This window comes from Apium graveolens, chromosome 2 (genome assembly GCF_009905375.1).
Source record: "Apium graveolens cultivar Ventura chromosome 2, ASM990537v1, whole genome shotgun sequence".
NCBI lineage: Eukaryota > Viridiplantae > Streptophyta > Magnoliopsida > Apiales > Apiaceae > Apium > Apium graveolens.
The window spans coordinates 174,111,804-175,265,236 of NC_133648.1; the positions used below are offsets into that span (position 1 = coordinate 174,111,804).

The 1,153,433-nt window shown below is 36.2% G+C and overlaps 1 protein-coding gene, 5 non-coding genes and 1 pseudogene across 6 annotated transcripts; 2 read left to right on the forward strand and 5 right to left on the reverse strand.

The window, feature by feature from the left end:
• Nucleotides 1-30,291: 30,291 nt before the first annotated feature.
• LOC141709686 (small nucleolar RNA R71) lies at nucleotides 30,292-30,398 on the reverse strand. Its single transcript, XR_012570251.1, has one exon. It is a non-coding gene; the product is annotated as a small nucleolar RNA R71 (small nucleolar RNA).
• Nucleotides 30,399-403,667: 373,269 nt separating this feature from the next.
• Nucleotides 403,668-403,774, reverse strand: LOC141710239 (small nucleolar RNA R71). The gene has a single exon (XR_012570769.1). It is a non-coding gene; the product is annotated as a small nucleolar RNA R71 (small nucleolar RNA).
• A 159,498-nt stretch (nucleotides 403,775-563,272) lies between these two features.
• LOC141707996 (trigger factor-like protein TIG, Chloroplastic) lies at nucleotides 563,273-571,475 on the forward strand. The gene is made up of 13 exons (XM_074511462.1): nucleotides 563,273-563,662; nucleotides 563,745-563,828; nucleotides 563,917-564,045; nucleotides 564,564-564,652; nucleotides 565,513-565,696; nucleotides 566,726-566,816; nucleotides 567,452-567,606; nucleotides 569,227-569,319; nucleotides 569,406-569,498; nucleotides 569,879-569,959; nucleotides 570,113-570,262; nucleotides 570,862-570,957; nucleotides 571,181-571,475. Exons 1-13 carry the CDS (start codon nucleotides 563,393-563,395, stop codon nucleotides 571,256-571,258), a joined length of 1,593 nt encoding a protein of 530 aa, XP_074367563.1. The 5' UTR covers nucleotides 563,273-563,392; the 3' UTR covers nucleotides 571,259-571,475.
• Nucleotides 571,476-611,589: 40,114 nt separating this feature from the next.
• Nucleotides 611,590-611,680, reverse strand: LOC141709919 (small nucleolar RNA R71; annotated as a pseudogene).
• Nucleotides 611,681-621,227: 9,547 nt separating this feature from the next.
• Nucleotides 621,228-621,334, reverse strand: LOC141709887 (small nucleolar RNA R71). Its single transcript, XR_012570441.1, has one exon. It is a non-coding gene; the product is annotated as a small nucleolar RNA R71 (small nucleolar RNA).
• A 147,701-nt stretch (nucleotides 621,335-769,035) lies between these two features.
• On the reverse strand, nucleotides 769,036-769,142 carry LOC141709698 (small nucleolar RNA R71). Its single transcript, XR_012570263.1, has one exon. It is a non-coding gene; the product is annotated as a small nucleolar RNA R71 (small nucleolar RNA).
• A 355,453-nt stretch (nucleotides 769,143-1,124,595) lies between these two features.
• On the forward strand, nucleotides 1,124,596-1,124,702 carry LOC141709751 (small nucleolar RNA R71). Its single transcript, XR_012570313.1, has one exon. It is a non-coding gene; the product is annotated as a small nucleolar RNA R71 (small nucleolar RNA).
• Nucleotides 1,124,703-1,153,433: the final 28,731 nt, after the last annotated feature.

Sequence of the window (1,153,433 nt, forward strand, 5' to 3'; positions counted from 1 at the left end):
AAGCGCATTTAAAAGTGAAAGTCCAAAAGTCAAACCACTCCAAACCTAAGGTCCTCGAATTTCAATGCTATCCAACTCGAATTTCAGGTGAAACCTGGAAATTGAAAGAATGAGCTGCGAAACCCAGCAAGAAACCAATCACTCCAAGTAGTAGGCCAAGTAACATTGACATATATAACAAAATACGATAATTTATATGGTACGATATACGAAACAAACACTTTTAATATATATTCTTATTCTTAATGGATTCATAGATACATATAACACACAAACAACAATAATTCAAAATTCAAAATCCATGCCACGACCACTACAATCTGGTGATAGCGGTCCTAAATTTTTAGAAAACTATCACTACATCCGGTGACTACGGTCCCGAGTTCTTATTCGATATTTTCAAAAACCATGCCACAAATCAAAGATCCAAAATTATTTTCTCGACACAACACATATACAACAGTTCGTATACTATAACACATAATACTTTCAAACATATCATCACTTAGCCCAAGTTTTGATAATCAAAGATACATATGAAATACATAATTTTGAAACACTAGAAAGATCGATCGAAAACTTACCTTACAACCTGACCATATATGTTTTTAGCCTTTTTGACTCTATAAACGACATTTTCTTAAAAAACTTGGAAGTTGTAGAGAACGAAAAGACTTTCCGAAAAATCCAAAATCAACGAATTCTGACTTACTTATAATTTTCTATGAATTTTACAAGACTGCTAATTTTTGTATAAAAAATCTCTATGATTTTTAATGATGAAGATGAGGAAGACGAATGTGATGTGTTTATAATGATATAAAACCCTATTTTTTAACCTACACGTTATCTGTATTTGGTAGATATTGAATGTGACAGCCTCAATCCCGGGGTCAGGAGTTGACGTCACCAAACACACTTACTAGAAATATAAACAACAAGATTATTATTAAAATAAACTAACTCGACCCCGAACCAAGATCTGATCCAGGTTCAAGTATGATCCAAGGTACACATTATTACAAACCATTTATTCAAAAGTCTGAAACACACTAACTTATTCAACAACTCATCAGACCACACGTGGCCTGATACTAACTACCTCTGAGGAGCCGGATCCTTAAGGGGCTGAAACACGGTTCTGCGAACGTCTGATTGGTCTTCTAGGCATCTACGATATATATATAACAGGTTGTAAGGTTGAGCATAATCGCTCAGCAGTACCAACAGATGAATAACAAGATAAAAACAGTAATATAAACAATGATAGGAACGGAACTGTAATCATTTGAACAACATTATATAATGAAAAGCTGAAATAACTGGATATCACTGACTAGTATGCTTTTAACAAAACAAACGTAGTAGTGTGCTGTGTAAGTACTAGAGTCCAATTTTAGCATGATATTCACATTTATAAAACCACTGTATCAAGTACTTATACCTCTACAGGAATCACAGAGCCAAATCAGATACGTACGGATATGTGAAGACAGCTGATCAGGCTATCAACACTAGACGGATCTAACTGTCATCCCATTTACCTGGTCCGGAACTCAGAGACTAGCTAGGTCTCTAACCTGCTGGACTAATCGGTTATAATTTGCGCGCAACCGAATTAGCCTCTTACGCCACCTCAATAGGCCCCCTGGCCCCAATGTATCCCATATTTGATCGTTTTATCCAGTTTTCAAAACACTTGTACCTATCTCATTTTAAAACCATTCGTTTTAACAGCACTCATAAAAAAAATTCACAATCATTTTCATTCGAGATAGGTACCTTTTGAAGTTACTTTTCCCCAAAACAGATTTAAAATAATGATTTATAACTACAGGGGATCCGTAACTTAAAACGTTTCTGTTCCATTACGAGAATAAAACATTAGCTATACATTAGCGAAACTCGACTGGGATCTACAAATACAGAATACCCTAATCAGTTATACCGACAAGCTTGATATCCTCAAACCCTAATAACCCAATCCGATAACCCGACTCGTATAGTTATTATACACAAAATCATGTAGTCACATAGTCCGTATACAAATAGGGGTAAAACGTTTAATATACTAAAGTACGTTTGAAAATATATTTTAGAAAAGTTTTGGCAGCAACTCTTTTGTTTATAAGCCTACCCGTCGATTACAATCGACGTCAATCCTAACAATCACAACAATCCACAATTTCATACCACTTGCATCTCAATACAACTCATAGTACAAATAAATAATTATTTAAGTTCGAATTTTTTTTACGCAAATCCTTTTATTTATGTATAAAAATTAGGACTCAGAACAACGTCATCACCGTCCACCGTCCGCTCGTACAAAGTCATCGCAGACGGAGACAAAATTCTCGGGGCACTCGATTACTCGAATTCCAACGCGAAAATTATACTGATTATTCAAAATATTTTCTGCACGAAAGATTCATATCAAGAATATTATTCAAAAATAATTCCTGTAAAATAATAATAATTAATTAAAATTCCATCACCAACAAACGCGTATACACGCGCTGCACACACAGAATCGAAACCAAAGCCGGAAACACAGGGACGACAACACCACCAACAACATAGACCATCGACACACACACGACACAAAAGCACACACACACGCTCACAAAACACACATACACGGACACACACACACACATATATATATATATATATATAAATATACACAATTGACTGAACTACCAAGCTCACCGGAACGAGGTCACGGCGGCGGCAATCGAGCAAGAAAGCGACAGGGATGAAGGAAAAATGAAGAGCAGGAACAAATGGAGCAAGGAACCGAGAGAAAACGCGAGAGAGAGAGACCGAGATTATAGAAGAGAGAAACAACCGAGCACATGGGTGAAGCAAGGGGGGGATTGTTTTGTTATTTATTTATTTTATTTTTTTCAATTCTTGTACATCTGCCACGTATCAAACACATAACGAGAAAATGAACACGTGTCCTGAAATAACGATTTGCCCCGAAAATTTAAAATTATAGGACCGAGGTGCGCATAAAACAATCTTCAAAAATTATGAAAATAGTCTTAAAATGTCATAAATATCCCGAAATTTATAAAAACATAAGTTTCGTAATTTTAAAATAATTTTTGAAACGCAAGTTATACCCGCTTTTAGCAATTAAACGAAACAACGCGCGGGTGAAATAAATCCCAAAATTTTTTGAAATAATTTTAAAATTTTCAGAATATTAGGAATTTAATAAAATATGAGTTTCGTGACTTTTGAAGAATTATGAAATTAGATATGGAATTTACAAATAAACACACTCGGAAAATTATTTAAAGATAAATAATTAGTGAAATATTGATTTCTCAATTTTATAAAGTCCTAAAAATAATTATTGAAATTATAAAATTATAGAACAAATTTTAGAGACAATCCAAATATTTATGGAATTAAAACTGTAATAAAATCACTTTTAAAATCATAACAAAACCACATATCTCAATAATAAATCACAAAATCCAATCCATATACCAACATACCACAAATAAATAAATAATAATCAACAAACTGCTGCCAAAAATCAATGCACACATTTTATTTAATTATTTATTCAATTATTACACTTTTAAAATAATTGGAAATATACGAGTCGTTATATTGAATGCAACACAGGGGGGTGAATTTGTTTCTTGGATTTTTAGCCTTATTAAAACTTGTTTGGATATTGTATGAACAAAGAAGTTTATATTTGTAGAGATATTGTGTTAGAGAAATAAATCACCAAGCACAGTATTTCAAAACTCACTTAATTTGTATTTGTTAAGTTTGTATTGCTATAAATTATGTGTTCTTAACAATATAAGAACTCAACTTTTTCTTTGAGAGAATACAAGAAAATTTGATCTGTGTTGTTACTTGTGAACTAAGGACCAGTACATGCTTTATACACTAGCAGCACGAGTTTACAAGACTTGCAGTAAAATGTACTAAACTACTTTGTAAAACAACCTTTTTAATTCCTTTTCTAGCTTAACAAATCTGTGCAGAATCTTACAGGTCTGTGACTATCCTTTGTCCAAATAATCTTGGCCCGTGATCTTGTATCCTTCCATCTACTTTATAGACATTTCAATCTAGTGAATAGATTATTTATTGACTAATAATCTTGAATCTTGAACTTTTCTGTATTTTATATTTGAGAGGCATGTCAAGATCTACAGTTTGTTCTATAGAGAAGTGACATCTCGATAAGAATAGTGACTTATAGAGATCTCTGAGTTCTATATAGGTATACTTGACTTGTCGAGGTCTCTATATTCCTGCTTATGAAATAACTTGTTGATATGTATGAGATCTCTACATGTAGAATTTACTTGTCGATATCTCCAATTCTTCACATCTTTATTTGACTTTTCAGTATCTCTGAGTTCTCTACATGCAGAAATGACTGGTCGATATCTCCAGTTCTCTACATCTTCATTTGACTTGTCGATATCTCTGAGACTTCTCTATAAAACATTTTGGACTTCTTCATAAGTCATTCTGGACTTCTCGAATGACTTCTCGATATAACTTGATCTGTGACTTATCGATATCTTGACTTTGAACATTTTTCATAGAACAATTTTATTCAACTTCAAGCTTCTATACTTTTCTCTGAGGCATGATCATGGTCTGATCTTCTTCTAGAGTTTATTCCTTAGCTTAAATTTGTTCACTGAAAAATACTCCAGTATAATATTCAAACCTCTTTATAGACTCAAGAAATATAATACAGAATACAAAATTGATTATCAAACAACTAAATCTCAGGGTTTTTAATATGACTTAGTCTTGTTATTGTATAGGCATATCTTGCACAACAATCTCCCACAATTTGTGAGAAAATTGCTTATCACAAATTCATTCTTGATAATAAGACTAACCCCAAGCTTAAAATCAATTACATAAAAACTTGACAGATTAACAAATACAAATTTATACATTGAGTAGTTACATCAGTTTAGCCATTACAAACATTAGGTAAATTTCTCATAGCCTGGATCTTTCCTAATGAGGTCCTTGAGATTTACTAGCACTTGAAGTTCTTTAATTATTTATGTCCCTCTTAAGGCTTCTACAAGTCTGAGCTAATCATCCAATTTGTAGCTGTTGAGGTAATTTACTCTGAATCTTGAACATCTGCCAATTAGAATGTTCATAAAATGTCCATCTTTTGATATTCTACTCAGCTCCTTGCCCTGAGTTCATTTGACCTCTGTTCAAACATTTCTATCTCCTTGTCATACTTCCTATCCTTTTCTTCCTTTTCAGCCTTTAATCTTGCATATCTTTCATTTCTTTCTCTCAATCTCTCATACATCACAGGCTTCCATATCCTTGTCCTTCATCAAGCTAATCACCCTCTTCAATTTTGTGGTTGAAAATTTTTCCATTACCCCCCTACTAAGCAAAATGAAGGAGCCATCCAAATAGTAGATTCTGATTTATGCTAAAGAGACAACCAAACTTTGAAAATTTCTTCAGATAATTGTTGGAAATAATCATCATATGTTATGCTCATGTTTAGAGGATGAAAATCATCTTGATTGAAACAATTCCTAATGATACCAACATCAACTTGCATTTTCCTTGATTTTCTTCCAACAGTCTTGAAGTGAGTTTTGATTGGAGGCTTGAATGAAGGTAGGTTTGTGATTTTCTTGAGTGTGACATGGTTGGATCAGATTGGTATCTTGAGTAAAGTATTGGCAGTTTGTTTGTAAAAAAAATTAAGCTTTTGAGGAAGGATTGTTTGAGATGGTGTTTGGCTAGGTTTGGAGGACTGAGTTTATAAGATTCGAATCTGTTGGACATTTTTCTTGGTACCTTCTTCTCATCCCTTTTTCTTCCTCCTGCTTTCATCTCCCTTCTTTCTATTATCATTCTTCTTTTTATTTTTATTTTTCTCATCTACCTTACTGCCAGTTGCCTTGTAGATTGACTTGAATTTGAGCCAGAAGATTTGTGATTATCCTTCTTCTGCTCATTATCATCCAAATGATCATCTTTGGTGTTGAATTGTGTATTTGGCAACATGGTTTTAACATTTTGTAGATATCTTCCCAAAATTCTTATCACTTCCTCATCTTCACATGTCTTCTTCTTCTTTGTCTTGAGATCAGTTTCCAATGTCATGATTAATATGAGATTACCCCTAACACAGTTTTTGGGGATTGTGAAATATTTTCACTTTCAGGTTTGAGGACAGATGTAGGCCACCCCTTGCTTGGATGAAGATAGGCTTCATGAACAGAAGCTATCTGAGCCTCTTTGAGTTTATTAAGAAATTGAGTGTCCTCTGGAATAACTGGATTGACTCTATCAATGATGACATTCAGCTTAGATGCTCTATTAGATTGAAGATTTGAGAGATACACCTGTAGACACCTGTCTAAACCACAATCATTGACATTGGCCACTATTCTTTTCTCCAAGAAGTTCACATTCTTTACATGCACCACTCTCAAAAAGTTTATATTGTTGACCAAAGCTCTTTTGTAGGTGATGTAGTTATTGTGAAGATAGACTCTTAGCACAATGAGTAGCTCACTGAACTCCTTGTCTTGACAGGGTTCTTCTACAGCTTTTTGGAGTCTGTCTTTAGTGACATCTTGAGAAATTTTAACTTGAGTAGAGCTTTGGCCAGAGTGTGATCTTGATTTATGCAGTCCAACTTCTTTTGAATTTTGTATTCTAGCTTCTATCTCCCCCTTAGTCTTGATAGTAGAGGGGAGTAGAGGACTAGGAATTTCTATCCTAACAGCTTCTAGCAAGGCAGATAGAGGAATGTTCAACGCACCCATAAATAGCTCCCAAAGAGACATAATTCTGCATTTGGAGATGTTTGTGGGAGTCTACTAGGGGCCTGATATCATTCTATTGACTCTGCACCAAGGATGCCAATTGGGAAACTTGAGCTGTCAAAGAAGCTTTGGAAGATTGGAGGGATGAGATTTGATCTTACAAATTTTAGATTTATAAGGGAGTTGATGTAGACAAGAGTTAAACTGAGCTTGATGCTGCCAAAGAACCAATAGAGTTCTACACAACATTTTTCACCTCCTTCATGACCAAAGCTGAAGGTTCAAACCTGTGACGACCTCAACCCCGGGGTCAGGGGCTGGCGTCACTAAAATATAACAAACTACCAATATAAACTACTAATTAAACATTATTATACAAACACAACCCCAAACCAGGATCCGTTACAGGTTCAAGTATTATTTATGTTACAACACAACATCTAATTTATTCCATAACCCGAGACTCTAACTTATTACAGCAACTCATCAGACCTCATGGTCTGATACGAACTACCTCAGAGGAGTCGGGACCGTAGGGGGCTGACACTCTATTCTGCCCTGGTCTTCTAGACATCTACAATAAATAGATACAAAACAAGCTTTTGCTCAACAGTACCACTATATGAATAACAAGTAAAATAGTGCATATAAAAACGCTATAGGAACAGATATCATAACTCGTTTATGTAGAACAAGTAAAAAGGGTACAAAATGGATATCAAAACTAGCATGCTCTGAAAAAAACAATATCATCTGTAGTGTGCTGTGTAAAAATTCCAGAGTCCAATTTTAGCATGCTATTTCCTTTCCAAAACCACTGTCCCATTACATGAACCATAAATCACCTGTCCCGTTACGGTGACCACAAACCGTTTATTTCGTTATGGGAACCACTAAACCAAAATCAGATATATAACTGGATAAATCATAGGGACAGTTGATCAGTCTATCCCACCACAACCTGTTCCGGAACTCAGAGACTAGTTAGGTCTCTATCACGCTAGACTAAGCGGTTTAAATAGGGAGCGCAACCGACTTAGCCTCTTACGCAAACCCGATGGGCCGTTACGGGCCTCTTACGTAACCATCCAATATCTGATCCATTTTTATCCAGTTTTCAAAATCAATTATACCTATCTCTTTTTTTAAACAATTATATCACAACACACATTCTAAAATCATTCCAATTTAATCACAATCTAGAGATGGGCCTTTTCAGAAGTTACTTTTTCTCCAAAACATCATTTAATAAAACATATTTAAATACGGGGAATATGTACCTTAAAACGTTCTGTTCCAGTACGTAATTTAAATCAACAACTACTCATATATATCGAACCGTAAAATATTTGTTCAGGGGTACTTGCCTTGTGAAGCTTTACTCTAACACTGGCTTGGCTCTAAACCGACTTTAACTACTGGGTCCTTTGACTTGAACCTATAGCATCGAAATAACCTAGGTTAAACGATCGGTTATGCTTGACTTATCCTCACTTATACCCGCATTTATCAATTAAACAAAATAACGCGCGGGTGAACTTAATCCCGAAAATTTCCAAAATAATTTTAAAATTCTCAGAATATTATGAACTTAATAAAATATGAGTTTCATGATTTTTGAAGAATCCTGGAATTAAATATGGATTTTACAAATAAACACAATCAGAAAATCATGTAAAAATAAATATTTTGCAAAATATTGATTGGTAAATTTTTATAAAATCCCAAAAATAATTATTGAAATTATAAAATCATAAAAATAATTTTAAAGATAATCCAAATACTTTTGAAAATAAAATTGCCATAAATTCACTTTTAAAAACAAAACATAAATCATATGGTGCCACAAACAACTATACAAACAATCAACGCATCTCAACCATCACATATAAATAACAATAAATAAAATACAGAGATCAAAATCAATATACAATTCTTTATTTAATTAATTATGCAATAGTTACATATTTAAATATCACAAAATATACGAGTCATTATATTTAACTAATTAAACAGGTGAGGACATTTGTCAAGCATATATGACTCTAAATCCCAGGTAGACTCTTCTACCCTAGGGTTTCTTCAAAGTACTTTAACTATAGAAATAGATTTATTTCCAAGCACACGCTCCTTACGATCTAATATCTGGATTGGTCGCTCCACATAGGAAAAATCTGATTGAAGCTCGATCGGTTCAAACTCAATTACTTGATTCGAATCAGGGATATACGGCTTCAACATGGATACGTGGAACATATTATGAATATGCTGCAACTGTGGCGGTAATGCTATCTCGTACGCAACCTTTCCTATTTGCTTCAAAACTTCGAATGGTCCTATATACCTTGGGCTAAGCTTACCTTTTTGTCCAAATCGAACTAACCCTTTCCACGGCGATACCTTAGGAATACCAGTTACCCTATCTCAAAATTCATGTCCTTCCGATGTAAATCTGCATTCTTCCTCTGTCTATCTTGGGCGGCTTTCAATCTTTTTTGAATTAATGCCACTGCATCTCTAGTCTATTGTACTAACTCAGGTCCTAACATATTTTTTTCTCCTACTTCGTCCCAATACAAGGGTGATCTGCATTTACGTCCATATAAGGCTTCGTAGGGTGGCATTCCGATGCTAGCATGGTAGCTGTTGTTATAAGAAAACTCAATCAATGGTAGATGGTCATCCCAGTTTCCCTTGAAATCCATTATAATCTCTTCCCATTTCCACTGTGGAATCTCTAAAGGCTGCAACAATCCACTTAGCCTTTGATGTTCTGCCTTTACCGTCTGACACACGTGACATTTGCTGCCCAATCCGCAATCTCCTTCTTCATTCCTGGCCACCAGAAGTTCTTCTTTAAGTCTTGATACATCTTGGTACTCCCCGGGTAGATAGAGAATCTAGAATTATGAGCTTCTCGCAAAACCTCATTCTTCAATTTAGTTATATTGGGGATCCATATTCTTGAGGAAAACCTGAACATACCTTTGTTATCCCTTTTAAGTACAAAATTCTTTTCCTGTCAAATTATCCAGTCCTTTATTCATAACTTCCTCTTGACACCTTTTTATTCTTTCCATCAATTTTGGCTCAAATGTAATCTCATACAAATGCTCTTTGTTGCTTTCTGGCATTCGAACTTTAATTTCCAGCTTCTCTAATTCCCTTGTGAGTCCTTTAGAAACTTTAATCTCATTCAACCTTTCCTTCCTGCTTAAGGCATCTACTACCACATTAGCTTTTCCCGAATGATAGTTGATGGAACAATCATAATCCTTGATCAGCTCCAACCATCTTCGTTGTCTCATGTTTAAGTCCTTCTGAGTGAATATATACTTTAAGCTTTTATGATCCGTGTAGATGTCGCACTTCTCTCCGTACAAGTAATGCATCCATAGCTTTAACGTGAATACTATTGCAGCTAACTCCAAGTCATGCACAAGATACTTTTGCTCATGGGGTTTTAACTGCCTGGACGCATACGCAATAACCTTATCATGTTGCATTAACACATAGCCTAATCCTTTCAGAGAAGCATCACTGTAGATCATGAAATTTCCGGTTTCATCCAGTAATGCTAACACATGTGCTGTCACTAATCTTTTCTTCAATTCCTGAAAACTTTCTTCACACTTCTCAGTCCAAACGAACCTCTCATTTTTCCTGGTCATCTTAGTCAACGAAGTGGCAATCTTGGCAAAGTCCTTCACAAATCTTCTGTAGTAACCTGCTAATCTAAGAAAACTTCTAACTTCCGTCAGAGTCTTTGATTGCTCCCATCTGGATACAGCTTCAATCTTCACGGGTTCCACTTTAATACCATTCTTTCCCACTATATGACCCAAAAACTGAACTTCCTCCAATCAAAATTCACATTTCGAAAACTTAGCTATTAGGTCCAAATATACATACAGAGGGGGGGCAATGTATATTTTTCATTTTTCGGTTAATTAATTACAGCGGAAAATAAACCTCGAAAACGAAATAAACAAACACAAAAAGATTCACAGAATAATTCTTCTTATTAAGAAATTAAACCGTAAAGGTTTGCTTACAACTCCGAATATAAATAATTCGAAGCAACAAATATAGAGAGAACCAAAATAATAGCAATCAATTTGGGGTTCTATCTATCACTCTAAAAATTCAAAACTTCTATCAAAAGATATTAAATACAATCAAGAGAGTTTTAAATAATGAGTGTTACAAGTTTGTAAGGCTTTAATGGTGTGAAATAAATTGGGCAGCACTTCTCTCCTTAATTTCAATAAATGAAATCAATTAACTCTACAAAAAATTCTGCAGAGCTTTAATGAAGTTTTTTGCTGAGAAGTTTTTTCTGCTACAATTCGTTGGTTTTGTTGTGGTAGAATTGTAGGAGATATAAAGACTTTATATGTGGCTTAACCATGTCCACATATTTAAAATTGTCCATCCTGGAAATATTCTTTGAAGCTCTCTCTCTGGTGACTAGTGCAAGGTTTAACTTCTGTGTGAAGATCAGAAAGGACAGAGCAGCACTTGAAATATTATTATAATTCTCTATGGCAATTACATGCACATGCAGTAACACGTTGCCATAAAAAATATCAGCCGCCTTTTCCTTTGCCATCTATTCGTCTGTGGCGATCAGGAGAGAGTGGAAACAAATGCACTGTATTAATCCTGTGGCGACTAATATGTGCCGCCTTTGCCTTAATCTAATTCGCCTATGGCGACTCTGTGACTTGGTTCTCTCTGTTTGAATAAACAAAATAGAAGGATAGAGAAATGGCACCACATGCACATGCAATTGTCCAGGAGTGGTGGTTGTTTGCACGGAGAATACGCTAGGCTCCAGGGGGCCCTTGTCGACCACGCGCGGACGAAAAGATCAAGGAGGAGAGGGAGTTGCGCTGCACGCACGTGATGTGCGAATAGGATACCTTCCTGCCAGTTTCCTGAGACTTTGCTTTCTTTGCAAACTCTGTAATGCTTTGATTTTCTGTTATTTAATTGATCCAACCGAGACTTCATGCATGCCACGTGGTTTCATTCGGTTTCTTTTGATAATAAACAATTCATGCGTTTCCTTTCAACACAAAGAAACAAAAACCACCCTGCCAATTCTTTTTTGTTTTGTACAACTGAGAGTGTTTCTTTTTCTTTTATTTAATACGCATGCATGCAACGAACTCTGGCTGGATTTATTTTTATGTACTCGAATTAAACACATAAGTTTTAGTTTATTTTATTAACTAAATTATTTTATAAAATAATTTTAAACATAATTTATATAAATAAATTAATTTAGAATTATAAAATAAACTTACTTAAAATTTATAGGCTAATTCCTCGAGCTATTTAGCTGTACCCTTTTGTATCTGCTAGCCTTCTAATCTCCGGGGTTATTGTACCTCAAAATATTTCCAGATTCCTTTAGTACAAAAACCACTTAAAAGTGTTCCTAAAAATAATACTCTGTTTCCTTTCACGGATCACTAACGTCTTGTGCACGAGTCTGGTTCACAGACGACTAGTTCCGCTCTCAGGCCTTCGTATTATACCCGTACAAACTACTATTAAGTATTCTACCAAATATAACCAATTTCACTAGGAATCCTTGAGGCCTTTACACTGATTCTGACAAGTGGTTCGAATGACTCCAACCTTATTCCTCCGATGCCTGAACATATTAATGAACTTCATACGGATCACTGTTGACGTCTTTTTCAATGCAGCTAACAGAACCTTTTGCGCATATACCCAATAGCCAATATATACTGATTCTAGTGGAGTATAGATTATTTCAAAGTCCTTGTTCTATATTGAGTTATCCAAACCAGTATTGTTGAGATAAACATACAGCTTCAATCTTGCTCAACATTAGTATATACCTGCTTTTCCCTCAGCCTTTGCAGAGCAATCCTTAGGTGTTCGGCATGGTCGTCTTTGGTCTTTGAATAGATGAGGATGTCATCAATAAATACAATCACAAACTTATCCAAATATTCCTTATACACCCGATTCATTAAATCCATAAAAACTACTGGTGCATTAGTCAATCCAAACGACATCACCAAGAACTCATAATGGCCATACCTGGTTCGGAATGCAGTCTTCGGTATATCCTCAGGCTTGATTTTCAGCTGGTGATAGCCCGATCTTAAATCAATCTTCGAAAAATAACATGCTCCTTTAAGCTGATCAAACAAGTCATCAATCCTGGGTAGGGGATACTTATTCTTGATGGTTAACTTGTTCAGTTCCCGATAATCGATACACAACCTCATACTTCCGTCTTTCTTCTTTATGAATAATATTGGTGCGCCCCACGGGGATACACTTGGTCTAATTACCCCTTTATCCAAAAGTTCCTGAAATTGTTTAGCTAGTTCTTTCATTTCCACGGGGGCCATACAATAGGGAGCCTTTGAAACTGGTTCTGCTCCCGGAATTAGGTCAATAGAGAACTCAATCTCACGATCGGGTGGTAATTCTGGAAATTCGTTTGGAAAACATCTGAAAATTCACTAACTACTGGAATCTCATCCAAATTGGGTGCCTTTTTCTTAGTGTCAACGACATGGGCTAACTAAGTCTCACATCCTTGTCTCAACAGTTTTCTTACTTCTAGTACCAAGAGAAATTTATTTTCTTGCTTCCATCCTTGGTAAGTTACTCTACCATTATCTTCTGTATACAACACAATTTTCTTTTTCTTACAATCAATATTTGCCTTATGCTAGGACAACCAATCCATTCCTAGAATAACATCAATTTCTCTTAGCTTAAAGGGTATTAGGTTCACTGAAGAGGAATGCCCACAGATTTCTAATTGACACCTAGGGCAAAATTGGCTTACTGAAAATTTATCTTGGTTGACCACTTCTATAGTTAAGGGCTCAGCTAAATCTTCCAACATCAAATCCATATTACTTACACATTCTTTAGATATAAAAGACTTAGACGCTCTTGAGTCAAACAAAACTTTAACAGGCACAGAATTAAGAGAAAGCGTACCTGCAACCACATCCGAATCCTGAGCATTAGATCTCTTGGTCATCTTGAAGGTTCTGGCTCTTGTTGTGCTGGTTTCGGTCCTTGGGATGTACTACCTTCTACGCTGCCCTGGGTAGCAACCTTGCAGTTTCTGGAAATGTGTCCAACCTTGCCGCACTTAAAGCAGGTAACTCCGAGGTTCCCTGAATTAAATTCTGACGCATAATGGCCTTTTTAATCACACTTAAAACACCGGATATCCTTTCTGCATTGACCACTATGCTTCTTACCACATGAATTACATTCCACAGTTGGCTTGGTTGACTGAGATGGGGCAGAAGCAATTGAGGTGACACCAGAACTTGTCTGAGAAAAACCTTGTCTCCTGAATCTCTTGTTTCTATTTCGACCAAATTTCCATGGGAACTTCTGACTGGACTCCTCTCAATCCGCCTTATAAGCACCATTATCAAACTTCCTATTCTTATCATTTCTCTCCTTGGAGGCCAATCTCTGATCACTCTCAATTACTAGGGCGGCCTGAACTACAGAGGTATACGTCTTGAGCTGCAGGGCCACCCCTCCACTACGAACTTCAAGATTTAGTCCTTGTTGAAACCTCCTAGCTTTCTGAATCTCAGTATTCACATATCCAGGGGCTAGTCGGGCCAATTGCGTAAAATTGGCCTCATATTTAGCCACACTCTTCTCTCCTTGCTTCAGTTCCAAAAATTCCACTTTCAACTGACTGTGTAAGCAATCCGGAAAATACTTTTCTAGAAACAACTCTGTAAATCTGGCCCAAGAAATAGGGTCCTCTCCTTCTAGTGCACTCGTGGATTCCCACCAAAAATTTGCTTCACCCTTGAGAAAATAACTAGCATAATCCGTGTTAGAATCATCACTGAACTGAATGAGGGTGAAGGCTTTCTCCATTTTCTTAAGCCAAACTCCAGCAGCAATCGGGTCTACCTCGCCCTTAAACTCTTGGGGTTTGACTGACTGAATGGACTTGAAACTCACAGTTTGGTTTGGCTCTCTCGAATGGGGTTGCTGCTGAAGCTGCAACTGTTGTTGGATTTGTTGGTGTTGTTGTTGTATGAATTGCTGTTGTTGTTGCTTCTATTGTAAAAATTGTTGTTGCTGCTGCTGGAATTGTTCTTGCTGCTGAGCCATCTGATTAGATTGTTGGCGAAGCAAATCTAGTAATCTATCCATGGCTGGGCCCCCATCAGAGTTCCTGTTGGAGGAATTGGACGGGATATTCTTCTTGGGAGGCATTCTCCTGAAACACAACAAAAAGGTTTTATATGAAAATTGTGCCCCCGGGTAGCAACAATTTTATGCATCAGGAGAATGCTATTACAATAAACTATTCACTTCCTTGTTTATTTGGGGTCCATCTGCGATGGATAACTAATTTTAATAAAACCAACAACAAATACAACAATAACAGTAACAGTAATAACAACAGTGCAAAGAGAATGAAACCAACAACAACTATATATTAGAAAGAACTACAATACAACAACAATACAAATCCATCCAAAAACTACAGTACAACACTAGAAATAAACTGAGTACACAACAAAATTGGCTGTCATAGAAGCCTCCGCCTAATCCAAGCTATAACAACATAATATACAGATATAAAGAAATACCTACAGGACTCCTACAAACCAACTTCGAGCTCTATATCTCACAGCAGCAACTATGATCTAGCCACTGCCACTGCCACCGATAGACCCTAACTCAAATACCAACCAGTTCACTAGATCCTGATACTGAACAGCCCTGAACTCTGAGCAAATGAAATGGTCAATGGTCCGGGCTCTCTCTACAGCAGCCTGAGTCAAGGATCACACTCGCTCCTGAACATCGAGTGAAGGGGCAGGGATGCCCTGAAAAAGTCCAACCGGTATCTGGTCAAGCTCTGCCGCTAACCCCGGGCTCTGCTTTTTGATAAAAGACTGGTTCACCGTTCGGTGAATATGGTAGGGGATCGGGGAAGATACACCTGAAGGAACAGATGAAGGGACATGTCATCTCGAGGTAGAAGAACTGGGACCGCACCCTGAAGGGAAATTCTTAACAGCAGACACTGACCTTCGTACCCAACGAGGATGGGCACTAGGACCCGACACGCCTCTCGGAGCAAATGGGGAAACTGGTGGGGGAGGCATGAGAGTCTCCTAAGCTATAACGTCCAGAGTCCTCTCAGAGTCTGAACCATCTGAATCAGACCTGTTCTCTCGAGATGGAGAACTGGAAATCACTATGGGCTACTGCCAACAACAGGGAAGATACCACAAGGTTAAGGCAAGTCTATTAAAATATTAATAGATGCCAGGGTAACACCATCGGAACCCTCGACTGACACTTAGGGTTGCTCCTCTAAATGAATCGCTGATTCACACTTTAGGACACACTTCCTACACCTTTCTGACTCAATCCTTAACCTAAATCAGGGACTTGAACCTGTAGCTCTGATACTAACTGTGACGGCCTCAACCCCGGGGTCAGGGGATGACGTCAATAATATATAACAAACCACCAATATAAACTACTAATTAAACATTATTATATAAACACAATCCCAAACCAGGATCTGATACAGGTTCAAGAATTATTTAGGTTACAACACAACATCTAATTTATTCCACAACCCGACACTCTAACTTATTACAGCAATTCATCAGACCTCATGGTCTGATACGAACTACCTCAGAGGAGCCGGGACCGGAGGGGGCTGACACTCTATTCTGCCCCGGTCTTCTAGACATCTGCAATAAATAGATACAAAACAAGCTGCAAGGGTGAGCAATCAATTGCTCAACAGTACCACTATATGAATAACAAGTAAAACAGTGCATATAAAAACGGTATAGGAACAAATATCATAACTCGTTTATGAAAAACAAGTAAAAAGGGTACAAAATGGATATCAAAACTAGCATGCCCTGAAAAACAATATCATCTGTAGTGTGCTGTGTAAAAATATAAGAGTCCAATTTTAGCATGCTATTTCCTTTCCAAAACCACTGTTCCATTACAGGAACCATAAATCATCTGTCCCGTTACGGGGACCACAAACCGTATGTTCCGTTACGGGAACCACTAAACCAAAATCAGATATATAACTGGGCGAGTCCTAGGGATAACTGATTAGTCTATCCCACCACAACCTGTTCCAGAACTCAGAGACTAGCTAGGTCTCTATCACGCTGGATTGATCAGTTTAAATAGGGCACGCAACCGACTAAGCCTCTTACGCAAACCCGCTGGGCCGTTACGGGCCTCTTATGCAACCATCCAATATCTGATCCATTTTTATCCAGTTTTTAAAATCAATTATACCTATCTCTTTTTTTAAACAATTATATCACAACACACATTCTAAAATCTTTCCAATTTAATCACAATCTAGAGATAGGCATTTTCAGAAATTACTTTTTTCCCAAAACATCAGTTAATAAAACATATTTAAATACGAGGAATACGTAACTTAAAACGTTTTGTTCCAGTACGTAATTTAAATCAACAACTATTCATATAAACTGAACCGTAAAAGATTTGTTCAGGGGTACTTGCCTTGCGAAGCTTTACACTAACACTGGCTTGACTCTAAACCGACTTCAACTACTGTTTCCTTCGACTCGAACCTACAGAATCGAAACAACCTAGGTTAAACAACCGGCTATGCTTGACTTATCCTCACTAGACTAATTACCTAACGATACGATTTCTGACTCATACATATTCGCATAATAATATACACATAATAATGGTACACGTAACAATCAGGGTTCGATTTGTATTTGTTTAGATATATAAACTCGATTCGTATTTAAAAGTAATTTTTAGAAAAATTTGGACAGCGACTCCTCTATTTATAGACCTACCCGTCGAAACATCAATCGACGACAATTTCCCAACAATCAAATTCGCAAATCACAATTCAAAATGACTCATCCTACAATATTTATTTACGTTCGAAAATAATATATATGAAGCATTTATTATTTTTTTTAAAACAATATTTAGGACTCTAAATAAAATCATCACCGTCCATCGTTCGCTCGTAAAGAGTCATTGCGGACGGCGGTAAAATTCGTCGGTACTCGATAAATTTCGGGTTTCCATACGAATCTCATCGATTTTTTCAAATAAAATTAATCGTACGGAACTATTTATATCACGAATATTACTCAAAATTCCTGCAAAATAATTATAATAATTAATAAAAAAAATTCATCATCAACACACGCGTATACACGCGGTGCATACACAGGGAACCGAAACCAAGGCTGGAAAAACACAGGGATGACAACACCACCAACAACACAGACCATAGACACACACACACACAGCACAACCACACACAAACATTCATACAACACACACACAAAACACACACACCCGTATGCATATATTAATATACACAATTGACTGAACTACCAAGTTCACCGGAATAAGATCACGGCGGCGGCAATCGAGCAAGGAAGCAACAGGGATGAAAGAAAAGGGATGAGCAGGAGCAAATGGAGCAAAGAAACCGAGAAGAAACGCGAGAGAGAGACCAAGATGGAAGAAGAAGAAACAGACGAGCACGGGGGTGAAAGAAAAGGGGGTGGGGGGTTTTTTTTATATATATTTTTCTTTTTATTACCCTTCTAACACGTATCAAATGGGATGGATACGTGTCAAAATTATTGTATAGAATTTTGACATGTGTCCCCTAATATCGAATAGTCCGAATTTTCTGGCTCACATCCGTAAATAAATGTATCGAGGTGCACATAAATCAATTTCAGTAAATTACAAAAATAATCTTAAAATAATAGAATTATCTGAAAGTTTATAAAACATAACTTCCGAAATTTTAAAACAATTTCTGAAATGCAGTTTATACCCGCGTTTATCATTTAAACGAAACAACGCGCGGGTGAAATTAATCCCGAAAATTTCCAAAATAATTTTAAAATTCTCAGAATATTATGAACTTAATAAAATACGAGTTTCATGATTTTTGAAGAATATTGGAATTAAATATGGCTTTTACAAATAAACACAATCAGAAAATCATTTAAAAATAAATAATTAGCAAAATATTAATTTATAAATTTTATAAAATCCAAAAAATAATTATTGAAATTATAAAATCATAAAAATAATTTTAAAGATAATCCAAATATTTTTGAAAATAAAATTGCCATAAATTCACTTTTAAAAACAAAACATAAATCATATGGTGCCACAAACAATTATACAAACAATCCACGCATCCCAACAATCACATATAAATAATAATAGATAAAACACAGAGATCAAAATCAATATACAATTCTTTATTTAATTAATACGCAATAGTTACATATTTAAATATCATAAAATATACGAGTCGTTATAAAACCTAGCTTGGTAAAGTTTATCCAGCTTGACCTTTGAGTCATTGTGTTGAGTTATTTGCTTTTGGATAACTTAATGTAGAGCTATGAAATATTGTTGATCTTGGACATGTTTTCTGCTACAGGAGTGACATAGAGGGCTTGAAGTCTATCTATGAATATGTTGAATTTGGTCTTGATGTGTTGAAAAGTTGGCATCAACTCATTAATCCTGTCATTGAACATCTTCTTTACTTCATTCTGTTGCTTGATCAAAGTGCTTTCCATGGCTCTTCCAACATGGTGAAAGGCCTTCAATTGAGCTTTGTACACCTCTGTCACAATATCATAAACCTCCCGAGGATTGAGAACCTTAGAATTACTACTCATATTTATGAAATATTCCTCTCTGAACTTTGCTCAAGCCTCCTCTATGGTTGTTGTGAAATTATTAGAGAGTCATGCATCCACATTACCATCTGCTCCATCTGCAATTTCCTCCTGTTGCTCCTCAACATCCTCCTTGTATGAAAATAGTATGGCTTGATAGTCTTGGTTGGACATATCTGTAGTATGAAGTTGTTGGGAAATATTGGCTAGGCCTGCCAGTTGCTCAACCAAAAGATCATTAACTGTAGTAGGTTGGGCTTGAGCATCCTGCTACCATTGAGCTAGAAGGTGAGAAGGCTGGGGTGTAATGTTTGAGAGGGCTTAAACGTCTGTTTGGATTGAGGTGGAGGGTATGATGGTAGTGGGTAACCCTGTGACTGGAGTCACATTTGAACTCATAGTTTGAACTATGGTTTTGACCGTGTGTTGTTCACCAATTGTGGAAACCTCTATTTGAATTGGAGGGGATTTGACCAGGTTACTGTCATGTACCATGGCCTCAAACCCTTGTTCTTCTTGCAAAGAACTGGCACTTGAATCTGCCATACTTGGCTCCTAAATAGTTAGATCTTTGGAAATTTTACTCCCAACTTCTATTAAAAATACAGTTTCGGCCTGAGGAACCTCCAATTGAATTGGAGAGGATTTAGATAGCTCCTCAGGAGTACTACCTTCAAACCTTTCAATCTGTGAAGATTGATTTACACATGAAGGTGCATTTGGTACCATCATAGGGTCTTTTGTAAAAAACTGATGAAACCCTTGTGTAATTTTTGTGTCATTAAGGTCTACCCCATCATACAGCCTCTCACCAACTGAATGTCGTTTCTGGGTGGTGAGCACAGTTTTATGAACCATGTCACTTGAATTTTGTAAAACTTGAGAAGTGGATTCAAGTGTTTCATTATAAGTTGAAGAAATTTGAGATATGAGATCAATGATTTGAGAATTGAGTGTTGGCAGCTCCTTCTGAATAGATGAGGGAGCTTCAATAGATGTGATCTCAATGTGTATGCCAACCTGATTTCTTCTTTCACCAACTTGAGAGTGCTCAAGTTGGGGTGTAGACTCTTTACAAGGTGAACTAGGGAGAGTGTTTTGTTCAATAGAGACACCCTGTTGAGAGAATGCCTCTAGAGTCTGTTTAATTCCCTCTTTTACAATTGCATCCTTTTGGGAGGATACATAGGTGGCTAATTGAGTGGTCAGCTCAGGTTTTGTTACCTTCTTTGGATTTTTGACCAAGGTAGACTTTAGTTGGATTTGATACTCACCACTCTCATTCATAATAGTTAAGGGTGCATGCTTTATATTCTTTTTACTCACTCCACCCTGTTGAGAGGATGAAGTGGTTGGTGTCCTAGCTTCTATTGGTAGAGAAGAAAGGGTCTCAATTATGGACGACCCCTGTTGGTGTTCCTGTGCTTGTACTTCCACAGGTACATGAGCCATAATTGTGCTAGATGTGATATTGGACCTCATGTCAGGCATAGGGTAAGGGTACTAACATAAATTTAGTGATTCTCAGAATTACAGGGACATTATTCTTTGTAATTGGTGAACTAAATAATATTTTAGACACTTAAGTAAATGTAGGTGTAATATCCGGGATATTTATTTTTATTGATAAATAATTATTATGTGATTATATTATGATTTTTGGTGAATTATCTGATGATTGGTATTATTATGTGGATGTTTATATGTGGTAAAGTATAAGTATGTTAATTTTATTATGTCCAGAATAAAATATAGATAATTAAGGTATTTTTCTTGTAATTTTTGGAGTGTTATATGATTTTATATTGATTTATGAATCTATTAATAATTACAAAAACTATTTTTTAAAGCCGGGAATCGTCCAACCTCAACCATTTTTACGTTTTTACGACTCGAAACTCTTCTGAAAACTTCTCCCTAACCTAATCTGATAATTTAGGACATTTCCCGTGTTTTGACTTTTTTGATCTGGATTACGGTTTGACCCGTTTCGATACGATAATCATTTTGATAAAGCAACAAAACCCGTATTCTCAAAAGATGGGATAATATTATATTATTTTCGTATAAAGTGTTTTATAAGAAGCCCGAGTTGTATAATTATCCAATACATGTATTAAATCGGATCATTTTTGTAGTTACTTAGCGGCTAAGCAACTAATTTATCGATCCAATACGATCCAAAACGAACCAATATTCCATAAACATAAATAGCCTATTTGTTATCTTATTTATTCATATAATCACAATCAGTCAGTCAAAATCGATAAAATACAGAGAAAAACCCTAGTTAAACGTCGCGTTCTTCAATATCAATCACACAAACAAAGGCGTTATCGAACTCCGATTCGGGCGTGCAATATATCAAATCGAAACTCTCGAAAAACTCTTTCTGAATCAACCATCCATTTTTGTGCAGAAATCAAGGTATTTTTCTTAGTTAATTATTTTATTTCGAATTATTTATGGATTAAATTATGAATTTTTGTTCTTGATGTTTTTGATGTGATTTGATGGCAGAATCATGTAGATCTTTTCTTCCTGGTCATTTTGGTATATTATATGACTTATTTGGAGTTCAATAACATGTTCAAATTGTTGTTTGATTCTCGAATTTAAAAATTAGGGTTTATATGTTGGAATGTTCTTGATTGGAAATTGGGCATTTCTTTATTCGGGGTTATTAGTTGATTCTGAGGATTCAGTTATGCTCCTTATTTAATTTACAATCGATTTATGTATTCTTTGATAAAAAATGAATCCTGGATCGGTTTAGTTGAACATCACCGGAAAATACAAAGGGGCGGCGGCGGGAATTTTGATCAGATTTTCAGGCTTGTATATGAGACGTTTGTGGGTTGTGATTGTACGAACGTGATCCTGGAAGCGTAAGGATCAGTTGCTATCAATTTGAGGCTATTTTGTGTTACTTTCAGGCGACCGGTGAAGTTCCATGGCGGCGGCCATGGAGTTCCGGCCGACGGGAGGTAGAGGACGGGGATGGGGGAAAATTACCATTTCCACCCCTGTCGTTTATAAAACCTACAAATTTAATATTTTTGTTTTAAAAGCTTATAAAAATCTGATTTATGTTTTAAAACTTTTAAAAATCGGATTCTTGTTTTAGTATTTTCAGAAATTGTATTTTCTTTTTTATATTATCTTCAAAAATTGATTTTCAATTATTTAAAAATTCTAAAATTCATTATTTAATTTCTGAAAATTATTTTTAATTTAAAAATAAATCTTAATTATTTAATTAATTAATTTTAGTTGATAATTAATTATTTAATTAGTCAATTAATTTAAATATTAATTGATTAATTGATTAATTAATTTATTTAGTTATTAATTAATTTTAATTTATTATTTAATTAGATTTAATTATTTATTTTGATTTAAAAATTTCCAAAAATAATTTTGAGCTTTTAAATATTATTTAAAAATTATTTTCAAAGCTCGATAATTATTATTAAATCATTTTAAAGTCAGATTCGGGCGTTCGAACCCTACTATTTTATTATAAAATGATTCGAAGACTTGTTTTAATTCCGAAAAATGTTCAAAAATTCGTAATAATAACCTAAAAAATCATTTTGACCCCGAATGTTCTTTGAAAATTTATTTTGATTGAATATTTTGCGTGCTATGTGCTACGTGCTATCTGATGGATGTGTTATATGCCTATGTGGTTATTGTTTGACTGTTTTAGTCATAACTTTCAATCCGTAAGTCGGATCTGGGTAAAACGAAGGGTAGATAAGAGCTTGTCACATCTATGTGACGATTAAAATAATATTAGATTGAGTATTGATAGATACTCGTGGTACCAAACAGAGAAATGCAAGGCATAGGAAAGAAGAGCAAATGATCAGTAAATAGAACTAAAGCGTAGAAAAAAAGACAAATGATCGATAAATATAAGTAATGCATAAAATAAGAAGGAAAGTAATTGATGAGTAGAACTGTTAGATGAGTACAAGTAAAGTTGGAAATCATCTATGATAAGGCAAGTACTTCTGAACCTTTTTCAAGATATGTTGCAAATATTTTTGAACTTTCTCATAACAGGTTGCTTGTATTCAAAATAAATCCTGTTTTACATTGCAAACGCTTTAAACCATTCAACCTTGAACCTTGATCATATCATTGAACTTGAGTTGTAAGCCTTATTTCTTGTAAACCACCAACAGTTGATTTCCCAGATATTAAACCATACAAATATGATACTACTCCACAAATACATACTCACCATAAACAAAATACTGAAACAGAATTACTTGAGCATAAAGAAATGGATATACTCTATACTATCCTATATCATTAAAGATCTATACCCTACTTTAACATTGGACCATTGTTCATCAGATACTTGATTCTTCATCAGGCTTGAAGCGTTCTTCATATTTACACCTTGATATACCCTGGTGAAACCTATAAAATGGTTTATGCTCTGAGATAAATGTTTTATCAATGTTAATTATGATTCTCTTTTTATTGAATTATAATGGTTATCATATTGAATTATTTTAAAATTGGATGGTTTTATAAATGTGGACTAGATTCATGGCCAGACCAGATTTATGGTCATAATAGGCCAATGTGTGCCTTGGATCCAGTATAGAGAGCAGAGCTGTATGCCTTGCTCGGGGTTAGTGCATGACTGATCAACAACCTAACCTTGGTTTTTAAAATGTAAAGTGGTTATCCAATTCTAATCATTGCTTATCCAGAAACTCGATTCTTAAGAATCATTTCAATTGATCATTGTTTAACCTCAGTTATTGCTATTATGACTTGATGAGCTAGTTAGCTCACTCTTACAAACCTTTTTATGTTTTCAACAGTCGAGCTAGGATTCCAGGTTAAGTTGGATCGAGCTAGCGGGAGATTTATATTGTAGATGAGTTATGCAAGATTGTAAGAATGATATAATTATCAGTTGTAAGTTGAACTAGTTGGGATTTGGTACGATATAATAAAAGTTAAGGTTGTGTCTTGTTTTCATACTTTTACCTGTTGTGATCTGTGGTTGTGTAAAGAAGGGTCAATGTATATAATATTTTATATACAGCTTTAGATATTGGGTGTGTGTTGTGAACCCCAAACTTCTGACCCGGGTTTGGAGGGCGTCACAGGTTTGGTATTAGAGTTACAGGTTATAAGTCACTGAAACAAGCCTAGATTGTCGGGAATGTATAGAGGGTTAGGATTAAGATTAGAAAATAGAGAGATAGAATATCGAGAGGTTGAGTGCGACTACATAGTAGGTTTTGGTATGATTCATGATGAGATTCGAGATTTTTATCTAGCGACGCGATTTTCAGATAGCAGCAATGGTAGATTCTTTTATCCCGGGATCGTGTGATCATCTGGAGCCTTCAGTCGGAGGACCATCATCTGATTCACGCCCTGCTCTTCCACTGGTGTTAGCTATATCACCTCCTGTTGTGACGGTTACACCTTTTCAAGCTATTATCCTATCCTCTGATGCGAGACTACCTATTCGAGAATCCTCCACATGTTGATTCTTGTTCTACTGGATATTTAGATGTGAGCGCATCTTTTCTGTTTACCCTACACCTTGTTATATACCATTAGTTTAAATCCCGTCTTATGAAGCGATAATGCCTATGAGGATGGATTCGAGAGCTCCAACATATGGTGAGTACACGAGGTATTAAGAAAGGTGAGAAGGAACCTAGAGAGAGGGTTCATGTATTCTAAAGGATATCTACTACCAGGTTATATGAATCTACTAGTAATTATGACACCCATGATTATCTTATGGAGTGAGCTAGATGGATTTTAAAGGAGTTTGAGAAGATTGCAGATCGAGAGTTTTCTTGGAATTAGATGATGGTGTTATGACCAAACATGATATGTATAGTAGTAATGTGATGCGATATTAGTCGACCTTGTTTTATGAAATAGATTTGATGATTACTGGACATACCTGATGATGGGAGTGTTACCAGCATGGGAAACTAGAAATGAAGTTATGAATAATATAATATGCAACGGTAACTGGAGTTTTGTCGACCAATAAAGGTAAAATGGACCCCTAAGAGGTAAAAGATATATGGAAATAAATGGGCTCTTATCTGATTGTTTTCCAAATTAAATTCCTTGTGGTAGTTGAGAAGGACGACAACCAGCTCATATAGTAATGACGACCAATGATATTATTCTTTTCTAAACTATTCTAGTGTATAATCTCCTGATTCCTGAATAAAGTATGAATTTTCTTCATCATAAGTTCTATGAGGTGATAAGGAATTTTTTTTGAATCCCTTTTAAATCATTTTTCCTCCAAATATCTCTTTCTAATTGAGACAAACAGTGTGATGGTATGACTCTTTGTCAGAATAACGAAGAGTCTAGTGGGATGCAACCTAATCATGGGCTGTATACCATATATTATGAAAGACTGGCCATCTTGAGTATAAATATGGTTGTCTCACTCATATCCAAATCATCATTAATTCTTTCCTCTTCAATTATGATTTATTGATTTATGGATCATTCCGATTATTTCCTTGTACCGTTATCCCTAACAAAAGGTTTCCAATCAGAATTGTATACAAAAATTCCATTATTATATAAAGTCTCTTCTTTGAATGTTTTAAAAGGAAGTGAAATGAACCTGTGTAGCGGATGGAGTTATGTGATGAGTGTGGATAATTGCAAGCCAATAAATGGTGGACATTTACATGCAGAGAAGAACTATTATATCGATAACACGGTTGTTGCGAGGACATCAAATCAGAAGCAGAAATCTGTATACATGATACGTTACAAGTATGAGATTTTGGCATGAATTGGAGTAGTTAGCGAACCGTATGAGGTAAATTAACCAGAGGAATAAGAAAGTAAAGCTGCGTATATCGAATAAGGAAAATGATTGATTGGACAACAGAAGCAAGTGAATAAATTTTTAATAATAATCAAATAATCGATTAATGCATTGTGAAGATGAAGCATACCTCAATCATGTGGAAGATATTTGTCATGAAGATTCAAGATCGAATAAGTTCTAGTTACGAATAAACTTCAAGGGTGTTCTTCAAGGAATAGTTGGGCTTTCCCACTCAAGTTAGTGAGTTATGGTAAATTGACGCTCATAACTGAGCCAGTGAAGAAGGTTTAGTATGGAAAGACATAAATGGAGATGAAGATATGGTGTTTTAACTACAACAATTATTAAGAAGTATTGCTTTTTAAAACCAATTGAATTCTTTTATAAGATTATTATAGTGTTGGTTGAGACCAGGTGCTAGTTACCAGAAGTTGAACAAGTTAACTAATAAGAACAAGTGTACATTGTCAAGGATAAGTGAATTTTTAATTAGAGAGCTTGAATTGAAACATGAACTAGAAGAATTCTAGAATAATTTGTATTGGTACTCATTAGTGATATTCAGTTATAATCGAAAGATATGAGAAAAGGTATGGTATAATAAGAATTGTTCGCTATAATCTTAAGTTGAACTAAAAATATGGGTTATACTGGCTAGTATTATATGTGGTGGTGAAATGGTGAGTTTGGCAGGTGGCAGCTGGTTGGTACACTTGTGGATTGATTATTGGTTGTTTGATTGATTGTTAGTGTCGGCTTAAGTCCGACTGATAATCAATAATATAAAGGAGATGCTGCCCAAATTTTCGGAAAATACCCTACTTTTAAAAATAGAAAGTATACTTCCGTGTGTTATTGATATTCATGTTGATACTCCAAACAATTATGATCTCGGCTCTTGAGAAAGGTTGTTACAACCAATCCGACTATATATAATTGGTCTTTGATTTCATTATCTAGTCATCACTTGGTGTAATTGATCAATTAAGTGAGTTAATTGGTTAATTTTACCAATTAATGGTCAGTTAGATGGAAATCGATTCCAATTAGATTAAGTCAAAGTTTGATGTGACCTTCAAATCCGAAATCAAAGCAATGAGGAATTTGGAGAAGGTAAGGACACCAATATAATTCAGAAATTGCTGCAAGTGTGTGAAGCTTTACTTGGATGAATATGCCCTTTTTAATGGACAAGAGAAATAGAAAATTATTTGTGTGGACAAGTGAGAGAAATGTTTTCAAGAACTAAAGATTTAAGATAGAGCAAAGAGAAGGAAGGAAGGAAAGGAAGAAGGGAGGTTGAATAAAGAAGAGATTAGTAAGTATACCAATATGGATTTTATTAAACAGTCAAAGAGATTTTATCATCTGCAATAAAGTTTTACGAAAGGTCGTCTGGTTTCTAAATAGTTTTGATAATCATACAATAAATGATTTATTAAGTATTTCTGTTCTGAATAAAATGTGAGATACAGTTTTAATTCAGTTCCTGATTGATGGTGATACTTAGGTTGTTGTTAAATATCAAAAGTGGTATTAATATAGATGATTGATGTTTACTTCAGTATGGGATGTTGTGAGCATCAAAGTTCGTATTGATTTCTAATTTGATATGACATCAAAATGAGTATTAATATCAAGAGTTCGGTTTTGAACGAGCTATGAGAATGAAGAACAGAAATAGGAAAGAAAGTGGAATCAAAAGGATGATAAAGAAACTTTATAAAATGCCATGATATAGGTAATATATGAGTAATATTGATAAGTGGCATTTTATAACACTTAGAGCGTCTCAGAACGGCTTGAATTGGTGTCTTGAACTTGAATATTTTATGTATTTGATGCATGTTTCTATTGTTTTTGTATTTCAGGGTATAACTTGCTTAGATAGGTGGATTTGATCAAAATAAGCTTAAGGAAGTGCTTGTAGTCAGTCCCGGGTTGATGTGCGAAGAATTCACCAAAAAGAGAAGCAAAATAATAATTTTTCCAGAAGGGTTGCAGGCGCCCGATTGCTGAGAGCAGGCGACCGCCTGGTAGCAGGCGCCCTCCTGGAAGGAGGAGGCCGCCGCCTAGGTGCGGATTTTCAGAATCTGATTTTTAGAATTCGAGTTCTATTAGGTTTCTGTTAGCGTTGGTTCTTTTGGGTTATTATATAAACAATCTTGGAAGATGTTTTCAAAGAGAAGATAATCGAGAGCGAAAGAAAGAAGATTGCGAAGACCGTTTTAGCATGCAACAATGAAGAAGAGGAAGCATATGTTTATCTTGTGATTCTTTTAATTCGTTGTAACTGTGGATGCTAGTTTTCTTTACTCTTTGAACCTTAATACTCTTGTGACGTACTTCATTGTTTATTAAGTATTTTTATTAGTTTATATCGTTGTGTTTTATCATATTTTCATATGAACCCATGGTGACGATGAGTTCTATTATGGGCTAATTGTGATCATGGGATCTTAGCGGATTTACTATGGATTTCTTTAGTTAATTGTTTAATACCTTGGTATGTAGTGATTGTATTATATCTAGCATAAGTTGTGTTTATTTGTCTTATGTGCGTCACGAACATGTAAGGTAGTGTGTTAATCTCTTGTGAAGTGACAGTGAATCTTGAGATTTAGAACTTGCCATGCTAGCATAGGTTCATGTATTGTATGCATGATTAGTGGGTAACTCTAACCGTTTTACTTGCCCTGTGTAATCATAATGAATAACTTGCGCTTAAATCTTTATGTTGTCAAATTCTGTAGACATATCGGGTCTCAACATAATTGATGCCTATTCAACTTCTATCTTAATTGTGGATGCTTGGTAGAATGGTATTCGTACAACGAAAGTTGGCATTTATCAGTTTCATGTTGTTCGATTAATATTATCACCATTACATGCTAAGGATAATAACAACAACTATTGAATGAAGTAGTAATGAAGTTATGATCTCATATGTGTTTTATATTGTTAATTCAAGTATTTAATTCTTGTATTTAATATTAGTTAATCAATCTTAATTGTTAATTGTCTTGACATTGAAAATAATCATACATTGGTGAGTAAGTGTTAATTAAATATAATTAATCAGAGTCTCTGTGGGAAAGAACTAGAAATCATTCTATATTACTTGCGAACGCGTATACTTGCATGAATTATTTAGTGCATGCTTTGTGCCTAACAAGTTTTCGGCGCCTAACAAGTTTTCGGCGCCGCTATCGGGGACTCGGTGTTAATTAGTTTAGTTTATGTACTTGCCATCAGTGGCCATTAGGATTCATTGATTAAGACTTGTTATTTACTGCTTCCGGTTGTGTTTTAGGTACTCTAGCGAGCGTTTATGCAAAAATGTTCTCGCACTCGCAAGAGGAATCTGGATAAAGCTGAGGAGACAGATACAACTTTTGACTTTTCGGAGAAGATAGTTTTTGAAGATTCGGATAAAGAGAGTGAAAAGAAAGAACCTGAAACAATGGGTGATCGTATAGTTCAAGCTGATCCAGCTCTTATGGACTTTTCTCGGCCTAAAATTGATGACATTCAATCAAACATCATTCATCCGGCTATTCAGGCCAATACTTTTGAAATCAAGTCGGGCACTATTCAGATGGTGCATAATTCTGTTTCTTTCGGAGGTGCTGCGACTGAAGATCCCAACATGCATATCAGGAATTTTTTCGAGATCTGTAGTACTTTCAAATATAATGGTGTTACTAATGAGGCTATCAAGCTGAGGCTTTTCCCATTCTCTCTGAGGGACAAACCTGAGGACTGGTTATATTCTTTACCAGGTGGATCCATCACTACTTGGGAAGATCTTGCGCAAAAGTTTCTGGTGAAGTTCTATCCAATGGCCAAGACTGCAGCTATGAGGAGTGCTCTTACTCAGTTTGCGTAACAATAAGGAGAATCTATATGCGAAGCTTGGGAGCGCTTCAAGGAGATGTTGAGAAAGTGTCCACATCATGGTATGCCTGACTGGATGGTGATCACTGGTTTCTACAATGGTTTAGGGGCCCAATCTTGGCCCATGCTCGATGCAGCGTCTGGAGGCGCCTTGTGGGCCAAAACCTATACTGAGGCCTATAATCTCATTGAAACTATGGCTGCAAATGAGTATCAAAACCCAACTCAAAGGATGATGCCTGGGAAGGTAGCAGGGATACTGGAAGTTGATGCAACTACAGCTATTGCAGCATAGCTTCAGGCGCTGTCTATGAAGGTCGATTCTTTAGCCAACTATGGAGTAAATCAAATAGTAAGTGTCTGTGAGCTTTGTGTAGGCTCTCATGCTATGGATCAGTGTTATCTTGTTAATGAATCTGTTCAGTATGTGAACAATTATCAGCGACCGCAACAGCCTGTGCCAGCTACTTATCATCCTAATAACATAAATTATCCCAATTTTATCTAGAGCAATAATCAGAATGTTGTTCAGCAACCATATCAGCAAGCTGCAAGTAAACAGTTTAATCCACCTGGATTCCAGCAACCTCAGCAATTTGCTCAAAGGCAATCATATCCTCAACAAGGAGGTGCTGCCCCACCTTCTAGTGCTGATTTTGAGGAGTTAAAGCTATTATGCAAAAGTCAGGCTATTTCTATCAAGACCTTGGAAAATCAAATCGGACAAATAGCCAATGCCTTGCTCAATCATCAACCTGGTACACTTCCCAGCGATACCGAAGTGCCAGGCAGGAAGGAAGCTAAAGAGCAAGTCAAAGCCGTCACCTTAATTTCTGGAAAAGTTGCTGATACTGAAAAAGCAAAAGAGGGAGAAGCTGAAGTTGTTAATGAAGTAGAAAAGCAAAAGGAGAAAGAGGGGGAACCAAGGAAGACTACTGTTGTACACACTCTTCCTGTGGGTAATACAGGGGAGAAACAGCTCTATCCTCCACCACCTTTTCCTAAGCGATTGCAAAAATAAAAGTTGGACAAGCAATTTGGTAAGTTTCTGGAGGTGTTCAAGAAATTTCACATTAACATACCTTTCGCTGAGGCTCTGGAGCAAATGCCTAGTTATGCGAAATTCATGAAAGGTATTCTTTCAAGGAAGGTGAAACTGGATGATCTTGATACCGTTGCTCTGACGGAAGAGTGCAGTGTCGTGCTACAGCAAAAGTTAACTCCAAAGCTTAAGGATCCAGGTAGCTTCACCATTCCTTGCACCATTGGCAAGTTGTCATTTGACAAGTGCCTTTACGATTTGGGAGCAAACATCAATCTGATGCCATTTTCTATCTTCAAAAAGCTGAATTTGCCTGATCCGAAACCCACCTACATGTCTCTACAATTGGCTGATCGTTCGATTACATACCCATGAGGCATCGTGGAGGACGTGCTAGTAAAGGTGGATAAGCTCATCTTTCCTGCAGATTTTGTCATTCTGGATTTCGAGGAAGATAATAAATTCCCATAATCTTGGGAAGACCTTTCTTGGCTACATGTCATAACTTGATGGATGTGAAAAAAGTGAACTCACTATGAGGGTGCAAGATCAAGATGTGACATTCAATGTGTTCAATGTGATGAAATTCCCTATGGAAGATGAGGAGTGCTTCAAGGTGGATTTGGTCGATTCTGCAGTAATTTCAGAACTTGATCATATGCTAAGGTCTAATGCCTTAGAAAAAGCATTATTGGGGGATTTTGACAGTGAAGATGATGAAAGCAATGAGCAGTTACAATATCTGAATGCTTCTCCTTGGAAACGAAAGCTAGACATGCCATTTGAATCTCTGGGAAATACTGATCTCAAGAATGTTGAGGGAAAGCTCAGACCATCTATTAAGGAAGCACCTACTTTGGAGCTTAAACCATTGCCTGAACACTTGATGTATGCTTTTTTAGGTGATACATCTACTTTTCCTGTTATTATTGCATTTGACCTTTCAAGAAGTGATGAGGACAAGCTCTTGAGGATTTTGAGAGAATTCAAATCGGCCATCGGATGGACTATAACATATATAAAAGGGATCAGCCCTTCGTACTGCATGCATAAAATTCTGCTAGAGGAAGGTAGCAAGCCGACTGTTGAGCAACAACGAAGGCTTAATCCTATCATGAAAGAAGTAGTGAAGAAAGAAATTCTAAAAGTGGCTGGATGCAGGCATCATTTATCCTATTTCTGACAGTTCTTGGGTGAGCCCCGTGCAATGTGTACCTAAGAAAAGAGGTATTACTGTGGTAGCAAATGAGAAGAACGAGCTCATCCCCACTCGAACAGTCACATGATGGAGGGTATGCATGGACTACAGGAAGTTAAATAAAGCCACGAGGAAGGATCACTTCCCTCTTCCATTTATTGATCAGATACTTGACAGGTTGGCTGGTAATGAGTATTATTGTCTTCTGGATGGCTATTCGGGATACAATCAAATTTGCATTGCACCAGAAGATCAAGAGAAGACTACTTTCACTTGTCCATTTGGCACGTTTGCTTTTCGCAGAGTTTCTTTTGGCTTATGTGGTGCCCCTGCCACTTTTCAGAGATACATAATGGCCATATTCTCCGATATGATTGGAAATAATGTCGAAGTGTTCATGGACGACTTCTCCGTCTTTGGACATTCGTTTGATGAATGCTTGAATAATCTCCGTTTGGTGCTCAAAAGGTGTGTGGAAACCAATCTAGTGCTCAATTGGGAAAAATGTCACTTCATGGTGTAGCAAGGCATCATTCTTGGGCATAAGGTCTCCAGTAAAGGTCTTGAGGTGGATAAAGCTTAGGTGAGCGTCATTGAAAATCTCCCGCCACCTATTTCTGTGAAAGGAATCCGTAGCTTTCTTGGTCATGCGGGTTTTTATCAGCGTTTCATCAAGGACTTCTCTAAGATATCTAAGTCGTTGTGCAACTTGCTTGAGAAAGATGTGCCTTTCAAATTTGATGATAAATTCTTGGCAGCATTCGAGACTCTCAAGAAGAGTTTAATCACCGTACCAGTTAGTATGGCACCTAATTGGAGAGAACCTTTTGAGATGATGTGTGATGCAAGTGATTATGTAGTGGGAGCAGTTCTTGGGTAGTGAAAGAATAATATCTTTCGTGTGGTCTATTATGCTAGTAAGACGCAGAATGGAGCCCAACTGAACTACACCACTACTAAGAAGGAGCTCTTGGCTATAGTTTTTGGTTTCGAAAAATTTTGATCTTATCTACTTGGAACAAAGGTGACAGTGTTCACTGATCATGTTGCCATCCACTATCTGGTCTCAAAGAAGGATTTGAAGCCTAGACTTATTCGTTGGGTTCTCTTGCTACAGGAATTCGAGTTAAAGATCAAGGATCGAAAAGGTACTGAAAATCACGTAGCTGACCATCTCTCTAGATTGGAGAATCCCGATTCTACTTCACATGATAAGACATTGATAAACAATTTTTTTCCGGATGAGCAGTTGTTCGCAATTCAAGAGGAAGAGCCATGGTTCGTAGACATTGTGAACTATCTTGTTAGCAATATAATGCCTCATAATATGAATGTGGCTCAAAAGAATAAGTTTCTGCATGAGGTGAAGTGGTACATGTGGGATGAACCATATTTGTTTAGACAAGAAGCTGACTAGATCATCAGGAGATGTATCCCATTCTGTAAAACGGAGGGGATATTACGAGACTGTCATTCCACAGCTTATGGTGGACATTATGGTGGTGAAAAGACAGCAGCTCGTATTCTTGAAGCAGGTTTTTTTTGGCCTACGTTGTTTAAGGATGCACGTCAGTTCGTTTTAAGGTGTGATCGTTGCCAAAGAGTTGGGAATCTTACCAGAAAGGATGAGATGCCTTTAAATGTGATGCTTGAAGTTGAGGTCTTCGATGTTTGAGGAATCGATTTCATGGGACCATTTATCTCGTCCTGCAATAATCAGTACATCTTGCTGGCAGTCGATTATATCTTGAAATGGGTAGAAATCAAGGCTCTACCAACTAATGATGCAAAAGCAGTGTTGAGTTTTCTCCATAAGCAGATATTCACAAGGTTTGGAACGCCACGAGTTATCATAAGTGATGAAGGGTCGTATTTCTCAATCGTAAGTTCACTTCTATGATGCAATGCTACAATGTGAATCATCGCATCACTACTGCCTATCATCCGCAAACTAATGGTCAAGCTGAAGTGTCTAATAGAGAGATCAAGCACATTCTAGAGAAAGTCATTTGTCTGTCAAGGAAAGATTGGTCTTTGAAGCTCGAGGAAGTTGTTTGGGCTTCTAGAACAACATACAAGACTCCACTTGGGATGTCCCCGTTTATGGTAAGGGATGTCATTTACCTGCGGAGCTTGAGCATAAGGCTTATTGGGCGTTGAAGAAGTTAAACCTTGATATAGATGCAGCTGGGAAGAAATGAATGCTTCAGTTAAATGAACTTGATGAATTTCGACTTCAAGCGTATGAAAACAACAAAATGTACAAGGAAAAGGTAAAAAGGTGGCATGACAGGAAGCTATCGCCTAAGTCATTCGTGCCGGGGCAACAAGTTCTTCTATTCAACTCTCATCTCCGACTTTTTCCTGGAAAGTTGTAATCAAGGTGGTCTGGACCATTTATCGTCAAAACTGTGTTTCCACATGGAGTGGTGGAGATTTTTGAGAACGATCCAGGCCAAGCATTCAAAGTAAATGGTCAGAGATTGAAGCACTATTATGGGGATACGGCAAACCGTGAAGTGGTTAGTGCCATTTTGTTGTCAACTTGATCGCATTACTCTACGTCAAGTTAATGACCTAAAAAAAGCGCTTCTTGGGAGGCAACCCAATATATCAGACCATAGGACACCTTAGAATTTAGTACTTTATCCAAAAATCCAAAAAAAATCAGAAAAATGTTGACAGAAAAATATTTTTCCAGAAGCCTTGTAATAACCTTAAAATTTTGAACTTTTTGTAACCCTTATGAATAGTGTTTTTGCTGATATTGCTGAATAAGAAAACTTTTCATGCCACACTATGTAGGGGTTCTTTTATTATTATTCTGAGATCGTAATAGTACTCTTTATGATAAATAAGTGTATGTAAAGATCGTCAGAATCCAAATCCGAACACTTTGATTTTTCCCGAAAATCCACCAGATATCGAAAGAATTGAGTATAAGGTAACAGGATAAAAATGATTTAAATTCAAGGATTGTAAGAGAGGATCATAAAAGGAATATAATGTATTGAGAAAGGTTAAGGGAACCCAAGTAATAAGATCCCGGGTATGATCCCTCAAACGATAAATGAAAATGAAAGTTAAGAGAACCGTATAACAGATCAGTGGTCATTAGCCAAGTAATTAGAAGCTAATCATAGAGATTAGTGGGGATGATGTCATCAAACCAATGAGAAGAGGACAAAGGTGGGAGGGTGACATCACATGGTGACATAAGCATGACCAAAGCAAGTGTGTTGTTGGTTGATTTAGAACCACACAAAAGTTACCATGGTAAAAGGTAAGAAAACAAAACAAAACAAATCAAAATCAACCAACCAACAAATCATTTCACCAAAACACAAAATTATTTCATTTCTTCATCCAAAAAGCTCTCGGCTTTTTCTTCTTCTTCAAAGCAAGAAATTCAAAATCTTAGTTCCAAGCTTTGTTAATTAGCAAGGTAATTATCCAAGACTCCTTATGCATAGATATAGCTATCCTATAAGTTTGAGCTCCTAAATCATTCACAATCTCTTCCTAAAAATCATGGAAGAAGATGGTGAATAGTGTTTTTCAAGAACTAAAATTTTTGTTCTTGAGTTTTTGTTTAGATTAAGCTTGGATAAGGACTTTTAAGGGTGATTCCAAGCTAGTTACTTGATTCTCCACTCTCCAAGGAAGGTATAACCCCTCCAAACCCTAACTTTACTTGAGTATTAGGTTTAGTTATGTTGTTATAGTTCATGAGAGGCTTGTTTGTTGTGAATGTAGAGGATAGTTGGTGTTGTAATATTTTGGAGTTGTAATTCTTGGAGTATTGATTAATGAACTTAAGTATAGTTTAAATTCATGTTTGAGAATAGTATAATTGATAATGTTGAGTTGTTTGGGCTGTTATGGTGAAGTATGGATGGAGTTTTGATTGGGTTGTGATTGTGAGTTGATTGTGGGTTGGTTTGGAGTAGAATAAAATTGGTAATCGCGTAAACATAGCCGTCGTAATGTCCGATTTACTTTAGACTGTTTTTGCTCTTAACATTAGCACCCGTGAACTCACTGCTAGGTTTTGACCATTGCCATTATTAGATAGTTAATCTTACGAGCTTCGTTTTGATATGTGGTTCGTTTGATTCCGATCTACGGTTTAGGAGAAACGACCGTTTTAAGTAACGGTGTTTCGCGAACAAACCATTACCCCTCGCCTTACTTTGAAACATAGGTTAAACACCTTAAAGGACTAATTGGAGTATGAAACGTTTATGTAAAGTGTAATAGGCAGTTGGTAAGACCCTCGCGAAAGAATCTCCTTAAAACTCATAATGGTTAATTTATTAAAAATGGTGGAGCCGAGGGTACTCGAGAGACTTAAGAGAATCAGTAAGCGCAAAGCGAACGTTAGAGTCTAAATTGGTTAAAGTATAGATTTATAAGTGACTTTGATTTAATTCCAACTTATATGTTGTTTATAGGTTACCAGACTCGTCCCAAGCCATTTGTAACCCCAAGTCGCTCAGGCAAGTTTTCTACCCGTATAACTGTTATTGTGATGTATATGTGTATATGCATTATCTTGTGATAGATGCATGATTGTTATTAGAAAATTCCTGCGATATATTGGAGCATGTGATATGGTATATATGCATGTCTGTTTCGTAATCTTGATATATATCTGTTGGTTCAAATGCTTATAGTTGCATAATACCTATGCTAGAGATAAGCAGTAGTTGCGTATACCCTGAGGATAGGGGACCCAAAGGTGAACACTTTTCTAAAACCGGGAGTAGATGTTCCCGAATATATGATATATATATTTATATATATATATTGATATAGTTTTCAAACCTATTAATCGAATAAGGTTTATTCGATAAGTTTATATTATTTAATGAATATTACTTGAATATTCATTCGAGGACTTATGATTCAGTTTATATTATTTAATGAATATTACTTGAATATTCATTCGAGGACTTATGACTCAGTTTATATTATTTAATGAATATTACATGAATATTCATTCGAGGACTTATGACTCAGTTTATATTATTTAATGAATATTACTTGAATATTCATTCGAGGACTTATGACTCAGTTTATATTATTTAATGAATATTACTTGAATATTCATTCGAGGACTTATGACTCAGTTTATATTATTTAATGAATATTATTTGAATATTCATCTGAGGACCTATGACTCCGATTATTTACTGAATAATATTCTTTATTTTATTAAAGAATAATGTGTCGATAATCAAACTTACTTTTGATTATTCAAATAAAGATATTACTTTCGTATAAGTATATCTTTGGTTATTTACTATTCATTTCAAGTATAAGTTTTACAACTTCTACTTCAATTATTTTTATAAAGATTATTCTTTATGGGAATGTTATTTAAATAATAATATTCAGATATTTTCTAATATATTGGGACTGATTTACTTTATTAAATCAGCATTACTCCAAACACTCTTTAAAGTGTTTTCGAGTCTTTAAAATGATTTTTAAAAGTTAGAGCGGATCCCAAAACTCATTTTTTTATATATTTAAGATCTTCCTTTTAAAGGGGATTTAAATACTCGCTTAAAACCGGAGGGATCCGGCTCTATGGTATATTTTATATTCACAACAAGGTCGCTGTTTTGGTAAATGAATTGATTACTTACCCAACGTTCGGGAAGTAAGTCCATCTATCGAGTCGGCATAAGCAACATGGGCTCAGTGGGCATCCATGAAAGTGTAAGTGGCTCAGTGGGAGTCCATCAAATGCGTAAGTGGCTGAGTGGCAGTCCAACATAAGGCCCTATTGCGACCAGGGTGATGACCAGTGGGGAATTCGTCCATCTACTAGTAGAAAAGCTTACTTATTGGTATCTTTGCCTGATCAGCAAGATACCGGGTTTATGCCACAATTCTTTTCCTTTCCAAAAGTTCATTGAATGTTACAAACTCTGTTCATACTTTACATGACAGAGGTTTTCAGGAAATGTATAAAGAGATATATATGTGGATATATATCGGGACTTAATGAAGTATATCATAACTTCATTTCATTCAATAATACTTCAAAGATTTAATCTATTCAAATCTTGTCTTGTAGTCTCATCTATGTGATGAACTGTTGAAAGCTCATTATACTTTGAACAGTGGTAGTTCAAGTAGCTTTATAAATGATATAAGTATAGTGAAGTATTTGGTAACTTCATCCCTTGATTTTGCTTATATCCAGTAAGTAATTATCTTACACTTGATAAAGGATTTTAGTATGTTATCCATTTAGATACTTGCATTATTGTTTACACTATATATTATCTTGCGAGCTGTAATGCTCACTCTTGCTTTATTTCTTCATCACACAACAACAGTTAGGAAAGATGGCCAGACTCAAGCAGACCCAGCGCAAGAGCGTGGGAAGCGCCCCGCGCCTTCCCGTTGAGATCATAGCTGCTATAGCTGCAGAGGTAGATCTATCTGTAGATCAGACCTTCTACTTTTGGGAATCAATTATGTATAATTATAACTTGTGGCAGATAATGGAAATTAATTGTAAACTTATCAAGTAATCATTTTGGGTTGTAATAACTTTTAAATTGTGGATTCAAAGACTTGTACTTATTTCAATTTCATCTCTGAGACTATAACGGGTTGTGGTGTGTTAGTGTGGGGTCACAGCATGAGGTTATTTATTATTAATTCAGTTAAGTGATATTGTGGAAAGAAAGACCGTGACGACCCGGATCCCTGACCCCAGATCTGGGGGTGTTATAGAAATGGTATCAGAGCTAAGCGTTATAAACATCAGAGATGATGCGACGATATAATAATAAACTCACAAAGATAATAAGAACTCTTGCCAAGTTCATGGTCGGACTACTTAAAGTAGCGCTGACAGTTAAAACCCTTACGGGAACCCTTATAAGTATCATTATAGTAACTTAGCTTGTTTAATGTGTAGGCACATGAGATAGAGGACCCTGAGATGTTCGAGCGTGAGCATGATGAGGCACTGCTAGATGTTGAGGATCAGGAGGAGCCTGAGATGGAGGAGGATGAGGAGGACCCCTCAGAGGAGTCAGATACATTGGTCATTGCTATTTCAGATGAGAAGGACCCGGATGAGGTCCCAGTAGCTGAGGAGCGTGTCGGAGCTATGGTAGTGTACACTGGTACCCCTTTACCCACACTCCCGGTGGTCAGAGCTCCAACCCTTCCACCACTATCTTGGATCCCCTATGATGACAGCTCAGAGACCCATACTTCCGAGCCTAGGCAGACCGAGGAGGCACCCCCAGCGGCTCCGGATTCACCACCTCTCGACCCTGCCCATAGGCAGTCTTTGTTAGCCCACGACTATGTTCAGAATGTACTGAGGACCCGAGTGGCTGTTGCTGAGGCCCGACTGGATGAGGTCAGGAGGGAGTTGGATGCGGAGAGGGCGGATAGGCGTACCCGAGCTTATGAGACTAGGGCTGCTATACCCCGATCCTTGAGGAGGGAGCTGACGGGGATAGAGCTCACGTCCCGAGCGAGACTTAGATCGCTCCAGGGGGACAGGCATGGTAGGATCTCCAGGCGGCAGGCCGACTATATCTTCCATCGTGTGATGGAAAGGGTATAAGAGCTGACCCACTCCGGTGTATGATTCAGGACTGACGATGGGATAGTCTAGTTGTCTAGTTAGTCGAGGCCTTAGTAAGAGCCAATTTTCCGGGATAGTTGACTTGTATATAGCATCCCTTTTTCTGATTAGACAGATAGACTATTGTGTATCACTTTTGGGACAGATGGCTGTAACACTGTTGTACTTTTGACCAGATCAAACTATGTATTTCTCGCATTAGGTATATATTTGTTTCCTTTCAGTTCAGTTCCTTAGTGACGAGATCACTGTTTTTATCATTATTATTACCGCACTTCTTATTAGAACTGTCATAATATAATAGAATTGCGAGATACATTCTCCCCATTATAGAACTGTGCAAGGCACAATGTTATGTATGATTGTGACCTAACATGGAATTTCCCAAATATTTATCAGTTTCATGCCGCCAAGAAAGATTGGAACTAGGGCGAACCCTGGATCTGAGGACCAGGGAAGCCATAACCAGGACGGTAGGAACCAAGAACACAGTGAAGAGGAAGATGAGGATTATGTGGAACAGGATGACTCCCTGTATGAAGAGGAAGAGGAAATATATGATGTTGAGGGATTTGAGATAGAGGCTGAAGAAGGAGAAACTGAGGTTGAGCAGCCAGTACCCAACCCAGGCATGGATCCCATGGGCCAGTTCATGCAACTACTAAGGCAGAACTTGGAACATCAACCCAACCCACCCCTTCAAGGAAATAACAATGCTGTGGCAAACTCTTTCAGGGCTTTTAAGTCCCTTAAGCCCCCTGAGTTCCACGGATCAGCCAACCCAGTTGAGGCAAGGGTATGGCTGAAGGAAATGGAGAAATCCTTTGAGATTCTGAGTACCGATGAGGCACAGAAGACTGTATTTGCTACCTACCTTCCTAAAGGAGAGGCCAACTACTGGTGGGAGGCCAAGAAAAACATGGAGACAGATGCTATCATAACCTGGGAGAGGTTCAATCAGTTGTTTTTGGGAAAGTATTTCCCGAGGTTTATGGAGAACCAGATGGAGCTCAAGTTCTTGGAGCTAAAGCAGAATAACTTATCCGTAGAAGAGTACGAAGCAAAATTTACTGAGTTATCAAGGTTCGTCCCGGAGTTTGTGAGCACCGAGGAAAAGAAAGCTAGGAGGTTTCAGCAGGGACTGAAACCGTGGATTCAGAATAGGGTGGCAATCCTTGAGCTTACTGATTATGCCACTCTGGTGCAAAAGGCAACAATTGTAGAAGCCGGAAGTGAACAGATGCAAAAGGAAAGAGAGAAGAAGGGAATAAAGAGGAAAAGTATGAGCATGGGTGGAGGTTCCGCAGGAAGGAGCTTCCCAACTAGAGTTGATCGAGGAGCAGTGTCCCTACCGGGACAGAACACTGGGTTTAAGCGGCTAATGAGCGTGAATGTGAGCCAGAGCAGCCAGAAGTCAAGAATGTCCTATTCCAACCAGTCTCGACCTCCATTGCCAGCCTGTAACACTTGTGGAAGGATACATACTGGGGAGTGTAAAGGAAAGCCAGTAACCTGCTTTAAGTGCGGTCGAGAGGGTCACTATTCAACTAAGTGCCCTTCATCAACCCCTGCTGTCATTCCAACCACCACTTGTCATCAGTGTGGACGCCCGGGTCATTGGAAGAGGGAATGCCCAATGAACAAACCAGTAGCTTCAGGAGCCAGCAGGGCTGCCTCCAATAAGCCACCTACTGCGAGGACTTTCAACATGACAGTCCAGGATGCTATGAAAGACTCAGACATGATAGCAAGTACCCTTTCTCTAAATTCGGCCAGTGCAAACGTTTTATTTGATTCAGGAGTAACTAAATCTTTTATATCAAAGGACCTTGCGCGTAAGTTAAGACTTAAGGCTGAACCCTTGATAGAACCCTTACAAGTAGAAATAGCCAATCATGAAATTATTCCTGTTAACCAGATTCACCCCGCCTGTGAGTTAGGCATAGGGGAGCAATCTTTTAGTGTTGATCTGATTCCTTTTAAATTAGGGGAGTTTGATGTAATTTTGGGAATGGACTGGCTATCTAGCAATGATGCTCAGATAGACTGTAAGGGGAAGAAAGTTAAGTTAAATACCTCAGGAAAGAAAGAAGTTATATTTAGAGGAAAGAGGCAGACGCAGAAATTTTTGACTATGGCCCAGGCCAAAAGGATGCTACGAAAAGGAAATGAGGCTTACCTAGCCTATGTGGTGGATACGCAGAAGGAGGTGACCAACCTACAAGATATTCCATTAGTCAACGAATTTGAAGACATATTCCCACAAGACCTTCCAGGATTACCACCCGATAGAGTGATTGAATTTGCTATTGAGCTGGCCCCAGGGACGGTGCCAGTTTCAAAAGCACCTTACCGGTTAGCCCCATTAGAAATGAAGGAATTAGCTACCCAATTGCAAGAACTTTTGGATAAGGGTATGATAAGACCCAGTGTGTCTCCGTGGGGAGCACCAGTGTTATTTGTTAAGAAGAAGGATGGGAGCATGAGGCTGTGCATCGACTATCGAGAGTTGAACAAGCTAACCATAAAGAACAGGTACCCGTTACCTAGAATAGACGATCTGTTCGACCAGCTAAAGGATGCTGTTTATTTTTCCAAGATTGACCTGAGAACTGGATATCACCAACTAAAGATTAAACCCGAAGATATTCCCAAGACAGCGTTCCGTACCAGGTATGGGCACTATGAGTTTTTGGTAATGTCCTTTGGATTAACCAACGCCCCAGCGGCTTTCATGGATTTAGTGAACAGAGTATTTAAGAAGTACTTGGACAAGTGTGTGATAGTTTTTATCGATGATATTTTAATCTACTCAAGGACTGAGGCAGAACATGCAGAGCATTTGAGGATAGCTCTAGGAATACTCAGAGAGGAACAGTTATATGCCAAATTCTCGAAGTGTGAATTCTGGCGGAATGAAGTACAGTTTTTAGGACATGTGATCAATAAAGAAGGAGTATTGGTCGACCCCTCCAAGATAGAGGCGGTCTCAAATTGGGAAAGGCCAACCACACCCACAGAGGTAAGGAGTTTCATAGGATTGGCCGGCTACTATCGTAGATTTGTACATGACTTTGTGAAGATCGCAGCCCCTTTGACACAGCTTACTCGTAAGACAGAGAAGTTTGAATGGACGAAGAAATGCGAGAACAGTTTTCAGGAATTAAAGAAAAGGTTGGTAACGGCCCCGGTGTTGGCATTGCCCGACGGAAAAGGAGATTTTGTGATATATAGTGACGCGTCGCACAAAGGATTAGGGTGTGTGCTTATGCAGCACGGTAAGGTGATTACGTATGCGTTGAGACAACTGAAGGAATACGAGATTAGATATCCTACTCATGACCTTGAGCTCGCGGCAATAGTTGTTGCCCTAAAAATTTGGAGGCACTACTTGTATGGAGAGAAGTGCGAGATTTTCACAGACCATAAGAGCCTCAAGTACATATTTACGCAGAAAGAGCTCAACATGCGCCAAAGGAGATGGTTAGAGCTAATCAAGGACTATGATTGTGAGATTCTCTATCATCCGGGGAAAGCCAATGTGGTGGCTGATGCCCTTAGTAGAAAGGAAAGACTCAGAATGATAACGACTTCGGAAGAATTGATAAAGGATTTTGAGAGAATGGAAATAGAAGTAAAGGTAACTGGAACCGGAACTGAAAAGCTGTTTGAGATCTCAATACAGCAAGAGTTATTGGAAAAGATCAGATTGTGCCAAGAGAAAATAATGAATGAAGGCAGAGAGTCAATGACTGGAGAAGAGATCCATACTGAGAAAGATGATAAAGGGATAATGAGGTACTCCTACCGGATTTGGGTTCCGAACGTTCAAGAGCTTAAAGATGAGATTTTGGATGAAAGCCATAGTTCAAGGTATTCCATTCACCCGGGAAGCACCAAGATGTATAGGGATTTGAAGGAATATTACTGGTGGCCCAACATGAAGAGGGACGTAGCAGAATGGGTAAGCAAATGTTTGACTTGCCAAAGAGTGAAGGCAGAGCACCAGAGACCCAGTGGACTTTTATGACCCCTGGAGATTCCTGAATGGAAATGGGAACAGATAGCCATGGATTTTGTTGTCGGTTTACCAAGGACGAAAGCCAACCATGATGCCATATGGGTGATTATAGACTGACTGACAAAGTCAGCTCATTTCATTCCTATCAATGAGAGATACACAGTCAATAGACTGGTGGACATTTACCTTAAGGAAATAGTGACGCGACATGGAGTCCCAGCGTCCATTGTCTCAGACCGAGACACCAGGTTCAACTCCAGATTTTGGAGGAGCTTTCAAGAATGTGCGGGGACCAAGTTAAATATGAGTACCGCGTACCATCCCCAGACGGATGGGCAGAGTGAAAGGACCATCCAGACACTAGAGGATATGTTGAGAGTATGTGCAATAGACTTTAAAGGAAGTTGGGATAATCACTTGCCGTTGATCGAGTTTTCTTATAACAATAGCTTTCATGCTAGCATCGGAATGCCGCCTTATGAGGCCCTGTATGGAAGAAGGTGTCGATCTCCCTTATACTGGGATGAAGTAGGAGAGCGGAAGATGCTCGGACCCGAAGTGGTCCAAAGGACCAAAGACATAGTGGATCTCATCAGAGGACGGCTGGTAGCAGCCCAAGACAGACAGAAGAAATATGCAGACCTAGCCCGAAAGGACAAGTAGTATGGAGTAGGGGACTTAATACTACTAAAAGTATCCCCTTGGAAAGGGTTAATGAGATTCGGAAAGAAAGGAAAACTAAGCCCAAGATACATTGGACCTTTTGAGATACTAAGATGGATTGGGAAGTTGGCTTACGAGCTAGCCTTACCCCCGAACCTACAACAAGTTCATAATGTGTTCCATGTGTCAATGCTAAGGAAGTATCATCGGGATGCCAGACACATAGTGGAGTACGAGCATGTGGATATGCAACCAGATCTGACTTACGTGGAGAAACTAGTAAAGATTATGGATAAGAAGGAGCAGGTGCTTCGGAACAAAGTGATCAAGCTAGTTAGAGTGCTATGGCAGAATCATAATGTGGAAGAATCAACTTGGGAGCTAGAGAGCGCAATGCAAGAAAAGTACCCCCATTTGTTTTCTATTTGATTCCGGGACGAAATCCTTTTAAGGAGGGGAGACTGTAATAACCCCAAAATTTTGAACTTTTTGTAACCCTTATGAAAAGTGTTTTTGCTGATATTGCTGAATAAGAAAACTTTTCATGCCACACTATGTAGGGATTCTTTTATTGTTATTCTGAGATCGTAATAGTACTCTTTATGATAAATAAGTGTATGTAAAGATCGTCAGAATCCAAATCCGAACACTTTGATTTTCCCGAAAATCCACCAGATATCGAAAGAATTGAGTATAAGGTAACAGGATAAAAAGGATTTAAATTCAAGGATTGTAAGAGAGGATCATAAAAGGAATATAATGTATTGAGAAAGGTTAAGGGAACCCAAGTAATAAGATCCCAGGTATGATCCCTCAAACGATAAACGAAAACGAAAGTTAAGCGAACCGTATAACAGATCAGCGATCATTAGCCAAGTAATTAGAAGCTAATCAAAGAGATTAGTGGGGATGATGTCATCAAACCAATGAGAAGAGGACAAAGGTGGGAGGGTGACATCACATGGTGACATAAGCATGACCAAAGCAAGTGTGTTGTTGGTTGATTTAGAACCACACAAAAGTTACCATGGTAAAAGGTAAGAAAACAAAACAAAACAAATCAAAATCAACCAACCAACAAATCATTTCACCAAAACACAAAATTATTTCATTTCTTCATCCAAAAAGCTCTTGGCTTTTTCTTCTTCTTCAAAGCAAGAAATTCAAAATCTTAGTTCCAAGCTTTGTTAATTAGCAAGGTAATTATCCAAGACTCCTTATGCATAAATATAGCTATCCTATAAGTTTGAGCTCCTAAATCATTCACAATCTCTTCCTAAAAATCATGGAAGAAGATGGTGAATAGTGTTTTTCAAGAACTAAAATTTTTGTTCTTGAGTTTTTGTTTAGATTAAGCTTGGATAAGGACTTTTAAGGGTGATTCCAAGCTAGTTACTTGATTCTCCACTCTCCAAGGAAGGTATAACCCCTCCAAACCCTAACTTTACTTGAGTATTAGGTTTAGTTATGTTGTTATAGTTCATGAGAGGCTTTTTTGTTGTGAATGTAGAGGATAGTTGGTGTTGTAATGTTTTGGAGTTGTAATTCTTGGAGTATTGATTAATGAACTTAAGTATAGTTTAAATTCATGTTTGAGAATAGTATAATTGATAATGTTGAGTTGTTGGGGCTGTTATGGTGAAGTATGGATGGAGTTTTGATTGGGTTGTGATTGTGGGTTGATTGTGGGTTGGTTTGGAGTAGAATAAAATTGGTAATCGCGTAAACATAGCCGTCGTAATGTCCGATTTACTTTAAACTGTTTTTGCTCTTAACATTAGGACCCGTGAACTCACTGCTAGGTTTTGACCATTGCCATGATTAGATAGTTCATCTTACGAGCTTCGTTTTGATATATGGTTCGTTTGATTCCGATGTACGGTTTAGGAGAAACGACCGTTTTAAGTAACTGCGTTTCGCGAACGAACCATTACCCCTCGCCTTACTTTGAAACATAGGTTAAAGACCTTAAAGGACTAATTGGAATATGAAACATTTATGTAAAGTGTAATAGGCAGTTGGTAAGACACTCGCAAAAGAATCGCCTTAAAACTCGTAATGGTTAATTTATTAAAAATGGTGGAGCCGAGGGTACTCGAGCGACTTAAGAGAATCAGTAAGCGCAAAGCGAGCGTTAGAGTCTAAATTAGTTAAAGTATAGATTTATAAGTGACTTTGGTTTAATTCCAACTTATATGTTGTTTATAGGTTACCAGACTCGTCCCAAGCCATTTGTAACCCCCAGTCGCTCAGGCAAGTTTTCTACCCGTATAACTGTTGTTGTGATGTATATGTGTATATGCATTATCTTATGATAGATGCATGATTGTTATTAGCAAATTCTTGTGATATATTGGAGCATGTGATATGGTATATATGCATGTCTGTTTCATAATCTTGATATATATATGTTGGTTCAAATGCTTATAGTTGCATAATACCTATGCTAGAGATAAGCAGTAGTTGCGTATACCCTGAGGATAGGGGACCCAAAGGTAAACCCTTTTCTAAAACCGGGAGTAGATGTTCCCGAATATGTGATATATATATTTATATATATATATTGATATAGTTTTCAAAACTATTAATCGAATAAGGTTTATTCGATAAGTTTATATTATTTAATGAATATTACTTGAATATTCATTCGAGGACTTATGACTCAGTTTATATTATTTAATAAATATTACTTGAATATTCATTCGAGGACTTATGACTCAGTTTATATTATTTAATGAATATTACTTGAATATTCATTCGAGGACTTATGACTCAGTTTATATTATTTAATGAATATTACTTGAATATTCATTCGAGGACTTATAACTCAGTTTATATTATTTAATGAATATTATTTGAATTTTCATCTGAGGACCTATGACTCCGATTATTTACTGAATAATATTCTTTATTTTATTAAAGAATAATGTGTCGATAATCAAACTTACTTTTGATTATTCAAATAAAGATATTACTTTCGTATAAGTATATCTTTGGTTATTTACTATTCATTTCAAGTATAAGTTTTACAACTTCTACTTCAATTATTTTTATAAAGATTATTCTTTATGGGAATGTTATCTAAATAATAATATTCAGATATTTTCTAATATATTGGGACTGATTTACTTTATTAAATCAGCATTACTCCAAACACTCTTTAAAGTGTTTTCGAGTCTTTAAAATGATTTTTAAAAGTTAGAGCCGATCCCAAAACTCATTTTTTTATATATTTAAGATCTTCCTTTTAAAGGGGATTTAAATACTCGCTCAAAACCCGAAGGGATCCGGCTCTGTGGTGTATTTTATATTCGCAACAAGGTTGCTGTTTTGGTAAATGAATTGATTACTTACCCAACGTTCGGGAAGTAAGTCCATCTATCGAGTCGGCATAAGCAACATGGGCTCAGTGGGCGTCCATGAAAGTGTAAGTGGCTCAGTGGGAGTCCATCAAATGCATACGTGGCTGAGTGGCAGTCCAGCATAAGGTCCTATTGCGACCAGGGTGATGACCAGTGGGGAATTCGTCCATCTACTAGTAGAAAAGGTTACTTATTGGTATCTTTGCCTGATCAGCAAGATATCGGGTTTATGCCACAATTCTTTTCCTTTCCAAAAATTCATTGGATGTTACAAACTCTGTTCATACTTTACATGACAGAGGTTTTCAGGAAATGTATAAAGAGATATATATGTGGATATATATATATCGGGACTTAATGAAGTATATCATAACTTCATTTCATTCAATAATACTTCAAAGATTTAATCTATTCAAATCTTGTCTTGTAGTCTCATCTATGTGATGAACTGTTGAAAGCTCATTATACTTTGAACAGTGGTAGTTCAAGTAGCTTTATAAATGATATAAGTATAGTGAAGTATTTGGTAACTTCATCCCTTGAATTTGCTTATATCCAGTAAGTAATTATCTTACACTTGATAAAAGATTTTAGTAAGTTATCCATTTAGATACTTGCATTATTGTTTACACTATATATTATCTTGCGAGCTGTAATGCTCACTCTTGCTTTATTTCTTTATCACACAACAACAGTTAGGAAAGATGGCCAGACTCAAGCAGACCCAGCACAAGAGCATGGGAAGCGTCCCACGCCTTCCCGTTGAGACCATAGCTGCTATAGCTGCAGAGGTAGATCTATCTGTAGATCAGACCTTCTACTTTTGGGAATCAATTATGTATAATTATAACTTGTGGCAGATAATGGAAATTAACTGTAAACTTATCAAGTAATCATTTTGGGTTGTAATAACTTTTAAATTGTGGATTCAAAGACTTGTACTTATTTCAATTTCATCTCTGAGACTATAACGGGTTATGGTGTGTTAGTGTGGGGTCACAGCATGAGGTTATTTATTATTAATTCAGTTAAGTGATATTGTGGAAAGAAAGACCGTGACGACCCGGATCCCTGACCCCGGATCTGGGGGTGTTACAAGCCTTGCAGGCGCCCGCCTGCTAGGTTCAGGCGACCGCGTGCTAGCAGGCGCCCGCCTGCTGGTGTCAGGCGACCGCCTGCGCCCCTGAATTTTGAAAAATCATTTTCAACCTATAAAAAAACACAAAAACACAAAAACAAAAACCACAGCAGCATATCACCACTAACCCATGATTTTACCCCTTATACTTAGCCACAGTCCCTACTCCTAATCAAATTCAACCACTAATCTTACTATATATATACATACAACCTCTCCATACACATCTCATATACTTTCAACTCTACAAAATCTCTCCACCAAACACAACTCTCTAACCCTTATTTTCAATTTCCATGGCCCCAAAGAGATCACGAATTGTGGGTAGCAGCAACACCTACCCGACTGCTATTGATTCCTCGAGGAGTACTGTTGTGAGGCCCCGATTATTGGATAGGGCTGCTGAAGAGGAGTATACCAAGCTTCTTACTAAGCCGATTATGAAGGAGAGGGGATTTTTTCCATCGGGGAGGGATGGTGAGTTGTTGCCGATGATTGCCGAGAAGGGGTGGATTACATTCTGCGAGTCACCTGAGGCGGTTCCGATGAGTGTTGTTCGCGAGTTCTATGCGAATGCCAAGGCCGACAAAAATGGGTTTTCTGTTGTTCGTGGGCTTACTGTTGATTATCAGCCCGCGGCGATTCGCCATATTATTGGGCAGCGACAAAGGAAACCGCAGGAGGAGAATTGGAATGAAAAGGCCCCTAAAGATTTTGATTTAGATGATTATTGCTACTCTCTGTCAGCCGGGCACAGTATGGAAATTTAAGATGGGATCCAATGATTATCGTTCTTTCCCTGATGTCGCGATGAGCAGGTATGCTCGTGCTTGGAATGCATTTATTTATGCTAATATTCTTCCTTCTTTGCATGCAAATGAGGTTACAGTTCAAAGGGCGAGGTTGTTGTGGGGGATTTTGAATGATGAGTATTATGTGGACCTTGGTGAGTTCATCTATCAAGGGATTTTGAAGTTTTTGAGGGAGAAGTCATAGTACTCTATCCCGTATGCCTCTATCGTCACAAAGCTTTGTAAGGCCGTTGGAGTCCAGTCGCCGTCTTATGAGCAGCTGCAGATGCCGGCCGCCCCTATTGATTCATCGACGTTGAATGCGATGCAGGAGTGGACGGGTGGAGAGCCCGAGTCACATGGTTTGGGATATCAGCTTCCAGGAGGAGTTCCAGCAGTTGGTGCTACGATGGCTAGGCCCAGTCAGGCTCAGGGAGAGGCAGGTTCTTCGAGTGCTCCGGGAGGAAATAGTTCAGGATTTGCTGATGTCCAGTACAGGAGGCTTTCCAGGAGGATGGATGCGATGTATGAGTCGCATAGTAGGATTGCGTAAGAGCTCACCCTAGCACTTGGGACTGCATTTAGAGGCTTTGGAGCTGATATCCAGTGGCCTGTTTTTGGTGAGGATTCTGCTTATCCACCTCCTGACCCCACCCTCTAAGGGTGATGATGATAATTCATCTGAGTAGGTATACCCTGTATTCCTTTTGATTACGTTCACTAGGGACAGTGAAGATTATAAGTTTGGGGGTGGTAGCTAATGAACATATTTGTGTGTGTCATGTAGTTGCATTTTCATGTTAATTTAGTTCATATAGTTGCATATTTTTTCCATATAGTTTTTTTTATATAGTTTTTTTTAAAATTTTATTTTATAGCTTTATTTATCATGTAATATAGCTCATGCATATACCATGATCCTTTTTTGTTGCTAAACTGATTAATATGTGATATTGATGCGAGTGTAGTGATAGCGTTAGAGTGATGTTGAATCTTGTTAGGTTGGCATGCATGCTAGAAACACTTATAATTTCACTAAGACTTAGAGTATGCTTAATGACTAGATTGTTGTCATGATATGATGGTTTTTGAGGTTAATCTATTGCTTATGCTTAGAATGCATGATAGACTCTTAATGATAAAAGACATTAAAAGATAAAAATTGGAAAAAAATTGGAATTCATTGCTAGTTGTGGCTAGGCGTCAAATGGCTAGTAGCCGGCTCGTATTGTAGACGAGTAGTCTAGGGTTGAGCAAGATAGAGCGAAACGCACTTGCTCAGAAATTGTAAAAAAATATAACATAAAAAATAGAAAAAAAGAGAAAGAAAGAAAAATTATTTAATGCACAATTGATCACTAGTGAGCTCTTTGGTATTCGAGTTATTAAGTTATTAGGGGACTTTGTGCCTAGTGACCTAAGGCTTTTATAGTCTGGGATCCGCTAACCTAACGCTCGTTAAATGGGTACCATTACATAAGTCTTTTGTGGACCTCACTCATTGCATGATCAAATCATCATTTCCTTATGTGTTGAATAAAAGCATGATTCCGTAATAAAATCCAATAATCTTGAAGTGTTATAAACCATTTTGTGTCTAGAATATATTTTTCGTATAAGCTTGTGATTGCCTTGAGGATAATTAAAATATGGTGATTGATCTAGTTTCAAAGCATATCTGTTAAGCATTCGCAAACACCACATTTCTAGTTGTATGTTAGCTTGCGTGATTTGATTGATCTTTAGTCACCTAATTTCATTTGTTGATAATTCATGTGTTGGTTGGTTTAGTCATCACGATGGGGATCGTTGCATTCATGTAGTTTGCATTCATGCATGTTTTATTCTGAGTTTGAGTCTGTGCTGCTTGAGGACAAGCATCGATTTAAGTTTGGGGGTGTGATAAGTGGCATTTTATACCACTTAGAGCGTCTCATAACGGCTTGAATTTGTGTCTTGAACTTGAGTATTTTGTGTATTTGACGCGTTTTTCTAGTGTTTTTGCATCTCAAGGTATAACTTGCTTAGATAGGTGGATTTCATCAAAATAAGCTTAAGGAAGTGCTTGGAGTTGTTAGTGTATACTGAAAATATTTATTTGAAGTATGTACATTTATTTCTGGCCAATTTATTTGAGAATCATTTGAATGTTTACATGTTGTCTAATATTATATATTGTGAACAATCTAGTATCAAATGAGATACAGAATATTAGATTGTTAAATACGGTTATATAATATAATAAGGTTCACAGCACAGGTGGTGTTGGACAATCCACTGGTATGGCTGTACTATTATTTAGATTAGTTTATATTGACTAATAAATAATAATAGTACACTTTGTGTATATTGAACATGATCAAATTTAGAATTGTTCCCTTAATACTGATTAAGAAGGAGAACTAAGATTCTATGTTATTATTAATGCTTAGGTTCTTAATCCGGAAATAGTAATTGACACGTGTATATTATTTACATGCTTTGATTTATATATGAAATAATTCTTTTGAATTATATCATTATATTTTGGGTGATGGAATTCTGTATCTATGGAGTCCACCTTTAATTGGAGTCCTCGGAGTCCATATATGTTCAGTAAGTAAAATATAGCTTAAAATATTGCAAAACATATTATTTTTCGACAAGCATCACTATTCTATCAAAAATCTTGTAGATTGCATACATTTTACAAGCAGAACATTGCAAAAATATATATTCTACAAAACATGTTTAGTTTGCAGAACATAAATGTTCATGTTGCAGAACATATTGCAGAACATACATATTGTACCGTAAATATATGAGATTTGCATGATTTTGTTGAAGTTATGCTATTTGTGTAACATGTTTTGCAAAATAACATGTTTTACAATATATTTTATTTGCAGAACGTAGATGGACTCCGAGGACTCCGATAAAAAGGTGGACTCCATAGAACTCAGCCCATTATATACATGGTGGATATTATTTATTGAAGGAATCCATGTCCTGATAATATTCGGGTTAATGATGTCCCCTTGAAAGCTCAAAAAGATTTAATTATGTGAAACCCTGCAGGTGGAATTTATTCTGGCATAATAAAGGTTGAGTGGATGATCAAGGATAAAAGATATTAATTAAATAAATTATCAGTAATTTATTTAATTGATGGACATATGATATTTTAAACATTGGGAATTTTATAAGCAAATAATATTGGAACCGAATTAATTAAATTACAGTATTAGGAAAGGTAGTGCATATATTAATTCTTTAGTGGATTGAATTAATATTTAATTACATTGAGCTAGGCTCAAGATGTAATTAGAAGGCCCGACCTAATTATCCATGGTCCCTATTGTAGCCTATATATATTCTTATTCTCTTTTTGCTTGGCAATTGTGTGAAAACATATTGTAGCCACCAAGGAGCAAGAAGAGAGGATAACTTAAGAAGACGGAGGCCACACTTCGCTCAAGGGAATTTGGGAATACAATAGAAGAGCGTGGAATCAACCATTAACAAGGTAATCCTCTTTTTGTAATCTTTATCGTAAAACATAGTAACACCCTAAGTCCGTGGTTCCCAACAATTGGTATCAGAGCCTGGTAATGGGTTCTACGTTTTATGATATAATGTCCATGTCGTAATTATATATGCGTGTATATAGTGTTTTGCTTGTATTGTTTTTGATGTAGGTTGTTAATCCACTATTATGGCCATGTATATTTTAATTATGTGTTTGGATTCCATGTGGTTTAATCGTGGTTAATTTTTGTTTTGGTTTCCACGTGGTTTAATCGTGGTTGTAATTTACACGAGGGTTGATCGTGTTAGAATAGATTTTACAAAATTAGTTTTGTATTAGATCTATTTTTTTTGTAATTGTTCCGGGTATTTTGTAATAGTTATGTGCGATCGGAAATCAATTCCGGTAATTTTTTATTCCGCTGTGCGATTACAAGGGGCTGCTGTTGATGTTTAGATCGAACAAAATCAAAACAAAACTCACAGAAAAGCAACAGGCGCGCGCGCTGCGGCCGCTGCGGCCGCTGGGGCTGCTGGGGGCGTCGGGGGGCGCTTGGGGCAGATTTTTTTTTAGAGCTGGATTTTTTTTCAAGGGCCATAATAGTGGAAAATTTATTTTAATTTTTTCCATTCAATTTTAATTATTGCTTTAATTTATTGATTATGTGTGTCGTTAATTATGTGTGTAATTCTTTTAAAATTGCATGTTTAACTTAATTAGGACGACATGGACATAAATTTTATTTATTGCTTTAATTAAATGTTATATGTTGCTAAAATTATGTGTGTATTTTGAATGCATGATTAGACATAATTATAACAACATAGGGCCCCATTTAATTTTAAAATTCCTCAATTTCAATAAAAAATTCTAAGTGGGAGAGGGAATTAATATGAAATTAAATCCCATGGTCTCCATTATTGGTTGTAGGTAATTTAACATAAAGACGAATATAAATTATATATACGTCACCCATCGTGGCATGTAATTTATGGTGTCTAGAATGTTATAGAAATTACTAGAACAAACTTCTTAAATTAATTTTTAAAAGGAATAAAATACGGATTTTCTTTATTTCTGATTTGGGGCGATTTTGTCAAAAACGAGTTCATCGAACTTGTAAGGCTGTGGGTTTTAAGCGAGACCGATGTGACTCCTTCACTACCTGGAAATCAAACCATTGATAAATATTGAATTGAAGTATTCTATTCAAGGCAAAATTACGAATATTGGAAGGTATACACGCCACCCATCGTGGCGTACCAAGTTCCATAAATTTCAAATAATTTAAGATTTGATGATGGTATACACTTAGCTATGAAAAATAATATAGTCCACCCCAACGTGGCATATTGTTTATTAATAGGACCGAAGTAACATTTAAACAAAATTAGGTGGTATACATGTCACACATCGTGGCGTACCAGAAGCTTATGGTGTTTAGATGTTAGTGCATTAAATTTTAATAATTGTTAGAGGAATCAATAGATCTTAATAATTAATGCACCCTTATTTATGTGATGTTTTTATGCATGATTCTCAGGATAAAATGGGCTTTAATCCACTATTCACCATACTTAAGGATAACAAACTTACCGGACCTAACTATATTGAATGGAAACGAAATTTGGACATTGTGTTGACTGCTGAGGAGTACAAGTTTTGCACTTATGAACCCAAGCCTGAACAACCTGCTGTTGATGCTCCTGAAGATGAGAAAGAGTATTATAAACGGTGGATTAAGGATGATGAGATGTCGCGATGTTATATTCTGGCAGCAATGTCGGGTGTTTTGCAGCATCAGCATCAGTCTATGGCCACTGCTTCAGATATGCTCTTTAATCTCAAGGAACTTTTTGGAGATCAGAATAGGGCTGCTAGGCAAGTAGCCATGAAGGCTTTAATGAACACTCAGATGGCTGAAGGCACACCTGTAAGGGATCATGTTCTCAAGATGATGTCACATCTGAATGAGATAGAGATCCTTGGTGCTGAACTTGACGGGGAAACCCAGATTGACATTATCCTTATGAGCTTGTCCAAGAGTTTTGAGCAGTTCCGCTTGAATTACAACATGAACAAGAGGCAGTATAGTCTCGCGGAACTGCTGACAGAACTTCAGGCAGCTGAAGGATTATTTCGGCAGAGTGTTCAAGTGAATGTGGCTGACAAAGGTTCTTCCTCTAAGCCGAAAGGTATTAAGAAGAAGAAAAAGGCTCAGACACAGAAAGCTGAGAAGGCAGTGGGAGTTCAGGGTGGTGTGAAAAAGCCTAAGGGAAAGTGCTTCAGATGCAAACAGTCAGGTCACTGGAAACAGGATTGTCCTCTTCCTAAGAAGACAAACAATACTGGTATGTCTCTTTCTCTAGTTACAGAAACATTTATAGCGGCTATATCTACGAGCACTTGGTGTGTAGATACATGAGCTACTGATCATGTTTGTAATTCTATGCAGGGGTTCCAACTATCCAGAATGCTTAGAGATGGTGAGATATACGTGTTCATGGGAGATGCTACGAAAGTAGCAGTAGTTGCAGTAGGAATTATTCATTTATCTTTTGGTTCTAATAGGATTTTGGTTTTGAACAATTGTCTTTATGTACCTTATTTTAGAAGGAATTTAATTTCGGTTTCTAAACTTGCTTTGGATGGTTATAATGTTTGTTTGGATCGTAATGTTTTTTATTATGATGAATAAACGAATTATATGTTCTGGTACATTGCAAGACAATTTGTATATAATTAATCCTAGTCAACCTGTACTGCAACTGCAATTTAGGGAATTGAACAACACATCTTCTAACTCTACTAAAAGAAAGGAACCTTCTAGTTTGAACCAAACATATCTTTGGCACTTGAGATTAGGTCATATTAACTTGAGGAGGATTCAAAGACTGGTAGTAGACGGGCCTTTAAGCTCATTGGCAGTGGAGCCATTTCCAGTTTGTGAATCCTGTTTGGAAGGTAAAATGACTAATAGGCCTTTCAAGGCAAAGGGGAATAGAGCCAAACAAGTATTAGAATTGGTTCACTCTGATTTATGTGGACCTATGAATATCCAAGCAAGAGGTGGTTATGAATATTTCGTCACTTTCATTGATGATTATTCTAGATATGGGTACGTTTATTTGTTGCGCCGTAAGTCTGAGTGCTTTGATAAGTTCAAAGAGTACAAAGCTAAAACGGAGAAGCGACTTAATAAAAGTATCAAGTCACTATGATCAGATCGTGGTGGCGAATACTTGCTTGGAGAATTTAGGGAATATTTATTAGAAAATGGGATAGAATCCCAGTTAACTGCACCAGGCACACCCCAGCAGAACGATGTAGCAGAGAGAAGGAATCGGACTCTTTTAGAAAGTGTTAGATCGATGATGAGTTATTCGGATTTACCCAAGTCATTTTGGGGACATGCCTTAGAGACAGCAGCTTATCTTCTGAACTTAGTACCTTCTAAGTCGGTTCCTAAAACCCCTTAGAATTGTGGACCGGGGATAAACCGAGTCTAAGACATATTCGAATATGGGGTTGTCCAGCACATGTGCTGAACAAGAACGCGACTAAGTTAGAATCTCGTACAGAAGTAAAGTTGTTTGTAGGCTACCCCATGGGAACGAAAGGATATTTATTTTATAGTCCGAAGAATCGGGATGTCATTGTTAGAACCAATGCAAGATTCTTGGAGGAGGACTATATAATGAATCACAAACCCATGAGTAGTGTCGTTTTAGAGGAACTAGTGGGAGGGACAAATAATACCCATGAAGCTGTAGTACAAGTAGAACAACCACAACATAATGTACAACCTGTCACTAATACCGCACCAGTGCCTCGATATCTTATAAAAACGCCAAATAATAACTTTCAAGACGGAAGTTATCCTATAGATGTCGTAGTGGGAGGGTTGTTCAACAGCCTGATAGATTCATGTTTTTGGGAGAGTCTTCAGACTTGGTCCCTGGTGAACATGATGATGATCCCCGTACATACGAAGAGGCAGTACAAGACAAAGATGCAGATCTTTGGCAAAAGGCGATGGAATCTGAGATAGAATCAATGTATTCTAATCAGGTCTGGGAGCTCGTGGAACCACCCAAAGGTATAAAACCTATTGGATGTAAGTGGATCTACAAGAAAAAGAGGGGATTAGATAAAAAGGTGAAAGCCTGGAAAGCAAGACTTGTTGCGAAAGGGTATACTCAGAAAGAAGGTATCGATTATGAGGAAACCTTTTCACCGGTAGTCATGCTTAAGTCAATCCGTATTCTTTTATCTATAGCAGCTCATCTCGATTATGAGATTTGGCAAATGGATGTCAAGACAGCTTTTCTTAATGGAAGTCTTGAAGAAACCATCTATATGCAGCAACCAAAAGGATTCATTAAGGAAGGCCAAGAGCATCTGGTATGTAAGCTTAAGAGGTCTATTTATGGACTTAAACAAGCTTCTAGAGACTGGAATATTCGTTTTGATCAGGCAGTCCAGTCATATGGATTTGATCAAAGTCCAAGCAAATCGTGCGTGTATAAGAGAAGTGAAGGTAATGCAGTGGTTTTTCTAGTACTATATGTAGATGATATTTTACTCATTGGAAACAATGTTGAGATGTTGTCATCAGTAAAGGCATGGTTGTTCAAACAATTTGACATGAAGGACTTAGGTGAAGCGGCATACATCCTTGGGATCAAAGTTATAAGGGATCGCAAGAAAAGGATGTTGGCTTTATCTCAAGAGCCCTACATTGATGAAGTATTAGCTCGTTTTAACATGCAGAACTCCAAGAAAGGTTTTTAACCTTTTAAGCATGGAGTTGCTCTATCTAAGAAGTAGTGTCCTTCGACACCTAAGGATATAGAGAGCATGAAAGCAGTTCCTTATGCTTCAGCATGTGGAAGCTTAATGTATGCTATGTTATGTACGAGGCCTGACATCTGCTTTGCTGTAGGCATGGTTATTAGATATCAGTCGAACCCAGGTCAGGAACATTGGAGTGCAGTAAAAACTATACTCAACTACCTGAGAAGGACTAAGGAGTATATGTTAATTTACAAGGCCTCAAATCTATTTCCTTTGGGATATACTGATTCAGATTTCCAATCAGATAGGGATAAGAGGAAATTAACCTCGGGATATGTTTTTACTTTGGGAGGTGGAGCCGTTATATGGAGGAGTGTAAAGCAGAAATGCATTGCAGACTCCACCATGGAGGCCGAGTACGTGATGGCCTCTGAGCCTGCCAAGGAGGCTATATGGTTCAGGAACTTCCTTTTGGACTTGGATGTGGTACCTAATTTGCCTAGGAGCTTGACGGTGTATTGTGATAACACTGGTGCTGTGGCAAATTCAAAGGAACCACGAGACCAAAGCAGCTAAACATATTGAACGTAAGTATCATCTCATACGAGGAATCGTAAAGCGAGGGGATATAGTTGTGGTTCACATATCATCAGAAGACAACCGAGCAGATCCTTTCCCAAAGAGCTTGCCAACCAAGGTTTTTGACAAGCATGTGGAAGCGATAGGAGTCAGATGGATGGACACATAGATTTTTATGTAATAGTGGATTAAATAAACACTGATGTACACATAGAATATTTTGAGTATAAGTGGGAGATTGTTAGTGTATACTGAAAATATTTATTTGAAGTATGTATATTTATTTCTGGCCAGTTTATTTGAGAATCATTTGAATGTTTACATGTTGTCTAATATTATATATTGTGAACAATCTAGTATCAAATGGGATACAGAATATTAGATTGTTAAATACGGTTATATAATATAATAAGGTTCACAACACAGGTGGTGTTGGACAATCCACTGGTATGGCTGTAGTATTATTTAGATTAGTTTATATTGACTAATAAATAATACTAGTATACTTTGTGTATATTGAACATGATCAAATTTAGAATTGTTCCCTTAATACTGATTAAGAAGGAGAACTAAGATTCTATGATATTATTAATGCTTAGGTTCTTAATCCGGAAATAGTAATTGACACGTGTATATTATTTACATGCTTTGATTTATATATGAAATAATTCTTTTGAATTATATCATTATATTTTGGGTGATGGAATTATATACATGGTGGTTATTATTTATTGAAGGAATCCATGTCCTGATAATATTCGGGTTAATGATGTCCCCTTGAAAGCTCAAAAAGATTTAATTATGTGAAACCCTGCAGGTGGAATTTATTCTGACATAATAAAGGTTGAGTGGATGATCAAGGATAAAAGATATTAATTAAATAAATTATCAGTAATTTATTTAATTAATGGACATATGATATTTTAAACATGGGGAATTTAATAAGCAAATAATATTGGAACCGAATTAATTAAATTACGGTATTAGGAAAGGTAGTGCAAATATTAATTCTTTAGTGGATTGAATTAATATTTAATTATATTGGGCTAGGCTCAAGATGTAATCAGAAGGCCCAACCTAATTATCCATGGTCCCTATTGTAGCCTATATATATTCTTATTCTCTTCTTGCTTGGCAATTGTGTGAAAACATATTGTAGCCACCAAGGAGTAAGAAGAGAGGATAACTTGAGAAGACGGAGGCCACACTTCGCTCAAGGGAATTTGGGAATACAATAGAAGAGCGTGGAATCAACCATTAACAAAGTAATCCTCTTTTCATAATCTTTATCGTAAAACGTAGTAATACCCTAAGTCCGTGGTTCCCAACAGGAGTCACTCCCGGGTTGATGTGCGAAGAATTCAGCAAAAACAGAAGCAAAATAATAATTTTTCCAGAAGGGTTGCAGGTGCCCGCCTGATGAGAGCAGGCGACCGCTTGGTAGCAGGCGCCCGCCTGGAAGGAAGAGGCGGCTGCCTGGGTGCGGATTTTCAGAATCTGATTTTTAGAATTCGAGTTCTATTGGGCTTCTGTTAGTGCTGGTTCTTTTGGGCTATTATATAAACGGTCTTGGAAGACGTTTTCAAAGAGAAGATAATCGAGAGCGAAGGTAAGAAGATTGAGAAGACCGTTTTAGCACGCAACAATGAAGAAGAGGAAGCATACATTTATCTTTTAATTCTTTTAATTCATTGTAACAGTGGATGGTAGTTTTCTTTACTCTTTGAACCTTAATGCTCTTGTGACGTACTTCATTGTTTATTAAGTTTTTTTTAGTTTATATCGTTGTGTTATTATAATGTTTTCATATGAACCCATAGTGATGATGAGTTCTATTATGGGCTAATTGTGATCATGGGATCTTAGCGGATTTACTATGGATTTCTTTAGTTAATTGTTTAATACCTTAGTATGTGGTGATTGTATGATATATAGCATAGGTTGTATTTATTCGTCTTATGTGCGTCGCGAACATGTAAGATAGTCTGTTAATCTTTTGTGAAGCGACAGTGAATCTTGATATTTAGAACTTGCCATGCTAGCATAGGTTCATGTTTTGTATTTATGATTAGTGGGTAACTCTAACCGTTTTACTTGCCCTGTGTAATCATAATGAATAACTTGCGCTTAAATCGTTATGTTATCAAATTCTATAGACGTATAGGGTCTCAACATAATTGATGCCTATTCAACTTCTATCTTAATTGTGGATGCTTGGTAGAATGGTATTCGTACAATGAAAGTTGGCATTTATCAGTTTCATGTTGTTCGATTAATATTATCACCATTACATGCTAAGGGTGATAACAACAACTATTGAATGAAGTAGTAATGAAGTTATGATCTCATTTGTGTTTAATATTGTTAATTCAAGTATTTAATTCTTGTAGTTAATATTAGTTAATCAATCTTAATTTTTAATTATCTTGACATTGAAGAATAATCATACATTGGTGAGTAAGTGTTAGTTAAATATAATTAATCAGAGTCTCTGTGGGAACGAACTAGAAATCATTCTATATTACTTGCGAACGCGTATACTTGCGTGAATTATTTAGCGCATGCTTTGTGCCTAACAAACATGAAGGATAGAAGTAAGGTGAAAAATTTAGGAAACATTTGTAAATTGAGATAGGGAATGCATCCCAGAAGTACGATCAAGTACCGAGGGCTAAAAGAAAATATCTAGTGACCAGGTGTGAAGAGAAAATGGGGGAAAACTTTTTATACCTACCCAAGAATTAAGGCAGATCATCAAAGACTAGATGAATACATTTCGCCAAGAGACGTCGTAGTGAAGTCACCTGAGAACCCAAGGTGAGGAAAGCGTTAATTGCATCATTATTGATAGGTTATCCAAACTATTAGGTCACACAACACTGTAGAAGGGGGTTGAATACAGTGTTTATACAATCAAATTGATTTAACACAAGTATGTAACAAAGATCAAGTATATTGAATAAACTTTGTTACAATAAGAACTGTTGTTCTCTCTCAGTGATGAATAAATATCACTAAGAGCTGCTAGGTTAAAATGTATAATCTTCTCGATAATGATAACATATATAGTGTAAACCCTAATTATGTGATTATATAGTACACAGTTACAAGATATATTCTAATTGATATGGAATACAATTCTGTCTCCTAAAATATATCAGTCAGATATCTTCTACAAGTCTTCCAGTCTTCTAACTCTTTCCATGCATATCTTCTATTATTTTAGTCTCGATCTTTTCCTGTAAATCAACTTCATTCCTTAACTGAAAGTCTTCCCGCACTTAAGTTCTGATATGACCTTAAGTTCTGATATTAAGTTCTGACTTCCGGTAAATCCTGATTTCAGTAAGTCCTGATTTGTCTAGTTGTTAAGTTCTGAAAACTAAACACAAATTATATTAGACATGACATCTCAAATATATCTAACAATCTCCCCCAACTTCTAAATTATGCAAAATATACAAGTTAATAGATTTGATGATGTCGAAAACACTTAAGTACAAATGCAATAAGAGTTTAACTGGATAACTAACTACAACTTATAGTCCTTGTAGCTTTTACCAATCTCACTGAGTCAATCTGAATCTAAAATGATTCTTGACAAAGCTTGATATCAGCTTTTCTTCTTTATTCCTCAGGACTTGAGATAGTGTAGTCTTGACTTGCTTCATCTCTTCATTTTGACTCCCAATCTGATAGATTGCAGTCCTTAAAGCAGAGATATGGTTTCTTTGTAAACAATCACTTAGTCTTATTATCTTTGGATGAGAAGAATCTTCATTGTAGCACAGACATTTATCATTCAGTAACACTTCGAGCTTAGCAGAATCCTTCTTCATTGGAATTTCACTTCCATCATCTTCAATAATATTAGGAATGAATTATGTAACCCTTGAACCAGAAATTCCTGGTTTATCTCTTATGGTCTTCAATATGAAATTTGACCATCTCCTGGTAATATCAGACTTTACCTCTAAAAGGTAATGAAAGAATTAAAGGTCTTTCAGTGATTTGTTTAGCACATCTGATTCTGACATTTAATATGTCCTTCCATCTTCAAGAAATAAAATCAGATTTTCCTTGACATTGTGCTTGTCATGGACATCCAGTACCACTTGAACAGAGATAACCTTATCAAGGTGTTTCTATGTAACATCTTCAAGAGGTCTGTCAGTCAACAAAAATGGATCTCTAGTAGCAACTTCAACCCCTGTCTTGATCTTAGCTTCATCAGAACCTAGCCCAGCCCTGTCTCTTGGTTCTCTAGCATTTAACCCAATAGTCATGAAAGTAGACAGCAATTGGATTTTCTTTGGATATGATGGTATGACATTTTTCCATAGAAGTTTCTTTTTATCACCTACTTCCATCTTGTCTAAATTAACTTGAGCACTGTCAGAGGTTGATGTCTTGATAACTCTATCAAAACTTGTTGTTTCTGTTATAGCTTGCAGTTCTTCACCCTGAACAACTTGAGCCTTGTCAGAGGTTGTCTTTGATTCTTCAGAAATCTTCCTTCTTTTCAGAGTTTGAACATCTTCATCTTCAGAAAGAGTATCATCATGAACTTGAACCATTTTGCACACTGGTTTCATCAGAATTTGAGGAATTTTCATCTCTAGTGGCTTGGTTAGTTCATCAACTTTTCCCTTCCCTTTATCTTTGGGATCAATCTCAATCTGTAATCTTGTTTTGGGCTTTGATGCCTCAGTATGTGACTTCTCCTTGATCATAATGCCTTTTTCCTTAGGCCTTGGAGATTTCTTTGCAACATAAGCTTTTGGCTTTAGAGTTGCCTTTTCATCTTTAAATCTAGCTTCTTCCTCCTTGAGATTTTCTAAATCCATTCCAGGATTATGCTTCAAAAATAATCTTCTAGCAATTTCCTCATCAAGTGTCTGAATCTTGGGATCCTTTTAGTAGACTGTAGTCTGTGTCCCTTTTAGCTTTAGAGTTTACATAAACTTTTAAGAGTCTTGACTTTCACCTTGAATCAGAACATCAGGCTTTGTCATCAGACTTTGCTCATCAGAACTTGATATCAGATTTTGATTATCAGCACTTGCTATCAAATTTTAAGTTTGAGAAGCTTCAGAACTTGTCTTCTTTTGAAAAGAATATTTGCTTGCATCAGTAATTAGTTTCCTTGAAGAAACCTTGCTGCTCTGCCCTTGACCTTGACCTCTACTCTTATCAGAGTTTCCCTGGTCATCACCTTTGTCATCCTTCTTCTTCTGTATTTGAGTAGGTGTGCATTTGTACTTAACTACCTTCTCCCCCTTTTTGACATCGTCTGGTAGTATGAGAGAGAGAAGAAGTTCAACTGAAGATTGGATTTCATCCAATTGAGCTTTTTGAGAGGCTTGATTTTGTAGGACCTCAGTAACTTAGGCCTGTTGCTTCTCTTGTATCTTCTCAATGGCTTCAACCTTTTCAGAAATAGGTCCGATAAACCTCTTTTTATCAAGCTTGGTCTCCATATATAGCTTTTCAGCTTTTTCAAGAAGTTTGTCAACCTTTTCTTGAGTAGCTGAGTGTGGACCTTAAAGATGTTTGGTAGACAGACCTGTGACTTTGAGTTGTGTCTTGAAATCAGAATTTGTGAGCAACTCATCAGCTTTTCCAATATGGTTTGTCAGTACTTTGGAGCTTGGAATGAAATCAGTTTTATTCAACTTCTTGGTCCACTCCACACCTCTGTGAGTATCTTCCCAAGGAATAGGAGCAATTTGCTCAACAAACTTCTCAAGAAGTGCCTCGTTTCCTAGAATGGGAGCTGGAGTATCAACAGAAACACTGTCTCTAGTACTGGAAGAAGACTCATCATTCTCTGATAAGACAAGAGTATGTGAGGCAATGGGAGATTCTGGAACTACCTCATCTAAATTCTGATCTTTAGGTTCCTGATCAAGTATTGGTGTGGATGGTATCTCAGCATTTAAGATTGGAGAATAAGTTGGAGATGTCTGAGCTGCTGTAGGAGCTTCCAGATAAAGAACAGTAGGTATATTTAGATTATGAATATCTATTTCAGAACTTGTTTCTTGTTCTTCAGCATCATCTGTTACTTTTATTGGAGAGACAGGAGGGGTGAGCACTGTATCAGGAACATTGTCTTTTGTTTCTGGAAGAGATTCAATGATAATTGTCTCTTTTGAGATCAGAGATTCCTGATCCCCTTCCTCAGCTTCTTCAATATCTTCTGATGGAGGCTTAGCCAAATGCCTCCTAGCCCTCATTTTTTTCAATCTCCTTGATAGTGAAAGAGTTGCTTGAGCATCAGAACTAGCAGTTCTCTTTCTCTTCAAATTACCTGAACCCTCGGCTTCAGCATTTATCTGTTGGGTTGACCCTTCAGCTTCTATTTCTTTATGAAAAACCATAATTTCAACTTCAACAGTCACAGGTTCTGATGCATGAACATGTGCTTCCTCATATTCTGATTCATCCCTTAGAATCATGTTTCTTCTCCTTGGTGGAGACTTAGGAACAAACTTTATTCTAGAAGGTTTGGATCTTGATGCTTTAGCAGATGATTATTGTTGTGAAGATTGAGCTGATGGTTGGAAGTAAGTTCTGATGGTAGGTTGAGTTGGTTGAGGTTGAGAGATGGTTGGTTGTGTAGTTGTTGGAGGTGCTGATGGAGGTTTGGGTTGGTTGGACATCAGGATATAAGGCAGCATAGGTGGTTGGATCAGAATTTACCAAGACTTGTTTGACAGATGTAGGAATTTAGAGGGGTCTCAAAACAGTCTTCTTATTATCAGTAGATAATAAGTCAGTATAGGCTCTCTTAGCAAGTTTAAATGGTTTAATTAACTCACTTACTAGTTGGGGTGCATCAAAGCAACAAAAACTATAAATAAGCTCACAGAATCTAGCAAAGTAAACTGTATTTGTATCCTCTGTCATCCTATCCCCAATAAATCCTAAAATAGCACTTGCATAATCAAAATGAGTTTGATTAATGAGAGCATACCCGATTTGTTGACTGAGAATTGGGATTGCATCAAAATTAGTACATTTGTTGGCAAAGGCCTTTGTGATGCAGTCAAAGAAGAAACTCTATTCCCTCCTTATGTGAATTCTCTTCAATTGACCCAGCTTTGCCAAAGTCTTTTCATACCCCAAATTGGCTATCATCTGTTGAAGAGCTGGCTCCTCAACTGTTGAACTGTAGACACAATTTTGTGGCAAATGTAAAGCCTGTCGAACTGTATCCAAAGTCACTACATGTTCATTCTCCCCTGTTGAAAAGATAATACTTGGGGACCCATGAGCACCACCATCATCATACATGCCACTTCTCCAAAACTCCAGCACTTGAGTTCCAGAGATTGCGTCTGGTTGGGTCAAAGCATACCCAATCTTAGAGTTAGCAAGGAAGTCCTGAATGAAGTGAAGTTCTGATGGAGCTTCACCCTTGCTAATAATAGCCAAGTAGTTATTGGGAACAAACTTAGATCCATTGAAAATAATGTCTTTTGGTGCCATTTCTGTAAAAAAATCAAATGAGAAAAAGAGTGTTTGCAAGGTGTTTGATAAAATGCCTGTATGAAAAATAGCTTCAGAGAATATTAGTGGGTGAGTGAAAATAAGAGAGATGAGAGAATAAGAAAAGTAGGTATAAGATTAGAAAATCTTTTAACTCTGTTATTTATACAACCCATGTGATAACAACTATATTTTTGAAGCATGGCAGACAATTTACACCTGGCAACATGTGAACAGTCAGTAAAAAGTTAAAGCAGGAGTTAGTGGGTACGAGAACTAAGCAGTAATTAATGTGCATATGCAGTTTTTCAAGACAAACACGTTTCCCACTTAACCAAATGATTATGACTGTTTTTATCTCACCTAATTATATACTAGATAAAATATGACCGTTTCAGTATTTACCACAAATAATTCAAGTAAATAAATAATGCCACATAAGCATCAGAGTTTCCTTCAGGATTTGCATCAGAACTAGACTAACATCAGAATTTAACGGTCATCAGAATATGACTCCTGTACTCCAAAAGTGAATGTTTGTTACTGTGATTCTTCATATAAATACTGACTTGTTTCTTCAGAGTTTATTCATCATAACTTCCATCAGAACTTGTCCTCAAAATTTATGTATATGACACTTAACTGTTTATCTAAAACAACTTAATTACCACAATAATTTTCATCATTCATATGGAGTGATAGTGTGTGCATTAGTAGAATATCAGATAAAGATTAAAGTCTGATAAACTTCAGTACATCTTAGAAATAAGGCATAACTAAAAAAAGTGCTTAAAATTTGTCATTAATAATGAAGTCTACTATAGAATGAGTTTATGCAAAAGTCTACCTTAACTGTTTGTGCTTATTTTATGCATCTTTTGAAATTTCTTTTTACAGTGGCTTCTCAGTGTAAGTGAGTCACAACTGCTATCAGAATTTATGCTATTATCAGAGTATTTTTCCAGTAATCAGAGAATGTGAAAAGTCACCAAGAAAAATTTATTTGCTTTTCTAATGCATATAACTTGATACAAGCAATGCACTTGGGTCTTCCCTTCAACATATTTACTCTAGATCTCAAAGGAGTACCTGACCTCAATTTTCTATTTTTTTTCTTTTCTTCCGATAAGTGAGGCTTATCAAGCATGTGGTTCATTCTTAAGATTTACTGACATCAGAATTTGACAGATAAGAAGCAAGAATCTAGTTTGTGACTTAGTAATAAGATACACAAAGTAAATTTGACTAAGCTCAAAATCAGAATTTGCTTGTGTTAATGAATTTCCACATAAATAACTAATTCAAACATGGGATTTTTAGTATGTTAAAGATTACTAGATCAGCATCTAGCACAGTTATCCTCATTGGATTGAATAGTCACAGAACATTCAAAACACTATCAGAGTATAAAGATCCACATCAGATAACAATTAGTATTTAATTTATTACAATTTAACCACAGATTACATGAAGATAAGACAATCTGTAAACACTGATCATAAAGTCTGATGCATGAGAACAAAAACTAAGCAGATTTTGAGAAAGAACCTGAAACCATTCCAAGTTCATTTACCAATCTTGTAAAAGTAGCTTCACATAGTGGTTTTGTGAAGATATCTGCTAGTTGTTGATCTGTTGGAACAAAATGCAATTCCACTGTACCTTCTATCACATGTTCCCTTATGAAATGGTACCTAATGCTAATATGCTTTGTCATTGAGTGTTGAACTGGATTACATGTCATAACAATAACACTTTGATTATCAAAGTAAATAGGTATTTTAGAAAATTCTAACCCATAATCCAGTAACTGATTCTTCATCCAAAGAATATGTGCACAACAGCTTCCTGCAACAATATATTCTGCTTCTGCAGTTGATGTGGAAATTGATTTTTGTTTCTTGCTAAACCAAGAAACCAATCTGCCTCCAAGAAGTTGGCAGCTTCCACTTGTGCTTTTCTTTGCATCCTGTAAAATCTGCATCTGAGTAACCTATTAGCTTAAAATATGATTCTCTAGGATACCACAATCCTAGATCAGCTGTACCCTTGAGGTACTTGAAAATCATTTTCACAGCTATTAGATGAGGTTCTCTTGGATCAGCCTGAAATCTTACATAAAGACAGGTAGCATAAAATATATCAGGTCTACTTGCAGTTAAATAGAGTAAAGAGCCAATCATACCTCTGTAGTTAGTAATATCAACTGATGAACCAGTATCTTTATCTAACTTGGTTACAGTGGCCATGGGAGTGGATGCAGTTGAACAATCTTGCATTCCAAATTTCTTCAGTAAATTTCTGGTATACTTGAATTGATTTATGAAAGTACCTTCTACATTTTGCTTGACTTGAAGTCCTAGAAAATAGCTAAGTTCTCCCATCATACTCATTTGATATCTTGACTGCATTAGATTTGCAAACCTTTCACAGAGTTTGGCATTTGTAGAACCAAATATGATATTATCAATATATATCTATACCAAAAGTAAATCCTTTCCATGGTTAAGGTAGAACAGTGTTTTATCAATTGTGCCTCTGTTAAATCCACTTTCTAGAAGAAATTGAGCTAAAGTCTCATACCATGCTCTTGGAGCTTGCTTAAGGCCATAAAATGCTTTTTCTAATCTGTAGACATGATTTGGAAATTTTGAATCTATAAATCTTGGAGGTTGTTCAACATATACCTCTTCTTCCAATTCTCTATTGAGAAAAGCACTTTTCACATCCATTTGAAAGACTTTAAACTTTTTGTGAGCAGCATAAGCCAAAAAGATTCTTATGGCTTCCAATCTAGCAACTGGTGCAAATGTTTTATCATAATCAATACCCGCTTGTTGAGAGTAGCCTTTAGCAACCAGCCTTTCTTTGTTTCTTGTAATTATTCCATCACTGTCAGTTTTGATTCTGAACACCCATTTTGTGCCAATAATTGATCTGTTCTTTGGTCTTGGTACTAAGGTCCAGACTTTATTTCTTTCAAAGTCATTTAACTTTTCCTGCATTGCTTGCACCCAATCAGCATCTTGAAGAGCTTCTTCCACTTTCTTTGGTTCAGTCTGAGATAGAATAGAATGATAGAGACATTCATTTGATGTTGCAGTTCTAGTTCTGACACCTGCTTCAGGATCACCAATTATTAAGTCAGGTGTATGTGCTTTAGTCCACTTCCTTGTAGATGAAAGTTGTTATCTAGAATTGGATCCTCCCCCATGATCCATGCTATCTCCATCAGCATTTTCTGATGCCCCCCCTTAGTTATGCTCTCTGAGACTTCAGAATTTGAGTTGGATCCTTCAGGATTTGAAGAATCAGAGTTTCTAGAATTATCAGAATTTGGCTCATCAGAACTTGATGAATCAGAACTTGAAGAGCCAGTGACAGGTTCCAATGCTTCTAGGGAGTCTTGAGTTGTGGTAGGATCTTCAGCTTGCTCTCCCTGAACATGTGCATTTTCCCTTGGAGTATTTACCACAGTTTCAATGACATCAGAATTTAACGCGTCAGAACTTACAGGATCAGGATTTAAGTCATCAAAATTTGCAGAATCAGAATTTAAATCTTCATTTTCAAATCTCAGCTGATCATTATCATTGAAATCTTCAAGTCCATTAATCTTTTTATCATCAAAAGATACATTGATAGATTTCATGACAACCCTTGTTCTTAAATTGTAGACCCTGAAGGCTTTTGTAGAAAGTGGATATCCAACAAAAATTTCTTCATCAGCTTTTAGATCAAATTTTGACATCTATTCAGGATGATTCTTAAGAACAAAACACTTGCATCCAAATACATGAAAATATTTCAGATTTGGATTCTTTTTCTTCACCATCTCATATGGTATTTTTCCATGCTTGTTGATCAGAGTTGAATTCTGAGTGAAACAAGCAGTTTGCACAGCTTCATCCCAAAAGTAGGTTGGTAGCTTTGCTTCATCAAGCATAGTTCTTGCAGCTTCAATGAGAGTCCTATTCTTTCTTTCTACAACTCCATTTTGTTGTGGAGTTCCAGGTGCAGAAAATTCCTGCTTGATTCCATGCTCTTTGCAGAACTCTTTCATGATTGAATTCTTGAACTCAGTGCCATTATCACTTCTTATGATTTTAACAGAATCTTTGACCAATTTATCCAGCTGTTTGACATGATCAGTTAGAGTAGATGCAGTTTCATTCTTCTTGTGCAAGAAATACACCCAAGTGTAACTTGTGAACTCATCCACTATAACCATAACATATTTTTCTTTGCAATAAACATGACATTGACTGGACTAAATAGATCAACATGTAGTATGTGATAAGGCTCAAGAATTGAGGATTCAGTTTTGCTCTTGAATGAAGATTTTCTTTGGTTTTTCTTTTGACAAGAATCACAAAGGCCATCAGGAGCAAATACTGATTTTGGCAGTCCTCTCACAAGAACTTTCTTTAATAGCTCATTTATATTGTTGAAATTTAAATGAGAGAGTCTTTTGTGCCAATTCCAGCTTTCTTCAATTAATGCTCTACTCAACAGACAGATTGCGGAGCCATCAGAACTTGTTGAAAGTCTGGCTTCATAAATGTTACCATGCCTGTAACCTTTCAGAACCACTTTGCCTGTAGAATTGCTTATAACTTCATAGTGTTCTTCAAAGAAATCCACATGATAACCTCTGTCACAGATTTGACTCACACTTAGCAGATTGTGTTTAAGTCCTGAGACAAGAGCTACTGTTTCAATGATGACATTCCCAAGATTGATATTTCCATATCCCAAAGTTTTTCCCATGTTGCCATCTCCATAAGAAACTCCTGCGCCAGCTTTCTCCACAAAGTCTGATAGAAGGCTTTATTTCCAGTCATATGTCCTGAACATCCACTGTCAAGAACTAGGATGTTTTTCCTGTTGCCCAGCAATCACAAAGACCACTATTGGTTAGTTTTAAGGACCCAGACTTGCTTGGATCCTTTGGCCTTTTTAAGTTTGTTAGCATTTGCAGCGGATTTAATTTCAGAGTTTATACTAACATCCTGTTTATCAGAGTTTATATCAGATTTTGCATCAGACTTTACACTAGAAGGACTAATACTAAATTTCTTCAAAGAAGGTTTTATTTGATAATAATCATAGTGCAAACTATGATATTCCTTACAAGTATAAATGGAATGCCATAAACTACCACAATGAAAATAAGGATTTTGTGGCTTAAACCTAACAGACTGACTCTTAACTCCTGAATTAGGAGGTAAAGAGTTTATATCTTTATTTTTCCTGCAAAAAGAAGCAACATGGTCAGAGTTTCCACAGATTAACATTTCTTTCTGAGAGCATTTGGAACAGGCATATAGTTATTACTTTTATTCACATCTTCCTTTCCATTCCTATTTTTCCTAGCTTCATGTACCTTGTTCACATTTTTAATCTCTTTCAGCTTATACTTAAGCTGCTTCTTTGTCATTAAGCCTATGTTAACTTCAACTGGTTTATCCTGTTTTAATTTGTCGGAAGTTGACTTTTCTTTGACTTCTATCCTAGACTCTTTCATCTTTTCAGAATCAGTCTTTACATTTTTTGCTATAAACTTAACAGGATTTACCTTTGGCTTAGCAGTCTGTTTAACAACAATTGGCTCAATTTGAACAGTTTCTTTCTCACTTTTATCATATCCATAACCTAAGCCCTCTTTCCAGTTTCCACTACTTAGTAAATTCTGAGTTGTTCTTCTAGAGTTAGTCCAAGTTTTGATAATCTCTTTTTCCTTTTCTAAGTCAGCTTTTAGAGATTCATTCAATTTTAACACTTCATCTTTAACATACAAAGCATCATCTCTTTCTTTCTTAGTTTGATGAAGAAAAACTAACTCCTTTTCTAAATAATCATTTCTCTTTTTAAAAGCAAGATTTTCAGATGTTAATCTTTCACATGTTAAAGTCTGATCTCTATAACTAGTGAACATGGTTTTAAGATATAATCTCAACTCAGTAATATCATCAATATGGAAAGCATAAGTTGTTTGAGGTATGCTGTGTATATGTTGTGAACTTGATGATTTCATTAACAAAACACCTTGGTAGATTTTACTTAGTGAAAATTGGAGCACTCGACGGATAAGGATTATAGTCCCGGCGGATGACTCAATATAATCCCGACGGATGATGATTTATTATCCGTTAAGTGAGTAGCTTATGTGACAATAAGTCTCTAGCATATTTCTGCATACACCATTGTTTAGATTCTGTAAGTAGTACTCAAGTCATGTTGACTTTATCTAGATATGCAGACTAGGTTGATTAATTGTATATAGATGATGTCTTGTAATCCTGCATAAATGAAATGAAGTCAAGTGCCAGATTGCTACCCGACGGATAAACAACAATGCCATTCGACGGATGATCAACTAGATAACTCGACGGATGATCATGAACCCGACAGATAAAGAATTAAAACATCTGTTGACAGTGATAACACAGTCACATACGTCGAGTGTATGCAAATGGAATGTGGAAGCCTATTCAACTGGGTTTTAGAGAACAAAGAAGCATTGTCATTTCCATGCTATTATGAAGATATTCAAAGATGCTGGAATAGAGTAATGAAGTAGCATAGTATTAGACTTGATAGTTTTTGTTTTATTATCCTTTCTTATTACTTTGTAATCTTGGTGATATATAAACCAAGAAGCAGCAAATAGAATAACTAACTAAGCAACCAAGAGAGAAACATTTGTAAGCTGTATTCTTAGCATTTCTCTGCATTCTTAGTTGTTCTACATTTATAAGCAGCTGTGAGCATTTTGTAACACAGAGTTCTCTCGATATATATTATATATCTCTGGTGGATACATTCAAATCCACCAGAAAGTTTTTTTAAGGCTTCTATTTTTAATTACTTGTATTTTGATTCTTTTGAAGTTATTATTCCGCACTCTGCAAATCAATTCACACTGATATATATATATATATAAGTTAGAACAATTTTATTTAAGAAAAAGTTTCAAGAATTCCATTCAACCCCCCTTCTGTAATTCTTGTTGAATTGTTAAGGGACTAACAATTAGTATCAGAACACGCTCTTGATAAACAAAGAGTTTAAAGATCAACAAAATAGCAAGATGAACAAGAAGGATATTGGAGTCAAGATTCCTTTTCTAGATAAAGATAATTAACATCACTGGAAGGTAAAGATGCATCTTTATTTACTTTCTCAAGATGAGGCCTATGTAGATTGCATAGAAAGAGGCCCTCATGTACCTATAAGAGCTGCAACTAGAAATGACCCATCAGTCCCCAAGCCAAGGCATGAATGGTCGGATCCTGATATTGAACAAGTCAGGAAAGATAAGAAGGCCATGAATATTCTGTTCAATGGAGTTGATGGTGATATGTTTGACAACATCATCAATTACAAAACTGCCAAGGATGTTTGGTATACTATACAGATTATCTGTGATTGCACTGAGCAAGTTAGAGAAAACAAGATGCAACTACTGATTCAGCAGTATGAGCATTTTCACAGTGAAGAAAGTGAGTCTCTCACTGACATCTTTAGTAGGTTTCAAAAACTACTAAATGCTCTAAAGCTGCATGGAAGGGTCTATCAGACAAAAGACTCCAATCTGAAATTCCTTAGATCTCTTCCAAAGGAATGGAAACCAATGAAAGTCTCATTAAACTCTCAAGATTACAAGGAGTTTACTTTGGAGAGATTGTATGGCATCCTGAATACTTATGAGCTTGAAATAGAGCAAGATGAGAGGATGGAGAGAGGAAAGAAGAAAGGCAGATCCATTGCACTAGTTGCCGAGTTAGAAAAAGAGAAGGAGATGAAGATGGAAGCTGTTGAATCAACTTCAAGGGTCTGTGAAAACAAGGGCAAGGGGCTGGGAGCTGAAAATGAAGATTCTTTGAGCCAAGATGACATGGAGGAAATTGATGAACATCTAGCATTTCTTTCCAAAAGATTTTCTAAGCTCAAGTTCAAGAAGAACTTTGGAGCAGCCAAGCCAAATGGAAACATGGTGGATAAATCAAAATTCAAATATTTCAAATGTGGCTTGGCAGGGCACTTTGCCAGTGAGTGTAGAAAGTCAGATTCCAACAAAAAGAAGTTTGAGCCTATGGATTATAAACAGAAATACTTTGAGTTGCTCAAATAAAAGGAAAGGGCTTTCATTACACAGGAAAATGACTGGGCAGCAGATGGTCTGGATGAAGATGAAGATGTCAGCTATGTCAATCTAGCCCTAATGGCCAGTCTGATGAAACAGAGACAAGTTCTTCAAGTAATCAAGTAATTACTACAAACCTTGCACATTTATCTAAAGCTGAGTGTAATGATGCTATAAATGACATGTCTACAGAGTTATATCATTTGTGTGTTACACTTAAGTCTCTTACTAAAGAAAATGCTAAAATCAAAGAAAACAATTTATTTTTAAGTGAGAGGAATAATGTGCTAGAGTCTCAATTCATTGATTTTGAAAAATTAAGAATTGAGTGTAAGATTGCCAAGGAGAAATTAACTGAGTCCTTGAAGAAAAAAGAAATTTTAAAGAAGCAGCTTGAACGTGAACAAGAGGTTATTAAGGCATGGAAAACATCTAGAGATGTTCATACTCAAATCACCAAAGTTCAAGGGATCGAGTCCTTTTGTGATGCAGCCTGGAAGAAGGACAAGGAGAAGCTAGATTCAAATTTGGTGGAAGGAGTGCTAACAGATGTAGACTCGACGGATGATGAGGGTCATCCGTCAGATAACAAAAAGGGTTATCCGTCATGTGATGTTGATCCTCATCCATCGACTGTGAGCAAGCCTATCAGTAAAGCCAAACTCGTTAAGTTAAATGAAAAGTATGGATCAGTTTCCAAGAATTTTGTTACAGGAGAATCGAGTCAAGCTAAGAAAGGGAAAAAGGATAATGTTGGTCATATGACTGTCAAGCAATTGAGTGACAGACTTGAAAAGATTGAGGTTAAAACAGAGGTTAAAAAGAAGAATAATATAAACGGTAAAGTAGGGATTAACAAACATAATAACTACACACCTGATAAATATGCTCCAAGAAAAATCTGTGTCAAGTGTGGTAGTGTAAGTCATTTGTCTGTTAATTGCAAATCTGTCATGCCTACTTCCATATTTGTGCCACCTCAATTTCCCAACATGAATGCCATGCCTCCTATGAATGTTATGTCTACACATAATATGAATGCACAGTTTGCTAATATGCCATTTGCACCTAATCCCTATTATGCTGCATTTAGTATGCCATAAATGCCATTTAGCATGCTTTATTAGAATAACATGTTCACTAGTAGCATGCCATTCCATATTAATCAAAGTATGCATGATAATTTTGTTATGATGAATGGTTTCAAAGGCCCAACTCAAATGACTAAGGATGAATCTGATATCCCCAAGTCAAATGAGATAAAGCCTAAGAAACAGAAAAAGAAAGCTAACAAGGCAGGATCCAAGGAAACTTGGGTACTAAAATCAACTTGATTTGATTTTGATGTGTGCAGGGAAACAGAAAGAATCTATGGTACTTGGATAGTGGTTGTTCAAGACACATGACTGGTGATTCTACCCTGCTCACAAAGTTCAAGTGGAGAGCTGGCCCAAGTATTACTTTTGGAGATGATAGCAAGGGTTCTACTATGGGATATGGCTTGATTTCAAAAGACAATGTCATCATTGAGGAGGTTGCCTTAGTGGATGGTCTCAAGCACAATTTGTTGAGTATCAGCCAGCTTTGTGATAAAGACAATTCAGTAACCTTCAACTCAGAAGCCTGTGTTGTGACTAACAAGAGGAGCAACAAAGTAGTTCTCACTGGTGTGAGAAAAGGAAATGTGTACCTAGCTGACTTCAACTCATCTAATGCAAAATCTGTTACTTGTCTTCTCAGCAAAGCAAGTCAGGATGAAAGTTGGTTATGGCACAAGAAACTATCCCATTTAAACTTCAAGACCATGAATGAGCTAGTAAAGAAGGAACTGGTTAGATGCATTCCTCTAGTGGAGTTTTCTAAGGATGGATTGTGTGATGCCTGCCAAAAGGGAAAGCAGATCAAAGCATCATTCAGAAAGAAACTTGATTAAACAATTGAAGAACCTTTGCAACTGCTACACATGGATTTGTTTAGACCAGTCAATGTGTTGTCTATTTCAAGAAAAAGATATTGCCTAGTAATTGTAGATGATTTCTCAAAGTTCTCTTGGACATATTTCCTAAAGTCTAAAGATGAGGCTAGTGAAATCATCATCAATCACATAAGGCAAGTCAATAACCATCCCGATTTCAAAGTTAAAAGAATCTGGAGTGACAATGGAACTGAGTTCAAGAATTCTGTCATGAAAGCATTCTGTGAAGAGAATGGAATTTTCCATGAATTTTCAGCAGCAAAGACCCCACGACAAAATGGAGTAGTGGAAAGGAAGAACAGATCACTTATTGAAGCTGCCAGAACAATGCTTGAAGAATCTAAATTGCCAACATATTTCTGGGCTGAAGCTGTAAACACTGCATGCTACACTCAGAATATTTCCCTAGCGAATCAGGCAAGATGCATAACTCCATATCAATTGTTCAAGAACAAGAAGCCAACTCTAAATTTTCTTCATGTCTTTGGCTGTAAATGCTATATATTTAGAAATCAAACTGATCAAAATGGTAAGTTTGATGCTAAAGCAGATGAAGGAATTTTTATTGGATATGCTGTTGGTAAAGCATATTGAGTCTACAATCTAAGAACCAACATTGTTGTGGAATCAATACATGTTGTGTTTGATGATAAAAAGATTGAAGGACTGAAATATGGAGATTACCATGAGAGCCTCAAATTTGAAAATGTGGAGATGGTTAGTGATGACAGTGATGATGAAAGTGATCAAGAAACAATATCAAAGGATAATGCAGAAAAATCTACTACTAATGAAGCACAAAATTCAACATCTGTCGAGTTGCAAAATGCTTCATCCGTCGGGAGACAATCTGCGTTATCCGTCGGTAGACAACCAGCTTCATCCTTCGGAACTCAAAATTCACCATCCGTCGGGTTATCAAAAGAAGCTGGAAATCAGAATAGATCACCTATAAAAAGTTCCCCTTTCTTAAATCAAAGATCCACAAACTCAGGGAGAGTTTTTAATAATCAAAACTCAATCACACATAGAGACAACAATGAGGCATCTTCATCTAGAGCTAATCTACCTCAACAAAGGAAATGGACAAAGGATCACCCCTTTGTGCTCATCATTGGTGATTTTTCTTCTAGAGTTCAAACGAGGAGAGTAACTCAAGAAAAAATGTCTATACAGCAGCTTTCTTTCCAAGGAAGAACCAAAGAAGGTAGAAGAAGCTTTGTTGGATCCTGATTGGATTTTAGCTATGCAGGAGGAGCTAAACCAATTTGAGAGGAATAATATATGGAAGCGGGTGCCCAAGCCTAAAGGAATGAATCCAATAGACACCAAATGGGTATTCAGAAACAAGATGGATGAAAATGGCATAGTAGTCAGGAACAAAGCTAGATTGGTTGCTAAGGGATATTGTCAACAAGAAGGAATAGATTTTGATGAAACATTTACTCCTATTGCAAGACTTGAAGCCATCAAAATTTTCTTAGCCTATGCAGCCCATGCAAATTTTAAGGTCTATCAAATGGATGTCAAAAGTGCCTTTCTGAATGGAGATTTGGAGGAGGAAGTATATGCCAGTCAATCTCCTGGTTTTGAAGATCCAAATTTTCCAGAACATGTCTATTATCTTTTGAAAGCACTTTATGGACTAAAGCAAACACCTAGAGCCTGGTATGACACTTTATCAAAGTTCCTTTTGGAAAATCACTTCACTAGAGGTACTGTAGATAAAACTTTATTCTTTAGAAATGTTAATGGCTCTAGCATACTTGTTTAAATTTATGTAGATGACATTATTTTTGGTTCTACAGATGAGAAACTTTGCAAAAAGTTTGCCAAATTGATGCAAAGTATGTATTAAATGAGTATGATGAGAGAACTAACTTACTTTCTTGGTTTACAAGTTAAGAAAGTTAGTGATGGAATATTCATTAATGAAACTAAATACATTTTTTTATCTTTTAAAGAAGTTTGATCTAATGGATTGCACATCTGCAAAAACTCCCATGGCTACTGCAACTAAGCTTGAATTAAACACTACTAAAAGGCCTGTGGACATTTCAAGTTATAGGGGCATGGTTGGCTCACTTTTGTACTTAACAGCTAGTAGGCCAGATATAATGTTTGCTACATGTTTGTGTGCTAGATTTCAGGCTGACCCTAGAGAATCTCACTTAGTAGCTATTAAGAGAATTTTCAGATATCTCAAGGGAACACCAAAACTTGGCATTTGGTATCCTAGAGATTCTGGTTTTGATCTAACTGGTTACTCAGACGCAGAATATGCAGGTTGTAGAATTGATAGAAAAAGTACAACATGAACCTGTCAATTTCTAGGTTACAAGCTTGTGTCCTGGTTCAGTAAAAAGCAAAATTCAGTTTCTACTTCTACAGCTGAAGCTGAATATATTGCTGCTGGCAGTTGCTGTGCACAAATTTTATGGATGAAAAATCAGTTGCTAGACTATGGTTTGCAAGTTGAAATGATTCCTATTTTCTGTGATAACACTAGTGCAATTGCCATCACTGAAAATCCAGTACAACATTCAAGGACAAAGCACATAGACATCAAGTACCACTTCATAAGGGAACATGTAATGAATGGTACTGTGGAACTACATTTTGTTCCAGGTGAGAAGCAGATTGCAGATATTTTTACCAAGCCACTGGATGAATCCACCTTTTCAAGGTTGGTAAGTGAGTTAGGTATGCTCAATTATTCTTAAATCTTTATGAGGTAATTTACAAGTTGTAATGAAGCCAGAAATTTAATTAATTTTTCAGTCTTGGATGAAATTTTGGCTAAGTCAAAATTTACATCTCAACGGATGATCGCTATCCATCGAATTTGATCATCCGTCGGAATACTATCTGCTAATAAAAATCAATTATTTTTCTGGAATATTTTATAACTCGACGGATAACAGTTTATCCTCATCCGTCAAATTGTCTTAATCTTAGCCGTTGATTTCCTGAACATTATCCATCGAGTATACTTACAGTTTGTAAGCATAACACGACGGATAATGGGTGGAATTTTTACAGTTTATTTTTAAACGACTATTTTGGGCAATTTTCATTGGTTACTTTATTTTACTTTATTATTTTTGACAGTTATTTTTGAGATAATATAAAAGGTAAATTCATTTCCATTACTTTTCTTTTATCATTCTCAAATCATCTGCTTCAATTTATTTCTCCTTCAAAGCACTTACTCTCTCTTTGTAAGCTCTTATTCTCTAACAATGGCGCCTGTTGTCAAGATTATGTCTCAAACTGGGTTTATTTATGAGAAGAACAACTTCACAACTTTAGTAAACAAGGGGATTCAGCAATCTGCTGACTACCACAAAATGATGGATTTTGTGAAGAACTGCAAGCTTAGCCATGCCATGCTGGAATCACCTACTATCTTTTGTGAAATTGTTGAAGAAATGTGGACCACGGCTACATACAACTCAACAGATAAGACCATCACTCTCACTATTAAAGGTAAAGAATTCTGTATTAATAGTGATGTTATCAAATCATGTTTCAAAATTCCTGACAATAATGTGACCTCACCACACACAGACATTGATATAGTTAATATGCTTAATTCCATGAACTATGCTCTTTCTACCTCTAAGTTGAGTGACATTAGGAGATTGCGTCTTAGGAAGGAATGGAGTTTCATGTGTAATATAATGACCAAGGTCTTTTCTGGGAAAATCAGTAATTTTGATTCTGTTAATATTTCCATGATTAACGCTCTACATGCTAGTTACAGATAAGTACTTTAATTTTAGTGACCTTGTTCTGTTTGAGTTGGGTTTCAAATTAGGAGAGCTAAATAAGAGAGGAAAAAATATTTACTATGCTAGATTCTTTATGATGTTAGCTAACCACCTCTCTGAGGGAATTGTGCTTGATAACCCTGACAACAAATTAGATTGTTGGGTTCAAGAGAGAAGAATCATTACAGATTTGAACAGGGAAAATCATCACAGAGAAGTGCCACTTTTCTATTTCCCTGTAATGGATGCACCTCAGGTAAGTTAGGTAAGTTCATCTATCCCTACTACTATTCCAACCTCACTAGTTTCTTTGAGTTTTAGTGTAGCTATGGCAACTGTGTCAATGACCCAACAGTTGCCTACCCAAGCTACCAAACCAACAACAATTTCAAAATTCAAATCAAAGAAAGCCCCCTCTGGTATCTCTCAAAAGATGCCAGTTGCAAAATCCACTAAAACAAAAGAGGGAGTGTGAAGGTGGGACAGGTAGGTGAGGGAAAGGGTGAACATAAAAGAAACCCTAAGGACAAGGATGGAGAGTTGAGTGGTTCCCATCCTAGCCACACTGCAGTTTCCCAACAAACTGCAGTGCTTAAAAAGGATAAAAGCTCACTTCTAGTTGCATCCTCCCAAAATGATGTAACTATTGAACAAAGCTCTCAACCAATAACAAGGCCAAGAGAGTAACGAACACAAGCTCACCCCAAACTTATTCCAGAAAGAAGAAATCCAAAACCCTTGGGGATGCACAGGGTACACACACTGTGCAAACTGGTGCTAAAGACACAGTCACTGCACCTTCTCAAATTCAGCTTGATGTGGCTCCAATAAATGTGGAGTCACAGCCAAAATCTCTACTAATAGAAGCACCTCACACTCCAAATTCTCCCACAAACTCTCTGGATGTGGATATGATCAACACACCAATTCCTGATTCCCCTTCTTTAACTTTGTTGGGAAGCCAAAATCTAATATAAGTGAGAATCATCTTTTAGATGATTTGTTGGCTCACTTGCCAATTCTTTCAGGAACTATTGAATCATCTGTGCTTAAAATATCATCAATCAGCACAGAGTCCATAATAGTTTCTATTCCAAGTTTATTCACTTCTACTCTCTCGATGGATATTGCTCATCCGTCGAGTAGTGATTGTATCTCGACAGATAAGCTTAACAGCAGTTATCTGTCGGATAACAAAACCACTAACCCGATGGATATTACTCATCCATCGAGTGTCTCTGCACAGCTTCAAACTTCATTTATTTCTAGTGCAGAAGAATTAGTGGTTGTACAGTCACTCTTAGGATTGAGGGCAGAGAGTGCTATGAGTGAGAGTCTGGGTTGCTCCCAGGAAAAAGGAGAGCAAAAGAGTGAAAATATGCAATCCATTTCTTCAGGATTGGCAAAAGAAAGTGATAAGAGTTCCACCTTAGATGGTGAATATGAGGGTGGGGAGCCAGGGTGAGACCCTGATGCAACAAAAGAGAGAACACGAGAGAAATGCAGGTACAGGAGCTATAAGGATGGATGTCATTGCTAGTGAGTTAATGAATGTCCAGGATGCAGACAGGGAGGGACTATCTCAGCAACCTCAAGCTGTTATAGATTCCACCTCCCTTGATGCTGAGGTATTTACTCACCCTATTCCAGCATATCAACTTCTAGCTGAACAGGGCAATGACAATGCAGAAAGGATGTTTAATCTAGTGCATACCACTCAGTCATTGCTAAGAGCTAAGGATGCCATCACAGCTTTGCCTTCTACTGCTGGTGATGTGGATTATGAGACTGGTGGTTCAGCAGATTTCTTTGGTGATGAAGGTGGAGACAGTGAAGAAGAGGCATTGGATATAGGGGAGAAGTAGGTTCAAGTTCAAGATCAGGAATTCCATCATGGGCATTTTCAAAGCATTGTAATGAGCACTACTTCAAGATAACCCTGATTCAACTAATCAATCAGACAAATACTGCTCTTCAAACCTCTACAAATGCCAACACCAAGAAGCTCCTTCAAGCACATCTTGCTTCTCTACAACTGCAACAAATTCAAGGATTCCAATATGCTAGAGATGTTAACACCATCAAGGGTGATATTGATGAGATAAAGAAGGCCATTTCAGACAAAATGGATTCTAAGCGTCCAGAAGCCACAATGCTTGACATCAAGAGGCAACTAAGGAAAAATTCTGATATTGCAACAAAGATAGATGCTTTGGATACAAGAATGTCAGCTATGGAAGCATCTCTAACAGCCATTCATTTTCATCAAGCCCAACAGACAGATTTACTTCAGAAACTGGTGGCTGCTCAAACCTCTTCTACTCAACTTGATGATAACAAAAAAGGGGAGAAAGGACCAAGTGAGGGGGAGAAGCTTCAAATTCAAATCAGTAAAGTACTTGTGCCCACAATTACTTTCACCAAGCCACCAGTAACAAATAGTATAGATCTGATCAATGCAGTAGCAGCTAATTTAAGAGAAGCTGAAAAGGAGCAGTTGAAGCCAATCAACTGGGAGAAAATTGATGAGGACATACAAATGAAGTCTGGGCTAGTAAAGGAGCCAGTAAAGTCAGCCATTCATCACTCTGAAGTCAAACAGATCTCTGTGAATGAAATAAGCATGAACTATCTGGAAAGAGGACATCCATCCTGCATCAAATCTCCAAAAGCTGAAATTATTCTGAAGCTAAGGGTGAACTATCCAAAATTATAATTAAAGAACCCTTTGGATACAGTGTATGAGACACCTAAACCTGATGAGAAGAAGCTTCTGTCAAGGTCAATTGCCTTCTACAAGGATCCAGCTGATTCAGCTTTAAAGAGAAGAATTGCTAAAGTTTTCAGGAATGGGAAAGAAATCTGTATGGTGGCAGGACATCCTCAATTTGCTCAAGCAAAGAGAGAAGAAAAGGCAAGATTGAAGCAGGAAAAGAAGCAAGCTATTCTAGATGCCAAAAAGGCTAAGCAAAAGAAAGAGCAAGCTGCTATCTTGGCCAAGCTATAAGCTGTGAAACCAACACAACAGATTCCTTCTCATCCATCTGGAATCACTGAATCTCAAGATCCACAGAAGTAAGTTCAATCAGAACAGAAGAAATCTCCAAGACACACGGAATTGGCCAAAAGAACCAAAAGGAAACTGGATTTTGTTGATAAGGAATTGAAGGATCAGTTTTCTAAGGAATCCACTTCAACTACAACTCAAGCATCAAAACCCCCTGTGGTATTTGAAGACATCAAGGTGGTGGATCCTTACAGAAATATTCATGGTGAACCTATTGTGCCTAAGGATGAACCAATAGATTGGGAAAGCCTACCAATTCTCGACTTCAATTTTCCAATCCTTAGCAAGCCAAAGAGAACAAAGTCAAGAGCAGTCAAGAAAGTGAAGCTGTCACCTCTCAAATCCAAGTCTCTAGTTGATAGGGAATAAATAAATCATGATTACGTAGTTAATGTTGTATTAATTACACATGATTTGGGCTGCAAGGCCCAATAAGAAGATGTATGATATTCAGACCAAAAAGGTTAATACATTGATCAGGCCTGATGGACCAGATCAGGCCTGATGGAACAAAGAAGGCCCAAAACCCTGATTATTAATTAATTGATAGGGAATAAATAAATTATGATTACATAGTTAGTGTTGTATTAATTACACATGATTTGGGCTGCAAGGCCCAATAAGAAGATGTATGATATTCAGACCAAAAAGGCTAACACATTGATCAGGCCTGATGGACAAGATCAGGCCTGATGGAACAAAGAAGGCCCAAAACCCTGATTATTAATTAATTTCGTAATTAATTAATAAAGGAGAAAAATGGCTATTAAGATAAGTCCTAGTGGGGATATAAATCCTTATAGATTGGCCTCCAAGGAACCTCATGGGATAAGGAATCAGCTTCCTACTTCCTAGGACTCCAAAGTCTATTCTAATTCAGAGACTTGACCACCAAGTCTCCTATACCAAGTCCAATTCAAGGACTCCCAACATCTATATAAGGGGCCTCACCCCACAGATCAGAACTACGTTTTTTGACTTGATCCTTGGCAATCAGCAAGGTACGTAGGCATCTTGTTAAGGAAGATTGAGTCATGAAATACAAGAGCAGTCAAATCGAGCCTCGAAGCTCACGTTCCTTAGTAATAAATACAGCGATTATATATCTTAGTTTTTAATCCATAACATTTGGCGCCGTCTGTGGGAAAGCACAACAACAACCATGGTGAGAAAATGGAGAACAATTAGAGCTCTTGACGAAGGAACACCATCGGAGACAACCCAAGTGATTTCGTCAATCGTGGAGATACCTCCCCATTCAACTTATGCAGCTACCCAAGGAGAAGCCTAGATAGGGGCAACTCAACCTCAGCTACAAGGGAGGATTCCCTCGACTGTTCAAGGTATGAATCCCCAAGTTCAACAACTACACGCGCATGTGACTACTAACCCCCCTTATGGGATGCCCCTTTACCCCGAGGTTGGAGGAAGTAGACATGCTGGACGGAGTGAAGCACAAGGGCGATCGCCCCCATACATACGAGGTTTGGCTCCTATCCCTGAAGATTAGGAATTTTCTGGTCCTTACACTGAGAGAGACTCTGAATCTTCGGATGATGAAGTAGCCCCAAGAAGGAGACGTGCTGGCAAAGAGCTGATGGCTGATGGTAGCCAACGTCCTCAAAGTACCCAAGGGATGAATCCCCAAGAAGTGCAGGAAAGGATCAGGGCTCACGAGGCTGAGATTCAAAGGCTGAGGCGCGACTTAGAGGCGCACCATATAACGACTCGTGTATTTTTATTTTTATTTTATACTTGGAAGTGTAATAAAAGTTTAAGTAAATAAATAAAAGGTGTGTATTGATTTTGGCAACGATTACTGATTGTTATTTAATTATTTATGACTTGATAATATGTAGAATTGGAATTATGTGATTTATTTGCGAGTTATATGATTTTATTTCGCTTGTAAAAGTGATTTTATGATAATTTTAATTCCATAAATATTTGAGTTGTCTTTAAAATTGGTTTTCCAATTTATAATTTCAATAATTATTTTTTGGACTTTATAAAATTGAGAAATCAATATTTTGTTAATTATTTATGTTTAAATGATTTTCTGAGTGTGTTGAATGCTAAAATCCATATTTAATTATGGGAATCTTTAAAAATTATGAAACTTATATTTTATTAAGTTCGTATTATTCTGAGAATTTTAGAATTATTTTAGGAATTATCGGAGTTAGTTTCACCTGTGCGTTGATTCGTGTAAATGATAAAAGCGGGTACAAACTGTATTTCAGAATTATTCTAAAATTTCAAAACCTACGTTTTAATTAAGTTCGGGATACGTATAAAACTTTGAAGTGGTTTCAATAAATTTATGAAGTTGTTTTCTCGGGAACCCATTGCGTAAATAATAACTGCGGGGTGTTATAGACCCTGTTCGGCTCGGTGTGGTGGTTATAAGGGAGTGACACGTATCCTAATTAGAAGATACGTGTCAGCAGCTGGTTTTGGGGGATTAAAAACATCACCTCTCATTTGTCTCTCTTTCTCGGGCCTCGGCTGTAACTCTCTTCGTTTCTCTTCGATTCTCTCTCGATTATTTCTGTTCTTCCTTCCTTCTTCCTCCTGATTCTTTGTTCGCCGGTTTCTTTTGGTTTTCAGGTGAGTTTCGGTTGTTTTAACTCCCAACTGTAGCTTCAATTTCTTCTGTTGGATGTATATATATATGTACCTGTGTGTATGTATATGTTTGTGCAGTGTTGCCTTAATTATTACAATGAATTCCGGTTGCCGCCGCGTAAATTCCGGCTAGGTGGCCGGAAGTGTGTGTGCGCGTCTGTGTTGTGTGTGTGTGCGTCTGTGTTGTGTGTGGTGTGTGGCGGCTTGGTCGTGTGTGGTGTCCGGGGTTTGGTCATGTTCTGTGCTTTCATGTTTTGCTTGTTTTGGGCTCTGTTGGGCCTGTTCATTCGAGCCTTGGGTTCTTTGTTGGGCCTGACAGTTGGATTTGACTGTTGAGCCGAATTTTGTTGCAGTGGGCTGATTATTAAATTTTTAATTTCTATTTTCCTTTTTATTCAGGAATTATTTGATTAAGCATTCATAATATTAATAATTTCGTGCAGAAATTATGATTAATCGGTGAAATGCGCGATGGAAACCCGAAGTAACGGGTACCCGCAAATTCTACCGCTGTCGGCGATGAGCCTCGGCGAGCCGACGGTGGACGGTGATGACGATGTTCTGAGTCCTAAATTCTATAAATAAATAAAATAAAATAATTATATAAAATATGTTTGGATTTGAATAATTAATTTTTATTGGTGTTGAGTTGTACAGAATAATATTGTGGATGGTTGAGAATTGTTGACGTCGACAATAATCGACGGGTAGTCTTATAAATAATGAAGTTGCTGCCAAAATTTTCTAAAAATATATTTGTAATTATACGTAATTATGTTTTACGTGATATCCCTATTTATGTTCGAGAAATATAATTACATGATTATGTGTATAATATTAATACGAGTCGGGTTGTCGGATTTGGGTTATTAGGATTTGAGGATATCAAGCATGTCGGTATAACTAATTAGGGTATTCTGTAATTGTAGATCCCAGTCGAGTTGTTCCGAGATCAAAGTCAGCGTGAAAACTATTAGGGTTTGTAAAGCGTTGCAAGGCAAGTACCCCTGACCATTCTTTTATGGTTCAGTGTATATGAATAGCTAAATGTTTTATTCTCGTGATGGAACATAAATATTTTAAGTTACGTATCCTCTGTAGTTATAAAATCATTGTTTTCGAATTGTTTTGGGGAAAAGTAACTTCGAAAGGTACCTGTCTCAAATGGAATGATTTGCGAAACGGATTTTATATGTGTGCTGGCTAAATAAATGATTTTGAAAATGAGATAGGTACAAGTGTTTTTGAAAAATGGATAAAACGGTCAGATATGGGATACATTAGGGCCAGAGTAGGCCTATTGAGGTGGCGTAAGAGGCTAATTTGGTTGCGCGTATTATAAAACCGATTAGTCCAGCAGGTCAGAGACCTAGCTAGTCTCTGAGTTCCGGAACAGGTAAATGGGATGGCAGTTAGAGCCGTCTGGTGTTGATAGCCTGATCAACTATCTTCACATATCCTCTATGTATCTGATTGGGATTTGTGAATTATATGAAAGCATGATTGATTGACACAGCGGTTTTATAAAATGGTTAGCATGCAAAAATTGGACTCTGGTATTACGCAGCACACTATAATGTTGTTTTCACAAAGCATGTTAATTAGTGATATCCAGTTACTTTGATTATCATTATGAAATGTTGATATCATGATTACAGCTCTGTTCCCATTATTGTTACATTACTGTTTTAATCTGTTATTCATATTTGGTATTGCTAAGCGATTATGCTCACCCTTGCAAACTGTTATGTACATTTCGCATATGCCTAGAATTTCAGTCAGACCGACCCATGTTCCCGCCCCTTCTGGACCCGGCTCCTCTGAGGTAGTTTGTATCAGGCCATGAGGTCTGAGGAGTTGCTGAATAAAGTTAGTGTCTCGTAGATAGTGAATAAAGAGTTTGTAATAATAAGAATCTGAATTATACTTGAACCTGGATCGGATCTTGGTTTAGGGTCAAGTTAATATATTCTAATAATAATTCTGTTGTTTATATTTTTGAGTAATTGTGTTTAGTGACGTCAACTCCTGACCCCGGGGTTGAGGCCGTCACAGTTGGTATCAGAGCTACAGGTTCAAGTCCCTGATTCAGGCTAGGGATTGTGTCAAATAGGTGATAACGTGAGTCTTTAAGTGTGAGTCAGCAACTCATATAGAGGAGCAGACCTTTAGAGTTAGTCGAGGGTTCCGACGGCGTTAACCTGGCATCTATTAAATATTTTGATAGAATTGCCTTGACCTGGTTGTGTCTTGCCTGCATATTTATTATGTTGGCAGTGGCCAGTTGCGATTTCGAGTTCTCCATCTCGGACTTCTGATTCGGATAGCTCAGATTCGGAGAAACCCCTTGATGCTGTTGCCGAGGAGACCCCTATGCCTCCTCCCCCAGTTCCTTCTTTTGTGCCTCGAGACATCCCTGGATCTGGTCCTCGTCCCCATTGGGTACGTAGGTCTGTGTCTGCTATCAGGGATTTCCCTCCCGGCTGCGGTCCCAGTTCTTTCATGATGAGACCTCCGGCACCTCCTGTGGCCCCTAGTGGTGTTTCTTCACCGATCCCTTATCATGTGCATAGGGCGGTGAATACTTCCTTTATCAGAGAGCAGAGTCCAGAGTTTGCTGCCCAGTTGGACCAGGTATCTATTGCACCATTTCAGGGTATTTCTGCCCCTTCCCCTGAGGTGCGAACCCGTGTGAGAGCATTGACCCAGATGGCTGTAGAGAGGGCTAGGTCTGTTGACCGTTTCATTAGTTCAGAGTTCAGAGCTGTGCAGTATCAGGACCTAGTGAACTGGCTAGTGTTTCAGCTAGGTTCCATTGGTGGCAGTGGTAGAGACTAGACAGAGTTGCAGTAGAGGGATGCAGATCTCAGAGTCAACTTTTAGGAGTTCTGTGATGGTTTTCTTTGTATATGTACATTATGTTGTGATAGTTTGTAGTAGGCGCGGCTGTTATGACAGCCAATTTTGGCGTGTATTCGGGTGGTTCTTTGTATTTGGATTTTCAGTTGTACTGGTTGGATTCTGTTGGTTATTGTATTTCAGCTTCTTTATATTATTATTCAGTTTTACATATTGTGTGTTGCTATTATTGTTGTTATTGTCATTGTTGATTCTGTTGCTGGCATTTTTAGATTATAATCATTCACTCAGGATGGATCCAATTATAATGGGGGATGAGAATATTGTCTTAGTGGCAACGCTCTCCTGATGCATAAATATAAACTGCTGGAGCAATCCATTTTTTTTATATATGACTATTATGTTTCAGGAGATGCCACCAAAGAGAAATTCTCAGCCCAATAACGGATCTGCTGGGGATCCTTCCATGAGTGATTTGATGAACTTGTTGCGTCAACAGACTGTATAGTTGGCCCAACATCAACAACAATTCCAGCAACAACAGCAATAATTGCAAAAGCAACAACAACAGCAACAGCAGCTCATACAGCAACAACATCAGCAAATCCAACAGCAGCAACTATAAATCCAACCGCAGCATGAGATGAGAGGGGAAAATCAAGGTGTTAGTTTTAAGTCTTTCCAAGCAGTAAAGCCCCCAGAGTTTAAAGGAGAGGTAAATCCTGTTGCTGCCAGGATATGGTTAAAGGAAATGGAAAAGGCATTTGCGCTCACTAAGGTGAGTGAGGATTTAAAGACTGATTATGCTAGTTATTTTCTAAGGAATGATTCGAATTATTGGTGGGAATCTACGCGAGCCCTAGAAGGAGAAGGTCCAGTTCCCTGGGCCAGATTCACAGAATTGTTTTTGGAAAAATACTTTCCAGCCTGTCTCCAAAGTTAAATGGAGATGGAATTTTTGGAGTTGAAACAAGGAAATAGGAGTGTTACGGAATATGAAGCGAAGTTTATGGAGTTGGCCCGTATAGCACCGGAATATGTGAGTTCCGAAGCCCAACGAGCGAAGCAGTTTCAACAAGGGTTGAAGCTAGAAATAAGAAGTGGAGTTGTAGCCTTACAACTCAAGACATATACTTCGGTAGTTCAGGCTGCCCTGGTGATAGAGAGTGATCAGAAGTTAGCTGCAAAGGAGCAGGGTGAAAAGAAAAGAAAATTTGAAAGTAGACCTGCAAAGTCAGAATCAGGTTTGGCAAGTCGAAGGTTTCAACGTTGGTTTGGTAGGAATAAGAATAAAAAGTTTAAAGGGCAGAACTTTCCCCAAGTTAAGCCCGGTACAACATCAGTTAACTCTGCCCCGACGAGGATGAGTAAGCCAGTAGTTGATTGTAAAACGTGTGGGAAAAAGTACAGTGGTCAGTATCGAGAGAATGTTAATTGTTTTAAGCGTGGACAGAAAGGTCACTATTCCACGGAGTGTAAGTCTGAGATTCAAGGAGTTACTTATTTTAGTTGCGGCAAAATGGGACACATAGCTAGGAATTGCAAGTCAGTGACTCAAGGTAATGCGGGAAGGAGTGTGTCTCAAGGACCAGCAACCAGTACTGCGAGAGCTAGGACTTTTAAGATGACCCAGAAGTCTCCAGTTCATGATTCTGATGTGGTTGCAGGTACGCTTACTCTAAATTCCGTACCTGTTAACGTTTTGTTTGATTCAGGAGCGTCCAAATCTTTTATAATTGTGAAATGTGTGAGTAAAATGCAATTAATGCTAGAAGATTCAGATGAACTCTTTGTTGGATTTTAATCGCAGCGGAGGCATGGTAAAACACTTTTACACACATAAAATCCAAATAAAAGCATATAAATCGTGGTAAAAACATAGGGATCGATTACTAACCTTTAATAGCGATCCAAAAGCAACGATCGGAGATCCTTAGCAGCTGCTCCTCAAACGTGAAGCACTCCACCGGTATCCACCAAGAAAACGACGTTAAGGAGGAGGAGGAGGTGGAGAGAATTTGGTTTTCTAAAACTTTTGGGTTTTTGGGTTCAGAATGAAAATAGGGTTTATAATAGTATATTTATAGGCAAAATTTTCAGCTGAAATTTTCCCATAAATATTATTATTATTATCCCATTTATTATTCTCATTAATAATTAAAACACCTTTTAATTATTAATCCTTTTTCTAAACACTTTAGAAATAATTCTCTCTCTTGATTTAATTTCCAAAAATTAAATCCTTTAATTAATAATATTAAGAACTTTTCTTAATTAATTTATAATCAATTAAATCTCATTTAATTAATTATTAAATTTGCCAATTAATTATTTATTTCATAAATAAATAATTATCAGCCATTATTAATTAATTCCTCCACCATTAAATCATTCTCTTTTTATGGTGTGACCCTGTAGGTTCAATATTAAGCCGGTAGTAGAAATAAATAATAATAAAACTATTTTATCATTATTTATATAAATTCTATAATTTATTAAATATAGTTAATTAATTAATCATATTTATTCTACATCGTGAGGGATACTTCTCAGCATATCGCGACTATCCGGATAATATGAATTCACTGCTTAGAATACCAAGAACCTATTCAGTGAATAGTTACCGTACAATAAACTCCTTCTTCCCTACAATGTCCCGATTAAATACAAGGCATGGATCTCGTGTCAAGCATATCTAATTCAATCACCTGCTTACCATTTACTATGCGTAGTTCTATGCAAATTACAAACTCCTTTATAATTTCATTCACTCTGGCCAGAGATTCCTGAACTAGCATAAGTGGATCAGCCTTGAACATTCGCTTCCTTCACTAGAAGGGGTAGATCCTATATTGATCATACACTATCTTCTGTACAAATTCCTATACCCAGTAGAGCCCTAATAATTGTCCCTGGAGACTAAAAACTAAACCAAAGCATAGTTCAGTGTACACAAGATGACTATGATGACCTCAAGTCTAAGGATACTTGTACAACTATCACTATATGAACAACTGCTGACACGTGAGTGAACTCCATCAGTTGTTCAGCTGTGCGAGTCATGTTCAGTGAACTTATTCTATAATAAGCACCTACATACTAGCTATAGTGTCACCACACAAATGTCTATGAGAACAGACATCCTTCATAATGAAGCAAGCATAGTATATACCGATCTTTGCGGATTATTAATTACCAGTTAGTAATCCTACGACCAGGAACTATTTAAGTTTAGAGTTATCATCTTTTAGGTCTCACTATTATGATCTCATCATAATCCATAAAAAGCTTTACTCTAAACTATGGTATATCTTATTTAAACACTTAAATAGATAGAGCCCGTAATGAAAAACAAAACAAGTCTTTTATTAATATCAATGAAATCAAAACAGATTACATAAAAAGTTATTCCTAAATCCTAATACATGATTGGACTTAGGACATATTCCTTTCAATCTTCCACTTGTACTAAAGCCAATCACTCTGGTATCTAATACCCATCTAGTCTTTATGACGATCAAAGTGACTTTTAGAAAGTAGCTTTGTGAGTGGGTCTGCTATGTTGTTATGTGTGTCAACTCTATTTCAATACAATACAAGAAATATTACCGCGCTCCCACTAACCCTTTTGTCGACGTATGGTTCATCTACGATTTTTTTGATAAAATCAAACTCTTTGATTGTCTCATCAAAACGGATCTTCCATCTACGAGAAGCTTGCTTTAAACCACATATGGTTCGCAGTATCTTACACACTAGGTTTTCATTTCCCTTGGAAAGAAAACCATCTGGCTATATGCCAGATCTCATAGTCGTAGTAAGCAGCAATCGCAAGTAAAATCCGAACTGATTTTAACAGGGCTACAGGTAAAAAGTTTCATCAAAGTCAATCCATTGCCTTTGTTTGAATCCTTTTGCCAAAAGCCTGGCCTTAAAGGTCTCCACCTGGCCATCTGCTCTAATCATTCTTTTGTATCCCGTATACATAGATTTCATTCTGGATTTCATGGCATTATGCCATTTCTCTGAGTCAACACTACTCATAGCCTCATTATAGGTCACAGGGTCGTCATCATCAATGATCGACAACTCATTGTCATTCTCAATGACAAGGCCATATTACCTCTCAGGTTGGTGAGACACTCTCCCTATTCTATGAATGGGCTGTTCCACAAAAGGTTGTTCAGTCAGAACAGGTGTTTCCACTTGATCCGTAGTAGTTTATGCTTCTTGAACTTCATCAAGTTCAATTTTGCTCCCACTGTTTCCTTCATGGATAAACTCCTTTTCCAAGAAGGTAGCATGTCTGGAGACAAACACCCGATGATCGGTGTAAAAGTAATACCCTAAAGTCTCTTTAGGATATCCCACAAAACTATATTTTACGGATCGATATTCCAGCTTATCTGGGTCAACTTACTTGACATAAGCTGCACATCCCCAAATCTTAACGTGTTTAAGACTCGGTTTCCTTTCTTTACATATCTCATACGGATTTTGAGGAACAGATTTGGAAGGCACCTTATTCAGTAAATATGCTGAGGTTTCCAATGCATAACCCCATAGGAATACTGGAAGATTCTCATAGCTCATCATGAACCGAACTATGTGTAACAAAGTTCGATTTCTCCTTTCAGATACCAATCTGGAGGAGTCCACTGGGAGACTATACCATTTACTTTGAGATAATCTAGAAACACTCCATTAAAGTATTCACCACCTCGATCTAATCGAAGAATTATAATACTATGTTTGGTTTGTTTCTCCCCTTCATACTTATACTCTTTGAACTTTTCAAAGGCTTCAGACTTGTGTTTCATCAAACACATATCCGAATCTAGATCTATCATCTATGAAAGTAATGAAGTATGAAAATCCACCCATGGCTTGCTTAGACATTGGTCCACATACATCTGTGTGTACCATTTCTAACAAATTTTCAGTCCTCTCTCCATGTCTACTAAATGGAGACTGCAGTGCCACTATGAAGTGAGATTTTCATCATCCCTTTTCTTTTATTAGTTTGTTCAATCTGAAGTAAATTATGTCACATTTATACAGACCATTATTTAAAGTACCACATCCATAAAGAATATTATCTCTAAGAATAGAACATTCATTATTCTCAATAATAAATGAAAATCCAGCCAAGTCTAACATGGGAATAATATTCCTCACAATCGAGGGAATAAAATAACAATTATTTAAAATAATAGTCTTGCCCGTAGGCATATGTAAATGAAATGATTCTACATCTTCAGCTGCAACTCTTGCTCCATTTCCCATCAGTAGAATCACCTCATCTTCCTCAAGAGTCCTACTTCTCCTTAGTCCCTGAAACAAATTGCAGATATGAGAACCACAGGCGGTATCTAATACCCAAGTAGAAATTTGATTTAATGACATATTCACTTCTATCATGAACATACCTGAATCAGAAGCGGTAGTCTCACTACCCTTCTTCTTCTTCAATTCTGCAAGGTAAACCTTGCAGTTCCTCTTCAAGTGCCCCACCTTGTTACAGTGAAAGCAAACAACTTTGCTCTTGGGGTCTTCAGCTTTTGGTGGAACCGGATTTTCTTCACCTACTTTCTTCTTCTTGGAAGAGTTCCTCTTTCTTTTCTTAGGATTAGAACCTTCACCAATTAGAAGAACATAACTCTTCTTAGGGGGAAAATTCGATTCCGCAGTCTTCAACATGTTGTGGAGTTCAGGCAGGTTGACATCCAACTTATTCATGTGAAAGTTCACAACAAACTACGAGAACGAACTCGGAAGCGATTGCAAGACCAAGTCTTGGCTCAGCTCCCCATCCATGGCAAAACCAAGTTGTCCAAGAAGTTCAATCAAATTGATCATCTTAAGTACATGTTCATTCACAGATGATCCCTCAGACATCCTACAACCGAACAACTCCTTCGATATCTCATATCGAGCTGTCCTCCCCGCCACATCATACAACTCTTGTAGATGCATGAGGATAGTGTGAGCATCCATATGCTCATGTTGCTTCTGTAGCTCAATGTTCATGGAAGCTAGCATGATGCATTGAGCAACATTTGCATCATCTATCCACTTACGATACACAACATGTTCATCATTATGTGCATCACTAGCAGGTTCAGTAGGCTTAGGTGAGTCAATCACGTATTCCAGCTTCTCAATCCTGAGAACAATTCTCAAGTTTCGAAGCCAGTTAGCATAATTAGGACCAGTCAATTTGTGAGCTTCCAGTATGCTCCTTAGTGATAGTGCAGAAGACATAATGTATATTGTAAATCTGTAAATGATAAACACATAACAACACTTAGCAAATATTCGATTTTATTTTAAAAATACTATATGAATCGGGTCTTTATTCATAAGTGGCTCCCACTAGTTTACCTAATTTATTCAACCCCCTACGTGAAAAATTAAGCATTCTTAATGCTAGTGGGAATAGGGATCCTACATTCCATTACACAACCCCGGCTGTGGCACGAACCGCCATGTAATGTTCAATAGGTAGATAACTCTTGTCAATTACATCTTATGTTATTCCCTAATCAAACTTTAGCCTCTTGAATAATTGAGTCTCGGCTGTGGCACGACAAACTCAATATTCTAAGTCAAGTCTAACCCAACATTCCGTACAGTTGAATCAGTCCCCAAAGGCCCACGGCTGTGGCATGTACCGACCTTTAGATTCTTATTCAATGTACACATCTCTATGTAATAGACAAGTATTTCTTATTTCGAAATCAAAGCCCTCGGCTATAGCACGAACCGATAATGATTCAAAAATAAGAACTATTTTCTATCATGTTGGAAGGCTATGACCGACACAAGTCCGTTGTATCATTGGCCAATTACTACTTGATATTATTTAATTTTAGAGGGATTATATTACGTTACAATCATAATCATATTATAAAGAGATTCTTCCTTTTAAATTAAATATTTCAAATCAATAATCAATAATCAGATGATTCCCATATCGAGTGGAGCATTGTCAAGAGGTGTCACTTAATAACCCTTTCTTACAGATAGAAATCTGTTGTTGACAGAATCATCCTTTCTCTCATATTGAAAATTCATATTCAATTACGTGTTTCACAAACACAAGAATCTCATGATTGTATTCATAATATTGTTATTAAGGTTATGAAACAATTTCACTATACTAGGTTGTCTAACAAACACCTTATGTTCATTTAAGTTCACCTAAATCTATCATCGCATGATAAACTAAGCATATATCAAATATATAAACATGAATAAACATCAAGGTAGGCATGTTACATCATCTAGCATATTAGTCTAAGTATTATACATCTCTATGTATCACATGAAGCATTTAAAAGCAATTAAAACAGTTAAAAATAGCTTTAAAACACTTTCGGAAATATAAACAGTTCTAAACTTTTATATAAACTAAAAATGATCACTCCATTAGATCCGTCTCAGAAAAACGAATCCAACGGTATATTGCACGCCCAAAACGGAGTTACGAAACTCCCAGAAAATCAAATTTAATGTGGATAGTCGGGCTGTAACGCATTACAGGAACGCGTTACAAGCCCTGTAACGCATTCCGGTGATGCGTTACAACCCTTTTAACCAATTAAAAGGTGTAACGCATTCTGTGAATGCGCCACAGGGTGTAACGCATTCCCGGAATGCGTGACACCCTTTTTTTTTCAGCAGCCGCCGTTGCTTTCCTCGATCGCCGCGCCTGTACCTGACATCTTCTTTGCTTCCGTGCAGCCAGTCAGACAATAGCAGACCACAGCAGATGATATATATATACAACATATTATATATATCTATATTTTATTACGAATTTAATTGTAAGAACTTCAAAAATTCATAATAAATAATCTATACATCATAAAATTATGAAAAAAAAATACCCAGACCATCTAGAACACTTGTAGAACCCAGATCAACATTCAAAATTATTCTGAGAAACGATTTCTCATCAGACAAAATTAATCCATAATATAACTTGTAAAAATCATAATTAATTTATACAAGCACATAAAATTCTGAAATTTTTACCACAGATCTATATGCATACAACCTATGCTCTGATACCATTGTTGGATTTTAATCGCAGCGGAGGCATGGTAAAACACTTTTACACACATAAAATCCAAATAAAAGCATATAAATCGTGGTAAAAACATAGGGATCGATTACTAACCTTTAATAGCGATCCAAAAGCAACGATCAGAGATCCTTAGCAGCTGCTCCTCAAACGTGAAGCACTCTACCGGTATCCACCAAGAAAACGACGTTAAGGAGGAGGAGGAGGTGGAGAGAATTTGGTTTTCTAAAACTTTTGGGTTTTTGGGTTCAGAATGAAGATAGGGTTTATAATAGTATATTTATAGGCAAAATTTTCAGCTGAAATTTTCCCATAAATATTATTATTATTATTATCCCATTTATTATTCTCATTAATAATTAAAACACCTTTTAATTATTAATCCTTTTTCTAAACACTTTAGAAATAATTCTCTCGCTTGATTTAATTTCCAAAAATTAAATCCTTTAATTAATAATATTAAGAACTTTTCTTAATTAATTTATAATCAATTAAATCTCATTTAATTAATTATTAAATTTGCCAATTAATTATTTATTTCATAAATAAATAATTATCAGCCATTATTAATTAATTTCTCCACCATTAAATCATTCTCTTTTTATGGTGTGACCCTGTAGGTTCAATATTAAGCCGGTAGTAGAAATAAATAATAATAAAACTATTTTATCATTATTTATATAAATTCTCTAATTTATTAAATATGATTAATTAATTAATCATATTTATTCTACATCGTGAGGGATACTTCTCAGCATATCGCGACTATCCGGATAATATGAATTCACTGCTTAAAATACCAAGAACCTATTCAGTGAATAGTTACCGTACAATAAACTCCTTCTTCCCTACAATGTCCCGATTAAATACAAGGCATGGATCTCGTGTCAAGCCTATCTAATTCAATCACTTGCTTACCATTTACTATGCGTAGTTCTATGTAAATTAGAAACTCCTTTCTAATTTCATTCACTCTGGCCAGAGATTCCTGAACTAGCATAAGTGGATCAGCCTTGAACATTCGCTTCCTTCACTTCCTTCACTGGAAGGGGTAGATCCTATATTGATCATACACTATCTTCGTGTACAAATTCCTATACCCAGTAGAGCCCTAATAATTGTCCCTGGAGACTAAGAACTAAACCAAAGCATAGTTCAGTGTACATAAGATGACTATGATGACCTCAAGTCTAAGGATACTTGTACAACTATCACTATGTGAACAATTGCTGACACGTGAGTGAACTCCATCAGTTGTTCAGTTGTGCGAGTCATGTTCAGTGAACTTATTCTATAATAAGCACCTACATACTAGCTATAGTGTCACCACACAAATGTCTATGAGAACAGACATCCTTCATAATGAAGCAAGCATAGTATGTACCGATCTTTGCGGATTATTAATTACCAGTTAGTAATCCTACGACCAGGAACTATTTAAGTTTAGAGTTATCATCTTTTAGGTCTCACTATTATGATCTCATCATAATCCATAAAAAGCTTTACTCTAAACTATGGTATATCTTATTTAAACACTTAAATAGATAGAGCCCGTAATGAAAAACAAAACAAGTCTTTTATTAATATCAATGAAATCAAAACAGATTACAAAAAAAGTTATTCCTAAATCCTAATATATGATTGGACTTAGGACATATTCCTTTCACTCTTAACTATAGAAGTGGCTAATAAAGATAAAGTACTTGTAAAACAATTTTGTCCTAGTTGTTCCTTAGAGATTTCGGGGTATATGTTCCCTGTTGACTTAATACCCTTCGAGTTGGGAGACTTTGATGTTATTCTAGGTATGGATTGGTTGTCTCGATATATGGCAAATATTGATTGTAAGAAAAAGAGAGTTGTTCTGTACACCTCAGATAATAAAAGGATCAGTTACCAAAGGTAGAGGCAAGATAGGAAGTTTCTCTCAGTGATGCAAGCAAGAAAATTGCTTAGACAAGGATGTGAAGCGTACTTGGCTCATGTAGTGGATACGAAGAAAGAGACCCCTATTTTGGAGGACATCCCTGTAGTAAGAGAATTCCCTGATATTTTTCCAGAAGAATTACCAGGATTGCCACCTGATCATGAGATAGAGTTTTCCATTGATTTGATACCTGAAGCTGAACCAGTTTCTAAGGCTCCATACAGAATGGCCCCGATTGAAATGAAAGAATTGGCTAAGCAACTTTAGGAGTTATTGGATAAAGGAGTTATTCGACCCAGTGTTTCTCCGTGGGGTGCTCCAGTGTTATTTGTGAAGAAAAAGGATGGAAGTATGAGATTGTGTATTGATTACAGAGAGCTGAATAAGTTGACGATAAAGAATAAATATCCTTTACCGCAGATCGATGATTTGTTTGACCAGCTTAAGGGAGCATGTTACTTTTCAAAGATTGATTTAAGGTCCGGCTACCACCAATTGAAGATAAAGCCCGAGGATATCCCCAAGACTGTATTTCGAATAAGGTATGACCATTACGAGTTTCTAGTAATGTCGTTTGGATTGATGAATGCGCCAGCAGCTTTCATGGATTTGATGAATAGGGTATACAAGGAGTATCTGCATAAGTTTATTATTGTATTTATTGATGACATCCTCATATATTCGAAGAATCCAGAAGATCACACGGTGCATCTGCAGATTGCCCTTCAAAAGTTAAGAGAAAAGCAATTATATGCTAAGTTTTCTAAGTGTGAGTTTTGGCTGACGGAGGTACAGTTTCTTGGACATGTGGTGAGTAAGGAAGGTATCAAAGTAGACCCGGTAAAGATTGAAGCCGTATCAAAATGGGAGCAACCGAAGACACCCACGGAAATAAGAAGTTTTCTTGGATTAGCAGGATATTATCGAAGGTTTGTGAAAGATTTCTCAAAGATTGCATCCCCACTAACTAAGTTGACCAGGAAGAATGAGAAGTTTGTTTGAACGGAAAAGTGCGAAGAGAGTTTCCAGGAGTTAAAACGAAGATTAGTGACGGCTCCAGTGTTAGCATTACCAGATGAGACGGGAAACTTTGTAATTTATAGTGATGCTTCTCTGAAAGGATTGGGATGTGTGTTAATGCAGCATGATAAAGTGATTACGTATGCCTCCAGACAATTAAAGCCTCACGAACAAAAATATCCAGTTCATGACCTTGAATTGGCGGCTATAGTATTTGCTTTAAAGTTATGGCGTCACTACTTGTATGGCGAGAAATGCGATATTTACACGGATCATAAGAGCCTGAAGTACGTATTCACGCAGAAAGATCTGAACATGAGACATAGAAGGTGGTTGGAGTTGATTAAGGACTATGATTGTTCAATTAATTATCACCCAGGTAAAGCCAATATAGTGGCTGATACCTTGAGTAGAAAGGAAAGGCTGAATATGATTAAGATTACGGAAGAGTTGGTACAAGACTTAGAAAGAATGGAAATTGAAGTTCGAGTACCTAATGAAAGTCAGGAGCAGCTATATGAAGTTACTTTCCAGCCAGCATTGATGGAAAAGATCAAAATATGTCAAGAAGGAGTTATGGAACAAGAGTTGGATACTTTGACAGGAGAAGAGCTGTGTACTCAAAAATATAGTCAAGGTTTGTATAGATTTTCATCCAGAGTTTGGATTCCTAATGTAACAGAGTTAAAGAACGAGGTATTGCAGGAAGCACATAACTCTAGGTTTTCTATCCACCCTGGTAGTACCAAGATGTACCAGGATTTGAAGAGAAATTTTTGGTGGCCAGGAATGAAGAAAGATATTGCCAATTGGGTAAGTAAATGTCACGTGTGTCAGACGGTGAAAGCAAAGCATCAACGACCGAGTGGATTGTTACAACCTTTGGAGATTCCCCAATGGAAATGGGAAGACATTTCTATGGATTTTGTAGTGGGATTGCCAAAGACGAGAGCAAATCATGATGCTATTTGGGTAATCATTGATAGATTGACTAAGTCGGTGCATTTTCTTCCGATTAATGAAAGGTATTCATTGGAAAAGTTAGTTAAGTTATACTTGGATGAGATAGTTACCAAACATGGAGTTCCTATTTCTATAATGTAGGATCGAGACCCGAGATTTAATTCCATGTTCTGGACTAAATTCCAAGAGTGCCTAGGAACGAAATTGAATATGAGCACCGCTTATCATCCTCAGACGGATGGCCAAAGTGAGAGAACGATTCAGACCATAGAGGATATGTTGAGAGTCTGTGTTTTAGATTTTAAGGGTAATTGGGATGAACACCTACCTTTGATTGAGTTCTCGTATAATAACAGCTACCATGCCAGTATAGGGATGCCACCTTATGAAGCTTTGTATGGCAAAAGTGTAGGTCACCATTGTACTGGGATGAGGTAGGAGAAAAGAAAGTGTTAGGCCCTGAATTGGTTCAGCAGACTAGAGATGCTATAGTGTTGATTCGGAAAAGATTGGAAGCAGCTCAAGATAGATAAAGAAAATACGCAGATTTACATAGGAAAGACATGGACTTTGAGACAGGAGCTTTGGTGTTACTAAAAGTATCGCCTTGGAAAGGGTTAGTACGATTTGGTCAGAAGGGTAAATTTAGCCCTAGATTTATAGGACCCTTTGAGGTTTTGAAGAGAGTGGGAAATGTCGCTTATGAGATAGCGTTACCACTGCAGTGGTAGCACATTCATAATGTGTTCCATGTATCTATGTTGAAGCCTTATGTCCCTAATTCGAATCAAATTATAGAATATGAACCGATTGAGCTTCAACCAGATTTGTCCTATATAGAACAACCGGTTCAGATCCTAGACCGTAAGGAACGAGTCCTTAGGAATAAATCAATTCCAATAGTAAAAGTTTTGTGGAGAAATCCTCGAGTAGAAGAGTCTACTTGGGAATTAGAGTTAGACATGCTTGATAAATATCCTCATTTATTTAGATGAGTCAGATTCTGGGGACAGAATATTTTTGTTATGGATAAAAAACTAAGGTTATTATTTGCTGTATTTATTACTAAGATTCGGGAGCTCAAGGCCTTTAATGGCTGCTCTCGTGTTTCGTAGCTCAACTCTGCCTTTACGAGATACCTACATATCTCTGTGAATTAGAGAATCAAGCCAAAAAACGTAGTTCTGATTTGTGGGGCGAGACCCCTTTAATAGATGTTGAGAGTCCTTGATTTGGACTTGGTATAGGAGACTTGGTGGGCAAGTCTCATAATTAGAATGGACTTTGGAGTCCTGGATAGTAGGAAACTGATTCCTTATCCTTTTAGGTCCCCTTGAGGCCAATCTACAAGGATTTATATCCCCACTAGGACTTATCTTAATAGTTGTTTTCCTCCTTTATTTATTAATTACGAAATTAATAAATAATCAGGGTTTTTGGGCCTTCTTTGTTCCATCAGGCCTGATCTGGTCCATCTGGCCTGATCAATGTGTTGACCTTCTTGGTCTGAATGTCATACATCTTCTTATTGGGCCTAGCAGCCCACACCTTGCAATATTTATTTATACAATCAGGATTTATTTATCCCTATCATTTGCCCCCCAACTTTTGGGAAACATTGATTAGGTTTCGCAAAAGTTAAGTCTATTCATTCCCTTACAGAGTTTCGTTTTTGTGTAAAGTGTGGAGCGACCTACACATTTACAACGATTTTTCCTTTATTTCTGGATTTTTCCCTAATTTTATGGGATTTGTCTCTAATTTTCTAGATTTTCCCTTATTTTCTGGGATTTATCCTAATTTTCTGGGATTTATCCTTAATTTCTGGATTTTTCCCTAATTTTCTGGGTTTTTCCCTAATTTTCTGCCTTAAAATCGATCAGGATGTATAAAAAATCGATCAGGATGTATACAAAATCGATCAGGATGTATACAAAATCGATCAGGATGTATACAAAATCGATCAGGATTTCTGACCGATTTCGATCAGGATCCTGATCGAATTAGCTCAGGAACTTACATTCTGGTCGACAGGATTCCTGATCGATTTCGATCAGGACTCTGATCGAATTGGCCTTCAAAGTGACACCCTAGTCGACTGATACATGGGCTTAATCAACCAGGATTCCTGATCGATTTCGATTAGGATTCTGATCGAATTAAGTGGCTTTCTACCATTCTGATCGATTAGAATATCGATCAGGACTCTCTTCTGTGTCGATCAGGACTCTGATCGATCTTAGGGGATTTCTTCCCTCCTGTTCGAATGAGATATCGATCAGGATCCTTTTTTGCGTCGATCAGGACTCTGATCGAACTTAGGGGATTTCTTTCCTCCTGTTCGAATGAGATATCGATCAGGACTCTCTTCTGCGTCGATCAGGACTCTGATCGAACCAATTTAAAACTCTGGTCGATTTTTTACCTTTCAAATTCCACAGGAGTTTCTAGATTATTCCTGATATTTCTGGTTGATGGGCTTTTAGGTTGGGCCTGGCTAAATGGGCCTAGAAATGCCTCGTATCCCGAGTTTTTCGCCTATATAAGTGTAGTGTGAAGTGAGAATCCTCATTTCACCTCACATCTCTCATTTTCTCTCATAAACCTCTCTAGAGTTCTCTCCCTTTGAGAAGGCGATTTCCGGCGACCTCAGCCACCGCAGCTCCACCTTTCTCAGGTTTTTATGGGTTTCAAGCCTTCAACCGAAGCATATCATTGGCGGATCGTGACTTGGCTCGTTTGCAGAAGATGAATGTCTCTAAGAGAGGTACAAACATTCAAATTCAATCTCCATATACTTCCCTAGTTGATATGATTAACTCGAGGGGTGATGAATATCCCTCTCTATCTGAGTTAGATTCATATAATCATGGTAACACCTTTCATGAGTTAGATGGTAGGATAGAGTCTATGAACACCCTGTACAGACTTCCACCCCACCTTAGGATTACTCCAGCCGCCCCTGGGGATAGGACTTGTAATTGGGAGGGGGATACTTTGTTTATCTATCGAGGAGCCCTGACCGCGGGTCTCAGGTTCCCATTCCATGAATTTATTCCTCGCTTACTTGCAGATGTACAAATTAACCCTTGTCAACTCCCTCCTAACGCTTGGAGGAACATTATCTGTTTTATGGTCCTTTGTCTTAGAAACAATTTTCCTCTTTCCGTAGCCGTCTTTAGGAAAGTTTTTCAATTCTATAATAGCGCCATGAGTCAACCAGGTTGGGTTTTAATTCGTCAACGGCCCAAAATCCCTCATATCTTCGATAGTAATTCCATAGTTGAGAATAACCCTAAATGGAGGGACGAGTTTGTGAGGCTGACCTGGGCTGGGGGTGATTGGGCCACACTCTTCCGTAGGCCCTTTTGCAAAGTGTCAGATGGGAGTCCAGGTAGCATCAGATTATCTGATGAGGAGGAGGTGGCCTACCAAGCCTTAATTTTGGATGATGGGAAAACAGACACCTGGACCCTTTTAGAGGAGTTTTCCTTGAAGAAAGTTGGTCTCTCTCAGGCCAGTGATAAGGGTAAATTTATAACTGGATAACCATTTTTCCTTCCCTTTAATTGTAACATTTTATCTCTCCTGAAATTTAATATTCTTTCTATCTTTCTTTTTCAGCTTGCGAGGCCATCAATAATGTCAACAGGCCCAAGGAAGGGGAGTCAGGCCGCCAGAAGAGGGCCAAGCTAAACAAGGACCCCAGGAGCAAACCTGACGGTCCTTCTTTTCTTAAGCCCCACGTCCTGGTGGTCGAGTTGGGGGATGATGTGGATCATCCACTTAAGGCACATTCCTTCAGGCCTAACTGGGGCTTCAGGAGGAGCGATACGGTGGTTGGATCCACCAAACATGCTAAGGATTGGTCGTACCATTCCATCACTCCCCATGACTTTACTGACATTGTTACGGGGAGTGATATCGAGACTATTGAGCTTCTGGGTTCTCAAGCCCAAGCTGCGGTAACTTTCTTTTTTCTCTTTTTCTTTGAATCCCAACTTTCTCGTATTTCAACGAACTTGTGCTAACTCATACATATTTCTTTGCAGAGTAATACCTACTTCCAGGAGACCCTCCACCAGGCTAGGTCCTGGAAGGGTAACTCAGATGGGTTTGAGAAGGAGATGAAGAAATGGGAAGAGAGAGCCAAGGTCCTGGAGAAGAAGCTGGACACGAAGAAAGAGGAGCTGGCTAAGGCTCATTCTGAGCTGGTGAAACTTAGGAGCGATAAGGATAAGCTCATTGATGACTACATGGATTCTGACAAGTTTAAGAATCTCATGGAGATTCATGATGAGGGTCTTTATTCCCTACAGTTTACTCAGGGATGGGATGCGGCCGTAAAGGCGGTTTCTGAGAAGCACCTGGGCTTAGTCGACCCTAAGGACTTTATAAGTCCCGAGTAGGCTGAGTCAGAGGACAGCATAGACGCCCTCTTCAACTCCCCTCAGCCAGATGATCGCATCTTGGATCCTAGCACTGCTTCTCCTCCTGCTTCTCCTGCGAAGGATGCTGAAGGCGCTGATAAGGAGCAAGAGAATGAAGGCTCCCGCATGGAGGAGTAGTTTTTCTATTCTGTAATTTTATCCTTAACTTATGTCTGGACTTTTGTTTGTATTAAAACTTATTACCCTCCGGGGCTATTTTATATGCTACTTTCCTTATTTGCATTCTCTCCTTTATTTTTCCGATACTTTAATATTCAAACTTGGCTTAATGGGCCACACAAGTATTATCACAACTCAAACATCCATAGGTTGAAATAATTTCGAACTCTTCAATTTCAAGTCTGGTTTTCCAAAACCTTACATAATATGGGTTCGACCCTGATCTATAATAGCTAAAAAATAAAAATCCTATGCAAACAAAGCTTCAAGGTGCTTTTAAACCTACTTGTCACAATGACAAGTGAGAATCGTACTTCGACCATCTTACACGTAGTAAACCTTCAGGTTTTGTGCGTGCCAGGTTCTCGGGACTTCAAAACCATCCGTAGTCTCCAGCTTGTAGGTTCCTCTACCCTGAACGCTCTTGACTTTGTATGGACCTTACCAATTTGGGGCAAGTTTCCCTTTCTGTCCTACCCCAGAAGCTTCTATCTTCCTCAAGACTAGGTCACCTTGTTTAAAGAACCTTTCTTTAACCCTTAAGTTGTAGTAGAATGAAGCTTTTTTCTGATATTCTACTATCTTTGCATGTGCTTTATCTCGCACTTCATCGATTAAATCCAGGGCTAACCTCTGCCCTTCCTCATTTTCTTCTGCATTGAAAGCCTGAATCCTTGGAGATGAATGTGATATCTCTACTGGAACTACTGCTTCTGCCCCATATGCCAACATGAAGGGAGTTGCTCCTGTCGTGACTCTACAGGTAGTCCTGTAGGCCCATAATATTGGAAGTATTTCATCCACCCAATTATTTCTTGACTTCTCGATCCTCTTCTTTAGTCCATCCAGGATTATCCGATTTGCTACCTCTGCTTGCCCATTGGCTTGCGGGTGAGCCACAGAGGTGAATCGTAACTCAATTTCATTTTCTTCACAATACTTCTTAAATTCCTCATTATTGAATTGTGTTCTATTGTCAGTGACGAGGATACGGGGAATTCCATATCGGCACATAATGTTTTCCCACAGGAATTGTGCAACCTGCTTAGTTGTGATTTTGGCCAAGGGTTTGGCTTCGATCCACTTGGTGAAATAATCAATGGCTACAATCAGAAACTTCCTTTGTGCCGTGGCCATAGGAAAAGGCCCTAGAATATCCATCCCCCACATAGCAAAGGGAATAGGTGAGTTGATAGAGGTCAGCATCTCGGGGGGTTGTCTAACAACTGGTGCATGCTTCTGACAACGATCACACTTCTTCACATATTCTTTGGCATCAGCCATCATTTCTGGCCAATAGAAGCCTAAACGGGTTATCTTATGAGCCAAGGCCCTGCCCCCCAAGTGTTGCCCACAAATACCTTCATGCACTTCCTCAAGAGCCAAGCGTGCCTCGTCGGGCCTGAGACACCTCAAGTAAGGAACCACGAAAGATCTCTTATACAGAATTCCATCTATCAAGGAGTACCTTAGTGCTCGAATAGTTAGCTTCCGTGCCTCAGTTGCATCGCTTGGAAACCAACCGGTCTGAATGTGAGCCTTGATGGGATCAATCCATGACGTCTCCAAGCCTATGGGAGCCACAAGCTTAACATCTATGCTTCGTGTCTTCAAAACACGGAAGTACACACTTCCTGAACTTTCTTCAATCTCAGATGAAGCAAACTTTGATAGCGCATCTGCTTTAGCATTTTCTTCCCTTGGAATGTGTTCAACATGGCATTCATTAAATTGGGTCATCACAGCCCTTACTAGGCGAACATATTTAGCCATCGTATCATCCCTTGCCTCAAATTCTCCCTTTACCTGGGATATGATCAGCTTCGAGTCTCCACGGACCTTTAAGTTTTTGACTCTAAGTGTCCCAGCTAGACCAAGGCCAGCAATCAGGGCTTCATACTCTGCCTCATTGTTTGTGGTTGGGAAGTCTAGCTTCATAGCATACTCAATTAAGAATCCATCAGGGCTTTGCAAAACCAACCCTGCTCCACTGGAATTTGTTTTTGATGCTCCATTAAAATAGAGAACCCAATATTCTTTCTCCTTATCATCCTTCTCCCTGTCCCCATTGTCGACTCCCTTGTCTTGAGGTATGGTATCTTTCTACCCCCCGACTTCTTGGTTGGGTATGGTACATTCCACCACGAAGTCAGCTAGTGCCTGGGCTTTTATAGCCGTACGTGGCTTATACTTGAGATCGAACTCTCCCAACTCTATTGCCCACTTAATCAGTCTCCTACTTGCCTTGGGACTATGAATGATATTTCTCAGTGGCTTATTTGTTAGCACTTCAATCTGGTGAGCTTGAAAATAAGGACGCAGCTTTCTTGAAGCCATTACCAAGGCTAAAGCAAATTTCTCAATAGTTGAATAATTCAACTCAGCACCATGCAAGATTTTGCTGACATAGTATACGGGTTTCTGGACTTTCAGTTCCTCCTTAACCAACACCGCGCTCAAGGCGCTCTCTAAAACAGCCAAGTACAAGAATAAAACTTCACTCAGAACTGGCTTGGCCAACAACGGGGCCTGGCCCATATACTTCTTTAACTCTTCAAATGCCTTCTGATTTTCCTCACTCCATATAAAGTCTTTAATGTTCTTTAGTGACTTGAAGAATGACAAGCACTTGTCTACTGACTTGGAGATGAATCGTCCTAGCGCAGCAACCCTTCTTGTGAGCTTCTGAACATCCTTGATAGTTTTTGGTGGTTCCATGTCCAGGATCGCCTTTATTTTATCGGGGTTAGCCTCAATTCCTCTTTTTGAGACCATAGATCCCAAGAATTTTCCAGATCCTACTCCGAAAGCATACTTCGTAGGATTCAACATCATCTTGTGGTACCTCAGGACCTCAAAAGCTTCCCTTAAATGGGCTATATGATCAGTCTTTACTAGACTCTTGACTAACATGTCATCAACATAGACTTCCATAGTCTTACCAATAAGATTCTTAAAAATTCTATTCACCAACCTTTGATAGGTGGCTCCTGCATTCTTGAGACCAAATGCCATAATAAGATAACAATAAAACCAAAGTCAATGATAAATGATACCTTTGGAATGTCATCCTTATGCATTTTGATCTGGTTATATCCGCTAAATCCATCCATGAAACTCAGCATCTCATGTCCAGTAGTGGCATCAATCAAAGTATCAATTCTAGGCAGCGATCTATTCACCAACCTTTGATAGGTGGCTCCTGCATTCTTGAGACCAAATGCCATAACAAGATAACAATAAACACCAAAGTCAGTGATAAATGATACCTTTGGAATGTCATCCTTATGCATTTTGATCTGGTTATATCCACTAAATCCATCCATGGAAGTCAGCATCTCATGTCCAGCAGTGGCATCAATCAAAGTATCAATTCTAGGCAGCGGAAAACAGTCTTTGGGGCATGCATCATTCAGATCAGTGAAGTCTATACACATCCTCCACTTTCCATTAGCCTTCTTCACCATTACAGGGTTTGCTAACCACTCCGGAAATTTAATCTCCTCAATGAAACCAGCCTCTAAGAGCTTTTTTACTTCCTGTTTTATAGCCTCTTGTCTTTCCGGGGCAAAATTTCTTTTCTTTTGTTTTACTGTCTTCCGGCTTGGATCCACGTTTAGCTTGTGAGTAATTAACTTCGGGTCTATGCCTGGTATATCAGCTGCTGACCATGCAAACACATCACTATTTTCTTGCAAAAATTTCACTAACTTCCCTCTAAGGGGCTCCTCTAATGTGGCTCCAATGAAAGTAATCCTCTCAGGATTCTCGGGGTCTAAAGGAACCGAAACCAATTCTTCTGCTGGCCTTCCTCTATTCTCATCATTTTCTCGAACATCCATATCTCCAATAGGAAGAACCTGCCCTCCGACTCCATCTGCCCTCAAAGAGGCAACATAACAGCTTCTAGCCATTTTTTGATCTCCTCTCTCTTCTCCAATCCCGTTTCGGGTGGGAAACTTCATGACGGAATGGTAGGAAGAGGGGACTGCCTTGAAGGCGTGTATCCCTGTTCTCCCCATGATAGCATTATAAGTTGAGCTAGCCTTTACCACCACGAAATCCAGCATCTGCGTTGCTTGCCTTGGTTCCGTACCTATGGTGGTCGGCAATTTGATTATCCCTTCCACAGGACATTCTACTCCAGCAAATCCATATATCGGCATGTCGGTTGGTGTCAACTGGGAGTCGTTATACCCCATTCTTAGAAAGGTGTCGTGGAGCAAGATATCCACAGAAGCACCATTATCCACAAGGACCCTCTTAACCAGGCTATTTCCTATTATCGGTGTTATGACCAGCGGGTCGTCATGGGGAAACTTCACACCCTCTAGGCCGGAATCATCAAAAGCCAATGTTACTTCTGTCCTGGCCCTCTTCGGGGCTTCTCCAATAATATGCATAACCTCCCTGGTATATCCCTTTCTGGAATTTTTGGACAATCCAGCAGCAGTTGGACCTCCAAAGATCGTGTTTATCACAGGCCCTCGAGGGCGTCGCGGTCCTCCAAAAATTGCATTTATAACCGGCCCTCTAGGTTGGGGATTCAGCCCCTGATCGTCTTGGTCCCTCCTACGATCTTCAAAGTTCTTCCTTCCATTATTATTTCTGTCCCTTCCATCTCCAGTATACTTGTTCAATCTTCCTTTTCGAATCAAAAACTCAGTTTCATCTTTTAATTGCCTACACTCATCGGTGTTATGGCCAACATCTTTGTGAAACCTGCAATACTTGCCCTTATCTAGCTTGGTGGGATCAGCCTTCAAGGGCTTAGGCCAGCGAATATCTCTGTCTTTCTCAATCTCCATCAAAATCTGACTTCTAGGAGCATTCAGCTTAGCGTATTCAGTGAACTTTTGCCCAGGTCCTCCCCTCTTGGGGGTTGAATCAGGGTTTTGTTCGGTCCTAGGATATTTGTCTTTTGCAATATATTCTAAATTAGTTTTCCGCTTCTTGCCTCCAGTGGGCTCATTACTTACTACGGTCTTCCTCATACTTTCTTCAACCTTGATATACTTCCCTGCCCTCTCTTGGAGCTGCAACATGCTTTCAGGGGGACGTTTGGCCAAGGACATCTTAAAAAAGTCGTCCCTAGTTCCTTGTTGTAGTGCTATCATGGCTACCTTATCATCAAGGTCCGGGACTTTTAAAGCCTCCTTTGTGAAACGATTCAGGTAATCTCTCAAGGATTCCTTAGCTCCCTGCACAAGACTCATAAGAGATGCTAAACTTTTCTCATGGACTCTTCCACTGATGAATTGCTTAATAAAAGCCTGACTTAATTCTCTGAACGATCCAATAGAATTTGGGGGTAAGCGACTGTACCATCTTTGAGCCATGCTCGACAGGGTTTGAGGGAAGGCCCGACACTTAATAGCGTCATTCACGGGTGCAGCAGCAGTGCATTAGAGAATGTTCTGACATGGTTAGCGGGGTCTCCGGTGCCATCATAGGCTTTGATAGTGGGCATCTTGAATTTCCTTGAGATATGGGCATTCATTATTTCTTCTGTGAAGGGTGGAGTTGGATCATCAGGGTCTCCAAGGGGAAGGAGATTGCTTGGATCAGTTCTTGGAAAGACAACCCTTCTTCGTACCGGACCATCCAGGTCTATGACAGGAGGAGGATTTCTCCCCCTAGGAGGCATCTGGGGTCTGGTGGCCTGGTGAGCTTCCAAGTCACGCCTCAGCCTTTGGATCTCAGCCTCATAAGCCCTTATCCTTTCCTGCACTTCCTGGGGATTCGCCCCTTGGGTGCTTCGAGGGCGTTGCCTTCTATCGGCCATCGGCTCCTTGCCTGGACGTCTCCTTCTTGGGGCCACTTCATCATCCGAAGATTCGGAATCTCTCTCAGTGTAAGGACCAGAAAATTCCCGATCCTCGGGGATAGGAGCCAAACCTCGTATATAATGGGGTGATTGCCCCCGTGCTTCACTTCGCCCAGCATATCCACTTCCTCCAACCTCGGGGTAAAGGGGCATCCCATAAGGGGGGTTAGTGGTAACAACAGTTGAATATTCATACCCGACGGGTCGAGAATTCACAGGTATATGTACTTGTTGGACTTGAGGATTCGTACCTTGAATAGTCGGGGGAGTTGTCCCTTGTGGCTGAGATTGAGTTGCCCCTATCTGGGTTTCCGCTTGAGTAGATGCATAAGTTGAGTGGGGAGGAATATCCACGGTTGACGAAATCACCTGAGTTGTCCCTGATGGTGTTCCCTCCTCCAGAGCGCTAGTTGTTCTCCGTGTTCTCGCCATGGTTGTTGTTCACTTCCCACAGACGGTGCCAAATGTTATGGATAAAAAACTAAGGTTATTATTTGTTGTATTTATTACTAAGATTCGGGAGCTCAAGGCCTTTAATGGCTGCTCTCGTGTTTCGTAGCTCAACTCTGCCTTTACGAGATGCCTACGTATCTCTGTGAATTAGAGAATCAAGCCAAAAAACATAGTTCTGATTTGTGGGGTGAGACCCCTTATATAGATGTTGAGAGTCCTTGAATTGGACTTGGTATAGGAGACTTGGTGGGCAAGTCTCATAATTAGAATGGACTTTGGAGTCCTGGATAGTAGGAAACTGATTCCTTATCCTTTTAGGTCCCCTTGAGGCCAATCTACAAGGATTTATATCCCCACTAGGACTTATCTTAATAGTTGTTTTCCTCTATTTATTAATTACGAAATTAATAAATAATTAGGGTTTTTGGGCCTTCTTTGTTCCATCAGGCCTGATCTGGTCCATCTGGCCTGATCAATGTGTTGACCTTCTTGGTCTGAATGTCATACATCTTCTTATTGGGCCTAGCAGCCCACACCTTGCAATATTTATTTATACAATCATGATTTATTTATCCCTATCAATTTTTAAGGGGGAAAGAATATAACGACTCGTGTATTTTTATTTTTATTTTATACTTGGAAGTGTAATAAAAGTTTAAGTAAATAAATAAAAGGTGTGTATTGATTTTGGCAGCGATTACTGATTGTTATTTAATTATTTATGACTTGTTAATATGTAGAATTGGAATTATGTGATTTATTTGCGAGTTATATGATTTTATTTCGCTTGTAAAAGTGATTTTATGATAATTTTAATTCCATAAATATTTGGGTTGTCTTTAAAATTGGTTTTCCAATTTTATAATTTCAATAATTATTTTTAGGACTTTATAAAATTGAGAAATCAATATTTTGTTAATTATTTATGTTTAAATGATTTTCTGAGTGTGTTAAATGCTAAAATCCATATTTAATTATGGGAATCTTTAAAAATTATGAAACTTATATTTTATTAAGTTCGTATTATTCTGAAAATTTTAGAATTATTTTGGGAATTATCGGAGTTAGTTTCACCCGTGCGTTGATTCGTGTAATTGATAAAAGCGGGTACAAACTGTATTTCAGAATTATTCTAAAATTTCAAAACCTATGTTTTAATTAAGTTCGGGATACGTATAAAACTTTGAAGTGGTTTCAATAAATTTATGAAGTTGTTTTCTCACGAACCCATTGCGTAAATAATAACTGCGGGGTGTTATAGACCCTGTTCGGCTAGGTGTGGTGGTTATAAGGGAGTGACACGTATCCTAATTAGAAGATACGTGCCAGCAGCTGGTTTTGGGGGATTAAAAACATCACCTCTCATTTGTCTCTCTCTCTCGGGCCTCGGCTGTAACTCTCTTTGTTTCTCTTCGATTCTCTCTCGATTATTTCTGTTCTTCCTTCCTTCTTCCTCCTGATTCTTTGTTCGCCGGTTTCTTTCGGTTTTCCGGTGAGTTTTGGTTGTTTTAACTCCCAACTGTAGCTTCGATTTCTTCTGTTGGATGTATATATATGCACCTGTGTGTATGTATTTGTTTGTGCAGTGTTGCCTTAATTATTACAATGAATTCCGGTTGCCACCGCGTAAATTCCGGCTAGGTGGCCGGAAGTGTGTGTGCGCGTCTGTGTTGTGTGTGTGTGCATCTGTGTTGTGTGTGGTGTGTGGCAACTTGGCCGTGTGTGGTGGCCGGGGTTTGGCCGTGTTCTGTGCTTCCATGTTTTGCTTGTTTTGGGCTCTGTTGGGCCTGTTCATTCGAGCCTTGGGTTCTTTGTTGGGCCTGGCAGTTGGATTTGACTGTTGGGCCGAATTTTGTTGCAGTGGGCTGATTATTAAATTTTTAATTTCTATTTTCCTTTTTATGCAAGAATTATTTGATTAATCATTCATGATATTAATAATTTCGTGCGGGAATTATGATTAATCGGTGAAATGCGCGATGGAAACCCGAAGTAACGGGTCCTCGCCGACGGTGGACGGTGATGACGATGTTCTGAGTCCTAAATTCTATAAATAAATATAATAAAATAATTATGTAAAATATGTTTGGATTTGAATAATTAATTTTTATTGGTGTTGGGTTGTACAGAATAATATTGTGGATAGTTGAGAATCGTTGACGTCGACTATAATCGACGGGTAGTCTTATAAATAAAGAAGTTGCTGCCAAAATTTTCTAAAAATATATTTTTAATTATACATATTTATGTTTTACGTGATATCCCTATTTATGTTCGAGAAATATAATTGCATGATTATGTGTATAATATTAATACGAGTCGGGTTGTCGGATTTGGGTTATTAGGATTTGAGGATATCAAGCATGTCGGTATAACTAATTAGGGTATTCTGTAATTGTAGATCCCAGTCGAGTTGTTCCAGGATCAAAGTCAGCGTGAAAGCTATTAGGGTTTGTAAAGCGTTGCAAGGCAAGTACCCCTGGCCATTCTTTTATGGTTCAGTGTATATGAATAGCTAAATGTTTTATTCTCGTGATGGAACAGAAATGTTTTAAGTTATGTATCCCCTGTATTTATAAAATCATTGTTTTCGAATTATTTTGAGGAAAACTAACTTCGAAAGGTACCTGTCTCAAATGGAATGATTTGTGAAACAGATTTTATATGTGTGCTGGCTAAATAAATGATTTTGAAAATGAGATAGGTACAAGTGTTTTTGAAAACTGGATAAAACGGTCAGATATGGGATACATTGGGGCCAGAGTAGGCCTATTGAGGTGGCGTAAGAGGCTAATTCGGTTGCGCGCATTATAAAACTGATTAGTCCAGCAGGTCAGAGACCTAGCTAGTCTCTGAGTTCCGGAACAGGTAAATGGGATGGCAGTTAGAGCCGTCTGGTGTTGATACCCTGATCAGCTATCTTCACATATCCGCTATATATCTGATTGGGATTTGTGAATTATATGAAAGCATGATTGATTGATACAACGGTTTTATAAAATGGTTAGCATGCTAAAATTGGACTCTGGTATTACGCAGCACACTATAATGTTTTTTTCACAAAGCTTGCTAATTAGTGATATCCAGTTACTTTGATTATCATTATGAAATATTGATATCATGATTACAGCTCTGTTCCCATTATTGTTACATTACTGTTTTAATCTGTTATTCACATTTGGTATTGCTGAGCGATTATGCTCACCCTTGCAAACTGTTATGTACATTTCGCAGATGCCTAGAAGATCAGTCAGACCGACCCATGTTCCCGCCCCTTCTGGACCCGGCTCCTCTGAGGTAGTTTTTATCAGGCCATGAGGTCTAATGAGTTGCTGAATAAAGTTATTGTGTCGTAGATAGTGAATAAAGAGTTTGTAATAATAAGAATCTGAATTATACTTGAACCTGGATCGGATCTTGGTTTGGGGTCAAGTTAATATATTCTAATAATAATTCTGTTGTTTATATTTTTGAGTAATTGTGTTTAGTGATGTCAACTCCTGACCCCGGGGTTGAGGCCGTCACACACCAGACCCCCAGTACCTCCTAGGGGGAGAAATCCTCCTCCTATCATAGACCTGGATGGTCCAGTACATAGAAAGGATGTTGTCCCAAGGGCTGATTCAAGCAATCTTCTTCCCCTTGGAGATCCTGACGATCCTACCCCGCCCTTCAGTAAAGAGATAATGAATGCCCATATCTCAAGGAAGTTCAAAATGCCAACTATCAAAGCTTATGATAGCACAGGAGATCCCGATAATCATGTTAGGACATTCTCTAATGCACTGCTGTTGCAGCCCGTGAATGATTCTATTGAGTGTTAGGCCTTTCCTCAAACCCTGTCAGGTATGGCTCAGAGGTGGTATAGCCGTTTGCCCCCAAACTCTATTGGGTTGTTTAGAGAATTAAGTCAGGCTTTTATTAAGCAATTCATCAGCACGAGAGTGCATGAGAAAAGTTCAGCATCTCTTATGAGCATTGTGCAGGGAACAAAGGAATCCTTGAGAGACTACCTGAATCGTTTCACAAAGGAGGCTTTAAAGGTCCCAGACCTTGATGATAAAGTAGCCATGATAGCAATGCAACAAGGAACTAGGGATGAGTTTTTCAAGATGTCCTTGGCCAAGAAGGGATGACCTGGGCAAAAGTTCACTGAGTACGCTAAGCTGAATGCTCCTAGAAGCCAGATCTTGATGGAAATTGAGAAAGATCGAGATATTCATTGGCCTAAGCCCTTGAAGGCTGATCCTACCAAGCTAGATAAGAGCAAGTATTACAGATTTCACAAAGATGTTGGTCATGACACCGATGAGTGTATGCAGCTGAAAGATGAAATTGAGTTCCTCATTCGAAAAGGAAAATTAAACAAATACACTGGAGAAGGAGGGGATAGGAGTAATAATGAAAGGAAAAACTTTGAAGATCGTAGGAGGGACCAAGATGATCAGGGGCGGAATCCCCAGCCTAGAGGACCGGTTATAAATACAATTTTTGGAGGGCCGCGACCTCGAGGGCCTGTGATAAACACAATCTTTGGAGGACCGACTGCTGCTGGATTATCCAGGAACTCCAGGAAAGCATATACTAGAAAGGTTATGCATATTGTTGGAGAAGCCCCAAAGAAGGCCAGGACAGGGGTAATATTGTCTTTTAATGATTCTGACCTAGAGGGTGTAAAATTTCCTCATGACGACCCGCCGGTCATAACACCAATAATAGGAAATAGCCCGGTCAAGAGACTCCTTATGGATAATGGTGCTTCAGTGGATATCTTGCTCCATGACGCCTTTCTAAGGATGGGATATAACGACTCCCAATTGACCCCAACCGACATACCGATATATGGATTTGCGAGAGTAGAGTGCCTCATGGAGGGGATAATCAAGTTGACAACCACCATAGGTCAGGAACCAAGGCAAGCAACACAGATGTTGGACTTTGTGGTGGTAAAGGTGAATTCAACTTATAACGCTATCATGGGGATAACAGGGATACATGCCTTCAAGGCAGTCCCTTCTTCCTACCATTCAGTTATGAAGTTTCCCACCCGAAATGGGATTGGAGAAGAGAGAGGAGATCAAAAAATGGCTAGAAGCTATTATGTAGCCTCTTTGAGGGCAGATGGAGTTGGGGGACAGGTTCTTCCTATTGAGGATATGGATATCCGAGAGAATGATGAGAAAAGAGGAAAGCCAACAGAAGACTTGGTTTCGATTTCTTTAGCTCCCGAGAATCCTGAGAGGGTGACTTACATTGGAGCCACACTCGAGGAGCCCCTTAGAGGGAAGTTGGTGGGATTTTTGTAAGAAAATAGTGATGTATTTGCATGGTCAGCAGCTGATATGCCAGGCATAGACCCAGAATGATTACCCACAAGTTGAATGTGGACCCAAATTGGAAGACGGTGAAGCAAAAGAAAAGAAACTTTGCCCCGGAAAGACAAGAAGCTATAAAATAGGAGGTTGGGAAGCTCTTAGAGGCTGGTTTCATTGAGGAGATACAGTTTCCTAAATGGTTAGCAAACCCTGTAATGGTGAAGAAGGCCAATGGAAAATGGAGGATGTGTATAGACTTTACTGATATGAATGATGCATGCCCTAAGGATTAATTTCCGTTGCCAAGGATTGATACTTTGATAGATGCCACTGCTGGACATGAGATGCTGAGCTTCATGGATGGATTTAGTGGATACAATCAGATTAAGATGCATAAAGATGACATTCCAAAGGTATCATTCATCACTGACTTTGGTGTTTATTGTTGTCTTGTTATGGCATTTGGTCTCAAGAATGCAGGAGCCAGCTATCAAAGGTTGGTAAATAATTTTTTTAAGGATCTTATTGGCAAGACTATGGAAGTCTATGTGGATGACATGTTAGTCAAAAGTCTAGTAAAGACTGATCATATAACCCATTTGAGGGAAGCTTTTGAGGTCCTGAGGTACCACAAGATGATGTTAAATCCTACGAAGTGTGCTTTCGGAGTAGGATCTGGAAATTTTTTGGGATGGATGATCTCCAAGAGAGGGATCGAGGCCAACCCCGATAAAATAAAGGCAATCCTGGACATGGAGCCACCAAAAACTGTCAAAGATGTTCAGAAGCTCACAGGAAGGGTTGCTGCGCTGGGACGATTTATCACCAAGTCAGGGGACAAGTGCTTGTCGTTCTTCAAGTCACTAAAGAACATTAAGGAATTTGTATAAAGTAAGGAAAACCAGAAGGCATTCGAGGAATTAAAGAAATATATGGCCCAGGCCCCGTTGTTGGCCAAGCCAGGTTTGAATGAAGTTTTATACTCGTACTTAGCCATTTCAGAGAGTGCCTTGAGCGCTGTATTGGTTAAGGAGGAACTGAGTTGAATTATTCAACTATTGAGAAATTTGCTCTAGCCTTGGTAATGGCTTCAAGAAATTTATGTCCTTACTTTCAGGCACATCAAATTGAGGTGCTAACAAATCAGCCCATAAGAAATATCATTCATAGTACCAAGGCTAGTGGGAGGTTGATCAAGTGGGCAATAGAGGTGGGAGAATTTGACATCAAGTACAAGCCACGAATGGTAATAAAAGCCCAGGCATTAGCTGACTTCATGTTGGAATGTACCATACCCAACCAAGAAGTCAGGGGATAGGAAGATACCATACCTCAAGACATGGAAGTTGATAAGGGGGACAAAGAAGAGGATGATAAGGAGAAAGAATATTGGGTTTTCTATTTTGGTGGAGCATCAAAAACAAATTCAAGTGGAGCAGGTTTGGTTTTACAAAGCCCCGATGGGTTCTTGATTAAGTATGCCATGAACTTAGACTTCCCGACCACGAACAATGAGGCAGAATATGAAGCTCTAATAGCTAGCCTCGGCCTAGCAGGGACACTTAGAGTCAAGAACTTAAAAGTCCGTGGAGATTCGAAGCTGGTCGTATCCCAGGTAAAGGGAGAGTTTGAGGCAAGGGATGATACGATGGCTAAGTATGTCCGCCTAGTAAGAGCTGTGATGACCCAATTCAGTGAATGCCATGTTGAGCACATTCCAAGGGAGGAAAATGCCAAGGCAGATGCATTATCAAAATTTGCTTCATCTGAGATAGAAAAAAGTTCAGGAAGTGTATACTTCCGCGTTTTGAAGACACGGAGCATAGATGTTAAGCTTGTAGCTCCTATAGGCCTGGGGATGTCATGGATAGATCCCATTAAGGCCCACATTCAAACCGATTGGTTGCCAAATGATGCTACTGAAGCAAGGAAGTTAGATGTTCGAGCACCAAGGTATTCTTTGATAGATGGGATTCTGTTTAAAAGATCTTTCGTGGTTCCTTACTTAAGGTGTCTCAGGCCCGATGAGGCACGCTTGGCTCTTGAAGAAGTACATGAAGGTATTTGTGGGCAACACTTGGGGGGCAGGGCCTTAGCTCATAAGATAACCCGTTTAGGCTTCTATTGGCCAGAAATGATGGCTGATGCCAAAGAATATGTGAAGAAGTGTGACCGCTGTCAGAAACATGCACCGGTCGTTAGACAACCCCCGAGATGCTGACCTCTATCAACTCACCCATCCCCTTTGATATGTGGGGAATGGATATACTTGGGCCTTTCCCCATGGCCACAGCACAAAGGAAGTTTTTGATTGTAGCCATCGATTATTTTACCTAGTGGATTGAAGCCAAGACCTTGGCCAAAATCACAACTAAGCTGGGTGCACAATTCCTGTGGGAAAATATCATATGTCGGTATGGAATTCCCCGCATCCTAGTCACTGACAATGGAACACAATTCAACAACGAGGAATTCAAGAAGTACTGTGAAGAAAATGAAATTGAGTTACGGTTCACCTCCGTGGCTCACCCATAAGCCAATGGGCAAGCAGAAATGGCAAATCGAATAATCCTGGATGGACTAAAGAAGAGAATCGAGAAATCGAGGAATAATTGGGTGGATGAGATACTCCCAATACTATGGGCACTATAGGACTATCTCTAGGGTCACGACTGGAGCAACTCCCTTCAGGTTAGCATATGGGGCAGAAGCAGTTGTTCCCATGGAGATATCGCGTTCCTCCCCCAGGATTCAAGCTTTCAATGCTGAGGAAAATGAGGAAGGGAAAAGGTTAGCCTTGGATCTAATTGACGAAGTGCGAGATGAGGCACAGGCGAAGATAGTGGAATATCAGACAAAGGCTTCGTTCTACTACAATCTAAGGGTCAAAGAAAGGTTTTTCAAACAAGATGACTTAGTCTTGAGGAAGGTAGAAGCTTCTGGTGTAGGACAGAAAGGGAAGCTTGCCCCAAATTGGGAAGGGCCATACAAGATCAAGAGTGTTCAAGGTAGAGGAACCTACAAGCTGGAGACTAGGGATGGTTTTGAAGTCTCGAGAACTTGGCATGCACATAACATAAAGGGTTTATTATGTATGAGCAATTGAATATGATTCTCACTTGTCAAGGTGACAAGTAGGTTGAAAAGCACCTTGAAGCTTTGCTTGCTTAGGATTTACATGTTTTAGCTCTATTTTGAAGTTTATTAAGACTTGTGTAAGGGATGAATCCCAATAACTTATAAAATTCAGAAAGCTTTCAAAATATATTTGAAATCTCTATGGCAAGGCAAGTAAACTAAGTGCATGAAATGCAAGCATAAAATCCGATAAATAAAATAGATCAAATAAATATTACAAAAGTTTGATAAACAAAGTCTCGAAAATAAGATAAAGAAAATAAGCCACGCAGGGCTGGAAAAGTTTTAAGGAGCTGAGGTGCCCTCGGCATCCACGTCATCATCCCCTCCGCTCTCGCTAGAAGTCTCTGTCGTCTCATAGGAGGAGAAAGAGCTGTCATCCTCAGCAGGCCTGCAAGAAGACTTGGGAGGAGGAAGAAGCGGGTCCTGAGGGACGTGATCCGAGACAACTACTTGGGTACGAAACCTCTGTAGCAAAGACTCATCATCAGGGTAGACATATCCCGCCGGGTTAATATCAGGACAAGCCTCGTTCACGGTCCCAAGGGCCGCGTCCCAACCAGTCCTGAAAAACCCTGGAAAGACTGAGTCATCCCTTATCCTCATGGATTGGCTAAACTCCTTCGAGTCTAGATAGTTATCAATCTCCTTATCTTTCTCGGCCTGAAGCACCACCAGCTCGACATTAGACTCTCCGAGCTCTTCCTCCTTACGCTTGAACTTCTTCTCTAGAGCAGCATACTTCTTCTGCTGCCACTTGAGGGCATTGTCGGCCTTGTCAAAATCCGTCTTCCATGACTCGACTTTCCTCACAACGCCTTGAAAATAGGCATTAGACTGAAATGAAACAATAAATAAAGATGTAAGGCAAGTAAATGCTACAAGTAAATGATACAGGAGAAGCAGCAGTAATAGGAGCACTGTGACCCTCAGCTCCCTCAGCTGAAGCCTCCCCCATGGACTCCTTGTGTTTCCTTAAGAAGATAGGCTCCGTGGCCTCTCCTCGAGTGTCCAGGCCCGCAAAAGGAGCTTTCTTCATTCTAGCAGTTTCCGCAACGAGGGGCACGATATCCTCATTGATCTCCTTGGCAGCTGCAAGACAAGATAAAAAACAAAATAAGTGGTGTCAATAAGGCATAAAATGAAATAAAATGGAGAAGGGAAGAAAAATACCCTGTTGAGAAACAGAGGATAGCCCCACATGGATGAGGGAGAACTCCTCTAAAAGAGTCCAGCTGGTGGTAGTGCTGTCATTCCGAGTAAGCTCATTATAAATAATAGTTTCCTCGTGGGTTAAGTGAATGGATTTGAGGCTACCATCACTAACCTTCCCGAAGGAAGATCTGAAGAGTGTGCCCCAGTCGCCATTCTCCCACCGTAACCCAACGAAACTATTCCTCCAATTTTGGTTATTATTGGGAATGGAGGCGCTGTTAAAGATATGCTTACACTTGGGCCTTTGTTTGACATAGACCCAACCACAATTACCAGAAGAACTATTGTAACATTGAAAAACTTTCCTAAAAACAGCTATGGATTGGGGAAAACCTTCCCTAAGGCAGCAAACCATAAAACATAAAATGTTCCTCCAAGCGTTCGGAGGAAGCTAACATGGGTTGATTTGTAAATCAGCTAAAAGATGAGGAATGAAGTGGTGAAAAGGGAACCTAAGCCCAGCATCGAGGGCATCTGTGTAAATAAAAAGAGTATCGGGTTTCCCGTGGCAAGTACGGTCACCACCAGAAATTGGAACTAATCTAAGAGGAGGAAGAACGTTATAACGTGCATTTAACTTATCATAATCTATGTTATGCCAAGTATTGCAATGATTAAAAGAATCAAGATGTGCAGTGGAGGGATATTCATCCCCCCTAGTATTAATCATATCGATCAGGGACATGTAAGAAGAGCGGATTTCGATATCCTTACCTCTTTTTAAAGCTGAGGCTATCTTAGCCGCTCTCTCGGAATTCTTATCATCCATTAATGAAGCCTGGAAAAACCTGGAAACCTTGGAAGGAAGGGTGGCCGGAAAACTAAAGGAAGAAAAGTTTTCAGAGGGAGAGAATTGTAGATTGAGTGAAGAAGTGAAATGAGAAGTGTGAGGAAATCACACTCTCATCTCACCTTTATATAGCCAAGAAGGAGGTGATTTGGGCCTTGAAAAGCCCATTTGGTCCCAAAAATGAGAAGGTTCTGGAATTATCCAGGAAATTCCTGGAAAAATCAAGAAAAAACTTGAATTTTTGAAGATTTTGGAAGGATCCAGAAAAACCTTAGAAGAACCTGGAATTTGGGCTCAGAGCCAAGGCCCAATTTTAGAAAAATCTTGAAAAACCCAGGTGTTTAGGGCTAAAAAGGCCTAGAGCCAAGGCCCAAGTACAAAAGCCCTGTTTAAGGAGCCCGGTTAAAACAATGGGCTCAAAAACAAAAACCCAGTTGAATAAATGGGTCCAAGAATGAGCCCAATAAAGATAAGCCTAGAACAGGGCCCAAATATTTGAATTAAAGGTAAAGGCCCAAATTTGAGTTAAAAAAATCCAGCCCAGGTTTAAGGGCCCAAATCCAAATATATGGAAATTAAAAAAATATATGCAAAAAAGTAACATATTCAAGACCCATTCGACCAGGAAATATTAGGAAATCCTGATCGAAATTCCCGAGGTCGAAATCCTGTCGAATAGGGCTTAATAACAGGCTTAATTCGACCAGAATCAAGACCAATTCGACCAAGAAATATGAAGAATTCCTGATCGAAATCGTTGAGCCCGAATTTCTGTAGATCAGGGCTTAAAAAGATGGCTAATTCGGTCAAAAATGGGAATCCTGACCGAAAAGGGGAGAAAAATCCTAGTTGAAAAAATTTTTCTGCTCGAAAATTCAAAAAAAATAAATAGGAAAAATCCTGGCTGAAATTCGACCAGGATTCCTAGTCGAAACCCTCCTCCTCGAAATTCCTTCGACCAGGGCAATGAGAGGCCTTATTCGACTAGGATCCTGGTCGAACACGAACGGCAATATCATTCATAGTCCCAAGGCTAGTGGAAGGTTGATCAAGTGGGGAATAGAGTTGGAAGAATTCATCATCAAGTATAAACCACGAACGGCAATAAAAGCCCAGACACTAGATGACTTCGTGGTGGAATGTACCATACCCAACCAAGAAGTCGGGAGGCAGGAAGATACCATACCTCAAGACATGGAAGTTGATAAGGGGGACAAAGAAAAGGATGATAAGGAGAAAGAATATTGGGTTCTCTATTTTGATGTAGCATAAAAAACAAACTCAAGTTAGACTTCCCGACCATGAAAAATGAGGCAGAATATAAAGCCCTGATAGCTGGCCTCGGCCTAGCAGGGACACTTAAAGTCAAGAACTTAAAAGTCCGTGGAGATTCGAAGTTGGTCATCTCCCAGGTAAAGGGAGAGTTTGAGGAAAGGGAAGAGACGATGGCTAAGTATGTCCGTCTAGTAAGGGCTGTGATGACCCAATTCGATGAATGCCATGTTGAGCACATTCCAAGTGAGGAAAATGCTAAGGCAAACATTATCAAAGTTTGCTCCATCCGAGATAGAAGAAAGTTCAGGAAGTGTATACTTCCGCATTTTGAAGACACAAAGCATCGATGTTAAGCTTGTAGCTCCTATAGGCCTGGGGATGTCATGGATAGATCCCATTAAGGCCCACATTCAAACCGGTTGGTTGCCAAATGATGCTACTGAAGCACGGAAGTTAGTTGTTCGAGCACTAAGGTGCTCCTTGATATATGGGATTCTGTATAAAAGATCTTTCATGGTTCCTTATTTAAGGTGTCTCAGGCCCGATGAGGCATGCTCGACTCTTGAAGAAGTACATGCAGGAATTTGCGGGCAACACTTGGGGGGCAGGGCCTTAGCTCATAAGATAACCCGTTTAGGCTTTTATTGGCCAAAAATGATGGCTGATGCCAAAGAATATGCGAAGAAGTGTGACCGCTGTCAGAAACATGCACCGGTCGTTAGACAACCCCCGAGATGCTGACCTCTATCAACTCACCCATCCCCTTTGCTATGTGGGGAATGGATATACTTGGGCCTTTCCCCATGGCCACGGCACAAAGGAACTTTTTGATTGTAGCCATCGATTATTTTACCTAGTGGATTGAAGCCAAGCCCTTGGCCAAAATCACAACTCAGCTGGTTGCATAATTCCTTTGGAAAATTATCATGTGCCGGTATGGAATTCCCCGTATCCTAGTCACTGACTATGGAACACAATTAAACAATGAGGAATTCAAGAAGTACTGTGAAGAAAATGAAATTGAGTTACGGTTCACCTCTGTGGCACACCCGCAAGCCAATGGGCAAGCAGAAGTAGCGAATCTAATAATCCTGGATGGACTAAAGAAGAGGATCGAGAAGTCGAGGAATAATTGGGTGGATGAGATACTCCCAATATTATGGGCCTATAGGACTACCTGCAGAGTCACGACTGGAGCAACTCCCTTCATGTTAGCATATGGGGCAGAAGTAGTTGTTCCCGTGGATATATCACATTCCTCTCCCAGGATTCAAGCTTTCAATGCTGAGGAGAATTAGGAAGGGCAAAGATTAGCCCTGGATCTAATTGACGAAGTGTGAGATGAGGCACATTCGAAGATAGTGGAATATCATAAAAAGGCTTCGTTTTACTACAACCTAAGGGTTAAAGAAAGGTTCTTCAAACATGGTGACATGGTCTTGAAGAAGGTGGAAGCTTCTGGTATAGGGCAGAAAGAAAAGCTCGCCCAAAATTGGGAAGGGCCATACAAGGTCAAGAGTGTTCAAGGTAGAGGAACCTACAAGCTAGAGACTATGGATGGTTTTGAAGTCCCGAGAACTTGGCATGCACAAAACCTGAAGGTTTATTATGTGTGAACCGATTGAACATGATTCTCACTTTTCAATGTGACAAGTAGGTTGAAAAGCACCTTGAAGCTTTGCTTGCTTAGGATTTACATGTTTTAGCTTTATTTTGAAGTTTATTAAAACTTCTGTAAGGGATGAATCCAATGACTTATGAAATTCAGAAATTTTCGAAATATATTTGAAATCTCTATGGCAAGGCAAGTAAAATAAGTGCATGATAAGAAAGCATAAAATCCGATAAATAAAATAGATCAAATAAATATTACAAAAGTTTAATAAACAAAGTCTCGAAAAAAAGATAAAGAAAATAAGCCACGCAGGGCTGGAAAAGCTCTAAGGAGCTGAGGTGCCCTCGGCGTCCATGTCATGATCCCCTCTGCTCTCGCTAGAAGTCTCTGTCATCTCGGAGGAGGTGGAAGAGCTGTCATCCTCAGCAGGCCTGGAAGAGGACTCGGGAGGAGGAAGAAGCGGGTCTTGAGGGACGTGATCCGAGACAACTACTCGGGTACGAAACCTTTGCAGCAAAGACTCATCATCAGGGCAGACATAGTCCACCGGGTTAATATCAGGACAAGCCTCGTTCACGGTCCCAAGGGCCGCATCCCAACCAATCCTGAAAAATCCTGGAAAGACTGAGTCATCCCTTATCCTCATGGACTGGGTAAACTCCTTCGAGTCTAGATAGTTATCAATCGCCTTATCTTTCTCGGCCCGAAGCACCACCAGCTCAGTATTAGACTCTCTGAGCTCTTCCTCCTTACGCTTGAACTTCTTCTCTAGAGCAGCATACTTCTTCTGCTGCCTCCTGAGGGCATTGTCGGCCTTGTCAGAAGCCCTCTTCCATGACTCGGATTGCCTCACAGAGCCTTGAAAATAGGTGTTAGACTGAAATGAAACAATAAACAAAGATGTAAGGCAAGTAAATGCTACAAGTAGGAAGGATAAATTCCAAGAAATAATCATACCGAGGCTAAGGACTGAGCTCCCATGAGCTTGATCCTCTCAAGATCAGGGGTAGCCACCACGTCCATGAAGTCTTTGGGAGTCACGCCATGATAGGACCAATCCCAAGCATGCTTCGTGGATCCAACCACGGTATCCCCTCGGCAGAATCCCCAGAGAGGCTGGAAGGCGCCTGTAGCAGCAGCAGCAGGAGCAGCAGCAGTAATAGGAGCAATGTGACCCTCAACTCCCTCAGTTGAAGCCTCCCCTATGGGCTCCTTGTGTTTTCTTAAGAAAATAGGCTCCGTGGCCTATTCTCGAGTGTCCAGGCCCACAAGACGAGCTTTCTTCATTCTAGCAGTTTCCTCAACGAGGGGCACGTTATCCTCGTTGATCTCTTTGAAAGCTGCAAGACAAGATAAAAAACAAAATAAGTGGTGTCAATAAGGCATGAAATGAAATAAAATGGAGAAGGGAAGAAAAATACCCTGTTGAAAAACAGAGGATAGCCCCACATGGATGAGGAAGAACTCCTCTAAAAGAGTCCAGCTGGTGGTAGTGTCGTCATCCCGAGTAAGCTCATTATAAATAATAGTTTCCTCGGGGGTTAAGTGAATAGATTTGAGGCTACCATCACTAACCTTCCCGAAGGAAGATCTGAAACGTGTGCCCCAGTCGCCATTCTCCCACCGTAACCCAACGAAACTATTTCTCTAATTTTGGTTATTATCGGGAATGGAGGCGCTGTTAAAGATATGCTTACACTTGGGCCTTTGTTTGACATAGACCCAACCACAATTACCAGAAGAACGGTTGTAACATTGAAAAACTTTCCTATAAATAGCTATGGATAGGGGAAAACCTTCCCTAAGGCAGCAAACCATAAAACATAAAATATTCCTCCAAGCGTTTTGAGGAAGCTGACATGGGTTAATTTGTAAATCAGCTAGAAGATGAGGAATGAAGGGGTGAAAAGGGAACCTAAGCCCAGCATCGAGGGCATCTGTATAAATAAAAAGAGTATCGGGTTTCTTGTGGCAAGTACAGTCACCACCAGAAACCGGAACTAATCTAAGAGGAGGAAGAACGTTATAACGTGCATTTAACTTATCATAATCTATGTTGTGCCAAGTATTGCAATGATTAAAAGAATCAAGATGTGTAGTGGAGGGATATTCACCCCCCTAGTATTAATCATATCGATCAGGGACATGTAAGAAGAGCGGATTTCGATATCTTTACCTCTTTTTGAAGCTGAGGCTATCTTGGCCGCTCTCTCGAAATTTTTATTAGCCATTAATGAAGCCAGAAAAAATCTCGAAACCTTGGAAGAAAGGTTGGCCGAAAAACTAAAGGAAGAAATGTGTTGAGAGGGAGAGAATTGTAGATTGAGTGAAGAAGTGAAATGAGAAGTGTGAGGAAATTACACTCTCATCCCACCTTTATATAGCCGAGAAGGAGGTGATTTGGGCCTTGAAAAGCCCATTTGGGCCCAAAAATGAGAAGGTTCTGGAATTATCCAGGAAATTCCTGTAAAAATCAAGAGAAAAACTTGAATTTTTGAGGATTCTGGAAGAATCCAGAAAAACCTTAGAAGAACTTGGAATTTGGGCTCACAAAAAAGGCCCAATTCTAGAAAAATCTTGAAAAACCCAGGTGTTTAGGGGTAAAAAGGCCTAGAGCCAAGGCCCAAGTACAAAAGCCCTGTTTAAGGAGCCCAGTTAAAACAATGGGCTCAAAAATGAAAACCCAGTTGAATAAATGGGTCCAGGAATGAGCCCAATAAAGATAAGCCTAGAACAGGGCCCAAATATTTGAATTAAAGGTAAATGCCCAAATCTTAGGCCCAAATTTGAGTTGAAAAAAAAATCCAGCCCAGGTTTAAGGGCCCATATCCAAATATATGGAAATTACAAAAATATATGCAAAAAAGTAACATATTCAAGACCCATTCGACCAGGAAATATAAGGAAATCCTGATCGAAATTCCTGAGGTCGAAATCCTGTCGAATAGGGCTGAATAACAGACTTAATTCGACCAGAATCAAGATAAATTTGACCGAGAAATATGAAGAATTCCTGATTGAAATCCTTGAGCCCGAATTTCTGTCAATCAGGGCTTATAAAGATGGCTAATTCGGTCAAAAACGGGAATCTTGACCGAAAAGGGGAGAAAAATCCTAGTCGAAAAATTTTTTCTGCTTGAAAAAAAAGGAAAAAATCCTGGACGAAATTCGACCAGGATTCCTAGTCGAAGCCATCCTCCTCGAAATTCCTTCGACCAGGGCAATGAGAGGCCTTCTTCGACCAGGATCCTGGTCGAACAGGATTCCTGGTCGAACCAGGTATTAAAAAAAAGAAAAAGGAAGAAAAAAAAGGAAGAAAAAGAAAAAGAAAAAGAAGGAAGAAAAATTCTGAAAGGGGTGGTAATTAAGGAAATTCCTTAAAATATTTTCTGAAATATTTTAATATTTCAGAAAATAAGGAATAAATCCAGAAAATTAAGGAAAAATCCCAGAATTCCTGAAAATTAAGGAAAAATCCCAGAATAAAGGGAAAAATTCCTGGAAATTAAGGAAAAATCCCAGAATTAAGGGAAAAATTCCTGGAAATTAAGGAAAATCCTAGAATTAAGGAAAAATCCCAGAATTAAGGGAAAAAATCCTGGAAAATCAAGGAAAAATCCCAGAATTAAGGGAAAAATTCCTGAAAATTAAGATAATTCCTAAATAAAAGGAACAAAAGAAAATCATTGTAAATATGTAGGTCGCTCCACACTTTACGCAAAGACGATACCCTGCAAGGGAATGAATGAACTTAACTTCTGCGAAACCTAGTCACTGTTTCCCAAAAGTTGGGGGGCAAATGATAGGGAATAAATAAATTATGATTACGTAGTTAATGTTGTATTAATTACACATGATTTGGGCTGCAAGGCCCAATAAGAAGATGTATGATATTCAGACCAAAAAGGTTAACACATTGATCATGCCTGATGGACCAGATCAGGCCTGATGGAACAAAGAAGACCCAAAACCCTGATTATTAATTAATTTCATAATTAATTAATAAGGGAGAAAAAATCTATTAAGATAAGTCCTAGTGGGGATATAAATCCTTGTAGATTGGCCTCCAAGGATCCTCATGGGATAAAGAATCAGCTTCCTACTTCCTAGGACTCCAAAGTCCATTCTAATTCAGAGACTTGACCACCAAGTCTCCTATACCAAGTCCAATTCAAGGACTCCCAACATCTATATAAGGGGCCTCACCCCACAGATCAGAACTACGTTTTTTGACTTGATCCTTGGCAATCAGCAAGGTACGTAGGCATCTTGTTAAGGCAGATTGAGTCATGAAACACAAGGGCAGTCAAACCGAGTCTCGAAGCTCACGTTCCTTAGTAATAAATACAACAATTATATATCTTAGTTTTTAATCCATAACACTAGTCAAAGCTCAATCTAAAGTCAATAAGGGAGATTACATGTACTTGTATGACATCAAGGAATTCTCTGATCTAAATCTCTATCTAGATGAACTAGAAGAAGTGAGAGGAATTGATGCATACAGAAACCTACCTGAAATGCTAGTTTTCAAGTACAAGGGAGGAAAGGAGATTCAATGGCCACTTCACAGGATCCTTCAAGAAAGCCAATCTGTGCTGATAAAAGTTTATTCATCATTCAAGAAGAACTTTGGATTCACTGTAACTGCAAGAAGACTTGTTCTTAAGAAGATTGAAGAACTGAGGAGTTTTAGAGCTAAAGATGCACTCCCAAAGACTCTAATTATCCCTTACACAGGGAAAAGAGTGCATCTAAGGCCCTACTGGATTATGGAGTTCATGGATGATAAAGGAGTGAGAAGATTTTTCAGACTAGAAGACCAATTGAGCATCTCTAGCAATGAGACTCTCTTGGAGATGCAAGAAAATCTAAATCTCTCATAATCTGATAAACTATAATTCCACAGGCAGCTCCAAAATCAGATACAAGAAAACAACAGAAAGCTTGGAAAGAGATCCAGACCTTCAAGGAACTAGATAAATATGTTCAGGCTAGAGGAGCACCTTGAAAATGACTGTGAGCTAAACTTTGTACATTTTGATTATTGAAGCACTTTACAGTTTTATCTATCTACTTTCAAAGTTGTATTTTTAGGGTGTTTTGCTATCATCAAGTTTCTCTTAATTTATGGCTACAATTCCAGTAGACATAAATTGGGGGAGATTGTTATGTATATGTTGTGAACTTGATGATTTCATTAACAAAACACCTTGGTAGATTTTACTTAGTGAAAGTTGGAGCACTCGACGGATAAGGATTATAGTCCCGACGGATGACTCAATATAATCCCGACGGATGATGATTTATTATCCGTTGAGTGAGTAGCTTATGTGACAATAAGTATGTAGCACATTTCTGCATACACCATTGTTTAGATTCTGTAAGTAGTACTCAAATCATGTTGACTTTATCTAGATATGCAAAATAGGTTGATTAATTGTACATAGATGATGTTTTGTAATTCTGCATAAATGAGATGAAGTCAAGTGCCAGATTGCTACCCGACGGATATACAACAATGCCATTCGACGGATGATCAACTAGATAACTCGACGGATGATCATGAACCCGACGGATAAAGAATTCAAACATCTGTTGATAGTGACAACACAGTCACATGCGTCGAGTGTATGCAAATGGAATGTGGAAGCCTATTCAACTGGGTTTTAGAGAATAAAGAAGCATTGCCATTTCCATGCTATTATGAAGATATTCAAAGATGCTGGAATAGAGTAATGAAGTAGCATAGTATTACACTTGATAGTTTTTGTTTTATTATCCTGTCTTATTACTTTGTAATCTTGGTGATATATAAACCAAGAAGCAGCAAATAGAATAACTAACTAAGCAACGAAAAGAGAAACATTTATAAGCTGTATTCTTAGCATTTCTCTGCATTCTTAGTTTTTCTACATTTGTAAGCAGCTGTGAGCATTTTGCTACACAAAGTTCTCTCGATATATATTATATATCTCTGCTGGATACATTCAAATCCACCAGAAAGTTTTTTTAAGGCTTGTGTTTTTAATTACTTGTGTTTTGATTCTTTTGAAGTTATTATTCCGCACTCTGCAAATCAATTCACACTGATATATATATATATATATATTTAAGTTAGAACAATTTTATTTAAGAAAAAGTTTTAAGAATTTCATTCAACCCCCCTTCTGTAATTCTTGTTGAATTGTTAAGGGACTAACAAGGTACCTTCAATTCAGCAGTTTCAGGGCTGCTATCAGCATTTTCCATCAAGGCATAGTTCACCTCATTTTCAGAATCTGAAGTGTCTGTCCAGCTTTTCTTCTTTGTGACAAGTGCCTTGCCTTTGTCACTTTTTCCTTTCTTGCAATCAGGAGATATGTGGCCTCGTTCACCACAATTGTAGCATTTGATATTTGAGTTGTCTCCTCTGTCAGACTTTCCTCCTTCACCTTCAGACTTTCTGAACCCTTTCTTATCAGAACTTCCACCTTTCCTGGGAAACTTCTTGCCCTTTCTAAATTTCCTATAGGCTATATTTGTGATACCCTTCATCATTAGAGCACACAGTTGCATCATCTCTGCATCAACATCCATTTCAGGTAGACTTTCTGTAATAACCCCAAAATTTTGAACTTTTTGTAACCCTTATGAATAGTGTTTTTGCTGATATTGCTGAATAAGAAAACTGTTCATGCCACACTATGTAGTGTTTCTTTTATGGATATTCTGAGATTTTATTAGTACTCTATATGGTATATAAGTGTATGTAAAGATCGTCAGAATCCAATTCCGAACACTTTGATTTTTCCCGGAAATCCACTAGATACGGAAAGAATTGAGTATAAGGTAACAGGATAAAAAGGATTTAAATTAAAGGATTATAAGAAAGGATCATAAAAGGATTATAATGTATTGAGAAAGGTTAAAGAAACCCAAGTAATAAGATCCCGGGTATGATCCCTCAAACGAGAAACGAGAACGAAAGTTAAGCGAACCGTATAACAGATCAGCGGTCATTAGGCAAACAATTAGGAAGTTAATCAAGGAGGTTAGGGATGATGAGGTCATCCAACCAATAAGAAGAGGGCAAGTAAGGGATGATGACATCACAAGGTGATATAAGCATGACATAGGGGGGAAGGAGGTGTGGATGAATGATAACCACACAAAGTTCAAGGTTAGAAAGGTAATTAACCAAAAACAAAACAAAAACAACCAAGCTAAGCTAAAGAAATCAAAAACACAAAATCATTTCATTTCTTCCACATTTGCTCTCGGCTTTTTCTCATTTCAAGGAGAAGAATTTTCAAAATTCAAGTTCCAAGCTTCCTTAATTGGTAAGTTAATTATCTAGTACTCCTTATGCATAGATATAGCTATCCTATGAGTTTAAGCCTCCAAACCATTCACAATCTTCTCCAAGAAATCAATGAAGAAGACAATGAATAGTGATTTCAAGGTTTTTAACTTGTTTTTTCTTGTTTTTCCTTTAAGATCCAAGCATCCCTAAGTCATCTCAAGGCTTCTTAAGGCTTCCTAGCTACTCCAATCACTTCAAGGAAGGTATAACATCTCCAAACCCTAGCTTTACTTTGTATATTAGGATGATTTTGATTATGGTGAAAGAGTAGCTTGATGCTTGTTGGTTTAGAGTTTGGGTTGGAATGGTAGTGAATTGAATGTTGAAATCTTATTGATTGGTTAAAGGACTTAAGTATAGTTTAAATTCAAGTTTAAGAATAAGTATAAATTGTTAATGTTGAGTTGATTGGGGCTGTTATGATGTAGTGTGGATGTATGTTGGTTGTATGAATGAATTGGGATTGATTGGTGGTTGAATTGGAATGGTATAAAATTGGGAAATCGCGTAAACATAGCCGTCGTAATGTCCGATTTACTTTAGACTGCTTTTGTTCATAACATTAGGACCCGAGAACTCCCTGCTAGGTTTTGACCATTGCCATGTTTAGATATTTCATGTTACGAGCTTCGTTTTGATATATGGTTCATTTGATTCCGATGTACGGTTTAGGAGAAACAACCGTTTTAAGTAACGACGTTTCGCGAAGAATCATTACCCCTCGCCTTACTTTGAAACCTTGGTTAAAGACCTTAAAGACTAATTGGAGTATGAAACAATTATTTTAAGTGTGTTAGGCAGTTGGTAAGACACTCGCGAAGGAATCGCCTTAAAACTCGTAATGGTTAAATTATTAAAAATGGTGGAGCCGAGGGTCCTCGAGTGACTTAAGAGAATCAGTAAGCGCAAAGCGAGCGTTAGAGTCTAATTTGGTTAAAGTATAGATTTACAAGTGACTTTGGTTTAATTCCAACTTATATGTTGTTTATAGGTTACAGACTCGTCCCAAGCCATTTATAACCCCCAGTCGCTCAGGCAAGTTTTCTACCCGTATAAATTGTTGTTGTGATGTATATGTGTATATGCATGATCTTGTGATAAATGCATATTTGTTATTAGCAAATTCTTGCGATATATTGGAGCATGTGATATGGTATATATGCATGCATGTTTCATATTCTTGATTTATATATCTGTTGGTTTAAATGCTTATTAGTTGCATAATACCTATGCTAGAGATAAGCAGTAGTTGCGTATACCCTTAATATAGGGAATCCAAAGGTGAACATTTTCTAAACCGGGAGTCGATGCTCCCGAGTATATTATATATATATATATTTATATATATATGGATATAGTTTTCAAAACTATTGATCGAATAAGGTTTATTCGATAACTTTATATTATTTAATGAATATTATTTGAATATTCATTCGAGGACTTATGACTCTGTTTATTCTATTTAATGATTATTAATTGGATATTCATTTGAGGATGTATGACTCCGTTTATTTTATTTAATGAATATTATTTATAATATTCATTCGAGGTATTATGACTCCGCTTATTATTTAATAATATTCTTTATTTTATTAAAGAATAATATTTCGATAATTAAACTTATTTTCGATTATTCAAATAAAGATAGTACTTTCATATAAGTATATCATTGGTTATTTAATATCCATTTCAAGCATGAGTTTTAAAACTTCTACTTCAAATATATTTATAAGGATTATCTTTATGAGAATATTATTTAAATAATAATATTCAGATATCTCTAATATATCGGGACTGATTTATTTTAATAAATCAGCAGTACTCCAAACATTCTTAAAAATGTTTTCGAGTCTTCAAAATGATTTCTAAAAGTTAGGGCGGATCCCAAAACTCATTCTTTTATATTTAAGATCCTCCTTTCAAAGGGGATTTAAATACTCGCTCAAAACCTGGGGGATCCGGCTCTGTGGTGTATTTTACATTCGCAACGTGGTTGCTGTTTTGAGAAAACAATTTGATTACTTGCCCAATGTTCGGGAAGTAAGTCCCTCTAATTGAGTCGGCATAAGCGACAGGCCGGGGTACGGTCTATCAAAGTGTAAGTGGCTGGGTGGCAGTCCATCAACGCATAAGAGGCCGGGTGGCGGTCCAGCACAAGGTCCTTATGTGGCCAGGGTGATGACCGGTGGGGGATTCATCCATCTACTAGTAGAAAAGGTTACTTATTGGTATCTTCGTCTGATCAGCAAGATATCAGGTTTATGCCAAAATTCTTTTCCTTTCCAAAATTCATTGGATGTTACAAACTCTGTTCATACTTTACATAACAGAGGTTCCAGGAAATGTTTAAGAGATATATATGTGGATATATATATCGGGACTAAATAAAGTATCTCGTAACTTTATTTCATTCAATAATATTTCAAAGATTGAATCTATTCAAGTCTTAACTTGTGGTCTCATCTATGGGATGACCTTTTGAAACCTATAATACTTTGAACAGTGGTAGTTTAAGTAGCTTTATAAATGATATAAGTATAGTGAAGTATTTGACAACTTCAACCCTTGTTTTTGCTTATATCCAGTAAGTAATTATCTTTCACCTGATAAAGGTTTCCAGCAAGTTATCCATTTAGATGCTTGCGTTATTGTTTACACTATATATTATCTTGCGAGCTGTAATGCTCAATCTTGCTTTATTTCTTCATCACACAACAACAGTTAGGAAAGATGGCCAGACTCAAGCAGACCCAACGCAAGAGCGTGGAAAGCGCCCCGCGCCTTCCCGTTGAGATCATAGCTGCTATAGCTGCAGAGGTAGATCTATTTGTAGATCAGACCTTCTACTTTTGGGAATCAATTATGTATAATTATAACTTGTGGCAGATAATGACAATTAATTGTAAACTTATCAAGTAATCATTTTTGGGTTGTAATAACTTTTAAATTGTGGATTCAAAGACTTGTACCTATTTCAATTTCATCTCTGAGACTATAACGGGTTGTGGTGTGTGTTAGTGTGGGGTCACAGCATGAGGTTATTTATTGTTAATTAAGTGAAGTGATATTGTGGAAAGAAAGACCGTGACGACCCGGATCCCTGACCCCGGATCTGGGGGTGTTACAGAAATGGTATCAGAGCTAAGCGTTATAAACCTCAGAGATGATGCGACGATGTAATAATAAACTCACAAAGATAATAAGAACTATTGCCAAGTTCATGGTTGGACTACTTAAAGTAGCGCTGACAGTTAAAACCCTTACGGGAACCCTTATAAGTATCATGATAGTAACTTAGCTCGTTTAATGTGTAGGCGTATGAGATAGAGGACCCTGAGATGTTCGAGCGTGAGCATGATGAGGCACTACTAGATGTCGAGGATCAGGAGGAGCCTGAGATGGAGGAGGATGAGGAGGACCCCTCAGAGGAGTCAGAGACAAAGGTCATTACTATTTCAGATGAGGAGGACCCGGATGAGGTCCCAGTAGCTGAGGAGCGTGTTGGACCTATGGTAGTGTACATTGGTACCCCTTTACCCACACTTCCGGTGGTTAGAGCTCCTACCCCTCCACCACTATCTTGGATCCCCTATGATGACAGCTCAGAGACCCATACTTCCGAGCCTAGGCAGACCGAGGAGGCACCCCCAGCGGCTCCGGATTCACCACCTCTCGACCCTGCCCACAGGCAGTCTTTGTTAGCCCACGGCTATGTTCAGGATGTACTGAGGACCCGAGTGGCTGTTGCTGAGGCCCGGCTGGATGAGGCCAGGAGGGAGTTGGATGCGGAAAGGGCGGGTAGGCGTACCCGAGCTTATGAGACTAGGGCTGCTATACCCCGATCCTTGAGGATGGAGCTAACGGGGATAGAGCTCACGTCCCGAGCGAGACTCAGATCACTCCAGGGGGACAGGCATGGTAGAATCTCCAGGCGGCAGGCCGACTATATCTTCCGTCGTGCGATGGAAAGGGTATGAGAGCTGACCCGCTCCGGTGTGTGATTCAGGACTGACGATGGGATAGTCTAGTTGTCTAGTTAGTAGAGGCCTTAGTAAGAGCCAATTTTCCGGGATAGTTGACTTGTATATAGCATCCCTTTTTCTGACTAGACAGATAGACTCTTGTGTATCACTTTTGGGACAGATGGTTGTAGCACTGTTGTACTTTTGACCAGATCAACTATGTATTTCTCGCATTATGTATATATTTGTTTCCTTTCGGTTCAGTTCCTTAGTGACGAGATCACTGTTTTTATCATTATTATTACTGCACTTCTTATTAGAACTGTCATAATATAATAGAATTGCGAGATACATTCTCTCCATTATAGAGCTGTGCAAGGCACAATGTTGTGTATGATTGTAACCTAACGTTGAATTTCCCAATAATTTTTTTTATTTATCAGTATCATGCCGCCAAGAAAGATTAGAACTAGGGCGAACCCTGGATCTGAGGACCAGGGAAGCCATAACCAGGACGATAGGAACCAGGAACACAGTGAAGAGGAAGACGAGGATTATGTTGAACAGGATGACTCCCTGTATGAAGAGGAGGAGGAGACATATGATGTTGAGGGATTTGAGATAGAGGCTGAGGAAGGAGAAACTGAGGTTGAGCAACCAATACCAAACCCAGGCATGGATCCCATGGGCCAGTTCATGCAACTACTAAGGCAGAACTTGGAATGTCAACCCAACCCACCCCCTCAAGGAAATAACAATGTTGTGGCAAACACTTTCAGGGCTTTTAAGTCCCTTAAGCCCCCTGAGTTCCACGGATTAGCCGACCCAGTTGAGGCAAGGGCATGGTTAAAGGAAATGGAGAAATTTTTTGAGATTCTGAGTATCGATGAGGCACAGAAGACTGTATTTGCTACCTACCTTCTGAAAGGAGAGGCTAACTACTGGTGGGAGGCCAAGAAAAATATGGAGACAGATGCTATTATAACCTGGGAAAGATTCAGTTAGTTGTTTCTGGAAAAATATTTCCCGAGGTTTATGGAAAACCAGATAGAGCTCAAGTTCTTTGAGCTAAAGCAGAATAACTTATCTGTAGCAGAGTACGAAGCGAAATTTACTGAGTTATCAAGGTTTGTGCTGGAGTTTGTGAGCACCGAGGAAAAGAAAGCTAGGAGGTTTCAGCAGGGACTGAAACCGTGGATTCAGAATAGGGTGGCAATCCTTGAGCTTACTGATTATGCCACTCTGGTGCAAAAAGCAACAATTGTAGAAGCCGGAAGTGAACAGATGCAGAAGGAAAGAGAGAAGAAGGGAATAAATAGGAAAAGTATGAGCATGGGTGGAGGTTCCGCAGGAAGGAACTTCCCAACTAGAGTTAATAGGGGAGCATTGTCCCTACCGGGAAAGGACATTGGGTTTAAGCGGCCAATGAGTGTAAATGTGAGCCAGAGCGGCCAAAAGTCAAGAATGTCCTATTCCAACCAGTCTCGACCCCCATTGTCAGCCTGTAACACTTGTGGAAGGATGCATTCTAGGGAGTGTAAAGGAAGCCGGTAATCTGCTTCAAGTGTGGTCGAGAGGGTCACTATTCGAACAAGTGCACTTCGCCAACCCCCATTACCCGCCCAACCACCACTTGTCATCAGTGTGGACGCCCGGGTCATTGGAAGAGGGAATGCCCAATGAACAAACCAGCAGCTTCGGGAGCAAGCAGGGCTGCTTCTAATAAGCCACCTATTGCAAGGACTTTCAACATGACAGTCCAGGATGCTATGAAAGATTCATATGTGATAGCAGGTACCCTTTCTCTAAATTCAGTCAGTGCAAACGTTTTATTTGATTCAGGAGCAACTAAATCTTTTATATCAAGGGACTTTGCGCGTAAATTAAGACTTAAAGTTGAACCCTTGATAGAGCCCTTACAAGTAGAAATAGCCAACCATGAAGTTATTCCTGTTAACCAGATTCACCCCACCTGCGAGTTAGGCATACGGGAACAATCTTTTAGTGTTGATCTGATTCCTTTTAAGTTAGGGGAATTTGATATAATTTTGGGAATGGACTGGCTATCTAGCAATGATGCTCAGATAGACTGTAAGGGGAAGAAAGTTAAGTTAAATATCCCAGGAAAGAAAGAAGTTATATTTAGAGGAAAGAGGCAGACGCAGAAATTTTTGACTATGGCCCAGGCCAGAAGGATGCTACGAAAAGGAAACGAGGCTTACCTAGCCTATGTGGTAGACACGCAAAAGGAGGTGCCCAACTTACAAGATATTCCAGTAGTCAACGAATTTGAAGATGTATTCCCACAAGATCTTCCGGGATTACCACCCGATAGAGTGATTGAATTTGCGATTGAGTTGGCCCCAGGAACGGCGCCAGTTTCAAAAGCACCTTACCGGCTAGCCCCGTTAGAAATGAAGGAATTAGCTACCCAATTGCAGGAACTCTTGGATAAGGGTATGAAAAGACCCAGTGTGTCTCTGTGGGGAGCACCAGTGTTATTTGTTAAGAAGAAAGATGGGAGCATGAGGCTGTGCATTGACTATCGAGAGTTGAACAAGCTAACCATAAAGAACAGGTACCTGTTACCTAGAATAGACGATCTGTTCGACCAGCTAAAGGATGCTGTATATTTTTCCAAGATTGACCTGAGAACTGGATATCACCAACTAAAGATTAAACCCGAAGATATTCCCAAGACAGCGTTCCGTACCAGGTATGGGCATTATGAGTTCTTGGTAATGTCCTTTGGATTAACCAACGCCCCAGCGGCTTTCATGGATTTAATGAACAGAGTATTTAAGAAGTACTTGGACAAGTGTGTGATAGTTTTTATCGATGATATTTTAATCTACTCAAGGACTGAGGCAGAACATGCAGAGCATTTGAGGATAACTCTAGGAATACTCAGAGAGGAACAGTTATTTGCCAAATTCTTGAAGTGTGAATTCTGGCGGAATGAAGTACAGTTTTTAGGACATGTGATCAATAAAGAAGGAGTATTGGTCGACCCCTCCAAGATAGAGGCGGTCTCAAATTGGGAAAGGCCAACCACACCCACAGAGGTAAGGAGTTTCATACGATTGGCCGGCTACTATCGTAGATTTGTACAGGACTTTACGAAGATCGCAACCCCTTTGACACGACTTACTCGTAAGATAGAGAAGTTTGAATGGACGGAGAAATGCGAGAACAGTTTTCAGGAATTAAAGAAAAGGTTGGTAACGGCCCCGGTATTGGCATTGCCAGACGGAAAAGGAGATTTTGTGATATATAATGACGCGTCGCACAAAGGATTAGGGTGTGTGCTTATGCAGCATGGTAAAGTGATTGCGTATGCGTCGAGACAACTGAAGCAATACGAGATTAGATATCCTACTCATGACCTTGAGCTCGCGGCTATAGTTTTTGCCCTAAAAATTTGGAGGCACTACTTGTATGGAGAGAAGTGCGAGATTTTCACAGACCATAAGAGCCTCAAGTACATATTTACGCAGAAAGAGCTCAACATGCGCCAGAGGAGATGGTTAGAACTAATCAAGGACTATGATTGTGAGATTCTCTATCATCCGGGGAAAGCCAATGTGGTGGATGACGCCCTCAGTAGGAAGGAAAGGCTCAGAATGATAATGACTTCGGAGGAATTAATCAGGGATTTCGAAAGAATGGAAATAGAAGTAAAGGTAACCGGAACCGGAACTGAAAAGCTGTTTGAGAAATTAATACAGCCAGAGTTATTAGAAAAGATTAGATTGTGCCAAGAAAGAATGATGAATGAGGGCAGAGAGTCAATGACTGGAGAAGAGATCCATACCGAGAGAGACAATAAGGGGATAATGAGGTATTCCTACAGGATTTGGGTTCCGAATGTTCAAGAACTTAAAGACGAGATTTTGGATGAAAGTCATAGTTCAAGGTATTCCATTCACCCGGGAAGCACCAAGATGTATAGGGATTTGAAGGAATATTACTGGTGGCCCAACATGAAGAGGGACGTAGCAAAATGGGTAAGCAAATGTTTGACTTGCCAAAGAGTAAAGGCAGAGCACCAGAGACCCAGTGGACTTTTACGACCCCTGGAGATTCCCGAGTGGAAATGGGAACAAATAGCGATGGATTTTGTTGTAGGCTTTCCAAGGACGAAAGCCAATCATGACGCCATATGGGTAATTATAGACCGACTGACAAAGTCAGCTCATTTCATTCCTATCAATGAGAGATACACAGTCGATAGACTGGTGGACATTTACCTTAAGGAGATAGTGACGCGACATGGAGTCCCAGCGTCCATTGTCTCAGACCGAGACCCCAGGTTCAACTCCAGATTTTGGAGGAGCTTTCAAGAATGTGCGGGGACCAAGTTAAAAATGAGTACCGCGTACCATCCCCAGACGGATGGGCAGAGTGAAAGGACCATCCAGACACTAGAGGATGAAGTAGGAGAGCGGAAGATGCTCGGACCCGAGGTGGTCCAAAGGACCAAAGACATAGTGGATCTCATCAGAGGACGGCTGGTAGTAGCCCAAGACAGACAGAAGAAATATGCAGACCTAGCCCGAAAGGACAAGGAGTATGAAGTAGGGGACTTAGTACTACTAAAAGTATCCCCTTGGAATGGATTAATGAGATTTGGAAAGAAAGGAAAACTAAGCCCAAGATACATTGGACCTTTTGAGATACTAAGACGGATTGGGAAGTTGGCTTACGAGCTAGCCTTACCCCCGAACCTACAACAAGTTCATAATGTGTTCCATGTGTCAATGCTAAGGAAGTATCATCGGGATGCCAGACATATAGTGGAGTACGAGCATGTGGATACCCAACCAGATCTGACTTACGTGGAGAAACCAGTAAGGATTATAGATAAGAAGGAGCAGGTGCTTCGGAACAAAGTGATCAAGCTAGTTAGAGTGCTATGGCAGAATCATAATGTGGAAGAATCAACTTGGGAACTAGAGAGCGCAATGCTAGAGAAGTACCCCCATTTGTTTTCTATTTGATTCCGGGACGTAATCCTTTTAAGGAGGGGAGACTGTAATAACCCCAAAATTTTAAACTTTTTGTAACCCTTATGAATAGTGTTTTTGCTGATATTGCTGAATAAGAAAACTGTTCATGCCACACTATGTAGGGTTTCTTTTATGGATATTCTGAGATTTTATTAGTACTCTATATGGTATATAAGTGTATGTAAAGATCGTCAGAATCCAATTCCGAACACTTTGATTTTTCCCGGAAATCCACTAGATACGGAAAGAATTGAGTATAAGGTAACAGGATAAAAAGGATTTAAATTAAAGGATTATAAGAAAGGATCATAAAAGGATTATAATGTATTGAGAAAGGTTAATGAAACTCAAGTAATAAGATCCCGGGTATGATCCCTCAAACGAGAAACGAGAACGAAAGTTAAGCGAACCGTATAACATATCAGCGGTCATTAGGCAAACAATTAAGAAGTTAATCAAGGAGGTTAGGGATGATGAGGTCATCCAACCAATAAGAAGAGGGCAAGTAAGGGATGATGACATCACAAGGTGACATAAGCATGACATAGGGGGGAAGGAGGTGTGGATGAATGATAACCACACAAAGTTCAAGGTTAGAAAGGTAATTAACCAAAAACAAAACAAAAACAACCAAGCTAAGCTAAACAAATCAAAAACACAAAATCATTTCATTTCTCCCACATTTGCTCTCGGCTTTTTCTCATTTCAAGGAGAAGAATTTTCAAAATTCAAGTTCCAAGCTTCCTTAATTGGTAAGTTAATTATCTAGTACTCCTTATGCATAGATATAGCTATCATATGAGTTTAAGCCTCCAAATCATTCACAATCTTCTCCAAGAAATCAATGAAGAAGATAACGAATAGTGATTTCAAGGTTTTTAACTTGATTTTTCTTGTTTTTCCTTTAAGATCCAAGCATCCCTAAGTCATCTCAAGGCTTCTTAAGGCTTCCTAGCTACTCCAATCACTTCAAGGAAGGTATAACATCTCCAAACCCTAGCTTTACTTTGTATATTAGGATGATTTTCATAGTTATGGTAAAAGAGTAGCTTGATGCTTGTTGGTTTAGATTTTGGGTTGGAATGGTAGTGAATTGAATGTTGAAATATTATTGATTGGTTAAAGGACTTAAGTATAGTTTAAATTCAAGTTTAAGAATAAGTATAAATTGTTAATGTTGAGTTGATTGGGGCTGCTATGATGTAGTGTGGATGGATGTTGGTTGTATGAATGAATTGGGATTGATTGGTGGTTGAATTGGAATGGTATAAAATTGGGAAATCGCGTAAACATAGCCGTCGTAATGTCCGATTTACTTTAGACTGCTTTTGTTCATAACATTAGGACCCGAGAGCTCCCTGCTAGGTTTTGACCATTTCCATGTTTAGATAGTTCATGTTACGAGCTTCGTTTTGATATGTGGTTTGTTTGATTCCGATGTACGGTTTAGGAGAAACGGCCGTTTTAAGTAACGACATTTCGCGAACGAATCATTACCCCTTGCCTTACTTTGAAACCTTGGTTAAAGACCTTAAAGGACTAATTAGAGTATGAAACAATTATGTTAAGTGTGTTAGGCAGTTGGTAAGACACTCGCGAAGGAATCGCCTTAAAACTCGTAATGGTTAAATTATTAAAAATGGTGGAGCCGAGGGTACTCGAGTGACTTAAGAGAATCAGTAAGCGCAAAGCGAGCGTTAGAGTCTAATTTGGTATTATGACTCCACTTATTATTTAATAATATTCTTTATTTTATTAAAGAATAATGTTTCGATAATTAAACTTATTTTCGATTATTCAAATAAAGATAGTACTTTCATATATGTATATCTTTGGTTATTTAATATCCATTTCAAGTATGAGTTTTAAAACTTCTACTTCAAATATTTTTATAAGGATTATCTTTATGAGAATATTATTTAAATAATAATATTCAGATATCTCTAATATATCGGGACTGATTTATTTTAATAAATCAGCAGTACTCCAAACATTCTTAAAAATGTTTTCGAGTCTTCAAAATGATTTCTAAATGTTAGGGCGGATCACAAAACTCATTCTTTTATATTTAAGATCCTCCTTTCGAAGGGGATTTAAATACTCGCTCAAAACCTGGGGGATCCGGCTCTGTGGTGTATTTTACATTCGCAACGTGGTTGCTGTTTTGAGAAAACAATTTGATTACTTGCCCAACGTTCGGGAAGTAAGTCCTTCTAATTGAGTCGGTATAAGCGACAGGCCGGGGTACGGTCTATCAAAGTGTAAGTGGCTGGGTGGCAGTCCATCAACGCGTAAGAGGCCGGGTGGCGGTCCAGCACAAGGTCCTTATGTGGCCAGGGTGAAGACCGGTGGGGGATTCATCCATCTACTAGTAGAAAAGGTTACTTATTGGTATCTTTGCCTGATCAACAAGATATCGGGTTTATGCCAAAATTCTTTTCCTTTCCAAAATTCATTGGATGTTACAAACTCTGTTCATACTTTACATAACAGAGGTTCCAGGAAATGTTTAAGAGATATATATGTGGATATATATATCGGGACTAAATAAAGTATCTCGTAACTTTATTTCATTCAATAATATTTCAAAGATTGAATCTATTCAAGTCTTAACTTGTGGTCTCATCTATGGGATGACCTTTTGAAACCTATAATACTTTGAACAGTGGTAGTTCAAGTAGCTTTATAAATGATATAAGTATAGTGAAGTATTTGATAACTTCATCCCTTGTTTTTGCTTATATCCAGTAAGTAATTATCTTTCACCTGATAAAGGTTTCCAGAAAGTTATCCATTTAGATGCTTGCGTTATTGTTTACACTATATATTATCTTGCGAGCTGTAATGCTCACTCTTGCTTTATTTCTTCATCACACAACAACAGTTAGGAAAGATGGCCAGACTCAAGCAGACCCAGCGCAAGAGCGTGGGAAGCGCCCTGCGCCTTCCCATTGAGATGATAGCTGCTATAACTGCAGAGGTAGATCTATTTGTAGATCAGACCTTCTACTTTTGGGAATCAATTATGTATAATTATAACTTGTGGCAGATAATGGCAATTAATTGTAAACTTATCAAGTAATCATTTTTGGGTTGTAATAACTTTTAAATTGTGGATTCAAAGACTTATACCTATTTCAATTTCATCTCTGAGACTATAACGGGTTGTGGTGTGTGTTAGTGTGGGGTCACAACATGAGGTTATTTATTGTTAATTAAGTGAAGTGATATTGTGGAAAGAAAGACCGTGATGACTCGGATCCCTGACCCCGGATCTGGGGGTGTTACATTTTCAGTTTCTGAATCATCATCATCAGAATATGATGACTCTGAATCAGACTTTATGATGAGAACCTTTCCTTTGCCCCTTTTCTTCCATGCCTCTTGCTCCTTTGATCCATCTCAAGTTGATAAGTCTTGAGCATACCATAAATTTCATCAAGAGTAGTTTCAGTAAGGTCATAGTTGTCTCTTATGGTAGTAGACTTCAAATCCCAATTTTCAGGAAGAGCTAAAAGGAATTTTAGATTTGAATCTTCAAGATCATATTCCTTATCCACCAGTGACAGATCATTCAAGAGTTTGACAAACCTGTCATATAAGTCAATTAATGACTCATCATCTTTTGAGTCAAAGTGCTCATACTCTTGAGTGAGTATAGTCCTCCCGTTCTTTTTGATTGCATCAGTTCCCTAGCATCTAGTTTCCAAAGCATCCCATATCTCCTTTGTAGTCTTGCAATTAATTACCCTCTTTGACATGACATTATCAATGGCACTATACAGCAAATGCCTTACCTTTGCATCCTTAGCAATTGATGAGATGTCTTCAGTTGTGTACTCACTTTTCTCCTTTGGTATGGTATTTGCTTGTTGATCAGCAACTACAACAGAGAGCTTGGCAGGCTTATGTGGTCCTTCATTAATCCTATCAAGGTATTCTGGATATGTAGCTTCCAGAAACATAGCCATCTTCACTTTCCATATGGGATACTCAGAAAGTTTCGGTATGGGAACCCTAATAGTCTCATATCGACTGTGGGTTTGAGTGTTTTGAGTTTCTTGAGTTTTGGTGGGCTTAGTTGGGGTTTGTGCTTCTTCATACATGATTGTTTGGATATTTACTGTATGTGTGTTAACAGAAAAGCTCTGATACCACTTGTTAGGTCACACAACACTGTAGAAGGGGGTTGAATACAGTGTTTATACAATCAAATCGATTTAACACAAGTATGTAACAAAGATCAAGTATATTGAATAAACTCTGTTACAATAAGAACTGTTGTTCTCTCCCAGTGATGAACAAATATCACTAAGAGCTTCTAGGTTACAATGTATAATCTTCTCGGTAATGATAACACATATAGTGTAAACCCTAAGTTTGTGTTTATATAGTACACAGCTACAAGATATATTCTAATTGATGTGGAATACAATTCTGTATCCTAAAATATATAAATCAGATATCTTCTACAAGTCTTCCAGTCTTCTAACTCTTTCCATGCATATCTTCTATTGTTTTAGTCTCGATCTTCTCTTGTAAATCAGCTTCATTCTTTAACTGAAAGTCTTCCCGCACTTAAGTTCTGATATGACCTTAAGTTCTGATATTAAGTTATGACTTCCAGTAAATCCTGATTTCAGTAAGTCCTGATTTGTCCCGTTGTTAAGTTATGAAAACTAAACACAAATCATATTAGACATGACATCTCAAATATATCTAACACAAACCTAATCATTCTTTTTTATTAATAAATAGTTTGTCCAATAAGTGGGTCAGTTGCTGCCTGAAGAAATGGTGGTACGTCATTAGATCCAGAAATTGATTATAAATGATCAAGATTATATGATTTGAGATTTGACAGAAGTTTTCAGAATGCAATGAATTATGTCGAACCAGAATAGTATATACCACTCCTAGATGAACGAGCCTTAAGTAAGGCGGAACTAAAAGATAGGAATTTGGCTAAACATCGATAACTCAAGGGATTCAAATATGATATAAGACATGGATGCCATAGAAGACTTTTTGATAGTAACGACATAAAGAAAGAATAAGTCTTATATGTGACTAGACGGCAAGGAAGAACATTGCAGTCAATTCATATAATAATCCCCTTAAAACCAGAATAATTGATAATATGGGTTAGAATATGCCGGTGATGCCTCCAGGCTAGTGTATTTTCTTCAAAGTAGCAAGAGATTTTCGCTCGGTAAAGATATTCGATTATGATTCAAGAAAAATAAGATATGGTGATAAATTTGTGCGTCAATCATATCCAGTCGAGATTTTCTCATTAATTCTTAATTCTAGAATAATTTCGAGGACGTTAGAAATCGAATACGCCATGGTTTCAGTATATCATTATGATTTAAGTAATGAATGATGCTGCGAGTAAAAGTTTATGAAAAGTTGTATGGTTGAGGAATCAACCTAAGAAAATGGATGTGAAAGACTTGAATATATTAGTATCTGATCCTTAGTGTGATTCTGAGGACGGAATCCTTTTAAGGGGGGAAGGATGTAATATCCGGGACATAGCATGTAATTATTTTTATTGATAAATAATTATTATGTGATTATATTGTGATTTTTGGTGAATTATCGGATGATTGGTATTGTTATATGGATGTTTATATGTGGTAAAGTATAAATATGTTAATTTTATTATGTCCAGAATAAATTATAGATAATTAAGGTATTTTTCTGGTAATTTTTGGAGTGTTATATGATTTTATATTGATTTATGAATCTATTAATAATTACAAAACTATTTTCTAAAGCCGGGAATCGTCTAACCTCAACCGTTTTTACATTTTTACGACCCGAAACTCTTCCGAAAACTCCTTCCTAACCTAATCTGATAATTCCGGACATTTTCCGTGTTTTGACTTTTTCGATCCGAATTACGGTTTGACCCGTACGCGGCCCGACGCAAGATTTTTAATACGATAATCATTTCGATAAAGCAACAAAACCCGTATTCTCAAAAGAAGGGATAATATTACATTATTTTCATATAAAGTGTTTTATAAGAAGCCCGGGTTGGATAATTATCCAATACGGGTATTAAACCAAATCGTTTTTGCAGTTACTTAGCGGCTAAACAACTAATTTATTGATCCAATACGATCCAAAACGAACCAATATTTCCTAAACATAAATAGCCTATTTGTTTTCTTATTTTATTCGTATAATCACAATTAGTCAGTCAAAACCTATAAAATACAGAGAAAAACCCTAGTTAAACGTCGCGTTCTTCATAATCAATCGCATAAAATGAAGGCATTATCAAACCCCGATTCGGGCGTGCAATATATCAAATCAAAGCTCTCGAAAAACTCTTTCTGAATCAACCATCCATTTTTGTGCAGAAATCAAGGTATTTTTCTTAGTTAATTATTTTATTTCAAATTATTTATGGATTAAATTATATATTTTTGTTCTTGATATTTTTAATGTGATTTAATGGCAGAATCATGTAGATCTTTTTTTCCTGGTCATTTTGGTATATTATATGACTAATTTGGAGTTCAATAACATGTTTAAATTGTTGTTTGATTTTCGAACTGAAAAATTAGGGTTTATATGTTTGAATGTTCTTGATTGGAAATTGGGCGTTTCTTTATTTGGAGTTATTAGTTGATTCTGAGGATTGGGTTATGCTCCTTATTTTATTTACAACCGATTTATGTATCCGTTGATAACAAACGATTCCTGGATTGGTTTAATTGAACATCGCCGGAAAATACAAAGGGGCGGTGGCAGGAATTTCGATCCGGTTTTCCGGCTTGTACAGGAGACATTTGTGGGTTGTGATTGTAGGAACGTGATCCTGGAAGCGTAAGGATCATTTGTTATCAATTTGAGGCTATTCTAGATTACTTTTAGGTGACCGGAAAAGCTCCATGGCGGCGGCCATGGAGTTCCGGCCGCAGGAGGTAGAGGACGGGGATGGGGGAAAATTACCATTTCCACCCCTGTCGGTTACGAAACCTACAAATTTAATATTTCGGTTTTAAAAGCTTGTAAAAATCTGATTTATGTTTTAAAACTTTCAAAAATCAGATTCTTGTTTTAGTATTTTCAGAAATTGTATTTTCTTTTTTATATTATTTTCAGAAATTGATTTTTAATTATTTTAAAATTTTAAAATTCAGTATTTAATTTCTGAAAAATATTTTTAATTCAAAAATAAATCTTAATTATTTAATTAATTAATTTTAGTTGATAATTAATTATTTAATTAGTCAATTAATTTAAATATTAATTGATTAATTAATTTAATTAGTTATTAATAAATTTTAATTGATTATTTAATTAAATTTTATTATTTATTTTGATTTAAAAATTTCCAAAAATAGTTTCGAGCTTTCAAATATTATTTTAAAATTATTTTCAAAGCTCGATAATTACTATTAAATCATTTTAAAGTTAAATTCGGGCATTCGAACCGTATTATTTTATTATAAAATGATTCGAAGACCCGTTTTAATTCCGAAAAATGTTCAAAAATTCGTAATAAATACCAGTAAAATCATTTTGACCCCGAATCTTCTTTGAAAAGTTATTTTGATCGAATATCTGATGGATGTGTTATATGCCCATGTGGTTATTGTTTGACTATTTTAGTCATAACTTTCAATTTGTAATTCGGATCTGGGTAAAACGAAGGGTAGATAAGAGCTTGTAACGTCTATGTGACGATTAAAATATTATTAGATTGAGAATTGATAGATACTCGTGGTTCCAAACAGAGAAATTCAAGGCATAGGAAAGAAGAACAAGTGATCCGTAAATAGAACTGAAGCGTAGAAAAAGAAGGCAAGTGATCGATGAATATAAGCAAGGCATTGAAAAAGAAGAAAAGTGATTGATGAGTAGAACTGTTAGATGAGTACAAGTAAAGTTGGAAATCATCTGTGATAAGGCAAGTACTTTTGAACCTTCTTCAAGATATATTGTAAATATTTTTGAACTTTCTCATAACATGTTGCTGGTATTCAAAATAAATCATATTTTATATTACAAACGCTTTAAACCATTAAACCTTAAACCCTGGTCATATCATTGAACTTGAGTTGTAAGCCTTATTTCTTGTAAACCACCAATAATTGATTTCCCAGATATTAAACCATACAAATACGATACTACTCCATAAATACATACTCACCATAAACAAAATACTGAAACAGAATTACTTGAGCATACAGAAAAAAATATACTCTATACTATCCTATATCATTAAAGATCTATACCCTGCTTTATCATTGAACCATTATTCATCAGATACTTGATTCTTCATCATGCTTGAAGCGTTCTTCATATTTACACCTTGATATACCTTGGTGATACCTATGAAATGGTTTATGCTCTGAGATCAATGTTTTATCAATGTTAATTATGATTCTATTTTTATTAAATTATAATGGTTATCAAATTGAATCATTTTAGAATTGGATGGTTTTATAAATGAGGACCAGATTCGTGGTCAGACCAGATTCGTGGTCATAATAGGCCAATGCGTGCCTTGGATCCAATATAGGGAGCAGAGCTGTATGCTTTGCTCGGGGTTAGTACATGACTGATCAGCAGCCTAACCTTGGTTTTTAAAATGAAAAGTGATTACCCAATTTTAATCATTTTTTATCCAGAAACTTGATTTTTAGAATCATTTCAATTGATCATTGTTTAACCTAAGTTATTGCTATTATGACTTGCTGAGCTAGTTAGCTCACTCTTGCAAACCTTTTTTATGTTTTCAACAGTTGAAAAGGAAATATTTGGTAACGAGGATTCCCTGTCCAGTGTGCGAGCTAGGATTCGAGGGTATGTTGGATCGAGCTAGCGGAAGCTTTATATTGTAGATGAGTTATGCAAGATTGTAAGAATGATATCATTATTAGTTGTAAGTTGAACTAGCTAGAATTTGGTACGATGTAATAAAAGTTAAGGTTGTGGCTTATTTTCATACTTTAACCTGTTGTGATCCGTGGTTGTATAAAGAAGGGTCAATGCATATAATATTTTATATACAGCTTTAGAAATTGGGTGTGTTTTGTGAACCCCAAACTTCTGACCCGAGTTTGGAGGGTATCATAGTAGGTCTTGAAGTTTATGATTTAAAGTAGACATAATAAACCTAGGAAAGAAAATTTGCTTACCTCTTGTAGCCAAAGGCATTATAAGCCTTGTGCTGAGTTCTTCTAGGATCAATAGCCCCACATTAATATGCATGTTATGAGCCATGGAGAACACCAACTTTTAAACCATAATGGATATGTTGTCATACCCAGTCTTACTGCAGGTGAAGGCTCTCACTATGGAATCAAACATGAATGATCATTCCCTTCTCAGATACTTCTTGTTCAGGCTAGGAAGGTTGATCCTTTCCCTGTAGTTTATAAAGTCCATAATTTAGATAGCTCCTGATGGGTAGGTACCTCCACCATGCTATCACTAGGGATTCTCAGGGCCTTGTTGACATCATCCTCATTAAACTCCATCTGTTGGACTTGGATTGAGTAGTTCACCACTAGAGATACATCCTAAGACTCATTCACAATTTTCCTATCCACAGCTGAATTTCAGAATTTGTTGAGAACATCCATGTATAGATTGGGATTAGAAATCAAAGCATCTGCAAAGTATGTCTCAGACAAAAACTTGGCAAAGCTCTTGAAGCTGTCAGGAGCTGAATTATCATCTGTGAAAGCTAGGTAGTTGGTGCCCTCCTTTGGGATAAAAGCTATAACAGTGTTTGATGCCATTGTAAGTGTTTGAATTTGAGTGGGAAAGAGATTTGAAACATAAAAAGTCCGAAATGAGAGAGAACGGTTGAGGTAAATGACTTGTCGAGAAGTTGGAATAAACGTTGGGATTTGCTTATCGAGAAGTCATGTGAGAGAATAGATACTTATCGATATGTCACTTTCCTGCCTCTTATCGAGAACTAGATAGTGATTTATTGAGATGTCAAATAAATACCCAGTTTTTACTGAATGGACTGAATTTTTCCAATTTTTATTTGAATAAATCAAAATAAAATTAAAATGATTGTATATCAAAATTATTTTACTAAAATAATTTGTTAAATTAAATTATTCTAGTTCTAAGTTATCGAGAAGTCAAAAAAGAATACTTGTAGAGAACTTTATGAATTAACATATGTTGAGATCTCTACAAGACTTATCGAGAAGTCATAATGAGGCTTGTTGAGAAGTCCTTCGAGAAGTCTAGAAAAAGACTTATTGAGAAGTCTCAAAATGACTTGTCTAGAAGTCAGTTAGACTAATCGAGAACCCAGTTCTCTATATACTTTTGTTCTTTTTGACTCTGTCTCATATTAATTTTACATATTGGAAATGTAAATTAACATTTAGACAGTTTTTCTTATAATTTTAAAAATTCCATGCTAAATTTTGAATTTTGAAAAATTTATATACAAATAATTCTAAAATATTTATAAATCATATTCCATTTAATTTCCAACTAGATCAAATTAATTTTAATTTGTTAGAAATTAATCTGCTACAACATATTAGCTGAGTTCTTGCCTTAAGGATGAAGAATTTAACATTCTAATTTTACCAACAAGTCTAGTGAAAGTTGCTTCATCTAAAGGTTTAGTGAAAATGTCAGCTAACTGTTTTTCTTTTGAAAAAAAATGAGCTCAGTGGTACCATTTACAGCATGTTCCCTAATAAAATGGTACCTTACATTAATCTGCTTAGTTCTAGAATGATTAAATAGATTAGCAATAATAGAAATAGCACTAGTATTATAAAAAATAATTAAAATTTTGTGTAACACTAGGCCATAATCCATTAGTTGATTTCTAATCCAAACCACCTGCACAACAACTTCCAGCAGCTATGTATTCAGCCTCAGCTGTGGAAGTTGACACTGATTACTATTTTTTACTATACCAGGATACAACTCGTTGTCCAAAAAATTGACAACTTCCACTAGTACTCTTTTTGTCAACCCTACATCCAGCAAAATCTGTATTTGTGTATCCAACAGCTTCAAATCCAGTTCCCTTAGGATAGCATAATCCCAAGTTTAGTGTTCCTTTTAAGTATCTGAAAATTTTCTTTACAACCATTAAATGTGGTTCATATGGATTGGCTTAAAATCTTGCACACAGACAAGTTGCTAACATAATATCTGGTCTACTTGTAGTCAAATACAGCAAAGATCCAATCATTCCTCTATAATCTGAGATGTCTACATTTTTTTATTTCTTATCTTCATCCAACTTTTTAGTTGTTGACATAGGTGTTGATGTAGGTGAACAATCAACCATTCCAAATTTCTTCAATACATCTTTAACATACTTGGTTTAGCTGATGAAGATTCCATCACTTCTTTGGCTAACTTGAAGTCCAAGAAAGTAACTTAATTCTCCCATCATGTTTATCTTATATTCACTCTGCATGAGTCTTGAGAATCTTTGACATAATTTTCATTTATAGAATCAAAAATGATATTATCCAAGAAAGATCCTTATTACTTCTAGTCTTGCAACTGGAGCAAAAGTTTCACCATAATTAATTCCGTCTTTTTGTGAATAGCCTTTTGCAACCAACCTTGTTTTGTTTCTTATTATAATTCCATTTACATCCATTTTGTTCATGTACACCCACTTTGTTCCAATTATACTTTTGTTCTTTGTTGCGGGAACCAACTTCCAAATTTTATTTCTCTCAAATTAATTTAGCTCTTCTTGCATAACAGATATCCAGTCAGGATCAAGTAAAGCTTCCTCAGTTTTCTTAGGCTCAATTTGTTAAAGAAAGCATGCATGTAGACATTCATTTAGAGTTTCACTTCTTGTCCTCACTCCAGCATTTAGGTCACCAATAATTGCATCTCTTATGTGGCTCCTATCTCATTTTCTGGTGTGATTTTGCTGACTTAAATTTTTAGCATTTTCTTTACCATTGACATGACTTGCTGAACTTTCTTCTCTTTCTCCCCCTGAGTTTGTTCTGTCAAATTCAGGTTTATGAGATGAGTTTTCATTCTCATGATTCACTTGCTCAGTTGACTCTTCATTCATTCTGTTGCCTGTGTTGATCTCAGCTTCATCTTCAGAATCACTATCAATGTTGAATTATTTAAACTTAAGGGCTTCAGCTTCATTCTCATCAAGGCATTCCAAGATTGGACACTTGTCATCATCAAAAGTCACATCTGTGTTTTCTATAATTTTATTTTGTTCAAGCACATAAACTCTGTAGGCAGTTCTTTCCAATGAATATCCCAGAAAAATTGCCTCAAAAACTATAGAGTCAAATTTTCCCACATATTCAGAGTTGTCTTTTAGAACAAAACTTTTGCTTTCAAACACATGCAGAGACTTCACAATAGGCATCCTTTTAGCTAAGATTGAGTAGGGTGACTGTTGAGAAAGATTGAAGATGTATGTATAACTTAACAATACCGGTTTGGATAACTCAACATAGAACAAGGATTTGAAATAATCTATATTCCACTAGAATCAGTACAGATTCTAGTGGAATATAGATTGGGCATATACACAAAGGTTTTGGTAGCTACAGTGAAGAAGACGTCAACCGTGATCCGTATGAAGTTCATTAATATGCTCAGGCATCAGAGGAATAAGGTTGGAGTCATTCGAAGCAGTTATCAGGATTAGTGTGAAGACCTCAAGGATTCCTAGTGAAGTTGGTTATATTTGGTAGAAGACTTAACAGTGGTTTGTACGGGTATAATACGAAGGCCTGAGAGCGAAACTAGTCGTCTGTGAACCAGACCCTTGCACTGGACATCATAGATCCGTGAAAGGAAAAGGAGTATTATTTTTAAAAATACTATTAAGTAGTTTTTGTACTTGAGAGGATTGAAAATATTTTAAAGTGCAATGGCTGATTTTTTAATCAATGGCTGATTTTTTATTTTATGAATGAATGAAAATCAATTCATTTATTTATTTAATTTTATTATCAACAATTGATTTTAAATAAATAAATTAATATTTAATTTTTTATTAAATGAATAAATGAAATCCAATTCATTTATTTATTTAATTTAACATCAATTATTTATTTATTTTTGAGTTCGCAGCCAGACTTCCATGCATGCATGCGGGTGTTTGTTTATTTATTAAACAAAAGAAACACAAAAACTCAGTTTGAAAGTAAAAGAAATTGGGAGGTCTGAGTCACTTATTTATCCATCCTGTTTTGCAAGTGAAAGGTACGTACCATTCAATTCCCTACATGCATGTCACCATGCTGTCATTAAATAAAAGAAAAAGAAGCCAAATTAATTGAAGTTGTAAATCAAGTAAATGGCAGCTCAGGTTTTTCTGTTTTGTGGAGCGTGTGTTATGCAAGGCGCGTGTCATGCAGGTCCTGGATTGCTCTTTCGTTTTCTTGTAACGCGCGCGTGGGAAATCCCGTTGCTTTGGTTATTCAGCCGCGTGTGTACAAATCCTCATGTTGCCTTTTTAGTTGAGCTGTCATGCTACTTGTATATCTCTTGGTCGCAATCTAGGAGTAATTTGCAAAGAAACTAAGTACTACACCCAATTTTAGTCGCTGTTTAATTCAAGAGATTAACTCAAGTGAATTTATCACCTCCTATAGTCGCAACTAAGTGAATACAAGGGAGTTTAACATTCTCAAGTTAGCTAGGATGGATAAAAAGCTAATTAAAAAATTCCTCCTTGTATTTCCTTAGTTGCTAGTTAGTAAAGGAATGGCTCATGGTCACAAGTTACAAGAATATTTGCAAGCTGTATCAATTCAAGCACTTGGTTCTGGTTAAGACACGTATCTCCTTCTCTCTCATATAGCCTACCACTCTATATAATCAAATCAGTAGCAGATTGAAGAAAAACACTTCTCAACACATTCAAGTGAAGCTCTGCAGAATTTATTTTTCGAAGAATTGTTCGATTTTATTTATTGAAATTAAGGAGAGAAGTGATGCCCAATCTGATTCACACATTATTAAAGTCTTATATTTTCTTACACTCATTATTTATAGCCTCTTTGTGTGTATTGATTATCATTTCATAAAGAATCTATGGATGTTTAAGGTGATAAACAGAACCCTAGATTGATAGCTATTGTATTTGGTTCTTTTTATAGTTGTTGCTTCGAATCATTTATATTCGGAGTTGTAAGCAGTCATTTGCGGTTTAATTTCTTAATAATAAAAATTGTTCTGTGAATCTCCTTTTGTTTCTTTTTTTCATTTTTGGTTTTGATATTCCACTGCATAAATTTGATGAAAACAAAAAAAAATACATTCACCCCTGTGTATGTACCTTTTGGACCTAACAATTGGTATCAGAGTTTGTTGATTGATATATAGATCTGATCCGGTAGATTAGCAAGTTTTGTTGTTGATTTTGGTTGTACAGAGTCTAGGAATGCTTTCGGTGTGCAGATCTGATTTGGGTTGATTTGTGGTCGTAGTGTTCTTGATTGTTGTGGATTGGTTGATTGATTGATATTGGTGGATTTTGACTGTTTGGGTTATCGTATTTTGAGACGTTATATTGCAGAATTTTTGCAGATCTGAAAATATGAGTATTCGGACAATTAATGGAATCAAGGTTCATTCCTTCAATAATGTCAGTGAAAACAACTATAAATTATGGAAGAAAAAGATCACTCTATTTATATTATTAGTAAATTATGATTACAAGGGAATTTTAGAGAGTGGTCCATTTGTACCAAGAAAGGACATCTCTGTAACTACAGATTCAGACAGTAGAGTTCCTCAAGATTTTATCCCAAAGGATACATCTGAATACACTGATAGGGATAACGAATTAATTTCTTTGGATACAAGTCTTCGATCAATTTTAGTTGAGTCAATCGATTCCAACATGCGTCATCAGATTAAGGATTGTGTTACTGCTAATTACATGTGGGAAACCATTAAAGCTATAGTGGAGGGAACTGAAGATAAGAACATATTGAATTTTCTTATGTCGGAATATAAGGAGTTTAAATCTATTTCTGGTGAAAGTATCAATCAATTGCTTGGAAGGTACACCCAACTTCTGGATGAGATGAGTACACTTGGGAAGAAATACTCACAGAAAAAGATAAAGACAAAGTTTATTCTTACCTTACCCAATCATTTAAAAAATAAAGTGTCATCCAACAGAGAAGGATTGGACTTCAATATGACGTCATTGGATGAGCTTTATGATAAGTTGAAGACCTATGAAGCTGAGGAAAAGCAGAGAATGTCAACCATGGGTCTGAGATTGTGAACAATAGGAACAAGACCATGGATGAATCAACATGTCCTGTAGTAGAGGAATGTTGAATTCCTGAAGAAAATGTTAAAGGATCACTTACTTCGGAAGCTTCTACAAGTGGATCAAATCAGACTGAAAATGAAGAAGCTACAGATGACTATTATACTTTGGAAGAGCTTGAGAAATTATAAGATCAAACTATGTTTGAGATGGCTTCTAAATGTAGAGCACTTAAATTCAGAAGAAATTCCAAATGTAAGGTTAAGTCATCTAGTGGAGACAATCAAGATCTTGAAGATGGAGAATCTACAGATTCAGTATCCAGTGAATGCGGTAAGGAACAATTGATTGGAGGAAGCACACATAAACTGTATAATGGTGAAGAAAAGGGACACTCTAGCAGTGTAATGGAAGAGTCCATACAAGCAAAGGATAAAGAAGCTTGTATGAGAAGGAATAAAGATGGACAGAAGAAGCATCAGGACAAAGAATTAGTCAGTGATGAAAAGTACTGGAATGGTACAGATGTAGGGGAAGAAGAATGCAATGATCCAACATCAATAGAAACCTCTTTATCGCAGGTATCTTTTGAGACCACTACTAATTTATCCTGGCATGATTACAAATATTGTATTAAAGATAGAAGACTAGAATTATTTCAACTTCATGCTAGTGTGATCAGCTTTAAAGAGGAAATAAATAGAATAAAATCTAAGAATAGATTGCTGCTCACTAGACAAGAAGAACTAGGACTAATTACTGTTGAATTAGATAAACTTAAGAAACGTAATAAATTCCTAGAGAGCATGGTCAAAGCCAGTGAGGTTTTAGATGTTGTCCATAGAATTTAGATAGCCGAGTTAGAATATAAATTGAAAGTTTATCAAAACTCTGCTATTAGTGCAAAGGAAATTATTGGCAACCAAATTAGTAGAGCCATAATTGACATTGTATCCAGTGATGTTGGACAGAAACATGTGAAAGAATCAGAGAGTGTTGATAATGGTAAATCAAATCTTCAGATATATCACAAGCTTCTGAAAAGGCCAATAATTTCTTATGCAAAAAGGCTACTCCTGATTCTTTTAATGAAGATGAGGTGCTTATTGAGGACTATGTCTATAGTGAGGAAGAGTCAATTATAGAGTCGTCTAAGGAGTCAACTTCTAGTGATGAATCAGATACTCAATTAGCAGATAGAGATGTTCACAAGGCTAAAAAGAAGAACATAAGCAATAGAATTGGGAAGTTAAGTGTTAGCAATAAAAATGAAAATCTGCTAAAACCTAATTCCTCTAGGAAGTTATGCTTTAAATGTAATTCTACTTCGCATCTTGCATATGCATGTACTGTGAGTAAAGTAGACAAAGGTAAAGTTCATAATAAGCATAACATACCTACCATGCATAGTTCTCATTCTTCATGTCATAAATTTAAATGTATGCCATGTGCTTTTAATACCTTGTCTTCTTATCTTAACTTGATGCATTTGCCATCCACTAGTTGTAAGCATAATGATAAGGATATAAGTAGAAAGCATGGTAGGGAAAACACTGCCAGTCCTCCTAAAGTTAGGAAGGAAACTCCTACTTGGAAGCCTAAAGGCATTCTTAAGAATTTTAAAGAGAAGAAGGAGACAGTCGATGAGAAACAAAAGCATGTTAAATTTGTATCTGATATTATTCATAATGTGAATCTCTCTAAGTCCCCTAAACCCAGTTTAGTTTGGGTACCAAAAAAAACTTGATCCATAATGTAGAAAGGGCAAGAAAAAGTGAAGCGAACCATGTGAATTTTGAACATTGGATGTTTAATACACAAGAGTTCGAGGATAGAGCCCTGCTATTAGAAGTGGACAAGTGAGCTGGCCCAGTAGTTATCTTTGGAGATGACAACAAAGGAATCACTACATGATATGGTGTGAAATCAGGAATGTCATCTTTCACTCAATATTTAAATACATATATTGGTTGAATATCTGTTGCAGTTATTTATTGAATTTCAACTTTAATAGTTTAATTTATAGACCTTGAAGCAATTCAACTTTGTTATTTGCTCCATAAGTCAAATTGTTAAAGTATTAGTAGCATTACACTATTGAGAATCTTTTTCAGTGGTTAGTGATGAGTTTTGTAGCACCATAAACTCTTGATAATTCATATAATTAGTTAGAGGTGATATATGTAGCACCATAAACTCTTGATAATTCATATCATTAGTTAGTGGTGATATATGTAACATCATAAAATCTTGATGATTTATGTCATTAGTTGGGGGTGATATTTGTAGCACTATAAACTCCTGGTAAATCTAGTAACGATCCTTATTGATAGTTTTATCACTAGTTAATGGTGAGTTGTGTAGCACTACATACTTGAATAAATTTGTTGACAAATTTTGTTAATATTTTTATCTCAAGATAGTGGTGAGATTTTGATAATAGTAAGATCCTTTAAATTGATTTTTCTGAAAAACTCACTAAGATCAAAATCATGTGTGTAGCATAGTTGGACACAATTCAATTTCCATGGAGTCTAACAATTAATGAGTTCTTTGTTAAATATCATAAATGGTAGTAGACTTAGTGGATAGTGAATCATGTTTGATTATGAGATTTTATTTTTGTCATTAATAACATTTAATGATAGCAAGCTCCCAAACAATCAGAAGGAAGACAGCTTAGACAATCTAGATATTGAAGATCTTTCTAATGATGAAGACAAACCTGAGGTTGTTCTAAATAAAGATGTAAATGCCAATGATCTGGTCAATGATCACAATTCTGATTCAGACTCTGATGGAAATGGTCCTGCTACAAGCAAAGATAGTTATACTATTTCTTGAACTAGTTCTCCAGATTCAGATTTTGAAGGACGAATTGACAGTGGTGAGTGGAAATGGTTAAGATGCAAGTAATGATAGTGGAAACTGAAAGAAGCACAATCATACCATCTTTGGAACCAATCCACAAGTTGCAGATCCTATAGATCATGCTGACAATAACTCGTTGGAAGAAAAAGAAGAAGATCAAAGATCCGTTAGTCAGGCTCAACATAATTCAGAAAATGCTGAGTCATCAAGAGCTAGTTTACCAAGACATAATAATGGAGTAAAAACCATCCTTGTCATATGATACTTAGTAATTTTCATACTGGATTAAAGGCTAGAAGATCAAAAGGAGAAGAAGAAGAACAAGGATCTACTAGTCAGACTCAACTTAATTCTAGAAATGCTGAGTCACCAAGAGCTAGTCTACCAAGGCGTAAAGAATGGAGTAAAGACCATCTTTGGCATTTGGTACTTAGTGTGTCAAATACCGGAGTAAGGGCTAGAAGAGCTGCTACAAACAATTGAATAGATTCTGGTTTTCTATCAAAAATGAAACCAAATGAAGCAGTGAAGCTCTTGGAGATCCAGATTGAGTGATTTCCATGCAAGATGAACTCAATCAGTTTGAAGATTAAATTTGTGGAGGCTTGTTCCCAGATTGAAGGATAGATCATAATCTTTAAATAGTGAAGATCTTTCCAAGAGTAAAAAGAAGCCTGAAGCTGTTTCTGATTATAATAGAGGTTTATCCAGACCCGGATTCTGGTACAAGTTCAAGATTTATTCCCCTCAAAGCACCAAATCTCATATTTGATTCAACAATAAGTCAGGGGGATAAAAATAAGCAATATTCCATAATTTCAAGTTACTAACATGGGAAAGTAAGTTTACATATCTAATTCATTATATATATCCATGTTTATAAACTTGTTTTGAAGCTAACTGATTACCATGTGTTCCATGTTATATACTAGTGGTAAGTAGTTAGTATTTTTGATGCAATATATGAGTTGTTTGAATGTTCACATGCTATATGTTTACTATGATGCAAACTCTCATGATATTGATATTTATTTTAGCACACACACATCTCAATCTTATTTGCTTTTTAACCTAAGATCATGTAATCTCATTTGTGATCTTATCATAACTCTGATTAATAGCCTTAGATCCTTGTTCGTCCCTAACAATGCAACAAGAATTACAGAAGGGGGGTTGAATGGAATTCTTGAACCTTTTTCACTAATTATAAAATGTTCTATCTTAATAATATATACGTGTTTGATTTGTAAAGTGCGGAATAAGAAGTTAGTAAAATCAAAACACAAGTAATTAAAAACACAAGTCTTTAAAAACTTTCTGGTGGATTTGAATGTATCCACCAAAGATATATATTATATCAAGAGAACTCTGTGTAGCAAGATTAGCTCACAGCTGCTTACAAATATGAACAACTAAGTTTATAGAGAAATGCTAAGGATGCAGCTTACAATTGTTTCTCTAAGATAATGTTCTTAGTCTTGTTCTTGTTTTTTTTTATTTGCTACTTCTTGGTTTATATATCACCAAGATTACAAAGTAATAAGACAAGATAATAAAACAAAACCTATCAAGTCTAATACTATGCTGCTTCATTACTCTATTCCAGCATCTTTGAATATCTTCATAATAGCATGGAAATGGCAATGCTTCTTTGTTCTCTAAAACCAATTGAATAGGCTTCCACATTCCTTTTGCATACACTCGACACATGTGACTGTGTTGTCACTGTCAACAGATGTCTGAATTGATTATCCGTCGGGTACATGATCATCCGTCAGGTTGCCTTATTGATCGTCCGTCGAGTGGCATTGTTGTTTATCCGTCGGGTAGCTATCTGGCACTTGACTTCACTTCATTTATGCAGAATTACAAGACATCATCTATGTAAAATTAATCAACCTATTTTGCATATCTAATTAAAGTCAACATGACTTGAGTGCTACTACAGAATCTAAACAAGGTGTATGCAGATATTTGCTACATACTCATTATTACACGAGCTACTCACTCGATGGATAATTAATCATCATCCGTCGGGACTATATTGAGTCATCCGTCGGGACTATATTCCTTATCCGTCGAGTGCTACATTTTTCACTAAGTAAAATCTACTAAGGTGTTTTGTTAATGAAATCGTCAAGTTCACAACATATCCACAATAATCTCCCCCAATTTATGTCTACTGAAATTGTAGCCATAAATTAAAAGAAACTTGATGATAACAAAACATCCTAAAATTACAACTTTAAAAGTAAGTAGATAAAACTGTAAAGTGCTTCAAATAACAAAATAAACAAAGATTAGCTCACTGTCATTTTCAAGGTGCTCCTCTAGCCTGAGCAGATTAATCTAATTCCTTGAAGATCTGAATCTCTTTCCAAGCTTTCTGTTGTTTTCTTCTATCTAATTTTGGAGCTGTCTGTGGAATTCCAGTTCATCAGATTCTGAGAGATTTAGCATTTCTTGCATTTCCAAAAGAGTCCCATTGCTAGAGATGCCGAATTGGTCTTCTAATCTGAAAAATCTTCTAACTCCATTGTCATCCATGAACTCCATCAGCCAGTAGGGCCTTAGATACACTTTACTCCCTGTGTAAGGGATAGTTAGAGTCTTTGGGAGTGCATCTTTAGCTCTAATACTCCTCAGTTCTTCAATCTTCTTTAGAACAAGTCTTCTTGCAGTTACATTGAATCAAAAGCTCTTCTTGAATGATGAATAAACCTTTATCAGCACAGATTGGCTTTCTTGAAGGATCCTGTGAAGTGGCCATTGAATCTCCTTTCCTCCCTTGTACATGAAAACTAACCTTTCAGGTAGATTCCTGTAGGCATCAATCCCTCTAACTTCTTTCATTTTTTCTAGATAGAGGTTTAGATTCGAGAATTCCTTGATGTCACATAAGTACATGTAATCTCCCTTGTTGACTTTGGATTGAGCTTTGATTAGATATTTGGATTTAAGAGGGGACAACTTCACTTTCTTGACTGGACTTTGTTCTCTTTGGATTGTTAAGGATTGGCAAATTGAAGTCAGTAATTGGTAGACTTTCCCAGTCTATTAGTTCATCCTTAGGCACAATAGGTTCACCATAAATGTTCCTGTAAGGATCCACCACCTTAATGTCTTCAATTACCACTGATGTAACACCCCCAAATCCGGGGTCGGGGATCCGGGTTGTCACGAGTTCCATTTCCCTTAATAACACCTAATCTTAATAAATAATCAACTATTCTGTACTTTGACCCCACCATAAACACACACACCACAAGTTATAGTCTCAGAGATGAATATCCAAAAATAATCACAAGTCGTTTTATTCCACAATTATATGCCAATACACCTTAAAAGGGTTTCTGAATAAATTTACATTTCTTTGCCATTATTACAATTCATAAATATACATAAATCTGGTTCATCAATAGTTGAAAACCTAGCCTATTGGTAGCTCCTACCTCAGCTACGGTGGCATCAACGCTTCCAGAAAACTGCGAAACATTTTCTAACCGCTTGCGAATTGGAAGCTTGGTCCCGTTCATCTTGTCTAGCTGATGTTGTGTGATGAAAGAAGAAAGCAAGGGTGAGCAACAAGCCCACCAAAATAATATGTATAATGATTTACAATATATGAGCATTCTCATAGTACTCATGAAAGTCTTGGTCAAGAAGAAATGAACCAAGGTTGATATCTTACCGCGACCAAGTCACAAAATATTCAGTATATATGTACATATATACTTTTCACAATCTTTGAAATCCTATGACATGTATAATATACACAGAGTTCCCGTTTATAACTGTATAAAATATCGTTGCAAGGTGATCTCATATATCTAACCTTGTCTCAACGTTTTTCCGAAAATCTTTGACATGCACAAGATAATCATTTACTAGATATAAGTTTAAAAGATGAAGTTACAAGATACTCCCATATACTTATATCCGAATACTACTTGAACTACCACCGTTCAAGTTAAAATCAGTTTCAAAAGTTCATCACCCAGATGAGACTACAAGATAAGACTTGAATAGATTCAATCCTTGAAATATCATTATAAATAATGAAGTTACGAGATACTTCATTAAGTCCCGATATATATATACACCTATATATATATACATTTCATACACTCCTTGAAAACCTCTGTTATGAAAATTATAAACAGAGTTGCAATATCCAATGAATTTTGGAAAGGAGAAAACCTTGGCATAACCCTGATATCTTGCTGATCAGGCAAATATACCAATAAGTAACCTTTTCTACTAGTAGATGGATGAATCCCCCACCGGTCATCACCCTGGCCATATAAGAACCTTGTGCTGGACCGCCACCCGGCCTCTTATGCGTTGATGGACTGCCACCCAGCCACTTACACTTTGATAGACCGTACCCCGGCCTGTCGCTTATGCCGACTCAATTAGAGGAACTTACTTCCCGAACGTTGGGCAAGTAATCAAATTGTTTTCTCAAAACAGCAACCACGTTGCGAATGTAAAATACACCACAGAGCCGGATCCCCCAGGTTTTGAGCGAGTATTTAAATCCCCTTCGAAAGGAGGATCTTAAATATAAAAGAATGAGTTTTGGGATCCGCCCTTACTTTTAGAAATCGTTTTGACGACTCGAAAACATTTTTAAGAATGTTTGGAGTACTGCTGATTTATTTAAAATAAATCAGTCCCGATATATTAGAAATATCTGAATATTATTATTTAAATAATATTCTCATAAAGATAATCCTTATAAAAATACTCGAAGTAGAAGTTTTAAAACTCATACTTGAAATGAATATTAAATAACCAAAGATATACTTATACGAAAGTACTATCTTTATTTGAATAATCGAAAATAAGTTTGATTATCGGAACATTATTCTTTAATAAAATAAAGAATATTATTAAATAATAAGCGGAGTCATAATACCTCGAATGAATATTATAAATAATATTCATTAAATAAAATAAACGGAGTCATAAGTCCTCGAATGAATATTCAAATAATATTCATTAAATAAAATAAAGTTATCGAATAAACCTTATTCGATCAATAGTTTTGAAAACTATATCCATATATATATAATTATATATATATATATAATATACTCGGGAACATCGACTCCCGGTTTAGAAATATGTTCACCTTTGGGTCCCCTATACTAAGGGTATACTCAAATACCGCTTATCTCTAGCATAGGTATTATCAACTGAATCAACAGATATATGCATCAAGAATACGAAACAGGCATGCGTATATACCATATCACATGCTACAATATATCACAAGAATTTGCTAATAACAAATATGCATTTATCACAAGATCATGCATATACACATATACATCACAACAACAGTTTATACGGGTAGAAAACTTGCCTGAGCGACTGGGGGTTACAATTGGCTTGGGACGAGTCTGGTAACCTATAAACAACATATAATTTAGAATTAAACCAAAGTCACTTATAAATCTATACTTTAACCAATTTAGACTCTAACGCTCGTTTTGCGCTTAACGATTCACTTAAGTCGCTCGAGTACCCTCGGCTCCACCATTTTTAATAAATTAACCATTACGAGTTTTAAGGCAATTCTTTCGCGAGTGTCTTAACAACTGCCTATTACACTTTACATAGATGTTTCATACTCCAATTAGTCCTTTAAGGTCTTAAACTATGTTTCAAAGTAAGGCGAGGGGTAATGGTTCGTTCGCGAAACGTCGTTACTTAAAACGGCCGTTTCTCCTAAACCGTACATCGGAATCAAACGAACCACATATCAAAATGAAGCTCGTAACATGAACTATCTAATCATGGCAATGGTCAAAACCTAGCAGGGAGTTCTCGGGTCCTAATGTTAAGAACAAAAGAGCCTAAAGTAAATCGGACATTACGACAGCTATGTTTACGCGATTTCCCAAATTTAAAACATTCGTAATCAACCTCCAATCAATCCCAATTCATTCATACAACCAAAATCCATCCCTATCACACTACAACAGCCTCAACACCTCAAGTTCTCCAATTTATGTTATTCTTAACATGAATTTAAAACTATACTTAAGTCCTTTACTAATCAACAAGATTCAACATTCAATTCACTACCATTCCAACCCAAACTCTAAACCTACAAGCATCAAGCTACTCTTTTACCATAACAATCAAAATCATCCTAATATACAAAGTAAAGCTAGGGTTTGGAGATGTTATACCTTCCTTGAAGTGATTGGAATAGCTAGGAAGCCTTAGGAAGCCTTGAGATGTCTTAGGGATGCTTGGATCTTAAAGGAAAAACAAGAAAAATCAAGTTAAAAATTTTGAAATCACTATTCATTATCTTCTTCATTGATTTCTTGGAGAAGATTGTGAATGATTTGGAGGCTTAAACTTATAGGATAGCTATATCTATGCATAAGGAGTACTAGATAATTTTCTTACCAATTAAGGAAGCTTGGAACTTGAATTTTGAAATTCTTGCTTTGGAAAAGAAGAAGAAGCCGAGAGAAAGGTGAAGAAAATGAAATAATCTTTGTGTTTTGGGTGAAATGATTGTTGGTTGGTTGTTTTTAGCTTGATTTTGGTTAATTACCCTTTTAACCATGAACTTTGTGTGGTTTTAAATCAACCACACCTCCTTCCCCCCTATATCATGCTTATGTCACCTTGTGATGTCATCATCCCTTACTTGCCCTCTTCTTATTGGTTGGATGACCTCATCATCCCTAACCTCCTTGATTAACTTCCTAATTGTTTGCCTAATGACCGCTGATCTGTTATACGGTTCGCTTAACTTTCATTTTCGTTTATCGTTTGAGGGATCATACTTAGGATCTTATTACTTAGGTTCCCTTAACCTTTCTCAATACATTATATTCCTTTTTATTCTGTTACCTTATACTCAATTCTTTCAGTATCTGGTAGATTTCTGGGAAAAATCAAAGTGTTCGGATTTGGATTCTGACGATCTTTACATACACTTATATACCACATAGAGTACTAATAATATCCCAGAAGATCAATAAAAGAACCCCTACATAGTGTGGCATGAAAAGTTTTCTTATTCAGCAAAACACTATTCATAAGGGTTTCAAAAATTTCCAAAAATTGGGGTTATTACAGTCTCCCCTCCTTAAAAGGATTCCGTCCCGGAATCAGATAGAAAATGAATAGGGATACTCTCTTAGCATTGCACTTTCTAACTCTCGAGTAAATTTTCCCACATTGTGGTCCTACCACTAAACTCTGCCTAGTTTGATAACCCTTCTCCTAAGCACTTGCTCCTTTTCACTCTATAACCCTTCTTGGTTGCTCCATATAGGTTACGTCTGGTTGCATGTCTAGGCGCTCATATGTCCCTATTTATCTGGCATCCGAATTACACTTCCTTAATATTGATACGTGAAATACGTTATGACTTGCTACATGTTCGGGGGTAGGGCTAGCTCATATGCTATCCTTCCCAATACGTCTTAATATATCCAAGGGTCCAACAATTCGTGGACTTAAACTTTCCTTTCTTTCCCACCCTCATCAATTCCTTTTTAAGGGAATACTTTTAACAATACAAGGTTCCCTCCTTCATACTCTTTGTCCTTTCACTTGTCAAATCAGCATACTTCTTATGTCCATCTTGAGCTACTCACAGCCGTCCTCTGATTAGATCTATTATATCCTTGGTCCTTTGGACTACTGCGGGTCCGAGCATCTTGCGCTCTACAACTTCATCCTAACATAAGGGAGATCGACATTGTCTTCCCTCAAGGATCTCATAAGGCGACATCTCGATAATGACATGATCTATTGTCGTGAGAAAACTTAATCCGCGTTAAGTGATCATTCCAAATTCTTTCAAGTCTATTGCACATACTCTCATTATAGCTTTTAGCATTAGAGCTTTTGCTTCTCAATACCCATTCTTTTCCAGTTCGTAATCACTACTACCTTCCGTTCCTAATATTATACTGGTTATACTTTTGTTCGTTAGCGTTCTATAACCTTTTAATAACCACGTCAACCTTAGTATCACGAATGTGTTTCCATTCCGGATACCACCATAACTTTACTACTCCTTTTTCAGCTATTTCTATTTTCCAAAGTTTGATCAATCATATAGAAGTAAAGGAATTTGTTGAGAGATCCCTATGATCATGAACACTTGTTATATCGCATAGTTAGTACAGAAGGTGGTCAGCCTTTAGTACTTGACAAGCAATTAAACAATAGATGGTATCCTACTAGGCTTCTATCACACAGATAGATAGTCATTCGGCAATACCTCCCCTTCTGGAAGGGTTGTTCTTCTCAGCTTATACAAAATGAAAAGAAGAGAAAAGAACGAATTGAAGAGAATTGTGTATATGAAAAAAAAATATACTGCCACAAAACATCTGGCTTGGAACCTACCTCTGAACTATAGAGGTTTGTCATAGGAGAACAAAACATATGTGTATATATATCAAGTATTATCGCATCGCATTTCACATGCCTAAATATTTTTGCTATTTCGTCCATCATTCTATGGACCCATGCTCTTGCACGAGCTTATACACAATCACCTTTGAAACTCCCTCGTCATCGAAAATCGAATCTGGGATTTCATTCTTGACATCACCATTACTAGAATTCTATGCTTGCACTACAACCTTCCTCGTATAGTAATACAACTCTCTATTGATAAGAAGGAATAAATATTCAATAGGTAGATAATCTACTTAATTAGTCTATCAGTGATAACTTATACACCACCACGACCCGATTAGTGGTACTCAATCTCAACATCCATTCCAATACAACTCTCATGGTTGTAATCGACTCATTACTCACAGAATCATTGCTGCATTACTATGGTCCACCACTGACCTACTGTCGTAATTCACTTTCCATGAAATCTTAATATCTAACCATACGGAGTCCATACATGTCGTATAGATTTCTCCTAAGGAGGTAACATAATTATCATTCATGATTCATGAAGAACACTCTAGATCCTGATGTACATACATGACATGAAGCAGATAAAATTGTAGAAGAGTTTCAATCAAAGCAACGATAGCAGGTTAATCCCATTCTTAATCATATACCTTCAATAGAAGACTTAACTCGAAGGTTCGTCTAGTCCTTTTTGAAACATGGTCCTGGCTTATCTCAAGATAGTACCTTTTGAGATAGATAGCCCGCTCATGGCGATTACATGAATTAAACCTTTACCAACTACTATTATGGTTGGGTATTGCACAGTCATCAGAAGGAATGTCAATCTTCCAAACCATAATACAACCTTCACAGCTTTAACCATCATCACTGTATTCCTTTGGCACAAGCGCCTATAATTATCCTCTTACCTTTAAAGTGTCGGCCACCTCTTTGGCCTTTCCTGATAGTAAAATTTCCTTACAATCAATGTCATTTTAACCACCTCCAAATAAATTTTCTACCTCATTTCAATCACTGCTTATGTGAAAATACTTTTCTTAAGTCCCGGTGAGAAGAAAAATAAATCACCATTTTTTTCCCATAAGTCATTGCCTTAGTCATTAGATGTGAACATTGCCACGACTGACTCTCAATCATACTTAGAACATCTTTTATCTTAGGCCCTAATGGCCCTGAACAATTTCAACCTTTACTGGTTCGATCCATACTTTCTCGTGATTTAACACGTGCCCCATTTGGCATCATTATAATTACGTCATATTTCCTTTATCAACATTTTTACTCTTGAGAATTTTGAATATTACCTTTCTCCTTGTAAAACCTCTAAGGTTATCCTTGAATCGTTCCTCATGTATTCCCTAGATACAGGGCATATCGAAATACCCTTTACTAATACTAGAACCATTGTCTATATGTTTCTGAAAAATTTCCCCACTGATACTTAAAGGTTGTTATTACCTTAATCCTTTCCAATTCATACTGTCAAAACTCATATTATCCCTATTAAGGGTGAAATGCCAACCTTTATGCATTCCCCTAGGATTCATTTTAAGTTACTGATGTTCTATCCTTAATTCCACCTTTAAAAAGGTACATGCATCCTTCCATGGATAAATCAAGTCATATATCCCTGATAAGGGTGTCTTATTCAATCATTTCCACCTCGATAGTATATGCCTAATTTCACAATAACATCTGTATTCAAAATGAGGTCAATTAATATGGCCTCCAAAAGATAACAACGGTTATCCGCTTTTCTTGCCTAATTTGGTAACGATAACAAGGATGTTCTGGAAGATATTGGTCGTGTTCAACGTGAACTTCTTCTTAATAATTCCTTATTTACTTTTGTTGTTTATCTCAATAGTCACCTTGATGCTGGGATATCTTTCATACCTGGCGTCTCCCTTTCTGGGTATCAAGCCACCGGTCTTACACTTCACATTCTCGAAGGTCACTTCCTTCATCCACTTTTCCTAATTTCTTACTTTCTTGCCTCCTCATTCTATCCGCGTCTCATTATTTATCCTTTGAACTATCTCAAGGTTTCCTTGAATCCTCCCAACTTAAAGGGGGTACAATATATGTATCTCTTATGCCTTCAACCAGCAATTTAACTCATGGTGAATCATCCTCATCCTGACGATTACATACTTTTCTATTTTTATTGCTACGAGTCTTTAGGGTTTCCTCATACCAAACTTCCTTATTATTCCTCAAACTCTATTGCCTTTTTATTCCTTTCCACTTCAGTTTCTTTTTAATTTCCTTTCTCTTATCATTATTTCATAAACCAACATAACATAAGCATTGATTTCAAATATCCCGTCATTCTGGATTCGTGTCCTCAGAACGAATCTTGACAACTTTTACAGCTTAGATTCATAATTCATCATACTCGTCCGCCTTTGTTCTGGCTCTAAAGCTTTTACACTATCTCCATAACCTTGGGAAGTACTTTCCTGAAAACAATTGACTGAACTTTAATCAGTTTATTGTAACCTCTTGCTCCGTGCTTTTCTTGGTCTTTCACCAGTGGGTGGTCTCTCTCTTAGGAGGGTAAGTGACAAAAACAGTCTTTTGTGATTCGTCAATCATTTAGAATCTCAAATGATTCCTATATTTCCTTTAGCCAGGCTCTTGCCTTGACTGGGTCAGCTTGTTCCTTGGAACTCTAAGGGCTTAGCGACTTAAAGGTCTTGAAAGAATTTCACACCACATTGTTTCCTCAAGGTGGTGGTTAGGGGTAAAAGTATAAGTTTTGTTTTAGGCAGGTCCATGGATTGCCCAATAGGAGTACCATCCTGGTTCTTCCTATCTTGCTCGACTTCTGTTTTCTCAGTCTAAATATTTCTTCCTACTCCCCATAATTGGGGTTATCTTTTAATTTAAAATCCTCATTTTCCACTTCATTATATTCTGGGTTCCTTATAGCTTAATTACGACTTCCCTGATTATCACATTCAAGGTTTTGCCCCTAATCTTATTCCTCATGGGGCATAATGCTTGGAATTTTTTTTTTTTTGAGAATCTCTGGATATATGTCTTATTTACTTTGCTTAAGTCTTTCCCTCGTTCCGTCCTTGTATGATTGCAAATTATGAATTCTCAAGTTCCATAAACTTCATGACACTCTCTTAAGTGTTAATAGTGCAATTAACAATATGAACTTATCATAACCAGGCTGATCTGAACTGAAATTAACGAATATATACATAACCATTGGTTCGAAGGTACAACAACTGAACACATTAAAGAGAATTACATCATGTGATCTGATCGCTTCTATCCCAAAAGTACTACCATAGATAATCATCTAGTCATTAAAACTAATCATTCATAACTTAGGCTAATCTTCCAAAAGCGGTGCTACATGAAACCCTTGTCTGATCGCTCTGGCTCTGCACACTACCATGGATCAAGAAATACGGGCACGGACGACATCCCTAACCTGCTCCATCACAGAGGTGATGAGGTCTAAGATAGTTACAAGTAGAGCTGGATCAATCTGACCCTCAAGATGGCCTCTAGCTGTAACACGGGTGGTAGCCTCAATCCTTTCTATGCTATGAGCTAATCCTGCCGGAAGTACCCCACCCTAAATCCTTGGTGCAATAAGTCGATCCAACAGATCACTCCTAACATTACGGGCCTCGGACAGGCCACCCAAAGTCATGTAATAATTAGCGATAAGAGAAGCCTGAGTGGTTACATCTAGCAGTCCATGGGGTGCAGGTGGTGCAGGCCCAGGGGATCCAAATGGATAACCAAGCACGGTATCAGGTGACAATGGTGCAGGAGATAAAGGTGGCATTTCCTCAGTAGGTGCTGGGCTCTGTACAGGGGAGGGAACATGAATTGGTGGAACCTCATGGATGTCTTCAGGAACCTCGGGAAGAGGGTCTGATACTGGTATAATTGGTGTCGTGGAAGGCCCCACTCCTTCTGCCCTCATTAACCTTTGTGCCCTTGGTAACTCTTCATCCTCCAGTGCCACCCTCGCGACCATTCTTGCTCTGGTAGTCGCCCTGACTACGGTCATCAATTCCTCAGCGGTCCTCTCTTCATTCTCGTTAGGATCCTCCACGAGATCCTCCTCGGCAACAATCCCTTCTAGGATAACATCCTCAACCGCAACATTCTCAATATGAATCTCATCCGGTCCCTCGTTAGGGTACTCTATCAGATTCACAATTTGATCTCCAACATGTAATAAAACATCCTCATGCTGATGCTCTTGAACCTCAGGGTTCGGTGCCCCGCTGCCCTATACGAGAACGAACTATGTTACTATCACGATATTTATAAGGGTTCCTATAAGGGTTTTAACTGTCAGTTCTACGTTAGGTAGTCCGACTGTGAACTTGGCAAGAGTTCTTATTATCTTAGTGAACTTATTATCTTAACGTCACATCATCTCTGAGGTTTATAACGCTTCGCTCTGATACCATTTCTGTAACACCCCCAAATCCGGGGTCGGGGATCCGGGTTGTCACGAGTTCCATTTCCCTTAATAACACCTAATCTTAATAAATAATCAACTATTTTGTACTGTGACCCCACCATAAACACATACACCACAAGTTATAGTCTCAGAGATGAATATCCAAAAATAATCACAAGTCGTTTTATTCCACAATTATATGCCAATACACCTTAAAAGGGTTTCTGAATAAATTTACATTTCTTTGCCATTATTACAATTCATAAATATACATAAATCTGGTTCATCAATAGTTGAAAACCTAGCCTATTGGTAGCTCCTACCTCAGCTACGGCGGCATCAACGCTTCCAGAAAACTGCGGAACATTTTCTAACCGCTTGCGAATTGGAAGCTTGGTCCTGTTCATCTTGTCTAGCTGATGTTGTGTGATGAAAGAAGAAAGCAAGGGTGAGCAACAAGCCCACCAAAATAATATGTATAATGATTTATAATATATGAGCATTCTCATAGTACTCATGAAAGTCTTGGTCAAGAAGAAATGAACCAAGTTTGATATCTTATCGCGATCAAGTCGCAAAATATTCAGTATATATGTACATATATACTTTTCACAATCTTTGAAATCCTCTGACATGTATAATATCCACAGAGTTCCCGTTTATAACTGTATAAAATATCGTTGCAAGGTGATCTCATATATCTAACCTTGTCTCAACGTTTTTCCGAAAATCTTTGACATGCACAAGATAATCATTTACTAGATATAAGTTTAAAAGATGAAGTTACAAGATACTCCCATATACTTATATCCGAATACTACTTGAACTACCACCGTTCAAGTTATAATCAATTTCAAAAGTTCATCACCCAGATGAGACTACAAGATAAGACTTGAATAGATTCAATCCTTGAAATATCATTATAAATAATGAAGTTACGAGATACTTCATTATGTCCCTATATATATATACACCTATATATATATATACATTTCATACACTCCTTGAAAACCTCTATTATGAAAATTATAAACAGAGTTGCAATATCCAATGAATTTTGGAAAGGAGAAAACCTTGGCATAACCCTGATATCTTGCTGATCAGGCAAAGATATCAATAAGTATCCTTTTCTACTAGTAGATGGATGAATTCCCCACCGGTCATCACCCTGGCCACATAAGGACCTTGTGCTGGACCACCACCCGACCTCTTACGCGTTGATGGACTGCCACCCAGCCACTTACACTTTGATAGACCGTACCACGGCATGTCGCTTATGCCGACTCAATTAGAGGGACTTACTTCCCGAACGTTGGGCAAGTAATCAAATTGTTTTCTCAAAACAGCAACCACGTTGCGAATGTAAAATACACCACAGAGCCGGATCCCCCAGGTTTTGAGCGAGTATTTAAATCCTCTTCGAAAGGAGGATTTTAAATAAAAAAGAATGAGTTTTGGGATCCGCCCTAACTTTTAGAAATCGCTTTGAAGACTCGAAAACATTTTTAAGAATGTTTGGAGTACTGCTGATTTATTTAAAATAAATCAGTCCCGATATATTAGAAATATCTGAATATTATTATTTAAATAATATTCTCATAAAGATAATCCTTATAAAAATACTCGAAGTAGAAGTTTTAAAACTCATACTTGAAATGAATATTAAATAACCAAAGATATACTTATACGAAAGTACTATCTTTATTTGAATAATCGAAAATAAGTTTGATTATCAGAACATTATTCTTTAATAAAATAAAGAATATTATTAATAATAAGCGGAGTCATAATACCTCGAATGAATATTATAAATAATATTCATTAAATAAAATAAACGGAGTCATAAGTCCTCGAATGAATATTCAAATAATATTCATTAAATAAAATAAAGTTATCGAATAAACCTTATTCGATCAATAGTTTTGAAAACTATATCCATATATATATAATTATATATATATATATATATATAATATACTCGGGAACATCGAATCCCGGTTTAGAAATATGTTCACCTTTGGGTCCCCTATACTAAGGGTATACTCAAATACCGTTTATCTCTAGCATAGGTATTATCAACTGAATCAACAGATATATGCATCAAGAATACGAAACAGGCATGCGTATATACCATATCACATGCAACAATATATCGCAAGAATTTGCTAATAACAAATATGCATTTATCACAAGATCATGCATATACACATATACATCACAACAACAGTTTATACGGGTAGAAAACTTGCCTGAGCGACTGGGGGTTACAATTAGCTTGGGACGAGTCTGGTAACCTATAAACAACATATAAGTTGAAATTAAACCAAAGTCACTTATAAATCTATACTTTAACCAATTTAGACTCTAACGCTCGCTTTGCGCTTAACGATTCACTTAAGTCGCTCGAGTACCCTCGGCTCCACCATTTTTAATAAATTAACCATTACGAGTTTTAAGGCGATTCTTTCGCGAGTGTCTTACCAACTGCCTATTACACTTTACATAGATGTTTCATACTCCAATTAGTCCTTTAAGGTTTTTAACCTATGTTTCAAAGTAAGGCGAGGGGTAATGGTTCGTTCGCGAAATGTCGTTACTTAAAACGGCCGTTTCTCCTAAACCGTACATCGGAATCAAACGAACCACATATCAAAACGAAGCTCGTAACATGAACTATCTAATCATGGCAATGGTCAAAACCTAGAAGGGAGTTCTAGGGTCCTAATGTTAAGAACAAAACAGCCTAAAGTAAATCGGACATTACGACGACTATGTTTACGCGATTTCCCAAATTTAAAACATTCCAAATCAACCTCCAATCAATCCCAATTCATTCATACAACCAAAATCCATCCCTATCACACTACAACAGCCCCAACACCTCAAGTTCTCCAATTTATGTTATTCTCAACATGAATTTAAAACTATACTTAAGTCCTTTACTAATCAACAAGATTCAACATTCAATTCACCACCACTCCAACCCAAACTCTAAACCTACAAGCATCAAGCTACTCTTTTACCATAACAATCAAAATCATCCTAATATACAAAGTAAAGCTAGGGTTTGGAGATGTTATACCTTCCTTGAAGTGATTGGAATAGCTAGGAAGCCTTAAGAAGCCTTTAGATGTCTTAGGGATGCTTGGATCTTAAAGGAAAAACAAGAAAAATCAAGTTAAAAATATTGAAATCACTATTCATTATCTTCTTCATTGATTTCTTGGAGAAGATTGTGAATGATTTGGAGGCTTAAACTTATAGGATAGCTATATCTATGCATAAGGAGTACTAGATAATTATCTTACCAATTAAGGAAGCTTGGAACTTGAATTTTGAAATTCTTGCTTTGGAAAAGAAGAAGAAGCCGAGAGCAAGGTGAAGAAAATGAAATAATCTTTGTGTTTTGGGTGACATGATTATTGGTTGGTTGTTTTTAGCTTGATTTTGGTTAATTACCCTTTTAACCATGAACTTTGTGTGGTTTTAAATCAACCACACCTCCTTTCCCCCTATGTCATGCTTATGTCACCTTGTGATGTCATCATCCCTTACTTGCCCTCTTCTTATTGGTTGGATGACCTCATCATCCCTAACCTCCTTGATTAACTTCCTAATTATTTGCCTAATGACCGCTGATCTGTTATACAGTTCGCTTAACTTTCGTTTTTGTTTATCGTTTGAGGGATCATACCCGGGATCTTATTACTTAGGTTCCCTTAACCTTTCTCAATACATTATATTCCTTTTTATTCTGTTACCTTATACTCAATTCTTTCTGTATCTGGTAGATTTCTGGGAAAAATCAAAGTGTTCGGATTTGGATTATGACGATCTTTACATACACTTATATACCACATAGAGTACTAATAATATCCCAGAAGATCAATAAAAAGAACCCCTACATAGTGTGGCATGAAAAGTTTTCTTATTCAGCAAAACACTATTCATAAGGGTTTCAAAAATTTCCAAAAATTGGGGTTATTACAACTGAGGGTTTTGATGCTTGAGTTGCAGTTGGAATGGATTCCTTGTGAAACTGATCCTCCAATTCCTTACCAACAAAGTTCAATTTCCTTTTGGTTCTTTTGGCCAATTCCTTGTATCTTTGAGATTTCTTCCTTTGTGGTTTAACTTGCTTCTTTGGATCTTGAGATTCAGTGATTTCAGATGGCTAAGCAGGAATTTGTTGTGTTGGTTTCACAGCTTGTAGCTTGGCCAAGATAGCAGCTTGCTCTTTCTTTTGTTTAGCCTTTTTAGCATCTAGAGCATCTTGTTTCTTTTCTTGCTTCAATCTTGCCTTTTCTTGTCTCTTTGCTTCAGCAAATTGAGGATGTCCAGCCACCACATAAATTTCTTTACCATTCCCGAAAACTTTAGCAATTCTCCTTTTCAAAGCTGAATCAGCAGGATCCTTGTAGAAGGCAATGGATCTTGACAACAGTTTCTTCTCATCAGGTTTTGGTGTCTCATACACTGTATCCAAAGGGTTCTTTAGTGATGATTTTGGATAGTTCACCCTTGGCTTGAAAAGTACTTCAGCCTTTGGAGATTTGATTCAGGATGGCTGTCCTCTTTCTAGATAGTTCATGCTCATTTCATTCACAGAGATTTTCCTGACTTGAGAGTGATGAATGGCTGACTTTTCTGGCTTCTTTGCTAGCCCAAACTTCTTTTGAATATCCTCATCATTTTTCTCCCAGTTGATTGGATTCAACTACTCCTTTACAGCTGCTATTATATTGGTTGCTGCTTCATTTATCAGATCAATATTGTCCTTAGTTGGCGGCTTTGAGATAGTAATTGTAGGCACAATTACTTTGCTAACTTGAATGTTGAGCACTTTTTGCTCCCCCTCACTCCTAGAACTCTCTATCTCCCCCTTTTTGTTATCATCAAGCTGAATGGAGAAGGAGGTTTGTGCAACCACCAGTGTCTGAAGCAAGTCTGTTTGTTGAGCTTGATGTAGATGAATTGTTGTAAGAGATGCTTCCATTGCTGTCATTCTTGTATCCAAGGCATCTATCTTTGTGGCAAGATCAGAATTTTTCCTGAGCTGTCTCTTAATGTCAAGCATTGTAGCTTCTGGAAGTTTAGAGTCCATCTTGTCAGAGATGGCCTTTTTCATCTCATCAATATCACCTTTGATAGTGTTGACATCTCGAGCATGTTGAAAACCTTGGATTTGTTGTAGTTGTAGATGAGCAAGATGTGCTTGAAGGAGCTTTTTGGTGTTGGCATTTGTGGTGGTTTGAAGAGCAGAATTTGTCTAATTTATGAGTTGAATCAGGGTTGTCTTAAAGTAGTGTTCATCACAGTGCTTTGAAAATGCCCAAGATGGCATGCCTGATCTTAACCTAGAGCCTACTTCTCCCCATATGTCCAATGGCTCTTCTTCACTATCTCCACTTTCACCTCTAAAGAATTATTTTGAACCACCAGTCTCATAATCAACATCACCAGCTGTAGAGGGCAAAGCTGTGATGGCATCCTTAGCTCTTAGCATTGACTGTGTGGTCTCACCAAGTTGAGCATCCTTTCTGCATTGTCATTTCCCTGTTCAGCTAGAAGTTGATATGCTGGAACAGGGTGAGTAAATGTCTCAGTATCAGGGGAGGTAGAATCTATAACAGCTTGAGGTTGCTGAGATAGTCCCTCCCTGTCTGCATCCTGGACATTCATTAACTCACTTTCAATGACATCCACCCTTATAGCTTCTGTACCTGCATTTCTCTCATTATCTCTCTTTTATTGCATCAAGGTCTCACCTTGGCTCCCCACCCTCACACCCTCACCTTCACCATCTAAGGTGGGACTCCTCACACTCTCTTTCGCCAAATCCTGAAGAACTGGATTGCATATTTTCACTCTATTCCTCTCCTTTTTTCCTGGGAGTAACCCAGACTCTCACTCATAACACTCTCTTCCCTCAATCCTAGTAGTGATTGTACTACCACTAAGTCTTCTGCACTTGAGATAATTGATGAAATTTGAAGCTGTGCAGAGACACTCGACAGATAAGGGATATCCGTCGGGTTAGCAGTTTGACTATCCGACGGATAACTGCTGTTAAGCTTATCCATCGGGATACAATCACTACTCGACGGATGAATAATATCTATCGAGAGAGTAGGAATAAATGAGTTTGGAGTGGAAACTATTGTGGACTCTGTGCAGATTAATGAGAATTTTGGCAGAAATGTCTCAACAGTTCCTGAAAGAATTGGCAAGTGAGCCAATAAATCATCCAAAAGATGATGCTCACTTGCACTAGATTTTGGCTTCCCCAACAGAGTTAAAGAAGGGGAATCAGGAATTGATGTGTTGATCATATCCACATCCAGAGAGTTTGTGGGAGAATTTGGTGTTTGAGGTGCTTCTATAACTAAAGATTTTGGCTGTGACTCCACATTTATTGGAGCCACATCAAACTGACTTTGAAAAGATGCAGTGACTGTGTCTATAGCACCAGTTTGCACAGTGTGTGAACCCTGTGCATCCCCAAGGGTTTTTGGTTTCTTCTTTCTGGTATAGGTTTGGGATGAGCTTGTGTTCCTTACCCTTTTGGCCTGTGCTCGTGGCTGAGAGCTTTGTTCAATAGTCACATCCTTTTGGGAGGATGCAACTAGAAATGAGCTTATTTCCTTATTAAGCACTGCAGTCTGTTGGGAAACTGCAGTGTGGCTAGGCTGGGAAACACTCACCTCTCCAACCTTATCCTTAGGGTTTCTTTTATGTTCACCCTGTCCCTCATCTACCTTACCCACCTTCACACTCCCCTCTTTAGATTTGGTGGATTTTGCAACTGGCATCTTTTGAGAGATACCATAGGGGGCTTTCTTTGACTTGAATTTAGAAATTTTTGATGTTTTGGTAGCTTAGGTAGGCAATTGCTGGGTTATTAACACAGTTGCCATAGCTATACTAGAATGCAAAGAAATTTGGGAGGTTGGAAGAGTAGAGATAGATGAAATTACCTCACATACTTGAGGTGCTTCCATTACAAGGAAATAGAAGAGTGGCACCTCTTTGTGATGGTTTTCCCTGTTCAAATCTGCAATAATTCTTCTTTCATGAACCCAACAATCTAATTTGTTGGTTGGGTTCTCAAGCACAATTTCCTCAAAGAGGTGGTTAGCAAGCCTCATGAAAAATCTAGCATAATAAACATTTTTACCCCTCTTATTTAACTCCCCTAACTTAAACCCCAACTCAAACAAAACAAGATCACTAAAGTTAAAGAACTTATCAGTAACTAGCATGTAAAGCATGTTAAGCATAGAGATATTGACAGAATCAAAATTACTGATTTTACCAGAGAATACCTTAGTAACTACATCACATAGATAACTCCATTCCTTCCTAAGACCCATCCTCCTGATTTCACTTAACTTAGAAGTAGAGAGTGCATAGTTCATGGAGAGGTATTTTTGAGCGCATGTTTATTTAAACATGCTTTAACAACATCACTATTAATATAGAATTCCTTACCTTTAATAGTGAGTGTGATGGTTTTATCAGTTGAGTTGTACACAACAGTTGACCACATTTCTTCAACAACCTTACAGAAGATGGTGGGTGATTCTAGCATGGCATAGTTGAGTTTGCAGTTCTTCACAAAATCCATCATTTTGTGGTAGTCACCAGACTGTTGAATCCCCTTGTTTACTAGAGCCGTAAAGTTGTTCTTCTCATAGATAAATCCAGTTTGTGACATGATCTTGACGACTGGTGCCATTGTTAGAGAGTGGAAATTGCAGAGATAGAGATAATAATTGCTTTTGAGATAGAGAGAATTTAGAGCAGATGATTTGAGAATGATAAAAGAAAAGCAATGAAAATGAATTATGCTTTTATACTATCTCAAAAATAACTGTCAAAAATAATAAAGTAAAATAAAGTAACTAATAAGAATTACCCAAAATAGCCGTTTAAAATAAACTGTAAAAATTCCATCAATTATCCGTCGTGAAATGCTTACAAACTGTAAGTATACTCGATGGATAATGTTCAGAGAATCAACGGCTAAAAATAAGACAATTCGACGGATGAGGATAAATCAGTTATCCGTCGAGTCATAAAATATTCCAGAAAAGTAATTGATTTTATTAACAAATAGTATACCGCTGAATGATCAAACTCGATGGATAGTAATCATCCGTCGAGATGTAAATTTTGACTTGGCCAAAATTTCATCCATGACTGAAAAATCAATTAAATTTCTGGCTGCATTACAACTTGCAAACAATCTATAAAGATTCAAGAGTAATTTAGCATACCTAACTCACTTACCAACCTTGAAAAGGTAGATTCATCTAGTGGCTTGGTAAATATATCTGCAAGCTGCTTTTCACTTGGAACAAAATGTAGTTCCATAATACCAATCATTACATGTTCCCTTATGAAGTGGTACTTGATGTCTATGTGTTTTGTCCTTGAATGCTATACTGGATTTTCAGTGATGGCAATTACACTTGTGTTATCACAGAAAATGTGAATCCTTTCAACTTGCAAACCATAGTCTAGTAATTGATTTTTCATCCACAATATCTGTGCACAGCAACTACCAGCAGCAATATATTCAGCTTCAGCTGTAGAAGTAGAAACTGAATTTTGCTTTTTACTGAACCAGGACACAAGCTTGTTTCCTAGAAATTGATAGGTTCCTGTTGTACTTTTTCTATCAATTCTACAACCTGCATAATCTGCATCTGAATAACCAGTTAGATCAAAACCAGAGTCTCTAGGGTACCAAATGCCAAGTTTTGGTGTTCCCTTGAGATATCTGAAAATTCTCTTAATAGCTACTAAGTGGGATTCTCTAGGCTCAGCCTGAAATCTAGCACACAAACATGTAGCAAACATTATATCTGGCCTACTAGCTGTTAAGTACAGAAGTGAGCCAACCATGCCCCTATAACTTGAAATATCCACAGACTTTTCAGTAGTGTTAATTCAAGCTTAGTTGCAGTGGCCATGGGAGTTTTTGCGGATGTGCAATCCATTAGATCAAACTTCTTTAAAAGATCATAAATGTATTTAGTTTGACTAATGAATATTCCATCACTAACTTGCTTAACTTGCAAACCAAGAAAGTAAGTTAGTTCTCCCATCATACTCATTTCATACTTACTTTGCATCAATTTGGCAAACTTTTTGCAAAGTTTTTCATCTGTAGAGCCAAAAATAATGTCATCTACATAAATTTGAAGAAGTATACTAGAGCCATTAACATTTTTAAAAAAAAGAGTTTTGTCTACAGTACCTCTAATGAAGTGATTCTCTAAAAGAAACTTTGACAAAGTGTCATACCAGGCTCTAGGTGCTTGCTTCAGTCCATAAAGTGCTTTCAAAAGATAGTAAACATATTCTGGAAAGTTTGGATCTTCAAAACTAGGAGGCTAACTGACATAGACTTCCTCCTCCAAATCTCCATTCAGAAAGGCACTTTTGACATCCATTTGATAGACTTTGAAATTTGCATGGGCTGCATAGGCTAAGAAGATTCTGATGGCTTCAAGTCTTGCAACAGGAATAAATGTTTCATCAAAATCTATTCCTTCTTGTTGACAATAGCCCTTAGCAACCAATCTAGCTGTATTCCTGACTACTATGCCATTTTCATCCATCTTGTTTCTGAATACCCATTTGGTGTATATTGGATTCTTTCCTTTAGTTTTGGGCACCAGCTTCCATACCTTATTCCTCTCAAATTGGTTTAGCTCCTCCTGCATAGCTAAAATCCAATCAGGATCCAACAAAGCTTCTTCTACCTTCTTTGGTTCTTCCTTAGAAAGAAAGCTGATGTATAGACATTCTTCTTGAGTTGTTAACCTTGTTTGAACTCTAGAAGATACATCACCAATGATGAGCTCAAAGGGATGATCCTTTGTCCATTTCCTTTGTTGAGGTAGATTAGCTCTAGATGAAGATGCCTCATTGTTGTCTTGATGTGTGATTGAATTTAGATTATTAGAAACTCCCCCTAAGTTAATGGATCTTTGATTTGAGAAAGGGGAACTTTCTGTAAGTGATCTATTCTGACTTTCAGCCTCTTTTGATGACCCAATGGATGGTGAATTTTGAGTACCGATGGATGAAGCTGGTTTTCTCCCGACGGATAAAGTAGATTGTCTCCCGACGGATGAAGCATTTTGCAACTCGACAGATGTTGAATTTTATGCTTCATTGGTAGTGGATTTTTCTGCATTATCCTTTGATACTGTTTCTTGATCACTTTCATCATCACTGTCATCACTAACCATCTCCACGTTGTCAAATTTGAGGCTCTCATGGTAATCTCCATCTTGCAGTACTTCAATCTTTTTATCATCAAACATAACATATATTGATTCCACAACAATGTTGGTTCTTAGATTGTAGATTCTATATGCTTTACCAACAGCATATCCAACAAAAATTCCTTCATCTGCTTTAGCATCAAACTTCCCATTCTGATCAGTTTGATTTCTCAAGATATAACATTTGCAGCCAAAGACATGAAGAAAATTTAGAGTTGGCTTCTTGTTCCTGAATAATTGATAGGGAGTCATGCATTTTGCTTGATTAACCAGAGAAATATTCCGAGTGTAGCATGCAGTATTTACAGCTTTAGCCTAGAAATATGTTGGTAACTTAGATTCTTCAAGCATTGTCCTTGCAGCTTCAATAAGTGATCTTTTCTTCCTTTCTACTACTCCATTTTGTTATGGAGTTCTTGCTGCTGAAAACTCATGCAAAATCCCATTTTCTTCACAAAATGCTCTCATGATAGAATTCTTGAACTCAGTTCCATTGTCACTCCTGATTCTTCTAACTTTGAAATCAAGATGATTATTGACTTGCCTGATGTGATTGATGATGATTTCACTAACCTCATCTTTAGACTTTAGGAAATATGTCCAAGAGAACTTTGAGAAATCATCTACAATTACTAGGCAAAATCTTTTCCTTGAGATGGACAACACATTGACTGGTCCAAACAAATCCATGTGCAGCAGTAGCAAAGGTTCTTCAATTGCTGAATCAAGCTTCTTTCTGAATGATGCTTTGATCTGCTTTCCTTTTTGGCAGGCATCACACAATCCATCCTTAGAAAACTCCACTTGAGGAATACCTCTCACCTGTTCTTTCTTTACAAGTTCATTCATGGTCTTAAAGTTTAGATGGGATAGCTTCTTGTGCCATAACCAACTTTCATCCTAACTTGCTTTGCTGAGAAGACAAGTAACAGATTCTGCATTTGATGAGTTGAAGTCAGCTAGGTACACATTTCCTTTTTTCACATCGGTGAGAACCACTTTGTTGCTCCTCTTGTTAGTCACAACACAGGCTTTAGAGTTGAAGGTTACTGAATTGCCTTTATCACAAAGCTGGCTGACACTCAACAAATTGTGCTTGAGACCATCCACTACGGCAACCTCCTCAATGATGACATTATCTTTTGAAATCAAGCCATATCCCATAGTATAACCCTTGCTGTCATCTCCAAAAGTAATACTTAGGCCAGCTCTCTCCTTGAACTCTGTGAGCAGGGTAGAATCACCAGTCATGTGTCTTGAACAGCCACTATCCAAGTACCATAGATTCTTTATGTTTCCCTGCACACATCAAAATCAAATCAAGTTGATTTTGGTACCCAAGTTTCCTTGGGTCCTGCCTTGTTAGCTTTCTTTTTCTGTTTCTTAGGTTTGATCTCATTTGACTTGGGGATATTAGATTCATCCTTAGTCATTTGAGTTGGACCTTTGAAACCATTCATTACAGCAGAATTATCATACATATTTTGATTAACAAGGAATGGCATGCTATTAGTAAACATGTTATTCCAGTAAGGCATGCTAAATGGCATTTGTGGCATACTAAATGCAGCATAATAAGGATTAGGTGCAAATGGCATATTAGCAAACTATGCATTCATATTTTGTGTAGACATAGCATTCATAGGCATAGAAGGCATGGCATTTATGTTGGGAAAATGAGGTGGCACAGATATGGAAGTAGGCATGGCAGTTTTGCAATTAACAGACAAATGATTTACACTACCACACTTGACACAAATTTTTCTAGGAGCATATTTATCAACTGTGTAGTTGTTATGCTTGTTAATTCCTACTTTACCATTTCTATTATTTTTCTTTTTAGCCTATATTTTAACCTCAATCTTTTCCAGTCTGTCACTCAATTGCTTGACAGTAATATGACCAACATTAGCATTTTTCTCCTTATTCACTTGACTGGATTCTCCTGGAACAAAATTCTTTGAAACTGATCCATATTTCTCATTTAACTTGGTAAGTTTGTCTTTACTCATAGGTTTGCTCACAGTCGACGGATGAGGATTTATATCACTCGACGGATAACCCTTTTTGTTATCCGACGGATGACCCTCATCATCCGTCGAGTCTACATTTGTTAGAAATCCTTCAACTAAATTGGATTCCAGCTTCTCCTTATTTTTCTTCCAGGCTGCATCACAAAAGGACTCAATACCTTGAACTTTGGTGATTTGAGCATGAACATCTCTAGATTTTTTCCATGCCTTAATCACCTCCTGTTCTCATTCAAGCTGTTTCTTCAAGATCTCTTCTTTCTTCAAGGACTCAGTTAATTCTTCCTTAGCAATTTTATACTCAATTCTTAAATTTTCAAATTCAATGAACTGAGACTCTAGCACATTATTCCTCACACTTAAACACCAAATTGTTTTTTTTTTGATTTTAGCATTTTCCTTAGTAAGAGACTTAAGTGTAACACACAAATGATATAATTCTGTAGACATGTCATTTATTGCACCATTACACTCAGCTTTAGATAAATGTGCATTACTTGAAGAACTTGTCTCTGTTTCATCAGACTTGGCCATTAGGGCTAGATTGACATAGATGACATCCTCATCCTCATCCAGACCATCTGCTGCCCAGTCATTTTCTTGTGTAATGAAAGCCCTTTCCTTTTGTTTGAGCAACTCAAAGTATTTCTGTTTATAATCCACAGGCTCAAACTTCTTTTTGCTGGAATCTGACTTTCTACACTCACTGGCAAAGTGCCCTGCTAAGCCACATTTGAAACATTTGAATTTTGATTTATCCACCATGTTTCTATTTGGCTTAGCTACTCCAAAGTTCTTCTTGAACTTGAGCTTGGCAAATCTTCTGGAAAGAAATGCTAGATGTTCATCAATATCTTCCATGTCATCTTGGCTCAAAGAATCTTCAATTTCTGCTACCAGCCCCTTGCTCTTATTTTCACAGACCTTTGAAGTTGATTCAACAGCTTCCATCTTCATCTCCTTCTCTTTTTCTAAATCAACAACTAGTGCAATGGATCCTCCTTTCTTCTTTCCTCTCTCCATCCTCTCATCTTTCTCTATTTCAAGCTCATAAGTTTTTAGGATGCCATACAGTCTCTCCAAAGTAAAGTCCTTGTAATCTTGAGAGTTTCTCAATGAGACTGTCATAGGTTTCCATTCCTTTGGAAGAGATCTAAGGAACTTAAGATTGGAGTCTTTTGTCTAATAGACCCTTCCATGCAACTTCAGAGCATTTAGTAGTTTTTGAAACGTACTAAAGATGTCAGTGAGAGACTCACTTTCTTCACTATGAAAATGCTCATATTGCTGAATGAGTAGCTGCATCTTATTTTCCCTTACTTGCTCATTACCATCACAGATAATCTGTATAGTATCCCAAACTTCCTTGGCAGTTTTGCAATTGATGATGTTGTCAAACATGTCATTATCAACTCCATTGAACATGATATTCATGGCCTTCTTATCTTTCCTGACTTGTTCAATATCAGGATCTGACCATTCATGCCTTGGCTTGGGAACTGATGGCTCATTTCCGGTTGCAGCTCTCATTGGTACATGAGGGCCTCTCTCTATGCAATCCACATAGGCCTCATCTTGAGAAAGTAAATGGAGATGCATTTTTACCTTCCAATGATGGTAATTATCTTTATCCAGAAAAAGGAATCTTGACTCCAACATCCTTCTAGTTCATCTTGCTATTTTGTTGTGATCTTTAAACTCTTTGTTCTTCAAGAGATTGCTCTGATACCAATTGTTAGTCCCTAACAAAGCAACAAGAATTACAGAAGGGGGGTTGAATGGATTTTTTGAACCTTTTTCACAAATTATAAAATCTTCTATCATAATAATATATAAGTGTTTAATTTGCAAAGTGCGGAATAAGAAGTTAGTAAAATCAAAACACAAGTAATTAAAAACACAAGTCTTTAAAAACTTTCTGGTGGATTTGAATGTATCCACCAGAGATATATATTATATCAAGAGAACTCTGTATATCAAGATTAGATCACAGCTTCTTACAAATATGAACAACTAAGTTTACAGAGAAATGGTAAGGATGCAGCTTACAATTGTTTCTCTGAGATAATGTTCTTAGTCTTATTCTTGTTTTTTTTATTTGCTACTTATTGGTTTATATATCACCAAGATTATAAATTAATAAGACAAGATAATAAAACAAAACCTATCAAGTCTGATACTATGCTGCTTCATTACTCTCTTTCAGCATCTTTGAATATCTTCATAATAGCATGGAAATGGAAATGCTTCTTGGTTCTCTAAAACCCAGTTGAATAGGCTTCCACATTCCTTTTGCATATACTCGACGCATGTGACTGTGTTGTCACTGTCAACAGATGTTTGAATTGATTATTTGTCGGGTACATGATCATCCGTCGGGTTTCCTTGTTGATCATCCGTTGAGTGGCATTGTTGTTTATCCGCCGGGTAGCTATTTAGAACTTGAATTCACTTCATTTATGCAGAATTACAAAACATCATCTATGTAAAATTAATCAACCTATTCTGCATATCTAATTAAAGTCAACATGACTTGAGTGCTACTACAAAATCTAAAGAAGGTGTATGTAGAAATGTGCTACAGACTCATTATTACATAAGCTACTCACTCGATGGATAATTAATCATCATCCGTTGGGACTATATTGAGTCATCTATCGGGATTATATTCCTTATCCGTTGAGTGCTACATTTTTCATTAAGTAAAATCTACTAAGGTGTTTTGTTAATGAAATCGTCAAGTTCACAACATATCCACAACAATCCTGCTTAAGATCCTGTGCAACTAAGTTGAGTACTATGATTAGATTCTGTGTGATTAAATCATGTTTTCTGAGTAACTCCGTATGATTTTTGAGTTTCAGACTCTAGGTAATTCTGACAACAGATTCCTTGGTCACTCTGATTCTCTGTTTATGCTAGAATAACTCTGTTTATCTTGTGCTAGAATAAATATGCAGCATGACTATTGATAGTTGTGATATGGTTATGTCAGGATTAGTTTTAATTGGTTTAGTCTTGTGCTGACTAATCAATTGGTACAGACTTGTTGGATATACTCTTGGCATAATTAATTGATCTTATGACTTATATGTTGATCTTGTGTGTAACTCTAATGATCTTTCTATGCTTATAATATGTTCTGGACATTAGATCCCGATATATTTCTTATAATTGATTGCCTTATGCAAGTCTTATGAGCTTACGACAATGCACACACCTTTTTCCTTTATAGTGTTTATCTGTATTGGACTAACTTGAACTTTTTTGAGCTAACGAGATTTAATTGAGTAGCCTTATCAAAAGAATCAAAAAACATGATCATCTGAGACAGCCTTCATGAATCCATATCGTGGTAAACAAAGGTAAAACTCTCTAGACGTGAGATCACTCGGTTATTGATCATTAAATTCTCTGATATTGTACTTTGGATGTTTGTGATCTTCAACACCCTCAGTGGTTTTAGGAACTGACTAAGAGCCTATCACACCTCATAGGTTCTAACCCAAGCCATTAGAGCCAAACACTTCTTAGACAGTATTCCATTACCTTACTCTGATATATTCACCATTGGATACCATCTTTTTGCTCTGATACATCAAAAGTAACCATCAGTGTCACACAAAAGTAAATGTTGGTATCAATACCACCTGGTATTGGAGTTGCGTTGAGAATGAGGGAGATAGTGCAAAGAAGCACCACATAAGGAAGGAAAGGTCAACCTTACAGCTCTGTCTCTCACAAAGAAGCGGAGTACTTATAATGTGAGACATATGTAAGCCCATTTGTATTCTCTCATAAGGATATAGAGCTGAAAAAGGCATATAAATAGTTACTAGGTGCATTCTCCCAACAGAAAGTTATCTATTGAAAATTCACATGTCATCCAGTGCATCTGTATAAGATTCACTACCCCTTGATTGAAATATTTCCAATGCACGTGAGATTCACACATACAAGGAAGGTATTGACACATCAATTGTTGTTATACCATATCAAGGTCACTAAAAATGGTTGAACTGGACCATACTTAGGCTCATTCTCTCTAATTTTGAATTTGGGTTGAGATCCTATGATCTGGGGCACATTTATCCATGCTCTAATATTGAATCTGGGTTTATTATCCTAGATTGAAGACTCTGATAAATCTTCACAGACTTTAGAAGAAATCCTTAATCCCTAATGGCATATCATTGATCATCGGTTATCTTCCCAGAATTCAAATCTGGAAATGATTTTGACTTAGTCAAAATTGCAGCTCGTGAATAAGGACTCAGTTTTCATGTGACGAGTTTATGAGTATACTTCTTCATGGAAGTTGAGGGATATCAGGAATTCTGCCACTTAAAAAATCCTAAATTCCCCTCTCAGAAAGAACCTTTCTGAATCTCTTGACTGAGAGTTTCCATCCTTGAAGGTGGAAGGTGTTAGGAGCAATTGATGATATCAAACAGAAATTATCAAAAGTTCACATCAGAACTTATATCAATGGATGATGATGATATCAATGGATGATACTATCAACGGATGATGATATCAACGGATGATAATGTGAACTTTGATAATGTCAGCGGATGATGTAATCGGTATTTCTCATATCAGTTGATCTTTGATAAGGAAAAGGAAACATGAACTCAAGCGGTGAAGGACTTTATCTCAGAAGCATTATATTAGGTTTCCTTATTGTTAATAGAATATGATTCCTTATACATTGTGTAGCTGTGCTCTATATAAAGCACATATTAGCTAGGTTCATGTTATACGCATTGCGACATTGTTATCTCTTTCTCATAACCTAGAAGCTCTCAAGGATAATTGTTCATCCTTTCGAGAGAGTATGTTTATAATCAGTTTTTATCTGTTAATATAAAAACTGTTGATTTTTTTGAAGCTTTGTCAAATTGATTGAATTAACTGTATTCACCCCCCCCCTCTACAATTGATTAAGGGCCTAATAATTGGTATCAAAGCTTGCTATTAACATATAAATAGTTTAAGATCTGAAAATTAATCTATAATGGGAGACAAAGAAGAAGAAACATAGAATCTGAAACCACCCAACCCGAGTCACATCACAGATAAGCAGCAAGATTAATAGGTATGAAGCAATCAAGGTGCCTATCCTGAAGATACATGAATATCCAATCTAGAAAGTCAGGATGGCCATGTGTTTGGAAGCCACGGATCCTGAATATCTAAACAGAATTTATGATGGTCCTTATAGACCAATGAAGGTAGTTGTTTCGCTTACAGGAGAACCAGAGAAGATGATAGACAAAGACAGGAAGGACTATTCTCCTGCAGATCTCTCATCAATCATGAAGGATGCTAAGGTCCGACAGATCTTGCACAATAGTCTTGATAGCGTTATGTCCAATAGAGTCATTGGATGTAAGATAACAAAAGAGACATGAGATGCTTTAGAAGTAAAGTGTCAAGGTACAACTGTTATCAAGAAGAACAGGAGGACAGTACTTACTCAAGAATATGAGCACTTTGACTCAAGGGATAATGAGTCCTTAACTGAGATCTATGACAGATGTCAGAAGTTGCAAAATGACTTATTCCTTTTCAACAAAGAATATGATTTGGAGGACTCAAACTTGAAGTTTCTACTTGCTCTCCCTGAAAAAGTGGGACTTTCAAGTCACATCGATAAGGGATAACTATCAACTTGATAACTCACCTCTAGATGAGATCTATGGAGTCCTGAAAACTCATGAACTAGAGATGGAGCAAAGAAGCAAGAGGAAAAGATCTAAATCTAGACCAATTGCACTCAAGGTTGAAGAGAAGCCAAAGGGGAAATCTAGGAGGAAAAACTACTCCAGAGGGAAAGCCATGATTGCAAAGTCAGATACTGAATCATCAAATTCTGATAATGACTAAAATACTGATAAGGAATCAGATACTGACAGTGATCATAACAACAATGAAGACATGGATCAAATGGCCACCCTAATGGTTAAAAGCTTCAAGAAGATGGTCTACAAGAACTTCAAGAAAGGGAGAAGATTTTCCAGAAAAGGTTTCAGTTCCTCAAACTTTGATAAGAGGAAAAATAGAAAAAATACTGATTGAAAGGAATCTAGATCCAGAAAACCTGACAAGTCAAAAGAGAGATGTTACAACTGTGATGGAATTGGATACTTTGCAGCTGACTGCAGAAAACCCTGAACTGAGAAGAAACAAGCTTTGATCTCAAAGAAGAGAAACTGGGATGATTCATCAGATTCAGATGATGGAATCAATTATTCTCTCATGGCAAATGTTGATGCTGAGTCTGACAATGATGAATTAAAGGTAACTCAGACTACTCTTATTTTTGATACTGATGATATTTATGAATTAAGATTATTTCTTAAGACTATGCATGTTAGTTATAGGGATCAAACCTTAGAGAATAATAGAATCAAGAGTGAAAATTCTGAGTTAAGGAAAAGGAATGATCACCTAGAAATTGAGTTGCTTTCCATGCTAGAAATTGAAAAAAAAAAGAGATAATGTTGTTTATGTTAAAGAAAAATTGTTAGAAAAACATGCTTATCTAGAGAAGGAGCTAGCAAAAGAAAGAGAAGTTATTAAACTTTGGACTAACTCAGGAAAGTCAACTCAGGAAATTTTAGAGAATGGTTGTGGGGGATCAAGAATAGGATATTCTGCTAGATCTAATTCTGATAAGAAAAGTGGAAAAAAAACTGAGAAAATGAACCAATAAAAATTGATAGCAAGGTCAAACTGAACAAGGTTCAAATAAAGACCATTAATTTTAATCCAAGTGCTAATTCTGTTAAGTCAATCCATGAGGAAGGTACAACCTCAGCACCTAAATCAAACAATAAGAGTGAACAAGTTCACACAAAATCAGTAAATATTGGTTCAATGACTCAGAAATAGCTTAAGCAAAAGCTGAAGGACTTACACATGAAAGACGAGAGGAAAAGGTCTAGGAAAAATAGGAATGGCAAGGTAGGTGTTAATAAGAATTGAAATTATGTAACTCCTCCTAATGCACCTAGAAAGACCTGTTCAAAATGTGGTAGCACTAACCATCTTGCTAATTCTTGTAGGAAGAGAAAGAGATAAATGTTGTTCCTTCCAAATCAGAGTTTAGGAATAGAACAATCAGATAGAAACCACAGAGTCCTTATTTTCATTGTGGCAGTATTTGGCACTCTATTTATACATGTAAAGAGTATCACAGTTTGTATTATGATTACCATAAACTAAAACTGTAACAACCCCAAATCCGGGGTCAGGATTGGGTGTCACCAAGTAATTTTAAATAATATATACCTGTATATTAAAACAATATATACATATTAACCCTCAATTTTGGATCATTTACAGGTTATGGTATGAAACAAGAATCTAACCTTCTAAAATTTATATCAACTAAATACAATTTTAGTACCTCTTTACTAACTTCCTCGTCTTCTTCATTCTGACATCTCCAACGTCTCACAACTGGGATTTCTCCAATTTTGTTGTCTATTAAAATCTATTCAATTTAATCCTCATTCGAAGCTGAAAGAAATAAGAATTCACAAAGCAAGAGTGAGCAAAAAATGCCCAGCAAGTATCATAATAGGTTTCCAGGTATCATATCAAAGAAACTTCTGGAAATAATCTTTAAATGACTAAAAAACATCTTTATTTATTTGAAACAGTTGAGCGAATAAAACATCGGCCCTCTTAATCATAAATCACATTTTTCTGAGAAGAACATCACACAGTTCTCAGATTCACTTTTTGAATCAATTTTTTTTCCGGTTTTGAAATTATAAATTTTCCAAGAAGGAATGTCGTTAATGGCGATCAACAATAAATTAGACTGGATACTAGAACCAATATATGCACTATACCCTGCTAATCAGTCAGGATACAGTGCGGATCCATACCCACCTGTATAGACCCACCATCATATCAAGGTACCCAGGCCCATTTTTGGCCTTCATATATAAAGGGTCCAGCCATCTCTGGCCCTTAGAGTCTAGCTCATTCCTGGCCCTTATCATAACCATCCAGTCCGTAAAGTATTTTGATATCAAATCATTTTAATTTCAAAACATCCCGATTCGGGGTTTACAAATAACCTAGAACAATGGGTATTTTCTCAAGAGATCACCAATAATAATCAGAATCAAGATCAAAAAGGTACTTGCATAATTAAGAGTAATTGCAGTGAAATATAAAAACATTTAACTATTCTGAATTTAAGATAAGGAAGAAATACTTGCAATATATCACAAGAAAGTTCAGGGAATACTTCCCTCAGTTGATTTGCTTTCTAGCTTTCAATCACCATTCTATGCTCACATCTACTTTGTATCGACTCGTCCCATCACCATACACAATCATAATTTACTTTTACTATCACTTTTTGGCTTTGCATGCCTTGAAATAGGTGTATCAATTATAAAAGGTATTATTTCAATTAACAAGACAAACTCAATTAACTATACATTTTGACGTCTACTTGATCGTTTATACTCCATTATTGGGTCACATAGCACGTAATCATGTTATTCATATAACAAATAATCATATAATTCATGTAACACATAAGTATAATCGTTAAAAAGGTAGAACTCGGAACTTCTAGAATTAAAATCGGGTCAAAAATAGTATTTATCAATCAATAACCGACTCAGAATGACTCGTAAAACAAACGATCTTTTGATACAAAAGAATTTAGGTCTCGAAAGTATTTTTAATGAAAGCGAAATATTTTTTTGAGTATAATCGCGTTCGTTTCGTATTATACGGATGAACAGTCTATTTTTTACAAATAAAATACGATTAATTCAATTAATATTAGTATTAATTGAATATTCAATACTCTATAAATATGTTTAAGAGCTCAAAATAATTTTTACGAATTATTTAGCTTAATTATAAATAATTATATTTTATTTAACTATTTATAAATAAAATTAATTGATTAAATGAATTAATCAATCAATTAAATCCATAAATAATTAAATAAAATAAATTATAAATAATTAAATAAAATTTGAATTTTTGAAAATAATAAAAGAAAATTATTTTTAGAATTAAAATAATTCAGTTAACTATAAAAAATAATTACCTAAATTAATTTTTGAATTTAAAAATAATTTTTAAAAATACAATTTTGATTTATTTTAAAATAAAAATTTTGTACAAACATAATTGAATTGGGGAATTAGGTTTTTAAAGATCGAAACCGGGTTATAATCGGGTCGGGAAATGGGTCATGGGTCGCCAAAAACATGAAGAACACTCAAGAAAATCAAATCTATATGATATTGAACTCAGAATTCGACATATAATATACCATATCGATCAGAAAAACGTTATCTATAACATGGTATCATCAAAACACAGGAATCATGAAGTTTTGGATTTTCCGGAAAATTAAAGAATTGATTCGAATTATGAAAAATAATCCGAATTTTGAAGTTGGTTTTGCACTAAATATGATGATTATTTTGGAAAGGTGCTGACCAGAGCTTCCATTCGGTTACAAGAGAGTTTCAAAAAGAGTCTGATAACGCCTCCAAATTTCAGTTTGATACTCAAGAACACGAAGAACACGAAGAACTTTCAAGAACTTAATTCAATAATCAAACAGCCTTTTGAGCATGTTATGGAACTCGAAATTGAACATCTGATATATAAAAATGAATGGCAGGAGATGTTGTACAACATACAATCATCAAATCAGACAAACCAAATTGTTTACGAAAATTCATATTTATTAATAAATAATTCAAATTTTTGTAAAAATCATAGAAAAATACCGATGAAATCTGGGACGTTATGGATGATTAAACTGGATTCTACTTGTCGAGAGCTTCGATTTGACTACTTGTACGTCAAAATCTTACTTCAATGACAGCTACAAATCTTGGTTTGAATATGAAGAACGCGAAGAACACTCATCGGTTTCTCTCGATAATTATGAAATTTTACTATATAAAATGTTTTTCTTTACAAAATAAAATACGGTAAATGTTATTTATATTTTCGAAATATTAGGACACCGTTGGATCATATCAGATCCGAAAATAGGTTACTTAGCCGCTAAGTAACTACAAAGATGATACAATTTGATACCAGATTTGGATAATTATCAAAACCGAGCTTCTTATAAAACACCCTACATGAAAATAATGTAAAAATATCCCGTCTTTCGAGAATACGGGTTTTATTGATCTATCGAAATGATTATCGTATCGAAAATTTTCAGCTGGGTGTCGTACGAGTCAAACCGTATTCCAGATTGAAAAAGTCATAACAAGGAAAATGTTCAGAATAATCAGATTAGGTTAGGAAGGAGTTTTCCGAAGAGTTTCGGGTTGTGAAAAAGCAAAAACGGTTGAAGTTAGACGATTCCCAGTTTTATAAAAGAGTTTTATAATTACTCAGAAAATAACTATTAATCTATAAATCTTTATAAAATCATATAATAACCTAAAAATTACAAGAAGAATATCATAATCATCTATATTTTATTTTGGATAATTAAGAATTAAAATACCCCAATTTTATCATATATAAACATCTAAACATCAATTACAATTATCAAATAATTCTCCAAAAATTCATATAAAATCACATAACAATTATTTTTTGACGAAAATAATTGCACAATATTTCCCGGATATTAAAGATATCCTCTTTAGTTAAAGCAAAATCTATTTCTGCATGTATAAATACTGATAGTAAGAATGTTAACATAAAGTCTGATAAAAGTCTACTGCTGCATATGTTAACAAACTTAAAGAGGCCAAAGGATCCAAGTAAGTCTGGGTAAAAATACTAACTGATTCAAATTACTGATTGCAAGGTGACAGGAGGAATGCTCTAGTCTTGGACTGTGAATGCTCAGGACATATGACTGGTTATAAATCCCTGCTATCAGAATTTGAGGAGAAGGTTGGCCCAAGTGTTTCTTATGAAGATGGCAACTTAGGAAAAATCTTGGGATATGGAAAAATCAAAATTTGAAATGTCATCATTGAAAATGTAGCTCTAGTTGCAGGACTCAAGCATAATCTGATCAGTGTGAGTCAAATCTATGACAGAGGTTACCATGTCAATTTTTATGAGGAGCATTGTGAAATTGTCAGTAAGTCCGATGGCAAGATTGCAATGACTGGTGTAAGACATGGTATTTTATATGAAGCCAGGTTCTCCACAAGTATTGATGATTCAGAAGTTTATCTACTGAGTAGAGCATCTGTGGAAGACAGCTGGAACTGGCATAAAAGACTTTCTCACCTCAACTTCAACAATATCAATGAACTTGTGATGAATGATCTTGTGAGAGGATTGCCCAATGCAGTGTCTACTCCTAATGGCTTATGTGATTCATGCCAAAAGCCAAGCAAATAAAAACATCTTTCAAGAGTAAAACTGAATCATCCATTCTTGAACCATATCATCTATTTCATATTGATCTCTTTGGTCCAGTAAATGTTATGTCGATTGCCAAGAAGAGGTATGGACTCGTAATTGTTAATGAATATACAAGATACACATGGGTGTATTTTCTACACACTAAGGATGAATCTCAATCCATTCTTCTTGATCATGCGAGGGAGCTGGAAAAATGATCAACATACAAAGTGAAGATCATCAGAAGTGATAATGAAACTGAATTTAAGAATAGCTCTATAGAAGAGTTCTGCAAACTCAAGGGTATAAAATAAGAGTTTTTTTCTCCTGGAACTCCACACAAGAATGGAGTTGTTGAAAGAAAGAATAGAACTCTGATAGAAGCTGCAACAACCATGCTAGAGGAAGCAAGATTTCCTATCTACTTCTGGGCTGACGATGTGCAAACTGCTTGCTTTACACAAAATGCAACATTGATCAACAAGCATGGAAAAACACCATTCGAGATGGTGAAGGGAAAGAAGACAAATTTGAAGTATTTTCATATTTTTGGTTATAAGTATTTTGTTCTCAAAACTCATCCGGAGCAACTGACCAAGTTTGATCTGAAAGCTGATGAAGGAATCTTTGTGGTATATCCATTATTCACAAAGCCTTCAGAGTTTACAATCTGAGAGCAAGAACAGTCATGGAATCTATACATGTATCTTTTGATGACAAGAAGATAACAGGTCTAGAAGATGCAGATGACCATGAAAAATTGAGATTTGAAAATGAAGTACCTTATGCTGAACTTTTAAGTCCTGACTCTGATACAGTAAATCCTGATATCACTCAAAGCTCTGAGGTTCCACAGAATAGTGGAAATTCTTCTAATACTGAAGCATATGTTGAGGGGGAGCAATATGACTCAAATCCAGAGACTACTACAAGTGATTCAACTCAAGAAAAATCAGTAGAAAGATCATCAGACTCGTCTTTCTTAAATTCTGATGAGTCAAATACTGATAACAATGGGAACACTGATTCAGGGGGAGCATCAGGAAAAAATAGTGGTACAAATCAAAGAAATAATAGAGAGTTCATGGATAAAGGGGAGGTTCGTCTTCAAGGAGTCAACTTCCATCTGCAAGAAAATGGTCTAAGTCACACACACCTGACTTAATCATTGAAACCCTGACAGTGGTTTAAGAATAAGAAAAACCACCCATAATGGATGTCTCTACCATTCTTTTCTATCTCAAACTGCACCTAAGAAGGTTGAAGAAACTCTGCAAGATTCTGACTAGGTTACAGCAATGCAAGAGGAGCTCAATGAATTTGAAAGGAACAAAGTTTGGACTCTTGTTCCAAAACCAAAGAACAGATCTGTAGTTGACACAAAGTGGGTGTTCAGAAACAAAACTGACAGTGAGGGCATTGTTACAAGGAACAAAGCAAGACTGGTTGCAAAGGGTTACTCTCAACATGAAGGAATTGATTATGATGAGACATTTGCTTCAGTTGCAAGGTTAGAGGAAATAAGAATCTTTCTTGCCTATGTTGCTCACAAGAAGTTTAAGGTGTTCCAAATGGATGTGAAGAATATATTTCTAAATAAAGAACTTGAAGAGGAATTTTATGTTGAACAACCTCCAGGGTTCATTGATCCAAAGTATCCAGACCATTTCTACTTACTAAATAAAACACTCTATGGACTTAAGCAAGCTCCAAGGGCCTGGTATGAAACACTTGCTCTATTTCATCTAAAGAGTGGTTTCACAAAAGGTACAATTGATAAAACTCTCTTTTATAAATACCATGGTAAGGACTTGTTATTAATACTGATTTTTATTGATGATATCATTTTTGGATATACTAATGATAAACTCTGTGAGAGATTTGCAAAGGTAATTCAGTCCAGGTATCAAATGAGTATGATGGGGGAATTGAGTTATTTTCTAGGGTTACAAGTTACACAGACTGATGAAGGGATCTTCATAAAGCAATCCAAATACACCAGGAATTTACTCAAAAGATTTGGAATGCAAGACTGCTCAACTGCATCAACTCCCATGGCCACTACAACCAAGTTAGATTTAAATACTAGTACTTCAGTAGATATAACTAACTATAGAGGTATGATTGGCTCACTCCTATATCTGACTGCTAGTAGACCTGATATCATGTATGCTACTTGTCTCTGTGCAAGGTTCCAAGCTGATCCTAGAAAACCTCATATATTAGCTGCGAAAAGAATTTTTAAGTATCTCAAAGGCACCATGAATCTGGGATTATGGTATCCTGGAGATTCAGACCTTAAGCTAATTGGATATTCAAATGTTAATTTTGTAGGATATAAAATAGACAGGAAAAGCACATATGAAAGCTGCCAATTTCTTGGTGATAAATTGATTTCTTGGTATAGAAAGAAATAAAAGACAATTTCTACATCAACTATATAAGCAAAATACATTGATGCAGGAAGCTGTTGTGCTCAGATTCCATGGATGAAGAATCAGCTAATAGATTATGGGTTAGACTATTCTTCTATTCCTATATATTGTGATAATTAAACTTCTATTGCAATGACAGTAAATCGAGTGTAACATTCAATGACTAAACACATCAGCATCAGGTACCATTTCATAAGGGAACATGTGGAAGCAGGTACAGTGGAATTGGTCTTTGTTCCAACAGATCAGCAAGTAGCAGATATGTTCATCAAGCCTCTCTGTGAAGCTACTTTCACAAGATTGGTGAATGAATTGGGAATGATATCAGGATAATTCTCAAACTCTGATAATTTAGACTGCTGATATTTTGAAGCATATTATCTTATTAAATGTCAGTACTTATTAGATACTGATTATTGTGATAAATGTTGATGCCATGATAACATGCAATTGTGCTAAATGATCTTATGTGAAAATTGCTTGTTGAACTACGGATTATGTGTACAGGCTCTGTTATTAGTTAAACTTGCTTTGACTAATAGATTATGTCAATCATTGATAAATCCTGATAGTTGTGATTACATACTGATAATGGTCAAACTTTGATTGGATATTTCTATGAAGATATTGCTTTAGTCAGTATTGTAATTACAGGGTTGAAGTTAGCTACAAATGGGTAATTTTTCATGGTAATAGATGTTTACACGTTGAGTAAGGATTTGAAACACGTTCGTTTAATGCATAACTTTATTCTTGGGAACTGTGCATACAGTAACACACATTTACATGATTACTTTTGCAGTCAATCGTATATTGCCACGTGTCCCATTAAACTGAATTGTGACTAAATTAGTGGAGAGAAGTGTTTCATAAAATCAATTTTTGATTTTAGATAATACTTTACTTATCTTCATTATTTTCTCTCTGCTACTTTACCCTTCTCAAAGCCATAAACTCTGAAACCCTAAATACTGTTCATAAATCTTTCTTGAAAAATTAACCATGACTTCACCTGCTGCTTTTAAGCCATTTGATTATGGTGGTGCAAAGTTTATGACTAATAACTATTCAGCTATCCTAACTAACAACAGTGTGAACGTTGATTTTCACATTATTCAGGACTTTTTTAGATCCAACGAGATTGGGTTTGATCTCACAGCTCCACCCACAATCTCTGGTGAGCAGGTGCTTGCTATCTGGAGGACTGGAGTATTTGATGATGGAGGAGCTAATGGATCTCCAAGCCTTTTATTTGAAATTGACAATACAAAAAGGATTGTAACTCCTCAAACTGTAAGGGATACATTAAGGTTGCCTAATCATACCTCCTACACAAGACTGATAGGTGATACTGAGATGAGGAGATTATTTACTGAGATTGGCTATGACAAGGATTTGAAGAATCTTGGTCAATTAAAAAGGAATGGGCTAAGGAAGGAATGGAATTTCTTCTTTGATTGCATTACAAAGGCATTTAACAACAAATCTTCTAATTTTGATGCCTTTCCCATTAGACACAGCAGATAGGGTACTCTCTAATTCATGGTTCACATTATGATTATGGTAGAGTAGTTCTGTCTTTTATTGGTGATAGGATAAATGCTGATAGAAATATAGTATATTATGCTAGATTTTGTCAGTTGATTTTCAATGTTTATTTTCCTAATACCCCTATCCCCTCTAATCAAATAGTGTCAGTGTTTAAGTTGACAAAAGGGCTTTTTCTGACTTAATTTCACAAGATAAAAAGCGGTTGAATTTAGCTCCTTTGAGATTACCACTAGTTGCAAGAAACTTTCTTTTAGCAAGGCTTTCTGATACTTATGGTTTGCTTAATAGCCAGTGTGGCGCCCTCCAAACCCGGGTCAGAAGTTTGGGGTCCACAACACCCCTGAAAATGGGCGCTCGCCTACAAGAAACACAACAAAAGTATGAGATGGGAAAATCGGAAAGGCAACTATGAAGGGCAAAGGAAAAAGACGTACCGTCGCCAAAGCCTGAGCTCCAAAAAGCTCGTTCCCCTCTAAGTCCTGTTAAAGGACAAAGTCTTGATAATCGACCGGGGAGATGGAATGCTTAGACCATTCCTTGGCAAGCGCTGTGCTGCCAACAATTGAATCCTTGCCCCGGATTCCCCAAGCAGGTTGAAAGTAAGACCCTGGCTTCTGCTTGGTGCGCAAAACTTGGTTGGGGCCTTCTTCACCTGGTTCCATTGCTTGGAGTTGGAACTCCGGAAAGCGATCCCCAAGGCGCGGGTCTTTAAAGACCTTTCCAGCACGCTTCATCCTGGTTGTCTCCAGGTCTTTAGGCTTGGTAGCCTCCTCAATTTTGTCAGCCACTGCAACAAATGAGATAAGTAAGTTGAGGAATCAGCAAAATAGAAAATGAAGGAAATAAAAAAGAGATATATAAGGAAGGAAACTTACTTTTCTTAGGGACGGGAGAAAGGCTGCGTTCTACAAGAACGGTCTCCCTGACAAGATCCCAAGAATGGGAAGTCCCATTATCTTGCATCAGGAGGTTGAAAGCTCTAGCCTCCTCCTCAGATAAAGTTATATCGTTTGGGCTCCCATCAACGGCAAGCCCAAAAGACGATCGAAATAGGGTGCCCCAATTGCCACCCTCCCAAACGATGAACAAAAAATCTTTCTTCCACCCCAAGTTGTTGTCAGGGATAGATTTCCCGTTCATAATGTGAGGAATAGTAGGGCACTGGTTTAAAGAAACCCAACCCGGATTCTTATCAGGGTTGTTCTTGAACTGAAAAATCTTTCTAAAGACAGTAACGGAAGTGGGGACATTGTGCTTGGTGCATTGCGACAGATGGCACAGAATGAGCCTCCAAGAATTAGCGGGGAGTTGGCAAGGGCTGATGCCCATATCAGCTAGTAAAAGAGGAATGAATGGATGAAAGGGGAGTCTGATACCTGCCCTTAGAGTATCCTTGTAGACGCATAATGCGTCCTTCTTCCACTGGCAGGCCCTATTGGCCGAATTTGCAAGAACCAGTTTGAAAGGTTCCTTGATTTTGAAACAGCTGCTCAACTTTTCCAGCTCTTTTGGATCCCGCAAGGCACTAATATGGTCGTGCGCGTCCAGATGCACATCAGACGGGTACTCGTCCCCTCAGGTGTTGATCATGTCGATCAAAGAAGTGTACCTTGATCGAATAGGGAATTTATTGGACTTTCTAGCCACATTCATCTTGGCCAAACGAGTCATTTTCTTATCAGCAATCTGAAAAAAGGGCACATAAAGAGATAATTTTAAAAACGCATACTATGCAAAAATAAGCACAAGGAGTGAAGGGAGAAATTTTACCTGAAGAAATGCTCCGAAAAAGGCTTTGATACTCAGACTTACTGTTATTGCTCTAATATTCTTAGCAGGAGAAGAAAGAAGAAGAATTTAGAAATGAGAAAGTGAGGAGCAGTCGACTCTCCTCACTCCTTTATATAAGAGGAAAAGTGAAGTTGAAGGGACAAAAGCCCGGTAAGGATAGAGGCCCAAAGAAAAAAGCCCAGAAAAAGGAACGTTCCAGAATATTCCAAGGAATTCTAGAGAATTCAAAACAGGGTATTTTGGTATATTAAGCCCATATCAATAAGAGGCCCAGTAAGAGTTGAAAGACCCAAATCCGAGAGGCCCAATAAGAATTAAAAGGCCCAAATCAAATTAGGATTTTGGAGAAGCCCAGTAAGAACTAAGAAGGCCCAAATCCAATTAGGATTTGGAAAAATACAATGCCCTAATAAAAGCCCTAAAAGATGTAAGGCCCAATAAAGAAGGCTAGGCCCAAACTGTGGCCCAATCAAAAATGGATTAGATGGAAGTCCTAAAAGACCAGGATTCAGGTCAAATTTCAAGTCGTGAATCCTGCTCGAAATCTTTCGAGCAGGCACCCGAAAATAACGGCTATAAAAGACCAGAATTCAGGTCGAATTTCAGGTCATAAATTCTGCTCGAAATCCTTCGAACAGACACCTGAAAATTACGGGCAAACAGAACTGGATTGAGGTCGAAACATGGATCAGGAATGAGGTCGAATCAATCAAAACATTTTTCAAATATGGGGTATAGAAACCTGGACTTAAATCCTGGTCGAAATCCAGGTCGTGAATCCTAGTCGAAACCTTATGACCAGGAATCACAATGAGGACAAATTTTTGACCTAGATCCAGGTCGAAGGTTCGACTAGGATCCTGGTCGAAATCCAGGTCGTGAATCCTAGTCGAAACCTTACGACCAGGAATCACAATGAGGACAAATTTTCGACCTAGATCCAGGTTGAAGGTTCGACTAGGATCCTGGTTGAATTCCAGGTCATGGATCCTAGTCGAAGTCCTTAGACCAGGAATGCAAGGCTGGCCCAAAAATTCGACTAGGATCCAGGTCGAAGTTTCGACTTGGATCCTGGTCGAAAAAGGGCTGGAAATTTGAAAAAAATTGTGGAAAATTTCAGAAAATTTGGAAAAAACCCAGAAAAAGGGAAAATTCCTGAAAAAATACCTGAAAATTCCTAAAAATAGGGAGAAGGTAAGGAAATAAGGAGGGAAGTTTTTAACAAACCCTAGAGCCGCGTACAAGGAAAATCATTGTAAACGTGTAGGTCGCTCCACACTTTACGCAAAACGATACCCTGTAAGGGAATAAATGAACTTAACTTTCGCGAAATCTTATACGGTTTCCTAAAAGTTGGGGGGCAAATCATAAGGATAAATAAATCGTGATTACACAATTAAATATTATAGTAATTATAAATGGTTTGGGCTGCAAGGCCCAATAAGAAGATGTATGATATTCAGACCAAAATGGTCAACATGTTGATCAGGCCCGATGGACCAGATCAGGTCTGATGGAACAAAGAAGGCCCAAAAACTCTGAATATTAATTAATTTCGTAATTAATTAATAAGGAAAAAATCAGGTATTGAGAAGAGTCCCGATAAGGATATAAATCCTTGTAGATTAGCCTCAAAAGGACCTGAAAGGATAAGGAATCAGTTTCCTACTATTTAGGACTCCAAAGTCCATTCTAATTATGAGACTTGCCCACTAAGTCTCCTATATCAAGTCCAATTCAAGGACCACCAGCATCTATATAAGGGGCTTCACCCCACAAATCAGAACTACGCTTTTTAACTTGATCCTTGGCAATCAGCAAGGTACGTAGGCATCTTGTTAAGGCAGATTGAGTCACGAAATACAAGAGCAGTCAAATCGAGCCTCGAAGCTCACGTTCCTTAGTAATAAATACAGCGATTTTATATATTAGTTTTTAATCCATAACAATATTCCTAACAATCTCCCCCAATTTATATCTACTAGAATTGTAGGCATAAATTTAGAGGTACTTGATGATAACAAAACACCCTATACAAAAAGATCATTTAATAGAAGATTAAATGATAAGTGTTGTAGTTTTATTGAAAAATGACATAAGAAAGTTCAAAAGGTCTCACAAGTCTTGTTCAAGGTGCTCTACTAGTCTGAGCAGATTAATTCTATTTTCTTGAATGTCTAGTCCTCTTTCCAAGCTTTTCATTGTTCTCTTCTATCTGAAGTTGGAGTTGTCTGTAGAACTCAGATTCATCTTTATTTGCTAGATTCAGCTTCTCTTGCATTTCCTTCAAAGTCTCATTACTTGATATCTTTAGTTGATTTTCTAGTCTGAAAAATCTTCTGATATTCTTTTCATCCTTGAACTCCATCAACCAATAGGGTTTCAGGTGCAAACTACTTCCAGTGTAGGGAATAGTTAAGATTCTTGGTAGTGCACCCAGTTCTCTCCAGCTTCTTTGAATTTGTTGAATTTTGTTAAGTATGTCTGTTTTGGCCTCCTTGGTGAATCCAAAATTCTTCTTGATTACAGAGAATACCTTAACTAAGACAGTGTATCCTTCATTAAAAATCCTATGAAGAGGTCAAGTGAATTCTTTTCCATCCTTGTATCTGAATACTAGTCTTTCTAAAAGTCTGTTATGGGAATCAATAGCTCTTACTTCATCTAGCTCATCCAGGTAAAGATTGATATAAGAAAACTCTTTAATGTCACAGATAAAGAGTTAATCTCTTTTATTGGCTATAGATTTGGGTTTGGATAGGGTTTTGGATTGAAATAGAATTGACTTGACTGGATTTCTTGGTTTGTTCTTGATTCTTCTTGAAGTGGTTGGGATTGGAATGTTTAGTTCAGGAATAGGTAGGCTTTCACAGCCTATTGTTCATCCTTAGGACTGATTTTTCACCATGAAAATTCACTTCAGGATTGACCTTGATTTCAACTTGCTCCATTATGGGCAAGATTGGTTGACTTTCAGTAGTAGACTGGGTTGGATTTGGTTCTTCCTCTTTTTCTTCGAATACCAGCTTTCTTTTGGCTCTTTCCTTTCTATGCCCCTTTATTGGTTTCTTCTTTGGTTCCTCCAGTTTCTTAGTCTCGTTTGTAGTGACAGGCTTCTCAATTTCTGATGTAGAAAGCTTCTCAGCTTGTTTCTTAGCTTCTAAGGTAGCCTGTCTTTTATGATGCTTGAGTCTAAGTTTCTCTTCTTTCTTAGCTTCTGTAAATTGTGGATGTCCAGCCATCACATAAATTTCTTTTCCATGCCTGTAGACTTTTGCTATCCTTTTCTTTAAAACTGAGTCTTTTGGATCTTTGATATTTGCAATGGAGTGACTAAGCAGTTTCTTCTCATCAGGCTGAGGAGTTGCACAGAGTAGGACCAAAGGATTCTTGCCAGAATGTTTTAATGAATGATTCTTGGGATTCAAAATCTTGACCTTTTGATATCTTATAGATGAGGTTTGACCTCTCTCCATATTGCTCCAGCTCATTTCACTTCTATGAATTTGTCTCAGTTGTGTGAAGTGCTTCACAGATTTGTCTTGATTTTCAACTGGACCAAAAACCTTCTCAATTTTCTCATCAATTTTCTTCATCTATTCCTTTAGCTTGAGTTCAACTGTTCCAATATTAATTAATTCAATGTTGTCCAACACTGTGGATTTGTAAAATTAATGGTTGGAGCAATTACTTTTCTGACTTGTATGTGCACATCCTTATCCCCTTACTAATTTGAACAATTGCCTCTGTCTCCCCCTTTCTGTTATTATAAAGTTGAGCAGGGTTGGAAGTTTGAGCAGCCACCTGTTGCTGTAGCAATTGAGTTTGAGTTTGTTGATGTGAGAGAATTTGAGCAACTGAATTCTCCACCTTCGACAGTCTTGAACCCAGATCCTCAACTTTTCTATCCAAGTCATACTTTTTTCAGAGATTTTAATTGAGACTGGTAATTGTAGTATCAGGAAGTTTAGCATCCAGTCTCTTATAGATATCCTGCTTGACTTGAGCAATATCATGCTTCAGTACATATATAGTTTGATTGTGTTGAAGAGCTTGAATTTTATACAACTGTAGGGACTCTAGATGTGCTTGGAAAAGACTCTTGGTGCTGACACTATTTGTGGCTTGAATTGCAGCTTGAGTTTGGTGAATGAGTTTGAACAGGGTGGATTTGAAGTGATGATAATTGCAGTCCTTTATAAACATCCAGTCTGGAGTTTCTACTTCTCCCCCTATGTTCCTGCCTACATCCTCAGCATCCTCTCCAAGAGAGTCATCTCCAGTAGAGCCACCAGAAGCACCGGAAGGATAGTCTAAATCATCACCAGCTGTAGAAGGTAGTTAGTTGATTGCATTCTTAGCTCCTAGCATATAAGTTGTAGTGTGCACCAAGTTTAGAGCCCTTTCAACAACCTCATTTTGGATATGCTGGAACAAGATGAGTAAATGCCTCAGAATCTAAAACATCTTGATATTCTTGTTGAAATAGCTACTTCTTTTCAGCATCATTGACATCCCCTAACTCACTAATAATGAGCTCTTCTCATTCTTCTATTATACCTACTTTTCTCTCATTATCTTTCTTTTCTTGCATCAAGGGCTCCCCTTGGCTTCCCACCCTCACACCCTCACCTTCACCATCTAAGGTGGGACTCCTCTCGCTTACTTTTTTCATGTTGGAAGAAATAGTATGCATTTGTTCACTCTTTTCCTCTCCTTTTGCTTGAGAGCAACTCAGCCTCTCACTCAGTTCACTCTATTCCCTCAATCCTAATAGTGATTGAACAACCACTAAGTCATCTACACTAGTAACATGTTTGGAAATTTCAAGTTGTGTAGAGACTTCGAACGGATGAGGAACATCCATCGAAATAGTAGCTATGAAGCTTATCCATCGAGAGACAGTCACTAATCGACCGATGAGGAATATCTATCGAGAGAGTTGAAATGATGAAGTTAAGATTTGAAACTACTGTAGAATCTATGGTGATTGATTTGAGATTGTGCACAGATTTCTCAGTAGTATCAGAAAGAAATGCAAGTGAGCCAACAAATCACCTATAAGATGATGCTCATTTGCTTTGGATTTTGGCTCCTCCATAAGTTTCAAAGATGGAGAATCAGGAATTGATGTTTTATCATGTCCACATCCAATGAGTTTGTGGGAGAATTGTGTGTGTGAGGTGTCTCAATTGTGAGATATTTTGGCTATGACTCCATATCTATTGGAGCCACATTAATCTGACTTTGTGATGGTGCAATAACTGAGTCTTTGACTACAGTTGGCACTGTCTGTGCACCCTATAACTCCCCCATAGGTTTAGATTTCTTCTTTCTAATGTAAGTTTGAGTTGGTCTGTATCCCTTCCCCTTTTTTCCTATGCTCTAGCTTGACAGCTTGTTTCAATAATCACATCATTTTGGGAGGATGCAACTAGTAATGAGGTTGTTTCCTTATTAAGCACTACAGTTTGTTGGGAAACTGCGGTATGGATGGTTTGGGTCACACAAACCTTACTCTTCTTATCCTTAGGGTTTCTTTAATTTTCACCTTTTCCCTCCCATGTCTCACCACCCTTCACACTCCCCTCTGTGCTTTGGTAGATTTTAAAACTAGTTTCTTTTGAGAGGAACTAGAGTGGGGTTTCTTTGACTTGGATTTATAAATTTTGGATTTTGTGGCTTGGGTAGGCACCTGTTTGGTCACTGTCACAGATGCCATAACCACAGTAGTATGCAAAGAAACTTGAGTTTGGGAGATAGCAAAGACAGAAATATTTACCTCACTTACCCGAGGTGCCTCCATTATTGAAAAGTATTTGAGAGGCACATCATTGTGGAGATTGTTCCTGTTAAGATCATCAAGGACTCTATTTTCTTAGACCCAACAATAAGGCTTATTTGTTGGGTTCTTAATTAAGAGGTCCTTAGACATATGGTTTGCTAGAATCATAATAAATCTAGAATAGTATATGTTTTTAGACCTCTTCTTAATGTCTCCTAACTTATACCCTAATTCATACATGATAGAACTGCTAAAATTAAAGTACTTATCACTTAAGAGCATGTAAAGCATGTTAACAATAGAGTAACTGACTACATCAAAATTGCTAATCTTTCCTGAAAATGCTTTAACAAAATAATCACAGAGAAAGTTCCACTCTTTTCTAAGGCCCATTCTTCAAACCTCACCTAGTTTGGCAGGATTTAGAGAACAGCCCATAGACACAAGAATGTCGCTCACATCTGTGTCTGTGTGTGGAACAAGTGTGTTGTTTTTAGGTAAGTGTAATCGTGCTTGAATTTCATCACAGTTAATACAATGGTCATTACCTTTGAGAGAGAAGGTAATGGTCTTATCTTTGGAGTTGTATACTGCAGTAGTCCAAATCTCATCTACAACTTCGCAGTAGATGACTGCAGATTCAAGCATGGCATAGCTAAGTTTGCAACTTCGAATGAAGTCCATCATTTTGCGATAGTCCTCAAAAGCAGCAATTTCTTTGTTCATCAATGCTATAAAGTTGTTCTTTTCATACACAAATCCAGATTGATACATGATTTTAACTACTGGTGTGATGCCCTCCAAACCTGGGTCAGAAGTTTGGGGTCCACAACACAAACACAATATATCAACCTGTATAAGAAATATTATTTATAATGACCCTGCTTCACAAAACCACGGATCTCAACAGGTTAAAGTATGAAAACAAGCCACAACCTTAATTATTATATCGTACCAAATCCCAACTAATTTAACTTACAATTGATAATAAAATCATTCTTACAATCTGACTATCTCTTTACCGCATGAAACTTCTGCTAGCTTGATCCCACTCGACTGGAACCTTAGCCCGCACGTTGGACTGAGGAACTTCACCATCATCCATATTCTTTTCAACTGTAAAATATATAAAAGAATCGCAAGGGTGAGCTATCTAGCTCAGCAAGTCATAATAACGATAACTGAGGTTAAACAATGATCAAGTGAAATGATTCGGATGAATCAAGTTTCTTTTTAACTAATCATTAGAATTGGATATTCATTTTAAGTTTTAGAAACTAGGGTTAGGCTGCTGATCAGTCACGCACTAACCCCGAGCAAAGCACACAGCACTGCTCTAATTATTGGATCCAAGGCACACATTGGCCTAACTTGACCATTGGTATGGTCTGACCACGAATCTGGTCCACATATATAAAAACTATCCAATCCTAAAGCAGTTTAATATGATAAACAATATAATTTGATAACACAAGATCATAATCACTGATGATTAAACATTCACATAAAAAATGTAAGGAAACTCATGGATATCTCAAGGTATATCAGGGTATGTAAAAGAAATGGCTTCCAATTTGTACAAGGGTCAGGTATCAGACCAGTAATGATGTTTCAGGGTATGGTTCTTTGATGGTATTAAAAATGTTTGGGGTATAAAAATTCATGTGTTTTCAAACAAATTTTCTTCCAGTGTTTGGTAGTTATACATTTGGGAAGTAGTATCGTATTTGTGTGATTTGGTATCTTGAGGATCAACAAAGGATGGTTTACAAGGAATAAGGCTTACGACTCAAGATCCAGAAAATCAGGGTTCGAGGTTAAATGGTTTGAAGCTCTTACAATATAAAACAGGAGTTATTTTGTATAATAGCGACATGTTATAAAACAGTTCGAAAACATTGGTAATATATATCTTGAAGCAAAGTTCAGAAGTACTTGCCTTACAAGGCTTTATAACTATTACTGATCAATTTTGGACCAACTCTGCCGCTTAGGCTTTTACGTCCAACCACTATATCACTTTGGATTCGACCTTGACACTCAGGTGTTCCTGTTGAAAATCTACTGAGCTCGTTGACTGACCACTAGGTTATCTTTAGTCCATCATCCATTTTCAGGTTCCCGACTATAACCTACAGGGTCGAAATACCCTACGTTAGACGTCTAGGTATGCTTGACATATCCTCGATACTAATTCTTACCCAACATTATTCAAACCCGACTCGTAATCATTCATTTCATAATAACACAGAAAATAATTAGGGTTCACATTCTCGAAATCGATCTAGTGTTCATTTTCAGAAAATTCGTATACTTGTCATTTTACAAAATTAGGGTTACTGTGTTTCGGTCAAAACATACAACACAACATACAATCAAGTTCTGTATAAAACATGCGTATATGTATTTACTTATATTCGCTCGACGTCCCGATAATCCTCGGATACGCTCCCGTATTTCCGTAATTTGATTTTCCCGGAAATCGGGCAGCGTCCCCTTTGTTTATCGGACTACTCGTCGAAACATCAATCGACGTCAAACCAATAATAATCAAATTCACAACTACAACTCCAATCACCAGTTCAATTTAGCAATTAATCCAATCACAATTCGTCAACTGATTTACATACTCGACTTTAATGTAAAATCAAATTCTCATTTCAACGATAATCTCACGAACTAATTTATTTATTTTAAAATATTAGGACTCAGAATAAACATCACGGTCCACCGTCGGCTCGCCGAAGCTCATCGCCGACGGCGGCAAAAATTCGCGGGTACCCGCATAAATTGGGTTTCCATAGCGAATTTTCACCGATTAATTAATAATTGTTTCCGCATGATAGATTTTATTTCATGAAATCATTCAAGAGAAATCCCTGCATAAAATAGCAAAAAAAAAAATTTAATTTGGAATCAACTGAACCAAGCAGCAATAAAACCAACACAGCCACGCGCACACGCGCACGCACAGAAAGGAAACGGACTAAACAGCGAGTCGCCGGAGACAGCAATGGCGGCCAAAACATAGCCACCCCACACACATACTCAACACACATAACTGTACACACACGAACACACACACTGATCACACACACATATAATCGAACATAATTAGGCCGGAGTAATCACCGGAAAATAGCCGGAATACGAACACGGCGGAGACCAGAATCAAGGGAAACAAGGAAAAAACACAGGATTCACAGTAGAGAGAGTGATCGAAAGAGGAAAAAGAAGTAAGGCATAGAGAACAAAGAGAGGGATGAGCGGGTGAGGATAGAGTGAGAGAGAAAAGAAATGGACAGATAGAAATGAGAGTAGAGAGAGACCGAATTTGCTGCAGACACGTATCTCCAATTATAGATACGTGTCAATTCCTTATGAACTGGAAAAACACGCATACAACCAATTAATCGGGCTTTTCTGGTTCGATTTCTCTTGATTTAACGAATCAACTACGCGAGAGAATATACCGAAAATTTACCAAACTAGCTTTAAAATATTGAAAATATCCCGAAGTTAATAAAAACGTAATTTTCAGAATTTTAACACAATTTTTAAAATGTCACTTATACCCGCTTTTATCAATAAAAAGAAAAAACGAGCGCGTGAAACTAATCCCGAAAATTTTCAAAATAATTTTAAAATTCCCGGAATATTCCAAACTTAAATAAATATAAGTTTCATAATTTTTTTAAAGATTTTCTGAATTAAATATAGATTTTACAAATAAATACAATCAGAAAACCATACAGGGTTAAATAATTGATGAAATATTGATTTTTCAATTTTATAAAATCCCAAAAATAAATATTGTCATTATAAAAGCATAAAAACAATTTTTAAAGATAGTTCCAGTATTTATGCAAATAAATTTGCAATAATCCACTTTTGGAAGTGAAAATAATTCAATATGATCCCATAATTAATCGCGCGGACAACCCGGTACACTATAAATCACATATTGATAATAATCAAACAACACATAGCGGTCTAAACCAACACACATATTTTATTTAATAATTTCCATAATAATCACATATTTAAATAATTTAAAAACACACGAGTCGTTATATCCTTCCCCCCTTAAAAAGATTCTGTCCTCAGAATCTGGTCTAATTATATAAGTGAGGATATTTGTCAAGCATATCTGACTTTATTTTTCAGGTAGATTCCTCTACTCGAGGATTCCAAACGTACTTACTATAGATATACACTCATTTCCAATGATTTGCCTTTAACGATCAAGAATTTAGATCGATTACTATATGCAGAACAATTTGGACAAGAGCCCCATTGGCTCCTGGTCAAATACTTAATTCAAACCCAATACTTATCGCCTTAACATTGACAAGTAAAATACATTAGGTGTACACACTGATGTGACGTTCATATCACTCATGAAGAACTTTATCTATATTTATCAATACCTTGAATGGTTCACAAATTTTAGGACATAACCTGTCCTTTCTACTCAGATTTATCTAGTTCCTTTCAAGACGACACTTTTACTAACACTACTGGTCCTATCTCTATACTCATACTTTCTCTCAATATAATTTCATTTTCTTTCTTTGTCTACTCCTAGCTGCTTCAACTAATAGCACTACGCTCTTGGCGTGCCGATTTAACTTAGGGTTTAACAACTTTCTTTTTCTCACTTTATTCTAATAAAAATGGGAACCTACACTTGCGTTCACACAAAGCTTGATACAGTGGCATTCCAAAGCTGACATTGCTGATAAATGATCGTTCTAGTGTTTCCTTAAAACTCCACCTCTCAACATATTTTACCGTTCCTGAATCACTTTCGTACTTTGACTCTCTATTCAAGGATGATAGGCGGTACTCATTTTCAACCTGGTTTTCAAACATTTAAACATCTCTTCCTCTTTCCAATTCGTTTACTAACTCCTCAGTGCTCTTATTTACATCCAATCTTTCCAGTTGGCATAATGCATCTGTTATCATACAGCTTTGCTTAGGTAGTTGTTAATGGATTAATTTAGAGTCTTTTTTTAACCTTAGTCAAAATTTCATCCTTGAATACTCAACGTATAGTTGTTTTCCTTCTGATTTTTGGAGAAAAATCCTTGAGCGTTCCACATAAACTTTCTTATTCTTTGAATAGCTGAGGATGTTATCAATACATACAATTTGCTTATCCAAGTACTCCTTATACACCATGTTCCTTAATTCCTTATAAACAACTGATACACTTGTTATTTCACATAATATCGCCAGAGCTTATAATGCTTTTAATTCATTTTAATTGTAATCTCTGATATCTTCTCAGGTCAGATCTTAAGTTAATTCTCAACACATAACACACTTCTTAAATTAGGTCTCATAAGCAATCAATTCTTTATAGGGTTTCACTTCTTCTTATTCATGGTTTTATTAAACCCCCGATAATCAGTACATATTATTATAATTTCATTCTTTTTCTCTATTAACATCACTGATTCACTTCACAATTCGCTTCTTGTAAAACCACCCCCTGGGTCTGCCTTATCCACTAGGCCTCCGATACTTTGTCTTAATTCTTTGACATGCCCAATACTTCCCAGTATATTTTGAAATTCTCTTCTTATACTTGGTTATCACTATTTTCTTTAAATTTCCGTATATATTGATATTTCTTTAATAGAGTATATACTTTATACTATAAATTCCATGTGGCATCTCATTTCTTAATTCTTCTACTCATAACTTCCAAGTGCTGGAAGAGAACCTGGGGATATCGTGATCATTCTCCTGAGCGCATAAATTTCCTCTCACTACTGCTAACATCGTGATCCATTATCTTTTCTTAACATCTCCTTATTTTCCCTTAACAACTTCAACTGAAAGGTCATAATATCCATCCTTGCTTCTTTTGGATTATAAACTCCAACTTCCAATTCTATCTTCTAAAATTCCCTAGAAAATTCTTCTGATATAGATTCTATATACGTTATTGCTTTCCTCTATCTTTGCTTTTCCTCGTGAATACATACTTCAACTTCTTATGGCCCGTGTAGATCTTACACCTTTCTTCATACATATCATGTTTCCCAATCTTTCAAAGCGAATGTTATTACTGTTAATCTCACATTATGAGTAGGATACTTCTGCTCATAAGGTTTCGGTTGTCTGGATGCATATACAATAACTTTATTGTGCTGCATCAACACACATCCTATTCCCTAATGAGAAGCATCACTATAAACTACCAAATCTCCTTGATACTTTCGAAATAATAAAGCAGGTGCTGTAACCATTCTTTCCCTTAACTCCACAAAACCTTCTTTATTCTTCTCCATTTCATATATACTTCTTATTTCTCCTGGTTAGCTTCATCGAAGGTAATGTAACTTTCAAGAAATCTTGCACAAATTTTCCAATAGTAACCGGCCCATGATAAAACTGCTTACTTTTGTTGGTGTTTCGGGTCTATCTTTTATTCATAGAAACTTTAATTTCTGCTGAATCTCTTTTGATCTTTACATTGACTATTTATGCTAAGAACTATACTTCACACAATTTCTTTCTTTTCCAAATTCCCAGTCATCATTAAATGCTTTGCATGGTCCTCCGTTAACTTTAAATATCACAACTATAGCTTACTCGGATATTCTTTAAAGATTATGTCCATCAAGTTCATATATCACTGGTATATTGGTTAATCCAAATGACAGTACGAGAACAGTACTTGGTTCTGAAAATTATCTTTGATATATCCATATGTTTAATCTTCAATTGGTGAAATACCAAGTCTTAAATCAATCTTATAAAAGTACTTTGCTTCCTTCGTCTGATCAAACAAATCATTGGGTCAAGGTAACAGATACTTGCTCTTGATACTAAACTTGTTGAGCTTTCGCTAGTTGACGTATAATCTCATACTTCCATTTTTTCTTATTAATATTTAATACCGGTGCACCTTACGGGGTACACTAGGTCTAATCGTTTCTTCTTCTAGCATTTCTTGAATTCACTTTGCTAACTCCTTCACTTTAACTGGCGCCATTCTTTGCGGAGCCTTGGACACTGGCTTTATTTCAGGTGCTAAATCAGTCACGAACTCAATTTCTATACACGAAGGAAATGTAGATAACTTATCCAAAAACATATCTTGAAATTCCTTAATTACTATAAAAATCTTCATACTTTGTTTGCTTCCGACTTTTATGTATTCAATATTCACCATAATGCTCATATCTTGATTACCGTAATTATCATTAACAAATTCGTTACCTTCTTTTATCTTCTGAACTTCCTCACCTTCTCACTTGGCATCCTCAGAATTATCTTTTCGTCACGACGGTCTGTCTGGACATCACGCTTTAGTAGTTAATCCATTCCTTAGAATAATATCAAATCCTCTTACCTCCCAGGATATCAATTCTACAGAACTTATTGCCAGGAATTTCAATTTCACCATTGGTACTCACTTACTTTAACAACTACACGTTCTTGACTTGCTAGTCCTTTAATCACAATCTTATCAATTCAACAGGGTAATTCATCTCATCTACAAAACCTTGAGAGATAAACAATTAATTTTCTCTCACATCTTTTAATACTTTAACACATAAGGTATTCACCTTGATTATCCATATCATCACGTCCGTATTCCGTACAACATATTTCATCGGAAAAAATCGCGTATTCTCGTTCTCGAAAACATATTCCTTATTGGAGTAGATTCCCTTGATTCTTAGTGGATTCTTCACTGGGACTAGTAATTTGTAATCCTCGCCAGGTGCCCTTATTTCCTTTCCATGCATAAAACGTAGATGAAATTTCATCCGCTTAATTCAGGATACGTTGATTTCTGCTTGAAAACCTCTTACAAAGAGTGACAATACAACGAAGCAACTAGAAGGATTCACAATTCAACAAAATTGAAAGTTGAAAAGAAAGAAGAAACAAGGATTTGAATATGAATGAGACAACCACATTGGTACTTAAGATGGCCATTCTTTCATACCATATGGCATACAGCACATGATTAGGTGGCGTCCCACCCGACTCTTCGTCATTCTAACAAAGTGTCTCACCATAACACTGTTTATCCCAATCAGAAAGCAAAATTTGAGGGAAGCCAATAAATTTGAAAGGAATGGAATATCTTTCTTTTTGATATCATCATAAAGAATTAAGAAAAGAAGTTCATACATTTTTAGGAATTAAAAAGGAATATACGCTGTAATGTTGAGGACGAGAATGATACCGTTGGTCACCATCCACATTTCACTTGTATTCATCTTTCGAGCTTGCTCGATCATTTCCCAATTATATCATATAACAATTTTAGAAGTATGCTAAAATGCCTTCGCAACTAAGCATTAAGGTAGATTCTTACTTGTCAAGTCTCGCGTCTGTAACGTCGCACCTATACGTATAATACTTTAACAATTTGATCATAATGGCGTTCTTATCTGATAACTTCGGGCTTCCTCTTTTTAATTTAGAATAACCACGAACCATACGATATAACGATCCTTTTGTTAACAATATTCTTCGTTTACAGATGTTTGGAAATCTTTCCAACCTTTTCGATAATGCTCCGGCTTCTGTTGAATCAATGAATTCTTCGAACTCTGATAGTCCTAGTAATTGAATGTATAGTTACTCCGTATGCTGATTATGCTGTAAATTTTATCAAACAATACTTGCACCTTACTGTTAGGAATAATCAACTTCTTCATAATCGCAGGTTACTTCGTTCTTGGAATTAGCAATACTAGGTCTGAAACAGCATCTTTCCAGGTAATCCAGGCTTTCTAATAAACAAGAAACTCAAGTAGTAACTCGACAACCAATGTTTAAAAATCATTTTATTCAAAAAGGCTTTTAGAAATTTGTAAAGGAAAATCTTTTTTGAAAATTTGTCTAAAAAGTTTGAAAAATCACAAACCTGGTTGTCCTTACTATGTAAGTTGGTTGTTGTCCTTCCGACTTATAACGAGGTACCATATTAAAGAAACAATCACATAAAAGTTCGTTCACTCCAATCTACCTTTTTTCCTTCATCGTGTCCACTTACCTTCCTTGATCGACAAAACTTCAATTGTTGTCGCACATTATCTTATTCGTAGTTTCACATCAAAGCTCCCATACTGGTGATACTCCCGACATTATCATTACAGTAGTTAAATAGAACAGACTATCCAATAGTCCACAAGTCTATTTCATAGAACAAAGTTTACCCGTATCACATCACATCACTACTTTACATATCGCAGTTATCATATCATCATCATTTAATTTCACAAAAATCCCAGGTTTATACTTTTCTCTCTTACTTCTTCAAAATTCATCTAGTTCATCCCATACTTAATCACGGGTGGCTTAGTCACTAAGGGCTTCTTTTAACCCGATAACAGGTATCCTCTGAAACACTTAAATCTCCTTTCTAAACTTCGTCTCACCTCTATTTATAACTCAAGCGCTTACCATTTACTGTAGCTCTCGAATTCCATCCTTGTAGGTACAATTGCTTCATAGGACAAGTTCTAAACTGGGGGTATAGAACATGATGTAGGGTAGATTAAAGAGATACGCTCACAGCCGAATGTCCAGTGAAACAAGAATAAACAGATGGAGGTCCTTGAATAGGTAGTCTCATATCAAGAGGTAGAAAAGTAGCGTAGAATAGCTTGAAGAAGTGCACTCTTTATAACATAAGATAGTACCATTAATGCTGGTGGAGGAACAAGGTACAAATCTAATCTGAAAGAAGATGACGATCCTCGATCGGAAAGCTCTAAACGATCGAATCAGGAAATCAGGATCTGCCATTGCCATTGTCTGGAAATCACGTCACAAGCTGAGAATCCCGAATTGCAATACGAACTATGCCGGAGACCTACTATACCATCGCACTCAATCTCACAACGTCTTATCTTTCTACTTCCTATTCCTAATCCTAACCCTCTACCCAATCCCGACAATCTAGGCTTGTTTTAGTGACTTATAACCTGTAGCTCTGATACCAACCTGTGATGCCCTCCAAACCCGGGTCAGAAGTTTGGGGTCCACAACACAAACACAATATATCAACCTGTATAAGAAATATTATTTATAATGACCCTGCTTCACAAAACCACGGATCTCAACATGTTAAAGTATGAAAACAAGCCACATTCTTAATTATTACATCGTACCAAATCCCAACTAATTTAACTTACAATTGATAATAAAATCATTCTTACAATCTGACTATCTCTTTACCGCATGAAACTTCTGCTAGCTTGATCCCACTCGACTGGAACCTTAGCCCGCACGTTGGACTGAGGAACTTCACTATCATCCATATTCTTTTCAACTGTAAAATATATAAAAGAATCGCAAGGGTGAGCTATCTAGCTCAGAAAGTCATAATAACGATAACTGAGGTTAAACAATGATCAAGTGAAATGATTCGGATGAATCAAGTTTCTTTTTAACTAATCATTAGAATTGGATATTCATTTTAAGTTTTAAAAACTAGGGTTAGGCTGCTGATCAGTCACGCACTAACCTCGAGAAAAGCACACAGCATTGCTCTAATTATTGGATCCAAGGCACACATTGGCCTAACTTGACCATTGGTATGGTCTGACCACGAATCTGGTCCACATATATAAAAACTATCCAATCCTAAAGCAATTTAATATGATAAACAATATAATTCGATAACACAAGATCATAATCACTGATGATTAAACATTCGCATAAAAAATGTAAGGAAACTCATGGATATCTCAAGGTATATCAGGGTATGTAAAAGAAACGGCTTCCAGTTTGTACAAGGGTCAGGTATCAGACCAGTAATGATGTTTCAGGGTATGGTTCTTTGATGGTATTAAAAATATTTGGAGTATAAAAATTCATGTGTTTTCAAACAAATTTTCTTCCAGTGTTTGGTAGTTATACATTTGGGAAGTAGTATCGTATTTGTGTGATTTGGTATCTTGAGGATCAACAAAGGATGGTTTACAAGGAATAAGGCTTACGGCTCAAGATCAAGAAAATCAGGGTTCGAGGTTAAATGGTTTGAAGCTCTTACAATATAAAACAGGAGTTATTTTGTATAATAGCGACATGTTATAAAACAGTTCGAAAATATTGGTAATATATATCTTGAAGCAAAGTTCAGAAGTACTTGCCTTACAAGGCTTTATAACTATTACTGATCAATTTTGGACCAACTCTGCCGCTTAGGCTTTTACGTCCAACCACTATATCACTTTGGATTCGACCTTGACACTCAGGTGTTCCTGTTGAAACTCTACTGAGCTCGTCGACTGACCACTAGGTTATCTTTAGTCCATCGTCTATTTTCAGGTTCCCGACTATAACCTACAGAGTCGAAATACCCTACGTTAGACGTCTAGGTATGCTTGACATATCCTCGATATTAATTCTTACCCAACAATATTCAAACCCGACTCGTAATCATTCATTTCATAATAACACAGAAAACAATTAGGGTTCACATTCTCAAAATCGATCTAGTGTTCATTTTCAGAAAATTCATATACTTGTCATTTTACGAAATTAGGGTTACTGTGTTTCGGTCAAAACATACAACACAACATACAATGATGTTCTATATAAAACATGCGTATATGTATTTACTTATATTCGCTCGACGTCCCGATAATCCTCGGATACGCTCCCGTATTTCCGTAATTTGATTTTCCCGGAAATCGGGCAGCGTCCCCTTTGTTTATCGGACTACCCGTCGAAACATCAATCGACGTCAAACCAATAATAATCAAATTCACAACTACAACTCCAATCACCAGTTCAATTTAGCAATTAATCCAATCACAATTCGTCAACTGATTTACATACTCGACTTTAATGTAAAATCAAATTCTCATTTCAACGATAATCTCACGAACTAATTTATTTATTTTAAAATATTAGGACTCAGAATAAACATCACGGTCCACCGTCGGCTAGCCGAAGCTCATCGCCGACGGCGGCAAAAATTCGCGGGTACCGCATAAATTGGGTTTCGATCGCGAATTTTCACCGATTAATTAATAATTGTTTCCGCACGATAGATTTTATTTCATGAAATCAGTCAAGAGAAATCCCTGCATAAAATAGCAAAAAAAAAATTTAATTTGGAATCAACTGAACCAAGCAGCAATAAAACCAACACAGCCACGCGCACACGCGCATGCACAGAAAGGAAACGGACTAAACAGCGAATCGCCGGAGATAGCAACGGCGGCCAAAACATAGCCACCCTACACACATACTCAACACATATCACAGTACATACACGAACACACACACTGATCACACATATATATATACATATAATCGAACAGAATTAGGCCGGAGTAATCACCGGAAAACAGCCGGAATACGAACACGGAGGAGACCAGAATCAAGGGAAACAAGGAAGAAACACATGATTCACAGTAGAGAGAGTGATCGAAAGAGGAAAAAGAAGTAAGGCATAGAGAACAACGAGAGGGATGAGCGGGTGAGGATAGAGTGAGAGAGAAAAGAAATGGATAGATAGAAATGAGAGTAGAGAGAGACCGAATTTGCTGCAGACACGTATCTCCAATTATAGATACGTGTCAATTCCTTATGAACTGGAAAAACACGCATACAACCAATTAATCGGGCTTTTCTAGTTCGATTTCTCTTGATTTAACGAATCAACTACGCGAGAGAATATACCGAAAATTTACCAAACTAGCTTTAAAATATTGAAAATATCCCGAAGTTAATAAAAACGTAATTTTCAGAATTTTAACATAATTTTTAAAATGTCACTTATACCCGCTTTTATCAATAAAAAGAAACAACGTGCGCGTGAAACTAATCCCGAAAATTTTCAAAATAATTTTAAAATTCCTGGAATATTCCAAACTTAAATAAATATAAGTTTCATAATTTTTTAAAGATTTTCTGAATTAAATATAGATTTTACAAATAAATACAATCAGAAAACCATACAGGGTTAAATAATTGATGAAATATTAATTTTTTAATTTTATAAAATCCCAAAAATAAATATTGTCATTATAAAAGCATAAAAACAATTTTTAAAGATAGTTCCAGTATTTATGCAAATAAATTTGCAATAATTCCACTTTTGAAAGTAAAAATAATTCAATACGATCCCATAATTAATCGCGCGGACAACCCGGTACACTATAAATCACATATGGATAATAATCAAACAACACATAGCGGTCAAAACCAACACACATATTTTATTTAATAATTTCCATAATAATCACATATTTAAATAATTTAAAAACACACGAGTCGTTATAACTGGTGCCATTGTTATGATTTGAGAGCAGTTACAGATAAAGGGTTTTGATTTGCTTTGGAGATGAAGAGAGTAAAATGCTTTGAGAAGGATAAAAGTAAAATTAAAAATAAAAGGAGGCTTTTATACTTTCTCAGAATAAATAAGTAAACGTTATAAAGTACAATAAAGTACCCAATAAAAATTGCCCAAAATAGCAGTTTAAAAATAAAATAAGCTCTAGAAATTCTAGAGGCTATCCATCGAAATATACTTACAGACTGTAAGTAAATTCGACGGATAATAAATAGAATTAACGGCTATGATTAAAGCAATTCGACGGATGAAGATTAAACTGATATCTGTCGAGATAAAAAGTGCCCAGAATAATATTTGATTTTTTAACAGATAATAAACTTTAACGGAGATCCATTTTCGACAGATAATGAACATCCGTCGAGATATAAATTTTGACAGCCAAAATTTCATATTTATGGGAAAAATCAAATTTGATCCTGGCCGCATTCCAAATTGCTTAGATATCAAAATAATTTAAGAATAATTAAGCATACCTAACTCACTTACCTACCTAGTAAAAGTGGACTCATCAAGTGGCTTGGTAAAGATGTCTGCAAGTTGCTTCTTAATTGGAACAAAAAGAAGTTCTACAGTACAATTTATGACATATTCTCGAATGAAATGGTACTTGATGTCAATGTGCTTGGTCCTAAAATGTTGCACAAGATTTTCAGTAATAGCAATGGCACTTTTATTATCACATAAGATTGAAATCTTGTCCACATGTAGACCATAGTTTAATAGTTGATTCTTTATCCATTAAATCTGTGCACAACAACTACCAGGAATAATATATTCAGCCTCAGTTGTATAAGTGGAGACTGAATTTTGTTTTTTACTAAACCAGGACACTAGCTTGTGTCCTAGAAATTGATAGGCTCCTGTTGTATTCTTTCTATCAATTTTACAATCTGCATAATCTGCATCTCAATACCAATTAGATCAAAACCAGAATCTCTAGGATACCAATTTCCAAGTTTTGGCGTTCCTTTGAGTTTGAAAAAATTGTCTTAATAGCTACTAAATGAGATTCTCTAGGATTAGCTTGAAATCTAGCACAAAGATAAGTTGCAAAATTATATCTAGCCTACTAGCTGTTAAATATAAAAGTGAGCCAACCATGCCTCTATAGCTTGAAATGTCCACACACTTTTCAGTAGTGTTTAATTCAAGTTTAGTGGCAGTGGCCATGAGAGTTTTTGCATATGTGCATTCCATTAAGGTCAAACTACTTTGGAAGATCATAAATATATTTGGTTTGACTAATGAATATTCCATCACTAACTTGCTTAACTTGTAAACCAAAAAAGTAAGTTAGTTCTCCCATCATGCTCATTTCATATTTACTTTGCATCAATTTGGAAAACTTTTTTCAAAGTTTCTCATCTGTAGAGCCAAATATAATATCATCTACATAAATCTGAACAAGTATACTAGAGCCATTAAATTTTCTAAAGTAGAGAGTTTTGTCAACAGTACCTCATGTGAAATGATTTTCTAAAAGAAACTTTGACAATGTGTCATACGAGGCTCTAGGTGCTTGCTTCAATCCATACAGTACTTTCAAAAGATAGTAGACATAGTCTGGAAAATTAAGGTCTTCAAAACCAGGAGGCTGAGTGACATAGACTTCCTCCTCTAAATCTTCATTCAGAAATGCACTTTTAACATCCATTTGATAGACCTAGAAAAATTATGATGGCTTCAAGTCTTGCACATGAGCAAAAGTCTCATCAAAATCTATTCTTTCTTATTGACAGTAGCCCTTAGCAACCAATCTAGCTTTGTTCCTGACTACTATGCCATTTTCATCCATCTTGTTTCTGAATACCCATTTGGTGTCAATAGAGTTCTTGCCTTTAGGTTTGGGTGCCAGCTTCCATACATTATTCCTTTCAAATTGGTTTAGCTCTTCCTGCATAGCTAAAACCCAATCAGGATCCAACAAAGCTTCTTCTACCTTCTTTATTTCTTCCTGAGATAGAAAGCTGTTGTATAGACATTCTTCTTGAGTTGCTTTCCTAGTCTGCACTCTTTAAGTTGCATCACCAATAATTAGTTCAAATGGGTGATATCTAGCCCATTTTCTCTGTTGTGGCAGATTAGCTCTAGATGAAGAGGCCTCATGGTTGTCTTGATGTGTGACTGAGTTTTGATTAGTAGAAACTCCCCCTGATTTTGTGGATCTTTGACTTGAAGTTAGGGTTCTTTCTGTGTATAATCTGTATTGACTTTTAACTCATATTGATGGCTCAACGGATGTTGATCTTTGCCTTTAGACGGATGATGCAGTTTCTCTCTCAATGAATGATGCACTTTGTCTCTCGACGAATGTTGAATTATGTGCTTCATTTGTTGCTGACTTTTCTGCATTATCCGTAGAGATTATTTCTTGATCACTTTCATCTCCACAATCATCACAGTTCATCTCAACATTGTCAAATTTGAGGCTTTCATAGAAACCTTCATCTTGCAGTCCTTCAATCTTCTTATCATCAAACAAAACATGTACAGATTCCATAACAATGTTGGTTCTGAGATTGAAAACTCTGTATGCTTTTCCAACAGCATACCCAACAAAAAACCTTCATCTGCTTTGGCATCAAACTTTCCATGCTGCTCAGTTTGATTCCTTAGAATATAGCATTTATAGCCAACGACATGAAAAAAGTTTAAAGTTAGCTTCCTATTCTTGAATAATTGATAGGGGGTCATACATTTTTCTTGATTGACCAAAGAAATATTCTAAGTGTATCATGCACTATTTACAGCTTCTGCCCAAAAGTAAGTTGGTAACTTTGATTCTTCTAGCATTGTCCTTGCAGCTTTAATAAGAGATATGTTCTTTCTTTTCACCACTCCATTTTATTGTGGAGTCCTTGTAGCTGAGAACTTATGCATGATCCCATTTTTTCACAAAATAACCTCATCACAGAATTCTTGAACTCGGTTTCATTGTCACTCCTGATTCTTCTAACTTTGAGATCATGATGGTTGTTGACTGGCCTTACATGATTGATTATAATTTCACTAGCTTCATCTTTAAATTTTAGAAAATAATTCCAAGTGAACTTTGAGAAATCATCCACAATCACTAGGCAATATCTTTTCTTTGAGATTGATAATACATTGATTGGTCCAAACAAATCCATGTGCAGTAGTTGTATAGGTTCTTCAATTGTAGATTCAAGCTTCTTTTTGAATGATGCCTTGATCTATTTTTCTTCCTGACAGGCATCACACAGACCATCCTTTGAGAACTCAACTTGAGGAATGCCTCTTATAAAATCTTTTCCTGACTAATTTATTCATAGTCATGAAGTTCAGATGGAGAGTTTCTTGTGCCATAACCAACTTTCATCTTGACTTGGTTTGCTGAAAAGACAAGTAATAGAATTTGCATTTGATGAGTTGAAGTCAACTAGATACACATTTCCTTTTCTCACTCCAGTGAGAACCACTTTGTTATTCTTCTTATTTTTAATAACACAGACTTCTGAATTGTATGTTACTGAGTTGCCCTTATCACATAGCGGGTTGACACTCAAAATTATGTTTTAGTCCATCTACTAGAGCAACTTCTTCAATGATGACATTATCTTTAGAATTCAAGCCATATCCCACAGTATACCCTTTATTGTCATCTCCAAAAGTAAAACTTGGGCCAGCTCTCTCCTTGAACTCAGTGAGCAGGGTAGAATCTCCAGTCATGTGCCTTGAGCAAGCACTATACAGATACAGTAACACCGTCCAAATCCGGGGTATTACTACCACTATTTAAATTATTAAACTTGTACAATAATTATACAAATATATAATTACCCCTTGATATTACTACTCGGGATCTTTTAAGGTTAAGGTGTGAAATCAAGAACAACTTACTATCTTTATTACAAACACCCAAATAAACAATCTAATAAGCCTTCTTTATTACAACCCATTTGTCTACACAAGTTTTAAACTAAATTTATTTTATTCAAACACATCTACATTTACTCCCACTACACCTGTTCGGGCATCTCAAAACTCTCTTCTGGGATTAGAATTAGCATGCTTGGTGAATAACAATAATAGGGGTGAGCCATAATTGCTCAACAAGCCTGCAACATTTATATATAGTGTAAAGAGAGAAAGTTAATCTGATTATTCGTGCAACCACATGTTTCTCCAGGGAATAATAAAGGCCCTTATCAGCGAGTACCAAATGAATTAGACTAGACATAAAAACCAATATATGCACAATAACCTGCTGATCAGTCAGGATATAACGCGGATCTATACCCAACGGCATAGACCCACCAATATATAGGGTACCCAGGCATTATAGCCTAATAGTCAAGGGTCCGGTTCATACCCGGCTCGCATCATAATCATCCAGTCCATAGATCAGCATCCAGAACAATCAGAATGCTTTTGATGTATCCCAACATCGGAATATCTTAGAGTATATGTACATGTGTATATAACTATTAGATTATGAATAGATGATTTAGTGAATTAGGAGAAATCAGGAATCAAAATGAAATATGAATAAAGTAACAACAATTGTGTATCAGTGTTGTGAATAAGAGTTATCAGGGTATAGCTGCCATGAAAATTTGAAATCAATTCACTATTCTGAACTTAGAATAGGGAAAAAACTTGCCTGGTACATGCTCTGCTCCGGGTAGCTCACAGTTCTCTATCTCTGGCTTGATCCGCTTTGTTGATATTGAATCTAACAAAGAAAGATACTCATTTAATTGACTTACATCATAAGCGTATCTCAGAATGAGATCACGTAGCCCTTATCGTCTACCCGTACGATTCTAGCTGACTCGTATATAAATTATCTAACAAATAGAACTCAAGTAATCACGTAAATAACACAGCACGTAAGTCACATAATTGATTTAAACTTACAAATATTTTTAGGTTCGGCAGTATACTTATATACACATTAATAAATCATACATGATTCATTTTCTAATTTTCTGAGATTTATCGGACTCTTAATCACAATTAATAAGGTCTGAAATGAATCAATATGGAAAGTCAACTCATCTCCAAAAGGAATTAAGATTTAAACCTATTTTTATGGAATCAGGTCATTTTTCTGAGTCTAAGGGCTTTTGTTTCGATTAAATCGGATAATGTTATGGATCAAAAACTAAGGTATATTAATTGTTGTATTTATTACCAAAGAACGTGAGCTTCGAGGCTCGATTTGACTGCTCTTGTATTTCGTGACTCGATCTGCCTTAACAAGATGCCTACGTACCTTGCTGATTGTCAAGGATCTAGTCAAAAACGTAGTTCTGATTTGTGGGGTGAGGCCCCTTATATAGATGTTGGGAGTCCTTGAATTGGATTTGGGTTAGGAGACTTGGTTTTTACGGTGACTAGGTTTCGCAGAATTTAAGTTCATTTGTTCCCTCACAGGGTATCGTTTTTAAATAAAGTGTGGAGTGACCTACACATATACAATAATTTGCTTTAATCCCTATTATTTAGGAATTATCTTAATTTCCAGGAATTTTCCCTGAATTTTGGGATTTTTCCTTAATTTTCTGGAATTTTCCCTGAATTTTAGGATTTTTCCTTGATTTTCTGGATTAATTTCTTATTTTCCGAAAATATTTATGTTTTCAGAAAATATTTTAAGGAATTTCCTTCAATCTTCTGCAATTTTTCAGGATTTTCCATCTTTTTCTTCCTTTTTCTTTTCTTTTTTTACCTGGTTCGACCAAGAATCTTGTTCGACTATGATTCTGGTCGAATTAACCCTCAATTTGCCCTGGTTGACAGGTTTTCGAGCAGGCATTTTCGAGCTGAAGTCATGGTCGATTTTCGGCCAGGATTTTCACCCTATATTTTTTTTTGTGTTTGATGAGAAATCATAATTGTTTCGGTCAAGATGCATTTTTTGACCGAATTATCCCCTTTTTGTTATCTTTGTCGAAGGTCATTTCGACCTGGGGTGTTCGACCAAGATCCTGACCTTTTCGGTCAGGATTTTGGTTTTCTTGATCGAATTAGCCCCTTCTTTTAACCCTGGTCGAAGGCTGTTTCGACCTCAATCGTTCGACCAGGAATATAATATGAATCCCGATCGAATTGGGTTCGGAATTCTGTATATTATTATTTATTTTTTTGTAACTCTACATATATGATCTGGGCCCTAAATCTGAGCTGAATTCCTTTCAACTTGAATTTGGGCTCATGATTTGGGCCTGGATTCTCTTCTCCTTTTTTTAGAACAAACAATTTATTGGGCTCCTCTTTATTGGGCCTTTTCTTTTGGCCTAACCCTCTACTGAGCTTATTTTAATGGGCCTAATTCAATCCCTGTCTAAGCATTTTGGGCCTCAAACCTGGGCCTTTTGTTGGGCCAATCTTTATGGGCTTCAAAGCCCTAGTTCCAGAATGTTCTAAAATACCCTCAATTCTTCTATATTTATTTTATATATAATTTAACATATATATTTTCCCCACCAGAATTCTCTGGAATTTTCTGGAATGTTCCAAATTCGGGCCTAATGGGGTTTTTACAGGCCCATTTAAAGGACAACAGTAGCTATAAGGGGGGGGGGAAGTGAGGTGAAGTCTCATACTTCACTTTCATATTTCGCACTTCTTCTCTCCAAAACTTTCCTTCTCTCCAGCCTTCAAAACTCCTCCTTCTCTAGGGATTTTCCGGCCTTCTTCCAAGTTTTCAAGTCTTCCCTACTCTCCATTAATGGCAGACAAAGGTGCTGAGAGAGCGGCCAAGATTGCCTCGGCTTCGAAACGAGGTAAGGATGTCGAAATCCGCTCTTCTTACATGTCTTTGATAGATATGATTAATACTAGGGGGGACGAATATCCCTCAACTACATATCTTGATTCTTTCAATCACTGTAACACATGGCACAATATAGATTACGATAAGTTAAACGCACGTTATAATGTTCATCCTCCCCTTAGGCTAGTTCCAGTTTCTGGTGGCGCTCGTATTTGCCAATGGAAACCCGATACTCTTTTTGTTTATACAGATGCCCTTGATGCTGGGCTTCGGTTTCCGTTTCATCCCTTCATTCCTCACCTCCTAGCTGATTTGCAAATTAACCCCTGTCATCTTCCTCCAAACGCCTGGAGGAACATTTTATGTTTCATGGTTTTTTGTCTTAGGGGAGGTTTTCCCTTATATGTAGCTGTTTTTAGGAAGATTTTCCAATGTTATTACAGTTCTTCGAGCATTTGTGGTTGGATCTACATTAAACAAAGGCCCAAGTGTAAGCACATTTTTAACAGCGCCTCCATTCCCGACAATAACCAAAATTTGGAGGAATAGTTTTGTCGGGTTAAGGTGGGAGAATGGTGACTAGGGCACCCTCTTCAGATCTTACTTCGGGAAGGTTAGTGATGGTAGTCTCAAATCCATTCACCTAACCCCCGAGGAAACTATCATTTATGATGAGCTTACTCGGGATGATGGTGCCACTATCAGCTAGACTCTTTTAGAGGAGTTCTCCCTCATCCACTTGGGGCTATCCTCTATTTCTCAACAGGGTATTTTTCTTCCCTTCTCATTTTTACTTTCTTTCATGCATTATTGACACCACTTATTTTGTTTTTTCTCTTGTTTTGTTGCTGCTAAGGAAATCAACACGGATAATATGCCTCTTGTTGAGGAGACTGCAAGGATGAAGAAGGTTCGCCTTGCGGGTCTGGACACTCGAGGAAAGGCTACGGAGCCTAGCTTCCTACGGAAGCACAAGGAGCCCATGGTGGAGGTTCCAGCTGAGGGAGTTGAAGCCCATAGTGCCCCTATCACTGCTGTTGCTCCTGTCTCTGCTGCTACAGGCGCCTTTCTGCCTCTTTGGGGATTCCACCGAGGGGATACCGTGGTTGGATCCACCAAGCACACCTGGGATTGGTCTTACCAGGGCGTAACTCCCAAGGACTTCACCGATATGGTAGCTACTCCCCACTTGGAGAGAGTAAAGCTCATGGGAGCTCAGTCCTTAGCCTCGGTATGACTATTTCTTACAATTGCACTCTTTTTTACTTGTAGCATTTACTTGCCTTACATTTATGTTTATTGTTTCATTTCAGTCTAACGCCTACTTCCAAGGTGCTGTGAGGCAAGCTAAATCCTGGAAGAGGGCTTTAGACAAAGTGGATAATGCCCTCAGGAAGCAGCAGAAAAAGTATGCTGCCTTAGAGAGGAGGTTCAAGTGCAAGGAGCAGGAGCTCGGAGAGTCTAACGCTAAACTGGTGGTGCTAAGGGCAAAGAAGGACAGAGCGATTGATAACTACTTGGACTCGGAGGAGTTCACTCAGTCTATGAGGGTGAGGGATGACTCGGTGTTCCCCGGGTTCTTCAGGACTGGCTGGGATACGACCCTTGGGACTGTGAACGAGGCATGTCCTGATATTAACCCGGTGGACTATGTCTGCCCTGATGATGAGGCTTTACTACAGAGGTTTCATACCCGAGTGGGTGTCTCAGATCGTATCCCTCAAGATCCGCTTCTTCCTCCTCCCGAGTTATCTTCCAGGCCTATTGCGGATGAGAGCTCCTCCTCATCCGGGATGATTGAGACTTCCAGTTAAAGCGGAGGAGATGATGATATGGATGCTGAGGGCACCTCTGCTCCTTAGAGCTTTTCTAGCCCTGTGTGGCTTATTTATTTTATATTGTCTTTGAGACTTATCTTATCAGACTTTGTATCATTTATTTGAATCTGTTTTATTCATCGAACTGTATGCTTTCATCTCATGCACTTAGTTTACTTGTCAACTTATTGGAATTCAAACATATTTTGAAAACTTTCTGAATTTCACAAATTATTAGGATTCATCCCTTACACAAGTCCTAATAAACCTCAAACTAAAACATGTAAATCCTAAGAAAGCAAAGCTTCAAGGTGCTTTTCAACCTACTTGTCATCTTGACAAGTGAGAATCATGTTCAACCACTTTACACATAGTAAATCTTCAGGTTTTGTGCATGCCAAGTTCTCGGGACTTCAAAACCATCCAAAGTCTCAAGCTTGTAGGTTCCTCCACCCTGAACACTCTTGACCTTGTATGGCCCTTCCCAATTTGGGGCAAGTTTCTCTTTTTGCCCTACACCAGAAGCTTCTACCTTCCTTAAGACTAAGTCACCCTATTTGAAGAACCTTTCTTTAACCCTTAGGTTGTAGTAGAACGAAGCCTTTTTTTGATATTCCACTATCTTCACATGTGTCTCATCTCGTACTTCATCAATTATATCTAGGGCTAATCTTTTCCCTTCCTTATTTTCCTCAGCATTGAAAGCTTGAATCCTGGGAGAGGAATGCGATATCTCTACAGGAACAACCGCTTCTTCCCCATATGCTAACATGAAAGGAGTTGCTCCAGTCGTGACTCTACAGGTAGTCCTATAGGCCCATAGTAGTGGGAGTATTTCATCCACCGAGTTACTCCTCGACTTCTCGATCCTCTTCTATAGTCCATCCAGGATTATTCTATTCGCCACTTTTGTTTGCCCATTAGCTTGCGGGTGAGCCACAGAGGTAAATCGTAATTCAATTTCATTCTCTTCACAATACTTCTTGAATTCCTCATTGTTGAACTGTGTTCAATTGTCAGTGACTAGGATGCGGGGAATTCTATATCGGCACATGACATTTTCCCACAGAAATTGTGCAACCTGCTTAGTTGTGATTTTTTCCTAAGGCTTTGCTTCAATCGACTTAGTAAAATAATCAATGGCTACAATCAGAAACTTCCTATGTGTCGTGGCCATGGGGAAAGGCCCAAGTATATCCATTCCCCCCATAGCAAAGGGGATGGGTGAGTTGATGGAGGTCAGCATCTCGGGGGGGTTATCTAATGACAGATGCATACTTCTGACAACGGTCACACTTCTTCACATACTCTTTGGCATCAGCCATCATTTCTGGCCAATAGAAGCCTAAACGGGTTATCTTATGAGCTAGTGCTCTGCCCCCCAAGTGTTTCCCACATATACCTTCATGCACTTCTTCAGAAGCCAAGCGTGCCTCATCGGGCCTGAGACATCTTAAGTAAGGAACTACATAAGATCTTTTATACAAAATCCCATCTATCAAGGAGTATCTTAGTGCTCGAACAGCCAACTTCCGTGCTTCGGTAGCATCATTTGTCAACCAATCGGTTTGAATATGGGTCTTAATGGGATCTATCCATGACATCCCCAGACCTATATGAGCTACAAGCTTAACATCAATGCTCCGTATCTTTAGAACGCGGAAGTATACACTTCCTGAACTTTCCTCTATCTCAGATGAAGCAAATTTTGATAATGCATCTGCCTTACCACTTTCCTCCCTTGGAATGTGCTCAACATGACATTCATCAAATTGGGTCATCACAGTCCTTACTAGGCGGACATACTTAGCCATCGTACCATCCCTTGCCTCAAACTCTCCCTTTACCTGGGATATGACCAGCTTCGAGTCTCTACAGACCTTTAAGTTCTTGACTCTAAGTGTCCCTGCTAAGCCAAGAACAGCTATCAGAGCTTCATATTCTGCCTCATTATTTGTGGTCGGGAAGTGTAACTTCATAGCATATTCAATTAAGAACCCATCGGGGCTTTGTAAAACTAACCCTGCTCCACTTGAATTTGTTTTTGATACTCCATCAAAATAGAGAATCCAATATTCCTTCTCCTTATCATCCTTTTCTTTGTCCCCCTTATCAACTTCCTTATCTTGAGGTATGGTATCTTCCTCCCCCCGACTTCTTGGTTGGGTATGGTACATTCCACCACGAAGTCAGCCAATACTTGGGCTTTTATTCCCATTCGTGGCTTATACTTGATGTCAAATTTTCCCAGCTCTATTGCCCACTTGATCAACCTCCCACTAGCCTGGGGACTATGAATAATATTTATCAGTGGCTGATTTGTTAGCAACTCAGTTTGATGAGCCTGAAAGTAAGGACGTAACTTTCTTGAAGCCATTACCAAGGCTAAAGCAAACTTCTCAATAGTTGAATAATTCAACTCAGCTCCATGCAGAATTTTGCTAACATAGTATACGGGTTTCCGGATTTTAAGTTCCTCCTTAACCAATATAGTGCTCAAGGCATTCTCTGAAACAGCCAAGTACAAGTATAAAACTTCGTTCAGAGCTGGTTTGGCCAACAACGGGGCCTGGTCCATATACCTCTTTAATTCCTCGAATGCCTTCTGGCTTTCTTCATTCCATACAAAATCCTTTACCTTTGTTAAGGACTTGAAAAATGACAAGCACTTGTCCCCAGATTTGGAGATGAATCTTCCTAATGCTGCAACCCTTCCAGTGAGATTTTGAACATCTTTAATAGTTTTTGGTGGTTCCATGTCTAGGATTGCCTTTATTTTGTTGAGATTGGCCTCGATTCCCCTCTTGGAGACCATCAATCCCAAAAATTTTCCAGATCCTACTCCGAAAGCACACTTCGCAGGATTTAACATCATCTTGTGGTATCTCAGGACCTCAAAAGCTTCCCTCAAATGGGTTATATGGTCAGTCTTCACTAGACTCTTGACTAACATATCATCAATATAAACTTCCATGGTCTTGCCAATAAGATCCTTAAATTTTATTTACCAACCTTTGATAGGTGGCTCCTGTATTCTTGAGACCAAATTCCATAACAAGATAACAATAAACACCAAAGTCAGTGATGAATGATACCTTATGGATGTCATCCTTGTGCATCTTGATCTGATTGTATCCACTAAATCCATCCATGAAGCTCAGCATCTCATGTCCAACCGTGGCATCTAAGTATCTATCCTTGGCAACGGGAAACAGTCCTTAGGGCATGCGTCATTCAGATCAGTGAACTCCACACACACCCTCCATTTTCCATTGGCCTTCTTTACCATTACAGGGTTTGCTAACCATTCTGGAAATTATATCTCCTCAATGAAACCAGCCTCTAAGAGCTTCTCTACTTCCTGTTTTATAGCTTCTTGCCTTTTTGGAGCAAAACTTCTTTTCTTTTACTTCACCGTCTTCCGACTCGGATCCACATTTAGCTTGTGAGTAATCAGTTCCGGGTCTATTCCTGGCATATCAGCTGCCGACCATGCAAACACATCACTATTTTCTTGCAAAAATTTCACCAACTTCCCTCTAAGGGGCTCCTCTAGTGTGGCTCCAACGAAAGTCACTTTCTTAGGATCCTCGGGAGCTAAAGGAATCGAAACCAAGTCTTCTGCTGGCTTCCCTCTTTTTTGATCATTTTCTCGGATATCCATATCTTCAATAGGCAGAACTTGCCCCCAGCTCCATCTGCCCTCAGAGAGGCTACATAACAACTTCTAGCCATTTTTTGATCTCCTTTGTCTTCTCCAATCTCATTCCGGGTGGGGAACTTCATAACTGAATGGTAGGAAAAAGGGACTGCTTTGAAGGCATGTATCCTTGTTCTCTACATGATAGCATTGTAAGTTGAACTAGCCTTCACCACCATAAAGTCCAACAACTATGTTGCTTGCCTTGGTTCCTATCCTATGGTCGTTGGCAACTTGATTACCCCTTCCACGGGTCCACTCCCGTAAATCCATATATCGGCATATCGGTCGGGGTTAGTTGAGAATCATTATAACCCATCCTTAAAAAGGTGTCATGGATCAAGATATCCACTGAAGCACCATTATCCACAAGGACCCTCTTAATCGGGTTGTTTCCTATTATCGGTGTTATGACCTGCGGGTCGTCATAAGGAAATTTCACACCCTCCAGGTCAGAATCATCAAAAGCCATTGTCACTCCTGTCCTGGCCCTCTTCGGGGCTTCCCCAACAATATGCATAACTTCTCTGGTATATGCTTTCCTGGAGTACTTGGATAATCCAACATCAGTTGGTCCTCCAAAAATTGTGTTTATCACAGGCCCTCGGGGTCGCGGTCCTCCAAAGATTGCGTTTATAACCAGTCCCCTAGGATGGGGATTCCGCCCCTGATCGTCTTGGTCCCTTCTACGATCTTCAAAGTTCTTTCTTCCATTGTTATTCTTATCTCTTTCTTCCCCAGTATACTTGTTCAATCTTCCTCTCCGAATGAGGAACTTTATTTCATCTTTCAGTTTCCTACATTCATCGGTGTCATGATCAACATCTTTGTGAAATCTATAATATTTGCTCTTATCTAGCTTGGCAGGATCAGCCTCCAAGGGTTTAGGCCAATGAATATATTGATCTTTCTCGATTTCCATCAAGATCTGGTTTCTAGGGGCATTCAGCTTAGCGTATTCAGTGAACTTTTGCCCAGGCCCTCCCTTCTTAGGGGTTGAATCAGGGTTTTGCTCCGTTCTAGGATATTTGTCCTTAGCAATATATTCCAGATCAGTTTTTTGCTTCTTGCCCCCAGTGGGCTCGTTACTCACAATTGTCTTCCTCATGCTCTCTTCCACTTTGATGTACTTTCCGTCCCTATCTTGGAGCTGCAACATGCTTTCAGGGTGCACTTGGCCAAGGACATCTTGAAGAATTCATCCCTAGTTCCCTATTGCAGTGCTATCATGGCTACCTTGTCATCAAGGTCCGGGACTTTTAAAGCCTCCTTTGTGAAACGATTCAGGTAGTCTCTCAAGGATTACTTCGCTCCCTGCACAATGCTCATGAGGGATGCTGAAATTTTCTCATGCACTCTCCCGCTGATGAACTGCTTAATAAAAGCCTGACTTAATTCTCTGAAGGACCCAATAGAGTTCGGGGGCAAACGACTATACCATCTTTGAGCCATACCCGACAAGGTTTGAGGAAAGGCCCGACACTTAATAGCGTCATTCACGGGCTGCAACAACTGTGCATTGGAGAATGTCCTGACATGATTAGCGGGATCTCCCGTGCCATTATAAGGTTTGATAGTGGGCATCTTGAACTTCCTTGAGATATGGACATTCATTATCTCTTGAGTGAATGGTGGAGTAGGATCATCAGGATCTCAAAGGGGAAGAAGATTGCTTGGATCAGTTCTCGGGACTACAACCCTTCTTTGTGACGGACCATCCAGGTCTATGATTGGAGGAAGATTTCTCCCCTAGATGGTAATAGGGGCCTGGGAGCCTGGTGCGCCTCTAAGTCACGCTTCAGCCTTTGAATCTCATCCTCATGGGCCCTGATTCTCTCCTGCACTTCTTGGGGATTCACCCCTTGGGTGCTCCTAGGAAGTAGGAAGCTGATTCCATATCCCACCAGGTTCCTTGGAGGCCAATCTACAAAGATTTATTTCTCCACAAGGACTCATCTTATCAGCTGACTTATTCTTTATTAATTAATTACGAAATTAATTAATATTCAGGGGTATTGGGCCTTTTCAAATGGGCCTAGCTGTTGGCCCAATTCTGATATGATTGATGCAACATTAACTATATACCCAGGCCATATTTTCGTCCCTATCAGATAAACGGTCCAATTATTACGCAAGAGACAACAACAAATCAATTATAGTTCATTATAATTACTTATTCAAAAATATTTAAACCTCAAATTTATTTTTAAATATTTATCTATAAAAAATCAAATTTAAAAGTTATTTTCCTTAATTTTTGGAAATAAATAGGATTTATTACAAATTATTCAAATAAATTGATTAATTATAAAATAATTAATCAATTTGAATAAATCATAAATAAATAAGATATAAATAAATAAATAAATAAATTTTGATTTTTCTAAAATAAGAGAAATAGTTTAAATTCATTTATACAATAATTTAAATAATTAATCAATTTAATTATTTGATTTTCTAAATAAAAGAAAGTATTTTCTGAATTTACAAAAATAAAATAAAATCAGAATCCAGAATCCATAAATCAGAATTGGGTTTTGAAGATCAAAATCGGGTTTTATTTTCAGAAAAATGGGTCGGGTCTGGGTTGGCAAGAACAACACGTTGGTGTTCTTCACAACCCAGAACCCGGCGAGGTTCCGGCCACCGGAGCCTAACTCCAGCGAGCTCAAATCCTGCCCAAACCCCTTCGTTTGTTGCTGGTTTTTGTCCCAAATGATTGCAAACCGTTCCTGCTATCAAGAAATCATCACAACCCTGCATGTTCATCCCTGGAACTCGTTTGTGGCCAAAACTACCAAAAATTCCAACGAGCTTAAACGAAGTCCGGCGAGGTCGATTATCATCGATCCCGTAATCATTTGGATCGAATCTTATATCGATTTCACTCAGAATTTGACCAGGAATTCAACAATACCAACGTCTAATCCTAATAAGCCCTACAACTCATTTTCTGATTAAATCAAACAAAAATCTGGCCAAATACCAATCTCACTAATTTGTAGATGAAAAATTACAAATAATAGCTTAAAATAAAGCTTATGACATCTATAATCATACCCCTATCATCAAAACAACCTCGGATTCATATAAAACCAAAAACGATTAAAGTAAATTTCACATAAACCCTAAAACTTGAATTACTACTTGAGGCTATCGTTTGATGCAATTAACAGTGCAAATCAGTAATAAACAATCATATAAAGCTATTCCCATGATCAATTTCATCCCATAACACCATAATCAAAAAACCCCAATTCACAGTCAAGAACCCTAAATTATGAAATTAAAATCCAGACATCAAAACATGAAATTGATCACATAAACAGGTAGAGGAGACCGAGATGATCAATTTGGATACTCACATGATATGATTTGGATAACAGAAACTCTCAAGATCAGTGATTGATTCTTAAGCCAACTCAAGAACACAAACTTCACCCTCAATTTTAATTTTCAGAATAATTAATTTTTAATAATTAATTAATAATGAATCAGCTATTTATAGTAGTAATAAAAATACCCCTAATTAAAATTAAGTCCCTAATTATACATTTAATAAAATTAATTGGCACTTAATTTTATAATTTTTGTATATTAATTTTGAATTTTTAAATATCCAATAAATACAAAATATATGCCAAAAATTCCAAAAAATTGTGAATAATACAAAATGCAAAGAAAAATGATTTTGATATTTTCATGATCCTATAAAATTAAAAATGTGATTTTTTTGGGGGTTTTTAACACCCGAAGGGGCCCTGAAAAGTCATTTTTCGCGAAACAAGAAAATTTGTAAAACGATCGGATGTTGAGAATATCGATATGGTATAGTCCATACTAGGCAAAATAAGGCCAATGATTTTATTTGAATGATCAGCTATTAAAACACCATTTTAATTTAAAAGCATTTAACCTATAATAAAACACCCGATGATTACCCATAACACATTCGGACGGAAACAGAATACATATAACATATAACAGCTAGGGTTTTCTAACTCAACACATTTAATAACATAATAAAACACATAAATTATCTTTATTAAGTTATAATACGAACGTAATTTCTCAATCGTTACATCTTCCCCCCCTTAATAGGATTCTGTCCTCGGAATCTCGCTAGGAAAATAAATGGGGATACTTTTCTAACATTTCACTTTCAAGTTCCCAGGTTCACTCTTCAACTATAGGATTTCTCCATAAAAGTCTCACTACTAATATACATTTATTTCTCAATACCCTATATTGCCGATCTAGAATTCTTATTGGCTGTTCTATATATGACAAATCAGCTTGAAGCTCTATCGGCTCATATTTTATTAAATTCCTCGTATCAGGATAATATTTCTTAAGCATTGATACATAAAACACGTTTTGGATATGCTGCATATGGGGCGGTAATGCTAATTCGTATGTGACCTTTCCAACTTTCTTCAAGATTTCAAATTGACCAACGTATCGTGGCTTTAGTTTGCCCTTATTGCCAAATCTAGTAAATCCTTTCCATGGTGATATCTTCAATAATACATGCTCTCCTTCTTGATAATCCACATCCTTTCTAGTTTGATCTGCGTATTTGTGTTGTCGATTTTGTGCTGCTTCGAGTCGCTTTTGGATAAGCTCTACTTTTTCCTTGGTCTACTAAATCAGTTCTGGACCTAGAATTTTATGCTCTCCAATTTCATCCCAACATACAGGTGATCTACACTTCCTTCCATATAAGGCTTCATAAGGTGGCATTCCAATGCTGGCGTGATAGCTGTTGTTGTAAGAGAATTCCACTAGCGGTAAATGTTTGTCCCAACTGCCTTCAAAATCTATTGCACATACACATAGCATATTTTCAATTGTTTGAATTGTTCTTTCACTTTGCCCGTCTGTTTGTCGATAATAGGCAGTACTCATGTTTAGTTTAGTACCAAGGCATTCCTGAACCTGTCTCCAGAATCTCGAATTAAAACGTGGATCTCGATCAGATACAATCGATACAGGAACTCCATGTCGCATCACTATCTCCTTAAGATATAGATGTACTAACTTGTCAAGAGAGAACCTTTTGTTGATTGGGAGAAAATGTGCTGACCTTGTTAATGTGTCAATAATAACCCAAATTGTATCATGGTTTGCTCTGGTTCTCGGAAGTCCTACTACAAAATCCATTTCTAGGTGTTCCCATTACCATTCTGGAATATCCAGTGGTTGTAGTAATCCGCTTGGACATTGATACTCTGCTTTGACACATTGGCACATATAACATTTACTGGCCTATTCAACTATTTCTTTCTTCATGTCTGGCCACTAAAAGTTTTCCTTCAAATCTCTGTACATCTTCGTGCTCTCGGGATGAATTGAATATATTGAATTGTAAGGGTCTCGCAAAATTTCTTCTTTCAATTCCGGTACATTGGGTATCCAGATTCTCGAGGAAAATCATAAGATTCCTTTATCATCTTTCTGACTTGTAATTTCTTCTCATGTCAAATTGTCGATTTCATGATTCATTACTTCCTCCTGACATCTTTTTATCTTTTTCAATAATTCTGGATGAAATGTCATTGCATAGTTCATTTCAATGGATTTTTCGGGAATACGAACTTCAATTTCTAATTTATCGAATTTTCTGATCAATTATTCTGTGGATGTCAACTTATTCAATCTTTTCTTTCGACTTAGTGCATCTGCTACTATATTTGCTTTACCTGGATGATAGTTGATTGACACGTCGTAATCTTTGATTAGCTCTAGCCAACGTCGCTGTCTCATGTTGAGTTCTTTCTGCATAAAAATATATTTTAGACTCTTATGATTCGTGTAGATTTAACATTTCTCGCCATAAAAATAATGTCTCAAGAGTTTCACTATGAACGCAATGGCGGATAATTCCAGATCATGCGTCGGGTATTTCTGTTCATAAGGTTTCAGTTGTCTAGAAGCATACGCAATTACGTTACCGTGTTGCATTAATACACATCCAAGTCCTCGAGAGGAAACATCGCGGTAAATGACGAAATCTCCTTGATCATCTGGTAGCACAAGTATAGGTGCAGTAACTAGTCGATTCTTCAATTCTTGAAAACTTTCTTCATATTTTTTATTCCATACAAACTTTTCATTCTTCAGAGTCAGTTTGGTTAATGGCGTAGCTATCTTCGCAAAGTCTTTAACAAACCTTCTGTAATAACCAGCCAATCCCAAGAAACTTCTAACCTCTGTCGGGGTCTTTGGTGTTTCCCAATTTAGAATAACTACAATCTTTGCTTGATCGACTTGAATTCCCTCAATACTGATTATATGACCTAGAAATTGTACTTTCTTTAACCAGAATTCGCATTTCGAAAACTTTGCATAAAGTTGTTCCTTCATCAAAGTTTCCAAAGTGATTCTCAGATATTCTTCATGTTATTCTTCAGTCTTCGAGTAGATTAAGATGTCATCAATAAATACAATGATAAATTTATCAAAGTACTTTTTGAACACTATATTCATTAAATCCATAAATGTTGCTGATGTATTAGTCAGTCCAAATGCCATTACGAGAAATTCGTAGTGTCTGTATCTAGTTCGAAAGGCAGTCTTAGTAATATCTTCCGCCTTGATCTTTAACTGTTGGTACCCTGACCTTAAGTCAATTTTTGAAAACCACACAGCTCCTTTCAGTTGATCAAACAAATCATCAATCCGTGGCAAAGGATATTTATTCTTGATAGTTAACTTATTCAGCTCACGATAGTCGATACATAGTCGCATACTGCCGTTTTTCTTCTTTACGAACAATACCGGTGCACCCCATGGGGATACACTAGGCCTTATAATTCCTCTATCTAAAAGATCTTGTAATTGCATTGCCAGCTCTTTTATCTCAACTGGTGCTATTCGATTCAGAGCTTTCGAAACAGGTTTGGTACCTGGTTCCAAGTCAATAGTGAACTCGATTTCTCGATCCGGAGGTATTCTTGAAAGTTCATCTGGAAAGACATCCAAAAAATTCAAACACCACGGGAATGTCTTCAATTTTTGGACTTTCTTTTTCCGTATCCAATACATAGGCTAAATAAGCTTTACATCCTTGGCGTAACAATCATTTTATATTCATCATCGTTAGGAATCTTTGCTTCTGTTTCTCAACTTAAAATATTACCGTTGCATTTTCTCTAATTCGCATATTCACTTTCTTATTTGCACAATCAATCTGGGCATTGTTACCGGCTAAACAATCTATTCCCAAAATAACATCAAATTCTCCTAACTTGAAAGGTATCAAGTCAATAGAGAAATAATGTCCCGCTATCTCAATATCGCACCCTTGACACACTCTGTCTACCGTACTTTGATCATCATTTACTAACTTTATACATAACGTTTTGTCCAACCGTTGGATTTCACAATATAACTTATGAATAAATTTTTCAGAAATAAAAGATATTGTGGCTCCAGAATCAATCAATACTTTTGCATCCACAGAATTTACAAGAAGCGTACCTGCAACCACATTGGGATTCTACACAACTTCTTTCATTGACATATTAAAGGTCCTTGCCTTAGGCTGATTCCGCTGTGGTGGTGGAGGTAATGCTGCCATAGCTGCTCCTCTGCAATCCTTTATAATATGTCCCTTTCTTCCGTATTGAAAATAGGTAATCTTCGTCTTCCCTGTTAGGCATTCACCGGAATAGTGTCCCTTCTGCTTGCATTTTAAACACGTAACATTTGGCTTATTACAGATCCCTATATATTTCTTCCCATATATCCCACAATCGGGTATTGGTGGTCTGATGATTCTTTAATGATTTGGGTCTTGGAGTCGGTTACCCGTTCTCTGATTGCCTTGTTCTATCCTTCTAAAATTTGTATTTGTCCGGGCTTGAAATCTCAGCCTTCTGTTGGAATGGTTCTGGAAACTTCCTTGTCCCTTTTCTTTTTGGGATGTCTCACTTTCCCCTTCAATAATCATAGCTTTCTGTACCACGGCCGTGTAGGTTGTCAATTCAAATACTGCTACTCTGCTATGAATCCACGACTTCAATCCCTGTTGGAATCTCTTAGCCCGTTTCTCATCAGTATCAACCTGCTCTAGAATAAACCTAGCCAATTTAGTAAACTTGGCTTCATATTCCGTGACTGACATATTTCCTTGCATCAATTCCAAGAACTTAATTTCTATCTGGTTCTTCATATAGCAGGGAAAATACTTTTCCAGAAAAAGCTCGGTGAATCTACCCCAAGTTACGACACCGTCGTCTTCGAGCGCTTTCTTGGACTCCCAATAGTAATTAGCTTCTCCCTTCAAGACATAACTAGCAAAATCTGGCTTCTGATCTGCTTCCACTTTAACCAATGTGAATGCCATCTCTATCTCCTTTAGCCATGCCCTAGCTTTAGTGGGATCCGCTGTACCTTCAAATTCTGGAGGCTTTACCGACTGAAACTGTTTAAAAGTAAGAACAGGTACAACTTGTGGTACTTGTGGCTCAGGACGAGGTGGTTGTTGTAACATCTGCTGCTGGAACTGTTGTTGCTGCTGCATCATCACCATTTGTTGTTGCATTAGGTGAAACATTTGATCCATATGGTGGTTATTATTATTTTTCCCTTCGGTATTATCATTAGATGACTCAGTTCTGGTCTTTCTTTTTGGTGTCATATTTTTGATAATAAAACAAATGGTTCTTTTAAAAATAATTTACTAAACAGGTAACAATGGATAAGGAACAATTTGTATTGTATTAAAACAGTGAATTTAGACAATAAAAATGGAAATAAAACAATTTGACAGGTATAAAATGAGAAATTAAAACAGTTCAGAACTTAGATCATTTGAAATAATTTTGAACTTTAAAATAATAGATGGTACAACATTGTTTTAAATAAAACAGAACTTGAGATATAGAAAAACTATAAAATAGTAAAGTAAATGTAATTGCTATGAAGACTGAAATTTAAAAGAAAAGAAAAAATTGAAAAAGTTCATTTTATATATATATGACACCGGCTCCAGGTGTTAGTGCTTGATACAAAAAGGTCTAAATCCGATCTGTCATAGCTACTGTTGATACATGTCAAAACTAGATACTACTCACATACATGCCTAATCATACTATACTATGTTGCATCTATCTATATATGTCATATATAGTACAACTTATCTGACTAACTGGCTGATTAAAACCCTGGTGGCACACGGTCTATCTCTTGTCAGATCGAATCTAAAACTGTCTCCACCAACCACATGGCCGAGTAGTACACTGCGTCGGTACAAATGTCCTCCTGTCTCAGCTCTCCAAACTCCTGTGAAGCAGCTCGATAAACCTGCCTAAGCCTCTCTCTCATAATATAATCTGGCTGTAAGGCGGTCACGGGATCATAGTTTTGGCTCTCAAACAATCCAAGGATCTCACTGCAATGAGCCCTCCACATCTGCATATCCTCCGTATTGAAAATAGGTAATCTTCGTCTTCCCTGTTAGGCATTCACCATAATAGTGTCCCTTCTGCTTGCATTTGAAACACGTAACATTTGGCTTATTACAGATCCCTATATATTCCTTCCCATATATCCCGCAATCGGGTATTGGTGGTCTGATGATTCTTTGTTGATTTGGGTCTTGGAGTCGGTTACCCGTTCTCTAATTGCCTTGTTCTATCCTTCTAAAATTTGTATTTGTCCGGGCTTGAAATCTCAGCCTTCTGTTGGAATGGTTCTGAAAACTTCCTTGTCCCTTTTCTTTTTGGGATGTCTCACTTTCCCCTTCAATAATAATAGCTTTCTGTACCACGGCCGTGTAGGTTGTCAATTCAAATACTGCTACTCTGCTACGAATCCATGACTTCAATCCCTGTTGGAATCTCTTAGCCCGTTTCTCATCAGTATCAACCTGCTCTAGAATAAACCTAGCCAATTTAGTAAACTTGGCTTCATATTCCGTGACTGACATATTTCCTTGCTTCAATTCCAAGAACTTAATTTCTATCTGGTTCTTCATATAGTAGGGAAAATACTTTTCCAGAAAAAGCTCGGTGAATCTACCCCAAGTTACGACACCGTCGTTTTCGAGCGCTTTCTTGGACTCCCACTAGTAATTTGCTTCTCCCTTCAAGAAATAACTAGCAAAATCTGGCTTCTGATCTGCTTCCACTTTAACCAATGCGAATGCCATCTCTATCTCCTTCAGCCATGCCCTAGCTTTAGTGGGATCCGCTGTACCTTCAAATTCTGGAGGCTTTACCGACTGAAACTGTTTAAAAGTAAGAACAGGTACAACTTGTGGTACTTGTGGCTCTGGACGAGGTGGTTGTTGTAACATCTGCTGCTGGAACTGTTGTTGCTGCTGCATCATCACCATTTGTTGTTGCATTAGGTGAAACATTTGATCCATATGGTGGTTATTATTATTTTTCCCTTCGGTATTATCATTAGATGACTCAGTTCTGGTCTTTCTTTTTGGTGTCATATTTTTGATAATAAAACAAATGGTTCTTTTAAAAATAATTTACTAAACAGGTAACAATGGATAAGGAACAATTTGTATTGTATTAAAACAGTGAATTTAGACAATAAAAATGGAAATAAAACAATTTGACAGGTATAAAATGAGAAATTAAAACAGTTCAGAACATAGATCATTTGAAATAATTTTGAACTTTAAAATAATAGATGGTACAACATTGTTTTAAATAAAACAGAACTTGAGATATAGAAAAACTATAAAATAGTAAAGTAAATGTAATTGCTATGAAGACTGAAATTTAAAAGAAAAGAAAAATTTGAAAAAGTTCATTTTATATATATATGACACCAGCTCCAGGTGCTAGTGCTTGATACAAAAAGGTCTAAATCCGATCTGTCATAGCTACTATTGATACATGTCAAAACTAGATACTACTCACATACATGCCTAATCATACTATACTATGTTGCATCTATCTATATATGTCATATATAGTACAACTTATCTGACTAACTGGCTGATTAAAACCCTGGTGGCACACGGTCTATCTCTTGTCAGATCGAATCTAAAACTGTCTCCACCAACCACATGGCCGAGTAGTACACTGCGTCGATACAAAGGTCCTCCTGTCTCAGCTCTCCAAACTCCTGTGAAGCAGCTCGATAAACCTGCCTAAGCCTCTCTCTCATAATATAATCTGGCTGTAAGACGGTCACGGGATCATAGTTTTGGCTCTCAACCAATCCAAGGATCTCACTGCAATGAGCCCTCCACATCTGCATATCCTCCGTATTGAAAATAGGTAATCTTCGTCTTCCCTGTTAGGCATTCACCATAATAGTGTCCCTTCTGCTTGCATTTGAAACACGTAACATTTGGCTTATTACAGATCCCTATATATTCCTTCCCATATATCCCGCAATCGGGTATTGGTGGTCTGATGATTCTTTGTTGATTTGGGTCTTGGAGTCGGTTACCCGTTCTCTGATTGCCTTGTTCTATCCTTCTAAAATTTGTATTTGTCCGGGCTTGAAATCTCAGCCTTCTGTTGGAATGGTTCTGAAAACTTCCTTGTCCCTTTTCTTTTTGGGATGTCTCACTTTCCCCTTCAATAATCATAGCTTTCTGTACCACAGCCGTGTAGGTTGTCAATTCAAATACTGCTACTCTGCTACGAATCCATGACTTCAATCCCTGTTGGAATCTCTTAGCCCGTTTCTCATCAGTATCAACCTGCTCTAGAATAAACCTAGCCAATTCAGTAAACTTGGCTTCATATTCCGTGACTGACATATTTCCTTGCTTCAATTCTAAGAACTTAATTTCTATCTGGTTCTTCATATAATGGGGAAAATACTTTTCCAGAAAAAGCTCGGTGAATCTACCCCAAGTTACGACACCGTCGTCTTCGAGCGCTTTCTTGGACTCCCACTAGTAATTTGCTTCTCCCTTCAAGAAATAACTAGCAAAATCTGGCTTCTAATCTACTTCCACTTTAACCAATGCGAACGCTTTCTCTATCTCCTTCAGCCATGCCCTAACTTTAGTGGGATCCGCTGTACATTCAAATTCTAGAGGCTTTACCGACTGAAACTGTTTAAAAGTAAGAACAAGTACAACTTTTGGTACTTGTGGCTCATGATGAGGTGGTTGTAACATCTGCTGCTGGAACTGTTGTTGCTGCTGCATCATCACCATTTGTTGTTGCATTAGGTGAAACATTTGATCCATATGGTGGTTATTATTATTTTTCCCTTTGGTATTATCATTAGACGACTCAGTTCTGGTCTTTCTTTTTGGTGTCATATTTTTGATAATAAAATTCTTTTAAAAATAATTTACTAAACAGGTAACAATGGATAAGGAACAATTTGTATTGTATTAAAACAGTGAATTTAGACAATAAAAATGGAAATAAAACAATTTGACAGGTATAAAATGAGAAATTAAAACAGTTCAGAACTTAGATCATTTGAAATAATTTTGAACTTTAAAATAATAGATGGTACAACATTGTTTTAAATAAAACAGAACTTGAGATATAGAAAAACTATAAAATAGTAAAGTAAATGTAATTGCTATGAAGACTGAAATTTAAAAGAAAAGAAAAAATTGAAAAAGTTCATTTTATATATATATGACACCGGCTCCAGGTGTTAGTGCTTGATACAAAAAGGTCTAAATCTGATCTGTCATAGCTACTGTTGATACATGTCAAAACTAGATACTACTCACATACATGCCTAATCATACTATACTATGTTGCATCTATCTATATATGTCATATATAGTACAACTTATCTGACTGACTGACTGATTAAAATCCTGGTGGCACACGGTCTATCTCTTGTCAGATCGAATCTAAAATTGTCTCCCCAACCACATGTGTAACACCCCAAAATCCGGGGTCGGGGATCCGGGTTGTCACGAGTCCCATTTCCCTTAACAACACCCAATCTTAATAAATAATCAACTACTCTGTACTGTGACCCCACAATAAACACACACACCACAAGTTATAGTCTCAGAGATGAATATCCAAAAATAATCACAAGTCGTTTTATTCCACAATTATATGCCAATACACCTTAAACAGGTTTCTGAATAAATTTACATTTCTTTGCCATTATTACAATTCATAAATATACATAATCTGATACATCAAAAGTTGAAAGCCTAGCCTATTGGTAGTTCCTACCTCAGCTATGGCGGCATCAGTGCTTCTAGAAAACTGCGGAACGTCTCCTAACCTCTTGCGAATCGGGAGCTTGGTCCGGTTCATCTTGTCTATCTGATGTTGTGTGATGAAAGAAGAAAGCAAGGGTGAGCAGCAAGCCCACCAAAATAATATGTATAATGATTAACAATATATGAGCCTTCTCATAGTACTCATGAAAGTCTTGGTCAAAAGAAATGAACCAAGTTGATATATTAATGCGATGAAGTCGCAAAATATTCAGTATATATATATATACATATATACTTTTCAAAATATTGGAAGTCCTCTTCCATGCACAATATACACAAAGTCCCAGTGTATAACTGTATAAAAAAAATATCGTTGCAAGGTGATCTCATATATCTAACCTTGTCTCAACGTTTTTCTGAAAATCTTTGTCATTCATAAGACAATTATTAATTAGATATAAGTTTAAAAGATGAAGTTACCAAATACTCCAATATACTTATATCTTTCCCAAATACTACTTGAACTACCACCGTTCAAGTTATAATTAGCTTCAAAAGTTCATCACATAGATGAGACTATAAGGCAAGATTTGAATAGATTAAATCTTTAAAATATTATCAAAATAAAATGAAGTTACGAGGTACTTCATTTGATGTAAACATCATTTTGAAAACTTGACCCTGCCAACACTCAACAATCGCCCAACCGTAGCCTTTCTATCGAAGTGCTCTGGGTAGTGTTGCAGAAATTATCCAATTGGATGATGAACTCATTACGGGAGTTTGCCGCGCCAGGAAGACCACTTACGATGATCAGTCGTAGTAGTACAACCCCACCATTTTCTACATGTAGAGGAGAACCTGTCGGATTTACTTGTCAACCGAACACTGAACTCCTAAGGAATGGACCGCCTTAGCGGAACTTCCAGGCCATTTGGGCCAATATAATAAGGCTGGGCCGGCGCTACTCGGCCACTTACGCCACTCCTAGTTCAGATGAAATCCATGACTCTGAAACGTAAAGCTCGTTTCCCCCTTTCCCCAAGTAGAAACTTGTTGATACGGCTCCACCAAGAAGTCGTACCTAGTTGGAAAGGAAAACTCACCGATATTTCCCAGGCGATGCCTGTTAATGGATTAACTTGTTCCAAGAATTTTACTTCCCGAATATTGGGTAAGTAATCAAAAACTCTTTTACCAAGACAGCAACCTTGTTGCGAATATAAAACACACCATCGAGCCGGATCCCCCAGGTTTTGAGCGAGTATTTAAATCCCCTTTTTAAAAGGAAGATCTTAAATATAAAAATAGTTTTGGGATCCGCTCTAACTTTTGAAAATCATTTTAAAGACTCGAAAACACTTTAAAGAGTGTTTGGCGTAAAACTGATTTAATGAAGTAAATCAGTCCCCAGAATATTTAGAAAATGTCTGAATATTATTATTTAAATAATATTCCCATAAAAGATAATCTTTATAAAATAATTGAAGTAGAAGTATTAAAACTTATACTTGAAATGAATAGCAAATAATCAAAGATATACTTATACGAAAGTAATATCTTTATTTGAATAATCAAAAATAAGTTTGATTATCGACACCTTATTCTTTAATAAAATAAAGAATATATCTCAGCAAATAATCGGAGTCATAGATCCTCAAATGAATATTCAAATAATATTCAATAAATAAAATAAGCTGAGTCATAATACCTCGAATGAATATTATAAATAATATTCATTAAATAAAATAAAGGAGTCATACATCCTCAAATGAATATTCAAATAATATTCAATAAATAATGTAAAGGAGTCATACGCCTTCGAATAATATTTGAAATAATATTCAATAATAAAATAAAGTTAAAGTTATCGAATAAACCTTATTCGATTAATAGTTTTAAAAAACTATATCCATATATATATATATATAAATAAATATATATATATACTCGGGAACATCGACTCCCGGTTTAGAAATATGTTCACCTTTTATCCCCTATACTAAGGGTATACGCAACTACTTGCTTATTTCTAGCATAGGTATTATGCAACTATAAGCATTAAAATCAACAGATAGATAACCAGATTACGAAACAGACATGCATATATACCATATTAGCATGCTCCAATATATCGCAAAATTTGCTAATAACAATCATGCAATATCACAAGATAATGCATATACATATATTTACATCACAACAACAGTATAACGGGTAGAAAACTTGCCTGAGCGACTGGGGGTTACGAATGGCTCGGGACGAGTCTGGTAACCTATAAGCAACAAGTAAGTTGGAATTAAACCAAAGTCACTTGCAAATCTATACTCTAACCAACTCAGACTCTAACGCTCGTTTTGCGCTTACTGATTTGCTTAAGTCACTCGGGTACCCTCGGCTCCACCATTTTTAATAATTTAACCTTTACGAGTTTTAAAGCGATTCCTTCGCGAGTGTCTTACCAACTGCCTAACACACTTACCATAAATGTTTCATACATTAATTAACCCTTTTTGGTCTTTAACCTATGTTTCAAAGTAAGGCGAGGGGAAAAGTTTCGTTCGCGAAACGCCGTTACTTGAAACGGTCGTTTCTCCTAAACCGTGCATCGGAATCGAACGAACTACATATCAAAACGAAGCTCGTAACATGAACTATCTAAACATGGCAATGGTCATAATCTAGCAGGGTGTTCTCGGGTCCAAATGTTATGAACAAAAACAGTCTAAAGTAAATCGGACATTACGACGGCTATGTTTACGCGATTTCCCAACTTTAAACCAATTCAAAACAACCACAATTCAACCACATATCATTCATACAACCAACATCCATCCATACCATACTACAACAGCCCCAACAATTCAATATTTCCAATTCATACTTATTTCTCAATTATGAACTAAGAGTTTACTTAAGTTCATTAACTAATAACCAAGATTTCCAACTCCAAAAATATCACAAAATCAACCAATCTCTAAACACACAATAATCATGCCTCTCACCAACTAAACTACTCATAACAAGCTCTAAACATGATTACACACCCATTACACTAACCCATCATCTAAACATTAGGAAATCTAAACAACAAAACTTAAAACTAAGACCATGAAGAGTTATACCTTCCTTGAAGCTTTTAATCCATGAAAGGTCCTTGGAATGCCCATGGAAGCCTTAATCTAACCTCCTACAAGCTTGTTCTTTCAAAGAAATCAAGAACACAAAAATTAATTTCAAGAAAGTACTATTCACCATCTTCTTGAATGATTTATAGGAAATGCTAGGAAAGGATTTTGAAGCTAAGATTTCTAGGAAGTATGTAACTTAACTAGGAGAAGCTAGGATAATTACCTTGTAAAATAGCAAGTGGAGGAGCTTGGACTTCCCATTTCTTAAGAAAGAAGCCGAGAGCTTCATGAAGAAATGGAAGGTTTGGTGTTTTGTGATTTGTTTTGCTTGGTTGGTTGCTTTTTGTCTTGTTTTTTTGGTTAATTCCCTTTGTAGCCTTGACTTTGTGTGGTTAATATTCCACCACATTTCCTTCCCTCTTATGTCATGCTTGCATCATCCTCATGATGTCATCCTTCCCTCCTTGTCCTCTTCTCATTGGTTGGGTGACATCATCCTCTCTAATCCCTTTGATTAACTTCCTAATTGTTTGTCTAATGACCGCTGATCTGTTATACGGTTCGCTTAACTTTCATTTTCGTTTATCGTTTGAGGGATCATACCCGGGATCTTATTACTTAGGTTCCCTTAACCTTTCTCAATATATTATATTCCTTTTATGATCCTCTCCTATAATCCTTTAATTTAAATCCTTTTTATCCTGTTAACTTTTTCTCAAATCTTTCCGTATCTAGTGTATTTCCGGGAAAAATCAAAGTGTTCGGATTTGGATTCTGACGATCTTTACATACACTTATATCCCATATAAAGTACTAATAAAATCTCAGAATATCCATATCAGAACCCCTACATAGTGTGGCATGAAAAGTTTTCTCATTCAGCAAAAACACTATTCATAAGGGTTTCAAAAATTTTCCAAAAATTGGGGTTATTACAGTCTCCCCTCCTTAAAAGGATTCCGTCTCGGAATCAGATAGAAAGTGAATAGGGATACTCTCTTAGCATTGCACTTTCTAACTCTCGAGTAAATTTTCCCACATTGTGGTTCTACCATCAAACTCTTACTAGTTTGATAATCCTTCTCCTAAGCACTTGTTCCTTTTCACTCTATAACCCTTCCTGGTTGCTCCATATAGGTTACGTCGGGTTGCATATCTATGCGCTCATATGCCTCTATTTATCTGGCATCTGAATTACACTTCCTTAACATTGATACGTGAAACACGTTACGACCTGCTACATGTTCAGGGGTAGGGCTAGCTCATATGCTAACTTCCCAAACGTCTTAATATATCCAAGGGTCCAACAAATTGTAGACTTAGCTTTCCTTTCTTTCCGAACCTCATCAATCCTTTCCAAGGGATACCTATAACATTACTAGGTCCCCTATTTCGTACTATTTATCCTTTCGTGTCAAATCAACATACTTATCATGTCCATCTTGGGCTACTACCAGTCGTCCTCTGATTAGATCTATCATATCCTTGGTCCTTTAGACCACTGCTGGTCCGAGCATCTTGCGCTCTACAACTTCATCCTAACATAAGGGAGATCGATATTGCCTTCCCTCAAGGATCTCATAAGGCGATATCTCAATACTGACATATGATCTATTATCGTAAGAAAACTCAATCCGCGTTAAGTGATCATTCCAATTTCTTTCAAGTCTATTGCACAGACTCTCATTATAGCTTTTAGCATTAGAGCTTTTGCTTCTCAATACCCATTCTTTTCCAGTTCGTAATCGCTACTACCTTCCGTTCCTAATATTATACTGGTTATACTTTTGCTCGTTAGCGTTCTATAACCTTTTAATAACCACGTCAACCTTAGTATCACGAATGTGTTCCCATTCCGCATACTACCACCACTTTATTACTCCTTTTTCAGTTGTTTCTATTTTCCAAAGTTTGATCAATCATATAGAAGTAAAAGAATTTATTGAGAGATCACTATGATCAAGAACACTTGTTATATTGCATAGTTAGTACAGAAGGTGGCCAGCCTTTAGTACTTGACAAGCAATTAAACAATAGATGGTATCCTACTAGGCTTCTATCACACAGATAGATAGTCATTCGGCAATACCTCCCCTTTTGGAAGGGTTGTTCTTCTCAGATTACATGAAATGAAAAGAAGAGAAAAGAACTAACTGAAGAGAATTGTATATATAAAAAATATATATATATATATATACTGCCACAAAATATCTGGCTTGGAACCTACCTCTGAATTATAGAGGTTTGTCATAGGAGAACAAAACATAAACGTATTTATATCAGCATCAAGTATTATAGCATCGTATTTCACGTGCCTAAATATTTTCGCTATCCCGTCCATCATTCTATGGACCCACACTCTTCCTCGAGCTTATACGTAATCACCTTTGAAACTCCCTCGACATCGAAAATCGAATCTGGGATCTTATTCTATATATCACCGTTACTAGGATTCTATGCTCGCACCGCAACCTTCCTCGTATAATAATACGACTCTCTATTGATAAGAAAGAATAATTATTCACTAGGTAGATACTCTACTTAATTAGTCTATCAATGATAACTTATACACTACCACGACCCGATTAGTGGTACTCAATCTCAACACCCATTCCAATACAACTCTCACGGTTGTAATCAGCTCAATACTCGCAGAATCATTGCTGCCTTACTATGGTCCATCACTGACCTACTGTAGTCATTCATTTTCCATGAAGTCTTAATAGCTAACCATACGGAGTCCATACATGTCGTATCAAATCCTTCTAAGGAGATAACATGACCACCAATCACAATTCATGAAGAACACTCCAAACTCTGACGTACTTTCATGACATGAAGCAGATAAAATTGCAGAAGAGTTTCAATCAAAGCAACGATAGCAGGTTAATACCATTTTTAATCATATGCCTTAAATAGAAGACTTAACTCAAAGGTTCGTCTAGTCCTTTTGGAAACATGGTCCTGGCTTATCCCAAGATAGGACCTCCTAAGATAGATAGCCCGTTCATGGCGATTACACGAATTAAACTTTTACCAACTACTATTACGATTGGTTATTGCACAGTCATCAGAAGGAATGTCAATCTTCCAAACCATAATTCAACCTTCAAATTTTTAACCATCATCACTGTATTCTTTTGGCACACGCGCCTATAATTATCCTCTTACCCTTAAAGTGTCGGCCACCTCTTTGGCCTTTCCTGATAGTAAAATTTCCTTACAGTCAATGTCATTTTAACCACCTCCAAATAAATTTTCTACCTTATTTTCGATCACTGCTTGAGTGAAGATGTTTTCCTTAAAATCAGATGGGAAAAAAAATATCACCATTTTTCCATAAGTTATTGCCTCATTCTTAGAGGCTAATCACTGTCAAGACTGACTCTCAATCATACTTAGAACATCTTTTATCATAAGTCCTAATTGCCCTGAACAATTTCGACCATTACTGGTTCGATCCATGCTTTCTCGTGGTTTAACATGTGCCCCACTTGGCAATATTATAATTACGTCATATTTTCTTTATCAACATTTCTATTCTTGAGAATTTTGAATATTACCTTTCTCCTTGTAAAACCTCTAAGGTTATCCTTCAATCGTTCCTCCTGTATTCCCTAGATACAGGGCATATCAAGATACCATTTATTAATACCAGAATCATTGTCTATATACTTCTGAAAAATTTCTCCACTGATTCTTAAAGGTTGTTGTTACCTTAACCCTTTCCCAATCATTCTGTCAAAACTCATACTGTTCCTATTAAGGGTGAAATGCCAACCTTTATGCATTCCCCTAGGATTCATTTTAAGTTACCGATGTTCTATCCTTAATTCCACCTTTAAAAGGTACCTGCATCATTCCACGAATAAATCAAGTCATATTTCCTTGATAGATTATCATATTCATCATTCCCACCTCGATAGTCTATACCTAACTTCATAATAGCATCCTTATTCAAATTGAGGTCAATCCATATGGCCTCCAAAAGATAACAACGGTTATCCGCTTGTCTTTCCTGATTTGGTGATGATCACATGGATGATCTGGAAGATATTGGTCGTGTTCAACGTGACCTTATTCTTAATAAATCCTTATTTACTTTTGTTGTTTATCTCAACAGTCATCTCAATGTTGGGATATCTTTCATACCTGGCGTCTCCCTTCCTGGGTATCAAGCCACCGGTCTTACACTTCACATTCTTGAAGGTCACTTCCTTCATCCAATTTTCTTAATTTCTTACTTTCTTGTGTCCTCAGTCTATCCGCGTCTCATTATTTATCCTTCGAATTATCTCAAGGTTTCCTCGAATCTTCCCAACTTACAGGGGATAAAATATATGTATCTCTTATGCCTTCAACCATCAATTCTAACTCATGGTGGATCATCATCATCCTGACGATTACATACTTTTCTATTTCTATTGCTATGAGTCTTTAGGGTTTCCTCATACCCAACTCCCTTATCATTCCTCAAACTCTATTGCCTTTATATTCCTTTCCACTTCAGTTTCTTTTTATTTTCCTTTCTCTTATCATTATTTCATGAACCAACACAACTTAAGCATTGATTTCAAACATCCCGTCATTCTGGATTCGTGTCCTCAGAACGAATCTTGATAACTTTTACAACTTAGATTCACAATTCATCATACTCGTCTGCCTTTGTTCTGGCTCTAAAGCTTTTACACTATCTTCATAACTTTGGGAAGTACTTTCCTGAAAACAATTGACTGAACTTTAATCAGTTTATTATAATCTCTTGCTCCGTGCCTTCCTTGGCCTTTCACCGGCGGGTGGCCTCTCTCTTAGGAGGGTAAGTGACAAAAACAGTCCTTTGTGGTTCGTCAATCATTTAGAATCTCAAATGATTCCTCTATTTCCTTTAGCCAGGCTCTTGCCTCGACTGGGTCAGCTTGTTCCTTAGAACTCAGAGAGCTTAGCGACTTAAAGGTCCTGAAAGAATTTCTCACCGCACTGTCTCCTCAGGGTGGTGGTTGGGGATAATAGTCTAAGTTCTTTTTAGACAGGTCCATGAATTGCCGTATAGGAGTACCGTCTCGGGTCTCCTTTCCTTACTCGACTTTCTGTTTCCTTAGTATGAAATGTTTCATCCTACTCCCCATAATTGGGGTCATCTTTTAATTTAAAATCCTCATTTTCCACTCCATTATGTCATGGGTTCCTTCTATCTTGATGGCGACCTCCCTGACTATCACGTTCAGGGTTTGCTCTAAATCTTATTCCTCAAACTATGGCTCTCATCTAAGTTCTCATCCTTACGCTCTTGAACTTTCGGAACCCAAATTCTATAGGAATACCTCATTATTCACTTATCATCTTTCTCGATATTAATCTTTTATCTAATTGTTGGCTCTCTGCCTTCATTCATAACTTTTTCTGGCACAATATGATCTTTTCCAATAATTCGGGCTGTATTGCAATCTCAAACAGCTTTTCGGTACCGGCTCCGGTTACCTTCACTTCTATTTCCATTTTCTCAAAATCTCTTATAAACTCTCCAAAAGACATTATCATCTTGAGTCTCTCCTTTTTACTAAGGGCATCAGCCACCATATTGGCTTTCCCCGAATGATAGAGAATCTCACAATCGTAGTCCTTGATTAGTTCTAACCATCTCCTCTGGCGCATGTTGAGCTCTTTCTGCGTAAATATGTACTTGAGGCTCTTATGGTCTGTGAAAATCTCGCACTTCTCTCCATACAAGTAGTGCCTCCAAATTTTTAAAACAAATACTATTACCGCGAGCTCAAGGTCATGAGTAGGATATCTAACCTCGTATTCCTTCAGTTGTCTTGACGCATACGCAATAACTTTACCGTGCTGCATAAGCACACATCCTAACCCTTTGTGCGACGCGTCACTATATATCACAAAATCTCCTTTTCCGTCCGGCAACGCCAAAATAGGGGCCGTCACCAACCTTTGCTTCAGTTCTTGAAAGCTGTTCTCATATTTCTCTGTCCATTCGAACTTCTCAGTCTTACGAGTAAGCCACGTTAAAGGGGGCTACTATCTTTACAAACTTGAACGAACCTCCGGTAGTGATCAACCAATCCTACCTCTGGTAGTCGACCTAACCATGGTCATCAATTCATCAGTGGTCCTTTATTCATTCTTGTCAGGATCCTCCATGAAATCCTTCTCAGCAACTATCCCTTCTAGGACAACATCCTCAACCGCTACATTCTCAATATCAACATCATCCGGTCCTGTATTAGGACACTCTATCGGATCCACAATCCGATCTCCAATTAGTAATAAACATCATCGCGCTGTTGCTCCTCAACCTCAGGGTTCGGAGTCCCGCTACTATATACGATAACGAACTACGCTCCTATCACGACATTTATAAGGGTTCCCATAAGGGTTTTAACTGTCAGTACTACGTTAGGTAGCCCGACTATGAACTTGGCAAGAGTTCTTATTATCTTAGTGAACTTATTATCTTAACGTCCCATCATCTCTGAGGTTTATAACGCTTGGCTCTGATACCATTTCTGTAACACCCCAAAATCCGGGGTCGGGGATCCGGGTTGTCACGAGTCCCATTTCCCTTAACAACACCCAATCTTAATAAATAATCAACTACTCTGTACTGTGACCCCACAATAAACACACACACCACAAGTTATAGTCTCAGAGATGAATATCCAAAAATAATCACAAGTCGTTTTATTCCACAATTATATGCCAATACACCTTAAACAGGTTTCTGAATAAATTTACATTTCTTTGCCATTATTACAATTCATAAATATACATAATCTGATACATCAAAAGTTGAAAGCCTAGCCTATTGGTAGTTCCTACCTCAGCTATGGCGGCATCAGTGCTTCTAGAAAACTGCGGAACGTCTCCTAACCTCTTGCGAATCGGGAGCTTGGTCCGGTTCATCTTGTCTATCTGATGTTGTGTGATGAAAGAAGAAAGCAAGGGTGAGCAGCAAGCCCACCAAAATAATATGTATAATGATTAACAATATATGAGCCTTCTCATAGTACTCATGAAAGTCTTGGTCAAAAGAAATGAACCAAGTTGATATATTAATGCGATGAAGTCGCAAAATATTCAGTATATATATATATACATATATACTTTTCAAAATATTGGAAGTCCTCTTCCATGCACAATATACACAAAGTCCCAGTGTATAACTGTATAAAAAAAATATCGTTGCAAGGTGATCTCATATATCTAACCTTGTCTCAACGTTTTTCTGAAAATCTTTGTCATTCATAAGACAATTATTAATTAGATATAAGTTTAAAAGATGAAGTTACCAAATACTCCAATATACTTATATCTTTCCCAAATACTACTTGAACTACCACCGTTCAAGTTATAATTAGCTTCAAAAGTTCATCACATAGATGAGACTATAAGGCAAGATTTGAATAGATTAAATCTTTAAAATATTATCAAAATAAAATGAAGTTACGAGGTACTTCATTTGATGTAAACATCATTTTGAAAACTTGACCCTGCCAACACTCAACAATCGCCCAACCGTAGCCTTTCTATCGAAGTGCTCTGGGTAGTGTTGCAGAAATTATCCAATTGGATGATGAACTCATTACGGGAGTTTGCCGCGCCAGGAAGACCACTTACGATGATCAGTCGTAGTAGTACAACCCCACCATTTTCTACATGTAGAGGAGAACCTGTCGGATTTACTTGTCAACCGAACACTGAACTCCTAAGGAATGGACCGCCTTAGCGGAACTTCCAGGCCATTTGGGCCAATATAATAAGGCTGGGCCGGCGCTACTCGGCCACTTACGCCACTCCTAGTTCAGATGAAATCCATGACTCTGAAACGTAAAGCTCGTTTCCCCCTTTCCCCAAGTAGAAACTTGTTGATACGGCTCCACCAAGAAGTCGTACCTAGTTGGAAAGGAAAACTCACCGATATTTCCCAGGCGATGCCTGTTAATGGATTAACTTGTTCCAAGAATTTTACTTCCCGAATATTGGGTAAGTAATCAAAAACTCTTTTACCAAGACAGCAACCTTGTTGCGAATATAAAACACACCATCGAGCCGGATCCCCCAGGTTTTGAGCGAGTATTTAAATCCCCTTTTTAAAAGGAAGATCTTAAATATAAAAATAGTTTTGGGATCCGCTCTAACTTTTGAAAATCATTTTAAAGACTCGAAAACACTTTAAAGAGTGTTTGGCGTAAAACTGATTTAATGAAGTAAATCAGTCCCCGGAATATTTAGAAAATGTCTGAATATTATTATTTAAATAATATTCCCATAAAAGATAATCTTTATAAAATAATTGAAGTAGAAGTATTAAAACTTATACTTGAAATGAATAGCAAATAATCAAAGATATACTTATACGAAAGTAATATCTTTATTTGAATAATCAAAAATAAGTTTGATTATCGACACCTTATTCTTTAATAAAATAAAGAATATATCTCAGCAAATAATCGGAGTCATAGATCCTCAAATGAATATTCAAATAATATTCAATAAATAAAATAAGCTGAGTCATAATACCTCGAATGAATATTATAAATAATATTCATTAAATAAAATAAAGGAGTCATACATCCTCAAATGAATATTCAAATAATATTCAATAAATAATGTAAAGGAGTCATACGCCTTCGAATAATATTTGAAATAATATTCAATAATAAAATAAAGTTAAAGTTATCGAATAAACCTTATTCGATTAATAGTTTTAAAAAACTATATCCATATATATATATATATAAATAAATATATATATATATACTCGGGAACATCGACTCCCGGTTTAGAAATATGTTCACCTTTTATCCCCTATACTAAGGGTATACGCAACTACTTGCTTATTTCTAGCATAGGTATTATGCAACTATAAGCATTAAAATCAACAGATAGATAACCAGATTACGAAACAGACATGCATATATACCATATTAGCATGCTCCAATATATCGCAAAATTTGCTAATAACAATCATGCAATATCACAAGATAATGCATATACATATATTTACATCACAACAACAGTATAACGGGTAGAAAACTTGCCTGAGCGACTGGGGGTTACGAATGGCTCGGGACGAGTCTGGTAACCTATAAGCAACAAGTAAGTTGGAATTAAACCAAAGTCACTTGCAAATCTATACTCTAACCAACTCAGACTCTAACGCTCGTTTTGCGCTTACTGATTTGCTTAAGTCACTCGGGTACCCTCGGCTCCACCATTTTTAATAATTTAACCTTTACGAGTTTTAAAGCGATTCCTTCGCGAGTGTCTTACCAACTGCCTAACACACTTACCATAAATGTTTCATACATTAATTAACCCTTTTTGGTCTTTAACCTATGTTTCAAAGTAAGGCGAGGGGAAAAGTTTCGTTCGCGAAACGCCGTTACTTGAAACGGTCGTTTCTCCTAAACCGTGCATCGGAATCGAACGAACTACATATCAAAACGAAGCTCGTAACATGAACTATCTAAACATGGCAATGGTCATAATCTAGCAGGGTGTTCTCGGGTCCAAATGTTATGAACAAAAACAGTCTAAAGTAAATCGGACATTACGACGGCTATGTTTACGCGATTTCCCAACTTTAAACCAATTCAAAACAACCACAATTCAACCACATATCATTCATACAACCAACATCCATCCATACCATACTACAACAGCCCCAACAATTCAATATTTCCAATTCATACTTATTTCTCAATTATGAACTAAGAGTTTACTTAAGTTCATTAACTAATAACCAAGATTTCCAACTCCAAAAATATCACAAAATCAACCAATCTCTAAACACACAATAATCATGCCTCTCACCAACTAAACTACTCATAACAAGCTCTAAACATGATTACACACCCATTACACTAACCCATCATCTAAACATTAGGAAATCTAAACAACAAAACTTAAAACTAAGACCATGAAGAGTTATACCTTCCTTGAAGCTTTTAATCCATGAAAGGTCCTTGGAATGCCCATGGAAGCCTTAATCTAACCTCCTACAAGCTTGTTCTTTCAAAGAAATCAAGAACACAAAAATTAATTTCAAGAAAGTACTATTCACCATCTTCTTGAATGATTTATAGGAAATGCTAGGAAAGGATTTTGAAGCTAAGATTTCTAGGAAGTATGTAACTTAACTAGGAGAAGCTAGGATAATTACCTTGTAAAATAGCAAGTGGAGGAGCTTGGACTTCCCATTTCTTAAGAAAGAAGCCGAGAGCTTCATGAAGAAATGGAAGGTTTGGTGTTTTGTGATTTGTTTTGCTTGGTTGGTTGCTTTTTGTCTTGTTTTTTTGGTTAATTCCCTTTGTAGCCTTGACTTTGTGTGGTTAATATTCCACCACATTTCCTTCCCTCTTATGTCATGCTTGCATCATCCTCATGATGTCATCCTTCCCTTCTTGTCCTCTTCTCATTGGTTGGGTGACATCATCCTCTCTAATCCCTTTGATTAACTTCCTAATTGTTTGTCTAATGACCGCTGATCTGTTATACGGTTCGCTTAACTTTCATTTTCGTTTATCGTTTGAGGGATCATACCCGGGATCTTATTACTTAGGTTCCCTTAACCTTTCTCAATATATTATATTCCTTTTATGATCCTCTCCTATAATCCTTTAATTTAAATCCTTTTTATACTGTTAACTTTTTCTCAAATCTTTCCGTATCTAGTGTATTTCCGGGAAAAATCAAAGTGTTCGGATTTGGATTCTGACGATCTTTACATACACTTATATCCCATATAAAGTACTAATAAAATCTCAGAATATCCATATCAGAACCCCTACATAGTGTGGCATGAAAAGTTTTCTCATTCAGCAAAAACACTATTCATAAGGGTTTCAAAAATTTTCCAAAAATTGGGGTTATTACAACATGGCCCAGTAGTACACTGCGACGGTACGAATGTCCTCCTGTCTCAGCTCTCCAAACTCATGTAAAGCAGCTCGATAAACCTGCCCGAGCCTCTCTCTCATAATATAATCTGGATGTAAGGCGGTCACGGGACCATAGTTTTGGCTCTCAAACAATCCAAGGATCTCACTGCAATGAGCCCTCCACATCTGCATATCCTCTCTCATCCGGCATAGTGACGGTACATCACTGTATGCGACTCTCTAAGATTTGTCTGCGATCCCCGGGAAGGTAAAGGTACAGGCTGATCAATGACTTTCTCATCCATGAACTCATCAGGTGGAAAATGGTATATCCCTGGCACTGGAGCATAGATAGCAAAGGGAGCGGGGAATAACACCGGTGGTATCTGAGGCTTGATCAACTAAGGATCTGGATGTATATCTGAATGCTGAAATAAAATCTCTGGCTCTGGCTGCGGAAATGGCATCTCTAGCTCATCTAAATATGGAAAATCAATTAGGTCAGGTATCTCTATCATCGGGAACTCAAGAGGTGGTAGCTGAGGTATCTCGAGCTCAAAATATGGGAAAAAGTCCATAAGATCAGGTCCTCTTAGATGAAGATGAAGCTATCTGATAAAATAACCATAACACAAGAAAATGTCACTTCCCATCCCTAAAACTTACAAATTCCTAATCTTAAAATTAATAAACCCTAATACTACTATTCCTATCCTATGTGATATCCCTATCTTATCTTATCTTAATGTTCTTATTTCAAGGACCAAAACCTAAGCTCTGATGCCAACTGCAACACCCTCCAAATCCGGGGTATAGATCTGGGGTATTACTACCACTAATTACATTATTAAACCTATACAATAATTATACAAATATATAATTACCCCTTGATATTACTACTCATGATCTTTTAAGGTTAAGGTGTGAAATCAAGAACAAATTACTATCTTTACCAGAAATACCCAAATAAACAGTCTTACAAGCCTTCTTTATTACAACCATTTGTCTACACAAGTTTTAAACTAAATTTCTTTTATTCAAACACATTTACATCTACTCCCACTACACCTGTTTGGGCATCTCGAAACTCTCTTCTGGGATTGAAATTAGCACTCTTGGTGCTAGAGGGTCCCGTCATCTGACCCGCTTCTTGACCACTCGGGTACGGATGGGTTTCATTCTCGGTCTTAACTGAAAAATAAGGTGAATAACAATAATAGGGGTGAGCCATAATTGCTCAACAAGCTTGCAACATTTATATAAATAGTGTAAAGATAAAAGTTAAATGAACCGATAATCTGATTATTCGTGCAACCACATGTTTCTACATGGAATAATAAAGGCCCTTATCAACGAATACCAAATGAATTAAACTGGACATAAAAACTAATATATGCACCATAACCTGCTGATCAGTCAGGATATAACGCGGATCTATACCCAACTACATAGACCCACTAACATATAGGGTACCCAGGCACTATAGCATAATAGTCAAGGGTCCGGTTCATACCCGGCCCGCATCGTAATCACCCAGTCCATAGATCATCATCCAGAACAATCAGAATGCTTTTGATGTATCCCAACATCGGAATATCTCAGAGTATATGTATATGTGTATATAACTATTGGAATATGAATATAGGATTCAATGAATTAGGAGAAATAAGGAATCGAAATGAAATATGAATAAAGGAACAATAATTGTGTATCAGTGTTTGTGAACAAGAGTTATGAGGTTATAGCTTCCACGGAAATTTGAAAGCAATTCACTATTCTGAACTTAGAATAGGGAAAAAACTTGCCTGATACACGCTCTGCTCCAGGTAGGTCACAGTTCTCTATCTTTGGCTTGATCTGCCTTGTTGATGTTCAATGTATCAAAGAAAGATATTCATTTAGTTGACTTACATCGTAAGCGTATCTCAGACTGAGACCACGTAGCCCTTATCGTCTACCCGTACGATTCTATCTGACTCGTATATAAATTATCTAATAAATAGAACTCAAGTAATCACGTAAATCACATAGCACGTAAGTCACATAATTGATTTAAACTTACAAATAATTTTAGGTTCGACAGTATACTTATATACATATTAATAAATCATACCTGATTCATTTTCTAATTTTCCGAGATTTATCAGACTCGTAATCACAATTAATAAGGTCTGAAATGAATCACTATCGAAAGTAAACTCATCTCCGAAAGGAATTAAGATTTAATACTATTTTTAATGGAATCAGGTCATTTTTCTGAGTCTAAGGGCTTTTATTTCGATTAAATCGGATAAACGGTCCAATTATTACGCAATAATCAACAATAAATCAATTATAGTTCATTATAATGAATTATTCAAAAATAATTAAACCTCAAATTTATTTTTAAATAATTATCTGGGAAAAATCAAATTTAAAAATGATTTTCCCCATTTTTTGGAATTAAATAGGATTTATTACAAATTATTCAAATAAATTGATTAATTATAAAATAGTTAATCAATTTGAATAAATCATAAATAAATAAGATATAAATAAATAAATAAATAATTTTTGTATTTTCTAAAATAAAAAAATAGTTTAAATTCATTTATAGAATAATTTAAATAATTAATAAATTTAATTATTTGATTTTCTAAATAAAAGAAACTAATTTCTGAATTTACAAAAATAAATATAAAATAAAATATCCTGAAACAGAATCTAGAAATCAGAATTGGGTTTTGAAGATCAAAACCGGGTTTTATTTTCAGAAAATGGGTCGGGCCCGGTTTGTCGAGAACAACTCGCCGGTGTTCTTCACATCCCAGAACCTGGCGAGGTTCCGGCCACTGGAGCCCAACTCCGTCGAGCTCAAATCCTGCCTAAACCTCTTCGTTTGCTGCTGGTTTTTGTCCCAAATGATTTCAAATTGTTCATGCTATCCAGAAAACATCACAACCCTTCCTATTCATCCCTGGAACTCGTTTGCCAGCGAAAACTACCAAAAATTCCGACGAGCTTCAACGAAATCCGACGAGGTCGATTACCATCGATCCCGGAATCATTTGGATCGAATCTTACATCGATTTTACTCAGAATTTTACCAGGAATTCAACCATACTAACTTCTAATCCTAATAACCCCTACAACTCATTTTCCGATTAAACCAAAAAAAATTCGGCCAAATACCAATCTCACTAATTTATACATGAAAAATTACAAATAGTAGCTTAAAATAAAGCTTATGACATCTATAATCAAACCCCTATCATCAAAACAACCTCAGATTCATATAAAACCAAAAATGATTAAAGCAAATTTCACATAAACCCTAAAACTTGAACTACTACTTGGGGCTATCGTTTGATGTAATTAACAGTGCAAATCAGTCATAAACAATCATATAAAGCTATCCACATGATCAATTTCATCCTGTAACCCCAGAATTAAAAACCCCTAATTCACAGTCAAGAACCCTAAATTATGAAATTAAAATCCAGACATCAAAACATGAAATTGATCACATAAATAGGTACAGGAGATCGAGATGATCAATTTGGATACTCACATGATATAATTTGGATAATAGAAACTCTCAAGATTAGTGATTGATTCTCCAGCCAACTCAAGAACACAAACTTCACCCCCAATTTAATTTTTAGAATAATTAATTTTTAATAATTAATTAATAATAAATCAGCTATTTATAGTACTAATAAAAATACCCCTAATTAAAATTAAGTCCCTAATTATACATCTAATAAAATTAATTGGCCTTTAATTTTATAATTTTTGGGTATTAATTTTGAATTTTTAAATATCCAATAAATATAAATTATATGCCAAAAATTCCCAAAAGTTGTGAATAATACAAAAATGCAAAGAAAAATTGTTATGGATTAAAAACTAAGGTATATTAATTGATGTATTTTTTACTAGAGTTCGTGAGCTTCTAGGCTCGATTTGACTGCTCTTGTGTCTCGTGACTCGATCTGCCTTCACAAGATGCCTACGTACCTTGCTGATTGCCAAGGATCAAGTCAAAAAATGTAGTTCTGATCTGTGGGGTGAGGCCCCTTATATAGATATTAAAAGTCCTTGAATTGGACTAGAGGTAGGAGACTTGGTGGGAAAGTCTCTGAATTAGAAAGGACTTTGGAGTCCTAAGAGGTATGAAACTGATTCCTTATCCCCTGAGGTTCCTTGGAGGCCAATCTTCAAGGAATTATATTCCTAGTTGGACTTAATTCATCAGTTGATTTATCCCTTATTAATTAATTACGAAATTTATTAATTTTCAGGGTTTTGGGCCCTTTTTAATGGGCCTAGCTGTCAACCCAATTCTGATATAATTAATGCAATATTAATTACGCAATCAGGGTTTATTTTATTCCCTATCATTTGCCCCTCAACTTCTGGGAAACCGTAAAAAGATTTCGCAGAAGTTAAGTTCATCCGTTCCCTTACAGGGTATCGTTTTTGCATAAAGTTTGGAGCGACATACATATTTACAACGATTTGTCTTTGTTCATGACTGCAGGGATTTTTTGGAATCTCCCTATCACTTTCTTTTACCTTTATTCCTATTATTTAGGAATTATCAGGTATTTTTCCCTTAATTTCCAGGAATTTTCCTATAATTTCTGGGATTTTTTCTGAATATCCAGAAATTTTCCCTTAATTTCTGGGAGTTTTCCTTAATTTTCTGGAATTTGTCCTTAATTTTCAGGAATTTTCAGTAATTATTAGGATTTTTCCTTAATTTTTCAGAAATTTCCAGTAATTTCTCATAATTTCTGGATATTATTCCTTAATTTTCAGGAATTTTCCCTTAATTCTGGGATTTTTCCTTAATTTTTAGGAATTTTCCCTTAATTCTGGGATTTTTCCTTAATTCTTAGGAATTTCCAGGATTTATTCCTAATTTTCCAAAAATATTCATAATTTTCAGGAACTTTCCAAGGAACTTCTGCAATTTTTGTGAATTTTTTTTTGGAATTTTCCCCTTTTTTCCTTTTTTCTTTTCTTACTTTCCCTTCTCTTCCTTTTTTATATATAATTCGACCAGGAATCCCATTCGACCAGGATCCTGATCGAATTAAGTTCCAATATGCCCAGGTCCAAGGCTTATTCGAGCAGGATGTTACGATTAGGCCGAATTTAGGTCAGGATTTTTCCTATATATATATATATTGACCCTGATTTTGACCGAATAAAGCCCCCTATTTGCCCTGGTCGTGGGGATTTTCGACTAGAAACTTTCGACTAGAAACCTGACCGAAATTCGGTCGGGATTTCTTCTGTCTTGATCGAAATTCCTGGTCGACAATTTTTTGTGGAACTAATTTCTGACCGAATAAACAACCAATATTTTCTGGTCGAAGTTTATTTCAACCTCAAGGTTTCGACCAGAAATGCAATAGGAATCCTGATCGAACTAGGTCATGATATTTTATTTTTTATTTTTTTCCAAAAATATACTTATTATTTTTTTGACCCATCTCTTTCCTGGGCTTTTCCTTTGGGCCCTGGTACTGGGCTTCCTTGGGCTTATTAACATAATTGGGCTTTTTATAGGTCTTCTTCTTTTGGGCCCTTTGCTGGGCTTTTCAGGTTTTTGGGTCATTCAAATACTTGGGCCCTTATCTAGGCTTGATATTCTTTTCAGGCCCAAAAGCATTTTGGTCTGTTTTATGTCTAGCTTATTTATGGAATCTTCCAGAATTTGGGCCCTTGAGATGAGCTGGTCCTTTATTCTCAAGCCCAAATTCCAGAATTTTCTGGAATTTCTCAAGTATTTTCCATTTTTACTACATTTGCTTCCACTTTTTTCTGGATTCTTCCATAATTCCAAAAAAAAATATATATAAACCAAGTTTTTACTTAGATTTTTCCCAAAATCCTCTAGAACATTCCAGATTCTTCTGATTTTTGGGCCCAAATGGGCTTTATACAGGCCCATTTGCTGGTTTGGAGGCTATATAAGAGTGAGGTGGGAGTGTGATTTCACTCACACTTGACATTTCATTCTTCTTCATTTCTCAAAATTTCCTCTCCTCTCAAGCACTCTCAAATACTCCTCTCCCCTTAGAAACTTTCCGGCCATCTTTTTAGCCCTTTTCCGGCCTTCTGCTCCTCCAAAAGTTTCCAAGCTCTACCTCCATCAATGGCAGACAAGAGTTCTGAGAGAGTGGCTAAGATTGCCTCTGCTTCAAAATGAGGTAACGATATCGTAATCCGCTCTTCTTACATATCTTTACTAGATATAATTAATACTAGGGGGATGAATATCCTTCCAATGCACATCTAGATTCATTTGATTATTGTAACATATGGCACAATATAGATTTCGATAAAATGAATGCACTTTATAATGTTCATCCCCCTCTTAGGCTAGTTCCTGTTAGTGGTGGTGATCGTACTTGCCACTGGAATCCCGATACTCTTTTCATTTACACAGACGCCCTTAATGCTGGGTTTAGGTTTCCTTTCCATGATTTCATTCCCCATTTACTAGAAGACTTGCAAATTAACCCCAGCTTCCTCCAAATGCTTGGAGAAACATTTTATGCTTTATGGTCTCGTGTCTTAGAGGAGGTTTTCCTTTGACAGTAGCAGTTTTTAGGAAAATATTTCAGTGTTATAACAGTTCTCAAAGTATCTGTGGTTGGGTCTACATTAAATAAATGCCCAAGTGTAAACACATATTTAATAGTGCTTCCATTCCCGATAATAACCAATACTGGAGGAGTAGTTTTGTCGGGTTAAGATCTTCCTTCTGGGGCACCCTCTTCAGATCTTCCTTCGGGAAGGCTAGAGATGGTAGCCTCAAACCCATTCACCTAACCCCCGAGGAGACTATTATTTATAATGAGCTCATTGGGGATGATGGTGCCACTCCTAGCTGGACTCTATTAGAGGAGTTTTCCCTTATCCAAGTGGGGCTCTCCTCAGTTTCTCCCCAGGGTATTTTTCTTCCCTTCTTGTTTTTACTTTCTTTCATGCATTATTGACGCCACTTAATTTTGTTTTTCTCTTATTTTTGCAGGTGCTAAGGAAATCAACAAGGATAACGTGCCTGTTGTTGAAGAAACCTTGAGGATGAAGAAGGCTCGGCTTGCGGGACTGGACACCCGAGGGAAGGCTAGGGAGCCTAGCTTCTTAAGGAAGCACAAGGAGCCTATGGTGGAGGCTTCTTCTGGGGGAACTAAAACCCCAACTGCTCTCACTACTGCTGTGGCTCCTACTTCTGTTTCCACTGGTGCCTTCCAGCCTCTTTGGGGATTCCGTCGTGGGGACACTGTGGTTGGATCCACAAAGCATGCATGGGGTTGGTCCTACCATGGTGTAACCCCGAAGGGCTTCACTGATGTTGTGGCTGCCCCAGACTTGGAGAGGGTGAAGCTCATGGGTGCTCAGTCCTTGGCCTCATTATGACCCTTTTTTAAAATTTTACTCTCTTTTTACTCAGTCTAATGCTTATTTCCATGCTTCTGTGAGGCAAGCTGAATCGTGGAAGAGGGCCTCGAACAAGGCTGATAATACCCTTAGGAAGCAGCATAGGAAGTACGCTTCTTTGGAGAGGAAGTTGAGACGTCAGGAGGAGGAGCTTGGAGAATCTAATGTTGGGGTCGTACTGAGGACTGAGAAGGATAGGGCAATCGATAATTATTTGGACTCGGAGGAGTTCACTCAGTCTATGAGGGTGAGGGACGACTCAGTATTCCCTGGGTTTTTGAGGACTGGCTGGGACACGACCCTTGGAACCGTGAACGAGGCTTGTCCCGATATTAACCCTGCGGATTATGTCTATCCTGATGACGAGGCTTTACTACAGAGGTTTCACACCCGAGTGGTTGTCTCGGACCGTGCTCCTCAGGACCCGCTTCTTCCTCCTCCCGAGTCATCTTCTCGGCCTTCAGCAGATCATAGCTCTTCTTCTTCCGAGACCACCGACACATCCAGCGAGAGTGGCAGAGATGATGATATGGATGCCGAGGGGACCTCCGCTCCTTAGAGCTTTGCTAGCCCTGCCTGGCTTATTTATTTTACTTTGTCTTTGAAACTATCTTTGTTTATCGAACTTTGTATTGCACATTCGAATCTGGCTTATTTATCAAACCTTATGCTTTTATCTCATGCACTTAGTTTACTTGTTATGCCATACGGATTTTAAAATATTTCGGAAACTTTATAAATTTCATAAACTTTTGGGACACATCCCTTACACAAGTCTTAATAAACCTCAAACTTTAAAGAGTAGCCTTATAAAACTAAAACATGAAATCCTAAGCAAGCAAAGCTTCAAGGTGCTTTTCAACCTACTTGTCATCTTGACAAGTGAGAATCGTGCTCAATCATTTTACACAAAGTAAATCTTCAGGTTTTGTGCATGCCAAGTTCTCGGGACTTCAAAACCATCCATAGTCTCTAGCTTGTAGGTTCCTATTCATTGTACACTTTTGACCTTATATGGCCCTTCCCAATTTAGGGCAAGTTTTCCCTTCTGCCCAACACCGGAAGCTTCCACCTTCCTCAGAACTAAGTCACGTTACTCGAAGAACCTTTCTTTAACCCTTAGGTTGTAACAGAATGAAGCCTTCTTCTGATATTCCACTATCTTCGCATATGCCTCATCTCGTACTTCATCAATTAGATCCAGGGCTAATCTTTGCCCCTCCTCATTTTCCTCAGCATTAAAAGATTGGATCCTAGGAGACGAATGTGATATCTCTATAGGAACAACCGCTTCTACCCCATATGCTAACATGATGGGAGTTGCTCCAGTTATGACTCTACAAGTAGTTCTATAGGCCCATAGTATTGGGAGTATTTCATCCACCCAGTTATTCCTCGACTTCTCGATACTTTTCTTTAGTCCATCCAGGATTATTCGATTTGCCACTTCCGCTTGCCCATTGGCTTGAGGGTGAGCTACGGAGGTGAATCGCAAATCAATCTCATTCTCCTCACAATACTTCTTGAATTCCTCATTGTTGAACTGTGATCCATTATTGATAACTAGGATACGGGGAGTTCTATATCAGCACGTGATGTTTTCCCACAGGAATTGTGCAACCTGCTTAGTTATGATCTTGGCCAAAGGCTTGGCTTCAATCCACTTAGTAAAATAATCAATGGCTACAATCAGGAACTTCATTTGTGCCATGGCCATGGGGAAGGGTCCAAGTATATCCATTCCCCACATGGCAAAGGGGATGGGAGAGTTGATGGAGGTTAACATCCCGGGGGGTTGTCGAACAACAGGTGTATGTTTCTGACAACGATCACACTTCTTCACATACTCTTTGGCATCAGCCATCATCTCTGGCCAATAGAAGCCTAAACGAGTTATCTTATGAGCCAATGCTCTGCCCCCCAGGTGTTGCCCACAGATACCTTCGTGTACTTCTTCAAGAGCCAAGTGTGCCTCATCGGGCCTGAGATATCTTAAGTAAGGAACCACATAAGATCTTTTGCACAAAATCCCATCAATCAATGAGTATCTCATTGCTCGAACAACCAACTTTCGTGCTTCAGTCACATCGTTTGACATCCAACCAGTTTGAATATTGGCCTTAATAGGATCTATCCATGACGTCCCCAGCCCTATAGGAGCTACAAGCTTAACATAAATGCTCCATGTCTTCAAAACACAGAATTATACACTTCCAAAACTTTCCTCTATCTCTGATGAAGCAAACTTGAACAATGCATCTTCCTTAGCATTTTCCTCCCTTGGGATGTGCTCAACATCGAATTCATCGAATTGAGTCATCACAGCCCTTACTAGGCGAACATACTTAGCCATTGTGTCATCCCTTTCCTCAAACTCTCCCTTGACTGCGATATGACCAACTTCGAGTCTCCACAGACTTTTAAATTCTTGACTCTCAGTGTTCCTTCTAGGCCGAGGCCAGCTATCAGAGCTTCATATTCTGCTTCATTGTTTGTAGTTAGGAAGTCTAGCTTCATAGCATATTCATTCAAGAACCCATCGGGGCTTTGCAAAACTAGCCCTGCTCTGCTTGAATTTGTTTTTGATGCCCCATCAAAATAGAGAACCCAATATTCCTTTTCCTTAACATCCTTTTCGTTGTCTCCTTTATCACTTTCTGTGCCTTGAGGTATAGTATCTTCCTGCCCCGACTTCTTGGTTGGGTATGGTACATTCCACCATGAAGTCAACCAATGTTTGGGCTTTTATTATCATTCGTAGCTTGTACTTGATGTCAAATTATCCCAACTCTATTGCCCACTTAATCAGCCTCCCACTAGCCTTAGTGTGGTCTCAACCCCGGGGTCAGGAGTTGACGTCATCAACAACCACAATAACAAACATAATATAATCAATTCCATGATAGAATATAAATACGACCCCTTTTTCCTAGATCTTTTCCAGGTTTAAGTATGATTTAGGCTACACAACTACCACAACCCAGTTTACCTTATACATTCCTGACCACTAACTTAATACAACAACTCAACAGACCAATCTAGTCTGGACACAACCACCTCAGAGGAGCCTGGTACAGAAAGTACTGGAACTCTTCCCTGACTACAACGGATGAGTCTCCTAGGCATCTGCAATATATATATAAAACATTCTGCAAGGGTGAGCAATCAATTGCTCAGCAGTACCACTATATGAATAACAAGTAAAATGATTTACACTAAAACAATTATAGGAACAAAATTCCTAACTTGTTAGAAAACAACTAAAACATTCAGGAACTGGATATTCAAAACTAGCATGCTCTGTAAAACAATATCAACCGTCGTGTGTTGTGCATAAATACCAGAGTTCAATTTTAGCATGTTATTTTCATTTCCAAATCTTCCGTTCCATTCCAGGAACCATAAAACTATTTATCTCGTTACGGGAACCCAAATCCATTTGGTCCGTTACTGGAACCACAAAAACCAAAATCAGATATGTATTAGATGTTATCTAGGGATGGATGATAAGGCCTCCATATAAATGATCTAGGATAGTTGGCCGGGCTATCAAACAAAATGTTTAGGAAAGTTGATCGGGCTTTCACACAAAATAACCGGATCCGCAAAGACTAGCTAGGTCTCTGATTAACTATACTGGACTAATCGGTTATGTAATACGCGCAACCGAATTAGCCACTTACGCAACGTTATCCAATATCTGATTTATTTTATCCAGTTTCAAAATCACTTTTACCTGTCTCTTGTTAAAATCAATTCTGTCACAGCACACTATTCAAAACCTCTTTTCCATTTTTAATCACATTTTAGAGATAGGTACTTTCAGAAGTTACTTCTCCCCAAAACATATATATATATATAACAACATTTTCAAACACAGGGGATACGTAACTTAAAATGTTTCTGCTCCTGTTCGAAAATAAAATAATATTTCATTCATATATACTGAACCATAAGAGCATGGTCAGGGGTACTTGCCTTGCAGAGCTTATAACTATCACTGACTGATTTTGGATTGACTCGGACGCTCGACTTTATCGCCTTACTATCAGACTATCCTGGATCCGACTTTGATGCTTAGGTCTTTTTCTTGGAACCTTGCTGAGCTTGCCGACTGATTACTAGGTTATCTTTAGTTCGATATCAATTTTTGAGTCCTTCGACTAGAACCTACAGAGTCGAAATACCCTACGTTAGACGACTAGGTATGCTTGACAGATCTTCGCTAACAACCTACCCATTCGATATCAAATCCCGACTCATAATTATACATATTATAATAACACACACAACAATTTAGGGTTTACGTTCTCGAAAATCGGTCCAGTGTTTGTTTTCAGAAAATACGTATACTCGTCATTTTATGAAATTAGGGTTATTGGTTTTGGAAAAATATTTCATTATAACATACGATCAGGTTTCGTATAAAGTACATATGTATTTATATATTCGCTCGATGTCCCAATAATCACCGGATACGCTCCCGTATTTCCCTAGTTCGATTTCCCAGAAATCGGGAAGCATCTTCTTTGTTTATCAGACTACCCGTCGAAACAATTCGACGTCAAATCAACAACAAACAACCCAACAATTCATTCTCAATCACAATTCACCACCCAAATTACACGCTCGACTCCGATATAAAATATCTAATTTTTGTTTCCAATATAATTTTACGAATTAAATTGTTTTAAAATTTTAGGACTCAGAATTAATTCATCATGGTCCACGGATTAATTTTGTGGGTACCCGATTAATTTCGGGTTTCCTACGCGGATTCCACCAATTAATAACAATTAAATTTTGCAAATTTCGAGAAATATTCATCAACAATAACAGAAATTCAGAAATTTTGAACCCACTACCACCACACGCGCATACACGCGGCGGCCGTAAAAGGAAGGGAACAACAATCAGAAAAAAAAACACAGAAGCAACACCTAGCAGCACTGATAACTACACGCACATATATATAAATGTAGATATGCAGAAATCGAACCCACCAAGAAGCAGGCGCAGTTACCGGAAAAAGGGGAGATGACCACTGTAGAGAAACCGAAAAAAAATAGAACGGGAAGAAATATGCGCGGGAGATAAAGAGAGTAGAGGGGGAGAGAAACGCAGAAGTAATCAGGTGGAAGAAGGAAATGGATTGAGAGAAATCAAAGTGAGGAACATGGAACAAAGTTGTGTTCCTGTGATTTTTTTTTATTAATTGATTATTTCTTCTTCTTAACTTATAGAATGCCACGTATCTGCAGTGTTACGAAATCACGACACGTGTCCCGAACTAGACTGTAAGCCCCAAATATTTCGTGCTTTACAAAATAGCGAACAAACCTACGGGTAAAAATTAACACGAAAATTACCAAATTAGTTTTAAAATTTTCTAAAAATCCCGAAACTAACAAAATAAAATTTTCATGATTTTTAAAGCATTTTCGAAACGCATCTCGTACCCGAAATTCACCATTAACGAACCGAGTTGCACTTAAAATAAAATCAGAAAATCACGAAAATAGTCTTAAAAAGTTATAAATATCTCGAAGTTAATAGAAACATAAATTTCGTGATTTTAAATCAATTTCTGAATTGTAATTTATACCCGCTTTTGACAATTAAACGAATCAACGCGCGGGTGAAATTAATCCCAAAAATTATCAAAATTATTTTAAAATTATCAGAATATTCCAAACTTTAATAAATATAACTTTCATAATTTTTAAAGAATTCTAGAATTAATTACAGATTTTACAAATAAATGAAATCAGAAAATCAATCAGGGTTTAATAATTGATAAAATATTGACTTCTAAATTTTATAAAATCCTAAAAATAATTATTATAATTATAAAACCATAAAAAGAATTTTAGAGACATTCTAAATATTTATGCAAATAAATTTGCATTAAATTCACTTTTAAAAGTGAAAACAATTCAGTACAACTCAATAATTAATTATGCGAACAACCCGGTACACCATAAATCACACATAGATAATAATAAAATAATACATAGCTGATAGAAGCTATACACATATTTTATTTATTTAATTATTACATAATTACCCATTTAAATATAATAATAATAATGAAAATATACGAGTCGTTACATCCTTCCCCCCTTAAAAAGATTATGTCCTCAGAATCTGATCCAACTAAACAAGTGAGGATAATTGTCAATCATATCTGACTCTAACTTCCAGGTAGACTCTTCTACTCGGGAATTTATTCAAAACATACTCACTATGGATACAACTCATTCCTAAGGACTCGTTCTTAACGATCTAGGATTTGGATCGATCATTCTACGCAGAATAAATTTGGATCAGAGCCCATTGGCTCCTAATCAATGACTTGGTTCGAATCAGATACATATCGCCTTAACATTGACACGTGGAACACATTATATACATATATATGCTGCAATTGTGGTGGCAACATTAACTCATGGGCAACTTTACCTATATTTATCAATACCTCGAATGGTTCACTATATTTAGGACTCAACTTGTCCCTTCTATTCAAACCAAGCCAATCTCTTTCAAGCTAAAACTTTTGTCAACACCAATGATCCTATTTTTATATCCACACTCTTTCAATGCAATTCTGCCTTCTTTCTTTGTCTATCCCGAGCTGCTTTAACTCTTTTCCAAATCAACACCACTACGTCCTTAGTGTGCTGAATTAAATCTGGACTTAACACTATCTTTACTCCCACTTTTTCTCAATAAAGTGAGGACCCACGCTTATGTCCATACAATTATTCCCAAGGTAGCGTTCCCTTACTAGCATGATACCATTAGCATAGAAAACTCAAGCAATGGTAGGCGATTACCTCAGTTTCCTTTTTAAATCCAAATTATATACTCTCAACATATCTTATACTGTCTGAACCGTCTTTTCACCCTGACCCTTTGTCTAAAGATGATAGATATTACTCACTTTCAACTTGGTTTCCAGACATTCGAACACCGCTTACTCATTTCCATCAGTTAAGGCTGGAAAGTAATCTCATATATTCACTTCTTTTCACCTTTCGGTATTTGAACTTCAACTTCCACTATTTCCAATCCTTTTATTAACTCCTTAGTGATCTTAATTATATTCAATTCTTTCTTTCTGTACAAGGTATCTGTTACCACACCGACTTTGCTTAGGTAATTGTTCATGGAATAATCGGAATCTTTTGTTAATCTCAGCCAAAATTCATACTCGAAAACTTGACATATAGTTGCTTCCTTTCTAATCTTCGTAGGGAAATCCTTGGGCATTCTACATATACTTTCTTAATTTTTGATTAGCTGAGGATGTTATCAATAAATATAATTTGATTATCCAAGTACTCCTTATACACCACGTTCCTTAATTCCTTATAGACAACTGATACACTTGTTACTCCACATAATATCATCAGAACTTGCAATGCTCATAACTCATTCTAATCGCAATCTTTGATATGTCCTCAGGCTTGATCTTAAGTCAATCACCGAGAAATAACACATTCCTTAAATTAGGTCACATAAGTACTCTATTCTTAATAGGGGTTGCTTATTCTTATTCATTATTTTGTTAAACTCCCGATAATAAGTACACAATCTTATAATTTCATCCTTCTTCTCCAACAACATCACTGGTGCAGCCCAAGGGACTATATTTATTATGCTCACTTCCCTTTCTAATAAATTTTACAATTATCGAACTAATTATTTAGTTCTACTGGCCTCTAGAGAGATTTCAGGCATTTATTTATTACTCTAACTTCCTCCAGCTTAAGTATTTTCTTCTTCGTATCTTTACACATGGTGGATCTATCTTATATCCTTAGCTTATTACTCTTTCTCTCACATGATTGGAAGAACTTCTTATATTGCTTCTACACCTAGAAAATTACCTTACTATTGGCTTTTGTACACTTTACAATTCGCTTTTTCTAAATACCACTCCTTGCCTTACTACAGGACCACCAACCCGTTCCTAAAATCACATCGAACACTTCTAGCTCGAAGGGTGTCAGTTCAGCTACAACTATGTCCAGATTCTAAACGCTCGATCTCTTGGTCCTTTTGAAAGTTCTGCCTCTAGTTGTGCTGGATGTTGGCCTTTGGGATGCAATATCTTGAGTAACCGTTCTACAACTCCTTGTAATATGCCCAACTTTTCCACAATTGTAACACGTAACTCCTGGATTTTCTGGATTGCACTCTGATGTATAATGACCCTTATAATTACATTTGAAACATTGAATATTCTTTTTGCATGACCCACGGTGTCTCCTGTCACAGGATTTACAATCCACTGCTGACTTGACTGACGGGGCTGGAGTAGAAGCAACTGAGATAGTATCAGACCTAGTCTGGGAGAAACTCTTTCTCCTGAATCTTCTACTCCTATTTTGGCCAAACCGATTCTGAAAATCTTTTCTGGGTTCTCCTTGGTCTGCCTTGTCCATAACACCTTCAGACTTCCTTATCTTATTATTTTCTTCCTTAACAGCCAACTTCTGGTCACTTTCCATTACCAAAGCGGTCTGGACCATAGAGGAGTATGTCTTGAGTTGCAATGCCACAACTTCTCTGCAAATTTCAGGCTTCAATCCTTGTTGAAACCCGTGCGAATCAATAACAGCACAGAAAACTGGAATATAAAGGTACTAGACATTATAGCATGCCCTTTCAATATAGCCACAACCGAGCAACCTTCCAGCACCATTAAAAATACAACATTAACAAATTCTGTATATCGCAAAGCTAGACGGGCTATACTGGGAACTACCCAAAAAGGGTAAACCAGTAAGTCAAGTTAAACTTAAGAATCACAGACTTGGCTAACGCACTAGTCTGAGTTTCAATCAACCATCCCTCCCAGGGCGACTTCTTATCTCCTAAAATTGACCCATCTTCCACAGAATTAACTTTTCTAAAGGTGCAACCTTCAATATCGAATCATAAATTCTCTCTACTATTTTCATTTCTGAAGTAGCAGCCCGATGTCAAACTTCTATTCCTCCAGACAGTTAATTCTTGTTTACTTTCAATAACCAGGACTGTCTAATTACAAAATCTATTGACAACTCGTTGCCTCGGCACTTCAAATGGAATTTCAAAGTCAAGGAATTATTGATACAGGGAGGGAAAGAGAAGAAGACATAGGTATGACTGAGAGCAACCATACAAGTACATAAGATGGCCAGTCTTAGTACCGCATAGCTCACAACACATACATCGCTGGCTTCTAACCAGACCCTTTGTCACACAGACAAATAGTCAAATCATATGCATTATTTGCCCCAGTCAACCGATAGAATCACCGAGGAAAGAAACAATATTTAAAAGGAATTCACAAATAGGGAGGGAGAAAATCTAATTTATAATTGGATCAACATAATCCTAAGTTGCTTACTTCGGGCTTTGACTTTCTTACAGGAAAACAAGCAACTTAAAAAAGTTAAACAATTACTTTGGAAACACAATGCGTTTCAAGAAAGGCGTGAAAGGTTCAGGATTATACAACAGTACTGATCCCCATACTTCATGAAACTTGGCTATTATAGCAGCCACTGACTATTATCATACTATCCAAACTCATCGAGGTCACACACTCGGTCCAGGAACATTCCTAGATATAGAAAAGGTGATATTTAGAAATAATGTTGGTGTCTCTTCAGCTGACACGTCAAGGGTCCGCTCAGAAACTTAATTCACTTAATCGGACTCATTTTCTCGAGAGGAAATCTAGAAATCTCTATCGGACCTTACCAATAATATGTATACGAAGGATATATACTCTAAGCTAGGGTAGTTCCAGCCAATTCTCAACAGACGTCAGGGTTACGCCCTCGAAACCCTAGACTGAACTCTTAGACTCTCTCCTCTGATTGAGTTGCTGACTTCTACCTTTATATAAACCTTCCTACATTCTATTAACTCTACTCCTAACCTAAATCAGGGACTCAAACCTGTAGCTCTGAAACCAAAAGTGATGGTCTCAACCCTGGGGTCAGGAGTTGACGTCATCAACAACTACAATAACAAACATAATATAATCAATTCCATGATAGAATATAAATACAACCCCTTTTTCCTAGATCTTTTCCAGGTTTATGCCTGGCATATCAGCTGCCAACCATGCAAACACATCACTGTTTCCTTGCAAAATTTTTACCAACTTCCCTCTAAGGGGTTCCTCTAGTGTTTCTCCAATGATAGTCACTTTTTCAGGATCTTCGGGAGCCAAAGGAATCGAAATAAAGTATTCTGCTGGCTTCCCTCTTTTTTCATCATTCTCTCGGATATCCAGATCTTCAATAGGCAGAACCTTCCCCCCAACTCCATCTTCCCTAAGAGAGGCCACATACCAACTCCTTGCCATCTTTTGATCTCCTCTCTCTTCTCTAATCCCATTCCGGGTGGGAAACTTCATCACTGAATGGTAGAAGGAAGAGACTGCCTTGAAGGCATGTATCCCTATTCTTCCCATTATCGCGTTGTAAGTTGAACTAGCCTTCACCACCACAAAGTCCAACATCTGTGTTGCTTGCCTTGGTTCCTGACCTATGGTTGTTGGCAACTTAATTATTCCTTCCACGGGGCACTCCACTCCTGCGAATCCATATATTGGCATATCGGTCGGGGTTAATTGAGAATCATTGTAACCCATCCTTAAAAAAGTATCATGGAGTAATATGTCTACCGAGGCACCATTATCAACGAGGACCCTCTTCACCAGGCTGTTCCCGATTATCGGTGTTATGACTAGCGGGTCGTCATGAGGAAATTTCATACCCTCCAAGTCAGAATCATGAAATGCCATTGTCACTCCTGTCCTAACCCTCTTCGGGGCTTCCCCAACAATATTTATAACTTCTCTAGTATAAGCTTTCCTTGAGTTCTTGGATAAACCAACAGCAGTTGGTCCTCCAAAGATTGTATTTATCACAGGCCCTTGGGGTTGCGGTCCTCCAAAGATTGCATGTATCACCGGTCCCCTAGGCTGGGGATTTCGCCCCTGATCGTCTTGGTCCCTCCTACAATCTTTAAAGTTCTTTCTTCTATTATTGTTCCTATATCCTCCATCTCCAGTGTACTTCCTCAATCTTCCATTTCGAATAAGGAACTCTATTTCATCTTTCAGTTGTCTACACTCATCGGTGTTATGACCAGCATCCGTGTGAAACCTGCAATATTTGATCTTATCTAGCTTGGTAGGATCAACCTTCAAGGGTTTAGGCCAACGAATATCTCTATCTTTTTCAATTTCCATCAAGATCTGGCTTCTAGGAGCATTCAACTTAGCATATTCAGTGAACTTTTGCCCAGGTCCTTCCTTCTTCAGGGTTGAATCAGGGTTTTGCTCAGTTCTAGGATACTTTTCCTTAGCAATATATTCCAGATCAGTCTTTCGCTTCTTTCCTCCAGCGGGCTCGTTATTCACTACTGTCTTCCTCATGCTTTCTTCCACTTTGATGTATTTCCCGGTCATATCTTGGAGCTGTAACATACTTTCAGGGGGGCGCTTGGCCAAGAACATCTTGAAGAACTCGTCCCTAGTTCCTTGTTGCAGTGCTATCATAGCTACCTTGTCATCAAGGTTTGGGACTTTTAAAGCTTCCTTTGTGAAACAATTCAGATAGTCTCTCAAGGATTCCTTTGCTCCCTGCACAATGCTCATGAGGGACGCTGAAGTTTTCTCATGCACTCTCCCGCTGATGAATTGCTTAATAAAAGCCTAACTTAGTTCTCTGAAGGACCCAATAGAATTTGGGGGCAAACGGCTATACCATCTTTGAGCCATTCCCGACAGGGTTTGAGAAAAGGCCTGACACTTAATAGCGTCGTTCACGGGCTGTAACAACAGTGCATTAGAGAATGTCCTGACATGATTAGCGGGATCTCCGGTGCCATCATAAGCTTTGATGGTGAACATCTTGAACTTCCTTGAGATATGGGCGATCATTATTTTTTCAGTGAATGCTGGAGTAGGATCATCAGGATCTCCAAGGGGAAGAAGATTGCTTGGCTCAGCGCTTGAAACAACAGTCCTTCTCTGTAGCGGACCATCCATGTCTATGATTGGAGGAGGATTTCTACCCCTTGGAGATAGTGGGGGTCTGGTGTGCCTCCAATTCGCGCTTCATCCTTTGAATCTCAGCCTCGTGAGCCCTAATTTTCTCCTGCCCTTCTTGGGGATTCATCCCTCAGGTGCTCCTAGGACGTTGGTTACCATCAGGCATCGACTCTTTACCAACATGCCACCTTCTTGGGGCCACATCATCATCCGAGGATTCAAAGTCTCTCTCAGTGTAAGGACCAGAAAATTCTTGATCCTCCGGGATAGGAGCCAAACCACGTATATATTGGGGCGTCTGCCCTTGTGCTTCACTCTGATTAGCATGTCCACTTCCTCCAACCTCAGGGTAAAGGGGCATCTAATAAGGGGGGTTAGTGGTCACAACAGTTGAATACTCATACCCAAAGGGTCAAAAATTCACAGGTGTATATAGCTGTTGAAGTTGAGAATTCGTCCCTTGAGGAGCCGGGGGAATCGTCCCTTGTGGCCGAGGTTCAGTTGCCCCTACCTGGGCTCCTCCTTGAACGGCTGCATAAGTCGAATGCGGAGGTATCTCCACCGTTGACGAAATCGTTTGGGTCATCCCTGCTGGTGTTCCTTCGGGGGTGCTGTTTCCTCTCCGTGTTCTCGCCATGGTTGTTTTTATGCTTTCCCACAGACGGCGCCAAATGTTATGGATTAAAAACTAAGGTATATCAATTGCTGTATTTATTACTAGGGTTCGTGAGCTTCGAGGCTCGATTTGACTGCTCTTGTGTCTCGTGACTCGATCTGCCATAACAAGATGCCTACGAACCTTGCTGATTGCCAAGGATTAAGTCAAAAAACATAATTCTGTTCTGTGGGGTGAGGCCCCTTATATTGATATTTAAATTCCTTGGATTGGACTAGAGTTAGGAAACTTGGTGGGCAAGTCTCTGAATTAGAATGGACTTTGGAGTCCTAAGAGGTAGGAAACTGATTCCTTATCCCCCGAGGTTCCTTGGAGGCCAATCTTCAAGGAATTATATTCATAGCTGGACTTCATTTATCAACTTATTTATCCCTTATTAATTAATTATGAAATTATTTTAATATTCATGGTTTTGGGGCCTTTTTAATGGGCCTAGCTGTCAGCCCAATTCTGATATAATTAATGCAATATTAATTACGCAATCAGGGTTTATTTTATTCCCTATTAAAAATGATATTTGAAATTTTCATGATCCTATAAAAATAAAAATGTGATTTTTGTGGGGCTTTTAACACTCGAAAGGGCCCAAAAAGTCATTTTTCACGAAACAAGAAAATTTGTAAAATGACTGGATGTTCAGAATATCGATATGGTATAGGCCATACTAGGCAAAATAAGGCCAATGATTTTGTTTGAAATATCTGCTATTAAAACACTGTTTGGGCCGTACAACTTTTGATTTAAAGCATTTAACCTATAATAAAACACCCGATGAATACGCAGAACACATTTAGACCGAAATATAATACACATAGCACATAACAGAGATTCACTATCTTCACAATGAAAGTGCTCATCTATGTCTAGATGTTCATCTATGTCTTCCATTTCATCTTGACTGATATGATCTTCAATCTCATCCATTAACCCTTTTCCTTTGCCTTCACAAACCCTAGAGTTTGGTATAGATTCCACAGTTTCAACCATCATCACTTTCACTCTCTCTTGTTCAGCCACCAAAGTTATAGATCCTCTATTCCTTCCTTTCTCTATTTTCTCATCTTGTTCCATCTCAAGCTCATAATTTTTTATAATGCCATACAGTCTCTCCAAAGTAAATTCCTTGTAATCTTGAGAATTTCTGAGAGAGACTGTCATAGGCTTCCACTCTTTTGGTAGAGATACAAGGAATTTTAGGTTTGAATCTTTGGTTTGATAGACTCTTCCAAGCAGTTTTAGTGCATTAAGTAGTTTTTGAAATCTACTAAAGATGTCACTCAGATATTCACTATCTTCATAATGAAAGTGCTCATACTGCTGAATTAGAAGTTGCATCTTGTTTTCCCTAACTTGTTCAGTTCCATCACATATGATTTGAATTGTATCCCAAATATCTTTAGCAGTTTTGCAGTTGATGACATTTTCAAACATATCTCCATCAAGACCATTGAACAGAATGTTCATAGCCTTCTTGTCTTTGAGCACTTGCTCAATGTCTTTATATGTCCATTCTGATTGTGGCTTTGGAATATTTTGCTCATCGCCTATAGCTCCTTCAATATCTGAAGCAGCTTTTTGAGGAACATGAGGGCCTTTCTCAATGTAATTGACATACCTTTCATCTTGAAAGAGAAAATGCAGGTGCACTTTTACCTTCCAATGGTGATAGTTGTCTTTATCCAAGAACGGGATCTTAACTCCAACATCCTTCCTACTCATGTTGTTAGATGCTTTGATCTTTAAACTCTTAGTGTGTCAAGACTTGCTCTGATACCAATTTTTATTCCCAAACAATCTAACAAGTAGAATTACAGAAGAGTGGTAGAATGTAATTCTTGGTTTCCTTTCAACCTTTTTAAAACTTCTTACAAATATAATATAATTGTATATGAATAAGCTAAGTGCGGATAAGAAAGATTCAAGTATTCAAACACAAAGTAAATAAACAAAGATGTTTAAAAACTTTCTAATGGATTGTTGTTTCCACAAGATATATATATATATATATATATATGTAGAAGATCTTTGTGATGCAAGAATGCACACAGCTGCTTACAACTGAATTTACAAAAGAGAGAACTTAGAAATTCTTAACAGATTGTGCCTTATCTATTTCTCTGTTCTTTCAATTGATATTATTCTACTTGCTACTCTTGGTTTATATATTAACAAGTTACATGTGAAAGAGACAAACTAATAAAACAAAACTATCCAAGTCTAATCACACGCTTCTTCATTTCTCCATCCAGCATCTTTGTATTTCTTCAAGTTAGCATGGAAATGGAAATGCTTCTTGATCTTCATAATCCAAATTACAGGCTACCACATACCTTTTGTGTATAATCAACCCATGTGACTGTCAAGTCACTATCAACTCCTATTTGAAGTTGACATCCGTCGGACTCTGTTAAATCATCCGTCGAATGTGACTTGGGTCATCCGTCAAAGCCTTTTGAAGAACATCCGTTGAAAGTATAACCATAGTAGTTGACTCAATTTTACTTATGTAAAATCACAAGGCATCTAATATGTAAAACAAGCCAACCTATTTTACATATCATACTTGTAGTCAACATGACTTAGAACATCCTACAACTTCTAATTCTCTAAGACATTACATTACACAGGAATATGCTACAAAAGACTTATTTAATTATAAGCTACCCTTTTAATGGATGACTGATAAAATTATCTGTTGAAAGCTAAAATTTCACTTAATTAAATCTACTAATGTGTTTTGGTAAAATATCATCAAGTCTACAACATATTCCTAACATTCCCCAATAGTTGGATCATTGGCAATTTGACTCCCAGCTTCAATTGACAATGCAATTTCAGCCAGGGTGTTGAGGGGAGTTATTCCTACCTAAGGAATCTCCAATTGAATTGGAGAGGATTTAGATAGCTCCCCCTCGAGAGTACTACCCTCAAACCTTTCAATTTGTGAAGATTGATTTGCATATGAAGCTGCATTTGGTACCATCACAGGGTCTTCAGTAAAAACTGCTAAAACCCCTATATTTTTATTGGTGTCATCAAGGTCTACCCCAGCATGTAGCCTCTCACCAACTAAATATGGTTCATGGGTGATGATCATAGTTTCTTGAACTGTGTCACTTGATGTTGGCAACACTTGAAAAGTAGATTCAAGTGTTTCATTGTAAGTATAAGAAATTTAAGATATGAGATTAGAGATTTGAGCATTGAGTATTGGCATCTCCGCCTATACAGATAAGGGAGTTTTAAATAATGTGCTCTCAATGTGTGTGCCATTCTTATTTCTTCTTTCATAAACTTGAATGTGCTCCAGTTATGGTGTAGACTCTTTACAAAGTGCACTAGGGAGAGTGCTTTGTTCAATAGAGACACCCTGTTGAGAGGATACCTCTAGAGTCTGTTTAGATCCCTCTTTTACAACTGCATCCTTTTAGGAGGATACAGAGGTAGCTCCATGAGAGGTCAGCTCAGTTTTCTTTACCTTCTTTGGCTTTTTGACCAAGGTAGACTCCAGTTGGATTTGGTCCTCACCACTCTCATTCACAATAGTTAAGGGTGCCTGCTTTCTCTTCTTTTTACTCATGCAACCCTATTGAGAGGATAAAGTGGTTGGTTTCCTAGCTTCTACAGGTAGATAAAGAAGGGTCTTAGTTGAGGAAGGCTCGTGTTGGTGTTCCTGTGTTTGTACTTCCACATGTACAGGAGCCATAACTGTGCTAGATGTTACATTGGACCTCATGTCAGGCATATGGTAAGGGTAAGTCCTAAATCTTTCTAACATAAAGTTAGTGATTCGCAGACTTACAGATACCTTATTATTTGTAATTAGTGAACCAAATAGTATTTTGGACACTTGTTTACAATTGCCTGTTTTTGTTCTGTCAATACCATTAATTAAATGTATGTCTTGAACTTTATAATTTAAGTAGATATAATAAACCTAGGAAAGAAAATTTCCTTACCACTTGTGGCCAAAGGCATTGTGCGCCTTATGTTAAGTTCTTCCAGGATCAATAGCTCCACATTAATGTGCCTGTTATGTGCCATGGAGAACACCACCTTTTGAACCACACTAGATATGTTGTCATACTTAGTCTTCCTGCAGGTGAAGGCTGTCACTATGGAATCAAACAAAAATGACCATTCCCTCCTCAGATGCTTCTTGTTCAAGCTAGCAATGTTGATCCTTTCACTGTAATTTATGAAGTCTATAAATTCAGCTAGCTCCTGTTGGGTAGGTACCTCCATCATGGTATCAGTAGGGATTCCCATGGCATTTTTGACATCATCCTTATTAAACTTCACGTGTTGGCCTTGGATTGAGCAGTTCACCACTAGAGATAAAGCCTGAGACTCATGCACAACTGTCATAACCATAGCTGAATTCCAGAATTCATTGAGAACATTCATGTACAATATGGGATTAGCAGTTAAGGCACCTGCAAAGTATGTCTTAGACAAAAACTTGACAAAGCTCCTGAAGATGTTTGGAGCTTGATTAGAATCTGTGAAAGCTTGGTAGTTGGTGCCCTCCTTTGGGATGAAAGATCTAACAGTGTTTGATGCCATTATAAGTGTTTGAATTTGAGTGGGTAAGAGATTTGAAAGAGAAAGAGTTCGAAATGAGAGAGAATTGTTGAGGTTTGCAAAAACTAGGTCAATTGAGATCTCGAAAGCGTAAAGAGGGTTTATATCGTGATGTCTGGGTATTTATAGAAAAAGGTAAATGACTTGTCGAGAAGTAGGAATAAACGTTTGGGATTTTCTTATCGAGAAATCACGTGAAAGAATAGACACATATCGATATGTCACTTTCCTGACTCTTATCGAGAACTATATAGTGACTTATCGAGATGTCAGATAAATACCCAGTTTGTCCTGAATGGACTGAATATTTCTAATTTTTATATCAATAAATCAAAATAAAATTAGAATGATTTTATATCAAAAGTATTTTTCTAGAATAATTTATTAAATTAAATTATTCCAGTTCTAAGTTATCGAGAAGTCTAAAAATGGATACTTGTAGAGAACTCTATAAATTAATATATGTCGAGATCTCTACAAGACGTATCGAGAAGTCATAATAAGGGTTGTCGAGAAGTCCTTCAAGAAGTATGGAAAAAGACTCATCGAGAACTCTCTCGAGAAGTCTCAAAATGATTTATCGAGAAGTCAATTAAACTTATCGAGAACTCAGTTTTCTATATACTTTTTGTTTTTTTTTGGTTCTGTCTTATATTAAGTTCACATATTTAAAATATAAATTAACATTTAGATAGTTTATCTTAGAATTTGACGAATTCCAAGCTGAATTTTAAATTTTGAAAAATATATATGCATAGAATTCTGAAATATTTATTAATCATATTCCCGCTAATTTCCAGTTAAATCAAATTAGTTTTAATTTATTAGAAATTAACCTGCTGCAACATTTTAGCCGAGTTCTTGCCTTTAGGATGAAGAATTTATAAATATTTACCAACAAGTCCAGTGAAAGTTGCTTCATCCAAAGGTTTAGTGAAAATGTCAACTAATTGTTTTTCTGTTAGAACAAAAATGAGCTCAATAGTACCATTTGCAGCATGTTCTCTAATAAAATGGTACCTTACATCAATGTGCTTTGTTCTAGAATGATTTACTAGATTAGAAAAAATAGAAATAGCACTAGTTTGGTCACACATAATTGGAATTTTGTGTAACACTAGGTCATAATCCATTAGTTGATTTCTAATCCAAAACACTTGAGTATAGAAACTTCCAGCAGCTATGTATTCAGCCTTAGCTGTGGAAGTTGACACATATTGTTGTTTCTTACTGTACCAGGGTACAAGTCTTTGTCCATGAAATATGATTCCTTTGGATTGGCTTGAAATCTTGCACACAGACATGTTGCAAACATAATGTATGGTCTACTAGCAGTCAAATACAACAAAAATCCAGACATTCTTTTATAACCCGAGATGTCTACACTTTTTCCTTTCTTGTATTTATACAACTTTGTAGCTGTAGATGTAAGTGTTGATGCAGGTGAACAATCAACCATTCTAATTTTTTTAATAAATATTTAAAATACTTGGTTTGGCTGATGAAGATTCCATCACTTTTTTGACTGACTTGAAGTCCAGGAAAGTAACTTAATTCTACCATCATGCTCATTTCATATTCACTCTACATAGAGTCCTGTCAATTATACCTCTAGTGAATCCATATTTTAGCAGAAATTCTGACACTGTGTCATACCAAGCTCTAGGTGATTGCTTTAATCCACAGAGAGCCTTTAGAAGTTGATAAAAAAATCTGGAAATTCAGGATCTTCAAAGCTAGGTGGCTGTTGCACATAAACTTCTTCTTCAAACTCAACATTAAGAAATCCACTCTTTATAAGATCCTTATTGCTTCGAGTCTTACAACTGGAGCAAAAGGTTCATCATAATCAATTCCTTCTTGTGAGTAGCATTTTGCAACCAATCTTACTTTGTTTCTTGTTACAATTCCATTTTCATCCATTTTGTTCCTGTACACTCACTTTGTTAAAATTATGCTTCTGTTCTTTGATCCAGGAACCAACTACCAAACCTTGTTTCTTTAAAATTGTTTTAGTCTGCTTGCATAGCAAATATCTAATCAGGATCAACTAGAACTTCATTGGTTTTCTTGGGCTCAATTTGTGACAGAAAACATGCATGTAGACATTCATTTGCAGTTGCAGTTCTAGTACTCACTCCAGCATTTCGATCACCAATATTGCATCTCTTGTGTGACTCCTATCCCATTTCCCGGTATGATTTTGTTGACTTGAATTTTCTGCATTTTCTTCACCATTGGATGACTTGCAGAATTTTCTCCTCTTTCCCCCTAAGTTTGTGCTATCAAGTTCAGGTATTTAAGACGAGTTTCCATTCTTATGACTCACTTGCTCAGTTGACTCTTCATTCATTCTGTTTCTTGTGTTGATCTCAGCTTCATATTCATAATCACTATCAATGTTGAGATTTTCAAACTTAAGGGCTTCAGCTTCATTCTCATCAAGGCATTCCAAGCATGGACACTTGTCATCATCAAAAGTCACATCCGTGCTTTCCATAATTTTCTTTTATTCAAGCACATAAACTCTATAGGCAGTTATTTCCAATAAATATCCCAGAAAAATTGCTTCAAAAACTTTAAAGTCAAATTTTCCCTCATATTCAGAGTTGTCTTTCAGAACAAAACACTTGCTTCCAAGCACATGTAGATGCTTCACAGAAGACTTCATTTTTTACAAAATTAAGTAAGGTGACTTGCCAAGATTTTTGTTGATGAGATATATGTTTTGAGTGTAGCGTGCAGTATTGACAGCTTCTTCCCAAAAACTTATGGGTAATTTGGCATCTTGCAGCATTGTTCTAGCAGCCTCAGCTAGAGTTCTATTCTTCCTTTCAACTATCCTATTTTGTTGAGGTGTCCTTGCAGCTGAGAACTGTTGAACAATACCCTTGTCTTTGCAGAATTCAATTAAAGTTGCATTGAGCAACTTTAATAACCATTATATCATTTAACAATACCCTTGTTAAATGGGTTTATATTGAATATTATACTATCGATAATCAAGTTTAATAGCCATTATTGCGTGTAGGGCGTTTGGCCTTATTTCGCGTAATACGGTAGTTATTATATTAATTTTCAGGACATCTAGTTAATTTAGAAAATATTTCGTCTCGTGAAAATAATTTTTCCGGGCCCCTACCGGGACGTCAAAGCCCACAAAAATCGTATTCTTATTTTTATAAAGTTGTGGGACTGTTGAATACTCAATATTTTTGCATCTTTGGATTGTTGGTAATTTTTGGGAAATTTTGACATAATTTTTGTATTTATTGTATTAAAAATTATTTCTCTTTAATTATTAATTTTGGGCTAATTATTTTTATTAAATGATATAATTAGACCATAAATAATTTTGGGGGTATTAGTTTGGTAATTATAAATAGAATTACCTATTATTAATTATTATTTAATTTTATAAAAATCAGAAAATAAACAATAATTCCGAAAATTCTTTCAAAATTAGGGTTAGGGATTGAATGGTGTTCTTGAAATCAAACCATGATTTTGCAGTGGTTTGGAAAGCAAATCATATGTTATTTGTGCTTGTTTTAAAGCTCTTGAAGAGCTCGGCCTGATTATGCCATCAAATCGATCCTCGAATTGGTAATTTTTCATTTGAATTTTTAGGGTTTATACTTCGAATTGGGGTTTTTTTTCTGAGGGTTATTGATTGAAATTGATGATTAATCTAGATTTATTTTAACATTTTCAATCAATTCATATATTTATTTGGACCAAATAATTACCGGATAGTATAAGTCGAGTTCTGTGTTTTTTTAATTATAATTTTCTTGATTATCAGAGATGTGGGTGTTTATTTTGATTATATGAGTGGATTCTAGGTTGAATATGCTTTGTTTTGATATATGTATGGTCGATTTTGGTTTCGAATTCGTGGTGATCGGGTTTTCGTCGGATTCATCGTCGGTAGGAAGGTGAAAATCGTCGAATCCGATGATTTGCAGTTTGATTGATGCTATTGATGTTAGACATAGACTGAGCATACGATGTTATGCAACTTTCAACTGAAAACCCCGACGAATGGTTATGTTTTGGGGGGCTGAAGGAGACCGATGAGAGGTCCGCCGCGGCGGCCGGAATTTGGTCATCTTCATTGGAGCTTTTTTGTAGTAGTCATTGAAGGTCTGGTGACCTTTAAACCAAATTCGTTCTTCCCGACCCGCGGTGTAACCCGATTTCGATGTGTGTTTAATCCTCAAAACTCTATTCCCCTAAATCAATTTCTGTTTCTAAGAATTATTCTAAAAAAAATTTAAAAATCAGTTTTAATTACCAAAATTGATTTTTAATTGAAAATTTAATTTAGTTAATTATTTTAAATAATTAACTGAATTATATTATTTCCAAAAAAATATTTCTTTCATCATTTTTGAAAATTCAAAAAAAATCTTTTATTATTTATTTATTTAAATTAATTAATTATTTTGATGATTAATCAGTTTATTTATATAATAATTTGTTCTACCTTTATTTAATTTCTAAAAATTAGGGGGAAATCATTTTAATTCTGATTTTTCCTAAATAATTATAAAAAATATAGAGAGGTTTTAAATATTCAATTAATATTATTATTAATTTAATTATTCTAATTTTATTTGTAATAAATAGACCGTTTATCCGTTTAATACGAAATGAATGTGTCTAGACTCAAAAAATTATTTTATTCTATTAAAAATACTTTCAAGATATAAATTCTTTCGTTTCTAAAGGTCATTTGTTTTGCAAACAGTTTTGAGTCACGTATTTATGGAAAAGTCGTATTTTGACTCGATTTGAGTTTTAAACGCACTGAGTCGAATGTTTTGACAAACTGAGTTATCTGTTATATGAAATATATGATATGTGCCTTATGTGTTTACGTGTTATATGAATTGTGAGTCCATATGTCTTTTAAACATTATATGATTAATTGTGATCCTTATCTGTTGTTATCGGGTGGGTAGACGATAAGGATAACATATAGAATAGACAATTATATATTGTCGGTTAATTAAAATAGTATATTTTATAGTAGAGACACATAGTTCAAAGCATTCAAAGATGGGCAGTGATAGTAAAAGTAAAGCCTGATTTTGTGTGGTAGTGAGACGAGTGAATACAGAGTAGAGGTGATCATAAAATGGTGACTGAAAACTAGAAAACGGATCAATTGAGGCAAGTAATTCTTCCCTATTCTAAATTCAGAATAGTTAAATATTTTATATTTCGTTGTAATAAGTCTTGATTCTGCAAGTATCTTTTGTTTTTGTTCTTTTAATATGAAATGTGATCTCTTGAGCAAATACCTATTGTTCTGGGTTATTTGCGAACCCTAAATCGTGTTGTTTTAACCAAAATTGGTTTTTATCAAAATACTCTACGGACTGGATGGTTATATTAAGGGCCATGGGTGGACTGGACCCTAAAGCTCGGGGATGGACCAAACCCTTTGTTTGTTGAGGCCTGAATAGGCCTGGGTACTCGATATGATGTGGGTCTATGCGGATGGGCGTAGATTCGTACTATATTCTGACTGATTAGGAGAGTATAGTACATATATTGGTTCTAGTGTCTAGTCTAATTTATTATTGATCACAATTAACAACATTCCTTCTTTGCAAGTTTCCTGATTACAAAACCGAACAAATAATTGATTCAGGAGATAAATCAGAGAATTGTTCGTTGTTCTTTTTCAGAGAAAGTTGATTTATGATTAAAGGTTAATAAATGCCAATACTTTATTCGCTCAACTGTTTCAAATAAATAAAGATATTTATAAAATCATTTAAATATTGTTTCTGGGAGTTTCTTTTGATAATGATACCTCGAAACCAATTATGATGCTTGCTGGGCATTTTTGGCTCACTCTTGCTTTGTGAATTCTTATTTGTTTCAGTATCACATGAGGATAAAAGTGAATAGCTCACAATATTCAGAAAAAATAGGAGAGATCTCAGCTGCAGGAAGTTGGAGATGTCAGAGTGATTAAGACGAGGAAGATGGTAAAAAGGTATTAATATTTGAGTAGTTGTTATAAAATTTAGATATTTATATTCTTGTTTCATACCATAACCTGTAAATGATCCGGAATCGAGGGGTCATCTGTATATTTATTTTAATATACAGGTTTATATTGTTTAAATTTATTTGGTGACACCCAAATCCTGACCCCCGGATTTGGGGATGTTACATATCAACCATCATAAATGCATATTTCTTTCTTGAAATGGATAAGACATTAACTGGTCCAAACAGGTCCATGTGAATATGTTGCAGAGGTGTACTTATGGAATTCACAGCTTTGCTTTTGTGATTAGACCTTTTCATTTTGCCTTTTTGATAAGCCTCACAAACTTCATCTTGAGCAAATTCCAAATTTGGCATGTCTCTCACTAATTCCTTTTTAATCAAGGTATTAATTGCTTTGTAGTTCAGGTGAGAGAGTTTCTTGTACCATAACTTGTTTTGCTCAATAGATGCCTTGATGTAGAAGCAACATATACTTTCCTTATTTGCTAAGCATAAATCTGTAACAAACAAGCTTCCCTTTCTTGTTCCTTTCAAAGCAACTTCACCAGTATTTTTGATGATAATTGAGCAGTCTCCTTTTTCAAATGAAACCTTAAATCCTCTATCTATGAATTGACTGACACTCAGGAGATTCACCTCAAGACCAGCTACCAGTGCTACATCTTCAATGATAACATTTTAAGAAATTAACTTGCCATATCCTGTTAGATATATTTGAGATGTCATGTCTAATATGATTTGTGTTTAGTTTTCAAAACTTAACAACAGGACATATCAGGACTTACTGATATCAGAAGTTACTGAAGTCATAATTTAATATCAGAATTTAAGGTGTCAATAGATACATATTAGTACTTAAGTGCGGGAAGACTTTTAGATAAGGAATGCGGCTGATTTACAGGAGAGAAGATCTGGACTAAAATAATAGAAGATATGCATGGGAAGAGTTAAAAGACTAGAAGACTTGTAAAAGATATCTGATTGATATATTTTAAGAGACAGAATTATATTCCATATCAATTAGAAGATATCTTGTAACTGTGTAATATATAAACACAGAATTAGGGTTTACACTATATGTGTTATCATTATCGAGAAACATTATTCATTTTAACCTAGCAGCTCTTAGTGATATTTGTTCATCACTGTGAGAGAACAATAGGTCATATTGTAACAAAGTTTATTGAATATACTTGATCTTTGTTACATACTTGTGTTCAAATCGATTTGATTGTATAAACACTGTATTCAACCCCCTTCTACAGTGTTGTGTGACCTAACAAGTGGTATCAGAGCTTTTCTGTTAACACACATACAGTAAAGATCCAAACAATCATGTCTGAAGAAACACAAACCCCAACTAAGCCCACCAAAACTCAAGAAACTCAAAACACTCAAACCCACAGTCGATATGAGACTATTAGGGTTCCAGTACTGAGATCTTCTGAGTATCCCATATGGAAAGTGAAGATGGCTATGTTTTTGGAAGCTACATATCCAGAATACATTGACAGAATTAATAAAGGACCATATAAGCCTACCAAGCTCTCTGTTGCAGTTGCTGATCAACCAGCAAAGTCCATACCAAAGGAGAAAGGTGATTACACAGCTGAAGACATCTCATCTATTGCCAAGGATGCAAGGGTAAGGAATTTGTTGCATAGTGCCATTGATAATGTCATGTCAAACAGGGTGATTGGATGCAAGACTGCAAAGGAGATATGGGATGCTTTGGAGACAAGATGCCAGGGAACTGATGCAATCAAAAAGAAAAGGATGACTATACTCACTCAAGAGTATGAGCACTTTGACTCAAAAGCTGATCAGACATTAACTGACTTATATTACAGGTTTGTTAAACTCTTGAATGATCTGTCACTGGTGGACAAGGAATATGAACTTGAAGATTCAAATCTAAAATTCCTTTTAGCTCTTTCGTAAAATTGGGATTTGAAGTCTACTACCATAAGAGACAACTGTGACCTTACTGAAACTACTCTTGATGAAATATATAGTATGCTCAAGACTTATGAACTTGAGATGGATCAAAGGAGCAAGAGGCATGGAAGAAAGTCAAGGACAGTTGCTCTTAAAGCTGAGGAGGAATCTCCTAAACTGGTTTCCTCAAAAGGGGCAAAGGAAAGGCTCTCATCATAAAGTCTGATTCAGAGTCATCATATTCTGATGATGATGATTCAGAAACTGAAAGTTTACCTGAAATGGATGCTGATGCAAAGATGATGCAACTGTGTGCTCTTATGGTGAAGGGTATCACAAAGATATCCTACAGGAAATTCAGAAAGGGCAAGAAGTTTCCAAGAAAGGTGGAAGTTTTGATAAGAAAGGATTCAGAAAGTTTGAAGGCAAAGGAAAGTCGGACAGAGGAGACAACTCAAATGTCAAATGCTATAATTATGGTGAAAGAGGCCACATATCTCCTGACTGCAAGAAATGAAAAAGTGACAAAGCCAAGGCACTTGTAATAAAGAAGAAAAGCTGGACATGCACTTCAGATTCTGAAAATGAGGTGAACTATGCCTTGATGGCAAATGCTGATAGCAGTACTGAAACTGCTGAATTGAAGGTACCTCAAACAACTTATGCTTTTCATACTGATGATATTACTGAGTTGAGATTATATCTTAAAACCATGTCCATTAGTTATAGAGATCGGACTTTAACATATGAAAGATTAACATCTGAAAATCTTGCTTTTAGAAAGAGAAATGACTATTTAGAAAAGGAGTTAGTTTTTCTTCATCAAACTAAGAAAGAAAGAGATGATGCTTTGTATGTAGAGATGAAGTGTTAAAATTGAATGAATCTATAAAAGCTGACTTAGAAAAGGAAAGAGAGATTATCAGAACTTGGACTAACTCAGGAAGAACAACTTAGAATTTACTAAGTAGTGGAAACTGGAAAGAGGGCTTAGGGTATGGAGATGATATAAGTGAGAAAGGAACTGTGCAAATTTAGCCAATTGTTGTTAAACAGACTACTAAGCCAAAGGTAAATCCTGTCAAGTTTGTAGCGAACACTGTAAGGTCTGATTCTGAAAAGATGAAAGAGTCTAGGACAGAAGTCAAAGAAAAGTCAACTTCTGACAAATTAAAACAGGATAAATCAGCTGAAGTAAACATAGGCTTAATGACAAAGAAGCAGCTTAAGCATAAGCTGAAAGAGATTAGAAATGTAAACAAGGTAAAAGAAGCTAGGAAAAATAGGAATGGAAAGGAAGGTGTGAATAAAAGCAATAATTATATGCCTGTTTCTAATGCTCCTAGAAAGAAATGTTACAAATGTGGAAACTCTAACCATCTTGCTTCTTTTGCAGGAAAAATAAAGATATAAACTCTTTACCTCCTAATTCAGGAGTTAAGAGTCAGTCTATTAGGTTTAAACCATAAAATCCTTGTTTTCATTGTGGTAGATTATGGCATTCCTTTTATAATTGTAATGAATATCATAGTTTGTACTATGATTATTATCAAATAAAACCTTCTTTGAAGAAAGTTAGTATTATTTCTTCTTATGTAAAGTCTGATGCAAAGTCTGATATAAATCCTGATAAATAGCATGTTAGCATAAACTCTGAAATTAAAGCCGCTGTAAATGCTAACAAACTTAAATAGGCCAAAGGATCCAAGCAAGTATGGGTCCTTAAAACTAACCAATAGTGGTCTTTGTGATTGTAGGGCAACAGGAAAAACATCCTAGTTATGGACAGTGGATGTTTAGGATATATGACTGGAAATAAAGCCTTGCTATCAGACTTTGTGGAGAAAGCTGGCCCATGAGTTTCTTATGGAGATGGCAATATGGGAAAAACTCTGGGATATGGAAATGTAAATCTTGGGAATGTTATCATTGAATCAGTAGGTCTTGTCTCAGGACTTAAACACAATCTGCTAAGTGTGAGTCAAATATGTGACAGAGGTTATCATGTGGATTTCTTTGAAGAACACTGTGAAGTTATAAGTAATTCTACATGCAAAGTAGTTCTGAAAGGTTACAGGCATGGTAACATATATGAAGCCAGACTTTCAACAAACTCTAATGGTTCTGCAATCTGTCTGTTGAGTAGAGCATCAATTGAAGAAAGCTGGAATTGGCACAAAAGACTCTCTCATTTAAATTTCAATAATATAAATGAGCTAGTAAAGAAAGATCTTGTGAGAGGACTGCCAAAATCAGTATTTGCTCCTGATGGCCTTTGTGATTCATGTCAAAATGCAAAACAAAGAAATCTTCATTCAAGAGCAAAACTGAATCCTCAATTCTTGAGCCTTATCACCTACTATATGTTGATCTATTTGGTCCAGTCAATTCATGTCTACTGTAAAGAAGAAATATGCTATGGTTATAGTGGATGAGTTCACAAGATACACTTGGGTGTATTTCTTGCACAAGAAGAATGAAACTGCATCTACTCTAACTTATCATGTCAGACAGCTGGATAAATTGGTCAAAGATTCTGTTAAAATAATAAGAAGTGATAATGGCACTGAGTTCAAGAATTCAATCATGGAAGAGTTCTGCAAAGAGCATGGAATTAAGCAGGAATTTTCTGCACCTGGAACTCCACAGCAAAATGGAGTTGTAGAAAGAAAGAACAGGACTCTCATTGAAGCTGCACGAACTATGCTTGATGAAGCAAAGCTGCCAACCTACTTTTGGGCTGAAGCTGTGCAGACTGCTTGTTTTACACAGAATGCCAAACTCATAAACAAGCATGGAAACACACAATATGAGATGGTGAAGAAAAAGAAGCCAAATCTGAAATACTTTCATGTATTTGGATGTAAGTGTTTTTTTCTTAAGACTCATCCTGAACAGCTATCAAAATTTGATCTAAAAGCTGATGAAGGAATTTTTGTTGGATATCCACTTTCCAGAAAAGCCTTCAGAGTCTACAATTTAAGAACAAGGGTTGTCATGGAATCTATCAATGTATCTTTTGATGATAAGAAGATTACTGGACTTGAATATTTCAATAAACATGATCAGCTGAGATTTGAAAATAAAGATTTAAATTCTGATTCTGTAAATTCTGATGGCTTAAATCCTGATCCTGTAAGTTTTGACGGGTTAAATTCTGATGTCATTGAAACTGTGGTAACTACTCCAAGGGAAAATGCACCTGTTCATGGGGAGCAAGCTGAAGATCCTACCACATCTCAAAACTCTTAAGAAGCATCATAACCTGTCACTGGCTCTTCAAGTTCTGATTCATCAAGTTCTGATGAGCCAAATTCAGATAATTCTGGAAACTCCGATTCTTCAAATCCTGAAGGATCCAACTCAAATTCTGAAGTCTTAGAGAGCATAACTACAGGGGAGCATTAGAAAATGCTGATGGAGACAACATGGATCATGGGGGAGGATCCAGTTCTAGAAATCAACTTCCATCTGCAAGAAAGTGGACCAAATCACATACACCTGACTTAATAATTGCAGATCCTGAAGCAGGTGTCAGAATTAGAACTGCAACATCAAATGAATGTCTCTATCATTCCTTTTTGTCTCAGACTGAACCAAAGAAAGGGGAAAAAGCTCTTCAAGATGCTGATTGGGTTCAAGCAATACTGGAAGAGTTAAATGAATTTGAAAGAAATAAAGTCTGGACCCTAGTGCTAAGACCAAAGAACAGATCAATTGTTGGCACAAAATGGGTGTAAAGAAACAAAACTGACAATGATGGCATAATTACAAGAAACAAAGCAAGGTTGGTTGCTAAAGGCTACTCTCAACATGAGGGTATTGATTATGATGAAACATTTGCACCAGTTGCTAGATTTGAAGCCATAAGAATCTTTTTGGCTTATGATGCTCACAAAAAGTTTAAAGTCTTTCAAATGGATGTGAAAAGTTCTTTTTTAATGGAGAATTGAAAGAAGAGGCATATGTTGAACAACCTCCAGGATTTGTAGATCCAAAATTTCCTAATCATGTCTACAGACTTGATTAAGCACTTTATGGCCTTAAGCAAGCTCCAAGAGCATGGTATGAGACTTTAGCTCAATTTCTTCTGGAAAGTGGATTTAACAGAGGCACAATTGATAAAATATTGTTCTACCTCAACCATGGAAAGGACTTACTTTTGGTACAGATATATGTTGATGATATCATATTTGGTTCTACTAATGCCAAACTCTGTGAAAGATTTGCAAAGCTAATGCAGTCAAGATATCAAATGAGTATGATGGGAGAACTTAGCTATTTTCTGGGACTTCAAGTCAAGTAAAATGAAAAAGGTACTTTTATAAATCAATCCAAGTACACTAGAAATTTACTAAAAAAATTTGGAATGCAAGACTGTTCAACTGCATCTACTCCTATGGCCACTGCAACCAAGTTAGATAAAGATACTGGTACATCAGTAGATATTACTAACTACAGAGGTATGATTGGCTCTTTACTCTATTTAACTGCTAGTAGACCTGATATCATTATGCTACCTATTTTTGTGCAAGATTTCAGGCTGATCCAAGAGAACCTCATCTAATAGCTGTGAAAAGGATTTTCAAGTACCTCAAGGGTACAGCTGATCTAGGATTGTGGTATCCTAGAGAATCAGATTTTAAGCTAATAGGTTACTCAGATGCAAATTTTGCAGGATGCAAAATAGACAGGAAAAGCACTACTGGAAGCTGCCAATTTCTTGGAGGCAAGTTGGTTTCTTGGTTTAGCAAGAAAGAGAAATCAATTTCAACATCAACTACAGAAGCAGAATATATTGCTGCAGGAAGCTGTTGTGCACAGATTCTTTGGATGAAGAATCAGTTAATGGACTATGGGTTAGAATTTTCTAAAATACCTATTTACTGTGATAATCAAAGTGCTATTGCTATGACAGGTAATCCAGTTCAACACTCAATGACAATACACATCAGCATTAGGTACCATTTCATAAGGGAACATGTGATGGAAGGTACAGTGAAATTGCATTTTATTCCAACAGATCAATAACTAGCAGATACCTTCACAAAACCACTATGTGAAACTACCTTTACAAGACTGGTAAATGAACTTGGAATGGTTTTAAGTTCTTTCTCAAAATCTGCTTAGTTTTTGTTCTCATACATCATACTTTATGATCAGTATTTACAGATTGTCTTATCTCTATGTAATCTTTGCTTAAATTGTAATATATTAAATGCTGACTGTTATCTGATGTGATTCTACATACTCTGATAGTGTTTTGAATGTTTTGTGACTATTCATTCCAATGAGGATTACTGTGCTAGATGCTAACTTAGTAGTCTTTAACATACTAAAAATCTCATATTTGAATTAGTTGTTTATGTGGAAATTCATTAACACAAGAAAATTCTGATGATGAGCTTAGTCAAATTTACTTTGTATATCTTTTTACTAAGTCCCAAACTAGATTCTTGCTTCTTATCTGTCAAATTCTGATGTCAGTAAATCTTAAGGATGAACCGCATACTTGATAAGCCTCACTTATATAAAGAAAAGAAAAGAAAAGAAAATTGAAGTCAGGCACTCATTTGAGATCTAGAGTAAAAATATGGAAGGGAAGACCCAAGTGCATTGCTGGTATTAAGTAATATGCATTAGAAAAGCAAATAAATTTTTCTTGGTGACTTCTCACATTCTCTGATTACTGGAGAAATACTCTGATAATAGCATAAATTCTGATAGCAGTTGTGACTCACTTACACTGAGAAGTCACTGTAAAAAGGAAATACAAAAGATGCATAAAATGAGCACAAACAATTGAGGTGGATTCTTGCATAAATTTATTCTATATTAGACTTCATTATTAATGACATATTTTAAGCACTTGTCTTAGTTATGTCTTATTTCTAAGATATACTGAAGTTTATCAGACTTTAATATTTATCTGATATTTTGCTAAATGCACACACTCTCACTCCATATGAATAATGAAAATTACTGTGGTGATTAAGTTGTTTTTGACAAACAGTTAAGTGTAATTTGCATAAATTCTAAGGATAAGTTCTGATGATTAAACTCTGAAGAAACAAGTCAGTTTTTGTATGAAGAATCACAGAAACAAACATTCACTTTCTGAGAACGGAAGCCATGTTCTGATGACCGTTAAAATCTGATAATAGTCAAGTTCTGATAATAAATCCTGATGGAAACTCTGATGCTTACGTGGCATTATTTATTTACTTGACTTATTTGTGGTAATACTGAACGGTCATATTTTATCAGAATATATTTAAGTGAGATAAAAACAGTCATAATCATTTGTTTAGTGGGAAACGTTGTTAGGTCACACAACCTTGTAGAAGGGGGTTGAATACAGTGTAAAATACAATCAAATCGATTTAAAGCACAAGTAATAGAAAACAGATGTATTCGATATAATAAACCCTATTACAATGGAACTGTTCTCTCCCAGTGATGAACAAATATCACGAGAGCTGCTAGGTTATAATATATGATCTTCTCGATGATCGTAACTCTTATAGAGTAAACCTATGTCTATGTTTATATAGACACACAGTTACAAGATAACTTCTAGTTGATATGGAATATAATCTCGTCTCCAAAATTATATCAACCAGATATCTTATATAATTCTTCTAGTCCTCTAACTTTTTCCATGCATATCTTCTTCTTGTATTAGTCTCGATCTTCTTTCCTGTGAATCAGCTTCCTTCCTTAACTGTTAGTCCTCCATTACTTAAGTTCTAATATCCATCTTTTGATATTATCTTCTGATAATCTAAGTCCTGATATCCTTAAGTCCTGACTTCCAGTAAGTCCTGATTCCAGTAAGTACTGATATTTCCAGTTAGTTAATATCTGAAAACTAAACATGAAACATATTAGACATGACATCTCAAATATATCCAACAATCTCCCCCAACTTGTAAATTATGCAAGAATGTACATGTTAATAGATTTGATGATGTCAAAAACATTTAAGTTCAAATGCAATAAGAGTTTAATAAGACTATTAATTACAACTTACAAAACATCCTGCTTTACCAACATCACTGAATCAATCTGAATCCATAATGATTCTTAACAAAATCATTTATCAGATTATCTTCAGCTTTCTTCAAAACTTCAACATAGGAATTTGTCTTCCATCACCTTCAGTAATCATTGGACTGTAATGAGAAGTCTTTGTACCAGAGATTCCGAATAGATCTCTTATAGCCTTCAAAATGTATTTTGACCATCTTCTTGTAACATCAGATTTTACTTCCAGAAGATAGTGAATATGTTGAAGTTCTCTGATAGACTTCTTTAATACATCAGTGTCAGCTAATCTATAAGTCCTTCCATCATTGAGAAATAAGATCAATTTTTCTTTTAGATTCTCTTTGTCATGAGCATCTATCACAACTTGATCAGACAACACCTTGTCAAGGTGCCTTTGTTTGATTTGTTCATATGGTTTGTCTGTCAATATGAAAGGATCTCTTAGAGTAACCTCTACTCCTGTTTGAATCTTCTCTTCGTCAGACCCTAATCCAGCTCTATCTCTAGGTTGCTTTGTAACGCCTGGGAAATATTATGTAATTATTTTTTATCAATAAATAATTATGTGAGTTTGGTGTGAAATTTCCGATACGCAAATCATTTTATAGATCGATAAAATCCATATTTTCAAAAAGGCGAGATATTATCATCTTATTTTTGTATAAAGTATGTTACAGGAAGCTCTGTTTTGATAATTATCCAAATCTGATATTAAATTGTATCGTTATATATAGTTACTTAGTGGCTAAGTAATCTATTTTCGGATCCAATATGTAATTATGATTATGTATTATTAAATAAAATATGTGTATGGGTTCAGTTAATTGAATATTATTTTATTATTAATCATATGTGATTCTTGGTGTTCGAGGATGATTTGTGTAATTAGTTGTGAAACTGGGTTATTTTATTCTGTATTTAGAAGTGTACTATTCAAGATTTATTTTCATAAATATGGGTATTATCTCTAAAATCATTTTTATGGCTTCATAACCTTATTAATTATTTTTAAGAGTTTTTAAAATTGAGAAATCAATATTTTATTAATTATATATCCTTAAATGATTTTCTGAGTGTATTTAATTTTAAAATCCGTATTTAATTCTAGAATTCTTCAAAAATTATGAAACTTAAACTTATTTAAGTTTGGAATATTCCGAGAATTTTAAAATTATTTTGGTAATTTTTGGGATAAATTGCATGTGCGCGTTGTTTCGTTTATTCGTTAAAATGGGTATAAATTGTGTTTTAAAAATTAATTTAAAATTTTGAAAATTCTATTTTTATTAACTTTTAAGTAATTGTGATATTTTATGAAATATTTTATTCATGTCCGGATTCTAATTACCCTTGAGTTGTTCGTTAAAAAGTTAAAATGCGGGTTAGACGTACATTAGTTTCGGGTTTACGCAGTAATTTGTTAAATAATAATAGAAAGGGGGGGATTTATTTCGGATATGACCCGGTCCTTCCTCTCCATTTTCAATCTCCCTGTTATCTCTCCTCTCCATCTCGGTCTCGCCTTCTCTGTTTTCTCTGAACTGATCAATCTCTCACTCCCCTTTCTTTGTTTTCCTTCCTTTCGATTGTTTCTTCTCCATGGGTAAGTCGTTCCCACCGTCCCTATCTTTTCTTCATCTCCGCCGTCCTTATTCTCGGCGATTGCTGTGTGTGCGTGATCTGTGTGCGGTGTGTGTGTATTTACTGTGTGTGTGTGTGTATCGTGTGTGTGTGTGTGAGTTTCTTCATATGCGTGGGTGTATGGTATCTTGTGTGTGGCCTGTTGCTGTGTGGTTTGTCCCGTTTTTGTGATTAATTGCCGCCTGTCTTTTTCTTTTTCCGGCGGTGATTGTTTTGCTGTTCGGTGATGTGCAAACGCGCGTGCCTGTGTTGTGGGGATTATTTTATTATTTGATTTTCTGCACAAATTGATTAATCAAGTTTTATGAAAAATAATAAAACATTGTGTAGAAATAGTAATAATAAAAGAATAATTAATCGATGGAATTTACGTAGGATGTCCGTTATAAGCGGAAACCCGTAAATTTTATCGCCGTCTGCGATGAGCCTCGGCGAGCCGACGGTGGGCGATGATGATTTCTATCTGATTCCTACGTTATTAATTAAATAAAAATAGTTGGTAAATTAGTTGTGAAACGAAAATGGGAATAAAATAAAAATACGAATAAAAATGCAAAATACGAATAGTATTAATAATTAAGCGAATCGGAGTTTGGGACTTGGTAATTGGATTGTGGATTGAATTATGTTGTGACTGTTGTTGTGATTGGATTGTTGTTGTGGATTGACGTCGATTTGAGTTCGACGGGTAGACCAATAAACAAAGGAGACGCTGCCCGATTTTCGGGAAATTAATTCCGAAAATACGGGAACGTAACCTATAATTATTGGAGACGTTGAACAAAAGTAAATAATTATATCATACGAACCTAGTTGTGTGTTGTAACAAAAATATTTTATAATCCATTACCTTATTATTTTCAAACAACGAATATACATACTCTCCGAAAACAAACACCGAACCGAGTTTCGAAGATATGAACCATAATTGCTATATGTATTTAAATAATATATATAATTATGAATTCGGTTATGAAATCGTATGGGTAGAATATGATAATGATTTGATCTTGAGCTTAAGCGGTTATTTAAATTAGGGTATTTCAACCCTGTAGGGTTAGACGGAAGACCCGAGATGTGACATCGGACTAGAAACGATCTAGTGATTAGACATCGAGATCAACGAAGTTCAATCGAAGGGTCTGAATGTTGAGATCGTATCCAGAATAGGATAGTAGTTTGACGATAAAGCTGAACGTTCAAGTCGAACCAAAGTCAACTAGTAATAGTGGTTAAAGCTTATCGAGGCAAGTACCCCTGACTTCACTTATCGTTCAAGTGATGTTTATTTCAAATCATATTATGCAAGTATCCCTATCATCACTTATTATTCAAGTGATATTTATTTTGAATCTTATCATGCAAGTATTGTTTTCCCTATTCTCAGTTCGTAATAGATAAATATTTTACATATCGCTGAATTAAATAATTCTGTTTATGCAAATGCTCATCTGCTATTCTATATTCAGAATATGCAAGTGTTGTTACTTATCCAATTACTGGATTTACAAATGTTTTAGAATTTGAGGAAGATGATTTGGTTTTGCAAGTATTCCTAACCTTTCTCATAAAATACTGCAAATATTTATTCGTTCCTATTCTAAGTTCAGAATAGTTAAATGTTTTATATTTCGCTGCAATTACTTTGATTATGCATGTTCTTTTATTCTTGTTCCTATAATTCGATTGCTCTCTTGAGCAAATACCCATTCTTTCGGGTTACTTGCGAACCCTGAATTGGGATGTTTTGAATTCAAAATGATTTGACATCAAAATACTCCATGGGCTGGATAATGATGATGTTTTGGGGATTAAGTGTGTCTTAATCCTGAGGACCGGGATATGACTGGTGCCTCGAGATGGGCCGTAGTGCCTGGATATCCGACCGAATCTATATATTAAGATATAGATCTGCATTATATTCTGACTGATCAGCAGAATATAGATGCGAACTAGTGTCCAGTCTAATTTATTGTTGATTGCCATTAATGGCATTCCTTCTTGAAATAAAATGTGATTATGGATTAAAGTTATTCTTTCTTAGCACTCAGTTTTGGAAAATTACGGTGTTTTTAAATAAATTCGAGGTTCAGATTTTTGCTGCAGCATTAATTGTGCAGTGATAATTAGAATCTTGAATGAATTGAGATCTTCTTAATTATTCAACCCGTCCTTATCAGGCTGGTTTAGCAGGCTAAGTTTATGAAAACTTAGTCGATAATGATGGATACTGAATAGTTAGGAATTTCTTGAACATCGTTTTATAATTAATTATTGCATTCGTTGCTCAAGTATGAAGTGTTACCAGAAGCTATTTTGAAAATACGCGATCTCTGAAGATCTTACAAAAATGTCGTTCTTTCCTATGTGATTTATAGCAATGCAAATCAAATTGATTTTTTTTAAGTCGATGAAGTATATCTTTAAATGTTTTCAAAATATTTTAGAGATTTTGTCCGGAGGTTTTTCTTTCATATTAATGTTTGAAACTCAAATTATATACTTGCTGGGCATTTTTGGCTCACTCTTGCTTTGTCAATTCTTATTTCTGCCAGAAACAGATAAGGATAAAAATGAATAGCTTGATAGACAGCAGAAGTTAGAGAAATTTCCGCTGTGAGAGGTTGAAGGTGTTAGAAGAATGTGCCAAGAGCATTAGTTTAAAGGTATTTACACTTGTATTTTAGTCATTGTGAGTTGTGAAGGGTTAGATTCTTATTTCACACCATAACCTGTAAACGATCCGGATTCAAGGGGTTAATTGAATATTCTTTTGTTTTATGTAAAGATTGTTTTGTGACACCAAATCTTGACCCCGGATTTGGGGTGTTACATGCTTGGCTTTCAACCCAAATGTAGCAAGTTGATTAATCATGAGATTGGATTTTGGTTCAACTGGAGTAGCTTTCTTCCATAACAGCTTCTTCTTATCAGTAATTGTCATTTTATCCAAATTAACTTGAGCATTGTCAGTAGTTGATGTCTTAATAGTTTCATCAGAATTTATTATTTCTTCTGTACCTTCCTGTCCTTTATTCAGAATAACAACTTGAGCAGTGTCAGAGGTTGTTTTAGAATCTTCAATTATCTTTCTTCTTTTCAGAATTGGAACAGTTTCATCTTCAACAAGATTATCATCAGTTACTTGAACCATTTTACACACTGGTTTCATCAGAGCTTGAGAAGTTTTCAAGTCCAGTGACTTGGTTGGTTCATAAATTTTTCCTTTCCCTTTGTCTTTGGGAGCACTCTCAGTCTGTGATCTAGTTTTTACCTTTGAAGTTTCAAAATTTGACTTTTCCTTGATCACAATGCCTTTTTCCTTATGCCTTGGAGGTTTCTTTGCATCAGAAGCTTTAGACTTGGGAGTTGTCTTCCCAGTAGCAAATCTAGCTTCTTCCTCCTTGAGAGTTTCTAAATCCATTCCTAGATTGTGTTTCAGAAATAATCTTCTTGCTATCTCCTCATCAAGTGTCTAGATTTTAGGATCTTTATAATAAATAGTAGTATGCTTCCCCTTTAACTTCAGAGTTTGCAAGAACTTCTGAGAGTCTTCAGATCCTGACTAAATCAGAATATCAGAACCTGACATCAGACTTTGCTTATCACCAGTTGACTTCAATCTTTGAGCATTCACAACATCAGAACTTGACTTGTTCTGAATAGAAGATTTTCCTTGAACTTTTCTTTGACCTCTGCTCTTTTCAGAGTTTCCCTGGTCATCACCTTTATCATCCTTTTTCTTCAGTTCTTGAGTAGGTGAGCATTTGGACTTAACTACCTTCTCCCCCCTTTTGGCATCATCAGGAAGTAAGAAAGAAAGAAGAAGTTCAACTAAAGATTGGATTTCATCAAGTTGAGCTTTCTGAGAAGCTTGATTAGCCAAAACCTCGACAATTTGGGTCTGTTGCTTCTCTTGAGTTTTCTCAATGGCTGTAACTTTTTCAGAAATAGGTCTGATATACTTGTTCTTGTCAAGCTTGATATGTAGATTGAACTTATCAGCTTGTTCCCTGAGTGTATCAACCTTTTCATGAGTAGAAGTATATAGACCTTGAAGATATTTTGTAGACAGAGCTGTGATCTTGAGTTGTCTCTTGAAATCAGCATTTGTAAGCAACTCATCAGCTTTTGCAATATGCTCTGTCAGAATTTTAGAACATGGAATAAAATCTGATTCATTCCACTTCTTGGTCCACTCAACACCTCTGTGAGTATCCTCCCAAGGAATAGGTGCTTCCTTTTCAATAAATTTCTTCACCAATTCTTCCTTGCCCATAGTAGGTACTGGAGTCTCAACAGAAACACTGTCATCAGAACTTGAGGAAGACTCATTCTGTTCTGATAGCTCAACAGGGTGTGAAGCAACTGGAGATTCAGGAATAACATCATCTAAATTCTGATCAGCAGAATTTATCTCCAGAGCTGGTGTCTTTGATGTAGATGGAGCTTCCAGATAAAGAACTTTAGGTATATTCAAATTATGAATATCTATTTCAGAATTATCAGTTTGTTCTTTAGCAACATCTATAGCTTTAATAGGAGAGACAGGAGGGGTAACAACTGTGTCATTAGCAGTTTCTTTGACTTGAGCTGGAAGGGCTTCAATGATAATTGGTTCTTGTGAGATCAGAGATTCTGGATCCCCTTCCTCAGCTTCTTCAGTATCTTCTGATATATCCTTAGCCAAATACCTCCTTGCCTTCATTTTCTTCAATCTCCTTGCCAATGAAGGAGTTGCTTCAGGAGCATCAGAATTTACAGATTTCCTTTTCAAAGTATTAGAACTTTGAGCTGCTTTCTATTTCTGAGAAGTAACATTCCCAGCTTCAACTATCACAGGTTCAGATGCATGAACTCGTGCTTCAATTATTTCCTCTTCACTCTCAAACTCATCTCTGAGAATCATCTTCCTTCTCTTTTGTGGAGGTTGAGGAACATACTTTGTCCTTTTAGAAGGTTTAGAAGATGAAGGTCTGTTTGTGTGTGCTGGTGGTTGAGAAGTCTGAGGTGTTTGTGTAGAGGTGGTAGGTGCTGATGGTTGGACATCAGGATATAGTGCAGTGTCTTTAACTGGATCATAAATTATTAAGGCTTGTTTGACAGATAAAGGAACTCGGCGGGGTCTTAACACAGCCTTCTTATTATCAGTAGATAATAAGTCATTAAAATCTCTTTTAGCTAGTCTGAATGATGGAATTAATTCAGTAGCTGATTGAGGCTTATCATCACAACAAAAACTATATATAAGCTGACGGAATCTAGCAAAATAAACAGTATTTATGTCTTCTGTCATCCTATCCCCAATGAACCCTAAGACAACACTTGTATAATATAAATCAGTTTGATTAATGAGAGCATACCCGATTTGTTGACTGAATATGGGGATTGCATCGAAGTTAGAACATTTGTTTGCAAAAGCCTTGGTAATGCAGTCAAAGAAGAAACTCCATTACCTCCTTATGTGAGGTCTCCTCAATTGACCAAGCTTTTCCAATGTCTTTTCATACCCCAGACAAGCCATCATATTTTGAAGAACTGGCTCCTCAACTGTAGAGTAAACGCAGTTCTCAAGCAGCCGCAGTGTTTGTCGAACCGTGGCCAATTTCACGACATGCTCGTCCTCCCTTGATGAAAAGATAATAATTGGGGATCCTTGATCACCACCATCATCATATACTCCACTTCTCCAGAACTCCAGCACTTGAGTTCCAAAGACTGCATCAGGTTGGGTCAGAGCATACCCAATATCAGAATTAGGGAGAAAATCCTGAATGAAGTGAAGTTCTGATGGAGCTTCAGCCTTGCTAAGAATGGCGGAGTAGTTGTTAGGAACAAACTTAGCTCCATTGAAAATTACGTCTTTTGGTGCCATCTCTGTAAGAAATTAAGTGAGAAAGAGAGTGTTTGCAAAGTGTTTGTTAAAAGTCCTGAAAGAAAATGATTCGGAGAATATTAGAGAGAGAATAAGAGAGATGAAAAATAGAAAAGTAAGTAAAAGATTATAAAATCTATTAACTCCCATATATATACTCTCTCCACTCAACAGTTATATTTTTGAAGCATAATATACACTTTAAACCTGGCACTGTGTGAACAGTCAATAAACGACTAGAGAGGAGTTAATGGGCACGTAAAATAAGCAATAATTACCGTGCACATGCAGGTTTTTAGGACATACACATTAACCACTAACCCATAATGATTATGACTATTTTTATCTCAACCAAATTTATTTTGATTTAAATATGACTGTTTCAGATTTTACCACAAATAAGTCATGTAAAGAAAAATGTCACGTAAGCATCAAAGATTCCATCAGGATTTAATATCAGAACTTAACTTATATCAGATTTTAACAGTCATCAGAACATGGCTTCTGTACTCAAAAAGTGAATATCTTTTTCTATGATTTTTCATACAAATACTGACTTGTTTGCTTCAGAGTTTAATCATCAGAACTTCCATCAGAACTTGTCCTCGGAAATTATGCAAATGACACTTAACCGTTTGTCAAAAACAACTTAATCACCACGATAATTTCATCATTCATATGGAGTGAAAGTGTGCATATTCAGGAAAATATCAGATAGAGATTAAAGTCTGATCAACTTCAGTACATCTTAGAAATAAGGCATAACTCAGAAAAATGCTTAAAATCTGTCATCAGTCATGATGTCTACTATAGAACAACTTTATGCATGAGTCCACCTCAACTGTTTGTGCTCATTTTATGCATCTTTTGAAATTCCTTTTTACAGTGGCTTCTCGGTGTAAGTGAGTCACGACTGCTTATCAGAATTTATGCTGTAATCAGAGTATTTCTCCAGTAATCATAGAGTGTGAAAAGTCACCAAGAAATTTTTTTTGCTTTTCTAATGCATATTACTTAATACCAACAATGCACTTGGGTCTTCCCTTCCATATTTTTACTCTAGATCTCAAAGGAGTACCTGACTTTTATTCTTTTCTTTTCTTTTCTTTTGATAAGTGAGGCTTATCTGCACTTAGTTCATTCTTAAGATTTACTGACAACAGAATTTGACAGATAAAAAACAAGAATCTAGTTTGTGACTTAGTAATAAGATACACAAAGTAAACTTGACTAAGCTCAATATCAGAATCTGGTTGTGTTAATGAGTTTCCACATAAACAACTAGCTCAAACATGGGATTTCTAGTATGTTAAAGACTACTAGGTCAGCATCTAGCACAGTTATCCTCATTGGATTGAATAGTCACAAAACATTCAAAACACTTATCAGAGTATATAAATCCACATCAGATAAAAATCAGCATTTAATGAATTTTCAAATTAAGCACCTATTACATATAGATGATACAATCTGTAAACACTGATCATAAAGTCTAATGCATGAGAACAAAAACTAAGCAGATTTAGAGAAAGAACCTGAAATTATTCCAAGTTCATTTACCAATCTTATAAAAGTAGCTTCACATAGTGGTTTTGTGAAGATATCTGCTAGCTGTTAATCTGTTGGAACAAAATGCAATTTCACTGTACCTTCATCCACATGTTACCTTATGAAGTGGTACCTTATGCTGATGTGCTTTGTCATTGAGTGTTGAACTGGATTATCTGTCATAGCAATAGCACTTTGATTATCACATTAAATAGGGATTTTAGAAAATTCTAACCCATAATCGAGTAACTGATTCTTCATCCAAAGAATCTGTGCACAACAGCTCCCTACAACAATATATTCTGCTTCTGCAGTTGATGTGGAAATTGACTTTTATTTCTTGCTAAACCAAGAAACCAATCTACCTCCAAGAAATTGGCAGCTTCCACTAGTGCTTTTCCTGTCTATTTTGCATCTTGCAAAATCTGCATCTGAGTAACCAATTAGCTTAAAATCTGATTCCCTAGGATACCACAATCTTAGATCAGCTGTACCCTTAAGGTACTTGAAAATTCTTTTCACAGCTAATAAGTGAGGTTCTCTTGGATCAGCCTAAAATCTTGCACAAAGACAAGTAGCATACATGATATCAGGTCTACTTGCAGTTAAATAGAATAAGGAGCCAATCATACCTCTGTAGTTAGTAATATCTACTGATTTACCAGTATCCTTATCTAACTTGGTTGCAGTGGTCATGAGAGTGGATGCAGTTGAACAATCTTGCATTCCAAATTTCTTCAGTAAATTTCTGGTATACTTGGATTGACAGATAAAAGTGCCTTCTGCAGTTTGCTTGACTTGAAGGCCCAGAAAATAGCTGAGTTCTCCCATCATACTCATTTGATATCTTGACTGCATTAGCTTTGCAAACTTCTCACACAGTTTGGAATTAGTAGAACCAAATATGATATCATCAACATATATCTATACCAAAAGTAAGTCCTTTCCATGGTTGAGGTAGAATAAAGTCTTGTCAATTGTGCCTCTATGAAATCAACTTTCCAGAATGAATTGAGCTAAAGTCTCATACCATGCTCTTGGAGCTTGCTTAAGGCCATAAAGTGCTTTGTCAAACCTGTAGACATGATTGGGAAATTTAGGATCTACAAAGCCTGGAGGTTGTTCAACATATAACTCTTCATCCAATTCTCCATTGAGAAAAGCACTTTTTATATCCATTTGAAAGACTTTAAACTTCTTGTGAGCGGCATAAGCCAAAAAGATCCTTATGGCTTCCAATCTAGCAACGGGTGCAAATGTTTCTTCATAATCAATATCCTCATGTTGAGAGTAGCCTTTAGCAACCAGTCTTGTTTTATTCCTTGTAATTATGCCATCACTGTCAGTTTTGTTTTGGAACACCCATTTTGTACCAACAACTGATCTGTTCTTTGGTCTTGGCACTAGGGTCCAGACTTCATTTCTTTCAAATTCATTTAACTCTTCCTGCATTGTTTGCACCCAATCAGCATCTTGAAGAGCTTTTCCACTTTCTTTGGTTCAGTCTGAGATAGAAAAGAATGATAGAGACATTCATTTGAAGTTGCAGTTCTAGTTCTGTCACCTGCTTCAGGATCTCCAATGATTAGATCAGGTGTATGTGCTTTAGTCCATTTCCTTCCAGATGGAAATTGATCTCTAGAACTGGATCCTCCCCCATGATCCATGCTGTCTCCATTAGCATTATCTGATGCTTCCCCTGTAGTTACGCTCTCTAAGACTTCAGAAATTGAATTTGGCTCATCGGAACTAGATGAATCAGAACTTGAAGAGCCAGTGACAGGTTCTGATGCTTCTTGAGAGTCTTGAGATGTGGTAGTTCCTTCAGCTTGCTCCCCCTGGACATGTGCATTTTCCTTTGGAGTTGTTACCACAGTTTCAATAACATCAGAACTTAATCCATCAGAACTTACAGGACCAGGATTTAAGTCATCAGAATTTCCAGAATCAGAATTTAAATCTTCATTCTCAAATCTCAGCTGATCATGATCATCGAAATCTTCAATTCCAGTAATATTCTTATCATCAAAAGAGACATTGATAAATTCCATGACAACTCTTGTTCACAAATTGTAGACTCTGAAGGCTTTTGTGGAAAGTGGATATCCAACAAAAATTCCTTCATCAGCTTTTAGATCAAATTTAGACAGCTGTTCAGGATGAGTCTTAAGAACAAAACACTTACAACCAAATACATGAAAGTATTTTAGATTTGGCTTCTTCTTCTTCTTCACCATCTCATATGGTGTTTTTCCATGCTTGTTTATAAGTGTTGCATTTTGTGTAAAATAAACAGTCTGCACAGCTTCAACCCAAAAATAGGTTGGTAGCTTTGTTTTATCAAGCATTGTTCGTGCAGCTTCAATGAGAGTCATGTTCTTTCTTTCTACAACTCCATTTTGCTGTGGAGTTCCAGGTGCAGAAAATTCCTATTTAATTCCATGATCTTTACAGAACTCTTCCATGACTGAATTCTTAAACTCAGTGCCATTATCACTTCTTATGATTTTAACAGAATCTTTGATCAATTTATCCAGTTGTCTGACATGATCAGTTAGGGTAGATGCAGTTTCAGTCTTCTTGTGCAAGAAGTACACCCAAGTGTACCTTGTGATCTCATCCACTATAACCATAACATATTTCTTCTTTGCAATAGACATGACATTGACTGGATCAAATAGATCAACATGTAGTAGGTGATAAGGCTCAAGGTTTAATGACTCAGTTTTGCTCTTGAAAGAAGATTTTCTTTATTTTGCCTTCTGACATGAATCACAAAGGCCATCAGGAGCAAATACTGTTGTTGGCAGTCCTCTCACAAGATCTTTCTTTACAAGCTCATTTATATTATTGAAATTTAAATGAGAGAGTTTCTTGTGCCAATTCCAGCTTTCTTCAATTGATGCTCTACTCAACAGATTGCAGAACCATCAGTACTTGTTGAAAGTCTGGCTTCATAAATATTACCATGCCTGTATCCTTTCAGAACCACTTTGCCTGTTGAATTACTTATAACTTCAGAGTGTTCTTCAAAGAAATCCACATGATAACCTCTGTCACAGATTTGACTTATACTCAACAGATTGTGTTTAAGTCCTGAGACAAGAGCTACTTTTTCAATAATGACATTCCCAAGATTGATCTTGCCATATCCTAGAGTTTTTTCAATGTTGCCATCTCCATAAGAAACTTCTGGGCCAGCTTTCTCCACAAAATCTAATAGTAGGGCTTTATTTCCAGTCATATGTCCTGAACATCCACTGTCCAGAAGTAGGATGTTCTTCCTGTTGCCCTGCAATCACAAAGACCACTAATGGTTAGTTTTAAGGACCCAGACTTGCTTGGATCCTTTGGCCTTTTTAAGTTTGTTAACATTTACAGCGGATTTAACATCAGAGTTTATGCTAACAATTGTAGTATTAACGGTATCAGATTTTGCATCATACTTTACACTAGAAGGAATTAAAGCAACTTTCTTCAAAGAAGGTTTTATCTGATAATAGTCATAGTACGAACTATGATATTCCTTACAAGTATAAATGGAATGCCATATACTACCACAATGAAAATAAGGATTCTGTGGCTTAAATATAACATACTGATTCTTAACTCCTGACTTAGAAGGTAAGGAGTTTATATTCTTATTCTTCCTGCAAAAAGAAGCCAGATGGTTAGAGTTTTCACAGTTATAGAATTTCTTTCTAGGAGCATTAGAAACAGGCATATAATTGTTACTTTTATTCACAGCTTCCATTCCATTCCTATTTTTCCTAGCTACCTTTACCTTGTTTATACTGGTAATCTCTTTTAGCTTATGTTTAAGCTGCTTCTTTGTCATTAAGCCTATGTTAACTTCAGTTGGTTTATCCTGTTCTAATTTGTCAGAAGTTGACTCTGCTATCACTTCTGTCTCAATATCTTTCATCTTTTCAGAATCAGACTTTACAGTTTTAGCTACAAATTTAATAGGATTTACCTTTGGCTTAGTAGTCTGTTTAACAATAATTGGCTTAACTTGTTAAGTTCCTTTTTCACTTTTCTCATCTCCATAACCTAAGCCCTATTTCCAGTTTCCACTACTTAGTAAATCCTGAGTTGCTCTTCCAGAGTTAGTCCAAGTCCTAATAATCTCTCTCTCCTTTTCTAACTCGGTTTTTAGAGATTTATTCATTTTTAGCACTTCATCTCTAACATAGAAAGCATCATCTCTATCCTTCTGAGTTTGATGGAACATAACTAACTCGTTTTCTAAATAATCATTCCTCTTTTTAAAAGCAAGATTTTCAAAAGTTAATCTTTCACATGTTAAATTTTGATCTCTATAGCTAATAAACATGGTTTTAAGATATAATTTCAACTCAGTAATATCATCAGTATGAAAGGCATAAGTTGTTTGAGGTACCTTTAACTCAGCAGCATCAGAACTGCTATCAGCATTTGCCATCAAGGCATAGTTCTTCTCATCTTCAGAATCTGAGGTGTCTGTCCAGCTTTTCTTCTTTGTGACAAGAGCCTTGCCTTTATCACTCTGTCCTTTCTTGCAGTCAGGAGATATGTGGCCTTTCCCACCACAGTTGTAGCATTTGACATTTGAGTAATCTCCTCTGTCGGACTTTCCTCCTTTGCCTTCAGATTTTATGAAGCCCTTCTTATCAGAACTTCTACCTTTCCTGGAAAAATTCTTTCCTCTTCTGAATTTCCTGTAGGCTATCTTTGTGATACCCTTCACCATAAGAGCACACAGCTTCATCATCTCTTCATCAACATCTACTTCAGGTAGACTTTCCGTTTCTGAATCATCATTATCAGAACTTGATGATTCTGAATCAGACTTTATGATGAGAGCCTTTCCTTTTCCTTTCTTTAAGACAACCACTTTGGGGGATTCCTCCTCAGCATTAAGAGCAACTGTTCTTGACTTTCTCCCATGTCTCTTGCTTCTTTGATCCATCTCAAGTTCATAAGTGTTGAGCATTCCATAAATTTCATCAAGAGTAGTTTCATCAAGAGCATAGTTATCTCTTATAATAGTAGCTTTCAAATCCCAACTTTCAGGAAGAGCTAAAAAAAATTTTAGATTTGAATCTTCAATGTCATATTCCTTGTCCACCAGTGACAGATGATTCAAGAGTTTGACAAATCTGTCATATAAGCTAGTTAATGACTCATCACTTTTTGAGTCAAAGTGCTCATACTCTTGAGTGAGTATAGTCCTCCTGTTTTTCTTGATTGCATCAGTTCCCTGACACCTTTTCTCCAAAGCATCCCATATCTCCTTTGCAGTTTTGCATTGAATTACCCTATTTGACATGACATTATCAATGGCACTATGCAGCAAATGCCTTACCTTTGCATCCTTGGCAATAGATGAGATATCTTCAGCTGTGTATTCACTTTTTTCCTTTGGTATGGTCTTTGCTGGCTGATCTGCAACTACAACAGAGAGCTTGGTTGGCTTATGTGGTCCTTCATAAATTCTGTCAAGGTATTCTGGATCTGTAACTTCCAGAAACATAGCCATCTTCACTTTCTATATGGGATACTCAGAAGGTCTCAACATGGGAACCCTGATAGTCTCATATCGACTATGGGTTTGAGTCTTTGGAGTTTCTTCAGTTTTAGCGGGCTTGGTTGGATTTTCTGCTTCTTCAGACATGATTGTTTTGGATCTTTACTGTATGTGTGTTAACAGATGCGCTCTGATACCACTTTTTAGGTCACACAACACTGTAGAAGGGGGTTAAATACAGTGTAGAATACAATCAAATCAATTTAAAGCACAAGTAACAGAAAACAGATGTATTTGATATAATAAACTCTGTTATAATGGAACTGTTCTCTCTCAGTGATGAACAAATATCACGAGAGCTGCTAGGTTACAATATATGATCTTCTCGATGATCGTAACTCTTATAGAATACACCTATGTTTGTGTTTATATAGACACACAGTTACAAGATAACTTCTAGTTGATATGGAATATATTTCTATCTCCTAAAATATATCAACCAGATATCTTATATAATTCTTCTAGTCCTCTAACTCTTTCCATGCATATCTTCTTCTTGTATTGGTCTCGATCTTCTTTCTTGTGAATCAGCTTCCTTCCTTAACTCTTAGTCCTCCAGTACTTAAGTTCTAATATCCATCTTCTGATATTATCTTCTGATAATCTAAGTCTTGATATCCTTAAGTCCTGACTTCCAGTAAGTCCTAATTCCAGTAAGTACTGATACTTCCTGTTAGTTAAGATCTGAAAACTAAACATGAAACATATTAGACATGACATCTCAAATATATCCAACAAACATGTTTGTCTTGAAAAACTGCTTGTGCACAATAATTACTGCTTATTTCTCGTGCCCACTAACTACTGCTTTAACTATTTACTGACTGTTCACTTGTTGACGGGTCTGCCATGCTCCACAAATATAGTTGTTGTCACGTGGGTTGTATAAGTAAGAAAGTTAAAAGATTTTCTAATCTTTTACCTACTTTTCTCATTCTCTCATCTCTCTTATTTTCTCTCACCTACTAATATTCTCTGAAGCTCTATTTTCTCACAGGCATTTTATCAAACACTTTGTGTACACACTATTCTCACTTGATTTTTCACAGAATTGGCACCAAAAGACATTGTTTTCAATAGAGCTAAGTTTGTTCCTAATAACTACTTAGTTATTCTTAGCAAGGATGAAGCCCCATCAGATCTTCTCTTCGTTCAGGACTTCCTGGCTAACAGTGAGATTGGGTATGCATTAACCCAACCTCAATCAATCTCAGGAACTCAAATGCTGGAGTTTTGGAGGAGTGGTATGTATGATGATGGTGGTGCAAATGGGTCCCGTAGTATCATTTTCACAACATGGGGGGATGAACATGTGGTGACTGTGTCTACAGTTCGCCAAGCTGAAAAGTGAAAATACTGTATTCAACCCCCTTCTACAGTGTTGTGTGACCTAACATATCCCATTGTAAATCCTTTGTTGTTGTCTCCGAAAGCCACCAATGGGCCAGCCATCTTCTCAAATTGTGATAGCAGGGCTTTATCACATGTCATATGCCTGGATCATCCAATGTCTATGATTTATATGACTTTCTTCACTTTTCCCTGCACACAATAAGGATTAAGTGTGTTTAGCTACCCAAGCAGTGTTGGTACTTTCTTCATTTTAACAGAAGTTACAGAAGTGGAATTTGATGAATCAGAACGAACAGTATTCAATGACTGATTTGCATTTTTCTTTTTAGCTGTAGATCCAATTTTAACTTCTTTGAAATCAACTCACAGTTTATGACAGCTTTTCATCACTTTCATATTGCAAGGAATGCAATCAAATTTGTCACTGAAAGGATAGGGATCTTCAGCCTTTGCTTCATTGTACTTGCATGCACCCACTTTTGGCTCACTAACAGACTTCTTACAAGGTAGTTAGGTGATTGGTTGAGCCATACTTCTAGCACTGTATCTTGGGAACATCTTCAAAAATTTCAAAGTTATTGCTCTTATTCACTCCAATCTTTCCATTCCTGTTCTTCTTTTTCTTTCCCGTATTCTAATTCTTGATTTCTTCGATTGGTGTCTTAGAAACTTGGTTGGCCATGGGCTTCTTCTAGATTTCAACAGTAGAAGTGGTTTCTTCATTTTTCTTTTCATTGTCTTCATCTGCAAGTTCTTGTTTGATGACCAACTCAACTTCACTGAAATTGACTTCACATGCCTTGAACAAACCAATGGCTATGTTGTCAAATGGTTTGTTCTTCTCATGGTATTGTCCAAGCAACTGAGATGCATTTCTGAAAGACTTCAGTTTCACCTCATTCTTCTCTAACTTTTCCTACAACACAGCATCAATTTCACTTGCACACTTGAGCTTGTTTTTTAAATATTCATTTTCTTGCTTGACAGTTTCAAGCTCAACAAGTCACGGTTCTGTTATCCCCAATTAATGCAACAAGAATTACAGAGGAGGGGGTTGAATGTAATTTTGGCTTCTATTCTGATTTTAAGAATGTTCTTACTTAATATATAACTGTGTTTGATTTTTAAAGAAGTGCGGAATGAAAGTAAAATAGAAATCAAAATACAAAGCAATAAAACACAAGGCTTTAAAACTTTCTGGTGGATTTGAACTTATCCACCAGAGATATATATATATATATATAAAGATGAGAACTCTGTGATGCATGAGTAGCATATAGATGCTTACAAGTGAACTTACATAATTACAAAGAGATGCTTAACAGATACAACTTTATCTATCTCTCTGAAAATAATGCTTGCTTAGTTATTTAGTTCTACTTGCTACACTTGGTTTATATACTACCAAGTTACATGATAAAAAGACAAACAAGTAAAACAAAAAATTGTTTCTAGTCTAATTTCATGCTACTTCATTACTCTATCCAGTATCTTTGAATATCTTCATAATTGCATGGAAATGGTAATGCTTCTTTGTTCTCTAAATCCTGCTATTTTGAATATAATCATCCGTCGGGACAATGTTGGTCATCCGTCGGGAGCCTTGTTAATTATCTGTCGGGATCCTTTGTAGATCATCCGTAGGGAGCTTTCTGTCACTTGACTCTATTTCACTTATACAGAATTACAAGACATCTTATATTTGCAATTAGCCAACCTTTTCTGAATATCAATCTAGTAGTCAACATGACTTAAAGAATCCTACAGCATCTACGAATACATTGTTGTTTGCAGGCATGTGCTACAAGACTTATTATTACATAAGCTACACTCTCGATGGATGTTCAGTTATCATCCATCGGGACTATAAAGTTCATCCATCGGGACTATTGTAGAACATCCACCGAGAGCTACAAAAACACTAAGTTAAATCTACTAAGGTGTTTTGTTCAACTTATCATCAAGTTCACAACATATTTCTAACAATTTCCCCCAATTTATGTCTTGTAGCCATAAATTAAGGGAAACTAATGATAACAAAACACCCTAAATATACAAATTGAATTATGGTAGATAAAACTAGTAAGTGCTACAGATTATTTATGATTTGACCAAAGTAAAGTGTACAAAGAGTTCTCACAATCATTTTCAAGGTGCTCCTCTAGTATAAGCAGATTTGATTTATTTCCTTGATTGTCTTGTTTTCTTCCCAAGCTTCCTGTTGTTTTCTTCTATTTGATTTTAGAGTTGTCTGTGAAATTCAAGTTCTTCAGCATTGGATAGATCCAGGTTTTCTTGCATTTCCAATACAGTTTCATTGCTTGAGATGCTCAATTGGCCATCCAGACTGAAAAATCTTCCAACACCTTTTTCATCCATAAATTCCATCAGCCAGTAAGGCCTCAAGTGCACTCTTTTTCCTGTGAAGGGAATTGATAGAGTCCTTGGGAGTGTATTTGAGGCATTGCTGCTCCTTAGTTCTTCTATCGTCATTAGAATCATTCTCTTGGCAGTCACATTAAATACAAAAATTTTCTTGGATGATGAGAAGATCTTTATCAAAACTGAACAGCTTTCTTGAAGAATCCTGTGAAGGGGCCATATGATCTCTTTCCCACCCTTGTATTTGAACACCAATCTTTTAGGGAGATTTCTGTAAGCATCAATTGCTCTTACTTCTTCTAGCTCATCCATGTAGAGATTTATATCTGAAAATTCCTTGATATCACAGATATATAGAAGATCTCCCTTGTTGACAGTTGGTTGAGCTTTGGTTAAGGTTTTGGTTTTGAGACTCACAGGCTTGACCTTTGTTGCCCAGTGAAGATACAATTGTTTAAGGGGGTTGGATGCAATTGTATAAATATTTCGAACAAGTAATAAAATATAACAGCCTTTTATATTTATGATAAAAACTGTTACAAAATCCTCTCAAGAAATACTGATGTTCTTGAGTGCTGCTAGGTCGAATGATACTCGAGATCAATACCCTAAGTGATAACCTAAACTGTGTTTATATACTACACATCTACAACAAATCAATCTAAGATATGCATTATCAAAATCTAACTGAAACTGATACATATCTTAAACTGAATAGATAAAGTCCTATAATTCAGTCGTAAATGATATATGCTCCACATTATAAGGAACAGAACAAATCCTCTAATGTTGGCTGTCTTCAAATCTGATGACATCCAAATACTGATGACATGCCAAATCCTAATGATATATTAGATCCTGATGACACCCGAACAGCCAGATCCTGAGCTTCTTCTGATCATTGAGAATTCAATATGTAACAATCTCCCCCAATTTATGCTTAATGCAATGAAGCATAAATTCCATTCTCAATGATGCCAAAACCAATCTACAAAATGTACAAGGAGTAAAGCTTACTCAGTATCTTCAGATAACTGACAGTTGTTCCCATAAAGTTTTTCAATCTTTCTTCTTTCTTGTCTCGTAGGACTTTAAGAAGCTTTTTCTTCAACTCTCTCTTCTCTTCAGTGTCTTCTCCAAGCTGATAGATGGCTGATCTCAACTTAGAAATTGGGCTTTTGCTTATCTGAAGATCACCAATCAACATGTAGCTTAAACTGACATCTTCATGATCAGGACTAAAGGATAACTGAGGAATTTTGAGAAAAACTTGTAGTACTGCAGCTCCCTTTTCCACCTGCTTTCTTGACCAGTATAAGTTCTGTACTCAAGAACATAATCACCATTGTATTTATCATCTTTTGTCATGACTCTTCTTCCGATGACTTCAAGTGTCATAGAAGACCAGTTTCTGGTGACACTATTCTCAACTCTAAGAAGATAGTGAATGTATTTCAATTCTGTCACAGTCTTCATTAAGAGTTGCTGCAATGTAAAGCTCTTTACTTTACTCTCCCTGAAAAAGTACAGAATCTCTTCTCTAACATCATTATCATTTATCTTTCTATGAACAATATTCACAGCTTCAACTTTCTCAAGATGCGAAGGAGAAACTTTTTCACCAAGATTCTCTGTCAGAGTACTTGTATCCAGCAGATCAGATCTTAGAATCTCCATGTCTGAATGACCAATCCCTCCTCTGGTTTGAGATTTGACAAGTTTCAGTTTTTCATTGTATTCCACTCAAGAAGATTTCTTGATGGACTTATCAACATCTTTCTGTTCTGTAATAGAATCTCTTGACCCTGCTAACACAAATTCAACATGCTTGAACCCTTTAGGATAGTCAAATGTATAAATGTCTTACCATCTTCTATCCTTCTTGCTGAGAGGAGCATAACTTGTAGACATATCTTTAATATTCCCTTTTGTTTTATGCCATAGCTCTTTCTTTGATTTTAAGACTCTCTGCAAATATTCTTTGCATGCTTGATCAGCTATCCTCCTATCAACCTTTTCTTTTTCATCAACCTCTGAAGTATGAGGAGTGACTACTGGAGTAAGGGATGAATCATTTAATGCTTCGATCACCTTTTCATCAGAGTCAAAATCAGTTATCAAGTTCATAGCATCAGGATCTGCTTTTACTTCAGGGTTTGTGTCTGCATCAGGAGTTACATTTGGATTTGCTGTATCAGCTTGATCAATGTCAGTGGTTGATCTTTTCTTCCTTGGTATAATCAACTTTTCTGGCTTCTGAACTTCTTCATTTTCTTCATGACCTTCATGTCCTGGTACAGGAACATACCCTTCTCTGGATAGAAAATTTAGAAAAGTAGAGTTTAATGCAGTCACTTGACTTGATTTAGAAGTTCTTCCTCCTCTTCCTCTTGCTCTTCCTCTTGCTCTTGCAGATCTACCACCTTTTTTTCTCTTCCCTTAAAAGTGTTAGCTTCAACTTCAATTTGAGCCAAAAGCTCCTTTTATTGTATAACTGCTTCTTTAGGTGTTAGATTAGTAAATTCTTCAGTTATATACCCAAGAGCACTCCTAGCATTCTTTTCCTCAAACTTCTTATCTTTGTAATACAAGACAATCTCTTCACTTGTTTCCTTATGCCTATAAGGAAAGAACAACCCTTTAGTATCTGCTAAATTGGAGATTATAATTTCATCATCCTCAGGAGCACCGGCAGTAGTCTTGTGCTTGGTTTTATAAGTACCAATAGACTTCCTTTGTCCTGAAGAATCATTCTTCTTGGAATGTTGAGTTTGTTGAGCAGTAGAAGTAATTTGAACATCTGTAACTGGATTATTATTATCACCATCATCATCAATATCTTTATCTTTTATCTGGATAAAATCTGGTGTACATTTTGCAGCAACTATCTTCTCCCCCTTTTTGGCATCAGGATTTGAAAAAAGAGAAAACATAGCATCCATTTTGTCACCTATAGAAGAAATCTTATCTTCTTAGGAGAAAAGTCTAGAGGCCATGCTGTCTTGAGATTTAACAACTTCTATGATGGTATTTTTCACACTTTTGATTTCAGCTGAGTTAGGTGTGTGAAGCAAAAATCCATCAATTTTCTCCTTGACACAAGCATGAGACTTCTTCATTTTATCAAGATCAGAGTGAATTCCTTTAACAGAAATAGTGGAGGCCTTAAGATGCAACTTCAGATCAGGAGTTTGAATTTCATCATAGGCACGATGAATATGTTGCAGGAAAATAGTAGATGAGATAGAAGTATTTGCAAGTCTCCATTTATAATCCCATTCTGTCTGTCTAAAGTGCTCAGCATCAGGATTGTAATAAGAAGGATCTTTATTGAAGTGTGAAGAAGAACCAAAATTGGACTTCTTAGATGCATCAATCACAGTCTTAAGCTGAACTGTGTCAGAATCATCTACATCACTATCATTATTAGAATCAGACAAGCCATCAGAAGAATTTGCAGAGTCAAGAAAAATTCCCTTGCCTTTGTCCAGATTCTTTGCAAGAGATGCCTGTGGCTGATGTGATCCTGAAACGGAAACATGGTAACACCTAATCTCTCTGTTCTTTTCAAGTGATCTCATCACTTCTCACAGAATGTATTACTTTTAAGACTGATATTATTCTCACAAAAGAACCTTTATAAGTAAAAAAAACTTATAAGATTTTTGTCTCAAAGCTACCTCTCCTTTTTCCAGTACAGGAGACTGCCACTCAAATTTTTAATATGATATTTTCACACAGTCTCACGAAATGCTCAATCACACATTTAGCAAAGAAATAAGAGATGGCTGGAAGAGTTGTATGCTTGTCATATAAATAGAGGTAACCTCAAAAAAACTATTTATAATCATACAAACATGAGAATATATGAGAAGTTAGCAATAACTGAAGGTGAGTCCTCAATTGGAAATGATGAAAGTGGAGGAACAAACAGCACATCAGGATGCTTTTTAAAACTAGCAACCCGTAATGGATCATCAATTATAGCTAGTGTAGTTGAATTATGATTCTCAGTAGGAGCTATTGCAACATCAGGATTTGATCTGTCAGGAGAAGGTTAAAGACCATCATCAGTACTTTGAACTGATGGTTCTTGTGGAGTCTGAGACATGTGAGCCGCTTCAACAATGCTTGGTGAAGTTTCTTATGTCCTCTTCTCAAAAATAGGATCATCGATGATTGCATCCACCTGTGACAATATCTCCTGATGAGTTTGTTTTTTCCTGGAGTAGTTGAACAGAGTCAGCAAGAAGATCACTCTAAGCAATATTAACAATGATCTGTGCAGCCTCAGTGTCTGCATCTTCCCTTTGAGAAGATGGTTCTTGTGTGACTGGATGTATTGCGGTTGCTAAATCCCTTTGAGACCTAGGTTCTTGTGTACTAACATCCTTGTCAAGAGGCTGAGTTTTCTTCTTCTTTCTGATATATCCAACTACTTCTTCACTTCTTCTTTTCAACTGGCTCTTTGCAGTTTTCTTATGTTCAGCAGTTGCTTCAAGTACTGGAAGCTTGTCAGGCAGAGCACTAGCATCATTAGTTGGCTCCTTAGTTCCAGTAGTGTCAATCAAGTCATCAGGATGTTGATAAATGGACTTTTGATTGTTGATAAGGATCCTATTGGCATCTAATCATCTGGGTCAGAATTATTTTGTATGATCAGTCTTCCTTTCCTGATTGAAAAGCAGTCTTCTTTCTTCTCACTCTCACTTAGTGAGGCTTTTTTAGCTTTCTGTCCAGATGTGACAGATTTCTTAAACAGCCTTTTCTTTGTTACAACTTATGTCTTTTGAGAGACAACAAAGGAGGCTAATTTATGAGCTTGATGTGTTTACTGTTTGGAAAAAGAAATGCTTGGGTTAGAAACAAGATGAGTGGTTTCTTGATTCTCAACATCGGGAACTATGATAGAGGTGCCAGCATCAGGATTTGCAGGCACTTGTGTAGGAGTAGGTCTATTTCTTAACAGAAATTGCCTGACCTCTCTAGGAAGAAAAGGTGGCCCTGAAAATTTATTCTTTTCATCCCTTTTAATATGATCAGTGATTGCTTTTTCAGAAATTTGAAAAACAGGGAGTAATTCATCATCATTAAAAATAGCATTAGGGCATAGATAATTGAAAATCAGTTGTAAAAATCTAATATACCCTATTACTCCTGAATCATCTGCTCTCCTAGCAATTATGAACTATAATATAGTATTACCATAATCAAAATTACCAGAGTAAAGAAAAGAGTACCCAATTCTCAGAGAAGTGGATGGAAGAGCATCAAAGTTTGTTGTCTTATTCAAGAAATATCTACTGATGCAGTCAAAGAAAAAGTTCCACTCTCTTTTCAGTTTGGTCCTGGCCAGTTTTCCAATTGTTGTGATTTCTCCTTGATAGCATAAAGTCCTGAGCATATCAAATAGCTGCTCAGTGGTATGAGTATCAGGAGCACCATCAAGTGTAGACAATCTCAAGGCTTGAAGCAGAATGTCAACATCAACTTCATATCTTTGGTCCTTATATTCAAAAAAAAGCCAGCATGTGTTGAATTTACCACAGCTGTGTTCCAAACCTGCATGACAGCCATGTATGACACCTTAACAGGATTTGTGAGAGTATACCCAATTGGACATAAAAGGAGAAAATCCTGAATATCATTAAAAGATTATGGTAGCTACTGATGTGTAAGCAGAGCTAAGTAATTGTTAGTGACAAATGTATTTCCATGAATGATTGTGGTTTGACTAAAGAGTGGTGAAGCTTCAGAAGTTGTCATGATGTGAATAGCTTGTGAGAGAGAGTAAGCATGAGATGTGCGTAGTGAAACTATGTGTATGATGAATTATGTCACAGAATTTCTTCTGATTTTATAGCTTCACTATTCAGAATTAGGTATAACACACTCATTATGAAGAAGGTGATTTAGTGAACTTGACTTCGAACAGGAAACAATTGCTGAGTAATTGAGTTTGACGGTGGAGTAAATTGCAGAAGTAAAGACAAAATACATACAGTTATATCAAGACACAACTGTAGAAATTTGTTTATTAGATAATCCACCATTAATCATTAATTAAGCGAGACACTTAATTGCAACAATAAAACTTACTCATAGATTGATTAACACTAATAATATGAATTAGAACATGCTGACCTGTCGTCAGGATTTGAAACCTTTCTTCTTTCAGGATTTGACTAACTCAGGATATGTCGATTCAAATTCAACATTTGTTTGTCAAAGCATCACAAATTATTAGTAACCTCAATTTTAATCAAAACAATCATCAAGAAATATGATTTAAGTAGATGATGTAAAGATTAACAGGCTTCAATAAGAACATTCACATGCATATAATACGAGATAAGCATAGACTAAATCTTGCAATCAAAAGAAATTTCATTAATATATCAAAAGAGTACATTTCATGAAATTTGTAGATTACATGCAAAAGATTACAAGATAATTCTAGTCTAAGATGGTGAACATCAACACCCTTGGTCTAAGAAGCCTGACAAAGCTGATGGTGAAGAGAAATGGATGGAGGATGTTTAATTCTTCTTCCTACTTTCAACAAAGAGAATAGCAAGGCGAATGATTTTCTCCTTCTGTTTAAGATTGTGGAGATGAAATTCTCTTTGGAAAAACAGAAGATCATTTTTGATGACATCTGGAAGTTGAATCGAAATGTCGTTTGGAATGTTGTCGATGGGATATTGAGTTTGGATTCTATTTCTAAAGATTGTTACACTACTTGTGCCGTAACAGTAAAACCAGCTTGTATTCGCCATTGTATGTGAGAAGCACAAGTAAAGAGATGTGTTTGAGTATGAGATGAGGTAAAATGACTTAAGGATGGGAGGTTATTTAAATAACTGAGAGAGATAGTGAAGGAATATCAAGAGACTAAATGATTTACCAATTATTAAGTGAATAGTTACCTTAATAAATTAACCAAAAGATGTCTTTTAAAGGCGCGTCTCCCTAGACCGATGTGTAATGATGACAGTGAGATATTTATTCATACATGCACATTTAGCAAATAAATTTACTGAATTTATTATGCATATAAAAATGAAATACATCAAATATTTATGGCTTAATATCAAAAAACACAGTATTTAGGACATATCAGGATTTGATCAGTATACATCAGGATTTGATCAAATATAAAATGAAATAAATTTACTTATCCCAATTAACCATACCAAGTTCATTCACAAGCTTTGTAAATGTTGCTTCAGGTAATGGCTTTGTGAAGATATTAGTCAGCTGCTGATCAATAGGAACAAAATGAAGCTCTATGGTTCCTTCCATGACATGCTCTCTTATGAAGTGATATATGATACTAATGTGCTTTGTAAGAGAGTGTTGCACCGGATTTCCTGTCATAGCAATAGCACTTTGATTATCACAATAAATATGAATTTTTGAGAATGATAATCCATAGTCCATGAGTTGATTTCTCATCCATAACAACTGAGTACAGCAACTTCCAGCTGCAATATATTCAGCCTCAACAATTGAAGTAGAAATAGATTTCTGCTTCCTGCTGAACCATGAGACTAATCTGCCTCCCAAGAACTGATAGCTCCTTGATGTACTCTTCCTGTCTATTTTGCATCCAGCAAAATCGGCATTTGAATATCCACATAATGCAAAATCAGCTTCCCTTGCATACCAAAGTCCAAGTGAAACAGTACCCTTGAGGGATCTAAAAATTCTCTTTACTGTAATAAGATGTGGCTCCCTTGGATTTTCTTGAAACCTTGCACACAAACAAGTGGCAAACATAATTTCTGGCCTGCTATCAGTTAAGTATAACAGAGAACCAATCATACCTCTGTAAGATGTGACATCAATTGCTGCACCTTCATTTGGATCAAGTTTTGTAGCAGTTGCCATATGAGTACTTACAGTTGCACTTTCTTGCATATTAAACCTCTTCAGTAGATTTCTTGTATACTTGGACTGATTGATATAGATGCCATTATCAGTCTGTTTAATCTGCAAGCCTAGGAAGTAGCTCATCTCTCCCATCATACTCATTTGATATCTTGATTGCATCAACTTTGAAAACTTATCACACAGTGTTTCATTAGTTTATCCAAGAATGATATCATCCACATAAATTTGTACTAAAAGCAAATCTTTACCTTTATTCAGATAAAATAGGCTTTAATCTATTGTACTTCTTTTGAATCCACTTTCAAGTAGAAACTGAGCAAGGGTTTTATAACATGCTTTAGGTGCTTGTTTCAGTCCATAGAGTGCTTTATCAAGTCTGTAAACATAGTCAGGATGTTTAGGATCCATAAATCCTGGTGGTTGTTCAACATAGACTTCTTCTTCAAGTTCTCCATTGAGAAATGCACTCTTGACATCCATCTAGAAGACCTTGAACTTCTTATGAGCAGTATATGCCAAGAGGATTCTGATTGCTTCCAACCTAGCAACCGGAGAAAATGTCTCATCATAGTCAATACCTTCTTGTTGGGAATATCCTTTTGCCACCAATCTTGCCTTGTTTCTGATGATAGTTCCATCAGAATCAGTCTTATTTCTAAAAACCCACTTTGTGCCCACAATTGACATGTTCTTAGGTCTAGGCACCAGCTTCCATACTTCATTTCTTTTGAACTCATTCAGTTCTTCTTGCATAGCCATGACCCAATCTACATCCATAAGTGCATCTTCTACTTCCTTTGGTTCTTCTTTTGAAAGTAGATTATGGTCTAAACATTCATTCTGAGTTGCACTTCTTTTCTTTACACCATCATCAGGATTTCCAATGATCAGATTAGGAGTATGATCCTTAGTCCATTTTCTGGAACTTAGAAGTGTCCTTCTGGAGCTAGATGCTCCCCCTGAATTATATGCCTCTTCAAATGCATTTGAGGCTCCCCCTAAATCTGTTGTGTTTTCTCCTAATGAGATATTGGGACTTGACTCATGTTCATCTGATGTTGAATCAACATTGGATTCTGAGAGATTAGATTGAGAAAAATCTTGAGATGATTCTTCATTGTTAGTACCATCAGCTGACCCTTGTTGTTGCTCCCCCTCAACATGTGTAGGTTCATTAGTACAGTGATTATCTTCAAAATCTGAAGGAGTGTCAGGATTTGGATCATCAGGATTTGACAGTTCATTAGAGTTTGATCTAGATTCCAACAATGCATTTTCATTTGCAAAGATTAAGCTTTCATGAGTGTCTTCTTTAAAACCAGGAATCTTCTTATCATCGAAAGATATATTTATGGAGACTACTACAGTGTATGTTCTCAGATTGAACACTCTATATGCTTTTGATGGTGAGTATCCAACAAAGATTCCTTCATCAGCCTTTGATTCAAACTTTCCAAGCTGATCAGTATGAGTTCTCAAAACAAAGCACTTACATCCAAATACATGAAGATGTTTGAGACTGGGCTTCTTTTCTTTTAGCATTTTATAAGGAGTAACACCATGTCTGTTTATTAGAGTGATATTCCGAGTATAAAATGTTGTGTTTACTACTTTAGCCCAAAATTAAGTGGGTAGTTTTGCTTCTTCTAGTAGAGTTCTGCCAACTTCAATCAAGGTTCTATTTTTCCTCTCAACAACACCATTTTGCTGAGGTGTAACAAGAGCTGAGAATTGTTGTTCTATGCCTTTGTACTTGCAAAATTCCTTCATTTTTGAGTTCTTGAATTCAGTGCCATTATCACTTCTTAGAATTTTCACTTTATGAGTGGATCCATTTTCAATTTGCCTTATGTGGTCCAGAAGAATTTCTTAAGTTTCATCCTTCATGTGTAGAAAATAAACCCATGTATATCTAGTGAAATCATCAACAATTACAAGTGTGTACCTTTTCTTGTTGATGGACATTATGTTCACTGGTCCAAAGAGGTCCAGATGTAGCATGTGATATGGCTCAGAAATGGAGAATTCAGTTTTTCTTTTGAAAGATAGTCTTCTTTGTTTGGACTTTTGGCAAGCATCACAAAGACCATCAGATGAGTATAGCATGTTTGGAAATCCTCTTACAAGCTCCTTCTTGGCAAGTTCATTGATTGAATTGAAGTTGAGATGTGAGAGCTTCTTATGCCAGTTCTAGCTCTCATCTACTGATGCCTTAGAGATAAGGCAATTAGCTTCCTTTTCAAGACTTTCATGTAGCCTTACTTCATAAATGTTATCATGTCTGTATCCTATCAAGACAATTTTCTTTGACTTGTTATGAACAACTTCACAGTGTGAGTCATAGAATACAACATGATAACCTCTGTTAGTGATTTGATTGATGCTCAGAAGATTATGCTTAGTCCTTCCACCAGAGCTACATTCTTTATTACTACCTTTCCAATTATCAAGTTGCCATATCCCAGAGTGTGTCCTACATTTCCACCTCCATAAGATACATCTGGGTCAGCTTTCTTCTCAAATTCTGACGGTAGGGATTTATTTCCAGTCATGTGTCCTGAACATCCACTATACAAGACAAGTGTATTTTTCTTCTTACCCTGCAATCAGAAGAATAATTAATTAGAAGGATTTTTAAGGACCCACACTTGTTGGGCCCTCTTTTTGGATAACTTAAGCCTTTGTGTGTCAGGAGTACTTTTTGACAGTTTTTCCTTTGTCAGGATTTGTCTTGTCAAAAGCAGATTTAGTAAAACCAATAGAATTAAGCACACAAGCAACTTAATTAAACTTAGGCAAAGGTTCATAGTAATTATGATATAACTTGTGTTAAGAACTACAAGTATAAATTGAATGCCAGCTACTACCATAATGAAAATAAGGATTTTGTGGTTTATAAAATACTGATCTACCCCTAACATCAGACTCAGGAATAGCAGTTTTCACTTTCTTATTCCTCCTGCAATCAATAGCAAGATGATTCGTATTTCCACAGTTAAAACAAGTTTTTCTATAAGCATTGGGAACAACCTTGTGATTTGAATCCTTAGAAATACCATGCTTACCATTCCTGTTTCTTTTAGGACTTTTTACTTGAGGTTTGTCCCTAACCCCAGATATTTTCTTTTTCAATTGTCTTGCTGACAAAAGTCCTATGTTCTTTTCTTTCTTAACAGACTTAATAGTTTCCTTGCTTTTCTTTCTTTGAGTTTTATCACTTACCAGTTTTTCTTGTGATACTGATGTTGAATCCTTTTCAAAAGTGGATTTGGGTTCATCAGCTTCTGAAGAGATAAACTTAACATAAGTTTTAAGAGTAATTTTATTTTTAGTGTCAACATCCTTAACTCCATCTTTATAGCCTAAGCATTCTTTCCAGTTTTTCTTTGAGATTATCTCATGAACCTTTTTTCCTGAAATAGTCCATGTTTTAAGGGTTTTCTCTCATTTTCTAGATCCTTTTCTAACATACTGTATCTAGCCTCAAGAATCTTAACTAAATATTTAGCTCTCTCACATTCTTTCTTCAAATCTATCTGATTTATTAAGTCAGACTCTAACTGTTCATTCCTAGATTTCAAGATTTCAATTTCAGTTATAAGTCTATCATTTTCTAGAGTCTTATTCTTAAAACTACCATGCAAAGATTTAAGAATAGATTTCAATTCAGATATATTTTCAGTATCAAAAGAGAAGAAAGGAGTTTGTACCTTAGACTCAGAAGCAGCAGGATCATCAAGACTGGCCATCAGTGCATAGCATGTGTTTTCATCTTCAGAATCAGAGGAGTCCATCCAATTCTTACTTGAAGTGATCAGGGCTTTGTTCTTCCCTTTATCATGCTTTGTTTTCTTGCACTCTGAGGCAAAGTGACCAGGTTCATCACAGTTGTAACACTTGATCTTTGTCATGTCTACCTTCCTAGCTTTAGAGTCATTTCCATCTTTTCTCCCAATTGACTTCCTTTCACCTCCAGTGAACTTCTTCCTGAAACTTCTGTTGCTCTTAGACTTCCTGAATTGCATTCTCCTGAAGCCCTTAACCAGCAATGCGTCCATTTGCATGACATCAGAATCTGTCATGTTCTCATCAGTTTCAGAATCAGTATCATCATCAGGATTTGATGATGAATCATCAGTCTCTGACTCTGGAAAACTGTTCTTCTTTCATACAGTTCCAACATACTTTTCTTTTGAAGCTTTATCATTTACTTTCAAAGCAACAGATTTCCCTTGGTTGATTTTCCTCTCTCTCTCTCTCTCTCTCTCTCTCTCTCTCTCTCTCTCTCTCTCTCTCTCTCTCTCTCTCTCTCTCTCTCCTTTGCTGAACTTCCAAATCATGGGTTCTCAGCATGCCATAGACTTCATCCAGAGTAATTACTTCCAGATCATACTGATGTCGTATGATTGAAGTCTAAGTCTCCCATTCTTCACTCAAAGCTCTCAAAAACTTGGTGTTTGAATCCTCTTGATCATACACCTTTCCCACCAAAGATAGATTATTGAGCAGGGTCAGAAATCTGTCATAGATGTCAGTGAGACTTTCATCAGGCTTGGCCTCAAAGTCTCCATATTCTTGAATCAGAATAGCCCTTCTGTTCTTCTTGATGGCCATGCTTCCTTGACATTGAGTTTCAAGAGCATCCCAGATCTCTTTGGCAGTCTTGTAGGCTATAACCCTGTTTGACATCACAGAATCAAGACTGTTATACAAAATGTTTCTTACCTTTGCATCTTTCAGCATAACTACTTTCTGTTTTGGTGTCCACTCAGTATTCTCCTTCAGCTGATAATGTTTAGCAACCGTGGGAGTTGCAGGCACCAGTTTTGTTGGCATGAAGGGTCCATAATTGATTACACCGAGATAATCTGGATCTGTAGCTTCCAGGTGCTTGAGCATCTTCACCTTCCACGTTGGATATTCATCCTTTTTCAGAATGGGAATTTTAATGCTTTCATACTTGTTCAGAGACATGTTTAGAATCGTTTATGATCGTAAATTTATCAATGAGCTCTGATACCAATTGTTGCCTAGTGAAGATACAATTGTTTAAGGAGGGTTGGATATAATTGTATAAATGTTTCGAACAAGTAATAAAATATAACAACCTTTTATATTTCTGATAAAAACTGTTACAAAATCCTCTCAAGAAATACTGATGTTCTTGAGAGCTGCTAGGTCGAATGATACTCAAGATCGATACCCTAAGTGATCACTTAAACTGTGTTTATATACTACACAGCTACAACAAGTGAATCTAAGATATGCATTATCAAAAGCTAATTGAAAATGTTACATATCTTAAACTGAATAGATAAAGTCCTATAACTCAGATGTAAAGGATATATGTTATAAGGAACAGAACAAATCCTCTAATGCTGACTGTCTTCAAATACTGATGACATCCAAATGCTGATGACATGCCAAATCCTGATGATACATCAGATCATGATGACACCCGAACAGCCAGATCCTGAGCTTCTTCTGATCATTGAGAATTCAATATGTAACAACCTTCTTGACTGCTCTTATTTTTGTCTTCTTTAACTTGTTGAAGATTGGTAAATTAAGCTCAGGAAGAGGCAAACTGTCCCAGTCTACTGGCTCATCTCTGGGAACTATTGGCTCACCATGAAAATTCCTTGTAGGATCCACCTTAAATTCCTCTTGCACCATTGAGGGCTTGGATGTTTGAGTTGTAGATGTAGACTGGTTGGGAATGTAAACTTCCATCTTATCATCATTGAAGTCCAATCTTCTTTTGGAATTTTGTATCTAAATTTCCTTTTCTGTTGAGGTTCCTTGTGCATTTTATGATCTTGATCTCCAGCTACCACAGGTTGTTTCTCAGAAATCTCAGTTGCATTTTTCACAGCTTGAAGCTTGGCTATTATAGCAGCTTGGTTTTTCTTCTGTTTAAGCTTCTTAGCATCTAAAGCAGCTTGCTTCTTTCTTGCTTGATTCTGTCCTTTTCTTCCTTGTTAGCTTCTGCAAACTGAGGGTGTCCAGCCACCACACAGATTTCTTTCCCATTCCTGTAGATCTTAGCAATTCTTCTATTTAGCACAGAGTCAGTTGGATCTTTGAAGAATGCAATGGACCTTGCCAATAGCTTCTTTTCATCTGGCCTTGGAGTCTCAAAGATAAGATCCAAGGGGTTCTTTTCAGATGACTTTGGATAATTTCTCTTGGGCTTAAAAACAAGTTGGCTTTTAAAGACTTTATACATGAAGGTTGGCCCTTATCCAAGTTACCCAGACTCATTTCATTTGCACAAATTTTTCTCAATTGAGAGAAGTTAGAAAAGACCTTGTCTTTCTTCTCAGTTGGACCAAATTTCTTTACTATCTCTTCATCAATTTTCTTCCATTTGTCATCTAGTTCCTTCTCAACTGCTGCAACATCAAGCTTCCTGAATTTTTCATTTGATTCCAACTTAGCAGCTACTATCTGGATCAGATCAATGCTGTCCAAGACTGTTGGCTTAGGAAAAGTAATTTCTGGTACAATTACTTGACTGACTTATATGTTTAGTACATTCTCCCACCTCACTTGTTGGCTCCTCTTTGCTAACTAGAACAATTGAGTCTTTTTTCCCCTTTTTGTTATCATCAAGTTGAGTAGAGGTAGAAGTCTGTGCAACCACTAGCTTTTTAAGCAACTGAGTTTATTGAGCTTGATGTAAATGGATTGTAGTGATGGAAGCTTCCAAGGTTTTGAGTCTTGTGTCCAAGGAGTCCACTTTGCCGGCCAGATTAGAGTTTTTTTTAGTTGTCTGTTGATGTCAAGCATGGTTGTGATGGGAAATTTAGAATCCCATCTCTCAGAAACATGCTTCTTGATTTGATCAATTTTTGTTTTAATTGCAGTGACATCCAGATTGTGTTGAAGAGATTGAATTTGGTATAGTTGAAGATAATTGAGATATGCTTGAAGAAGCTTCTTGGTGTTGGCATTAGTTGTAGCTTGAAGAGCTGTCTGAGTTTGTTGAATGATATGAAAGAGAGTAGATTTGAAATGTTACTCATCACATTCTTTGGAAAACACCCAAGATGGACTGTTTAACCTTAAGCTAGGGCCTATTTTTCCCCTATGTCCATGAACCCTTCTTCATCATCATCTTCATCCCCAAATAAATACTCAGAACCACCAATTCCATAATCAATATCATCACCAGCTGTGGGTGGCTTGGCTGTGATGGCATCCTTGGCCCTCTGCATAGAAGCAGTAGTGTGCACCAAGTTGAGCATCCTTTCAGCATCTTCATTGCCCTGTCCAGCTAGAGTTTGATAAGCTGGAATAGGATGAGTAAATGTCTCAGCATCCAAGAAGATATAATCTATTACAGCTTGATATTCTTGCTGAAATAGTCTCTCATTTTCTGCATCACTGACATTCATTGACTCACTAGCAATGCCTTCCATCCTTATATCTTTTGTACCTGAATCTCTCTCATTTTATCTATATTCTTGCATCAAGGGCTCCCTTTGTCTCACCACCCTCACACCCTCACCTTCACCTACTAAGGTGGAACTCTCCTCACTCACTTTTGCCAGGCTGGAAGAAATAGCATGCATAATTTCTCTCTTTTCCTCTCCTTTTTCTTGAAAGCAACTCAGCCTCTCACTCTGTTCACTCCCTTCCCTCAATCCTAAGAGTGATTGTACAACCACTAGATAATCTACACTTGTAACAATTGTTGAAAATTCAGCTTGTGTAATGAGTACTGACGGATGAGGAACATCCATCGGGGTAGTAGTTAGGATGGCCGACGGATGACTGCTGTTAGGCACATCCATCGGGATACAATCACTAGTCGACGGATGAATAATAACCATTGGAATAGAAGAAATGATAAAGTTTGGAGTAGAAACTACTACGGACTCTGTGCAGATTGATGATAGTTTGGAGTAGAAACTACTATGTTCTTTGTTTTTGAATATTGTACTGGATTTTTAGTAATGGAAATTGCACTTGTGTTATCACAGAAAATAGGAATTCTGTCCATTTGCAGACCATAGTCCAACAATTGGTTTTTCATCCATAGAATCTGTGCACAGCAACTGCCAGCAATAATATATTCAGCCTCAGCTGTAGAAGTAGAGACTGAATTTTGCTTTTTACTGAACTAGGATACTAGCTTGTTTCCTAGAAATTGACAGGTTTCTGTAGTGCTTTTTCTATAAATTTTGCACCCTGCATAGTCTGCATCTGAATAACCAGTTAGATCAAAACCAGAATCTCTAGGGTACCAAATGCCAAGTTTTGGTGTTCCCTTGAAATATCTGAAAATTCTCTTTATAGCTATTAAATAAGATTCTCTAGGATCAGACTAAAATCTAGCACAAAGATAAGTAGCAAACATTATATATGGCCTACTAGCTGTTAAATACAAAAGTGAGCCAACCATGCCTCTATAGCTTGAAATATCCACAGACTTTTCAGTAGTGTTTAATTCAAGTTTGCTTGCAGTGGCCATAGGAGTTTTCACAGATGTGCAATCCATTAGATTAAACTTCTTTAAAAGATCATAAATATATTTGTTTTGACTAATGAAAATTCCATCACTAACTTGCTTTACTTGTAAACCAAGAAAGTAAGTTGGTTCTCCCATAATGCTCATTTCATACTTACTTTGCATCAGTTTGGCAAACTTTTTGCAAAGTTTTTCATCTATAGAGCCAAATATAATATCATCTAAATAAATTTAAACAAGTATACTAGAGCCATTAACATTTCTAAAGAATAAAGTTTTATCAACAGTACCTGTTTTGAAGTGATTTTCTAAGAGAAACTTTGACAAGGTATCATACCGGGCTCTAGGTGCTTGCTTCAATCCATAAAGTGCTTTCAAAAGATAGTAGACATATTCTGGAAAGTTTGGATCTTCAAAATAAGGAGGCTGACTGACATAGACTTCCTCCTCCAAATCTCCATTCAGAAAGGAACTTTTAACATCCATTTGATAGAATTTGAAATTGGCATGGGATGCATAGGCTAAGAAAATTCTGATGGCTTCAAGTCTTACAACAGGAGCAAAAGTTTCATCAAAATCTATTCCTTCTTGTTGACATTAGCCCTGAGCAACCGATCTAGCTTTGTTCCTGACAACTATGCCATTTTCATCCATCTTGTTTCTGAATACCCACTTGGTATCAATTAGATTCTTTCCTTTAGGCTTGGGTACCAGCTTCCATACTTTATTCCTCTCAAATTGGTTTAGCTCCTCTTGCATAGCTAACACCCAATCAGGATCCAACAGAGATTCTTCTACCTTCTTTGGTTCTTCCTTTGAGAGAAAGCTGATATATAGACATTCCTCTTGAGTTGCTTTTCTTATTTGCACTCTTGAGGACACATCACCAATGATCAGTTCAAAAGGGTGATCTCTAGTCCATTTTCTCTGTTGAGGTAGATTAGCGCTAGATTAAGAGGCCGCATTGTTGTCTTGATTTGTGACTGAATTTTGATTAGAAGAAACTCCCCCTGAGTTTGTGGATCTTTGATTTTAAGAAGAATTTCTTTCTGTAAGTGATCTTTTTTGGCTCTCAGCTTCTCTGATTATTCTGACGGATGATGCACTTTGTATCCCGACGGATGAAGTTGATTGTCTTCCAACGGATGATGCATTTTGTACCTCGACTGATGCTGAATTTTATGCATCATTGGAGATAGACTTTTCTGCATTATCCTTAACCACTATTTCTTGATCATTATCATCATCACTGTCATCACAAATTATCTCAATATTGTCAAATTTGAGGCCATCATGGAAACCTTCATCTTTTAGTCCTTCAATATTCTTATCATCAAACACAATATGTACAGATTCCATAACAATGTTTGTTCTGAGATTGTAGACTCTATATGCCTTTCCAACAGCATATCCAACAAAAAATCCTTCATCTGCTTTAGCGTCAAACTTTCCATGCTGTTCAGTTTGATTCCTTAGAATGTAGCATTTGCATCCAAAGACATGAAGAAAATTTAGAGTTGGCTTCCAATTCTTGAGCAATTGGTAGGGTGTCATGCATTTTTCTTGATTGACCAAAGAATTATTCTGAGTGTAGCATGCAGTATTCACAGTTTCAACCCAAAAATATGTTGGTAACTTCGATTCTTCTAGCATTGTCCTTGTAGCTTCAATAAGTGATCTGTTTTTCCTTTCCACCACACCATTTTGTTTTGAGGTTCTAGCTGCAGAAAGTGCATGCATAATCCCATTCTCTTCACAAAATAATCTCATCACAAAATTCTTGAACTCAGTTCCATTGTCACTCCTGATTCTTCTTACTTTAAAATCAGGATGATTGTTGACTTGCCTTATATTATTGATGATGATTTCACTAGTTTCATCTTTGGATTTTAAAAAATATGTCCAAGAGAACTTTGAGAAATCATCTACAATTACTAGGAAATATCTTTTCCTTGAGATGGACAACACATTGACTGGTCTAAACAAATCCATGTGCAATAGTTGTAAAGGTTCTTCAATTATTGAATCAAGCTTCTTCTTGAATGATGTTTTAATCTGCTTTCATTTCTGGCAAGCATCACACAATCCATCCTTTGGAAACTCCACTTGAGGAATACCTCTAACCAATTCTTTCTTGACTAGCTCATTCATGGTCTTGAAGTTTATATGGGACAGCTTCTTGTGCCATAGCCAACTTTCATCTAGACTTGCTTTATAGAGAAGACAAGTTACAGATTCTGCATTTGTTGAGTTGAAGTCAGCTAGATACACATTGCCTTTTCTCACTCTAGTGAGAACCACTTTGTTGCTCTTCTTGTTGGTCACAACACAGGCTTCTGCATTAAAAGTAACTAAGTTGCTCCTATCACAAAGCTGGCTGATACTCAATAGATTGTGCCTGAGACCATCAACTAGGGCAACTTCCTCAATGATGACATTATATTTTGAAATCAAGTCATATCCCACAGTATAACCCTCGTTGTCATCTCCAAAAGTAATACTTGGGCCAACTCTTTCTCTAAAACCAGTTAGCAGGGTAAAATCTTCAGTCATGTGCCTTGAGCAACCACTATCCAGATACCAAAGATTCTTTGTGTTTCCCTACACACATCAAAATCAAATCAATTTGATTTTGGTACCCAAGTTTCCTTGGGTCCTGCCTTGTTAGCCTTTTTCTTTGGTTTCTTAGATTTGACCTCATTTGACTTGGGTATTTCAGATTCATCCTTTGTCATTTGAGTTGGACCTTTGAAATCATTCATCATTGCAGAATTATACAGGTTGATTAACATGAAAAGGCATACTTTGTGCAAACATGTTATTCTAGTAAGGAATGCTAAATGGCATTTGTGGCATACTAAATGCAGCATAATATGGATTTTGTGCAAATGGCATGTTAGCATACTGTGAATTCAAATTGTGTGTAGACATAACATTGACAGGCATTGTAGGTATGCTGGGAAATGAAGGTGGTGCAGACATGGGAGTAGGCATAGAAAGTTTGAAATTAACAGACAAATGATTAACACTACCACACTTAACAGAGATTTTTCTTGGTTTATATTTATCAGGTGTGTAGTTGTTATATTTTTTGATTCCTACTTTCCCATTTCTATTATTTTTCCTTTTTGATTCTGATTTCACTTCAATTTTCTCTAATCTGTCATTCAATTGTTTGATAGACAGATGACCTACATTGACTCTTTTATTCTTAATCACTTGACTTTTTTCTCCTGGAACAAAGTTCTTAGAAAATGATCCATCCTTTTCATTCAACTTAGCTAGTTTAGCTTTGCTAACTGGTTTACTTATACTCAACGAATGTGGCTCATTGTCTCTCGACGGATAATCCGTTTGATTATTTGACGGATAATTTTCATCATGCGTCGAATCCACATTAGTAAAAATTCCTTCAACCAGATTGGAATCAAGCTTCTCCTTGTTCTTTTTCCAGGCTGCATCACAGAAAGATTCTATACCTTGAACTTTAGTAATTTGAGCATGGACATCTCTAGATGATTTCCATGACTTAATGACTTCCTGTTCTCCTTCAAGTTGCTTTCTTAAAATTTCCTCTTTCTTGAAGGAGTCAATTAGTTCATCCTTAGCAATCTTGCATTCTATTTTCAATTTTTCAAACTCAACAAATTGAGTCTCTAGCATATTTTTCTTTCACATAAAAACACATTATTCTCTTTAATTTTATTGGTTTCTTTAGTGAGAGACTTGAGTGTACTTCTAAAAAACAATTCGCAGTCAAACCACCATACCTTCATCTCCCCTTGTGTCTTTCCATATTGAACCTTTTTTGTCGACCCTGCTACAAGCATAAATTTTACCACAACGCACTTTCTTGAGTGGAAAGCCCAACCATCCCTTCATGAACACACTTAAAGTTTATTTGTATCTAGCATTTCTTCGATTTTGAATCTTCATGACGAATGTCTCCCACATGATCGAGATATCATTTTCACCACATTTTAATCGATTATCTGGTTATTATTAAGAATTTCTTCATTCGTCTTCATTGTCTAATCGATCATTACCCCCACCTGATATATGCAGCTTTTTATTATTTCTCTAGTTAATTTATCTCATACGATTTGCTAATTACTCCAATTTATGCCAAAATTTCCTACTTGCAACGTATCGTGTATACAGATTTCCGCCTTTAATTTAATGTCTTTGTAACAATCCCGTTATTGGCATAATAATTTCTTTCTGCTCAGAAATGTTCACCAAATTACCAGAAAATCCCGAAAACACGTAAAATACATTCAAACGCACATAAAATCAAATAAAACAGGTATCTTAATAAAGACACTAATAATTACGCGTCCCGTTTGCAGATAAGTTCATATAATTGCAGTTTAAACATATATTAATCAATCGAAAAATTTTCTGGTCCGCACGAAACACATATAATCACTGTACATCTAATATCATGGCAACAATTACTTTAAACACATAATATTTATTTATTTAACATATAATATTCACATAATTTTTCCGGTTATTACACTTCTTCTTCTTCTTCAATTCTGCAAGGTAAACCTTGCAGTTCCTCTTCCAGTGCCCCACCTTGTTACAGTGAAAGCAAACAACTTTGCTCTTGGGGTCTTCAGCTTTTGGTGGAACCGGATTTTCTTCACCTACTTTCTTCTTCTTGGAAGAGTTCCTCTTCCTTTTCTTAGGATTGGAACCTTCACCAATTAGAAGAACAGAACTCTTCTTAGGGGGAAAATTTGATTCCGCAGTCTTCAACATGTTGTGGAGTTCAGGCAGGCTGACATCCAACTTATTCATGTGAAAGTTCACAACAAACTGCGAGAACGAACTCGTAAGCGATTGCAAGACCAAGTCTTGGCTCAGCTCCCCATCCATGGCAAAACCAAGTTGTCCAAGACGTTCAATCAAATTGATCATCTTAAGTACATGGTCATTCACAGATCATCCCTCAGACATCCTATAACCGAACAGCTCCTTCGATATCTCATATCGAGCTGTCCTCCCCGCCACATCATTCAACTCTTGTAGATGCATGAGGATAGTGTGAGCATCCATAAGCTCATGTTGCTTCTGTAGCTCAATGTTCATGGAAGCTAGCATGATGCATTGAGCAACATTTGCATCATCTATCCACTTACGATACACAACATGTTCATCATTATGTGCATCACTAGCAGGTTCAGTAGGCTTAGGTGAGTCAATCACGTATTCCAGCTTCTCAATCCTGAGAACAATTCTCAAGTTTCGAAGCCAGTCAGCATAATTAGGACCAGTCAATTTGTGAGCATTTAGTATGCTCCTGAGTGATAGTGCAGAAGACATAACGTACAAAGTAAATCTGTAAATGATAAACACATAACAACACTTAGCAAATATTCGATTTCATTTCAAAACACTATATGAATCGGGTCTTTATTCATAAGTGGCTCCCACTAGTTTATCTAATTTATTCAACCCCCTACGTGAAAAATTAAGCATTCATAATTCTAGTGGGAATAGGGATCTTACATTCTATTACACGACCCCGGCTGTAGCACGAACCGCCATGTAATGTTCAATAGGCAGACAACTCTTGTCAATTACATCTCATGTTATTCCCTAATCAAACTTTAGCCTCTTGAATAATTGAGTCTCGGCTGTAGCACGACAAACTCAATATTCTAAGTCAAGTCTAACCGAACATTCCGTACAGTTGAATCAGTCCCCAAAGGCCCACGGCTGTAGCACGTACCGACCTATAGATTCTTATTCAAAGTACACATCTCTATGTAATAGACAAGTATTTCTTATTTCGAAATCAAAGCCCTCGGCTGTAGCACGAACCGACAATGATTCAAAAATAAGAACTACTTTTCTATCATGTTGGAAGGCTATGACCGACACAACGGGCACAAGCCCGTTGTGTCATTGGCCAATTACTACTTGATATTATTTAATTTTATAGGGATTATATTACGTTATAATCATAATCATATTATAAAGAGATTCTTCCTTTTAAATTAAATATTTCAAATCAATAATCAATAATCAGGTGATTCCCAGATCGGGTGGAGCATTGTCAAGAGGCGTCACTTAATAACCCTTTCTTACAGATAGAAATCTGTTGTTGACAGAATCATCCTTTCTCTCATATCGAAAATTCATATTCAATTACGTGTTTCACAAACACAAGAATCTCACGATTTTATTCATAATATTTTTCTTAAGGTTATTAAACAATTTCACTATACTAGGTTGTCTAACAAACGCCTTATGTTCATTTAAGTTCACCTAAATCTATCATCGCATGATAAACTAAGCATATATCACAAATATCAACATGAATAAACATCAAGGTAGGCATGTTATATCATCTAGCATATTAGTCTAAGCATTATACATCTCTATGTATCACATGAAGCATTTAAAAGCAATTAAAACAGTCAAAAACAACTTTAAAATACTTCATGGAAATATAAACAGTTCAAAACTTTTATATAAACTAAAATTGATCACTCCATTAGATCCGTCTTGAAAAAACGAATCCAGCGGTATATTGCACGCCTAAAACGGAGTTACGAAACTCCTAGAAAATTAATTTTAAAATCAACAGACGGGCTGTAACGCATTACAGGAACGCGTTACAAGCCCTGTAACGCATTCCGGTGATGCGTTACACCCCTTTTAAGCCATTAAAGGGTGTAACGCATTCCGTGAATGCGCCACAAGTGTGTAACGCATTCCCGGAATGCGTTACACCCCTATTTTTTTTGTTTTTCAGCAACCGTCACCATCTTCTTCTCGAACTGCGCGCCTGACAACTCTGATCTACTTTTTTCCGTGCATTACATCACAGACAGCAGTACAGATTATGCAGAAAAGCAATACAAACATATATATATATATACTATATATACATATATTTACTTATTTAATTACAAATTTTAATTACAAGAACTTCAAAAATTCATAATAAAAAATCTATACATCATAAAATTATGAAAAAAATACCCAGGCGATCTACAACACTTGTAGCACCCAGATCAACATTAAAAATTATTCTGAGAAACGATTTCTCATCAGACAAAATTAATCCATGATATAACTTATAAAAATCATAATTAATTCATACAAGCACATAAAATTCTGAAATTTTTACCACAGATCTATATGCATACAACCTATGCTCTGATACCAATGTTGGATTTTAAACGCAGCAGGGGCATGGCAAAACACTTTTACACATACAAAATCCAAATAAAAGCATATAAATCGTGAATAAAAATTCGAGGGATCGAATCTAACCTTTTAAAATAATTCGGAGACAACGATCAGAGATCCTTAACAGTTGCTCCTCAAGTGTGAAGCACTCCACCGGTATCCACCAAGAAAATGATGTTAAGGAGGAGGAAGGAGGTGGAGAGAATTGGGTTTTCCAAACTTTTTGGGTTTTCAGGTTCGATGTGGGTTGGAATAAAATAGGGTCTATAATAGTGTATTTATAGGCAAAATTTTTAGCTGAAATTTTCCCATAAATAATATTATTATTATCCCATTTATTATTCTCATTAATAATTAAAACACCTTTTAATTATTAATCCTTTTTCTAAACACTTTAGAAATAATTCTCTCTCATGATTTAATTTCCAAAAATTAAATCCTTTAATTAATAATATTAAGAACTTTTCTTAATTAATTTATAATCAATTAAATCTCATTTAATCAATTATTAAATTTGCCAATTAATTATTTATTTCATAAATAAATAATTATTTAGCCATTATTAATTAATTCCTCCACCATTAAATCATTCTTTTTTTATGGTGTGACCCTGTAGGTTCAATATTAAGCCGGTAGTAGAAATAAATAATAATAAAACTATTTTATCATTATTTATATAAATTCTCTAATTTATTAAATATGATTAATTAATTAATCATATTTATTCTACATCGTGAGGGATACTTCTCAGCATATCGCGACTATCCGGATAATATGAATTCACTGCTTAGAATACCAAGAACCTATTCAGTGAATAGTTACCGTACAATAAACTCCTTCTACCCTACAATGTCCCGATTAAATACAATGCATGGATCTCGTGTCAAGTCTATCTAATTCAATCACTTGCTTACCATTTACTATGCGTAGTTCAATGCAAATTAGAAACTCCTTTCTAATTTCATTTACTCTGGCCAGAGATTCCTGAACTAGCATAAGTGGATCAGCCTTGAACATTCGCTTCCTTCACTGGAAGGGGTAGATCCTTTATTGATCATACACTATCTTCGTGTACAAATTCCTATACCCAGATTAGCCCTAATAATTGTCCCTGGAGACTAAGAACTAAACCAAAGCATAGTTCAGTGTATATAAGATGACTATGATGACCTCAAGTCTAAGGATACTTGTACAACTATCACTAAGCGAACAACTGCTGACACGTGAGTGAACTCCATCAGTTGTTCAGCTGGGCGAGTCATGTTCAGTGAACTTATTCTATAATAAGCACCTACATACTAGCTATAGTGTCACCACACAAATGTCTATGAGAACAGACATCCTTCATAATGAAGCAAACATAGTATGTACCGATCTTTGCGGATTATTAATTACCAGTTAGTAATCCTACGACCAGGAACTATTTAAGTTTAGAGTTAACATCTTTTTAGGTCTCACTATTATGATCTCATCATAATCCATAAAAAGCTTTACTCTAAACTATGGTATATCTTACTTAAACACTTAAATAGATAGAGCCCGTAATAAAAACAAAACAAGTCTTTTATTAATATCAATGAAATCAAAATAGATTACATAAAAGTTATTCCTAAATCCTAATACATGATTGGACTTAGGACATATTCCTTTCACAAGGAACCTTAGATAATTACCTCACTAATTAACAAGGCTTGAAACTTGAATTTGAGTTTTTCTTTCTTTGAAAAAGAGATGAAGCCGAGAGCTTCTTGATGGAAAGGTGAAGTCACTTTGTATTTTGTGATTTGTTTTGCCTTGGCTTGGTTGTTTTGTTTTTGTTTTTCTTAATTATCTTTTAACCATGGTAAAATTTGTGTGGTTTATAATCAACCAACACTTCCTTCCCTTTTGGTCATGCTTATGTCATCCTCCTATGTCATCTTCCCACACTTGTCCTCTTCTTGTTGGTGTGATGACATCATCATCACTAACCTCTTTGATTAGCTCCTAATTACTTGGCTAATGACCGCTGATCTGTTATACGGTTCGCTTAACTTTCGTTCTCGTTTATCGTTTGAGGGATCATACCCAGGATCTTATTACTTGGGTTTCCTTAACGTTTCTTAATACATTATATTCCTTTTATGATCCTCTCTTATAATCCTTGAATTTAAATCCTTTTTATCCTGTTATCTTATACTCAATTCCTTCGGTATCTGGTGGATTTTCGGGAAAAATCAAAGTGTTCGAATTTGGATTCTGACGATCTTTACATACACTTATATACCATATAGAGTACTAATAAAATCTCAGAATGACAATAAAGGAACCTCTATAAAGTGTGGCATGAAAAGTTTTCTTATTCAGCATAATCAGCAAAAACACTATTCATAAGGGTTACAAAAAGTTAAAAATTTTGGGGTTATTACAGTCTCCCCTCCTTAAAAGGATTCCGTCCCGGAATCAGATAGAAAATGAATAGGGATACTCTCTTAGCATTGCACATCTAACTCTCAAGTAAATTTCCCACATTGTGGTTCTACCATCAAACTCTGACTAGTTTGATAACCCGTCTCCTAAGCACTCGTTCCTTTTCAATCTATAATCCTTCCTGGTTGCTCCATACAAGTTACGTCTGGTTGCATGTCTATGCGCTCATATGCCCCTATTTGTCTGGCATCCGAATTACACTTCCTTAACATTGATACATGGAACACGTTATGAACTTGCTACATGTTCGGGGGTAGGGCTAGCTCATATGCTAACTTCCCAATACGTCTTAATATATCCAAGGGTCCAACAATTCGTGGGCTTAGCTTTCCTTTCTTTCCGAACCTCATCCATCCTTTCCAAGGGAATACCTATAACAGCACTAGGTCCCCTACTTCCTATTCTTTGTCCTTTCATGTCAAATCAACATACTTCTTATGTCCATCTTGGGCTACTACCAGCCGTCCTCTGATTAGATTTATTATATCCTTGGTCCTTTGGACCACTGCTGGTCCGAGCATCTTGCGCTCTGCAACATCATCCTACCATAAGGGAGATCGACATTGTCTTCCCTCAAGGATCTCATAAGGCGATATCTCAATACTGACATATGATCTATTATCGTAAGAAAACTCAATCCGCGTTAAGTGATCATTCCAAATTCTTTCAAGTCTATTGCACAGACTCTCATCATAGCTTCTAGCATTATAGCTTTTGCTTCTCAATACCCATTCTTTTCCAGTTTGTAGTCATTACTATCTTCCGTACATAATACTATACTGGTTACACCTTTGGTCGTTAGCATTCTATAACCTTTTAATAACCACGTCAACCTTAGCATCATGAACGTGTTAGATTCGGAATACCACCGCACTGGTACTACTCCTTTCTAGCTGCTTCTATCTTCAAAAGCTTGGTCCTTTATATAAAAGTAAAAGAATTTATTGAGAGATCACTATGATCATGAACACTTGTTATATCGCATAGTTAGTACAGAAGGTGGCCAGCCTTTAGTACTTGACAAGCAATTAAACAACATGTGGTATCCTACTTGGCTTCTATCACACAGATAGATAGTCATTCGACAACAATTAAACAACATGTGGTATCCTACTAGGCTTCTATCACACCGATAGATAGTCATTCGACAATACCTCCCCTTCTGGAAGGGTTGTTCTTCTCAGCTTATACAAAATGAAAAGGAGAGAAAAGAATGAATTGAAGAGAATTATATATATATAAAATATACTGCCACAAAATACCTGGCTTGGAATCTACCTCTGAACTATAGAGGTTTGTCATATGAGAACAAAACATATACATATGTATATCAACATCAGGTATTATAGTATCCTATTTCACATACTTAAATATTTTTGATATTCTGTCCATCATTCTATGGAACCATGCTCTTGCTCGAGCTTATACACAATCACCTTTGAAACTCCCTCGACATCGAAAATCGAATCTGGGATCTCATTCTAGACATCATCGTTACTAGAATTCTATTCTTGCACCGCAACCTTCCTCGTATAGTAATACGACTCTCTATTGATAAGAAGGAATAAGTATTCAATTGGTAAATAATCGACTTAATTAGTCTATTAATGATAACTTATACATCACCACAACCCGATTAGTGGTACCCAATCTCAACATCCATTACACTACAACTCTCACGATTGTAATCGGCTCATTATTCACAGAATCGTTGCTGCATTACTAGGGTCCACCACTGACCTACTGTCGTCATTCGTTTTTCTTGGAATCTTAATAGCTAAGCATACGGAGTCCATACCTGTTATATCAAATTCTTCTAAGGAGTTAACATAATCACCATTCATAATTCATGAAGAACACTCCAGATCCTGACGTATTTTCATGACATGAAGCAGATAAAATTGCAGAAGAGTTTCAATCAAAGCAACGATAGCAGGTTAATACCATTATTAACCATATGTCTTTATTGGGAGACATGAAGCTCAAGGGTTCATTTAGTCCTTTCATAATATGGTCCTGGTTTATCTCAAAATAGGACCTTAAAAGATATATAGCCCGCTCACAGCGATAACGTGAATTAAATCTTTACCAAACTACTATTATGGTTGAGTATCGCATAATCATCAGAAGGAATGTCAATCTTTCACACCATAATACCACCTTCACGGCTTTAACCATCATTACTGTATTCCTCTGGCACGAGTGCTTATAATTGTCCTCTTACACTTAAAGTGTCGGCCACCTCTTTGGCCTTTCCTGGTAGTAAAATTTCCTTATAATCAATGTCATTTTAACCACCTTCAACTAAATTTTCTACCTCATTTCAATCACTGCTTATGTGAAAATGCTTTTCTTAAGTCCTGGTGAGAGAAAAAAAAATTCACCATTTTTCCATAAGTCATTGCCTTAGTCTTTAGATGTGAACATTGTCACGACTGACTCTCGATCATACTTAGGACGTCTCTTATCTTGGGTCCTTCCCGTTTTCACCAATCCCGACCCTCATTGGGTCGATCTATACTTCCTTATGGTTCAACACGTGCCCCACCTGGCATTATTATAATTACGTCATATTTCCTTCATCAAAAATTTCTATTCTTGAGAACTTTGAATATTACCTTTTTCCTTGTAAAACCTCTAAGGTTATCCTTAAATCCTTCATCAGGTACACCCTAGGCACAGGGCATATCAAGATACCATTTACTAATAACAGAATCATTGTCTAATACTTCTGAAAAATTTCTCCACTGATCCTTAAAGGTTGTTGTTACCTTAATCCTTCATTTCGTATTTCCCAAACTCATAATGTCCCTATTAAGGGTAAAATGCCAAACTTTATGCATTCCTCTATGGTTTATCTCCAGTTATCGAGGTTCCATCCTTAATTCCACCTTTTTTTTAAAAAGGTACTTGCATCCTTCCATAGATAAATCAAGTCATGTATCCCTGAAAAGGGTGTCTTATTCAATCATTCCCACCTCGATAGTCTATACCAATTTCACAATAATATCTGTATTCAAAATGAGGTTAATCAATATGGCCTCCAAAAGATAACAACGGTTATCTATTTTTCTTACCTGATTCAGTAATGATAACAGGGATGTTCTAGAAGATATTGGTCGTGTTTAACGTGAACCTTTTAGTTCTAACTACTCATTTACCTCTTTTATTTATCTCAACAGTCATCTCAATGTTGGGATATCTTTCATACCTGGCGTCTCCCTTTCTAAGTATCATGCCCCCGGTCTTACACTTCATATTCTTGAAGGTCACTTCCTTCATCCAATTTTCCTAATTTCTTACTTTCTTGTCTCCTCAGTCCATCCGTGTTTCCTTATTAATCAATCGATCTATCTCAAATTTTCATCGAATACTGTCAACTTCAAGGGAATTAACTATACGTATCGCTTACGCCTTCAAACCTTGAATTTATCTCATGATCAATCACCATCACGCTGATGATGACACACTTCTCTATATTTATTGCAAGGGTTTCTTAGGGTTTCCCATACTTAACTCCCTTATCATTCCTCAAACTCTATTGCCTTTATATTCCTTTCCACTTCAGTTTCTTTTTTATTTTCCTTTCTCTTACAATCATTTCATGAACCCACTAATCATTGACTTCAAATATCACGTCGTTCTGGGATTCGTGTCCTCAGAATGAATCTTGACAACTTTTACAACTTAGATTCATAATTCATCATACTCGTCCGCCTTTGTTCTGGCTCTAAAGCTTTTACACTAACTCCATATCCTTGGGAAGTACTTTCCCGAAACAATTGACTGAACTTTAATCAGTTTATTATAACCTCTGGCTCCGTGTCTTTCTTGGTCTTTCACCAGCGGGTGGCCTCTCTCTTAGGAAGGTAAGTGACAAAAACAGTCTTTTGCGCTTCGTCAATCATTTAGAATCTCAAATGATTCCTATATTTCCTTTAGCCATGCTCTTGCCTCGACTGGGTCAACCTGTTCCTTGGAACTCTGAGAGCTTAGCGACTTAAAGGTCCTGAAAGAATTTCCCACTGCACTGTCTCCTCAGGGTGGTGGTTGGGGATAATAGTCTAAGTTCTCTTTTTTTTAGACAGGTCCATGAATTACCGTATAGGAGTACCGTCTCGGGTCTCCTTTCCTTCCTCGACTTTCTGTTTCCTTAGTATGAAATGTTTCATCCTTCTCCCATACTTGGAGTTATCTTATACGTTAAAATCCTTGTTTTCCACTTCATTATGTTATGGGCTCCTTCTTTCTTAATGGCGACCTCCCTGACTATCACATTCAGGGTTTGCCCTAAATCTTATTCCTCGAGCTATGGATTTCATCTAAGATCCAGTCCTTAAGCTCTTAAACGTTTGGAACTCAAATTCTTTAGGAATACCTCATTATTCCCTTATCATCTTTCTTGGTATTAATCTCATCTCCAGTCATTGACTTTCTGCCTTCATTCATCACTTTTTCTTGGCACAATATGATCTTTTTCGATAATTCGGGCTATATTGCAACCTCAAACAGCGTTTCAGTACCAGCTCCGGTTACCTTCACTTCTATTTCCATTTTCTCAAAATCTCTTATCAACTCTCCCAAAGACATTTTCATCTTGAGTCTCTCCTTTATACTAAGGGCATTAGCCACTATTTTGGCTTTCCATGGATGATAAAGAATCTCATAATCGTAATCCTTGATTAGCTCTAACCACCTCCTCTGGCGCATGTTGAGCTCTTTCTGCGTGAAAATGCACTAGAGCACTTATGGCTTGTGTAAATCTCGCACTTCTCTCCATACAAGTAGTGCCTCTAATCTTTAGGGCAAAACTATTGCCACGAGCCCAAGCTCATGGGCGGGGATATCGAATTTTATATTCCCTTAATTGTCTTGACGTGTACGCGATTACCTTGTTGTGCTGTATAAGAAGCACCCTAATTCCTTATGCGAAGCGTCACTACAAATCACAAAATCTCATTTTCCATCCGACAACGCCAACATAGGAGTCGTCACCAACCTTTGCTTCGGTTCTTAAAAGTTGTTCTCGCATTTCTCTGTCCATTCAAACTTCTCAGTCTTACGAGTAAGCCGCGTTAAAGGGGCTACTATCTTTACAAACTTGAACGAACCTCCGGTAGTGACCGGCCAATCCTACCTTTGGTAGTCGCTCTAACCATGGTTATCAATTCCTTAATGACCATCTCTTCAGTCTTGTTAGGATCCTCCACGAGATCCTTCTCAGCAACAATCCCTTCTGGGACAACATCCTCAACCGCTACATCCTCAATATTAACATCATCTAGTCCCGCGTTAGGACGCTCTATCGGATCCACAATCTGATCTCCAATAAGTAATAAAACATCATCGCATTGTTGCTCCTCAACCTCAGGGTTCGGAGTCCCGCTACCATATACGATCACGAACTACGCTTCTATCACGTTATTTATAAGGGTTCCCATAAGGGTTTTAACTGCCAGTACTACGTTAGGTAGTCCGACTATAAACTTGGCAAGAGTTCTTATTATCTTAGTGAACGTATTATTTTAACGTCACATCATCTCTGAGGTTTATAACGCTTGGCTCTGATACCATTTCTGTAACACCCCCAAATCCGGGGTCGGGGATCCGGGTTGTCACGGGTTCCATTTCCCTTAATAATACTTAATCTTAATAATCAACCAACTACTGCGTACTGTGACCCCACAATATACACACACACACCACAAGTTATAGTCTCAGAGATGAATACCAAAAATAACACAAGTCATTTTATTCCACAATTATAAACCATTACACCTAAAAAGGGTTTCTGAATAAATTTACATATTCTTTGCCATTATTATAATTCATAAATATACATAAGTCTGGTACATCAAAAGTTGAAAGCCTAGCCTATTGGTAGTTCCTACCTCAGCTACAACGGCATCAACGCCCACAGGAAACTGCGGAACGTTTCCTATCCACTCACAAATTGGGAGCTTGGTCCTGTTCACCTTGTCTATCTATTGTTGTGTGATGAAAGAAGAAAGCAAGGGTGAGCAACAAGCCCACCAAAATAATATGTATAATGATTTACAATATGTGAGCATCCTCATAGTACTCATGACAGTCTTGGTCAAAAAGGAATAAACCACGTTTGATATCTTATCGCGACCAAGTCGCAAAATATTCAGTATATATGTATATATACTTTTCGAAATCTTGGAAGTCCTCTTCCATGCATAATATACACAGAGTTCCAGTTTATAACTGTATAAAAATATCGTTGCAAGGTGATCTCATATATCTAACCTTGTCTCAACGTTTTTGTGAAAATCTTTGTCATGCATAAGATAATCATTAACCAGATATAAGTTGAAAAGATAAAGTTACAAGATACTCCAATATACTTATATCTTTTCCGAATACTACTTGAACTACCACCGTTCATGGTATAATCAGTTTCAAAAGTTTATCACATAGATGAGACTACAAGAAAAGACTTGAATATATTCAATCTTTGAAATATCATTATAAATAATGAAGTTACGAGATACTTCATTAAGTCCCGATATATATATATACACCTATATATATACATTTCATACACTCCTTGAAAACCTCTATTATGAAAATTATAAACAGAGTTGTAATATCCAATGAATTTGGAAAGGAGAAAACCTTGACATAAACCTGATATCTTGTTGATCAGGCAGAGATACCAATAAGTAACCTTTTCTACTAGTAGATGGACGAATTCCCCACTGGTCATCACCCTGGCCGTAATAGGACCTTATGCTGGGCTGCCACTCAGCCACTTACGCATTTGATGGACTCCCACTGAGCCACTTACACTTTCATGGACGCCCACTAAGCCCATGTTGCTTATGCCGACTAAATAGATGGACTTACTTCCCGAACGTTGGGTAAGTAATCAATTCATTTATCAAAACAGCAACCTCGTTGTGAATATAAAATACACCACAGAGCCGGATCCCTCAGGTTTCGAGCGAGTATTTAAATCCCCTTTGAAAGGAAGATCTTAAATATAAAAATGAGTTTTGGGATCCGCTCTAACTTTTAAAATCATTTTGAAGACTCAAAAACATTTTTAAGAATGTTTGGAGTAATGCTGATTTAATGAAATAAATCAGTCCCGATATATTAGAAAATATCTGAATATTATTATTTAAATAATATTCCCATAAGGATAATCTCTATATAAATAATTTGAAGTAGAAGTTTTAAAACTCATACTTGAAATGAATAATAAATAACAAAAGGTATACTTATACGAAGTACGATCTTTATTTGAATAATCGAAAATAAGTTTGATTATCGAAACATTATTCTTTAATAAAATAAAGAATATTATTTAGTAAATAAGCGGAGTCATAAGTCCTCGAATGAATATTCAAAATAATATTCATTAAATAGAATAAACATAGTCATAAGTCCTCGAATGAATATTCAAGATAATATTCATTAAATAAAATAAACCGAGTCATAAGTCCTTGAATGAATATTCAAAATAACATTCATTAATAAAAATAAAGTTATCGAATAAATCTTATTCGATTAATAGTTTTGAAAACTATATCTATATATATATATATAAATATATATAATATACTCGGGAACATCGACTCCCGGTTTTAGAAAATGTTCGCCTTTGGGTCCCCTATACTAAGTGATAGGGAAGAAAATAAGATCTGGGTATGTAATTAATATTGCATTAATCATATCAGAATTGGGCCAACAACTTGGCCCATTTGAGAAGGCCCAAAACCCTGAATATCAATTAAATTCGTAATTAATTAATAAGGGATAAGTCAGCTGATAAGATGAGTCCTAGTGGAGAAATAAATCCTTGTAGATTGGCCTCCAAGAAACCTGGTGGGATAAGGAATCAACTTCTTACCTCTTAGGACTCTAAATTCCATTCTAATTCTGAGACTTGCCCACCAAGTCTCCTAACCCAAGTCCAATTCAAGGACTCCCAACATCTATATAAGGGGCCTCACCCCACAAATCAGAACTACGTTTTAGACTTAGTCCTTGGAGGATATGAAAGTCACTACGTCCTTGGTGAGCCCTCGCCGCCATAGCCCTGAGGGCAATTATCACTAAGAACTACGTTTTTTGACTTGATCCTTGCCAATCAGCAAGGTACGTAGGCATCTTGTTAAAGGCAGATTGAGTCACGAAACACAAGAGCAGTCAAATCGAGCCTCGAAGCTCACGTTCCTTAGTAATAAATACAGCAGTTATATACCTTAGTTTTTAATCCATAACATTTGGCGCCGTCTGTGGGAAAGCACAACAACCATGGCGAGAACACGGAGAACAATTAGAGCTCTTGAGGAAGGAACACCATCGAGGACAACCCAAGTGATTTCGTCAACCGTGGAGGTACCTCCTCATTCAACTTATGCAGTCACCCAAGGAGAAGCCCAGATAGGGGTAAATGAACCTCAGCCACAAGGGACGATTCCCTCGGCTATTCAAGGTACGAATCCCCAAGTTTAACAATTACATGCACTTGTGAATTCTCGACCCATTGGGTACGAGTATTCAACTGTTGTGACTACTAACCCCCCTTATGGGATGCCCCTTTACCCTGAGGTGGGAGGAAGTGGACATGCTGGACGGAGTGAAGCACGAGGGCGATCGCCCCCCTACATACGAGGTTTGGCTCCTATCCCTGAGGATCAGGAATTTTCTGGTCCTTATACCGAGAGAGACTCCGAATCTTCGGATGATGAAGTAGCCTCAAGAAGGAGACGTGCTGGCAAAGAGCCGATGGCTGAAGGTAGCCAACATCCTAGAAGCACCCAAGGGATGAATCCCCAAGAAGTGCAGGAAAGGATCCGGGCTCACGAGGCTGAGATTCGAAGGCTGAGGCGCGACTTGGAGGCGCACCAGACCACCAGACCCCCACTACCTCCTAGGGGGAGAAATCCTCCTCCTATCATAGACCTGGATAGTCCAATACAGAGAAGGGCTGTTGTCCCAAGGGCTGATCCAAGCAATCTTCTTCCCTTTGGAGATCCTGATGATCTTACTCCGCCCTTCACTGAAGAAATAATGAATGCCCATATCTCAAGGAAGTTCAAGATGCCAACTATCAAAGCTTATGACGGCACGGGAGATCCCGCTAATCATGTTAGGACATTCTCTAATGCACTGCTGTTGTAGCCCGTGAATGATGCTATTAAGTGTCGGGCCTTTCCTCAAACCCTGTCGGGTATGGCTCAAAGGTGGTATAGTCGTTTGCCCCCAAACTCTATTGGGTCGTTCAGAGAATTAAGCCAGACTTTTATTTAGCAGCTCATCAGCGGGAGAGTGCATGAGAAAAGTTCAGCATCTCTTATGAGCATTGTGCAGGGAACAAAGGAATCCTTGAGAGACTACCTGAATTGTTTCACAAAGGAGGCTTTAAAAGTCCCGGACCTTGATGATAAGGTACTATGATAGCACTACAACAGGGAACTAGTGACGAGTTCTTCAAGATGTCCTTGGCCAAGCGCCCCCCTGAAAGTATGTTGCAGCTCCAAGATAGGGCCGAGAAGTACATTAAAGTGGAGGAGAGCATGAGGATAACCGTAGTAAGCAACGAGCCCGCTGGAGGCAAGAAGCGGAAAACTGATCTGGAATATATCGCTAAGGACAAGTATCCTAAAATTGAGCAAAACCCTGATTCAACCCCTAAAAAGGGAGGACCTGGGCAAAAGTTTGCTGAATACGCTAAGCTGAATGCTCCTAGAAGCCAGATCTTGATGGAAATCGAGAAAGACCAAGACATTCGTTGGCCTAAACCCTTCAAGGAAGATCCTTCCAAGTAGATAAGAGCAAATATTGCAGATTTCACAAAGATGTTGGTCATGACACCGATGAGTGTAGACAACTGAAAGATGAAATTGAATTCCTCATTCAAAAAGGAAGATTGAACAAAAACACTGGAGAAGGAGGGGATAGGAATAACAATGGAAGAAAGAACTTTGAAGATCGTTGGAGGGACCAAGACGATCAGGGACGTAATCCCCAGCCTAGAGGACCGGTGATAAATGCGATTTTTGGAGGGCCGCGACCTCGAGGGCCTATGATAAACACGATTTTTGGAGGACCAACTGCTGCTGGGTTATCCAGGAACTCCAGGAAAGCATATACGAGAGAGGTTATGCATATTATGGGAGAAGCCCCGAAGAGGACCAGGACAGGAGTAACAATGGCTTTTGATGATTCTGACCTAGAGGGTGTGAAATTTCCTCATGACGACCCGCTGGTCATAACACCGATAATAGGAAATAGCCCGGTCAAGAGAGTCCTCGTGGATAATGGTGCTTCAATGAATATCTTGCTCCATGACACCTTTTTAAGGATAGGTTATAATGATTCTCAACTAACCCCGATCGATATGCCGATATATGGATTCGCGGGAGTAGAATGCCCCGTGGAAGGGATAATCAAGTTGCGAACAACCATAGGTCAAGAACCAAGGCAAGCAACACAGATGTTGGACTTTGTGGTGGTAAAGGCTAGTTCAACTTATAATGCTATCATGGGGAGAACAGGGATACATGCCTTTAAGGTAGTCCCTTCTTCCTACCATTCAGTTATGAAGTTTCCCACCCGGAATAAGATTGGAGAAGAGAGAGGAGATCAAAAAATAGCTAGAAGTTGTTATGAGGCCTCACTGAGGGCAGATGGAGTCGGGGGGGGGGCAGATTCTACCTATTGAAGATCTGGATATCCGAGAGAATGATGAGAAAAGGGGGAAGCCAGCAGAAGACTTGGTTCTGATTCCTTTAGACCCCGAGGATCCTAAGAAAGTGACTTTCGTTGGAGCAACACTAGAGGAGCCCCTTAGAGGGAAGTTGGTGAGGTTTTTACAAGAAAATAGCAATGTGTTTACATGGTCGGCAGCTGATATGTCAGGCATAGACCCGGAACAAATCACTCACAAACTGAACGTGGATCCAAATCGGAAGACAATGAAACAAAAGAAAAGAAGTTTTGTTCCAGAGAGGTAAGAAGCTATAAAATAAGAAGTAGAGAAGTTCTTAGAGGCTGGTTTCATTGAGGAGATACAATTTCCAGAATGGTTAGCAAATCCTGTAATGGTGAAGAAGGCCAATGGAAAATGGAGGATGTGTGTGGACTTCACTGATCTGAATGACGCATGCCCTAAAGATTGTTTCCCGTTGCCAATGATAGATACTTTGATAGATGCCACTGCTGGACATGAGATGCTAAGCTTCATGGATGGATTCAGTGGATACAATCAGATCAAGATGCACAAGGACGACATCCCAAAGGTATCATTCATCACTGACTTTGGTGTTTTTTATTATCTTGTTGTGGCATTTGGTCTCAAGAATGCACGAGCCACCTATCAAAGGTTGGTAAATAAGATTTTCAAGGATCTTATTGGGAAGACTATGGAAGTTTATGTTGATGACATGTTAGTCAAGAGTCTAGTGAAGACTGACCATATAACTCATTTGAGGGAAGCTTTTGAGGTCCTGAGATACCACAAGATGATGTTAAATCCTGTGAAATGTGCTTTCGGAGTAGGGTCTGGAAATTTTTTGGGATTGATGGTCTCCAAGAGAGGAATCGAGGCGAATCCCGACAAAATAAGGGCAATTCTAGATATGGAACCATAAAAAACTATCAAAGATGTTCAAAAGCTCACTGGAAGGGTTGCTGCGTTGGGACGATTTATCTCCAAATCTGGGGACACGTGTCTGCCTTTCTTTAGATCCCTAAAGAAGGTTAAGGATTTTGTATGGAGTAAGGAAAGCCAGAAGGCATTCGCGGAATTGAAGAAATATATGGCCCAGGCCCCGTTGTTGGCCAAACCAGCTTTGAATAAGGTTTTATGCTTGTACTTGGCCGTTTCAGAAAGTGCCTTGAGCGCTGTGTTGGTTAAGGAGGAACTGAAAATCCAGAAACCCGTATACTATGTCAGCAAAATTCTGCGTGGAGCTGAGTTGAATTATTCACCTATTGAGAAGTTTGCTTTAGCCTTGGTAATGGCCTCAAGAAAGTTGCGTCCTTACTTCCAGGCTCATAGGATTAAGGTGCTAACAAACCAACCCCTGAGAAGTATCATTCATAGTCCCAAAGCTAGTGGAAGGTTGATCAAGTGGGCAATAGAGCTGGGAGAATTCGACATTAAGTATAAGCCACGAACGGCAATAAAAGCCCAGACATTGACTGACTTCGTGGTGGAATGTACCATACCCAACCAAGAAGTCGGGGGGCAGGAAGATACCATACCTCAAGACAAGGAAGTTGATAAGGGGGACAAAGAAAAGGATGATAAGGAGAAGGAATATTGGGTCCTCTATTTTGAGAGAGCATCAAAAACAAATTCAAGTGGAGCAGGTTTGGTTTTACAAAGCCCTGATGGGTTCTTGATTGAGTATGCCATGGAGTTAGACTTCCCAACCACAAACAATGAGGCATAATATGAAGTTCTGATAGCTGGCCTCGGCCTAGCAGGGACACTTAGAGTCAAGAATTTAAAGGTCTTTGGAGACTCAAAGCTGGTCATATCCCAAGTAAAGGGAGAGTTTGAGGCAAGGGATGATACGATGGCTAAGTATGTCCGCCTAGTAAGGGCTGTGATGACCCAATTCGATGAATTCCATGATGAGCACATTCCAAGGGAGGAAAATGCTAAGGCAGATGCTTTATCGAAATTTGCTTCATCTGAGATAGAGGAAAGTTCAGGAACTGTATACTTCCGCGTTCTGAAGACACGGAGCATTGATGTTAAGCTTGTAGCTCCTATAGGCCTGGGGACGTCATGGATAGATCCCATTAAGGCTCAATTTCAACCCGGTTGGTTGCCAAACGACGCTACTGAAGCACGGAAGTTGGCTGTTCGAGCACTAAGGTAATCTTTGATAGCTGGAATTTTGTATAAAAGATCTTTTGTGGTTCCTTACTTAAGGTGTCTCAGGCCCGATGAGGCACACTTGGCTCTTAAAGAAGTACATGAAGGTATATGTGGGCAACATTTGGGGGGCAGAGCACTAGCTCACAAGATAACCCGTTTAGGCTTCTATTGGCCAGAAATGATGGTTGATGCCAAAGAGTATGTGAAGAAGTGTGACCGCTGTCAGAAGCATGCACCTGTCGCTAGACAACCCCCCAAGATGCTGACCTCCATCAACTCACCCATCCCCTTTGCTATGTGGGGAATGGATATACTTGGGCCTTTCCCCATGGCCACAACACAAAGGAAGTTCCTGATTGTAGCCATTGATTATTTTACTAAGTGGATTGAAGCCAAGCCTTTGGCCAAAATCACAACTAAGCAGGTTGCACAATCCCTGTGGGAAAATATTATGTGCTGGTATGGAATTCCCCGCATCCTAGTCACCGATAATGGAACACAGTTCAACAATGAGGATTCAAAAAGTATCGTGAGGAGAATGAAATTGAATTACGATTCACCTCTGTGGCTCACCCGCAAGCCAATGGGCAAGCGGAAGTGGCAAATCGAATAATCCTGGATGCACTTAAAAAGAGGGTTGAACACTCGAGAAATACTTGGGTGGATGAGAAATACTCGAGAAATAATCCGATTCATGCCGGCATACAGAGCCGAGGCAGTGGTTCCCCTTGAAATCACACATGGATCCCCTAGGATCGAAGATTATGAATCGGAAACCAATGAAGAAGGCACGAGGTTTGCTCTCGATCCCATTGACGAGGTCAGAGATGAGGCTAGCGCCCGCAATACAGACCATCAACGAAGTGCCTCCCTCTATTTTAATAAAAGGGTTAAAGAAAGGTTCTTTTACCAAGGAGGCTTGATCTTAAGAAAGATTGAGGCTTCGGGAGTTGAAGAGAAAGAAAAGTTAATCCCAAACTAGGAAAGGCGTATAAGGTCAAGAAAACATGAGGACGAGGATCCTACAAGTCGGAAACCCTGAGCAGTGACAAAGTGCCCCTTCCTGGCGCGTTTCGAAGCTGAAGGTTTAATATGTTTAGGACATGAAAGACATGTTCCTGGTACTTGGTAGTAAATGGAGGAATAAGGTCGACCAGTGTACAAGCATCCAATGAATAAAATTCCCGAAGGACCAAAGTACCAAAAATAAAAGACGAATATGAAATCAAACTACAAATGCAGGAGATCATGAAGGATCAGAAATCAAGTCATGATGAACAATTAGGTTACACACTGAAGTTGTTCAAGTCCATAAAGGACCGCAAATAGATAAAAGCCACACACAGCAAACAAAGCCATGCAAGGCCTAAACACTGAAGGACAATCTATAGTCCAAAATCAGATGATTGGCCAATAATGGCAACCTCAGAAACAACCCAAAGGCTAGGAAAGCCCTGCAAATTTACCATATCCGGGTAAGAGCTATGAACAGAGCCAATGGACATATTAACGGAGCGCAGCTCATCATGGGTGTCCATCATCTTGAATAAGTCTTCCGATCGTCGATAAACGCTAAGAGAGCTCTAGAATCCCAGTCCTGAAACTTTCTCTCAAGTTTCTTCATCAATGCATCCAAGGCCATGTGCTCACTCCTTCATTTTGCACTCCTAGTGAAAGAAGCTGCGAAGTAGGCGTTGACCTAATAAGAAAAAGATATTAGAAAGCTAACTTCACGAAATGTATATGGTCAATTGAAGTCTACATTACAAACTCCAGCCTACCAAAGAAGGCAGATCAGCCTCAAGAGAAAGTCTTTGACCAACTGGAGATCCCTCGGAAAGGGCTCCAGAAGACCGGCCTCCAAGGGATGCCTTAAGCCAACCAGTCTCCTCCTTTAATTTGTGAAGTATTGAAAGTTCTAAAAAATAGGTGTACCAAATACAAGGCATGAGCCCCGCACATCCCCGCTCATGAAGCTGTTCACCTAATTGGAACAAACTTAACCAATGGAAAAATAAGAGGGGTTAGGCCAGCTTTAACAAAGTTCCTTTGAATTATGAGGACCCATCAAGAACATGAACGTGATAGTTTATGTTCGATGTCCATCGAGATATGTTGTCCAAGAAAGCAAAAATGTTTCCCCTTGACCGACCAGAGGAGGTCGAGTAGCCATCCATGAAGATCTTTGACCATCTAAAGGGTCCTTGGATGAGGTCCGCATCCGGCAAGGCACACCCTCGAATAAAAAAGAGAGAAGTCTAATCTACGAATTGATATTGAGAATATTGAAGTTCAAGAACTTCTACGAAATAGGATCCCGAAGGGCCAAGAAGCTCTAGACATTGAGGTTACGGACGACCAGGGCTTCAAGGGCTTGGTCTCTATGGCCGACCAAGAGACCTTGAAGCTGACTCCTCCACATGGAGGGTTAGGCCGACTAGGATGTCCTCGAAGGAACGTCTACAAACGTCCAGAACTAATAGGGATGGCCCCTAAGAGAAGGTTCTAGGAAAACCATGAACTAGAGCCAAAGGATGTTCCTAGTGAAGATAAGAACTTCCACAGAAATAAGTTTCATGAAAACTAGAACCCTTACGGAGGGAAATAAGTTTCATGAAGAGTAAGACGCTCACGGAGGTGAGATTCTGGCCGACCAAGAGTCAGTGACGCATAGTCCTTTAAAAGGAAGGATTAGGCCGACTAGAACCTTCACGGAGGGAAATAAGTTTCGTGAAGAGTAAAATGTCCATGAGAACAAGTTCCGGAAAGGATAAAGAGTCCATGAGAACAAATTTCGTGAAGACTAGGACATCCATGAAAACAAGTTTCATGAAGAATAGAACGTTCACTAGAAAATGATCAGAAATGTCTGGCTGAGGCTAAACACAAATCGGTAGTCTTAAGGGACGATTATGTTAATCACCATGATAAGAAAAATCCCACATTCCAGAACCTTCCGGAATGTCCTCGAAGATTCTTAACGATGTTTTTGATTCTTAATGGATTTGGAAATATAAAGGCCTAAGTCAAGGTCCAAATTCAAAGAATCAAAGCCCAAATCCAAATAGGATTTGGAAATGTAGGGGCCCAAGAAGCCCAGTATCAATGCCCAAATCCAGGATTTTCTAAAGAAAATCAACAAAAGGGCACAAATATAAAAAGCCACAAAGAGGCATTGGAACAAATTAAAGCCCCAAATCCAATTAGGATTTGGAAAAAGAGAAGGCCCAAACAAGGCCCAATCCAAAATTGAATTAGGAAAAAGCCCAATAAAGACCAGGATTGAGGTCGAATTTGAGGTCATGAATTCTATTCGAATTCTTTCGAACAGACACCCGAAAATTACGGGTAAAAAAGACCAGGATTGATGTCGAAATCCAGGTAAATAAGACCAGGATTGAGGTCGAATTTGAGTAAATAAGACCAGGATTGAGGTCGAATTTGAGGTCGTGAATTCTATTCGAATTCTTTCGAACAGACATCCGAAAATTACGGGTAAAAAAGACCAGGATTGAGGTCAAAATCCAGGTAAATAAGACCAGGATTGAGGTCGAATTCCCGAATCAAGCACGATATTTTTCGAGAACAAGGACAGAAATTTCGGTCACAATCCAAGTCGAAGGTTCGACTAGGATCCTGGTCGAAATTCAGGTCGTGAATCCTAGTCGAAACCTTACGACCAGGAATCAAAACAAGGACATATTTTCGACCAAGATCCAGATCGAAGGTTCGACTAGGATCCTGGTCAAAATCCAGGTAGTGGATCCTAGTCGAAATCCTTCGACCAGGCATGAGAGGCTGGCCCAAAATTTGAATAGGATCCAGGTCGAATTTTCGACTAGGATCCAGGTCGAAAAAGGGCTGAAAATTAAAAAAATATATATCTGTGAAAAAATCCAGAAATTAAGGAAAAATCCCAGAATTAAGGGAAAATTCCAGAAAATTAAGGAAAATCCCAGAATTAAGGGAAAATTCCAGAAAATTAAGGAAAAATCCCAGAATTAAGGGAAAAATTCCTGAAAATTAAGGAAAAATCCCAGAATTAAGGGAAAAATTCCTGGAAATTAAGGAAAAATCCCAGAAATTAAGGGAAAATTTCAGAAAATTAAGGAAAAATCCCAGAATTAAGGGAAAATTCAAGAAAATTAAGGAAAAATCCCAGAGTTCAGGGAAAATTCCTGTAAATTAAGGTAATTCCTAAATAATAGGGATAAAAGTAAATTGTTGTAAATGTGTAGGTCGCTCCACACTTTACGCAAAAACGATACCCTGTAAGGGAACGAATGAACTTAACTTTTGCGAAACCTAGTCACTGTTTCTCGAAAGTTGGGGGGCAAATGATAGGGAAGAAAATAAGATCTGGGTATGTAATTAATATTGCATTAATCATATCAGAATTGGGCCAACAACTTGGCCCATTTGAGAAGGCCCAAAACCCTGAATATTAATTAAATTCGTAATTAATTAATAAGGGATAAGTCAGCTGATAAGATGAGTCCTAGTGGAGAAATAAATCCTTGTAGATTGGCCTCCAAGAAACCTGGTGGGATAAGGAATCAACTTCTTACCTCTTAGGACTCTAAATTCCATTCTAATTCTGAGACTTGCCCACCAAGTCTCCTAACCCAAGTCCAATTCAAGGACTCCCAACATCTATATAAGGGGCCTCACCCCACAAATCAGAACTATGTTTTAGACTTAGTCCTTGGAGGATATGAAAGTCACTACGTCCTTGGTGAGTCCTCGCCGCCATAGCCCTGAGGGCAATTATCACTAAGAACTATGTTTTTTGACTTGATCCTTGCCAATCAGCAAGGTACGTAGGCATCTTGTTAAAGGTAGATTGAGTCACGAAACACAAGAGCAGTCAAATCGATCCTCGAAGCTCATGTTCCTTAGTAATAAATACAGCAGTTATATACCTTAGTTTTTAATCCATAACACTAAGGGTATACGCAACTACTGCTTATCTCTAGCACAGGTATTATGCAATTATAAGCATTGGAATCAACAGATAGATATCAAGATTATGAAATAGACATGCATATAAACCATATCAGTATGCTCCAATATATCGCAATATTTGCTAATTAATCATCATGCATTTATCACAAGATAATGCATATACATATATACATCACAACAACAGTATAACGGGTAGAAAACTTGCCTGAGTGTTTCCGGATAGACTTAAGCTTAGAGTGGGTCCGATAACCTATGAATAACAACATAAGTCGGAATTAAACCCCGGTCGCTTAAGAAACTAGACTTTAACCAATTGAACCCTAACGTTCGCTTATGGTCACTTCTACGCTTAACGAATCACATTAGTCATTCGAGTACCCTCAGCTCCACCATTTTTAATAAATTAACCATTAAGAATTTTAAGGCGATTCTTTCGCGAGTACCCTACCAACTGCGTAATCCATTTTAGATAATTGTTTCATACTCCAATTAGTCATTTAAGGGCCTTAACCAAGGTTTTAAAGTAAGGCGAGGGGTAATGGTTCGTTCGCGAAATGCCGTTACTTAAAACGGTCGTTTCTCCTAAACAGTACATCGGATTCAAGCGAACCACATATCAAAACGAAGCTCGTAACATGAACTATCTAATAATGGAAATGGTCAAAATCTAACAGTGAGTTCACGGGTCCTGATGTTAAGAACAAAAACAGTCTAAAGTAAATCGGGCATTACAACGGCTATGTTTACGCGATTACCAAATTTTATACTACTCCAAATCAATCCACAATCAATCCACAATCATTACTAAAACCAAACTCCATCCATACACTACTACAACAGCCCCAACATCTCAAGATTTCCAATTTATACTACTTCTCAATCATGAACTAAGAACTTACTTAAGTTCATTAACTACTAATCAAGATTTACAACTCCAAAAACATCACAAAACCAACCAATCTCTAAATACACAATAATCATGCCTCTCATGAACTATACTACTCATAACAAGCTCTTAACATTCAATAATTATGCTAGGTTAAGAGATTATACCTTCCTTGTGAGTAGGAGTAACTAATGAGCTTGAAACAACCTTGGAAAATCCTTACTAAAGCTTTATCTAAACAAAAATACAAGATCAAAATTTCAAGTTCTTGAAAAACACTGTTCACTCTCTTCTTCCATGAATTATAGGAAGAGATTGTGATGGAATTTGAAGCTTAGACTTATAAGATATCTATATCTATGTACAAGGAACCTTAGATAATTACCTCACTAATTAACAAGGCTTGGAACTTGAATTTGAGTTTTTCTTTCTTTGAAAAAGAGATGAAGCCGAGAGCTTCTTGATGGAAAGGTGAAGTCACTTTGTATTTTGTGATTTGTTTTGCCTTGGCTTGGTTGTTTTGTTTTTGTTTTTCTTAATTATCTTTTAACCATGGTAAAATTTGTGTGGTTTATAATCAACCAACACTTCTTTCCCTTTTGGTCAAGCTTATGTCATCCTCCTATGTCATCTTCCCACACTTGTCCTCTTCTTGTTGGTGTGATGACATCATCATCACTAACCTCTTTGATTAGCTCCTAATTACTTGGCTAATGACCGCTGATCTGTTATACGGTTCACTTAACTTTTGTTCTCGTTTATCGTTTGAGGGATCATACCCGGGATCTTATTAGTTGGGTTTCCTTAACCTTTCTCAATACATTATATTCCTTTTATGATCCTCTCTTATACTCCTTGCATTTAAATCCTCTTTATCCTATTACCTTATACTCAATTCTTTCGGTATCTGGTGGATTTTCGGGAAAAATCAAAGTGTTCGAATTTGGATTCTGACGATTTTTGCATACACTTATATACCATATATAGTACTAATAAGATCTCAGAATGACAATAAAAGAACCTCTACAAAGTGTGGCATGAAAAGTTTTCTTATTCAGCATAATCAGCAAAAATACTATTCATAAGGGTTACAAAAAGTTAAAAATTTTGGGGTTATTACATCGCGCCTACTCACCAAGTCACGCTGTGGGGATAAGCGGTGAATCCTACCGATGGTCCTCTGCTCTATGCGGCGAATGGTCCTGCGCACGCGTCGGGCGCTGGGGTATCCTCGCCTGCCTCGGGCCTCTATCCTCATGCACCGCTCGATGGAAAGCTGGTCCCTCAGCTCGGCAATACGGGCCTCGGCCACTGTCAGATCAGTAGCATAGCGACCTACCACCCAATCGTGAACTGCTAGGGAGATGACTGGCATGGGTGGTGGAAGTGGGGAATCTGCAGGAGTCGCTGCCACACCGTCAAGAATAGGGTCCATGCCGTCGTCGATCTCAGTCCGTATGGGACTAACTGGTACATGGGACGGGGTGGGTGTCCTCACTGGGGTGGCTGCCCCTAACTCCGCCTCTAACTCCTCAGTCAGTGCAGTGACTCTGGCCTGCAGAGCTATCATCCTATCTATCAAATCTGCTACTTCCGTCTCGTTCTCGAGCTCAGTGACTCGAGCCTGGGCTGCTGAGAGCCGATCTAACAAATGCTCTATCAACCTCTGATGCGCATCTACCCTCATCATCTCTGGAGATGGAACCTCCATGTTGCCGTATGGAATACCCTCAGGAGGGGCTATCTTAGTGTCTGGCTCAGTGGGGTCCTCCTCTGGATCCTCCTCAGGGTCAGTCTCCGGGTACTCGAATACCTCCAAGCCCACAGTGGGGGCAGGGTCAGCTACCTCGGTCTCAGCTAAAAGGGCTTCATCATGCTCTCTCTCGTACGCCTCCACAGCCTCAGGGTCTGACACATCGGGTTCCTACAAGTCATTTAACACACGCATTACTATCCTTGGATACTTAAATCACCCCTAAGGGTTCTTAATATCAGTGCTACCCTCGTAGCCTGACTACGAACTCTATGTGAGTTCTAGTTCATTGATTCAGTTGATTCACCCTAATGTTTCCCGAGACTTATAACCTAGGCCTCTGATACCATTTCTGTAACACCCCCAAATTCAAGGTCGGGAATTCGGGTTATTACGATCACTTAATATTGTTTAATAAATAATTAATCCTCTTTTCACATCATTACTCGACCTTTTAACCAAACTCACACACACACAGGTTATATGCTCAAAAACATTACTAAATTAACGTTAAAGTATTTAAGTTATTACAGACCAAAGGAAATTATCTCAAAAGAGTGAACGCCGAGAACAGCTCTACATGAGACTGGCTCGGGTCACAAATAGTCTTGGTTCAAGTACTCAAAAGGAAACTATCTCTACTCGTCTACCTGAGGTGGCTGGCGGACGAACAGTCTACGGTACTCACGTGCGTCCCCTATCCGCTTGCGGGCAGTCATCCTGGTTCGGGCCATGTTGGTAATCTATTGTGATATGATATTTATAAAAGCAAGAGTGAGCACTAATGCTCAGCAAGATATAGATATCCATTATTTAAATATGATCATTTAGGGAAAACAACCACTAAGCATTGTATATCCAAGGTTTCTAAAAGTTTATATGCTTGTCAATTTTTTTATAAAAAACTCAACATTTAAATGTATCAGTTTAATCAGTTTATACTTGTACTCATTTCACCTCAAAATCTCAATATGATGCTTGAACCAAGATTCTCGAATGGTTATGATATATATTCATCAACAACCTTATTTAAAACTCAGCCTTATCGGCCTTCTGCTGTAGGTTTCACAACAATTTATCCAAAGTGGAGGAAAGGGACTATACTGGAATAAACCACGTACCGGTGATCAGCCAAATATGAAATTTTCTCTACTAGTAGAAGGAATACAAACCTAGCCGCCTTTGGGCTTATCAAGACATTACACGATGGTTTCCCATTTCCGTGCAAGTCCGAAATTCAATGGTCACAGAGACCATATAACTGTATACTGCGCCACTCAGCGCTTGGTCACTACCCAATACCTCTCCGTGCCGGGCAGGCCACATTCCAGTCCCAAAAAAATTATATCATTTACATAAAATCCTTTGTCGAAGGAATAGATCGTTCTTAGTTGACCTTTAAATAAGATGATTTATTCATCACTTTTAATACAATTGATCCTTGGGAGTTGTCGGAGTTTTGAATTTAAAATCATTTTCAAACCCTTAACCGTAGTAGAGTTTTACATATATTGTTCACTTGTTTTTCATTGAGCGAGGAAGCAAAACCTTTATGCTTCTAGACTAAGTTCCCTAAGGTTTTGATAAGTTTCAGATGATTGATCTCTTCCGAGAATTTTGAATAATTTAGAAAGTATCCTTGGGAACTATGTCTATTTTTAAATGATTTTTAGAAGTACGGAATATTAAATATTTACGGTCTCATAATATTTTTAAGAAGGGTTCAATGAATTGATAAAACCTTAAGTACAAAATGTTTCTCAATAAGGTTCAATGAATTGATAAAAATCTTAATTAAATACTTAAGACCGGATTTGACATCTTATAATTATCCTTCGAATGGTTACATACGTTTTAGATAGAGTGAACTGATTTAAAAACTTTTCAATATCTCTTTAAGTATTTTCCGGATATTTTAGTAACTCTTTAAGTATTACTTATAAATAAATAAATAATCCAGTAGGATATCCCTTGAGTGAATATTCGATTATCTCTTTTAGTTATAAATCAAATCTCAATCGTTCGCTTAATATGTATGTTACGCGAAAGTACTTTGTTTATTTAAATCGAAATCTTCCGCGTCCGGCTCGTTCCGGGATTAAATCGATTTAAAAATATCTCCGACTCCCACTATCTTGTATTATATTATAATTACATTTCAATTTCTCATACTCGTATAAGACGAAGTTTGTTTTCGTAAACAATCGCATAATTGAAATGTATTGATATCACAGACAAGCATATATTTTCAAACTGTAACTCATGGCATCAATATCACAACAGTATATATAGCATGGATAATTTGTGTTAGGGTTTCGTAAACTTTCCTCGAGTGCTAGAAGTGGTATGGTCTCGGGGCTTTTGTTGGCGATCTAAAATCAATAACCAACGATCTTAGTTAGTACGCGATTATCGATTCGCTTCACTAAAACATTTTTATAAAATCGAAAAATTAATATTTCCTTAAAATTCTTTTTGTACAATCTTATTTGCTGCATTATTTACATATTATGATTTTTCCAAAATTCTGAAATTATTTTTAGCCTTTCAAAATCATCATGCAAGTGGCCTATGTGTAATTAGCTTTTCGTATGAATGCTCTACACTAAAATGGTCATAACTCCTAAACCGTAAATCTCCTCGCGACGATCCACACATGTACATCAACTAAAAATCAAGATATACCCAGTCATTGCCAGTGACTCACAAGTTTCAAACATTTACATGGCCGAATACACTGCATAAGGAAGACCAAGTGCAATAGGCTCCACATTCCATTCCTACTACTTGTTCTTGACACAATCACTACTTATGACCAACACAACACTTCTTAATTCTCAAGATCCACACACATACACCTTATATACTTTATCTATCATCACATACAAGCATCACAACTCAAAAACTCAAGTACTTAGCAAGAATATGAGCAAAACAACCTTACACATACACAAACTCTTGGATCTTGACACTACATCATAAATAACTCTTAAACCCACCTTAAAACTTTAAAGAGTTGGAAGTTATACCTTCTTGAGCACTAGGAGGGTTATTACTAAGATTATTAGGGCTTTTTTTGCTTGAAAAACACTTAGAAGGGCTAGATCCTTAAGAAACAAAACCAAGAAACCATGTTAGTCAAAACAGTCCCTAAAGTTCTTGAACTTCAAGAATTTGTTTCTCACAAACCATTAAGAATTTGGCCATGCAATCATAGACATACCTTTACTAGGATGTAAGGAATCTTTGTGAATTTTTGTAGAATTTTTAATATAGGGAAGGATGGAGAAGTGAAGTGAGGAAGAGGGCTCTCCCTCCTTTCTGCATAAACAGCCGAGAGAATGATGGGGATGGGGGGGGGGTTTGGCTTGATTTTTGTTGAAGTGTGGGAGTTTACAAGATGGGTTTGATAGTGTGTATATATGGTCATAATAGTCAGCAAAAGAAATGGCTTATTTGACAATTTTAGATGAGTAGAAATGGGGAGGTATGGCCTTGTACCTTCTTGTCTCCCAATTACTATTCACTAACTATTCACTTACTATTCCACTAACTATTCAAGTTAGCTTCTGATTCCCTAGTCACATCTCCAACCTACTAGTTAGCTTGGTTTTTCATGGCCAACTTTCATGGAATTAATTTCTCATTCGATTATTTATCGTCCACGCCATTGTCGTTCCATTCCTATAGTTTACTCTCATAACATTTCGTTTCGTAGTGAATTCTTTTATCGCTTATTATCCTTTAACCAATCCTATTCCTTTCTCTTGATCATAGAGACACCATAATATAATGTTTATTCCATGTAGTATTCCTGGTTCTACGCCATTCCTTATGTATATGAAAACACGTAGTATAATCGTGAATCTTCGAATTCCGACAGCTTTTACATTCACTTATTTTCCTCGATAAACAAGAATATGATCTCAGATTTCCAAAATTCCAATATTCATATTTGTGATGAACTCCATACGTATTACATAATTAGTTCCAGTTACTATTCACTGAAGTTTTAAAATATTACAAAAATCAGGGTTCTTACAAGTGATGTCGTTTGGATTGACAAATGCGCTAGCGGCTTTTATGGATCTAATGAATAGGGTGTATAAGGAGTATATGGATAAGTTTGTTATTATATTTATTGATGACATCCTCATATATTCAAAGAATCCAGAAGATCATGCAACGCATCTACAGATTGCCCTTCAGAAATTGAGAGAAAAACAATTATATGCAAAGTTCTCCAAGTGTGAGTTTTGGCTCACAAAAGTACAGTTTCTTGGACATGTGGTGAGTAAGGAAGGTATTAAAGTAGACCCAGTAAATATTGAAGCTGTATCAAAGTGGGAGCAACCGAAGACATCGACAGAAATAAGAAGTTTTCTTGGATTAGCAGGATACTATCGAAGGTTTGTAAAAGATTTCTCGAAGATTGCATCCCCATTAACCAAGTTGACCAGGAAAAATGAGAAGTTCATTTGGACGGAAAAGTGTGAAGAAAGTTTCCAGGAATTGAAACGGAGATTAATGAAGGCTCCCGTATTAGCATTGCCAGATGAGACGGGAAACTTTATGATCTATAGCGACGCTTCTTTGAAAGGATTGGGTTGTGTACTAATGCAGCATGACAAAGTTATTGCTTATGCCTCCAGGCAACTAAAGCCTCACGAGTAGAAATATCCAGTTCATGACCTTTAGTTGGCAGCTATAGTGTTTGCTCTGAAGTTATGGAGTCACTACTTGTATGGAGAGAAATGCGATATTTATACGGATCATAAGAGCTTGAAGTACATATTCACGCAGAAGGATTTGAACATGAGACAGAGAAGGTGGTTGGAACTGATCAAGGACTACGATTGTTCGATTAATTATCACCCAGGTAAAGCCAATATGGTGGCTGATGCCTTGAGTAGAAAAGAAAGGTTGAATATGATTAAGATTGCGGAAGAACTAGCACAAGACTTGGAAATAATGGAGATTGAGGTTCAAGTACCTAGTGAAAGTCAAGAGCAACTATATGAAGTTACCTTCCAACCGACATTGATGGAAAAGATCAAAAGGTGTCAAGAAGGAGTTCTGGAACAAGAGTTGGATACTTGATGGGAGAAGAGTTGTGTACTCAAAAAGATAATCAAGGTTTGTATAGATTTTCATCTAGATTTTGGATTCCTAATGTAACGGAATTGAAGAATGAAGTATAACACGAAGCGCATAACTCTAGGTTTTCTATCCACCCTGGTAGTACTAAGATGTACCAAGACTTGAAGAGAAATTTTTGGTGGCCAGGAATGAAAAAGGATATTGCCAATTGGGTTAATAAGTGTCATGTATGTCAAACAGTGAAAGCAGAACATCAACGACCAAGTGGACTGTTACAACATTTGGAGATTCCTCAATGGAAATGGGAAGAGATTGCTATGGATTTTATAGTAGGATTGCTAAATACGAGAGCAAATAATGATGCTATTTGGGTAATCATTGATAGATTGACTAAGTCAGCGCATTTTCTTCCGATCAATGAAAGGTATTCATCGGAAAAGTTAGTTAAGTTATACTTGGATGAGGTAGTTACCAAACATGAAGTGCCTGTGTCTATAGTGTCAGATCGAGACCCGAGATTTAATTCTAGTTTTTGGACTAAATTCCAAGAGTGCCTAGGAACAAAGTTAAATATGAGCACCGCTTATTATCCTCAGACAGACGGCCAAAGTGAAAGAACGATTCAGACCATAGAGGATATATTGAGAGTCTGTGTTTTGGATTTTAAGGGTAATTGGGATGAACACCTACCTTTGATTGAGTTCTCGTATAATAACAGTTACCATGCCAGTATTGTAATGCCGCCTTACAAAGATTTGTATGGACGTAAGTGTAGATCACCGTTGTATTGGGATGAGGTAGGAGAGAAGAAAGTGTTAGATCCCGAGTTGGTTCAGCAAACCAGAGATGCAATAGTATTGATTCGAAAAAGGTTAGAAGCAGCCCAAGATAGACAGAGAAAGAACGCAGATTTGCATTAGAAAGATATGAATTTTGAGATAGGGGCTCTGGTATTATTAAAGGTATCACCTTGGAAATGGTTAGTGCGCTTTGGGCAAAAAGGTAAACTTAGTCCCAGGTTTATAGGACCCTTTGAGGTTTTGAAGAAAGTGGGAAAGGTTGCTTACGAGATAGCGTTACCACCGTAGTGGCATCACATTCATAATGTGTTCCACGTATCTATGTTGAAACCCTATATCCCTAGTTCAAATCAAGTCATAGAATATGAACCGATTGAGCTGCAGCCAGATTTGTCCTATGTGGAACAACCAATCCAAATCCTAGATCGTAAAGAACGAGTCCTTAGGAATAAGTCGATCCCCATAGTGAAGGTCTTGTGGAGAAATCCTCGGGTAGAAGAGTCTACTTGGGAATTAGAGTCGGACATGCTTGATAAATGTCCTTATTTGTTTAGCTGAGTTAGATTCCGGGGACAGAATCTTTTTAAAGGGGAAAGGATATAACGACTCGTGTATATTCTTTTATTTTTAATATTTTTAAAGTGTAATAAAGGTTTAAATAATTAAATAAATATGTGTATTGATTTTGGCAGCAGTTGTTGATTGTTATTTATTTATTTATTTGTGATATGTTGATATGAGGATTGGATTATGTAATTTAATTATTGAGTTATACGATTTTATTTCACCTGTAAAGTGATTTTATTACAGTTTTAATTTCATAAATATTTGGATTGTTTCTAAAATCGGTTTTCTAATTTTATAATTTCAATAATTATTTTTAGGACTTTATAAAATTGAGAAATCAATATTTCACTAATTATTTATCTTTAAATAATTTTCTGATCATGTTTATTTGTAAAATCCATATTTAATTATGGAAATCTTCAAAAATCATGAAACTCATATTTTATTAAGTTCGTATTATTCTGAGAATTTTAAAATTATTTTGAAAATTTTCGGGATTCGTTTCACCCGCGCGTCGTTTCGTTTGATGGTTAAAACCGGGTATAAAGTGCACCTTAAAAATTATTTTAAAATTATGAAATTTATGTTTTTATTAAGTTCTGGATATTTATAAAATTTTAAAGTTGTTTCAATAAATTTTCGAAGTTGTTTCTCACGAACTCGGTTCGTAAATAATAACTGCGGGATGTAATTAACCCTGTATGACTCGGTTTGGCGGGAATAAGAGAGTGACACGTATCCTAATTAAAGGATACGTGTCAGCAGCTGGTAATTTGGGGGATTAAAACATCACCTCTCCTTTGTCTCTCTCTCTCGGCCGCGGTTGTAACTCTCTTCGTTTCTCTCTCGATTCTCTCTCGAATTCTCTCTGTTTTCTCTCATAAAAATCTCTTTCCGTCCTCTCTTCTCTACTCTCCTGTTCGTGTCTCTTTCCCTCTTTCTTTCGGTTCTTCCAGTCGCCGCCGTTATCGTTTTCCCGGCTTGTTTCTTCCGGTGAGCCGCCGCTTACTTGGCTTAGCTGGTTCAATTTATATATGTATATGCATGTAAATGTGTATATGATTATGTGTGTGTATGTTTTATTGTGTGTGTGTGCTCGATTGTGTATGTGAGTGTGTGTGTTGTGTGTGTGCATTTGCGTTATGTGTGCATGTCTGTGTTGTGTGTGGTGTGGCGGTGGCTGCGCCGGTGACCGCGTTTGTGGCCGTGTTTCTTTGCTGTACATCTCTTTGGTGATTCTGTTGGGCTTTCTGTATTGTGGGCTTGCAGTTGGGCCGGATATTTTTTCGGGCCTTTACTGTTGGGCCTGTGTGTTGTTGATTTGGACTGTGCATATTTTAATTACAATTTCTGTATTGCAGGGAATTTTGAGTATCATTCGTGATAAAAATGAATTTATATGAAAAAAATTTCAGTAATCTATCGCCGAAATTTTTGGTTGGAATCTGAATTATCGGGTACCCCGAGAATTTTGCCGCCGTACCGCGATGACTCATTACGAGCGGGCGGTGGACGGTGATGACGTTGTTCAGAGTCCTAAATCTTATAAATAAATAAAATGACTTACGTAAAATACTTTCGGACTTAAATAATTAATTACGAATTGTGTTGTGGTGTAAGTTGTATAAAAATGGTGGAATTGATATTGTGGATTGTTGTGATTGTTGACGTCGATTGTAATCGACGGGTAGGCTTATAAACAAAGGAGTTGCTGCCAAAATTTTCTAAATGTACTTATTTATATTATACGTGTTACCCCTATGTGTGTTCGGATTACGTGATTACGTGATTATGTGTATAATAACTATACGAGTCGGGTTATCGGATTGTGTTATTAGGATTTGAGGATATCAAGCATGTCGGTATAACTGATTACGGTACTCTGTATTTGTAGATCCCAGTCGAGTTTCCCCAGGACCGAAGTCAGCGTGAAAGCTACTTAGGATTTTGTAAAGTGTTGCAAGGCAAGTACCCCTGACCATTCTTTTATGGTTCAGTACGTATGAATAGCTAAATGTTTTATTCTCGTAATGGAACAAAAACGTTTTAAGTTACGTATCCCCTGTAGTTATAAATCACTGTTTTCAAATTATTTTGGGGAAAAGTAACTTCGAAAGGTACCTATCTCGAATGAAATGATTTGCGAACTGGATTTTATATGTGTGCTAGTAAAATGAATGGTTTTGAAAATGAGATAGGGACAAGTGTTTTGAAAACTGGATAAAACGATCAGATATGGGATACATTGGGGCCAAAATAGGCATATTGAGGTGGCGTAAGAGGCTAATTCAGTTGCGCGCATTATATAACTGATTAGTCCAGCAGGTCAGAGACTTAGCTAGTCTCTGAGTTCCAGAACAGGTAAATGGGATGGTAGTTAGAGTCGTCTAGTGTTGATAGCCTGATCAGCTGTCTTCACATATCCGTTATGTATCTGATTTGGATTTGTGATTCCCCTAAGGGCATAAGTAGTTGATACAGCGGTTTTATAAATGTGAATATCATGCTAAAATTGGACTCTGGTACTTACACAGCACTACTACATTGTTTTGATAAAGCATGCTAGTCAGTGATATCCAGTTATCTCAGATTTTCATTATATAATGTTGATGACATGATTACAGCTTTGTTCCTATTATTGGTTACATTACTGTTTTTATCCTGTTATTCATATATTGGTACTGCCGAGTGATTATGCTCACCCTTGCAAACTGTTATGTATATATCGCAGATGCCTAGAAGACCAGTCAGACATACCCGTGTTCCCGCCCCTTCAGGACCCGGCTCCTCTGAGGTAGTGTTTGTCAGGCCATGTGCGGTCTGATGAGTTGCTGAGTAAAGTTAGAGTGTGTTAGATGTTGAATAAATGGTTTGTAATAGTGTGAGCCTGAATCATACTTAAACCTGGATCGGATCTTGGTTTGGGGTCAAGTTATTATATATTAATAATAATCTTGTTGTTTATATTTTGGTATTAGTATTTGGTGACGTCAACTCCTGACCCCGGGGTTGAGGCCGTCACACTTTCGTATCGTAATCTTTGTAATAGACTTTTGGATTAAAAATGTATTTTGTATTAGTTTCAATTTAGAATTAATAGTCCAGAAGTTCGGGCTGTTTCAGTTGGTATTAGAGCCAGGTTGTCTTTCGGAGTGTATTAGGTATGGGACTAGTACATTCCCTAGGTATCAATCTTGTGGACCGTAGTTTAAGTTTGACCCTCAGGATATTAGAGGGAGTAGACATATAGGATTGTTGTGAATTTGGGGACAATATTCTATTTAAGGACGGTAGTATGTAATTTCCCGTAATTTTAGTATAATAATAATAATAATAATAATAACAGGATATTGAAAAAAAAGGATTAAAATTTGATAATGATTTAAAATTGAATTAGATTTATGGGCCTATAATTTGTATCAGACTTGAATATTGTTGTGCAATACATGCCCATACAATAACAAGATTAAGTCAAATTGACAACCCTGAGATTTAGTTGTTTGATAATCAATTTTGTATCTATTATATATATAATAGAGCAACTAGGGGGTTAATTGAGACAATTTAATAATTTAAAATTACAAGTACCCTTCAAGAATATGTATTAAAAATATCAAATTTAATAATATATTAATTACATCTAGCTCAGTAATTACTAATAATTATATATTTATTACTAATACATTATTGTATTTTAAGGACTTATACTTATAATTACTCCATTCATCTTAATTTATCTGTCTTGTTTGACTTTTTATAGTCAAATTGACTCAACTTTGACCGTAAATAAAAACTCATGATTTCATTATTCTTAAAAACTGAAAATTACATATTAAAAAGGATTAAATGTACTTTCTACTGATATAATTTTTCTAAATATTTTTAATCATATACTATATGAAATTTGTAGTCAAAGTTGGATCAATTTGACCACAAAAAAATCAAACATGACAGATAAATTGGGACAGAGGGAGTACATATGTATTTTTTATAAGTAGAGACTAAATTTCTAATATTATTATAATTTTATATATTTATTATTATCACATTTAATATATCTTATGTAATATTTTACTTATTCGAAACTTTATTGCTAATGAAAAACAAACATCGTTTTCTTATTTAGATACGCATAATACTTGGATTATAAGTTGACAATAATATATACATATATACATCCATACATACATATATACTTACATGTATACATATGTACGTACATACATACATACATACATACATATATACATACATACATACATACATATATACATACATACATAAATGCATGCATGTATACAAACAAACAAACGAACATACATACATACATATACTTATATATACAAAATATAAGAAATTAAGGTCAATAACATAAATAAAGTCAATTTTTTTGTAATCGATTAACATAATATTGTCAAATAATAAATTTTCATGTTGTACGGTGACAATTATGAAATGTAAAAATTTTAAACACTTTCAAGTACATCTCTTATGAAAATAAAAAATTAAAAAGAAGTGCATCTCACATTATGCCACATTTTCAATTCTATAACATGTATATATTTCATTAATATATGAGTTTTGAAAAAAAACGGTTGTGTCTCATATCGGCTATAAGATACAAAGGCCGAAAAAATTCATGCTTACAGTAAAGACGATACACAAATGAAAATAGCTTCTCGTAACAGGAACTATATTTTATTTCATAAGCACATATACAAATTTTATAATAATGATGTTAGATCATGCTCGTGTCACGCACGGGCCATAAAGCTATATTGTATTTCTTGAGTCTCTAAAAGGTTAGAAGATTAGACTGGAGTATTTTTCTGTGAACAGATTCAAGCTAAGGAATAAACTCTAGAAGAAGATCAGATCATGATCATGCCTCAGAGAAAAGTGTAGAAGCTTGGAGTTGAATAAAACTGTTCTATGAAAAATATTCCAAGTCAAGATATCGACAAATCACAAATCAAGTTATATCGAGAAGTCATTCGAGAAGTCCAGAATGACTTATCGAGAAGTCCAAAATGGCTTATAGAGAATTCTCAGAGATATCGACAAATCAAATAAATATGTAGAGAACTTGAGATATCGACAAGTCATATCTACATGTAGAGAACTCGGATATATCGACGAGTCAAATAAAGATGTGAAGAATTGAAGATATCGAAAATTCATTTCTACATGTAAAAATCTCAGACATATTGACAAGTCATTTCACAAGACGGAATTTAGAGACCTCGACAAGTCAAGTATACCTACAGAGAACTCAGAGATCTCGATAAGTCACTATACTAATCGAGATGTCACTTCTCTATAGAATAAACTGGAGATCTCGACATGCCTCTCAAATACAGAATGTAGACAAGTTCAAGATTCAAGATTATCAGTCAACAAATGATCTATTCACTAGATTGAAAAGTCTACAAAGTAGCTTGAAGGATACAAGATCAAGGGCCAATATTAACTGGACAAAGAATGGTCGGGACCATGCGCAATTCTGCACAGATTTGCTAAGCTAGAAATGGAAATAGAAAAAGATTGCTTTAAAAAGTAGTTTAGTATATTTTAGTGCAAGTCTTGTAAACCCGTGCTGCTAGTGTATAAAGTATGCACTGGTCCTTAGTTCACAAGTAACAAAACAAATCAAAATTTCTTGTATACTCTCAAGGAAGAAGCCGAGTTCTTATATTGTTAAGAACATAAAAAATGTAGCAAGACAAACTTAATTAATACAAATTAAGTTTTCAAATACTGTGCTTGTTGATTTATTTCTCTAACACAATATCTCTGCAAATATAAACTACTTTGTTCATACAATATCCAAACAAGTTTTAAAAAGGCTAAAAATCCAAGAAACACATTCACCCCCTCTCTGTGTTGCATTCAATATCTAACAAATGGTTTCAGAGCAAAATCTGAAAGTAAACGGATAAAGATCTTGGAAGGATGAGTGCACAAAAGGTAAGCAGTATCAAGATACCAGCCTTTGATAAAATCAACTATACACTTTGGAAGAAAAAGATGGTACTGTTCATAAGGATGGCCAACCCATTGTACATCCAGATTCTCAAGAATGGCCCCTTATTCCTGGAAAGTGTTAGAAATATGTTGTGCACTTGATGATATGTTGAACAAAACACTTAGTAGTTTTGATTCAGTGAATTTGTAGCCTTCAACGAATGATCTCTTTAACATCCGTTGAAAGGGTAGCTTATATATCAATAAGATTAGTAGCACATTTCTGCATATTGTAATGCCTTAGAGAACTAGATGTTGTAGAATTTTTTAAGTCATGTTGACTACTAGATTGATATTCAAGATAGGTCGGCTAATTATATATATTAGATGCCTTGTAATCTTGTATGAGTGAAATGGAGTTAACTGCTATGAAGATAGTCTCAACGGATGTTCTAAAAGGCTTCAACGGATGATCAACTAAAGTCTCAACGGATGTTCAACCAGACTATCAACGGATGATCTAACTGAGTTTCAACGGATGAACAAATTCAAAAGAGCAGTTGATAGTGACTTGACAGTCACATGCGTTGATCGTATGCAAATGGAATGTGGCAGTCTATTTACAGGTCTTAAAGAACAAATAAGCATTTCCATTTCCATGCTAAATTGAAGATTATTCAAAGATGCTGGATGGAGAAACGAAGCAGCATGAAATTAGACTAGAGACATTTTGTCTTACTTGTTTGTCTTTTTATCATGTAACATGGTGATATAAACCAATGGTAGCAAGTTGAAATGCATACAAGTTATTAAGCAATTACCAGAGAAATAAATAAAGCTACATCTATTAAGAATTTTCCTGTTCTTTGTAAGTTTAACTTATAAGCAGCTGTGTGCAAATATTGCATCACAGAGTTCTTATATTAATATATATCTCTGGTGGAAAAGTTCAATCCACCATAAAGTTTTTAAATGCTTGTATTTGATTACTTTGTGTTTTGATTTGATCAATACTTTCATTCCGCACCATAGCCAAATCAAACACATTTATATATTCACAGTAGAACTGTTCTTAAAATTGAAAAAGTAGCCAAAATTATATTCAACCCCCCTTATGTAATTCTCTGTTAGATTGTTAGGGAATAACAATTGGTATCAGAGCAAGCTCTTGAAGAACAAAGAGTTTAAAGATCACAACAACTAACAAGATGAACAGAAAAGACGTTGGAGTAAAAATTCCATTTCTGGACAAAGACAACTATCACCATTGGAAGGTGAAGATGCACCTGTATCTCCTCTCTCAAGATGAAGAATATATGGACTGCATTGAGAAAGGTCCACATATTCCCATGAGAGCTGCTACAGGAAATAAGCCATCCATCCCAAATCCTAGAGCAAAATGGTCTGATCCAGATATTGAACAAGTTCATAAGGATAAGAAGGCCATGAACATTTTATTCACTAGTGTTGATGGTGACATGTTTGACAACATCATCAATTGTAAAACTGCCAAAGATGTTTGGGATACAATTCAAGTTATATGTGATGGAACTGAGCAAGTAAGGGAAAATAAAATACAACTCTTGATTTAGCAATATGAGCATTTTCATAGTGAAAAAAGTGAGTCACTCATTGACATTTTCAGTAGATTTTAAAAACTGCTGAATGCTCTAAAGTTGTATGGAAGAGTCTATTAAAAAAAGGACTCAAACCTCCAATTTCTCAGATCTCTACCAAAGGAATGGAAGCCTATGACAATCTCACCAAGAAACTCTCAAGATTACAAGGAATTCACCTTGGATAGACTGTATGGGATTCTAAAAACCTATGAGCTTGAAATAGAGTAAGATGAGAAGCTGGAGAAAGGAAGAAGGAAAGGAGGATAGTTAGGCACAAAACACGCGCTAATAATTCACGCAAGTATACGCGTTCGCAAGTAATATAGAATAATTTCTAGTTCGTTCCCACAGAGACTCAGACTAATTATGTTCAATTAACACTTACTCACCAATGTATGATTACTTCTCAATGTCAAGACAATAACACGTAGATTTGATTAACTAATTATTAACTATAATTAACTACGGGAATTAAACACTTAATTAACACTTGAATTAACAATATTAAACACACATGAGATCATAACTTCATTACTACTTCCTTCAATAGTTATTGTTATTACCCTTAGCATGTAACGGTGATGATATTAATCGAACAACATGAAACTGATAAAAGCCAACTTTTGTTGTACTAATACCATTCTACCAAACATCCACAATTAAGATAGAAGTTGAATAGGCATCAATTATGTTGAGACCCTATATATCTACAGAATTTGACAACATAACGATTTAAGCACAAGTTATTCCTTTTGATTACACAGGGCAAGTAAAACGGTTAGAGTTACCCACTAATCATGCATACACATACATGAACCTATGCTAGCATGGCAAGTTCTAAACCTCAAGATCCACCGTCGCTTCACAAGAGATTAACACCCTATCTTATATGTTCGTGACGCACATAAGACGAATAAGCGCAACCTATACAAGATATCATACAATCATCACATACTAAGATATTAAACAACTAACTAAAGAATTCCATAATAAATCCGTTATGACCCCATGATCACGATTAGCCCATGATAGAACTTATCATCACCATGGGTTCATATGAAAACATGATAATAACACACAAGATAAACTAATAAAAATACTTATTAAAACCAGAGTACGTCACAAGAGTAATAAGGTTCAAAGTAAAGAAAACTAGCATCCACTGATACAACGAATAAAAGAATCACAAGAAAACGTATGCTTCCTCTTCTTCGTTGTGATGTGCTAAAACGGTCTTCTTCCTTCTCTCCTTGCTTCTTGATTGATACCACGATTCATATGTGAAACGTCTATGAAAACTACTTATATAGAAGCCCCACAAGACCCATCGATCTCAGAAGTCAGAAGTCCAACAGAATCAGGAGTCTAAAAATCAGTATTTTAATTTACGCCCCTGAGCGGCCGCCCAGCAATCCTGAGCGGCCGCCCAGCAATCCTGAGCGCCCGCCCAGCCAGGCTGAGCGGGCGCCCAGCACCTTACTGGAAAAAACTTTATTCTGCTCCCGTTTTCTGCTGCGTTTTGCTCCTAACTTCCCACTTGCAATGCCAAGCATTCCCCTAGGCTTATTCCTAATGAAATCTCCCCACAAACGCAAGTTATACCCTGAAATGCACAAACACTAGAAAAACGCATCAAATACATAAAATACTTGATTTCAAGACATCAATTCAAGCCATTATAAGACGCTCTAAGTGGTATAAAATGCCACTTGTCACACTCCCAAACTTAAATCGATGCTTGTCCTCAAGCATCACTGACTCAAAAACAAAACAAAAACATGCATGAATGCAATCTAGATGAAATGCATCGATCCCCCTCACAATGACTAAACCAACCAACTCATAACATCTCAACAAATACAGCTAGGCGGATAAAGATCAATCAAATCATGCACACTAACATACAACTAGAAACGTGGTATGTGCGGCGGATGCTTAACAGATATGCTTCGAAACTAGATCAATTATCATAACTCGACTATCCTCAAGGCAATCACATGATTATACGGAGAATAAATTCTAGGCACAAAATGACTTATAACACTTCAAGATTACTGGAGCTTATTTCGGAATCATGCTTTTTATTCAACACAACAACAAATGCTTATTTGACTGTGCAATGAGTGAGGTCCACAAAAGACTTATGCAATGGCATCCATTTAGAGAGCATTAGGTTAGTGGATCCTATACTATAAAAGCCTTAGGTCACTAGGCACAAAGTCCCCTAAGAACTTATTAACTCGAATACCAAAGAGCCCACTCGTGATCAATTATGCAGTAACTCTTTTATTATTTCTTTTCTTTTTTTTTCTTCTTTTTTTTCTATTTTTTTCTATTTTTTTCTTTTTCAAATTTCTGAGCAAGTGCGTTTCACTCCATCTTGCTCAACCCTAGACTACTGGCATAAAAATACGAGCCGACTACTAGCCATTTGACGCCTAGCCACAATTAGCTATGAATTCCAATTTTTACTCCAATTTTTTCTTTTCATGCCTTTTATCATTAAGAGCCTATCATAAATTCTAAGCATAATAAATAGATTAACCTCAAAAACCATCAAACCATGACAACAATCTAGTCCTTAAGCATACTCTAAGACTTAGTGAAATTACAAGTGTTTCTAGCATGCTAGTCAACCTACAAGACTCAACATCACTCTAACGCTATCACTACACTTGCATCAACATCACAAATCAATCGGTAAAGCAACGCAAAAGGGATCATGGTATATGCATGAGCTAAATGACATGATAAATAAAGCTATAAAATAAAATAAAAAAAAACTATATGGCAAAAATATGCAATTATATAAACTAAACTATCATAAATATGCAACTACATGACACACAAACAAAAATATTCCTTAACTACCACCCCCAAACTTAAAATCTTCACTGTCCCCAGTGAAGGTAGTAGAAAGGAACACAGGGTATACCTACTCAGAAAAATCATCATCATCACCCTCAAAGGGTGGAGTATCAGGAGGCGGATAAGCAGAGTCCTCACCAAAAACAAGCCACTGGATGTCAGCTCCAAGGCCTCTGAAAGCAGTCCCAAGTGCAAGGGTGAGCTCCTGAGCGAACCTACTCCGTGACTCATACATCGCATCCATCCTCCTCGACAGCCTCCTATACTAGGCATCAGCCATCCCAGCACCCACCCGAGCTCTAGAAGAGCCTGCCTCATCACGAACCTGACTGGGCCTAGCCATGATAGCACCAGCTACTGGACGTCCTCCTAGAAGACGATAACCCAACCCATGCTCCTCGGGTTCTCCACCCGTCCACTCCTGCATCACATTCATAGTCGCTGAATTAATAGGAGCGGCTGGCATCTGCAACTGCTCGTGAGAAGGCCAATGAACTCCCATTGTTCGGCATAACTTCTTGACAATAGATGCATAAGGGATGTTCATGTGCTTCGCTCCCCTCAAAAACTTCAGAATCCCTTGGTAGATGAACTCACCAAGGTCCACATAATACTCCTCATTCAAGATCCCCCATAACAACCTTGCTCGCTCGACTGTAACCTCATGTGCATGTGATGTAGGCAAAATATTAGCATAAATAAAGGCATTCCATACACGGGCATACCTATTCATCGAAATCGCTGGAAAAGAACGATACTCGTTAGAACCAGTCTTGAACCTCCACACCGTGCCCGGCTGACAGAGAGTAGCACAAATCAAATCCAAATCAAAGTCCTCGGGGGTCCTTTCATTCCAATTCTCCTCTGTGGGCTTCCGATGTCGCTGTCCAATCACACGGCGAATCGCCTCAGGATGATAATCCACAGTAAGCCCATGAATAACAGTAAACCCATTCTTTTCATCCTTTGCGTTCGCATAAAACTCGCGAACCACGCTCATTGGAACCACCTCCGGCGACTCAGAAAAAGAAATCCACCCCTTTTCAGCAATCATCGACAACAACTCACTATCCCTCCCTGATGGTAAGAATTCCCTCTCCTTCAAAATCGGCTTAGCCAGAAGCCTAGTATAGTCCTCCTCAGCAGCCCTATCAAACAAACGAGATCTCGCAGCAGTTCCTCTCGAAGAATCAATAATAGGAACGGTGCTGCTACTATCAATAGTTCGGGATCTCTTAGGTGCCATTGAAATTAAGAAAAAGTGTTTAAGAGTTGTATTTTGAGTGTAGGGGAGAATTTTGAAGTTGAAAGTATATGGGAGTGTATATGGAGGAGTTATGTGTATATATAGGGTAGAAATTAGGGTTAAAAATTGAGTAGGAGTGGGGTTTATGGGAGATAAAACATGGGTTGTGGGAAAAGAAATTGTGGGTTGTGGGTTTTTATTTGTTTTTGTTTTTTTTGTTTTTTTTGGAATTTTTTTAATAATGCAAAAAGAATCTGGCAGACGGGTCCTGACCGGCCGCCCAGCTGAGCTGAGTGGGCGCCCAACATCCTGAGCGGCCGCCCAGTAAAGCTGAGCGGGCGCCCAGAGGGTCCCTGGGAAAAAAATTTCTTGCCCAATTTTTTCTGATTTTTTTGTGGTTTTGGATAGGTTACTAACTTTTAAGGGTTCCTATAGTACCAAATCTTGGGTTGCCTCCCAAGAAGCGCTTCTTTTACGTCATTAGCTTGACGTAGAGTACTTCGATCAAGTTGACAATAAAATGACACTAACCACTTCCTGGTCTGCCGTGTCCCCATAGTAATGCTTCAAACGCTGACCATTAACCTTGAATGCTTGGCCCGGATCATTCTCAAAAATCTCCACCGCTCCATGTGGAAACACAGTTTTGACAATTAAAGGTTCAGACCACCTTGATTTCAACTTTCCAGGAAAAAGTCAGAGACGAGAGTTGAATAAAAGAACTTGTTGCCACGACACGAATGACTTAGGAGATAGCTTCCTGTCGTGTCACCTTTTCACTTTTCCTTGTACATTTTGTTGTTCTCGTACGCTTGAAGTCAAAATTCATCAAGTTCATTTAACTGAAGCATTCGCTTCTTCCCAGCTGCATCTAGATCAAGGTTCAACTTCTTCAACGCCCAATAAGCCTTATACTCAAGCTCCGCAGGTAAATGACATCCCTTACCATAAACAAGTTGAAACGGGGACATCCCACGTGGAGTCTTGTATGCTGTTCTGTAAGCCCAAACAGCTTCATCGAGCTTTAAAGACCAATCCTTCCTTGACGGACAAATAACTTTCTCCAGAATGCGCTTGATCTCTCTATTAGACACTTCAACTTGACCATTCATTTGCGGATGATAGGCAGTAGCAACACGATGATTCAAATTCTAGCGCTGCATCATAAAGTGAACTTACGATTGCAGAAGTGCGACCCTTCATCACTTATGATTACTCGTGGCGTTTCAAACCTTATGAAAATCTGTTTATGAAGAAAATTCAACACTACCTTTGCATAATTCATCGGTAGAGCCTTGACTTTTACCCATTTTGAAACATAATCGACTGCCAGCAAGATGTACTGATTATTGCAGGAGGAGACAAATGGTCCCATGAAATTGACTCCCCCCCCAAACATCAAAGACCTCAACTTCAAGCATCACATTTAACGGCATCTCATCCTTCCTCATAAGATTCCTCACTCTTTGGCAACGATCACAACTTAAAATAAACTGATATGCATCTTTAAACAAAGTAGGCCAGAAAAAACCTGCTTGCAGAATACGAGCTGTTGTCTTTTCACCACCATAATGTCCACCATAAACTGTGGAATGGCAGTCTCGTAATATCCCCTCCATCTCACAGAATGGGACATCTCCTGATGATCTGGTCAGCTCCTTGTCTAAACAAATATGGTTCATCCCACATGTATCACTTCACTTCATGCAAAAACTTCTTTTTTTGAGCTGCATTCATATTAGGAGGCATTATATTGCTGACAAGATAGTTCACAATATCTGCAAACCATGGCTCTTCCTCCTGAACTGCGAACAACTGCTCATCCGGAAAAGATTCATCGATGAATGTCTTATCATGTGAAGTAGAATCGGGATTCTCCAATCTAGAGAGATGGTCAGCTACTTGATTCTCAGTACCTTTTCGATCCTTGATCTCTAACTCAAATTCCTGTAGCAAGAGCACCCAACGAATAAGTCTAGGCTTCGAATCCTTCTTTGAGACCAAATAGTGAATGACAGCATGATCAGTGAATACTGTCACCTTTGTCCCAAGCAGATAAGATCGAAATTTTTTGAAACCAAAGACTATAGCCAAGAGCTCCTTCTCAGTAGTGGTGTAGTTCATTTGAGCTCCGTTTAGAGTCTTACTAGCATAGTAGACCACATGAAAAAGATTATTCTTGCGCTGCCCAAGAACTGCTCCCACCGCATAATTACTCACATCACACATCATCTCAAAAGGCTCTGTCCAATCAAGTGCCGTAATAACTTGTGCAGTTACCAAACTCTTCTTGAGGGTCTCGAATGCTGCCAAACATTCATCATCAAATTTTAAAGGCACGTCTTTCTCGAGCAAGTTGCACAATGACTTAGATATCTTTGAGAAGTCCTTGATGAAAAGCCTATAAAAACCAGCATGACCAAGAAAACTACGGATTCCTTTCACAGAAATAGGTGGTGGAAGATTTTCAATGACTCCCACCTTGGCTTTGTCCACCTCAAGACCCTTACTGGAGACCTATGCCTAAGAATAATGCCTTCACGCACCATAAAGTGACATTTTTCCCAATTGAGCACCAAATTAGTTTCCACACACCTTTTGAGCACCGAACGAAGATTATTCAAACATTCATCATACGAATGTCCAAAGACGGAGAAGTCATCCATGAACACTTCGACATTGTTTCCAATCATATCAGAGAATATAGGCATCATACATCTCTGAAAAGTGGCCGGTGCACCACATAAGCCAAACGATACTCTGCCAAAAGCAAACGTGCCGAATGGACAAATGAAGGTAGTCTTTTCTTAATCTTCTAATTCAATGGAAATCTGATTATACCCCGAATAGCCATCCAGAAGACAATAATACTCATGACCAGCCAACCTGTCAAGTATCTGATCAATAAATGGAAGAGGGAAGTGATCCTTTCTCGTGGCTTTGTTCAACTTTCTGTAATCCATGCATACCCTCCAGCCTGTGACTGTTCGAGTGGGGATGAGCTCATTCTTCTCATTTGATACCACATTAATACCTCTTTTCTTAGGTACACATTGCACGGGGCTCACCAAAGAACTGTCAGAAATAGGATATATAATTTCGGCATCCGGCCACTTCAGAATTTCTTTCTTCATCACTTCTTTCATGATATGATTAAATCATCGCTGTTGCTCAACAGTCGGCTTACTACCTTCCTCTAGCAGAATTTTATGCATGCAGTATGAAGGGCTGATCCCCTTGATATCTTCTATAGTCCATCCGATAGCCGATTTGAATTCTCTCAAGATCCTCAAGAGCTTGTCCTCCTCACTACCTGAAAGGTCAGATGCAATAATAACAGGTAACGTAGATGCATCACCTAAAAAGGCATACCTCAAGAGTTAAGGCAATGGTTTAAGCTCCAAAGTAGGTGCTTCCTCAATAGATGGTTTGAGCTTTCCTTCAGCATTCTTGAGATCAGAAGTACCAAGAGATTCAAATGGCATGTCTAGCTTTCACCTCCAAGGAGAAGCATTTAGATATTGTAGTTGCTCATTGCCATCCTCATCGTCACTGTCAAACTCCCCCACTAAGGACTTTTCTAAGGCATCAGACATTAGCATATGATCAAGTTCTGAAATGACCGCAGAATTAATCAAATCCACCTTTAAGCACTCCTCATCTTCTATAGGGAATTTCATCACTTTGAAAACATTGAATGTCACATCCTGATCATGCACCCTCATAGTAAGTTCACCTCTCTGCACATCTATCAAGGTATGGCCTGTAGCCAAGAAAGGTCTTCCCAGGATTATGGGAATCTTCTTATCTTCGTCGAAATCCAAAATGACAAAGTCTGTAGGGAAGAAGAGTTTATCCACCTTTACTAACACGTCTTCCACTATGCCTCGTAGGTATGTAATAGAACGATCAGCCAATTGTAAAGACATGTAGGTGGGCTTTGGATCAGGCAAATTCAACTTTTTGAAGATAGACAATGGCATCAGATTGATGCTTGCTCCCAAATCGCACAGGCATTTGTCGAAAGACAACTTGCCAATGGTGCAAGGAATGGTGAAGCTACCTGGATCTTTAAGCTTTGGAGGTAGTTTTTGTTGCAGCATGGCACTGCACTCTTCCGTTAAAGCAACGGTCTCAAGGTCATCCAATTTCACCTTCCTTGAAAGAATACTCTTCATGAATTTTACATAACTAGGCATTTGCTCCAGAGCCTCAGCGAAAGGTATGTTGATGTGAAGTTTCTTGAAGACCTCCAAAAATTTACCGAACTGCTTATCCAGCTTTTGTTGTTGCCATCTCTTAGGGAAAGGTGGTGGAGGATAGAGTTGTTTCTCCCTTGTATTACCCTCAGGCATAGTGTGTTCAACAGTAGTCTTCCTTGGTTCCGCCGCTTTCTCCTTTTGCTTCTCTTCTTCAACAACAACTTCAGCTTCTCCGTCTTTCGCTTTTTCAGCATCAACAACTTTTCCAGACCTTAAGGAAATAGCTTTGACTTGCTCTTTAGCTTCCTTCCTGCCTGGAACTTCAGTATCGCTGGGAAGTGTGCCAGGTTGACGATTGAGCACTGCATTGGCTGTTTGACCGATTTGATTTTCCAAGGTCTTGATAGAAACAGCCTAACTTTTGCACAACAGCTTGAGCTCCTCGAAATCAGCACTAGAAGGTGAAGCAACACCTCCTTGTTGAGGATATGATTGCCTTTGTTGCAACACAGCACTGCACTCTTTTGTTAAAGCAACGGTCTCAAGGTCATCCAGTTTCACCTTCCTTGAAAGAATACTCTTCATGAATTTTGCATAACTAGGCATTGCTCTAGAGCGTCAGCGAAAGGTATGTTGATGTGAAGTTTCTTGAACACCTCCAGAAACATACCGAACTGCTTATCCAGCTTTTGTTGTTGCAATCTCTTAGGGAAAAGTGGTGGAGGATAGAGCTGTTTCTCCCCTGTATTATCCTTATGCAACTCTTCTTGAGAGTCTCGAATGCTGCCAAGCATTCATAATCAAATTTGAAAGGCACATCTTTCTCGAGCAAGTTGCACAATGGCTTAGATATCTTCGAGAAGTCCTTGATGAAACGCCTATAAAAACCCGCATGACCAAGAAAACTACGGATTCCTTTCACAGAAATAGGTGGTGGAAGATTTTCAATGACTCCCACCTTGGCTTTGTCCACCTCAAGACCCTTGCTAGAGACCTTATGCCCAAGAATAATGCCTTCACGCACCATAAAGTGACATTTTTTAGCACCAAATTATTTTCCACACACCTTTTGAGCACCGAACGAAGATTATTCAAGCATTCATCATACGAATTTCCAAAGATAGAGAAGTCTTCCATGAACACTTTGACATTGTTTCCAATCATATCAGAGAATATAGCCATCATACATCTCTGAAAAGTGGCCGTTGCACCACATAAGCCAAACGATACTCTGCGAAAAGCAAACGTGCCGAATGGACAAGTGAAGGTAGTCTTTTCTTGATCTTCTGGTGCAATGTAAATCTGATTATACCTCGAATAGCCATCCAGAAGATAATAATACTCATGACCAGCCAACTTGTCAAACATCTGATCAATAAATGGAAGAGGGAAGTGATCCTTTCTCGTGGCTTTGTTCAATTTTCTGTAATCGATGCATATCCTCCATCCTGTGACTGTTCGAGTGGGAATGAGCTCGTTCTTCTCATTTGCTACCACAGTAATACCTCATTTCTTAGGTACACATTACACGGGGCTCACCCAAGAACTGTCAGAAATAAGATATATGATTCCTGCATCCAGCCACTTCAGAATTTCTTTCTTCACCACTTCTTTCATGATAGGATTAAGTCGTCGTTGTTGCTCAACAGTCGGATTACTACCTTCCTCTAGTGGAATTTTATGCATGCAGTACGAAGGGCTGATCCCCTTGATATCTGCTATAGTCCATCCGATAGCCGATTTGAATTCTCTCAAGATCCTCAAGAGCTTGTCCTCCTCACTACCTAAAAGGTCGGATGCAATAATAACAGGTAAAGTAGATGCATCACCTAAAAAGGCATACCTCAAGTGTTTAGGCAATGGTTTAAGCTCCAAAGTAGGTGCTTCCTCAATAGATAGTTTGAGCTTTCCTTCAGCATTCTTGAGATCATAAGTACAAGAGATTCAAATGGCATGTCTAGCTTTCGCGTCCAAGGAGAAGCATTTAGATATTGTAGTTGCTCATTGCCATCCTGATCGTCACTGTCAAACTCCCCCACTAAGGCCTTTTCTAAGGCATCAAACATTAGCATATGATCAAGTTCTGAAGTGACTGCAGAATCAATCTAATCCACCTTTAAGCACTCCTCATCTTCTGTAGGGAATTTCATCGCTTTGAATGCGTTGAATGTCACATCCTGATCCTGCACCCTCATAGTAAGTTCACCTTTCTGCACATCTATTAAGGTACGGCCTGTAGCCAAGAAAGGTCTTCCCAAGATTATGGGAATCTTCTTATCTTCCTCGAAATCTAAAATGACAAAGTCTGCAGGGAAGAAGAGCTTATCCACCTTTACTAACACGTCTTCCACTATACCTCGTGGGTATGTAATAGAACGATCAGCAAATTATAAAGACATGTAGGTGGGCTTTGGATCAGGCAAATTCAACTTTTTGAAGATAGACAATGGCATCGGATTGATGCTTGCTCCCAAATCACATAGGCATTTGTCGAAAGACAACTTGCCAATGGTGCAAGGAATGGTGAAGCTACCTGGATCTTTAAGCTTTGGAGGTAGTTTTTGTTACAGCACAGCACTGCACTCTTCCGTTAAAGCAACGGTCTCAAGGTCATCCAGTTTCACCTTCCTTGAAAGAATACTCTTCATGAATTTTGCATAACTAGGCATTTGCTCCAGAGCCTCAGCGAAAGGTATGTTGATGTGAAGTTTCTTGAACACCTCCAGAAACTTACCGAACTGCTTATCCAGCTTTTGTTATTGCAATCTCTTAGGGAAAGGTGGTGGAGGATAGAGTTGTTTCTCCCCTGTATTACCCTCAGGCAGAGTGTGTTCAACAGTAGTCTTCCTTGGTTCCGCCGCTTTCTCCTTTTGCTTCTCTTCTTTAACAATAACTTCAGCTTCTCCGTCTTTCGCTTTTTTAGCATCAACAACTTTTCCAGACCTTAAGGAAATAGCTTTGACTTGCTCTTTAGCTTCCTTCCTGCCTGGCACTTCAGTATCACTGGGAAGTGTGCCAGGTTGACAATTGAGCACTATATTGGCTATTTGACCGATTTGATTTTCCAAGGTCTTGATTGAAACAGCCTGACTTTTGCACAACAGCTTGAGCTCCTCAAAATCAGCACTAGAAGGTGAGCATCACCTCCTTGTTAAGGATATGATTGCCTTTGAGCATAATGTTGTGGTTGCTGGAATCCAGGTGGATTAAACTGTTTACTCACACCTTGCTGATATGGTTGCTGAATAGCATTTTGAGTATTGGTCCAGCTGAAATTGGGATGATTTCTGTTGTTAGGATGATAGGTAGCTGGTACAGGCTGCTGCGGTCGCTGATAATTGTTCACATACTAAACATATTCATTCACAAGAGAACACTGATCTATAGCATGAGAACCTGCACAAAACTCACAAACCATAGCTATCTGATTGACTCCATAGATGGCTAAAGAATCGACCTTCAAAGACAGCGCTTGGAGTTGCGATGCAATAGTTGTAGCTGCATCAACTTCCAGAATACCTGCTACCTTCCCATGCATCATCCTTTGAGTTGGGTTTTGATGCTCATTTGCAGCCATAGTTTCAATAAGATTATAAGCCTCAGTATAGCTTTTAGCCCACAAGGCACCTCCCACTGCTGCATCAAGCATTGGCCGAGATTGGGCCCCCAAACCATCATAGAAACCAGTGATCACCATCCAGTCAGGCATACCATGATGTGGACACTTTCTCAACATCTCCTTGTAGCGCTCCCAAGCCTCGTACATAGATTCTGTTGGTTGCTGCGCAAACTGAGTAAGAGCACTCCTCATAGCTGCAGTCTTCGCCATTGCATAGAACTTCACGAGAAACTTCTGCGCAAGATCTTGCCAAGTAGTGATGGACCCAGCTGGTTCAGAATATAACCAGTCCTTAGCTTTATCCCTCAGAGAGAATGGGAAAAGCCTCAGCTTGATAGCCTCATCAGTCACACCATTATATTTGAAAGTACTACAGATCTCGATAAAATTCCTGATGTGCATGTTGGGGTCTTTAGTCGCAACACCTCCGAAAGAAACAGAATTCTGCACCATCTGAATAGTGCCCGACTTGATTTCAAAAGTGTTAGCCTGAATAGCCGGATGAAGGATGCTTGACTGAATGTCATCAATTTTAGGCCGAGAAAAGTCCATAAGAGCTGGATCTGCCGGAACTATACGATCACCCATGATTACTGGTTCTTTCTACTCGCTCTCTTTATCCGAATCTTCAAAATCTATCTTCTCCGGAATATCAAGAACTGAGTCTGTCTCCTCAGCCATATCTAAAGTCCTCTTGCGAGTACAAGAACGTGTTTGCATAAACGCTCGCTAAAGTACCTGAAACACAACCGGAAACAATAAGTAACACGTCTTAATCAATGAGTCATAATGACCACTGATGGTAAGTACATAAACTAAACAAATACGCCGAGTCCCCGGCAGCGGTGCCAAAAACTTGTTAGGCACAAAACATGCGCTAATAATTCAAGCAAGTATACGCGTTCACAAGTAATATAGAATAATTTCTAGTTCGTTCCCACAGAGACTCAGACTAATTATGTTCAATTAACACTTACTCACCAATGTATGATTACTTCTCAATGTCAAGACAATAACACGTAAATTTGATTAACTAATTATTAACTATAATTAACTACGAGAATTAAACACTTAATTGACACTTGAATTAACAATATTAAACACACATGAGATCATAACTTTATTACTACTTCCTTCAATAGTTATTGTTATTACCCTTAGCATATAACAATGATGATATTAATCGAACAACACTAAACTGATAAAAGCCAACTTTCGTTGTACCAATACCATTCTACCAAGCATCCACAATTAAGATAGAAGTTGAATAGTCATCAATTATGTTGAGACCCTATATGTCTACAGAATTTGACAACATAACGATTTAAGCATAAGTTATTCCTTTTGATTACACAGGGCAAATAAAATGGTTAGAATTACCCATTAATCATGCATACACATACATGAATCTATGCTAGCATGGCAAGTTCTAAATCTCAAGATCCACCGTCGCTTCACAAGAGATTAACACCCTATCTTATATGTTCGCGACGCACATAATACGAACAAGCACAACCAATACTAGATATCATACAATCATCACACACTAAGGTATTAAACAACTAACTAAAGAATTCCATAGTAAATCCGTTACGACCCCATGATCACTATTAGCCCATGATTGAACTCATCGTCACCATGGGTTCATATGAAAACATGATAATAATACACAAGAATAATTAATAAAACTACTTATATTAAACCAAAGTACGTCACAAGAGTAAATAGGTTCAAAGCAAAGAAAAATAGCATCCACTGTTACAACGCATAAAAGAATCACAAGAAACTATGCTTCCTTTTCGTTGCGGTGTGCTAAAATGGTCTTCTTCCTTATCTACTTGCTCCTCGATTGATACTACGATTCAACACACGTGAAACGTCTCTGAAAACTACTTATATAGAAGCCCCACAAAACCCAGCTATCTAAGAAGCCAGAAGTCCAGCAGAATAAGAACTCTAAAAATCAGTATTAAAAATTACGTCCCTGAGCGGCCGCCCAGCAATCCTGAGCGGGCGCCCAGCTTCCTGAGCGGCCGCCCAGCCAGGCTGAGCGGGCGCCCATCACCTTTCTGGAAAGTTCACTGTTTCTCTCCCGTTCTTCGCTGTATTCTGCTCCTATCTTCCCACTTGCAATGCCAAACACATACTAAGGCTTATTCTTGATGAAATCTCCCCACAAATGCAAGTAATACCTTGAAATGCACAAACACTAGAAAAACGCATCAAATACATAAAATACTTGATTTCAAGACATCAATTCAAGCCATTATAAGACGTTCTAAGTGGTATAAAATGCCACTTATCACATGTTGACCTGTCGTCAGTATTTGGAACCTCTTATCTGTCAGGATTTGACAATGTCAGGATTTGGCGATTCAAATTCATCCGTATTTGTCAAAGCAACATAAATTTATTAGAAAACCACAATTTTAATCTCAATAATCATCAAAATATACATGTTAAGTGTATTATTTAACATGCACACACAACTAAAGAACATAGATTAGGTCTTATAAGCAAAAAATTTCATTTATAGTTCAAGAGAGTAAATTTCATGAAATTTTGATTACATGCATAAGAGATTACAAGAGAATCCTAGTCTAGTAGAGGAGAGCTACAACAACCTTGGTCTAAGAAGCCTGAAAAAGCTGATGGTGAAGAGAAACAACCAGAGGATGATCAGGGCTTCTTCCTGCTTTCAATAGAGATAACAGCAAGACGAATGATCCTCTCTTGTTGACGAAGGATGTAGAGATGAAGGTCTCTCTGAAATCCCAGAAAGTCATTTTTGGTGACTTCTGGAAGTTGAATCTAAACGTCATATGGAATGGCATTGATGTGATACCGAGTTTGCATTCCATCACGAAAGAGTGTCACAATATTAGTGCCATAGCTGTAGAACCAAGAGAAATTTGCCATTGTTTGAGAGAAGAAGGAGATGTGAGAAATGAAAGTGATGAGAGCGATTTGTGTTGGGGAAGATATGATTCAACTTGATGATGAATGATGGTTTAAATAACCAAGAGAGAGAGGGAATATCAAAGGACTAGGGGTGTGATTAATTATTAACTGCAGAGTTAACTTAATGATTTAACCAAAAAATATCTTATTGATGCGCGTCTCCATAAACTGATTTACAATGATGACAATGATATATATTTATACATGCACACTTAGCAAATAAATTCACTTAATTTAACATGCATATAATAAAATACATAAAAAATCTCAAGAAAAATGTCTTTAAAAACATCCAGGCCATCATCAGGATTTGATTAATTTATATCAGGATTTGATCAAATAAAAAGTAAAAAGGAACTTATATGTCCCAACTAACCATACCAAGTTCATTGAAAAGCTTTGTAAATGTTGCTTCATGTAATGGCTTTGTGAAGATATGAGCCAACTGCTGATCAGTAGGAACAAAATGAAGCTCAATTGTCCCTTTCATAATATGCTCTCTTATAAAGTGATATCTGATACTAATATGTTTAGTAAGAGAGTGTTGCACTGGGTTTCCTGTCATAACAATAACACTTTGATTATCACAATAAATATGAATTTTAGAAAATGATAATCCATAGTCCATGAGCTGGTTCCTCATCCATAGTAGTTGAGCGCAACATCTTCCAGCTGCAATATATTCAGCTTCAGCACTTGAAGTAGAAATGGATTTCTGCTTCTTACTGAACCATGAGACTATTATTCCTCCCAAAAACTGACAGCTTCCTGATGTACTCTTCATGTCTATCTTGCAGCCAGAAAAGTCAACATCCGAGTATCCACATAGTCCAAAATCAGCTTCCCTTGCATATCATAGACCAAGTGATGTAGTACCCTTGAGGTATCTAAAAATTCTCTTCACTGCAATAAAATGTGGTTCCCTAGGATGTGCCTGAAATCATGCACACAAATAGGTGGCAAATATAATGTCTGGACTACTAGCCATTAGGTACAAAAGAGAATTAATCATACCTCTGTAGTTTGTGACATCAACTGTTGTACCTTTATGAGGATCAAGCTTTGTAGCAGTTGCCATAAGAGTAGTTGCAGTTGCACTTTCTTGCATATTAAACCTTTTCAACAGATTTTTTGTGTACTTTAACTGATTAATGTAGATGCCAGTATTAGTCTGCTTAATTTGCAACCCCAAGAAATAGCTCATCTCTCCCATCATACTCATTTGATATCTTGATTGCATCAACTTTGAGAACTTGTCACACAGTTTTTGATTAGTTGATCCAAAAATGATATCATCCACATAAATTTGAACTAAAAGCAGATATTTACCTTTATTCAGATAAAATAAATTTTTATCTATTTTACCTCTTTTGAATCCACTTTCAAGTAGAAACTGAGCAAGGGTCTCATACCATGCTCTAGGTGCTTGCTTTAGTCCATAGAGTGCTTTTTCAAGTCTATAAACATAGTCAGATGTTTAGAATCCACAAAACCTGGTGGTTGTTCAACATAGACTTCTTCTTCAAGTTCTCCATTGAGAAATTCACTCTTGACATCCATCTGAAAGACTTTGAATTTCTTGTGTGCAGCATATGTCAAGAAAATTTTGATTACTTTCAGCCTAGCAATTGGAGCACAAGTTTCATCATAGTCAATACCTTCCTATTGTGAATATCCTTTAGCCACTAACCTTGCCTTGTTTCTGACAATGGTTCCATCAGAATCTGTTTTATTTCTGAAGACCCACTTTGTACCTATAATTGACCTATTTTTAGGTCTAGGCACCAGCTTCCATACTTTATTTCTCTCAAACTCATTCAACTCTTCTTGCATTGCTATAACCCAGTCTGCATCCTTAAGTGAATCTTCTATTTTCTTTGGCTCTTCCTTTGAAAGTAGATTGTGATACAAACATTCATTTTAAGTTGCACTCCTTATCTTTACACCTTCATCAGGATTTCCAATGATCAGATCAGGAGTATGATCTTCGGTCCATTTTCTAGCATTAGGAAATGTCCTTCCTGAGCTAGATATTCCCCCTGAAACATGTGCCTCATCAAATGTATTTGAGGCTCCCCCTGAATCAGTGCTATTAACTCCAGATGAAGAATTAGGACTTGACACATGTTCTGCTGATGTTGAATCAGCATTAGTTTCTGAATGATCAGATTGAGAAAAAACTTGAGTTGATTCTTCAGTGTTAGTACTATCAGTTGAACCTTGTTGTTGCTCCCCCTCAATATGTGTAGGTTCATTAGTACAATGATCATCTTCAGGATCCAAAGGAGTATCAGGATTTGAATCATCAATAATTATAATCCATTAGAGTTTGTTGCATATTCTAACAGTGCATTTTCATTTGCAAAGATCAAACTTTCATGAGAGTCTTCCTTAAAACCAGGAATCTTCTTATCATCAAAAGATACATTGATAGAGATAACTACAGTATTTGTTCTAAGATTGAAAACCATGTATGCTCTTGATGGTGAGTAACCAACAAAGATTCCTTCATCAGCTTTTGATTCAAATTTTCCTAGCTGATCAGTATGAGTTCTCAGAACAAAGCACTTACATCCAAATACATGGAGATGTTTGAGACTGGGCTTCTTTTCTTTCAGCATCTGATAAGGAGTAACACCATGTCTATTTATCAGTGTGATATTCTGAGTATAATAGGCTGTGTTTACTGCTTCAGCCCAGAAGTAAGTGGGTAGTTTAGCTTCTTCTAGCAGAGTCCTTCCAGCTTCAATTAGGGTTCTGTTCTTTCTCTCAACAACACCATTTTGTTGAGATGTGCCAGGAGCTGAGAATTATTGTTGTATGCCTTTGTACTTACAGACCTCCTCCACTTTGGAGTTCTTGAACTCAGTGCCATTATCACTTCTCAGTATTTTCACTTTGAAGTTGGATCCATTCTCAATTTGCCTTACATGATCCAGAAGAATTTCTGGAGTTTTATCCTTCCTGTGTAGAAAATAAACCCAAGTGTATCTAGTGAAATCATCAACAATTACAAGTGTATACCTTTTCTTATTGATACACATTATGTCTACTGCTCCAAAGAGATCCAGATGTAACGTATGATATGGTTCAGTGATAGAGAATTCCGTTTTACTTTTGAAGGATACTCTTCTTTGTTTGGACTTTTGGAAAGCATCACAAAGACCATCAGATGAGTATAGCATATTTGTTAATCCTCTTACTAGCTCCGTCTTGGCAAGTTCATTGATTGAATTGAAGTTGAGATGCGAGAGCTTCTTGTGCCAATTCCAGCTCTCATCTACCGATGCCTTAGAGATAAGGCAATAGCTTCTTGCTTAAGACTTTCATGCAGCCTTGCTTCATACATGTTGACATGTCTGTATCCCATTAAGACAATTTTCTTTGACTTGTTATAAAAACTTCACAGTGAGAGTCATAGAATAGCACATGATAACCTATGTCAGTGATTTGACTGATGCTTAGTAGATTGTGCTTCAATCCTTCCACCAGAGGTACATCCTCTATTACTACCTTTCGAATTACCAAGTGGCCATATCCCAGAGCGTGTCCTATATTTCCCTCCCCATAACATACATCTGGGCCAGCCTTCCTCTCAAATTCTGACAGCAGGGATTTATTTCCAGTCATGTATCCTGAACATCCACTATCCAAGACAAGAGTATTTTTCCTGTTACCCTACAGTCAGAGGAGTGATTAATTAGAAGGATTTTTAAGGACCCACACTTGTTGGGCCCTTATTTTGGACAACTTAAGTCTTTGTGATTCAGACTTACTTCTGACAGTTTTTTCCTTGTCAAGATTTGTCTTATCATAAGTAGATTTGGTAGAACTAGAAGAATTAAACACATAAGCAGCTTTATTAAATTTTGGAAAAGGTTCATAATAGTTATGATACAGCTTATGATAGGAACTACAAGTATAAATTAAATGCCAACTACTACCACAATGAAAACAAGGATTTTGTGCTTTGTAAAATACTGATCTACCCCTAACATCAGACTCAGGAATAACAATTTTCATTTTTTTACTCCTTCTGCAATCAATAGCAAGATGATTAGTATTACCACAGTTAAAATAAGTTTTTCTAGGAGCATTGGGAATAATTAGATTTCTTAGAAATACCTTGCTTACCATTCCTGTTTCTTTTTGGACTTTTTACTTGAGGTTTGTCAGTAACCTCTGATAATTTCTTTTTCAATTGTCTTTTAGACAAAAGTCCTATGTTCTTTTCTTTCTTAACAGCCTTAATGGTCTCCTTGTTTTCCTCTCTTTGAGTTTTATCATTTACTACCTTTTCTTGGGATGCTGAGGTTGAACCTTTCTCAGAGGTAGATTTGGGTTCATCAGCTTCTGAAGAGATAAACTTAATAGGAGTCTTAAGGGTAGTTTTATTTTCAGTGTCAACATCCTTAACTCCATCTACATAACCAAGACATTCTTTCCAGTTTTTCTTAGAAATAATCTCATGAACCTTTTTGCCTGAAACAGTCTAGGCTTTAAGGGGTTTCCTCTTAGTTTCTAATTCATTTTCTAACATATTATACTTAGCTTCTAGTATCTTTGTTGTATGTTTAGCTTTCTCACATTCTTTTTGAATATCAATCTGATTTACTAAGTCAGACGCCAACCGATCATTCCAGGATTTTAAGACTTCATTTTCAGTTAACAGTCTGTTGTTCTCTAGAATCTTATTTTTAAAGTTTCCATGGAGAGACTTAAGAATATATTTCAATTTAGATATATCTTAAGTATCAAGAGAGAATAATGAAGTTGATACCTTAGAATCAGAGGAAGCAGGAGTAGAAAAACTAGCCATCAGTGCATAACATGTTTCTTCATTTTCAGAATCAGGGGAATCCATCCAATCCTTGCTTGATGTAATTAAAGCTTTGTTCTTCCTTTTGTCATGCTTTGTCTTTTTGCACTCTGTAGCAAAGTGACCAGGTTCATCACGATTGTAGCACTTGATTTTTGATCTGTCGACTTTTCCAGCTTTAGGGTCCTTTCCTTCTCTTCTTCCAAATGACTTCCTTTATCCTCCAGTAAAATTCTTCCTGAAGCTTATTTTCTTCTGAGACTTCCTGAACTGCATCCTCTTGAAGCCCTTAACTAGTAATGCAACCATTTGCATGACACCATAATCTGTCATGTTCTCATCAGTTTCAGAATCAGTATAATCATCAGGATTTGATGATGAATCATCAGTATCTGATTCTAGAAGATTTTTCTTTTTCCTTGCAGCTTCTACAGACCTATCTTTTGAAGCTTTAACATTCACTTTCAAAGCAATTGATTTTCCCTTGTTGCTTTTCCTCTCTTTCCTTTATTGAACTTCTAAATCATGAGTTCTCAGCATGCCATAGATTTCATGCAGAGTGACTACTTCCAAATCATACTGATGTCATATAATTGAAATATGATTCTCTCATTCCCCATTCAAAGCTCTCAGAAACTTGGTGTTTGAATCTTCCAGATCGTACACCTTTCCCACCAAAAATAATTTTGTTAAGCAGAGTGAGAAACCTGTCATAGATGTCGGTGAAACTTTTATCAGACTTGGCCTCAAAATGTTCATATTCTTGAATTAGAACAGCCCTTTTATTCTTCTTGATGTCCATGGTTCCTTGACATCGAGTCTCAAGGGCATCCCAGATTTCCTTGGAAGTCTTGTAGGCTATAACCCTGTTTGACATCACAGAGTCAAGACTGTTATGCAAAATATTGCTTACGTTTGCATCTTTCAGCACATCAATATTCTCTTCAGGTGTCCACTCACTCTTTTCCTTCAACTGAAGGTGTTGAGCAACAGTAGGAGTTGCAGGCACCAATTTTGTTGACTTGTAAGGTCCATCATTGATTACGTCGAGGTAGTCTGGATTTGTAGCTTCCATGTGCATGAGCATCTTCACCTTCCATGTAGGATATTCAGTCTTTTTCAAATAGGGGATTTTGAAACTTTCATACTTGTTCAGAGACATGTTTAGATCATCTCTGATAGTAAATCATCAGTCCGCTCTGATACCAATTGTTGCCCAATAATGATATAATTGTTTAAGGGGGTTGGATACAATTGTATAGATGTTTCGAACAAGTATAAAAATATAACAGTTCTTTATATTTATGATAAAAACTGTTACAAACTCTCTCAAGAAATACTGATATTCTTGAGAGCTGCTAGGTTGTATGATACTCGAGTTAATCAGTATGTGATGACCTAAACTGTGTTTATATAATACACAACTGCTAAAAATCAATCTAAGATATACATTATCAATTACTAACAGAAAATGAAACATATCTTCAACTGAATACATAAAGTCCTATCACCCAGAACGTAACAGATATCCATCTCTGAAAATAAGGAACAAAATCAATATTCATAACAGACCACCTTCAGATGCTGATGACATACAAATACTGATGATTCATACAATCCTAATGATACATCAAATAGTGATGACATCTAAAACACAGTCAGGTCCTAAGCTTCTTTTGATCATTGAGAATTAACATGTAACATGGTCTTCATCAACAACAGTTGTGACCTGTGAAGATTTTTCCAGTTTAGAGTCACAATCAATTCTTCAACTCTTCTTTCATTCCTCTTACTTTTTCTTCCGTGTCTAGACTAAAATCTATTAATTGCTTTTGATGAACCACTAACTCCAACTAGCTCTTCACCTCTTCTCCTTTTGATCTCCTTCTGTTCCCCCTTATTACCTCCATCAGAATTTTCATCATCAGTACTTATTAAGGACAACTGTTTGCATTTAGATTTAACAATTATCTCAACCTTTTTGGCATCATCACCAAGAAGTAGAGAAATAATCAGCTCCATTGAATTCTGTACTTCAGTAAGTTGATCAGACATTTAAGCTTGATGGGCTTCCAATCTAGCTTGACTAGCTTCAATTGCAGAGTGTCTGGAAACTAAGTGAAATTTGTTTCTGAATTTCCTGATGAGTAGTCAGCTTTGAAGCAATAATTGATTCTTTAATCTGATTGATTTGAGTAGTTGTTGCTTTATGAGCTGTGTGTAAGGATCTGATAACCAAAGTAGATGCCTTCAGTTGATTCAGCACATCAGGATGTGTAATCATCTGTTTCAACTGTTTCCAGATGTTCAACTGCACGTGTGCTGGAAATAGGATATGTAGAATCTTTCCAATAGGCATTCCAGAGATTATCAGAATAATCCTGCTTCTTCTTAGCATCTAACTCTGTCATTTTCTGTTGTCGAAAATACATAGGCATATCTTCAGGAAAGAAAAGATTATCCTCAAGATCTAACATAGCAGTAGATACATGAGTTTCTCTACCAGTTGAGTGGCATTTATGAAACTTTATTATGTTCTAATAAGCTTTGAATTGATGCATTTGTACTCAAGTTGTTAAGTGTTTTTACGTATTTTTGAGTTTTTTGCATTTCAGGCATTATCTAGGTAATCAGGTGAATTATCATTATTTTGGTGCTAATTTGGTGTCAAGGTGGTGTTGGAATAAAAGCTCGATGAAAGCCAGCTCGAAGCTGCAAGAAAAATTAAGAAAATAATTTCTGGCAGAAGCCGAGCGCACCCGCGCTGATCAAGCGAGCGGCCGCGCCGAGGAACAGAAAGCCAGCGCGCCCGCGCTGATCAAGCGCGCGGCCGCGCTGTGTCGGGATGACAGATTTCTATTTCTACTTGGTTTCTGAGAGAAAGAATTCTACATTGTATGGGGCTACTATATAAGCATCTTTAGGTCATTTTTAATAATATATCAAGATATATCAAGCCAGAGACATATCAAGGAGGGCCGTGAGAATACCGTTTTAACACAATTCAACGAAGACGAAGAAGATCTTGTTTTTACTTGTGAATCTTTGTTTTAAGTTGTAACTGGATGCTAGTTTTCTTACTTGTGAACCTTACTCTTGTTTCGTACTTGATTTATTTATTCATTATAAAGACTACGTTTGTTATATCATGTTTTCATCAGAATCCACGTTGATGATGAGTCCGATTTTGGGCTAATCATTATCGTGGGGTTCTAGCGGATTTATTTATGGATTTATTTAGTTAAATTGTTTGATACCTTAGTATGTGGTGATTGTATGATATCCTAGTATTGGTTGTGCATATTCATCTTATGAGCGTCGCGAACTTATAAGATAGTGTGTTAATTCTTAATGAAGCGAAAGTAAATTTAAGGGTTTAGAACTTGACATGCTAGAATAGGTTCATGTATTTGTTATGCGTGATGTGTAGATAATTTTAACCATCTTACTTGCCCTGTGTAATCCAGAAAGATAACTTGTGCTTAAACCGTTATGTTGTCAAATTCAATAGACATATAGGGTCTCAATATAATTGGTGTCTATCCAGCTTCTATCTCTTTTTTGGATGTCTGGTAGTATGGTACTCGTGCAACGAAAGTTGGTGTTTATCAATTTCGTGTTATCTGATTAGTGTCATCACCATTGCATGCTAAGGTTAAGAACAATAAGGCTATTGAATGAATTATTTAATGAAGTTAGAATCCCATGTTTGCCATATATTAATTCAGTCAATATTAATCTCGTAGTTATAATTATTAGTTTAATTCTTAGTTATAAACAACCTCAATTTGTTACCGTCTTAGCATTGAATAATAACCTTACATTATTGCTTAAGTGCATGAATTAATTAGTTAACCAATACAGTCTTTATGGGAACGAACTAGAAAAGATTCTATACTACTTGCAAACTCGTATACTTGCGTGTATTATTAGCACGTGTTTAGCGACTAACAAGTTTTTGGCGCCACTGTCGGGGACTGCAGTGTTAATTTATAGTTTATGTGCTTTCCAACAGTGGTCTTTAAAGTTCATTGACTCAAACATTGTTACTAATCTGTTTCCTTGTCTTATTTCAGGTACTCTAGTGAGGGTGTATGCATACGCGTTCGCGTACTCGTAAGAGAACACTGGTTAAAGCCGAGGAAGAAGTTGTGGTAGTTCGAAGGGAAGTTATTGAGGAAGAAAAGAAGGTAGAAGAAGAAGAGAAAGTTGAAGAACCAGTTGTAGTGGCGATGGGAGATTAAGCAGAAAATCAGAAGGCTTTGATGGACTATTCTTAGCCTAAGATTAATGACATTCAGTCAAGCATCATCAGACCAGCCATCAGGGCTAATACTTTTGAGATCAAGTCAAGCACGATTCAGATGATACAGAACTCAGTTCAGTTTGGGGGTTCTCTACTGAAGTCCTCAACATGCACATCAGGAATTTCATCGAGATCTGCGATACTTTCAAATTCAATTATGTGACTGAAGATGCTATCAAGCTACGCCTCTTCCCATTCTCTCTGAGGGACAAGGCTAAGTGCTGGTTATACTCTCTACCAGCAGGATCTATCACCACTTGGGAGGATCTTGTGCACAAGTTTCTCACTAAATTCTTCCCCATGGCGAAGACTGCTGCAATCAGGAATGCTCTTACCCAGTTTGCTCAGCAAATAGGAGAATCTCTGTGTGAGGCTTGGGATCGATATAAGGAGATGCTAAGGAAGTGCCCACACCATGGCATGCCTGATTGGATGATTATCAACTGTTTCAACAATGGATTGGGTGCTACTTCTAGACCCATACTTGATGCAGCATTAGGAGGAGCCTTGTGGGCTAAAAGTTACGATGAAGCTTATGAACTTATTGAATTGATGGCTGCTAATGAGTACCAGAATCTTTCCCAGAGACTGACTCAGGGAAAAGTCGCAGGAATTCTGGAGTTGGACGCAGCTACTGCTATCGCTGCCCAACTTAAGGCTGTAAAGCATAATGTAATATAACATGTAATCGAGAATTTATAACTCAACATGAAAACAAAAACAGATAAACGATATTAAACTGTGAAGCACAGGAACCCTACAGATAAAGACAAGATAAACACAAAGAACCAAATGATGTGATTGACTCATTAAGTCCTCCAACAGATCATGGGAAGAAGTTCATTATCATGTTCAAGCAGCCATGAAGAATAAGACATCAAGGGTCTTTAAGCATCAGTTGCATGTATTGATTTCAAGTGTTATAGATCAAGGGTTCAGTGAGAGAAGCAATGGATAAACATCAGTCTGTATCAACTCAGAAACACAAGACAACTTGAATTAGGATACTCTCATTGCTAGCTGTTTGTGAACTAGACCAGTGCACCAAACATTAGTATTCAAGTAAGTATTTTGATTCAATTACAAAAGAAAAATGATTGATACATTGAAGAATGGTTTAACAAAGAGCTAAAATACTCTAAGTCATGACAGCTCTCTCTATCTAGTCGCCACAGGAGTACTTGTCGCCACAGAGCTATCATCACAGAGTTATGCACAAGACAACTCTGTCTCCATAGAGCTGTCGCCACAGAGCTGTCACCACAGAGTTATACACAACTCTGTCACCATAGAGCTATCGCCATAGAGCTGTCACCACAGAGATATGCACAAGACAACTTTGTCGCCAGAGAGCTGTCACCACAGAGGAGGGAACAGGGGATGCTGTCGCCACAGAGCTGTCGCTATAGATGTGTTGTTCATTGATTTGAAGTGCAGCAAATTTAATGAAATGAGTGGACAAGAATTGGCTACCTGTCCATTGAATTTGAAAAGACTACAGAAGCAAATTGATTGTATTTTCATTTAGTTAGTTATCTTCTTCAGCCAACACAGAAAGTTTACGAGAGCTCCACTAAAGCTTCACATTTATTATCTTTGTAAAAAGACTGTTATGCTGCTGAATTTATTGTAGCTAATCAATACATTGATTAGATTGTAGCAACCTCAAGGTTTATATTAATAAAACAATATATTCCTCAAATTGTTTCGCGTTGATTTTGATTACGTACTTTTAATGAAGAACTTGAAATGAATCAAAAAAGATTGTAGGTATCGTATTCAACCCCCCCTTCTACGATACTTTGGGACTAACAATTGGTATCAGAGTTTGTTGATTGACATACAAATCAAGATCCGGAGAAAGAAACAAGTTCTTGAAAAATTTCTTGAATTTTTTAATTTTCAAAAATTCTCATTTCTTGAAATTTTTGAACTTTAAATAATTTAATTCCGCCAAGATGATGAAAAACCAAAGAATTGGAAGTATAAAGGTTCCCCCATTCGATAGAGATAATTATAACATATGGAAGAAAAAGATGATGCTGTTTATGAAAGCTTCGAATCCACTTTACATTGGGATATTACTGAATGGACCTTATATTCCGATGGAGGTAGTTGCTGAATTCACAACCACAGCTGGTGTGAGAATTCCTTCCTCATCCACTCCTAGGGATCCGTCTAAATATACGGAAACTGATAAGGAGTTGATAAATCTGGACACAAGCTTTCAACTCATAATTGTGGAATCGACCGATAATGATATGAGCCATCAACTTCTAGGATGTAACAGTGCAAAAGAAATGTGGGATACCATTGAGCTTTTAATGGAAGGAATAGAAGAAGTCAAAGAAAATAGGATGGATATTCTGACAACTCAGTATGAGGCATTTAAACTTCAACCCGGACAAGCACTGTCTTCACTCTTTGAGAGATATACAAGACTGTTAAGTGAATTAAAGCTGCAAGAGAAATTTTACCCTATACGAGAGTCTAACAGAAAGTTTATACTGACGCTCCCAGTTTACCTGGAACAAAAGAACAAATCAATCAGGGAAAGAGCAGATTTTGTTACTATGTCCCTGGATGTGATCTATGGTAAGCTAAGAACACATAAGCTGGAGCAAGAGCAGAAAGCTATTATCTATGGACATGGTTCTATTGACAGTAAGAGTACGGCACTTGCAAAAACCACTACACTTGTAGTTCGTGAACCTGAATCTCAAGAAAATAAGGTTGCACCCTCCTCATCAATTAAAGAAATTGTCGTAGCTGATATTGCTTATGGTGAGCCAAAAGATGAAAGTGAGTTTTATACTCAAGAGGAACTTAAATAGTTGGAGGACAAATCTATGGCATACATGGCTGCAAAATTTAGTCATGTTAGATTCAGAAAAAAGCCCAACTACAAACCAAGGGGTTCATCAGGGAGATTTCAGAAAGGAAGCTACTCGTCAGGGTCAAGCTCCAGAGGAGGCTACAAGTCAAGTTGGATAGACAAGAGCAAAACCAGATGCTACAACTGCAATGAGTTAGGGCACTTTGCATCTGATTGCAGAAAGCCCAAGGTAGTTAAATCAAATGATTCTTATAAAAAGAAGGAAACTTATGAAGATCTCAAAAGGAAGAATGAGAAGCTGAAATAGAAGCTGAATGCTTATGTGGTAAAGGAAAAGGGAAGAGCGTACATTGCTGAAGGAAAAAGCTGGGATGATACTGATTCGGATGAAAAGGAAGAGTATGTAAATCTGGCTCTTATGGCACACTCTGCAGAGGAATCACCGCAATCATCTTAGGTTCTTGAACTTATCACTATAGATATGTCTGTATCTGAATACAAATCTACTGTGCCTGAACTTACTTTAGATTAGAATAATGTTCATACTAGCATGCTTGCATATAAAATGGAAAATGATAAGTTCTTAAATCTGAGAGTTTAACCTCTAGAAATGAAGAACTAGAATTGCTGGTAGTTGGACTAGAAGACCTTAAGCAAAAGAATGAATATCTAGAGAATAAGGTTAAGTGCAATGCAGACATAGAAGCCATTCTTAGAACCCAAATTACTGACCTAGAGAAGAAGTTACAAGCATTAAAGAATGCAGCTGTGATTCAGAAGGAGATAATAGATAATCAAAGATTTAAATTTAAGACTTTAATAGGACTTGACTATTCTAAGCTGAACAGTAAGAAACATAGTGGTACATCTGAGATAAACATGTTTGTCTCATAAAAGGTTCCATATGTTATTAAGGATGTTGTATCTCCGTTATTTAATGAGTCTGTTTCAGAACCTTTAGATGAAGTAAGTTTGCTAATCAATGAGGAATTGATTGCTGAAGATAGAGAGAAGGTAGAGGAATCCCCTAAGACTCCTAAGGCTCCAGTTAGTAAAGCCAAACCCTTAACGGACCTAGGTACTAAGGTGGATAGAAAGGAACCTGAAACACTTAAGAAACCAGAACCAATAGTCAACCCTAAGACTGGTGAGAATGCTAAGATTAAGACTAAGAAGAACATGAATGGCAAGGTAGGTGTTAATAAGAAATCTGATTTTGCATCTTCCTCATCTACATCTAGGAAGCTTTGTAATAATTGCAACTCTGCTGCACATCTTACACATACATGCACTAAAGTTAAAGTAGAATCTATTGTAACTTCCAGTATGCCTGCCATGCCTAACATGCCTAGTTTTCATGAAGCTTGTGGTATAGTTGGATGTATGCCATGTGCATTTATTACCATGTCTGAATACTTTAAAGCTTTTCATGCAACTGCTAGCACTTGCATCAACACTACGACAAGCACGAGTAATAAGCACACACAAAACAAGACTGTTACTTCTATTTCTAAGTCTGACAACTCTGTTGAGACTAACATTGAGAAGGAGCCAATCAAAGTGAAAGCTAAGCCTGTTAAGGTTTCAATTATTGATTCTGTTTCTACTCCTAAACCTTCAGGACCCAAGAAAGCTTGGGTACCAAAGTCTTCTTAATCAATCTGTATTTGCAGGGTAAGGTAAGAAAAGAAAAGATCATGTGGATTCTGGACATTGGGTGTTCTAGGCACATGACTGGAGAAAAGTCCCTGCTCACAGGTGTGGTTGAGAAAGCTGGCCCTATATACCTTTAGAGATGACATCAAATGATTTACTAAGGGATATGGCAATTTGAAAATTGGCAATGTCATCATTCAAAACTCCTCTCTTGTGGAAGGATTAAAGCATAATCTTCTGAGCATAAGTCAGATTTGTGACAGGGAATACAATGTTGATTTCAGAATAGAAAGATGTTTGATCTCTCACAGAAAAGATGAGAAGCTTGCTTTACAGGGGGTAAGGAAAGGTAATATGTACATAGCTGACTTGAAGTCTCCCTGTGATGGAGTAAGCAGATGTTTCTACAACAAAGCTTTATCAGAACTAAGTTGGCTATGGTACAAGAAGCTCTCGCACTTGAAATTCAAGACAATGAACTCTATGATCAAGAGAAAAATAGTGAGAGGACTACCACATATGGAATTCTGTCATGAAGGACTTTGTGAAGCATGTGAAAAAGGGAAATCAAAGAAAGCATCAAACAGAAGCAAGGAAATGACAAGTATAACTGAACCTCTTCAGTTGATTCACATGGATTTATTTGTTCCAGTGAACATATTGTCACTATCAAGGAAAAGATATGGTTTAGTGATGGTCGATGATTTTTCCAAGTACACATGGGTGTTGTTTTTACAATCCAAGGATGAAGCACCTTAGCTGATAGCGGATCATATAAATAAGATTGAGTTGGAAGTGAAACTACCTGTTAGAAAGATCATATCAGATAATGGGACATAATTCAAGAATGCATTTCTAAATGAATTTTGTACGTAGAAAGGTATTTCGAGACAGTATTCAGCTCCAAGGACTCCACAACAAAATGGGGTAGTAGAAAGGAAGAATCGTACCTTGGTTGAAGCAGCAAGGACTATGCTAAGTGAATCAAGGCTTCCTACCTACTTCTGGGCTGAAGCTGTCAACACAGCATATTACACTCAAAATCGTACCCTGATTAATAAAGATCATGACAAGACTCCTTATTAGATAATGGCTGACAAGAAACCAACACTGAAATACTTTCATGTGTTTGGTGCTAAATGCTTTGTGCTGAAGGAAGGAAATGAACATCTAGGAAAGTTTGATGCTAAAGTAGAAGAAGGCATATTTCTTGGCTATTCTCTGGAATCTAAAGCTTACAGGGTTTATATGATTGCTGATAAGAAGGTGATTGAAAGCCTTAATGTAACATTCGACGACACCAAATTGGCAAGCCTGCAGAAAGAAAAGGATTCCGAATCTCTGGAATTTGAAAATCTATCAGATGATCCTTTGGATATAATAGAACCTGAGATTGCTAGAACTGTGCCTGTAGTACATGGCAATGCTGATTCAGGATCAAGTGGTGATAATGGTGGAAACAATGATCATGATAATCATTCAGGAACCCCATCAAGAACCACTACAAACAGATCAGAATCATCCAGTCATGGTGACAGCAACTCAGGGGGAGCAGGAAGAGGATCTACAGTTCACACTCAACATCAGATGGAACAAGGGGAAACATCAAGATCATATCAGCCTCATCAAAGAGTTTGGAACAAAGACCATCCCTTTAAATTGATCATTGGTGATCCTGACACAGGAGTAAGAACTAGACATGCTACTCAGAATGAATGTCACTTTTCAGGGTTTCTTTCAGAAATGGAACCTAAAAAAGTGGATGAGGCACTGGAAGATCCAGATTGAGTTATTGCTATGAAAGAAGAACTCAATCAGTTTGAGAGGCAGAAGGTATAGAAGCTGGTACCCCGACCAAAGGACAAGTTAGTGATATGCACTAAATGGGTATTCAGGAACAAGCTAGATGAAGATGGCATTGTAACGACAAACAAAGCCAGATTGGTAGCTAAAGGTTACTCTCAAGAAGAGGGTATAGATTATGATGAAACCTATGCACCAATGGCTAGACTTGAGGCAATCCGGATGTTTCTGGCATTCGCAGCACATTCAGAATTCAAAGTTTATCAAATGGACGTGAAGAGTGCATTCCTGAATGGGGAGCTAGAAGAAGAAGTGTATATGGAACAACCACCAGGTTTTGAAGATCCAAATATGGCTGATTTTGTATACTTTCTATTCAAAGCTCTCTATGGTCTTAAGCAAGCTCCAAGGACATGGTATGACACTCTCTCTGAGTTTTTACTTGAAAATTGTTTTACTAAAGGTGTCATAGATAAAACTCTGTTTCATAAAATGCATAAATCTGATATGATATTAGTTCAAGTATATGTTGACGATATAATATTTGGTTCTACTAATGATGATCTTTGAAAAAGATTCTCTAAGCTAATGCAGAGTAAGTACGAGATGAGTATGATGGGAGAGTTGAAATACTTTTTTGGTTTACAAGTGAGTCAAAGGAAAGATGGAATATTCATTTGTCAATCCAAGTATATCAGAGAACTTCTCAAGAAGTATAATCTGGAAGATTCAACTCCAGCAAAGACTCCCATGCCAACAGCCTCCAAGCTTGATCAGGATAAAACTGGTAAGAAAGTTGACATAATAAACTGCAGAGGTATGATAGGCTCATTACTTTATCTCACAGCAAGTAGACCAGATATTATGTTTGCAACATGCTTATGTGCTAGATTTCAAGTTGAACCAAAAGAATCTCATCTTATAGCTGTTAAAAGAATATTTAGGTACTTTAAGGGAACTCCAAATCTTGGAATTTGGTACCCTAAAGGTACAGGTTTTGACCTAGTTGGCTATACAGATTCAGATTTTACAGGTTGTAAGATTGACCGGAAAAGTACATCAGGAAGCTGTCAGTTTCTTGGAAGAAGATTGGTATCCTGGCATAGCAAGAAGTAGCACGCAGTATCCACATCAACTGCTGAAGCTGAATATATAGCTGCTGGGAGCTATTGTGCTCAAATCTTATGTATGAGGAACCAACTCCGAGATTATGGTATGTTGGGTCAAAGATCCCAATATTCCGTGACAATACAAGTGCAATAGCAATCTCAAACAATCCAGTTCAGCACTCAAGAACAAAGCACATTGATATCAGGTATTACTTTATCAAAGAGCATGTCACAAATGGCACTATGGAGTTACACTTTGTACCCACAGAGGATCAAATTGCAGACATCTTCACCAAACCACTTGATGAAAACATTTTCTCTAAGTTGGTTAGTGAACTTGGGATGTTAAATATTTCTAATTAATTTTAGAAGTCAATAACTGCAATTTATCCTGGTTAAATTCACTTGTTGTTTAATTTCAATATCTTAAGGATATTTGAATTTACATGCCATTGATTATTTCTCGTAATTCAATCATTTATGTGCTTGCATACTATTTATATATATATATATATATATTTAAGCACATTCATATTGATAAACCAATATAATTTAATTTCAGCGGACTTTAAGTAAATAATATTTGAAGGGGTTCATTGAAATTAATATTAATATTGCAGCATAATTATTTTTCACAAAAATTATAGTGTTATCAATAAAAGGATAATATTTGTAAAAATAGTGAAACATAATTGTGATTTATTATTTGTTTTAAACATTCTTTTCATTGAAAATATTTAAAAAAAGGGGTGTTTAAAATAAATTTCAGGCTGGGTCGCAAGAGAGAAAGACTTAGAAAATTTTCTAAGTAAAATCCCTCTGTGTCGCCACAGAGAGTTTGTACTTGGAAAATTTCTAAGTGTGACTCTCCTGTGTCGCAACAGACTGTGTCTCCATAGAGAGTTTGTACTTAGAATATTTCTAAGTGTGACTCTCCTGTGTCGCCACAGAGACACCACAGTGCTTTGTGGTCGCCACAGAGAGATGTCGCCACACAGAGATATCGCCACACAGCACTTAGTGCGTGTCTTTGTTATTTGTGCTGCGAGTATATATACATACACTGCAATTTTTTTTCATTTATATACACGCGGCAGCATAAATCGCAGGAGAATAGAAATTTGATTTTGATCAAATCAGTAACAGAACTATGTCAAATTTTATAATTTTTATAGATTCTGAAAGCCTATAACCTAAGGATCATTTTAAGACCAGTTTCAACAAATTCCACCGGCTATTTATTGAAATCGACTTGCACTTAATTTTGTGTGTTTAAGGTTTTGTTTGGCTAGTTAACTAATTGATTTGATTTTAACCTAATTTCAATTTAAGGCCTTGTTTGGTTAATCTTTTAAAAAAGTGTGTTTTTAAATAGTGGTCAATTTATCTCATCTAATAATTCGAAGGGCACAATTAAATTTATTTTAAATCTAAATTTTATTCTCATTTTAATTAAATGGCGAATAATTTCAGATTCCAAAAACAATTTTTTTTCTATTATTGAACGTGATCTAGTGAAAATGGTATATTTTGTGACTTAGATTCATTTTCTAAATGAACACTCCATTGTGCGCTCCACATTAACTACTAATGTGAAATTAAATGTTGAGCTTCTCAGGCATGTGCATACAACAGCTACAAATTCTTCTGATAATGAAAAATTAGCTTTTTCCTTTGATATTGGTGATGATACACCCAGAATCACAGAGGACGATTTCAATGAACATCTTCAGCTACCTCATGATAATTTTGATGACACTCCAGAAGACTGGGAATTACTCAGCTTTTTCAGAGCAATAAGGAGCACAATGACAGAGAATGATGACTTACCAAGGCACTTCAACAAAAGTCATCTTCCAAAGGAATTGAATCTATTCTTCAATATATTGTCTCACTGCTTGGCTCCCAAGACTGCTGGATTCCACGGACTGGCTATCTTCAATCAAGTTGTTGGGGTTGCTGTCGCAAATAATCTTCGCATCAAATTTGGGCGGTTATTCATGAAGCACATTTTGGAGACCAATCACATCGTCAAAACTTTATCTTATACGCAAGGTTTCTTCAGATTGTGCTCAATGGAAAACTATCAGAAGCACAAAAGGCATCAACTCACAGTGACATCTAGGAAGATCCTCTTGTTTTGTCTCAACTGTTAGTGACTGAATTGCACAAGAAAGGGAACTATTCAAATACAAATGTTGCTTTCCTAACAGACCACATGATATATGTCTTTGCCATTATCAATGCTCAATATGAAGAAGCTGAAGATGAACCTGAAGCTGAAGATGAACCTCAAGCTGTAAATGAACCACAGGAAAATATTGATCATGAACCTGAAGAAAATGTGAATGCAAAAGCAGATCAACCTGATCCTGAGCATGGTGATCAAGCAGAGGCAGAAGTTGACAAGAACAAGAAGCTGAACCTGAAGATTCTCCACAACCTCAACCTAAAACTGCTAGTCCACCTCCTCAAGCTGCTGAGTCCACTTACTCTAATACATCTGTCTACAGACCAGCTTTCTCAGGTATGGGTACTTCTGCTATGAGTAATACTTTTGAAGCATGCTCTGATTTCATTAGTATAGATCAATTACATCTTGACCCACATCACACACAGCTACTTATTGAAGAAGTATATAGGAGAGGGAGTGAATTTGGCATACCACAAGTTCATAACCACCCTCTAGAGCCCAATCAAACACCTTCAACTCTCCTAGCTCAAACCCTGGAGTATAAGGACCCCATGCATATAGAGGGAGAAACTGCACTAGATGCAGCAAATAAGGAAGGTACTTTGAGAGAACCCACAGCTCTGTCTCCTTTGAAGCAAAGAAGTGAATTTCCTGAGACAACTGTAAACCTCCAGGTTTCTTCTCAAAAGGATTTTCTTGCTAAAAAGGCAACTAAACAGTTACTAGATCTATCTTCTCAACAAGTAGATCTATTGAAATTCGCCCGTCGACCACGACATCCTGTAAAGAGTCAAACAAACTATCCAATATCCAAGCTCTTGAAGCATTAAATAAGTCGATCAGAAGAGTTCTATTTGGTGAGGAAGTATTGACGGAAATAGGGCATACAACCATTTTACGGTTGGAATATCCTGTTAAAGGTCCTTCAATGGATCAACTGCCTTCACATGTGTTAGGAGAGAGTGCTTTCCAAACCTAGCACAACACTTACCTCCCCAGGACTAATAAACTTGGATGTATCTGCGGATAGTGGATCCGACATAGGCGCGGATCGGAAACCCATTGGCGATGAACTAGATTTAACTAGTGAGCCTAAGGGGAATGTATCTTCACATATACACTACTAGAAATATGGGATCAAACATCGGTTCAGAACCGATGTTAAAAAAAATCTGAACCGATGTCTTCGCGTGTGATGTTAAATGTCATCAGCCTTTGACATCGGCTAACAGCTGATGTCTATTACAGTGCTATATATCAGTTTTAAGATTAAATGTGATGTCTTTGTAACAAATTTCAGCTTATATTACAGTATTTTTAGGTGAATATGAGTATATTGTGAGGTATTTATCCATTAAAACATGAAACCTACAAGCTCTAAAAGCCATTAATTAAAATTCTTTCGAACAAACCGATGTGAAATGCTAGATCAGACATCGGTTAGATTGGTTGTCCGATGTGAAATGCTAGATCAGACATCGGTTAAATTAACCCCCCGATGTGAAATGATGGATAAGACATGGATGTTCTTCACGAAACTGATGTTAAATTTTTTTGTTTAACATCAGCCAATTTCTCTAACCGATGTTATTTGACTTAAAATACATTGAGTTTCTTTTCAGAACCGATGTCAAATGACTATTTCACATTGGTTTTTAGTTCATTTTTGTTTAATATTATTTCATATGATGTCTTTTATACATTTTTTACATCAGTTTACATTTACCATTTTGATGTTAATGTGGTGTAAATTACATGCCATCTTGGTCCTGCTTTACAGCCACATAAACCAATTGCATTTACACAACCAAAAAAATACCAAACAATTCAACATCCAACCAAAAACATCCAACAGAAACATAAAACTACATTGATACCAAATTTCCTAACATACAATGTTCCAACAACCAATTCGGACATACATTCCAAGTCTAAAATAAACATCCCAACCAATAAAAATAAAATAACTTAGTTATCCAGACTCCTTTAAGTAAGGACTTGTCAAGAGTTTATACATGACCAAAAAAATTTAAAGTAAAACGCATACTTGAATACACAAGTTCAGGAATGGGCTAATCTCTTTCTTCAAGCTATCACAGATTAGTCCATATATTTTTTCAATACAAGCCGTTATGTGTTGCTTACACAACAGAGCCGTATACTTGACTTCTATTTTCAATTTTGTGTTTGGCTTTCCCTCCATTCCACTGTACCCACTGGAAATTCCCCTTCTCATTGAAGATGCACGAAAACCCTGTACATATAATAAGTAGACTTTTAAAAAATTAAGTTAACTACATTTATATGGTAATTTCCTATTATAAAAATTAGGCATAAGATCAGCTGTAACTTGAATTTTGAGTGATGAGGCTAACTTACAACAGACAAAACTACATCTCCTCTTGTATTATTTCAAGAAACTGGTAAGTTTTCTAGCTGCAATAATAAAGTTGGTCACTAAATTTGTGAATAATCTTTAAGGAACAAGAATGTTTTATAAATAAGTATATGAAGCAATGCATGACAAATGTGATGAACCTGTCTGTTTTAATAGGTCTGAGAAGATTTGTGCTAAAGGTGTTATTTATGTGCACGAAGGGGGTACACACAGAAAATTCAAATATGTTCTTATCACCTGCTCAAATTGAGAACATTGAACAATATATCACATTTTTTGCAGGACTAACAAGGTTAGAGAAGTATCAGAGAACTCACGTCTTCATATGGGCATGAAACAAGTCCTTTTCTATGATGTCCAGAAAGGCATGTACATTATCAGCAATACATAAAAAATTAGGAAATTGCACACTAATTGAGTGATTCAGTGGCAGGAACTTGTAAACATAATTTACCTTGTGCTGAGCAAATATCAAAACTCTGTGTTGTTAAACATTCAGACAGCCTTCAGAATTTGATGCTTCCAGACCAATCCCGCACTCTTCCAATATTTGCTGAAGGGCCACTAATTTTGGAGAGTGATGCAGCTTATGAAGTTTTGAAGCAATATCAGCACCTGCAGGGAAGTGATCTGGCAGAAACTTAATGAGAGAATCTGGAGTCTTTTCATCCTCTCGCCAGAAGAGAATATCTCCTCTTCTTTCCAGACTCCAACAGCTAAACTCGCGGCATATGCAGCTCCAAGAACTATTGTTTCAATGTCAGCTGGCCTAACAACTGGGTTACCCAATATATCTGCCTGAAATTCATAACAAAATAGTAGCTTGATTATCCACTCACTAAATTTTATGGAAACTAGTAACCAATTAATAATAGTAATATTCAGGAAAAACGCAAGATGACCATACAAAGCAACAGGTTCATTATAATAAGCCCTGTGTAGTCTTGTTCTTAACATAGTTATTATTCCTTAACTTTAAATAACTGGTACACCTTTAATCTGCCACTTTGAAGTGTTAACAAATATATTAAATAATCAATTGAAAAATTAGCAATAGAAGAAATAGGGTACCATTTTTATTTTTATTTTTACAATATACAAGTTTTGTAGGTCAGTGAAAGTTGATTTGATTCAGTTATCAGATAAACATTAATCAAGAATCCATTTGGAATCCACTTCGGATATACCTTTGCAAAGACAAGGTGATTTGATTCTATCATCAGATGAATATTAATCAAGAATCCAATAGGCAGACACTTCTAATCTAACTTCCAAGTTTACTAAATGAATAAATAAGACACTGTGTAATTTATCTTTTTCTTTGTTGAACTTAAACTAGACAAGTGAAAACTCATATAGGAGCTTAAGAGATACAACAACAATCTTTGAATGGATGAAAGTGAGAAACATATAACGTGCAAGCAAATATATACTATACAGTGTGAAAGAGTACCTGAATCTGTATTAGGAGTGAAAACAATAGTTATCATGACGCTGTATAATCAGATAGAACATAATATTTATTTAATAATTTTAATCTATTATTATAAACTTTAATTGAAATTGTAATTTGTATATTACAAAAAGTACAAGGATATCATGCTCGTAGTTCTGCTGCTCTACTTCATTTCTATTAAATAAAAAACTACCATATTATACACTTGAATCTTACTTTACTTGTATTGCCTCAATCTTTCTCTGGTTAAAACAGTGTCTGAACCGATTTCACAAAGCAATCTCCAAATTAAAACCAAGTAGCAATAGGGATGTTAGTGGAAGAATACAAGTACTCTAATTTTATTAACATTTTAACATATATTCTATTGTTTTTTAGCTAAATAAAAAAAAGAGTTAAAGACCACACTATTCCATAATGAGTGTGAGTAATTACCCAAAGAACTAGAGAACTCCTTGTGTCAGGTTCACAACTACATGGTTTAATTATGTGAAGATCAAGTCAATAGTATTATACACCAAAAAATTCAATTATAACTCAAGCTTGAGTTAAAAATTTCACCAGAAATAAGGTGTATACAGGGATATCTAGGCACTTATGACTTAGGACGGTGTCATGTTAGATCACCAGCAATAAGGTGTATGCAGGGCTACCTAGGCACAAATAACACCCTCATGCTAGATGTAGTATTTGTGTGTCTGTGTGTGTGCAAGCGCACACACTCACTTATGCAGTGCCTAGTTCCAATAAAACATTGTTGATATATAGCAGATAACACAAATGTAGCGTAAACAAATGCATCACAAAAAGGACACTGATGAGCAGCTGATGAGCACAAAAAGGAGGGGGGATGATAAAGAAAGTTACAATATCAACAAGAGCTTTGATGTGTTTGGTAACAGAAGAAGAGCACTGATGAGCAGCTGGATCATGTTTAAGCTGTCTTTTCACACACTCAACACTACTACTGCTATTTTCTATTTTTCCCAATAAATTTCAAGTGCTCACTTCTTCAATTCAATCAATCCTCTTTGCCATCTTAACAAGCTAACTTACGGAATCAAAAGTACCTGACAAAAAAACAATCACCTATTAATTTAAAATGTGCATCAGATATATTATAAAGAAAACGCAGAATACCAGGTAAAAATCATATATACCAATCATGAATTTTCCACAAACAAGAATATAAAAAATCGAAACTTGGGTAGTTACACAAACTAAATGAAGTAACAGAAGAACAAAACAAGAAAAATATCAGTATCACTTTCAAGATGGGCATATTACCAGTCACTAATAAATAGTCCAGTAACATCAGCAGAAGTAGACGACAGCAGAAGTAGACGACATTTTGATAAGAAAATTCCCAGTAATTTTCACAAACAGTTGTGCAATATCAATTAAGTAGAAGTCTCTCAAGATCGACACTTTCAGATCAATAATAGTTCGATAAACTTGCAGTATTTAACCAAATCAATAACATTTAAACGAAAAATCAATTAATCGGAACAATACGAAGAACTTCAGATCAATAATATTGATAACACAAACATCCATACATATGAACAAAAAAGACAATTCAACACAAAATCAGCCAACATATCAAATTGCACATTCAATAATATATAGAAATTAACATATGTAACACAAGAGATAGAATTACCTTAAACTAGATTCAAACCCTAAAGGCCCAAATTGAACTCGAATGAAGCCCCAAACTTGAAACAGGTCCTAATTTTAAAATCAGCCCTGAGAAAGAGAGAAATATTGAATCAATTGAAAAAACCCTAAAATAAGGGTGCCCATATGTGGAAGAAAGTGGAGAGAGGGGAGTGAAGAGATGTGTTTGTAATAAAGAAGTAAGTGTGTGTTCATATACAGTGTGCATATAGCAGAGAGGGAGAGAGAGAGGGAGGGACGGACAGAGAGGGGGGAGGGAGAGAGAGAGGTGAGAGAGACGAGAGATATGAGAGAGATGAGGGTCGGGGGGAGTTATTTTGGAGAAGGGGGGAATAAGGTTAGTGATTTTTTTGTTAAAATTAAAGGGGGGAAAGTATACTGAAACCGGGGGAAAAAAAGACAAGTAATTTTTATTTTTTTAAAAAGGCCATAGACAACGGTTAACAAAATAAACTGATGTCAAAGTTAAAAGCATATTTGTGGCCTTTTTAATTTTTGAACATATATAACGGCTACTAAGTGAAACCAATGTCAGTATTTGTATTCAACATCGCTTTTTACAAAATCGATGTTAAACTGCATTTTAACATCGGGTGCATTACATGCCGATGTCTAAACACCGATGTCGTATCCACTATTTCTAGTAGTGATACAAGGGGAAGCTGGGGATCAGATGCGAAATATGACGGCCCAGTGCTCATTCCAGAGATAATAACTCTGGGTGAGTCATCTCCTGATGACAGGCAACTTGTCTCAGACAAGGATCGGGAATTGTGAACTCCCATTGCACCACTGCCGACCTCCTTAAGGATGGCTCTAGTGTCTTCTGCAGGTACACTTGGAACTCGAAGCTTTAAGCGGAGTGAACACGTGAGAATGAGTGAAACACATGACCCTAAATCGAGTGATAGAGTGCTGAGCGATACACTGTGAGAAGCCTGTGAGACACCTACCATCCAAACTACACCTATAGATCTATCAAACTATGTCACTAAAGATTATCTTAAAGAGCAGCTAGCGTTCAAAGACAGTTATCTCAAAGAACAGCTGGCTCTTAAAGATCAACACTTTCAGACAGAACTATCTCTCAGAGATCATCAGATCGCCAGTCTTTCCGATCAACTTGAACATCAGCAAGCAGCATTCGCTAGTTTACGGGAATTCGTTGAGCGACCTCTCTCTCATATAGGAAAAGGAAAAGCAATTGCCAACACTGAGCCAAAGATCTCAGTTAGCAAGCAAGCGCCGCTCCCGGTCTCATCTGAAGCAGCTTTTGCCAGTACTGGGTCAATGACCTCAGTCAATAAGCAACTGCCTGTTTCTCTTGAGATCCATGTTTCAACCTTACATGGATAATCAACACCAGCTCTGAAGGATAACCCAACTGAGGGGGGAAAAGGGTAGTAGAACAAGAAAAAGTAGATGTTGCTGTTAATCTACTTCAAGATTGTTTTCAAACTGCTGGTACTTATGATGAATTTGGAGATGAGATGGAGGAAGAACTAGAAGAGAGAATTGATGAAAGGGTGCTCCTCAAGGAAAGATTTTCTAAGGAGAGTGCAACATCTCAGGGGGAGCAGTCAGGACATCTGAGCCAAATCATCACAACTCAGAGAAATCTGCTGTCTCAGATATATGCTCCAAAACCCTTATTCTCTGAAGATGAACTAGAAGAAGGTGAAATAGATGAAAGTGATGTTTTGATGGGGTGTGAGCCAAGATTCGAGGAATTGGCTTTGGAAGAAAGGAAGATCATATCCGAGGATGAAGAATTTGAAGATGAAGATGCTTTTTCAGACGACTGTCTGTTCTATGGACTTCTAGAGAAAATAAATCGCTCTTATATAGAGATTCAAGAAGAAATGGAAAGATTAAAAGCAAGAATTCAAAGAGCTATTCAAAGAAGGAGGGACAGAGAAGAGAGAGAAGCATATCTTCAAGCTAACAGGAAAGGAAGTAAATGGGAAGATATAAAGAAAAAGATGGACAAACCAGAAACATATCACTATTCAGACCCTGGTAACTCTAATCTGTTGAGAACTGTGGAACATTATAGAAAGTAGCATGAAAATATCCATGAGTTCTATGATCAGTTCAGCAAAATAATCACTGGAACTACTGTGAACATTCTGAAGAATGGATGGAAGATCACTATCAATCACAGAGATGGTCTACAGATGAAAGTGTCTACCAGTGTGCTGAAGAAGTTGAACATTGTTGAACTGTTTGTCCTAGCCTCAAAAATCCCATGGTTGAAATCGAATGAGAATGAATATTTCAGAGACAAACTTGGGAGAATGATGATGAATGTATCTCCTCAAACCTTTTTGTATCCATTCGTGATCAAAGTAGTTATAGATGGCAGGTTACAACACATCACTATGTCTGACGAACATCTGAGATCCATTCGATATCTACAACTCACTTTTCTTGAAAGTCAACTCAGGAGTAAAAGAGCAAAACTGGAGGCACCAGGAGTCAAAAGATCAGAAGAAACCTTAAAGCTGCTGAGGTTCTATAGGCTTACAAACTTAATGACAAAATGATCAGAGATACAGAAAAGGACATAAGGAAAGTTGGAAGAGTTATCATGCGATAGTGCTAATTAATAGAGAACCAGAAATGAATCTTCTTAAAGATAGTAAACCTATCATCAACACTAACAGTGAAGGGGAACTAGTCTTTCAGATTAATCAAGCAAAAATCAAGATCAATGATTTCTATTCAAGCTCATCAGAAGCAATTTATCAAGCCTAAATGTACGCCAAGCTCCCATATGTAAGGAGGATAAAATTGCATTGATCCCAATCATAAGGATACTTGATGAGGTATTGGAAGAAGAGTCAATAAATGACACCAAGAGAGTACGAGGACATCCTAAAAGGATAACAGTCTTCGTAATGTCCAGAAAATTATCTCTATTGTTTAATCTTGTTCCTAAATGCACCAAAGTCAAATACCTTGAGATAATGCTCCATAAACTGAATAATCCACCTTTAGTCAATGCACTTGAGATAGAAGATCATGATTGTGTGCAAGCTAGATTGAATGAGTTGAAAGAGTCTCCTCCAAAACCTTCAGTTCTTAAGAAGAAAGCCTCTAAAAGAAAATCCGATCATCCTCAAGAAGGAGAAGGAAGTAGGAAGCAGAAGAGGACAAAGACAAAGAAGATATAGAGTATATGTTCAGGCTAGAAGAACACTTCTTTGTAATTTATATCTTAAGAAATCTGGAAATGAATATGTAATCCAGAATGTATTCAATATCTTTATCTATTTTATAGTTCGTACTTTTTCTTATTATGAGTTGAGTTATCCTTAGGGATTTGCTTGTTGAACTCTAACAATCAAATATGGGGAGATTGTAAAGCATAATATAATGTAACATATAATCGAGGATTTATAACTCAACATGAAAACAGAAACAGATAAATAATATTAAACTGTGAAACACAGGAACCCTATAGATGAAGACAGGATAAACAAAAAAAACCAAATGATGTGATTGACTCATTAAGTCCTCCAACAGATCATGGAAAGAAGTTCATTGTCATGTTCAAGCAGCCATGAAGAATAAGACATCAAGGGTCTTTAAGCATCAGTTGCATGTATTGATTTCAAGTGTTACAGATCAAGGGTTCAGTGAGAGAAGCAATGGATAAATATCAGTCTGTATCATTTCAGAAACACAAGACAAATTGAATTAGGATACTCTTAATGATAGCTGTTTGTGAACCAGACCAGTGCACCAAACATCAGTATTCAAGAAAGTATTTTGATTCGATACAGAAGAAAAATGATTGATACATTGAAGAATGGTTTGACAAAGAGCTAAAATACTCTAAGTCATGACAGCTCTCTCTATCTAGTTACCACAGGAGTACTTGTCACCACAGAGCTATCACCACAGAGTTATGCACAAGACAACTCTGTCACCATAGAGCTGTCGCCACAGAGCTGTCACCACAGAGTTATGCACAACTCTGTCACCATAGAGCTGTCGCCACAGAGCTGTCCACACAGAGATATGCACAAGACAACTCTGTTGCCACAGAGCTATACATAGAAGGTACAGGGATGCTGTCGCTATAGATGTGTTGTTCACTGATTTGAAGTGCAGCAAATTTAATGAAAGGAGTGGATAAGAATTGGCCACCTGTCCATTGAATTTGAAAAGACTACAAAAGCAAATTGAATGTATTTTCATTTAGTTAGTTATCTTCTTTAGCAAACATAAAAAGTTTATGAGAGCTCTATTAAAGCTTCATATTTATTATCTTTGTAAATATACTGTTATGCTGCTAAATTTATTGTAGCTAATCAATACATTGATTAGATTGTAGTAACCTCATGGTTTATATTAATAAAACAATATATTCCTCGAATTGTTTTGTGTTGTTTTTTATTCCGTACTTTTAACGAAGAACTTGAAAAGAATCGAAAAAGAGTGTAGGTATCATATTCAACCCCCCCTTCTATGATACTTTGGGACTAACAAAGGCTTTGACGATGAAGATGGACACTTTGGCTAATTATGGAGTTAATCAAATCGCTAGTGTCTGCGAGCTTTGTGTTGGTGCCCATGAGACTGATCAATGCGTAATTTCTAGTGAATCAGCTCAGTTTGTGAGCAACTTCCAGCGATCGCAGCAACCAGTTCCAGCCACCTATCATCCCAACAACTGCAATCATCCTAATTTCAGCTGGAGCAACACTCCGAATGCGGTTTAACAGCCTTATCAGCAATATCCAGCTAAGCAGTACAACCCTCCAGGTTTTCAGCAACCACAGTATGCACCTAGACAGCAACTCCAGCTGCAACAAGCCAATGAAAAATCTGAATTAGAGGAGTTGAAGCTTATGTGCAAGAGTCAAGCTGTTTCTATAAAGACCTTGGAAAATCAAATTGGGCAAATTTCCAATGCCTTGCTAAATCGTCATCCTGGTACACTACCTAGTGAAACCGAAGTGCCAGGAAAGAGGTAAGCTAATGAGCAGGTAAAGGTAATCACTTTAAGGTCTGGAAAGGTGGCGAATCCCGAAAAAACTCAAGAGTTAACCGAAGAAGCCGGGGCTGAGAAAGAAGTAGAGCAACATGATGAAGAAGTGGAACCAAGGAAGACTATTGTTGAGCACACTCCTCCTGAGGGTAATACAGGGGAGAAACAGATATATCATCCACCGCCTTTTCTTAAGCGGCTAAAGAAGAAAAAGCTGGACAAACAATTTGAGAAGTTTATGGGGGTGTTCAAGACACTTCATATCAACATACGTTCGCTGAGGTTCTTGAGCAGATGCCTAGTTATGCAAAGTTTATGAAAGGTATTCTCTCTCGGAATGTGAAGCTAGATGATTTAGAGACAGTTGCTCTTACGGAGGAATGCAGTGCTATGTTGCAACAGAAGTTGCCTCCGAAACTTAAAGATCCAGGTAGCTTCACTATTCCGTTTACTATTGGAAAAGTGTCTTTTGATAGATGCTTATGCGACTTGGGAGCTAGCATCAATATGATGTTTTTGTCAATCTTCAAGCAGTTGGACTTGCCTGATCCAAAACTGACTTGTATGACCTTGCAGTTGGCAGACCATTCTATTGCATATCCGTGAGGTATTGTGGAGAATGTCTTGGTCAAGGTTGATAAACTCATCTTCCCTGCTGATTTTATAATTCTTGATTTCGAGGAGGATAAGAAGATTCCCATAATCTTGGGATGACCTTTCTTAGCGACTGGCCGAACCTTGATAGATGTGCAGAAGGGTGAGCTCACAATGCGAGTTCTGGATCAGGATGTTACTTTTAATATGTTCAATGCTATGAAATTTCCTACAGATAATGAGGAGTGCTTAAAAGTGGAGTTGGTCGATTCAGTGGTTACATCAGAATTGATCAACTGCTAAGGTCCGATGCCTTAGAAAAAGCCTTGTTGGAGAATTCAGATAGTGAAGATGACGAAGGTGAAGAATAATTGCAATATTTGAATACTTCTCCCTGGAAAAGGAAGATTGATATGCCTTTTGAATCTCTTGGAATGGAGGAATTGAACAAAGCTCCTAAACGCCTCAAGCCATCTATTGAGGAAGCTCCCACTCTTGAGCTTAAGCCTTTACCTGAGCATTGGAGTTATGCATTTACCTGAGCATTTTTAGGTGATGCATCTACTCTGCCTGTTATTATTGCATCTGGCCTTTCAGGTAGTGATGAGGAAAAGCTTCTGAGGATTCTGAGAGAGTTCAAATTGGCAATCGGATGGACTATAGTAGATATCAAGGGAATCAGCCCTTCTGACTGTATGAATAAAATTATGCTAAAGGAAGGTAGCAAGCCTACGGTCGAGCAGCAAAGAACACTTAATCCAATCATGAAGGAAGTAGTGAAGAATGAGATTCTTAAGTGGCTAGATGCAGGGATCATCTATCCTATATCTGACAGCTCATGAGTAAGCCCGGTTCAATGTATGCCAAAGAAAGGTGGTATTATTGTGGTAGCAAATGAGAAGAATGAGCTAATTTCTACTAGAACAGTCACGAGATGGAGAGTTTGCATGGATTATATGAAGATGAACAAAGCCACTAGAAAGGATCACTTCTCTTTTCCCTTTATTGATCAGATGATTGACAGGTTGGCCGGTCATGATTACTATTGTCTTCTAGATGGCTATTCGGGTTACAATCAGATTTGTATCACTCCAGAAGATCAGGAGAAAACTACCTTTACTTGTCCATTTGGTACTTTCGCCTTCAGACAAGTTTCTTTTGGTATGTGTGGTGCGCCAGCCACATTTCAGAGATGTATGATGGCCATCTTTTATGACATGATTGGCCCGAATATGGAAGTGTTCATGGATGACTTCTCAGTCTTTGGCCATTCTTTTGATGAATGCTTGCAAAATTTGGGACACGTTCTCAAGAGGTGTGTTGAGACCAATCCGGTTCTCAATTGAGGGAAATATCACTTTATGGTGCGACAGGGCATTGTTCTTGGGCATAAGGTTTCTAGTAAAGGTCTAGAGGTGGACAAGGCCAAGGTGGGGGTCATTGAGAATCTTCCTCCACCTATTTCTGTTAAGGGAATTCACAGTTTTCTTGGTCATGCGGGTTTTTACAGGCGTTTCATCAAGGTCTTCTCGAAAATTTCAAAGCCATTGTGCAGTCTGCTAGAGAAAGATGTTCCTTTCAAGTTTGATAACGAGTGCCTTGCAACTTTTGAGACATTGAAGAAGAATTTAATAACAGAATCAGTCATAACTGCACCTGATTGGAATGAACCTTTTGAAATGATGTGCGACGCAAGTGACTATGCAGTTGGAGCAGTTCTTGGGAAGAGGAAGAACAACATATTTCATGTGGTCTACTATGCTAGTAAGACCTTAAATAGTGCTCAACTGAATTATACTACTACGGAGAAAGAACTTTTGGCTATCATCTATGGTTTTGAGAAATTTTGATCTTATCTACTTGGGACTAAGGTGACAGTTTTCGCTGATCAAGCTGCAATTCCATATCTCATCTCAAAGAAGGACTCGAAGCCTAGATTGATTAGATGGATTCTTTTGCTCCAAGAATTTGAACTAGAGATCAAGGACAAAAAGGGAACGGAAAATCAAGTCGTTGATCATCTCTCACATTTAGAAAATCCTAATGCTACTTTATTAGATAAGACATTGATAAATGAGTCTTTTCCCGATGAGCAGCTGTTTGGAGTGCAAGAAGAAGAAAAGTGGTTTGCAGACATTGGGAACTACCTTGTGAGTAATATCATGCCTCCCGAATCATCTTCTACTCAACAGAAGAAATTTCTACATGAAGTAAAGTGGTATATATGGGATGAACCATTTCTTTTTCGACAAGGAGCTGACCAAATCATCAGGAGATGTATTCCTTACAGCGAAACGGTGGGAATCTTCTGAGATTGCCACTCAACGGCTTATGGAGGACACTATGGTGGAGAAAAGACAGTGGCTCGTGTTCTTCAAACAGGTTTCTTTTGGCCAACCTTGTTTAAAGATGCTCATCAGTTTTTTTTTGAAATGTGATCGATGTCAACGTGTGGGTAATATGTCCAAATGGGATGAGATGCCTCTTAATGTGCTTCTCGAGGTTGAGGTCTTTGATGTTTGGGGAATTGACTTTACGGGGCCATTTGTCTCATCTTGTAACAATCAGTATATCTTGTTGGTGATGGAATTTACGGATGAGCGGAAGCGTGAAATAACATTTATTCTGTAAAAACCATATACCGCACATATAGAAAAATGTATAAAAGGGAAAAACTGAGGAATCGAAATCATACCTCGTGAATCTAAGCTTTATAAAATTGGAGTACTAGCAGTTGTTCCTCAGTGTTTGAAGCACTCTACCGGTATCCACCAAGAATGATCCTCTTCGATGAACCTTTTATAAAACCGAGCTTTTATAAAATGGAGTTTTTGGGAGAGAGAGAGAGAGAGGAAGAAGATGGAGGCTAGGGTTTTCATAAAACCAAAAATTGTGTTAATAGAATGAGCCATCTCATTCTATTTATAGGGCTCTCCTAGGGTTTTGTAATATATCTTTATATATATTAACCCCCACATTTTATCTTCATAAAATGCTTTAATAATAATTAAAACTATTTTAATCATTATTTCTTTTTCTTAACTATTTAGAAAATAATTCTCTATCTCATTATTTCATCAAAGAAAATATTTTTTTATGGTGTGACCCTATAGGTTCAATATTATGCCTGTAGTAGAAATAAATAATAATAAAATTTTATTAATTATTTACATGAATACTAAAATTCACTAAATATAATTAACTGATTAATTATATTTATTCTACATCGTGAGTGATGCTTCTCAACATATCACGACTATCCGGATAATATGAATTCACTGCTTAGAATATCAAGAACCTGTTAGTGACTAGTTACCGTACAATGAATTCATTCTACCCTTATAATATCCTGAATAAATACAAGGCATGGATCTCGTGTCAGGCCTATCAAATTTAATCATATGATTTCTTATTCAAAATGCAAAGTTCATATTAATGTAAATTAGAAACTCCTTTCTAATTTCATACAATCTGGCCAGAGGTTCCAGAACTCGCATACTAAGAATAACATAGGATATTCTCTTCCTATAATGGAAGGGGTAGATCCTCTATTGACGTTAACTATCTCTATACACAAATCCCTATGCCCGGATTAGGCCTAATGGATGTCCTTGAGACTAAGGACTAAACCAAAGCACAGTTCATTATATATAAGATACCTTTACGATCTCAAGTCTAAGGACACTTGTACAACTATCACTTAGTGAATAACTATTGACACGTGAGTAATCTCCATTAGTTGTTCAACTTATCGAGTCATGTTCAGTGAACTTATTCCCTAATAAGCACCTACATACCAGCTATAGTGTCACCACACAAATGCCTATGAGAACAGACATCCTCCTGAAGGGAGCAAGCATAGTATGTACCAATCTTTGCGGATCCACTAACATCCGATTAGTTATCCATTGATCAGGAACTGTTTTAAGGCCAGAGTTGTCATCTTCTAGATCTCACTATTATAATCTCATTATAATTCTAGAAGCTTTACTCTAAACTATGGAACATCTTATTTAATACACTTCAAATAGATAAAGCCCATAACAAGTCTTTTATTAATTCAAATGAAATCAAATAGGAATACAAGAAAGTTCTTCCTAACTCATCATACATGATTGGATTTAGGACAAACACTTTCAATCTCCCACTTGAACTAAAGCCAATCACCCTGGTATCTAATACCCATCTTCTCTTTATGACGATCAAAGTGAATCCGAGACAATGACTTTGTGAGTGGGTCTGCTACGTTGTTATGTGTGTCAACTCTCTCAATCTTGACATCTCCTCTTTCAATGATTTCCCTAATGAAATGAAAGCGTCGCAAAACATGTTTGGAATTTTTATGAGACCTAGGTTCCTTGGCTTGTGTTATTGCTGTGTTGTTATCACAATACAACATAATAGGCTCCTCAATGCTAGGAACAACTCCCAACTTAGAAACAAATTTCCTCATCCAAACGGCTTCTTTTGCAGCCTCACTTGCAGCTATATATTCTGCTTCCGCTGTGGAGTCAGCTGTTCTAGACTGTTTGGAACTCTTCCAGCTAATCGCACCACCGTTCAGAGTAAACACGTACCCTGACATGGATTTGCTATCATCACTTTCTGATTGAAAACTAGAGTCAGTATAACCCTCTATTTTCAACTCATATCCGCCACCAAAAACAAGAAAAATATCCTTAGTCCTTCACAAGTACTTAAGGATGTTCTTCACTGCTTTCCAGTGGTCTTCACCTGGATTGGACTGATATCTGCTCGTCACACTGATTGAATAAGCAACATCAGGCCTAGTACATAACATCGCGTACATGATAGATCCTATTGCTGAAGCATAAGAAATCTTACTCATACGCTCTCTTTCCTCAGGTGTCTTAGGAGACATCTTTTCGGAAAGGGACACTCCATGGCTCATCGGTATGAGACCTCTTTTGGAGTTTTCCATGCTAAACCTTTTATGCACTTTCTGGATGTATGTACCCTGGGTAAGACCTATCATTCTTCTAGATCTATCTCTATAGATCTTCATACCGAGAATGTAGGATGCTTCTCACAAGTCCTTCATAGTGAAGTTCTTCGATAACCACACTTTGACTGATTGCAGCATCGGTATATCATTTCCTATAAGAAGTATGTCATCCACATACAATACAAGAAATATTACCGCGCTCCCACTAACCTTCTTGTAGACACATGGTTCATCTATGTTTTTGATAAAACCAAACTCTTTGATTGTCTCATCAAAACGGATGTTCCATCTACGAGAAGCTTGCTTTAAACCATATACGGTTCGCATCAGCTTACACACTAGGTGTTCATTTCCTTTAAAAAGAAAACCCTCTGGCTGTGTCATATACACTTCCTCTTCAAGGTTTCCATTGAGGAAGGCCGTTTTCACGTCCATTTGCCAGATCTCATAGTCGTAGTAAGCAGCAATCGCAAGCAAAATCCGAATTGATTTTAAGAGGGCTACAGGCGAAAAAGTTTCATCAAAGTCAATCCCATGTCTTTGTCTGAATCCTTTTGCCACGAGCCTGGCCTTATAGGTCTCCACCTGGCCATCTGCTCCAATCTTTCTTTTGTATACCCATTTGCACTCAATAGGCTTCACACCCTCAGGTGCTTCAACCAAAGTCCATACTTGGTTGGTATACATAGATTCCATTTCGGATTTCATGGCACTTTGCCATTTCTCTGAGTCAACACTACTCATAGCCTCATTATAGGTCATAGGATCATCATCATCAATGATTAATAACTCATTGTCATTCTCAATGACAAGGCCATAATACCTCTCAGGTTGGCGAGACACTCTCCCTGACCTACGAATGGGCTGTTCCATAGAAGGTTGTTCAGTCTGAACAGGTGTTTCCACTTGATTCGTAGTAGTTTGTGCTTCTTGAACTTCATCAAGTTCAATTTTGCTCCCACTGTTTCCTTCAAGGATAAACTGCTTTTCCAAAAAGGTAGCATGTGTAACACCCCCAGATCCGGGGTCGGGGATCCGGGTCGTCACGGTCTTTCTTTCCACAATATCACTTCACTTAATTAATAATAAATAACCTTATGCTGTGACCCCACACTAACACACACCACAACCCGTTATAGTCTCAGAGATGAAATTTAAATAAGTACAAGTCTTTGAATCCACAATTTAAAAGTTATTACAACCCAAAATGATTACTTGATAAATTTACAGTTAATTGCCATTATCTGCCACAAGTTATAATTATACATAATTGATTCTCAAAAGTAGATGGTCTGATCTACAATAGATCTACCTCTGCAGCTATAGCAGCTACAACATCAACGGGAAGACGCGGGACGCTTCCCACGCGCTTGCGCTGGGTCTGCTGGGGTCTGGCCATCTCTCCTAACTGTTGTTGTGTGATGAAGAAATAAAGCAAGGGTGAGCAGCAAGCCCACCAAAATAATATGTATAATGATTTACAATATATGAGCCTACTCATAATACTCATGAAAGTCTTGGTCAAAAGAAATGAACCAAGTTTGATATCTTAATGCGATGAAGTCGCAAAATATTCAGTATATATACATATATACTTTTCAAAATATTGGAAGTCCTCTTCCATGCATAATATACACAAAGTCCCAGTGTATAACTGTATATAAAAAAAATATCGTTGCAAGGTGATCTCATATATCTAACCTTGTCTCAACGTTTTTCTGAAAATCTTTGTCATTCATAAGACAATTATTAATTAGATATAAGTTTAAAAGATGAGGTTACCAAATACCCCAATATACTTATATCTTTCCCAATACTACTTGAACTACCACCGTTCAAGTTATAATCAGTTTCAAAAGTTCATCACATAGATGAGACTACAAGACAAGATTTGAATAGATTCAATCTTTGAAATATTATTGAATGAAATAAAGTTACGAGATACTTTATTTAGTCCCGATATATATATATCCACATATATATATCTCTTAAATATTTCCTGGAACCTCTGTTATGTAAAGTATGAACAGAGTTTGAAACATCCAATGAACTTTGGAAAGGAAAAGAATTTTGGCATAAACCCGATATCTCGCTGATCAGGCAAAGATACCAATAAGTAACCTTTTCTACTAGTAGATGGACGAATTCCCCACTGGTCATCACCCTGGTCATAATTAAGACCTATGCTGGACTGCCACTCAGCCACTTATGCATTTGATGGACTCCCACTGAGCCACTTACACAATAATAGACCGTACCCCGGCCTGTCGCTTATGCCGACTCAATGAGAGGGGCTTACTTCCCGAACGTTGGGCAAGTAATCAATTCATTTACCAAATCTGCAACCTTGTTGCGAATATAAAATACACCACAGAGCCGGATTCCCCAGGTTTTGAGCGAGTATTTAAATCCCCTTAAAAGGAAGATCTTAAATATAAAAATGAGTTTTGGGATCCGCTCTGACTTTTAAAAATCATTTTGAAGACTCGAAAACACTTTAAAGAGTGTTTGGAGTAAGGCTGATTTAATGAAGTAAATCAGTCCCCAGAATATTTTAGAAAATGACTGAATATTATTATTTTAATTAATATTCCCATAAAGAATAATCTTTATAAAAATAATTGAAGTAGAAGTTTTAAAACTTATACTTAAAACGAATATTAAATAACCAAAGATATACTTATATAAAAGTATTATCTTTATTTGAATAACCGAAAATAAGTTTGATTATTTACACCTTATTCTTTAATAAAATAAAGAATATACCTCATCAAATAATCGGAGTCATAGATCCTCAAATGAATATTCAGATAATATTCAATAAATAAAATACGCTGAGTCATAATACCTCGAATGAATATTATAAATAATATTCATTAAATAAAATAAAGGAGTCATACATCCTCAAATGAATATTCAAATAATATTCAATAAATAAATAAAAGGAGTCATAAGTCCTCGAATGAATATTCAAATAATATTCAATAAATAATATAAAAGAGTCATAAGCCCTCGAATGATATTCGAAATAATATTCAATAATAAATAAAGTTTAAAGTTATCGAATAAACCTTATTCGATTAATAGTTTGGAAAACTATAACCATATATAAATAAATATATATATATATATCCATATCCATATATATACAAAATCTACTCGGGATCCTCGACTCCCGGTTTTAGAAAATATTTTCACCTTTGGGTCCCTATACTAAGGGTATACGCAAATACCGCTTATCTCTAGCATAGGTATTATGCAACGAATAAGCATTTGAACCAACAGATATATATTTCAAGAATATGAAACAGGCATGCATATATACCATATCACATGCTACAATATATCGCAACATTTGCTAATATAAACATCATGCATCTATCGCAAGATAATGCATATACATATATACATCACAACAACAGTATAACGGATAGAATACTTGCCTGAGCGACTGGGGCTACGAATGGCTCGGGACGAGTCTGGTAACCTATAAACAACAAGTAAGTTGGAATTAAACCAAAGTCACTTGTAAATCTATACTTTAACTAACTTAGACTCTAACGCTTATTCTGCGCTTACTGATTCGCTTAAGTCACTCGGGTACCCTCGGCTCCACCATTTTTAATAATTTAACCTTTACGAGTTTTAAAGCGATTCCTTCGCGAATGTCTTACCAACTGCCTAACACACTTACCATAAATGTTTCATACATTCATTAACCCTTTTTGGTCTTTAACCTATGTTTCAAAGTAAGGCGAGGGAAAAAGTTTCGTTCGCGAAACGCCGTTACTTGAAACGGTCGTTTCTCCTAAACCGTGCATCGGAATCGAACGAACTACATATCAAAACGAAGCTCGTAACATGAGCTACCTAAACATGGCAGTGGTCACAATCTAGCAGGGGGTCCTCGGGTCCTAATGTTATGCACAAAACAGTCTAAAGAAAATCGGACGTTACGACGGCTATGTTTACGCGATTACCAATATTTATACCACTCCAATTCTTTACCAATTCACTACAAACCACCCAACCATCATCAATACCTCAAACACAACTTATATCAAGGCAAGGTCAGTCCATAATCTCAAGGTTTTCCAACTTATTCAACCACAAACATGATCTACTAACCATAACTTAAGATTCATTAACCATTAACCAAGATTCATATCCAAAATCACCACAAATCCAACCAAACCATCTATCATACATGGATCTTGCTATTCATACATGGATATTTCTATATATACATTAATCCATCCATAAACTCATCAAAACTCAAAGTTCAAACTATAAGTTAAAGGTGAAAGTTGTTTATACCTCCTTGAAGCTTCCTAACACAACCCAAGAGCTTTGAATGCCTAAAAGAACCTTGATCCTTGCTTGTATAACCTTAATCTTTCATAAAAATTCAAGAAAACTAAAGTTATTTCTTGAAGGTTACTATTCACCATCTTCTTCCTTGATTTATAGAAAAAGATTGGCTTGGAATTAGAAGCTTAAACTTATAGGAAGTATGTAACTATCCATGGGGAAGCTTAGATAATTACCTTGCTAAATAGTAAGTGGTGGAGCTTGGATCTTCAAATTTTAAGAAATGGGCCGAGAGCTAGCTTGGGAAGAAGATATTTTTGTGTTTTGTTTGATGAAAATGAAATGATTTGCTTGGTTGGTTGATTTTTGTGTTGTTTTTGGTTAATGACTTAATTAACCTTGATTTTGTGTGGTTATAATTCAACCACACTTCCTTCCCTTCTATGTCATGCTTGTGTCACCTTGCACATGTCATTATGCTCCCACTTGTCCACACCTTGTGGTTTGATGATGTCACAATCCCTGGCTTCTTGTACAAGCTTGTCTCTTGGTCACTTATTTGTTTTACGGTTCGCTTATCTTTCGTTCTCGTTTATCGTTTGAGGGATCATACCCGGGATCTTATTACTTAGGTTCCCTTAACCTTTCTCAATATATTATATTCCTTTTATGATCCTCTCCTATAATCCTTTAATTTCAATCCTTTTTATCCTGTTACCTTATACTCAATTCTCTCCGTATCTTGTGGATTTCCGGGAAAAATCAAAGTGTTCGGAATTGGATTCTGACGATCTTTACATACACTTATATACCACATAGAGTACTAATAATATCCCATAAGATCAATAACAGAACCCCTACATAGCGTGGCATGAAAAGTTTTCTCGTTCAGCAAAAACACTATTCATAAGGGTTTCAAAATTTCTCAAAAATTGGGGTTATTACAGTCTCCCCTCCTTAAAAGGATTCCGTCCCGGAATCAGATAGAAAACAAATGGGGATACTTTCTTAGCATTACACTTTCTAACTCTCGAGTCAATTTTCCACATTGTGGTTCTACCACCAAACTCTGCCTAGTTTGATAATCCTTCTCCTAAGCACTTGTTCCTTTTCACTCTATAACCCTTCCTGGTTGCTCCATATAGGTTACGTCGGGTTGCATATCTATGCGCTCATATGCCCCTATTTGACTGGCATCCGAATTACACTTCCTTAACATTGATACGTGGAACACGTTATGAACTTGCTACATATTCGGGGTTAGGGCTAGCTTATATGCTAACTTCCCAAACGTCTTAATATATCCAAGGGTCCAACAAATTGTAGACTTAGCTTTCCTTTCTTTCCGAACCTCATCAATCCTTTCCAAGGGATACCTATAACATTACTAGGTCCCCTATTTCATACTCTTTATCCTTTCGTGTCAAATCAACATACTTATCATGTCCATCTTGGGCTACTACCTGCCGTCCTCTGATTAGATCTATCATATCCTTGGTCCTTTGGACTACTGCGGGTCCGAGCATCTTGCGCTCTACAACTTCATCCTAACATAAGGGAGATCGACATTATCTTCCCTCAAGGATCTCATAAGGCGACATCTCGATAATGACATATGATCTATTGTCGTAAGATAACTCAATCCGAATTAAGTGATCATTCCAAATTCTTTCAAGTCTATTGCACAGACTCTCATTATAGCTTTTATCATTAGAGCTTCTGCTTCTCAATACCCATTCTTTTCCAGTTCGTAATCGCTACTACCTTCCGTTCCTAATATTATACTGGTTATACTTTTGCTCGTTAGCGTTCTATAACCTTTTAATAACCACGTCAACCTTAGTATCACGAATGTGTTCCCATTCCGCATACTACCACCACTTTATTACTCCTTTTTCAGTTGTTTCTATTTTCCAAAATTTGATCAATCAAATAGAAGTAAAGGAATTTGTTGAGAGATCACTATGATCATGAACACTTGTTATATTGCATAGTTAGTACAGAAGGTGGCCAGCCTTTAGTACTTGATAAGCAATTAAACAATAGCTGGTATCCTACTCGGCTTCTATCACACAGATAGATAGTCATTCGGCAATACCTCCCCTTCTGGAAGGGTTGTTCTTCTCAGCTTACATGAAATGAAAAGAAGAGAAAAGAACGAATTGAAGAGAATTGTATATATGAAAAAAATATACTGCCACAAAATATCTGGCTTGGAACCTACCTCTGAACTATAGAGGTTTGTCATAGGAGAACAAAACATATACGTATTTATATCAGCATCAAGCATTATAGCCTCGTATTTCCCATGCCTAAATATTTTCGCTATCCCGTCCATCATTCTATGGACCCACACTCTTCCTTGAGCTTATACATAATCACCTTTGAAACTCCCTCGACATCGAAAATCGAATCTGGGATCTCATTCTAGACATCATCGTTACTTGAATTCTATGCTTGCACCGCAACCTTCCCCGTATAATAATACGACTCTCTATTGATAAGAAAGAATAATTATTCACTAGGTAGATACTCTACTTAATTAGTCTATCAATGATAACTTATACACTACCACTACCCGATTAGTGGTACTCAATCTCAACACCCATTCCAATACAACTCTCACGGTTGTAATCAGCTCATTAATCGCAGAATCATTACTGCCTTACTATGGTCCACCACTGACCTACTGTAGTCATTCATTTTCCATGAAGTCTTAATAACTAACCATACAGAGTCCATACATCTCGTATCTAATTCTCCTAAGGAGTTAACATAACCACCAATCACAATTCATGAAGAACACTCCAAACTCTGACGTACTTTCATGACATGAAGCAGATAAAATTTGCAGAAGAGTTTCGCTCAAAGCAACGATAGCAGGTTAATACCATTCTTAATCATATGCCTTCAATAGAAGACTTAACTCAAAGGTTTGTTTAGTCCTTTTTGAACTATGGTCCTGGCTTATCTTAAGATAGTATCTTCTGAGATAGATAGCCCGCTCATGGCGATTACACGAATTAAACCTTTACTAACTACTATTACGGTTGGGTATTGCACAGTCATCAGAAGGAATGTCAATCTTCCAAACCATAATACAACCTTCACAGTTTTAACCATCATCACTGTATTCCTTTGGCACAAGTGCCTATAATTATCCTCTTACCTTTAAAGTGTCGGCCACCTCTTTGGCCTTTCCTGATAGTACAATTTCCTTACAGTCAATGTCATTTTAACCACCTCCAAATAATTTTCTACCTCATTTCAATCACAGCTTATATGAAGATGTATTCCTTAAAATCTGATGAATAAAAAAAAATCACCATTTTTCCATAAGTTATTGCCTCAGTCTTTAGAGGTTAATCACTGTCACGACTGACTCTCAACTATACTTAGAACATCTTTTATCTTAAGTCCTAATTGCCTAGAACAATTTCAACCTTTACTGGTTTGATCCATACTTTCTCGTGGTTTAACACGTGCCCCACTTGGCATCATTATAATTACGTCATATTTCCTTTATCCCCATTTCCATTCTTGAGAATTTTGAATATTACCTTTTTCCTTATAAAACCTCTAAGGTTATCCTTCAATCGTTCCTCCTGTATTCCCTAGATACAGGGCATATCACAATACCATTTACTAATAGTAGAACCATTGTCTATATACTTCTGAAGAATTTCTCCACTGATCCTTAAAGGTTATTATTACCTTAATCCTTTCCAATTCATACTGTCAAAACTCATACTATCCCTATTAAGGGTGAAATGCCAACCTTTATGCATTCCCCTAGGATTCGTTTTAAGTTACCGATGTTCTATCCTTAATTCCACCTTTAAAAAGGTACAAGCATCCTTCCATGGATAAATAAAGTCATATATCCCTGATATGGGTATCTTATTCAATCATTCCCACCTCGATAGTAAATGCCTAATTTCACAATAACATCTGTATACAAAATGAGGTTAATCAAAATGGCCTCCAAAAGATAACAACGGTTATCCGCTTTTCTTGCCTAATCTGGTAACGATAACATGGATGTTCTGGAAGATATTGGTCGTGTTCAACGTGAACTTCTTCTTAATAATTCCTTATTTACTTTTGTTGTTTATCTCAACAGTCACCTCAATGTTGGGATATCTTTCATCTCTGGCGTCTCCCTTTCTGGGTATCATGCCACCGGTCTTACACTTCACCTTCTTGAAGGTCACTTCCTTCATCCAATTTTCTTAATTTCTTACTTTCTTATCCCCTTAGTCTATCCGCGTCTCATTATTTATCCTTCGAATTATCTCAAGGTTTCCTCGAATCCTCCCAACTTACAGGGGATAAACTATATGCATCTCTTATGCCTTCAACCGTCAACTTTAACTCATGGTGAATCACCCTCATCCTGACGATCATATACTTTTCTATTTCTATTAATAGGAGTCTTTAGGGTTTCCTCATACCCAACTCCCTTATCATTCCTCAAACTCTGTTGCCTTTTTATTCCTTTCCACTTCAATTCCTTTTTATTTTCCTTTCTCTTATCATTATTTCATGAACCAACACAACATAAGCATTGATTTCAAATATCCCGTCATTCTGGATTCGCGTCTTCAGAACGAATCTTAACAACTTTTACAGCTTAGATTCATAATTCATCATACTCGTCTGCCTTTGTTCTGGCTCTAAAGCTTTTACACTATTCCATAACCTTGGGAATTACGATCCCGAAAACAATTGGCTGAACTTTAATCAGTTTATTATAATCTCTTGCTCCGTGCCTTCCTTGGCCTTTCACCAGCGGGTGGTCTCTCTCTTGGGAGGGTAAGTGACAAAACAGACTTTTGTGGTTCGTCAATCATTTAGAATCTCAAATGATTCATCTATTTCCTTTAGCCAGACTCTTCCCTCGACTGGGTCAGCTTGTTCCTTGGAACTCTGAGAGCTTAGCGACTTAAAGGTCATGAAAGAATTTCCCACCGCACTGTCTCCTCAGAGTGGTGGTTGGGGATAATAGTCTAAGTTCTGTCTAGACAGGTCCATGAATTGCCGTATAGGAGTACCGTCTCGGGTCTCCTTTCCTTACTCGACTTTCTGTTTCCTTATTATGAAATGTTTCATCCTACTCCCCATAATCGGGGTCATCTTTTAATTTAAAATCCTCATTTTCCACTCCATTATGTCATGGGTTCCTTCTATCTTGATGGCGACCTCCCTGACTATCGCGTTCAGGGTTTGCTCTAAATCTTATTCCTCAACTATGGCTCTCATCTAAGTTCTCATCCTTACACTCTTGAACTTTCGGAACCCAAATTCTATAGGAATACCTCATTATTCCCTTATCATCTTTCTCGATATTAATCTTTTATCTAATTGTTGGCTCTCTACCTTCATTCATAACTTTTTCTGGCACAATATGATCTTTTCCAATAATTCGGGCTGTATTGCAATCTCAAACAGCTTTTCGGTACCGGCTCCGGTTACCTTCACTTCTATTTCCATTTTCTCAAAATCTCTTATAAACTCTCCAAAAGGCATTATCATCTTGAGTCTCTCCTTTTTACTAAGGGCATCAGCCACCATATTGGCTTTCCCCAAATGATAAAGAATCTCCCAATCATTATTCTTGGTTAGCTCTAACTGCCTCTTCTGGCATATGTTGAGCTCTTTGTGACGTGAAAATGTACTAGAGCACTTATGGCTTAGGTAATTCTCGCACTTCTCTCCATACAAGTAGTGCCTCCAATCTTTAGGGTAAAACTATTGCAACGAGCCTAAGCTCATGGGCGGGGATATCGAATTTCATATTACCTTAATTGTCTTGACGCAGACGCGATTATCTTGCTGCGCTAAGAAGCACCCTAATTCCTTATGCGAAGCGTCACTTACAAATCACAAAATCTCCTTTTTCCATCCGGCAACGCCAACATAGGGGCCGTCACCAACCTTTGCTTCAGTTCTTAAAAGCTGTTCTCGCATTTCTCTGTCTATTCGAACTTCTCAGTCTTATGAGTAAGCCGCGTTAAAGGGGGCTACTATCTTTACAAATTTGAACGAACCTCCGGTAGTGATCGACCAATCCTGCCTCTGGTAGTTGACCTAACCATGGTCATCAATTCATCAGTGGCCCTTTATCCATTCTTGTCAGGATCCTCCATGGGATCCTCCTCAGCAACTATCCCTTCTAGGACAACATCCTTAATATCAACATCATCCGGTCCTGCATTAGGACACTCTATCGGATCCACAATCCGATCTCCAATTAGTAATAAAATATCATCGCGCTGTTGCTCCTCAACCTCAGGGTTCGGAGTCCCGCTACTCTATACGATAACGAACTACGCTTCTATCGCTACATTTATAAGGGTTCCCATAAGGGTTTTAACTGTCAGTACTACGTTAGGTAGTCCGACTATGAACTTGGCAAGAGTTCTTATTATCTTAGTGAACTTATTATCTTTACGTCCCATCATCTCTGAGGTTTATAACGCTTAGCTCTGATACCATTTCTGTAACACCCCCAGATCCGGGGTCGGGGATCCGGGTCGTCACGGTCTTTCTTTCCACAATATCACTTCACTTAATTAATAATAAATAACCTTATGCTGTGACCCCACACTAACACACACCACAACCCGTTATAGTCTCAGAGATGAAATTTAAATAAGTACAAGTCTTTGAATCCACAATTTAAAAGTTATTACAACCCAAAATGATTACTTGATAAATTTACAGTTAATTGCCATTATCTGCCACAAGTTATAATTATACATAATTGATTCTCAAAAGTAGATGGTCTGATCTACAATAGATCTACCTCTGCAGCTATAGCAGCTACAACATCAACGGGAAGACGCGGGACGCTTCCCACGCGCTTGCGCTGGGTCTGCTGGGGTCTGGCCATCTCTCCTAACTGTTGTTGTGTGATGAAGAAATAAAGCAAGGGTGAGCAGCAAGCCCACCAAAATAATATGTATAATGATTTACAATATATGAGCCTACTCATAATACTCATGAAAGTCTTGGTCAAAAGAAATGAACCAAGTTTGATATCTTAATGCGATGAAGTCGCAAAATATTCAGTATATATACATATATACTTTTCAAAATATTGGAAGTCCTCTTCCATGCATAATATACACAAAGTCCCAGTGTATAACTGTATATAAAAAAAATATCGTTGCAAGGTGATCTCATATATCTAACCTTGTCTCAACGTTTTTCTGAAAATCTTTGTCATTCATAAGACAATTATTAATTAGATATAAGTTTAAAAGATGAGGTTACCAAATACCCCAATATACTTATATCTTTCCCAATACTACTTGAACTACCACCGTTCAAGTTATAATCAGTTTCAAAAGTTCATCACATAGATGAGACTACAAGACAAGATTTGAATAGATTCAATCTTTGAAATATTATTGAATGAAATAAAGTTACGAGATACTTTATTTAGTCCCGATATATATATATCCACATATATATATCTCTTAAATATTTCCTGGAACCTCTGTTATGTAAAGTATGAACAGAGTTTGAAACATCCAATGAACTTTGGAAAGGAAAAGAATTTTGGCATAAACTTGATATCTCGCTGATCAGGCAAAGATACCAATAAGTAACCTTTTCTACTAGTAGATGGACGAATTCCCCACTGGTCATCACCCTGGTCATAATTAAGACCTATGCTGGACTGCCACTCAGCCACTTATGCATTTGATGGACTCCCACTGAGCCACTTACACAATAATAGACCGTACCCCGGCCTGTCGCTTATGCCGACTCAATGAGAGGGGCTTACTTCCCGAACGTTGGGCAAGTAATCAATTCATTTACCAAATCTGCAACCTTGTTGCGAATATAAAATACACCACAGAGCCGGATTCCCCAGGTTTTGAGCGAGTATTTAAATCCCCTTAAAAGGAAGATCTTAAATATAAAAATGAGTTTTGGGATCCGCTCTGACTTTTAAAAATCATTTTGAAGACTCGAAAACACTTTAAAGAGTGTTTGGAGTAAGGCTGATTTAATGAAGTAAATCAGTCCCCAGAATATTTTAGAAAATGACTGAATATTATTATTTTAATTAATATTCCCATAAAGAATAATCTTTATAAAAATAATTGAAGTAGAAGTTTTAAAACTTATACTTAAAACGAATATTAAATAACCAAAGATATACTTATATAAAAGTATTATCTTTATTTGAATAACCGAAAATAAGTTTGATTATTTACACCTTATTCTTTAATAAAATAAAGAATATACCTCAGCAAATAATCGGAGTCATAGATCCTCAAATGAATATTCAGATAATATTCAATAAATAAAATACGCTGAGTCATAATACCTCGAATGAATATTATAAATAATATTCATTAAATAAAATAAAGGAGTCATACATCCTCAAATGAATATTCAAATAATATTCAATAAATAAATAAAAGGAGTCATAAGTCCTCGAATGAATATTCAAATAATATTCAATAAATAATATAAAAGAGTCATAAGCCCTCGAATGATATTCGAAATAATATTCAATAATAAATAAAGTTTAAAGTTATCGAATAAACCTTATTCGATTAATAGTTTGGAAAACTATAACCATATATAAATAAATATATATATATATATCCATATCCATATATATACAAAATCTACTCGGGATCCTCGACTCCCGGTTTTAGAAAATATTTTCACCTTTGGGTCCCTATACTAAGGGTATACGCAAATACCGCTTATCTCTAGCATAGGTATTATGCAACGAATAAGCATTTGAACCAACAGATATATATTTCAAGAATATGAAACAGGCATGCATATATACCATATCACATGCTACAATATATCGCAACATTTGCTAATATAAACATCATGCATCTATCGCAAGATAATGCATATACATATATACATCACAACAACAGTATAACGGATAGAATACTTGCCTGAGCGACTGGGGTTACGAATGGCTCGGGACGAGTCTGGTAACCTATAAACAACAAGTAAGTTGGAATTAAACCAAAGTCACTTGTAAATCTATACTTTAACTAACTTAGACTCTAACGCTTATTCTGCGCTTACTGATTCGCTTAAGTCACTCGGGTACCCTCGGCTCCACCATTTTTAATAATTTAACCTTTACGAGTTTTAAAGCGATTCCTTCGCGAATGTCTTACCAACTGCCTAACACACTTACCATAAATGTTTCATACATTCATTAACCCTTTTTGGTCTTTAACCTATGTTTCAAAGTAAGGCGAGGGAAAAAGTTTCGTTCGCGAAATGCCGTTACTTGAAACGGTCGTTTCTCCTAAACCGTGCATCGGAATCGAACGAACTACATATCAAAACGAAGCTCGTAACATGAGCTACCTAAACATGGCAGTGGTCACAATCTAGCAGGGGGTCCTCGGGTCCTAATGTTATGCACAAAACAGTCTAAAGAAAATCGGACGTTACGACGGCTATGTTTACGCGATTACCAATATTTATACCACTCCAATTCTTTACCAATTCACTACAAACCACCCAACCATCATCAATACCTCAAACACAACTTATATCAAGGCAAGGTCAGTCCATAATCTCAAGGTTTTCCAACTTATTCAACCACAAACATGATCTACTAACCATAACTTAAGATTCATTAACCATTAACCAAGATTCATATCCAAAATCACCACAAATCCAACCAAACCATCTATCATACATGGATCTTGCTATTCATACATGGATATTTCTATATATACATTAATCCATCCATAAACTCATCAAAACTCAAAGTTCAAACTATAAGTTAAAGGTGAAAGTTGTTTATACCTCCTTGAAGCTTCCTAACACAACCCAAGAGCTTTGAATGCCTAAAAGAACCTTGATCCTTGCTTGTATAACCTTAATCTTTCATAAAAATTCAAGAAAACTAAAGTTATTTCTTGAAGGTTACTATTCACCATCTTCTTCCTTGATTTATAGAAAAAGATTGGCTTGGAATTAGAAGCTTAAACTTATAGGAAGTATGTAACTATCCATGGGGAAGCTTAGATAATTACCTTGCTAAATAGTAAGTGGTGGAGCTTGGATCTTCAAATTTTAAGAAATGGGCCGAGAGCTAGCTTGGGAAGAAGATATTTTTGTGTTTTGTTTGATGAAAATGAAATGATTTGCTTGGTTGGTTGATTTTTGTGTTGTTTTTGGTTAATGACTTAATTAACCTTGATTTTGTGTGGTTATAATTCAACCACACTTCCTTCCCTTCTATGTCATGCTTGTGTCACCTTGCACATGTCATTATGCTCCCACTTGTCCACACCTTGTGGTTTGATGATGTCACAATCCCTGGCTTCTTGTACAAGCTTGTCTCTTGGTCACTTATTTGTTTTACGGTTCGCTTATCTTTCGTTCTCGTTTATCGTTTGAGGGATCATACCCGGGATCTTATTACTTAGGTTCCCTTAACCTTTCTCAATATATTATATTCCTTTTATGATCCTCTCCTATAATCCTTTAATTTCAATCCTTTTTATCCTGTTACCTTATACTCAATTCTCTCCGTATCTTGTGGATTTCCGGGAAAAATCAAAGTGTTCGGAATTGGATTCTGACGATCTTTACATACACTTATATACCACATAGAGTACTAATAATATCCCATAAGATCAATAACAGAACCCCTACATAGCGTGGCATGAAAAGTTTTCTCGTTCAGCAAAAACACTATTCATAAGGGTTTCAAAATTTCTCAAAAATTGGGGTTATTACAGCATGTCTGGAGACAAACACCCTATGATCGGTGTGAAAGTAATACCCTAAAGTCTCTTTAGGATATCCCACAAAACTACATTTTACGGATCGAGATTCCAGCTTACCTGGGTCAACTTTCTTGACATAAGCTGGACATCCCCAAATCTTAACGTGTTTAAGACTCGGTTTCCTTTCTTTCCATATCTCATATGGAGTTTTAGGGACAGATTTGGAAGGCACCTTATTCAGTAAATATGCTGAGGTTTCCAATGCATAACCCCACAGGAATACTGGAAGATTCGCATAGCTCATCATGGACCGAACCATGTCTAACAAAGTTCGATTTCTCGTTTCAGATACCCCATTCAACTGTGGAGTATATGGAGGAGTCCACTGGGAGACTATACCATTTTCTTTGAGATAATCTAGAAACTCTCCATTCAAGTATTCACCACCTCGATCTGATCGAAGAGTTATAATACTATGTTTGGTTTGTTTCTCCACTTCATGCTTATATTCTTTGAACTTTTCAAAGGCTTCAGACTTGTGTTTCATCAAATACACATATCCGAATCTAGATTGATCATCTATGAAAGTAATGAAGTATGAAAATCCACCCATGGCTTGCGTAGACATTGGTCCACATACATCTGTGTGTACCAATCCTAGCAAATCTGCAGCCCTCTCTCCATGTCCACTAAATGGAGATTTGGTCATTTTACCCAATAGACAAGACTCGCATGTAGGATATGATTTAAAATCAAAAGGGTCAAGTAACCCTTCTTTATGCAATGTCAGCAGTCTATTTTCACTAATATGACCAAGTCTGCAGTGCCACAAAAAAGTGATATTTTCATCATCCCTTTTTCTTTTATTAGTATGTTCAATTTGTAGTAAATCATGCTCTACATCACATACATACAAAGCATTATTTAAAATACCACTTCCATAAAGAATGTTATCTCTAAGAATTGAACATTTATTATTCTGAATAACAAACGAAAATCCATCCAAGTCTAACATGGGAATAGAAATAATATTCCTCACAATCGAAGGAACAAAATAACAATTATACAAAACAATAGTCTTGCCCGTAGGCATATGTAAATGAAATGATCTTACAGCTTCAGCAGCAACTCTTGCTCCATTTCCCATCCGTAGAATCACCTCCTCTTCCTCAAGAGTCCTACTTCTCCTTAGTCCCTGTAATGAATTATAAATATGAGAACCACAGGCGGTATCTAATACCCAAGTAGAAATTTGATTTAATGACATATTCACTTCAATCATGAACATACCTGAAGCAGAAGTGGTAGTCTCACTACCCTTTTTCTTCTTCAAGTCTGCAAGGTAAACCTTGCAGTTCCTCTTCCAGTGCCCCACCTTGTTACTGTGAAAGCAAACAACTTTGCTCTTGGGGTCTTCAGCTTTTGGTGGAACAGGCTTTTTCTCATCTACTTTCTTCTTCTTGGAAGGGTTCTTCTTCCTTTTCTTAGGATTAGAACCTTCACCAATTAGAAGAACAGAGCTCTTCTTAGGGGGGAAATTTGATTTCGCAGTCTTCAACATGTTGTGGAGTTCAGCTAGGCTGACATCCAGCTTATTCATGTAAAAGTTCACAACAAACTGCGAAAACGAACCCGGAAGTGATTGCAAGACCAAGTCTTGGCTCAGCTCCCCATCCATGGCAAAACCAAGTAGTCCAAGACGTTCAATCAAATTGATCATCTTAAGTAAATGGTCATTCACGGATGATCCCTCAGACATCCTACAACCGAACAGCTCCTTCGATATCTCATATCGAGCTGTCCTCCCTGCCACATCATACAACTCTTGTAGATGCATGAGGGTAGTGTGAGCATCCATATGCTCATGCTACTTCTGTAGCTCAATGTTCATGAAAGCTAGCATGATGCATTGAGCAACATTTGCATCATCTATCCACTTACGATACACAATATGTTCATCATTATGTGCATCGTTAGCAGGTTCAGTAGGCTTAGGTGAGTCAAGCACATATTCTAGCTTCTCCACCCTGAGAACAATTCTTAAGTTTCGAAGCCAGTCAGCAAAATTAGGACCAGTCAACTTGTGAGCATCTACTATACTCCGGAGTGATAATGCAGAAGACATAACGAATATAGTAAATCTGTAAATGATAAACACATAACAACACTTAGCAAATATTCAATTTTATTTCTAAACACTATATGAATCGGGTCTTTATTCATAAGTGGCTCCCACTAGTTTATCTAATTTATACACCCCCTAAGTGAAAATTAGGCATTCATAATGCTAGTGGGAATAGGGATCCTACATTCCATTACACAACCTCGGCTGTAGCACGAAACATCATGTGATGTTCAATAGGCAGACAACTCTTGTCAATTACATCTTATGTTATTCCCTAAAATAATTTTAGCCTCTTGAATAATTGAGTCACGGCTGTAGCACGACAAACTCAATATTCTAAGTCAAGTCTAACCCAACATTTCGTACAACTGAATCAGTCTCCAACGGCCCATGACTGTAGCACATAACGACCTTTAGATTCTAATTCAATGTACATATCTCTATGTAATAGACAAGTATTTCTTATTTCAAAATCAAAGCACTCGGCTGTAGCACGAAATGGCAATGATTTAAAAATAACAACCACTTTCTATCATGTTGGAATGCTATGACCGACACAAACCCGTTGTGTCATTGGCCAATTACTACTTGATATTATTTAATTTTAGAGGGATTATATTAAGTTACAATCATAATCATATTATAAAGAGATTCTTCCTTTTAAATTAAATATTTCAAATCAAGAATCGATAATCAGATGATTCCCAGATCGGGTGGAGCATTGTCAAGAGGCGTCACTTAATAACCCTTTCTTACAGATAGAAATCTGTTGTTGACAGAATCATCCTTTCTCTCAAAATTGAAAATTCATATTTAATTACGTGTTTCATAAACACAAGAATCTCATGATTGTATTCATAATATTATTGTCAAGGCAAGAAACGATTCCTATTCTAGATTTTCTAGAGCATGCCTTATAATGATTTAAGTTCACCTAAATCTATCATCGCATGGTAAACACATGCATATATCTCATATATAAAAATAAATAAACAAGTAAGCATTCAAGTAATATCATGTCAAATATTGATATAATGATGTATGGATTTATTATAGCATTTAAAAGCAATAAAATAATTAAAACATGCTTTAAAACACTTTCGGGAATATAAACAGTTCAGAACTTTTATATAAAAAATATTTGACCACTCCATTAGATCCGTCTCGGAAAAACAAATCCAACGATATATTGCACGCCCAAAACGGAGTTACGAAACTCCCAAAAATCAAATTTTAAAAAGACAGATGGGCTGTAACGCATTACAGTAATGCGTTACAAGGTCTATAACGCATTTACGTAATGCGTTACAACACTGTTGAGCCATTTCCGTGTGTGACGCATTCCGTAAATGCGCAACAGTGTGTAACGCATTCACGGAATGCGCAACACACCCCCCACCCCGCGTGCACCGCACGTGCCTGCAGCAGCCGACCTTTGCACTTGTTTTTTTTTTCTTTTCGCGATTGTCAGCCCCTGTTCCTGCCGTTTTGCTAACTTACTGCTGTTACAAAAAAAAGAAGTAACCCCCTTTTTCCTTTACTCCCTTATTAATAACTCTTTATTAATTTATTATTTTAATTTTATTATTAATAAATTAATTAACATTTAATTAATAAATTAATAAAAATCAAAATAATATGATTTCTTAAATCAGGCAGTAGCAGAAAATTATCAAATCAGCCATGGTTCCTTGTGCAAATTTTAATCATAATTATTCACATGCATAATTATTTCATGAATTTTAATTAAAACAATTTTAAAAAATTCATAACAAATAATCTACACATCACAAAATTATGAAAAAAAAACATAGACAATCTACAACACTTGTAGAACCCAGATCAGTTGTCAAAATCTCATGCAAAAATTATTTCGAATTAATTCATAATTAAATCCAAATAAACTTGCAAAAATCATAATAAATCCATACATGCATAAAAAATCTGAAATTTTTTATATGAATCTCTATATGCAGAACCTAGCTCTGATGCCAATGATGGAATTTACGGATGAGCGGAAGCGTGAAATAACATTTATTCCATAAAAACCATGTACCGCACATATAGAAAAACGTATAAAAGGGAAAAACTGAGGAATCGAAATCATACCTCGTGAATCGAAGCTTTATAAAATTGGAGTGCTAGCAGTTGCTCCTTAGTGTGTGAAGCACTCTACCGGTATCCACCAAGAACGATCCTCTTCGATGAACCTTTTATAAAACCGAGCTTTTATAAAATGGAGTTTTTGGGAGAGAGAGAGAGAGGAAGAAGATGGAGGCTAGGGTTTTCACAAAACCAAAAATTGTGTTAATAGAATGAGCCATCTCATTCTATTTATAGGGCTCTCCTAGGGTTTTATAATATATCTTTATAAATATTAACCCCCACATTTTATCTTCATAAAATGCTTTAATAATAATTAAAACTATTTTAATCATTATTTCTTTTTCTTAACTATTTAGAAAATAATTCTCTCTCTCATTATTTCATCAAAGAAAATATTCTTTTATGGTGTGACCCTGTAGGTTCAATATTATGCCGGTAGTAGAAATAAATAATAAAAAACTTTTATTAATTATTTACATGAATACTAAAATTCACTAAATATAATTAACTGATTAATTATATTTATTCTACATCGTGAGTGATGCTTCTCAACATATCGCGACTATCCGGATAATATGAATTCACTGCTTAGAATATCAAGAATCTGTCAGTGACTAGTTACCGTACAATGAATTCATTCTACCCTTATAATATCCCGAATAAATACAAGGCATGGATCTGGTGTCAGGCCTATCAAATTTAATCATATGATTTCTTATTCATAATGCAAAGTTCATATTAATGCAAATTAGAAACTCCTTTCTAATTTCATACACTCTGGCCAGAGGTTCCAGAACTCGCATACTAAGAATAACATAGGATATTGTCTTCCTATACTGGAAGGGGTAGATCCTCTATTGACGTTAACTATCTCTATACACAAATCCCTATGCCCAGAATAGACCTAATGGATGTCCTTGAGACTAAGGACTAAACTAAAGCACAGTTCATTATATATAAGATACCTTTAACGATCTCAAGTCTAAGGACACTTGTACAACTATCACTTAGTGAATAACTATTGACACGTGAGTAATCTCCATTAGTTGTTCAACTTATCGAGTCATGTTCAGTGAACTTATTCCCTAATAAGCACCTACATATCAGCTATAGTGTTACCACACAAATTCCTATGAGAACAGACATCCTCCTAAAGGGAGCAAGCATAGTATGTACCAATCTTTGCGGATCCACTAACATCCGATTAGTTATCCTATGATCAGGAACTGTTTTAAGTCCAGAGTTGTCGTCTTCTAGATCTCACTATTAAAATCTCATTATAATTCTAGAAGCTTTACTCTAAACTATGGAACATCTTATTTAATACACTTTAAATAGATAAAGCTTATAACAAGTCTTTTATTAATTCAAATGAAATCAAAAAGGAATACAAGAAAGTTCTTCCTAACTCATCATACATGATTGGATTTAGAATAAACACTTTCAGTTGGCAGTTGATTACGTATCGAAATGGGTTGAAGTTAAGGCGTTTCCAATGAACAATGCGAAAGTGGTGCTTAATTTTCTTCACAAGCAGAAATTCACAAGGTTTGAAACTCCAAGAGTCATAATCAGTGATAAGGGGTCGTATTTTTGCAATCGCAAGTTCACTGCTATGATGAAAAGGTATAATGTGAATCATCGCATTGCTACGGCTTATCATTCTCAGACAAATGGTCAAGATGAGGTATCTAACAGAGAGATCAAGCGCATTTTAGAGAAAGTGGCATGTCCATCGAGGAAAGATTGGTCTTTGAAGCTTGATGAAGCTGTTTGGGCGTATAAAACAACATATAAGACTCCATTGGGAATGTCGCCGTTTCAGTTGGTTTATGTTAAGGGGTGTCATTTGCCTGTGAAGCTCGAGTATAAGGCTTATTGGGCTTTGAAGAAATTGAATCTTGACTTGGATGCGGCTGGAAAGAAGAGGATGCTTCAATTGAATGAACTCGACAAGTTTCGACTTCAAGCTTATGAGAACAACAAATTATACAAGGAAAAAGTCAAGAGGTGGCACGATCGGGGTCTAGTGCTCAAGTCATTTTTGCTGGGATAATAAGTTCTTTTATTCAACTATCATCTCCGTCTTTTTCCTGGAAAGTTGAAGTCAAGGTGGTCAGGGCCCTTCATAATCAAAACTGTGTTTCCACATGGAGCGGTGGAAATTTTTGAGAATGATCCGGACCAGGCATTCAAGGTAAATGGTCAAAGGTTGAAGCATTATTATGGTGACACGGCAAACCACGAGGTGGTTAGTGCCGTTTTATTGTCCATTTGATCTGGAGATTCAATGTCGAGCTAGTGACGTTAAAGAAGCGCTCCTTGGGAGGCAACCCAAGTATTGTGTACAGTAGTATGTAGAAGAAGTAAGAAGAAAGGAGAAAAACAAAAAAAAATCAGAAAAAGAAAAAAAATCAGGGCAAACTACAGAAGCTGAGCGTGCCCGCGCTGACCAAGTGCACGGCCAAGCCATTTTTCCAGTAACCAAGCGCGCCCGCGCTGATGAAGCGCGCGGCCGTGCCGGTTTTCCAGAGAGTGAGCGCGCCCGGGCTGTCCTAGCGCACGCCCGGGCTATCGTAGCGCGCGGCCGCGCGGGTCCTTGTTCAAAAAAAAATAGTAGTTTTAAGAAAAAATCGGGATTTTTAACCAAAAATCAATTCCAACCCGATTTTTACTCTTCCATATCCCATAATTCCCTCTCCTAATCAATTCCATTATTCCCACAATTCCCATATTCAATTCCCACTTCTATTCCTTATAGAATTCACACCTCTTCACCTATGAATACATACACTTATACACAATTTCTCCACCATATCACAAACTCTCAAACACAAACTCTCTCTAAACACTTAAGCTTTTATTCTCTCTTCTGCAATCCCGATGGAACCCAAGAGACAAAGAACATAAGTTGGCAGCAGCACCATCAATTCTTCATCTGCGGGTGGTGTGAGGCCCAGGTTTTCTACTCCTGAGGCTGAGGAAGAGTACACGAGGCTTCTCTCGAAGCCTATTGCTAAGGAGCGAGGTTTTCTGCTATCAGGGAAGGATGGTAAGCTGTTAGAGATGATTCTCGAGATGGGCTGGGTTCCTTTTTGTGAGGCACCCGCTGTTGTGCCCATGAGTGTTATGCGGGAGTTCTATGCAAACTCCAAGGTGGAGAAGAATATTTTTATAGTGGTGAGGGGGAGAACTGTAGAGTACAGTGCTGAAGTTATCAGGACGGTGATTGAGAAGCCTGCGAGGAAGGTGGGTCAGGATACTTGGAACGATAAGACTCCGGAGCACTTTGATTTGGATCTCATCGTTGCTACTCTCTGTGTTCCTGAGACTCATTGGAAGTTCAAGAGGGGCACTACTGGTTACTCCATGTTTCCTGCTTCGTGAATGAACAGGTTTGCACGAGCTTGGAACTCGTTTATTTGTGCTAACATCATGCCATCTTCGCATGTGCATGAGATTACGGTGGAGCGTGCTCGTCTGCTATGGGGTATTCTTCAGGGTGATTTCATTGATTTGGGGATGGTGATATATCAGGGGATTTTGAGATTTTTGAGAGGAGGTACTACATGTGCTATTCCGTATGCATCCGTTGTGACGAAGTTGTGCATGGCGGTTGGTGTTCATTGGCCAGCACATGAGCAGCTATAGCTTCCCAGTGCTCCTATCGACAGTTCTACACTGTTGAGCATGCAGGAATGGTATGGAGGTAAGCCTGATCCTAAGGGGCTTGGTTACACGTTTGATCATCTATCATGAGGTGTGCCCCACGATCAGATGTATGCTGGTGGTAAGCAGCAAGCAAGTAGAGCAGCTTGGAAAGCTCAGTTAGAAGAGGAGGTTGGACCATCAGGATCACAGCAGCAGCTGCAGCAGGAGGCAGCATGAGCAGAGATAGGAGCTGGTTTGAGTTCGACGCAGTATAGGCGTCTCGCAAGGAGGATGGATGCTATGCATTTTTGGTAGTTTTATGATATTTTGTTTATGTAGTTTCATGCATTTGCATTATAACATGATCCCTTAGATAATTTTCCGCTTAATTTGTCATGTTGACGCAAGTGTAATGATGTCGTGTTTAGAGATGTTAAGTGTAATATCCGGGATATCGCGTGTGATTATTTTTATCAATAAATAATTTTTATATGATTATTATATGATTTTTGGTGAATTATCTAATGTTTGGGGTGAATATGTGAATGCTTATATGTGATACAGTATAAGTTTGCTAATTTTATTATGACCATAATAAAATATACATAATTACAGTATTTTTCTGGTAATTTTTGGGCTGTTAAATGATTTTATATTGATTTATGAATTTATTAATTATTTTTAGAATAATTACAAAATTATTTTATAAAGCCGGGAATCGTCCGAATTTAACCGTTTTTACATTTTTACAACCCAAAACTCTTCCGAAAACTACTTCCTAACCTAATCTGGTAATTCCGGACATTTTCCATGTTTTGACTTTTTCGATCTGGATTACGGTTTGACCCGTGCGCGGCCCGGCGCAAGATTTTCGATATGATAATCATTTCGGTGAACCAACAGAACCCGTATTTTCGAAAGACGGGATATTATTACGTTATTTTCATATATAGTGTTTTATAAGAATCTCGGTTTGGATAATTATCCAATACGGGTATCGAATCGGATTGTTTTTGCAGTTACTTAGCGGCTAAGTAACTAATTTAACGATCCTAGACGATCCAAAAGGAGCCAATATTCCAAAAATATATATAGCCCTTTATTATTTGATTTTATTCATATAATCACAATCAGTCAGTAAAACCCCGTAAAATACAGAGAAAATATCAAATTAAAACCGCGTTCTTGAAAATCAAAAGTACGAACGAAGGCGTTATCGAACTCCGATTTGGGCGTGTAATATATCAAATGAAGCTCTCCAAATCTTCTTTCTGAATCAACCATTTTTTTTTGCCCAGAAATTAAGGTATTTTTCTCATTTAATTATTTAAATTCGAATTAATTATGGATTAAAATATGAATTTTTGTTCTTGATGTTTTTGATATGATTTGATGGCATAATCGTGTAGATTATTTCTTCTTGGTCATTTTGGTATATTATATGATTAATTTGGAGTTCAATAACATATAGAAAATTGAGTTTGATCTTCGAATTTGTGAATTAGGGTTCTTGTTCAAGAACACTGTCAATTGAAATTTGGGCGATTTATTTTTATTGATTCTGGCAATGAATGAGTAGTACCAATGAATAGATCGTTTGAAAATGAGTCTATTGGTGTGTACAAGTTGATTCGAGGATGCCTGGAAGCTGTTCGCCGCAAAAAGCCGAGAAACGGCGGCGTAAACTTCGGCGTCTTTTTCCGGTTAATCGCCGAAGTTTTGAACGATTTAAAGTAGGCGGTTGTGTTTCTGGGAGTCAGTACGTCAATCGCTGTGATTTTGGTATCGTTCTGGGCACTTTGCAAGGTGTCCGGAAAAGCTTGGTGGCCACCGATAACGGCGGCCGGCCACCAGAGCGGTAAACAGGGAAGACGACGGGGAAACTACAGTTTAGTACCCCGTAGTTTCCCTGATTTGCATATTTAATATTTCGGTTTTAAAATCTATAAAATTTAGATTTTTGTTTATAAAAATTCCAAAAATCAGATTGCTGTTTATATAATTACAAAAATTGTATTTTGTTTTTATATTATTTTCAGAAAATTGTTTTTAATTTCCAAAAATTCCAAAAATGGTTGTTTTAAATTCCAAAAATTGTTTTTAATTCAAAAATAAATCTAAATTATTTATTTAAAAAATTTTAGTTAATAATAAATTAATTAATTAGTCAATTAATTTAAATATTAAATGATTAATTAGTTTAATTATTTATTAATTGATTTTAATTAATTATTTAATTAGATTTAATTATTTAAAATTGATTTAAAAATTCCAAAAAATAGTATCGAGCTTTAAAATATTATTTTAAATTATTTTCAAGGCTCGATAATTATTATAAAATTATTTTAAAGTCAGATTCGGGTGTTCAAACCCTATTATTTAATTATAAAATGATTCGGAGTCCAATTTTAATTCCGAAAAATGTTCAAAAATTCGTAATAAATACCCGGAAAATCATTTTGACCCCCAATCTTCTTTCAAAAATTATTTTTATCCAATACCTTACGTGTTATGTGCTACGTGTTCACTGATTGATGCGTTATATGCCTATGTGGTTATGGTTAGATTGTTTTAGTCATAACTTTCAATCCATAAATCAGATTTGGGTGAAACGAAGGGTAGATAAAAGCTTATGACCCCTATGTGACGATTAGAATAATATGAGTATGGATAATTGATAGATACTTGTGATGCCTAGCAGAGTCAGCGAGGCATAGAAAAGGAAACCAGAGATCTATAAATAGAATCAAAGCATAGAAAGAGAAGGAAAGTGATTGATAAATAGAAGCAAGGCATAGAAAGAGAAGAAAAGTGGTTGATGAGTAAAACTGTTAGTTGAGTACTAGTAAAGTGGAAATCGTCGATGATAAGGAAAGTACTTCTGAACTTCTCTTCAAGATATATTGCAAATATTTTTGAACTGTTTTCATAATATATTGCTATTATTCAAAATAATTCATGTTTTATATTGCAAGTGCTTTAAACTATTTAACCTTGAACCCTGATTCTTCTTGATCTTGAGCCATAAGCCTTATTCTTCATAAACCATTGATTGTTGAATTCTCAGATACTATCCAAACACATACGATACTACTCCACAAATACATATCTACCACATACTGATTTCTGATATTGAATTGCTTGATATACCAATCTTATTCCTTGTTTAATAGAAGACCAATCAATGGAACCCTTGAACCCCTGGTCTTCTAATTTCTGAATCTTTCCTTGATTGAAAGCCAATATTTTTGAATTCCATATTATGCTTTCATGGTGTTATGAATCACCCTATGCTTCAAGATAAATGTTGTTTATGATTCAGCTTATTGATTTACATTGGTTATCATATTGAATTGTTTTAGAATTGGATGGTTTTATAAATGTGGACCAGATTCGTGGTCAGACCAGATTCGTGGTCATAATAGGCCAATGCGTGCCTTGGATACAATATATGGAGCAAAGCTGGGAGCCTTGCTTGGGGTTAGTGCGTGACTGATCAGCAGCCTAACCTTGGTTTTTAAAATGAAGAATGAATATCCAATTCTAACCAATTGCTTATTAAAAAATAACTTGATTCTTCTGAATCATTTAAATTGGTGATTATTTAACCTCAATTGCTGCTATTATTACTTGCTGAGCTAGTAAGCTCACTCTTGCAAAATTTTTATGTTTTCAACAGTTAAAAAGGAAATTGTCGGTAACGAGGATTCTCTATCCAGTGTGCGAGCTAGGATTTCCGGTTAAGTCGGATCGAGCTAGCAGGAGCTTTATAATATAGATGAGTTGTGTAAGATTGTAAATATGATATCCTTAGCCATTGTAAGTTGAATTAGTTGGGATTTGGTACAATGTAATACAAGTTAAGATTATGGCTTGTTTTCATACTTTAACCTGTTGCGATCCGTGGTTGTGTAGAGAAGGGTCAATGCATATAATACTTTATATATAGGTTTATATATTGTGGTGTGTTTTGAGCCCCAAACTTCTGACCCGGGTTTGGAGGGCGTCACAGGTTGGTATCAGAGCTACAGGTTATAAGTCACTGAAATAAGCCTAGTTTGTCGGGAATGGATAGAGGGTTAGGATTAGGATTAGGAAATAGAAAGATAGAATGTCGAGAGGTTGAGTGCGATCAAATAGTAGATTTTAGTGGGATTCGTGATAAAATTCGACATCCTTATCTAGCGACGTAATTTTCAGATGGCGGCGATGGAAGATTCTTTTATCCCTGGATCTTCTGATCATTCAGAGCCTTCATTCGGAAGACTATCATCCGATTCACGCCTTGCTCGTCCACCGGTATTGGCCATGTCACCTCTTGTTACGATGGTTGTACCTTTTCATATTATTATCTCGTCCCCTGATGTGAGGCTATCTATTCGAGAATTTCCCCCACATGCTGATTCTAGTTCTACCGGATATTCAATTATGTGCGCATCTTTTTAGTCTACTCTACATTCTGTTATATAACATCCGTTTAAAACCCGTCTTATGAAGTAACAACATCTACGAGGATGGATTCGAGAGCTACTGCATATGGTGAGTATACGAGGTATTAAGAAGAGTGAGAAGAAACCTAGAGAGAAGATTCGTGTGTGCCGGAAAATGGCTGCTACCAGGTTATATGGGGCTACTAATGAGTATGCTACCTATGATTATCTGGTGAAATGTGCTAGATGGATTCTAAAGGAGTTTGAAAAGATTAGAAATCGAGAATTTTCTTGGAAATAGATGATGATGATGTGACCAAATATGATGCGTATAGTGGTAATGCGAGGTGATATTAGCTGATCTTGTTTTATAAAATAGATTTGATAGACCTGTTATACTTAGTAACCGTAAGAGATGAGGATGGGAATGTTACCAGTATGGAAGACTAGAAGTGAAGTTACGAATAAGATAGTATACAACGATAACTGGAATTATTGTTGACCAATAAAGCCAAAATGGACCCAATAAGGGGTAGAAGATATATGGAAATGAATGGGCTCTTATCTGATTGTTTTCCTAATTGGATTCCTTGTGATAGTTGAGAAGGATGACAACCAGCTCATATAGTAATGACGACCATGTGTATGATTTTCAAAATTTTAAACCAGTTTTCGAAAGAGATTTTCTTAACAAATTTTTTCTAAAATTCCTTGGAACAAAATAAGTTTTAAAAACTTGGTTGTCCAAATACTACTTGAGTTTCTTGTTCAATTCAGATTATCCAGACACATACTTGTTTTAGAAATTAGTATGGTTCATTTTGAAGATCAAGTGGACCCGCTATTACGGAGAAACTGTTTATCCAATTATTGAGACGATTAGAGCACGAGGAATATGTCGATTCACGAGAAGCTGAGTACGAGCAAAGAAGATTAAGGAAATCTCTAGACCTTCTAAAGGAAGCACATTACTAGCAAAAGAGGCGACAAGTTGAACGATTAGCAACATAAGCGAAATTTGAAGTTATGAACCTCGTATGATTGCAAATAAAATCGTATACGAACGTGAAAGCGTGACGCTAAAGATACAAAATCTAATAAATGGCAAAATTATTTTAACAATCGATTCAAGAAGCATTTCTGAGAACTTTCTCAAATTGATATATGACTCGGCATGGGATCTATTGATCGAAAAGGCGTTGAAATTGTAAACAGATAAAATGCGGATGTCGACCAATGATATCATTCTTTCTTATCATTCTTATAAATCTCGAGTAAAGTATGAACTTCTTTCATGATCATCTTTATAAGGTGATTGATGAATCCCTTTCAAATCGTTCCTTCTTCAAAATATTGTTTTCTAATTGGGACAAGCAGTGTTATGGTATGAAAATTTGTCGAAATGGCAAGGAGTCTGGTGGGACCCCACCTAATCATGTGATGTGTGCCATATGGTATGAAAGACTAGCCATCTTGAGTACTAATATGGTTGTCTCATTACTATTCAAATCATTATTCATTCTTTCTTCTTAAATCCTGATTTATTGATTCATGAATTTCTCCGATTGTTTCCTTATACTTTTATTCCTTACAAAAAGTTTCCAATCAGAATCATATACGCAAATTCCTTCTTGTGTAAGGTCTATCCTTTGAATATTTTAGAAAGGAGGTGAAATGAACCCGTATAGCAGATGGAGTTACGTAATAAGTATGGGCAATTGCAAGCCGAAGGGATCGTTTCCGTTTTTCAAAAATCAACGAACCGGGACCCCACCGGGACGTCAAACCCCACAAAATCGATGTTTTTATTTTTATAAAATTATTCGTATTTCAAATACCCCGTATCTTTGTATTTTTGAATTATTCGCAATTTTTGGGGAATTTTGACATTAATTTTGTATTTTATCATTTTTAAAATTATTCCCCGTAATTATTATTTTGGGGGCCCTAATTATTGTAATTTAGGGATAATAACACCCTTAATTTATTTTGGGGATATAATTTCAGATTTAATATAAATAGCTGAACTGTTTATTTATTTATTTTTTAAAAAAAAATCAGAAATTCATACAAAACAAGAACAATTTTGGGGGTGAGAATTTCTTCCTTAACTTCAATTGTGATTTTTGATCGATTCTGGAAACCAAATCAGACGTGCTAGTAACCAAAATCTTCCTCTCGACGAGAGCTTTCTGTTGATACCAACATCTTGATCTGAGGTACAGTAAATCGAAAAGTCGATTTTTATGTTTTTATTCTTGAAAATCGATTTTTGATTTTGGATGATTCTGGGTTAATTTTGATGTTACAGACAGTTTTAGAATGATGTTTAGAATCGAATTATGTATAAATTTGCAACGTTTTAGTTCGAAATCGTGTTAGTCGAGTTTTGGGTTTTAATATTTTTTTATTTTGATTTTCTGGAGTTGTTGTTGATTGTTAGATGTTAATGATATGATGGTTAGATTCTAAATTTCTTCAGCTTTAATTTCGTATATAGATTGTTGGTTTTGGTTCAGAAACGAAGGGGATCGTTTTTCGCCGGAAAAGCTCCGAGTTTCGCCGGTTTTAATGGCAACTCGTCCGGCGATTGACTTCCCGGAGTCGTGCTGACAGTTGAGGCTGTAATTGAGCAGTCGTAGTGTGCAGAAATTGATTAGCATCAAATCCAGGCTGAACCCGTGATGTCTCGAGCAGAAATGGCACCGGCCGGAATTTTTCCCGGCGGCCGGATTCTGGGCTTGGTTAAACGCCGGCGGGTCGTTCTTGAACGACCCGGATTCGTTCTTGACGACCCGTTTTTTTTCAAAACATGACCCAAGTTCAATCTGTTTTTTTTTCCAATTCCAAATTCCTGAAAGTGTTTATGAAAATCTGATTGTGAAAATAAATCAAAATTCATTTTCTATTTTTGAAAATTATTTATTTTAATTTCAAAAATCATTTAATAGATATTTTAAATTCTAAAATTTATTTATTTAATTATTTTAAATTCCAAAAATTATTTTCTTTAATTATGTTCAAAAATATAATTTGATTTAATTATTTATAATTTATTTTAGTTAATTATTTATGAATTTAATTATTTGATTAAAAATCAATTAAATAATTAATTTTATTTATAAATAGTTAAATAAATGTAAATTATTTATAATTAATTCAAATAATTCCTAAAAATTATTTTTAGGTTTTAAAAATTATATTTTGATATTTAAAAATCAATTAATATTATTATTAATTGATTTAAATCTATTTATTTCTTATTTTATTCATAATAATTAAACCGTTCGTCCGTTTAATACGAAACGAACGCGTACAGACTCAGAAAAATATTGCGCTTCCAATAAAAATACTTTTGAGACCTAATTTATTTTATATTGCAATGTCATTTGATTTGTGTATCAGTTTAAGTCGGTATTTGATCGATAAATGTTAAAATTGAATTGATTTTCATTCTGAACGCACTGAGACGTATCTTGTAATGATCTAACTTATGTGTTATATGAAATATATGATTACGTGTTATAAAAATGCTATGATTATGTGTTACATGATATGTATGTTAATTGTTTACAGTTTAAAATGCCATGCTTAGTTATATACGATCGGGTAGATATTAAGACGTATAGCTACGTCGATTGAGTTTAGTTCTGTCAATTAAGATAGTCCTTTTGTTTATAGAATCGAGTAGCAAGGAGTGCAGTCAAGTGTTAGACGAAGATAGTAGCCATCAGTTAGAAGCAGAGTTATAGTAAGAGGTTATCGAGCATACCAGGCAAGTACCCCTAACTTCACTTATTGTTCAAGTGACGTTTAATTCGAATCATATTATGTAAGTACCTATATCTTCATTTATCATTCAATTGATATTGACTCTGAACTTTATTCTTTCGATTTCCATACTATTCTAAGTTCAGAATAGTTAAACGTTTTATATTTTGCTATACATTACTCTATACAGTGGAATATTGAATTGAGATTAGCGAATAACTAATTGTTCTAGTTATTTCGCCATCGATTGTTGAGATAACTCTGGACCATGAGAAATGGGGAGTTATATGGTTAAGGATGTCCTTTGATTCGGCTCCTTTGATCAAAATGTTTTGTGGATTGGATGAATGCGTAAGTGACCGGGACGGACGGTCCAGCGGAGGGCTATTTCTACGTGTTATATGAAATATTATGACACCATTTTTGCCACAGGCAGGTATATTGCCTTTTTAATTGAGTACTCGTATTTTGGGGACATGTTTCTATGAATCATGACCTTGTGCTATCACACGGGCTGATCAGCATGTGATAGTACGTCCATCGGAGTTAGATTCCAATCTAAAAGTTATCATTTATTGTTGATAGTTTGTGAAGCTTTTATTAATGATCAAATATTACTGCTTTTATTCTTTTGTTCAGTTATTATTGGAATGTGGTTTATCATTACAAGTACATTTTATATTGCTTGCTGAGTATTTCTTTCGCTCATACTTGTTTATCAATCTAATCTTTCAGCTAAGCCAGAGCAAGCTTGAGATCCAGGTTTGGTCAGAAGTCGAGTGCTTGTAAATAGTGGTGTGTATTCCAGGTAGACTGTTTTGGGACGCTTGGATAGTCTAGAAGTTTGTAATAAAATTTGAATAATCTGTAAAACTAATTAGACTTATGGTTTGTAATAACACTTGATTTGTAGTAGTGCCTGTTCCATACTATAACCTGTGATCGATCCAGTGCAGGTAATGGGGTCGTATTTATTATATTATTCCGCTGTGATTATTTTATTATAATTTAGTGGCAAGTGACCCCCAAATCTAGACCCCGAGAGCGGAGGGCGTCACAGGTTGGTATCAGAGCTACAGGTTATAGTCACTGAAACAGGCGTAGGATTCTCATAGATGAGTCATAGGAAGATCACATAAGATAGGCGCGTATATTTAGCTTTTATAGGATTAAATTTAGGATATTGGGCTGGGTTATAGTTAAGTTATTTAAGTTCTCTGTTTTGCGTTTAGCTTTAGGCCTTGTGTCATTGCCCTGCTATTTTGTTGGTTTAGTTAAGATTTCGAGCAAGGATTTAAAAGGTTTGGATAATTCGGAGTAAATTTTCTTTATGTTATTATTCTCGAGATAATAAGCAGGATTATGTGATAATCATGTCGCTTGTGTTAATATGGTAGCAAGTTTATGATATTTTGAGAAGAGATAGTGTTTGCGAACTTTAATATGCTAAGGAATTGCTACATATTTCACACAATGCTTGACAGATTATTATATATATTGCTTGTTTCTTACCAGAATAATGGCACCAAAGAGAAGAAATAATTTAGGAGAGGATCGTACCGAGAGCCGTACAGATCCAGCGATTATCCAGATGTTGGGACTGATGCAGCAGCAGATGTTACATCTTACGCAGCAGCAACAACAACAGCAACAGCAACAGCAGCAGCAAGCAGTAGCACCATCTGCAGTAACTTTTAAGCAGTTTCAAGCTGTGAAGCCACCTGAGTTCAAGGGAAGTGCTGATCCTGTGGAAGCCAATGCATGGCTCAAGGAAATGGAAAAGGCTTTTGAATTAGTCGGAGCAGGAACTGAGCAGAAGACCAAGTTTGCAAGTTACTTTCTGAAGGGTGAGGCGAACTATTGGTGGGAATCCACGCGAGCATTGGAAGGAGGTGAGTTTATAACTTGGGAGAGATTCACAGAGTTGTTCCTGGAGAAGTATTTCCCGAGGTATATGAAGAATCAAATGGAGATTAAGTTCTTGAATCTGACCCAGGGTGATCTTACCGTGGCTGAGTACGAGGCTAAGTTTACTGAGTTAGCAAGGTTCGTGCCAGACCAGGTTGATACAGATGAAAAGAAAGCAAGAAGGTTTGAACAGGGATTGAAATTTTGGATTCAGAACAGAGTGGCCATGTTTGAGTTGACTTCATATGTGGCAGTGGTTCAGAAGGCAATGGTGATTGAGAGTAGGAGTGATATGTCTCAGAAAGGAAAAGATGGGAAGAAAAGGAAAATAGAAACCTCAGAGGGAGGTCAGCAGTCAAGTAATTTTCAGGGCCGTTTCAACAGAAGGCCAGAGTTTCAGGGTAATAGGAATATGGGATTCAGAAGACCACAATCAGGAAATGGAGGACAAGGCAACCGTTTTCAGAATTCAAATCAGCAGAGGCCCAATCGTCCACCAATACCAGATTGTCAGTTTTGTGGTAGGAAGCACTTTGGGAATTGTAATGCTAATGTGACGTGTTTCAAGTGCGGCAGGAAGGGACACTTTGCTAATGTGTGTCAGAATCCGACTCAAGGTCAGAATGTGGGAACTGGATGTTATAAGTGTGGAAAGCCAGGGCATATTTCCAGGAATTGCCCAACTCAGGGTACGACGAGCAACACCCCAAGGCTTACAGGTGCTCCATCTCAGAATGTGCCAAGAATTGAAGGACCACCAGCAAAGGACCAACCAAAGGCCAGGACATTTAACTTGACTATGAAGGATGCTGTTCAGAGTTCAGACGTGGTTGCAGGTACGCTTCCAGTCAATTCCGTAGATGCTAAAGTTTTATTTGACTCCGGAGCTACAAGGTCATTTATTTCTCAAAGTTTTGTCGATAAACTGCATTGTGAAGTTAAATTGTTAGAACAAGCATTAATGATAGAGCTAGCTAATAAGAATCAAGTTTTAGTCGACCGAGTGTGCCCGAGGTGCGATGTTGAGATAGGAGGACATTATTTCTATGCCAACTTGATACCTTTTAAGTTGGGAGAATTTGATGTTATTTTAGGAATGGATTGGTTGTCAGAAAATAACGCCCAGATTGATTGTAAGAATAGGAAAGTGAGACTTCAGACCTTGGATAATAAGAAGAAGGTGATATTCCGAGGAAATAAGCAAGAGAAGAAGTTCTTAACGATCGCTCAAGTGAAGAAGTTATTGCGTCAGAATTGCGAAGCATATTTGGCCCATGTGATAGACACCAGTAAGGAAGTTCCAACACTAGAAACGATTCCAATTGTCAACGAATTTTCAGATGTCTTTCCAGACGATCTACCAGGATTACCTCCCGACAGAGAAATTGAGTTTGCGATTGATCTAGCACCCGGAACAGAACCAGTTTCTAAAGCTCCGTACCGGATGGCACCAGTGGAGATGAAAGAATTGGCAACTCAGCTGCAAGATCTTTTAGAGAAAGGAGTGATAAGACCCAGTGTATCCCCATGGGGTGCACCAGTACTGTTTGTCAAGAAGAAGGACGGGAGTATGCGACTGTGTATTGACTATCGAGAACTGAATAAGCTAACCATTAAAAACAAGTATCCGTTACCAAGGATCGATGATTTGTTTGACCAATTGAGAGGCGCTGTATGGTTTTCTAAGATTGATTTAAGATCCGGATATCATCAACTAAAGATCAAGCCTGAAGACATTCCGAAGACCGCATTTAGAACCAGACATGGGCATTATGAGTTTCTAGTGATGTCATTTGGATTAACCAACGCACCAGCAGCTTTCATGGATCTAATGAATCGAGTATTTAAGAGGTATTTGGATAAATTCGTGATCGTGTTCATAGACGACATCTTGATCTATTCCAAAACAGAAGAGGAGCATGTAGAGCATTTGAGGATAATTCTGGAGATACTGTGACATGAGAAGTTATACGCAAAGTTTTCCAAGTGTGAATTTTGGTTAAAAGAAGTACGATTTCTTGGGCACGTGATTAGTAATAAAGGAGTGGAAGTGGATCCAGCAAAGATTGAAGCCATAATTAACTGGGAGAGGCCAAAAACACCAACGGAAGTAAGAAGTTTCATGGGATTGGCAGGTTACTACAGAAGATTCGTGCAAGATTTTGCGAAGATAGCTACGCCATTGACAAAGCTCACCAGGAAGAATCAGAAATTTGAATGGGATAAGAAATGCGAAGAAAGTTTCCAGGAATTAAAGAATAGATTAGTATCTTCTCCAGTGTTAGTTTTGCCAGATGATCAAGGAAATTTTGTGATTTATAGTGATGCGTCGTACAAAGGATTGGGATGTGTTTTGATGCAGCATGACAAGGTGATAGCCTACGCTTCAAGACAGTTGAAACCACACGAAGAAAAGTATCCAACGCATGATCTGGAATTGGCAGCTATAGTATTTGCATTGAAGATTTGGAGGCATTATCTTTATGGGGAAAAGTGCGAGATCTACACGGACCACAAGAGTTTGAAGTATAACTTTACCCAGAAGGAATTGAACATGAGGCAGAGGAGATGGCTGGAACTAATCAAGGATTACGACTGTACTATTAACTATCATCCAGGCAAAGCAAATGTGGTGGCCGACGCGCTGAACAGAAAAGAAAGGTTGAACATGATAACTTCATCCGAGGAATTAATCAGGGAATTTGAGAAGCTAGAAATAGAGGTCAGTATTCCAAGTATGTTTATAGAGGTGTTATGTGCAATGTCTTTTCAACCAGAACTATTAGAGAAAATAAGAAGATGTCAGGAGGGAGTTATGAGTCATGAACGAGACAGTTTGACAGGAGAAGAGATAGGGAGTCAAAAGGATGATAAAGGGATATTAAGATTTTCTTCCAGAATATGGATACCCAATGTAGCCGAGCTGAAAGATGAAATTCTTTGAGACGCTCACAACTCTAGATACTCAATTCATCCCGGGAGTACGAAGATGTACCGAGATTTAAGAGAAAACTTTTGGTGGCCAAGCATGAAGAAGGAAATTGCAGAATGGGTAAGTAAGTGTTATACTTGCCAGCGAGTCAAAGCGGAACATCAAAGGCCCAGTGGACTGATACAGCCATTGGACATTCCAGAATGGAAATGGGAGCATATAGCGATGGATTTTGTAGTTGGATTACCGAGGACCAGGGCGAATCATGATGCTATTTGGGTTATTATCGACAGATTGACGAAGTCAGCGCATTTTCTTCCTATCAATGAGAGATTCTCAATGGATAAATTGGTACGGTTATATCTTAAAGAAATTGTTACTCGACATGGAGTTCCAGTATCCATAGTTTCAGACAGAGATCCTCGATTTAATTCAAGATTTTGGAGAAGTTTTCAAGATTGTCTCGGAACGAAGCTGAGCATGAGTACTGCGTATCATCCGCAGACAGACGGTCAAAGTGAAAGGACGATTCAGACTATTGAAGATATGCTAAGGGTATGTGCACTAGATTTTGAAGGTAGTTGGGACGAGCATTTGCCATTAGTTGAATTCTCCTACAACAACAGCTATCATGCCAGTATTGGAATGCCGCCTTACGAAGCTTTGTACGGTAGAAGATGCAGATCTCCAATATGTTGGGAAGAAGTTGGTGAAAGAAAGATTTTGGGTCCAGAATTGATCCAACAGACAAAGGAGAAAATAGAACTCATTCGGAAAAGATTAACAGCAGCTCAAGATCGTCAACGCAAATATGCTGATCCTACCAGAAAAGATATGGAATTTGAAGTTGGAGAGGCAGTGTTATTAAAAGTTTCTCCTTGGAAAGGTTTATCAAGATTTGGAAAGAAAGGAAAGCTGAGTCCGCGTTATGTTGGCCCTTTTGAGATTTTGAAGCGTGTGGGAAAGGTTGCTTACGAATTAGCATTACCACCTCACATGCAGCATATTCACAACGTGTTCCACGTGTCAATGTTGAAGCGTTATTTGCCTGATTCGAATCATGTGATAGAATACGAGCCAATAGAGATCCAGCCAGATTTGTCTTTTGTAGAGCAACCAGTGCAAATTCTAGATAAGAAAGAAAGAGTGCTTAGGAATAAGTCTGTATCTTTAGTGCGAGTCTTGTGGAGGAATCCCAAGGTTGAAGAGTCGACCTGGGAATTGGAAAGCGAAATGCGATCCAAGTATCCTCATTTATTTTCCTAGGCTGATTCTGAGGACAGAATCCTGTTAAGGGGGGAAGGATGTAATAACCGGGAAAAATATATGAATATTATATGTTAAATAAATAAATATTATGTGTTTAAAGTAATTGTTGCCATGATATTAGATGTACAGTGATTATATGTGTTTCGTGCGGACCAGAAAATTTTTCGATTGATTAATATATGTTTAAACTGCAATTATATGAACTTATCTGCAAACGGGACGCGTAATTATTAGTGTCTTTATTAAGATACCTGTTTTATTTGATTTTATGTGCGTTTGAATGTATTTTACGTGTTTTCGGGATTTTCTGGTAATTTAGGGATCGTTTCCGTTTTTCAAAAATCAACGAACCGGGACCCCACCGGGACGTCAAACCCCACAAAATCGATGTTTTTATTTTTATAAAATTATTCGTATTTCAAATACCCCGTATCTTTGTATTTTTGAATTATTCGCAATTTTTGGGGAATTTTAACATTAATTTTGTATTTTATCATTTTTAAAATTATTCCTCGTAATTATTATTTTGGGGGCCCTAATTATTGTAATTTAGGGATAAAAACACCCTTAATTTATTTTGGGGATATAATTTCAGATTTAATATAAATAGCTGAACTGTTTATTTATTTATTTTTTTTAAAAAAAAAATCAGAAATTCATACAAAACAAGAACAATTTTGGGGGTGAGAATTTCTTCCTTAACTTCAATTGTGATTTTTGATCGATTCTGGAAACCAAATCAGACGTGCTAGTAACCAAAATCTTCCTCTCGACGAGAGCTTTCTGTTGATACCAACATCTTGATCTGAGGTACAGTAAATCGAAAAGTCGATTTTTATGTTTTTATTCTTGAAAATCGATTTTTGATTTTGGATGATTCTGGGTTAATTTTGATGTTATAGACAGTTTTAGAATGATGTTTAGAATCGAATTATGTATAAATTTGCAACGTTTTAGTTCGAAATCGTGTTAGTCGAGTTTTGGGTTTTAATATTTTTTTATTTTGATTTTCTGGAGTTGTTGTTGATTGTTAGATGTTAATGATATGATGGTTAGATTCTAAATTTCTTCAGCTTTAATTTCGTATATAGATTGTTGGTTTTGGTTCAGAAATGAAGGGGATCGTTTTTCGCCGGAAAAGCTCCGAGTTTCGCCGGTTTTAATGGCAACTCGTCCGGCGATTGACTTCCCGGAGTCGTGCCTGACAGTTGAGGCTGTAATTGAGCAGTCGTAGTGTGCAGAAATTGATTAGCATCAAATCCAGGCTGAACCCGTGATGTCTCGAGCAGAAATGGCACCGGCCGGAATTTTTCCCGGCGGCCAGATTCTGGGCTTGGTTAAACGCCGGCGGGTCGTTCTTGAACGACCCGGATTCGTTCTTGACGACCCGTTTTTTTTCAAAACATGACCCAAGTTCAATCTGTTTTTTTTTCCAATTCCAAATTCCTGAAAGTATTTATGAAAATCTGATTGTGAAAATAAATCAAAATTCATTTTGTATTTTTGAAAATTATTTATTTTAATTTCAAAAATCATTTAATAGATATTTTAAATTCTAAAAATTATTTATTTAATTATTTTAAATTCCAAAAATTATTTTCTTTAATTATGTTCAAAAATATAATTTGATTTAATTATTTATAATTTATTTTAGTTAATTATTTATGAATTTAATTAATTGATTAAAAATCAATTAATCAATTAATTTTATTTATAAATAGTTAAATAAATGTAAATTATTTATAATTAATTCAAATAATTCCTAAAAATTATTTTTAGGTTTTAAAAATTATATTTTGATATTTAAAAATTAATTAATATTATTATTAATTGATTTAAATCTATTTATTTCTTATTTTATTCATAATAATTAAACCGTTCGTCCGTTTAATACGAAACGAACGCGTACAGACTCAGAAAAATATTGCGCTTCCAATAAAAATACTTTTGAGACCTAATTTATTTTATATTGCAATGTCATTTGATTTGTGTATCAGTTTAAGTCGGTATTTGATCGATAAATGTTAAAATTGAATTGATTTTCATTCTGAACGCACTGAGACGTATCTTGTAATGATCTAACTTATGTGTTATATGAAATATATGATTACGTGTTATACAAATGCTATGATTATGTGTTACATGATATGTATGTTAATTGTTTACAGTTTAAAATGCCATGCTTAGTTATATACGATCGGGTAGATATTAAGACGTATAGCTACGTCGATTGAGTTTAGTTCTGTCAATTAAGATAGTCCTTTTGTTTATAGAATCGAGTAGCAAGGAGTGCAGTCAAGTGTTAGACGAAGATAGTAGCCATCAGTTAGAAGCAGAGTTATAGTAAGAGGTTATCGAGCATACCAGGCAAGTACCCCTAACTTCACTTATTGTTCAAGTGACGTTTAATTCGAATCATATTATGCAAGTACCTATATCTTCATTTATCATTCAATTGATATTGACTCTGAACTTTATTCTTTCGATTTCCATACTATTCTAAGTTCAGAATAGTTAAACGTTTTATATTTTGCTATACATTACTCTATACAGTGGAATATTGAATTGAGATTAGCGAATAACTAATTGTTCTAGTTATTTCACCATCGATTGTTGAGATAACTCTGGACCATGAGAAATGGGGAGTTATATGGTTAAGGATGTCCTTTGATTCGGCTCCTTTGATCAAAATGTTTTATGGATTGGATGAATGCGTAAGTGACCGGGACGGACGGTCCAGCGGAGGGCTATTTCTACGTGTTATATGAAATATTATGACACCATTTTTGCCACAGGCAGGTATATTGCCTTTTTAATTGAGTACTCATATTTTGGGGACATGTTTCTATGAATCATGACCTTGTGCTATCACACGGGCTGATCAGCATGTGATAGTACGTCCGTCGGAGTTAGATTCCAATCTAAAAGTTATCATTTATTGTTGATAGTTTGTGAAGCTTTTATTAATGATCAAATATTACTGCTTTTATTCTTTTGTTCAGTTATTATTGGAATGTGGTTTATCATTACAAGTACATTTTATATTGCTTGCTGAGCATTTCTTTCGCTCATACTTGTTTATCAATCTAATCTTTCAGCTAAGCCAGAGCAAGCTTGAGATCCAGGTTTGGTCAGAAGTCGAGTGCTTGTAAATAGTGGTGTGTATTCCAGTTAGACTGTTTTGGGACGCTTGGATAGTCTAGAAGTTTGTAATAAAATTTGAATAATCTGTAAAACTAATTAGACTTATGGTTTGTAATAACACTTGATTTGTAGTAGTGCCTGTTCCATACTATAACCTGTGATCGATCCAGTGCAGGTAATGGGGTCGTATTTATTATATTATTCCGCTGTGATTATTTTATTATAATTTAGTGGCAAGTGACCCCCAAATCTAGACCCCGGGTTTGGAGGGCGTCACAAGAAGGGTAGTGAGACTACCGCTTCTGATTCAGGTATGTTCATGATAGAAGTGAATATGTCATTAAATCAAATTTCTACTTGGGTATTAGATACCACCTGTGGTTCTCATATCTGCAATTGTTGCAGGGACCAAGGAGAAGTAGGACTCTTGAAGAAGAGGAGGTGATTCTACTGATGGGAAATGGAGCAAGAGTTGCTGCTGAAGATGTAGAATCATTTCATTTACATATGCCTACGGGTAAGACTATTGTTTGAAATAATTGTTATTTTGTTCCCTCGATTGTGAGGAATATTATTCCCATGTTAGACTTGGCTGGATTTTCATTTATTATTGAGAATAATGAATGTTCTATTCTTAGAGATAATATTCTTTATGGACGTGGTACTTTAAATAATGGTCTGTATAAATGTGACATAATTTACTTCAGATTGAACAAACTAATAAAAGAAAAGGGATGATGAAAATCTCACTTCATAGTGGCACTGCAGTCTCCATTTAGTGGACATGGAGAGAGGGCTGCAGATTTGCTAGGAATGGTACACACAGTTGTATGTGGACCAATGTCTACGCAAGCCAAGGGTGGATTTTCATACTTCATTACTTTCATAGATGATAGATCTGGATTTGGATATGTGTTTGATGAAATACAAGTCTGAGGCCTTTGAAAAGTTTAAAGAATATAAGTATGAAGTGGAGAAATAACCAAACATAGTATTATAACTCTTCGATCAGATCGAGGTGGTGAATACTTTAATGGAGTGTTTCTAGATTATCTCTAAGTAAATGGTATAGTCTCCCACTGGACTCCTCCAGAATGGTATCTGAAAGGAGAAATCGAACTTTGTTAGACATAGTTCGGTCCATGATGAGCTATGCAAATCTTCCAGTATTCCTATGGGGTTATGCATTGGAAACCTCAGCATATTAACTGAATAAGGTGCTTTCCAAAATCTGTTCCTCAAACTTCGTATGAGATATGGAAAGAAAGGAAACCGAGTCTTAAACACGTTGAGATTTGGGGATGTCCAGCTTATGTCAAGAAAGTTGACCCAAATAAGCTGGAATATCGATCCGTAAAATGTAGTTTTGTGGGATATCCTAAAGAGACTTTAGGGTATTACTTTTGCACCGATCATCGGGTGTTTGTCTCTAGACATGCTACCTTCTTGGAAAAGGAGTTTATCCTTGAAGGAAACAGTGGGAGCAAAATTGAGCTTGATGAAGTTCAAGAAGCACAAACTACTACAGATCAAGTGGAAACACCTGTTCTGACTGAACAACCTTTTGTGAAACAGCCCATTCATAGAACAGGGAGAGTGTCTCGCCAACCTGAGAGGTAATATGGCCTTGTCATTGAGAATGACAATGAGTTGTCGATCATTAATGATGACGACCCTGTGACCTATAATGAGGCTATGAGTAGTGTTGACTCAGAGAAATGGCATAGTGCCATGAAATCCAGAATGGAATCTATGTATACGGTATACAAAAGATAGATTATAGTAGATGGCCAGGTGGAGACCTTTAAGGCCAGGCTTGTGGCAAAAGGATTCAAACAAAGGCAATGGATTGACTTTGATGAAACCTTTTACCTATAGCCCTGTTAAAATCAGTTCGGATTTTGCTTGCGATTGCTGCTTACTACGACTATGAGATTTGGCAATTAGCCAGATGGTTTTCTTTCCAAGAGAAATGAAAACCTATTGTGTAAGCTGCTGCGAACCATATGTGGTTAAATCAAGCTTCTCGAAAGATGGAACATTCATTTTGATGAGACAATCATAGAGTTTGATTTTATCAAAAACGAAGATGAACCATGCGTCTACAAAAGATGGAACATTCGTTATGAAAGTCACTTTGATCGTCATAAAGACAAGATGGGTATTAGATACCAGAGTGATTGGCTTTAGTACAAGTGGGAGATTGAAAGGAATATGTCCTAAGTCCAATCATGTATTAGGATTTAGGAATAAATTTTATGTAATCTGTTTTGATTTCATTGATATTAATAAAAGACTTGTTTTGTTTTTATTACGGGCTCTATCTATTTAAGTGTTTAAGTAAGATATACCATAGTTTAGAGTAAAGCTTTTTATGGATTATGATGAGATCATAATAGTGAGACCTAAAAAGATGATAACTCTAAACTTAAATAGTTCCTGGTCGTAGGATTACTAACTGGTAATTAATAATCCGCAAAGATCGGTACATACTATGCTTGCTTCATTATGAAGGATGTCTGTTCTCATAGACATTTGTGTGGTGACACTATAGCTAGTATGTAGGTGCTTATTATAGAATAAGTTCACTGAACATGACTCGCCCAGCTGAACAACTGATGGAGTTCACTCACGTGTCAGCAGTTGTTCGCTTAGTGATAGTTGTACAAGTATCCTTAGACTTGAGGTCATCATAGTCATCTTGTGTACACTGAACTATGCGTTAGTTTAGTTCTTAGTCTCCAGGGACAATTATTAGGGCTAATCTGGGTATAGGAATTTGTACACGAAGATAGTGTATGATCAATAAAGGATCTACCCCTTCCAGTGAAGGAAGCGAATGTTCAAGGCTGATCCACTTATGCTAGTTCAGGAATCTCTGGCCAGAGTAAATGAAATTAGAAAGGAGTTTCTAATTTGCATTGAACTACGCATAGTAAATGGTAAGCAAGTGATTGAATTAGATAGGCTTGACACGAGATCCATGCCTTGTATTTAATCGGGACATTGTAGGGTAGAAGGAGTTTATTGTACGGTAACTATTCACTGAATAGGTTCTTGGTATTCTAAGCAGTGAATTCATATTATCCGGATAGTCGCGATATGCTGAGAAGTATCCCTCACGAGGTAGAATAAATATGATTAATTAATTAATCATATTTAATAAATTAGAGAATTTATATAAATAATGATAAAATAGTTTTATTATTATTTATTTCTACTACCGGCTTAATATTGAACCTACAGGGTCACACCATAAAAAGAGAATGATTTAATGGTGGAGGAATTACTTAATAATGGCTAAATAATTATTTATTTGTGAAATAAATAATTAATTGGAAAATTTAATAATTGATTAAATGAGATTTAATTGATTATAAATTAATTAAGAAAAGTTCTTAATATTATTAATTAAAGGATTTAATTTTTGGAAATTAAATTAAGAGAGAGAATTATTTCTAAAGTGTTTAGAAAAAGGATTAATAATTAAACGGTGTTTTAATTATTAATGAGAATAATAAACGGGATAATAATAATATTATTTATGGGAAAATTTCAGCTGAAAATTTTGCCTATAAATACACTATTATAGACCCTATTTTATTCCAACCCACATCGAACCCGAAAATCCAAAAAGTTTGGAAAACCCAATTCTCTCCACCTCCTTCCTCCTCCTTAACATTGTTTTCTTGGTGGATACCGGTGGAGTGCTTCACACTTGAGGAGCAACTGCTAAGGATCTCTGATCGTTGTCTCCAAATTATTTTAAAAGGTTAGATTCGATCCCTCGAATTTTTATTCACGATTTATATGCTTTTATTTGGATTTTGTATGTGTAAAAGTGTTTTGCCATGCCCCCGCTGCGTTTAAAATCCAACACCTTGTACATAGATATAGATATCCTATAAGTCTAAGCTTCAAATTCCTTCATAATCTCTTCCTATAATTCATGGAAGAAGAGAGTGAATAGTGTTTTTCAAGAACTTGAAATTTTGATCTTGTGTTTTTGTTTAGATAAAGCTTTAGTAAGGATTTTCCAAGGTTGTTTCAAGCTCATTAGTTACTCCTACTCACAAGGAAGGTATAATCTCTTAACCTAGCATAATTATTGAATGTTAAGAGCTTGTTATGAGTAGTATAGTTCATGAGAGGCATGATTATTGTGTATTTAGAGATTGGTTGGTTTTGTGATGTTTTTGGAGTTGTAAATCTTGATTAGTAGTTAATGAACTTAAGTAAGCCCTTAGTTCATGATTGAGAAGTAGTATAAATTGGAAATCTTGAGATTTTGGGGCTGTTGTAGTAGTGTATGGATGGAGTTTGGTTGTAGTAATGATTGTGGATTGATTGTGGATTGATTTGGAGTAGTATAAAATTTGGTAATCGCGTAAACATAGTCGTCGTAATGCCCGATTTACTTTAGACTGTTTTTGTTCTTAACATCAGGACCCGTGAACTCACTTTTAGATATTGAACATTTCCATGATTAGATAGTTCATGTTATGAGCTTCGTTTTGATATGTGGTTCACTTGAATCCGATGTACGGTTTAGGAGAAACGACCGTTTTAAGTAACGGTGTTTCGCGAACGAACCATTACCCCTCTCCTTACTTTAAAACCTTGGTTAAGGCCCTTAAATGACTAATTGAAGTATGAAACAATTATTTAAAGTGGATTAGGCAGTTGGTAGGATACTCGCGAAAGAATCACCTTAAAATTCTTAATGGTTAATTTATTAAAAATGGTGGAGCCGAGGGTACTCGAATGACTAATGTGATTCGTTAAGCGTAGAAGTGACCATAAGCGAACGTTAGGGTTCAATTGGTTAAAGTCTAGTTTCTTAAGAGACCGGGGTTTAATTCCGACTTATGTTGTTGTTCATAGGTTATCGGACCCACTCTAAGCTTAAGTCTATCCGGGAACACTCAGGCAAGTTTTCTACCCGTTATACTGTTGTTGTGATGTATATATGTATATGCATTATCTTGTGATAAATACATGATGGTTAATTAGCAAATCTTGCAATATATTGGAGTATACTGATATGGTTTATATGCATGTCTGTTTTGTAATCTTGATATCTATTTGTTGATTCCAATGCTTATAATTGCATAATACCTATGCTAGAGATAAGCAGTAGTTGAGTATACCCTTAGTATAGGGGACCTAAAGGCGAACATTTTCTAAAACCGGGAGTCGATGTTCCCGAGTATATTATATATATATATATAGATAGTTTTCAAAACTATTAATCGAATAAGGTTTATTTGATAACTTTATTTTTTATTAATGAATATTATTTTGAATATTCATTCGAGGACTTGTGACTCGGTTTATTTTATTTAATGATTATTATCTTGAATATTCATTCGAGGACTTATGACTATGTTTATTCTATTTAATGAATATTATTTTGAATATTCATTCGAGGACTTCTGACTCCGCTTATTTAATAAATAATATTCTTTATTTTATTAAAGAATAATGTTTCGATAATCAAACTTATTTTCGATTATTCAAATAAAGATCGTACTTCGTATAAGTATACCTTTGGTTATTTATTATTCATTTCAAGTATGACTTTCAAAACTTCTGCTTCAAATTATTTATATAGAGATTATCCTTATGAGAATATTATTTAAATAATAATATTCAGATATTTTCTAATATATCGGGACTGATTTATTTCATTAAATCAGCATTACTCCAAACATTCTTAAAAATGTTTTTGAGTCTTCAAAATGATTTTAAAAGTTAAAGCGGATCCCAAAACTCATTTTTATATTTAAAATCTTCCTTTCAAAGGGGATTTAAATACACGCTCAAAACCTAAGGGATCCGGCTCTGTGGTGTATTTTATTCGCAACGAGGTTGCTATTTTGATAAATGAATTGATTACTTACCCAACGTTCGGGAAGTAAGTCCATCTATTGAGTCGGCATAAGCAACATGGGCTCATTGGGCGTCCATGAAAGTGTAAGTGGCTCAGTGGGAGTCCATCAAATGCGTAAGTGGCTGAGTGGCAGCCCAGCATAAGGTCCTATTGCGGCCAGGGTGATGACCAGTGGGGAATTCGTCCATCTACTAGTAGAAAAGGTTACTTATTGGTATCTCTACCTGATCAGCAAGATATCAGGTTTATGCCAAGGTTTTCTCCTTTCCAAATTCATTGGATATTACAACTTTGTTTATAATTTTCATAACAGAGGTTTTCAAGGAGTGTATGAAATGTATATATATATAGGTGTATATATATCGGGACTTAATGAAGTATCTCGTAACTTCATTATTTATAATGATATTTCAAAGATTGAATCTATTCAAGTCTTTTCTTGTAGTCTCATCTATGTGATGAACTTTTGAAACTGATTATACCTTGAACGGTGGTAGTTCAAGTAGTATTCGGAAAAGATATAAGTATATTGGAGTATCTTGTAACTTCATCTTTTTAACTTATATCTGGTTATTGATTATCTTATGCATGACAAAGATTTTCACAAAAATGTTGAGACAAGGTTAGATATATGAGATCACCTTGCAACGATATTTTTTATACAGTTATAAACTGGAACTCTGTGTATATTATGCATGGAAGAGGACTTCCAAGATTTCGAAAAGTATATATACATATATACTGAATATTTTACGACTTTGTCGCGATAAGATATCAAACTTGGTTCATTCCTTTTTGACCAAGACTTTCATGAGTACTATGAGGATGCTCACATATTGTAAATCATTATACATATTATTTTGGTGGGCTTGTTGCTCACCCTTGCTTTCTTCTTTCATCACACAATAACAGATAGACAAGGTGAACAGGACCAAGCTCCCAATTTGTGAGCGGATAGGAAATGTTCTGCAGTTTCCTGTGGGCGTTGATGCCGTTGTAGCTGAGGTAGGAACTACCAATAGGCTAGGCTTTCAACTTTTGATGTACCAGACATATGTATACTTATGAATTGTAATAATGGCAAAGAATATGTAAATTTATTCAGAAACCCTTTTAAGGTGTAATGGTTTATAATTGTGGAATAAAATGACTTGTGTTATTTTTGGTATTCATCTCTGAGACTATAACTTGTGGTGTGTGTGTATATTGTGGGGTCACAGTACGCAGTAGTTGGTTAATTATTAAGATTAAGTATTATTAAGGAAAATGGAACTCGTGACAACCCGGATCCCCGACCCCGTATTTGGGGGTGTTACACGCGAGGTTATCAGGGTTGTGGTCCACGCCATGAGGCGGATTTGTGATGTTACTCGTGGCTAGAGGACACTGCTAGTAGTTTGTTGTTGTTCCTCAGCGGTGGTACTTAGTTGTTTTGTGATAGTTGTTTTGGTTGTTATCTTTGATAGTGCCACCAGGTAAGGATTATTGTATTAAGGCAGATTGTACTTTTATTATTCAGTATGTTGTACCCAGACCTGGCATATGACCAAATTATGTATAATTATCGTGTTGATTAGTTACGATTTCTAGATTATGGTTTAATCTTCTTTCATACCTGCATAATTATATACTGTCATAATGAATCAGGAAGTATGAGGATTGGAAAATGAACACAACCTAAATATGTTTATGTAACAGGAAAATGCCGCCAAGGAGAATAGTAATAAGAACTCGCCCGGCTGCATCTGGCGGCCAGGGCAGTAATAATGAACAAGGGCATCGAGCACAGACCCCACCATAAAGAATTAATGAAAAACGAAATGAGTATGATGATGGGGACTATGAAGAGTCGGAGGCCGAAGATACTCAGGGGATGGAAGTGCCAGTGAACCCTATGGAGCAGTTTGTAGAATTTCTGAGACAAAACCTGCAACCGCAACGACCACCCCAGCAACCCCAGCAGGCCATGGCTAATGCATTTTAATCTTTCAAGTTGGTCAAGCCCCCAGAGTTTCATGGTGTTGCTAACCCAGTTCAGGCCAGGGCTTGGCTGAAAGAGGTAGAAAAGACCTTTGAGCGAATTGGCACTGAGGAAGCCCACAAGACTAATTTCGCCACTTATCTCTTAAAGGGTGAGGCTAACTATTGGTGGGAAGCCAAGAAAAATATGGAGCCCCAAGGGATTGTTACTTGGGAAAGATTCACTGAGTTGTTTTTAAAGAAGTATGTCCCGAAGTTTATGGAGGTTCAGATGCAGCGAAAGTTCCTAGAGCTGAAACAAGAAAATATGAGCGTAGCGGAATATGAAGCTAAGTTCATAGAATTGTCGAGGTTTGTGCCACAGCTGGTGGGCAGCGAAGAGAAAAATGCTGAGAGATTTCAACAGGGATTGAAGCAGTGGATTCAGAACAAGCTGGCAATTCTGGAGATAACTGACTATGCCACCCTAGTGTAGAAGGCCACAATAGCTGAAGCAGGGAGTGAAATGAGCCAGAAAATGAAGCAAACAAAGAAATGAAGGTTTGATGGTCGAAGCAGGAGTGTGGGAGGGGAGAGCTTCCCTAGTAAGTTTTTCAGGGGGACGGCCTTCCAACCCAACCACAGTACAGGATTCGGGGGATCAGGGAGCGTGAGTGTGGCCCAGAGCGGGAACCAGACGGGAATGTCTTATCATAGAAAACCATGACCTCCTCTGCCAGAATGCAAGAGTTGTGGTAAGAGGCATTATGGGCAATGTATGCAGAAACCGGTGACATGCTTTAAATGTGGTAAGGTGGGGCATTATGCCACAGCTTGTAACCAGGAAGCGGCTAAGTGTTTTCAGTGCGGAAAGACAGGACCCATTTGGAAGGACTGCCCTGCGGCAGCCCCAGCTAGCTCGAGGGGTAGTGTAGCTGCATCTAACAGAGTGTCGACTGCCAGGACCTTTAATATGACTTTGAAAGATGCCGTAAGGAACACCAATGTTATAGCAGGTACGCTCCTCCTAAACTCCAATCCCGCCAATGTGCTATTTGATTCTGGAGCTACTTAGTCTTTCGTATCTAAGGAATTTGCTGAAAAATTGAACTTAAAAGTAGAACCTTTGAAAGAATCTTTGCAAGTGGAAATAGCTAATCAAGAGATTATCCCTGTAAATCAAGCTCATGCGAACTGCAACCTAGAATTAGGTGGAGTGAGATACCCAGTAGATTTAATTCCCTTTCGATTGGGGGAGTTTGATGTGATATTAGGAATGGATTGGCTATCTAGAAACCATGCCCAGATTGATTGCGAGGGGAAGAAAGTAAAATTGAAAACACCTAGTGGAAAGAGTATAATAATTAAGGGGCAACGGCAAACCAAGAAATTTCTAACTATGGTGCAGACCAAGAGACTTTTAAGGCAAGGATGTGAGGCCTACTTGGCTCACGTAGTGGATACCAAACGAGAAACCCCTGAGATCCACACTATACCTGCAGTTAATGAGTTTGAGGATGTATTTCCCAAGGATCTTCCCGGACTACCCCCGGATCGAGAGATAGAATTTGCCATTGATTTAGCTCCCGGCACGGCACCAGTATTAAAGGCCCCGTATCGTTTGGGCCCCATCGAAATGAAAGAGTTGGCTGATCAACTGCAAGATCTATTGGATAAAGGAATGATTAGACCGAGCGTATCCCCGTGGGGTGCACCCTTATTATTTGTGAAGAAGAAGGACGGTAGCATGAGACTGTGCATCGATTATCGAGAGCTGAACAAGCTGACCATTAAGAACAAGTACTCATTGCCAAGAATAGATGACCTCTTTGACCAACTAAAGGATGCAACATGTTTTTCCAAGATTGACCTTAGGACAGGTTATCATCAACTTAAGATCAAACCGGAAGATATACCTAAGACTGTATTTCACACTAGGTACGGACATTATGAGTTCCTAGTTATGTCATTTGGTTTGACTAACGCGCCCGCGGCTTTCATGGATCTGATGAACAGAGTCTTTAAGAAGTATCTGGACGAATGCGTAATATTATTCATCGATGATATTCTAATTTACTCTAGATCGGAGGAGGAACATGCAGAACACCTCAGGATAGTATTGGAAATCTTACGGAAAGAAAAATTGTACGCCAAATTCTCAAAGTGTGAATTTTGGTTGAAAGACGTTCAGTTTTTGGGTCATGTGATTAGTAAGGAAGGAATTATTGTAGACCCTGCAAAGATAGAAGCTGTCGCTAATTGGGAACAACCAACCACGCCCACCGAGGTAAGAAGCTTTATTGGACTGGCCGGGTATTACCGAAGGTTTGTAATGGATTTCGCCAAGATAGCAGGCCCGTTGACTAGACTTACTCAAAAAACAAAAAAGTTTGTTTGGACAGAGAAATGTGAGGAGAGTTTCCAAGAATTGAAGTAAAGGTTGGTATCGGCCCCAGTGTTGGCCCTACCAGACGATAAAGAGAACTTTGTGATTTATAATGATGCGTCCCATAAGGGTTTGGGATGTGTGCTGATGCAGCACGGTAAGGTGATTGCCTATGCATCCAGGCAATTAAAGGAATATGAAATGAGGTACCCCACCCATGACTTAGAATTAGCCGCCATAGTGTTTGCCCTTAAGATGTGGAGACATTACCTATACGGAGAAAAGTGTGAGATTTATACTGACCACAAGAGTCTTAAATATATCTTCACCCAGAAGGAGCTAAACATGAGGCAGAGAAGGTGGTTAGAATTGATTAAGGACTACGACTGCGAAATTATTTATCACCCGGGGAAGGCCAATGTGGTGGCCGATGCCCTTAGTCGTAAGGAAAGATTGAAAAGGATCACCACGTCAGAGGATTTGATCAGAGAATTTGAAAATTTAGAGATTTGGGTCAAGGTCGCTGAGCCAGGGACCGGAAGGCTTGTACGAGATGGTTATGCAACCGGAGCTACTGGAAAAGATTAGGCGATGCCAAGAAATAGTGTTGAGGGATAACAAGGAACTGGTAAGCGGAGAGGAGGCCAAGTATGACCCAGACGAGAAGGGAATTAGGAGGCATGCCTACAGGATATGGGTCCCTAATGTCCAAGATCTAAAGGATGAAATTTTACGTGAAGGACACAACTCTAGATATACGGTCCACCCAGGAAGCACCAAAATGTACCAAGATTTGAAAGAGTACTACTGGTGGCCTAACATGAAGAAGGATGTAGAGGAGTGGGTCAGTAAGTGTATGACCTGTCAGAGAGTAAAGGCAGAACACCAGCGACTAAGCGGACTCTTGCAACCCTTAGAAATTCCGATATGGAAATGGGAGCAGATAGCTATGGATTTTGTGGTAGGATTACCCCAAACTAAGACTAACCGTGATGCAATATGGGTAATTGTAGACCGACTAACCAAGTCAGCGCACTTTCTTCCAATCAAGGAAACCTACACAGTGGATAGATTAGCTGAGCTATACATTAAGGAAATTGTGGTAAGACATGAAGTGCTAGTACTATCGTATCTGACCGAGATCCCCGATTCAACTCCAGATTTTGGAGGAGCTTTCAGGAATGCCTAGGAACCAAACTAAACATGAGCACCGCTTACCATCCGCAAATAGATGGACAAAGTGAGCGGACCATTCAGACATTGGAGGACATGCTGAGAATGTGTGTAATTGATTTTAAGGGTTCTTGGGATGAACACCTGTCTTTGATAGAGTTTGCCTATAACAACAGTTATCATGCGAGTATCGGAATGCCCCTATACGAGGAGTTGTATGGCCGAAGGTGCCGTTCGCCCTTGTATTGGGATGAAGTTGGTGAGAGAAAGTTACTAGGTCCAGACTTGGTGCAAAGGACAAGAGACATAGTTCAATTAGTCAGAGGACGCCTAGCAGCAGCCCAAGACCGACAGCGTAAATACGCCGATCTGGCACGGAAGGACAGAGAGTATGAAGTGGGTGACCAGGTATTTCTGAAAGTGTCACCATGAAAAGGATTGATGAGATTTGGGAAGAAGGGGAAGCTGAGCCCCCGTTATATTGGGCCATTCGAGATTCTAAAACGGATAGGACTCGTGGCATACGAGTTAGCTTTACCTCCAAATCTTCAACAGGTTCATAATTTTTTTCATGTATCAATGTTAAGGAAGTATAATGTGGATGCCAAACATATAGTGGAGCATGAGCAAGTAGACCTTCAACCAGATATGTCCTATGTTGAGCAGCCAGTCGAAATCATTGAACGAAAAGAGCAAGTACTCCGGAACAAGAGTGTCAATCTAGTCAGAGTCTTATAGAGGCATCACAACGTCGAGGAGTCGACTTGGGAATTAGAGAGTCACATGCAGGAAAAGTACCCCAATCTATTTGTGGATTGATTCCGGGACGGAATCCTTTTAAGGGGGGGGAGACTATAAGAACCCTGATTTTTGTAATATTTTAAAACTTTAGTGAATAGTAACTGGAACTAATTATGTAATACGTATGGAGTTCATCACAAATATGGATAGTGGAATTTTGGAAATCCGAGATCATATTCTTGTTTATCGAGGAAAATAAGTGAATGTAAAAGCTATCGGAATTCGAAGATTCACGATTATACTACGTGTTTTTGTATCCGTAAGGAATGGCGTAGAACCGGGAATACTACGTGGAATAAACATTATATTAAGGTGTCTCTATGATGAAGAGAAAGGAATAGGATTGGTTAAAGGATAATAAGTGATAAAAGAATTCACTACGAAATGAAATATTATAAGAGTAAACTATAGGAATGGAACGACAATCGCGTGTATGATGAATAATCGAATGAGAAATTAATTCCATGCAAGTTGGCCATGCTAAACCAATTTAACTAGTAGTTAGGAGATGTAACTAGGGAATTAGAAGCTAACTAAAATAGTTAGTGGAATAGTAAGTGAATAGTTAGTGAATAGTAATTGGGAGACAAGAAGGTACAAGGCCATACCTCCCCATTTCTACTCATCTAAAATTTTCAACTAAGCCATTTCTTTTGCTGATTATTATGCCCATATATACACACTATCAAACCCATCTTATACACTCCCACACTTCAACAAAAATCAAGGCAAACTCCCCCCCATCCCCCTCATTCTCTCGGCTGTTTATGCAGAAAAGGAGGGAGAGCCCTCTTCCTCACTTCACTTCTCCATCCTTGCCTCTATTAAAAATTCTACAAAAATTCACAAAGCTTCCTTACATCCTATTAAAGGTATGTCTACAATTTCATGGCCAAATTCTTCATGGTTTATTGAGAAACAAATTCTTGAAGTTCAAGAACTTTAGGGACTGTTTTGACTAACATGGTTTCTTGGTTTTGTTTCTTAAGGATCTAGCCCTTCTAAGTGTTTTTCAAGAAAACCAAGCCCTGATCATCTTAGTACTAACCCTCCTAGTGCCCAAGAAGGTATAACTTCCAACTCTTTAAAGTTTTAAGGGTGGGTTTAAGAGTTATTTATGATGTAGTGTCAAGATCCAAGAGTTTGTGTATGTGTAAGGTTGTTTTGCTCATATTCTTGCTAAGTACTTGAGTTTTTAAGTTGTGATGCTTGTATGTGATGCTAGATAAAGTATATAATGTGTATGTGGGTGGATCTTGAGAAGTAAGAAGTGTTGTGTTGGTCATAAGTAGTGATTGTGTCAAGAACAAGTAGTAGGAATGGAATGTAGAGCCTATTGCACTTGGTCTGCCTTCTGCAGTGTATTCGGCCATGTAAATGTTTGAAACTTGTGAGTCACTGGCCATGACTGGGTAGATCTTGATTTTTAGTTACTGTACATGTGTGGATCGTCGTTAGGAGATTTACGGTTTAGGAGTTATGACCGTTTTAGTGTAGAGCGTTCATACGAAAAGCCAATTACACATAGGCCACTTGCATGATGATTTTGAAAGGCTAAAAATAATTTCCGAATTTTGGAAAAATCATGATAAGTAAATAATACGGCAAGGAAGATTTTCCAAAAAGAATTTTAAGGAAATATTAATATTTCGATTTTATAAAAATGTTTTAGTAAAGCGAATCGATAATCGCGTACTAACTAAGATCGTTAGTTATTGATTTTAGATCGCCAACAAAAGCCCCGAGACCATACCACTCCTAGCACTCGAGGCAAGTTTACGAAACCCTAACACAAATTATCCATGCTATATATACTGTTGTGATATTGATGCCATGATTTACAGTTTGAAAATATATGTTTATCTATGATATCAATACATTCCAATTATGCGATTGTTTACGAAAACAAACTTCGTCTTATACGAGTATGAGAAATTGAAATGTAATTGTAATATAATACAAGATAGTGGGAGTCGGAGATATTTTTAAATCGATTTAATCCCGGAACGAGCCGGACGCGGAAGATTTCGATTTCAATAAACAAAGTACTTTCGCGTAACATACATATTAAGCGAACGATTGAGATTTGATTTATAACTAAAAGAGATAATCGAATATTCACTCAAGGGATATCCTACTGGATTATTTATTTATTTATAAATGATACCTAAAGAGTTACTAAAATATTTGGAAAATACTTAAAGAGATATTGAAAAGTTTTTAAATCAGTTCACTCTATCTAAAACGTATGTAACCATTCGAAGGATAATTATAAGATGTCAAATCTGGTCTTAAGTATTTAATTAAGATTTTTATCAATTCATTGAACCTTATTGAGAAACATTTTGTACTTAAGGTTTTATCAATTCATTGAACCCTTCTTAAAAATATTATGAGACCGTAAATATTTAATATTCCGTACTTCTAAAAATCATTTAAAAATAGACATAGTTCCCAAGGATACTTTCTAAATTATTCAAAATTCTCGGAAGAGATCAATCATCTGAAACTTATCAAAACCTTAGGGAACTTAGTCTAGAAGAATAAAGGTTTTGCTTCCTCGCTCAATGAAAAACAAGTGAACAATATATGTAAAACTCTACTACGGTTAAGGGTTTGAAAATGATTTTAAATTCAAAACTCCGACAACTCCCAAGGATCAATTGTATTAAAAGTGATGAATAAATCATCTTATTTAAAGGTCAACTAAGAACGATCTATTTCTTCGACAAAGGATTTTATGTAAATGATATAATTGTTTTGGGACTGGAATGTGGCATGCCCGGCACGGAGAGGTATCGGGTAGTGACCAAGCGCGGAGTGGCGTAGTATACAGTTATATGGTCTCTGTGACCATTGCCTTTCGGACTTGCACGAAAATGGGCAACCATCGTGTAATGTCTTGATAAGCCCAAAGGCGGCTAGGTTTGTATTCCTTCTACTAGTAGAGAAAATTTCGTATTCGGCTGATCACCGGTACGTGGTTTATTCCAGTATAGTCCCGTTCCTCCACTTTGGATAAATTGTTGTGAAACCTACAGCAGAAGCCGATAAGGCTGAGTTTTAAATAAGGTTGTTGATGAATATATATCACATCCATTCGAGAATCTTGGTTCAAGCATCATATTGAGATTTTGAGGTGAAATGAGTACGAGTATAAACTGATTAAACTGATACATTTAAAAGTCGAGTTTTTCATAAAAAAATTGACAAGCATATAAACTTTTAGAAACCTTGGATATACAATGCTTAGTGGTTGTTTTTCCCTAAATTATCATATTGAAATAATGGATATCTATATCTTGCTGAGCATTAGTGCTCACTCTTTTTTTATAAATATCATATCACAACAGATTACTAGCATGGCCCGAACCAGGACGACTGCCCGCAAGCGGGTAGGGGATGCACGTGAGTACCGTAGACTGTTCATCCGCCAGCCACCATAGGTAGACAAGTAGAGATAGTTTCCTTTTGAGTACTTGAACCAAGAATATTTGTGACCCGAGCCAGTCTCATGTAGAGCTGTTCTCGGTGTTCACTCTTTTGAGATAATTTCCTTTGGTCTGTAATAACTTAAATACTTTAACGTTAATTTAGTAATATTTCTGAGCATATAACCTATGTGTGTGTGAGTTTGGTTAAAAGGTCCAGTAATGATGTGAAAAGAGGATTAATTATTTATTAGACAATATTAAGTGATCGTAATAACCCGAATTCCCGACCTTGAATTTGGGGGTGTTACATCACTAAAACCTCATAATGGCCATATCTTGTTCTGAATGCAGTCTTGGGGATATCTTCGGGCTTTATCTTCAATTGGTGGTAGCCAGACCTTAAATCAATATTTGAGAAGTAACACGCCCCTTTAAGCTGATCAAACAAATCGTCGATGCGTGGCAAAGGATACTTGTTCTTTATTGTCAACTTATTCAACTCTCTGTAGTCAATGCACAATCTCATACTTCCATCTTTCTTCTTTACGAATAGCACTAGAGCACCCCACGGAGAAACACTAGGTCGAATAACTCCCCTGTCCAATAGTTCCTGAAGTTGCTTAGCCAACTCTTTCATTTCCATTGGGGCCATCCTGTATGGAGCCTTAGAAACTGGTTCAGCTCCAGGTATCAAATCAATGGAGAACTCTATCTCTCGATCAAGTGGCAGTCCTGGTAACTCTTTTGGGAAATGTCAGGGAATTCTCTCACTATGGGAATCTCATCCAAAGTGGGGGTCTCTTTCTTCGTATCCACCACATGAGCCAAATATGCTTCACATCCTTGCCGCAATAATCTCTTTGCTTGCATTACTAAAAGGAACTTTTTATCTTGCCTATGTCCTTGATAGCTGATTCTTTTATAATCTGGGGTGTACATAACAACTCTCTTTTTCTTATAGTCAATATTCGCCTTATATAGAGACAACCAATCAATGCCTAAAATAACATCAAAGTCTCCCAACTTGAAAAGTATTAGGTCAATAGGGAACATATATCCTGAAATCTCTAGGCAACATCTAGGACAAAATTGACTTACGGGCACTTTATCTTTATTAGCCACTTCTATGGTCAAAGGTTCCTCTAAGTCTTTCAACATCAATTGCATTTTATTCACATAATTCACATATATAAAAGATTTGGATGCTCCCGAATCAAACAAAATATTAACAGGTACGGAATTAAGAGAAAGCGTACCTACAACCACATAGGAATCATGAACTGGAGATTTATTGGTCATCTTAAAGGTTCTAGCTCTAGCAGTACTGGTTGCTGGTCCTTGGGACACGCTCCTTCCAACATTACCTTGGGTCACCGACTTGCAATTCCTAGCTATATGTCCCACTTTGCCACAACTAAAACAAGTTACTCCTTGAATCTCAGACTTACACTTCGTGGAATAATGACCCTTCTGGCCACACTTAAAACAGTTGATATTTTCTCGGCACTGTCCACTTTGCTTCTTCCCACATGTCTTACTATCAACCATTGGCTTACTAACCCTCATCGGGGTAGAATTAAATGAAGTAGTATTGGGTCTAGCCTGGGGAAAATTCTGCCTCTTGAACCTCTTATTCTTATTCTTTCCAAACCAACGCTGGAACTTCTGACTTGCTATTCCTGATTCTAACCTAGCAGGTCCACTTTCAAATTTCCTCTTCTTCTCACCCCGCTCCTTTGCAGCTAACCTCTGATCACTTTCTATCACCAGGGCAGCCTGGACTACCGAAGTATATGTCTTGAGTTGTAAAGCTACAACTCCACTCCTTATTTCTGGCTTCAACCCTTGTTGAAACCGCTTCACTCATTGAGCATCCGAACTCACATATTCCGGTGCTATACGGGCCAACTCCGTAAACTTCGATTCATATTTCGTAACACTCCTATCTCCTTGTTTCAATTCCAAAAATTCCATCTCCATCTGACTCTGGAGACATTCCGGAAAGTATTTCTCCAAAAACAACTCTGTGAATCTGGTCCACGAAACAGGACCTTCTCCTTCAAGGGCTCGCGTAGATTCCCACCAATAATTCGAATCATTCTTCAGAAAATAACTAGCATAATATGTCTATAAATCCTCACTTACCTTGGTGAGCGCAAACGCCTTTTCCATCTCCTTTAACCATATCCTGGCAGCAACAGGATCCACTTCTCCTTTAAACTCTGGGGGCTTTACTTCCTGGAAAGACTTAAAACTAACACCCTGATTTGTCCCCCTCATCTCATGCTGCTGCTGGATTTGTAGTTGCTGCCGTTGGATTTGCTGTTGTTGTTGTATGAGCTGTTGTTGCTGTTGTTGTTGTTGCTGCAATTGTTGTTGTTGCTGCTAGAATTGTTGTGATGTTGGGCCAGCTGTGTAGACTGCTGATGCAACAAGTTCATTAATTCACTCATGGAAGGATCCCCAGTAGATCCGTTATTGGGTTGAGAGTTTCTCTTTAGTGGCATCTCCTATAACATAACAGTCATATATAAAAAATGGATTGCTCCAAGCAGTTTATATTTATGCATCAGGAGAGCGTTGCCACTAAGACAATATCCTCATCCCCAGTTTAATTGGATCCATCCTGAGTGAATGATCATAATCTAAAAAAAATGCTAGCAACAGAAGCAACAATAATAGTAACAACAATAATAGTAACAACAATAATAGTAACAACAATAATAGTAACAACAATAATAGCAACGCACAATATATAAAAGCTGAACAATGAAATAAAGCAGCTACAATATAATAACCAACAGGAATCCAACTAGTATAACCGAAAATCCAACTGAAAAGAAATCATCCAAATACACACCAAAACTGGCTGTCATAGTAGTCTCCGCCTACTACAAACTATCACAACATAATGCATATACAAGGTAAACAACTACAGAACTCCTGGAGGTCCACTCTGAGCTTAGTATCTCTCTGCTGCAAACCTGGTCTAACCACTACCACTGCCACCGATGGAACCTAGCTTAAACACTAGTCAGTTCACTAGGTCCTGATACTGCACAGCCCTGAACTCTGTGCTAATAAAACGGTTAATGGATCTAGCCCTCTCAATAGCCATCTGGGTCAATGATCGCACACGGGCCTGCACCTCAGGGGAAGGGGCAGAAATTCCTTGGAAAGGTGCAATGGGTACCTGATCAAGCTGAGCAGCCAATCTCGGACTCTGATCTCTGATAAGGGATGTATTCACCACTCGGTGAACATGGTAAGGGATTGGTGAAGAAGTACCACTAGGGGCCACAGGAGGTACTGGAGGTCTCGTCGAGGAAGAACTGGGACCACAGCCGGGAGGGAAATCCCTAACGGCAGACACATACCTACGTACCTAACGGGGACGAGTACCAGGTCCAGGGATGTCTCTCGGCACAAAGGAAGGAACTGGTGGAGGAGGCATAGGGGTCTCCTCAGCAATGACATCCAGGGTCCTCTCAGAATCTGAGCTATCCGAGTCAGAGGGATTCTCCCGAGATGGAGAACTCGAAATCGCAATAGGCCACTGCTAACATAATAAATATATATGGAAGACACAACCAGGTCAAGGCAATTCTATTAAAATATTGAATAGATGCCAGGGTAACACCGTCGGAATCCTCGACTGACTCTAAAGGTTTGCTCCTCTATATGAGTTGCTGACTCACACCTTAAGACTCACTTTATCACCTATTCGACATAATCCCTAACCTGGATTAGGGACCTGAACCTGTAGCTCTGATACCAACTGTGACGACCTCAACCCCAAGGTCAGGAGTTGACGTCACCAAATACTAATACCAAAATATAAATAATAAGATTATTATTAATATATACTAACTTGACCCCAAACCAAGATCCGATCTAGGTTCAAGTATAATTCAGGTTCACACTATTATAAACCATTTATTCAACATCTAACACACTCTAACTTTACTCAGCAACTCATCAGACCGCACATGGCCTGACAAACACTACCTCAGAGGAGCCGGGTCCTGAAGGGGCGGGAACACGGGTATGTCTGACTGGTCTTCTAGGCATCTGTGATATATACATAACAGTTTGCAAGGGTGAGCATAATCGCTCAGCAGTACCAATATATGAATAATAGGATCAACATTATATAATGAAAATATGAGATAACTGGATATCACTGACTAGCATGCTTTACCAAAACAACGTAGTAGTGTGCTGTGTAAGTACCAGAGTCCAATTTTTGCATACTATTCACATTTATAAAACCGCTGTATCAACTACTTATGCCCTTACAGGAATCACAAATCCAAATCAGATACGTAACGGATATGTGAAGACAGCTGATCAGGCTATCAACACCAGACGGCTCTAACTGCCATCCCATTTACCTGTTCCGGAACTCAGAGACTAGCTAGGTCTCTGACCTGCTGGACTAATCGGTTATATAATGCGTGCAACCGCATTAGCCTCTTAGGCCACCTTAATAAGCCTACTCTGGCCCCAATTTATCCATATCTGATCGTTTTATCCAGTTTTCAAAACAATTTTACCTATCTCATTTCTAAAACCATTCATTTTACCAACACACATATAAAATCCAGTTCGAAAATCATTTCATTTGAGATAGGTACCTTTCGAAGTTACTTTTCCCCAAAATAATTTGAAAACAGTGATTTATAACTACAGGGGATACGTAACTTAACACGTTTCTGTTCCATTACGACAATAAAACATTTAGCTATTCATACGTACTGAACCATAAAAGAATGGTCAGGGTTACTTGCCTTGCAATGCTTTACAAAATCCTAAGTAGCTTTCATGCTGACTTCGGTCCTGGGGAAACTCGACTAGGATATACATATACAGAGTACCCTAATCAGTTATACCGACATGCTTGATATCCTCAAATCCTAATAACCCAATCTGATAACCCGACTTGTATAGCTATTATACACATAATCACGTAATCACGTAATCCGAACACACATAGGGTAACACGTATAATATAAATAAGTACGTTTTAAAAATACATTTTTAGAAAATTTTGGCAGCAACTCCTTTGTTTATAAGCCTACCCGTCGATTACAATCGACGTCAACAATCACAACAATCCACAATATCAATTCCACCATTTTTATACAACTTACACCACAACACAATTCGTAATTAATTATTTAAGTCTGAAAGTGTTTTACGTAAGTCATTTTATTTATTTATAAGATTTAGGATTCAGAACAACGTCATCACCATCCACCGCCTGCTCGTAACGCGTCATCGCAGTACGGCGGCAAAATTCTTGGGGTACCCGATAATTCGGATTCCAACAAAAAATTTCGCCGATAGATTACTGAAAAAAAATCCGTATAAATTCATATTTATCACGAATATTACTCAAAATTCCCTGCAATACATAAATTGTAATTAAAATATGCACAGTCCAAAATAGCAGCACACAGGTGGCCAAACAAGGCTCAAATCAAAAACCCAACTGCATAAACAGGCCCAACAGTAAAGGCCCAAAAAAATATCCGGCCCAAATGCAAGCCCACAACACAGAAAGCTCAACAGAATCACCACAGAGATGTACAGCAAAGAAACATGGCCACAAACGCGGCCACCGGCGCAGCCACCGCCACAACACCACACACAACATATATAACGACTCGTATATTTTTATATTTAATTAAAGTGTAATTATAGAATTATTAAATGAATAATATATGTGTATAGCTTCTGTAACTATGTATTGTTTTACTTTTATCTATGTGTATATGATTATTAGTGTATGGAATTGAATTGTGTGGTTAATTAATGAATTGTATGATTTTGTACCGTTGTTAAAAATGGTGTTATTGCATTTTATTTCCATAAGTACTTGGATTGTCTTTAAAATTATTTTTATGACTTTATAATTTCAATAATTATTTTTAGAACTTTATAAAATTGAGAAATCGATATTTCATTAATTATTTATTTTTAAATGATTTTCTGAGTGTGTTTAATGGTAAAATCCATATTTAATTATGAAAATCTTCTAAAATTATGAAACTTATATCTTATTAAGTTCGTATTATTCTGAGAATTTTAAAATTATTTTGGGAATTTTCGGAGTTAGTTTCACCCGTGCGTTGATTCGTGTAATTGATAAAAGTGGGTACAAATTGCATTTAAAAAATTATTTTAAAATAGCGAAATTTATGTTTTTAGTAATTGCGGGATATTTATAATATTTTAAAACTAATTCCGTAATTATTGGAGATTGTTTTATTCGCAGTTTCTAATTAGTTAATGGGACACCTGTCACTTTCTCCTTGCACACCTGTTGAACAAGAAAATAATAACAAAAAAAAAAGAAAGAAACCCATTACCCCCCCCCTTTCTTCTTTACCCCTGTTCTTTATTCCCTTCATCTCTTGTCTCTTTGTCTTGGCTTTCTGCTAAGCTCAATCAGTTTCTTTTCTTTCTTTCCTCTCCTTGCCCGTGTGCTCTGAGGTTCCCGGTAATTACTGTATGGTCGTCCATGTTTTTCTTTTCAATTCCCGTCGCGCCGCCTTCCCTCTTTTTCCGGTGAGGTGATTGTCGTGGCGCGTGTGGCTTGCGTTTGTGTGTATATACAGATGTTGTATGTATTTTATGATTGCTTTCCCCTGTGTTTCTGGTTGCCGCCGGTTATCGCCGGAGAGGCTGCCGGTGTGTGCTGTTCACGCGCCTCTGCGTGTGTCCCGTATGTTTGATGCAAATATTTCTGATTTAGCTCTTATTTTATTTGTTTTCTGTGCAGGATTTATTTTATTACTGTTTCGTGATATCAGTAAATTAGTGTGGAATTATATTGCTAGTCGGTGAAGTTCGTGTTGGAACCCGAATTAATCGGGTACCCGCGGATTTTACCGCCGTCCGCGATGAATTTTGACGAGCGGACGGTGGACAATGATGATGTATATCTGAGTCCTAATATTTTAAAATAAATAAATATATAAAAATATGAATTAAAAATATAAAATACGTACAATGATAAGAATTAGTTGTGTTAAAGCGGTGATTGGAAAATTGTGAAATTTGTTGGATTGTTGGATTATGACTGGTTGTGTTTGGGAATTGACGTCGAATTGGTTCGACGGGTAGTCCGATAAACAAAGGAGACGCTGCCCGATTTCCGGGAAAATTGAACTACGGAAATACGGGAGCGTATCTGATAATTATCGGGACATCGAGTGACTATATATATGTATATTTTATACAAAGCTTGATTGTGCGATGTGATGAAATATTTTGCCAAAATGATAACCCTGATTTCATAAAATTACGAGTATACGTATTTCGTGGAAACGTACACTGAACCCTGATTGTTATGTATGTTATTGTATTATAATAATGTATATATAAGTACGAGTCGGGACTGTTATCGTTTGGGTAGGATTGGTGTCGAGGATATGTCAAGCATACCTAGACGTCTAACGTAGGGTATTTCGGCTCTGTAGGTATTAGTCAAAGGACTCAAGAAGTGATATCGAACTAAAGATAATCTAGTGATTAGTTGACAAGCGCATCGAGGTTCCTAAGCGAAGGACCTGGGCGTTGAAGTCGGATCCAGGATAATCTGATAGTAAGGCGATAAAGCCAAGTGTCCAAGTTAGTCCAAGGTCGATCGATAATAGTGGTAAAGCTCTGCAAGGCAAGTACCCTGACCATTCTTTTATGGTTCAGTATATGTGAATAACTAAATGTTTTACTTTCGTAATGGAACAGAAACGTTTTAAGTTACGTACCCCCCCGTATTTGAAAATGTTGTTTAAAATTATGTTTGGGGAAAAGTAACTTCTGAAAACACCTATCTCTACATGTAATTTAAATGAAAAGAGGTTTTGAATAGTGTGCTGTGAAGGAATTGATTTTGAAAAGAGATAGGTAAAAGTGATGATTTTGAAACTGGATAAAACGAATCAGATATTGGATAACGTTGCGTAAGTGGCTAATTCGGTTGCGCGCATTACATAACCGATTAGTCCAGCATAGATAATCAGAGACCTAGCTAGTCTCTGCGGATCCGATGATTTTGTGTGAAAGCCCGATCAGCTTTCCTAGATATTTTGTGTGATAGCCCGGCCAACTATCCTAGATAATTTGTGTGGAAGCCTGATCAGCCGTCCCTAGACAACATCCCATACATATCTGATTGTGATTTTGTGATTCCAGTAATGGAACAAATGGCTTTGGGTCCCCGTAATGGGACAGATGGTTTTATGGTTCCTATAATGGAACAGAAGGTTTATAAATGAAAATAGCATGCAAAAAAAAAATTAAACTATGGTTTTTATGCATAGCACACGACTGTTGATCTTGTTTTACAGAGCATGCTAGTTTTGATATCCAGTTTATACCTGATTTACATGTTTTTGGCAAGTTATAAATTCTGTTCCTATAACTGTAGTACTTTAAACTGTTATTACTTGTTATTCATATAGTGGTGCTGCTGAGCAAGCAATTGCTCACCCTTGCAGAATATTTTATATGTATTGCAGATGCCTAGGAGATTCTCACGTGGTAGTCAGGGCAGGGTTCCAGTTCCCTTCGTGTCAGACTCCTCTAAGCTGGTGGTGTTGGACCAAGGGTGGTCTGTTGAGTTGATGTGTTAAGTTAGCTGCATCAGGACGATTGTCGTAAGTTGGTTCGTGTTAGTTGTAACCTAAATCATACTTAAACCTGGAAAAGGTCTTGGTAAAGGGGTCGTAGTTATGTATTATTAATGATTTAGATTAATATATGATTGTTATGATTGTTGTTGATGACATCAACTCCTGACCCCGGGGTTGAGGCCGTCACAGTTGGTATGAGAGCTACAGGTTTGAGTCCCTGATTTAGGTTATGGGTAGAGTCAAAAGAGTGAAGAAAGTTTTATATATAGATGTAAGTCAGCAACTCAATCAGAGGAGCGAGTCTATGAGTTTAGTCAAGGGTTTCAGAAGCGTAACCCTGATGTTTGTTGAGGTTGACTGGAACTGCCCTAAGCTAGAGTACATCTTCTTTGTATATTTATTATTAGTAACGTTCGATAGAGATTTCTAGTTTTTCCTCAAGAAAACGAGTCTGATTGCGAAGATTCAGCATTGAGCGGGCTCTTGTTGGGTTAGCTGAGAAGACGCCTCCGTTATTTCTAAATATCGCATTTTCTGTATCAAGGAATGTTATTGGACTGATTATGTGATCTTGGTAAGTTCGGATAGCGTGATAATAGTTAGGGGCTGTTATGACGACTAAGTTTGGTAGTGAATGTGGATTAGAATGGGAGGTGATATCTTTGAACTCTTTTATTTCCTTCCTTGAAATGTATTTTTTTTTCTCCAGAGTAATTATTTCTTATTCTATAAGTTGTTTATCTTTTTTGTGAGAAGTTATGAACCCGAGGTAAGCTACTTAGGGTCTTGTTGATCTCCTTATAAATCAGATTTTTTCTTTTCTATCTTTTCCTTGGTGACTTTTCGGTTGATTGGGGCAAACAATGCATATGAATTGACCATTTGTCTTTATGACAAAAGGGTCTGGTGGGACGCCACCGAGTTATGTGTTGTGACCGTATGGTACTAAGACTGGCCATCTTATGTACTTGTATGGTTGCTCTCAGTCATACCTATGTCTTCTTCTTTTGTCCTCCCCGTATCATTGATTCTTTGATTTTGAAATTTCATTTGAAGTCCCGAGGCAGTGGATTGTTGGTAGCCTTTATGATTAGACAGTCTTGGTCATCGAAAGTAGTTGAGAGTTGACTGTCTGGAAGAAATATAAGATGTACCTTGGATTGCTAGTTATCCCAGAAATGATAATAGTATAGAGGATTTATGATTCGATATTGAAGGTTGCGGTTTTAGAAAAGTTAAACCTTGGAAGATGGGTCAATTGTAAGAGATAAGAAGTCGCCTTGGGAAGAATGGGTGATTGAACCTCAGGCTAGTGCGTTAGCCAAGTCTATGATTCTTAAGATTAATTTAACTTATTAGTTTACCTTTTTCGGGTGGTGCCTAGGATAGCCCGTCTAGCTTTGCAGTATATGAAATTTGTTAATGTTGTTGTTTATTGGTACTAAAGGTTGCTCGTTTGTTGTTATATTGAGAAAGCACACCATAATGTTTAGTACCTTTATATTCCAGTTTTCTACGCTGTTGTTGATTCTGCTACTGTTATCGTTGTTATTGTTGCTAGTGTTGCTGATCTAGATATCTTTTATAAATGGAACCTGAGGATAGGGACATGGGTGCTTTAATTGGGCAGCATTTTCCTGACACAGGTGCACCGTTTAAACGGTGATATTTTGTTATACATTCTCATTATGTTTTGAATAAATTCCCTGTTATATTTCAGGAAAATGCCACCGAAGAAAGCTATCCAGTCTAAAGAAAATAGTAGTAGTTTGGCGGAGGTTCCAGTTATAAATGAAATTCTAGACTTGTTGCGCCAGCAGCAATAACAACAGTTGCAGTTAATCCAAAAGATTCAGCAGCAACAACATCAACAAGGAAAGCTAAACCAAACTACTAGTTTTAAATCCTTTTAGTCTGTTAAGCCCCCAGAGTTCAAAGGCGAAGTGGATCCTATTGTTGCCATAAATTGGCTGAAGGAAATGGACAAGGCATTTACCCTCACGCAAGTAAATGATGATCTTAAGACTGACTATGCGAGTTACTTTCTTAAGAATGAAGCAAATTACCCGTGTCAGCAGCTGGTAATTTGGGGGTTAAAACATCACCTCTCCTTTGTCTCTCTCTCGGCCTCGGTTGTAACTCTCTTCGTTTCTCTCTCAATTCTCTCTCGAATTCTCTCTGTTTTCTCTCATAAAAATCTCTTCCTTTCCTCTCTCCTCTACTCTCTTGTTCGTGTTTCTTTCCCTCTTTCTCTCGGTATTTCCGGTCGCCGCCGTTCTCGTTTTTCCGGCTTGTTTCTTCCGGTGATCTGCCCCTTATTTGGCTTGGCTGGTTCAATTTATATATGTATATGCATGTAAATGTGTATATGATTATGTGTGTGTGTGTGTTTTATTGTGTGTGTATGCTCGATTGTGTGTGTTGTGTGTGCGTTTGTGTTGTGTGTAATAACTCGAATTGTTGAGACCCTGTAAAATGTTTAATGAATAGTAACCCTGACAGACGGGGAAAAATTTTTTTTTTGAGCCCACGCTATATAGTGCATAAGAAAATGAGTTTCGAAATCGATATTACAACTATACGTACCAAATGAGTGTATGTAAACGCTATTAGTTTTCGAAGAAAACGAACTTTAAAAAACGACCGTAATTACGACTTATCAAGGACTACGGGAATCACAATATAATTACGAGATTAAAATCCTACGGATTTATATTCAATTAGGATAAATAAAAATATAAGGAATAAATACGAAAAGAATTACATTGCGAACCATTTACGAATAAGTATTGCGGAGAATGTTTAAGTAACCGAGCGAACACGTAAACGATTAATTAAACGTAACGCACTAACTAAACCATGGTAAGGAAGTAACCATGGTTACTTCATCAAATAGTGAGCTAACCCTAGGATGACCAAGCTAGCTAGCAAATAATGTGCTTAGGAGCTAACCTTGTAGTTTAGCTTGTAAGCTAGCAAGCTACAAAGATATGTCCATGGATTTGGAGACAAGGAATAAACCTAAGCTATCCTAGGAAGAATAAAGATCAACTTGCAAAGATATCAAGTCACCTTCCAAGAAGCAACCTAGAAATCATCCAAGAGAAGCAACCAAGTGCTATAAATACCCCCCCCCCCACCCCCACCCCCATTTGCTCCCATTCGGCTATTTTGAAGAAAATAGAGAAATTGCAATTCAAAACTCCAAGCTCTAGTTCTTGTAAAATCCCACAATTATTTCCCAAGCCTCCTAGCAACTAAAATAAGGTAAAAAAAAACTTTCATCTCTTTTTATCAAGGTTTGATGGGTGTAATAAATTCAAGAAACTCACTAGTGAATAGTGTGAATAGTAACCTCTCTTTGGTTTCTTGATTTTAATGGTGGTTATAGGTTCCAAAAATCATACCAAGCACTTCCAAGCCTCCACCATCTTCAAGAACATATCTCAAGCTTTCAAGAAAGGTAAAAAAATTTGGCCTAACTTTATTTAAGGTTCATGTTTAAGATCCATTTAGTGGGTGTTAGTAAACCTAGCTTACTAAGTGTTGTTGATGAAATCTTGATGATTAAGTTAAGTAGATTTAAGGTTGGTTGTTGTTGTCTCAAGAACGTGATGTTCTTGAGAGGAGTTTGTGGGTTGATGATGATATGATGATTGTTGGTGGTTGTGTTGATAGTTAAGGCGTAAACAAAACCCCGATCGTAAACGTAACTTCGTTAAAACCAACAAAACGTAACTTTAAGTTTCTGTAGAAAGTCTCGAAGTTTTAAACTGTAGATTCTTGAGAAATAACCTTTGTTTAAGATAGAAAATTTTATAAGGATCGTTTAGGCGCTTGAATCGCTTAATTCCGATTTACGGATCAAAAGTTATGATCGTTTTAGTAAAAGTGTTTTACGCGACAAAAACTGCTACGAATTACAAACTTTGAAAATATAAAGCATAGACTTAAAAGTATTCATAAATCATGAAATTTTTACAGAGAGTAATATATGGAGTTTCCTAACTGTCATAAAAATTTTAAGTGAAAATAATGATTTTTCAATTTTATAAAAATATCGGAGCCGAGACCACGCGAGTAGAAACCGTAAGAATCCTTAAGCGGAGCCGACGTCGATATTGAGAATGAACTAAGATACTTAGGAAAATGAAGTGACCATAAAGTGTTTATGACTTAAAAGAAATGTTAAGGGTAGTATGAATTGAGAGGGTGTATAATGAGTAGCACATGAGTGCGAGTTACCATAAGTTAGGACGGAACCTAACGAAATGAAATATGTTTATGGTTATAGATTTTCGAGCGGAACCTAGAGCATCCTCCACCTCGAGATACCTAGGCAAGTTTACAAACCCAACTCCATTTTTACTGTTGTGTTGTGAAAGGATTGTTTTACTATCATCACTTGAATACCATGTTTGCCATGATACATAGTTTTTGAATCTTCGCATAATATAGCGATGTTGTATGCTAAGTATAAATCGTGAAATGTTATTTCGCTTTAAGCGTAATGTATTATATAAGACCGAGGGTCGGTCGGGATTTATGATAAAACCTGGGAATCATTCCGGAGATATTATAGGGCAGATATAAGTCCATAATAGTACATTTTAAAGGGACTCATCGTCCACTTACGAAACATTAAAACACCTCGAACTTTTAAAACGATTTCCCAACGATCATATTCCCTCAACTATATTTTATTGATTCGGATATTAAATATTATATACGTATTCCTTTATTATAGGAGTAGTATACTTCAACGTTTATTTATTTCAAACCCGATTAATCATGATAGATTATTAATTATATAAACACAAACTAGTTGAGGAATACTATTTAAATAAATCTTTTAGAGAATAACTCATTCGACGTATGATTAATATTAATTATCATTTAAATTATTTATAGACCACTATTTAAGTAATGATTATTTATTAAGGATTTATTTTGGTTGAAAGATCATAGATCCTGATATACCTTCTGATTTAGAAGTATTATTCGAATAATTTCAGATCATCGGTGAATATTATTCCGACTTATTGTTATATTAAATATAGTTTCAAGAAGAAACTTTTCCCCTTATTAATTATCTGTTGACAACGGTCAACTCACATCCCTAGTACTTCCTCCGAAATTCTCGGAAGTACGTATATACATATATGTACACTTATATTTAAAAAGATAAACTATCTCTATCAACAAGCAAAACGCTTGGGGAACTTCGATGTGGTTCAAGTTCCCGAGATTGATAGAATTCTGTTGAAGGACAATGGATGGGTAGACTCTGGTACTACGTGTGCTGGATGGGCTACCAAAGGTACCGCAGGCGAAGGTACTTTGTGTACTCAGGAACTTGTGAAGTATGTGCATACCCGAAAATGGGACACGTAGCCCGAATGCGGCCAGGGTGATGCCCGAGAGATGACGGTATTCGTTCTTTTACTAGTAAAGAAGGTTACTTCCGTAGGACGACTGATCATCGTATGCGGTGGCTCCTGTGAGATGTCCAAACTTTTCCAATTGGAATTGATATGCAATACCGAAACCCAAGCCTAGGTGCTGGGATTATTATTAAGGTATTCACAGGATATAAAACCCCTTAAAAGAATTATTTTCATAAGAAGGTGTGGGACACCAAGAAATCTACTTTTAAATAAAACATATATATATGATGTTATTATACAGTCATTTTCATACTGTACATATTATGCTGAGCATCTTAGCTCACACTTGTTTTCTTAAATTGACACAACACAACAGTGAATCAAGACGCCTGCCATGAGAACCACAACCAGGAAATGGGTAGGAAATGGCCAGCTGTTCCGTAGATTGTTTGGTGCAGTACCTCAGGTAGTCGGAATAAGCTGGATTAGTTTTCAGTTGTTTATAGTTCGGCTTATTTATAAGTATGGTTTATGTAAGATAAGAAATAAGAAACGTATATTCGGCCGGCGGATTAACCTTACTTAAAGGTCACCCCCGGTAAGGCTAATTATATTTGGGTTGAAATAAAATTTCTATAGTAATGATGGTTCGTTTCCAAGACAATAACCTGTAGTGTGTGTGTGTGTTAAGTGTGGGGTTGTGAAGCGTGAGTATTTACATATCGTAGTATGAGTTATGTAAGTTTAGATAGCGTGGCTTCCGAGACTCCTGACCCCGGGTTTTGGGGCGCCACAGAAATGGTATCAGAGCCTTAGGTTATCAAATCTAGGAAACGATAGGATATAAAATATGTAGACCTAAGAATAATAAAACAATCAATTAGAGCTCAAGTCGAGTTCGTCCTCGGGCTACACGGGTAGTCTTGACTGTTTTACCCTCAAGGGAATTCCAACTCTAAGTTAGTAACACCTTGCCTATTGTGTCAGGTACCAGTGGAGCCTAGGAGGGAGGTTGACCCTATTGATGATGTCATGATTCCTGAACATAACCCTATTCCCGAGCCAGAGAGCCCACCCATTGATGATTCAGACGATGACCCTACTGAGGATGTCCTAGAGGAGGAGACTGAGCTTCCTGTCCCCGTAGCTAATGGCGTAGTATGGAGAGATGTAGAGATGTACCCACACCAGGCTATTCGCTCTCCTACACCACCCCTAGGGATTCAGAGCCCTATGTCCTATACTGATGACGATGATGAGGAGGCGATATGCGCACAGTTCCATGAGGTCCGTGACATATCCTCTAGCGACCCAGATTCACCTCTACCACCACCAGCAACCATGCATGTAGCCGTACACGACTGGGTAGTGAGTCAGCTTAACGCTGAGATCACAGCGGCGTCTGTCCGCATTGTTGAGTTACGCCAGGCACTGACAGCTGAGAGAGCCACCCGACTAGGATACCCCGGAGATTTCAGAGCTGCTTCCCCAGCCATAGCCCGTAGAGAGATCGATGGGATCGAGCTCCGTACCAGGGTTCAGATGAGGATGACATCAGTGGGAGGATAAATCCCGGTAGTCGATGCAGAGATGATGATTGCAGGAGCGATGAGGAGGATGCGTGACCTCACTCGCAGTGATAGTGACTGAGAGATTAGTGACTAGATGTAGACCTTGAAGAAGGTTGAGTGACTTGTCACCAATTTTGATAGGATTGCTAGTAGTAGATAGAGTTCCTAGCCTTTCAGGGTACACGGCTTATGTATTTTCATTTCAGTATTTAGAACTAGCAGTGATAGATTGTAATCAGGCATGTATGAACTCGGCTAGTTGTTTCATCCCCAAGATATAATTGGGAGATCTTATGAATATATATCGAAGCAGTTATTAAAGAATTGATGTCTATATTAATGCACTTTATAAAACCTGTTAAGTAATAAATGACATGCTTATATATGAATAAAATAACCTAACTGTTATAATCATGTGACCAATTTTCCTTATCAGAATAATGCCATCCCGTAGAAGAGGAACCAGGGCACAGCCCGCAGAGTCTGTTAACGAACAACGAGTGCCATCCCGTAGAAGAGGAACTAGGGCACAGCCCGCAGAGTCTGTTAACGAACAACGAGGTGACCTAGTAGTAAATGAGGAAAGTGAAGAAGACATAAACTATAATGAATATGATGAGGAAGAATATGTAGAAGAAGAGGCTGAGGATACCCAACAGGGAGGGAACCCCATAAATGAATTTATGGAACTGCTGAGAGCAAATCTGAACCAACAGCCCATTCCACCACAGCCCCATGCTGCCCAACAGACTGCAGCTACTGCCTTTAGGGCCTTCAAATCCCTCAAACCCCCAGAGTTTCTAGGATCTGCTGACCCCGTTGAAGCACGGGCCTGGCTCAAAGAGATAGAAAAGTCCTTCGAGATACTAGGAGTTGAGGAATGACATAAGACCATTTTCGCTTCTTACATGTTGAAAGGAGAAGCTAACTATTGGTGGGAGTCCAAACGAAACCTAGAAACTGATGCTGTGATCCCATGGGATAGATTTACCTGACTGTTCTTAGACAAGTACTTCCCTAGGTTTATGAAACCCAGATGGAGATTAGGTTTCTGGAGTTGAAACAGGATAAGATAACCGTGGCAGAATATGAGGCCAAATTTACTGAGTTGTCTAGATTTGTGCCTGAGTTTGTGAATACCGAAGAAAAGAAAGCGCGAAGGTTCCAGCTTGGTCTGAAACAATGGATATAGAACTGAGTAGCAGTGTTAGAGCTGACAGACTATGCCACCTTAGTACAGAAAGCCTCGATTGTTGAAGCTGGTACTGAGCAGACTGTGAAAGAAAAGGAGAATAGGAAGATAGGAAGCCAAGGAATAGGAACCAGAAACAGGAGCCTTCCAAGTAGGTTCGTCAGGGGAGCGGTGTCCCAACCTGCAAGAGGCCCCGGATTCAGAAAGGCCCCAAGTGAGAGCATTGGCCAGGGCGGCGGACAATCTAGGGCAACATTTCATAGCCAACCACGTGCCCCAATACCAGAATGTCAAACCTGTAAGAAGAGGCACCTTGGAGTATGTAACCAGACAAGAGCCCCTATGAGATGTTACCTGTATGACCAAATCGGGCACCTTGCCAACAGTTGCACCCGGCCCAAATTAACGTGTTTCCAATGTGGGAAGGTAGGACACATGAAGAGGGATTGCCCAACGTTGAAGCCCCCAGCCTCAGGAATGAGTAGAGCTGCATCCAACCGACCTCCAGCCGCTAGGACCTTCAACATGACTGTTCAGGATGCTGTCCGAAACACTGACGTGATAGCAGGTACCCTTTTGTTAAATTTCGAACATGCAAATGTCCTATTTGATTCTAGAGCAACCAAGTCTTTTATATCTCAAAATTTTTCTGGCAAGTTAAGACTTAATGCCATACCCTTACGTGAGGTATTACGAGTGGAAATAGCAAACAAAGAAATAATCCTTGTAAATCAAATATACCCTAAGTGCAAGCTGAAATTAGAAGAGAAGATCTTCGAGGTCGACTTAATACCATTCGCGTTAGGAGAATTTGATGTGATCTTAGGAATGGATTGGTTATCCAGTAACGGAGCGCAAATAGATTGTGAACGGAAGAAAGTTAAGATAAGAGTGCAGAATGATAAAGAAGTAGTGTTTAAAGGTCAACGATAGAGCCAGAAATTTTTGACCATGCTTCAAGCAAAAAGATTGTTGAGGAAAGGTAACAAGGCCTATTTGGCTTATGTGATAGATACCCAGAAGGAGGTCCCCAATATATAGAACATACCCATAGTAAACGAATTCGAGGATGTATTTCCAGAAAACTTGCCAGGATTGCCACCCGACAGAGAAATAGAGTTTGCTATAGAGTTAGCACCAGGGATGGCACCAGTATCCAAGGCCCCATATAGGTTAGCCCCAGTTGAGATGAAAGAACTAGCTTCTCAACTGCAAGAATTATTAGATAACGGAATGATAAGGCCCAGTGTGTCACCATGGGGAGCACTAGTACTATTCGTAAAGAAAAAGGATGGCAGCATGAGATTATGTATAGACTATCGAGAGCTGAATAAGCTGACTATAAAGAATAGGTACCCTCTTCCCAGAATTGATGACCTATTGGACCAACTCAAAGGAGCTGTACATTTTTCCAAAATAGATTTAAGGACAGGATACCACCAGTTGAAAATCAAACCGGAAGATATACCAAAGACTGCTTTTCGCACTAGGTATGGACACTATGAGTTCTTAGTCATGTCATTTGGATTAAATAATGCACCTGCAGCCTTTATGGATTTGATGAACAGAGTGTTCAAAAAGTACCTGGACATATGTGTGATAGTTTTTATAGATGATATTCTGATCTACTCAAAGACAGAGCAAGAACATGCAGAACATTTGAGGATAGTCTTAGAAATCTTGAGGAATGAGAAATTGTATGCCAAATTTTCGAAGTGCGAATTTTGGTTGAGAGAAGTTCAGTTTTTAGGACATGTGGTGAGTAGCAAAGGAGTTTTAGTTGACCCTGCCAAGATAGAGGCGGTATCCAATTGGGAAAGACCAGCAACCCCAACAGAGGTTAGGAGTTTCGTTGGTTTAGCAGGATATTACCGAAGATTCGTGCAAGACTTTACTAAGATAGCCGGTCCACTGACTAGACTTACCCGGAAGGCAGAAAAGTTCGTATGGACGGAAAAGTGTGAGGAGAGTTTTCAAGAACTGAAAAAGAGGCTGGTGTCAGCACCAGTGCTCGCTCTTCCCGATGGAAAGGGATAGTTTGTGATATACAGCGACGCATCACTTAAAGGATTAGGATGTGTACTAATGCAGCACGGCAAGGTTATAGCGTATGCCTCTCGACAATTGAAGGAATATGAGAGCCGATACCCTACGCATGACCTAGAATTAGCAGCCATAGTATTTGCCCTAAAAATTTGGAGACACTACCTATACGGTGAGAAATGTGAGATCTACACTGACCATAAAAGCCTCAAATATATTTTTACTCAGAAGGAACTGAACATGAGACAGAGGAGATGGTTAGAGTTGATAAAAGACTACGACTGTGAAATTTTGTATCACCCGGGTAAAGCCAATGTGGTGGCTGATGCCCTTAGTAGGAAGGAAAGACTCAAGATGATAATGACATCGGAGGAATTAATTAAGGAATTTGAGAAGATGGAAATTGACGTGAGAATGACCGGTAAGGGAACGGAAGGATTATTTGAGATTAAGCTAGTACTAGAACTGACTGCAAAGATACGAGGATGTCAGGAAAAGAAGATGAGTGAGGAAAAAGGGACATTGACCGGTGAAGAAGTGAGATGCGAGAAGGATGAGGAAGGGATCATGAGGTATGCGTCCCGAATTTGGATTCCGAATGTGCAAGAATTAAAGGACGAGTTGTTGCATGAAGGGCATAGCTCTAGATATTCAATCCACCCAGGAAGTACGAAAACGTACCGTGACCTTAAGGAATATTATTGGTGGCCTAACATGAAGAGAGAAGTAGCGGAGTGGGTTAGTAAGTGCTTGACATGCCAAAGAGTGAAGGCGGAACTCCAGCGACCTAGTGGACTGTTACGACCCCTAGAAATTCCGGAATAGAAATGGGAACACATAGCTATGGATTTTGTGACAGGCTTACCTAGGACAAAGACTAATCACGATGCTATATGGGTTATCATTGATAGACTGACCAAGTCCGCACACTTTCTACGAATCAACGAAAGGTACACCGTAGACAAGTTGGTAGATATTTACTTGAAGGAAATTGTAATAAGACATGGCGTTCCTGTAGCCATAGTGTCAGATAGAGACCCGAGGTTTAATTCCCGATTTTGGAGAAGATTCCAGGAATGTGTAGGCACCAGACTAAACATGAGTACCGCTTACCACCCCCAAACTGATGGACAAAGCGAAAGGACTATACAGACCCTAGAAGATATGCTCCGAGTATGTGCCATCAACTTCAAAGGAAATTGGGATGATCACTTACCCCTGATATAATTTTCTTACAACAATAGCTATCACGCTAGCATAGGAATGCCCCCGTATGAAGCTCTTTACGGGAGAAGACGTCGCTCTCCCCTGTGTTGGGATGAAGTTGGAGAACACAAGCTATTAGAACCAGAGTTAGTCCAGCAGACCAGAGAAATGGTAAAACTCATCAGGAAGAGACTGGTAGCAGCCCGGGACAGAAAAAAGAAGTATGCCGATCAGACCAGGAAGGATAGGGAATATGAAGTAGGAGATTCTGTGTTATTGAAGGTATCTCCGTGGAAAGGAGTGATGAGATTTGGAAAGAAAGGGAAGCTGAGTCCCAGATTCATAGGACCCTTTAAAATTTTTAGGAGGATAGAACATATAGCTTACGAGCTCGCCTTGACTCCTAATTTGCAACAAGTACACAACGTGTTTCATGTATCCATGTTGAGAAAGTACCATGCCGATGCCCGACATATAATAAAGTACGAGCAGGTAGATTTACAACCAGACCTGACCTACATCGAACAGCCAATTAGGATAATGGACCAGAAAGAACAAGTGCTGAGGAACAAAACGGTGAAGCTAGTTAGGATCTTGTGGAGAAATCAAAATGTTGAGGAATCCACTTGGGAACTTGAAGACACCATGAAGAATAGATATCCCCACTTATTTTCTAATTGATTCCGGGACGGAATCCTTGTTAGAGGGGAAGACTGTAATAACTCGAATTTTTGAGACCCTGTAAAATGTTTAATGAATAGTAACCCTGACAGACGGGGAAAAAAAACTTTTGAGCCCACACTATATAGTGCATAAGAAAATGAGTTTCGGAATCGATATTACAATTATACGTACCAAATGAGTGTATGTAAACGCTATTAGTTTTCGAAGAAAACAAACTTTGAAAAACATCCGTAATTACGACTTATCAAGGACTATGGGAATCACAATATAATTACGAGATTAAAATCCTACGGATTTATATTCAATTAGGATAAATAAAAATATAAGGAATAAATACGAAAAGAATTACATTGTGAACCATTTACGAATAAGTATTGCGGAGAACGTTTAAGTAAATTAGCGAACGCGTAAACGATTAATTAAACGTAATGCACTAACTAAACCATGGTAAGGAAGTAACCATGGTAAGGATGTAACCATGGTTACTTCATCAAACAGTGAGCTAACCCTAGGATGACCAAGCTAGCTAGCAAATAGTGTGCTAAGAAGCTAACCTTGTAGTTTAGCTTGTAAGCTAGCAAGCTACAAAGATATGTCCATGGATTTGGAGACAAGGAATAAACCTAAGCTATCCTAGGAAGAATAAAGATTAACTTGCAAAGATATCAAGTCACCTTCCAAGAAGCAACCTAGAAATCATCCAAGAGAAGCAACCAAGTGCTATAAATACCCCCCCTGTTGGATTTTTAAACGCAGCGGGGCATGGCAAAACACTTTTACACATACAAAATCCAAATAAAAGCATATAAATCATGAATAAAAATTCGAGGGATCGAATCTAACCTTTTAAAATTAATTCGGAGACAACGATCAGAGATCCTTAGCAGTTGCTCCTCAAGTGTGAAGCACTCCACCGGTATCCACCAAGAAAACGACTTTTAGGAGGAGGAGGAGGTGGAGAGAATTTGGTTTTCTGAAACTTTTGGGTTTCTGGGGTTAGAATAAAATAGGGTCTATAATAGTGTATTTATAGGCAAAATTTTCAGCTGAAATTTTCCCATAAATATTATTATTATTATCCCATTTATTATTCTCATTAATAATTGAAACACCTTTTAATTATTAATCCTTTTTCTAAACACTTTAGAAATAATTCTCTCTCTTGATTTAATTTCCAAAAATTAAATCCTTAATTAATAATATTAAGAACTTTTCTTAATTAATTTATAATCAATTAAATCTCATTTAATCAATTATTAAATTTGCCAATTAATTATTTATTTCACAAATAAATAATTATTAGCCATTATTAATTAATTCCTCCACCAAAAAAATCATTCTCTTTTTATGGTTTGACCCTGTAGGTTCAATATTAAGCCGGTAGTAGAAATAAATAATAATAAAACTATTTTATCATTATTTATATAAATTCTCTAATTTATTAAATATGATTAATTAATTAATCACATTTATTCTACATCGTGAGTGATGCTTCTCAACATATCACGACTATCCGGATAATATGAATTCACTGCTTAGAATACCAAGAACCTGTCAGTGAATAGTTACCGTACAATAAACTCCTTCTACCCTACAATGTCCCGATTAAATACAAGGCATGGATCTCGTGTCAAGCCTATCTAATTCAATCACTTGCTTACCATTTACTATGCGTAGTTCTATGCAAATTAGAAACTCCTTTTTAATTTCATTCACTCTGGCCAGAGATTCCTGAACTAGCATAAGTGGATCAGCCTTGAACATTCGCTTCCTTCACTGGAAGGGGTAGATCCTTTATTGATCATACACTATCTTCGTGTACAAATTCCTATACCCAGAAGAGCCCTAATAATTGTCCCTGGAGACTAAGAACTAAACCAAAGCATAGTTTAGTGTACACAAGATGACTATGATGACCTCAAGTCTAAGGATACTTGTACAACTATCACTAAGCGAATAACTGTTGACACGTGAGTGAACTCCATCAGTTATTCAGCTGTGCGAGTCATGTTCAGTGAACTTATTCCATAATAAGCACCTACATACTAGCTATAGTGTCTCCACACAAATGTCTATGAGAACAGACATCCTTCATAATGAAGCAAGCATAGTATGTACCGATCTTTGCGGATTATTAATTACCAGTTAGTAATCCTATGACCAGGAACTATTTAAGTTCAGAGTTATCATCTTTTTAGGTCTCACTATTATGATCTCATCATAATCCATAAAAAGCTTTACTCTAAACTATGGTAAATCTTATTTAAACACTTAAATAGATAAAGCCCGTAATAAAAACAAAATAAGTCTTTATTAATATCAATGAAATCAAAACAAATTACATAAAAGTTATTCCTAAATCCTTATACATGATTGGACTTAGGACATATTCCTTTCAATCTCCCACTTGTACTAAAGCCAATCACTCTGGTATCTAATACCCATCTCATCTTTATGACGATCAAAGTGACTTTCAAAAGGTAGCTTTATGAGTGGGTCTGCTATGTTGTTATGTGTGTCAACTCTAATTCAATACACTATAAGAAATGTTATCGCACTCCCACTATCCTTTTTGTAGACACATGGTTCATCCACGTTTTTGATAAAATCAAACTCTTTGATTGTCTCATCAAAATGGATGTTCTATCTATGAGAAGCTTGCTTTAAACCACATTAATCGCAAGTAAAATCTGAACTGATTTTAACAGGGCTACATGTAAAAAGTTTCATCAAAGTCAATCCATTGCCTTTGTTTGAATCCTTTTCCCAAAAGCCTGGCCTTATAGGTCTCCACCTGGCCATCTGCTATAATCTATCTTTTGTATACCGTATACATAGATTCCATTCTGGATTTCATGGCACTATGCCATTTCTTTGAGTCAACACTACTCATAGCCTCATTATAGGTCACAGGGTCGTCATCATCAGTGATCGACAACTCATTGTCATTCTCAATGACAAGGCCATATTACCTCTCAGGTTGGCGAGACACTCTCCCTGACCTATGAATGGGCTGTTCCACAAAAGGTTGTTCAGTCAGAACAAGTGTTTCCACTTGATCCGTAGTAGTTTGTGCTTCTTGAACTTCATCAAGTTCAATTTTGCTCCCACTGTTTCCTTCAAGGATAAACTCCTTTTCCAAGAAGGTAGCATGTTTGGAGACAAACACCCGATGATCGGTGTAAAAGTAATACCCTAAAATCTCTTTAGGATATCCCACAAAACTACATTTTCCGGATCGATATTCCAGCTTATCTGGGTCAACTTACTTGACATAAGCTGGACATCCCCAAATCTTAACGTGTTTAAGACTCGGTTTCCTTTCTTTTCATATCTCATACGAAGTTTGAGGAACAGATTTTGGAAATCACCTTATTCAGTAAATATGCTGAGGTTTCCAATGCATCACCCCATAGGAATACTGGAAGATTTGTATAGCTCATCATGGACCGAACTATGTCTAACAAAGTTCGATTTCTCCTTTCAGATATCAATCTGGAGGAGTCCACTGGGAGACTATACCATTTACTTTGAGATAATCTAGAAACACTCCATTAAAGTATTCACCATCTCGGTCTGATCGAAGAGTTATAATACTATGTTTGGTTGTTTCTCCACTTCATACTTATATTCTTTGAACCTTTCAAAGGCCTCAGACTTGTGTTTCATCAAACACATATCCGAATCCAGATCTATAATCTATGAAAGTAATGAAGTATGAAAATCCATCCATGGCTTGCGTAGACATTGGTCCACATACATCTGTGTGTACCATTCCTAGCAAATTTGCAGTCCTCTCTCCATGTCTACTAAATGGAGACTGCAATGCCACTATAAAGTGAGATTTTCATCATCCCTTTTCTTTTATTAGTTTGTTCAATCTGAAATAAATTATGTCACATACATACAGACCATTATTTAAAGCACCACGTCCATAAAGAATATTATCTCTAAGAATAGAACATTCATTATTCTCAATAATAAATGAAAATCCAGCCAAGTCTAACTTGGGAATAATATTCCTCACAATCGAAGGAACAAAATAATAATTATTTCAAACAATAGTCTTGCCCGTAGGCATATGTAAATGAAATGATTCTACATCTTCAGTAGCAACTCTTGCTCCATTTCACATCAGTAGAATCACCTCCTCTTCCTCAAGAGTCCTACTTCTCCTTGGTCCCTGCAACAATTGCAGATATGAGAACCACAGGCGGTATCTAATACCCAAGTAGAAATGACATATTCACTTCTATCATGAACATACCTGAATCAGAAGCGGTAGTCTCACTACCCTTCTTCTTCAATTCTGCAAGGTAAACCTTGCAGTTCCTCTTCCAGTGCCCCACCTTGTTACAGTGAAAGCAAACAACTTTGCTCTCGGGGTCTTCAGCTTTTGGTGGAACCGGCGTTTTCTCACCTACTTTCTTCTTCTTGGAAGGGTTCCTCTTCCTTTTCTTAGGATTGGAACCTTCACCAATTAGAAGAACAGAACTCTTCTTAGGGGGGAAATTCGATTCCGCAGTCTTCAACATGTTGTGGAGTTCAGGCAGGCTGATATCCAACTTATTCATGTGAAAGTTCACAACAAACTGCGAGAACGAACTCGGAAGCGATTGCAAGACCAAGTCTTGGCTCAGCTCCCCATCCATGGCAAAACCAAGTTGTCCAAGACGTTCAATCAAATTGATCATCTTAAGTACATGGTCATTCACAGATGATCCCTCAGACATCCTACAACCGAACAGCTCCTTCGATATCTCATATCGAGCTGTCCTCCCCGCCACATCATACAACTCTTGTAGATGCATGAGGATAGTGTGAGCATCCATATGCTCATGTTGCTTCTGTAGCTCAATGTTTATGGAAGCTAGCATGATGCATTGAGCAACATTTGCATCATCTATCCACCTACGATACACAACATGTTCATCATTATGTGCATCACTAGCAGGTTCAGTAGGCTTAGGTGAGTCAATCACGTATTCCAGCTTCTCAATCCTGAGAACAATTCTCAAGTTTCGAAGCCAGTCAGCATAATTAGGACCAGTCAATTTGTGAGCATCTAGTATGCTCCTGAGTGATAGTGCAGAAGACATAACGTACAAAGTAAATCTGTAAATGATAAACACATAACAACACTTAGCAAATATTCGATTTCATTTCAAAACACTATATGAATCGGGTCTTTATTCATAAGTGGCTCCCACTAGTTTTCTTAATTTATTCAACCCCCTACGTGAAAAATTAAGCATTCATAATGCTAGTGAGAATAGGGATCCTACATTCCATTACACGACCCCGGCTATAGCACGAACCGCCATGTAATGTTCAATAGGCAGACAACTCTTGTCAATTACATCTCATGTTATTCCCTAATCAAACTTTAGCCTCTTGAATAATTGAGTCTCAGCTGTAGCACGACAAACTCAATATTCTAAGTCAAGTCTAACCCAACATTCCGTACAGTTGAATCAGTCCCCAAAGGCCCACGGCTGTAGCACGTACCGACCTTTAGATTCTTATTCAATGTACACATCTCTATGTAATAGACAAGTATTTCTTATTTCGAAATCAAAGCCCTCGGCTGTAGCACGAACCGACAATGATTCAAAAATAAGAACTACTTTTCTATCATGTTGGAAGGCTATGACCGACACAAGCCCGTTGTATTATTGGCCAATTACTACTTGATATTATTTAATTTTAGAGGGATTATATTACGTTACAATCATAATCATATTATAAAGAGATTCTTCCTTTTAAATTAAATATTTCAAATCAATAATCAATAATCAGACGATTCCCAGATCGGGTGGAGCATTGTCAAGAGGCGTCACTTAATAACCCTTTCTTACAGATAGAAATCTGTTGTTGACAGAATCATCTTTTCTCTCATATCGAAAATTCATATTCAATTACGTGTTTCACAAACACAAGAATCTCATGATTGTATTCATAATATTATTATTAACTTTATGAAACAATTTCACTATACTAGGTTGTCTAACAAACGCCTTATGTTTATTTAAGTTCACCTAAATCTATCATCGCATGATAAACTAAGCATATATCACATATATAAACATGAATAAACATCAAGGTAGGCATGTTATATCATCTAGCACATTCGTCTAAGCAATATACATCTCTATGTATCACATGAAGTATTTAAAAGCAATTTAAACAGTTAAAAACAGCTTAAAAACACTTCTGTTAGCTATAAACAGTTCGAAACAATTTCATAAAACATCATATAATATACCATTAGAAGCGTCTCGAAAATACGAATCCAACGGCACCAAAATCACACCATTCTGAGCTTCCACGCGCCCGCACGCGCCCCGAGAAGATGTCCCATGCGCCACCACGCGCACACGCGCTGTCAGGCGCGTGTCAGACCTCCCCCACGCGCGCCCACGCGCCCACGCGCCCAAACCCCTATACTGACGTCAGCTGATGACGTCAGCATGACGTCAGCACGACGTCACCAGCGCGTGTCTTCCACGCGCCGCGCGTGGCACGCCAGCGCGTGAGCCCCACGCGCGTGGTCGACACGCGGTCCTTTGTCCTGTTATCAGTCGCCGCCTTTTCTCTCGATTTGCGTGCTGTCTGACCTGCTTTACTCTGTGCTTCTCTTTTACCGTGCAAACAGCAATAGATCACAGCAGATGCATATGATAGATATATACATACAAACAATTATATATATATATGATTATTTAATACGAATTTAATTTCAACAACTTCAAAAATTCATAATAAAAAATCTATACATCCTAAAATTATGAAAAAAATACCCAGACGATCTACAACACTTGTAGAACCCAGATCAACATTCAAAATTATTCTGAGAAACGATTTCTCATCAGACAAAATTAATCCATAATATAACTTGTAAAAATTATAATTAATTCATACAAGCACATAAAATTCTGAAATTTTTACCACAGATCTATATGCATACAACCTATGCTCTGATACCATTGTTGGATTTTTAAACGCAGCGGGGCATGGCAAAACACTTTTACACATACAAAATCCAAATAAAAGCATATAAATCATGAATAAAAATTCGAGGGATCGAATCTAACCTTTTAAAATTAATTCGGAGACAACGATCAGAGATCCTTAGCAGTTGCTCCTCAAGTGTGAAGCACTCCACCGGTATCCACCAAGAAAACAACTTTTAGGAGGAGGAGGAGGTGGAGAGAATTTGGTTTTCTGAAACTTTTGGGTTTCTTGGGTTAGAATAAAATAGGGTCTATAATAGTGTATTTATAGGCAAAATTTTCAGCTGAAATTTTCCCATAAATATTATTATTATTATCCCATTTATTATTCTCATTAATAATTAAAACACCTTTTAATTATTAATCCTTTTTCTAAACACTTTAGAAATAATTCTCTCTCTTGATTTAATTTCCAAAAATTAAATCCTTAATTAATAATATTAAGAACTTTTCTTAATTAATTTATAATCAATTAAATCTCATTTAATCAATTATTAAATTTGCCAATTAATTATTTATTTCACAAATAAATAATTATTAGCTATTATTAATTAATTCCTCCACCAAAAAAATCATTCTCTTTTTATGGTGTGACCTTGTAGGTTCAATATTAAGCCGGTAGTAGAAATAAATAATAATAAAACTATTTTATCATTATTTATATAAATTCTCTAATTTATTAAATATGATTAATTAATTAATCACATTTATTCTACATCGTGAGTGATGCTTCTCAACATATCGCGACTATCCGGATAATATGAATTCACTGCTTAGAATACCAAGAACCTGTCAATGAATAGTTACCGTACAATAAACTCCTTCTACCCTACAATGTCCCGATTAAATACAAGGCATGGATCTCGTGTCAAGCCTATCTAATTCAATCACTTGCTTACCATTTACTATGCGTAGTTCTATGCAAATTAGAAACTCATTTCTAATTTCATTCACTCTGGCCAGAGATTCCTAAACTAGCATAAGTGGATCAGCCTTGAACATTCGCTTCCTTCACTGGAAGGGGTAGATCCTTTATTGATCATACACTATCTTCGTGTACAAATTCCTATACCCAGAAGAGCCCTAATAATTATCCCTGGAGACTAAGAACTAAACCAAAGCATAGTTCAGTGTACACAAGATGACTATGATGACCTCAAGTCTAAGCATACTTGTACAACTATCACTAAGCGAACAACTGTTGACACGTGAGTGAACTCCATCAGTTATTCAGCTGTGCGAGTCATGTTCAGTGAACTTATTCCATAATAAGCACCTACATACTAGCTATAGTGTCTCCACACAAATGTCTATGAGAACAGACATCCTTCATAATGAAGCAAGCATAGTATGTACCGATCTTTGCGGATTATTAATTACCAGTTAGTAATCCTATGACCAGGAACTATTTAAGTTCAGAGTTATCATCTTTTTAGGTCTCACTATTATGATCTCATCATAATCCATAAAAAGCTTTACTCTAAACTATGGTATATCTTATTTAAACACTTAAATAGATAAAGCCCGTAATAAAAACAAAATAAGTCTTTATTAATATCAATGAAATCAAAACAGATTACATAAAAGTTATTCCTAAATCCTTATACATGATTGGACTTAGGACATATTCCTTTCAATCTCCCACAAAGCTACCTTTTGAAAGTCACTTTGATCGTCATAAAGATGAGATGGGTATTAGATACCAGAGTGATTGGCTTTGGTTTGTTCGTTAAAACCAACAAACCGTAACTTTAAGTTTCTGCAGAAAGTCTCGAAGTTGTAAACTGTAGATTCTTGAGAAATAACCTTTTTTTAAGATAGAAAATGTTATAAGGATCGTTTAGGCGCTTGAATCGCTTAATTCCGATTTACGGATCAAAAGTTATGACCGTTTTAGCAAAAGTGTTTTACGCGACAAAAACTGCTACGAATCACGAACTTTGAAAATATAAAGGATAGACTTAAAAGTATTCATAAATCATGAAATTTTTACAGAGAGTAACATATGGAGTTTCCTAACTTTCATAAAAATTTTAAGTGAAAATAATGATTTCTCAATGTTATAAAAATGTCAGAGACGAGACCGCGCGAGTAGATACCGTAAGAATCCTTAAGCGGAGCCGACGTCGATATTGAGAATGAACTAAGATACTTAGGAAAATGAAGTGACCATAAAGTGTTTATGACTTAAAAGAAATGTTAAGGGTAGTATGAATTGAGAGGGTGTATAATGAGTAGCACATGAGTGCGAGTTACCATAAGTTAGGACGAAACCTAACGAAATAAAATATGTTTATGGTTATAGATTTCCGAGCGGAACCTAGAGCATCCTCCACCTCGAGATACTCAGGCAAGTTTACAAACCCCACTCCATTTTTACTGTTGTGTTGTGAAAGCATTGTTTTACTATCATCGCTTAAATACCATGTTTGCCATGATACGTAGTTTTTGAATCTTCGCATAATATAGCGATGTTGTACGCTAAGTATATATCGTGAAATGTTATTTCGCTTTAAGCGTAATGTATTATATAAGACCGAGGGTCGGTCGGGATTTATGATAAAACCCGGGAATCGTTTCGAAGATATTATAGGGCGTATATAAGTCCATAATAGTACATTTTAAAGGGACTCATCGTCCACTTACGAAACATTAAAACACCTCGAACTTTTAAAACGATTTCCCAACGAGCATATTCCCTCAACTATATTTTATTGATTCGGATATTAAGTATTATATACGTATTCCTTTATTATAGGAGTAGTATACTTCAACGTTTATTTATTTCAAACCCGATTAATCATGATAGATTATTAATTATGTAAACATAAACTAGTTGAGGAATACTATTTAAATAAATCTTTTATAGAATAACTCATTCAAGTTATGATTAATATCAATTATCATTTAAATTATTTATAGACCACTATTTAAGTAATGATTATTTATTAAGGATTTATTTTGGTTGAAAGATCATAGATCCTGATATACCTTCTGATTTAGATGTATTATTCGAATAATTTCAGATCGTCGGTGAATATTATTCCGACTTATTATTATATTAAATATAGTTTCAAGAAGAAACCTTTCCCCTTATTAATTATCTGTTGACAACGGTCAACTCACATCCCTAGTACTTCCTCCGAAATTCTCGGAAGTACGTATATATATATATGTACACTTATATTTAAAAAGATAAACTATCTCTATCAACAAGCAAAACGCTTGGGGAACTTCGATGTGGTTCAAGTTCCCGAGATTGATAGAATTCTGTTGAAGGACAATGGAGGGGTAGACTCTGGTACTACGTGTGCTGGATGGGCTACCAAAGGTACCGCAGGCGAAGGTACTTTGTGTACTCAAGAACTTGTGAAGTATGTGCATACCCGAAAATGGGACATGTAGCCCGAATGCGGCCAGGGTGATACCCGAGAGATGATGGTATTCGTCCTTTTACTAGTAAAGAAGGTTACTTTCGTAGGACGACTGATCATCGTATGCGGTGGCTCCTGTGAGATGTCCAAACTCTTCTAATTGGAATTGATATGCAATACCGTAAACCAAGCCTAGGTGCTGGGATTACTATTAAGGTATTCGCAGGTTATAAAACCCCTTAAAAGAATTATTTTCATAAGAAGGTGTGGGACACCAAGAAATCTTCTTTTAAATAAAACATATATATAATATATGATGTTATTATACAGTCATTTTCATACTTTACATTATTATGCTGAGCATTTTAGCTCACACTTGTTTTCTTAAATTGACACAACACAACAGTGAATCAAGATGCCTGCCATGAGAACCACAGCCAGGAAACGGGTAGGTTATGTGTTGTATGATCATGGTGGATGGTTATGGCCTTTCGACCTTAGTGTAATGGTTTTGGTTTTGGTTTTAAATACGACTTGCATGTCGTCAATCTTTGTAATCATAAATCTCGAATGTAACTCGAGTTATTCTTGTAAGTTCATTAGATTAATTTTACTTTCAATCATGTAATGTAATTGAAGACTCAAGAAGGCTATCCAATGGAGGTGATTCAAAGAAGAAGACGAGACATACAAGGATTCTAAACAAAGAAGAAGATGAGGTATACAAGAAGTTTAAACAAAGAAGAAAACTTATGTAATAAGTAGTTGTATTTATTTCCATCACCACATTAGATTGACATTGATCTTTATCACGAGCTTGATAAAGATCACATAGGATAGGGCCATAACCAAACATATTTACTTTATTGCACTTTACATATTGATGTATGAATGTATGTATAGAATAGTTAATGATGCATGCTTTAATTAGATTAATCATGCATGAATGTATGTATTAGATACGTCACCCATGCCATGCCTAAACAAGATAAAATCTGTAACAACTCGAGATTTTAAAATTTACAAATGATTATGATATTCTCATGTTCATGAAACACGGAATGAAATACGAATCTTCTTTATTTCCGACATGGGGCGATTTTGTCAACAACGGGTTCATAGAACTTGTAAGACTGTGGGTTTTAAGCGAGATGTTAGGCACAAAGCATGCCCTAAATAAATCACGCAAGTATACGCGTTCGCAAGTAATATAGAATGATTTCTAGTTCGTTCCCATAGAGACTCTGATTAATTATATTTAATTAACACTTACTCACCAATGTATGATTACTCTTCAATGTTAAGACAATAATAATTAAGGTTGATTAACTAATATTAACTACGAGAATTAAACACTTAAATTATCAATATTAAACACACATGAGACCATAACTTCATTACTACTTCATTCAATAGTTATTGTTATTACCCTTAACATGTAATGGTGATGATATTAATCGAACAACACGAAACTGATAAGCGCCAACTTTCATTGTACGAATACCATTCTACCAAGCATCCACAATTAAGATAGAAGTTGAATAGGCATCAATTATGTTGAGACCCTATATGTGGACCGAATTTGATAACATAACGATTTAAGCGCAAGTTATTCAATATGATTACACAGGGCAAGTAAAATGGTTAGAGTTACCCACTAATCATGCATACAATACATGAACCTATGCTAGCATGGCAAGTTCTAAATCTCAAGATTCACTGTCGCTTTAAAGAGATTAAAAAACTATCTTATGTGTTCGCGACGCACATAAGACGAATATGCACAACCTATGCTAGATATCATACAATCACCACATACCAAGATACTAAACAATTAACTAAAGAAATCCATAGTAAATCCGCTATGATCCCATGATCACGATTAGCCCATAATAGAACTCATCATCACCATGGGTTCATATGAAAACATGATAATAACACAATGATATAAAATAATAAAAATACTTAATAAATAACAGAGTACGTCACAAGAGTATTAAGGTTCAAAGAGTAAAAAAACTAGCATCCACTGTTACAACGAATTAAAAGAATCACAAGACAACGTATGCTTCATCTTCTTCATTGTTGCGTGCTAAAACGGTCTTCTTGATCTCCTCTCATTGTTGCTTGTTGTTGAAAACGTCTCGCCAATAGGTTTATATAAGAGTCCACAAGAAACAGCGCCAACAGAATCCCATTAGAACTTGAATTCTAAAAATCAGATTCTGAAATTACGAACCCAGGAGGCCGCCTCCTCCTTCCAGGCGGGCACCTGCTACCAGGCGGTCGCCTGCTCCTTCCAGGCGGGCACCTGCAAGCCTTCTGGAATTTTCCTAAGTTTGCTTCTTATTTTTCTGATTTCTTCGCACAACTCCCCGTAACTGATCCCAAGTACTTCCCTTAGCTTATTTTGATGAAATTCTCCTATCTAAGCAAGTTACACCCTGAAATGCAAAAACACTCGAAAACGCGTTAAATACATAAAATATTTGAGTTCAAAACACCAATTCAAGCCGTTATGAGACGCTCTAAGTGGTATAAAATGCCACTTATCACACCCCCAAACTTAAATCGATGCTTGTCCTCAAGCAGCACAGACTCAAAAACAGAATAAAAACATGCATGAATGTAAACTATATGAATGCATCGATCCCCATTGCGATGACTAAACCAACTAACACATGACATATCAACAAATGCAATTAGGCGACTAAAGATCAATCAAATCACGTAAGCTAACATACAACTAGAAACGTGGTGTGTGCGAATGCTTAGCAGATATACTTCGAAACTAGATCAATCATCATAACTTAATTATCCTCAAGGCAATCACAAGATTATACGAAGAATATATTCTAGATACAAAATGACTTATAACACTTCAAGATCATTGGAGTTTATTACGGAATCATGATTTTTATTCAACACATAAACAAATGCTTATTTGATCGTGCAATGAGTGAGGTCCAGAAAAGACTTATGCAATTGTATCCATTTAGCGAGCGTTAGGTTAGCGGATCACAGACTATAAAAGCCTTAGGTCACTAGGCACAAAGTCCCCTAAGAACTTAATAACTCGAATACCAAAGAGCTCAGTTATGACCAATTGTGCATTAAAAAATATTTTTTTTCTATTTTTTTTCCAATTTCTGAGCAAGTGCGTTTCGCTCCATCTTGCTCAACCCTAGACTACCCGTACACAATACGAGCCGGCTACTAGCCATTTGACGCCTAGCCATACCTAGCAATGAATTCCAATTTTTACTCCAATTTTATCTTTTCATGCCTTTTATTATTAAGAGCCTATCATACATTCTAAGTATAAGCAATAGATTAACCTCAAAAACCATCAAACCATGACAACAATCTAGTCCTTAAGCATGCTCTAAGACTTAGTGAAATTACAAGTGTTTCTAGCATACATGCCATCCTAACAAGATTCAACATCACTTTAAGGCTATCACTACACTCGCATCAATATCACATATCAATCGGTAAAGCAACATAAAAGGTATCATGGTATATGCATAAGCTATATGACATGATAAATAAAGCTATAAAATAAAAAAAAAACTATATGGCAAAAAATATGCACCTATATGAACTAAACTATCATGAAAATGCAACTACATAACACACACAAAAAAAATGTTCCTTAACTACCACCCCCAAACTTAGAATCTTAACTTTCCCCAGTGAAGGTAATAGAAAGGAACACAGGGTATACCTATTTAGAAGAATCATCATCATCATCACCCTCAGAGGGTGGAGTGTCAGGAGGTGGATAAGCAGAATCCTCACCATAAACAGGCCACTGGATGTCAGCTCCAAGGCCTCTAAATGCAGTCCCAAGCGCTAGGGTGAGCTCCTGTGCAAACCTACTCCGTGACTCATACATCGCATCCATCCTCCTATAAATCCTCATGTACTGGACATCAGCTAATCCCGAACCATCTCCTTCCTGGGCTCTCGAAGAACCGGCCTCTCCCTGAGCCTGACTAGACCTAGCCATGGTAGCACCAACTGCTGGACGTCCTCCTGAGAGGTGATATCCCAAACCATGTGACTCGGGCTCTCCACCCGTCCACTCCTGCATCGCATTCAGCGTCGATGAATCAATAGGAGTGGCCGGCATCTGCAGCTGCTCATAAGAAGGCCACTGGACTCCAACTGCCTTGCACAGCTTTGTGACAATAGAGGCATACGGGATATTGTATTGTGACTTCCCCCTCAAAAAATTCAAAATCCCTTGGTAGATGAACTCACCAAGGTCCAAATAATACTCCTCATTCAGAATCCCCCACAACAACCTGGCTCTCTCAACTGTAACCTCATGTGCATGCGAAGAAGGAAGAATATTAGCACAAATAAATGCATTCCATGCACGAGCATACCTGTTCATGGCGACAGCAGGGAAACTACGATAATCATTGGATCCCCTCTTAAACTTCCATATTGTGCCTGGAGGACAGAGAGTAGCAATAATCAAATATGAGTCAAAATCCTGAGGGGCCTTTTCATTCCAATTCTCCTCCTAGGGTTTCCTTTGTCGCTGCCCAATAACACGGCGAATCGCTTTGGGCTGATAATCAACAGTAAGCCCATGAACAACAGAAAACCCATTCTTGTCAACCTTTACGTTCACATAGAACTCACGAACAACACTCATCGGGACCGCCTCAGGTGACTCACAGAAAGTAATCCATCCATTCTCTTCAATCATCGTTAACAACTCACCATCCCTCCCCAATGGAAAGAACCCCCTCTCCTTCATAATTGGCTTAGTCAAAAGCTTAGCATACTCCTCCTCAGCAACCCTATCCAATAATTGGGGCCTCGCAGCAGTGCTCCTCGATGAATCAGTAACAGTGGGGTTGGTTCTGCTGCTACCCATAGTTCTTGATCTCATTGGAGCCATGGAAACTGAGAATTAGGGCTTGAGAGTTTGGGTTTTGTATGTAGGAGAGAGTTTGAGAGTTGGAAGTATATGAGATGTGTAATATGAGGTTGTATATATATATAGGGTAGGCTTAGGGTTAGAAATTAAATTGGAGTGGGATTGTGGCTAATTTGTAGGAAGAAAATCATGGGTAATGGGGATTATGGGCTGTGATTTTTTTTTGTTTTAATTTTTGTTTTTATGTTTTTTTATAGGCTGAAAATGAATTTTTCAAGGTTCAGGTCCGCAGGCGGTCGCCTGGCACCAGCAGGCGGGCGCCTGCTGGCACATGACCGCCTGGTCCTAGCAGGCGGGCGCCTGCAAGGTCTCTGGAAAAAAAAAATTCTGCCAACATTTTTCTGATTTTTTTTGGGTTTTTGGATAGAGTACTAAATTCTATGGGTTCATATGGTCTCATATCTTGGGTTGCCTCCCAAGAAGCATTTCTTTCACGTCATTAGCTTGACGTAGAGTAATGCGATCAAGTTGACAATAAAATGGCACTAACCACTTCACAGTTTACCGTATCCCCATAATAGTGCTTCAATATCTGACCATTTACTTTAAATGCTTGGCCCGGATCGTTCTCAAAAATCTCCACCGCTCCATGTGGAAACACAGTTTTAACGATAAATTATCCAGACCACCTTGATTTCAACTTTCCGGGAAAAAGTCAGAGACGAGAGTTGAATAGAAGAACTTGTTGCCCCGACACGAATGACTTAGGAGATAGCTTCCTGTCATGCCACCTTTTTACTTTTTCCTTGTATATTTTGTTGTTTTCGTACGCTTGAAGTAGAAATTCATCAAGTTCATTTAACTGAAGCATTCGCTTCTTCCCAGCTGCATCTAGATCAAGGTTTAACTTCTTCAATGCCCAATAAGCCTAATGCTCAAGCTCCGCAGGTAAATGACATCCCTTACCATAGACAAGTTGAAATGGGGAAATCCCAAGTGGAGTCTTGTATGATGTTCTATAAGCCCAAACAGCTTCATCGAGCTTCAAAGACCAATCTTTCCTTAACGGACAAATGACTTTCTCTAGAAAGCGCTTGATCTCTCTATTAGACACTCTTGACCATTAGTTTGCGGATGATAGGCAGTAGCAATGTGATGATTCACATTGTAGCGTTGCATTATAGAAGTGAACTTACGATTGAAGAAATACGGTCCTTCATCACTTATGATAACTCGTGGTATTCCAAACCTTATGAATATCTGCTTATAAAGAAAACTCAACACTACCTTTGCATCATTATTCGGTAGAGCCTTGACTTCTACCCATTTCGAGACATAATCGACTGCCAGCAAGATCAACTGATTATTGTAGGACGAGATAAATGGTCCCATGAAATCGATTCCCCAAATATCGAAGACCTCAACTTCAAGCATCACATTTAAAGGCATCTCATCCTTTCTGGTAAGATTCCCAACTTTTTGGCAACGATCACACCTTAAAATGAACTGATGTGCATTTTTAAACAATGTAGGCCAGAAGAAACCTGCTTGAAGAATACGAGCTGCTGTCTTTTCACCACCATAATGTCCACCATAAACTGTGGAATGACAGTCTCGAAATATCCCCTCCGTCTCACAGAATGGGATACATCTCCTGATGATCTGGTCAGCTCCTTATCTAAACAAATATGGTTCATCCCATATGTACCAATTCACCTCATGCAGAAACTTCTTCTTTTGAGCCGCATTTATATTAGGAGGCATTATATTGCTAACAAGATAGTTCACAATGTCTGTGAACCATGGCTCTTCCTCTTGAATTGCGAACAACTGCTCATCCGGAAAAGATTCATTGATCAATGTCTTATCATGTGAAGTAAAATCGGGATTCTCCAATCTAGAGAGATGGTCAGCTACTTGATTTTCAGTACCTTTTCGATCCTTGATCTCTAACTCAAATTCTTGTAGCAAGAGCACCCAACGAATAAGTCTAGGCTTCGAATCCTTCTTTGAGACCAGATAGCGGATGGCAGCGTGATCAGTAAACATTGTCACCTTTGTCCCAAGTAGATAAGATCGATATTTTTTGAAACCAAAAACTATCACCAAGAGCTCCTTCTCAGTAGTGGTGTAGTTCAGTTGAGCTCCATTTAGTGTCTTACTAGCATTGTAGACCACATGAAAGATATTAGACTTTCGCTGCCCAAGAACTGCTCCCACTGCATACCAATCAGGTGTCGTAATAACTGGTGCAGTGATCAAACTCTTCTTGAGAGTCTCGAATGCTGCCAAGCATTCATTATCAAATTTAAAAGGCACATCTTTCTCGAGCAAGTTGCACAATGGTTTAGATATCTTAGAGAAGTCCTTGATGAAACGCCGATAAAAACCCGCATGACCAAGAAAGCTACGAATTCCTTTCACAGAAATAGGTGGCGGAATATTTTCAATGACTCTCACCTTGGCCTTATCCACCTCAAGATCCTTACTAGAGACCTTATGCCCAAGAATGATGCCTTGCTACACCATAAAATGACATTTTTCCCAATTGAGCACTAGATTGGTTTCCACACACCTTTTGAACACCAAACGGAGATTATTCAGGCATTCATCATGCGAATGTCCAAAGACGGAGAAGTCGTCCATGAACACTTCGACATTATTTCCAATTTTATCAGAGAATATAGCCATCATACATCTCTGAAAAGTGGCAGGTGCGCCACATAAGCCAAAAGATACTTTGCGAAAAGCAAACGTGCCGAATGGACAAGTGAAAGTAGTCTTCTCTTGATCTTCTGGTATAATGCAAATCTGATTATAGCTCGAATAACCATCCAGAAGACAATAATACTCATGACCAGCCAACTTATCAAGCATCTGATCAATAAATGGAAGAAGGAAGTGATCCTTCCTTGTGGCTTTATTCAACTTTCTATAATCCATGCATACCCTCCATCCTGTGACTATTCGAGTGGGGATGAGCTCGTTCTTCTCATTTGCTACCATGGTAATACCTCCTTTCTTAGGTACACATTGCACGGGGCTCACCCAAGAACTGTCAGAAATAGGATATATAATTCCTGCATCCAGCCACTTTAGAATTTCTTTCTTCACCACTTCTTTCATGATAGGATTAAGACTTCGCTATTGCTCAACAGTCGGCTTGCTACCTTCCTCTAGTAGAATTTTATGCATATAGTACGAAGGGCTGATCCCTTTTATATCTGCTATAGTCCATCCGATGGCTGATTTGAATTCTCTCAAAATCCTCAAGAGGTTGTCCTCATCACTACCTGAAAGGTCAGCTGAAATAATAACAGGCAAAGTAGATGCATCACCTAAAAAAACATACCTCAAGTGTTCAGGAAATGGCTTAACCTCCAAAGTAGGTGCTTCCTCGATAGATGGTTTGAGCTTTCCCTCAGCATTCTTGAGATCAGTATTTCCGAGAGATTCAAATGACATGTCTAGCTTTCGCTTGCAAGGAGAAGCATTCAGATATTGTAACTGCTCATTGCCCTCATCATCTTTACTGTCAAATTCCCCCAATAAGGCTTTTTCTAAGGTATCAGACCTTATCACATGATCAAGTTCTGAAATAACTGCAGAATCGACCAAATCCATCTTGAAGCACTCCTCATCTTCCGTAGGGAATTTTATTGCATTGAACACATTGGATGTCACATCCTGATCATGCACCCTCATAGTAAGTTCACCTTTTTGCACATCAATCAAGGTACGACCTGTAGCCAAGAAAGGTCTTCCCAAGATTATGGGAATCTTCTTATCTTCCTCAAAATCCAGAATGACAAAATCTGCAGGAAAGATGAGCTTGTCCACCGTTACTAGCATGTCCTCCACGATGCCTCGTGGGTAAGTGATCGAACGATCAGCCAATTGTAGAGACATATAGGTGGGCTTCAGATCAGGCAAATTCAGTTTTTTGAAGATAGACAACAGCATCAGATTGATGCTTGCTCCCAAATCGCAAAGGCACTTGTCAAATGACAACTTGCCAATGGTGCAAGGAATGGTGAAGCTACCTGGATCCTTAGGCTTTGGAGGTAACTTTTGTTGCCGCACAGCACTGCACTCTTCCGTCAGAGCAACGGTATCAAGATCATCCAGTTTCACCTTCCTTGAAAGAATACCTTTCATGAATTTCACATAACTAGGCATTTGCTCCAAAGCCTCAGTGAAAGGTATGTTGATGTGAAGTTTCTTGAACACCTCCAAAAACTTACCAAATTGCTTGTCCAGCTTTTGTTTTTGTAATCTCTTAGGAAAAGGTGGTGGAGGATAGAGTTCTTTCTCCCCCGTATTACCCTCAGGCAGTGTGTGTTCAATAGTAGTCTTCCTTGGTTCCCCGTCTTTCTCCTTTTGCTTTTCTTCTTCATCTACAACTTCAGCTTCTCCATCTTTTGCGTTTTCAGCATCAACAACTCTTCCAGACCTTAAGGTGACAGCTTTGACTTGCTCCTTAGCTTCCTTCCTGCCTGGCACTTCAGTATCGCTGGGAAGTGTGCTAGGTTGACGATTGAGAAAGGCATTGGCTATTTGTCCAATTTGATTTTCTAAGGTCTTGATTGAAACAGCCTGACTTTTGCACAACAACTTTAACTCCTCGAAATCAGCACTAGAAGGTGGAGCAGCACCTCCTTATTGAGGATATGTTTGCCTTTGAGCATATTGCTGAGGTTGCTGAAATCCAGGTGGATTAAACTGTTTACTTGCAGCTTGCTGATATGGGTGCTGAACAGCATTCTGATTATTGCTCCAGCTAAAATTGGGATGATTTCTGTTATTAGAATGTTAAGTAGAGGGCACGGGCTGCTGTAGTCGCTGATAATTGTTCACATACTGAACAGATTTATTAACAAGAGAACACTGATCTGTAGCATGAGAGCCTGCACAAAGCTCACAGATAATAGCTATTTGATTGACTCAATAGTTGGTCAAAGAATCGACCTTCATAGATAGCGCTTGGAGCTGCGCTGCAATAGCTGTAGCTGCATCAACTTCCAGAATACATGCTACCTTCCCAGGCATCATCCTTTGAGTTGGGTTTTGATACTCGTTTGCAGCCATAGTTTCAATGAGATTATAGGCCTCTGTATAGATTTTGGCCCACAAGGCGCCTCTAGAAGCTACATCGAGCATGGGCCTAGATTGGACCCCCAAACCATTGTAGAAACCAGTGATCACCATCCATTCAGGCATACCATAATATTGACACTTTCTCAACATCTCCTTATAGCGCTCCCAAGCTTTGCATATAGTTTCTCCTGGTTGCTGCGCAAACTGAGTAAGAGCACTCCTCATAACTGCAGTTTTTCCCATTAGATAGAAATTCACCATAAACTTTTGTGCAAGATCTTGCCAAGTAGTGATGGACCCAGCCGGTAAAGAATGTAACCAGTCCTTAGCTTTGTCCCTCAGAGAGAATGAGAAAAGCCTCAGCTTGATAACCTCGGCTTGATAGCCTCATCATTAATACCATTATATTTGAAAGTACTACAGATCTCGACAAAATTCCTGATATGCATGTTGGGATCTTCAGTCGCAGCACCTCTGAAAGAAACAGAATTCTGCACCATCTGAATAGTGCCCGACTTGATTTCAAAATTATTGGCATCAATAGCCGGATGAATGATGCTTGACTGAATGTCATCAATTTTAGATCGAGAAAAGTCCATAAGAGCTGGATCAGCTTGAACTATACGATCACCCATTGTTTCAAGTTCTATATTTTCACTTTCTTTATCCGAATCTTCAAGAACTATCTTCTCCGTAAAATCAAGAGTTGTATCTGTCTCCTCAGCTTTATCCAGAGTCCTCTTGCGAGTGCGAGAACGTGTTTGCATAAACGCTCGCTAGAGTACCTGAAACAAAACCGAAAGCAGTAAGTAACAAATCAAAATCACTGAATCCTAACGACCAATAATGGCAAGTACATAAACTAAACAAATTAACACCGAGTCCCCGGCAGCGGCGCCAAAAACTTGTTAGGCACAAAGCATGAGCTAAATAAATCACGCAAGTATACACGTTTGGAAGTAATATAGAATGATTTCTAGTTCGTTCCCACAGAGACTCTGATTAATTATATTTAATTAACACTTACTCACCAATGTATGATTACTCTTCAATGTCAAGATAATAAAAATTAAGGTTGATTAACTAATATTAACTACGAGAATTAAACACTTAAATTATCAATATTAAACACACATGAGACCATAACTTCATTACTACTTCATTCAATAGTTATTGTTACTACCCTTAGCATGTAATGGTCATGATATTAATCGAACAATACGAAACTGATAAGCGCCAACTTTCATTATACGAATACCATTCTAACAAGCATCCACAATTAAGATAGAAGTTGAATAGGCATCAATTATGTTGAGATCCTATATATCTACAGAATTTGACAATATAACGATTTAAGCGCAAGTTATTCATTATGATTACACAGGGCAAGTAAAATGGTTAGAGTTACCCACTAATCATGTATACAATACATGAACCTATGCTAGCATGGCAAGTTCTAAATCTCAAGATTCATTTTCGCTTCACAAGAGATTAATAAACTATCTTATATATTCGCGACGCACATAAGACTTATACGCACAACCTATGCTAGATATCATACAATCACCACATACCAATATACTAAACAATTAACTAAAGAAATCCATAGTAAATCCGCTATGATCCCACGATCACGATTAGCCCATAATAGAACTCATCGTCACCATGGGTTCATATGAAAACATGATAATAACACAACGATATAAACTAATAAAAATACTTAATAAATAACAGAGTACGTCACAAGAGTATTAAGGTTCAAAGAGTAAAGAAAACTAGCATCCACTGTTCCAACGAATTAAAAGAATCACAAGATAACGTATGCTTCATCTTCTTCATTGTTGCGTGCTTAAACGGTCTTCTTGATCTCCTCTCCTTGTTGCTTGTTGTTGAAAACGTCTCCCCAATAGGTTTATATAAAAGTCCATAAGAAACGGCGTAATAGAAGCCCATTAGAACTTGAATTCTAAAAATCAGATTCTGAAATTACGAACCCAAGCGGCCGCCTCCTCCTTCCAGGTGGGCGTCTGCTACTAGGCGGTCGCCTGCTCATTCCAGGAGGGCGCCTGCAAGCCTTCTGGAATTTTCCTAAGTTTGCTTCTGATTTTGCTGATTTCTTGGCACAACTCCCCGCAACTGATCCCAAGTACTTCCCTTAGCTTATTTTGATGAAATTCTCCTATCTAAGCAAGTTACACCCTGAAATGCAAAAATACTCAAAAACGCGTTAAATACACAAAATACTTGAGTTCAAGACACCAATTCAAGCTGTTATGAGACGCTCTAAGTGGTATAAAATGTCACTTATCACGAGACCAATGTGACTCCTCCACTACCTAGAAATCAAACCATTGACGAGTATTGATTTGAAGTATTTTATTCAAAGAAAAAATTGGGAATCTCATTATGAAGGGATCATGATCGTTATAATACTAATAAAACCCTAATATTTATATTAAGTTATTTAGATGCCTTTCAATATGTCCAACGCGTTAACCCCTAGATCGATAAGGAGTGGGTTCGCCAGAGTGAAGTACTCCCATCTATCGTGGGACGGCGTGTTGAAGTATATGATACTTTTTAGACCATTGGGTTTTAACTTAATTAAGTTACCACAATAGGACTGTGAACTTAGAGGCATAGAGTTTGGTGAGATTTATTGGATAAATAAGAATAAATATTGTTCCACTAAACTAACCAAGAGTTATATAGTTGATATAATTGACAAATGTTGTCTACCTTATTGAATCATGTTTTAGGAGTAAAGCCAAAGCTGAACTAAAACATTGTGAAAATTTGGATCTTGGCTCACTAGAAAGTATATAGAAGATACTCTTTCCGAATTAATAGTTAGAACTATTAATTTGATAAAATAGTGGGAGATATATATTTTGAATATATATATGAATAATCACTTGAACATAATTTAATAATCATCTGTAAATTAATTTATCTTATGCACTTTAAATATTGTAGATATCAAATGGCAATCAATTCAAACAACTTCTATGTGCGATCAGTCCTTGAGAAGGACAAGCTGACAGGAATAAACTTCCTTGACTGGCAGAGGAACTTGAGGATTGTCCTCAAGCAAGAGCGCAAGCTCTATGTCATAGATATCCCTCGCCCTACACTTCTCCCTGAAGGAGCATCCCGTGCTCAACATAATATTTATCAGAAATATATCGATGATAACACGGATGTTCAATGTCTCATGTTAGAGACCATGAGTGCTGAACTTTAGAAATAACATGAGAATATGGATTCTTATGATATGAATGAGCACCTTAAATGTATGTTTGAAGTACAGGCTCGTCAGGAGAGGTTTGATACTTTCAAATCGTTGCATGCATGTAAGCAGGGAGAACGTGATCCGGTTGGACCACATGTTCTTAGGATGATTGGGTATATTGAGTATCTTGCCAAGTTGGGTGCCCCGGTTGCTGTGGAGCACCAGATTAACCTAATTTTGTAATCTTTAAACATCATCTATTCTCAATTTGTGTTTTATTATAATATGAATGAGATAGATAAGAACCCCACCGAACTGTTGGCTATGTTGAAAACTGTTGAGACCAACGTTCCGAAGGCATCCCCTGCTCCTATGTTGATGGTGAATAAGGGGAAGGCCAAAGGAAAGGGTAAATGGAAAGGCAAGAAGAAGATGGGATCTAAATCGAATGCCAAACTGAAACCTGATCCGACCAAGGCTTTGAAGCCTAAAGGTGGTGTTCCAAAGGTTGGTGATTGTCACTATTGCAAGAAACCAGGTCACTGGAAGAGGAACTGTCATGCTTATTTGGAGAATCTGAAGAAGAAGAAGGTTGTTGTTACTGCTTCTAATTCGGGTATTTATGTTATAGAAGTCAATTTATCTGCTTCTACATCTTGGGTATTAGATACTGGATGTGGTTCTCACATTTGTATAAATTTGCAGGAACTGCAGGGAAGTAGGACATTGGCGAAGGGAGAAGTCGACCTACGAGTTGAAAATGGAGCAAAGGTTGCTGCTTTAGCTTTAGGGACTTATCGTTTATCGTTGCCCACTGGGCTTGTTTTAGAACTAGATAACTGTTTTTACGTGCCTGCGATTTGCAGAAACATTATTTCGGTTTCTTTTTTGAACAAGAAAGGTTTTTCGTTTTTGATTCAGAATAATAGTTGTTCGTTTTCATTCAATAATGTTACCTACGGGGTTACACGTTTGTTTAATGGTTTATATGTTCTTGATATTACTCCTGTCTATAACATAAATAATGATAATAAACGTATTAAGAAGTAAGACTCAAATCAAACATACCTTTGGCATTGTCGTTTAGGTCACATAAATGAGAAACGCATTTCCAAATTACATAAATATGGTTACTTGGATAAGTTTGATTTTGAATCATACGAAGAATGCAAATCTTATTTCATTGGAAAAATGGCTAAAGTTCCTTTTACCAGACAAGGTGAAAGGGCCGCCGAATGATTAGGACTTATACATAGTGATGTATGTGGTCCAATGCGTATGATGGCAAGAAGTGGCTTTTACTACTTCATTACTTTTGCTGATGATTTCAGTAGATATGGAAATGTGTATCTTTCGAAGAACAAATCCGATTCTTTTGAAAAGTTCAAAGAATACAAGGCTGAAGTGGAAAAGCAAACAGGGGAAAGTATAAATGTTCTACGATCAGATCGTGAAGGAGAATACTTAAGCCTCGAGTTTAAAGGTTTCTTGAAGGAGTGTGGTATCGTATCACAACTTACTCCTCCTAGAACGCCTCAATGGAATGGAGTTTCTGAGAGGAGAAATCATACCTTATTGGACATGGTGCGGTCGATGATGAGTCTAGCAGATCTTTCAATAAGTTTCTGGGGTTATGCTCTAGAAACGGCTGCATATACACTAAATCGAGTTCCAACTAAATCGGTTCAAAAGACTCCAAATGAGATGTGGACTGAGAAACGTCACAACATGTCTTTTATGAAAGTATGGGGATGCGAAGCGTTTGTGAAATGCTTGGTGTCTAACAAGCTGGGACCAAAATCGGATAAATATTATTTTGTGGGATATCCTGAAGAAACTAAAGGGTATAGTTTCTATAACCTTACCGAGAACAGAGTGTTTGTTGCTCGAACCACTGTATTTCTTGAAAGAGAGTTACTTTCAAAAAAATTAGTGGGAGGACTATAGATCTCGATGAAGATCGAGTTGTACAAAATAATATTGAACTAGAGTTGGAAAATGGGCATGAAGTACATCAAGATATTCCTGCTCCGGAAACACAGGTTGTTCGTAGATCTAGTAGGGCTTGTCATGAGCCAGAGAGATATTATGGATTTCTCTTGACTCAAGATGATGATGTAAATGCTCATAGATAATGATGAGCCTCTTACCTACCAAGATGCTATGAACAATCCAGACTCCGAGAGATGGCTAGAGGACATGAAATCTGAAATGGAATCCATGTATCAAAATAAAGTATGGACTTTAGTTGATCCACCTGAAGGGGTAAAACCTATAGGATGCAAGTGGGTTTTCAAGAAGAAAACTGACATGGATGGTAAAGTACAGACCTATAAAGCGTATTAGGAATATGTGTATTAGTTTGATGATAAGTTAAACAAAACACTTAAGTAGAAATCTAGTGTTTGTAGCCTCAACGGATAAGACCATCTTGGCTATCCGTTGATGGAGTAGCTTTACTTAGAAATAAGTTTAGTATTGTAACACATTTCAGTTTCTGTATTTAAGTTATAATTCTTAGAAGTTGTGGGAAATTATAAGTCATGGTGACTACTAGTGGATATGCAAATAGGAGGGCTAATTGTAAATATTTCATGCCTTGTAATTTTGTGTAAATGAAGTAGTATCAACTGATAGATTAAAGGCCTTCAACGGATGAGAAATAAAGCTTCAACGGATGTCTCTAAAGCTTCAACGGATAACATCCATCAACGGATGAGTGCATCAACGGATAAAGCTTCAACTGTTAGAGCATCAACGGATGTCACTAAATCATCAACGAATAAAGCCATCAATGGATGAAAGCTTCAACGGATGCTTAGTTCCATAGTAGTTGATAGTGACAATTCATAAGCTGACAGAGGCACATGGGTTGACAGAGACAATTGTATAGAGAAATGAAGAAGAAACATGTGAAGAACTATTTTATAATTGTATTTTATCTATTTCTTCACTTGTAAACTTGGTGATATATAAACCAAGTTACAGCTAGTAATTAGGTGTGAATTTTCCAGAGCTGTTTAGAAAAACTTAGAGAGAAAATCATCTAGTTTGTACTAGGAAGCAGCTGTGATCAATTCTTTGTATCATAGATTTTTTGAAATACACATCTCTGGTGGAATAACAAATCCACCAGAAAAATTTTTAAAGCCTTTGTATTCTTTACATTTGTGTCTTGAATATACATCTGTCTGCACCTGCTCAAAGTAATTCACACACATCTGTTCATCATAACACTTAGCTTTTGAAACTGCTCAAAACTTGAAAAAGTTTTGAGATTTACATTCAACCCCCCTTCTGTAAATCTCATTGTTAGTTCCTTGGGAATAACAAAGCGCGACTAGTGGCAAAAGGTTTCAAACAAGTTCATGGTATAGACTATGATAAGACCTTTTCACCAGTTGCTATGGACAAGTCCATCAGGATTTTGCTAGCAGTAACTGCTTACTACGACTATGAGATTTGGCAAATGGATGTCAAAACCGCTTTCTTAAATGGGAGCCTTGAAGAGGATGTATACATGATACAACCTGAGGGTTTTGTCGATCCCAAGTTTGCTAAGATGGTCTGTAAGTTGCTTTGATCTATTTATGGATTGAAGAAAGCCTCAAGGAGATGGAATCGTCATTTTGATGGATCAGCCAAAGAATTTGGCTTTATTCAAAATGAAGATGAACCATGTGTTTACAAGGAGGTTAGTGGGAGCCATGTGGCATTCCTAGTACTATATGTAGATGGAATATTACTAATAGACAATGACATACCATCTCTACAGGCTGTTAAGACTTGGTTGGGAAATAGTTTCTCGATGAAGGACTTAGGTGATGCTACCTTTATATTAGGGATGAAGATCTATAGAGATAGATCAAGGAAATTAATCGGCCTAAGTCATAGTACATACATTGACAAAGTAATGCATCGTTTCGGGATGCAAGAGGCAAAAAGAGGATATATCCCAATGCCTCATGGGATATTGATCTCAAAAGAAAACTGCCCTAAATCATTAGATGATGAGGGCCGTATGAGCAAAGTTCCATATGCTTCGGCAATTGGATCTATAATATATGCGATGATATATACTCGTCCTGATGTTTCGTATGCCTTGAGCGTGACGAGTAGATACCATTCTAATCCTGGTGAGGGTCACTGGACAGCTGTCAAGAATATTCTTAAGTACTTGAAAAGGACTAAAGATTCATTTTTGGTGTATGGAGGAGATGAGAAGCTGGTTTTAAAGGGTTACACTGACGCCAGCTTTCAGACAAACAGAGATGATTCAGTATCTCAGTCAGGTTTTGTGTTTTGCCTTAATGGAGGTGCTGTAAGCTGGAAGAGTTCAAAGCAAGAGACAGTAGCTGATTCTACAATGGAAGCTGAGTATATTGCTGCCAGTGAAGCAGCCAAAGAGGCTGTTTTGGATACGGAAATTCATAACGGGACTTGGTGTGGTTCCATCGGTCACAGATCCAGTTGATCTTTACTGTGATAATAATGGAGCCATGACGCAGGCTAAAGAACCAAGGTCCCATTCCAGGGCAGAGCATATACTTAGGAAATATCACCTCCTTCGAGAGATTAATGAAAGAGGAGATCTACATATATATAAAATGCATACTGATGATAATGTTACAGACCCACTGACTAAGGCTTTGTCACAGCAAAAGCACGAAGGTCATACTAGTTCCATGGGTATTAGATACATGGGTGATTGGCTCTAGTGCAAGTGGGAGATTGTTAGTGTTTGTGCCCTAGAGACAACACTATTATGTTTATATTATAAAACATTTGGATTATTAATTATGATTATATGGATTATTCTTTAGTAATTTATTATATCTTTATTTTCTGCGATAAGATGTTAGATTAATAAATGTCCTTGGAATATGATATGTAAATCTATATCTCTAAGTACGTGACTTAGAAATGAGATTATGAGAATAGTATTGATATTCCTAAAGATCTCTAGTCAAGTATTATTGTTAAGGGACGATAATAAATACATTGAGACTAGTGTGTTTGTTGGCTGATGATCATATCTCATTGATCATAGGTATGGTGATACTAAAGTCAAAACACGGGCACATGTATTAAATACATGGTGCTGGATTGACCTGTTTTGAGATACTACATGTTTATAGTGTCATAAGTTAATCTCACAGTGATAATGATGTATTGGTCCTTTGACCTGAAATCATTATATTACTATACGAGAATTAATATACTTTGATACTATTAAAAGTTATCCTTGATCGGGTAATAATAAAAGTAGACATTGGGTATATTATGAATCGTATAAAAAATATGAATGATCTAGATGAGATTTAGCCCTCCTTTATTAAAGGAGTGATATTATTGGCCTCTTGATTGAGTAAGACTATAAAATGCATGGCCATGCTCAAATACTGATTTGTTTAATAGTTTACTCATTGATTAAGGAAAGAAGGATTGAACGTAACAGAGGATGACACAATGCATGCCTCGAATTTGATCTATAATATAAGGCTAAAAGGATTATATTACATTGTACATTATTCACGAAAGGTTTAATTGATCATCGATTTAATTATTATTACTTGGGTAACAATGATGTATTACTAGATGTCGCTCATTGTTTATGATTTTAAATTAGATTTAAAATTGTTGCCAACGTAATAATAACCTAAAGGGTCGCACAAAGAATGATTGGAGGGTTATTTAATTTAAATTCGAATTTAAATTTAATGTAAGTAATTCGAATTATTTGTTATTAATTAAGTGTGACTTAATTAATTAATTAAATAATAGAAAATTCGAATTTAATATTAAATCTGAAATTAAGTTATTGGATGATTAAGTGAGACTAAAAATACAATAATTAGAATTTTGAATTTAATAATAATAATAATAACTCTAAAATTCAGTTTAGGGTTGGAGGCCTATTAGCACTTGCATATATAATATCTTTTTCTAATAGAATTAGGGTTACACGTTTTATTTGATAAAACATAAACCCTAGTAGCTTTATGAGAGATAGAGAGAGCAAGAAGACGGTCTCAAGAACATGCTAGTACACACCCATCCTCCGGGCGATCATTCGTGTGGATACCTTCAAGGCATATGTTAGGTCACATACACATTGTAGAGGGGGGTGAATACAGTGTATAGCACAATCAAATCGAACTTTAATAACTCATGTAATAGAAAACAAACTTTATTAAAACAATAAACTCTGTTACAGTATGGAACTGTTCTCTCTCAGTGATGAACAAATATCACGAGAGCTGCTAGGGTTATAATGAATAATCTTCTCGATTGTGATAACACTTATAGTGTAAACCCTATGTCTGTGTTTATATACTACACAGTTACAAGATAATCGCTAATTGATATGGAATATAATTCTGCTTCCTAAAATATACCAATCAGATATCTTTTCTTCCAAGTATTCTATTCTTCATAGAATTCCATCTTCATGCATATCTCTTCTTATGTTCGTCTCGATCTTCTTTCCTTTAACCAGCTGCCTTCCTTATCTGAACGTCCTTCAGTACTTAAGTTCTGATATCCATCTTCTAATAATTATCTCCTGATAATATAAGTACTGATATCCTTAAGTCCTGACTTCCAGTAAGTACTGATTTATCCTGTTTAAGTAAGATCTAAAAACTAAACTTAAATCACATTAGCCATGACATTCTCAAATATATCTAACAATCTCCCCCAACTTGTAAATTAGCATAATATACAAGTTTAACAAATATTTGATGATGTCAAAAATATTAAGTACAAATGCATGAGAATTTGACTAGATAACTACAACTTACAGTCCTTAAAGCTTTACCAATCTTTAACTTCTGATAACAACTTCAGTCTGTATCCATATCAGAATTTAAGTAGTTGTAGATCTTGACTTGGCTTCATCTTTTGATCTCTCTGATGTCAGGAGTTGTTCTGAGATAGTTCTTCAACAAACATCTCTCATCATATCTAAGTTCATCAACCATCCTCCTTTTAGCATCTTTAAGTTCTGCAGAATCTTCACCGATTTGAAAGATTGCAGCCCTGAGATCATTAATTCTAGCTTTCCTTATGTCCTGATCCAGTCTGATCAAATAAGCCTTGTCAGACTCAAGATTGAATTCCACAGCCCTGTAACCCAGAAAGGTAGTTATAATCTTAGCAACATTGGGCTTCATCTCAACAATATCACCCTTGTGATCTCTGTACTTTGGAAGATATGTGCTGTCAGACTTAACATAATAAAGCTTTTTCTGTTTCTGAATTTGACTCTTCAAAAAATTTTCAGCACTTTCTGTTATTTTTTCATTCACTTGAAGTAAGAATAATACATATTCCAGCTCTTCAAAATACTTTAGTGGAATGGCATTTTCCCTTATATGATAAACCCTACCATCTGTCATAAAGTACAACAAGATGTGTTCTTTCAAGTAGGTATGGTAAACCATTTGTACAGATTCTAGTTGATTCAATCTCTCAGGAGTTGCTCCAATACCTGGTTCACTTAAGGAAGTTGGATCATTGGTTGTGTTCTGTATTCTTCTTTCATCAGCACTTCCCAATCCAGTTTTATTTCTTACTTCCTTTACAGTAACCACTCTTGCTTCAAAACCACTTGCAGTAGTCTTCAAAGGTTGAGTCTGTTTGGCTTTGGTGAATCCTGGTAGGAGTATCTTTGAAGGTTTAACATGAGCAACGTCAGAGGTTTCCTTTGATTTATCTTCTGATATCAAGTTAACTTGAGCTATGTCAGAGGTTACTTGCTTCTTTGAGATATCAGAACTAACTATCTCTTGACTCTGAACAACTTGAGCCATGTCAGAGGTTGTCTTAGAAACTTTTTTTGAAGTCAGAGCAAGATCAGCATCTTCATCAGTAATTTCTTCATTCACAGGAGGCACATAAACCTTGATAGGTTCACCAACTTTCTCTTTGCCCTTGGACCTTGGATCTATCTGCAGTTATGATTTAGCTTTGGTTGCTTCAGAATTTGTCCTTTCTTTTATCATAATGCCTTTGAGTTTTGGAAGTTTCTTTTTACCAGAAGCTTCAGATTTAGATTTGACTTTTTCTAATTTAAGTCTAGCTTCTTCTTCCATCATACTCTCCAAGTCCATTCCTGGATTTTCCTTAAGAAATAACTGTCTTGACATTTCTTCATCAAGATCCAAAAGTTCATCAGAACTTATCCTTTTACCAGTAGCAAAAGTAATTCTTTTTCCAGCATCAGAACTCGTCCTGTGACTTGTGATTTCAGCTTTTCTTGATGAGAAACCTCTACCTTGACTATGACCTCCAACCATTCCAAAGTTTCCCTGGTCATCTTTTTCATCATCCTTCCCCTTCAGTGTCTTATCAGTTTTTTATTTGGACTTAATTACTTTCTCCCCCTTTTTGGCATCAGCAGGTAACATAAGAGAGACAAGCAATTCCACTGAGGCTTGGATTTCATCAAGTTGAGATTGCTGAGAAGCTTGATTTTTCAAAATATCATCAATCTGAGATTGTTGTTTCTCTTGGGTCTTCTCAATATAAGCAACTCTGTCAAAGGTAGGTTGGACGAATTTTTTCTTGTCAATTTTCTGAACTTGTTCTTGCTTGATTAATTCTTCCTGAATTTTATGTAACTCTGCATGAGTAGTTGAATGGAGACCTTGCAGATTTTTAGTACTCAATGCAGTGACTCGAAGTTGTATTTTGAAATCATCATTAATTAACATCTCATCAGCTTTTGTCAAGTGTTCAGCAAGATTCTTTGCAGATGGAACACAGGTAACTGAGTTCCATTTCATAGTCCACTCCTATCCTGCAGGAGTTTCACTCCAAGGCACTGGTGCTTCTCTTGTAACAAACTTCTTTACTAGTTCACTTTTATGAACAGTTTGCTGAGGTGCATGTCCTGAAGGACCTGCTTCATCAGCATCTGCATTTGGAGCAACATCACCAGTATCATCAGCATTTGCAGCATCAGAACTTACAGAATCAGCATCTTCTGATAAAACAACAGTATAAGAAGCAATTGAGGCTTCAGCATCATCCTCTAAGTGCTGATCTGGTTCCAAGTTCTGATCAACATCCATATCCTGATGTTCACCCATATTCTGATCATCAATATCTAGATGCAAAGAAGGTGTAGTAGACAATTTTGGAGTTTGAGTAGCATCAGTAACAGGTGTTATTGATGGATTAATTGTCGTTAGAGCTTCTAAGTAAAGTACCTCAGGCACAACCAGGTTCTGAATATCAATTTCAGCACTTGTGCCTGGATCAACAGGAGATACAGTCTTATGTACAGGAGACACAGATGGTGTGTTGGCCTTTTCTGTAGCAGCTTCATGAGTTGGAGTCAATGGAGAAGCAGTGGCTTCAGCAGATTCTGGTTCTTGTGAGATCAGAGATTCCTGATCTCCTTCCTTAGCTGCTGCTTCCTTATCATCTGAAACTGGCCTTTTAGCTCTCTGTTTCTTGTATCTCTTTGAAGATGGGGATTCCTTGGGAGGTTCAGCAGAAGTCATTCTTTTAAGCCTTTTGAGAAGCCTAGATCCCCCAATTCCAGAATCCTTCTGAGAAGGAACTTTCTCAGCTTCTTTAACAACAGGTTCTGATGGAAAAACCTGTTCCTCACTATCAGACTCATCTCTCAGAACAATCCTCCTTATCTTTTGTGGTGTTTGAGAAATAGTCTTTGTCCTCTTGGGCTTGGAAGATGAAGGCTTCACAGTAGGTGCTGAGGATAAAGGTTGAGCTGTCTGTGAAGTTGAGAGATATGATTTGAGATATGTTCTGAGGGAAGGTTGAGGTATAGATGTATGAGTGGTATGTTCTGATGGTTGCTGTGGTGTTTGGGTTGTGGTGGTGGGTTGTACATCAGGATAAACAGATCTATAGGTTTGAGGATCAGCATTTACCAAGATCTGTTTTATAGACTGAGGAATCTGTAAAGGTCTAACCACCTTTTTCTTAAGGTCAGCATTTACCAAGTCATTAAAGGCTCGTTTTGCAATTTTGAAAGGTGAAGTTAAGTCAGTGGTAGATTGGGGTTCATCAGCACAACAGAAATTATATATAAGCTGACAAAATCTAGCAAAGTAGACAATATTCCTATCTTCTGTCATCCTATCCCCAATAAAACCTATCACAACATTTGCAAAATCAATATGAGTTTGGTTAATGATAGCATACCCGATGTGTTGACTCATTATAGGAATGGCATCAAAGTTGGAACACTTATTCCCGAAGGCTTTAGTGATGCAGTCGAAGAAGAAGCTCCATTCCTTTCTGATATGTGCTCGTTTCAACTGTCCAAGCTTAGCCAAACTCTTTTCATACCCCAAACTGTCCATTAACTCTTGTAGAGCGGATTCCTCCGGTGTTGAAAAAGTACAACCTTCTAATAAATGTAAGGCCTTGCGAATTGTACCAGGAGTTACCACATGTTCAGAATCATTCACTTCAAAAACAATACTGGGAGTACCAGTTGTACCACCATTATCAAAATGCCCAGTCCGCCAAAACGTCAGAACTTGTTGGCTTGATAAAACTGAAGGCTGGGTCAATGCATACCCAATTTCACTGTGTGCAAGAAGATCTTGCACAAAATGCAACTTAGACGGAGCTTTAGCATGATCGAGAATTGCAGCATAGTTATTTGGAACGAACTTAGCTCCATCAATGATCAAATCCTTAGGTGCCATGAGAAAAATCAAAAATTAAGAGTTGCCTGTTAAGTGTTTGATAAAATGTCTGTATGAAAAACCAACGTCAGGAGATGAGAGAGAGTAAAAGCAAAGAAAGAAAGATAAAGTGTAAAAGTAAATAAAAGATTGTATAATCTTCTCTCTCTCTTACTTATACTTGGTAAAAAATATAACTGTTGGACACCTGTCAGACATGCAGCAATAATGAATAGTTAATGGGCACGGGAAAACAGTAATCATTACTTACCCACTTGCAGTTTTTCAAGGAAAAACCGTTCCACTTACCCAGTATTCCATTAATTGAGGTAAATCAGTTTTAATTCAAAATTTAAACTGTGTCCACTTATTCAATTATTTTCACTACAACACCAATATTCTGGAAAAAAAATCGAGTGTGAGAATGACCAAAATAAATCAAATAAACAAGTACTGATATTTTAAGATCAGAACTTAATTTAAATCAAAAATGAAATGGTCATCAGAATATGGATATATCAGGATTTATCAGTGCATTTAAATTACAAACATCTCAGAGACAAAAACTTGCAAAAAGTAGAAATTCCATTAATATATTAAGAGAATACATTCATGAAATTTAAGTTACATCAGAGCATTACAAGATTGTCCTAAGCTTCTAAACCTAACATCAACAGCCTTTGTCCTAGCTGAAGAAGCAGGGCAAAGCTGACGATGAAGAAAAACAGGAAGAAGAAAATAAGTTATTTCTTCTTCCTACTCTCTACAAAAAGAATAGAGAGTCTGATAATTCGCTCTTACTGGCGGAGAGCTTCCAGCCTTTTTTCCTCCAATCGTTCCAGATGGCGATGGTAGTCCATGTAAAAGAACAGGAGGTGGGTGAGAACCTCCTGGGGAACCGAGTCCCAAATCTCATCAGGAATGACAGTGACGTGCCATTCCTGCTGCCATGCCTCACAGCTCAGCTCCATGTTGAAGGTTTCATAGTTCAAAAAGATATTGTAATTGACCATGATTGTGTTGGTATGAAGAAAAGGAGAGTGAGTTTGTGAGAAAAGAAATAATATGTAGGCTGATGTGAAGTGTGGGTTTATATAGGCAAGAGAATGCCAGGAGACACAAGGAAATTTAATGCTTACAGGTAGAAATAATTCTACCTCGTCCCCCTAGACTAGGAAGAAGAAAACAATCATTGGAAGTGTAAAACAATGTTTAATGCGCACAAGAAACAAGTAAAAATTATGGTGCATGTACGTGTACCACTATCCCTAATTATATTGACTGTTAATATTCCGCCCCAACATATTCTGATTTAAAATGAGACTGTTTTTAGAGTTTATCCACAAATAAGTCAAGTAAAGGATCAGAATTTAATATCAGAACTTGGACTTATATAAGAACTTAATAGTCATCAGAACATGATCTCTTAACTCAAAAAATGAATGCCTATCTTTCTAATTCTTCACACAAATTCTGATATCGATTCTTCAGAACTTAATCATCAGAACGTTCAATAGAACTTGTCCTCAGAATTTATGCAATCTGACACATAAACTGTTCATCTAAAATAACATAGATCACCACAGTAATTGTAACACCCCAAATCCGGGGTCAAGATTTGGTCTCACTAAACAATCTTTACATAAAATAAAGAAATAAATAAATAACCCCTTGAATCCGGATCGTTTACAGGTTATGGTATGAAACAAGAATCTAACCCTCTACAACTTACACCTTTGAACTAATGCTCTTGTCACAATCTTCTAACACCGTCAATCTCTCGCAGCGGAAATTTTTCTAACTTCTGCTGTCTATCGAAGCTATTCATTTTTATCCTTGTCTATTTCTGGCAGAATTAAGAATTTACAAAGCAAGAGTGAGCCAAAAATGCCCAGCAAGTATATAATTTGAGTTTAAAGCATTAATACCAAAGAAAACTTCCGGACAAAATCTCAAAACAATTTTAAACAATTCTATTTATTTTAAGTGAGTGAGCGAATAAACGTTGGCTGTCACCAGCCTTTAACTATAAATTTAAAATCGACAAGCGATTCCCGATTCATCTCCTGAATTAGGGTTCTGTCCGGTTTTGGAATCATAAAAACCTTTCGAAAGAGAATGCCGTTAATGGCGATCAACAACAAATTAGACTGAACACTAGTTCGCATCTATATTCTGTTGATCAGTCAGAATATAATGCAGATCTATATCTCAATATATAGATCCAGTCGGATATCCAGGCACTACGGCCCATGTCGAGGCACCAGTCATCCCGGTCCTCAGGATTAAGACACACTTAATCCCCAAAACATCATCATTGTTCAGCCCATGGAGTATTTTGATGTCAAATCATTTTGAATTCAAAACATCACAATTCAGGGTTCACAAATAGTCCGAAAGAATGGGTATCTGCTCAAGAGAGCAATCGAATTATAGGAACAAGAATAAAAGAACATGCATAATCAGAGTAATTGCAGCGAAATGTAAAACAGTTAACTATTCTTAACTTAGAATAGGAGCGAATAAATATTTGCAGTATTTAAAAGAAAATTCAAAAATACTTGCAGTATTTAAAAAAAATCACGAATACTTGCCTCGATAAGCTTTAACCGCTATTACTGCTTGACTTTGGTTCGACTTTGATCGTTCGGCTTTATCGTCAAACTACTATCCTATTCTGGATACGATCCCAACATTCAGACCCTTCAGTTGGAACTTCGTTGATCTCGACGTCTAATCACTAGATTGTTCCTAGTCCGATGTCACGTCTTGGGTCTTCCGTCTAAGACCTACAGGGTTGAAATACCCTAATTCAGATAACCGCTTAAGCTTAACATCAAATCGTCATCCTATTCTACCCATATGATTTCATAAACGAATTCATATTTATATGTATTATCGAAATACACATAGTAATTATGGTTCACATCTTCAAAACGTGGTTCGGTATTTAATTTAAGAAAATACGTATATTTGTCATTTTGAAAAATAGGGTAATCGATTATTCACAAAATATCTTATCACGTCACGTAATTAGGTTTCATAAAGTTCAATTATATCCTCGTTCGACGTTTTCGACAATTACAGGTTACGTTCCCGTATTTTCGGAATTAATTTTTCCGAAAATCGGGCAGCGTCTCCTTTATTTATCGGCCTACCCGTCGAATCAGTTCGACGTCAATCACAATCAACAATCACATCAAGCAATTCAATCCACAATCCAATTACCAAGTCCCAAACTTCGATTCGCTTAATTATTATTACTACTCATATTTTGCATTTTTATTCGTATTTTTATTTTATTCGCATTTTCGTTTCGCAATCGATTTACCAACTATTTTTATTTACTTAATAATGTAGGACTCAGATAAAAATCATCATTGCCCATCGTCGGCTCGCCGAGGCTCATCGCCGATGGCGGTAAAGTTCGTCGGTACCCGATAAATTTTGGGTTTCCATACGAACCTCACCGATTAAATATATAATTTCCCACACAAAATTCATTTTTATTTCATGAATATTATTCAAAGGATTTCCTATAGAAAACTAATAAAATATTAATAACATCCCAACCAACAGCACAAACGCGCGTATAATCAGAGAACACCATCACGCAACCGGAAAAAGGAAAAGGGACGGCCGGAAAAACAGAGCAGGAACCGGAAAAACACAACACACACACTCGAACACACCACAACACAGGTACACACACAGAGATACCCACACGAACACACACACACGCACAGATATACAACACATATATATATACACGCAGGAGACACGCACACACACGGGTCAACACGCGCCACCCGTCTCGCCCGAATAGCGGAGGCGACGGTGGTTGAACTGGGGCGGCGATCGAAGAAAATGGACAGGGTATCAAGTCGGAGCTATTACCGAACAATAAGCCGGAAAAACCCAACCCAGGCGACGGTAAGGGGGAGAAACAGCGACAGAATCAAAGGAATAAGGGAGAGAAAGAGGAGATTCGAGGCTGAGAGAGATTAATTGAGGGAAGAAATAAGAATCAGGTCACAAAAAAAAGTGGGGAACATGGGGAATAGCCCCTGTTATTTATTATTTATGTATTTACTTATCTATTTATTTTTCGTTATTGTCCTAATTCCCACCGCGAGTATTATTTTTAACAATTAATTTACAGGTAACAACAACTCGTAATAATACGAAAATTAGTGTTAAACTTTTCGGAATAAATTTAAACTAATCATAAAACATTTTAAAACTTTTAAAAAAAATCATTTTTGGAACACGAATCTGACCCTAGTTTAATGAATTAACGAACAAGTGTACTAGTAAATAAAGTCAGAAAATTGCCGAAATAATTTTAAAATTCTCGAAATATTTAAAAGTTAATAAAATACAATTTTCATGATTTTTGAAATATCTTGAAATTAAATATTAATTTTACAATTAACTGGAGTCAGAAAATCATTTAAAATTAAATAATAAATAAAATATTGATTTCTAAATTTTATAAACCCCTAAAAATACTAAATGAAATTATAGAATAACAAAAATAATTTTAGAAACAATTTTAGCATTTTTTAGGAATAAATATTCAATAAAATCACCTTAAAATGAATTAAGTGCATATAGCTCGATAATTAATTATAAAATTAATCCTCGCATCCAACAAATCATAAACAATTTATACCACAATGACACATAGCTGACAGAACCATTACCTATTTTATTTGTTTAATAATTTGCTAATTACATTTACAGATCGGTTCCGAAAATAGGTTATTTAGCCGCTAAGTAACTGAAAAGACGATACGATTTTAATACCAGAATTGGATAATTATCAAAACAGAGCTTCCTATAAAATACTTTATACGAAATTAAGGTGATAACGTCTCGCCTTTTGAGAATATGGATTTTTATCGATATATAAAATGATTTGCGTATCGAAAATTTCACACCGGGACTCTTACAGATGAAACCGTATCCCGGATCGAAAAAGTCAAAACATGAAAAGTGTTCAGAATTATCAGATTAGGTTCAGAAGGAGTTTTCGGAAGAGTTTCGGGTTGTAAAAACGCAAAAACGATTGAAGTGGGACAATTTCTTATTCGAAAAAGTAATTTTATAATTATGTAAAAATAATCATTGTTAATTCTATAAATCCCTATAAAATCATATAATTATCCAAAAATTACCAGGAATATACCAAAATTATCTATATTTAATTCTGGATAATTAAAAATTAAAATATCTACATTTTTATCAGAAATAAACATTCAAATATTAATATCAATTATCAAATAATTCACCAAAATTCACATAAAAATCACATAACAATTATTTATTGATAAAAATAATTACATAATATTTCCCAGGCGTTACATCCTTCCCCCCTTAAAAGGATTCTGTCCTCAGAATCATGTTAAAGAACAACCACTGCTATATTTCGAGTATCTAATCAAAATTTCTCAGGACTCACTACTTTAATCACGTTTCAACGGTCTCCTACCGTCATCAGACTGATCAGTTGCTCATGCAACCTCTAACTCAATCTTTTATTTCACATATTTGAAGCTAAATTACTCTTCATAGTCATACACACATAACTGTCTTATGGACTCGTTACACCTGTGACAACAAGACCAACTCATTCACAATCATTCTATCTATCTCATTATTTCAAAAGACTAACTTATTTTACACTAACCTTCTTTTCTTTCAAATTCTAATAGTTCCTGTTCATGAAATTTCTATTTTCACTGACTTCTTCTCTATTTATCATGTCTCTTTCTGTTCGGTTAAATTGACCTATAATCGTTTCCAATCGTATTCAAGAATCCTTAATCGGTCTCTTGCATTTCCTATCCGTCTGCACTCGATGTCCTGAGTTCATGACGTCTGATGCATCAGAATGTTCTACCTATATTCAGAAACTAAAAAGGAAAATCTCGGCAATTGCATCTACTCACCATCTGGTAGCATACTTTTATTTCTTTCCAATCACTATCAAGTAGATTCATCGAGCGAGAATCTCTTATCGGGAAAAAAATACATTAATTTGGAACGGAATGAATCATAACTTTGTTCAAAACCCGGTCTCTTGGTACTAATACTCAGTTTGTTGTCATATCAAATTAGATATCAATACGAACTTTGATGCTCACATCGTTCCATACTGAAGTCAACATCAATCATCTGCATTAATACAACCTTTGATATTCAACAACAAAGTAAGTATCAGCATAACCCAGAAAATGGATTAAAACCTATTCTTCAATTTTTAACTTTTTCAATTCTTTTAACCATTTCTCAACAATCTTAATGGTGTTCACTCTTTTCTTTCTATTTGAACATCTGTTCCTAAATGGATCTTTCCTGTTTGGTATTTACCCACACACTGGAGCCCATAATCAATTATAACCAGAATTCATATCTATGAAGCTGAGAATGCAACTGCTATTTTCCAACTTTTCGCAAGCATATCTTCAGGCGTTCAACTTGGTTCTCCTTAATCCTTGAATTAGCGAGAATGTTATCAATAAATACAATCGAACTATCCCAATACTCCTGGTACATTGTGTTCACTTAATCTTCAAACTTACAATTTCTGATAATCAACGCGTAACCTCATATCTCCATTCTCTTTTTCCATGACCGCTTTTGTGCTTAGCGAAAAATACTTTTTATTTCTTTATTCTTACATTTCACATTTCTGAGGTTTTCCTTCACTTATTATTTCATTCCTATTGAGTTAGACGATATGGGGCCTTTGACTCTGTGCAGTAACCGACGAGAAATCCTCACCTCATTCCTTGAGGTAATTTTGATAAAGCACTCATTCAAACTTCTGGGACTTCCCTTTAGTTCTAAAGAATTCCATTTTGAGATTCATTGCAACGTTTTCCAATCGTTTGCCATTAATTCCTTTGTTTAATCATTCCTGTTTACACGCATTCCTTGAATGAAATTCCTATCTCCAACTATCGACGTTTCACCTCATTCTCCTAATAGTTCTAGCACAACCGACGTTCCCAACTTGCATATTTTATGGATTATTTTATAAAATTTCTTTATCATCCTTTTGATTCCACTTCTTGTCTTGATTAGTTCTTCGTTCTCATTATTCATTATCTCTCTTAAAATAACGAATTTCTTTTTCTTAGTAATATTACTTTGTTTATTATTGGATAAGTCATTTCTGAAGTTCACGCTGGAATGAGGGCTTTTATTTCTACTATTCAAATTCTTACTAACAGAATTATCGAATTTCCTCGGTAGCTATTTTCTTAGCCTTGCTTGACGTACCACAGATCACGTGTTTGACTTTTCTTCATTGACCATCATCTCTTTTCCCTGAGTTCACATGCAGACTTCATCAATCTCTATCTTTCATTAGATGCTTGAATTTGCGAGCTTTCCATTATTTTACAGCAACTTCCATTCAATCATCGTTCAAAAGAAGTGAACATTCAAATCTTCCATTAATTCGTCATTCGATATGGGTATACATCCAAGTCCTTCCTGGAACGCTATTGTAGATGATATAATCCTTTTTCTTTATCTTGAACCTTCAGTTCTTAAAATATTCTTCTTACTAGCATGTACCAGTAACTTCCTGTTCCTCTTATTCATCGAAAAGAGCGTACTCTTCTGGATCAAACATTGCACCTGATTACAATAACATCACACTAATTGAACTAAGCCTTCAATTTACGTTAACGCCATTACTTTTTCCAAATTTCTAATCGCTTTGATTTCGGATCTGAAATTCGTGTTAGAGCTTGACTTAATCTAATTGGAAGTGATCTCCATTTAAATAACCATTAGTTGGTAAAGTTGATCAATTAATTCCTTTAAATGATCACTTAAACCAAATGCTGACTAGCTAACTGGAATCAAGGACCAATTATAGAAAGTCAGTTTGGTCATAACAACTTTCTCAAGAACCGAGATTGCAATTATTTGGAGTACTGACGAGAACGACACTATACTTCTTTGTCCTTAACTATAGGTTAATTTCTGGAAATTTGGGCAGCACTTCCCTTATATCATTGACTACCAGTCGGACTCAAGCCGACATCATCAATCAACCAAATCGTCCATAATCATATCCGTCCACTTCCATCAACCACATCCATTCAACACAATTCAGATTATATCGTTTTGATCAACATATGTATTATTAATTGGCATAACATATATCTTTTTAATTGGTAAATTGGGTCTTACACCAACAATGATTAATATAACCATACCCTTCTCAGTCCATTCAGAATATTACGAGTTGTTATTAATGAACTTAAGGTTTGATTTCATGATTCTTTTAATTTATTTCTAACCATTATTAATCGGTTTATCTTTTAATAATTGTACATGGTCTTCATTATTACCGTCACAATCTGGTGGAAACTCAATCGTAAAATCATTATTCCTTAAAAAGTTTCATAGTCGAGTCACAATTGCTTCATCTCTACTTATGGCTTTGCATCGAACTTTCGTCACTGGCCCGGGTATGAGCATTGAATTCACAATCACTTATTTATGCAAGTTAGAGAACTTCACAATTTCTTGAAACACATGTTCGAAGTTTGATTACATTTAAGATTTCCCTCATCTTGAATCTTCACGACAAGTATCTTCCAGCGACGAAGGGATGTTTCACGTCGTAATTGCATGTCTGAGTCATTGTTCATAATTTCCTTGATCTTTGATCGTCATCCCTATACTCGTTTGCTCCGTTTGAGCACACAACTTCACTTCCTTATTTCGTAATTAATGTACAATTCGCTAACCATTCATTTCGCGTCGAAATCCTCTAGTTTGAAGTGCATTCCGTTAACGCAATCTACCATACTAACGAGATCCTCGTAACATGAACAACTGTCTGACTTGATATCTTCGCCATGTCCACATTTGTCGGTGCATCCATTTTTCCTCGCTCGCAGATGTCCACCATTTATCGATTTGCAGTCGTCTCTATGTTCGTTGTATGGTTCCACGCATCACACTATTTCATTTCTTATGAAATCGTCAGTGATCAGACTTTGTACAAAAGGAGAGTTTCTGAATATGATTTTGATTGAAAAACGGAATAAGGAATAACAATGCAACATCGATTGAAAGAATTTGTAAATCAGAAAATTGAAGGAAGAAAAATGAGTGAAGAATGAGACAACCATATTCGTACTTAAGATGGCCAGTCTTTCATACTATATGGCATACAGCACATGATTAGGTGGCGTCCCACCCGACTTTTCGTCATTTTGACAAAACGTCATATCACAACACTGTTGTCTCAATCAGAAATCAATAGTTTGAGAAGAGAAACAATTCAGAAGGGATACAAGAATGTTCATTCATTTCTGCCTCATATGATTTATTAACCGAAGAAGCTCATACATACTCAAACTCGAGAAGAACATATGCTATCGTATTAGAAGAGAGAATGTCAATGCCGATCACCTTCCATGCTTCACTTTTGTATGCCTTCAGGATCGTGCGGATACAGGTTCACGATTCAAGTCACATTATTGCTTCGAAATGCTTCCTGGAAATGCCTTCACACCAAATGCTTCAATAATTTAATCTTAATCGCGTCATTCTGAAGTTAAAATCACGGCTTCAGATTTCATCTATGTCGTGTAAAATACCCATTGATCACGTAATGCCTCTATTTCATCGATAGAAATACGATTCTTCTCCAATCATCTGGAATATTCTGCCATTTCCTTCAATCGTCCTCCGTCCATTCGAATCACAAATCTCGTTAAATTTTAATAATCTTATAAATTGGGTAAATAATATTTTAATACGTTGATTCAATTATTGATTTTCTTAATCAACTTTCAGAAAATTTTTGCATGAAATGAGTTTTACTGTAACACCCCAAATCCGGGGTCAAGATTTGGTCTCACTAAACAATCTTTACATAAAATAAAGAAATAAATAAATAACCCCTTGAATCCGAATCGTTTACAGGTTATGGTATGAAACAAGAATCTAACCCTCTACAACTTACAATAACTAAAGTACAAATGAGAATACCTTTGAACTAATGCTCTTGTCATAATCTTCTAACACCTTCAATCTCTCGCAGCGGAAATTTTTCTAACTCCTGCTGTCTATCGAAGCTATTCATTTTTATCCTTGTATGTTTCTGGCAAAAATAAGAATTTACAAAGCAAGAGTGAGCCAAAAATGCCCAGCAAGTATATAATTTGAGTTTAAAGCATTAATACCAAAGAAAACTTCCGGACAAAATCTCAAAACAATTTTAAACAATTCTATTTCTTTTGAGTGAGTGAGCGAATAAACATTGGCTGTCACCAGCCTTTAACTATAAATTTAAAATCGACAAGCGATTCCCGATTCATCTCCTGAATCAGGGTTCTGTCCGGTTTTGGAATCATGAAAACCTTTCGAAAGAGAATGCTGTTAATGGCGATCAACAACAAATTAGACTGAACACTAGTTCATATCTATATTCTGCTGATCAGTCAGAATATAATGCAGATCTATATCTCAATATATAGATCCAGTCGGATATCCAGGCACTACGGCCCATGTCGAGGCACCAGTCATCCCGGTCCTCAGGATTAAGACACACTTAATCCCCAAAACATCATCATTGTCCAGCCCATGGAGTATTTTGATGTCAAATCATTTTGAATTCAAAACATCCCAATTCAGGGTTCGCAAATAGTCCGAAAGAATGGGTATCTGCTCAGGAGAGCAATCGAATTCTAGGAACAAGAATAAAAGAACATGCATAATCAGAGTAATTGCAGCGAAATGTAAAACAGTTAACTATTCTGAAATTAGAATAGGAGCGAATAAATATTTGCAGTATTTAAAAGAAAATTCAAGAATACTTGCAGTATTTAAAAGAAAATCACGAATACTTGCCTCGATAAGCTTTAACCACTATTACTGCTTGACTTTGGTTCGACTTTGATCGTTCGGCTTTATCGTCAAACTACTATCCTATTCTGGATACAATCCCAACATTCAGACCCTTCAGTTGGAACTTCGTTGATCTCGACGTCTAATCACTAGATCGTTCCTAGTCCGATGTCACGTCTCGGGTCTTCCGTCTAAGACCTACAGGGTTGAAATACCCTAATTCAGATAACCGCTTAAGCTTAACATCAAATTGTCATCCTATTCTACCCATACGATTTCATAACCGAATTCATATTTATATGTATTATCGAAATACATATAGTAATTATGGTTCACATCTTCAAAACGTGGTTCGGTATTTAATTTCAGAAAATACGTATATTTATCATTTTAAAAAATAGGGTAATCGATTATTCACAAAATATCTTATCACGTCACTTAATTAGGTTTCATAAAGTTCAATTATATCTTCATTCGACGTTTCCGACAATTACAGGTTACGTTCCCGTATTTTCGGAATTAATTTTCCCGAAAATCGGGCAGCGTCTCCTTTATTTATCGGCCTACCCGTCGAATCAGTTCGACGTCAATCACAATCAACAATCACATCAAGCAATTCAATCCACAATCCAATTACCAAGTCCCAAACTTCGATTGCTTAATTATTATTACTACTCATATTTTGCATTTTTATTCGTATTTTTATTTTATTCACATTTTCGTTTCGCAATCGATTTACCAACTATTTTTATTTACTTAATAACGTATGACTCAGATAAAAATCATCATTGCCCACCGTCGGCTCGCCGAGGCTCATCGCCGACGGCGGTAAAGTTCGTCGGTACCCGATAAATTTTGGGTTTCCATACGAACCTCACTGATTAAATATATTATTTCCCGCACAAAATTCATTTTTATTTCATGAATATTATTCAAAGGATTTCCTGCAGAAAACTAATAAAATATTAATAACATCCCAACCAACAGCACAAACGCGCGTATAATCAGAGAACACCATCACGCAACCGGAAAAAGGAAAAGGGACGGCTGAAAAAACAGAGCAGGAACCGGAAAAACACAACACACACACTCGAACGCACCACAACACAGGTACACACACACACAGAGATACCCACACGAACACACACACGCACAGATATACAACACATATATATACACGCAGGAGACACGCACGCACACGGGTCAACACGCGCCACCCGTCTCGTCGGAATAGTGGAGGCGGCGGTGGTTGAACTGGGGCGGCGATCGAAGAAAATGGACAGGTTATCAAGTCAGAGCTATTACCGAACAATAAGCCGGAAAAACCCAACCCAGGCGATGGTAAGGGGGAGAAACAACGAGAGAATCAAAGGAATAAGGGAGAGAAAGAGGAGATTCGAGGCTGAGAGAGATTAATTGAGGGAAGAAATAAGAATCAGGTCACAAAAAAAGAGGGAAACAGGGCGAATAGCCCCTATTATTTATTATTTATGTATTTACTTATCTATTTATTTTGCGTTATTGTCCTGATTCGTACCGCGAGTATTATTTTTAACAATTAATTTACGGGTAACAACAACTCGTAATAATACGAAAATTAGTGTTAAACTTTTCGGAATAAATTTAAACTAATCATAAAACATTTTAAAATTTTTTTAAAAAAATCATTTTTGGAACACGTATCTGACCCGTAGTTTAATGATTAACGAACAAGTGTACTAGTAAATAAAGTCAGAAAATTGCCGAAATAATTTGAAAATTCTCGAAATATTTAAAAGTGAATAAAATACAATTTTCATGATTTTTGAAATATCTTGGAATTAAATATTGATTTTACAATTAACTGGAGTCAGAAAATCATTTAAAATTAAATAATAAATAAAATATTGATTTCTAAATTTTATAAACCCCTTTTGAGATTAAGGTGATAACGTCTCGCCTTTTGAGAATATGGATTTTTATCGATATATAAAATGATTTGCGTATCGAAAATTTCACACCGGGACTCTTACAGATGAAACCGTACCCCGGATCGAAAAAGTCAAAATATGAAAAGTGTTCAGAATTATCTGATTAGGTAAGGAAGGAGTTTTCGGAAGAGTTTCGGGTTGTAAAAACGCAAAAACGATTGAAGTGGGACAATTTCTGATTTTAAAAAGTAATTTTATAATTATGTAAAAATAATCATTGTTAATTCTATAAATCCCTATAAAATCATATAATTACCCAAAAATTACCAGGAAAATACCAAAATTATCTATATTTGATTCTGGATAATTAAAAATTAAAATATCTACATTTTTATCAGAAATAAACATTCAAATATTACTATCAATTATCAAATAATTCACCGAAATTCACATAAAAATCACATAATAATTATTTATTGATAAAAATAATTACATAATATTTCCCAGGCGTTACAGTAATTTTCATAATTCATATGGAGTGTTAGTGTGTGCATTAAGCTCAATATCAGACAAAGAGTAAAGTCTGATTCACTTCAGAACATCTTAGAAATAAGGCATAACTAAAACTTTACTAAAAATCTGTCATTATTCTGAAGCCGACTATTGAATGAGTTCATGCTTGAGTCCACCTCAACTGTTTTGTGCTAATTTTGTGCATCTTTTTAAATTCCATTTTATAGTGGCTTCTCAGTGTAAGTGAGTCACGACTGCTTATCAGAATTTATACTATTATCAGAGTATTTCTCCAGTAATCATAGAGTGTGAAAAGTCACCAAGAAAAATATTTATTTGCTTTTCTGATGCATATTTCTTAATACCAGCAATGCACTTGAGTCGTCCCTTCCACATTTTTACTCTAGACCTCAAAGGAGTACCTGATTTTTATTTCTTTTTCTTTTCCTTTTTCTTTTGATAAGTGAGGTTTATCAGCACTTAGTACATTCAACAGATTTACTAGCAACAGAACTTAACAGAAGAGAGGCATCATTCTAGTTTTTGACCTAGTAATAAGATACACAAAGTAAACTCAATTAAGCTCAATATCAGAATTTGCTTGTGTCAATAGATTTCCACAGAAATAATTACTTCTAACGTGGGATCTCTAGTGTATTGAAGACTACTAGGTCAGCATCTAGCACAGGTATCCTCATAGGATTGAATAGTTACATAAACAGTCATATCACTATCAGAGTTTAGAAAGTCACATCAGACAACAGTCAGTACTTAAGCAATTTTCAATTAAGCACAGAATACACAAAGAGAGTATTTTCTGTAAATACTGAGCATAAAGTCTGATGCATCAGAACAAAACTAAGCAGATTTAGGGAAAGAACCTGAAACCATTCCAAGTTCATTTACCAATCTTGTAAAAGTAGCTTCACACAGTGGTTTTGTGAAGATATCTGCTAGTTGTTGATCTGTTGGAACAAATTGCAATTCCACTGTACCTTCATCCACATGTTCCCTTATGAAGTGGTACCTGATGCTGATGTGCTTTGTCATTGAGTGTTGAACTGGATTACTTGTCATAGCATTAGCACTTTGATTATCACAGTAAATAGGGTTTTTAAAATATGTTAACCCATAATCCAGTAACTGATTCTTCATCCAAAGAATCTGTGCACAATAGCTTCCAGCAGCAATGTACTCTGCTTCTGCAGTTGATGTGGAAATTGACTTTTATTTCTTGCTAAACCAAGAAACCAATCCGCCTCCAAGAAATTGGCAGCTTCCACTTGTGCTTTTTCTGTCAATTTTGCAACCTGCAAAATCTGCATCTGAGTAACCTATTAGTTTAAAATCTGATTCTCTGGGATACCACAATCCCAGATCAGCTATTCCCTTAAGATACTTGAAAATTCTTTTCACAGCTGTTAAGTGAAGTTCTCTTGGATCTGCTTGAAATCTTGCACAAAGACATGTAGCATACATGATATCAGGTCTACTAGCAGTTAGATAGAGTAGTGAGCCAATCATACCTCTGTAATCAGTAATATCTACTGATTTACCAGTATCCTTATCCAGTTTTGTTGCAGTGGCCATGGGAGTGGATGCACTTGAACAATCTTGCATTCCAAATTTCTTCAGCAAATTTCTGGTGTACTTAGTTTGACAAATAAAAGTGCCTTCTTCATTCTGCTTGACTTGAAGGCCCATAAAATAGCTAAGTTCCCCCATCATACTCATTTGATATCTTGACTACATCAGTTTGGCAAACTTCTTGCAAAGTCTGTCATTTATAAAACCAAAAATGAAATCATCAACATAAATCTGGACCAGAAGTAAGTCTTTTCCATGGTTGAGGTAGAACAGTGTTTTATCTATTGTTCCTCTGTTAAATCCACTTTCCAGAAGAAACTGAGCTAAAGTCTCATACCATACTCTTGGAGCTTGCTTAAGTCCATAAAGTGCTTTATCAAGCTTGTAGACATAATCTGGATATTTGAAATCTACAAAGCCTGGAGGTTGTTCAACATATACTTCTTCCTACAATTCTCCATTGAGAAAAGCACCTTTCCATATTTGAAAGACAATAAACTTTTTGTGAGCAGCATAAGCCAAAAATATCCTTATGGCTTCCAATCTAGCAACTGGTGCAAATGTTTCATCATAATCAATTCCTTCCTGTTGAGAATATCCTTTTGCAACCAGCCTTGCCTTATTCCTTGTAATTATGCCATCACTATCAGTTTTGTTTCTGAATACCCACTTTGTACCAACAACAGATCTGTTCTTTGGTCTTGGCACTAGGGTCCAGACTTTGTTTCTTTCAAATTCATTTAACTCTTCCTGCATTGCTTGTACCCAATCAGCATCTTGAAGAGCTTCTTCCACTTTCTTTGGTTCAGTCTGAGAAAGAAAAGAATTGTAAAAACATTCACTTGAAGTAGCTGTTCTAGTTCTGACACCTGCATCAGGATTTCCAATTATCAAATCAGGTGTATGTGATTCAGTCCACTTCCTTGCAGATGGACGGTTTTCTCTAGAACTGGATGCTCCCCCATGATCCATGCTATCTTCATTAACATTTTCTGATGCGCCCCTTGAAACTATGCTCTCTGAGTTGGATTCTTCAGAATTTAGATTTTCAGAACTATCAGAACTTGGCTTATCAGAACTTGACGAATCAGAACTTGAAGAGCCAGATGTATGTTCTGATGTTTCTTGAGATGTGGTTATATCTTGAGTATGCTCCCCCTGCATAGGTGCATCTTCCTTTGGCGTAGTCACCACAGTTTCAATAACATCAGAGTTTAATCCATCAGAGTTTGCAGTATCAGGATTTAGATTGTCAGGATTTTCAGTATCAGAATTTGAGTCTTCACTTTCAAATCTCGGCTAATCATGATCAATAAAATCTTCAAGTCCAGTAATCTTCTTATCATCAAAAGAGACATTGATAGATTCCATGACCACTCTTGTTCTCAAGTTATAGACTCTGAAGGCTTTTGTGGAAAGTGGATATTCAACAAAGATTCCTTCATCAGCTTTTAGATCAAATTTGGATAGATGTTCAGGATGAGTCTTAAGAACAAAACACTTGCATCCAAATACATGAAAATACTTCAGATTTGGCTTCTTTTTCTTCACCATCTCATATGGTGTCTTTCCTTGCTTGTTAATGAGTGTTGCATTCTGAGTAAAACAAGCAGTCTGCACAGCTTCAGCCCAGAAATAGGTTGGAAGCTTTGCTTCATCAAGCATTGTACGTGCAGCTTCAATAAGAGTTCTATTCTTTCTTTCAACAACTCCATTTTGCTGTGGAGTTCCGGGAGCAGAGAATTCCTGCTTGATTCCATGGTTTTTGCAGAACTCTTCCATTATCAAATTCTTGAACTCAGTACCATTATCACTTTTTATTATCTTCACTGAGTCTTTGACCAATTTATCCAGTTGCTTGACATGATCAATCAAGAGAGATGCAGTTTCACTTTTTGTGTGCAAGAAATACACCCATGTGTATCTGGTGAACTCATCCACTATGACCATAGCATATTTCTTCTTTGCAATAGACATGACATTTATTGGACCAAATAGATCAACATGTAGTAGGTGATAAGGCTCAAGAATTGATGATTCAGTCTTGCTCTTGAATGAAGATTTTCTTTGTTTGGCCTTCTGACAAGAATCACAAAGGCCATCAGGAGCAAATACTGACTTTGGCAGTCCTCTCACAAGATTTTTCTTGACCAACTCATTTATATTGTTGAAATTTAAATGAGAGAGTTTCTTGTGCCAATTCCAGCTTTCTTCAATTGATGCTCTACTCATCAGACAGATTGCAGAACCATCAGTACTTGTTGAAAGCCTGGCTTCATAGATGTTACCACGCCTGTATCCTTTCAAAACAACTTTACCTGTAGATTTACTTACAACTTCACAGTGTTCTTCAAAGAAATTCACATGATAACCTCTGTCACAGATTTGACTGTCACTCAGCAGATTGTGTTTAAGTCCTGAGACCAGAGCTACTTCCTTAATGATGACATTCCCAAGATTGATATTGCCATATCCCAATGTTTTTCCAATGTTGCCATCTTCATAAGAAACACTTAGTCCAGCCTTCTCCACAAAGTCTGATAGCAGGGCTTTATTTCCAGTCATATGTCCTGGACATCCACTGTCCAGAACTAGGATGTTTTTCCTGTTGCCCTGCAATCACAAAGACCACTAATGATTAGTTTTAAGGACCCAGACATTCTTAGATCCTTTGGCCTTATTAAGTCTGTTAACATTTGCAGCGGATTTAGCATAAGAGTTTATGTTAACAATTTTCTTATCAGAATTTACACTATCAGACTTTGAATCAGAACTTACACTAAAGGGAACAATGGTAACTTTCTTTAATGAAGGTTTTATTTGATAATAATCATAGTACAAACTATGATATTCCTTACAAGTATAAATGGAATGCCATAAACTACCACAATGAAAATAAGAATTTTGTGGCTTATATCTAACAGACTGACTCTTAACTCCTGACTTTGAAGGTAAGGAGTTTATGTTCTTATTCTTCCTGTAAAAAGAAGCCAGATGGTTAGAACTTCCACAGTTATGACACGTTTTCCTAGGAGCCTTAGGAACAGGCTTATAATTATTGCTTTTATTCACACCTTCCTTTCCATTCCTATTTTTCCTAGGTGATTTTACCTTGTTTGCATTCTTAACATCTTTCAGCTTATGCTTAAGCTGCTTCTTAGTCATTAAGCCTACGTTTACTTCAGTTGTCTTTTCCTGTTTTAGTTTGTCAGAAGTTAATTCCTTTTTAACTTTTGATTTCTCATTATCAGACTTTACAGCTACAAACTTAACAGGTTTTAACTTTGGCTTTTGTTTAACAACTACAAGCTTAATATCTACAGTTCCTTTATCATTCTTATCCTCTCCATAACCTAAGCCCTCTTTCCAGTTTTCACTACTTAACAAATTTCGAGTTGTTCTGCCAGAGTTAGTCCAAGTCCTGATAATCTCGCTTTCCTTTTCTAACTCAGCTTTTAGAGATTCATTCATTTTAAGTACTTCATCCCTAACATAGAAAGCATCATCTCTATCTTTCTGAGTTTGATGGAACATGACTAACTCTTTTTCTAAATAATCATTCCTCTTTTTGCAAGCAAGATTTTCAGAAGTTAATCTTTCACATGTTAAAGTTTGATCTCTATAACTAATGAACATGGTTTTAAGATATCTTCTCAACTCATTAATATCATCAGTATGAAAGGCATAAGTAGTTTGAGGTACCTTTAATTCAGCAGCTTCAGAACTGCTTTCAGCACTTGCCTTATCAGCATTTGCCATCAAGGCATAATTCTCCTCACTTTCAGAATCTGAGTTGTCTGTCCAGCTTTTCTTCTTTGTGACAAGAGCCTTGTCTTTGTCACTCTTCACTTTCTTGCAATCAGGAGATATGTGACCTTTCTCACCACAGTTGTAGCATTTGACATTTGTATAATCTCCTCTATCAGACTTTCCTCCTCTTCCCTCAGATTTTCTGAAATTCTTCTTATCAGAACTTGTGCCTTTCCTGGAAAACTTCTTTCCCTTCCTGAACTTCCTGTATGCAATCTTTGTGATCCCTTTCACCATAAGAGCACACAGCTTCATCATCTCTTCATCAGCATCCGTCTCAGGTAAGCTTTTAGATTCTGAGTCATCATCATTTTCAAAACTTGATGACTCAGTATCAGACTTTGTGAAGAGAGCTTTACCCTTGTCTTTCCTTGAGGTAGCTGCCTTAGAGGATTCTTCTTCAACCTTAAGAACAACTGTCCTTGACTTTCCTCCTTTCCTCTTGCTTCTTTGTTCCATCTCAAGTTCATGAGTCTTGAGCATACCATAAATTTCATCAAGAGTTGTTTCATCAAGATTATAGTTGTCTCTTATTGTTGTTGCCTTCAAATCCCAGCATTCAGGAAGAGCTAACATGAATTTAAGGTTTGAATCTTCAAGATCATACTCCTTATTAACCAGTGATAAATCATTCAAGAGTTTGACAAATCTATCATATAAATCAGTCAATGACTCATTAGCCTTTGAGTCAAAGTGTTCATACTCTTGTGTGAGTATTGTCTTCCTGTTCTTCTTAATCGTATCCGTTCCCTGACATCTTGTTTCCAAGGCATCCCATATCTCCTTTGCAGTCTTGCAGTTTATTACCCTGTTTGACATTACATTATCAATAGCACTATGCAGTAAGTGTCGTACCTTAGCATCCTTAGCAATTGATGCGATATCTTCAGCAGTGTAATCACTCTTCTCCTTTGGTACAGACTGTGCTGCTTCACCTGCAACTGCAACTGCGAGCTTGGTTGGTTTGTGAGGCCCTTCCTTGATTCTATCAAGATATTCTGCAACTGCAACCACTTGTTAGGTCACACACACACTGTAGAGGGGGGTGAATACAGTGTATAGCACAATCAAATCGAACTTTAATAACTCACGTAACAGAAAACAAACTTTATTAAAACAATAAACTCTATTACAGTATGGAACTGTTCTCTCTCAGTGATGAACAAATATCACGAGAGCTGCTAGGGTTACAATGAATAATCTTCTCGATTGTGATAACACTTATAGTGTAAACCCTATATCTGTGTTTATATACTACACAGTTACAAGATAATCGCTAATTGATATGGAATATAATTCTGCTTCCTAAAATATATCAATCAGATATCTTTTCTTCCAAGTATTCTATTCTTCATAGAATTCCATCTTCATGCATATCTCTTCTTATGTTTGTCTCGATCTTCTTTTCTTTCACCAGCTGCCTTCCTTATCTGAACGTCCTTCAATACTTAAGTTCTGATATCCATCTTCTGATAATTATCTCCTAATAATATAAGTACTGATATCCTTAAGTCCTGACTTCCAGTAAGTACTGATTTATCCTGTTTAATTAAGATCTGAAAACTAAAAATAAATCACATTAGCCATGACATTATCAAATATATCTAACAGCGTAGATCGTTCCAGCGACGGGCTATGTGGTGATCATTCAAGACCTCCATCTTTCCATTAACGTAAAACTTCTTAAGGTAAATATACTGAACTACAAATTAAATATTTTTTTTCGCATAGATCCTGTTAGGGATGCACATGGGTTGAGCAAACCGACCAACCTGACCCAACCCAACCCTTTTTCAACCCGAAAAACCCGACCCAACATAAACCGAATTATAGATGGGTTGTTTCTTGATCAACCCGACATAAATGGGTTGGGTACGGGTTACAAATATCTTTACCCTAACCCAACCCAACCCGATTCATTAATATATCATCCATAATTTCATATAATTTTTTAAGTTTGATATGTATTTATAACTCTTCTCGTATGTTTTCACGTAACTACTATAATATCTTAATTTTTTAAGTTTGATATGTATCATATATTTTCACGTAACTACTACAATATCTTGAATGGTTTATGTATTTTTTCCATCTCCAATATCATATTAAGATTTCTAAGTAATATGATAAAATTTTATTTGTTCAATTTATGTCTGCATATTCATTTTCGTTTACAGATGTATGGTTAATTTATTTGGGGATGCATGTGATTTATGATATGATATACATTACTAAAACTATTATGTTAATCAAATTTTAATATTAGCACTATAATTATAAGTTATACACATTTCAGTTTTATTTAAATATTTAAAATGAGCGATAATAAATAGTTTTTAATTTTTTTTTATCGGATCATTCAACCCATCCAAACCGACCCAAACCGATGTATGACGGGTAGGGTTGGGTTACAAACTTATATTTTACGGGTTGGGTTAAAAAATTTCAAACCGATTTAATTGGGTCGTGTTGTAAAATCGCCTCTAACCCGGCCAACCCGACCCATGTGCAGCCCTAAATCCTGCGGAGGGTTTCAATTTTTAAGATTTAAATTTACGTTTTTCGTTGCGTTTATGTGCTAAAAACCCTTCACATACTACCAGACATCCACAAAAGAGATAGAAGCTGAATAGACACCAATTATATTGAGACCCTATATGTCTATATAATTTGACAAAATAACGGTTTAAGCACAAGTTATTTATCTTGATTACACAGGGCAAATAAGATGGTTAAAATTACCTACGAATCATGCATGACAATACATGAACCTATGCTAGCATGGCAAGTTCTAAATCCTTAAATTCACTTTCGCTTCATTAAGAATTAACACACTATCTTATAAGTTCGCGACGCTCATAAGATGAATACGCACAAGCAATACTAGGATATCATACAATCACCACATACTAAGACATCAAATAATTAACTAAAAAAACCCATAAATAAATCTGCTATAACCCCACGATAACGATTAGCCCATAATCGAACTCAACATCAACGTGGGTTCCGATGAAAGCATGGTATATAAAACGTAGTCTTTATAACGAATAAATAAAACCAAGTACAAACAAGAGTATAGGTTCAACAAAACAAGAAACGGGCATCCAAGATTACAACTCAAAACAAAGATTCACAAGAATAAACTAGATCTTCTTCGCCTTTGTTGAATTGTGCTATAGTTCTCTTATCGTTTTCTCCTTGTGCTCTGGTAAGTCTCCTTATTAAAAAATGATCTTGAGTTATCAATATGTAGAAGTCCATTCAGACCAGGAGTCCAGAAAACAGAATTGCAATAGAATCAGGATTTTATTATCCCGACACGGCGCGGCCGCGCGCTTCATCAGCGCAGGTGCGCTGGCTTCCTGTACTTCGGCGCAGCCGTGCGCTAGTTTAGCGCGGGCGCGCTGGCCTTCTTCCAAAATTGGCTTCTTCCATTTTTCTTGCTCATTCGAGTCGTTCTTCGCGAGCTTTTATTCCAAAACCACCTAGACACTATATTAGCACCAAAATAATGCTAATTCACCTGATTACCTAGATAATGCCTGAAATGCAAAAACACTAGAAAACACGTTAAAACACTTAACAACTTGATTACAAATGCATCAATCCAAAGTTTATTAGAGCATTATAAAGTGTCATAAATGCCACTCAGCAATAAATTATAATGATATAGAGTTCAATATAAAATAAAATTGAAATTTGTAAAATAATAGAGGAAGTTGACTTCAATATCAATTAGAATTAGAATTAGAATTGATCGACCCAATAATTAGAATTAGAATAATTAAGTAACACTAAGTAATTTCAGCAAGTAACGACCGACCAACTACCAAACATTTAATGTTTCGTCTATTATAATATATTATAGATATAGATTATGATACTATTTTATCTCGTCATTATTCTCATATTAAAATTTAATGATAAGATATAATCAAATTTCAAAAAAGTTATTTTTTATAGATTCACCTGGGACACCGAATTTATAAATATTGTTCCAGTGGAGTATGTTTAAAATTCGGTTTAAACTTATTTATTTATTGAACAAATGTTTGTATTTAGGATTAGATTTGAATGATAAATAAATAAACTCGACCCGCTTCTAAGCGAGTCGAACTCGAATTTGTCCATGAACAACTTTATTTATAGGAGGAAAAGTGTAAGATAAAATTTTAATGATTATTTTATTTTCTTTGGTAGATAAAAGTTCAATACAGTATTCAACTTTTTAGTTACAAAATCAAAATCTTGCGCACACTTATGGAAATATTTCTTCAAATATTTACTAAATAAGCATATTAATATAATTTAAATTAGTAAATAAATGTAGGTTAATATATTATTTGGTTATTAGTTACGACAATGACAAAAATATAAAGATTAGTAGATATTTTAAAATAAACAATTAAGGTGTAGACGTGTGAGAAATGAATTTTAAAAATCTGTATTAAAAAAAAAAGACAAAGAAAACTGTAGAACGACGCCGTAAAAGGCATGATCCTCATTCAATCCTCAATCCTCAATCCTCATCCTATCCAGGCAGAATGTCTATCTTCTTGACGCAGAGCAGATTGTCCAGACAGTAGAGTTATCCCGATGGAGTTATGTTCCATTTCATGTTCAACTCCTCCTCCAGTTGTTGTTCAAATCTCTTCCTCTAAAGTCAAACTGGCTGCTTCTTTATCCTTGCCCATACTTAGCAAACCCAAGTTAAGTAGTAACAACATAAATACTAAACAGTGTTTGTATTCAAAGAAGAAGACAATAGTAAGATGCGGTGGTGTTGCTCCACCTGCTGCTGACTATGCACTTGAACCTCTTCCTGCTGACATTCATGTCACTGAATCCCCTCAACCCAATTCCAGAGTATCTTCTCCCTTTATCCTCTTTCTATATAATTACGGAATACTAGTATTTATTAAGGAACCAATTCACTATTATATGGCAGGTTAGACTGAGCGTGGAAGTTCCGCGTGCTGTGTGTGAGGATTCTTACCAGAGGGTGTTGAATGAGTTTATGAAGCATGCTAAGGTACTTCAACCACCTTTTATCACAATTAAGCTTTCTTATACATTGCTACTTATATTAAGAATTGAATTGTATTGCCGTTTCTTTTCAGGTTCCTGGATTTCGCCCTGGGAAGAACGTTCCCGAGAATATTATTCTCAATTATGTGGGAAAGCAAAATGTGCAGAAAGCTGTAATTGAGTCTATCTTAAAAAGAACACTGCCACATGCCATGTCTTCCGTATGCTTAACATCTTCACCTTTTTCTTTCTATCCTCACCTTCTGAATTTTCATGAAAGCTAGCCGCCACATTTTTGATGGTTTTAATATGTTGAATTTAATTCTTGGTCAACACATATATTACAATTTCTCAAACCACCACAAGCAATATTCAAGTTCGTATTTCATATATTAAAGCTGATTTTATGCAGAATTTTTTCGTCAAACTCATATTCAAATTTCTTTTATATATATTTTTGCCAACCTTGAAATATAGCGAAAGCTTTAAAATATTTTTTAAAAAAATTCCTCACAAGTTAAGCTAAAATAGAAGGATTGTGCATTTATGTAGCAACATTTACACTTTGGTACTGCAGGCACTAGTTTCTGAAATGTAGTATTTCAAGTGTTACATCGGTCATAATGCAACCGTGCAATATTCTTTAATGAACTAGCAATGTAGTTATTTAGAAGTTCTCAGAATTTTCAAAGACTAAAGAGCCTCATTTAATTACCGTATTGCTATATCATATTTACAGGTAGATGGACGTGCTTTAAAGGACTCGGTTCATATTGCAACAAAATTTTCCGAAATGGAAAAAACATTTACCTCCCTGAACAAATTGATGTATGTTTTTGTTCATCATGTTTAGCCACTTTTATCTTGTATGATTACAAATTAAACCATCTACAACTTTGTTATTTTGCCAACCTTCTCAAGACCATACGTCAAGTGCAGGGTCTAATATGTGTAGCATGATTTGTGCATATTAGCATTCCCCTTGACTTGAAAGGAAACTTAGGATAACCCTCCTGAAACCTTAGGGTATCTTGTAGAGGCCTATTATTAAGTCACATACATATATATTGACATTTCCCTCACTTAAAAAACAACTTCAGGCTTCAAAATTTATCCATACCAGCATTGACCTTGACTTGAAAGAAAACTTGACAACCCTTCCGAAACTCTATGTAGAAGTGGCTATTATTAAGTCAAGTACATGTATCTTGACATTTTCCTCAGCAAAAAAAGCGACTTCAGCCTTAGAGTGTAGATCACCAATAGCCGAACTTTGGAGCATAACTAACAAGAGCATATGTTTGAGATCACTTGTACAGCTGTAAGATTGTCTGGACCGCTGGATCAATTTTAATGTAACCAGGGTAAGGTTAAAATAGGGCCTTATTTTACTCGGTAGCCTGAGCACCAACAGATTGCTTATTAATAAATGGAAATGTTGAAATGTGCGCCAGGCATTTCCATGTTACCTCACTATATACAGCATCATCATTTTTTCTTTACTATGGTGCATATCTTTATATCTTGCCTTAATCTGAAAACACTTAATTACCCATGCCCTTGGTGAGAAATTTAAATACTGTTTCCCATAATTAGGCAAGAAGCATTTTGAAAGTAGAAAGTTATACTTCCATTATCTCTTTCAAGATAATTTTTTTGGTGTTAACACTAATTTAATTATGATTTAGATATGATGTTGTTGCCGATGTCGCCCCAGAAGTCAAATGGGTTTCTGAGGATGCATACAAGAATATGAAAATTGTTGTTGAGATAGACAGCGATATTGATGCTCAAAGGACTTCTAAAGAAGAACTACGACGTCGTCATAAGTCTCTTAGTGTACTAAGAATTGTGACTGATAGAGGACTACAGGTAGATTCTGTTTATGAAACTGTATTCAGATACTAATTTAACTTTGTCTTCCTCTCTACATTAGGACTAAATTCTAAATTTTCTTTCTAGATATTCTATACAACCGTATTTCTAAAAAAATTGCATCAAGGGAATGCATGTACTGATTTTTGGAATCATACTTTTGCCTGGGAACCTACATTACAACTTTCATCTTAATTTAGAAAAATAATATGTTATACTTTCTTTGACTGGGCGGAAAGGAAACTTAGTCCTCTGTGTTTGGAATAGTAATTACTTTGTCTCTGTTGTGATATTAATATTCTTTTGACGCACTAATAATTATTTTTTATATTAACATGGACGAGTTGACCTGCACTACTTAAAAGGCACAAAATTGTGTACTATTCAAAGAAGACCATTTCTTAAACTATTATGTCACCCATTATTCCTTAGCGGACATGACTAATGTTTTTATTGTTTGCAAAAAGAAACGGTGGGAAGTACTTTACCTTGTGTTTCAACTTTCAAATAGCCATACATAGAATAAAGAGAGGCTGTAAGGTGCTTCATGATTTATTTAATATAAATATTATGTATATCTAATGAACTCATACCTATCTGAAAACTATGACTTTTCACGACTTCAGTCAAAATTTCCTGAAAAATACAGGACAACTAAACTATATGGACAATATAACTTCTATTATTATCTAGACGATATAAAGAGGATCTCGGATAGCAGTTGAGCTATGCAGACCCAACACATCATAAAAGAATGCACAGAACTTTTTAATCATATATAAGAAAAAATTACAATTACAAATTTAATATATATCTTTAGACGTACCTGTATATACAAGTAATTATATATATGCATAAATACACTTCTAACCTATACTTAGATTTAGAGGAGAGAGAGAGTGACCAGTTGAGAGGATAATTATTTTTGCTAATGCAACTTTATGAGGTATATACAATCACAATGTAGTTACTTCCTCTTGTAAGTTGATTGAGGTATGAACATTACTGTCTTTGAAACTTTTACAGATTGGTGATGTTGCAGTCCTCGATATATCTGCAATTACAATTGAGCAAGATGGATCTAGTGCTCAAAAAATTCCTTCTGCAGAGACCACAGGTCTGCTTATAATAAACAAAAAATCTATTTTCTTTAACGGACTTTTGTCTCAGATGTATTACTTCATGTCTATTTTCACATATATCTGCTCCCAGCAAGTACTACTACTCTGTGTTTTTTACAGTGTAAATGCTAGAAACTGTGTACAATGACATGGATGCATGTTTGTAATTTACTTTATGCAGTGGACACATTCCCTACTTTATGGGTAGAAATAGAAAAATAACAAACCACCAAACTGAATGGCTATAGATTTTCCAGTGGAAAAAATAACAAGAAATGTCTCATTTAGCAAAAAAGAAAGAATCACTTCAACAGTGAAGTGTCTTTTTAAAGTTTCCATTTATATAATATCAAAGTTTTCATATGATGGACCAAGAATTAGTTTTTTATTTTTCTGATTTCAGTCGCACTCAATAACTGAAACTAATCTGATATTTTACAAGTTAATATTTAATTAAATTTTTACCCATATTCCTTGAGCCTGTCAGCTTTAAAAATAAGAGAAAAACAAGAAAACTTGTGGGTCCAGTAGAACAGAATAATTCAGATCATTGAAATTCTTGTTTCGGCTTCTTTATTATGTGAATGATCAATAATGCGTGAGACCTGCTAACTTAGTTTTGTTTTTACAGGCTTTAATTTCGATACAGAAGATGGAGATAAAGTTCTGCCTGGTTTCCTTGATTCAATTATTGGAATTCAACGAGGTGAAACAAAATCATTTCCTCTTGTTTTTCCCGAATCATGGAATCAGGAAAATCTTCGCGGTGTGCATGCCCAGTTTACAGTGAGTTTGCAACTAATTTACAGATATCTACAATTAAATCAGAAAGTACTCTCATGAGTGAAGGTGCCAAGTCCAGATTTACAATGTTTTGAAAAATGCTAGGCGGCGAGATCAGCTTCTAGCGATTAATCGGCTAGGCGGTAATTAACGGGAATGACTAATCGGATGTACTTAAATATTATTATTTTATAAAATATAATTTTAATATTCAAAAATATCTTTTATACAAGTGAAATACGTCAAATATATAATTATCCTCATTTTGTTATCAAATACAATAGTTAAATACCCCCATTTTAAATATTAGTTTAGGTTTTTATTAAACTATTACAGTTTCCCCATTTTTTCTGTTTTGACCGATTAATCCCGCCTAATTTTTGGCTGATTAATCCCGCCTAAATCTGCCTACGTCGGCCTAGATCCGATTAATTACCGACTTTCACAAAAAATAAATGTTTTTTGCTCGACTTTTGTAAAAATTAGACGCTTTTGCTCCACCTAGCGCCTAGGCGCCGATTAATCAGCCTCCTAGACCAATTTTTAGAAACAGTATATGTACATCTCAATAGGCCAATCTGTGCTGCATTTTCTTTATTGGGTCTTAACTTTCTTTGTAATTATCTTACAAGGTCATTATAATGTTGTTTTAAAAAATGAAATATTTACGGCTGTATACTTCAGTCAAAAAGTGTCAGAGTTTTCAGTTATGGTATTATTTGTTTTACAAGGTTAATAACATACTTGTTAAGGCGTAAAGGCGGTGCTAGGCGCTAGTGCACCGCCTAGGTTAGGCGCTCGCATAGGCGACCATTAGACGGATTATACTTTTGGCTATATATATTGGTTTTTTTATACACATATAGTTATATATTATAATAAAATAGAATACTATAGTTATACTACTGAAGTATTGTACACAAATTACAACAAATGGATTTACTATGTATATGTGCGTGTGGGTGTGGGTGTTTGTTAAGATTAAAAGAATAATAACTTGATAATAATACTGAATCAATTCTTTGGTAGGAGATAATTCGTTCTCCTGTTTCCTCTTTAGATTGTTGTAGATGAGGTTTTACTGGTGAGTTTTGACGGACATAATGTTTACAACACAATATAGGTCCATTATAACTCAAATATGGATGAATCTTGTCAAAACTTATTTGGGCATGGTTGACTTGAAACTAGGCGAAAATAAGACGGACTAGGCGGAAATAAGACGGAATTAGGCGGACAAGGCGGACTTAGGCGGACCTAGGCGTCGCCTACCCCTTAAAAACTAAGGCGGGTCGGACGCCTTTCAGTTTTTTGCCGCCTAGGCGACGCCTTGACAACTATCTTAATAAGCAGGAATATTACTGATCTAGTAGAGGAACATGCAGAAGTAACAATCTTGTTATTCGTATCCGCAAAACAAGCAGACAAAAAGTAATGTAATCATGTAGGATTACTTATTCAAATGGCAACAGATCAACAAAAGCTTTTATCAGTATTCCCTATATGAAGTAAAACTGTGTTAGTATTTCTAAATATTAGGAGCTATCCACGATTATGTAGTTGGACACCTAATTTAATATAGGAGAGTGCATAAAGATCATTCTTTCTTGACTTGCTGTTTAGGTCGAATGTAAAGAGCTCTTTTATAGAGACTTTCCGGAACTGGGTGATTCCATTGCCGATAAACTTCTTCCTGGATGCAGTACGCTAGAAGAGGTAGGGTATTCGTCCACATATACAGATAAATTGCATACTAGTTGTGCTTCATTCTTTAGCTGATTTTTATATTTGATGATCGACAGGTGAAGAAAGCCTTGCTGGAAAGATGTTTAGGGGTGGAGAAAACAGCTAAGGAGCAAGCAACTGATAATGCCATTCTCGACCAACTAACAAAGGTTGTATAATTTTAAAGCACGCACACAATACGGCAGAATCTTGTCAGACTTAAAATAATAATCTTGTATACTAGCACCTTTATAAAATTTCAGCTCACTATGTTTCTGGGAAAACATGGTATATATATAATATTTTAAAATATTAAAAGCATTCACTATTTTGGAACACAAGAACTCTCTTTTTTTGTGTTTGGGGTGGGGTGGGGGGGGGGAAGGGGTTGTGGTAATTATAAAGGCACTTATGTTGAGATTCCATGGTTAGATTCCTCAACTAATCTTCAATGTCGCGTATATATTTACTGCTTAGCTATATTGATTGTCTTCAAATTATTTAGTTATCCTTCTCGTATATTTTTTAGTTATCATACATTTAATTTCAGCTGGTTGAAGTTGATGTACCTCAGTCATTGTTTGAGGAGCAAGGTAGACAGTTCTATGGAGCAAAGCTGTTAGAACTACAGGTCAGTATTGCTTTCTTCTTTAGTTATCCTAATAAGACAACATATGCTGCACCTGCACTTTCAGAACAATTACTAACTTCTTATGGCTGTTTGCATGTGTGTATAAATTTATAATAAATGTAGAATTCTAACTTAAGCATATATATATCTTAGGGAAGCGTGAAACTAAATGAAAATCAGCTAGCATCTCTAACAAGTCCGAAGGCAGTCAACGAGTATCTGGAAGGCCAGAAGGAGAATATAATTAATGTGATAAAGCAGAATCTGGCTGTGGGAGACATCTTCAAACGTGAAAATTTGCAGGTAAATATATTGTTCTGGTGAAAAGTTCCCACTTTTCTTTCAAAGCAAGGTATTAAGGACAGTACTTTCTAGACTTGTTTTTGCTAGATCCAAGAAAGATTGACGTGACTTTATAAACCAAATCATAACAAACAGACTTGGTGTATTCTGCTCGTTTGGGAGGGTAAGATGTTCGCTTACCTTTGCTCTGCACTAAAAGAGTAGAGAGGCTGTTTCTGTTCAGACTCCTGGCTCAATTAGAAGAAAACAGTAGCCCTAAAATTAGTGCCAGTAGCATCAGTAGCACTAAAAGCAGTGACAATAGGCAAATAATATAAGCAATTTAAAATGAAAGAGAGGTAAAAGGCATACAAAGAACAATGTATAAAAGGAGCAAGAAATCATCATCCATTCCCTCTCTTATTCTCTCGGAAATAGATGCTACTTTTTAGAATATTGCAGGTCAAGGGGCTAACTTTTGATAAATTTACCCTTTTATCTCCAATGTAATATTTTTTCACACAACACCTATGTTGTATGTGGCATTAGATTGATCAGGGCTTCTAATAGGTAACACGTATTTACAACCTAATATATAATTTTGTTGCATCATTTTGCAGTTTCCGACAGAGGAATTGGTGAAGGAGGTTGAAAATTCAATCGCCGAGTTTAAACGCCAGAATCAAGATTACGATGAAGAGCGCGTGAAGGATCAGGTTAGAGATTTCTGGGCCGAGAGACTGGTCAAATTCCTGTTAACACAAAACAGAAAGAGCTACGTGACCTTTTCAATTAAGTAGCCTCCTTAGAATATGCCACTGATATTGTTGGGTTACTTGTGATTTCTCAATGCCTCGGGGTGCTACAAGTCATAATCCATAACTATATTTGAAAAAAAATAATAAAGTAACGTGTTACATCTTTGTGTACATTTTGAAGGTGGAAGACATACTAGAAGGGGCAAAAGTGCTGGAATGGCTGAGAGAGCATACAGATGTCAAGTACATATGCAGATGAACGAGAAGCAGATATTATTCACTATACCCAGTGACGTAGAGAGGCTTTTTCATTCATCAAACATTCAAACTCATTTTGTGATGTAGAGATTTATAGGCCTTTTTTCACCTTGTTATTGTTGAGTAGAGAGAGATAGATGATACCCATTAGTATGAGTTACTACATTTACTGTCAATGTACAACAATAACCTCAACTCAATATAATCTTTATTTTGTATCTTTTTTTTTTGATGAAAAGCTGAAGATTTTATTAGACATTCATATCCAACTCAATACAATGATTAACTTCGATAGGAATAGGGAACTTATCAAAACTACGATCTCTCGACAAAAACATGACTCCCTAGCAAGCGTGTGGGTTATCATATTTGCAGATTGTTTAATGAAATACAAAGTAATAATGTTTCGCTGACATAAGATTTTCCGACGGTCCTCAACGATAATCCCAAATTTTGATCTCATTGGTGTTCTAATTCGAATAGCCTGGACCACAACGACACAATCAGATTCCAGAACCACCTCCGGCCATCCCATGCTATCTATCCAACTCAATACTTCCTTTATTGCCATGGCCTCGGCTGTTGGTGAGATTATCCCCTGTTGGACAACTGTTTTTGCCTGAATCAGCTCTCCATTTGAGTCCTCGCCATAAGTCCAAAACCTGTTTCTTCACGATCTTCAAAAATAGGTGCTTCAACTGTTATCTTAACTATGTTCGGTTGAGGTTTAACCCAAGTACCGGTTCCATCTCCGTCAGCATTAGGGATGTTAACGGGTCGGGTTCGGATCGGTGATCATAAAATTCAAATCCAAATATTTTCGGTTTATCCAAATCCAAATCCAAATCCGTCGGGTTTCGGATCGGATCGGGTATTTTTCGGATATCCAAAATTACGCATAATCTATATATTATAAATTGTTGGATAATAATCATATCAACCAAAGAGTCACTAAGAATGTATTGGAGCCAAAAGTTTCTATCTCTCTCAGCCCTTAAAATTTGAAGTTTAACGAATTTAAGAGTACAGGGGAGAGAAAAGGAGTCTTGTCATCTGACATGGTTTGATTTGTTATAGTATTCTCGTCATTTAGTCTCGTTTTATTCTTTTCAATTTCATCAAACACTATTATGGATTTAGTGCAAAGCATGAATGCTGTTTCTTTGGCAGATGAGGAAGAAGGGGGGCTGCAGGTAGAGGAGACAACAGGAGATGTGACTGGTTTACAGATTCAAGGTTTCGATCCAAAATTATGTGTGGTTGGCAGATTCATATCGGAAGGGAAGGTGGATTTCATGGCAATGCAGCACACCATGGCTGCGCTATGGAAGCCTGGGTGGGGTATGTACATGAAGGAGTTGGACTTAAATCTGTACCTGTTCTAGTTTTATTACGAGATAGATGTTAAGAGGGTAATGGAAGGTTGCCCATGGTCTTTCAACAGACGTGCTCTGGTTATGACTAGACTAAAAGATGGAGAAAATCAAAGAAATGCCGATCTCAATAGAATGGAGTTATGGGTTCAGATACATGATTTGAAAGTCGGATTCATGTCGGAGAAAATTTTAAAAGGTATTGGAAATTATGTTGGCAATTTCGTTTATGGATGTCCTAATAATTTTACTGGCGTATGGAGAGATTACATGAGAGTTCGTATATCCATTGATCTTCGCGTACCTTTAAAACGTAGAATGAAGATTAAAATGACAGGGGATGAGTGGTTTTGGGTAAATTTTAAATATGAAAACATCCCAACTTTTTGCTTCATTTGTGGCATTGTTGGTCACTCGGAGAAATTCTGCAGTAAGCTTTTCGAAATGTCTGAGAATAACATTGTCAAACCCTATGGCCCTTGGATGCGAGCTCCTTTTAGAAATCAGATCAAGCCAATAGGTGCTAAATGGCTTCGAAACGGCTTGGATATTGGTGCTTGAGATTCGAGAATGGAGATGAATGATGGTGTTTCCGGTGAGAAAGACGATGCTAATCAAGATCCACAAAACTCTCCTATAATTTCGGGGACAGGTAGGCAAGTAGGAAATAAAGGAATAACAGGATTTCAAAATATTATCTCAAACGCGGGAAATGAGTTTGGAAATAATATTGCAACAAATTCTCCTGTAATCATGGAGCAACCAAATAAAAGGAGTATATCTGTTATTGAAACAAAGAAAAGAAGAATGGGTAATGGGCTGGATAATGGCAATTCTTTGGGCCTAAATAAGGATGTTGTCATGGAACCTGAAAGTGAGACTCTCACTGAGATAACTGAGGAAATAACAGACAAAACCAACAGTTCAAAAAACGTGTTTCTGGCGGGTACTCAAGGGAGTGCTCGCCTATCATTATGAGTATTTTAGGGTGGAATTGCCATGGGATTGGGACCCCATGGGCTTTCCAATTCCTAAAGGAGATTGTCCTCCAGAAGAAACCCGATTTAGTTTTTATAAGTGAAATTTTATGCAAGCAGTTAACAGTAGAGAGGTTCACACATTCAGTTGGTTTTGAAGGAAGTATGGTTATTGAAACCCAGGGTCATAGTGGAGGTATTGCTATGCTTTGGAGACATCAGAACGAAGTAACTTTACAGTCATACAACAAAAATCATATAAATGTCATAGTTCGAAATAAGGACGGTACTGAGTTCAGAGTTACAGGACTTTACGGAGAGCCTGACAGAAAAAGGAGAAAAGAAACTTGGAATTTAATCCGTACGTTATCCAGTCATAACACTTTGCCTTGGTGCTTGATAGGTGATATGAATAACGTGTTGTCCCAAGCTGATAAACAAGGTGGGAGGCCGTATCCTCACCAGTTGGTTCAAGGATTCAGAGATGTTGTTGAGGATTGTAACTTGACAGATATGGAGTTGATTGGTTATCCTTTTACTTGGGAGAGAGGATCTGGAACAGCGGACAAAATTGAAGTTCGGCTTGATTGTGCACTGGTATCTATTGGTTTTATAAACAAATTCCCAGAAGCCAAGCTTTTTAATCTGGAAATATCAACTTCAGACCATTGTCCTATCATTCTTGAATTGTATAACTCAGTAGTTGAATTTCGAGTTAAACGTTTTCGTTTTGAAAACGCTTGGTTGCGAGAACCTATGTGTCAGCAGATAGTGGAAGAAGTGTGGAGCAGTGGTATGAATAGATCCTTTTACGAAAAGCTTGAGGAATGTTCGAAAATTCTCTCAAGCTGGGGAAAGGAAATAACGGGAAGCTTTAAGAATAGAATTCAGCATTGTAAGAGAGCTATTAGGACGCTAAAAGGAAGACGTGATGACCAATCTTTAGCAATTCTTAAGGAAGAGCAGAAAAAGCTTTCAGAGATCTATACACAACAAGAAGTCTTCTGGCGCCAGAGATCGAAACAACTGTGGCTGAGGGAAGGTGATCGAAATAGCAAATTTTTTCATGCGTCTATGAAGAACAGACGAGCTATTAATCACATAAGAAGTTTGAAAAATAGTGAAGGCCAGGAAGTTCAATGGAATAGGGGATTAGAGGACGTCATAACTGGATATTTCTCTCATCTATTTAAAGCTTCCAACACAGATTGGATTGAGGTAGTTCATTGCATCGAGAGTAAAATAACTGCTGCTCAGAATGACATGTTATTAGCTCCTATTTCAGAAATTGAAGTTAAACAAGCCCTGTTCCATATGCATCCAGACAAGAGCCCGGGTCCGGATGGTATGACCCCAGGTTTTTACCAAAGATTCTGGAAAATTCTTAGTGCAGATGTGGTTACTGTAGTCAGGAAATTCTTTGACACCGGCATGGTGGATGAGAATCTTATGGAGACCAATATTGCCTTAATTCCCAAGAAGAAAAATCCTCAGTTTATGACGGAGCTTCGCCCAATTTCTCTTTGTAACGTGCTATACAAAGTCATATCTAAGGTATTAGCAAATCGTCTCAAAGGAATTATTGATACAATTATCTCTGACACTCAAAGTGCTTTCATACCGGGAAGATTAATATCTGATAATATTATGATTGCACATGAGCTGATGCATTTTATGAAAAGGAAGACAACAGGAAAACAAGGTTGGATGGCACTTAAAATCGACATGAGTAAGGCTTATGACCGCGTTGAATGGGATTTTTTGGCAGCAATCTTGACAAAATTGGGCTTTGATCAAAGAGTGGTGAACATGTATATGGCTTGCATCTCTTCAGTGACATATCAAGTGGCTCACGCTGGTAAAATTTTTGGTTCTATCACACCCTCTCGAGGTATCAGACAGGGGGATCCCCTCTCCTCCTATCTCTTTTTGATTTGCATAGAAGGTCTTACATCTCTTATTCAAAGTTATGAAAGAAAAGGTCTATTGCAAGGTATTAAGGTATCTCGCTCAGCCCCGCCCATTTCACATATGTTTTTTACGGACGACTGCTACATATTTTGTAAAGCAGATGTCAAGTATGCGAGTCATGTGCAAGAGATGCTTCGAACTTTTGAGAAAGCTTCGGGACAACAGATCAATGTCGATAAATCCTCAATCATTTTCAGTAGGAATGTCAGCAATATTCTTAAAGAAAACCTATGTCAGTAATTGGGTTTTATGGAAGCAGATAAAAACAGTTTCTATTTGGGCTTACCGAGTTTTCTACATAGGAAAAAATCAGTGGCTTTCGGTTATATTAAGGAAAAAATGCAAGAAAAGCTACAAGGTTGGGACAAGAAGAAATTATCTCGAGGAGCTAAAGAAATTTTGATTAAATCCACTGCTCAAACCCTTCCAAATTACACAATGAGCGTCTTCCTCCTCCCGCTCGACGTTTGTCAAGAATTAGAGCGCTCAATGTGTAAATATTGGTGGAATACTATGTTAGGTCACACTTTCACTGTAGAGGGGGTGAATACAGTATTTATTACAATCAAATCAAACTTCAAGAACTTATGTAACAGAAAACGAACTTTATTGAAACAATAAACTCTATTACAATCTGGAACTGTTATCTCTCAGTGATGAACAAAATATCACGAGAGCTGCTAGGGTTACAGTAAATAATATTCTCGATAATTATAACACTTCTAGTGTAAACCCTATGTCTGTGTTTATATATTACACAGTTACAAGATAATCGCTAATTGATATGGAATATAATTCTGCTTCCTAATATATATCAATCAGATATCTTTTCTTCCAAGTATTCCATTCTTTACGGAATTCCTTCTTCATGCATATCTCTTCTTATGTTTATCTTGATCTTCTTAACTTTAATCAGCTACTGTCCTTATCTGATCGTCCTTCAGCACTTAAGTTCTGATATCTATCTCCTGATGCTTATCTCCTGATAACATAAGTACTGATATCCCTTAAGTCCTGACGTCCAGTATAAGTACTGATCAGTTAAGTACTGATTTGTCCTGTTCAAATAAGATCTGAAATCTAAACATAAAACATATTAGCCATGACATTATCAAATATATCTAACAATCTCCCCCAACTTGTAAATTAGCAAAATATACAAGTTTAACAGATATTTGATGATGTCAAAAACATTAAGTACAAATGCATGAGAATTAGACAAGATAACTACAACTTACAGTCCTTAAAGCTTTTACCAATTCAACTTCTGATAACAACTTTAGTCTGTATACACATCAGAATTTAAGCAGTTGTAGATCTTCGACTTGGCTTCATCATTTTCTGATCTCTCTGATGTCAGGAGTTGTTCTGAGATAATTCTTCAACAAACATTTCTCAGCATATCTGAGTTCATCAATCATTCTCCGTTTGACATCTTTAAGCTCTGCAGTATCTTCACCAGTTTGAAATATTGCAGCTCTGAGATCATTAATCTTTGCTTTTCTCAACTCCTGATCTAGTCTTATGACATAAGCTTTGTCAGACTCTAGATTGAATTCAAGCCCCTTAATACCAAGATATGTTCTGATCTGTGCAGTATTAGGCTTCATATCAACAATATCACCATTGTGATTTCTGTACTTTGGAACATATATGCTGTCAGACTTAACAGAATAAAGTCTTTTCTGTCTCTGAATCTGTTCTTTCAAATAGTTTGCAGCAGTCCCTGTCAATCTGTCATCCATTTGAAGTAAGAATAATACATGCTCCAATTCTTCAAAATACTTCAATGGAATGGTATTTTGTCTTATATGATAAACCCTACCATCTGTCATGAAATACAACAAGATGTGTTCCTTCAAGTAGGTATGGTAAACCATTTGTACAGATTCCAGTTGATTCAATCTTTCAGGAGTTGCTCCAATACCTGGTTCACTCAAGGAAGTTGGATCATTGGTAGTGTTGTGTACTCTTCTTTCATCAGCACTTCCCAATCCAGTTTTATCTCTTGCTTCCTTTCCAGTAACTACTCTAGCTTCAAAACGACTTGCAGTAGTCTTCAAAGATTGAGTTTGTTTTGCCTTAGTGAATCCTGGTAGGAGTGTTTTTGATCTTCCTTCTGATATCAAGTTAACTTGAGCTGTGTCAGAGGTTACTTGCTTCTTTTGAATATCAGAACTTAAAATTTCTTGACTCTGAACAACTTGAGCCATGTCAGAGGTTGTTTTAAGAACTTTTCTTGAAGTCAGAGCAAGATTATCTTTGTCATCAGTAATTTCTTCATCTTCAGGAGGTACATAAACTTTAACAGGTTCACCAACCTTTTCTTTACCCTTGGATCTTGGATCTATCTTTGGTTGTGATTTAGCAAATGTTGCTTCAGTTTGTGCCTTTTCTTTATCACAATACCTTTCAGTTTTGGAAGTGACTTTTTACCAGAAGCTTCAGATTTAGATGTGGCTTTCTTTGATTTAAGTCTAGCTTCTTCTTCCTTTAAACTTTCCAAGTCCATTCCTGGATTTTCTTGAAGAAATAACTGTCTTGACATTTCTTCATCAAGATCTAGAAGTTTATCAGAATTTATTCTTTTACCAGTATCAGAACTTATTCTCTTCTCAGTATCAGAACTTATCATGTGACTTGCAATTTCAGCATTTCTTGATGAGAATCTTTTACCTTGACTATGACCTCCACCCATTCCAGAGTTTCCTTGGTCATCTTTTTCATCATCCTTTCCTTGCAGTGTCTTGTCATCCTTGCATTTGGACTTAATCACTTTCTCCCCCTTTTTGGCATCAGCAGGAAGTAGAAGAGAGATAAGCAATTCCACTGAAGATTGGATTTCAGTCAATTGTGATTGCTGAGAAGCTTGATTTTGCAGAATTTGATCAATCTGTGCTTGTTGACGATCTTGAGTCTTCTCAATATAAGCAATCCTGTCAATAGAAGGTTGAAAGAACTTTTTCTTATCAAGTTTCCAAACTTGTTCCTGCTTGATAAAGTTCTCCTGAATCTTGTGTATTTCTGCATGAGTGGTTGAATGAAGACCTTGTAGATGTTTAGTACTCAATGCAGTGACACGAAGCTGGATTTTGAAATCATCAGAATTTAACATTGCATCAGCTTTAGTTAAGTGCTCAGTAAGATGTAACGCAGATGGAATACATGAAACTGAGTTCCATTCCTTAGTCCACTCCTGACCTGCAGGAGTTTCACTCCAAGGCACTGGTGGTTCCTCTGTAACAAACTTCTTTACTAGTTCAGACTTAGAAAGAGGAATATGTCCTGAAGGACCTGCTGCATCAGTATCTGCAGTTGGTGCAGCATCACCAGTATCTCCAGCATGTGCAGCATCAGAACTTATAGAATCAGTATCATCTGATATAATAGCAGTGTGAGTAGCAATGGAGGCGTCAGCATCCTCTAATTGCTGATCTGATGCTAAGTTCTGATCAACAGCCATATCCTGATGCTCACCTAAAGTCTGATCATTAGTGTCCAGATGCAGAGAAGGTGACGTAGATAATTCCGGAGTTTGAATAGCATCAGTAACAGGTGTTGGCAAAAGATTTGTTGCTGTTGGAGCTTCTAAGAAAATTACTCCAGGCACAACTAAGTGTTGATCAGCATTATCAGCACTTGTGCCTTGATTACCAAGAGACACAGATGGGAAATTAGCCTTGTCAGATACAGTTTCCTGAGATGGAGTAGATGGAGAAGAAGTAACTGGATCAAATTCTTTTTCTTGTGAGATCAGAGATTCCTGATCCCCTTCCTTAGCTGCTTCCTCCTCATCATCTGAAACTGGCCTTTTTGCCCTCTGTTTCTTGTATTTCCTTGGTAATTTAGAGTCCTTGGAAGTTTCAGGAATTGTCATTTTTCTAAGCCTCTTGAGAAGCTTAGATCCTCCAAGTTCAGAATCCTTCTGAGAAATCTTTTTCTCAGCTGCAGTTACCATAGGTTCTGAAGAAAGAATCTGTTCCTCAGAATCTGATTCATCTCTCAAAGTAATCCTCCTCTTCTTCTGAGGTGTTTGAGAAACAGTCTTTGTTCTCTTTGACTTAGAAGATGTAGGCTTCACATAGGACTTGAGATATGTTCTGAGAGATGGTTGAGAGGTTTGAGGTGGCTGAGTAGAGGTGGTAGGTGCTGATGAACCAGGTTCTGATGTTTGAACATCAGGATAAAGTGCAGTGTACTTAACAGGATCATAGGTGATTAAGGCTTGTTTGACAGATAAAGGTATTAAGAGGGGTCTTAACACAGCCTTTTTAGTATCAGAAGATAATAAATCAGTAAAAGCTCTCTTAGCTATTCTGAAAGATGGAATTAGATCACCAAAATTTTGGGGCGGATTACAACAAAAACTATAAATAAGCTGACAAAATCTTGCAAAATATACAGTATTGCGATCTTCTGTCATCCTATCCCCAATAAAACCTAAGACTGCTCGTGCATAATCAAAATCAGTGTGATTTAGAAGTGCATACCCGATTTGTTGGCTGAATATGGGAATTGCATCAAAATTTGAACATTTGTTGGCGAAAGCTTTGGTAATGCAATCAAAGAAGAAACTCCATTCCCTCCTTATGAAAGATCTCTTCAACTGTCCAAGCTTGGTCAATGTTCCTTCATATCCCAGACTAACCATCATGTTTTGAAGAACTGAGTCATCAACAGTAGAATAAACACAGTCCTCAGGTAGCTGTAATGCCTGTCTAACTGTAGACAAAGTCACAACATACTCATCTTCCCCTGATGAAAATATTATACTTGGGGATCCTTGAGCACCACCATTGTCATATACTCCACTCCTCCAAAACTCCAGTACTTGAACTCCAGAAATGGATGTAGGCTCAGTTAGAGCAAACCCAATATCAGAACTAGTGAGAAAGTCCTGAATGAAATGAAGTTCAGAGGGTGCCTCTGTAGTGTTTAGTATCGCAGAGAAGTTATTAGGAACAAACTTTGCTCCATCAAAGAGAATGTCCTTGGGTTCCATTATGTTTGGAAAGAAATCGGTAACCTGTAATGTGTTTGAGAAAATGCCTCTTAAAAGAAAATCGTCAGTAGATGAGAGAGTTGAAAAGTAACCGTTGAGGACACATGGCAGACATGCATTTAAAAGTAGTGGTAAATACCTTGACACCTGTTATACATAGAGAAGGCAAAAAGTAATGGGCACGGTAAATAAGGAATAATTACCACCCACTTACAGTTTTTCAAGGAAAAACCGTTCCACTTACCTAGATTCCATTAATCAAGGTGAATCAGTTTTAATTTAAAATTGAAACTGTTCCCACTAATTCAAATATTTTACTCTGCAATATCAATATTCTGAAAAAAAACTGTGAGTGAGAATGAGTAAAATCAATCAGTTAAGTAAGTACTGATAAAACATTATCAGAACTTAAAGTCAGACACAATTTATACGATCATCAGAATATTTATCAGGATTTATCAATGCGTATCAAAATTTCTCAGAGACAAGATCGTAAGACATAAACAAATTCCATTAATATATCAAAATAATACATTGATGAAATTGAAATTACATCAGAACTTTTACAATCTTGTTCTAAGCTTCTAAATCTAACATCAACAGCCTTAGTCCTAGCTAAGAAGCCTGACAAAGCTGAGGATGAAGAAGAACAGGAAGAAGACGAGATTAAGTCATCTTCCTCTTCCTATCTTCGACAAACAAGATAGCGAGTCGAATGATTCGCTCTTGCTGACGGATAGCTTCCCGCCTTTCCTCCTCCAATCGATCAAGATGAAGATGGTAGTCCATCTCGAAGAACAGAAGTCGGTTCAGCACCGCCTGTGGGACAGAGCCCCATATCTCTTCAGGAATGGCAGTTACATGCCACTCCTGCTGCCAGTCGGCGCAGCTTAGCTCCATATGAAAATTTTGGTAATTCAAAAACATGTTGAATCGGACCATGATGTTTTTGAAAAAGAATATGAAGTTAAGATTGTGAGAAAAATTGATGGAAAGGCTAATGTGAAGTGGTTGTTTATATAGGCAAGAGAATGCCAGGAGACGCGAAGATATTTAATGCTGACAGATAGAGTTAAGTCTACCTCGTCTCCCTAGACTTGAAAAAGAATAACAGTCATTTGAAAAGGAATGTGCACATGTAACAAGAGTGAACTGTTCAAGGACGAGTGCCATTAGTCCTACCCATAGACTATTAATCTTCCACTTCAACATATTCTAAATTAATCTGAGACTGTTACCAAATTTTACTCACAGATAAGTCAAGTAAAGGGTTAGACTGAAAAATCAGAACTTAGACCTATACCAGAACTTAACAGTCATCAGAACATAATGTCTTAATTCGAACAAGGAATATCTATCTTAGTAAGTTTTCATACAAGTTCTGAGTTATAGTCTTCAGAACTTAATCATCAGAATATATAACTAGAACGTGTCCTCAGAATTTGTGCAAGGTGACACAGTGACTGTTTGTCTAAAAGAACATAGACCACCACAAAAATTTCATCATTCATATGGAGTGATTTGTGTGTGCCTTAAGCTAAATAACTAATAAAGAGTAAAGTCTGATTTACTTCAGTACATCTTAGAAATAAGTCATAATTAAAATTTTGCTAAAGAGCTGTCATTATCCTGAAACCTACTGATAAATGAGTTCATGCATGAGTCCACCTCAACTGTTTTTGTGCTAATTTTATGCATCTTTTTAAATTCTATTTTACAGTGGCTTCTCAGCGTAAGTGAGTTACGACTGCTTATCAGAATTTATGCTATTATCAGAGTATTTCTCCAGTAATCATAGAGTGTGAAAAGTCACCAAGAAAATATTTTGCTTTTCTAATGCATATTTACTTAATACCAGCTATGCACTTGGGTCGTCCCATTCACATTTTTACTCTAGATCTCAAAGGAGTACCTGATATTATTCTTTGATTCTTTTTCTTCTTCTTTTGATAAGTGAGGTTTATCAGCACTTAGTACATTCAGCAGTTTTACTAGAATCAGAACTTAAACAGATGAGTAACATTATTCTAATTTGGGACTTAGTAATAAGATGAATAAAGTAAACTAAACTAAGCTCAAGTATCAGAATTTGCTTGTGTCATAAGATTTCCACAGAAATAATTACTTCTTTCATGGGATCATTTGTTTATTGAAGACTAGTAGGTCAGTATCTAGCACAATTATCCTCATAGGATTGAATGATTACTTAAATAGATATATCACTTATTAGAGTTAAGAGATATATATCAGACAACAGTCAGTACTTAAAAACATTTATCAATTAAGCACAGAATACACAAAGAGATTAATTCTGTAAATACTGATCATAAAGTCTGATAACATAGAACAAGTTTAAGCAGATTTAGAGAAAGAACCTGAAATCATTCCAAGTTCATTTACCAATCTTGTAAAGGTAGCTTCACACAGTGGTTTTGTGAAGATATCTGCTACTTGTTGATCTGTGGGAACAAAATGCAATTCCACTGTACCTTCATCCACATGTTCCCTGATGAAATGGTACCTGATGCTGATGTGCTTTGTCATAGAGTGTTGAACTGGATTACCTGTCATAGCAATAGCACTTTGATTATCACAGTAAATAGGGATTTTGAAATATGTTAACCCATAATCCAGTAACTGATTCTTCATCCAAAAAATCTGTGCACAGCAGCTTCCTGCAGCAATATACTCTGCTTCTGCAGTTGATGTGGAAATTGACTTTTGTTTCTTGCTATACCAAGAAACCAATCTGCCTCCAAGAAATTGGCAGCTTCCACTTGTGCTTTTCCTGTCAATTTTGCAACCTGCAAAATCTGCATCTGAGTAACCTATTAATTTAAAATATGATTCTCTAGGATACCATAATCCTAGATCAGCTGTTCCTTTAAGATACTTAAAGATTCTTTTTACAGCTGTTAAGTGAGGTTCTCTTGGATCTGCTTGAAATCTTGCACAAAGACAGGTAGCAAACATGATATCTGGTCTACTAGCAGTTTGATAGAGATGTGAGCCAATCATACCTCTGTAATCAGTAATATCTACTGAATTACCAGTATCCTTATCCAGTTTTGTTGCAGTGGCCATGGGAGTGGATGCACTTGAACAGTCTTGCATTCCAAATTTCTTCAGCAAGTTTCTGGTGTACTTAGATTGACAAATAAAAGTGCCTTCTTCACTCTGCTTGACTTGAAGGCCCAGAAAATAACTAAGTTCTCCCATCATACTCATCTGATATCTTGACTGCATTAGTTTGGCAAACTTTTTGCAAAGTTTGTCATTTGGAGACCCAAAAATGATATCATCAACATAAATCTGGACCAAAAGTAAGTCCTTGCCATGGTTGAGATAGAACAGTGTGATATCCCATATTTTTCAGAATTATTATTATTATTATTTGAATATGTTTAGGTGATTTTCTGATTTAGAAGGAATAAAATGGTGGATATTTTATTCCTATTTGACGAGTTTGTGTTATTAAATGGTAATGTGCTAATTGTTGAGTGTTATATCGATCCTTGTTAATTTCTAAAAATATTTGCTTAAATGTATTATTTTCAAAAGTTATTTGAAAGCCGATTTTATTGATATCGGTAAATTGAGTTCGTTTAGTAATATTAGGGATTGGATGGATATTATGTCTGCTATGTGTTGTATGTAATATTAATTGTGTGTGACTTAGTTGTGATTGAGGATTATTTGTATTATTAATTACTGAGTCGTATCGTTTTGTTTTTGTCTTTAAAAGTGATTTTATTGAAAATCTAATTTCATAAATATTTAAATTATCTTTCAAAAATATATTTATGACTTTATAATTACAATAATTATTTTTGGGATTTTATAAAATTTAGAAATCAATATTTCATCAATTATTTAGCCCTGTATAATTTTCTGATTGCATTTATTTGTAAAATCCGTATTTAATTCCAAAATTCTTCAAAAATTACGAAACTCATATTTATTGAAGTTGGGAATATTCCGGGAATTTTAAAATTATTTTGGGAATTTTTGGGATAAATTTCACCCGCGCGTTATTTCGTTTAATCGTTAAACGCGGGCATGAGTTTTGTTTCAAAAATGGATTAAAAATTATGACAATTTTATTTTATGTGTAGTTAATTATTTTAAGAATTTTTAAAAGTGTTTCGGTAATTTTCCGAATTACTGTGATCCGTGAACTATTTTGTTATTTTGTTAAATTTCAGTCCGGGGCCAGTCAGGGAGGGAGGACACGTGTTAAAACTTCTTATACGTGTCCTGTTTTTAGAAATTTAGTTTATGATTATTTGTTTTTTTTCCCTTTTCATTTTACCCTCTCATCAATCTCTCATGTTCTTCATCTCTCCTCACTATCTCTCTCGGATCACTCCTGTAATTTCTTCCCTCGATTTCTCCTTTCTTATTCCCTCCCGTACTTCTTTTTCCCCTGTGTTGTGCCTCCCGTATCTGTTCGGTAAGTGCTGCTGGGTTGATTTATTTCCCGGCCGTTTCTTGTTATTTTCCGGCCATCCGTGCCTTTTTCCGGTGATTGCTGTGATTTGGGTGCGTACCTGTATATATCGTATGTATATATTGCTGTGTTGCGTGTCTTAGTCCCGGTTACTGCCCTTTTATGTTCTCGTATCTCTTCCGTTGCTTGATTTTCTGCCGTTTTCCGGCTTGCCCTGTTCGTGTGTGTGTTTATACACAGTGGTGTTTCAAAAATTTTGTTGATTAATTATTTTAATTGCTGCAGGGAATTAATTGATTTAAGGTTTCGTGAAATAAAATTTATCCTGCAAAGATAATTATTAATTAATTGGTGGGGTTCGCGAAGAATGTCCGATAATCGGAAACCCGCGAATTTTACCGCCGTCGGCGATGAGCCTTGGCGAGCCGACGGTGGACTGTGATGATTAATTCTGAGTCCTACGATCTAATACACAAAATACGAATAAAAAAAAAAAAATTATAAAATACGATTTAAAACATAAAAATACGGGTGATAATGATTGATAATTATATTTAATTAGTATTGGGGAATTTGCGAATTGACGTTGATAACTGAAGTTGGTGGTTGGATTTTGGAATTGCTATTGATTGTGTTGTTGTGTTTTGACGTCGAGATGTTCGACGGGTAGGCCGATAAACAAAGGAGACGCTGCCCAATTTTCGGGGAATTAATTCCGAAAATACGGGACGTAACCTATAATTATCGGAAACGTCGAACGAGGATATGTAATTAAATTTTGCGAAACCTAATTACGTGTTGGGACAAGATATTTTTATAAATAAACTTTTCGTCTGTTTAATACGAAACGAACGCGTACAGACTCAGAAAAATATTCCGCTTTCAATAAAAATATTTTTGAGACCCAAATTCTTTTGTTTCGAAAGGTCGCTTGTTTTACGAATCATTCCAAGTCGATTATTGATCGATAAATCATATTTTTGACCCGATATCAGTTTTAATCATACCGAGTCGAACCTTTTGACGAACCGAGGCGTGTGTGATATGAATTATGTGATACGTGGATTATGTGATTACGTGCTATGTGAATAATGTGCGTACGTGGGTCAAGATTCCTGTATTTGTCTGTCATAATTATGTGTGGGCTATCGTACGGGTAGACGATATGATTTTGACGCGTAGTTCGTCGAGTGATTATCGTTTAGACAATTAAAGCTATATCTTTTAATTATAGATGCGGATCTCTCGAGTTGATCAGGACAAGATGTTGGATAAAGAATGAGATGGAATGGTATTGGGCATCTGGCTTCTAGCAATCGCAGGAGCAGCATATCAGTCAAGTGTTGAAAAGAAGTACGGTGATGTTTTAAGACAAAATGTCAGAATAGATGCGTGTTTGCGAGTGTGACTAACTGCTAAAACCCAAAGGCAAGTATTTCTATCATCACTTATTGTTCAAGTGATATTTATTTTGAATCGTATCATGCAAGTATTGTTTTCCCTATTCAGTTCAAGATAGATAAATGTTTTACATATCGCTGAATTAAATAATTCTGTTTATGCAAGTATTCTTCTGCTGGAATAGCTAAGTGATTTTACTTATCCAATTATCGGATTTATAAATGCTTTGGATTTTGAGAAAAGTGATTTGGTTGCGAATATTCCTACCCAAGAATTGGGGGAATAAAATTATTTCGGGTGTCGAGTATCATGACCCCATTTCAATAAAAGGTTTTAAGATTGGATCATAATTGCGTAAGTGACCGGGACGGACGGTCCAGCGGAGGGCTATTTCTAAGTGCCATATGAATATTATGACACCATTTTGCCACAGGCTAGTTATGCCTTTTTGTTTGAGTACTCGTGTTTTTGGGGTCACGTTTCTATGAATCATGACCTTGTGCTATCACACGGGCTGATCAGCATGTGATAGTACGTCCGTCGGAGAATGATCCTAATCTAAATTATCATATCATTTTTGATATTCATAGAATAAATGATTTATTGACTGATTCTGTTTTGGATTAAAAGTACTGATTCTGTTTTGGATTAAAAGTGAACCGTGGCTTTGATTCAGTTTCTGATTTTGTGGATACTTACGTTGTTGTTAAATATCAAAGGTGGTATTAGTATAGATGATTGATGTTGACTTCAGTATGGGTGTTGTAAGCATCAAAGTTCGTATAGATATCTAATTTGATATGACAACAAAATAAGTATTAATATCAAGAGTTGAGTTTTGAGTAAAGTTTATGATTCATTCCATGATCATTGTTTCATGTTATTGTGGTTTACGATATTTCCGTAAACACTGTTTTTACGAGTTTTATTCTCGTCAAGATTCAAAGTATTGCTGAAGCATGTCGCTCAAGAATATCAAAATGGTTTTGAATACAATTAAGGAATCAATTCTGGGGTTCCTCAACTAAAATTTTATGATTCAGCAACTATGATTTTTAAAAATGTTCTGCTCTAATGCAGATGTCGGTTTTATATCAAACGACCCTATATTTACTATAATGATCTTGCTGAGCATTTCTTCCGCTCATACTTGCCTGTTTTTAAATTTAACCTCCAGTGAGGATTAACTTGCGCTGTTTAGCTGCATAATTCGAGGAAGCAAAGAAGAAGCTTTTGGAAGGTGGTTGATCCAGGGTTTGCGGGCTAGTGTAAGTTTTATTGTGTAAAGTTGTTTATATTATATTATATTATAGTTTTGTATTTTATTTGGGCCTAGTATACTTCATTTCGAAGTTATACTAGTGGGTTTAGTTTTGAGTTGGAATTTATTGAAAAGAGAAGTAAAAGAAAGAGAAAAATTTATTTGTGGAATTTGGATATCTTGTTTCTAGAACTGTAACCTTAAAAAGATCTTGGATTAGTTTGGGGTCATATATAATAAATATCTTCCGCTGGCATTTATTATTTGATTTAACAGGTTATTTTGGATTGAGGTTTCATCGTGACGACCAAATCCCCTGACCCCGGATTTGGGGGCGTCACAGGTTGGTATCAGAGCTGAGGTTATAGTAAACTAGAAACGAGAGTGTGTAGGAGTGTGTATAGCTATGTGAGGACGTTTGAGCTCATATCGAGTTCCTGTTGGACTATTGGATATAGTACCAACGAATAAGTTAAGATAAGGCGTATTCGTTTGAGATGGTTGTGCTGAGCTGGATGGAACTCCTGGCAGTTGCAAAACTTCTATTGTGGAATCTTTCGAGACTACGATTTGACGACGATGAAGATTATCGATATCCTTGGAACATGAAGAAGCGTCTAGAATCAGATGGCGAGTCAACTGGAGAGTTCAAATTGAAGATAAATATTAAGACTTTGGCAACTATTTCTATAATTCCTTTTGACATCTCTCAAAAAGAAGTGATTGTTAGAGGATATATTCCCTAACACTCATTTTCAATTCTATTTGTGTTTTAAATGTGCGAGAGGCTATCATGAAGCCTATTTTTCAGGTTTTGATAGCTCTGTCAAGTTGTGATATTGGACTTCCACTTTTCTTATTTGGTGGATAGTTTCTTGGTGATGTGACACCAGTTGCTCATTTGGTGTCAGAATTTTGTTCTCTGGATTTCATTTCCTTCAGAAATATCATCTTTGAAATCTTTTCAGTTTTATTCATTTGATTTTGAATTCCTTTGATATTCTTTTATTCTGACTGAGATGAACAACCTTAACTATAAGGGACACAAGGTATACCTGTCTGTGTGATAGGAGTTGGATGGGACGCCATCACTTGTGTGTATTGTGAATACATGAAGGTTAACAACCTTTAGTAGTGTCTTAATTTGGACACGCAATACCAAGTTCGTTTGATCATATTGATCTCTCAGTTATTCTTTTATTTCAACAATACTTTTTCTCAAATTCAGATTTTGGTTCCGTTATGGTATCAAATACTTTTCTTTTTGAAATTCCATGATTGTATTATTCCAAATATTCGAAGGTATGTCAATTAAGTTAAGCTGAGTTATCTCAAGTCAAAGTAAGGCGATGTAATGGAATTATCAAGGAAGACAGTGGACTGCGATACGATTATAATATCAGTGGCATACAACGAAGTCGATCTGTTTCTTTTATTTCTCTCTCTATCTTTCTTTCTTATCTTCCCTCTATCTTTTTCTCTATTCTTCTTTCTCGCGATCAGTAAAAGTGATTCTATTGAAGAATTGATCAAGAGGTGTGAATGGAACAGTGGTGTACAGCAAAGTTCCTGTAAAAGTTTTATTATACAAGGAATACAAGATTTATTTGAGATTATGGAAAATTGAGGTTATTTGGAAATGGAAGGTTGTCCAGAAGATCCCTAGTGCTCTCTTCTGCTGATTCCGAGGACGGAATCCTTATAAGAAGGGTAGATTGTGATATCCCATATTTTTCAGAATTATTATTATTATTATTTGAATATGTTTAGGTGATTTTCTGATTTAGAAGGAATAAAATGGTGGATATTTGATTCCTATTTGACGAGTTTGTGTTATTAAATGGTAATGTGCTAATTGTTGAGTGTTATATCGATCCTTGTTAATTTCTAAAAATATTTGCTTAAATGTATTATTTTCAAAAGTTATTTGAAAGCCGATTTTATTGATATCGGTAAATTGAGTTCGTTTAGTAATATTAGGGATTGGATGGATATTATGTCTGCTATGTGTTGTATGTAATATTAATTATGTGTGACTTAGTTGTGATTGAGGATTATTTGTATTATTAATTACTGAGTCGTATCGTTTTGTTTTTGTCTTTAAAAGTGATTTTATTGAAAATCTAATTTCATAAATATTTAAATTATCTTTCAAAAATATATTTATGACTTTATAATTACAATAATTATTTTTGGGATTTTATAAAATTTAGAAATCAATATTTCATCAATTATTTTGCCCTGTATAATTTTCTGATTGCATTTATTTGTAAAATCCGTATTTAATTCCAAAATTCTTCAAAAATTACGAAACTCATATTTATTTAAGTTGGGAATATTCCGGGAATTTTATAATTATTTTGGGAATTTTTGGGATAAATTTCACCCGCGCGTTATTTCGTTTAATCGTTAAACGCGGGCATGAGTTTTGTTTCAAAAATGGATTAAAAATTATGACAATTTTATTTTATGTGTAGTTAATTATTTTAAGAATTTTTAAAAGTGTTTCGGTAATTTTCCGAATTACTGTGATCCGTGAACTATTTTGTTATTTTGTTAAATTTCAGTCCGGGGCCAGTCAGGGAGGGAGGACACGTGTTAAAACTTCTTATACGTGTCCTGTTTTTAGAAATTTAGTTTATGATTATTTGTTTTTTTTCCCTTTTCATTTTACCCTCTCATCAATCTCTCATGTTCTTCATCTCTCCTCACTATCTCTCTCGGATCACTCCTGTAATTTCTTCCCTCGATTTCTCCTTTCTTATTCCCTCCCGTACTTCTTTTTCCCCTGTGTTGTGCCTCCCGTATCTGTTCGGTAAGTGCTGCTGGGTTGATTTATTTCCCGGCCGTTTCTTGTTATTTTCCGGCCATCCGTGCCTTTTTCCGGTGATTGCTGTGATTTGGGCGCGTACCTGTATATATCGTATGTATATATTGCTGTGTTGCGTGTCTTAGTCCCGGTTACTGCCCTTTTATGTTCTCGTATCTCTTCCGTTGCTTGATTTTCTGCCGTTTTCCGGCTTGCCCTGTTCGTGTGTGTGTTTATACACAGTGGTGTTTCAAAAATTTTGTTGATTAATTATTTTAATTGCTGCAGGGAATTAATTGATTTAAGGTTTTGTGAAATAAAATTTATCCTGCAAAGATAATTATTAATTAATTGGTGGGGTTCGCGAAGAATGTCCGATAATCGGAAACCCGCGAATTTTACCGCCGTCGGCGATGAGCCTTGGCGAGCCGACGGTGGACTGTGATGATTAATTCTGAGTCCTACGATCTAATACACAAAATACGAATAAAAAAAAAAAAAATTATAAAATACGATTTAAAACATAAAAATACGGGTGATAATGATTGATAATTATATTTAATTAGTATTGGGGAATTTGCGAATTGACGTTGATAACTGAAGTTGGTGGTTGGATTTTGGAATTGCTATTGATTGTGTTGTTGTGTTTTGACGTCGAGATGTTCGACGGGTAGGCCGATAAACAAAGGAGACGCTGCCCAATTTTCGGGGAATTAATTCCGAAAATACGGGACGTAACCTATAATTATCGGAAACGTCGAACGAGGATATGTAATTAAATTTTGCGAAACCTAATTACGTGTTGGGACAAGATATTTTTATAAATAAACTTTTCGTCTGTTTAATACGAAACGAACGCGTACAGACTCAGAAAAATATTCCGCTTTCAATAAAAATATTTTTGAGACCCAAATTCTTTTGTTTCGAAAGGTCGCTTGTTTTACGAATCATTCCAAGTCGATTATTGATCGATAAATCATATTTTTGACCCGATATCAGTTTTAATCATACCGAGTCGAACCTTTTGACGAACCGAGGCGTGTGTGATATGAATTATGTGATACGTGGATTATGTGATTACGTGCTATGTGAATAATGTGCGTACGTGGGTCAAGATTCCTGTATTTGTCTGTCATAATTATGTGTGGGCTATCGTACGGGTAGACGATAGGATTTTGACGCGTAGTTCATCGAGTGATTATCGTTTAGACAATTAAAGCTATATCTTTTAATTATAGATGCGGATCTCTCGAGTTGATCAGGACAAGATGTTGGATAAAGAATGAGATGGAATGGTATTGGGCATCTGGCTTCTAGCAATCGCAGGAGCAGCATATCAGTCAAGTGTTGAAAAGAAGTACGGTGATGTTTTAAGACAAAATGTCAGAATAGATGCGTGTTTGCGAGTGTGACTAACTTCTAAAACCCAAAGGCAAGTATTTCTATCATCACTTATTGTTCAAGTGATATTTATTTTGAATCGTATCATGCAAGTATTGTTTTCCCTATTCAGTTCAAGATAGATAAATGTTTTACATATCGCTGAATTAAATAATTCTGTTTATGCAAGTATTCTTCTGCTGGAATAGCTAAGTGATTTTACTTATCCAATTATCGGATTTATAAATGCTTTGGATTTTGAGAAAAGTGATTTGGTTGCGAATATTCCTACCCAAGAATTGGGGGAATAAAATTATTTCGGGTGTCGAGTATCATGACCCCATTTCAATAAAAGGTTTTAAGATTGGATCATAATTGCGTAAGTGACCGGGACGGACGGTCCAGCGGAGGGCTATTTCTAAGTGCCATATGAATATTATGACACCATTTTGCCACAGGCTAGTTATGCCTTTTTGTTTGAGTACTCGTGTTTTTGGGGTCACGTTTCTATGAATCATGACCTTGTGCTATCACACGGGCTGATCAGCATGTGATAGTACGTCCGTCGGAGAATGATCCTAATCTAAATTATCATATCATTTTTGATATTCATAGAATAAATGATTTATTGACTGATTCTGTTTTGGATTAAAAGTACTGATTCTGTTTTGGATTAAAAGTGAACCGTGGCTTTGATTCAGTTTCTGATTTTGTGGATACTTACGTTGTTGTTAAATATCAAAGGTGGTATTAGTATAGATGATTGATGTTGACTTCAGTATGGGTGTTGTAAGCATCAAAGTTCGTATAGATATCTAATTTGATATGACAACAAAATAAGTATTAATATCAAGAGTTGAGTTTTGAGTAAAGTTTATGATTCATTCCATGATCATTGTTTCATGTTATTGTGGTTTACGATATTTCCGTAAACACTGTTTTTACGAGTTTTATTCTCGTCAAGATTCAAAGTATTGCTGAAGCATGTCGCTCAAGAATATCAAAATGGTTTTGAATACAATTAAGGAATCAATTCTGGGGTTCCTCAACTAAAATTTTATGATTCAGCAACTATGATTTTTAAAAATGTTCTGCTCTAATGCAGATGTCGGTTTTATATCAAACGACCCTATATTTACTATAATGATCTTGCTGAGCATTTCTTCCGCTCATACTTGCCTGTTTTTAAATTTAACCTCCAGTGAGGATTAACTTGCGCTGTTTAGCTGCATAATTCGAGGAAGCAAAGAAGAAGCTTTTGGAAGGTGGTTGATCCAGGGTTTGCGGGCTAGTGTAAGTTTTATTGTGTAAAGTTGTTTATATTATATTATATTATAGTTTTGTATTTTATTTGGGCCTAGTATACTTCATTTCGAAGTTATACTAGTGGGTTTAGTTTTGAGTTGGAATTTATTGAAAAGAGAAGTAAAAGAAAGAGAAAAATTTATTTGTGGAATTTGGATATCTTGTTTCTAGAACTGTAACCTTAAAAAGATCTTGGATTAGTTTGGGGTCATATATAATAAATATCTTCCGCTGGCATTTATTATTTGATTTAACAGGTTATTTTGGATTGAGGTTTCATCGTGACGACCAAATCCCCTGACCCCGGATTTGGGGGCGTCACAAACAGTGTTTTGTCAATAGTTCCTCTGTTGAATCCACTTTCCAGAAGAAACTGAGCTAAAGTCTCATACCATGCTCTAGGAGCTTGCTTAAGTCCATAAAGTGCTTTATCAAGCCTGTAGACATAATCTGGATGTTTGGAATCTACAAAGCCTGGAGGTTGTTCAACATATACTTCCTCCTCCAATTCTCCATTGAGAAAAGCACTTTTCACATCCATTTGAAAGACAGTAAACTTTTTGTGAGCAGCATAAGCCATGAATATCCTTATGGCTTCTAACCTAGCAACTGGCGCAAATGTTTCATCATAGTCAATTCCTTCCTGTTGAGAATATCCTTTTGCAACCAGCCTTGCCTTGTTCCTTGTAATTATGCCATCACTATCAGTTTTATTTCTGAATACCCATTTTGTACCAACAACAGATCTATTCTTAGGTCTTGGCACTAAGGTCCAGACTTTGTTTCTTTCAAATTCATTCAACTCTTCCTGCATTGCTTGCACCCAATCAGCATCTTGAAGAGCTTCTTCCACTTTCTTTGGCTCAGATTGAGAGAGAAAAGAATTGTAAAGACATTCATTAGAAGTACCTGTTCTAGTTCTGACACCTGCATCAGGATTTCCAATTATCAAATCAGGTGTATGTGATTTTGTCCACTTCCTTGCAGATGGAAGGTTTTCTCTAGAACTGGATGCTCCCCCATGATTCATGCTGTCTTCGTTTTCATTTTCTGATGCTCCCCCTGAAACTATGCTCTCTGAGTTGGATTCTTCAGCATTTAGATTTTCAGCACTATCAGTACTTGGCTTATCAGAACTTGACGAATCAAAACTTGAAGAGCCAGATGTGTGTTCTGATGCTTCTTGAGATGTGATAATATCTTGAGTATGCTCCCCCTGCATTGGTGCATCTTCCTTTGACGTAGTCACCACAGTTTCAATAACATCAGAGTTTAATCCATCAGAGTTTACATTATTAGAACTTAGACTGTCAGGATTTAAGGTATCAGAATATGAATCTTCATTTTTAAATCTCAGCTGATCATGATCAATGCAATCTTCAAGTCCAGTGATCTTCTTGTCATCAAAAGAGACATTGATAGATTCCATGACCACTTTTGTTCTCAAATTATAGACTCTGAAGGCTTTTGTGGAAAGTGGATATCCAACAAAGATTCCCTCATCAGCTTTTAGATCAAACTTGGATAGCTGTTCAGGATGAGTCTTGAGAACAAAACACTTACATCCAAATACATGAAAGTATTTCAGATTTGGCTTCTTGTTCTTCACCATCTCATATGGTGTTTTTCCATGCTTGTTAATGAGTGTTGCATTTTGAGTAAAACAAGCAGTCTGCACAGCTTCAGCCCAGAAATAGGTTGGAAGCTTTGCTTCTTCAAGCATTGTTCGTGCAGCTTCAATGAGAGTTCTATTCTTCCTTTCAACAACTCCATTTTGCTGTGGAGTTCCAGGAGCAGAAAATTCCTGCTTTATTCCATGATTTTTGCAGAACTCTTCCATTATCAGATTCTTGAATTCAGTGCCATTATCACTCCTCAAAATTTTCACAGAATCTTTGATCAATTTATCCAGATGTTTGACATGATCAATCAGGATAGATGCAATTTCACTTTTTGTGTGCAAGAAATACACCCATGTGTATCTGGTGAACTCATCTACTATGACCAACGCATATTTCTTCTTTGCAATAGACATGACATTCACTGGACCAAATAGATCAACATGAAGTAGATAATAAGGCTCAAGAATTGATGATTCAGTCTTGCTCTTGAATGAAGATTTTCTTTGTTTGGCCTTCTGACATGAGTCACAAAGACCATCAGGAGCAAACACTGATTTTGGCAGTCCTCTCACAAGATCTTTCTTGATCAGTTCATTTATCTTGTTGAAGTTTAAATGAGAGAGTTTCTTGTGCCAATTCCAGCTTTCTTCAATTGAGGCTCTACTCACTAAACAGATTGCAGAACCATCAGAACTTGTTGAAAGCTTAGCTTCATAAATGTTACCACGCCTGAATCCCTTCAGAATAACTTTTCCTTTAGATTTACTAACTATTTCACAATGTTCTGCAAAGAAATCAACATGATAACCTCTGTCACAGATTTGACTTATACTCAGTAAGTTGTGTTTAAGTCCTGAGACCAGAGCTACATCTTTAATGATGACATTCCCAAGATTGATATTGCCATATCCCAAAGTTTTTCCAATGTTGCCATCTCCATAAGAAACACTTGGGCCAGCTTTCTCCACAAAGTCTGATAGCAGGGCCTTATTTCCAGTCATATGTCCTGAACATCCACTGTCCAGAACTAAAATATTTTTCCTGTTGCCCTGCAATCAAAAAGACCACTAATTATTAGTTTTAAGGACCCAGACTTGCTTGGATCCTTTGGCCTTTTTAGGTTTGTTAACATTTGCAGCGGATTTAGCATCAGATTTTATGTTAACAGTTTTCTTATCAGAACTTATACTACCAGACTTTGAATCAGAACTTACACTAGAAGGAACAACAGAAACTTTCTTTAAAGAAGGTTTTATTTGATAATAATCATAGTACAAACTATGATATTCCTTACAAGTATAAATGGAATGCCATAAACTACCACAATGAAAACAAGGATTTTGTGGTTTGTATTTAACAGACTGACTCTTAACTCCTGATTTTGAAGATAAGGAGTTAATATTCTTATTCTTCCTGCAAAAAGAAGCCAGATGGTTAGAACTTCCACAGTTATGACATGCTTTCCTAGGAGCATCAGGAACAGATTTATAGTTATTGCTTTTATTCACATCTTCCTTTCCATTCCTGTTTTTCCTAGGTGATTTTACCTTGTTTGCATTCTTAACATCTTTCAGCTTATGCTTAAGCTGCTTCTTTGTCATTAAGCCTATGTTAACTTCAGCTGTCTTTTCCTGTTTTAGTTTGTCAGAAGCTAATTCCTTTTTAACTTCTGATTTCTCATTTTCAGATTTTTCAGTTACAAACTTAACAGGTTTTAACTTCGGCTTTTGCTTATCAACAGGCTTAATTTCTACAGTTCCTTTTTCATTTTTATTTTCTCCATAACCTAAGCCCTCTTTCCAGTTTCCACTGCTTAGCAAATTTTGAGTTGTTTTGCCAGAGTTAGTCCAAGTCCTAATAATCTCTCTCTCCTTTTCTAACTCAGTTTTTAGAGATTCATTCATTTTTAGCACTTCATCCCTAACATAAAAAGCATCATCTCTATCCTTTTGAGTTTGATGGAACATGACTAACTCTTTTTCTAAGAAATCATTTCTTTTCCTAAAAGCAAGATTTTCAGAAGTTAATCTTTCACATGTTAAAGTTTGATCTCTATAACTAACAAACATGGTTTTAAGATATCTTCTCAACTCATTAATATCATCAGTATGAAAAGCATAAGTAGTCTGAGGTACCTTTGTTTCAGCAGCTTCAGAACTGCTCTCAGAACTTGATTTATCAGCATTTGCCATCAATGCATAGTTCTCCTCACTTTCAGAGTCTGAGGTGTCTGTCCAGCTTTTGTGCTTTGTGACAAGAGCTTTGCCTTTGTCACTCTTGGTCTTCTTGCAATCAGGAGATATGTGGCCTTTCTCACCACAATTATAACATTTAACATTGGCGTAATCTCCTCTGTCAGAATTTCCTCCTCTTCCTTCAGATCTTCTGAAATTCTTCTTATCAGAACTTATGCCTTTCCTGGAAAACTTCTTTCCCTTCTTGAACTTCCTGTATGCAATCTTTGTGATTCCTTTCACCATAAGAGCACACAGCTTCATCATCTCCTCATCAGCATCAGTTTCAGGCAAGCTTTCAGAATCTGAGTCATCATCACTCTCAGAACTTGATGACTCAGTATCAGACTTTATGAAAAGAGCTTTACCCTTGTCTTTCTTTGAGGAAGGTGCTTTGGGGGATTCCTCTTCAGCCTTGAGAGCAACTGTCCTTGACTTTCCTCCTTTCCTCTTGCTTCTTTGTTCCATCTCAAGTTCATGAGTCTTGAGCATTCCATAGATTTCATCAAGAGTTGTTTCATCAAGATTGTAGTTGTCTCTTATTGTTGTTGCCTTCAAATCCCAGCATTCAGGAAGAGCTAACAGGAATTTTAGGTTGGTATCTTCAAGATCATACTCTTTATCAACCAATGACAAATCATTCAAAAGTTTGACAAATCTATCATATAAATCATTCAATGACTCATTAGATTTTGAGTCAAAATGTTCATACTCTTGAGTGAGTATTGTCTTCCTGTTCTTCTTAACTGTTTCAGTTCCTTGACACCTTGTCTCCAGTGCATCCCATATCTCCTTGGCAGTCTTGCAGTTGATTACCCTGTTTGACATTACATTATCAATGGCACTATGCAGTAAGTGTCGTACCTTGGCATCCTTAGCAATAGATGCTATATCTTCAGCAGTGTAATCACTCTTTTCCTTTGGTACAGTCTTTGCTGCTTCACCTGCAACTACAACAGCGAGCTTGGTAGGTTTGTGAGGCCCTTCCTTGATTCTATCAAGGTATTCTGGATCTGTTGCTTCCAGAAACATGGTCATCCTTACCTTCCATATGGGATATTCAGATGGTCTCAATATGGGAACTCTGATAGTCTCATATCGACTCTGAATTGATGTCTTTGATGATTCCTCAGTTTTGGTAGGCTTAGTTGGAGTTTCTGTGTCAGACATGAATGTGTTTGGATCTTTAACTGTATGTGTGTTAACAGAAAGCTCTGATACCACTTGTTAGGTCACACTTTCACTGTAGAGGGGGTGAATACAGTGTTTATTACAATCAAATCAAACTTCAAGAACTTATGTAACAGAAAACAAACTTTATTGAAACAATAAACTCTGTTACAATCTGGAACTGTTATCTCTCAGTGATGAACAAAATATCACGAGAGCTGCTAGGGTTACAGTAAATAATATTCTCGATAATTATAACACTTCTAGTGTAAACCCTATGTCTGTGTTTATATATTACACAGTTACAAGATAATCGCTAATTGATATGGAATATAATTCTGCTTCCTAATATATATCAATCAGATATCTTTTCTTCCAAGTATTCCATTCTTTAGGGAATTCCTTCTTCATGCATATCTCTTCTTATGTTTATCTTGATCTTCTTAACTTTAATCAGCTACTGTCCTTATCTGATCGTCCTTCAGCACTTAAGTTCTGATATCTATCTCCTGATGCTTATCTCCTGATAACATAAGTACTGATATCCCTTAAGTCCTGACGTCTAGTATAAGTACTGATCAGTTAAGTACTGATTTGTCCTGTTCAAATAAGATCTGAAATCTAAACATAAAACATATTAGCCATGACATTATCAAATATATCTAACATACTAATTCGTCAAAAGAAAAATCCATTCACTGGATGTCCTGGGAACGAATGAGTGCTCGAAAAAGTGAGGGTGGAATGGGATTTCGATGTGTGCGAGACTTCAATATTACACTACTTGGAAAGCAAATTTGGAGACTACTAGTTCATCTTAATAAACTCGTATCAAGACTCTTTAAGGCCAAAAATTATCCTTCAGAATCGATACTAACAGCAAAGCTTGGAAATAATCCAAGTTACATTTGGAGGAGCGTGTTGGAAGCTCAGAACTTGGTCAAACAAGGAATTTCTTGTCGAGTGGGAGGCGGTCACTCTATCCTTATCAATGATACTCTATGGCTTCCAGAAGTTCATGATCCGTACATTCACACTATCTCTGCATCTTTGGTAAATCAAAATGTTTCTTCTCTAATGATTACAGGAGCTCATAAGTGGGACATTGATCTTATTCGAGACATTTTTGACGACAGAGATGCAAACCTCATTCTTTCTATTCCTCTGGGAGAAGATAACGAGGATAATTGGTTTTGGAGACATGACAAGTTGGGCGTTTACTCAGTGAAAAGTGCATACATTAATCTGCAACTTGCCAGGAGTCGAAATCTGGATAACAATTCTGGTTTTTGGAGAAAGCTATGGAACCTCAAAATTCCACCAAAAGTAAAGAACTTTCTTTGGAGATCAGTGAATTGTTGCTTACCCACCAAAGATCTTCTTCGTATTAAACGAGTTTCAGTTAATAGTATATGCCCAGTTTGTAATGATGGTGCAGAAACTATATTGCATTCTCTAGTGGTTTGCCCATTTGGGGAAAGTTGCAGGTCTATAGCAGCTCTTCCTGTGATAACGGGTGAATATCAATCTTTTGGGGACTGGCTTCAACTGGTTTTTGATCAGAGCAACAAGACCTCAATCATTCTCTCAGTTATGCTTTGCTGGAAGTTGTGGGGGAATCGTAATGATTTAGTATGGTCTCAGAAATGTTTATCAGCTATGGAGGTAGTTCAGTCAACATTGTCCGTCCTTAACCAATGGCAATTCATCCAAGATAAATTTTTTGATAATTCTTTGGGATTTATTCTACCTGAAGATGGTCAAGTAACTTGGCAAGCTCCAATGCATAATCGGGTTAAGATCAATACTGACGCAGCACTCTTTAGTGACATAAATAGATTCAGCCATGCCCAAGTCGTTCGAGATCATAATGGTGAGCTGGTGGAAGCAATGTCTAGATGCCATCAAGGCACGATCAGTCCAGAAGCAGCTGAAGCTATGGGGATTCGCGAAGCCTTAAGCTGGGTAAAACAGAAGCAGAAACAGGATGTGGTAATAGAAACAGACTGCCTAGTTGTGGTCCAATGGATTCGAAGTTCATATGCCACGCTTTCTTATGTGGGCAGGTTGGTTGAGGATTGCAGGCAACTTTTAATGGATTTGCAGGGTAAAAACGTGATGTTAAGATTTGTAAAACGGTCTGCGAATAGCGTAGCTCACTATCTAGCGAGTTATAGCTCTTCTTTAGCTGATCGTAGGTGGGAAAAGGAAAGTGTCCATCAAGAATTCCTTTCCATTTTATGTAATGATTTAAAGTAATAAAGTTCCCTTCTTTTCCGGCAAAAAAAAAAAAATTGTTGGATAACCCTTTCCTAAGGTTTGGTATCCATATTTTGGTTCGGATATGATTTTTAACTTTAATTTGACCCAGTGAACTATCCATTTTTAGGTTTGGTATCCATATTAGGTTTATAAAAGATCCATGTACTTATTATGACCCATTTTAATTATAGAAACTTTGCAATACAATTTTAAACATGAATTGTGTTATTTATGATAAGTTTTTTTTTTGAGAATCACTTATGATAAGTTTTTAATACAGATTTGAAGTAAACTTTAAATTTTAACGGATCTATTTATAGAAATAATCTCATAAAATATATAACATAAAATAACATATGTAATGAAAGTAGTTTTTAAATAAATTTATCATAATATGTAGATGCAATACCCTTATTATATAGATAATTTAATCTTTCATAATTATATTATTCAATTTCAATTATAAATTTATTTATTTATTTTATTAAATAATTTTTGAGACAATGTAAGATACTACTTTGCTGCAACAACTACCTTGTTAACCGTCCAATATTTTTGGTTCCAGACTGCATCATTACGGGACCTCCAGATTTTCCAGCATAATGTCACAATCTCAGCGCGTTGATCAATGTTAAAGTTAGAGAAAGATTGTTCCAGCCATGCTGTAAGAGCTCATGTTTCACTTCCTCTGTTATTTATATATTTAAAATCCTTCAACATTGTTCAGAAAATGGGCATTCTATTAAGACATGCTCAATAGTTTCAGGATTATTCGAGCATACTGGGCACTAGTTCTGGACCTTCTTTTGCTGTAATTGAGACAATGTAAGTAAACACTTAGACAAAGCACGTCATACCAGGTTTAAATCTTTTGGAGGAGCTTTGATTTTCCACAATGCACTCCAGATGGTCGCGTTGTCTTCAGGCCTCCAACCACCTTTCTGATCCTGTAGGAATTTATATGCGCTCTTCACTGAGTAAATACCACTGTTTTATAAGTCCCAGAAATCACATCGTCAGTATTATCCTCATTCAAAGTATTATTCAAAATGCATCTTTGATCTCTTTCAGTGAAGACATCCCTGATCACCTCGACATCCCAATCTTTTTTGTCCACACATCAATGAAGACACAATGTTATTTTCAAGCACCGGAGAAATTATAGTAGTATACGGATTTTCCCCATCTAATAGCCATGGCTATCCCGATATCTGGATTCTTTCTCCTGACCCCACTCTCCATCGAATTTCAACAGCTAGCATATCCCTTGCCTCTAGGATACTACGCCAAATAAAGTTTGGGTTGTTTCCCAGTTTAGCGTGTAAGAAGTCCGTTTCTCCAAAATACCTAGCTTTGAACACTCTAGTCACCAAACTGTCTAGATTAACTAGGAATCTCCATTCTTGTTTTCCCAACATAGCAAGATTAAAATCTCTGAAATTTCGAAATCCCAGGCCACCAGATCCTTTGTGATTTGCCATTCGATCCCAGCTCATCCAGCTTGTCTTTGAACTGCTATTTTGTGATGTCTTCCACCAGAATTTGGTCAGGGTTCGCTCTATATCTCTCATAATCTCTAGGGGAAATAAGAAGACACTCATAGAAAACGATGGAAGTGTCTGAGCAACCGATCTTACTAGTAACTCCTTCTCTGATCTTGAGATCGCTTTGACCTCCGAACTCTATCAGAAACTTTATCTTTTAAATATCCCAGGATGCTCGACTTGTTTCTGCCTAGCATGTTTGGTAACCTCAAATATTTGCTACGATCATCTACTTCATTCATCTGTAAAGTTTGACATACCATATTCCTATTATACTGAATTACATGTGTACCGAAGAAAAATGAGGATTTATCTCGACTAACTTTTTGCCCTGATGCTTCTTCATATACTACTAACAACTCTATTACTTTCCTGGATTCATCCGTATTCGCCTTACAATACAAATACCTATCGTCCGGATCTTGATGCCATAAATCCATTGATTACTCTCATATTTACGGATTAAAGATGACAACCCTTCCACCTAAATTATGAATAGATAAGGAGACAATGGGTCTTCTTATCTTATACCTCAGATAGAAATAATAGTCTCCATCTCATTCGTCCCATGCACTATATTGTAGGACATTGTAGTGACACATTTAAGAACAAGCGTCACCCACCAATCGCTGAACCCCATCATTAACAAGATTGATCTAAGAAAATTCCATTCAATATGATCATATGCCTTACTCATGTCCAGCTTCAAGACCATATACCCATCTTTACCAATTTTTTTCCGTTTTAAATAATGCTTTACCTTGTACGAAATCATGATATTATCTGAGATTAATCGTTCCGGAATAAAAGTACATTGAGTATCTGACACTACTATATTCAATAAATCTTTCATTCAATTGGCCAGAACTTTTGTGATCACCTTCATCAAGACATTACACAGCACAATGGGGCCTAAATCTCCCATCACAGTTGGTTGGTTCTTCTTTGGAATGAAAATGATATTTGTCCTATTTCAATCTGATGTGATGTGACCAGACCGAAAGAACTACCTTGTCAAATTCACGACATCTTTTCCAACTATTGTCCAGTGTTGTGGTAAAAAACAGGGTCATGCCGTCCGGTCCCCGCGCCTTATCCGGATGCATTTGAAACACTGCAACTTTTACTTCCTCTCTGTAACTTTCCTTAGCAGCTCTCTATTCTGATCTGGAGAAACAGTAGTCTGTAGTAGACAACTTATAACTTCTTCCCCACTCGTTTGGTTGCTGCTAAATAACTCCCGATAGTATCCTGAGATGAGGTTCGACAAACCATCCTGCCATGTTACCCACTCACCATCCTCGTTCTTTAATCTATGAATTTTATTTGCACGCCTTCGAGAGTTACATGAAGCATGGAAATACCTCGTATTTTTGTCACCGTAATGCAGCCATAGTTGCTTAGAACGCTGACGCCAAAAAATTTCTTTCTGATCAAGGATTAAGAAAAGCCTTTGTTTCTCTTTTTTATATTTGTTAACTGCATGGGCATCCCGTCTACTTCTCAATTGATTCAGTTTCATCTTGCATTCCTTTATACGTCTGCTAAAGCAACTTGTTATCTCCCTTCACCAGACTTCGAGGTTTTCCCCGCATCTACGAACTTTATGTATTATGTTATCCTCTCCACAACTTCCCAGCTGTCGCTCACTATTCGGTGACATAGAGGCTCTGTCAACCATGCATTTTTGAACCTGAACTTCTTCCTTCTTGTTATTCCCAAACAATCTAACAATAAAAATACAGAAGAGAGATTGAACGTAATTCTGGTTTATTTTTGAAATTAGGAAACTTCTTATCAAAATATATCAGTATTTGAATATACAAGTGTGCGAAATGAAATATGAATATATTCAAAACACAAAGTACTTAAACACAAAGATTTAAAAACTTTATGGTGGATTAAAATTTCCACCAGAGATATATATTGATTGAGAACTCTGTGATGCAAAAATGCACACAGCTGCTTACAAGTAAAATTAAAAAGAAAGAAGAGAGAAATTCTTAACAGATTTTTCCTTCTACTATTTCTCAGTTCTTTCAATTGATCAATCGATAATTATCTACTTGCTACACTTGATTTATATATCACCAAGTTACATAAGAAAAAACAAGCATATAAAACAAAACGTCTAATCTTCATCACATGTTTCTTCATTTCTCTATCCAGCATCTTTGTATTTCTTCAAGTAAGCATGGAAATGAAAATGGTTCTTTGTTCTCATACACCTGGTTATAGGCTGCCACATTCCTTTTGTATACAATCAACCCATGTTACTGTCAAGTCACTATCAACTACTATTTGAATATGATGTTCCTTGAGACTTCATCATTATCCGTTGAGTCCGTTATGGATCATCCGTTGAAGGTGTCTTGTGTCATTCGTTGAGAGCTTTGCAGATTATCCGTTGATGGCATTTCCATAGCAGTTGACACCATTTCATTTATGCAGAATTACAAGGCATCTAATATTTACAATTAACCAACCTATTTTGCATATCATTCTAATAGTCAACATGACTTAGAATATCCTACAACTTCTAATACTCTAAGACATTATAGTATACAGGAATGTGCTACAAAACCTTATTTAAACATAAGCTACTCTTTCAACGGATGACAGAGTAAGATTATCCGTTGATAGTTACAAACACACTTAATTAAAAATACTAAGGTGTTTTGGTGAGAAATCATCAAGCCTACAACATATTCCTAACAATTTCCCCCAATTTATGTCTACTAGAATTCCAGGCATAAATTTATGAGGACTTGATGATAAAAAAACACCTTATACATAATGATCATTCAATAGTAGATAAAAATGATAAGTGCTGCAGATTTTATTGAAAATTGATAGAAGAGAGTTCACAGAAATCTCACAAGTCTTGTTTAAGGTGGTCCTCAAGTCTGAACAAATTAGTTCTTTTTCCTTGAGTGTCTAGTCTTATTTCCCAGCTTCTCATTGTTCTCTTCTATCTGGCGTTGGAATTCTCTGTTGAACTCGGATTCATCTTCATTAGATAGATCCAGCATCTCCTGCATTTTTTTGAGAGTCTCGTTGCTTGATATTTTTAGCTGATCTTCTAGTCTGAAAAATCTTCTGATATTTCTTTGATCCTTGAACTCCATCAACCAGTATGGCATTAAGTGCGCTCTACTTCCAATGTAAGGAATAGTTAAGACTCTTGGTAATACACTTGGGTCTCTCCAGCTTCTTTGAATTTTTTGAATTTGGTTAATTATCCCTTTTTTGGCCACCGTGGTGAATCCAAAGTTTTTCTTGATTGCAGAGAATATCTTAATCAAAACAGAGTAGCCTTCATTGAGAATCTTATGAAGAGGCCAAATGATTTCCTTTCCACCCCTGTACCTGAACACTAATCAATCTGGAAGTCTGTTATGGGCATCTATTGCTCTCACTTCATCTACCTCATCCAAGTAGAGATTAATGTCTGAAAATTCCGTTATATCACAGATGAAGAGTTGATCTCCTTTGTTGACTGTTGGTTTGGGTTTGGATAAGGTTTTTGATTAGAATGGGATAGACTTGACTGGCTTGCTTGGTTTATTCTTTCTTCTCTTTAAAGTGGTTGGGATTGGGATGTTCAGCTCAGGAATAGGTAGGCTTTCCCAATCTATAGGTTCATCCTTGGGAATGATTGGCTCACCATGAAAGTTCACACAAGGATGGACCTTGACATCAGCTTGCTCCATTGTGGGCATAGTAAATTAATTTGAGGTGCTAGACTGAGTTGACTTTGGTTCTTCTTTTTCTTCCTCAAACATGAAAGAGAAAAGCCAAGCTTTAACCAGCACCAGCTTCCTTTTGGCTCTTTGCTTGCTATATCCTTTTCCTGATTTCTTTTCAGTTTCAGTTATGGTGGCAGGCTTCTCATTTTATGACTTGGTAGAAGGCTTCAACTTGTTTCTTTGCTTCTAAGGCAGTCTGCCTTTTCTGAGACTTGAGCCACAATTTCTCTTCTCTCTCGGCTTCTCCAAATTGAGGATGTCCAGCCATCACACAAATTAATTTACCATGCCTGTAGATCTTTGCTACTATTTTCTTCAAAACTGAATCTCTGGATCTTTGTGATCTGCAATTGAGTGACCTAACAGCTTCTTTTCATCAGGTTTAGGAGTTGCATAGACTATGTCCATTGGATTTTTACTTAAATATTTTGATGAGTGTTTCTTAGGCTTCAAAATCACGATGGCCTCTTGATGTCTTTTATTGAGGTTTGACCTCTTTCCATGTTTCCCAACTTCATTTCATCTATTGGAATTGGTCTCAATTGAGTGGTGTGCTTCATAGATTTGTCTTTACTTGCAATTGGACCAAATTCCTTCTTGATTCTTTTATCAAGCTTTTTCATTTGTTCTTTCAGCTTGAGTACATCTGCTGCTATATTGATTAAGTCAATGTTGTTCAACATTGGTAGCTTAGAGAAGGTAATGGTTGGAACTTTTACCTTACTAACTTGGACATGCACATTCTCCCCCCCTTACTAACTTGGGGATTTACATTCTCCTCCCCCTTTTTGTTATCATCAAGTATAGCAGGAGTTGGAGTTTGAGCAACCACCAATTTTTGAAGAAGGAGTGTCTGATGTACTTGATTGAGAAGCACCTTGATAACTGAATTCTCCACTGCTGTCAGCCTAGAATCCAATGTTGCAATTTTGTTACTCAATTCAAAGTCCTTCCTGATTTTCTGGTAAATGTCTTTTATTGTTGACTCAGGAAGTTTGTACTCCATTCTTTCATTGATGTCCTTTTTGATTTGCTCATCGGTGCTCTTGATATCATCCATAGCTTGACTTTGTTGGAGAGATTGAATTTTGTGTAGTTGCAGAGATTCAAGATGGGTTTGTAGAAGACATTTGGTATTGGCATCAGTGGTGGCTTGGATGGATGATTGAGTCTGATGGATAAGCTTGAATAGTGTGGATTTGAAATGATGATCATAGCAATTCTTGGTGAACATCCAGGCTGGAGTGCTTGTGGTTGAGCTAGGTCCTTGTTGCCTAAAATACTGATGTGCAAGTGTACATAATCGCAAATAAGTAATATAGTAGTAAATACCGGATATCGTTCCTCAAGGATTGTATGTTTGTATAAATCGCAATTAATATCCAACAATTGGGTTATAGAACATAAGAATGAAGTTTTTCATTTATCTAATTAAAATATTTAATAACTAGATTAACTAATTAATAATATGCTAGAAAAGAGAGTTGGATGTTCAAATACGAGAAGCCGAGTCAAGATAATTACTTCCCCCTAATATGTTCAGGTCGATAACAAAGCAGTGTAATACTACAACAAGATCACAGCTCATTAGCTAGAATTCAATGGTCGTAGGTTCCTCTCGAAATCACTACGGTATAATTCTTATAAAATAAACTAACATATGTATATGCCAATTTACTCTTCAGAATTTATTTAAGCACCAATTCACAAAGCTATGCTTGTGTTGAGTGGAATTTATGACACTTTGTAATGCTCTAATAAGCTTTGAATTGATGCATTTGTACTCAAGTTGTTAAGTGTTTTAACGTGTTTTCTAGTGTTTTTGTATTTCAGGCATTACTCTGTGAATCAGGTGAATTAGCATTGTTTTGGTGCTAATTTGGTATCAAGGTGGTGTTGGAATAAAAGCTCGTGGAAAGCCGGCTCGAAGCAGCAAGGAAAAAAATAAAATATGAGTTTTTCCCAGAAGGACGGCACGCCCGCGCTAGGATTCCAGAAAGGCAGCGCGCCCGCGCTGGAATAGCGCACTGTCGTGCCGGTGCGGAAAATATGAAACCTGATTCTAATTCGATTCTAAGTGGGAGACTTCCAGATTGCAAAGGGCTACTATATATATTCAAATAAGAACGTTTTCATGGGAGAGACATACCAGAGCGCAAGGAGAGCCGTAAGAAGACCGTTTTAGCACGATTCAACGAAGGCGAAGAAAATCTTGTTTTTACTTGTGAATCTTTGTTTTAAGTTATATTTGGATGCTATTTTTCTTACTTGTGAACCTTTACTCTTGTTTGTACTTGGTTTTAATTATTCGTTATAAAGACTAAGTTTGTTATACCATGCTTTCATCGGAACCCACGTTGATGATGAGTCTGATCATGGGCTAATCGTTATTATGGGGTTCTAGCGGATTTATTTATAAATTTCTTTAGTTAAATTGTTTTGATACCTTAGTATGTGGTGATTGATTGATATCCTAGTATTGGTTGTGCGTATTCATCTTATGAGCGTCGTGAACTTATAAGAAAGTGTGTTAATTCTTAATGAAGCGACAGTGAATTTAAGGATTTAGAACTTGCCATGCTAGCATAGGTTCATGTGTTATTGTTATGCATGATTCGTAGGTAATTTTACCCATCTTACTTGCCCTGTGTAATCAAGATAAATAACTTGTGCTTAAACCGTTATGTTGTCAAATTCTATAGACATATAGGGTCTCAATATAATTGGTGTCTATTCATCTTCTATCTCTTTTGTGGATGTCCGGTAGTATGGTACTCGTGCAACGAAAGTTGGCGTTTATCAGTTTCGTGTTGTCTAATTAGTGTCATCACCATCGCATGCTAATGTTGAGAAAAATAAGGCTATATTTAATGAAGTTAGAATCCCATGTTTGTCATATATATTAATTTAATCAATCTTATTCTCTTAGTTATAATTGTTACCATAATTCTTAGTTATAAACTACCTCAATTTGTTATCGTCTTAGCATTGAATAATAACCATACATTGTTGCTTAAGTGCGTGAATTAATTAGTTAACCAATACAGTCTCTGTGGGAACGAACTAGAAAAGATTCTATACTACTTGCGAACGCGTATATTTGCATGTATTATTAGCGCGTATTTAGCGACTAACAAGTTTTGGCGCCGCTGCCGGGGACTGCAGTGTTAATTTATAGTTTATGTGCTTTTCATCAGTGGTCGTTAAAGTTCATTGACTCGTACATTATTACTTATTTGTTCCTTATTTTATTTCAGGTACTCTAGCGAGGGTGTATGCATACACGTTTGCGTACTCGTAAGAGAACACTGTATAAATCCGAGGAAGAACTTGTGGTAGGTCTTAAGGAAGTTTTTGAGGAAGAAAAGAAGGTAGAAGAAGAAGAGAAAGTAGAAGAACCAGCTTTAGTAGAGATGGGTGATCAAGCGGAAAATCCGAAGGTTTTGATGGACTATTCTCAGCCTAAGATTAATGACATTTAGTCAAGCATCATCAGATCAGCCATCAGGGCTAACACTTTTGAGATCAAGTCAAGCACGATTCAGATGATACAGAACTCGGTTCAGTTTGGAGGTTCTCCTACTGAAGACCCCAACATGCACATCAGGGATTTCGTCGAGATCTGCGACACCTTCAAGTTTAATGAAGCTATGCCTCTTCCCATTCTCTCTAAGGGACAAAGCTAAGTGCTGGTTACACTCTCTACCAGCAGGGTCTATTGATAAGTGGCATTTTATACCACTTAGAACGTCTTATATGGCTTGAATTGATGTCTTAAATCAAGTATTTGGTGTATTTAATGAATTTTTCTAGTGTTTTTGTATTACAGGGTATAACTTGCGTATGTAAGAATAATTCATCAAAATAAGCATAGGGAAGTACTTGGATCGGTTGCGTGAAGTTATGCAAAGAAATCGGCAAAATCAGGTCCAGAACGAAGAATTTTCCAGAAGTGTCCCAAGCGCCCGCCTGGAGATCTGGGGCGGCTGTTTGGAAGCTGAGGCGCCCGCCTGGGAAGCTGGGGCGGCCGCCTGGGGTTGAGATTTTAATTCTGCTTTTTATAATTCGTGTTCTACTGGACTTCTGAGACGGCTGATTCTTGTGGACTTTTATATAAGTAATCTTCAGAGATGTTTCACGATATGAAGTAATAAGCAAGGAGCAACAAGAGAAGATTAAGAAGACCGTTTTAGCACACCGCAATGAAGAAGAGGAAGCATACGATTTCTTGTGATTCTTTTATTCGTTGTAACAGTGGATGCTAGTTTTCTTTACTTTGAACCTATTTACTCTTATGACGTACTTTGGTTTTAATAAGTATTTTATTAGTTTATATTGTCGTGTTATTATCATGTTTTCATATAAAACCATGGTGACGATGAGTTCTATCATGGGCTAATCGTGATCATGGGGTCATAGCGGATTTACTATGGGTCTCTCTAGTTAATTATTTAATACCTTGGTGTGTGATGATTGTATGATATCTAGCATAGGTTGTGCTTATTCATCTTATGTGCGTCGCGAACATATAAGATAGCTTGTTAATCTCTTATGAAGCGACAATGAATCTTGAGATTTAGAACTTGCCATGCTAGCATAGGTTCATGTATGTGTATGCATGATTAGTGGGTAACTCTAACCGTTTTACTTGCCCTGTGTAATCATAATGAATAACTTGCGCTTAAATCGTTGTGTTGTCAAATTCTGTAGACATATAGGGTCTCAATATAATTGATGCCTATTCAACTTCTATCTTAATTGTGGATGTTTGGTAGAATGGTACTTGTACAATGGAAGTTGGTTTTTATCAGTTTCGTGTTGTTCGATTAATATCATCACCGTTACATGCTAAGGGTAATAACAATGACTATTGAAGGAAGTAGTAATGAAGTTATGATCTTATGTGTGTTTAATATTGAGTCATAATTTTAAGTGTTTTATTCTCGTAGTTAATTATAGTTAATAATTAGTGAATCAACCTTAAGTGTTATTGTCTTGACATTGAGAAGTAATCATACACTGGTGAGTGAGTGTTAATTGAACATAATTAGTCAGAGTCTCTGTGGGAAAGAACTAGAAATCATTCTATATTACTTGCGAACGTGTATACTTGCGTGAATTATTAGCGCATATTTTGTGCCTAACAAGTTTTTGGCGCCGCTGCCGGGGACTCGGTGTTAATTTGTTTAGTTTATGTACTTGCAATCAGTGGTCATTAGGACTCATTGATTAAGACTTGTTATTGTTTCCGGTTGTATTTCAGGTACTCTAGCGAGCGTTTATGTAAACACGTTCTCGCACTCGCAAGAGGACTCTAGATACGGCTGAGGAGACATACTCAGTTCTTGATATTCTGGAGAAAATAGATTTTGAAGATTCGGATAAAGAGAGTGAGCATAAAGAACCGGTAAAAATGGGTGATCGTATAGTTCCAGCAGATCCAGCTCTTATGGACTTTTCTCGGCCTAAAATTGATGACATTCAGTCAAGCATCCTTCATCCGGCTATTTAGGCTAATACTTTTGAAATCAAGCTGGGCACTATTCAGATGGTGCAGAATTCTGTTTCTTTTGGAGGTGTTGCGACTAAAGACCCCAACATGCATATCAAGAATTTTGTCGAGATCTGTAGTACTTTCAAATATAATGGTGTTACTGATGAGGCTATCAAGCTGAGGCTTTTCCCATTCTCTCTGAGGGATAAAGCTAAGGACCGGTTACATTCTGAACCAGCTGGGTCCATCACTACTTGGCAAGATCTTGCACAAATGTTTTCGGTGAAGTTTTATCTAATGGCCAAGACTGCAGCTATGAGGAGTGCTCGTACTCATTTTGCGCAGCAACCAACAGAATCTATGTGTGAAGCTTGGAAGCGCTATAAGGAGATGTTAAAAAAGTGTCCACATCATGGTATGCCAGACTGGATGGTGATCACTGGTTTCTACAATGGTTTGGGGGCCCAATCTCGGCCCATGCTCGATGCAGTAGCTGGAGGCGCCTTATGGGCCAAAAGCTATACTGAAGCCCATTGTTATCACGAAGACGACTAGTCGACGACTAGTCAGCGACTAGTCGATGCGAAGGTACTCAGGCGCTGAGAGTCTCGAAGCCCGACTTGTCGTCGACTAGTTGACGTGAAGGTCGCCCAAGAGTCTCGTAACCCGACTTGTGGTCTTCATAACAATAATTGTGGTGTACCGTGCATATTTTGAACTTACTATTCTATTACTTTTGATTTAAATTATAAAACTAACATATTCAATTATTATATATTAAATCAAGTAATTATATGTATAATGAACATTTTGTCGACTTTTTACGACTAGTCAGGCGACTTATCGACTAGTCTTCACGAAGGTACTCAGGCGTCGAGGGTCGACTTGGCGTCGTGATAACCTTGCTGAAGCCTATAATCTTATTGAAACTATGGCTGCAAACGAGCATCAAAACCCAACTCAAAGGATGATTCCTTGGAAGGTAGCAGGTATTCTGGAAGTTGAAGCAGCTACAGCTATTGCAGCACAGCTCCAAGCGCTGTCTATGAAGGTCGATTCTTTAGCCAACTATGGAGTCAATCAGATAGCTATGGTCTGTGAGCTTTGTGCAGGCTCCCATGCTACGGATCAGTGTTCTCTTGTTAATGAATCTGTTCAGTATGTGAACAATTATCAGCGACCGCAGCAGCCTGTGCCAGCTACTTATCATCCTAATAACAGAAATCATCCCAATTTCAGCTGGAATAATATTCAGAATACTATTCAGCAACCATATCAGCAAGGTGTAAGTAAATAGTTTAATCCACCTGGATTCACGCAACCTCAACAATATGCTCAAAGGCAATCATATCCTCAACAAGGAGGTGATGCTCCACCTTCTAGTGCTGATTTTGAGGAGCTAAAGCTGTTGTGCAAAAGTCAGGCTGTTTCTATCAAGACCTTGGAAAATCAAATTGGTCAAATAGCCAATTCCGTGCTCAATCAACAACCTGGCACACTTCCCAGCGATATTGAAGTGCCAGGTAGGAAGGAATCTAAAGAGCAAGTCAAAGCTATTACCTTAAGGTCTGGAAAAGTTGCTGATGCTAAAAAAGCAAAAGATGGAGAAGCTGAAGTTGTAGATGAAGAAGAAAAGCAAAAGGAGAAAGAGGCGGAACCAAGGAAGACTTCTGTTGAACACACTCTGCCTGAGGGTAATACAGGGGAGAAACAGCTCTATCCTCCACCACTTTTTCCTAAGAGATTGTAAAAACAAAAGCTGGACAAGCAATTTGGTAAGTTTCTGGAGGTGTTCAAGAAACTTCACATCAACATCCCCTTTGCTGAGGCTCTGGAACAAATGCCTAGTTATGCGAAATTCATGAAGGGTATTCTTTAAAGAAAGGTGAAACTGGATGACCTTGATACCGTTGCTCTAACGGAAGAGTGTAGTGCTGTGCTGCAACAAAAATTACCTCCAAAGCTTAAAGATCCAGGTAGCTTCACCATTCCTTGCACCATTGGCAAGTTGTCATTCGACAAGTGCCTTTGCGATTTGGGAGCAAGCATCAATCTGATGCCATTGTCTATCTTCAAAAAGTTGAAATTACCTGATCCAAAGCCCACCTACATGTCTCTACAATTGGCTGATCGTTCTATTACATACCCACGAGGCATCATGGAGGACGTGTTAGTAAAGGTGGATAAGTTCATCTTTCCTGCAGACTTTATCATTCTGGATTTCGAGGAAGATAAGAAGATTCCCATAATCTTGGGAAGACCTTTCTTGGCTACAGGACGTACCTTGATAGATGTGCAAAAAGGTGAACTTACTATGAGGGTGCAAGATCAGGATGTGACATTTAATGTATTCAATGCGATTGAAATTCCCTAAAGAAGATGAGGAGTGCTTCAAGGTGGATTTGATTGATTCTGCGGTAACTTCAGAACTTGATCATGTGCTAAGGTCTGATGCCTTAGAAAAAGCCTTAGTGGGGGAATTTGACAGTGAAGATGAGGAAGGCAATGAGCAACTACAATTTCTAAATGCTTCTCCTTGGAGGCAAAAGTTAGACATAACATTTGAATCTCTTGGTACAACTGATCTCAAGAATGCTGAGGGAAAGCTCAAACTATTTATTGAGGAAGCACCTACTTTGGAGCTTAAACCATTGCCTGAACACTTGAGGTATGCCTTTTTAGGTGATGCATCTACTTTGCCTGTTATTATTACATCTGACCTTTCAGGTAGTGATGAAGACAAGCTCTTGAAGATCTTGAGAGAATTCAAATCGCCATCGGATGGACTATAGCAGATATATAAGGTATCAGCCCTTCGTACTATATGCATAAAATTCTACTAGAACAAGATAGCAAGCCGACTGTTGAGCAACAATGAAGATTTAATCTTATCATGAAAGAAGTGGTGAAGAAAGAAATTCTAAAGTGGGTGGATGCAGGAATCATATATCCCATTATTGACAGTTCCTGGGTGAGCCCCATGCAATATGTACCTAAGAAAAGAGGTATTACTGTGGTAGCAAATGAGAAGAACGAGATCATCCTCACTCGAACAGTCACAGGATGGAGGGTTTGCATGGACTACAGAAAGTTGAATAAAGCCACAAGGAAGGATCACTTCCCTCTTCCATTTATTGATCAGATGTTTGACAGGTTGGCTGGTCATGAGTATTATTGTCTTCTGGATGGCTATTCGGGTTATAATCAGATTTGCATTGCACCAGAAGATCAAGAAAAGACTACTTTCACTTGTTCATTTGGCATTTTGCTTTTCGCAGAGTTTCTTTTGGCTTATGTGGTGCACCTGCCATTTTTCAGAGATGCATGATGGCTATATTCTCTGATATGATTGGAAATAATATCGAAGTGTTCATGGACGACTTCTCCGTCTTTGGACATTCGTTTGATAAATGTTTGAATATTCTTCGTTCGGTGCTCAAAAGGTGTGTGGAAACTAAGTTGGTGCTCAATTGAGAAAAATGTCACTTTATGGTGCAACAAGGCATCATTCTTGGGCATAAAATCTCTAGCAAAGGCCTTGAGGTGGATAAAGCCAAGGTAGGAGTCATTGAAAATCTTCCGCCACCTAATTCTGTGAAAGGAATCCGTAGTTTTCTTGGTCATGCGGGTTTTTATCGGCGTTTCATCAAGGACTTCTCTAAGATATCTAAGCCGTTGTGCAACTTGCTCGAGAAAGATGTGCCTTTCAAATTTGATGATGAATGCTTGGAGGCATTCGAGACTCTCAAGAAGAGTTTAATAACTGCACCAGTTATTACGGCACCTGATTGGACAGAACCTTTTGAGATGATGTGCGATGCGAGTGATTATGCAATGGGAGCAGTTCTTGGGCAGGGCAAGAATAATCTTTTTCATGTGGTCCACTCTGCGAGTAAGACACTTAATGGAGCTCAAATGAACTACACCACTACTGAGAAGGAGCTCTTGGCTATAGTCTTTGGTTTCAAAAAATTTCGATTTATCTGCTTGGGACAAAGGTGACAGTATTCACTGATCACGCTGCCATTTGCTATCTGGTCTCAAAGAAGGATTCAAAGCCTAGACTTATTCGTTGGGTGCTCTTGCTAAAGGAATTTAAGTTAGAGATCAAGGATTGAAAAGGTACTGAGAATCAAGTAGCTGACCATCTCTCTAGATTGGAGAATCCCGATTCTACTTCACATGATAAGACATTGATCAATGAATCTTTTCCGGATGAGCAATTGTTCGCAGTTCAGGAGGAAGAACCATGGTTCGCAGACATTGTGAACGATCTGCTTAGCAATATAATGCCTCCTAATATGAATACGGCTCAAAAGAAGAAGTTTCTGCATGAGGTGAAGTGGTACATGTGGGATGAACCATATTTGTTTAGACAAGGAGCTGACTAGATCATCAGGAGATGTATCCCATTTTGTGAGACGGAGGGGATATTATGAGACTGCCATTCCATAGTTTATGGTGGACATTATGGTGGTGAAAAGATAGCAGCTCGTATTTTGCAAGCAGGTTTTTTCTGGCCTACGTTGTTTAAGGATGCACATCAGTTCGTTTTAAGGTGTGATTGTTGCCAAAGAGTTGGGAATCTTACTAGAAAGGATGAGATGCCTTTAAATGTGATGCTTGAAGTTGAGGTCTTCGATGTTTGGGGAATCGATTTCATGGGACCATTTATCTCGTCCTGCAATAATCAGTACATCTTGCTGGCCGTCGATTATGTCTCGAAATGGGTAGAAGTCAAGGCTCTACCGATGAATGATGCAAGGGTAGTGTTGAGTTTTCTCCATAAGCAGATATTCACAAGGTTTGGAATGCCACAGGTAATCATAAGTGATGAGGGGTCACATTTCTGCAATCGTAAGTTCACTTCTATGATACAACGCTACAATGTGAATCATCATATTGCTACTACCTATCATCCACAAACTAATGGTCAAGCTGAAGTGTCTAATAGAGAGATCAAGTGCATTCTAGAGAAAGTTGTTTGTCCGTCAAGTAAAGATTGGTCTTTAAAGCTCGATGAAGTTGTTTGGCCTATAGAACAACATACAAGACTCCACTTGGGATGCCCCGTTTTAACTTGTCTATGGTAAGGGATGTCATTTACCTACGGAGCTTGAACATAAGGCTTATTGAGCATTGAAGAAGTTGAACCTTGATCTAGATGCAGATGGGAAGAAGCGAATGCTTCAGTTAAATGAGCTTGATGAATTTCGACTGCAAGCGTATGAGAACAACAAAATGTATAAGAAAAAGTAAAAAGGTGGCACGACAGGAAGCTATGCTAAGTCATTCGTGCCGGGGCAACAAGTTCTTTTATTCAACTCTCGTCTCTGAATTTTTCCTGGAAAGTTGAAATCAAGGTGGTCTGGACCTTTTATCGTCAAAACTGTGTTTCCACATGGAGCGGTGGAGATTTTTGAGAACGATCGGGCCCAAGCATTGAAGTTTAACGGTAAGAGATTGAAGTACTATTATGGGGACACGACAAACCAGGAAGTGGTTAGTGCCGTTTTATTGTCAACTTGATCGAAGTACTCTACGTCAAACTAATGACGTAAAAGAAGCGCTTCTTGGGAGGCAACCCAAGATTTGAGACTATAGGAACCTTTAGAAGTTAGTGCTCTATCCAAAACAACCCAAAAAAATCAGAAAAAATAAAGGCAGAAATTATTTTTCCAGAAACCTCCTAGGCGCCCGCCTGGAATCTGGGGCGGCCTCTTGGGAGCTGGGGCGGCCGCTTGGAACCCTGGGGCGACCGCTTGGAACCCGATTGCCAGAATTTTTTTTCTGGCCTTATAAAAAAACAGAAAAACACAAAAAATAAAAAAACCCACCAGCCATAACCCCATTAACCCATGATTTTTCTCCCACAAACCCCACTTCTAATCAATTTCTAAACCTAAATCCTACCCTATATATACACACAACCCCTCCATATATACTCCCATATACTTTCAACTTAAAAACTCTCTCCTACATACAAAACACAAATCTCAAACACTTATTCTCAATTTCAATGGCCCCTAAGAGATCTCGAACCGTTGATAGCAGCAGCACCATTCCTACTGCTGATTCTTCGAGGGGTACTGCTGCGAGGCCCCGTATGGTGGACAGGGCTGCTGAGGAGGAGTATGATTGGCTTCTGACTAAGCCGATTCTGAAGGAGAGGGGATTTTTTCCATCAGGGAGGGATGGTGAGTTATTGCCGATGATTGCAGAGAAGGGGTGGATTACCTTTTGTGAGTCTCCTGAGGCAGTTCCGATGAGTGTGGTTCGTGAGTTTTATGCGAATGCCAAAGCTGACAAGAATGGGTATACGGTTGTTCGTGGGCTTACGACTGATTACCAGGCCGAGGTAATTCGCCGTGTTATTGGGCAGCGTCAGAGGAAGCCCCAGGAGGAGAATTGGAACGAGAAGACCCCCGAGGATTTTGACTCGGATTTGATTATTGCTACTCTCTATCAGCCGGGTACGGTGTGGAAGTTTAAGATGGGATCTAACGAGTATCGTTCTTTTCCAGCTATTGCAATGAACATGTATGTCCATGCATGAAATGCCTTTATTTGTGCTAATATTTTGCCTTCTTCGCATGCACATGAGGTTACAGTTGAGAGAGCCAGGTTGTTGTGGAGGATCTTGAATGAGGAATATTATGTTGACCTTGGTGAGTTCATCTACCTAGGGATTTTGAAGTTTTTGAGGGGGAGGTCGCATAGCAACATTCCTTATGCCTCTATCGTCACGAAGCTGTGCAAGGCAGTTGGAGTCCACTGGCCTTCTTATGACCAGCTGCAGATGCCTACCACTCCTATTGATTCATCAATGCTGAATGCGATGTAGGAGTGGACAGGTGGAGAGCCCGAGGAGCATGGTTTGGGATATCGTCTTCCAGGAGGACGTCCAGCAGCTGGTGCTACGATGGCTAGGCCCGGTCAGGCTCGTGATGAGGCAGGTTCTTCTAGAGCCTATGGAGGTGATGGTTCAGGGATGGCTGATGTCCAGTACATGAGGCTGTCCAGGAGGATTGATGCGATGTATGAGTCGCAGAGTAGGTTTGCACAGAGCTCACCCTAGCACTTGGGACTGCTTTTAGAGGCCTTGGAGCTGACATCCAGTGGCCAATTTTTGGTGAGGACTCTGCTTATCCACCTCCTGACACTCCACCCACTGAGGGTGATGATGATGATGATTCTTCTGAGTAGGTATACCCTGTGTTCCTTTCTATTACCTTCACTGGGGACAGTAAAGATTTTAAGTTTGGAGGTGGTAGTTAAGGAACATATTTGTGTGTCTGTTGCATATTCATGATAGTTTAGTTCATATAGTTGCATATTTTTTCCATATAGTTTTTTTTTGCATATTTTTGCCATATAGTTTTTATTTTATTTTATAGCTTTATTTATCATGTCATTTAGCTCATGCATATACCATGTTCCCTTTTGCGTTACTTTACCGATTGATTTGTGATATTGATGCGAGTGTAGTGATAGCGTTAGAGTGATGTTGAATCTTGTAGGTTGACATGCATGCTAGAAACACTTGTAATTTCACTAAGTCTTAGAGTATGCTTAAGGACTAGATTGTTGTCATGATTTGATGGTTTTTGAGGTTAATCTATTGATTATGCTTAGAATTTATGATAGGCTCTTAATGATAAAAGGCATGAAAAGATAAAATTGGAGTAAAAAATGGGAATTCATTGCTAGTTGTGGCTAGACGTCAATTGGCTAGTAGCCGCCTCGTATTTTATGCGAGTAGTCTAGGGTTGAGCAAGATGGAGCGAAATACGCACTTGCTCAGAAATTTGAAAAAAGGGAAAAAAAGAAGAAAAAAGAAAAATATGGTTTAATGCATAATTGATCACGAGTGAGCTCTTTGGTATTCGAGTTATTAAGTTCTTAGGGTACTTTGTGCCTAGTGACCTAAGGCTTTTATAGTATGGGATCCGCTAACCTAATGCTCGTTAAATGGATGCCATTGCATAAGTCTTTTGTGGACCTCACTCATTACATGATCAAATAAGCATTTGTTTATTGTGTTGAATAAAAACATGATTCCGTAATAAGCTCCAGTGATCTTGAAGTGTTATAAGTCATTTTGTGTCTAGAATTTATTCTTCGTATAATCATGTGATTTCTTGAGGATAATTGAGTTATGATAATTGATCTAGTTTTGAAGCATATCTGTTAAGCATTCACACACACCACGTTTCTAGTTCTATGTTAGCTTGCGTGATTTGATTGATCTTTAGTCGCCTAATTGCATTTGTTGAGATGTTATGTGTTGGTTGGTTTAGTCATTGCGAGGGGGATCGTTGCATTTCATATAGTTTGCATTCATGCATGTTTTTATTTTGTTTTTGAGTCTGTGACGCTTGAGGACAAACATCGATTTAAGTTTGGGGGTGTGATAAGTGGCATTTTATACCACTTAGAACGTCTTATATGGCTTGAATTGATGTCTTGAAATCAAGTATTTTGTGTATTTAATGCGTTTTTCTAGTGTTTTTGTATTATAGGGTATAACTTGCGTATGTAGGAATAATTCATCAAAATTAGCCTAGGGAAGTACTTGGAATTGGTTGCGTGAAGTTTTGCGAAGAAATCGGCAAAATCAGGTCCATAACGAAGAATTTTCCAGGAGTGTCCCAAGCGCCCGCCTGGATATCTGGGGCGGTCACTTGGAAGCTGAGGCGCCCGCCTGGGAAGCTGGGGCGGCCGCCTGGGGTCGAGATTTTTAATTCTGATTTTTATAATTCGTGTTCTACTGGACTTCTGAGACGGCTGATTCTTGTGGACTTTTATATAAGTAATCTTCAGAGACGTTTCACGATATGAAGTAACAAGCAAGGAGAGAAGATTAGGAAGACCGTTTTAGCACACTGCAACGAAGAAGAGGAAGCATACGATTTCTTGTGATTCTTTTATTCGTTGTAACAGTGGATGCTAGTTTTCTTTACTTTGAACCTATTTACTCTTGTGACGTACTCTGGTTTTAATAAGTATTTTATTAGTTTATATTGTCGTGTTATTATCATGTTTTTATATGAACCCATGGTGATGATGAGTTCTATCATGGGCTAATCGTAATCATGGGGTCATAGCGGATTTACTATGGGTTTCTCTAGTTAATTGTTTAATACCTTGGTGTGTGATGATTATATGATATCTAGCATAGGTTGTGCTTATTCGTCTTATGTGCGTTGCGAACATATAAGATAGCTTGTTAATCTCTTATGAAGCGACAGTGAATCTTGAGATTTAGAACTTGCCATGCTAACATAGGTTCATGTATGTGTATGCATGATTAGTGGGTAACTATAACCATTTTACTTGCCCTGTGAAATCATAATGAATAACTTGCGCTTAAATCGTTGTGTTGTCAAATTCTGTAGATATATAGGGTCTCAACATAATTGATGCCTATTCAACTTCTATCTTAATTGTGGATGTTTGGTAGAATGGTAGTTGTACAACGAAAGTTGGCTTTTATCAGTTTCGTGTTGTTCGATTAATATCATCACCGTTACATGCTAAGGGTAATAACAATGACTATTGAAGGAAGTAGTAATAAAGTTATGATCTCATGTGTGTTTAATATTGAGTAATAATTTTAAGTGTTTTATTCTCGTAGTTAATTATAGTTAATAATTAGTTAATCAACCTTAAGTGTTATTGTCTTGACATTGAGAAGTAATCATACATTGGTGAGTGAGTGTTAATTGAACATAATTAGTCAGTGTCTCTGTGGGAACGAACTAGAAATCATTTTATATCGAGATATGCGACACCTTCAAGTTTAATGATGTGACTGAAGATGCTATCAAGCTATGCCTCTTCCCATTCTCTCTAAGGGACAAAGCTAAGTTCTGGTTACACTCTCTACCAGCAGGGTCTATCAACACTTGGGAAGATCTTGTGCAAAAGTTTCTCACTAAATTCTTCCCTATGATGAAGACTGCTGCAATAAGGAATGCTCTTACTCAGTTTGCTCAGAAAACTGGAGAATCTTTGTGTGAGGCTTGGGATCGATATAAGGAGATGCTAAGGAAGTGCCCATACTATGGCATGCTTGATTGGATGATTATCAACTGTTTCTATAATGGATTGCGTGCTACTTCTAGACCTATGCTTGATGCAGCATCAGGAGGAGTCTTGTGGGCTAACTACGATGAAGCTTATGAACTGATGGCTACTAATGAGTACCAGAATCCTTCCCAGAGGCTGACTCAAGGAAAAGTCACAGGAATTCTGGAGTTTGACGCAGCAACTACTATCACTTCCCAACTTAAGGCTTTGATGATGAAGGTGGACACTTTGGCTAATTATGGAGTTAATCAAATCGCCAGTGTATGTCAGCTTTGTGCTGGTGCCCACGATACTGATCAGTGTGCAATTTCTTGTGAATTAGCTCAGTTCGTGAACAACTTCCAGCGATCACAACAACCAGTGCCAGCCACCTATCATCCCAACAACCGCAATCATCCTAATTTCAGTTGGAGCAACACTCAGAATGCGGTTCAATAGCCTTATCAGCAATATCCAGCTAAGCAGTACAACCCCCCTGGTTTTCAGCAACCGTAATATGCACCAAGACAACAACTTCAGCTGCAACAAGCCAATGAAAAATCTGAATTAGAGGAGTTGAAGCTTATGTGCAAGAGTCAAGCCGTTTCTATCAAGACCTTGGAAAATCAAATTGGGCAAATTGCCAATGCCTTGTTAAATCATCGGCCTGGTACACTACCTAGTGACATTGAAGTGCCAGGAAAGAGGAAAGCTAAGGAGCAGGTAAAGGAAATCACTTTAAGGTCTGGAAAGGTTGCGAATCCTGAACAAACTCAAGTGTTGACTGAAGAAGCTGAGGCTGAGAAAGAAGCAGAGCAACACGAAGTAGAAGTGGAACCAAGGAAGATTACTATTGAGCACACTCTTCCTGAGGGTAATACAGGGGAGAAGCAGATCTATCCTCCACCGCCTTTTCCTAAGCGGCTGCAGAAGAAAAAGCTGGACAAGTAATTTGAGAAGTTTTTGGAGGTGTTCAAGAAACTTCATATCAACATACCTTTCGCTGAGACTTTTGAGCAAATTCCTAGTTATGCAAATTTTATGAAAGGTATTCTCTCTCGGAAAATGAAGCTAGATGATTTAGAGCTTGTCGCTCTCATGGAAAAATGCAGTGATGTGTTGCAACAGAAGTTGCCTCCGAAGCTTAAGGATCCAGGAAGCTTCACTACTCCGTGTACTATTAGAAAAATGTCTTTTGACAGATGCTTATGTGACTTGGGAGCTAGCATCAATCTGATGCCTTTGTCAATTTTTAAGCAGTTGGACTTACCTAATCCCAAACCGACTTATATGACCTTGTAGTTGGCCGACCGTTCTATTATATATCCGTGAGGTATTGCGGAAGATGTCTTGGTCAAGGTTGATAAACTCATCTTCCATGCTGATTTCATCATTCTTGATTTCGAGGAGGATAAGGAGATTCCCATAATCTTGGGGAGACCTTTCTTGGCGACTGGCCGAACCTTGATAGATGTGCAGAAGGGTGAGCTCACAATGTGAGTTCTGGATCAGGATGTGACTTTTAATGTGTTCAATGCTATGAAATTTCCTACTGATAATGAGGAGTGCTTAAAAGTTGAGTTAGTCGATTCAGTGGTCACATCAGAACTTGATAATTTGCTAAGGTCTGATGCCTTAGAAAAAGCCTTGTTGGGGAATTCAGATAGTGAAGATGACAAAGGTGAAGAACAATTGCAGTATTTGAATGCTTCTCCCGGGAAGAGGAAGATATATATGCCTTTTGAATCTCTTGGAATGAAGGAATTGAACAAAGCTCCTAAACGCCTCAAGCCATCTAATGAGGAAGCTCCCACTCTTGAGCTTAAGCTTTTACCTGAGCATTTGAGGTATGCGTTTTCAGGTGATGCATCTACTCTGCCTGTTATTATTGCATCTGACCTCTCAGGTAGTGATGAGGAAAAGCCTTTTAGGATTCTGAGAGAGTTTAAATTGGCAATTGGATGGACTATAGAAGATATCAAGGAAATCATCCATTCTTACTACATGCATAAAATTCTGATAGAGGAAGGTAGCAAGCCTACGGTTGAGTAGCAAAGAAGACTCAATCCAATCATGAAGGAGGTAGTGAAGAAGGAAATTCTTCAGTGGCTAGATGCAGGGATCATCTACCCTATTTTTGATAATTCATGGGTAAGCCCGGTTCAATGTGTGCCAAAGAAAGGTGGTATTACTGTGGTAGCAAATGAGAAGAATGAGCTTATTCCTACTAGAACAGTCACGGGGTGGAGAGTTTGCATGGACTACAGGAAGCTGAACAAAGCCACTAGAAAGGATCACTTCCCTTTGCCCTTCATTGATCAGATGCTTGATAGGTTGGCCGGTCATGAGTACTATTGTCTTCTGGATGGTTATTCAGGTTATAATCAGTTTTGTATCGCTCCAGAAGATCAGGAGAAAACTACCTTCACTTGTCCATTTGATACTTTCTCCTTTAGACGAGTTTCTTTTGGTCTGTGTGGTGCTCCAGCCATATTTCAGAGATGCATGATGGCCATCTTTTCTGATATAATTTGCCAGAATGTGGAGGTGTTCATGGATGACTTCTCAGTCTTTGGCGATTCTTTTGATGAATGCTTGCAAAATCTTGGACACGTTCTCAAGAGGTGCATTGAGACCAATCTGGTTCTCAATTGGGAGAAATGTCACTTTATGGTGCATCAAGGCATTATTTTCAGGCACAAGGTTTCTAGTAAAGGTCTAAAGGTGGACAAGGCCAAGGTGGGGGTAATTGAGAATCTTCCTCCACCCATTTCTGTTAAGGGAATTCGCAGTTTTATTGGTCATGCGGGTTTCTACAGGAGTTTCATCAAAGACTTCTCAAAAATTTCAAAGCCACTGTGCAGTTTGCTAGAGAAAGATGTTCCTTTCAAGTTTGATGATGAGTGTCTTGTAGCTTTTGAGACATTGAAGAAGAGTTTAATCACGGCACCAGTCATAACTGCACCTGATTGGAAAGAACCTTTTGAGATGATGTGCGATGCAAGTGATTATGCAGTTGGAGCAGTTCTTGGGCAGAGGAAGAACAACATATTTCATGTGGTCTACTACACTAGTAAGACCCTAAATGATGCTCAACTGAATTATACTACTATGAAGAAAGAACTTTTGGCTATTGTCTATGGTTTTGAGAAATTTCGATCTTATTTACTTGGGGCTAAGGTGACAGTTTTCACTGATCACGCTGCAATTCGATATCTAGTCTCAAAGAAGGACTCAAAGCCTAGATTGATTAGATGGGTTCTTTTGCTTCAAGAATTTGAACTTGAGATCAAGGACAGAAAGGGGACTGAAAATCAAGTCACTGATCATCTCTCGCGTTTAGAGAATCCTAATGCTACTTCATTGGATAAGATATTGATAAATGAATCTTTTCCCGACCAGCGGCTGTTTGGAGTGCAAAAAGAAGAACCGTGGTTCACAGACATTATGAACTACCTTGTGAGTAATATCATGCCTTCCGACTTATCTTATGCTCAAAGGAAGAAGTTTCTACATGAAGTGAAGTGGTATATATGGGATGAGCCATTTCTTTTTCATCAAGGAGCTGACCAAATCATCAAGATATGTATTCCTTACAGCGAAAGTGGGGGGATCTTGCGAGATTGCCACTCAACGGCTTATGGAGGACATTATGGTCGAGAAAAGATAGTAGCTCATGTTATTCAAGCAGGTTTCTTTTGGCTGACATTGTTTAAAGATGCTCACCAGTTCATTTTGAATTGTGATCGATGTCAAAGTGTGTGTAATATGTCTAAGAGGGATGAGATGCCTCTTAATATGCTTCTCGAGGTTGAGACTTTGATGTTTGGGGAATTGACTTCATGGGGCCATTTGTCTCATCTTGTAACAATCAGTATATCTTGTTGGTAGTTGATTACGTGTCAAAATGGGTAGAAGTTAAGGCGTTGCCAACGAACGATGCGAAAGTGGTGCTTAATTTTCTTCACAAGCAGATATTCACAAGGTTTGGAACTCCAAGAGTCATAATCAGTGATAAGGGGTTGCATTTTTGCAATTATGATGAAAAGGTATAATGTGAATCACCGCATTGCTACGGCTTATCATCCTCAGACAAATGGTCAACCTAAGGTGTCTAACAGAGAGATCAAGCGCATTTTAGAGAAGGTTGTGTGTTCATCAAGGAAAGATTGGTCTTTGAAACTTGATGAAGCTGTTTGGGCTTATAGAACAATATATAAGACTCCATTGAGAATGTCGCCATTTCAGTTGGTTTATAGTAAAGGGTGTCATTTGCCTGTCGAGCTTGAGCATAAGGCATATTGGGCTTTGAAGAAGTTGAATCTGGACTTGGATGCGACTGGAAAGAAGAGGATGCTTTAATTGAATTAACATGACTAGTTTCAATTTCAAGCTTATGAGAACAACAAAATGTATAAGGAGAAAGTCAAGAGGTGGCACGATTGGGGATTAGTGCTCAAATCATTTATGCCGGGGCAACAAGTTCTTTTGTTCAACTCTCGTCTCCGTCTTTTTCCCGGAATGTTGAAGTCAAGATGGTCAGGGCCGTTTATTGTCAAAACTGTGTTTCCACATGAAGCGGTGGAAATTTTTGAGAATGATCCGGGCCAGGAATTCAAGGTAAATGGTCATAGGTTGCAGCATTATTATGGTGACACGGCAAACCGCGAGGTGGTTAGTGCTGTTGTATTGTCCGTTTGATCTTGAGATTCTACGTCAGGCTAGTGACGTAAAAGAAGCGCTACTTGGGAGGCAACCCAAGTTTCTTGTACATTAGTAAGTAGAGAAAGTAAGAAGAAAGGAGAAAATCACAAAAAAATCAGAAAAAGAAAAAAAATTCAGGGCTCACTTCAAAAGCTTGGCGCGCCCGCGCTGTCCTAACACGTGACTGCGCTGATTTCACAAAAACATGGTGCACCCGCGCTGTTACAGCGCACGACCATGCCGATTTGTCAGAAGTAGCGCGCGGCCGCGCTGTCTCAGTGCGCGGCCGTGCCGGGTCCTGACTCAGAAAAAATAAAATAGCAGTTTCAAGAGAAAATCAGGATTTTTAGTCAAAAACCAATTCCAAACTGATTTTTACTCTCCCATATCCCATAATTCCCTCTCAAAATCAAACCCATTACTCTCATTATTCCAATAATCAAATCCACTTTTATTCCATATATAATTCTCTTTTCACCACCCATATATACATACACCTCATACATAACTTCTTCACCAATTCACAAATTCTCAAACATAGATTCTCTCTGAAACACAACTCTTATTCTCTCTCTCTTCTCACTTCCAATGGCACCCAAGAGACAAAGAACAAAAGTCGATAGCAACACCACCGATTCATCAAGTGTGGGTGGTGTAAGGCCAAGGTTCTCTACTCCCTAGGTTAAAGCGGAGTATACTAGGCTTCTTTCGAAGTCAATCATTAAGGAGCGAGGTTTTCTGCCATCAGGGAAGGATGGTCAGCTATTGGAGATAATTCTTGAGATGGGTTGGGTTCCTATTTGCGAGGCACTCGCTGCTGTGCCCATGAGTGTTGTTCGCAAGTTCTATGCAAATGCCAAGGCCGAGAAGAATGGCTTCACGATGGTTTGAGGGAGGACGGTGGAGTATAGTGTAGAGGCTATAAGGACTAATTGAGCAGCCTGCGAGGAAGGTGGGGCAAGACACCTGGAATGATAAGACTCTAGAGGACTTTGATCTGGATCTTATTGTCGCTACTCTGTGCCAGCCCGATACTCACTGGAAGATCAAGAGGGGTACGATCGAGTATTCTACGTTCCCGGCTTCCAGAATGAACAGGTTTGCCCGTGCATGAAACGCTTTTATATGTACTAATATCATGCCATCTTCGCATGTGCATGAGATTATTGTGGAGCGTGCATGGTTGTTATGGGGCATTCTTCAGAGCGATTATATAGATTTGGGGATGGTGATTTATCAGTGGATTCTGAAGTTCTTGAGGGGGAGTACTACAAGGTCTATTCCATATGCGTTCGTGGTGATGAAGCTATGCGTGGCAGTTGGTGTTCATTGGCCCGCAGACGAGTAGTTGCAGATCCTGAGTTCTCCTATTGAAAACACTACTTTGGCTACAATGCAAGAATGGGACGGAGGCAAGCCCGATCTGAAGGGGCCTGGTTATACTTTTAACCACCTACCTGGTGGGAGGCTAGCTGCTGGAGCCACTCAGGCGAGCATGACTGTATGGAGATCTTAGCTAGGAGATGAGGCAGGGCCATCACAACAGGCGTATGCGGAGGACGAAGGAGCTGATATGGGAGCTGGCATGAGTTCGACGCAGTACAAGCGTCTGGCATGAAGGATGGATGCGATGCATGACATCCACAACAAGTTCGCACGTGATCTCACCTAGACACTTGGGACAGCTTTCAGAGCCACCAGATAGTTTTATGTTATTTTGTTCATATAGTTTTCATGCATTTGCACTATAACATGATCCCTTAGATGATTTTCCAATTGACTTGTTATATTGATGCTAGTGTAGTGATGCCGTGTTTAGAGATGTTAAGTCATATTAAGTTGATTTGTATGCTAGAGACACTTGTATTTCACTAAGTCTTATAGGTTGATAGAGTGCTAGATCATAGTCATGGTTGGTTGTGTTGTCGAGGTTTAATTGCTTGTTTATATTTAGAATTTATTATATTCTCTTAATAATAAAAGACATGGATATTTAAAAATTGGAGGAAATTGGAGTTCATTGCTAGTTGTGTGGCTAGGTATCAAATGGCTAGTAGCCGGCTCATATTTATATGAGTAGTCTAGGGTTGGATGAGATGGAGTGAAACACACTCATTTAGAAATTCGTTAAAAAAATATAGAAAAAAAGGATAAGAAAAAAGAGAGAAAAGAATAAGTGTTATGTATAATTGATCACGAGTGGGCTCTCTAGTACTCGAGTTATTAAGTTCTTAGGGGAATTTGTGCTTAGTGACCTAAGGCTTTTATAGTCTGGGATCTGCTAACCTAACGCTTGCTACATGAATACTATTGTATAAGTCTTTTGTGGACCTCACTCATTGCACGATCAAATAAGCATACTTGTGTTGTTTTATTGTGAATAAAAGCATGAATCCATGTTAAACTCCGATATAAAATTGAAGTGTTATAAGTTATTTTGAGTCTGGCTTTTATTTTGTTTATAAACTTGCGATTGTCTTAATAAGTAGTGAGTCATAATTGTTGATCTAGTTGCGATAGTATATCTGTAAGCATCTGCACACACGCACGTCTCTAGTTTGCTAGTTCATTTGCATGATTTAATTGATCTTTATGCGAGTAACTGCATTTATTGATATGTTGCTTTTCAATTGGTTTAGTTATTCTATGGGGATCGTTGCATTCATATTAGTGCATTCATGCATTTTTATTCTCTTATTCTTTGAGTCTGTTTATGCTTGAGGACAAGCATCGATTCAAGTTTGGGGTATGTTAAGTAACATTTATGACACTTTATAATGCTCTAATAAGCTTTGAATTGATGCATTTGTACTCAAGTTGTTAAGTGTTTTAACGTGTTTTGTAGTGTTTTTGCATTTCAGGCATTACTCTGTGAATCAGGTGAATTAGCATTATTTTGGTGCTAATTTGGTGTCAAGGTGGTGTGGAATAAAAGCACGTGGAAAGTTGGCTCGAAGCAGCAAGGAAAAAGATGAAATTTGAGTTTTTCCCAAAAAGACGGCACGCCCGCGCCAGGATTACAGAAAGGCAGCGCGCCCGCACTGTGATAGCGTGCTGCCGCGCCGGTGCGGAAAATATGAATCATGATTCTAATTCGATTCTAAGTGGGGAGACTTCCATATTGTAAAGGGCTGCTATATATATTCAAATAAGAACATTTTAATGGGAGAGACATACCAGAGCGCAAGGAGATCCGTAAGAAGACCGTTTTAGCATGATTCAACGAAGGCGAAGAAGATCTTGTTTTTACTTGTGAATCTTTGTTTTAAGTTGTATTTGGATGCTAATTTTATTACTTGTGAACCTTTACTCTTGTTTGTACTTGGTTTTAATTATTTGTTATAAAGACTACGTTCGTTATACCATACTTTCATCGAAACCCACGTTGATGATGAGTCCGATCATGGGCTAATCGTTATCGTGGGGTTCTAGAGGATTTATTTATAAATTTCTTTGATTAAATTGTTTTGATACCTTAGTATGTGGTGATTGATTGATATCCTAGTATTGGTTGTGCGTATTCATCTTATGAGCATCGCGAACTTATATGATAGTGTGTTAATTCTTAATGAAGCGACAATGAATTTGAGGATTTAAAACTTGCCATTCTAGCATAGGTTCATGTGTTATTGTTATGCATGATTCGTAGGTAATTTTACCCATCTTACTTGCCCTATGTAATGAAGATAGATAACTTGTGCTTAAACCGTTATGTCGTCAAATTCTATAGACATATAGGGTCTCAATATAATTGGTGTCTATTAAGCTTCTATCTTTTTTATAGATGTCTAGTAGTATGGTACTTGTGCAACGAAAGTTGGCGTTTATCAGTTTTATGTTGTCTGATTAGTGTCATCACCATCACATGCTAAGGTTGAGAATAATAAGGCTATTGAATGAAGTATTTAATGAAGTTAGAATTCCATGTTTGTCATATATAATAATTTAATCAATATTATTCTCTTAGTTATAATTGTTAGCATAATTCTTAGTTGTAAACAACCTCAATTTGTTATCGTCTTAGCACTGAATAATACCCATACATTGTTGCTTAAGTGCATGAATTAATTAGTTAACCAATACAGTCTCTGTGGGAATGAACTAGAAAAGATCCTTTACTACTTGCGAACGCGTATACTTGCATGTATTATTAGCGCGTGTTTAGCGACTAACAGCTTGGTCACAATATATGTCTATACCGTAACAATATTATAATCAAAAGATATAAGCATGCACCATTCAAGTATTGTGTCAATTAACTATAACCCTCTCGATATTATAATTAACTCGTACACCTACTACAGTTGATCAAACAATAACAAGTATGTATCATGATATTCACTTGAGCGAATAAACTGCAAACTGAAAATAATACTTCTTATCAAAACACCAACAATCACATACTAGGGTTCCATAAAAATCCTAACTCATATAAATTTAGTTCACTATCAATGTATCAAAATAATCCCAAGATAACCAACACATATTCATAAGAAGAGATATAAAAAGATAAGAGAAAACAAAGCCAAATAGATGTCTCCAACGGCTGAATTCTTCTCCGTTGATGGCTTCTTCTCCTCCTCCCTTGTGTGGTTCCTTTTCTCTTGCCTATCTCTCTATTAGGTCTGGTGTAATCTAATAATATATAATAATAATCTTTTTAATGAATTAAAGCAAATATAAGGAGATTTCCCAATTAGAATTGAATTCCGAGATATTGAAAATTCGTAGTTGACTTTTGTGCTCTGATTATGGCCTGATTCGGCTGGATTATAAATTCAAGACCAATTCTGAATTGAATCTCTTCTCAAATATTTCCATGGGCTGCTGAATCGTCAGAATCAGACTTCTAGAACTCCAGATATGACCCAAACAGTGTAGAATACACAGTTGGCCCATAAAATCTGATTTTTAATCAAATTAAACTCCAAATCTAATTTTTGTAACTCCAAACCTTCCTTTATTATATCTCCTTGATACCTACACTAAAAAATTAATATTTATCAAATAAAAATATAAATTAATGCAAAATAACCAAAATATAGGGATAATATTAAGATAAAGTGCACGCTCATCATATCCCCACACTTAGCATCTTGAACATCCTCGAGCAAAGAATAAAAGAAATAGCCAAAGTCCTAAACTACTAGTACCACTGCCGTAGGTGATCACGGTTGCATTTAGCATATGCAACAAGCATTTTAAACCCACAAGGCAACCCAAGTTAACGAGTAAGGTCTCGTGAGGGCCTATAGTGAATGTACCCACAAAATTCCAAAATTTTTTCTGACTGCCAAGTCTCAGACGTGAAATATATCATAGCACTCTAGACATGAAAACATAGAGATATAATAGCTCATAGATGTCATATAATGCAGTTCCTCAACTTTACACACCAACACAACTATTCAAGCACATACACATAGTCTCATAAGACTAAAATAATCATGAATAATAACCTCACAAACACTCAAATCACACAAGTGTTTAGGTGTAACTGCATCACTCAATTTCAATCAATTGCACATGTGATACCATAAGCTTGCTTGTCCACCAAAATCTCTAGACTTCGTGCATGTATAAATCAAAAGGTCTTTGTCAAGGGTTGTAACGAGGCTAAGGCAATGGGTAAGATATCAAGGAAATAGGCTAACAAGTGGCTAAACTTGATAACTAGAAGAGCAAAATGTTCACTTTTAATTATAGCATACAACATGAATTAAAGATCATGTAAAAGTTGGCCAGACTCTCACAAGCATTAAACACCAAAGCACATATTATCATGTACTTCCCCCTTCACATTACACAACCCAATGAACACAACCTCTACTCAATCTTCTTTTTGCTCAATTTATTTCTTTTTTCTGCTTTTTTTAAAGTCAAGTCATTCTCCAGTAACCAAGGGCAGTGAAAAGTCACCAAGACATTGTACTTAATACTAGCACATGTACATGGATCGTTCCTTTCATATGACATTACACTTTCCACCCATTGATCTCAAAGGAGTACTTGATACTTTATTTCAATGCATAAATTTTTTTTAGAAGATCAAGTAATTGATTCCCACCAAAATATCCCATTCGAGTAAAGAAATCCCCACACTGAAAATTTTATCCATCCCAAAAATACATCACAATGCTTTACTAATCAATCAAGATAAGAATACACATTTAAGCTCAAGATTTATTTGGTGATATACGAAGAAAGAGGTTATAGGCTCAAGAGGGCTCACTAAGGATTATTTTTCATGGTACTGTTTGGGGTAATACGGCTAATCCTAGTGCCTTTATCATTTTTACACATACACAATATCAATATGTGCACGACTTGGTTTAAAGCAAGTTCCAGGGAAGCATGCACAATGACGAATAACTCACCATAAAAAAATAGATTTATAAAAAGAATGCATCAATCACAAATTAGGCTCAAGATCTCACAGGTAGTAGTATGCGATACTTGAAGATGTAGGTATGACTGAGAGAAACCATACACGTACATAAGATGGCCAGTCTTAGTACCGCATAGTTCATAACACATAATTCAGTGGCATCCCACTGGACCCTTTTGTCATACAGACAAATAGTCAATGCATATGCATTGTTTGCCCCAATCATCCGATAGAATTACCGAGAAAAGAAACAATGTTTAGATAAAAAAATTCACAAATAGGGAATGAGAGAATCTGATTTATAATGGGATCAACAAAATGCTAAGACACACCCGCAGCTGAATGTCCAATAGAGTCAGAATCAGCAGGTAGAGGTCCTTGAATAGGTGGTCTCATACTTGGAGGTAGAATAGTTCGCATTGGTGAAACTGTCATAACAGGTATAATGGATGACACCTGTGGAAGAGCAGGACGTGGATCAGATGACGGTCCTCCGACGGAAGGCTCCGAGTAATCAAAAGATATCGAAATAAAGGAATATGCCATCGCTGCTATCTGAAAATCACATTGCTAGATAAGAATCTCGAATCTCGTCATGAATCATACTAAAGCCTACTATTTAGTCGTACTCAACTTCTCGATGTTCTATTTTTTTATTTCTTAATACTAATATTAACCCTCTAACCATTCCTGAAAATCTAGGCTTGTGGCAGTGACTTTAAACCTTAGCTTTGATACCAAACCTGTAACGCCCTCCAAACCTGGGTCAGAAGTTTGGGGTCCACAACACACACACACACACCATATTTAAACCTGTTTATAAATATAATAATGATATATATGCAATGACCCTACTTAACATAATCCACGGATCGACTCAGTTTAAAGTATGCCCATAAGACACAACCTTATTTATATTACAATCGTTCCAAATCCCAGTTTATTTATCTTAAAACGGAAGTTTAAACTTTATTACAAACTATCAACATAAACTAAGCGACACATCATCTGCTAGCTCATTCCATCTCAACCTGGATACCTAGCTCGCACACTTGTCTGGGGATCCTCGCTACCACCAGTTTCCTTTTTCACTGGAAAAGAATATAAACAGCTTTGCAAGCGTGAGCTAACTAGCTCAGCAAGTCACAATGACGGTCACTGAGATTAACAATGATCAATTGAGATGTTATAAAGAATCGAGTCTACTGATAAGCAATGATTAGAATTGGATATTCACTTTTATTTTTTAAAAAAATCAAGGTTAGGCTGCTGATCAGTCACGCACTAACCCCGAGCAAGGCTCCCAACTTTGCTCTATATTCTGGATCCAAAGCATATATTAGCCTATTATGGCCACGAATTTGGTCCGACTACGAATCTGGTCCATATTTAAAAACAATCCAATTATAGAATCACAATATGATAAGCAACATAAATCAATAGTTGAATCATAAATAACATTTATCTTGAAGTATAGGATGATTTGTAATTCCATAAAATAACAAGGAAATCATAAAGGTTGGATTTCAATCAAGGAAAGAATCAGCAAGCAGAAGACCCAAGGGTTCAAGAGTTACAAGAATTGGTCTTCTGTTACACAAGATACAAGGGTTGGTATGTTAAGTAATCTCGTATCATGAATCAGTATGTGGTAGATATGTATTTATGGAGTAGTATTACTGTATCGTATAAGTGTGGTTTGTATATGAGAATTCAACAATCAATGGTTTATGAAGAATCAGGCTTATGGCTCAAGATCAATAAGAATCAGGGTTTGGGTTAAGTACTTCAAAGTAATTGCAATATAGAACAAGAACCATTAGGAATACTTGCAATTATATATGAGGAAGAGCAGAATCACTTGCCTTATCAACTTGCCTTTATTCTACTTGTACTTGTCTACTGGTTCCCACTCACTGACCACTTGTTTCCCTTTCTACGTCTCGGATCCTCTGTTAAACATCATATGTACTTATCAATACTCATTCTCATTTCGTTCTATTTGTTATAAGATTCTAACTTCCCTTCATTTCACCCAAATCCGGCGTATAGATTGAAAGTTAAGAATAAAACAGTCAAACAATGCACATACAATCACATTATGCATCAATCGGATCACATATAACACATAGCACGTAAGATATTCAATTAAAGTAATTATTCGAAGAAGATTCTGGGTTAAAATGATTTTCCAGGTATTTAATACGATTTTTTGAATATTTTTCGGAATTTAAACGGGACTCTGAATCATTTTTATAAAACAGTCAAATGATATACATACGATCACATTATGCATCAATCGGATCACATATAACCCGTAGCACATAAGATATTTAATTAAAATAATTATTCGAAGAAGATTCAGGTTTAAAATGATTTTCCAGGTATTTAATATGAATTTTTGAACATTTTTTGGAATTTAAACGGGACTCCTAATCATTTTATAATTAAATATTAGGGTTCAAACATTCGAATATGACTTTAAAATAATTTTATAATAATTATCGAGCCTTAAAAATAATTTAAAATAATATTTTAAAACTCGAAACTATTTTTCTGAATTTTTAAATCAAAAATAAATAATTAAATCTAATTATTAAATCAATTAAAATTAATTAGTAATTAATTAAATTAATTAATCCATTAATATTACATTAATCGATTAATTAAAATAATTAAAAACTAATTAAGATTAATTAATAAAATAAATCAGATTTGTTTTTAAATAAATAAGTAATTAAAACAATTTTCTGGATTTAAAATAAATAAATAAACATTTTATGAAATTAAAATAAAAGGAATACTATTTTTGAAAATACTTAAAACCAAAATCCTGTTTTTGTAAGTTTTGCAACTAAGGTACAGAATTTAAAAACGTTTGCAAAACAGAGGGGTGAAAATGAAATTCCCCCTTCTTCTCCGACGACATGCCCGGCCAGAACTCCATGGCGGCAGAAACGCGATTAATTTACCGGAGATAATCTACAAACCTGCAGGAACCTTTATGTGGCATCAAAATAATTAAAAATTTATCGAATCAGCCGGAAAAATGGACGGAAAATCTACCGCCGTCCGACCCTTTTCTCCGATGAAGGTCTTCCGGCTACCGTTTGTTTATCACGCCTATACCAATCGACTTGTCTTTTGACGATCTACAATTCTGTGCAATCAATTTCATGTAATAACCCTTAATAAAGAAACACCTAATTTTCAATTAAGAACATTAATACCAAGAACCCTAATTTCATTTCTGAGAATCAAACACCATTTTCTATATGTTATTGAACTCCAAATTTGAAGTATAATATACCAAAATGACCAGAAAAATATTATCTACACGATGGAATCATCAAATCATATCAACAACATCAAGAACAAAAATTCATATATAAATCCTTAATTAATTCAAATAAAATAAATAAATAGGAAAAATACCGTGATTTCTGCACACAAATATATGCTTGATTCAGAAAGAGTTTTTCAAGAGCTTCGTTTTGATATATTGCACGCTTGAATCGGAGTTCGATAAATCCTTCGTTCGTGGGTTTGATTATGAAGAACGCAACGTTTTTAGGGTTTTTCTCTTTAAATTAATAGTTTTAACTGACTAATTGTGATTATACGACTAAAATGAAATATTAAATGGGCTATTTATATTTATAGAATATTGGATCGTGTTGGATCATTTTGGATCGATAAAGCAGTTACTTAGCCGCTAAGTAACTGCAGAAACGATCTGATTTAATACCCGTATTGGATAATTATCAAAACCGGGCTTCTTATAAAATACTTTATACGGAAATAATGTAATAATATCCCGTCTTTCAAGAATACGGGTTTTGTTGATATATCAAAATGATTATTGTATCAAAAATTGTGCTTCAGGACGCGAATGGGTCATACCGTAATCCAGATCGAAAAAGTCAAAACACGGAAAATGTCTGGAATTACCAGATTAGGTTAGGAAGGAGTTTTCGGAATAGTTTCGGGTTGTAAAAACGTAAAAACGGTTGAGGTTGGATGATTTCCGGCTTTATAAAATAATTTTTTAATTATTCAGAAAATAATTAATAAATTCATAAATTGATATAAAATTATATAACACTCCAAAAATTACCAGAAAAATATCACACTTATCTATACTTTATTTTGGACATTTAAAATTAACATACTCACATTTTATCACATATATACATCTATTTGTCAATATCGATCAACAGATAATTCACCAAAAATCACATAATAATCATATAACAATCATTTAGTGATAAAATAATTACACGTGATATCCCGGATATTACACATGCTCGCCCTGCGGGTAGTCCGTCCAATCCAAGTCACCTCACCATGGGTAGTCCAACCCTCACCGTAGTGTGCGTGTCTAATGTTATGGACTTAATAAACTGATCTTCTGGACCTCTAAATCCGATCTCCACCATTCAAAAGTTAGATCTCATATTAAGGAAGATGCTGTCCAAAATTTAGGATGATCCGACCGTTGAAACTCCGGGAAACGCAAAACCAAGGCAACTGACTCGACCAGAAAATTTCCTGAAAATTTTACACTGTAGTGTAAAATTTCGCACCGCATCTCCTAATGGCCATTTAATTATCTTTTCTGGAACCACATCCTCTATAATAAGATTGAACTTCCTTCTTCTATCAAAAGTGCTTGTGATATTGTCCTCAAGCCATGTTTGTATACCAACAAAATATATGATATCCCGAATATTTGAGATCATCAATCCACTACTTAACTTGCGCGTTTGCAAAATCTCCAAAAGCAGTTCTTCTTTATCAAGAGGTAAATCTGCTGAGATAATGATGGACAAAGTCAGAGATGATCTCCAATAAACCTCTTTAGAATGATAATGCATTTTCAATTCCAAATCAGGTGGTTCTTTAATAGATGCTTTTGGAGGGTCTACTTCTAAAGATAGCACTTTTAATGACTCAAAATAATGCACTGTCTCCGCTTCTTGTGAATTAACCTCCACCAAGATTAAAGGTTCCTCTTCCTTATTCTCATATCCAGAATTGAGAATATTCATGTGCTGCTCCAATGTATCTTCATATGGAATATGCTCTTATTTATCAGAAACTAGAACATCCTTAATAAATAATGTTGAAGTTTCATCCGTATAACTTTTAAGATCAGATGTTGCTTAAAAGACCTCCGCCAATTTTTGATTTTCAACAAACATGGGTTTTTCCTGCCGATTTCCATCATCAAACCCTTGTTGTGATGAAGTTCCAAGATAAGCCCCTTCATTGATCCATGAATAATTGGGAGGTTGCGCCAATGGTTAATTGATATCGAAGCAAATAGAATCAGGATTAGAAGGGAAATAATCATAGGACTTAATTTATAGGGAAGAGGAGAATTTAATCTTGGTAGAGGTTAATTCACAAGAAGCAGAGACAGTGCATTATTTTGAGTCATTGAAAGTGCTATCTTCATATGTCGACCCTCAAAAAACTTCTATTAAAGAACCACCTGATTTGAAATTGAAGATGCATTCTCATTCTAAAGAAGTTTATCCGAGCTCATCTCCGACGTTATCCATCATGATCTCAGCTAATCTACCTCCTAATAAAGAAGTATTATTTTTGGAGGTTCTACAAAGCACTAGTCAAGTAGTGGTTCGATCATGTCAAATATTCAGAATGTTATCTACTCTTTTGTTATGGAAATATGGTGTGAGTTATCACAAGCAATTCTGATGAGCAGCGAAGGAAGCTGAATCTTGTTGTCAAAGACGTGGTGCCGCAAAAGATAATTAAATGTCCATTAGTAGATGCGGCGCGAAATTTTATACTATGGTGTAAAATTTTCAAGTGAGAGGATTGGTTCCATGTCTAGCCAAAGACTTTAAAATAAAGGCGCTTCTTGGAAGGCAACCCATGAATATTGTATGCCTTTGAATTATGTGAATTTTTTTTTGTTAGAATGGAGGAAATAATTCAGTATAGCTATCTTGACATAAAGCATGAGCAGGAAAATGTTTGAAATATTTCTGTGGTGCTCTGTCAATTTGGAATGGACATGCACTCCTCTTGCATGATCATGCGGATCATGTTGAACACAAGCTTTGTCAAGTCTGTTGTTCCAGCCGTTCCAGTCGTGTATACTTCTCTTCCTAGCAGGGCATGAACATGCAAGTCAAAGCATGCTCATGCGGGTCTTGTGAGAGGCTTCTGTTATAATGGCATGAGTGTGCAACCTGGTAGGATTTGAACCCACGACTTCAAGCTTGAATGGGTACACCATAAACCACTACACCAACTTGGAGTTGCTATTAACTATGGATTTGATGAATTAATAAATGATTTAATGATTTGCAGTTTTAGCATTCTCCTGAGTCACAAGAGCAAGCTTCAACAGTACTTTTCACCGGACACTTTAAGCAACGTTAGGGGAGTATTCTTAACCTTTATTTGTATTTTTTATTAATATTTTTAGGATATTTTTAGTTGTATATTTTATTTATGTTGTTCATTGGGGACAATGAACCATTTTAGCGTGGGGAGGGGTTTCCAACATTAAAAAATATTTTCTTTTTAGGATAATTTTTTTTCTTTCCTTTTCTTTTAGAATTTTTTTAGGATATTAAAAAAATTGAAAAAACAAAAGAAATTAAAATTAAAAAAAAACATTGATTGCCTTGTAAATGTAGCGTGTTAATAAGGATAAGTACACACCATGTAGACTAATTTTGTGTGTGTCATATGTATGTCCCCTTGGCATAAAATACCTTACGCATGATGTCTTGTACGTTCTTGCAAAAATAAAACTTGAATGTACGTCATTGTCAATTTTGACGAGTATAGCATGCTATTACCTGTGAGATCTTGGGCTTAATTTATGATTGATGCATTCTCTTATCAATCTATTTTTTTGTGAGCTATTCGTCATTGTTCATGTTGCTCTAGAATTTACTTTAAACTGGGTTGTGCGCATATTGATATTTGTGTATGTGTAAAAATGATAAGGGCGCTAGGATTAACCGTATTGTCCCAAACAGTACCATGAAAAATAATCCTTAGTGAGCCCCCTTGAGCCTATAGCCTCTTTCTTCGTATATCACCAAATAAATCTTGAGCTTAATTCTTTATTCCTATCTAGATTGACTAGTAGATCATTGTGATATATGTTTGGGATGGGTAAAATTATAAGTGTAGGGATTTCTTTGTTCAAGTGGGATTTTTGGTGGGAATCAAGATGATTCACTTACTTGATCTTCGAGAAAAAAAAAAGAAAAAAATTATGCATTGTATCAAAGTATCAAGTACTCCTTTGAGATCAATGGGTGGCAAATGTAATGTCATATGAAAGGAACGATCCATGTACATGTGCCGGTATTAAGTACAATGTCTTGGTGACTTTTCACTGCCCTTGGTTACTGGAGAATGACTTGACTTTGGAAAAAAATAGAAGAAAAAAAATTGGGCAAGAAGAAGAGCAAGTAAAGTTGGTGTTCATTGGTTTGTATAATGTGAAAGTGGAAAGGTACGTAAACTACTTTTTATGTTGGTGCTACAATTAAAACTGAATGCTATGCTCTTCTAGTATTCAAGTTTAGCTGCTTGTTAGCTTATTTCTTAATATCGTACCATTCACCTAAGCCTCGTTACAACCCTTGACAAAGACCTTTTGATTTATACATGTGTGAAGTCTAGAGATTTTGGTAGACAAGCAAGCTTATGGTAGCACATGTGCATTTAACTGAATTTGAGTGATACAGTTGCACCTAAACACTTGTTTGATTTGAGTGTTTGTGAGGTTATTTTCTATCCAAAGTATGCTATTTTCTTGTTGATTGAAACTTTGATGTTATTCATGTTTTAGTCTTTCGAGACTTTGTGTGCGTGCTTGAATAGTCGTGTTGGTGTGTAAAGTTGAGGAACTGCATTGTATTGCACCAATGAGCTATTACATCATTAATTTGCATGTGTGGAGGCTATGATATATTTCATGTTTGAGACTTGACAGTCTGAAAAAATATGGGAATTTTGTGGGTACATTCACTATAGGCCCTCACGAGACCTTACTTGTCCACAAGGGCTACCTCGGGATTTAAAGGGCTTGTTGCATATGCCAAATGCAACCGTGATCAGCTACGGAAGTGGTATAGTTTAGGACTTAGACTTTTTCTTGTATTTTTTTCCCGAGGACGTGCAAGATGCTAATTGTGGGGATGTGATGAGCGTGCACTTTATCTTGATATTATCCCTATATCTTGTTTATTTTGTACTGATTTGGATTTTTATTTAATAAATAATAATGTTTTATTGTAGGTATCAAGGAGTTATAGTAAAGGAAGGCTTGGAGTTTACAAAATCAGAATTGGAGTTTAATTTGATTAAAAATCGGATTTTATGGCCCAGCTGCGCAGTCTACATTATTTAGCCCATATCTGGAGTTCTAGAACTCCGATTTTGACGATTCAATAGCCCACAGAAAGCAAGCTTATGAGAAGAGATTTATTTCAAAAGTGGTATTGAATTCAAGGTCCAGCCAAATCAGTCCAGAATCAGATCCCAAAAGTCAACTATGAATTTCTACTTTCTCAGAATTCAATTCTAATTGGGAACTCTCCATATATTTGTTTTAATTCATTAAAAAGACTATTATCAGATATTATTAGATTAGATTAGACCAGATCTAATAGAGTGGGAGGTAAGAGACAAGTAGTCGCACAAGGGAGGAGGAGAAGAAGCCATCAACGGAGAGGAATTCAGCCATTGGAGACATCTATTTGGCTTTATTTTCTCTTATCTTTTTATATCTCTTCTTATGAATATGTGTTGGTTATCTTGAAATTGTTTTAATACTTTAATTATGAACTAAATTTATATGAGTTAGGATTTTTGTGGTACCCTAGTATAGGATTGTTGGTGTTTTGCTAAGAATTACTATATGCAGTTTACAGTTTATTCATTCAAGTGGATATCATGATATATACTTGCTATTTTTTGATCAACTCTAGTAGGTGTACGAGTTAATTATAATAATGAGAGGGTTATAGTTAATTGATATAATACTTGAATGGTGCATGCTTATATCTTTTGATTATAATATTATTACAGTATAGACATATATTATGATCATGCATAGCTTTGTGAATTGGTGCTTAAATATATTCTGAAGAATAAATTGGCATAGACATATGTTAGTTTATTTTATAGGAATTATACTGTAGTAATTTCGAGAGGAATCTATGACCATTGAATTCTAGGTAGTGAGCTTTGATCTTGCTGTAGTATTATACTATTTTATTAACGACATGAAAATATTAGGGGGAAGTAATTATCTTGACTAGGCTTCTCGTATTTGAACATTCAACTCTCTTTGCTAGCATATTATTAGTTAGTTAATCTAGTTATTAATTAGTTTAGTTAGATAAATCAAAAACTTCATTCTTGTGTTCGACAACCCAATTGTTAGGTATTAATTATGATTTATACAAACATACAGTCCTTGAGGAACGATATCTGGTATTTACTACTGTATTACTTGTTCGCGATTGTGTACACTTTTGTATTGATTTGGATTTTTATTTAATAAATATTAATGTTTTATTGTAGGTATCAAAGAGATATAATAAAGAAAGGTTTGGAGTTTACAAAATCAGATTTGGAGTTTAATTTGATTAAAAATCGGATTTTATGGGCCAGCTGCTCAGTCTACACAGTTTGGGCCATATCTGGAGTTCTAGAAGTCTGATTCTAACGTCCCCAAATCCGGGGTCAGGATTGGGTGTCACCAAACAACTTTAGATAATTTAAACCCATATATTAAAACAATATACAGATAACCCTCAATTCCGGATCGTTTACAGGTTATGGTATGAAATAAGAATCTAAATATCTAAACTTTATAACAACTAACTCAAATATTATTACCTCTTTACCAACTCCCTCATCTATATCACTTTGAATAAGGAATAACAAGCAAGAGTGAGCTAAAAATACCCAACAAGTATCATAGTTAGTTTCCAGATATCTGTATCAAAATTAACCACTGGAAATAAATTTTCAAATTATTTTATAAACATCCTTGTTCGTTTAAATAGTTGAACAAATAAAACATCGGCCTTTATTAGCCTTTCATCGTAAATCGTATTTCTTTATAAAAGAATAAGGAACCTTTCACTGATTCATCTCCTGATTCAGTTATTTGTTTGGTTTTGTAATCATAAAACTTTCCAAGAAGGAATGTCGTTAGTGACGATCAACAATAAATTAGACTAGACACTAGATCAACGTTCGCACCTATACCCTGCTGATCAGTCAGGATACAGTGCAGATCTATACCTACTTGTATAGATCCATTCGGGTACACAAGCACTATGGCCCAATATCAGGGGTCCGGTCCATTCTTGGCCCTTAGGGTCCAGTCCATGCCTGGCCCTATCGTAACCATCCAGTACGTAAAGTATTTTGATGATAATCAATTTTTGTTAAACCATCACGATTCAGGGTTCGCAAATACCCGGAACAATAGGTATTTGCTCAAGAGATCACAATTCATAATAGGGAACAAGAACAAAAGGTACTTGCATTATTAAGAGTAATTGCAGCGAAATGTAAAATATTTAACTATTCTGAATTTAGAATAGGGAAGAAATACTTTCCTCAATTGATAACCCTCTGATCTTTAACTATCTGCCATATCACTCAGTTCTGGTATATCTGTGTTTTCATCGACAGGCTATCTGACCCTTCTTGTCAATCACCACCCTATGTTTATCTTATCTCTGTATTTTACTTGTCTCATGTCTTTCATTTAAACAAGCTTTACTGTTAATCTCTCTATCTGGTTTTGAATGCCTTGAACTATGCGTATCTATCATAAAAGATACCATTTCAATTATCCGACAATATATAATTGTCTAGTCTATACATTTATCCTTATCGTCTACCCACTGATAATATCAGATACGGATCACATTTCAATCAGATAATATTTAAAAGACACGTGGACTCACAATTTTTATAACACGTAAACACATAAGACACATATCATATAATTCAGGTAACATATGTTTCAGTTCGTCAAAACATTCGACTCGATACGTTTAAAACTAAAATCGAGTCAAAATACGATCTTTTGATAATTACGCAACTCAAAATTGTTTACAATATCAAGAGACCTTTCGAACGAAAGATTTTACGTCTCAAAAGTATTTTTAACAAAAATAGAATATTTTTTTGAATCTAGACGCGTTCGTTTCGTTTTAAACGGACGAACGGAATATTTATTATGAATTAAATAAGAATAAATTCAATTAATAATAATATTGATTAAATTTTAAATACTATTATATAATTTTAAAATCATTATTTGGCTTAATTATAAATAATCATATTTTATTTAACTATTTATAGATAAAATTATTTAATTAAATGAATTAATAAATTAATTAAATCTATAAATAATTAATTAAAATAAATTATAAATAATTAAATTAAATTTTGATTTTTGAAAATAATAAGGAAAATAATTTCCTGGAATTAAAAATAATGTAGTTAATTATTTAAATAATTAACTAAATACATTCTGAATTTAAAAATAAATTTTTAGAATTTCAAAATGATTTTGGATTTTTTTTTAAAAAATACTGTTCCAGAAACATTTTTCTGAAACCAGTTTGAACTCAGGAGGATTGAACGGCGGGAAAGGCTAGGGGGACGTTGCCGGAGAAGGATGAACACGTCGCTGGAAATTCTGGATTTCCCAGATTCCGGCAGACGTCTTGCGGACGTCCGTCCAACGTCCGGCGGTCCAATCCCGGCCAAAACAGCTCCTTTATATCCGTTTGTTATGCTCAATCGATCCAAAACATTCCAGGAACTCGAATACAACCTTAGTATTGACTACTAATATCAGAATCATTCACACCGGACAAAATAATCAGAAATCCGGTGAAGTTCCGGCTAAAAATGAATTCAATCAACCCTTAACCAAATTCAATGAATTTTGTGGGGAATTAAAACTTAGGATCTGCTGAATCTAATCCTTATATCCATATCTTCTAACAATCAATAATTAAAATGAAAACATCGAATTAATATTTTCAAACACCTATATATTCGACTTAACACTTCCAGGAATCATTCGAAACAAATAAATATATAAATCAATTACAAATCACATCAGGAAACTATCCCCATCATCAGAATCAATCAATAACCCTAGAATCAAAATCCCCTAATTCGAACTATGAACCCTAAAATCGAATTTTAAAGATTACTAACCGGAGATAATTTTTGATAATATAATTGGATTGTACTCCTCAAGTTCTTCAATCTGACTACAAATACGACCTACTTTACTTCCCAGATCATTGCAAAATCATGCTTTGATTCTCAAGAACACATGAAGAACATAAACCCTAATTTTGAGAGAATTTCTGATATATATATATTCTGATTTTTTATAATTAAATAATAATTAAATAACAGGTAAATTGTAGTTATAGTTAAAAATAATAATACCCCCAAAATTATTTAGGGCCTAACTATATCATTTAATAAAAATAATTAGCCCAAAATTAATAATTATCGGGAAATAATTTTTAATCCAATAAATGCAAAACTTTTGCCAAAATTTCTCAAAAATTATGAATAATTCAAAAATGCAAAGATATGAAATATTTGAAAGTCCCATGATTTTATAAAAATGAAAATATGATTTTGTGGGGTTTTGAGCACCCGTCAGGGTCCGGAAAAATCATTTTTCACGAAACAAAACATTTTCAAAATTAACCGGATGTTCAGAATATCGATATGGTACACGCCATATTAGGCAAAATAAGGCAAATTATTTTATATGAAATATCATCTATTAAAACAAAGTCTGGGCTGTATAACTTTTGATATAAAAGCATCTAACACGTAATAAAATATCCAAAAAATAACCCGAACCACACATAACATATATAGCACATAATAGATACCATTCTATGATCAGTCATAATTTATAATATCATAAATCACATAATACTCTTTTAACATGACACAAAATAGTCAAAATTTCCCGGTGGGTACATCCTTCCCCCCTTAAAATGATTATGTCCTCAGAATCATGCTAAGGATGATATAATGATACTTTTTAAGTATCTTACTTCCAATTTCTCAGGTTAATCTCTCAACCTTACATCTTTTCATAAACTTTAACTCACAATATCAATCATTACTCAACAGCCTCTTGCTGATATCATATTCTATTAGTTGCTTATATAACTCAACTCAAGTCTCCATTTTATGTATAATGGAGCTAAACTAAACACCCTATGAACCTGCTATACATGTGGCGGTGAAGTCAACTCACTTACAATTTTCCTGCCTATTTTACTGTCTCAAAAGGATCAGCATAATGCATACTAATTCTCTTTTCTTTCTAATTCTAATCAATCGTGTTTATGAATGCTTCCAATGTTTACTGATTCTTTAATTCCATTCTCCACGTATTTTTTTTATCAGACTAGCTTGGAATTGCTTCCAAGCGCATTTGAAGCTCTGTAATTGTTCTCTTACTCTTCTCATCCATCCGCGAATGGTACACTAAGCCCCTGGTGTATTTGGTCTCTGAGGGTTCTCAAAATTAGCTTCAGAATTAAGAATTAAAGAGAAAATCTCGAATGGATACGGTTTAGTACAAATTTTTTATCATCTCATATGTCCTTTAATCACACATGGATTTATTTGTGGAGCGAAAATCTTCTACTATTTAGAAGAAAATATGCTAACCTGGGGACATCACTCGCATACTTTAACTCGTATTATCATTTACTTAGGTTCTAGGAAGTTCTTATACGGGACTTACTGTAATGTTCTTCCTTGAAGTCTAGTCACCTATAACATTTATTCTTGTCTTCATGCCACATTATCAGAAAGTCTTCTTCTACATTTATGTCTTGTATCATATTCTCGGAATAACTTGATTATTTCGGGTTATCGATGTTTAGCCAAATTCCTTCCTTTAGCTTGCCCTATCAGGTGGTATATAATATTCCAGTTCAGCATGGTTCACCACATCCTCAATACCTTTTCCAACACCCTAATTCAGGTAATAATATCGATTGATTACAACCAATAATTGAATCTGATGACGTACCATAATCTCTTTTAAACAACAACAAACTCACTTATCGGGTAAACTGTTTATGAAGTAAAATGATTAGGTTTTGTTAACCTATTAACAATAATTCAATAATACTCCCATCGGTCTGGGTTCTCGGGTGATTTCACTATGACATCTTTTAATGAGATGTACTCATTTTCAAAATGATTAAAATAATATATTCAGCTGTTAGGAATATATGTATTAGTTTGATGATGAGTTAAGCAAAACACTTAAGAAGAAATCTAGTGTTTGTAGCCTCAACGGATAAGACCATTCTGGCTATCCGTTGATGGAGTAGCTTTACTTAGAAATAAGTTTAGTATTGTAGCACATTTCAGTTTCTTTATTTGAGTTATAATTCTTAGAAGTTGTGGGAAATTATAAGTCATGTTGACTACTAGTGGATATGCAAATAGGAGGGCTAATTGTAAATATTTCATGCCTTGTAATTTTGTATTAATGAAGTAGTATCAATTGATAGATTAAAGGCCTTCAACAGATGAGAAACAAAGCTTCAACGGATGTCTCTAAAGCTTTAACGGATAACATCCATCAACGGATGAGTGCATCAACGGGTAAAGCTTCAACTGATAAAGCATCAACTGGATAAAGCCATCAACGGATGAAAGCTTCAACGGATGCTCAGTTCAATAACAGTTGACAGTGACAATTCATAAGCTGACAGAGGCACATGGGTTGACAGAGACAGTTGGAATGTGGTAGCCTCTTGGAATCAAGAAAATGCAGCATTTCCATTCTGGTGCAAACAAGGAAGTATTCAAAGATTCACAGATTATCCTGGATTGCATTGGATAGAGAAACGAAGAAGAAACATGTGAAGAACTATTTTAAATTGTATTTTATTTTTGTCTTCACTTGTAAACTTGGTGATATATAAACCAAGTTGCAGCTAGTAATTAGATGATGAATTTTCCAGAGCTGTTTAGAAAAATATAGAGAGAAAATCATCTAGTTTGTACTAGGACGCAGCTGTGATCAATTCTTTGAATCGCAGATTTTCTGAAATACACACCTTTGGTGGACCAACAATCCACCAGAAAAGTTTTTGAAGCCTTTGTGTTCTTTACATTTGTGTCTTGAATATATATCTGTCTGTACCTGCTCAAAGCAATTCACACACAATTGTTCATCAAAACACTTAGCCTTTGAAACTGCTCAAAACTTGAAAAAGTTTTGAGATTTACATTCAACCCCCCTTCTGTAAATCTCATTGTTAGTTCCTTGGGAATAATAATTGGTATCAGAGCAAGCTCTTAACATATAAAGATTTTAAAGATCTATTCTACTAACATCATGAGTAAGAAGGATATTGTAGTAAAGATTCCAATCCTGGAAAGAGATAACTATCATCACTGGAAAGTGATGATGCATCTACATCTTCTCTCTCAAGATGAAAGCTATATCAACTGCATTGAAAATGGGCCTCACATCCCTCACAAGGTGGCCACAGCTGACACTGCCACACTTGCTATTGGACAGTCTATTCCCAAGGCAAAAGCAGAATGGACTGATAAAGATATTGAAGAGGTTCACAAGGACAAGAAAGCCATGAACATTCTGTTTAATGGCTTAGACCAAGATATGTTTGATAATGTCATTAACAGTCAAACTGCTAAGGAAATTTGGGATACTGTGCAACTTATCTGTGAAGGTACTGAATAAGTTAGAGAAAAAAAATGCAGCTTCTCATTCAACAGTATGAATATTTTCATTTTGAAGAAGGAGAATCACTGAATGATACCTTCAATAGATTTCAGAAACTGTTGAATGGATTGAAGCTGTATGGCAGAGTGTACCAAGTCAAGGATTCCAACTTAAAATTTCTGAGGTCTCTACCAAAAGAATGGAAACCTATGACTGTTTCACCAAGGAATTCTCAAGATTATAAGGACTTCACACTTGAAAGATTATATGGAATTTTGAAGACCTATGAACTTGAGATGGAGCAAGATGAGCTGTTGGAAAAGGGAAAGAGAAAAAGTGGATCAGTTGCACTTGTAGCTGACAATGAGAGAACTGAAGCCAAGAATGAAGAAAAGACAATGCCAAGTCTCAAAATTGGCACAAGTAAATCAGAATCAAGCAAGGGAAAGGAGCAAGTAGCTGAGGTTGAAGACAATTCCAGTCAAGATGACTCTGATGATGTTGATGAACATCTGGCTTTTCTGTCCAGAAGGTGTGCAAAGATAAAATTCAAGAAAAATACTAGATTCACTAAGCCAAACAAGAACATGGTGGACAAATCTAAGTTCAAATGTTATAACTGTGGCATAAGTGGACACTTTGCAAATGAGTGCAGAAAGCCAACTTCTGAAAAGAAGAAATTTGAGCAAGTGGATTACAAAAAGAAATATTTCGATTTGCTCAAACAAAAGGAAAGAGCTTTTCTGACTCAGGAAAATGACTGGGCAGCTGATGGAGCCAATGAAGATGATGATATGGAGTATGTCAACCTAGCCCTGATGGCTAATTCTGATGAAAAAGAAACTAGTTTATCAAGCAACCAGGTAATTACTATTGACCTCTCTCAGCTTTCTAAAAATGAATGCAATGAAGCTATAAGTGATATGTGCAATGAATTATATCATTTACGTGTTTCCCTTAAATCACTAGCTAAAGAGAACACAAGAATTAAAAAGAATAATTGGTTTTTAAGTGATAAGAATGCTGTGTTAGAGGGCAAGGTAATTGAGCTTGAAAAGATTAAAATCAAATGTTTATCTGTTGAGAGTGAACTAGAAGAGTCTGTTAAGAAAGTAGAAATTCTTTCTAAACAACTAGAACGTAAGCAAGAAGTAATCAAGGCCTGGAAAACATCTAGGGATGTTATTGCACAGATTGTCAAGGTTCAGGGAATTGAATCACTCTGTGAGAATGCCTGGAAGAAAAACAAAAAGGAAGTAAAATTAATTGATGGATTGTCAACAGATGTGGAATCAACGGATGATGAAAGTTATCCGTTGAAGGAAGTAAAGGAGCATCTGTTGAAGGCTCATCAATTAAAACAGGCAAGTGATTCTAAAAAGGATAATTTAAAAAATCTCAATAAGAAGTTTGGTTCAACTTCCAAGAACTTTGTCAAAGAAGAGGCTAGCACATCCAAAGATTCCAGTAAGGTGAACATATGACACATGACTTTAGATCAGTTGAAAAATAGGCTTAAGTTGGTTGAGGATAAAAAGGAAACTAAAAGAAAATCTAATAGAAATGGGAATGTAGGGATTAAAAAGCACAACAATTACACACCTGATAAGTATGCTCCTAGAAAAAGCTGTGTGCATTGTAAAAGTGTTAATCATCTATCTGTTAACTGCAAGTCTGTTAAGAATGCTCCCATGCCTTTAACTCCTCCCATGCCTAACATGTCTATGTCACCTCTGCATGCTATGCCTGTTATCTCTCAACAGAATCCTCATGCACATTTTGCAAACATGCCATATGTTAATAATCCTTATTTTGCTGCATTCAGTATGCCTCAAATTCCATACAACATGCCTATGTGGAATAACATGTTTGCACAATCTATGTCTTATCAAATTCAACCAAATGTGCTAAATGATTCTGTGACTAACCCTACACTTCAACCAACTACATTTGAGACCAAGGATGACACAAAGTTACCTAAGTCAAAAGGTGCAGGAAGTATGAAGCCTAGGAAAAAGACTAACAAGGTTGGACCCAAGGAAACTTGGGTACTAAAATCAACTTGATTTGATTTTTTTATGTGCAGGGAAAAAGAAGGAATCTATGGTACTTGGACAGTGGTTGTTCAAGGCACATGACAGGAGATTTCACCCTGCTCACGGAATTCAAGGAGAGAGCTGGCCCTAGCATAACATTTGGAGATGACAACAAAGGGTTCACTATGGGATATGGCTTGATTTCAAAAGAAAATGTCATAATTCATGAAGTTGCATTAGTTGATGGTCTCAAACACAATCTATTGAGCATCAGTCAACTATGTGACAGAGGGAATACTGTTTCCTTCAATTCTGAAGCCTGTGTTGTCACAAGTAAGAAGGACAACAAAGTGGTTCTAACTGGAGTTAGAAAAGGGAATGTGTACTTAGTTGACTTCAACTCTATAGATGCAGAATCAATTACTTGTCTTTTCAGTAAAGCAAGTCAAGATGAAAGTTGGCTATGGCACAAGAAGCTGTCCCATTTGAATTTCAAGACAATGAATGATCTGGTCAAAAAGGACTTAGTTAGAGGAATGCCTTTAGTGGAATTCTCAAGGGATGGACTGTGTGATGCTTGTCAGAAAGGAAAGCAAAAGAGAGCATCATTCAGTAAAAAGCTTGAATCTGCAATTGATGAACCATTACAACTGCTACACATGGATCTTTTTGGACCAGTCAATGTATTGTCAATTTCAAAGAAAAGATATTGTCTAGTGATTGTAGATGATTTCTTAAAGTTTTCATGGACCTACTTTCTTGGATCAAAGGATGAAGCTAGTGAAATCATTATCAATCATATTAAGCAAGTCAACAATCATCCAGATTTCAAAGTAAGAAATATTAGGAGTGACAATGGAACTGAGTTCAAGAATTCTACCATGAGGCTGTACTGTGAAGAAAAAGGGATCATGCATGAGTTCTCAGCCCCAAGGACCCCACAACAAAATGGTGTGGTGGAAAGAAAGAACAGATCACTAATCGAAGCTGCAAGAACAATGCTTGAAGAGTCAAAACTCCCAATATATTTTTGGGCTGAGTCTGTTAACTGTGCATGTTACACTCAGAATATTTCTCTAATCAATCTGGCAAAAGGCATGACTCCCTATCAATTGTTCAGGAGAAGAAAACCAACCTTAAACTTCCTTCATGTTTTTGGTTGCAAATGCTACATTCTAAGGAACGAACCTGATCACAAAGAAAAATTTGATGCCAAGGCTGATGAAGGGATATTTGTTGGTTATTCTGCTGGAAAATCATATAGGGTCTACAATCTAAGAACCAACATTGTTATGGAATATGTGCATGTTGTGTTTGATGATAAAAAGATTGATGGACTAATAGATGAGGAACATCATGAAGGACTCAAATTTGACAACATTGAGATATATTGTGATGATAGTGAAGAAGAAAATGATGGAGAAGAAACTTCGAAAAGGATTCAAAGTCTGCCTCTGGATAATGCACAAAATGATGCATCAGTTGAAAGTCATAATTCAGCATCCGTTGATAGAAGTAATGCAGCATCCGTTGAAAGACAAAGTGCATCATCCGTTGAAGTACATAATGAAGCATCCGTTGATCATAATCTATCAACGGATAATCAATTTACTTCATCAATTGATAGAACTCCCAGTTCCTTTCAAAGGATCAATAACTCAGGGGGAGTTTCAACCAATCAACACTCTGTCTCACATCATGACAATACTGAGGCAACCTCATCTAGAGCTAATCTACCACCTCAAAGGAAATGGACCAAGAATCATTCTTTTGAATTGATCATTGGTGATGCAACATCTAAGGTGCAAACTAGAAGGGCTACTCAAGATGAATGTCTATATAGTAGTTTTCTATCAAAGGAAGAACCTAAGAGAGTGGAAGAAGCTCTATTGGATCCAGATTGGATTTTAGCAATGCAAGAGGAGCTAAACCAATTTGAGAGAAACAAGGTATGAAAGCTGGTACCCAAGCCAAAGAACAAGAGCTCCATTGACACAAGATGGGTATTCAGAAACAAGATGGATGAAAATGGCATTATCATAAGAAATAAAGCTAGATTGGTTGCCAAGGGCTATTCTTAACAAGAGGGAATAGATTTTGATGAGACATTTGCTCCAGTTGCAAGACTTGAAGCCATCAGAATTTTTCTAGCCTATGCAGCCCATGCCAATTTCAAAGTCTATCAAATGGATCTCAAGAGTGCATTTCTGAATGGAGAATTGGAGGAAGAAGTTTATGTGAGCCAACCTCCAGGATTTGAAGATCCAAATATTCCAGACTATGTGTATTATCTGTTGAAAGCACTCTATGGACTAAAGCAAGCACCTAGAGCCTGGTATGAGACTTTGTCAAAATTTCTCCTAGATAATTACTTCACAAGAGGTACTGTTGACAAAACTCTCTTCTTTAGAAATCTTAATGGCTGTACAATACTTGTTCAAATTTATGTAGATGATATTATATTTGGTTCTACAGATGATAAGCTGTGTAAAAAGTTTGCTAAGTTAACGCAAAGTAAATATGAAATGAGCATGATGGGAGAGCTAACTTATTTTCTTGGTTTACAAGTTAAACAAGTTATTGGTGGAATTTTCATTAGTCAAACTAAATATATTTATGATCTTTTAAAGAAGTTTAACTTAATGGAATGTTCATCTGCAAAAACTCCCATGGCCACTGCCACCAAGCTTGAATTAACCAAGGTTGAAAAGTCTGTGGACATTACAAGTTATAGAGGCATGGTTGGTTCACTTCTATATTTAACTGCTAGTAGACCTGATATAATGTTTTCTACATGTCTCTGTGCTAGATTTGAAGCTGACCCTAGAGAATCTCACTTAGTTGCTATTAAAAGAATTTTCAGATATCTCAAAGGGACTCCAAATCTAGAAATTTGGTACCCCAGAGAGTCTGGTTTTGATCTAATTGGCTACTCAGATGCAGATTATGCAAGTTGCAAAATAGACAGGAAAAGTACAATTGGCACCTGTCAATTTCTAGTTAATAAGCTTGTATCATGGTTCAGTAAGAAGCAAAATTCTGTTTCTACATCAACAGCTGAAGCTAAGTACATTGCTGCTAGTAGTTGCTGTGCACAGATACTATGGATGAGGAATCAACTATTTGACTATGGGCTAAATGTTGACAAAATTCCAATATTTTGTGACAACACAAGTGCCATTTCCATTACTGAAAATCCAGTGCAGCACTCAAGAACCAAGCACATTGACATCAAGTACCACTTCATAAGGGAACATGTGATGAATGGTACAGTGGAACTTCATTTTGTTCTAAGTGAAAAACAGATTGCAGACATATTTACCAAGTCACATGATGAATCAACATTCACAAGATTAGTAAGTGAGCTAGGTATGCTTAATTATTCATAAATTCATGTCCTTATTGTAATTTGTTTTGTAGCCTGAAATGAATTTGTTACAAGAACAAAGTTGGCTTTAAGTAAAGTCTATTCTATCAATGGATGTTCCCTATCCGTTGAAAGCCAAAACTGTTCTATCAACGGATGTTCGTTATCCGTTGAAAGACAAATACATTTCTGGTAATTTTATCCTTCAACGGATAAAACTGTGTTAATCTTCAACGGATAAATGTTTACCTCATCCGTTGAAGTGTCACATCAGTCGTTTTAAGTAAGTCACAACCATTGATTCTTTTTACTTAACCGTTGATACATATATCTATACACAGTTGTATATATGTGTATTAAAGGCAGTTTTTAGAATACATACAGTTTGCCTTTATTCTCAAACAACTATAATTTGCTTAAAAATATTGTTTAATTATTCTCATTATATTTTAGTTTGAGAAAGTATAAAAGCTCCTTTGAATTCTTATTTTCACTTTACGCTTTCTTGCAATTTTTCAAAAGCTTTTACTCTCTTTCTCTCCCAATACTCTCAATCTTTCTCTGCAACCTCTACCCACTACAATGGTACCAGTAGTAAAGATAATGTCCCAATCTGGATTTGTCTATGAGAAAAATAATTTCATAGCTTTGGTGGAAAAGAACGAAGCCCACTCAGATTATCACAAGATGATGGACTTCATCAAAAACTGCAAACTAAGTTATGCAATGCTGGAAGCCCCAACGATTTACTTTGAGGTAATTGAGGAGATTTGGACAACTGCAGAGTTCAACCCCACTGATATGACCATCACTTTATCTCTCAAAGGTAAATATTACTGTATTAATTGTGATGATATACATTCCTGTTTTAAGCTACCTGAAAACAATGCCATGACAACACACACTGATAATGATGTATCTAGCATGTTAGATTTTATAGGCTATTCCTTTGATTCTGCTAGTTTAGGTATTAGGAGAAAAGGCCTTAGGAAAGAATGGAGTTTTCTTGGTGATGCCTTTATCAAGGTTTTCTCTGGGAAAATTAGTAATTTTAATGCAATAACTTCATCTCTTGTTAATATACTCTATATGCTAGTTTCTGATAGGTACTTTAATTTTAGCAATTATGTTATGCTAGAATTGGGTACTAGGTTAGGTAACAAGGCTAATAGACCTCATAACATCTACTATGCTAGATTCTTTATGTTATTGGCTAACCATGTTGCTGAAGGTTTGGTCATAACCGATGAGAGTAATAAACTCAAATGTTGGGCACAAGAGAAGAGGGTCCTTGCAGACCTTTTGAGAATTAACCTCAACAATAAGGTGCCATTGGTATATTCACCAATCATAAATGCACCTCAGGTAAGTGAGGTAAATACTTCTTCAACTCCTACTACTTCCAACCCCATCATTTCTTTGCCTTCAAGTGTGGTCATGGAATCTGTGTCTTTGTCCAAACAGATTCCTGCCAAGGCCACCAAACCTAAAGTTTCAAAACCAAAGTCAAAGAAAGCCACCTCTGTTGTTTCTTAAAAGACAACAGTTGTAACAACTACCATAAACCCTGAGGGGAGTGAACAGGTTGTGAGTGGTGAGGGGAGGGGTGAACATCAAGAAAACCCCCAGGATAAGGTAGGAGAGGTGAGTGATACCCCAGCTAGCCAAGCCACATTTTCTCAAAAGACTGTGGTGGTTGAAAAGGATTCAAACTCATCCCTAGTTGCATCCTCCCAAAATGGTGCAACTATTGAAAATAGTCCCCAACCAGGGACACAGAACAAAAGAGGGAGGGACACTGAAGCCACACACTCACCTGTAAAAGCCTTTACAAGAAGAAAAAGGGTCAAAACCCTAGTTTCCACATAGGGTGCACACACTGCACAGATACACCCACCTGTATCTATGCCTTCTCAAATTCAGCTTGATGTGACTCCAACAAATGTGGAGTCACAGCCCCATTCTCTCAAAATTGACACACCTCAATCACCAAACTCTCCATCACCATCTCTGGATGTGGATATCATATTCACGTCAATTCCTGATTCTCCCTCTTTACAACTCAGGGAGGAGCCCCACCCAAATACTGGTGATCATCATCTTTTAGATGATTTGTTGGATCATCAGCCAATTCTTTCAGACTTAGTTGAAGACTCTGTGTCACCTAAATTAAAATCAATCCACACAGATTCAACAATTATGTCACTTTCAATTTCTACTTATTTTCCTTCTTCAATGGATATCTCTCATCCGTTGACAAGTGGTTGTTCTTCAACGGATAAGCTTAACAGCAGTTATCCGTTGATACCATCAGTTTCCACTTCAACGGATACTCCTTATCCGATGATAGCCTCTACACAAACAACTGAATCAATTCCAAGTGTAGAAGGCATGGTTACTGTACAATCACTTCTAGGATTGAGGGAAGGGAGTGAAAATTTGAGTGAGAGGCTGGGTTGCTCCCAGGAAAAAGGAGAGCTTGAGAATCTAAATATGCATGTTATTTCTTCCAGCATGGCTGAAGAAAGTGAGAGGAGTGCCACCTTAGTAGGTGAAGGTGAGGGTGTGAGGAGTGTGAGCCAGGGGGAGCCCCTGATGCAAGAAAAGAGAGAAATTGAGAGAAAAGCAGGTATAGAAGGTATAAGGGTGGATCCAGCCATTGCTCATGAGTCAATGATTGTGGATGATGTTGAAAAGGAAAGACAATTTCAGCAGCATTATAAAGCTGTAATTGATAACATTTCCTTGGATGCTGACACTTTTACCCATCCTGTGTCAGCCTATCAACTGTTGGCTGCTCAGGGCAATGAGGAGGCAGAGAAGACTTTAAATCTACAACATACTTCAGAATCTCTACAAAGGGATAAAGCTGCTGTCAACTTGATGCCTTCTACAGCTGGTGAACCATCTGAAGAATTTGGAGTAAATTCTAATGATGATGACTCTGTTTCATTTGATGGAAACATGAACTTAGGGGAAGATGAAGGCCCAAGTTCTATTCCAGATTTACCTGAATGGGCATTGACAAAGGAGTCTACACCAGGACAATTCAATATATCCTTAGTCAAACAAATCATGTCTATCCAAAAGGCCATTCAGAACACATCAAATGCTGGTACCAAGGATATTCTTCAAGCCCACCTAGATTCTCTATATCTCATGAAGCTACAGCAATTAAGTCAGAATCTGAGTGTAGATGAACTCAAAAAGGATATAGCTGACTTGAAGTCCTATAATTCTGAGAAGCTGGACTCAATCATGCCCTGTGGTACCTTGCAGGACTTGTTACTGAGACTGAGAAGAGAATCAGATGCTGAAAAGAAGCTGGCCAAATTGGAAGACAGAGTTCAAGTTATTGAAAACTCTGTGGTCACCATTCTTCAAAATCAACAGTCTCAGACCAGTCTTCTAATGCAACTGGCTAAATCACAAGGATTGACTCCTCTCCTTGATGATAACAAAAATGGGGAGAATAAAGTGGAAGGGGGAGGGGAGCCATCTACAAACATTCAAATATCTAAAGTGCTAGTTCCTGCCATCACTACTTCTCCAACACTTCAAATCAAAGGAAAGCTTGATGGAATTGATCTAATCCAGCTAGCAGCAGCTGAGATAAAGGTGAAAGAGCAAAGGAGAAAAATTGATGAAAGGATGCAACAGGTGTTTGGCTCTATAACTACAAAATCATTATCAGTGAAACATAGCACAAAAGTTGAGCAAATCACAATGAAGCACAAGCCAGTAAGGAGGAATAAGGTTGGAGAAACTTCTTTCAGGAACCTGAAGCCCATGGTACTCAAGCCATCTACTAGATTTAACAAGGACTCTACAAAGAACCCTTTAAGCTTTGCTCAACTAAAAGAAATGGATTTTCCTCTTCCAAAGCCTGATGAAGACAAAGTTTTGGGTGGTAACATCATAAAGCACAAAGAGACCAAGGATGTAGTGGAAAGAATGAACATGGTTATCATCTATAGAGAGGGAAAGAGCATCTGTGTGATGCAAGGACATCCCAAATTCTCAATAGCCAAGAGGGAAGAAACCATGAGGTTAAAGGAAGAAGCTAAAAAGCTGAAGGCTGACAAAAGAGCACAACCAAAGCTTGAAAAATAACTAAAGTCAAGTCAGACTGAAGAAAAGAAGAAGATTGAAGACAAGAGTGAAGAAGACAAGATTGAAAGCAGAAATGTGGATATGGGGAATGTGGCTGATGAGAGTGTGGAGGAAAGAAGGGAGGAAAGAAAGGAATGGCAGAAAGGGAATAGAAAGAAGGCCAATGTAAAAAGGAAGAGTGGAGATGACACTGTGGAAACCCAATCAAAATCTAAACCACCACCTTCCATTTCTGAACCTTTTGTTGTTGATCCCAGCATAAATGTCCATGGTGAACCAATCATCCCTAAAGAGGAACCTATTGATTGGGACACCATCAACTTGCCTACCTTCCTAACTACCTCTCCACCACCAAAGAAACTGAAAAGAAAGTCCAAATCAACACCTCCCCTAACCTCAAGTAAATTCACTCAAAAACATAAACCTAAGCCTAAGCCACAAGCCTCAAAGGATGATTATGTTCACATTTGTGACATAAAGGAGTATACAGATATTGAACTCTATTTGGATGAGCTGGAGGAAGTAAGGGGAATAAGTGCCTACAAACATCTACTAGAAAGGCTAGTGTTCAAGTATAAAGGAAGTGAGGAAAGGACTTGGCCTCTTTAAAGAAGTCTGAATGAGGGCTATTCAACCTTGGTTAGAGTCTACTCAGCTATCAAAAGGGATTCTGGCTTTACCAGGACTGCCAAAACTGAGATTTTCAACAAGATTTCCAGCATAAGGAAAACTTGGTGGGAGTCTAATTCCTTGCCTCGAACATTACTCATCCCTGAGCATGGAATTACAATTCATAAATCACCTCATTGGCTGATGGAGTTCAGAGACAATAAAGGAGTCAGAAGATTTTTCAAACTTGAAGACCAGCTTAAAATTGCTAGTAATGAAACTCTCAAGGACATGCAATCTAAGTTGGATATCAGTGAAGAAGATGAAGCTGAATTCTACAAACAACTCCAACTCCAAGTAGAGGAAAATGACAGGAGACTAGGGAAGAAAACAAGGGAATAAAGGAAAAGAAAATAATTTGCTCAGTCTAAAGGAGCATCCTTGAAAACAATGTAATTCTTCAATTCTATCTCAGTACATACACTTTTGCAGCACTTTTGAATTTCTACTTGATTTCAGCTCATACATTTGTTAAGTATTTTGTTATCATCAAGTTAAACCTAAATTTATGCCTACAATTCTAGTAGACATAAATATGGGGAGATTGTTAGGAATATGTGTATTAGTTTGATGATAAGTTAATCAAAACACTTAAGTAGAAATCTAGTGTTTGTAGTCTCAACGGATAAGACCATTCTGGCTATCCGTTGATGGAGTAGCTTTACTTAGAAATAAGTTTAGTATTGTAGCACATTTCAGTTTCTGTATTTGAGTTATAATTCTTAGAAGTTATGGGAAATTATAAGTCATGTTGACTACTAGTGGATATGCAAATAGGAGGGCTACTTGTAAATATTTCATGCCTTGTAATTTTGTATAAATGAAGTAGTATCAACTGATAGATTAAAGGCCTTCAACGGATGAGAAATAAAGCTTCAACGGATGTCTCTAAAGCTTCAACGGATAACATCCATCAACGGATGAGTGCATCAATAGGTAAATCTTCAACTGATAAAGCATCAACGGATAAAGCCATCAACGGATGAAAGCTTCAACATATGCTCAGTTCAATAACAGTTGACAGTGACAATTCATAAGCTGGCACATGGGTTGACAGAGACAATTGGAATGTGGTAGCCTCTTGGAGGAATCAAGAAAATGCAACATTTCCATTCTGGTGCAAACAAGGAAGTATTCAAAGATTCACAGATTATCCTATATTGCATTGGATAGAGAAATGAAGAAGAAACATGTGAAGAACTATTTTAAATTGTATTTTATTTTTGTCTTCACTTGTAAACTTGGTGATATATAAACCAAGTTGCAGCTAGTAATTAGATGATGAATTTTCCAGAGCTGTTTAGAAAAATATAGAGAGAAAATCATCTAGTTTGTACTAGGACGCAGCTGTGATCAATTTTTTGAATCACAGATTTTCTGAAATACACATCTCTGGTGGAACAACAAATCCACCAGAAAAGTTTTTGAAGCCTTTGTGTTCTTTACACCTGTGTCTTGAATATTTATCTGTCTGCACCTGCTCAAAGCAATTCACACACAATTGTTCATCAAAACACTTAGCCTTTGAAACTGCTCAAAACTTGAAAAAGTTTTAAGATTTACATTCAACCCCCTTCTATAAATCTCATTGTTAGTTCCTTGGGAATAACATCAGCCTTTGATGCTGGCCTTGATTCTTTGGTAGATATAACATTTACTTACATGTTCTACCATTTCAATTCTTATACCCTTTCAATCAATACCTTCGTCCAACTCCGTATTTAATCGTATTCTCAGAATGAATTACTTATCTCAAGTTATAGGCGTTTCACTCCTTCCTTTACTTTAGCTCTGTCATATATGACGTCCATAACTTACTTATATCCTGGCAATCTTATAGGATCTTTTTTTTATCCTTTTGATTTTACTTCCTTTCTTAGTTGAGTTCTCCATTCTCCTAGCTCAATATTTCTTATTAACATAAGTGAGTTCTTCTTCCCAATAGTACTGATCGGTTCTTTATTAAATAAACCATTCATGTGGCTAACCTGGGATGAAAGATTTCAATTTATAACTATTCAAACTCTTTTACTATTCTGGCTAAGGACATTTACAAAACCCAACTTTTCTTTTTGCTGAAACTATCAGCTGTCTCATTAGCCTTGCTTAAATCACTGCTGCTCGTGCAACTATTATTTCTAATCAATTCCAACTATCTTTTGTCTTATGTTTGATCTTCTTGAAATGAAGATATGTTTTAATTTATTGGGGTCTGTGTAAGTTATATACCTGCTTCCTAAATAAATAATTCCTTCTCATCTTTAGTTCACATGCTAACATTGCCAACTTTTACCATACATCGAATATTTGTGTTCATAAGTTTCCTAGTATTTCAGACTATTTCCCATTACTTTGTAGTTCTATATTGGTATACACTGAAGTCCTTCCTGAAACATTATTGCAGATGATAAAATCTCTTTGATTATCTATAACATCCATATTGGGGTAGTTACCAATTCCTTCTTTATTCCTTTTTTCTCTTTATTTCTTTTATCCTTTTTTTCCCGCTCTATATCGAGCCTTTAGTTCTTGAAAACATTCTTATCACCTGCCTATATAAATAATTTTTTATTTTTCTTGTCTATTGCAAAGGGCATATTCATCTAGATAAAACCTCGCACACTTGCAGTAAAATCACGCTAATCCCACTAAACTTTTGAATTCTACCGGTGTCCTTACTTCCTCTAAATTCCTAATTGCTTTGATTTCAGATATAAAAAACACATCAGAAGTTGACTTAATCTAATTGGAATCGATTTCCATCTAACTAACCATTAGTTGGTAAAATTAAGCAATTAACTCTTTTAATTGATCAATTGAACCAAGTGATGACTAGCTAAATGAAATTAAAGACCAATTATATAGAGTCAGTTTTGCTATAACAACCTCTTTCAAGTACCGAGATCGCAATCATTTGGAGTATCAACAAGAATATCAATAACACAGGGAAGTATACTTCCTATTTTTAAAAGATTATCCGAAAATTTGGGCAACATCTCCTCTGTATTATTGACTACCAGTCGGAATTAAACCGACACCAACAATCAACCAACAACCATATCAATCCATCACCATCAACCAAGCTCATCATTTCACCATATTTTGGAACATATCATGCTGATAACCACATATATTACTAACAGTTATACCATACATCTTTTAATCGAACTAAGGTCATAAATAAACAATTATTAATATAACCATACATTTCCTCGATTCTTTCAGAATATCACTAATGAACATAAAATTATTCTACTATTTCTTAAAAACTTTATTCATTTATTCTAGGATTCTTCTAGTTCATTTTTCAATCCAACCACCCTTAATGAACAATTCATATTACCTATATCTGTTCATAAATCCGTTCTAAAGATATCTCTTAATCTTATTTCCCACCACCAATACTTGTATGTAGTTATTTTATGAGAACTATACCGCATCTTTCAACTGATCAAACAAATCCTCTATCCTTGAGAATATACACTTATTCTCATTAGTAAACTTGTCTAACTTTTGATAACCAACATATGGTCTTAAATAACACTATCATATTCTGTGAAAACTCATTTGGTTTTAAAGTGTTACTTCTTACAAGATTTCGTAGTTGGATCACCATTTTCATCTTTACTCATGAATTCCATACGGAACCTTCGTCGCTAATCAGTTATGAACGTCAAATTCACCATAACTCACTTACTTGAATTAGAAAACCTAACAATTCCTTGAAGAACACACTCAAAATTTATTCGTAATTAAAATTTCTTCGATTCTCAAATCTTCGTGACAAGCATTTCTCACATGATTAAGGTATGTTTCGTCTTCTCAAGTATCAATCGCTTGTTTGAGTTATTAATAAGAATTCCTTCATCTTCTTCTGTTGTCCAGTCAATCGTTTGCCTCGTCTGGTGTACGCAACTTTACTCTCTTATTTCTATGGTTAATTCACCTAATATGATTCGCTAACTAATCCAATTCACGCCAAAATCTTAGACTTGAAATATATCATGTTAACACAATATAACATTCTGTTGGAATTACCACAACAGAACTATCATGTATAACAGATATTCGCTTCTGACTTGATGTCTTCGTAGCAACCACGTTATCTGCATATCGATTCTTCTTTGTACGTAATTGTACATCATTTATTGGCTTGCAGTCATACCTATACTCAACATGTAATTTTAGCTACTACAAAAATGAGATTATTTTTTTCTTTTAAAACACTTAGAGAATAGACCTTACACAAGAAGGGATTTTGTGTAAATGATTCTGATTGGAAACTTTATAGAGAACAATAATACAATGAAATAATTGGAATGGTCTATAAATCGATAAATCATGATAGAAGAAGAAAAAATGAGTGATGATTTTGATATGAATGAGACAACCGTATTTGTACTCAAGATCGCCAGTCTCTCATACTATATAGCATACAACACATGATTAGGTGGCATCCCACCAGACTCTTCGGCATTTCAACAAAGTGTCACACCATAACACTGCTTGTCTCAATCAGAAAGTAATATTTTGAAGGAAGAATGATTTGGAAAGGATAAAATAAATTTTCTTTCCTTCTTGCCCCATATAAATTATTACTGGAAGAAGCTTAGGCATATTCAAGAATCAAGAAGAGTATATAATGTCGTGTTATAGAAAAGAATGACATCGTTGGTCGTCATTCATGTTTCACTTATGTATACCGTCAGGGCTCATTCAAGTAATAGGTTCCAAATCCACGTTAGATAATAAATTCGGAATGTCTTCTGGAAATACCTTTAACATTTTAACAATCCGAGCATAATTGTCTTCTCATTGGATTTGTAGTCATAACTTCTCGCTTCATCCCTACCATATAAGTCTTATATTTTTAGCATCGTTCCTCCATGTTCAATACTTTAATAAGTCGACCATAATCGCATTCTTACAGGATTTACAATCAAAAGTTCTAGTTTTGTCTATATAGCGTAGAGTAACTATCGATCATGCAACACCTCGACTCCGTTGATAGTAACAGTATTTTTCTTCAAAAATATGGAAATTCTTCCATTTCCTTTAATCATCCTCTGGCCTCTTTTGGGTCAACGAATCTTTTTAAACTTTAATAATTTCATGAATTGGATAAATAATGTTTCCGCATGTTTATTCTATTGTTGATATTATTAAACAAGGTTTTCACTCTTCTCTATCGGGAAAATTTTAAACTTCTCCGCAATAGCGGGTCCACTTGGCCCTCTGAATTAACAATACTGAGTCTAGATCAACTATTCCTCCAGGTAATATAATGCTTATAACAAACAAGAACTCAAGTAGTAATTTGACAACCAAATTTTAGAACTCATTTTGTTTAAAGATCTTTTAGAAATTTTGTTAAAAAATTTATTTACAAATACTTGTTTAAAACTTTGGAAATCGCGCATATGGTCGTCATTACTATATGAGTTGGTTGTTATTCTCATACTCTATCAATAAGGTATTTAATTAAAGAAATGAGCACATAAGGGTCATCCACTTCGTATATCTTCTACCCCTCCTTGGGTTCATTTTATATTCATTAATTGACTAAAACTTCATTTACTGTTGCATACTATCTTATTCGTAACTCTAACTCTAATGCTGACATCTGGTATTATGTTTGATATTCTCATCATCGTCCTCGATGTTGTAGTTTCAACCAATTGATGCAATTCAACATTCTATCCATTAATGAGGTCGTATCTTCTTGTTAACCTTAAGTATACCTAATAAGGTAGATGTGTCATTCACCACGCAGTGCCCGACAAGTGATAAAAAACTTCTCACAACAGTGGTGCCTTTGAAACTTGCAACACTGGGTCTCTCATCAACTCGTTGTCTCCATCCTGGATCTTGCCTTACTACACAATTCTAAGTTGGATCCTACTAAAACTCATCTATCTCTCCTTATACGAAATTCACAAAAAGACTCAATCTCAGTTTCATTTAAAACCACATGAAAATCAGGGAAATTTATCCAATCTCCGTTGAGCTGTTGATTCCTCACAACTATAGGATCCGGGTACTCCATATATCTGTAGCGTTAATATATTCTCCTCACTCCTATCTTAACAACAACTTATCTTAATAATCAATATCATATCCAATAATCTCAACTCAATCCCAACATAACCTTACCTAAGATCTTCCCTATCTTATATGACATGTCAATCTTATCTTAACTTCCACCTATTCTTATTTCAGGGACCAATAACCTGTAGCTCTGATACCAACTTGTAACGTTCCCAAATACGGGATCAGGATTTGGCATCACCAAACAACTTTAAATAGAATAAACCTGTATATTAAAACAATATACAGATAAACCCTCAATTCCGGATCGTTTACAGGATATGTTATGAAACAAGAATCTAAACATCTAAACTTTATAACAACTAACTCAAATATTATTACCTCTTTACTAACTTCCTCGTCTATATCACTTTGACATTTCCAACTTCCTGCAGCTGGGATCTTTCCATTATTGCTGCCTATTGTGAGCTATTTACTATTATCCTCATGTTATACTAAAAGAAAATAAGGAATAACAAGCAAGAGTGAGCCAAAAATGCCCAGCAAGTATCATATTTTAGTTTCCAGATATCTGTATCAAAATAAACTACTAAAAATAAATTTTCAAATTATTTTATAAACATCCTTGTTCGTTTAAATAGTTGAACAAATAAAACATCGGCCTTTATTAGCCTTTCATCGTAAATCATATTTCTTTATAAAAGAACAAGGAACCTTTCACTAATTCATCTCCTGAATCAGTTATTTGTTTGGTTTTGTAATCATAAAACTTTCTAAGAAGAAATGCCGTTAGTGGCGATCAACAATAAATTAGACTGGACACTAGATCAATGTTTGCACCTATACCCTGTTGATCAGTCAAGATACAGTGCAGATCTATACATACCTGTATAGATCCATTTGGGTACCTAGGCACTATGGCCCAATTTCAGGGGTCCGGTCCATCCCCGGCCCTTAGGGTCCAGTGCATCCCTGGCCCTATCATAACTATCCAGTCCGTAGAGTATTTTGATGAAAATAAAATTTTGGTTAAACCATCACGATTCAGGGTTCGCAAATAACCCGGAACAATAGGTATTTGCTCAAGTATTCACAATTGATAATTGGGAACAAGAACAAAAGGTACTTGCATAAGTAAGAGTAATTGCAGCGAAATGTAAAACCTTTAGCTATTCTGAATTTAGAATAGGGAAGAAATATTTGTCTCAATTGATAACCCTCTGATCTTTAACTATCTGCCATATCACTCAGTTCTGGTATATCTTTGTTTTCATCGACAAACTATCCGACCCTTCTTGTGAATCACCACCCTATGTTTATCTTATCGTTGTATTTATTCGTCTCATGTATTTTATATAGACAAGCTTTACTCTTAATCTCTCTGTCTGGTTTTGAGTGCCTCGAACTATGTATCTATCATAAAAGATACCATTTCAATTATCCGACAATATATAATTGTCTAGTCTATACGTTTATCCTTATTGTCCATCCACCGATAATAATAGATTAGATCACATTTCAATCAGATAACGTTCAAAAGACATGTGGACTCACAATTTTTATAACACGTAAACACATAAGACACTTATCACATAATTAAGGTAACATATGTTTCAGTTTGTCAAAACATTCGACTCGGTACGTTTAAAACTGAAATCGAGTCGAAATACGACCTTTTGATAATTACGCAACTCAGAAATGTTTACAAAATCAAGCGACTTTTCGAAACAAAAGATTTAATGTCTCGAAAATATTTTTAATAGAAGTATAATATTTTTCTGAGTCTAGACGCGTTCGTTTCGTTTTAAACGGACGAACGGTCTATTTATTATGAATTAAATAAGAATAATTCAATTAATAATAATATTAATTGAATTTTAAATACTGTTATATAATTTTAAATGTTCAAAATAATTTTTAAATCATTACTTGGCTTATTTATAAATAATCATTTAACTATTTATAGTTAAAATTAATTAATTAAATGTATTAATCAATTAATTAAATAGTTAAATAGTTAATTATAATAAATTATAAATAAATAAATCAAATTTTGATTTTTGAAAATAATAGGGAAAATAATTTCCTGGAATTAAAAATAATGTAGTAAATTATTTAAATAATTAACTAAATAAATTTTGAATTTAAAAATAAATTTTTAGAATTAAAAAATGATTTTGGAATTATTTTAAAAGATATTGTTCCGGAAACATTTTTCTAAAACCAGTTTGAACTCAGGAGGATTGAATAGCGGGGAAGGCTGGCGGGACGTTGCCGAAGAAGGATGAACACGTCGCCGGAGTTCTGGATTTCCCAGATTCCGGCCAACATCTGGTGGTCCAATCCCGACCAAAACAGCTCCTTTATATCCGTTTTTTATGCTCAATCGATCCAAAACACTCCAGGAACTCGAATACAGCCTTGGTATCGACTACTAATATTAGAATCATTCACATCGGCCAAAATCATCAGAAATCCGGCGAAGTTCCGTTTAAAAAAGATTTCAATCAACCCTTAACCAAATTCAATGATTTGTGTGGGGAATTAAAGCTTAGGATCTGCTGAATCTAATCCTTATATCCATATCTTCTAACAATCAACAATTAAAAGGAAAAGAGCGAATTAAAATTTTCAAAAAACTAACGAATTCGACTTAACACTTCCAAGAATCATTCGATACAAATAAATATATAAATCAATTACAAATCACATCAGGAAATTAACCCATCATCAAAATCAATCAATAACCATAGAATCAAAATCCCCCAATTCGAACTATAAACCCTAAATTGAATTTTAAAAATTACTAACCTAAGATAATTTTTGATGATATAATTGGATTGTACTCCTCAAGATCTTAAATTTGACTACAAATATGACCTACTTTGCTTCCTAGGTCATTGCAGAATCATGCTTTGATTCTCAAGAACACATTAAGAACATAAACACTAATTTTGAGAGAATTTCTGATATATATATATATATATATTCTGATTTCTTATAATTAAAAAATAATTAAATAACAGTTAAATTGTATTTATAGTTAAAAAAAATAATACCCCCAAAATTATTTAGGGCCTAATTATATCATTTAATAAAAATAATTAGCCCAAAATTAATAATTAACGGGAAATAATTTTTTATCCAATAAATGCAAAAATTATGTCAAAATTTCCCAAAAATTATGAATAATTCAAAAATGCAAAGATATGAAATATTTGAAAGTCCCATGATTGTATAAAAATCAAAAAATGATTTTTGTGGGGTTTTGAGCACCCGTAGGGGCCCGAAAAAATCATTTTTCACGAAATGAAACATTTTCTAAATTAACTGGATGTTCAGAATATCGATATGGTATACGCCATATTAGGAAAAATAAGGCCAATTATTTTATATGAAATATCAGCTATTAAAATAAAGTCTGGGCTGTATAACTTTTGATATAAACGTATCTAATACGTAACAAAATATCCGGAAAATAACCAGAACCACACATAACATATATAGCACATAATAGATACCATTCTATGATCAATCATAATTTATAATTTCATAAATCACATAATACTCTTTTAACATGACACAAAACAGTCAAAATTTGCCGGTCGTTACACTGATTCTTACGATTCAACAGCCCATGGAAAGCTTATGAGAAGAGCTTCAATACAGAATTAGTCTTGAATTTATAATCCAGCCGAATCAGCCCAGAATCAGAGCCCAAAAGTCAACTACGAATCTTCACTTTCTCAAAATTCAATTCTAATTGGGAAATCTCCTTATATTTGATTTAATTCATTAAAAGACTATTATTATATATTATTAAATTAGACCAGACCTAATATACAGTGAAGAGGGGCAAGAGAGATAAGTAGCCGCACAAGGGAGGAGGAAAAGAAGCTATCAGCGGAGAAGAATTCATCCATTGGAGATATTTATTTGGCTTTGTTTTCTCTTATCTTTTTATATCTCTTCTTATGAATATGTGTTGGTTATCTTGGGATTGTTTTGATACTTTGATTATGAAATAAATTTATATGAGTAAGAATTTTATGGAACACTAGTATGTGATTGTTGGTGTTTTGATAAGAAGTACTATATGCAGTATACAGTTTATTCTTTCAAGTGCTTTTCATGCTAATACTTGCTATTGTCTGATCAACTTTAGTAGGTTAATGAGTTAATTATAATATTGAGAGGGTTATATATTATTGACATACAACTTGAATGGTGCATTCTTATATCTTTTAAATATAATATTATTACGGTATAGACATTTATTGTGACCATGCATAACTTTATGAATTGATGCTTAATTAAATTTTGAAGAGTAAATTGACATAGACATATGTTGGTTTATTTTATAGGAATTATACTGTAGTGATTTCGAGAGGAACCTATGACCATTGAATTCTAGCTAATGAGTTGTGACCTTGCTATATTATTACACTGCTTTATTACCGACATGAACATATTAGTGGGAAGTAATATCTTGACTCAACTTTTCATATCTGAAACATATCCAAACCTCTTCGCTAGTATATTATTTGTTAGTTAATTTTGTTATTAATTAGTTTAGTTAGATAAATCAAAATCTTAAATCTTGTGTTCAATAACCCAATTGTTGGATATTAATTGTGATTTACGTAAATATACAGTCCTTGAGGAACGATATCTGGTATTTACTACTGTATTACTTATCTGCGATTGTATACACTTGCACATCAGTACTTTACACAACAAGTTTTTGGTTCTGTTGTTGGGGACTATTATTGTGTTTATTGTAGGTTTTGTTTTATTTTTTGTACTTAATTGACTAATTCTTGTTGTTTATCAGGTTCAACAATATAGAGTTATGTATTCTCCATATGAGATGGATATGATATATGAAGAAGGGAGTGATGCTCGAAACCGCGAAATTCTTTCCTTGCAGGAAAGAATAACTTCAATGTACCAGATGGTTAAGAATATATGGACGGGAACAAATCAACCTATCTAGCAACCACTAATTCCACCACACATCCGAGCTAACAATGTTTCGTGTGTTTATTGTTGCGGTGCTCATACCTATGACTATTGCCCTTTTAATCCAGATTTAATTTGCTTTGATGTCAATCAGCCCGTGGTGCAACCTCTTAATTATTCATGGATAAATCAAGGAGTATATCTTGGAAATTCACCAACGGACTATAAATATTCATGTTTTCAACAATCTCAATAGCAAGAGCTCGATGATGGGAAGGAGGATTTGGAACCCTTGTCAGTTAAAGTTGAAGAAGAGGTGGAGGTTTATCTGACAGCACTTAATTTTGAAGGATATGTACATGAATCTTCGGAAAACTCTATTGTTGACGTTCTAGTTTTTGATAAGTTAGAGCATATTCCACATGAAGATCCGCTGGAGCATCACATAAATATTCTCAATTCTGAACATGAGAATAGGGAATAGGAGAATTAAATCTTGGTCGAGGTTAATTCACAGAAGGCGGAAACAATGAATCCTTTTGAGTTATTGAAGGTGCTATCTACCAAAATCAAACCTTAAAAAGAATCTATTAAAGAACCACATTATTTGAAATTCAAGATGATTTCTCATTCTAAGGAGGTTTATTCGAGCTTGTCTTCGACTTTGTCTATCATCATCTCAGCAGAATTACCTCCAGACAAGAAAGAAAATTTGTTAAAGATTCAACTGAAGAACATGATAGGTGTTGTATGGCGTATGTCAGATTTTGGTTATATTATCAACTCTTTTTATACGCAAATCTTGCTACAAATCACCGGAATAGATTCTTTTGAGGATCGAAGAAGGTTGAAAATTGTCATCAAGGATGTAGCTCCTAACAAGATAATTAAATGGCCATTAAGAGATGCAGTGCATAATTTTACAATGTCATGTAAAATTTTCAAGTAAAAAGGTTGGTTGCACGTCTAGCCAAAGACATAAAAGAAAAGCGCTTCTTAAGAGACAACCCATGTATGTTGTTTGTTGTATTTGAATTATGTGGATATTTTGGTTTCATAAGGGAGGAAGGAATTTAGCATGATCTAGCGGTCTTTTAGCACGTCCGGTGAATTTCAGTATGGAAATCTGGTGTTTGCTTATGGTAGGCATCTCCACGTGATCTCATTACATGATCATGCTTCTCGTACAACACAATCTGCCAATTTGGCATGTTCTGGCACCTTTGTTGCATGGTCATGTCAGGCTCTTTTCCTCGTATCTATGCTCTGTTCTTGCGTCTACATCATCTGACAATTCAGCATGATCACGTCACAGAATAACATGGTCATATCTTTTACAATGAATTCTCCAGCATGAGCATGCAACTTTTCGGCATGCTCATGCACTATCCACACACCAATAAGTCACATTGTCTATTTGTTTTTGACCATTTGGCACGTTCATGTCGTTGACAAGCATGCTCATGCTCCTCATTCTGGATCGCCCATCTAGCTACTACCTTCTTTTGAGGATATGGCACGGATGTGCCAACGCCTGCATGTTCATGCACCAGTGCAGCACCCTCATGCAGTACACACAACATGCTCAAGCTCCTCACGGTGTCTGGGTATTGTAGCGTGACTTGAATTTTTCTATGGTTTGGCATGTCCGTGGCAATTATGTGTCTGTTCATGCGTCATAACATTTTAAAAAGTGCGAGTGATTATGCAATATCCATCTCAACAAGAGGATTATGCTTTACCAATCTGCAATTCTAACCGCATTAAATCACCTACAACTAGAAGAAGTAGATGGCTTCTTATACCAGGGTACGTGGACACAACCTTAGTTTGAAAGTAAAAAAAAAACTAAGAGGTGCATGAACATGCCATTTGATCACGCCATCTGAAGAAAGACAGCAACCCCGCGTACACATCCTTCTAGCGCTGCAACAAACGAAATAAAAAGAACAAATGATTACTGCTGGTATTTATGTCTCAATCTGTTATGCCATTTCCATTGTTCCTCGGCAATAAACGGCCACCGTGGTAGTCATGGATCGCGGCACCACATGCGACATTAGGGGAGTACTTTTTACCCTTCTTTGTATACTTTTTATATTAGTTTATATCATTAATTTTTTTTTCCTTTTATTTATTTATGATTTTTTATGATTGGTTTAATTATATATTGTTAGTCCCTTAATCAACTGTAGAGGGGGGTGTATACGGTTAATACAATCAATTCGAAAAAACTTCAACAGAATCAACAGTTTTTATATTAATAGATAAAAACTGATTACAAACGTACTCTCTCAAAAGGATGAACAAATATCCCTGAGAGCTGCTAGGTTATGCGAAAGATATAATAATGTTCGTAATGCTTCTAGCATGAACCTAATCTGTGCTTTATATAGAGCACAACTACACAATATATAAAGAATCATATTCTATTAACAACAAGGAAACCTAATACAATGCTTCTGAGATAAAGTCCTTCACCGCCTTGAGTTCCTGTTTCCTTTTCCTTATCGAAGATCAACTGATGTGACAAATATTAATTACATCATCCGTTGATATCATCATCCATTGATATCATTATCCGTTGATATCATCATCTGTTGATATCATCATCATCCATTCATATAAGTTCTGATATGAACTTCTGATAGTTTCTGCTGATATCATCAATTATATCTAACAATCTCCCCAGCTTGTGCATGATGGAAATATGTACAAGTTCCAATTGATGATGTCAAAACTATCTAAATGCAGGAATCAAGTATGCATATTCAATCTTACTTCAGTGAATATCAGACTTTACTCCTCATTCCAAACTCTAACACAGTCTGGAAAATCATCATGAAACTTCCTCAGCAGATTCTCTTCCATTACATCCAAATGCCATTGCATCCTCTGTTTATGTTCCCTCAGTTCATCTCTTGATTCATCATTCGGATAGATGGAAACCCTGAGATTATGTAACTTTGAATTTCCAAGAGATAGATCATCCAACTCCAGAAACCCAATTTTCTTTCCATCAGGATTAAAGGTTATAACTTTAGTCCCTACACTCATTTCTATCTTGGCTCCTCTAATATGCATATCAACAACATATTCAGATTCATCTATAAGGCATTCCTTTCTGCTTTAACTGTATCAGATTCTTTATAAATGCAGACCATCTGGTAGTTACATAATTAGTTACCTTGAGAATTATAGCAATAAGTTCCAATTCCTTCCATGGTTTGTCTCTTAACTGTTCTTGATTCAACCTTAAGCTTCTCCCAGACTCCATAAAATAGATTATTTTCTCTTCAGCATGATCAATAACAATTTGCACTGATATGATCTTCTGTAAGTGTAACGACTCGTATACTTTTATATTATTTAAAAGTGTAATTATTAAATAATTAAGTAAATAAAAAATGTGTATAGCTTCTATCAGTTATGTGTTGTTTTATTAATAGCTACGTGTGATTTATGGTGTGCCGGGTTGTTCGCGTAATTAAATATTGAGTGTACTGAATTATTTTCACTTTTAAAGGTGGATTTAATGTAAATTTATTTGCATAAATTTTTGGAATTTCTCTAAAATTATTTTTATGGTTTTATAATTACAGTAATTATTTTTGGGATTTTATAAAATTTAGAAATCAATATTTCATTAATTATTTATTCCTGACTGTGTTTTATGGTAAATCAGTATTAAATTCAGAAACGTTTCAAAAATCATGAAACCTATATTTTATTAAGTTTATAATATTCCGAGAATTTTAAAATTATTTTGGGAATTTTGGGATTAATCTCACCCGCGCGTTGATTCGTTTAATGGATAAAAGCGGGTACAAATTGCATTTCAGAAATTATTTTAAAATTACGAAATTTATGATTTTATAAACTTCGGGATATTTGTAATATTTTAAGACTATTATCGTGATTTTCTGAATTTATTTTAAGTGTAGCTCGGCTCGTTAATTGTGAAACACGGGTATTAGTTGCGATTGAAAAATGGTTTAAAAATTATGAAAAAATTATTTTTATAATCTTGGATTATTTGTAATATTTTAAAACTATTTTTAGTAATTTTTGGGTTATTTTTCACTCACGCAATTATTCGTTAAAACACAGAATACGGGCTAAGATTCAGTTAAAAAGAAGGCACATGGCGATTTACGGACACATGTCTTCCTTATATTCCCTGTGAGATAGGTGGCAGGGTGCCATTGGTCAACAAAAAAAATAAAATAAAAGGGGTGAAACCCCCTGTCTTGTTTCTCTTTTGCGGGGAGCTATTCTTTTTCTTTCTCTGTTTCCTTTTTCTGTTCTTGTCATCTCTGTTCTCTGATATTCCGCCGCCGCCTGGTTCTTCCGGTTTCTTCTCCGGTTAGCCGCGTGGGCGTCTCTGCGCGAGGAGGGAAGGTTGTTTATGCAGTTGGGTATTGGTTTAATTCTTCATTCGTGTTGATGTTGTCCTGGTCTGCATTGTTTTGTTTAGTGCTGTTGTGCGTGTGTTTACACGTGTTGGTCTGGAAAATTTTATTAACTTAATCAAATTCTTTTCTGCAGGATTTAGATGATAATCGTTTCATGATATAAATAAACTACGCGGAATTATAACAACTAATCGGCGAAGTTTTGCGTTGGAAACTCGAGAATTTATCAGGTACCCGCGAAATTTTTCCGCCGTCTGCGATGACTTTTACGAGCGGACGGTGGACAGTGATGATTATTTCTGAGTCCTAAAATTTTAAATATTAATTTAGTTTGTAAAGTTATTTTCAAAACGAAAAAAATATTTATTTGACATGTAAAGATTGTATCGATATTTTGGTTGCGTAATCGATTGTAGTTGGGATTGGTGAAGTTGTATTGCAGTTGTTGTTGTTGTGAAACTTGTGTTGTGACATCGAATTGCTTCGACGGGTTATCCGATAAATAAAGGAGGTGTTGCCCGATTTCCGGGAAATCGAACTGTGGAAATACGAGAGCGTATCCGGCAATTATCGGGACGTCGAGAGAATATATAAATGCATATGTATCTTGTACGAAACATGATTGTTTGATGTGATGAAATATTTTTCCAAAACCAGTAACCCTAATTTCGTACAATGACGAGTATACATATTTTCTGAAAACGAACATCGAACCGATTTTCGAGAACGTGAACCATAACTGATGCATGTATTATAATAAGGTGTGTGTTATGACTCGGGTTTTGTTAATATACGGGCAGATTGTAAGTGAGGATATGTCAAGTATAATCGAATATCTAAATTAGGGTATTTCGACTCTATAGGTTCTAGTCGGAAGGCCCAAGAGTTGGTGTTGGTCTAAAGATATCCTAGTGGACAGTCGACGAGCTTAGTAAGGTTCCAATCGAAGGATCTGAGGGTTAAAGTTGAGTCCGGGGTGATCTAGTGATTAGACGATAAAGCCCGAGCGTCTGAGTCGGCTCAAGGTCAATCGATCATATTTATAAAGCTCTGCAAGCCAAGTACCCCTGGCCATATCTTTATGGTTCAGCATATATGAATATACTGTTGTTTTATTCTCGTGATGGAACAGAACATTTTAAGTTACGTATCCCCTGTGTTCAAATTGTTTTATTAACTTGTGTTTTGGGGGAAAAGTAACTTCTGAAAATACCTACCTCTAAATTTTGAATAAAATGAAAATGTTTTGGAAGTGTGCTGTGATATAATTGTTTTGACAAGAGATAGGTAAGTGATTTGGAAAACTGGATAAAATGATCAGATAACCGGATGAGTGTACGCAGGAGGCCCGTAACGGCCTGGAAGATAGCGTAAGAGGCGAAGTGGTTGCTCACCCTATTATAACCTCCAGCCCAACGTGACAGGGACCTAGCTAGTCTCTGAGTTCCGGAACAAGTTTCATAGGATAGCCAAGATATAGTTATCCTATAGAGATAGCCTGATCAACTGTGTCACCAGGGATCATCCAATACATTTATATCTGAGCAAGTAATTTTATGGGTCTTGTGATGGGACGGATTTTATGGGTCCAGTGATGGGACGGGTTTTATGGTTCCCGTAACGGAACAAATGATTTTAGGTCCCCGTAACGGGACAAATGGTTTTACGGGTCCTGTGATGGGACAAAATAATTGAAAATGAAAGTAGCATGCTAAAATTAAACTTTGGTATTTACACAGCACAATTAGTGAAATGTTTTATAGAGCATGCTAGCTATTGATAATCCAGTTTTCATCAGTTTTCATCAATTTCATCAGTTTTCACATGTTTACTTGTTCTATAAACGAGTTATGATTTCTGTTCCTATAAATGTTTAGCATAAATTGTTTTTGATTATTATTCATATAGTGGTACTGTTGAGCAATTGATTGCTCACCCTTGCAAAATGTTTTATATATGTATTGCAGATACCTAGGAGATTCTCTCGTGGTAGTCGGGCAGAGTTTCAGTTCCTTCCGTGTCAGGCTCCTCTGAGGTGGGTATGATAGACCAGAAATGGTATGCTAAGTTGCTGTATTAGGATAGTATTATCAAGATGGTTGTAATTAATTAGTTTTGTGAAAATTATAACCTAAATCATACTTAAACCTGGTAAAGATCTTGGTAAGAGGGGTCTTGATTATATTTTATCAGTGAAATGAATTTTATTATTCTGGTTGTTGTGTTATGGATGACGTCAACTCCTGACCCCGGGGTTGAAGCCGTCACAGTTGGTATCAGAGCTACAGGTTTGAGTCCCTGATTTAGGTTATGAATAGAGTCAAAAGAGTGCAGGAAGGTTTATATAGATGTGAGTCAGCAACTCAATCAGAGGAGCGAGTCTATGAGTTCAGTTAAGGGTTTCAAAGGTGTAACGTTGATATCTTTTTAGGATTGGCTGGAACTGCCCGAGTTGTAGTAAGTCTCCCTTGTATATAGGTATCACTGAAAATGTCTGGTAGAGGTTTTAGTTTTCTTTCTCGAGAAAGCGAGTCTGACCGTGAAGTTCAGATGGAATGGTAATAGTTAGGGGCTGCTATGACAACCGAGTCTCATAGTAAATGTGGATCAATATTGTGGTTTATATCTTGAATCCTTATATTTCTTTCCTCGAAGGTTCTATTGGTTGATCGGGGCAAACAATACATATGATTTGACTATTTGTCTGTGTGGCAAAGGGTCTGGTGGGACGCCACCGAATTGTGTGTTGTAAACTGTATGGTACTAAGACTGGCCATTTTACGTACTTGTATGGTTGCTCCCAGTCATATCCGCATTTTCTTCACTTTTATTTCAGGATGGATTACCTTGATTTCAAAATTTTATTTGGCATTTTATAGCAATGAATTTCCTTCGGTAACCTCTGTGGTCAGACCGTCCTAGTTATGGAAAGTAAACGAAGAGTTGACCGTCAGGAAAAGTAAAAGTTCTGTACCCGGTTGCTATTTTAGAATAACGACAGGAGAAAGGATTGGCGATCCATTGGAGAAGGTTTTCATTTTAGAAAAGTTAATTCAGTGGTATGCGAGTCTATGGAAAATGATAGGGAACTGCCCTTAGAAGAATGGGTAGTTGAAGTAGGACTAGTATGTCCAACAGGATTTAAAGTTCCTTAAGTTTAACCTAGTTTACGAGTTTGCTTTTTGGTAGTTGTGAATGAAATAGCCAACCCCATTTTGTTATGTTGGTTAGTGATACATATGGTTATTAGTATGTTATGTGTCACAGTATTGTAAATCGTGGAGTTGAGTGGTGGCAGTTGGTTGGTATGTTTGTTGGTGGTTTGGTTGATGGTGATGAATGAAATATGATTGTTGGTTGATTGTTGGTGTCGGCTTGAGTCCGACTGGTAGTCAATAATACAGAGGAAATGCTGCCCAAATTTTCGGAAAATACACTACTTTTAAGAATATAACTTATACTTTTGTGTGTTTCTGTTGATACTCCAATTGATCAATTAAAAGAGAGAGTTGGTTAATTTTACCAGCTATTGGTCAATTAGATTGAAGTTGGTTCCAATTAGGTTAAGTTAAATTCTGATGTGATTTTCAGATCTGGAAACAAAGAATATTCAATGTTTCAAATGTGGTCATAAGGGTTATTATGCGTCGGAATGCAACCCAGAAAATCCAGAAGTTACTTGTTACAATTGTTGGAAGGTGGGGCATATTGCAAGGAGTTGTGGAATGGTTACTCAAGGTACTTCATCCCAAGGGCCAACATCCAGCGCAGCTAGAGGCAGAACTTTCAGAGTGACCAAGAGATCAAATGCCTAGGACTCGAACGTAGTTGCAGGTGCATTTTCTCTCAACTCCATACCTGTTAAAGTTTTATTTGATTCAGAAGCATCTAAGCCTTTTATACCAAAGAAATGTGTGAGTAAAATGAATTTGATATTAGAAGACTTAGTCGAGCCTTTAACCATAAAAGTGGTCAATTAAGATGGACTTTTAGTGAATCACTTCTGTCTTAACTGTCAATTAGAATCCATGAGTATTCTTCTCAGCTAATCTGACACCCTTCGAGCTAGGAGAGTTCAATGTGATTTTAGTAACAGACTGGTTGTCATGTCATAAGGCAAAAGTTGATTTTCAGAAGAAGCGAATTGTAAAGTGTACGGAAGCCAATAGTAAGGTAAGTTTCCAGGGGCAGAAGCAAGATAAGAAGTTCTTCCAAGCATGCGAGAAAAGGAGTAAAAAGCTAAAGTTATAAGGTAGATCCACCATATGTAGAGATACGAAGAAGAAAGTATTTAAGCTGAAAGAAGTTCGAGTAATGAATGAATGCCCTGGAATTTCTCCAATGGCCAGTGGGAATGAAGTAATTATAGAAGTTATCGGAAGGGAGGCGATCATACCAGATATATCCCCGTGGGGCACACCAATGTTGCCATGGGAGAAGAGGAATGAAATTATGAGATTATGTATTGTTTATCGAGAGATTAACAAAACGACGAATAAGAACAAGCAGCCCCTATCTAAAACTGATTACTTGTGTGGCCTAATTTAAGGAGCGTGTTATTCTTCAAGGGTTGACTTAAGAACCAGCATGGGTATGTATCAAAGACTGTGGTTAAAATGAAATATGGGAATTACATTTTTGGTAATGTCATTTGGATTAACAAGTGTATCATTTAGGGAACATGGTGTATAAGGAGTGATTGGATAAGCATGATTGTATTTATTGATAACATCCTCAGCTATTCAAAGATCAAGGATGTCCATGTGGAACGCCCAAGGATTTCCCTATGAAGATTAGAAGGCTAGCAACTATATGTTAAGTTGTCAAGTATGAATTTTGGCTGAGAGTACAAATGATTCTGATTATTCCATTAACGACCATTTAAGCAAAGCCGGTGTGGTAACAGATGCCCTATGCAAAAGAAAAGGATTGAATGTGATTAAAATTGCAGAGGAGTTAATAAAAGAATTGGAAGAAGTGGAATGTGAAGTTCAAATATCTGAAGGTGAGAAGAAGTGAAGATATGAGATTACTTTCCATCCTTAACTGATGGAAAGGAGTAGGAGGTGTTCGAATGTTTGGAAACTAAGTTGAAAATGAGCACCACCTATCATCCGTAAACGAAGGGTCAAAGTGAAAAGATGATTCAGATAATATAATATATGTTTAGAGTATACATTTTGGATCTAGAAAGGAAACTGAGTAATCACCTACCATTGATTGAGTCTTTCTATGTTAATAGTTATCATGACAATAAGGGAATGCTACCTGGAAAAGCCCTGTGTGGACATAATTGTGGATTCCCCTCTATTGTGAGAAAGTGGGAGTAAAATTGTTGTTAGGTCCTAAGTTAATTTAGCGCACCAAGGACGCAATGGTGTTGACTCGGAAAAGAGTTGGAACAACTCGAGATAGACAAAGAAAAAAGATAGTTTTGCATCGAAAGAGTATGGATATAGAAATAGGATCGTTGGTATTGCCAAAAGTTTCACCTTGAAAGAGATTGGTTGAGTTCGAATAGAAGGAACATGTAGAGTCCTAAATATAGTGAACCGTTCGAGATATTGAGAAATATAGGTAAAATTGCCCATGAGTTGATGATACTGCTACAGTTGCAATATATATATATATATGTTTTCCACGTGTCAATATCAAAATGATATGTTCCTGATTCGAACCAAGTCATTGATTAGGAGCCAATGGGCTCTCATCCAAATTATTCTGTGTGAGATGATCGATCCAAATCCTAGATCGTTCAAAGCAAGTCCTTAGGAATGAGTTCATGACTATAGTGAGTATGCTTTAAATAAATCCTCGAGTAGAAGAGTCTACTTGGGAGTTAGAGTCAGATATGCTTGAAAAATATCCTCACTTGTTTAGTTAAGTCAGATTCTGAGGACATAATCTTTTTAAGGGGGAAAGGATGTAACGACTCATATACTTTTATATTATTTAAAAGTGTAATTATTAAATAATTAAGTAAATACAAAATGTGTATAGTTTCTATCAGTTATATGTTGTTTTATTAATAGCTATGTGTGATTTATGGTGTGCCGGGTTGTTCGCGTAATTAATTATTGAGTGTACTGAACTGTTTTCACTTTTAAAGGTGGATTTAATACAAATTTATTTGCATAAATATTTAGAATTTCTCTAAAATTGTTTTTATGGTTTTATAATTACAGTAATTATTTTTGGGATTTTATAAAATTTAGAAATCAATATTTCATTAATTATTTATTCCTGAATGATTTTCTGATTGTGTTTTATTGTAAATCAGTATTAAATTCAGAAACATTTCAAAAATCACGAAACCTATATTTTATTAAGTTTATAATATTCCAAGAATTTTAAAATTATTTTGGGAATTTTGGGAATAATCTCACTCGCGCGTTGATTCATTTAATTGATAAAAGCGGGTACAAATTGCATTTCAGAAATTACTTTAAAATTGCAAAATTTATATTTTTATAAACTTCGGGATATTTGTAATATTTTAAGACTATTATCATGATTTTCTGAATTTGTTTTAAGTGCAGCTCGGCTCGTTAATTGTGAAATGCGGGTATTAGTTGCGATTCAAAAATGGTTTAAAAATTATGAAAAAAATTATTTTTATAACCTTGGATTATTTGTAATATTTTAAAACTATTTTTAGTAATTTTCAGGTTATTTTTTACCCACGCAATTATTCGTTAAAACATAGAATACATGCTAAGATTCAGTTAAAAAGAAGGTACATGGCGATTTACGGACTCGTGACTTCCTTATATTCCCTGTGAGATAGGTGGCAGGGTGCCATTGGTCAACAAAAAAAAAATAAAATAAAAGGGGTGAAACCCCCTGTTTTGTTTCTCTTTTGCGGGGAGCTATTCTTTTTCTTTCTCTGTTTCCTTATTCTGTTCTTGTCATCTCTGTTCTCTGATATTACGCCGCCGCCTGGTTCTTCCGGTTTCTTCTCCGGTTAGCGGCGGTTTCGTCCCTGTTTCTTTAATATATATTCTTATGTATATATATGGTGATTGTGTGCCTTGTTTTTTTTATTTTATTATCTCCCCACGGCCGCCCCTCTCTGTTTCCAGCGAGGGTGGTGGCGCGTGGGCGTCTCTGCGCGAGGAGGGAAGGTTGTTTATGCAGTTGGGTATAGGTTTAATTCTTCATTCATGTTGATGTTGTCCTGGTCTGCTCTGTTTAGTGCTGTTGTGCGTGTGTTTACACACGTTGGTCCGGAAAATTTTATTAACTTAATCAAATTCTTTTCTGCAGGATTTAGTTGATAATCGTTCCGTGATATAAATAAACTACGCAGAATTATAACAATTAATCGGTGAAGTTTCGCGTTGGAAACCCGAGAATAAACTACGCGGAATTATGACTTTTTACGAGCGGACGGTGGACCGTGATGATTATTTCTTAGTCCTAAAATCTTAAATTTTAATTTAGTTCGTAAAGTTATTTTCAAAACAGAAAAATATATATTGGACATGTAAAGATTGTATCGAGATTTTGGTTGCGTAATCGATTGTAGTTGGGATTGGTGAAGTTGGATTGTAGTTGTTGTTGTTGTGAAACTTGTGTTGTGACGTCGAATTGCTTCGATGGGTTAGCCGATAAATAAAGGAGGTGCTGCCCGATTTCTGGGAAATCGAACTACATAATACGAGAGCGTATCCGGCAATTATCGGGACGTCGAGCGACTATATAAATGCATATATATCTTGTACGAAAATTGATTGTTCGATGTGATGAAATATTTTTCCAAAACCAGTATCCCCAATTTCGTACAATGACGAGTATACGTATTTTCTGAAAACGAACACCGAACCGATTTTTGAGAACGTGAACCATAACTGATGCATGTATTACAATAAGGTGTATGTTATGAGTCGGGTTTTGTTAACGTACGGATATATTATTAGTGAGGATATGTCACGTATAATCGAATGTCTAAATTAGGGTATTTCGACTCTATAGGTTCTAGTCGGAAGGCCCAAGAGTTGGCGTTGGTCTAAAGATAGCCTAGTGGACAGTCGACGAGCTCAGTAAGGTTCCAATCGAAGGATCTGAGGGTTAAAGTTGAGTCCAGGGTGATCTAGTGATTAGACGATAAAGCCTGAGCGTCTGAGTCAGCTCAAGGTCAATCGATAATATTTGTAAAGCTCTGCAAGACAAGTACCCCTGACCATATCTTTATGGTTTAGCATATATGAATATACTGTTGTTTTATTCTCGTGGCGGAATAGAACGTTTTAAGTTACGTATCCCATGTGTTCAAATTATTTTATTAACTTGTATTTTGGGGGAAAAGTAACTTCTGAGAATACCTATCTCTAAATTTTGAATAAAATGAAAATATATTGGAAGTGTGATATAATTGTTTTGACAAGAGATATGTAAGTGATTTGGAAAACTGGATAAAAATGATTAGATAACTGGATGAGTGTGCGCAGGAGGCCCGTAATGGCCTGTAAGATAGCATAAGAGGTGAAGTGGTTGCGCACCCTATTATAACCACCAGCCCAGCGTGACAGGGACCTAGCTAGTCTCTGAGTTCCGAAACAAGTTTCATAGGATAGCCAAGATAGAGTTATCCTATGGAGATAGCTTGATCAGTTGTCTCACCAGGGATCATCCAATACATTTATATCTGAGCAAGTGATTTTATGGGTCCTGTGATGGGACGGGTTTTATGGTTCCCGTAATGGAACAAATGATTTTGGGTCCCCGTAACGGGACAAATGGTTTTACGGGTCCTGTGATGGGACAGAAGAATTGAAAATGAAATGTTTTATAGAGCATGCTAGCTATTGATAATCCAACTTTCATCAGTTTTCATCAATTTCCATCAGTTTTCACATGTTTACTTTTCTATAAACGAGTTATGATTTTTGTTCCTATAAATGTTTAACATAAATTGTTTTTAATTATTATTCATATAGTGCTACTGTTGAGCAATTGATTGCTCACCCTTGCAAAATGTTTTATATATGTATTGCAGATACCTAGGAGATTCTCTCGTGGTAGTCAGGCAGAGTTCCATTTCCTTCCGTGTCAGGCTCCTCTGAGGTGGATATGACAGACCATAGATGAATTGTTGTATTATCTTTGATTTGATTGATTTGAGAAGTAGTTGCTTCTTGAGCTGTATGTAAGGATCTAACAACAAGAATTGATGCTTTTAGATGATTCAGCATATTAGGATTTTCAATCTGCTGTTCTATTGTTTCCAGATGTGCAACAGCTTTTGTTCTGGAAATAGGATATGTATCATCTTTCTAATGAGCATTCCAGAGATTATCAAAATAATCATTTTCCTTCTTAGCATCTAACTCTTTCATTTTCTGTTGTCACACATGCATAGGCATATCTTTAGGGAAGAAAAGATCATCCTCATGATCTATAATATTATTAGAAATATTAGCTTCTTCACCATCATTCTATTCTTCAATAGCAGCTGGATTTTTCACTAATTGCTGAACTTCATCACCAGCTTCAGCATCTATTTCTTTAGTACTCTGTGCACCTGCAGACATATAAGAAGTAAAACTTAATCTCTCTATTCTTTTAAAGTAGTCTCACTACTCCTCACATGACACATCTCATTACTTTTAATAATGAGAGCTTCCTCACAAGGATTACTAAATCATATCTCTCATCTACCTCTCCTTTTGCGAGGAAGGATCCCGCCTCTCTTAAATTCTGTTTTCTCTCAATCTTTTCACACATCTCACAGAAAAAGCTCATAAAGATTGTCCTACAGAAATAAGAGGTGGCTAAAGAAGGGTGATCTATGGTCATACAACTAGAGGTAGTCCTTAAATAAAGTTTAGAAGTAATCGTACCAACAGGATTTATATTATGAAAAATAAATGCTGAAAAGACTAAATCAGTATTTAGAATAAATGCTGATAAAGTAATGACAATATTTATACCTTGTGAATCTGAAGTCACAATTAAACTCAGAGTTAACACTGTGGTTATGACAAATGTTTTTCACCAATAATGAGAACTTCTATTTGAATTGGAGAGGATTTGATCAGGTTACTGTCATGTACCATGATCTCAAACCTTGTTCTTCTTGCAAAGAACGAACACTTGAATGTGTTTATTGAAAGCTCTCACAGAGTCTTTAGTAAAAACTGATGAAACCTCTGTGTCTCTGTTAGTATCATTAAGATCTACCTCAACAAGTAGTTTCTAACCAACTAAATGTTATTTTCTGAGTGGTGAGCATAATTCAAGAATTATGTCACTTGATTTTTGGCAACATTTGAGAAATGGATTAAAGTGTTTCAGTTGTAAGAAGAAATTTAAGAAATAAGATATGTAATTTTAAGAAATGAGTGTGAACAACTTACTTGAATAGAATAAGAAAGTCTCAAAAGTATGTTTTGAATAGACATTTTAGATAGTCAAGTACACTCAAAGATAATAATCCTCATTGGCTAAGAATTAAATCTTTCATAAATTTCTTCTTTAACAACAGTTACTTCCTGTAGTGTGCTCAATATGTACCGAAGTGAACATATGAACTTAAATAGAGATTAGTTTCTTCACATGCACTATTAAAAACATCTGAAATTAAGCATGCAGTATTGATTTGAATATGAACAGGTAAAAGCATTCAAGCACAAACAAGATAAGTAACCATTCATTTATTTAAAGAGTCAAAGAAGGAAAAAATATTTTCATTAATAAAAAAGCAAAGTAAAAGATTTTATAGAATTTTAAACATAAAATCCTAAAACAATCTAACAACTCAGACTTCTTCTGCCTCTTTGCAGCCTGCTCCGCTCTCATCGCCCTGCGATGATAAATCCTACTCATTCTTCCTGCAAGAGAAATGATCAAGAGATGCTTGATGAAAACATTCCGCCAGTTCAGCATAGAGTTCTTCTTTAAGAAGAACTTCTCCGGTGAAGAAATGCAGTTCCAACTGATTATCCCAAGAGAGCCGATCGTAGACTGAGTTTGGAACTTCAGTTGGGTGATAGATTTCACCTCCAATACAAACCAGAAGTCCATATGGATCGAAGTATATCTTCTTATCACTTGGATTAAAGATTGGCATGTAGCATCCACCATTGCCTTTTTAGAATTGGGGTGGAGCCATTTTTGATGAGTGTTTGTGATGTTTTGGACAAGAGATTTGAGAAGATGATGAGTTGTGTATGAAAAAGGCAGTAAGAAGTTTTGAGAGTGGATGGTATGAATTTATAGCAGAGGAGATAGTAACTGAAAAGACTCTTTGATTAACCATGTAATAATTAATCATAATATGTATACACGATTACGCGTATCTAGGTAAATAAAAATTAATCTCTCTCTTCAGATTCTTATTCCCAATGTAAGTACTCAAGTATTACTAGATACTTACATCAACAGCTAACCCATTTAAGCAATTAAAAGATATTCCACTAACTCACTGATTAATTAAAAATACTGCGTAACCATTTATTTCGAATAAATTCAAAATAATCAACAAAATATAATAGTCAATCATGGTTTGACCATTATCAGTATTTTAATTACAACTATCAAGATTTATCAGTCAAAACATGTTTGACTAATATCGGAATTTATCAACTACTGACAGGATCAATTAGTCAAAGCAAGTTTAACTAATAACAGAGCATGTACACATATTCAGTAGTCCAACATGCAGTTTTTACATAGGATTCATAAAAGATAATTGCATGTTATCAAGGCATAAACATTTAGCACAATAATCAGTATCTAACAAGTACTGACACATAATAAGATACCATGCTTCAAAATATCAGTAGTCTTAATTATCAGAGTTTGAGAATTGTCCTGATATCATTCCCAATCCATTTACCAATCTTGTGAAAGTAGCTTCACAGAGAGGCTTGGTGAATATATCTGCTATTTGCTGATCTATTGGAACAAAGACCAATTCCACTGTACCTGCTTCCACATGTTCCCTTATGAAATGGTACCTGATGCTGCTGTGTCTAGTCATTGAATGTTGCACTGGATTTCCTTTCAGTACAATAGCACTTTGATTATCACATGTATAGGAATAGCTGAAAAATCTAACCAATAATCCAGTAGCTGATTCTTCATCCATAGAATCTGAGCACAATAGCTTCCTGCAGCAATGTATTCTGCTTCTGCAGTTGATGTTAAAATTGACTTTTGTTTCTTGCTATACCAAGAAACCAATCTTCCACCAAGAAATTGACAGCTTCCAGAAGTGCTTTTCCAGTCTATTTTACATCCTGCAAAATCAACATCTGAATATCCAATTATCTTAAAGTCTGAATCTCTAGGATACCATAATCCCAGATTCATAATGCTTTTAAGATATTTAAAAATTCTTTTCACAACTAATAATGAAGTTCTCTAGGATCAGCTGTGATGGCCTCAACCTCGGGGTCAGGAGTTGACGTCACTAAACACAACAAACCACAATATAAACTACAAGATTATGATTGATATTATACTAACACGACCCCAAACTAAGATCCGATCCAGGTTCAAGTATGATTTAAGTTAATCACTAATACAAACCATTTATTTAAAAACTCTGACACACTAAACTTATTCAGCAACTCATCAGACCGCACATGGTCTGATACTAACTACCTCAGAGGAGCCAGGTCTAGTAGGAGCTGAGACACGGTTCTTTCAAGGCCTGAGGGGTCTTCTAGACATTTGCGATATATATAACAGGTTATAAGGGTGAGCATATAATCACTCAGCAGTACCAACATATGACTATCAAGATAAAAAAAGTAAAGTAAACAGTTATAGGAACATAACTATAAATCAACATGAAATCAGTAATCTGCAAATCATTTCTAAAAACGGTATTTAAAAGAAACTAGATATCACTGACTAGCATGCTCTTAATAAAACAAACGTAGTTGTGTGTTGTATAAGTACCAGAGTCCAATTTTAGCATGTTATTCACATTTGTTATTCAACCGTATCAATCACTTATGCATTTAATGGAATCTCAAAGCCAAATCAGATACGTAATGGATATGTGAAGACAGCTGATCAGGCTATCAACAACAGACGACTCCAACTGCCATCCCAGAAACCTGTTCCGGAACTCAGTGACTAGCTAGGTCTCTGACCTGCTGGACTAATCGGTTATATAACGCGCGTAACCGAGTTAGCCTCCTACGCAACCTCACTAGGCCACTCTGGCCCCTATGTATCCTATATCTGATCATTTTACCCAGTTTTCAAAACACTTATACCTATCTCATTTTAAAAACTGTTCATTTAAAAGCACACGTAAAACTGGTTCACAAATCATTTTCATTCGAGATAGGTACCTTTTAAAGTTACTTTTCCCCAAAACAGGTTTAAAACAATTATTTATAACTACATGGGATACGTAACTTAAAATGTCTATGTTCCTGTATGAGAATAAAATAACAGTTTATTCATATGTATTGAACCATAAAAAGAATGATCAGGGGTACTATCCTTACAATGCTTTACAGAAACCCTAGGTAGCTTCTAAACTGACTTCGGTCCTTGCAATACTCGACTGGGATCTACAGAAGAAAAATAACCTAATTAGCTATACCGACATGCTTGATATCCTCGAACCTAACAATCCAATCCGATAACCCGACTCGTATAACGTATATACACATAGTCACGTAATCAATATTCATATAAAGGTAGAACGTTTTATATCGTAGAGTACGTTTCTCGTATTTAAAAATAATTTTAGAAAATTTTGACGGCGACTCCTCTATTTATAAGCCTACCCGTCGAAACATCATCAACGTCCAATTCTCAACAAAACACAATTCACAATTCAAATCCCAGCACGATTTTTTTAAAGTAACAATTCGTTTTTGTTTCAAAATATATTTTTATAAATTATTTTATTTATTTATAAATTTAGGACTCAGAACGTATCATCACGGTCCACTATTGACTCACTTAAGTTCATCGTCAACGGCAAGCAAAAAATAATCGGACAGAGTTGTGGTAAAAAGATAATCTGAAAAATTACCAAACAGGTTCCAAAATTTTCAGAATAGTTAAGTAAAAATAAAATAAAAATTTTGAAGTTTTTAAACCATTTTTAGAATGCAATTTTTTTATCCGCATTTAACTATTAAACGGATCAACACGCGGATGAGATTAATCCCAAAAAATTTCAAAATAATTTAAAAATTCTCAAAATATTATAAACTTCATAAAATATAAATTTTAAATTTTTTGAAGAATCTTGGAATTAAATATTGATTTTATAATTAAATGCAATCAGAAAATCATTTAAAGATAAATAATCAATGAAATATTGATTTCTCAATTTTATAATGTCCCAAAAATATTTATTGAAATTATAAATCTTAAAAACAATTTTAGAGACAATCCAAATATTTATGAAAATAAAACTGCAATAAAACCACTTTTAAAAGTGAAACAAAATAATACAACTCAATAATTAATTACACAATTCAACCCAATATACCAATAAATCACATATAATTAACAAGAAACAACACACAGTTATCAAAACTAATGCACATATTTTATATAATTGATTATTCAATAATTACATTTTTAAAATAATACAAAATATACGAGTTGTTATATCCTTCCCCCCTTAAAATGATTCTATCCCCAGAATCTGACTTAACTAAACAAATGAGGATATTTATCAAGCATGTCTGACTCCAGCTCCTAAGTAGACTCTTCTACTCGAGGATTTTTCCAAAGTACTTTCACTATGGGGATTGACTTATTTCTAAGGACTCGCTCTTTACGATCTAAGATCTAGATTGGCTGTTCCACATAGGACAAATCTGGCTGAAGCTCAATCGGTTCATACTCTATAACTTGATTCGAATCAGAAATATATTGCTTCAACATAGATACGTGGAAAATATTATGGACATGCTGCAACTGCGGCGGCAACGCTATCTCATAAGCGACTTTCCCTATTTTCTTCAAAACCTCAAATGGTCCTATAAATCTGGAGCTAAGCTTACCTTTCTGACCAAATTGCACTAATCCTTTCCAAAGTGATACTTTTAGCAATACTACTGACCCTACCTCGAAGTTCATATCTTTTTGATGCAAATCCGTATTCTTTCTCTGTCTATCCTGGGCCGCTTCTAACCTTTTTCGAATCAATACCACTGCATCTTTGGTCTGCTGAACTAGCTTAGGACCTAACATTTTCTTCTCTCCTACTTCATCCCAATACAATGGTGATCTACACTTGCGCCCATACAAGGCTTCGTAAGGCGACATCCCAATGCTGGCATGATAGCTAATGTTGTACACAAATTTAATTAAAGGTAAGTGTTCATCCTAATTTCCCTTAAAATACAAAGCACAAACTCTTAACATATCTTCTATGGTCTGGATTGTTCTCTCATTTTGACCGTCTGTCTGAGGATGATAGGTGGCACTAATATTCAACTTGGTTCCTAGACATTCTTGGAACTTGATCCAAAACCTTGAATTGAATCTCGGGTCTCGATCTGATGTAATGGACACAGGAACTCCATGCTTGGTCACTATTTCATCTAAATACAACTTAACTAGCTTTTCCAAAGAATACCTTTCATTGATCGGGAGGAAATGTGCTGACTTTGTCAATCTGTCAATGATTACCCAATAGCGTCATGATTAGCTCTTGTCGTTGGCAATCCCACCACAAAGTCCATTACAACCTCTTCCCACTTTCACTGGGGAATCCCCAAAGGTTGTAACAATCCACTTGACCTTTGATATTCTGTTTTTACAGTTTGGTACACGTGGCATTTGTTAACCCAATTTGCAATTTTTTTTCTTCATTCCTGGCCACCAGAAGTTTTTCATTAAATCTTGGTACAGCTTAGTGCTACCAGGGTGGATAGAAAACCGAGAATTATGTGCTTCATGTAAAACTCATTCTTCAGTTCCGTCACATTGGGGATCCAAATTCTAGAAGAGAATCTTTTGGGTGCATAGTTCTTCTCCTGTCAGGTTATCCAAGTCTTGCTCCATAACTCCTTCTTGACATCTCCTAATCTTATCCATCAATGCTGGTTGGAAGGTAGTCTCGTAAAGTTGCTCCTTACTTTCTCTTAGTACTCGAACTTCAATTTACATCTTTTCCAAGTCTTGTGCTAACTCTTCCGCAATCTGAATCATATTCAGTTTCTCTTTTCTGCTCAAGGCATCAGCCACCACATTGGCCTTACCTGGGTGATAGTTAATGGAACAGTCGTAGTCCTTGATGGATTCCAACCACCTTCTTTGTCTCATGTTCAAATCCTTCTGAGTGAATATATACTTCAAACTCTTATGATCTGTGCAAATATCACACTTTTCTCCATATAGATAATGTCTCCACAATTTCAATACGAAAACTATAGCTGCCAACTCAAGATCATAAACTGGATATTTTTGTTCGTGAGGCTTTAATTGTCTGGAGGCATAGGTGATGACTTTATCGTGTTGCATCAGCACACAACCTAGACCTTTCAAAGAAGCGTCGCTATAAATTATAAAGTTTCCCATTTCATCTGGCAATGCTAACACTGGAGCTGACACCAGTCTCTTTTTCAGTTCCTGGAATATTTCTTCACACTTCTCTGTCTAAATAAATTTCTCCTTCTTTTCGGTTTAGCTTGGTTAACGGAGACGCGATCTTAGAGAAATCCTTTACAAATCTTCGGTAATATCCTGCTATCCCAAGAAAACTTCTCACTTCCGTCGGAGACTTTGGTTGCTCCCACTTTGATATGGCTTCGAGATTTACAGGTTTCACCTTGATACCTTCCTTGCTTACCACATGTCCAAGAAACTGTACCGCTATCAACCAAACTCACACTTGGAAAACTTTGTGTATAGTTGTTTTTCTCTTAACCTTTGAAGGGCAATTCTTAGGTGCGTTGCGTGATCTTCTAGAGTCTTTGAATAAATGAGGATATCATCAATAAATATAATAACAAACTTATCCAAGTACTCCTTATGCATCCGGTTCATTAAATCCATAAAAGTCGCCGGTGCATTGGTCAGTCCAAACGACATTACTAAGAACTCATAATGGCCATACCTCATTCTAAATGCAGTCTTGGGTATATTTTCAGGCTTGATCTTCAGTTGGTGGTAGCCAGATCTTAAATCGATCTTTAAAAAATAGCATGCTCCTTTAAGCTGATTAAAAATAAATCGTCAATCCTTGGCAAAGGATACTTGTTCTTTATCGTCAACTTGTTCAACTCTCTATAATCATTGCATAATCTCATACTTCCATCCTTCTTCTTTACGAACTGGAGCACCCCACAGAGAAACACTTGGTCGGATGACTCCTTTAACTAACAATTCTTCAAGTTGCTTGGCCAATTCTTTCATTTCCATCGGAGCCATTTGATATGGAGCTTTAGAACTGGTTTTGCTCCAAGTATCAAATCAATGGAAAACTCTATTTCTCGATCAGGTGGTAATCCTGGCAATTCTTCTGGAAAGATGTTAGGATATTCTCTGACTATGGAATTTCATCCAAAGTAGGGGTCTCTTTCTTGGTGTCCACCACCTGAGCCAAATATGTTTTGCATCCTTGCCGCAATAATTTTTTTGCTTGCAGTACTGAAAGAAACTTCTTGTTCTACTTATGTCCTTGATAGCTTATCCTTACATTATCTATTATATAAATAACAACTCTCTTTTTCTTGTAGTCAATATTTTCCTTATACAGAGACAACCAATCCATGCCTAGAATAACATCGAATTCTCCTAACTCAAAAGTTATTAGGTCGGCGGGAAAGGAATGTCCTGAAATCTCTATGGAAAACTTAGGACATAATTGACTTACAGGTACTTTATCCTGATTAACCACCTTTATGGTTAAAGGTTCATCTAAGTCTTCCAACATTAATTGCATTTTATTCACACAATTCATGGATAGAAAAGATTTGGACGCTCCCGAATCAAATAAAATGTTAACATGTACGAAATTAAGAGAAAACGTACCTGTAACTACATCAGAATCCTGAGCCATAGATTTCTTAGTCAATTTAAAAGTTCTAGCTCTGACGGTACTTGTTACTTGTCCTTGGGATGCACTTCTCCCTACACTGCCCTGGGTAACTGATCTGCAGTTCCTACCAATATGCCCCACTTTTCCGCAGTTGAAGCAGGTTAATCCTTGGCTCTCGGATTTGCACTCGGTGGAATAATGACCCTTCTGGCCACGCTTGAAATAGTTGATGTTCTCTCTGTACTAACCACTGTGCTTTTTTCCACATGTCTTGCAATCGATCACTGGCTTGTTGGACTTTGTCGGATTAGAATTGATTGAGGTAGTACTGGGCCTAGCTTGTGGGAAATTCTGTCTCCTGAACTTTCTGTCTTTAGTTTTTCTGAATCGTCGCTGAAATTTCTGACTTAATCCTTCTTGTTCTGACTTTGTAGGCCCACCTTCAAACTTTTTTTTCTTCTCACCTTTTTCTTTAGCAGCTAACCTCTGGTCACTTTCTATTACTAAGGTAGCCTGAACTACCGAAGTATACATCTTGAGTTGTAAAGCTACAACTCCACTCCTAATCTCTGGTTTCAATCCTTTTTAAAACCACTTCACTCGCTGAGCCTCCGAACTCACATACTCTGGTGCTATACGAGCCAACTCCGTGAATTTGGCTTCGTACTCTGTGACGCTTCTGTCCCCTTGCTTCAATTCCAAAAACTCCATCTCCATTTGATTCTGGAGATAATTCGAGAAATATTTTTCCAAGAACAGTTCTGTAAATCGGGTCCAGGGAATAAGACCTTCTCCTTCTAACGCTCGTGTACACTCCCACCAATAGTTTGAATCATTTTTCAGGAAATAACTAGCATAATCTGTCTTTAAATTCTCACTCACCTTGGTAAGTATAAAAGCCTTCTCCATTTCCTTCAACCGAATCCTGGCAGCAACATGATCCACTTCACCTTTAAATTCTGGGGGTTTCATAGTCTGGAAAGACTTAAAACTAATAGCTTGGGTCACCCCCCTCATCTGGTGCTGTTGTTGGATCTGTAGCTGCTGCTGTTGGATCTGCTGCTGTTGGATCTGCAGCTGCTGCTGTTAGATTTGCTGCTATTGTTATTGTATGAGATGTTGCTGTTATTGTTGTTATTGCTGAAATTGTTGTTGCTGATGCTGGAATTGCTGTTGTTGTTAGGCCAGTTGAGTAGACTGCTGACACAACAAATCTATCAATTCACTCATTGAGGGATCCCCAGCAGATCCGTTGTTGGGTTGAGAATTCTTTTGAAATGACATTCTCCTGAAACATAGCAGTCATATATAAGAAAATGGATTACTCCAAGCAGTTTATACATAAGTAGCATGAGAGTGTTGCCACTAAGAAAATATCCTCATCCTCAGTTAATTGGATTCGTACTGAGTGAATGATTATATTCTAGAAATGCCAGCAACAAAAGCAATAATAATAGTAACAACAATAATAACAACGCACAAGTATATATGAAAACCAAATAACATAATAAAGCATCTACTATATAACAACCAACAGAAATTCAACTGATACAACTGATATCCAACTAGAAAACCATCTGAGTACACTACAAAATTGGCTGACATAACAGCCTCTGCCTACTACAAACTACAACAATATAATGTACATATATAAAAGAAACAACTATAGAACTCCTGAAACCAACTCTGAGATATGCCTAACTTTGCTACCACTCCGCTCTAACCACTGCCACTGTCACCAATCAAGCCTGACTCGAACACCAACTAGTTAACCAAATCCCGGTACTGAATGGCCCTAAACTCGGAGCTAATAAAAGGGTCAATAGACCTAGCTCGCTCCACAGCGGTCTGAGTCAAACTCCTCACTTGGGCCTAAATATCAGGTGAAGGGACAGGGATTCCCTGAAAGGGTCCAACTGGCACTCGATCGAGGTGCGCGGCCAGCTCCAGTTTCCGCTCTCTAATGAAGGATCTGTTCACCGCCCGGTGAACTTGATATGGAATCGGAGAAGAGGTACCTGTAGGAGGAGATGGAGGGACCGGAGGTCTAGAGGAAGAAGAACTGGGTCCACATCCTGGTGGGAAATCCTTAACAACAGATACTAATACCCAACGGGGATGGGTACTAGGTCCTGACATATCCCTCGGTACAAATAGGGGCACTGGAGGGCGAGGCAAATGAGTCTCCTCAGCTACCATGTCTAAGGTCCTCTCTGAATCTGAACTATCTGAGTCTGATCTATTCTCTCGGGATGGAGAACTAGAGATCACTATGGGCCACTGCCAATGATATAAATATACAGGAAAGACATAACAAGGTGAAGGCAGTTCTATCAAAACATCAATAGATGCCAGGGTAATGCCATCAGAACCCTCGACTGACTCTAAGGTTCGCTCCTTTTCATGAGTTGTTGCCTCACACCTTAAGACATTTTCTATACCTTTTTGACTCAATCCCTAACCTAAATCAGGGACTTGAACCTGTAGCTCTGATACCAACTGTGACAGCCTCAACCCTGGGGTCAGGAGTTGACGTCACTAAACACAACAAACCACAATATAAACTACAAAATCATTATTGATATTATACTAACACGAACCCAAACCAAGATCTGATCCAGGTTCAAGTATGATTTAAGTTAATCACTAATAAAAACCATTTATTTAAAAAGTCTAACACACTAAACTTATTCAGCAACTCATCAGACCGCACATTATCTGATACTAACTACCTCAAAGGAGCCAGGACCAGTAGGGGCTGAGACACGGTTCTTCCAAGGCCTGAGGGGTCTTCTAGACATCTGCGATATATATATATAATAGGTTGCAAGGGTGAGCATATAATCGCTCAGCTGTACCAACATATGACTATCAAGATAAAAACAGTAAAGTAAACAGTTATAGGAGCAGAACTATAAATCAACATGAAATCAGTAATCTACAAATCATTTCTAAAAACAGAAATTAAAAGAAACTGGTTATCACTGACTAGCATGCTCGTAATAAAACAAACGTAGTTGTATGCTGTGTAAGTACCAGAGTCCAATTTTAGCATGCTATTCACATTTATTATTCAACTGTATCAATCACTTATTCCTTTACAGGAATCTCAAAGCCAAATCAGATATGTAAAAATAATGGTCAGGGGTACTTTCCTTGCAATGCTTTACAGAAACCCTAGGTAGCTTCTATGCTGACTTCGGTCCTTGCAAGATTTGACCTGGATCTACAGAAGAAAAATAACCTAATTAGCTATACCGACATGCTTGATATCCTCGAACCTAACAACCCAATCCGATAACCTGACTCGTATAACGTATATACACATAGTCACATAATCAATATTCATATAAAGGTAGAACGTTTTATATCGTAGAGTACGTTTCTCGTATTTAAAAATAATTTTAGAAAATTTTGACAGCGACTCCTCTATTTATAAGCCTACCCGTCGAAACATCATCAACGTCCAATTCTCAACAAAACACAATCCACAATTCAAATCCCAACATGATTTTTAAAGTAACAATTCGTTTTCATTTCAAAATATAGTTTTATGAATTATTTTATTTATATATAAATTTAGGACTCGGAACGTATCATCACGGTTCATTATTGACTCACCGGAGTTCTTCGTCAACAGCGGTAAAATTTACGGGTACCCGATTAATTTCGGGTTTCCAATGTAAATTTCACCAATTTAATTCAATTATTTTCCGCACGAAAATAAGTTTAATATCACGAAATCGATCAATAAAAGTCCTGCATAAATAAAAAGAAATCAGGAATATTCAATCACGGCCCAACAGGCCCAACAACAGGAAATAACACAAGCTCAACAGAGAACATAGGAACCACCACCAACATAACACACGACCATGCACCGCTGCACACACACGAACGCATGCACACCACACACACTTCACACACGCACAACACACACAGATATACACAGAGCACACACATATACACAAGTATATATATATATGTATATCAATTTAACAACGATAGAACCAAGCCAAACTGGAGATTAATCAGGCGGCAGCTCACCGGATTAATAAGGCAGGAGCACGGCGGAGCGACAAGAAGAAGAAAATGAAGAGGAGATAGAGGAGTAACAGAGGGAGAAAAGAGAGATTGTGAGGGAGAGAGAAAGAGCATACCAGGCAAGTTTTCTCCCCTATTCTAAATTCAGAATAGTGAATTACTTGATTTGTGCTTATATCAGACAAGTATTCCTTAGATTTTCTAATTTCAGAGTAGTTTATTATTTTACATATTTAAAATAGTAAAACCGTTTATAAATATTCTTGAAGAGCATTAAAGACCAACAATCATTGTATTATTGGAATTCTTTTATTCTAGTAATTATTCTGCTAGAACAAATCTTTTGATTTGATAGATAGTGAATAACTATGCAATCCAGATATACTCTATACAGTGAAACCTTGAGATGAGATTAGTGAATAACTAATTGTTCTAGTTATATTGCCATCATTTGATGCAGTTACTCTGGACCATGTGAAATGGGGAGTTAAATGGATAAGGATGTCATTGATATGACTCCTTTAATCAAAATTATTTTGTGAATTGGTTACTGGTTAGCGTAATAGGCCGAGGCACCGGTCCAGCATGAGCTATTATACGAATGTGTAATATCTTGCAAAGCGAGTATATTCTTTTTTTGTGGATATCCAATATGTACGGTGCTGTTTCATGACTGATCATCAGGAACAACATAATGCATTGTGTTTTGTTAAAAATGTCGCTTAAACATTAAAGCTTGTATTAGCTTCTGGTTTTACTAAGATATTGTTGTTGTTTAATTATAAGCTATATACTGCTTGCTGAGCATTTCTTTCGCTCATACTTGTTTATTATTCTGATCTTTCAGCTAAGTCAGAGCAAGATTGAGTTTCAGGTTTCACCAGGAGTTGTGTGCTTGTAAATAGTTTGGTGTGTTTTTCCAAGTAAACTGTTTTGGGACGTTTGATTAGTCTAGAGGGTTGTAATAAAATTTGAATAATTTGTGAAATTAAATAGACTTATGGGTTGTAATAACATTTGGGTTGTAATAACATTCCTTATATATTCTAATTTCAGAGTAGTTTATTGTTTTACATATTCAAAATAGTAGAACTGTTTATAAATATTCTTGAAGGGCATTGGATACCAACAATCTTTGCATTATTGGAATTCTTTTATTCTTGTAATTATTCTGCTAGAACAAATCTTTTAATTTGATAGATAGTGAATAACTATGTTATCCAGATATATTCTATACAGTGAAACCTTAAGATGAGATTAGTGAATAACTAATTATTCTAATTATATCACCATCATTTGATGCGGTTACTCTTGACCATGTGAAATGGGGAGTTAAATGGATAATGATGTCGTTGATACGACTCCTTTTATCAAAATTATTTTATGAATTGATTACTGGTTAGCGTAAGAGGTCTAGCACCGGTCCAACGTGTGCTATTATACAAACGTGTAATATCTTGCAAGGAGAGTATATGGCTTGTTATGGATATCCAATAGGTACGGTATGGGTGCGAGATACCGATACCTATATTTACGGTATGAATGGGGGTACCGGTGCTGTTTCATGACTGATCATCAGGAACAACACTGTGCATAATTGTGTTTTGTTAAAAATGTCGTTTAAACATTAAAGATTATATTAGCTTCTGATTTTACTCACATATTGTTGTTGTTCAATTATAAGCTATATACTGCTTGTTGAACATTTCTTTCGCTCATACTTGTTTATTATTCTGATCTTTCAGCTAAGTCAGAGCAAGATTGAGTTCCAGGTTTCACCAGGAGTTGTGTGCTTGTAAATAGTTTGGTGTGTCACCACCTCAAAATAAATGTATTACCTACACAACTTATCTTAGACAATAACTCCCCGTTATTTCTTCAAAGTTGTTGTAGAGCCTTTGTGTGGACTTAGCTTCCTTAGCTTTTGTCGGTCTTGGATCTTAGTGATCCGGTCTTGGGTCTTTCCTCTTCTTCACGGTGTGAAGACTACTAACTCCCCTTTAGTACGTTGGGTCATAGATAGAGAATCACCTCACGACACTTCACCTCACTACAAAACTAATAATACAATCCACGAAACAAAACAAGTAGAGAAAGGTTTGTTTTGAACTAGTATGTTACTGTACTAGCCCACAAGTAGTATAATATCCATATAAGAATATTAAAACTAATTAGTTATACTTGACTTAGAATAATACAAGATGGTCAAGTATATTCATAATTACTCTTTTATAGATTTAATAGAGTTGTGGAGTAATATGAGAAGTCTTTTTATCTTAAGCACTTACGGCTTATGACTTCTTTAGTATTCTTCTTCTTTCGATTAAGTATTTATAGATCGAAGAATACTTTAATTACAACCTCGGAGTTGCAATTTACCTTTAAGTATATCAACTTAAGGTTTTAAGGTATACTTGTATATTGACTATTATAAGGTCAAAGTATACTCTTTTAACTTTAAGCACGTTTATAAGACTTCTGAGTCTTAGCCAAGATCCAAATAAGTTAATTGCAAGTAATTGGCTTAAGATTGTGCTTTCAAAGTTTGGTCGAATAATTACGAGTATTTTATAGATATCGTAGTATAACCCCACGGAACACTGAAAGATGTTAGAAGGGGCTTATACGATATGAATTATAATTGTTTATATACACGATATGTGTTAGCCAAGATCCAATTAAATAGCGTGAAAGTAATTGGCTAACTCATGGATTTGATTCGTCCTTAATTTTAACGGATGATTACGAAGTGTTTATAGATCGAGTTATAATCCCCCGGAACACTAAAGATGTTAGAAGGGATTAAAACTATGGTTCATAATAATTTATGTGCACGAAATGTGTTAGCCAAGATCCAATTTAAATAAAGTGCAAGTAATTAGCTAACTTGTGAACTTAATCCCTTTTGATACTTGACAAATTACGAAGTGTTTATAGATCGAGTTATAATCCCCCGGAACACTAGAGATGTTAGAAGAGATTAAAACTTTACTTCGTAATATTTTGTGTGCACGAATAATGTTAGCCAAGATCCAATAATAAAAATAATTGGCTAACTCGTGAACTTGGGTCAAATATAATCTCCCCTTTGGAGATAAAGTACTTTTGTTTATAGATCTTCTTTTTGAGATGATTTATGTGAAGATCAAGTACTTATTCGAATTCCGAGTTCGAATCTTAGTTCTCTTGAGAACTTTATTTATAAGAGATCTTGTATTAGAGCTTAAGATGAAGTAGAGAAATTAAGTACAAAGCTCAAATAAAAAGAACTCAAATAAGAAGCTAAAAGTTACCACTTTTGAAGAACGGTCGGAAAAGTTTGCCGGAAAAATTCGCCGGAGGTTCGGCCGGATTTTGGCACTTTGGTCGAACTTGGGCAGCCCTCCGGGAGGCCGGAAAGTGTTAGTGGATGAGCTCACTTGGTGGGATAAATCTTGGTTGGGTGAAGCTAAGCTTGGGTTTCAAAAACCTTGTATATATGTAAGTATATAGAAGAGAGAAGGTTTTTGAGAAGAAGTGTGTGTATAGAATTTCAAAGAGATGAAGAGAAGCACTTCTTGAAAAAATCCCAGCAACTTTGTGTCTCTTTAGCTTGAAGAAAATGGGTTGGGGTGGGGGTTTATTTATAGGAGAAGTTGGGTGGAATGAATGGTGGAGATTTAAGGAAAATGGATGGTGGATGGTGTATTTCACTTGGATTGATGACTTGGCAAGTAGCTTGTGTTTCTTTGAAATAGACATATAAGATAAACAACTTTATGGATTCAAAATCTCATCTGAGATATTTGAATATATATATTTTTTTTCCTTTTCTTTTAATCATTTTTTAATCACTTTAATTAGAGATTAAACACCATTAATTATGACCACCTTAAAAACTCCTAAATAAGTACCATAAAAAATATGATAATTATTTAAATAATATAAAATGATGTCCTGCAAGTTTTGGTTAATTTTAGTCAATGGTAACTAGGTCAAACGTGGTCAACTATGGGACCAACTGCCTCGATTTTTGTGCCCGGACAAAAATTCTCTGAATGCTACGAAATTTTTACCATACTTATAAAATACAATTTAAATGATCCATACCAAATTTTAAGTCATTCTAACATGTGGAAGTATTTTATCTAAAATAAAACTGTTCTGTCAGTCTTTTCATCCGAGTAAAAATTCCATTGGTCTTGAAATGAAGGTGATGGATCTTTTGACCAAAGTTTTGACCTGGATAAATACTTAAAATATATTTCCTAATATATAAAATATATTTGAATTATAGGAAATGTGTTTGAGTATTTTTGAATATTGTTTCTCCGAGAAGTGTTGATTTTACGATACGGGAAAAAATTATTATAAGTATTTATAAATGAGTTACAGAACTGGATATTAATATTCCAACCATGAATATTAATAAAGGATTAAACACCATAAATTATGACCACCTTAAAAACTCCTAAATAAATACCATAAAAAATATGATAATTACTTAAATAATATAAAATGATGTCCTGCAAGTTTTGGTTAATTTTAGTCAATGGTAACTAGGTCAAACGTGGTCAACTGTGGGACCAACTACCGCAATTTTTGTGCCCGGACAAAAATTATCTGAATGCTACGAAATTTTTACCATAATTATAAAATACCATTTAAATGATCCATACAAATTTCAAGTCATTCTAACATGTGGAAGTATTTTTATCTAAAATAAAACTGTTCTGTCAGTCTTTTCTTCCGAGTAAAAATACCATTGGTCTTGAAATAAAGGAGATGGATCTTTTGACCAAAGTTTTGACTTGGATAAATACTTAAAATATATTTCCTAATATATAAAATATATTTGGATGATAGGAAATGTGTTTGAGTATTTTTGAATAAATTTTCTCCTAGAAGTGTTGATTTTACGAATTAGGAGAAAATTATCGTAAGTATTTATAAATCAGTTGCAGAACTGGATATTAATATTCCAACCATGAATATTAATAAACTTTGAATAAAACTCTTTTTGATTTATGTGAGAATATATTTTTGAGCGAAGAGTGATATTTTTGATATAGCACGAGACCTCTAAAGAATATTTCTGATATATTCCTTATTCGAGCTTGCTGTCATATTCCTGTTGTAACACAAATCTAAGAAATATCATATTTTGATGTTTCTTATTTGATCATTTTGCTTTAGAGATATATTCCAAAAATATATAGTTTTGATATTTTGCAAAAATGGAATATCTCTTTTATCTGTTTAAAAGACATGATTTTGCTAGTTTGACTTTTTGACTTTGATTTGGATCAATCATATTCATGTCCTAATGGAGAGAATCTACGTGTTTTTAATTTTATGTTTAATCATACAAATACCAAAATAAATAATATATCGAAGATATCCTTCCAATCTTTCTCTTTTTGGTATTTGCCAAACAAACATAAAATTATCAGTGTGTGCTTCCCCTTGGTGTATGCATGAATTTTTGAAAAAAATATTTTGCACATAAAGCATTTATTTACTTAGAGATTAAATCTCTTTCTTGGGATCCTGCAAAATACTTTGTTAGATGTATCATACAATAGTAGAATCACAGATATATCTTTGTATATCAAAAAGATAGCAATTTAAAAAATGAGGGGTCTAATTCTCTTATACTTGTTCAATTTGAACATTAGGGGTCTAATTTCTATCTAATTTTTCTTCCCCTTTTGTTTGGTACATGCCAAAAAGAATATATATTGTTTTATCTAAAAGTATTAACCTTAGAAAATATGGCATTTTGATAATAGATCTAGTCAAGTACATGTATTTTGATCATGAAGGAATTATTTGCATGGTATTGTTGATTTGCTTTTGCATGTATTGAAAGAAAACAATTGATGTAATACTATTGAGATATAGTCAGTTTAGAAAATCAAAAAGAAGAAGTGTTTTAAGCATGCATGGTTTAATTTAAAAGATAGGACGTAATTGGTAAGAGCCAATACTGATTATATCTATTAGTAGTTAATCCCTTTTCAATATGATTACCAAAGATTGTACTCAAAACAATTTTTATAAGTATAATTGCATGATGGTGTGATTTAGCCGACTGTTTGAACTATACTCATAGCAATGATCAGTCATTTTAGTTTTAGCAAGTTCATTTCAGTTTGACAAATTGCATGTAATTTTAGACTCATTGTATTTAAGCCAATTTTATTCTTTTTCAGCCTTGAAAGTAACATGATTCATGAAAGCACGACCTTAGTGTCTTACAATCTAGCATACACAATAATTAATCACAAATTTACAAGAACTGTCACTAATACAAACTATTCTCTTGGTACAAAGTCTAAGAGTAATACATACTCTTTTGTCCTTTAGATAATTCTGGCCAATTTTATGTTACAAATTCTAACACTAATACAATCTATGTCTATTCTAGGTCTGAGTAACAGACTACACATTTTGGAGATCTAATACATTCTAAGGAAAAATCACATTTCTAAAATAACCAAAAATAATACATATAAATCCACATGACTGATACTCAATAATTTTACACAGTCAATTTCCACAGTTGGATTGGTTTGAGACTGAAACACAATACATGAATCTAGTATGTGTATGTGAATTAAAAAGAGCAGAAGTTGAGAATATATATACTTGTTTTACCTTGTGGATTTTGACATGTTGCTTGGGAAGTCAAGTTGTGTCCTTTGTATGCTTCTGAAAGGTTCTTGATGGATTCAAAGGACTTAACCTTGCCATTCTTTGCTTTTGGAGTTCACTCAGGGACATTTTTCCTGCATGTTAATTAGATACAGTACAAGGACCACCCTTTGGTAATCTGTCAGTTTTAATTCAGCAAATTTATGTATCAATTTTGATTAATCATGAAAGTTTTGCATAATGGTTAAAAATTGATTACTGATTTTGTAAATATTTCTGTTAAGTATAAATCATAAGTTGCTAAGTACCACATAATACTAGATATGGCAGAGTACAATAAGACTAAATCTGACAAACATTACTGACTCTTATACTAGTAGTTTTATCACAATAGAGAAACATGATAGTATAAAAAAATTTCTTGTATAAGATTTATAAAGACAGATTTGCAATAAAATAAGCCATGATATATTACCAAAAGTGTTCTCAATAATCAGTGTGGTTCACTGATTATTTAGAACAAAATCCTGAACCTGTTTTAAGTCATTACAAACCAAAGAAGTGCATACACTTTTGAAACTCAAAGATCAACAAAGTTTGAATGTTACATAGCAACAGACAATACAGAATCCTTACAAAGTACAAATACATCAAAAAACAGCAAAAGTGGTACATAACAGCAAGTACCAATACAACATCACAGATCAGACTTCATCAAATAGCAGAATCGAGCAAACTTAACCAATCACATTTCCATCAGCATCATAGATATGAACCAAATCAGGCAAATTATCAATCAGTTGACCTTTAGCACCCATATTAACCTCTTCAAACTCATGAATCATAGCAGTGTTATCATGCATAGGGACTTGAAAGGAATTAACAACATCTTGATCAGTCATGCAAGGAGTTCCTAGAGTAGATGCAGCCAAATGCTCTAAATATGCAATCATATATTGGCAAGAGGAAGTGAGACTCCCTAATTCTCCTGCTTTTTCCTTAATCTCATTGTTCTCTTCCTTAACCCTCTTAATTCAAGTTTTAACTCATGAAACATGGTTTTGGCAGACTCAAACTTAGATAGAAACACATTTTCATCTCTTATGAATTGAGGAATAACTATGGGAGTTGCCTCTTAAGGCTCACAGTGCATCAGGGGCACCTGTGGCCTTATGTGTTCATATGTGATTTGAGAATCAGCAAGATTAGAAAATGCTTCAGACATGTTAATGTTGCACAGTGCAAAGAAAGAAGAGATTATCATACCATAAGGCATATAATCTACAAGATGTGCATTGATCATGTTTAGAAGAATAACATAAGATATACTGAAGTGGATTTTGTTAGTGCAGAGAAGATACATGATTTTCATATCAAAGAAATCAAAGTACTTACTTTGATTTGGTTTTGGCATAACATTTGCCCTAATGATTAGAGGAAGATGCTGAAATGTGCCAGTGAAGTGTTTGAAATGAATACCACAATCAACATCACGAAGACTATCAGGAATGTCAGATTTACAAAAAAGTGCCAAGCATTAGTTCAAATTCAGATTTGTTAAAAACAAACAGAGAGAAGTTATCCTTACAAGGCAACTCACACAAATGAAAAGGTAAATGCAGTGCCCTATTAATGCTTTTGTTATCAACACAAATGACCTTTTTGTTGACTGATGTAGTGAAATTTAGTATGCCATCTACCCCTTTTTATGATATTCATGTTACAATAGAACTCTCCCATGAGGTGTGTGCAGTAATGCTTACCTAAGTTATACATGAGACCATCCCACCTAGCCCTTCTAATTATGAACTCTACTTCACCCTTCACATCAACATAAGTGCCAGTTTTGACATTTTTGACAAGTTCAAGAAACGTTTTGGAGTTTTAAGGGTTTGACAGTTTTGGTGGAGGGGGCTTTGGTGTGTTCATAGAGATGTTTGGATTTTTTCTTAGATTGGCCTTTCTGAATTTTGGCTTGCAAAGGTTTAGGAGGTCTAGGATTAGGGGATTTAGGGTTTTGATATTTTCTGCTTTGATAGAAAGTTATGGTATGGTTCTTGTATCCCTTTCTGAATTATCTTGGAGGGAAGTGTATGTTGTGATAGTGTTTAGGTTGTGAGGTTTGAACAGTTTTGAAGGCAGATGTTTTGTGGTGATGAAATTAAATTTTCTCCATATCTTCAAGAAGATATGGGTTTTCAATCAGTGGTCTTGGTTTAGGGTAAAAAGGTTTAGCATTTGGGTTCATGTTGCAAGTGAAGTGGAGTTTATGCAAATATCTAGTGTTTGTGTGAGTGCAGCATACAAGATATGCATATATATATAACCATTTAGCACAGATGCATAGAGAAAAGATTTTTTTTTTAAAAAAAAAAATTAGAAATTGTTTACTATTCATGAACAGTGAAACACATTTAATGCATACATGGCCGTGTTACACAAAAATCTAAGTCTTTTATGAATAGATGCTAGGATGATGCATATGGGAGAATGATGTAATGCAGCACATATACACAGATACATAAACTATTACAGCAGAGAATAAAGAATGTATTAATTCTTTGTATTTCTGTCTACTTTAGAAAATAGCACAGTACATAAGTACAAGTTTTGGAAACTGTGTGACATAAAGTTGATATCATAGCTTACTCTATTACACAGGGACTGTACTTTCAGTGCAGGAGCATTTAAGGATGAGCTGTGTGTGAAGTGAGTTTGAAAGAAGAACTGATTTTTAATGAAAATATTATAAAATTTGTTAATTTATTTCTCAAGAAACTATGTTATTAATGAGATGCAACCAACAGAAGGTCATGCACATTAAACATAGAACAGGGCATACACAATCAGTTTTCATTTAATTCAAATAGAATTCAAGGCAATACAACACTCAGATCATTTATATCAGATATAATACTCTAAATGCAGTAAGAAAAAAATGTCATCTAATTTTTCTAAGTGGCCATTAATCACAGTAGTGATCCAGATACAGGGATGCTCAAGGCTCCCCTTCCAGGTCTTACTGTGAGGGCTGGTGTGTGAGTGAATTATTGATCTTTGTTAATCTGAGATTACACAAACCAGTCTTAATTATACCTTATCTGATTTCTTATAACTGCTCAAGCAAAAGCAAACACAAAATAGTAAACAGTGTTGCACTACAAGTTCACAGATTATATATATTCAAGAAAATATGATGCAAAGACTCAGTACACCTTTCAAATAGACAAGTAGAGATTAGAGTCAACAAGACATTTCTTATCCAGATTCAATGTATTCATCTTAAGACAACAATCAGGACAGCTTGCAAATATATTAGGATACATACTTATACAGACTTATTTCTTATTTAATGTCTCAGTATTCTTAGATCAATTAGGTAGATTTTGAACAGACTAATGTTAAACAGTATGATCAAAGATAATTATAATTATCATGTAAATAGTTCATTTTAACCAAGTAAACAAGAGGATCAAGTGTTGGCAGGTTCAGGGTCCAGTTCACACAGATTTTATCACTTAAAGAGATAACAGACCAGGTTCAAGTTTTAATCTTGATTATATATTTGGTTCTTGACAGAGAGTGAAGGCAAAGGCAAGAGTTTGTTTTCTTTTTAAAGGAAAGTACTAATAGTGAACTGTTAAGACAAAACTGTGATTTATCAATCCAAGACAGATCACATTTAAAGTACTATTGAAAAGCAATGTATATTAGCTATGTCAAAAACTCAAGTAATATATTTTAGTAACACACAGGTCACAAGCACATATACTTATAGTTCTGTAAAGATTAATCAAATAATCAGAGCACAGATACATATAATTATTGTTTTATAAAGCTCAATCAGATAATTAGATCACAAATACAAATAGTTGTGTTAAAATCTCAATCCAACAGGATTTACACCTAGGTAACTTCATCATTATATAAATAAGAATTCATGAAGTACACTGAGTTATCAAGGAACTTAAAGTCAAATTAACTAGGACACTGACTTTCTTGGACTTAAATGTATCAACAATCAATCTGTTATTAGTGAAACTTTATACCAAAACTCCATAATTTAACAAGCAAATAGACTTTATTTTAAACAATTTCACAGAGATTTTGAAACAAACAGATTCACAGATTTTAATTTCAATCAAGCATCTTCTTTAACAGATTAACTCATCAAGCTTACATTTCACACTCATATTTAGTCAAATTAAGCTTCAACTGTTGAGAGAAATGGTTCTTAAATTAACCAAGTGATTATTATACCCAAAATTATCACTTAAGCAACCATACATTCCAGATTAATCATCAAAATTTCTTGACTGAATTTTATAACAAACAAATAATCACCAATTCATCAGATAACAACAAATCCATAAATAATACGAACTTCATACCTTTAATTCGATCAAACACAGAATAGAATCAAATCACATCTTCATCAAAAACATATCACAGAACATTCATCTCACAAAGATACGAATTAATCAAATAGTGTTCGATTCAACTTCAGTCAAGTTCCCTTTACCACAAATTCAATTGAATAAGACTGAAATAAATGAAGTAATCTCATCTGATCCTAGAGTCTGGCCTGACTTATAGGTCTTACCTGGTTGACTCAGTCGCGAACTGAGTCAATTTCCAATTTACTCTTCTCCGTCGTATGCAGCCATCGAATCTTCTTTTCCGAGAAGATATTGCACTTACCCGTCTTTTCCTGTCATATAACTTGAAATCGAGTTAGATTTTTGCTGAATCAAAAACTCAAAAACAAAACAAATATATATATATATACAAATCAATCGATTTAATGTCCGATTTGATGATTCTCGTTCGATTTATGTATAAATCATCGATTTTTATCATCAAAATCGAATTAATTTACCAATCCAATCAACTGTTTTCATCATATCTTTTAGAGATATAATGATTATATATAAGCATAGTATCTGTAAGAATTTATCGAAGATTTGAAGGGGAAAACGAAGAATTTGATCTAGGGTTCATCGAAAGGGGCGGAGAGAAGAAGAGAGGCGAGAGAGTTTAGAGATTAGGGTTACAAAATGAACCGAGAGTGTGCACTGTACAATACAGTGTTTCGCTTTTATATTTTATGGAATAAGCGAACAAGATTAATTAGGGTTAGGAATGGATGGTTGAGATTAGAAGATGTATTTAGAATTTAGGTTTTTGATTAAATGGGCTGGGTTGTTTTGAAAATAAATAGATAAACCTTTTTAAAAAATATTTGGGCCGGATTTATTTGATTGGGCCGGAAAAAAATCCAGAAAATATATTTGAAAAACTATATTTATTAATATAGCTGGATTATTATATATTTATCCTTATATATATAAATATCATAGAAATATATATATACTAAAATAACATATATTTATAGATATATCTGTAGGAAAATATATGAGGCTAAATATATATATTTAAGAACAAAATATATATTATTAGATATATTTGATAATGTCATGGCTAATATGTTTTATGTTTAGCTTTCAGATCTTACGTGAACAGGATAAATCAGTACTTAACTGTTGATCAGTACTTATACTGGAAGTCAGGACTTAAGGATATCAGTACTTATATTATCAGGAGATAATCATCAGAAGATAGATATCAGAACTTAAGTTCTGAAGGACAATCAGATAAGGACAGTAGCTGATTAAAGGAAAGAAGATCGAGATAAACATAAGAAGAGATATGCATGAAGAAGGAATTCCGTGAAGAATGGAATACTTGGAAGAAAAGATATCTGATTGATATATTTTAGAAAGCAGAATTATATTCCATATCAATGAGCGATTATCTTGTAACTGTGTAGTATATAAACACAGGCATAGGGTTTACACTATAGTGTTATCATTATCGAAGTTATTATTCTTTATAACCCTAGCAGCTCTCGTGATATTTGTTCATCACTGAGAGGTAACAGTTCCATACTGTAACAGAGTTTATTGTTTCAATAAAGTTTGTTTTCTGTTACTTAAGATCTTAAAGTTCGATTTGAGTGTACTATACACTGTATTCACCCCCTCTACAGTGTGTGTGTGACCTAACAATTGGTATCAGAGCCTATCTGTTAACTTACATACAGTTAAAGATCCAAACACAATCTTGTCGGACACAGAAACTCCAACTAAGCCTACCACAACTGAGGAACCACCAAAGACACTAATTCAGAGTCGGTATGAGACCATCAGAGTCCCCATACTGAGACCATCTGAATATCCCATATGGAAGGTAAGGATGACCATGTTCCTGGAAGCAACAGATCCAGAATACCTGGATAGAATCAAGGAAGGTCCTCACAAACCAACCAAACTCGCAGTTGCAGTTGCAGGTGAAGCAGCAATGATCGTACCAAAGGAGAAGAGTGATTATACTGCTGAAGACATAGCATCAATTGCTAAGGATGCTAAGGTACGACACTTACTGCATAGTGCCATTGATAATGTAATGTCAAACAGGGTAATCAACTGCAAGACTGCTAAGGAGATATGGGATGCTCTGGAAATAAGATGTCAGGGAACTGACACAATTAAGAAGAACAGGAAGACAATACTCACTCAAGAGTATGAACACTTTGACTCAAAGACTAATGAGTCATTGAATGATTTATATGATAGATTTGTCAAACTTTGGAATGATTTGTCATTGGTTGATAAAGAGTATGATCTTGAAGATTCAAACCTTAAGTTCCTGTTAGCTCTTCCTGAATGCTGGGATTTGAAGGCAACGACAATAAGAGACAACTACAATCTTGATGAAACAACTCTTGACGAAATTTATGGAATGCTCAAGACTCATGAGCTGGAGATGGAACAAAGAAGCAAGAGGAAAGGAGGAAAGTCAAGGACAGTCGCTCTTAAGGCTGAAGAAGAATTCCCCAAGGCAGCTTCCTCAAAAAAAGACAAGGGTAAAGCTCTTTTCATAAAGTCTGATACTGAGTCATCAAGTTCTGAGAGTGATGATGACTCAAATTCTGAAAGCTTGCCTGAGACCGATGCTGATGAGGAGATGATGAAGCTGTGTGCTCTTATGGTGAAAGGAATCACCAAGATTGCATACAGGAAGTTCAGGAAGGGAAAGAAGTTTTCCAGAAAAAGCATAAGTTCTGATAAGAAGAATTTCAGAAGATCTGAAGGCAGAGGAGGAAAGTCTGACAGAGGAGATTACACCAATGTTAAATGCTATAACTGTGGTGAGAAAGGCCACATATCTCCTGACTGCAAGAAGGTAAAGGGTGACAGAGGCAAGGCTCTTGTCACAAAGCAAAAAAGTTGGACAGACACTTCAGACACTGAAAGTGAGGAGAACTATGCATTGATGGCAAATGCTGATAAAGAAAGTGCTGAGAGCAGTTCTGAAGCTGCTGAAACAAAGATACCTCAGACTACTTATGCTTTTCATACTGATGATATTAATGAGTTGAGAAGATATCTTAAAACCATGTTTGTTAGTTATAGAGATCAAACCTTAACATGTGAAAGATTAACTTCTGAAAATCTTGCTTTTAAGAAAAGAAATGATTTCTTAGAAAAAGAGTTAGTTATATTCCATCAAACTCAGAAGGATAGAGATGATGCTTTTTATGTTAGGGATGAAGTGCTAAAAATGAATGAATCTCTAAAAACTGAGTTAGAAAAGGAAAGAGAGATAATCAGGACTTGGACTAACTCTGGCAGAACAACTCAAAATTTGCTAAGTAGTGAAAATTGGAAAGAGGGCTTAGGTTATGGAGAAAATAAGAATGATAAAGGAACTAAAGAAATTAAGCCTGTTGTTAAGCAAAAGCCAAAGTTAAAACCTGTTAAGTTTGTAACTGTAAAGTCTGATAATGAGAAATCAGAAGTTAAAGAGGAATTAACTTCTGACAAACTAAAACAGGAAAAGACAGCTGAAGTAAACATAGGCTTAATGACAAAGAAGCAGCTTAAGCATAAGCTGAAAGATGTCAAGAATCCAAACAAGGTAAAATCACCTAGGAAAAATAGGAATGGAAAGGAAGGTGTGAATAAAAGCAATGATTATAAACCTGTTCCTGATGCTCCTAGGAAAACATGTCATAACTGTGGAAGTTCTAACCATCTGGCTTCTTTTTGCAGGAAAAATAAGAATATTAACTCCTTACCTTCAAAATCAGGAGTTAAGAGTCAGTCAGTTAGATACAAACCACAAAATCCTTGTTTTCATTATGGTAGTTTATGGCATTCCATTTATACTTGTAAGGAATATCATAGTTTGTACTATGATTATTATCAAATAAAACCTTCTTTGAAGAAAGTTTCCATTGTTCCTTCTAGTGTAAATTCTGATTCAAAGTCTGATAATGTAAATTCTGATGAGAAAAATGTTAACATAAACTCTGATGCTAAATCCGCTGCAAATGTTAACAAACTTAATAAGGCCAAAGGATCCAAGCAAGTCTGGGTCCTTAAAACTAATAATTAGTGGTCTTTGTGATTGCAGGGCAACATGAAAAATATTCTAGTTCTGGACAGTGGATGTTCAGGTCATATGACTGGAAATAAGGCCCTGCTATCAGACTTTATGGAGAAAGCTGGCCCAAGTGTTTCTTATGGAAATGGCAACATTGGAAAAACATTGGGATATGGCAATATAAATCTTGGGAATGTCATCATTAAAGAAGTAGCTCTGGTCTCAGGACTTAAACACAACCTACTGAGTATAAGTCAAATCTGTGACAGAGGTTATCATGTTGATTTCTTTGAAGAACACTGTGAAGTTGTGAGTAAATCTAAAGGTAAAGTTGTTCTGAAAGGATACAGACGTGGTAACATTTATGAAGCTAAGCTTTTAACAAGTACTGATGGCTCTGCAATCTGTCTGTTAAGTAGAGCATCAATTGAAGAAAGCTGGAATTGGCATAAGAAACTCTCTTATTTAAATTTCAACAATATAAATGAACTGGTCAAGAAAGATCTTGTGAGAGGATTGCCAAACACAGTATTTGCTCCTGATGGTCTTTGTGATTCATGTCAGAAAGCCAAACAAAGAAAATCTTCATTCAAGAGCAAGACTGAATCATCAATTCTTGAGCCTTATCATCTTATATATGTTGATCTATTTGGTCCAGTAAATGTCATGTCTATTGCAAAGAAGAAGTATGCGTTGGTCATAGTGGATGAGTTCACCAGATACACATGGGTGTATTTCTTGCACACAAAAAGTGAAACTGCATCTATCTTGATTGATCATGCCAAACAGCTGGATAAAATGGTCAAAGATTCTGTGAAAATTTTAAGGAGTGATAATGGCACTGAGTTCAAGAATTTGATAATGGAAGAGTTCTGCAAAAGCCATGGAATAAAGCAGGAATTTTCTGCTCCTGGAACTCCACAGCAAAATGGAGTTGTTGAAAGGAAGAATAGAACTCTCGTTGAAGCTGCACGTACAATGCTTGAAGAAGCAAAGCTTCCAACCTATTTCTGGGCTGAAGCTGGCAGACTGCTTGTTTTACTCAAAATGCAACACTCATTAACAAGCATGGAAAAACACCATATGAGATGGTGAAGAAAAAGAAGCCAAATCTGAAATATTTTCATCTATTTGGATGCAAGTGTTTTGTTCTCAAGACTCATCCTGAACAGCTATCAAAGTTTGATCTAAAAGCTGATGAAGGAATCTTTGTTGGATATCCACTTTCCACAAAAGCCTTCAGAGTCTATAATTTGAGAACAAAAGTGGTCATGGAATCTATCAATGTCTCTTTTGATGACAAGAAGATCACTGGTCTTAAAGATTTCGTTGACCATGATCAGCCGAGATTTGAAAATGAAGACTCATATTCTGATACTAAAAATCCTGACAGTCTAAGTCCTGATACTGCAAACTCTGATGGATTAAACTCTGATGTTATTGAAAATGTGGTGACTACGTTAAACGAAGATGCCCCTATGCAGGGGGAGCATACTCAAAATCCTACCACATCTCAAGAAACATTCGTACATGCATCTGGCTCTTCAAATTCTGATTCGTCAAGTTCTGATAAGCCAAGTTCTGATAGTACTGAAAATCTAAATACTGAAGAATCCAACTCAGAAAGCATAGTTTCAGGGGGAGCATCAGAAAATGGAGATAGCATGAATCATGGGGGAGCATCCAGTTCTAGAGAAAACCTTCCATCTGCAAGGAAGTGGACAAAATCACATACACCTGATTTGATAATTGGAAATCCTGATGCAGGTGTCAGAACTAGAACAGGTACTTCAAATGAGTGTCTTTACAATTCTTTTCTCTCTCAGACTGAGCCAAAGAAAGTGGAAGAAGCTCTTCAAGATGCTGATTGGGTGCAAGCAATGCAGGAAGAGTTGAATGAATTTGAAAGAAACAAAGTCTGGACCCTAGTACCAAGACCAAAGAATAGATCTGTTGTTGGTACAAAGTGGGTATTCAGAAACAAAACTGACAATGATGGCATAATTACAAGGAATAAGGCAAGGCTGGTTGCAAAAGGATATTCTCAACAGGAGGGAATTGATTATGATGAAACATTTGTACCAGTTGCTAGGTTAGAAGCCATAAGGATATTTTTGGCTTATGCTGCTCACAAAAAGTTTACTTTCTTTCAAATGGATGTGAAAAGTGCTTTTCTCAATGGAGAATTGGAGGAAGAGGTATATGTTGAACAACCTCCAGGTTTTGTAGATACCAAACATCCAGATTATGTCTACAGACTTGACAAAGCACTTTATGGACTTAAGCAAGCTCCTAGAGCATGGTATGAGACTTTAGCTCAGTTTCTTCTGGAAAGTGGATTCAACAGAGGGACAATAGACAAAACACTATTCTACCTCAACCATGGGAAGGACTTACTTCTGGTCCAGATTTATGTTGATGATATCATTTTTGGATCTACAAATGACAAACTTTGCAAGAAGTTTGCCAAACTTATGCAGTCAAGATATCAGATGAGTATGATGGGGGAACTTAGCTACTTTCTGGGCCTTCAAGTCAAGCAGAATGAGGAAGGCACTTTTATTTGTCAAACCAAGTACACCAGAAACTTGCTAAAGAAATTTGGAATGCAAGATTGTTCAAGTGCATCCACTCCAATGGCCACTGCAACAAAACTGGATAAGGATACCGGTAAATCAGTAGATATTACTGACTATAGAGGTATGATTGGCTCTCTACTCTATCTAACTACTAGTAGACCTGATATCATGTATGCTACCTGTCTTTGTGCAAGATTTCAAGCAGATCCAATAGAACCTCACTTAACAGCTGTAAAAAGAATCTTTAAGTATCTTAAAGGAACAGCTGCTCTGGGATTATGGTATCCTAGAGAATCAGATTTTAAACTAATAGGTTACTCAGATGCAGATTTTGCAGGTTGCAAAATTGACAGGAAAAGCACAAGTGGAAGCTGCAAATTTCTTGGAGGCAGATTGGTTTCTTGGTACAGCAAGAAACAAAAGTCAATTTCCACATCAACTGCAGAAGCAGAGTATATTGCTGCAGGAAGCTGTTGTGCACAGATTCTTTGGATGAAGAATCAGTTTGACAAAGTACATCAGCATCAGGTACCACTTCATCAGGGAACATGTGGATGAAGGTACAGTGGAATTGCATTTTGTTCCCACAGATCAACAGTTGGCAGATATCTTCACAAAACCATTATGTGAAGCTACTTTTACAAGATTGGTAAATGAACTTGGAATGGTTTCAGGTTCCTTCTCTAAATCTGCTTAGACTTGTTCTGTGTTATCAGACTTTATGCTCAGTATTTACAGAATTCATCTCATTGTGTATTCTGTGCTTAATTGATAAATGTCTTTAAGTATTGACTGTTGTCTGATATATGTTTCTAAACTCTGATAAGTGATATGTCTGTTCTAGTACCTATTCAAACCTATGAGGATAACTGTTGGGTCCCAATGTGGTTGTAGAAGGGGGGTTGAATACAAACGTTACCAAATAATCGAATAAAATGCGGAATAAAAAATGTGAAACAAAATTCAAGTTAAATAAAAATATTATTAAACTTGAAATGTGTTACAACAACTGTATCGATTACAAGGTATTAATCTCAAATCAATTATCACAAATCTAGAATAAATTCGACATGAACTTTTTCTATTTTTGCAATAATTAGAATCAAATGCTAAACGCGATTTGAGATTAAGTTCTAGGGATTTTAATCCGCTAGATTGATACACAAGAGCAAGATAAAGATTTCTAGTGGATTGGATTTAACTTTACAATCTAGAAATTTAATCTTGAAGTATGCAGATAAAAAGATGAAATATTTCTTCTTGATTTTCTTTTCTGCCTTGTTTCTTGACTTCTGTGTTCTTAATTTTTAGTTGCTGCTTCTCTGCTTCTTTTTAAATCAACAAACCAATAGAATTGAATTGGCATGACAATCCTATAGCTGGCAAGACTTTCGGTAGGACAATTGAATGAACTAGCAAGACAATCTGAATGAACTAGCAAGACAATCAGAATGAACTAGCAAGACAATTATCCTCCTAGAGTAACTTTCGGTATGGCAATGGAAAATGGCCTAGCATGACAATCGGTATGACAATCCAGATTGTCATGCTAGTTCATTTCTATTTGTCTTGCTGATTTAAGATTTGAATTTAATCCAATTAAACTTCTGAAAATTCCTAGAATTAATTCAGAATTAATTAATCAATTAATTCAATTAATAAATAAATTATTCTTCGCAGATATAATTTATTTTCTTAATTAAATTAGATGAATTAATTAATTAATAGAGAATTAATTCTAGTCTTGAGCAGCAACCATTCTTCTGCAAATCTTCTGAAAATCACTGAAAATTATGAATCAATTCCACCACTTCAACGTTGACACTCGATGTACTGTCTGGTTCATGAGTGACTAACTTCCGTGACGTTTCTTCATGTCTTGACTCTGACACTTTGATTTTCTTCAGATTAAATCCTTGTAATTTATTGATACCCTGACGAGATCTCTGTCACTTGATTAAATCCACAATCTTGACTTATATCACTGAGGCATGATCAATTTCTTGAACTTCTTCCAGTGAATTAATTCCTCAAGTCTGTAGATGAACCTTGTCTCTGAATCCTTTGACAGATATTACTTTGCGAGATCTCTCTGACGGTAGATCCACTATTTACTTATTACATTCTTATTTGAGTTGAGTTGAATCCTCGAATATACAAATAGGCTATGACATATGACTTACAATCTCCCCCTATTTGTTTGTTAGACAATAACACACAAATACCTAGAGGATAACTCAACTAACAAATAAGAAAAAGATATAAACATACATGCAAAGTAAATAGCAGAAAAGTTCTGGATGAGATTTAACATTTTCCAGATTCCAAGTAGATGTTCCTCTAGACTGAACATATCTTCAAGTAGTTCCATCTTCATTTGTACAACCACATTTCCTATTGAGAAGCCCATATCTCTTGCTTCTCCCCCTATGAGAATCAACTGATTAAAGAAGATCACCTTCGTTTTACCACCTCTCCCGTACAATAGGATCCGCAGATAAAAACCAATGGTACTCCCCTAACAGCTTCTTCCCTTACTAGGAAATCACCTTGTGTTTACCACCTCTCCCGTACAATAGGATCCGTAGTTACAAACAACAATGGTGTGGTGTAGTGTACATTTTTAGGATCTTTTTCTTCCTCCCTGCTATTTCTCCCCCTTAGTTGAGGAATCCTCCAAACTATTACTTAAGCTTTTATCTCCCCCTTAAAGAAGGAATTTATGCCGTCGTCTGAAGGAGTTCTCATATTTCACTTGGATGGAAAAGAAATAACAAGTAGTTTCTCTTTCTTCCTCACTGTGAGTGTGTGATTGTGTTTTAGTGTACCTCACATGTGTTTCACTCTTCTCTCCACTCGTGTTTACACTCATTCTCACAAGTGTATCACTCTTCTCTCATAGCTCCATAATCCAGCTGTACCTGCAAGGAAAATCACCTTAGCCATCCTTAAAGGAGGTCACAGGTGGTGCAATGGGAGTTCACAAATCCCCATCCTTGTTAAACTCGTCAGATGAATCTGAGTCATAATCTACAAGTTGCTAGTTTCCCTTTTAGGGTTCCAGATTTGAATTCTGGGAAGGTAAACAATGATCCAATGAATTTAGCATAAAGATCAAGGTTCCCTTCTAATGTCTGTGAAGACATTTCCTTGTGACTTATCAGGTAATATCTGAATCATTGTCAACAAGTTGCCGATCTGCACCTATGTCAGATCCACTATCCGCAGATGCATCCAGGGGATTTAAGCCTGGGGAGGTAGACACTGACCACTGACATATGGCTTTTGGATCAGTATCCTCTCCTAACACCTGTAAAGGCAATTGGTCCACTAACGAACCTTGAACAATCGAATCTGACCTTAAAATGGTCGAAACTCTTGTTTTTGTCAACTCATCCTTTGAGTGTGTAATCTCTCCTTGTGCATCAAGAATTGATTATGTTTGAAGTGGTGACACTACATCGGATACCTTGGCCGACAGGCAAAATTCAATAGACTCACCCTGTTGAGAGAATGAATCTAGTAACTGTTTTTGTGCCTTTTCAGCCATTACATCTTTTTGAGAAGATGTATGGGGGCTAGCAGTTGTCTCGGTTTAAATACTACTCATCTATGTAGGAGACAGAGCTACTGGGTTGACTACAGAACCTTCCTTATGTGGTGCACTAAGGCACTATCTCCCTCACGCTCATTCATACTACATTTAGTGGTAAGAGAGTGTTGGTTGGTTCTGTTTTTTGTGTTTGTCTTTACAGTCTGGGATAAACGTTGTGGGTTTTCAACCTCATGACTGTCAATGAAAGAAAGTCATTGGAGACTGAACCTGTATCATAGAACATATGGTAATAGAGAGAAAATGATTTACAATAGTGATTTCAAAAGATTTTACATGACATAAGAAATCACTAATGTAGAAAGAAGTTTGATTTTGTTTTTCAATATGAATGAGTTTTTGATAAAACATTGATCACTTAGGGTAAAGTCTAAGTAATTCTCATTCATATCAAAAGCTTACAAATATCTGCAACATAATGTTAACAAGATATCATTGACCGATACTTGTCAAGTACTTTAGATACTAATTGTTATGTTGCATTAACAATATACCACTGCACATATAAAACAATATGTTTGTGCCTAGTGATAAGATAGTTATTAATATGACGACTCTACTTATTCATATAAAATTATAACTTCTGTTAGAGTGCCATACCATGTCCTTGACGATTGCTTGAGCAGTATACTAGTTCATACCAACCTGAAGTGAGATTGTGAAGAAGAGATTGCATAGTCCAATAGATCTGCAGCTGCAAAGTCCATGAACTGTGGTGCACTGACTTCTTCTTTTAACTCACCAATCAGGAGTACACTTGTACACATCTTACTAGAGTACAATTCCAAGTGTAATGTGCAGCAGGTGCCTGATATGTCGTAATATTCTCAAGTCTCGTCACTGGTGCTATATGTTAGATACTGCTTCCTGATAATAACCTAGCACAATATACAAAATTACAATGATAACATTCCCAGCTTGCAAACAGCCATATCCCTCAGATAAACCTTTGCTGTTATCTCCAAAGGTAACCATGGGGCCAGCTTTCTCAACCACATTTGATAGCAGGGCTCTATCTCCGGTCATATGTCTTGATGATCCACTGTCAAGAATCCACACTACCGGTTATACTTGTTTAATGCCCTGCACTACAAATGGATTAGACCTTCTTCGGAACCCAAACTTGGTTGGGCCCGGCATACTTGTAGAACTGTCCTTTGTCAGGCAAAACAACATTTTTAATTTTAATTGCCTCAACTTTCTCAATGACTGAACATTTGACCTTGTAAACAGCGTTAACAAATTTCTGTTTAAGCTTAGGCACAAATGTCTCCTTTCTAGCCTTAGAAGGACTAGCAGTCTTAGACCTATCATGCTTCTTGTTATTCACATGCTGACGAGGAGTAGTCTTATCATTAGACACATGCTTACCATTAAAATAAGCATACATCATATTAAAAGCACAAGACATACAATTAGCAACACCACATGCTTTATGAGAGTGATTAACAGCAGGCAATTTATGCATGGTAGACATGGCATTATTGTTATCCAACTCATGTGTGTCTGAGTTAGTCTCAGTTGCTTTCACAACTTTGACTGGAACTTTCGACTCACTTGACTTGGAAACAATCTTCTCATAAGCATGATCCTCAGCACGTATTTCTTCTTGAATAACAGAAGAGGTCGCATCAAATGGTTCAGCAATTGATGCTTTATAGAGGGGTTCATCAACACCCTTAAGCACATGTGGTACTTCCCTCCCTTTAGCACATACATGAGGAGGGGAGTTTATGCCTAATTCTCCAATAGCAGCATTGTAATCATAACCTATTCCAGATGTTTGATTAACAGCTTGCTTACTGTAGAACTCTTTAGCCTTCGAACAAGAATTGAAGTAGGCTCTAACCTTAGTCTCAAGACCGGTGATCTTGTCTTTGAGAATAGTTTCGAGTTTTCTATAACAGTCAACTCTATTCTCTAGAAAAGATACATGTTCTTTTAATTTGTCTTGATTAATGTGCACAAGTCTTAATTCATTGACCTCTTTCTCAAGGTCTGTGATCTGTAAACTTAACAGTTCATTATCACGACGTGCACAATCTAAGTTACCTCTTAGATGATAAACCATTTCAGCATCAGAAAGTTTTACCTCTATTCTTGACGATGAAGCTTTTCCATCAATAGCCATAAGAGCAAGATTTCCTTCATCTTCATCTTCACTGTCAGTATCATCCCAGCTTCTTCCTTTTGCCAAATAAGCCCTTTCAGAGTTCTTTCTTACTTGCTTTGGCTTCCTACATTCTGTGGCAAAGTGTCCCAACTCATTGCAGTTATAGCATCTAATGGTGCTCCGATCAACCATTCCTGTTTTGTACCCACCACTGCTGGTGTTAGAGGATGAAGATCCACCTTTCTGGAATTTGTTGTAGTTGGACTTGTACTTAAGCTTGGGATTCCTCCTGAATCTGACATGGGAGAATCTCTTGACAATTTGGGCCATTGATTCATCTTCTAATTGCTCCAGCTCTTCCAAGGAATAAAAATCATCACTTGATTGATTTGTAGTAGGAGGATCATATTCTGCTACTAACTCATTTTCCTCACCCTTGGAAAACTGTACCATTCTTTCTAACTGTTGAGATTGTTGTTGTTGTTGACCTTCAGCTACAAGTGCAGTAGATGTGCTGACCATTCTATCCTTCCCGTAGACTTCCTTCTGTTGAATCTGCTCCAACTCATAGGTTTTTAACACTCCATAGAGCCTGTCCAAAGAAATCTCACTCAGATCTCTAGCTTCTCTAATGGCAGTGATTCTATGTTCAAGATGAGCTGGCAGTGTTAAAAGGAACTTTTTGTTGACCTCCCTGATTGAATAATACTTTCCATTGATGTTCAGGTTGTTGATCAACGCATTGTACCTCTCAAACACTTCAGTAATTCCTTCTCCTGGATTTGATTTGAAATGTTCATATTCAGAGGTTAGGATTTCCAACTTGTTCTCCCTAACTTCCTCTGTGCCTTCATTAATCACCTCAATAGTTTCCCACATGTGTTTGGAATTTTTACAGTTCATCACATGTCTGTTCATCAAGGGATCAAGGGAATCAATTAATATTAATTGAAGGCTGGCATCCAAGGAGGCTTCTTCCTTCTCAGCAGGGGTAAAATCTTCAGGCTCTTTTGGATAGGTTCTAGCTTCAGTAGTCACCACACCATCTATTATTACCTCCGGTTCAATAACCATCGGAGTTTTTATACCCTTCTTTAACAAGTTTGAATATTTGGGATTTGCAACTTGTAAAAATAATAGCATATTCTTCTTCCACATGATATAATTCTCTTTATCAAATTGTGGAATTTTAACGGTTCCAACTTTATGTGAAGTCATTATGAATTTTTGAATAAATAAAAATTCAAGGAGTTGAAAAATCACAAAAGTCTAGGATCTTGATTTGTTCGTTAATCAGAAGGCTCTGATACCAATTGTTGGGTCCCAATGTGTTTGTAGAAGGGGGGTTGAATACAAACGTTACCAAATAATCGAATAAAATGCGGAATAAAAAATGTGAAACAAAATTCAAGTTAAATAAAAATATTATTAAACTTGAAATGTGTTACAACAACTGTATCGATTACAAGGTATTAATCTCAAATCAATTATCACAAATCTAGAATAAATTCGACATGAACTTTTTCTATTTTTGCAATAATTAGAATCAAATGCTAAACGCGATTTGAGATTAAGTTCTAGGGATTTTAATCCGCTAGATTGATACACAAGAGCAAGATAAAGATTTCTAGTGGATTGGATTTAACTTTACAATCTAGAAATTTAATCTTGAAGTATGCAGATAAAAAGATGAAATATTTCTTCTTGATTTTCTTTTCTGCCTTGTTTCTTGACTTCTGTGTTCTTAATTTTTAGTTGCTGCTTCTCTGCTTCTTTTTAAATCAACAAACCAATAGAATTGAATTGGCATGACAATCCTATAGCTGGCAAGACTTTCGGTAGGACAATTGAATGAACTAGCAAGACAATCTGAATGAACTAGCAAGACAATCAGAATGAACTAGCAAGACAATTATCCTCCTAGAGTAACTTTCGGTATGACAATGGAAAATGGCCTAGCATGACAATCGGTATGACAATCCAGATTGTCATGCTAGTTCATTTCCATTTGTCTTGCTGATTTAAGATTTGAATTTAATCCAATTAAACTTCTGAAAATTCCTAGAATTAATTCAGAATTAATTAATCAATTAATTCAATTAATAAATAAATTATTCTTCGCAGATATAATTTATTTTCTTAATTAAATTAGATGAATTAATTAATTAATAGAGAATTAATTCTAGTCTTGAGCAGCAACCATTCTTCTGCAAATCTTCTGAAAATCACTGAAAATTATGAATCAATTCCACCACTTCAACGTTGACACTCGATGTACTGTCTGGTTCATGAGTGACTAACTTCCGTGACGTTTCTTCATGTCTTGACTCTGACACTTTGATTTTCTTCAGATTAAATCCTTGTAATTTATTGATACCCTGACGAGATCTCTGTCACTTGATTAAATCCACAATCTTGACTTATATCACTGAGGCATGATCAATTTCTTGAACTTCTTCCAGTGAATTAATTCCTCAAGTCTGTAGATGAACCTTGTCTCTGAATCCTTTGACAGATATTACTTTGCGAGATCTCTCTGACGGTAGATCCACTATTTACTTATTACATTCTTATTTGAGTTGAGTTGAATCCTCGAATATACAAATAGGCTATGACATATGACTTACAATAACTGTGCTAGATACTGACCTAGTAGTCTTCAATAAATAAATGATTCCATGGAAGAAGTAATTATTTCAGTGGAAATCTTATGACACTAGCAAATTCTGATAACTGAGCTTAGTTAAGTTCACTTTGTATATCTTATTACTAAGTCACAAATTAGAATAATGCTACTCATCTGTTAAGTTCTGATACTAGTAAAACTGCTGAATGTACTAAGTGCTGATAGACCTCTCTTATCAAAAGCAAAAGAAAAAAGATCAAAGATTAAATTCAGGTACTCCTTTGAGATCTAGAGTAAAAATGTGGAAGGGACGACCCAAGTGCATTGCTGGTATTAAGTAAATATGCATCAGAAAAGCAAAATATTTTCTTGGTGACTTTTCACACTTTATGATTACTGGAGAAATACTCTGAAAATAGCATAAATTCTGATAAACAGTCGTGACTCACTTACACTGAGAAGCCACTGTAAAATAGAATTTCAAAAGATGCATAAAATTAGCACAAAATAGTTGAGGTGGACTCAAGCATAAACTCATTCTTCAGTCGGTTTCAGGACAATGACAGATCTTTAGCAAAATTTTAGTTATGCCTTATTTCTAAGATGTACTGCAGTGAATCAGACTCTACTCTTTGTCTGTTTTTAGCTTAATGCACATACAAATCACTCCATCTGAATGATGAAAATTTCTGTGGTGGTCTATGTTATTTTAGATAAAACAGTCAATGTGTCATTATTACACAAATTCTGAGGACAAGTTCTAAGTTACACGTTCTGATGATTAAGTACTGACGTCCATAACTCAGAACTTGTATGAGTATTTACTAAGATAGGCATTCCTTTTTCGAGTTAAGAAATTATGTTCCGATGACTGTTAAGTTCTGGTATAGGTCTAAGTTCTGATTTCTCAGTCTAATCCTTTACTTGGCTTATCTTTGAATAAAATTTGATAACAGTCTCAGTTTGTACTCGAATATGTTGAAGTGGAAGATTAATAGTCACTGTGATTAGGATTAATGGTATTTATACTTGAATAGACCACTGTTTCTTGTGTTTTGTGCGGTCTAGACCATGCTTCCTCTTTCCAATGACTGTTATTCTTTTTCAAAGTCTAGGGAGACGAGGTAGAATTAATTCTACCTGTCAACATTAAATATCTTTGCGTCTCTTGGCATTCTCTTGCCTATATAAGCAACCACTTCACATCAGTCTTTCCATCACATTCTTCTCACACACTTATCCTCCTTCTTCTATAAAAAACACAATGGTTCGATACAACATGTTTTTGAACAACCAAACCTTCACAATGGAACTAAGTTGTGCCGAGTGGCAGCAGGAGTGGCATGTAACAGCCATTCCTGAGGAGATCTGGGATTCTGTCCCACAGGAGGTGCTGACTCACCTTCTATTCTTCTATATGGACTACCATCGCCATCTGGAACGATTGGAGGAGGAAAGGCGGGAAGCTATCCGTCAGCAAGAGCGAATCATACGACTCGCCATCTTGTTCGTCGAAGATAGGAAGAGGAAGATGACTTAATCTCGTCTTCTTCCTGTTCTTCTTCATCCTCAGCTTTGTCAGGCTTCTTTGCTAGGACTAAAGCTGTTGACGTTAGGGTTAGAAGCTTAGGGAAAATCTTGTATTGATTTAATTTCCATTTCATAAATGTATTGACTTGATATATTAATGAAAACTATTTTTACTTCAAGATTTTGTCTCTGAGTTATTTTATCTTGTGTTGATAAATCCTGATTGATATTCTGATGACCATTTAAATTGTGCCTTTAGTTAAGTTCTGACTCTCTGTCAGCACTTATTCATCGAAATTATCTCGGTCATTTTTAACATGATTTATTTTCAGAATATTAATGTTGCAGTGACAAATAATTCAATCAGTGATAACGGGTTAAAATTTGAATTGTTTCCCTTGATAAATGGAACAGTTTTTCCTTGAAACTTGGCAAATGGGTAAGTAATGATTACTATTTTCTCGAGCCCAGTAACTATCCGTTATTACTGCATGTCTGACAGGTGTCCAACGGTAATATTTTTTTGTATAAGTACAGCAGAGAGAAGATTTCTTTAATCTTTTTAATTTCTTCATCTTTTATCTCTCTTCTTACTTTTACTCTCCTTCACTTTACTATTTTCGTTGTTTTCATACAGATATTATATCAAACACCTATCAGGCATACTTAATTCTCAACTTTTTCATGGCACCAAAGGATTTAATCATTGATGGAGCAACGTTTGTTCCAAACAACTATGCTGCAATTCTTGATCATGCTGAAGCTCCATCTGAATTGCACTTTATGCAATATCTTCTTGCACATAGTGAGGTTGGGTACGCCTTAACTCAGCCTGAATTATTTTCAAGCCAACAAGTTCTGAGGTTCTGGAGAACTGGCATTTTTGATGATGGTGGTAACCGTGGAACTCCCAGTATTATCTTCCAAGTGGGTGATTCATCTTTTGTCGTCACTCCTGGTACAGTACGCAGGGCTTTACATCTTCCCGAGGATTGTACTTTCTCAGTTCCAGAGGACTCAGCCCTTCGGAAGTTCATGGCTGAATTGGGATATGAAAAGAGTCTGACGAAACTTGGATAGTTGAAACGGGCTAATATCAGAAGAGAATGGAGTTTCTTCTTTGATTGCATCACCAAAGCTTTTGGGAACAAATGTTCAAATTTTGATGCTATCCCAATTCTGAGTCAGCACATAGGGTATGCTATTATCCATCAAACTCATTTTGATTTTGCAACTGGAATAATTGGTTTTATTGGGGATAGGATGACAGAGGATAGAGATGTTGTTTATTTTGCTAGATTCTGTCAACTTATTTACACGTATTGTACTGCTGAACCCCAGTTAGTCAGCACTCAAGCCCCACCTTTTAAGGTTGCAAAGAGGTACTTTAACGACCTGATAAATGCTGACACAAAGAAATCAATGGTGAGACAATTACAGATCCCTCAGTCTGTGAAACAGATTCTGGTAAATGTTGATCCTGCTACTTACAAATCTGTTTACTCAAATGTTCAACCAACTCACCATAACCAAAATCCATCAACCTCAGTACCTACCTCTCATTCTACTCAACCTACCCTCAGAACTTATCTCAAATCCTATCTCTCCACTTCACAGACTGCTCAACCTTCTTCTTCAGCACCTACTGTGAAGCCTACATCCTCTAAGCCAAAGGGAACAAAAACTGTTCCTCAAACACCTCAAAAGAGGAGGAGATTTACTTTGAGAGATGAATCAGATTCTGAGGAACAAATTCCTTCTTCAGAACCTATGGTGGTTGAAGCTGAGAAAGCAACTTCTCAGAAGGATTCTGAAATTGGGGGTTCTAGGCTTCTCAAGAGGCTTAGACGTATGATAGATCCTGAAACTCCCAAGGAATCCAAATCAACAAGGAAGTACAAGAAACAGAGGGCACAAAGGCCAGTTTCAGATGATGATGAGGAAGCAGCCAAGGAAGGGGATCAGGAATCTCTGATCTCACAAGGCAAGGAATTTGCTCCAGTCACTTCTTCTCCATCAACTCCATCTCAGGAAGCTGTATCTGAAAAGGCTAACTCACCATCTGTGTCTCTTGTTGATCCAGGCACAAGTGCTGAAATTGATATTCAGAACCTGGTTGTGCCTGAAATACTTTTCTTAGAAGCTCCAACAGCAAATATTACTTCTACAACACCTGTTATTGATGCTGTTCAAACTCCAGAGTTATCAACAACACCTTCTCTGCATCAAGATGCTGATGATCAGATTTTAGGTGAGCATCTGGATATGGCTGTTGATCAGAACTTAGTATCAGATCAGCAATTCGAGGATGCTGAAGCCTTCATTGCTACTCACACTGTTGTCTTATCAGAAGATACTGATTCTTTAAGTTCTGATGCTGCAAATGTTAGAGATACTGGTGAAGCTGCTACAACTGTAGATGCTGATGAAGCAGGTCCTTCAGGACATACTCCTCCACCGACTCTTCCTAAGTCTGAACTGGTAAAGGAGTTTGTTATCAGGGATGCACCAGTACCTTGGAGTGAAACTCCTGCAGGTCAGGAGTGGACTAAGGAATGGAACTCAGTTTCATGTGTTCCAAATGCTTTACATCTTGATGAGCACTTGACTAAAGCTGATGAAATGTTAAATTCTGATGATTTTAAAACCCAGCTTAGAGTCACTGCATTGAGTACTAAACATCTACAAGGTCTTCATTCCAATACTCATGCAGAGCTACACAAGATTCAGGAGAACTTTATCAAACAGGAACAATTTTGGAAAATTGATAAGAAAAAGTTCTTCCAACCTACCATTGACAGGGTTGCTTATATTGAGAAAACTCAAGAGAAGCAACAAGCTCAGATTGATCAAATTCTGACAAATCAAGCTTCTCAGCAATCGCAACTTACTGAAATCCAGACCTCAGTGGAACTACTTATCTCTCTTTTATTACCTGCTGATGCCAAAAAGGGGGAGAAGGTAATTAAGTCCAAATGCAAAACCAACAAGACACTGCAAGGAAAGGATGATGGAAAAGATGACCAAGGAACCTCTGGAATGGGTAGTGGTCATAGTTAAGGTAGAAGGTTTACATCAAGACAAGCTAGTCACGGAACAAGTTCTGATACTGGGAAAAGAATAAGTTCTGCTGCTGGTAAAAGGATAAGTTCTGATGAACTTCTAGATCTTGATGAGGAAATGTCAAGACAGTTATTTCTTCAAGAAAATCCAGGGATGGACTTGGAAAGTTTAAAGGAAGAAGAAGCCAGACTTAAATCAGAGAAAGTCACATCTAAATCTGAAGCTTCTGGTAAAAAGTTACTTCCAAAACCTAAAGGCATTGTGATGGATCTTTTGACCAAAATTTTGACCTGGATAAATACTTAAAATATATTTCCTAATATATAAAATATATTTGGATTATAGGAAATGTGTTTGAGTATTTTTGAATATTGTTTCTCCGAGAAGTGTTGATTTTACGATACGGGAAAAAATTATTATAAGTATTTATAAATGAGTTACAGAAGTGGATATTAATATTCCAACCATGAATATTAATAAAGGATTAAACACCATAAATTATGACCACCTTAAAAACTCCTAAATAAATACCATAAAAAATATGATAATTACTTAAATAATATAAAATGATGTCCTGCAAGTTTTGGTTAATTTTAGTCAATGGTAACTAGGTCAAACGTGGTCAACTGTGGGACCAACTACCGCGATTTTTGTGCCCGGACAAAAATTATCTGAATGCTACGAAATTTTTACCATAATTATAAAATACCATTTAAATGATCCATATAAATTTCAAGTCATTCTAACATGTGGAAGTATTTTTATCTAAAATAAAACTGTTCTGTCAGTCTTTTCTTCCGAGTAAAAATACCATTGGTCTTGAAATAAAGGAGATGGATCTTTTGACCAAAGTTTTGACTTGGATAAATACTTAAAATATATTTTCTAATATATAAAATATATTTGGATGATAGGAAATGTGTTTGAGTATTTTTGAATAAATTTTCTCCTAGAAGTGTTGATTTTACGAATTAGGAGAAAATTATCGTAAGTATTTATAAATCAGTTGCAGAACTGGATATTAATATTCCAACCATGAATATTAATAAACTTTGAATAAAACTCTTTTTGATTTATGTGAGAATATATTTTTGAGCGAAGAGTGATATTTTTGATATAGCACGAGACCTCTAAAGAATATTTCTGATATATTCCTTATTCGAGCTTGCTGTCATATTCCTGTTGTAACACAAATCTAAGAAATATCATATTTTGATGTTTCTTATTTGATCATTTTGCTTTAGAGATATATTCCAAAAATATATAGTTTTGATATTTTGCAAAAATGGAATATCTCTTTTATCTGTTTAAAAGACATGATTTTGCTAGTTTGACTTTTTGACTTTGATTTGGATCAATCATATTCATGTCCTAATGGAGAGAATCTACGTGTTCTTAATTTTATGTTTAATCATACAAATACCAAAATAAATAATATATCGAAGATATCCTTCCAATCTTTCTCTTTTTGGTATTTGCCAAACAAACATAAAATTATCAGTGTGTGCTTCCCCTTGGTGTATGCATGAATTTTTGAAAAAAATATTTTGCACATAAAGCATTTATTTACTTAGAGATTAAATCTCTTTCTTGGGATCCTGCAAAATACTTTGTTAGATGTATCATACAGTAGTAGAATCACAGATATATCTTTGTATATCAAAAAGATAGCAATTTAAAAAATGAGGGGTCTAATTCTCTTATACTTGTTCAATTTGAACATTAGGGGTCTAATTTCTATCTAATTTTTCTTCCCCTTTTGTTTGGTACATGCCAAAAAGAATATATATTGTTTTATCTAAAAGTATTAACCTTAGGAAAATATGGCATTTTGATAATAGATCTAGTCAAGTACATGTATTTTGATCATGAAGCAATTATTTGCATGGTATTGTTGATTTGCTTTTGCATGTATTGAAAGAAAACAATTGATGTAATACTATTGAGATATAGTCAGTTTAGAAAATCAAAAAGAAGAAGTGTTTTAAGCATGCATGGTTTAATTTAAAAGATAGGACGTAATTGGTAAGAGCCAATACTGATTATATCTATTAGTAGTTAATCCCTTTTCAATATGATTACCAAAGATTGTACTCAAAACAATTTTTATAAGTATAATTGCATGATGGTGTGATTTAGCCGACTGTTTGAACTATACTCATAGCAATGATCAGTCATTTTAGTTTTAGCAAGTTCATTTCAGTTTGACAAATTGCATGTAATTTTAGACTCATTGTATTTAAGCCAATTTTATTCTTTTTCAGCCTTGAAAGTAACATGATTCATGAAAGCACGACCTTAGTGTCTTACAATCTAGCATACACAATATTTAATCACAAATTTACAAGAACTGTCACTAATACAAACTATTCTCTTGGTACAAAGTCTAAGAGTAATACATACTCTTTTGTCCTTTAGATAATTCTGGCCAATTTTATGTTACAAATTCTAACACTAATACAATCTATGTCTATTCTAGGTCTGAGTAACAGACTACACATTTTGGAGATCTAATACATTCTAAGGAAAAATCACATTTCTAAAATAACCAAAAATAATACATATAAATCCACATGACTGATACTCAATAATTTTACACAGTCAATTTCCACAGTTGGATTGGTTTGAGACTGAAACACAATACATGAATCTAGTATGTGTATGTGAATTAAAAAGAGCAGAAGTTGAGAATATATATACTTGTTTTACCTTGTGGATTTTGACATGTTGCTTGGGAAGTCAAGTTGTGTCCTTTGTATGCTTCTGAAAGGTTCTTGATGGATTCAAAGGACTTAACCTTGCCATTCTTTGCTTTTGGAGTTCACTCAGGGACATTTTTCCTGCATGTTAATTAGATACAGTACAAGGACCACCCTTTGGTAATCTGTCAGTTTTAATTCAGCAAATTTATGTATCAATTTTGATTAATCATGAAAGTTTTGCATAATGGTTAAAAATTGATTACTGATTTTGTAAATATTTCTGTTAAGTATAAATCATAAGTTGCTAAGTACCACATAATACTAGATATGGCAGAGTACAATAAGACTAAATCTGACAAACATTACTGACTCTTATACTAGTAGTTTTATCACAATAGAGAAACATGATAGTATAAAAAAATTTCTTGTATAAGATTTATAAAGACAGATTTGCAATAAAATAAGCCATGATATATTACCAAAAGTGTTCTCAATAATCAGTGTGGTTCACTGATTATTTAGAACAAAATCCTGAACCTGTTTTAAGTCATTACAAACCAAAGAAGTGCATACACTTTTGAAACTCAAAGATCAACAAAGTTTGAATGTTACATAGCAACAGACAATACAGAATCCTTACAAAGTACAAATACATCAAAAAACAGCAAAAGTGGTACATAACAGCAAGTACCAATACAACATCACAGATCAGACTTCATCAAATAGCAGAATCGAGCAAACTTAACCAATCACATTTCCATCAGCATCATAGATATGAACCAAATCAGGCAAATTATCAATCAGTTGACCTTTAGCACCCATATTAACCTCTTCAAACTCATGAATCATAGCAGTGTTATCATGCATAGGGACTTGAAAGGAATTAACAACATCTTGATCAGTCATGCAAGGAGTTCCTAGAGTAGATGCAGCCAAATGCTCTAAATATGCAATCATATATTTGCAAGAGGAAGTGAGACTCCCTAATTCTCCTGCTTTTTCCTTAATCTCATTGTTCTCTTCCTTAACCCTCTTAATTCAAGTTTTAACTCATGAAACATGGTTTTGGCAGACTCAAACTTAGATAGAAACACATTTTCATCTCTTATGAATTGAGGAATAACTATGGGAGTTGCCTCTTAAGGCTCACAGTGCATCAGGGGCACCTGTGGCCTTATGTGTTCATATGTGATTTGAGAATCAGCAAGATTAGAAAATGCTTCAGGCATGTTAATGTTGCACAGTGCAAAGAAAGAAGAGATTATCATACCATAAGGCATATAATCTACAAGATGTGCATTGATCATGTTTAGAAGAATAACATAAGATATACTGAAGTGGATTTTGTTAGTGCAGAGAAGATACATGATTTTCATATCAAAGAAATCAAAGTACTTACTTTGATTTGGTTTTGGCATAACATTTGCCCTAATGATTAGAGGAAGATGCTGAAATGTGCCAGTGAAGTGTTTGAAATGAATACCACAATCAACATCACGAAGACTATCAGGAATGTCAGATTTACAAAAAAGTGCCAAGCATTAGTTCAAATTCAGATTTGTTAAAAACAAACAGAGAGAAGTTATCCTTACAAGGCAACTCACACAAATGAAAAGGTAAATGCAGTGCCCTATTAATGCTTTTGTTATCAACACAAATGACCTTTTTGTTGACTGATGTAGTGAAATTTAGTATGCCATCTACCCCTTTTTATGATATTCATGTTACAATAGAACTCTCCCATGAGGTGTGTGCAGTAATGCTTACCTAAGTTATACATGAGACCATCCCACCTAGCCCTTCTAATTATGAACTCTACTTCACCCTTCACATCAACATAAGTGCCAGTTTTGACATTTTTGACAAGTTCAAGAAACGTTTTGGAGTTTTAAGGGTTTGACAGTTTTGGTGGAGGGGGCTTTGGTGTGTTCATAGAGGTGTTTGGATTTTTTCTTAGATTGGCCTTTCTGAATTTTGGCTTGCAAAGGTTTAGGAGGTCTAGGATTAGGGGATTTAGGGTTTTGATATTTTCTGCTTTGATAGAAAGTTATGGTATGGTTCTTGTATCCCTTTCTGAATTATCTTGGAGGGAAGTGTATGTTGTGATAGCGTTTAGGTTGTGAGGTTTGAACAGTTTTGAAGGCAGATGTTTTGTAGTGATGAAATTAAATTTTCTCCATATCTTCAAGAAGATATGGGTTTTCAATCAGTGGTCTTGGTTTAGGGTAAAAAGGTTTAGCATTTGGGTTCATGTTGCAAGTGAAGTGGAGTTTATGCAAATATCTAGTGTTTGTGTGAATGCAGCATACAAGATATGCATATATATAACCATTTAGCACAGATGCATAGAGAAAAGATTTTTTTTTTTAAAAAAAAAATTAGAAATTGTTTACTATTCATGAACAGTGAAACACATTTAATGCATACATGGCCGTGTTACACAAAAATCTAAGTCTTTTATGAATAGATGCTAGGATGATGCATATGGGAGAATGATGTAATGCAGCACATATACACAGATACATAAACTATTACAGCAGAGAATAAAGAATGTATTAATTCTTTGTATTTCTGTCTACTTTAGAAAATAGCACAGTACATAAGTACAAGTTTTGGAAACTGTGTGACATAAAGTTGATATCATAGCTTACTCTATTACACAGGGACTGTACTTTCAGTGCAGGAGCATTTAAGGATGAGCTGTGTGTGAAGTGAGTTTGAAAGAAGAACTGATTTTTAATGAAAATTTTATAAAATTTGTTAATTTATTTCTCAAGAAACTATGTTATTAATGAGATGCAACCAAGAGAAGGTCATGCACATTAAACATAGAACAGGGCATACACAATCAGTTTTCATTTAATTCAAATAGAATTCAAGGCAATACAACACTCAGATCATTTATATCAGATATAATACTCTAAATGCAGTAAGAAAAAAATGTCATCTAATTTTTCTAAGTGGCCATTAATCACAGTAGTGATCCAGATACAGGGATGCTCAAGGCTCCCCTTCCAGGTCTTACTGTGAGGGCTGGTGTGTGAGTGAATTATTGATCTTTGTTAATCTGAGATTACACAAACCAGTCTTAATTATACCTTATCTGATTTCTTATAACTGCTCAAGCAAAAGCAAACACAAAATAGTAAACAGTGTTGCACTACAAGTTCACAGATTATATATATTCAAGAAAATATGATGCAAAGACTCAGTACACCTTTCAAATAGACAAGTAGAGATTAGAGTCAACAAGACATTTATTATCCAGATTCAATGTATTCATCTTAAGACAACAATCAGGACAGCTTGCAAATATATTAGGATACATACTTATACAGACTTATTTCTTATTTAATGTCTCAGTATTCTTAGATCAATTAGGTAGATTTTGAACAGACTAATGTTAAACAGTATGATCAAAGATAATTATAATTATCATGTAAATAGTTCATTTTAACCAAGTAAACAAGAGGATCAAGTGTTGGCAGGTTCAGGGTCCAGTTCACACAGATTTTATCACTTAAAGAGATAACAGACCAGGTTCAAGTTTTAATCTTGATTATATATTTGGTTCTTGACAGAGAGTGAAGGCAAAGGCAAGAGTTTGTTTTCTTTTTAAAGGAAAGTACTAATAGTGAACTGTTAAGACAAAACTGTGATTTATCAATCCAAGACAGATCACATTTAAAGTACTATTGAAAAGCAATGTATATTAGCTATGTCAAAAACTCAAGTAATATATTTTAGTAACACACAGGTCACAAGCACATATACTTATAGTTCTGTAAAGATTAATCAAATAATCAGAGCACAGATACATATAATTATTGTTTTACAAAGCTCAATCAGATAATTAGATCACAAATACAAATAGTTGTGTTAAAATCTCAATCCAACAGGATTTACACCTAGGTAACTTCATCATTATATAAATAAGAATTCATGAAGTACACTGAGTTATCAAGGAACTTAAAGTCAAATTAACTAGGACACTGACTTTCTTGGACTTAAATGTATCAACAATCAATCTGTTATTAGTGAAACTTTATACCAAAACTCCATAATTTAACAAGCAAATAGACTTTATTTTAAACAATTTCACAGAGATTTTGAAACAAACAGATTCACAGATTTTAATTTCAATCAAGCATCTTCTTTAACAGATTAACTCATCAAGCTTACATTTCACACTCATATTTAGTCAAATTAAGCTTCAACTGTTGAGAGAAATGGTTCTTAAATTAACCAAGTGATTATTATACCCAAAATTATCACTTAAGCAACCATACATTCCAGATTAATCATCAAAATTTCTTGACTGAATTTTATAGCAAACAAATAATCACCAATTCATCAGATAACAACAAATCCATAAATAATACGAACTTCATACCTTTAATTCGATCAAACACAGAATAGAATCAAATCACATCTTCATCAAAAACATATCACAGAACATTCATCTCACAAAGATACGAATTAATCAAATAGTGTTCGATTCAACTTCAGTCAAGTTCCCTTTACCACAAATTCAATTGAATAAGACTGAAATAAATGAAGTAATCTCATCTGATCCTAGAGTCTGGCCTGACTTATAGGTCTTACCTGGTTGACTCAGTCGCGAACTGAGTCAATTTCCAATTTACTCTTCTCCGTCGTATGCAGCCATCGAATCTTCTTTTCCGAGAAGATATTGCACTTACCCGTCTTTTCCTGTCATATAACTTGAAATCGAGTTAGATTTTTGCTGAATCAAAAACTCAAAAACAAAACAAATATATATATATATACAAATCAATCGATTTAATGTCCGATTTGATGATTCTCGTTCGATTTATGTATAAATCATCGATTTTTATCATCAAAATCGAATTAATTTACCAATCCAATCAACTGTTTTCATCATATCTTTTAGAGATATAATGATTATATATAAGCATAGTATCTGTAAGAATTTATCGAAGATTTGAAGGGGAAAATGAAGAATTTGATCTAGGGTTCATCGAAAGGGGCGGAGAGAAGAAGAGAGGCGAGAGAGTTTAGAGATTAGGGTTACAAAATGAACCGAGAGTGTGCACTGTACAATACAGTGTTTCGCTTTTATATTTTATGGAATAAGCGAACAAGATTAATTAGGGTTAGGAATGGATGGTTGAGATTAGAAGATGTATTTAGAATTTAGGTTTTTGATTAAATGGGCTGGGTTGTTTTGAAAATAAATAGATAAACCTTTTTAAAAAATATTTGGGCCGGATTTATTTGATTGGGCCGGAAAAAAATCCAGAAAATATATTTGAAAAACTATATTTATTAATATAGCTGGATTATTATATATTTATCCTTATATATATAAATATCATAGAAATATATATACTAAAATAACATATATTTATAGATATATCTGTAGGAAAATATATGAGGCTAAATATATATATTTAAGAACAAAATATATATTGTTAGATATATTTGATAATGTCATGGCTAATATGTTTTATGTTTAGCTTTCAGATCTTACGTGAACAGGATAAATAAGTACTTAACTGTTGATCAGTACTTATACTGGAAGTCAGGACTTAAGGATATCAGTACTTATATTATCAGGAGATAATCATCAGAAGATAGATATCAGAACTTAAGTTCTGAAGGACAATCAGATAAGGACAGTAGCTGATTAAAGGAAAGAAGATCGAGATAAACATAAGAAGAGATATGCATGAAGAAGGAATTCCGTGAAGAATGGAATACTTGGAAGAAAAGATATCTGATTGATATATTTTAGAAAGCAGAATTATATTCCATATCAATGAGCGATTATCTTGTAACTGTGTAGTATATAAACACAGGCATAGGGTTTACACTATAGTGTTATCATTATCGAAGTTATTATTCTTTATAACCCTAGCAGCTCTCGTGATATTTGTTCATCACTGAGAGGTAACAGTTCCATACTGTAACAGAGTTTATTGTTTCAATAAAGTTTGTTTTCTGTTACTTAAGATCTTAAAGTTCGATTTGAGTGTACTATACACTGTATTCACCCCCTCTACAATGTGTGTGTGACCTAACAATTGGTATCAGAGCCTATCTGTTAACTTACATACAGTTAAAGATCCAAACACAATCTTGTCGGACACAGAAACTCCAACTAAGCCTACCACAACTGAAGAACCACCAAAGACACTAATTCAGAGTCGGTATGAGACCATCAGAGTCCCCATACTGAGACCATCTGAATATCCCATATGGAAGGTAAGGATGACCATGTTCCTGGAAGCAACAGATCCAGAATACCTGGATAGAATCAAGGAAGGTCCTCACAAACCAACCAAACTCGCAGTTGCAGTTGCAGGTGAAGCAGCAATGATCGTACCAAAGGAGAAGAGTGATTATACTGCTGAAGACATAGCATCAATTGCTAAGGATGCTAAGGTACGACACTTACTGCATAGTGCCATTGATAATGTAATGTCAAACAGGGTAATCAACTGCAAGACTGCTAAGGAGATATGGGATGCTCTGGAAACAAGATGTCAGGGAACTGACACAATTAAGAAGAACAGGAAGACAATACTCACTCAAGAGTATGAACACTTTGACTCAAAGACTAATGAGTCATTGAATGATTTATATGATAGATTTGTCAAACTTTTGAATGATTTGTCATTGGTTGATAAAGAGTATGATCTTGAAGATTCAAACCTTAAGTTCCTGTTAGCTCTTCCTGAATGCTGGGATTTGAAGGCAACGACAATAAGAGACAACTAAAATCTTGATGAAACAACTCTTGACGAAATCTATGGAATGCTCAAGACTCATGAGCTGGAGATGGAACAAAGAAGCAAGAGGAAAGGAGGAAAGTCAAGGACAGTCGCTCTTAAGGCTGAAGAAGAATTCCCCAAGGCAGCTTCCTCAAAAAAAGACAAGGGTAAAGCTCTTTTCATAAAGTCTGATACTGAGTCATCAAGTTCTGAGAGTGATGATGACTCAAATTCTGAAAGCTTGCCTGAGACCGATGCTGATGAGGAGATGATGAAGCTGTGTGCTCTTATGGTGAAAGGAATCACCAAGATTGCATACAGGAAGTTCAGGAAGGGAAAGAAGTTTTCCAGAAAAAGCATAAGTTCTGATAAGAAGAATTTCAGAAGATCTGAAGGCAGAGGAGGAAAGTCTGACAGAGGAGATTACACCAATGTTAAATGCTATAACTGTGGTGAGAAAGGCCTCATATCTCCTGACTGCAAGAAGGTAAAGGGTGATAGAGGCAAGGCTCTTGTCACAAAGCAAAAAAGTTGGACAGACACTTCAGACTCTGAAAGTGAGGAGAACTATGCATTGATGGCAAATGCTGATAAAGAAAGTGCTGAGAGCAGTTCTGAAGATGCTGAAACAAAGGTACCTCAGACTACTTATGCTTTTCATACTGATGATATTAATGAGTTGAGAAGATATCTTAAAACCATGTTTGTTAGTTATAGAGATCAAACCTTAACATGTGAAAGATTAACTTCTGAAAATCTTGCTTTTAAGAAAAGAAATGATTTCTTAGAAAAAGAGTTAGTTATATTCCATCAAACTCAGAAGGATAGAGATGATGCTTTTTATGTTAGGGATGAAGTGCTAAAAATGAATGAATCTCTAAAAACTGAGTTAGAAAAGGAAAGAGAGATAATCAGGACTTGGACTAACTCTGGCAGAACAACTCAAAATTTGCTAAGTAGTGAAAATTGGAAAGAGGGCTTAGGTTATGGAGAAAATAAGAATGATAAAGGAACTGAAGAAATTAAGCCTGTTGTTAAGCAAAAGCCAAAGTTAAAACCTGTTAACTTTGTAACTGTAAAGTCTGATAATGAGAAATCAGAAGTTAAAGAGGAATTAACTTCTGACAAACTAAAACAGGAAAAGACAGCTGAAGTAAACATAGGCTTAATGACAAAGAAGCAGCTTAAGCATAAGCTGAAAGATGTCAAGAATGCAAACAAGGTAAAATCACCTAGGAAAAATAGGAATGGAAAGGAAGGTGTGAATAAAAGCAATGATTATAAACCTGTTCCTGATGCTCCTAGGAAAACATGTCATAACTGTGGAAGTTCTAACCATCTGGCTTCTTTTTGCAGGAAAAATAAGAATATTAACTCCTTACCTTCAAAATCAGGAGTTAAGAGTCAGTCAGTTAGATACAAACCACAAAATCCTTGTTTTCATTATGGTAGTTTATGGCATTCCATTTATACTTGTAAGGAATATCATAGTTTGTACTATGATTATTATCAAATAAAACCTTCTTTGAAGAAAGTTTCCATTGTTCCTTCTAGTGTAAATTCTGATTCAAAGTCTGATAATGTAAATTCTGATGAGAAAAATGTTAACATAAACTCTGATGCTAAATCCGCTGCAAATGTTAACAAACTTAATAAGGCCAAAGGATCCAAGCAAGTCTGGGTCCTTAAAACTAATAATTAGTGGTCTTTGTGATTGCAGGGCAACAGGAAAAATATTCTAGTTCTGGACAGTGGATGTTCAGGTCATATGACTGGAAATAAGGCCCTGCTATCAGACTTTGTGGAGAAAGCTGGCCCAAGTGTTTCTTATGGAAATGGCAACATTGGAAAAACATTGGGATATGGCAATATAAATCTTGGGAATGTCATCATTAAAGAAGTAGCTCTGGTCTCAGGACTTAAACACAACCTACTGAGTATAAGTCAAATCTGTGACAGAGGTTATCATGTTGATTTCTTTGAAGAACACTGTGAAGTTGTGAGTAAATCTAAAGGTAAAGTTGTTCTGAAAGGATACAGACGTGGTAACATTTATGAAGCTAAGCTTTTAACAAGTACTGATGGCTCTGCAATCTGTCTGTTAAGTAGAGCATCAATTGAAGAAAGCTGGAATTGGCATAAGAAACTCTCTTATTTAAATTTCAACAATATAAATGAACTGGTCAAGAAAGATCTTGTGAGAGGATTGCCAAACACAGTATTTGCTCCTGATGGTCTTTGTGATTCATGTCAGAAAGCCAAACAAAGAAAATCTTCATTCAAGAGCAAGACTGAATCATCAATTCTTGAGCCTTATCATCTTATATATGTTGATCTATTTGGTCCAGTAAATGTCATGTCTATTGCAAAGAAGAAGTATGCGTTGGTCATAGTGGATGAGTTCATCAGATACACATGGGTGTATTTCTTGCACACAAAAAGTGAAACTGCATCTATCTTGATTGATCATGCCAAACAGCTGGATAAAATGGTCAAAGATTCTGTGAAAATTTTAAGGAGTGATAATGGCACTGAGTTCAAGAATTTGATAATGGAAGAGTTCTGCAAAAGCCATGGAATAAAGCAGGAATTTTCTGCTCCTGGAACTCCACAGCAAAATGGAGTTGTTGAAAGGAAGAATAGAACTCTCGTTGAAGCTGCACGTACAATGCTTGAAGAAGCAAAGCTTCCAACCTATTTCTGGGCTGAAGCTGGCAGACTGCTTGTTTTACTCAAAATGCAACACTCATTAACAAGCATGGAAAAACACCATATGAGATGGTGAAGAAAAAGAAGCCAAATCTGAAATATTTTCATGTATTTGGATGCAAGTGTTTTGTTCTCAAGACTCATCCTGAACAGCTATCAAAGTTTGATCTAAAAGCTGATGAAGGAATCTTTGTTGGATATCCACTTTCCACAAAAGCCTTCAGAGTCTATAATTTGAGAACAAAAGTGGTCATGGAATCTATCAATGTCTCTTTTGATGACAAGAAGATCACTGGTCTTAAAGATTTCGTTGACCATGATCAGCCGAGATTTGAAAATGAAGACTCATATTCTGATACTAAAAATCCTGACAGTCTAAGTCCTGATACTGCAAACTCTGATGGATTAAACTCTGATGTTATTGAAAATGTGGTGACTACGTTAAACGAAGATGCCCCTATGCAGGGGGAGCATACTCAAAATCCTACCACATCTCAAGAAACATTCGTACATGCATCTGGCTCTTCAAGTTCTGATTCGTCAAGTTCTGATAAGCCAAGTTCTGATAGTACTGAAAATCTAAATACTGAAGAATCCAACTCAGAAAGCATAGTTTCAGGGGGAGCATCAGAAAATGGAGATAGCATGGATCATGGGGGAGCATCCAGTTCTAGAGAAAACCTTCCATCTGCAAGGAAGTGGACAAAATCACATACACCTGATTTGATAATTGGAAATCCTGATGCAGGTGTCAGAACTAGAACAGGTACTTCAAATGAGTGTCTTTACAATTCTTTTCTCTCTCAGACTGAGCCAAAGAAAGTGGAAGAAGCTCTTCAAGATGCTGATTGGGTGCAAGCAATGCAGGAAGAGTTGAATGAATTTGAAAGAAACAAAGTCTGGACCCTAGTACCAAGACCAAAGAATAGATCTGTTGTTGGTACAAAGTGGGTATTCAGAAACAAAACTGACAGTGATGGCATAATTACAAGGAATAAGGCAAGGCTGGTTGCAAAAGGATATTCTCAACAGGAGGGAATTGATTATGATGAAACATTTGTACCAGTTGCTAGGTTAGAAGCCATAAGGATATTTTTAGCTTATGCTGCTCACAAAAAGTTTACTGTCTTTCAAATGGATGTGAAAAGTGCTTTTCTCAATGGAGAATTGGAGGAAGAGGTATATGTTGAACAACCTCCAGGTTTTATAGATACCAAACATCCAGATTATGTCTACAGACTTGACAAAGCACTTTATGGACTTAAGCAAGCTCCTAGAGCATGGTATGAGACTTTAGCTCAGTTTCTTCTGGAAAGTGGATTCAACAGAGGGACAATAGACAAAACACTATTCTACCTCAACCATGGGAAGGACTTACTTCTGGTCCAGATTTATGTTGATGATATCATTTTTGGATCTACAAATGACAAACTTTGCAAGAAGTTTGCCAAACTTATGTAGTCAAGATATCAGATGAGTATGTTGGGGGAACTTAGCTACTTTCTGGGCCTTCAAGTCAAGCAGAATGAGGAAGGCACTTTTATTTGTCAAACCAAGTACACCAGAAACTTGCTAAAGAAATTTGGAATGCAAGATTGTTCAAGTGCATCCACTCCAATGGCCACTGCAACAAAACTGGATAAGGATACCGGTAAATCAGTAGATATTACTGACTATAGAGGTATGATTGGCTCTCTACTCTATCTAAATGCTAGTAGACCTGATATCATGTATGCTACCTGTCTTTGTGCAAGATTTCAAGCAGATCCAATAGAACCTCACTTAACAGCTGTAAAAAGAATCTTTAAGTATCTTAAAGGAACAGCTGCTCTAGGATTATGGTATCCTAGAGAATCAGATTTTAAACTAATAGGTTACTCAGATGCAGATTTTGCAGGTTGCAAAATTGACAGGAAAAGCACAAGTGGAAGCTGCAAATTTCTTGGAGGCAGATTGGTTTCTTGGTACAGCAAGAAACAAAAGTCAATTTCCACATCAACTGCAGAAGCAGAGTATATTGCTGCAGGAAGCTGTTGTGCACAGATTCTTTGGATGAAGAATCAGTTTGACAAAGTACATCAGCATCAGGTACCACTTCATCAGGGAACATGTGGATGAAGGTACAGTGGAATTGCATTTTGTTCCCACAGATCAACAGTTGGCAGATATCTTCACAAAACCATTATGTGAAGCTACTTTTACAAGATTGGTAAATGAACTTGGAATGGTTTCAGGTTCCTTCTCTAAATCTGCTTAGACTTGTTCTGTGTTATCAGACTTTATGCTCAGTATTTACAGAATTCATCTCATTGTGTATTCTGTGCTTAATTGATAAATGTCTTTAAGTATTGACTGTTGTCTGATATATGTTTCTAAACTCTGATAAGTGATATGTCTGTTCTAGTACCTATTCAAACCTATGAGGATAACTGTGTTAGATACTGACCTAGTAGTCTTCAATAAATAAATGATTCCATGGAAGAAGTAATTATTTCAGTGGAAATCTTATGACACTAGCAAATTCTGATAACTGAGCTTAGTTAAGTTCACTTTGTATATCTTATTACTAAGTCACAAATTAGAATAATGCTACTCATCTGTTAAGTTCTGATACTAGTAAAACTGCTGAATGTACTAAGTGCTGATAGACCTCTCTTATCAAAAGCAAAAGAAAAAAGATCAAAGATTAAAATCAGGTACTCCTTTGAGATCTAGAGTAAAAATGTGGAAGGGACGACCCAAGTGCATTGCTGGTATTAAGTAAATATGCATCAGAAAAGCAAAATATTTTCTTGGTGACTTTTCACACTTTATGATTACTGGAGAAATACTCTGAAAATAGCATAAATTCTGATAAACAGTCGTGACTCACTTACACTGAGAAGCCACTGTAAAATAGAATTTCAAAAGATGCATAAAATTAGCACAAAATAGTTGAGGTGGACTCAAGCATAAACTCATTCTTCAGTCGGTTTCAGGACAATGACAGATCTTTAGCAAAATTTTAGTTATGCCTTATTTCTAAGATGTACTGCAGTGAATCAGACTCTACTCTTTGTCTGTTTTTAGCTTAATGCACACACAAATCACTCCATCTGAATGATGAAAATTTCTGTGGTGGTCTATGTTATTTTAGATAAAACAGTCAATGTGTCATTATTACACAAATTCTGAGGACAAGTTCTAAGTTACATGTTCTGATGATTAAGTACTGACGTCCATAACTCAGAACTTGTATGAGTATTTACTAAGATAGGCATTCCTTTTTCGAGTTAAGAAATTATGTTCCGATGACTGTTAAGTTCTAGTATAGGTCTAAGTTCTGATTTCTCAGTCTAATCCTTTACTTGGCTTATCTTTGAATAAAATTTGATAACAGTCTCAGTTTGTACTCGAATATGTTGAAGTGGAAGATTAATAGTTACTGTGATTAGGATTAATGGTATTTATACTTGAATAGACCACTGTTTCTTGTGTTTTGTGCGGTCTAGACCATGCTTCCTCTTTCCAATGACTGTTATTCTTTTTCAAAGTCTAGGGAGACGAGGTAGAATTAATTCTACCTGTCAACATTAAATATCTTTGCGTCTCTTGGCATTCTCTTGCCTATATAAGCAACCACTTCACATCAGTCTTTCCATCACATTCTTCTCACACACTTATCCTCCTTCTTCTATCAAAAACACAATGGTTCGATACAACATGTTTTTGAACAACCAAACCTTCACAATGGAACTAAGTTGTGCCGAGTGGCAGCAGGAGTGGCATGTAACAGCCATTCCTGAGGAGATCTGGGATTCTGTCCCACAGGAGGTGCTGACTCACCTTCTATTCTTCTATATGGACTACCATCGCCATCTGGAGCGATTGGAGGAGGAAAGGCGGGAAGCTATCCGTCAGCAAGAGCGAATCATACGACTCGCCATCTTGTTCGTCGAAGATAGGAAGAGGAAGATGACTTAATCTCGTCTTCTTCCTGTTCTTCTTCATCCTCAGCTTTGTCAGGCTTCTTTGCTAGGACTAAAGCTGTTGACGTTAGGGTTAGAAGCTTAGGGAAAATCTTGTATTGATGTAATTTCCATTTCATAAATGTATTGACTTGATATATTAATGAAAACTATTTCTACTTCAAGATTTTGTCTCTGAGTTATTTTATCTTGTGTTGATAAATCCTGATTGATATTCTGATGACCATTTAAATTGTGCCTTTAGTTTAGTTCTGACTCTCTGTCAGCACTTATTCATCGAAATTATCTCGGTCATTTTTAACATGATTTATTTTCAGAATATTAATGTTGCAGTGACAAATAATTCAATCAGTGATAACGGGTTAAAATTTGAATTGTTTCCCTTGATAAATGGAACAGTTTTTCCTTGAAACTTGGCAAATGGGTAAGTAATGATTACTATTTTCTCGAGCCCAGTAACTATCCGTTATTACTGCATGTCTGACAGGTGTCCAACGGTAATATTTTTTTGTATAAGTACAGCAGAGAGAAGATTTCTTTAATCTTTTTAATTTCTTCATCTTTTATCTCTCTTCTTACTTTTACTCTCCTTCACTTTACTATTTTCGTTGTTTTCATACAGATATTATATCAAACACCTATCAGGCATACTTAATTCTCAACTTTTTCATGGCACCAAAGGATTTAATCATTGATGGAGCAACGTTTGTTCCAAACAACTATGCTGCAATTCTTGATCATGCTGAAGCTCCATCTGAATTGCACTTTATGCAATATCTTCTTGCACATAGTGAGGTTGGGTACGCCTTAACTCAGCCTGAATTATTTTCAAGCCAACAAGTTCTGAGGTTCTGGAGAACTGGCATTTTTGATGATGGTGGTAACCGTGGAACTCCCAGTATTATCTTCCAAGTGGGTGATTCATCTTTTGTCATCACTCCTGGTACAGTACGCAGGGCTTTACATCTTCCCGAGGATTGTACTTTCTCAGTTCCAGAGGACTCAGCCCTTCGGAAGTTCATGGCTGAATTGGGATATGAAAAGAGTCTGACGAAACTTGGATAGTTGAAACGGGCTAATATCAGAAGAGAATGGAGTTTCTTCTTTGATTGCATCACCAAAGCTTTTGGGAACAAATGTTCAAATTTTGATGCTATCCCAATTCTGAGTCAGCACATAGGGTATGCTATTATCCATCAAACTCATTTTGATTTTGCAACTGGAATAATTGGTTTTATTAGGGATAGGATGACAGAGGATAGAGATGTTGTTTATTTTGCTAGATTCTGTCAACTTATTTACACGTATTGTACTGCTGAACCCCAGTTAGTCAGCACTCAAGCCCCACCTTTTAAGGTTGCAAAGAGGTACTTTAACGACCTGATAAATGCTGACACAAAGAAATCAATGGTGAGACAATTACAGATCCCTCAGTCTGTGAAACAGATTCTGGTAAATGCTGATCCTGCTACTTACAAATCTGTTTACTCAAATGTTCAACCAACTCACCATAACCAAAATCCATCAACCTCAGTACCTACCTCTCATTCTACTCAACCTACCCTCAGAACTTATCTCAAATCCTATCTCTCCACTTCACAGACTGCTCAACCTTCTTCTTCAGCACCTACTGTGAAGCCTACATCCTCTAAGCCAAAGAGAACAAAGACTGTTCCTCAAACACCTCAAAAGAGGAGGAGATTTACTTTGAGAGATGAATCAGATTCTGAGGAACAAATTCCTTCTTCAGAACCTATGGTGGTTGAAGCTGAGAAAGCAACTTCTCAGAAGGATTCTGAAATTGGGGGTTCTAGGCTTCTCAAGAGGCTTAGACGTATGATAGATCCTGAAACTCCCAAGGAATCCAAATCAACAAGGAAGTACAAGAAACAGAGGGCACAAAGGCCAGTTTCAGATGATGAGGAGGAAGCAGCCAAGGAAGGGGATCAGGAATCTCTGATCTCACAAGGCAAGGAATTTGCTCCAGTCACTTCTTCTCCATCAACTCCATCTCAGGAAGCTGTATCTGAAAAGGCTAACTCACCATCTGTGTCTCTTGTTGATCCAGGCACAAGTGCTGAAATTGATATTCAGAACCTGGTTGTGCCTGAAATACTTTTCTTAGAAGCTCCAACAACAAATATTACTTCTACAACACCTGTTATTGATGCTGTTCAAACTCCAGAGTTATCAACAACACCTTCTCTGCATCAAGATGCTGATGATCAGATTTTAGGTGAGCATCTGGATATGGCTGTTGATCAGAACTTAGTATCAGATCAGCAATTCGAGGATGCTGAAGCCTCCATTGCTACTCACACTGTTGTCTTATCAGAAGATACTGATTCTTTAAGTTCTGATGCTGCAAATGTTAGAGATACTGGTGAAGCTGCTACAACTGTAGATGCTGATGAAGCAGGTCCTTCAGGACATACTCCTCCACCGACTCTTCCTAAGTCTGAACTGGTAAAGGAGTTTGTTATCAGGGATGCACCAGTACCTTGGAGTGAAACTCCTGCAGGTCAGGAGTGGACTAAGGAATGGAACTCAGTTTCATGTGTTCCAAATGCTTTACATCTTGCTGAGCACTTGACTAAAGCTGATGAAATGTTAAATTCTGATGATTTTAAAACCCAGCTTAGAGTCACTGCATTGAGTACTAAACATCTACAAGGTCTTCATTCCAATACTCATGCAGAGCTACACAAGATTCAGGAGAACTTTATCAAACAGGAACAATTTTGGAAAATTGATAAGAAAAAGTTCTTCCAACCTACCATTGACAGGGTTGCTTATATTGAGAAAACTCAAGAGAAGCAACAAGCTCAGATTGATCAAATTCTGACAAATCAAGCTTCTCAGCAATCGCAACTTACTGAAATCCAGACCTCAGTGGAACTACTTATCTCTCTTTTATTACCTGCTGATGCCAAAAAGGGGGAGAAGGTAATTAAGTCCAAATGCAAAACCAACAAGACACTGCAAGGAAAGGATGATGGAAAAGATGACCAAGGAACCTCTGGAATGGGTAGTGGTCATAGTTAAGGTAGAAGGTTTACATCAAGACAAGCTAGTCACGGAACAAGTTCTGATACTGGGAAAAGAATAAGTTCTGCTGCTGGTAAAAGGATAAGTTCTGATGAACTTCTAGATCTTGATGAGGAAATGTCAAGACAGTTATTTCTTCAAGAAAATCCAGGGATGGACTTGGAAAGTTTAAAGGAAGAAGAAGCCAGACTTAAATCAGAGAAAGTCACATCTAAATCTGAAGCTTCTGGTAAAAAGTTACTTCCAAAACCTAAAGGCATTGTGATCAAAGAAAGGATACATATTGAAGCAACTTTGGCTAGATCACAACCACAGATAGATCCAAGATCCAAGGGTAAAGAAAAGGTTGGTGAACCTATCAAGCCTTATGTACCTCCTGAGGAAGAAGAAATTACTGATGGAAAAGATGATCTTGCTCTGACTACAAGAAAAGTTCTTAAAACAACCTCTGACATGGCTCAAGTTGTTCAGAGTCAAGAAATTGTAAGTTCTGATATTCAGAAGAAGCAAGTAACCTCTAACAGTGCTCAAGTTAACTTGATATCAGAAAATAGATCTAAAACACTCCTACCAGGATTCACTAAAGCAAAACAGACTCAATCTTTGAAGAGTACTGCAAGTGGTTTTGAAGCAAGAGTAGTTACTGGAAAGGAAGCTAGAGATAAAACTGGATTGGGAAGTGCTGATGAAAGAAGAGTACACAACACTACCAATGATCCAACTTCCTTGAGTGAACCATGTATTGGAGCAACTCCTGAGAGATTGAATCAACTGGAATCTGTACAGATGGTTTACCATACCTACTTAAAAGAATACATCATGTTGTATTTCATGACAGATGGTAGGGTTTATCATATAAGACAAAATGCCATTCCTTTGAAGTATTTTGAAGAATTGGAGCATGTACTTTTCTTACTTCAAGTGGATGACAGAATAACAGAGACTGCTGCAAACTACTTAAAAGAACAGATTCAGAGACAGAAAAGGCTTTATTCTGTTAAGTCTGACAGCATATATGTTCCAAAGTACAGAGATCACAATGGTGATATTGTTGATATGAAGCCTAATACTGCACAGATCAGAACGTATCTTGGTATTAAGGGACTTGAATTCAATCTTGAATCTGACAAAGCTTATGTCATAAGACTAGATCAGGAGTTAAGAAAAGCAAATATTAATGATCTCAGAGTTGCAATCTTTCAAACTGGTGAAGATACTGCAGAGCTTAAAGGTGTTAAAAGGAGAATAATTGATGAACTAAGATATGCTGAGAAATGTTTGTTGAAGAACTATCTCAGAACAACTCCTGACATCAGAGAGATCAGAAAATGAAGAAGCCAAGTCGAAGATCTACAACTGCTTAAATTATGATATTTATACAGATTGAAGTTGTTATCAGAAGTTGAAATTGGTAAAAACTTTAAGGACTGTAAGTTGTAGTTATCTAGTCTATTACTCATGCATTTGTACTTAATGTTTTTGACATCATCAAATATCTGTTAAACTTGTATATTTTGTTAATTTACAAGTTGGGGGAGATTGTTAGATATATTTGATAATGTCATGGCTAATATGTTTTATGTTTAGCTTTAATATCTTACGTGAACAGGATAAATCAGTACTTAACTGTTGATCAGTACTTATACTGGAAGTCAGGACTTAAGGATATCAGTACTTATATTATCAGGAGATAATCATCAGAAGATAGATATCAGAACTTAAGTGCTGAAGGACAATCAGATAAGGACAGTAGCTGATTAAAGGAAAGAAGATCGAGATAAACATAAGAAGAGATATGCATGAAGAAGGAATTCCGTGAAGAATGGAATACTTGGAAGAAAAGATATCTGATTGATATATTTTAGAAAGCAGAATTATATTCCATATCAATTAGCGATTATCTTGTAACTGTGTAGTATATAAACACAGGCATAGGGTTTACACTATAGTGTTATCATTATCGAAGTTATTATTCTTTATAACCCTAGCAGCTCTCGTGATATTTGTTCATCACTGAGAGGTAACAGTTCCATACTGTAACAGAGTTTATTGTTTCAATAAAGTTTGTTTTCTGTTACTTAAGATCTTAAAGTTCGATTTGAGTGTACTATACACTGTATTCACCCCCTCTACAGTGTGTGTGTGACCTAACATATATATATAACTGAAAATAACAATCAGTTTGTATGTGAAAGACTTCTAAATATTTGTAAATCTCATGGAATAATAAATATTTACTCGATTAAGTTTATTTTCCCGGTTAATCTGAGATATTTAAGTTATCTTAACCCGATCAATAAATTTCTTTATTGACAAATCTGAGTTTCAGATAAACTTAATAACTTGATCAGGAGAATATCCTTATCATTGAGATTTCTTTATAATCTTCAACTGATCTTTGTATAAACCAATATTTCACAAACTCCAACATTCCTAAATCCAAGCGGAGTTTAGTGAATCTTTTGGAATTTAATGGTTTTGTGAATATGTCAGTGAGATTGATCTCAGTATCAATATGAGTCATTTTTATATCGCCTTTATTGACATGATCATGTAAAAAATGATGTCTCACATCTATATGTTTAGATCTAGAATGTAATATGGGATTTTTGCAAAGATCAGCACTCGTATTATCACATAAGATTGAGATCACATCAAATTTTATATTAAAGTCAGCTAGTGTTTGCTTCATCCACAGTATTGAGCACAACACTTTGCAGCTGCTATATATTCAGCCTCGGTTGTTCGGATGGATACATAATTTTATTTCTTTGAAAACCAAGAAACTAAACATCCACCGAGAAACTGACAAGTGCCACTAGTACTTTTCCTGTCGACTAAATGCCTGGCATAGTCCGAATCAGAAAAACATAATAAGTCAAATGGTATTCCTTTTGGATACCAAAGACCAACATCAGTGGTTCCTTTAAGATATCTCAATATCCTTTTTACCGCGGATAAATGAGATTTTTTAGGTGCTACTTGAAACCTAGCACACTTACAAACACTATATTGAATATCAGGATGACTTGCAGTTATATAGAGCAAGTTACCGATCATTCCTTGATATTTCTTTGTGTCTACGGGAATTCCTTTTGGATCTTCCGTTAATTTATCAGATGTAGACATAGGAGTAGAGATGGGTTTGGCATTATCCATTTCAAAATTTTTCAACATCTCTTTACAATACTTGGATTGAGAGATATGGATGCCTTTATCTGATTGCCTTATTTGCAATCCCAAAAAGAAGTTTAATTCTCCCATCATACTCATCTCGAATTCTTTACTCATATTTTCAGAGAATTATTTACATAGTGCATCATTTGTTAAGCCAAATATGATGTCATCTACGTATATTTGTACGAGCAATATATCATCTTTTTCTTGCCTCGTAAATAAGGTTTTATCCGCCGTTCCCATCTTAAATTTATTGTCTAGTAGGAACTTGCTCAACCTTTCATACCATGCTCTTGGGGCTTGTTTTAAGCCATATAGAGCTTTATATAATTTATAGATATAATCGGGATGTGTTGCATCTTCAAACCCGGGAGGTTGTTTCACATAAACTTCTTCTTCTAAAATCCCGTTTAAGAATACAGATTTCACATCCATTTAATAGACTTTGAAATTTTTATGACAAGCATAAGCCAATAGCTTTTGAATTGATTCAATTCTTGCTACCGGTGCATATGTTTCATCAAAGTCTATTCCTTCCATTTGGGTATATCCTTGTGCAACTAATCTTGCTTTATTTCGAACTACAGTTCCATTCTCATCTAATTTATTTCGAAATACCCATTTTGTACCAATTATGGAACTTATCCCTAAGCGATTTAAGGTTAAACACTCGATAAGATTTACTATTATTCGAGTATCCGAGAAATATAACTTCGTTTAATTTAGGATCAAACTTCGTAAGGTACTCTTTTGAATTTAATATGAAGCACTTGCTTCCGAATACTCGAAAGTAGTTTAGTTTCGGAGTTTTCCCGAAATATAGCTCGTAAGGAGTCTTTTGTTTTATAGGTCGTAGCAAAACCCGATTAAGAATATGGCAAGCGGTTGACATAGCCTCGGCCCAAAAATATTTAGGTCGACGATATTAATTTAGCATTGTGCAAGCCATTTCTTGGAGTGTTCTATTTTCCTGTTCAACTACTCCGTTGGATTGAGGAGTGTATGGAGTGAAAAAATTATGTGTGATGCCATGTTCATCACAAAAGTTAGTGAAACTTGAATTCTCAAATTCTTTACCATGATCAGTCCTTATATAGACTATGGTTTTATTTTGTTGATTTTGAATCCTTTTACATAAAGATGAGAAGGATTCAAAAGCATCACTTTTGGATTTGAGAAATTCAGTCGATGTGAATCGTGAATAATCATCCACAACTACCAACGTATATGAGCAACCTCCGAAACTTTGTATTGGAATCGGACCAATAAGATCCATATGTAGTAGCTCGAGAGGTCTCGAGGTAGATACCATAAACTTTGCTTTGTGAGAAGCTCGAATTTGTTTACCAACTTCGCAAGCTTCACAAGTATGATCTTTATGATAGTTTAGTTTTGGTATACCTCGGACATGGTCTTTAGTTGATATATTCTTTATCAACTTCATGTTGGCATGTCCTAATCTTTGATGCCATAGCCATGGATCATCATTTATAGTGATTAGGCACACGTTCACTTGCTTGCTCATGTCACATGTATAAACATTTTTATTTCTAGGGCAAGTGAGAACCAATTTTCCAAATATATCTAATATAGAACAATGAGTAGTGTAGAAAATTACCTTGTAATCATTGTCGCATAATTGACTAATTGAGAGAAGATTGTACCTTAACCCGGTGACCAATTGAACGTCAGAAATTTTAACTTTCTCATTTCCAATATCTCCGATGCCGACAATGTTTCCTTTACTACTATCACCAAATGTTACGCTCCCCGCGGTAACCTTTTTAATGTTATTCAAGAGTGACTTATTACCGGTCATATGTCTTGAACATCCACTATTAAGGTACCATATATCTTGTTTCGCAACAAGACAAACCTATATATATAATTAGTTAAATTTATAGGTACCCATTTGTCTTGAGGGTCCTGGGGTTAGTACATCATATATAACACTTTATTTATAAAAGAATCTAGGCATGGTATAGTTATCATTAGGCACATAAATATTTCTAGATGCATAAGGCCTAGTTTGAGGTTGATAATACCTAGAGCTATCATGAAATCTTGATGGAGAATGATAAACATTATATCTATTATTAGCATGGTAAGTAGCATAAGCATTTCTACTAAGAGGTTGTTGCCTTCTAAATTCATTACCATTTACATGATATTGTGTGTTTCTATTTTGAAACATAGTTGGTTGATGAGACCATTGTTGCCTTGGATTCTTATATTCCATTTTTTGTGAGGCACACGTTTATCATCTTTCTTGTATGATTCCTTGCGAATTAATACATGCTTCCCCTTAATTTCACCATTCTTGAATTTGCAATATTGAATGGTATGTCCCATTTTATTGCAATAAGAACATTTATAAGATGGTGATTCGGGTGAAGTCTTTATTGGTGATACAAATCTTTGATTTCTTTAGGAGGAGAATTCTTATTATATCCCAAACCTTCATGATTATGTGAGGTTATATGCACCATTTGATCCAACATCTTATTGCCTTTTGTAAATCTTTGAATGACTTCTTCAAGATTTTCATTTTCTTTCTTTAAGGCATCAATCTTGTTGTTAAGGATTCTTTCTTGATCCTTAACTTGAGCTATGAGTTAATAATTTTCTTTTTTTAACCTTAGAGCTTCTCCTTTAAGATCATTGGTTTCTAATAGCTCATTTTCTTTATCAAGCTTTTTTTTATAAGATGTTTCTATATCTGAAACATTTGATTCATTTAGAATCTTTAAGTTCAATAGATCAACATGAAGTTTACAAATATTATCATTCAATTGTATCTTTTCATGTTTCACCTCTCCGTCTTTGAGAATTAATGATATATTCTCCGTTTCTAGATTGAGTATGTTTTCTTGAAGTTTATTTACCTCAATCTTGATGAGATGGTTCTGATCTTTTAGAGATGTAATCTCATTCTCATCTTGGACTTTTGAGTCCATCATCCGAGTATATTCTTTATTTTGAGTATGACGAATTTCCTCAATTTTCATTTTCTCGGACCATAACAAATGAAACCTTTGTTCAACATCTTTATATTTATTCTTGTAACTTACTACAAGTTCAATTAAATCATGCTTATTCATATATACGAGAGATAAATTATATTTATCAAATAAAGATTTAATTGAGACATAGTTAGATGTTACCTCTTGATTTGAAGAGGAAATTTCTGTTGAGGTAGTTTCTGTTAGTGTAGGTGCCCTAGAGGCAATACATTATTGTTTTATAATCTTTATGTCAGTTGATCATTCAATAAATGTATTTATTATGACCTTAATTACTGCGATATTTTGTTAGCATAATAAATGTCCTTAAAATCATGATACAAATTGTATAGTTTAAGTACATGACTTGAACTTGAGATTATATAATATATCATATTCTTAAAGGTCCCTAGTCGAGTATTATTATATAGGACAATAATAATACATAGATAGACTAGTATGTTGTTTGACAAGATAACCACATCTCATTGGTTATAAGTATGGGGATACTAAAGTCAATACATAGGTACATGTGAGAGTACATGGTACTGGACAGACCCACAGTGAGATTCTTCATGTTTAATAAAGTCATAAGAAAGACTCACAGTGATAATGGTGTAATGATCCTTTGACTTGAAATCATTATATTTCCATACGAGGATTAATATACTTTGACTACATTAAAAGTTACTTTTGATCGGGTGATGATAAAAGTGGACATCGGGTATATCATGAGTCGTATGAGAAATATGAATGATAGATAAAGGATTTAACCCTCCTATAATTAGGAGAGATATTATTGGCCTCTTGATTGAGTGAGATTATAAAAGCATGGCCATGCTCAAATAATGATTTGTCTCGATAATCTACTCATGGACCAAGTAAACCCGGATTAAATATTGAAGAGGATGACTAAATACATGCCTCGAGTTTAATCTATAATATGTATGGTTAAAGGGATTATATTACACGAAAAACATTAATCACGAAAGGTTTTATCTAATCACGATTTAATTATTGTTTAATTGGGTAACAATGATGTATTACTAGATACCGCTCATTGTTTATAATTTTATTAGAGAATAAAATTATTGCCAATTAAATAATAGCCTATAGGGTCGCACAAATAGAGCACTTAATGGAATAGTTAATTTAAATTATGGATTTAAATTAATTGATGATTATTTGAATTTTATTATAATTAAGTAAGACTTAATTGAGATAATATAAATTCGAATTAAAAGGAATATTTTTGCCCATAATAATTAAGTATGACTTAGTTATTAATTAAATAATAGAAATTCGTTTTTATTATTTAATCTAATACCTACTAGGGTTGGGCTTTGCTGTTATGGGCCTTTTTAATCAGCCATTATAAATACATAATGATAGGTTAAAGAGGCTTGTACGTTTTTGAGAAAACCCTAGCAGCAAAGAGAGGCAGAGGCAATTCAGATCGTCAAGAAGGAGGCTAGTACATCTATTCCGTACTTAAGTTCGTGAGACGTTCTTGAAGGTGCTCGTGTGGATACCATAAAGGTGTTTCTCCGAGAGGTAGACACAAAGCGTGATAGCTAGGATCTCCGTTGAGTTCGTGAAAGTTAAGCTCTTGAAAGGTATGATTCGTTATCTCCATAATCTGCCCATAATTATACATGAATCCTGTTTTTGGGTTTCGAATTTTTTTGTTTTATTTACGTTTATCCGCTGCGTTTTATGCCTTCGGAACCCAACAGTTTCATCTCCGAGAGCCATTAAACATAGATTGACCACTTCTTCACTCGCTTCCGGAGCTTCTTCATCTTCACTTAGATCCCAACCATTTTCGGCCTGAAAGTTTAGGAAATTCTCTTTTATAATGACCGGGTTGTTTACACTCGAAACACACATCTTGTGTTTCTTTCGGTGATGGATCTTTAGGTTTTGGAGAAGTGTAAACAAGATGGTTTGTAGAGGCATTTGTATTACTATAGGTATTTATATTTTGATTGCCTTTGCCTTTATTGTAGCTCATTGACAGATAATTACTCTTATAGTTGGAAGAATAATTTTGAGAGTTCTTTGGCCTTCCGTTAGAGTTAAAAACTCTTTGTTGATTATTTGATTTTAGGAAGCCTTTTCCGTATCCTTGAGCTTTGCTTTGAAGCACACGATGAAGTTGTCTCGTGAGTAGAGTAATTTCACTCTCATCGAGATTTTGGAGTTCCTCGTTTAACTCCTCGTCGTTTTCATCTTCATCAATTAATATGGCCTTTAGAGCCATATTTTTCTTTTATCCTCCACTTTTGGAGCAACCTTTTCCAGAATATTATCTTCTTCGTAAGCACGAAGATTTCCGAATAGGTTATCAATCTTATACTCATTAAAGTTGTGCATCTCTTTTATAGTAGTGACTTTAACCTTCCAACTAGGAGGTAGAGATTTGAGCACTCTTCTATTCTTTTTATTTTGAGTATAATTCTTTCCAAGTTGAGATAACTCATCAATAATATGAGTAAATCTTGTTTCTATATCGATGATATTTTCTCCTTCTTTGAGTTAAGTTCTCGTATTATTGGATCAATGTATCCATTCGAGAATCTTTTATATCAGTGGTTCCTTCATAGGTTACCATTAATTTGTTCCACATCTCTTGTGCCGACTTGCAGTTATTTACTCTTTTATATTCTTTTTCTGCAAGTGCACTTGTGAGAACCATTTCCGCCTTTGCGGCTATATTCATTGTGGCTTCTTCCTCTAAGTTGTATTCACTAACCTTCTTTTTGATGATGATGTCATCGATAGTTTTGGTAGGAATGCGAACACCGTCTTTGATAAACATCTAACCTTTGACTCCTTGAGATCTTGCATAAATGCGAGACCTCATTTTCCATGTTACAAAGTTGGTGCCATCAAATAGAGGAGGTCGTGAGCTAGATAGACCTTCACCACATCCAACGGGATTAATATATGCCATTCCGGATCACTTTTTGTTGTGCCTATAAATCTGCAAATCACTTAACAAACACGTTAAAAAGAACTGCTCTGATACCAATTGTAAGGTCCCGTATGAGGGATATTTTAAGCTAGAAGGGGGGGTTGAAATCTTAATTACCAATTTAAAAATTGTTATGGTGTTTTAAAAATAATTTATCCCTTTTTAAAACTTTACCAAGTGGTTATATAGTTTATATGTGCGGAAAATGAAGTGCAATGAAAGAAAATACCGCATGGTGATTTTATCCTGGTTCGCGATGGCGCAAAGTCTAATAGATTCGCTCACCCCTACTCCATTCCCCATGCTCCTCTCCCGGACTCAGGATTTTCCCATATAATAAACTCGCTCCTTTAGTAGGCGGAGAAGCCTTTACACCCTTTACAAGTATTTGTCTTGGTGCGTAACACAGGGGTCACCACCTCAAAATAAATGTATTACCTACACAACTTATCTTAGACAATAACTCCCCACTATTTCTTCAAAGTTGTTGTAGAGCCTTTGTGTGGACTTGGCTTCATTAGCTTTTGTCAGTCTTGGATCTTAGTGATCTGGTCTTGGGTCTTGTCTCTTCTTTACGGTGCGAAAACTAATAACTCCCCGTTAGTACGTCTAGGACTTGGGTCTTAGAACGAGAATCACCTCACGTCACTTCACCTCACTACAAAACTAATATGACAATCCACGAAACAAAAGAAGTAGAGAAAGGTTTATTTTGAACTAGTATGTTACTGTACTAGCACACATGCAGTATAATATCCAAATAAGAATATTAAAACTAATAATTACTTCTTTATAGATTTAATAGAGTTGTGGAGTAATATGAGAAGTCTTTTTATCTTAAGCACTTACGGCTTATGACTTCTTTAATGTTCTTTTTCTTTCGATTAAGTATTTATAGATCGAAGAATACTTTAATTACAACCTCGGAGTTGTAATTTACCTTTAAGTATATCAACTTAAGGTTTTAAGGTATACTTGTATATTGACTATTATAAGGTCAAAGTATACTCTTTTAATTTCAAGCACATTTATAAGATTTATGAGTCTTAGCCAAGATCCAAATAAGTTAAGTGCAAGTAATTGGCTTAAAATTGTGCTTTCGGAGTTTGGACGAATAATTACGAGTATTTTATAGATATCGTAGTATAACCCCACGGAACACTGAAAGATGTTAGAAAGGGCTTATATGATATGACTCGTAATTGTTTATATACATGATATGTGTTAGCCAAGATCCAATTAAATACCGTGAAAGTAATTGGCTAACTCGTGAATTTGATTCGTCCTTAATTTTAGCGGATGATTACGAAGTGTTTATAGATCGAGTTATAATCCCAAGGAACACTAAAGATGTTAGAAGGGATTAAAACTATGCTTCATAATAATTTATGTGCACGAAATGTGTTAGCCAAGATCCAATTTAAATAAAGTGCAAGTAATTGGCTAACTTGTGAACTTAAATCCCTTTTGATACTTGACAAATTACGAAGTGTTTATAGATCGAGTTATAATCCCCCGGAACACTAGAGATTGAAAGGAATATGTCCTAAGTCCAATCATGTATTAGGATTTAGGAATAACTCTTTATGTAATCTGTTTTGATTTCATTGATATTAATAAAAGACTTGTTTTGTTTTTATTACGGGCTCTATCTATTTAAGTGTTTAAATAAGATATACCATAGTTTAGAGTAAAGCTTTTTATGGATTATGATGAGATCATAATAGTGAGACCTAAAAGATGATAACTCTAAACTTAAATAGTTCCTGATCATAGGATTACTAACTGGTAATTAATAATCCACAAAGATCGGTACATACTATACTTGCTTCATTATGAAGGATGTCTGTTCTCATAGACATTTGTGTGGTGACACTATAGCTAGTATGTAGGTGCTTATTATAGAATAAGTTCACTGAACATGACTCGCCCAGCTGAACAACTGATGGAGTTCACTCACGTGTCAGCAGTTGTTCACATAGTGATAGTTGTACAAGTATCCTCAGACTTGAGGTCATCATAGTCATCTTGTGTACACTGAACTATGCTTTGGTTTAGTTCTTAGTCTCCAGGGACAATTATTAGGGCTCTACTGGGTATAGGAATATGTACACGAAGATAGTGTATGATCAATAAAGGATCTACCCCTTCCAGTGAAGGAAGCGAATGTTCAAGGCTGATCCACTTATGCTAGTTCAGGAATCTCTGGCCAGAGTGAATGAAATTAGAAAGGAGTTTCTAATTTGCATAGAACTAAGCATAGTAAATGGTAAGCAAGTGATTAAATTAGATAGGCTTGACACGAGATCCATGCCTTGTATTTAATCGGGACATTGTAGGGTAGAAGGAGTTTATTGTACGGTAACTATTCGCTGAATAGGTTCTTGGTATTCTAAGCAGTGAATTTGTATTATCCGGATAGTCACGATATGCTGAGAAGTATCCCTCACGATGTAGAATACATGTGATTAATTAATTAATCATATTTAATAAATTAGAGAATTTATATAAATAATGATAAAATAGTTTATTATTAATTATTTCTACTAACGGCTTAATATTGAACCTACAGGATCACACCATAAAAAGAGAATGATTTAATGGTGGAGGAATTAATTAATAATGGCTAATAATTATTTATTTATGAAATAAATAATTAATTGGCAAATTTAATAATTGATTAAATGAGATTTAATTGATTATAAATTAATTAAGAAAAGTTCTTAATATTATTAATTAAAGGATTTAATTTTTGGAAATTAAATCAAGAGAGAGAAATATTTCTAAAGTGTTCAGAAAAAGGATTAATAATTAAAAGATGTTTTAATTATTAATGAGAATAATAAATGGGATAATAATAATAATATTTATGGGAAAATTTCAGCTGAAAATTTTGCCTATAAATATACTATTATAAACCCTATTTTTATTCTAACCCCAAAATTTTGTAAAACCTAATTCTCTCCACCTCCTCCTCCTCCTTAACGTCGTTTTCTTGGTGGATACCGGTGGAGTGCTTCACGTTTGAGGAGCAGCTGCTAAGGATCTCCGATCGTTGCTCTTGGATCGCATATTAAAGGTTAGTAATCGATCCCTATGTTTTTACCATGATTTATATGCTTTTCTTTGGATTTTGTATGTGTAAAAGTATTTTACCAATGCCCCCGCTGCATTTAAAATCCAACAATGGTATCAGAGCATAGGTTGTATGCATATAGATCTGTGGTAAAAATTTCAGAATTTTATGTGCTTGTATGAATTAATTATGTTTTTTACAAGTTATATCATGGATTAATTATGTCTGATGAGAAATCGTTTCTCAGAATAATTTGAATGTTGATCTGGGTACTACAAGTGTTGTAGATCGTCTGGGTATTTTTTTCATAATTTTATGATGTATAGATTTTTTTATTATAAATTTTTGAAGTTCCTATAATTAAATTCGTAATTAAATAATCATATATATATATATAAATTGTAAGTATATATATATTACGCATCTGCTGTTATGTCTGTGTGCTGTGTTGAATGCACGGAGAAAGAAGTACAGAGTACAAGTACAGCGGCACAACTATCGAGGAGGAAAACGGCGACTGCTGAAAACAGAACGGAGGACCGCGCGTCGACCACGCGCGCGTGGGGCTCATGCGCTGGCATGACACGCGCGGCGCGTGGAAGACACGCGCTGATGACGTCATGCTGACGTCATCAGATGACGTCATGCTCACGTCAGCATAGGGGTTCGGGCGCGTGACGCGCGTGTGCGCGTGGGGGCGCGTGGAAGATCTTCTTTCGGTGCGTGCGGCCGCGTGGCAGCTCAGAATTGGGCGATTTTGGTGCCGTTGGATTCGTCTTTTCGAGACGCTTTTAATGGTATATTATATGATATTTTATGAAATTGTTTCGAACTATTTATAGCTAATAGAAGTGTTTTAAAGCCGTGTTTGACTGTTTTAACTGCTTTTAAATGCTTCATGTGATACATAGAGATGTATAATGCTTAGACTAATGTGCTAGATGATGTAACATGCCTACCTTGATGTTTATTCATGTTTATATATGTGATATATGCTTAGTTTATCATGCGATGATAAATTTAGGTGAACTTAAATGAACATAAGGCGTTTGTTAGACAACCTAGTATAGTGAAATTGTTTCATAACCTTAAGAATAATATTATGAATACAATCATGAGATTCTTGTGTTTATGAAACACGTAATTGAATATGAATTTTCGATATGAGAGAAAGGATGATTCTGTCAACAATAGATTTCTATCTATAAGAAAGGGTTATTAAGTGACGTCTCTTGACAATGCTCCACCCGATCTGGGAATCATCTTATTATCGATTATTGATTCGAAATATTTAATTTAAAAGGAAGAATCTCGTTATAATATGATTATGATTGTAACGTAATATAATCCCTCTAAAATTAAATAATATCAAGTAGTAATTGGCCAATGACACAACGGACTTGTGTCGGTCATAGCCTTCCAACATGATAGAAAGTAGTTCTTATTTTTAAATCATTGCCGTTTTGTGCCATAGCCGAGGGCTTTGATTTCGAAATAAGAAATACTTGTCTATTGCATAGAGATGTGTACATTGAATAAGAATCTAAAGGTCGTTACTTGCCACAGCCGTGAGCCTTTGGGGACTGATTCAACTGTACGGAATGTTGGGTTAGACTTGACTTAGAATATTGAGTTTGTCATGACACAGCCGAGACTCAATTATTGAAGAGGCTAAAGTTTGATTAGGGAATAACATAAGATGTAATTGACAAGAGTTGTCTGCCTATTGAACATTACATGGCGGTTTGTGCTACAGCCGGGGTTGTGTAATGGAATGTAGGATCCCTATTACCACTAGCATTATGAATTCTTAATTTTTCACGTAGGGGGTTGAATAATTAGATAAACTAGTGGGAGCCACTTATGAATAAAGACCCGATTCATATAGTGTTTTACAATGAAATTGAATATTTGTTAAGTGTTGTTATGTGTTTATCATTTACAGATTTACTTTGTACGTCATGTCTTCTGCACTATCACTCAGGAGCATACTAGATGCTCACAAGTTGACTGGTCCTAATTATGCTGACTGGCTTCGAAACTTGAGAATTGTTCTCAGGATTGAGAAGCTGGAATACGTGATTGACTCACCTAAGCCTATTGAACCTGCTATTGATGCACATAATGATGAACATGTTGTGTATCATAAGTGGTTAGATGATGCAAATGTTGCTCAATGCATCATGCTAGCTTCCATGAACATTGAGCTACAGAAGCAACATGGGCATATGGATGCTCACACTATCCTCATGCATCTACAAGAGTTGTATGATGTGGCGGGGAGGACAAATCGATATGAGATATCGAAAGAGTTGTTCGGTTATAGGATGTCTGAGGGATCATCTGTGAATGACCATGTACTTAAGATGATCAATTTGATTGAACGTCTGGGACAACTTGGTTTTGCCATGGATGGGGAGCTGAGCCAAGACCTGGTCTTGCAATCACTTCCGAGTTCGTTCTCGTAGTTTGTTGTGAACTTTCACATGAATAAGTTGGATGTCAGCCTGCCTGAACTCCACAACATGTTGAAGACTGTGGAATCGAATTTTTCCCCTAAAAAGAGTTATGTTCTTCTAATTGGTGAAGATTCCAATCCTAAGAAAAGGAAGAGGAACCCTTCCAAGAAGAAGAAAGTAGGTGAGAAAACGCCGGTTCCACCAAAAGCTGAAGACCCCAAGAGCAAAGTTGTTTGCTTTCACTGTAATAAGGTGGGGCACTGGAAGAGGAACTGCAAGGTTTACCTTGCAGAATTGAAGAAGAAGAAGGGTAGTGAGACTACCGCTTCTGATCCAGGTATGTTCATGATAGAAGTGAATATGTCATTAAATCAAATTTCTACTTGGGTATTAGATACCTCCTGTGGTTCTCAAATCTGCAATTTGTTGCGGGGACTAAGGAGAAGTAGGACTCTTGAGGAAGAGGAGGTGATTCTACTGATGGGAAATGGAGCAAGAGTTGCTGCTGTAGATGTAGAATCATTTCATTTAGATATGCCTACGGGCAAGACTAGTGTTTTAAATAATTGTTATTTTGTTCCCTCAATTGTGAGGAATATTATTCCCATGTTAGACTTGGCTGGATTTTCATTTATTATTGAGAATAATGAATGATCTATTCTTAGAGATGATATTCTTTATGGACGTGGTGCTTTAAATAATGGTCTGTATATATGTGACATAATTTACTTCAGATTGAACAAACTAATAAAAGAAAAGGGATGATGAAAATCTCACTTTATGGTGGCACTGCAGTCTCCATTTAGTAGACATGGAAAAAGGACTGCAAATTTGCTAGAAATGGTACACACAGATGTATGTGGACCAATGTCTAAGCAAGCCATGGGTGGATTTTCATACTTCATTACTTTCATAGATGATAGATCTAGATTCGGATATGTGTTTGATCAAACACAAGTCTGAAGCCTTTGAAAAGTTCAAAGAGTACAAGTATGAAGTGGAGAAATAAACCAAACATAGTATTATAATTATTCGATTAGATCGAGGTGGTGAATACTTGAATGGAGAGTTTCTGGATTATCTCAAAGTAAATGGTATAGTCTCCCAGTGGACGCCTCTAGATTGGTATCTGAAAGGAGAAATCGAACTTTGTTAGACATAGTTCGGTCCATGATGAGCTATGCAAATCTTCTAGTATTCCTATGGGGTTATGCATTGGAAACCTCAGCATATTTACTGAAAAAGGTGCCTTCCAAATCTGTTCCTCAAACTCCATATGAAATATGGAAAGTAAGGAAACCGGGTCTTAAACACGTTAAGATTTGGGGATGTCCAGCTTATGTCAAGAAAGTTGACCCAGATAAGCTGGAATCTCGATCCGTAAAATGTAGTTTTGTGGGATATCCTAAAGAGACTTTAGGGTATTACTTTTACACCGATCATCGGGTGTTTGTCTCCAGACATGCTACCTTCTTGGAAAAGGAGTTTATCCTTGAAGGAAACAGTGGGAGCAAAAATTGAACTTGATGAAGTTCAAGAAGCACAAACTACTACGGATCAAGTGGAAACACCTGTTCGGACTAAACAACCTTTTGTGGAACAGCCCATTCATAGAACAGGGAGAGTGTCTCGCCAACCTGAGAGGTAATATGGCCTTGTCATTAAGAATGACAATGAGTTGTCGATCATTGATGATGACGACCCTGTGACCTATAATGAGGCTATGAGTAGTGTTGACTCAGAGAAATGGCATAGTGCCATGAAATCCAGAATGGAATCTATGTATACGGTATACGAAAGAATGATTAGAGCAGATGGCCAGGTGGAGACCTATAAGGCCAGGCTTGTGGCAAAAGGATTCAAACAAAGGCAATGGATTGACTTTGATGAAACTTTTTACCTGTAGTCCTGTTAAAATCAGTTCGGATTTTGCTTGCGATTGCTGCTTACTACGACTATGAAATCTGGAAAATGGCCAGATGGTTTTCTTTCCAAGGGAAATAAAAACCTAGTGTGTAAGCTGCTACGAACCATATGTGGTTTAAAGCAAGCTTCTCGAAAGATGGAACATTCGTTTTGATGAGACAATCAAAGAGTTTGATTTTATCAAAAACGTAGATGAACCATGCGTCTACAAAAGGGTTAGTGGGAGCGCGATAACATTTCTTGTGTTGTATTGAATTAGAGTTGACACACATAACAACATAGCAGACCCACTCACAAAGCTACTTTATGAAAGTCACTTTGATCGTCATAAAGACAAGATGGGTATTAGATACCAGAGTGATTGGCTTTAGTACAAGTGGGAGATTGAAAGGAATATGTCCTAAGTCCAATCATGTATTACGATTTAGGAATAACTCTTTATGTAATCTGTTTTGATTTCATTGATATTAATAAAAGACATGTTTTGTTTTTATTACGGGCTCTATCTATTTAAGTGTTTAAAATAGATATACCATAGTTTAGAGTAAAGCTTTTTATGGATTATGATGAGATCATAATAGTGAGACCTAAAAGATGATAACTCTAAACTTAAATAGTTCCTGATCATAGGATTACTAATTGGTAATTAATAATCCGCAAAGATCGGTACATACTATATTTGCTTCATTTTGAAGGATGTCTGTTCTCATAGACATTTGTGTGGTGACACTATAACTAGTATGTAGGTGCTTATTATAGAATAAGTTCACTGAACATGACTCGCCCAGTTGAACAACTGATGGAGTTCACTCACGTGTCAGCAGTTGTTCACATAGTGATAGATGTACAAGTATCATCAGACTTGAAGTCATCATAGTCATCATCTTGTGTACACTGAACTATGCTTTGGTTTAGTTCTTAGTCTCCAGGGACAATTATTAGGGCTCTACTGGGTATAGGAATTTGTACACGAAGATATTTTATGATCAATAAAGGATCTACCCCTTCCAGTGAAGGAAGCGAATGTTCAAGGCTGATCCACTTATGCTAGTTCGGGAATCTCTGGCCAGAGTGAATGAAATTAGAAAGGAGTTTCTAATTTGCATAGAACTAAGCATAGTAAATGGTAAACAAGTGATTAAATTAGATAGGCTTGACACGAGATCCATGCCTTGTATTTAATCGGGACATTGTAGGGTAGAAGGAGTTTATTGTACGGTAACTATTCGCTGAATAGGTTCTTGGTATTCTAAGCAGTGAATTCGTATTATCCGGATAGTGTCGATATGCTAAGAAGTATCCCTCACGATGTAGAATAAATGTGATTAATTAATTAATCATATTTAATAAATTAGAGAATTTATATAAATAATGATAAAATAGTTTTATTATTATTTATTTCTACTACCGGCTTAATATTGAACCTACAGGGTCACACCATAAAAAGAGAATGATTTAATGGTGGAGGAATTAATTAATAATGGCTAATAAATATTTATTTATGAAATAAATAATTAACTGGAAAATTTAATAATTGATTAAATGAGATTTAATTGATTATAAATTAATTAAGAAAAGTTTTTAATATTATTAATTAAAGGATTTAATTTTTGGAAATTAAATCAAGAGAGAGAATTATTTCTAAAGTGTTTAGAAAAAGGATTAATAATTAAAAGATGTTTTAATTATTAATGAGAATAATAAATGGGATAATAATAATAATAATATTTATGGGAAAATTTCAGCTGAAAATTTTGCCTATAAATATACTATTATAAACCCTATTTTTATTCTAACCCCAAAATTTTATAAAACCTAATTCTCTCCACCTCCTCCTCCTCCTTAACGTCGTTTTCTTGGTGGATACCGGTGGAGTGTTGCTCTTGGATCGCATATTAAAGGTTAGTAATCGATCCCTATGTTTTTACCATGATTTATTTGCTTTTATTTGGATTTTGTATGTGTAAAAGTGTTTATCATGCCCCCGTTGCGTTTAAAATCCAACAGAGATGTTAGAAGGGATTAAAACATTACTTCGTAATATTTTAGGTGCACGAATAATGTTAGACAAGATCCAATAATAAAAATAATTGGCTAACTCGTGAACTTGGGTCAAATATAATCTCCCATTTGGAGATAAAGTACTTTTTTTATAGATCTTCTTTTTGAGATGATTTATGTGAAGATCAAGTACTTATTCGAATTCCGAGTTCAAATCTTAGTTCTCTTGAGAACTTTGTTTATAAGAGATCTTGTATTACAGCTTAAGATGAAGCAGAGAAATTAAGTAAAAAGCTCAAATAAATAGAACTCAAATAAGAAGCTAAAAGTAACCTCTTTTGAAGAACGATAGAAAAAGTTTGCCGGAACAATTCACCGGAGGTTCGGCCGGATTTTGGCACTTTGGTCGAACTTGGGAAGCCCTTTAGGAGGCCGGAAAGTGGTAGTGGATGAGCTCACTTGGTGGGATAAAGCTTGGTTAGGTTAAGCTAAGCTTGGGTTTCAAAAACCTTGTATATATGTAAGTATATAGAAGAGAGAGAAGGTTTTTGAGAAGAAGTGTGTGTATAGAATTTGAAAGAGATGAAGAGAAGCACTTCTTGAAAAAATCCCAGACACTTTGTGCCTATTTAGCTTGAAGAAAATGGTATGGGGTGGGGGTTTATTTATAGGAGAAGTTGGGTGGAATGAATGGTGGAGATTTAAGGAAAATGGATTGTCGATGGTGTATGTCACTTGGATTGATGACTTGGCAAGTAGGTTGTGTTTCTTTGACATATCCATATAATACAAACAACTTTATGGATTCAAAATCTCCGCTGAGATATTTGAATATATATATATAAATATGTATATTTTCCTTTTTTTTAATCATTGTTTAATCACTTTAATTAAGGATTAAACACCATTAATTATGACCACCTTAAAAACTCCTAAATAAATACCATAAAAATATGATAATTACTTAAATAATATAAAATGATGTCCTGCAAGTTTTGGTCAACTTTAGTCAATGGTAACTAGGTCAAACGTGGTCAACTGTAGGACCAACTACCGCGATTTTTGTGCCTGGACAAAAGTTATCTGAATGCTACGAAATTTTTACCATACTTAGAAAATACCATTTAAATGATCCATACCAAATTTCAAGTCATTCTAACATGTGAAAGTATTTTATCTAAAATAAAACTGTTCTGTCAGTCTTTTCTTCCGAGTAAAAATACCATTGGTCTTGAAATAAAGAAGATGGATCTTTTGACCAAACTTTTGACTTGGATAAATACTTAAAATATATTTTCTAATATATAAAATATATTTGGATTATAGGAAATGTGTTTGAGTATTTTTGAATAAATTTTCTCCGAGAAGTGTTGATTTTACGAGTTGGCATAAAATTATCGTAAGTATTTATAAATGAGTTGCAGAACTGGATATTAATATTCCAACCATGAATATTAATAAACTTTGAATAAAACTATTTTTGATTTATGTGAGAATATATTTTTGAGCGAAGAGTGATATTTTTGATATAGCACGAGACCTCTAAAGAATATTTCTGATATATTCCTTATTCGAGCTTGTTGTCATATTCATGTTGCAACACAGATCTAAGAAATATCATATTTTGATGTTTCTTATTTGATCATATTTCTTTAAAGATATATTCCATAAATATATAGTTTTGATATTTTGCAAAAATGGAATATCTCTTTTATCTGTTTAAAAGACATGATTTTGCTAGTTTGACTTTTTGAATTTGATTTGGATCAATTAAATTCATGTCCTAATGGAGAGGATCTATGTGTTCTTAATTTTATGTTTAATCGTACAAATACCAAAATAAATAATATATCGAAGATATCCTTTCAATACCGACTCATAATTATAAGTTATTTAAAGTGTAATTATGGAATAATTAAATAAATAAAAATGTGTATCAATTATGTCAGCTTGTCATTGCTTTATTATTAATTATGTGTGGTCTAGTGGTATTCGAGGATTATTGGTATAACTAATTACTGAGCTGTATGATTTTGTGATCACTATTAAAAGTGATTTATTGAGGATTTATTTTCATAAATGTTTGAATTGTCTCTAAAATTATTTTTATGTTTTTTTAATTTCAATATTTATTTTTGGGATTTTATAAAATTTAGAAATCAAAATTTTAGTAATTATTTAGCCCTAAATGATTTTATGATTGCATTTATGTGTAAATTCAACATTTAATTCCAGAATGCTTTAAAAATTACGAAACTCATATTTTATTAACTTTGGAATATTTTGAGAATTTTAAAATTATTTCAGAAATTTTCGGATTGAAATTCACCTGCAAGTTTGTTCGTCAAATCGTTAATTGCGGGTATGTTGTGTGTATCAAATATGTTTTAAAAATTTTGAAATTTATGTTTTATTAGTTTCAAGATATTTATAAATATTTTAACACTAATTTGGATTTATTTCGATGTGTTTTTAATCGCAACTTCTTTCAGTAAAACATAAACTTTCGGATAAAAACAGTTGGCACATCACATAAATACAATTGAGTTTATCCATTTCTTCCCCTCAATTCACCCTTGTGACCCCTTTTCTTCTAGATCTCTCTCGGTGGAATCAAATTCTCGAGGGCTCAATCTCTCTCCCTTGCATTTTTTGATCTCCCCCTGTTAATCCCACCTCTCCCCTATTCCTCTTATCGATTTCTTTCTTCTGCGAGTTTCCCTATGCTTCGCCGCCGCGATATAACTCTGTTCGCCGCCTTGAATTTCCGGCTGCCATCTCTGTTATCTAGTGGATGGCTTTGGCTTCACTGTTGTTTGACTGTGTATATGCATACATATTATGTATGTATAGTAGTTAATCTTGTGGTGTTGATAATTGGATTTTATATCCACTTGGAACGCTTTATTACAAGCTTAAATTGGTGTTTTGGACTCAAGTTGTTGGTATTTTGATGTGTTTTTGTGTTATTGTATTTCAGGTATCAGTTAAATGAAGAAAGGAGCTTTTAAAGGAAATATGATAAAAAGTGATCAAATTTGGAAGCCAAGGCCATGTCAAGTTGTAGAGAATCTCATTAGCTTCGCGTGGACAGTTAAGGCGCCCGCCTGGTGTACCGCGCGACCGCGCGCTGATTCGTGGCTGACTTCGCTGATTTCGCTGAAAAAGCCTTTTTTGAGTGGAATTTGACGATTTTAAGGGTCAAGGTCCAATATGGGCTTATATATACTTAAAAAAAGGGTTTTCATGAGACGGGAAGATTGGGATACCGAGGAGAAGACCTAGAAGCACAAAACAACTTCGAAAAAGAAGATCTTGTTTTCAACTTGTGATTCTTTGGATTAGTTGTAACTTTGGATCCTCGTTTTCATTCTTGTTGAACCTAGATCTCATTTATTCGTACTTTAATTATTATTCAGTTTATTAAGACCTTGTTTATATCATGTTTTCATATGAACCCATGGTGACGATGAGTTCTATTATGGGTTATTAGTTGTCATGGGATTCTAGCGGATTTACTTATGGATTTCAATAATTAACTTATTTCGATATCTTGGTGTGTGGTGATTGTATGATATCCTAATATTGGTTGTGCTTATTCGTCTTATGTGCGTAGCTAACATATAAGATAACGTGTTAATCTCTATTAAAGCGATAGTGAATATAGAGTTTTAGAACTTGCCATGCTAGCATAGGTTTATGTATTTATTATGCATGATTCATAGGTAATTTTAACAATCTTACTTGCCCTATGTAATCACGATAGATAACTTGCGCATTAAACCGTTATGTTTTCAATTCTTATAGACATATAAGGACTAAGCATAATTGGTGTCTATTCAACTTCTATCTCTTTTGTGGATGCTTGGTAGTAGGGTATTCGTAAAACCAAAGTTGGCGTTTACTAGTTTCGTGTTATCTGATTAGTGTCATCACCATTACATGCTAAGGTTGAGAACAATAAGGCTATTGAATGAAGTATTTAATGAAGTTAGGATCCCATGTTTGTCATATATAGTAATTCAACCTCAATTTTCTTAGTTAATGTTATTTAGTATAATCTCTCAGTTTAATAAAAACCCAATTTGTTATTTGTCTTAGGATTGAGCGATAACCATGCATTGTTGCATAGGTGCATAAATTAAACTTAACCTAAACTAGTCTCTGTGGGAATGAATCTGATTTATATCTTATACTACTTGCGAACGGGTATACTTGCGTGAATTTTAGCGCGTGTTTTCACCCTAACAAGTTTTTGGCGCCGCTGCCGGGGACTCGGTGTTAATTTTTAGTTTATGTGCTTGTCATCAGTGATCGTTAAAGTTCACTGACTCAGACTCTTTTACTCTCACGGTTTATTTGTTTGTGTTTCAGGTACTCATTACAATGGGAGATCCAGCAGCACGAATGAAAGCCTTGATGGATTTTTCTCAACCCAAGATCAATGACATTCAATCTAGCATTGTCCGGCCAGCTATCACAGCTAATACCTTTGAGATCAAGCCTGGCATAATTTGATGGGTGCAGAATTCAATCCAGTTTGGGGGTTCTCCAACGGAAGATCCCAATACGCACATTAGGTATTTCATAGAGATCTGCGACACCTTCCAGTTCAACGGTGTTTCTGAAGATGCTGTGAAGCTGAGACTGTTCCCATTCTCTCTGAGGGACAAGGCTAAGAGCTGGTTACACTCTCTACCAGCTGGTTCGATTGCTACTTGGGAAGATCTTGCTCAAAAGTTTCTCACTAAATTCTTCCCTATAGCGAAGACAGCTGCATTCAGAAACGCTATTACTCAATTTGCGCAACAAATGGGAGAATCTTTGTGTGAATCTTAGGAGCGCTACAAGGAGATGCTTAGGAAGTGCCCTCATCATGGAATGCCTAATTGGATGATCATCACTTGCTTCTATAACGGGTTGGGAGCACAGTCGAGACCCATACTCGATGCAACATCAGGTGGAGCATTATGGGCAAAGAGCTATGAGGAAGCTTATGATCTAATTGAACTGATGGCTGCTAATGAATATCAGTATCCAACCCAGAGATGTCCACAGGGCAAGGTAGCAGGAGTTCTTGAAGTGGATACAGCTACGGCTATCACTGCTCAACTAAAGGCGTTGTCTATGAAGATCGATTCTCTGGCTAACTATAGTATTAAGCAGATAATTAGTGTTTGTGAGCTGTGTGCAGGTCCGCATGTGATGGAGCAATGCGCTATATCTAGTGACTCGGCTCAGTTTGTGAGAAACTTTCAAAGATCGCAGCAACCAGTTCCAGACACTTATCATCCTGACAACTGGAATCATCCTAACTTCAGCTGAAGCAACAATTAGAATGCGATGCAATAGCCGTTCCAGTAGTTTGGAAATAAGCTATTCAACCCTCCTGGTTTTTAGCAACAAATTACACCAAAACAACAAACTCATGGTGCATGTCTATCTTCGAATGAAAATATGAATTGGAGGAGTTACGGCATATGTGCAAAAACCAGGCTCTTATATGCCAAAGCCAGGTTGTTTCTATCAAGAATCTAGAGAACCAAATAGGGCAAATTGCTAATGCCTTATTGAATCGACCACCAGTAATGCTTTCTAGTGATACAGAAACAAATCCAGGCAAGAGGGAAGTTGAAGAATAGGTGAACACCATCACCTTAAGGTCTGGAAAGGTCGCAAGCCCCCAAATTCAGCAAGACGAAGAGCCTGAAAAATCTCAAGTTTCAGAAAACGCAGTTGTGGCTGAAGAAGAAGTGCAGAAGAAAGCAGAGGTGGAACCAAGGAATACTACTGTGGAACACACTCCTCCTGAGGGTAATACAGGGGAGAAACAGATCTATCCTCCACCTCCTTTTCCTAAGAGGCTGCAGAAGAAAAAGCTGGATAAGCAGTTTGAGAAGTTTCTGGAGGTGTTCAAGAATCTTCATATCAATGTACCTTTCGCTGAAGCTCTTGAATAGATGCCTAGCTATGCGAGGTTTATGAAAGGTATTCTCTCTTAGAAAGTGAAGCTCGATGACTTAGAGACCGTTGCTCTAACGGAGGAATGCAGTGATGTGCTGCAACAGAAGTTGCCTCTGAAGCTTAAAGATCCTGGAAGCTTCACTATTCCTTGCACCATCAGAAACTTGTCGTTCGATAAGTGTTTATGTGATTTGGGAGCTAGCATCAATCTGATGCCCTTATGTATCTTCAAGAAGCTTGGTCTGCCTGATCCGAAACCAACATACATGTCATTGTAACTAGTTGATCGTTCCATCGCTTATCCACGAGGTATAGTGGAGGATGTCTTGGTCAAGGTCGATAAACTCTTCTTCCTTGCTGACTTTGTAATTCTTGATTTTGAGGAAGATAAGAAGATTTCCATTATCTTGGGAAGACCATTCTTGGCTACAGGCCGAACAATGATTGATGTGCAAAAAGGAGAGCTTATGATGAAGGTTCATGATCAGAAGGTCACTTTTAATGTGTTCACGACAGTAAAGTTGCCCACAGCTAAAGAGGAGTGCTTTAAAGTAGAGTGGGTAGACTCTGTCGTGAATTTGGAGCTTGAGCAATTGCCAAAGTCAGATACCTTAGAGAGATCCTTAATAGGGGAATCAGTTATTGAAGATGAAGAAGGAGCAGAGCACCTATAGGTTTTAGATGCACCTCCGTGGAAGAGGAAGTTGGATATGCCATTCGATTCTCTTGGGTTAGCAGAGATGAAAATTTCTCAGGAACGTCTCGAGCCGTTTGTTGAAGATGTTCCCACACTTGAGCTCAACCCACTGCCAGATCACTTGAGTTATGCATTCTTAGGTGCAGCCCCTGACAAGGGGTTGAGATATATTTTTGATGATGTAGAGTGTAGCCGAACGGATCCTTTAGTGCCTATAGAGGGTTTTTCTCTTGCGCAGCCGGCAGTTGATAGGTTTGGTCTTGGTGATGAGCAGTACAGGCGAGTGACTAGGCGTATGGAGGCCATGCACGACATTCACCATCGTTTTGCTGAAGATTTGACACACGCTTTCGGTACTGTTGTCCGAGACACTGGTGGCGAGGTTGATTGGCCACCTGATCCTTCACCCGGCGAGGGTGACTCTCCCGCTAATTAGGTATGCCTGAAATCCTTATTATTACCATCAATGAGGACATTGAAAATTTTAAGTTTGGGGGTGATAATGTAAGGATTAGTAGTGTGTGTCCATATAGATTCATATAGATTTATATTGCATGTTTAGTTGTAGTTCATTCATATTTTTACATGATTGTTCATTTAGGACATATTTGTTTGTTTTTATGTGATTTCATATAGTTGCATTTGCATGCATATTTAGCATGATCCCTTAAGATGAACTATGATATTTGATAAGTTGAGGTTGATTTGAGTGTGGTGATGACGAATTTAAGTCCTAATGAATTTATTTGCATGCCACAAACAAATATTTTCACAAAGTCTTATAGGGTTGCTTTTGATCTATATCATGATCATACCTGTTTGTTGTTGAGTTATATTTAAAATTTGTCATATTCTCGTAATGACGTAAAAACACTATTTTTATATCTGGAGAAAAATTTGGATTTCATTGCTAGTTGTTGTAAGGCTAGGCGTCAAATGGCTAGTAGCCGGCTCATATTTTTATGAGTAGTCTAGGGTTGAATGAGATGGAGCGAAACGCACTGTAAGTCATATGTCATAGCCTATTTGTATATTCGAGGATTCAACTCAACTCAAATAAGAATGTAATAAGTAAATAGTGGATCGACCGTCAGAGAGATCTCGCAAAGTAATATTTGTCAAAGGATTCAGAAACAAGGTTCATCTACAGACTTGAGGAGTTAATTCACTGGAAGAAGTTCAAGAAGTTGATCATGCCTCAGTGATATAAATCAAGATCGTGGATTTAATCAAGTGACAGAGATCTCGTCAGAGTATCATTAATTACAAGGATTTAATCTGAAGAAAATCAGAGTATCAAAGTGAACACATGAAGAAACGTCACGGAAGTTAGTCACTCATGAACCAGACAGTACATCGAGTGTCAACGTTGAAGTGGTGGAATTGATTCATAATTTTCAGTGATTTTCAGAAGATTTGCAGAAGAATGGTTGCTGCTCAAGACTAGAATTAATTCTCTATTAATTAATTAAGTCATCTAATTTAATTAAGAAAATAAATTATATCTGCGAAGAATAATTTATTTATTAATTGAATTAACTGATTAATTAATTCTGAATTAATTTTAGGAATTTTCAGAAGTTTAATTGGTTTAAAAACAGTCTTAAATCAGCAAGACAATTGAAAATGAACTAGCATGACAATCTGGATTGTCATACCGATTGTCATGCCAAGTCATTTCAATTGTCATACCGAAAGTTACACTAGGAAGGAGATTGTCTTGCTAGTTCAACTGATTGTCATACCGATAGTCATTGTAGTTCAATCAGATTGTCTTGCTAGTACAATTGAAAGTCCTACTGAAAGTCTTGCTGAGCCAAAGAGATTGTCCTACCGATTGTCATTGCAGTTCAAGTAATTTTGTTGGATTGCATACAAAAAGAAAAAGAAGCAGAAGACATTCACTGACTGAAAAATATAAGAACACAGCAGCCGCCTAAGAAATATTTCATTGTTCTCTGCTGAAATTCAAAGATCAATTTCTAGATTGCAAAGTTAAATCCAATCAACTAGAAATCTTTATCTTGTTCTTGTGTAACAATCTAGCGGATCAAAATCCCTAGAACTTAATCTCAAATCGCGTTTAGCATTTGATTCTAATTATTGCAAAAATAGAAAAAGTTCATGTCGAATTTATTCTAGATTTGTGATAATTGATTTGAGATTAATACCTTGTAATCGATACAGTTGTTGTAACACCTTTCAAGTTTAATAATATTTTTATTTAACTTGAATTTTGTTTCACATTTTTTATTCCGCATTTATTCGATTATTTGGTACTGTTTGTATTCAACCCCCCCTTCTACAAATACATTGGGACCTAACAATTGGTATCAGAGCCTTCTGATTAACGAACAAATCAAGATCCTAGACTTTTGTGTTTCTTTCACTTCTTCAATTTTTTATTCACTCAAAAAATTCATAATGACTTCACATAAAGTTGGAACCGTTAAAATTCCATAATTTGATAAAGAGAATTATATCATGTGGAAGAAGAAGATGCTATTATTTTTACAAGTTGCAAATCCCAAATATTCAAACTTGTTAGAGAAGGGTATAAAAACTCTGATGGTTATTGAACCGGAGGTAATAATAGATGGTGTGGTGACTACTAAAGCTAGAACCTATCCAAAAGAGCCCGAAGATTTTACTCCTGCTGAGAAGGAAGAAGCCTCCTTGGATGCCAGCCTTCAATTAATATTAATTGATTCCCTTGATCCCTTGATGAACAGGCATGTGATGAACTGTAAAAATTCTAAACACATGTGGGAAACTATTGAGGTAATTAATGAAGGCACAGAGGAAGTTAGGGAGAACAAGTTGGAAATCCTAACCTCTGAATATGAACATTTCAAATCAAATCCAGGAGAAGGAATTACTGAAGTGTTTGAGAGGTACAATGCGTTGATCAACAACCTGAACATCAATGGAAAGTATTATTCAATCAGGGAGGTCAACAAAAAGTTCCTTTTAACACTGCCAGCTCATCTTGAACATAGAATCACTGCCATTAGAGAAGCTAGAGATCTGAGTGAGATTTCTTTGGACAGGCTCTATGGAGTGTTAAAAACTTATGAGTTGGAGCAGATTCAACAGAAGGAAGTCTACGGGAAGGATAGAATGGTCAGCACATCTAATGCACTTATAGCTGAAGGTCAACAACAACAACAATCTCAACAGTTAGAAAGAATGGTACAGTTTTCCAAGGGTGAGGAAAATGAGTTAGTAGCAGAATATGATCCTCCTACTACAAATCAATCAAGTGATGATTTTTATTCCTTGGAAGAGCTGGAGCAATTGGAAGACGAGTCAATGGCCCAAATTGTCAAGAGATTCTCCCATGTCAGATTCAAGAGGAATCCCAAGCTTAAGTACAAGTCCAACTACAACAAATTCCAGAAAGGTGGATCTTCATCCTCTAACACCAGCAGTGGTGGATATAAAACAGGGATGGTTGATCGGAGCACCATCAGATGCTATAACTGCAATGAGTTGGGACACTTTGCCACAGAATGTAGGAAGCCAAAGCAAGTAAGAAAGAACTCTGAAAGGGCTTATCTGGCAAAGGGAAGAAGCTGGGATGATACTGACAGTGAAGATGAAGAAGAAGGAAATCTTGCTCTTATGGCTATTGATGGAAAAGCTTCATCGTCAAGAATAGAGGTAAAACTTTCTGATGCTGAAATGGTTTATCATCTAAGAGGTAACTTAGATTGTGTACGTCGTGATAATGAACTGTTAAGTTTACAGATCACAGACCTTGAGAAAGAGGTCAATGAATTAAGACTTGTGCACATTAATCAAGAAAAATTAAAAGAACAGGTATCTTTTCTAGAGAATAGAGTTGACTGTTATAGAAAACTCGAAACTATTCTCAAAGACAAGATCACCGGTCTTGAGACTAAGGTTAGAGCCTACTTCAATTCTTGTTCGAAGGCTAAAGAGTTCTACAGTAAGCAAGCTGTTAATCAAACATCTGTAATAGGTTATGATTACAATGCTGCTATTGGAGAATTAGGCATAAACTCCCCTCCTCATGTCTGTGCTAAAGGGAGGGAAGTACCACATGTGCTTAAGGGTATTGATGAACCCCTCTATAAAGCATCAATTGCTGAACCATTTGATGCGACCTCTTCTGTTATTCAAGAAGAAATACATGCTGAGGATCATGCTAATGAGAAGATTGTTTCCAAGTCAAGTGAGTCGAAAGTTCCAGTCAAAATTGTGAAAACAACTGAGACTAACTCATACACACATGAGTTGGATAACAATAATGCCATGTCTACCATGCATAAATTGCCTGTTGTTAATCACTCTCATAAAGCATGTGGTGTTGCTAATTGTATGTCTTGTGCTTTTAATATGATGTATGCTTATTTTAATGGTAAGCATGTGTCTAATGATAAGACTACTCCTCGTCAGCATGTGAATAACAAGAAGCATGATAGGTCTAAGACTGCTAGTCCTTCTAAGGCTAGAAAGGAGACATTTGTGCCTAAGCTTAAACAGAAATTTGTTAAGGCTGTTTACAAGGTCAAATGTTCAGTCATTGAGGATGTTGAGATCGTTAAAATTAAAAATGTTGTTTTGCCTGACAAAGGACAATTCTACAAGTATGCCGGGCCCAACCAAGTTTGGGTTCCGAAGAAGGTCTAATCCATTTGAAGTGCAGGGCAGTATACAGGTGTAACCGGTAGTGTGGATTCTTGACAGTGGATCATCAAGACATATGACTGGAGATAGAGCCCTGATATCAAATGAGGATTGAGAAAGATGGCCCCTTGGTTACCTTTGGAGATAACAGCAAAGGTTTATCTGAGGGATATGGCTGTTTGCAAGCTGGGAATGTTATCATTGTAATTTTGTATATTGTGCTAGGTTATTATCAGGAAGCAGTATCCAACATATAGCACCAGTGACGAGACTTGGGAATATTACGACATATCAAGCACCTGCTGCACATTACACTTGGAATTGTACTCTAGTAAGATGTGTACAAGTGTACTCCTGGTTGGTGAGTTAAAAGAGGAAGTCAGTGCACCACAGTTCATGGACTTTGCAGCTGCAGATCTATTGGACTATACAATCTCTTCTTCACAATCTCACTTCAGGTTGGTATGAACTAGTATACTGCTCAAGCAATCGTCAAGGACATGGTATGGCACTCTAACAGAAGTTATAATTTTATATGAATAAGTAGAGTCATCATATTAATAAATATCTTATCAATAGGCACAATCATATTGTTTTATATGTGCAGTGGTATATTGTTTATGCAACATAACAATTAGTATCTAAAGTACTTTACAAGTATCGGTCAATGATATCTTGTTAACATTATGTTGCAGATATTTGTAAGCTTTTGACATGAATGAGAATTACTTAGACTTTACCCTAAGTGATCAATGTTTTATCAAAAACTCATTCATATTGAAAAACAAAATCAAACTTCTTTCTACATTAGTGATTTCTTATGTCATGTAAAATCTTGTGAAATCACTATTGTAAATCATTTTCTCTCTATTGCCATATATTCTGTGTTACAGGTTCAGTCTCCAATGGCTTTCTTTCATTGACAGTCATGAGGTTGAAAACCCACAACGTCTATCCCAGACTGTAAAGACAAACACAAAAACAGAACCAACCAACACTCTCTTACCACTAAATGTAGTATGAATGAGCGTGAGGGAGATAGTGCCTTAGTGCACCACATAAGGAAGGTTCTGTAGTCAACCCAGTAGCTCTGTCTCATATATAGATGAGTAGTATTTAAACCGAGACAACTGCTAACCCCCATACATCTTCTCAAAAAGATGTAATGGCTGAAAAGGCACAAAAACAGTTACTAGATTCATTCTCTCAACAGGGTGCGTCTATTGAATTTTGCCTGTCGGCCAAGGTATCCGATGTAGTGTCACCACTTCAAACATAATCAATTCTTGATGCACAAGGAGAGGTTATACACACAAAGGATGAGTTGACGGAAACAAGAGTTTCGACCATTTTAAGGTCAGATTCGATTGTTCAAGGTTCGTTAGTGGACCAATTGCCTTTACAGGTGTTAGGAGAGGATACTGATCCAAAAGCCATATGTCAGTGGTCAGTGTCTACCTCCCCAGGCTTAAATCCCCTGGATGTATATGCGGATAGTGGATCTGACATAGGCGCAGATCGGCAACTTGTTGACAATGATTCAGATATTACCTGATAAGTCACAAGGAAATGTCTTCACAGGCATTAGAAGGGAACTGTGATCTTTATGCTAAATTCTTTGGATCATTGTTTACCTTCCCAGAATTCAAATCTGGAACCCTAAAAGGGAAACTAGCAACTTGTAAATTATGACTCAGATTCATTTGACGAGTTTAACAAGGATGGGGATTTGTGAACTCCCATTGCACCACCTGTGACCTCCTTAAGGATGGCTCAGGTGATTTTCCTTGCAGGTACAGCTGGATTATGGAGCTATGAGAGAAGAGTGATACACTTGTGAGAATGAGTGTAAACACGAGTGGAGAGAAGAGCGAAACACATGTGAGGTACACTAAAACAGGATCACACACTCACAGTGAGGAAGAAAGAGAAACACTTGTTATTTCTTTTCCAACCAAGTGAAATATGAGAACTCCTTCAGACGACGGCATACATTCCTTCTTTAAGGGGGAGATAAAAGCTTAAGTAATAGTTTGGAGGATTCCTCAACTAAGGGGGAGAAATAGCAGGGAGGAAGAAAAAGATCCTAAAAATGTACACTACACCACACCATTGTTGTTTGTAACTACGGATCCTATTGTACGGGAGAGGTGGTAAACACAAGGTGATTTCCTAGTAAGGGAAGAAGCTGTTAGGGGAGTACCATTGGTTTTTATCTGCGGATCCTATTGTACGGGAGAGGTGGTAAAACGAAGGTGATCTTCTTTAATCAGTTGATTCTCATAGGGGGAGAAGCAAGAGATATGGGCTTCTTAACAGGAAATGTGGTTGTACATGTGAAGATGGAACTACTTGAAGATATGTTCAGTCTAGAGGAACATCTACTTGGAATCTGGAAAATGTTAAATCTCATCCAGAACTTTTCTGCTATTTACTTTGCATGTATGTTTATATCTTTTTCTTATTTGTTAGTTGAGTTATCCTCTAGGTATTTTTGTGTTATTGTCTAACAAACAAATAGGGGGAGATTGTAAGTCATATGTCATAGCCTATTTGTATATTCGAGGATTCAACTCAACTCAAATAAGAATGTAATAAGTAAATAGTGGATCGACCGTCAGAGAGATCTCGCAAAGTAATATCTGTCAAAGGATTCAGAAACAAGGTTCATCTACAGACTTGAGGAGTTAATTCACTGGAAGAAGTTCAAGAAGTTGATCATACCTCAGTGATATAAATCAAGATCGTGGATTTAATCAAGTGACAGAGATCTCGTCAGAGTATCATTAATTACAAGGATTTAATCTGAAGAAAATCAGAGTATCAAAGTCAACACATGAAGAAACGTCACGGAAGTTAGTCACTCATGAACCAGACAGTACATCGAGTGTCAACGTTGAAGTGGTGGAATTGATTCATAATTTTCAGTGATTTTCAGAAGATTTGCAGAAGAATGGTTGCTGCTCAAGACTAGAATTAATTCTCTATTAATTAATTAAGTCATCTAATTTAATTAAGAAAATAAATTATATCTGCGAAGAATAATTTATTTATTAATTGAATTAATTGATTAATTAATTCTGAATTAATTTTAGGAATTTTCAGAAGTTTAATTGGTTTAAAAACAGTCTTAAATCAGCAAGACAATTGAAAATGAACTAGCATGACAATCTGGATTATCATACCGATTGTCATGCCAAGTCATTTTAATTGTCATACCGAAAGTTACACTAGGAAGGAGATTGTCTTGCTAGTTCAACTGATTGTCATACCGATAGTCATTGTAGTTCAATCAGATTGTCTTGCTAGTACAATTGAAAGTCCTACTGAAAGTCTTGCTGAGCCAAAGAGATTGTCCTACCGATTGTCATTGCAGTTCAAGTAATTTTGTTGGATTGCATACAAAAAGAAAAAGAAGCAGAAGACATTCACTGACTGAAAAATATAAGAACACAGCAGCCGCCTAAGAAATATTTCATTGTTCTCTGCTGAAATTCAAAGATCAATTTCTAGATTGCAAAGTTAAATCCAATCAACTAGAAATCTTTATCTTGTTCTTGTGTAATAATCTAGCGGATCAAAATCCCTAGAACTTAATCTCAAATCGCGTTTAGCATTTGATTCTAATTATTGCAAAAATAGAAAAAGTTCATGTCGAATTTATTCTAGATTTGTGATAATTGATTTGAGATTAATACCTTGTAATCGATACAGTTGTTGTAACACCTTTCAAGTTTAATAATATTTTTATTTAACTTGAATTTTGTTTCACATTTTTTATTCCGCATTTATTCGATTATTTGGTACTGTTTGTATTCAACCCCCCCTTCTACAAACACATTGGGACCTAACACGCACTCATTCAGAAAAAAGAAAAAAAAAGAAAAAAAAGGAAAAAGAGAAAAAAAAAGAAAAAAAGTATGTGTTTATGCATAATTGATCAAGAGTGAGCTCTTTAATACTCGAGTTATTAAGTTCTAGGGGACTTTGTGCCTAGTGACCTAAGGCTTTTATAGTCTGGGATCCGCTAACCTAACGCTCGCTACATGGGTATTATTGCATAAGTCTTTTGGGACCTCATTCATTGCACGGTCAAATACACATCTTTGTTATGTGTTCAATAATAGTGTGAATTGTAACATCCGGGAAATATCGTGTAATTATTTGTATCAATAAATGATTATTATGTGAATATTATATGAATTTTTGGTGAATTATTTGATGATTGATAATAATATTTGGATGTTTGTATATAATAAAATGTAAGTATGTTAATTTTAATATGTCCAGAATAAAATATAGATAATTAAGGTATTTTTCTGGTAATTTTTGGAGTGTTATATGATTTTATAATGATTTATGAATTTATTAATTATTTTCTGAATAATTACAAAATTATTTTATAAAGCCGGGAATCGTCCGACTTCAACCGTTTTTACGTTTTTGCAACCCGAAACTCTTCCGAAAACTCCTTCCTAACCTAATATGGTAATTCCGGACATTTTCCGTGCTTTGGCTTTTTCGATCCGGATTACGGTTTGACCCGTGCGCGACCCGGTGCAAGATTTTCTATACGATAATCATTTTGTTGAATCAACGAAACCCGTATTCTCGAAAGACAGGATATTATTATATTATTTTTGTATAAAGTGTTTTATAAAAAGTCCGGTTTGGATATTTATCTGATACGGGTATCAAATCGATCATTATTGCAGTTACTTAGCGGCTAAACAACTAATTTATCGATCCAAAATGATCCAGAATAAACCAATATTCCGTAAATATAAATAGCATATTTCTTATTTCATTTTATTCGTTTATTCATTTACAACCAGTAAAAATATAGTAATTACAAAGAAAAACCCTAAAAACGATACATTCTTGAGAATCAAACGCACGAACGAAGGCGTTATCGAACTCCGATTCAAGCGTGCGATATATCAAAACGAAGCTCTCGAAAATTACTTTCTGAATCAATCAACCATTTTAGTGCAGAAATCAAGGTGATTTTAATAATTATTTATTTTAATTCAAATTAATTAAGGATTAATATATGAATTTTTGTTCTTGATGTTGTTGATATGATTTGATGATTCCATCGTGTAGATAATATTTTTCTGGTCATTTTGGTATATTATACTTCAAATTTGGGGTTCAATAACGCATAGAAATTGAGGTTTGATTTTCTGAAAATCCTCTAAAAAGTTGTTCTTGGTGTTCTTGAAGAATTCTGAAAATCAAAGTCAAATTTGAAGGTGATATTGAACTCCAAATCACAAGTATTTGTAACCGTTATGAAGCCCTTGATCTGTTAAACGATTAGTAATTTTCAAAATTCGATTCTAGGGTTTTTGACCCGAATTGGGGGTTTTTAATCTATGAATTGTTTGGTGATTTTGAAGCTTGGATGAGCTTTATGATTGAATTTAGAGTCGATTGATGTATATACTTGATGATTATAACCCCTGGGAGTACTAAGTCGAGTTTTAGATTTTAGACAATTTTATCTTTGATTTTTGGATTAATATGATGATTGTTAAATGATTGTAATGATATGACTAGATTGGTATACCCTCAAGCTTTGATTTGAGACCTGGAATGATGAATTTCGTTTAGAAACGAAGAATCTCGTCATTTGGTCAGAGCTTCGCCGGGTTTAAGCTTGGTTTTGCCTGAAAATCATCGGGGATTATTGATTACTGTTTCTGAGTGTACACGGGTATTGCTGGGTTGATTTGGGATCGAAAGGGGGTGATTTCGTCGTGATTGGAGTCGCTTTTAGACTCACGGAGACCTGGAAAACGACCGGACAACCGACCGGAATCTGGAGAATTCCAGAAACCGGCGAATTGCCGGTCGTCTTCTTCGCAGGTCCGGCGAATCCCCGCCCCTGTAAACCACCGTGATCCTCCTGAAGCTGTGACCAATTTTAAAAATCTGTTATTAGGCTTTCTTTTTCTAAAGTTTTTTAAAAATTCATTTTAAAATCCAAAAATTCATTATTTATTTCTGAAAATTATTTTAATTACAAAATAAATCTAAATTGTTTAATTAATAAATGTTGGTTGATAATTAATTATTCAATTGATCAATTAATTTAAATATTAATTGATTAATTAATTTAATTAGTTAATAATTAATTTTAATTGATTTAATAATTAGATTTAATTATTTAAAATTAATATAAAAATTCTGAAATATAGTTTCGAGCTTTAAAATATTATTTTAAATTAATTTCAAGGCTCGATAATTATTATTAAATTATTTTAAAGTCATATTCGGGTATTCGAACCCTATTATTTAATTATAAAATGATTCAGAGACCCATTTTTATTCCGAAAAATATTTAAAAATTCATAAGAAATCAACCGTTCGTCCGTTTAATGCGAAACGAACGCCTCTAGACTCAGAAAAATATTCCGATTTCAATAAAAATACTTTCAAAACCTAAATCTTTGATATTAAAAGGGTGTTTGTTTTATGAATCATTTCGAGTCAGTTATTGATCGATAAAATACTCTTTTTGACCTGATTTCAATTATAGATGCATCGAGATCTATCTTTTGACGATTCAACATATATGCTACATGAATTATGTGACTATGTGTTATATGAAATATGTGATATGTGCCTTGTGTGTTTATGTGTTATGTGAACTATGAGTCCACGTGTCTATTAAACTTTATATGATTAAAGATGATCCTTATCTGTTATTATCGGGCGGGTAGATGATATGGATATACGTATAGACTAGACAATTATATATATTGTCAGTTCATTGAATAGTGTTATTTATGATAGATACACATAGTTCAAGGCATTCAAAGCCAGATAGAGATTGTAGAAGTAAAGCCTGACTGCGTGTAGTAATGAAACGAGTGGATTTAGAATAAAGATAAACCTAAGAGGGTAAATGATAAGAAAGGTCAAGTAGCCTGTCAAGGGAAATACAGATGCAACAGGACTGAGTGATATGGCAGCTAGTTAAAGATCAGAGGATTGTCAATTTAGGCAAGTATTCCTAACCTTTCTCCTAAAATACTGTAAATATTTCTTCATTCCTATTCTAAGTTCAGAATAGTTAAATGTTTTATATTTCGCTGCAGTTACTATTATTTATGCAAGTGCCTTTTTGATCTTGTTCCTTGATTATCGATTGATCTCTTGAGCAAGTACCCATTCGTTAGGGTTATTTGCGAACCCTGATTTGGGATGTTTTGAAACAAAAGTGATTTGACATCAAAATACTCCATGGACTGGATGGTTACGATGAGGGCCAGTGATGAGCTGGACCTTAAGGGCGAGAGATGGCTAGTCCTTTGATTATTAGGCCATAGTTGCCTGGGTACCCCATATGTTGGTTGGGTCTATGCAGTTAGGTATAGATCTGCACTGTATCCTGACTGATCAGCAGGTTATAGTGCATATGTTGGTTTCTAGTGTCCAGTCTAATTTATTGTTGATCGCCATTAACGAAATTCCTTCTTGAATAGTTTATAATTCAGAATCAAACAAAGATTTGATTCTAAGGGATGAAATATTGAAACATTCACTGTTCCTTTACAGAAAAATGTGATTTATGAATAATGGCCAATGAGGGCCGATGTTTTGTTCGCTCAACTATTTAATATGTAAAGACTTTTTAAAATCATTCAACAATCGTATCCAGGAGTTTTTCTGATCTGATACCTGGAAACTATTTATGATACTTGCTGGGCATTTTTGGCTCACTCTTGCTTTGTGAACTCTTATTTCTTTCAGTATCAAATGAGGACAAAAGTGAATAGCTTTTAATTGACAGCAAAAGTGGTGAGATTCCAGCTGTAGAAATTTGGAGATGTCAGAGTGATTAATATAAGGAAAGTAGTAATGAGGTAATGAAATTGTATTTAGACAATATAAATTTTAGAAGGTTAGATTCTTATTTCATACTATAACCTGTAAGCGATCCTTAATAATGAGGGGTTATCTGTATATTTATTTTAATATACAGTTTTTTATTATTTAAAGTTGTGTAGTGACACCCAATCCTGACCCCAGATTTGGTGGTGTTACAGTTGGTATCAGAGCTACAGGTTATTGGTTACTGAAGTAAGAATAGGTGAGGGTAAGATAGGAGTGACAGGCCATAGATAGGGAAAACCCTAGGCATACTCATTTTAAGTTTGAATTGAGTGCGAGTGAGGATTAGCAGGTCTAATACGGAATTGGTAAACCAGGATTGTTGGGGAAAGTGTAAGGCGAATATCGCAACGCTATAGGTATACCGAGTTCTTCGATCCTACGGTAATAAGGAATCGACAGATCGATGGAGACTGGGTATGTTACCCTACATTTCATGCGGTTTTGAAAAAAATGCGATTGATTTTTGTGAGAACTTGTGAAAGAGAGGCTAGGTGAGCTTTGGTACGATTTAACTTAGAATTAGGTAATAGAACGAGCTCCACGCTGGAGGCAACGAGTTGATGGAAGCTGATGAAGGGCCAATGTTGTAAGCTGAAAAGACACCACCGTTGCGAAAAGATTCTTATCACATACCGGGCACTGCGCAAAGAATGATATTTACCTTACTAGGTATAGGTAAGGCTAGCAAGAAGGTGCGACCCTATCTATAGACAGAACGTTGAATCGCCTGCATGGTTGTAAGCAAAGCATCAAGAATGATGACGAGAATATCAAAGACAGTACCAGATGTCAGCGTTGTGGTAGAATTGCGAATAAAATGATATAAAACAGAAGAGGAAAAGTTCGTCGGCTAATAAATATGAACAGAACCAAATGAAAAATATAGAAGATATATCAAAATTGAGAGACCCTTATATGGGCATTCCTTTAATTATATATTTCATTAGTGGATCAAGAGAATAGGAAGTAACTTATATAGTAATGATGACCAAATATTTGATTCTCAAAATTTTAAAATGAGATTTTGGACAAGATTTCCTTAATCAACTTTCAGAAGATTTTTGCATGAAATGTGTTTACAATTTGGTTGTCGAATTACTATTTAAGTTCTTGTTATTATTAACAGAAAATTACCTAAAAAGAAGAATGGATATAGACTCAGTGTTGTCAGTTCGAAGGACTAAGTAGACCCCCCCCAGCAAGGAGAAAGTTTAAAATTTTCGTGAAAGATGAAAGTAATCTTTGTTGAAATATTACCAATAGTTGAATGAACATGTTAAAGTATTATTTACCCAATTCATGAAATTATTAAAATTTAACAAGATTTGTAATTCAAATGGACAAAGGATGATTGAAGGAAATAGAAGACTCTTTTAGACGATTGGCAAGGATAATATTCCTAATCGATAAAGTTGAAGTCTGGCGGGATCGACTGTTATTCTACATGGCATAGAAGAAGTCGGGAGTAGTAATTATAAATTTCGTAGGGACACGATTATGATCAAATAATTAAAGCATGTAATGTTGAGGCATTTCCAGACGACATTTTAAAGTTATAATGTGACATGAACTGTGAATCTCTCATTCGACTGGTTTCTGAAGGCATACGTAGGTGAAGCGTGGAAGGTGATCAACATCGACATTCCTTCTCTTAATACGATAACATATGTCCTTCTTGATTCTTAAATACATATGAGATTCTTGTATGGATAAATCATATGAGGCGAAGATGAAAGAAAATTTATTATACTCCTTCTGAATTGTTTCTCTTCTCAAATTACTGATTTCTGATGAAGACAAACAGTGTTATGGTATGACGCTTTGTTGAAATGATGAAGAGTCGGGTGGGACGCCACCTGAATCATGTGCTGTATGCCATATAGTATGAAAGATTGTCCATCTTGAGTACGAATATGGTTGTCTCATTCACATCTAAATCTTCACTCATTCTTCTTCCTTCAATTTACTAAATTACAAATTCTCCCAATCGTTTGTGGCATTGTTATTCCTTATTCAGTTTTCAATCAAAGTCATATTCACAAACTCTCCTCTTGCGTAGAGTTTGTTCTCTGATGATTTCAAAAGAAATGAAATAGTGTGGCATGTGGCATCATACAACAAACATAGATACGACTACAAACCGATAAATGGTGGACATCTGCGGGTAAGGAAGAAGGAATTCATCGATAACACGGACGTGGCGTTGACATCAATTCAGACAGTTGTTCGTGTTATGAGGATCTCATCAGTACGATAGATTGCGTTAACATAACATGCTTCAAATTAGAGGATTTCAACGTGAAATGAATGGTTAGCGAACCATAACAAATAAACTAGTTATAAAATAATGAAGTAAGGCTGTATGCAAAGCAAATGAATGTCGGGACAATAATCGAAGATCAAGGGAATTCTGAACACTGATTCAGACGGGAAATTAATAGGTGAAACATCCCTTCATTGCGGAAAGATAATTGCCGTGAAGATTCAAGATCAAAGAAATTTTAATTATAAACAAATTTTTAACGTGTTCTTCAAAAAATTGTGAAGTTCTCTACCTTGAGTAAATAAGCTGGGGTGAATTTAATACCCATAACCGGGTCGGTGACAAAAGTTTGATACGGGAACATAAGTGGAGACAAAGTAATGGTGAATCGACTGCGAGACCTTTTAAGAAATAACGAACTGATGATGGAGTTTTCACCCGATTGTGATGATAATTAAGACCCTGCATGGTTATTAAAAGATGAATAGACTCATTAATGAAATTGGGTGTGTATCGTCAAAGAAGGAGGATTGGTGTAGTTCGTTGAAGGATGTGGCATAATTTTCAAAAATAACTATACCCAATTAGTAATGGTAAGAGATAAGTTAAAAGACCTGCGAAATAAAATTTTGTAATATTCTGAAAGAGCTGAGAAAAGTGGGGTTATATTAATCATTGTTGGTTTAAGACCTTAATCCCATTTCAAAAAATATATGTTATGCCAATTAATCATACAAATGCTGGTCAGAATGATATAGTTTGAATTATGGTGAATGGATGAATTTGGTTGATGAAAGTGGATGTATATGATTGTGGACGATTTGGAAGATTGATGGTGTCGGCTTGAGTCCAACTGGTAGTCAATGATATAGGGGAAGTGCTGCCCGAATTTTCAGAAATTACCCTACATGAAAGGATAATGAAATATATTGTCGTTCTCGTCAGTACTCTAAATAATTGTGATCTCGGCTCTTGAGAAAGTTATTATGCCCAAACCGACTTTATATAATTGGTCTTTGATTCCAGTTAGCTAGTCAGCACTGGTTTAAATGATTAGTTAAAAGAGTTAATTGATCAACTTTACCAACTAATGGTTAGCTAAATGGAGATCGATTCCAATTAGATTGAGTCAAGCTCTAACATGATTTTCAGATCCGAAATCAAAGCGGTTAGCAAGTTGAAGGAAGTGATGGCATTAGCAAAAATCGAAAGTTTAGTAGAATTAGCGTGATGTTACTACAAACATGTGTGAGATTTTATCTAGATGAATACGCCCTTTTCGATAAACAAGAGGAATAGAAGTTAATTGGTATATGCTAGTAAGAAGAATATTTTCAAGAACTGAAGGTTCAAGATAAAGCAAAGAAATTCTATCATCTGTAATAGCGTTCCAGGAAGGACTTGAAAGTATACCCATATCGAATGGCGATTGAATTAAAGTTTTAGAAAGCTCGTGAATCCAAGTATCCGATATAAGACGAAGACTAACGAAGTCCGCATGTGAACTCAGGAAAAAGAAATGTTGATCAATTGGAAAAAAAATCCAAATAGGCGATCAATGATGATTTAAATGAGGCTAAGAAAATAACTATCGATGAATTTGAATTATTTTTTCAGTAAGAACTTAAATATTATAAATAAAAGCCTTTTATTAACTTTAGAACTGGCTTATCTAATAACACACATATTAATATTATCAAGAAAAAGACATCCCTTATCTTAAAAGAGTTAATGAGTAATGAGACTGAAGAACTAAATAAGGAAAGAAGTGGAATCAAAAGGATGATAAAGAAATTTTATAAAATAGTCCAGGATATAAGAAAGTTGTGAACATCAACTGTGTCAGAACTGATAGGAGAATGAAGTGAAGCGCCAATAAATGAAGATAGAAATTTCACTCAAAGAATGAGTGTAAGTAGGGGAGATTAAACCAAGGTATTAGTGGCGAACTGTTAAAGAAGAACGTTACAATGAATCTCATATCGGAATCCTTTAGAATTAGAGCAAAGCCCCGAAAGTTCTAACAAATGATTTACCAAGGTTACCTCGGGAAATGAGGTAGGAATTTCTCAGTGGTTACTGCACAGAGTCGAGCTGGTGTCAAAAGCCCTGTATTGTATAACCCAGTAGGAATGAGATATTGAGTGAAGGAAAACTTCAGAAATATGGAATGAAAGAATAATGAAATAAAGAGTACTTTATGATATACAAAGGTGATCATGGAAGAGAATGGAGGTTTGAAGTCACGCATCGGTTATCAGAAATTGTAAGTCTGAAGATTAAATGAACATAGTGTATAAGGAGTAATTAGATAGTGTTATTGTATTTATTAATAACATCATCGCCCATTCAAGAATTAAGGAAGACCAAGTTGAAAACCTGAAGATATGCATGCGAAGGGTGAGAGATTACAAACTGCATTCTAAGCATCGAAGGTATGAACTCTGGTTATAATTAATTATGAGCTACGAAAGTATGGTTAATTACCAACCAAGCAAGATCCATTTAGAGACAGATGTCTTGAGTAGAAAAGAAAGAGTAAATATTACTAAGATTGTTGGGGAGTGGATAAAGGAATTGGAAAAGTTAGAAATTGAAATACAGGTTTTGATCCAGTTTCTAGGTGATGCTGATACTCACTTTGTTGTTAGATATCAAAGGTGGTAATAATATAGATGATTGATGTTGACTTCAGTATGGAAGATTGTGAGCATCAAAGTTCATATTGATATCCAATTTGAGATGAAAACAAAATAAGTATTAGTACCAAGTGTTCGGTTTTGAATAAAGTTATGATTCATTCCACTCCAAACTAATATTTCCTTTCAGATAGTAAAATATTCTCGCTCGATGAATATATTTGATAGTAATTGAAAAGAAATTGAAGTATACTATAAAGTGGTGAGTTAAATGCAATTTTCAAGATTTTCTTTTAATTTTTAGTTTTGGATAGATTTAGAATATTTCGAATCATCAGACGTCATGAGCTCAGTATATCGAGTGTAGATGGACGGAAAGTACAAGAGACCAGCTAAAAGTTCTCGAATACGAATGAAAACGATCATAAGCTAGACTAACCAAACAGAAGGAGACGCAAGAAGTAAAGTAGAACAGACAGGGGAAAATGGAAGGTTCATAAACACAAATTATTAGAATTAGAAAGAGAAGTAGATTAATATAAATTAAGTTAGTCTATTGAGACAATGAGATAGATAGAACGATTACGAATGAGTTGGCCTTGTTGTTACAGGCATGACGAGTTCATAAGATGTTCAAATGTATATGACTAAGAAGGGTAATTTAGCTCCCTACGTATAAAATGAAGGTTGATTCAGGTTACGTGAGTAACTGATAGATTTAATGTCTGTAAGAGACCGTTGAGTTGTGATTAAAGTGTTGAGACCCGAGGAATTATAAGAAAAGGTACTTGAAAAATATCAGTATTATTCCTTAGTGTGATTCTGAGGACATAATCCTTTTAAGGGGGAAGGATGTAACATCCAGGAAATATAGTGTAATTATTTGTATCAATAAATGATTATTATGTGAATATTATATGATTTTTTGGTGAATTATCTGATGATTGATAATAATATTTGGATGTTTGTATATAATAAAATGTAAGTATGTTAATTTTAATATGTCCAGAATAAAATATAGATAATTAAGGTATTTTTCTGGTAATTTTTGGAGTGTTATATGATTTTATAATGATATATGAATTTTATTAATTATTTTCTGAATAATTACAAAATTATTTTATAAAGCCGGGAATCGTCCGACTTCAACCGTTTTAACATTTTTGCAACTTGAAACTCTTCCGAAAACTCCTTCCTAACCTAATCTGGTAATTCCAGACATTTTCCGTGCTTTGGCTTTTTCGATCCGGATTACGGTTTGACCCGTGAGCGGCCTGGTGCAAGATTTTCGATACGATAATCATTTAGGTGAATCAGCGAAACCCGTATTCTCGAAAGATGGGATATTATTACATTATTTTCGTATAAAGTGTTTTATAAAAAGCCCGGTTTGGATAATTATCCGATACGGGTATCAAATCGGATCGATATTGCAGTTACTTAACGGCTAAGCAACTAATTTATCGATCCAAAACGATCCCGAACGAAACAATATTCCGTAAATATAAATAGCATATTTCTTATTTCATTTTATTCATTTTCAACCAGTAAAAATATAGTAATTACAGAGAAAAACTCTAAAAACGATACGTTCTTGAGAATTAGACGCACGAACGAAGGCGTTATCGAACTCCGATTCAAGCGTGCGATATATCAAAACGAAGCTCTCAAAAATTACTTTCTGAATCAATCAACCATTTAAGTGTAGAAATCAAGGTGATTTTATTATTTATTTATTTTAATTCGAATTAATTAAGGATTAATATATGAGTTTTTGTTCTTGATGTTGTTGATATGATTTGATAATTCCATCGTGTAGATAATATTTTTCTAGTCATTTTAGTATATTATACTTCAATTTTGGAGTTCAATAACGCATAGAAATTGAGGTTTGATTTTCTGAAAAACCTCTAAAAAGTTGTTCTTGGTGTTCTTGAAGAATTCTGAAAATCAAAGTCAAATTTGAAGGTGATATTGAACTCCAAATCACAAGTATTTGTAACCGTTGTGAAGCCTTAGATCTGTTCTACCTATTTCAATCATCAAATCGTTTAAACGATTAGTAATTCTAGGGTTCTTGACCCGAATTGGGGTTTTTAATCTATGAATCGTTTGGTGATTTTGAAGCTTGGATGAGCTTTATGATTGAATTTAGAGTCGATTGATGTATATACTTGATGATTATAACCCCTGGGAGTACTAAGTCGAGTTTTAGTTTTTAGACAATTTTATCTTTGATTTTCAGATTAATATGATAATTTTTAGATGATTGTAATGATATGAGTAGATTGGTATACCCTCAAGCTTTGATTTGAGACCTGGAATGATGAATTTCGTTTAGAAACGAAGAATCTCGTCATTTGGCCGGAGCTTCGCCGGGTTTAAGCTCGGTTTTGCCTGAAAATCATCGGGGATTGTTGATTGCTGTTTCTGAGTGTACAGCGGTATTGCTGGGTTGATTTGGGATCGAAAGGGGGTGATTTCGTCGTGATTGGAGTCGCTTTTAGACTCACCAAAGACCTTGAAAACGGCGGGACAACCGATCGGAATCTGAAGAAATTTAGAAACCGGCGAATTGCCGGTCGTCTTCTTCGCAGGTCTGGCGAGTCCCCGCCCCTATAAACCACCGCTTGATCCTCCTGAAGCTGTGACCAATTTTAAAAATCTGTTATCAGGTTTTCTTTTCCTAAAATTATTTAAAAATTCATTTTAAAATCCAAAAATTCATTATATATTTCTGAAAATTATTTTAATTACAAAATAAATCTAAATTATTTAATTAATAAATTTTAGTTGATAATTAATTATTTAATTGATCAATTAATTTAAATATTAATTGATTTATTAATTTAATTAGTTATTAATTAATTTTAACTAATTTAATATTTAGATTTAATTATTTAAAATTAATTTAAAAATTCCGAAATATAGTTTCGAGCTTTAAAATATTATTTTAAATTATTTTCAATGCTCGATAATTATTATAAAATTATTTTAAAGTCGTATTCGGGTATTCGAACCCTATTATTTAATTATAAAATAATTCGGAGACCCATTTTTATTCTGAAAAATGTTTAAAAATTCATAATAAATCAACCGTTCGTCCGTTTAATGCGAAACGAACGCCTCTAGACTCAGAAAAATATTCCGATTTCAATAAAAATACTTTCGAAACCTAAATTCTTTGATATCAAAAGGGTGTTTGTTTTATGAATTATTTCGAGTTAGTTATCGGTCGATAAAATACTTTTTTTGACCCGATTTCAATTATAGATGCATCGAGATCTATCTTTTGACGATTCAACATATATGCTACATGAATTATGTGACATTATGTTAGGAATATATGTGCATTAGTTTGATGATATGTTTAACAAAACACTTAAGTAGAAATTTAGTGTCTGTAGCCTCAACGGATAAGACCACTTTGGCTATCCGTTGATGGTGTAGCTTTACTTAGAAATAAGTCTAGTATTGTAGCATATTTCAGTCTCTGTATTTAAAATTGTAATTCTTAGAAGTTGAGAGAAACTATGAGTCATGTTGACTACTAGATGATATGCAGATAGGAAGGCCAATTGTAAATATTTCATGCCTTGTAATTTTGTATAAATGAAGTGGTATCAACGGATGACTTAAAGACCTTCAACGGATGAGAAGCTAAGCTTCAACGGATGTCTCTAAAGCTTCAACGGATAACATCCTTCAACGGATGAGAGCATCAACAGATGAAAGCTTCAACGGATAACATCCTTCAACGGATGAAGTCATCAACTGATGAAAGCTTCAACGGATGTTCTGCTAATTAGCCGTTGATAAGTGGTAGTTGTACCTACAAACAGAGGCACGTGGGTTGACAAAGAAAACCTGAGATGTGGTAGCCGAATTTCAGGATCAACAGAAAAAGCAGCCGTTCTTCTTTAGTACAAAGTTGCAATAGTCAACAAAGTACTTGAGTGAACAGGAAAAGAAGCAAGTGAAGAACTTATTTTACTATTGTAATTTTATATTGTTTTTCACTTGTACACTTGGTAATATATATAAACCAAGAAGAAGCTAGTAATTAGAGAGAGATTTTTCCAGAGCTGTTAAGAAATATCTTGAGAGAAAATTCATCTAGTTTGTACTAGGATGTAGCTGTGATCAACATTGTTGAACACAGATTTTCTAATATACCATCTCTGGTGGAACAACAAATCCACCAGAAAAGTTTTTAAAGTTTGTTGTGTTCTTTACATTTTGTGTTTGAATATATATCTGTCTGCATTAGCTCAAAGCAATTCATACACTTGTTCATCTAGAACACACTGCTTTAATAAACTTCTCAAAACTTGAAAAAGTTTTGAGATTTACATTCAACCCCCCCTTCTGTAAATCTCATTGTTAGTCCTCTAGGAATAACAATTGGTATCAGAGCAAGCTCTTGACACACAAAGAGTTTAAAGATCTTGGAATCTAACAAAGATGAGTAAGAAGGATATTGGAGTAAAGATCCCAGTTCTTGACAAAGACAGTTATCACCACTGGAAGGTGAAAATGCACCTTCATCTACTCTCCCAAGATGAAGGTTATGTAAACTGCATTGAGAATGGTCCTCACATTCCCCACAATGTAGCCACAGTTGCTACGGCCACAATTGCTGTTGGTCAATCCATTCCAAAACCTAGAGCAGAATGGACAATGGAAGACACAGAAGAAGTCCACATGGATAAGAAGGCTATGAACATTTTGTTTAATGGTCTTGACAAGGATATGTTTGATAATGTGATAAATTGTTCAACTGCCAAAGAGGTTTGGGACACAGTTCAGCTGCTGTGTGAAGGTACAGAACAAGTAAAAGAGAACAAAATGCAGCTTCTCATTCAACAGTATGAGTACTTTCATTTTGAAGAGAATGAATCTTTAAATGACACATTCAATAGATTCCAAAAACTGTTGGATGGACTGAAGCTGTATGGTAGAGTGTACCAGGTGAAGGATTCAAATCTTAAATTTTTGAGATCCTTACCAAAGGAATGGAAACCCATGACTGTTTCCTTAAGAAACTCTCAGGATTATAAGGACTTTACTCTTGAAAGATTATATGGAATCTTGAAGACTTATGAACTAGAGTTGGAACAGGATGAGGTATTGGAGAGGGGGAGAAAGAAAGGAGGTTCAGTTGCATTGGTAGCTGAAAATGAGAAAGAATGCAGAAAAGAAACTGTGAGATCTACATCAAGCTCCAAAGATGGTGTAAGAAATCCAGAATCAGACAAGGGTAAAGGGCAAGTTGCTGAAAATGAAGACAACTCCAGTCAAGATGACTCTGATGGTATTGATGAGCATCTTGCATTTCTGTCCAGGAGATTTGCAAAGATGAAGTTCAGGAAAAACACTAGAGCCACTAAACCCTATAAGAACATGGTGGACAAATCCAAGTTCAAGTGTTTTAATTGTGGTATAAGTGGACACTTTGCAAGTGAGTGCAGAAAGCCAACCTCTGAAAAGAAGAAATTTGAACAAGTAGATTACAAAAAGAAATATTTTGATCTACTCAAACAGAAGGAAAGGGCTTTCATTACTCAAGAAAAGGACTGGGCAGCTGATGGAGATGAAGAGGATGAAGATGTGGATTATGTCAACCTTGCTCTCATGGCTGATTCTGAAGAAAACGAAGTTAGTTCATCAAGCAATCAGGTAATCACTACTGATTTAACACAGCTTACTAAAGAAGAGTGCAATGATGCTTTCAATGACATGTCTACTGAATTGTATCATTTGCGTGTGTCTCTTAAATCTCTTGCTAAAGAAAATAGTAGGATCAAAGAGAACAATTTGTTTTTAAGCAATAGAAATACTGTGTTAGAAAATAAGTTGATTGACCTAGAGAAAACCAAATTGCATTGTATATCTGTTGAGAATGAACTAGCTGAATCTGTTAAGAAAGTAGAAATACTTTCCAATCAATTAGAGAAAGAGCAAGAGGTGATTAAAGCCTGGAAAACATCTAGGGATGTAAGTGCTCAAATTGCCAAAGTCCAAGGAATTGAATCATTCTGTGAAACTGCCTGGGATAAAAATAAAAAGAAACTGGAATTAATTGATGGACTGTCAACGGATGTGGAATCAACGGATGATGAAAGTTATCCGTTGAAGGAAGAAAAGGAACATCCATTGAAGGTTCCTCAATTAAAACAGGCAGATGTTTCTAAAAGAGAAAATCTAAAGAAACTCAACAAAAAGTTTGGTTCAACTTCAAAGAACTTTGTCAAAGAAGAAGCAAGCACATCCAAAGATGTCAGAAAGGTGAATGTAGGGCACATGACCTTAGAACAGTTAAACAATAGGCTCAAGATGGTTGAGGATAAAAAGGAATCCAAAAGGAAATCCAACAGAAATGGGAAGGTAGGAGTTAACAAACATAACAATTACACACCTGATAAGTATGCTCCTAGAAAAAGCTGTGTGCATTGTAGTAGTGTTAATCATCTATCTGCTAATTGTAAATCTATTAAGAAATCTCCCATAACTGTACCCTCTTCCATGCCTAACATGTCTGTATCACCTCTACATGCTATGCCTGTTATGTCTCAACAAAATCCTTATGCACATTTTGCAAACATGCCATATTTTAACAATCCTTATCTTGCTGCATTCAGTATGCCTCAATTGCCATACAATATGCCAATGTGGAATAACATGTATGCACAATCCATGCCTAATAATTCTATAAATGTGCTGGATAATGTTGTGACTAACCCTACACCTCAACCAACCACATCTAAGACCAAGGTTGACTCAAACTCACCTAAGTCTAAAGATGCAGGAGGAATGAAGTCTAGGAGAAAGGCTAACAAGAATGGACCCAAGGAAACTTGGGTACCAAAATCAAATTGATTGATTTTGTGGTGTGCAGGAAAATAGAAGAAATCTATGGTACTTGGACAGTGGCTGTTCAAGACACATGACTGGAGATTTCTCCCTGCTCACAGAGTTTAAAGAGAGAGCTGGCCCCAGCATAACCTTTGGAGATGACAGCAAAGGGTTTACTATGGGATATGGCTTGATTTCAACAAGGAATGTCATCATTGAAGAAGTTGCATTAGTTGATGGTCTCAAGCACAACTTACTGAGTATCAGTCAACTATGTGATAGAGGGAATACAGTTTCCTTCAATTCTGAAGCCTGTGTTGTCACTAGTAAGAAAGACAACAAAGTGGTTCTAACTGGAGTTAGAAAAGGAAATGTGTACTTAGCTGACTTCAACTCTACAGATGCAGAATCTATTACTTGTCTCTTCAGTAAAGCAAGTTCAGTTGAGAGTTGGCTATGGCACAAGAAGCTATCCCATTTGAATTTCAAGACAATGAATGATCTAGTCAAAAAGGACTTAGTAAGAGGAATTCCTCTTGTTGAATTCTCAAGGGATGGTCTGTGTGATGCTTGTCAGAAAGGCAAACAAAGGAAAGCATCATTTCAGAAGAAGCTTGAAACAACAATTGATGAACCATTACAGCTGCTACATATGGATTTGTTTGGACCAGTCAATGTATTGTCAATAGCAAGAAAAAGATATTGCTTAGTGATTTTAGATGATTTCTCAAAGTTCTCATGGGTCTGTTTTCTTGGATCAAAGGATGAAGCAAGTGAAATCATTATCAATCACATCAGGCAAGTCAATAATCATCCTGACTTGAAGGTAAGAAACATCAGGAGTGATAATGGAACTGAGTTCAAGAATTTGACATTAAGGCTGTTCTGTGAAGAAAATGGAATCATGCATGAGTTCTCAGCTCCAAGAACACCTCAGCAAAATGGGGTAGTTGAAAGAAAGAACAGATCTTTAATTGAGGCTGCCAAAACAATGCTTGAAGAATCAAAGTTACCAACATATTTTTGGGCTGAAGCTGTTAATTGTGCCTGTTTCACTCAAAATATTTCTTTGATCAATCAAGCTAAAGTCATGACTCCTTATCAGTTGTTCAAGAAAAGAAAACCAACTCTAAACTTTCTTCATGTCTTTGGATGTAAATGTTTTATACTGAGGAATCAATCTGACCATAAAGGGAAGTTTGATGCAAAGGCTGATGAAGGAATATTTGTTGGTTATTCAGCTGGAAAATCTTATAGGGTCTACAATCTAAGAACCAACATTGTTATGGAATCTGTGCATGTTGTGTTTGATGATAAAAAGATTGATGGACTAACAGATGAGGAACATTATGAGAGACTCAAATTTGACAATATTGAAATATATTGTGATGATAGTGAAGAAGAGATTGATGGAGACGACACTTCAAAAGGAATACAAAATTTGCTCCTGGATAATGCACAAAATTCAGCATCCGTTGAAAGACATTGTGCATCATCCGTTGAAGTACTTAATGAAGCATCCGTTGATCATAGCTCATCAACTGATAATCAATTTACATCATTAATTGATGGAACTCCAAGTTCCCTGCAAAGGACCAACAACTCAGGGGGAGTTTCAACTAATCAAAACTCTATCTCACATCATGACAATACTGAGATCACCTCATCTAGAGCTCATCTTCCACCTCAAAGGAAATGGACCAAGAATCATCCCTTTGAACTGATCATTGGTGATGCATCATCTAAAGTGCAAACAAGAAGAGCTACTCAAGATGAATGTCTGTATAGTAGTTTTCTATCTCAGGAGGAACCTAAGAAAGTGGAAGAAGCCTTATTGGATCCAGATTGGATATTAGCTATGCAGGAAGAGCTAAACCAATTTGAGAGAAACCAAGTTTGGAAGCTGGTACCCAAACCAAAGAACAAGAGTCCTATTGATACAAAATGGGTATTCAGAAATAAGATGGATGAAAATGGCATTATCATAAGGAATAAAGCCAGATTGGTTGCTAAAGGCTATTCTCAGCAAGAGGGAATAGATTTTGATGAGACATATGCTCCTGTTGCAAGACTTGAAGCTATCAGAATCTTTCTAGCCTATGCAGCCCATGCCAATTTCAAAGTCTATCAAATGGATGTCAAGAGTGCATTTCTAAATGGGAAATTAGAGGAAGAAGTCTATGTAAGTCAACCTCCAGGATTTGAAGATCCAAATTTTCCAGACTATGTGTATTATCTGTTGAAAGCACTCTATGGACTGAAGCAAGCACCTAGAGCCTGGTATGAAACATTATCAAAATTTCTTTTGGAGAATCACTTCACTAGAGGTACTGTTGATAAAACTCTCTTCTTTAGAAATGTTAATGGCTCTAGTATACTTGTTCAAATTTATGTAGATGACATAATATTTGGTTCTAAAGATAATAAACTTTGTAAAAAGTTTGCTAAGCTAATGCAAAGTAATTATGAAATGAGCCTAATGGGAGAACTAACCTATTTTCTTGGTTTACAAATTAAACAAGTTAGTAATGGAATTTTCATTAGTCAAACTAAATATATTCATGATCTTTTAAAGAAGTTTGACTTAATGGAATGTTCATCTACAAAAACTCCCATGGCCACTGCCACCAAACTTGAATTAAATAAGACTGAAAGGTCTGTGGACATTACAAGTTATAGAGGCATGGTTGGTTCACTTTTATATTTAACTGCTAGCAGACCAGATATAATGTTTGCTACATGTCTGTGTGCTAGATTTCAAGCTGATCCTAGGGAGTCTCACTTAATTGCTATCAAGAGAATTTTCAGATATCTCAAGGGTACACCAAATTTAGGAATTTGGTATCCTAGAGAATCTGGCTTTGATCTAATTGGTTATTCAGATGCAGACTATGCAGGTTGCAAAATAGACAGGAAAAGTACAACAGGCTCCTGCCAATTCCTGGGAAACAAGCTTGTATCATGGTTTAGCAAAAAGCAAAATTCAGTCTCTACTTCTACAGCTGAGGCTGAATACATTGCTGCTGGAAGTTGCTGTTCTCAAATGTTATGGATGAGGAATCAACTCCTTGATTATGGACTTCATGTTGATAGAATACCTATCTTTTGTGACAACACAAGTGCCATAGCCATAACAGAGAATCCTGTGCAGCACTCAAGGACCAAGCACATTGATATTAAGTACCACTTCATCAGGGAGCATGTCATGAATGGTACAGTGGAACTACATTTTGTTCCAAGTGAACAACAAATTGCTGACATATTTACCAAGCCACTTGATGAATCAACATTCACAAGATTGGTAAGTGAGCTAGGTATGCTAAATTACTCTTAAAATTCATGTCTTCTTTGCAATTTGATGTGAAGCCTGAAATATATTAGTTGCTAGAACAAATTTGACTTTTAACAAAGTTTATTCCATCAACGGATGTTCCCTATCCGTTGAAAGACAAAATTGCTCTATCAACGGATATTCATTATCCGTTGAAAGACAAGTATATCTCTGGAACTTTTATCCGTCAACGGATAAAGCTGAAGTACCTTTCAACGGATGACAATTTACATTATCCGTTGAAATGTCACATCAGACGTTTGAGGTGTTTCACAGCCGTTGATTCTATTTTCTTAACCGTTGATACCATACATACATCTGTATGTATTGGTTTTAAAGGTAGTTATTAGAATACTTACAGTTTATTCTTAAACGGCTGAAATTCACTAACACCTATTTATTGATTAATCCTTTATTTATTTCTTTTTCTTTGAAAGCATATAAGCCCTTCTGATTGTTCATTATTACTTTACGCTTTCTTAGAATTTCAAGCATTTACCATTTTCTCTCTGCAAAACCTTCAAGTTATTCTCTGCAATTTCTACTCACAACAATGGCACCAGTCGTGAAGATTATGTCTCAATCTGGGTTCATCTACGAGAAGAACAATTTCATAGCTCTGGTAGAAAAGAATGAAGCCCACTCAGATTATCACAAAATGATGGACTTCATCAAAAACTGTAAACTTAGCTATGCAATGCTGGAAGCCCCAACGATTTTCTGTGAAGTAGTTGAGGAGATTTGGACAACTGCTGAGTTCAACTCCATGGATATGACTATCTCCTTCACTCTCAAAGGTAAAAATCACTGTATTAACTGTGATGACTTACAAGCATGTTTTAAATTACCTGAGAACAATGCCATGACACCACACACTGATAGTGATGTATCCAGCATGTTAGATTCCATAGGTTACTCTCTTAACTCTGCTAATTTAGGGGGTATTAGACGAAAAGGCCTTAGGAAAGAATGGAGTTTTCTTGGGGATGCCTTCATAAAGGTTTTCTCTGGGAAAATTAGTAATTTTGATGCCATAACTTCATCTCTTGTTAATATGTTCTATATGCTTGTTTCTGATAGGTACTTTAACTTTAGCAACTATGTGATGCTAGAATTAGGTACTAGATTAGGTAACAAAGCTAATAGACCTAATAACATCTATTATGCTAGATTCTTTATGTTATTGGCTAACCATGTTGCTGAAGGTTTAGTCGTTATCAATGAGAATAATAAACTCAAGTGCTGGGCACAAGAGAAAAGAGTTCTTGCAGACTTATTGAGAATGGATCTCAACAGCAGTGTGCAATTGGTATATTTACCAATCATGAATGCATCCCAGGTAGGTGAGGTAATTGCTTCTACAACTCCTACTTCTTCCAACCCCTCTATTTCTTTATCTTCTAGTGTGGCCATGAAATCTGTGTCAATGCCCCAACAGATTTCTACCAAGGTCACCAAATCTAAACTTTCAAAATCCAAGACAAAGAAAACCACCTCTGTTGTTTCTCAAAAGACAACAGTTGTAACAACAACCATTAACCCTGAGGGAAGTGATCAGGGTGTGAGTGGTGAGGGGAGGGGTGAACATCAAAGAAACCCCCAGGATAAGGAAGGAGAGTTGAGTGCTTCCCAAGCTAGCCAAGCCCCAGTTTCTCAAAAAGCTGTGGTGGTTGAAAAGGTTTCTAGCACATCCCTAGTAGCATCCTCCCAAAAGGATGTTACTATTGAAAAGAGTTCCCAACCAGGAACACAGAACAAAAGAGGGAGGGACACTAAAGCCAAACACTCACCTACAAAAGCTTTTATTAGAAGAAAGAAGGCTAGAACCCAATCTTCTACACAGGGTGCACACACTGCACAGATACATCCATCTGTCTCTGTGCCTTCTCAAACTCAGTTTGATGTGACTCCAATAAATGTGGAGTCACAGCCCCATTCTCTCACAATAACTACACATCAATCACCAAATACTTCTTCACCATCTCTGGATGTGGATATGTTATTCCCATCAATTCCTGATTCTCCCTCTTTACAACTCAGGGAGGAGCCCCACTCAAATACAGGTGATCATCATCTTTTAGATGATTTGTTGGATCACCCGCAAATTCTTTCAGATATAATTGAAGGATCTGTATCAACACATATCAAATCAATCTATACAGATTCAACAGTTATATCACTTTCAATTTCATCTTCTTTTCCTTCTTCAACGGATATCACTCATCCGTTGACAAGTGGTTGCTCTTCAACGGATAAGCTTAACAGCAGTTATCCGTTGATAACAACAGTTTCAACTTCAACGGATATTCCACATCCGTTGATAGTCTCTACACAAATAACTGAAATGATTCCAAGTGTTGAAGACATGAATACTGTGCAATCACTTTTAGGATTGAGGGCAGGGAGTGAAAATTTGAGTGAGAGGCTGGGTTGCTCCCAGGCAAAAGGAGAGATTGAGAGCACAAAAATGCATGCTATTTCTTCCAGCATGGCAAAAGTCAGTGAGTGGAGTACCACCTTAGAAGGTGAAGGTGAGGGAGTGAGATGTGTGAGCCAGGGGGAGCCCCTGATGCAAGAACATAGAGAAAAAGAGAGAAAAGCAGGTACAATTGATACAAGGGTGAAACCAGCCATTGCTCATGAGTCAATGATTGTGGATGATGCTGAAAAGGAAAGACAATTTCAGCAACATTACAAAGCTGTAATTGATAACATTTCCTTGGATGCTGACACTTTTACTCATCCTGTGACAGCCTATCAAATGTTGGCTGCTCAGGGCAATGAGGAGGCAGAAAGGACACTACATCTAGTGCACACAACAGAATCTCTTCAAAGGGATAAAGCTGCTATTTACAGGATGCCTTCTACAGCTGGTGAGCCATCTGAGGAATTTGGAGTAAATTCTGATGATGATGACTCTATTTCTTCTGATGGAAGCATGAATATAGGGGGAGATGAAGACCCTAGTTCCATTCCTAATCTACCTGAATGGGCCCTGACTAAGGAGCATAGAACAGGTGAATTCAATGTCCACTTGGTCAAACAAATCATCACTATTCAACAGGCCATTCAGAACACTTCAAATGCAAATATCAAGGCTATCCTCCAAGCTCACCTGGACTCACTGCATCTCATGAAGTTGCAGAAAGTAAAGCAAAATATGAGTCTAGATGATCTCAGGAAAGATATTGCTGACTTGAAATCCTTCACTTCAGAAAAATTGGATTCAGTCATGCCCTATGGTACTTTGCAGGACTTGGTTTCGAGATTGAAAAAGGAATCAGTTACTGAACAAAGGCTGGCCAAGTTGGAAGACAGAGTTCAAGGAATTGAAGACTCTGTGGCCACCCTTCTTCTCAACCAACAATCTCAAACCAATCTCCTAATGCAGCTGGCAAAAGCACAAGGCTTGACCCCTCTCCTTGATGATAACAAAAAGGGGGAGAATAAAAGGGAAGGGGAAGGAGAGCCCTCTACAAAGATTCAGATATCTAAAGTGCTAGTTCCTGCCATCACTACCTCTCCAATCATTCAAATCAAGGGAAAACCTGATGGAATTGATTTGATTCAGCTAGCAGCAGCTGAAATACAAATGAAAGAACAATGGAGGAAAATTGATGAAAGGTTACAATTGGTGTTTGGTTCTACACAAAATAAATCAACATCTGTGAAATTTAGCACAAAGATTGAACCAATCAACATGGAGCTCAAGCCAGTAGGGAGAAATAAGGTTGGAGAGACTTCTTTCAAGAATTTAAAACCTATGGTTCTAAAGCCTAACACTAGATCCAGTATGGACTCCACAAAGAATCCCCTAGACTTTGCTCAGATAAAGGAAGTAGACTTTCCTCTTCCAAAACCTGATGGAGACAAAGTTCTAAGTGCAAGCATCATAAAGAAGAAGGAGACCAAGGACAAGGGTGAGAGAATGAACATGGCCTTTATCTATAGAGAGGGAAAGAGTATCTGTGTGATGCAAGGACATCCCAAATTTCTAAAGGCTAAAAGGGAAGAAACCAGAAGGTTGAAGAAAGAAGCTGTAAAACTCAAGGCTGACAAAAGAGCACAAGCAAAGCTTGAAAAACAGCTAAAGTCAAGCCAAGTTGAAGAAATGAAAGGAATTGAAGTCAGGGGTGAAGAAAAGATTGCTAACTTAGATGAGGTTCTTGGGAGCATATTTGGTGAAAATATGGAGGAAAGAGAGGAATGGCAGAAGGGAAACAGAAGAAAGGCCAAGGCACACAGAAGGAGTGAAGATAACCCTGAAGATACCAAATCTATATCTAAACCACTACCTTCCATACCTGAACCTTTTGTTGCTGATCCCTCTATAAATATCCATGGTGAACCAATCATTCCAAAAGAGGAACCTATTGATTGGGACAACATCACATTGCCTACCTTTGTAACCAATATACCACTACCAAAGAAACAGAAAAGAAAATCTAAATCTACACCTCCCCTAACCTCTAAGAAATTCACTCAAAAACAAAAACCTAACCCTAAGCCACCCATTTCTAAAGATGATTATGTTCACATCTGTGACATAAAAGAAGCTTCAGACATTAATCTCTATCTGGATGAGCTGGAGGAAGTAAGGGGAATAGCTGCCTACAGACAGCTACCAGAGAGATTGGTTTTCAGATATAAGGGAGCTGGGGAAAGAACATGGCCTCTCTACAGGATTCTAAATGAAGGCTACTCTACCTTGATCAGAGTCTTTTCAGCCATCAAAAAGGATTCTGGCTTTACCAGAACAGCCAAGACTGAAATTCTCAACAAGATTGCCAACATAAGGAAGACTTGGAGGGAACCAAATGCTTTGCCCAGAACCTTACTCATACAAGAAAGGGGAACTAAAATTCACAAATCACCTCATTGGTTGATGGAATTTAGAGATGACAAAGGAGTCAGAAGATTTTTCAGACTTGAAGACCAACTCAAGATTGCCAGCAATGAAACTCTCAAGGAAATGCAATCTAAGTTGGATATCAGTGATGAAGATGAAGCTGAATTCTTCAGACAACTCCAACTCCAAATTGAGGAAAATGACAAAGGGCTAGGAAAGAAAACCAGGGAACAAAGAAGAAAATGATGATTTGCTCAGGCTAGAGGAGCACCCTTGGAAATACTGTAAATCTTCAATTACCTCCTAGTACATACACTTTTGCAGCACTTTTTATATTTCTACTTAGTTTCAATTCAAATATTTGTTAAGTGTTTTGTTATCATCAAGTTAACCCTGAATTTATGCCTACAGTTCTTATAGACATAAATAGGGGGAGATTGTTAGGAATATATGTGCATTAGTTTGATGATATGTTTAACAAAACACTTAAGTAGAAATTTAGTGTCTGTAGCCTCAACGGATAAGACCACTTTGGCTATCCGTTGATGGTGTAGCTTTACTTAGAAATAAGTCTAGTATTGTAGCATATTTCAGTCTCTGTATTTAAAATTGTAATTCTTAGAATTTGAGAGAAACTATGAGTCATGTTGACTACTAGATGATATGCAGATAGGAAGGCCAATTGTAAATATTTCATGCCTTGTAATTTTGTATAAATGAAGTGGTATCAACGGATGACTTAAAGACCTTCAACGGATGAGAAGCTAAGCTTCAACGGATGTCTCTAAAGCTTCAACGGATAACATCCTTCAACGGATGAGAGCATCAACGGATGAAAGCTTCAACGGATAACATCCTTCAACGGATGAAGTCATCAACGGATGAAAGCTTCAACGGATGTTCTGCTAATTAGCCGTTGATAAGTGGTAGTTGTACCTACAAATAGAGGCACATGGGTTGACAGAGAAAACCTGAGATGTGGTAGCCGAATTTCAGGATCAACAGAAAAAGCAGCCGTTCTTCTTTAGTACAAAGTTGCAATAGTCAACAAAGTACTTGAGTGAACAGGAAAAGAAGCAAGTGAAGAACTTATTTTACTATTGTAATTTTATATTGTTTTTCACTTGTACACTTGGTAATATATATAAACCAAGAAGAAGCTAGTAATTAGAGAGAGATTTTTCCAGAGCTGTTAAGAAATATCTTGAGAGAAAATTCATCTAGTTTGTACTAGGATGCAGCTGTGATCAACATTGTTGAACACAGATTTTCTAATATACCATCTCTGGTGGAACAACAAATCCACCAGAAAAGTTTTTAAAGTTTGTTGTGTTCTTTACATTTTGTGTTTGAATATATATCTGTCTGCATTAGCTCAAAGCAATTCATACACTTGTTCATCTAGAACACACTGCTTTAATAAACTTCTCAAAACTTGAAAAAGTTTTGAGATTTACATTCAACCCCCCCTTCTGTAAATCTCATTGTTAGTCCTCTAGGAATAACACATTATGTTATAAGAAATATGTGATACGTGCCTTGTGTGTTTATGTGTTATGTGAACTATGAGTCCACGTGTCTATGAAACTTTATATGATTAATGATGATCCTTATCTGTTATTATCGGGCGAGTAGATGATATGGATAAACGTATAAACCAGGCAATTATATATATTGTCAGTTCATTAAAATGAGTGGATTCAGAATAAAGATAAACCTAAGAGGGTAAACGATAAGAAAGGTCAAGTAGCCTGTCAAGGGAAATACAGATGCAACAGGACTGAGTGATATGGCAGCTAGTTAAAGATCATAGGATTATCAATTGAGGCAAGTATTCCTAACCTTTCTCCTAAAATACTGCAAATATTTCTTCGTTCCTATTCTAAGTTCAGAATAGTTAAATGTTTTATATTTTGCTACAATTACTCTTATTTATGCAAGTGCATTTTTGATCTTGTTTCTTGATTATCGATTGATCTCTTGAGAAAGTACCCATTCGTTCTGGTTATTTGCGAACCCTGATTTGGGATATTTTGAAACCAAAGTGATTTGACATCAAAATACTCCACAGACTGGATGGTTTCGATGAGGGCCAGTGATGAGCTGGACCCTAAGGGCCAGAGATGGCTGGTCCCTTGATTATTAGGCCATAGTTTCCTGGGTAACCCATATTGTTGATCGCCATTAACGGCATTCCTTCTTGAATAGTTCATTATTCAGAATCAAATAAAGATTTGATTCCAAGGGATGAAACATTGAAAGGTTCACTGTTCTTTTACATAAAAATGTGATTTATGAATAAAGGCCAATGAGGGACGATGTTTTATTCGCTCAACTATTTAATATGTAAAGACATTTTTAAAATCATTCAACAAACGTTTCCAGGAGTTTTTCTGATCTGATACCTGGAAACTATTTATGATACTTGCTGGGCATTTTTGGCTCACTCTTGCTTTGTGAACTCTTATTTCTTTCAGTATCAAATGAGGACAAAAGTAAATAGCTTTTAATAGATAGCAAAAGTGGTGAGATTCCAGCTGAAGAAATTTGGAGATGGCAGAGTAATTAATACAAGGAAAATAGTAATGAGGTAATGACATTGTATTTAGACAATATAAATTTTAGAAGGTTAGATTCTTGTTTAATACTACAACCTGTAAGCGATCCTGAATAATGAGGGGTTATATGTATTTTTATTTTAATATACAGGTTTTTATTATTTAAAGTTGTGTAGTGACACCCAATCCTGACCCCAGATTTGGGGGTGTTACATGAATCCCTGTATAACTCTAGTAGAAAGGAGGTGTTGTGAGTCATAATGCATTTATTATCTATTCTGTTTATAAACTTTTGATTGTTTCGATGATAGATAAGTTATGGTTATTGATCTAGTATCGAGAGATATCTGTTAAGCATTCCATACACGCACGTTTCTGGTTTATAAGTTGGTTTGTGGGATTTTTTCGAGCTCTGTTTAAAGTCATTGCATTCTTAGAGGCATTGGCTTATTCATTTGGTTATGGTTATTCTGAGTGGATCGATTGCATAATCATTTAGTTGCATTCACGTAGTTGCATTCATGTATTAGGTTTATTTTGTAATTTTGAGTCCATTTATGCTAGAGCATAAGCATCGATTCAAGTTTAGGGGTGTGATAAGTGAATTTTATATCCACTTAGAACGCTTTATTACAAGCTTAAATTGGTGTTTTGGACTCAAGTTGTTGGCATTTTGATGTGTTTTTGTGTTATTGCATTTCAAGTATCAATTAAATGAAGAAAAGAGATTTTAAAGGAAATATGATAAAAAGTGATCAGATTTGGAAGCCAAGGCCATTGTCAAGTTGTAGAGAATCTTGTTAGCTTCGCGTGCTGGAGGAGGCACAAAATAAGATTCATCAGATTTTTTCTAGACAGGCTGCAGGTGCCCGCCTGCTGGAGGAGGCGCCCGCCTGCTAGTGGAGGCGCCCGCCTGGTGTGCCGCGTGGCCGCGCGCTGATGCGCGGCTGACTTCGCTGATTTCGCTGAAAAAGCCTTTTTGAGTGGAATTTGACGATTTTAAGGGTCCAGGTCCAATATGGGCTTATATATACTTAAAAAAGGGTTTTCATTAGCCGGGAAGATTGGGATGCCAAGGAGAAGACCTAGAAGCACAAAACAACTCTGAAAAAGAAGATTGTGATTCTTTGAATTAGTTGTAACTTTGGATGCTCATTTTCGTTCTTATTGAACCTAGATCTCGTTTGTTCGTACTTTAATTATTATTCAGTTTATTAAGACCTTGTTTATATCATGCTTTCATATGAACCCATGGTGAAGATGAGTTCTATTATGGGCTAATTGTTGTCATGGGATTCTAGCGGATTTACTTATGGATTTCAATAATTAACTTGTTTCGATATCTTGGTGTGTGGTGATTGTATGATATCCTAGTATTGGTTCTTCTTATTCGTCTTATGTGTGTAGCTAACATATAATATAGCGTGTTAATCTCTATTGAAGTAATAGTGAATATAGAGGTTTAGAACTTGCCATGCTAGTATAGGTTCATGTATTTTTTATGCATGATTCATAGGTAATTTAAACCATCTTACTTGCCCTATATAATCATGATAGATAACTTCCGCATTAAACCGTTATGTTTTCAATTCTTATAAACATATAAGGACTAAGCATAATTGGTGTCTATTCAACTTCTATTTTTTTGTGGATGCTTAGTAGTAGGGTATTCGTACAACGAAAGTTGGCGTTTAATAGTTTCGTGTTATCTGATTAGTGTCATCACCATTACATGCTAAGGTTGAGAACAATAAGGCTATTGAATGAAGTATTTAATGAAGTTAGGATCCCATGTTTGTCATATATAGTAATTCAACCTCAATTCTCTTAATTAATGTTATTTAGCATAATCTCTTAGTTTAATAAAAACCCAATTTGTTATTTGTCTTAGCATTGAGCGATAACCATACATTGTTGCATAGGTGCATAAATTGAACTTAACCTAAACCAGTCTATGTGGGAACGAATCTGATTTATGTCTTATACTACTTGCAAACGCGTATACTTGCGTGAATTTTAGCGCGTGTTTTTGCCCTAACAGATGTGCCTACGCTATGTTGCCTATTGATTTCCTCTTTGTTTCTCTGCCGATGTCCCTTTTTCGGCCAGTTGTTATTGTGCTAATTTCTCTACTTTGGTGTTATATTAATTCGGATTTTCCTTGAATTTTCATGGAATTGTTTGATTTATATTTATGAAATAAATGATTTTGCTTGTGGAAAAATTATTTTTCATAATCGGTGAAGGTTCATGATGGCAACCCGATTCATACAGGAACCTGTAAATTTTTGTCGCCGTCGGCAATGAGCCTCGGTGAGCTGACGGTGGACCGTGATGATTATTCTGAGTCCTATAATTATTAAAATAAAAATAAAAATAATATTATTTCATATAATTAGTACGAAGTGTAATTAGTAGTTGTAATGATTGAGTCGATAATTGTGTGACTAATTTGGATTGTAATTGTTGGTATATGATTAAATTGATGTTCAATTGTGATTGGGATTTGACGTCGATTATGTTTTGACGGGTAGGCCGACAAATAGAGGAGGTGCTGCCCGATTTTCGGGAAAATTAAATTTGAAAATGTTGGGACATATCATGTGATTATCAGGGCTACTAGTCAGACATATTTAACTATATAATTGTAAATACTTTATGAAATGTATAGGTGTGTCGTGATAAAACATTTTATAAATAGTTAACAACCCTACTTTACAAAACAACGAATATATGTATTTTATAAAAAAGGTTATCGAACCGAGTTGTGAATGTATTGAACCTTAATTGTTATCTGAGTTGTAATAATACGTATATTTATGAGTCAGGAATTATTATCGTTTGGGTAGAAGTGCTAGCGAGGATATGTCGAGCATAACCGGTTATCTAACATAGGCTAATTCGACTCTGCAGGTTCTAGTCGGAGGACCCGAAAGTTGACGTCGAACTAAAGATCACCTAGTGATCGGTCGATAATCTCAGTAAGGTTCCAAGCGAAGGACCTGAGTGTTGAAGTCAGATCCAGGATAGTATGATAGTTAGACGATTAAGACGCGCGTCCAAATCGGTTCAAGGTCAATCAGAGATAGTTGTAAAGCTCTGCAAGGCAAGTACCCCTGACCATACTTTTATGGTTCAGTTAATATGAATAACTGTTGTTTTATTCTCGTACAGAAACAGAAATGTTTGAAGTTACGTATCACCTATAGTTATAAATAATTGTTTTAAACCTGTTTTGGGGAAAAGTAACTTCGAAAGGTACCTATCTCGAATGAAAATGATTTGTGAACCAGTTTTACGTGTGCTGTTAAATGAACGGTTTAAAATGAGATAGGTACAAGTGTTGCAAAAACTGGATAAAATGATCAGATATTGGATACATAGGGGCCAGAGTGGCCTAGTGAGGTTGCGTAAGAGTCTAACTCGGTTGCACGCATTACTTAACCGATTAGTCCAGTAGGTCTGAGACCTAGCTAGTCTCTGAGTTCTAGAACAGGTTTATAGGATGGCAGATGGAGCCGTCTGGTGTTGATAGCCTGATCAGCTATCTTCACATATCCATTATTTATCTGATTTGGTTTTGTGGTTCCCGTAACGGAACAAGTGATTTATACAGTGGATTTGGAAATGAAAATAACATGCAAAAATTAGACTCTGGTATTTATACACAGCACATGACTGATGCTATTGTATTACAGAGCATGCTAGTTATTGATATCCAGTTTATACATGTTTTACTTATTTTGTAACAAGTTATAATTTCTGTTCCGATAGTTGTTTTATCATAAACTATTTTACTTGTTATTCATATAGTGGTACTACTGAGCAATTGATTGTTCACCCTTGCAGAATGTTTGTAATTATATTGCATATGCCTAGGAAACCATTCCGTCATAGTCGGGCTGAGTTCCAGTTCTTTCCGTACTAGGCTCCTCTAAGGTAGTTATGTTCATACCGGATGTGGTATCTTGAGTTGTTGTATTAGGATTATTTGTAATAAGTTGGTTTTGTAGTAATTATAACCTAAGTCATAATTTAACCTGGAAAAGATCTTGGTAAAGGGGTCGTGTTTATGTTTTACCATTGAAGTGGATTATATTCTGTTTGTTATTGATGTTGTTGATGACGTCAACTCCTGACGCCGGGGTTGAGGCCGTCCACTAACTCCCAAATCTAGACCCCGGATTTGAGGGCGTTACAGGTTTACATTAGAGCTCAAGTTATAGCCACCGAAACAGGCTTAGGTGTTGTCTTAAATAAGTCATCGGAAGATAACATAAGATAAGCACGTGTAGTTTAACACTTATAGAGTTAAGTTGGGTTATTGAGTTGGTTTATAGCTAAGTTGTTCAGGTTTCCTGTTTTGCGTTCTTAATTAGGCTTTTGTGCCATTACTTTGCTATTTTGTTGGTTTCCAAGGATAGTAAGAAGTGATGAAAAAGGTTGAAAGGTTGTGTTGCAACCCTATCCACCAATTGTTGGTTTATTTGAGATTTTGAACAAGAGTTGGAAGGTTTGGATAATTCTTCATTAATTTTCTTTATGTTATTATTCTTTGAGATAGTAAGCAAGATTAAGGATAATCATGTCACTTTTGTTATATGTTAGAAAGTTTATATTGAATTGGAGAGGAAGAATGCATGAGAATTTTGACATGCTAAAAGTTTGCTACATATTTGACACTATGCTTGACAGATTATTATATAGGTTGCTTGTTTTCTTACCAGAATAATGGCACTAAAGAGGAGGAATAATTTAGGAGAGGATCGTACCGAGAGTCCTACAGATCCAGGGATTGTCCAGATGTTGGGACTGATGCAGCAACAGGTGTTGCATCTCACGCAGCAGCAACAATAGCAGCAATAGCAATAACCAACAGCTCTACCTGCGGTGACTTTTAGGCAATTTAAAGCTGTAAAACCACCTGACTTTAAGGGAAGTGATGACCCCATGGAAGCCAATGCCTGGCTTAAAGAGATTGAGAAGGATTTTTACTTAGTCGGAGCAGGAGCTGAACAGAAGACCAAGTTTTCCAGTTACTTCCTGAAGGGTGAGGTATACTACAGGTGGGAATCCCAGCGAGCGTTGGAAGAAGGTGAATTTGTGACTTAAAAAAGGTTTAGAGAGCTGGTTTTGGAAAAGTATTTCCCGAGGTATATGAAGAATCAAATGGAGATCAAGTTCTTGAGTCTGACACAGGGCGATCTTACTGTCGCGAAATATGAGGTAAAGTTTACTGAATTGGCGAGGTTTGTGCCAGATCAGGTTGATACAGATGAAAAGAAAGCAAGAAGGTTTGAAAAGGGATTAAAATTTTTGATTCAGAATAGGGTGGTCATGTTTTAGTTGACTTTATATGTGGCAATGGTTCAGAAAGCGATGGTGATTGAAAGTAGGAGTGACATGTCTCAGAGAAAGTGATGGAAAGAAAAGGAAAATGGAAACCTCAGGAGGAGGTCAGCAACAATGTTATTTCCAGGGCCGTTTCAACAAAAGGGCAGAGTTTTAGGGTAATAAGAATGTGGGATTCAAAAGACCACAATCAGGAAATGGAGGACAAGACAACCGTTTCCAGAATTTAAGTCAACAGAGGTCCAATCATCCACCAATGCCAGATTGCAAGTTTTGTGGCAGAAAGCACTTTGGGGTTTGCAAAGCTAATTCTATTTGTTACAAGTGTAATATGAAGGGACATCATGCACATTAGTGCCGTAATCAGATGCTAGAAGTTACAGGTTTCCAATGCGGGAAGACAGGGCATTATGCTAACAACTATAAAGAGCAAGCTCAAGGTGTAAATGTGCCAAAAATTGCAGGACCATCATCTCAGGGTGTGACAAGGATTAAAGGACCACCAACAAAGAATCAGCCAAAGGCCAGGACATTTAATATGACTATGAAGGATGCTATTCAGAGTTCTAACGTGGTTGTTGGTATGCTTTTGGTCAACTCCGTAGATGCTAAAGTATTAATTGATTCTGGAGCTACAAGGTCATTTTTTTCTAAAGCTTTTGTCGATAAACTACATTGCGAAGTTGAATTGTTAGAACAAGCGTTAATGATAGAACTAGCTAATAAGAATCAAGTTCCGGTCGACCGAGTATGCTCGAGGTGTGACATTGAGATAGCGGGACATCATTTTTATGCCAACTTAATACCTTTTAAGTTGAAATAATTTGATGTTATCTTAGGAATAGATTGGTTGTCAGAGAATGACGCTCAGATTGATGTTAAGAATAGAAACGTGAAACTTCAGACATTGGATAATTGGAAGAAGGTGATATTTCGAGGAATAATCAGGAAAAGAAAATTTTAACGATAGCTCAAGTGAAAAAGTTATTGCGTTAGAATTTTGAGGCATATTTTCCCAATGTGATAGACACCAGCAAAGAAGTTCCAGCATAAGAAGCAATTCCAGTTGTCAATGAGTTTCCAGATGTCTTGCCAGACGATCTTCCAGGGTTACCTCCTGACAAAGAGATTGAGTGTGTAATTGACTTAGCACCCAGAATAGAACCAGTTTCCAACGCTTAGTATCGAATGCCACCAGTGGAGATGAAAAAGTTGGCTACTCATTTACAAGATCTATTGGATACAGGAGTTATAAGACCAAATGTATCTCCGTGGGGCACACCAGTTTGTTCGTCAAGAAGAAAGATGGAAGCATGCGATTGTGTATTGATTATTGAGAATTGAATAAGTTGGCCATTAAGAACAAGTATTCGTTACCAAGGATTGATGATTTGTTTGATCAACTGAAAGGCGCTGTATGGTTTTCTAAGATTGATTTAAGATTTGGATACCATTAACTGAAGATTAAGCCAGAGGACATTCTGAAGACAACATTCAGTTACAGATATGGATATTATGAGTTTTTGGTAATGGCATTTGGATTAACCAACACACCAGCAGCTTTCATGGATCTAATGAATAGAGTATTCAAGAAGTATTTGGATAAATTTGTGATTATGTTCATAGATGATATTTTGATCTATTCTAATATGGAAGAAGAGCATGCAGAACATTTGAGAATAGTTCTGGAGATACTGCGACATGATAAATTGTACGCAAAGTTTTCCAATTGTGAATTTTGGTTAAAATAAGTACGATTTATTGGGCACGTAATTAGTAATAAAGGAGTGGAAGTGGATCCGTCCAAGATTGAAGCTATAATTAACTGGAGAGACCAAAAACACCAACAGAAGTAAGAAGTTTCATGGCATTGGCAGGTTACTACAGAAGAATTGCGCAAGATTTTGCGAAGATAGTTACGCCATTGACAAAGCTCACTAGAAAGAATCAGAAGTTTGAATGAAATAGAAGTACGAGGAGAGTTTTCAGGGATTAAAGAACAAATTAGTATTTTCTCTAGTGCTAGTCTTACCAGATGACCAAGGAAACTTTGTGATATACAGTGACGTATCGTATAAAGGATTAGGATATATTTTGATAAATTATGACAAGGTTATAGCCTACGCTTCAAGATAGCTGAAACCACATGAAAAGAAGTATCCAACCCATGATCTTGAATTGGAAGCTATAGTGTTTGCATTGAAGATATGGAGGCATCATCTTTATGGAGAGAAGTGTGAGTTCTAAACGAACCACAAGAGCTTGAAGTATATCTTTACTCAGAAGGAATTAAACATGAGACAAAGAAGATGGTTGGAGTTGATCAAGGATTATGACTGTACCATTAACTATCATCCAGGGAAAGCAAATATGGTGGCAGATGCTTTGAGAAAAAAGAAAGATTAAACATGATCACTTCATCTGAGGAATTGATCAAGAAATTTGAGAAGCTAAAAATAGAGCTCAGTATTTCACGGATGTCTACAGATATGTTGTGTGCAAAGTCTTTTCAACCAGAATTATTGGAGAAAATAAGAGGATGTCAAGAAGAGGTAATGAGCCATGAATGAGATAAGTTAACAGGAGAAGAGATAGGGATTCAAAAGGATAATAAAGGAATACTAAGATTTTCTTCCATAATATGGATACCTAATGTGACCGAACTAAAAGATGAAATTCTTTGAGACACTCACAACTCTAGATATTGAATTCATCCTGGAAGTACAAAGATGTACATAGACTTAGGAGAAAACTTTTGGTGGTCAAGTATGAAGAAAAAAATTGTTGAATATGTGAGTAAGTGTTACACTTTCCAGCGAGTCAAAGCAGAACATTAAACTGTTACAGTCATTGGACATTCCAGAATAGAAGTGGGAACATCTTGTGATGGATTCTTTAGTTAGAATACCGAGGACCAAGAAAAATCATGATGATATTTAGGTTATCATTGACGGATTGACTAAGTCAGCGCATTTCCTTCCTATCAACGAGAGATTCTCATTGGATAAGTTTGTTCAGTTATATCTAAAGAAAATTGTGGTTCGACATGGAGTTCCAGTATCCATAGTTTCCAATAGAGATCCTCGATTTAATTCAAGATTTCAGAGAAGTTTTCAAGATTATCTCAGAATGAAGTTAAATATGAGTACCACGTATCATCCGTAGACAGATGGTCAAAGTGAAAAGACAATTCAGACTATCCAAGACATGCCAAGAGTATTTGCTCTAGATTTTGAAGGAAATTGGGACAAACATTTGCCATTGGTTAGATTCTCCTACAACAACAATTATCATGCCAGTATTGGAATGTCGCTTTATGAAGCTTTGTATGAAAGAAGATGCAGATCCCCAATCTGTTGGGATGAAGTTGGTGAGAGAAAGATTTTGGGTCCAGAATTGATCAGCAGACAAAGGAGAAAGTGGAACTCATACGGAAAAGGTTAGTGGAAGCTTAAGATCTTCAACGTAAATATGTTGATCCTGCCAGATAGGATATGGAATTTGAAGTTGGGGAAGTAGTGCTATTAAAGATTTCATCTTGGAAACGTTTATCCAGATTCGAGAAAAAAGGAAAGCTGAGTCTGCGATATGTTGGCCCTTTTGAGATTTTGAGGCGTGTGGAAAGGGTCGCTATGAGCTAGCCTTACCCCCACACATACAGCATCATGTGATAGAATATGAGCCAATCGAGATTCAGCCATACTTGTCTTTTGTAGAGCGACCAGTGCAGATTTTAGACCGGCAGGAGAGAGTGCTTAGGAACAAGTATGTGTCTTTAGTGCGAGTCTTGTAGAGGAATCCCAAGGTTTAAAAATCGACCTGGGAATTGGAAAGCGAAAGGTGAGCCAAGTATCCTCACTTATTTTCCTAAGTTGATTCTTAGGACAGAATCCTGTTAAGGAGGAAGGATGTAAAATCCGGAAAAATTATGTGAATATTTTATGATAATTAAATAAATATTATGTGTTTACATGAGTGTAAAATGATCATTGTTATGTTATGACAAGTTATAATTGTTATATGTGGCCCCGCAAGGATCAGAAATTTTTTCGATTAATTGTTAAGTGTTTTAAAATGCATATATATGAATTTATCCGCAATCTGGACGCGTGTTTATTTGCATCTTTGTCGAGGTACCGATTTTATCTCGTTTTATGTGTGTTTGTATGCATTTTATGTGTTTTTGGGGTTTTCTGTTAATTTAGGAATCGTTTCGGTTTTCTCAAAAATCAACGGACCAGAACCCCACCGGGACGTCAAAGCCCGCACAATGTATATTTTGGTTTTTATAGAATCATACTCATTTCAAATACCCATTATTTTTGCATTTTTGAATTATTCATAATTTTTGGGGAATTTTGACATAAATTTTATATTTAATGGCTTTGAAAATTATTCTACTAGTTATTATTTTTAGGCCTAATTATTTTAATTCAGGAATAAAAACACTCTTATTTGATTTTGGGGTATTTATTTTTCTGTTAATATAAATAGAATATTTTATTTATTTTATTTTCAGAATTATCCTAAATAATAAAAAAAATCAGAAAATAGAAAATGGGGGTTAGGGTTTGTTCTTGAACAGATTCGATCGATTGATCTACTTGCAGTGATCGTTTGTTGACGAACCTGATACCAAATTAAAGAGCATCTCAGGGCCGATCTTTTGGTACTAATATCTTGATCTATGGTTGCGTATTGATAAAAATCAAAATTTAAGCTCTTCGTTTTTAGTTTCTAAATTTCTAGATTACTGATTGATTGTTGGTTGATTTTGAAAAATCCAGTAGATTCCTGGGCTTGTTTATAGTCGATTCATGTATAAATTCAAGTTGTTTGTTTACAAAAATGGTCGATTCGTGTTTATGGGTTTGAGTGTTCTTGTTTTTGATTTTTCTGAATTATTCTTGATATGTTTGTTTATTTTTATTCTGGAAACTGATTATAGGCTTCTCGAGCTTTATTTTTATGTATAGAACTACGAATTTGACTTGATAATTGTTAAATTTGGGTATGGCCGGAGTTCTGGAGTTCATCGCCGGCATAAATGGTGGTTTTGGCCGGGAAATACGTTCCTTGGGTCGTTTTTGACGATTGTTGTTATACCTGAATTGGTGGGTTTGGATAGAAATGATTGGGACTGAGATATCGGATTTATTCCCTGTGGCCGGAACTAAGCCGGGTTCTGGGTTCATAAGAACTCCTTCTGGGTTCATAAGAACTCCGGCGGGTTGTTCTTGAACAACCCGATGACCCAATTTCCGACCCGTTTTCTGATTAAAAATAAGCCGGTTTCAATCCGTTGTTTCCTAAAACCCAAACCCTGAAACTGTTTTTGCCAAATTCTTTTTATTTTTAATTCAATTTTAATTTTCAAAATCATTTCTTTTAATTTCAAAAATCATTTAGGTATTATTTTAAATTCTAAAAAAAATATTTAGTTAAATATTTTAAATTCCAAAAAAATTATTTTTTATTTTTATTTTCAAAAATCAAAATATGATTTAATTATTTATAATTTATTTTAAGTAATTATTTATGTATTTAATTAATGATTAATTCATTTAATCAATTAATTTTATTTATAAATAGTTAAATAAAGTATAATTATTTATAATTAATTCAAATAATTCCCAAAAATTATATTTAGCTTTTAAAAAAATAAAATTTTGGTATTTAAAAATTAAATATTATTATAATTAATTGATTTATTCTGATTTTATTCGTAATAAATAAATCATTCGTTCGTTTAATATAAAACAAACGCGTATATACTCAGAAAAATATTGCGCTTCCAATAAAAATACTTTCGATAACTAATTTCTTTTGTATTAAAAAGTCATTTGATTTGCGAATCATTCTAAGTTGGTATCTGATCGTTAAATACTATTTTGACCTGATTTTAATTCTAAAAGCACTGAGTTTTATCTTTTGACAATGCGCCTTATGTGTTATATGAATTATGTGATTACATATTATATGAATAACATGATTACATGTAGGTGATATGCATGCTATCTGTTTACAATTTTCAATATCATGATTAGTTATAAATGATCGGGTAGAAGTCAAGACGTATAGTTACGTCGATTGAGTTTGGTTATGTTAATTGAGATAGTCCTTTTATTTATACAATCAAGTAGCAAGGAGCGTAGTCAAGTGTTAGACGGAGCCGGTAGCCAACCGTTATAAGCTGAGGTTATAGTGAAGGGTTATTAAGCATACCAGGCAAGTTTTCTCCCTATTCTAAATTCAGAATATTAAATTACTTGATTTGTGCTTATACCATGCAAGTATTCCTTATCTATTCTAATTTCAGTGTAGTTTATTGTTTTACATATTCAAAATAGTAGAACTATTTATAAATATTCTTGAAGGGCATTGGATACCAACAATCATTGTATAATTAGAATTATTTTATTCTAGTAATTATTCTGCTAAAACAAATCTTTTGATTTGATAGATAGTGAATAACTATGCTATCTAGATATACTCTATACAGTGAAACCTTGAGATGGGATTAGTGAATAACTAATTGTTCTAGTTATATTGCCATCATTTGATGCGATTACTATGGACCATGTAAAATGGGGAGTTATATGGATAAAGATGTCATTGATACGACTCCTTTAATCAAAATTGTTTTGTGAATTGGTAATTGGTTAGCGTAAGAGGCCGAGGCACCGGTCTAATGCGAGCTATTATACGAAAGTGTAATATCTTGCAAGGCGAGTATATGCCTTTTTATGGATATCCAATAGGTACGGTATGGCTGCAGGATACCGATACCTATATTTATGTTATGGCTGCGGGATACCGGTGTTGTTTCATGACTAATCATCAGGAACAACATAGTGCATAATTGTGTTTTGTTAAAAATGTCACGTAAACATTAAAGCTTATATTAGCTTCTGGTTTTACTCAGATATTGTTGTTGATTATAAGCTATATACTGCTTGCTGAGCATTTCTTTTGCTCATACTTGTTTATTATTCTAATCTTTCAGCTAAGTCAGAGCAGTCTTGAGTTCCAGGTTTCACCAGGAGTTGTGTACTTATAAATAGTTTGGTGTGTTTTTCCAAGTAGACTGTTTTGGGACGTTTGATTAGTCTAGAGGTTTGTAATAAAATTTGAATAATTTGTGAAATTAAATAGACTTATGGGTTGTAATAACATTTGGTTTGTATTAGTGCATGTTTCATACTATAACCTATGATCGATCCAGTTGCATGCAAGGGGTCTTATTTATTATTTTATTCCGATGTGCATATTTTAATATTGTTTATCGGTTAGTAACTTCCAAATCTAGAACCGGGAATTGAGGGTGTTACATATTAAATGGTCTAAAGTTGTATGGGATGATCTACCAAACAAAAGATTTGGATCTGATATTCCTTAGATCTCTGCCAAAGGAGTGGAAGCCTATGAAAGTCTCTCTTAGAAATTCTCAATAGTACAAATATTTTACTCTAGAGAGACTGTATGGAATCTTAAAGACCTATGAGCTCGAAATGGAGCAAGATGAGCAGTTGGAGAAAGGAAGAAAGAAGGGTGGATATGTGTTACTTGTAGTTGAACTAGAAAAGAGAAAGAGATGAAGGTTGTAGTTGTGGAATCTGCACCAAAATCAAGGGTTTGTGAAGGCAAGGGCAAAGGGTCAATAGCAAATGTTGAAGACTTTTCTGGTTAGGATGAAATAGAAGATCTAGATGAACATCTGGATTTCCTATCGAGTAGATTTGCCAAGCTTAAATTCAAGAAGAAATTTGGAGCAACCAAGCCAAATAGGAACATGGTGGATTAATCTAAATTCAAATGTTTCAAATGTGGCTTGAGTGGTCATTTTACCAATGAATGTAAAAAGCCCTATTCTGAGAAAACGAAGTTTGAGCCAGTTGACTACAAGAAGAAATATTTTAAATTGCTCAAACAGAAAGAAAGGGCTCTCCTGACTCAAGAAAATGACTGGGCAGCAGATGGGGAAGATGAAGAACCATTCTATGTCAACCTAGCCCTGATGGCTAAATCAGATGAAGTAGAGGTTAGTTCTTCAAGAAATCAGGTAATAACTACAAATTTAGCACATCTTTCTAAAGATGAGTGTAATGATGCCATAAATGATATGTCCACTGAATTATATCACTTGTGTGTTACACTTAAATCACTCACTAAAGAAAATACAAGAATTAAATATAACAATCTATTTTTAAGTGAGAAAAATGATATGCGAGAAACTCAATTTGTTAAGTTTGACAAACTAAAGATAGAGTGTAAAATTGCAAAAGATGAATTGACTGAATCCTTGAAGAAAGAGGAAATTTTGAGAAAGCAGCTTGAACGAGAGCAAGAGGTAATCAAAGCTTGGAAATCATCAAGGGATGTACATGCTCAAATTGCTAAACTTCAAGGAATAGAGTCACTCTGTAAAGAATCCTGGAAAAAGAACAAAGAGAAATTGGATCCTGAGTTGGTAGAAGGTGTATCAACGGATGTGGAGTCAATGGATGATGAAGTTTATCCGTCGACAGCTAAAAAGGATTATTCGTCGAAAGACAAGGAACCACATCCTTTGATAGTAAAGAAGCCTATTAGCAAAGCTAATCTAGCTAATCTAAATGAGAAGTATGTATCGGTTTCCAAGAACTTTGTTATAGGAGAATCAAGTCAAGCCAAATAGAACAAAAGAGTAAATGTGGGGCTATGTCAATGAAGCAGTTAAGTGACAGATTGGAGAAAATTGAGGTCAAGGAAGATTCTAAAAGAAAGAACAACAGGAATGGGAAAGTAGGAATTAACAAACATAACAATTACACACCTAACAAATATGTACCTAGAAAAATCTGTGTTAAGTGTGGTAGTGTTAATCATTTATCTGTTAATTGCAAATCTTCTATGCCTGCACCAATGTCTACACCTCCCTCATTTCTCAACATGCCCACATTACCAATGAATGCCATGCCTATTATGCCTGCACAGAATTTAAATACACAATTTGCTAATATGCAGTTGTACAAAATCCTTATTATGCTGCATTTAATATGCCACAAATGCCATTTAGCATTCCATACTGGATTAATATGTTTTCACAATCTATGCCATATCATATTAATCAAAATGTACATAATAATTCTATAACTTATCATGTGATTCATAATCAATCCTCTAGGACTAAGGTTGATCCTCAGTCACCTAAGTCTGGTGGTGGAAAGCCTAGTAAACCTAAGAAAAATGCTAGTAAGGCAGGACCCAAGGAAACTTGGGTACCAAAATCAACTTAATTTGATTTTGATGTGTGCAGGGAAACATAAAGAATCTTTGGTATCTGGATAGTGGTTGCTCAAGGCACATGACTGGGGATTCTACCCTGCTCACTAAGTTCAAGGTGAGAGTTCACCCAAGTATAACTTTTGGAGATGACAGCAAAGGGTATACTGTGGGATATGGCTTCATTTCTAAATACAATGTCATCATTGAAGAAGTTTTCTTAGTTGATGGACTCAAGCACAATTTACCAAGTTTCAGTCTGTTATGTGATAAAGGCAACTCTATAACATTTAATTCAGAAGCCTGTGTTGTTACAAACAAGAAGAACAACAATGTGGTTCTCACTGGGGTGAGAAAAGTAAATGTGTACCTAGCCGACTTCAACTCATCTAATGCAGATTCTATAACTTGTCTCTTCAGCAAAGAAAGTCAAGATGAATGTTGGCTGTGGTACAAGAAGATGTCCAATCTAAATTTCAAGACTATGAATGAATTAGTCAGGAAAGACGTTGTCAGAGGCATTCCTCAAGTTGAGTTCTCAAAGGATGGACTGTGTGATGCCTGTCAAAAGGGAAAACATATCAAGGCATCATTCAAAAAGAAGCTTGAGTTTACAATTGAAGAATAACTACAACTATTGCACATGGACTTATTTGGACCAATCAATGCGTTGTCAATCTCAAAGAAAAGATATTGCCTAGTGATTGTGGATTATTTCTCGAAGTTCACTTGGACATATTTCCTTAAATCTAAAGATGAAGCTAGTGAAATCATTATCAATCATATAAGACAAGTCAACAATCATCCTGATCTCAAAGTGAGAAGAATCGAGAGTGACAATGAAACTGAGTTGAAGAATTCTGTAATGAGGGTGCTTTGTGAAGAAAATGGGATCATGCCTGAGTTTTCAACAAGGACTCCACAACAAAATAGAGTGGTGGAAAAAATGAATCGATCTCTTATTGAAGCTGCAAAGACTATGCTGGAAGAATCAAAGTTACCAACTTATTTCTGGGCAGAAGCTGTGAATACTACATGCTACACTCAGAATATTTCTTTGTTCAATCAAACAAAATGCATGACTCCTTATCAACTGTTCAAGAACAGAAAGCCAATACTAAACTTTCTTCATGTCTTTGGCTGTAAATGTTATATTCTAAGGAATCAAACTGAGCAACATGGAAAGTTTGATACCAAAGCAGATGAAGGTATCTTTGTTGGATATGTTGTTTGAAAAGCATATAGAGTCTACAATCTAAGAACCAACATTTTTATGGAATCTGTACATGTTGTGTTTGATGATAAAAAGATTGAAGGACTGTAAGATGAAGGTTTCTATGAAAACCTCAAATTTGACAATATTGAGATGAACTGTGATGGTAGTAATGTTAAAAGTGATCAAGAAATAATTTCTAAGGAAAATGCATAAAATTCAGCAACAAATGAAGCATAAAATTCTGCATCCGTCGAAAGATAAGGTGCATCATTCGTTTAAAGACAAACCGCATCATCCGTCAAAAGGCAAAACTCAACATCTATTGAACCATCAACATGAGCTGAAAGTGAGTTTGGATCACACACAGACCGGATCCCAACTTCAAGTCAAAGATCCATAAACTAGGGATGAGTTTCTTATAATCAAAACTCAGTCACACATCAAGACAACTTTGAGGCCTCTTCATCTGGAGCTAATCTACCACAACAAAGAAAATGGACTAGAGATCACCTATTTGAATTGATCACTTCAAGAGTGCAAACAAGGAAAGAATCTCAAGAAGAATGTCTATACAGCAGATTCCTATCATTGAAAGAGTCAAAGAAGGTAGAAGAAGCTTTGTTGGATCTCGATTTAGTTTTAGCTATGTAGGAACAGCTAAACCAATTTGAAAGGAATAAAGTATGGAAGCTGGTACCCCAACCTAAAGGCATAAATTCTATTGACACCAAATAGGTATTCAGAAACAAGATGGATGAAAATGTCATAGTCGTCGGGAACAGAGCTAGATTGATTACCAAGGGCTACTGTCAACAAGAAGAAATAGATTTTGAGAGAGTTTTGCTCCCGTTGTAAGACTTAAAGCCATCATAATATTTGTAGCCTATGCAGCCCATGCCAATTTCAAGGTCTATTAAATGGATGTCAAAAGTGCATTTCTGAATGGAGATTTAGAGGAGGAAGTCTATGTAAGTAAGCCTCCTGGTTTTGAAGACCCCAACCTCCCAGATTATGTCTACTATCTTTTGAAAGGACTTTATGGATTGAAACAAGCACCTAGAGCCTGGTATGACACTTTGTCAAAGTTCCTTTTAGAAAATTATTTCACAAGAGGTACTGTTGACAAAACTCTTTTCTTTAGAAATGTTAATGACTATAGTATACTTGTTCAGATTTATGTAGATGATATTATATTTGGCTATACAGATGATAAACTGTGCAAAAAGTTTGCCAAATTGATGGAAAGTAAGTATGAAATGAGCATGATGGGAGAACTAACTTACTTTCTTGGTTTACAAGTTAAGCAAGTTAGTAATGGAATATTCATTAGTCAAACCATATTCATGATCTTTTCAAGAAGTTTGACTTAATAGATTGCACATCTGCAAAAACTCTCATGGCCACTGCCACTAAACTTGAATTGAACACTAATGAAAAGTCTGTGGAAATTTCAAGATATAGAGGCATGGTTTGCTCACTTTTATATTTAACATCCAGTAGGCCAGATATAATGTTTGATATTTGTCTTTGTGCTAGATTTTAGGCTGATCCTTGAGAATCTCATTCAGTAGCTATTAAGAGAATTTTCAGATATCTTAAAGGAATACCAAAACTTGGCATTTAGAATCCTAGAGATTCTGGTTTTGATCTAATTGGTTATTCAGATGCAGATTGTGTAGGTTGTAGAATAGATACAAAAAGTACTACGGAAACCTGTCAGTTTCTAGAAAATAAGCTTGTGTCCGGTTTAGTAAGAAACAAAACTCAATTTCTACCTCTACAGCTAAAGTTGAATATATTGCTGCTAGTAGCTGTTGTGGATGAAGAATCAACTGTTGGATTATGGTCTACATGTGGACAAGATCGTAATTTTTTATGACAACACAAGTGTCATTTCCATCACTAAAAATCTTGTGTAGCATTCAAGGACAAAGTACATAAATATCAAGTACCACTTCGTCAGAGAGCATGTTATGAATGATACAGTGGAACTACATTTTGTTTAAAGTGAGCTGTAACTTGCAGACATCTTTACCAAGCCACTTGATGAGTTCACTTTCACTAGGTTGGTAAGTGAGTTAGGTATGCTTAATTATTCCCAAGTTGTTTTGATGTCTAAGCAATTTGTAATGCAGCCAGAAATAAGTTTGACTTTATTAAAGGTACAAATTAGGATTCGCAAGTTATCAGATCCTGACATTGGCATCAAGATTTGTAAGTGGTCAAATCCTGACATTAAAAATCAGGATTTTCCAGCTGTCAGATCCTGACACCAAAATTAGGATTTGCTAAAGGTAAATACTGATAGAATTCAACGGATAAGGATTATCTGTTGAAAGTTAAAATATTTCTGGGTACTTTATCTTTCAACGGATAAAGACACATCATGTATTCGTTGAGTTGATTCAATCTTAACCGTTAATTCCAAACCCTAGCTGTCGACTTTACTTATAGCGTGTATGTATATATCGATGGATAAGTTTTGGAATTTCTATTGTCTGCTTTATTTTTAAATGGTTATTTTTGGAAAATTTTCATTAAATACTTTATTTTTAATTATTTATTCATTTTATTTCAGAGTTAGTATAAAAGCTCAATTCATTTATGTATTTCACTTTTATCTCTCTTTGAATTACTCAGCAACCTTTACTCTCTTTATCTCCATAAACCCCCTTCTCTCTAACTTCTTTCTAATCACAAAAATGGCACCCGTAGTTAAGATTATGTCTCAATCTGGATTTGTCCATGAGAAGAACAACTTCGTGGCACTGGTGGACAAGAAAATTGCTGCTTTTGAGGACTATCACAAGATGATGGACTTCATTCGCAACTTCAAACTATGTTATGTTATGCTTGAGTCCCCAGTGATCTATTGTGAAGTTGTGGAGAAAATCTGGTCGGCGGTGTACAACTCCAAAGATAAAACCATTGCTCTTCCTCTGAAAGATAATGATTACTGGATTAATTGTGATGAAATACAAGCATGTTTTCATTTACCTAAAAATAACAGTAATGTTCCACACACAAACACAAATGTGGGTACCATGCTTAGGTCTATGGGTTATTCTCTCATTCCCACCAAGTTAGGTGAGGTTAGGAGAATGGGCCTTAGAAAATAATGAAGCTTTCTTTATGATTTTTTTATCAAAGTATTTTCTGGAAAGATAAGCAACTTTGAAGCAATTACTTACTCCATGGTTAACATGCTATATATGCTTTTGAATGACAAGTACTTTAACTTTAGTAACTCTGTCATGATGGAATTAGGGTATAAATTAGGAAATATTAAGAAAAGGTCAAAGAATATATATAATACTAGATTCTTTATGATGTTGGCTAACTCTGTTTCTGAGAACCTTATAATTAAGAACCCAAACAACAAGCTTGATTGTTGGGTTCAAGAAAAGAGAGTACTTGCAGATCTGAGCAGGAACAACCTCAACAATGGAGTGCCTCTCAACTATATTCCAATCCTTGAGTAATAACAGTTATCTGAGGTAACTACTTCTGCTCCAATATCTTCTCCATCCATTAGTTCTTCAACTTCAATTGTGGCAATGACATCTGTGACAGTGACCAAACAGATGCCCACCCAAGCCACAAAACCAAAATCTAAATCCAAGTCTAAGAAGCCAACTTCTATTGTCTCTCAAAAGACAGCAGTTGTAACAACTACTACTTCACTTGAGGGGAGTGCTCAGGGTAGTCATATTAGTGAGGGAAGGGGTGAACATCAAAGAAGCCCCAAGGATAAGTAGGGTAAGGTATGTGTGACCCAAACCAACCATACTACAGTCTCCCAACTTAATAAGGAAATTAGCTCATTGCTAGTTGAATCCTCCCAAAAGGATATAACCATTGAAACAAGCTCTCAACCAAGAGCACAGGCCAAAAGGGGAAGGGACACAGCCCAAACTTATATCATAAAAAAAAATCAAAACCAATGGGGGAGTCACAGGGTGCACACACAGTGCCAACTGAAGTCCATGACTTAATTAATGCACCATCTCAAAATCAGAATGATGTGTCTCCAACAAATGTGGAGTCACATCCAAATTCTCTTATTATCGAAACACCACTTACAAAAAACTCTCCAATTATTTCTCTGGATGTGGATATGATACACACATCAGTTCCTGATTCTCCATCTCTCACATTCATGGAAGAGCCAAAATCTAGTGCAATTGAGCATCATCTTATTGATGATTTATTGGCTCGGTTGCCCATTCTTTCACAAACTGTTGAAGAATATGTGCACCTATATTTAAAATCAATATCCATATATTCAACAATAGTTTCAACTCCTGTCTCTATTATTTGTACTTCTTCGATGGATATTCTTCATTCGTTGTTCAGTGATTTTCCTTCGATGGATAAGCCTAACAGCATTCATCCGTTGATACTCATAGCTGCTACTTCGAGGAATATTAATAATTCGTTGATAGTCTCTGTACCTCCTGAAATATCTAAAATTATTACAAGTGCAGATGATTTAGTAGTTGTTCAATCACTCTTATGATTGAGGGAATGAAGTGATATGAGCAAGAGGTTGGGTTGCTCCTAGGAAAAGGGAGAGGAAAAGAGTGAACATGTGCATGTTATTTCTTCCAATATGGAAAAAGTGAGTGAGAGGAGTCCTACCTTAAATGGTGAAGGTTAGGGTGTGAAGGTGGTGAGCCAAGGGGAGCCCTTGATGCAAAAAGAGAGAGAACATGAGAGAAAGGCATGTACTGGAATAATAAGGGTGGAAGCCATTGCAAGTGAGTCAATGAGTGTGAATGAAGCAGAAATGAAAAGACTATATCAGTAAGAATACCAAGCTTTCATAAATTCTATTTCCCTAGATGCCGAGACATTACTCATCCTGTTACAGCCTACCAGACTTTGGCTGCTCAGGGCAATGAGGAAGCAGATTAGATTCTCAACCTGGTACATACTACAGCTTCAAAGCTAAGAGCAAAGGATGCCATAAAATCACTTCCACCTACAGATGGTGATGATTTTAAGTATGATTATTGAAAGGAATATGTCCTAAGTCCAATCATGTATTAGGATTTAGGAATAACTTTTATGTAATCTGTTTTGATTTCATTGATATTAATAAAGACTTGTTTTGTTCTATTACGGGCTTTATCTATTTAAGTGTTTAAATAAGATATACCATAGTTAGAATAAAGCTTTTTATGGATTATGATGAGATCATAATAGTGAGACCTAAAAAGATGATAACTCTAAACTTAAATAGTTCCTGGTCATAAGATTACTAACTGGTAATTAATAATCCGCAAAGATCGGTACATACTATGCTTGCTTCATTATGAAGGATGTCTGTTCTCATAGACATTTATGTGATTACACTATAGCTAGTATGTAGGTGCTTATTATAGAATAAGTTCACTGAACATGACTCACACAGCTGAACAACTGATGGAGTTCACTCACCTGTCAGCAGTTGTTCACATAGTGATAGTTGTACAAGTATCCTTAGACTTGAGGTCATCATAGTCATCTTGTGTACACTGAACTATGCTTTGGTTTAGTTCTTAGTCTCCAGGGACAATTATTAGGGCTCTACTGGGTATAGGAATTTGTACACGAAGATAGTGTATGATCAATAAAGGATCTAACCCTTCCAGTGAAGGAAGCGAATGTTCAAGGCTGATCCACTTATGCTAGTTCAGGAATCTCTGGCCAGAGTGAATGAAATTAGAAAGGAGTTTCTAATTTGCATAGAACTACGCATAGTAAATGGTAAGCAAGTGATTGAATTAGATAGGCTTGACACGAGATCCATGCCTTGTATTTAATCGGGACATTGTAGGGTAGAAGGAGTTTATTGTACGGTAACTATTCACTGAATAGGTTCTTGGTATTCTAAGCAGTGAATTCATATTATCCGGATAGTCGCGATATGCTGAGAAGTATCCCTCACGATGTAGAATAAATATGATTAATTAATTAATCATAGAATTTATATAAATAATGATAAAATAGTTTTATTATTATTTATTTCTACTACCGGCTTAATATTGAACCTACAGGGTCACACCATAAAAAGAGAATGATTTAAAGGTGGAGGAATTAATTAATAATGGCTAATAATTATTTATTTGTGAAATAAATAATTAATTGGCAAATTTAATAATTGATTAAATGAGATTTAATTGATTATAAATTAATTAAGAAAAGTTCTTAATATTATTAATTAAGGATTTAATTTTTGGAAATTAAATCAAGAGAGAGAATTATTTCTAAAGTGTTTAGAAAAAGGATTAATAATTAAAAGGTGTTTTAATTATTAATGAGAATAATAAATGGGATAATAATAATAATATTTGTGGGAAAATTTCAGCTGAAAATTTTGCCTATAAATACACTATTATAGACCCTATTTTTATTTGAACCCCATAAACCCAAAAAGTTTGGAAAACCCAATTCTCTCCACCTCCTTTCTCCTCCTTAACATCGTTTTCTTGGTGGATACCGGTGGAGTGCTTCACACTTGAGGAGCAACTGCTAAGGATCTCTGATCGTTGTCTCCGAATTATTTTAAAGGTTAGATTCGATCCCCAGAATTTTTATTCATGATCTGTATGCTTTTAATTGGATTTTATATGTGTAAAAGTGTTTTGGCATGCCCCCACTGCATTTAAAATCCAACAATGGTATCAGAGCATAGGTTGTATGCATATAGATCTGTGGTAAAAATTTCAGAATTTTATGTGCTTGTATGAATTAATTATGATTTTTACAAGTTATATCATGGATTAATTTTGTCTGATGAGAAATCGTTTCTCAGAATAATTTTGAATGTTGATCTGGGTTCTACAAGTGTTGTAGATCGTCTGGGTATTTTTTTCATAATTTTGTGATGTATAGATTTTTTATTATGAATTTTTAAAGTTCTTACAATTAAATTCGTAATTAAATAATCATATATATATATATTGTTTGTAAGTATGTATATAGAATATATCTGCTGTGTTGCTTGTCTGTTGAATGCACGGAAGTAGACAAAGAACAGTGGTGTCAGGCGGCTCGTTTGCGAGGAAAGCAAAAGGCGGCTGCTGCAAGGGAAAAAAAATAGGGGTGTAACGCATTCCGGGAATGCGTTACACACCTGTGGCGCATTCACGGAATGCGTTACACCTTTTAATTGGTTAAAAGGGTTGTAACGCATCACCGGAATGCGTTACAGGGCTTGTAACGCGTTCCTGTAATGCGTTACAGCCCGACTGTCCACATTAAATTTGATTTTCTGGGAGTTTCATAACTCCGTTTTGGGCGTGCAATATACCGTTGGATTCGTTTTTCCGAGACGGATCTAATGTAGTGATCAATTTTAGTTTATATAAAAGTTTTGAACTGTTTATATTTCCATGAAGTGTTTTAAAGCTGTTTTTGACTGTTTTAATTGCTTTTAAATGCTTCATGTGATACATAGAGATGTATAATGCTTAGACTAATGTGCTAGATGATATAACATGCCTACCTTAATGTTTATTCATGTTTATATATGTGATATATGTTTAGTTTATCATGCGATGATAGATTTAGGTGATCTTAAATGAACATAAGGCGTTTGTTAGACAACCTAGTATAGTGAAATTGTTTCATAACCTTAATAACAATATTATGAATACAATCATGAGATTCTTGTGTTTGTGAAACACGTAATTGAATATGAATTTTCGATATGAGAGAAAGGATGATTCTGTCAACAACAGATTTCTATCTGTAAGAAAGGGTTATTAAGTGACGCCTCTTGACAATGCTCCACCCGATCTGGGAATCATCTGATTATTGATTATTGATTTGAAATATTTAATTTAAAAAAAGAATTTCTTTATAATATGATTATGATTGTAACGTAATATAATCCCTCTAAAATTAAATAATATCAAGTAGTAATTGGCCAATGACACAACGGGCTTGTGTCGGTCATAGCCTTCCAACATGATAGAAAGTAGTTCTTATTTTTGAATCATTGTCGTTTCGTGCCACAGCCGAGGGCTTTGATTTCGAAATAAGAAATACTTGTCTATTACATAGAGATGTGTACATTGAATAAGAATCTAAAGGTCATTACGTGCCACAGCCGTAGGCCTTTGGGAACTGATTCAATTGTACGGAATGTTGGGTTAGACTTGACTTAGAATATTGAGTTTGTTGTGCCACAGCCGTGACTCAATTATTCAAGAGGCTAAAGTTTGATTAGGGAATAACATTAGATGTAATTGACAAGAGTTGTCTGCCTATTGAACATCACATGACGTTTCGTGCTACAGCCGAGGTTGTGTGATGGAATGTAGGATCCCTATTCCCACTAGCATTATGAATGCTTATTTTTCACGTAGGGGGTTGAATAAATTAGATAAACTAGTGGGAGCCACTTATGAATAAAGACCCGATTCATATAGTGTTTTAAAATAAAATCGAATATTTGCTAAGTGTTGTTATGTGTTTATCATTTACAGATTTACTTTGTACGTTATGTCTTCTGCACTATCACTCAGGAGCATACTAGATGCTCACAAATTGACTGGTCCTAATTATGTTGACTGGCTTCGAAACTTGAGAATTGTTCTCAGGATTGAGAAGCTGGAATACGTGATTGACTCACCTAAGCCTACTAAACCTGCTAGTGATGCACATAATGATGAACATGTTGTGTATCGTAAGTGGTTAGATGATGCAAATGTTGCTCAATGCATCATGCTAGCTTCCATGAACATTGAGCTACAGAAGCAACATGAGCATATGGATGCTCACACTATCCTCGTGCATCTACAAGAGTTGTATGATGTGGCAGGGAAGACAGCTCGATATGAGATATCGAAGGAGTTGTTCGGTTGTAGGATGTCTGAGGGATCATCTGTGAATGACCATGTACTTAAGATGATCAATTTGATTGAACGTCTTGGACAACTTGGTTTTGCCATGGATGGGGAGCTGAGCCAAGACTTGGTCTTGCAATCGCTTCCGAGTTCGTTCTCGCAGTTTGTTGTGAACTTTCACATGAATAAGTTGGATGTCAGCCTTCCTGAACTCCACAACATGTTGAAGACTACGGAATCGAATTTTCCCCCTAAGAAGAGTTATGTTCTTCTAATTGATGAAGGTTCCAATCCTAAGAAAAGGAAGAGGAACTCTTCCAAGAAGAAGAAAGTAGGTGAAGAAAAGCCGGTTCCACCAAAATCTGAAGACCCCAAGAGCAAAGTTGTTTGCTTGCACTGTAACAAGGTGGGGCACTGGAAGAGGAACTGCAAGGTTTACCTTGCAGAATTGAAGAAGAAGGGTAGTGAGACTACCGCTTCTGATTCAGGTATGTTCATGACCGAAGTGAATATGTCATTAAATCAAATTTCTACTTGGGTATTAGATACCGCCTGTGGTTCTCAAATCTGTAATTTGTTGCAGGGACCAAGGAGAAGTAGGACTCTTGATGAAGAGGAGGTGATTCTACTGATGGGAAATGGAGCAAGAGTTGCTGCTGAAGATGTAGAATCATTTCATTTACATATGCCTATGGGCAAGACTATTGTTTTAAATAATTGTTATTTTGTTCCCTCGATTGTGAGGAATATTATTCCCATGTTAGACTTGGCTGGATTTTCATTTATTATTGAGAATAATGAATGTTTTATTCTTAGAGATAATATTCTTTATGGACGTGGTACTTTAAATAATGGTCTGTATAAATGTGACATAATTTACTTCAGATTGAACAAACTAATAAAAGAAAGGGGGTGATGAAAATCTCACTTCATTGTGGCACTGTAGTCTCCATTTAGTAGACATGGAGAGAGGACTGCAAATTTTCTAGGAATGGTACACACAGATGTATGTGGACCAATGTCTAAGCAAGCCATGGGTGGATTTTCATACTTCATTACTTTCATAGATGATAGATCTAGATTCAGATATGTGTTTGATGAAACACAAGTCTGAGGTCTTTGAAAAGTTCAAAGAATATAAGTATGAAGTGGAGAAACAACCAAACATAGTATTATAACTCTTCGATCAGATCGAGGTGGTGAATACTTTAATGGAGTGTTTCTAGATTATCTCAAAGTAAATGGTATAGTCTCCCAGTGGACTCCTCCAGATTAGTATCTGAAAGGAGAAATCGAACTTTGTTAGACATAGTTCGGTCCATGATGAGCTATGCAAATCTTCCAGTATTCCTATGGGGTTATGCATTAGAAACCTCAGCATATTTACTGAATAAGGTGCCTTCCAAATCTGTTCCTCAAACTCCGTATGAGATATGGAAAGAAAGGAAACCGAGTCTTAAACACGTTAAGATTTGGGGATGTCCAGCTTATGTCAAGAAAGTTGACCCAGATAAGCTGGAATCTCGATCCGTAAAATGTAGTTTTGTGGGATATCCTAAAGAGATTTTAGGGTATTACTTTTACACCGATCATCGGGTGTTTGTCTCCAGACATGCTACCTTCTTGGAAAAGGAGTTTATCCTTGAAGGAAATAGTGGGAGCAAAATTGAACTTGATGAAGTTCAAGAAGCACAAACTACTACGGTTCAAGTGGAAACACCTGTTCTGACTGAACAACCTTTTGTGGAACAGCCCATTCATAGATCAGGGAGAGTGTCTCGCCAACCTGAGAGGTAATATGGCCTTGTCATTGAGAATGACAATGAGTTGTCGATCATTGATGATGACGACCCTGTAACCTATAATGAGGCTATGAGTAGTGTTGACTCGGAGAAATGGCATAGTGCCATGAAATCCAGAATGGAATCTATGTATACGGTATAAAAAAGATAAATTATAGCAGATGGCCAGGTGGAGACCTATAAGGCCAGACTTGTGGCAAAAGGATTCAAACAAAGGCAATGGATTAACTTTGAAGAAACCTTTTACCTGTAGCCCTGTTAAAATCAGTTCGGATTTTGCTTGCGATTGCTGCTTACTACGACTATGAGATCTGGCATATAGCCAGATTGTTTTCTTTCCAAGGGAAATGAAAGCCTAGTTTGTAAGCTACTGCGAACCATATGTGGTTTAAAGCAAGCTTCTCGAAAGATGGAACATTTGTTTTGATGAGACAATCAAAGAGTTTGATTTTATCAAAAACATAGATGAACCATGCGTTTACAAAAGGGTTAGTGGGAGCGCGGTAACATTTCTTTTATTGTATTAGAGTTGACACACATAACAACATAGCAGACCCACTCACAAAGCTACTTTATGAAAGTCACTTTGATCGTCATAAAGACAAGATGGGTATTAGATACCAGAGTGATTGGCTTTAGTACAAGTGGGAGATTGAAAGGAATATGTCCTAAGTCCAATCATGTATTAGGATTTAGGAATAACTTTTATGTAATCTGTTTTGATTTCATTGATATTAATAAAGACTTGTTTTATTTTATTACGGGCTTTATCTATTTAAGTGTTTAAATAAGATATACCATAGTTTAGAGTAAAGATTTTTATGGATTATGATGAGATCATAATAGTGAGACCTAAAAAGATGATAACTCTAAACTTAAATAGTTCCTGGTCATAGGATTACTAACTAGTAATTAATAATCCGCAAAGATTGGTACATACTATGCTTGCTTCATTATGAAGGATGTTTGTTCTCATAGACATTTGTGTGGTGACACTATAGCTAGTATGTAGGTGCTTATTATAGATAAGTTCACTGAACATGACTCGCACAGCTGAACAACTGATGGAGTTCACTCACGTGTCAGCAGTTGTTCACATAGTGATAGTTATACAAGTATCCTTAGACTTGAGGTCATCATAGTCATCTTGTGTACACTGAACTATGCTTTGGTTTAGTTCTTAGTCTCCAGGGACTTTTATTAGGGCTCTACTGGGTATAGGAATTTGTACACGAAGACAGTGTATGATCAATAAAGGATCTACCCCTTCCAGTGAAGCGAATGTTCAAGGCTGATCCACTTATGCTAGTTCAGGAATCTCTGGCCAAAGTGAATAAAATTAGAAAGGAGTTTCTAATTTGCATAGAACTACGCATAGTAAATGGTAAGCAAGTGATTGAATTAGATAGGCTTGACACGAGATCCATGCCTTGTATTTAATCGGGACTTTGTAGGGTAGAAGGAGTTTATTGTACGGTAACTATTCACTGAATAGGTTCTTGGTATTCTAAGCAGTGAATTCATATTATCCGGATAGTCGCGATATGCTGAGAAGTATCCCTCACAATGTAGAATAAATATGATTAATTAATTAATCATAGAATTTATATAAATAATGATAAAATAGTTTTATTATTATTTATTTCTACTACCGGCTTAATATTGAACCTACAGGGTCATACCATAAAAAGAGAATGATTTAAAGGTGGAGGAATTAATTAATAATGGCTAATAATTATTTATTTGTGAAATAAATAATTCATTGGCAAATTTAATAATTGATTAAATGAGATTTAATTGATTATAAATTAATTAAAAAAAGTTCTTAATATTATTAATTAAGGATTTAATTTTTGGAAATTAAATCAAGAGAGAGAATTATTTCTAAAGTGTTTAGAAAAAGGATTAATAATTAAAAGGTGTTTTAATTATTAATGAGAATAATAAATGGGATAATAATAATAATATTTATGGGAAAATTTCAGCTGAAAATTTTGCCTATAAATACACTATTATAGACCCTATTTTTATTTGAACCCCATAAACCCAAAAAGTTTGGAAAACCCAATTCTCTCCACCTCCTTCCTCCTCCTTAACATCGTTTTCTTGGTGAATACCGGTGGAGTGCTTCACACTTGAGGAGCAACTGCTAAGGATCTCTGATCGTTGTCTCCGAATTATTTTAAAGGTTAGATTCGATCCCCCGAATTTTTATTCATGATCTGTATGGTTTTAATTGGATTTTATATGTGTAAAAGTGTTTTGTCATGCCCCCGCTGCGTTTAAAATCCAACAATTATGGTGACTCTTTTGGTGATGAGTCAAGTGGGGAAGACACTTATGAAGCTGGCATGGACTTAGGGGGAGCTGCAGGCCCCAATTCCTCTACTAGTACTCCAGCCTGGATGCTAACCAATGAGTGCAGGTATCACCATTTCCACTCCACAATGTTCAAGCTTATTTCTCAGACTCAGTCAACAATTGAAGCCACCACCAAGGCTAGTACGAGAAGTCTTCTAGAAGCCCATCTTGAATCTCTACAGCTGCACAAAATTCAAACTCTTAAAAAGAATCAAGATGTGGATGAGCTCAAACAAGCCATTGATATAGTCAATAAAGAGGTCAATGATAAGATATAGGTTAAGCTTCGTGAGTCAACTATGAAGAATATTCATCAGAAACTCATAAAGGACAATGATCTCAATAGGATGGTTGAGGCCTTAGGTTCCATAATAATAGCTGTTGAGAACTCAGTGGTCCAAATACTTGCAAATTAAGTAGCTCAAACTCAATTACTTCAGAAGTTGGTGGCTTCTCAAACTTCCAACCTTACTTCACTTGATGATAAAAAAGGGGAGAAGGATGAAATTGTCCAACTCAGTAAGGAGGGGAAGGATGTGAATATTCAAGTCAGCAAAATGATAGTACCGGCTATCACTATCTTTAAGCCACCAGCTGTAGACAATATTGATCTGATCAATCTTGCATCAGCTGAGCTCAGGTTAAAAGAGAAAATGAAGAAGATTGATGACAGAATTGAGAAGGTTTTTGGCTCAACTACTACTCAAGCTGAATCAGTGAAACTTTTCACTTAGTTGAGACCAATCACCATGAAAGACGTGCAGCTAGGAAAAGAAGATAAGCGTGAGCCCTTTATGAAGAATGAGTTCAAAAACTTTGTGGTGCTGAAATTCAAACAGGAAAATGCTATAATGTTAGCAAAGCATTCAATGTTGGTTGATTATTCTCCTCCTAAGCCAGATGAAGGAAAACCGATGGGTGCTTCAATTAAAAGCTTCAAGACCACCAAGGATGCCAATTTGACAGAAAGAATAGCAAGAATCTACAGACATGGAAAGATGATTTGTGTGATGTCTGGACACCCTCAGTTTGGTGAAGCTAAAGATGAGGAAAATAGAAGACTGGAAGCTCATAAAAAAAGATTGAAGCAGGCCACTAAAAGAGTAAAAAGGAAACTGGAGATGCCTGTTACTTCAAATATAACTGAGAAAACTTTAATTGATGATCCAAAGAAGAAGGAAGTAAGACAAGAGTGGGAAAAAAGGAATTTAAAGAAAGGCCAATGCAAAAAGGCCAGCTAGTCCTACTAAAAGGGTAACTGATCAAGTTCAATATACAACTTCAAGTCAACCAACTGTGTCTATTGAGGAACCTCTTTAAGTCAAGGTTTATCCAGTCATCAATTTTTATGGTGAGCCTATCATACCCAAGGATGAACCCATAGATTGGGACAGTTTACCTTTACCTGATTTCAATCTTCCAGTGCCCACCAAATAAAGGAACAAAAGAAATCGGGAAGATTATGAGAGTCAAGTCAAATCCTCCTCAACACAAAGTGATCTCTAAGCCCAAGGTCAATAAAGATGATCAATTATTCATATGTGACATCAAGGAATTCTCAGACCTTAATTTCTACCTGGACGAGGTTGATGAAGTAAGGGGAATTGCCGCTAACACCAAACTACCAGAACGATTAGTGTTTAGATACAAGGGAGATCATTTGGCCTCTATACAGATTCTCAATGAAAGACACATTGTTCTATTAAAGGTGTTCTCTGTTATGAAGAAGGACTTTGGTTTCACAAAAATAGCCAAAACTGAAGTTCTCAATAAGATCAACCAAGTTAGACAGAGATGGAGAGATACAAATGCACTGCCTAGAATTTAACTATTCCATATATTGGTGATACAGTTCATTTAAGACCTTACTGGATGATGGAGTTTAGAGATGAAAGGGGAGTCAGAAGATTTTTCAGACTTGAATACCAGTTGCAAATATCTTGCAATGAAACTCTCAGAAAAATGCAGGATATGTTGGATCCCAACGATCGTAATAAAGCTGAATTCCATAGAAAACTCTAACATCAAATTGAGGAGAATGACAAGAAGCTGGGGAAAAGGTCCAGAATTTCAAGGAAAAATAAATGATCAGGTCAGGCTAAATGAGCATCTTTAAATGACATGTAACCATACTTAACTTTCTTTATTCAAATTTTAATTGAAGAATTTTGCAACTTATCTATTATTTATTGTCTTAGTTTTTAATTAGGATGTTTTTTATCATCAAGTTAACCTGAATTTATGCCTATAATTCTATTAGACATAAATTAGGGGAGATTGTTAGGAATATATTGTAGGCTTGATGATAACTCAACAAAACACTCCAAGTAGACAAGTTAAATGATTTTGTAACCATCAAAGTGATGGAGTAGCTTATGTTTAAATAAGTCTGTAGCACATTCCTGTATACTACTATATCTTAGAAGTTGAGAAGTTGTTAGAAATTCCCAGTCATGTTGTCTACTAGCAAGATATGCGGAATATGTTTGCTATTTGTAAATAGATGATGTATTGCAATTCTGCATAAATGAAAGAGTATCAACTGCTAAGGAAATACTATCAAAGGATACTAAGCAAAGCTCTCAATGGATGACTCAAGCCATTTTCAATGGATGATTCACAACAGACTCAACGGATAATGCTGAAGTCTCAAAGAACATCATATCTGAATAGCAGTTGAAAGCGACTTGACAGTCACATGGGTTGATTGTATACAAATGGAATGTGGCAGCCTGTAATCAGGATTATGAAGATCAAGAAGTATTTCTATTTCCATGCAAAACAGGGACGTTCAAAGATTCTATATCTATCTGGATTGCATGGGACAGAAAAATGAAGAAATATATGATTAGACCTAGATAATAGACGTATGTATTGCTTTATTAAACATGAAATTTGGTGATATATAAACCAAGTGTAGCAAAGAGAAGAAGATAGATTGACACACTCAAGACAATCAAAAATAAGAGAGCATTTGTAAGTTGTATCTTTTAGCACTCTTAAGTTCAGTTTGTAAGAACTCTTGTAAGCAGCTGTGTGCTTTTGCATCACATAGATCTTCTATATATATATATATCTCTGGTGAAAAATCAATCCACCAGAAAGTTTTTAAACACCCTTGTTTATTTACTTTGTATTTGAATACTTGAATACTTTTTATCCGCAACTAGCTTATTCAAACTTTATTATATATATATTCATAAGAAATTTTTAAATTTCCAAAAGAAACCAGAATTCCATTCAACCCCCCTTCTGTAATTCTGTAGTTAGATTGTTCGGGAATAACAATAACCAACTCTACTACTGCTAGATGATCAAAATTTTTGAAGAACTTGTTATACATGAAGCAGAAAGGAATACATACAAGTCCAATTACATTCCAAAGTATAGTAATGAATCTGTTTATAGTGTTAATATGCCTGTTGGAGGAGCTAAAGTTGTCACACCCCAACTTTAACAATAGATATTACACAAATTATTACAATAGTTAACGAAAGGAAGTAAATACATCCGAATACAAGACTTTACAGTTTAGTGTTTGGAATAGCCCAATACTATTAACTACTACAAACTGATTTTTAACATCAAGTCCTCACACAAAACGATCACTAATCTACCTGAGCTCGAACATACGAATCAGCAACACAAGTCTTACGCGTTGTCTGCTTGAACCTAACCATATTTGTTAGCTGTAATATCAGAGTAAAGCAAGTAGTGAGCCAAATGCTCAACAAGCGCTATAATATACACAAACAAGAATAAAAGAATAACAATAGAAATGTAAGATTCAATAATATAGTATCAAGAGATAAACTTTCAGGGTGATGGCATCTTTTCTTGTGAGAAAACAATTCAAAACCATTTCTTTATTAAAACCCATTTTATAACGCTACAGATTACAGCCGGTGATCAGCCGCGAAGTAATCCCGAACCTCGCTGGGTTCTAGAACATTAATGGGATCCCTAGGAAACCTTTAAGCCTACAAATTAAGAGCGGAAAGGACTTGCGTCTCAGTCCAGATCCACTATTTAAGGAAAATATTTGTCCCCCTTTGGGACTGAAAATCCATATTTTAACTTTTTATTTTAAAAACTGATGCCAAGTGACGGTTAATCTATTAAACAATGAACATCTTTATCAAGGGTTCTAGATCAACTTGCCATGATCAACTAGACTATACCTTATCAAATGGAATCGCAAAGTTTATGTTCACAAGGAATTTGACAATGAGGTTTAACAAGGTTGTTGGATAGTATAAAGAAACTAAGTTAAACTAGATTCAAGGTAATGGTTCCAGATAATACATAGATATTAAAATATAAAGAAGGTGAGCATCAGTTTAAAGTATAGCAGAGTGTCATGTTTTAAGGGTAAGAATAGGGTTATCAAGCAATTATGAACAACTTTAAGGAAAAACTGATTTTTAGGTGTCAAGATGAGGTTACTAAGTATAACTTATACAGAGTCCGGCATCACAATTACTTTGGTATACTAGCATGGTATGACTTTTGAATTACTTTCATGGCAATCTCCAAGTAAAGTTAAACTACTAGTAACAGATACTTGAGGGTTCATGGCATTTGCATATAATTATGAAAAAAATAGAATTGAAACCACTTGGTTCATATATATCAATGTGAATTAGAATACTCGAATCATATATAAGAACTGGGTTTTCACACACTTGCAGTGTAAACAAAAAGGTAGGTTCAAACACTTGCCTTGAGAAAGGCTTGACTTGACTGGCAGGTGGGAGCAACTGGAGCTTCACTCGACTTTAATGGCAAGTTTACCCTTGTCTCAAGAGCCTACACAAAAATAATAATAACCTCATTATAGTATATACTCACCAACTCAACCTAATTATAAACCTAAATTACGCACATTGGCACTTAGGCCTATATACACATACACGCTTACAATTACCTTATAAGCATAATAGTTCACATTGCCACATATGCTCACATAACACATTTAAGTAAATGATAATATATCAACACACTATATTGTATCTCTAAGCTTGGATGATCTCACTCCACTTACTCAAGTCACTTAGTTATGCTAAAGTAGCCAAAAATCTTAATATCGACCTCATAACTCGAAGTGCCTTTTCTAAAACATCAAGTTCTTATGGATCCTGACTTAGGCCTTACACTCTACCAACCTTATACTATCTTACAACTATGATGGTCAACTAGGCCTCTCTCATAAGTGCTCTAAAACTAAAGGTTAAGTGATTGAGCTCATTATAGTGATTTCAGGATGACACCAATGGGTTTTTAAGTACAATTGACATCCTTACACTTCAAGTTTACCTCCCAAAATTTTACACTAGACTCTTATGATCATAAGGCAACCCCCAAACTTGGTATGGCTGAAGGGCCTAGCGTGGGCCTAACTGGGCCTAAGCTTAAAGTCCAACGTTCCCCTGTTTTCTGGACAGAAAAGTGTCCTGATTTGTACTAACTTGTGACACAAGATTTTAACTCAATTTCTATGAACTATGGCTGGAAAAACTCCTTTGACACTCCCTTTAACTAGGGATAAACCAAGACCTAGTGTGGGCCTACCCATGACATGGTCAAAACTCCCCATTTCTAAGTTGCAACAAAATTGTCCCCTGCTGGACAGATTTAGTGTTTTCACTCGTGCACCTAACCAAATAACCTAAAAACCTCTAATAAACAACTGAAATATAAATTATATTCCTAGTGATAACTTCTAGTGTCTTTGGCCTCAAAGTGCATTACAATGAGATGGTCAAATCACACTCTAAACCTCATGGAACCAAACTGAAATTCTGCAGAATCTAATGTACCCCTTTTCACCAAGATTCTCACTTGAGAAACCAACCAAACATCAATAAAAACCCAAACCAAACCTCAACCAAGGAAACCTACTGAAGTAATACTCTCACACACAACATTGGCTTAGTGGATATCATCCTTACCTAAGGTGCAATATAGCAAAACAATAGTTAACACAATACAGTAATTACAAGTCATCTCAAATTCGAAAGTAACACTTAAATCCTCCAAATATATACAAATCAAAAACACATAACAAGAAGCACAAATCATATTTAATATTTTAACTCAACTGAAATTAGATATTATTATCAAAAATCAATCCAAAGATCAAGAACTTTCGAAAATCAAGAGTTGGATCTATGCATGCATGCTTTCGAATTTACAACCCAAAAATAATATGGTTTCCAAAATAATTTCATAATAGAATGAACATGAAAGCCTAGCATTAACAATAACTATGTGATCACTTAGCATGCAAAGAGTTTTATCAAGTTTTTATTTCCAAAAACCAAGCTATCATTATATAAACATTCAAAAATCAACACAGCAACAAAGAAACACCATTACGAACCATTCATTTGGCTCCTTTATGGTAATGGCTGAATGAAATGGAAGGGAAATGACCACCAAAGTAAGAGCTTCACTCTCATGACTTGGAATTTCACTATTCCTTGTAGTTATCTCAATAATACAACCTTAAATCCATGAGAATCAAGATTATATTTTGAGTTATAGTTAAAACTATGACATACAAGATCAAAACATAAACTTTTCACCCTAAACTCTTTAGATTATATATGAACAAGATATAGGAAGTAAGATTACTTTGATGGAAGATGAATATTTGAATGAAAAATGAAGAAAAGGGGGGTGGGATGGCTTCGTCCAAGAGAGACCGAGAGAGAGGGGTCGAGAGAGAGAGAGGAGAGGGAGGAGGGAGTGAGGTGAGAGTGGAGTGTGGAGTGGAGTGAAATGATCATGACAACTTGTACTTGATTTTATGGTTTTGATTTGACTAAAATGTAAGTGGAGCTGGAAATTGACAAAAACAACCTTCTAGCAAGCTTGTGCCATTTTGCATGCAAGGATATATAAGTAATTTGGCTAATAAAGTGGGAGTTAGTGGGGTTAGAATTTCCAAGTTTGCCCTTAACTTGTATTGGGATCTAAATGGATGCATGGGCAACTAGGTAAATTGCAAATTGAAATTCAACTAATTTATGTAAAATAATTTTTATAAATATAAATGCACTTTCATAAATCACAAAATATATATCATAAAATAGCTTATGATTTTAGAAATTTAATGATATAAGGTTTAAAAATTTGTTGTTAAAAGATTTTTAAAATCGATTTTTCATATAAAATGAAGTACTTTTGATTATCATTTAAAAATACTAAATGATAAGGTTATCCTTTCAATTTTTTTTATAAAAATTAATACATTAAACACTTAATTTATAGGCACTCAACATATAGATCATCCATATTTATAATTGCACACAATTTAAATCTCAATTATAAATACACAATTATATATATATATATATATATATATAATTTTAGAAATACCGGTCGTAACATCCTCTCCCCCTTAAAGGATTCTGTCCTCAGAATCTAGGAGAATAAGTGAGGATACCAGCTACGCATATCCGACTCTAGTTCCCACATTGACTCTTCAATCTTGGGATTTCTCCAAAGTACTCTTACCAACTTGACCAACTTATTTCTAAGACTCTTCTCTTGCCAGTCGAGTATTTTGACAGGTTGCTCCACAAATGATAGGTCTGCCTGAATCTCTATTGGTTCATACTCTATCACATGGATGACATCAGGATTATACTTCTTAAGTAATGACACATGAAACACATTATGCACATGCTGATACTGAGGTGGCAAAGCTAATTCATAGGCCACCTTTCCCACTTGACTCAAAACTTTAAAAGGACCAACATATCTAGGTGCTAACTTCCCTTTCTTGCCAAATCTAGACAACCCTTTCCTCAGTGATACTTTTAACAATACGGCTTCACCCATTTGGAATCTGATATCCTTACGTGTCGGGTCTGTATACCTTCTTTTCCTATCTTGAGCAGCAAGTAATCTCTTCTGAATCAATTTAACTGTCTCATGCATTTGTTGTACCAATTTCGGGCCTAGAATCTTTCTTTCTCCCACTTCATCCCAGCTGGTTGGTGATCTGCACTTTTGTCCGTATAAAGCTTCGTATGGTGGCATGCCAATACTGGTGTGATAGTTGTTGTTATAGGAGAATTCTACCAATGGCAAGTGGTCGTCCCAACTTCCTACAAAATTAATCGCACAGCTATGCAACATGTCTTCAATCGTTTGAATTGTCCGCTCGCTTTGACTATCAGTCTGCGGATGATATGCCGTACTTATGTTTAACTTTGTGCCAAGACTTTCTTGAAATTGCTTCCAGAATCTCGAGTTAAATCTCTGAAACTATCGACACAGGTACGCCATATCTTAATACGATTTCACGCACATACAGATGGACCAATCTGTCCAATGAAGATCTCTCATTAATCGGAAGAAAATGTGCCGACTTCGTAAGGCGATTAACAATAACCCATATAGCGTCATGTCCGGATTTCGTTTGTGGTAATCCTACTATAAAGTCTATGGCAATGTTTTCCCACTTCCATTCTGGAATCTTTAAGGGCTGAATTAAACCGCTTGGTCTTTGACGTTTTGCTTCACTTTCTAACAAGTATAGCAATTTGTAACCCATTCTGCTACTTCTCGCTTCATATTTGGCCACCAAAACTTTTCTTTAAGTCCTGGTACATCTTGGTGCTTCCGGATGGATTGAAAATCTAGAGTTGTGAGCTTCTTACAATATCTTATTCTTCAATTTAGTCACATGAGGAATCCAAATTCTTCAGGAAAACCTTAATATACCTTGTTCATCCATTTGAGTACAAATCTCTTCTCCGGTCAGTTGATTATTCTCCTGTTTCATCACTTCTTCCTGACATTTCTTTATCTTTTCTAATAATGTTGGCTGAAAAATCATGGCATGACAAATCTCTTCAACTTTTCCGCATCCACAAAGTTCCAATTCAAATCTCCTAATTTCTTCAGATAATTCATTTGGTATTGCTATCATATTAAACCTCTCCTTTCTACTCTAAGCATCAGCTTCCATGTTCTCCTTTCCTGGATGATAATTTATCGAGCAATCATAGTCCTTAATCAATTCCAACCATCTCCTTTGCCTCATGTTGAGCTCTTTCTGAGTGAAAATATACTTTAAACTCTTATGATCCGTGTAGATCTCACACATTTGTCCGTATAGGTAATGTCTCCAAATCTTAAGTGCAAATACTATAGCTGCTAATTTCATGTCATGTGTAGGATACTTCATTTCATGTGGTTTTAGTTGTCTCGACGCATACACAATCACCTTGTTGTGTTGCATTAGCACACACCCCAGACCCTTATGTGAAGCATCACTGAAAATCACAAAGTCTTTTTGATTATCTGCTAATACTAACAGCGAAGCTATAACCAACCTCTATTTCAATTCTTGAAAACTATCTTCACATTCTGCATTCCATTCAAATTTTTGATCAACTTAGTCAATGGCGTGGCGATTTTCGAGAAATCTTTAACAAATCTTCTATAATATCCCGCCAGTCCTAGAAAACTTCGCACTTCCGTAGGTGTCTTTGGTCTCTCCCAACTCATAACTGCCTCAATCTTTGCTGGATCCACTTTGACTCCTTCACTTCCAATAACATGTCCCGAAAATTGAACTTCCTTCAACCAGAACTCGCATTTAGAAAACTTGGCATACAACTTCTCTTGTCGGAGTATCTCCAATATTATCCATAGATGCTGCATGTGTTCTTCTTCTGACTTTGAGTATATAAGAATATCATCAATGAATACCACTACAAACTTGTCTAAATACTTTTTAAATACTCGGTTCATCAAATCCATAAATGCTACAGGAGCATTAGTCAACCCAAAAGGCATTACTAAGAATTCATAATGTTTGTATCTTGTCCTGAATGTTGTCTTCGGGATATCGTCTTCTTTGATCTTCAGTTGATGGTATCCTAATCTCAAATCAATCTTGGAAAAGCACTTAGCTCTTTTCAGCTGATCAAATAAATCATCTATTCTTGGTAGCGGGTAACGGTTCTTAATCATCATCTTATTCAACTCTCGAAATTCAATACTTAACCTCATGCTTCCATCCTTCTTCTTTACAAACAGAACAGGTGCTCCCCATGGCGACGTACTTGGCCTTATGACTCCTTTGTCCAATAATTCTTGTAGTTGGCTCGCCAACTCTTTTATTTCTGCTGGTGCCATTCTATAAGGTGCCTTTGAAACTGGTTCCGTTCCTGGATCAAGGTTGATCTCAAACTTGATTTGTCAATCGGGCGGTAAACCTGGTAGTTCATATGGAAACACATCTGGAAATTCGTTGACTATGGGAATATCTTCCATGCTGAGGCTCTTTCTTTTTGAATCTACTACATAGGCTAGGAACGATTCACAACCTTTCCTCAGCAATTTCTTAGCCCGGACGATTGTAAGAAATAATCGCTCTTTCCTCTGACCCTTAAATACCACTTTCTCTCCGTTCTCCGTCCTTAAATACACTTTCTTAGATTTATAATTTATCTGAGCGTTGTTCTCTCCAAACCAATCCATGCCTAAGATTATGTCAGACTCCCCTCACTTGAAAAGTATCAAGTCCGCTTAAAATTTATGCCCCGAAATATCAAACTCGCACTTAAAACATAATTGACTTAAAGGAATCTTCTCTTGGTTCACAATTACCACATCTATTACCTTGTTCAGGGTCATTTTATCACATTTAAGTTTATCAATGAAATTTTCTGATATAAAATATCTAGTAGCTCCAGAATCAATCAATACCTTAGCTTCAACATTATTCATTAAAAGTTTACCTACTATCACCTCAGAATTCTAAACAACATCCTTCATCTTTAGATCAAATGTCCTTGTTGTTGCTTATGGAGTTATTGTAGATGGTGGAGGTAATGCCAATACCTCAGCTGGCATGTGAGCACTGGTACTTGCCACGTTCATCAAAGCCTTGACTGGTCCACTTGACTTGCATTCCCTAGCTGTGTGTCCAGCCTTTCCACACTTATAGCATGTAACTCTCGGCTTCGGTATCTTACACTCGTTAGCCAAGTACCCCTTCTGGTTGCATCGGTAGCATGTCATGTCCAGCTTATTACACACTCCTGGATGTCTTTTTCCATAATACTTGCACTCTGGTCTCTGAAATCTATTTTCTCTAACTTGTCCTTAGCTTGACTGGTTGCCCTTGAGGAAACAACTCTTGATAAAATTTATGGGATGCTCAAGACTCATGAACTTGAGATGGAACAAAGAAGCAAGATGAATGGATGAAAGTCAAGGACAGTTGCTTTTGTGGCTGAGGAAGAAATTCCTAAAGAAGCTGCCTCAAAGAAAGGCAAGGGCAAGGCTCTCATCACAAAGTCTGATACTAAGTCATCAAGTTCTGATAGTGATGATGACTCAGAAACTGAAAGTATATCTGAAATAGACCCTGATGAAGAGATGATGAAGCTGTGTGCTCTTTTGGTGAAAGGAATCACAAAGATTGCATACAGGAAATTCAGAAGAGGAAAGAAGTTTTCCAGGAAAGGTGTAAGTTCTGAAAAGAAAGGTTTCAGAAAATCTGAAGGAAAAGGAGGAAAGTCTGACATAGGAGATTACTCAAATGTTAAATGCTACAACTGTGGTGAGAAAGGCCACATATCTCCAGATTGCAGAAAAGGGAAAAGTTACAAAGGCAAGGCTCTTGTCACAAAGAAGAAAAGCTGGTCAGATGCTTCAGATTCTGAGGATGAGGAACTATTCCTTGATGGCAAATGCTGATAGCAGTTCTGATACTGCTGACTTAAAGGTACCTCAAACTACTTATGCCTTTCATACTGATGATATTACTGAGTTGAGAAGATATCTTAAGACCATGTCATTAGTTATAAAGATCAAACTTTAACATGTGAAAGATTAACTTCTGAAAATCTTTCTTATAAAAAGAGGAATGATTATTTAGAAAAAGAGTTAGTCATGTTCCATCAAACTCAGTAAGATAGAGATGATGCCTTTTATGTTAGGGATGAAGTGTTAAAAATGAATGAATCTCTAAAATTTGAGTTAAAAAAGGAAAGAGAGATTATCACGACTTGGACTAACTCTGGTAAAGCAACTCAAGATATTCTTAGTAGTGGAAACTGGAAAGAGGGCTTAGGTTATGGAGATGATAAGAACAGTAAGGGAACTGTAGAAACTGAGCCTATAGTTGTTAAACAAAAACCAAAGGTAAATCCTGTTAAGTTTGTAACTACAAAGTCTGATATTGAGAAATCAGAAGTTAAGGAGAAAGTAACTTCTGACAAACCTAAACAGGATAAGCCAACTGAAGTTAACATAGGCTTAATGACTAAGGAGCAGCTTAAACATAAGATGAAAGATGTTAAGAATTTAAACAAGGTAAAGCCACCTAGGAAAAATAGGAATGGAAAGGAAGGTATGAACAAAAGTAACAATTATAAGCCTGTTCCTAATGCTCCTAGAAAAACATGTCATAACTGTGGAAGTTCTAACCATCTGGCTTCTTTTTGCAGGAAGAATAAGAATATAAACTCATTACCTTTAAAATCAGGAGTTAAGAGTTAGTCTGTTAGATATAATCCACAAAATCCTTGTTTTCATTGTGGTAGTTTATGGCATTCCATTTATACTTGTAAGGAATATTATAGTTTGTACTATGATTATTATCAAATAAAACCTTCTGTAAAGAAAGTTAGCATTATTCCTTCTAGTATAAGTTCTGATGCAAAGTCTGATATTGCAAATTCTGATAAGAAAATTGTTAACATAAACTTTGATGCTAAATCCACTGCAAATGTTAACAAATTTAAAAAGGCCAAAGGATCCAAGCAAGTCTGGGTCCTTAAAACTAATCATTAGTGGTCTTTTTGATTGCAGGGAAACAGGAAGAACATCCTAGTTCTGGACAGTGGATGTTCAGGACATATGACTGGAAATAAAGCCCTGCTATCAGACTTTGTGGAGAAAGCTGGCCCAGGTGTTTCTTATGGAGATGACAACATTGAAAAAACTCTGGGATATGGAAATATTAATCTTGGGAATGTCATCATTGAAAAAGTAGCTCTGGTCTCAGGACTTAAACACAATCTGCTGACTGTGAGTCAAATCTGTGACAGAGGTTATCATGTGGATTTCTTTGAAGAACACTGTGAAGTTGTAAGCAAATTTACAGGAAAAGTTATTCTGAAAGGATACAGGCATGGTAACATTTATAAAGCCAAGCTTTAAACAAGTATTGATGGTTCTGCAATCTGTCTGTTAAGTAGATCATCAATTGAAGAAAGCTGGGATTGGCACAAGAAACTCTCTCATATAAATTTGAATAATATAAATGAACTAGTCAAGAACAATCTTATGAGAGTACTGCCAAAATCAGTATTTGCTCCTGATGGCCTTTGTGATTCATGTCAGAAGGCAAAATAAAGAAAATCTTCATTCAAGAGCAAGATTGAATCATCAATTCTTGAGCCTTATCACCTACTACATGTTGATCTATTTGGTCCAGTGAATGTCATGTCTATTACAAAGAAGAAATATGCTATGGTCATAGTGGATGAGTTCACCTGATACACATGGGTGTATTTCTTGCACACAAAAAGTGAAATTGCATATATCTTGATTGATCATGTCAAGCAACTGGATAAATTGGTCAAAGATTTTGTGAAGATCATAAGAAGTGGTAATGGCACTGAGTTCAAGAATTTGATCATGGAAGAGTTCTGCAAAGACCAAGGAATCAAGCATGAATTTTCTGCTCCTGGAACTCCTCAGCGAAATGGAGTTGTTGAAAGAAAGAATAGAATTCTTATTGAAGCTGCACGAACTATGCTTGATGAAGCAAAGTTGCCAACCTACTTTTGGGCTGAAGCTGTGCAGACTGCTTGTTTTACTCAGAATGCAACACTTATCAACAAGCATGGAAAAACACCATATGAGATGGTGAAAAAAAAGAAGCCAAATCTGAAGTATTTTCATGTATTTGGAAGCAAGTGTTTTGTTCTTAAGACTCATCCCGAATAGCTATCCAAATTTGATCTAAAAGCCGATGAAGGAATTTTTGTTGGATATCCACTTTCTACAAAAGCCCTCAGAGTCTATAATTTAAGAACAAGGGTTGTCATGGAATCTATCAATGTCTCTTTTGATGATAAGAAGATTACTAGACTTGAAGATATTAATGATCACGATCAGCTGAGATTCGAAAATGAAGTTTTTAACTCTGATTCTATAAATCCTGACAATCTAAATCCTGATACTGCAAACTCTGATGGATTAAACTCTGATGTTATTGAAATTGTGGTGACTATGTCTAAGGAAAATGCACCTGTGCAGGGGGAGCATACTGAAGATCCAACCACATCTTAAGAAGCATCAGAACCTACAACAGGCTTTTCAAGTTCTGATAATTCTGGAAACACATGTTCTGATATTTCTGGAAACTCAAATAATGAAGGATCCAATTCAGAGAGCATAATTTCAGGGGGAGCATCCGAAAATATTGATGGAGACAGCATGGATCATGGGGGAGCATCCAGTTCTAGAGAGAACCTTCCATCTGCAAGGAAGTGGACTAAAGCACATACACCTGACTTAATTATTGGAAATCCTGATGCAGGTGTCAGAACTAGAACAACTACATTAAATGAATGTCTTTATCATTCTTTTCTTTCCTAGTCTGAACCAAAGAAAGTGGAAGAAGCTCTTCAAGATGTTGATACTGCAAACTCTGATGGATTAAACTCTGATGTTATTAAAACTGTGGTGACTATGTCTAAGGAAAATGCACCTGTGCAGGGGGAGCATACTGAAGATCCAACCACATCTCAAGAAGCATCGGAACCTACAACAGGCTCTTCAAGTTCTGATAATTCTGGAAACTCATGTTCTGATATTTCTGGAAACTCAAATAATGAAGGATCCAATTCAGAGAGCATAATTTCAGGGGGAGCATCCGAAAATGTTGATGGAGACAGCATGAATCATGGGGGAGATCCAGTTCTAGAGAGAACCTTCCATCTGCAAGGAAGTGGACTAAAGCACATACACCTGACTTAATTATTAGAAATCCTGATGCAGGTGTCAGAACTAGAACATCTACATCAAATGAATGTCTTTATCATTCTTTTCTTTCCCAGTCTGAACCAAATAAAGTGGAAGAAGCTCTTCAAGATGCTGATTGGGTGCAAGCAATGCAGGAAGAGTTGAATGAATTTGAAAGAAATAAAGTCTAGACCCTAGTGCCAAGACCAAGGAACAGATCAGTTGTTGGTACAAAATGGGTGTTCAGAAACAAAACTGACAGTGATGGCATAATTACAAGGAACAAAGCAAGGCTGGTTGCAAAAGGATACTCACAACATGAGGGAATTGATTATGATGAAACATTTGCACCAGTTGCTAGATTGGAAACCATAAGGATATTTTTGGCTTATGCTGCTCACAAGAAGTTTAAAGTCTTTCAAATGGATGTGAAAAGTGCTTTTCTCAATGGAGAATTGGAAGTAGAGGTATATGTTGAACAACCTCCAGGCTTTCTAGATCCCAAATTTCCCAATCATGTCTACAGGCTTGATAAAGCACTTTATGGCCTTAAGCAAGCTCCAAGAGCATGGTATGAGACATTAGCTCAGTTTCTTCTGGAAAGTGGATTTTACAGAGGAACTATTGACAAAACATTGTTCTACCTCAACCATGGAAAGGACTTACTTTTGGTGCAAATATATGTTGATGATATCATTTTGGTTCTACAAATGATAGACTTTGTAAGAAGTTTGCCAAGCTGATGCAGTTAAGATATCAAATGAGTATGATGGGAGTCCTTAACTATTTTCTGGGCCTTCAAGTCAAGCAAAATGAAGAAGGAACTTTTACTTGTCAATCTAAGTACACCAGAAATTTGTTGAAGAAATTTGGAATGCAGGGTTGTTCAAGTGCATCCAATCCTTTGGCCACTGCAACAAAATTGGATAAAGATATTGGTAAATCAGCAGACATTACTGATTACAGAGGTATGATTGGCTCTCTACTATATCTAACTGCATGTAGACCTGATATCATGTATGTTACCTGTCTTTGTGCATGATTTCAAGTAGATCCAAGAGAACCTCACTTAACAGATGTGAAAAGAATTTTCAAGTACCTTAAGGGTATAGCTGATCTGGGATTGTGGAATCCTAGAGAATCAGACTTTAAGCTAATAGGTTACTCAGATGCAGATTTTGCAGGATGCAAAATTGACAGGAAAAGCACAAGTGGAAGCTGCCAATTTCTTGGAGGCAGAATGGTTTCTAGGTTTAGCAAGAAACAGAAGTCAATTTCCACATCAATTGTAGAAGCAGAATACATTGCTGCAGGAAGCTATTATGCACAGATTCTTTGGATGAAGAATCAGTTACTGGATTATGGGTTAGAATTTTCTAAAATCCCTATTTATTGTTGAAAGGAATATGTCCTAAGTCCAATCATGTATTAGGATTTAGGAATAACTTTTATGTAATCTGTTTTGATTTCATTGATATTAATAAAGACTTGTTTTGTTTTTATTACGGGCTTTATCTATTTAAGTGTTTAAATAAGATATACCATAGTTTAGAGTAAAGCTTTTTATGGATTATGATGAGATCATAATAGTGAGACCTAAATGATGATAAGTCTAAACTTAAATAGTTCCTGGTCATAGGATTACTAACTGGTAATTAATAATCCGCAAAGATCGGTACATACTATGCTTGCTTCATTATGAAGGATGTTTGTTCTCATAGACATTTGTGTGGTGACACTATAGCTAGTATGTAGGTGCTTATTATAGAATAAGTTCACTGAACATGACTCGCCTAGCTGAACAACTGATGGAGTTCACTCACGTGTCAGCAGTTGTTTGCTTAGTGATAGTTGTACAAGTATCCTTAGACATGAGGTCATCATAGTCATCTTGTGTACACTGAACTATGCTTTGGTTTAGTTCTTAGTCTCCAGGGACAATTATTAGGGCTCTTCTGGGTATAGGAATTTGTACATGAAGATAGTGTATGTTCAATAAAGGATCTACCCCTTCCAGTGAAGGAAGCGAATGTTCAAGGCTGATCCACTTATGCTAGTTCAGGAATCTCTGGCCAGAGTGAATGAAATTAGAAAGGAGTTTCTAATTTGCATAGAACTACGCATAGTATATGGTAAGCAAGTGATTGAATTAGATAGGCTTGACACGAGATCCATGCCTTGTATTTAATCGGGACATTGTTGGGTAGAAGGAGTTTATTGTACGGTAACTATTCACTGACAGGTTCTTGGTATTCTAAGCAGTGAATTCATATTATCCGGATAGTCGCGATATGTTGAGAAGCATCACTCACGATGTAGAATAAATGTGATTAATTAATTAATCATATTTAATAAATTAGAGAATTTATATAAATAATGATAAAATAGTTTTATTATTATTTAATTCTACTACCGGCTTAATATTGAACCTACAGGGTCACACCATAAAAAGAGAATGATTTTATGGTGGAGGAATTAATTAATAATGGCTAATAATAATTTATTTTGAAATAAATAATTAATTGGCAAATTTAATAATTGATTAAATGAGATTTAATTGATTATAAATTAATTAAGAAAAGTTCTTAATATTATTAATTAAGGATTTAATTTTTGGAAATTAAATCAAGAGAGAGAATTATTTCTAAAGTGTTTAGAAAAAGGATTAATGATTAAAAGGTGTTTTAATTATTAATGAAAATAATAAATGGGATAATAATAATAATATTTATGGGAAAATTTCAGCTGAAAATTTTGCCTATAAATACACTATTATAGACCCTATTTTATTTGAACCCCAGAAACCCAAAAGTTTTAGAAAACCAAATTCTCTCCACCTCCTCCTCCTCCTAAAAGTCGTTTTCTTGGTGGATACCGGTGGAGTGCTTCACACTTGAGGAGTAACTGCTAAGGATCTCTGATCGTTGTCTCTGAATTATTTTAAAAGGTTAGATTCGATCCCTCGAATTTTTATTCACGATTTATATGCTTTTATTTGGATTTTGTGTGTGTAAAAGTGTTTTGCCATGCCCCCGCTGCATTTAAAATCCAACAATTGTGATAATCAAAGTGCTATTTCTATGACAGGTAATCCAGTTCAACACTTAATGACAAAGCACATCAGCATAAAGTACCACTTCATAAGGGAACATGTGGATGAAGGTACAGTGGAATTGCATTTTGTTCCACAGATCAACAACTAGCAGATATCTTCATAAAACCACTGTGTGAAGCTACTTTTACAAGATTGGTAAATGAACTGGGAATGGTTTCATGTTCTTTCTCTAAATATGCTTAGTTTATGTTCTGATACATCAGACTTTATGATCAGTGTTTACAGATATTATATCTTTGTGTATTCTGTGCTTAATTAGAAATCTTCTAAGTGCTGATTGTTGTCTTATGTGTATTTCTAAACTCTGATAGTGATATGAATGTTTCTGTGACTATTCAATCAAATGAGGATAACCGTGCTAGATGCTGAACTAGTAGTCTTTAATATACTAAAGATCCCATGTTTGAAGTAATTGTTTATGTGGAAATCTTTTAACACAAGTAAATTCTGATATTGAGCTTAGTTAAGTTTACTTTGTGATCTTATTACTAAGTCAAAAACTGGAATAATGCTTCCTATCTGTTAAGATCTGATGTTAGTAAATCTGGTGGATGAACTAAGTGCTGCTAAGTCTCACTTATCAAAAGAAAAATAAAAGAAAAGAAATAAAAATCAGGCACTCCTTTGAGATCTAGAGTAAAAATGTGGAAGGGAAGACCCAAGTGCATTGCTAGTATTAAGTAATATGCATTAGAAAAGCAAAATAAAATTTTCTTGGTGACTTTTCACACTCTATGATTACTGGAGAAATACTCTGATAACAGCATAAATTCTTATAAGCAGTCGTGACTCACTTACACTGAGAAGCCACTGTAAAATAGAATTTCAAAAGATCCATAAAATGAGCATAAAACAGTTGAGGTGGACTCATGCATGAACTCATTCTAAAGTAGACTTCAGAATAATGATAGATTTTGAGCAAAATTCTTAGTTATGCCTTATTTCTAAGATGTACTGAAGTGAATCAGACTTTACTCTTTGTATGATATTTAGCTTAATGCACACACTTACACTCCATATGAATGATGAAAATTACTGGTTTAGATGAACAGTCTATGTGTCAGGTTACATAAATTCTGAGGACAAGTTCTGATGGAAGTTCTGATGATTAAGTTCTGATGAAACCATATCAGTATTTGTGTGAAGAATTACAGGAATACAGATTCACTTTTCAAGTTAAGGAGCCATATTCTGATGACTTTTAAATCCTGATAATAATCAAGTTTTGATGCTGACGTGGCAGTATTTATTTACTTGTTTATTTTTGGTCATTACTTGAATGATAATATTTTTACAGAATATTGGTTAATGTGAGATAAAACAGTCATAATCATTATGGGTTAGTGGTTAGCGTGTATGTCTTAAAAACCTGCATGTGCACAGTAATTATTATCATATCCCATGCCATTAACTCTGGCTTTAGATCTTTTACTGACTCTTATTATTACACTTCAGTCTAGGGAGTCGAGGGATCATTATTTTTACTTGTAACGTTTAACTAGTTCTCGCGTCCCTTGGTATTCTATTGGCTATTTAAACCAACCATTCATTCCAGCCAAAATATCTTTCATTTTCTCACAAACTCACTATCTTTTTATTCATACCAACAAAAATGGTTTGTTTCAACATGTTCCTGAACTATGAAACCTTTCACATCGAGTTGAGTTGTGATGAATGGCAACAGGAGTGGCATGTCACCGCTATTCCTGACGAACTTTGGAACTCACTTCCACAAGAGGTTCACACAGAACTCTTGTTCTTCTCAATGGAGTATCACCTCCATCTTGATAGGTTGGAAGAGGAAAGGAGAGAAGCTCTCCGTCAGCAATAACAAATCATCCGTCTTGCAATGCTCTTTGTCAGCAGCAGAAGGAGTTAGTCATTAGGTCTTCTTAGACTAGGACTAAGGCTGTTGATGTTAGAAATTGTAGAATAGGATTATCTTGTAATTTTTGCATGTAATTGCTAAATTTCATCGAATGTAATCATCTGATATATTAATGAAATTTTCATTAATTGCAAGATTTGTTCTTTGTTTCTCAAATTATGTGACTGTGCATGTTTAATTGAAATTTCTTAATCTTTACTTCATCGACTTTTAATTTTATTTTTTGATGAATGTTTTGATTAAATTCTGTTGATTTGAGGAAGCAACTGAGGAACGGGTTCCAATATCAAAACCTGTTGTTATAGAAGCTCAGAAGGTTTCTTCTCAGAAAGATACTGTAACTGGGAGTTCTAGGCCCCTCAAAAGGCTTATAAAGTTAAAATCTGATGATAAAACTCCTACAGTGTCTCCACCTTCGAAGAAATTAAAGAAACAGAGAGCTCATAGGGACATAGTTGAGTCAGATTCAGATATAGTGGAAGCAGCTAAGGAAGGGGATCGGGAATCTCTGATCTCAAAAGAACCAGTTGTTATTGAATCACTTCCTTCTGCACATCCAGAAACTGCTCAAGCTAAAATAACTACACCTCCTATGTCACCTATAGTTGATCTGGTACATACTGAAGAACCAGGTACAAGTGCTGAAATTGATATTCATAACTTGATTATGCCTGAGGTTTTGTACTTGGAAGCTCCACCAATTCAACTCACTCCACCAACAACATCAATTTTGGATGTTGATCAGAACCTGGCTGCAGATCAGAATTTAGAGGATGATGTTGAAGCCTCTATAGCATTACATACTGTTGTTTTACCAGAGGATGCTGATATTGCAGGTTCTACAAGTTCTGATGCTGCTAATGAAGAAATTACTGGTGAGGCTGCTGCCAATTTTGATGTTGATGCAGCTGGTCCATCAGGACATGCACTTGAACAAACTGTTCATAAAGCTGATTTTGTCAAGAAGTTTGTTACAGGGGAAGCACCAGTACCTTGGAGTGAAACTCCTAGAGGAAAGGAGTGGACTAAGGAATGGAACTCAATTAGTTTTGTTCCTTCTGAAAAGATTCTTGCTGAGCATGTTGCAAAAGCTGAAGAAATGCTGATAAATGATGATTTCAAGGCACATCTGAGAGTTACTGCATTGAGTACAGGGCACCTTCAAGGTCAACACTCAATAAATCATGACAAGGTGAACAAAATTTAGGAAGCTCTAATCCAGCAAGACATGAATGTGAAACTTGATAAGAACAGATTTTTCAAGCCAGCCTTTGACAGAATTGCCTACATTGAGAAAACTCAAGAGAAGCAACAAATGAGATCCAATCCTCAGTGAGAGTCTAATCCTACATTGAATAAATTCTGAAGAATCAAGCTTCTCACCAAAATCAACTCAATGAGATCCAATCCACAGTGGAATTGCTTGTCTCTCTTCTTTTACCTGCTGATGCCAAAAAGGGGGAGAAAGTGATTAAGTCCAAATGCAAATCTATTCAGATACTGAAAGGAAAGGATGATGGACATGATGACCAGGGAAACTCTGATAAGGGTAGAGGTCGAGGTCAAGGCAAAGGGTTTTCGTCAAGTGAAGCTAGAATTACAAGTCAAGGAACAAGTTCTGATACTGGGAGAAGAATAAGTTCTGATAATGGTAAAAGAATAAGTTCTGGTGAACATCTGGAACTTGATGAAGAAATATCAAGGGAGTTATTTCTTAAAGAAAATCCAGGGATGGACTTTGAGAGTCTAAAGGAAGAAGAAGCTAGACTCAAAGCAGAAGGTGTCAAGATAAAATCTAAAGCTTCTGTTGTTGAAAGAAAATTTCCAAAGCCTAAGGGTATTGTGATAAAAGAAAGAACAAATTCTAAGGCAATCAAAGCCAAATCACAAATGGAAATTGATCCAAGGTCCAAGGGCAAAGAAAAAGTTGATAAACCTGTAAAGGTTTATATGTCAGTCAAGGATGAAGAAATAACTGATGATGAAGAAGGTACTAGTCTTACTCTGATTTTAAAGAAGATTTCTCAAACAACCTCTGACATGGCTCATGTTTTTCAGAGTCAAGATGTAGTAAATTCTGATATGACAGTGAAGCAAGCAACCTCTGACTTAGCTCAAGTTGGCTTAATATTAAAAGATAAGGAAAAGGAAACCTCTGACATTGCTCATGTTAAACCTTCAAAGATACTCCTACCAGGATTCACCAAAGCTAAACAGGCTCAACCTTTAAGACTGCAACTAGTGGTTTTGAAGCAAGTGTTGTTACGGGAAAGGAAGCAAGAGATAAATCTGGATTGGGTAGTTCTGATGAAAGAAGAGTACATAACACTACCGATGATCCAACTTCCTTAAGTGAACCAGGTATTGGAGCAACTCCTGAAAGATTGAATCGACTTGAATCTGTATAAATGGTTTACCATACCTTCTTGAAAGATCATATCTTGTTATATTTTATGACAGATGGAAGGGTATACCAAATTAGGCAGAATGCTATACCACTGAAGTATTTTGAAGAACTGGAACATGTTCTATTTATACTTCAAGTGAAAGACAGATTAAAAGATAGTGCTGCAGGATATTTAAAGTCTCAAATTCAAAGACAGAAGAAGCTTTATACTGTAAAGTCTAACAGCACATAATGTCCCAAGTACAGAGATCACAAAGTTGATATTGTCGATATGAAACCTAACTCTGCTAAGATTATAACTACTTTTCTGGGTTATAAAGATGTGGAATTCAATCTAGAGTCTGACAAGGCATATCTGATTAGACTAGATCAGGAGATAAGAAAATCTAAGATAAATGATCTCAGAGCAGCTATTTTTCAAACTGAAGAAGATACAGCTGAATTGATAAATGCTAAAAGGAGGATGGTTAATGAACTTGAATATGCTGAGAGATGTTTGTTGAAGAACTATCTCAGGACAACTCCTGATATCAAAGAGATCAGAAATTGAAATTGAAGCCAAGTCAAAGATCTACAACTTCTTAAATTCTGAAGTATATACAGATTGAAGCTGTTATTAGAAGTTAAAGATGGTAAAGCTGAAAGGACTGTAAGTTGTAGTTATCTAGTCAAATTCTCATGCATTTGTACTTAATGTTTTTGACATCATCAAATATCTGTTGAACTTGTATATTATGCTAATTTACAAGTTGGGGGAGATTGTTAGATATATTTGATAATGTCATGTGTAATATGATTTGTGTTTAGTTTTCAGATCTTACTTAACAGGGCAAATCAGTACTTAACTGAAAATCAGCACTTATACTGAAGACAGAACTTAAGATATCAGAACTTAAGTTATCAGAACTTAAGTGATCAGAAGATATTTATCAGGACTTAAGATGACTTTCAGATAAGGCAGGCGGCTGATTGAAAGGAAAGAAGATCGAGACTAAGACAGAAATAAATATACATGAAGAAGGAATTCTATGAAGAATAGAATACTTGGAAGAAAAGATAACTGGTTGATATATTTTAGGAAGCAGAATTATATTCCATATCAATTAGAATTTATCTTGTAAATATGTAGTATATAAACATAGGTATAGAGTTTACACTATAAGTGTTACGATTATCGAAGTTAGTATTCTTTGTAACTCTAGCAGCTCTCGTGATAATTTGTTCATCACTGAGAGAGGACAGTTCCATATTGTAACAGAGTTTATTGTGTTGAATAAAATCAGTTTTCTGTTACTTGAGTTCTTATAATCGATTTGATTGTGCTAAACATTGTATTCAACCCCCTTCTACAGTGTGTGTGACCTAACATTCTTTGTTATTGAGCTATAGCATTTGTTTATTGTTGTAAGGTTTTCAGTAATCGAAGAATATTAGGATCTGTGGTAGAAGTTATTGTCGGGTTCTTCTTTTTAGGTGGCATGATCCTGAAATAAAAGTTATATCAAAAACAGGCATGAACAATATAGAAAATTTCAAGGTTAAGGTGTCGCAAGTCATTATATTCATTCAATCGGGTTTCGAATTAAACAATAAGGGCGATGCATATAAAGGCATAAGAACAATTGAAAGCAAATAGAACGATAGTGCATAATTATTGAAATTAAGGTCAAGGTACATCAAGATTGGAATAGAGTCTGAATCTAGGGATAACATGCTTAATTAAAGGAAAATAATAGGGAATTCTACAAAGTCCAACAATACAACGACATGAGAAGTAGATAATGGAAAGAACTAAGGCTCTGCTCCATCAAAACGGGGTCCGATAGTCTTCTCCTCATGAAGCGTCTTCACAATACTCTGGAGCTCATCCACAATCATCTGGATAGTATACTGGCTGGTACGGTCTCGGTGCGATGGCATCTAATCAAGCTTAGTTTTAACGTACTGAACCAAGGCCTCGAGTCTCGCAGTCATCTGCTCTTTAGGCTTTCCTCCATAATTTCGGCTGTCCGGATACACGTTCTTCAATCGCTCTAACAGTCGATCATACTTACCCTGAAGCTTGTCGAACTCACGCCTCAACTCAGCATACATGGAGAAAGCAATTGTGTCGGACGGTTCAGAGGATGATGTGGAATGCGCCCTTTGCTGCCAAACAATGCATAAATATATATATATATATATAAGAGAATTATTAGCGCATGACTCGAATAACCTATACCTACACTCTCGTAAAATATTATAAACCTATATATATATAACCTATTTGGGCTGTCCAAGGACTCTAAACCGTAGCTCTGATACCAAAACCTGGCGCACCTCAACTTTAAGAATAGATATTATACAAATTATTACAATAGTTAATGAAAGGAAAAAAATACATCCAAATCCAAGATCATACAGTTTAGGGTTTGGAACAGCCCAATACTATTAACTACTACATCGAACATACGAATCGACATCACAAGTCTTACACGCTGTATGCTTGAATCTAACCATATATGTTAGCTGTAATATCAGGGTAAAGCAAGTAGTGAGGCAAATGCTCAACAAGCGCTATAATATACATAAACAAGAATAAAAGAATAACAATAGAAATGAAAGATTCAACAATATAGTATCAAGAGATAAACTTTCAGGGTGATGGCATCTTTTCTTGTGATAAAATAATTCAAAACATTTCTTTATCAAAACCCATTTTATAACGCTACAGATTATAGCCGGTGATCAGCCGCGAAGTAATCCCGAACCTCGCTGGGTTCTAGAACATTAATGGGATCCCTAGGAAACCTTTAAGCCTACAAATTAAGAGCGGAAAGGACTTGCGTCTCAGTCCAGATCCACTATTTAAGGAAAATATTTGTCCCCCTTTGGGACTGAAAATCCATATTTTAACTTTTTATTTTAAAAACTGATGCCAAGTGACGGTTAATCTATTAAACAATGAACATCTTTATCAAGGGTTCTAGATCAACTTTAAAGCCATGATCAACTAGACTATACCTTATCAAATGGAATCGCAAAGTTTCTGTTCACAAGGAATTTGCCAATGAGGTTTAACAGGGTTGTTGGATAGTATAAAGAAACTAAGTCAAACTAGATTTAAGGTAATGGTTCCAGATAAGACATAGGTATTAAAATATAAAGAAGGTGAGAATCAGTTTAAAGTATAACAGGGTATCATGTTTTAAGGGTAAGAATAGGGTTATCAAGCAATTATGAAAAACTTTAAGGAATAACTGATTTTTAGGTGTCAAGATGAGGTTACTAAGTATAACTTATACAGAGTTCGGCATCACAGTTACTTTGGTATACTAGCATGGTATGACTTTTGAATTACTTGCATGGCAATCTCAAAGTAAAGTTAAACTACAAGCAATAGATACTTGAGGGTTCATGGCATTTGCATATAATTGGGGAAAAAATAGAATTGAAACCACTTGGTTCATATATATCAAGGTGAATTAGAATACTCGCATCATATATAAGAACTGGGTTTTCACGCACTTGCAGTGTAAATAAAAAGGTAGGTTGAAACACTCGCCTTGAGAAAGGCTTGACTTGACTGGCAGGTGGGAGCAACTGGAGCTTCACTCGACTTTAATGGCAAGTTTACCCTCGTCTCGAGAGCTTACACATAAATAATAATAACCTCATTATAGTATATACTCACTAACTCAACCTAATTATAAAACGAAATTACGCACATTGGCACTTAGGCCTATATACACATACATGCTTACAATTACCTTATAAGCATAATAGTTCACATAGCCATATATGCTCACATAACAGATTTAAGTACATAATAATATATCAACACACTGTATTGCATCTCTAAGCTTGGATGATCTCACTCCACTTACTCAAGTCATTTAGTTATGCTAAACTAGCCAAAAATCTTAATATCAACCTCATAACTTGAAGTGCCTTTTTTAAACCATCAAGTTCTTATGAACCCTGACTTAGGCCTTATACTCTACTGACCTTATACTATCTTACAACTATGATGTTCAACCTAGGCCTCACTCATAAGTGCTCTAAAACTAAAGGTTAAGTGACTGTGCTCATTATAGTGATTTCAGGATGACACCAATGGGTTTTTGAGTACAATTGACACCCTTACACTTCAATTTTACCTCCCAAACTTTTACACTAGACTCTTATGATCATAAGGCAACTCCCAAACTTGGTATGGCTGAAGGGCCTAGCGTGGGCCTACTTGGGCCTAAGCTTAAAGTCCAATGTTCCCCTGTTTTCTGGATAGAAAAGTGTCCTGATTTGTACTAACTTGTGACACATGATTCTAACTCAATTCCTATGAACTATGGCTGGAAAAACTCCTCTGACACTCCCTCTAACTAGGGCTAACCAAGGCCTAGTGAGGGCCTATCCATGACATGGTCAAAACTCCCCATTTTTAAGTAGCAACAAAACTATCCCCTGCTGGACAGATTCAGTGTTTTCACTCGTGCACCTAACCAAACAACCTACAAACCTCTAATAAACACCTGAAATCTAAAGTATATTCCTAGTGCTAACTTCCGGTGTCTTGGGACTCAAAGTGAATTACAATGACATGGTCAAATCTCACTCTAAACCTCATGGAACCAAACTGAAATTCTGCAGAATCTAATGTACCCCTTTTCACCATGATTCTCACTTGACAAACCAACCAAACATCAGTCAAAACCTAAACCAAATCTCAACCAAGGAAACCTACTGAAGTAAAACTCCCACACACAACATTAGATTAGTGGAGATCATCCTTACCTAAGGTGCAATATACCAAAACAATAGTTAACATAATACACTAATTACAAGTCATCTCAAATTCGAAAGTAACACTTAAATCCTCTAAATATATACGAATAAAAAACACATAACAAGAAGCACAAATCATATTTAATATCTTAACTCAACTAAAATTAGATATTATTATAAAAAATCAATCCTAATGATGAAGAACTTTCGAAAATCATGAGTTGGATCTATGCATGCATGCTTTCGAATTTACAAGCCAAAAACAATATGGTTTCCAAAATAATTTCATAATATAATCAACATGCAAGCCTAGAATTAACCATAACTATGTGATCACTTAGCATGCAAAGAGTTTTATCAAGTTTTTATTTCCAAAAACCAAGCTATCATCACATAAACATTCAAAAGTCAACAGAGCAACAAAGAAACACCATTACGAACCATTCATTCGGCTCCCTTATGGTCATGGCCGAATGAAATGGAAGGGAAATAACCATATGAGCAAGTGCTTCACTCTCGTGACTTGGCATTTCACCATTCCTTGTAGTTATCTCAATAATACAACCTTAAATCCATGAGAATCAAGATTATATTTTGAGTTTTAGTTAAAACTATGACATGCAAGATTAAAACATAAACTTTTTACCCTAAACTCTTTGGATTATAAATGAACAAGATATAGGAAGTATGATTACTTTGATGGAAGATGAATGTTTGAATGAAACATGAAGAAAAAGGGGGGTGGGGTGACTTCGGCCAAGAGAGACCGAGAGAGAGGGGCCGAGAGGGAGAGAGGAGAGGGAGGAGGGAGTGAAGAGAGAGTGGAGTGTGGAGTGGAGTGAAATTATCATGATAACTTGTACTTGATTTTATGGTTTTGATTTGACTAAAATGTGAGTGGAGTTGGAAATTGACAAAACTAACCTTCTAGCAAGCTTGTGCCAATTTACATGCAAGGATATATAAGTAGTTTTGTAAAGCCCCCAAATCCGGGGTTACAAAATGCCAGCGGAAGATATTTATCATTAACCAAATTAACCTGTTTAATTAATAAACAAATGCCACCGGAAGATATTTATCATTTATGACCCCAGACTAATATAAGTTCTTTTAAGGTTACAGTTCTAGAAACAAGATATCCAAATTTCACAAATAAATTTTTCACATTCTTCTGAAACTCTTTTCAACAATTCTCAATCTCAAAGCTAAACCCCCTAGTATAACTTCGAAAAGAAGTATACTAGGCCCAATTAAAATATACAACTATAATATAATATAATATAATATAATATAATATAATATAATATAAACAACTTTATACAATAAAACTTACACTAGTCCGCAAACCCTGGACCAACCACCTTTCAAAAGCTTCTTCTTTGCTTCCTCAAATTACGTAGCTAAACAACGCAAGCTAATTCCTTACTGGAGGTTAATTTAAAAACAGGATAGTATGAGCGAAAGAAATGCTCAGCAAGATCATTGTAGCATATATAGGGTCATTTTGATATAAAATCGACATCTGCATCAGAGCAAAACATTTTAAAATCATAATTGCTGAATCATAAAGTTTTAGTTGAGGAACCCCAGAATTGATTCCTTAATTGTATTCAAAACCATTTTGATATTTTTAAGCAAAATGCTTCAGCAATACTTTGAATATTGACGAGAATAAAACTCGTAAAATAGTGTTTACGAAAATATCGTAAACCACAATAACATGAAACAATGGTGATGGATTGAATCATAAAACTTTCCTCAAAACCGAACTCTTGAAATTAAAACTTATTTTGCTGTCATATCAAATTAGATATCCATACGAACTTTGATGCTCACAACATTCCATACTGAAGTCAACATCAATTATCTATACTAATACCACCTTTGATATTTAACAACATAAGTATCCGCAAAAATCAGAATCTGAATCAAAACTGCAATTTTACCATTATTACGAAACAGAAACAGTTGATAAATCACTTATTCTATGAGTGTCAAAAACGATATGATAATTTAGATTGGGATCATTCTCCGAAAGACGTACTATCACATGCTGATCAGCCCGTGTGATAGCACTGAGTCATGATTCGTAGAAACATGACCCCAAAAACATGAGTACTCAAACATAAGGCAATATACCTGCCTGTGGCAAAATTATGTCATAATATTCCATATGACACTTAGAAATAGCCCTCCATTGGACCCTCCGTCCCGGTCACTTACGCAATTATGATCCAATCTTAAAACCTTTTATTGAAAAGGGGTCATAATAATTGACACCCAAAATAATTTTATTCCCCCTTTCTTGGGTAGGAATATTCGCAACCAAATCACTTTTCTCCAAATCCAAAACATTTATAATTCTGATAATTAGATAAGTAAAATCACTTGACTATTCTGAACATAGAATAACAGATGAGTATTTGCATAAACAGAATTATTTAATTCAGCGATATGTAAAACATTTATCTATTTTTGAGCTGAGAATAGGGAAAGCAATACTTGCATCAAAAGATTTAAAAATAAATATCACTTGAACAATAAGTGATGATAGGGATACTTGCCTTTAGGGTTTTTAGTAGTTAGTCACACTCGCAAAGACGCATCTAATCTGACATTCTGTCTCAAAACATCACTATCCTTCTCTTCAACACTTTACTGATATGCTGCTCCTGCGATTGCTAGAAGCCAGATACCCAATTCCATTCCATCTCATTCTTTATCCAACGTCTTGTCCTGATCAACTCAAATGATCCGCATCTATAATTGAAAGATATAACTTTAATCGTCTAAACGATAATTACTCGACAAACTGCGCGTTAAAACCCTAACATCTACCCATACGATAGCTCCCACATAAAGAAGACAGTCAAACACAAGACCATTGACCAACTTACACATGTAATTCATATCACATGTAAGCACATAATTCACGTATCACATAATTCATATCACATATGACTCGGTTCGTAAAAGGGTTCGACTAGGTACGTTTAAAACTGAAATCGGGTCAAAATATGTCTTTTTGGTAAATACGAGACTCGGAACAACTTGCAAATCAAGTGACCTTTCGAAACAAAAGGATTTGGATCTCGAAAATATTTTTATTGAAAGCGGAATATTTTTCTGAATCTAGACGCGTTCGTTTCGTATTAAACGGACGAACGGTATAATTATTAAGAATAAAATAAGAATAAATCAATTAATAATAAAATTATTTGACTTTTAAATATCAACATATAATTTTTAAAAGCTCGAAATAATTTTTAGGAATTATTTGGCTTAATTATAAATAATTATATTTTATTTAACTATTTAAAAAAAAATTAATTGATTAACTGAATTAATCAATCAATTAAATCCATAAATAATTAACAAAAATAAATTATAAATAATTAAATCAAATTTGGATTTTTGAAAATAATAAAAGAAAATAATTTTTAGAAATAAAAAAACAATTCAGTTAATTATTAAGTAATTAACCAAATTAATTCTTGAAATTTATAAATGATTTTTGGAATAAAATAGAGCATTTTGATTAAATTTAAAATAAAAAAAACAGTGGAAACAAATTCTGGAAATGGGTTATGGGTCAGGAGGATCAAACACGGGTTATCTATTGGGTTGAAATCGGGTTATTAAGAACCCATCCGGGTCCTCAAGAACACCGGACGGAATCTGGGTTTTAACCCAGAATCCGGTGACCTTGACGGACGCCGGCGAGCTCTGGCCGGGGTTAAAACGACTCTACTTCCACATTTTTTCACCACGAATCCATTCCAAACACTCCCAGCACTCCCGACCATGCAATAACAACAACAATCAGTTAGTTTAACCCGGATTCCGGCCAACCGCCATGGAATCCGGCGAAGCTTCGCGAACTCCGGTCAAACCAACAACTCGATCAATTCTTCACCAAAATCAAAAATTAAAGCTGGTGCAATCTACAATCGTTTACTAAGATCCATACCTACAAATATATCATCAATAATTCCGAAAATTAAAATCAAAAACTACAAAACCTAAGAACTCGAATTATCAATTCTTAAACTAAAACCAAAAACTACAAAACCTAAGAACTCGAATTATCAATTCTTAAACTAAAACAATGATTTAAATAATCATAATCGATTATAAACATAGAGTTAAAATTGATTATAACATCAATAACAACTAAAAATCAACACAACTCAGAAACCCAAATTTAAGAACAAGAACCCTAAAAATCGATTTCAAAATTACCAATGCTCAAGTGATGATTCTGGTGTCAACATGACGGGCTCGATGAGAGCTTTAATTTGATGTATAGAACTATAGAAACGGATCCCTACAGCTCCCGGAATCAATCGATTTATGATCAAGAACAAATCATGCCCCCAAATTCTGATTTTCTGATTTTGTTTTTAATGAAGAAAATGAAATAATCAAGATAATTACCCTCTTTATATTTTCTGAAAAATAAATACCCAAAAATCAATTTTCGGTATTTTTATTCCCTAATTAAAATAATTTGGTCCAAAAATAATAATTACGGGGGAATAATTTTAAAAACAGTAAAATATAAAATTTGTATCAAAAATTCCCAAAAATTTGCGAATAATTCAAAAATAAAGAAATATTGTGTATTTAGAGTACGATTGATTTTATAAAAATAAAAACATGGATTTTTTTGTGAGTTTTGACGTCCCAATGGGGTCTCGGTCCGTTTATTTTCGAAAAACAGAAACGATACTTAAATTAACAGAAAATTCCAAAAACACGTAAAATACAATCAATTGCACATACATCGAGATAAAACGAGTACCTCTATAAAGACACAAATAAACACGCAACCAAATTACGGATTAATTCATATAGATGCAATTTAAACAAGTAACGAGTATCCCATTGGATCATAACGGATCCGAAAATACATTACTTAGTCGCTAAGTAACTGTAAAAATGATATAATTTAATATCAGATTTGGATAATTATCAAAACCAAGCTTCTTATAAAACACTTTATACAAAATAATGTAATAATATCCCGTTTTCCGATAATACGGGTTTCGTTGATTTATCAAAATGATTGATGTATCGAAAATTTTGTGTCGGGACGCGTACGGGTCAAAGCGTAATTCGGATCGAAAAATTTAAAACACGAAAAATGTCCGGAATTATCAGATTAGGTTAGGAAGGAGTTTTCGGAAGAGTTTCGGGTTGTAAAAAACCAAAAAAAGTTGAAGTTGGACGATTCCCGGCTTTATAAAATAATTTTGTAATTATTCAGAAAATAATTAATAATTCATAAATCATTATAAAATCATATAACACTCCAAAAATTACCAGAAAAATATAATAATTATCTATATTTTAATCTGCACATTTAAAAATTAAAATATTTTAAATAATATCATATATAAACATCCCAACATCAATTCCAATTACTAGATAATTCACAAAAATTCACATAAAATCACATAAATAATTCCAAATAATAATAGAGTTAATTTCATTTTGTATCCCTTTGGTTTCAGCATAATGCGGATTGGGTCCATAACTTTAATTATATACAATATGCATCCCTTATGTTTAAATACCCTTATAATGACCACCCTTCGGCCGATTTTTGTTAATTATGACCGTTAAATAACGGTCGACTAGGGGTAAAATAGAGATATTAAGTATAAAATATTTAAAAAATATATTAAAAATTCGAAAAACTATAAAATAATACGTAAAAAATATAGTTAATTTTTTTATAGTGTGAGTATCTATATAAATTTTTTATAATGTGCGTAATAATTTTAAATATATCAAAAAAAATTATTTAACTTGGATATTTTAAAGATAAAATAATTAAATAGAAAAACTAAAAAAATTATTATTAAAAAAGGCTTAAATTGATTTAACACATGATTCAATTTTTTTTAAAAAAATCATTATATGTTTTACTATTTTTTCAATAGTTTAAATTTATTAATGTTTATTTAAATATTTTATATGTGTTATCTCCGTTTTACCCCTAGTCAACTGAAACTTAACGGTCAAAATTGACAGAAAATTGGTTAAGGGGTGGTTATTGTAAGAGTATTAAAATCTAAGGGATGCATATTGCATATAATTAAAGTTATGGACCCAATCCGCATTAAGCTGAAACCGACGGGATGCAAAATAAAATTAACTCATAATAATAAAAATAATATCTGAAAATATGGGATATTACAAATTTGGCTAATAAAGTGGGAGTTAGTGGGGTTAGAATTTCCAAGTTTGTCCTTAACTTGGATTGGGATCAAAATGCATGCATGGGCAACTAAGTAAATTGCAAATTGAAATTCAACTAATTTATGTAAAACAATTTCTATAAATATAAATGCACTTCCATAAATCACAAAATATATATCATAAAATACCTTATGATTTTAGAAATTTAATGATATAAGATTTGAAAATTTGTTTTTAAAAGATTTTTAAAATCAATTTTTCATATAGAATAAAGTACTTTTGATTATCATTTAAAAGTACTAAATGATTAGATTTTCCTTTCAAATTTTTTTATAAAAACTAATACATTAAACACTTAATTTATAGGCACTCAACATATTGATCATCCACATTTATAATTCCACACAATTTAAATCTTAATTATAAACACACAATTATATATATATATATAATTTTAGTAATACCGGTCGTAACAAAAGTAGTAAAGTCTATTTGTGAATAAGTTCTTACTTTTAATCTTGATGGTAAGAAAGTTGGACTCCTGGAACTGGATGACTTGTCACTTGGAAGATCAAATGTGCATGACCTCAGAGCTGCTGTTTATCAGAATGATGAACCTACAGAATAGATCAAGGATATCATACAGAGAATGGAAATGTATGTAAATGTTCGTGAAGATATTCTAACCAATAAATTCCTTGATGAAGCTACTGATTGTACCAGAGTTAAAGGTTGAAGTTAAAGTCTGAAGACACTGATTTTAAGATGGACTATTTGCTTGGTAGATTGGTAGAAAAAATTATTGATATTAGTATATAAACTATCAGAGTTTATTTATCAGTATTTGATATCAGAGTTTAGCAGAGGTGACATTATCAGCATTTGCTGATCAATATTTGACATCAGCATTCGATCACTTCAGCTGAAACTCAGGAGATATTGAGAAGGAAATATTTGCAGAATACATGTCGGTGTAGGACTTTACTTCTTGTAGCAATTAATACATGGATATGTTTTAGGATTCCTTATTGTAATAGAATAGGATTCCATATTGATTGTGAAGCAGTGCAGTATATAACCACAGATTGGGTTTACACTATATGTGTCACGAATTGATATATCTTTTATGTAACCTAGCAGCTCTCAATGATATTTGTTCATCCTTTGAGAGAGCAGTTTTGTAATTAGTTTTTATTAGTTAATATAAAATATGTTTCATTCTGTTGAGTACTTAATTCAATTTTTTTGCATAATTGTATTCACGCCCTCTATAGTTGTATTAAGGAGCTAACAAGTATTTTCTTAAGAGATCAATCAATGATATGAAAGAACAATAATAAAGGATACTTGCATAATTAAGATTCATTGTACTGGAATATAAAACATTTAACTATTCTGAATTTAGAATAAGGAAGAAATACTTGCCTCAACTGATCAATCCTCAGATCTTTAAGCATCCTTCATATGACTCAGTTATGGTATATATGTATTTCCCATCGACAAGCAATCCGACCTTTACTTGTCATTCTTGATTTTATGATCATCTCATCTTTGTATCAATTCGTCTCACGTGTCAGGTATAAACAAACTTTACTTTTAATATCTTGGTCTGGCTTTGAATGCCTCGAACTATTTATATCTATCATAAAAGATACTATTTCAATCAAATGATAATATATAATTGTCTAGTCTATACGTTTATCCTTATCGTCTATCCACCTAATGCTAACAGACATGGATCACATTTAATTATATAAAATTTAAGAGACACGTGTACATACAATTCACAAAGCATATAAACACATAAGGCATGTTTCAAACAATTCATGTACATATGCTTTAATACGTCAAAACATTCGACTCGATATGTTTAAAATTGAAATCGAGTCGAAATACTACTTTTTGATAATTACGCGACTTAGAAAAGTTTACAAAATCAAGCAACCTATCGAAACAAAATGATTTGTGTCTCAAAAGTATGTTTATTAGAAGCAGAATATTTTTCTGAGTCTAGACGCGTTCGTTTCGTATTAAACGGAAAATGGTCTAATTATCATGAATAAAATATGAATAATTCAATTAATAATATTTATTGAATATTAATTACCTCGCTATATTTTTAAAAGCTCAAAATAATTTTGAAATCATTATTTGGCTCAATTATAAATAATAAATTTTATTAAACTATTTATTAATAAAACTAATTGACTAAACGAATTAATCAACTAATTAAATCAATAAATAATTATCTAAAATAAATTATAATTAATTAAATCAAATTTTTATTTTCAAAAATAATAAAAGAAAATATTTTTCTGGAGTTAAAATAATTCAGCTAATTATTTTAAATAATTAACTAAATTAAATTTTGAATTAAAATGATTTTTTGAAATAAAATAAGATTTTTAAATTATTTTAAAAGATAATTCATCAAAAAGGTTTTGTTGAAATAGAATTTGGGGGGTTTTCAAATCAAAACCGGGATAAAACCGGGTCTATTCGCGGGTTGTGAAGAACAAAATCTAGTTTAAAGATCACCAGACCTTTACCCAGATTCCGGCCGGCCAGAAAAATCCGGCAAATCGGCGGCCAACTCTGGCCATCCCAGAACTCTGCCCAAACATCTTCTTCTCTCCCAGATTTTTATTCCAATCCAAAACTAACAATTTCCACAACACAAAATCAGTAGAACCTGATTCATTTCACCACCAAAATCCATTTTCCGGCCAAAATGAATACAAAATCCGGTGAACTCAAATGATTCCGACGAACTATCGATCTTACCCAATACTCAAACAAAATTAATATTTTATATATGAATAAAGCCAATGATCTGTTACAATCTACTACAATCAACAAAATTTACAAACAATTAACTAAAAGTTCAGAAAATAGAAAATAAAATTGATGAAAAACTTGAACTCGACTACTATTGCGGTGATCAAACAACATATTTCTATATACGAATATATTTTAAATGAATTAGGAAGCTTAATAAACCTTCAAAAATATCAAACAATTCAAGAATAAAGAAATCCCAATTCGCATCTAAACCCAAAAATAATAAATTGAAAATTTATTCATCTGAGGTACTTTTTGAAGCCATAATCTGATAGAGCTTTGCAAGAGCTTTAATTTGACTACAAATACGACCTACTTTGCTTTCCAGATCAATCTAAAATCATGCTTTGATCTTATGAACTGTTCTTGAAACCCTAACCCTAATTCCCGAGAATTTTCTGAATTTTTATATATTTTTCTGATTTTATATAATTAAATAATAATTGAAATTCTATTTATAATAATAAATTAATGTCTCCAAAATTATTTAGGGTCTAATTATATCATTTAAAAAAATAAATGGCCAAAATTAATAATAAACGGGGAATAATTTTTAATCCAATATATATAAATTATGTCAAAATTCCCCAAAAATTACGAATAATACAAAAATTCAAATATATTGAATATTTGAAAGTCCCGCGATTTTATAAAAATAAAATTATGATTTTTGTGGGTTTTGACATCCCGGTAGGAGCTCGGTAAAATCATTTTTCACGAAACGATATATTTTCTAAATCAACTAGATGTTCCGAAAATCAATATGGTAAGTATCGTAATACACGAAATAGGGCCAAACGCTCTATACGCAATAATGGCTATTAAAATTGATTCTCAATAAGTTAATATTCAATATAAACCCATTTAACACGTAATAAAATAGCTGAAAATATCCCGAAACACAGTGAACATATATGGCACTAAACAGATAATATTTTATGATCACTCATAATTTACGATATCATAAAACATATAGTACTCATTTAATATAATAAAAAACAGTCGTAATTTCTCGGTTCTTACAACATGTCTTGATCAAGACCATTGAGCAATTGTAAGACATGTTGTAGATGGCCTCATGTTCTTCCCGGTTCATGGCCTTCTTGTCTTTATGGACTGCTTCAATATCTTCATCAGTCCATTTGGATTTAGGCTTCGGAACAGTTTGCTCATTTCCAGTTTCATAAGTAGCATCTGTTGCAACCCTGACATGAATATGAGGTCCTTTTTCTATGCATTTGATATAGCTTTCATCTTGAGAGAGTAGATGAAGGTACATCTTCACTTTCTAGTGATGATAGTAGTCTTTGTCTAGAATTGATATCTTCACTCCAACATCCTTCCTGCTCATGTAATTTGATTGCTTTGATCTTTAAACTCTTGGTGTGTTAAGAGCTTGCTCTGGCACCAATTTTTATTTCCCAACAATACAATAACAAAATTATAGAAGGAAGGTTGAATAGAATTTTGGTTCCTTTTTGTTTTAATGAAAAATACTTTATATATATACAACTATGTTTTTGAATAAGCAAGAATACAGATTAAGCTTTAGAAGTATTATACTAACACAAAGTAAATAAACACACAGTTCAAATTTCCGGTGGATTTGTCTTTCCACCAGATATGTATATTTGAAGAAATCTTTGTGATGTAAAATGAACACAACTGCTTACAAGTATTTTCTACAACTTAAAACTTGAGAGTGTTTTCTAAAGATACAGCTTGTTAAACTCTTATGTTCTTACTTGTTCTACTTTTCGTGCTTAGTTGTTTTAAATTACTTGCTACACTTGGTTTATATATTCACCAAGTTTACATGTGCAACATGACAAGAATAATACTCCTATCAGCTAGGTCCAAGTACATGATACTTTATTTTTCTATCCAATGCAATTCAAGTAAGATACAACATCTGTGAACGAGCTTATTTTTCATAGAAATAGAAATGCTTCATTTTCTTCTAAAATATATAAGCAAGTTGTCACATTCCTTTTATGCACTATCAACTCATATGACTTTGTCAGCTTCTGTTAAGTCACTATCAACTGCTATCTTGTTGATTATCCGTTGAAGCTTTCATGATAGCATCCGTTGATAGCTTTATCTGTTATCCGTTGAAGACCTCTTGACTAGCTTATTCGTTGAGGGTATATTGAGTCATCCGTTGAAGCTTGTAGTTTTCCAGTTGACGGTATTTCCTTAGCAGTTGATACTCTTTCAGTTATACAAAATTACAAAGCATTTTATATTTACACTTAGCCCACCTATTTTGTATATCTCTCTGGTAGTCAACATGACTTAGAAACTACTAAAACTCCCAAACCCCTTAGCTATCATAGTGTACAGAATGTGCTACATATTTATTAATATAAGCTACTTCATCAACAGATAGACAGACTATGGTCATCCGTTGAAGGCTACTAAATGACACTTAATAAATCTACCTAAGGTATTTTGGTAAATTATCATCAAGACTACAACATATTCCTAACAATATAGCTATTATTTTCACTCTCAAAGGTAATAACTACTGTATCAACTGTGATGAGATTCAATCATGCTTTAAGCTACCAAAAAATAACACAAATACTCCACACACTAATATTGATGTTGTTAATATGCTTAAGTCCATGGGTTATGCTTTAGATACTAGTAGTCTAGACAATATTAAATGAAAGGACTTAGGAAAAAATTGAGTTATTTGTGTGTTTCCTTTATCAAGGTTTTTTCTGGTAAAATAAGTAATTTTGATTTTGTTACTTTTTCCTTAATCAACATGTTGTATATGCTCATGTCTGATAGGTATTATAATTTTAGCAACTGTGTCAAGCTAGAGATATGGTATAAGTTAGGGGATGTTCAAAAGAGGCCTAGCAATGTGTATTATGCTAGATTTTTATGATGTTGGCTAACCATGTTTCTAAGGATCTACAAATTGATAACTCATCCAACAAACTAGATTGTTGGGTTCAAGAGAAGAGGGTGATTGTAGACCTCATAAGGAACAACCTCAACAATGAGGTGCCTCTCAATTATCTTCCTATCTTTGAGGCATCGCAGGTAACCACCTCTATCTCTATCTCTTCCCAACCTTCAATTTCTTTTGATTCTACTGTGGCAATGGGGTCTGTACCTGTGACCAAAGAGATCTATACCCAAACCACTAAAACAAAAGTTTCTAAATCCAAGTTAAGGAAAACCACCTTTAGTATCTCTCAAAAGACACTAGTTCTAAAAACCACTAAGGCACCTGAGGGGAGTGTTCAAGGTAGGGAGAAAGGTGAGGGAAGGGGTGAACATCAAAGAATTCCCAAGGATAAGGAGAGTGAGGTTAGTGTGACCCAAGCCAGCCAGACTATAGTCTCTCAAAAGACTATAGTGCTACAAAAGCATATTAGCATATCCCTAGTTACATCCTCCCAAAAGGGCGCAACTATTGAAATAGGATTCCAACCAGGAGCACAGGCCAAAAGGGGTAGGGACACTAAATATTTATCTCAAACCTATAGCAGGAAGAAAAGATCTAAAACCATAGGGGAAGCACATGGTGCACACACGGTGCAAACCAAAATAGCAGACCTAGTATCTGCACCTTCTCAAACTCAGATTGATGTGGCTCCAGTCAATGTGGAGTCACAGCCCCACTCTCTTACAATCGAAACACCTCAAACACACAACTCTCTAACTATCTCTCTGGATGTGGACATGATTTCCATATCAATTCCTGATTTTCGATCTCTCAAACTCATGGAGGAGCCCCACACTCAAACTGGTGATCATCATCTAATTGATGATTTGTTGGATCATTAGTTAATTCTTTCACAAACTACTAAGGGGTGCATCAAAATCTAAAATCAATCTCCAGAGCCTCCACAATAGTTTCAACTTCTATTCCTTCTGTTTCTTCTTCATCAACGGATATCCCTTATCCTTTGATAAGTGATTTTCCTTTAACGGATATGCCTCAAAGCAGTTATCCGTTGTTAGTCACAACCACACCTTCAACTGTTATTTTACAGCAGTTGACAGTCTCTGCACAAAAACTTGATGTATCAAAATCTATAACAAGTGAAGATGACTTTGTGGTCATCTAATCACTTCTAGGGCCGAGGGAAGGGAATGATTTGAGTGAGAGGCTGGGTTGCTCCCAGGAAAAAGGAGAGGATGAGAGCTTAATTATGCACACTATTTCTTCCAGTGTGGCAAAAGAAAGTGGGAGGAGTTCCACCTTAGAAGGTGAATGTGAGGGTGTGAGGATTATGATCCTGGGAGAACCCCTGATGCAAGAAAATAGAGAAAATGAGAGAGAAGAGGGTACATGATCTATAAAGGTGGCATCCATTGGACATGAGTTAATGGATGTCATTTAAGGTGAAAAGGAAAGGCTATATCAGCAACATTACAAAGTTGTATTAGACTCCATTTCCTTGGATGCTGAGACATTTACTCATCCTGTAACAACCTATCAAACCTTGGTTGTTTAGGGAAATGAGGAGGAAGAAAGGACATTGAATTTAGTATACACAACTGAATCAATGCAAAGGGCCAAAGACACAATCTCTAACATGCTTCCTATAGTTGATGATGAATTTGACATTGAAGATGTTGCTGATGATTTTGATGAAGTGTCTGGTGAAGATACTGGTGTAGACATAAGGGGAGATATAGGCCCTAGTTTTACCATTGATATTCCTGATTGGATGCTCAACAAGGAGTGCATCTCCTATCACTTCAACTCCACTCTTATGGAGCTCATCAAACAGACTCAAACAGCTTTAACAACTACTTCAAATGCTAGTACAAGGTTTCTTCTACAAGCCCATCTAGAATCTCTGTAACTTCATAAAATTCAATAACTTAAATATAATCTAGATGCGGATGGTCTAAAAAAATCTATTGATGAAGTCAAAAAGGACATGTACAATAACCTGGATGAGAAGCTTCCTGCTACAACCATAAGAGAGCTACAACTAATGCTAAGAAAGAAATGAGACCTATCTAGGAAAGTTGAGGCCTGGGATGAAAGGATGATTACTGTTGAAGCTTCCTTGGCCAAGATACTTCAAGTTCAAGACACACAAACTCAGTTGCTCCAACAACCGGTGGATGCACAATCTTCAACCTCTACATTTCTCTTTGATGATAATAAAAGGAGGAAGAGGATGTGCATGTACAAGTCACTAATGTAACGACTGGGAAATTTGTGACATAATTAAGTGAATAAAGTATGATTTCTGTGATGTGATTATAAATTATGTGATTAAGTGATGATTAATTGTCTTTATTGTATATTAGTATTTTGGAGCGTAGATAGATGCGTTCCAATTTAAAGAGTCAGCTTAGGAGTTAAGCTGTGTTGTCGGGCCGTCAGGTAGAATGGAACCAGTCCTAAAAAGGGATTAAAGTGTTTAAAATGTGGAATATGTGTTAATATGTGAAATGAAATTTTTAAGTAAGTATTGCGTTCTAATGACGTGTCGGTTGGTAAAGGTAATTGAGAAATATAATTGAAACGCTGAGTATCGGGCCGTCAGACAGAACGTGACCCGGTACGTGTAAAGAGGAATAATGATAAAAAGGAAAATTTTATGATCAGACATGGATTGTGATGTGTGAATATATGTGTTTGTTGTTTGTATACATGAATACGCGATCTTTTAATTTTTAAATGGATTTAAGAGAATTATTTGATTTAAATAAGGTTTATTGAACCTTTGCACATTTTTATAAAATTATTCGAGTAAGGTCATGGTGTGGAATTTGTTTTATTATCTTCAAAATAGTCCTAGGGACTTTCTAAAAATGATAGACGGATTTATTTCATGATCGTTGCATTTTAAAATGATTTTATGTGATTAAAATGCTATTTTTAGCATAAACTTGTAAAAATCATTTAATATCAACCGTACGCTCAAAAGTTTATTATGAGTAATGGTTGGAAAGCTAATTTCGAGATCTACGTCTTAAAATTATCAATCACAATATTTTTCAACTTTCTAAGAGAGATATATTTAATATTTACATTCGACTTTATTGGAGTAAAAAGAGAAAGGGAATCAAACTAAGAAGGGGATTAGTAATTTACTAAACTACCCCTGCCCTCTATTATATATATACTAGCTCATTTTCTCCCCCTCTCTTTCTTTTCTTTCCCGTGACCCTCTCATCTCTCTCTTTCTCTCTCTCTCTCTCTCTTTCTCTCTCTCTCTCTCTCATTCTCGATCACTCTCATCTCTCTCTCGGCTCTCTCTCCATCTCTCTTCTCTCTCTTGCATGCAACAACAAAAACTAATCCAAACTTAAAGATTTTGTCATCCATAGCCTTCATTTTCAATATTCTACTCAAACACCACTTGCATGTAAGTGTTTATGTAAGTTTCATAGTTCCATCTCCTTGGTTGTATTCAAGAAAATGTGATTTCTTAACATATGATCATAAGAGAGTCTAAAGTGATTTTTATGGTTTAAAGCTCAAGAGGAGACCCGTGATCCAAGGAGAGCCGGTGGCATTTTAGGAATATGATGTACTTAGTTGAAATGATGTGGTTTTTGAGCTCTATCCACTTTAAAACCTATATATAACCTTTGCATGTCTTGATTTCTTGAAAAATTCAAAAGGGTTTTGTATTTCTTTTGAAAATTTAAGTGTATTAGTTGATACAAGGGTTTTGATGATTGTTCTAAAGGTGTTTGGACTTGTGTAATTGTTTAGGTGCTTGAGAAATCAAGATATAATGTTGCATGTTAAGGTGTTGGTTCGGGTTTTGTACTAATAAAAAGGGAATTGGATTTTGTGACTTGATCATTGTGTAAGCTAAGTTTAATTAGTAAGAAATGAGATTGCATGTTGATTTATAAAAGGGATTAGTGATGCATGTATGTTATTTGCAAAATTTGATTAGGGTTTTGTGTTACTAAGTGATGAATGGTTGAGTAATTCGAAATTTATGATTTAAAAGAGTATTTAATTCAATTAAGAGGTGTATTTGAATTGCATGTAAAAATATATATGTAGATTGGTTCTAACTTTGTTTGGTAAAGAAAAAGGGTATTAGTCTAAGTGTTGGTTTTGCTAGAAATGATTAAGAAATTAAGTATAATTCTCAACAAGATCTTTGCATGCTAAAAACTAAAGTTGCATGGTGTAATTTTTGAGAAATTCGATTGTGTAAATAGGTTTGTGGTTCGAATTTTGATGTTAAAAGAAAGGAAAATGATTCTTTTGAAGGTTTTGATTGAGCTATGTGTTTATGTGAGCTAAAGTGAGTATTTGATTTATTTTGTGTTTAGGAAGTACAATAAGGCCGAATAGGCCATAGGAATCAAGAGTCAAAACCTGGTTTTGATAATTGAAAGAATGATTGGGTGTGTATATGTGAATATCTATGGGTTTGTTTGTTTGATTGTAGTATGTGGTTCGAATTAGGGAATAAAAGAAAATAAGAATTAAGTTGTTTGATTTTAAAGAACTATAAGTGATAGTTATGGTCGTAAAGATTTAGTTATAACAGTTTGGTTTGAGAATTAATCAAGATTAAAGCAAGTATAAGTTGATTATTGAGTATATAAAGAAATAAAGGCTATGAGAAAAGAATGTTTTATGTGCTATGTGCATGTGTGTATAAGCTATACTCGTATAGTTCAAGTCAAGAGTACAATCGAGTTATCGTATTGAGTGAACGTTCCGGGAACGTGAGTTGAGAAACTAATTAAGGTTTTGGTTTTGGATTGTAGATTCGGAGCGTGAGGGCATTCAGGCTAGGAAAGGGAAAGGTATACTAGGTGGCAATAGTTCAACCTTCAGGAAAGCGAATTCAGGCAAGTAACTCTTCTTACTTGTGTAAATGGTTAAAAGAGGATGTTGTTCATGCCATGTAGAGTATTGAACTGTTAAAGTAATGTACCCCTGTTATTGATTCTTGAGATACCCTGTCATTGATCTTGTGAACTTGTTATTGATAAGCTTATTGATCCAACCTTTGGTAACTCATTATTCCTATTTACTTGTTATACCATGAACAGTTATAAACCCTATAAGTACCCTTACGAACCCCTTGTAATAATGCTTCATTCCTTGTTTACCTTATACTCTATTGATCCTTGAAACGGTTTTGATTTCCCTAACTTGAGTACCTTGTTACCATTGATTAAGATCCCTAGAATTGAACTTTGATTGTCCTTGATTCATTTCCTTAACTTTGAATTTTTGAAATTGAACTTAAGAATGAGTTTCGACTTGAAAGAGTCTGAATGATTTCATATTCTTGGTAATGATAAAATGAATTTAGTAAACCTATCTTTTTTCCAACTCAAGGTTTTCCAAATGAATTCCTGATGGATTAGATTGGGACGTAAGAGGCTAGTGGGACTAGTCCAGTCATAGTAAGAGGCTAGCGGGGATAGTCCAGTTTAAGGCTGAAATTATGCCAATGGTACCTTAAAGAGCGGATGGAGGTCGGTACGGGATGATCACCCGTATTATTATTATGAAATGAAAGATAAAGTAGTCCAATCAAGGGTTCCATAATTATTTAAAAAGGAATTGAAATTTCCTACTCAGTAGTTAATTCTTTGAAAATGAAAAAGGTTTATATTGCTTTGAAAAAGAGTTGATTGTGATATTGTGAAGCTTACAGCTTGTGAACCCTGATTTTGATTCTGTTGATCATATAATTGATTCCCTATAATGAAAAGATTGTGGCTTTCCATTTGAAAGATCATTTGTGATCCTTTAATGATTTGTGATGAATGTCGGCTTTCACCCTATTTTGAGCCTTGTTCCTTGAAAGCCCAAAGTTTTCTACATAACCCCCTTTCATAGCCTAAAAGATAGAAATCTGCCACCTAGAATTGATAAAGTAGAATGCCCTGAGATCAGTAAAGTATATTGTGGATTTTATATCGTAGAACTGCTTTTTAGTTACTTGCTGAGTTTTATACTCATATGTTTTGTTTTAATCTAACCATGGCAGTTAAGCAAGAAGATGGTCAGGCTTAGGCGCACTGCTCGTAAGAGCGTACCTGGTGGTCCCTATCGTGTTGAGGGCTTCCAGTTTCCAGAGCAGGTAGTACATGTTTTGAGTGAGCAAGCGCTTAGCCAAAGAGTTGTTAAGATATAATGGGTTATCTATCGGTTCCAAGCTGGGATCAACTATGTACATTTGGTTTTTTTTTGGGTTGTAAATTATATTCTATGGTTTGTAGTTGTAATCTTGTCTCACACTTTATCCTGTTTAATCCTATTAGTAGCTAATCAGGGTTTATGCTTATTTAATTCATAGATTAATGGTGTGTGGGTCCTCATTTCCTAACCCCGAGATTGAGGGTGTCACAAGTTGGTATCAAAGCTACAGGATCTAGTCCCTGAGACAAGTTAGGATTAAAAAGGGGTATTTTAGGTATATATATCACGAGAGAGTTCGACTCATATAGAGTTGAGTTAGACTATTAGGTATAGTCTAAGGAAAGTGTATTCTAGCTAAAGTGGTGACTAGAGTTAGGGTGTGAGTTAGCTAGAAGCTTTATTTAACCCTAACATTGTTTCTTGGTTGCTATTTTGTGTTTTCTCTCAGTATCCCAGTAGTGGTAGTGATTCTGATTAAGAGATTAGTTTGACCGGTACTCAGGTTGTGTATGTTAGTTCAAATCCAGAGGAGGATCCATCTGAGAGTAGTGAGGTCCCTATGCAGATTTCACCCTTGAGGCCAGATTCAGAGACCCCTGCCCCTGAGCCAGAGTCTGAGATGCTTAAGATTGTGCCTGTCAGTGTTGGTGGCAAGTTAGCCCAGGATCGAGACTCTTTTTACTCCCGTATTCCTAAGTTGGGAGATTTGGTGGATAGGTTGATTCGAGACTCTAGGAAGAGGACTTCAGTAGTGATGGAGGAGTGGAGAGCTAGGATTCAGTTGGTGGAGCAGGTTTCCCAGAGGAGGTTGGATGAGGGACAATCCACTAGTGATGCTGATGTTGAGGCCCGGAGGCTGCATAAGATCATTCACTGGATGTTGGTTGTGTTGAGAGAGATTCTGGATGATTAGATGTTAGTATTGATCATGTAGAACTTTTGGTGGAGCCCGTAGTGGTTGTTTTTCAGCACCTGTAGGCTTTGGGATACTTGGTCAGATGCTGGGATCCCTTTTTCATTTGTTGTATCGTATCTCAGAACTTTATAGTAGTAGTTGTTAGAAGTTAGGGGTAGATAGGGGATATTTCCCAGTTTTTCCTCTGTTTAACCCTGTTATATTATTGTACCTTATTCCTGAATTTGTGATAACCAGACTCTTATTTATGTACCCTTGGTTTTATGAATCCATTATATATCTTGTTTCTTATTGTTTACCCTAAAAATCTATATAAACTATTCTGAATACCATGTTTTCATACAACCGTGTTTAAAATTCCTTAATATCATACCCTGTGCCATGAGAAAATAACACTGATATGAGAATTATATAGTAATAGGATTGCATGTGCAAAATTGGGTAAAGCTTAAAACCCGCAAAAGAGATTTCATAATATATGTTGTTATATATGCCACACTATCGTATTGCTAAATAATTGCTCAATCAAGTTTCTAAGAAATGGCCAACTCACCAGATCACCAAGAAGAAAAAATTCAAACCCAAGACCCAGAAGTGAATCCAGAAACTACCATGATGAGCAGACTTGCTCAGCTTTTGCATCAACCTGTAACCCCTAAAGTTGGAAACTTCAAACACTTTCAATCTGCTCATCCCCTAGAATTCTTAGGTTTTCCAGATCCGATAAAAGTACAGTCATGGTTAAGGGAAATGGAAAAAGCGTTTGAGTTAGCAGAAATTAAGGATGATAAGAAAGCTCAGTATGCGAGTTATTACCTTAAGGATAAATCGAGTTTCTGGTGGGAATCTTCGAAGACATTGCTGGAAGGAAAGGACTTATCATGGGAGAAGTTTATTGAAATGTTTCTGGATAAATATTTTCCAAGTTATATGCAAGACCCGTTGGAGATGAAGTTTTTGGACCTTAAACAAGAAGATATGTCGGTAGCGGAGTATGAAGTGAAATTTTCAGAGTTGCCTAGATTCGTACCTGAGTATGTAAATACGGAGGCAAAGAAGGCCAAAAGGTTCCAACAGGGACTTAAGCCATGGATTAGAAGTCAAGTGGCGTTGTTGAAGATCAAGAATTATGCCGCCTTGGTATAGAAGGTAATGATAGTAGAAGGAGAGCGTGAAGCTGCGAAAAGAGAAAATGAAGGAAGGAAAAGGAAGTTTGAATGCTCGGAGCAAGAGCAAGGAAGTTCAAAGTTTAGAGGGAAATTTGGTAAGAATGGTGGAGGTCGGATTCAAAAGTTTCAGAAGTTTAAACCCGCTAACGGAGCCCAGAAGAACCGTTTCCAGAAAGCAGGACAACCGGGAAATGATAACAGACCTCAGATTCAAGAATGCAAGGTTTGTGGGAAGAGACACCCGGGAAGATGTAATAAGTTGGACGTGACCTGTTTCAAGTGTAACAAAAAAGGGAATTACTCATCAGAGTGTCCAAATGGAGCAAAAAAGCCTGACTTAGTTTGTTTCAAATGTGGAAAGGTGGGCCATATGGCCAGAAACTGCAAGGAGCCTGTTTAAAAGGCCAATGTTCTTAGGATTACTGGACCGCCGTCTCTCCCAGCACCGTTAACTCAACCTAGTGCTAGGACCTTTAATATGACAATGAAAGATGATGTGCAATATGTAGACGTGGTGGCAGGGATGCTCGTTATTAACTCAGTAGAAGTAAAATTATTGATGGATTCTGGAGCTACTCGATCTTTTATTTCTGAAAGTGTTCTTGATAAACTAAATTGTGTTGCGTACACTCTGGAACCTAATTTGATTATAAAGGTAGCAAATCAAGAGAAATTTATTGTTAATAAGATTTGTTCTGATTGTGATGTGGTTATAAAAGGTCGACACTTTTTTGCTGACTTAATTCCTTTTAAGTTAGGAGAATTCGAGGTTATATTAGGAATATATTGGTTTTCAAACCATGAGGTGCAAATAGAGTGTAAAAGTAAGAAGGTGAAGTTAAGAACCAAGGATGGTGAGAAAGTAATATTCAAAGGGAAAAGATAATAGAAGAAATTTCTAACGGCTATCGAGACGAGGAGATTATTACGTCAAGGATGCGAAGTTTATTTGGCTCATATTAAGGACGTGGAAAAAGAATCCATGAGGATTGAAGATATTCCAGTAGTAAGAGATTTTCCTGATGTGTTTCCTGATGAATTTCCTGGACTACCTCCAGATAGAGAAATTGAGTTTATGATTGATTTGGTTCCTGGAACGGAACCAGTATCAAAAGCTCCCTATCATATGGCGTCATTCGAGATGAAGGAATTGACAGCGCAGTTGCAAGAATTGTTGGATAAAGGAGTAATTCTCCCGAGTGTATCCCCGTGGGGTGCACCGATATTGTTTGTAAAGAAAAAGGATGGAAGTATGAGGTTGTGCATTGATTATCGCGAATAATATAAGTTGACGATTAAGAATAAGTACCCTCTACCGCGAATCGATGACTTGTTTAATCAATGAAAAGGAGCTTCGTGTTTCTCCAAGATTGATTTAAGATCTGGGTATCATCAACTAAAGATAAAAGCGGAGGATATACCAAAGATAGCGTTTCGAACGAGATATGACACTACAAGTTTTTGGTAATGGCGTTTGGTTTGACGAACGCGCCAGCCGCATTTATGAATCTTATGAACAGAGTGTTTAAGCAATATCTGGACAAGTTTGTTATAGTGTTTATTGACGATATATTTATTTTTTCCAAGACGGAAGAAGATCACAAGGAGCATTTGAGGATTTCGTTGATAATTCTGAGAAAAGAAAGGTTGTATGCCAAGTTTTCGAAGTGTGAATTTTGGCTAAAGGAAGTGCAATTTCTTGGTCATGTAGTTAATAAAGAGGGAATCAAAGTAGACCCAGCCAAGATAGGAGCTGTAATAAATTGGGAAAGACCCAAGACTCCTACGGAAGTCAGAAGTTTTCTGGGATTAGCCGGATACTATAGAAGGTTTGTACAAGATTTCTCTAAGATTGTTGTTCCATTAACCAAGTTGACAAAAAAGAACGAGAAATTTGTGTGGACGGATAAGTGCGAGGAAAGCTTTCAAGAATTAAAGAAGAGGTTGGTAACCGCCTCAGTGTTGGTGTTACCTAATTAAAAAGGAGAATTTATGATATTCAGCGATGCTTTGTATAAAGGACTTGGATGTGTGTTAATGCAACACGCAACGGTAATAGCATATGCATCAAGGCAACTCAAGCCGCATGAACAAAAGTATCCCACACAAGATTTGGAATTGGCAGCAATTTTGTTTTCCCTTAAGATTTGGAGATGTTATTTATACGGGAAAAAATCATAAGAGTTTAAAGTATATTTTCACTCAGAAGGAGTTGAATATGAGACAAAGAAGATGGTTAAAATTGATCAAAGATTACGATTGTGTGATAAACTATCATCCTGGAAAGGCAAATGTGGTAGCAGACGCTCTAAGTCGCAAGGAAATATTGAATATGTTAACATTGTTGGAGGAATTCATCAAGGATTTCGAAAGTATGGAAATAGAAGTTCAGACTCCAGAAATTGGAAGTGAAGCAATATATGCGATATCATATCAACCTGAAATTTTGGAAAAGATCCGATGTTGTCAAATGCAAGTGATGAATCGTGAAAGGGATAAGTTATTAGGAGAAGAAATCAAAGCTCAAAAGGATGAAAAAGGAATATGTCGTGTTAACTCACATATTTGGATACCAAATGTTGTGGAGCTAAAGCACTAGATTTTGCATGAAGTGCATAACTCGAGATTCTCAATCCACCCTGGAAGTACGAAAATGTACAAGGATTTAAAAGAGAGTTATTGGTGGCCGAACATGAAAAAGGAAATTGTGGAATGGATAAGTAAATGTTATACGTGTCAAAGAGTAAAAGCGGAACATCAGAGACCAAGTGGATTGCTTCAACCACTGGACATATCAGAATGGAAATTAGAACATATCGCCATGGATTTCGTGGTAGGATTACCTAAAACCAAGTCTAATCACGATGCAATTTGGGTAGTAATTGATCGATTGACGAAATCAGCACATTTCTTGCCAATAAACGAAAGGTTTTCGTTAGAAAAATTGGTTAAATTGTACTTGGACGAGATTGTGATGCGTCACGGAGTTCCTGTATCTATCATGTCTGATAGAGATCCAAGGTTTAACTCGAGATTTTGGCGACAATTTCATGATCATTTGGGAACTAAACTGAAAATAAGTACGGCATATCATCCGCAGACTGACGGACAAAATGAAAGGACAATACAGACGATCGAGGCTATGTTGCGAACTTGTGCTATAGATTTCAAAGGAAATTGGGACGATCATTTGCCATTGATTGAGTTCTCCTACAACAACAGTTATCACGCAAGCATTGGCATGTCGTCTTATGAAGCGTTGTATGGAAGAAAGTGTAGATCCCCTACATATTGGGATGAAGTGGGTGAGCGCAAATTAATTGGCCCAGAGCTAGTTTAGCAAATGAAAGAAAAGATGAAAATGATTCGAAAAAGATTAATTGCTACTCAAGATCAACAAATGAAGTATGCAAATCGAGAATGAAAAGATATGCAATTCGAACCTGGAGACAAAGTCTTGTTAAAGATATCTCCTTGGAAAGGTTTAACCAGATTCAGAAAGAAAGGGAAGTTGAGTCCTAGGTATATTGGACCATTCGAAGTACTGCGACGAGTTGGAAAGGTGGCATATGAATTAGCGCTACCTCCGCAAATGCAACATCATCACAATGTATTTCATGTACCTCTTCTAAAGAAGTATAATGCTGATGCAAATCATGTGATCGAATTGGATCCAGTGAAAATTCAACCAGATTTGTCTTATATGGAACAACTAGTTCAAATCTTAGACCGAAAGGAGAGGACACTTAGAAATAAAGTTGTACCTCTAGTTAGAGTGCTGTGGAGAAATCCAATAGTGGAAGAATCAACTTGGGAATTAGAAAGTGAAATGCAAGAAAAGTATCCCCATCTATTTGTTTAGACTAGATTCTGGTGACAGAAACCTTTTAAGGAGGGTAGATTGTAACGACTGGGAAATTCGTGACGTAATTAAGTGAATAATGTATGATTTCTGTGATGTGATTATAAATTATGTGACTAAGTGATGATTAATTTTCTTTATTGTATATTAGTATCTGCGAGCGTAGATAGATGCATTCCAATATAAAGAGTCAGCTTAGGGGTTAAGCTTTGTTGTCGGGCCGTCAGGTAGAACGGAACCCGTCCTAAAAAGGGATTAAAGTGTTTAAAATGTGGAATATGTGTTAATATGTGAAATAAAATTTTTAAGTAAGTATTGCGTTCTAATTACGTGTCGGTTGGTAAATGTAATTAAATGTAATTGAGAAGCGTAATTGAAACGCTGAGAGGCGGGCTGTCAGGCAAAACGTGACCCGGTATGTGTAAAGAGGAATAATGATAAAAAGGGAAAATTTTATGATCATACATGGGTTGTGATGTGTGAATATATGTGCTTTCTTGTTTGTATGCATGAATACGTGATCTGTTAATTTTTAAATGGATTTAAGGGAATTATTTGATTTAAATATGGTTTATTGAACCTTTGCACATTTTTATAAAATTATTCGAGTAAGGTCATGGCGTGGAATTTATTTTATTATCTTCAAAATAGTCCTAGGGACATTCTAAAAATGATAGATGGATTTATTTCATGATCGTTGCATTTTACAATGATTTTATGTGATTAAAATGCTATTTTTAGCATAAACTTGTAAAAATCATATAAAATCAACTGTACGCTCAAAAGTTTATTATGAGTAATGGTTGGAAAGCTAATTTCGAGATCTACATCTTAAAATTGTCAATCGCAATATTTTTCAACTTTCTGAGAGATATATTTAATATTTACATTCGATTTTATTGGAGTAGAAAGAGAAAGAGAATCAAACTAAAAAGGGGATTAGTAATTTACTAAACTACCCTTGCCCTCTATTATATATATACTAGCTCATTTTCTCCCCCTCTCTTTCTTTTCTTTCCCGTGATCCTCTCATCTCTCTCTCTCTCTCTCTCTCTCTCTCTCTCTCTTTCTCGATCACTCTCATCTCTCTCTCAGCTCTCTCCCCATCTCTCTTCTCTCTCTTACATGCAACAACAAAAACTAATCCACACTCAAAGATTTTATCATCCATAGCCTTTATTTTCGATATTCTACTCAAACACCACTTGCATGTAAGTGTTTATGTAAGTTTCATAGTTCCATCTCCTTGGTTGTATTCAAGAAAATGTAATTTCTTGATATATGATCATAAGAGAGTCTAAAGTGATTTTTTTGGTTTAAAACTCAAGAGGAGGCCCGTTATGGGCACTCTTAAGTTCGACCACCACCGGCCGTGATCAAAGGAGAGCCGGTGGGATTTTAGGAATATGATGTACTTAGTTGAAATGATGTGGTTTTTGAGCTCAATGCACTTTAAACCCTATATTTAACCTTTGCATGTCTTGATTTCTTGAAAAGTTCAAAAGGGTTTTGTTATTCTGTTTGAAAATTTATGTGCATTGGTTGATAAAATGGTTTTGATGATTGTTATAAAGGTGTTTGGACTTGTGTAATTGTTTAGATGCTTGAGAAATCAAGATTTAATGTTGCATGTTAAGGTTTTGGTTCGGTTTTTGTACTAATAAAAAGGGAATTGGATTTTGTGACTTGATCATGGTGTAAGCTAAGTTTAATTAGTAAGAAATGAGATTGCATGTTGATTTATAAAAGGGATTAGTGATGCATGTATGTTATTTGCAAAATTTGATTAGGGTTTTGTGTTACTAAGTGATGAATGGTTAAGTAATTCGAAATTTATGATTTAAAGAGTATTTGATTCAATTAAGAGGTGAATTTGAGTTGCATGTAAGAATATATATATATATATATATTGGTTCAAATTTTGTTTGGTAAAGAAAAAGGGTAATAGTCTAAGTGTTGGTTTTGCTAGAGATGATTAAGAAATTAAGTATAATTCTTAACAAGATCTTTGCATGCTAAAAACTAAAGTTGCATGGTGTAATTTTTGAGAAATTCGATTGTGTAAATAAGGTTGTGGTTCGAATTTTGATGTTAAAAGAAAGGAAAATGATTCTTTTGAAGGTTTTGATTGAGCTATGTGTTTATGTGCGCTAAAGTGAGTATTTGATTGATTTTGTGCTTAGTAAGTACAATAAGGCCGAATAGGCCATAGGAATCAAGAGTCAAAACTTGGTTTTGATAATCGAAAGAATGATTGGGTGGGTATATGTGAATGTCTATGGATTTGTTTGTTTGATTGTAGTATGTGGTTCGAATTAGGGAATAAAAGAAAAGGGGAATTAAGTTGTTTGATTTTAAAGAACTATAAGTGATAGTTATGGTCGTAAAAATTTAGTTGTGAATAAATCGTGTACTCGTATTAGTTATAATAGTTTGATTTGAGAAATAATCAAGATTAAAGCAAGTATAAGTTGATTATTGAGTATATAAAGATATAAAGGCTAAGAGAAAAGAATGTGTTATTGAAAGGAATATGTCCTAAGTCCAATCATGTATTAGGATTTAGGAATAACTTTTATGTAATCTGTTTTGATTTCATTGATATTAATAAAAGACTTGTTTTGTTTTTATTACGGGCTTTATCTATTTAAGTGTTTAAATAAGATATACCATAGTTTAGAGTAAAGCTTTTAATGGATTATGATGAGATCATAATAGTGAGACCGAAAAGATGATAACTCTAAACTTAAATAGTTCCTGATCATAGGATTACTAACTGGTAATTAATAATCCGCAAAGATCGGTACATACTATGCTTGCTTCATTATGAAGGATGTCTGTTCTCATAGACATTTGTGTGGTGACACTATAGCTAGTATGTAGGTGCTTATTATAGAATAAGTTCACTGAACATGACTCGCACAGCTGAACAACTGATGGAGTTCACTCACGTGTCAGCAGTTGTTCACATAGTGATAGTTGTACAAGTATCCTTAGACTTGAGTCATCATAGTCATCTTGTGTACACTGAACTATGCTTTGGTTTAGTTCTTAGTCTCCAGGGACAATTATTAGGGCTCTACTGGGCATAGGAATTTGTACACGAAGATAGTGTATGATCAATAAAGGATCTACCCCTTCCAGTGAAGGAAGCGAATGTTCAATACTGATTCACTTATGCTAGTTCCGGAATCTCTGGCCAGAGTGAATGAAATTAGAAAGGAGTTTCTAATTTGCATAGAACTACGCATAGTAAATGGTAAGCAAGTGATTGAATTAGATAGGCTTGACACGAGATCCATGCCTTGTATTTAATCGGGACATTGTAGGGTAGAAGGAGTTTATTGTATGGTAACTATTCACTGAATAGGTTCTTGGTATTCTAAGCAGTGAATTCGTATTATCCGGATAGTCGCGATATGCTGAGAAGTATCCCTCACGATGTAGAATAAATGTGATTAATTAATTAATCATATTTAATAAATTAGAAAATTTATATAAATAATGATAAAATAGTTTTATTATTATTTATTTCTACTATCGGCTTAATATTGAACCTACAGGGTCACACCATAAAAAGAGAATGATTTAATGATGGAGGAATTAATTAATAATGGCTAATAATTATTTATTTATGAAATAAATAATTAATTGGCAAATTTAATAATTGATTAAATGAGATTTAATTGATTATAAATTAATTAAGAAAAGTTCTTAATATTATTAATTAAAGGATTTAATTTTTGGAAATTAAATCAAGAGAGAGAATTATTTCTAAAGTGTTTAGAAAAAGGATTAATAATTAAAAGGTGTTTTAATTATTAATGAGAATAATAAATGGGATAATAATAATAATATTTATGGGAAAATTTTAGCTGAAAATTTTGCCTATAAATATACTATTATAAACCCTATTTTATTCCAACCCAAAACCCCAATTTTTAGAAAAACCTAATTCTCTCCACCTCCTCCTCCTCCTTAACGACGTTTTCTTGATGGATACCGATGGAGTGCTTCACGTTTGAGGAACAGCTGCTAAGGATCTCCGATCGATGCTCTTGGATCGCATATTAAAGGTTAGTAATCGATCCCTACATTTTTACCATGATTTATATGCTTTTATTTGGATTTTATGTGTGTAAAAGTGTTTTACCATGCCTCCACTGTGATTAAAATCCAACATTGGTATCAGAGCTTAGATTGTATGCATATAGATCTGTGGTAAAAATTTCAGAATTTTATTTGCTTGTATGAATTAATTATGATTTTTAAAAGTTATATCATGGATTAATTTTGTCTGATGAGAAATCGTTTCTCAGAATAATTTTGAATGTTGATCTGGGTTCTACAAGTGTTATAGATCTTTTGGGTATTTTTTTCATAATTTTATGATGTATAGATTATTTAATTATGAATTTTTGAAGTTGTTGCAATTAAATTCATAATTAAATAATCATATATATATATATAAATTGTTAGTATGTATATATATATATACATCTGCTGCTGCTATTACCTGTTGAATGCACGGAAGACAAAGGTACAGAGATGTCAGGCACGGCGTTCGAGAAAGAAGAACAGACGGTGACTGCTGAAAAAAAGGGGAGGACCGCGCGTCGACCACGCGCGCGTGGGGCTCACGCGCTGGCGTGCCACGCGCCGCGCGTGGTAGACACACGCTGGTGACGTCATGCTGACGTCATTAGATGACGTCATGCTAACGTCAGCGTAGGGTTCTGGGCGCGTGGGCGCGCGTGGGCGGAGTTCTGACACGCACCTGACAGCGCGTGTGCGCGTGGCCGCGCGTGAGGGGACCTTGTTTCGGCGCGTGAGGGCGCGTGGAAGCTCAGATTTGGGCGATTTTGGTGCCGTCGGATTCGTCTTTTCGAGACGCTTCTAATGGTATATTATATGATATTTTATGAAATTGTTTCGAACTGTTTATAGCTAACAGAAGTGTTTTAAAGCTGTTTTTGATCGTTTGAATTGCTTTTAAGTGCTTTATGTGATACATAGAGATGTATATTGCTTAGACTAATATACTAGATGATATAACATGCCTACCTTGATGTTTATTCATGTTTATATATGTGATATATGCTTAGTTTATCATACGATGATAGATTTAGGTGAACTTAAATGAACATAAGGCGTTTGTTAGACAACCTAGTATAGTGAAATTGTTTCATAACCTTAATAATAATATTATGAATACAATCATGAGATTCTTGTGTTTATGAAACACGTAATTGAATATGAATTTTTGATATGAGAGAAAGGATGATTCTGTCAACAACAGATTTCTATCTGTAAGAAAGGGTTATTAAGTGACGCCTCTTGACAATGCTCCACTTGATCTGGGAATCATCTGATTATTGATTATTGATTTGAAATATTTAATTTAAAAGGAAGAATCTCTTTATAATATGATTATGATTGTAACGTAATATAATCCCTCTAAAATTATATAATATCAAGTAGTAATTGGCCAATGACACAACGGGCTTGTGTCAGTCATAGCCTTCCAACATGATAGAAAAGTAGTTCTTATTTTTGAATCATTGTCGGTTCGTGCTACAGTCGAGGGCTTTGATTTCGAAATAAGAAATACTTGTCTATTACATAGAGATGTGTACATTGAATAAGAATCTAAAGGTCGGTACGTGCCATAGCCGGGGTTGTGTAATGGAATGTAGGATCCCTATTCCCACTAGCATTATGAATGCTTAATTTTTTCACGTAGGGGGTTGAATAAATTAGATAAACTAGTGGGAGCCACTTATGAATAAAGACCCGATTCATATAGTGTTTTTAAAATGAAATCGAATATTTGCTGAGTGTTGTTATGTGTTTATCATTTACAGATTTACTATATTATGTCTTCTGCACTATCACTCAGGAGCATACTAGATGCTCACAAGTTGACTGATCCTAATTTAGTTGTATGCTTTCACTGTAACAAGGTGGGGCACTGGAAGAGGAACTGCAAGGTTTACATTGCAGAATTGAAGAAGATGAAGGGTAGTAAGATTACCGCTTCTGATTCAGGCATGTTCATGATCGAAGTTAATATGTCACTAGGTCAAATTTCTACTTGGGTATTAGATACTGCCTGTGGTTCTCATATTTGCAATTCGTTGCGAGGACTAAAGGGAAGTAGGAATCTTGAAAAAGATGAGGTGATTCTACGTATGGGCAATGGAGCTAGGGTTGCGGCCATAGCTGTAAGATCATTTAGTTTACATATGCCTACGGGAAAGACTATTATTTTGAATAATTGTTATTACGTTCCCTCTATTGTGAGGAATATTGTTTCTATCCCTATGTTGGGTTTGGATGGTTTTTCATTTATTATTAAGAATAATGAATGTTCTATCCTTAGAGATAATGTTCTTTATGGACGTGGAATTTTAAATAACGGTGTATATGTATGTGATGTAGAGCATGATTTACTTCAGATTGAACAAACTAATAAAAGAAAATGAGATGATGAAAATCAGACCTATTTTTGGCACTGTAGGCTAGGTCATATTAGTGAAAATAGACTTCGGACATTGCATAAGGAAGAGTTACTAGACCCCTTTGATTTTGAATCATATCCTACGTGTGAGTCTTGTCTATTGGGTAAAATGACAAAATCTCCATTTAGTGGACATGGAGAGAGGGCTGCAAATTTGCTAGGAATGGTACACACAGATGTATGTGGACCAATGTCTAAGCAAGCCGTGGGTGGATTTTCATACTTCATTACTTTCATGGATAATAGATCTAGATTCGGATATGTGTTTGATGAAACACAAGTCTGAAGCCTTTGAAAAGTTCAAAGAGTATAAGTATGAAGTGGAGAAACAACCAAACATAGTATTATAACTCTTCAATCAGATCGAGGTGGTGAATACTTTAATGGAGTGTTTCTAGATTATCTCAAAGTAAATGGTATAGTCTCCCAGTGGACTCCTCTAGATTGGTATCTGAAAGGAGAAATCGAACTTTGTTAGACATAGTTTGGTCCATGATGAGCTATACAAATCTTCCAGTATTCCTATGGGGTTATGCATTGGAAACCTCAACATATTTACTGAATAAGGTGCCTTCCAAATCTGTTCCTCAAACTCCGTATGAGATATGGAAAGAAAGGAAACCGAGTCTTAAACATGTTAAGATTTGGGGATGTCCAGCTTATGTCAAATAAGTTGACCTAGATAAGCTGGAATATCGATCCGTAAAATATAGTTTTGTGGGATATCCTAAAGAGACTTTAGGGTATTACTTTTACACCGATCATCGGGTGTTTGTCTCCAGACATGCTACCTTCTTGGAAAAGAAGTTTATCCTTGAAGGAAACAGTGGGAGCAAAATTGAACTTGATGAAGTTCAAGAAGCACAAACTACTACGGATCAAGTGGAAACACCTGTTCTGACTGAACAACCTTTTGTTGAACAGCCCATTCATAGGTCAGGGAGAGTGTCTCTCCAACCTGAGAGGTAATATGGCCTTGTCATTAAGAATGACAATGAGTTGTCGATCATTGATGCTGACGAACCTGTGACTTATAATGAGGCTATGAGTAGTGTTGACTCAGAGAAATGGCATAGTGCCATGAAATCCGAAAAGGAATCTATGTATACGGTATACGAAAGAATGATTAGAGCAGATGGCCAGGTGGAGACCTATAAGGCCAGGCTTGTGGCTAAAGGATTCAAATAAAGGCAATGGATTGACTTTGATGAAACCTTTTACCTCTAGCCCTGTTAAAATCAGTTCGGATTTTGCTTGCGATTGCTGCTTACTACGACTATGAGATCTGGCAAATGGCTAGATGGTTTTCTTTCCAAGGGAAATGAAAACGTAGTGTGTAAGCTGCTGTGAACCCAATGTGGATTTATCAAAGTGTTTGGTTTTATGAACCCTTACGAACCCCTTGTAATGATGCTTCATTCCTTGTTTACCTTATACTCTATTGATCCTTGAAACGGTTTTGATTTCCCTAACTTGAGTACCTTGTTACCATTGATTAAGATCCCTAGAATTGAACTTTGATTATCCTTGATTCATTTCCTTAACTTTGAATTTTTGAAATTGAACTTAAGAATGAGTTTCGACTTGAAAGAGTCTGAATGATTTCATATTCTTGGTAATGATAAAATGAATTTAGTAAACCTATCTTTTTTCCAACTCAAGGTTTTCCAAATGAATTCCTGATGGATTAGATTGGGACGTAAGAGGCTAGTGGGACTAGTCCAGTCATAGTAAGAGGCTAGCGGGGATAGTCCAGTTTAAGGCTGAAATTATGCCAATGGTACCTTAAAGAGCGGATGGAGGTCGGTACGGGATGATCACCCGTATTATTATTATGAAATGAAAGATAAAGTAGTCCAATCAAGGGTTCCATAATTATTTAAAAAGGAATTGAAATTTCCTACTCAGTAGTTAATTCTTTGAAAATGAAAAAGGTTTATATTGCTTTGAAAAAGAGTTGATTGTGATATTGTGAAGCTTACAGCTTGTGAACCCTGATTTTGATTCTGTTGATCATATAATTGATTCCCTATAATGAAAAGATTGTGGCTTTCCATTTGAAAGATCATTTGTGATCCTTTAATGATTTGTGATGAATGTCGGCTTTCACCCTATTTTGAGCCTTGTTCCTTGAAAGCCCAAAGTTTTCTTCATAACCCCCTTTCATAGCCTAAAAGATAGAAATCTGCCACCTAGAATTGATAAAGTAGAATGCCCTGAGATCAGTAAAGTATATTGTGGATTTTATATCGTAGAACTGCTTTTTAGTTACTTGCTGAGTTTTATAGTCATATATTTTATTTTAATCTAACCACGGCAGTTAAGCAAGAAGATGGCCAGGTTTAGGCGCACTGCTCGTAAGAGCGTACCTGGTGGTCCCTATCATTTTGAGGGCTTCCGGTTGCCAGAGCAGGTAGTACAGGTTTTGAGTGAGCAAGCGCTTAGCCGAAGAGTTGTTAAGATACAATGGGTTATCTGTCGGTTCCAATCCGGGATCGACTATGTACATTTGGTTTTATTTTGGGTTATAAATTATATTCTCTGGTTGGTAGTTGTAATCTTGTCTCACACTTTATCCTGTTTGATCATGTTAGTAGCTAATCGGGGTTTATGCTTATTTAATTCAAGGATTAATGGTGTGTGGGTCTTCATTTCCTAACCCCGAGATTGAGGGCATCACAACTAAGATAATAGTTCCCTCTATTACTCTACCAAAGCCACCAGTACGGGGAGAGTTAGACAATATAGACTTGATCAATCTAGTTATAGTTGAGATGAAACTTAAAGAACAATAAATGAAGATAGATTAAAGAATAGCTCAAGTATTTGGTTCAACTGCAAAACCATAAGAATCCATGAAACATATCACATAGTTGAAGCCGCTTATATGACATGAATTGAAGCTGGGAAAGGGTGCGATGGGAGAAACATCACTTGAAAATGAGCTAAAGCCCGTTGTGGTACTAAATCCTAAATTCTCAAATTTCAGATTTACAAGCAAACACCCAATGTAGCTAGATTACTCACCTCCCAGTCCTGATGAGCAAAAACTCAAGGGAAATCAGTTGTTAGCTACAAGACAACCAAAGATTTAACATTGAGAAAGAGGATAGCAAGAATTTACAAACATGGAAAACTAATCTGTATAATGAGTGGACATCCCAAGTTTGTAGAAGAAAAGATAGAAGAAGATGTGAGACTAAAGTCACAGCTAAAGCCAAAGAAAAATCAGGCTACTAAGGAAGCTCAAAAGAAGATTGAGAAGCCTGCTACTGAAACTGAAAAACATTGGCTGGTAAAAAGGAAGAGAAGCCTGGGTGAAAACCAAACAAAAAAATAAAGATGAAACCTGGTAGGCGGGCAAGTAGAATTTCAAAGGAGAAGAGTGAGCCATCTCAATCTACTCCTTCAAATCAATCAATGTGCCCAAAGAGGAATCAGTTGAAACCAAGGTATATTCTGAGGTAAACTATCATGGTGAACCAATAGTGCCCAAAGATTGGGAGAGTTTATCAATCCCTGATTTGAACATCCCATTAACAACCAAGAAAAGAACATCAAGAAACAAGAAGAAGCCTACCCTACCTCCAACAAAAGCCATCTCAAAACCACAGAAGCCTACTGTCAACAAAGATGATCATCTCTACATCTGTGACATCAGAGAATTCTCTGATATTCAACTCTTTTTAGAAGAATTAGAAGAAGTAAGAGGAATTGATGCTTCTACTAAAATTCTAGAGAGATTGATTTTTGGATACAAGGGTGGTAATGAGATAATATGGCCTTCTATAGGATTCTTGAGGAAAATAACAGTGTCTTAACCAAGGTATTTACTGCAATTAAGGAATACTTTGGATTCATAAAGTTTGCTAAATCAGAAATACTCAGAAAGAAAAATCAAATCATACGAAGCTGGAGAGATCCTAATGTTCTATTAAGATTTCTAATCATTCCAAAGACTGGAGATAGGATGCACATGAAACCTTACTGGAACATGGAGTTTAGAGATGAGAAGTATACCAGTAGAAATAATTTGGGGAGATTGTTAGGATTATGTTGTAGTATTGATAATAACTCACCAAAACACCTTAAGTAGAATTGTTAAGTGTCATTTAGAAGCCTTCAATGGACAACCACAATCTGTGTATCTGTTGAAGGAGTAGCTTATATTCACTAGTATTTTTGCCTGCTAAGCTCGGCTTTTGTAAACAAAAAGTTTCTTGTAATATTCTATTTTTTTGTTTAATATTTTTTAAGGAAATAACCTTTTTCCGTAATTATAAAAGTAATTTAATTGACGTTAGTTAATGAAAAGTATATCTTACGTAAAAGAAATATTTTGAAGAAAATATAGACTTTTGCATTAATTCATTTAGAAATTATACATGATATGATTTAATTGACAATGTGTTTTGTAACACCCCCAAATCCGGGTTGTCACGAGTTCCATTTCCATTAATCAACACTTAACCTTAAATTAACAACTAACTATTATGTACTGACCCCACAATACACACACATACACACCAAATGTTATAGTCTCAATGATGAAACCGAATAGTACAAGTCATATTATCCACAAATTGAAGTTATTATACCTCAAAGGGGTTTCTGAATAAATTTACATGTTCCTTGTAATTATAACAGTTTATAGGTATACATAAGTCTGGTACATCAAAAATTGAAAGTCTAGCCTATTGGTAGTTCCTACCTCAGCTACAGTGGCATCAACGCCTATAAGAAACTGCAAAACACTTCTTATCCATTCGTGAATTGTGAGCTTGGTCTTGTTCATATTATCTAGCTCTTGTTGTGTGATGAATGAATAAAGCAAGGGCGAGCAACAAGGCCCACCAAAATAACATATAACCGATTAACAATATACGTACATTTTTATAGTATTTATGAAAGTCTTGGTCAAGCAAATATAAACCAAGTTTGATATCTTAACACGACGGAGTCACAAATTTTCAATATATATATACTTTCAAAATATATATAGTTTTCTCAATAGTGCAAAGTATATTTATCGATAACTTTCTGAAAATCTTTCCATGCATAAGATAATCATTTACTAGATATAAGTTTAAAAGATGAAGTTATAAGATACTCCAATATACTTATATCTTTTCAGAATACTACATGAACTACTACTCTTCCAAGTATAATTAGTTTCCAAAAAAATTCATCTCATAGATGAAGTTACAAGGTGATGCAAGATAAAACCTTTTCATTACTTGAACATATATAAAAATGGTATTATATAAATGGAAATGTTTAAAGCACTATTTAAGTACGAGTACTCAATCACTGATAACACTTTTGATAAATAAGCCAATGGGCTTTCCAATACAGAGTTGTATTCAAGTTAAGTTTTTGAAGAAAGAAGGGAACCTCTGGACAAAGCCACGATAACTTGCTGATCTGGAAATGTATAATTCATTTGAATTTACTACTAGTAGAAGGATGAATTTCCTTTCATTTATCACCCTGGCTGCATTAGGGCATTATGTTGGACTATCCCACAGCCTCCTACGCGTTGATGGACTCTCCTACAGCCTCTTACACTTAACCCGACACACTAGGTGCTGGGCACATCCAGTTCCTTGAAGAATCTTATCTTTATAATTGAAATCCGAAGTTAATCGTCATTCCCCGAGTGTGTATTAGCTCGTTGATAGGTACAATACTTTTATAAAAATCACTTCCAGATATTTGGAAAGCATTTACGAATGTGGGTTGGCTGGAAGCCACACCCAAAACTCATTACTAGGAACCTTCTTGTAATTAAATTGGTTTCAAAACTTACTTCCAGAACATTGGGTAAGTAATCAAAAACTTCTTTATCTATTCAACAACTTTGTTGCAAATATAAAAATAAAACACTGAGAAGGATCCCCTATTTTTTAGCGAATACTTAAATCCCCTTCATAAAGAAGATTTAAACTTAAAAGCGGAGTTTGGGTCCTCTCTATACTTTTGAAAATGGTTTTGATAAGTTCAAAAATAACCTTTGAAAATATTTAAATTAAGGATGATTTAGATAATATCAATCATTTTAAAAATTATTAGGCGAATATCAAAATATTATTCTTTAAAGAAATAAAGAATAATATTTAATAAAATAAGTGGAATCATAAGTCCTCGAATGAATATTTAAAACTAATATTCATTTAATAAAATAAAATAAATTTCATAAGTAGAATCTCTATTCAAAATAATAAAATATAATATTTGATCGTAAAATAAAATCTTAAATGAATACTCATAAAATAATATTCACTTATAATTTAAAACTATCGAATAAGTATTATTCGATTGATAATTTTGAAACTATATATATATAATATACTCGGGAACATCGCCTAGGTACAATTTTTAACTTGTATGCCTTACTCTAAGGGGATACACAAAATATGGCTATATACTAGCATAGGTATTAAGCCAGCTCTACTTTAAAGCAATTTTATTTGATAATGAAATATCACGATTTCAAAATATGCAAGCATATATATATATCATATCAACATGCTTCCCAAAACATACATATGTATATATATACATCGCAAAATTTTGCTAACAATACTCATTCAATTATCTCAAGATAACGAATATATATATATATATATATATATCATCACAACAACAATTATACTGGTAGAAAACTTGCCTGAGTGTCCGGGGGTGGTAATGAGCTTAGGGTGGGTTGGTAACCTCTAAACAACAACATAAGCCAGAATTAATCCTTGGCCGCTTAAGAAACTACACTTAACTCATGCATACCCTAACACTCTCTTTCACGCTTAAAGGTTTACGTTAGTTGCTTGCATACCCTAGGCTCCACCTTTTTTATAAAATTAATCGTTAAGCATTTTAAGGCGAATCCTTTGCGAGGCTAACTTCCTAAGAAACTTTACATAATTGTTTCATGTTCTGATTAGTCTTTTAGGGGCCTTAAACATGGTCTCAAAGTTACTCGATGGGTGGGGGTTCGCTCGCGAAATGTAGTTACTTAATCGGTCGTTTTTCCTAAACCGTAAATACAATTAAAGCGATCCATATATCAAAATAAATCTTAAAAATAATATAGCTAACCATTGATGTGGTAAGTTTTAAAAGTAGAGGTTTTGAGACTAAAAGTTACACACAAAAATAGGTTCTAGAAAAACGGGCATTACGACGACTATACTTTAGTGATTCCCAATATTTTACAATACCAAATCACACCAAACCAACTACAACTAAAAAAAACTCAAGGTCCATACATATACTACTGATCTAGGTCAAAACAAGCTCAATAATGTCAATCTAACAAGTATTATAACATCTTCATAATCAATAAAACTACTTAACAATCAAAGTTCTAAATATGCTTAAACAACTACTACATTTAATCCGTCATCCAATCATCATAACTGTAACGCCCTCTAGACCCGGGGTATAAGTCTGGGGGTTACTAGCTAATCACCAAACCTGTACAATCTGATTAACAATTAATAAAGAAATGAAATTAAACCCCTTTAACACTAACCAGGATCTTTTTAGGTTGAAGTATGAAAACAAGAACCACTAACTACTTTTAATACAAACCAACATTCAAAGTCTCACAAACTCTCTTTATTACAAACCATTGTCTAATTCATTTTAAGCTAAGTTCAACTTTTATTAAAACACACACACCTACTATCTATCAACACTCCACCTGCTCGGGCAACTCAAAGCTTTCTTCCTGGATTGGGATCAACACCTTGGGTATAAGAGGATCCCGAGGCTTGACTCGCTTCTTTACCACTCGAGTCCTGATTGGTTTCATATTCCTTCTTAACTGAAAACAATAAGGTGAATAACAACAAAAGGGGTGAGCCAAAAGTTGCTCAACAAGTCCACAAACATATAAACAGTGTTAAGCATTTTAAATGAATCCGCCATCCCAGGTATATCTGCCAAGATATAACCTCACGTGAATAGAAAGAAGGCCATTACTGGCGAGTACAATAAACTAAGCTGGACACAAGTTCGCATCTATATTCTGCTGATCAGTCAGAATATAATGCAGATCCATATCTCAGTATATAGATCCAGTCGGGTATCCAGGCACTACGGCCCACGTCGAGGCACCAGTCATCCCGGTCCTCAGGATTAAGACACACTCAATCCCAAAATATCATTATCCAGTCCATCGCTTAGCAATCGGGACAATCGGTATGCTTTGATATATTCCAAACACTAGAATATATCAATCTCCATGTGTTACCAACATAATATGAATCAAGAATCCAAAGAAACGGAGAAATCAAGAATTGAAATGAAATATGAACAAAGGAATAGGGATTGTATATTAGTGATTAAGAACAATAATCAAGAGAATGTAAATGTGATAAATATTTGAATCAATATCACTATTCCGAAAGTAGAATAGAGGAAAAACTTGCCTTCTGCGTGACTTACTGCAATTGAATCACTTATGTCTATCACCTTGGACTATTACCGACTCGACTGGCCTGGCTGGCTTAGCTTCTGTTGGCAAAACAGACTGGTTAAGTCACGTCATACTTTATTTGCATCTTGAATCGACTTCAAACTGATCCTAACATCTACCCATGCGCTTATGACTGACTCATGTATTACATATAAGCAAGTAAGACTCGATTAACCACGTAATACACATAAGCACATAAGCACATAATCATTTTTATGGTTAAAATAATTTTTAAAACCAAAATCGACTCGCTGATCGCTCAACTGATCGTTATCTGACTCGTTTCCCATTTTTCCGGAATTTTTCGGACTCGTCTCGGCACGTAACTTGACTGATAATCAAACAAGTCACAAAATCAACTAACTTCTAAAAAAAAATTAAGCTTTGATATTATTTTTAATGAAAAGGATTCATTTTTCTGAGTTAACAGGCTTTCGTTTCACGCAAAACGGACTAACGGTTGAATTATTATTAATTAAATACTGATAATTCCATTTATTAATCATTATAAATAATTATTACAAATTTTTAAAACAAAACAATAATTTTTAAATCATTATTTAAGAAAATCAGAATTAAAAATAATTTTTCTATAATTTTTGAAACTAAAATGAATTTATTATGATTTATTGAAAATTATTTGATTAATTATCAAAATAATTAATCACTTTTAAATAATTAATAAGTAATAAATAAATAATAAATAATTAAGAAAATAATTCAATCTGATTTTTAGAAAATAATTCAGAATTATTTATAATATAAATTAATTAATTAAATAATTAATTAATCAAATTACAAAATAAATAAAACTGATTTTTAAAATTAATAAAAATAAAAAATAAAAATAATTTCCAGAAACATATGTCAGAAAACAGACATCTGACAAGGTGGATCAAAACCGGGTTCTGGAAACGGGTCAACCGGGTTGGATTCCGGGTCTGTGAAGAACACCACCGAAATCTGGGTTTAAACCCAGAATCCGGCGACTTCACCGGACTCCGGCGAGTCCAATTCCTGGCCAAACAGACACCGTTTGGTTCCGTTTTTGATCCCAAAACATCCCAAACTACTTCCCCAATCTGTTTCAGGCCAAAATCGACCAGAAACATCCCTGGATATCATTCTCCGATCAAAATCATCAAGAACTCCGGCCAAAAATCCAAATCACTCATTTGTACATAACATCAAACGTTATATAGTGCAAAATGAAGCTAAGAACATATACAATCAAAGCCCTAACATTACAAGAAACAAATATTCACAGAAATCATCGAGTTGTGTTTTGAAAATTCGACCTAAACTCCAGAAATCGTGAATCATTATCCAAGCATCGTTTGTTCAATTAAACACCATGAATCGACTGTAAATCATCTAACAAAGCTATATCAATCATCAAAACATCGCCATAACTCCAGAATCAAAAAGCCCTAATTCGAACATAAACCCTAGAAATCAAAAATCAAAAACGATGCAATAAAACGTGAAATTGATGCAAGAAACAGAAAGAACGGATCAAAACCTTCGATTTGAGTACTTGAATCACACGATTTGATGCTGTAATCAGTGAGAAATCACGACTTGATTCTTCGACCCGAACCTGTTCTTCCCGACCCGATTTCAGAGAATTTTTGGTAATTTTGCAGATTTTAATGATTAATTATAATTAATTAAATAAAAATTAGGCTATTTATAGTAGTAAAAATAATACTCCTAATTAAAATTAAGGGGCTAATTATACATTAAATAAAAATATTGGGCCCTAATTTTTATAATTTTTGAGTATTAAAATTTAATTTATAAATATTTTATATATGCAATATATATGCCAAAAATTCCCAAAAATTGTGAATAATGCAAAAATGCAAAGAAATAATATAAATGAAAGTCCTATAATTTTATAAAAATAAAAATGTGATTTTTGTGGGGTTTTTGACACCCAATGGAGCCCGGAAAAATCATTTTTCGCAAAACGAGAAAATTTATAAATTATCTAGATGTTCAGAACAAGGCGATTGTTAAAGCCATTTGATGAAAAATAAGGCCCATTATTTTATTTGAAATACTGGCTTTAAAATCATCATTTGGGTCATAAAACGTTTGAAATAAAACCTATAAATGCATAATAAAATATCTTAAAAATACAGAAATGACATGGAATACACGTATCACGTAACAGTTAGGGTTTATCAGATAATCACACATAAATTACACATTAATTCACATATTTTATTATAATCATGATATAATATAAACGTAAAGTTCCCAGTCGTTACATCCTTCCCCCTTAAAAGGATTCTGTCCTCAGAATCTTCTATGAAAACAAATGAGGGTATTTCTCTAATATTTCACTTTCGAGTTCCCAGGTTGATTCTTCAACCATAGGATTTCTCCACAACACTCGCACTAAATATACAGACTTATTTCTCAACACTTTCTCTCGCCGATCTAAAATTCTTACCGGCTGTTCAATAAAAGACAAATCAGGTTGGATTTCTATCGGCTCATACTCGATTACATGCCTAGAATCAGGATTATATCGCTTAAGCATGGACACGTGAAACACATTGTGAATATGCTGCATATGAGGCGGTAAAGCTAATTCGTATGCAACTTTTCCCACTTTCTTCAAAATTTCAAACAGTCCAACGTAACGTGGTTTCAATTTACCCTTATTGCTAAATCTGGTTAATCCTTTCCATGGCGATATTTTGAGTAGTACGTTTTCTCCTTCCTGATAGTCTATATCTTTTCTGGCTTGATCTGCATATTTGCGTTGCCTATTTTGCGCTGTATCGAGTCATTTTCGAATGAGTTCAATCTTTTCTTTCATCTGTTGAATTAATTCTGGACCCAAAATTTTGCGTTCTCCAACTTCATCCCAATATACTGGTGATCTGCATTTTCTCCCATACAATGCTTCATACGGTGGCATTCCAATGCTGGCGTGATAACTGTTATTATAAGAAAATTCCACTAGGGGTAGATGTTCATCCCAACTGCCTTCAAAATCGATCGCACAAACTCGTAGCATGTCTTCAATCGTTTGGATAGTTCTTTCACTTTGCCCGTTGGTTTGCGGATGATAAGCGGTACTCATGTTCAATTTAGTTCCAAGACATTCTCGAAATTGTCTCCAAAATCTTGAGTTGAAATGAGGATCTCGATCAGACACGATAGATACTGGAACTCCATGTCGCATCACAATTTCTTTGAGATATATGTGCACTAGCTTGTCGAGTGAAAATCTTTCATTGATTGGTAGAAAATGTGCCGACTTCGTGAGTCTGTCAATGATTACCCATATCGCATCATGATTTGCCTTTGTCCTTGGTAGTCCTACCACAAAATCCATCGCTAGATGTTCCCATTTCCATTCTGGAATGTTTAATGGTTGCAATAATCCAATCGGACGTTGATGTTCCGCTTTAACTCGCTGGCATGTGTAGCACTTACTTATCCATTCAGCTATTTCCTTCTTCATGTTCAGCCACCAGAAGTTTTCTTTCAGACCACGATACATTTTTGTACTTCCTGGATGAATGGAATACTTCGAATTGTGCGCATCTCGCATTATTTCTTCTTTTAATTCTACTACGTTAGGGATCCAGATTCTCGACGCAAAGCGTAAAATTCCTTCATTATCTTTCTGAGTTGTGATTTCTTCTCCCGTCAGGTCGTCATCTTGACTCATCACTTCATTTTGATAGCAGCGAATCTTTTCTAACAATTCTGGTTGGAAAGTCATAGTGTAGATAGCTTCTGCAGATTCATTGGGAATACGAATCTCAATTTCCAATTTGTCGAATTCCTTGATTAAGTCTTCACACGAAGTTAACCAATTCAATCTTTCTTTCCTGCTCAGCGCATCTGCTACAACATTTGCTTTCCCTAGATGATAAGTAATCGTGACTTCGTAATCCTTTATCAATTCCAGCCATCGACGTTGTCGCATGTTCAGCTCCTTTTGCGTAAAGATATACTTTAGACTTTTATGATCTGTGTAAATTTCACATTTTTCACCGTAGAGATAATGTCTCCAAAGCTTCAACGCAAATACGATCGCTGCCAATTCCAGATCATGAGTGGGATATTTTTGTTCATGAGGTTTAAGTTGTCTCGAAGCATATACGATGATGTTACCGTGCTGCATCAGTACACATCCTAACCCGCGATACGAAGCGTAGCTAAAAATGACGAAATTTCCTAGCTCGTCTGGCAATACAAGTACTGGTGTGGTTACTAACCGATTTTTCAGCTCTTGAAAACTTTCTTCACACTTATCACTCCATTCAAACTTTTCACTTTTTCGAGTTAACTTGGTCAGCGGCGTTGCTATTTTCGCAAAATCTTTGACAAACCTTCGATAATATCCTGCCAATCCCAAGAAACTTCGCACTTCTGTCGGCGTCCTTGGTCTTTCCCAATTTAACACAGCTTCAATCTTCGCTGGATCGACTTGGAAGCCTTCTCTACTGATAATATGCCCTAGAAACTGTACTTCTCTTAACCAGAATTCACATTTCAAAAATTTTGCGTATAGTTGCTCTTTCCTCAGAATTTCCAAAGCTATTCTCAAGTGTTCTGCATGCTCTTCTTCTGACTTGGAGTAAATCAAGATGTCATCAATGAATACAATCACGAATTTATCCAAATATTTCTTGAATACTCTGTTCATCAAATCCATGAATGCTGCTGGCGCGTTTGTCAGACCGAATGCCATTACCAAAAACTCGTAATGCCCATATCTTGTACGAAACGCAGTCTTTGGAATATCTTCAGCTTTAATCTTCAACTGATGATAGCCTGATCGCAAATCTATCTTTGAAAACCATGCTGCTCCTTTTAGCTAATCGAACAAATCGTCGATTCTCGGTAAGGGATACTTGTTCTTGATAGTGAGTTTATTCAATTCCCTATAGTCAATGCATAATCGCATGCTGCCGTCCTTCTTCTTCACAAATAACACCGGTGCACCCCATGGGGATACACTAGGTCGTATGATGCCTCGGTCTAGAAGATCTTGCAGTTGCGTTGACAATTCCTTCATTTCGACTGGAGCCATCCGATATGGAGCTTTCGAAACTGGTTCTGTACCTGGTGCTAGATCAATTGTGAACTCAATTTCTCGATCTGGTGGTAACCCTGGAAGCTCGTCTGGAAAGGCGTCTGGAAACTCGCTCACAATTGGAATGTCTTCTATTCTAGGACTTCCTCTTTCAGTATCTAACACGTAAGCTATGTACGCCTCACATCCTTGTCGAAGCAATCGTTTAGTCTGCATCACAGTAAGAAATTTCTTCTGCTATTTTTCGCCTTTGAATATTACTATTGCATTCTCCGCAGTTCGTAATTTGACTCTCTTATTCGCGCAATCTATCTGAGCGTTATGACATGCTAACCAATCCATTCCCAAGATAATATTGAATTCTCCTAGCTTAAAAGGAATTAAATCTACCGAAAAATGATGTCCGGCTATTTCTATATCACACGCAGGACATACTCGATCTACCGGAACTTGGTCGTCATTCGCTAATTTTATAATTAACGTTTTGCCCAACCATTCGATTTCACAATGTAACTTATCAAGAAATTCTTCAGAAACAAATGAACGAGTAGCTCCAGAATCAATTAATACTTTTGAAATTACAGAATTCACCAAAAGTGTACCTGCTATAACACTCGGACTCTGCACCGCTTTTTTCATGGTCATGTTAAAAGTTCTTGCTTTGGGTTGATTAGGCGGCGGCGGAGGTAATGCTAACATTCTCGGAACACTGGCTGCCATAGCTGATCCTTTGCAATTTCTGGAGATATGCCCTTTCTTTCCACACTGGAAAGAAGTCATCTCTGCTGTTCTACCTGTTGGACATTCGTTAGAATAATGCCCTTTCTGCTTACACCGATAACACGTTACATCCCTTTTGATACATACACCAGTATGCTTTTGATTACATGTCTTGCAGTACGGCACTGGAACTCTGACCATTCCCTGCTGACTGGAGGTTTGGAAACGATTACCTGCCTTTTGTGAACCTTGTCCTATCCTTTTAAAATTCAAATTTGCCCGGGCTTGGAATCCCGGCTTTCTACTGGAGCGATCTTGGAAACTTTTCTGTCCCTTGTCTTGCTGAGATCTTTCACTTTCCCCTTCTATAATCAAAGCTTTCTGAACTACGGTGGTATACGTCGTTAATTCGAAAACTGCAACTTGGCCACAAATCCATGTTCGTAACCCTTCTTAAAACCTTTGAACTAGTTTTTCTTCAGTGTCAACCTGTTCTGGAACAAACCTAGCCAACTCAGTAAATTTGGCTTCATATTCTGCCACGAACATATTTCCCTGCTTCAGTTCCAGAAACTTAATCTGCATTTGATTCTTCACATAGCGAGGAAAATGCTTTTCTAAAAACAACTCTTTAAACCTATCCCATGCAATAACTTCTTCACCCTCTAAGGCCTTTTTAGATTCCCACAAATAATTCGCCTCTCCTTTCAACAAGTAACTAGCAAAATCAGTCTTCTGGTCCTCACCTACCTTCACTAGTGCGAACGCTTTCTCTACTTCTTTTAACCAGGTGGTAGCTTTAATAGGATCAGTAGTCCCTTCAAACTCTGGAGGTTTAACTGACTAAAACTGCTTAAAAGTAACAACAGGTAATACTGGTGGTAATTGAAGCTCAGGACGAGGTGGCTGTTGTAACATTTGTTGTTGTATCTGCTGTTGCTGATGCTGCATCTGTTGCTGCATCATTGCCATCTGTTGTTGCATCAGATGGAAAATTTGGTTCATGGTCTCATTAGTCTGATTTTCAGAATTGCTTATAGAGGTCTCAGCCCTAGTCTTTCTTTTTGGTGCCATCCTCTTCTGATTATAAAACAGGTGATATTTATTTAACAGTTTAATAAACAATCGACAATAAGTATGGAAAACAATTTATCTTGTATTCATAACATGGTTTATTTAAAGAAAACAGTTGCTGAGTGTACAGACTGGAAATGTAAACAGTTAAATAAAATAATTGTTTTTTTTCAACAGGAATTATAATATAAAAAACTGTAAAATGAAAGTAAATGCTATAAAACTGTAAAAACTGAAATTTAAATAAAAGAATTTGAAAAAGTTCATCTTATATATATGTGACACCAGCTTCAGGTGTAAATGCTTGATACAAAAAGTCTCGGGCTACTGGTCATCACTACGGCTATAAGTCACACTATCGCTACAAGTTAAACTACTGATACACACATACACACTACTCACTAGGTTATACTATGCTGCCTCTATATACACATGCACTCTGAAGTCACCGTCTCAAACCCTCTCAGAACCCAGGCGGAATACGCCTAAGCTCCTCTCTAAGTGCCTGGACCAAAGTCCGTGCCAAGCGAAAAACCTTGTAGAACTCTGCAAAAGAAGGAGGTCCATCATGAGTCAAATCATCCAGCTCCCAAGTAGCACTCATCAACACTGACTGTAATCGCTGTCTCATATAGTAATCCGGCTGTAGGGCCGCTAACGGTCCTCTGTCCCTCTGATCAAACAGATGCATAATCTCCCGACACTGTGCCCGCCAATACTCCATATCATCCCTCATAACTCTATACTCATGGTATGGTACCATATGCGGCTGAGCAACCTGACCTACTGACTCCTGAGAAGGAACCCTCGGAATACCTGCACCCTGCTGGGGTAAACCTAACTGTAGATCCACATCATGCTCTCTCATCCCCTCTACTGGAATCATCTGAACTATGTCCGACTCTGGGGCATGCACTGGTATAGGAGGTAACAATGGTGGTGGTGGTAACTCCTGCTCAATCCCTAGTATAAACTGGTGCTCAATAGGTAAAGGAACCATCGGCTCGAAGAACTCAAATGGATCAAACAACTCTATGGGGTCATGCACTATCCCCTGTACTGGTGGTACCGGCTCCTGTGGCAATGGTGGTGGAGGTGGTAGAGGAGGAAACATATGCTCAGATACTGGAGGTATGGCTGGTGCTACTGGCCCAGTGACTGTCCTCTCGGAAGATGCAGAATAACCAGAAGATGCCATCTGATAATATACCAAAGAAAAGAAAAGGTCATTAACAATCCTAAGATTATTTCCCTATTCTAATCTGACCTAAATCCTAATACTATTCATCCTAATTTGACTATCCCTATCTTATGTGATCTCCTTATCCTATCTTAATCCTAATGTTCTTATTTTCAGGGACCAAACCTACAGCTCTGATGCCAAACCTGTAACGCCCTCCAGACCCGGGGTATAAGTCTGGGGGTTACTAGCTAATCACCAAACCTGTACAATCTGATTAACAATTAATAAAGAAATGAAATTAAACCCCTTTAACACTAACCAGGATCTTTTTAGGTTGAAGTATGAAAACAAGAACCACTAACTACTTTTATTACAAACCAACATTCAAAGTCTCACAAACTCTCTTTATTACAAACCATTATCTAATTCATTTTAAGCTAAGTTCAACTTTTATTCAAACACACACACCTACTATCTATCAACACTCCACCTGCTCGGGCAACTCAAAGCTTTCTTCCTGGATTGGGATCAACACCTTGGGTATAAGAGGATCCTGAGGCTTGACTCGCTTCTTTACCACTCGAGTCCTGATTGGTTTCATATTCCTTCTTAACTGAAAACAATTAGGTGAATAACAACAAAAGGGGTGAGCCAAAAGTTGCTCAACAAGTCCACAAACATATAAACAGTGTTAAGCATTTTAAATGAATCCGCCATCCCAGGTATATCTGCCAAGATATAACCTCACGAGAATAGAAAGAAGGCCATTACTGGCGAGTACAATAAACTAAACTGGACACAAGTTCGCATCTATATTCTGCTGATCAGTCAGAATATAATGCAGATCCATATCTCAGTATATAGATCCAGTCGGGTACCCAGGCACTACGGCCCACGTCGAGGCACCAGTCATCCCAGTCCTCAGGATTAAGACACACTCAATCCCAAAATATCATTATCCAGTCCATCGCTTAGCAACCGGGACAATCGGTATGCTTTGATATATTCCAAACACTAGAATATATCAATCTCCATGTGTTACCAACAGAATATGAATCAAGAATCCAAAGAAACGGAGAAATCAAGAATTGAAATGAAATATGAACAAAGGAATAGGGATTGTATATGAGTGATCAAGAACAATAATCAAGAAAATGTAAATGTGATAAATATTTGAATCAATATCACTATTCCGAAAGTAGAATAGAGGAAAAACTTGCCTTCTGCGCGACTTACTGCAATTGAATCACTTATGTCTATCACCTTGGACTATTACCGACTTAACTGGCCTGGCTGGCTTAGCTTCTGTTGGCAAAACAGACTGGTTAAGTCACGTCGTACTTCATTTGCATCTTGAATCGACTTCAAACTGATCCTAACATCTACCCATGCGCTTATGACTGACTCATGTATTACATATAAGCAACTAAGACTCGATTAACCACGTAATACACATAAGCACATAAGCACATAATCATTTTTATGGTTAAAATAATTTTTAAAACCAAAATCGACTCGCTGATCGCTCAACTGATCGTTATCTGACTCGTTTCCCATTTTTCCGGAATTTTTCGGACTCGTCTCGGCACGTAACTTGACTGATAATCAAACAAGTCACAAAATCAACTAACTTCTAAAAAAAAATTAAGCTTTGATATTATTTTTAATGAAAAGTATTCATTTTTCTGAGTTAACAGGCTTTCGTTTCACGCAAAACGGACTAACGGTTGAATTATTATTAATTAAATACTGATAATTCCATTTATTAATCATTATAAATAATTATTACTAATTTTTAAAACAAAAAAATAATTTTTAAATCATTATTTAAGAAAATCAGAATTAAAAATAATTTTTCTATAATTTTTGAAATTAAAATGAATTTATTATGATTTATTGAAAATTATTTGATTAATTATCAAAATAATTAATCACTTTTAAATAATTAATAAGTAATAAATAAATAATAAATAATTAAGAAAATAATTCAATCTGATTTTTAGAAAATAATTCAGAATTATTTATAATATAAATTAATTAATTAAATAATTAATTAATCAATTTACAAAATAAATAAAACTGGTTTTTAAAATTAATAAAAATAAAAAATAAAAATAATTTCCAGAAACATATGTCAGAAAATAGACATCTGACAAGGTGGATCAAAACCGGGTTCTGGAAACGGGTCAACCGGGTTGGATTCCGGGTCTGTGAAGAACACCACCGAAATCTGGGTTTAAACCCAGAATTCGGCGACTTCACCGGACTCCTGCGAGTCCAATTCCTGGCCAAACGGACACCGTTTGGTTCCGTTTTTGATCCCAAAACATCCCAAACTACTTCCCCAATCTGTTTCAGGCCAAAATCGACCAGAAACATCCCTGGATATCATTCTCCGATCAAAATCATCAAGAACTCCGGCCAAAAATCCAAATCACTAATTTGTACATAACATCAAACGTTATATAGTGCAAAATGAAGCTAAGAACATATACAATCAAAGCCCTAACATTACAAGAACCAAATATTCACAGAAATCATCGAGTTGTGTTTTGAAAATTTGACCTAAACCCTAGAAAATCGTGAATCATTATCCAAGCATCGTTTGTTCAATTAAACACCATGAATCGACTGTAAATCATCTAACAAAGCTATATCAATCATCAAAACATCACAATAACTCCAGAATCAAAAAGCCCTAATTCGAACATAAACCCTAGAAATCAAAAATAAAAAACGATGCAATAAAACGTGAAATTGATGCAAGAAATAGAAAGAACGGATCAAAACCTTCGATTTGAGTACTTGAATCACACGATTTGATGCTGTAATCAGTGAGAAATCACGACTTGATACTTCGACCCCAACCTGTTCTTCCCGACCCGATTTCAGAGAATTTTTGGTAATTTTGCAGATTTTAATGATTAATTATAATTAATTAAATAAAAATTAGGCTATTTATAGTAGTAAAAATAATACTCCTAATTAAAATTAAGGGGCTAATTATACATTAAATAAAAATATTGGACCCTAATTTTTATAATTTTTGAGTATTAAAATTTAATTTATAAATATTTTATATATGCAATATATATGCCAAAAATTCCCAAAAATTGTGAATAATGCAAAAATGCAAAGAAATAATATAAATGAAAGTCCTATAATTTTATAAAAATAAAAATGTGATTTTTGTGGGGTTTTTGACACCCAATGGAGCCCGGAAAAATCATTTTTCGCAAAACGAGAAAATTTATAAATTATCTAGATGTTCAGAACAAGGCGATTGTAAAAGCCATTTGATGAAAAATAAGGCCCATTATTTTATTTGAAATACTGGCTTTAAAATCATCATTTGGGTCATAAAACGTTTGAAATAAAACCTATAAATGCATAATAAAATATCTGAAAAATACCTTAAAAATACAGAATTGACATGGAATACACGTATCACGTAACAGTTAGGGTTTATCAGATAATCACACATAAATGACACATTAATTCATATATTTTATTATAATCATGATATAATATAAACGTAAAGTTCCCAGTCGTTATAATAAGAACTCAAACTAATCAACTTAATAATAAGGGATTGCAGAGTTATACCTTCCTTGGAGATTCTAAAGAATACAAGAGCCTTGAAATGCCTATGAGAGCCTTGATCTACTCTTAAACATCCTTGATCTTTCCATTAAAATCAAGAAATCAAAATTAGTTTCTTGAAAATACTATTCCTCATCTTCTTGGATGAATTTTTAGAAATAGCTAGGAATGGAATTTGAGGCTAAAATTTCTAGGAAGAATGTAACTAATCAAGGAGAAGCTAGGATAATTACCTTGTAAATTAGTAAAAGGTGGAGCTTTGTAATAACCCCAATTTTTGGGAAATTTTGAAACCCTTATGAATAGTGTTTTTGCTGAATGAGAAAACTTTTCATGCCACACTATGTAGGGGTTCTGATATGGATATTCTGAGATTTTATTAGTACTTTATATGGGATATAAGTGTATGTAAAGATCGTCAGAATCCAAATCCGAACACTTTGATTTTTCCCGGAAATCCAATAGATACGGAAAGAATTGAGTATAAGGTAACAGGATAAAAAGGATTTAAATTAAAGGATTATAATAGAGGATCATAAAAAGGAATATAATGTATTGAGAAAGGTTAAGGGAACCTAAGTAATAAGATCCCGGGTATGATCCCTCAAACGATAAATGAAAACGAAAGTTAAGCGAACCGTATAACAGATCAGCGGTCATTAGGGAAACAATTAGGAAGTTAATCAAAGGGATTAGAGAGGATGATGTCACCCAACCTATGAGAAGAGGACAATGAGGGGAGGATGACATCATGAGGATGACACAAGCATGACATGGGAAGGAAGGAGGTGTGGTTGAATGAGAACCACACAAAGTCCAAGGTTAATTAGGTAATTAACTAAAACAAAAACAAAACCAAATCAACCAAGCCAAGCAAATCATTTTCATCAAAACACAAAAAAAATCTCTCTTTCTTCTTCATGCTCTCGGCTTCTTTCTTAAAAAATGAAGATCCAAGCTCCACCACTTACTATTTAGCAAGGTAATTATCTAAGCTTCCCCATGGATAGTTACATACTTCCTATAAGTTTAAGCTTCTAATTCCAAGCCAATCTTTTTCTATAAATCATGAAAGAAGATGGTGAATAGTGTTTTTCAAGAACTAAAATTTGTGTTCTTGAAATTTTGTTTAGATTAAGCTTGGATAAGGACTTTAAGGGTGATTCCAAGCCATTCTCTTGATTCTCCACTCTCCAAGGAAGGTATATTTACAAACCCTAGCTTTAGTTTTGAGTAATTAGGATTGAATATGATTGATATAGTATATGTGAAGCATGATGCTTGATTGTTTGAAGTTTGGTTGAGTTTGTAGAGATTAGTTGGTTTTGTGGTATTTTTGGAGTTGTAAATCTTGATAATTAGTTAAAGAACCTAAGTAAAGCTTTTAGTTCATGAGGGGAATAAGTATAAATGGTTAATGTGGATTTGTTGGGGCTGTTATGATGTGGTTTGGATGGATGTTGGTTGTATGATTGATTGTGGGTTGAATTGTGGTTGATTTGGAATGGTTTAATTTGGGAAATCGCGTAAACATAGCCGTCGTAACGTCCGATTTTCTTTAGACTGCTTTTGTGCATAACATTAGGACCCGAGAACCCCCTGCTAGATTTTTACCATTGCCATGTTTAGGTAGTTCATGTTACGAGCTTCGTTTTGATATGTAGTTCGTTTGATTCCGATGTACGGTTTAGGAGAAATGACCGTTTTAAGTAACAGCATTTCGCGAACGAAACATTTCCCCTCGCCTTACTTTGAAACATAGGTTAAAGACCAAAAAGGGTTAATTAATGTATGAAACAATTATGGTAAGAGTGTTAGGCAGTTGGTAAGACACTCGCGAAGGAATCGCCTTAAAACTCGTAATGGTTAATTTATTAAAAATGGTGGAGCCGAGGGTACTCGAGTGACTTAAGGAATCAGTAAGCGCAAAACAAGCGTTAGAGTCTAAGTTAGTTAAAGTATAGATTTACAAGTGACTTTGGTTTAATTCCAACTTACTTGTTGTTTATAGGTTACCAGACTCGTCCCGAGCCATTCGTAACCCCCAGTCGCTCAGGCAAGTTTTCTACCCGTTATACTGTTGTTGTGATGTAAATATATGTATATGCATTATCTTGTGATAGTGCATGATTGTTATTAGCAAATTTTGCGATATATTGGAGCATGCTGATATGGTATATATGCATGTCTGTTTCGTAATCTGGTTATCTATCTGTTGATTTCAATGCTTATAGTTGCATAATACCTATGCTAGAGATAAGCAAGTAGTTGCGTATACCCTTAGTATAGGGGATAAAAGGTGAACATATTTCTAAACCGGGAGTCGATGTTCCCGAGTATATTATATATATATATATTTATATATATATATGGATATAGTTTTCAAAACTATTGATCGAATAAGGTTTATTCGATACCTTTATTTTACTTAATTGAATATTATTTTGAGTATTCATTCGAGGGCTTATGACTCAGTTTATTTTATTATTTGAATATTATTTGAATATTCATTTGACGGCTTATGACTCAGTTTATATTATTATTGAATATTACTTGGATATTCATTTGAGGATGTATGACTCCTTTATTTTATGAATATTATTTATAGTATTCATTCGAGGTATTATGACTCCGCTTATTACTTAATAATATTCTTTATTGTATTAAAGAATAAGGTGTCGATAATCAAACTTAGTTTTGATTATTCAAGTAAAGATATTACTTCCGTATAAGTATATCTTTGATTATTTGCTATTCATTTCAAGTATAAGTTTTCCAACTTCTACCTCAATTATTCTTTATGGGAATATTATTTAAATAATAATATTCAGATATTTCTTTCATATTGGGACTGATTTATTTTATAAATCAGCATTACTCCAAACATTCTTAAAACTGTTTTCGAGTCTTCAAAATGAATTTAAAAGGGTAGAGCGGATCCCAAAACTTGTTTTCAAATTCAAGATCTTCCATTTTAAGGGGACTTGAATACTCGCTCAAAAATCTAAGGGATCCGGCTCTATGGTGTATTTTATATTCGCAACAAGGTTGCAGTTTTGGTAAATGAATTGATTACTTACCCAACGTTCGGGAAGTAAGTCCATCTATTGAGTCGGCATAAGCAACATGGGCTCGGTGGGCGTCCATGATAGTGTAAGTGGCTCAGTGGGAGTCCATCAAATGCATAAGTGGCTGAGTGGCAGTCCAGCATAAGGTCCTATTGCGACCAGGGTGATGACCAGTGGGGAATTCGTCCATCTACTAGTAGAAAAGGTTACTTATTGGTATCTTTTTCTGATCAGCAAGATATCGGATTTATGCCAAAAAAAATTTCCTTCCAAATTCATTGGATATTGCAACTCTGTTCATACTTTACATGACAGAGGTTTTCAGGAAATGTATGGGAGATATATATGAATATATTTATATATCGGGACTTAATGAAGTATCTCGTAACTTCATTATTTATAATGATATTCAAAGATTGAAACTATTCAAATCTTGTCTTGTAGTCTCATCTATGTGATGAACTTTTGAAACTGATTATAACTTGAACGGGGGTAGTTCAAGTAGTATTTGGGAAAGATATAAGTATTTTGGGGTATCTTGTAACTTCATCTTTTAAACTTATATCTAATTAATAATTGTCTTAAGAATGACAAAGATTTTCAGAAAAATGTTGAGACAAGGTTAGATATATGAGATCACCTTGCAACGATATTTTTTTATACAGTTATACACTGGAACTTTGTGTATATTATGCATGGAAGAGGACTTCCAATATTTTAAAAAGTATATATGTATATATATACTAAATATTTTGCGACTTTATCGCATTAAGATATCAAACTTGGTTCATTTCTTTTGACCAAGACTTTCATGAGTACTATGAGAAGGCTCATATATTATTAATCATTATACATATTATTTTGGTGGGCTTGCTGCTCACCCTTGCTTTCTTCTTTCATCACACAACAACAGATAGAAAAGATGAACAGGACCAAGCTCCCGATTCGCAAGCGGTTAGGAAATGTTCCGCAGTTTCCTGTAGGCGTTGATGCCGTTATAGCCGAGGTAGGATCTACCAATAGGCTAGGCTTTCAACTTTTGATGTACCAGACTTATGTATATTTATGAATTGTAATAATGGCAAGGAAATGTAAATTTATTCAGAAACCCTTTTAAGGTGTAATGGCATATAATTGTGGAATAAAGTGACTTGTATTATTTTTTTGGTATTCATCTCTGAGAATATAACTTGTGGTTTGTGTGTATATTGTGGGGTCACAGTTTGTAGTAGTTGGTTGTTTATTAAGATTAAGTGTTATTAAGGGAAATGGAACTCGTGACAACCCGGATCCCTGACCCCGGATTTGGGGGTGTTACAGAAATGGTATCAGAGCCAAGCGTTATAAACCTCAGAGATGATGTGACGTTAAGATAATAAGTTCAATAAGGTAATAAGAACTCTTGCCAAGTTCATAGTCGGGCTACCTAACGTAGTACTGACAGTTAAAACCCTTATGGGAACCCTTATAAATATCGTGATAGAAGCGTAGTTCGTTATCGTATATATTAGCGGGACTCCGAACCCTGAGGTTGCGGAGTAACAACGCGGTGATGTTTTATTAGTTATTGGAGATCAGATTGTGGATCCAATAGAGCGTCCTAACGCAGGACCGGATGATGTTGATATTGAGGATGTAGTGGTTGAGGATGTTGTCCTAGAAGGGATAGTTGCTGAGTAGGATCCCATGGAGGATCCTGACAAGATTGGATAAAGGACCACTGATGAATTGATGACCATGGTTAGGTCGACTACCAGAGGTAGGATTGGCCGGTCACTACCGGAGGTTCGTTCAAGTTTGTAAAGATAGTAGCCCCTTTAACGCGGCTTACTCGTAAGACTGAGAAGTTTGAATGGACAGAGAAATACGAGAAAAGCTTTTAACAACTGAAGCAAAGGTTGGTGACGGCCCCTATGTTGGCATTGCCGGATGGAAAAAGGAGATTTTGTGATTTGTATTGACGCTTCGCATAAGGAATTAGGGTGCTCTTATACAGCACAACAAGGTACTCGCGTACGCGTCAAGAAAATTAAGGGAATATAAAATTCGATATCCCCACCCATGAGCTTGGGCTCGTGGCAATAGTTTTGCCCTAAATATTAAAGGCACTACTGGTATGGATAGAAGTGCGATATTTACACAAACCATAGGAGCTCTAGTACATTTTTGCGTAGAAAGAGCTCAACATACGCCAGAGGAGGCGGTTAGAGCTAATCAAGAATATTGATTGGGAGATTCTTTATCATTCAGGGAAAGCCAATGTGGTGGCTGATGCCCTTAGTAAAAAGGAGAAACTCAAGATGATAATGTCTTTGGGAGAGTTTATGAGAGATTTTGAGAAAATGGAAATAGAAGTGAAGGTAACCGGAGCCGGTACTGAAAAGATGTTTGAGATTGCAATACAGTCCGAATTATTGGAAAAGAACATATTTTTCCAGAAAAAGTGGTGAATGAAGGCAGAGAGCCAACAAATAGATAAGAGATTAATACCAAGAAAGATGATAAGGGAATAATGAGGTATTCCTACAGAATTTGGGTTCCAAATGTTCAAGAGCTTAAAGATGAGATCTTAGACGAAAGCTAGTTTGAGGAATAAGATTTAGAGCAAACCCTGAACGTGATAGTCAGGGAGGTCGCCATCAAGATAGAAGGAACCCATAACATGATGAAGTGGAAAATGAAGATTTAAAATATGTAGGATGACCCCGATTATGGGGAGGAGGAGGGAATGTTCAGATTAAGGAAACAGAAAGTCGAGTGAGGAAATGAGACCCGAGACGGTACTCCTATATGGCAATTCATGGACCTGTCTAAAAAGAACTTAGACTATTATCCCCAACCACCACCCTGAGGAAACAATGCGGTGAGAAAATTCTTTCAGGACCTTTAACTCGCTAAGCTCTCAGAGTTCCAAGGAACAAGCTGACCCAGTCGAGGAAAGAGCCTGGCTAAAGGAAATAGAGGAATCATTTGAGATTCTAAATGATTGACGAACCACAAAAGACTGTTTTTGTCATTTACCCTCCTAAGAGAGAGACCACCCGCTGGTGAAAGACCAAGGAAGGCACGGAGCAAGAGATTATAATAAACTGATTTAAGTTCAGTCAATTGTTTTCGGGAAAGTAATTCCCAAAGATAAGGAGATAGTGTAAAAGCTTTAGAGCCAGAACAAAGGCGGACGAGTATGATGAATTATGAAGTTAAGTTGTAAAAGTTGTCAAGATTCGTTCTAAGGACATGAATCCAGAATGACGAGATGTTTGAAATCAATGCTTATGTTGTGTTGGTTCATGAAATAATGATAAGAGAAAGGAAAATAAAAAGAAACTGAAGTGGAAAGGAATATAAAGGCAATAGAGTTTGAGGAATGATAAGGGAGTTGAGTATGAGGAAACCCTAAAGACTCGTAGTAATAGAAATAGAAAAGTATATGATCATCAGGATGAGGATGATTTACCATGAGTTAAAGTTGATGGTTGAAGGCATAAGAGATATATATGTTGTACCCCTTCAAGTTGGAAGGATTCGGGGAAACCTTGAGATAGTTCGAAGGATAAATAATGAGACGCGGATAGACTGAAGAGACAAGAAAGTAAGAAATTAAGAAAATTGGATGAAGGAAGTGCCCTTCAAGAAAGTGAAGTGTAAGACCGGGGGCATGATACCCAGAAAGGGAGACGCCGGGTATGAAAGATATCCCAACATTGAGATGATTGTTGAGATAAACAACAAAAGAAAATAAGGATTTATTAAGAAGAAGTTCTCGTTGAACACGACCATTATCTTCTAGAACATCCCTGTTATCATTACTAAATCAGGCAAGAAAAGCGGATAACCGTTGTTATCTTTTGGAGGCCATATTGGTTGACCTCATTTTGAATAAGGATATTATTGTGAAATTTGGTATAGACTATCGAGATGGGAATGATTAAATAAGTTAATATATCAAGGATATATGACTTGATTTATCCATGGAAGGATGCATGTACTTTTTCTAAAGGTGGAATTAAAAATAGAACATCGGTAACTTAAAATGAATCCTAGGGGAATGCATAAAGGTTGGCATTTCACCCTTAATAGGGATAGCATGAGTTTTGACAAGTATGAATTGGAAAGGATCAAGGTAACAACAACCTTTAAAGATCAGTGGGGAAAGTTTTCAGAACTATATAGACAATGATTCTGGTATTAGTAAATGGTATCTTGATATGCCCTATACCTAGGGTGTACCTGATGAAGGATTTAAGGATAACCTTAGAGGTTTTACAAGGAGAAAGGTAGTATTCAAAGTTCTCAAGCATAGAAATTTTGATAAAGGAAATATGACGTAATTATAATAATGCTAGGTGGGGCACGTGTTGAACCATAAGAAGGTATAGATCGATCCAATGAGGGTAGACATTGGTGAAAACAAGAAGGACCCAAGATAAGAGACGTCCTAAGTATGATTGAGAGTCAGTCGTGGCAATGTTCACATCTAAAGACTAAGGCAATGACTTATGGAAAAATGGTGATTTTTTTTTTCTCACCAGGACTTAAGAAAAGCATTTTCACATAAGCAGTGATTGAAATGAGGTAGAAAATTTAGTTGGAGGTGGTTAAAATGACATTGATTGTAAGGAAATTTTACTATCAGGAAAGGCCAAAGAGGTGGTCGACACTTTAAGTGTAAGAGGACAATTATAGGCGCTCGTGCCAGAGGAATACAGTGATGATGGTTAAAGCCGTGAAGGTTGTATTATGGTATGAAAGATTGACATTCGTTCTGATGATTGTGCGATACTCAACCGTAATAGTAGTTTGGTAAAGATTTAATTCATATAATTGCCGTGAGCGGGCTATCTATCTTAGAAGGTCCTATCTTGAGAATAAGCCAGGACCATATTTCAAAAAGGACTAAATGAACCTTTGATTTAAGTCTTCTATTGAAGGCATATGATTAAGAATGGTATTAACCTGCTATCGTTTCTTTGATTGAAACTCTTCTGCAATTTTATCTGCTTCATGTCATGTATGTATGTCAGGATCAGGAGTGTTCTTCATGAATCATGAATGGTGATTATGTTACCTCCTTAGAAGGATTTGATACGACATGTATGGACTCCGTATGGTTAGATATTAAGATTTCATGGAACATGAATGACGACAGTAGGTCAGTAGTGGACCATAGTAATGCAGCAATGATTCTGCGAGTAATGAGCTGATTACAACCGTGAGAGTTGTATTGGAATGGATGTTGAGATTAAGTACCACTAATCGGGTCGTGGTAGTGTATAAGTTATCATTGATAGACTAATTAAGTAGATTATCTACCTATTGAATATTTATTCCCTCTTATGAAAAGAGAGTCGTATTACTATACGAGAAAGGTTGCAGTGCAAGCATAGAATTCTAGTAACGATGATGTCTAGAATGAGATCCAAGATTCGATTTTCGATATCGAGGGAGTTTCAAAGGTGATTGTGTATAAGCTCAAGGAAGAGCATGGGTCCATAGAATGATGGACGGAATAGCAAAAATATTTAGGCATGTGAAATACGATGCTATAATACTTGATGTTGATATAAATACATATATGTTTTGTTCTCCTATGACAAACCTCTATAGTTCAGAGGTAGATTCCAAGCCAGATATTTTATGGCAATAAATTTTTTTACGAATATACAATTCTCTTCAGTTCGTTCTTTTCTCTTCGAAGAACAACCCTTCCAGAAGGGGAGGTATTGCCGAATGACTATCTATCTGTGTGATAGAAGCCTAGTAGGATACCATCTATTGTTTAATTGCTTGTCAAGTACTAAAGGCTGGCCACCTGCTGTACTAACTATGCAATATAACAAGTGTTCATGATCATAGTGATCTCTTAATAAATTCCTTTACTTCTATCTGATTGATCAAACTTTGGGAAATAGAAACAGCTGAAAAAGGATAATAAAGTTGTGATAGTATTCGGGATGGGAACACATTCGTGATACTAAGGTTGACGTGGTTATTAAAAGGTTATAGAACGCTAGCGAGCAAAAGTATAACCAATATAATATTAGGTACGGAAGATAGTAACAATTACGAACTGGAAAATAGTGGGTATTGAAAAGCAAAAGCTATGCTAGAAGCTATGATGAGAGTCTGTGTGATAGACTTGAAAGAGTTTGGAATGATCACTTAGCACGAATTGAGTTTTCTTATGATGATGGATGATATGACAGTGTTGGAATGTCGCCTTACGAGGCCCTATAAAGAAAGAGATGTCGATCTCCCTTGTATCAGAATGAAGTTGCAGAGTGCTAGATGTTCGGACCAGCAGTGGTCCAAGGGACCAAGGATATAATAGATCTAATTAGAGGACGGCTGGTAGTAGCCAAAGATGGACATAAGAAGTATGTTGATTTGACACGAAAGGACAAGGAATGGGAAGTAGGGGACCTAGTGTTGTTATAGGTATTCCCTTGGAAGGGGTTAATGAGATTTGGAAAGAAAGGAAAACTAAGCCCAAGATACATTGGACCTTTTGAGATACTAAGACGGATTGGGAAGTTGGCTTACGAGCTAGCCTTACCCCCGAACCTGCAACAAGTTCATAACGTGTTCCACGTATCAATGTTAAGAAAGTGTAATTCGGATGCCAGATAAATAGGGGCATATGAGCGCATAGACATGCAACCCGACATAACCTATATGGAGCAACCAGGAAGGGTTATAGAGTGAAAAGGAACAAGTGCTTAGGAGAAGGATTATCAAACTAGGCAGAGTTTGGTGGTAGGACCACAATATGGGAAAGATTACTCGAGAGTTAGAAAGTGCAATGCTAAGAGAGTATCCCTATTCATTTTCTATCTGATTCCGGGATGGAATCCTTTTAAGGAGGGGAGACTGTAATAACCCCAATTTTCGGGAAATTTTGAAACCCTTATGAATAGTGTTTTTGCTGAATGAGAAAACTTTTCATGCCACACTATGTAGGGGTTCTGATATGGATATTCTGAGATTTTATTAGTACTTTATATGGGATATAAGTGTATGTAAAGATCGTCAGAATCCAAATCCGAACACTTTGATTTTTCCCGGAAATCCAATAGATACGGAAAGAATTGAGTATAAGGTAACAGGATAAAAAGGATTTAAATTAAAGGATTATAATAGAGGATCATAAAAAGGAATATAATGTATTGAGAAAGGTTAAGGGAACCTAAATAATAAGATCCCCGGTATGATCCCTCAAACGATAAACGAAAACGAAAGTTAAGCGAACCGTATAACAGATCAGCGGTCATTAGGGAAACAATTAGGAATTTAATCAAAGGGATTAGAGAGGATGATGTCACCCAACCTATGAGAAGAGGACAAGGAGGGGAGGATGACATCATGAGGATGACACAAGCATGACATGGGAAGGAAGGAGGTGTGGTTGAATGAGAACCACACAAAGTCCAAGGTTAATTAGGTAATTAACTAAAACAAAAACAAAACCAAATCAACCAAGCCAAGCAAATCATTTTCATCAAAACACAAAACAAATCGCTCTTTCTTCTTCATGCTCTCGGCTTCTTTCTTAAAAAATGAAGATCCAAGCTCCACCACTTACTATTTAGCAAGGTAATTATCTAAGCTTCCCCATGGATAGTTACATACTTCCTATAAGTTTAAGCTTCTAATTCCAAGCCAATCTTTTTCTATAAATCATGAAAGAAGATGGTGAATAGTGTTTTTCAAGAACTAAAATTTGTGTTCTTGAAGTTTTGTTTAGATTAAGCTTGGATAAGGACTTTAAGGGTGATTCCAAGCCATTCTCTTGATTCTCCACTCTCCAAGGAAGGTATAAACTACAAACCCTAGATTTAGTTTTGAGTAATTAGGATTGAATATGATTGATATAGTATATGTGAAGCATGATGCTTGATTGTTTGAAGTTTGGTTGAGTTTGTAGAGATTAGTTGGTTTTGTGGTATTTTTGGAATTGTAAATCTTGATAATTAGTTAAAGAACCTAAGTAAAGCTTTTAGTTCATGAGGGGAATAAGTATAAATGGTTAATGTGGATTTGTTGGGGCTGTTATGATGTGGTTTGGATGGATGTTGGTTGTATGATTGATTGTAGGTTGAATTGTGGTTGATTTGGAATGGTTTAATTTGGGAAATCGTGTAAATATAGCCGTCGTAACGTCCGATTTTCTTTAGACTGCTTTTGTGCATAACATTAGGACCCGAGAACCCTCTGATAGATTTTGACCATTTCCATGTTTAGGTAGTTCATGTTACGAGCTTCATTTTGATATGTAGTTCGTTTGATTCCGATGTACAGTTTAGGAGAAACGACCGTTTTAAGTAACGGCGTTTCGCGAATGAAACATTTCCCCTCGCCTTACTTTGAAACATAGGTTAAAGACCAAAAAGGGTTAATTAATGTATGAAACAATTATGGTAAGAGTGTTAGGCAGTTGGTAAGACACTCGCGAAGAAATCGCCTTAAAACTCGTAATGGTTAATTTATTAAAAATGGTGGAGCCGAGGGTACTCGAGTGACTTAAGAGAATCAGTAAGCGCAAAACAAGCGTTAGAGTCTAAGTTAGTTAAAGTATAGATTTACAAGTGACTTTGGTTTAATTCCAACTTACTTGTTGTTTATAGGTTACCAGACTCGTCCCGAGCCATTCGTAACCCCAGTCGCTCAGGCAAGTTTTCTACCCGTTATACTGTTGTTGTGATGTAAATATATGTATATGCATTATCTTGTGATAGTGCATGATTGTTATTAGCAAATTTTGCGATATATTGGAGCATGCTGATATGGTATATATGCATGTCTGTTTCGTAATCTGGTTATCTATCTGTTGATTTCAATGCTTATAGTTGCATAATACCTATGCTAGAGATAAGCAAGTAGTTGCGTATACCCTTAGTATAGGGGATAAAAGGTGAACATATTTCTAAACCGGGAGTCGATGTTCCCGAGTATATTATATATATATATATTTATATTTATATATATATGGATATATTTTTCAAAACTATTGATCGAATAAGGTTTATTCGATACCTTTATTTTACTTAATTGAATATTATTTTGAGTATTCATTCGAGAGCTTATGACTCAGTTTATTTTATTATTTGAATATTATTTGAATATTCATTCGAGGTCTTATGACTCAGTTTATATTATTATTGAATATTACTTGGATATTCATTTGAGGATGTATGACTCCTTTATTTTATGAATATTATTTATAGTATTCATTCGAGGTATTATGACTCCGCTTATTACTTAATAATATTCTTTATTGTATTAAAGAATAAGGTGTCGATAATCAAACTTAGTTTTGATTATTCAAGTAAAGATATTACTTTCGTATAAGTATATCTTTGATTGCTTGCTATTCATTTCAAGTATAAGTTTTCCAACTTCTACCTCAATTATTCTTTATGGGAATATTATTTAAATAATAATATTCAGATATTTCTTTCATATTGGGACTGATTTATTTTATAAATCAGCATTACTCCAAACATTCTTAAAAATGTTTTCGAGTCTTTAAAATGAATTTAAAAGGGTAGAGCGGATCCCAAAACTTGTTTTCAAATTCAAGATCTTCCATTTTAAGGGGACTTGAATACTCGCTCAAAAATCTAAGGGATCCGGCTCTATGGTGTATTTTATATTCACAACATGGTTGCAGTTTTGGTAAATGAATTGATTACTTACCCAACGTTCGGGAAGTAAGTCCATCTATTGAGTGGGCATAAGCAACATGGGCTCAGTGGGCGTCCATGATAGTGTAAGTGGCTCAGTGGGAGTCCATCAAATGCATAAGTGGCTGAATGGCAGTCCAACATAAGGTCCTATTGCGACCAGGGTGATGACCAGTGGGGAATTCGTCCATCTACTAGTAGAAAAGGTTACTTATTGGTATCTTTGCCTGATCAGCAAGATATCAGATTTATGCCAAAATTCTTTTCCTTCCAAATTCATTGGATATTGCAACTCTGTTCATACTTTACATGACAGAGGTTTTCAGGAAATGTATGGGAGATATATATGAATATATTTATATATCGGGACTTAATGAAGTATCTCGTAACTTCATTATTTATAATGATATTCAAAGATTGAAACTATTCAAATCTTGTCTTGTAGTCTCATCTATGTGATGAACTTTTGAAACTGATTATAACTTGAACGGGGGTAGTTCAAGTAGTATTTGGGAAAGATATAAGTATTTTGGGGTATCTTGTAACTTCATCTTTTAAACTTATATCTAATTAATAATTGTCTTATGAATGACAAAGATTTTCAGAAAAACGTTGAGACAAGGTTAGATATATGAGATCACCTTGCAATGATATTTTTTTATACAGTTATACACTGGAACTTTGTGTATATTATGCATGGAAGAGGACTTCCAGTATTTTGAAAAGTATATATGTATATATATATACTGAATATTTTGCGACTTCATCGCATTAAGATATCAAACTTGGTTCATTTCTTTTGACCAAGACTTTCATGAGTACTATGAGAAGGCTCATATATTGTTAATCATTATACATATTATTTTGGTGGGCTTGCTGCTCACCCTTGCTTTCTTCTTTCATCACACAACAACAGATAGAAAAGATGAACAGGACCAAGCTCCCGATTCGCAAGCGGTTAGGAAATGTTCCGCAGTTTCCTGTAGGCGTTGATGCCGTTATAGCCGAGGTAGGATCTACCAATAGGCTAGGCTTTCAACTTTTGATGTACCAGACTTATGTATATTTATGAATTGTAATAATGGAAAGGAAATGTAAATTTATTCAGAAACCCTTTTAAGGTGTAATGGCATATAATTGTGGAATAAAGTGACTTGTATTATTTTTTTGGTATTCATCTCTGAGACTATAACTTGTGGTGTGTGTGTATATTGTGGGGTCACAGTATGTAGTAGTTGGTTGTTTATTAAGATTAAGTGTTATTAAGGGAAATGGAACTCGTGACAACCCGGATCCCTGACCCCGGATTTGGGGGTGTTACAAGCTTGGACTTCCAAAATCTAAGAAAAGGGGTCGAGAGTTTAAGCTTGAAAATGGGGGAGAAGATGAAGTTCTATGCTTGGCTGATCTTGGGAAATGGAATGAATTTACTTGGTGATGTTTAATCTAGGTACTTTAGGTGTTAAAACACTTGGATATGAATGATCCTTGAACAAATATCTTCCTAATTTCATACATCATCAAGCTTGCGTCACAAGTGAGCCACTTGTCCAATTCCTATGGTGGAATGATGTCATCTAGTTTCTAATGCACTTGATTAATCTCCCTTGCTTCTTGTACAAGCTTGTTCCTTGACCGTTTATTTGTTTTACGGTTCACTTAACCTTCGTTCTCATTGATTATTTGGGGAATCATATCCGGGATCTTATCACTTGGGTTTCCCTAAACCTTTCTTAATATCTTATATTCCTTTAATGAAACATTGTTATAATCCTTGAATTGAATTCAGTTTAATCATGTTACCTTATACTTAATTCCTTCAGTATTGGATGAATATTTGGGAAAAATCAAAGTGTTCGAATTCAAATTCGAATTATAATGACCTTTATATAAAGTCATTTACATTATGGAATACTAATACGAACTCAGATAACATAACAGTTATATAGGGTGGTCTGATAACTTTCCTTAATCAGCAAAAGTTACTATTCTTCAGGGTTCAAAAATTCCAAAAATTGGGGTTAGTACATGTTTGAACTTGAAATTTCATGTTAAGGGAGAGAAATGTAATTTATTTTAATATTGAATAGTGCATAATAAATAATTGCAGATATTCACAACTTATTTTTATGGGAACATCTTTAAATAATTACATATAAATGTTAATTTACGGGAGAATAAGAACTTTTAAACAACCATCTGAAAAGCTTTATTTCATCAAATAACCAAAATTGAGAGAATATTTTAATAAATAAGAAATAGTTGATATATATTTTTAAACAAATGCTTCAGCATACATTAATAATAACTTTTCTTAACCTTACAAATAATAATATCAAAATTTCTTTTAAAAGATATGCCAAATATATATATATATAATTAAAATTTTTAATATATCAATAACCTTTTTTTAATTTGTTAATATTTTCACCAACATTTGTTTGAGTAAAATTAGTTATTCTTTAGTTTTTTAAAGATGACATGTAACTAAAATCTGATAGTTTGACTTTATTAAGCAGTCAATTAGAGTAGGTATAACATCCCAAATCCGGGGTCAGGATTGGGTGTCACTAAATGACTTTAAACAATATAATCATGTATATTAAAATAAATATACAGATAACCCCTCATTATTCTGGATCGCTTACAGGTTATGGTATGAAATAAGAATATAACCTTTTAAAGTTACAATAACTAAATACAATTTTATTACCTCTTTACTAACTTCCTCGTATTATTTACATTGACACCTGCAAATTCCTTCAGCTGGGATCTCTCCCCTTTTTCGCTGTCTATTAAGAGCTATTCACTTTTGTCCTCATTTGAAACTGAAAGAAATAAAAATTCACAAAGCAAGAGTTAGCCAAAAATGCCCAGCAAGTATCATAATTGGTTTCCAGGTATCTGATCAAAGAAACTTCTGAAAACAATTTTTTTACATGATTTCAAAACATCTTTATTTATTTAAAAAAGTTGAGCGAATAAAACATCGGCCCTCGTTGGCCTTTAATAATAAATCACATTTCTCTGTAAAAGAACCGTGAATGTTTCACTATTCATTTCTTGAATCAAATCTTTGTTTGTTTTTGTAACCATAACTTTCCTAGAAGGAATGCCATTAATGGCGATCAACAATAAATTAGACTGGACACTAGAACCAACATATGCACTATAACCTGTTGATCAGTCAGGATATAGTGCGAATCTATACCCAACTATATAGATCCACCAACATATAGGGTACCCAGGCAATATGGCCTAATAATCAAGGGACCAGCCATCTCTGGCCCTTGGAGTCCAGCTCATTCCTGGCCCACATTGTAACCATCCAGTCCGTAGAGTATTTTGATGCCAAATCATTTCGACTTCAAAATATCCCAATTCAGGGTTCGCAAATAACCCGAAATAATGGGTATTTGCTCAAGAGATCAATCGATAATCAAGGAACAAGATCAAAAAGGTACTTGCATAAATAAGAGTAATTGCAGCGAAATATAAAAGCATTTAACTATTCTGAACATAGAATATGGAAGGAATATTTGCAATATTTGATAAGAAAGTTTAGGAATACTTGCCTTAATTGATAACCCTCTGATCTTTAACTATCTGCCATATCACTCAGTCCTGATGTATCTACATTTCAATTTGCAGGCCACTTGACCTTTCTTATCATTCACCATTTAGGGTTTATCTCTATTCTAACACCATTCGTTTCTTTACTATACGTAATCAGGCTTACTTTTACAATCTCTGTCTGAATTTGAATGCCTCGTACTATGTGTATCTATCATAAAGGATACCATTCAATTAACTGATAATATATAATTGTCTACTCTATACGCTTATCCTTATCGTCTACCCGCCCGATAATAACAGATAAGGATCATCTTTAATCAGATAAAGTTTAATCGACACGTGGACTCATAATTCACATAACACATAAACACATAAGGCATGTATCACATATTTCATATAACATATAACTCAGTTTGTCAAAATATTCGACTCGGTATGTTCAAAACTAAAATCGAGTCAGAATACAATTTTATGATAATTACATGACTCAAAAACGTTTACGAAATTAAGCGACCATTCGAAACGAAAGATTTCATGTCACGAAAGTATTTTTAGTGGATGCAGAATATTTTTTTGAGTCTTGACGCGTTCATTTCATATTAAACGGACGAACATTCTATTTAATACGAATTTTTGAACATTTTTCAGAATTAAAATGGGACTCCGAATCATTTTATAATTAAACAATAGGGTTCGAACACATGAGTCTGACTTTAAAATAATTTTATAATAATTATCGAGTCTTAAAAATAATTTAAAATAATATTTTTAAGATCAAAACTATTTTTTTCGGAATTTTCACATCAAAAAGAATAATTAAATATAAATATTAAATTAATTAATTATTAATTAAATTAATTAATCAATTAATAATAAATTAATTGATTAATTAAAATAATTAAAAACTGATTAAAATTAATTAATAAAATAAATCAGATTTATTTTTGAATAAATAAATAATTAAAAAGAATTTCTAAATTTAAAATAAATAAATAAACATTTTTCTGATTTTTTAAAATAACAGAATATTGTTTTTGAAATATTTTTAAAAAGGAGGGACTGAAATGCAAATTAGGTGAAAGGTGGGTGATGAAAATGAAATTTCACCACCACCTTCACCCTCGCCACCAGCAGCCATGACCGCCGCCATGACCGCCGCCATCATGCTCGCCGGCGGCGACCCTAAACCGCCCAGAACGGCGCCAACAACTGCAGATCGATGCTCCTTACTGCCAGCAACTCATCTCTGTAGTTGGTTTTTACCGTTAATCAACAGAGCGGCCGGAAAATCCCCTCGAATAAGACGTCGCCGTCGTCGAGTTCAAGAACTCCGGCGACGCTGTTCCGACCCCTTCCCATAATTGTTTGTAGCTTCTATATATATATATTTCGATTGTAAATTTTATCAGTAACATGTTGCAATCATCGAAAACAACTAATAACTCTCAGGACAGAAACGCCCAATTCTTGATTAAGAACATTCAAAGCTATAAACCCTAATTTTAAAATCCAAGAATCAAACATCAATTTGAACATGTTATTGAACTCCAAATTAGTCATATAATATACCAAAATGACCCGGAAGAAAAGATCTACATGATTCCTGCGTCAAATAACAAAAACAACATCAAGAGCAAAAATTTATATTTTAATTATTATATAATTCGAATTAAAATAAATAAATAAGAAAATCACCTTGATTTTTGCACTAAAATGGTTGATTGATTCAGAAAGAACTTTTCGAGAGCTTCGATTTGATATATGGCACGCCCGAATTGAAGTTCAATAACACCTTCGTTTGTGAGTTTGATTCTCAAGAATGTAACGAATAATTAGGGTTTTCTCTGTAAATTCTATATTTTTCCTGATTGATTATGATTATACGAATAAAATAAAATAAGAAAAGGGCTATTTATATTTATGGAATGTTGGTTCGTGTTGGATCATATTGGATGGATAAATTAGTAACTTAGCCACTAAGTAACTGCAAAAACGATCTGATTTGATACCCGTATGGAATAATTATCCAAACTGAGCTTCCTATAAAACACTTAATACGAAAATAATGTAATAGTATCCCGTATTCTGCGAATACGGGTTTTTTTGATCTATCGAAATGATTATCAAATCCAAAATTTTGCGCCGGGCCCTGCACGGGTTAAACCGTAATCCGGATTGAAAAAGTTAAAATACGGAAAATGTTCGGAATTATCAGATTAGGTTAGGAAGGAGTTTTCCGAAGAGTTTCGGGTTGTAAAAACGTAAAAACGGTTTAGGTTGGCCAATTCCCAATTTTACAAAATAGTTTTGTAATTATTCAGAAAATAATTAATAAATTCATAAATCAATATAAAATCATATAACACTCAAAACATTACAAGAAAAATACCATAAGCATCTATATTTTATTCTGAACATAATAAAATCAACATACTTATACTTTACCACATATAAACACCCATATATCAACACCAATCATCTGATAATTTAACAAAAATTCATATAATAATCAAATACTAATTATTTATTGATGAAAATAATTGCACGATATTTCCCGGATATTACATCCTTCCCCCATAAAAGGATTCTGTCCTCAGAATCACACTAAGGATCAGATAATGATACATTCAAGTATCTTACTTCCATTTTGTCAGGTTGATCCCTCAACCTTACAACTTTTCATAAATTTTAACTCGCAACATCAATCATTACTCAACAGCCTCTTGCCGACATCCTGTTATATTAGTTGCTCATATAACTCAACTTAAGTCTCCATTTTATATATATAATGGAGCTAGATTACTTTTCCTGAATATACACGTATAAGTACCCTATGAATCTGCTATACATGTGGCGGTGAAGCCAACTCACTTACACTTATTCTACCTATTTTACTGTTCCAAAAGGACCTGTATAATGCACATTACTTCTCTTTTCTTTCTAATTCTAGTAATTTGTGCTCATGAATGCTTGCAATAGTTACTGGTTATTGATACTCATTCCCACATGTCTCTTTGTTCAATTAACCTAGTTTGTAATCGCTTCCTATCGCATTCGAGGCTCGTTAACCGTTCCCTTAACCTTGTTGTCCATCTGCGAATGATATACTGAAACCATGGCGTCTTCGATTTCTAACATTTTAGAAATTATTCCAGAATTACGAATTTACGAGAAAATCTCGACTAGATATGGTTGACGCACAAACTTATCATCATATTTTAATTTCCTTGAATCACAATCGAGTAGAGAAAATTTACTAACCTAGAGGTATCACCCACATATTCTAACCCATTTTATCATTTATTTTGGTTCCAAGGAGTTCTCATACGAAACTAACTGCAATGCTTTCCCCTTGGCGTATAGTCACATACAATGTCTATTCTTTTCTTTATGTCATACTATTAGAAAGATTTTGACATCTATGTCTTGTATCATATTCTTGGAATAACTTGACTCCCTTGAGTTAATGATGTTTGGCCAAATTCCTGTATTTTAGTTCTGCCTTACTTAATGCTTGTTCATCTAGGAATGGTATATACTATTCTGGTTTAACCTAATTCACTGTATTCTAAATATTTCTGTCAAATTTCCAATCAAATAGTATTGATCATTTACAATCAATTCCTGGATCAGATGACGTACCACCAACTTATTGGACAAGTTGTTCATTAATAAAAGAGAATGACTAGGTTTGGGATAACCTATCAATAATGATTCAATTGACGTTTTCCCCCATTTTCTCTTCATGTCGGATCACTAGGTATTTCTTTTAGTCCTCGGTACTTAATCATATTCCTGGCATGTATTCGCTATCTCAATTTACATATGTTTCATCAAATTCTTCACTTCACTTCTGTCCAAAAAGATTAATAATATCGATCAATTCCAATCCATACTTGAATCTAATAGCGCACCACCATCTCCTTGTAGCAATATCAACTTATTCCTTAGGTAAAGTATTCGTTACTAAAAGAATGGTTGGGTTTAGTTAACCATTCCTTAACAATTTAAATAATGCTTGATTCATCTCTAGTTTTCAAGTGACTCTCTATATCGCTCCTTCACGATCTATACTCATTGTTTTAAAAAGGTTACGGTAATAGGTTCACCCTCTGATACTGGCTTTGATTCTTCAATAAATATGACATTTACTTATATGTCCATCTATTTCCATTCTTATGCCATGTCAATCAATACTTTCGTTTAAATTTCCATATTTGATCGCAGTCTTAGAATAAATTTTCTATCTCCAAATATAGGCGTCTCACTTCATTCCTTACATTAGCTCTGGCACCCTGGCGTTCATAATTTTCTTATATATAAGATAATCTTATAAAATTTCTCTATTATCCTTTTGATTCCACTTTCCTTTCTAGTCAAGTTCTCCATTCTCATGACTCATTGTCTCTTCTTAACATAAGCGATTCTTTTTTTTTTCTAATTGTACTGATTTGATTATTATTAGATAAGCCATTCTGTGGCTAATACCGGAATGAAAGCTTTCTATAATTATTTGAACTCTTGTCGACCGAAATATTAAAACCCATTGACAACTACTTTCTTAACCTTACTTACACAATCACTAATCGCACAACTTTCATTTTTAATCCATTTCAACTATTCTCTGTCACATTTTTGGCTTCTTTGCATTAAAAATATGTTTCAAATTATTGAGGTCTATGCCCGCTATAAATCATCTTTCCTGCGTAATTAAAACATCTCCCTCTTTAGTTCACATGCTAACATTGTCAGCTTATATCAAATACTTGTATTCGCGTGTTCTCCGGTATTTTGGAATAACACATATTACATCATCGTTCTATATTGATATATCTTCAAATCCTTTAATAAAACTTTATTAGCGATGATAAAATTCATTTAATCATCTAACAACATCCATATTGGCGTAGTTTCAAATCTCTTCTTTATTCAACCTCTCTTCTTCATTCTCTTCTTTCCTTCTCTTGGTTTTTATCTTGACCCTTTAGTTCTTGAAAATGTTCTTCTCACTCGCATGTGCAAATAACTTTAAATTCTCTTATCTATCACAAAGGGCATATTTATCCGATTAAAGCCTCGCACACTTGCAGAAACAACGCGCTATCTACTAAACTTCTGAATTCCACGGGGTCCTTACTTCCTCCAAATTCCTCATTGCTTTGATTTCAGATCTGAAAATTATATCAAAATTTGACTTAATCTGATTGGAATCGATTTCCATCTAACTGACCATAAGTTGGTAAAATTGACCAATTAACTCTTTTAATTGATCAATCGAACCAAGTGATGACTAGCTAAATGAAATCAGAGACCAATTAGATAGAGTCAATATATGGTCTCAATCCATACTATTATATTCTATAAAAATCAATTGGTTTTAAAGTGTTACTTCTTAAAAGATTTGACGCAGTTAGATCACCAGTTCTTTATCTCTTTTTATATCTTTCCATATAAAACCTTATTCACTGGCTCAATTATTAGCATCAAATTTACCATACCTAACTTGCTTGAGTTAGGAGTCCTAACAGTTCCTTGTAGAACATGCTTGAGATTTATCGTACTTGAGATTTCTTTAATTTCAAAATTTCATGACAAGAATCTCCCCGTGATTGAACTATGTTTCGCCATCTTACGTATTAATTGCTCGTCTGAGTCATTATTGAGAATTCCTTCATCTACTTCTGTTGTTTCGTCAATCATTTGCCTCTTCTGTTGTATACAACTTTACTTTCTTATTTCTATGGTAAATTTACCTAATATAGTTTGCTAACTACTCTAATTCATGCCCAAAATCTCAGACTTGAAATGTATCACGTATACAAATTTCTGCTTCTGATTTTATGTCTTCGTAACAACCACGTTATTGGCATAGTGATTCTTCTTTGTATTAAAATGTCCACCATTTATTGGTTTGTAATTATTCATACTCAACATGTAACTCCATCTGCTACATGAGGTTGTTTCACTTCTTTTAAAACACTCAAAGAACAGACCTTACACAAGAAGAGAATTTGTGTATATGATTTTGATTGAAAGCTTTGTCAAGAACAACAGTGCAAAAAAATAATTGGAAGATTCCATAGGTTCATAATCATGATTTAAAGAAAGAATAAATGAATGATTTGGATATAAATGAGACAACCGTATTTGTACTCAAGATGGCCATTCTTTCATACTATATGGCATACAGCACATGACTAGGTGGCATCCCACCCGACTCTTCGTCATTTCAACAAAGCGTCACATCATAACACTGCTTGTCTCGATCAGAGAGCAATATTCTGAGAAAAATAATAATTTAGAAGGGATATAATAAATTTTCTTTCCTTCTTGTCTCATATATTTATCACCGAAAAAAGCTCGCGCGTATTCAAGAATCAAGAAAAGTATATGCAGTCATGGAAAAGAATGACACTGTAGGTCGCCATCTATGATTCACTTATACGTACTTTCAGGGCTCGTTCGAGTAACAGATTCCAGATCCACGTCAAATGTTAGATTCGGAATATCTTCTAGAAATACCTTTAACATTTTAACAATTTGAGCATAATTGTCTTCTCATTGGATTTGCCATCATCACTTCTTTCTTCATCCCTGCCATGTATGTCTTGTGTTTATAGCGTCATGCTTTCATGTTTGATACTTTAATAATTTGACCATAATCGCATTCTTACGGAATTTATTATCAAAATTTTTAATTTCTTCTATGCCGCGTAGCGTAATCATTGATCATGCAACACCTCGACTCCTTCGATAGGAATATTATTCTCTTCAATCATTTGGAAGATTCATCCATTTTCTTCAATCATCTTCGAGCTTCTTTTGGGTCAACGAACCCATTTTAAACTTTAATAATTCCATAAATTGGATAAATAATGTTCCTGCATGTTGATTCGATTGTTTGTACTATTAAATAAGGTTTGCTCTCTTCTTCCTGGAAAATTTTAAACCTCTGAACTAACAATACTGAGTTCAATCAAGTATTCTTCCAGGTAATCTAATACTTATAACAACAAAAACTCATGTAGTGATTTGACAACCAAATTTTAAAAACTTATTCTGTTTAAAGAACTTTCAGAAATTTTGTTAAGAAAATCTTTTTCCAAAAACTTGTTTTAAAATTTTGAAAATCAAACATATAGTCGTCCTTACTATATAAGTTGGTTGTTGTTCTCTTCAACCACAAAAAGGTACCTAATTGAAGAAATGACCATCTAAGGGTTCATCCACTTCAATATCTCTTCTGCTTTTTATTGAGTCCATTTCGCCTTCAATAGTCATCGAGAAATTCATTTACCGCTGCATGCTACTTCATTTGTAACTCTAACTCCAATGCTGACATCTGGTACTATCTTTGATATTTTCATCGTCGTCCTTGATGTCGTAGTTACAACCTATTGACGATCTTCGATGTTCTGTCCGTACATAAGGTCGTATTTCTTGCTTTCTTGAGTATATCTAATATAGTATATGTCATTCCTTGTGCATCGCCCGAAAAGTAATAAGAAGCTTCTCACCATAGTGGTGCCTTTAAACTTGCGACGTTGGCTCTTCGTTAGCTTCAATCAACTTGTTGCCTCCATCATGGAGCTTGACCTACTACGCAATTTTAAGTTGGCTTATACTAAAACTTTTATATCATTCCTTATACAAAATTCTCACAGAAATCAATCGCATTTTCCTTTAAAAGCATATGAAAAGCAAGGTAATTTACCCAATCTCCATTGAGCTGTCGACTCTTCACAACTATAGGATCCGGGAACTCAATATATCTAAGGCATCAATATATTTGCCTTCCACTTATCTTAACAATATCCTATCTTACTAATCCATATCGGATCTGCTAATATTAACTCACACTAAACTTGAACTCAAGATGAGTTCACTAAATGAATTTAAACAATATAATCTTGTGTATTAAAATAAATATACAAATAACCCCTCATTATTCTGGATCGCTTACAGGTTATGGTATGAAACAAGAATCTAACCTTCTAAAGTTACAATAACTAAATACAATTTTATTACCTCTTTACTAACTTCCTTGTATTATTTACTCTGACACCTCCAAATTCCTTCAGCTGGGATGTCTCCCCTTTTTCGCTGTGTATTAAGAGCTATTCACTTTTGTCCTCATTTGAAACTGAAAAAAATGAGAATTCACAAAGCAAGAGTGAGCCAAAAATGCCCAGCAAGTATCATAATTGGTTTCCAGGTATCAGATCAAAGAAACTTCTGGAAACAATTTTTTTACATGATTTCAAAACATCTTTATTTATTTAAAACAGCTGAGTGAATAAAACATCGACCCTTATTGGCCTTTAATCATAAATCACATTTCTTTGTAAAAGAACAGTGAACGTTTCACTGATTCATTTCTTGAATCAAATTTTGTTTGTTTTTATAACCATTACTTTCCAAGAAGGAATGCCATTAGTGGCGATCAACAATAAATTAGACTGGACACTAGAACCAACATATGCACTATAACCTACTGATCAGTCAAGATATAGTGTGAATCTATACCCAACTGTATAGACCCACCAACATATAGGGTACCCAGGCACTATGGCCTAATAATCAAGGGACCAACCATATCTGGCCCTTGGGGTCCAGCTCATTCCTGGCCCACATTATAACCATCCATTCTGTAGAGTATTTTGATGTCAAATCACTTTGATTTCAAAATATCCCAATTCGAGGTTCACAAATAACCCGAAATAATGGGTATTTGCTCAAGAGATCAATCGATAATCAAGGAACAAGATCAAAAAGGTATTTGCATAAATAAGAGTAATTACAGCGAAATATAAAAGTATTTAACTATTCTAAACTTAGAATAGGGAAGGAATATTTGCAGTATATCATAAGAAAGTTTAGGAATACTTGCCTCAATTAATAACCCTCCGATCTTTAACTATCTGTCATATCACTCAGTCCTGATGTATCTGCATTTCCATTGACATGCCACTTAACCTTTCTTATCATTCACCATTTCAGGTTTATCTCTATTCTGACTCCATTCGTTTCTTTACTATACGTAATCAGGCTTTACTTTTACAATCTCTGTATGGATTTGAATGCCTCGCACTATGTGTATCTATCATAAAGGATACCATTCAAGTAACTGACAATATATAATTGTCTAGTATATACGCTTATCCTTATTGTCTACTCGCCCGATAATAATAGATAAGGATCATCTTTAATCAGATAAAATTTAATCAGGACGTGGACTGTTAGGAACATGTGTATTAGTTTGATGATAAGTTAAACAAAACACTTAAGTAGAAATCTAGTGTTTGTAGCCTCAACGGATAAGACCATCTTGGCTATCCGTTGGAGGAGTAGCTTTACTTAGCAATAAGTTTAGTATTGTAGCACATTTCATTCTCTGGATTCAAGTTGTAATTCTTAGATGTTGTAGGAAAGTATCAGTCATGTTGACTACTAGTGGATATGCAAATAGGAGGGCTAATTGTAAATATTTCATGCCTTATAATTTTGTATAAATGAAGAAGTATCAACTGATATTGAAGACCTTCAACGGATAAGAAACAAAGCTTCAACGGATGTCTCTAATGCTTCAACGGATAATATCCATCAACGGATAAGTGCTTCAACGGATAAAGACTTCAACTGATAATGCATCAACGGATAAAGCTTCAACGGATAAAGCCTCAACGGATAAGGCATCAACGGATGAAAGCTTCAACGGATGCTTAGTTCATTAGCAGTTGATAGTGACAATTCATAAGCTGACAGAGGCACATGGGTTGACAGAGACAAACTGGAATGTGGAAGCCTCTAGGAGGAATCAAGAAAATGCAGCATTTCCATTCTGGTGCAAACAAGGAAGTATTCAAAGATCAACAGCTAAGCCTAAATTGCATTGGAAAGAGAAATGAAGAAGAAACATGTGAAGAGCCTTTTTAATTGTATTTTACAGTTTTGTCTTCACTTGTAAACTTGGTGATATATATAAACCAAGTAGCAGCTAGTAATTAGATGTGAATTTTCAAGAGCTGTTTAGAAAAATCCAGAGAGAAAATCATCTAGTTTGTACTAGGAAGCAACTGTGATTTAATTCTTTGAATCACAGATTTTCTGAAATAACACATCTCTGGTGGAACAACAAATCCACCAGAAAAGTTTTTAAGTTCTCTGTGTTCTTTATATTTGTGTTTGAATATATATATGTCTGCATTAGCTTCAAGCAATTCACACACACTTGCTCTCAAAAACACTTAGCCTTAAAAACTGCTCAAAACTTGAAAAGGTTTTGAGATTTACATTCAACCCCCTTCTGTAAATCTCATTGTTAGTCCACTGGGAATAACAATTGGTATCAGAGCAAGCTCTTAACATACAAAGAGTTTAAAGATCTATTCTGCTAACATCATGAGTAAGAAGGATATTGGTGTAAAGATTCCAATCTTGGAAAGAGATAACTATCATCACTGGAAAGTGAAGATGCATTTACATCTTCTCTCTCAAGATGAAAGCTACATCAACTGCAGTGAAAATGGTCCTCACATCCCTCACAAGGTGGCCACAGCTGCTACTGCAACAGTTGCTGTTGGACAGTCTATTCCCAAGACAAAGGCAGAATGGACTGTTGAAGATATTGAAGAGGTTCACAAGGACAAGAAAGCCATGAACATTCTGTTTAATGGCCTAGATCAAGATATGTTTGACAATGTCATTAACAGCCAAACTGCTAAGGAAATTTGGGATACTGTGCAGCTTATCTGTGAAGGCACTGAGCAAGTTAGAGAAAATAAAATGCAGCTTCTCATTCAACAGTATGAATATTTTCATTTTGAAGAAGGAGAATCATTGAATGATACCTTCAACAGATTTCAGAAACTGTTGAATGGATTGAAGCTGTATGGCAGAATTTACCAAGTCAAGGACTCCAATTTAAAATTTCTAAGGTCTCTACCAAAGGAATGGAAGTCTATGACTATTTCTCTAAGAAATTCTCAAGATTATAAGGACTTCACACTTGAAAGATTATATGGAATTTTGAAGACATATGAACTTGAGATGGAGCAAGATGAGCTATTGGAAAAAGGGAAGAGAAAAGGAGGATCAGTTGCACTTGTAGCTGACAGTGAGAAGGTTGAAGCCAGGAATGAGGAGAAGACAATGCCAAGTCTCAAAATTGGCACAAGCAAATCAGAATCAAGCAAGGGTAAAGAGCAAGTAGCTGAGGATGAAAACAATTCTAGTCAGGATGACTCTGATGATATTGATGAATATCTGGCTTTTCTGTCCAGGAGGTTTGCAAAGATGAGGTTCAGGAAAAATACAAAATTCACTAATCCAAACAAAAACATGGTGGACAAATCCAAGTTCAAATGTTATAACTGTGGCATTAGTGGACACTTTGCAAGTGAGTGTAGGAAGCCAACCTCTAATAAGAAGAAATTTGAGTAAGTTGATTACAAAAAGAAGTATTTTGATTTGCTCAAACAAAAGGAAAGAGCTTTTCTCACTCAAGATGATTGGGCAGGAGATGGAGTCAATGAAGATGATGATATGGAATATGTCAACCTAGCCCTGATGGCTAATTCTGATGAAAATGAAACTAGTTCATCAAGCAACCAGGTAATTACTACTGATCTCTCTCTGCTTTCTAAAAATGAATGCAATGAAGCCATAAATGATATTTTCAATGAATTATATCATTTGCGTGTTTCCCTTAAATCACTAGCTAAAGAAAACACTAGGATCAAAGAAAATAATGTGTTTTTAAGTGATAGGAATGCTGTGTTAGAGGATCAGGTAATTGAGCTTGAAAAGATTAAACTTAAATGCTTGACTGTTGAGAGTGAACTAGAAGAAGCTGTTAAAAAAGTAGAAATTTTTTCTAAATAGTTAGAAAGTGAGCAAGAGGTAATCAAGGCCTGGAAAACATCTAGGGATGTTAATGTTCAGATTGCCAAGGTTCAGGGAATTGAATCATTCTGTGAGGATGCCTGGAAGAAAAACAAAAATGAGTTAGAATTAATTGATGGATTGTCAACGGATGTGGAATCAACGGATGATGAAAGTTATCCGTTGAAGGAAGAAAAAGAGCATTCGTTGAAGGCTCATCAATTAAAATAGGCAAGTAATTATAAAAATAAAAATCTCAATAAGAAGGATGATTCAACTTTCAAGAACTTTGTCAAAGAAGGAGCTAGCACATCCAAAGATGCCAGTAAGGTGAATATAGGACACATGACTTTGGATCAGCTGAAAAATAGGCTTAAGTTGGTTGAGGATAAGAAGGAAACTAAAAGAAAATCTAAAAGAAATGGGAAGGTAGGGATTAATAAACATAAAAATTACACACCTGATAGGTATGCTCCTAGAAAAAGCTGTGTGCATTGTAAAAGTGTTAATCATCTATCTGATAATTGCAAATCTGTTAAAAATGCTCCCATGCCTTCAAATCCCTCCATGCCTAACATGTCTATGTCACCTCTACATGTCATGCCTGTAATGTCTCATCAGAATCCCCATGCACATTTTGCAAACATGCCATATATTAATAATCCTTATTTTACTGCATTTAGTATGCCTCAAATGCCATACAATATGCCTATGTGGAATAACATGTTTGCATAATCTATGCCTTATCAAATTCAATCAAATGTGCTAAATGATTCTGTGACTAACCCTACACTTCAACCAACCACATCTGAGATCAAGGTTGACCCAAAGTTACCTAAGTCAAAAGATGCAGGAGGAATGAAGTCTAGGAAAAAGACTAACAAGGCTGGATCCAAGGAAACTTGGGTACCAAAATCAACTTGATTGATTTTGTTGTGTGCAGGGAAAAAGAAGGAATCTTTGGTACTTGGACAGTGGGTGTTCAAGACATATGACAGGAGATTTCACCCTGCTCATAGAGTTTAAGGAGAGAGCTGGCCCTAGCATAACCTTTGGAGATGACAGCAAAGGATTCACTATGGGATATGGCTTGATTTCAAAAGAAAATGTCATCATTGATGAAGTTGCATTGGTTGATGGTCTCAAACACAACTTATTGAGCATCAGTCAACTATGTGACAGAGGGAATACTGTTTTCTTCAATTCTGAAGCCTGTATTGTCACAAGTAAGAAGGACAATAAAGTGGTTCTAGCTGGAGTTAGAAAAGGGAATGTGTACTTAGCTGACTTTAACTCTACAGATGCAGAATCTATTACTTGTCTTCTCAGCAAAGCAAGCTCAGTTGAAAGTTGGCTATGGCACAAGAAGCTGTCCCATTTGAATTTCAAGACAATGAATGACCTAGTCAAAAAGGACTTAGTTAGAGGAATGCCTCTAGTAGAATTCACAAGGGATGGACTGTGTGATGCTTGTCAAAAAGGAAAGCAAAAGAAAGTATCATTCAGTAAGAAGCTTGAATCTGAAAGGAATATGTCTTAAGTCCAATCATGTATTAGGATTTAGGAATAACTTTTATGTAATCTGTTTTGATTTCATTGATATTAATAAAGACTTGTTTTGTTTTTATTACGGGCTTTATCTATTTAAGTGTTTAAATAAGATATACCATAGTTTAGAGTAAAGCTTTTTATGGATTATGATGAGATCATAATAGTGAGACCTAAAAAGATGATAACTCTAAACTTAAATAGTTCCTGGTCATAGGATTACTAACTGGTAATTAATAATCCGCAAAGATCGGTACATACTATGCTTGCTTCATTATGAAGGATGTCTGTTCTCATAGACATTTGTGTGGTGACACTATAGCTAGTATGTAGGTGCTTATTATAGAATAAGTTCACTGAACATGACTCACACAGCTGAACAACTGATGGAGTTCACTCACGTGTCAGCAGTTGTTCACATAGTGATAGTTGTACAAGTATCCTTAGACTTGAGGTCATCATAGTCATCTTGTGTACACTGAACTATGCTTTAGTTTAGTTCTTAGTCTCCAACAACAATTATTAGGGCTCTTCTGGGTATAGGAATTTGTACACGAAGATAGTGTATGATCAATAAAGGATCTACCCCTTCCAGTGAAGGAAGCGAATGTTCAAGGCTGATCCACTTATGCTAGTTCAGGAATCTCTGGCCAGAGTAAATGAAATTAGAAAGGAGTTTCTAATTTGCATAGAACTACGCATAGTAAATGGTAAGCAAAGTGATTGAATTTGATAGGCTTGACACGAGATCCATGCCTTGTATTTAATCGGGACATTGTAGGGTAGAAGGAGTTTATTGTACGGTAACTATTCACTGACAGGTTCTTGGTATTCTAAGCAGTGAATTCATATTATCCGGATAGTCGCGATATGTTGAGAAGCATCACTCACGATGTAGAATAAATTTGATTAATTAATTAATCATATTTAATAAATTAGAGAATTTATATAAATAATGATAAAATAGTTTTATTATTATTTATTTCAACTACCGGCTTAATATTGAACCTACAGGGTCACACCATAAAAAGAGAATGATTTATTGGTGGAGGAATTAATTAATAATGGCTAATAATTATTTATTTATGAAATAAATAATTAATTGGCAAATTTAATAATTGATTAAATGAGATTTAATTGATTATAAATTAATTAAGAAAAGTTCTTAATATTATTAATTAAAGGATTTAATTTTTGGAAATTAAATCAAGAGAGAAAATTATTTCTAAAGTGTTTAGAAAAAGGATTAATAATTAAAAGGTGTTTTAATTATTAATGAGAATAATAAATGGGAAAATAATAATAATATTTATGGGAAAATTTCAGCTGAAAATTTTGCCTATAAATACACTATTATAGACCCTATTTTATTCTAACACACATCGAATCCGAAAACCCAAAAAGTTTGGAAAACCCAATTCTCTCCACCTTCTTCCTCCTCCTTAGCATCGTTTTCTTGGTGGATACCGGTGGAGTGCTTCACACTTGAGAAGCAACTGCTAAGGATCTCTGATCGTTGTCTCCGAATTATTTTAAAAGGTTAGATTCGATCCCTCGAATTTTTATTCACGATTTATATGCTTTTATTTGGATTTTGTATGTGTAAAAGTGTTTTGCCATACCCCCGCTGCGATTAAAAATCCTACAATGGCATCAGAGCATTGGTTGTATGCATATAGATCTGTGGTAAAAATTTCAGAATTTTCTATGCTTGTATGAATTAATTATGATTTTTACAAGTTATATTATGGATTAATTTTGTCTGATGAGAAATCGTTTCTCAGAATAATTTTGAATGTTGATCTGGGTTCTACAAGTGTTGTAGATCGTCTGGGTATTTTTTTCATAATTTTATGATGTATAGATTTTTTATTATGAATTTTTGAAGTTGTATCAATTAAAATCGTAATAAAATATAGATATATATATATAATATGTTGTATATATATATATTATAATCTGTACATCTGCAAAAGTTTGTCTGTTGTTTGTGTGTTGCATGGCTGTCAGTAAAGGACAGAGAAGAATCAGAGTTGTCAGGTGCGCAAACCGAGGAAAAGCGGCGGCTGCTGAAAAAAAAAAGAGGGGTGTAACGCATTCCGGGAATGCATTACACACCTATGGCGCATTCACGGAATGCGTTACACCCTTTAATGGCTTAAATGGGGTGTAACGCATCACCAGAATGCGTTATAGGGCTTGTAACGCGTTCCTGTAATGCGTTACAGCCCGTCTGTTAATTTTAAAATTGATTTTCAGGGAGTTTCGTAACTCCGTTTTGGGCGTGCAATATACCGTTGGATTCATTTTTTCGAGACGGATCTAATGGAGTGATCAATTTTAGTTTATATAAAAGTTTTGAGCTGTTTATATTCCATGAAGTGTTTTAAAGCTGTTTTTGATCGTTTGAATTGATTTTAAATACTTCATGTGATACATAGAGATGTATACTGCTTAGACTAATGTGCTAGATGATGTAACGTGCCTACCTTGATGTTTATTCATGTTGATATATGTGATATATGCTTAGTTTATCATGCGATGATAGATTTAGGTGAACTTAAATAAACATAAGGCGTTTGTTAGACAACCTAGTATAGTGAAATTGTTTCATAACCATAATAATAATATTATGAATACAATCATAAGATTCTTGTGTTTATGAAACACGTAATTGAATATGAATTTTCGATATGAGAGAAAGGATGATTCTGTCAACAACAGATTTCTATCTGTAAGAAAGGGTTATTAAGTGACGCCTCTTGACAATGCTCCACCCGATCTGGGAATCATCTGATTATTGATTATTGATTTGAAATATTTAATTTAAAAGGAAGAATTTTTTTATAATATGATTATGATTGTAACGTAATATAATCCCTCTAAAATTAAATAATATCAAGTAGTAATTGGCCAATGATACAACGGGCTTGTGTCGGTCATAGCCTTCCAACATGGTAGAAAGTAGTTCTTATTTTTGAATCATTGTCGTTTTGTGCCACAACCGAGGGCTTTGATTTCGAAATAAGAAATACTTGTCTATTACATAGAGATGTGTACATTGAATAAGAATCTAAAGGTCGTTGCGTGCCACAGCCGTGGGCCTTTGGGGACTCATTCAATTGTACGGAATGTTGGGTTAGACTTGACTTAGAATATTGAGTTTGTCGTGCCACAGCCGTGACTCAATTATTCAAGAGGCTAAAGTTTGATTAGGGAATAACATTAGATGTAATTGATAAGAGTTGTCTGCCTATTGAACATTACATGGCGTTTCGTGCCACAGCCGGGGTTGTGTAATGGAATGTAGGATCCCTATTCCCACTAGCATTATGAATGCTTAATTTTTCATGTAGGGGGTTGAATAAATTAGGAAAACTAGTGGGAGCCACTTATGAATAAAGACCCGATTCATATAGTGTTTTGAAATGAAATCGAATATTTGCTAAGTGTTGTTATGTGTTTATCATTTACAGATTTACTTTGTACGTTATGTCTTCTGCACTATCACTCAGGAGCATGCTAGATGCTCACAAATTGACTGGTCCTAATTATGCTGACTGGCTTCGAAACTTGAGAATTGTTCTCAGGATTGAGAAGCTGGAATACGTGATTGCCTCACCTAAGCCTACTGAACCTGCTAGTGATGCACATAATGATGAACATGTTGTGTATCGTAAGTGGATAGATGATGCAAATGTTGTTCAATGCATCATGCTAGCTTCCATGAACATTGAGCTATAGAAGCAACATGAGCATATGGATGCTCGCACTATCCTCATGCATCTACAAGAGTTGTATGATGTGGCGGGGAGGACAGCTCGATATGAGATATCGAAAGAGCTGTTCGGTTGTAGGATGTCTGAGGGATCATCTGTGAATGACCATGTACTTAAGATGATCAATTTGATTGAACGTCTTGGACAACTTGGTTTTGCCATGGATGGGGAGCTGAGCCAAGACTTGGTCTTGCAATCGCTTCTGAGTTCGTTCTCGCAGTTTGTTGTGAACTTTCACATGAATAAGTTGGATGTCAACCTGCCTGAACTCCATAAATGTTGAAGACTGCGGAATCGAATTTTCCCCCTAAGAAGAGTTTTGTTCTTCTAATTGGTGAAGGTTCCAATCCTAAGAAAAGGAAGAGGAACTCTTCCAAGAAGAAGAAAGTAGGTGAGAAAACGCCGGTTCCACCAAAAGCTGAAGACCCCAAGAGCAAAGTTGTTTGCTTTCACTGTAACAAGGTGGGGCACTGGAAGAGGAACTGCAAGGTTTACCTTGCAGAATTGAAGAAGAAGAAGGGTAGTGAGACTACCGCTTTTGATTCAGGTATGTTCATGATAGAAGTGAATATGTCATTTCTACTTGGGTATTAGATACCGCCTGTGGTTCTCATATCTGCAATTTGTTGCAGGGACCAAGGAGAAGTAGGACTCTTGAGGAAGAGGAGGTGATTCTACTGATGGGAAATGGAGCAAGAGTTGCTGCTGAAGATGTAGAATCATTTCATTTAAATAGGCCTACGGGCAAGACTATTATTTGAAATAATTGTTATTTTGTTCCCTCGATTGTGAGGAATATTATTCCCATGTTAGACTTGGATGGATTTTCATTTATTATTGAGAATAATGAATGTTCTATTCTTAGAGATAATATTCTTTATGGACGTGGTACTTTAAATAATGGTCTGTATATATGTGACATAATTTACTTCAGATTGAACAAACTAATAAAAGAAAAGGGATGATGAAAATCTCACTTTATAGTGGCATTGCAGTCTCCATTTAGTAGACATGGAGAGAGGGCTGCAAATTTGCTAGGAATGGTACACACAGATGTATGTGGACCAATGTCTACGCAAGCCATGGGTGGATTTTCATACTTCATTACTTTCATAGATGATAGATCTGCATTCGGATATGTGTTTGATGAAACACAAGTCTGAGGCCTTTGAAAAGTTCAAAGAATATAAGTATGAAGTGGAGAAACAACCAAACATAGTATTATAACTCTTCGATCAGATCGAGGTGGTGAATACTTTAATGGAGTGTTTCTAGATTATCTCAAAATTAATGGTATAGTCTCCCAGTGGACTCCTCCAGATTGGTATCTGAAAGGAGAAATCGAACTTTGTTAGACATAGTTCGGTCCATGATGAGCTATGCAAATCTTCCAGTATTCCTATGGGGTTATGCATTGGAAACCTCAGCATATTTACTGAATAAGGTGCCTTACAAATCTGTTCCTCAAACTCCGTATGAGATATGGAAAGTAAGGAAACCGAGTCTTAAACACATTAAGATTTGGGGATGTCTAGCTTATGTCAAGAATGTTGACCCAGATAAGCTGGAATATCGATCCGTAAAATGTAGTTTTGTGGGATATCCTAAAGAGACTTTAGGGTATTACTTCTACACCGATCATCGGGTGTTTGTCTCCAAACATGCTACCTTCTTGGAAAAGGAGTTTATCCTTGAAGGAAACAGTGGAAGCAAAATTGAACTTGATGAAGTTCAAGAAGCACAAACTACTACGGATCAAGTGGAAACACCTGTTCTGACTGAACAACCTTTTGTGGAACAGCCCATTCATAGGTCAGGGAGAGTGTCTCGCCAACCTGAGAGGTAATATGTCCTTGTCATTGAGAATGACAATGAGTTGTCGATCATTGATGATGACGACCCTGTGACCTATAATGAGGCTAAGAGTAGTGTTGACTCATAGAAATGGCATAGTGCCATGAAATCCAGAATGGAATCTATGTATACGGTATACAAAAGATAGATTATAGCAGATGGCCAGGTGGAGACCTTTAAGGCCAGGCTTGTGGCAAAAGGATTCAAACAAAGGCAATGGATTGACTTTGATGAAACCTTTTACCTATAGCCCTGTTATAATCAGTTCAGATTTTTCTTGCGATTGCTGCTTACTACGACTATGAGATCTGGAAAATAGCCAGATGGTTTTCTTTCCAAGAGAACTGAAAACCTAGTGTGTAAGATATTGCGAACCATATATGGTTTAAAGGAAGCTTCTCGAAAGATGGAACATTTGTTTTGATGAGACAATCAAAGAGTTTGATTTTATCAAAAACGAAGATGAACCATGCGTCTACAAAAGGGTTAGTGGGAGCGCGGTAACATTTCTTGTATTGTATTGAAATAGAGTTAACACACATAACAACATAGCAGACCCACTCACAAAGCTACTTTATGAAAGTCACTTTGATCGTCATAAAGACAAGATGGGTATTAGATACCAGAGTGATTGGCTTTAGTACAAGTGGGAGATTGAAAGGAATATGTCCTAAGTCCAATCATGTATTAGGATTTAGGAATAACTTTTATGTAATCTGTTTTGATTTCATTGATATTAATAAAGACTTGTTTTGTTTTTATTACGGGCTTTATCTATTTAAGTGTTTAAATAAGATATACCATAGTTTAGAGTAAAGCTTTTTATGGATTATGATGAGATCATAATAGTGAGACCTAAAAAGATGATAACTCTAAACTTAAATAGTTCCTGGTCATAGGATTACTAACTGGTAATTAATAATCCGCAAAGATCGGTACATACTATGCTTGCTTCATTATGAAGGATGTCTGTTCTCATAGACATTTGTGTGGTGACACTATAGCTAGTATGTAGGTGCTTATTATAGAATAAATTCACTGAACATGACTCGCACAGCTGAACAACTGATGGAGTTCACTCACGTGTCAGCAGTTGTTCACATAGTGATAGTTGTACAAGTATCCTTAGACTTGAGGTCATCATAGTCATCTTGTGTACATTGAACTATGCTTTGGTTTAGTTCTTAGTCTCCAGGGACAATTATTAGGGCTCTTCTGGGTATAGGAATTTGTACACGAAGATAGTGTATGATCAATAAAGGATCTACCCCTTCCAGTGAAGGAAGCGAATGTTCAAGGCTGATCCACTTATGCTAGTTCAGGAATCTCTGGCCAGAGTAAATGAAATTAGAAAGGAGTTTCTAATTTGCATAGAACTACGCATAGTAAATGGTAAGCAAAGTGATTGAATTAGATAGGCTTGACACGAGATCCATGCCTTGTATTTAATCGGGACATTGTAGGGTAGAAGGAGTTTATTGTACGGTAACTATTCACTGACAGGTTCTTGGTATTCTAAGCAGTGAATTCATATTATCCGGATAGTCGCGATATGTTGAGAAGCATCACTCACGATGTAGAATAAATGTGATTAATTAATTAATCATATTTAATAAATTAGAGAATTTATATAAATAATGATAAAATAGTTTTATTATTATTTATTTCTACTACCAGCTTAATATTGAACCTACAGGGTCACACCATAAAAAGAGAATGATTTATTGGTGGAGGAATTAATTAATAATGGCTAATAATTATTTATTTGTGAAATAAATAATTAATTGGCAAATTTAATAATTGATTAAATGAGATTTAATTGATTATAAATTAATTAAGAAAAGTTTTTAATATTATTAATTAAAGGATTTAATTTTTGGAAATTAAATCAAGAGAGAGAATTATTTCTAAAGTGTTTAGAAAAAGGATTAATAATTAAAAAGTGTTTTAATTATTAATGAGAATAATAAATGGGAAAATAATAATAATATTTATGGGAAAATTTCAGCTGAAAATTTTGCCTATAAATACACTATTATAGACCCTATTTTATTCTAACACACATCGAACCCGAAAACCCAAAAAGTTTGGAAAACCCAATTCTCTCCACCTTCTTCCTCCTCCTTAGCATCGTTTTCTTGGTGGATACCGGTGGAGTGCTTCACACTTGAGGAGTAACTGCTAAGGATCTCTGATCGTTGTCTCCGAATTATTTTAAAAGGTTTGATTCGATCCCTCGAATTTTTATTCAAGATTTATATGCTTTTATTTGGATTTTGTATGTGTAAAAGTGTTTTGCCATTCCCCCCCTGCGATTATAAATCCTACAGAATCTGCAATTGATGAACCATTACAACTGCTACACATGGATCTCTTTGGACCAGTCAATGTATTGTCAATTTCAAGAAAAAGATATTGCCTAGTGATTGTAGATGATTTCTCAAAGTTTTCTTGGGTTTATTTTCTTGGATCAAAGGATGAAGCTAGTGAAATCATTATCAATCATATCAAGCAAGTCAACAATCATCCTGATTTCAAAGTAAGGAATATTAGGAGTGACAATGGAACTGAGTTCAAGAATTCAACCATGAAGTTGTTCTGTGAAGAAAATGGGATCATACATGAGTTCTCAGCTCCAAGGACTCCACAACAAAATGGTGTGGTGGAAAGGAAGAACAGATCACTAATTGAAGCTGCAAGGACAATGCTTGAAGAGTCAAAACTCCCAACTTACTTTTGGGCTGAGGCTGTTAACTGTGCATGTTACACTCAGAATATTTCTCTAATCAATCAGGCAAAAGGCATGACTCCCTATCAATTATACAAGAGAAGAAAACCAACTTTAAACTTTCTGCATGTCTTTGGTTGCAAATGTTACATCTTAAGGAATCAATCTGATCACAAAGGGAAGTTTGATGCAAAGGCTGATGAAGGAATATTTGTTGGTTATTCTGCTGGAAAATCATATAGGGTCTACAATCTAAGAACCAACATTGTCATGGAATCTGTGCATGTTGTGTTTGATGATAAAAAGATTGATGGACTAACAGATGAGGGACATCATGAAGGACTCAAATTTGATAATATTGAGATATATTGTGATGATAGTGAAGATGAGAATGATGAAGAAGGCATCTCAAGAAGAAACCAGAGTCTGCCTTTGGATAATGCACAGAATGATGCATCCGTTGAAAGTCATAATTCAGCTTCCGTTGAAAGAAGCAATGCAGCATCCGTTGAAAGACAAAGTGCATCATCCGTTGAAGTTCATAATGAAGCATTCGTTGATCACAGTCTATCAACGGATAATCAATTCACTTCATCAGTTGATAGAGCTCCCAATTCCTTTCAAAGGATCAGCAACTCAGGGGGAGTTTCAACCAATCAACATTCTATCTCACATCATGACAATACTGAGGCAACCTCATCTAGAGCTAATCTACCACCTCAAAGGAAATGGACCAAGAATCACCCTTTTGAACTGATCATTGGTGATGCTACATCTAAAGTGCAAACTAGAAGGGCTACTCAAGATGAATGTCTGCATAGTAGCTTTCTATCACAGGAGGAACCTAAGAGAGTGGAAGAAGCTCTATTGGATCCAGATTGGATTTTAGCAATGCAAGAGGAGCTAAATCAATTTGAGAGGAACAAAGTATGGAAGCTGGTACCCAAGCCAAAGAACAAGAGTTCTATTGACAGAAAATGGGTATTCAGAAACAAGATGGATGAAAATGGCATTGTCATAAGGAATAAAGCCAGATTGGTTGCTAAAGGCTATTCTCAACAAGAGGGAGTAGATTTTGATGAAACATTTGCTCCAGTTGCCAGACTTGAGGCCATCAGAATCTTTCTAGCCTATGCAGCCCATGCCAATTTCAAAGTCTATCAAATGGATGTCAAGAGTGCATTTCTAAATGGGGAATTGGAGGAAGAAGTTTATGTAAGCCAACCTCCGGGGTTTGAAGATCCAAACTTTCCAAACTATGTGTATTATCTGTTGAAAACACTCTATGGACTAAAGCAAGCACCTAGAGCCTGGTATGAGACTTTGTCAAAATTCCTTCTAGATAATCACTTCACAAGAGGTACTGTTGACAAAACTCTTTTCTTTAGAAATGTTAATGGCTCTACAATACTTGTTCAAATTTATGTAGATGATATTATATTTGGATCTACAGATGATAAGCTTTGTAAAAAGTTTGCTAAGTTAATGCAAAGTAAATATGAAATGAGCATGATGGGAGAGCTAACTTATTTTCTTGGTTTACAAGTTAAACAAGTTAGTGGTGGAATTTTCATTAGTCAAACTAAATATATTTATGATCTTTTAAAGAAGTTTGACTTAATGGACTGTTCATCTGCAAAAACTCCCATGGCCACTGCCACCAAGCTTGAATTAAACAAGGCTGAAAAGTCTGTGGACATTTCAAGTTATAGAGGCATGGTTGGCTCACTTTTATATTTAACTGCTAGTAGACCTGAGATAATGTTTTCTACATGTCTCTATGCTAGATTTCAAGCTGACCCTAAAGAATCTCACTTAGTGGCTATTAAAAGAATCTTCAGATATCTCAAAGAGACTCCAAATCTAGGAATTTGGTACCCTCGAAAGTCTGGTTTTCATCTAATTGGCTACTCAGATGCAGATTATGCAGGCTGCAAAATAGACAGGAAAAGCACAACTGGCACCTGTCAATTTCTAGGGAACAAGCTTGTGTCATGGTTCAGCAAGAAGCAAAATTCTGTTTCTACATCAACAGCTAAAGCTGAGTACATTGCTGCTGGTAGTTGCTGTGCACAGATACTGTGGATGAGGAATCAACTATTTGACTTTGGACTAACTGTTGACAAAATTCCTATATTCTGTGACAACACAAGTGCCATTGCCATTACTGAAAATCCAGTGCAGCACTCAAGAACCAAGCACATTGACATCAAGTACCACTTCATTAGGGAACATGTGATGAAAGGTACAGTGGAACTTCATTTTGTTCCAAGTGAACAGCAGATTGCAGACATATTTACCAAGCCACTTGATGAATCAACATTCACAAGATTAGTAAGTGAGCTAGGTATGCTTAATTATTCATAAATTTATGTCCTCTATATAATCTTCCTTGAAGCCTGAAATGAATTTGCTGCAAGAACAAAGTTGGCTTTAAGTAAGACTTATTCTATCAACGGATATTCCCTATCCGTTGAAAGCCAAAATTGTTCTATCAACGGATGTTCATTATCCGTTGAAAGACAAATACATTTCTGGTAATTTTATCCCTCAACGGATAAAATAGTGTTGATCATCAACGGATAACTATTTACCTTATCCGTTGAAGTGTCACATCAGTTACTTTAAGTGAGTCACAGCCGTTGATTCTTTTACTTAACCGTTGATACAGATATACACTGTTGTATATATTTGTATTAAAGGCAGTTTTCAGAATTTCTACAGTTTTCTTTATTCTTAAACGGCTGTAATTTATTTAAAAGTATCATTTAATCATTTTATTTACGTTTTAATTCAAGAAAGTATAAAAGCCCATTGAATTCTTATTTTCACTTTACGCTTTCTTGCAATTTTTATTCTCCTTCTCTCCCAAAATTCTCAAGTTTTTCTCTGCAACCTCTACTCGCAACAATGGCACCAGTAGTCAAAATTATGTCTCAATCTGGATTTGTTTATGAAAAGAATAATTTTGTAGCCTTCGTTGAAAAGAATGAAGCCCATTCTGATTATCACAAGATCATGGACTTCATCAAAAACTGCAAACTAAGCTATGCAATGCTGGAAGCCCCAACCATCTACTGTGAGGTGATTGAGGAGATTTGGACAACTGCAGAGTTCAACTCCACAGATATGACTATTGTCTTCTCTCTCAAAGGTAAGAATTATTGCATTAACTGTGATGATATACAGTCTTGCTTTAAGTTGCCTGAGAATAATGCCATGACACCACACACTGATAAAGATGTATCTGCTATGTTAGATTCCATAGGCTATGCTTTTGATTCTGCTAGTTTAGGTAGTATTAGAAGGAAGGGCCTTAGGAAAGAATGGAGTTTTCTTGGAGATGCCTTTATCAAGGTTTTCTCTGGGAAGATTAGCAATTTTGATGCCATAACTTCATCTCTTGTTAATATGCTCTATATGCTAGTTTCTGATAGGTACTTTAATTTTAGCAACCGTGTCATGCTAGAATAAGTTCCAAATTAGGTAACAAAGCTAATAGACCACATAACATCTACTATGCTAGATTCTTTATGTTATTGGCTAACCATGTTGCTGAAGGATTGGTTATATCAAATGAGAACAATAAACTCAAATGCTGGGCACAAGAGAAAAGGGTCCTTACAGACCTTTTGAGAATGAACCTCAACAGCCAGGTGCCATTGGTATATTTGCCAATCATGAATGCACCACAGGTAAGTAAGGTAAACACTTCTATAACTCCTACTGTTTCCAACCCCATTGTTTCTTTGCCTTCCAGTGTGGCAATGGAATCTGTGTCTTTGTCCAAACAGGTTCCTACCAAAGCCACCAAAACTAAAATTTCAAAACACAAGTCATAGAAAATCACCTCTGTTGTTTCTCAAAAGACAACAGTTATAACAACTACCATAAACCCTGAAGGGAGTGAACAGGGTGTGAGTGGTGAGGGGAGGGGTGAACATCAAGAAACCCCCCAGGATAAGGTGGGAGAGGTGAGTGGTACCCCAGCCAGCCAAGCCACATCTCTCAAAAGACTGTGGTGGCTCAAAAGGAGTCAAACACATCCCTAGTTGCATCCTCCCAAAAGGGTGCAACTATTGAAAATAGTCCCCAACCAGGGACACAGAACAAAAGAGGGAGGGACACTGAAACCACAAATTCACCAATCAAAGCCTTTTCAAGGAAGAAGAAGGCCAAGACCCTAGTTTCCACACAAGGGGCACACACAGCACAGATACATCCACCTGTATCTTTGCCTTCTCAAATTCAGCTTGATGTGATTCCAGCAAATGTGGAGTCACAGCCCCATTCTCTCATAATAGAAACACATCCATCATCAAACTCTCCATCACCCTCTCTGGATGTGGATATGATATTCACATCACTTCCTGATTCTCCCTCATTAAAACTCAGGGAGGAGCCCCACTCAAAACCTGATGATCATCATCTTTTAGATGATTTGTTGGATCATCAGCCAATTCTTTCATATATAGTTGAAGAATTTGTGTCACCTCACTTAAAATCAATTCACACAGATTCAACAATTATGTCACTTTCTATATCTACATCTTTTCCTTCTTCAACGGATATCTCTCATCCATTGACAAGTGGTTGTTCTTCGACGGATAAGCTTAACAGCAGTTATCCGTTGATACCATCAGTTTCCACTTCAACGGATACTCCCTATCCGTTGATGGTCTCTACACATATAATAGAAACAATTCCAACTATAGAGGACATGGTTACTATACAATCACTTTTAGGTTTGAGGGAAGGGAGTGATAATTTGAGTGAGAGGCTGGGTTGCTCCCAGGCAAAAGGAGAGGTTGAGAGTCACCATATGCATGTTATTTCTTCCAGCATGGCAAAAGTGAGTGAGGGGAGTGCCACCTTAGAAGGTGAGGGTGAGGGTGTGAGGGTGTGTGTGAGCCAGGGGGAGCCCCTGATGCAAGAAAATAGAGAAAATGAGAGAAAGGCAGGTACAGAAGCTATAAGGGTGGATCCAGCCATTGCTAGTGAGTCAATGATAGTGGATGATGCAGAAAAGGAAAGACAATTTCAGCAACATTACAAAGCTGTAATTGATAACATTTCCTTGGATGCTGACACTTTTACTCACCCTGTTCCAGCCTATCAATTATTGGCTGCTCAGGGCAATGTGGAGGTAGAACAGACTTTAAACATTGTACACACTACAGAATCTCTTCTCAGAGACAAAGCTGCTGTTAACAGGCTGCCTTCTCAAGCTGGTGAGCCATCTGAAGAATTTGGAGTAAATTCTAATGATGATGACTCTGATTCTTTGGATGAGAGCATGAACTTAGGGGGAGAAGCAGGCCCAAGTTCTGTTCCAGATCTCCCTGATTGGGCATGGGCAAAGGCATCTACACCAGGAGAGTTTGGTGTCACTTTGGTCAGGCAAGTAATGACTATTCAGAAGGCCCTTCAGGAGGATACAGATGCTGGTACCAAGGCAATTCTTCAAGCTCATCCGGACTCTCTGCATCTCTTGCAGTTGCAGCATTTCAAACATAATCTAAGTGTGGATGAACTCAAGCAGGACATTGCTGATCTGAAATCCTACAATACTGAGAAGTTGGATTCAGTCATGCCTTATGGTACTATGCAAGATTTGTTGGGGAGACTGAGGAAAGCATCTGATGCTCACAAGAGGTTGGCCAGGTTGGAAGACAGAGTTCAGATCATTGAAGACTCTATGGTCACCATTCTTCAGAATCAACAAACTCAGACAAATCTACTAATGCAGCTGGAAAAAGCACAAGGCTTGACCCCTACCCTTGATGATAACACAAAGGGGGAGAATAAAGGGGAAGGGGAAGGAGAGCCATCAACAACAGTTCAAATATCTCAAGTGCTAGTTCCTGCCATCACCACTTCTCCAACTATTCAAATCAAAGGAAAGCTTGATAGAATTGATCTAATCCAGATAGCAGCAGTTGAATTGCAAGTCAAAGAGCAAAGGAGGAAAATTGATGGAAAGATGCAACAAATTTTTGGTTCTACAACTTCTAAATCACAATCTGTGAAGCATAACACAAAGGTGGAACCAATTATTATGGAGCTCAAGCCAGTAAGGAGGAATAAGGTTGGAGAGACTTCTTCCAAGAATCTGAAACCTATGGTTCTCAAGCCCAACAACAAATCCAATAAGGACTCTACAAAGAATCCTCTAAGCCTTGCTCAGATGAAAGAAGTGGATTTTCCTCTTCCAAAGCCTGATGAAGACAAGGTTTTGGGTGGAAGTATCATAAAGCACAAAGAGACCATGGATGTGGCTGTAAGGAGGAACATGGCTATTATCTTTAGAGAGGGAAAGAGCATCTGTGTGATGCAAGGACATCCCAAATTCTCAATAGCCAAGAGGGAAGAAACCAGAAGGTTGAAGGAAGAAGCCAAAAAGCTAAAGGCTGACAAAAGAGCACAAGCAAAGCTTGAAAAACAGCTAAAGTCAAGTCAAGCTGAAGAAAAGAAAGAAATTGAAGACAAAAGTGAAGATGAAGGTATGGGGGACATGGTTGATAATGATATGGAAGAAAGAAGTAAGGAAAGAGAGGAATGGCAGAAAGGGAACAGAAAGAAGGCCAATGCAAAGAGAAAGATGGTAGATGAGACTGAAGAAACCCAATCAAAATCCAAACCACTACCATCTATTCCTGAACCCATTGTGCCTGACCCTTTCATAAACATTCATGGTGAAACAATCATTCCTAAGGAGGAACCAATTGATTGGGACACCATCAAATTGCCCACCTTCTTAACCTCTTCTCCACCATCAAAGAAGCGGAAAAGAAGAATCAAATCAACACCCTCTAAAACCTCAATCAAATTCACTCAGAAGCCTAAGCCTAAGCCACAAGCCTCTAAGGACGATTATGTTCACATTTATGACATAAAAGAATTTTCAGACATTGAACTCTATCTGGATGAGTTGGAGGAAGTAAGGGGAATATCTGCCTACAGACAGCTACCAGAAAGACTAGTGTTCAAATACAAAGGAAGTGGGGAAAGAACTTGACCTCTCTACAGGATTCTGAATGAAGGCTACTCTACCTTGGTTAGAGTCTACTCAGCCATACAAAGGGATTCTGGCTTTACCAGGACTGCCAAGACTGAGATTCTCAACAAGATTGCCAACATAAGGAAAACTTGGTGGGAGCCCAATGCCTTGCCTAGAACATTACTCATTCAAGAAAGAGGAATTACAGTTCACAAATCACCTCATTGGTTGATGGAGTTCAGAGACAACAAAGGAGTCAGAAGATTTTTCAGACTTGAAGATCAGCTCAAGATTGCCAGTAATGAAACTCTCAAGGATATGCAATCTAAGTTGGACATCAATGAAGAAGATGAAGCTGAGTTCTACAGACAACTTCAACTTCAAATAGAGGAGAATGACAGGAGGCTCGGAAAGAAAATAAGGGATCAAAGGAAAAGAAATTAATCTGCTCAGGCTAAAGGAGCACCCTTGGAAACAATGTAATTCTTCAATTCCATCTCAACATACACATTTTTGCAGCACTTTTGAATTTCTGCTTTATTACAGTTAATATATTTGTCAAGTGTTTTGTTATCATCAAGCTAAACCCAAATTTATGCCTATAGTTCTAGTAGACATAAATAGGGGGAGATTGTTAGGAACATGTGTATTAGTTTGATGATAAGTTAAACAAAACGCTTAAGTAGAAATCTAGTGTTTGTAGCCTCAACGGATAAGACCATCTTGGCTATCCGTTGAAGGAGTAGCTTTATTTAGCAATAAGTTTAGTATTGTAGCACATTTCATTCTCTGGATTCAAGTTGTAATTCTTAGATGTTGTAGGGAAGTATCAGTCATGTTGACTACTAGTGGATATGCAAATAGGAGGGCTAATTATAAATATTTCATGCCTTGTAATTTTGTATAAATAAAGAAGTATCAACTGATATTGAAGACCTTCAACGGATAAGAAACAAAACTTCAACGGATGTCTCTAATGCTTCAACGGATAATATCCATCAACGGATAAGTGCTTCAACGGATAAAGACTTCAACTGATAATGCACCAACGGATAAAACTTCAACGGATAAAGCCTCAACGGATAAGGCATCAACGGATGAAAGCTTCAACGGATGCTTAGTTCATTAGCAGTTGATAGTGACAATTCATAAGCTGACAGAGACACATGGGTTGACAGAGACAAACTGGAATGTGGAAGCCTCTAGGAGGAATCAAGAAAATGCAGCATTTCCATTCTGGTGCAAACAAGGAAGTATTCAAAGATCAACAGCTAAGCCTAAATTGCATTGGAAAGAGAAATGAAGAAGAAACATGTGAAGAGCCTTTTTAATTGTATTTTACAGTTTTGTCTTCACTTGTAAACTTGGTGATATATATAAACCAAGTAGCTGCTAGTAATTAGATGTGAATTTTCAAGAGCTGTTTAGAAAAATCCAGAGAGAAAATCATCTAGTTTGTACTAGGAAGCAGCTGTGATTTAATTCTTTGAATCACAGATTTTCTAAAATAACACATCTCTGGTGAAACAACAAATCCACCAGAAAAGTTTTTAAGTTCTCTGTGTTCTTTACATTTGTGTTTGAATATATATCTGTCTGCATTAGCTTCAAGCAATTCACACACACTTGCTCTCAAAAACACTTAGCCTTAGAAACTGCTCAAAACTTGAAAAAGTTTTGAGATTTACATTCAACCCCCCTTCTGTAAATCTCATTGTTAGTCCACTGGGAATAACATGGACTCGTAATTCACAAAACACTTAAACACATAAGGCACGTATCATATATTTCATATAACATATAACTCAGTTTGTCAAAACATTCGACTCAGTATGTTCAAAACTGAAATCGAGTCGGAATACAATTTTATGATAACTACGTGACTCAGAAATGTTTACGAAATTAGGCAACCTTTCGAAACGAAATATTTCATGTCTCGAAAGTATTTTTAATGGAAGCATAATATTTTTCTGAGTCTAGACGCGTTAATTTCGTATTAAACGGACGAACGGTCTATTTAATACGAATTTTTGAACAATTTTCAGAATTAAAAAGGGTCTCCGAATCATTTTATAATTTAATAATAGGGTTCGAACACTTGAGACTGACTTTAAAATAATTTTATAATAATTATTGAGTCTTAAAAATAATTTAAAATAATATTTTAAAGATCAAAACTGTTTTATCGGAATTTTCAAATCAAAAAGAATAATTAAATTTAATTATTAAATAAATTAAAAATTAATTAATTATTAATTAAATTAATTAATCAATTAATAATACATTAATTGATTAATTAAAATAATTAAAAACTGATTAAAATTAAATAATAAAATAAATCAGATTTATTTTTGAATAAATAAATAGTTAAAAAAATTTCTGAATTTAAAATAAAAAAATAAACATTTTTCTAATTTTTTAAAATAACAGAATATTGTTTTTGAAATATTTTTAAAAAGGAGGGACTGAAATGCTAATTAGGTTAAAGGTGGGTGATGAAAATGAAATTTCACCACCACCTTCACCCTCGCCACCGGCAGCCATGGCCGCTTTCATCGAGGTCGCCGGCGGCGACCCTAAACCGCCCAGAACGGCGCCACCAACTGCAGATCGATGCTCCTTAGTGCCAGCAACTCATCCCTATAGTTGGTTTTTACCATTAATCAACAGAGCGGCCGGTAAATCCGCTTGAACAAGATGTCGCCGCCGTCGAGTTCAAGAACTCCGGTGACGCTGTTCCGGCCCCTTCCCGGAATCGTTTGTACCTTCTATATATATTTCGATTGTAAATTTCATCAGGAACATGTTGCAATCATAAAAAAACAGCTAATAACCCTCAGGGCAGAAACGCCCAATTCTTGACTAAGAACATTCCAAGCTATAAACCCTAATTTTAAAATCCAAGAATCAAACATCAATTTGAACATGTTATTGAATTCCAAATTAGTCATATGATATACCAAAATGACTAGGAAGATATGATCTACATGATTCCAGCATCAAATCACACAAATAACATCAAGAACAAAAATTCATATTTTAGTTATTAAATAATTCGAATTAAAATAATTAAATAAGGAAATCACCTTGATTTTTGCACTAAAATGGTTTATTGATTCAGAAAGAACTTTTCGAGAGTTTCGATTTGATATATGGCACGCCCGAATCGGAGTTCGATAACGCCTTCGTTTGTGAGTTTGATTCTCAAGAACTTAACGAATAATTAGGGGTTTCTCTGTAAATTCTATATTTTTCCTGATTGATTATGTTTACACGAATAAAATGAAATAAGAAAAGGGCTATTTATATTTATGAAATATTGGTTCGTGTTAGATCGTATTGGATCGATAAATTAGTTACTTAGTCACTAAGTAACTATAAAAATGATCCGATTTGATACCCGTATACGATAATTATCAAAACTGAGCTTCTTATAAAACACTTAATACAAAAATAACGTAATATTATCCCGTCTTCTGCGAATACGGGTTTTGTTAATCTATCGAAATGATTATCGTATCGAAAATTTTGCGCCGGACCGCGCACGAGTCAAACTGTAATCCAGATTGAAAAAGTTAAAACACGAAAAATGTCTGGAATTATGAGATTAGGTTAGAAAGGAGTTTTCCGAAGCATTTCGGGTTATAAAAACGTAAAAACGGTTGAATTTGGACGATTCACTGCTTTATAAAATAGTTTTGTAATTATTCAAAAAATAATTAATAAATTTATAAATTAATATAAAATCATATAACTCTCCAAAAATTACCAGAAAAATACCAAAAGCATCTATATTTTAGTCTGAACATAATAAAATCAACATACTTATACTTTACCACATATAAACACCCACATATCAGCACCAATCAACAGATAATTTACAAAAAAATCACATAATAATCAAATACTAATTATTTATTGATGAAAATAATTACATGATATTTCCCGGATATTACAGTAGGTTGGGTGGTTTTTCGGTAATTTTTAATATCTGAAATTATTATCTCTGTTACAAACTTCCGTTTCTATATATATATATATATATATATATATTATCTAAGAATCATATTGAAGTAAAATTGTTCAACTCTTGCTCATGTTTGGAGGAAGAGGGTTTTCACAATTCAGGTATAATACGTTTTTCCTTTTAAACTTTTTACAATTCCTTTTTACCTAAAATTCTACTGCCATTTGCATTTTAATAATCAATCACTTTTTATGTGTACCTTCTTCTTTGATAGAGACATGACATCTGAAGACAATAAGATTAGTTTGATTTTCCATAATTATGATTGTTCATACGAAAAAGGCCGATTAGTAATATTCGTTCTATTCTATTTTTCGAATTTCAATTTCTTAAAAGCCTTTTTATAAACTTTGTTCACTGATATATGTTTTACACTATATGAATTTATGCTATTATCAATCATTTGATTAATATTTCTGGTATGTATTGTTCATTATAGAAATTATTGCTTTTTTTCCATCTGAAATATGGATCAAATTTACCAAAGAAAGTCTATCTACATGTGCCATCCAATGCCATATGGGCTGGTCATATCTTTAAAAGATGAGTATATTGAGGGTTTGGATGAGTTGATGTCATTTCTTAATATTAAACCATATCACGTTGTCATTATGGAGTATAAAAGTGGTGGGAACTTTAAAATAGAGATCTTTAATCGATATTGTGTTCCAATTGATTATACTTAAGACCACAATGTTCGATTAGGTCATGGCAAGAATTTGGAAGGGATTATGAAAAATATTCTATTTAGTGATTTAGAAGCTACAAAACTGTTTGAGTGATATCGCTATAACGCCTACTACAATTTTGTTGGTGTGCACATTATACGTATCGATCCAAACCATTTGATAGAAGCATATGGCATCAAGGTATATATGTCTAAGAGAAAATTTGGGTAATATCTTTATAAAATGTTTAAGTTAGTTTTTTTCTTGTGTAGGCCCTGTCATCGCAAGCATGTTCTTCTTTGAGGTTGATTGAATCTATGCAGTTTATTGAAATTGGATTCGGTAAATTTAAGTGGACTATTAATTTGAAATTGGTCAATGGTGATGTTTTTTTGACAAAGGATGGATTCAGTTTGTTCGTAATTGCAATATTCATGAAGGAGAACAGGTGGTCATTTCGAAGTAGCTTTCTAGCAATTCATTTAGAGTAGTCCTTTTCTCGAACACTTAGTGTGCTGTTTCGTTATCTGATGGAGGTAATGATTGTATCTTTTATAATTAAGTGGCATTTTTTTAAAAAAAAAATTACATTTTCGTTTTAATGAGCAGTGTAGATGCTGCATCAAATTTTCCTCCAAAATTTCTTAAAGTGATGCACATGAGTACAATAGAAAATGCTAGCCCGGTATTTGATTTATATTATCATACTTATGTATCGACTTACCTAATTTTTTTAGTGACTTTTGCTAAATAATTTTAAATTTTATAGGAAGTGCCTCATATTTTTATGCAAAAATTTAGACATAACCTGATTCGTGGTATTATAGAATTTGATCTTGGTGGTGGGAAATTAATTAAATTTAGATTCTGTTCACCTACACATACTATATTTGGTCTAAAGCGATTCATGCAGAAGTATAAGATTTTATGTAATCATATGCTGGTATTCACTTATATTGGTAGCTGGAATATGAGTTGACAGTGGATGATTCTCAGTGTGGGACTCGTTTCCGTGACGATGACGGTTATTTATGCCTTCATGATTTTGTAATGCCTGGATCACAAATGATCAATTTATCTAGTGTTAGTGAAACTTTAATTGAAGGCATTTCTTTTATTTATAGTAGAAAGCACCCACATTTACATGACTTACATAATTCTGAAACTGTTATATTTCTTCTTCTTGGCAGATGATGATGATGGCGAAGAGAAGTTTAACTATTCCTCAGCTAATGTAAAAATTTAAGTAGAAAGTACCTTAATTGTGCAATTCTTTTATTTTAAGTAAAAAGTACACTAATTTGGAAAATTTACATAATATTGGAACTCATATATTTGTTTTCCTGGTCAGATGATGGCAATGATATATCGGAGTTCAGCTCTTCCCCATGTAATGTACTTCAAATATAATAGTAAAGATTGCATTTGCAGTTCTATACATCATTAGAACCATTGTTGTTTTCAATATTTAAACTGAACTTTTTTTCAATGTATTCTATTCACTTTTATGTAGAGTGCGACTCAGACATTGAACTAATTGATATTTCCTCAACCTCGGAGGAAAACAATGAAGGTGCGTAATATATCTTGATTCTAAAATTAATGTTGTCCACCTCTGTCAAACCTACTGAAATATAGCTTTAATATCCATGATTTTATTATCATATAATGTAATATAATATAATAATATGATTTAAATAAGAATTATATTTCGTGGTTAATATAGATTTTTAATTAGAAAAGAAATAGGAATGACAAAAAAAATAGATTAATTAAGTATTATAATTCCAATAATTGTAAAAATTTGAAAGACCTGTATTATACATCCCAGTCATTCATACTAGTAAGGGAGCCCTAATATTAAAAGCAAATTTAGTAGAGCCGCGGGGGAAGAAAATACGAGAAGACAGAGGAGACTAAAGGCCTGTTTGTCACGCTACTTATAAGCCACTTATGGCTTATAAGCCCTTAACAGCTTATCGACGTGTGTTTGTCGACCCAACTTATAAGTTGAATTTACAACTTATAAGCTGATAAGTTGAAAGTTGGCAGTGACGTACTTTTTTCCAACTTATTTTCATTTTTTCACTTTTTTCTAAAGTTTTGATTTTAAAATATAAATTTTTAAATATTTTCTAATTTAAGATTCATGAACTAAGATAATTATATTTAATAATTATTTGTTTTAATTCATTTAAGTAAAAAAAATTCTGACTTATAAATAAATTTATCCAAACACTTATAGAACTTATAAGTATTTATCAACTTATCACTTATTTCGCACTTAATCATTTTAAGTCATAAGTTACTTATTTTAAGATTTCCCAAACGGGCGCTAAGAGAGGCCAGGCTGAGGGATCTTCTTCTTGGTACAATAATGTACCTTACTATCAATAATTTATAATACTACATATTCGAGTATAAGAATATCCATCATAATACCTTATTATTTTAATTAACAATATGATCATCTGCTATTGTTATCTAGGTGTTATGCTACATATTGTCTCTGTAAATAATCAAAGTTGTGATATTACTATTATATAAGTCAACCATGTGTTCTAATATGGTCACAATTATTTGGTTTTGTTAAACCAGGATATTAATTCATTCAGTGACCTAGGGAGATTTCACAGGCAATATACATACATATGGGTTATAGGATAACTTTTTTACTTTTCTTTTTATATATTGAATTTCATAATTAATACATTATTAAGCTATGTCAAAGGAGTAAAGTTTCTTAAACTATGAGTTCACGACTTAATTAAGCATCTGATGCCACGGTAAAAAAAAATTAATATTCATGTTCGAGTGGCCATAAATTATTAAACTATGTTTTGACTCATTTGCTAGATTAATTATTTTATTATATGAGTACCAAGTACTAGTAATGTCAATGAGCCAGAGGTATTAAAAACAAGTATGTTTCTATAAATAATTCGAGTGTTCATAATAAATTGTATTTGTAATTTAGACCGGGAGTCGAGTATTCAGTGGATTGTTTACGAGTTTGTTAGTGTTTGAGATTTAAATTTACAGGTACGGATTCTATACCTTTTTATTCAGCATTTCTCCTCTTATAAATTAAATATCTCTGATTTGTTTAATTCCATATTTCATTCGTTCCGTTAATGTTGTTTGATCATTTTAAATTGCGAGAATTATTTTAAAAATTGATTTGGAAAGTTTTAAATATCAGTTTATGTGGTTTTCAAATATTATTTATGATACCCTCTATTTTGGAAATATAAATTACTTGTGACAAGTGATTTTAAAATTTTGCAAGAGTTAACCAGCTGTAGGGGTACTACAGCCATGTCATTGCGGCACCCGTGACATGACACTTCCGTGACAGTGTGATTGGTCATGATGTATCCTTCTGTTAGCTCTTGGGAGGAGCTTTTGGCCATTTGATATTTGTTCAGGATATTTAGTTTTATAAAAAAAAAGAGTAGAAATGAATTATGCATGCCAGTGGTTGTTGAGTTCATTCCAAACGAACCAATATGTATTGAATAGAAATGAGTAAATGTAACCTTAACAAATTCAGAATATTGCAGAACAATAGTAGGTATGAATCTTAATAACAATAGTCAACCAATTATGCCCACAAACTGAAATGATGCATAGCATCACAAAGCTACTCAATTACAATACATAGTGTGCCTAGAAATTGAATGACCAAAAAAGCAACAGCCAAATTTGCAAGTCAATATCAAACAATACTTGTTGAGTTGCTTTCATTTCTCAACAATATGTATTCAATACAAATGAGTAAATAAAGAAAAAGTTAATGTCATTCACAAAAATGGCAATGTGCACAGAGCATAGGATGAAATCCCAAAAACTTAACATTAAATTTCAGACTACAGATAGATTATCGAATTTGTAATATCCGGGAAAATTATGTGAATATTTTGGGATAAATAAATAAATATCATGTGTATATATTAGTTTAAAATGTTCATTGCAATGATATGACATGCAGTAGTTGTTATTTGTGGTCCCGCAAGGACCTGAAAATTGTTACGTGTTTAAAATGAAAGAGTATAAAAGAATACGCGATTTGGACGCATGTTTATTAGCGTTTTTATCGAGTTACTAGTTTTATCTTGTTTTTGTGCGTTTGCATGCATTTTATGTGTATTCGGGGTTTTCTGTTAATTTCAGAAGTATTTCGATTTCTCAAAAATAACAGACCGGGACCCCACCGGGACGTCAAAGGCCACAAAATTCATACTTTTATTTTTTTTGTAAAATCATACATATTTCAAATATTCAAATTTTTTGCACTTTTGGATTATTCATAATTATTCGAGAATTTTAGCATCAATTTTATATTTATTCGATTAAAAATTATTCCCCGTAATTATTATTTTTGGGCCTAATTATTTTAATTACGGGATAAAAATACCCATAATTGATTTTGGGGTAATTATTTTCTGTAAAATATAAATAGGTAGAATTTATATTTTATTATTCATTTAATCAAAAAAATTCAAAAAAATTCAAAAAAATAGAAAGCAATTTGGGGGGATAATCTTGTTCTTCACAAAGAATCATTGATTTTGGAAGGTCTAGGGATCCGTTTGTATAGTTTGAGTAACTAAATTGAAGCTTGAATCATCCTCTTTCTATTGATACCACTTTCATCAATCGAAGGTAACTATTTGTGAAATTTGATTTTGTGTTCTTGAACTTGAATTCGGGTTTATAGTTTTGAATGATTCTTGGTTGTTTTTGATGATTGAATAAGTTTCCTGGGATGATTTAGATTCGATTCATATATTTACTTGAATTATTTGAGTCTCGACTGATTAAAGTCGAGTTCTTGGTTTTTTAGTTTTTAATTTTGATTTTCAGAGTTATTGATGAATTGTTTGCAGGTTTTGATCATTGTAATCGATTGTAGGTTTTAGTAGCTTTAAATTGCTATATTAATCACGAAAATTGGTTTGGTTTTCTGTAAAATCGATAATTTTCCGGTAGGCTCACCGGAAAAGTTTGAGTTTTTTTTTTGCCCGCAAGGGTTGGCTCAGTTGGTTAAAGAGAGGAAAACTAACCTCTTGGTCACATGTTCGAATTCCACGGGAGGAGAATTTATGATTATGCCTCCTGAGCCAGAGCCTGCCGCTTAAATGCGGTTTATATTGGTTCACGTGGTTTGCAGGCTATTACGTGAACCCGTAGGGTTTACCCAGTGCGCACCCGAAGGGTAGCGGCTACGGGTTACCTACGATAAAAAAAAAGTTTGAGTTTTGATCGGAATAACCGATTCAGGTTGTGTTAGTCGTTTTCATGGATTAATCTGGAAAGCTGGTTAGGTTTGTAATGTTTTGGTGTAAAAAAACGGGTTGATTGGTGTGAGTTTAGTGGAGTCGAGTTCTGCCCAAATTTCTCACCGGTTTAATGGCTTTGGCCAGAACTTGAATTCTGTTGTTTGTTTGATATTATTAGTGTAATTTCTGTGTTTCTGGGGTAAGTTTTGATTGTTTACGTTGAAAATCTTGATCCAAACGTGTCGATTTGGACATCTAATGAATCCGCCGGAGGGGTTGACCAGTCGTCGGCCGAAATTCGCATTTTTTTAGATTCCGAGTACGTGTTCATATCGTGTTGGTCATCTTTCACCTCTGCAACCGCCCCTTAATCTTTCCAGCCCCAAAACCGAAGCCAAAAATCTATTTGTATGATTTTATTTTAAAAATTGATTCAAAATTTCTTTTTAAGTTCCAAAAATAATATTCTTTTATTATTTTCAAAAATCCAAATTTGTTTTAATTATTTATAATTTATTTTAATTAATAATTTATGATTTAATTAATTAATTAATTAATTCATTTAATTAATTAATTTTATTTATAAATAGTTAAATAAAATATAATTATTTATAATTAACCCAAATAATTCATCAAATTTATTTTGAGCTTTAAAAAATTATATTTGAATATTTAAAAATAAATTAATATTATTATTAATTGATTTATTCTTATTTTATTTGTAATAAATAGACCGTTCGTCCGTTTAATATGAAACGAACGCGTATAGACTCAGAAAAATATTTTGCTTCCAATAAAAATACTTTCGAGACCTAAATCCTTTTGTATCAAAAGGTCACTTATTTTGCGAGTTGTTCTAAGTCAATTATTGATCGGTAAATCATATTTTTGAACCGATTTCGATTCTAAAAGTACCGAGACCTATCTTTTAACGATCGGACTTATGTGTTACATGAATTATGTGTTTACGTATTATATGAATAACCTGATTAAGTGCTATGTGATATACATGCTATCTGTTTATAGTTTTAAAGGCCATGATTAGATATAAAACGATCGGGTAGAGATTTAGACGTATTGATACGTCGATTGAGTTTTTTTTATAATTGAAATAGTGCTTTTGATTATAGAATCGAGTAGCAAGGAGTGCAGTCAGGGGTTAGACAGATTTGGTAGCCAGCAGTTCTAAGCTGAGGCTATAGTGCAAAGTCATTGTGCATATCAGGCAAGTATCCCTATACTATTCTAATTACAGAATAGTTTATTGATTTACATATACAATATATTAGAACTTTTTATAAATATTCCCGTGATACATTACATATAAACAATCAGTGAAGTAGGGAAATCCTTTTATTCTATTAATTGTTCTGCTAGAATGAATTCTCCCAATTGATAGATAGGAAATAACTATACTATCCATATATACTATATAAAGTAGAACTTTGTTATGAGATTAGCGAATAACTATTTACTCTAGTTATTTCGCCATCAGTTGTTGTGGTTAATCCGTACCATGTGAAATGGGGAGTTAAATTGATAAGGACGTTGATAAGTGGCATTTTATATCACTTAGAACATCTTGAAATGGCTTAAATTGCTGCCTTGAAATCAAGTATTTTGTGTATTTGATGCGTTTTTCTAGTGTATATGCATTTCAGGGTATTAGTTGCATTTCGGAGGAGTAATCATCAAGAATAAGCCTTGGCATGTGTTCACAATTGAGAGAGGAAAGAAAGGGGCAGATTACGGCGAAAAAACGGAGCAAACTCAGGAAAAATCCAGTAGGGTCGTGAGCGCCCGCTCAGCTATGCTGAGCGGCCGCGCAGGGTCGGGAAATTAAATAATTATTTTAAGACTTCTACTTCTGTTTGGCTTCCAACTTCTATGTAATCTGAGTTTTATGGGACTATTATATAAGTAGATTTGGAGACGTTTTCACGAGAGAGGATCGTGGTATTAAGCAAGGAGCGAAGGAGATAAGGAAGAAGACCGTTTTAGCACACAGCAACGAAGAGGAAGCATATTTTCTTGTGATTCTTATTTCGTTGTAACGTTGGATGCTAGTTTTCTTACTTTGAACCTATTTACTCTTGTGACGTACTCTGGTTTAATATAATTAGTTTAGTTATTATTTTCTTGTGTTTGTTTATCATGATTTCATATGAACCCATGATGACGATAAGAGCTATTATGGGCTAATCGTGATCATGGGGTCGCAACGGATTTACTATAGAATTCTTTAGTTAATTGTTTAATACTTTAGTGTATGATGATTTTATGATATCTAGTATTGGTTGTGCGTATTCGTCTTATGTGCATCGCGAACATATAAGATAGGGTGTTAATCTCTTGTGAAGCGACGGTGGATCTTGAGATTTAGAACTTGCCATGCTAGCATAGGTTCATGTATGATGTTCATGATTAGTGGGTAACTCTAACAGTTTTATTCGCCCTGTATAATCAAAAGGAATAACTTGTGCTTAAATCGTTGTGTTGTCAATTTCTGTAGACATATAGGAACTCAACATAATTGATGCCTATTCAACTTCTATCTTAATTGTGGATGCTTGGTAGAATGGTATGAGTATAATGAAAGTTGGCTTTTATCAGTTTCATGTTATTCAATTAATATCATCACTGTCACATGCTAAAGGTAATAACAATAACTATTGAAGGAAGTAGTAATGAAGTTGTGATCTCATGAGTGTTTTAATATTGATTAATTGAAGTGTTAATTAAGTGATTAATTAAGTAATTATTTGTAGTTAATATTTAGTCAATAATTCTAAGTGTTAGTGTCTTAACATTGAGAAGTAATCATACATTGGTGCGTGAGTTTAATTAAACAATAATTAGTCTGAGTCTCTGTGGGAACGAACTAGAAAGTATTCTATATTACTTACGAACACGTATACTTCCGTGAATATTAGCGCGTGTTTCCGCCCTAACAAGTTTTTGGCGCCGCTGCCGGGGACTCGGCGTATTTGTTTAGTTTATGTACTTACCATCATTGGTCATTAGGACTCAGTGATTAGGACATAGTTGTTACTTATTGTTTCGGTTGTGTTTCAGGTACTTTAGCGAGCGTTTATGCAAACTCGTTCTCGTACTCGCAAGAGGACTTTAGATATAGCTGAGGAGACAGATGAAGTTCTTGATATATTCCGGAGAAGATAGATTTTGAAGATTCAGATTCAGGAACTGAGCAGAAAGAACCAGTAATCATGGGTGATCGTATTGTTCAGGCTGATCCAGCTCTTATGGACTTTTCTCGGCCAAAAATTGATGACATTCAGTCAAGCATTCTTTATCCGGCTATTCAAGCTAACACCTTTGAAATCAAGCCGGGCACTATTCAGATAGTGCAGAATTCTGTTTCTTTTGGAGGAGCTGCGACTGAAGACCCCAACATGCACATAAGGAATTTTGTCGAGATCTGCAGCACTTTCAAGTATAATGGCGTGACTGATGAGGCTATCAAGCTAAAGCTTTTCCCATTCTCACTGAGGGACAAAGCTAAGGAATTGTTACATTCTGAATCAGCTGGGTCCATCACTACTTGGCAAGATCTTGCACAAAAGTTTCTGGTGAAGTTTTATCCGATGACAAAGACTGCTGCTATGAGGAGTGCTCTTACTCAGTTTGCGCAGCAACCTTCAGAATCTATGTGCAAAGCTTGGGAACGCTACAAGGAAATGTTGAGGAAGTATCCACATCATGGAATGCCCGATTGGATGGTGATCACTGGTTTCTATAATGGTTTGGGGGCCCAATCTCGGCCCATGCTCGATGCAGCAGCTGGAGGCGCCTTATGGGCTAAAAGCTATACTGAGGCTTAAAATCTTATCGAGACTATGGCTGCAAATGATCATCCAAACCCAACTCAGAGGATGATGCCTGGGAAGGTAGCAGGTATTCTGGAAGTCGATGCAGCCACCGCTATTGCAGCGCAGCTCCAAGCGCTGTCAATGAAGGTTGATTCTCTAGCTACATATGGAGTTAATCAAATAGCTATGGTTTTTGAGCTTTGTGCAGGTTCTCATGCTACGGATCAGTGTTCTCTTGTCAACGAATCTGTTCAGTATGTGAATAATTATCAGCGACAACAGCAGCCTGTGCTAGCTACTTATCATCCTAACAACAGAAATCATCCAAATTTCAGCTGGGGTAATAATCAAAATGCTATTCAGCCACCATATCAGCAAGGTGTGAGTAAACAGTTTAATCCACCTGGATTCCAGCAACCACAGCAGTATGCTCAAAGGCAATCATACCCTCAACAGGGAAGTGCAGCTGCACCTACTAGTGCTGATTTTGATGAACTTAAGCTGTTATGCAAGAGTCAGGTGGTTGCTATCAAGACCTTGGAAAATCAAATCGGAAAAATAGCCAATGCTGTGCTCAATCGTCAACCTGGAACACTCCCTAGTGACATGGAAGTACCAGGCAGGAAGGAAGCTAAAGAGCAAGTCAAGGCTATTACCTTAAGGTCTGGGAAAGTTGCTGATGCTGAAAAGCCAAAAGAAGGAGAAGCTGAAATTAGAGATGAAGAAGCTAAGCAAAAGGAGAAAGCGGCGGAACCAAGGAAGACTACTTTTGAACACACTCTGCCTGAGGGTAATACAGGGGAGAAACAGCTCTATCCTCCACCACCTTTTCCTAAGAGATTACAGCAACAAAAGCTGGATAGACAGTTCGGTAAGTTTCTGGAGGTGTTCAAGAAACTTCACATCAATATACCTTTCGCTGAGGCTCTGGAGCAAATGCCTAGTTATGCGAAGTTTATGAAGAGTATTCTTTCAAGGAAGGTGAAACTGGATGACCTTGAGACCGTTGCTCTCACGGAAGAATGCAGCGCTGTTCTGCAGCAAAAGTTACCTCCAAAGCTTAAAGATCCAGGTAGCTTCACCATTCTTTACACCATTGGAAAGTTGATTTTTGAAAAGTGCCTTTGTGATTTGGGAGCAAGCATCAATCTGATGCCATTGTCGATCTTTAAAAAGTTGGATTTGCCTGATCCAAAACCCACATACATGTCTCTAAAATTGGCTGATCATTCTATTACTTACCTAATGGGCATAGTGGAGGATGTGCTAGTCAAGGTGGATAAGCTCTTCTTTCCTGCATATTTTGTTATTCTGGATTTTGAGGAAGATAAGAAGATTCCCATAATCTTGGGAAGACCTTTCTTGGCTACTAGCCGTACCTTGATAGATGTGCAGAAAGGTGAACTTACTATGCGGGTACAAGATCAGGATGTGACCTTCAACGTATTCAAGGCAATAAAATTCCCTACAGAAGATGAGGAGTGCTTAAAAGTGGATGTGATTGATTCTGCGGTTACTTCGGAACTCGATCGCATGCTAATGTCTGATGCATTGGAAAAGGCCTTAGTGGGGAATTTTGACAGTGATGATGAAGATGGCAATGAGCAATTACAATATCTGAATGCTTCTCCCTGGAAGCGAAAGCTGGACATGCCGTTTGAATCTCTTGGTACTTTTGACCTCAAGAATGCTGAAGGAAAGCTCAAACCATCAATAGAGGAAGCACCTACCTTGGAGCTTAAGCCATTACCTGAACACTTGAGGTATGCTTTTTTAGGTGATGCATCTACTTTACCTGTTATTATTGCATCTGACCTTTCAGGTAGTGAGGAAGACAAGCTTTTAAGGATTTTGAGAGAATTCAAATCGGCTATTGGATGGACCATAGCAGATATCAAGGGGATCAACTATTCATATTGTATGCATAAAATTCTGCTAGAGTAAGGTAGTAAGCCGACTGCTGAACAGTAGCCCAGACTTAATCCTATCATGAAGGAGGTGGTGAAGAAAGAAATTCTGAAATGGCTAGATGCAGGCATCATTTATCCTATTTCTGACAGTTCTTGGGTGAGCCCCGTACAATGTGTACCTAAGAAAGAAGGTATCACTGTGGTAGCAAATGAGAAGAATGAGCTCATCCCCACTCGAACAATTACAGGATGGAGAGTATGCATGGATTATCGAAAGTTGAACAAAGCCACGAGGAAGGATCACTTCCCTCTTCCATTCATTGATCAGATGCTTGACAGGTTGGCTGGTCATGAGTATTATTGTCTTCTAGATGGCTATTCAGGGTATAATCAGATTTGTATTGCACCAGAGGATCAGGAAAAGACTACCTTCACTTGTCCATTTAGCACGTTTGCTTTTCGCAGAGTTTCGTTTAGGTTATGTGGTGCCCCGGCCACTTTTCAGAGATGTATGATGGCTATATTCTCTGACATGATTGGAAATAATGTCGAGGTGTTCATGGACGACTTCTCCGTCTTTGGACATTCGTATGATGAATGTTTGAATAATCTTCGTGTCGTACTCAAAAGGTGCGTGGAAACTAATTTGGTGCTCAATTGGGAGAAATGTCATTTTATGGTACGTGAAGGCATTATTCTTGGGCATAAGGTCTCTAGCAAGTGTCTGGAGGTGGACAAGGCCAAGGTGGGAGTCATTGAAAATCTTCCACCACCTATTTCTGTGAAAGGAATCCGTAGTTTTCTTGGTCATGCGGGTTTTTATCGGCGGTTCATCAAGGACTTTTCAAAGATATCTAAGCCGTTGTGCAATTTGGTTGAGAGAGATGTGCCTTTCAAATTTGATGATGAATGTTTGGCAGCATTCGAGACTCTCAAGAAGAGTTTAATCACTGCACCAGTTATTACAGCACCAGATTGGACAGAGCCGTTTGAGATGATGTGTGATGCGAGTGATTATGCGCTAGGTGCAGTTCTGGGGCAGCGCAAGAATAATCTCTTTCATGTGGTCTATTATGCGAGTAAGACCTTAAATGGGGCCCAAATGAACTACACCACTACGGAGAAGGAGCTCTTGGCTATAGTCTTTGGTTTCGAGAAATTTCGATCTTATCTGCTTGGGACTAAAGTGACAGTATTCACTGATCATGCGGCCATTCGCTATTTGGTTTCCAAGAAGGATTCGAAGCCGAGACTCATTTGTTGGGTGCTCTTACTTCAGGAATTTGAGTTAGAGATCAAGGATCGAAAAGGTACTGAGAATCAAGTAGCTGACCATCTCTCTAGGTTGGAGAATCACGAGTTTACTTCACAAGATGAGACTTTAATCAATGAATCTTTTCCGGATGAACAGTTGTTCGCAGTTCAGGAGGAAGAGCCATGGTTTGCAGATATTGTAAACTATCTTGTCAGCAATATAATGCCTGCTAATTTGACCTCAGCTCAAAAGAAGAAGTTTCTGCATGAGGTGAAGTGGTATATGTAGGATGAACCATATTTGTTTAGACAGGGAGCTGACCAGATCATCAGGAGATGTATCCCGTTCTGTGAGACGGAGGGGATATTACCAGACTGCCACTCCACAGTTTATGGTGGACACTATGGTGGTGAGAAGACGGCAGCTCGTATTTTGCAAGCAGGTTTTTTCTGGCCTACTTTGTTTAAGGATGCTCATCAGTTTGTTTTAAGGTGTGATCGTTGCCAAAGAGTGGGAAATTTGACGAGAAAGGATGAGATGCCGTTAAATGTGATGCTTGAAGTCGAGGTCTTTGATGTTTGGGGAATCGATTTCATGGGGCCTTTTGTCTCATCCTGCAATAATCAGTACATCTTGCTGGCAGTCGATTATGTCTCAAAATGGGTAGAAGTCAAAGCTCTACCGAAAAATGATGCAAAGGCAGTGCTGGATTTTCTTCATAAGCAGATTTTCACAAGGTTTGGAACACCTCGGGTAATCATAAGTGATGAAGGGTCGCATTTATGCAACCGTAAGTTCACATCTATGATGCAGCATTATAATGTGAATCATCGAGTTGCTACTGCCTATCATCCGCAAACAAATGGTCAAGCGGAAGTGTCTAACAGAGATATCAAGCGCATTCTAGAGAAGGTTGTTTGTCTGTCAAGGAAGGATTGGTCCTTAAAGCTCGATGAAGCTGTTTGGGTTTACAGAATAGCATACAAAACTCCACTTGGTATGTCCCCGTTTCAGTTGGTGTACGGTAAGGGATGTCATTTACCTGCGGAGCTTGAGCATAAGGCCTACTGGGCGTTGAAAAAGTTGAACCTGGATTTAGATGCAACTGGTAAGAAAAGAATGCTTAAACTTAATGAACTTGATGAATTCCGACTTCAAGCGTACGAGAATAATGTACAAGGAAAAGGTGAAGAGGTGGCACGATAGGAAGCTACATCCTAAGTTATTCGTGCCGGGGCAACAAGTTCTCTTATTCAACTCTCGTCTCCGACTTTTTCCTGGGAAGTTGAAATCAAGGTGGTCTGGACCTTTTATTGTCAAAACTGTGTTTCCACATGGAGCGGTGGAAATTTTTGAGAATGATCCGGACCAAGCATTCAAGGTTAATGGTCAGCGGTTGAAGCACTACTATGGGGACATGGCAAACCGAGAAGTGGTTAGTGCCATTTTATTAACTACTTGAGAAAGGTACGCAACGTGAAGCTAATGACGAAAAAGAAGCGCTGCGTGGGAGGCAACCCACGATTTGTTGTTACAGGAACCCTTAGAAGTTAATAACCTATCCAAAAACACAAAAAAATCAAAAAAACGAGACTGAATTTTTTTTTCCAGTGACCCCTTGAGCGCCCGCTCAGCTCTGCTGAGCGACCGCTCAGGGGTCAACTGTCAGATTTTTTTTTTAAGTTCAGAGAAAAAAAAATCAGAAAATTAAAAAACCCAAACACAGCCCATAAACCCACGACTTCTTTTCCTAATACCACATGATTTCATCCCTCAACCCCATTCCTAATCTAATTTTAACCTAATCCACACCCTTTATATACATACACCTATCCTACATATCTCCCACAAAATTTCTACACTCAAACTCTCTCCCAAACACAAAAACTCAGTTCTTAAACACTTTTATTCAAGATTCAATGGCACCCAAGAGAGCACGAACTATTGATAGCAACAGCACAGTCCCTACTGCTGATTCATCGAGGGGTACTGCTGCAAGGCCTCGGTTGAATGACAGCGCTGCGGAGGAGGAGTACACTAGGCTTTTGGGGAAGCCGATTCTGAAGGAGAGAGGGTTTTTACCATCGGGGAGGGATGGTGAGTTGCTACCTATGATTGCAGAGAATGGGTGGATAGCTTTTTCTGAGTCGCCCGAAGCAGTGCCGATGAGCGTGTTTCGCGAGTTCTATGCGAACGCGAAGGCCGAGAAGAATGGGTTTTCTGTGGTCCGAGGGCTGACTGTTGATTATCACCCAGCGGCGATTCGCCGTGTGATTGGGCAGCGAGAGAGGAAGCCCGAAGAGGAGAACTGGAATGAGAAGACTGCTGAGGATTTCGACTTGGATTTGATTTGTGCTACTCTCTGTAGGCCGGGCACAGTTTGGACCTTCAAGACCGGCACTAATGAGTATCGTCACTTCCCGACGATCGCTATGAACAGGTATGCCCGTGCATGGAATGCATTTATTTGTGCTAATATTTTGCCTTCTTCTCATGCACACGAGGTCACAGTTAAGAGAGCATATTTGTTGTGGGGAATTCTTAATGAGGAGTACTATGTGGACCTTGGTGAGTTTATCTACCAAGGAATTCTGAAGTTTTTGAGGGGACCTAAGCATATGAACATCCCTAATGCATCCACGATCACGAAGCTTTACCGAGCAGTGGGAGTGAACTGGCCGGCTCATGAGCAGTTGTAGTTGCCGGCCGCTCCAATTGATTCTGGGACTCTGAATGGGATGCAGGAGTGGACCGGTGGTGAGCCCGAGGAGCATGGGTTGGATTATCGTTATTGGGAACCACGGACTTGGGGTGTTACTACGTTTTACGATAAAGATTACGAAAAGAAAATCACCTTGTTAATGGTTGATTCCACGCTCTTCTATTTTATTCCCAAATTCCCTTGAGTGAAGTGTGGCCTCCATCTTCTCAATTTATCCTCTCTTCTTGCTCCTTGGTGGCTACAATATGTTTTCACACCCTACCAAGCAATAAGAGAATAAGAATATATATAAGCAAATAAGAATATATTGGATAATTAGGTTGGGCCTTCTAATTACATCTTGAGCTTAGCCCAATGTAATTAAATATTAATTCAATCCACTAAAGAATTAATATTTGCACTACCTTTCCTAATACCGTAATTTAATTAATTCGGTTCCAATATTATTTGCTTATTAAATTCCCCATGTTTAAAATATCACATGTCCATTAATTAAATAAATTACTGATAATTTATTTAATTAATATCTTTTATCCTTGATCATCCACTCAACCTTTATTTAATTATGCCAGAATAAATTCCACCTGCAGGGTTTCACATAATTAAATCTTTTTGAGCTTTCAAGGGGACATCATTAACCCGAATATTATCAGGACATGGATTCCTTCAATAAATAATATCCACCATGTATATAATTCCATCACCCAAAATATAATGATATAATTCAAAAGAATTACTTCATTTATAAATCAAAGCATGTAAATAATATACACGTGTCAATTATTATTTCCGGATTAAGAACCTAAGCATTAATAATAACATAGAATCTTAGTTCTCCTTCTTAATCAGTATTAAGGGAAAAATTCTAAATTTGATCCTGTTCAATATACACAAAGTATACTAGTATTATTTATTAGTCAATATAAACTAATCTAAATAATACTACAGCCATACCAGTGGATTGCCCAACACCACCTGTGCTGTGAACCTTATTATATTATATAACCGTATTTAACAATCTAATATTCTGTATCCCATTTGATACTAGATTGTTCACAATATATAATATTAGACAACATGTAAACATTCAAATGATTCTCAATTAAACTGGCCAGAAATAAATGTATATACTTCAAATAAATATTTTCAGTATACACTAACAATCTCCCACTTATACTCAAAATATTCTATGTGTACATCAGTGTTTATTTAATCCACTATTATATAAAAATCTATGTGTCCATCCATCTGACTCCTATCGCTTCCACATGCTTGTCAAAAATCTTGGCTGACAAGCTCTTTGTGAAAGGATCTGCCCGGTTGTCTTCTGATGATATGTGAGCCACAACTATATCCCCTCGCTTTACGATTCCTCGTATGAGATGATACTTACATTCAATATGTTTAGCTGCTTTGTTGTCTCGCGGTTCCTTTGAATTTGCCACAGCACCAATGTTATCACAATACACTGTCAAGCTCCTAGGCAAATTAGGTACCATATCTAAGTCCAAAAGGAAGTTCCTGAACCATGCAGCCTCCTTGGCAGCCTCAGAGGCCGCCACGTACTCGGCCTCCATGGTGGAGTCTGCAATGCATTTCTGCTTTACACTCCTCCATATAACGGCTCCACCTCCCAAAGTAAAAACATATCCCGAGGTTGATTTCCTCTTATCCCTATCTGATTGGAAATCTGAATCAGTATATCCCAAAGGAAATAGATCTGAGGTCTTGTAAATTAACATATACTCCTTAGTCCTTCTCAGGTACTTGAGTATAGTTTTTACTGCACTCCAATGTTCCTGACCTGGGTTCGACTGATATCTACTAACCATGCCTACAGCAAAGCAGATGTTAGGCCTCGTACATAATATAGCATACATTAAGCTTCCACATGCTGAAGCATAAGGAACTGCTTTCATGCTCTCTATATCCTTAGGTGTCGAAGGACACTGCTTCTTAGATAGAGTAACTCCATGCTTAAAAGGTAGAAAACCTTTCTTGGAGTTCTGCATGTTAAAACGAGCTAATACATCATCAATATAGGGCTCTTGAGATAAAGCCAACATCCTTTTCTTGCGATCCCTTATAACTTTGATCCTAAGGATGTATGCCGCTTCACCTAAGTCCTTCATGTCAAATTGTTTGAACAACCATGCCTTTACTGATGACAACATCTCAATATTGTTTCCAATGAGTAAAATGTCATCTACATATAGTACTAGAAAAACCACTGCATTACCTTCACTTCTCTTATACATGCACGATTCGCTTGGACTTTGATCAAATCCATATGACTGGACTGCCTGATCAAAACGAATATTCCAGTCTCTAGAAGCTTGTTTAAGTCCATAAATAGACCTCTTAAGCTTACATACCAGATGCTCTTTGCCTTCCTTAATGAATCCTTTTGGTTGCTGCATATAGATGGTTTCTTCAAGACTTCCATTAAGAAAAGCTGTCTTGACATCCATTTGCCAAATCTCATAATCGAGATGAGCTGCTATAGATAAAAGAATACGGATTGACTTAAGCATGACCACCGGTGACAAGGTTTCCTCATAATCAATACCTTCTTTCTGAGTATACCCTTTCGCAACAAGTCTTGCTTTCTAGGCTTTCACCTTTTTATCTAATCCCCTCTTTTTCTTGTAGATCCACTTACATCCAATAGGTTTTATACCTTTGGGTGGTTCCACGAGCTCCCAGACCTGATTAGAATACATTGATTCTATCTCAGATTCCATCGGCTTTTGCCAAAGATCTGCATCTTTATCTTGTACTGCCTCTTCGTATGTATGGGGATCATCATCATGTTCACCAGAGACCAAGTCTGAAGACTCTCCCAAAAACATGAATCTATCAGGCTGTTGAACAACCCTCCCACTACGACGAGGCACCGATGCGGTATTAGTGACAGGTTGTACATTTTGTTGTGGTTGTTCTACTTGTACTACAGCTTCATGGGTATTACCTGTCCCTCCCACTAGTTCCTCTAAAATAACACTACTCATGGGTTTGTGATTCATTATATATTCCTCCTCTAAGAATCTTGCATTGGTGCTAACAATGACATCCCGATTTTTTGGACTAGAAAACAAATATCCTTTCGTTCCCATGGGGTATCCTACAAACAACTTTACTTCTGTACGAGATTCTAACTTAGTCGCGTTCTTGTTCAGCACATGTGCTGGACAACCCCATATTCGAATATGTCTTAGACTCGGTTTATCCCCGGTCCACAATTCTAAGGGGGTTTTAGGAACCGACTTAGAAGGTACTAAGTTCAGAAGATAAGCTGTTGTCTCTAAGGCATGTCCCCAAAACGGCTTGGGTAAATCCGAATAACTCATCATCGATCTAACACTCTCTAAAAGAGTCCGGTTCCTTCTCTCTGCTACACCGTTCTGCTGGGGTGTGCCTGGTACAGTTAACTGGGATTCTATCCCATTTTCTGATAAATATTCCCTAAATCCTCCAAGCAAGTATTCGCCACCACGATCTGATCGTAGTGACTTGATACTTTTATTAAGTCGCTTCTCCGTTTTAGCTTTGTACTCTTTGAACTTATCAAAGCACTCAGACTTACGGCGCAACAAATAAACGTACCCATATCTAGAATAATCATCAATGAAAGTGATGAAATATTCATAACCACCTCTTGTTTGGATATTCATGGGTCCACATAAATCGGAGTGAACCAATTCTAACAGTTGTTTGGCTCTATTCCCCTTTGACTTCAAAGGCCTATTAGTCATTTTACCTTCTAAGCAGGATTCACAAACTGGAAATGGCTCCAGTGCCAATGAGCTTAAAGGCCCGTCTACTACCAGTCTTTGAATCCTCCTCAAGTTAATATGACCTAATCTCAAGTGCCAAAGATATGTTTGGTTCATACTAGAATGTTCATTTCTTTTATTAGAGTTAGTAGATGTGTTGTTCAATTCCCTAAATTGCAGTTGCAGTGCAGGTTGACTAGGATTAATTATATACAAATTGTCTTGTAATGTACCAGAACATATAATTCGTTTATTCATCATAATAGAAACATTACGATCCATACAAACATTATAACCATCCAAAGCAAGTTAAGAAACCGAAATTAAATTCCTTCTAAAAGAAGGTACATAAAGACAATTGTTCAAAACCAAAATCCCATCAGAACCAAAAGATAAATGAATAACTCCTACTGCAACTACTGCTACTTTCGTAGCATCTCCCATGAACACGTATATCTCACCATCTCTAAGCATTCTGGATAGCCGGAACCCCTGCATAGAATTACAAACATGATCAGTGGCTCCTGTATCTACACACCAAGTGCTCGTAGATATAGCCGCTATAAATGTTTCTGTAACTAGAGAAAGAGACATACCAGTATTGTTTGTCTTCTTAGGAAGAGGACAATCCTGTTTCCAGTGACCTGACTGTTTGTATCTGAAGCACTTTCCCTTAGATTTTTTCACACAACCCTGAACTCCCACTGCCTTCACAACTTTCTGTATCTGAGCCTTTTTCTTCTTCTTAATACCTTTCGGTTTGGAGGAAGAACCTTTCTCAGCCACATTCACTTGAACACTCTGCCGAAACAATCCTTCAGCTGCCTAAAGTTCTGGCAGTAGTTCTGCGAGACTATACTGCCTCTTGTTCATGTTGTAATTCAAGCGGAACTGCTCAAAACTCTTGGACAAGCTCATAAGGATAATATCAATCTGGGTTTCCCCGTCAAGTTCAACACCAAGGATCTCTATCTGATTCAGATGTGACATCATCTTGAGAACATGATCCCTTACAGGTGTGCCTTCAGCCATCTGAGTATTCATTAAAGCCTTCATGGCTACTTGCCTAGCAGCCCTTCTGATCTCCAAAAAGTTCCTTGAGATTAAAGAGCACATCCGAAGCAATGGCCATAGATTGATGTTGATGCTGCAAAACACCCGACATTGCTGCCAGAATGTAACATCGCGACATCTCATCAGCCTTAATCCACCGTTTATAATACTCTTTCTCATCTTCAGGAGCATCAACAGCAGGCTGATCAGGCTTGGGTTCATAAGTGCAAAACTTGCACTCCTCAGCAGTCAACACAATGTCCAAATTTTATTTCCATTCAATATAGTTAGGTCCGGTAAGTTTGTTATCCTTAAGTATGGTGAATAGTGGATTAAAGCCCATTTTATCCTGAGAATCATGCATAAAAACATCATATAAGGGTGCATTATTTATTAAGAGCTATTGATTCCTCTAACAATTATTAAAATTAAATGCACTAACATCTAAACACCATAAGTTTCTGGTACGCCACGATGTGTGACATGTATACCACCTAATTTTGTTTAAATATTACTTCGGTCCTATTACTAAACAATATGCCACGTTGGGGTGGACTATATTATTTTTCATAGCTAAGTGTATACCATCATCAAATCTTAAATTATTCGAGGTAGTGGAGGAGTCACATCGGTCTCGCTTAATACCCACAACCTTACAAGTTCGATGAACCCTTTTTTGACAAAATCGCCCCATATCAGAAATAAAGAAAATTCGTATTTATTCCTTTTTAAAATTTATTAATTTAAAAAGTTTGTTCTAGTAATTTCTATAACATTCTAGACACCATAAATTATATGCCAAGATGGGTAACGTATATATAATTTATATTCGTCTTTATGTTAAATTACATACAAACAATAATGGAGACCATGGGATTTAATTTCATATTAATTCCCTCTCCCACTTAGAATTTTTATTAAAATTGAGGAATTTTAATATTAAATGGGGTCCTATGTCGTTACAATTATGTCTAACATGCATTCAAAATACACATATAATTTTAGCAACATATAACATTTAATTAAAGCAATAAATAAAATTTATGTCCATGTCATCTTAATTATGTTAAACATGCAATTTTAAAGGAATTACACACATAATTAACGACACACATAATCAATAAATTTAAAGCAATAAATAAAAAATTAATGGAAAAAATTAAAATAAATTTTCCACTATTATGGCCCTTTGAAAAAAAATCCAGCTCTCGAGAAAAAGATTTCTGCCGCCAGCACCTGTTGCGCATGCCAGACTTGCGTTACAGCCAATCTGGGTGTGTTGCGCAGGTACGGCCTGCGTTACAACCAAAATAGGCATGTTGCGCAGGTTCGGCCTGCGTTACCGCCATAACTTCACCTGTTGCGCAGGTCCGACCAGCGTTACCCCTGTTTCTCCAGATTTGCACGCGCCAGCCGCCAGTTCCCTTTCTGTTGAGTTTTGTTTTGGTTTGTTCGATCCGAACACCAACAGCAGCCCCTTGTAATTGCACAGCGGAACAAAAAACCACCGGAATTGATTTCCGATCGCACATAATTATTACAAAATACCCTGAACAATTACGAAAAAATAGATCTAATACAAAACTAATTTTGTAAAATCTATTCTAACACGATCAACCCTCGTGTAAATTACAACCACGATTAAACCACGTGGAAACCAAAACAAAAAATTAACCACGATTAAACCATGTGGGATACAAACACATAATTAAAATATACATGGCCATAATAGTGGATTAACAACCTGCATCAAAACAAATACAAGCAAAACACTATATACACGCATATCTAATTACGACATGGACATTATATCATAAAACATAGAACCCATTACCAGGATCTTGATACCAATTGTTGGGAACCAAGGACTTGGGGTGTTACTACATTTTATGATAAAGATTACGAAAAGAAAATCACCTTGTTAATGGTTGATTCCACGCTCTTCTATTGTATTCCCAAATTCCCTTGAGTGAAGTGTGGCCTCCGTCTTCTCAAGTTATCCTCTCTTCTTGCTCCTTGGTGGCTACAATATGTTTTCACACCCTACCAAGCAAGAAGAGAATAAGAATATATATAGGCTACAATAGGGACCATGGATAATTAGGTTGGGCCTTCTAATTACATCTTGAGCCTAGCCCAATGTAATTAAATATTAATTCAATCCACTAAAGAATTAATATTTGCACTACCTTTTCTAATACCGCAATTTAATTAATTCGGTTCCAATATTATTTGCTTATTAAATTTCCCATGTTTAAAATATCACATGTCCATTAATTAAATAAATAACTGATAATTTATTTAATTAATATCTTTTATCCTTGATCATCCACTCAACCTTTATTTAATTATGCCAGAATAAATTCCACCTGCAGGGTTTCACATAATTAAATCTTTTTGAGCTTTCAAGGGGACATCATTAACCCGAATATTATCAGGACATGGATTCCTTCAATAAATAATATCCACCATGTATATAATTCCATCACCCAAAATATAATGATATAATTCAAAAGAATTACTTCATTTATAAATCAAAGCATGTAAATAATATACACGTGTCAATTATTATTTCTGGATTAAGAACCTAAGCATTAATAATAACATAGAATCTTAGTTCTCCTTCTTAATCAGTATTAGGGGAACAATTCTAAATTTGATCATGTTCAATATACATAAAGTATACTAGTATTATTTATTAGTCAATATAAACTAATCTAAATAATACTACAGCCATACCAGTGGATTGTCCAACACCACCTGTGCTGTGAATCTTATTATATTATATAACCGTATTTAACAATCTAATATTCTGTATCCCATTTGATACTAGATTGTTCACAATATATAATATTAGACAACATGTAAATATTCATATGATTCTCAATTAAACTGGCCAGAAATAAATGTATATACTTCAAATAAATATTTTCAGTATACACTAACAATCGTCTTTCAGGAGGGCGTCCAGCACGAGGTGCTACTATGGCTAGGCCTAGGCGTGATGAGGCTGGTTCTTCGAGAGCTCAGGAGGGTGCTGGGATGGCTAATACCCAGTATAGAAGGCTTTCACGGCGGATGGATGCCATGTACGAGACACATAGCAGGTTTGCTTAGGAGCTCACCCTTGCGTTAGGGATTGCTTTTCGGGGCCTTAGAGCCGATATCCAGTGGTCAGTTTTTAATGAGGTCTCTGTATACCCGCCGCCTGATACTCCACCCACTGAGGATGATGATGATGATGACTCCGAGTAGGTATACCCTGTGTTCCTTTCTACTACCTTCATTGGGGACAGTGAAGATTTTAAGTTTGGGGGTGGTAGTTAAGGAATATTTTGTGTGTGTCATATAGCTGCATATTCATGATAGTTTAGTTCATATAGTTGCATAATTTTTGCCATATAGTTTTTTTATTTATTTATAGATTTATTTGTTTATCATGTCATATAGCTCATGCATATACCATGATCCCTTTTGCGATGATTTATCGACTGAATTGTGATGTTGATGCGAGTGTAGTGATAGCATTAAAGTGATATTGAGTCGTGTAGGTTGATATGCATGCTAGAAGCACTTGTATTTTCACTAAGTCTTAGAGAATGCTTAAGGGCTAGATTGTTGTTATGATCCGATTGTTTTCGAGGTTAATCTATTTATTATGCTTAGAATTCGATAATAGGTTCTTAGTGATAAAGGCATGAAAAAGAAAAAAATGGAGTAAAAATGGAATTTGTTGCTAGTTGTGGCTAGGCGTCAAATGGCTAGTAGCCGGCTCGCATGTTATGCGAGTATTCTGGGGTTGAGAAAGATGGAGCGAAACGCACTTGCTCAGAAATTTTGAAAAAAAAGGAAAGAAAAAAAAATTTGTGTTTATGCATAATTGATCACGAGTGGGCTCTTTGGTATTCGAGTTATTAAGTTCTTAGGGGACTTTGTGCCTAGTGACCTAAGGCTTTTAGAGTCTGGGATCCGCTAACCTAATGCTCGTTACATGGATACCATTGTATAAGTCTTTTGTGGACCTCACTCATTGCACGGTCAAATAAGCATTGATGTTGTGAATAAAAAGCATGATTCCGTAATAAGCTCCAGAATTCTTGTAGTGTTATATGTCACTTTGTGCCTAGAATTTTTATTCTTTGTATAATCATGTGATTGCCTTGATGATAGTTGAGTCATAATAACTGGTCTAGTTTCGAAGCATATCTATTAAGCATCTGCACCCACCACGTTTTTGGATGTATGTTCATTTGCATGAGTTTATTGATCTTTAGTCGCATAACTGCATTTGTTGAGATGTTGCAATTTGGTTGGTTTGTTCGTAGTAAGGGGGATCGCTGTATTTCATATAGATTGCATTCATGCATGTTTTTATTTGTTTTTGAGTCTACGATGCTTGAGGACAAGCATCGATTTAAGTTTGGGGGTGTGATAAGTGGCATTTTATACCACTTAGAACATCTTAAAATGGCTTAAATTGGTGCCTTGAAATCAAGTATTTTGTGTATTTGATGCATTTTTCTAGTGTTTATGCATTTCAAGGTATTAGTTGCATTTCGGAGGAGTAATCATCAAGAATAAGCCTTGGCATGTGTTCACCATTGAGAGAGGAAAGAAAGGGGCAGATTACGGCGAAGAAACGGAGCAAACTCAGGAAAAATCCAGTAGGGTCCTGAGCGCCCGCTCAGCTATGCTGAGCGGCCGCGCAGAAAGCTGAGCGCCCGCTCAGATATGCTGAGCGGCCGCGCAGGTTCGGGAAATTAAATAATTATTTTAAGACTTCTACTTCTATTTGGCTTCCAACTTCTATGTAATCTGAGTTTTATGGAACTATTATATACGTAGATTTGGAGACGTTTTCACGAGAGAGGATCGTGGTATTAAGCAAGGAGCGAAGGAGATAAGGAAGAAGACCGTTTTAGCACACAGCAACGAAGAGGAAGCATATTTTCTTGTGATTCTTATTTCGTTGTAACGTTGGATGCTAGTTTTCTTACTTTGAACCTATTTACTCTCGTGACGTACTCTGGTTTAATATAATTAGTTTAGTTATTATTTTCTTATGTTTGTTTATCATGATTTCATATGAACCCATGATGACGATAAGAGCTATTATGGGCTAATCGTGATCATGGGGTCGCAACGGATTTACTATGAAATTCTTTAGTTAATTGTTTAATACTTTAGTGTGTGATGATTGTATGATATCTAGTATTGGTTGTGCGTATTCGTCTTATGTGCGTTGCGAACATATAAGATAGGGTGTTAATCTCTTGTGAAGCGACGGTGGATCTTGAGATTTAGAACTTGCCATACTAGCATAGGTTCATGTATGATGTGCATGATTAGTGGGTAACTTTAACAGTTTTATTCGCCCTGTATAATCAAAAGGAATAACTTGTGCTTAAATCGTTGTGTTGTCAATTTCTTTAGACATATAGGAACTCAACATAATTGATGCCTATTCAACTTCTATCTTAATTGTGGATGCTTGGTAGAATGGTATTAGTACAATGAAAGTTGGCTTTTATCAGTTTCGTGTTATTCGATTAATATCATCACTGTCACATGCTAAAGGTAATAACAATAACTATTGAAGGAAGTAGTAATGAAGTTGTGATCTCATGAGTATTTTAATATTGATTAATTGAAGTGTTAATTAAGTGATTAATTAAGTAATTAATTATAGTTAATATTTAGTCAACAATTCTAAGTGTTAGTGTCTTAATATTGAGAAGTAATCATACATTGGTGCGTGAGTTTAATTAAACAATAATTAGTCTGAGTCTTTGTGGGAACGAACTAGAAAGTATTCTATATTACTTGCGAATGCGTATACTTGCGTGAATATTAGTGCGTATTTCCGCCCTAACAGACGTCATTGATACGACTCCTTTAATAAAAATGTTTTATGAATTGGTCACTGGTTAGCGTAAGAGGCCGAGACACCGGTCCAGCACGAGTTATTATATGAATGTATAATACCTCGCAAGGAGAAAATATGCCTTTTTGGATATCCTATAAGTACAGTATGGTTGCAGGATACCGATACCTATATTTACGGTATGGCTGCATAATACCGGTGTTGTTTCGTAACTGATCATCAGGAACAACATAATGTATAATTGAGTTTTATTAAAATGTTGCTTAAACATTAAAGCTTATATTAGCTTTTGATTTTACTCAGATATTGTTGTTGTTGTTTCAATCGTAATCTACATACTGCTTTCTAAGTATTCCTTTCGCTCATACTTGTTTATTATTCTGATCTTTCAGCTAAGCCAGAGCAGGCCTGAGTTCTAGGTTTGAACATGAGTCGTGTGCTTGTAAATAGTTTGGTGTGCTTTCTAAGTTGACTATCTTGAGGGAAACTGTTAGTCTAGTGGGTTGTAATAAAATTTGAATAAATTGTAAAACTAAATAGACTTATGGGTTGTATGAACATTTGATTTGTAGTAGTGCCCTGTTAGTCCCTTAACATTATAGCAAGAATTACAAAAGGGGGGTTGAATGGAATTCTTGAACCTTTTTCTCGAAATAAAAATGTTCAACTCAAATATAGATATAAGTGTTTTGATTAGCACAATGCGGAATAGAAACTTAATTGAATCAAAACATAAGTAATTAAAAACAAGAGTCTTTAAAAACTTTCTGGTGGATTTAAACAATTCTACCAGAGATAAATATTATATATCGAGAGGACTCTGTGTGCAAGAATGCTCACAGCTGCTTACAAATTGAACTACTGAGAATACAGGGAAATGCTAAGGATTCTGCTTACAAAGATTTCTCTATTTTTTATCTCAGTTCTGTTATTTTTCTATTTGCTACGTTCTTGGTTTATATATTACCAAGATTACAAAGTCAAAAAGACCGAATAAATATAAAAACTATCAGTCTTAAGCTTTGCTACTTTTCGTCCTCTATTACCCAGTTAATGGACTTCCACAGTAGATTTGTATACATCTCGACGGCTGTTCTCAGTTTTCACTGTTCAACTGTTGTTTGAATTCTTTATATGATCATCCGTTGGACTTTATGAATATCCGTTGGATATATGATCATCCATCGACTTTCTGAACATCCGTTGATGGCTTCATTGATCATCCGTCGACTGCTATATTAAACATCCGTTGATAGTCATTTGATCATCCGTCGATGGCTTTGTTAATCATCCGTCGGTAGCTATTTTGGCACTTGACTTCATTTCACTTATGCAGAATTACAAGACATCATTTATATACAATTAATCAACCTATTCTGCATATCTAGTTAAAGTCAACATGATTCATAGGCTACTACAGAATCTATACAAAGATGTATACAGAACTGTGCTACAGACTTATTATTAAATAAGCTACTCACTCGATGGATAATAAGTTAACATCCGTCGGGACTATAATGAGTTATCCGTCGGGACTATAATTCTTATTCGTCGAGTGCTACATTATTTCACTAAGTAAAATCTACTTAGATGTTTTGTTTATGAAATCATCAAGTACACAACATATGCACAACAATCTCCCCCAATTTATGTCTACTGGAATTGTAGCCATAAATTAAGAGATACTTGATGATAACAAAACATCCTAAACATACAGCTTTAAAGATAAGTAGATAATACTGAAAGTGCTTCAAATAATCAAAATGTACAAAGTTTGGCTCACAGTCATTTCAAGATGCTCCTCTAGCCTGAGCAGATTTTTCTAGTTTCTTGAAGGTCTGGATCTTCTTCCAAGCTTTCTGTTATTTTCATCAATCTGATTTTGAAGCTGCCTGTGGAATTCCAGTTCATCAGATTCTGATAGATCTAGCTTTTCTTGCATTTCCAAGAGAGTCTCATTGCTAGAGATACTCAATTGGTCTTCTAACCTGAAGAATCTTCTCACACCTTTGTCATCTATAAACTCCATCAGCCAGTAGGGCCTTAGATGCACTCTTCTCCCTGTGTATGGGATGATTAGAGTCTTTGGGAGTGCATCTTTAGCTCTAATACTCCTTAGTTCTTCAATCTTCTTCAATACTAGTCTTCTTGCAGTTACATTGAACCCAAAGTTCGTCTTGAAGGATGAATAAACTTTAATCAGTATAACTTGGCTTTCTTGAAGCATCCTGTGAAGTGGCCACACAATCTCCTTTCCTCCTTTGTACTTGAATACTAACCTTTCAGGTAGGTTTCTGTATGCATCAATTCCCCTCACTTCATCTAGTTCATCCAGATAGAGGTTTAGATCAGAAAATTCCTTGATGTCACACAAGTACAAGTAGTCTCCCCTGTTGACTTTGGGTTGAGCTTTAACTACTGATTTGGATTTGAGAGGTGACAGCTTCACTTTCTTGACTGCCCTTGACTTTTTCCTTTTTGGCTTGCTAAGGATTGGTAAACTGAAGTCAAGAATTCGTATTTTATCCCACTCTATTGGCTCATCCTTGGGCACAATAGGTTCACCATGAATATTCTTGTAGGGATCCACCACCCTTATATCTTCAAATACCACAGAGGGCTTTGATGCTTGAGTTATAGCTGGTGTGGGTACCTTAAGAAATTGATCTTCGAATCCTTTGTCAACAATATCCAGTTTCCTTTTTGTTCTTCTAGCCAATTCTTTCTTTCTTGGAGATTTCTTCTGTTCTTCAATTTTCTTCTTTGATTCAGCAGCTTCAGACGGTTGAGAGGGAATTTGTTGAGATGAATTCACAGCCTGTAGCTTGGCCAAGATAGCAATATGCTCTTTCTTTTGTTTAGTCTTCTTTGCATCTAGAGCTGCTTGCTTCTTTTCCTGCTTTAATCTGGCTTTTTCTTCTCTATTTGCTTGAGCAAATTGTGGATGTCCAGCTACCACACAAATTTCCTTTCCATTTCTGAATATCTTAGCAATTCTCCTTTTTAAAGCTGAATCAGCTGGATCTTTATAGAAGATAATTGATCTTGACAGAAGCTTCTTCACATCAGGCTTGGGTGTCTCATACACAGTGTCCAAGGGGTTCTTCAAAGATGATTTTGGATAGTTTGCCCTTGGTTTAAGAATTATTTCAGCCTTTGTAGACTTGATGCAGGAAGATTTTCCTCTTTCCAGATAATTCATGCTCATCTCATACACACTGATTTGCTTGACTTGAGAGTGATAGATGGCTGACTTAACTGGCTCCTTGACAAGTTCAAACTTTTTCTGTATCTCCTCATCAATCTTATCCCAGTTGATCAAACTCAACTTTCCTTTCTCAGCAACTTTCAAATTTGCTGATGCTACTTTAATTAGATCTATACCATCTGCAACTGGTGGCTTGGAGACAGTAATTGAAGGTACAATTACTTTGCTGATTTGAACTTGAAGTTTCTCCCCCTCCCTTGGTTCTTTCTCCCCCTCACTTGGTTCTCTCTCCCCCTTTTTGTTATCATCAAGTTGAGGAGTTAGGCCTTGTGCTTTAGCCAGTTGCATGAGAAGATTTGTCTGAGACTGTTCATTTTGAAGAAGGGTAGCCACTGAATTCTTAATAACTTGAACTCTATCTTCCAGCTTGGCCAGCTTCTTTTCAGAATCTGATTCTCTCCTCAGTCTCAGTAATAGATCCTGCATGGTACCATATGGCATGACTGAATCCAGCTTCTCAGAATTGTACTTCAAGTCATCTATATCCTTTTTGAGTTCATCCACACTCAGATTATGTCTTAATTGTTGTATCTTCATGAGATGTAGAGAGTCTAGGTGAGCTTGAAGAATAGCCTTGGTACCAGCATCTGAAGTTTCCTGAAGGGCCTTTTGAATAGCCATAACCTGCTTAACCAAAGATACACCAAATTGTCCTGGTATAGATTCCTTTGTCCATGCCCATTCAGATAAATTTGGAACAGAACTTGGGTCTTCATCTCCGCCTAAGTTCATGCTTCCATCCAAAGAAACAGAGTCATCATCATTAGAATTTACTTCAAATTCTTCAGATGGCTCACCATCTTGAGAAGGCATCCTATAGACAACAGCTTTATCTCTTTGAAGAGATTCTGAAGTGTGTACTAAGTTCACAGTTTGTTCTGCCTCCACATTTCCCTGAGCAGCCAACAGTTGATAGGCTGACACAGGGTGAGTAAAAGTGTCAGCATCCAAGGAAATGTTATCAATTACAGCTTTGTAAAGTTGCTGAAATTGTCTTTCCTTTTCAGCATCATCCACAATCATTGGCTCACTAGCAATGGCTGGATCCACCCTTATAGCTTTTGTACCTGCTTTTCTCTCATAATCTCTCTTTTGTTGTATCAAGGTCTCACCCTGGCTCCCCACCCTCACACCCTCACCTTCACCTACTAAGGTGGGACTCCTCTCACTCACTTTTGCCAATCCTGAATAAATGGATTGCTGATTTTCACTCTTTTCCTCTCCTTTTGCCTGGGAGCAACCCAGCCTCTCACTCAATACACTCTCCTCTCTCAGTCCTAAGAGTGACTGTACAACCACTAAATCTTCTGCACTTGAAATAATTGAAGTTTGAAGTTGTGGAGAGATACTCGACGGATAAGTGATATTCGTCGAGTGAGTGGTAATGTTATCCGACGGATAACTGTTGGGAAAAGAAACTATTGTTGACTCTGTGTTGATTGAAGATATTTGGGGCACAGATGTCACAATAGAATCTGAAAGAATTGGCAAGTGAGCCAACAAATCATCTAAAAGATGATGCTCACTTGTACTAGATTTTGGCTTCCCCAACAGAGTTAAAGAAGGGGAATCAGGAATTGAAGTGTTTATCATATCCACTTCCAGAGAGTTTGTTGGTGAGTATGGTGTTTCAGATGCTTCTATTATTAGAGATTTTGGCTGTGACTCCACATTTATTGGAGCCACATCAAACTAAACTTGAGAGAGTGCAGGGACTGTGTCTTCAGCATCAGTTTGCACTGTGTGTGTGCCCTGTGCATCCCCAGAGGTTTTAGATTTCTTCTTTCTTGTGTAAGTTTAGGGTGAGCTTGTGTCCCTAACCCTTTTGGCCTGTGCTCTTGGCTGAGAGCTTTGTTCAATAACTGCATCCTTTTGGGAGAATGTAGCTAGAAGTGAGCTTTTATCCTTTTTAAGCACTACAGTTTGTTGGGAAACTGCAGTGTGGCCAGGCTGGGATTCACTCAACTCTCCATCCTTATTCTTGGGGTTTCTTTGATGTTCACCCCTTCCCTCACCTAACTTTCCCTCCTTCACACTCCCCTCTTTTGCTTTTATGGATTTTTCAACTGGTATCTTTTGGGAGATACCAGAGGGGGTTTTCTTTGATTTAGATTTGGAAATTGTAGAAGGTTTGGAGTCTTTGGTAGGCAACTGTTTGGTCATTGGCATAGTTGCCATAGCTACTCCTGAAGTTAAGGAAATAGTAGAGGTTGGAATAGTTGTAGGGATGGATGAACTTACATCACTTACCTGAGGTGCCTGCATTACAGGAAAATAGAACATTGGCACATCCCTGTGATGGTTGGCTCTGTTCAAATCTGCAATGAGTCTTCTCTCTTGAACCCAACAAGCCAGTTTGTTGTTTGGGTTCTCAAGCACAATCTCTTGACATAGATGGTTAGCCAATAACATGAAAAATCTAGCATAATACACATTCTTTCCTCTTTTAGCTAACTCACCTAGTTTAAAATCTAACTCAAACAAGACAAGGTCACTGAAATTATAAAATTTATCTGTAACTAGCATGTATAGCATGTTAAGCATGGAAATATTCACTGAATCAAAATTACTGACTTTTCCAGAGAAAACTTTAGTAACCACATCACATAAGAAACTCCACTCCTTCCTAAGACCTAATCTCCTAATATCACTTAGTTTAGTAGTAGGAAGTGCATAGTGCATGGAATTAAGCATATTGATAATATCAGTGTCATTGTGTGGTGAAGTCACCTTATTATCAGGAATTTTGAAACATGCTTTTATTACATCACTATTGATACAGAACTCATTACCTTTGATGGTTAGAGTGATGGTCTTGTCAGCAGAGTTGTAAATAGCGGTGGTCCACATCTCTTCAACAACTTCACAGAAGATTGTGGGTGACTCCAGCATGGCATAATTTAGCTTGCAATTCTTCACAAAGTCCATCATCTTGTGATAGTCCTCTGATTGCTGAATACCATTATTGACCAAAGCAGTGAAGTTGTTCTTCTCATAAATGAACCCAGTTTGAGACATAATCTTTACTACAGGTGCCATTGTTAGAGAATGAAAGCTTGAAGAGAATGATAATATTTGCTTGAGAGAGAATGAAATAAAAGCAGTTGAATTTGAGAATGATAAAAGAAAACAATTGCTATGAAATAAACTTTTATACTATCTCAAAAATAACTGATAAAAATAATAAAGTAAAGTAAATTAACCAATAGAAATCGCCTAAAATAGCCGTTTAAAATTAAACTGTAAAAATTCCACCCATTATCCGTCGTGTAATACTTACAAACTGTAAGTATACTCGATGGATAATGTTCAGGGAATTAACGGCTGAGATTTAGACAATTCGATGGATGAGGATAAACTGATATCCCTCGAGACATAAAGTATTCCAGAAAATAATTGACTTTTATTAGCAAGTAGTATATCGACGTATGACTAAACTCGATGGATAAGGGTCATCCGTCGAGATGCAAATTTTGACTTAGCCAAAATTTCATCCAAGATTTAAAGATCAACTAAATTTCTGGCTGCATTACAACTTGCAAAATAACTCAGATAAATTTAAGAGTAATTAAGCATACCTAACTCACTTACCAACCTTGAAAAGGTGGATTCATCCAGTGGCTTGGTAAGGATATCTGCAAGTTGCTTCTCACTTGGAAAGAAATGTAATTCCACAGTACCATTCATCACATGTTCCCTTATGAAATGGTACTTGATGTCTATGTACTTTGTCCTTGAATGTTGCACTGGATTTTCAGTGATGGCAATTGCACTTGTGTTATCACAGAAAATAGGAATCCTTTCAACTTGCAAACCATAGTCTAGCAATTGATTTTTCATCCATAAAATCTGTGCACAACAACTGCCAGCAATAATATATTCAGCTTCAGCAGTAGAAGTAGAAACTGAATTTTGCTTTTTACTGAACCAGGACACAAGCTTGTTTCCTAGAAATTGACAAGTTCCTGTTGTGCTCTTTCTATCAATTCTACAACCTGCATAATCTGCATCTGAATAACCAGTTAGATCAAAACCAGAATCTCTAGGGTACCAAATGCCAAGTTTTGGTGTTCCCTTGAGATATTTGAAAATTCTCTTAATAGCTATCAAGTGAGATTCTCTAGGATCAGCCTGAAATCTAGCACATAAACATGTAGCAAACATTATATCTGGTCTACTAGCTGTTAAGTACAGAAGTGAGCCAACCATGCCTCTATAACTTGAAATATCCACAGACTTTTCAGTAGTGTTCAGTTCAAGCTTAGTTGCAGTGGCCATGGGAGTTTTTACAGATGTGCAATCCATTAGATCAAACTTCTTTAAAAGATCAAAAATATATTTAGTTTGACTAATGAATATTGCATCACTAACTTGCTTAACTTGCAAACCAAGAAAGTAAGTTAGTTCTCCCGTCATACTCATTTCATACTTACTTTGCATCAATTTGACAAACTTTTTGCAAAGTTTCTCATATGTAGAGCCAAAAATAATATCATCTACATAAATTTGAACAAGTATACTAGAGCCATTAACATTTTTGAAAAATAAAGTTTTATCTACAGTACCTCTTGTGAAATGATTTTCCAAAAGGAACTTTGATAAAGTGTCATACCAGGCTCTAGGTGCTTGCTTCAGTCCATAAAGTGCTTTCAGAAGATAATAGACATATTCTGGAAAATTTGGATCTTCAAAACCAGGAGTTTGACTAACATACACTTCTTCCTCCAAATCTCCATTTAGAAAGGCACTTTTGACATCCATTTGATAGACCTTGAAATTGGCATGGGCTGCATAGGCTAAGAAGATTCTGATGGCTTCAAGTCTTGCAACAGGAGCAAAAGTTTTATCAAAATCTATTCCTTCTTGCTGACAATAACCCTTAGCAACCAATCTGGCTTTATTCCTGATTACTATGCCATTTTGATCCATCTTGTTTCTGAATACCCACTTGGTGTCTATTGGATTCTTTCCTTTAGGCTTGGGTACCAGCTTTCAAACATTATTCCTTTCAAATTGGTTTAGCTCCTCCTGCATAGCTAAAATCCAATCAGGATCCAGCAAAGCTTCTTCTACCTTCTTTGGTTCTTCCTTTGATAGAAAGCTGTTGTATAGACATTCTTCCTGAGTTGCTCTTCTTTTTTGAACTCTAGAAGAAACATCACTAATGATAAGCTCAAAGGGGTGATCTTTTGTCCATTTCCTTTGTTGAGGTAGATTAGCTCTAGATGAAGAGACCTCATGATTATTGTAACACCCCCAAATCCGGGGTCGGGGATTCGGGTTATCATGAATTCCATTTCCCTTATCAATACTTAATCTTAACAGTCCCCCAACTACTGAGTACTGTGACCCCACAATATACACACACACACACACCACAAGTTATAGTCTCAGAGATGAATACCAAAAATAACGCAAGTCATTTTATTCCACAATTATAAACCGTTACACCTCAAAAGGGTTTCTGAATAATTTACATATTCCTTGCCATTATTACAATTCATATTATACATAAGTCTGGTTCATCAATAGTTGAAAACCTAGCCTATTGGTAGCTCCTACCTCAGCTACGGCGGCACCAACGCTTCCAGAAAACTGCGGAACGTTTCCTAACCGCTTGCGAATTGGAAGCTTGGTCCTGTTCATCTTTTCTATCTGTTGTTGTGTGATGAAAGAAGAAAGCAATGGTGAGCAACAAGCCCACCGAAATAATATGTATAATATTTAACAATATATGAGCATTCTCATAGTACTCATGAAAGTCTTGGTCAAGAAGAAATGAACCAAGTTGATATCTTGACGCGACCAAGTCGCAAAATATTCAGTATATATATACATATATACTTTTTATAATGTTTGAAATCCTCTGACATGTATAATATACACAGAGTTCCAGTTTATAAATGTATAAAAATATCGTTGTAAGGTGATCTCATATATCTAACCTTGTCTCAACGTTTTTCTGAAAATCTTTGACATGCACGAGATAATCATTTACTAGATATAAGTTTAAAAGATGAAGTTACAAGATACTCCAATATACTTATATCTTTTCCGAATACTACTTGAACTACCACCATTCAAGGTATAATCTGTGTCAAAAGTTCATCACATAGATGAGAGTACAAGATATGATTTGAATAGATTCAATCCTTGAAATATCATTCAAAAGAAATGAAGTTACGAGATACTTCATTAAGTCCCGATATATATATCCATATATATATATATATATATCTCATACATTTCCTGAAAACCTCTGTCATGTAAAGTATGAACAGAGTTGCAATATCCAATGAATTTGGAAAGAAAAGAATTTTGGCATAAACCCGACATCTTGCTGATCAGGCAAAGATACCAATAAGTAACATTTTCTACTATAGATGGATGAATTCCTCGCCGGTCATCACCCTGGCCGCATTAGGACCTCGCGCTAGACCGTTACCCGGCCACTCACGCATGGATGGACTGTCACCCAGCCTCTTACACCTTCATAGACCGTACCTCGGCCTGTCGCTTATGCTGACTCAATCAGAATGACTTACTTCCCGAACATTGGGCAAGTAATCAAATTATTTTCTTAAAACAGCAACCTCGTTACGAATATAAAATACACCACAGAGCCGGATTCCCAAGATTTTTGAGCGAATATTCAAGTCTCCTTCGAAAGGAAGATCTTAAATCTGAAAACGAGTTTTGGGATCCGCCTAACTTTTAAAAATCATTTTGAAGACTCGAAAACATTTTTAAGAATGTTTGGAGTAAAGCTGATTTAATGAAATAAATCAGTCCCGATATGTTGGAGGATATCTGAACATTATTATTTAAATAATATTCCCATAAGGATAATCCTTATAAAAATAATTGAAGTAAAAGTTTTAAAACTTATACTGGAAATGAATAATAAATAACCAAAGATATACTTATACGAAAGTACGATCTTATATGAATAATCGAAAATAAGTTTGATTATCGAAACATTATTCTTTAATAAAATAAAGAATATTATTTAATAAAATAAGCGGAGTCATAAGTCCTCGAATGAATATTCAAAATAATATTCAGTAAATAAAGTAAGCAGAGTCATAAGTCCTCGAATGAATATTTAAAATAATATTCATTAAATAAAATAAAGCGAGTCATAAGTCCTCGAATGAATATTCAAATTAATATTTATCAAATAAAATAACCCGAGTCATAAGTCCTCGAATGAATATTCAAAGTAATATTCATTAATAAAAATAAAGTTATCGAATAAACCTTATTCGATTAATAGTTTTGAAAACTATATCTATATATATATATAAAAATATATATAATATACTCGGGAACATCGACTCCCGGTTTTAGAAAATGTTCACCTTTGGGTCCCCTATACTAAGGGTATACGCAACTACTGCTTATCTCTAGCATCGGTATTATGCAACTATAAGCAATGGAATCAACAATATATATCAAGATTACAAAACAGACATGCATATATACCATATCATATGCTCCAATATATCGCAAGATTTTCTAATTAACCACCATGCATCTGTCACAAGATAATGCATATACATATATATCACAACAACAGTATAACGGGTAGAAAACTTGCCTGAGCGACTGGGGGTGGTAAAGGTCCTGGGATGAGTCTGGTAACCTATAAACCACATATAAGTTGGAATTAAACCAAAGTTGCTTAAGAATCTATAATTTAACCAATTAGACTCTAACGCTCGCTTTGTGCTTAATGATTCTCTTAAGTCGCTCGAGTACCCTCGGCTCCACCAATTTTAATAAATTAACCATTAAGAGTTTTATGGCGATTTTTTCGCGAGTAACTTACCAACTGCCTAATACACTTTACATAAATGTTTCATACTCCAATTAGTCATTTAAGGTCCTTAACCAAGGTTTCAAAGTAAGGCGAGGGGAAATGGTTCGTTCGCGAAATGCCGTTACTTAAAACGGTCATTTCTCCTAAACCGTACATCGGATTCAAGCGTACCACATATCAAAACGAAGCTCGTAACATGAAGTATCTAATCATGGCAATGGTCAAAATCTAACAGTGAGTTCTCGGGTACTGATGTTAAGAACAAAAACAGTCTAAAGTAAATCGGACATTACGACGGCTATGTTTACGCGATTACCAATTTTTATTCTACTCCAAATCAACCACAAACCAACCACAATTCAACCATACAACCAAAATCCGTCCATACATCACTACAACAGCCCCAACACCTCAAGTTTTCCAATTTGTATTAATCTCAAACATGAACTAAAACTATTCTTAAGTTCTTTAACTAATAACCAAGATTTACAACTCCAAAAAAATCACAAAACCAACTAATCTCTACATATTCAAACACCATGCTTCTCATTAACTATACTACTCATAATAATCTCTTAATATTCAATAACAAAGCTAGGTTAAGAGATTATACCTTCCTTGTGAGTAGGAGCAACTAATTAGCTTGGAATCACCGTTGAAAGTCCTTACCCAAGCTTAATCTAAACAAAAACTCAAGAACAAAATTTTAAGTTCTTGAAAAACACTGTTCACCCTCTTCTTCCATGAATTTTAGGAAGAGATTGTGAAGGAATTTGAAGCTTAAACTTATAGGATAGCTATATCTATGCATAAGGAGTCTTAGATAATTATCTCACTAATTAATGAAGCTTGGAACTTGGATTTTGGATTTTTCTTTCTTGAAATATGAAAAGGGCCGAGAGCTTTTCTTGAAGAAAAGTGAAGTCAACTTTGTGTTTTGGTGAAATGATTTGTTGGTTGGTTGTTTTTGGCTTTTGTTTTAATTATTTACCTTTTAACCATGGTGATTTTTGTGTGGTTCTTAATCAACCAACAACACACTTCTCTTTGGTCATGCTTAGGTCATCATGTTATGTCATCCTCCCACACTTGTCCTCTTCTTGTTGGTGAGATGACATCACTCTCCACTAACCCTTTGATTAACTCCTAATTACTTGGCTAATGACCGCTGATCTGTTATACGGTTCGCTTAACTTTCGTTCTCGTTTATCGTTTGAGGGATCATACCCGGGATCTTATTACTTGGGTTTCCTTAACCTTACTCAATACATTATATTCCTTTTATGATCCTCTCTTATAATCCTTGAATTTAAATCCTTTTTATCCTGTTACCTTATACTCAATTTTTTCGGTATTTGGTGGATTTTCGGGAAAAATCAAAGTGTTTGAATTTGGATTCTGACGATCTTTACATACACTTATATATCATATAGAGTACTAATAAGATCTCAGAATAACAATAAAAGAACCCCTACATAGTGTGGCATGAAAAGTTTTCTTATTCAGCATAATCAGCAAAAACACTATTCATAAGGGTTACAAAAAAAGTTCAAAATTCTGGGGTTATTACAGTCTCCCCTCCTTAAAAGGATTCCGTCCCGGAATCAGGAAAAATGAATAGGGATACTTTCTTAGCATTGCACTTTCTAACTCTCAAGTCAATCTTCCCACATTATGGTTCTACCATCAAACGTCTGGTTACATGTCTATGCGCTCATATGCCCATATTTGTCTGGCATCCGAATTACACTTCCTTAACATTGATACGTGGAACACGTTATGAACTTGCTACATGTTCGGGGGTAGGACTAGCTCATATGCTAACTTCCCAATACGTCTTAATACCTCAAAGGGTCCAATAATTCGTGGGCTTAGCTTTCCTTTCTTTCCGAACCTCATCCATCCTTTTCAAGGGAATACCTATAACAACACTAGGTCCCCTACTTCCTATTCTTTGTCCTTTTGTGTCAAATCCACATACTTCTTATGTCCATCTTGGGCTACTACCAGCCGTCCTCTAATTAGATCTATTATATCCTTGGTCCTTTGGACTACTACGGGTCCGAGCATCTTGCGCTCTACAACTTCATCCTAACATAAGGGAGATCGACATTGTGTTCCCTCAAGGATCTCATAAGGCGATATCTCGATACTGACATATGATCTATTATCGTAAGAAAACTCAATCCGCGTTAAGTGATCATTCCAAAATCTTTCAAGTCTATTGCACCGACTCTCATCATAGCTTCTAGCACTATAGCTTTTGCTTCTCAATACTCCTTCTTTTTTTGTTCGTAGTCATTACTATCTTCCGTACATAATACTATACTGGTTACACTTTTGCTCGTTAGTATTCTATAACCTTTTAATAACCGCGTCAACCTTAGTATCACGAACGCGTTAGATTCGGAATACCACCACACTGATACTACTTCCTTTAGCTGCTTCCATCTTCGAAAGCTTGATCTATCATATAGAAGTAAAAGATTTTATTGAGAGATCACTATGATCATGAACACTTGTTACATCGCATAGTTAGTACAGAAGGTGGCCAGCCTTTAGTACTTGACAAGCAATTAAACAACATGTGGTATCCTACTAGGCTTCTATCACACATATAGATAGTCATTCGGCAATACCTCCCCTTCTGGAAGGGTTGTTCTTCTCACAGCTTATATAAAATGAAAAGGAGAGAAAAGAAAGAATTGAAGAGAATTGTATATATATAAAATATACTGCCACAAAATATTTGGCTTGGAATCTACCTCTAAACTATAGAGGTTTATCATAGGAGAACAAAATATATACGTATATATATCAACATCAGGTAATATAGCATCGTATTTCACATGCCTAAATATTTTTGATATTCTGTCCATCATTCTATGGACCCATGCTCTTGCTCGATCTTATACACAATCACCTTTGATACTCCCTCGACGTCGAAAATCGAATCTGGGATCTCATTCTAGACATCATCGTTACTAGAATTCTATGCTTGCACCGCAACCTTCCTCGTATAGTAATACGACTCTCTATTCATAAGAGGGAATAAATATATAATATGTAGATAATCGACTTAATTAGTCTATCATTGATAACTTATACATCACCACGACCCGATTAGTGGTACTCAATCTCAACATCCATTCTAATACAACTCTTACGGTTGTAATCAGCTCATTACTCGCAGAATCATTGCTGCATTACTATGGTCCACCACTGACCTACTGTCGTCATTCACTTTCCATGAAATCTTAATATCTAACCATACGGAGTCCATACCTGTCGTATCAAATTCTTCTAAGGAGTTAACATAATCCCCATTCATAATTCATGAAGAACACTCTAGATCCCGACGTACTTTCATGACATCAAGCAGATAAAATTGCAGAAGAGTTTCAATCAAAGCAGTGATAGCAGGTTAATACCATTCTTAATCATATGCCTTCAATAGAAGACTTAACTCAAAGGTTCGTTTAGTCCTTTTTGAAACATGGTCCTGGATTATTCTCAAGATAGGACCTTCTAAGATAGATAGCCCGCTCATGGCGATTACACGAATTAAACCTTTACCAACTACTATTACGGTTGGGTATTGCACAGTCATCAGAAGGAATGTCAATCTTCCAAACCATAATACAACCTTCACGGCTTCAACCATCATCACTGTATTCCTCTGGCACGAGCGCCTATAATTATCCTCTTACATTTAAAGTATCGGCCACCTCTTTGGCCTTTCCTGATAGTAAAATTTCCTTACAATCAATGTCTTTTTAACCACCTCCAACTAAATTTTCTACCTCACTTCAATCACTGCTTATGTGAAAATGCTTCTCCTAAGTCCTGGTGAGAAAAAAAAAATTCACCATTTTTTCATAAGTCATTGCCTTAGTCTTTAGATGTGAACATTGCCACGACTGACTCTCGATCATACTTAGGACGTCTTTTATCTTGGGTCCTTCTTACTTTGACAGTTCTGACCTCCGTTGGTTCAATCTATACTTTCTCATGGTTTAACATGTGCCCCACTTGGCATTATTATAATTATGTCACAATTCCTTTATCAAAATTTCTATTCTTGAGAACTTTGAATATTACCATTCTCCTTGTAAAACTTCTAAGGTTATCCTTGAATCATTCCTCCTGTATTCCCTAGATACAGGGCATATCAAAATACCATTTACTAATACTAGAACCATTGTCTATATGTTTCTGAAAAATTTCTCCACTGATACTTAAAGGTTGTTATTACCTTAATCCTTTCCAATCCATACTGTCAAAACTCATACTATCCCTATTAAGGGTAAAATGCCAACCTTTATGCATTCCCCTAGGATTCATTTTAAGTTACCGATGTTCTATCTTTAATTCCACCTTTAAAAAGGTACATGCATCCTTCCATGGATAAATCAAGTCATATATCCCTGATAAGGGTGTCTTATTCAATCATTCCCACCTCGATAGTATATGCCTAATTTCACAATAACATCTGTATTCAGAATGAGGTCAATCAATATGGCCTCCAAAAGATAACTACGGTTATCTACTTTTCTTGCTTGATTTGGTAACGATAACAAGGATGTTCTGGAAGATATTGGTCGTGTTCAACGTGAACTTCTTCTTAATAATTCCGTATTTACTTTTGTTGTTTATCTCAACAGTCATCTCAATGTTGGGATATCTCTCATACCTAGCGTCTCCCTTCCTGGGTATCAAGCCACCGGTCTTACACTTCACATTCTTGAAGGTCACTTCCTTCATCCAATTTTCCTAATTTCTTACTTCCTTGTCTCCTCAGTCTATCCGCGTCTCATTATTTATCCTTCGAACTATCTCAAGGTTTCCTCGAATCCCCCCAACTTACAGGGGATAAAATATATGTATCTCTAATGCCTTCAACCATCAATTTAACTCATGGTGAATCACCCTCATCCTAACGATTACATATTTTTCTATTTCTATTGCTACGAGTCTTTAGGGTTTACTCATACCCAACTTCCTTATCATTCCTCAAACTCTATTGCCTTTATATTCCTTTCCACTTCAGTTTCTTTTTATTTTCCTTTCTCTTATCATTATTTTATGAACCAACACAACATAAGCATTGATTTCAAACATCCCGTCATTCTAGATTCGTGTCCTCAGAACGAATCTTGACAACTTTTACAACTTACATTCATAATTCATCATACTCGTCCGCCTTTGTTCTGGCTCTAAAGCTTTTACACTATCTCCATAACCTTGGGAAGTACTTTCCTGAAAATAATTGACTGAACTTTAATCAGTTTATTGTAACCTCTAGCTCCGTGCCTTTCTTGGACTTTCACCAGCGGGTGGCCTCTCTCTTAGGAGGGTAAGTGACAAAAATAGTCTTTTGTGATTCGTAACTCATAATCTCAAATGATTCCTATATATCCTTTAGCCAAGCTCTTGACTCGACTGGGTCAGCCTGTTCTTTGGAACTCTGAGAGCTTAGCGACTTAAAGGACCAGAAAGAATTTCTCACCGCATTGTTGTTAGGAATATATGTGCATTAGTTTGATGATATGTTTAACAAAACACTTAAGTAGAAATCTAGTGTTTGTAGCCTCAACGGATAAGACCATTTTGGCTATCCGTTGATGGTGTAGCTTTACTTAGAAATAAGTCTAGTGTTGTAGCACATTTCAGTCTCTGAATTTGAGATATAAATTCTTAAATGTTGAGGGAAATTATAAGTCATGTTGACTACTAGAGGATATGCAGATAGGAAGGCCAATTGTAAGTATTTCATGCCTTGTAATTTTATATAAATGAAATGGTGTCAACGGATAACTTAAAGACCTTCAACGGATGAGAAACAAAGCTTCAACGGATGTCTCTAAAGCTTCAACGGATAACATCCTTCAACGGATGAGTGCATCAACGGATAGAGCTTCAACTGCTAACACATCAACGGATAAAGCCATCAACGGATGAAGGCTTCAACGGATGTTCTGTTAAATAGCAGTTGACAAGTGGTAGTTGTACCTACAAACAGAGGCACATGGGTTGACAGAGACAACTGAGATGTGGTAGCCTATTTCAGGAACATCAGAAAAAGCAGCCGTTCTACTCTAGTATAAAGAGGCAATAGTCAACAATGCACTGGAGTAAAATGGAGAAGAAACAAGTGGAGAACTTATTTTATTATTGTACTTTTTATCTCTGTCTTCACTTGTAAACTTGGTGATATATAAACCAAGTAGCAGCTAGTAATTAGAGGAGAATTTTTCCAGAGCTGTTTAGAAAAATCTTGAGAGAAAAAATTATCTAGTTTGTACTAGGACGCAGCTGTGATCAACTTCTTGAATCATAGATTTTCTGAAATACCATCTCTGGTGGAACAACAATCCACCAGAAAAGTTTTTAAGGTCTGTTGTGTTCTTTACATTAGTGCTTGAATATATATCTGTCTGTATTAGCTTAAAGCAATTCACACACTTGTTTATCTTGAACACAAAGCCTTTAAAACTGCTCAAAACTTGAAAAAGTTTTGAGATTTACATTCAACCCCCATTCTGTAAATCTCATTGTTAGTCCACTAGGAATAACAATTGTTTTCTCAGTGTGGTGGTTGGGGATAATAGTCTAAGTTCTTTTTAGACAGGTCCATGAATTGCCGTATAGGAGTATCGTCTCGGGTCTCCTTTCCTTACTCGACCTTCTGTTTCCTTAGTATGAAATGTTTCATCCTTCTCCCATACTTGGAGTTATCTTATACGTTAAAATCCTTGTTTTCCACTTCATTATGTTCTGGGTTCCTTATATCTTAATTGTGACCTCCCTGATTATCACATTCAAGGTTTGCCCCTAATCTTATTCCTTGTGGGGGAATAATGCTTGGAAAAATTTTGAGAATCTCTGGATATTTGTCTTACTTACTTTGCTTAAGTCTTTCCCTCGTTCAGTCCTTGCATGATTGCAAATTATGAATTCTCAAGTTCTATAAACTTCATGATACTCTCTTAAGTGTTAATAGTTCAATTAACAATATGAACTTATCACACACAAACTGATCTGAACTGAAATTAACGAATATATACATAACCATTTGTTCGAGGGTACAACAACTGAACACACTAAAGAGAATTACATCATTTGATCTGATCGCTTCTATCCCAAAAGTACTACCATAGATAATCATCTAGTCATTAAAACTAATCATTCATAACTTAGGCTAGTCCTCCAAAAGTGGTGCTACATGAAACCCTTGTCTGATTGCCCAGACCCTGCACACTATTATGGATCAAGAAATGCGGGCACGCACGACATCCCTAACCTGAGTCATAAGCCCTCGAATGAATACTCAAATTAATATTCAATTAAGTAAAATAAAGGTATCGAATAAACCTTATTCGATCCATAGTTTTAAAAACTATATCCATATATATATAAATATATATATATATAATATACTCGGGAACATCGACTCCCGGTTTAGAAATATGTTCACCTTTTATCCCCTATACTAAGGGTATATGCAACTACTTGCTTATTTCTAGCATAGGTATTATGCAACTATAAGCATTGAAATCAACAGATAGATAACTAGATTACGAAACAGACATGCATATATACCATATCAGCATGCTCCAATATATCGCAAAATTTGCTAATAACAATCATGCACTATCACAAGATAATGCATATACATATATTTACATCACAACAACAGTATATCGGGTAGAAAACTTGCCTGAGCGACTGGGGGTTACGAATGGCTCGGGACGAGTCTGGTAACCTATAAACAACAAGTAAGTTGGAATTAAACCAAAGTCACTTGTAAATCTATACTTTAACTAACTTAGACTCTAACGCTTGTTTTGCGCTCACTGATTCGCTTAAGTCACTCGGGTACCCTCGGCTCCACCATTTTTAATAATTTAACCTTTACGAGTTTTAAAGCGATTCCTTCGCGAGTATCTTACCAACTGCCTAACACACTTACCATAAATGTTTCATACATTAATTAACCCTTTTTGGTCTTTAACCTATGTTTCAAAGTAAGGCGAGGGGAAAAGTTTCGTTCGCGAAACGCCGTTACTTGAAACGGTCGTTTCTCCTAAACCGTGCATCGGAATCGAACGAACTACATATCAAAACGAAGCTCGTAACATGAGCTATCTAAACATGGCAGTGGTCATAATCTAGCAGGGGGTTCTCGGGTCCTAATGTTATGCACAAAAACAGTCTACAGAAAATCGGACGTTACGACGGCTATGTTTACGCGATTTCCCAAATTTTAAACCATTCAATACCAACCACAAATCAACCCCAATTCAATCATACAACCAATATTCCTCCAAACCACATCATAACAGCCCCAACAAATCCACATTAACCATTTATACTTATTCCTCACATGAACTAAAAGCTTTACTTAGGTTCTTTAACTAATTACCAAGATTTACAACTCCAACAATGCAACAAAACCAACTAATCTCTACAAACTCAACCAAACTTCAACCAATCAAGCATCATGCTTCACATATGCTTTACCAAACACATTCAATCCTAATTACTCAAAACTAAAGCTAGGGTTTATAGTTTATACCTTCCTTGGAGAGTGGAGAATCAAGAGAATGGCTTGGAATCACCTTTAAAGCCCTTATCCAAGCTTAATCTAAACAAAACTTCAAGAACACAAATTTTAGTTCTTGAAAACACTATTCACCATCTTCTTTCATGATTTATAGAAAAATATTGGCTTGGAATTAGAAGCTTAAACTTATAGGAAGTATGTAACTATCCATGGGGAAGCTTAGATAATTACCTTGCTAAATATAAGTGGAGGAGCTTGGACTTTCATTTTTTAAGAAAACCACCCGAGAGCATGAAGAAGAAGAAGAGAGAATTTTGTGTTTTGGCTTGATTTGCTTTTGGTTGGTTGATTTTTGTTGTTTGTTTTAGTGAATTACCTAGTTGCCCTTGGTTTTGTGTGGTTAAAAAGTCACCACATCTCCTTCCTTTCTTGTCATGCCTATGTCACCTTGCACATGTCATAATGCTCCCACTTGTCCACACCTTGTGGTTTGATGATGTCACAATCCCTGGCTTCTTGTACAAGGTTGTCTCTTGGTCACTTATTTGTTTTACGGTTCGCTTATCTTTCGTTCTCGTTTATCGTTTGAGGGATCATACCCGGGATCTTATTACTTAGGTTCCCTTAACCTTTCTCAATATATTATATTCCTTTTATGATCCTCTCCTATAATCCTTTAATTTAAATCCTTTTTATCCTGTTACCTTATACTCAATTCTCTCCGTATCTTGTGAATTTCCGGGAAAAATCAAAGTGTTCGGAATTGGATTCTGACGATCTTTACATACACTTATATACCACATAGAGTACTAATAATATCCCATAAGATCAATAACAGAACCCCTACATAGCGTGGCATGAAAAGTTTTCTCGTTCAGCAAAAACACTATTCATAAGGGTTTCAAAATTTCTCAAAAATTGGGGTTATTACAGTCTCCCCTCCTTAAAAGGATTCCGTCCCGGAATCAGATAGAAAACAAATGGGGATACTTTCTTAGCATTACACTTTCTAACTCTCGAGTCAATTTTCCCACATTGTGGTTCTACCACCAAACTCTGCCTAGTTTGATAATCCTTCTCCTAAGCACTTGTTCCTTTTCACTCTATAACCCTTCCTGGTTGCTCCATATAGGTTACGTCGGGTTGCATATCTATGCGCTTATATGCCTCTATTTATCTGGCATCTGAATTACACTTCCTTAACATTGATACGTGAAACACGTTACGACCTGCTACATGTTCGGGGTTAGGGCTAGCTCATATGCTAACTTCCCAAACGTCTTAATATATCCAAGGGTCCAACAAATTGTAGACTTAGCTTTCCTTTCTTTCCGAACCTCATCAATCCTTTCCAAGGGATACCTATAACATTACTAGGTCCCCTATTTCATACTCTTTATCCTTTCGTGTCAAATCAACATACTTATCATGACCATCTTGGGCTACTACCAGCCGTCCTCTGATTAGATCTATCATATCCTTGGTCCTTTGGACTACTGCGGGTTCGAGCATCTTGCGCTCTACAACTTCATCCTAACATAAGGGAGATCGACATTGTCTTCCCTCAAGGATCTCATAAGGCGATACCTCAATACTGACATATGATCTATTGTCGTAAGATAACTTAATCCGCGTTAAATGATCATTCCAAATTCTTTCAAGTCTATTGCACAGACTCTCATTATAGCTTTTAGCATTAGAACTTTTGCTTCTCAATACCCATTCTTTTCCAGTTCGTAATCGCTATCACCTTTTGTTCCTAATATTATACTGGTTATACTTTTGCTCGCTAGCGTTCTATAACCTTTTAATAACCACGTCAACCTTAGTATCACGAATGTGTTCCCATTCCGCATACTACCACCACTTTATTACTCCTTTTTCAGTTGTTTCTATTTTCCAAAGTTTGATTAATCATGTAGAAGTAAAGGAATTTGTTGAGAGATCACTATGATCATGAACACTTGTTATATCGCATAGTTAGTACAGAAGGTGGCCAGCCTTTAGTACTTGACAAGCAATTAAACAATAGCTGGTATCCTACTCGGCTTCTATCACACAGATAGATAGTCATTCGGCAATACCTCCCCTTCTGGAAGGGTTGTTCTTCTCAGCTTACATGAAATGAAAAGAAGAGAAAAGAACAAATTGAAGAGAATTGTATATTCATAAAAAATTTTATTGCCATAAAATATCTGGCTTGGAATCTACCTCTGAACTATAGAGGTTTGTCATAGAAGAACAAAACATATATGTATTTATATCAACATCAAGTATTATAGCATCGCATTTCACGTGCCTAAATATTTTCGCTATCCCGTCCATCATTCTATGGACCCATGCTCTTCCTCGAGCTTATACACAATTACCTTTGAAACTCCCTCGACATCGAAAATCGAATCTGGGATCTCATTCTAGACATCATCATTACTTGAATTCTATGCTTGCACCGCAACCTTCCTCGTATAATAATACGACTCTCTATTGATAAGAAAGAATAATAATTCACTAGGTAGATACTCTACTTAATTAGTCTATCAATGATAACTTATACACTACCACGACCCGATTAGTGGTACTCAATCTCAACACCCATTCCAATACAACTCTCACGGTTGTAATCAGCTCATTACTCGCAGAATCATTGCTGCCTTACTATGGTCCACCACTGACCTACTGTAGTCATTCATTTTCCATGAAGTCTTAATAGCTAACCATACGGAGTCCATACATCTCGTATCAAATCCTTCTAAGGAGGTAACATAATCACCCTTCCTGATTCATGAAGAACACTCCTGATCCTGACATACATACATGACATGAAGCAGATAAAAGTGCAGAAGAGTTTCAATCAAAACAACGATAGCAGGTTAATACCATTCTTAATCATACGCCCTAAATAGAAGAATTAACTCAAGGGTTCATCTAGTCCTTTTTGAAACATGGGTCTGGCTTATCTCAAGATAGGACCTTCTAAGATAGATAGCCCGCTCATGGCGATTACACGAATTAAACCTTTACCAACTACTATTACGGCTGGGTATTGCACAGTCATCAGAAGGAATGTCAATCTTCCAAACCATAATACAACCTTCACAGTTTTAACCATCATCACTGTATTCTTTTGGCACAAGCGCCTATAATTATCCTCTTACCTTTAAAGTGTCGGCCACCTCTTTGGCCTTTCCTGATAGTAAAATTTCCTTACAGTCAATGTCACTTTAACCATCTCCAAATAAATTTTCTACCTTATTTCAATCACAGCTTATATGAAAATGCTTTCCTTAAAATCTGATGAGTAAAAAAAAAATCACCATTTTTCCATAAGTTATTGCCTCAGTCTTTAGAGGTTAATCACTGTCATGACTGACTCTCAATCATAATTAGAACATCTTTTATCTTAAGTCCTAATTACCCTGAATAATTTCGACCATTACTGGTTCGATCCATACTTTCTCGTGGTTTAACACGTGCCCCACTTGGCAACATTATAATTACGTCATATTTCCTTTATCAACATTTCTATTCTTGAAAATTTTGAATATTACCTTTCTCCTTGTAAAACCTCTAAGGTTATCCTTCAATCGTTCCTCCTGTATTCCCTAGATACAGGGCATATCACAATACCATTTACTAATACTAGAACCATTGTCTATATTCTTCTGAAAAATTTCTCCACTGATTCTTAAAGGTTGTTGTTACCTTAACCCTTTCCCAATCATACTGTCAAAACTCATACTGTCCCTATTAAGGGTGACATGCCAACCTTTATGCAGTCCCCTAGGATTCATTTTAAGTTACCAATGTTCTATCCTTAATTCCACCTTTAAAAGGTACCTGCGTCCTTCCACGGATAAATCAAGTCATATATCCTTGATAGATTATCTTATTCATCATTCCCACCTCGATAGTCTATACCTAACTTTATAATAGCATCCTTATTCAAATTGAGGTCAATCCATATGGCCTCCAAAAGATAACAATGGTCATCCACTTTTCTTTCTTGATTTGGTAATGATAACATGGATGTTCTGGAAGATATTGGTCATGTTCAACGTGAACTTCTTCTTAATAATTCTTTATTTACTTTTGTTGTTTATCTCAACAGTCATCTCAATGTTGGGATATCTTTCATATCTGGCGTCTCCCTTTCTGGGTATCATGCCACCGGTCTTACACTTTACCTTCTTGAAGGTCACTTCCTTCACCCAATTTTCTTAATTTCTTACTTTCTTGTCTCCTCAGTCTATCCACGTCTCATTATTTATCCTTCGAATTATCTCAAGGTTTCCTCGAATCTTCCCAACTTACAGGGGATAAAATATATGTATCTCTTATACCTTCAACCATCAATTTAACTCATGGTAAATCACTCTCATCCGGAAAATTACCTACTTTTCTATTTCTATTTCTACGAGTCTTTAGGGTTTCCTCATACCCAACTCCCTTATCATTCCTCAAACTCTCTTGCCTTTATATTCCTTTCTCTTATCGTTATTTCATGAACCAACACAACATAAGCATTGATTTCAAACATCCCGTCATTCTGGATTCGTGTCTTCAGAACGAATCTTGATAACTTTTACAACTTAGATTCATAATTCATCATACTCGTCTGCCTTTGTTCTGGCTCTTAAGCTTTTACACTATCTCCATAACCTTGGGAAGTACTTTCCTGAAAATAATTGACTGAACTTAAATCAGTTTATTATAATCTCTTGCTCCGTGCCTTCCTTGGCCTTTCACCAGCGGGTGGTCTCTCTCTTAGGAGGGTAAGTGACAAAACAGTCTTTTGTGGTTCGTCAATCATTTAGAATCTCAAATGATTCATCTATTTCCTTTAGCCAGGCTCTTGCCTCGACTGGGTCAGCTTGTTCCTTGGAACTCTGAGAGCTTAGCGACTTAAAGGTCATGAAAGAATTTCCCACCGCACTGTCTCCTCAGGGTGGTGGTTGGGGATAATAGTCTAAGTTCTCTTTAGACAGGTCCATGAATTGCCGTATAGGGGTACCATCTCGGGTCTCCTGTCCTTACTCGACTTTTGTTTCCTCAGTCTAAATATTTCTTCCTACTCCCCATAATTGGGGTCATCTTACATAATTTAAATCCTCATTTTCCACTTCATCATGTTATGGGTTCCTTTTGTCTTGGTGGCAACCTCCCTGACTATCACGTTCCAGGTTTTCCCTTAATCTTTTTCCTTGTGGGGGCATATTACTTGGAAAATTTTGAGAATCTCCAGATATTTGTCTTACTTACTTTGCTTAAGTCTTCCCCTTCGTTTAGTCCTTGCACGATTGCAAATCATGAATTCTTAAGTTCGATAAACTTCATGACACTCTCTTAAGTGTTAATAGAGCAATTAACAATGTGATTTATCACAAACAAACTGACCTGAACTGAAATTAACGAATATATACATAACCATTTGTTCGAGGGTACAACAACTGAACATATTACAGAGGGTTACATCATTTGAACTTATCGCTCCTATCCCAAAAGTACTACCGTAGATAGTCATCTCATCATTAAAACTAATCATTCATAACTTAGGCTAATCCTCCAAAAGCGGTGCTACATGAAACCCTTGTTTGATTGCTCTGGCTCTACACACTACCATGGATTAAGAGATGCGAGCACGCACGACATCCCTAACCTGCTCCATCACAGAGGTGATGAGGTCTAAGATAGTCGCAAGTAGAGCCGGATCGACCTGACCCTCAAGATGGCCTCTAGCTATAACACGGGTGGTAGCCTCAATCCTTTCCATGCTATACGCTAATCCTGCCGGAAGTATCCCGCCCTCAATCCTTGGTGCAGTAAGTCGATCCAACAGATCACTCCTAACATTACGGGCCTCAGACAGGCCACCCAAAGTCATATAATAATTGGCAATAAGAGAAGCCTGAGTGGTAGCATCTAGCAGTCCATGGGGTGCGGGTGGTGCAGACCCAGGAGATCCAAATGGATAACCAAGCACGGTATCAGGTGACAATGGTTCAGGGGATAAAGGTGGCATTTCCTCAGTATGTGCTGGGCTCTGTACAGGGGATGGGACAGGAATTGGTGGAACCTCATGGATGTCTACAGGAGCCTCTGGAAGAGGGTCTGATACTGGTATAATTGGGGTCGTGGAAGGCCCCACTCCTTCTGCCCTCATTAACCTTTGTGCCCTTGGTAACTCTTCATCCTCTAGTGCCACCCTCGCGGCCATTCTTGCTCTGGTAGTCGCCCTGACTACGGTCATCAGTTCCTCAGCGGTCCTCTCTTCATTCTCATCAGGATCCTCCATGAGATCCTCCTCAGCCACAATCCTTTTCGGAATAACATCCTCAACCGCAACATTCTCTATCTGAACCTCATCCGGTCCCTCATTAGGGTACTCCATCGGATTCACAATTTGATCTCCAACTTGTAATAAAACATCCTCATGTTGATGCTCCTGAACCTCAAGGTTCGGTGCTCCGCTGCCCTATACGAGAACGAACTATGTTACTATCACGATACTTATAAGGGTTCCCGTAAGGGTTTTAACTGTCAGTACTACGTTAGGTAGCCCGACTATGAACTTGGCAAGAGTTCTTATTATCTTAGTGAACTTATTATCTTAACGTCCCATCATCTCTGAGGTTTATAACGCTTAGCTCTGATACCATTTCTGTAACACCCCCAGATCCGGGGTCGGGGATCCGGGTTGTCACGGTCTTTCTTTCCACAATATCACTTCACTTAATTAATAATAAATAACCTCATGCTGTGACCCCATACTAACACACACCACAACCCGTTATAGTCTCAGAGATGAAATTTAAATAAGTACAAGTCTTTGAATCCACAATTTAAAAGTTATTACAACCCAAAATGATTACTTGATAAATTTACAGTTAATTGCCATTATCTGCCACAAGTTATAATTATACATAATTGATTCTCAAAAGTAGATGGTCTGATCTACAATAGATCTACCTCTGCAGCTATAGCAGCTACAACATCAACGGGAAGACGCGGGACGCTTCCCACGCGCTTGCGCTGGGTCTGCTGGAGTCTGGCCATCTTTCCTAACTGTTGTTGTGTGATGAAGAAATAAAGCAAGGGTGAGCAGCAAGCCCACCAAAATAATATGTATAATGATTTACAATATATGAGCCTACTCATAATACTCATGAAAGTCTTGGTCAAAAGAAATGAACCAAGTTTGATATCTTAATGCGATGAAGTCGCAAAATATTCCGTATGTATACATATATACTTTTCAAAATATTGGAAGTCCTCTTCCATGCATAATATACACAAAATCCCAGTGTATAACTGTATATATAAAAAAATATCTTTGCAAGGTGATCTCATATATCTAACATTGTCTCAACGTTTTTCTGAAAATCTTTGTCATTCATAAGACAATTATTAATTAGATATAAGTTTAAAAGATGAGGTTACAAGATACCCCAATATACTTATATCCTTCCCAAATACTACTTGAACTACCACCGTTCAAGTTATAATTAGCTTCAAAAGTTCATCACATAGATGAGACTATAAGACAAGATTTGAATAGATTAAATCTTTAAAATATTATCAAAATAAAATGAAGTTACGAGATACTTCATTTGATGTAAACATCATTTTGAAAACTTGACCCTGCCAACACTCAACAATCGCCCAACCGTAGCCTTTCTATCGAAGTGCTCTGGGTAGTGTTGCAGAAATTATCCAATTGGATGATGAACTCATTACGGGAGTTTGCCGCGCCAGGAAGACCACTTACGATGATCAGTCGTAGTAGTACAACCCCACCATTTTCTACATGTAGAGGAGAACCTGTCGGATTTACTTGTCAACCGAACACTGAACTCCTAAGGAATGGACCGCCTTAGCGGAACTTCCAGGCCATTTGGGCCAATATAATAAAGGCTGGGCCGGCGCTACTCGGCCACTTACGCCACTCCTAGTTCAGATGAAATCCATGACTCTGAAACGTAAAGCTTGTCCCCACTTTCCCCAAGTAGAAACTTGTTGATACGGCTCCACCAAGAAGTCGTATCTATTTGGAAAGGAGAACTCACCGATATTTCCCAGGCGATGCCTGTTAATGGATTAACTTGTTCCAAGAATTTTACTTCCCGAGTGTTGGGTAAGTAATCAATTCATTTATCAAAACAGCAACCTTGTTGCGAATATAAAACACACCACAGAGCCGGATCCCTCAGGTTTTGAGCGAGTATTTAAATCCCCTTCGAAAGGAGGATCTTAAAAAAAATGAGTTTTGGGATCCGCTCTAACTTTTAAAAAAAATCATTTTGAAGACTCGCAAAACATTTTTAAGAATGTTTGGAGTGAAGCTGATTTAATGAAGTAAATCAGTCCCCAGAATATTTAGAAAATGTCTGAATATTATTATTTAAATAATATTCCCATAAAGAATAATCTTTATAAAATAATTGAAGTAGAAGTATTAAAACTTATACTTGAAATGAATAGCAAATAATCAAAGATATACTTATACGAAAGTAATATCTTTATTTGAATAATCAAAAGTAAGTTTGATTATCGACACCTTATTCTTTAATAAAATAAAGAATATTATTAAGTAATAAGCGGAGTCATAATACCTCGAATGAATACTATAAATAATATTCATAAAATAAAGGAGTCATACATCCTCAAATGAATATCCAAGTAATATTCAATAATAATATAAACTGAGTCATAAGCCCTCGAATGAATATTCAAATAATATTCAAATAATAAAATAAACTGAGTCATAAGCCCTCGAATGAATACTCAAATTAATATTCAATTAAGTAAAATAAAGGTATCGAATAAACCTTATTCGATCCATAGTTTTAAAAACTATATCCATATATATATAAATATATATATATATATATATATATAATATACTCGGGAACATCGACTCCCGGTTTAGAAATATGTTCACCTTTTATCCCCTATACTAAGGGTATACGCAACTACTTGCTTATTTCTAGCATAGGTATTATGCAACTATAAGCATTGAAATCATCAGATAGATAACCAGATTACGAAACAGACATGCATATATACCATATCAGCATGCTCCAATATATCGCAAAATTTGCTAATAACAATCATGCACTATCACAAGATAATGCATATACATATATTTACATCACAACAACAGTATATCGGGTAGAAAAATTGCCTGAGCGACTGGGGGTTACGAATGGCTCGGGACGAGTCTGGTAACCTATAAACAACAAGTAAGTTGGAATTAAACCAAAGTCACTTGTAAATCTATACTTTAACTAACTTAGACTCTAACGCTTGTTTTGCGCTCACTGATTCGCTTAAGTCACTCGGGTACCCTCGGCTCCACCATTTTTAATAATTTAACCTTTACGAGTTTTAAAGCGATTCCTTCGCGAGTATCTTACCAACTGCCTAACACACTTACCATAAATGTTTCATACACTAATTAACCCTTTTTGGTCTTTAACCTATGTTTCAAAGTAAGGCGAGGGGAAATGTTTCGTTCGCGAAACGTCGTTACTTGAAACGGTCGTTTCTCCTAAACCGTGCATCGGAATCGAACTTACTACATATCAAAACGAAGCTCGTAACATGAGCTATCTAAACATGGCAGTGGTCATAATCTAGCAGGGGGTTCTCGGGTCCTAATGTTATGCACAAAAACAGTCTACAGAAAATCGGACGTTACGACGGCTATGTTTACGCGATTTCCCAAATTTTAAACCATTCAATACCAACCACAAATCAACCCCAATTCAATCATACAACCAATATTCCTCAAAACCACATCATAACAGCCCCAACAAATCCACAGTAACCATTTATACTTATTCCTCACATGAACTAAAAGCTTTACTTAGGTTCTTTAACTAATTACCAAGATTTACAACTCCAACAATGCAACAAAACCAACTAATCTCTACAAACTCAACCAAACTTCAACCAATCAAGCATCATGCTTCACATATGCTATACCAAACACATTCAATCCTAATTACTCAAAACTAAAGCTAGGGTTTATAGTTTATACCTTCCTTGGAGAGTGGAGAATCAAGAGAATGGCTTGGAATCACCTTTAAAGCCCTTATCCAAGCTTAATCTAAACAAAACTTCAAGAACACAAATTTTAGTTCTTGAAAACACTATTCACCATCTTCTTTCATGATTTATAGAAAAAGATTGGCTTGGAATTAGAAGCTTAAACTTATAGGAAGTATGTAACTATCCATGGGGAAGCTTAGATAATTACCTTGCTAAATAGTAAGTGGAGGAGCTTGGACTTTCATTTTTTAAGAAAACCACCCGAGAGCATGAAGAAGAAGAAGAGAGAATTTTGTGTTTTGGCTTGATTTGCTTTTGGTTGGTTGATTTTTATTGTTTGTTTTAGTGAATTACCTAGTTGCCCTTGGTTTTGTGTGGTTAAAATGTCACCACATCTCCTTCCTTTCTTGTCATGCCTATGTCACCTTGCACATGTCATAATGCTCCCACTTGTCCACACCTTGTGGTTTGATGATGTCACAATCCCTGGCTTCTTGTACAAGCTTGTCTCTTGGTCACTTATTTGTTTTACGGTTCGCTTATCTTTCGTTCTCGTTTATCGTTTGAGGGATCATACCCGGGATCTTATTACTTAGGTTCCCTTAACCTTTCTCAATATATTATATTCCTTTTATGATCCTCTCCTATAATCCTTTAATTTAAATCCTTTTTATCTTATTACCTTATACTCAATTCTCTCCGTATCTTGTGAATTTCCGGGAAAAATCAAAGTGTTCGGAATTGGATTCTGACGATCTTTACATACACTTATATACCACATAGAGTACTAATAATATCCCATAAGATCAATAACAGAACCCCTACATAGCGTGGCATGAAAAGTTTTCTCGTTCAGCAAAAACACTATTCATAAGGGTTTCAAAATTTCTCAAAAATTGGGGTTATTACACCAACGCTTCCAGAAAACTGCGGAACGTTTCCTAACCGCTTGCGAATTGGAAGCTTGGTCATGTTCACCTTTTCTATCTATTGTTGTGTGATTAAAGAAGAAAGCAAGGGTGAGCAACAAGCCCACCGAAATAATATGTATAATAATTAACAATATATGAGCATTCTCATAGTACTCATGAAAGTCTTGGTCAAGAAGAAATGAACCAAGTTGATATCTTAACGCAACCAAGTCGCAAAATATTCAGTATATATATACATATATACTTTTTACAATCTTTGATATCCTCTGACATGTATAATATACACAGAGTTCCAGTTTATAACTGTATAAAAATATCGTTGCAAGGTGATCTCATATATCTAACCTTGTCTCAACGTTTTTCTGAAAATCTTTGACATGCACGAGATAATCATTTACTAGATATAAGTTTAAAAGATGAAGTTACAAGAAACTCCAATATACTTATATCTTTTCCGAATACTACTTGAACTACCACCGTTCAAGGTATAATCTGTGTCAAAAGTTCATCACATAGATGAGAGTACAAGATATGATTTGAATAGATTCAATCCTTGAAATATCATTCAAAAGAAATGAAGTTACGAGATACTTCATTAAGTCCCGATATATATATATATATCCATATATATATATATATATCTCATACATTTCCTGAAAACCTCTGTCATGTAAAGTATGAACAGAGTTGTAATATCCAATGAATTTGGAAAGAAAAGAATTTTGGCATAAACCCAATATCTTGCTGATCAGGAAAAGATACCAATAAGTAACCTTTTCTACTGTAGATGGATGAATTCCTCACCGGTCATCACCCTGGCCGCATTAGGACCTCGCGCTAGACCGTTACCCGGCCACTCACGCATGGATGGACTGTCACCCAGCCTCTTACACCTTCATAGACCGTACCCCGGCCTGTTACTTATGCCGACTCAATCAGATGGACTTACTTCCCGAACATTGGGCAAGTAATCAAATTATTTTCTCAAAATAGCAACCTCGTTGTGAATATAAAATACACCACAGAGCCGGATCCCCAAGATTTTTGAGCGAATATTCAAGTCTCCTTCGAAAGGAAGATCTTAAATCTGAAAACGAGTTTTGGGATCCGCTCTAACTTTTAAAAATCATTTTGAAGACTCAAAAACATTTTTAAGAATGTTTGGAGTAAAGCTGATTTAATGAAATAAATTAGTCCCGATATGTTGGAGGATATCTGAACATTATTATTTAAATAATATTCCCATAAGGATAATCCTTATAAAAATAATTGAAGTAAAAGTTTTAAAACTTATACTTGAAATGAATAATAAATAACCAAAGATATACTTATATGAAAGTACGATCTTTATTTGAATAATCGAAAATAAGTTTGATTATCGAAACATTATTCTTTAATAAAATAAAGAATATTATTTAATAAAATAAGCGGAGTCATAAGTCCTCGAATGAATATTCAAAATAATATTCAGTAAATAAAGTAAGCAGAGTCATAAGTCCTCGAATGAATATTTAAAATAATATTCATTAAATAAAATAACCCGAGTCATAAGTCCTCGAATGAATATTCAAAGTAATATTCATTAAAAAAAATAAAGTTATCGAATAAACCTTATTCGATTAATATTTTTGAAAACTATATCTATATATATATAAATATATATAATATACTCGGGAACATCGACTCCCGGTTTTAGAAAATGTTCACCTTTGGGTCCCCTATACTAAGGGTATACGCAACTACTACTTATCTCTAGCATAGGTATTATGCAACTATAAGCAATTGAATCAAAAATATATATCAAGATTACGAAACAGACATGCATATATACCATATCACATGCTCCAATATATCGCAAGATTTGCTAATTAACCACCATGCATCTATCACAAGATAATGCATATACATATATACATCACAACAACAGTATAACGGGTAGAAAACTTGTCTGAGCGACTGGGGGTGGTAAAAGTCCTGGGATGAGCCTGGTAACCTATAAACCACATATAAGTTGGAATTAAACCAAAGTCGCTTAAGAATCTATACTTTAACCAATTAAACTCTAACGTTCATTTTGCGCTTAATGATTCTCTTTAGTCGCTTAAGTACCCTCGGCTCCACCATTTTTAATAAATTAACCATTAAGAGTTTTAAGGAGATTCTTTCGCGAGTGCCTTAAAAACTGCCTAATACACTTTACATAAATGTTTCATACTCAAATTAGTCATTTAAGGTCCTTAACCAAGGTTTCAAAGTAAGGCGAGGGGAAATGGTTCGTTCGCGAAATGCCGTTACTTAAAACGGTCGTTTCTCCTAAACCGTATATCGGATTCAAGCGTACCACATATCAAAACGAAGCTCGTAACATGAAGTATCTAATCATGGCAATGGTCAAAACCTAACAGTGAGTTCTCGGGTCCTGATGTTAAGAACAAAAACAGTCTAAAGTAAATCGGACATTACGACGGCTATGTTTACGCAATTACCAATTTTTATTCTACTCCAAATCAACCACAAACCAACCACAATTCAACCATACAACCAAACTCCATCCATACATCTCTACAACAGCCCCAACACCTCAAGTTTTCCAATTTGTATTAATCTCAAACATGAACTAAAACTATTCTTAAGTTCCTTAACTAATAAGAAAGATTTACAACTCCAAAAACATCACGAAACCAACTAATCTCTACATATTCAAACACCATGCTTCTCATGAACTATACTACTCATAATAAGCTCTTAATATTCAATAACAAAGCTAGGTTAAGAGATTATACCTTCCTTGTGAGTAGGAGTAACTAATTAGCTTGGAATCACCGTTGAAAGTCCTTACCCAAGCTTAATCTAAACAAAAACTCAAGAACAAAATTTTAAGTTCTTGAAAAACACTATTCACCCTCCTCTTCCATGAATTTTTGGAAGAGGTTGTGAAGGAATTTGAAGCTTAAACTTATAGGATAGCTATATCTTTGCATAAGGAGTCTTAGATAATTACCTCACTAATTAATTAAGCTTGGAACTTGGATTTTGGATTTTTCATTCTTGAAATATGAAAAGGGTCGAGAGCTTTTCTTGAAGAAAAGTGAAGTCAACTTTGTGTTTTGGTGAAATGATTTGTTGGTTGGTTGTTTTTGGCTTTTGTTTTAATTATTTACCTTTTAACCATGGTGATTTTTGTGTGGTTCTTAATCAACCAACAACACACTTCTCTTTGGTCATGCTTAGGTCATCATATTATGTCATCCTCCCACACTTGTCCTCTTCATGTTGGTGAGATGAAATCACTCTCCACTAACCCTTTGATTAACTCCTAATTACTTGGCTAATGACCGCTGATCTGTTATACGGTTCGCTTAACTTTCGTTCTCGTTTATCGTTTGAGGGATCATACCCGGGATCTTATTACTTGGGTTTCCTTAACCTTTCTCAATACATTATATTCCTTTTATGATCCTGTCTTATAATCCTTGAATTTAAATCCTTTTTATCCTGTTACCTTATACTCAATTCTTTCGGTATCTGGTGGATTTTCGGGAAAAATCAAAGTGTTTGAATTTGGATTCTGACAATCTTTACATACACTTATATATCATATAGAGTACTAATAAGATCTCAGAATAACAATAAAAGAACCCCTACATAGTGTGGCATGAAAAGTTTTCTTATTCAGCATAATCAGCAAAAACAACATTCATAAGTGTTACAAAAAAAGTTCAAAATTTTGGGGTTATTAAAATTGTCTTGATGTGTGATTGAGTTTTGATTGCTAGAAACTCCCCCTGAGTTTGTGGATCTTTGATTTGAGAAAGGAGAATTTTCTATAGGTGATCTGTCTTGACCTCCTGCTCCTTTTGATAACCCGACGGATGGTGAATTTTGAGTACCAACGGATGAGGCAGGTTTTCTTTCGACGGATAACACAAATTGCCTTCCGACGGATGAAGCATTATGCAACTCGACGGATGTTGAGTTTTGTGCTTCATTGGTGGTAGATTTGTCTGCATTATCCTTAGACACTGTTTCTTGATCACTCTCATCATCACTGTCATCACTAACCATCTCCACATTGTCGATTTTGAGGCTCTCATGGTAATCTCCATCTTTCAGTCCTTCAATCTTTTTATCATCAAACACAACATGTATAGATTCCACAACAATGTTGGTTCTTAGATTGTAGACTCTATATGCTTTACCAACAGCATATCCAACAAAAATTCCTTCATCTACTTTAGCATCAAACTTCCCATTTTGATCAGTTTGATTTCTCAGGATATAACATTTGCAGCCAAAGACATGAAGAAAGTTTAGAGTTGGCTTCTTGTTCTTGAACAATTGATAGGGAGTCATGCATCTTGCTTGATTAATCAGAGAAATGTTCTGAGTGTAGCATGCAGTATTTATAGCTTCAGCCCAGAAATATGTTGGTAGTTTAGATTCTTCAAGCATTATCCTTAAAGCTTCAATAAGTGACCTGTTCTTCCTTTCCACTAATCCATTCTGTTGTGGAGTCCTTGCTGCTGAAAACTCATGCAGTATCCCATTTTCTTCACAAAATGCTCTCATGACAGAATTCTTAAACTCAGTTCCATTGTCACTCCTGATTGTTCTAAATTTGAAATCAGGATGATTGTTGACTTGCCTTATGTGATTGATGATGATTTCACTAGCCTCATCTTTAGACTTTAGAAAATATGTCCAAGAGAACTTTGAGAAATCATCTACAATTACTAGGCAAAATCTTTTCCTTGAGATGGACAATACATTGACTGGTCCAAACAAATCCATGTGAAGCAGTTGTAAAGGCTCTTCAATTGTTGAATCAAGTTTCTTCCTGAATGATGCTTTGATCTGCTTCCCTTTTTGGCAGGCATCACACAGTCCATCTTTTGAAAACTCCGCTAGAGGAATACCTCTTACCAATTCTTTCTTTACCAGCTCATTCATGGTCTTGAAGTTTAAATGAGATAGCTTCTTGTGCCATAGCCAACTTTCATCCTGACTTGCTTTACTGAGAAGACAAGTTACAGATTCTGCTTTAGTTGAGTAGAAATCAGCTAGGTACACATTTTCTCTTCTCACACCAGTGAGAACCAATTTGTTGCTTTGATTATTAGTCACAACACAGGCTTCTTTGTTGAAGGTTACTGAATTGCCTTTGTCACAAAGCTGGCTGATACTCAACAGATTGTGTTTGAGACCATCCACTAAGGCAACCTCCTCAATGATGACATTATCCTTTGAAATCAATCCATATCCCACAGTATAACCCTTGCTGTCATCTCTAAAAGTAATACTTGGGCCAGCTCTCTCCTGAAACTCTGTGAGCAGGGTAGAATCACTAGTCATGTGTCTTGAAGAACCACTGTCCAAGTACCAAAGATTCCTTCTGTTTCCCTGCACACATCAAAATCAAATCAAGTTGATTTTGGTACCCAAGTTTCCTTGGGTCCTGCCTTGTTAGCTTTCTTCTTCTGTTTTTTAGGTCTTAACTCATTTGACTTAGGAATTTAAGATTCTTCCTTAGTCATTTGGGTTGGACCTTTGAAACTATTTAATGTAACAGAATTATCATGCATATTATGGCTAACAGGAAATGGCATGCTTGGTGTAAACATGTTATTCCACTAAGGCATTCTAAATGGCATTTGAGGCATACTGTATGCAGCATAATATGTATTAGGTGCAAATGGCATATTAGCAAACTATGCATTCGTGTTCTGTGTAGGCATAGCATTAACAGGCATGGGAGGTATGGCATTCATGTTAGGAAATTGAGACTGAACAGACATGGGAGTAGGCATGGCAGATTTGCAATTAACAGATAAATGATTTACACTACCACACTTGACACAGATTTTTCTAGGAGCATATTTATCAGGTGTGTAGTTATTGTGTTTTTTAATCCCTACTTTACCATTCCTGTTTTTTTTTTCTTTTTAGTCTCTGTTTTTATCTCAATTTTCTCAAGTCTATCACTTAACTGTTTAACAGTCATGTGACCAACATTAGCCCTTTTTCCTTTCTTTACTTGACTTGACTCTCCTGAAACAAAGTTCTTGGAAACAGACCCATACTTCTCATTCAGCTTGATTAGTTTGGCTTTGCTAATGGGCTTGCTCACAGCCGACGGATGAGGATTTTCATCTTTCGATGGATAACACTTTTTGTTATCCGACGGATAGCCCTCATCATCCGTCGAGTCTACATCTGTCAGCAAACCATCTACCAAATTAGGTTCTAGTTTCTCCTTGCTCTTTTTCCAGGCTTCATCACAAAAAGACTCAATTCCTTGAACTTTGGTGATTTGAGCATGGACATCCCTGGATGTTTTCCATGCTTTAATCACCTCTTGTTCACGCTCGAGCTACTTCTTTAAAATCTCTTCCTTTTTCAAGGACTCGGTTAATTCCTCCTTGGCAATCCTACACTCAATTCTTAGTTTCTCAAAATCAACAAACGGAGACTCAAGCACATTATTCCTCCCACTAAAAAACAAGTTATTTTCTTTGATTTTAGCATTTTCTTTAGTAAGAGAATTAAGTGTAACACGCAAATGATATAATTATGTAGACATGTCATTTATGGCATCATTACACTCGGCTTTAGATAAATGTGCAAGGTTTGTAGTAATTACCTGATTGCTTGAGGAACTTGTCTCTGTTTCATCAGACTTGGCCATTAGGGCTAGATTGACATAGCTGACATCTTCATCTTCATCCAACCCATCTGCTGCCCAGTCATTCTCTTGTGTAATAAAAGCCCTTTCCTTTTGTTTGAGTGGATCAAAGTATTTTTGCTTATAATCCACAGACTCAAACCTTTTCTTATTGGAATCTGACTTTCTACACTCATTTGCAAAATGCCCTGCCAAGTCACATTTGAAACATTTGAATTTTGACTTATCCACCATGTTTCTATTTGGCATGGCTGCTCCAAAGTTCTTCTTAAACTTGAGCTTGGCAAATCTCCTGGAAAGAAATGCTAGGTGCTCATCAATGTCCTCCATGTCATCTTGGCTCAATGAATCTTCACTTTCTACTGCAAGCCCCTTGCCCTTGCTCTCACAGACCTTAGAAGTTGACTCAACAGCTTCCATCTTCAATTCCTTCTCCTTTTCCAAATCAGCAACTAGTGCAATGGATCCTCCTTTCTTATTTCCTCTCTCCATCCTTTCATCCTGCTCTATCTCAAGCTCATAGGTCTTCAGGATGCCATACAGTCTCTCCAAATTAAACTCTTTATAATCTTGTGAGTTTCTTAATGAGACTGTCATTGGTTTCCATTCCTTTGGAAGAGATCTAAGGAATTTCAGATTAGAGTCTTTAGCCTGATAGACTCTTCCATGCAACTTAAGAGCATTTAGTAGTTTTTGAAATCTACTAAAAATGTCAGTGAGTGACTCACTTTCCTAATTGTGAAAATGCTCATATTGCTGAATCAAGAGCTGCATCTTATTTTCTCTAACTTGCTCAGTGCCATCACAGATTATCTGTATAGTATCCCAGACTTCCTTGGCAGTTTTGCAGTTGATAATGTTGTCAAACATGTCTGCATCAACTCCATTGAACAGAATGTTCATGGCCTTTTTATCCTTCCTGACTTGTTCAATGTCAGGATCAGACCATTCGTGCCTTGGCTTGGGAACTGATGGCTCGTTTCCTATTGCAGCTCTCATTGGAACATGAGGGCCTCTTTTTATGCAGTCCACATAGGCCTCATCTTGAGAAAGCATATGAAGATGCATCTTTACCTTCCAATGATGGTAATTATCTTTATCTAGAAAAGGAATCTTGACTCCAACGTCTTTCTTGTTCATCTTGCTGAATTGTTTTGATCTTTAAACTCTTTGTAGATTAAGAGCTTGCTCTGATACCAATTGTTAGTCCCTTAACAATATAGCAAGAATTACAGAAGGGGGGTTGAATGAAATTCTTGAACCTTTTTCTCGAAATAAAAATGTTCAACTCGAATATAAATATAAGTGTTTTGATTAGCACAATGCGGAATAGAAACTTAATTGAATCAAAACATAAGTAATTAAAAACAAGAGTCTTTAAAAACTTTCTGGTGGATTTAAACAATTCCACCAGAGATATATATTATATATCGAGAGGACTCTGTGTGCAAGAATGCTCACAGCTGCTTACAAATTGAACTACTGAGAATACAGGGAAATGCTAAGGATTCTGCTTACAAAGATTTCTCTATTTTTTTATCTCAGTTCTGTTATTTTTCTATTTGCTACGTTCTTGGTTTATATATTACCAAGATTACAAAGTCAAAAAGACCGAATAAATATAAAAACTATCAGTCTTAAGCTTTACTACTTTTCGTCCTCTATTACCAAGTTAATGGGCTTCCACAGTAGATTTGTATACATCTCGACGGATGTGCTCAGTTTTCACTGTTCAACTGCTGTTTGAATTCTTTATATGATCATCCGTTGGACTTTATGAATATCCGTTGGATATATGATCATCCGTCGACTTTCTGAACATCCGTTGATGGCTTCATTGATCATCCGTCGACTGCTATATTAAACATCCGTTGATAGTCATTTGATCATCCGTCGATGGCTTTGTTAATCATCCGTCGGTGGCTATTTTGGCACTTGACTTTATTTCACTTATGCAGAATTACAAGACATCATTTATATACAATTAATCAACCTATTCTGCATATCTAGTTAAAGTCAACATGACTCATAGGCTACTACAGAATCTATACAAAGATGTATACAAAATTGTGCTACAGACTTATTATTACATAAGCTACTCACTCGATGGATAATAAGTTAACATCCGTCGGGACTATAATGAGTTATCCGTCGGGACTATAATTCTTATCCGTCGAGTGCTACATTATTTCACTAAGTAAAATCTACTTAGATGTTTTGTTTATGAAATCATCAAGTACACAACATATGCACAACATGCCCGTTCCATACTATAACCTGTGATCGATCCAGTTGCATACAAGGGGTCATATTTATTACTTTATTTCCATTGTGCATATTATAATATTGTTTATTGGTTAGTAACTCCTAAATCTAGACCCCGGATTTGAGGGCGTTACAGGTTGGCATCAGAGCTTCAGCTTCAGGTTGTCATAAGTAAGTCATAGGAAGATCACATAAGATAGTAGCATGTTGTTTAACTCTTATTGAGCTAGTTCAGGTTATTGGTATGGCCTATAGTCCAAGTTGTTCAAGTTTCTTGTTTTGCGTTCAACATTAGGCTTTTGTGCCGCTGTTTCGCTATTTTGTTGGTTTCTGAGGATAGTGAGAAATGTTGAAAGAGGTCGGAAGGTTATTTTGCAACCTTATCCACCATTTGTTGGTTTATTTGAGACTGATGAGTAACAGTTGAAAGGTTTGATAATTCCTTGATTATTTTTCTTTTGTGTTATTATTCTTTGAGATAGTAAGCAGGATTATGTGATAATCATGTCGCATGTGTTAATCTGTTAGAAAATTTATAATAATTTAGAAGAGTTAATGCATGAGAAGTTTGAAAGGATAAAGGATTGCTACATATTTGACACCATGCTTGACAGATTATTATATAAGTTGCTTGTTTTATTACTAAAATAATGGCACTGAAAAAGAAGAGTCAGTCAGGGGAAGATCGTACAGAAAGTCATACTGATCTAGCAATTGTCCAGATGTTGGGACTGATACAGCAACAGGTGTTGCATCTTATGCAGCAACAACAACAACAAAAACAACAACAACAACCAGCAGCTCCACGTGCTAAAACTTTAAGAATTTTCAAGTTCTGAATCCACCTGAGTTTAAGGGCAGTGCTAACTCAGTGGAAGCCAATGCATCCCTTGAGAAAGCTTTTGACTTAGTGAAATGTATATGTCATAGCCTATTTGTTTATTCGAGGATTTAACTCAACTCAAATAAGAATGTAACAAGTAAATAGTGGTTCTATCGTCAAAGAGATCTCTCAAAGTAACATATGTCAAAGGATTAAGAAACATTGTTCATCTACAGACTTGAGGAATTAATTCACTGGAAGAAGTTCAAGAAATTGATCAAGCCTCAATGATATAAATAGAGATTGTGGATTTAATCAAGTGTCAGAGATCTTGTCAGAGTATTAGATAATTACAGGGATTTAATCTGAAGAAAATCAAGTTATCAAAGTCAAGACATGAAGAACGTCATGAAAGTTAGTCACTCATGAACCAAAAAGTACATCAAGTGTCAACATTGAAGTGGTGAAATTGATTCATAATTGACAGTAATTTTCAAAAGATTTTTAGAAGAATGGTTGCTGTTCAAGAGTAGTATTAATTCTCTATTAATTAATTAAGTCATATAGTTTAATTAAGAAAATAAATTATATCTGCAAATATTAATTTATTTATTAATTGAATTAATTGATTAATTAATTCTGAATTAATATTATGAATTTTCAGAATTGATTTTGAATTTATATTCAATATTAATTCAGCATGACAATCAATTGAACTGGTATGACAATCAGATTGTCATACCAAAAGTCATGCTAGTTCAAATTGATTGTCATACCGAAAGTTCTACTAGTTATGGGATTGTCTTGCTAGTTCAGGAGATAGTCATACCGATTGTCATGCTAGTTCAGGAGATAGTCATACCGATTGTCATGCTAGTTCAGGAGATTGTCTCACCGAAAGTAATGCCAATTCACAGATTATCTTGCCAGTTTATTTCAGTTCTGTTGATTATATTTAAAGACAAGCAGCAGAAATTCAATACAGTCACTCAACACACTCAACCAACCAAGAACACAGCAGCCGCAAAACTAAACATTTCATCTCTCTGCTGAATTCAAGATCATCAATTTCTAGTTTTAAAGTTAAATCCAAACCACTAGAAATCATTCTCTTGTTCTTGTGTAACTATCTAGCGGATCAAAATCCCTAGAACTTAATCTCAAATTTCTTTTAGTATTTGATCTTTTTATTGCAAAAATAGAAAAAGTTCATGTCGAATTTATTCTAGATTTGTGATAATTTATTTGAGATTAATCCCTTGTAATCGATACCGTTGTAAAACCTTTCAAGTTTAATAATAGTTTTATTCCACATTAAATTCTATTAAACAGTATAGTTTGTATTCAACCCCCCTTCTACAAACATATTGGGACCTAACAATTGGTATCAGAGCCTTCTGATTAACGAACAAATCAAGATCCTAGACTTTTATGATTTTTCAACTCCTTGAATTTTTATTTATTCAAAAATTCATAATGACTTCACAAAAAGTTGGAACTGTTAAAATTCCACTATTTGATAAAGAAAATTATATTATGTGGAAGAAGAAGATGCTCTTGTTTTTACAAGTTGCAAATCCCAAATATCTGAACTTGTTAAAGAAGGGTCCAAAAATTCCGATGGTTATTGAACCAGAGGTGATAGAAGATGATGTTGTAATTACCAAAGCTAAAACCTATGCAAAAGAGCCCGAGGATCTTACTCTTGCTGAAAAGGAAGAAGCCTCCTTGGATGCCAGCCTTCAATTAATTTTAGTTGATTCCCTTGATTCCTTGATGAACAGACATGTCATGAACTGTAAAAATTCCAAACACATCTGGGAAACTATTGAGGTGATTAATGAAGGCATAGAGGAAGTTAGGGAGAACAAGTTAGAGATCCTAACCTTTGAATATGAACATTTTAAATCCAATCCAGGAGAAGGAATTACTGAAGTGTTCGAGAGGTACAATGCATTGATCAACAACCTGAACATAAATGGAAAATATTATTCAATCAGGGAGATCAACAAAAAGTTCCTTTTAACACTGCCAACTCATCTTGAACATAGAATCACTGCCACAAGAGAAGCTAGAGATCTGGGTGAGATTTCTTTGGATAGACTCTATGGTGTGTTAAAAACCTATTAGTTGGAGCAGATTCAGCAGAAGGAAGTCTACTGGAAAGGTAAAGTGGTCAGCACGTCTACTGCTCTAGTAGCTGAAGGTCAACAACAACAACAACAATCTCAACACTCAGAGAGAATGGTACAGTCTTCCAAGGCTGAGGAAAATGTGTTAGTAGTAGAATATGATCCTCCAACTATAAATCAATCTGGTGATGATTTTTACTCCTTGGAAGAGCTGGAGCAAGTCGAAGATGAGTCAGTGGCCCAGATTATCAAGAGATTCTCCAATGTCAGATTCAAGAGAAATCCCAAGTTCAATTACAAGTCCAACTACAACAGATTCCAGAAAGGTGGATCTTCATCGTCTAACACCAGCAATGGTGGATACAAAACATGGATGGTTGATCGGAGCACCATTCGATGCTTTAACTATAATGAATTTGGATACTTTGCCATAGAATGCAGGAAGCCAAAGCAAGTAAGGAAGAACTCTAATGATTCAAATCAGAAGAGTAACTCTGAAAGGGCTTATCTGGCAAAGGGAAGAAGCTGGGATGATACTGATAGTGAAGATGAAGAAGTTGGGAATCTTGCTCTTATGGCTATTGATGGAAATACTTCATCGTCAAGAAAAGAGGTAAAATTTACTGATGCTGAATTAGTTTATCATCTAGGAGGTTCCTTAGATTGTGCTCGTCGTGATAATGAACTGTTAAGTCAGTAGATGAAAGACCTTGAGAAATAGGTCAATGAATTAAGACTTGTGTATATTAATTAAGACAAATTAAAGAACAAGTATCTTTTCTAGATAATAGAGTTAACTGTTATAGACGACTCGAAACTATTCTCAAAGACAAGATCACCGGTCTTGAGACTAAGGTTAAAGCTTACTTTAATTCTTGTTCGAAGGCTAAAGAGTTCTACAGTAAGCAAGTTGTTAATCAAATATCTGGAATAGGTTTTGATTACAATGCTGCTATTGGAGAATTAGGCATAAACTACCCTCCTCATGTATGTGCTAAAGGTAGGGAAGTGCCACATGTGCTTAAGGGTGTTGATAAACCCCTCTATAAAGAATCAATTGCTGAATCATTTGATGAGACCTCCTTTATTATTCAATAAGAAATACGTGCTGAAGATCATGCTAATGAGAAGGTTATTTCCAAGCCAAGTGTGTCGAAAGTTCCAGTCAAAGTTGTGAAAGCAACTGAGAGTAACTCAGACACACATGAGTTGGATAACAAAAATGCCATGTCTACCATGCATAATTTTCCTGTTGTTAATCCCTCTCATAGAGTATGTGGTGTTCCTAATTGTATGTCTTGTGCTTTTAATTTGATGTATGCTTATTTTAATGGTAAGCATGTTTCTAGTGATAAGACTACTCCTTGTCAGCATGTGAATAATAGGAAGCATGATAGGTCTAAGACTGCTAGTCCTCCTAAGGCTAGAAAGGAGACATTTGTGCCAAATCCTAAACAGAAATTTGTTAAGGCTGTTTACAAGGTCAAATGTTCAGTCATTGAGAAAGTTGAGAACATTAAAGTTAAGAATGTTATTTTTCCTGACAAAGGTCAATTCTACAAGTATGTCGGACCCAGCCAAGTTTGGGTTCTGAAGAAGGTTTAATCCATTTATGTTGCAGGGCATTAAACAGGTGGAACCGGTAGTGTGGATTCTTGAAAGTGGATCGTCAAGACATATGACCGGAGATAGAGCCCTGCTATCAAATGTGGTTGAGAAAGCTAGCCCAGTGGTTACCTTTGGAGATAACAACAAAGGTTTAACTGAGGGATATGGCTGTTTGCAAGCTGGTAATGTTATCATTGAACTTGTAAATATTTTCTGTATTTTTGCTATATTAATATAAGTTTTTATTTGTACATTCTGTAATTGTAAATATTGTTTGAGATATTACAGTTGTTAGGAGTTAACAATTGTATGATATATAAAATTGAATGTTGATATCTCTTTGATAGATATTTGGGATTTAATTCATTGATATTTTTTTAATTATATGAAAATAATATGCAACATAATTATTGGTATCTAAAGTACTTGACAAGTATCGGTCAATGATATATTGTTAATATTTTGTTGCAGATAGTTGTGAGATTTTAAGTTCTAGTGAATTTATATAAGTTGTTATATCTAAAAGATTCACTATAATTTGAAATCAGCAACATAGTCATTCTTATTAATATTATTTTTCAACAAACAATGTTGTTGATTATAATTTTATTAAGACAGATTATGGAGCTTTTGACATGAATGAGAATTACTTAGACTTTACCCTAAGTGATCAATGCTTTAACAAAAACTCATTCATATTGAAAGACAAATCTCTCTTTCTCTTCCTAATACTGATAGGTCATCAATTTGTGTCTTATCAAATCATTTATCTTTTTAGGCATAAAAACGGACTTGTGCACTCGAACAGTTTTAGGATAAAATCAAACTTCTTTCTACATTAGTGATTTCTTATTTTATTTTAAAATCTTTTGAAATCATTATTGTACATCATTTCTCTCAAAAGATTAAACGTATGATTTTCATTCATTATAGATCTTAAGTACATTTTATCTCTATTGCCATATGTTCTGTGATACAGGTTCAGCCTCCAATGGCCTTCTTTCATTGACAGTCATGAGGTTGAAAACTCACAACATCTATCCCAGACTGTAAAGACAAACATAGAAACAGAACCAACCAACACTCTCTTACCACTAAAATGTAGTATGAATGAGCGTGAGGGAGATAGTGCCTTAGTGCACCACATAAGGAAGGTTCTGAAGTTAACCCAGCAGCTCTGTCTCCTACAAAGATGAGTAGTATTTAAACCGAGACAACTGCTAGCCCCCATACATCTTCTCAAAAAGATGTAATGGCTGAACAAAAACAATTACTAAATTCATCCTCTCAACAGGGTGCATCTATTCAAATTTGCTTGTCGGCCAGGGTATCCGATTTAGTGTCACCACCTCAAACACAAACAATTCTTGATGCACAAGGAAAGGTTACACACACAAAGGAGGAGTTGACGGAAACAAGAGTTTCGCCCAGTTTAAGGTCAGATTCGATTGCTCAAGGTTCTTTAATGGACCAATTGCCTTTACAGGTGTTATGAGAGGATATTGATCCAAAAGCCATATGTCAGTGGTCAGTGTCTACCTCCCCAGGCTTAAATCCCCTGGATGCATCCGCGGATAGTGGATCTGACATAGGCGCAGATCGGCAACTTGTTGACAATGATTCATAATTTACCTGATGAGTCACAAGAAAATGTCTTCACATACATTAGAAGGGAACTTTGATCTTTATACTAAATTCGTTGGATCATTGTTTACCTTCCCATAACTCAAATCTGGAACCCTAAAAGGGAAACTTGCAACTTGTAGATTATGACTCAGATTCATCTGACGAGTTTAACAAGGACGGGGATTTGCGAACTCCCATTGCACCACATGTGACCTCCTTAAGGATGGCTAAGGTTATTTTCCCTGCAGGTACAACTGAATTTTGGAGCTATGAGAGGACTGATACACTTGTGAGAATGAGTGTAAACACGAGTGGAGAGAAGAGTGAAACACATGTGAGGTACACCAAACAGAATCACACACTCACAGTAAGGAAGAAAGAGAAACTACTTGTTATTTCTTTTCCAACTAAGTGAAATATGAGAACTCCTTCAGACAACGGCATACATTCCTTCTCTAAGGGGGATATAAAAGCTTAAGTAATAGTTTGGAGGATTCCTCAACTAAGGGGGAGAAATAGCGGGGAGGAAAGAAAAAGGGGGAGAAGCAAGAGAGATATGCGCTTCTCAACAGGAAATATGGTTGTACAAAAGAAGATGAAACTACTTGAAGATATGTTCAGTCTAGAGGAACATCTATTTGGAATCTGGAAAATGCTAAATATTATCCAAAACTTTTCTGCTATTTACTTTGCATTTCTGTTTATATCTTTTTCTTATTTGTTAGTTAAGTTATCCTCTAGGTATTTGTTGTTATTGTCTAACAAACAAATAGGGGGAGATTGAAAGGCATATGTCATAGCCTATTTGTTTATTCGAGGATTTAACTCAACTCAAATAAGAATATAACAAGTAAATAGTGTTTCTATCGTCAAAGAGATCTCTCAAAGTAACATCAGTCAAAGGATTAAGAAACATTGTTCATCTACAGACTTGAGGAATTAATTCACTAGAAGAAGTTCAAGAAATTGATCAAGCCTCAGTGATATAAATCAAGATTGTGGATTTAATCAAGTGTCAGAGATCTTGTCAGGGTATCAGATAATTACAGGGATTTAATCTGAAGAAAATCAAGTTATCAAAGTCAAGACATGAAGAAACGTCACGAAAGTTAGTCACTCATGAACTAGACAGTACATCGAGTGTCAACATTGAAGTGGTGGAATTGATTCATAATTGACACTGATTTTCAGAAGATTTTTAAAAGAATGGTTGTTGTTCAAGAGTAGTATTAATTCTCTATTAATTAATTAAGTCATATAGTTAAATTAAGAAAATAAATTATATTTGCAAAGATTAATTTATTTATTAATTGAATTAATTGATTAATTAATTCTGAATTAATATTATGAATTTTCAGAATTGATTTTGAATTTATATTCAATATTAATTCAGCATGACAATTAATTGAACTGGTTTGACAATCAGATTGTCATACCGAAAGTCATGCTAGTTCAAATTGATTATCATACCGAAAGTTCTACTAGCTATGGGATTGTCTTGCTAGTTCAGGAGATAGTCATACTGATTGTCATGCTAGTTCAGGAGATAGTCATACCGATTATCATGCTAGTTCAGGAGATTGTCTCACCGAAAGTCATGCCAATTCACAGATTGTCTTGCCAGTTCATTTCAGTTCTGTTGATTATATTTAATGACAAGTAGAAGACATTCAATACAGTCAATCAACACACTCAACCAACCAAGAACACAGCAGCCGCAGAACAAAACATTTCATCTCTCTGCTAAATTCAAGATCATCAATTTCTTAAAGTTAAATCCAAACCACTAGAAATCATTCTCTTGTTCTTGTGTAACTATCTAGTGGATCAAAATCCCTAGAACTTAATCTCAAATTGCTTTTAGCATTTGATCTTTTTATTGCAAAAATAGAAAAAGTTCTTGTCGAATTTATTCTAGATTTGTGATAATTTATTTGAGATTAATCCCTTGTAATCGATACCGTTGTTGTGACACATTTCAAGTTTAATAATAGTTTTATTTAACTTGAATTTTGTTTCAATTTTTTATTCCGCATTAAATTTTGTTAAACAGTATAGTTTGTATTCAACCGCCCCTTCTACAAACATATTGGGACCTAACAATTGGTATTAGAGCCTTCTGATTAACGAACAAATCAAGATCCTAGACTTTTGTGATTTTTCAACTCCTTGAATTTTTATTTATTCAAAAATTCGTAATGACTTCACAAAAAGTTGGAATTGTTAAAATTCCACTATTTGATAAAAAAAATTATATTATGTGGAAGAAGAAGATGCTCTTGTTTTTACAAGTTGTAAATCCCAAATATCTGAACTTGTTAAAGAAGGGTCCAAAAATTCCGATGGTTATTGAACCAGAGGTGATAGAAGATGATGTTGTCATTACCAAAGCTAGAACCTATGCAAAAGAGCCTGAGGATTTTACTCCTGCTGAAAAGGAAGAAGCCTCCTTGGATGCCAGCCTTAAATTAATTTTAGTTGATTCCCTTGATTCCTTGATGAACAGACATGTGATGAATTGTAAAAATTCCAAACACGTCTGGGAAACTATTGAGGTGATTAATGAAGGCACAGAGGAAGTTAGGGAGAACAAGTTAGAGATCCTAACCTCTGAATATGAACATTTTAAATCCAATCCAGGAGAAGGAATTACTGAAGTGTTCGAGAGGTACAATGCATTGATCAAGAACCTGAACATAAATGGAAAATATTATTCAATCAGGGAGATCAACAAAAAGTTCCTTTTAACACTGCCAACTCATCTTGAACATAGAATCACTGCCATAAGAGAAGCTAGAGATCTGAGTGAGATTTCGTTGGATAGACTCTATGGTGTGTTAAAAACCTATTAGTTGGAGCAGATTCAGCAGAAGGAAGTCTACGGGAAAGGTAGAGTGGTCAGCACGTCTACTACTCTAGTAGCTAAAGGTCAACAACAACAACAACAATCTCAACAGTCAGAGAGAATGGTACAATCTTCCAAGGCTGAGGAAAATGTATTAGTAGCAGAATATGATCCTCCTACTACAAATCAATCTGGTGATGATTTTTACTCCTTGGAAGAGCTGGAGCAATTAGAAGATGAGTCAATGGCCCAGATTGTCAAGAGATTCTCCAATGTCAGATTCAAGAGAAATCCCAAGTTCAAGTACAAGTCCAACTACAACAGATTCTAGAAAGGTGGATCTTCATCCTCTAACACCAGCAGTGGTGGATACAAAACAGGGATTGTTGATTGGGGCACCATTCGATGCTTTAACTGTAATGAGTTGGGACACTTCGCCACAGAATGCAGGAAGCCAAAGCAAGTAAGGAAGAACTCTAATGATTTAAATCAGAAGAGTAACTCTGAAAGGGCTTATCTGACAAAGGGAAGAAGCTGGGATGATACTGATAGTGAAGATGAAGAAGTTGGGAATCTTGCTCTTATGGCTATTGATGGAAATACTTCATCGTCAAGAAAAGAGGTAAAATTTACTGATGTTGAATTAGTTTATCATCTAGGAGGTTCCTTAGATTGTGCTCGTCGTAATAATGAACTGTTAAGTCAGCAGATTAAAGACCTTGAGAAAGAGGTCAATGAATTAAGACTTGTGCAAATTAATCAAGACAAATTAAAAGAACAAGTATCTTTTCTAGAGAATAGAGTTAACTGTTATAGACGACTCGAAACTATTCTCAAAGACAAGATCACCGGTCTTGAGACTAAGGTTAAAGCTTACTTTAATTCTTGTTCGAAGGCTAAAGAGTTCTACACTAAGCAAGCTGTTAATCAAACATCTGGAATAGGTTTTGATTACAATGCTGGTATTGGAGAATTAGGCATAAACTCCCCTCCTCATGTCTATGCTAAAGGTAGGGAAGTACCACTTGTGCTTAAGGGTGTTGATAAACCCCTCTATAAAGAATCAATTGCTGAACCATTTGATGAGACCTCCTTTATTATTCAAGAAGAAATACGTGCTGAAGATCGTGCTAATGAGAAGGTTGTTTCCAAGCCAAGTGTGTTGAAAGTTCCAGTCAAAGTTGTGAAAGCAACTGAGACTAACTCAGACACACATGAGTTGGATAACAAAAATGCCATGTCTACCATGCATAATTTGCCTGTTGTTAATCCCTCTCATAAAGTATGTGGTATTCCTAATTGTATGTCTTGTGCTTTTAATTTGATGTATGCTTATTTTAATGGTAAGCATGTTTCTAGTGATAAGACTACTCCTCTTCAGCATGTGAATAATATGAAGCAGGATAGGTCTAAGACTGCTAGTCCTCCTAAGGCTAGAAAGGAGACATTTGTGCCTAAGCCTAAACAGAAATTTGTTAAGGCTGTTTACAAGGTCAAATGTCCAGCCATTGAGAAAGTTGAGAACATAAAAGTTAAGAATGTTGTTTTCCTGACAAAGGTCAATTTTACAAGTATGCCAGACCCAATCAAGTCTGGGTTTTGAAGAAGGTTTAATCCATTTGTGTTGCAGGGCATTAAACAGGTGGCCGCTAGTGTGCATTCTTAACAGTGGATCGTCAAGACATATGACCGGAGATAGAGCACTGCTATCAAATGTGGTTGAGAAAGCTAGCCCAGTGGTTACCTTTGGAGATAACAACAAAGGTTTAACTGAGGGATATGGCTGTTTGCAAGCTGGTAATGTTATCATTGAAGTTGTAATTATTTTCTGTATTTTTTCTATATTAATATAAGTTTTTATTTGTACTTTCTGTAATTGTAAATATTGTTTGGGATATTACAGTTGTTAGGAGTTAACAATTGTATGATATATGAAATTGAATGCTGATATCTCTTTGGTAGATATTTGGTATTTAATTCATTAATATTTTTTTAATTATATTAAAATAATATGCAACATAATTATTGGTATCTAAATGGAGAATTCTATTAAAATAATATGCAACATAGTTGTTAGGACTTAGGAAAGGTTTACAAAGCTATTTTTTGGAAAATTAGTTCCCGAGGTATATGAAGAATCAAATGGAGATCATGTTCTTGAGTCTGACATGGGGTGATCTTCTTATCGTGGAATATGAGGCCAAGTTTACTGAATTGGAAAGGTTTGTGCCAGATCAAGTTAATACAGATGAAAAGAGAGCAAGAAGATTTGAACAAGGGTTAAAATTTTGGATTTAGAATAGAGTGGCCATGTTTGAATTGACTTCATATGTGGCAGTGGTTCAGAAAGCAATGGTGATTGAAAGTAGGAGTGACACATCTCAGAAATAAAGGGACGGGAAGAAAAGGAAAATAGAAACCTCGGGAGGAGGTCAGCAGCAAAGTAATTTCCAAAACCACTTCAACAAAAGGCCAGAGTATCAGGGTCACAAAAATATGGCATTCAGAAAACCACAATCATGAAATGGAGGACAAGGTAATCATTTTGGGAACCCAAATCAGCAGAGGTCCAATCATCCACCAATGCCAGATTGCAAGTTCTGTGGTAAAAGGAACCTTGGGGTTTGCAAGGCTAACTCTATTTTTATAAGTGTAATATGAAAGGACATCATGCATATGAGTGCTGTAATCAGATGCCAAAAGTTACGTGTTTCCGATGCAGGAAGATAGGGCACTATGCTAACAACTATAAAGAGCAAGCCCTAGGAGTAAATGTACCAAAGATTGCAAGACCATCATCCCAGACTGTGCCAAGGATTGAAGGACCACTAGCTAAGAAGCAGCAAAAGGCCAGGACATTCAATATGACTATGAAGGATGCTGTTCAGAGTTCCGACGTGGATACAGGTACGCTTCCAGTCAACTCTATAGATGCTAAAGTTTTAATTGATTCTGGAGCTACAAGGTCCTTTATTTCTAAATTTTTTGTTGACAAACTGCATTGTGAAGTTAAAATGTTAGAACAAGTGTTAATGATAGAATTAGCTAATAAAAACCAAGTTCTCATTGATCGAGTGTGTCTGCGGTGTGACATTAAGATATAAGGATATCATTTTTATGCCAACTTAATACCTTTGAAGTTGGGAGAATTTGATGTTATCTTAGGAATGGATTGGTTGTCATAGAATATTGCTCGGATTGATTGTAAGAATAGAAAAGTGAGATTTTAGACATTTGATGGTAAGAAGAAGGTGATATTTCAAGGGAATAAGCAGGAAAAGAAGTTTATAATGATTGCTCAAGCGAAGAAGTTATTGGGTCAGAATTGTGATGCGTATTTGGCTAACCTGATAGACACTAGCAAAGAAGTTCCATCACAAGAAGCAATTCAGTTGTCAATAAGTTTCCAGATGTCTTTCTAGATGATCTTTCAGGGTTCTCTCCCGATAGAGGGATCGAGTTTGTGATTGACTTCGCACCCGGTATAGAACCAGTTTCCAAAGCTCCGTATCGGATAGAACCAGTGGAGATGAAAGAATTAGCAAATCAGTTGTAAGATCTTTTGGAGAAAGGAGTTATATGACCAAGTGTATCCCCGTTGGGCTCACCTGTGTTGTTCGTCAAGAAGAAAGATGGAAGTATGCGACTGTGCATTGATTATCGGGAATTGAACGAGATGACCATTAAGAACAAGTACCCATTGCCAAGGATTGATGATTTGTTTGACCAATTGAAAGGCGTTGTATGGTTTTCTAAGATTGATTTAAGATCTAGATATCATCAACTAAAGATTAAGCCAAAAGACATTCCAAAGACAACATTCAGAACCAGATATGGACACAATGACTTTTTGGTAATGGAATTTGGATTAACAAATGACCCAACAGCTTTTATGGATATGATGAATCGATTATTCAAGAAATATTTGGACAAATTAGTTATTATGTTCATAGACGACATTTTAATCTATTTCAAGAAAGAAGAGGAGCATGCAAATCATTTAAGGATAGTTTTGGAGATACTGAGACGGGAGAAATTATACGCCAATTTTTCAAAGTGTGAATTTTGGTTAAGAGAAATACATTTTTTTGGGCACGTGATTAGTGATAAAGGAGTGGAAGTTGTTCCGTCAAAGATTGAAGCTATAACTAACTGGGAGAGACCAAAGATACCAACAGAAGTAAAAAGCTTCATGGGATTGGAAGGTTATTATAGAAGATTTGTGAAAGATTTTGTGAAGATAGGTACGCCACTGACAAAGATCACCATAAAGAACCAAAAGTTTGAATGGAATGAGAAGTGCGAGGAGAGTTTCCAGGAATTAAAGAAAAGATTAGTATCTGCTCCAGTGCTAGTCTTACCAGATAATGAAGCAAATTTTATTATCTACAGTGACGCGTCATACAAAGGATTGCGATGTATTTTAATGCAACATGACAAGGTGATAGCCTGCGCTTCAAGATAATTGAAACCACATGAAGAGAAATATCCCACCCATGATCTTGAATTGGAAGCTATAGTGTTTGCATTAAAGATATGGAGGCTTTATCTGTACGGAGAGACGTGCAAAATTTACACGGACCACAAAAGTTTGAAATATATCTTCACTCAAAAGGATCTAAACATGAGGCATAGAAGATGGTTAGAGTTGATTAAGGAATATGAATGTACCATTAACTATCATCCATGCAAAGAAAATGTGGTGGCAGACACTTTAAGTAGAAAGGAAAGGTTAAACATGATCACTTTATATGAGGAATTGATCAAAGGATTTGAAAAGCTTGAAATAGAGGTCAGTATTTTAAGTATGTCTACAAAGATATTGTGTGCTATATCTTTTCAACCAGAATTATTGGAGAAGATAGAAGATGCCAGGAAGAAGTAATGAGCCATGAACAAGATGAGTTAACAGGAGAAGAGAAATGGAATCAAAAGGATGACAAAGAGATACTAAGATTTTCTTCAAGAATATGGTTACCCAACGTAGCCGAGCTGAAAGATGAAATTCTACGAGACGCTCACAATTCTAGATATTCAATTCATCCCGGAAGTACGAAGATGTACAGAGATTTAAGAGAAAACTTTTGGTGGTCGAATATGAAGAAAGAGATTGTTGAATGGGTAAGTAGGTGTTACACTTGACTACGAGTTAAAGTGGAGCATCAAAGGCCCAATGGACTGATACAACCATTGGACATTCCAGAATTGAAGTGGGAACATCTTGTGATGGATTTTATAGTTGGATTACCGAGGACCAAGGTAAATCATGATGTTATTTGGGTTGTTATTGATATATTGACTAAGTCATCACATTTCCTTCCTACAAAAGAGAGATTCTCATTGGATAAATTGGTGCATCTATACTTGAAGGAAATCACGGTTCGACATGGAGTTCCAGTGTCTATAGTTTCACATAAAGATCCTCGATTCAATTCAAGGTTCTGGAGAAGTTTTCAAGATTATCTCGGAACGAAGTTGAATATGAGTATTTGTGTATCATCAGATGGTCAAAGTGAAAGAATAATTTAGACAATCGAAGACATGCTAAGGTTATGTGCCTTAGATTTTGAAGGAAGTTGGGATGAACATTTGCCTATAGTTTAATTCTCCTACAACAACAACTATCATGCAAGTATTGGAATGTCGCCATATGAAGACTTGTACGGCAGAAGATGCGGATCCCCAATTTGTTGCAATGAAGTTGGTTAAAGAAAGATTTTGGGTCCTGAACTGATCCAACAGAAAAAAGGTAGAACTCATTCGGAAAAGATTAGTTCCAGCTCAAGATCGAAAACAAATATGCTGATCCCGCCAGAAAAGATATGGAATTTGAGGTTGGAGAAGCGGTGTTACTAAATATTTCACCTTGGAAAGGTTCACAAGATTCGGGAAGAAAGCCATAGTATTCTACCCATGATTTGGAGCTAGCAGCCATAGTATTCGCTTTGAAGATTTAGAGACATTATCTATATGGAGAGAAATGTGAGATTTATACGGATCACAAAAGCTTGAAGTACATATTCACGCAGAAGGAGTTTAATATGAGACAAAGAAGATGGTTAGAGTTGATTAAGGATTATGATTACACGATTAACTATCATCCCGGTAAAGCAAACATTGTGGCGGACGCGTTAAGTCAGAAAGAAAAGTTGAATGTGTTATCAGTACCGGAAGAGATATACAAGGAATTTCAGAAACTGGAATTGGAAATTAGAGTTTGTAAGCCTGATGAAACAAAAGTGTATAGTATGACTTTCTAGCCAGAGTTGTTAGAAAAGATAAGGAAGTGCCAAGAAGAGGTAGTAGATCAGGACATTAATCGTTTGATAGGTGAAGAATTGTGCACGCAAAAGGACGATCAAGGTATTCTTAGGTTTTCTTCTAGAATTTGGATTCCACCAGTGACGGAGTTGAAAAATGAAATTCTACAGGAAGCTCATAATTAAAGGTATTCAATCAATCCAGGAAGTACCAAGATGTACAGAGATTTAAAGGAAAATTATTGGTGGCCAGATATGAAGACGGAAATTGCGGAATGGGTTAGCAGATGTTATACATGTCAGAGAGTTAAAGCAGAGCACCAGAGACCAAGTGGATTGTTGCAGCCATTAGAGATTCCAGAGTGGAAGTGGGAGCATATTGCCATGGATTTCATAGTCGGATTACCAAGAATAAAAGCTAATCATGATGCCATTTTGGTTATAGTGGACAGACTTACTAAGTCAGCTCATTTTCTGCCTATAAATGAAAGATTTTCACTAGACAAGTTAGTCTATATGTACCTGAAAGAAATCATAGTTCGTCATGGAGCCCCTGTGTCTATCGTATCTGATCGAGATTCGAGATTTAATTCGAGGTTTTGGAAAAGTTTTCAAGAATGTTTGGGAACGAGATTGAATATGAGTACGGCTTACCATCCACAGACGGACAGCCAAAGCGAAAGGACAATACAGACGATCGAAGACATGTTACGTGTTTGTGCCATTGATTTCAAAGGAAGTTGGGACGAACATTTACCCTTGGTAGAATTTGCTTACAACAACAGTTATCATGCCAGTATTGGGATGCCACCCTATGAAGCTCTTTATGGATGCAAATGTCGATCTCCCGTGTATTGGGACGAAGTAGGAGAACGCAAAATACTTGGACCTGAATTGGTGCAACAGACGAAGGAAGTTATTGAAGTTATCCAGAAGAGATTGATAGAAGCACAAGACCGTCAAAGGAAATATGAAGATCAATCAAGGAAAGATATGCAATTTGAAGAAGGAAATCTGGTATTATTGAAAGTATCGTCGTGGAAAGGATTGACGCGATTTGGAAAGAAAGGAAAACTGAGCCCAAGATATGTCGGACCTTTTGAGATTTTAAAGCGCGTTGGTAAAGTAGCTTACGAGTTGGCGTTACCTCCGCACATGGAGCACATTCACAATGTTTTTCACGTATTGATGCTTAAGAAATATAATCCAGACTCCAGGCATGTAATCGGATACGAGCCAATAGAGCTTCAAACATATTTGTCGTATGTAGAGAGTCCGATAGAGGTTCTAGAAGAAAGAGAGAAAGTGTTAAGAAATAAAGTGGTAAAAATAGTAAGAGTACTGTGGAGAAACCCAAAGGTTGAAGAGTCAACCTGGGAGTTAGAAAGTGATATGAGAGAAAAATACCCTCATTTGTTTTCTAAGGAGATTCTGAGGACAGAATCCTTTTAAGGGGGGAAGGATGTAATATCTGGGATATATCGTGTAATTATTTTTGCTAAATAAATATTATGCATGTCCAGTATTTATTCTGTGAATTATTTGTTAAGTGGTATATGTATTTGGATGTTTAAAAATAATATCAATTGAGTATTTTAATTTTTATATGTCGAAAATAAAATATAGATAATTGTCATATCTTCCTATTTATTTTTTGTTGATTTATGATTTATAGGAAATTTATGAATTTTATAAAATCTTTTTCCGAGTATTTATAAACTACTTTATATAATCCATGCAATATTCCGATCATTTTCCATATTTCAACTTTTTTGATCCGGCATATGGTTTGTCCTGTGCGGGTCCCGGCGCAATATTTTTGATACATTATTCATTTCGGTAAATCAATAAACTTCGTATTTTTGATAAACAGGATCTTTTTATTATACAATTACAATTATCACCTCGTAATACGTGTAACCAGGCGCTGAGACCAAGACCGCAGTACAAATTGTACTGATTTGGATAATTATCCCGAAAACCGATACCGTTTGGATCTGTTTTTATAAATAAACGTACCATTTTGTATCCAAAATGATCCAACGGGATACTAATTTTCCGTAATTATAAACAGCCTTTACCGTATTTTATTTCGTACCGAAAATCATTTGCAAACAGTAATTATATAATTTTACAGAGAAAATCTATATATTCATATAAACTTTCAAGAATCAAACAACAATTCGGAGGTGTTATTGAAATCCGTTTGGAAAGCTTGAGTAACCAAAACGAAGGGTTTGAAGTGTTCTATCAGATTATCCAAGTTTCAGAACTGCAGAATCAAAGGTTTATTTTCTATATTTTTATTTATTTTTGAATTATTGTGATTAAAAATATGAATTTTTGTACGGATGATTGTTTGAATGATTTGATACTTGCATGATGTAGAGCTTGTTCTTCTGATGATTTTCATATGTCATATGACTGATTTAGAGTTCAATAACATGTTCAAAATTGAGTTTAATCTTCGAATTTTAAAATTAGGGTTTATAACCCGTATGAATGTTCTTAATTGAAATTTAGGGCTTTTTGTTCTAGGGGTTATTAGCTGTTGAAATATAGTGGGTTGTGTTCCTTATGAAATTTGCAATCGATTGGTATATAGCTCGTTAACAGAGGATCCCTGAATCGAAGGGAGTTGTGTTTTGAAGTTTACGTTGGGTTGCCGGAAACCGGCGAACTTCTCGGCCAATTTCCGGCCAACCCAAGGGTTATTGATGTGTTTTGATTGCATGGTTAAATTCCAGGTATTTAGAAGATGTAATCTGGAGGAGATGGTGGTGTGAGGATACCGGGAACGTGTTCTCCGGCCATCCCCGTAATTTTCCGGTGACTGAACTACAAAGTTGCAGTTTAGTCCCTGTACTTTTGAAAATGGTGAAGTTTAGTCCCTGAAGTTTCTGGAAATTACAGAAATAGGATTCTTGTTTTAAAAATGTTTAAAAATCAAATTTCCTATTTATTTTAACTATAAAAATTCGTTTTTTATTTCTGAAAATTCCAAAAATTATTATTTTAATTCCAAAAATTATTTTTAATTCAAAAATAAATCTGAATTAATTATTTAATTAATTTTAGTTAATAATTAATTGATTAATTGGTCAATTAATTTGAAAATAAATTGATTAATTGATTTAATTAATTAATAATTGATTTTAATTAATTATTTAATTATATTTAATTATTTAAAAATAATTTAAAAATTCCAAAAAATAGTTTTGAGCTTCAAAATATTATTTTAAATTGTTTTCAAGGCTCGATAATTATTATAAAATTGTTTTGAAGCCCGATTTGGCCAACCGAACTTGTTTATTGCTTCAAAATTAATCCAACGACCCGTTTTAATTCCGAAAAATATTTTAAAAATCATTTTAATACCCGAAAGCCTGTTTATGACCCGAGACTCCTTTATAAATGAGGGTTAGGTTCTATGGAGTCCCCTATTTCATTGGAGTCCTTGGAGTCCATATATGTTCTGCAAGTAAAATATAGCTTAAATTGTTGCAAAACGTATTATTTTCTACAAATATCATAATTTTATTGAAAACCTTGCATATTGCATAGATTTTACAAGTAGAATGTTTCAAAATATATTATTCTACAAAACATGTTTGGTTTGCAGAACATAAATGTTCATGTTGCAGATCATACATATTGTACTTGTAAATGTATGAGATTTACATGATTTTATTGAAATAATGATATTTGTGAAACATGTTTTGCAAGATAACATGTTTTAGAAGATATTTTATTTGCAGAACATAGATGGACTCCGAGGACTCCAATTAAAAGGTGGACTCCATAGAACTATACTCTTATAAATGATATATCATTGATTGTTTGACGTATTACGTGTTATATATGACTTGTTGTTTAGCTATCGGTCTATATGTTCGGTGTTTACTTGTTTATAGCGTAACTTTCAACCCGTTAATCGGATTTGGGTAAAATGAAGGGTAGATAGAAGTTTATACCGAATAGAATCATATGAGTTGAGTATTGATTGATGTTTATGATATGTGAGCAGAAGAGAAAAGGCGTAGGAAAGGAAACAGATAGTCGAGGAGTAGGAGATTGTGATTGGAAGTTAGAGAAGTATAGCAAGCTAATATCAAGCAAGTGTTCTAAACTTTCTTGAGATATATAGTAGTTTATTAATAGTCTTGTTTCATATTACAAGTGCTTTGAAGTACTGAACCCTAAACCTTGATTTCAGTTGTTGATCTTTGAGCCGTAAACCTTATTCTTTATGAACCATTGATTGTTGTATACTGGAATACGAACCACACATATACGATACTACTCCACAAATACATACAAACTAAATGCCAAACACTGAATCAAATTGCTTATATATTCAAACCATTGTACCTTATACTTTGAAAGACCAAATCCTTGTAACCTTGAAACGTTGATTCCTTTGTTATCCAATTCTTTCATTACCTAACAGCCATTCTTTGAAATTGACATATTGATCCTTTGTGAAGATTGCAACCATTTCATTATTGAATATCCAATGTTGCTTATGATTTTGTTTATTGCTTTACATTGTTTATTCTGTTATTATGTTAGAATTGGATTGTTTTATAAAATTATGGACCAGATTCGTGGTCAGACCAGATTGGTGGTCAAGTTAGGCCAATGTGTGCCTTGGATCCAGTAATTAGAGCAGAGCTGTGTGACTTGCTCAGGGTTAGTACATGACAGATCAGCAGCCTAACCTTGGTTTTAAAAATAAAAATATAATATCCTATTCTAAATCATTATTCATTGATCACTTGATATCATAACCCTTTTCACTTGATGATCATTATTCTTAGTCTTGTCATTGTGACTTGCTGAGCTAGTTAGCTCATTTGTGCGATGTTGTTTATGTTCTTTTCCAGTTAAGAAGGAACTAGATGGTAGCGAGGATTCCCAATCTAGTGCGAGAGCTAGGGGTCCAGGTTAATCGAGTTAAACTAGCTGGCATCTTTTGAGATAGTTTAAGTTTGTAAGTTTGTATTAATGTTTAATGTTCAGTTCTAAGTTTGAATAGTCGGGATTTGGACATTGTAATATAAAGTGTGTGTGTGTGGCTTGTGTGCATACTTTAACCTATTGCGGTCCGTGGTAGTTGGTAAGTAGGGTCACTGCATATTATTATTATCTTTATTATTATTATAAGTAGGTTATAAATAAGATGTGTGTGTGTGTGTGGACCCCAAACTTCTGACCCGGGTTTGGAGGGCGCCACAGGCTTGGTATCAGAGCTACAGGTTATAAGTCACTGACACAAGCCTAGGTTAACGGGAATGGGTAGAGGGTTAGGATTAGAAGTATGGAAATAGAAAGATAGAATGTCGAGAGGATGAGTGCGACGGTATAACAGGTATTATTATAATTAGTGTCGTGGTTCGAGATTCTTATATTATGATATTATTTCAGATAGCAGTGATGGCCGACTCTTTCATCTCCGTACCAGCTGATCACTCAGAGCCCTCAGTTGGAGGACCATCTTCGGATCTACGTCCTGTCGTTCCACCAGTGTTGGCTATTTTACCTCCACCTGTGTTGCAGCTCGTACCACTGCAGGATATTCCACCCCCAGGCATGAGGCCACCTATCAGAGGACCCCCACCTGCTGATTCAGGCTTTACTGGTCACTCGGTTACAGGTGTACCTTTCCAGTTCTCTTCCTATCATGTCCCATATCATCAGTTCGAGGCTTGCCTCATGGAGCAACGATTCCTACAGGGTCAGATTCAGGAGCTATTACATATTTTACCTACTAGAGAGGTTGGGAGTGGTGAGAGGTGACTCAGAGAGAGACTCCAGGTATTTCAGAGAGTAGCTGCTGTGAGGATTGCTGAGGCTACTCATGAGGATATCACCACTGATTTTCTTGTGGAGTGGGCTAAGTGGGTTTTGGAGGAGCTTGAGGAGATTGGAGGACCAGACTTGCCCTGAGCTAGAGGTACAGAGATGGAGATGCTGATCAGTGTTGTTGTGGTTGTTTAGTATGTACAGTAGTGTGTGGTATATATCAGTAGACTTTTGGGTTGTATTTATAGACTAGATCTACTGACTAGTGAGTCGGTTTGTTATACTCTTTTGCTTTTTCTTTCGAAGCGTCTTTATGCTTGTACTACCTAAAACTTTTGATATATATATATATCAGTACCTTTTCCTTTCCAGCATTGTCATTTACATTACCGCACCTGTTTTACTTTACTTTATTTATTGTACTAGTTATACCCCTGTGATACCATGTACCCTATTCCCTTAACTGTTTATATTCTGTAAAGAAGCATGCAATTTACTTAGTTCAACTGTTCCAACTATTTTCAAAAAAGAGATATTTCTGTTTTACAAAACATTTCTTTTATGTAAAGGATTTGATTTAAAAGCTAAATAAGTTGTTTGATTCTTTACAGAAAATGCCTCCCAGAAGAAATACCCGCACCAACACTCAGAATGAAGAAACCAACAATAACAATAAAAACCAAGATGATACTAACCAGAATGCAAACCCAGGACCCATAGACCCAGCAATAGCCCAGATTCTTCAAATCTTGGCCCAACAAACAGTTCACTTGACACAACAATAACAAAGACAAACCAATCCCCAGGTAACTTTCAAAACTTTTCAGGCAGTAAACCCACCAAAATTCAAGGGTTCCCTAGATCCGATTGAAGCAAATGTTTGGTTAAAGGAAATAAAGAAGTCGTTTGCTTTAGTTAAAGTGAAGGAAGAATAGAAGGTGGAGTTTGCAAGTTATTATTTGAAGAATAAGGCCACCTATTGGTGGGAGACTATGAAGATATTGGAAGGTACAGATGTTATTACTTGGGAGAGGTTTAAGGAATTGTTTTTAGAAAAATATTTTCCCCAGTTTGTTCAGGATCAGATGGAGCTGAAGTTTTTAGAGTTAAAGCAAGGAAATATGTCGGTAGCTGATTATGAAAGTAAGTTTGAAGAGTTGTCAAGGTATGTGCCTCATATGTAGATATTGACAGGAAGAAGGCTAAGAGATTCCATCAAGGTCTGAAGCCATGGATCAGAGGGAAGGTAGCCATATTTGAATTGGATACCTATGCAGGAGTTGTACAAAAGGCCATGATTGTAGAGACAGAGAGCGAGATGTCGCAGAAGGAAAAGGGAAGTAAGAAGAGGAAGTCTGAAGGGAATGAAGGTCAGTCACAACCAGGAAAGTTTCCAAATTTTAAGAAGGGTAGATTTCAGCCGGGGAGAAATTTAATTGTCAACAAATAGAATGTAGGTGATAGAGGTCAAGGAAACCGTCCAGTCAATGTGAATCAGACGAATTAGTTGAGGCTAACTTTTCCAGATTGTCAGATTTGTGGGAAGAAGCACGGAGGAGTTTGTAATAAGTTGAACGTGGTTTGTTTTAAGTGTAATCAGAAAGGGAACTATTCAAGGGAGTGCCGCAATCAGCCAACGAGAGAGCCAGCAAACAAGGATTAGCCTACCCGGGGTCCAGCGGTTAAGGTTCCACCTATTGGATTTACATGCTTTAAATATGGGAAGCCAGGACATATAGCTAGGGATTGCAAGACACCAGCCCCAATCAGTAATGCATTGAGAATTATGGGATCTACCCCAGCAGTGAATGAGACTCCAAGGGCTAGAGTTTTTGATATGTCTGTAAAGGAAGCTATCCAGGATACTGATGTCGTGGCAGGTATGCTTAATGTGGATTCTTTATGTGCCAAAGTGTTAATAGATTCGGGAGCAACTCGATCGTTTATTTCTCAAGATTTTGTTAGTAAGTTAAATTGTCTGGTTGAGTATGTAAATGAAATAATGACTGTGGAATTAGCAAATCAAGAATGCATATATGTTAATCAAGTTTTTCGGGATTGTGAGATTAAGATTTCTGGTAATAAGTTTTGTGTAGATTTGATACCATTTAAGCTAGGAGAGTCTAACGTTATCTTAGGAATGGATTGGTTATCTAAGCACGATGCCCAGATAGATTGTCGAAATAAGAAGGTAATGGTAAAGACGCCAGATGAGAGGATAGTAACGTTTAAGGGTCAAAAGCAAGGAAAGAAGTTCTTAACAATGATTCAAGCTAAAAAGTTACTACGGCAAGGATGCGAGCATTTCGTTGCGTATGTGATTGATATAAGTCAGGAGCCAGCAAAACTTGAAGATATTCCAGTAGTCAATAAATTTCCAGACGTGTTTCCCGATGAGTTACCAGGACTTCCTCCAGACAGAGAAATTGAGTTTGCGATCGACCTAGCACCCAGAACGGAACCAGTGTCTAAGGCTCAGTATAGAATGGTGCCCATTGAGATGAAGGAACTAGCAAAGCAATTATAAGAATTGTTAGAGAAAGGAGTAATCAGACCCAGTATATCCCCGTGGGGTGCGCCAGTACTATTTGTCAAGAAGAAGGATGGAAGCATGAGACTGTGCATCGACTATCGGGAGCTCAACAAGCTTACAATCAAGAACAAGTGTCCGTTACCTAGAATTGATGATTTGTTTGACCAATTGAAAGGAGCCAAGTACTTCTCCAAGATGGATTTGAGATCGGGATATCATCAACTAAAGATTAAGCCAGAGGATATAACAAAGACAGCTTTCAGAACAAGGTATGGACATTATGAATTCTTAGTGATGTCATTTGGATTAACCAATGCCCCGGCAGCATTCATGGACCTGATGAACAGAATTTTCAAGGAATACTTGGACAAGTTTGTTATTGTGTTTATAGATGATATTTTTATTTATTCAACGACAGAAGAGGATCATGCAGAACATTTGAGGACAGCTTTGGAGATTTTGAGGAAGAAAAAGTTATAAGCTAAATTTTCAAAGTGTGAGTTTTGGTTACAGGAAGTTCAGTTCTTAGGACTCATAGTCAGTAATGAAGGGATCAAAGTATACCTAGCGAAGATTGAAGCAATTACAAATTGGGAAAGACCGAGAACACCAACAGAGGTAAGAAGTTTCTTGGGATTAGCGGGATATAATCGCCGATTTGTTCAAAATTTCTCAAGGGTTGCAACACCATTGACAAAGCTTACATGAAAGAATGAAAAGTTCGTATGGAACGATAAATGTGAAGAAAGTTTTCAGGAATTGAAGCGAAGATTAATTACGGCACCTATTTTGTCACTTCCAGATGATCAATGGAATTTTGTAATCTATAGCGATGCTTCTCATAAAGGACTCGGATGTGTTCTGATGCAGCACGATAAGGTTATTGCGTATGCGTCAAGGCAATTGGAAACACACGAACAAAAGTATCCTACCCATGATTTGGAGCTAGTAGCCATAGTATTCGCTTTGAAGATTTGGAGACATTATCTATATGAAGAGAAATGCGAGATTTATACGGATCATAAAAGCTTGAAGTACATATTCACGCAGAAGGAGCTTAATATGAGACAAAGAAGATGGTTAGAGTTGATTAAGGATTATGATTGCACGATTAACTATCATCCCTGTAAAGCAAACATTGTGGCAGACGCGCTAAGTCGGAAAGAAAAGTTGAATGTGTTATCAGTACCCGAAGAGATATACAAGGAATTTCAGAAACTGGAATTGGAAATTAGAGTTTGTAAGCCTGATGAAGCGTAATTGTATAGTATGACTTTCTAGCCAGAGTTGTTAGAAAAGATAAGGAAGTGTCAAGAAGAGGTAAAAGATCAGGACATTAATCGTTTGATAGGTGAAGAATTGTGCACGCAAAAGGATGATCAAGGTATTCTTAGGTTTTCTTCTAGAATTTGGATTCCACCAGTGACGGAGTTGAAAAATGAAATTCTACAAGAAGCTCATAATTCAAGGTATTCAATCAATCCAGGAAGTACCAAGATGTACAGAGATTTAAAGGAAAATTATTGGTGGCCAGATATGAAGAGGGAAATTGCGGAATGGGTTAGCAGATGTTATACATGTCAGAGAGTTAAAGCAGAGCACCAGAGACCAAGTGGATTATTGCAACCATTAGAGATTCCAGAGTGGAAGTGGGAGCATATTGCCATGGATTTCATAGTCGGATTACCAAGAATGAAAGCTAATCATGATGCCATTTGGGTTATAGTGGACAGACTTACAAAGTCAGCTCATTTTCTGCATATAAATGAAAGATTTTCACTAGACAAATTAGTCCATATGTACCTGAAGGAAATCGTAGTTCGTCATGGAGCCCCTGTGTCTATCGTATTCTATCGAGATCCCAGATTTAATAGAATTTGCTTACAACAACAGTTATCATGCCAATATTGGGATGCCACCCTATGAAGCTCTTTATGGACGCAAATGCCGATCTCCCGTGTATTGGGACGAAGTAGGAGAACACAAAATACTTGGACCTGAATTGGTGCAACAGACGAAGGAAGTTATTAAAGTTATCCAGAAGAGATTGATAGCAACACAAGACCGTCAAAGGAAATATGCAGATCAATCAAGGAAATATATGGGATTTGAAGATGGAAATCTGGTATTACTGAAAGTATCGTCGTGGAAAGGATTGACGCGATTTGGAAAGAAAGGAAAACTGAGCCCAAGATATGTCGGACCTTTTGAGATTTTAAAGCGCGTTGGCAAAGTAGCTTACGAGTTGGCGTTACCTCCGCACATGGAGCACATTCATAATGTTTTTCACGTATCGATGCTTAAGAAATATAATCCAGAATCCATGCATGTAATCGAATACAAGCCAATAGAGCTTCAAACAGATTTGTCGTATGTAGAGAGTTCGATAGAGATTCTAGAAGAAAGAGAGAAAGTGTTAAGAAATAAAGTGGTAAAATTAGTAAGAGTACTGTGGAGAAACCCAAAGGTTGAAGAGTCAACCTGGGAGTTAGAAAGTGATATGAGAGAAAAATACCCTCATTTGTTTTCTTAGGAGATTCTGAGGACATAATCATTTTAAGGGGAAAAGGATATAATATCTGGGATATATCATGTAATTATTTTTTCTAAATAAATATTATGCATATCCAGTATTTATTATGTGAATTATTTGTTAAGTGGTATATGTGTTTGGATGTTTAAAAATAATATCAATTGAGTATTTTAATTTTTATATGTCGAAAATAAAATATAGATAATTGTCATATCTTCCTATTTATTTTTTGTTGATTTATTATTTATAGAAAATTTATGAATTTTATAAAATCTTTTTCCAAGTATTTATAAACTATTTTATATAATCGGGAACCAACCGACGTCACCCATTTTTACGTTTTTATAACCCGAAACTCTTCCGAGAACTCCTTCCTAACCTAATTGCAATATTCCGAGCATTTTCCATGTTTCGACTTTTTCGATCCAGCGTACGGTTTGTCTTGTGCGGGTCCCGACGCAATATTTTCGATACATTATTCGTTTCGGTAAATCAATAAAATTCGTATTTTTGATAAACGAGATCATTTTATTAAACTATTACAATTATCACCTCGTAATACGTGTAACCAGGCGCTGAGACCAAGACTGCAGTATAAATTGTACTAATTTGGATAATTATCCTGAAAACCGGTACCGTTTGGATCTGTTTTTATAAATAAATGTATCATTTTGTATCCGGAATGATCCAACGGGATACTAATTTTCCATAATTATAAATAGCCTTTACCGTATTTTATTTCGTACCGAAAATCATTTGCAAACAGTAATTATATAATTTTACAGAGAAAATCTATATATTCATATAAACTTTCAAGAATCAAATAACAATTTGGAGGTGTTATTGAAATCCGTTTGGAAAGCTTGAGTAACCAAAACGAAGGGTTTGAAGTGTTCTATTAGATTATCCAAGTTTCAGAACTGCAGAATCAAAGGTTTATTTTCTATATTTTTATTTATTTTCAAATTATTTTGATTAATAATATGAATTTTTGTACGGATGATTGTTTGAATGATTTGATGCTTTCATGTTGTAGAGCTTGTTCTCCTGATGATTTTCATATGTCATATGACTGATTTGGAGTTCAATAACATGTTCAAAATTGAGTTTAATCTTCGAATTTTAAAATTAGGGTTTATAACCCGTATGAATGTTCTTAATTGAAATTTAGGGCTTTTTATTTTAGGGGTTATTAGCTGTTGAAATATAATGGGTTCTGTTCCTTATGAAATTTGCAATCGATTGGTATATAGCTTGTTAACAGAGGATTTCGGAATCGAAGGGAGTTGTGTTTTGAAGTTTAAGTTGGGTTGCCGGAAACCGGCGAACTTCTTTGCCAATTTTCGGCCAACCCAGGGGTTATTGATGTGTTTTAATTGCATGGTTAAATTCCTGGTATTTAGAAGATGTAATATGGAGGAGATGTTTGTGTGAGGATGTTGGGAATGTGTTCTCCGGCCATCCCCGTAATTTTCCGGCGAGTGAACTGCAAAGTTGCAGTTTAGTCCCTGTACTTTTGAAAATGGTGATGTTTAGTCCCTGAAGTTTCTGGAAATTGTAGAAATAGGATTCCTCTTTTAAAAATGTTTAAAAATCAAATTTCCTATTTATTTTAATTATAAAAATTCGTTTTTAATTTCTGAAAATTCCAAAAATTATTATTTTAATTCCAAAAATGATTTTTAATTCAAAAATAAATCTGAATTAATTAGTTAATTAATTTTAGTTAATAATTAATTGATTAATTGGCCAATTAATTCGAAAATTTATTGATTTAATTAATTATTTATTGATTTTAATTAATTATTAATTGATTTTAATTATATTTAATTATTTAAAAATAATTTAAAAATTTTGAAAAATAGTTTTGAGCTTTAAAATATTATTTTAAATTTTTTTCAAGGCTCGATAATTATTATAAAATTGTTTTGAAGCCCGGTTTGGCCAACCGAACCTGTTTATTGCTTCGAAATTAATCCAACGACCCGTTTTAATTCCGAAAAATGTTTTAAAAATCATATTAAATACCCGAAAGCCTGTTTATGACCCGAGACTCCTTTATAAATGAGGGTTAGGTTTTATGGAGTCCCCTATTTCATTGGAGTCCTAGGAGTCCATATATGTTCTGCAAGTAAAATATAGCTTAATTTTTTGAATGATATTCTACAAATATCAAAATTTTATTGAAAACCTTGCATATTGCATAGATTTTACAAGTAGAACATTGCAAAATATATTATTCTACAAAACATGCTTGGTTTGCATAACATAAATGTTCATGTTGCAGAACATACATATTGTACTTGTAAATATATGAGATTTGCATGATTTTATTGAAGTAATGATATTTGTGAAACATGTTTTGCAAGATAATATGTTTTAGAAGATATTTTATTTGCAGAACATAGATGGACTCCGAGGACTCCAATTAAAAGGTGGACTTCATAGAACTTTACTCTTATAAATGATATATCATTAATTGTTTGACGTGTTACGTGTTATATGTGACTTGTTGTTTAGTTGTCGGTCTATATGTTCGGTGTTTACTTGTTTATAGCATAACTTTCAACCCGTTAATCGGATTTGGGTAAAATGAAGGGTAGATAGAAGTGTATACCGAATAGAATCGTATGAGTTGAGTATTGATTGATGTTTATGATATGTGAGCAGAAGAGGAAAGGCGTAGGAAATGCAAACAGATAGTCTAGGAGTAGGAGATTGGGATTAGAAGTTAGAGAAGTATAGCAAGCTAATATCAGGCAAGTGTTTTGAACTTTCTTGAGATATATCGTAGTTGATTAATAGTCTTGTTTCATATTGCAAGTGCTTTGAAGCACTAAACCCTAAACCTTGATTTCAGTTGTTGATCTTTGAGCCGTAAACCTTATTCTTTCTGAACCATTGATTGTTGTATACCCGAATACGAACCACAAATATACGATACTACTCCACAAATACATACAAACTAAATTCCAAACACTGAATCAAATTGCTTACATATTCTAACCATTGTACCTTATACTTGAAAGACCAAATCCTTGTAACCTTGAAACGTTGATTTCTTTGTTATCCAATTCTTTCATTACCTAACAGCCATTGTTTGAAATTGTGATCCTTTGTGAAGATTGCAACCATTTCATTATTGAATATCCAATGTTGCTTATGATTTTGTTTATTGCTTTACATTGTTTATTCTGTTATTATGTTAGAATTGGATTGTTTTATAAAATTATGGACCAGATTCGTGGTCAGACCAGATTGGTGGTCAAGTTAGGCCAATGTGTGCCTTGGATCCTTTAATTAGAGCAGAGCTGTGTGCCTTGCTCGGGGTTAGCGCGTGACTGATCAGCAGCCTAACCTTGGTTTTAAAAGATAAAAATATAATATACAATTTTAAATCATTATTCATTGTTCACTTGATATCATAACCCTTTTCACTTGATGATCATTATTCTCAGTCTTGTCATTGTGACTTGCTGAGCTAGTTAGCTCATTTGTGCGATGTTGTTTATGTTCTTTTCCAGTTAAGAAGGAACCAGTTGGTAGCGAGGATCCCCAATCCGGTGCGAGAGCTAGGGGTCCAGGTTATTCGAGTTAAACTAGCTGGCAGCTTTTGAGATAGTTTAAGTTTGTAAAAGTTTGTATTAATGTTTAATGTTCAGTTCTAAGTTTGAATAATTGGGATTTGGACGTTGTAATATAAAGTGTGTGTGTGTGTGGCTTGTGTGTATACTTTAACCTGTTGCGGTCCGTGGTAGTTGATAAGTAGGGTCACTGCATATTATTATTATATTTATTATTGTTATAAGCAGGTTATGAATAAGATGTGTGTGTGTGTGGACCCCAAACTTCTGAACCGGGTTTGGAGGGCACCACATGAGAGAGTGCTTAGGAATAAATATGTGTTCTTAGTACGAGTTTTGTGGAAGAATCCCAAGGTTGAAGAATTAACCTAGGAATTAGAAAGCAAAATACTATCCAAGTATCCTCACTTATCTTCTTAAGCTGATTCTAAGGACAGAATCCTGCTAAGGGGGGAACGATATAATATGAGGGAAAATTATGTGAATATTTTGTGATAAATAAATAAATATGATGTGTTTATATGAGTTTAAAATGTTCATTACAATGATCTCACATCCAGTAGTTGTCATTTGTGGTCTCGCAAGGACCAGAAAATTTTTCGATTAATTGTTACGTGTTTAAAATGCAATAGTATAAAAGAATACGCGATCTAGACGCGTGTTTATAGCATTTTTATTGAGGTACTAGTTTTATTGTAATAACCCCAATTTTTGGAAATTTTAAAACCCTTATGAATAGTGTTTTTGCTGAATGAGAAAACTTTTCATGCCACACTATGTAGGGGTTCTGATATGAATATTCTGAGATTTTATTAGTACTTTATATGGGATATAAGTGTATGTAAAGATCGTCAGAATCCAAATTCAAACACTTTGATTTTTCTCGGAAATCCACTAGATACGGAAAGAATTGAATATAAGGTAACAGGATACGAAGGATTTAAATTAAAGGATTATAAGAGAGGATCATAAAAAGGAATATAATGTATTGAGAAAGGTTAAGGGAACCTAAGTAATAAGATCCCGGGTATGATCCCTCAAACGATAAACGAAAACGAAAGTTAAGCGAACCGTATAACAGATCAGCGGTCATTAGGCAAACAATTAGGAAGTTAATCAAAGGGATTAGAGAGAGTGATGTCACCCAACCAATGAGAAGAGGACAAGGAGGGAAAGATGACATCACCACATGACATAGGCATGACATGGGAAGGAAGGAGATGTGGTGGCTTTTTAACCACACAAAATCAAGGGCAAATAGGTAATTAACTAAAACAAACACAAAATCAAACCAACCAAGCCAAGCAAATCATTTTCATCAAAAATCAAAAAGAAACCAAGGCATTTTTCTTCATAGCTCTCGGCTTTTTACTATTGCAAAGGGAGAGAAATTCAAAATCAAAGATCCAAGCCTCCTAAATTGGTAAGATAATTCCCTAATCATCTTTATGCTTAGTTAGGGCTATATCATGAGTTTAAGACATCAATTCCTTCTCAATCTTCTTCATTTAATCAATGAAGAAGACAATGAATAGTGTTTTCAAGTTTTTAACTTGAAATTTTTCTTGATTTCCTTGAAGATCCAAGCATTCCTAAGACTTCTCAAAGCTTCTTAAGGCTTCCTAGCTCCTCCCACCACTTCAAGGAAGGTATATCATCTCCAAACCCTAGATTCCTATGTATTATAAGATGATTTTGATTAGTAGGGTGATATTGTAGCTTAATGTTTGTGATTTAGAGTTTGGGATTGAAATGGTATTGAAATGGAATGGTAAATCTTGTTGTTTTGGTCAAAAGAATGTAGTATAGTTAAATTCAAGCTTAGGCATAAGTATGAATGTTAAAATTGAATTGGTTGGGGCTGATATGATGTGATAAGGATGGATGTTGGTTGTATGTTTGATTTGAGGTTGAATTGGGTTGGTTTTGAATGGTTTTAAATTGGGAAATCGCGTAAACATAGCCGTCATAACGTCCGATTTTCTTTAGACTGTTTTTGTGCATAACATTAGGACCCGAGAACCCCCTGCTAGATTATGACCATTTCCATGTTTAGATAGTTCGTGTTACGAGCTTCGTTTTGATATGTAGTTCATTCGATTCCGATGCACGGTTTAGGAGAAACGACCGTTTCAAGTAACGGCGTTTCGCGAACGAAACTTTTCCCCTCGCCTTACTTTGAAGCATAGGTTAAAGACCAAAAAGGGGTTAATTAATGTATGAAACATTTATGGTAAGTGTGTTAGGCAGTTAGTAAGACACTCGTGAAGGAATCACCTTAAAACTCGTAAAGGTTAAATTATTAAAAATGGTAGAGCCGAGGGTACTCGAGTGACTTAAGCGAATCAGTAAGCGCAAAATAAGCGTTAGAGTCTAAGTTAGTTATAGTATAGATTTACAAGTGACTTTGGTTTAATTCCAACTTACTTGTTGTTTATAGGTTACCAAACTCGTCCCGAGCCTTTTATCACCCCAAGTCGCTCAGGCAAGTTTTCTACCCGTTATAACTGTTGTTGTGATGTATATATGTATATGCATTATCTTGCGATAGATGCATGTTGGTTAATTAGCAAATGTTGCAATATATTGAAGCATGCTGCTATGGTATATATATATGCATGCCTGTTTCGTATTCTTTCCATATATATCTGTTGATTTAGTTGATAATACCTATGCTAGAGAATAGCGGTAATTTGCATATACCCTTAGTATAGGGACCCAAAGGTGAAAACATTTTCTAAAACCGGGAGTCGAGGATCCCGAGTAGATTTTGGTATATATGTATATATATATATATTTATATATATATATATGGTCATAGTTTTCAAAACTATTAATCAAATAAGGTTTATTCGATAACCTTATTTTATTATTGAATATTATTTCGAATATTCATTCGAGGGCTTATGACTTCTTTATTTTATTAAATGAATATTATTTTGAATATTCATTCGAGGACTTATGACTCCTTTTATTTTATTAAATGAATATTATTTTGAATATTCATTCGAGGACTTATGACTCCTTTTATTTTATTATTTGAATATTATTTGAATATTAATTCGAGGGCTTATGACTCAGTTTATTTTATTATTTGAATATTATTTGAATATTCATTCGAGGGCTTATGACTCAGTTTATATTATTATTGAATATTACTTGGATATTCATTTGAGAATGTATGACTCCTTTATTTTATGAATATTATTTATAGTATTCATTCGAGGTATTATGACTCCGCTTATTACTTAATAATATTCTTTATTGTATTAAAGAATAAGGTGTCGATAATCAAACTTATTTTTGATTATTCAAATAAAGATATTACTTTCGTATAAGTATATCTTTGATTAATTGCTATTCATTCGAGTATAAGTTTTCCAACTTCTACCTCCATTATTCTTTATGGGAATATTATTTAAATAATAATATTCAAATATTTCTTTCATATTGGGACTGATTTATTTCATAAATCAGCATTACTCCAAACATTCTTAAAAATGTTTTCGAGTCTTCAAAATGAATTTAAAAAGGGTAGAGCGGATCCCAAAACTTGTTTTCAAATTCAAGATCTTCCATTTTAAGGGGACTTGAATACTCGCTCAAAAATCTAATGGATCCGGCTCTATGGTGTATTTTATATTCGCAACAAGGTTGCAGTTTTGGTAAATGAATTGATTACTTACCCAACACTCGGGAAGTAAGTCCATCTATCGAGTCGGCATAAGCAACATGGGCTCAGTGGGCGTCCATGATAGTGTAAGTGGCTCAGTGGGAGTCCATCAAATGCATAAGTGGCTGAGTGGCAGTCCAGCATAAGGTCCTATTACGACCAGGGTGATGACCAGTGGGGAATTCGTCCATCTACTAGTAGAAAAGGTTACTTATTGGTATCTTTGCCTGATCAGCAAGATATCAGGTTTATGCCAAAATTCTTTTCTTTCCAAATTTATTGGATATTGCAATTCTGTTCATACTTTACATGATAGAGGTTTTCAGGAAACGTATGTATATATATAGGTGTATATATATATCGGGACTTAATGAAGTATATCATAACTTCATTTCCTTCAAAATATTTCAAAGATTGAATCTATTCAAGTCTTATCTTGTAGTCTCATCAGTGTGATGAACTTTTGAAACTAATTATAACTTGAACGGTGGTAGTTCAAGTCGTATTTGGAAAAGATATAAGTATATTGGAGTATTTTGTAACTTCATCTTTTAAACTTATATCTAGTAAATGATTATCTATGTATGACAAAGAATTTCAGAAAAACGTTGAGACAAGGTTAGATATATTAGATCACCTTGCAACGATATTTTTATACAGTTATAAAATGGAACTTTGTGTATATTATGCATGGAAGAGGACTTCCAAGATTTTGAAAAGTATATATGTATATATACTAAATATTTTACGACTTCATCGCATTAAAATATCAAACTTGGTTCATTTCTTTTGACCAAGACTTTCATGAGTACTATGAGAAGGCTCATATACTATTAATCATTATACATATTATTTTGGTGGGCTTGCTGCTCACCCTTGCTTTCTTCTTTCATCACACAACAACAGATAGAAAAGATGAACAGGACCAAGCTCCCGATTCGCAAGCGATTAGGAGACGTTCCGCAGTTTTCTAGAAGCGTTGATGCCGCCGTAGCTGAGGTAGGAGCTACCAATAGGCTAGGCTTTCAACTTTTGATGTACCAGATTTATGTATATTTATGAATTGTAATAATGGCAAAAAAAATGTAAATTTATTCAGAAAACCTTTTAAGGTGTATTGGCAGATAATTGTGGAATAAAATGACTTGTGATTATTTTTGGATATTCATCTCTGAGACTATAACTTGTGGTGTGTGTGTGTTTATTGGGGGGTCACAGTACAGAGTAGTTGAGTAATTATTAAGAATGGGTGTTATTAAGGGAAATGGAACTCGTGACAACCCGGATCCCCGACCCCGGATTTGGGGGTGTTACATTTATCTTGTTTTATGTGCGTTTGCATGCATTTTATTAGTATTCGGGGTTTTTTCTTAGTTTAGGAAGTATTTCTGTTTCTAAAATAATAAATGGACCGGGACCCCACCGGTACCTCAAAGGCCACAAAATTCATACTTTTATTTTATAAAATCATACATATTTCAAATTGTTATAATTTTTACATTTTTGGATTATTCATGTCACGCCCCCAACTTAAACAGCAAATTAAATATAGCTATTACAAAATTTTAAAAGAGATGACACAACCAAATCCAAGATCTTACAATTTAGGGTTTGGAACAGCCCAACACTACCAACTATTACATCTGATTTTGAATACCGAGTCCTCACACAAACTACTATCACTTATTCTACCTGAGCTCGAACATAAGCATCAGCATCACAGGTCTTACGGGCAGTCTGCTTGAATCTAACCATAGCTGCTAGCTGTAATGTCAGGGTAAAGCAAGGAGTGAGCCAAATGCTCAACAAGTGCTAACAGTATGACACAAAATATAAATCGAGATATACATTAAAGAATGACAATGGAAAGACATAACCAATGGTAACGAGAGATAAAACTGTGTGAGATGGCATCATTTTGCTTGTATCAAAACAGTTTTAAAATCATGTCTTAATCAAAATCATTTTATGACGCTACGGATTACAGTCGGTGATCAGCCGCAAAGTAATCCCGAACCTCGCTGGGTTCTAATACATTAACGGGAATCCCTAGGCAACTTTTAAGCCTAATATAAGTGTGGAAAGGACTCGCGTCTCAGTCCAGATCCACTATTCAAGGAAAACATTTATCCCCCTTGGGACTGAAAACCCACATTTTATTTATTTCAAAAACTGATGCCGAATTATAACAAAATCTCTTTTAACAGTAAACATTTTTATTCAGGGAATATAGATCAACTCGAAACACGGGAAAAATGGTACTAAATCTCAGGGCCATGATTCACAAAACTATACTCTATTAAAGTAACTGAATGGTTTTCATATCTCAAAGATTTAGACAAGGGAATTTAGTGAGGCTATTTGGATATTTTAAAAGGGTAATGCCAAATTGGGCTTTAAGCAATGGTTTCTCATTAAGGTTCAAGTGTTGGATCATCAAGAAGGTAGGCTTCATGAATACTAAGGGTGTTAGGGTATGCAGAAATGATCTTTAACTCAGGATATATCAGAATTGTCAAGCTTTAGGATAAGAAAGAGGGTATCAATCAATGAGGAGTCACGTTGGTAAGTATCTGACTATCAGAGTTCAAGGTAAGGTTCTATAGGGGTTCAAGTTTCAGGGTGAGATATTAATACTTAGGAATCATTAGCATGTTAATCAAGAGGATCAATCAAGTATTATAACAACTCTTTATTTTATCATGGCATTCAACTATCATGAAAAGACTTTTGAACTACTTGCAATACGTACTCGAGGTTTCATGGCATCTCTATATAATTCAAAGATAAACATAAGATACGCTTGATTTAATATATCAAATGACACAGGATAGTTGTAGCAATGTATGAACTATTAGCAGTGAATACGAAGGTCAAGTTGAATCACTTGCCTTGAGAAAGGCTGTTCTGGTCTGACTGGTAGGAGCAACTGGAGCTTCACTCAACCTTTATGGCAAGTTTTCCCTCGTCTCGAGATCCTACATAATAATAATAATCCTCGTTATAATATATTCTTACCATCTTGAAATTAAACACGGATGGCACTTAGGCCTATACGCACTTAATTTTATATTCACTTTTAAATTACAAAAGTACACACATAGCCACATATTCACATATCATATATTAACACCAAATAACACCATATATACCATAATGCAACACTAGGCTTGGATGATCTCGACTCACCACTTAAGTCACTTGGTCGCTAAACTAGACAAGGTCTTCTAATTTTGGCTTCCTAACTCGATGTGCCTTTCCTAAATTATCCAAAACCTATTGACCCTCACTTATGCCTTTAGCTCTACTGACCTTATACCATCTTACAACTATGGTGGTCGACCTAATACTCACCTCTAAGTGTTCTAAAACTATGTGATAAGTGAAAGCGCTCACTGGTGCAAATTTCAGAATGACAACTATGGTTTCTTGAGTGCATTAGACACTCTTAAACTACAAGTTTTCCTTCAAAACTTTTACAAAAGACTCTCCTGACCTAAGGGCATCTCAAAAACTTGATGTGGCTCAAGGGCCTGGCTTGGGCCTTCTTGGGCCTAAGCTAAAAGTCCAAGGTTCCCCTGTTTTTTCTGGGCAGAAAACGCCCTGACTTGAATTAATTTGTGACACATGGTTCTAACTCATATCCTATGAACTATGGTTGGAAAAACTTCTCTGACACTCCCTCTAACTAAGGCCCAATAGGGCCTAATGAGGGCCTACCCATGACATGGTCAAATCTTCCTATTTTTAAGTTGCAACAAAACTGTCCCCTGCTGGACAGATTTTGTTATTCTACTTGTGCACCTAACCAAAAGACATGCAAACCTCCAACCAACTCCTAAAACCTTTTATATACTCCCAATAATAACTTCTGGTAGCTTGGGCCTCAAAGTGCACATCAATGACATGGTCAAAACTCACTCTAAACCTCAGGGTACTAAACTGATTTTCTGCAGAAACTATAACTCTCATTTTCCAAGGTTTTGACTTGACAAACTCAACTAACAACAACTCAATACTTAAACCAAGACTTATACATGGTATTCTACTGAATTATCTCCTTTATTCTCAAAATAACCTTGGGTGAGATCATCCTTACCTAAGGTACAATTATGGCAGAACAAAAGAGATCACATTTCTCAACTCACCAATCATTAAGTTTTTGAAACCACAAGATATGCCTTTTATAAAAGATAACCACGAATTATTACCATGCAACAAGAAGCATAAATCAATATTAACACATTATTCCTACTGAAATTAAGGCTCACTAACAAAATCTTTCCAAATGATCAAAATCTTACAACATTCTAATAGAAATCCACATGCATGCATGTCCTCGGGTTTTGCAAACCAAAACAACACATTTTCTATATATATTCTACCATAAAATTGACATGCAAGCCTAGCATAAGCTATACCTAGATGATCACTTAGCATGCAAGGAGTTTTATCAAATTTTCACCACAAAATTCAAGTCATTATCACATAACATGCAAAATTTAAGCAAAACAACAAGAATGATCTCAAGGACCATTCATTCGGCTCCCATATGGTCATGGCCGAATGAAATGGATGGGAATGGCCATTTAATCATCAAGAGTTTCCTTCTCAAGACTTGGCACTTATCTATTCCTTGTAGTCCTCTGAAAAATAACCCTAAACTCACAAGAATCAAGGTTGTATTTTGAGTTTCACTAAAACTTTTATATGCAACCTTTAAACTTAAACTTTCTACTCAAAACTCTTTGAAATATGAGTGATCATGGTATGGGAAGTAACATTTACTTGTGTAAAGAGTGGAAGCTTGGTTGAGGATTGAAGAAAAAAAATGGGGAGGAGGTTTCGGCTTTTAGCCGAGAGTGAGAGGGGAGAGCCGAGAGGAGGGAGAAGGGAGGGAGGAGAGAGTGAGGTGTGGGTGGAGTATGAGAATGATCATGACATTTGCTTGTTTTTATGGTATTTGATTTGACAAAATTTGAGTGGAAAGGAGAATTGACAAGTCTATCCCTCCACTTATACTTGGTGCATTTTGCATGCAAGGGTAAAGAAGGAAATTGGCTAGAGAAATAAGAGTTAGTGGGGTTGGAATTGTCCTTTTTGTCCTTGAAAAGAATGAGAGGGTGGTTTGCATGCAAGGGCTTTCTTGTAATTTACTAAATTTGAGAACTAAAATTTATAATGATTTATTTTTATAAAATAAAATACAAGTTCAAAAATTATAAAATTTTTACCATAAAATAACTTGGATTTTTAGAGACTTTATAAAATCATTTTCAAAATTTATGAACAAAATACCTTTTAAAGGAAAATTTTTCCAAGGCTTAGAATATTCCTTATAAATCAAAAATAAAGAAATTAAATAAACTCTTGCTTTGAAAAATCATATACTACATAAAGCAAATTTATAATGCAGAAATTTTCACTCACACAAACGTACAATCATTGAATATATTTTCATTCGGCTTTAATATTATACCAAATCCACAAATAATATTACACTAAGATACCGGTCGTAACATCCTCTCCCCCTTAAGGGATTCTGTCCCCAGAATCTAAGAGAACAGATGAGGATACCGGGAACGCATATCAGACTCTAACTCCCAAGTCGATTCTTCGACCTTAGGATTCCTCCAAAGCACTTTCACTATCTTTACCGACTTATTCCTAAGACTCTTTACTTGCCAGTCAAGTATTTTAACCGGCTGCTCCACAAATGAGAGGTCTACCTGAATTTCTACAGGTTCATATTCTATCACATGGCTAGCGTCAGGATTGTACTTCTTAAGCAACGACACATGAAACACATTATACACATGCTGATACTGAGGTGGTAAGGCCAACCCGTAGGCCACCTTTCCTACTTGACTCAAAATCTCAAAATGACCTATGTATCTAAGTGTTAACTTCCCTTTCTTGCCAAATCTCATCAACCCTTTTCTAGGTGACACCTTCAGTAACACAGCTTCGCCAATTTGGAATTGAACATCCTTACGCACTGGATCCGCATACTTCTTCTGTCTATCTTGAGCAGCAAGCAACCTTTTCTGAATTAACTTGACCGAGTCATGCAACTGTTGTACCAATTCCGAGCCGAGAATTCTTCCTTCTCCTACTTCATCCCAACTTGTTGGTGATCTACATTTTCGCCCGTACAAAGCTTCGTATGGTGGCATGCCGATACTGGAATGATAGTTGTTGTTATAAGAGAATTCAATCAACGGCAAGTGGTCGTCCCAACTTCCTGCAAAATCGATTGCACAACTGCGCAACATGTCTTTAATTGTTTAAATTGTCCTTTCACTCTGGCCATCAGTCTGCGGGTGGTATGCCGTGCTCATATTCAACTTCGTGCCAAGACATTCCTGAAACTGCTTCCAGAATCTCGAGTTAAATCGGGGATCTCTGTCTGAAACTATTGATACGGGTACTCCATGCCTTAGTACGATTTCGCGCACATACGGATGAACCAACTTGTCCAGTGACGACTTCTCATTTATTGGAAGGAAATGCGCCGACTTCGGAAGACGATCAATTATAACCCATATTACGTCATGTCCGCATTTCGTTTGCGGTAGTCCTACTATAAAGTCCATAGCGATATTTTCCCATTTCCATTCTGGAATCTTCAGGGGCTGAATTAATCCGCTTGGTCGTTGATGTTCTGCCTTTACTTTCTGACAAGTATAACATTTCGCAACCCATTCTGCCACGTCTCGCTTCATATTTAGCCACCAAAAGTTTTTCTTTAAGTCTCGATACATCTTGGTGCTTCCCGGGTGGATTGAAAATTTCAAATTGTGGGCTTCATGGAGGATCTCATTCTTTAATTCAAGTACATGAGGAATCCATATTCTGGATGAAAACCTTAGTATCCCTTGCTCATCCCTTTGAGTATTAATCTCCTCTCCAGATAACTGATTCTTCTCTTTCTCCATTACTTCTTCTTGACACTTCTTTATCCTTTCCACTAGTGTTGGCTGAAAGGTCATTGCACGACAAACTTCCTCGACTTTTCCATAAGCACAAAGTTCCAATTCCAATCTTTCGATTTCTTTAGATAACTCTTTTGATGTTATCATCATATTCAGTCTCTCCTTCCTACTCAGAGCATCGGCCACTACATTCGCCTTTCCAGGATAGTAATTTATCGAACAGTCATAGTCCTTGATCAATTCCAGCCATCTCCTCTGCCTCATATTGAGCTCTTTCTGAGTAAAAATGTACTTTAAACTCTTGTAATCCATGTAGATTTCACACTTCTCTTCGTAGAGGTAATGTCTCCAAATCTTAAGTGCGACCACTATGGCGGCTAGTTCCAAGTCATGTGTCGGGTACTTTAACTCATGCGGTTTCAACTGTCTTGACGCATATGCGATCACTTTACTGTGTTGCATCAACACACAACCCAAACCCTTATGTGAAGCATCGCTGAATATTACAAAGTTCCATTGATCATCTGGAAGTACCAACACCGGAGCTGTTACCAACTTCTGCTTCAACTCTTGAAAGCTATCTTCACATTCTGCACTCCATTCAAACTTTTGATTCTTTCTGGTTAACTTGGTCAATGGCATGGCGATCTTCGAGAAATCCTTGACGAATCTTCTATAGTATCCGGCCAATCCTAGAAAACTTTGCACTTCCGTAGGAGTCTTTGGCCTCTCCCAACTCATAACTGCCTCAATCTTTGCCGGATCCACTTTAACTCCCTCATTTCCAATGACATGCCCCAAAAATTGAACTTCCTTTAACCAAAACTCACATTTGGTAAACTTGGCATACAACTTCTCTTGTCGGAGTATCTCCAATGCTATCCAGAGGTGCTGCTTATGTTCTTCTTCCAACTTAGAATAAATAAGGATGTCATCAATAAATACCACGACAAATTTGTCCAAATACTTCTTAAATACCCGATTCATCAGATTCATAAATGCGGCCGGAGCGTTGGTCAATCCAAACGGCATTACTAGGAATTCATAATGCCCATATCTGGTCCTGAATGCGGTCTTGGAAACATCTTCTTCTTTGATCTTTAATTGATGGTATCCCGATCTCAAATCAATCTTCGAAAAGCATTTTGCTCCCTTCAACTGATCAAAAAGGTCATCTATCCTTGGCAGCGGGTAGCGGTTCTTGATCGTCACCTTATTCAACTCCCGGTAATCTATGCATAGACGCATACTCCCATCTTTCTTCTTTAAAAACAGAACAGGTGCTCCCCATGGCGACGTACTTGGTCGTATCACTCCCTTATCCAATAATTCTTGTAGCTGGCTCACCAACTCTTTCATTTCTGATGGTGTCATCCTATATGGGGACTTTGAAACTAGTTCCGTTCCTGGAGCAAGATTGATCTCGAACTCGATTTGTCGATCTGGTGGTAAGCCTGGTAGTTGGTCGGGAAACACATCCGGGAACTCGTTAACTACAGGGATATCTTCCATGCTGGGGCTGCCTTTTTCCGAATCCACTACATAAGCTAGGAACGACTCACAACCTTTTCTAAGTAGCTTCTTAGCCTGAACAATTGTAAGAAATAGTTGCTCTTGCCTCTGCCCCTTAAATACTACCTTCTCTCCACTCTTCGTCTTTAAATACACTCTCTTGGTCTTACAATTAATCTGAGTGCTATTCTCTCATAACCAATCCATTCCTAAAATTATATCAAACTCTCCCAACTTGAAGAGTATCAAGTCGGCTGAAAACTTATACCCCGAAATATCAATCTCACACTTTGGACAAAATTGATTCACAGGAAACTTCTCTTGGTTTGCAATTACCACATTTACTACCTCACTCATAATCATTTTCTCACATTGAAGCTTATCAATAAAAGATTCTGATATGAAAGATCTTGTTGCTCCCGAATCAATCAATACTTTAGCTTTGACATTATTGAGTAAAAGTGTACCTGTTATCACCTCCGAATTCTGTACAGCATCCTTCATCTTTAAATCAAATGTCCTTGTTGTTGCTTGCGGGGTTGGTGCGGGTGGTGGAGGTAATGCCAATACCTCGGCTGGCATGCTTGCACTGGTACTTGCCACATTCATCAGAGCTTTGACTGGTCCGGTTGCCTTGCACTCCCTAGCTATGTGTCCAGTCTTCCCATACTTGTAGCACGTAACTCCTGGCTTCGGCATCTTGCACTCATTCGCCAAATGTCCCTTCTGATTGCACCTGTAGCATGTCATGCTCAGCTTATTACACACTCCGGGGTGCCTTCTTCCGTAGTGCTTGCATTCTGGCCTCTGGAACCTGTTTTCTCCAACTTGCCCTTGGCTTGCCTGATTGTTCCCCTTCGATTCTTGCCTTTTACCCAAATTTCCTTTCTTTTGAAAATTTCCGCCCTTCTGGAAACCAATCCTCTTTACATTCCGATCTTGTGAACTTCCTGCTTCAGACTTTTCTCCATAAAATAGAACCTTCATTTTCTTGTTATCCCTCTCTTTCCTTGACTGCATCCCATTATTCTCAATCAGAGCAGCTTTTTGTACTACTCCCGCATAAGTTTCAAGCTCAAACATAGCCACCCTATCTCTGATCCAAGGCTCCAATCCTTGCTGAAATTTCTTTGCTTTTTCTTCCTCAGTGCTGGTATACTTTGTCACAAATCTTGACAACTCAGTAAACTTCTTCTCATACTCCAATACCGTCATGTTCCCTTGCTTCAACTCAAGAAATTTTAGCTCCATCTGGTTCTGCATGTACTTAGGGTAATACTTGTCCAGAAATAACTTCTTAAATCTCTCCCAAGAAACCTGCTGAGTGACTTCCATAGCTTTTACTGATTCCCACCAATAAATGACTTCCCCCTTCAAGAAGTAAGTAGCATACGGCGCCTTCTGATCGTCTCCTAACTGTACCAACTCAAAAGCCCTTTCCATCTCCTTGATCCATGTGTTAGCTATCACTGGATCAGTGGTATCATGAAATGCAGGTGGATTCACATTCTGAAAAGCCTTGAAAGTGACAATTTGTCTAGGTGGTACTGGTGGTTCAGGTGGTTGGTGTGGCTCACGGTTATCTTGGTTTTCAATTCGTTGTTGAAGAGTTAAATATAGCTATTACAAAATTTTAAAAGAGATGACACAACCAAATCCAAGATCTTACAATTTAGGGTTTGGAACAGCCCAACACTACCAACTATTACATTTGATTTTGAATACCGAGTCCTCACACAAACTACTATCACTTATTCTACCTGAGCTCGAACATAAGCATCAGCATCACAGGTCTTACGGGCAGTCTGCTTGAATCTAACCATAGCTGCTAGCTGTAATGTCAGGGTAAAGCAAGGAGTGAGCCAAATGCTCAACAAGTGCTAACAATACGACACAAAACATAAATCGAGATATACATTAAAGAATGATAATGGAAAGACATAACCAATGGTAACGAGAGATACAACTGTGTGAGATGGCATCATTTTGCTTGTATCAAAACAGTTTTAAAATCATGTCTTAATCAAAATCATTTTATGACGCTACGGATTACAGCCGGTGATCAGCCGCGAAGTAATCCCGAACCTCGCTGGGTTCTAATACATTAACGGGAATCCCTAGGCAACTTTTAAGCCTAATATAAGTGTGGAAAGGACTCACGTCTCAGTCCAGATCCACTATTCAAGGATAACATTTATCCCCCTTGGGACTGAAAACCCACATTTTATTTATTTCAAAAACTGATGCCGAATTATAACAAAATCTCTTTTAACAGTAAACATTTTTATTCAGGGAATATAGATCAACTCGAAACACGTGAAATATGGTACTAAATCTCAGGGCCATGATTCACAAAACTATACTTTATTAAAGTAACTGAATGGTTTTCATATCTCAAAGATTTAGACAAGGGAATTCAGTGAGGCTATTTGGATATTTTAAAAGGGTAATGCCAAATTGGGCTTTAAGCAATGGTTTCTCATCAAGGTTCAAGTGCTGGATCATCAAGAAGGTAGGCTTCATGAATACTAAGGGTGTTAGGGTATGCAGAAATGATCTTTAACTCAGGATATATCAGAATTGTCAAGCTTTAGGATAAGAAAGAGGGTATCAATCAATGAGGAATCACGTTGGTAAGTATCTGACTATCAGAGTTCAAGGTAAGGTTCTATAGGGGTTCAAGTTTCAGGGTGAGATATTAATACTTAGGAATCATTAGCATGTTAATCAAGAGGATCAATCAAGTATTATAACAACTCTTTATTTTATCATGGCATTCAACTATCATGAAAAGACTTTTGAACTACTTGCAATACGTACCCGAGGGTTCATGGCATCTCTATATAATTCAAAGATAAACATAAGATACGCTTGATTTAATATATCAAATGACACAGGATAGTTGTAGTAATGTATGAACTATTAGCAGTGAATACGAAGGTCAAGTTGAATCACTTGCCTTGAGAAAGGCTGGTCTGGTCTGACTGGTAGGAGCAACTGGAGCTTCACTCGACCTTTATGGCAAGTTTTCCCTCGTCTCGAGATCCTACATAATAATAATAATCCTCATTATAATATATTCTTACCATCTTAACCTATTTACAACTTGAAATTAAACACGGATGGCATTTAGGCCTATACGCACTTAATTTTATATTCACTTTTAAATTACAAAAGTACACACATAGCCACATATTCACATATCATATATTAACACCAAATAACATGATATATACCATAATGCAACACTAGGCTTGGATGATCTCGACTCACCACTTAAGTCACTTGGACGCTAAACTAGACAAGGTCTTCTAATTTTGGCTTCCTAACTCGATGTGCCTTTCCTAAATTATCCAAAACCTATTGACCCTCACTTGTGCCTTTAGCTCTACTGACCTTATACCATCTTACAACTATGGTGGTCGACCTAATACTCACCTCTAAGTGTTCTAAAACTATGTGATAAGTGAAAGCGCTCACTGGTGCAAATTTCAGAATGACAACTATGGTTTCTTGAGTGCATTAGACACTCTTAAACTACAATTTTTCCTTCAAAACTTTTACAAAAGACTCTCCTGACCTAAGGGCATCTCACAAACTTGATGTGGCTCAAGGGCCTGGCTTGGGCCTGCTTGGGCCTAAGCTAAAAGTCCAAGGTTCCCCTATTTTTTCTGGGCAGAAAACGCCCTGACTTGAATTAACCTGTGACACATGGTTCTAACTCATATCCTATAAAATATGGTTGGAAAAACTTCTCTGACACTCCCTCTAACTAAGGCCCAATAGGGCCTAATGAGGGCCTACCCATGACATGGTCAAATCTTCCTAATTCTAAGTTGCAACAAAACTATCCCCTGCTGGACAAATTTTGTTATTCTACTTGTGCACCTAACCAAAAGACATGCAAACCTCCAACCAACTCCTAAAACCTTTTATATACTCCCAATAATAACTTCTGGTAGCTTGGGCCTCAAAGTGCACATCAATGACATGGTCAAAACTCACTCTAAACCTCAGGGTACTAAACTGATTTTCTGCAGAAACTATAACTCTCATTTTCCAAGGTTTTGACTTGACAAACTCAACTAACAACAACTCAATACTTAAACCAAGACTTATACATGGTATTCTACTGAATTAACTCCCTTATTCTCAAAATAACCTTGGGTGAGATCATCCTTACCTAAGGTACAATTATGGCAAAACAAAAGAGATCATATTTCTCAACTCACCAATCATTAAGTTTTTGAAACCACAAGATATGCCTTTTATAAAAGATAACCACGAATTATTACCATGCAACAAGAAGCATAAATCAATATTAACACATTATTTCTACTGAAATTAAGGCTCACTAACAAAATCTTTCCAAATGATCAAAATCTTACAACATTCTAATAGAAATCCACATGCATGCATGTCCTCGGGTTTTGCAAACCAAAACAACACATTTTCTACATATATTCTAACATAAAATTGACATGCAAGCCTAGCATAAACTATACCTAGATGATCACTTAGCATGCAAGGAGTTTTATCGAATTTTCACCACAAAATTCAAGTCATTATCACATAACATGCAAAATTTGAGCAAAACAACAAGAATGATCTCAAGGACCATTCATTCGGCTCCCATATGGTCATGGCCGAATGAAATGGATGGGAATGGCCATTTAATCATCAAGAGTTTCCTTCTCAAGACTTGGCACTTATCCATTCCTTGTAGTCCTCTGAAAAACAACCCTAAACTCACAAGAATCAAGGTTGTATTTTGAGTTTCACTAAAACTTTTACATGCAATCTTTAAACTTAAACTTTCTACTCAAAACTCTTTGAAATATGAGTGATCATGGTATGGGAAGTAACATTTACTTGTGTAAAGAGTGGAAGCTTGGTTGAGGATTGAAGAAAAAAAAATGGGGAGGGGGGTTTCGGCTTTTAGCCGAGAGTGAGAGGGGAGAGCCGAGAGGAGGGAGAAGGGCGGGAGGAGAGAGTGAGGTGTGGGTGGAGTATGAGAATGATCATGACATTTGCTTGTTTTTATGGTATTTCATTTAACAAAATTTGAGTGGAAAGGAGAATTGACAAGTCTATCCCTCCACTTATACTTGGTGCATTTTGCATGCAAGGGTAAAGAAGGAAATTGGCTAGAGAAATAAGAGTTAGTGGGGTTGGAATTGTCCTCTTTGTCCTTGAAAAGAATGAGAGGGTGGTTTGCATGCAAGGGCTTTCTTGTAATTTGCTAAATATGACAACTAAAATTTATAATGATTTATTTTTATAAAATAAAATACAAGTTCAAAAATTATAAAATTTATACCATAAAATAACTTGGATTTTTAAAGACTTTATAAAATCATTTTCAAAATTTGTGAACAAAATACCTTTTAAAAGAAAAATTTTCCAAGGCTTAGAATATTCCTTATAAATCAAAAATAAAGAAATTAAATAAACTCTTGCTTTGAAAAATCATATACTACATAAAGCGAATTTATAATGCAGAAATTTTCACTCACACAAATGTACAATCATTGAATATATTTTCATTCGGCTTTAATATTATACCAAATCCACAAATAATATTACACGAAGATACCGGTCGTAACAATTCATAATTTTTGGAGAATTTTGGCGTAAATTTTATATTTATTCGATTAAAAAAATAGTACCCATAATTATTATTTTTAGGCCTAATTATATTAATTAAGGGATAAAAACACCCTTAATTGATTTTGGGGTAATTATTTTCTGTAAAATATAAATAGGTGGAATTTATATTTTATAATTCATTTAATCAAAATTTGTCAGAAAAACAGAAAGCAATTTGGGGCTATAATCTTGTTCTTGAATCAATGATTTTGGGAGTTCTAGGGATCCGTTTGTAAAGCTTGAGTAACCAAATTGAAACTTGAATCATCCTCTTTCTATTAATACCACTTTCATCAATTGAGGGTAAAAATTTGTGAAATTCGATTTTGTGTTCTTGAACTTGAATTCAGGTTTATGGTTTTAAATGATTGTTGGTTGTTTTTTATGATTGAATAAGTTTCGTGGGATGCTTTAGAGTTGATTCATATATTTAGTTAAATTATTTGAGTCATGAATGATTAAAGTCGAGTTCTTGGTTTTTTAGTTTTTATTTTTTATTTTTCAGAGTTATTGATGAATTGTTTGCAGGTTTTGATCATTGTAATCGATTGTAGGTTTTAGTATCTTTATTTTGATATATTAATCACGAAAATTGGTTCGATTTTCTGTAAAATCGATAATTTTCCGGTAGGCTCACCGGAAAAGTGTGAGTTTTGATCGGAATAACCGATTCAGGTTATGTTTGTCATTTTCATGGTTTAATCTAGACAGGTGGTTAGGTTTGTAATGTTTTGGTGTAAAAAAATGGGTTGATTGGTGTCAGTTTAGTGGCGTCGGGTTCCGCCGGAATTTCTCGTCGGCTTAAACGGCTTTGGCCGGAACTTGAATTTTGCTATTTGGTTGATGTTGTTAGTGCAATTTCTGTGTTTCTGAGGTAAGTTATCATACATATTTGACCACATACATCATTATGTATAAGTCATAATCGTTCGGTGGCCTTTCCACCTGATCAGGTAAAAGAAGCTTTAATCATTTTGCCAATGAGACAAAGTTCGCATCTTCCGTATGATTCAAAATCAAACTTATCCAAGCATTCATCTATATATAACTCAGAAATGTGTTTCTCATTAATATGGCTTAACGACAATGCTAGAGGTAGTGTTTGATTTGAGTCAACTTAGAACATATAATGTGTTAACTAATTGTGAAATATTATAAGTCTTATCATTGAAATAGAATAAACAACTATTATTTATTTAATTAAAATGAAAATCTTTCTTGTCCTGACAAGAAATTGACTTAATGTATCCGCTAAAGGTAGGCACGTAATAACAATTTATCAAGTTCTCAATCTCGCCTTATGGGTAAAATTAGGTATCGAGTTCCTTCAATTAGAGCAATAACTTTTGCTCCAATTCTAACCCTATACCTAAAGCTTAACCATTGCTAGTCTTCTTCTTTAGATCTTCCAAATAAGCTCGACAATTTAACTTCCATTCATCTAGTTATTTCCACAAAAATGGCAATCATCTCCTTTAGCCACACCACTATTAGGCTTCAAAAGCCCTTTGGGATTGGACTTTGGTTTGGCACCGAATATGATCAAATCTTCACCTTGCCTGTCCACTTTCCTTTCCCATTTGCATTCCATGCGTACATCATTAATATGGACGTAGTTCATGCCTTTACCGTGCTATTTTCAGCAATTCTAAATATGCTTAACAACTCAGTGAGTGTTCTGTCTATCTCATTCCTTTTGTTCTTAAAAACTGAGAATAGAAGTTATTCAAAGATCATTTGATCAAATCAAGCTGAGTCTCTAGACTATTCTTGAAACCCAAAATATCAAGGTACATATGCCTATCACCTTTAGAACATGTGGTTCAACCGGATATGATTCTCCCATTAATGTTAAAGTATGGTGCCTATTATTGTCAAATCTTTCTGACAAGCCTATCCTTCAAACATCTTTTGAAGGTGCTCAATCATATCATAAGCATCATTATGCTCTTGTTGCTTCTAAAGCTCAGCACTCATAATTACAAGAATGAGACATGAAACATCAGTTGCATAATTAATTTACTTCTGGTAAGCATTTTGTTCTGCACATGTTTCATTTTCAGCTAGAAGAAATAAGTGAGGGGTTTGAGTGCATCCTTGAACCCGAGGACAATCCTCAAGTTTCCATGTCAAAAGAGGAAATTATTTCATGTCAGCTTGTCCCTCTCAATGACTATTATATAGGGAAGTTATTTATGTTATTTGTCATTTGATATATACAGTATTAAAGTGCATAAAATGACTTAGTCTATAGATGATCATTAAATTATGTTCAAGTGATTATTCATATATATTCACAATATATATCTCCCACTATTTTTATCCAATCAATAGGCCTAACTATTAATTCGGAAAAAATATTTTCTATATCCTTTCTAGTGAGCCAAGATCCATATTTCACCACGCGCTAGGTCAGTTTTGTCTTTTCTCCTAAAACGTTATTATTTAGGTACCCAACATTTGTCAATTATATCAACTATATAACTCTTAGATAGCTTGGTGGAACAACATTTGTTCATATACTTCAACACATCTCCCACGATAGATAGGAGTACTTCGCTTTGGTGAACCCACTCCTGGTCGATCTAGGGGTTAACGCATTGGACTCATTGGAAGGCATCTGATAAACTTAATATTAACTTTAGGGTTTTGTTAATTTTAAAACGATCATGATCCCATCATAAATATATTCTCAATTTTTTCTTGAATAAAATACTTCAAATCAATATTCATCAATAGTTTGATTTCCAGGTAGTGAGGGAGTCACAACGGTCTCGCTTAAAACCCACAACCTTACAAGTTCAATGAACTCACTTTTGACAAAATTGCCCCATGTCAGAAACAAAGAAAATTTGTATTTTATTCCGTGTTTCATAAAAACGAGAATCTCATAATCATTTTTTCATTTTAAAATCTTGAGTCGTTACAGATTTTATCTTTTTTAGCAAGCATGGCATGGGTGTCGTATCTAATACATACATCCTTAATCTAATTAAGCATGCATCTTTATAAACTACTCTGCACATACATTCATCATATGCGCATATATATGTAAAGTTCAATAAATAAATGTGGTTGGTTATGGCTTCATCTTATATGATCTTTATCAAGCTAAAGACAAAGATCTAGGTCAATCTAAGGTGGAAAATAAATACAGGCTAACTATTACATGTCTTCTTTCTTGTATTGCTTCCTTGGATGGCCTCCGTGTGGGATTACCCTTGATCTTCAAATCTTCATGTCTTCATGTACATTACAAGAATGAAATATGAAAACTAATCTAATGAACTTACAAGAAGAACTCGAGTTACATTCGAGATTTAATAATTACAAGATTAAACGACATGCAAACCATATTTGAAAAACCAAAACCATTAACCTAAGGTCATAAGCCATAACCATCCACCATGCTCAATTAACATAAAATAACATGTTAAAACAAATAATCTGATCTTCACATATCATACCCATCATGATCTAATCATAAAAACCAAATATTGAAAAAATTAGTAAATTCAAAATTAAATCTGATAACATTAAATCGCATATTACAGGGCCTAAACGACATCAAACGCCTTAAAGATCAGTCGTTTATATCTTTAGCTATCAGTTACGTTCAGGCGCTTGATTCCATATAAAATATCGTATTTTTTTGCCAAAATCAGACACGATACAGATTTCATCAAATCCGCTGCATCCGATTCAGAATTGTATCAAATACAATTCTTATAATAAGAACAAACACAAAACATGTATATATCAATATATATACAAATTACATAATCATCATATGATTATATAACTCTCATGAATATCATATATTCAAAACATATATATATATATATATACGCATATATAAACATAACAACATATAAAACATACAAATTCACATACATAACAGTAATGGAATATTGTATACATATTATCATCATAAAACCAGTAAACACATAAACGAATTAAACACTTTTCGCAAGTAGCTCTGATGCCATTGTTGGGTTTCGATCACATAAACGCAACGGAAACAGTAATTAAAAACGTAAAAAATCAAAATTTTTGAAACCCACTGCATGATCCATACGAAAAACATATATTTAATTCGTAGATCAGATTGTTTACCTTAAAAAGCTTTACCAATTGATTGACTAATGGGGATCCAAAGCTTGTACAATCACCACGCATCCCGCTCTCGCGATCTACGCTCTATCGGTATCCACACGAATGCTTGAACTCAAGGATTGGATGTGTACTAGCACAAACTCGTTTCTTCTTGATCTCTCCATCTTCTCCCTTGGTGGCTAAGGTTTTAGTAAAAGTCTTGCTAGCAAAATCAGCCACACAAGAGATATTATATAGAGAGTAGAAAAACGAATTATAACTCTTAACTAATTATGAGTTATTATTAATTCGAAATTCCTATTTGTATTATAATTAAGTCTCACTTAATTATTTAACAAATAAATTTCAAAATTAATATTAGTAAATTCGAATATCAATATTTATCTAATTAATTAAGTCATACTTAATTAATATTATAAATAATTCAAATTACTTTAATATAATTTAAATCCAATTTAAATTAAATAATCCTTCAAGAATTCTTGGTGTGTGACCCTATAGGTTATTATTACATTGGCAACGAATTTTAAATCTAATTTAAAATCGTAAACAATGAGCGGCATCTGGTAATACATCATTGCTACCCAAGTAATAATAATTCAATCGGTGATCAATTAAACCTTTTGTGAATAATGTACAATGTAATATAATCCCTTTAACCAAATATTATAGATTAAACTAGAGGCATGTAATGTGCCATCCTCATCATAGTTTAATCCAAGTTTTCTTGATCAATGAGTAGACTTTCATATCAAATCAACATTTGAGCGTGGCCACACATTTTATAGTCTAGCTCACACAAGAGGCCAATAATATCACTCCTAAAATAGGAGGGTTAAATCCCATTTAGATCATTCATATTTCTCATACGATTCATAATATACCCAATGTCCACTTTTATCATTACCCGGTCAAGGATAACTTTTAATGAAATCAATGTATATTAATTCTCGTATAGAAATATAATGACTTCAGGACTAAGGACCATTACATCATTATCACTGTGAGAATTACTTATGACACAACAGACATGTAGAATCTCACATTGGGTCTGTCCAGCACCATGTACATATACATCTGCCTGTGTTTTTGACTTTAGTATCACTATACCTATGATCAATGAGATGTGATCATCAGTCAACAAACACACCAGTCTTAATGCATTATTATCGTCCCTTAATAATGATAATCGACTAGGGACATTTAGGAATATTGATACTATTCTCATAATCTCATTTCTAAGTCACGACTTAGAGATATAGAATTGCATATCATATTCCAAGGACATTTATTAATCTAACATTTATATCACAGAAAATTAAGAATTAATAAATTATAAAGAGAATAATCGATAGAAAATAAACATTAATAATCTTAATGTCTTAAACTAAAACATCATAGTGTTTTCTCTAGGGCACAAACACTAACAACGATATGGTTGCGGGATACCCATGTTGTTTCGTGATTGATCATCATGAACATCATAGTGTATAATTGAGTTTTATTAAAATGTTGATTAAACATCAAAGCTTATATTAGCTTTTGATTTTACTCAGATATTGTTGTTGTTGTTTCAATCATAAGCTATATTTTGCTTGTTGAGCATTCCTTTCGCTCATACTTTTTTATTATTCGGATCTTTCAGTTAAGCCAGAGCAGACCTGAGTTCCAAGTTTGAACATGAGTCGTGTACTTATAAATAGTTTGTTGCGCTTTCCAGGTATACTGTCTTGAGGAGAACGATTAGTTTAGTGGGTTATATTAAAATTTGAATAAATTGTAAAACTAAATAGACTTATGGGTTGTATGAACATTTGGTTTGTAGTAGTGCATGTTCCATACTAGAACCTGTGATCGATCCAGTTGCATGCAAGGGGTCATATTTATTACTTTATTTTGTCGTGCATATTATAGTATTGTTTATTGGTTAGTAACTCCCAAATCTAGACCCTGGATTTGAGGGCATTACACAATTAAATTAGAAAAACCACTCATGCACCAAAAAAAGACCAAACATAAAAGTTCGCATAGAGGAAAAAGGTAACAACTGATAAAACCTGCATGTAATGAAATATGAGTGTAAGTATACATACCTATGAATATATTCAATACATTGGATTACACCCTACCATATTACGACTTCGTTGACTTGGCAATTGGAGAATGTTCATCCTTTTCAATTTTCACCAAAACTTTGTTCTTATGTGTGTGGCACGATTAGTACACTTCTCTATAGGAGGAGTATACAGTTTATGTAACACCCCCAAATCCGGGGTCGGGGATCCGGGTTGTCACGAGTTCCATTTCCCTTAATAACACCCACTCTTAATAAATAATCAACTACTCTGTACTGTGACCCCACAATAAACACACACACCACAAGTTATAGTCTCAGAGATGAATATCCAAAAATAATCACAAGTCGTTTTATTCCACAATTATATGCCAATACACCTTAAACAGGTTTCTGAATAAATTTACATTTCTTTGCCATTATTACAATTCATAAATATACATAATCTGATACATCAAAAGTTGAAAGCCTAGCCTATTGGTAGTTCCTACCTCAGCTACAACGACATCAACGCCTATAGGAAACTACGGAATGTTTCCTATCCGCTCGCGAATTGGGAGCTTGGTCCTGTTCATCTTGTCTATCTGATGTTGTGTGATGAAAGAAGAAAGCAAGGGTGAGCAGCAAGCCCACCAAAATAATATGTATAATGATTAACAATATATATGAGCCTACTCATAATACTCCTGAAAGTCTTGGTCAAAAGAAATGAACCAAGTTGATATCTTAATGCGATGAAGTCGCAAAGTATTCAGTATATATACATATATACTTTTCAAAATATTGGAAGTCCTCTTCCATGCATAATACACACAAGTTCCAGTGTATAACTGTATAAAAATATCGTTGCAAGGTGATCTCATATATCTAACCTTGTCTCAACATTTTTCTGAAAATCTTTGTCATGCATAAGATAATCATTTACTATATATAAGTTTAAAAGATGAAGTTACAAGATACTCCAATATACTTATATCTTTTCCAAATACTACTTGAACTACCACCGTTCAAGTTATAATTAGTTCAAAAGTTCATCACGTAGATGAGACTACAAGACCAGATTTGAATAGATTAAATCTTTTAAAATATCATCAAAATAAAATGAAGTTACGAGATACTTCATTTGATGTAAACATCATTTTGAAAACTTGACCCTGCCAACACTCAACAATCGCCCAACCGTAGCCTTTCTATCGAAGTGCTCTGGGTAGTGTTGCAGAAATTATCCAATTGGATGATGAACTCATTACGGGAGTTTGCCGCGCCAGGAAGACCACTTACGATGATCAGTCGTAGTAGTACAACCCCACCATTTTCTACATGTAGAGGAGAACCTGTCGGATTTACTTGTCAACCGAACACTGAACTCCTAAGGAATGGACCGCCTTAGCGGAACTTCCAGGCCATTTGGGCCAATATAATAAGGCTGGGCCGGCGCTACTCGGCCACTTACGCCACTCCTAGTTCAGATGAAATCCATGACTCTGAAACGTAAAGCTCGTTCCCCCTTTCCCCAAGTATAAACTTGTTGATACGGCTCCACCAAGAAGTCGTATCTAGTTGGAAAGGAGAACTCACCGATATTTCCCAGGCGATGTCTGTTAATGGATTAACTTGTTCCAAGAATTTTACTTCCCGAGTGTTGGGTAAGTAATCGATTCATTTAACAAAACAGCAACCTTGTTGCGAATATAAAACACACCACAGAGCCGGATCCCTCAGGTTTTGAGCGAGTATTTAAATCCCCTTCGAAAGGAGGATCTTAAATATAAAAATGAGTTTTGGGATCCGCTCTAACTTTTAAAAATCATTTTGAAGACTCGCAAAACATTTTTAAGAATGTTTGGAGTGATGCTGATTTAACAAAATAAATCAGTCCCAATATATTAGAAAATATCTGAATATTATTATTTAAATAATATTCCCATAAAGAATAATCTTTATAAAATAATTGAAGTAGAAGTATTAAAACTTATACTTGAAATGAATAGCAAATAATCAAAGATATACATATACGAAAGTAATATCTTTATTTGAATAATCAAAATTGAGTTTGATTATCGACACCTTATTCTTTAATAAAATAAAGAATATATCTCAGCAAATAATCGGAGTCATAGATCCTCAAATGAATATTCAAATAATATTCAATAAATAAATAAGCTGAGTCATAAGCCCTCGAATGAATATTCGAAATAATATTCAATAAATAAATAAGCTGAGTCATAAGCCCTCGAATGAATATTATAAATAATATTCATTAAATAAAATAAAGTTATCGAATAAAACTTATTCGATTAATAGTTTTGAAAACTATAACCATATATATATAAGTATATATATATATATATATTTATATTTATATCCATATATACAAAATCTACTCGGGATCCTCAACTCCCGGTTTTAGAAAATATTTCCACCTTTGGGTCCCTATACTAAGGGTATGCAAATTACAGCTATCCTCTAGCATAGGTATTATCAACAATTATATATGGAAAGAATACGAAACAGGCATGCATATATATTCCATATCAGCATGCTTCAATATATCGCAAAATTTGCTAATTAACCAACATGCATCTATCACAAGATAATGCATATACATATATACATCACAACAACAGTATAACGGGTAGAAAACTTGCCTGAGCGACTGGGGGTTACGAATGGCTCGGGACGAGTCTGGTAACCTATAAACAACAAGTAAGTTGAAATTAAACCAAAGTCACTTGTAAATCTATACTCTAACCAACTCAGACTCTAACGCTCGTTTTGCGCTTACTGATTCTCTTAAGTCACTCGAGTACCCTCGGCTCCACCATTTTTAATAATTTAACCTTTACGAGTTTTAAGGCGATTCCTTCGCGAGTGTCTTACCAACTGCCTAACACACTTACCATAAATGTTTCATGCATTAATTAACCCTTTTTGGTCTTTAACCTATGTTTCAAATTAAGACGAGGGGAAAAGTTTCGTTCACGAAACGCCGTTACTTGAAACAGTCGTTTCTCCTAAACAGTGCATCGGAATCGAACGAACTACATATCAAAACGAAGCTCGTAACATGAGCTATCTAAACATGGCAGTGGTCATAATCTAGCAGGGGGTTCTCGGGTCCTAATGTTATGCACAAAAACAGTCCAAAGAAAATCGGACGTTACGACGGCTATATTTACGCGATTACCAATGTTTAAACTACTCCAATTAACCACCAACCAACTCATAACCATCAATACAACAAAACTTCACCTAAACCATACCACATCAGTCCATAATCTCCAAGGTTTTCAACTCAAACAACCACAATCAAGACCTATGAACTATAATCAAGCTTCAATTACCAAAAACACTTCCAAATCAAACCAAACTACTAATAATCACAATCCATGCTTCTCATTTCACAACACCAACCATTAAACTTACTAACAAATAAAGTAAAGGCTAGGGTTTGAAGTTTATACCTTCCTTGGGAGATGTTAAGTTGCTAGGAAGCCTTAGGGAGCCTCCTACAAGCTTGATCTTTCCAAAGAAATCAAGAACACAAAGTTAGGCTTTGAAGTTTCTAAAAGTCCGATTTAAAGAACTGTAAAAATAAGGGTCTTACCATGATTATTTGGACGAGACTTGTGAACAAGAGTTGTAGGTCATCTCAATACCTTTCCAATGAGCTATAGAACACAATATTTGAGTGAGAAATGAAGGAGATACAGCAGTTTTAGTGTTCTGGTTCTGTTTTGGCCGAGAGCATGAAGAACAATGCCTTGGTTTCTTTTTGATTTTGATGAAAAAGGATTTGCTTGGCTTGGTTGGTTTGATTTTTGTGTTTGTTTTAGTAAATTACCTAGTTGCCCTTGATTTTGTGTGGTTAAAAAGCCACCACATCTCCTTCCTTCCCATGTCATGCTTGTGTCATCCTCATGATGTCATCCTCCCCTCCTTGTCCTCTTCTCATTGGTTGGGTGACATCATCCTCTCTAATCCCTTTGATTAACTTCCTAATTGTTTGCCTAATGACCGATGATCTGTTATACGGTTCTCTTAACTTTCGTTTTCGTTTATCGTTTGAAGGATCATACCCGGGATCTTATTACTTAGGTTCCCTTAACCTTTCTCAATATATTATATTCCTTTTATGATCCTCTCCTATAATCCTTTAATTTAAATCCTTTTTATCCTGTTACCTTTTTCTCAAATCTTTCCGTATCTAGTGTATTTCCGGGAAAAATCAAAGTGTTCGGATTTGGATTCTGACGATCTTTACATACACTTATATCCCATATAAAGTACTAATAAAATCTCAGAATATCCATATCAGAACCCCTACATAGTGTGGCATGAAAAGTTTTCTCATTCAGCAAAAACACTATTCATAAGGGTTTCAAAATTTCTCAAAAATTGGGGTTATTACAGTCTCCCCTCCTTAAAAGGATTCCGTCCCGGAATCAGATATAAAATGAATAGGGATACTCTATTAGCATTGCACTTTCTAATTCTTGAGTAAATTTTCCCACATTATGGTCCTATCACCAAACTCTGCCTAGTTTGATAACCCTTCTCCTAAGCACTTGTTCCTTTTTACTCTATAACCCTTCCTGGTTGCTCCATATAGGTTACATCGGGTTGCATGTCTATGCGCTCATATGCCCCTATTAATCTGGCATCTGAATTACACTTCCTTTCCAAGGGAATACCTATAACAACACTAGGTCCCCTACTTCCCATTCCTTGTCCTTTCGTGTCAAATCAACATAATTTTTATGTCCATCTTGGGCTACTACCAGCCATCCTCTGATTAGATCTATTATATCCTTGGTCCTTTGGACCACTACTGGTCTGAGCATCTTGCGCTCTTACAACTTCATCCCAACACAAGGGGATCGACATTGTCTTCTCTCAAGGATCTCATAAGACGATATCTCAATACTGACATATGATCTATTGTCGTAAGAAAACTCAATCCGCGTTATGTGATCATTCCAATTCCTTTCAAGTCTATTGCACAGACTCTCATTATAGCTTCTAACATTATAGCTTTTGCTTCTTAATACCCATTCTTTTCCAGTTCGTAATCGCTACTACCTTCCGTTCCTAATATTATACTGGTTATACTTTTGCTCGTTAGCGTTCTATAACCTTTTTAATAACCACGTCAACCTTAGTATCACGAATGTGTTTCCACTCCGCATACTACCACCACTTTATTACTCCTTTTTCAGTTGTTTCTATTTTCCAAAATTTGATCAATCAAATAGAAGTAAAGGAATTTGTTGAGAGATCACTATGATCATGAACACTTGTTATATCGCATAGTTAGTACAGAAGGTGGCCAGCCTTTAGTACTTGACAAGCAATTAAACAACATGCGGTATCCTACTAGGCTTCTATCACAAAGATAGATAGTCATTCGGCAATACCTCCCCTTCTGGAAGGGTTGTTCTTCTCAGCTTACATGAAATGAAAAGAAGAGAAAAGAGCGAACTGAAGAGAATTGTATATATATGTAAAAAAAAATAATGCCATAAAATATCTGGCTTGGAATCTACCTCTGAACTATAGAGGTTTGTCATAGGAGAACAAAACATATATGTATTTATATCAACATCAAGTATTATAGCATCGTATTTCACATGTCTAAATATTTGCTATTCCGTCCATCATTCTATGGACCCATGCACTTCCTCTAGCTTATACACAATTACCTTTGAAACTCCCTCGATGTCAAAAATCGAACCTGGGATCTCATTCTAGACATCATCGTTACTAGAATTCTATGCTTGCATCGCAACCTTCCTCGTATAATAATACGGCTCTCTATTGATAAGAAAGAATAAATATTCAATAGGTAGATACTCTACTTAATTAGTCTATCAATGATAACTTATACACTACCACTACCCGATTAGTGGTATTCAATCTCAACATCCATTCCAATACAACTCTCACGGTTGTAACCAGCTCATTACTCGCAGAATCATTGCTGCATTACTATGGTCCACTACTGACCTACTGTCGTCATTCATTTTCCATGAAGTCTTAATAGCTAACCATACGGAGTCCATACATGTCGTATCAAATCCTTCTAGGGAGGTAACATAATCAACATTTCTGATTCATGAAGAACACTCATGATCCTGACATACATACATGACATGAAGCAGATAAAATTGCAGAAGAGTTTCAATCAAAGCAACGATAGCAGGTTAATACCATTCTTAGTCATATGCCTTAAATAGAAGACTTAACTCAAAGGTTCGTTTAGTCCTTTTTGAAATATGGTCCTGGATTATTCTCAAGATAGTACCTCCTAAGATAGATAGCCCATTCATGGCGATTACACGAATTAAACCTTTACCAACTACTATTACGGTTGGGTATTGCACAGTCATCAGAAGGAATATCAATCTTCCAAACCATAATACAACCTTCACAGTTTTAACCATCATCACTGTATTCTTTGGCACAAGCGCCTACAATTATCCTTTTACCGTTAAAGTGTCGGCCACCTCTTTGGCCTTTCCTGATAGTAATAGTTCCTTACAGTCAATGTCATTTTAACCACCTCCAAATAAATTTTCTACCTTATTTCAATCACAGCTTATGTGAAAATGCTTTTCTTTAATATCTGATGAGTAAATAAAAAAAAAATATCACCATTTTTCCATAAGTTATTGCCTCAATCTTTAGAGGCTAATCACTGTCAAGACTGACTCTTAATCATACTTAGAACATCTTTTATCTTAAGTCCTAATTGCCCTGAACAATTTCGACCATTACTGGTTCGATCCATACTTTCTCGTGGTTTAACACGTGCCCCACTTGGCAACATTATAATTACGTCATATTTTCTTTATCAACATTTCTATTCTTGAGAATTTTGAATATTACCTTTCTCCTTGTAAAACCTCTAAGGTTATCCTTCAATCGTTCCTCCTGTATTCCCTAGATACAGGGCATATCAAGATACCATTTATTAATACCAGAATCATTGTCTATATACTTCAGAAAAATTTCTCCACTGATTCTTAAAGGTTGTTGTTACCTTAACCCTTTCCCAATCATTCTGTCAAAACTTATACTGTCCCTATTAAGGGTGAAATGCCAACCTTTATGCATTCCCCTAGGATTCATTTTAAGTTACCGATGTTCTATCCTTAATTCCACCTTTAAAAGGTACCTGCATCCTTCCATGGATAAATCAAGTCATATATCCCTGATAAGGGTGTCTTATTCAATCATTCCCACCTTGATAGTATATGCCTAATTTCACAATGACATATGTATTCAAAATGGGGTCAATCAATATGGCCTCCAAAAGATAACAACGGTTGTCCGCTTGACTCGCCTAATTTGGTAACGATAACAAGGATGTTCTGGAGAATATTGGTCGTGTTCAACGTGAACTTCTTCTTAATAATTCCTTATTTACTTTTGTTGTTTATCTCAACAGTCACCTCAATGTTGGGATATCTTTCATACCTGGCGTCTCCCTTTCTGGGTATCAAGCCACCGGTCTTCCACTTCACATTCTTGAAGGTCACTTCCTTCATCCAATTTTCCTAATTTCTTACTTTCTTGTCTTCTCAGTCTATCCGCGTCTCATTATTTATCCTTCGAACTATCTCAAGGTTTTCCTCGAATCCTCCCAACTTAAAGGGGGTACAATATATGTATCTCTTATGCCTTCAACCATCAATTTTAACTCATGGTGGATCATCATCATCCTGACGATTACATACTTTTCTATTTCTATTGCTATGAGTCTTTAGGGTTTCCTCATACCCAACTCCCTTATCATTCCTCAAACTCTATTGCCTTTATATTCCTTTCCACTTCAGTTTCTTTTTATTTTCCTTTCTCTTATCATTATTTCACAAACCAATCACAATATAAGCATTGATTTCAAACATCCCGTCATTCTGGATTCGTGTCCTCAGAACGAATCTTGACAACTTTTACAACTTAGATTCATAATTTATCATACTTGTCTGCCTTTGTTCTGGCTCTAAAGCTTTTACACTATCTCCTTATCTTTGGGAATTACTTTCCCGAAAACAATTGACTGGACTTAAATCAGTTTATTATAATCTCTTGCTTCGTGCCTTTCTTGGTCTTTCACCAGCGGGTGGTCTCTCTCTTAGGAGGGTAAGTGACAAAACAGTCTTTTGTGGTTCGTCAATCATTTAGAATCTCAAATGATTCATCTATTTCCTTTAGCCAGGCTCTTGCCTCGACTGGGTCAGCTTGTTCCTTGGAACTCTGAGAGCTTAGCGACTTAAAGGTCATGAAAGAATTTCCCACTACACTGTCTCCTCAGGGTGGTGGTTGGGGATAATAGTCTAAGTTCTCTTTAGACAGGTCCATGAATTGCCGTATAGGGGTACCATCTCGGGTCTCCTGTCCTTACTCGACTTTTGTTTCCTCAGTCTAAATATTTCTTCCTACTCCCCATAATTGGGGTCATCTTACATAATTTAAATCCTCATTTTCCACTTCATCATGTTATGGGTTCCTTTTGTCTTGGTGGCAACCTCCCTGACTATCACGTTCAGGGTTTGCTCTAACTCTTATTCCTCAAACTAGCTTTCATCTAAGATTTCATCTTTAAGCTCTTAAACCTTTGGAACCCAAATTCTATAGGAATACCTCATTATTCCCTTATCATCTCTCTCGGTATTAATCTCATACCTATTTGTTGGCTCTCTGCCTTCATTCATCACTTTTACTGGCACAATATGTTCTTTTCCAATACTTCGGGCTGTATTGCTATCTCAAACAGCTTTTCGGTACCGGCTCCGGTTACCTTCACTACTATTTCCATTTTCTCAAAATCTCTTATAAACTCTCCAAAAGACATTATCATCTTGAGTCTCTCCTTTTTACTAAGGGCATCAGCCACCATATTGGCTTTCCCCGAATGATAAAGAATCTCCCAATCATAATTCTTGATTAGCTCTAACCGCCTCCTCTGGCGTATGTTGAGCTCTTTCTACGTAAGAATGTACTAGAGCTCCTATGGTTTGTGAATCTCACACTTCTCTCCATACAAGTAGTGCCTCAAATCTTTAGGGCAAAACTATTGCCACGAGCCCAAGCTCATGGGTGGGGATATCGAATTTTAAATTCCCTTAATTGTCTTGACGCAGACGCGATTATCTTGCTGTGCTATATAAGAAGCACCCTAATTCCTTATGTGAAGCGTCACTTACAAATCACAAAATCTCATTTTCCATCCGGCAACGCCAACATAGGGAACGTCACCAACCTTTGCTTCGGTTCTTAAAAGTTGTTCTCGCATTTCTCTGTCCATTCGAACTTCTCAGTCTTACGAGTAAGCCGCGTTAAAGGGGCTACTATCTTTACAAACTTGAACGAACCTCTAGTAGTGACCGGCCAATCCTACCTCTGGTAGTCGACCCAACCAGGGTCATCAATTCATCAGTGGTCCTTTATCCAATCTCGTCAGGATCCTCCATGGGATCCTCCTCAGCAACTATCCCTTCTAGGACAACATCCTCAACCGCTACATCCTCAATATCAACATCATCCGGTCCTGCGTTAGGACGCTCTATTGGATCCACAATCTGATCTCCAATTAGTAATAAAACATCATCGCGTTGATGTTCCTCAACTTCAAGGTTCGGAGTCCCGCTACCATATACGATAACGAACTACGCTTCTATCGCTACATTTATAAGGGTTCCCATAAGGGTTTTAACTGTCAGTACTACGTTAGGTAGTCCGACTATGAACTTGGCAAGAGTACTTATTATCTTAGTGAACTTATTATCTTAACGTCCCATCATCTCTGAGGTTTATAACGCTTAGCTCTGATACCATTTCTGTAACACCCCCAAATCCGGGGTCGGGGATCCGGGTTGTCACGAGTTCCATTTCCCTTAATAACACCCACTCTTAATAAATAATCAACTACTCTGTACTGTGACCCCACAATAAACACACACACCACAAGTTATAGTCTCAGAGATGAATATCCAAAAATAATCACAAGTCGTTTTATTCCACAATTATATGCCAATACACCTTAAACAGGTTTCTGAATAAATTTACATTTCTTTGCCATTATTACAATTCATAAATATACATAATCGGATACATCAAAAGTTGAAAGCCTAGCCTATTGGTAGTTCCTACCTCAGCTACAACGACATCAACGCCTATAGGAAACTACGGAATGTTTCCTATCCGCTCGCGAATTGGGAGCTTGGTCCTGTTCATCTTGTCTATCTGATGTTGTGTGATGAAAGAAGAAAGCAAGGGTGAGCAGCAAGCCCACCAAAATAATATGTATAATGATTAACAATATATATGAGCCTACTCATAATACTCCTGAAAGTCTTGGTCAAAAGAAATGAACCAAGTTGATATCTTAATGCGATGAAGTCGCAAAGTATTCAGTATATATACATATATACTTTTCAAAATATTGGAAGTCCTCTTCCATGCATAATACACACAAGTTCCAGTGTATAACTGTATAAAAATATCGTTGCAAGGTGATCTCATATATCTAACCTTGTCTCAACATTTTTCTGAAAATCTTTGTCATGCATAAGATAATCATTTACTATATATAAGTTTAAAAGATGAAGTTACAAGATACTCCAATATACTTATATCTTTTCCAAATACTACTTGAACTACCACCGTTCAAGTTATAATTAGTTCAAAAGTTCATCACGTAGATGAGACTACAAGACCAGATTTGAATAGATTAAATCTTTTAAAATATCATCAAAATAAAATGAAGTTACGAGATACTTCATTTGATGTAAACATCATTTTGAAAACTTGACCCTGCCAACACTCAACAATCGCCCAACCGTAGCCTTTCTATCGAAGTGCTCTGGGTAGTGTTGCAGAAATTATCCAATTGGATGATGAACTCATTACGGGAGTTTGCCGCGCCAGGAAGACCACTTACGATGATCAGTCGTAGTAGTACAACCCCACCATTTTCTACATGTAGAGGAGAACCTGTCGGATTTACTTGTCAACCGAACACTGAACTCCTAAGGAATGGACCGCCTTAGCGGAACTTCCAGGCCATTTGGGCCAATATAATAAGACTGGGCCGGCGCTACTCGGCCACTTACGCCACTCCTAGTTCAGATGAAATCCATGACTCTGAAACGTAAAGCTCGTTCCCCCTTTCCCCAAGTATAAACTTGTTGATACGGCTCCACCAAGAAGTCGTATCTAGTTGGAAAGGAGAACTCACCGATATTTCCCAGGCGATGTCTGTTAATGGATTAACTTGTTCCAAGAATTTTACTTCCCGAGTGTTGGGTAAGTAATCGATTCATTTAACAAAACAGCAACCTTGTTGCGAATATAAAACACACCACAGAGCCGGATCCCTCAGGTTTTGAGCGAGTATTTAAATCCCCTTCGAAAGGAGGATCTTAAATATAAAAATGAGTTTTGGGATCCGCTCTAACTTTTAAAAATCATTTTGAAGACTCGCAAAACATTTTTAAGAATGTTTGGAGTGATGCTGATTTAACAAAATAAATCAGTCCCAATATATTAGAAAATATCTGAATATTATTATTTAAATAATATTCCCATAAAGAATAATCTTTATAAAATAATTGAAGTAGAAGTATTAAAACTTATACTTGAAATGAATAGCAAATAATCAAAGATATACATATACGAAAGTAATATCTTTATTTGAATAATCAAAATTGAGTTTGATTATCGACACCTTATTCTTTAATAAAATAAAGAATATATCTCAGCAAATAATCGGAGTCATAGATCCTCAAATGAATATTCAAATAATATTCAATAAATAAATAAGCTGAGTCATAAGCCCTCGAATGAATATTCGAAATAATATTCAATAAATAAATAAGCTGAGTCATAAGCCCTCGAATGAATATTATAAATAATATTCATTAAATAAAATAAAGTTATCGAATAAAACTTATTCGATTAATAGTTTTGAAAACTATAACCATATATATATAAGTATATATATATATATATATATTTATATTTATATCCATATATACAAAATCTACTCGGGATCCTCAACTCCCGGTTTTAGAAAATATTTCCACCTTTGGGTCCCTATACTAAGGGTATGCAAATTACCGCTATCCTCTAGCATAGGTATTATCAACAATTATATATGGAAAGAATACGAAACAGGCATGCATATATATTCTATATCAGCATGCTTCAATATATCGCAAAATTTGCTAATTAACCAACATGCATCTATCACAAGATAATGCATATACATATATACATCACAACAACAGTATAACGGGTAGAAAACTTGCCTGAGCGACTGGGGGTTACGAATGGCTCGGGACGAGTCTGGTAACCTATAAACAACAAGTAAGTTGAAATTAAACCAAAGTCACTTGTAAATCTATACTCTAACCAACTCAGACTCTAACGCTCGTTTTGCGCTTACTGATTCTCTTAAGTCACTCGAGTACCCTCGGCTCCACCATTTTTAATAATTTAACCTTTACGAGTTTTAAGGCGATTCCTTCGCGAGTGTCTTACCAACTGCCTAACACACTTACCATAAATGTTTCATGCATTAATTAACCCTTTTTGGTCTTTAACCTATGTTTCAAAGTAAGACGAGGGGAAAAGTTTCGTTCACGGAACGCCGTTACTTGAAACAGTCGTTTCTCCTAAACAGTGCATCGGAATCGAACGAACTACATATCAAAACGAAGCTCGTAACATGAGCTATCTAAACATGGCAGTGGTCATAATCTAGCAGGGGGTTCTCGGGTCCTAATGTTATGCACAAAAACAGTCCAAAGAAAATCGGACGTTACGACGGCTATATTTACGCGATTACCAATGTTTAAACTACTCCAATTAACCACCAACCAACTCATAACCATCAATACAACAAAACTTCACCTAAACCATACCACATCAGTCCATAATCTCCAAGGTTTTCAACTCAAACAACCACAATCAAGACCTATGAACTATAATCAAGCTTCAATTACCAAAAACACTTCCAAATCAAACCAAACTACTAATAATCACAATCCATGCTTCTCATTTCACAACACCAACCATTAAACTTACTAACAAATAAAGTAAAGGCTAGGGTTTGAAGTTTATACCTTCCTTGGGAGGTGTTAAGTTGCTAGGAAGCCTTAGGGAGCCTCCTACAAGCTTGATCTTTCCAAAGAAATCAAGAACACAAAGTTAGGCTTTGAAGTTTCTAAAAGTCCGATTTAAAGAACTGTAAAAATAAGGGTCTTACCATGATTATTTGGACGAGACTTGTGAACAAGAGTTGTAGGTCATCTCAATACCTTTCCAATGAGCTATAGAACACAATATTTGAGTGAGAAATGAAGGAGATACAGCAGTTTTAGTGTTCTGGTTCTGTTTTGGCCGAGAGCATGAAGAACAATGCCTTGGTTTCTTTTTGATTTTGATGAAAAAGGATTTGCTTGGCTTGGTTGGTTTGATTTTTGTGTTTGTTTTAGTAAATTACCTAGTTGCCCTTGATTTTGTGTGGTTAAAAAGCCACCACATCTCCTTCCTTCCCATGTCATGCTTGTGTCATCCTCATGATGTCATCCTCCCCTCCTTGTCCTCTTCTCATTGGTTGGGTGACATCATCCTCTCTAATCCCTTTGATTAACTTCCTAATTGTTTGCCTAATGACCGATGATCTGTTATACGGTTCTCTTAACTTTCATTTTCGTTTATCGTTTGAAGGATCATACCCGGGATCTTATTACTTAGGTTCCCTTAACCTTTCTCAATATATTATATTCCTTTTATGATCCTCTCCTATAATCCTTTAATTTAAATCCTTTTTATCCTGTTACCTTTTTCTCAAATCTTTCCGTATCTAGTGTATTTCCGGGAAAAATCAAAGTGTTCGGATTTGGATTCTGACGATCTTTACATACACTTATATCCCATATAAAGTACTAATAAAATCTCAGAATATCCATATCAGAACCCCTACATAGTGTGGCATGAAAAGTTTTCTCATTCAGCAAAAACACTATTCATAAGGGTTTCAAAATTTCTCAAAAATTGGGGTTATTACAGTTTAGGAATTTCTGTACATCATATTTCCTGGGACATGATTTAATATTCCAGTATCGTGAAGTTTATCATGTAAATACACTACACTAAAAGTAACTTACAGTAGCTACAGAATTACACTCCATGGTAGGACTGAATTCTTTAACACCGTTACTATTCTCTCCATTTTCTGCTGGTTGGATAAATTTCTAGGCTTCGTAAACATTACATGACTTCCGAATATTATCTCTACTTGGAATCAATGTTACAATAAATTATTTCCTTTCAAATTCCATGTGCATAGGAGGAAATTGAGTACCATCGCCAACATGTTGACAATCATTTTAAACAATTACATAAATCATATGAATATTGATATCCAAAAATGAAATGACTTTTTCTAAGAGACAGTACATGGGATTCATCATTGTCAACATCAAAAGCATTCTTATCAGTTATACGTTCAATTTCTTCATCTAAAAATATAATGGGAAGGACACTGGTACTATCACAACTGACTGTGTGTTACGACCGGTATTTGATTACTCGTAATTGAGTTGTATTTAAATATTTGATTGTAAACTATTAAAGACAGCATGAATATGTGTCAAACAAATATTTATGTGACCAAGTATACAATAATATTATAAATAAATAAGCAAAATGTTTTATCTGGAATTTTGTGTGTAATTTTAAAGATATTAGTTGTTGATGATAATTACTTTCTTAAAATATATTTTCTTTTAAAATTATAAAAGTGATCTCATAAAAAATCTAAAATTCCAAGCTATTTTATGGTATAATTCTTGTAATTTATGAAATTATATTTTGATTTATAAAAGTCATTTTTTTAAAATGATATTTAGAAATGTGAATAAACATTTGCGGATTACTAAATTTCCCATGCATGCATATAATCATCCAAAAGGAGAGAGGGATACTAATGTCATTTCTAACCCCACTAACATATTTTCTATTAGCCAATTTACTAGACTAGCCTTGCATGCATAGTTTGGTTAGTATAGTGGAAATGTAACCTAGTACTTTCCAACCCCACTACCTAAATTAGCACATAAAACTCACCAAGTTGTCAAATGAAATCATTTGTGATCACTCCACTCAGCCAACTCACTTTCTTTTCTCTCTCTCCCTTTTCTTCTCTCCCTCTCTGCCGAACACACACACCATCCCTCCATTTTTCATTCAATTCCTCAAGATTCTTATGTAATCCAACTCTCTAATCCTTTTCCAACTCATTCATATATGTTTTACATGAAAGTTTGAGTGTTTAAGTGTTGCGTGTTAGAGATGATTCCAAAACTCAAGTGAAAGGCCTTGGTTCTTCTGAATTTAAGGTCCAGACCATGAGTGACACCATTTTTAGAGAAGGTTATGGTAGGTGAAGTGATTATACTCCCATAATTTCCCTCCTCGTCATTCGAAAATGGATTTTTAAGGAACTGAATGGAATCAATTTTAGTTGCCTTGTTTGTATTCAAAAGTTTTAGTGTAAAAATCATGTTTGCAAAGCATATATCTTGGTTTAAGCTCTTACATGTCAATGATATCTATAGTTTTAGTCTTGAATGTTAGATTAAAACTCTTTCATGCTATATTTTACTTGATATATAATCATAAAAATGCTTGCATGTTAGCTTTAGGATGTAAACTAAAAGTGTTAGGAGAGCATCTTTGAGTATAAATGATTTCGTGGCTATGTGCTCAAGTTTGTGAAGTCTTAAGCTTGAAATTTGCTTTTCATGCAATACATAATGACTTATTTTTATATATTAAGGTATGACAAGATGTTAAATGAGTTTATTCATCTGATAGCATGATTATATGTTGAGGTTTATGTTCGGATTTGTGCATGTATATTCGAAAATGTGATTAAGTGTCATGTATGCTTAGTTGTGTTTATATATCATTTGATTATTATGATTTTGGAGTATGGAATGATCTCATAATTAGATAATAGGAAGAACAAGAGGTTTAGTGATTTAGTTTTTGTTGTCCTTGTGGGGAAGTGAGTTCAAGTCGAATGGAGCTAAGGACAAAAGGGTAGCATAGTTCGAGTCATGAGTTGAGATTTTGTCCAAAGTTTGGAGAGTATGAGTGAGCATTTGTGAGGTCCTAGGAAACCCAAGATCCAGAGTGTTTGGAATTTATATAAGCTTGAGTCTAGTAGCCATAGATTGAGAAAAACATTGTGTTTTGATAGGTGCATTGGTGTAAAACCGAGAGCAACCCAAAACAAGGACAATTTTGGAGTTAGTGTGTTTAGGGTCCAATTTAGGTTGGTTTTGGGTAATTAAACCACGGTCCTTCATAGGTGGAGGTGTAATGGAGTCTAGGGAAAATATTATTAAGACATTAGAATCGACCTTAGAGTTAAAATTTATGGGTTTTCAGATGGTTAAAATATGGCATTTGCAAAGTTGCAACTGCAGAATTGTATCAACTTCATAGGAAGCCATAGGTGAGCCCAAGTTTGGCCTAAGTGTCAAACCAAGCTTAGGATTTATTTTTATGAGTTAGGAGTTAGGAAAAGTCAGAGTTGAGTAAATGCACAAGCAAAGAGGTTCATTTTTGCCAAGGCACACAAGGTGGTGCCGAATGGTGCACTCAGGAAAGTTGGGTTTGTGCAAGGTGTTTGTGAGTTCAGTTAGGTGAGGCCTAGATGTGACTTGATAGGTATAAGATAGGTAAAAGTCACTAGAAGGTAATGTGCTCAGGAGAATCAATAAAATTGGATATATAGTACTTGGGATTGCAAAGTTTGGTGACTAAGAATGAGGAATAGGAAGAATCGAGTGATCAAGGGTAGAGTGTCTCGAGATCATTCGATACTCGTATGATTATGTGAACTAAATGCCATATTCATATATGACTACATGTAATTATATGTGATTATGTGCACAAAGTGGTTATATGGTAGAAATGCATGATAATAAGTGAACTCGTGTAAGTAGTACATATGTGTTGCATTAGAGTCGAGTGGTATATAAGAGTCCTTCGAATTGTGTATAAAACCTTTGGTAATGAGGTTATATTATATGTGTAGATTCAAGAGAAGATAGGGGAATGACTCTTTCTGCCAAAGTCGAGTAGGGGTGCTCAAGGTTTCTTTTGTGTAATTAAGAACTTTAGGAGAGGCAAGTCGCTCAACCTTATCATTTGTGGTTTCTCACAAGGAAATGCTTATACTTATCAATGCTTTTAAATTATCATATGCAACTATTTTTCCTTAACCTATTGATCATTGATATAGTTGTTTCAATACTTTCTTCCTTAGTCATTGAGCCTTATGATATCATGTTTATCATCTTAAACTTATGAATTATGCGATATCCCCATGACTAGTTCCTACTTTCGAATCATTGATCCTTCATCCTTGATGACCCTACTAGTGAGAAGATAAGCCATTTCTGATAAGAGTTCATATTTTGAATTCTTGATTTATTATTGTAATTCTATTACCTAGAATCCCTTGAAAATGGAACAATTGATATCCTTGTTTAGAATCTTTGTAACTTCCCTCTGGCATCAGTTTTATATAAGATAATTGCTTAAAAGAGATTTTCAAACAAAAGAATGTTTTCTTGAGATTAGTGGATTGGACCAAGACGCAAGTCAATTTCACACTAGGCTTAAAAGTTGCTAGGGATCCCAATTAAAATTTGTTAGAACCCGGCAAAGTTTGGGATTACTTAGCGGCAGATTACCGGCTGTAATCCATAGTGTCATAAAATGATTTTTGAGCAATGATTGATTTTTAAAAATGCTTTGACTTGAATAATGATGTCATCTACCCCAAGTCTGAATTATGACATGTTATATTGTTAACTAATGTCTTATTATATCACTTGATGAGCATTTGGCTCACTTTTTGTTATTTATTCATGTTATTTCGGCTAGCAAGTATAGTTAGATTCAAGAAGACTGCTCGTAAGTCTACCAATGGAGATGCTGAGGCATATGTAAGAGCTCAGGTAGTATAGCCAACATTCATGTAAGGACCGGTAGCTATGTAAAAAAATTTATTAGCTTTAGTATTGGATTGTTCAAACACTGAACCTTTGCGATATTGGATTATGTTGTAAACAGTCGTTTGTAATAATTATATTTATCAGTTGTTATCCTTTAGTTATATTTTTGGGCTGTGATAGAGTTTGGTATCAGAGGTAAGGTTTAGAGTCCCTGAACAGTCCAAATAGGTTATAGGATATATATATATAGAAAATATGAGAGTATAGGTAGATATTATTCGAGTAAGTCTCTAATATTCCCTTCGTGTATATATATATATGTATATATATATTGTTTTTCAGTAAGGGATGGATTCGTCCTCGTCTTCGGCGCCATCCGATACTATTGCTTTCTCCGTATATGCTGATTTGAGGCTTCAGTTCGATAGGCTCCAAGGGAAGTACGACAGACGTATGGAGCAACTGGATGTAGCTTTTCAGGATGATACCCGACTTAGGGAGGAACCTAAGGCACAATTGATTGCGAGATTTGAGTCCTTGATGCAGTTTGTTAATGCTAAGCTCGGGGAGATGCCATCACACCACGACCGCAGCAGCCAGTATACCATCCAGATGGTAGTGGATGAACTCGAGGGCATCGTGAAGGTACTTTAAGGGGAGCAGTGGAAGGAGATCCCCATAGCTCGAGATGAAAATGAATAGACTTAGGAAGATGACTGTTAGGCCGAACTAGGAGCCAGATTCTTATTTCCTTTCCAGTTGACTATCTTTTATGTTGTTGTATCTTTCAAACTATGTAGTTTTCTTATTTCCCTTCCGAACTATGATGTTGTCTTTTAAGTTCGGACCTTATTTTGTGATGTTGTAAGCTGAACCCTGTTTTTAATTATTATGAACTATCGTTTTATTTCGGTTTAGCTTTCATTTCTATATTTAGAATTGTACATCACCTTTATTATTATTAATCAGAATCTGAATGCATATGATCACATTAACCTCATAACACCCTAACTTTGAAATATCTACAATATTCACAACTGTCTTGTTACATCTTTTATTTTAGCATCATGCCGCATAAAAAGACGAAGCAAAGAAGTACTTCTACTACAACCATAACAGACCCCAATATCCTTCAAATATTGGAAACCTTGCAACAAGAAACCAATCCAATAGCTCAGTAACAACAAACTCTTCAACAACAGTTCCAACAATAACAATTTTGAATCCTAGAGAATCATGATCAACACCAACATCAACAAGATCCACCAGTACCCCCTCAACCAGTTGTGACTTTTAAAGCTTTTCAGAATGTGAATCCTCCTGCTTTTCATGACACCACTGATCCAGCTGTAGACAACACATGGATAAGAGAGATGGAACGAGCGTTTGAGTTAGTTCAACTAGTGTTAGGTATAAAAGATACATACAGGGGGTGAATGTATGTTCTTTTTTTTCATTAATTAATTGCAGCGGAATATCAAAACTATTATGAATATGTTGTGACCTTGATGATAAGTTGAACAAAACACCTGAGTAGATTTAACTTAGTATTTTTGTAGCTCTCGACGGATGTTCTACAATAGTCCCGACAGATGATTTTTATTATCCTGACGGATGACCTCTGAACATCCATCGAGAGTGTAACTTGTTTAACAATAAGTATTGTAGCACATTTATGCAAACAAGAATGTTTTAGGTGAGTAGATGTTGTAGGATTCTTTGAGTCATGTTGACTACTAGATTGATATGTATAATAGGTTGGCTAATTGTAAATATAGGATGTCTTGTAATTTTGTATAAGTGAAATAGAGTCAAGTGACAGAAAGACTCCCGATAGATGATCTACAAAGGCTCCCGACAGATAATCAACAAGACTCCCGACGGATTACCAACATAGTCCCGACAGATGATCATAAATTCAAAAGAGCAGTTGACAGTGACAACACAGTCACATGCTTCGGGTGTTTGCAAATGGAATGTAGCATCCTAATTGCAGGACTTAGAGAACAAAGAAGCATTACCATTTCCATGCAATTATGAAGATATTCAAAGACGCTGGATAGAGTAATGTAACAACATGAAGTTAGACTAGATTTAGTTTGTCTTATTATCTTGTCTTACTATCATGTAACTTGGTAATATATAAACCAAGAGTAGCAAGTTGAAAATTATTGAAGTTAGAGAGAAAAACTAGCGAAATAGAAAAAGCAAAATATGTAAAGAATTTCTCAGTTGTTCTTGTTATTCAACTTGTAAACAGCTGTGTGCTATTCAAGAATCACAGAGTTCTTATCTTTATATATATATAAATATATCTCTGGTGGATAATTTCAAATCCACCAGAAAGTTTTAAAGCCTTGTGTTTTATTGTTTTGTGTTTTGATTTCTATTTTACTTTCATTCCGCACTTCTAGCAAAATCAAACACAATTATATATTAAGTAAGAACATTCTTAAAATCAGAAAAAGTAGCCAGAATTACATTCAACCCCCCTTCTGTAATTCTTGTTGTATTGTTTGGGAATAACAATTGGTATCAGAGCAAGCTCTTGAAGTACAAAGAGTGTAAAGATCACCACAATCAGCAAGATGATCAGAAAGGATGTTGGAGTGAAAATTCCATTTCTGGACAAAGACAACTATCACCATTGGAAGGTGAAGATGCACCTGCATCTCCATCTCAAGATGAAGTATATCTGGACTGTATTGAGAAAGGTCCACATGTCCCTATCAGAGCTACTATAGGAAATGAAGCATCTGTCCCAAAGCCTAGAGCAAAATGGTCTGATCCAGACATTGAACAAGTTCGTAATGATTAAAAGGCCATGAACACTTTGTTTAAGGGTGTTGATGGTGACATGTTTGACAACATCATAAACTGTAAAACTGCTAAGGATGTATGGGAAACTATTCAAGTTATATGTGATGGAACTGAGCAGGTAAGGGAAAACAAAATGCAACTCTTGATTCAGTAATATGAGCATTTTCATTGAGAAGAAAGTGAGTCACTCACTGATATATTTAATAGATTTCAAAAGCTACTAAATGCTCTAAAGTTGCATGGAAGAGTCTATCAAACAAAGGACTCAAACCTCAAATTTTTTAGATCTCTACCAAAGGATTGGAAACCCATGACAGTCTCACTAAGAAACTCTGAAGATTACAAGGAATTCACCTTGGATAGATGTTAGTCGCTAAACACGCGCTAATAATACACGCAAGTATACGAGTTCGCAAGTAGTATATAATCTTTTCTAGTTCGTTCCCATAGAGACTATATTGGTTAACTATCTAATTTATGCACCTAAGCAACAATGTATGGTTATTATCCTATGCTAAGACTAATAACAAATTGGGTTTTGATTATAACTAAGAATTACGCTACCGATTATAACTATGAGAATAAGATTGACTGTATTGATATATATGACAAATATGGGATTCTAACTTCATTAAATACTTCATTTAATAGCCTTATTATTCTTAACCTTAGCATGCAATGGTGATGACACTAATCAGATAATGCGAAACTGATAAAGGCCAACTTTTATTGCACGAGTACCATTCTACGAGTCATCCACAAAAGAGATAGAATCTGAATAGGCACCAATTATATTGAGACCCTATATGTCTATAAAATTTGACAACATAATGGTTTAAGCACAAGTTATCTATCTTGATTACATAGGGCAAGTAAGATGGTTAAAATTACCTACAAATCATGCATGACACATACATGAACCTCTGCTAGTATGGCAAGTTCTAAATCCTTAAATTCACTTCCGCTTCATTAAGAATTAACACATTATCTTATAAGTTCGCGACGCTCATAAGACGAATACGCACAACCAATACTAGGATATCATACAATCACCACATACTAAGGCATCAAACAATTTAACTAAAGAAATCCATAAGTAAATCCGCTAGAACCCCACGATAACGATTAGCCCATAATCGGACTCATCATCAACGTGGGCTTCGATGAAAACATGATATAGTCTTTATACGAATAAATAAAACCAAGTATAAACAAGAGTATAGGTTCAGCAAAATAAGAAACAAGCATCCAAGTTACAACTCAAAACAAAGATTCACAAGAATAAACTAGATCATCTTCGCCTTTGTTGAATTGTGCTAAAGGTCTCTTGCCGTCTTCTCCTTGCGCTCTGGTCCGTCTCTGACTTGATATCTCTATTAAAAACGACCTAATATGAGTATATATAGCAGCCCTCAACGATATGTAAGCCTTCCCATTTAGAATTGTAGTAGAAACAAGATTTTATAATTCGGCCTCGGCACGGCCGCGCGCTATCACAGCGCAGGCGCACTGCATTTCTGGAACAACGGCGCGGCCGCGCGCTATCACAGTATGGGCGCGCGGTCCTTCAGGGAAAACTCAGATTTCTTCTTAAATCTTGCTGCTTCGAGCTGGCTTTCCACGAGCTTTTACTCCAACACCACCTGGACACCAAATTAGCACAAAAACAATGCTAATTCACCTGATTACCTGAATAGTGCCTGAAATGCAAAAATACTAGAAAATATATTAAAACACTTAACAACTTAAGTACAAATGCATCAATTCATAGCTTATTAGAGCATAATAAAGTGTCATAAATACCACTCAACATACCCCCAAACTTGAATTGATGCTTGTCCTCAAGCATAAACAGACTCAAAGAACGAGAAACAAAAATACATGAATGGAACGATCCCCAATAGAATAACTCAACCAACCAACACTACGTGAAAAACTGGAATAGACATCGGTTATTAGCCGATGTAAAAAAAAATCCTGACCGATGTCTTCGTCGGTGTAGAGAAAGGTCCCCCCCTTTGTCATCGGTTTTTAGCCGATGTAAAACATAGCTTTCCACATCAGTTTTTTTCTAAAAAATGATGTTTATTAAGACTATTAACATCACCCCCGTTTAAAAATTGATGTTAAATATTAACATAGACATCGTTTTTTAGCCGATGTCTATACTTTACAACGGTTGTTCATTCAACCGATGTTAAAACACATTTTACACATCAGTTAGTAACCAATGTAAAAAGTATATAATTTTTCTTAAGGTCAAAGACATCGGTTTTGAACCATTGTCTAAGTATATAATTTATGTTAAAATCAAAGACATCGGTTCAAAACTGTTGTTTATTTGATTTAACATCAGTTTGGAATTGCTTTGCCTGATGTTATTGAGTTGTATATACATCAGTTTTGGGTACAAAAGAACACAATATGCCTGTTGTTTTTTATTAGCATAGACATCGGTTTTTACATTTTCAGTGATGTGTATTATTCACATATTCAACTAGCCAAAAATTACCAATCGCAAACCAATCACAAACAAAACCAATCGCAAACCAAAACTATCAAAACTGAAATTGACTAATCGCAAACCAAAAATAAATACTAAAAGCTTTTTAGCTATATATCAAGCACCAAACAAGCACGGATCTGCAACAAAATTTATATAATAATTTGCAAATCATCCCACAAAAGTTATAACAATCATTTAAACAAGTCAGACCGAATATCCACAATTCATGACCTGCCATAACTAGTCTAATTACGCAAGTCATTTCCAGCAAAGCATGGTACTATACCACGCTGCTTTGATCTGTTAAAAAATGAAGAAATAAAAATGTTTAAAAAAATAAGTGCAATACTATACTAAATTTCAGAGATAGCAAGAAACCCGTACTTCATCTTCCTCTAAACCAATATATCCTTTCCTTGAGCTTCGAATGCATCCATACGGCGGACAGCAGCATTTAGTAAATCAACTCTCTTTCTTGGCATTAAACTTGACCTGTCCAGCAACAAGTTTACCTTTCTCTCTAGCTCCTGAATTTTTGGGACAGGATCAGAGTGCCTCTTTTCTCCAATGGAGTCAGTAGTTTGGGGATCATAACGTTCTTCAATATCTACTAAATCACGAGTCCGTGTTATAGATTTCAGGGCTGAAATTGCAGGTGCACTTATCCTGTTCATCTGTGATATTATTGAGCAGATAAAAGGGAAAATTCCCATGTAGACGAAAATAAGTGCAGTATAGAATGAAGCAAGAAGTCTTTTCAATGCTGATGCTCTTAGCAAATGAAGCCCTTCTGCATACCATTGTAAAAAATTTAAAATGTAAAATATGAAGCCCTTCTGCATAGCATTGTAAGATTTTTAAAATATATAATATGGTCTATACTATAGACGGAAAACCCGGCTGAATTGAACAATGATGAACATTTACAGCATGGGCAATGGCTCATCAGGCATTACATAAAACTAAAAAGCGTGCAGTGTTAATGTTGTGATGATTGGAGATCTTTCTTCAGAATCATCAAATTTCTCACTCACTAGTACGGATAAGAGACTTTTAAGTATCATGTACACAGCCATCATGCATAGTTGAATTTCTCGCTCACTAGTGCAGATACAAGACTTTTCTCTACATGAAATTTATTTATTTATTTATTTTGAAGGAATAACTCAACTCTGTATGAAGTGTGCTAGAAAACCATTGCAAGGGGGGGTAAATACGTTGTAAACACAACATCTTGAGACTTGATTATAGTGGTGACTGAATTGGTTGTGGTACAAGTTGCATTTAAAACTATTTTAAGCCTTATACGCACATGAGCATACCACAAGTTCAAATGCTAGCTTTACAATCTACGAGAATTGTATACAGTAGAAATTATATGATAACAACAAATAGCAAGATAAAATAATGAAAACTCAAGAGGATAGTTTTCTGACCTTTCGAAGTGTGGGATACTTGAAGAGATTCTCCTGCCTTCGCTTTTTCATTAATAGTCCGATACAATAAATCAACCTCACAGTCAGGGAGGCCCTCATCCTGGCAGACAGTCCTAACTACCTGCACTAACAATAATTTTCATAAGCATTTTAACTGAATGAGATCAAATTGAAGCATACTTAGCTTCAGAAAGCCTTTCATATCCCCTTGAAGGAATTAATTAGCTTAATATGCCTCAATGATTAACCAAAAGTTCATTATTCATAATGATGATCATACTTGATCCCTTGCAGGTATTAGTTTTTATTCTGGAAGCTGCTTCTTCTTTTTAGGATCAGTGATCTCCGGACCTACAGCTCCTGACTCGGTCATGGATATGCCCTTCCTTATCACCTTAGCACCATTATTTCAATTTTAATATTCAAAATCTCCCAGTAGTAAAAAATAAGAGTAGAAGTTTTTAGTGAGCACAAAGTAACATGGTCAAGTAAAGCATACCTATGGATAACAGAGGTTGCCCCTACCTGTTATTGTAAAATCACCTTTTATTGTGCTTCCTATCTGTCTAGAACTTTGTTCCTCAATGCCCTGATCCATGTGTATGACAAATAATATGAGGTTTGGAATATACCAAATTAAGAAATACAAATATGGAAAGAGTGTCTCCTTACTTTAATACATTAGGATCATTCTATGGCCCTTTATCAGATCTTAAACAGCCTCCTTGATCCATACACGTACAACAACCACCTAGAAACTCTGGTAACTCGCTAACAACAAGTATCAGCAGTAGGTGAAGAATGATTAGACTACTAAATGAGAAGAAGTTGGACAAACAACATATGCAACCAGGATTATATGTAAGTTACCTCTTGTCTATCACCGCAAGCAATTTGTTCTGGTATGTTTTTCCAAGAACCTGACGACAATGAAACATAAAAGTTATACAGCGAGAGAGAACAAGATATATGGGGAAAAAAAATCTATTCTAGCAGTTTAACATTTGAAAGAAATGAACTCCCCTACATGCCTGGATTTTGGTGAGGGTTTTAGGATCAACGTATCTTTTACAAATGATATTCCAGGCCATCCAAAAGACAGGACCAACATTTATAATAAACATCTGATGAAGTGTCTGCATAAATTTTTTTTACAATAAATATCCGAAAACAGACTAAAATCACGTAATGATTACAAACCACTTGACATAATTTCTTATAATAATTACTTCACGATAATAATTCGTGTTGATCAACCTCATCTTATCCATAACGTCTCCGATAAAACCAGCAAACTTCTTTGGGTCCTGAATGAGAAGATACCAAAAGCATGTGATAAAAAATCTAATGTAACAGCACTAAAACTTGGCTATGTATTTCTGTATAAATAATGAAAAGGAAACTACCGCTCCTTGAACATCTAAAATGACTGTACTTGAATCTATATTCCTTCTTGCAGATATCGAGCATGCTGGAAACTTTATTAAAACCCTTTTTACAAAGTCCTGCACATGATACTTCACCAGGCGATCCCAAGTTGTCACATGCATAAGCTTACTTGCGTCAACTTTACCTACTCTTTCGATGTAAACAGGTCTTCCTTCCTTATCAACGCCATGGTGGCCATGACAATAGTATTTTCGAACTTCATCTAACTTCACAAAATTAAAATCCTGATAAAGACATCAGCATATACATTTAGAAACACCGGAGAACTCTCAAGTCCTTCGGGTGAGAATTAATGATACAAACTACAGGATTGATATCATACTATAATATAATTAAGTAACAAGTCAATGTAACAGGAAAACTAAGTTTATCTGGTTATGTGAAATATTCTTTGGCAGGGGCCTTGAAAACATATTTTCTTGGTATGAGGTAAATACTTGGCTACGGTTTCGTCGCCACAAACTGGACAACACATATCCTCAAAATCATTAACATCTCTTCTGTATTTCACTAATTTTATACCTTTTTTCACAAATATCTAATTAAGCTTGTGAACTTGTTCTCAAGCTCATACACAACACAACTGCCTTCCATAAATTGCACAGTTTATATAAATAAAAAAATTTGTAAAGCCCCATATCAGCACAAACAGACAATCAAAACAGAAAGAGGATTACTAAAATACATACACATTTTAAAACATACAATCAAAAAAGAAAGAGGATTACAATCATTTTAAATAATATTAGCACAAATATATCAAGAAAGCCCCATTTCACACAAGTAAAGACAATGTATACACATCAATTCACAAAGATACACAAATTCAGTAATAATCTGACTATAAGACACACACACACCAATCAAAAGTCCCAAAAAATCAAATTTAATTGAAAATATACTTATAAATTAGGGTTCGATTTCGGTGAAACAGAGCTCGATTTGTGTAAAACTTGCTTGATTCGGGTTGTATGAACACTTCTCAGGGCTGCATGTCAACCTTTTTGCTCGATCTATAATTAGAGGGTTTAACTTTGTTTTAGGGCTTGTAACGGGTAGAGGTAAAAGAGAGGGGAGAGTGATAGTTGAGAGGTGAGAGACGGAGACGGAGATAGAGAGAGAGAGAGAGAGAAGTCGGGGAGAGAGAGTGTACCAAGAGAGAGAGGTCGGGGATGGAGAGCAGTGAGAGAGAAGGGGGGAAATGAATTTTGTTTAAGTAAAAATTTCCCCCGTGTTTTTTTAGTTGTAAAGGGGGAACAATTTGTTCCGTGTTTTTTTAATTTTTTAAAAAGAAGTTATATACAATGGTCGGCCATGAAACTAATGTGAATAATGTTATTTCACATCGGTTTGAGAGCAACTAATGTCAAAATTTGTTTTTACATCGGTTTTTTTTGTAACTGATGTAAAAAGTGTGATGTCTATTCTAGTTTTTCACGTAGTGCAACAAGCAACATATCAAGAAATGCAGTTATTCACATGAAGATGAATCAAATCATACAAATTAACTTACAAACTAAAGACGTGCGTGTGTGAAGATGCTTACAGATATACTATCGCAACTAGATCAATAATCATGACTCAATACTCATCAAGGAAATCGCAAGGTTATAAATCAAATAAAAAGCTAGACTCAAAATAACTTATAACACTTCAATTCTTATATTGGAGTTTTATACGGATTCATGCTTTTATTCACAATAAAACAATACAAGTATGCTTATTTGATCGTGCAATGAGTGAGGTCCACAAAAGACTTATACAATAGCACCCATGTAGCGAGCGTTAGGTTAGCGGATCCCAGACCATAAAAGCCTTAGGTCACTAGGCACAAAGTCCCCTAAGAACATAATAACTTGAGTACTAAAGAGCCCACTCATGATCAATTATACATAACACTTATTCTTTTTTTTTCTTTCTTCTTTTTCACAATTTCTGAATGAGTGCATTTCGCTCCATCTCATTCAACCCTAGACTACTCATAAAAATATGAGCCGGCTACTAGCCATTTGACACCTAGCCACACAACTAGCAATGAAATCCAATTTTTTCAATATTTAAATATCCATGTCTTTTCTTATTAAGAGAATACCCTAAATTCTAAATATAAATAAGCGATTAAACCTTGACAAATCAAATAAAACATGATCATGATCTAGCACTCTAGCAACCTATAAGACTTAGTGAAATACAAGTTTCTCTAGGATGCAAATCAATCCAATAGGACTCAACATCACTAAATACGACATCACTACACTAGCATCAATATCACAAGTCAATCGGAAAAATTATCTAAGGGATCATGTTATAATGAAAATGCATGAAACTACATGAACAAATTACCATAAAACTACCAAAATAAAAAAACTACATGGCAAAATATGCAAACTATATGAACTAAACTATCATGAACATGCAAACTAGATGAGATTCACACAAATATATTCCTTCAACTACTACCCCCAAACTTAAAATATTCACTGTCCTCAGTGAAGGTAATAGTAAGGAATCAGGCATACCTACTCTGAATCAAAATCCTCACCCTCAAGGGGTGGAGTGTCAGGTGTATCAGGAGACGGATACACGAAATCCTCACAAAAAACTGGCCACTGAATGTCAACTCCGGTGGCTTTAAATGCAGTCCCAAGTACCTGGGTGAGATCCTGTGCAAAACAACTATGGATGTCGTGCATCGCATCCATCCTCCTCGCAAGACGCCTATACTGCATCGAACTCAAACCAGCTCCCATGTCCGCTCTTGCTGCCTCCTACTACTGCTGCGATGGTCCTCCTTCATCTCCTAACTGAGATCTCCATGCAGTCCTGCTTGCCTGACCAAAAGCTGGCCTCCTACCAGGTAGGTGGTAAAAAGAATACCCAAGCCCCTTCAGATCGGGCTTGCCTCCATCCTATTCCTCGATCGGCCTTGGAAATCGCATAGAACTCGCGAACCACACTCATAGGGACAGCAGCTGGTGCCTCACAAAAAGGAACCCAACCCATCTCCAAGATCATCTCCAAAAGCTTACCATCGTTCCCAGATCGTAGGAAACCTCTCTCCTTAGCAATAGGCTTCGCGAGAAGCCTCGTGTACTCCTCCTCAGCCTCAGGAGTAGAAAACCTGGGCCTCAAACCACTCGAGGTTGAAGAATCGGTGGTGCTGCTATCGACTTGAGTTCTTTGTCTCTTGGGTGCCATTGAAATTCATTAGAGAGAATAAGAGTTGTGTTTGAGAGAGACTTTGTGTTTGAGAGTTTGTGAATTGGTGAAGAAGTTTGTGTATGAGGTGTATGTATATATAGGTGGTGAAAAGAGAATTATATATGAAATAGAAGTGGGACTTTGATTATGGGAATAATGGGAGTAATGGGTTTGATTTGGAGAGGGAATTATGGGATGTGGGGGAGTAAAATTCGGTTGGGAATTGATTTTGGGACAAAATTCCCGTTATTCCCCCCTTAACCGCCTTTTATTTTTTTTAAAGTCGGGACATGGCGCGGCCGCATGCTGAGATAGTGCGGGCACGCGCAACTTCTACCAAACCGGCAGGCCGCGCGCTGTAACAGCGAGGGCGCGCGGTGTTTTAGTGTAAATGGCACGGCTGCGCGCTGGGACAACGTGGGCGCACCAGGCTTCTGTAGTCAGACCTGAATTTTTCCATTTTTTTTGACTTTTTTGTGATTTTATCTTTTCTTCTTGCTTCCTCTACTTACTAATGTACAATAAACTTGGGTTGCCTCCTAAGAAGCGCTTCTTTTACGTCGCTAACTCTACGTAGAATCTCGAGATCAAGTGGATAATAAAATGGCACTAACCACCTCGCGGGTTGCCGTGTCACCATAATAATGCTTCAACCGTTGACCATTTACCTTGAATGCTTGGCCCGGATCATTCTCCAAAATTTCCACCGCTCCAAGTGGAAACACGGTTTTGATTATGAAGGGCCCTGACCATCTTAACTTCAACTTTCCAGGAAAAAGACGGAGACGAGAGTCGAATAAAAGAACTTGTTGTCCTGGCACAAATTTCTTGAGCACTAGACCCCGATCGTGCCACCTCTTGACTTTCTCCTTATATATCTTGTTGTTCTCATAAGCTTGAAGTCGAAACTCGTCAAGTTCATTCAACTGAAGCTTCCTCTTCTTTCCAGCCGCATCCATGTCCAAATTCAATTTCTTGAAAGCCCAATATGCTTTATGCTCGAGCTCCACAGGCAAATGACACCTCTTACCATAAACCAACTGAAATGATGACATTCCCAATGGAGTTTAATATGCTGTTCTATATGCCCAAACAGCTTCATCAAGCTTCAAAGACCAATCCTTCCTTGATGGACATACCACTTTCTCCAAAACACACTTGATCTCTCTGTTAGATACCTCAGCTTGACCATTTGTCTGAGGATGATAAGACATAGCAATGCGATGATTCACATTATACCTTTTCATCATGGCAGTGAACTAGTGATTGCAAAAATGCGACCCCTCATCACTGATTATGACTCTTAGAGTTCTAAACCTTGTGAATATTTGTTTATGCAGAAAATTAAGCACCACTTTCACATAGTTTGTTGGCAACGCCTTAACTTTAACCCATTTCGACACATAATCAACTGCCAACAAGATATACTGATTGTTACAAGATGAGACAAATGGCCCCATAAAGTCAATTCCCCAAATATCGAAGACCTCAACCTTGAGAAGCACATTAAGAGGCATCACATCCTTCTTAGCCATATTACCCACACGTTGACATCGATCACATTTCAAAACGAACTGGTGAGCATATTTAAACAATGTTGGCCAAAAGAAACCTGCTTGAAGAACATGAGCTGCTGTCTTTTCTCCACCATAATGTCCTCCATAAGCCGTTAAGTGGCAATCTCGCAAGATCCCCCCGTTTCGCTGTAATGAATACATCTCCTGATGATTTGGTCAGCTCATTGGCAAAAAAGAAATGGCTCATCCCACATATACCACTTCACCTCATGAAGAAACTTCTTCCTTTGAGCATAAGATAAGTCGGGAGGCATGATATTACTCACAAGATAGTTCACAATGTCTGCAAACCATGGTTCTTCTTCTTGCACTCCAAACAGCTGCTCGTCGGGAAAAGACTCATTTATCCATGTGTTGTCCAATGAAGTAGCATTAGGATTCTTTAAACACGAGAGATGATCAACAACTTGATTTTCAGTTCCTTTTATGTCCTTGATCTCTAGTTCAAATTCTTGGAGCAAAAGAACCCATCGAATCAATCTAGGCTTCGAGTCCTTCTTTGAGACGAGATATCGAATGTCGGCGTGATCACTGAAAACTGTCACCTTAGTCCCAAGTAGATAAGATTGAAATTTCTCAAAACCGTAGACAATAGCCAAAAGTTCTTTTTCCGTAGTAGTGTAATTCAGTTGAGCACCATTTAGAGTCTTACTAGCGTAGTAGACTATATGAAATCTATTGTTCTTTCTCTGCCCAAGAACTGCTCCAACTGCATAGTCACTTGCATCACACATTATCTCAAAAGGCTCATTCCAATAAGGTGCAATTATGACAGGTGCCGTAATTAGACTCTTCTTCAATGTCTCAAAAGCTGCAAGGCACTCGTCATCAAATTTAAAAGGAACATCTTTCTCTAACAGACTGCACGAAGGCTTTGAAATTTTTCAGAAATCTTTGATGAAACGCCTATAGAAACCCGCATGACCAAGAAAACTGTGAATTCCCTTAACAGAAATTGGTGGAGGAAGATTCTCAATGACCCCCACCTTGGCCTTGTCCACCTCTAGGCCTTTATTAGAAACCTTGTGCCCGAGAATAATGCCTTGACGCATCATAAAATGACATTTCTCCCAATTGAAAACCAGATTGGTCTCAACACACCTCTTGAGAACGTGTCCCAGATTTTGCAAGCATTCATCAAAAGAATCGCCAAAGACAGAGAAGTCATCCATGAACACCTCCACATTCTTGCCAATCATGTCAAAAAAGATGGCCATCATACATCTCTGAAATGTGGCTGGTGCACCACACAGACCAAAAGAAACTCGTCTGAAGGCGAAAGTACCAAATGGGCAAGTGAAAGTAGTCTTCTCCTGATCTTCTGGAGTGATACAAATCTGATTGTAACCCGAATAACCATCCAGAAGACAGTAATACTCATGACCGGCCAACCTGTCAAGCATCTGATCAATGAAGGGCAATGGAAAGTGGTCCTTCCTAGTGGCCTTAATCAACTTCTGATAGTCCATGCAGACCCTCCACCCCGTGACTGTTCTGGTAGGGATAAGCTCATTCTTTTCATTTGCTACCACAGGAATTTCACCTTTCTTTGGTACACATTAAACTGGGCTTACCCATGAACTGTTAGAGATTGGATAAATGATCCCTGCATCTAGCCACTTCAGAATTTCCTTCTTCACTACTTCCTTCATGATAGGATTAAGTCTTCTTTGCTGCTCGACTGTAGGCTTGCTACCTTCATCTAGCAGAATTTTATGCATATAGTAAGAAGGGATGATCCCCTTGATATCTGCTATAGTCAATCCAATTGCCGACTTGAACTCTCTCAGAATCCTCAAAAGCTTTTCTTCATCACTACCTGAAAGGTCAGATGCAATAATAACAGGAAGAGTGGATGAATCACCTAAAAACACATACCTTAAATGCTCAGGTGAAGGCTTAAGCTCAAGAGAGGGGGCTTCCCCAATAGAAGGCTTGAGGCATTTAGGAGCTTTGTTCAATCCCTCTATTCCAAGAGATTCAAAAGGCATATCAATCTTCCTCTTCCAGGGAGAAGCATTCAAATATTGCAATTATTCTTCACCTTCGTCATCTTCACTATCTGAATTCCCCAATAAGGCTTTTTCTAAGGCATCAGACCTTAGCAATTGATCAAGTTCTGATGTGACCACCAGATCAACCAACTCCACTTTTAAGCACTCCTCATTATCAGTACGAAATTTCATAGCATTGAATACATTAAAAGTAACATCATGATCCAGAACTCGCATTAGAAGCTCACCCTTCTGCACATCGATCAAGGTTCGGCCAGTTGCCAAAAAAGGTCTTCCCAAGATTATGGGAATCTTCTTATCCTCCTCGAAATCAAGAATTACAAAATCAGCAGGGAAGATGAGTTTATCAACTTTGACCAAGACATCCTCCACAATACCTGGCGGATATGTAATAGAACGGTCGGCCAACTACAAAGTCATATACGTTGGTTTAGGATTAGGTAGATCCAACTGCTTGAAGATTGACAAAGGCATCAGATTGATGCTAGCTCCCAAGTCACATAAGCATCTGTCAAAAGACTCTTTTCCAATAGTACATGGAATAGTAAAGCTTCTTGGATCTTTAAGCTTTGGAGGCAACTTCTGCTGGATCTCAACACTGCATTCCTCCATGAGAGCGATAGTCTCTATATCATCTAGCTTTACTTTCTGAGAGAGAATACCTTTACTAAACTTTGCATAACTAGGCGTCTGCTCGAGAGCCTCGGCAGAAGGTATGTTGATATGAAGTTTCTTGAACAGCTCCAGAAACTTCTCAAACTACTTGTTTAGCTTTTTTTTTTTCTGCAGCCGCTTAGGAAAAGGAGGTGGAGGATAGATCTGTTTCTCCCCTATATTAGCCTCAGGAGGATTGTGCTTAACATTAGTCTTTCTTGGTTCCACTTCTTCATCCTGCTGCTTTGCTTCTTTCTCAGCCCCAGCTTCTTCAGTCAACTCTTGAGTTTGTTCGGGATTCGCAACATTCCCATACCTCAAAGTGATTGCCTTTACCTGCTCCTTAGCTTCCTTCTTTCTGAAGGGTTTTTAGCACATAAACGCAACAAAAACGTAAATTTAATCTTAAAAAAAAACGAAACCCTCCGCTAGATCCATGCGAAAAATAATATTTAATTCGTAGTTCAGTATGTTTACCTTAAGAAGCTTTACGTTAATGGAAAGATGGAGGTCTTTAATGGTGATCCAAAAACCGATGAACGGAGATCCTTAGCAGCTGCTCCTCAAGTGTGAAGCACTCCACCGGTATCCACCAAGAAAACGATGTAATGAAGGAGGAGGAGATGGAGAGAATTAGGGTTTTATAAATCTTTTTGGTTTTTGCAAAAATAGGGTCTATAATAGTATATTTATAGGCAAACTTTTCAGCTGAAAATTTTCCCATAAAATATTATTATTATTATTAACCCTTTATTATTCTCATTAATAATTAAAACACCTTTTAATTATTAATCCTTTTTCTAAACTCTTTAGAAATAATTCTCTCACTTGATTTAATTTCCAAAAATTAAATTCTTAATTAATAATATTAACAACCTTTTTTTAATTAATGTATAATCAATTAAATATCATTTAATCAATTATTAAATTTGCCAATTAATTATTTATTTCATAAATAAATAATTATCAGCCATTATTAATTAATTCCTCCACCATTAAATCATTCTCTTTTTTGGTGTGACCCTGTAGGTTCAATATTAAGCCGGTAGTAGAAATAAAGTATAATAAAACTATTTTATAATTATTTATATAAATTCTCTAATTCATTAAATATGATTAATTAATTAATCATATTTATTCTACATCGTGAGGGATACTTCCCAGCATATCGCGACTATCCGGATAATACGAATTCACTGCTTAGAATACCAAGAACCTATTCAGTGAGTAGTTACCGTACAATTAATTCCTTCTACCCTGCAATGTCATGATTAAATACAAGGCATGGAACTTGTGTCAAGCCTATCTTATTTAATCACTTGCTTTCCCATTCACTATGCTTAGTTCTATTTAATGTAAATTGGATACTCCTTTCTAATTTCATTCACACTGGCCAGAGATTCCTGAACTAGCATAAGTGGATCAGCATTGAACATTCTCTTCCTTCACTGGAAGGGGTAGATCCTTTATTGATCATACACTATCTTCGTGTACAAATTCCTATACCCAGTAGAGCCCTTATAATTATCCCTTGAGACTAAGAACTAAACCAAAGCATAGTTCAGTGTACACAAGATGACTATGATGACCTCAAGTCTAAGGATACTTGTACAACTATCACTATGTGAACAACTGCTAATACGTGAGTGAACTCCATCAGTTGTTCAGCTGTGTGAGTCATGTTCAGTGAACTTATTCTATAATTAGCACCTACATACTAGCTATAGTGTCACCACACAAATGTCTATGAGAACAGACATCCTTTATAATAAAGAAAGCATAGTATTTTATCGATCTTTGCGGATTATTAATTATCAGTTAGTAATCCTACGACCAGGAACTATTTAAGTTTAGAGTTATCATCTTTTAGGTCTCATTATTATGATCTCATCACAATCCATAAAAAGCTTTACTCTAAATTATGGTATATCTTATTTAAATATTTAAATAGATAGAGCCCGCAATATAAACAAAACAAGTTTTTTATTAATATCAATGAAATCAAAATAGATTACATAAAAGTTATTCCTAAATCCTCATACATGATTGGACTTAGGACATATCTCTTTCAATCTCCCACTTGTACTAAAGCCAATCACTCTGGTATCTAATACACATCTTGTCTTTATGACGATCAAAGTGATTCTGAGAAAGCGGCTTTGTGAGTGGGTCTGCTACGTTGTTATGTGTGTCAACTCTCTCGACGTTGACATCTCCTCTATTTTCAACTCAGATTCACCACCAAAAACAAGAAAAATGTCCTGAGTCCTTCGCAAGTACTTAAGGATGTTTTTCACTACTTTCCAGTGGTCTTCACCTTGATTGGACTGATATCTGCTCGTCACACTAATTGAATAAGTAACATCAGGCCTTGTACACAACATCGCGTACATGATAGATCCTATTGCTGAAGCATAAGGAATCTTACTCATACGCTCTCTTTCCTCAGGTGTCGTAGGAGACATTTTTTCGGAAAGGGACATTCCATGGCTCATCGGTATGAGACCACTTTTGGAGTTTTCCATGCTAAACCTTTTAAGCACTTTCTGGATGTATGTACCCTGGGTAAGACCTATCATTCTTCTAGATCTATCTCTATAGATCTTCATACCGAAAATGTAGGATGCTTCTCCCAAGTCCTTCATGGTGAAGTTCTTTGATAGCCATACTTTGACTGATTGTCGCACCGGTATATCATTTCCTATAAGAAGTATGTCATCCACATACAATACAAGAAATGTTACCGCACTCCCACTAACCTTATTGTAGACACATGGTTCATCTATGTTTTTTATAAAACCAAACTCTTTGATTGTCTCATCAAAATGGATGTTCCATCTACGAGAAGCTTGCATTAAACCATATATGGTTCGCTTGGAAAAAAACCGTCTGGCTGTGTCTTATACACTTCCTCCTAAAGTTCCCCATTGAGGAAGGCCATTTTCACGTCCATTTGCCAGATCTCATAGTCGTAGTAAGTAACAATCGCAAGCAAAATCCGAATTGATTTTAACAGGGCTACAGGCAAAAAAGTTTCATCAAAGTCAATCCCTTGCCTTTGTTTGAATCCTTTTGCCACGAGCCTGGCCTTATAGGTCTCCACCTGGCCATCTGCTCCAATCTTTCTTTTGTATACCCACTTGCACCCAATAGTCTTAACACCTTCAGGCGCCTCAACCAGAGTCCATACTTGGTTGGTATACATAGATTCCATTTCGGATTTTATGGCACTATGCCATTTCTCTGAGTCAACACTACTCATAGCCTCATTATAGGTCACAGGGTCGTCATCATCAATGATTGACAACTCATTGTCATTCTTAATGACAAGGCCATAATACCTCTCAGGTTGGCGAGACACTCTCCCTGTCCTACGAATAGGCTGTTCCACAGAAGGTTGTTCAGTCTGAACAGGTGTTTCCACTTGATCCGTAGTAGTTTATGCTTCTTGAACTTCATCAAGTTCAATTTTGCTCCCACTGTTTCCTTCAAGGATAAACTCCTTTTCCAAGAAGGTAGCATGTCTGTAGACAAACACCCGATGATCGGTGAAAAAGTAATACCCCAAAGTCTCTTTAGGATATCCCACAAAATTACATTTTACGGATCGAGATTCCAGCTTATCTGGGTCAACTTTCTTGACATAAGCTGGACATCCCTAAATCTTAACGTGTTTAAGACTCGGCTTCCTTTCTTTCCATATCTCATATGGTGTTTAAGGAACAGATTTGGAAGGCACCTTATTCAGTAAATATGTTGAGGTTTCCAATACATAACCCCATAGGAATACTGGAAGATTCGCATAGCTCATCATGGACCGAACCATGTCTAACAAAGTTCGATTTCTCCTTTCAGATACCCCATTCAACTGTGGAGTATATGGAGGAGTCCACTGGGAGACTATACCATTTTCTTTGAGATAATCTAGAAACTCTCCATTCAAGTATTCACCACCTCGATCTGATCGAAGAGTTATAATACTGTGTTTGGTTTGTTTCTCCACTTCATGTTTATATTCTTTGAACTTTTCAAAGGCTTCAGACTTGTGTTTCATCAAATACACATATCCGAATCTAGATCTATCATCTATGAAAGTAATGAAGTACGAAAATCCACCCATGGCTTTTGTAGACATTGGTCCACATACATCTGTGTGTACCAATCCTAGCAAATCTGCAGCCCTCTCTCCATGTCCACTAAATGGAGATTTGGTCATTTTACCCAATAGACAAGACTCGCATATAGGATATGATTCAAAATCAAAGGGGTCAAGTAACCCTTCCTTATGCAATGTTCGCAGTCTATTTTCACTAATATGACCTAGCCTACAGTGCCATAAATAGGTCAGATTTTCATCATCTCATTTTCTTTTATTAGTTTGTTCAATCTGAAGTAAATCATGCTCTACATCACATACATACAGACCATTATTTAAAATGCCACGTCCAAAAAGAACATTATCTCTAAGGATAGAACATTCATTATTCATAATAATAAATGAAAAACCATCCACATCCAACATAGGAATAGAAACAATATTCCTCACAATAGAGGGAATGTAATAACAATTATTCATAACAATAGTCTTGCCCTTAGGCATATGTAAACTAAATGATCCTACAGATATGGCCGCAACCCTTGCTCCATTGCCCATAAGTAGAATCACCTCATCTTTTTCAAGAGTCCTACTTCCCTTTAGTCCTTGCAACGAATTGCAAATATGAGAACCACAGGCGGTATCTAATACCCAAGTAGAAATTTGACCTAGTGACATATTAACTTCGATCATGAACATGCCTGAATCAGAAGCGGTAGTCTTACTACCCTTCTTCTTCTTTAATTCTGCAAGGTAAACCTTACAGTTCCTCTTCCAGTGCCCCAACTTGTTACAGTGAAAACAAACAGCTAAATTAGGACCAGTCAACTTGTGAGCATCTAGTATGCTCCGGAGTGATAGTGCAAAAGACATGACGAATATAGTAAATCTGTAAATGATAAACACATAACAACACTTAGCAAATATTCAATTTCATTTCATAATACTATATGAATCGGGTCTTTATTCATAAGTGTCTCTCACTAGTTTATCTAATTTTTTTAACCCCCTAAGTGAAAATTAAGCATTCATAATGCTAGTGGGAATAGGGATCCTACATTCCATCACACAACCTCGGCTGTGGCACGAAACGTCATGTGATGTTCAATAGGCAGACAACTCTTGTCAATTACATCTTATGTTATTCCCTAATATAAGTTTAGCCTCTTGAATAATTGAGTCATGGCTGTGGCACGACAAACTCAATATTCTAAGTCAAGTCTAACCCAACATTTTGTACAATTGAATCAGTCTCCAACGGCCTACGGCTGTAGCACGTACCGACCTTTTGATTCTAATTCAATGTACACATCTCTATGTAATAGACAAGTATTTCTTATTTCGAAATCAAAGACCTCGGCTGTAGCACGAAATGACAATGATTTAAAAATAAGAACCACTTTCTACCATGTTGGAAGGCTATGACCGACACAAGCCCGTTGTGTCATTGGCCAACTACTACTTGATATTATTTAATTTTAGAGGGATTATATTACGTTACAATCATAATCATATTATAAAGAGATTCTTCCTTTTAAATTAAATATTTCAAATCAATAATTGATAATCAGATGATTCCCAGATCGGGTGGAGCATTGTCAAGAGGCGTCACTTAATAACCTTTTCTTACAGATAGAAATCTGTTGTTGACAGAATCATCCTTTCTCTCAATATTGAAAATTCATATTCAATTACGTGTTTCATAAACACATGAATCTCATGATCGTATTCATAATATTTATTGTTAAGGCAAGAAACGATTCCTATTCTAGATTTTTTAGAGCACGCCTTATATTGATTTAAGTTCACCTAAATCTATCATCGCATGATAAACATAGGCATATATCTCATATATATAATTAAATAAACAAGTAAATGTAAAGTGTAATAAAGTAAATGTGTTTGGTTATGGCCCCATCCTATGTGATCTTTATCAAGCTCATGATAAAGATCAAGGTCAATCTAATATGGTGATGGAAATAAATACAACTACTTATTACATAAGTCTTCTTCTTTGTTTAGACTTCTTGTATGCCTCGTCTTCTTCTTTGTATCACCTCCATTGGATTGCCTTCTTGAGTCTTCAATTACATTACATGATTAAAAGTAAAACTAATCTAATGAACTTACAAGAATAACTCGAGTTACATTCGAGATTTATGATTACAAAGATTGACGACATGCAAGTCGTATTTAAAACCAAAACCAAAACCAAAACCATTACACTAAGGTCGAAAGGCCATAACCATCCACCATGCTCATACAACACATAAAAGCATGTTAAAACACATAATCTAATCTTAACATATCATATTATCCATGATCTAATCATAAAAAGAAAATATGACAAAAATCAGAAAAATCAGAATCAAATCAAAAAAACAAGAATCATTGTTTACGGGCAGTATACGACGTCAAACGCCTTACGGACGAGTCGTTGCTAGCTTTAGCTATCAGTTTTGTTCATACGTTCGTTTACCTATGGAATAGAGAATTCTTTTGCGTAAATCGGACACCAGACCCAGATTTCAGCAAATCTGCAGCAGCCAATTCAGAATCCGTATCTAATATGATTCTCATAATTAGAACAAACATAAATCATGTACATATTAGTATATATATATATAGATTACATAATCATCTTATGATTATACAACTCACATGAATATCATATATTCAAAACCATACATATATAAGCATATTATATCAACATCAAATCATGGCGAATCACGTACATGCTCATATATCGAAAACAGTTAAACACATAAATGAATTAAAAACTTTTCGCAAGTAGCTCTGATGCCATTGAAGAGTTTTAGCACATAAACGCGGCGAAAATGTAAATTTAATCTTAAAAAAACCGAAACCCTCCGCAGGATCCATGCGAAAAATAATATTTAATTCGTAGTTCAGTTTGTTTACCTTAAGAAGCTTTACGTTAATGGAAAGATGGAGGTCTTGAATGGCGATCTAAAACCCAATGAACGGAGATCCTTAGCAGCTGCTCCTCAAGTGTGAAGCACTCCACCGGTATCCACCAAGAAAACGATGTAATGAAGGAGGATGAGATGGAGAGAATTAGGGTTTTGTAAATCTTTTTGGTTTTTGCAAAAATAGGGTCTATAATAGTATATTTATAGGCAAAATTTTCAGCTGAAAATTTTCCCATAAAATATTATTATTATTAACCCTTTATTATTCTCATTAATAATTAAAACATCTTTTAATTATTAATCTGTTTTCTAAACTCTTTAGAAATAATTCTCTCACTTGATTTAATTTCCAAAAATTAAATTCTTAATTAATAATATTAAGAACCTTTTCTTAATTAATTTATAATCAATTAAATCTCATTTAATCAATTATTAAATTTGCCAATTAATTATTTATTTCATAAATAAATAATTATCATCCATTGTTAATTAATTCCCCCATCATTAAATCATTCTCTTTTTTGGTGTGACCATGTAGGTTCAATATTAAGCCGATAGTAGAAATAAATAATAATAAAACTATTTTATCATTATTTATATAAATTCTCTAATTCATTAAATATGATTAATTAATTAATCATATTTATTCTACATCGTGAGGGATACTTCTCAGCATATCGCGACTATCCGGATAATACGAATTCACTGCTTAGAATACCAAGAACCTATTCAGTGAGTAGTTACCGTACAATTAATTCCTTCTACCCTGCAATGTCACGATTAAATACAAGGCATGGAACTTCTGTCAAGCCTATCTTATTTAATCACTTGCTTTCCCATTCACTATGCTTAGTTCTATTTAATGTAAATTAGAAACTCCTTTCTAATTTCATTCACACTGGCCAGAGATTCCTGAACTAGCATAAGTGGATCAGCATTGAACATTCTCTTCCTTCATTGGAAGGGGTAGATCCTTTATTGATCATACACTATCTTCGTGTACAAATTCCTATACCTGGTAGAGCCCTTATAATTGTCCCTTGAGACTAAGAACTAAACTAAAGCATAGTTCAGTGTACACAAGATGACTATGATGACCTCAAGTCTAAGGATACTTGTACAACTATCACTATATGAACAACTGCTGACACGTGAGTGAACTCCATCAGTTGTTCAGCTGTGTGAGTCATGTTCAGTGTACTTATTCTATAATAAGCACCTACATACTAGCTATAGTGTCACCACACAAATGTCTATGAGAACAGACATCCTTCATAATGAAGCAAGCATAGTATGTACCGATCTTTGCGGATTATTAATTACCAGTTAGTAATCCTACGACCTGGAACTATTTAAGTTTAGAGTTATCATCTTTTAGGTCTCATTATTATGATCTCATCATAATCCATAAAAAGCTTTACTCTAAACTGTGGTATATCTTATTTAAACATTTAAATAGATAGAGCCCGCAATAAAAACAAAACAAGTCTTTTATTAATATCAATGAAATCAAAACAGATTACATAAAAGTTATTCCTAAATCCTCATACATGATTGAACTTAGGACATATCTCTTTCACTTTCCTGGCACTTCAGTGTCACTAGGAAATGTACCGGGTTGACGATTTAGCAAGGGATTGGAAATTTTCCCAATTTGATTTTCCAAGGTCTTGATAGAAAAAACTTGACTCTTGCACATAAGCTTCAACTCCTCTAATTCAGATTTTTCATTAGCTTGTTGCAGCTGGAGTTGTTATCCTGGTGCATACTGCGGTTGCTGAAAACCAGGGGGGTTGTACTGCTTAGCTGGATACTGTTGATAAGGCTGTTGAACCGCATTCTGAGCGGTACTCCAACTGAAATTAGGATGATTGTGGTTGTTAGGATGATATGTGACTGGCACAGGTTACTGTGATCGCTGGAAGTTGCTCACGAACTGAGCTGATTTACTAGAAATTGCGCACTAATCAGTCTCATGGGCACCAGCACAAAGCTCACAGACACTGGTGATTTGATTGACTCCATAATTAGCTAAAGTGTCCACATTTATTGTCAAAGCCTTAAGTTGCACAGTGATAACAGTTGTTGCATCCAACTCCAGAATTCCTGCTACTTTTCCCTGAGTCAGTCTCTGGGAAGGATTCTGGTACTCATTAGCAGCCATCAGTTCAATAAGTTTATAAGCTTCATCGTAGCTCTTAGCCCACAAGGCTCCTCCTGATGCTGCATCAAGTATGGGTCTAGAAGTAGGACCCAATCCATTATAGAAATAGTTGATAATCATCCAATCAGGCATGCCATGGTATGGCCACTTCCTTAGCATCTCCTTATATCAATCCCAAGCCTCATACAGAGATTCTCCAGTTTGCTACGCGAACTGGGTAAGAGCATTCCTGATTGCCGCAGTCTTTGCCATGGGGAAGAATTTAGTGAGAAACTTTTGAGCAAGATCTTCCCAAGTGGTGATAGACCCTGCTGGTAGAGAATGTAACCAGCACTTAGCTTTGTCCCTCAGAGAGAATGGGAAGAGTCGTAACTTAATAGCATCCTCAGTCACATCGTTGAATTTGAAAGTGTCACAGATCTCGATGAAATCCCTGATGTGCATGTTGGGGTCTTCAGTAGGAGAACCCCCAAACTGAACTGAGTTCTGTATCATCTTAATCGTGCTCGAATTGATCTCAAAAGTGTTAGCCCTAATAATACACACAAGTATACAAGTTCGCAAGTAGTATAGAATCTTTTCTAGTTCGTTCCCACAGAGACTTTATTGGTTAACTATCTAATTTATGCACCTAAGCAACAATGTATGGTTATTATCCAATGTTAAGACTAATAACAAATTGGGTTTTGATTATAACTAAGAATTACGCTAACGATTATAACTATGATAATAAGATTGACCGAATTGATATATATGACAAACATGGGATTCTAACTTCATTAAATACTTCATTTAATAGCCTTATTATTCTTACCTTAGCATGCAATGGTGATGACACTAATCAGATAACATGAAACTGATAAACGCCAACTTTCGTTGCACGAATACCATTCAACCAGTCATCCACAAAAGAAATAGAACCTGAATAGGCACCAATTATATTGAGACCCTATATGTCTATAGAATTTGACAACATAACGGTTTAAGCACAAGTTATCTATCTTGATTACATAGGCCAAGTAAGATGGTTAAAATTACCTACGAATCATGCATGACACATACATGAACCTATGCTAGCATGGCAAGTTCTAAATCCTTAAATTCACTTTCCCTTCATTAAAAATTAACACACTATCTTATAAGTTCGCGACGCTCATAAGACGAATATGCACAACCAATACTAGGATATCATACAATCACCACATACTAAGGCATCAAACAATTTAACTAAAGAAATACATAAGTAAATCCGCTAGAACCCCACGATAACGATTAGCCCATAATCGGACTCATCATCAACGTGGGTTCCGATGAAAACATGATATAGTCTTTATACAAATAAATAAAATCAAGTACAAACAAGAGTATCGGTTCAGCAAAACAAGAAACAAGCATCCAAGTTACAACTCAAAACAAAGATTCACAAGAATAAACTAGATCATCTTCGCCTTTGTTGAATTATGCTAAAGGTCTCTTACCGTCTTCTCCTTGCGCTCTGGTTCGTCTCTGACTTGATATCTCTATTAAAAACGACCTAATATGAGTATATATAGCAGCCCTCAACGATCTGTAAGCCTTCCCATGAAAAACTGTAGAAAGGAAGAAAGAAAGGAAGGTACATTGCATTAGTTGTTGAGCAAGAAAAGGAGAAGGAGACAAATGTTGAAGATGTTGAATCTGCATCGAACCATGGAGTTTGTGAAGGCAAAGGAAAAGGACTGGCAGCTGAATATGAAGACTAGCTTAGTCAAGATGACATGGATGATATAGATGAGTATCTTGCTTTTCTGTCCAGGAGGTTTGCCAAGCTCAAATTCAAGAAGAATTTTGGAGCAGCCAAGTCCAACAGAAACATGTTTGATAAGTCTAAATTCAAATATTTCAAGTGTGGCTTGGCTGGTCATTTTGCTAGTGAATGCAGAAAGTCTGATTCTGGTAAAAAGAAGTTTGAGGCTATTGATTATAAAAAGAAATAGTTTGAGTTACTCAAACAAAAGGAAAGGGCTTTCATCACACAGGAAAATGAATGCGCTGCAGATGGGTTAGAAGATGATGAAGATACAAACTATGTTAATCTAGCACTTATGGCCAAATCAGATGAAACAGAGGTCAGTTCATCAAGTAATCAGGTAATCACCACAAATCTATCACATTTATCTAAAGCTGAGTGTAATGATGCCATAAATGACATGTCTACTGAATTATATCATCTGCGTGTTACACTCAAATCTCTCACTAAAGAAAACTCTAATCTTAAAGATAACAATCTATTTTTAAGTGAAAGAAATAATGTGTTAGAAACTCAATTTGTTGAATTTGAAAAACTGAAAATAGAATGAAAGATTGCCAAATATGAATTGACTGAATCCCTAAAGAAAGAGGATATTTTAAGAAAGTAGCTTGAACAAGAACAGGAAGTGATTAAGGCATGGAAATCATCTAGACATGTCCATGCTCAAATCACTAAAGATCAAGGTATATAATCTTTTTGTGATGTAGCCTTCAAAAAGAAAAAGGAGAAGCTTGATTCCAATATGGTTGAAGGACTTTTAATGGATGTGGATTCGACGGATGATGAAAATTATCTGTCGAATACTCAAAAGGATTATCCGTCGAAAGATATTGAGCCACATCTGTTAATGTAAGTAAGCCAGTTAGAAAAGCTAAGCTAGCTAAATTGAATGATAAATATGGATCAGTTTCTAAAAACTTTGTTCCAGGAGAATCAAGTCAAGTGAGAAAAGAAAAGAGAGTCAATGTTGGTCATCAGTCTATCAAGCAATTGAATGAGAGATTAGAAAATATTGAGGTTAAAAAAGAATCAAAAAGGAAAAATAATAGAAATGGGAAGGTAGGAATTAACAAACATAACAACTACACACTTGATAAATATGCTCCTAGAAAAATCTGTGTTCAGTGTGGTACTGTTAATCATCTGTCTGTTAATTGCAAACTTACTAAGCCTACACCCATGTCTGCACCTTCCTCTTTTCCCAACATGACTGCCATGCCTGCAATGCCTATGAATGTTTTGCCTACACAGAATCTGAATGCACAATTTGCTAATATGCCATTTGTACATAATCATTATTATGCTTCATTTAGTATGCCTCAAATGCCATTTAGCATGCCTTACTAGAATAACATGTTTGCACACAACATGCCTTTTCATGTTAATCAAAATGTGCATGATAATTCTGCTTAAATGAATGGTTTCAAAGGTCCAACTCAAATGACAAAGGATGATACTAAGATACCCAAGTCAAATGAGATCAAACCTAAGAAACCAAAGAAAAAGGCTAACAAGGCAGGACCCAAGGAAACTTGGGTACCAAAATCAACTTGATTTGATTTTAATGTGTGCAGGGAAACATAAAGAATCTTTGGTATCTTGATAGTGGTTGCTCAAGGCACATCACTGGAGATTCTACCCTGCTCACTGAGTTCAAGGAAAGAGTTGTCCCAAGTATCACTTTTGGAAATGACAGCAAGGTTATACTGTGGGATATGGCTTGATTTCAAAGGATAATGTCATCATTGAAGAGATTGCCCTAGTGGATGGACTTAAGCATAATTTGTTGAGCATCAGCCAGCTTTGTGATAAGGGCAACTCAGTTACTCTTAATGCAGAAGCCTGCGTTGTGACTAACAAGAAGAGCAACAAAGTGGTTCTCACTGGATTGAGAAAAAGCAATGTGTATCTAGCTGACTTCAACTCAACAAATGTAGAATCTGTAACTTGTCTTCTCAGTAAAGCAAGTCAAGATGAAAGTTGGCTAAGATACAAGAAGTTGTCCCATCTAAATTTCAACACCATGAATGAGCTAGTCAAGTAGAGTTTTCAAAGGATGGATTGTGTGATGCCTGCCGGAAAGGAAAACAGATTAAAACATCATTAAAAAAATCTTGAATCATCTATTGAAGGACCTTTACAGTTGCTTCACATGGACTTGTTTGGACCAATAAATGTGTTGCCTATCTCAAAGAAGAGATATTTCCTAGTAATTGTGGATGATTTTTCAAAGTTCTTTTCGACATATTTTCTAAAGTCCAAAGATGAGGCTAGTGAAATCATCACCAATCACATAAGGCAAGTTAACAATCATCCTGACTTTAAGGTTAGAAGAATCAGAAGTGACAATGGAACTGAGTTTAATAATTTCGTGATGAGAGTATTTTATGAAGAGTATGGAATCATGCATGAGTTTTTTGCAGCAAGAACTCCACAACAAAATGGTGTAGTGGAAAGGAAGAATAGATCACTAATTGAAGCTACAAGAACTATGCTTGAAGAATCAAGGCTTCCAACTTACTTTTGGGCTGAAGCTGTAAATACAGCATGTTATACTCAGAATATCTCCTTGATCAATCAAGAAAAATGCATGATTCTATATAAGATATTCAAGAATAGAAAGCCAACTCTAAATTTTCTTCATGTCTTTGGCTATAAACGCTATATCTTAAGGAATCAAACTGATCAATATACAAAGTTTGATGCCAAAGCAGATGAAGGAATTTTTGTTGGATATGCTGTTGGAAAAGCATATAGAGTCCACAATCTAAGAAACAACATTGTTATGGAATCTATACATGTTGTGTTTGATAACAAAAGATTGAAGGACTGCAAGATGAAGATTTCCATGAAAGCCTCAAATTTGATAACGGTGAGATGATTTGTGATAACAGTGATGATGATAGTGATCAAGAAATAGTGGCTAAGGATAATGTAGAAAAGACTATCTCCAATGATGCACAAAATTCAGCATCAGTCAAGTTATATAATGCATCATCCGTTGGTAGACAATTAGCGTCATCCGTCGGGATACAAAATGCATCATCTGTCGGAATAATGAGAGAAGCTAAGAGTCAAGACAGATCACTTACAGAAAGAACCCCTTCTTCAAATCAAAGATCCACCAACTCAGGGGGAGTTTCTTCTAATTAAAACTCAGTCACATATCAAGACAATGATGAGGCCTCTTCAACAAGAGCTAATCTACCACAACAAAGAAAATGGGCTAGAGATCACCCTTTTGAGCTCATTATTAGTGATGCAACTTTTAGAGTTCAAACAAGGAAAGCAACTCCAGAAGAATGTCAATATAGCAGCTTTCTCACAAAGGAAGAACCAAAGAAGGTAGAAGAAGCTCTGTTGGATCCTGATTGGGTTCTAGCTATGCAGGAGGAGCTAAACCAATTTGAAAGGAACAAGGTATGGAATATGGTACCCAAGCCTAAAGGAAAGAATCCAATTGACACCAAGTGGGTATTCAGAAACAAGATGGATGAAAATGGCATAGTTGTCAAGAACAAAGCTAGATTAGTTGCTAAGGGCTATTGTCAACAAGAAGGAATAGATTTTGATGAATCTTTTGCTTTTGTTGCAAGACTTGAAGCCATCAGAATATTCTTAGCCTATGCAGCCCATGCCAATTTCAAAGTCTATCAAATAGATGTCAAAAGTGCCTTTCTGAATAGAGATTTGGAGGAGGAAGTTTATGTCAGTCATCCTCTTGGTTTTGAAGATCCAAATTTTCCAGAATATATCTACTATCTTTTGAAAGCATTTTATAGATTGAAGCAAGCACCTAGAGTATGGTATGATACTTTGTCAAAGTTTCTCTTAGAAAATCAATTCACAATGGGTATTGTTGACAAAAAATTATTCTTTAGAAATGTTAATGGCTCTAGCATACTTGTTCAAATTTATGTAGATGATATTATATTTGGCTCTACCGATGAAAAACTTTGCAAAAAGTTTGCCAAATTGATGCAAAGTAAGTATGAAATGAGCATGATGGGAGAACTAACTTACTTTCTTGGTTTACAAGTTAAGCAAGTTAGTGATGGAATATTCAGTAGTCAAACCAAATATATTTATGATCTTTTAAAGAAGTTTGATCTAATGGAGTGCACATCTGCAAAAACTCCCATGGCCACTGCAACTAAACTTGAATTAAACACTGCTGAAAAGTTTGTGGATATTTCAAGCTACAGAGGCATGGTTGGCTCACTTTTGTACTTAACAGCTAGTAGGCCAGATATAATGTTTACTACATGTTTTTGTGCTAGATTTCAGGCTGATCCTAGAGAATCTCATTTAATAGCTATAAAGAGAATTTTCAGATATCTCAAGGGAACACCAAAACTTGGCATTTGGTACCCTAGAGATTCTGGTTTTGATCTAACTGGTTATTTAGATGCAGACTATGCAGGGTGCAATATTGATAAAAAAGCACTACATGAACCTGTCAATTTCTAGAAAACAAGCTAGTATCCTGGTTCAGTAAGAAGCAAAATTTAGTCTCTACTTCTACAGCTGAGGCTGAATATATTGCTGCTGGCAGTGGCTATACATAAATTCTATGGATGAAAAACCAATTGTTGGACTATGGTCTACAAGTGGACAGAATTCCTATTTTCTGTGATAACACAAGTGCAATTGCCATTACTGAAAATCCAATACAGCATTCAAGAATAAAACACATAGACCTCGAGTATCACTTCATTGGGAAACATGTAATGAGTGGTACAGTGGAATTTCATTTTGTTCCAAGTGAGAAGCAACTTGCAGATATCTTTACCAAGCCACTTAATGACTCCACCTTCACTAGGTTGGTAAGTGAGTTAGGTATGTTTAATTATTCTTAAAATAATTTTTATAATTTTACAAGTTAAAATGCAGCCAGAAACTTAATTGATTTTTCTGTTTTGGATGAAAATTTGGCTAAGTCAACTTTAACATCTCGACAGATGTCCCTTATCCATCGAATTTCATCATCCGTTGAAATAGAATAGCCTGGTAAAGATCAATTACTTTTCTGGATTATTTTAAACCCGACGGATAATTGCTTTATTCTCATCCGTCGAATTGTCTACATCTTAGCCGTTAAAATTCTGAACATTATCCATCGGATATACTTATAGTCTATAAGTATATCACGACGGATAATTGACAGAATTTTGACAGTTTATTTTACTTTTAAATGGCTATTTTGGGAAATTCTAATTGGGTCTTTAATTTTTACCTTTAATTTTTTACCCCATTTTATTTAAGAATACATAAAAACCTTACATCAAGTTTATTTTAGCTTTTATCTTTCTCTACTGCAATTAAATGCTCTCTTCTTCCTCAAAGCAAAATCATCTTTCTCTTTGCAAATTTCCTTGCTTTAACAATGGCACCAGTAGTCAAGATCATGTTTCAGTCAGGATTCATTTATGAGAAGAACAATTTCGTAGCTCTTGTGAACAAAAAAATTCCATCATCTGAGGATTATCACAAAATGATGGATTTTGTGAAAGGATGCAAGCTTAGTTATGCTATGTTGGAATCACCCACAATCTACTGTGAAGTTGTGGAGGAGATGTTGTAATAACCCCAATTTTTGGAATTTTTGAAACCCTTATGAATAGTGTTTTGCTGATTATGCTGAATAAGAAAACTTTTCATGCCACACTATGTAGGGGTTCTTTTATTGATCTTCTGGGATATTATTAGTACTCTATGTGGTATATAAGTGTATGTAAAGATCGTCAGAATCCAAATCCGAACACTTTGATTTTTCCCGAAAGAATCGCCTTAAAACTCTTAATGGTTAATTTATTAAAAATGGTGGAGCCGAGGGTACTCGAGCGACTTAAGTGAATCGTTAAGCGCATAAGCGAACATTAAGGTTCAATTGGTTAAAGTCTAGTTTCTTAAGCGACCGTGGTTTAATTCCGGCTTATGTTGTTGTTCATAGGTTACCGGACCCACTCTAAACTTAAGTCTACCCCGGAGGACTCTGGCAAGTTTTCTACCCGTTATACTGTTGTTGTGATGTAAATATATGTATATGCATTATCTTGTGATAAGTGCATGATTGTTATTAGCAAATCTTGCGATATATTGGAGCATGTGATATGGTATATATGCATGTCTGTTTCATAATCTTGATATCTAATTGTTGATTCAAATGCTTATAGTTGCATAATACCTATGCTAGAGATAAGCAGTAGTTGTGTATACCCTTAGTATAGGGGACCCAAAGGTGGACATTTTCTAAAACCGGGAGTCGATATTTCCGAGTATATTATATATATATTTATATATATATATATAGATTTAGTTTTCAAAACTATGAATCGAATAAGGTTTATTCGATAACTTTATTTTATTAATGAATATTATTTTGAATATTCATTCGAGGGCTTATGACTCCGTTTATTTTATTAATGAATATTATTTTGAATATTCATTCGAGGGCTTATGACTCCGTTTATTTTATTAATGAATATTATTTTGAATATTCATTCGAGGGCTTATGACTCCGTTTATTTTATTAATGAATATTATTTTTAATATTCATTCGAGAACTTATGACTCCGATTATTTACTAATTAATATTCTTTATTTTATTAAAGAATAATGTGTCGATAATCAAACTCACTTTTGATTATTCAAATAAAGATATTACTTTCTAAGAATATTATTTTTATAAAGATTATTCTTTATGGGAATATTATTTAAATAATAATATTCAGATATTTTCTAATATATTGGGACTGATTTATTTTATTAAATCAGCATCACTCCAAACATTCTTAGAAATGTTTTCGAGTCTTCAAAATAATTTTAAAGGTTAGAGCGGATCCCAAAACTCATTTTTATATTTAAGATCTTCCTTTAAAAAGGGGATTTAAATACTTGCTCAAAACCTGAGGGATCCGGCTATGTGGTGTATTTTATATTCGCAACGAGGTTGCTGCTTTGATAAATGAATTGATTACTTACCCAATGTAATAACCCCAAAATTTTGAATTTTTTGTAACCTTATGAATAGTGTTTTGCTGATTATGCTGAATGAGAAAACTTTTCATGCCACACTATGTAGGGGTTCTTTTATTGATCTTCTGCGATCTTATTAGTACTTTATATGGGATATAAGTGTATGTAAAGATCGTCAGTATCCAAATCCGAACACTTTGATTTTTCCCGGAAATCCACTAGATACGGAAAGAATTGAGTATAAGGTAACAAGATAAAAAGGATTTAAAATAAAGGATTATAAGAGAGGATCATAAAAGGATTATAATGTATTGAGAAAGGTTAAGGAAACCCAGGTAATAAGATCCCGGGTATGATCCCTCAAACGAGAAACGAGAACGAAAGTTAAGCGAACCGTTTAACATATCAGCGGTCATTAGGCAAATAATTAGGAAGTTAATCAAGGAGGTTAGGGATGATGAGGTCATCCAACCAATAAGAAGAGGGCAAGTAAGGGATGATGATATCATAAGCATGACATAAGGGGAAGGAGGTGTGGTTGATTTAAAACCACACAAAGTTCAAGGTTAGAAAGGTAATTAACCAAAAAACAAAACAAAAACAACCAAACTAAGCTAAACAAATCAAAAACACAAAATCATTTCATTTCTCCCATATTTGCTCTCGGCTTTTCTCCATTTCAAGAAGAAAAATTTTCAAAATTCAAGTTCCAAGCTTCCTTAATTGGTAAGTTAATTATCTAGTACTCCTTATGCATAGATATAGCTATCCTATGAGTTTAAGCCTCCAAATCATTCACAATCTTCTCCAAGAAATCAATGAAGAAGATAATGAATAGTGATTTCAAGATTTTTAACTTGATTTTTCTTGTTTTTCCTTTAATATACAAGCATCCCTAAAACATCTCAAGGCTTCTTAAGGCTTCCTAGCTACTCACATCACTTCAAGGAAGGTATATCATCTCCAAACCCTAGCTTTACTTTGTATATTAGGATGATTTTGGTTGTTATGGTAAAAGAGTAGCTTAATGCTTGTAGGTTTAGAGTTTGGGTTGGAGTTGTAGTGAATTGAATGTTGAAACTTGTTGATTAGTAAAGGACTTAAGTATAGTTTTAAATTCATGAGTGAGAATAACATAAATTGGAGAACTTGAGGTTTTGGGGGCTGTTGTAGTGTGATAAGGATGGACTTTGGTTGTATGAATGGATTGGGGTTGATTGGTGATTGTTTTGGAATGGTATAAATTTGGGAAATCGCGTAAACAAAGTCGTCGTAATGTCCGATTTACTTTAGACTGCTTTTGTTCATAAGATTAGGACCCGAGAACTCCCTGCTAGGCTTTGACCATTGCCATGTTTATATAGTTCATGTTACGAGCTTCGTTTTGATATGTGGTTCGTTTGATTCCGATGTACGGTTTAGGAGAAACGGCCGTTTTAAGTAACGACGTTTCGCGAACGAACCATTACCCCTCGCCATACTTTGAAACATAGGATAAAGACCTTAAAGGACCAATTGGAGTATGAAACATTTATGTAAAGTGTAATAGGCAGTTGATAAGACACTCGCGAAGGAATCTCTTTAAAACTCGTAATGGTTAAATTATTAAAAATGGTGGAGCCGAGGGTACTCGAGTGACTTAAGAGAATCAGTAAGCGCAAAGCGAGCGTTAGAGTCTAATTTGGTTAAAGTATAGATTTACAAGTGACTTTGGTTTAATTCCAACTCACATGTTGTTTATATGTTACCAGACTCGTCCCGAGCCATTTGTAACCCCCAGTCGCTCAGGCAAGTTTTCTACCCGTATAAACTGTTGTTGTGATGTATATGTGTATATGCATGATCTTGTGATAAATGCATATTTGTTATTAGCAAATTCTTGCGATATATTGGAGCATGTGATATGGTATATATGCATGCCTGTTTCGTATTCTTGATTTATATATCTGTTGGTTCAAATGCTTATTAGTTGCATAATACCTATGCTAGAGATAAGCAGTAGTTGCGTATACCCTTAGTATAGGGGACCCAAGGGCAAACATTTTCTAAATCGGGAGTCGATGCTCCCGAGTATATTATATATATATATATTTATATATATATGGATATAGTTTTCAAAACTATTGATCGAATAAGGTTTATTCGATAACTTTATTTTATTCAATGAATATTATTTTAATATTCATTCGAGGACTTATGACTCTGTTTATTCTATTTAATGATTATTAATTGGATATTCATTTGAGGATGTATGACTCCATTTATTTTATTTAATGAATATTATTTATAATATTCATTCGAGGTATTCTGACTCCCCTTATTATTTAATAATATTTTTTATTTTATTAAAGAATAATGTTTCGATAATTAAACTTATTTTTGATTATTCAAATAAAGATCGTACTTTCGTATATGTATATCTTTGGTTAATTATTATTCATTTCAAGTATAAGTTTTAAAACTTCTACTTCGATTATTTTTATAAGGATTATCTTTATGAGAATATTATTTAAATAATAATATTCAGATATTTCTAATATATCGGGACTGATTTATTTTAATAAATCAGCAGTATTCCAAATATTCTTAAAAATGTTTTCGAGTCTTCAAAATAATTTTTAAAAGTTAGGGCGGATCCCAAAACTCATTTTTATATTTAAGATCCTCCTTTCGAAGGGGATTTAAATACTCGCTCAAAACCTGAGGGATCCGGCTCTGTGGTGTATTTTATATTCACAACGAGGTTGTTGTTTTGACAAATGAATTGATTACTTACCCAACGTCGGGAAGTAAGCCCATCTAATTGAGTCGGCATAAGCGACAGGCCGGGGTACGGTCTATCAAAGTGTAAGTGGCTGGGTGGCAGTCCATCAACGCGTAAGAGGCCGGGTGGCAGTCCAGCACAAGGTCCTAATGAGGCCAGGGTGATGACCGGTGGGGGATTCATCCATCTACTAGTAGAAAAGGTTACTTATTGGTATCTTTGCCAGATCAGCAATATATCAGGTTTGTGCCAAGGTTTTCTCCTTTCCAAATTCATTGGATATTGCAACTCTGTTTATAATTTTCATAACAGAGGTTTTCAAGGAGTGTATGAAATGTATATATATAGGTGTGTATATATATATCAGGACTTAATGAAGTATCTCGTAACTTCATTATTTATAATGATATTTCAAAGATTGAATCTATTCAAGTCTTATCTTGTAGTCTCATCAGTGTGATGAACTTTTGAAACTAATTATAACTTGAACGGTGGTAGTTTAAGTAGTATTCGGAAAAGATATAAGTATATTGGAGTATCTTGTAACTTCATCTTTTAAACTTATATCTAGTTAATGATTATCTTATGCATGACAAAGATTTTCAGAAAAATGTTGAGACAGAGTTGGATATATGAGATCACCTTGCAACGATATTTTTATACAGTTATAAACTGGAACTCTCTGTATATTATACATGTCAGGGGATTTCAAAGATTGTGAAAAGTATATATGTATATATACTGAATATTTTGCGACTTGGTCGTGTTAAGATATCAGCTTGGTTCATTTCTTCATGACCAAGACTTTCATGAGTACTATGAGAATGCTCATATATTGTTAATCATTTTACATATTATTTTGGTGGGCTTGTTGCTCACCCTTGCTTTCTTCTTTCATCACACAACAACAGATAGAAAAGATGAACAGGACCAAGCTCCCAATTCGCGAGCGGATAGGAAACGTTCTGCAGTTTCCTATAGGCGTTGATGTCGCTGTAGCTGAGGTAGGAACTACCAATAGGCTAGGATTTCAACTTTTGATGTACCAGACTTATATATCTTTATTAATTGTAATAATGTCAAAGAAATGTAAATCTATTCAGAAACCCTTTTAAGGTGTAATGGCATAAAATTTTGGAATAAAATGACTCGTGTTATTTTTGGATATTCATCTTTGAGACTATAACTTGTGGTGTGTGTGTTTAATGTGGGGTCACAGTATAGAGTAGTTGATTGTTTATTAAGATTGGGTGTTATTAAGGGAAATGGAACTCGTGACGACCCGGATCCCCGACCCCGGATTTGGGGGTGTTACAGAAATGGTATCAGAGCGAAGCGTTATAAACCTCGGAGATGATGTGACGTTAAGATGATGGCATTGCTGGATGGAAAAGGAGATTTTGTGATCTGTAGTGACGCTTAGCATAAGGAATTAAGGTGCTTCTTATACAGCACATCAAGGTAATCGTGTACGCGTCAAGACAATTAAGGGAATATAAAATTCGATATCCCCACCCATGAGCTTGGGCTCGTGGCAATAGTTTTGCCCTAAAAATTGGAGGCACTACTTGTATGGAGAGAAGTGCGAGATTTACCTAAGCCATAAGTGCTCTAGTACATTTTCACGCAGAAAGAGCTCAACATGCGCCAAATGAGGTGGTTAGAGCTAATCAAGGATTACGATTATGAGATTCTTTATCATTCGGGGAAAGCCAATGTGGTGGCTGATGCCCTTAGTAAAAAGGAGAGACTCAAGATGATAATGTCTTTGAGAGAGTTTATAAGAGGGTTTGAGAAAATGGAAATAGAAGTGAAGGTAACCGGAGCCGGTACCGAAAAGCTGTTTGAGATTGCAATACAGCCCGAATTATTGGAAAAGAACAGATTGTGCCAGAAAAAGTGATGAATGAAGGCAGAGAGCCAACAAATAGATAAGAGATTAATACCGAGAAAGATGATAAGGGAATAATGAGGTATTCCTACAGAATTTGGGTTCCAAATGTTCAAGAGCTTAAAGATGAGATCTTAGATGAAAGCTAGTTTGAGGAATAAGATTTAGAGCAAACCCTGAACGTGATAGTCAGGGAGGTCGCCATCAAGATAGAAGGAACCCATAACATGATGAAGTGGAAAATGAGGATTTAAAATATGTAGGATGACCCCGATTATGGGGAGGAGGAGGGAATGTTCAGACTAAGAAAACAGAAGTCGAGTAAGGAAAAGAGACCCGAGACGGTACTCCTATATGAAAATTTATGGACCTTTCTAGACAGAACTTAGACTATTATCCCCAACCACGACCCTGAGGAAACAATGCGATGAGAAATTCTTTCAGGACCTTTAAGTCGCTAAGCTCTCAGAGTTCCAAGGAATAAGCTGACCCAGTCGAGGCAAGAGCCTGGCTAAAGGAAATATAGGAATCATTTGAGATTCTAAATGATTGACGAATCACAAAAGACTGTTTTTGTCACTTATCCTCCTAAGAGAGAGGCCACCCGCTGGTGAAAGTCCAAGGAAGGCACGGAGCCAGAGGTTACAATAAACTGATTAAAGTTCAGTCAATTGTTTTCAGGAAAGTACTTCCCAAGGTTATGGAGATAGTGTAAAAGCTTTAGAGCCAGAACAAAGGCGGACGAGTATGATGAATTATGAATCTAAGTTGTAAAAGTTGTCAAGATTCGTTCTGAGAACACGAATCCAGAATGACGGGATGTTTGAAATCAATGCTTATGTTGTGTTGGTTCATGAAATAATGATAAGAGAAAGGAAAATAAAAAGAAACTGAAGTGGAAAGGAATATAAAGGCAATAGAGTTTGAGGAATGATAAGGAAGTTGGGTATGAGGAAACCCTAAAGACTCGTAGCAATAGAAATAGAAAAGTATGTAATCGTCAGGATGAGGGTGATTCACCATGAGTTAAATTGATGTTTGAAGGCATAAGAGATACATATATTTTATCCCCTGTAAGTTGGGAGGATTTGAGGAAACCTTGAGATAGTTCGAAGGATAAATATTGAGACGTGGATAGACTGAGGAGACAAGGAAGTAAGAAATTAGGAAAATTGGATGAAGGAAGTGACCTTCAAGAATGTGAAGTGTAAGACCGGTGGCTTGATACCCAGGAAGGGAGACGCCAGGTATGAGAGATATCCCAACATTGAGATGACTGTTGAGATAAATAACAAAAGTAAATACGGAATTATTAAGAAGAAGTTCACGTTTAACACGACCAATATCTTCCAGAACATCCTTGTTATCATTACCAAATCAAGCAAGAAAAGTAGATAACCGTAGTTATCTTTTGGAGGCCATATTGATTGACCTCATTTTGAATACAGATGTTATTGTGAAATTAGGCATATACTATCGAGGTGGGAATGATTGAATAAGACACCCTTATCAGGGATATATGACTTGATTTATCCATGGAAGGATGCATGTACCTTTTTAAAGGTGGCATTAAAGATAGAACATCGGTAACTTAAAATGAATCCTAGGGGAATGCATAAAGGTTGACATTTCACCCTTAATAGGGACAGCATGAGTTTTGACAAGTATGAATTGGAAAGGATCAAGGTAACAACAACCTTTAAAGATCAGTAAAGAAATTTTTCAGAAGTACATAGACAATGGTTCTAGTATTAGTAAATGGTATTTTGATATGCCCTGTATCTAGGGGATACAGGAGGAACGATTCAAGGATAACCTTAGAGGTTTTACAAGGAGAAAGGTAATATTCAAAATTCTCAAGAGTAAAAATGTTGATAAAAGAAATATGACGTAATTATAATGATGCCAAGTGGGGCACGTGTTAAACCACGAGAAAGTATGGATCGAACCAGTAAAGGTCGAAATTGTTCAGGGCCATTAGGGCCTAAGATAAAAGATGTTCTAAGTATGATTGAGAGTCAGTCGTGGCAATGTTCACATCTAATGACTAAGGCAATGACTTATGGAAAAAAAATGGTGATTTTTTTTTCTTCTCACCAGGACTTAAGAAAAGCATTTTCATATAAGCAGTGATTGAAATGAGGTAGAAAATTTATTTGGAGGTGGTTAAAAAAAATGACATTGATTGTAAGGAAATTTTACTATCAGGAAAGGTCAAAGAGGTGGCCGACACTTTAAGTGTAAGAGGACAATTATAAGCACACGTGCCAGAGGGATACAGTAATGATGGTTAAAGCTGTGAAGGTTGTATTATGATTTGAAAGATTGACATTTCTTCTGATGATTATACGATACTCAACCGTAGTTTGGTAAAGATTTAATTCATGTTAGCACTGTGAGCGGGCTATCTATTTTAGAAGGTCCTATCTTGAGAATAATCCAGGACCATGTTTCAAAAAGACTAAACGAACCTTTGAGTTAAGTCTTCTATTGAATGCATATGATTAAGAATGGTATTAACCTGCTATCGTTGCTTTGATCGAAACTCTTCTGTAATTTTATCTGCTTCATGTCATATGTACGCCAAGTTCAGGAGTGTTCTTCATGAATCATGGAATGGTGATTATGTTACCTCCTTAGAAGAATTTGATACGACATTTATGGACTCCGTATGGTTAGCTATTAAGATTTCATAGAAAATAAATGACTACAGTAGGTCAGTGGTGGACCATAGTAATGTAGGAATGATTCTGCGAGTAATGAGCCGATTACAAGCGTAAGAGTTGTAGTGTAATAGATGTTGAGATTGGGTACCCCTAATCGGGTTGTGGTGATGTATAAGTTATCGTTGAATAGACTGGTTAAGTAGATTATCTACCTATTGAATATTGATTCCTTCTTATCAATAGAGAGTCGTATTACTATACGAGGAAGGTTACGATGCAAGCATAGAATTCTAGTAACAATGGTGTCTAGAATGAGATCCCAGATTCGATTTTCGATGTCGAGGGAGTTTCAAAGGTGATTATGTATAAGCTCGAGGAAGAGCATGGGTCCATAGAATGATGGACGGAATAGCAAAAATATTTAGGCATGTGAAATACGATGCTATAATACTTGATGTTGATATAAATACATATATGTTTTATTCTCCTATGACAAACCTCTATAGTTCAGAGGTAGATTCCAAGCCAGATATTTTATGGCAATATTTTTACATATATACAATTCTCTTCAGTTCTTTTTTTTTCTCTTCTTTTCATTTCATGTAAGCTGAGAAGAACAACCCTTCCAGAAGGGGAGGTATTGCCGAATGACTATCTATCTGTGTGATAGAAGCCTAGTAGGATACCACATGTCGTTTAATTGCTTGTCAAGTGCTAAAGGCTGGCCACCTTCTGTACTAACTATGCAATAGAACAAGTGTTCATGATCATAGTGATCTCTCAACAAATTCCTTTACTTCTATATGATGGACTAAGCTTTCGAAGATGGAAGCAGCTAAAGGAAGTAGTATCAGTACGATGGTATTCCGATTCTAACGCGTTAGTGATACTAAGGTTGATGTGGTTATTAAAAGGTTATAGAACGCTAACGAGCAAAAGTATAACCAGTATAATATTAGGAACGGAAGGTAGTAGCGATTACGAACTGGAAAAGAATGGGTATTGAGAAGCAAAAGCTCTAATGCTAAAAGCTATAATGAGAGTCTGTGCAATAGACTTGAGAGAATTTGGAATGATCACTTAACGCGGATTGAGTTTTCCCACGATAATAGATCGTATGTCAGGTATCGAGATGTCATCTTATGAGATCTTTGAGGGAAGAAAATGTCGATCTCCCTTATGTTAGGATGAAGTTGTAGAGCGCAAGATGCTCGGACCAGCAGTGGTCCAAAGGACCAAGGATATGATAGATCTAATTAGAGGACGGCTGGTAGTAGCCCAAGATGGACATGATAAATATGTTGATTTGACACGAAAGGACAAGGAATAGGAAGTAGGGGACCTAGTGCTGTTATAGGTATTCCCTTGGAAAAGATGGATGAGGTTCGGAAAGAAAGGAAAGCTAGGCCCACGAATTGTTGGACCCTTGGATAAAGTAAGACGTATTGGGAAGTTAGCATATGAGCTAGCCCTACCCCCGAACATGTAGTAAGTTCATAATGTGTTCCACGTATCAATATTAAGGTAGTGTAATTCAGATGCCAGATAAATAGGGGCATATGAGCGCATAGACATGCAACCAGACTTGACCTATATGGAGCAACCAGTAAGGGTTATCAAACTAGTCAGAGTTTGATGGTAGAACCCCAATGAGGGAAAATTAAGTGAGAGTTGGAAAGTGCAATGCTAAGAGAGTATCCTTATTCATTTTCTATCTGATTCCGGGACGGAATCCTTTTAAGGAGGGAAGACTGTAATAACCCCAAAATTTTGAATTTTTTGTAACCCTTATGAATAGTGTTTTCCTGATTATGCTGAATGAGAAAACTTTTCATGCCACACTATGTAGGGGTTCTTTTATTGATCTTCTGAGATCTTATTAGTACTTTATATGGGATATAAGTGTATGTAAAGATCGTCAGAATCCAAATCCGAACACTTTGATTTTTTCCGGAAATCCACTAGATACGGAAAGAATTGAGTATAAGGTTGTTGGGAACCACGGACTTAGGGTATTACTACGTTTTACGATAAAGATTACGAAAAGAGGATTACCTTGTTAATGGTTGATTCCACGCTCTTCTATTATATTCCCAAATTCCCTTGAGCGAAGTGTGGCCTCCGTCTTCTCAAGTTATCCTCTCTTCTTGCTCCTTGGTGGCTACAATATGTTTTCACACAATTCCAAGCAAGAAGAGAATAAGAATATATATAGGCTACAATAAGGACCGTGGATAATTAGGTTGGGCCTTCTAATTACATCTTGAGCCTAGCCCAATGTAATTAAATATTAATTCAATCCACTAAAGAATTAATATTTGCACTACCTTTCCTAATACCGTAATTTAATTAATTCGGTTCCAATATTATTTGCTTATTAAATTCCCCATGTTTAAAATATCATATGTCCATTAATTAAATAAATTACTGATAATTTATTTAATTAATATATTTTATCATTGATCATCCACTCAACCTTTATTTAATTATGCCAGAATAAATTCCACCTGCAGGGTTTCACATAATTAAATCTTTTTGAGCTTTCAAGGGGACATCATTAACCCGAATATTATCAGGACATGGATTCCTTCAATAAATAATATCCACCATGTATATAATTCCATCACCCAAAATATAATGATATATTTCAAAAGAATTATTTCATATATAAATCAAAGCATGTAAATAATATACACGTGTCAATTACTATTTCCGGATTAAGAACCTAAGCATTAATAATAACATAGAATCTTAGTTCTCCTTCATAATCAGTATTAAGGGAATAATTCTAAATTTGATCATATTCAATATACATAAAGTATACTAGTATTATTTATTAGTCAATATAAACTAATCTAAATAATACTACAGCCATACCAGTGGATTGTCCAACACCACCTGTGCTGTGAACCTTATTAAATTATATAACCGTATTTAACAATCTAATATTCTGTATCCCATTTGATACTAGATTGTTCACAATATATAATATTAGACAACATGTAAACATTCAAATGATTCTCAAATAAACTGGCCAGAAATAAATGTACATACTTCAAATAAATATTTTCAGTATACACTAACAAGCTCCCACTTATACTCAAAATATTCTATGTGTACATCAGTGTTTATTTAATCCACTATTACATAAAAATCTATGTGTCCATCCATCTGACTCCTATCGCTTCCACATGCTTGTCAAAAACCTTGGTTGGCAAGCTCTTTGTGAAAGGATCTGCTCGGTTGTCTTCTGATGATATGTGAGCCACAACTATATCCCCTCGCTTTACGATTCCTCGTATGAGATGATACTTACGTTCAATATATTTAGCTGCTTTGTGGTCTCGCGGTTCCTTTGAATTTGCCACAGCACCAGTGTTATCACAATACACCGTCAAGCTCCTAGGCAAATTAGGTACCACATCTAAGTCCAAAAGGAAGTTCCTGAACCGTACAGCCTCCTTGGCAGCCTCAGAGGCCGCCACGTACTCGGCCTCCATGGTGGAGTTTGCAATGCATTTCTGCTTTACACTCTTTCATATAACGGCTCCACCTTCCAAAGTAAAAACATATCCCGAGGTTGATTTCCTCTTATCCCTATCTGATTGGAAATCTAAATCAGTATATCCCAAAGGAAATAGATCTGAGGCCTTGTAAATTAACATATACTCCTTAGTCCTTCTCAGGTACTTGAGTATAGTTTTTACTGCACTCCAATGTTCTTGACCTGGTTTTGACTGATATCTACTAATCATGCCTACAGCAAAGCAGATGTCAGGCCTCGTACATAACATAGCATACATTAAGCTTCCACATGCTGAAGCATAAGGAACTGCTTTCATGCTCTCTATATCCTTAGGTGTCGAAGGACACTGCTTCTTAGATAGAGCAACTCCATGCTTAAAAGGTAGAAAACCTTTCTTGGAGTTCTGCATGTTAAAACGAGCTAATACTTCATCAATGTAGGGCTCTTGAGATAAAGCCAACATCCTTTTCTTGCGTTCCCTTATAACTTTGATCCCAAAGATGTATGCCGCTTCACCTAAGTCCTTCATATCAAATTGTTTTAACAACCATGCCTTTACTGATGGCAACATCTCAACATTGTTTCTAATGAGTAAAATATCATCTACATATAGTACTAGAAAAACCACTGCATTACCTTCACTTCTCTTATACACGCACGATTCGCTTGGACTTTGATCAAATCCATATGACTGGACTGCCTGATCAAAACGAATATTCCAGTCTCTAGAAGCTTGTTTAAGTCCATAAATAGACCTCTTAAACTTATATACCAGATGCTCTTGGCCTTCCTTAATGAATCCTTTTGGTTGCTGCATATAGATGGTTTCTTCAAGACTTCCATTAAGAAAAGTTGTCTTGACATCCATTTGCCAAATCTCATAATCGAGATGAGCTGCTATAGATAAAAGAATACGGATTGACTTAAGCATGACTACCGGTGAAAAGGTTTCCTCATAATTGATACCTTCTTTCTGAGTATACCCTTTCGTAACAAGTCTTGCTTTCCAGGCTTTCACCTTTTTATCTAATCCCCTCTTTTTCTTGTAGATCCACTTACATCCAATAGGTTTTATACCTTTGGGTGGTTCCACGAGCTCCCAGTCCTGATTAGAATACATTGATTCTATCTCAGATTCCATTGCCTTTTGCCAAAGATCTGCATCTTTGTCTTGTGCTGCCTCTTCGTATGTACGGGGATCATCATCATGTTCACCAGAGACCAAGTCTGAAGACTCACCCAAAAACATGAATCTATCAGGCTGTTGAACAACCCTCCTACTACGACGAGGCACTGGTGCGGTATTAGTGACAGGTTGTACATTATGTTGTGATTCATCATATATTCCTCCTCTAAGAATCTTGCATTGGTGCTAACAATGACATCCCGATTCTTCGGAATATAAAATAAATATCCTTTCGTTCCCATGGGGTAGCCTACAAACAACCTTACTTCTGTACGAGATTCTAACTTAGTCGCGTTCTTGTTCAGCACATGTGCTAGACAACCCCATATTCGAATATGTCTTAGACTTGGTTTATCCCCGGTCCATAATTCTAAGGGGGTTTTAGGAACCGACTTAGAAGGTACTAAGTTCAGAAGATAAGCTGCTTTCTCTAAGGCATGTCCCCAAAATGACTTGGGTAAATCCGAATAACTCATCATCGATCTAACACTCTCTAAAAGAGTCCGGTTCCTTCTCTCTGCTACACCGTTCTGCTGGGGTGTGCCTGGTGCAGTTAACTGGGATTCTATCCCATTTTCTGATAAATATTCCCTAAATTCTCCAAGCAAGTATTCACCACCACGATCTGATCGTAGTTACTTGATACTTTTATTAAGTCGCTTCTCCGTTTTAGCTTTGTACTCTTTGAACTTATCAAAGCACTCAGACTTACGGTGCAACAAATAAACGTACCCATATCTAGAATAATCATCAATGAAAGTGACGAAATATTCATAACCACCTCTTGCTTGGATATTCATGGGTCCACATAAATCAGAGTGAACCAATTCTAACAGTTGTTTGGCTCTATTCCCTTTTTCCTTGAAAGGCCTATTAGTCATTTTACCTTCCAAGCAGGATTCACAAACTGGAAATGGCTCCACTGCCAATGAGCTTAAAGGCCCGTCTACTACCAGTCTTTGAATCCTCCTCAAGTTAATATGACCTAATCTCAAGTGCCAAAGATATGTTTGGTTCAAATTAGAAGGTTCATTTCTTTTAGTAGAGTTAGAAGATGTGTTTTTCAATTCCCTAAATTGCAGTTGCAGTGCAGGTTGACTAGGATTAATTATATACAAATTGTCTTACAATGTACCAGAACATATAATTCGTTTATTCATCATAATAGAAACATTACGATCCAAACAAACATTATAACCATCCAAAGCAAGTTTAGAAACCGAAATTAAATTCCTTCTAAAAGAAGGTACATAAAGACAATTATTTGAAACCAAAATCCTATCAGAACCAAAAGATAAATGAATAACTCTTACTGCAACTACTGCTACTTTCGTAGCATCTCCCATGAATACGTATATCTCACCATCTCTAAGCATTCTGGATAGTTGGAACCCCTGCATAGAATTACAAACATGATCAGTGGCTCCTGTATCTACACACCAAGTGCTCGTAGATATAGCCGCTATAAATGTTTCTGTAACTAGAGAAAGAGACATACCAGTATTGTTTGTCTTCTTAGGAAGAGGACAATCCTATTTCCAGTGACCTGACTATTTGCATCTGAAGCACTTTCCCTTAGGCTTTTTCACACCACCCTGAACTCCCACTGCCTTCACAGCTTTCTGTGTCTGAGCCTTTAATACCTTTCGGCTTAGAGGAAGAACCATTCTCAGCCACATTCACTTGAACACTCTGCCGAAATAATCCTTCAGCTGCCTGAAGTTCTGTCAGCAGTTCCGCGAGACTATACTGCCTCTTGTTCATGTTGTAATTCAAGCGGAACTGCTCAAAACTCTTGGACAAGCTCATAAGGATAATGTCAATCTGGGTTTCCTCGTCAAGTTCAGCACCAAGGATCTCTATCTCATTCAGATGCGACATCATCTTGAGAACATGATCCCTTACAGGTGTGCCTTCAGCCATCTGAGTGTTCATTAAAGCCTTCATGGCTACTTGCCTAGCAGCCCTATTCTGATCTCCAAAAAGTTCCTTGAGATTAAAGAGCATATCCGAAGCAGTGGCCATAGACTGATGCTGATGCTGCAAAACACCCGACATTGCTGCCAGAATGTAATATCGCGACATCTCATCAGCCTTAATCCACCGTTTATAATACTCTTTCTCATCTTCAGGAGCATCAGCAGCAGGTTGTTCAGGCTTGGGTTCATAAGTGCAAAACTTGTACTCCTCAGCAGTCAACACAATGTCCAAATTTCGTTTCCATTCAATATAGTTAGGTCCGGTAAGTTTGTTATCCTTAAGTATGGTGAATAGTGGATTAAAGCCCATTTTATCCTGAGAATCATGCATAAAAATATCACATAAATAAGGGTGCATTAATTATTAAGATCTAAATTATTAAAATTTAATGCACTAACATCTAAACACCATAAGCTTCTGGTACGCCACGATGTGTGACATGTATACCACCTAATTTTGTTTAAATGTTACTTCGGTCCTATTACTAAACAATATGTCACGTTGGGGTGGACTATATTATTTTTCATAGCTAAGTGTATACCATCATCAAATCTTAAATTATTCGAAATCTATGGAACTTGGTACGCCACGATGGGTGGCGTGTATACCTTCCAATATTCGTAATTTTGCCTTGAATAGAATACTTCAATTCAATATTCATCAATGGTTTGATTTCCAGGTAGTGGAGGAGTCACACCGGTCTCGCTTAAAACCCACAGCCTTACAAGTTCGATGAACCCGTTTTTGACAAAATCGCCCCAAATCAGAAATAAAGAAAATCCGTATTTATTCCTTTCAAAATTTATTAATTTAAGAAGTTTGTTCTAGTAATTTCTATAACATTCTAGACACCACAAATTACATGCCACGATGGGTGACGTATATATAATTTATATTCGTCTTTATGTTAAATTACCTACAACCAATAATGGAGACCATGTGATTTAATTTCATATTAATTCCCTCTCCCACTTAGAATTTTTTTATTAAAATTGAGGAATTTTAAAATTAAACGGGGCCCTATGTTGTTATAATTATGTCTAATCATGCATTCAAAATACACACATAATTTTAGCAACATATAACATTTAATTAAAGCAATAAATAAATTTTATGTCCATGTCGTCTTAATTAAGTTAAACATACAATTTTAAAAGAATTACACACATAATTAACGACACACATAATCAATAAATTAAAGAAATAAATTAAAATTTAATGGAAAAAATTAAAATAAATTTTCCACTATTATGGCCCTTGAAAAAAAATCCAGCTCTCAAAAAAAATCTGCCCCAAGCGCGCCCCGACGCCCGCAGCAGCCCCAACAGCCCCAGCAGCCCCATCAGCCCCAGCAGCCCCAGCAGCCCCAGCAGCCCCCGCAGTCCCAGCTGTCGCAGCAGCCCCAGCAGCCCCGGCAGTCCCAGCTGCCGCAGCAGCCCCAGCTGCCGTAGCAGCCCCTTGTAATCGCACAGCGGAACAAAAAACTACCGGAATTGATTTTCGATCGCACATAACTATTACAAAATGCCCGGAAAAATTACAAAAAAAAATAGATCTAATACAAAACTAATTTTGTAAAATCTATTCTAACACGATCAACCCTCGTGTAAATTACAACCACGATTAAACCACGTGGAAACCAAAACAAAAATTAACCACGATTAAACCACGTGGGATCCAAACACATAATTAAAATATACATGGCCATAATAGTGGATTAACAACCTGCATCAAAACCAATACAAGAAAAACACTATATACACGCATATATAATTACGACATGGACATTATATCATAAAACGTAGAACCCATTACCAGGCTCTGATACCAATTGTTGGGAACCACGGACTTAGGGTGTTACTATGTTTTACGATAAAGATTATGAAAAGAGGATTACCTTGTTAATAGTTGATTTCACGCTCTTCTATTGTATTCCCAAATTCCCTTGAGCGAAGTGTGGCCTCCGTCTTCTCAAGTTATCCTCTCTTCTTGCTCCTTGGTGGCTACAATATGTTTTCACACAATTCCAAGCAAGAAGAGAATAAGAATATATATAGGCTACAATAGGGACCATGGATAATTAGGTTGGGCCTTCTAATTACATCTTGAGCCTAGCCCAATGTAATTAAATATTAATTCAATCCACTAAAGAATTAATATTTGCACTACCTTTCCTAATACCGTAATTTAATTAATTCGGTTCCAATATTATTTGCTTATTAAATTCCCCATGTTTAAAATATCATATGTCCATTAATTAAATAAATTACTGATAATTTATTTAATTAATATCTTTTATCCTTGATCATCCAATCAACCTTTATTTAATTATGCCAGAATAAATTTCACCTACAGGGTTTCACATAATTAAATCTTTTTGAGCTTTCAAGGGGATATCATTAACCCAAATATTATCAGGACATGGATTCCTTCAATAAATAATATCCACCATGTATATAATTCCATCACCCAAAATATAATGATATAATTCAAAAGAATTATTTCATATATAAATCAAAGCATGTAAATAATATACACGTGTCAATTACTATTTCCGGATTAAGAACCTAAGCATTAATAATAACATAGAATCTTAGTTCTCCTTCATAATCAGTATTAAGGGAATAATTCTAAATTTGATCATATTCAATATACATAAAGTATACTAGTATTATTTATTAGTCAATATAAACTAATCTAAATAATACTACAGCCATACCAGTGGATTGTCCAACACCACCTGTGCTGTGAACCTTATTAAATTATATAACCGTATTTAACAATCTAATATTCTGTATCCCATTTGATACTAGATTGTTCACAATATATAATATTAGACAACATGTAAACATTCAAATGATTCTCAAATAAACTGGCCAGAAATAAATGTACATACTTCAAATAAATATTTTCAGTATACACTAACAAAGGTAACAGGATAAAAAGGATTTAAAATAAAGGATTATAAGAGAGGATCATAAAAGGATTATAATGTATTGAGAAAGGTTAAGGAAACCCAGGTAATAAGATCCCGGGTATGATCCCTCAAACGAGAAACGAGAACGAAAGTTAAGCGAACCGTATAACATATCAGCGGTCATTAAGCAAACAATTATGAAGTTAATCAAGGAGGTTAGGGATGATGAGGTCATCCAACCAATAAGAAGAGGGCAAGTAAGGGATGATGACATCATAAGCATGACATAAGCATGCCATAAGGGGAAGGAGGTGTGGTTGATTTAAAACCACACAAAGTTCAAGGTTAGAAAGGTAATTAACCAAAAAACAAAACAAAAACAACCAAGCTAAGCTAAACAAATCAAAAACACAAAATCATTTCATTTCTCCCACATTTGCTCTCGGCTTTTCTCCATTTCAAGAAGAAAAATTTTCAAAATTCAAGTTCCAAGCTTCCTTAATTGGTAAGTTAATTATCTAGTACTCCTTATGCATAGATATAGCTATCCTATGAGTTTAAGCCTCCAAATCATTCATAATCTTCTCCAAGAAATCAATGAAGAAGATAATGAATAGTGATTTCAAGATTTTTAACTTGATTTTTCTTGTTTTTCCTTTAAGATCCAAGCATCCCTAAAACATCTCAAGGCTTCTTAAGGCTTCCTAGCTACTCACATCACTTCAAGGAAGGTATATCATCTCCAAACCCTAGCTTTACTTTGTATATTAGGATGATTTTGGTTGTTATGGTAAAAGAGTAGCTTAATGCTTGTAGGTTTAGAGTTTGGGTTGGAGTTGTAGTGAATTGAATGTTGAAACTTGTTGATTAGTAAAGGACTTAAGTATAGTTTTAAATTCATGAGTGAGAATAACATAAATTGGAGAACTTGAGGTTTTGGGGGCTGTTGTAGTGTGATATGGATGGACTTTGGTTGTATGAATGGATTGAGGTTGATTGGTGATTGTTTTGGAATGGTATAAATTTGGGAAATCGCGTAAACATAGCCGTCGTAATGTCCGATTTACTTTAGACTGCTTTTGTTCATAACATTAGGACCCGAGTACTCTCTGCTAGGTTTTAACCATTTCCATGTTTAGATAGTTCATGTTACGAGCTTCGTTTTGATATGTGGTTCGTTTTATTCCGATGTACGGTTTAGGAGAAACGGCCGTTTTAAGTAACGACGTTTCGCGAACAAACCATTACCCCTCGCCTTACTTTGAGGACTAATTGGAGTATGAAACATTTATGTAAAGTGTAATAGGCAGTTGGTAAGACACTCGCGAAGGAATCGCCTTAAAACTCGTAATGATTAAATTATTAAATATGGTGGAGCCGAGGGTACTCGAGTGACTTAAGAGAATCAGTAAGCGCAAAGCGAGCGTTAGAGTCTAATTTGGTTAAAGTATAGAGGCCGGGTGGCGGTCCAGCACAAGGTCCTAATGAGGCCAGGGCGATGACCGGTGGGGGATTCATCCATCTACTAGTAGAAAAGGTTACTTATTGGTATCTTTGCCTGATCAGCAAGATATCAGGTTTATGCCAAGGTTTTCTCCTTTCCAAATTCATTGGATATTGCAACTCTGTTTATAATTTTCATAACAGAGGATTTCAAGGAGTGTATGAAATGTATATATATATATATTGGTGTGTATATATATATCAGGACTTAATGAAGTATCTCGTAACTTCATTATTTATAATGATATTTCAAAGATTGAATCTATTCAAGTCTTATCTTTTAGTCTCATTAGTGTGATGAACTTTTGAAACTAATTATAACTTGAACGGTGGTAGTTTAAGTAGTATTCGGAAAAGATATAAGTATATTGGAGTATCTTGTAACTTCATCTTTTAAACTTATATCTAGTTAATGATTATCTTATGCATGACAAAGATTTTCAGAAAAATATTGAGACAAGGATGGATATATGAGATCACCTTGCAACGATATTTTTATACAGTTATAAACTTGAACTCTGTGTATATTATACATGTCAGAGGATTTCAAAGATTGTGAAAAGTATAAATGTATATATACTGAATATTTTGCGACTTGGTCGCGTTAAGATATTAGCTTGGTTCATTTCTTCTTGACCAAGACTTTCATGAGTACTATGAGAATGCTCATATATTGTTAATCATTATACATATTATTTTGGTGGGCTTGTTGCTCACCCTTGCTTTCTTCTTTCATCACACAACAACAGATAGAAAAGATGAACATGACCAAGCTCCCAATTCACGAGCGGATAGGAAACGTTCCGCAATTTCCTATAGGCGTTGATGTCGCTGTAGCTGAGGTAGGAACTACCAATAGGCTAGGATTTCAACTTTTGATGTACCAGACTTATGTATCTTTATTAATTGTAATAATGGCAAAGAAATGTAAATCTATTCAGAAACCCTTTTAAGGTGTAATGGCATAGAATTTTGGAATAAAAGGACTCGTGTTATTTTTGGATATTCATCTCTGAGACTATAACTTGTGGTGTGTGTGTTTAATGTGGGGTCACAGTACAGAGTAATTGATTGTTTATTAAGATTGGGTGTTATTAAGGGAAATAGAACTCGTGACGACCCGGATCCCCGACCCCGGATTTGGGGGTGTTACACCCAACGTTCGGGAAGTAAGTTCATCTATTGAGTCGGCATAAGCAACATGGGCTCAGTGGGCGTCCATGAAAGTGTAAGTGGCTCAGTGGGAGTCCATCAAATGTGTAAGTGGTTGAGTGGCAGTCTAGCATAAGGTCCTATTGCGGCCAGGGTGATGACCAGTGGGGAATTCGTCCATCTACTAGTAGAAAATGTTACTTATTGGTATCTTTGCCTGATCAGCAAGATATCAGGTTTATGCCAAGGTTTTCTCCTTTCCAAATTCATTGGATATTGCAACTCTGTTTATAATTTTCATAACAGAGGATTTCAAGGAGTGTATGAAATATATATATATATATAGGTATATATATATATTGGGAATTAATGAAGTATCTCGTAACTTCATTATTTATAATGATATTTCAAGGATTGAATCTATTCAAGTCTTATCTTTTAGTCTCATCTATGTGATGAACTTTTGAAACTGATTATACCTTGAACGGTGGTAGTTCAAGTAGTATTCGGAAAAGATATAAGTATATTATAGTATCTTGTAACTTCATCTTTTAAACTTATATCTAGTAAATGATTATCTTGTGCATGTCAAAGATTTTCAGAAAAAAAACGT

Bases quoted from the DNA above. Each gene is read 5' to 3' on its own strand.
- LOC141707996 (XM_074511462.1), top strand. From the start codon at position 563,393: ATGGAGTTATGTTCCATTTCATGTTCAACTCCTCCTCCAGTTGTTGTT. The intron at 563,663-563,744 runs GTATCTTCTCCC...ATTATATGGCAG, and splicing joins CCCCTCAACCCAATTCCAGA to GTTAGACTGAGCGTGGAAGT. The intron at 570,263-570,861 runs GTAAATATATTG...ATCATTTTGCAG, and splicing joins TCAAACGTGAAAATTTGCAG to TTTCCGACAGAGGAATTGGT.